Here is a 1,124,151-nt window from a genome sequence, read left to right on the forward strand (position 1 = left end):
TACTTCCAGCATGATTTTCTTTCTTTTCCCTTCTTGCCGGAGACCCGTTTGCTGATTAACCTGTCTGCCCTCGGCAACCAGCGAAATCCCACGGGAGTTCTAGAAATTCGCGTTGAGTGTTAGTGGCAGTGCAGCTGTGCTGAGGTTTTTTCACGTGTTTTTAACGTTTATTCATTTTTGAGAGAGACAGAGCATGAGCGGGGAGGGGCAGAGAGAGGGAGACACAGAATCCGAAGCGGGCTCCAGGCTCCGAGCCGTCGGCACAGAGCCCGACGCGGGGCTCGAACCCACGAACTGTGAGATCGTGATCTGAGCTGAAGTCAGACGTTTAACTGACTGAGTCACCCAGGCGCCTGGAGGTTTTAATTTTTACTCCTCAGTCCCCCATTTCTGTCTCGTTGGCCCCCTAGAGCCCCTCAGGCAGACAGGGAAACCGAGGCAAGCAAATCCGTGCAGAGCAGACCCTGTCAGGGCCCTGCCCCGACCCCTCGGCCCACCCCAGGGCACCCCCTGGTGCGGGAGCACGTGGAGGCCACCTGGGAAGGAGAATTAATGCCCAGGAGTAGGTAGATAACCACCCAGGATGGAGCCCGGCTGCCCCAGGCCGTGACCCTGCCTGCCGCCCGCCTCTCTCAGCCCCTCCCTCCGTGCCCACCTCCCCTCACCCTCACTCTGGCCCCCGAGACGACCTCTCGGGTAAACCTCTGAACCCACGCACTCAACTCAGGCTCTGCCCTTGGGGGACCCAGACTAACACACAGCTAACTGGCGGCAGAGCTGGAACTGGGCCGGAGCGGGGGGGGGGGGGGGGGGGGGGGAGCCCACGGCCATGCTGCCGGGAAGTTACCCTGCACGCCGGCCATCAAAGGCTGAGATCTGTAGGCGCGGGACCCGAGCGTGGCTCTGCCCCAGCCGGGGACCCTGGGGAAGCGAATAAAGGTCACTTCCCCCGGGTTGGAGGGGGTGGGTGGTCTTGCACTTTTTCTGGCCGCCTTTGCAAGCAGGCCGGGCCCTCCCAGCAAGCCCGCTCCACCTCCGCAGACCGGGAGGCCTCCCGAGCTGGGGGGGGGGGGGGGGGGGGGGGGCGGGTCCGGCCCGGCCTCCCTGCATCGGTGACGGCGAACGTCTCCTCGAACGCCGGCTCCACGGAGACGGGGCCGCCGTGCGCCCACCCTGCCGGCCCCAGGGTGGGCGCTCGGGCGGTTAGGACCCCGCTCCCCTCCACGGGCCCGCCCCTGACGGTCTGACAGCGGCGATCTGTCCTCCCCTCGCAGCTGCTGAACGCGCTGTCCGTGGACCCCGACGCCGAGTGCAAGCACGGCCTCTACCTCCGGGACGGCAGACGCAAGGTGGACTACATCCTAGTGTATCACCCCAAGAGGCCCTCGGGCAGCAGGACCCTGGCCAGGAGGGTGCAGCACGGCGACGCGGCCCCCGCAGCCCGCGGCACCAGGCAGGACCAGCCGCTGCCGGGCAAGGGGGACGTGGGGGCGGCGGGGGGGCCCGAGCCCCCGATGGACTACCACGAGGACGACAAGCGTTTCCGCAGGGAGGAGTACGAGGGCAACCTCCTGGAGGCCGGCCTGGAGCTGGAGCGGGACGAGGAGGTAACCGTCCCCGCTTCCTGTGGGCGCGCGGGGTGCGCAGGCCGGCCGGGGCCCCGGCGCCGTGTCCGGAAGGCGGTGCGGCGAGGGGCCCTTCTGGCTTTAGCCCGCTCTCCGACGAGGGCCGACGCAAAGGCCGCTCCTGTTAAGGTTGGGCAGAAATCGCTCGTTCGGGTTTGGGGGGGAGACCCCCCCCAGCCAGCAACCCGCACCCACCAGCCCCGGAGACACCTGCTCTCGGGGAGGGGCTGGCCTTCGGGGTCAGGGCGTTTCCTGCTCTGGTCACGTCCTTCCCTAAGGAAGACGTGCCCCTCCCCAGGGACTGAGGATGAAGCTCTCCTGGAGACACCTTGGCCCTTCTGGGGCCTCAGTTTCTCAATCTGTCAAGTGGGGAGGTCAGTCTGGCTTGATCTCTGGGGGCCCTGGTGCTCTGAAATCCCCGACCATAAAACCGTTCTTTGGAGCGCCCGTCCCTGGCGAAGCCTGAGCACCTTTCGAAGGAAAGCGTTCTGGGGAGAATGAAAGGCTGAGTCTCCCGGGGTTGCAGGGCCGCCCCGGTGGCGGGAGGCTGGGCAGCGGCCGGGAGCGGGGCCTCGGCAGCCCTTGGGACAGTCGGTGCTTCCCTCCACTTCTCAGCAAGCTTGCCGTGCCCTCCCCTGCCAGCTCCTTAACCTCTCTGTGCACAGGGTGGTGGGGGGTTCCTTCCGTGAGCACTGGGGGGACAGGCCCCTCGCCCACAGCGCTGTCACCGTGCAGACTGGCCGAGAATGAGCAAAAGTCTCTGCGACACATTGAGTAGTCAGCAGGCGGCCTGAGGGAGCCGTGAGCCAACGGCGCGTGGTTAAAAGTCGGTTTCGGTTTGCCGCGTATCACCGAGAACCACCGCGTCCTTAAACGATGGATGCTTTGGGTCTGGCGAGAGGGACGCCTTTGGGGCCCTCCGACCAGCGAGCCGGTCGGCGGAGTCAGCTGGCGTGAACGCCCTTTCCCGACACGCTCAGAGTGCTGGCCCCGAACGCGTCCGGAAACGCGTGTGGGGCCTCTCTCTCCCCTGACCTAGCGGTCGAGGGATCTCGTGCTGCACACGGAGCATTTCTCTGGGTGACTTTCTCCTTCGGAGGCTCGGCTCCCTGGCCGGGGTTGATTTCTGCGGCTGGAGTGGTTCCCGTCGGAGGGGCCTGTGAGCTTTGATGTTCGCGGTCCTAAGGAGACTGCAGAGGGCTCTCTCGAGGGCAGGCCGCGCATGTGCCCATCCCCTGGGATTTTCTGTCTCCTCACTTTGTCTGAGACCTGAACCCTGGGCCGCTCAGAAGAGGGGAGCCGTCGGTGCGCTGACTTCCGGCACGTTCCGCCCGGCCAGCCCCGTGCTGTTGTCCGAGCAACGTGGCCACTACGCAGACTGAGGTCTGACGTGGCGCTTCGTAGCTGGAGGAGACAACGGGCTCCGTCGGAGGCAGGAGAGGCTGCTGGGGGCTGCGCACAGAGCGGCGAGCTTGGGCTCCGAGCTACCTGTGCCTGGTCCGTCCGCTAAGGGATGCGCTCCCTGTTCCCGTCATTCTCTCCCGACGACGGCTTCAGAGTCTTGCGCCCGGAAGGCCCCCCTGAGGTGTGGCAATGCGCACTGACCCCGGCCAGATCCCAGAGCCTTGGCCTGCCCTTCGCAAGGCTTACGGGGTTGCGTGGGCCTCAGTTTCTCCGTCTGTAATGTGGAATGGCAGTCGTGTCTGTATCACTGGGTGATCGTGAGCAAAGGGAAGGGGCTTAACTCGAGTCTGGCACGAGGCCAATCCTGGCTGTCGTTAACGTTAAATCACGTGTTGTGGTTCATCTGGAAGGGGGGAGGAGCCTTTCCAAGTCCAGTCAACTGCAACACACACGCCTTTCTTGAAACCTCATAGGATGTGATCGTGACTTTGAAGTAGAAAGCAAACACAGAAGGGCGCCTGGGAGGCTCAGCCAGTTGAGCGTCCGACTTCGGCTCTGGTCGTGATCTCGCGGTCTGTGGGTTTGAGCCCCGCGTCGGGCTCTGTGCTGACAGCTCGGAGCCTGGAGCCTGCTTCGGATTCTGTGTCTCCCTCTCTCTCTGCTCCTCCCCCACTGACGAAAGCGCTCGCTCTCTCTCGCTCTCTCTCTCAAAAGTGAAAAAAAATTTTTTTTAAATAGTAATAAAAAAAAGGAAACGGAGAGATGGGAGGCACTATCCCACAAAAGATCCGGTTTTCCCAACAAGACCTAAGAATTTCGTTGAAAGTTTTGCCCTATGGCTAAAAGAGGTTTTTCAGCAGTGGATTTGGGTCGTTTTAAAAGCGAAAGCAGCACCGGGCGGCTCCAGGCTCCAGCGGCTGAAGCCAGGCCGTGTCGTCTCCCTCCCGGGGTCCCTCGAGTCCTAAACCGTGCTCTATGAGGGCCCCTCTCCCCCCCGGGCTTTCATCGGAGATGGCCAGGGCCCAAGGCGGTTGGCAGAACCATCCGCCCGCCGCAGCCTGGTGCCTCCCCCCACCCTGCTGGACACAGGCAGACCCAGAATCTGTTCAGAGACCGTCTGGGCGCACGCGGCCCTGAGGTGTGCCCGGGCCCCTGCCAGCGTGATTAGCAGATCGCGGCTGTCGCCTCGATTTCAAGGAGAGACGTCCTGGCTAATGAATCACTCCTGGGGGTGTGTGTGCTCCGATTACAAGGAGCGAAGGGTGGCAGTTTTGGAAATAGGATAGCCCCCAGGAGAACCCAGTTGTGCAAGCTGACCCGATTGGAAGCGGCACCGGGGCTTAGGTGCGCTTTCCTGGTGAGAAAAACCCACGCGTTCCACCAGATACTCAAACGCTCGCAAGGTGGGGAGTCACTCTTTAAGGAGGGGCTTTTGCCATGCCCCGGTGGCGCCCCCAGGTCCCGATCACCAAAACGCTTCAGAGGTTTCCAGACGTCCTCGGAGCCAGCATCACTCCTGGTGGAGAAACCCTGCATTCGATAGCCTGGATGAGGAGGCAGAGGAAAAGAGGGAGGGAGAGAAATGGGGCGGGGGCGGGGGCAGGGAGAGAGAACCTCAAGCAGGCTTCCCAGCACGGAGCCCTACGCGGGGCTTGATCCCACGACCCCTGGATCGTGACCTGAGCCGAAACCAAGAGTGGGACCCTCAACCGACTGAGCCGCCCAGGTGCCCCGGATGAGGGCCCCTCTTGCACTCTGCTGGCCCAGCCTTCTGCGGCCACAACCGGGCAGCCGCCCAGAGGTCACCAGGGCACGGACGTGACCTGCCTTTGCTCCACAAGAGGCCAGCGGGCATGCAAGGCCGCGCTGCTCCTGGGCAGAATGTGCGCCCCGACGGGGCCTTTCTCCCGAGTCAGGAGGTTTATTGCTTTGAAGACGTCCTGGGGTGACGTCCTAGGGACGCGGACCGGTTAGTGCCCTGGGGCAGCCCAAACAAATGACCAGATTGAGTCTCACGGTTTGGGGGACCAGATGTCCAAAATCCAGGTTTCGGCAGGGCTGTGCTCCCTCTGAAGGTTTCAAGCGCAGGGTCCTTCCTGCCTCTGTCAGCTTAGGGGGCCCCCCCGGCATCCCTGGGCTGTGGCCGTGCCCCTCCAGCCTCCGCCTCCGCGGGGCCGCCTTCCGTGTGTCTCCTTTGCTTGTAAGGGCCTGCCCTCCCGCGCTGTGACCACGTCTTAACTTGAGCGCATCTGCAGTCTTATACCCAAATAAGCTCCCGTTCTGAGATTCTGGGGTTAGGACGTGGACGTCTCTTTGGGGGGACGCCACCCACCCCCTGCAACAGCTGAGGCTGCGCTGGAGCGGGCATCTCAGGGGTGGCGCGGTGCCCGCGGTGGGCGGGAGAGGCGTGGCTCGTGGTCGGGGGCAGATCGGGGCAGGTGGTCTGGAGGGCGGGGTCCGGCCTCGGGCAGGTTGTCCGGCTGCAGGGCCCGGGGACGCACAGGAGCGCTGGGGGGGGGGGGGGGAGGTCCCAGGGGGGGTGTCCCATCGGGATGCTTGCTCCGACTCAGCAGGCCGGGGGCGGGCCTGAGCGGCGTCTCCAACCAGCTCCCAGGGTGCACGGTGGCTGAGGAGCCCGGAACGTACTTGGAGTTGTGAGGAGCTAGCAGGCCTTTTCCTCCATGAGCCAGCAGAAGCATCCCCCGAGATGGGCCCCCCCGTGTCCACGCGAGCCCCCCGCCGTGCACTGTTCGGTCCCCCAGAGGCAGCCCCGGACAGAGACCCCAGCAGTGGCTATGCTGGGCCGAGGGCGCACGGGGCACGGGACACACACTGTCCCTCACACCCCCCCCCCACCCCGGGTACGGGACAGTAAAGGTGGAGCTTGTGGCCGGGGGTCCCCCGTCTTTCCCCTCCGCACTGCCCTCCCCCAGGCACCGTAGGCTCCGAGGAACCCCATTTGAAAACCACGTCCCAGACGCCTGGAAGGGAGAGACCCCGGGGCGGACAGGCCTCGGTGCCGCGATCCGGAGGGTGGCCCCACACGTCCGTTTTGGACACGAGGTCCAGGAGGGCTCCCGTGTCAGAGGCCCCAGGACGGCATGACAGGAAGTGGCGGGAAGGGAGGGCGGTGTCCGCCCCCTCCCCACCCACCGCAGCGGGGCCAGCGTCCGGGCTTCCCACCAAACGGAGGACAACGTTTCCTTGCCACTGAAACCCGTCAGCGTTTTTCAAGTCTGGCCTCAAAGCCTGCCGGACGTTATTTATGTCCGCGGGTCACTGCCGAGAAGGCCACGCGCTCAAGTCCCGGCTGTGTGTGCTGGGGTGGCTGGGGCCCATCCTGCCCCGGGGTTGAACTTGACCCTGGTTTTGGTAGAGCTGTGGAGGCCACGGACGCAGGAACCCTGTCACGTCTGTTTGCTTTCATGCTGCTGACGGGGGCTTGCCTCTGCACCCAGGCCGGCCGGCCGGCGCTTCTCGGCATGCCTGCCCCGGAGCTGACGTGGCCCCCGAGGCAAGGGTTTCCCATCTTTGTTAGCGTGGATGTTGCTTTTCAAAAGCGAGTCGGGAGGAGTGGCTGCTGTTTCCAGACGAGCTTCGGGGGTGCACGGTGCCGCGGGGAGGTCGGCCTCCGAGCTCCCAGTGAGGTTCAGACCCGCTCGGCCGGGGCAGCGGGGGGGCTTCTCCTCTCTGGGCCTCAGTTTTCCCGCCTGTGAAATGGGAACGATGGCCCTTCCCTCCTCGCGGAGTGCTGGGCGAAGGCTGGAAAGCAAACAGCTCCTTGCCCGCAGCCCCCCGGGACCCCTCCCGCCCAACGGGAATCAAAAGGCATATCTGGGCAGGGCAGGGTCCTCTGGTGCGTGGGGACCCCTCGTGCACCACACTGACACGAGGTGACCATGGCTGGTGGTGGGCAGGGTTGCCGTGGTCCCGGGAGAGAGAGGTGGGGGGGACAGAGGATCCAAAGCAGGCTCTGAGCTGTCAGCACAGAGCCCGACGCGGGGCTCGAACCCACGCGCCGTGAGATCGTGACCCGAGCCGAAGTCGGAAGTCGGACGCTTCACCGACTCCTCTGACCCTCCCCTTGCAGGCAGGGAGGATCTTCAAACACGTTTGCTGAGCGTTAGGGCTCCTTACGACACGTTTTTGTTTCTGGAAGTTCTGCTTGGTTCTTTCCCAAATTGGCTGTGTCACTTTTTCCGTGGTTTCCTGTCCTCTGCGGGACCTTTCTGACTTGACGTTTATTTCTTTGAACAAGGTAAACATGGCTGGTTTGTGATCCATGTAATCCTTTCTGCGTCCCCTGACTTGGGGGGGGGGGGAGGGGGCCCTGTGCACGTTCTCCCCGGCCGCCTCTCATCCTGGGGCGCCTGGCCCTCTCGCCCGCCAGCCCCTGCCCTTTACATGCCCAGGGGTCCCCAAAGCCTGGGAGGAAGGGGCCCTCGTCCGGAGAGGCTTGGGGCTTGTCTGCATCACCCGTGTGAGGGCGTTACAGCTGGAACCACCTTGAACCAAGGTCACAGGCTGAGGTCCCCGGATGCACTGGATCCGAGGAGTTTGGGGGCCAGGACTTTTCAGGGCGATCTCCACCTCCTCCCTTCCCCCTTCTCCTGCTCTGCCCGGCACCACGACCGCCCTCCCTGCAATTGCCCGTGTGTGGAGGGGGAGGGCCCTTCCTGGGGGTCTCCAGGGGTGTCCAGCTCCCTAGGGGGGTGGGCCTGGGGCACCCTGGGAACGGCCCAGCCTTGGTCAGCGTTCTGAGGCCATCAGCACCCTGCTCTTACCCCTTGAGCTCCTTCGAGGCTGTGACGTTCATTTTATTTACTTTTTGCCTTTCACAGAACAAGGACCGCGAAAGACTATTTTTGGTGATTTATTTATCACTTATTTCCTCAGCACACCAGGCCTGGGGGCAGAGCCCGTGGCAGGGACTGGGGGGTACAGATGCCCCCCGCCCTGTCCTCGCTCCCGTTCTCGGCCTCCCCCCGGCTCACCTGAGCCTTGACTCTGGCGACAGCGGTGTGATGGTGTAGGAGGCGTGACTGCCCCAGTGCACGACGTGACCGCTCCTCCTGGACATGGTCAGCAGAGACTGTGACGCGGGGAATGCCCGTTAGCGGACCACACGCCTGGTGACGGAGGGTGACTCCGGGACGCCATGTGGGTGGGGAGCAGGTGTGAACCCATCAGGGTCGAGCTGCCCCGAGCCAGGGCACGGCGGTACCTGCCAGCGGGTCGGGGAGGGGGCCGCCCCAGGCTGCGCCCAGCGGGTGCTCGGCAGGGGTGGCCTCGCCCTCCTCCCCCCGGCCCACTCGGCGAGCGTCATCGAGCACCTGCTCCAGGGACCCAGGGCACCAGGCACCCTCTCCATCCCTAGGATCAGGGGATCCGTGGTCAGCCAAACGGACATCTCTGGCCCAGAACCAGTGTTCCAGGTCACATCCGTGCGGGACACTGGTGCCGACCAGAAGAGCAGACAGACACCCGTGCCGCGGAAAATGCGCCTGGCGGAACACGCGGCACCGGGCGGTCGCGGGCCACGAAAACCTGTTTGTGGCAGAGAACAGGACCCCCTCCCCGAGGGCGGGCCCGGCATTCCGAGGGCAGGGTCTGGAGGGGGCCTGTGCCAGGTGGGCGTCGCGAGGTCCTCGTCGGGAGCTGAGGCCCGGGTGGTGGCCGGGGGTCCAGCCTGAACCCCTCCTGGGCTTCCACTTCCGGACTGAGCTCAGGCGTCCCTGCTGGGGACGGCAGAGCCAGCGCCCGTGGAGCCGGGGCAGGGTCAGCACACAGGGCGGGAGCCGCCGCGGAGACCTTCCTGGTGCCACCAGCACCCTGGGGACCCTCAGTTCCCTCGGTCAGGACCCCGCGGCAGCCAGAAAGGTGCCTGCGGGGCGTGAAGCGGCCTGGGGGTCAGAGGGGGGCGAGGAGACCGTGCTGCCCGGAGCGCTCTGGGGAGCCAAGGGCAACCAGAAACCGCCCATGCCTGGTCCTTGCCGCCGAGAACCTTCCAGCAATCCCCGAGCCCTCAGCTGCCGGAGGAGGCCGCGACCAGATGGCGGCCGTGGGGATGTGGGGGGAGCCCTTGCGGCGCTCAACCTCCGCGAGTCCCCTGTGGGGATGTTACTTTGTTTGGTTTGTGACTTTCTGCTTCCTTCTGAAAGGAAAGTGCTGGAAACAGTTCTGGCGAGGTCTCAGTTTTTGCGAGTTTGGCTCAGAACAGAGACTTGAACGTACTTAGTTTGCGCCCGGAGAGCTCCTGGACAGGTGGGCATGTCCTCGGCTTGGGCGCCGGGGGCCCTGCCCCTGCCCCTGCCCAGGACAGCGCCAGGGGCCTGCGGGCGCTCCCACCCCTCGCTGCTCCGGGCATCCGGCTGGGGAAACGGGGACCCGGCCCTCTCGCGCTTTCTTCCCGCTGGGGGCGGACTGCGGTCAGGCCGGGCACCACGTCCGAGAACATCCCACATGTGTTTTTTCCGAACTGGTCCCACGGCCCCTTTCCCAAATCCCGCCAGATGTTTCCTGGGAGAGACCTCGTTGCTCACGTAAACAGAGGAGCGTGCTTTCCCAGGCAGGCCGGCCACAGGCACCAGCTCCTTCGTCGTCATCCACACAAATCTCCGTGGGACTCTGGAGAGTGGATTTCGGGTCTTTGTGGGTGGGTGAGCGGTGCCCAGAAATAGACCCGGGTCTGTGACACGGGAAGACAGCCTCCTGCTGCGTGTGGGCTGTTGACGGTCACTCATCCCCGCCCCGGGTGCCCCGCGGGGTCAGCCTGTGTCCGTGAGTCACCGGGACCCGGGGCCCTGCGGCCTCTCAGATCTCGGTGCCCGCCGGGGCTTCCCCGGGCTTGCTGGCCAAGGGCGCCCGTGCACGTTAGCTGCATGGCCTCGGCTGCCCCGTGGCCAAGGGGAGGCGTTCCTGAGCAGAAGTAACAGAGTGACCTCTCCTGCCCGCCAGGGGGCTGGGTGGGGACGCCAGGGGCACCAGGGGCTGCCCTGAGGATGCAGCAAGTCTTACGCTGCAGAGATTTGCAGATGGGGAAACGGGCTCAGAAAGATTGAATCACTTGCCAGAGACACACAGGGTTGGGGCAGGGTGCTGACTCGGGCCACCCAACCTCAGGACCTTATCCGGTGCCTGCCGGACCCGCCGGCCCTGGAGGAGGATGGGGGCTCCGCTCCCCAGAGCCCCCTGCACTGGGTACGGCACGCCGGGGCCCCTGAAGCCCTCACCCGTCGGGCCTCTGTCCCGAGCACCCTGGTCCTGGCTGGTCCCTCTGAGGCAACCTCAGGCCCCAGCTCCTGGGCCCAGGCTTCTTGGAAGCTCCTCGGACCACGTAGACAGGCTCCCTGCACAAAGCCCTGCGGGGCTCAGAGCTGCAGCTCTACGACCCGCGTGGCGGGCTGAACGGTGGCCCCCAAAGCTGCGTCCACCTGGCACCTGCAAACGTGACTTTGCTTGGAAGAAAGGTCTTTGTGGATGGAGTTCAGGGTCTCTGGGCAAGACGACCCGGGATTTAGGGCAGGCCCTCCATCCAATGACAGGTGTCCTTAGAAGAGAAAGGAGGGGTTTGAAACGTAGAGACACACGGGTGAGGCCACGTGGTGGCGGAGGCGGAGGCTGGAGGGACGCCTGGAGCCCCCAGCGGCTGGAAGAGCCAGGCAGGACCTTCCCGCTCGAGCCTCCAGGCGGACTGTGGCCGCGAGGGCAGCTCAGTTTAGACTTCCGGCCCCGGAACCGTGAGAGAACGAATCCGCGTCGTTTTAAGCCGCGCAGTACGTGTCGTGAGCCTGCACAGGGTCCCCAGCTCCAAGACGAGGACAGCAGTGAGGCCCGGCCCCACCCCCCAGGCTTGTGTTCGGGCTGAGTCCACGCACACCCGGTCGTTCCTCCTGTGTCTGGCTTTCGTCCCCTCACTGGACGAGCACGTGTGGGGCGCGCGCGCCGTGCCCGGGACCGGCCCTCGTGCTGGGGCGGCGCAGAGGAGGCCTGTGAGGTGGCACTGAGGCCAGGGTCCCGGACAGGACGGCTCCCTTGGCCCCCGAGGGGAGTGGGGGCTCTGGCAGAGGAGGGGCGGGCTGGGATTCCTCCAGAGGGCATTTGCCCCCCTCTCTTGGGATGGGGAGGAAGCCCCAGTTGGAGCTCGGCGTCGGGGAGGGCCCCCTTCCCCGGGCCGGGTGCAGGTGGGGTCCGCCTGTCACTCTCTGTGCCAACCTGGAAGCTTTGCCTCCCGCCGCCCAGCTGCCCGCGTTCTCCTGGGTTCCTGTGAATTTCGGCTTCGCGGGCTGGTGGGCGGGTGTATTTGGCCCACGGAGGATATTCCTCTTAGCATCCCTCCCCACGTGACTTTGGCCCCATTGTTCCTCCCCCCCGGACCTGCAACGAAGCCACGCGCTATGCCCACTCCCGGGCTGGGGACGCGACACGGAGCCTGGGCCCAAGTCTGGGTGCCGGGCTCACGCGGGCGACACCCTCCCTTCCACAGCCTGGGCCCCTTTTGCCAAGACTCCCGGTCGGTCCCCTTACTCCGGGGGGGGGGGGGGGGGGGCGGTGGCCCAGGTGAGATCTTGGACGCGGCCGCCGCGGAGGATCTCCACGGTGTGGGCGTCGCCGTGCTGCGCGGGGACCTCAGAGCCCGGCTTCCTTTAACGCCAGCTTGCAGCCTCTGACCCACCTCCCTTGGCAGCCAGCGGTCGATTCTCCGCTTCTGTGAAACCCGCCGTCGAAGATCCCGCGTGTCGGGGGTCCCACGGGGTGTTTTCTTTCTCCGCCTTGTCTCATGGGGCAGAAGGCACAGGTCCGTCCACGCTGTGGCAGATGGCGGCATTTCTGCCACGTCGTGGCCGGTGATCCTCCTCTGTGCGCACACACCGCGTCTTCTCCCCGCTCGTCCATCTTTGGACGCGGCGGTTCCCCTGTCTTGGCCGGCGTGAAGGGTGCTCGTGAGGGTGGGATGCACGTATCTTTCCAAGGTCCAGGCTTTTTCTCTCTGGGTATACAGCCGGGGCCGGGGGGCGGGGGGCGTTGAGGCACCGTGTGCTGCTTTCATTCTGGGGGGAGGCGGGGCCGTGACTCTACTCCCCAAGCCCCGTGTTCCCGCCGTGAAGGGCCGTGGTGTCCACGCTGATAAAGCCCCTGGCCGTGCAGCTCCCGGCCAGCCAGCCCCCATAGCCCTGGGCCGTTCCTCGCTGTCCCTCAGACCCGCTGGCCCAGGGGGAAGCGACTCCCCCTCCGAGCTCTCAGCGGTTTTGGGGGTGCCAGGCTCCAACAGGCCCCTCGAGCCCCTGTACCGGGCTGTCGCTCACGTGAGCATGGAGGCAGTGGGTGCAGACACAGGGGCCACAGAGGGACCGCAGGGGTCTGCTGGGCACAGGTGGAGGCGTGGCCTGGCCCCACGGAGGGAAGACATCCAGCCTGGGGGTGGGGACGCCTCCACTTTGGGGACACCGGGCGGCTCGTGTATCCCCCGGGTCAAATGGGCCCAAGCTCCCTTGTGAAAGGTCCTCTCTTGCGGCCCTGCCGCTTGGAGTCCCTGAAAATGCCCCAGGTGTCCCGGAGTCCGGGACCCCGGTCCAGGCCCTTCTGGCTGCCGGGCGCCCTGCAGGGGTGGGGGGCCAGGAGGAGTGAGCGAGCACCCCAGCAGCCGCGGTCGTGCCCCCGGGGGAAGACGGTCCCCGAGCCCGGGCTCTGCGCGCTGACCGAGCACTTCTCTCCTCCCTAGACTAAAATTCACGGGGTTGGATTTGTAAAAATCCACGCGCCCTGGAACGTGCTGTGCAGAGAAGCCGAGTTTTTGAAACTGAAGATGCCGACGAAGAAGGTTGGTGCTGACGTTCCTGCCCTGAGGTCTGAGTGTCGCAGGGGCACGTGGCGGGGGAAATGCCACCCGGGGGGAGGGGGGAGGGATGGGGGGGGGTTCCTGGGCTGTGGTGAGAAGCCGAGCAAGGGCCGTGGGCTCCCGTGTCCTGACTGTGGGGGGTGTGGGGCGGCCCCGGGGGGGGGGGCCTTTAGAGACCCCGGACCAAACCCCAGCAAGAGATTGGCGTGAGCAGAGGGGTCAGAGGAACCTGCTATAAACACAAACTCAGGCTTCTCAGTCTCGCTTTTCCTGCTTGCGGTGTTTCGGCTAATTCATCAGACTCCTTTTAATTACGTTTCCTAGCTTGCTGGGATTTTTCTTTGTCATCTCTAAAAACTTCCGGCCGGGAATCGGCCTGACAGCGTGTTCCTGAAGCTTAGCGAGGCGTCCCTGTTTACCTTCGCGTGCAGAGAGGGGGAGGCAGGAAGCGAAGCTGTCCTCGGGCGTAAATCAGCCCCCGGCTTCTCGGGTCCACTGAGACCGTCTGGATTACCTCTTTTGAAATGAAGGAAAGCCCACGGGCAGGTTTTCTGGAGGGTGTGTGCTTTCGGGGCTCTCCTCGGACTCCGCCGGGCCCGCTGGGTTTGTCTGGAAAGCAGGCGCAGAGGGAGCCTTCTGGCCCATCCCGGAGCTCTGTTCCCAGGACCTGCCATCTCGGTGGGGAGGGACAGTTCTGTGACCTTCTGAGAACAGACTGCGAGGGTCACAGCTCAGCAGATGACGCAGACTCCCCCCTTCCCCGTCTGCTCTGCAGCTGTATCACATTAACGAGACCCGTGGCCTCCTGAAAAAGATCAACTCCGTGCTCCAGAAAATCACGGACCCCATCCAGCCCAAGGTGGCAGGGCACAGACCCCAGACCACAAAGAGACTGTCCTACCCCTTCTCCCGGGAGAAGCAGCACCTGTAAGTGGAGAAACACCCCTCCCCCCGCCCGCTCGTCCCTTCCCAGAGGGCCCTGCCGGGTGGCCCCCGCAGCATGGTGGGTGACCTGAGAGGTGCAGGTTGTAGGACAGTCCCCTGGGGCCGAAGGAAGCTCCTCATCACCCAAGGATGTGGGAGTTTCGGCCCCAGAAGCACGTCCTCATAAGAGCCTATGGTTCTCGAGCACAGAAGAGGTTCAAGAGTGCTTTCCAAGGTCACCGTCCATGGAGGAGTTGTGAGGCGAAGAGTCTTGTGCTTCTGCCGGGGGACACTTGGGACAAATCGGGTGGGCTCGAGTGAGAGCATGCTTGCACCTTGGCCCGAAGCCCCAAAGCGGTGATCTGGGCACCTCCTCCCTCCCGCCCCGCTCCGTCCCTCTCCGTCCCTCTCGGGACGTGTTCCAGTGGGAGGGTCCGGTTGACCGTGCCTCCCGAAGGCTGCCGAGCTCCATCCGGGAGGCAGGAGCTGAAAAGCAGCCCCAGCTGGAGTCCTGACGCCCCAGGGACTCGCGGCCAGCAGGCTTGCCTGGCACCTGTTCTGGAACCTTCGCTCCTACTCGGCTCCCGAGGGGCAGTGGGGCATAGCCCCCTGGGTCGCTGGTGGCTGCGGCTTCCGTGGGGCCTCGCAGGACACAGCTGGAGTGTGAGCAGTGGTGGGAACAGAGAGGGCTCGGGCTCTGGGCCCAGTGGGACGTGGATTTCAAGCTCGGGGCGGGGGCGGGGGCGTCACCAAGATGCCACTGGTCTCCTGGGGCGTGGAGAACTGTTTCTCGGTTCAGAACTGGGGCTCCTGCTCGGGCAGATGTATTAGTCACAGGGCAAGGACCACGTGCTGCACTCCGCTGTATTTCTCGATCCTGCCAGGGATAGGAAGTTTTTAAAAAGTGGCCCCCAGCCCAGCTCCTTCCAGGAGGGGGGCTCCAGGACGGGGGCACCCCGGGTGTTAGAGGGAGACGCCCTCCTCCTAGGACCCCCCCACCCCCACCCCACGCCCCAGCCTCCCTCGGCTCTGCCCTGGCTGACACCCTTGGCCAAGCCCAGCTTGCTTGCAGGCTCCATGGGGACAAAGCCACCCTCCCCGGCTGTACCCTGAGTGCCTTGGGTAACACATCCCAGAGACATCGCTCTGCCCTCAGGAAACTTCAGGAAAGCTCTGTGGGGGCCAAGACCACAGGGCTAAAACCATTTGTCAAGAACAGGGAGACTGCCGTAGATACTAGACTTGTCTGACGGCGGGTTGGCATCATCGGTTGAAGCAGAGACTGGGGGTGTCGTCAGAAGGAAGCAGATCCTTAGGAGGGAGGCGTGGGTGTGCGGGCCTCCCGGAGAGGGGGCAGAGGGACGAAACGGACCGTTCCAGACGCCCAGGGCTGGCTCACCCCTGGCGTTCGAAGGGAGCTTGCCCAATTTCACGGTCACGGCTCCTGGGGACGGCGTGGCCTCCCAGGGCCTTGGAAACCGGGAGAGCCGCGACCCCAGCGAACTGTGTGTCTGTTTCTGCCCAATGTTTCAACAGATTTGACCTGTCTGACAAGGATTCCTTTTTCGACAGCAAAACCCGGAGCACGATAGTAAGTATTGCCGTGGGAACCACTGGCTCACCAGCAGGGGGGCCCCAGGGACACACGGGTGATGATTCCATTTCGGCAGAACGCCTCGGGTGGAGGGCCGCTCTAATTGCCTGCGACAGCAATAATTAGAATAATGAGACGGGGAGGCTTCAGGGGCCCAGGGGGAGCCCCCGCCCCTCCTCGGGAGGAGGAGAGCCTCTAGACCCCTCGGCGTCTCTCCCCCGCCTCCCTGCCCTTGCCCTTAGTGGAGATCGTGGGGCCCCAGGCCCGGAGGGTTCCAGGCAGGCAGTCCTAGCAGGAGCGATGGCAGGGGGGCAAAGCTGTGTGGGCCCGGGTAGATTGCGGGGGCTGTGCTAGAGGAATGCACTGCAGTTGGAGATCTGAGCAGGCCACCCTGCCCTCTTCAAGGTATCGGTTTAATGTTTATGCATCAGCCACCGGCTTGTCTGCCAGCCAGGCTGGGCCACGCGCGGCTCAGGACCCGACTTTCCTCTACACCAGAAACAAACCTTGCAGCCAGGCCACTGCCGCTGCCTCCCCTGCCCAGAAGGCCCAGCCTGGAGGGGAGACGTGCAGGGCTGGGGGGCGGGGGGAGCAGCCATTGGCCTTGAACAGATAACTGCCCCTTGCGGCCGCGTCCCCTGGCCAGCAGGTGGCCGGGCGCAGGACAGCGGTGCCGGTCGCGTTGGCGAGGGGGGCTCGGGAAGGCAGATCTGGGTGCCATCCGCCCTCGGTCCCCTCCGAGCCTCGTGACCTCAGGAGACACTGAGCCTGCGTCAGAACGAGGATGATTCTGGCTTCCTGCTCGAAGGGCGGTGGTTCACCTCCCCGCGGGGTGACCTGGGCACAGCGTGATTTTCACTCAGCGTGTTACTGATTGATCCTGGCAATGAAGTCTCATTACAATAAACGAGAAGGAACTCGTTTATGCAGGAATATCGGCCCTCTGGCGTAGCTGGGGGCCACCAAGTAGCCATCAGGGGTGCGTCTCCCTCCGACTTCGAGCACGGGAGAGGAGGAGGACCAGCCACGGTTCTTTGCCACCATGAAATGGGCGAGAGTTGGGACGACCAGCTAGGGAGACTGAGTCACGTGTCGGCTTCAGTTTGTGCGCGTGCCCCCGCCTTTTGCATGATCTGGGGTTGCCAGGATGCCCCAGAAGTACAGGGCAGGGTGCAAATTCGTGAATTCACACTGCTGAGGAAGGGGGAACATAGGTGAACGGAGAGCTCTAGACCCCATCTCATTAGGGGTCTCTGTAATAGAGCTCCGCCCCTGACCCCCCAGTCCATTTTACCTCCGGGCTGGGGGTGGCCTCTCCCAGAGACCTCGAAGGCCAGTTTGTAAACCACCAACCCCCAGAGAAAGTGGCAGTCCAGAACTTTGCCCTTGGTTAGTCCGGCCCCATGGTCTTTGAGACCTGACGGTCTCCAGCGTTGGGGGAAGGTCATTCTAGGCAAAGGTACGGCAGTCAACAGCCCCTCCCGCCTCCCCCCCACCCCCCGTGCTCCTGGCATCAGGGTCGCCCAGTGTGCACGTGGGTAGGAGTCAGGATCAGCAGGAAGGGCCGGACATGTCAATCTTGGGACTCGGGCTTTCAGCCTCTGGCACTAGGGAGCCACAGAAGGCTGCAGAGCAAGGTTTGGGTTGTGATCAGGTCTGTCCTTAGAAAGATGACAGCCAGTGGAGGCGGATGTGGTTATGAGGGCGGCCGTGACCCCAGATGGATGGGGAGGAGGTACTTAGGGGAGAATCGGCGAGGTCAGGACGGGGCCACCAGTTAGATTCGGGAGGTGACAGGGAGGGGCCACCTGACTGAGTGGTTCGTTCATGTATCCATGGGCGGTTGTGGGAGCACCTGGTGTGTGCCCAGCACCGGCGGGAGGAGAGAGGCGACAGGCACCTCTTTGGCAGGTGGTAGGGAGCACCCCGGGACAAGAGCAGAGTGAGGAGCCTCAGGTCTCCGGCCACAAGTGCTTCTGGCAGAAGGAACAGTGACAGCGAAGGGCCTGGGCCTCGGGAGAGGGTTTGCTGAGGCCAGGTTGCTGGGCCGGGGCTGGGACAGGTGGGGACGCAGGACAGGGGTGAACGGAGCAGGGCCTGGGGGCGGCCGGCAGCCGTGGGAGAGCCCTGTGCGCCCCCGCTCTCACTTCTGTGGCCTCGGGCCAGTCCTTTCAGCCCATTTTGCAGGTGGGGAAACTAAGGCACAGGGTGGTGAGGTAGCTTGCCCTTCACATCTACACGTGAAGCCAGGCCCAGACCCGGGCAGGCTCCCAAGCCTGGGCTCTCGAGGCCACCGGGTGAAGCCTTTCGTTAGTGAAGACGGCCCAGAGCTGGGCTGGTGCGGGACCTTCCAGGCGGCCTCCGCCAGGCACCCCACGCCCTGCTGCCTCGTGACGCACGGTGGCATGGAACCCCGAGACCCGCCCCCACCTCAGGCTTCTAGAAGATCCAGGGCTACACCCGGGAGGGGCGCTGTTGCTTGGGTCCCTGTGGCTCTGAATGCCAACTCCCTTCCCAGCCCAAAGGGAGGACGGCCCGTCCCCCAGGGCGCCGGGGACAACCCTCAACCCTGAACAGCACCACACAGCCGGTGCCCCCACGGAGGGAAGCGCGACACGGGACCCCTGGGTCACACGCATCCCTGAGAACGCCACGCTCTTGGTCCTGTTCTTGTGCACCTCACGAAGGCTGCCGTCTGTCCTCAGAGAGCCGTGGGGGGTCGTTGCCCGTAACGCTCGGCCACGTCCCTCTTGAGCCACCGCCTGGCAGGTTCTGCGTGCCGTTGCCGCCTGGATAACCGTCTGCCCCCCCTCTTGTCTCCGCAACAGGTCTACGAAATCCTGAAAAGAACGACATGTACCAAGGCCAAGTACAGCATGGGTGAGGACATTGCTGGGGCCTGAGCCCAGCGCTCCCCTCCCCGGGCTAATCTTGCCTCCATCGTCTCCGTGGGGGGCGGGCTGCCGGTTTGGGGGTTTTGAGCGTGTTTTGGTTTCAGCTGGTCTAACTGTTTCCGACGGGAGGGCCGCTCTGGGACCGCGGGGCCGCTTTACGGCCCGGTGCTCAGGATGCCTTCTCTCTGCCTGAGGCTTCCGCGGTGCCGTTCGGAGCCTCCCGCTGGCCTCTGGACGCGACAGGGGTGACCGAGGCCCTGTCCCCTGCTGTTGACCTTCACGGTCCAGCGGGAAGTAGGGTTCCGGCCGGGGGCGGAAGGCACGCCACCAGGGACCCGCATGGCCCCACACCAAGCCTCGCCAGAAGGCGCGTGCTTGACACACGCCCCAGGTTCCGAACCTGCCGCGGAACCAGCCCGGCTGGGCGCCTCGGGTGCCGGTTTATAGGACACCTCAAGCCACAGATGCAGACGTTTCCCGACCGAGGTGTGCAGAGTTGAACCCCCGGCCCTACCCAGCGCAGGCCCCTTGCTCGCAGCGGCAGGCTGAGGTCCCCAGAATGAGAGACTCGGGGCCAAGGAACGTCCCTGCCTAGCGCTCCCCCTTCTCCTTAAGCCCTCCTTCGCCCCGCTGAGAGCTGTGTGCACAACGCCCTCCAGGGGTACAGGGCGGTGCTGGCTGGCACAGAGCCTGTGGCAGGACGGGAACCCTCGCACGCGTGGCTTCCCGCAGAGGGGAGAGTACCGCCGGAAGCAAGCGGAGAGCAGGAGTGTGGGGGCTTGCTGGGGGACGGCCCAGGAGGCAGGGAGGGAAGGCTGGACCCTCCGGAGTCAGAGGGAGGGGAGGCTGGGCCCTCCGGAGTCAGAGGGAGGGGAGGCTGGGCCCTCCGGAGTCAGAGGGAGGGGAGGCTGGGCCCTCCAGGGTCAGAGGGAGGGGAGGCTGGGCCCTCCGGAGTCAGAGGGAGGGGAGGCTGGGCCCTCCGGAGTCAGAGGGAGGGGAGGCTGGGCCCTCCGGAGTCAGAGGGAGGGGAGGCTGGGCCCTCCGGAGTCAGAGGGAGGGGAGGCTGGGCCCTCCGGAGTCAGAGGGAGGGGAGGCTGGGCCCTCCAGGGTCAGAGGGAGGGGAGGCTGGGCCCTCCGGAGTCAGAGGGAGGGGAGGCTGGGCCCTCCGGAGTCAGAGGGAGGGGAGGCTGGGCCCTCCGGAGTCAGAGGGAGGGGAGGCTGGGCCCTCCGGAGTCAGAGGGAGGGGAGGCTGGGCCCTCCGGAGTCAGAGGGAGGGGAGGCTGGGCCCTCCGGAGTCAGAGGGAGGGGAGGCTGGGCCCTCCGGAGTCAGAGGGAGGGGAGGCTGGGCCCTCCGGAGTCAGAGGGAGGGGAGGCTGGGCCCTCCGGAGTCAGAGGGAGGGGAGGCTGGACCCTCGGGAGTCAGAGGGAGGGGAGGCTGGACCCTCGGGAGTCAGAGGGAGGGGAGGCTGGGCCCTCCGGAGTCAGAGGGAGGGGAGGCTGGGCCCTCCGGAGTCAGAGGGAGGGCAGGTTGGGCCCTCCGGAGTCAGAGGGAGGGGAGGCTGGGCCCTCCGGAGTCAGAGGGAGGGGAGGCTGGGCCCTCTGGAGTCAGAGGGAGGGGAGGCTGGGCCCTCCGGAGTCAGAGGGAGGGGAGGCTGGACCCTCGGGAGTCAGAGGGAGGGGAGGCTGGACCCTCGGGAGTCAGAGGGAGGGGAGGCTGGACCCTCGGGAGTCAGAGGGAGGGGAGGCTGGGCCCTCCGGGGTCAGAGGGAGGGGAGGCTGGGCCCTCCGGAGTCAGAGGGAGGGGAGGCTGGACCCTCTGGGCTGACATGTCCTGCTGGGATGCCCGATGGCCAGTCACAGGGACTCCTTCTGGGCCTGGAGTCTCTAAGCCCGTGTCCTAAGTCCGTGGGAGCGGAGGCCCCTTCGCGGGTCAAGGAGGAGCCCAGGAGACCTGTCTCCGGAGGCCCAGCCCACCTCAGGGGGAACAGGAGCTTCCAGGGTGGCCCGGGTCACCAAAAATGGGAGAAAGTGTGGCTGCCATCCCTGCATTGTGTCCCAGACCTCAGTCTGCCTGTCGGGTCCCTGTCGGGTCCCTTCCAGGACAAACCTGCATGGTTGCTATGAAGGTCTGTAAGCGGTCCCGGGTCTGGGGGCTTCTCAGCTGGAGTTGATCTCTGTTCTGGGTCTTCCCCGGGGTGGACGTCTCTGAGTGTTCCTGTCGGTTCTCTGGCAAACCCGGTGGCAAAGCAGATAGGTGAGGGGTCCCTGCTGCACCCCGTTTCACCTCGGTCCCTTGTCTGAAAGCCCTGCCGACCTCCGAGGTCACACATTCACCTTGCAGCGAGTACTGATGGGTTCTGTTGCCCTCGGGGGATTTACATTCTGGGGGACGAAATAGATAATAAATAATCAGAAAAGCCAGAACATCGTCTTGCTGCGGTCGGAAGGGATGCCAGGAGGATTTAGGACCAATGACCAGAAAGGCCTTTCTGATGAGGGGACATCTGAGCAGAGATCTGAAGAAAATGAGGGGTCCAGACAGAGGGAGCAGTCTGTGCAAAGGCCCTGTGGCAACGCCACGTTGAGAGTGTTCTAGGAACAGTAAAGAGCCAATGAACCTGAATCAGACCCACGTCCGCTTTTATTACAGATGAATTCTCACGCAGGTGGGCGTTAGCCGGAGGCTTCCGCCTCTCGCTGGCTTGGGTTTCCAAGCATCCCTCAGGTACCCCGAGCATTCCAGATCACTGACCGGAGAGGCGGTCTCTTTTTAAGTGGATTTCAGGAAGACACTTTCCCACCGTTTTCCCGTGCAGTGGTACAGGATGGGCCGGCCAGGCCACTGCAAACCCTGACCCACTGACCCCCTACAAAGCCCCTTCGGCCAGGCAGAGGGTTCTGTGACCAGGAAAGGGCTCCTGGAGACTCGCGTGGCGCGCTGGCCCCCGAGGATGTGCGCGAGATCAGAGTTCCGGCTCCCCGTGCGTGCGTGGCCGGCTCTGCCTTTCCGTCTCCAGGGGCGGGGTGCCGAATGCACACCTCCGGGCCCCGGGAGGTGCAGGTATGGCGACTCTCGTAACACGCCCAGCGCAGGGCCTGGGGCAGCCGTCGAGGCCCGGCCACCGCCCCACCGAGCGCTTTCTCCCCCAAATGCAGCTTTGGTCCTTTCATGTAACTAATAGCCCGATGTACAAACAGGGCAAGGAGAGGGAAGAAAGAAGGACTCTGCCCTTCTAAGTAAGAGGCGAAAATGTAGTAAATACGGTAAGTGCCTCCGCCCCCACGCGGGGCCCACAGGCCTCCCCTCCGGCTTCTCCCAATCAACCTAAAATCTAATTGCAAATTGTATGTGTGTTTCCTGACACCATCAATTTTCCCGTCCGTATTTTTCTCGTGATTCAGCTTTTCTAACCACTTACAATCCACCTTTCTTGTCTGTAGGCTGGCCCTCCAGCAGCTGTGGGTAGTTGGTGGATTGGCAGGTTCGGGGAACCTCCTTCCTCCCAGATGGAACTTTCTCTCGGGGTGTCCTCTCTGTCTTCCTAATTCTGCCGATAGAGCATGTTTTTTTTTTTTACCGTCTCCTGGTCGAACCCGGGGAGGAAACGCCAGAAAGGCGGCCTGGCTCTGGGCGGCCAGGTGCAGTGGGCTTTGAGAAAATTCTCGGCGACTGAGTCGGTCCTGGGACTGTTCTGTTTGCAAAGAGAGAAGCAGGAGACAGACCTGGTCCCTAATCCTCGCTCTGCCTTTGTCTTTAAGGTATCACCAGCCTGCTGGCCAATGGCGTTTACTCGGCCGCCTACCCCCTGCACGATGTAAGTAACCTTGACGGAGTTTGCCCCTGCGTCATTGGCCGCCCCGAATCCCCGCGGGCCACACCCCCGGGGAGCTCTAATTATCCTGCGGTCTTGGCTTCCTGCTTTGGCTCTCCTGTAAATGTCAGCGGCACGCAGCCCTTCCCTGCTCCCCTGGTGGGGGCCCTGCTGTTATACCCACCCCCCCCCCCCCAGCATCTCTTCTTGCAGAACGAGCCCACCGAGGCAGGGGCGTTTGTGGCCGACACCCTGTCCCAGTGGCCGGCTGGTCCTCGAGATGCTGCCCCTGCCTGGGTCTCCCCGGCCACCCCGCCCCCGCTCTGGCAGAACGACCCGGGCTCTGTGTGTGTCTGTTTCTGCAGAGCAAGTGGCCAGCTTCCTGAGCGGGATCTCCAAATCCCTCCGGTATCCCCCGACAAATATAGCCCATGGCCACGGCCGTGCACTGGCTTGGCTGGAGAGGGATGAGTCTCTTCTTGTTGTCTCTATGGAGACCGGGGCTAGGGTTCAGCAGGGTACTGGGAATGCACCGTGGGGCCCCAGCAGTGTGGGAACCCTGGACAGAGGGCCTCTGGAACTTTCCAGGCGTGCGTGGCTACGAGGACTGGGGGCCTCGAGGCGGGGCCCCCAGAGTCTCGTCCTGGCCGCTCTCTTCCGCAGCCCTGAGCGGAGGCGGCCCCTGTCCTCTCGCTGAGCCTCAGCGTCCCCATCTGCAAGTGGGAGTGGTTCCCAGCAGTGTCAGGGGGATCACAGAAGCGGAAGGGCTTCCAGTGAAACGCTGGATCCGAGAAACCCAATCTCCGCGACAGCAAAGGGCCGCCCCTCCCCCCCGCCCTGCCTGACCGCTGCCTCCAAGAGACACACAGCTGCCAGCCTCGCGTCACTCCCTGTGGGGAGGTGGGGTCACCTGAGCCGCTTTGTGCCTTCGGGGATGCTGTCCCTTCCGTCTGCAAGCTCTTCCTCAGCAGCCGCCCTCCCCGGGACAGACCATGCACCCAAAGCCTTCCTCTTCCCCCTCCTCCTGCCCCTGCCCCTGCCCCGTTGATGTCTCCCTGCTTCCCCCCATCCCCCTGGCTTCCAATGCTCCCCGTCCCCCAGAGACACCGCCGTCTGCCTGCTGGTCCTCGCCCACGGGTCTCAGGACAGGCGCAGCACTCGGCACCTAGGTGCTCACCGAGCGCCGTGTTGATTTGGGTCGCGTGGGTCGGTTGCCTTGGCCGGCGACCTGTTGCGTGTTTCAAGGGCAGGGCTCAGACCTCCCGGGTCCTGGCCGGTGGTCCTGGCTGAAGCGGCCTCGATCACCGTCCCCGTCAGTGGGTGCTCACCCCGCTGGCTCCCGGAATACGGCCCCGCCCCGCAGCCCTGCGCCAGTTCACAAACTGCTGGGCCCTTGATCTCACCCCTGCTGAGATGCCAGGGCCTGTTCTGGGCCATCCAGACCTGCTTGGAGTCAGCCCTCTAAGGCTGGAAAGGGAAAGGGGAGACGTCAACATTTCTGAGCGCCCGTTGTACGCAGAGAGCTGTGTTTAGTGGGAGCTCTGTCTCCTTTAATCTGGTGCAGACGTGGAGACTCGGGCTTAATGACGTGGTCCGGATCGCAGCAGCTTCTGCGGGGGGAGCTGGGCCCAACGTTGAACCTCACGCGGCAGTGGAGAGGCCCTCCGTGGGGGGCCCGCTCCTGCTTTACAGACGGGAAAACTGAGGCTGCAGTTGCCCAAGCAGCTTGCCCAGGGGCACACAGCCTCCAGCTCTACCCGCGGGGCTCTTTCCAGCCGGAGTAAGGACTCTGGGCGTCTTGAGGGACTACAGAATTTTACAGCCATGAATTTTCCCCACAGTTGGAGGGCACCCACCCCTGTAGGTACCACAGCTGATGTTGGAACGTTTGGGGACATAAATCACTCTGAACTGGTCCAAACGTACCCCGCATGCTCAAGCAGGGGGCGGGACCGTGAAGCCACACACCCAGGCTCAGGTGCCCGGCTCTTGGCCGCATGCTGGGTGGTCCTTGCTCCAACTCCGCCATCGTCCTGCGTCACGGCTTGCTGCCCTCAGTGCGTCGCCCGCGGCATCGCCACCCCCTTGCAGGGCCTCGTTTACCGTGCTCATTCGTTCATCCGGTCATTCATTCCACAAGAATACCCATCAGGCAAGGCGCTGGATGCCATGGCAACCAGAGAGCCACTGTGAGAATGGTGTGTGGAGTAGGGGTCTGCCCTGAGCGAGACCCTAAGGAGGGCTCCTGGAATTCGTGCATCAAATACAGGGACAGGACTAACATTTCAGGTGGCGGCTTGGCGGCCTCCCTCCTGGTTGGCACCTGTCACCCTCGAGGTCCCGAATAGATGAGATGCTGCTGGAGTGTGTGGCTGTCTGGGCCATGGAGAGAAACACCCAGAAAGCCTCCGGGGTTGGGCTGGGGTGGGGGAGGGTGCCCTGAAGACTCAGGGGGAAACATTAATGACACTGGTCTCAGGGCACCTCTGTTCAGAGAGCGTGAGACCAAGTGCTCCCTGCCTGGAGGGGCGGGAGGGTCACAGAAGGATCTGGTGAGTGCAGCAGGTACCCGGCAGACCTCCGGGAGGCCTCAGAGCTTCCTCCCGGCCATCTTCAAGTCCGCTTGGCCAGGCCAGCCCCGCGGGGGGCCACGCTCTCTCTGCTGCTTCCCCTGAGTCCCTGGTTCCAGCTGTTGATATGCTGGGCAGGCTTCTGACTTTCAGGTCCCCCCTCCCTTGCGTTGGATTTAAAGACTCGGAACCGGGTCCCAGCTTAGCAGTCTGTCCCGGAAAAGTCACCTTGCTTCCCTGAGCCTCAGCGTTACCACGTGTGAAATGGGAGTGTGGGGCTCACTGATCTGTCTTCAGTGACCGTGTAGCTTCCTGTCCTCCCAGCACCTGCAGGGCAAGGCACTGGGACTGTCCCGCCCACCCCCCACCCCACCCCCCAACGGCCACGCAAAGCCCCTTTCTTGCATGCTGCTGGTTCCTAGCAAGTGGCCCTGGGTCCTTTCCGGGACATGGCCTCTGTGACAGGGGGCGAGGGCAGGAGGGCTGCCCGGCGGAGGTGCTGGGCCAGGCCAGCCTCCCTCTCCTGCGATGCGCCGTCTGGCCTTCGCGTTTGGACGCGGATCTGCGCTACTCAAAAGCTGCATCTGGTGGCGAGAGTTCTCTTTCCTCCTTCTGAACAGGGAGACTACGAAGGTGAAAACGTGGAGTTCAACGACAGAAAAGTAAGTGGACGTGGAGCGGAGGCCGTGCTGCTCGGCCCTGGGGGCCCCGGGTGGGGCGGGGCTGCTCCGAGGCCCCCGCGGGAGCCCCCACGCCTGGGGGGAAGGCGCTGAACCCTGCCCGCTGCCTTGCTCCCCTCTCGCTGATGCTGACAAGTGTCCGGGGCGCGTTGCGGGGGTTGCATAAAGGCCAAGGGTGTGCTGTTCCACCTGGACCTTCCCCGCGGGCCCCCAAACCTGTATCTCACCCGGGTGTTCAGTCTGCCGCGCTCTCTGCGGACGCTGGGCCTGATCCCGCACGGCTCCTGGGTGAGGAAGTTTGGGCCCCGCTGTGGCCAGGCCCCCTCCGCACACCGGCGAGTCTGGTGGACGCGTTCAGCCGGTGTTTCTCAAGCTTATTCGGCCTGGAAGCCTTTCTCATGGAAAAGTTACTGTTCCTGGGGTTACACGTCGGGAGACACGGAGTATTCTTTTTATTCTTCAGTGTTCTCCCTGCTGCTCCCAGCCCAGGCTCCCTGCTTCCCCACACCCACCCCGCCCCACCCCACCCCCACCGTGGCCCTTTCTCTTCCATCCCCCATGCTCCGGAAGGTTCTTCCCAGACGTCCAGCGCCCAAACCCATGCCTGGCGTCCAGCCTCCTCCCCGTGTCCACCGCAGCCCCTCCCGGTTCCCAACCAAATGCAAACTTCATTCACCTCGGGGAACAGTCCTCGCCGGACCTGTGTTTGTCCCCCAAGAGCAGATCCTTCCGGAGGCAGTGGGTGGAGATACTTCCCTGAGAACCTCACAATGGTGGCCTTGTCCCAAGTCTCAGGCTGGGAACCTCAGTGCGAGGAATGTTCTCCATTGCTGCCTCCCTCCAGCCCCCCGTACATGTTTTTAAACCTTTGGTACTGGATACAACTTGCCCGCCCGGGAATCCAGCTGAAGATACTATCTGATTTAGCTCAAAAATTACATATTTGGTTATTTTTAGTGGGACATCTGGCATTTGTCTGTGACCCTGTGACTTGCAGAACTCCCCCATTCGATCCCGTTGGAGAAGCGCCGTCCCCTCCCCAGGCCTGCCTGGGCCAGCTCTGGCCTCAGAATCCACCCCCTTCATCTTTTTGTGCCCCTGGGTCACTTGTCTGATGCCCTTTCTCCACCTAGGGAAGCTTCCTCCTTGGGCCCCGGGGACCCCCTTCAGGCCCAATTCAGTCCTCCTGTGGCTTCTCCCCACTGCCTCCCTGTGCACCAGCCACGCTGGCCACCTCGCTAATCTGAGACTCCGCAGCCTGTGGCCACCTGGCACCAAAAGTGTCTCGTTCAGTTACCTACTCGGGAACTACTTGGCGTCACTGGGCACCAGGCCCAGCAAATACGATTCCAGGTTTGTTCAGATCTACCTGTTCCTTCTGCTTAGAATGCTGTCCACCCTCCACTCCCCTCGCCCCCACTGAATTTAGTGTCCCAGCAGTGAGTACCAGGCCCGGCCCATGGGGGTAGTCTGGGAGTATTGGATGGACGGATGATGGGTGGATGGGGGGGGGGTGAGTGGGTGGAGGGATGGAGGGATTGAGGGATGGGATGGATGATAGATGGATGGATGATGGGTAGTTGGATGGATGATGGATGGGATGGAGGGATGGGTGGATGATGGATGGATTGATGGATGATGGGTAGTTGGATGGATTATGGATGGGATGGAGGGATGGGTGGATGGATGGAGGGATGGATGGATGATGGATGGATGGATGATGGGTAGTTGGATAGATGATGGGTAGTTGGATGGATGGTGGATGGGATGGAGTGGCGGGTGGATGGATGGATGGATGGATGGATGGATGGATGGATAGATGGGTAGTTGGATGGATGATGGATGGGAGGGAGGGAGGGATGGATGGTTGCATGGGTAGTTGGATGGATGATGGATGGGATGGAGGGGTGGGTAGATGGATGATGGATGGATGGATGGATGGATGATGGATGGGTAGTTGGATGGATGATGGGAGGGAGGGAGGGAGGGAGGGAGGGATGATGGGTAGTTGGATGGATGATGGATGGGATGGAGGGGTGGGTAGATGGATGATGGATGGGATGGAGTGGCGGGTGGATGGATGATGGATGGATGGATGGATAGATGGGTAGTTGGATGGATGATGGATGGGAGGGAGGGATGGATGGATGATGGATGGATGGATGATGGGTAGTTGGATGGATGATGGATGGGATGGAGGGATGGGTGGATGGATGATGGGTAGTTGGATGGATGATGGATGGGATGGAGGGATGGATGGATGATGGATGGATGGATGATGGGTAGTTGGATGGATGATGGATGGGATGGAGGGATGGGTGGATGGATGGAGGGATGGATGGATGATGAATGATGGGTGGATGGATGATGGGTAGTTGGATGGATGATGGATGGGATGGAGGGATGGATGGATGATGGATGGGTGGATGATGGGTAGTTGGATGGATGATGGATGGGATGGGTGGATGGATGGATGACGGATGGATGGATGATGGGTAGTTGGATGGATGATGGATGGGATGGAGGGATGGGTGGATGGATGGAGGGATGGGTAGATGGATGATGGATGGGTGGATGATGGGTAGTTGGATGGATGATGGATGGATGGATGATGGATAGTTGGATGGATGATGGATGGGATGGAGGGATGGGTGGATGGATGGAGGGGTGGGTAGATGGATGATGGATGGGTGGATGATGGGTGGATGGATGGATGACAGATGGATGGATGATGGGTAGTTGGATGGATGATGGATGGGATGGAGGGATGGGTGGATGGATGGAGGGATGGGTAGATGGATGATGGATGGGTGGATGATGGGTAGTTGGATGGATGATGGATGGATGGATGATGGATAGTTGGATGGATGATGGATGGGATGGAGGGATGGGTGGATGGATGGAGGGGTGGGTAGATGGATGATGGATGGGTGGATGATGGGTGGATGGATGGATGACAGATGGATGGATGATGGGTAGTTGGATGGATGATGGATGGGATGGAGGGATGGGTGGATGGATGGAGGGATGGGTAGATGGATGATGGATGGGTGGATGATGGGTAGTTGGATGGATGATGGATGGATGGATGATGGGTAGTTGGATGGATGATGGATGGGATGGAGGGATGGGTGGATGGATGGAGGGGTGGGTAGATGGATGATGGATGGATGGATGATGGGTAGTTGGATGGATCATGGATGGATGGATGATGGGTAGTTTGATGGATTATGGATGGGATGGAGGGATGGGTGGATGGATGGAGGGATGGATGGATGATGGATGGATGGATGATGGGTAGTTGGATAGATGATGGGTAGTTGGATGGATGGTGGATGGGATGGAGTGGCGGGTGGATGGGTGGATGGATGGATGGATGGATGGATGGATGGATGGATAGATGGGTAGTTGGATAGATGATGGATGGGAGGGAGGGATGGATGGATGATGGATGGATGGATGATGGGTAGTTGGATGGATGATGGATGGGATGGAGGGATGGGTGGATGGATGATGGATGGGTAGTTGGATGGATGATGGATGGGATGGAGTGGCGGGTGGATGGATGATGGATGGATGGATGGATAGATGGGTAGTTGGATGGATGATGGATGGGATGGAGGGATGGATGGATGATGGATGGATGGATGATGGGTAGTTGGATGGATGATGGATGGGATGGAGGGATGGGTGGGTGGATGATGGGTAGTTGGATGGATGATGGATGGGATGGATGATGGGTAGTTGGATGGATGATGGGTGGTTGGATGGATGATGGATGGGATGCAGAGGTGGGTAGATGGATGATGGATGGATGGATGGATGGGTAGTTGGATGGATGATAGGAGGGAGGGAGGGATGGATGGGTGATGGGTAGTTGGATGGATGATGGATGGATGATGGATGATGGATGGGATGGAGGGATAGGTGGATGGATAGATGGATGATGGGTGGGATGGATGGAGAGATGGGTGGGTAGTTGGATGGATAGATGGATGATGAGTGGGGATGCTGGGTGGGTGGACAGGTGGAAGGGACGGAGGGTGGGGGGAATGTCCCAGATAAGTGTTTGGGTCCTAACTCAGAGCTTTGGAGAACTTCTCCTTCTTCCGTGTGGCTTCATTTTAAGCAAACTGGTTCTGAGTATGTTGCCTTTCCAGTGACAAAGTCTGTGGTTCCCCCATTATTGGTCCCATCAGTGTCAATAGCCCCAAGTGCCTGACCCAAGATACCTCACAGGATGGAAAGGGGGTTGCAGTCTAGCTAAGGCCATTTTTCTGTGCTGAGCTGGAGGAGCAGGGGCACAGTAGGGATGTTTGAGCAGGAGGCAGGCTAGACCCAAGGCTGAGCACGGCTATAACTGTCAGCTTGATCCTCAGGGCCCTTGGGAGCGAGCGTTCCTTCATCCGGGGACACGGGGCAGGGCAGTTGCTCCAGATGTCAACTGAGTTGTCGCCATCCCTGTGCTGGACTGAGAGCCACAGGACCCTGACCTATTATTCCCTCTTTCCTTCCCTCCCTTCTTCCTTCCTTCCCCAGTTACTTACTAGGACCCTGTTATCTGCCCCAGGCCCTGTTAGAGGCTCTGGGGATAACATGAACCAGACAAACCTGGCCTTCCTGGGCCTTCATGCTAGAGGGAGACAGCAAGGGACAAATTAAGGACAGCGTTAGTGCCCTAACGGGCCTGCCCAGCCACATGGGCCCAGGAGGGAGGTCTGAGCAGGAGAGATGCCAGCGGGTTGAGCCGGGCTCCTTCTGAGGCCCGGGCTCTGGGAGGCTCTTAGGTCACTGTGACTGGGCCCACCAGCCCCCAGCCGGTGGACCCCAGGGCCCTGACACCTCCCACCCTGCTCGCAAGGCTGAGGTGCACCCTTGGAGCTCTGCCAACCGTGACAGGGAAATCTCGAGTTCGATTTCTCTACGCTGACAGCGGCAGGGTGATTGATATTCTTTTCTTGGCAGGAAGAGAGTCACGTGGAGGTAAAGTGGTCACGTAGGAAGCCACCGTGTGCCACACATACCAGTGAAGGGTGGCCGGCCTGCTGCAGGCTGGTTTCACTGGGCAGGCCAGGGAGCATGGGGACCGGTGTGACGTGGCCGGCCATGCCTTTGAGAGGGCCTTCCATCCCCTGGCAAAATCCTCGTCCCTCTCTCCTCCCTCTGGCCCCATCTCTGGTGCGCCTCCCAGCCTGCGTGTGGCCCGCGGCGGCAGCTTGATCTCGGCTCGGGGAGGAAGCCACCCGGGTCACTGGTGGTCGCTTCGCTTCTCCGGAGGTGCCCCGCACCCTCGTCAAAGTTGGCGCTTTGCAGGGTGAAACTGGGGGGCCTTCGCGTTCTTTTCTGCATACCTGGGCCTGCTGAGACACGGAAGGCCCCAGCTCTAGGCCTAAGCCGGTGGGGATCCCCCCAGACCAGGGAGGAAGGAGAGCCTGCCACGCACTCAGAGGGGAGTGTCTGTCCCGGACAGGGCTCAGAGGGGAGGGGGCCCCACCTGGCGCTCGGGACTCAGACTCAGTGCCCAGGACGCCCACCAGGGGCCCAGCAGAGCCCGCATCTCGGCACAGGAGTGGGGCTTCTAGCTCTTGGGGGGGCCCCATGCACCCCAGTTCCGTAGGGGGCTGCAGAGGCCGCCCACCAGCCGGCCCGGCCCCTAGTCCTCCAGAACGTGGACCCGGCTGAACACAGAGATCAGAGCAGGCAAAACCCAGGATTCTGACAGCGAGGTTTGCTTGTACTTCCTTGAGGATGCATTTTGCTTCTCTGGTACTTGCCTCCCCGCTCTGAAGAGAGGACTTATGTTCTCCCCTGAGTCCTGTTCCTCAGAGCTGCAAAGGATCCCGAGGACATGGAGAGTTGGAGGGTCATTTCTAGGGACCGCTGACTCCCTGGTCCGTGGAAACAGGACCCCTCCCGGCGAACCGTTTGCACATGGTTGGTTTCCAGAGAATTACTTGAAGATGTCTCGTGCACGTAAAGGTCATGTCTGTCCGCTCCGGCCTGTGGGGCAGTGGGGGCAGGCGTATCCGTCAGGGCTGGCCACCGACAGCAGAACCCCAGACGTTCATGGCCTCCCGGTTCTGGAGGCTGGAGGTCCCAAGATCCTGGGGTCAGCCGGGCCGAGTTCAGGGGAGGGCCCTCTTCCTGGCTCGCGGCCGGCTGCTGTCTCACAATGTTCTCCACGCGGACGTGGTGAAAGAAAGCTCTTGTGTCTCTCTCTCTTTTTTTAAGTTTATTCATTTTGAGAGAGAGAAAGTGTGAGTGAGGGAGGGGCAGGGAGCGAGGGAGACAGAAAACCCCAAGCACTGTCGGCGCCGAGCCCCACTCGGGGCTCGAACACGAAACCGCGAGATCTTGACCTGAGCCGAAACCAAGAGTCGGACGCTTCACCGACGGAGCCACCCAGGCACCCCTCTCGTGTCTCTTTTTAGAAGGACACCGGTCCCTTCAGATCAGACCCCCACCCGCACAATGTCGTTTAACCAGAATCACTTCCGCAAAATCCCCATCTCCAAATACAGGCACAGTGGGATTAAGGCTTCGACATGACCAATTGGGGCGGGGAGGGTGGGGGGACACCCATGCGGTCCATAGGACGGCGTGTTTGTGGTGGGGACGTGGCGTAGTGTGCTTCCCAGGGACCAGCGCACGATGTGAGTCTGGGAAACCCGCCCCCAAAATGTTAAACTTAAGTGTTGAGAGATTGGAGAAGGTCACAAGGCAAGCCGTGTGGCACGGAAGGGAGCAGGGGGCCCCTGGGGCCGTGCTCACACCTGCCTCCCTCCTCCTTCCTGCCTGGTGCCAGCCGAGGCAGGCGGCCCCACGCAGAGGGTCCTGGCCGTGTGACTTCGGCTCCGCATTAAGGTTGGAAAAGCATCGATTAGCCACAGGAGTGGGGTTGCTTTTTTAAAACCTGCAGCCCTAACCTGGTGTCTTTCCTAGGACGCTCTCTACGTGTTCATACAAGCTCATTACCATCCCTGCCCAAAGCCCGGGGGGGCAACGGGGTGTGTGCTGATTTTCACGAAGCCATGTTAATCAGACAGCCCATCTCGGGAGACGAACGTCGAGCTCTCTTTGCATCCCGTGAGGTTTTTAAAAATCTTGCCACCGGTATTTCTCGGCTCCCAGAGCCTGGTGGTTTCTGTGCTTTATGAACAATGACATGGTGTCTGACTGGGACAACCAAGAACCCTGAAGGGAAAAGCCTCACAGCATTGGGCTGTTTTAGATCAATTCCGGATCAAATCATGTAGAGTCAGGGTTCCATAGGGATTCTAGAAGCTTCTCTCCCGTCCTCACCCGCACTTAAAGAAGTAGCCCGTTCTTGCTGAGGAGCACCCCCCCCCAAGCTGGGGGTCCCCGGGGGGCTCAGTCAGTTAAGCGTCCGACTTCGGCTCAGGTCATGATCTCACGGTTCGTGAGTTCGAGCCCCGTGTCGGGCTCTGTGCTGACAGCTCAGAGCCCGGAGCCTGCTTCGGATTCTGTGTCTCCCCCTCTCTCTTCCCCTCCCCTGGTCGCGCTCTGTGTCTCTCTGTCTCTCGATACCAAATAAATGTTAAAAAAAAAAAAAAAGAAGAAGAAGAAGAAATTAAAAAGGAGGCCCCTACCGGCCTCCCCTGCCAGCTCAGCTCCCACGGCGGTGGGTTCTTTGAGACCCTCGTGGGAGCCGAAGGGTTTCTGTGGGTCTCCCCTGCCAGAACGGGAGCCCCGGGGCTCAGGGCTGTGTCCGCCGTGCTCCCCTCCGAAAGCCCAGTGCCCAGCACCGTGCCCGGCATGTGGCCGGCTCTCGAGGGGTTTTGTTGAACGAATGGACAGTGCACCGTAAGCCAAGACTAGGAAGCAAAGCTGCTTTCCACTGGTCCTCACTGCCTGCTCTCCCCCAGCTCCTGTACCAAGAGTGGGCGAGTTACGGGGTCTTTTACAAGTACCAGCCCATCGACCTGGTCAGGTGAGAGGGGGTCGCCGGGTGCGAGCAGGCCCGGCTGCTCGGAAGGAGGCGGTGGGAGGCGAGTCCCTGGTGGGCAGCCCGTCGGCTGAGCATCCCTGTGCGTTTTCACCGCACTGACTGTTCCGCACCCGGGAGCCTGTCTGAACTTGAGCTTGGGCAGGGGGCCCGAGGTCCCCCACGGGCCCACAGATTCTTTTCCGTCCTGTTCACCCCCTCCTCCCCAACCCGCAGCCCGGGCCCCACCCCGCTGAGTGGTGAGGCTTCTTGAGTCTGTGGGTCGGGAGGAAGACGAGAGCCGTCCGCTCTCCCGGGGCGGGAAGGGGAGTGGACTAGGCGACGGATGTCCTGTGGGGACTTGGAGACGGGAGTCCAGCCCGTCAAAACTCATGTAAGCCCCTCCAGGCGCCAGAGACCCTTAATACGTCCTCTTGGCGTCTTGCGCTCACGCTGACCGGGACCTGGGACAGCCCCCGGGTAGCCCCCCGCCGCCCGCCCCCCCGCCAGCAGCACCCCACCTTCCCAGGGCCCCCACCCACCCTCCGAGTCCTGCTCGGGAGAAGCCGGGGCCCCGGTTGGAGCCGCTCCTTTGCGGGGCGGGCAGGGGTGTGGGGCGAGCGCAAGCCGGTCTCTGTTTGCCCCACGGCGCAGGAAGTACTTTGGGGAGAAGATCGGCCTGTACTTTGCCTGGCTGGGCGTGTACACCCAGATGCTCATCCCCGCGTCCGTGGTGGGGATCATCGTCTTCCTGTACGGATGTGCCACCGTCGATGAGAACATCCCCAGGTAGGCGGGCGCCACACCCCTCGTCCTGGCACTCGGCCCCCCAGGAAGCCGCGGCCGTGGGTTCGAGCGCTGAGCGCGGGTGTCCTTTCCGAGCACAGACGCCCTGGGAGGCACTCTCCCGTCCGGAGGAAGACGTCCCTGAGCATCCGACTCCTTCTCGTCCTTGGGAGGGTTGTTCCCCCGCTTTGAGCTTTCAGTCCCTATGTGATGAGAACATCCGCTGCCTCCCGGTGAGCTCCGGGAAGGAAGGGGACAAACCACCCTGCCTGGGCTCAGCCCCCGGGTCCCTCTCTTCTTGGTTCCAGCTTCCCTTGTCCCCGGGGCTCTGGGACGTGGCGCAGGGGCAGACCCAGGTCTTTGAGCTCAGAGCTGACGTTCCCGCTGCCGTCCCCCGACGGGCACGTCAGGCATGGGGAGCTCGTGGAAGAAGGCCGGGGTCCCCGAGGCGGCCTGGCCTGGTGCCGGGGTGTGGCTCTCCCCACATGGCAGCCAGAACATGAGTCAAGTGGAGGGAGCCTGGAGGCCGCTTCTCAGTGCACAAGGAGTCTCTCTGGTCCTTCCCGACTGTTTCCTCGGCTCGCTAACACGGAGCCGGAGGGAACTGGGTTGCATGCGCAGAACAAGCCCCTGCCTCCGTCAGCGACCCTGCCGGGGTCGCCCACTGGCCCCCCCTTCCGCGAGCTTGCAGTCCCTCGGGGAAGGTCCTAGAACATCACTTGCTTTGGCTGTATTTCTTACGACCCAGCCCGGTGTCTCCAAAGCAGGGCTGTGGCTTGGAAAATTCGTCTGTAGTTCCCGTCACTGAAGATCCAATGAGTCTCTACCTGGCCAAGAAAGTGGCTCATTACGACTCAGCAGTGCAGAAAGGCCATATCCGGCAAATTTTTGTATAAATGGTGCTTTGATACATGAGTAACACCTAAAGTATTCCACCCACCCGGAATCAAAACGGTAAAGGAATCTGGCTTATGTCCCCTCCAGGGTTATTTTGGGCACAGACAGGCCAGAGGAAGCTTGTGCCTTTGTTGGCTAATGTGACATGAGGTCACCGTGCTTGGGTCTGACTGTGGCCGTCAAAGTAGCCTAGGTGTGGTGGGGATTTAACCCCAGAGCCCCGAGGGACTTGGCCAGTGGCCGGGACCCCTGGAGACGTCTCCACCTCCTTTCCTCCCTCCCCTGGAGGGCAGCACCACCGGCTGCAGCCTCAGCCAGGAGGCTCTGCCCTGGCAGGCGTGTGCGCTCCCCCACAAGGATGCCGAGGTCCCCTCGGCCAGGCCCGCACCACCGCCCCCTGACACGGCGAGACAGGCGAACAGCATTTCCTGGGGATTCCAGAGGAACCTCGGAGATTCTCGGCCTCTGCCCGCTTGGTGCCGTGTGCGAAGCAGGAGGCGTGTGTCCCCTTTGGAGTCCTATCCGCCCTGCCCCTAGAGGAGCTGCCTGCCCGCCCCACCGCACCCATCCACTCCAAAGAACAGACCTTCCCGTTCCTTGTCTTTATTTTGGCTGCAGGTGATGAAGGGCGCGGCACAGGGTTTAAAACCAGCAGAAAAAGGCTTTTTGTCTGGCCTTGTTTATGCCAACGCGGAGGAGGGCCGGGCGGCAGGCCTGGCCCTCCGTGCCCCGCCCCCCCACCCCCAGGCCAGGTCGCCGTGGCCCCGGGCGGCCTCTATCAGCAGGAAGGCAAGGGTGGGACGTCCCACCCACTCTCACACCTGCCACCCAGCAAGGGCCTTCAGCAGAGAGGAGGTTCAGCCAGGGGCGCACACAGCCGTCTGGGCTTGGTTACCCCCGTGATACTAACGATGGGTGCCACCGTTCCAGGGCCTTCCTGTGCTTTCCCGTTGAATCCTCTCGACAGCCGACTGCGGGGGCAGCTTCATTCCCAGCACACCCCCCCCCCCCCGATACAGGTGGGGAAACTGAGGCCCAAGGAGTTCGAGTAACCTGCCCCAGGCCGCACAGATGACAAACGCTAGAGGCTAGGCCCAAAGGCAGAGCCGGCTGGCTCGGGGGGGCCACGCTGCCCAGCGCCTGCGTGTGCTGTCCCCCCCCCCGCCCCCCACGCACGTGCACTCGCTCCCCCACGTGCCCTGAGGCGCAGCCTCGCTCTGATTCGTCTTTGCATCTCCGGTGCCTCGGACGTGCCTGGCACACACATTGTATTCACGCTGTTTTCACAGCTGCTGAGGGTAACTGAGAAGTGAGCCAGAAGGCCCCCCGCGCCGGGCAGAGGAGGGTCGACGGGAGCCTTCCGGCGGGTGTTGATTAAACACCGACTGCTGTGGGCCGGGCACGATTCTGCACATGAGTCCGTGTGCGGCCAGAAACAGAACAGTAAAACCATCCTCCACTTCAGCCCCTGGGAATGCGCACTCCTGCCTGGTGTCTATTCCTGGCTCGGTGCCTCGTCCAGGCCGGCAGGGAGGAGAAAGTTAGGGCAGGCCAGAGCCGGGAGGGCCTTACTCCGGCCCCTCTCCTCATCTTCCAGAAGGAGAAACTGAGTCTGGGGCTGGATGGCCTGGCCAGGGGCACAGAGGGTGGCAATAGTCAAAGGAGGACCTGGGAGCAGGAGGCGAGAGCCGGGCACGGCACGGGCTCTACAGACAGAGACCGGGACCCCGTCCCCGCTCTGCTGGGTGGCCCAAAGCCAGGACCGTCCCTTCTCTGGACTCCTTCCTCCGTCAGTGGACGCGGGAGTCTCATCGTCCCCAAAGCCGGTCTGGGCCAGACGACGCTCTTGCAGCCTCCTGCTCACACGGCCGATGGCCTTCGAATATCGTATCTCAGCGTGAGCAGGCGTCCGGCCCACGCGGGCAGAGGCCCTGCGCGTCCTGGCCCGGGGACTGGCAGGCTGTTCCCTCTCTTCCAGCATGGAGATGTGTGACCAGAGACACAACATCACCATGTGCCCGCTGTGTGACAAGACCTGCAGCTACTGGAAGATGAGCTCGGCGTGCGCCACGGCCCGGGCCAGCCACCTCTTCGACAACCCCGCCACCGTGTTCTTCTCCATCTTCATGGCCCTCTGGGGTAAGCAGAGAGCCGCCGCCCGGCTCTGGGGGGCAGGGGCACTCTGGACGGGCCCCTCCATTTCCTTCCTTCTCCTCGAGATCATCGATCGTGGGAGGGAGAGTCGGGGGAGATTACGCCCCGTGTTGGGCTGTGTCCCAGAGGCAGACTGGTTCTCCCGACTCAGCCCCCAGCCCCTTGTGCAAAGCTGGGGAAGGTGCTCTGCTCTTAGAAGCAGCCCTCTCGCCCGGGACCGGGATCATTGGCCCAGGAAGGCAGGAGCCTCAGAACCCGGAGTGCCAGGGGATGCTGGGAAGGCTGACGGGGCCAGGCCCTGGGGTACATCGCTCGTTAGATCCTCAGAGCCTCCCTGCAGGGTCCGCGTGCCCACCCAACAGGGAAGGACGCCAAGGCCTAGAGACAGTTGGTGCGGCTCTCCCAAGATCACTGAGCTCCGGAGCGTCCAAGAGGTGTATCTGTCCTGTTTCCAGAGCCTGTGCCCTCTGGACTCCGGTGCCACCCGAGTCCAGGGCACTCAGCTCCTCCTCCGGGATGCTTCGTGGCAGTTGGGTGCATTTGGGCAGGTGGTTTTGGATTAGCAGACTGGCCCGTTCGCTTCTCTGTGGCCCTGTGTCACAGCTTTGCCTGTGGAGGATAGGGATTGGAGATTGGGATTCGGGCCCTGGGCGGCAGCGTGCTGACCTGTCCCCCGGGTGCCGGAGCCCCGGTCCTCGCCTCCAGGGGCTCCCATCTAGTAGGGGATGGAGCTGGGCACGGGAGCTACGGGTCCAGAGCCCTGGAGGAAGAAGTCAGGACAGACTTCCTGGAAGAGGTGTGAGCCCCTCAAGCTGGGTTCTAAAGACGTTGAGGACAGAGATGCTGAGCACCTGTGGTGCGGGGACTCGGCGTAGAGACAGGGAGGCCTGGGGACAGCCCGGCCGATGCCTCCCGGAGCCTCATGTTGCTGCTGAAGGGCCCCCTCCGGGGCTCCGCACACTCGGTATTGTCCCCGTGCACGGTGGGCAGGCGAGGGGCAGGGATGGGCTCAGAAGCTGCTTATTCTGCACGTGGGGACAGAGGCTGCCGCCGGCCAGCCAGGCGTGCGGTTTTTACCCGTCAGCGTGACCTAGATCCGCGAGGATCGGTCAGACGGAGAATCCGGTGCTGGCGGCTCATTGCTAAGCGGAGTGGGTCATCGCAGATGCACCGGAGCCCTCCATTCGGGAGGATTCTTCAGAATCTCGGAATCCTCGAAGGCGGGACCTGTGCTTCCCGACTCAGCAGCTGCCCCGGGGGTGCCTGGGGAGGTCTGTCGCGGCAGGAGAGAAGGGACGACGGGCGGAGCCAGCCTCCGCGGCAGAGCAGAGCCGGTGGCCGGGCTGCACGTTGCCGAAATCCTCACCGGGCCTGAACCCGCCCCGGCACGGCCCGGCAGCCTCCTCCCCTGCCCACGAGAGTCTGTTCAAACCCAAGGTGGGGTTTGAGAGAATCCTCGGCGAGGTCCGGGAGCGCCGGGCGTCCGGGGGCGGGGAGGGGAGGGGGGCGGGCTGAGAGGCGTCTCGGGGGAGGCCCGGGAGCAGAAGGCTGGGCATCGGGCCCGGTTCCTCTGGTACATTTCTGCATTTGCTGGAAACGGGGTCGGGGCGACTGGAGTGGCCACCAGCTGTGGGATGGGTCCCGGTGAGGATGTGAGCTGGACCGTCTCCCCTTAGATGCTGTGTAGACCCCCCCACCCACCCTCGAATCTAGAGAGCTGCTTGGTGGCCTTAGCAGGAGCCCCTGTCCAGGGGCCTCCCTCCCCAAGGCCTCGTGCCTCGTGCCCCGGGCCCGACGCTGCAGCCCCCACCTCTGCCCGCTTGGTCAGGGGGTGGTTCCCAACAAGCACCCTCCACGTGGGCCCCTGGCTCTACTCACCCATTCGGAGTGCCCAGGCCTGCGTGGCGGCCAGGCCGGCACCCCCCAGTGGTCCGTAGGGTGACCCGTGAGCAGTGCCGAGCTCCTGAGCTGCTCGGAGGTGGCTCAGTGCCCCTCTGACTGTCGGCCCATGCTGCCCAGCGGGCATTTAAACCCCCCTCGGGACTCGGACTCCAGCCCCACCTCTTCCCCACCTCGCCCCGGAAGCCACGTGGCACGGGTCAGAGGCCCTGGCTGCGGAGCCTCGGCCGATGCTGAGCGCGTAGCTGAGCCAGTGGGGGTCCTGCCGCTGGCCTCACACCCGCTGGGGGTGCTTACCACGCGGGGCAGTGTGAGAAGTAGAGAAGATGTGTTGTGACGGTGCCTGGCCGAGGGGGGCTGCCCGTGTTCGGGGAAGCCTGGGAGGCAAAATTGATGTGTCCGCTGCCCTTGGAAGGTTATAATCGAGGAGTCAAGTGGGAGCAGCATGTGCAAAGGCCCTGTGGCGGGGGTGCGGGGCTGGGTGAAGGGGTCTGCCGGGGGCAGGGAGCAAGCGGGAAGGGTGCAGGAGGATCCCAGAAGCCCAGCCGGGGCCTGTGTTCTCACGGGGACGGATCAGAAGCCAGTGCCGTCGGCCCGCTGTGCCAAAGGTGTGCCTGTGTCCCATTCTGGAGTCCGAGCAGCAGATACAGGGACGGCTTGGAAAAAAGTGAAGGCAGGGCCAACCCAGCTGCAGTGGGGACAGCGTGTGGTCACGCTCGTCACCACAGCGAGCTCCGCGGCAGGTGCTTGGGCCAATGGTGAGAAGCCGGGTTATCCTGAGGGAGGCACAGCACGGCCGAGCAGGGAGGGGGCCTGTAGGAAGGGTCAGCAGCCGTCAGGAGACTGTGTCGCCTCCCTCCCCAGCCCCGGGCTGCCGGTGCTGTCCCACCCAACCCACTTCCCTCTAGGGGCGCTCTGAGAGGAGCCCAGCCCCCAGACTCCAGGTGACTCTGCAGAGAAAGGACTCGGGCCTTTGTTTCCTCTCTCACCGTTCCCGACGGTTGAGGAGAAGCCGGCAGGCGTGGCTGGGCTGGTTTCTTGTGACGCACGAGCTCCTCTACTCGTGACAAGGCCTGGAAGGGCGTCGGCCTCCTGGGTTTTGCCTGTCCCGGGCGTGGCCTCTGGATGGGGAGCAAGCAGGCCCCCCGGGTTCCTGGAGCACGGGCATCGGAGGCCAGCCCGCGAACACGCCTGCTCCTGCGAGCCTCTCGGAACAGATCGTGGAACAGATCGTAATTTATAGGTGGCGGCATTTCTCCTCGGCAAAGCAGCACTTTGCATCCATTTTCTCCCTGCCCAGTGAGAGACCGTTCCCAGGCAGGGGGCGGGAGCAGAGGTCCCGGGCGCTCGGTGCAGAAATGAACCGTCTTGAGCCGTAACGCCCGTGTTTCCAGCCGAAAGGTGTCGGTACCAGGTGTTCAGAGACGAGGTCCTGCCCAAACCTCCCCGAGAGCTCCGTTGGCTTCCTGCCATCACAGGCATCGTCTTATGCGTACCAGCGCCTCCACGGCCGCCCGCGGGAGCACGTGCAAATGTGCAAACGTGCGTGGGGCGCTGCACTTCTCTCCCGGGCAGTCACCCCAGAGCGGACACAGGCCGCGCCCGAGTCCGGGAGGGGTGGGCCAGCCAGCGCCCGGCGGTCAGACTCGTCCTTCGCTCGCTGGGCACCTGCAGCCCGTGCACACTCGGGCGACAGAGCGTATCCGGGACTGTCCATCCACCCTGGCTCCCGGGAGCCCCCGCCCAGGCCCAGCCCGGCCCTGCTCCCCGAGCGGCAGCGGCCCTGGGCTCGTCTGTCCCGCATGCCCGAGCCGAGGGTCTCGGCCTGAAACAGCCTCCTCGTGGTTCTCACGCTGGGCTCCCTCCAGACCTCAGCGCTGGCCCGCTCCCCCACCACCCCCCTCCACCCCCTGCCTCTCTGGTCTGGTCCAGGAAGCCCCAGACGGAGCCTGGGACACCTGCTGGCTGGCGCACGGCCTCCCGGGCCTGCTGCGAGCTGGGAAGGTGCCCTGGCAGGTGCATCTGGCAGTGCCCCCCCACCCCCCAACCCCGGCCCGGTGGAGCAGAGCTTGCACAGGCTTGACGCTTGGGTCCCATCCCACACTCAGCCGGGTCGGCCCTGCACCGGGCTGGTCGCATACAGTCGAGAGGTTAACGGCACCACTTCCCGGGCCAGACCCGGGGTCGGGTCTCCCCGCTCAGTCACCCACCAGCTGTGTGACCTCAGGCAAGTTGCTTCTGCTCTCTGGGCCCCAGGCTCCCCATCCGTAAAATGGAGATCATGATGCAAGCCACCCTGGGGGTCGCTGGGAACGTTGGGTGCGTCATTCCTGGTGACACCGTCGGGCCCGTGCGTGGTGCTGGCTGTCGCGTTGTGTCAGCTGTTACGTTGGCTCAGCGAACACTTGGTTCTTGAAACTGTGGACACAGCCCGGACCCTGGCAGGCTGGAGCTCCAGGGTGATCCCTCACCCCGTGCTTGGGGGCCTCTGTCAAACACGTCACTTTACCCCGTTCGGGGGAGACCTGCTCTCCACCAGGCACCGTGCAAGCAGCTTAGCTGCTGTGCTCAGTAATGCCCCCAGTGGCCGTAGCAGGTAGGCGGCTTGACGACCCCATTTGACAGATGAGCACACTGAGGCCGCTGTCCCAGGCTTTCTGGCGAACCAGAAAGAAGAGGCAGGTGCAGAACCTGAGCCCTCGCCTCCTGATTCTCCAGCCCCCCTCCTTGGCCCCTGCCCCCTCCTCCCTCTGCCTGCACCGTGAACCCTCTCCCACCGACACGCGTGCTCCACACGGGCCTTCCTCATTCCCGATGGCATTGCCCCAGATTTGCTCTCACCTGGACAGCTTCCCCATCTGCCCCCAAATATGCCTCCCTCCCCTCAGAACCTGCCCTGAGGGCTGACTGTGTGCCAGACCCCGGGAGAGGGCCTGCTGTGGGTGACCTCAGTGCCGTCCCAACAGCCCTGGAGCAGGGCGGGGGAAGGGGTCGGTGGTCACTCTCTGATGGGGACGCTGCAGCACAGAGAGGGTGTGATTGGCCCCATCAGCCGGCCGGCCCTGCGGGGGATCTCGTCAAATTCTGACACCTGCGCAGGGAGGCCAGCCTGGTCCCCTCACGCTTCCTTGAGCACCTACTAGGTGCAGGGCAGTGCCACTCTGTAGCCCCAAAGGTGTCGGCCGGCCCTTGATAGATAGACCAACGTATGCGTCCACCCCGCCCCCCCCCCCCAAGATATACGGAAAGGGGCAAATCTGTGTTCCTGCTGGCTGCCCTCCCCCCGGCCCACACCTTCCCCAGCTTCATTTTCCGCCGCAGAGAAACGACAACGCGCCCGTCTGTCAAGTGCAAGTTCAGCATACACACTCCCATTTGGGGGAGAAAATAACAAAAAGGCCGCACCACTCCCGTGGAGCACTTACTTTAGGAAAAAAGGAGCTTATGGTGAATTGAGACAGAAGCCACAGGAAAGAGCCGGGGCGGGGGGGGGTGGGGGTGTGGGGGAGGGCTGGGGCACGGGAGGTTGCGGTCCAGCCCCCGCTGGTGCAGGGAGGCAGAAGGAGACGCCCCCCTCGGCCCTGGCCTCTGCACAGTCGCCGTCACGCGTAATTGGCGGAGACCGCGAGGTTCGTTTTCTTTAAATCCCTCGTTCAGCCGTTCGTTCGTTTCCCTCTAGGGGATCGTTTTTCCCACCGGTGCGTCTTTCTCGTGTCCTTTCTTCTGTCCCCCGGCTGCTGACGTTTCTGCTGGCACAATGGCAGAGCCACCAGACCTGCCACCGCCCGTAGCGGGAGCCGGCCGTGTCACCTCCCGCTGCTCTAACTTCACGCCCGCTCCGCGGTGGGGGTCCGCGTGCCCCTGCGCTGACACGCCGGGCCAGAGGCGTCAGCTCCCTGCCGCCTGGATTTGTGACATTTCAAAGCCTCCGATAAGGTGCGCCACAAAGCAGCTCAGAGCCCCGCTTAGCTACTTGCTGGGATCAATTTTCTGGAATTACGGCATAATGATGGGGTTTTAACTGCTTGTCAGTTCCGTGCAGAACAAAGCAGGTTGTTTGATTTGAGCCCCGGCTGCAAGAAGGCTCAGAAAGGTGGCCTGGCCTTAATGAAATGGCGGAGATGTGATTGACATCCCTCCGGGGGCTGGGCTGGGCCCGGTCAAGCCCCCCAAGCCACCAGGGAGGGGTAGTGTCGGGAGAGCTGTACGGCCAGTGGCCGCTCGCGAGTTAACCCTTGTTCGGGGCGAGCAAGTACGGTGCCTGGTGACTCAGTGAGGAAATGAAGGGCTGGGGGCCTTCGCGCCCGAGCCCCGTCCCCCGCTGAGCGGTCACGGGCGTTTTCAAGGTCCATCTGCCGGACCCGCGGCTCTCAGGGGGGTGCGACTCTGGTCCCCACGCGGAGGAGTTCTTGTGGGTGGCATTTCAAGGAGGACGCGCCCCTGGGCTGACGCGGAGCCCTGCCTGCCCCCAGGGCCCCAGGGACTGACACCCCAGGGATGGGCTGGGGAGCAGGTGGCAAAGGTTTGGGAGGACAGACGGACGGGTCGGCGCTTCAGACCCTCGCCTGCCTGCGTACGGGCAGCCTGCTGGGCTTGTTCAGAATGCAGATTCCGTGGTGCCCTGGAATCTGAGTTTTAACAAGCTCCCCTCTGCCTCCCCCCACTACCCCCCCCCCCCCCCCCGCCCTTGGCAACCACCGATCCACCTTCTGCCTCTACGGATTTACCAGTAAATACTCCGGGTGTTTCCTGTAAGTGAAACCATACCATATGTGGCCGTTTATCCCACCCAGACACGGCGGCGATCCTTCCACGAGAGCCGGGTCCTAGGAACGATCCTCAGGGGGGTCGTGAGGCCCCCAGAGTAGGCTCTGTGATCGAGCCCCCAGTGTAGACGGGGGGAGGGGGTGCTGCAGGGGGCAGGGGCCCAGGCTCACACCTGGATTTGATCCAGGGTGGCTCCCGCGTCCTGTGCTCACCTGCTGCCTCCGGGCTCCCCTACAAGCATGTGTTTGCCGACCATTGTGTCACAAAGACAAATGTTTGAAGAAAGAAGAATTATAGCTCGAGCGCCTGCTTCCGTCCTGGCCTGACTCCCTCTTAGGCGTCTGTCTTCGTGCCCTGCTGTCCTCCGGGCTCTGGATTTCGGGGACCTGGGCTCGTCTCTTGGGCCCGCTGGCCGCGGTGGTGAGGCCACGTGGCCACTCTTTTGCGCCCTGACCACGTTCAGCACACGGCTTTGCCCTCAGATTGGGGGGGGGGGGGCCGCCACCCCAACCCGGCCCATCTTGGCATCTGTTCTGGGTCCGGTTTTCTGCCCCTGATGAACCAGTCACCGGATGGCTCAGAGCCTCAGTTGGGGCGCCCGTAAAGAGGGGTGCGTTATCCCCGCGTGGAGGCCTTGAGGCTGGGGTGGGAAGAGACGGGGCGTGCAGACACTGGTGGGGCTCACATCACGTCTGTGCGACGTGACCCCCTTGTCACGCTGGCACGAACCTCGCGGGAAGCGAGGGAACCTCACGAGACCCACTGCTGTCCGCGTGGTCGGGGCGGGGGCAGGGCTCAGAGCACAGTTGGGAAGGACAGAAGGACGGGCACTCGCCTGTGAGCCCAGCCGCTCACAGTGTCCCCTTGAGCTGAGACCCCAGGACTGCCCCCGGGCGCAGCGTGAGCCCTCACGTCCCCTGCTGCCGGCCAGGCCTGAAGTCCGCAATGACTCTACCCCTTGGCTCCAAAGCTGGAGCGACAGCCTCAGTGCCAGGGTCCAGCAGCGGGGCCTGGTGGGGTCTGTGGCCAAGTGGAGAAGGTGCCCCCAACCTTTGACGAGCGACGGTCTCCCCACAGCTCCAGCCTCCTGGTGCCAATGCTTCCGAGGTTTAAAGAAGCAGGAAATTAATTATCTTATATAAAATGTTTTTATTCCTCAGACATAAGCGAAGCCACATGAGGCTGGTCTGTATACCAAACGCACTCCTGGCCATCGGGCTCCGGTCTTGGTCCTTGACCCAGATACCTCTGGGAGAGGGTCCTAGTATCTGTCCTAAGATGTCACAGCACCTGGGCGGCTCAGCCGGTTGATCTCAGCTCAGGTCACGATCTCACAGCTGACATCATGGATCCTGCTTGGAATTCTCTCTCCCCGTCTCTCTCTGCCCTTCCCACTCACTCGCTCACTCTCTCCAAATAAATAAGTAAACATTAAAAAAAAAAATGATCGGGGGCGCCTGGGTGGCTCCGTCGGTGAAGCATCCGACTTCAGCTCAGGTCATGATCTCACGGCTCGTGGGTTCGAGCCCCGCGTGGGGCTCTGTGCTGACAGCTTGGAGCCTGGAGCTGCTTCGGATTCTGTGTCTCTCCCTCTCTCTGCCCCTCCCCTGCTCTCACTCTGTCTCTCTTCTCAAAAATAAGTAAACATTTTTAAAAAATTAAAAAAAAAAAAAAGATTTCAGGCACAAATTCTAAGCACGAGTGCCTGGGATCAAATACCAGGTGACCTTGGGCAAAGTTGTTAAACTCTCTGTGCCTTTGTTTCCTCATCCATAAAATGTCCATAAAAGGACAGTACAAGTTTGGCCAGTCCTCAGACTTCTTTTCGCTGTGATTATTATTCCCTTTAAAGACGAGCGAGTGTCCGTACAGAGGGCCGGTCAGGTTTAAGTGTAGATGCTGGGGCCAAACAGGATCGGGTTCAAATCCCAGCCCTGCTGTTGTCCTGCAGTTGACCTTGGGCATGGCATTCAACCTCCCGCGTCTCTGTGGTCGTTGGTAAATCCGCGGATAGAAATCCTTCCTACCGCGTGGCGTGGGTTGCGAGGGTCGGGCTAACCCGCCGGTGACTTGCGAGCACAGGGCGCGGTAGAGGGGAGTCCTCCTGAGCCCGTGGTGGCGTTAGCACACGAGCAGGTGGGGCCCCAGAGGCGGAGGTGGGGAGGGCCAGCCCGGGAACAGGGAGGACACGGGAGGCCGGACGGGGCGGGTGAACAGGCCCACCCTAGGGGTGCGCCGTCAGCCCTTCTGCACGTTCCCACGCTCGCTTGGCCTGAGCACTGAGAGGAGGGGTTGCCACGGGCCGGCGGGCAGGACAGAGGAGTGAGGTGCCTTCCAGAACGGGCGTCGGGTGGAGAAACCCCCTCGTGTCTTCCTTCCTGGGAGATAGTGCGGCCTCAGCCTGGCCCGCCCGGCCCAGCTTTCTCCCAGCGGCCACGGCCACGGCCACGCTGCTCAGCATGTGGTTGCTGGACGCACCTCGGTAGCCCGCGGGGCCGTCTCTGCAGCTCCCTCGCTTTCCCGTGCCCCGTATCGCCAACGGGAAGGCCCTGGAGGTCAGAAGGCGGGCCGAGGGAGGGATGGGGTACTTCTGCCCGCGTCCCCTGCTTCCCCGGGGCATCTCCGGCAGAGGCTTTTGCCAGCTCTGTGGCTCTGACACCCACGGGAAGGCTCCCCCCCCCCCCCCCACACTGTGACGCTGGCTGCTCGGGGGTGGCCCAGCGGGGCTCTGACAACACAGCCTCTCGTCCCCCCTCCCTGACCTGCCCGGCCAGCGGCCTCCTGTTGCTGAGTTCCAGCCGCCGGCCGCTCACCTCCGGCCGCTCACCTCCGCCCTTGTCTCCTGGGCTCTCCCGCTGGCTGGGCGGCCGGCTCCCACGATGAAATCACCCCCATTTGAGAGACCTGAAGAGGTTCCTGGTTCCTGGCTGGGCCCGGCTGGTTCAGCAGCTCATACCGAAAGCACACCCACTGTGCACAGACATGTGCAAACTCAGAGGCCCTGTTCTGACGCCTCCTTAATGCAGAGGGGGGTACTTCTGGACAGAGGGGGGCGCTTCTAGATGGAGGGGTGTACTTCTGGACAGAGAGTGGCGCTTCTGGACAGAGGGGGCGCGCTTCTAGATGAATGAAAGCCCTCTGAACCTGAAGCTGATTCAGACTCAGACCCCCTCCTTGCCTGTTCCGAGGCCACATCCCTTCCTGGTGACGGAGCTCACTGCCGGGGGCTCGCCCAGAGGTTCACAGCGGCACATCTCACTTTATTTCCATCTTGACCCTGCCGCTTACCAGACAAGCCATTTAAGTTCCTCTGGGCCTCAGTTTCCTCCTCTGGAAACCCAGAGAAGGAACAGCACCTCCTTCCTCTGATGACTGTGGGAGGGTTTGGGGTTTTCTTGTTTCTTGGGTTTTTTTTTTAAGTTCCTTTATGTATTTTGAGAGAGGGGAGAGAGCGTGTCCAAGTCGGGGAGGCACAGAGAGAGAGAGAGTATCCCAAGCAGGCTCTGCACCATTAGTGAGGAGCCCAATGTGGGGCTCGAACTCATCAGCCACGAGATCATGACCTGAGCCAAAGTCAGACATTTGAGCCACCCAGGCACCCCCGGAGGTTTAAATAAGGTCACTACTTCCTGTGACAGGTCTCAAGACAGTGCCGGGCACCCGCGAGCTCAGAGCTCGGATTGACGTGATGACCGCCCTTATCATCCCTCCAGCCCTCAGCCTCCGCTGACTGTCATTCGGGGAGGAGGGTCGTTGATAATAGATGATTCCCCACTGTTGTGCACTAAGAGCCATTCATTCATTCACCGAGCGCCACTCCGCGGAAGGGCCCCCGTCCCGGGATAGGGATCATATGGAAGGTGGTGTGGACACCGTGAGCAAGAGAGGTCCCAAAAAGAGTTGGGTTTTCTCTGACACTGAGGGGCATGATCAGGGGCTTCCTGGAGGAGGCAGCGTTTGAACTGTGTCTAGTCTGTTGGGATTACAGCTAAGAGTGCAGCTCAGCAGTCAGACTGTCTATGCGGCCGTGAAGCTGGAGTGAGTGACCTTGGCCCACGCTGCGCCCTTTGTGACCTCAAGACACCCACCTGTGACCTGGGGTCCTCAGGATTGACAGAGCAGGATGTTAGGAGCACAGGCTCTGGGACCAGCCTGCCTGGCCCCTCCCTGGCTGGCTGAGTAACCTTGGCCGGGACTTGATTTCCTGTGCCTCGGCTTTTCCATCTGTAAAATGGGAGAGTGAGCGTCCCTGTCCTGTGGGGTCTGAGGGAAGGCAGAAGAGGTGAACTCGCGTGAAGGTCTCGGTCCAGAATGTCGTCACCCTCGCCGGCCAGATGGTGCAGAGGACGAGAGTGCCCTTGTGTCGTCGATGACTCTGCCTTCCCTCCCTGCCTGCAGCCGCCACCTTCATGGAACACTGGAAGCGGAAACAGATGCGGCTCAATTACCGCTGGGACCTCACCGGCTTCGAGGAAGAGGAGGTGAGCGGGTTTGTCCCTGCGATCCCCACGCCGCACCCCTGCCCCCGGCCGGTCGCCTCCTGGGGACTCACAGGGGAGCCTGAGATCGCGGGGTCTGCTCGAGTCTGTGATCTCGAAGCTCCCGTGGACGTGCCCAGGCTCCCCGCACTGACTCCGTCACGTCTGGGGCGGCCCGGAGGGCCTGGGAGGGCCGGCCATCCTCTTTGCCTGCAGTCAGGCCTGGCTGGGGAGACCCCTGCCCCAAAGCCCCTGGCCACTGCCCCGCCCCGGATCAGTAGCTCCGGCCAGAACTCCCTGGGGGCGGTGGGAGGGGCTAAAGAGGAAAGCGGCCCCCCCCACACAGCTGCAGCACAGGACGGAGCTTCATCGTGTGGCCCCACGACCACGACTTCCTTTTATAAAACACATTCTTGTTTTTTAGTTTTTATGGGTTTTGTTGATGTTTTTATTTTATTTTATTTTATTTTATTTTATTTTATTTTATTTTATTTTGAGAGAGACAGAGTGCAAGCAGGGGAGGGGCAGGGAGAGGGGAGACACAGAATCAGAAGCAGGCTCCAGGCTCTGAGCCATCAGCACAGAGCCCGATGCGGGGCTCGAACCCGTGAACCACGAGATCATGACCTGAGCGGAAGTCGGACGCTTAACCGACTGAGCCCCGCGGGCTACCCTATGTTATTTTATCTTTAAAGTAAACTCTGCCCGCAGCATGGGGCTCGAACTCACGACCCCAAGTTCAAGAGTCACATGCTCTTCTGACTGAGGCAACCAGGCGGCCCTACGTGCTTTTTTTTTTTGTTTAAAGAAGCCTCTCCTGCGCTTTCACTGTGACGGGGAAATCCCTTCCACTGATTTTCTTAACATCCCTCTTGTGCTTGTGTTTTTCCACACACCGCGCTCCCTCCTGGGACTGAAGGGCCCGCCGCTGGTCAGCCGGGGAGGCCGGTGCCGCCTCTGTGCTGACTGTGCCGTCGGTAGACAAGGGGGTGAGAGAACCACAGCGGCTTGGAGACACAAGATCGCCCTCTCGGGCCGGGCTGCTGGGTCCCGTCCCGATGTGGCACCGCCCTCGCCCTGTGACCTGGGGCGAGTCTCTGTGCCTCAGTGTCCTCGCCTCTCAAATACAGATTGAGGAATAGTCCTCACTCGGTGGGGTTTGAGGGGATCTTGAAGGCTCAGCAGATCTGGAGCAGGGCCCAGCCGCGGGAAGGGCCCCAGAACCGGGCCCCCAGCTAGCCACCGCCGGCGGGCAGTTCTTTAGGGGTGCTGCCCCACATGGAACCCAGCACGCTGCCCCCACGGCCCGGCCATCCACCTGGACGTCCGCCGGGCAAGCTGCCTTCCTTGTAACTTTCTATCAGAAATACTCGAGTAGCACAGAAGGCGGTCGTCTTCCTCTTTAAGAAGATTTAGAATGACGTGCCTGTGCTTGAAGGCGAGTGGGGTCCGGGGTGAGGGGCAGCCCCCTTTGTTCTACCCCTCGGGGACGTTGGACACGGGTCCCCAGCCCGAATGAGTTCCCCGGAGTGAGCCTCCCGCCCCCCGACAGCTGGCCGGGAGCTGGTCACTGGTGGGAAGGCAGTTCCTCTGTGGGGGTCTGAGCCCCGGGCCGGCAGCCAGCACGGTTGGCTGGCCCGCGTGCCCTTACCCCCTGTCTCTGACATCCGGCCCTTGGGGGCCCCCAAAACCCCCACGAGCTGCAGGAGCCACCCGGGCGGCCACGGCTACGGCCGGTCCCACCCCCGCGCCCGCCTCGCCCACTGTGCGTACCTGCCTCCTTCCTAGTTCTTGAGAAAACGATCTCGAGAGGACGCAGCCTGTCTTTAAAAAACAGCACAAAGTAACGCGATCTTTTTGTCTTTGTTTTTACGTCCTGGTGCCCCGAAGGAGGCCGTCAAGGTTTGGATTTTTTGTCACTCCACTGTCTGCCCGTGGCCTATCTTCCTGGGAGAGGGACCTTCTCACACACTGACGCGCCTGTGCTGCCCAGCTCCCGGCTTCCACCGTGGGCAGGGGTCTCTGCTTCCTCCCCCTCCTCCGGGCCTCTCTTAACCCTCGTTCTTCCTTCCAGCACCCCCTTCGCTGACCTGCTCTGGGCTCGCCTGAGGCCCGGCGCCTCTCGTCTGCCCGCACTCGCTGATGCTCACTGCCGTCTCTTCCGACCCCCACGGCTCCTGCCAGAACCATCTCGGGGGCCAGTTCGTGGCTGGGTGCTCGCAACGGGAACGTGGGGTTGGGGGGGGGGGGGCGCTGGGCGGGCCGCAGCCTCGCACACACGACCTGCCTCCCGGACGCGGACGCCAGGGGGCCGGGGTTCCCAGCGAGGGGGAGAGTCCTGGGTGGGCACAGGGCAGCAGCCAGCTACGAACTGCCCCCACGGGGCGCCCGAGGCCAAGGGCTGAGTTTGTCTTGTGGGCTCGTGCCGAGGCTCTCAAACTCACAGTTAATGAGGCCCCGCGTGGATTTGGTTTTCTTCCACAGGACCATCCCAGAGCCGAATACGAAGCCAGAGTTTTGGAGAAGTCACTTAGGAAAGAATCCAAAAGCAAAGAGGTACGGCGGCCACTGCCCAGGTGGCTTTCCTAGTAATAAAACACTGTGCGCCCGTCGGCGGTGGAGACCAGGGCCCGGACCCCAGACAGGGGCCAGAGAGTAAATACCTTAGGCTCTGCAGACCTCGGTCACGACCACTCAGTTCTGCGTGTAGGTGAACCGCAGCCATAGACGAGAGGTAGGCAAGGGGCCAGGTTTCGCCTACAGGCCGAAGTTTTCCGAACTCTGCTGTGGGTCCCCCTCCTTGATCTATCCTAGGGGCGTCTCGGACCTCAGCCAACACGTCCACACCAGGAGCCAGGGAGCTGTGGAGCTTTTTCACAGGATGCTTGACATTCAGTATGTCCAGCCCTTGTGTTCCGTGTTGAAGGAAGGGGTTGCCCAGCCAGCACCCTTGAGCACACGGCCAATTCCCTGTTTCCCCCCGAGACGTGGGGGCGAGAGAGAAGTGCTCCACGCTGGTCTCAAGATGACGACCTGTTGATAATCAGGCACTTTGCTTCTCCCCGAACCTCTCATTCAAATGGGCTGTCTCGTGTTTGCAGACTGATTTCTGGCCCACCTCTAGAGGCGCGTGGCTGTTTTCTTTGGAAGGTGTTTTACGTGCCCTGGAACAAGCCCGGAGGGCAGGGCGCTGGCCCCCATCAGCCTCCGCCTGCGGCTGGGGAAGTTTGTGTCTGTCCTTGAAGGGTGGGAGGCAGACGCTCCCTGAGCCCCGCGGTCCACACTCACACCCCCCAGCCTCTGGGGCTGCTGAGGCGAACCCCTGGGTTTATCTTCCTACTGAGGCACGCGGACGGGGTTTGCTCGCTCCGAGCGGCCAGAGGTGGCAGTTGGCACGGTCCCCTCTGGGGGATAAAGTGAGCGCACCAGAACCCTGGTCTCGGGCCACAGCTCCCGGAACGTGGCAGAAATCCGGCTTAGTCCCGCTGCACCCAGGAAGGGGGTGCGCGCTCTTGGGGGTTGAGTGGGACTCCAGTCTGCAAATAGCCACACGGGCGTGAGTTGTCACCCCAAGTGAGGTCATTGTTTCAGTTAAATCAGAACGAATGCACATCCGCGTGCACGCTGCGTCTGGAGCAGGTGCCCAGCAGCTTTGATCAGCCCCGTCAGGCTCTCTCAGCCTCATTTTCCTCTCCTAAAGGGAGAGGCCTGGACACACCGCTGTCCGGGAAGCCCCGCAGACCTCACTGTGGGCCGCCAAGACGCGTGTTCCGTGCAGCATCCCCCACCCCCAGCCTGTGTCGGATGTGCGGCCCCCGAGACAGTCCACCCCGTGGCTTCACGGTGGCACCTCTTAGCAATAGGCTCTGTGGCACCCGTGACATCCATTGAGGTCGCGGGACTCAACCAAGCCCCAACAGCGGATCTGGGCAGCCGTGCCAGGGGCGCCTCCCGGACGCTGTCACTCCGCCTCTTGGCTGTGATCGTGAGAACAGCAAAGGTACCTGGTTCCTTCACGCAGGGCTCTGATGGCGACCCCAGGGCCCGTATGCTCCTGGCGGGCACACCCCGGATTTTCTCCTCGGTTTCCTTGGGCCCCTAGCGGCTACTTTATGGTTGTAATTGTTCCCCAGCTCTGGCACCAGATTCAGTTACCAGAGAAAAAGAGACCCACCCCTTACTTGGCCTATGAACTTGCACTTCTGGGCGCGGCTTCCGTCGCCGCCGTAAACCGCTCAGAGTAACCTGTCTTTGCGTGCTGTGCGCCGTGGAGACGACAGTGGCCACGTCCCCAGCGGGCGCTTCAGAGCCTTGCCAGCCTTTCCCCGCTGAGGCCATCGCGAAAGCCCGGTCTCCCGTTGCCCGACCTTTGCTGCCATCTCTTACTGGTGGCAAACGCTCAGAACCCGAATCGGCCTGGGCCCCGCGGCCTCCGAGCCTCGTCGCGCTTCACCCCACGGTGCTCTCTTGTTCCCTCCACCCGCCCCCAGAAGCGCCGGCATATTCCAGAGGAGTCAACAAACAAATGGAAGCAGAGGGTTAAGACAGCCATGGCGGGGGTGAAATTGGTACTTTTCTGTTTTGGGGGCAACGCGAGTCTTGACTTGTTTGCCGACGACCAAAGTCCGTTGTGTGTTTCCTCCACGAAGTCTGTTGTGTTCTTTTCTTTAACACTCACGTTCACGCCTCTTTGCCTTCCTTCCACACCCGTCGAGCCGTGCCCATGTGTGTGGAGATGTCACTGCATGGCTCCAGTGGGTCTGCGTGGGGGGGGGAGGGGCGGGGGGCGGGGAGGGGGCTCCGGCCTTGCCTGGAGCTCGTGAGTCCTGCTTGTCACGGCTGCCTGCCAGCGGTTGTCGCATTTCCATTAACCCGCATGCCGCCCGGCCCCGGAACGCACGGCGTCCCGTGCGGCACCCTCGCCAGTGTCGTCTGACCTGATACGTGCGTGTCCCCGTCCCGAAACCCGCCCCCGTTCTCGGAGCCTCGTGGGTTGGTGACCAGCTGCTGCTACTCATGGGCCCGCCAGACGGGGCCGTCCCTGAGCCAGGGAGCCTTGGGGCCACGAGTCGCCGCGGTTCGCCATTGCTACGCGGCAACAAGCGTTTTTACCTTGGAATGCTAGTTGCCTGTTTCGGCTTGCCCTGCAGAGGGAAAAATAACTCTTATGGTCTGGGTGGCAGAGGGCAAGTCCTCTTAGATCTTCTCGCCTTCCACGGGAGACTTTGGCCGCAGACGCAGGCTTCTTCTCCCAGACGTGGGCCTAAGCGCCTCCTTTAGAAAGGTGTTTGGGTCTGTTACGCCCTGGACGCAGACGAACCACGTTTTTAAACGCTATTTTTTTCTGTCACATGACATCGTCTGATAGGTGGTAAGACCCCAGGCCCCTCCTTGGACGCTAGGCGTCTGCTTTCACACATCACCCGCAAGCTTTTTTTTTTTTTTTCCAAAGGTGTTCTGAGTATTTCTGTCTGTCCAAGTCGTTCACCCATGCCCCACCGCGCGCGCACAGACTTCTCTCCTCCGCGACGGTTCCCACCAAGTGACCCAACATTGTTTCCTGTTGTAGACAGACAAGGTGAAGCTGACCTGGAGAGATCGGTTCCCAGCCTACGTCACCAACTTGGTCTCCATTGTCTTCATGGTAAGTTCCGGAAGGCTGAGGCGGGAGAGGTCAGGGAGGCCCACGGGGAGAGGTGTGTGCTCGCCCAGACCAGAGCCGGCTATCAACATGACATTTGCTCCCGTCCCAGGGTGCAGGGTGGGGGGAGGCCCCGAATGATGGGAGGGGACCAGGATTCCACAGAGACCCCAGGGGACCCACGGGCCCCAGGGTACACGGTCCCCGGCACACGGCTTTCGCTCCCAGAGTGACACGTTTATGCCATTAGTCGTTCAAACCTAAAATTTTACCCATGTGGAGACAAAACTGGGTGGGGTTTCTTGGGGTTTTTTTTTTTTAAGAAAATCATGAAATAAATAATGCACAGACAGAACAAGAATCAGAACAGTGCTGTTGAAGCAGCTACGTCTTGGCCAGAGCCCTCCCGCCTCCCAGGCAGCCACCTCGCCAAGGGTCTGTCACTCCAGGCTCATCAACGCTGCTGATTTAAATCAGCCAACACCCTGGCTCTCTTTGGGGGTGTTCACCCCACATGAGTTGGGTCTCATCCCTGGAAGGCCTCAGCCCCCTGCTAGCTGCTCTTTGATCCTCCCCGAGAGGTCAGGGCCACCTGCGGGCACTGTACAAAGGACCGGCCCCTTGCCCAGCTTTACATTAGAGTTTCACACGGCCCCCAGCCCTGTGGGCTGATACCCAGGGGCCTGGGGTTGGCCTCTGTGGACCTGACCGGTGCTGAGTGCGTATCCAGCGGCCTGAGGGCCTTGCGGGACGTCTCTCACTGAGTCCTGGAAACCTGCCTGGCCTGATACCTCCCCCTCCTGCTGATGAGGACACAGGCCACGGGGCTCGTCCCTCCCTCCAGGCCACCAGGCAGGAGGTGGTAGGCCCAGGTGCCACTCAGGCATCCTGCCCCCGGAGCCCCCCTGCTCTGTGTGAACCCAACTGGAGGTGGGGGGCGTGCCTTTGTCCCTCATGGATGAATCAGCCACGGCTCTGTCCCCCGCCCAGGAGCTTCATTCACCGAGCACACGCTGGTTGAGTGTGCCCCCACGTTCCTGGTCCCTGGAAGGCCAGTGTGAACACGCCGGCTAGACCCCCGTGGCCCTTTTGACCCAGAGGGGGGATAGCCCGCGGGCAGTGAGACCGTTGTGGGGGCGCACAGCCCCTTGGTGGGGAGAGGGGGACACCCTCCCCACTGAGTCATCCTGCGGGCCAGCCGCCCTGTCCCCACCTCCACGTGCTGCCTGGGGCCGTCTCTGGGGCCAGGGTGGTGCCCTCCCCTGGGTGGGGCCCTTTGGCAGGAGAGAGGGAGTTTCCGAGGAAAGCCCTCATTCCCGGGGCTGGCCGGGGAACTCGGTCAGGGTGTGGCGTGGGCTGCAGAAGCTTCCTGAGCGGGGCGTGGTCACCACCGGGCACCCACAGATGTGTGCAGAGTGAAGTTTAAAATAGGAGCTTTCCTAGATTTCTGATGGCTGCAGCCTTGCTCGGGGGGGGAGGGGAGGGGAAGCCACAAGTTTTCCAGGCTGTGACCTGAGACACAGAGGACAACCCCACGCCTCTGCATCATGGTCCCGGTCCCGGGAGCCATGAGGGACCAGCCTAACCGGGCAGGGCCTGCCCTCCCCACCCTTAACGGGAAGAAGTGACACGGGTCACGCAGAAGGGAACAGAAAAAGCACAGAGTCTGGCCCACAGGTGGAGTTGGGCTTGGTCCACAGCTGGGCTCAGCCACCCTCATTCTCAGTGCGTCCTTGGGGCCGGGGGGGGGGGGGAGCTGCCTGTGTCCTCCTGCCAGTGCAGGACAGCTTGAGAGTAAAGATGGAATCATCCGTGGGGAGTTAGGGCCTCTGAGGAAAAGGAAGAGGAACCCAGAGCTCCACACGGACTAAAGTCACCGTCCCAGCCAGCGCACCCCCCCCCCCACCCCCGCCTCGGTTACCGAACGCCTCCTGCTCAGGGCCACACTGTGGGCAGAACCTGCCCCCCCAAGTCAGCCTGGCTCGCACACACCAGGCCAGCCCCGGGGGTTCCAACCACCCTGTGCCCTGTTGGGGTCCGTGGGTGGGGAAGGAGGCACGGTGCCCCACGGCAGGTGGCAGAGAGACCCCGTGAATGTCAGGCTGGGTGGACTCACCTGGTGAATCCCGGCTCGAGCTGGGTGACCTGGCCTGCTTACCTAGCCTCTCCGAACTCAGTGCCTTTTTTCAGAAAACAGAAACCAGTCCCTCGTTCATCTGTCCATGAAGATTTGCCAGCCTAGAGCCCTGGCATTGAGAGGGTGACAGGAGCCCATGTCTGTGTCGAGCCTGAATTGCTGTAGGCTTGGGGCTGGAGCTAGGCGTGTGGGGGTCTGACGGGATCTCCTCCCCCCGCAGATTGCCGTGACCTTCGCCATCGTCCTGGGAGTCATCATCTACAGGATCTCCACCGCAGCCGCCTTAGCCATGAACTCCTCCCCGTCCGTGCGGTCCAACATCCGGGTCACGGTCACGGCCACCGCGGTCATCATCAACCTGGTGGTCATCATCCTCCTGGACGAGGTCTATGGCTGCATAGCCAGGTGGCTCACCAAGATTGGTGAGTGCGGGCCCCAGGCGACCATGGCCGCCTTCCCGCTGGGGGGCCTTGGGCTGGCCCCTCACCCTCTCTGGGCTTCACTCACGTGAGAGGGGAATACGTGGTTACGTGCATCTCACCCCTTCTAGAAGTCCCAAAGACAGAGAAGAGCTTCGAGGAGAGGCTGATCTTCAAGGCTTTCCTGCTGAAGTTCGTGAATTCCTACACCCCCATCTTTTACGTGGCTTTCTTCAAAGGCAGGTAGGGACTTCACTTACTGAAACTCACGGTCTCTCCCAACACGGTCCTCCCGGTGCAGGAGAGACTCTCCTCCCCATCTCCCTGCAGGCCGGGGGCCAAGGCCCAGGGCAGAGCGGTCAGTGTGGTTCTCACTGCCACCGAACCCATGGAGAGGCCTGGCTTCTACAGGGGTGCCAGACAGCAGGGACCCCGGGTAGCAGGAGGGACCCCGGGCAGGAGGGACCCTGGGCAGGAGGGACCCCAGACAGCAGGGACCCGGGGCAGGAGGGACCCCAGATGGGAGGGACCCCAGACACCAGGGACCCCGGGCAGGAGGGACCCCAGGCAGGAGGGACCCCCAGACACCAGGGACCCCAGGCAGGAGGGACCCCGGGCAGGAGGGACCCTGGGCAGGAGGGACCCCAGACGGGAGGGACCCCAGACACCAGGGACCATGGGGAGCAAGGACCCCGGGCAGCAGCGATCCCAGACAGAAGGGACCCCAGATAGTAGGGACCCCAGGCAGCAGGGACCCCAGACAGGAGGGACCCCAGACAGTAGGGACCCTGGGCAGGAGGGACCCAGACACAGGGACCCGGGGCAGGAGGGACCCCAGGCAGGAGGGACCCCAGACAGCAGGGACCTGGGGCAGGAGGGATCCCAGATGGGAGGGACCCCAGAACCCAGGGACCCCGGGCAGGAGGGACCCCAGTCGGGAGGGACCCCAGACACCAGGGACCCCGGGCAGGAGGGACCCCGGGCAGGAGGGACCCCAGACAGGAGGGACCCTGGGCAGGAGGGACTCCAGACAGCAGGGACCCGGGGCAGGAGGGACCCCAGACAGGAGGGACCCCAGACAGGAGGGACCCCAGGCAGGAGGGACCCCAGACGGGAGGGACCCCAGACAGGAGGGACCCCAGGCAGGAGGGACCCCAGACGGGAGGGACCCCAGACACCAGGGACCGTGGGAAGCAGGGACCCCGGGCAGCAGCGATCCCAGACAGAAGAGACCCCAGATAGTAGGGACCCCAGGCAGCAGGGACCCCAGACAGGAGGGACCCCAGACAGTAGGAACCCTGGGCAGGAGGGACCCCAGACGGGAGGGACCCCAGATACCAGGGACCCCGGGCAGGAGGGACCCCAGACGGGAGGACCCCAGACACCAGGGACCCCGGGCAGGAGGGACCCCAGACGGGAGGGACCCCAGACACCAGGGACCCCGGGCAGGAGGGACCCCGGGCAGGAGGGACCCCAGACAGGAGGGACCCTGGGCAGGAGGGACTCCAGACAGCAGGGACCCAGGGCAGGAGGGACCCCAGACAGGAGGGACCCCAGACAGGAGGGACTCCGGGCAGGAAGGATCCCAGACGGGAGGGACCCCAGACACCAGGGACCGTGGGGAGCAGGGACCCAGACACAGGGACTCGGGGCAGGAGGCACCCCAGGCAGGAGGGACCCTGGGCAGGAGGGACCCCAGACAGCAGAGACCCGGACAGGAGGGACCCCAGATGGGAGGGACCCCAGACACCAGGGACCCCGGGCAGGAGGGACCCCAGACAGGAGGGACCCCAGACACCAGGGAACATGGGAAGCAGGGACCCTGGGCAGCAGGGACCCCAGACAGCAGGGACCCAGGGCAGGAGGGACCCCAGACGGGAGGAACCCCAGACAGCAGGGACCGTGGGAAGCAGGGACCCCGGGCAGCAGCGATCCCAGACAGGAGGGACCCCAGATAGTAGGGACCCCAGGCAGCAGGGACCCCAGACACCAGGGACCCCAGGCAGGAGCGGCCCCAGACAGGAGGGACCCCAGACAGGAGGGACCCCAGTCAGCAGGGACCCCAGGCAGCAGGGACCCCAGGCAGCAGGGACCTGGGGCAGGAGGGACCCCAGATAGTAGGGACCCCAGGCAGCAGGGACCCCAGACAGGAGGGACCCGAGGAACCAGGGACCCCGGGCAGCGGGGACCCTCAACAACAGGACCCCAGGCAGCAGAGCCCTGGGCAGTGAGCTCCAGGTGCCCTCACAGGGGGGCGGGCTGACTGGAGAGGATTAGGGTTGCAGGAGAAGGTAGGACAAGGCAGTCATGGCCAGCTTGCTGTTCCAGCTAGTGGTGTGGCGAACCCTGTGCCGGGACCCTCTGAGCCGCCCTGGGCTTGGAGGGGCTTGTGACTCACCCCCCAAGACTCCCCAGCACCCCTCCTGCCAGGAGCTAGCGGGTGTGATCCCAGAATTCCTCCAAAGTCTTCTTCCTCAGCATCGTGTGATTTAGTGGCCACCGTCCCATGCCAGAGCCCAGCCAAGGGGTCCAGGCTCCCCTGAGATCATGCATGACAGCGGGGCAGGACCTGAGAGGTCCCCGCCCTGAACGTCCTGCAGGAGGCCGAGAAGCTGCCTCAGGGACCTCCCCTCCCCCACCTGACTTGACCGTGGCAGGTGGAACGGTCTGCCCTCCAGCTGCCTCGCCTCAGTTCCCCACCCCCGCCCTGCTGCCCGGGGCCGGAGGGGCGGGGCCTTCCCTCTGGTTTCCCTCTGAAGTTCCGTCTCGTCTCGTCTCACCCCCGTGGGTTTGGGAGTAATACACAGCACGGCAGTCCTGGCTCAGCCTGGGGGTGTGCTCGGGGTGGGGGGGGGGCTCCAGCCCCCTCCTCGGGGTCTCCCCGCGCTGCCCCTCCTCTCCCACTGCCCGCCTTGTTGCAGGTTTGTCGGCCGCCCGGGTGACTACGTGTACATTTTCCGTTCTTTCCGGATGGAGGAGGTAACTGACCCCGTGTTCCGTTCTGCTTCCCTGGTTGTGTCCCCACGGCAGACTCGGCAGAAGCAGATGTTGTCAAGTAGCGTTTCCCTCCTTCTTGGGGGAGTCCTTTTCTGCTGTCCGGCCGCTGGGGTGGGGTTTTGATCTCACTTGGTGTGTCCACGTAGGATTACCCCCAAAGGAGAAACCAAAGAACGATGCCAGTTGTATTCCCCCCCCCCCCCTTTTCTAGCATCTAGAATGTTTTTGTCTCTGGTTAGAATGGATTCGTGGGGGAGAAACAGAGCTTCATTGTTTGACTTTAACATAGAAAGGCCCACCTCTCTCCCCTAAATCTGTGCTGGTGGCCTTTGGCTTTTGCTTGGCCGATCCAGCCACCGTGGGTCTGGTTAGCGCACCTGCCACTCAGTTGGCTCTCGCAGCCCCGTCAGACCAAGCCGGGGCCCCAGGGCCGCCCGTGGCTCAGGCCTCAGGAACAGTCAGCCAGTTTAATGCCCAGGATAATTCAGCTTATTGGAAAACAAGGGATAGGTCTTCTGATAAAGACCCTGTGAAGCACAGTAGAGAGCATGGGGGTGGGCTTCAGGTACAGGGTGATCTGGCTGCCCAGGGCACAGCCTAGAGGTTCAGCCCCCTGAGTGCCGGCCCCTGAACGTCCCAAGACGTGGGCCTCACCCGCAGTAACATGTTTGCAAAAGGACCGTGAAGCGATCTCCCCTTCTATGATTCGTTCTTTACGTAAATGATACCCTGCCAAATTCTTTAATAGTCGCAGGAATTGGAGAAATGCCTTTGTAAAATGAATAGAGCAAAGGACATCCATTTTTTAAATGAAATTGTGGCTCTCCAACATAAATTGTAAAAAATGTTGTCCTGGGCCTATAGAGGGGTCAGCTCTGCCCCAGAGGGCCGCCCAGTGTCCCGTGAGCTCTCTTCACTTGGACAAGTGAAGCTTCTGGTCCGTCACCTGCCTGCCCATCACCCAGCCTAAGGCGGTTGGTGCAGGCCCAGCAAGGACAGGGGACAGGGACGTCAGACCTCAGAGGGGTGGCCAGCTGCCTCACCACGTGGCTTCCCAACTACACAGGCCCCGGCCTGCCGCGGCCACACGGGGGGACCGTAGATGGACAGTGGTTCGTGGGACCAGGCCGCTGTAGCCAAAGACCACAGATCAGGTGGCCCCGAAACAACAGGAATGTATATTCTCTTACGGCTCTAGAGGCCGGAAGCCCAAAATCAAGGAGCCAACAGGGCTGTGCTCCCTTTGAAGGCTCAGGAGCGGGCTCTCCAGGCCTCTGTCCCGACATCCTCGGCTGGCCCGCCAATCTCTGTCTGTGTCTTCAGACAGTCTTCTGTGTATCTGTGTGTTTTCTCTTCTCACGAGGACACCAGTGACGGGATCAGGGCCCACCCTACTACAGTGTGACCTCGTCTTAACTCGGTCACGTCTACAAAGACTCTTTTTCCAACTAAGGTCATACTCTGTGGTTCTGGGGGTTAGGATGCGGACATATCTCTGTGAAAGACACATTCAACCCACAACATGAGGGTTGACCTCCCCTCGCTGGGGGCTGCGGCCGTCTCTCCAGGATGGGCAGGGGAAGGGGGGCCTGATGCCCCTGCTCTCTGTCCCCCAGTGGGGGAGGGGCTAATGCACCTGCTATCTGTCCCGCAGTTGGGGGGTGGGGGCCTGATGCACCTGCTCTCTGTCCCGCAGTGGGGGTGGAGGGCTGATGCACCTCCTCTCTGTCCCCCAGTGGGGGAGGGGCTAACGCACCTGCTCTCTGTCCCGCAGTGTGCCCCAGGGGGCTGCCTGATGGAGCTCTGTATCCAGCTCAGCATCATCATGCTGGGCAAGCAGCTCATTCAAAACAACCTGTTTGAGATCGGCATCCCGTGAGTAGCGTGTGGCCTTGGGTCCGAGTAGAGCGGGGGGCGGGGGATGGGGCCCTATGGGGCCCCGGGGGGGCTCTGGGGTGGTCTGAGTGGGCGACAGGTGGCGTGGGGTCTGGACCAGGATGGGGCACCAGGAACAGGGAGATGGGGAGGGCGGGCGGGGGGAGGCAGGGCAGAGCCACCCCGTGGGGGACGAGGAGGGGGTGGAGGCCGAGATGACCCCCTGCTCCCCAGCGGGCTGAGGATTCGGGGCGCTGACAGGCACCCTCAGACACGCGAGCCGGCTCCCTGTGATCAGCAGGTGGACCCCCTGGAGGCTCTGTGTCCTTACCTCGTGCCCTTTGAGAGTCGTGCCCCGCTCCCTCTCCACGGCCGCCTGCCCTCTGGAATCAGGGACACTGGACGCTTTTCAGTGACCCACGCCCCGCCCCCACCGCGCTGTCCCCTGACACCTGCCGGGCCCTTCCTGGGGCTTCAGGTGGCCGTGTGCCCTCCCTGCACCCGTTGCCCTCTGTCAAAAACCAAGCGAGGACACTCGACCCCTGCCTCTGGGGGAGGGCAGGGGAAATCCCGGACGGAGAGGCGCTCCCAGCGCGTTAGGGCTTAAAACACACACCGGCTCCGAGAATTAGAAACGCGACTCGCAGGGGACGGGCCCCGAGCCGTCTTCCCAGACACCTGGCCGCAGTGACGCCGTGTCCCCTCAGGAAGATGAAGAAGTTCATCCGCTACCTGAGGCTCCGGCGCCAGAGCCCCCCCGCCCACGACGAGTACGGGAGGAAGAGGCAGCGCTACGAGGCGGATTACACGCTGGAGCCTTTCGCCGGCCTCACCCCAGAGTACATGGAGATGAGTGAGTGGGGGCGGGGCGCCTGGGGGGGGGGGCTCCCGCAGCCCCGTGCACCGGAGAGGCCCCCGGGGGGCTCAGCGGCTTGAGCGTGCGACCCTTGATCTCGGGCCGGGTCGTGATCCCCCGGCTCGTGAGCCGAGCCCCGCGTGGGGCGCAGACAGAGCCTGCCTGGGATTTCCTCTCCGGCTCTGCCCTGCCCCTCCTCGTGCTCTCTCTCAAGATAAAGAAGTAAACTGGAAAATAAAAGGAGATGACGCAGGGGCGGAACCATGTCACCAAGCAGCCGTGTCTCTGGACGGGAGGATACTCAGAGGTGGCACAGCACCCTGAGCGGGGCCAGAGAGAGAAGTGGGGAAAGGGCGGGTGCAGCCTGCACGGCCACCTGGAGCCCCTCGGCCCCACCTCCCCCCTCCATTCCCGCCAGACCGGCCCCCTCGCCGTTACCCAAACACTCATGGCTGCCACGGGGCCTTTGCACTAGCCGTGCCCTGCCTCCCTAATATCTGCGTGACTTACTCTCTCCCTTCGGACCCCACCAGAGGGGTCTTCCTGACCACATGTTTAAAGGGGCAGCCCCTGCCCTGCCAGCTGTGACCCTGGGCCTCCTCCCCTGCTCTGACACCTGGCACCAGCCGGCCTCTCAAGTCCCCGTCGTGCCTTCGCCTCTATCCCCCGGCGGAGTGAGGGAAGTCCTGTGACAGCAGGACCCTTTTTTCTCTTCACGGCCGTACCCCCTACACCTAGAACGGATCCCGGCAGGCAGGGGTGACCCTCCTCCCGGACCCCAGGGCTGAGACCAGACAGCCAGGGAGGGAGCGGGCCCACGGCGGTCCTCCGAGGTGTATGGTGGGCATTCGTACATGTGCGTTTGGAGAATAGACAAGCAAAGGTGGTCAGGGAGACCCCGGCGGAGGGGCCCCAGAGCGGAGGGCCCCTGGCCACCACGGACAGCACGTTTTAAATGCCAGCTCCGGGACCAGGTCTGTGCAGGGTGCGGCCTGGGACCTAGCCTTGGTAACAGATACCCGCACAAGGCAGCGTGGCCCCCTCGCGTGCCCCTCGCCTGCTAGCTCAGTGTCCTACCCAGCTCCCCAGATGATTTGTCAAGAAGCACCTCGCCGTTGACTCAGAAGGAAAAGCGCGTTAAGACTTTGAAAACTGGAGACGGTGCCGTGTTCAGGTTCCATTCTCTTTTCTCCTGCAACGAAATCCGAGATGAACCAGAGATGGTCGGGGGGCTCCCTCGCCCTCGTGGACCTCCGCGGACCCCCATGGGCCTGCTCCCTCCCTGGCTGTCTAGTCTCAGCCCTGGGGTCCAGGAGGAGGGTCACCCCTGCCTGCCCGAGGCCAGCGGGAGACCAGGCAGCGAGAAAAGTGGCCCGTCACCGGCTGGGAGACAGGTGCCCCCCCAGATTTGGATTCCTGGGGCGGCCGGAGGTTACGTCCCGCTTTCCTGTTGGGTACGGTAAGACCCTGGGGCAGGCCCCTGCCCGCCCGGGGAGCGGCCCACCCTGTGGCCCACGCCGTACCCGCTGCCGGTCTCCTCCTGGAGGACAGACCCCCCCCCCGAACGCCCGTGGCACACAACGCCCGAGACCGGAAAGAAGGCGCAGCTGGGAGCCCAGCCCCAAGCCATCTCCGGCTTCCCTGCCCGCTTCGAGATCCACCAACAGGAGGCAGCACCGGGCGCGAGCGGGGACCCCACGGCCCCGGGCACCAGCAGCCCACACGGGGCCCACAGCCAAGCTCGTCTGAGGCCTCCATCACCTCTAGAGCCGCCTTCAGGCAAGGCCACGTCCATACAAGCGTCCCACGGAGGCCCCCGGGCCCAGGGAGAAGCCAGCGGCCCGGCTCCCAGACGGAGGCTCCCCTGGGGCCCCCACCTGCGGCGCTAACAATGGCCACACTCAGCCTGCCAGGCACACGGTGACATTCTGCCGGCTTCCTTGTTTACCGCCTGGCAGCCAGGGCCCTTGGACATACTGTACAGTTCCTGAACCGGCCTCCCCCGTTCGGTTCCGTGCAGCAACCTTTACCTGACCTCTCCCCGGAGGCCGGCTCTGCGCTGGCCGCGGCGCCCGAGGGCGAAGCCCCACCGCCGGCTTGCTGACCGTGAGGGTGATGGGCAAGAGGAGGGACACGAGGCGGACCGTCCTGGACAGTGGGCCCCGCCGGCTCCCCGAGGCCCCATGGGAGGGGACGACGGGGCTCTGGGAGACTAGGGATGGTGGCGGGACCCCTGGCTGCTCAGGACTGCCCCCGCCAGGCCCTTGTCAGCCCAGGCACGGCAAGGGCACCGAGGCTGGGCCTTCCTGCGCACAGGGCCTTTTCCCCGTGATCTGTTAGGATGAGATGTTCGATACGCGAGTGCATACCCGTTATTCTGGGGTCAACGCTGAGGGCCAGAGCAAAATGTGGAATCTTCCCTACAGCCCCCTCCTAGCCCGGGGTCACCCAGGGTTGCGGTGGGTGTGTCCCCAGGGCCCTCCTTATGTGGGTGCAGGGGCCACGTCAGAGGCAGGACGCGAGCCAGGCCCAGCCCACGCAGTTCAGCTTGCGGCCCGTGGGGCCGTGCATCCTGCCGTGGGGTTCTGGCCGTGGGGGCCGCCGCCACGGGGTCCCACTCTAGAGATCCGCCCTGGGGGCCGCCGCCGCGGAGTCCCACTCTAGAGATCCGCCCTGGGGGCCGCCGCCGCGGGGTCCCACTCTAGAGATCCGCCCTGGGGGCCGCCGCCGCGGGGTCCCACTGTGGGGGCCGAGGGGCGCGGCGACGAGCTAATTGTCCTGCTGTCCTTGCAGTAATCCAGTTTGGCTTCGTCACCTTGTTCGTCGCGTCCTTCCCCCTGGCCCCGCTGTTCGCGCTGCTGAATAACATCATCGAGATCCGCCTGGACGCCAAAAAGTTTGTCACCGAGCTCCGCAGGCCGGTGGCCGTCAGAGCCAAAGACATCGGTGAGTGACCCTCGGGAGCTGGCTCTCAGGGCACGCCGGGTTTGGGGAGGGCGTCCTGCTCCCCAGGAGCCTGACCCAGAGCCGGAGGAGTGGGGTCAGGCACGTGTCCCCCTGGGCTCCTTGCCGCGCCTGTGCTGGATGGAGACTCGGGGGCCGGGTGTGGGGGGCTCGAGACGTCGAGGCTCCTGCACGCCCCCGCCCCAGCCCCGGGCCTCCTGAGAGCGTCAGTGCCTCGGACGTGTGCGTGTCCCCTCAGCCTGCTGCACGAGGAGGCCCCCAAGGTGCACGTGCCCTCCCAGGCCCTCCGCACCCCCCCTCTCCTGTCCGTGTGGCCCCCGGAGCACAGACGGAGCTAGACAGACGGGCAGTCTGTAGCGTGTCGTGTATTCAGTCAGCATTCACAAACAGGGAAGGGGAGGCGGGAAGGGGCCCCTCCCACTGACGCACGAAGGGCACTGCATGGCCCACGGGGTGTTAACCCCAGGTCACTAAGGGTTCCTCATGGGGGCGCAGGAGAGAGGCGGAGGGTTTCGGGAGGCCGCGTTTGCGGGGATCGTGGGAACTGACCACAGTGTCACCCGTGAGGGTGATTCTCTCCACGTGAGTCGACTTAACTAAACCAGGACACCGTTTTCAAGGTGAAGGCAAGGAAGGTCCCGCTGTGTCTTGAAATGAGATGGAAAATCACAAAGATGTATTGAAGTCCCGTTTCACACAACTTTAGTTAGAACGGCCCGTCTGTGCTCAGTGACAGAAGACACAAAGATTGAGTGGCCTGTTAGGCAAGTTGTCACTTTCCTGAGACCAGGGCGGGATGCCATCAGGGCAGACGTAATCTTGCTGAGCCGTGGGGGCTCCTCCGGCACCTGGCCCCCGGATCATCCTTGTGGGAAACGCCTGCCACCCACGTGGACGACTCAGACAGTGCCACGCTTTGAGGATGAACCCCGGAGGGTTTACGCCGGGTTTGGGGGAGGGGCCTTGACCATTTCCTGGGGCCTTCAGTGTCGGGTCCTCCGAGGAACCTCTCGAGGAAGCTTGGGGAAATCCTCAGTCCCGTTTACTGGATGGGGAGACTGAGGCCAGGTAGTTAACAACGCTGAGTGGGAACCGGAGACGGGAAGCCCCCAGCACCCCCCACCCCCGCCCCCGGTCTCCCGTTCCTGTGCACGTCCGTGAGGAGAGGCTCTGCCTGGAAAAGCTTACGTTGCACACCAAAGTCCCCAGAAGGAAAGGGCCGCTTGCCAGGCGCTCCCTGGACAGCCCTTGGGAATTCTGGAGCCCTGTGGCGGTAAAGACAAGAGTGTGGCCTCCCCGACAAAGGCCTGATTCTCAGGCGCCCAAAGGCCCCGGGCGAGCCCACAGCGGGTGTGTGTTTGCTTTGGGCCCCTTGGCTTGTCAGTGCTTCCCCTGTGGCCGCGTCCTGAAACTCGCCAACCCATCGGGCTGAGAGGGAGCGCCTGGGCACCTCCCCTCCCTGCCGGCCGCCAGTGAGGCTGGGACGCCCGTCTTCATTCTTTTGCCCACGCCTCCCCTTTTCTCCCCGTTCTTACGGGTCAGCTGCTCACTTCCTGGTTCCTGTCTGCTTGGTTGGAGGCATAAGCTGCCGGGTTTTCCCGGGGTGTTTACGGGCTCCTTCACCATAACCTTTCCTCGAACAGGCCTCTGTGTTGCTCCTGTGATCCGTGTGCGCCCCGAGGGGACACGCGGCCCCAGGGGCCCCCACGGCCTGCGCCCAGGCGCCAGGGGCGGCTCCGAGGGGAGGCGCTGCGGGGACCCAGCTCCCTGCCAGGGGAGCCCGGCCCCAGCTTCCCAGCCCTGACCTGTGGACACCAGGCTCTTTGGAGCCTTCCTGGCGAACAGCCGCTGCCCGCGTTCAGCTCCTGGGCACCACGTGTGTCGGGCGAGACTGAACACCTGCCCATCTCGTTCTCGGAAATGGGGTTTAGCGTCCCCCGGTGCGGCGGGGACACCTTGAAGACTGAGACCGCGCCCCCCCCCCCCCCCCCCCCCCCGCCAAGATTCTCAAGGAGCCGGAAGGTTTTCATCTTGTATCTGGAGCTCATTGGAGCATCGTGTGCTCTCTACAGCGTGTGGCCAAGTAGCTCAGAGGGACGGTCAAGACGCAGACAGAGACTGACCCTGCGGGCGGGGCTGGCGTCCTGGGTTTGCTCGTCTTGAATAAGACCCCGTGATTTCGGCACGGGGCCCCCCAGCGGATCTCGGGTCTAGACACACAGAGACGTCCTGGGGCCCATGGGCCGGGCTCCTCAACACTCCCATTGCCCAGGCTTGCCTCCTGTGGCCCGTTGGCCTGTCACCTGTCTCCTTTCCACGCACTGCGCTCGGGTGGGTCCGCCTCCCCGGGGAGTGCCAGGCTTACCCATGGCCCAGCGCCTCATCTGCGAGGTCTCAAACCCAGTGCCCGCAGGGCCAGGCAGCCACGTGAAGGAGTGAACAGAGGCCCAGAGGATGCTCTCATGGCACAGAGCAGCGGGCACTCCCTTCGTCCGTGACCCGTCCTCCCCGCTCAGCGGGGACTGGACTTGGGAGGCTTCCGTGGTGGCTCCGGCCTGCAGAGAACAGAACCGCAGTGTGTGGCCCGGCCAGGAGGGGGCGCCCCCACAGCCATGGCGCCGTGCCAGCCCCCGCGGACCAGAGCGGGGCTCTCTCTCTCTCTCTCTCAGGGGCTGCGGGTCCAGGTTTTTAAAAACACATCATCCTGCTTTGCAAGCACCAATGTTTTTTAAGTCACACGTGAGCGAGCTCGACGAAACACCCTCGTGCCAGGATGTGAAGGGCTCTCCGCCCTCTTGCGGGCACTCGGCAAACGCGGACCCGGGAGCGCCGAGCCCCCAGGTGCCAGACAGCACGCTGGACGCCAGGAGAGACGCAGGGAGGAGCAGCTCGCGGCCCGCAGCCCGCCCCGGAGCCCGGATTCTGCAGAAGGGTCTCCCAGCCCCGAGCAGCAGGCAGGAAGCACCGGCAGCTGACCTTGCGGGGACGCGTCACCCCTGCCAGGGCCGCGGCCCGCTCACCCCCGTCCCCGCCGGCCACCGTGAGGGGAGACAGGCAGGGTGGGTGCCCGTCCGTGCTGTTCCGGCGGGAAGGCGCCTTGAGAGCCGCCCCGGTCGTGGAGAAGGTCCGGTCCTGGCTCCCTCGGGTGCTGGAGCTGCTCGCCGGAGGCAGGGAGGCCACCCTCGCTTCCCACGCGGCCTGGCGGAGTCGGGTCTGCGGCACGGAGCTCAGCGGCTGCGTCTGAGCCTGCGGCCTCCGCTTCTGGGCCCCGCAGGCCTGCACTGTTGCTGTCTTTGCACACACCACGGGCCCGGGTGGCCCCCCAGCACCCCCCGCGAGGGCAGAAATGCCCACGTGTAGCTCTCCCTGGCCATGCCTGCAGCGGTCTCTGCCCTGGGTGCAGGAACCCCACCCCACCGTCCTGTTGCATGACGACAGGAGCACCAGACCGCTGTCCCCATCTCAGATGGGTCCCCATCTCAGATGGGTCCGGGACAGGGAGGGACCACCGGGACTGGGCTCTGAGCCCACCAGCTGCCCGTGACACGTGCCTGGCCCGACGGGGCCCCGCTAGGCTGGAGGAGGAGGGGGGCAGTCAGGGGCCTAAGGGGCAAGGCCGCCCGGGGCCCTCAGACAGGGCACTTCCTCCCCGGGCCCTGCTCCCCTCACCTCTGCCGGGGAGGCCGGCAGAGGAACATGCGTTTGTCCGGTGCTGGGCGGGGCCCCCTCTGCTCAGCCGTGATTAGGTGCAGGACAACCCCGGGCTGGCGGAAACCGGGGCTCCCGGACGGGAAGCGTCTCGCACCTCGCTGCTGCCACGTGAAACTCAGGTCGTGAGGCCGGCGTCGCCAGCCAGGGGCCCCGGTACTGCTCTTTGGCCCTGACACTACGTCTGGTCTGTCCCTAGACACAGTCCTAGGACCACAGCCGAACCTCCTAGGGCCACACCCGAACCTCGGACCCTTAGGGGCAGGAACCGCACCCAAAGTGAGTCTTGTCTCTCTAGAAGGAAGGGCTTTATCCACGCCAGTTAGCAGTGTGAACAGGTTCACGGGAGAGGCAACAGCTGATTTGAAGCACCTCTTTCAGAAGCTACAACTTGCAGATTACAAACAGCTCTGTCGTCAGCCAGGGCCGCCCCCCCCCCGCCCGGAGCTCCAGAACATCTCCTCACCGCCATATGCATCACAGCGGGCCCACTGGCCGGCAAGCCCGAGTCACTGAGATCCGGGTGCAAGGGGGGGGTCTTGAAACCGCTGCTCTCCTCCCCCAGGAATCTGGTACAATATTCTCCGAGGTGTCGGGAAGCTGGCGGTCATCATCAACGTAAGTGACGCCGGGGACGTCTGCCGAGTGGAGGCCCCGGCCGAGCTGACACGCGGCGGGGCGCCCTTCGCAGGGAAGCTGGGTGGGGTCCCTGCCTCCGACTCCGGTGCGGCCCCAGCCTGGCGGAAGCATCTCCTGTCTAGACACGTCCCTTGCTCGTATTGAGGGGTTGGGACGAGCGGTGGACGGGAATGGGAAGTTCTTCTCGACCTTGTTCTATAACCGTGAGCCAAATTCTCCGTATGTCCACCCTGGCTCTTAGGTCCACTCTCTCCCCAGCGTCCTGAGAATACGAGAGAGAGAGAAAGAGAGAAGACAGAAATGACTCCGTAGCAATCATTCTGTTCCTCTTTTTAAAACTTAGCTTTTCCCCTTTATATAAAACGCATGCCTATTCTTCAGAGGTTCCGGAAACGCAGAAACATGCAGATAAGGGGGCGAAGCCTGCCATTCCCCCCCCCACCCCCCCCCACCCCCCCCCCCCCCCCACACACACACCTGGAGCTCGCAAAGCATTTTGCTTTCCCTACCAGACTCCTGCCCGGGCAGCCCTCCTCCCCAGAATCTCATCCACACCTTCCTGCCCCATGGTGCCACCCACCCTCCCACCCCCTCCCGCCTCTGAGCCTACAGGTTAGAAGAGCAGTGGCCCCTCTGTCATGCTAACCAGCCCTCAGTCTCCCCCGCAGCCGCCCATCTAGGTCCACGTGACCGTGCTGGGGCCAGGACCGCCCTGGGCTGAGCTGTCCGGTGGTCCCTAACACATGCTTCTGCGCCCAAGGCTGAGCCCCAGGCGTGCAAACCCCAGACAGCCTCACGGGTCCACCACCCTGGGACCCTCGGCCCTCCGCCTTCTGGTCGTGCCCGAGCCCCCAGAAGCTGCCTGTTTGCACACAGGCGACTGCTCTCAGGAGTAGGCACAGCCTGGGGCCTGCACCATGCTGGGTCGGGGTCGGGGTCAGGGTCAGGGCGAGGCCTGGGGATCGGGCCCCCACAGCACAGGAAGTAAAGCTCAGTCGCGGAGAAGGGACCCTCAGAGTCCTCCGACGCTGCTTCCCCTGCTGGTGGCCGCCGCCCCCCTGCCCAGTCGAGGCTTTGAAACCCCTCGTTAAAGGGCCACGGCGGGCAGAGCAGGCACCCTGGACAGCGACAGCCTCTCATCCTGACCTGGGTGGCTGAGCACAGGGCTCTGAGGCGGAGGGTGGTGCTGGAACAGGGGACAGTCTCCCTGGGGCACAGGGGTGCTGCGAGCAGCCGGAAACATCTCATGGGAACAACCAACAGCAGTAGTAATGGCAGCTAACATTTATCGAGCATCTAGAATCTTCCAGGCCCTTCCAGGCTCTTTGCACACATCCACCCACTCACACACACGACCTTCAGGGAGGGGGCTGTCATGGCCCACCTTACGTTTGAGACTACAGAGGCACAGAGAGGTCAGGCGACTTGCCCACCACCACACAGCCAGAAAGAGGCCGGGCTGGACCTCACCTGAGGCTGTCAGGCTCCGGGGCCCTGCCCTGCTGTTGGCACCACACGGGCTGCCCCCAGAGACGGCTCTGGAATACATGGCCATTTACAAAGACCTTCCTACTCCCACGTTCCCTCTCAAGCGAGCCAGGAAGGTGAAGCACGCGGAGCACAGAGAGGTTAGGTGACCCACCCAAGGCCACACAGCCGGTGAGAGGCAGCATTCGTCCCCGGGCCTTCTTGCTCGGGGTGTCCTATTCCCTGCCCCCAGGCCCTCCCCTTCGGCCACCGGGGGGGCCTCCGGGAGTGCCTGGGACTCTCATTTCTTTGCTCAACACGCTGCTCACATGGCCAGCTCGTGGGCAGAGGGTCACATGGCCAGGCCCGCTCGGGGCAAGCCCCCCCCCCCCCCCCAGCCGGGGGTCCGCGCTCACCCCGCTGTCCCCTGGCCCAGGCGTTCGTGATCTCCTTCACGTCCGACTTCATCCCTCGCCTGGTGTACCTGTACATGTACAGCCAGAACGGGACCATGCACGGCTTCGTCAACCACACCCTCTCCTCCTTCAATGTCAGTGACTTCCAGAACGGCACGGCCCCCAACGACCCCCTGGATCTGGGCTACGAGGTGCAGATCTGCAGGTACGGCTCTCAGCATCTCTCTCGGGGCGCTTCTGGGCAAACCCCAGTTCGAGTGAGGGCTCTTTCAGGGGCAAGCCCCAGAATGGTAGCACCAGGAGGGGCTTTATTGGTTCCTTTGGTCGTTGAGCAATTGCTTTCGTGTTTATTTAGTATTTTGAGAGAGAGAGAGAGAGAGAGAGAACGTGAGCAGGGGAGGGCCAGAGAGAGAGGATCCCAAGCAGGCCCCGCACTGTCAGTGCAGAACCGGATACGGAGCTCGGACTCATGAACTGTGAGATCATGACCGGAGGTGAAATCAAGAGTCAGACGTTGACCGACTGGGCCACCCAGGTGCCCCCTGTGAGCTCCTTTAACTAAGAAGGCCAGGACAGCTTCAGGCATGGCTGGATCCAGGGGTCACAGCTTGCCATCCGGCCCCCCCTCTGGCACCGCCTCCCAGCTTTGCCTTACTCCGTGGTGGTATTGTGTTCTGGCAGGCAGTGAAGACGCCCTCTCTGCTCAGCCAGGCCAGGGGCAGAACGTCTTTCTCAAGAGTCGGGGTTGAATCTCGCTGGCCTGCCCATCCCTAAGGGAAGCACTGTGGCCAGAGGGTAGACCGGATCCGGCGTGGGAGGCAGAGCTGAGACCTGGCCATGCCCTGGGCCTCTTCCCCGCCTGGGTTAGGGTCTGCGGACCCGGGAGCGTGTGGCACGGTCCCAGCTATCCAGGGACCTTGCTGCAGATCAGTGTAGAGGGGAGGCAGGTGAAGGGTGGATGGGGGGGGGGGGGGAGGCGGGGGTGGTAAGTGCAGGGGCAGGGCAATGCGGACAAAAGCAGGGAGGAGGGAACCGGTGTGAGCTCGTCTAACTCAGCTGAGATTCAGAGACGCGAGACCTCGGAGGCCAAAAGCCCAGCCACGGAGCCCGTGCGGTAGAGCTGGGCGGGTCCTTGCCCCACCTTACACATAGCCCGATAGACTCGTTCATACGTCTCCATCCCCTTGACCAACTGAAGGGGAGTTGGGGCGGGGGTGGGGGGCGACTGCCAGGCTCCAGGGTACCGACGGCAGCAAGAAAAAACAGGCCCAGGAACTGGAAAACCAGCAGCACCGGGGCCTTTGGAAAAGGGAAGCAGGCCTGCCTGGCTTCAGGGCTCCGGAGGTCCTGTGGACAGCAGGCGCTCGCGGCTGGCCCTGCGTGACGACAGCCAGGGCGGGGACGGCAGCAGAAAGGAGCGAGTGAGAGCGAGGCCGGCCAGGTAGAGAAGGCGCGTAACACAGCCAGTCCCGCGACATAGCCCGGTTCCCAGAAGCCCACCCACCGACTCGCTTCGGCGGGCTCGGAACCGGGCACGGAAATCCCAGGAAAGGCCCTGAATGGTCTGCTGCCAGCTTCGGGGTGGTGACCTGGGGAGGGGACGGCGTGGGGGGCTGGAAGTGCAGGGAAGGGGGCCTCCGGCCCCCTGGGTTTCTTCTCCACCAGCGCCTCGTCTGTGTTGTCTGAAGGCTCCACGCTAAGCACACAGGCTTGACCCACGTTGCTAAGGGTCCGTTTTAGAGCAAAAATCATAACGAACAGAGAAGGCACAGAGATGTGCTCACGTTATCAGAAATTCCCTCTGAAATGTCAGTGTTGCCATTTACGAGGTTAGCCTCGGGTTCCGGAGCCAGACGTTGGGTCCCAGACACCGGCTGAGGAAGCAGCTCCGTCCCATGCATCAGCCCAGGGTCCTGGCCACGTGGGGGAGGGGCCAGGGACACAGGGCCGGGACCCATTTGTAAGTGTCCTGTTTTTTCCCCCATGGACTCAGAAGACCGTGGGTCAGACCGCTCCGCTCCCTGGGATTCAGGCCCCAGCCAAGCCTTACCCCCCCTCCCCCCCCCCCCCCCCCCCCCCCGCCCCAACCCTTGGCCAAGATCCTGCACCGCGGGCCTGGGAGCTCCGGGCCTCTGCCAGCCGCACCCACGCACGCTGCCTCTCACAGGAATTGGTGGCAGGGGGTGCGCCAGCCTGGGGCGGCAGGTGTGGAGAGACGCAGAGCAGCACTGAGAACTGCACCAAGATAGGCACTGTCCCATCTGATCGTCACAGCCACCCCCAGAGAGAGCGTTAGTATCCTCCCCATGGGGGCTGGCAGGCAGAGCCGGGAAGGGGAGAGTAAGACCGTCTCTGATAGAGGTCGGTGCAGATGGCAGCAGGTGGCATCGGGACAGGTCTGTAAGTGGGCTTTGAGGGATGCGTAGGAGTTTGCCAGGGGGGCCCAAACATACTTTCCAGCACAGACAGGAAAGGGAGGAGCAGGTGTGTGTGGCCTCTGACGCTGGAAGAACAGGGGCTGCCTGTTCCCATCAGAGAGCAGGTCGAGCGAGTCCTGTGTCACCGTGCAGCTGGCACCCAAGTGCGCGTTCCCCCGCCCGGTCCTGTCTCTGGGTTTGGCAGCTCAGTGCCGAGTGGTTCCTCAGAGACTCCCATCCAGCTCGCTCCGGAAATAAAGCTCCGTGGGTGAGGGGCCCTGTCTGTAGTGGGTTCCCGAGTGGCCACCCCTGAAACGGGGGCTGGAATGTAGTAGCTGTTCAATAAATGCTTCTAGTGTGACTGAGAAGATGGCGACTGAGGCCCAGAGGGGCCAGGCCGTTGCTCGGGAACACACAGCAAGGCGGTCACTGGTTCTGGATGCAGGCCAGGGCTGTGCCCGCAGAGCCAGGTGCTTACTCTTCTGGTCCCCTCCACTGGACCTCAGCTTTTCGGTGCCCAGCAGGTGCGCCTACAGCCCGGCCCCCGGAAACCGCCCCCGCCACAGCTCTGATGGCTTTGGGGAAGCCTTTGCCATGCGTAGCACAGGGTCAGCGCCATTAAAGCCAACAGCACCCCCTGAACTTGGAGGGCCTGGGTGGAGGCGGGACCCTGGGTTGTCGTCCTCACCCCGCCTCCGCAGACTGGTCATCTCGGGACCTCTGAGAATGAGAGGGCGGGCCGGGCCCTCTGAAGCGGGGGGGGGGGGGGGGGGGGGGGGGGGCAGTGCGCGATGGCAGGGCGGTGACAGGCAGGCAGTGAGGACGGTGCTCTGTGGAACGAGGGTCAGTCGGGGAGAGGGTGTCCGCCCAGGCAAGGGGCAGCGGGCAGCGTCTACACCTGGTAACCCAGGGAGGGGGATGGGCCGGTGTCATGTGGAGATAAGGAGGGGACAGCCAAGAAGCTTCAGCTGGAAGAGAGGAAGGAGGTGCCCCTGCGGTGCTGGGTCCCGTGGGGCCGGCAGGCAGGGGGACAGTTGACTGGCGGGTCCTGTCCCCACCAGTCGCGTGTTTGACCTCATACTTGGGCTGCTTTCGGAGAATGTGTGTGTTGGTCTGTTTTCCAGCAGTCTCCTCAGTAGACAGGAGAGACTGGAGAGGTGGGTTTCAAACCTGGGGTTCGTGGAACCCAGCGGGCGTCTTGTGGACGGTGGGCATTGGGCTGAGGTTGGGGGGCTCCAGGCTTGGGAAACCAGGCGCCCCCACTTGCTCTGTGTGACCCACTAGAGTCTCAGGTGAGATTCCTGTTAGGAAGAAGGGCTTTGCTGCCTTTAAAAGTCTGGAACCTCATGGGGCGCCCGGGGGGCTCAGTCGGTTCAGCGTCCGGCTTCGGCTCAGGTCATGATCTCGAAGTTAGTGGGTTCGAGCCCCGTGTCGGGCTCTGTGCCGACAGCTCAGAGCCTGCAGCCTGCTTCGGATTCTGTGTCTCTCTCTCTCTCTCAAAAATAAACAAAGATTACAAAATAAAAAAGTTTGGAACCCCAGGACCGGATGGTCCCAGAGTCGCCTGCTGTGAGCTCACGGATGGGCCCGTGGGGCCACGTGGCGGTGTCTGCGTTTTGCACGGAAGCCCCTCGGGCCCTGCCCAGCCCTCGGGGGTCCAGGCCCCGCCCTCCAACACCGAGAGTGACTCACCCACCGTGTGAGCGGCTGGTCTGGAGCCTCTTCCGCCAGGGAGGGCCGCCCGCGGTGGTGGTGGCTGGAGAGCTGGCCGAGGCCTTCCTGAGGCCGCAGGGCGCCGGCCGGAATCCCGGTTCCTGCTCAAAGACCCACACTGATGCCTGGCCATCTCTGCAGGTACAAGGACTACCGGGAGCCCCCGTGGTCAGAGCACAAGTATGACATCTCCAAGGACTTCTGGGCCGTGCTGGCAGCCCGGCTGGCCTTTGTCATTGTCTTCCAGGTGCGGAAGGTCCCCGTTTCCAGAAGGTTTGAGGATTGGGCACTGGGGAAGCACCGTGAGCCCAGGACAGGGTCGGAGGGCAGGAGCTGGCCAGCAATGGGGACGTTGAGAGGCCTGGGGAACTTACCCTGAGGCCCCCGAGGAAGGGACCTGAGGTCACCATAGCTCCATATAAGTGGCTTTTATTGAAGGAGACAGTCTCCCCTCTCGGCCTCTCACTGTCTCTGTGTATCAGGAGACATCCCCAGAGGACAGGACCAGTACAGGCAGGAGGCCAGTGGGTTCCCCGCTGACTGCAGACCCCAGCCAGGAGCCGGGGGACCCAGCCCCACCTGGTCTCTAGGGAGGAGACAGCTTAACTCCGAGGCCGAAGTGACTCCCAGTGGATGGGACCCCAGACTGGGGACCACACTGGTACACACAGCACCTGAGGTCCCAGAGATGGGGGAGCATCCTTAGCCACGTGGGCCCAGCCACGGTTCCATTCACGTGTGTCCCACCAGCATCTGGAATCCCAAGAACTGGGTTCAAGCCTCCGCTCTGCCTTTTACACACAATGCGGCTGCGGGCGGGACTTCTGCCCCCCCCCCCCCCCTTCCTTGAGGCTGTGCTGCCTCACCTGTCAGCTCTCCAGAACACTCTGCAATAGGAATAACTAGTGTCTGGGGCTGAGTTTACCAGAAGCAGAGCCTGAGGCAAGGATTCTGTGCAAGTGGGTTACTGGAGGAAGCCTCCCAGGAGAGGGGAAGGGAGTGCAGCGGAGAGGGAGTCTCAGCGGGAGACACTCCCCTGATCTCGCGAGAGCTCCAGAGCACGAGCCCCAGCACACGTGGGCCCACCTTGAGGCAAGAGAGCGCCTTTTGTCCGCCCATGTTGGCTGGTCATTGGCCGCAGGCCGTTCAGGCCGGGAAGAGGCAGACAGGAGGGGGCGGTTCCCTGGAGAGGAGGCAGGTGTGAGCATCAGCAGCCAGCACTGGCCGCAGCTGGGGGCTGGGGGCACCCCCCAGGAAAGGCAAGAGGGTGAGGGAGGGCGCCAGCACCACCCACAAGGTGTCTAACTCAGCCGGATGTGCTGACAAACGATCACTGGACAAGAGTTTTAAAAACAGATTTCGGTTTTTCTGTAAAAGCCCATCACTTGCTTTCTGCACACCAGAAACTTCCCCAGGGAGGGAGCGGACTTTTCGGGTAGCCCTGGGAGGCCTTGCGAGGTGAAGAAGGGGCTGTGGAATCATCAGAGACTTAGGTTCCATCCGCTTCTGTGCTATTTCTATTTTACCTACTCTCCTTAAAGCCTGACGCTCGTTGTAGGCCGATCGTATTCTTTCTTGAGCTTCCCAGCCCCGCGAGTCAGAACCACTCAGAAACTTGCTGTGTCCTGAGCTCAGCTCCCTTATAGGCGTCAGCCACCATTCCCGGATGGCCCTCTGGCTGGTTTCCTGCCTCGTTTATACCTTGTGGGAAACCAAGGCCCGGGGAGCCCAAAGTATGTGTCTGAGGTGGGCTGGGAGCGGTGGAGGGGGGCGGGGTGCAGGCGGGGGCCCTCCTCCCCACCCCCCACACACCGACTGTCCTTGCAGAACCTGGTCATGTTCATGAGTGACTTTGTGGACTGGGTCATCCCAGACATCCCCAAGGACATCAGCCAGCAGATCCACAAGGAGAAGGTCCTCATGGTGGAGCTGTTCATGAGGGAGGAGCAGGGCAAGCAGCAGCTGCTGGGCACGTGGATGGAGAAGGACCGGAAGAAGGATGAGCCCTGCAACAGTCACGGCCCCAAAGCCGGCCCGGACAGCCCCGAGTACCCCGGGGGCGCCCCGTAGCTGCCCCTGGCCTCCAGGCCGCCGGGCCCCCTCCGCCGGGCCCCGGGGCTCCTGTGCTCGTGGAGAACCTGGAAGCCCACCTCCTGATAGGACAACCTCTTCCTGTCTTCTTTTTCTGGTTTGTTTTTTTTTTTCTCCTCGTCTTTGCACAGAACTGTTACGCAGGGAATTTTTTTTATCTTTAGTATTCAAGGATAATCAAAATGATCGCTGGGGATAGGGTGATAACACGCGGGAATGCAGGCGCTTTGCAGAAACACTTCTTGGGGACCGTGGGTTTCCTTTGCAGCGGAACGTGAGCAGAGGCCTCCAGAAAGCGTCTTTTCTAACCCCGCCTGATGCCTTTAGAGAGGCGAAAAGGTGTCCCAAAGCATCGGGGCAAACGCCGTGCGGTACTGGAGGGAGAATGGAAAAATGAGGTTGACACCAGTCCCAGAAGGCATCACCTGCCTCCGGGTCGGAAAAGTCCGACGGCTTTTCATCTTCTGTTTCCGGTTAGTTCAGAAACCGAGTCACTGTGGCCAGAAAGAGGTGCCTGTGAGTTTAGAATTTGCTCTTGGAGCACCGCAGGGCTCGGGCGGCCCCGAGGAAGCAGGTGACCCGCACCTCCGGGGTCCCCACCCCCACCGCCACCGCCAGCCACACACCTGCCCCACCACCACGAGCCGAGCCGGCCTCAGAACGGTTCGTCCTCTTGGTGGGACAGAAAGAAAAAGAAAAGAAAAGAAAAGAAAACCGGGTCGACGGGAAAATGAGCAGAGAGAGAGGGCCTCGGAGGCATTTCTGAAGACGGCTTCAGGTTTCAAGAAGTCTTAAGGCATCGGGAAAACATTTGCAGCTTTAGAATATTTATTGGGTTTTTAATCAATTCTACGGTGGATGTGAGGGTTTTTTTCTGTAGCTCAAGCGTGGAAGGAGCTTATTAGTTAACCAGATATCATTGAGAGGAATTTAAAATACTGTTCCTACCAAAGATTTTTATTAATAAAGCCTTCTATTTTGGTAACACTTCTCTATATTTTTACTTACAGGAATGTTACTGTTGGACAGTTACCACTTTAACGCTTGTAAAAGCAAGTCTCCTAGATGACATGAGCATTCTAAATTTGCAGCAATTACCCTAACCAATTACCTGAAGTTTCTCAAGCACCGAGAGAAACACAGGAAATGTTTCACCAAAGAAAGGGAAGAAAGCGTGAAAGTGTTTGTCTTGAACATGCGGTCGGGTGTGATATGATTCCCTTAGGTCGCCAACTGTGATCGAAGTCCGTAGGTGCCATAGGTTTTCGCTATTTGCCAAGCTCGTGCGGTCTGATGCTTCTGTTTTCTCTTGTACAGTGAGTAGCTTGAAATGGGGTTTTTGTATATAAACATTGTATTAAAAATTAGGTGATTACCAAAAATCCTTCTATGGAAACCACTTTTTTAAAAAAAAAAAAAAAAAGAGCGTGTACACAAATCCGCAGAGATGAAGGTTCACTCAACTAAATAAATTTGGATACACGACCACTTAACTTCAGTTGAGCGCGGTCCGTGCGGCCCCTCGCCCCAGGAAGCCGGGCGGCTGTCCTCAGAGCCCCCGGGTCGAGCTGCACATTTGGGAGGGATCATAGGCATCCATTTCCTCCCGTGTCAGACACGTGGATTGTCCTAGATGTTCCTGGGACTCCCTCGCCCTGTAAGAGCGTGTGTGCACGTGTGTGGTTTTGCATGTGCTCGTGTCTGCCTGTGCACACGTGTGCATATGTGTTGATGTCTGGGCGGTGTGCACACGTGTGTGCACTGTGTGTACCTGTGTTTGCCTGTGTGTGTGTGTGTGTGTGTGTGTGCGTGTGTGTGCACCTGCGTTTATGTTGGGATGGGAGTCGTGGTCACGCCTTCCCAGCAGCCTCTTCCGCGATCGCGATCCTCAAGTTCCCATCCCAGGTCCCGCCAACCCAACACAGCACTGAGGATTCCACGGACCTAAAGCATCCCCAACCCTTTCGGGGACCCACCTAGGATTGCCGGTGTTTGCACTGGGGCACGTGTGCACACTTTTTAAAACTGCCACCTAGAAACACAACCATTTCACGAAGGAAAGGTATTTTTTCACACCCAAGGCCAGCAAAGCCACACAGCCCTGCTGGCCAGGGACCTTCCTTCCGCCTCACGTGCGTCCGGCACCAGGGAGAGCTTTGAGCGCCCCCTAGTGCTCACGTTCCTGCATCCCCAAGAACATCAGCAAAGCACAAGCTCAATGCCCTGAGCATCCTTCTCAAGCTCTGGAACCGCTTCCTTAGTCTAGACATGAAGGCAATGTCCGGGGACAGCATCGCAAGGACCGTGAGGAGCCCGTGAGGGCTCCTGGTAGGATCTTGAGCCCCGTCTGTCGAATGAAGAAACCGCCTCAGAGTGGGCAAGTGACTGGCCCGAGGTCACAGGGCTCCGTAGCACCTAAGCCGAGACTGGCGCCCGGACCTTGTAGACATTCATTCGTGCACGGTTCAAGCAGACAGCAGTGGACAAAGCAGACCAGTCCTCCCCCCAGGCGATGACTTCTTACAGAAAGTGTGAGACGCTTAACCAGAAAATGGAACCCAGAACCAGATAGTTTCAGAGGAAGAAAGAGACACTGATGAAACAGAACAGAGCGTGACACGGTTGGTCCGGGAGGCCCCTGGAGGCCTGAGTAACAACGAGGCAGCAGGACAGTTCAGGTAGCAGAAGGGCAGTGCAAAGGCCCGGAGGCAGCAGGGTGCGGACCGCTGGCTTGAGGGGAGGGGCGGGGCGGGGCGGGGCGGGGGCGGCGGCAGGAGACAGGGGAGGGGAGGGAGCCACAAGCGACTCACACAGGGCTCCCAGGCGACCCAAGGACCTGGAGCCTGGCAGTAAAAGCTACCGCAGGGGCTGGGTGGTGTTAACCATCCCAGAGACGGGATCTGATGCACATTTTGAGGTCTTTGCATTTGTCAGGTGAAGTCTGCAGTGGGATGGGAAGCCAAAGAGAGGTGTTCCAGAGATCCAGGAGGGCGATGGTAGGGTTTGGATGGGGTCGGTAGAGGTGGGTGGAGAAAAACCGAGAGATGATGCCACAGAGACCCGACTTCTGGCCTTGGAAGAGATCAGCCCGTCAGCCGGCACGGTTATCTCAGCAACAATGGGGCCCAGAGAGGGTCAGGGCTCCGCTGCAGTCACACGGCAAGGTAGCGACACAGCCGTCTCTCGAACCCAGGCCCCGTGGCCCCCGACGCTGAATGTTGTCTGCTACTGGTCCTGGAGTGGCGTCGCGCCCGCCCACAGCAGGACAGTGATGGGCAACGGCCCGCAGAGGCCTGAGGTCTGGGGCGGGGAGGGCACTCGTGCTGGCACCTGCTTTGGGGGCTCTGCTCTCCCCCCCTGCAACAGGCGGAGGCCGCCGTGAGCTACATCCAGCCCGATACAATATCCGTTTGGCAGGTTCGGCGTTTGCTCATTTTTGTAGTTGATTTAATATGCAAAAAGCAAGTAAACCTACATAAAAACCCAGATTTGCATGTTCTCCTGAAAATTCTCAAGCCATCTGACAACACAGCCCCGTTTTGCAGCCTGTCACCTCCTCCCAGGTGACCGGAGCCCCTGGTGGCTGCTGTGCTTTAGATGGTGCATGCACCCTGCAGTCTCCCCAGCCCCCCTCCCGCCCCCCCAAGTGTGCCTGCCCACTGACGAAGCACACAGCCGCGACGGTGGTTCCGAGGGCCGCTGGGGCCAGGCCCAGTCCTGGGATCCCCGACCAGCCCTGAGATTCCCTGGAACAGAGCTTGGCCGGGGTGTGTGCCTGGGACAGGGGTGTCGCCAGCCCAAGACTGGATTCAGAGCCCCTGCTCCGGGGCACCCACTTCCCCACCACCCCCACACATTCATATGTGACAGGTCCCCAGGAGTCATTTGCGTGCCCCTTAAAATAACCCCCTACCACAGATGGCGTGTGTCCCCTACTCAGGCCACACTCATTTACTTGTCCATGTTTTGTAAGAGCCACGGCTAAGTAAAGAACCGCGAGCTCTTGTCAGAAAACAGGCCAGTAAGGGGAAGTGGTGCCGTGCCAGGCGCAGAGGAGGCACCAGAAAGTGTTGAATGAATGAATAAGTGAGTGAGGGATGGCCGGACAGATGGATGGATACGGGTGGATGTTTAGATGGATGAACATTTAGATGGATGATGGATGGATGGATGGAAAGAAGGATGCAAACAGAGAGGTGGATGGTTAGACGGAATGATGGCTATTTGACGCATGGGTAGATGGACGGAGAAAGCAACGGACTGACAACTGGGCCTTTCTGCCTTTGGGCTGCGTGGACCTTGGAGTCCAGCTGGCAAACGCATGGGTGGAGGAGGTAAGGGGGTGCCACAGGTATGTCCACAGCAAGCAGCCCGCTCACTGCTCCTCACACAGCTTTTGGCCGAAGAGTGTGTGGCACCCGAAGCACTGACCCGGACCAGCCCAGGGATTCAGCCTGGCTTGCTCAGACGGGCTGGCGTCTGCTGCCCCTGCCAGGAGCCGGCCAGGATGCGCCCCTGGGGAAAAGGCAACCTTGTAGACGCTGAGGTCTAATTTCCTCCGCTCTGCTAAGTAATCGATCTGCTGTGTCCCATTCTCAACCCCCTTGCTTTCGCCCCCTGCTTCTACGCCTTCCTGGCTCTCCCCCTGCATTTTTACTGAAGGAGGACGCACAGAAAACCGTTCAGCTTACATGTGCGATCAACTCCCACAGAAAACACACACGCCTGTAGCCAGGATGCTCCCTTCTGGTCCCCGGTCTTTACCCGGCGGTGAGCGGACCTGACCCGCGGTCCTGGCTTCCGGCCCCAGCGAGGCCTGCCTCGTTCCGCTTGTTGGTGGCTGCTGCCCTCTGCTGGCTGCCTGTGGGGGCTGCACTGGGGGCAGCGAAGCCTGTTAAATTACCACAAACTTCATGGCTTCAAACAACACAAATGTAATCAAGTTCTTGGTTTCTCTTTCTGTTGCTTCATCATGGATGTATAGAAACGCAACAGATTTCTGTACGCGGATCTCATATCTTGCGACTTTGCTGAATTCATGTATCAGTTCTAGCAGCTTTTTGGTGGAGTCTTTTCAGGTTTTCCATGCAGGGTGTCAGAAAGTGAAAGTCTGACTTCTTCTTTGCCAAATTGGACGCCTTTTATTTCATTTTGTCGTCTGCTGACGCGAGGACTTCCAACACCATGTTAAACAACAGTGATGAGAGTGGACATCCCTGTCGTGTTCTTGGGCTCAGGGAGAAAGAAATCGATCCCATTTACAATGGTACAAAGAACCACAAGATTCCTAGGAATAAACCTAACCAAAGATGTAAAAGATCTGTAAGCTGAAAACTATAGAAAACTTATGAAAGAAATTGAAGAAGACACAAAGAAATGGAAAAACATTCCACGCTCATTGATTGGAAAAAGAAATATTGTTAAAATGTCATTATTACCCAAAGCAATCTACACATTCAATGCAATCCCTATCAAAATAACAGCATTCTTCACAGAGCTAGAACAAATAATTCCAAACTTTCTATGGAACCAGAAAAGACCCTGAATGGCCAAGGCAATGTTAAAAAAGAAAGTCAAAGCTGGAGGCATCACAATCCCAGACTTTAACTCCTACTACAAAGCCGTACTCATCAAGACAGTATGGTCCTGGCACAAACACAGACACACAGATCAATGGAACAGAACAGAGAACCCAGAAATGGACCCACAACCGTGTGTCCGACTGATCTTTGACAAAGCAGGAAAGACTACCCAATGGAATAAAGACAGTCTCTTCAGCAAGTGGTGCTGGGAAAACTGGACGGCGACATACATAAAAATGAGCCTGGACCACTTTCTTACAGCAGACACAAAATAAACTCCAAATGGATGAAAGACCTCAATGTGAGACAGGAAGCCATCAGAACCCCAGAGGAGAAAACAGGCAACAACCTCTTTGACCTCAGCTGCCGCAATTTCTTGCTTGACACGTCTCCAAAGGGAAATAAAAGCAAAAACGAACTGTTGGGACCTCATCAAGATAAAAAGCTTCTGCACTGCAAAGGAAGCAATCAACAAAACTAAAAGGCAACCAACAGAATGGGAGAAGATATTTGCAAACGACATATCGGATAAAGGGTTAGTATCCAAAAGCTATAAAGAACTTACCGAACTCAACACCCAAAAACCAAACAATCCAGTGAAGAAATGGGCAAAAGACATGAATAGACACTTTTCCAAAGAAGACATCCAGATGGCCAACAGACACGTGAAAAGATGCTCAACGTCACTCCTCATCAGAGAAATACAAATCAAAACCGCACTGAGATACCACCTCACGCTGGTCATAGTGGCTAAACTGAACAAATCAGGAGACGCTGGATGCTGGCGAGGATGCGGAGAAACGGGAACCCTCTTGCACTGTTGGTGGGAATGCAAACTGGTGCAGCCGCTCTGGAAAGCAGTGTGGAGGTTCCTCAGAAAATTAAAAATAGATCTACCCTATGACCCGGCAATAGCACTGCTAGGAATTGACCCAAGGGATACAGGAGGGCTGATGCACGGGGGCACTTGTACCCCAATGTTTATAGCAGCGCTTTCAACAATAGCCCAATTATGGAAAGAGCCCAAATGTCCATCAACTGATGAACGGATGAAGAAATCGTGGTTTATATACACAATGGAGTGCTACGTGGCAACGAGAAAGAATGAAATCTGGCCTTTTGCAGCCACGTGGATGGAACTGGAGGGTGTTATGCTAAGTGGAATAAGTCAGGCAGAGAAAGACGATATATGTTTTCACTAATACATGGAACTTGAGAAACTGAATGGCGCACCATGCGGGAAGGGAAGGGGAAAAAACAGTTTCAAACAGAGAGGGAGGCAAACCATTAGAGACTTTTAAATACAGAGAACAAACTGAGGGTTGATGGGAGGGCCGGGGGGAGGGGAAAATGGGACATGGGCATAAACAATGAATCATGGGAATCTACCCCCAAAGCCAAGAGCACACTGTCCACACTGTATATTAGCTAACTCGACAATAAATTTAAACACACACACACGCGCAAATATGTTATCTTACAGTTCCATGGGTGAAATGTCTGACACGGGCCTCACGGGCTCTACGCTTTCCACCATCTTCAAGGACTAGGTCCCTGGGAAAATCCAGAATCATCTCCCCATCTCAGCAGGTGAATCTTCACCACACGTTCTGCCATATATTCTGTGTCTTCCCCATAAACTAACTTATTCACAATCCGGGAATTAGAATGTGGACATCTTATGGGCCATTCTATAGCCTAGCACATACCCCTTCCCATCAGGAAGGGATCTTTTTCTTTGGAAAAGACTAACTACCCCCAAGCAAAGCCCAGAGCCCCCCGATGTTTGAGAAAAGGCTTCCACACAACTGAGAGAGACCAAAACAAACAGAAAAAGTACCCAGGGGAAACCAAAATGATACAAGGAGAAAAGAAAGGAAATTCTTCTGCTCATCATCCTCACCGAGACGAGTTTGCCTCCATGAAACCAGCAAATGCTTTTTTCTTGTTCTAAAAAGACACAGCGCTAAGCGAAACAAAATATGTGAAACGGACTTGATCAAAATTTAAAATTTTTGGGGCGCCTGGGTGGCGCAGTCGGTTAAGCCTCCGACTTCAGCCAGGTCACGATCTCGCGGTCCGTGAGTTCAAGCCCCGCGTCGGGCTCTGGGCTGATGGCTCGGAGCCTGGAGCCTGTTTCCGATTCTGTGTCTCCCTCTCTCTCTGCCCCTCCCCCGTTCATGCTCTGTCTCTCGCTGTCCCACAAATAAATAAAAACGTTGAAAAAAAAATTTTAAATTTTTGTGCATCAGAGAACACAATCCACAGAGCATCCACCTACAGAATAGGAGAAAACATTTGCAAATTGTATTTTTTCATTTAAAAAATTGTTTTAATGTTTATTTTTGAGAGAGAGAGAGAGAGAGAGAGAGAGAGAGACACAGAATCCGAGGCAGGCTCCAGGCTCCGAGCTGTCAGCACAGAGCCCGACGCGGGGCTCGAACTCATGAACCGTGAGATCATGCCCTGAGCCGAAGTCAGATGTTTAACCGACTGAGCCACCCAGGTGCCCCTCATTTTTTTCATTTTTTAAGTTTATTTATTTATTTTGAGAGGAAGAGAGTGAGCACAAGTAGGGAAGGGGCAGAGAGAATGAGAGACAGAATCCCGAGCAGTCTCCGCACCGTCAGCCCAGAGCCCAAAGCGAGGCTCCAATTCACAAGCCACGAGTACATGACCTGAACGGCAATCAAGAGTCGGACGCCCGACTGACTGCATAACCGAGGCGCCCCGCAAACCGTATTTCTGATAAGGGATTCATATCCGGAATATATAAAGACTCTCCTCAACCTGAACAACAAAAACACAAGCAACCCAGTGAAAAACGGGCAAAACACTCGAACAGACGTTTTTCTCAAGAGAGGATACACGAATGGCCAACGGCACACGGACAGAGGCTCAGCATCAAGAGTCGTCAGGGAAATGCAAATTAAAACCCCAGGGAGATACCTTCTCACACCCGGCAGGATGGCGATTATCCAAAAAACAGAAAATAGTCAGTGAGCAAGAATGTGCAGAGGCCGAACCCTCAGGCACTGCTGGCACGAATGCAAAATGGTGCAGCCGCTGTGGAGAACAGCATGGTTGTTTCTCAGAAACTTAAAAATAGAATTACCATATGACCCAGCAGATGCACTTCTAGGTATATGCCCAAAAGAACTGGAGTCAGAGACTGAAAAAGATATTTGTACACCTATGTGCCCCTGTGGCCTCGTGGGGAGTCCCCTCTGATCAGCTGACGGGGGACAGGAGCCCGGGCCTGGTTAACACACGGCTCTGCGTCCTGCACAGATGCAGACCGCTGCCCCTCTGCAGCTCCTCGCTGGACACCCCTGAAGGGCCCGGGGAGGGGACATCCTCCCGGGGTGCAGAACCGTGGGCAGCACACCCGGCCGTGCCCTCTGCCCGGACGCAGAAGGGCCGGATGTGAGGTTACGCACCGATTCGTGGGCCGTGGCCAGTCTGGCTGGACCGTCAGGGACTTGGAAGGACCACGACTGGGAAACTGATAACAAAGGAATTTGGGGCGGAGGCATGTGGCTAGCCACATCTGTGGACATTTGTGCCCCGAGTGAATGCCCACCGAAGCGGGAGCTCGGCAGAGGGTTTCACAATCAGGTGGGTAGGATGGCCCACTCCGTGGATGCCAGCCAGCCCTGCCATCGCCCACTGAGCTGTGAACAAAGGGGCCGTGGTGGCAGAGAGGGAGGTGATGCGTGGCTCAGCATCATGGACTTCACCCGCCAAAGCCGACTGGCTCTGGTCACCAGTGTATGTCCAGTGTGCCAGCGGCCGAGACCCACACGGAGCCCTCACGCGGCACCATTCCCGGGGCGACCGGCCAGCCACCTGCCGGCAGGTGGATTGCACCTCACAGCTTCCGTCACGGAAAGGGCAGGGCTGTCCCTACTGGAAGAGACACTCTTTCGGGACACAGATTTGCCTTCTGTGTACGCTGTGTTCCACCCAAGTGACATCGTGGACTTCCAGGATGCCTCATCCGCCCTCGTGGTGTTCCGCCAGAAGAGCTTTGACCCAGCAACTCGCTCCACCGCAAACGAAGCGTGGCCTTGGGTCCACGCTCACATGGTGGGTCTCGCCACGGCTCCCGCCAACTGTAGCGGCTGCCGTGACAGAACAGTGGCTCCATTACAGCCCCGGTGAGGTGGCAATGCCCGCCAGGGCTGGGACGGGCTTCTCTCGAAGGCCGTGCGTGCTCTGAGTCAGTGTCCAGCATGCGGGGCTGTGTCTCCCAGAGCCAGGATTCACGGGCCCAGGAATCAAGGGGTGGAAACGGCAGGGGCCCCACTCACTACCAGGGACCCACTAGCAAAATGTTTGCGTCCCGTCCCCACGACCTTATGCTCACTGCCTAAGGTCTTAGCCGCAGAGGGAGGTCTTCCATCAGAAGACACAACAATGGTTCCACTGGACTGGCCGCTCAGACTGCCACCTGGCCACCCTGGGCCCCTCATGCCCCTGAATCAACAGGCAGGGAAGGGAGGTATGGTGTCGTCGGGAGTGACTGATCCTGACAGCCAGGGGACACGGGATCGCTGCTCCACAGGGGGAGCAAGGAAGGAAGAGTGTGTCTGGAGCACAGCAGAGCCTATAGGGCGTCTCTTAGTGGCACCACCCCTGGGATTGAGGTCAATGGAAAACTACGACGGCCCAACCCAGGGAGGACCAGCAATGGTCCGGACCCTCCAGGAAGGAAGCGCTGAGTGGCTCCACCAGGTTAAGAACCACAACCATCTGGGGTGCTTGCTGAGGGCGCAGGGAGTGCAGGCGGAGGGGGCAGTGGAAGAAGGGAGCTACAAACACCAGCGATGACCATAGGACCTACTGGTCTTCACAAAAGTGAGGACTGTAATGGTCATGAGTATTTCCTCCTGATTTTTCTATGAATGTGTGTGTGTGTGTGCGTGTGTGTGTGTGTGTGTGTGTGTGTGCACGCACTGGTGAAAGAAATCAAAGAAAACCCAAATAAATGGAGAGACATACCATGTTCATGGATTGGAAGATCCAATGTGGTAAAAGATGTTAATTCTCCCCAAACTGATCTATGGATTTAATGCAATTCCTATTCAAAAATCCCAGCAAGTTTTCTGGACAGAGACAAGCTTATTTTTGAATTGATATGGAAAGACACAGAACCTAGAATAAAGCCGAATAAAGTCAGAGGAGTTGGTCTACACAAAATTAAGGTTTCCCATATAGTAACAACAGAGCATGGTCTTGGTGGGGGATAGAATCGTAGATCAATGAAGCAGAACAGAGAAAATCGAAGGAAAACAAATGTGCTTGATGGAGTTTTGGCAAGAGCATTCCAACAGGGACAAGGATGGCTTTCCAACAGATGGTGCAGGAGCGATTAGACACCTACAGGCAAGGCAAAACAGAACAACCTAAACACTACACTTTGTACAAAAACTAACCCAAAATGGGTCACAGAATGACACAAAACTAGAACACTTTTAGGAAAAATATATATAGGAGAAATACTTGGGACCCAGGGGTAGGCCAAGGGATCCTAGACTTGATACCAAAAGCATAATCCATAAAAGGAAAATTAAATAAAAGTGAAATCTGCTGTATGAAAGATCGCATAAAGAGAGTAAACAGACAAGCCTCAGACAGCGAGGCAGTGGGTCAGGCATGGGTATAGTTGTGCCAAGGGAGATTCAAATTAACCATACCTTATGTAAGAGTCATTCATTAACATCTTGTGAGCACCTATCAAGCTCCAGCCAGTGTCCTTGGCACTTGGGGTCCCTGCCTCACATTCTGGCAGGAGAGATGGTGAGAAGCTGCAGAGTGGGAAACCAAGTATATGGTTAATCAGGAGACAAGGGACACGTAAGGAACAAAGAAACCCTAGCAGGGTTCGCAGGTAGGGGTGTCGCTTGACCCTCCTTGGTTCACATCCCGCCTCGAGGGGCTTCATGGGCTCCTCCACTTCTCCCACACAGCTGGACACCCCAGAGCTCAGCTCTTGACCCTCTATTGTGTCCACTCTCTTCACATAGGTGACCTCATCTTGCTCTAAATACTATACGAGTCAGGGCTCGCCAGAGAAACAGAACCAGTAGGATATATCGTGATCTATACAAGAGTGGATGTATTACAAAATTGGCTCAAGGAGCACCTGAGTGGCTCAGTCAATCCAACTCTTCATTTTGGCTCAGTTCATGATCTCAGGGTCATGGGATCACACCCCACATCAGGCTCTGCACTGACAGTTCAGAGCCTGCTTGGGATTCTCTCTCTCTCTCTCTCTCTCTCTCTCTCTCTCTCCCCTTCTCTCTCTGCCCCTCCCTGTTCTCGCTCTTTCTAAAAAAAAAAAAGGCTCAAGTGGTCATGGAGGCCAAGAAGTCCCATGATACGCAAGCTGGGGACATAGGAAAGCCAGGGGTATATTTCAGTCTGAGTGTGAATGCCTGAAAATTGGGCAGGGCGCAGGGGAGTGGCTAGTGCTCAATTCAGAGAATTCAGACAGAGTGAATCCTCCCTTCTTCCGCCTTTTTATTCTATTTGACCCCTTAATGGATTGGATGATTCCCACCCGCCCTGGGGAGGGCCATGTGCTTCACTCAGTGCGCTGGCTCACATGCTCCTCTCTTGGGGTGCCTCAGTGGCTCAGCCGGTTGAACATCTGACTCTTGGTTTTGGCTCAGGTCGTGATTCCAAGCTCCTGGGATCGAGCCCCACATGGGACTCCACCTGCTTGGAGCGTGGAGCCTGCTTGGGATTCTCTCTCTCTCTCTCTCTCTCTCTCGCTCTCGCTCTCGCTCTCTCTCTGCTCCTCTCCCTCACTTGCTCTCTTTAAAATAAAATTTAAATTAAAAAAAATGCTCATCTGTTACAAAAACACCTTCAGACACACCCAGAATCATGGTTGACCCCTATCCGGACAGCCCTTAGCCCAGCCAAGTTGACACATAAAATTAACTATCATAAACACCATCTGTCTGCTGAATACTCCCAAATCCACATCTAGGTCTGTTGAGCATCTGACTCTTGACTTCGGCTCAGGTCATGATCCAAGGGTCATGAGATTGAGCCCTGAGTCAGGCTCCACACTGAACACTGTGCCTGCCTAAGATTCTTTCTCTCCCTCTCCTTCTGCCTCTCCTCTGCCTTTTCTCTCTCTCTCAAAAAAACAAACAAGAAACTTATTTTTCTTGTTCTTCTGCCCATAAAAGCCTTCTGTTGTGTATACTCAGCTCCCCAAAGCTCCTTTCTACTTGCTACATTCCTGGCTCACAAACTGTTGAACGAAAGTCAATTCAATCCTCGAATTTACTCAGTTGAATATTGTTTCACAGTGGAAAGAATCGAAATGTCCATGAGCTGATGACGGGATATACAAATGTGGTCTATCCACACAATGGACTATTGACCCATTAAAAAAGAACGAAGCACTGCCACCTGCTACAACATGGATGGACCTTGAAAACACTTTGTTCAGTGAAAGAAAGCAGGCAGAAAAGGCCACCTAGTGTATGGTCCCATTTCTACGAAATGTCCAGAACAGCCAAATCCAAAAACGCAGAAAATAAAGGAGTGGCTATCAGGGGCTGAGGGGAGGAGGAGGGAAAGGAAGTGGTTGCTAATGGGTAGCAGGTTTCTACCGGGGCCGATGAAAATGTTCTAGAAGTAGCTAATGGTGAGGTTTGCACAACCGTAGGACTATACTAGAATGTACTCTTTAAACTGTGAGTTGTGTGGGTTGTGAATGGTCTCAATTAAATATACGTATATATTTTAAATGCTTATTTAGTTAGTTATTTGAGAGAGAGACAGAGACAGAGAGAGAGAGGGAGAGCCAGGGGAGGGGTAGAGAGAGATCTGAGAGAGACAGAGAAACAGAGAGAATCCCAAGCCGGTTCCTTGCGGGGGCGGGGCGGGGGGGGGGGGGGGGCTCTATCTCACCAAAGGTGAGCTCATGACCTGAGCCCAAATCAAGTGTTGGATTGTTAACGACTCAGCCACCCCGCCCCGCCCCACTCCTTTATTTTTTTTTTTTAAGGTAACTCGGATGGCCTCACTCCTCTGCTCACGCTGCTGCGGCTCCATCTCAGGGGCAGTAAAGCCTGGTCTGCACCTGGCCCTTGAGGCCGCCTCCTAGTCTGCCCCTCCCCTCTCCGGCACCCCCTGCATCCCCCCTCCCACCCCGCTCTGCTCCAGACCCACGGGTCTCCCAGCTGCTCCTAGAACCTGCACCTTCACCTGCCCCCGCCTGCACGCTTTCCCCCACACCTGCCTCTGGCCCCCGCACCTGCACCTGCACCTGCGCCCGCACCTGCGCGCCTGTTCTGACCGCCCCCTCTAATCATGTCCCCACCTCGGCACTCCCCATCCCCTTATCCTCTTTGTCCCGGCGCTCATTAACTTCTGGCATACTGCACGACTTTCTTATCCAGAATCTGTCAGCTTGAGAACTAAGGACTTAACTCCAGGCAGAGGGGCACTTCGACTCTTTGTTCCCAAATGTGTCCCCGGCACCCACTGCCTGGCGTATAGTGGGCTTTCCATAAGTACTAGAAACATTAAAAAGCATTCATGACCGAAGCTTTCAAAATCAAATATTAACGACATCCAACGTTAGCGCTTCAATAAACCTCTATTTCGAACGCGACCCACAGGGCGCTCCGAAGGACCCGTTCTGACTTGCACTTTCGCAAACGTTGACGGTAAATGCGTGTATTATCGGCATCTGCAGCGCAACCCCGCCCGGGAAACGCGGGCCTACCTTCCCCGCCTTCGCTCAGGTCCGGGAACCGTCCCCCGGACCGCCCGCCGGACCCCACGCGGCGGGAGAACGGCCGCAGCGCGCAGGCGCAGACGCCCTCCCGGCCCGGCGCCGCCCGTTCTCCAGGGGCGCCCCCTGGCGGCGGCCGGGCGCCTTCCGGGCGGAAACGGCTACGGTAGGGCCAGGGGCGCATGCGTGGGTCCCGGGGTTCTCGCGAGATTTCGGGGAAGTGGCCTCTGGCGTGGACTTCCGGTGGTGGGGCCCGCGGCGCTGGGCGCGTCAGGGGGAATCCGGGAGCCGTGGGGCCGCGGGGCCGCCGAGAGGGCCGCGGGGCGGAGCGGGGCGCTGCGCGGAGGGCCGGGCTGGGCCGGGCCCCGCCGTGGCCCGCCGCCATGGACCCGTTTCTGGTGCTGCTGCACTCGGTGTCGGCCGGCCTGTCGAGCAGCGAGCTGACCGAGCTCAAGTTCTTGTGCCAGAGCCGAGTGGGCAAGAGGAAGCTGGAGCGCGTGCAGTGCGGCCTCGACCTCTTCTCCGTGCTGCTCGAGCAGAACGAGCTGGACCGCGAGCGCACCGGGCTGCTGCGCGAGCTGCTCGCCTCCCTGCGGCGCCAGGACCTGCTGGGGCGCCTGGACAGCTTCGAGGCGGGCGCGGCGGCCGAGGTCTCGTCGGAGGAGCGAGGTGGGCGCGGGGGCCGGGGGGCCCGGAGGCGGGTAACCGGCCCTGGGCGGGGGGGGGGGGGGGGGGGGGGTAGCGGGCGAAACGCCCAGTTCGCAGATGGGAGAGCCAAAATCCCAAAAGCTAACGTACTGTGTCTGGGTTGCAAAAGGTGAACACATACACACCCCGATTCTTCCGAGTTAATTGGAAGTGACTCCGGTTAAGGAAAGGATGTTGCCCACCTCCTCTGGGTAGAGAGGAGTGGACAGAGAGGGGGGTCAGGAGCCAGGGGAACCTGCCCCGCTGCTTTTGGTTTCATTCTGCCTCTGGGAATGCCCCAGCTGACCCTCTACCGCCGTGTGAGCGCCGGAAGATGGCTGTTGGGCAGGGGTTTAGTGCCCCGGACACTTCGCGTACTTAATTTTCACAGTAGCCCCAGCAGTTAGGTACTGCCGTCTGGTCCTATTCCGGTCTTACGAGCCAGAGGACAGCGGCGGGGACGCGTTAAGTGACTTGCCTGAGATGCACTGCCAATACCTACCAAGGACTCAACTGAGGCGGCCTGGGGTACGCGCGTGGCATTAGAATCCCGTTTCCAGGGACATTCAGTTGAGGAGGAGATCGTTAACCTGATACATTTAAGAAGCAGTCCCCAAAATACAGGTGATCACATTTTAGGTTTACGCGTGTCCGTGTTTGTATGTACGTTGCAGGAGAGCGCGCCGGAGGTGAGCAGGTGTGGGCGGGTTGGCACGGGGTGACTCTTCGTCTTTCCAGGATGACAGTGTAGCCTAGCAGTTGGGAGTGGACCCTGGCACGAGGCCATCAGGGTTTCACTGTCTGGCTGTGCTGTAGTCTAGCTGTATGACCTCAGGAAAATCACGGGGCTTCCCTGTGCCTCAGTTTCCTCGTCTGCACCAGGAGCGCCCACCTCCCGGGGCTGGAAGAGGCGACACACGAGCTGCCAGCATCTTGAGGGCTCGTAGGTAAAGACACACATTCGCAGGGGCCTCCGAGCAGCGTTTTGTCCTTCCTCTGCTCACCCTCCATTCCCGAAACAGCCTCTGGCCTGTAGTGGCCCCGCTTGCTCGTCTCTGAAAAGCAGTGACTTTTCAGCAGATGAGGACAGGGTAGCCAGGGACCAAAGACTGGTGGTCAGTCTGGGCAGCTTCCAAAATAAGAACTGGGTTGTCTCCGTTCCCCCGCGGCTGACATACACACGACCACAACTTGGGGCCTTGAATAGCGGGAAGCAGATTCCCTCCCAGAGGGGAGCCAGGAGTCAGAAATCCAGGTGTCAGCAGGGCCAGGCTTCCTCGGAGGTTCCAAGGTCCTTCCCCCTTCTCCAGCTTCTGGGGGCCGCGGACATTCATTCTTTGGCTTATGGCCACGTCTCTCCAGTCTCTGCCTCCGTGGGCACGTGGCTCCCTCTTCTGTGTACTTACAAGGATTCCCGTCACTAGATTTGGGGCCTACCTGGATAATCCAGGATGATCTCCCAAGATCCTCAACTGAATCACATCTGCAAAGACCCTTTTCCAAATAGATTACCGTTCACAGTTCTGGGGATTTGACATGACCCGGGGGCCACATTCAACCCACGACAGGCCCTCCCTCCGCTTCCCCTGTCCCGAGCAGTTAGCTCCACGACGCCCCAGCCAGCACGTCTTTGGCAGGCCGCACCTCCTGAGTAGCGGTTTGGGAGTGGGGTTGGGACAGGGTTGGAGGCCACCCTTGGGCTCTCCGGGACATTCTTCCCCCAGCCCCTCCACTCCTGGATGCCTTCAGCCTGCACGAGAGGACCTGTTGTCTACCCAGCGCTCAGGTTAGCCCTGAGGAGCCCACTGAGAAGGTAGGGTTACCTGTCTTCTAAAGGGCTCCCCAACTCCTGGTAAATTGTTTTGTTCTTTCCACAGACCTGCGTGCAGCGTTCGACATCATATGTGACCACGTGGGGAAGGACTGGAGAAGGCTGGCCCGCCAGCTGCGAGTGTCTGACGCCATGATCGATGCCATCGAGGAGAAGTATCCCCGCAATCTGACAGAGCAGGTGAGGGAGTCGCTGAGAGTCTGGAAGAACATCCACAAGGAGGACCCGGCTGTGTCCCACCTGGTGAGGGCGCTCAGGGCCTGCCAGCTGAACCTGGTGGCCGACCTCATCGAGGACGATCAGCAGGCCCGGAGCCTCGAGAGCGAGACCAGTCGAGGTGGTGGCACCAGCACCGTGTCCCTGACGTCACGGGACTCAGATAGGCCGTCCTCGGGGGTCCCCTGGTGACCCAGCGGCTCTTCCCCGGGGGCCTGGGGGCATCGGCACAGCCCGAACTTTGGTTCCCCCGCCAAGCTTGACCACGTGCCTTCCGCGTGCCAGTGCCGTGAAGTCCTAGCCGTGAGCCGGGACGAGGGACCCAGCGCTCAAGGCCCAGAGTGGCGTCTCCATCAGAGCTGGCATTCACTGAGCATTTGCTCTGTGCCAGACGGGACTTGGGCGCGTACAGATGCTTTCATTCGTTCCTCGTGATCGCCCCAGAGAGGGGGAGTCTGTTGTCCCATTAAATGAGGCCCTGCGGGAGGAAGTTTGGGATCCACATCCAGCACACAGAGGGACATAAAAGTCAGCGTTATCGCTGTCGTCACCATACGGGTGGGGGGACAGTGCCGAGGCCAGCGGCCGGGCGGTCGGCAGCCGTGGGAAAGCAGGGAGTTGAGCCGGGGCCGTGAGGCTCCAGCGTCCACACGGGCCCACAGGGTCATTCTGTTGCTCCCAGAGCCGGCCAGAGGCTTTGAGGCCATCAGCGTAGACCCGTGTACCCAGACAGGTGGCGTGGGGAAAGCTGGTGGGCTCGTGGCCCTTGCGTGTGTCAAGCAAGGGACAGCAAGGCTTATGAGGACGGCCGGGAGTAACACTGTTAAGTGCTCAGGGGTGATTGGTACAGAGTCCGTGCTCTACAGATGTTAGTTCTTAGAAGTATTATGACTTCAAAATCACGACTATCAAAATCACTGTTCTGATAACGGATTTTAGTAAGGGGGCTGGATCCTGTAATTGTAAAGAGCGGTCTTCGTGCTTCGGAGGTAATCCTCTTAAAGCCTGTGTCTGTACGGTGAGAAGCTGCACAATACAGAGAATTTCCCTCCCTGATGATGATCTCATTTCTCATGTTCTCGAAAGTCCCGTCGGGTCAGTTTCAATACCTCTTGTGGCTTATCTGAGGCTGAACTGGGAACAGCATGGCCGCTCTTCATAACGGTTCCAGGAGCCGCCAGCAAGGGAGCTTTGGCCACCTCTCGCCAGCCCCTGGCCCGCCTGTCTCTGAGAGGCACCAGAGAGTCACGTGGCTGTCCCTCGTTCGGGCCTTCTGGCCACGGCCTTGAGAAAGCCACCCGTGATGTCCTTCCGTGCCACCTTGACCTTAGGCTGGACGAGGCGGCCCGCTCGGCAGACCGCGGACACCTGGCCGGGAGCACAGGCGTTAACCAGTTCACGGGTTCGGGCGCTGCCAGGGGGCTGAGCCAGTCTGGGGCCCGTTGCCCCCGCGGCCTGGCCCTGCGTCGCGTGCCGGGCGTGTGCCCCACGTGCCAGCGCGCCTGCCTCTCAGAGCCTGTGTCAGAGCAGGTTCTGCGGGTAACAGACGTCGTCACGGCCCATAACTGTCGGCGGCTTTGCTGACGAGTGGCTTTGGGCAGCAGGTTTTCCGGAAAATGTGCCCCTACCTGTAGGACAGACGGACTTCAGAGGTCCTCGGTCCCCTCAAAGCCGCTGAAATGTGCAAGTGCCCAGACACCCTGACATCCACCCTGTGCCCCCCTACGTGCCTCCCACCCCTGGAAGGAGCCCCCGACCCTCCACACCAGGTGCGCTGATAGGGGCCTTGACCTGTGATTCCCGCACGGGGAATTTTCCGCGGCTCTGCCGCCGCGTCCCGTCTCAGTCCCGCGCGTGGCGAGTCACCAGGGTGCCCCCGGCACCCCTGTGCATGTGGTGAGTGGGACGGAGCACGGGCTCTGGAGCAGCCTCGCGGGACCTCCTCTCCAGGCCCGGATCTGAGCTCCGAGACTCGGGGAAGACGGCGGGTGAGGAGAGTCTCCGTCCTGCTCTGCGGGGCCGTGCGCGCCACCCGCTCCCCGGGACCCGCCAGCTGGGTGCCGCCGGGGCAGAGCCCTGGGGCCCGGTGACAGGGGTGAACCTGCCCGACAAGCTGCCCCCGGGAGATGGTAGCTCAAGGCCGGACGGAAGCACGGGTCCCGCGTCGGTGGCCAGGACGCCCCCGCCGAAACCAGCGCGGGGCCGGGCATCGAGGGGCCACGGCAGGGCCAGCAGCCTGCCCGCGGGTCCCCTGCCTCGCGGGACGAAGGGAGAGTGTGTGGCTTGCGGCAGAAGCAGAGGGCTGGTGTGGGCGCCGCGGGCGGGGAGACCCACGGCAGACGTTTGAGAATGGTGGTTTTTGGGTGATATTTAGACTTCCCGTATCGTCCACATTTTCTGTACTTGTGTTTTCGTCATCCACCAGATACGGGTAACGGGTGTGCCCTGGGCCGTTAGGCGGGAGAGGCCCCAGAGAGCAGGGGAGCAGGGGGGCTTTCCAGTCTGACCCGGGTCGGGTCCCGGCCTCACCATCTTCAGAAGCGACCGCTAGATAAGTGTCAGGCGCTTGCCCAAGTGCGTGGCAGCTTCTTCCTCAGGCCCCATAAACGTGAGCGGTGACATCTCACCCAGAGCCCCACAGGTTTGTCGAGAGGCTCTTCCGGTCCTTGTGACCTCACCGCACTTGAGCCCCGCCTGTGGCCTCTGGTCCTGGGATGTCTTTCCACCCCCCCCCCCCCCCCCAACCCCAGGCGATTAGAAACACTGCTTCGGGGTAGAAGGTCCTCTGGGTCTATGGTAACCGCTGCTGGGACAGAGCTGATTGACATCTGATCAGAACCATGACCTTTGTGACGGCGAGCGGCCACCATGTTTAGACAGGAATTTCTCGCGGCAGCTTCACAAAAAAAGACGATCCGTGTGCCATTTATTTGTTGTGCGAATTTTGGGGGGTGACACGTATGCCTCCAGCGAAGGTGTGCGCAAGCCACGTGGCTGACGTGGAAAGTAAGGTCAGAGTCGCCTTTTGCGCCTTGGTTCTTTTTGTCCTGAGAAAGATGCGGGGAAAGGCCCAAATGCATGTGCTTTTGGGGAGATTTCAGGCCGGCGAAAGGGAGTTTGGTCACGTGTTTCCTGGAACGAGGTCAACCCCCTAGTCTCACGGCCCCGCAGATGTCCCCACATCACCCCACTCCCCACCTCCCCTTCCGCCCTCGCCGCAGCCGGCCCTGCTGGGTTATGGACGTGGGCGCCCAGGGAGCTCCTTCAGTCACCCCCCTCCAGGCCCTTCCGGACTCTGGCACGGGGGCAGGGGTCGAGGCAGACCCTTGCCCATCGCACTTCCGCCTTCCTCCGTCGCGTCTCCCTCCCCAGCAGCCCAGGATCACTCCCCCCGACCTGAGTGGCACCTGTGAGGTCCCAGGTGCCGCCCACAGTGTTTCTCTGAGGCCCCCAGATGCAGTGTCAGCTGCCTGGGGGCCACACCTTCTGCCATGCTAGCGAGCGTTCCCAGGCCCCAGGGGTGAGGTCATGGGCATCGTGAGTCAGACATTATTCTGCCCACCACACTCACTTGGCATCTGCCCCCACCTGTGCCCAGTTCTGTGCCCGGCACCGTGATCTACCCGGTTGCCCAGAGGAGCGGGCCGGGCCCCCTCCTGCCTGGGGCTCACTCCCACACCAACTCCAGCCTACCTCCCGAGCCTCTCCTTTCCACCCCCCTTCTGGCTCCCCCCACAGTGCCCTACCCCTTCCCGGGAAACACCCTCCATCAGCAGCCAGAAACAAGCAGAATCATACTCCAGACCCCTGACTATTCTTAGAAATGGCAATCTCCCCGCGTATTTTTAGTTTTGTGTTTGTATTTCCATGAGAACTACTCTGAGTCACCTCGCTGACTGCTTTCTAACCACATGACTCCGTGTGCGTCGCGTTCAGAAGCCGCCAGCGTGACCGGGAGCAGCACGTGTGCACGTGAAGGTGGCCGGTCACCCCACATCTGCCGAGGGACAGGCAGAACTTCCACAGGGAAAACGTGCAGTTGAGATCCACTTGCCTTGAAGGAGCCGCCCTCAGCTTCGTAAGTCACCGAGTTAAGACACTGTGACAAGAGTCACACATAGGTATCAACCATGTGAATCATCACCAAGGAACAGAGACCCATTCAGTGCAAGAATGGAGTCCTCCTTGAGCCAGAGCCACATGACCTGTGGAGGAGGCTTTCGTGGCATGGCTGGAGTGGAAAACCATCGTGGGCCTTTCGAGTCACCCGAGGCGTCAGGTGCGAGGCCTCTCGATGTCCCAGACCTGCCTGTAGACACTAGGTGACCATCTTGCTTCAGCAAACGTGTTTCACGGGGCAGAGCAGCTGGAGACGGGAGAGTTCTGGACGTGGAGGCTGGGGATGGTCATGCAAGATCGTGAATGTGCTCGGTGGCACTCAAAAATGGCCGAAAGTTGGGGCGCCTGGGTGGCTCAGTCGGTTAAGCGTCCGACTTCAGCTCGGGTCGCGATCTCACGGTCCGTGAGTTCGAGCCCCGCGTCGGGCTCTGGGCTGATGGCTCAGAGCCTGGAGCCTGCTTCCGATTCTGTGTCTCCCTCTCTCTCTGCCCCTCCCCCGTTCATGCTCTGTCTCTCTCTGTCTCAAAAATAAATAAAAAACGTTAAAAAAATTTAAAAAAAAATGGCCGAAAGTGTAAATTTTACGTACATTCTACCATTAAAAATCACATTAAATTAACGATGCATTTAATTACAATATTAGTCCAAATTGTGTGTGTGTTGTGGGCTTCTCTCTCCCTGATTTGTAATTCTATTGGCATTTTATAGTTCATGAGGACAGAAGCGTGAGCTTCTATCTGACCTTATGTGCGTACGTATTGAGGTAACACGATTATAAATAAAACCTTGCTCATCGCTGGGAGACCGGGTCCCTGCCCTTCCTCCCAAAGGGGTTTCTGGCTGGAGAAACCCAGCTCCAAGGGTCCCCAGGCCCCGAGGATCGAGCTCTTCTCTTCTGCAGCATCATGACACGGGAGGGTTGCCCGGCCCTGAACACCCACCCTCATCCGCTGCATCCTCCACCTGCACCTGCATCCCTAGTGGGCCTGAGGCCCTGCTCAGACACCCCATCGGATGGCAGCCTTGCCTGCCTGCGGCCCCCGCTCCCCTGAGTGCGCAGCAGGGGGGCAGTTGGGCTGTGACACTGGCTGGGGTGGATGCGGGCCGGCCGGCAGCCTTCCCTCTGGGGCCAGGCCACCCCTCTGTCCATCGCTGATGCCAGTGCCCCCAGCCAGCGTGTCCCAACCAGCGTGTCCCAGCCTAGTCCCATGGAGGTCCGTCCGGGGACCCGAGGAGGTGCCTCCCACGCCCTGAGTCACCGCAGGCCACCCCAAGGGTCCCTCCCGCCAGGCGGGGTCGCAGCCACGTGCATAAGAGCGCACACCTCCTGGCTGTGGGCTGTCCGCTCCATTCACGCGTCCATCCACCCATGCGTCCACCCAGTAGATCCCTAGCGAAGGGCTAACGGCTGGGACTCGGCTGTCCGCGTGCCCTTGCAGCTGGGTGAGTCCACAGTGGAGCCCCAACTCCACCCTCCCTTCTCGCCTGAGAAGCGCCCCCCAGCCCAGGGCTGCCGCAAGACTCAGAGACGCGGTGTCGTGTCCGGGAGTGACGGGCACATCGTAAAGGCCACTAAATGCTATTTTCGTTGTTCCTGAGTGGCGGCACGTTTTAAAATGACTTGTCTTTATAGCAGGTTGGCTGGGTCAAAACACTCGTGAGTCACAGGTTCGATCCTGGAGGTCTTGGAGGCTCCGACGCTGTCTGGGGAACCAGCCCCCGTGCCTCTCAGCTGGCCGCCGAGTCCTGTCAGTGGGTTCATATTAGGACAGCGGGAATGAGGAATCCTGTGTCGTCTGGCCTCACTGGTGCTGTCTGTGCCCCAGACCATAAACCAAAGACTACAGGAAACAGAAAATGCAAATAGATCGACAAGAGTAGGAGACTCAGTCATCTGTCACCTCTCAGGGAGGCACAGTCTCCCCAGAAGGCTGGCCTGCGGAGTCCACTGCCCGGGTTCGGGTCCCAGCTCTGCTGTCCTGTGATCACAGTGACAGCACAGCCAGGGACGAATCTCACAGTCGCTAAATCAACTCGCCCCGCCTCGGGGCTCCCTGTCTCATGAGCTACCACTCTTTCAAGAAATTCTTTAAGCCAGTTTGGATGTTCTGGTATTTGCAGTGAAGGGGATCACATGGGAATTTAGACTATGATAAAGATGATGTTTCAAATGAGAAAAAAATGAGCCACAGGGTAGGGTCTGTAGGGAGAGGTCATTGGGCCCTTACCTCCCTCCTGCAGTGAAGCCCAGGCCACGGGAGGTGTGGAGGGGGAAGCCGTGAAGCAAGACTGGGCCGGTGTCTTTGTCATCTGGAACAGGAAGTGGAGGACCATCAGATAAAAGACTTCAACAGCGCAGGAAAGAGTATCCAATGGAAAAAAGACAGTCTCTTCAGCAAGTGGTGCTGGGAAAACTGGACAGTGACATGCAGAAAAATGAAGATGGACCACTTTCTTATACCAGACACAAAATAAAATGGGTGAAAGACCTAAACATAAGACAGGAAGCCATCAAAATCCTCGAGGAGAAAGCAGGCAAAAACCTCTTTGACCTTGGCCACGGCAACTTCTTACTCAACATGTCTCTGGAGACAAGGGAAACAAAAGCAAAAATGAACTATTGGGACCTCATCAAGATAAAAACCTTCTGCGCAGCAAAGGAAACAATCAGCAAAACTGAAAGGCATCCGACAGAATGGGAGAAGATACTTGCAAGTGACGTATGAGATAAAGGGTCAGTATCCAAAATCTATAAAGATCGTATCAAACTCAACACCCAAAAAACAAATAATCCAGTGAAGAAATGGGCAAAAGACATGAACAGACGCTTTTCCAAAGAAGACCTCCAGATGGCCAACCAACACATGAAAAAATGCTCAACATCACTCATCATCAGGGAAATACAAATCAAAACCACAATGAGATACCACCTGACACCTGTCAGAATGGCTCACATTGACAACTCAGGCAACAACAGATGTTGGCGAGGATGCGGAGAAAAAGGGTCTCTTTTGCACTGCTGGTGGGAATGCAAGCTGGTACAGCCACTCTGGAAAACAGTGTGGAGGGTCCTCCAAAAACTAAAAATAGAACTACCCTACGACCCAGCAATCGCACTACGAGGCATTTATCCACGGGATACAGGTGTGCTGCTCCAAAGGGACACATGCACCCCCATGTTTATTTATAGCAGCACTATCGACAATAGCCAAAGGATGGAAAGAGCCCAAATGGCCATCAACGGATGAATGGATAAAGAGGATGTGGTGTATATATATATATATATAATGGAATATTACTCAGCAATCAAAAAGAATGAAATCTTGCCATTTGCAACTACGTGGTTGGAACTGGAGGGTCTTATGCTAAGTGAAATAAGTCAGTCAGAGAAAGACAAGTATCATGATTTCACTCATATGTGGAATTTAAGAAACAAGACAGATGAGGGACGCCTGGGTGGTTCAGTCGGTTGAGTGTCCTGCTCTTGATTTCAGCTCCAGTCATGATCTCGAGGTTCTTGAGTTCGAGCCCCTCATCGGGCTCTGTGCTGACAGCGCAGAGCCTGTGTGGGATTCTCCCTCTCTCCCTTTCTCTCTGCCCCTCCCACTCTCTCTCTCTCTCTCTCTCTCTTTCAAAATGAGTAAACTTAAAAACAGATGAACATGGGGAAGGGAAGAAAAATAAGATACAAACAGTGAGGCAAACCCTAAGAGATACTTAAATACGGAGAACAAACAGGGTTGATGGAGGGAGGTGGGGGTGGGGGAGGTGACAGGCATTAAGGAGGTGACAGGCATTAAGGAGGTTACTTGCTGTGATGACCACTGGGTTCTACTCTGAAACTAACACTACGTGTGTTAACTAACTTGAATATTTTTTTTAATTTTTTTTTAACGTTTATTTATTTTTGAGACAGAGAGAGACAGAGCATGAACAGGGGAGGGTCAGGGAGAGGGAGACACAGAATCTGAAACAGGCTCCAGGCTCTGAGCTGTCAGCACAGAGCCCGATGCGGGGCTCGAACTCAACGGACTGCGAGATCATGACCTGAGCTGAAGTCGGACACTTAACCGACTGAGCCACCCAGGTGCCCCTAACTAACTTGAATTTCAATGAAATAAAGACAAAACAAAACAAAGACTTCTCATGCCAACTGCTTAGAGAACTAGAAACGTCTACTTGTCAAAGAAAATACTCCAATTGCCAACCCCATCCCTCACCCATGATTTCTCTTCCCGTGGATTTAGTTGCCCTTGGTCCTGAATAGGTGATCGTCCTGCTGGTGATACAACAGTGGCCTAAGGCTCCATCCCAACGCCTACGCCTGTCCCCTCGCACCACATTACCACGTGGGCATTTCTCGTCTCGTGCCATCATGATAAAGAGGAGTGAGGATAGGACAAGGGATTTTGAGAGAGGGTCCGTGTTCACATCTAATTGTTCTGTTTGTATTGTTATTCGTCTCTGACATTAAACATCAGTGGTGCAGGGCGCCTGGGTGGCCCAGTCGGCTCAGCGTCCCACTTCAGCTCAGGTCATGAACTCGCGGTTCGTGAGTTCGAGCCCCGCGTCGGGCTCTATGCTGACAGCTCAGAGCCTGGAACCTGCTTTGGATTCTGTGTCTCCCTCTCTCTCTGCCCCTCCCCCGCTCGTGCTCTGTGTCTCTCTGTCTCTCAAAATTAAATAATAAAAAAACAAAACATCAGCGGTGCCTGTGTGCAGGAAACAGTATGGCGTGTGTGGGGTCTGGCGTTATTCACGGTTTCGGGCATCCGGCGGCGGGGGGACGGGGGGTCTCCGGAGGGGTCCCTCGTGGGTAAGGGGGCTGCTGTATCAACAGGTGTAGAAGGCGGATGGCCACTTGTGAAATGGTCACAGACAAAGGAACTGAGAAGTTTAGGGTCGATAGCCTGTTCAATGTCATTCGTTCGTTCCCTTCTCAGTAAGCATCGGCTGAGCACCTGCTCCATGATGGGCGAGGCCAGGATGGGATGCGCCGGCCGGCCGCTGTCCTGGGGCTTCTGGAGAGACAGACCTAAATCCAGGAATCGTGGGAACAGACTGTGTGATCCCACAAGGAGGGGAGGCCCACGGGGCCGGGGAGGTCGCCTCTCTCAGGTGCGAAGGGGCAGCTGGGAAGGGCGGGGGTACGGCAGTCTCTTGGAGCCTGTTGCAGGGACTGGAGGTCTCATGGTGGTTTGGGGGACAGTGCCAGCTCTAAGGTTCCCCGGAGCAGGTCCCCTGGTGTCCGGGGGCACTGGTCCTCGAGACCTGCGAGCCTCCCACCCCCCTGTAACACCTTGCTTTGTGGCAGAAACCGGTCTGAGCTTTGTCCCCTTTTGTTTCCCGTTCCAGTTTTGTGGCTAGAACCTGCCAGGAGTTGGACTTCTGTCCTGAGAGCCAGGGGAAGGCCCCGCAAAGGCCGTGTGATCAGATCTGCATGTTCCCAGCACCGTTCCGGCTGTAGGCTGGCCCGGAGGGAGCTCGAGGGGCCGCGCGGGAGCCAGGTTTGGAGGCAGCTAGACTGGGCCGGGCGGGGGGTGATGGAGGGGGTTTGGGGTAGTGTGTGGTGCCGGAGGGACGAGCGGGAACGGCTTCCGGGCTGGCTGGGCCTGGCATGCGTCCGGGGCACGAGACAGGGAGGTGCCCTGGAGGCTCGAGGGGGTGTTGAGTGGGCGAGGAGGGGCACCGCGGGGGCCGGGGTGAGGTCTTTGTGAGTGTGGGTGCCCACTGGCCAGGGAGGGGCCGGGGCCCAAGGTGCAGCATAGGAATGGAACCCTGCACCTGCACCCCCCCCCGCCCAGTTCCCCGAGAATCTTCTGGAAATGTGTTCCAGCTGCAGATACCAGGCCCCACCCCCTGAGAGTCTGGATGGCCATTTGATCACAACTGTGAAGCCTCGAGTCTGGTCGCCCTCGGCTCGGCCTCCCCCAAAGCCTGGCCGCCCCAGACACGCCAGGAATGGGGCCACAGAGGGTGGTCCCCGCTCCGCCAGCCTCTCCCGCCCCTGCAAGCCCAGAGCCGCAGGGGGCGGGAGGGGGCGTGTCCCGTGGAGGCAGGTGGTCACCTCCAGGGGCACTGGTGGCTGAGCCCGGGGGGGTTTTAAAGCCCACGGCCCCCAGGCCAGGGACACACAGTGCATTCGGTGTTCGTTCTGTTTCCGGTTAATCTGAGAGGCTCTGTCACCCAATTTGTAGTACAAACAGGATGGGATTCACTCTCCCTCCTCCCTGTCCCGGCTCGGGACACGGCTGGGCACTCACAGCCTCCTCACGAGGGGGGCTCCAAGCCCTTCTGACTCCCCAGCCAGTGCTGGTACCCGTGGGGGGGGGGGTAAGGGGGGGCCCCACTGAGGGACGGGTGGGCACTGACCCCCAACCCTGCATTTCCTGTGACAAGTCACAAGTGGAACTCAAACTGGAAGCCGAGCCTTCTGACTCCAAGGCCCACGCCAGTTCCGGGACACCTGTGTTTCCGAGAAGGGACCTTTGGAGTTGGGTTTCGTGGGATAAGTAGGAGTTCTCCAGACAGTGAGCGCTTCAGGCACAGGAAACAGTGCGTACAAAGGCCAGGAGGCATGAACTTGGCGGCCTTGTTTGGGAGGCAGCAAGCAGATAGCCTGGTGGGGCTGGGGCTGGTTCCTGGTGGGTTGCCTGCCTCCTGAAGGTCTATCTTCTGGACAAAAAGGAGCCAGTAACATATTGGAAGCAGGACATGATTGAATGTGAGGTTCACTTTACTGGAGACCCAGTGAACACAGTTGTTCGTCAGAAAATGCGAAAACCAAACACCGGCCAGCTTGCTGAGGGTCGTCCTTCAGCTTTGGGGCTGATCTCAAGGGAAAGGACGGAGTTAACAGGTGCTATACGGCTTCAGAAGGCCGCAGTGCCGCGGCTCAGGCTGTGTAGCGGCTTTGGATGTTTCCAAGGTGCTCTGAGGGCTCGCCTCCTGTCTGAGCTCCAAGGGAACTTGGACTGTGGTCGAGAGAGACTGTTTTCCCCTTTGGACAGGTAAGACGAACAGGTGCAGAGAGAGGCTGGTGATTAGCCCCGGGGGTGGGGGGGGTGGGGGGGGGGGGCGGGAAGCTCGCAGTAGGAAGTGGAAGGGTGAGGTCTTGGGTTACTCCGCCAGACCAAAAACCGGCCTGCCCTGCAGAACTTTCTAGTTCCCGGACCGGCACGGCAGGCCCCGGAAGTGGCCCAGTCCAGGGCGGGGGCGAAGCCTGTCCCGGCCCGCATCCTGTCCGGGGACTCCCAGGGAAGGTGTCCCCGCAGGCCGTCACCGGGAGTGTCTCTGCCCAGCGCGGGAGCCCCCCCAAAAGCTAAAATAAGGCTCGCGTGTGCTCCAAAAATACTCTGCTGAAAGGCCCGGCCAGCCAGCCCTGGAAATAAGCCCGTCTGCTGGCTTCCCGCCCAGAGAAGCCCGGGTGGAGGCAGAGAGCCACATTTCCGGTCCCCACACCCTTTTATTTTGGGAAAATCAAAGCCTCCCCACCGGCCGGGGCGGCTTCGGTCCAGGCAGCTCTTGCTGGAGGACGTTTGGGCCCAGAAGGAAGAGGGTGGCCCTTCCTCCCACCCACACATTCATTCACTGGCTCTGTGACCGGCTCTTCTGTTCAGTGACCCTGCAGGCGCCAGGCCCTGCTCTGGGCATCGGGCTCCGGGCTCCAGGCTCCGGGGGGGTCTGCTGTGCTCACAGGCCGTGAGATCGCGGGGCCCAGCATCCCCGCGCGGTACGACGGGGACAGACTGGAGGCAGGTTCACTGCGCTGGGACGATGCAAAGGGACGATGCCGACGAGGTCGGCACGGGGCACGCAGGAGCCCTGGCCCCACGTGCCGCCCTAACTGGGCCTTGGCCACTGGCTTCTGCAGGGTCACCTGCGGGCTTAGCCGAACAGACCGGTGGGTTCCCCTCCGCCGCCTCTGACCTGCTGACCTCTGACCTATGCCCCTTTAACATCACCAACGTCTGCTCCAAACCTCTCTGGTTCTTCTTCAACCCCGCTGCGGGTTCCCGCCCCCTCCCCGCCGGTGGCCTGGGCTCCTGATTCCGAAGTGAATGGAGACCGGCCGGTAGGACCCTTCCTCACCGGGCCGCCCCAGCCCTGCGGACACCTCTCTTCCACCGCACCCCGCACTCCTGGCTCAGATGCTTTCCATCTCTCTCCCGGAACAAGCACCTGGGACCCCTGTCTCCACCTCTTCTGCTCCAGGCCCCTCCACACCGGGCCTGAGGCTTCCTCCTGAGGGCCAGACCTGACCCTATTGTTTTCCACTTCCCAAATCACAGTGACCCCGGGGTCAGCTTGGCGGTTTTTGCCTCAGTGACATGCCGCCTGTTCCTTTATTTACTTAGCTTTTCCTTTATTTTTTAAAATTTTTTAAATGTCTATTTATCTTTTGAGAGAGACAGAGTATGAGTGGGGGCAGGGGCAGAGAGAGAGGGAGACACAGAATCCGAAGCAGGCTCCGGGCTGCGAGCCATCAGCCCAGAGCCCGACGCGGGGCTCGAACTCACGGACCGAGAGATCATGACCTGAGCCGAAGTCAGACGCTTCACCGACCGAGCCACCCAGGTGCCTCTACTTAGCTTTTTCTTTAAAGTGACTCTTTGAGGGGCGCCTGGGGGGGCTCAGTGGGTTGAGCGTCCGACTTCGGCTCAGGTCACGATCTCACGGTCCATGAGTTCGAGCCCCGCGTCGGGCTCTGGGCTGATGGCTCGGAGCCCGGAGCCTGCTTCCGATTCTGTGTCTCCCTCTCTCTCTGCCCCTCCCCCGTTCATGCTCTGTCTCTCTCTGTCTCAAAAATAATAAATGTTAAAAAAAAAAATTAAAAAAAAAAATAAAGTGACTCTTTGAGCCTGGGTGGCTCAGTCGGTTAAGCATCTGACTTCGGCTCAGGTCATGATCTCACAGTCTGTGAGTTTGAGCCCCTTTCAGGCTCTGTGCTGACGGCTCAGAGCCTGGAGCCTGCTTCGGATTCTATGTCTCCCTCTCTCTCTTTGACACTCCCCAGCTTGCTTGTGCTCTGTCTCCCTCTCTCTTTCTGGAAAATAAATAAACATTAAAAAAAATTGAAGTGACTCTCTTTCCTCAATTTGTTTTTTAATTTAATTTTTTTAACATTTATCTATTATTGAAAGACAGAGAGAGTCAGAGCACGAGCAGGGGAGGAACAGACAGAGAGGGAGACACAGAATCGGAAGCAGCCTCCAGGCTCTGAGCCGTCAGCACAGAGCCCGACGTGGGGCTCGAACCCACAAACCACGAGATCATGACCTGAGCCGAAGTCGGACGCTCAACCGACTGAGCCCCCCAGGCGCCCCTAATTTTACTTTTTTTTAGGTCATCTCTACACCTAATGTGGGCTCGAGCTCACAACCCTGACTGAGATTAAGAGTTGCGTGCTCTACCGACCGAGCCAGGCACCCCTTTCCCCAACTTAATTTTAAATTAAAAAGAGAGCTTGATGTCACTGTCGAGGAAGGAAAGCAGTGTGTGTCCTCATCACGCGTTCACACCGTCTTCACGTGAGATCCCTGATTTGTAGCTGAGCGTGTGGCTGCCCAGAGTCCAAGCCGTATGTCCCAGCTCACCTCGCAGTGAGGCGTGGACCTTCACCAAAGTTCTGCGTGTGGGCAGGAGTGGCCGGTGGAAGGTCCCTCCTCTTTTATTTTTTTTAATATTTATTTATTCCTTTTGAGAGAGAGAGAAAGAGAGCAAGCAGGGGAGGGGCAGAGAGAGAAGGAAAGCGAGAGTCCCAAGGAGGCACCACGCTGTCAACACAGAGACCACCTTGGGGCTCGAACTCACGAACTGTGAGATCACGACCTGAGCCGAAGTTGAGTCAGACGCTTAACCAACTGAGCCACCCAGGTGTCCCACAGGTTCCCTCCTGAGGGAGGAGGATGTGTGCTTCAGCATCTCCTTTTTCCTTCTGGAATGCAAGCACGATAGCTGGAACACTGGCAGCCGTGTTGGACCATGGGGGAAAAGCAAGAAGGCACAAGGAACCGGGGCTCCTGACGGCCGCGGAGCCTCTCCACCAGCCCTGGGAGTTTTATCTCAGGGCTGTATTCGCTTGAGAGAAATAAACTTCTCTCACCGAAGCCGGTGTGATTCAGGGATTAAAGAAGCTTGTCGCGAACCTACCACCAATGACGACGCAGTCTCACTTGGAGTATCAGACACAATACAAATGAGTGCAATGAAAATGGAACATTCCGAAATCGAAATCGTTGACAGCATCGGCTGCCCTTCGAGGCTCTGGCCTCGAGGGCGTCTTTGTTCAAAAAGGCGTTAGTCATCGTTAGCCCGAGACTGTCTCCGTTTATTCAGGGCTGACCAATAATTGAAACGGGACCGACTTTCCCACCATGTGACTCAGTGCTAGCTAGTGCCAGGTCCCTTACCTCACCGCTACCTAACATCAGCTGGCAGGACGCGGTGAAGGCTGGCCTCCCACGGCGCCCCATCGACGCCCCCCCCACCCCCCCCCCCACCCACCCCCCTGGAGCCTGGAACCGCCTGGCCATTCACTGTGGAAGCATTTCTCCAGCGCTGGCTGTTTGCAGTTCCTGCTACCGGCTCCAGAACCAGACCGTCAGGACTGCCTCCTGCTGCCGGGGACACCCGGGCGATGTTGCTTGCTTCTCCCTGCCTCAGTCCTGCTGCTCTGTGAAATGGGCAGGAAGGGTTAGCTCACTCGGCACATACCAAGGGCGCAGAAGAGAGTGCGTCCCCCAGGACGTGTCAGCTGTTATTTTTTCGCGTCTGGCGAGGGGGCTGAGGCAGTGAGCCAGACGGGCAGGGAGTCTGCTCTGCTGGGGGAGACCCGGTGACACTCCAGAGCCTCTGCCCGTCAGCATGGCTCACCTGTGCAGGGAACTCTATTCACCTTGGACTCCCGAGGTCCTGGCGGGAGCCCGACACTCAGCAGGAGCTCAGGAAACGGCACCGACACAGGGATGGGCCCCATGAGACACACATGTGCCAAGAGAGCCGGGCTGAGGGTCAGGCGGCCCAGACCCCCAGCAGCAGGTGCACGTCCGGATTCCGAGCCAGGTCCCCGACGTGAGCCCGGCCGTTCCTCCCGTGCCCGCGGGAAAGGGCCTCCAGTGGCTTTCTTCCCGGCCCAGGAAACGCCACCGACTCGCCTTGAAGGGCGAGGGCGGGTGGAGAAAATGTTTGCACTGTGGGGCCCGGGCCTGGAGGTCCACAGACTGGCTTTGGGTTCAGACTCTCCTGTCCGTGTGCCGTGCGGCCCTGGGCAAGTTTGCCTCATCTTCCTCCCCCGAGAAACGGGCTGACGACCCCGTGATCTGTTTGTGCAAACTCACCACCCCAGACTCGGTGGCTTGAAACACCGATCGTGCCCGTGTCCCGGGATCCCTCGGGACGGGACTCAGGAAGGGCTCCCAGGGAGGGCTTCTTCCCCCCGACACGGCGGCCCCACGCGAACGGCCGACAGGGGTGGCTCGGGCTCGAGACGAGTGCGGGTCACCAGCCTGCCCCGAGTCGAGGAGAGGGAAACGAGAATCCGCTCTGTGATGGGGCGGTGGGAAGGTTCCAGAAGAGCGTGTGGGAAAATACCGTCGTGCTGGCCTCCGAGGGCTTGTGGGTGGAAAACACCTGAAATGTGGCGAGGGCCTGATAAGTGATCTCTGACACAATCGTTGCCCTGTTATTATCAGCCTGTTCTTGAAACCTGCCCCTCTCCTCCCACCCCTCCCTGGTCAGGCTGCATCCTGCTCGCAGCCCACAGGAACCGGCTCTCAGGAGACAAAGACCTGTTGGTTCTCTTGGGGTGGCCGTCCACGGGGCGGAGGCCTTTGTGCAGCCGGGCAGGCAGCGGGGACACCACACGGGAGCCGGGCTTCCCCCCAGGCCGGTGAGCTGACCCGATGCTCGGTCTCTGCCTGCAGGGTGGCCGGCTGTCCGCCGGCACGCCCCTTTCAGAGCCTCGCACTCCCCTCCCCTCCCCCAGAGCAGCGCTGAATTAGGAATTCCCATGGAAGGGGACCTTCCACTGGGCAGCGTTCCTGGCATCCATCTGGCCGGCCCTCTTGGCCCCTCATCGTGGAGAACATGAAAGGCCAGGGAGACAGGGAACCCTAGCTTGGGGTCCCTGCCTTCCACGAGCCCCCTACTGGGATGAATGGCGTTCCACAAAAATTCATGTCCCCCCTGTGACCTCCAAATGGGACCGAATTTGGAAACCGGGGTCTTTGCAGTGTCACCAAGTTAAGATGAGGTCACACCGGATTAGGGTGGACCCTACACCCAGTGACCGGTGTCCTTATAAGAAGCTGACATTTGGGGTGCCTGGGGGGCTCAGTCGGTTGAGCGTCCGACCTCAGCTCAGGTCATGATCTCATAGTTGGTGCGTTCGAGCCCCGTGTCGGGTTCTGGGCTGACAGCTGGCAGCCTGGAGGCTGCTTTGGATTCTGTGTCTCCCTCTCTCTCTCTCTCTGCCCCTCCCCTGCTTGTGCTCTGTGTCTCTCTCACAAAAATAAATGAATATTAGAAGAAGAAGAAGAAGAAGAAGAAGAAGAAGAAGAAGAAGGAGAAGAAATTTGAACAGAAAGACCCACGGGGGAGAACATTGCAGGATGACAGAGGCAGGGGTTGGTTGGGTCGAGGCAGCTACAAGCACAGAATTTTCGACACCGGCCAGAAGCTGGGAGAGTAGCACGGAGCGGATCGTCGCCAAGAGCCTCCAGAAGGAGCCAGCCCTGCTGATACGCTGATTCGAGGACCTCTGGCCCCCACAATGGGAGACGACACGCTTCGGTCACTCTAAGCCACCCAGTCGGGGGGCATTTGCTTCGGCAACCGGAGGACCCTCATACAACACAGCCGTGGCTCCGGCGACCTCCCCGGTCCCTCCGTCCTCCGCACCCCCTGCTTGAGACCGCCCCCTCAGCTGCTCTCTCTGACTTACCAGCCGTGGCAGGAAGAAAGAAAAAAAAAAAACCTTTCACTCTTTAAAAAGCCCAACGAAGACCCGACGCCCACCAAGTGTGACCGTCTACAGACGTCACAACTGCATTTGCTGCGCGGCCAAGAAGCGTCGCCTCGTGGGGTACCTGTCTACACTTGCTAGGAGAGCGAGATCACCTCCGGGAAAGCCCCCGGGTCTTTGCACATCAGTCCCCGTCTTTAGTGACACACGCCCGGGAGGAAGTTCGTGGTTTTCTCACGGACAAAGAGGGGCCCTCTGCCGGACGGATTCCACGATGGGCTCACTGTCAAGGGCAGTGAGCGCTGGGTCCCCGGTTTACCCCAACCTTCTCAGGGAGCAAGAATCAGGGAATAGACTCTTTCCTTGGGTGGAGAGAAGAGGGAGAGGGGGGAGGACCCGGGCCGTTTGGATAGAGTGCACCTTGGTTCTACGACTTTTATTTATGTATTTATTTTTGAGAGACAGAGAGCGTGGGGGAGGGGCAGAGAGAGAGGGGAAAGCGAGAGTCCCAAGCAGACTCCACGCTGTGAGCACAGAGCCCGACGCGGGGCTCGATCCCGTGAACCGTGAGATCGCGACCCGAGACAAAGTCGGAGGCCTAACCCACCGAGCCACCCGGGCGTCCCTCGGCCAGACACTCCTTCACAGTCCCGTCCCCCAGCATGCACGGTCTCCCCACGTCCCCCTGCCTGCTCTAGCTTGTGGGTCGGGATCAGTGGTTCTGAATCTAACGCCCCCGGTTTCTATTCCGGTAAAAGGCACATGACCTAGAACGCAGCACCTGAACCATCTTCACTCGCGCTGCTCAGCAACATAGTGTCGCACAGTCACACGGTCGTGCGGCTGTCAGCACATCCGTCCCCAGAAGGTTGTCTTCCCAAAGCGAGACTCTGTCCCATGAGACCCCCAGCCCCTGGTGCCCACCATCCTCCTCTCTGTCTCTGTGACTCCGACCGCTCGCGGGACCCCCGTGCGTGGACCCTGCAGGATCCGTCCGCCGTGTCTGGCCTGTTTCTCAGCACAGGTCCTCCAGATGCACCCAGGCCACAGCAGGCGTCAGGATCCCAATGTCCCCTTTTATGACAGGCATCCTGCACCGCCCCTCTCCCCCTCCTAATATGCAATTCTAGAATGATCTAGCACGCTGCCCCTCCCCCCACTCAATGTCGAGTAGAACCTGTACCCACCTCGTCAGGCAACCCCCACCCTGCATTTCCGACCATCCCCCAGCTGAGGCTTCGAGTCCGTGTCTGGCTGATTTCTCAGCAGCTCCTGCCTTCGCCCCGCTCCGAAATACCGGCCTTTCCAGCGTCTCCCAGGCCTCCCGCTTTCCAGACACCAAAAAGATTGCATTTGCCCTTTTCCTGTGTCTGGCTCTGCCCCAGCTCCCAGCACTGCCCTTTAGAGCCGGGCAGGGCAGTGCCCACTCCTCAGCCTGGCGTTCGAGGCTCTGACGGCACCTTCAGCTCCGCCCCATTTCCTGACACAACCCTCCGCTCTGGCCAAGCCCCTCTCTGTCCCTGGATGGTGCCAGGACTTTGCTGCCTCTGAGCCTTTGTCTCCGACCCCCACCACGCCTATGCTCCCAACCCTGCTTCCCACCACCGCCCCCCGCCCCCCCCCGCGGGTCGACCGAGCGGTCTGGAGTTAGAGGAACCCAACCGCAAACCTTAATTACAGACCCTTACGTGGTTGATTTAGCGAGCTGTGGGGTGTTGGGCAAGTTCCCGAACCTCTCTGAGCTTTAATTCCTTCACGTGGAAAATGTCATTCTTTTCATACATGTTTATTGAGCTCCTACTAGGTCGACAACAGTCTGGGGATTCAGCAGTGGGGAAGTGTATTTTTTACTGCCTGTCCTTACCCACCTTTTGAATGCTATGTCAATGCAACTGCTACGTATTTACCATTTTCATTAAAAGAGTCATTTCCAATGAAAAGGGACCTAGGAGAGGGAAAGACATCTAACTCCAAAGGCTGGGAAGGCATCGCGCATAAAGTGCCAGCGAGGTGCCCGGAAGGAGGAAGTGCTCGTTAAATTGCGGCTGTCTCCTAAGTGTTGCCCCTCAAGTCCTCCAGGCTGCCTCCTGCAGCTTGACCTGACCCCCACCTCCTCTGAGGTCTGTGGCATCTTTGTGCTCTAGCATCCATCCGCCCATCCACTCATTCATGCGTCCATCCATCCATCCGTCCGCCTGTCCATCCACCCATCCATCCATCCATCCACCCATCCACCCATCCACCCATCCGCTCATTTACACATCCATCCGTCCATCCATCCATCCATCTGTCCATCCATCCATCCATCCATCCATCCACTCATTCACGCGTCCATCCATCCACTCATTCACACATCCATCCATCCATCCGTCCATCCGTCCATCCACCCATCCATCCATCCATCCATCCATCCATCCACTCATTCATGCGTCCATCCATCCATCCGTCTGTCTGTCCATCCATCCATCCGTCTGTCTGTCCATCCATCCATCCATCCATCCATCCATCCATCCACTCATTCATGCGTCCATCCATCCATCCGTCTGTCTGTCCATCCATCCATCCATCCATCCATCCATCCATCCATCCATCCGTCTGTCCATCCATCCATCCATCCACTCATTCACACATCCATCCATCCATCCATCTGTCCATCCATCCATCCATCCATCCGTCCATCCGTCCATTCGTCCATCCATCCATCCATCTGTCCATCCATCTGTCCATCCACTCATTCACACGTCCATCCGTCCATCCACCCAGCCCCAATATGTTCATCCACTCATTGGCTATTTATTGATACTCACAATGTGCCAAGTCCTCTGCCTGGTGGGAGATAATGACTCAGTCTCAGTTCTTTTCCTCAGGGAGATTCTGTCAGGGGGAAGAGAAATGCCCTCGGAAAGTATCTACAGCATCTGAGCTTTGATAGATCACGTACAGAGTAAATGTGCTCCATACAGCACGTGGTGCAAACACACGACTGGAAGAAAGGGGGCATCTAAGTTGACACCTGAAGGTGGAACAGGCAGGTGGAGATGGAGGGAAGGACATCCCTGTGAAGGGTAGGAGGAGAGAAGGTAGGTGGAGAGCAGCGTGGGCCTGGAGGGGTAACAAAGGACCTCGTAGGCCACTTGAGGAATTTGCACTTTGTCCCAAGAGCAGGCTCGGAGGGCTTCAAGCCAGGAAGGGCATGATAGGCTCTGGTTTGGGGGAGACCAGTGCAGCTGCAGTGTGGACGGCGGGCTGGAGTGGATGGCAGGTGGGGGTGAACAGGAAGGGAGCCAGCTGGAAAGCTGGAGCAGAGAAGGCACGGGCAGCGGCAGGTGGCAGGGGTCTGGAGAATGGGCTAAGCTCTCCCCTCCACTTAAAAAAGAAGTTTTTTTTAAATGTTTATTTATTTTGGAGAGAGAGAGAGAGAGCATGAGTGGGGGTGGAGGGGAGGGGCAGAGAGAGAGGGAGACACAGAACCTAAAGCAGGCTCCAGGCTCCGAGCTGTCAGCACAGAGCCGGACGCGGGGCTCAAAGTCACGGACCGTGAGACCATGACCTGAGCTGAAGTCGGTCGCCCAACCGACCGAGCCCCCCAGGCGCCCCTCCACTTTTTATGACATAGATTCACACCCTTCCACAAGATGAAAACAGCAGAGCAACGCTGTTTGTCTCCACCTGGATTCAGCAATCATTAACACGCTTCCCTGCCCTTTTGCCTTCTCTCAATAGGCAAACGGCAAGACAGGCAGATTTCCTTGTCCTGAACGTTTGAAAGCAGGTCGCTGCATGCTGCTGCCGTCCCCAGCCCCTCCAGCCGCCTCTCCTGGAGCGAGGGCACGTTCCTCCTTCACCACAGACCAGGGCCCTGCTGGAAACTCAACAGCATCTCCTGTCCAGTCTGTGTGCACACTTCCCCACTTAATTTCAGGGATAGCGTTTACAGTTGGGTTTTGTTTTGAAAGCCAAGGACGCATCAGGTTTCCAGGGTTGCATTGGGTCACGACTCTCTGGTGTCCAAGAAAGACGCGGGAGGTGGAATTCGAAGGGCTTGATGAGTCACTGGAGGTCAGGGGGGGGGGGGGAGCTGGGAGGGGTCCAGTGACGGCTGGGCTCTGGGTTGGGAGGCCGGTGGTGCAGCCCCCGAGGCGAGGGGTCCCAGAGTGGGAACAGATGTCGAGAGAGAGGAGTGGCCCGGCAGGCAGGTGGAAATGCAGGTGTGAGGTTCAGGAGACAGGTCGTGGTCGGGTGCAGACGGGGGCCTGCCTGAGGGTCCTGGGGAGGCCACAACGGATGACCACAAACCAGGTGCCGGAAAACGGCTTCCAGATGCCAGAAGTCCTGAATCAGAGTGTCTGCGGGGCCGCACTCCCTGCAAGGGCTCCAGAGAAGAACCCTTCCTTGCCTCTTCCCGCCCCTGGTGGCTTTTGACAAATCTAGGTGTCCCCTGCTTGTAGCTGCATCCCTCCAGTCTCGGCCTCTGGAGGGGCACGTGGCCTTCCTCCCTGTGTGTCTTCACTCGGTCCCCGTACAGGGACACCAGTCACTGCGTTTAGGGTGCACCCTACTCCAGGGTGACCTCATCTTAACTAATTATATCTGTAAACACTCATTTCTAAATAGGCTTATAGCCTGAGGTCCCAGGTGGGTATGAACCGGGGGGGTGGGGGGAGCGCTGCCCAACCTGTACAGGGGCCACCAGCATCTAGAAGGTACCATTGCCCGGGGTTGGGAGGGAGGGTACAAAAGGACAGGAGAGGGGGCTCAGGCACTGAGCAGACACGGAGCACGTGGGGGTGAGCGGGCGGGCGAGCTGGGCCTGGCCTCCCGGCGGGCACTGACCTAGCATCTGTCCCAGGTCCCCAGGGTTGGAGAGGGCGTCCCCGCCCACCACTCACTTACCACCTTCACTCTCCATCCCCGGGACAGGACCACGCGTGCGGAGCGTGGAGAGAGGAGCGATAACGAACCACAGTGCACCTGCCCCTCGGGGGACACTTGGCTGCAGGGACCTTGCCGAGATGTCGCCTGGGGGTGCCTCCCACTCCCATCGACTGCTTTTATTTCGGTTCCCCGGCCCCTGCCTTCGCTTGGCAAGACCTCTGTCCCCAAGGTCTCTCTTTGTCTTCTGCAACTCCCAGGCCCGGCCTGTGGGTAGGCAGCCCCCAGAGAGGGTCCGTGCTCCCGGCCCTGGGGGCCTAGGAGCCCCATGGACCCCTAATGTGCGTGGGGTGCTGAGTGCCCGCTTCGCTCGCCTGGACCGGCCCATCGAACCCTGTGGCGGACTGCTGGGGCCCTAAGAGTGCTGCGGGAGCGTGGCGGTGACGCCCGCGAGGCAGTTGAGGAAACCAAGGCACGGAGAGGCCGAGTCGCCCAGCCACGTCGGCACGGGAGGTGGGGGAGGGAGGACCCAGATCTGGACCCCGTGCTCACAGAGCCGCAGACGGCGTGGCTTTGGACCCCGCCCCTTGTCCTCAGCCGACAGGCCCGAATGGCATGGGCCCGTGTCGGGGGCAGGGGGGCCTGGAGGCCGTCTTGCCCGGGGCCTGTCGTCTGGGCTCTGGCCTCGCCTGGGGCCGCGTGGACAGGACGGGGCCTGGGTGCTGGGGTCCGAAGGGCAGGTGCACACCTAAAGCCAGGCGCCTCCGGGCGTCAGAGCGGCGGCGGGCGTCTGTCTGGATCTGGGACTTGGGCCCTGCCGGCCGGCCTCCTTCTCCTTTCCCCGCCTCCCGCCTCGGACGGGCTTTGTCCAGCGAAGGCCCTGGAGGAAGCTCACGGGCCCGTCCCGTTCACCTGGGCCGCGGCAGCGAGGTTTTCTGGTCTGGTCTGGTTTGCTCAGTCTTTAGTAGACGGCTTCTTGATCTTTCTTCCATCCCCAGCAAGTTGCCGCATGGCCAGCGGGAGGGCTGCCTCCCACACTCCCCCGGGGCCGAGCTGGCAGCTGGGGCAGGGCGGAGCCCGCTGCCGGGCCGTGGGAAAGGGGTTGGTAGGGAGGAGCCCCCTTCTAGCCCCCTTCCCCCTCTTCCGCAGCTCTTGGGGCTGGCTTGTCCCTCTGCCGGGACCTCCCGCCCCACTTCCTCAAGGCACCAACTCTTATCCTTTTTGTCCTGCCTTCGAAGTTGCTTCTTCCAGGAAGACCACCCTGCTTCCCACGGGCCTGCCGTGGCGACTTCCCCTGTGCTCCTGGAAAACGCCCTACCCTCATCTCCCTCCCCTGCCTTCTGTCTCTGCCAACGGAATTTCGGCTCCTTGAGGGCTGAGGCCACGTGTTCTTGCCCACCTGGGGTCCTCCGTACCTGGCCTCACAGAACATCATGGGCTTACGACAGCTGGGACGGGAATTGGCCTGTTCTCTCTCTCTCCTTCGGCTCTGGGGACCGAGCTCGTGGAGCTCATCGCCTCACTGCCCCAGGCTCCTGGCTTCCACCCCCTGCGCCGGGCTCACGTCCAGCCAGTGATGGCGCAAAGCGCTCCTGTGTCAGACGGAGCAGAGGCAGGGGCAGGCTGGACGAAGGGGGGCTGTGTGGCAGGGCGACCTCCTGGGAGAGGAGGCTTCATGGTGCGGGGACTCAGTGACTGGGAGCTGCCGGTCGTGTAAGGGGCCTGCTCAGAGTGTTCTGGGCAAGGACAAGCAGCAAGTGCAAAGGCCCTGGGGCAGGAGCCAGTGTGGCAGGTTTGAGGGCCACAAAGGCCAGTAGGAGTGGAGCTGGGTGGGCTGTGGGTTTTATTCCCAGTGTGTCGGAAGCCAGGGAAGGACGTGCTGTGACTCAGCCGGCACTGCTGTGGGGAGGCTCTCTGGGTGCCAGGGTGGCTTGTAGAGCTGAGACGGAGCAGCAGGCCTTGGGGGATTCCCCGGGTCCCACACCTCCCCTGCCCCAGCCACCTTTGCCACCCTGCAGGTGCTGGCCATTGTCTGGGAATATTCGCGCAGGAGGAAAGCCGTCCTGTGGGGGAGGGGCGGGCGTGGGGGCAGCCATAGTCACCTTCCGGTTCTCAGAGTTGACATGACCCGGTGAGAAGTAGGTCAGGGGCAGAGAGAACCTGTTTTTCAGCCACCCACAGGGACGTAGATGTGGCTCAGTGAGCATTTTCGCCTTTAAGCAAAAGCGGCAAGGCCGCCCCTGTCTGAGGTCAAGGTGTTTACACAAAGGGCTAAGTCCTGATGTGAAAAAACATTAAGCTATGCGACAGAAAGGGTCAGTCATTCTTGTTGTCTCTTACTAGAAAGGACCTGCCCTCCCCAGGGGGGTCTCGCCCCGTCCCTGGGGGACCGACAAGGCACACTCCACCCCTCCACTTGTGTGACAGGGTACCTTCACCTCCTCCCATGTGACCGGTGAGGAAACTGAGGCCCAGAGAGCTTGGGAGACGTACCCAAGCCACAGGCCAGAACGTGCCAGGAAATGAACTCGGCACCTGACTCCAAGTCCTGTGCCCTTGAAAACAGTCGGTTACTAAGGAGTCGTTCATTCACACGAGAACAGAGGGGGGCGGGCAGGTGACGCGGACACCACACCTCCCGCTTCGGACAGAAGTGAGACGCGCCAGGACCCGCCAGCCCTCCGGCTCCGACCCATGGCTGCTCGCCCCGCACGTAACCCCGCGCCCCGATTTCACTCCCACCTTCCCTCTTTCCATGTTCCTCCCGCTTCTTGCCAGCTGCTTTCTGGTTTCACGGTACACAGCATACGAACACAGAGCATTCATGTTTCCCGTGTGGGCACAGAAATACACGTGTATTACGTTGTATTCGTTTCTTCTCACCAACGGCCACAAACTGGACGGCTTAAAACAGCAGAAACACATTCTCTCACGTCTCTCTGAGGCCGGGGGCCCGAAATCCGGGTGTGGGCAGGGTCGGTGGTCTCCTGCGGGGCTGCCGGGGGAGACGGTGTCCGGGCCCCGCTCCCGGCTTTCCGTGCTGGCCACAACCCCTGTGCTGCCGGCCGTGGCCACAGCCCTGGCCTCTGCCTCCGTCCTCGCGTGGCCTTCTTCCCGGCATGTCTGCATTCTCGCCCCTTTTTATTTTATTTTATCTTATCTTATCTTATTTTATTTTATTTTATTTTTTTGAGACAGAGAGAGACAGAGCATGAACAGGGGAGGGGCAGAGAACAGGGGAGGGAGACACAGAATTGGAAGCAGTCTCCAGGCTCTGAGCCGTCAGCCCAGAGCCCGACGCGGGGCTCGAACTCACGGACCGTGAGATCGTGACCTGAGCTGAAGTCGGACGCTCAACCGACTGAGCCACCCAGGCGCCCCTCTCGCCCCTTTTTATAAAGGCACAGCCATACCGTGTGGGGCGCGCCCGAAATCCACGCTGGTCTCACCTTGACATCCCTAACGCGATTCCATCCGCAAAGCCCCGTATTCCAAAGAAGCGTGCATTCGCAGGGGTGGGGGCTTAGGGCACGGATGTATCTTTTAAGGGCCTCTGTTCACCCACTACAGAGAGGAATGCGCTCGAAATTTACTTAGTTGTTGGGGTGCTCGATCAAACAGTTTAGGGCATGTCCCTGGTGCCGCCTGTCCGCGGGGTGGGGGCCACGTCTTGGGCTTCTAGGTACCCCAGCTGCTCAGTGCGGTGGAGGCGGAGGGATGGGGTTCAGGCTGCTGGGAGCCTGCTGGGGGTTAGGATTTGGACGGGCACGAAGGGGGGTGGCCGGTTCCGCCCGCGTTGCCATCCACAGCACCCTCCGCCCTCAGACTAGCCTGGAGGGGCCCGTGCCGTTTACCGCTGCCGTCCATTCTCCTCGTATCCTGTCCTCTTGTCATGAAAGAAACAAGGTGGGTAGTGACTTGCTTAGGGCTTGTCTCCCCCGGGGATCCTGCCTGTTCTCTTCCTTCCCGCCTTGCAGGCCCTCAGAGGTCCCTGCGGACTGAATGCGTGAAGTCCAGCGTGGGTGACCTGGGCCCTTCTTAGCCCAGTCCTAAGGAGGCTGCATGGTGAGCCGGGTCACAGCAGGGCACCCCCACCAGCCCAGGAGGAAGGGATTACTCCAGATGGCCTCGCTGGGCCCTCTCCTACAGCCGCGGAGAGCAGCAGGCAAGCCACGGTCACTGTCACGGGTCCTGCCCCCTTGACTGAGCGGCGACTGGTCCACAACTGAGCTCCCGCTCTGCGCTCGAGATCAAGACAGAGGGACAGACGGAGGGACTGACTGCCGCGGGGGCCCTGCGCACAGCTGGGGTTGAGGACCCTGCCCTGGGCCCCTCCCCCCACCTGCTACAGCCTTCTCTGTGCTCACACTTGGGGAAGGGACTTCGGCCGGCCGCGTGAAGGACCCTCCACTCGGCAACCTTCCACGTTGGGGAAACTCCCGCAAATCCCCGTAAGGTACCCCAAGTCCTCCTCCTGCCTCATCAAAAAGCCCGAGCCAGCGAGCGCGAAGAATTTGTATGAAGCTGGATGGGGTGGGGGGTGGGGGGAGGCAGCCCCCAGCCTGTGCATTCCCAGGACCCAGGCTGCCCCTTCTCAGGGAATCCGGTCTCGGAAATCCATTGGCACAGCGCTCCCGGGACACGAGCTCGGGGCTGTTTCTGTTCCGGTTGGAGCGGTCTCTGCTGGGGTTGGCTGGTCGATCGGGAGGACGTGGCCCTCGCTTCTTCCAGGAGCTCGGAAGCTCCTTCCCTGGGCCCTGTTCCCACACGCTGCTCCCCATGCCTCGTTCGGGCCTTCCCGGCTTCATCAGGACCCACGGCCGCCGCCGCCTTGCCTGGCCCAGGGGAAGCACAGAGGTGAGTATCTCCATCCAAATCAACCACCGCCTCCCTCCCCTCCCCCACCGTCCAAGAACAAGGACTCTTTCCCTTCCTGTGTTCTGGGTCCTAGCCAGCAGGTTCTGGGAATGTTCTGCAACAATCTCCAACAATCATTTCGTCATCCTGGGGCCGGGAGATGATGCACAAGTGGAGGGCAGTGGGCAAGGGCGAGATCCAAGGCAGGGGGCAGGGGAGGAGGGCGGCTCGCGGTGGGGGGGGGGGGAGGGAAGGCACCCCCGTGGGACGGCTGGAGCAGGCGGTCGAGGCCCCATTCGTTGGAAGCAGATCTGCCTCACGCATGGGGAGGTCTTTCTTTTCACGTGGGATCTGACCCACCCGATTCCTTTGATCGAAAGTCACACGTCACATGAAAGCAGCAGCCTGGAATAAGGGTCCGACGTGCGAGAATCTATAAAGCACAAGAAAGTCACAGATTCCTCCCTAAACTCGCTGTGAACGCACAGTTAGAGGAAGACAACAGCCAGGAGTAAGTCACCTGCCAGCTAGGCTCAAAGGCGACTCTCCACGATGTTGTGTAAAGAAACGACACATTCTTCAGGCGTGAAAGTGAAAAATACAATTCACTGATGAGGACTGGAGAATCTGCCCCCAGCTTGAGCGTTTCTAGATTCATTTTCACAAGTCTCTTGAGGCAGTAAACTGTATCCTGCAACCCTCCAGTCCCAGCCTGGTCCGTCTGGTTTACGCCAGTCAAGCGTCGCGCCGTGAAAATGGAAAAATGGTTGGGCGGGAGGCGACACTGGTCGTGGGGGAAGGTTATCAGGGTATCTGCGATGTCCAAAGCCAAGGGCACCGCGGAGGCAGGCTGTCAGGGGCTGACTTGTTCCCCCCCTCCCCCAATTTCTGTGTTGGAGTCCTAACCTCCTGGACCTCAGAATGTGACTGTATTTGGAGTTTGGGTCTTTGAAGAGATGCTTTAAGGTCCTCTGGGTGGGTCCTGATCCAACATGACCGGGGTCCCACACCCTTGGTTCTAAATTCACTTGGCATCGGCAGTGAAGACTGACAACCACACTCTCCGAGACGAAGATCCAAAATGCGCTTAAGAGCTCTTAGCTTAACACGTGGATTCATCAGTTAATCGATCCCCAGTTCCCATCCGTCTGCCACTCTCCGGCTTCTCCCCGGAAGCTCATTTCCTTTCCCACTTAATGGGAGAAGCAGGAGGCGGGAGAGGAGCCGTAAGCCCAACGGCAGCCTCACCTCCTCTTGACTTAGGCGATGGCCCGATGTGAGCCTGTCTCCAGAGCGCTCGCTGGCCGAAGCGCATTCTGTTTTCAAAGCAGATGTGGGTGGTCGGCTCATTCACCCCCTTCGGCGCCCAGACGCTGAGTTCTGACGTCTTGATCCACTGATGTATCTCCAGCGTCTGGGCTGCTCTTTCATTTGTCATCGATACTAGTCAAACCTTTAGGAGTGGGTGCAAAGCACCGTTAGGTTGGGAAAGAGAACCGGTGGCTTTCTCTCATCGTGATAGAAAATACCTAACACGAAATTTACCGTCTCGGCCATTTTTAAGTGCGGAGCTCGGTGGCATTAAAGCACCTTCACACCGTCACGTGGCCCTCACCACCATCCGTCTCCAGAACGTTCCATCGCCCCAGACTGACTGTCTATCTCCGTGAGACCCTCACTCCCGTCCCTCCCCAGCCTCGGCGCCCGCCGTCCACTCCCTGTCTCTGTGAAGTCGACCGGTCCAGGGACCCCTCGTATGCGAAACTTCCCTTCGGTGACAGGCTTTTTTCACGCAGCCCGACGTCCTCCCGGCTCACCCGTGAGGTGGTGTTTTAACAACACAAGTATTTCAGGTGCGTGACAAGGCACGGTAGCCCGCCGTGACTCTTCGCACGCTGCCGGATGCCGGCGAGTGTCACGGAGTGGATTCGAGTAACGTGCCGTTTAGGTCTCCCAGCAAGCCGACCGGCACGACATACGCCCTGAAATAACCAGTTGAGCACTGCAGCTGCTTCTTCCGTAGCAAACCGCTCACAGGATCTGTTTGAAGCATACCGCGTGTGTGAACGCGTTCATATTTAACTCCCGTGCAAGGACAACTCATCAGCGGCGGAGGCCGGGCCAAGAGCGGGCACTTACGGTGTGAAGTCCCAGCGGCGAGCAACGGAGGCTGGTGCCGTTTGCGTGTGCCCCAAACGCCACTTCTCTCCAGCTCTGAGCTCTCAACCCTGCCCTTCAGTCCGCGTGGCAGCGTTTCCCATCCTTGCTTTGACCTGATGGGCCACTGGCCTCCGCGTGGCGATCAAGTTTAACTCCACAAGGAGAGCCATCATCTACCTTTCCCTTTTTCTGGATTCCTTGATCGGTCTTTCTGGCTCGTTGGGGTTGGGGAACACATGACCTTTCCGAGAGATTTTGGGAAGAAACTCCTGTCTGGAAACACGCTGGGCACTGTCTCAAGACGTCCTGTGGGCTCGAGACGGCTGTCACGGCGCCCGGCCACACGTCCTCCAGGGCAAGCTGCAAACGGGAAAGGGCGGTGGCTGGGCTCTCTCCCCGCACAGCTCTCTCGTTTACCACAGAGGAAAGTTCCAGAAGACCCCGCACGCCGTCCCCTACGCGGCACTGATGAGAACAGGCAGTGGACTGGGACCAATCCTGATTCCCCCCCAGGGGGTTGGGCCAGGCCCAGATGAGACGACTTCCGCTAGCAATGACCTCCTGTACGTCTTTCCCGGCTCACTTCACCCTCACAGCCACCCTCTGAGGCAGCACGATCACCCTCGCTTCAGGAACGAGGAAACCGAGGCCCAGAGAGTGCAAGCAACTTGCCTGAGAGTACACAGCCATGGCAAAAAGCCGCCGCACCAGGGTTTGAACCAGACCGCCCAGCTCCAGAGTCTACGTTTACAGCGACTGCGAGAAAGCACTGTTCACAGAGGGAAATGGTGACCCGGCAGGGAGCCCGCCCAGTGTGGGTCCGGGGCAGTCACGTCTCATTTCCTGTCGCGAGTCTCCAGAAGGCCCCGCGTGCTGGTTCGGGTGGCCGTCATCATCCCTGACTGTCAGATGAGGATACGAGGCTCAGTATGGGCTACGGGCCTCACCCAAGGTCAAGGTAGAGGTGAGGGCTGGGCTCCAGCCAAGCCCTTGGAGACTTTGAGCTACCTCTCTGGGCCCTTCTCCTGGGCATTTTTATGATCGGCTCCGTCTGATCAACACAGTGAAGCTGTCAAGAGAAACAAATTGCAAGAAGCTTATGACTTGCTTTCAAAATGTAATTATATAGAGGAAGGGGACAGAAGTCTTCATTCACATCGTGGGGGAAGCCTCGAGATGCTCTAGGAGCCGGTGGCTCCCTGTGCCTGGCATCGTGCTGAGACAGAGTGGCACATTTCAGACGAGGTGGCTGAGAGGCCCCCAGACCCTCAGCGGGCGTTGGGGTCAGTACCTCGGTGGTCCGGCGCTGGTCCAGGGGTCTTGTCCCCAGCTTTGGGGGCCCGGGGACACCTTTTGATGTAGCATCCAGAACGCTGGCTTTGGAGGCAGTCTCGGGTTCAAGACCAAGCTCTAGGCAAATTATAAACCGGAGAAGCAAGCTAACCTCTCGAGCCTCAGTGGCCTCATCGTAAAAGGATGTAGGATGTGCCCGTGAGGGTCGAGTGAGGCTCTGGGGGGACAGGGGTCTCCACAGAAGGTTCTGCAACTGTGATTTCCCCATCTGCGCTCACAGGGGTGAGCACACATCCACTAACCTCCTGAGTGGCTCATCCACGGATCAAAAACTTCAGGGCTGGTTGACCGTGAGAAATGGAATTGCCACGGCAGCCGGAACATTCTGGCCGACAGTCTCTCCTGCTTACCAACCTCTTGGCCTTCAGTTTCCTCATCTGCATAATGAGCAGGACACGGGGACAGCCACGTGGGGGAATTACTTTAACAACTGGATGAGGGGCGTCTGGGTGGCTCAGTAGTTGAGGGTCCGACTCTTGATTTCAGGTCTGGACAGCGCAGAGCCTGCTTGGGATTCTCTCTCTTTCTCTCTCTGCCCCTCCCTCACTTGCGCGTGTGCTCTCTCTCTCTCTCTCTCTCTCCCTCAAAATAAATAAATAAAAAGAACTAAATGAGCCAAACAAGTGAAACGGTTCTCTTTGTTTCTCTTCCTGTTCACTGATCACCACCTTAGCAGGAACACACGAGAAGCCCAAACTAGGTTGACTCTGATGACTGAAGTCACCAAGCCCAGGGCCCCTACCTCTCCCACAGTGCTGGATTACCTGGGCAGCACTGGAGACCCACCGACAGAATGCCTACTCTTCGGTGTTCCCTTCAAGCGACCACTCCTTGGTCCTAACAGTACAGCGACTGGATCGGGAACCGAAAGCCCCCAGTTCACTAATGGCTCCAGTTCCGAATCTGCTCTAAACTAACTGGGGGCCTGTGGGCAAACCCTTTTTGGCATCTCCGGGCTTTGGTTTCCTCCTCTTGAACAGGCGGTCGCATCTTCCGCCAACCACCCCCAGTTCGGAGCTTCCCAGAACCATATTGTCACCCCACCCTTCATTAGGCTGTTTTACATATTCTAGAAAAAATTTTAATGTTTATTTTTGAGAGACCGAGAGAGACAGGGCACTAGCGAGGGAGGGGCCGAGAGAGAGAGAGGGAGACACAGATCTGAAGCAGGCTCCAGGCTCTGAGCTGTCAGCCCAGAGCCCGACGTGGGACTCAAACCCACGAACTGTGAGATCATGACCTGAGCCGAAGTTGTATACTTAACTGACTGAGCCACCCAGGGCCCCGTTTTTCATACTCTAGAGAGACGGGGGACACTCTCAGACCTTAGAAGAACCCTTCTCTGGAGCTGTTTGCAGGTCTAGAAAGGAGAGGTGGCCTGGGTCATGCTCCAGGATGACAAAAACCACATCATCCAGAGAGCTGAGGCTGTGGTGGTTACGCCTGCAAAAACACGACCCTGGGCACAGTGTGAACTGTCTATCCCCTCCGCGCCCGTAGTACCGTACTTTCTTTATCGAGCCTTCAACAGAATTGGAATGAAAACATTTTCCCTGCTCCTTGTTTTCCTGCCTGAACCTTACAAGGAAGCCACCCAATCTCCCAAGTATTTCTGGGATAAACACTTTGTGGAAATAGTTTATAGTTGGGTGGTATAGATACATATAAAAGTCATTTTAACCTCCCCAAAGCCATTTGCCATGATTCATTCTTTTTTTTTTTTTTTTTTTTTTTTTTTTGAGAGAGAGCAAGGCAGAGGGGGGAGAGAGAGAGACAGAGAGAGAGAATCTTAAGTAGGCTCCATGCTTCATGAGGAACTGGATTTGGGCCTTGATCCCACGACCCTGGGATCATGACCTGAGGTGAATTCCGGAGTCGGATGCTTCACCGACTGAGCCACCCAGACGCCCTGAAAGTGCAAAGATTTCATCAGTCTCTTTTTGGGGGCCATTGAAGTTGTTTACAATTTTCCTCTGACTGGTTTTGCCATCTGGGGGAGATGAATGAACGCATGCATGTAAATGGTGAAATCTGGGATCTCACTTTCCTGGAGCTGTACCAATTGGGCTTCTCCCTTCTGGGCCTGGGAAACGACTCATCCTTCCAGATGCAGCTCGATGTTACCTCCTTTGTGAAGCCCTTTCTGTGATGCCAGCTGAAGAGTTGGTTCTTGCTGACTGTGGGGTCCCGCAGCGCTCAGTTACATACTTGTAACATGACATTTGTAACAGACATTGTGATGGTCTGTTTCTCTTCTCCCCTCCCCTCTGTGTTCCCCAAACCTGGACCGTGCCTGGCTCAGAGTGGTCTGCACCTGTTCATGAAGTGAACATTCCACTCCGCGGAACTAAATATTGGCATCCTGTTGATTTCTCGGGAGACAGATACTTTGAGTGTGGTGCAAATACTGGCTGGATGAATTAAGCTGGTGCACTTAAGGAGAGCTGGAAGTTTCCCTCTGCTCCAGACCCTGGGTCAGGGGGTGCAAACTCGTATTTATGTGTAGTCAATGTTTGTTCAATGAATGAATACATGAATGAAAGAAAGGTGTGGTTCTGGACCCAAGGAGATAAAGCCCATAGGAGGCAACGCCCATTCTTGGTGAGCTCACCACGGGAATCGAGGCATCTGCCTTAGAAGGGTTCACCGGCTCCCCATGCCAACTTCACTTAGACTTGGGTTAGTTCAGGGGCTCCCGGCTGCCTCCCCACGGGCAGTCAGTAGCCGGTGGCGCCCGGCGGCAATGCTCTGACATTTTGCCTTGGGAAGAGTTTGCGCTCCAGGCGTCAAACTGTGAAGGGGGAGCATCTGCTTTAAATTGTTAAAGATGTATCTATCTTCCTCTGCGTCTGCAAGATCTAGCACGGCACTTGGCTCGTAACAGGTGTTTTCAAAAGGTTAAGTGCAAAACGTGAATATGAAGAAGGACAAGGGTGAGAATGACCACCCTTTGATTGTCTTTGAGATAACAGCCGTGGGGCAGGTCTGTGTCATTTTTCCATCCTGCAGATGAGGCGCTGAGTCCCAGCGGGCTCTCCTGAGTTGCCCAGGCCCACACTGCAGGTTGAAGCACGTGCTGGGAGTTGAACCAGCCGGGCCTGGCTCCAGAGCCTGCACTCCCCGCGCAGCGCCCAGGAGACTCCGCATCCTGCGCGGCCCTCCTGGGCCTCCGCAGGTATAGCAGGTAAGCCTCGGAGAGGGGGCCCTACATAGAAACCGCGTGTCCTGGTGCGTCTGTCCCCAGGAGCCGCCGCCAGCAGGTGACTCGCGCCTGGGCGCGCCGTCCGATAAGGTGTGTGGACGTGGCGTCTGGGAAGGGTCTGGCGCAGAACCTGATGCACAGAGGACGCTCGGTAACGGCCTTCGGCGTCCCCGCGGCTGTAGGAGGATACGTGGCGCAGGGGCCCTCGGGGAGCCGGACCTCAGCCCCGAGCCGCGGCTCCCGCGGGGAGACCCCCCCCGCCCGCTACCTGGGCAGGGGCGGGGCTCCGGCGGCACCCAGCCAATCGGCTCCCGGGAGGCCCGCCCCGCCCACCCGAGAGGGCGGCGCTTGCGCACTCGGCCTCCGCGGCTCTCCTCGCAGGGGGCGGGGCCGCCCTGCGGCGCTCGGCGCTGACGCCACGCCGACGCGCCCGACGTCGGGCACGTTGACGCCGGCGACGCGCAGCCGGGCCCGCTCCTCCTGCGCTCCGCCAGTGTCCGGCCGCGGGCCGGCCTTAGTGACTGGGGGCTGCGGGCCCGGGGCCGGCGGGCGCGGGCGCGGGCTGCCTTCGTCGGGCCCCGAGCTCGCCCGGAGCGAGCAGCCGCCCGCGACCGCCGCGGAGCCTCGCCCGCTCCCGCCGGCGAGCAAGGTAAGGGAGCGGGACACCGAGGCGGGCTCGGGGCGGAGCGGGGCCGAGGTCGCCCCGGGCGCCGGCCCCCTCCCCGCGGCGGCTGCTCGGCGCTCGCTGTCAGCCCCCCCCCTTTCCCCGGCCGGGACCCCCGGCGGACGCGCCCCGAGGGACGGGCTCCTGCGGCCGCGCGCCGCTCCCTCCCCTGACCGCGGCGCCCCGGTGGCCCCGGTCACTCGGTCACCCCGGCGCCGGGCGCGGGGCCCGAGGACCTGTGGCCGGGAGAAGCAGCGACCCGGGCTGCGCTCCGGCTGGCGGCGGCTGTCCGCCGCCCCGGGGTCCGGCGGCTCTGCGGCGCCCGGCGCGGCCGCGAGTGGGGCGGAGGTCGTTGTCGCCGTCCGGCGCGCAGCCCTGGGCATCGCCTTGTCCGGGGCGCAGCCTCGGGAGCCGGCCCCCCCGGCCCTCGTGCCGGCGTGCGGTTGGAGACCCTTCGGAGCGGCTCGTAGTTTCCCCTTTCACTTTTCCTTCCTTCCTGGCCGCCCGCGGCCCGAGCTACCTGCTTCATTTGTGGAAGTTTTCTTTCTCCTCCTCTCTCTCTCTCTTTTTTGTTTCTGGCTGTTAACTTACGTAAGTTAGGTTGACCGGCCGTTGCTCGTTTGCAGCCGTTGAAAAACACCTTTCCCGGCCCTTAAGGAATCCAGTTCCTTTTAGCGCTGCACCAGATCCAGCCCGAGAATTCGGGGAGCCGTCAGCCCTCCTCGGGAGCTGACTGCACACATTCCTGTAAGATGCCGGATGGATTTTGTACTTGTCAGGTTTACTGGCTGTATGCTCCTTCTGTGCTCTTCCTGAAAAATGATTGGGTGGCATGCGTTTTGACTTTTTCTCTCCCCCCACCGGGAAATCGGGGAAAAAAAAAAGTTTACAGAAGCACACTTGTTTTCAACAACTAGAAAGTACAGCTTTGCAAACAAAATGCCACAGCGTTTGTCCTCTAGGGGAGGGGTAGGCTTGGGTCTTTACCCCTAAACTGGATTATTGTCCGTGCAGTCGTGTTCATCTCGCGTGTTCTGGCACTTGGGCTTGGTGTTTTCCCGGCTTTTCGTCTGTTCAGAGCGTAACAGCCAGCTCTGAGAGTAATGAGGCCGCCAACCTTTCAGTCGCTAGCTACCGGTAGCCGTAAAGTTGCAGGTTTGTGGGAGCCTTTAGTTTGCACTTGATGACTGTAGCCTGGGTCTTTTATTTCAAGATGATGTGCGAGGTGATGCCGACCATCAGTGAGGCAGAAGGCCCGCCCGGAGGAAGCGGGACCCACGGGTCGGGCTCCCCTTCGCAGCCGGATGCAGATTCCCACTTTGAGCAGTTGATGGTGTCCATGCTGGAGGAGAGGGACCGTCTCCTGGACACGCTGCGAGAGACTCAGGAAACGCTGGCGTTGACCCAGGGGAAGTTGCATGAGGTCGGTCATGAAAGAGATTCCTTGCAGAGACAGCTCAACACTGCCCTTCCACAGGTACGGATGCTTTTCACCTGCACCCGCTCAGACTTTCTCCTTCTAAACGTTGTGTCCCAGTATCGGCTTTCGTGGTGTTAATATTTTGGGTGAGTGTCGTGCGTAACCATCTGTGAAGTGGTGGTCCTGGTTTTCGTAAGTCACATTTGGACAGAGTTGACCCCCCGGCGGGGAACAGAGTCCGCGGTGCTCTGAAGTCAGGCGCTTTACTCTGTGCGCCTCGTAACGCTTGTCCCTTTCCTCGGGAAGCAGGAGGAACCGCGGAGATGGGGGACGCCGCCCTAGAGATTTTGGGAAAGGGCCGTGAGGCAACCAAGCTGCGTGGTGCCTTCTCTTCTGTCATCTTAGGCCATTTCCTGCTGCACGTGTACTTCTCCCGGGTTTTGTCACAGATGTCCAATTTTCTAATGAAATTTAATGGACAGACTGGATTGATTTCCCAGGAAGGATATTTTCACAGGCCGTCTTTATACGAACACCCGCGTTTTATAAACCGAAGTTGTTATGGGGGCTGTGAGACTGAGATTAATTCCTTTGGAACTTTCCGTGTGGCTGATGGGAATCGTAAAGCTTGAGAGAACACTGAAGCTGTTGGTCTGAGTAGGTTACCCCGGGCCTGGCGTTTCGTGGCTTTTTCTGGCGGAGCTGAGCGAGGATGTAATGGTAGGTGAGGGCCGAAAGCGTCGCCCCGGCAGGCGGAAGGTGAGTGGCACCGAGCGTGCGGGAGGCACGGGGGCTGCTTGGGTGTTCACGCGCCACGTTGGCGTCCCTCGGCTTACCCAGGATCCCGCGTACACGCGTGTGCGGGTCTGCAGTGCGCAGGTAGTAAATGAATAATTGCTAGCCCGAGTGCGTTTCTTGGCTGTGGTCCGCTCTCCTGAAAGGTCGATAAGCCCAACGTTTGCATTTCCTTTTTAGCAGCAATAATCTGACGTTATTCCCGTAGCGCTCCTTTTCTGTTGGGGCAGAGAACCGTCACGGCTTTCTCACAGGAGCCTCACAAATCATCTGGAGTGTCCAGGCCAGGCTTTATTTCCGCGAGCTCAAGAGCGCAGGCCAAGTGAAGCTCTACCAGGATTTCGTTGTGCTTGTACGTTTTTCGTTTTTCGTTTTTCGTAGTTTTGTTTGTTTCTTTGTTTTGTAATTGTATTTGTTTCAGTGGAACTTGAGGTGGTGCACCAAGTGCATATGAAACGCTTCTGTGTTTGAGCAGCTAGATTTTTGAAAGACTGAGCACGCACCACATCACGACAGAATGGAAGGGACAGCAGTTTTGTGCAGTAGAGGTTGTCACACCGGGGGGGTGGTGACACAGTCGCTCAGTGATTTGTTTTCAGCCTGGGAGTGCTTCGCTGAGTGGAGAATGCAACGGTGGCTTCCCACCTCCCCTTCTTCCCCCCTCCCCACCACCCTGCCTCCCCACCTGAGGACCTCCCCACCACCCTGCCTCCCCACCTCCCCTGAGGACCGGAGACCAGCATTTCAGAAACACGGGAACCATTGAGTAAACTTGTCCCTCTCCTGATCCCCGTCTCACGTTTGGCAGCTGATAGTGTGGGCGGGTAGGTATGTAAGTGAAGTGAGCGCGCTTGTGCTGTGGGCGCGTTGTGTGCGCGAGTAATAATACTCTAAAAAATTGTAACCGTAACATCAAAAAATTCACTGAAATGTCCATTCACGATTGTGAACTTTTCACTCGGCGAACACATTCTTGGAACCACCACCTGGATGAAGAAATGGAACCTTACCGCGCTTCCCAGAATTCCCCTCCCGCCCACTCCCGGCGAACGTCCCCCAGAGCTAACCACGGTCTTGACTTTCACCAGTGATTGCTCTGGCATGTTCTTGGCTTCGCGACGAGCTAACCCTTCAGCGCTGTGCGCGCGCGGTGCGCCTGCTTGCCTCGTGTGGCTGTGCCGGTCCTCCCCTGCCGCCGAGGGCCCAGTGTGCGAGCACAGCACGGTTTATTCTTTCTCCTGCGGGTGCTCCGGTTCGTGCAGAGGCCGCCCCGCGGATCCGCGTACATCTCTGCAGGGTGTGCTCGGCGGAGCGGGGCGTGAGTGGTGGCACGTGGGTCTGTTCCCCGCCAGCAACGGTGCGCGGGCGCTCGGGGCCGGCCGATGCCTGCTGGTGCCGGTTCTCGTGTGTGAGCTGCGTGCTGGGGCCCGGGTGCCGGGAGGTGTGGTGCGAACGTGCTGCTCCCTCGGGACCCGCCCCCCCCCCGTGTGCTTCTGGGCCACTTGCGTGTTTCTTTTGTGACATAATTGCCTTTTGCCCATTTTATGATTGGGTTGTCTGTTTTGTTTTTTATTCATTCGAAGGAATTCTTTCTATGTATTTTGAACATCCGTGAATGGCCGATGTTTTCACATTCTTGTGTGTGTCTGCCTTCCATTCTCTCAGTGTTGCCTTTTGGTAACTTTCTTTTGTTTTTTCCAAGTAGTATAACCATTTTTATGTTTCTTGCCTTGTATGGCTAGGGCCCCCAGTACAGTGTTGAATGGAAGTGGTGAGAAGAGGTGTCCTTGTCTCCTTCCAGATATTGGAGAAAAGGCTTTCGGTATTTTTTTTTTATTAGCAAGGTGATTTTTTTAATTAATTAATTTTTAAAAATTTACATCCAAATTAGCGTATAGTGCAACCATGATTTCAGGAGTAGGTTCCTTAGTGCCCCTGACCCATTTAGCCCATCCCCCCTCCCACAACCCCTCCCATAACCCTCAGTTTGTTCTCCATATTTATGAGTCTCTTCTGTTTTGTCCCCTCCCTGTTTTTATATTATTTTTGCTTCCCTTCCCTTATGTTCATCTGTTTTGTCTCTTAAAGTCCTCATGTGAGTGAAGTCATATATTTGTCTTTCTCTGCCTAATTTCCTTTAGCGTAATACGGTCTAATTCCATCCATGTAGTTGCAAACGGCAAGACTTCATTCTTCTTGATTGCCGAGTAAGACTCCATTGTCTTGTGTCACATTGTCATGTGACTCCATTGTCACATCTTCTTTATCCATTCATCCATCGATGGACATTTGGGCTCTTTCCATACTTTGGGCGTTGTCGATAGTGCTGCTATAAACATGGGGGTACACATGCCCCTTCGAAACAGCACACCCGTATCTCTTGGATAAATACCTAGTAGTGCCATTGCTGGGTTGTAGGGTAGTTCTATTTTTAATTTTTTGAGGAACCTCCATACTGTTTTCCAGCGTGGCTGCATCAGTTTGCATTCCCACCAGCAGTGCAGAAGACATCTTCGCTTTCCACATCCTCACCAACATCTGTTGTTGCTTGAGTTGTTAACGTGAGCCATTCTGACAGGTGTCAGGTGGTATCTCATTGTGGTTTTGCTTTGTCTTTCCCTGATGATGAGTGATGTTGAGCATTTTTTCATGTGTCAGTTGGCCATCTGGATGTCTTCTTTGGAAAAGTGTCTGTTCATGTCTTTTGCCCATTTCTTCACTGGATTATTTGTTTTTTTGGGTGTTGGGTTTGATAAGTTCTTTATAGATTTTGGATACTAAGCCTGTATCTGATATGTCACCTGCAAATATCTTCTCCCATTCTGTCGGATGCCTTTTAGTTTTGTTGATTGTTTCCTTTGCTGTGTAGAAGCTTTTTATTTTGATGAGGTCCCAATAGTTCATTTTTGCTTTGGTTTCCAGCAAGGTGATCTTTAGTATTTATTCAAGTTTACTTATTTATTTATTTAGAGAGTGCATGGGGTAAGGGCAGAGAGAGAAGGGGAGAGAGAGAGAATCCCAAGCTGACTCCACACTGTCAGCACGGAGTCTGATGTCGGGCTCGAACTCACAAACTGTGAGATCATGACCTGAGCTGAAATCAAGAGTTGGACACTTAACTGACTGAGGCACCCAGGTGCCCCAAAGCTTTCAGTATTTTACCGCTACATATGACACCTGCCGTGGCTTTATTGGTGGATACTTTTACCAAAATATGAAAATTCTCCTCCATTTTTAGTTTCCTAAGGTTTTTTTTTTTTAATCATCAATTAAATTATATTAAATTTTCTTAAATGTGATTTCTCCATCTTTTGGGACAAGTGTTTTTTTTTTTTTTTTTTTTTATAATGTTGTGGTTTACCTTAAAAATGTTTTTGTCCTTCTAGAATAATCCCAAGAATATGTTTTCTCTTTTCACTGGATTTTATTTGTTAATATTTTGCTTAGGATTCTTGCATCTGTATTCATGAGAGAGGCGGGTCTTCAGTTGTACTTTCTGGTACCGGCCTTGCTGGGCTTTGGGGTTAAGGTTGTGCTGCTCTCATAAAACAAGGGAGGAAGCACACCTTGTGCTTTCCCAGAAGAAGTTTTTTGTGTTTACTTTTTGGAAGAATTGATAGGCAAAACCTGCTGGTGCTGTTGTGAGAAGGTTTTTAATTTCAGATTCATATTTTTTATTGTAGAAATATGATGTTTCTGATTTTATATTTCTTCTTGTGTCTGTTTAGATAAGGCATTTTGTTTTCTAGGAATTTGCTCAGACCACCCAGACTTTCCAAGTAATAAGTGGAAAGTAGTTTATAATATCCTTCCTATCTGCAGCATCTGTTGTGATACTTCCTTTTAAAAATTCTTGATATTGGTAATTGGTGCTTTGTCTCTTTTTCAGAGAACCAACTTGGGTGCCCTTTTGATTTCTGCTATTTAATATTTGTTTTCTATTGAGTTAATTTCTGGTCTGTTTTTTCTTCTGTCTACTTTGTATTTGTTTGCTGTTCTTCTAGCTCTTGAACTAAATATTTAATTTGATTTTTAGCCTTTTTTCTCTTCCAGTATATGTATTTTACTTGTTTGCTTGTTTGTTTATTCATTTTAGAATGAGAATGTGAGCAGGGGAGAGAGAGGCAGAGGGAGAGAGAGAGAATCTCAAACAGGCTCCTCGCTCAGTGTGGAGCCTGGCTCGGGGCTCGATCCCGTGGCCCTGAGATCATAACCCGAGCCGAAATCAAGAGTTGGTCACCAACCGATTGAGCCACCCAGGTGTCCCTACAATATATGTATTTTATTTATTTATTTATTTATTTATTTATTTATTTATAATTTTTTTTTTTCAACGTTTATTTATTTTTGGGACAGAGAGAGACAGAGCATGAATGGGGGAGGGGCAGAGAGAGAGGGAGACACAGAATCAGAAACAGGCTCCAGGCTCCGAGCCAACGGCCCAGAGCCTGACGCGGGGCTCGAACTCACAGACCGCGAGATCGTGACCTGGCTGAAGTCCGACGCTTAATCGACTGCGCCACCCAGGCGCCCCTATATGTATTTTAAAGCTGTAAGTTTCCCTTTAAGCACACCTTTATTGATCTCCCAAGTTTTGATAAGCCAGATTTTTATTGTCTTTTATGTGAAACTATTTTCTAACTTTCATTGTGGCATCTTTTTCTTAATTCATAACAATTTTTAGGAGCATATCGCATCTTGATGTTTAGGGGGATTTTCTCGTTCTCTTTGTGCTGATTTCTAGCTTAATTCCATGAAGGTATCTGTCTCAGTGTTTTTGGGTGGCTGTAACAAAATACCATAGGCTGGCTGCCTAATAAGCGACAGAAGCTTCTTTCCTATAGTTCAGGAGACTGGGAAGTTCTCAAGATCAAGGCGTCTGCAGATTCAGTGTCAGGTGAGAGCCAGCTTCCTGGTTCATCGACAGCCTGCTTCTCCCTGTCCTCATGTGGTGGCAGGGGTGACGATGCTCTCTCAGCCGCCCGTGACTGGTCACCACCAGAAGTCTCCCTGTCTTCATACCATCACTTTGGGGGTGATGAATTTTGGGAGGATATAAACTGTTAATCTAATGCAATCCCTAAATACGCCCTGCAGTATTTCAGTCCTTTGAGATGAGTTGACTTTCCTAATGGCCTAGCATATATTCATTTTCATTAACTGTTCCTTGGGCACGTGAAAATAATATGTATTGTGGGGAATGCAGTATTCTATATTTATAGGTTAAAGTTTGTTAATGACGTAATTCAGATTCTAGTAACCACTTTAAATCAAGTAAGGAATAGGCGAGAATGAGTTTAATAATATTACTAACACGCATATCCAAAATACCATTTCGGTGTATAGTCAGCGTGAGAAAAAGCTAATGAAATATTTTGCATTCTCTTTTATCGTATTGTCTTTAAAATATGGTGTGCATTTTATACTTTCCACACATCGCAGTTTGGAGGAGCCTCATTTCAAGTACTTAAAATAAAGCACGTGACCGCATATTGGACAGCCCCGTCCTCCTCCCTTGGTTTTTCTGTTGTTGTCGGTTCTGTCAGATACTGAGAGATGTATCTTCAAGTCTCCCATCGTGATTATGGATGTGGCTATTTTTCCTTTTCTATTATTGTCAATTTTTATGTATTTTGAGATTGCGCTATAGGTACATTCAAATTTAGAACTCTTGTTTTCTTGGTAGACGGAACTTTCGTCACGAAATGTTCTTCTTTGTCTCTAGTAGTGTTTTTTGCTTTAGAGGTTCCTTTATTGCCTGGTCCTATTTGCCACATCAGTTTTCTCTTCGGTAGGGTTTTGGGTATCTTTTACTTTCATCTGTCTGTGATCTTACATTTTAAGGTGGACCTTTGTGGACGGTGTATGCTTAGTTTTATTTTAATGAATTTGACAGTCTTTACCTTTTGCTCGGAGTGTTTGTTTAAATGTAATGACTGATACGTTGGTTTACATGTACCGTATTACTAGTTTCTTCTTTGTCCCACCTGTTCTGTGTTCTTTTTCTCTCTGGCCTTCTTTTATTTATTTATTTTTAGATTTTTTTTTTTTAAGTTTTTTAAATTTATTTTTGACAGAGTGCGAGCATGAGCTGGGGAGGGGCAGAGAGAGAGGGAGACACAGAATCCGAAGCAGGCTCCAGGCTCTGAGCTGTCAGCACAGAGCCCAGCGCGGGGCTCGAACTCACGTACTGTGGGATCGTGACTGGGCCGGAGTCGGACGCTCAACCAACTGAGCCACCCAGGTGCCCCTCTCTGGCCTTCTTTTAGAAGTATGACGTATTTTTTAATTGTATACTTCCCTGTTAGGTTATTGGGATATATGTATATTGCTAGATGCAGGTGCATTTTAAACTTATGCCTGATTCAGTATTTGCACTCCTTCCCTGACCCTGCTCTTTCCTTTGACACTTGAACTGCACTGAGCTCCCCTTCACCTTCTTTGTCGGGTAATATTTTTAAATTTTAGATTGGTTTTGGCGTTGCGCAGTTAATGCTTGTTACGATTTGTTCTCATAGTTACCCTTTCTGTTGTGAACTTCTGCATTCCTTGTTTTTTCATGTTTCTGTCAGAGACTTCTTTTCCTCAAAGAACTGCATTAATACTTCTTTTGGTTCGTGTCTTTGGTTGGTGAGTTGTCCTTTTTTTTTTTGTTTTTTCCCCCAAAACAATCTTTACTTTGCCTTCACTTTTGAAGGACGTTTCTGTTAGGTAAAGTCTTCCAGGTCGGTGGTTATTTTTGTTCAACATTTTATAGATGCTAATCCATCATCTGGCTTCCTTTCCTTTTCTTGAAAAGTCAGCTGCTAGTGTTGTTGTCCCATGGAAGGTGGTATCTTTTTCCTCTCATGACTTTTAACATCTTTTTCCCTCAGGCATTCTTTGTGGAGTCCCTGTATTGGTTCTTTTATCAGTTTTGGAAAAGTTTTGACTCTTATCTCTGTAGGGATCTAGTACTCCCCATTCTGTGTTTCCTCTACTTTGAGGGTTCTCATTGGACCTTTTTACCATGTCCTGTGTGTCCCTCGGGCTCCTCTATTTTCTTGACTTTTTCCTCTGACTGTTGTCTAGGTATATTTTTTTACTGACCTATCTTCCAGTTCACTGAGTCTCTCTTCACCCATGTCTAGTCTGATGTTAAGCCCACAGATTGAGTTCTTAATTTTAGCTACAATAATTTTCAGTTTTAGAATCTGTTTTGAAAATCTGAAAATTTCCCATTTGTCAAATATGTTTTTGAACAGTTGACATTGGCATCCAGTAATTCCAGTCTATGGGTCTCCTCCTGGTCTGTTTCTGTTCTTTTTTTCTTTTGGTCCTTATGTTATACCTTGTTTTTTTTTTTTTTTTAAGTTTGCTTATTTATTTTGAGAGAGAGGGAGAGAGTGCAGGGGAGGGGCAGAAAAAGAGGAAGAGAGAGAGACTCCCAAGCAGACTCCATGCTGTGAGCACAGAGCTCGACCCAGGGCTCAAACTTACAAACCTGAGTGGAAACCAAGTTCTGGATGCTTAACTGACTAGCCTGAGCTACCCTGTGCCTCTCTCTCTCTCTTTCTTTCTTTCTTTACTTTTTACTTGTTTTATTAAAATTTTTTTTTTTTTTTTTTGTTACTGTTTATTTACTTTTGAGAGAGAGAGCATGAGCAGGAGAGGGGCAGAGAGAGAGGGAGAAGCAGAATCCGAAGCAGGCTCCGGGCTCTGAGCCGTCAGCATAGAGCCTGATGCAGGGCTCGAACCCACGAACCGTGAGATCATGACCTGAGCCGAAGTTGGGTGCCTAACCGACCGAGCCACCCAGGCATCCCTTTTCTTTTCTTTTTTTTTTTGATTGCATGTGGGACATTATGGAGAAGTGTAGAGGCTCTTCGTGGAGCTGTATTCCTTCGGCATTTCATCCGACACACCCCGCGTGGGGAGGCTTCTGGGCCCAGTCAGGCGCGAGTGACCTGAGAGTGGGGCTCAGGCTTTGTAAGGTGCAGTGTGAGCTGCCTTCCCGCTGCCCCCCACCCCCATGGAACCCTCCAGGATCTCCATCTGGAGGCCCTGAGTGTTTCCCAGGGCCCCTCCTTCGTGGTAGGTCCCGAAGCCCGGTTATTTTCTCCCCAGCACCGTGAGATCACTGAAGGCTGAGCTTCTCAGGCCGTGCTTGCTGAGTGCCGGGGTCATTTTCTGTGCCTCCCTGTGGTGTCCAGAGCTCGGTTAGCCGCGACTTTCTGCCTGGCTTTCCGTTATGTTTCCTTTCCAGCTCATTGGTATATTGTCTCAAATCCCTGATGAAAATCAGAATCATCCAATGCCTTGAGGGAGAGAGAGAGGACTCTGAATGTTAGAGTTGGCTCAGTGGGCTTCCCTTTTGTTTGCGGTCTCAGTCCCTCCGGTCGTGGCCGCCTCAGTATCTCTTCGATGCCTTCAGACACGCTTAAAATCGTATTCGTCTTTTCTAGTCTGTGATGGGTTGGCTTACAGACTACTCGTGTGTAAGTGAAGGCGGGAAGACCTAGAAGGCACAGTAAACGTGTTGGTCATCCCCAGTTGGTACGGGAGAAAACGAAACCCACTAGTCCTGGCCTAGTACCCGTCGTTCTTCTAATCTGAATCTCCAGTTTGCCCACGCTCAGCCCGTGTCCGTGGAGTGCTGATGGTGTCAGCGGGCCAGCCCCCGGTGCCGCCGTCCTCCCCTGCCGGGCGCCCGCCCAGGGCAGGCTTCGTGGTGACGATCTGGCCATACAGGGCAGGCTGAGGAGGTGGATGGCTTAAGTGACACTTATTCTGTGACTTGGTCACAGTGTCTGACCAGTGTTGTTTGTTTTTTAATTTTTTTTAACGTTTGTTTTTGAGAGAGAGAGACAGAGTGTAAGCAGGGGAGGGGCAGGGAGTGGGAGACCCAGAATCTGAAGCAGGCTGGGGGCGGGATGCCCCTCAACTGCAGTGCAGCCCCCACCACCAGGGTTTCTGTGTTGCTGCACCTGAATCATCTGCACAGGCACAACCGCCCACCCTTGTTGAGCCCCTTGGTGACTCTGCACCGTCACAGGCTCCGGGCTCCCGCTTCTGTGCTCCTTGGAGACCGCGGTGGAGGCACACCTGGAAGAGGGAAGGAGTTAGGAGGCAGCGCTGCCTGCTGGCACACTGTGGTCCACGAGAGGCCTTTTCGGGAGAGATTGCTCAGGGGCTGAGGCTGAGAGAACACTCTCCCAGCACTGCGACTGCAGGGGCGGAGGCCGGGGTCAAGGACAAACCTGGCTTTGTTTTAAGCCATGGAAGGGGATCCAGGTGGGGCGCCAGGCAGCTGGTGGTGGGACAGAGCCTTGCCCCGCCAGGAGCCGGGTTTTCGGTTGAGGGCCCCGGGGCATTGTGGCCTCAGGGGGAGGGACTGGCATGATTTGGTTGGATTTTTTAAAAGCTGGTGCTGGTACTGGGTGGATAGTGGGTTGGGGGAGGAGACAAGAATGGATGCAGTGTAGACGCCATTGGGTGGAGTGGCTCCTTCTAACGTGTGAGTTGAGCTGTAAGATTCGTGCTTTAGGCAACAGGTACAAGCCCCTCACATCACCCATCACATAAAGCACAGGACAGTGTGCGTCTTGATATCCTATACAGAACTACGTAATGTTTAAAAGCAGCGTGTGTAATATTTACGTGTGTGGGTACAAGGCGTACACTAAAGTATTCACCTGTTCTGGAGTGCGTGGCGGGCACGGTACCAGGTGCTGAACACTATGTGCTGCAGTTACCTCGCCCAGAGACGTATGCGGTTTTACGGAGAGCAATAGAAGGGCATGGGAGTGTGTGGTTCGCTGGAATAGGGGGAACGTGTGCACAGTGCGGCTGCAGGATGGCCGTTTCGTCCCATGGGTCGGTGTGGGTCAGACTCGGGGAGGCGGTTTTCCTTGGGAGGTTCGGCTGCCCTGTGTTCTCCTTCATGCACCCCACTCTGTCTCCCGGACGCCTTTCCGAGCACCTCGTAGTGAAGCTCCATCTGGGCGGACTGTGGGCTCTTTGAGTTCCGCAGGGGCCACCACCCTCCTCCCCACACCTGTGCCTCCTCCTGGGAACGGAGCAGCTTGCCCTCTGGTCCGGTGGTCAGAAGCCAGGGAGACGGCTTTGCCTCCTACCTGCTCTTCCCTCTCCCTGCCGGTCCGTGGGTCCTGTGGCGTGGAGCTTGCCTGTCTCAGAGGCCATCTGTGAGGTCCCTGGAGATCTGTACCCTGTCTTCACTCGGGTGGACTCGGGGAGGGGCCGGGTCCTGCGGTCTTCCCTGCGCCGGCCCCACTCGCCTCGCAGCAGCTTGGCTGTGGGGCGGGGGGCGCCTCCCGCTGGGCAGAGATGCCGGCGTCCTGCCCCATCCGTGTACAATACGCCACGCTCTCTGAGAAGACGGCCTTTCTTCCTGAACCTGTGTCCTGCCTGCTGGCCCTTAGTGCTGAGTGTTGCTGAGCAACTCGGTAACTAGCTCGTTTGGGGACTCATGTTTGCCCTGTGTACAAGGACCCTCCAAACCGCTCCTGTTCTGCTCCTGGGTGGCTTCGTCGGTTAAGCGGCCAGCTTCGGGTCGGGTCATGATCTCACGGTCCGTGGGTTCAGGCCCCGTGTCGGGCTCTGTGCTGACAGCTCAGAGCCTGGAGCCTGCTTCGGATTCTGTGTCTCCCTCTGTCTCTGCCCCTCCCCTCTCGCCCTCTGTCTCTGTCTCTCTAAAAAATGAATGAACATTAAAAAAAAACAAAACTCGTATTCTGACGGGGCGGTGTTCCTGCTGGGGAAAGCGTTCTTATCCAGAGGGAGGAGGAGTGACCTTGCCGTTAGCAGTTTGCTGTACTTACGTGTCTTGTTGGTTAGGCAGTCATAGGGGTAACATGCTGGTTATAAACCGTATTGCCGTGTAAATGCCGCGTAACCCCGTCCCACGGGACTTTAACGCCTCTCACTTTGGCCCTCCAGCCTTACCTCGTCTCCCCCGTTTTGGGCATCGCCTCCGGAGGCTCGTGGTTTCCGGTGGCCCCGTTCTTGTGGTCGGAGGTGGGATCATTGGACTGCCAGATGACGCCAGGCCCCTCCGAGTCTCTCTGTGCACCCCCTCTGGAGCCTGTGACAGCCCTAGTCCCTGGGGCACTCCCCGTGGGCCGCGTTGTCCCTGGCGTCCTGCGCACACCCATTCTCGCGTGGGAGCTACAGAGGGGATCGTCCGGCCTCTGTCCTCCTCCGTGGACCGACAGGCCCTCTTCCGTGAAGAGCACTCCTGTCATTCTTCTCTCCTTGGAATTGCTGTGGACACTCGGATTTGTGTTTCTTCACTGTGCCACGGTCCGTTATCATCCCTATTCCTTAGGTACTCTGCTGTCCCCCTCAGAGTGGCTCCCGTGTCCTTTGGCCAGGGCCCCGTTAGTCTTTGAACGTTACCCTGTTTTCTGGCACGGGAATTTGTCCCAGGCTCACTTTGTGTTTTTCCTGCCTCAGATCTGAAATCCTTCCTCTGAGGAGCCTGGGTTCCTTTTAGTGTGGAAGTGATACTTGGAAATCCAGATGCGCTAGGCATGCTCATTGTCACTGCGGTTGGCATCATTGAGGTCCTTTCTGGAGACAGAGCCAGACGAAAATATTTGTAAGGAGAGAAACTTGGATTTCATGTCGGTGTTTCTTCTGTTCACCATAAACCTTAGTTTCCCCCTTGATTTATTTCATGTTGGTCTCCTGTCTCTTAAACAACTTTGACTTCTCGTGATGTCTGTATCGTTTCCTTGATACGCACAAAATAGTTTCAGCTCATGATACCATGTTGGTTTAGGCATCCTGTGCAGTGACGTTTTAGAATGTCTTTGCAGTTCTTCTGGGTTTTAGAAAAAATGGGTCCCAAGACTGTGCACTTAGAATAATGAGTTTTAAAGCAATGTGATTGGTAACATAACCGTACACAATTTGATATTAGGTTTATTTGTTCTGTGTATTCTTTTTTTTTTTTTTTGAGTTTACTTATTTATTTTGAGAGCCAGAGAGAGTGCAGGCACAGGGAAGGGGCACAGAGAGGGGGAGAGAGCCCCTGACGTGGGGCTCAGACCCAGGTACCATGGGCTCATGACCTGAGCCAAAATCAAGAGTCAGACGCTTAACCCACTGAACCACCCAGGTGCCCCTGTTTCTGATTATTCTTAATTTTAGGGTTTGAGTCTTTCTTTTGGGCTTCATTGTTTACATGGTTTAGCAGTCAGAACTGTAGAAAAAGGCAGTCTCAGTCTTGCTCCTCCTGTCCCCGAGCCACCTACCTCTTACCTCTTACCGGTAGGGCGGCCCCGAGTCCTGGTTTGCACGAGCTGGTCCTGGGTTTTGCCTGTTGCCCTGGAGCCATCAGTCATTGTGCCCTCTTCTCTTTCAGGAATGACGCGCAGCTAAAGCTTTGTTGGCACTTGCTGAGGCGCATTTAGAGATGTGGACAAAATGTTTCCACTTTGTAGGTTTTTTCCCTGCAGCTAGAAGCAGGCTCTTGGCTGATTTCTGCAGCCTGGGATTGTGGCTCACTTGGCAGGGAAGGCCCGCCCGTGGAGTTTTTACCCTTGGCTTTCAGGGTGTCATTCTTATTCTGAGGAAGAAATGTCATTTTGTTCTGAAAATCAATTTGGGGAAAAAAAAAAAAAAAAGAAAATCAACTTGGGAGTTTGAAACATGTCTTGCATTTCCAAGTTTTTCTGCTCTGCAAATGGGCTAATTATCCCTCCTGCCTATCTGGTTTGAGACTTTTGCCAACAGTAATACCAAAAATTGGTTTTGCACAATGGCATGCTGACGTTGAATCCTGTGTGTGAAAGTTAAAGTTCTCCTTGAGGCTCATCAGTGTTTCTGAGCCATCGGTCTCTCTCGAAGTCTGAAGATGCTGTTCGGAAGCTAGGGCACGCACTTCCCCCACCTGAAAATGATTTATGGGGAAACGTGGGTGACAGGTAGGGCCGCGGTGTCCTGTGGGCCCCGAAATAGAAAGGGAGCAGTGGCACGCAAGATGGTTTTGACTAGCCTGAATGTTGATTTCAGAGTCTGCTGTGATGGAAGGGCTCATCGGTGACATCCCGCGGATGGGAAGGGCTGGAGAAAGTCTGCAGAGTTTCCCTTGCTCCCTGCGGCCCCGCCCCCTCACCTGCACCCAGGGAGTCTCCCTGCAAACTGTGTCCTTGGGCAGAATCTTCCGCAAGCAGGTGCGTCCCTGTCCCCAGGCGGACAGATGCCCGGAAGCAGGTGTGCGGGCATCCGCCACCCCATCGCTTCTGCTTCGGCCTGGGTCTGCGGGTGGGTCCCACCTGCTCCCCGCACGCACTGCTCGGTCAGCGTGGGCCCACGGTCTGTCCCCGCGCAGTGAGCAGGACTCGCGCTGTCTCTCCCTGGTCGCCTCCTCCCCGAGCCTCCAGCGGCCTCGTCAGTACCCTTGTCAGTACCCTGGGGGCAGCAGCCTCGTTATCTAGCAGACATTCCTGAGCGGCTGCCCTTTGCTGCACTGCTCAAGGGCTGGGCCGGCGGGTGTCTGGGGATTGAGTGAGTCCATAGCCGGGACCGATGGCCTCCGGGCCTCCGTGTGGGATCACGTCCTCACTGTGAGACTATATACTGTGCACCTTGCTGTTCGCTGCCCTGTCTTCCAGAGGAAGGCCCGGGGGCATAGAGACGTCTGGGGGCCTCCCGTACTTTCCCTCCTGCTGGTCCTCGGGGCTCGGAGGTCAGCGCTGGGGCCCATGTGGAGTCCGCGTCCCCCGCACCCCTCCCTTCTGTCCTCCCCACAGACGGGGCCCGGGTGGGGGTGCTTCTGGCACGTTTCCCCCTTGCGGCCTGTCCACGCCCTTTAGCTGTCCGGCAGGAACCGTGAGCGGGTGAAGGGCAGGGAGGCAGGTGTCTAAAGGGAAAGGACAGGTGTTTTCTCCGCTGTCCCTGCGTGCGTGGTTCGTAGGGAACTGCTTTCTTGTGCCGTGTGGTCTGCAGCCCGTGCTCAGAGGGAGGTTCCTGCTGGGCCCGAGTGGCAGAGCGTGGGGACGGTGACCACAGTGCCTCCCTGAAGACCCCTCGAGAGCCCGTGTAATTGAGAAGCGGTAGCGAACGTGGGCAGTATTCCCGCAGTCACCGGTGAGCCACACAAGGAAGCTCGGTACGGTGGAAAGTGCTTTTCTGTAGGATTTCCAGAGGTAACCGTGAGCGCCGTGGGAACGGGCAAGCACCGTGGACACGTGCCGTGCCCAGTGACGGCGTCCTCCCCCAGCACGTCCGCAGTGCGGGGTATTCCCACTTGGAGCTGGTGTGCTTTGGACCCGCGCTGAGAAACGTGGTTGGGGCCCTCTGTTGTGACGATGTCGTGGGGAGAGCGAGCGTGCCGAGCCCAGGGGCCTGGTCCCAGACCTACCTGGGGGATCCGTGCGGAGGAGTGAGTCACCCTGGGGACTGGGAAGGTGGGAGCCCGGTCCTGCCGTGAAGGGCTCCGGTGAAGCTGTGTGTCCTGCCCGGGTGCGTGTTCCCTCCTGTGCGCAGCGCGGACCCTGACAGCGACTGGGGGCCTGGGGCTCTTCCTGGAGGGAGGGAAGGGGGCACGGAGGCTGGGTGGCCAGACAGATGACAGATGTCGCCAGCCGACTCACGACACTGACGGTTGTGTCTGTAAAGCCATCTGAAGACGGCAGGTAGGCATTTCCTCGTGCACACCCCGGCTGGGGTCGTCCGGGAAGCCTGCCGCGTCCGTCCGCCCTGTGCCCCACTTGCCCCTGGAAAGAAAGGAAGAAAGCGCTTGTCAAGTAAAGATCGAAATTGGTTGTCTGATGTTCTTCCTTCCCTCATCTCTTCTGTAATGCCACGGCCCTGTGTTATTTCTTCTCCCTTGAGAAGGCTGAACTGTCCATTCTCAAGTTCAGGGTGTCTGATCATCTGTACTGCATTTCGAGGAGAAGGTACAAGGAAGATTCACAAACAGCAATGTTGTCTTTGTGATAGGTGTGTGGTCACCTGTAGTGGTGAGGAAGGCCCGTGGAGGTAGGCGGTGGTTAGAACAGAGGGAGGGAGTTGGAAAGAATGTGCACTCCAAGGTGGCTTTCTTGTGCAAACTCTGGAAATACTTGTTGCCAGCAAGGCTTGACGATGAGTGAAGAGATTGCTTAAAGCGCATTACCGTCCATCGGCTCTGTGTGCTTTGCCCGCGCCCTTGAGTGGCCGGTGCCGCCCTCTCTGCCCCCCACCGTGTCGTCACCGTGAAAGGGTGAGGCGCTGCCCGGAGGTGAGGTGTTTTCCAGAGAACCTGTGAGCGTTAGCGAACTAGCCTGTTTATTAAGCAGCTTCCAGGTGGATCCGTCAGGCGGAGCAGGCCTAGGAACCTCCGTGTGCTGCTCAGAGAGCCCCACGGCACTCAGTGGAGACGTTACTTGGAGTCTGGACTTGGGTTGCGCATCTCCTCTGCTCTGAAAACAAACGCTGCATTGCTTCCCTTGGGAGCTCATCTTTAGATTCTCTCCTTGCAAGTTTTCACGTTTTATTCATTTCTAAATGTTTATTTTTGAGAGAGGGAGAGAGAGAGGGCGCGCGCACGGGGGAGGAGCAGAGAGAGGGGGAGAGAGAGGATCCGAAGCCGGCTCCGAGCTGTCAGCAGGGAGGCCGATGCAGGGCTCAGACCCACGAACCGTGAGATCGTGACCTGAGCCGCAGTCGGAGTCAGACGCTTAACCCACTGAGCCACCCAGGCGCATCCCTACTTGCAACTTTATGGTCACGCTGCGGAAAGTGATGCTGACACACATAATGTAGTTTAACGTAACTTTAAAAAGTGCCAGCACTTACAGGGAGCTGGGGAATTGCCTGGTGCTCGTATCCACGTCTGTGTTTCCTTCACCTTCCGGAACGTCTGTGGAAGAATGGAGGGAAAGGAGCACTTGCTGGGCAGAGACGTGGGGATGACCGTTTCCATTTAATAAAGTACCGTGTTCGTGTGAGGACGTCTGTTGCCCTTTCTCTCCTCTGTAGTCTTCATTCTGGGCGTGCGCTCACGTTGTGGGGTCAGCCGCCCTTCTGGAAGATGATGGCTCCGTTTGTGTCTCCAGCCCCACCTTTGTGATGTTCTCCCATGCCCCGGACCCGCCTCGTGTCACGTCTTCTACGTGCAAGCCAGAGGTGTCCCGCTGCATGACGTGTTCCGAGTTGTGATCATCCTCCCTCCCCTCTCGGCCCCCTGTCCCTGGCCCGGTTTCTGTCTGTGTTCTCTTTTCCAGCGTTGTCCTGACTTCCTTCTGATTCCGGTACCCTAGCTTGGGCCCTGTGTGCCTGCCACAGGCCAGCGGGGTGAGGCCCCGCACGGACCTTTAACTTTTCCAGCCCATCCGGCACACGTTACGGCCACCAGCAGCGTGGCCCGGACCTCGCCCTGCCGGCTGTCCTGCGGGGCCTGTCCGTGGCCGCAGGGGCGGACTCCAAACTCATTCGGTTTGGGACTCCCAGCCCCCACGTTCTGGCCTAACTCAGCTTCCGCTCGTTTCCCTGTACCCCTCGTTCTGGCCACACCGGTGTGTTCACCATGCCCTCCTTCCCTTGGCCTCCACAGCTCCGGGACGTGCCTCCTCACCTTCCCTTGTGTCAGACCGCCGTCTCTCAGGGCCGAGGTCAGCCCCGCGAGGCCCGCTGACCACCCGGTACCCGCCGAGTCTCCGGGTCTGTCACATCTCTAGCAGAGGGTGAGGCCTGATGCCTGACGCTTCCTGTTCTCTTGTCTTTTCTCTGGCGTCTAAAAATGCCATCAGTTTTAGGGAAGACAGAGATGAAATAGTAGTTTTAAGCGTGTAGCAAGGTCGTCCGTCGTCGGGGGACAGAAGGAATCACAGAAAGGTCTCCTGGGGGTCCGTGGCCGTCTGTTTGTTTTCTGGTGGGTTACCGGCGGACCGCTCACCACTGAGTGCGCTTCCCTCCCTCCCCCTGTCTGCCCCCCCTCTCCCTTCCCCTCCACCTCTTCTCACTAACGCATGGACAGTGTTTCACTCCCGAGTCTGTTGTGTCATCCGTACAGTAGAGAATACGATCCATTTGCCCGTGCTGTACGCAGATTCGGGGCCGCAGCCCCCTGCACCCTGTGACGAGTGTGCACTCGCGCGCCCCCGGGACCCCGCACGCAGTCGGCCTGCACGGGGACGTGATCTGGGTACTTGGCGTGCTCTTGTCCCCCGAAGGTGACGTCCCTGTTGCTTTCTGAGTCCCAAGCTGCTTACTAACCCGTGACTTTCGGGCCCCGCTGACCTGTGTGGGCCTGTGTTCGGTGTGTGAAGTGAGGTAATTATGTGACCCCTGCGGAGGGGCTGAGAAACCCACGTGGTGAAGGACAGGGAACAGTTTCGAAAACCGTATGGAACGTGAAGCAAAGATAGAGTCATTGAGATCGATGTTTGAATCTTCTAATACGCAGCACGGCACCTCAGAAATCTTGTTTTGTTCCGTAAATCGTGTGTCCAGATGAAAGGGGCTGCTCATTCTTAGCCTGTGTGCCTGTCTGCCAAGCTTACCCGGAGACGATCCCGAATACGTGCCTCCAGCTACAGTGTGGTGCCTACACCCCTGCTTCTTGTTAAGTCGGAGAGCAAGACCGTCGGGGACGGAAGCTTTCGTGACACAGGTTCGCAAGGTGTGAACGCCCGGAACCGAGGTCGGACGGGGTCCCGGAGCGCTGGGGGGTGCTGTTGGCAGTGGGACGTCACGGACTTAGTTCCACGCGTGCCTGTTGTTGGGCGACCACGCTTTGCTGCTGCTCTGCTGGGGCCTGGAGAGTGAGCACATCGGGGGCGGGGGGGTTCTCCCCATGAGCAGACCGGGGAACCGCGTGTGCCCCAGCGCTCCCGCACAGATGGATCGGAGGGCCGGGAGCGCCCTTACGTGGAGGTCGAGTGGCCGAGCCCCGTGTGTGGCGTCCCATCGGGCATTCAGGAGGGCGGGGTGGGGGGGCAGCGTGCGGGCTCGGCTGGTGCCCCAAGGCTGGTCTGTGGAAGGGGTGCGGGGGCGTGAGCTCACCGGGAAGTGGTCACCGAGGGCCCGAGTCCGGCCGTGGAGTGACAGGTGGCGTCGGGGTTGCAGGCCGCAGAGACGCTTTGCTTCGTCCTTCGACAGCAGACCCTTTATTCTGCCCGTTTCCACCAGCGTGGCCATGTCGTTTTCCCGTAGGCGGTGTCATTCTTGTGGAAACTGCCCCGGAGAGAAGCAGAGCCCTTGTCAGGTTCAGTCGTCTTCTCACTCTCCGCCTGAGCCATGTGGCCCCAAGGGCCGCCACACTTGCTCTTGGACTTGTGGGCGGATGTCCCGGGGACATCGGGCAGTGCCGGCCATGTGGTCGTTTTAGGACCTGCAGCCTCGCAGAGCCACAGGAGGCTTCCGGGTACGGTTTCTCGTGCTGGCCCTACTTTATCCCAAGAGGCCCGTCTTCCGGGTGGCGTCCCCAGAGGCTGCAGCAGGAGGCCTACTCTGCCGCCCCCGGGCCTTCTGTGCTGGCCCTTGGGCCCCTGCTGTCTCTCACCTGCGTGCCTGTGAAAATGCTGGCCATGGCCTCTGGAATTCTCTCAGGAAGGCCCCCGCGGTCACATGCAGGGCTAGGTGGCCCTGTTGCATTCAGAGTCCTGCTCTTCGGAGGCACCTGCTAGAAGGTGGGTGGAAATTTCTGGTCCTGTCCACGTGATCGCACCTACTCCTACCTGGGAGAGCCCTGGAAGGTGGGGTCTAGCACGTCTCACGCATCTGGGACGTCCTCATGTAATGAGTTCAGAGTACTAGTCACACGTAAGAGGGCGTCGAGCGTGGCATTCTCTGCAGAACGGAAGCGCTTGTGTGAACTGACGGCACTGAAGTGTGTTCGAATTGTACGTAACTCATGGGGACCTCGTGCACACCCTGAGACTTCCTGGGAGAACTGCTAACCTGTAAACCGTCAGGGCGGTTCCTGAGTGGTGCCAGGGGCTGGCCTGACACCACGTGACTGGAGGCACGGCCCTTCCTTCAGGGCAGCACTGGGTCCCTTCTCAGGTTCAGAGTGCCTGAAACATGAGTACCCTCCCGTCACTTCTGTGCATTTATTTGGCCCGTGTTTGGATGGTGCCGTCGTAGCCGGGAGGGAGACCACCGGCATCCTCGGGCAGGACCCCCGGTGGTTCTGGAACGTGGCGGTGGGTGAGCACGGGAGCAGTCGTCTGCCCGGTGTCTGCAACCAGAGTGCTCGGCAGCCAGAGGGGGGCCCACGTGGTGGTTGGTGTCACAGTGGTTCACCAGAAGATGCGCTAGTGTCCTCGCAGCAGAGAAGCGGGAAACGTGGTTCAAGGATCTCTTGGAGATGTTCTAAATCCATGTGATGTAACCGGAGGTGGAAAATCAGCGTGTTAGGTGTAGTACCTGAGCAGGCTGCTAGAATGAGCAGTTTCCTCTCTCTGTTCATTGTAATCGGCATGTAGGGCTGAGTCTGAGTCTGAGTCTGGGCTGCCTGTATATATAACACGTTCCTAGCAGGTACACAGTAAAGTAGCCAAGACTTTGAGCAGTTGTCTAGATCGGAAAATGGGGGAATCGCTTCTTACTCGTGGTTGCCTTATAATTGGGCACACATACTGTATATGCAGTATTTACATTAATAATTTGGATATTGAGCCGAATAACCATAGGTTTGTGATTGCTTTCACTGTTGTGTAATAGGATAAGATTTTAATCTATCCCTTACTGTCATGGGGGAGTTGAAAAAGGCAGAGATTCTAAATGGAGAAATTGTGACATTTGAACAAAATAAATGGTTTTTTGTTTTTTTGTTTTTTGTTTTTTTGCAAATAATGCTTCACGCTTACAAAGTAGTAAGGGGGCCCTCACTCTGCCCAGGGCCGTAAGAGTGATCGTGCAGGCTTAGCCATCAGTGGAGGTGGTGATGCTTGTTTGTGACGTGTACATTTCTGTGTTTGGTCAGGACACTAAAGCCTCTCTTTATTGTAAATTACAAATGTATATGGAAATGACAGACCAGTGGAACTCCCGTTTATGTAGTTCACTGTGATCTGTGACGTTGCAAATACGGAGAGCTGAATCGCATAACCTTTGACCCGGCAGGTCTGTTACACTCCAGAGCAACCCGGTACTTTGTTTTATAATATATATATATATATATTTTTTTTTTTTTAAATTTTTTTAACGTTTATTTATTTTGGGGACAGAGAGAGACAGAGCATGAATGGGGGAGGGTCAGAGAGAGAGGGAGACACAGAATTGGAAGCAGGCTCCAGGCTCTGAGCCATCAGCCCAGAGCCCGACGTGGGGCTCGAACTCACGGTCTGTGAGATCGTGACCTGAGCTGAAGTCGGACGCTTAACCGACTGCGCCACCCAGGCGCCCCTATAATATTTTTAATGACAATCTTTGCTGTCATGAAATAGTACCAAAAACCCTATCTAAACACATAATTTCAGAAAATAAATACAATACCTAATTATAATATAAAATAAGTTTTAAAAATCAGATTACAGGGGTGCCTGGGTGGCTCAGTTGGTTGAGTGTCTGACTCTTGATTTCGGCTCAGGTCATGATCTCAGAGTTGTGGCATTGAGCCTTGGGATTCTCTGTCTCTCCCCCTCTCTCTGTCTCTCAAAGTAAATACATAAAGGTGGGTGTTTGCCTCTTCTGCTAATGGACGTTGGAGTTTCAGAGACAGCGATCAGAAGCCGTTCTGTGGCATAACAGACGCCCGTTAAGAAGCCGTGGCCGCCACCTCCAAACGTGAGGAGAAGGAAAAACAGATTAATCTCACTTGGGCGTCACAGAACTGAAAGAAGCGTGACGCGCCTTTGGTGTTGCGGATTATCAGGTGGGGAAAATGAGCAGGAAGCTGAGCTGCTGCGTAAGTGAAATGTCACAATCGTTCCCGTGATCGTGAGGTCAGGAGAGTGACGGAGTGTCGCAGGGGACACACTGCCTCTCAGACGCTCATCAGACTCTGGCTAGCCGAAAAGATTTTGGGGGCCCTGTATGACGGGCACGGGGAATGGAGGACGGACCCAAGAAGGAGCATGTTGTTAAGCTAAGTAAGGTTCGATGGTTCGGGAGAGGGCAGGGCTGCAAGGCAACAGGTGTTTTCACAGACTGCTGGCCCCCGAGGAGGGATTCAGCAGTGCCTATTAACAATTAACAATTGTCCTTTGACTCCGAGATTCTAAGACGAAACCGTTGGCACGTGTTCAGTGAGTTATTTGTTGTCATGTTGTTTGTAAAGGTGGAAGATGAGAAGCGTAAACATCCGTGTCCCTCGGGGGAGAATAAATGATCACTTCTGGATTCATTCATATATGCGATCAGAACAGCTGTGCAGAAGGAGGGCGGAGTTATGACCTGACATGGAAACCTCTTCAGTTACATCGTTAACTGAAGAAAAACAAGGGGAAAGGAGTGTATGTATTGGTTTATATGCGCGTAAAAAACCCTGGATTAACAGGAAAGCCGTAACTGTAGTTTCCTGCCTTGTGGGGGAGGGAGGGGGGCAGAGTGGAGGGAGACTCTCACACGTGGTCCTTTCCTACTGTGTCCAAAAATGGTGTCGGGGTGCCTGGGTGGCTCAGTTCGTTGAGTGACCTTGGCTCAGGTCACCATCTCACGGTTCGTGGGTTTGAGCCCTGCTAAAGCCCAGAGCCTGGATCCCGCTTCGGATTCTGTGTCCCCCACCTCTCTCTCTGCCCCTCCCCTGCTTATGCTTGCTCTCTCGCTCCTTCTCTTTCTCTCAAAAAATAGAACGTTAAAAACATTTTTTTTTAAAGGTTTGTGTAAGAGGGGCGGGCGCCTGGGTGGCTCAGTCGGTTAAGCAGCCGACTTCGGCTCAGGTCACGATCTCGCGGTCCGTGAGTTCGAGCCCCGCGTCGGGCTCTGTGCGGACCTCTCAGAGCCTGGAGCCTGTTTTGGATTCTGTGTCCCCCTCTCGCTGACCCTCCCACGTTCATGCTCTGTCTCTCTGTCTCAAAACTAAATAAACATTAAAAAAGAAAATGTTTAAAGGTTTGTATAAGAAAAAGTTCTGGCCTAAGCCCCCTTCCGGTGCTGCTGCTGTTACTGGTTTTTAAAAAAGTTTATCATGACTAAAACACCTCTGTGGAAATAATGGATCTTACACTGTTCCTAATTTTAGCTTTAAACTGTCGAGGTTAGGGGCGCCTGGGTGGCGCAGTCGGTTAAGCGTCCGACTTCAGCCAGGTCACGATCTCGCGGTCCGTGAGTTCGAGCCCCGCGTCGGGCTCTGGGCTGATGGCTCGGAGCCTGGAGCCTGTTTCCGATTCTGTGTCTCCCTCTCTCTCTGCCCCTCCCCTGTTCATGCTCTGTCTCTCTCTGTCCCAAAAATAAATAAACGTTGAAAAAAAAAAATTAAAAAAAAAAAACAAACTGTCGAGGTCAGACAGGCCATTTTTGGTTGCGTACTTTTTAAAAAAAAAAAATTTTTTTTTTTTTTTTACGTTTATTTATTTTTGAGACAAAGACTGAGCGTGAATGGGGGAGGGTCAGAGAGGGAGGGAGACACAGAATCCGAAACAGGCTCCAGGTTCTGAGCTGTCAGCACAGAGCCCGATGCGGGGCTCAAACTCATGGTCGCGTACTTTAAAGACAGTTTATGATTCAGTAATTTCTCGGCAGATGCATACATCTGTGAAATTAAATCCTTGAAATGAAAGCCCTCTTAAACCCCAGTGAGTGTGAACAGCGCCCAAAACAGCATACTCGGCCGCGAAGCTCGAAACCTGTAAACATAGACTGGGCGTTAGTGCGCTTCATGTTGTTTCCATCTTACTACTTTCTCGTGTTTTTAATTGATCCGAAACTCTTCTAAGCTGATGATGTCATATTAAAAAAAAAAAACCCTACGTAGAAGATTCCAGGACGCACTCATTCCTATTTGAGCGAAGGATTTCTGTGCTTTTCTATTTCATTAGTTGGATTTTCCCCTGCCCCCCCCCCAGCTCAGTTCTAAAATTTAATTGTAATGTTTTTACCTGTGAACGTTTCATTAATATTATACACTTCTGAAATACATGTTTGTGCTGACGTACGTGTGCATTCATACTCGCCGTTGTCTTGACTGAGTGTAAGAAATTATTTGTGTTCAAATACGGAAATGCTACTTGATGAAATTACGAAGTGGGGTCCACGAGCAAACAGCTAACAAAGAATTCTTGAGACTTTTGGGGGCAAAAAGGCGATTTTATTATAGCACGGGGACAGAGAGAGCCGCACTAGGATTGTGAGGAGTGACTGATGATGTACTTTTAATTAGTGGGGGTTAGGGAGAGCAGAAGTCTCTCTCTTTTTTAAGTGTTTATGTTGAGAGAAGAGAGGAGAGAGAGGGCGAATCCCAAGCAGGCTCTGCACTGTTAGCGCAGAGCCCGATCCAGGGCTCCAACTCGCGGGCTGTGAGATCATGATCTGGACCAAAATCAAGGCGTTGAATGCTCAACCTACTTTGCCATCAGGCACCCCAGGATAGCAGAAGTCTCTACGAAATTTGCAAGCAAGGCTTTCAGGACCCTGGGGGGCTAGCTGCTCTTAAGATAAGGTTACTTTTAGCCTTTAATAAAAGCACTCAGGCGGCCGTTGAGTTCCTTAAGGAAGACCACGCCCTGCACGGTTCAGCAGGTGTCGTCAGTGGCTGCCAGCTGTAAGAAAACATAATTTAGGGGGCGCCTGGGTGGCGCCGTCGGTTGAGCGTCCGACTTCAGCCAGGTCACGATCTCGCGGTCCGTGAGTTCACGATCTCGCGAGATCTCGAGTGATCTCGCGTGAGTTCGAGCCCCCCGTCGGCTCTGGGCTGACGGCTCAGAGCCTGGAGCCTGTTTCCGGTTCTGTGTCTCCCTCTCTCTCTGCCCCTCCCCCGTTCATGCTCTGTCTCTCTCTGTCCCAAAAATAAAAAAATGTTGAAAAAAAAAAAGGAAAAAAAAAAAAGAAAACATAATTTAGATTACAGTTTTCTTTGCCTTTGTTTCCCTCCTCGCGAGTAACCACCACGCCCAGTTCGGTTCGCTCTTTCGCAGAAAGGTAACAACAGCACGGGACGCAAGACTCGTGCCTGCTGCCTTTTGCCTAAAAGGCCGGGCCTTGCAAACGAGAGAAGAGGGACGGCTGAGCCAGCCGGACCTCGAAGCCCGAGGTCAGACGCTAGGGGAGGCTGCGCGCATTTACCTTGGAGAGAAGCGTGTCTCCTCTCGGTGTGCCGAGAGGAGAATACACAGATCCACATGAAAACTCGCATGGGAGAGTTCACGGCGGTGTTCTTCACGAGAGCTACAAAGCAGAAGCGCCCAGACGTCCGTGAGCGGGCGACTGGGCAGCAGAACGCGCTCTGCCCGCACGGAGGAGGAGTCTTCTCCGGCCCCGCCGCACATCCACCACCGGCGAACCTCGAAAACGTGATGCCGAGAGAACAAAGCTCGGCAGGTTGTCGGAAACGATTCGCTCTCACCGCGGGCGGGCCCGGGCTGTGTGTGCGAACGCCACCTGTCGGGGTCACCGTGGCCGGTAAACCGACCGCGTCCTGCGGCGAGATCTTTGGGTTCAGCCCTCAGTGAAGGTGGTTTGGGATTAGTGACGCTGATCGCTAAGCCCAGGGTAGAAAATTGGCACAGTCATTACTTTCTTAATAGATCTTATGCTTTCTAAAGCAGTTTTGGGGTCAGCGCAAAATTGAGGGGGAGAAACAGAGATTGCCCTCGCGCCTCCTGCTGCCCCCGCCACGCACGGCCTCCCCCACCATCCACGTCCCACCAGGGTGGCACGTCTGTGACAGTCTGCGAATCGACACTGACCGTCGTCATCACCCAGAGTCCGTGCTTGACATCGGGGTTCCTGTTGGTGGCGCACGTCCTGTGGGTGTAGACAAATGGACAGTGACCGTCCTACAGAGTAGTCGCTGCCCTAAGACTCGGTGCTCTGTTCGTCCTTCCTTCCCTTCTAACCCCTGGCAACCCCTGATCTCTTTACCGTGTCCGTGGTTCCGCCTTTTCCAGAATGTCATCGAGCTGGACCCTGCAGTGTGTGACCTTCTCAGATTGACTTCTTCCACTTAAATTCATTTTCGGTTCTTCCGTGCCTTTTTGTGGCTTGAGAGCTCACATCTTTTCGGCACCGGATAATACTCCATCGTCTGGGTGGCCCCCGCTTGGTCGTCCATCCACCTGCTGGAGGTGTCTTGGTTGCTTCCAGGTTTTGGCAATTCTGGATGGAGCTGCTGTAAACATTTGGCATGGTGCGTTTTCAACCTGGTCCGTCCGCAGATTTAAGGAAACACTAAGGTGGTGTTTATTTTGTTTTTCTCCTCCAAATGAAAATCACGTTCGGTTTTTGGACAGAACCAGTTCAAGATGACGTTGGTGGCATTGGAGCCTCAGTCTTTGGGAGAGACTAGTTCCGGAAGACCAGACTGGGCCTGGGCGCCTGATGCTGGTGACTGTGGACCCCAGGCAGGGGACCCGGTACAGGAGAGAGGCGGGGGCCCGGGATCTGTGGGTTCCGAGCGCTGCTCAGCCTCGCTGATCCTTGAGAGCAGTTGGGGACCCGTGAGGAGAAGGGGGGATGGGCTCCAAGAACTTGGGTGTATGGCGCGCAGGAGGCAGAGGTGGAGAACGTAGGCTGTTCCACGAGGAAGTTTGTGCGGAAGATAAAGGTGCGGGTGGACGGGAGCTGCGGAGCCCGGGCCGTCGCCCCTGAGCGGGGTGTGCCTCTTACCTCTGGTGCGTGGGGTGCCGTTAGGAACCGACTTAACGTGTGAAGGTGTCTGAGTCCCTTCATTTTAGCAATATGGCAGGTTGAATCGAACCCCAAACCCCGTCGGCACCCCTGCTTCTGCTGGCTTCCGGTGGGAGTGGGGGTTGCCCGGGGAGGGGGCTGCCGGACAGGTGGCGGATGCGTCGACGGTGTCCTCGTTCGGTTGGGTCACCTGTGGTCTGAGGCAGGACGCCGGTGCTGCTGCCCACGTTTGTAGATGCGTGACCGAGATGGAGAACTTGACTTGTTGCCCCACACGGAAGGATGGCGAATTACCCGAGGAAGCTTTCCAAAATACACGCCCCGGTGCCTGGTGGCGCCCTGATGGCGCCCTGATGGCGCACACTCGTCTGCGGGGCTCAGAGTTTACGTGTGCCAGAGGCGTGTGCAGCCTGAACCAATGCCCAGCTTCCTGGCTGATGGGCTGTGAGCACTGGAGGGGGCCGTACGGTGCGAAAAGAACCAAGATACATATTCCGGTCTCCCCCGCGCCCCGCTCCCCCCAAATGTTGGTTCCAGAGGGGAGGCCGAGAAGCCGCCTAGAAACCTCCGGGGCGGATGTGTGCTTTGCCCGGCTTGGAAACGGCCTCTGGCGGCAGGAGGAGCCGGTCAGGGGAACGCTGGCTGATCACGGGTGTGAGGGTCTGAGGCGGAGAGGACAGCCGTGCGTGCGTGAAGGAGCAGCGCCGTGTTGTTCAGGGAACTGTGGGTCGGTTGGGACCACGCGTTGTGCGCGAGGCACAAAGCGGTGAGCGAGGTGGCCGGAGAGAGCGGTGGGGGCGGGAGAGGGGTCTTGCAGAGCTGACTCCCGGAACCACCCCTCCAGACCAGGGAGACGTGGGAGCCGGGGCAGCGGGGGAGGCAGCAGAGACATTCCAGAAGGCACTGGTGTGAGGTAGAGTCAGCAGTCCCCAGCGGTCGGTTCGCGTGGAGGGAGGAGGCGGCAGCGATGTGGCGTCCAGCTGTCTGGCTCGGACGCTGGGTGGATACAGTCCCGTACCGGGGCGGAGATTCGGGTGGACCCTGGAGTGTGGAGGACGCCGATGAGCTCGGTTTGGAGAAGATGGCTTGAGTCTCCTAGAAAACCTGGAGTGGAGACGCATCGTGGGTAGGTGGACAGTCGCCCCGAGTGGGAGGGGGCAGCCTTGGACCGTGGTCAGGCAGGCATGGTGTGCAGGGTGGGCTGGGGACCGAGGATGCAGCCACGGGAGCACCAGCGGGTACGGGGTGAGCAGAAAGCATGGAGATGGGGCGAGGCAGGAGGGCGGAGGAGGGAGGAGGGAGGAGGCTCCCGATCGGGCAGGTGTGGGGAGTATGCAGGGCGGCCCTGGGTCGGCCATGCCGAGGGCATCACTGGGGTGCCCGCCAGAGCTCTTGCAGTCAGTGCAGTGGTGGGGGCCGAAGCCAAAGTGTGGGGGCTGGTGAGAGACCAAGAAAAGGAATCGGGGACTTTGGGGGAACTGTGTGTCCACGTGGGCCCTGCACATTCTGCTCGTGTCCCGTTTTGTTTAGAAAGAAGAAAAGAGACGGGAGATTGGTCTTTTTTTTTTTTTTTTTTTTTTAATCCAAAGCAAATACATACTTAAAATTGAAATTAAAGAAGAATATAGATTGAAAGTCTTGTTTTCCAGCCCCCTTTCCCACTCACAGTGGGTGACCTTCATTAGCAGTTTGGTGGCTGTCCATCTATATCTTATCTTATGTACATATGAAAAATACACGTGTATGTTTGCGTCTAACCAAATTGAGGTCACGTTGAAATACTGTTCTGCACCAGGCCTTTTTGGATTCAGGTTACACGATCTTGATTATTTCATTTCTAAGTACTAAGAACGAGCATACATTTTTTTCAGTATCTGTTGCTTAAACCGACAAGGAAAAATACGTTGTATGTATTGGGATTTTTTTAACTGCTCATGAATTTTATTCTGATGCTTGCAAATAGTGATCGGGGATTGAAAGTCGAGTGCTGTTGCATTTACATGGCTCTAAACGTCCAGTGCGTCCACGGGTCACGTGCTACGGAGGCGAAAGTTTGCTGTTTGCTTCCTCAGTGTCCCCTGGTCTGTCTTCTCTCCCGTCAGTAGGTTACCACATAGATGGTTATCCAGAAACTTCTCATACCCATAGATGGATAGCTGAGCCTACTTTTCATCAAGACAGTGGGGTTTTAGAGCCTAAGATTTGCTGATTAGTTTCAGTGTATAAACTTCCCGTTTTCTTTTTATTCCAGATTTGACATGCTTTTAAACCTCAAGTGGAGGCAAATAGCTTCTATGGACAGAAAATAATCCAAGCCAGTTCAGCATGTCAGGTTTTCAGGTGTTCCTTTCCGTTTGCTGAAAATTACAGCCTGTTTCTGTTGTGCTCTGTGTCTCTGCACTGAGAACACACGGGTTCTGTGCCTTCTGGGAGGCTTTGCTCTGTGTCAGCAGGTTAGCAGAACGGCGAAACGTCATTAAGAAAGAAAATGGGGCCAGTGATGGACACGGTCAAAACCACAAGCTGTGGTGATGTCACTCGGGCGACCAGGGGGAGGGCGCAGGACAAGGGAGGGCTCCGAGCTGGGGGTGGGCGCGAGGCGTCACCCGTGCTTTCCACCCAGAGTCGTCCTCCTGGAGCCCCGGGGACAACTGTGTTCGTCACTTTGGGAGTGGAGTGTCGCATCCGAGCCATGGGACTTCGTTTAAAAGTGGCCTGATTGTGGATTTTTATGAACAGTGTCTGGTTCGTACGATCTGAACCCGTTACCCAGATCTGGGCCTCTTGTCCTAAAATGATAAACACCAACGTGCACAAGCACCGTGTGAAACCAAGTTCTTGAACTGACGCTGATGGTTTAGTGTTGCTTTTCTTGTTCTCGGTTCTGGGAATGTCCAAAGAAACACACATCTGCTTTGCTCAGATTTCTATTTAAAATGGGAATATTCCAGTGACTATTACATCTACTCAGTTGCAAAAAATACTTCAAACTTCGGTTACGGTAAATAGAATGTCACTGCTAGTAGGATGCTTGGTGTGCGGTGTTTTTTAAACAAACATTCTTTCTGAAGAGGAGAAAGTGTGGCTGCTGACCCGTGGATTTCTTGGTGGTCACTGCGTAGCTCATTTACTGATCGTATTTGGGGCCGTTTGAGCTACACCAGCTTTTCTCTGCAATAATAATACAAACAGTGCACATATGAACGTGTTTTTTTGGAATCTTAAACTCTGGAATTTCCTGTCGAATGTTTATCTAAACTCCTAAGTTTAAATTTGCTTCCATTCTTTTCACTTGAATTCTTTTGTCCAAAGAGAAAGGTTTTTCTTTAAGGAGTAAAAGTGGTTGTCAAGTTTTCATAAATTTGTTTTCTGCTGTGGCCAAAGTGGTCTATCGTGGAATGATTTGGCTGTTGAATTTGTCGTAAGAAACTCATTTAACCAAAACGATGGGAAGTAGATATATTCTCTTAGTAGATGAACCCAGACAGTTTGGGACTTTATGAAAAACGTAATGGGACTCTGGACTTTGGTGATGAAGGAGTGTTACAGGAAGAGTGCACCAGTGGGGGTGTGGAGGCAAGGGGCTCATAGCTGAGTGCAGGTGGGGCTAGGCCGGGTGCCATCCGTTCCCAGGGGCCTGTCGCCAAGATCAGGGAGGCTGTGGGGTGTCCGTCTCCTCCTAGCTGGGGGCGCAGGAGTGATCGGGAGGCTGTGCGGTGACCGGTGCCTCCTAGCTGGAGCATGTCGGGAATTTGGAGCCCTGTTCTCACGCCCCCCGAGCTTCTGGAGTCTGCTTGTGGTGTTTTGACCGGGTATTTCGTTTAAAGCCAGTGAGCTTTGTTGGGAATAGATGGTGAGACGTTTAAAAATAAAACGCTGATATCCAGCCCTCCTGGACCTATGGTCCCGTGACCCTGCCAGGGTGTTGGTGTTCTGGTCCTTCGTCCCCCCCACGTCTCTGCTTTCTTCCTCACCTGCCTGCAGTCCTGTGGTCTGTCTGTTTTCACCACAGCCTGGCCTGCCGCTCGGCCCCGTCCCTGCCTTCGCTTCACCGTCCTTACCTGGCAGGGGGCTGCGCCGGTCAAGTGTGTTCCCGCATCCACCTTCGTGACCGGTGGCCGCGGGGGCCCGCTCCTCCAGGCAGCCCTCCTTCTCCCCAGTGCTCCTTGCCCGTGCTCACGCCTTACGCAAGTCTGTCTGCATGTCACTTGCAGTGAGTGACACTGGGAGACGGCAGAAGAGGACTTCCCTAAATCCCACCGCACAACTGCCAGGCCGTCCGCGTCCGCGCCCCCGCCCCCGTGTTCAGCTGCCGTTCCAGCGCGGGGGGCTGCGTGCTCCCAGGGCAGGCCGTCTGCTGCTGCCCCGCCCCCGTGATCTGCCCTCAGCTGCGCAGAGTGGCCGCTCTGTCAGCCCCCCTCCCCTGGCTTCTCCCCACCAGCAGGCGTCTGGGTCACCCCCCAAGGCCTTTCTTGGGCCTGTGACTTGCGTAGCCACCACCCTAGTTCTGTCCCCACCTCCCCACCCCCACCCTGGCTCATGGCTTTGTGGCCTCTCCTCCTGTCCCCGGTTCCCTCTGTGCAGGCAGGCCTGCGCCCCCCTGCTCCAGGACTGCTGTGCCGGAGGCCCCCCACTGACCTCCTCTAGGCAATCAGTCAGCTGACCCCTCTGCCAGGGTCACACATGCAGAGAGCCGTTGACTCCTGAGACGGCCCCTCCCTGGTTCCCTCCTGCCTGCCGACCACTCCCAGTCCATCCCTCGTTTTCCCACCGTCCGGTGTTAGGTGGGCACATGGCTGGGACCTCACCTCTCTTCTGATCCACGCTCAGTGCCTCGTGATTGGCCTGGAACGAGGCTGCTCTCCTACCCGCACCGACACCGAGCTCCCGCTGGGGGCCTCAGCTCTGCTCCGTGCTGCCCGCTGACTGTCGTGTAACGTCCCAAATGGAGCACGCCCACGCGGGCTGTTGGCTCTCCCTTCCAGAGCCCCGCCCCGCTCAGGAAATGGGGACTGTGTCCTTCACTTGCTGGAGTCGTCCTGGGCCTTTCTCTCTCGCCCGTCTGTCAGCAGGCACTGCCGGAAAGCCTGTTGGGAACCCGCCTGCCTCTCCCGTGCCCTGGGCCTGCGCGTTACCGCGGCGCCCGACCTGCCTCCTCACTTCTGGCCTCCCCCTCCTTCCAGGGGGCCCTTTAAGACCGATGAAGGGCACAGCCAGTGCAGGCACGTGGGATGCTGTGTTCCGTCTTAGAATTCTCTCTCGGGCTGCGGCAGCTCTCTAACCCTGGTCTTGATTCAGACACTCCTCTTCCCCGGGGGGGTTGCCGTGGCCTGGGAGCTGCTGTGTCACTCGTCTCTTCCCCCAGCCCCGCTTTTGCACTGCTCCCGGGGGCTTTTGTTGACTCAGCGAACCCTTTGTGTCTGAGCACTGCCTGGGACTTTGAACGGTTGGCCTGCTCCCTCGGGAGGGCCCTCAGAGTCTGTAGATGGACGACTCCGGAGCCTTCGGGATGAGATCCGGGCTCCGTACTGGGGTGCGCGTGGGCCTGCAGTCTGGCCTCTGCCCGCCCAGCCTCCCTTACCGCTTCCCACACGCTGCCCGAGCCCCTGACGCCCTCCCCACTCCCAGACGCCGCTTTGCTCTCATGACGAGGCTCTCCTGCCACACGGCTCACGGTTCACCTGCCGTGCCCTCTCCGTCGGCGGGCCTCCGGGTCAGCGCGCCTGCCTCCCACCACATGCGACGTCCGTGCTGCCCCCCCCCCCCCCCCCCCGTAGCCCGGGCCTGTCTCACTCGGGGCGCGGACCGCGCTGGGCCTCTTGTTGGTCTGTCTGTGTGCTCCGCGCCCTGCGGAGGGGCCGGGGCCGGGCCCGCCTGTCTGCCGTGCGGCCGTCGCTCGAACGAATCGTGACTTCCAGTCGGGATGGCAGCACAAACGTGCTTCGACAGACCTCACTCCCAACGGCAGTGGGAGAGTGAAATGTAAGTAGAGAAACAGACAGACCAAACAATACAGCCACACCCCCAGAAGAGAAAAATACCCCTCAGTACAGAAACAGAAGAGAAACCCAGCACAGTAAGCTGGAGTTGGCCAGATCCCCCCGCCCGCTGTGCTCCAAGCACCGAGCATGCAGGGCCAGTAGGAAGCTTGGCTCCTGTCGCCCGGGGTCACAGGGACCAAGGTGTCCGGTGGAATTAGAACTAAAATCAGACTCGCTTTTGGAGCTGGTTTTAGATGAGGCTTCCCCACGTTAAGGTCACTGTCCCCAGTACACTGGGGCTTTGTGGGAAGTGGTGGGCCTTGGGAGGATAGGAAGCAGGGCCTGGGCTGTGCCACAACGTCCGGTGACTCTCTCACAGGGTCTACACCGTCTGTAAGGAGCCAGGCAGCGGGAACTCTCTGTCACCGTGGAAGCCTAGTTCTGGCCTGAGGCCTTGGGAGGCCCGGAGAGGCAGTGGCTGGACACTAGGCAGGGAGGGAAGTGCCAGCGGTATAACCTACGCCGGCTGAGCCGGAAGCCAGATCCCACAGCCTCCAGAGTCGGCCCCTTACAGAATGATGCATTTGCTTCTTCCAGAACGCACGGGTAGTCTAGTAAAACTGTCAAAGTAAGTGTGTTTGAGATGTTTAAAAAGATAACATCCCTGAGGAAACAAGAAATTCTAAAGCAAACAGAAATGATACCAGAGAAGGAGGGCAGGACAGAAAACAGTCTGAAATCCAGTGAATGAAGACGGTGTTGGTTGGAACGATGAACGTGGACCGGACATAATTAGAGACAGAATTAGTGAATTGACCCAGATTCCTGCACAAGGGGACAAAATATGAAGATAAAAACCCGAGGCCCTGAACCAGGCAGGCCTGCAGCCAGCTGCGCCTTTCGCTTGGCTGCCGTGTGAGTGACCACGCATCTCGCTGACGCCGCGTTGAGTCTGGTTCTCCTTCACCTACAACAGGAACAGTGTTTTCTGATCCGAGGTCTTGAAGATTAGATGCAAATCTCTCAACATTAGGCATTGGATGACCTGGTGGTCAGCTAAAGTTATTTACCAGAGCAGATGGAAAGCGAGGGGTTTGGTCTGATTCCCTCGGGTTCCCGTGGACGGAATCTCTGCGAGACCTTGCTGGGAGATCCTGGCTTCCTGACCGCGGGGCCCGTTTCTCAGTGCTGCCTTCTGGGCCTCTGAAGACAGCTCAGCACCCAACAGACTTTGTCAGGTTTGAAGACACGTTTGGATTGTTCTCATTTCGTTTCGCTGTAATTTTTTTGTGTTTGCAGGTATGCCTTGAAATACTGAAGTAAAGTAAAGGGTTGTCTGTATTCTTTAGCAGGAGCAGCCTTGTGTCCAAAGAGCACTGTGTGTGTGTGTGTGTGTGTGTGTGTGTGTGTGTGTGTGTGTGTGTTTGTGTGTGTGCGCGTGTATGGGGTGAATTGACCTGAAATATCTAGGAAATGAATTGAACATCGTAAGCAGTTTGTTGAAGAGCCAGACGATTGCAGTGAGGTGGGTGCCCGTGGCACCTGTCGGGTGCTCTCCCGCTGGTTCCCTGACCACCCTCAGCTGTGAGTTGCGCTCACCGCCAGCCATCTGCTCTGTTGTTGTCAATAATGTTCTGGGCTAGAAATGCCTCTGCAAACTAAACCAGGCAGATTCTGCTTCCTTCCTGGGAATTGTACCTGAGTCAGTGTTTGATACTGTCCTGGCCCTGGGAGGGTTCCTCTGGTTGCCTTAATCTCCTCTCTCCTGCACAAGGGCCACCCTGCAGTCTGGGCTGAGTCTCTGCCCAGTTGCCTTTCAGTACGGCCTCCTCTGGCTTTAAACTTTGCCCGTGACGTCCCTTCCTTTGGAAGGAGGTTAGGAGTCCTCTCTTTTCCTGCCCTTCCTCTCCCTCGGCAACACCTCTGAACCAGGGCTGGGGACAGTGGCAAGCTTGTCCGGGGACACCCCTGCTCTAGGGGCTGAGCACTTACTTGGTGGAGGGTGGGCAGCAGCCTGGGGTCCATCACCGTCTCGGCAGAGAGCAAGGGCGAAGATGACCGCGGCCCGGCCGCCTCAGCCTGCCCCTTCCAGCCAGGGTTCCGGCCTCCTTTACCTGAGCGGGGTTGGGCAGAACCAGGGCGCCCCGGCCTTCCCGCCACTCGTGCCCAGGATGTGGCCTCTGTAGCAGACGGGTAGCTGGGGGGCACGGGATTCCCATGCTCTTGGCTGTGGCCTCTGCAGTGGAATGTCCACCTCCCTGAGCTGGGAGGAAGTGGGAGGTGGGGGGGGGGTCAGTTTGGGCTCAGATATTACAGACTCCCCTTCCTTAGTGAATCATGATAGACTTAAAAAAAAAATTGGTGTTTCTTTATTTGTTGTGTGCTTTGGATGGCTTTGGAGGCTGAATCGTTGTTGTTAGGCATAATTCTCCCTAGGTTTCCTGGGGGAGCGGGTCTGTAGGGCCTTCTCATGCTGGGAAGGTGAAAGCTGATCACCCATAGCTGTGGACTCTAGAAGACGACACTCTGGTTTACAAGGTAAATTAGGTGAAATGACCATTAGCTTATTATACACCCATGAAAACACTCACAGTTTCTGTAAATTACCTGCCTCCCCATCCCCTTCGGTGTGCTCCCCCTGAAATAACCACAGTCAAGACAAAATATTTCTGGGGCGCCTGGGTGACTGAGTCAGTTAGGCATCTGACTTTGGCTCAGGTCATGATCTCACGCTTCGTGGGTTCAAGCCCCGCGTCGGGCTCTGTGCTGACGGCTCGGAGCCTGGAGCCGGCTTCGGATTCTGTGTCTTCCCCTCTCTCTGCCCCTCCCCCACTCGCACTCTGTCTCTCAAAAATAAATAAAAACATTAAAAAATTAAAAAAGAAAACCTTTTTCTATTTTACTCTTTTCTGTTGTTGATTACAGCAGTGCTGCTTGCTTTGTTATTCCTCATGGATGAGTACAGCTGTTCCTTGAACAACTTGGGGTTCGGGGTGCCGTCCTGCCCACAGTCGAAAATCCATGTATGACTTTTGATTCCCCCCAAAACTTAACTACTAATACCCTCCTGTTGTCCAGAAACCTTACTAGTAACACAAATAGTCCATCGCTACTTATATTGTATGTTGTATGTATTATATGCTGTATTCTTATTATTTTTTTATTTTTTATTTTTTAAAGTTTATATCCAAATGAGTTAGCATATAGTGAAAATTTCAGGAGTAGATTCCTTAATGCCCCTCCCCCGTTTAGCCCATCTCCCCTCCCACAACCCCTCCAGTAATCGTTTGTTCTCCGTATTTGAGTCTCTTTTGTTTTGTCCCCTCCCTGTTTTTATATGATTTTTGCTTCCCTTCCCTTATGTTCATCTGTTTTTTCTCTTAAATTCCTCATATGAGTGAAGTCATATGATATTTATCTTTCTCTGACTAATTTCACTTAGCATAATACCCTCCGGTTCCATCCACATAGTTGCAAACGGCAAGATTTCATTCTTTTTGATTGCCGAGTAATACGCCACTGTATGTATATCCCACATCTTCTTGATCCATTCATCCGTCGATGGACATTTGGGCTCTTTCCATACTTTGGCTGTTGTCAATAGTGCTGCTGTAACCATGGGGGTGCATGTGTCCCTTCGAAACAGCCCGCCTGTATCCCGTGGATAAACGCCTCGTAGTGCGATTGCTGGGTCGTAGGGTAGTTCCATTTTTAGTTTTTGGAGGACCCTCCACACTGTTTTCCAGCGTGGCTGCACCAGCTTGCATTCCCACCAACAACGCAAAAGAGACCCTCTCTCTCCGCATCCTCGCCAACATCTGTCGTTGCCTGAGTTTCTCCTGTGATGAGCCATTCTGGCCCGTGTCAGGTGGTGTCTCGCTGTGGTTTTGATTTGTATTTTCCTGATGATGAGTGACGTGGAGCATTTTTTTATGTGTCGGTCGGCCATCTGGAGGTCTTCTTTGGAGAAGCGTCTATTCATGTCTTTTGCCCATTTCTTCTCTGGATTATTTGTTTTTTTGGGTGTTGAGTTTGCGAAGTTTTTTTATATAGATTTTGGATACTAACCCTTTATCTGGTCTGTCATTCGCAAATATCTTCTCCCATCCTGTCGGTTGCCTTTTAGTTTTGCCGATTGTTTCCTTCGCTGTGCAGAAGCTTTTTACTTTGATGTGGTCCCAGTAGTTCATTATACTGTATTCTTAAAGGAACCTAGAAAAAAAATTTTAAGTGACAGGGAAAGCAGATTCACAGCGCCGTGCTGTCTTGATACCTAAGCTTATTATCGGATTACAGGGTGAATCGTCTGTCAGAACCCACGTCGGTGCTGTGTCTTCCGTGACAGAAAGAGCTGTGGTTACCTGTGTTGCTAGCACTAGGCGTCAGAAATGAGAAGAATGCGAAAGGTTCACGTTTATTTGCAGGCGTAACAATTCATGCACTCACAACCAGACGTATCAGGGTGAATGCTTCATGACGGCCTGGGCCTGGTGTAATCAGTAGGTTGGTTGCTTCGTTGCTTCGTGTCGGCCCAGCCGATGCTTTTACAGCCGGATTCACAGTACAGCGTTGGACACATTGTTACCTTAACAAAACGGCGGGAGATAGTAGCCGGGAGGCATCTTCTGCAGGGACCGAGAGAGGCACGCTGCAAGGTAGTGTCGCTCTTTGAAAGCCAAGCTATGAGACAACACGTTACTCGTTTTAGGTCTAATCTCACTCCCCTTATGCCCGTGCCTGCGAGGACAGGCTGTCCAACCGCACACAAGTCTCGCACGCGACGTTCTTCCCGACGGACGCCTCGGTGGTGGCGACACGCACGCGTCTCGCGTGGCCTCGCCGTGCGCTCACTTGGTTTTCACACACAGACACGCGCCTGGCAGGCGAGGTGATTTCGCTGGGCGCCGCGGTGAGGATTTGCTGTCCGGGAAGCGGGGGCGGGTCGTCCCGGAGGTCCTCGTGTGCGGACCTGCTTGGGGTGGGGGGGACCCTCTGGGTGGGGCCGTCTTGGGTCTCGGGGCCCGGGGGGCGGGAGCGGGGGGAGGCGGGCACCCTCGATGCAGCTTTCCGGAAGTGCGTTTCTGTCTCCCTCCGTGCCTTCCCGTTTCCCTGTCAACGTCTCCGCACCCAGGCCTCGGCAAGGTCCGTGTGGTGAGAGGAGCCGAGCCTGTGCCGGGGCCTCCTCGCGGCAGGGCAGCGTGCTTCCCAGCGCGGCCGCCTTCCTCGCCCTCCGGCTGCTGCACCAGCTCTCCTCTCCGCGCCGCCGTCTTCTGCGACCTCCCCTGGGCTTTTCCCTGAGCTCTTGACCCTCTTCGGGATCCGCATCTTGAACCCCTTCATCCTCCAGCCCTTTCTGCCGTCTCCACAGTCCCACTCACGATTTCCCCGATGGGCTGTGTCGCACGTCCCGTGAAATCACGCGCGCCATTTGGACGGTCCTCTCCAGCAGGGATTTCTTCGTTGTTTGGGCTTGACGGTTTCACGGCGTTGTTTGTAACGTCCCGTGGCATCCTCCCGGCTTTCAAAATGCTCCCCCCGTGGCGGTTCTCTTCGGTAGCATTGACCGTCCTCCTCGTAAAGTGCCTGTGTCATGAGCCTCACAGGTCCTCGTGGCCCCTGGTCCGCAGGCGGACTTGGACCCGCCGCGCTCCAGAGCGAGTGGGCCGCCCAGACACGTTTGGTGGTGCCCCGTGGGGTTCTGGGTGGCCAGGACATTGTCCGGTGTCAGAAGAACTTGAGAGGACAGTCCCTTGCTTTCGGCGTACTTCCTGAGTTGAGGGACAGAGCCGGGATGGAACTGGTCCAGGGCAAGGGCTCTGGTTGTGCAGCCGGACCACTGGCCACTGGCACTTGTTGCCTTCAGGGCCCCGGGGTGAGCTGCCTACACAGGGCCAGCCGCCCTGATCACACCCCTGCCTGTGTCCGCTCAGACGGTAGCTGCTTCACCCCTTCCTACCCAGCATCTTGGTGCTCACTTGTCTTTCTCGTGAATAAATGTCGTTTGTGGCATTTCCCCCTCGACAGGGCACCTCCTTCTGCATGAAAAACCTGTGCAGGCAGCCGTGGTCTCCTCAAGCGATTTTCTTGGGTTTTTCACGTTTTGTGTTGGGAGGGGTTGACACGCGGAGGACGGTAGTTCCTGCTTCTCCGCAGTCTTCTCCGGGGCGTCTGGGAAGCGTGTGCTTCCTCTTCGTGGTGGAAGCTGCTTCTCCTGTCGTCTCGACCATTTTTAAAGCCAACCCCTTTCTCAAATCACCAAGCTGTCCTGTGCCTGGATTGAAATGTGCCAGTTTTCGATCCTTCCCTTCCTTCTGCCTTACGTCGTGATGGCAGGACTTCACTTGTCTTGCAGTTTGAGTCGAGTCCGCAGGTGTGCCCGTCTCACAGCAGTCCTACGTCCACAGAGATGCCACGTCTTCCACACGAGACGAAAAGATGTCTCACAAAACGCACCAGGGTTTTGCATGTGCTGGGGTGGCTGCAGCGAGAGCTTCGAGAATCTCCTTTTCTTTGTGTCCCTGTGGTTTTCACGCCGGCCGGCTGGCCGCTGCCGCTGTGGGCCTCAGTACAGGTCAGGCCATTCAGCCTTTTCTTGTCATGCCATGCCTCTTCTCTGCATCGCATCGCGGGAGCACGTCCAGCATCCCTGGGGACACTTCAGACGGGTCCCAGGGCGTAATTCAGGGTTCATGGTATTGCCCTTAACACGGTGAAAATTACAAGGAACCCTGAGAAATCGCTTTTCCTGTGGTGCGTGATTTACCGGAGAAGGGAGCTGATCAGCAGGTTCGTGCAACCCTTGAGGTGACCTCAATGGCAACAGGAGGTGGTGCACACTTCCCCCCGAGGACAGCGTCTGCTACAGCTCGTGTTAGGCGGTTAGGACTTAATCCTGCGTCTCCGCATTTGTTTGCCTTTCTCTTGACTGCAAATGGCACCATGTAGGTACGGTCTGTTTACGTGCACAAATTTTGATAAGCTTTGCCTTGTTAGAGTAGGTTTGTGTATGTTTTCGGGTAATAAACGGTACAATAGCCTAGTATCTGCCTAGATTTCATGCATTCGTGGCCTACCTTTTGCTTAATATTTTTGATATCTCTAGGCTGCTCAGCTCATCTGCCAGTCTTTCCAAATGTCACACATCTCCAGAAAAGTTTCCAATGTATTTATTGGGAAAGAAATCCCCACACGGAAATGGGCCTGCACAGCTCTACGTCAAGGATCAGATAGGCTTCTGGGGGTTCACCTTGTCAAGTCAGATTGCAAGGAACGTGGTCAGTTCTGTGGTCAAGTTCCTGTTGATTTGGAAAGGGTTAATTTATGAAGGAACTTCATAAGTATGACATAAGCATGTCACCTGTTTGTACATTGATTTTCTAGAATTGCCGAAATCAACCACTTTCTGAATTTGCATGTCAGGCTGTTAAGTGAATCTTTACCTCCTCGTTTGTCCTTCAGAGACAAAACCTCTGGGGCGCCTGGGTGGCTCAGGGGGTTAAGCGTCCGACTCTTGGTTTGGGCTCAGGTCACGATGTCATGGTTCACAGACTGAGACCTGCACCGGGCTCTGCGCTCGACCGACCGGAGAGTGTGCGTCCACCTCCTTTGAGCCCGCCTCTACGCCGTGTCCCGGGCGGGCGCTCGGTATTGCTGGGAGAGAAACCCCACGCGGGGTGGCGGGCCCTGGCATCACTCTCCTCGGCGACGCTTCATCCAGAAAGTTTCCTGCTCGTGTAAGGAAATCAGTCTTAAACTCTCCCTTTCGTCAAGAGGCCTACCAGCATTTTTGAGAGGTCCATTTCGTATGGTTGACTTTGATTGAGCCGGTTGGCAGGCTACGACAGCAGCTTTTGGGGACCGTCAGCCTTTCCCCGCTGCCACTCCACAAGCCTGCTTCCCGGACGAGGCCAGAGGCTGGGGATGGGCAGCAGCCTTCTCGGCCTGTCGTTCCCGAGTCAGCAGAGTTCCTGAGTCCTAGACCCGCCAGGCACCTGAAGATGTCTCTGTCGCCTGGAGGGTCGGTCCCTCCGAAAATCCCCGGGACTCCTGTGGGCGGTGGGGAGGGGACCGGTGTGTGAGATGCTACTTGAGGGTGGTGGGTGGGTGGGCTAGGGTGGGCCGCGGAGGCCTGGTGCGCTCTGGCTGAAGACCCCCGTCTCCCTCCCTGCCCCCAGGAGTTTGCGGCGCTTACTAAGGAGCTCAACGTCTGCAGGGAGCAGCTCCTGGAGAGAGAGGAGGAGATCGCGGAACTGAAGGCAGAGAGGAACAACACCAGGGTCAGTAGGCGCACCGCCAGTGTCTTTCCACACAGGACCCCATCCACTCCCCTTGTCCACACGTCCCCGTGGAGCTGGCCGGGAGCCATGAGTCCAGCGTTCTCACACCTTGTTTGATCCGGGAGGAGAATTAAGGCTATTTTAACACGTGCAAGGGCGGGGGCGGCTCCCTAACCGGGGACCAAATTGAAGGGATTCAGACTCGGTTTCGCATCTGGTCTCATTGGGGCCCAAAACTGAAAGTGCTGTTTAAACACGGTTTTCCCTTGGCCTCTCCCACCAGCTGCTGCTGGAGCACTTGGAGTGCCTCGTGTCCAGGCACGAGAGGTCTCTCCGGATGACGGTGGTGAAGCGGCAGGCGCAGTCCCCGGCCGGCGTGTCCAGCGAGGTGGAGGTGCTCAAGGCCCTGAAGTCCCTGTTCGAGCACCACAAAGCTCTGGATGAAAAGGTGCCTCCGGCCACGGCGGCTCTCGATTCGCGCACCTGCTGTGTGCCGTGAGGCACACGTCGCGTGTTTGTGGGACTGGAGTTTCCTTTTAAGCTTCTCGAATTCTTGTAAGAAGACAGGTCTGTGTGGTTAAAAAGTAGCGGTTGGCGGAAACGTTGTGCGTCTTGATTTGCTGTTACGAATCGCGTAATGTAATTTATTTCGGGGAAGATTTCGCTCCAGTGTGAAATTGAAAGCTGTTAACGAGCAAGTGTGTGAACGTTGGCATCCGCGAAAGACCTTACCAGCTACTCTGTCATGTGATTTGAGGTTAAGGGGACCTTCGGGTAACTGTACAGTAAGGAGAAATGAAACACCTACACGTACAAACTCAGTCCCTTTGTTTCCAGGTGAGAGAGCGGTTACGAGTAGCACTTGAAAGGTGTAGTTTGTTAGAAGAAGAATTAGGGGCCACACACAAAGAGGTAAGCTCCAGACGTCATGACGGGAGTTGATTTGAGGGGGTTTCCTTTTTATCCCTGGTCTTTAAAAAAACGTGTAAGACTCGCGGTGGGGACCGTCACCTGTCGCTTACTTTCTGACTGGCGAGCGAGGGCCGGCACACCTCACTGTCTGCGCCCAGCTGCGCGGTCTCTTACCTGCCATCGTGCAGCCGAGAATACGTTCCGATTTGGTCACTTGTTTTATTCTGGCTGCGGGACATCACTGCCCGTTTCCCCCGAACTGTGCTCACAATTTGCAGTTGTGTCTTTCCGAGAGGAGATTCTCTATCTGTATTTACTTCCTCACCCTCGTATTCAATTCTTTGGTTTTAGCTAATGATTCTTAAAGAACAGAATAATCAGAAAAAAACCCTAACAGATGGAGTGCATGACATAAACCACGAACAAGAAAATATGCCGAGCACGAATGGAAAGGCAAGTCCTCAGGCTTTCTCTCTGTCTCTTCCCCGGTTCCTCTGCCCGCAGACGTGGGGGCGCGTGCAGGACTGTCTGGAGAGCTGCTGCTAAGGCGCGTGGCGCCCGCGACAGCCGGCACAGATCGTGGGACTTGACCCATTTCCCGGAAGTGCCCTGTTTCTTAGCTCGCCAGACAAGGCTAGTTAAGGATTTTTCCCCCACCAGAGAGCTTCTGACGGTTCTTTAAGCCACGAGGAAGACCTCGCCAAGGTCATCGAGCTCCAGGAAATCGTGGACAAGCAGTCAAAGGAGCAGAGCCAGATGAAGGAGCGCCTGGCCGCCCTCTCCGCTCACGTGGCCGAGCTGGAGGAGGACCTGGACACGGCACGCAAGGACCTCATCAAGTCCGAAGAAGTGAACACAAAGCTGCAGCGAGATGTCCGTGAAGTGAGTGGCGGTAGAGACGGCCACGCCGCCGTCGAGCCGAACGTGGGGTGTTCCGTTCGGTCGTTGCCCGGTGGGTCCTTCCTCTCCCACGGCTTTCGAACTTCGGGAGTTTTGTGGCAGCGGCAGCAGAAGGGAACGGTGCTCCGGGCCCGGGGCGGGCTGCCTCCCCGTCTGCGTGGCGGACTCTCCCCTCCCCGTGCTCTCCCCAGGAGAGGCCGGCGGGCGGGCGGCGAAGCGCCCTCGGGTGCGGAGTGCGGGCCGTGCTCGCGGTCCGTTCCAGTAACACCCTCGGCACATCCACACCGCCACGGTGCTGCCGGGTCGCTTACGGGGCCGCGAGCGTACGCGGGCGGCTCTGCCGGGGGGCCGTCACCGGCCGCCTCTGCTGCTCTGACCTGCTCGCGGGGGTTACGTGCCGCTGGTCGTGGCGGTCGGAGCGAGCGAGGGTGCGGCCCGCCGGCCGTGGGGCAGGATCGTGGGGGAGTGCAGCCGCTTCTGCACGTGTGGTCGTTTATGGGAACCTGATCGTTGTCACAGAAACTAGTAAGGGCAGGATGGTCTCTCTGCCCCTCCTCCTGTCCCTGTGAGCTGCCCTTTGTGGACAGTCCCCCGCCCCCCGCCCCCCGCCCAGCACGGCCACCTCAGGAAGACCCTCTCAGACCCTCGAGCCTGGATGTACAGGTGCACTCTGTCTAGTAGCTTAGTGTGGGTGAGGTCGTGTGAGAATTTAAAGCAAAAATATTTGCAGAAATTACGTAACCTGTTCAGTGAAATTATTCTTTGGCAAGGGGTGGGGGGAGGAGGCTCTTCAGCAGAGTTTAAGATGCAGACACTTTAGAAATTCATTTCTTAAGACTCATCACTTTTCACGTTAAGACTGCTGACATAAATTCCTTAGTAAACAAAGAGGGCTGAAAGAGGAATCTTCAGGGTAGGGGACAGGAAAGGCAGGGCAGAAAGTTCTGGTTCCATTTTCAGTGTTAGATACCGTGTGGCTTCAGAAGGTTACTTCCAATTATATAAAAGTTTGCGTTTTGTCTCAGTTTGTTAACACTTCTGCTTTAACTTTGGTAACTGGATGAGATTTCATCCATCTTTTCCCCGGGAAAATGATGGTTGTATCTCCCAGCGTGTGTTTCCAGACGCCAGTCCCTGTTCTGTGGAAAGCTCACTTGTGTCAGGAGGCAACAGACGTCGAGACTTCCGGGAGATTTTATTATACGTTTCTCTTGAAACACATCGGAAAAAATAAGCCCCGGGGACTGAGCGGCCAGAATCCCAAGCAGGCTCCGCCCTGTGGGCGCAGAGCCTGACACGCGGCTCAACCTCACAAACCGCGAGATCGTGACCTGAGCCGAGATCACCGGCTGAGCCTCCCCGGTGCCCCGAGGGTGCTGGTTTTCTGTTTGGTTGGAAGATCAGGATTTAGCCCAGTTTTTGTGTCTGGAGTGTGTTAACGTGTCCTGCACTAGTCATTCCCTGTTTTCCCTCTGAAATACCTGCTGTAGGCCGTGGCCCAGAAGGAGGACATGGAGGAGAGGATCACCACCCTTGAGAAGCGCTACCTCGCGGCACAGCGTGAAGCCACCTCTGTGCACGACCTCAACGACAAACTTGAAAATGAGATTGCCAATAAAGACTCTATGCATCGACAGGTAGCTAATTTTGCTGAAATTCATCCAACTTTTATTAATCACAGGTGAAGTTAAATACCTTTCTCCTGTGGCATTCATGTTGGAAATCAAGTCTCAATGCAAAGTTTTTGGGATCTTGGAACATTGTGTTCAAAAGCGTGGGTTACTTCACCTTACACGTTTTAATTATTCGGGATTTTATGTAGCCGTGTTATGGAGCTACACCGCGTGATTCTTCCTTCTGTCTTGTTTTAACTGCATGTTAATCTGTTGCCTGTTAGCGCTGTTTCCAAAGGAGCAGGGAGTGGCCAGGAACACGCAGGCAGCTGACCACTTTTGTTAGTACCTGGGATCAGGGGGGAAGGGCAGGTGCAGAAACATAGTCTGGCGTGAGGACGTGAGTCTCCTGTGTTTTGAGAGGCCGCACGTCTCTTTCTTGGTCGTCACGGGTCATCCGGCATTAAACAGGAGACCCAAACCCAGCTTCTTGGAAACATAGCGAGTTTGGTGTGTTTAGAAGTGTGTCATTAGACAGAAAATAATAAGAGTCAGATACTAGGAAGCAACTAAAAATCGTATTGAGGAGCGCGGTTTAAGAGCACGTAAGATGTTCCAGCGGCACCGGCTGGCTCCGTCGGTTGAGCATCTGACTTCGGCTCGGGTCACGATCTTGCGGTTCGTGAGTTCGAGCCCCACGTCAGATTCTGTGCTGACAGCTCGGAGCCTGGAGCCTGCTTCGCATTCTGTGTCTTCCTCTCTCTGCCCCACCCCTGCTCGTGCTCGGTCTCTCAGTAAATAAACATTAAAAAAAAAAAAAAAAAGCATGTAAGGTGTTCCAAATAATGACTGTAAAAGGCAGATCACGAAATACTACGTACAGCATGTGATTTATTTTCTCAGGGTTTTAAAGCGGGATATGTGGTCTTTCCGCACTCACGGAACTATATGCACACAGATGAAGGGAGGAGGCTGTGTATAAACAAGTGTTAACCTCACAGGAACCTCGACTTCTACGTGATTTTTAAAATTACTTAAAAAAAAAATCCCTTGTCTAAATTTTCCCCATTGATTTTTTTTCAAGAGTGAGAGGGTTTTTCTAGAATAATCACACACTTGCAAAAATAACTCGACTGGCATGAGGCATATTCTCAGAGGCTCTGTGCTGGCCGACATGCCCATGGCAGTCTGCCCTAAGGAGCGAGCCCTCAGACGACAAGTCTGGTTATTTTTAAGAAGGCTTAGGACTGAACCCTTCTATCCTTAACTTGGGAAGAACGAGCAAGCTTCTACAGAAGATGGGTTTTCTTTAACGTGTGGGAACTTTGTCTTTTGAAAGACTTCTTTGAAGAAAGACACTGAAGAAAAGCAAATACTTTGGCGAGAGGTGTTTTGCGCAGTGAAATCAGGCCCCAGGGAGTGGGAGCCTCCTTGCAGAAAGGAAAGGTTTACTCTGAAGCGGCTCCCGAAACAGTTGGCTTCTGTGAGAACTGAGTTAGTAGATCTCTGCGTTTAGATTTTGTGTCACTTTATTACAAGTAGAAACGGATGGAAGACTTGCTACATTTTGATGCTTTGCTTTCATTTCCTAGACGGAGGATAAAAACCGCCAGTTGCAGGAGCGCCTGGAGTTGGCGGAGCAGAAGCTGCAGCAGACCCTGAGGAAGGCCGAGACGCTGCCCGAGGTGGAAGCCGAGCTGGCCCAGAGGGTGGCCGCCCTCTCCAAGGTGGGGCCCGCCCTTCCCTCTGGGTCCGATGGCGGGATGGCGATGTTCACGGTGGCCTGTTCGTGTCCCTTACCTGTCACTGTTCACGTCGGCGCGCCCAAGTCCACAGAACAGCTCAGATCTGTTTTCCGTGCTACTTTGAGATCGGAACGCTTTTCAGATGCCAGGCAGCTTCCCCATTTCTGTTGCCTCCGGTTTTGTCAGCTGTGTGCTGTTTCCAGTTGGCTCGATCTAAGACTCGCTGCTTCTCAGAGTTCAGTCAGCGACTCAAAGCTCAAGATAGCAGCCTTGGATAAGGGAAGGACAGGGGTGCCTGGCTGGCTCAGTCGGTGGAGCGTGGGACTCTTGACCTCAGGGTTGTGAGTTTGAGCCTCCTGTGGGGTGTGGAGCTTACTGAAAAAAATTAATAAATAAATGATTTTTTAAAAGGATACAATTTTTCTCAGAAATAGGAACATCCTCTTCTGTTTTAAAAATAGTCAAAATAAATTTGTAACAGTTTTTTTTATTAAAAAATTCTTTTGATGTCCATTTATTTTGAGAAAGAGAGGGAACGTGTGCACGTGCTCGAGCAGGGGACGGGCAGAGAGAGAGAGAGAGAGAGGGCCAGAGGGAGAGAAAATCCCAAGCAGGGTCCATGCTGTCGGCACAAAGCCCGACACGGGGCTCGAACTCACAAACCGTGAGATCATGACCTGAGCCGAAACCGAAGGTCAGACGCCCAACTGACTGAGCCACCCAGGCATCCCTGTAATAAGTAAATTTTGAAGTAATTCATTCACTGGTTCAACAAATACAGACGAGGCCTGAGCCAGACACAGTCCCTGCCCTCCCAGCTCTCACAGCCCTCACCACCCACGGGGGAAGCCAGCGGTTGAAGAGGCGGTTTCCAGACGTGACGTGGTCGGTGCTGGGATCGAGTGATCCACACGGGCCGAGAGAGCACATGACCCGGCAGACGGTCCGGCCTTCTGGGGCCTCGGCTGAGGGAGCCTAACGCAGGGAACCTGTCCATGCTTCTGTCTCACCGGCTCCTGTGCAGTCAGGCCCCCACTGGGAAGGCGTAGGCACGGGATGCTGACCCTCATGGCTGACGTCGGGTCGGGCAGGTGGTACCGGGCACCCACAGACCGACAGCTCCAACAGAGCCTCTCCTCTCCTTTGTGATCTGCGTGTAAAATCTCCGTTTCTTTTCTCCCCTGTCCTCTCTCCTGTCCCCGGTCGGCCTTGTAGTCCGACCCTTTATCTTCTGGACACTCTGCTGCTGAGGAAGCTAAACTGTCGGAACTCGCTTCCCAGCTTAGGAAGGTAGCACGTGTGCGTTGCTCTGTCCCGCTTGCTGCTTCCTGCTGTCCGTGCTCAGGGACCGCGGGCGTCTGCCGGGGGAGGAGGCACCGTCCACGGATCTGGGGCCCGGGGTGGGGACGAGCACGTTGCCGAGTCCCGGTCACCAGCTTGGAGGCCCACCGCTTCCCACTGGCACGCGTGAGGCCGGTAGGGCGTGTGAGCGGGCGGAAGGCCGCTCACGGCATGTCGTGCGTCGGCACAGCGTGTGGTGCGGGGCGGCCGGCTCTTCTGACCCCGCTGTCGCCCACAGGCCGAGGAGAGGCATGGCAACATCGAGGAAAGGCTGCGGCAGATGGAGGCCCAGCTGGAGGAAAAGAACCAAGAACTGCAGCGGGTACGTGTCCGAGCGGAGCGGCCGCGCACCTGGCGGTGGCTGAGGAGGAGGAGGCGCAGGCCGGGGGTGTGGGGGTGGGGAGCGGTGCCTTGTTTCCCACTTCTCCGCACGTGGACGCCAGGCCCCCTCTCGCTCCCGTCAGGGGTACGGTGGCCTCTGGTGCGAGTTGGACGCTGGTGAGCGCTCCTAGCATGTGGGAGATGTTCTCTGGACGCGGGGGCCCCGTAGGCAGTGCCGCCCGGGGTGGAGGCACCCGCACAGCCCACGGTGCCCGCCAGCTCGTCGGCAGCTACTCGCGGTGCACGCGGGACCTTGCAGGTGCCCCTCGGCCAAACCAGAGGTGCTGGCCTGGGGTGAGGCCCGTCCTAGAGGAGTAGTCCGCTTGCTTAGGATGTGACATTGAGGTCCTGAAATCAGGTCACGGGCCTGACCTTGGTCCCCACATCCTGAATGACTACTCGAGACGGAAAGGCGTAGGTCGGGGTGGATGTTCCCAAGAAGAGGAATAGCGTAATCGAGCCTTGACGAAAGGGAGGCCCGTGTCCCTTGACTCCCCTGAGACTTTTCCCTGGAGGAGCTGGTCGAAGGGCCACATGAAACACCCAGGAGACAGACCAGGCAGCGGCCACCCCGCCTTGGCACGTCCATCCAAGGCCGTCAGGTTTTGTTTTCACCAGAAACTCATGTGCTTGGCCCTAGGTCGCAGAGCATCACACATGAGTTTCCGGGCAGTGAAGGTCCTGACGCTAGCACGAGATCGCGTGTCGGCCGACCCCGGCCTCCCATCACACGCGCGCGCACAGGCAGACGCGAGCCTCTTGGGCCAAGAATTCGACCTTACTTACTTAGAGATGCACTTCATTACTTTCGGGACTGGATTGTAGTTTGAAAGGACGGGCGTTGAGATAAGGATTCTTCCGTAACCGAGGCAATTCCAAGGAAACTCCTAAGCTGTTTTGCTTGAAAAATACGTGGGTGCTGATGCCTTCTTGGGTGGCCAGGGTCTCCTCCAAGTGATGGCCGTTGCCGTGGGTGGGGTGTGACGGTCGTGCTTTCTGTTCACTGCTCCCAAGGGAAGAGGTGTCAGCACGTGTGTCTTACAGACGAGGGAACGCAAGCAGGGGCGGGGGTGGGGTGGGGCTGACCGTTGCCAGCCTGTGGCGTGTCCTGTGGGCTCCTCCTCCTACCTGGACCCCCTGGCTGCAGGGCACATGTCTACCCCGTGCCCTATGGCCCTCCACCCAGGAGGAGCCCCCAAGGGCCGCCGGCCTGTTCCCGCCGCTTCTCTTTTGTGTTCGTCAGGATATGGGGCAGAAACGAGCTTTTTAAACCTTGCAGTTGATGACAGTTACATAAAACACAGACCCGTGAGCTTTGCTGTTACACTTGAAAGTTACTGGAGGTAATTCGTTCCGATTTTTTTAATGCAAGTGTCCGTCACAAAACATTCAGGTGATGTGTGAATATAAAGAAAAACAGATGAAAGTCTCTCTCACCACCGAATTTTTTCCAAAGTGGATTTTTTTTTTTACCTTTCGCTTTTGTCTGTGGATTCATTTCTTTCTCCCTGAAGCCGGATCCGAGCTTCTGTTTATGCACCGGGAGATTCCTCCTCCCGTGTGTGGATAAGCTGATGCCCTTAAAAGTTTGCTCGTTCCTGCGTGTACATCTGCCTCCTGAGCCCATCTGAGAGCTCATAATCAGGACATTCCTGAGGCCCCCTGCGTATTTCGTTTCCCAGAAACGACGGGACCTTCTAACGGACGATCCCTCGCAGGGTCGTTCCTGCGGTTCTGTGCCCCGCTAGGTCGGTTCCGGCAGTGACGCACAAGCGCGCCCAAGAAGGCTGTGGGAAGGGGCAGCCGAGGACGAGGACGTCCTCGGCACGCCCTCGGCGCGTCTGCGCCGGTCATCGCACTTTGGCTTGAAGCTGGTGTCTCCTCTTCCAGGCAAGGCAGAGGGAGAAGATGAACGAGGAGCATAACAGGCGTCTGTCGGACACTGTCGACAAGCTCCTTTCCGAGTCTAACGAGCGGTTGCAGCTTCATCTGAAGGAGAGAATGGCTGCTCTGGAAGACAAGGTAGGACGGGACAGGCGGCGGCTGAGGGCTCCCGGCCTCACACAGGAGCCCCCTCGCGTTGTTCTTTAACGCGGAAAGACCACAGACCGTTTCCCACTCCCCGCTAAGTTCCCAGTGTCCCGTCCCTGCCCGACGTACGTGTGTGGGCAGGTGTGCGTTACTGTCTAGAAGAGAAGTCTGGTCTGGGAAGGGCCCCCGAGAGGGAGCACTTTAGGCTTTTGCTAATTGAGACTTAAGGAGTAAGGTAGCTTCGTGCTAATCAATAAATGGCACAGAGGTAGCCACAGACAGTACATAACTAAGTGGAGTGGCCGTGGGCCGGTAACCCTTTATTTACAGGACCTGGCGGTGGCTGGATGTGGTCGGCAGGCCCTCGTTGGCCAGCCCCGCGCTGGGACCTGTGTTAGGTCCAGCCCTCACCTGGTCCTTGCGTGGGGAGCTGATTTCCAACCTCGTGTATGGAGATGACGCTGTAGGAGTGCGCTGTTATGTAAGGCATTTAATCAGCTGAAAACAGGTTCTCCCGTTCCATTTCCTGCCTTCTCTCTTTGCATCTGGTTTGGAAAAAGTCTAAGCCTGGACTCTTACACAGTCATCATGGAAACACTTTAGCTGTAACAGGAGGGAAGGAGTGTCATAGGATCTGTGCCAGAGAAGCTCTGATGGAAACAGTTGGATTCGGACCTGATAAAACCGTTCTGGCTACACCCGTGTCCCTGAAGATGAGCCCAGAGTTTTCCCTGTGATTGGCACTTGGAGACACCAGTGAGCACTGCTAATTACGTGACACGCTTATTTTGCATAAAAACCGTTAGGAAGTGCATTATTACACCCGCGTAGGGTTCTTACCTCGCTGCCTCCTTGATCTCTGGGCCCAGCCTTAAGGTAGAGTAGTTCTGTCTTAGATTTGAATTACACGTACGAAACTTAGGTCATGTTTCCCAAGTGACCGGTGATTTACCCTGAAAGCTAGTACGGACCAGTTTAACTAATTAAAATGAACTTACGAACTTGTCGTACTTACATCCAGAAACTGATCCGTGAAGAAATTGTACACGGACAAAGCATCACCAAAGGCTGTTCCTGTGGTTTCAAAGACAGCATTTCACTCTGTGGGCATGCGACCCTGTTCGCTGGTGCAGCCACACGGTCCGTTCCTTTTCCATGCTGCGTTATCGTAAAGAGAAACATAGCTATGCTCTGTGCACTGTTTTCGAGAATCAACAGTAAAGGACTGTCTGTGTCTTTCTCAGAACTCTCTATTACGAGAAGTTGAAAATGTGAAAAAGCAGTTAGAAGAAACGCAACGTGAGAAGGTACTTCCATCTCTCAATCCTTCAGAGATCCGTCAAGACCGGAAAGGAGCAGGTGTCCGCTGGGGCTCCCACTTCCTCCACGGCGGGCCACCGCTGTGCTTTCGAGCGGCCCCACGCTCGCAAGTCTGAACGGCACGCGTGTGGCGGAGCTGGAGCCGAGCAGCCTCTGGGGTTCAGATTTCTGAGTCCCTCCGGGGGTTCACTCGAAAGCTCAAGTGTTCGCGTAAACCTTTCGTTGAGTGCAGCGTTGCCCAGCAGGAAGGTAACAGGTGACACGGGTGTCATCCCAAGGATTCTCGCGGCTGCATTTGAAATCGTCAAACAGACGGGTGATGTTAGTTTTCATGCAGCCCGATGCAGGCAACATGTTATTGTATCATGTAAATACTGTAGAAATGAAGGAGCTACTCCACACTGTTTTTCACATTCAGTCCTTGCAACCCACGGGGCGTCTCACAGTTCCATCCCCTGTGGTCGGGACCAGCCCCATTTTGGGCGCTCAGCCACGTGCGGCGGTGTCTGCTGCCTGGGATGGCACTGCCTAGGGGGTTGTTGTGTGACCGAAGCTCCTCGTCGGTTTTGCTCCCTGGTGCTGCGTGTGCAGAAGTGAGGCTGGGCTGCAGAGAGTCCACGAAGGAGCACGTGCCTGTTGCACAGAGGGCTATTCCCCCACCGCCCAGAAAGTCCTGCTCCTCTCTACACAATTAGGAAGAAGTGTCAGTGGCTCGGTGTTTCTCCTCTGTAACCTTGCTGTGCCTGAGACCTAAGTGTTCAGTAGGGTTTAGGACGTTCACTTGGTGATCCGGGTGTTTACTGTAGGACTCTTGGGGAGAATGGTCTTGGGGTTCGTAACTGCTGAATTTACCCATTGCGGTTATGATGGTTGACATTTGAGCACACTGGATGCAGATAGCTTTTTCATTTTTTTTAATTGAATTCTAATGAACCTACTGTGTTGTATCAGTTTCAAGTAGACAGCATAGGGTTTCAATAATTGTGCACCTTACTCTGTGCTCGTCATCATCACTGTGGTCACCGTGTGTCACCACACAGAGTCCTTAGGGTATCACGGACCGTATTCCCTGTGCTGTGCTTTTCATCCCCGTGACTGCCTGATTTTATATCTGGAAGCCTATGCCTCCTAATCCCTGTCGTCTCTTTCGCCCACCGCCCCCACTCTCCTCCCCTCTGGCAACCCCCAGTTTGTGCCCTGTGTTTAAGGGTATATTGACGCAAGTGATCGTAAACCTTGCCTGCAGCGGGTGTCATTGTCATTTGCTGCTTTGCAGGATCGGCTCCTACTGAACGTGGAAGCACTGAGGGCTGAATTAGAGCAGGCGAGACTGAGAGGCTCTTCCCTTCACCACGGGTATGACATTTCCCGGTTCACAGATCTGTTCCAGATGCTTCCCTTTGCCACGAATATGACCTGAACCAGCCCACAGTTACACACTAGAACCGTGGGTGTGCTGTGGTCTGATGCGAACCAGCTCCCAGGTACTGATAGCTGATGGTGGGGGGCACTGCCTTTGCCATGGCTCTGACACGAACCAGCTCACAGACACATGTGTTAACACCTGCTGTGTATCTTCGAGAATGAGCCCTTGGCCATATGGGCAGAGTGACCTGATGTGGCTCAGGGAGCCGGTAGCTTAGTAGCTGGTGAGAGGGAGAAGTAGAACATCACTCCAGAGGATAGGCTTGGACACCCAGGAGACCGGGAGGCATGACAGAGCTCGCAGCCGCAGGGGGAGGTGTGGAAGGTAGGGAATGATCAGTTTCTGTTGTGGGTGGGTTAATTTGCCCGCCCCCCCCCCCCCCCGCCGCGCAGTGTGGCACTGATGGTTGGGGATAGGAGGGGTCCAGCATGCCAGGTGAGGGCCCGCGTGCCTGGGAGCTGTGGTCCCTTCCACAAGGCCAGTGGGGTCGCCATGGGAGTGGCCGCACGGCCATGATTGTGAAGGTCAGTTTGACATTCGTGGTGTTAGCACAGTGCTTGTAGCTTCTTATGTTTTTGAAAAGACTGGAGAATGATGTGTAGTCACTTTAAGTCTGTTGGGACAACTGTGAGTCGCCTGTGAAGGAGTGAGTCAGCCGGCTTGTGAGCTGCGTCCCGCAGACAGTAATTGTCAGCAAGGTATTAAAAGGTTTCTTCGCTTCTTTGTAGGAAATAGTCACCGTGTGAGCGTCCGCTGGAGCGAGAGTCGCTCGAGTAGCTGACTGGGCCCCCTCAGGTGCAGGGAGCAGGCTCCTGCTCTGAAGGCAGGCCCGCTCGGGCCGCACAGGGGTTTGGGTGGCTGCAGATGGGGGCTCTCGGGAAGGTCGAGGGTGTGCTGTGGCTGTCCCTGTTGAGCCTGCTCGTAGGAAAGAGGAGAGGTCAGCGAAGGTCGGGTCGCGAGAGGCTCTCCCTGTCCGTGGAGCCGCTGGTGGCACAGCGAGTGTGTGTCCAGAGAGGGAAGGGCACGGGAAGATGAGGGCACAGGGCAGCCTCTCGGTTGGCTGATGGAGTTCCTCGCCGGCCGGAGGCCGGTGTCGCCGCTCAAGGGCTTGAAGGCGCGTATGTGTGAGGAGGCCAAGTGAGCAAACGGGAGCAAAGCAGACGCAGCACGGGCCACCGGCGTGCACGTTGGAGTTCTCCAGGGAAGGGGCCGTGCGGGCACCCGGAGGCCGGCACCGTGGGGCAATTTCGGTAACAGGGAGGTCCACGCCCGTCGCCCGCCTGAGGCGTGCTGGCCAGCGAGAGGGATAGAGAGGGGCCGTGCGCTCCCGTGGTGCGGAGGGAGCGGCCGCGGTCACGGGTGGCCCTGTGGTGTGCAGACGGCGGGCAGGAGGCCGGTCGGGAACGGGGTCTGCTTGAAGCCGTCTCACATGGCGCTCTCCCACCAGCGTGGGAGCTGTGTCACCGTGAGCACGGGCGGCCGCGGGGACGGGACTGAGGAGGTGGCAGGCAACCCGGCCAGCCGAGCCCTCCTGGCACGACCTCACAGCCGAGTCTTGTGTCGTGTCCTCCTCTAGCAGGACGGGATGGCCTGGGTTGTGGAGGAGAAGGAAGGTGACGGACCGACTTCCACACGCAGGCGGGGCAGATGGGACAGAGCTCTGGGATAGGACTGGATGCGGGGTGGCCGGGTCGGGGGCCCGGGGGCCCGAGACAGGGTGTCCGAGTCAGGGGACACTCGCGAGCCTCGGAGGAGCCACGAACCATCCCAGACCACACGCGGGGTGTCACGTGTAGCTCTCACCGGTTGGCAACGTGCCGTGGCCCCCAGCGGTGACGCTGGGCCACCTGAGCGCAGGTGAGCAGTTCCGCCGGGAATAGGGGGACGGGAGGAGGGAAGGGTGGCTGTGGCCCGCGGGCGGTTCGGACTTGGCTGTCTTACAAACAAGCAGTAGCCTGGGGCAGCGTTTCTCGAGGACGTTTCTTTAAAGGCCGCAGAGAGGAGGAGCGCGAAGCACGCAGAGGAGACGTCCTGTCACGCGGGCTCTGTCTGCAGGCCTCGCGGGGCGGCGCCCGGGGCCCCCTCTTTAGTTGATGTGAATCCGATGGACGTGTTCTGTCTCCCGAGACCATAAGGATTTCTGAAACGGAAGCCAGCCTCTCTTCTTTTCCAGAGAGCAAGGAGCCACTGGACTCCCGTGCAGGGTGCAGGTGTAGAGGGTGAGCCCGTGGCCGAGGCCGGGCACATGGGCTGGCGGGTGCTCCTTCACAGCTGCTGCCCAGAGCTTCGTGCCCAGAGCCTTTGCTGAGGGGAGCAGCTGACAGCCCAATTAAGTGGCTCCACCCTAGGGGCTCGGGGCTCCGTCGAACTTCTCTGGAGACTTCTGTGGCCAAGGGGGACGGTTGTCTGTCAGTCTCAGTGGGCACAGGCCAGAGACGCTTTTGCCTCGGAAACACCGGGCGCGTCGCCGCCTCCTGTCCACGGGAGCTGCGAGCTGCGGTTCCCGAGGATCCTGCCATGGGTGCCCCTGAGGTGCCGGTTAGTGGCAACAGGAGGGATGCCTGGGGTCACCCGGCCTCACGGCGAGGGCCTTGGCACGCGCGGGAGATGGCACCTGAAGGCCAGAGGGACGCACGGGAGCGCTTCCCGGTCAGTCGGGCAGCAGGTGTCACAGACGCGCAGGGCGACGGGTTGGCTGGGGGCAGGTGCCGAGGCCGAGCACGGGCCCTGCTCCACATCGGGGACGGCTGGGCCGCGGCGAGGCGTTGCCCCTGCTGGGCCCGGGAGACCCTGTCTCCGCAGGGCCTGGTTGGCGGGCTGGGACGGGAGCCAGGAGAAAAGATGGTGTCCTTGGAGACCTTCTTCTGTGACCTCAGTTTCCAAATTGGCGGGTTCTGGCCTGGCTGACAAAGTTCACTTCTTGTTGATAATGACCTTTTTCTCCCCCCACCCCCCCCATATATTTCAGGCGACCGCACTTGGGCAGCGTCCCAGATTTCAGGTTCCCTCTGGCGGACGGCCCCACGGATGCCTACAGCAGCGCGGTGTTGCGCCCCCGGAAAGGCCGTGTGGCCGCTCTGCGAGATGAGCCTTCCAAGGCAAGGACCTCTGTCCTCCGGGGGCTCTCGCGGGACCCGCCCGCCCGCCTGCTCCAGTGTCACCTGCCTTATCCTCTGGCTGTGAGGCTCTTCTGGAACTAAACTGCTGATAGGCCGCTGTCTCTTGTCCCCTTCCCCCATTCTTCTTTTGCTGGCTCACAATTTACTTTGTAGAGCTTTTTTCCTTTCTTTTCGAAGAAGAGTAGAAATGTGGGTTGAGATGGGACCTACTGTTAAGCACAGCACAATGCTAATTAGTAGTTTTGAAACGCTAATGAAGATTCAGTGAATAGGTGTATTCATCTTTAAGCAAAAAAGAATTCACATTTGGAGTTTAAATACTTTTGTACTTTTGTCTCTTCAGCAGCGTATATTTTTATATACTTGTGTATGTTTTCAGCACCGATAGTCATTGAACGAGTTTGGGCCAGCCATCATCCCAGACCTAGCTAGGGCTGCAGCATGACCGAAAAAAGCCAGATGAGGGGCACCCGGTGGCTCAGTCGGTCAAGCGTTCCACTCCTGATTTCCTCTCAGGTCACGATCTCTCGGTTTGTGAGATCGAGCCCCGCGGCCCCGCATGGGACTCTGCGCTGACCGCGCCTGGAGCCTGCTTGGGATTCTCTCTCTCTCTCTCTCTCTCTCCCTCTCCCTCTCCCTCTCCCTCTCCCTCTCCCTCTCCCTCTCCCTCTCCCTCTCCCTCTCCCTCTCCCTCTCTCTGCTCCTCCCCCACTTAAAATAAAACAAAGAAAACCATAAGTAGATAAAAAGTCAGAGGAGAGGCCTGCACCCCTATCTGTGCGCAGTGTAGTGAGGAGAGACCAGCAGCGAATGGGAAGTAAAAGGTGATATGTGTGTTAGTTACCTATTTCTGTCTGACAGATGATTGACAAATCCCTGCGACGGGGAGCGGCTTAGGAGGAACACTTCGCAGTGGCTGGTTTCTGTGAACTTAGGAGAGTCTTAGCTGGGTGATTGTGGCTCAGGGGCTCGTGAGGTTGCACCACCAGGAGGCTCGGCTGGGGCTGGCTGGTGCACTGTGCGCTCCCTTGCCTGGGTGTTGGAGGCAGGCCTCAGGTCGTCACCACACGACCTGCCCACAGGCTGCTTGGCTGTCCTCCCGGCACAGCAGCGGCTTCCCCAGAACTCACGGGGAGAGAGGGCAGGCAGAAGGTCCCAGAGCTTGTGCCGTACTAGTCTTGGGAGCTGCCCGCCTTCACTTCCACCACGTTCTGTTCGTTAGAGCTGCAGGGCCAGCCCACACTTGGGGTCCACCCCTCGACAGGGGTAGTGAAGAACTCGTAGACGTAGTTTGAAACCACCACCGTGTCAGATGGGAGTAAGCGGGGAGAGGCAATCGGGTGTCGCGAGTTATGAGATGAGGAGGGAATAAGAATTGTAAACTCAGACAGGGAGGTGTCGCCAGGAGGGTTACGTTTGAGCACTGGCCTGAAGGAGGCAAGTGAAGGAGCCGTGTGGATAGATCACAAGTTGGTGCCAGCAAGAGGTGCTGATGGAAGGGACCTAGGGCATGAGAGAACGTGACAGGCGGGGGGAGCTCCAAGAGGTCGTACCAAGGGGACACGTCCGGTGAGCAGTTGGACACCCCAGTCTGGGCCTCAGGAGACCTTGACTAGAGAGAAGGATTAGAGCCAGAACACGCTGGTGGCTTCTAGAGGCACAGGCCACATAAAGTCCCTAGGTGGGCACCTGTGGATAGCCCCAGAGTCCAAGGGCGGCTCTCTGGGCACTGCCCAGCGTGGCAGTGGAGAGAGGGAGACAGAACTGGCAGAGACCAAGCGGTCCCGACAAGTGGTGGGAGGAGCCCAGTGGGCCAGGTGCTCAGGGAACGGGAGACCGGTGGGCCTGGTCGTGCCGGGTGGGGCCAGGCAAGGTGGAGGCTGAGGGACCACGGTGGTCTGGTCCAGGAGCAGTTGTGCTAAAGCCCACTCGCCCGAGTTCCAGAGTCTGTGTAGACACAGTAGGGGCAGCTTTCTGGAGGACTTGAACTGTGGTTGGGAGCAGAGGCGCAGTGCTAGCTGGAGGGAGACACAGGGTAAAAGTTCTGTGGTTTGTGTTCCGTTATTTTGGAGGGAAAAGGGGGAAGGCGTTTTTAGGCTGACGTGGATGAAGTTAGAAAGGTGATCATCCAGAGAGAGAGGGCGGAACGATGTCCCTGAGCCAGCCGAGGGCCTCGTGCCCGTGGGCGGAGCCGTCTCGGGGGGGTGGGTGAGCAGGAGGGCAGGAAAGCCTCCAGGAGAGCCGCTGCTCGCACCCGCGCCCTGCTCCTCAGGCCACAGGGTTTGGGCTCGGCCGCAGAGGCGCCTCTGCCACTCGAGGGTAGCCCCGAGAAGAGCAGGTTCGCGGGCTGCTCCTGGGTCCTCTCTGCTCCTTCCATTCGGTCACACCAGCCTCAGGAAGGGAGGCGGGGGACGCTCCAGTGGCTGCACGTCCCCTACCTGGAACACCGGCGAGCTGGTGGGGCCGCAGAAGTGCACTCAGATTTAATGGCCTTGTAACTGCCCACGGGGGTGGCTGGCTGGCACCAATGTATTTTTTCATTCCCATTTTTGTTTCTGGTCTGCTCGTCCCACCCTGTGGACGATGTCACAGAAATGCCCCACGTCCACGGAGGCACGAGCGTCGCAAGGGGGTCTAAGTCATAGGCCGCCCTCCTCACCTGTGCCTTAAGTACTGCTTGCTTCGTAGGTCAGCAGCTTGTAAGCACAAGGCAGTTCCCCGCTTTCTTTGGGCTTCCAGTTGAAAACCTTTCAAGTTTCTGATGGATTTCTTGTAGGTTTCTAGAACTGCATTGTTATTTTCCGCCTTTGCCGAGATTGAGTTTTTTTACTCACAGGTACAGACTCTTAACGAACAGGATTGGGAACGTGCCCAACAAGCTAGCGTCCTAGCAAATGTGGCGCAGGCGTTCGAGAGCGACGTCGACGTGTCTGATGGCGAAGACGACGGGGACACGCTCTTCAGTTCGGCCGCTCTGCTCTCGCCCAGTGGGCAGGCCGATGCCCAGACGCTGGCCATGATGCTGCAGGAACAGCTGGACGCCATCAACAAAGAGATCAGGTACACGTGATCGTGCGCGGCACCGCAGAGACCACAGTGTCTCCGAGGGACTGTTACTGCGCTCAGGAAGGTCTGGAACAAACACTCTGAATGCTCTGAGCGTCCCATAACGATAAAGCTCCTTCTGGTCTATTTTAAGAATATTGTGCGATTCCCCTAGGTTATAAAATTCAGTTCACCAGGGCATCTGTCCACAGTCGTGGACAGGTTCGCGTAACCTCTGGGGAAGGGCGGGAGGTGTGCAGTCCCTTCCTGCGGGAGCCGACAGCACAGCCAGAGAGGGCCGCGTGGGTGCCCAGTGTGCGCCTGCGATGCTCCTCGGCGGCGTCCGACCGAGGTTCCAGGGTCGGCCAGGACGCGGAAAGCCCAGGGTGCGGGGAGGCCTCCCCGATCCACGGCGCAGAGGGAGGGTGTGTGGGGCGGGCCGCGTGCATGAACGTAACATGTCGAAATCGGTCCATTGTGGAGCAGTGAGCGCTCAGGGGGCGTGTGTTTGAATCATTTTACGCTCGTCACTATTTCAAGGGTGTTTTCTTTAGAAATCCTCTTAGCAGCTATGGTAGCGAATTTACAAAGCTCTGGTCCCGCGGAGGCAAGAGAACCCAGAGCCTGGCCCTCGTGGAGACGGAGGCGGCAGGGTGGGCAGGATGGTGGGCCCGGGGGCCCGGGAGCTGCTCTGTTTTGCAGTCCTGAGGTCCCGGGGGGGAGGGGGGGGGGGAGCGGGCACGTGCTAGTGACCCTGCTGCCGTGGATCCGGGTAGAGTCACTGTCCACGTTTCGTTCTTGGGAAGCTAGCACAGGCAGACGTGCTCCTTCCTGCCTGCAGAGAGCGGGCGGTGAGGACAGACGCCAGCGGGAGAAGTGGGGAGGAGCAGTGGGCTCTGTGGGAGCCGTGCCCCGTCAGGTCAGCGCGGGAGAGGAGAGAGGGCCCGCGCTTCGGCTTTGCTTTTGTGCGGCGTGTGGCCAGGGAGAAGCGATCCTCCTTCGTGATCTCTGGCAGTGAAGAGTGTTCGCCTTGAGTTCCAAATGAATGGAGTACGGAGGAGGCTGGTAGAACATTCCATCAAATAAACTGGTTTGAATTCAGCCTTAAAAAAAACCCCAAAACTCAATGTTTTCATCTAGTCTAGAGGCTTCAGCGTCGGGGAACTCCCAGCTGCTCCGTGGGTCGGTCCTCCGGTTAGGTCAGAGGTCCCGATTTCCAGTTGCAAAACGGGTACATCGACGTGTCTGAGAACTGGGAAGGTGGCAGTTGTGAACTCACAGCTCGTCGTACGGCGAGAGCTGCCGGTGAGCCTCTGGCCGAATCCGAGCGCACAGGAGTAAAATCAAGCACGGCTGGTGCAAGGAGCTTTACGGGACGCCCTGCGGGAGTCCCCTCGTGTTGTTCTGAAACGGGGTGTATCGAAAAGACACTAAGAGGGAGACCGACCGTTCTCGCTGAGGTGGGGTCGGAGCAGCCGTCCTCGGAGCTCACCGGCCCGCACGTTCGCAGCGCGGGAGCAAGCACGGAATTGTCCCGCAGGTGCGTTCACGGGTTTGCCAGGGCGGCGAGGGTGACCTGTCTGCTTTCGTTGCAGGCTCATTCAAGAAGAGAAGGAGAGCGCGGAACAGCGGGCGGAGGAGATTGAGAGCCGAGTGGGCAGCGGCAGCTTAGACAGCCCCGGCCGTTTTAGACCCGCGGGCTCCGGCGCCCCGCACCCCGCGTCCCCGCTCGCGGGCCCCTCCCCTCCACACAGCGGGCGCTCCACCCCACGGAGGGGCCCGCACAGCCCCGCCAGGGAGGTGGACAGACTGGGGGTCATGACTCTAGTGAGTATTTGCCTCTTCTTCCTGCGGCGCTCCCCCCACCCCAGCCCCCGACTTAGGTGCCAGAGTCTACGAAGATGGTTCTGTCTCGTGTTTTACCCAGAAGGAAAGCCGGTTCATCTGTCACGCTCAGAGGTGCGAGAATTTTTAAACCAGCCAGTGTTTAGTCAGTCAGCAGTAGCCGGTGACACACGGATTGTGCTGTGCGGGTGAGCGGGTTAGCCGTCGTCGTGAGCTCATCGTCAGAGCTTTTAGGTGTGGAACTTTGGATGTGGGCCCGTGCCGGGCACCGTGGCTCCGAGGGGCGTGTTCTTGTTTTCGGGGAGTCGGCGGTTTCACCACAGTGAGTACGGACGGGAGAGAAGGCGCAGAGTGGGGCGGTGCCGTCTTTCTCCGCATTAGAGATGCCTAACTGGAGGGGTCGGGACACGCACTCAAAAAGCAAAGTAAAGTAAAGCTCAGGTCGGTTCTCCTGACGCCGGCGCGTGTGTGAGCCCCGCACGGGGACGGCTTCTGGGAGCGCGTCTTCGCTCCTCGGTGTCTGGAGACGCGGTGACCGTGCGGTTTCTGGGCGAAGCGCGCAGCTCTGCAGGATGTCGCGGAACTTCGCCGCGTACGTAGCTTAGGTTTGGAGAGCACGTCCCCTCTTTCCGCCTACGGTCACGTTTACGACGCTGTGTTTCTGAGTGCGCTCGCGTCTCAGAATCTGTCCCCTTACCGTCGTTTTTCTTCCCAGCTGCGCTGTTGGCCAGCCTGTGATTAGATCAGCCGGGAGTCTCTTCCGTGGCCTGTGACGCGGGAGCTAGTCCGTTTTGTGTTGTTTTGACGTCACTCTGTGTATAATTCGCGCCATTAGCTGATCAGCTCGTGCCTTAAACTCTTGGACGGTCTCATCTGTGGTTTCACGCTTTCTTCCTCTCGGAGAATCTGTGAACGTCGCTGTAAAAATAATCGGCTCTTTTCCCTGCTGTGGAATTTGTGTGCCGGCCGAGAGTGTGTCTGCTTCCGTGCTGGGGTTTGATTTGCCGTCTCGTCCTTTCGCTTGCTTACCGCTGTTCACGCAGACCTCAGCCTCCCGCCCCCCAGCCGGTATCTTGTTCGCCCACCCCCGCCCCTCTCTGCCCCACGCCGTAAGCCCCTCCGCAGCGTGCTCCCGTGGCCGTGATCCTGTGTGTGCAGCGTCCGTGGTCAGTCGTGGCTCTCTCGTGTCGTTCCTGCTTTGTCTTCGTTTCTCGTGAGGTGGTGGGGTTTCGCCCCGATGGTGACCAGTGGCACTTAGCGTGTCACCGTGTAGTACGCGCGGGTGTGACACAGATAACTCGTCAGCGAAGGGTTTCTTCTAAAGAGATCAGACACAGCACGCTCTGTGGTGCCGACGCTCGCGGTCAGGACTCCAAACCTCACGGGCTAACCGGGCACAAGTGCCGCCTTCCACACGGAAACACGGGGCTCGTTCTTGTCACGTACCTGCACGTACGGCGCGTTGATTCTTGGGAAGTCTTCACTCAGATTCTAGGTCGGGACCTGACGCTAACAGCCAGCAGGTCCTTAACCAGAGTAGGTCGCTTCGGTGCTCTACCGGGTGTCGCGGTCACTTCTTCGACATCCACGAGGTTGATGGTGTAAAAGCGGAACGTGGCCTTCAACGAGGAGAACAGTTACAGAAAGCTTCGGCGTAGACAGCTGTTAGATCTCTGTTGCACAGGATGCCGTATTTTAATAAATTATGTACGTCGTGACGGAACCTTATCTCCCTGAGTAATAATTTATAGTTTCGCTAGTAAATGTTGAATAACCTATTATGTTTAAATGTGTGGTGGAAAGTTCTGTTTCCAGTTATGGTTGTTCCTAAACCTTCTCTCGATTATGTCCGTGCTGTTGTTGTTTTTAAAACACGTTTGCCTCTTGTCCTTGAATTTGTGACTTCCGAGCGTGCAGTAAATCTGATTTCTCTTCCTTTCTTTGCATGCCTCTGTCAGCCTAGCGATTTAAGGAAGCATCGTAGAAAGGTAAAGTGCTCGGTAGCGTAACCTACCTGTGTTTGTCTGTGGCGGGTGGGAGAGTGCCCGTCGCTTCGCAGAGCGGGCACCGCAACCGGGTCGCGACAAGCGGCCGGTGTGTCCCGGGAAGCGCTGGGCGCTCGAGCTCGGCGGCCGGTTTCCATGGTGCCTGCGAGGGATGTGAGAGCTTGCCTTTCTGTCTCGTTTGTCTCCTGCTCGCTGCGTACTCAGTTATGCGAGACATAGAAGTTTCTAGGAAGAGAAATGACTGAAGCCGGGCCCTAGATGTTCGATTTGGGGATAACCACCTTGGACAGTCGCGGCCAGCAGCGTTCGGCGAGCTCTTGGGGTCCGCCAGCTGCTGTGTGCAGTGGTTTAGGAGCCTGTTACCCAGCCCCCACCCACACCCCTGCGAGCCGCAGCGTGTGTGGTCACCCCCGTTTCCAGATGTGGAAATGGGCCGAGAGCCCGGGTCCTGTGCCCGAGGCCGCGTTGCAGCGCAAACGCTGGCCACGACACCACTCTGCCACGTACCCCACCTTTGCTCGGGCGCCCTTCTCTCCTTTACGGCGCCCCGGGCCGGGGCAGGGCACCTCCTGTGTCCAGAGGACCATGACTTGGGTGTCCCCTTCTCACGGGAAGTGCCGTGCCTCGGGACCGGAGCGCCCCCCTCATAACTGGGATGCTTTGCTCCCTGGACCGTACCCCCATCCCAGACCCGTCCGGCCACGCGCTGACAGGGCCGTGCCTCTGATACGGAGCTGGGCGGCAGCCGGGGGAGTCCCGCCCCCGCAGGGACGGTGTGGCCGTTCAGTTAAACTCCGGGTTCGAGTGCCAGCTCCGTCAAAGGTGGTTTCGTGACCCGGGCGTGTTAATCACCCCCTTTTTGCCCTGGTTTGCTCCCCTGGTAAGTGAGGACAGCGATAGAATCGTGGCCCTCGGGGTGTCCGCAAACTGCCCATCGGTGCACGGTCCACAGAGGTCGGGAGCTCTCACCGGCGACGGGGCGCAGAGCACGCCCTGCAGTGCGCTGGCTCGTGCCGCCCTTTCCTCGGTAGCAAGACCTTCTCGAGGAAGGAAGGAAGGGGCGTGTGGTGAACACCCAGGCAGGACGGCCTGCTCCCGCAGCTCACTGACGGCTCCTTGGAGGGCTCCTTGGAGGCTTTGGGGGATGAAGACTAGGTGCACGAGAAGTGGGTGTCAGGTCCGCGCGCACGGGGCCAGCACGGGCGTTGCGCTTCCCAGCCCCGCGGGAGCCTCCCTTTCGGTTGAGACCGAAATGGCCCATAGGCCCAAGTCTGGCGGGACCCAGCGCCGGGCGGGGGCTTGCGCTGTGACACAGGGGAGGGCCTGCGCCCGGAACCCTCCGTCTCTGCTCACCTCATAGCCGGGTCCCTAGTGTGGCTCCCTGTCCTGTTCCCTTTTGGTGTTTGTTTTCTCCATATCCTTGCCTCCACCTGGATTTGAAATCTATTTCTGTGACTTAAGTCTGACCCTGTTTAGTTTTATGTTGATAATTTGTCGCCGGTTAAGGTAGCCTTTTGTTGTCTGATGATGGTCATGGAAATCAGGAGAGGAGGCAGGTGTTCTGTAGCTGTCGGTTAAGCTGGTGTCTTCCCTGAGCTCAGCTCCTCTTGGTGCTGACCCCCGGCCCCCGTGGGTGTCCCGAGCCCCACGCAGCTTCGGAGGCCCTGGTACAAACCCAGTTGGCGGTGCCCGTCTCGCCAGTCCTACACGGGTGCCTCACCACCAGGACCTGTCAAGGGTCATAACGCTGGCGGGTCCGTGGCCCCGCCGTCCTTTCCAGGGCCCACAGCCACATAGCCGCAGACCCACAGCCTGTTACAGGAGGAAAAATGGAGTCTGAAGGGGGTCATCTTGTCGTGACGGCAGCCCAGGGTCACTTTGTCTCCACCGTGTTGAGCAGGCCTCCTCTAAGCCGCAGAGAAGTCCTTCGGTTTGTAACGTCAACCTAAATGTCACTGAGAAGCAGAAGTCAGACCCGAGTGGGGGTGGGGGGGGCGGGGGTTTGGGTGCCTTCTCACTTTCCGCCCGTGCTCGTGGGTCCAGGCTTTGTGTCATTACTGGAAGTGACACTGGGTTAGGGCCCAAGCTGGTTCCTTTTCCCCCAGACAGCGAGCGTTGCACAGTCGTGCACGGGAAGCCTCTGTGCTCACCAGGGTTTGCTCTGAATGGCGTCAGGAGACCAGCACCTTGCTCCTCAGCTGGCGGTGGTCGATGGGGACGTGGTTCGGGGCGTGGTTCGCGAAGGTCTCCGCCGCTGCCTTCCGGGGCCGGGCTCGCGGTGGCATGGGGTTCCGGGGGAGGGCGCACCCGCTGGGTGCAGATGGCCCGGGGTCTCGGCGGGCCCGCTGCCCAACGCGTGGCCCGGAGTTAGGCCGACGCTAAGAAGGTGTTTTGGACGCTGCAGAAAGCGCAGCTCGTAGCTACTCAGATGAGTTCCTGGCTGTGATTTCAGGGCTGTGTGCTCGTCTGTCGGGCCCGCGGTGAACTCCTGTCACCCTCCTCTCGACCCCGCAGTTGCCGGCTTCGCGCGAAGAGGTACGAGACGACAAGGCAACGATAAAATGTGAAACGTCCCCTCCTTCCTCCCCGAGGTCCCTGCGCTTGGACAGACTGCACCAGGGGGTGCTCCACGCGGCCAGCCACGAGGACATCAGGGACGCCAGAAAGTAAGGGGCGCAGGCGCCACAGGGGACACGCCAGCGCGTTGGTTTTCAGCTCCGAGAAACCCTTGATCTTCTTGGGGGAGAAAGGGTCGGGACGGCGATTCTAAAGAAACGCCAGCGAACTGAGTTTATGTGCACGATGTTCTTGGGGCACCTGCCGGGGCTCTGGGGGTGCGGCCGCCGGGGCGCAAGTCCGCTGGGACAGACCGGAGTCCGGCGGTGCAGGCGGCTGTAGGGCGGCCTCGTTTGCCCACATCCTAACCGCCGGCCGTCCTGAGGCTTCCCCTCTGCCCTCCCCTGGGCCGAGCTCTGTGCCCCGAGGGGCTCTGGGGAGCCATCTTCCCCCCACCGGGCAGCTCCAGCAGCCGCTGTTTCTCGCACCGTGTCCCCGGCTGGCTCTGGTTGTGCATGTGCTCCGTGCTCCCGGGTCACGGCCTGGAAGGGCTGCCGTGCGTTCTTGGCCCAGGGCGCTTGGAGTCCAGATCTTCTTGGGAGGGAGAGAGCGTCAGCTCCCCGGGGGCAGCCCTCCCCCGGGAGCTGGGGGCCTGTGCTTCTCACTCGCGTGGGGCGCTGTGTCGTGTGCCAAGCCCGCGTTGAAGATCCTCCCCCGTCCCCCAGCTCGACAGGCTCGCAGGACGGCCCCGTGAGCAACCCCAGCAGCAGCAACAGTAGCCAGGACTCGCTGCACAAAGCGCCCAAGAAGAAGGGCATCAAGTCTTCCATCGGCCGCCTGTTTGGCAAGAAAGAAAAGGGCCGTCCGGGCCACGCTGGCAAGGATCCCGCGGGACCAGGTTGGTGTCCCATGTGTGTGGCTCCCACGCGCAGGTGGTCCTGCTGGTGTCATTCGTCTAGAACCGTGATCGCTCTGCCTGCAGGTTCCTCCCCCTGTCGGGAGACCCTCACGTGGCCTGTTGAGCACCACCCCCCCCACGCCCCCCATTTCATCACTCTGCTTCCCCACAGCTGCTGTTTTGGAGGTGGAAAACTCCTCTCAGGACGCCCTGGGACTCAGCAAATTGGGCGGACAGGCTGAGAAAAACCGTAAACTTCAAAAAAAGTAAGCGTTCTGTTCTTTGTCTTCTCTGCGTACTGTCAGCCGTACCTGGTTTCGAAGCAGTGGCTGTTTGTTCGTTGAGCTCTGTAGCTGCAAAGAGGGACTCTCTCCCTCCAGGCTGAACCTGAGGTCCTTGTTAAACTGGGCCTCCTGGAGGCGTAGAGCACGTGTGAAATCGTGAAGGGGCTCCCGTGGATTCCCACTCCACCTTGAGAAGTTGTGCAGGGAGGCTGTGTTGTGGCTCACGTGAGGGTGAGACCTCGGAGCACTTGGCCCTGAGCCCCGGCTCCTGTACGGGTCAGTTTGGGGCTCTGGGCCTTGAGCCGGGGCAGAACTCAGTGGGCTCCGCGATAGGCCTGACAGTGGGCGGGCGAGGCGTCCGGTGGCTCTCGAGCGCTCCGAGGGCCTGCACGGTCTGGAGCCGGGGCCTCATGGCCACACTGGGCCCACAGGGCCCCGTGCCGCTAGAGGCCGGTTCCCCTTCAGCCCCTGGAGTTGTCTGTCGGTTTTCCTTTAAACCTGCCTCAGTTTAGTCTTCTTCTCAGAAGTCGTAATAACGATCGTGACTGGCACATCGTGGGCTGTGTTTCAGGTGAAACGCTGTGGTTTCTGTTACTGCTCACAATTCCGTAGGAACAGTCAGGCTTTTGGTTCCCTGGGAATGGAAATTTGTAGAAACCACTTAACAGCGGTCTGATTTGAATGTTGCTATGTTTGAACTGTATAAAAGTGTTTTGAGATAACTTGGATAGTTGCCATCTGGCCGTGTGCAGTTTGATACTGAAAGTAGGCCTTTTGCTCCTGGAACCGTGCTGGGAAAATTCTGTCCCTTCGATGTTGCCGATGTGTTTCATTTCACATCCTTACACTTTTTGTAACGGAAACAGTGAGACTCGTGGCAGTGCCCTCTGGGTCTCCCACCCCACTGCTCCCAGAAATGTGTATTTCACGTAGGATCGGAAGTAACGTAAATTGGCCAGAACGTTTCACTCTGTCTCCTATGTTTATTTTGTCATCCTCAGGAGGTATGTTTAAGTACTTGGTCATAGGAGGACGGCCTTTATTGAGTTATTTGCCCCAGCGTGTGATGAAATTTCACAGAGTGTGTGTAGGTAGCTTTCGCTGGGGCTGAGATGTTCAAATTGCCGGCTTTGGTTCTGTGTTACCATAGCTGCAGCCGAGTGTCTGAGAGCGGGTCGTTCTCTGGACTCCGTGATCATGATGGCAAATTCCAGACCATACAATTGACACTTGAACAGCAGGGGTTTGAATAGAAGGTCCACTTATATGCAACATTTTTTTTTTTTTTTATAAATTTTTTTTTTTTTTCAACATTTATTTATTTTTGGGACAGAGAGAGACAGAGCATGAACGGGGGAGGGGCAGAGAGAGAGGGAGACACAGAATCGGAAACAGGCTCCAGGCTCCGAGCCATCAGCCCAGAGCCCGACGCGGGGCTCGAACTCACGGACCGCGAGATCGTGACCTGGCTGAAGTCGGATGCTTAACCGACTGCGCCACCCAGGCGCCCCAACATTTTTTTTTTTTTTTTTTTTTTTATGAATCCAGTATAGTATTGTAAATGTATTTTCTCTTCTTTGTGATTTTCTTAATAACCTTTGCCTTGTTTTATGAAAGACTATGGCATATATACATAACTTACAAAATATGTGTTAACCGACTGTTTATCGGTAAGCCCTCTGGGTACAGTGGGCTATGAGGAGTTAAGTTTTCAGGGAGTCAGAAGTTATGCTCGGATTTTCGAGAGTGGTGCTTTGCCCGGATGGCAGAGCCGTGGTGGTGAGGTAGGGCCCCCGTAAGTCCCCACGCGAGGTGCCCTAGTGTGGACAGTGTCCGCCTCAGGAGAATGAGTCTCGGTGGTGTCGGTGGTCATGTCGTATTTGATGAGACGCTTCTTGTTACGAAAGACCACTTCGCCGCTCCATTTATGTCCTAACTGTGAGATGCGTGTTGTCAGTCATGGGTTACGCGGCCTCATGGGTGTGCCTGCTCCCCGGAGAATTCAGCAGATTTCTAAGTGTCTTTCTCCTGCGGCTCTAACCGTAAGGCTGGGAAGCACTCCACATGAGTCTACTGTTAGGGCGAGTGCTCGGAAAATCACGTGTGGTGTCGAGAATTGGGTCCTTGAGGGAGATCAGGTCCCCGCTCAGTAGGCCTGGCCCACGGCGGTCAGAGCGCGCATGCATTTTACCCTGTGGGGGAGGCAGAGTTCTGTAAACCAAGGGGGGCGCGGCCACAGCGGGGGATGCGGCGTCTGAGAGCGGAGGAAGGAAGGAAATAACCGCGAAAGTCAGACAAGTCTCCCATGCCTCCAGGATGTTGGCTTGTAACTCCCGTTCCTCCGTGCAGAGTTAGGTGCTGGGGGCCCACTGAAAATTCAGAGAAGCGAGGGGCGCCTGGAGGGCTCCGTCGGTTAACTGTCGGACTTCAGCTCAGGTCACGATCTCGCGGTCTGTGAGATCGAGCCCCGCGTCGGGCTCTGTGCTGACAGCTCAGAGCCTGGAGCCTGCTTCGGATTCTGTGTCTCCTCTCTCTCTGCCCTTTCTCAAAAATAAACACGAAAAAAAAAATTGCAGAGAAGTGCTAGACAGATCAGAGTCCCTGCCTCTTTAGTCCTCGTGTTTCAGGCTTCGGAACTGGTGGCGGAGAGCGTTGCTTTCTGGAGTATTGACCTGTGCAAGCAAACCTCATGTCCTTACGGTAAAGTGTGAGCCGCCCCACTTAATTTTGTAGCTTGTGGTCCACAAGGAGAAAAACGGATCATTCCGTCGATCGTTGGAGTGACCGTGTGGGTACACGGGCAGGTTCTTCCGGGGTACGTGGCCCTTGGTTTACGCGAGTCCCAGGTGACGGGAGCTGGCCGTCCGCAGTGGCAGGCTCCAGAAGCGCAGTTCGTCCATCAGGCGAAGGAGGGGTTGGGTGCACACAGGTGCTCTGGCTCCTCCGCTTATGGGGGCGGCACTGACCCCCCAGGAGAAGGAAGGGGTGCAGGCGCCCCCTCCCCCCCCCCCAGGTCCATCCGGTGTTTAGTCTCCTGGGCGGCGCTCTGGCCTGGTAGGGGACGGGGCCCAGTGCAGAGAGACCTGGGCCGGCTGCCCGGCTGGGGGCTCCACGTCGCTGCCGCCTCCTGGGTCTTGCAGCTGCGTGGCCCTGGCTCCGCTGCCTCTGCGTGGTCTCGGCGGGACCTCGGGCCTGAGCTCCAACCCACAAGCGCATCTGTACCAGAAAAGGGTTTTCGTAAACAAATGGCCACCGCCAGGAGGAAGGTGAGGGTGAAGTCAGAATCGTGGACACCAACCTCCAGGTAGCGGGGTTCATGGGCCGTCTGTAACCCTGTAGGGGTGGACGGCGAGCGTCTATGTGAGATGTTTTTTTGAGGTAGGCTCCACGCCCAGTGTGGGGCTCAGACTCCCGACCCTGAGCTCAAGAGTCCTGTGGTCTACCAACCGAGGCAGTCAGGTGCCCCTAAATACCTGTTGCGTGTGAAAAGACAAAGCGTGGCAGACAGAGTGCCACGAATCCGGTCGCCGTTCAGTTTGCTTTCGGAGTGCGGGGCATCTGCGAGCCCCCTGGGCCCTGCAGCAGAGCCGTGCGCACCCCTCCCGCGGGCTGGGCTGCTTGGGACCGAGCCCCTGACCATGCTTTCGGAGCTCAGGTCTCTCCCTGGCCCGTCTGCCAAGGAACGATCAGTATCGTGTGTATGAGTCACGTGGCACGGCTTACGTCAAGTGTTCACATTAAGATGTTGCTGCTGTCGTTGAGAATTTGTCCGTAGGACACGGAAAGCGGCGTTAAATTGAGCACACGGATGGCTCGCTCGGCCCGGCGAGGGGGGCCCTTCTCCCCGTGCTTGTTCCGTGTGGGTGCCCCGTGTCGGGGTGACCACAGCCCCAGTGGACTCCCATTTCTTTTTCCCATGTGAGTAAATAGCTTTGCTGCTCGTTTTAAAGAGGGAAGTTTTGCCTTTCTTTCTTCCTCCCTCCCTCCCTCCCTCCCTTCCTTCCTTCCTTCCTCTGGCTATTAAGATTTGTTGCATTCTAGGGCACCTGGCTGGCTCAGTCAGTGCAGCATGTGACTCAGTCTCAGGGTCTTGAGTTGAAGCCCCACCTTGGGCATAGAGCTTACTTAAAAAAGAAAAAAAAAATTGTTGCCCTCCCTGATGTAACCCTTCCTGCACAATTAGAACATTTACTACCCCCAGGAAACCTAAGGTTGACTTCAGGAACACTTACTTGAAACTTGATGCGAAACATTTTGAGCTCGAATTGTACGTAGACTTTACAGTCTTAAGAAAGGTCTGATACTGTTTAAATATGTTGAAGAGCCAATGTGTTTGTTCAGAAACATGAGATTCAGTGATGTGTTCTGCAGAATTTATCAAAGAAAAATAACACTACAAGTGGCCGAGGGATTTAAAAATGCCTCAGGAGGCCCGGGCACATAGGGTAAACCATCTTCTGTCCCACCCCACCTTCTCTGCGAGGCCTTTCCCGTTCAGAAAGAATTCGTGTCTCTCAGAAAGCCTCGTACGTACACAACATGAAAGGGCGAGGTGAAATTCTCAAAGCCTATAGCGTTGTCTCTTACGTAACTATGTTATTAGTGGACGATCATTTTTAAAGATGTTAAGATGGTGAAGTTATGGTTTGGGTGGCGGACAGAATATTTCGGATGCGGTGAGGATCCCAGGACGGCTTCCTGGTGTCGGCTTGTGACAGGATCACAGTCTCACAGGCTGCCCTGTGTGCACTGGCCCCAGCGGTGGGGACTCAGAGTTTCTGGGTCTGAAGCCTGTGGGTTAAACCATGGGATGACCCACTCTCTTAACTTAGCAGATACCTGTATTAGCCTGAATCGCCGTGTGGAATAGAAACCGCCAAGGTCCCGCCCGTTCCTTAGTTGCCGTATCAGACCGTTACCGGTACTAAAGTCTGTGCTGTTCTGTGTTGTTGTCTTGGCCGGACGTATTTGAGACCCTCACAGCAGCTCCTCACTCACACGCAGGTGCGGCCCCCTCCTGCCGTTTTCCTTGTTGTCCAGGTACTCCCTCCGCTGTCCTGCCTCGGACGTGAAGGTTGCCGGGGTTGGTTGATGTTGACACTGATTCTTTAATTCTGCCAGGAGACGCCTCTGTTACGCTTTTTTTGCTTTTTAATTTTTTTTTTTAATGTTTATTCGTTATTGAGAGACAGAGAGACACAGAGCGTGAGCAGGGGAGGGGCAGAGAGAGAGAGGGAGGCGCAGAACCAGAAGCGGGCTCCAGGCTCCGAGCTGTCAGCTCAGACCCCGACGCGGGGCTCGAACTCACGAACCGTGAGATCACGACCTGAGCCGAAGTCGGTCGCCCGACTGACAGAGCCACCCAGGCGCCCCACGTGCTTTTGAAAACGTGCACAGGGAATTACCTCTGTTCACTTGCTATATACCCACAGGCACTCGTGACTCTTCAGCGTTGAATTCTCTCGTTATTTGCAGGCACGAATTGCTCGAGGAAGCCCGGAGACAAGGTTTACCTTTCGCCCAGTGGGACGGGCCCACCGTTGTTGTTTGGCTGGAGGTATGTTTCTTTTGAATCCTGGGCGGAGCACGTCACATCTGTGAGCAGGATGAATGCATTCGTACACCGTGCAGAACCTTCTGGCCTTTACACTTCCTGTCTCTAGCTCTGGGTCGGGATGCCTGCCTGGTACGTAGCCGCTTGCCGAGCCAACGTGAAAAGCGGGGCCATCATGTCTGCGCTGTCCGACACGGAGATCCAGCGTGAGATCGGCATCAGCAACCCTCTGCACCGGCTGAAGCTGCGGCTGGCCATTCAGGAGATCATGTCCCTGACTAGTCCGTCAGCCCCTCCCACTTCGAGAACGGTACGCACCTCTGGAAGGAGCCCATCTGCCGCTCACGTTGCCTCACACGACTAGTGTTCCAGTTTAACGTTTTAGCATTCAAATACGTGATCGGGTGGTTAAAAGATACTTTATTGAATGCTCTCAGAACAGCTTGACTTTGCAGTATAGACATAGGAGTTTTTTAAAGTGTAGACAAGGAATTAATCCCCGATTTAAGTACAAACTTACCAAAAGCGAAGGGGAAAGAGCTCAGATCCCTGTTTGCATTATTATCAGTGTTTTACTGTCTGACTTATTCAGCCCGTTGTTGCTTTCCGTTCAGGGAGCCGCGGGTCCCGGCGGCTCAGGGCTTTAAGCAGCCTGTGCATCTGCCCCTGCACACTGAGCGCGGCCGTGCTCCACGCGGGCAGACCCTGGCCGTCCTTACCGACGCCCCTCCTGGTTGAACGTTAAAAAACGAATCTGAGGACGACGTTAATGGTTCTTGGGGGACAAAGTGGGCCGGCTCCTTGCTGTGGGCTCTGTACGTTGGCTCAGCTCCCACTCTGCTGTTCTCTGCTCCGAAGAGAAAACCTGGCGAGGACACAGCCTCCCACGTTCTTCTCCGAGTAGCAAGCAGGTCAGCGCCTGATTCGGGACTTGCAGGGACTTTGCACAGAAAGGATTGCCAGCGTCTTTGTTTCGATTCTTAGGGACAGAATTGTAATGCGCAGTCAGTCTGTGCACTGACCTGTGGCCCGGGAATGTTCTGTCACGGCATCCGACCAGGTCCCCGTTGCCTGGTTGTTTCCAGTTAGAGAGACCTTTGTAGAAACAAAGGTGTTAGGGTGGCTTTCGCAAAGTCTTAGAAACCGTCTCGGCGAAGGCCCCCGCTCACGAGCTGAGTCAGCGGACGGTGATGACAAGCACACCTGGAACAGGGAACCTCTCCCTGAGGGGCCCGGGGGCCGGCAGGGCGCTAACGGGCCTCGGGTCTGCCGCGCCACATCTGCGGTGCCGGTGTTTTGGCTCCTTGAAGTCAGTGGCCGTTCTGTGTGCCATGCCGAGCCCTGTGCTGGGCCTCTTAGGGTCCCCAGGTGAGGTCCCGTCCACGTGGCCCCATCGCTGTGGAGCGCCTGTGGGGAGCCGTCCACAGGCCAGACGTGGGGACGGTGCTCCTTTTCGTGCTTTGGGGGAGGATGTTTTAAACATATCGAAGTGAGAGTTCCTTGAGAATTAGGAATAGTTTTCAGAAGTACCAAATAGGTCGCTTTTATGTTTCCCGTGTGTCAGGTGGTAGGCGTGGCAGATGAAGCTCCAGAAACCGTGGGCTGTCCTGGGGTCACTGCCAGCACAGTGGTGGTGCGCGTGGTGGTTCTCCGTCAAGGGGCGGGGCTTGTTTTAACCTTCTGTCGTGTTCCGTGTGGGCATCTGAAACGAGAAGGCGGGAAGAATGGCCTGTGCGGCCGCCTGCTCCTTTTATGTGCCCGAGGCTCACGTGTCTGCTGCCTTTCCTCTTTGTCACTGCCTCCCTTGCCCTGGATGTGGTTGTCACTGGGGCCGCCCTAGACCACAGGAAATATCTGGTTAACGCATGAAGAGATGGAAACGCTCACGGCCACGCCACAAACGGTCAGTCGCAGCCCCGAGCCTGTCCTCCCTCCGTGCTCCCTCCTCCCGCCCCCGAGAACGGCGCGATTCTGGGCTTTTCTGTGGGAAACAAAAATGTCCTTTCACGTTAAATTGTTCGGAGCAGTACTTCCTTTAGGTATTAGTGAAATGCGTGAAGTAGAATTCTATTTTAGATTTTCCCCAGGAACTTAAAATGGATAGACTAGCTCTGTTTAGAATAGATTGAACTCCTGTCTCCTTCCGGAGAGACCTCGGTTTGGCGCGCGGCCTCCACATTGTGGCCCTAGTTGTCTCCTTGAATGGACGTGCCTGCCACGGGGAGTCGGCTCCTTGCATGAGAATCGGAATTGGTGGTTTTGCATGAGTTTTGCATGACGCTTTGACTTTCTCACTCTGTCACCCAGTCGCTCCACGCCTTCCCGACAGAGCTGATCTGCTCGCATGCCCAGGCCCAGCAGTACTAACAGTTGTGTTCTTTTGCATTCCTAACCTCGTGACCCCAGGAGGCTGAGGAGGGAAGCTGGGCTCAGGTTGGAGACTCTCTATAATATACTCTTCACTATATGTACAGCAGCAAAAGAGCTGGAGTGTGAAAGCTTGTAATTGACTTTTCTTGACGTTTTTAACATCTTACTTTATGCCGAATATCATTGGTGATTTAAAGTCTTAGAGCAAAGCATAGGATTAAAAGAGTACGTCTCATGGACAATTTTGAACCTTTCTCATGGGGCACCACGGTTAATTCTGCTTAAAACACACGTCGCTTTGTTTGGCCGGTGGCTGTCACACACCGTGCCTGGGCCCTGGCAGCTCCTGGGATCATAGAAGGCCGTCCCCGGTGGGCTGACACTTCTCCCAAGGCGTGCTGACGGGAGATGTTCCGATAAATACCTGGCACGAGAGGTGGCACAGGGGGCCCTCCCTCCCCGTCTGGGCATCAGCGTGTCGCTCCATGCCGTCCTGCCGCTGTGTCCGTTGAGAGGCTTTCTTACTCCCGGGGTTCTCAGAAATGAAGCCTCTGCTTGCAAATCGTACATTTGAATTTTCAGCTTCCTCGTTCTCCAGGCTCACAAAAAGCTCCGGCACGACTCTCTTGCAGCCTTGTTTGGGCAGCTTGATTAAAAAGCAGTGGTCTCCTACCCGGATTCCAGTAACGTTGCCGCCTGACGTACTGTTAGGTCTTAGGGCTAGAAAAGGTTTTAGGTTTCGAGGGCTGCAGGCTGCAGCCAGTCAGTTCTTACTGATGGTGTCGTGTTCAAGGATCCGCAGAGGATAATTGTATGTCAACAAAAACAATCAAACTCCTCTTACATCTGAATTTTTCTCATTTCCAGTTGATGCTTGAAACACCTTTTTTTCTCTATTTGTACTCCTAAAATGAAGCACGTATTATCACTTAAAAAAAATTTTTTTTTTATTTTTAAACTTTTTTTAATGTTTATTTTTGAGGCAGAGAGAATGCAAGGTGGGACAGAGAGACAGAGGGAGACAGAGAATCTGACGCGGGCTCTGCACTGCCAGCAGAGAGCCTGATGTGGGGCTTGATCTCACGAACCGTGAGATCATGTCCTGAGCCGAAGTCAGTCACTTAACCAACTGAGCCACCCAGGTGCCCCGTATCACTTTTTAAAAAGCAAAAGAGGGGGCGCCTGGGTGGCGCAGTCGGTTAAGCGTCCGACTTCAGCCAGGTCACGATCTCGCAGTCCATGAGTTCGAGCCCCGCGTTGGGCTCTGGGCTGATGGCTCAGAGCCTAGGGCCTGTTTCCGATTCTGTGTCTCCCTCTCTCTCTGCCCCTCCCCTGTTCATGCTCTGTCTCTCTCTGTCCCCAAAATAAATAAACGTTGAAAAAAAAAAAAAAATAAAAAGCAAAAGAGGAGAGTGACTCTAATGTTCCATGCGTTCCCTCTTCAACCGTTTGATCTAAGCCCTCTGTGCCAATACTCTAGATAAATATCATTAATCACTTAGCCTGCTGAGATGTTTCTTTATGGGGCCAATAATGGCCATCAGTGAATTGAAAAGGGTGCATTTCATAATTGCTTCAACATCAGCGTCTTCCACACTAAGAAGAAGAGCTCTGGCAGCAACTAAGTATGAAATTCCCTGTCTTGGGGTGGGATGTGTAAATGAAATAAGCCGAATGTTTGCTCTTTGCAGTGGAAACGTAAACAAGGATGAGCCGTGCCAGTGACGCCAGAATTAGCCCCCACTCAGTCTTCAGCATAAGCAAGGATGGTTTTCACTCCATCCGTCTTCTAGACGAGAGGAGAACGAAGAGGCGTCCTGGTCTCTGTGCGCCTGCCCCCTGCCGCCAAGGGCAGCGGTCATAGAGTGTGCCTTCCCCGGGCTCTGACATAGCGACCAGCTCTTAAGCCAAGGGGGAGCTGGAGATGCGCTTGGGCACTCAGGGGAAGCAGACTTCCAGGTGTGGTCAAGTCCCTGATGCCTTCATTTAGCAAGTACCGGCCGTGTACTGCCCGTGCAAAACTGAGCTGCTTGCTGGTAACACCTGCCCTCACCTGTCATGTTTTACAGAGGTCGCAAAGCTGAATTGGCTTTGTGACCATTCCGGTGCTGGAGAAAATAGAGCCTGTGCAGCGGCAGTCTCTTGCGGCCCGAGTGTTCTCTGACCATGAGAGATCCCTGTCGTATGCTTTCTTCAGAAGGCTGTGACAGCAGCCCGGGAGGTGTGGGTCTCCCCGGTTTTGAGCCTGGGTCCTCCGGGAGCATGTGTTATGGGCCACTTAACAAGTGGGACCAGAGTATGTGAACAACGTGAAGGAGGACTCTGCTCCCATGAGACTATTTAGAAATTTCTTTGCATTTTGTGTCCATGTAAGAATACATGAACAGAAGCAAGAAAGCAGTGATGGCTATTCACGCCCTAAGGGTCAGGTCTGTGATATTGAGAGTGAGGTTGGAAAGAGTGAAAAAACATGACATTGTGACAATTTGCCAAAAACATTCGATGCTTTTCTCACTCATGGTTATTTACAGAAAGTAGTGACACACAGTTTTCTTCTATTGAATTTGAGCATTCTTACTGAAATCTGACTCATTCCTTCTATAGTTTGTTTGGTGTGAATACTAGATAAGAGGCTGTATTTTCAAGACACAACATGGTGGTAGTTGAGAGTTAATATTTCCAAGGATTCCATAAGGTAACTACAGAATTCCTGTGACTGTAGCTTTGCCTTCTTGCACCGAAGAAATCCAGTGCCTTTGTTTGATATGTGTGCATATACTTATAATGTGTTTACTTCTGTTTCATGGCACAAATGTTGCACATTTTCTGTTAGATGTATCCCAAAGGATTTCATAGTTTTTCACAATATTATAAATGGTATTTTTAAAAATCTCCATCTCCAGCTCATTTTTTTAGTATTTAATAATACAGGTCCTGTTAGTTCTGATAGCTGTCCTGTATTCATCTTCTGTGTTGGTAATCAAGTCATATGCAAATCAGGACAGTGTTATGTCTTTTCCAACCCATGTGCTTTTGATTTCTTTTTCTTGCCTTACCACAGTGGCTGGGAGTTCTGGTGCAGTACTGAATGGAAGTGGTGGGAGCAGACATCCTTAACTTTGTTTCTGATTTTAGGGAAAATGCATTCAGTCTTACACCACTAGTGTGCATTCAGCTCCACATTTTTTTGTAGAAGCCCTTTATCAGGTCAAGGCAGCCATCTTTTCAGTTTCTAGATTGCTGAGATTTCCATAGATGAGTGATTTGGTCACACACGTTTCCCACATCTCTGTGGTTTTTTCTTTTCAGTACATTGGTACGGTGAACTTCCTTGACTTTTAAATATTGACCCAAGCTATGTTACTGGGATAAACTCCACTTGTCATGATATCATATTCTTTTCACTTATTACTGATTCGATTTGCTAATGTTTTGTTAAGGAAGTTTGCATCTCTGTCTATGAATGCTATTGATCTGTTTTTTTTTTTTTTATAATCTGTCTGGTTTTAGTGTCAAAATAATGCTGCTCGTATAGAATGAGCTAGGTATTTCTTCTTCACTTTTTTTGTAATAGTTTATGTAGAATTGGTACTGTTTTCATAAATGTTTGGTAGAGATCAATGGCAAGAGCATTTGAGGTAGAGATGTGCATGTGTGTGTGTCTGTGGGTTATAGCTACAAAGTCAGGTACAGGTTACCAGTTTCTTTCCGAGTGGCTTTCGTAGATTATGTCTTTCAAGAAACTTGCCTGTCTTATCCAGGTTGCTTACGGCTGTCTACAATTTTCCCTTATTACCCTTTCAGTGTCTGTAGGGTCTGTACTGATGTACAGTGATTTCAGTGTCTGTAGGGTCTGTACTGATGTACAATGATTTCAGTGTCTGCAGGGTCTGTACTGATGTATGGTGATTTCAGTGTCTGTAGGGTCTTTCATTCTTGATGTAGATAACTTATATCTTTCTTCTTAATCACTCTGGGTAGGGTCATTCCATTCTACTGATGTTTATGAAGACCTAGGTTTTACTTTCATTGTTTTATTTTCTAGTATTTTTCTGGTTTCTGTTTCATTGATTTCTGCTCTTTTATTTTCTTCCTTCTGTTTGCTGTGAATTTCCTTTGTTCTCCTTTTTCAGATTTTTTAAGGTAGCATCTTACATTATTGATTTGCGACCTTCATTTATAACTAAGTACTTAATACTATAAATTTCCCGCAGCTAGTGCAGCGTCCCACAGTTTATGAATATATCGTGTGTGTGCTTTCTTTATGTTTTTTTTTTTTTAAGATTTTATTTAAGTAACATCTACACCCAACATGGGTCTTGAACCTATGACCCTGAGATTGAGAGCAGCGCACTCCACTGACCAAGCCAGCCAGATGCCCCTTGTGTGTTCACTTTCATTCAATTCAAAAGCTTTTCCCATTTCCCTTGTGATTTCTTCTTTGGCACGTGGGTCAGTTAGAAGTGTGCTAATTCCAAATATTTGGGAGTTTTCTAGATCTCTTTTCATTATTGCTTTCTAATTTAATTCTGTGGAGGTCAGGGGACATATATTTGGTATGATTTCAATCTCTTTAAACACGTGGAGCTTTGTCTGTGTTGGGGAACATTCTGTGTGCACTGTTGCTGTTGGCTAGAGTGCTCTCACGGCAATTGGGTTGGGCTAGTTGATGGTGCCGCTCAGGGCTTCTCCGTCCTTGGGAGCCTATCATTCTGGCTCACCTGCTCAGTCAGCTACTCAACCACGGGGAAAGGGAGGTCTTCTAACCGTCTCTCCTCTCGGTCTTAATGGGTTCATGTCTTCTTTTAAATCTATGTTTGTATTCACTTTTTAAAACTGATTTTGAAATTAACAAATATTTTGTTAAGGAAATATGGAAAACAAAGTGTTAAACATAAAATTAAAGCCAGAGATAGTTCTAATGAGTTGAGCTGGATTGATCCTTCAAACTTGTTCATGAGTCGTGATCATTCTTTGTTGTTATATTATTACCTATGAAAACTGTTTCAGAATGCTAACATGTAATCAGTTACAGGTTTAATGTGGTTTGGTGATTACATTATATGCATTAGCACAAATGAGTTGTAGATTTTTAATGGTAGAATTTCCTTTGTGTACAATTTTAATAGAAAATTTAAGTCAGTAAGTAGGAGATCAAATTATTTTGAAATTATAAAAAGCCATATTATTGGGTTGGCCTTTGAAAATACGTAACAGATTAAAAATTCAGTGTAAAGATGATTTAAATGACCCTTGCGACGTCCTCTCTGTTTTTTGGTTTTTTTTTTCCTGAACTGATGTTCTTAATTATCGCGAGCAGACGCTGGCATACGGGGACATGAACCACGAGTGGATCGGCAACGAGTGGCTGCCCAGCCTGGGCCTCGCGCAGTACCGCAGCTACTTCATGGAGTGCCTGGTGGACGCGCGCATGCTGGACCACCTGACCAAGAAGGACCTCCGAGGGCAGCTGAAGATGGTCGACAGCTTCCACAGGTGTGCTGCTGCACGTTGGCCCTTCCTGGTTGGCTAAGAGATGTTTGCCCACTGCCACGGCTAATTGTGTTTTGTTTTGTTTTGTTTTTGGTTTTTGGTAACAGAAACAGTTTCCAGTGCGGAATTATGTGCCTGCGAAGGTTGAATTACGACCGTAAAGAGCTAGAGAGAAAAAGAGAAGAAAGCCAGAGTGAAGTAAAAGGCTAGTACATGGCATTCAATTCATGCAGCGTGTGTGAACAGCCTCGGTGATTTCCTACTTTTTAAAAAAATCAGGAAAGGCTTGAAGTGGAAAAAAGTAGTCTGGAATCATTACAGAGGAGGGAGAGATGATCCTTTTCTGCGGCCAGAGACCCTGTGCCCATTTTCTCGTGCTTAACGTCAGTCTGTAGGTTCAGGGTCTCCGGGTAAACATTCTTCCTATGACCTTAGACATTTCCTCTTACGAGGATACACATCCTCTTTTGTTCAGAAAAGCTGCTACACACCATTAGAGAGCAACAGAGCAGAGGTGAACAGGCCCCTGCTGTGTGCGTCTTGGTGTGAGTGTGAAAAGTACTGCCCTGGCTGTCTCTCCAAGGACTCGAGGGGCCCACAGTAGCATAGCGTGGTTCTTCTTCCTGTGGATGAGGGAGCGGTATGGGGTCAGCGGGGCACTTGGGCCTCGCAGACAGGGTGGGGGGCCTCTTCTGGGGCGCGGGGGCGGGGGAGCAGGCAGAGGCATTTCGAGGAGGGAGCAGGCCCAGGGGCGTATGAGAGGACATGGTGCTCAGCCAAGACAGCAACACCCAGGGCACCTCTAACTGAGCAAGTGTAGTAGTTTGTTTTGCGACAAGACGTTAACGATTAAGCTCAACGTAACCTCTCCCCAAATTTTCAGTATAAAGAAATCACTAAGAATGGTAATAGCAGATCGGACTTACCAACTCCAAGCACAAAGGTTAATTTATTTAATCCTTACCACCGTCCTGTGAGTGCTGTTTTCATCCCTCGTGTTTACTAAGAAAGAAAGGTAAAAGTGTGGTTACGGAGGGGGCACCTGGGTGGCTCAGTCGGTTGAGCATCTACCTCTTGGTTTCAGCTCAGGGTTCGTGGGTTCAAGCCCTGTGTCATGCTCTGTGCTGACAGTGTGGAGCCTGCTTGGGATTCTCTCCCTCCCTCCTTTCCTGTGCCCCTCCCCCTGTTGCTCCAGCTCTCACTGTCGCTGTCTGTCAAAGAAATAAACTTAGGGGGCACCTGCGTGGCTTAGTCAGTTAAGCGTCTGACTCTGGCTCAGGTCATAATCTCACTGTTCGTGTGTTTGAGCCCTGTGTCAGGCTCTATGCTGACAGCTCACATGCTGGAGCCTGCTTTGGATTCTGTGTCTCCCTCTCGCTCTGTCCCCCCCCCCCCACTCAAAAATAAATATTAAAAAACTATTTTGAAATAAATAAACTTTAAAAAAATGTGGCTGGAGGGGAGCCTGAGTGGCTCAGATGGGTTGGGCGTCCGACTTCAGCTCAGGTCACGATCTTGTGATTCATGAGTTTGAGCCCCGCGTTGGGCTCTGTGCTGACACCTTGGAGCCTGGAGACTGCTTGGGATTCTGTGTCTTGCACTCTTTCTCTCTCTGCCCCAACGCTTTCTCGCGCTCCCCCTCTCTCTCCCCCCCACTCTGTCTCTGTCTCTCTCTCAAAAGTAAATAAGCATAAAAAAAATGTCTGGGAAGATAGCCCATTTGAAGGATAGTCTAGCCATGATTGAGTTAGTGCGAGTCACAAGAAACACCATAAGACAATATCTGTGATACAGGTTCTGTACATATATAATATAACATATGTAACATATAAACGTAGTAACGATCTGTAAGTATTTTTCGTGTGTCCGTGTGTGTATATCTGTCCTTTTACCTAGAAGAGGACCTTGGAAATGAACTAGGTAAATGTGTTTCATGTATTGTGTACTTCCATTTTAAATCTTTTCACGGTTGACAGAAGCAGTCTTTCAAAGTAACTGGTGATCATCTGGTGATTTTTAGATCTCTCCTAATGCAAATGCAATATTTATTACTTTGCATAAACATGAGGTCTCCCCTCACAGTCTCTAATATGCTGGAGAGTATCTTCAAGTTTCTGGTTTCCCAATGAGTCAAGAAAACGGGCTTCACGATTGTAACTGAGAGGTTCGTGTTCAAGCCACAAGGTGCCCAGACACGGGGCCAACACGTCTGATGGGAGGAAGGTTTTCCAGCAGACCCGCAGTCTGTAGATGAAGCATAGTCGTGCCTCGTGTGTCCTTCTGGTTCCCAATGCCTGGGCCCTGGTCATTTTGTATTCTCTAGAAAGTCAGTGTGCATGAGAACTTCCTTGTTTGAGAGTTTCCTCGAGGAGTGGGTTCCGACGGGACAGTTTGCATGAGGCTGGCGAGGGGCCAGGATGACAGCGTGTGAGCGCAGCAGGGGCCGTCTGCCCACCTGGCGGTGCCCTCCGTGCCTGTTTGGGTCACGCCTTGGGTCGGGACCCGGAGGCTCAGGGCGCACAGCGGGGATCCCTGTCCTGCGTTACAGGGTGTGGATGTGATGGAGAGAGCTTTCTGCAGCCGCTCTGACCATCGGTGTTTACTGTCTGCAGATGTGCTGGTTTGGAGCAATGACCGAGTGATTCGCTGGGTCCTGTCGATTGGCCTTAAAGAGTTTGCGAACAATCTCGTAGAGAGTGGCGTTCACGGTGCGCTGATGGCCTTAGATGAGACCTTCGACTTCAACGCCCTGGCGCTTCTGCTTCAGATCCCGACCCAGAACACACAGGTGACGCCGGGCCGGCCGTGCCTGCCCGCCGCTTTCCTGCTGGAGACCCTGCGCCCTGTATTTGAGCGAGGCAGCGTGTGGCTACACCGCACAGCTAGGCCTCTCTCCTCGAGCCTGGGCTGTGCTGTGCGGCCCGGAGTCCATGGTGCTGCCTCCTCCTGCCTGAGCTCTGCCTGTCCCTTCCCGTCACAGGCTCGTGAGCCTGGTGTGCATTGAGCCCTTACATGGAGAGAGAAGCACTCTTACTTCCGTGTGTCACATGGAAGTTTCATGGATTCTGTTTCTGATTTCCCTGTGGAATTTTTTTTGACTCATGGGCTCACTGGAGAGTCAGGAAGTTTTTATTCTTCTTCAGAACACTATACACCTTTGGGAACGCCCTCAGTCTCCCCACTGGAAACACCACCCCCCCCCACCACGACACCCTGGTCTAATTTCCCAGGGAGCATGGACCCCTCTCCCCAAAGGCCCATTCCCGTAGGCCTCCTGGGGGGCTCAGTCGATTAAGCACCAGACTCTTGGTTTCAGCTCAGGCCTTGATCTCATAGTTTGTGGGTTTGAGCCCCATGTCAGGCTCTGTGCTGACCACGTGGAGTCTGCTTGGGATTCTCTCTCTCCATCTCTCTCTGCCCCTCCCCTGCTCAGCTCTGTCTCCCCCCCCGCCTCTCAAAAATAAATAAAGCCCATTAATGGACTTCACATTAAAATCCTTATTTAAAATACAGTATTAGGATTCAAGGCATTTATCCCTTGGGTTTTTTTTTTTTAATTTTTCCAGTCTTGGTTTAAAAATAATTGCGATATGCTAACATCCTTTAGATTGACATAACTTTTGGGCTGTTGGTTTATGATTTCAGGCTCGTGCCGTCTTGGAAAGGGAGTTTAACAACCTTTTGGTCATGGGGACGGACAGAAGATTCGACGAAGTAAGTTTTCCACCTAATAACTAAATTTCCATTAACTGTAAATTATTAATATTTGGGGGTACCTGGCTGGCTCAGTTGGAGGAGCATGGGACTCCTAATCTCAGGGTTGTGAGTTCAAGCCACATGTTGGGTATAGAGATTACTTAAAAGTATAATCTTTAAAACAAAAAATAAATGTCGGGGCGCCTAGGTGGGTGGCTCAGTCAGTTAAGCGTCTGACTTCAGCTCAGGTCACGATCTCACAGTTTGTGGGTTCGAGCCCCACATCGGGCTCCGTGCTGACAGCTTGGAGCCTGGAGCCTGCTTCAGATTCTGTGTCTCCTTCTCTCTCTGTTCCTCCCCTGCTCATGCTTTGTCTGTCTCTCTCTCAAAAACAAATAAAGATTAAAAAAAATTTTTTTTTAATAAAAAATAAATGTAGATTACTAAATTTGTAGGAGCCACGTATCAGATAACTCTTGCAAATGTGGAGATAATTTTACTTTACAACTTAAGCTTTGCTCTTAATTTATTAACAAACGAGCCATTAGGGCTACTGGTGGCTCAGTCGGTTAGGTGTCTGACTTCCGCTAAGGTCATGATCCCCCTGTTTGTGAGTTCAAGCCCTGCATTGGGCTCGCTGCTGTCACCGTGGAGCCTGCTTCGGGTCTCCTGTCCCTCTTTCTCTCTGCGCCTCGCTCACACACACTCGTTCTCTCTCTCTCAGAATATAAAAAACAGGGACACCTGTGTGGCTCAGGCGGTTAAGCATCTGACTCTTGGTTTTGGCTCAGGTTATGATCTCACAGTTGTGAGTTTCAGCCTCACGTCTGGCTCCGCGCTGACTGCTGAGTCTGCTTGGGATTCTGTCTCCCTCTCTCCCTGTGTCCCTCCCCCACTCATGCTGATTCTTTCTCAAAACTAAATAAATAAACTTTAAAAAAAATAAAAAAAACAAATGAGCTATTGAGAAACCAATATTTTCACAGAGATGGGTGGTTCGGTTGTTTTACTTTTTGCTATTTGACTTTTGATACTCTTCAGAAATATTTTTCGCATCATAACACGTTGGCTGCAGCCTGGGAATAGAGCCTGTAAGTTGTGTTTTTGGGGGCAGCAGGATATCTCACCACAATCCAGGGCCCTGTGCTCTGGGGGAAGGTTTCAGTCGTTTATTTGAAAAGACACAAAATGTTGCTTTCTCCTTATACAAAACCAGGACCGATTTACTCCCACACCACTACTTACGACTGTCTTCGTTGCCATAAGAACACTTGGTGTGACGAGAACAGGGCAAGCGAAAGGGCGCCGCGGGACTGTCCGCAGCCTGAAGACCGTTCTGAGAACAAAAACGTAGTATCTTTTACAGCAGGAAGGTGATTTCACGTAGACAGTGGAGCAGGCCCAGGCGGCCCAGGACTGTCCTGACTTGTGCCCATCAGGGTCCCGGCACAAGTGTGGCCCTGCCTCCCTTTACCCCCTGGGGCTCCCGTCTGGGCAGGCGGCCCGGTGGCTGTCAGGAATGGGGGTAAATACGTGGAAACAAAACTGCGGAGTGAGGTCATTTTCAAGGGCTGGTAACTTTACTATATATTTTTGTCTTTTATTTCCCAGGATGATGATAAAAGCTTTAGGAGGGCACCTTCTTGGAGAAAAAAATTCAGACCAAAGGACGTTCGTGGCTTGGCTGCTGGGTCTGCAGAGACTCTCCCCGCAAATTTCCGGGTCACTTCCTCTCTGTCCTCACCCTCTATGCAGCCAAAGAAGATACAGCTGGACGGTACGTGACGTCCCACGCTGCCCCAGCCCCTCGGCGGTGGCACAGGAGGCTCGTTGGCTGGAACGACCTGATGCGTAACAAGGCGTTCGGGTGCTGTGGCGTGCTCAGGCTTGAATGCTCTAAGATTAACCCCAATTCTGCTTCTCAAAGTCTCACGGCGATAGAGATTGTTTTAACGTTCCTATCTGGTTGAATATTAGCGTATTCTTCCAACTACTGAAGCTAGGCTTCGTGGGTGTCCCCCGAGCGTCGGACCAGCACCCACGCTTGCAAAAGCTACGTATGTGATGGGCGGCCCTAGGGCGCTCGTTTATAAGATGGCAGCGCGGTGGCTTTCAAGCCGCGCTCCCCCCTCCCCCTCCCCCCCAGGACTGCCCTCCACACTGGAGGAGTGTCTGGAGCACAGTTCCCACCTCCGTCCCTGTGCTGCTTCTCCGTGTCAGTACATGTCATAAGAGGACGGAGAGAAGGAAGAGGGCGAGCCTGGGCTGTCCTCACGGAGCGCGGCCCGTCCTGTGGAACCCACATCGGCTGTGTAGTCGCCACGTCGGGTCAGGCCGGCGATCAGCCCTTGACCATCCTTCTGCTTTGCGGCCACGGCTGATGAGTTGAGTGATTTGTAGGCCGATCTCCCGGCTCCGATTATGCCCCACTCAGTGACCGCATCGGGAGCCAGATGCCTGGGTTAGAGCCCGGCTCTGCCACGAGGGAGGTGCATGGCCTTGGGCCCTGGGCCTCAGCGTCCCCGTCTGTAGAGTGGTCGTCGCCCTGGTGTCTTCCTCGTTGGTTGGCTGTGATGGCTCAGTGAGTCCCTCACAGGAAGCTTTTGGACAGGGTCAGGCATGTCCCGCGGGCCACTGCAGCGGTAGGCCTGTCACAGACAATCACGCTCACCCTCGATGGTCTTGGAAAACTGTACGAAGGACGTGGTTGTAGGAATCGTACGGTGTGGTTGTTACAGTTTCCTGCTATTAGCCCTGCCCGTACTTGGGTTTGTGAGTTTTGCTCTCGCTCTCCTCTGTAAAAACCAGGGAAAGTAACTTATGTAAGGCCTTTACTGAGCTTTGAGTGAGGGCAGCATTTTCATTAAAAAACTCTTTCTCTTTGCCAGACTTCAGTAATATACTTAATGAGGGAAAAACCCAACTTTTTAAAAAATAGCATTTTCCTCGTGGAGCCCATAGATAATTTTTATAAGTTTTCGTTGTAACTTAGCCTCCGCTGGTTGGCTACCCTGACCGCCCTCTGATTTTCCTCACGGCCTTATTACCATCTCCATCTTCAAAAACCACGTCTTGCGGGTTAAGTGTCAACGGTGATGTTTGGATTAGAGTTCGGGTAAACATGACTCTAGAAAAAGGCGTGGGGAGCGTGTCGCGTGGCAGGGGGCTCCACACCCTCGTGTGGTGACTGAGCAAAGCCAGCACAGCGGGCGTCTTCGTGGCTTCCTAAAGCAGAATGAGTGCGGGGGGGCCGCGGCGGGTCTCCCGGGACCTCCGCGTCGGGGGCTCATCCAGGTGGCCCGCGGCCGCCGGCGGCACAGCTCGCTCCCCGATACCTCAGCCGAATATTGACAGGCTGTGTTCCCGCGGAACCTGCCGGAACACGGAACATGGACTCGGGAGCCACACACACCCGCTGCGGAGGTTGGAAAACTTAGCCGTGCAGGGCGTTTGTTGACAACAGAAGCCTCTGTTTTCACGCTGTTTCCGGCAGGAGCCGAGGCCGGGCTTCAGTGCTCTTGGCCGAGTCGCTGTCCCGCACCCCCTCCGGGGAGGGCAGAGCGGGCATCAGGACGGCACTGGACTCGGTTTACCTTCACCCTTCAGTGGGCCGCTGGCATTCACTGGGTCATTCACCGCATACTCTCCTTACAGAGGATCGTTAGGGCTGAGGGAAAAGTCCGGAAAAGTCGAGAACTCTAGAGGGTTTAGGGGGAAGAGAGTTACCGTGTCAGGAGTCGTCACGCGTGCAGATGGACGCGGCGAAGTTGTTCTCCTGGCATCTGCCGCCCCGTTGCTGTTTTAGAGCGAACTCCCAGGGAGTCCCCAGGCCGCTCGGGGTGGAGAGAACCCCACTCGGAGGTGCCCCGGGAGCCCTCGGTGGGTGCTGCTGTGGGTTAGAATGTGCGCGGCTGTACTAGTGCTCTCGTGTGACGTTTTGAGACTAACCGCATGCTGTGTTTGCACGCCGCCCCTCGTGCTGCTGGTCGGAGCAGGCAGCGTTTCGGGACCGCAGAGGCTGGATTCCGCCACAGTCAGGACTTACTCCTGCTGACCCCCCCTGTGGTGAGTAGAGGGCACCGTCCGTGCAGGCCGCAGTCGGGCACCCGTGTCCTGTCCACGCGATGTCCTTGGGCGCCAGGAGAGCCCACGCAGGTTCACTTAGGGACTTTGAGAAATACACACACGCACAACACGAGCCTCTCTGCACCTGCTAAGAGGATCCTGGGGTTTGTGTGTGCTTATTACACTTAACAAAGAGGTTGGTGTGGCCTCAGTTTTTCAGGGGAAAACTGTATTTCCACTCTTTCCTTAAACAACAGAAGTTTGGCTTCAACGTCTGCTAATGTCTTTTGGGGTAGGGAGGCAGGATTGCAGCCGGAGCAGAAGGGAGCTGCTCTGAGCTGAGATGACCACTGCCCCCACCCCCCCCTTCCCCGCCCCGGTGTTCGGGAGCACGTGGCACTCGCCTCTGCCTGGCCTGGTGGAGCTCCCAGGTCGGCAGGCGCTGGCGGGCTTGTTTTAAATACACCTTCCCGAATGAACCAGGCCCCAGCGGATTCAATACCGTCATCACGTGAGTGACGGCGATAGCCTCTCAGTTGAGAGATTGGTTTTTAAAAACGGAACAGCATTACCATCTGAGGGGCTGAGTTTGAACATGGAGATTTCGGGTGTGGGCCCAGGAGCCCAGCCCTCTTCTCCCCTGCTCTGAGCGGGGCGGCTTTGTTCTGCTCTTCTTCTGTTTTCCTGTCTCAGCCACAATATTTGATTGGTGGGGGCTCCTGGCTGGCCCAGGAGGTGGAGCCTACAACCCTTGATCTTGGGGTAGTGAGTTTGAGCCCCACATTGGGTGTGGAGATGACTTAAAATCTTTAAAAAAAAGAATATTTGATTGGATTCTGTATGTTTTTTTTTTTTTTTAATTGGTAACTTTTAGTCGTATGCCAGAATGAAGTCAATCAAAGAATTCTCGATATGCAAAATGTTCATGTTTTCTCTAAATTCTCGAAGCGCTTAAAACAGGAAGGGAGGGGCGCGTGTGCTGGGTCCCACCTGGGGCCCTGGAAGGTGCTGTTCGGGCTGCTGTCTTAAGAGTCGTTCTCTTGCTTTTATTTTCCAGTTTACCCACACTACTTCTACCGGTGATCATGCAGCACTCTGAGTCCGGAGGGGACTATGTTGTAAAGTTCAGCGGGATCTTTAATCTGTTAATACTTGTTATATGGACCCTGAGATATTTTATTACAGAGTTTTTAATTAGTGAAGAATTCATGAATACCATAGAGAAAATATTTTAGAATTTAATGTTTCTTATATTTATGTAAACTTATGACTTCTTTTATATAGTTACTTACTTTTTCATGTATATCCAGGCTATAAATATCCTTTCCAATCAATTCATGTTCTTCTGTCTGAGTTTAGTCTTTCAAACGAATGTACTTGTAATGCTTGTATGTATAAATCCTATGAACAAATATAGGGCTTTTGTAAATTATGCATTTATTGTAATTATCATTGTTTAATTTTTTATTAATAAACCCTGACAGAGAAAAGGATTTTACCGCGTTTGTAAAATCATCGTGACACAGCGTGCATTTTCCTTTACAAATGTCACGTACAATCATTTTGAAATAATCAGACTTAATTTTGAGCAATTGTTGTATTTTAATGACTGACCTTAACTACACTTTTTCTAGCAAGAAATGCTTTATTCTGCAGTGTGAACAGATTAAAAATATCTGGTGTTAAATATCAGCTAATAAAACTGGGAGCGGAAGGGTTATCGCAACACTACGAGCATCTCCTAGGACCGGTGAGCCCTTTCAGAGCCTTGTCCCTGGGGGCTTGGGCAGCTTTTGCCTGGAGTGACCGGCAGGACCCGGGAGCTGAGGACCCAGAAAGCCTGGGCAGGGGGGCCTGGGCACCCCGAGCTCCCTGGCCCCAGAACTCTCAGAGGACCAATCAGGAGGAAGCACTGGGCTCCCACCGCGGGGCAGGGTGCTGGGTGCCCACCCAGGAGGAGGGCGCAAGATCCTGGAAATAATGTAGTGCCACTCTAATAAAGGCCTTATTGTTCTTACGGAAATCAACTTTTTACATTTGTTTGTAAACATGTTTAAAGAGTGGACCTCATCGTCCATTTGTAGATTTTGATGCGACAGCCATTTCGGTTTATAGAAGTAGCAAATGTAACTTACTTTTTACGCGGCATATTAAAAAGCCAGCAAGAAATGTGCTCAGATCATGGTGTGTTATTTATTATGCAGCTGATACAGAGAAATGGCATGTCTTTTTACATTTGGTTTCTGCTTTTAATTTACTTGTACAATTGACCGTTTCCGTTCTGTTTTTTCTATTAATCTTTTGTGAACTTCCTGATTGTGTAACAAAGTATGTACAGTCTACTTTTGAACTATTTTTATCACAGTATTATTTATTGCTGTCTTTCAATACAGTAGTGAAGCGTTTCCCACTGCCAATAAAGAATACTGAGCATAAGCTGCCGTTACCTTGAGAAGTGGCTGCTGTGGTTTTCTCTCGTGCTCTGGGCCACGGAGGCACTTTTGCCGCGTGGAAGGCCTAGTGTGGAAACCAGCTGATAGAATAACACAGCTGGAAGGTGGACGTACAGGATGGGGGTGTCCTCCGGAGGAGGGCCGGGTGTCGTGCCCCAGAGGAAGCGGCCCCAGAAGATCCGTGCAGCTGGGGGCCCAGGCGATAGGCCAGCAGGACCAGGGGACTGGTCCACGGACAGGGCCGGCTGAGGCCGCCCCTCCTCCGGGCCGACAGGAGGCAGCGGTGTGCATGCGTGTGCGCGTGCGTGCATCCGTGGGCACACGCACGCCTTCCACCCTGTCTCCACTCCGCTTCCATCCTCCGTGTGGGCTTTCCTCTCCTGCTGCTGTCCTCCCAAGGTCACAAGACGGTGCCCAGGGCCTTCCCCATCATCTCAGCCCCTGGGAACCTGCCGGGCTGCTTCTCCCGTAGCTCAGACCCAGTCCTGAGTCCCGTGCCAGTCGGCGTGGCAGAGGGGAGGGTCTGCCCGCACTGGGGTTGGCAGCCCTCACGAGGCCACCCCGGGCGGCTCTGGCACAAGCTCCCCGATGGCTCAGGTGTCCGGACGGTTCCCTCCCTCTGTGCCTCGTAGAGCGTATGGCCATCCGGTCCGGGGATGGACGCCCTGGGCCGTGGGCCGTGGGGGGTGGGCACTGCTGAAGATGGCTCGGTTCTCACCTTCCTGTTCTGTGTCTCCTGCCAGGGCCGACCGGCTACTCCCGTGAAAGGCCGCGTGTTTTCTTCATGTGGGGTCATACTTTCTGTCTCCGGTCCCTCAGGGCATAGGTAGGTCACTCTGTGTCTTCCTGTTCAGAACCTGTGCTGGCTGATCTTTATTTTCTGCATTTCCTCCTAGTTGTTAGTGTGAAGTGTGAGATTTTTTTTTGTTTTTTTTTAATGTTTATTTATTTTTGAGACAGAGAGAGACATCATGAATGGGGGGAGGGTCAGAGAGAGAGGGAGACACAGAATCGGAAGCAGGCTCGGGGCTCTGAGCTGGCAGCACAGAGCCCGACGCGGGGCTCGGGCTCACGGACCGCGAGATCGTGACCTGAGCCGAAGTCGGACGCTTAACCGACTGAGCCACCCAGGCGCCCCTTAAGTGTGAGATTTGAAACCGCGGAGTGCTTCCTGGCTTTTTACATCCAACATTCCGTTTTTCCCCATCAAATCTGGGCAAGCCTTGGGCATCTGAAAGTTTCTGGAAACAGCCCAATTCACCAGGGTTCATTAAGTTGCGGGTGTTTTAGTAAAACTTAGTGTGGTGATTCCACTTTTGCCTGAGAACACGCGTTGGCCACACTTGGCTGTGCCCCGCCCTCCCCAACCCCCCAACCCCCCCCCCCCCCCCCCCCCACTAAACGTTCCCCGGGCCGAGCCGCAGTCCCGCCGGGTCCCGGGGAAGACTCTTGACTCCTCCCACGGCCACACGCTCCTCCTTGAGGCCCCTCTACCCTCATCACTGCTGCCCTTAAGGTCCTGTCTCGGGTCTCCCGTCCCGCGTTCTGAAGGTAATCGTGGCCTCCCGCGCTCCCCCTCGCCTTTTGCCAGCGGGGTCCTGCCGCCGCCGGAAGGGTGCTCCGCTGGAGGCGGAGGGGGTCTGGCCCCCCCCCCCCCACCTCTGCAGAGGGGCAGCAGGCGCATGCGCAAGGGCGGTTGGTGCCGCCTTCCTGACGCGGGGGCTTCGCTGGGTGGGTTTCTCCAGATCTCAGACGCTCCCCTCTCTCTCGCCTCCCCGTCGCTTGACTCCTCGGTGGGAACGAGTGGCCCGGGTTCTGCTGTTTCTCGTCCCTGTCGCCCTGCTGCACCTTTCGCAGTCCCGGCTCGAGGCCGGCGCTGTGTCCGCACCTGGGCCGGCGCCTGGGCAGGAACGGGCGGGGGGCGGGGAGGCTCCGTCCTTGCCCAGCTTGGGTGCTGCGCCCCCTCTCGGTGTGCCTCACCTGCCGCCTCTTGGAGGAACGTTCGTCCTTGGGGCGCCTGGGTGGCTCAGTCGGTTAAGTGTCCGACTTCGGCTCCGGTCACGATCTCACGGTTCGTGGGTTCCAGCCCCGCGTCGGGCTCTGTGCCCACAGCTGTGTGTTGGAACCTGCTTCGGATTCTGTGGCTCCCTCTCTCGATACCCCCCCTCCGCTCATGCTCTGTCTCTCTCTGTCTCAAAAATAAAAAAAACTTTAAAAAAAGTTTTTAAAGATTTTTTAAAGGTAATGTAAATGGATTTAAAATCTTTTAAGTAGGTGCGCCTGGGGGGCGCAGTCCTTTGAGCGTCCAACTCTTGATCTCAGCTCAGGTCGTGATCTCACGGTTTGTGTGTTTGAGCCCCGCCTGGGGCTCTGCGCTAACGGCTCGGAGCCTGCTTGGGATTCTCTCCCTCTCCCCTCCGCCACTCACGCATGTGCTCTCTGTCAAAATAAACTCTAAAAAAATTAAAAAAACTAAATAAAAAACTTTTTAATTTTGATGATCGTGGTGACTTAAGGGATTGTGACATTGCACAACTAGAGGGCTGAAGACGTCTTAGTCTCCAACACCTTATTTTCTTTTTAATTTTTATGTTAATTTAATTTTTTTTTAAGTTTATTTATTTAGAGAGAGAGTGGAGGAGAGGGGGAGAGAGAGAGCGGGAGTGAAAATCCCAAGCAGACTCTACACTGTCAGCACGGAACCGACATGGGGCTCGATCTCATGAACTGTGAGATCATGACATGAGTTGAAATCAAGAGTCAGATGCTAAACCGACTGAGCCACCCAGGTGACCCTAATTTCTATTCAGTTTTAAAGATTTTAAGTAATCTCTGCCCTCAACGTGGGGCTCAAACCCATGACCCTTAGATCAAGACTTGCACGGTCTACCAACTGAGCCACCTGGGTGCCCCTCTTTTATTTATTTATTTTATTTTTGTTAATGTTTATTTACTTTTGAGAGAGAATGTGTGTGTGTGTGAGTGGGGGAGGGGCAGAGAGAGAGGGAGACGCAGAATCCGAAGCAGGCTCCAGGCTCCGAGCTGTGGGCACAGAGCCCGACACGGGGCTCGAACTCACGAACCGTGAGATCATGACCTGGGCGGAAGTCAGAGCTCAAGTGACTGAGCCCTCCCGGTGCCTCCCTGTTTTTAATTTTTTGCTCACAGTGACAGCATGCACACTATTTCCAGGGAAACCAACCGTGGCTGCCCCGCTCTGGTTCTTCCTCCCCTCCCTACCCCGTGTGCTCCTGATCTTTCCATTTCCTCCCCTTGCTTCCCTACCAGCTCCTGTGTGCTCAGTGTGGGCCCCGGCCCATCCATCTCAGATTTATCTCGTGGCATCGAGGCAATAAAGCATTATTTATTGCTCAGCCGCATGGATTGCTAGGACTACAACAGAAAGGGCTCGCGGTGCCACCGTATGGCCCGGTATTTACACATGAACTAACCCAACCTCTGCGACTTCTATGCCCTGGGTTAGGTCGGGGTATGCGTCAAACATTAACTGACCGTGTGGGTTGATACTGGCGGAAGCTGGGTTGATGGATTCATGAGGGTTTACTGTCTACCCTCCTTTGGCATTTGTGCAGAAGTTTCTAGAATGGAAAACGTCAGTAGTTGTTTAGGGATCCCCTCCGTGCAATAGACAGTCTCAGCCTGGACGGACTGCTCCCTGGCCCTCACTTTGGAACGTAACGTAGCCCGGGTTCGAACTCTGAGCCGCACCCGGCAGCGGAGACACATCTCCCCGCCACAAGTCATCACGCACGTGCTACACGTCACGATTCCATCTTGACCCTGCTTTACACATTTTGATTCGTGTGACGTCAGGACACGCCCCGCAAGTGGTGACGTCTTAGACTTGCTGACACGCGGCATGTGATGACGTCACAGTCACGATGGGCGGCAGGTGCTTCCCTACAACTCCCGTTGAGCGGGTGCAGTCTAAGGCCTTCCCTTGAGCCTGGGCCAGCCTCAGTGACAGAGTTGACCAAATGGATATGTAGATGTGATGCTCGGGGACCGCTGAACTGAGGCCATCAGGAGCCCGACAGAAACCAGCCCCCAGAGGTGCCTGGGGGGCTCAGTCGGTTAAGCATCCAGCTCTTGGTTTTGGCTCGGGTCATGATCTCACGGTTTGTGAGTTCGAGCCCCGTGTCCGCCTCTGAGCTGACAGTGTGGAGCCTGCTTGGGATTCTCTCTCTCTCTCTCTCTCTCTCTCTCTCTCTCTCTCTCTCTCCTGCAAATTATTTAATTAAAAAAAAAACAAAAACGGGGCGCCTGGGTGGCGCAGTCGGTTAAGCTTCCGACTTCAGCCAGGTCACGATCTCGCGGTCCGTGAGTTCGAGCCCCGCGTCAGGCTCTGGGCTGATGGCTCAGAGCCTGGAGCCTGTTTCCGATTCTGTGTCTCCCTCTCTCTCTGCCCCTCCCCCATTCATGCTCTGTCTCTCTCTGTCCCAAAAATAAATAAAAAAAACGTTAAAAAAAAAAAATTTAAAAAAAAAAGAAAAAAAAAAAAAAAACAAAAAAAAACAGTCCCTAAGTAAGAAGTCCAAGTACCTGTTGTCTGTGCCCAGCATCTGCGGAAGCCACACTGGACCTCTGGTCCCCAAAGACAGGATGGGGAGAGGAAATGAGAATCTCTCCCCAAGAGTCCGAACCAAAGCCCCAGCCACATGGCCCCAGTCATTTCATCCCAGCCGTGGCCAACCATTTGAGCCACCGAAGCTGGGGCTCCCCTGGAAACAAAAATGAGCCATTGCCCCGTGCCCTGCCCCAACGTCCCCTCCACGGAACCGCAGCATCATCAAATGGCCGTTTACTGTTAACTTTGGGGTGGTTTCTCACACAGCAGCAGATAATCGCAACTCCTGTGGACGCACGAACGGTTACATTTTCTCTTCTGCTGCCTTCTATTTTGCATGCTGCCTTTCCCCCCCGGAATCTGATTTCATAATCCACTAAAGGATCACCATCTGCTCTGCTTTCTCATCTGCTGTGTGAAAATCCACCCCCAAACTCGGTGGTAGTAACCAGCAATGATCCCTCGTTTGTCCCGATTTGGTGGATTGCCAGTCGGGGTGGCTCTTCTGCCAGATCTTCCTGGATTCGCCGGATCCCCACGTGGTGGCGGTCACTGGCCCCTAGTGCCGACTGCAGGCTGGGGCGCCTGAGTTCCCGCTCCCGCGGCTCTCCCACACTCCGTGATGCGGCCTCAGGTTCCGGGAGTGCAAGAGAAGAAACGAAGGTGTCCCGAGGGCTGGACCCCTTAACGGTGTATGTAGAACTCACGCGGTGTCATTTCTGCCACGTTATATTGGTCAGAACAAGTCACAAGGCCAGCCACGATTTCAGAGGTTGCGGGAATGGACCCCATCTGCCTCTGGACAGGAGGCACAGCAATGTCACTGCTGTGAGGTGTGTGTGTGTGTGTGTGTGTGTGTGTGTGTGTGTCCCCAAATTCCTATGTTGAACCTTGTGCCCAACATGATAATACTCGGTGGCAGGCCCTCTGGGAGGTGTTTCGGTCCCGCGGGTGGAGACCTCTTGCCAGGGCTCTTGTAGAAGGGACCCCGGAGGGCTCCCTTGCCCCTTCTGCCACGCGAGGACACGGCGGGAAGGTGGCCATCTGCGAATGGCCGGCTCTCCTCGGACGCCAGTCTGCTGGCACCTCGATCTTGGACTTCGGGCCGCTAGAACCGTGAGAAATACGTTTCTGTGGCCCGTAAGCCACCTCTTTGGTGCTTTTTTGTGACGGCGACCCAGAGGGACCAGGACCGTCAGGCTGCAAAGAGGCGTGGACGTGGGAGCGCGGTTCACTCGGGGCTCCAGCGGCCCGTCTGCTTCAGCTGCCACAGCCCTGCACTGTCCGAGTGGGCCCTGTCATCACAGGTGTCCCTACATTAGGGAGGCCGAGAGAGACTTCACTACAAGGAGGAAGTACATGTGACAACAGAGGCTTAGGTGTGAGTGAGGCGAGGACTGCAAGCTACGTTCGGGAGGGAGAAGGGCCGCAAGCAGGTTGTTGCCTCGGGTCTCCCGAAGGACCGGCACCGGCAGCACCTTGGCTTTGGCCCCATGACCCTGCCGTCAGACCTCCGGACCCCAGAACTCTAGGAGAACCAAGTGGGGTGGTTGTTTTTTGGGGATTTTTTGAGCGGCTACATTTGTCCTAATTTGTCACAGCAGCCAGAGGAAAGTGACCCCCTCTGCCGCCACACCATCCCATAGCGTGGGGGGTCCACGGGGGTTTCCAGGGGCCGGGCCCAGAACCCGCCGCTCCGCACCCATGTCCGAGTGAAGCCGAGAGCCATCCTGTAGCGACACATGCCCGGTTGGTGCGGAAGAAGGGCATGGTGGGGGGGGGGGGGGGGGACTGTCACAGCTCCAGTCTCTGCCACACCCTCGGAGGCATCGGGCCTTCTTGGTGATGCAGATACCGGGTGCTTCCCCCTGCCCGGCTGCAGTGACCTTTCCAGTCTTCTTGTACAGACGGGGCGGGGCGGGGGGGTGGCTCAGGCCCAGCAGGCACGCAGCCTTGGCCCCCCCTCAGCACTTTGCACTTCTCTTCATTTCTGGTCCGCGGAGACGCTCAACTCAGTTTTGAGCCTGGCTGTACGTCTGTGCTTTGCAAACTTGTGTTGTGTCTGCAGTTGCCATGGAGCCAGCCAGTCCCTGCCTCCTGCAGGACAGGAGCCGCGCGTCAGAGGGGGCAGCGGCCGCCTCTTTTCACCCGGGAGTCTCCCAGAGGCTCGCTCGGTTCTCCACCCAGCAGCCAGAGCCCTCGCTGGGCGTCACAAACGCAAAATCTCCAGGAAGCCTGGGTTGTCCTCGTCGGAAAAGTGGAAGCAAGGACACCCGCCTTGCTGAGAGGACGTAGCAGCTTGGGCGGGGGGCGGGGGGGGGGAGTGGGAGTGACTGCTCATGAGCTGGGTTTTGCTGGGGATGAGAACGTCCAGGGCGCCTGGGTGGCTCAGTCGGTTGGGCTCAGGTCATGATCTCGCAGTGGGTGGGTTCGAGCTCCACATCGGGCTCTGTGCTGACAGCTCGGAGCCTGGAGCCTGCTTCCGATTCTGTGTCACCCCCTCTCTCTGCCCCTCCCCGGCTCGTGCTCTGTCTCTCAAAAATAAATGTTAAAAAAAAATTAACAACAACAAAAAGCCAATGTCCTAAAATTGTCTTGTGGTCACGGTCGTTATCAGCCTGTGACTATACTAAAAACTACGGGATTACAGCAACAATATATTGGGACTTCCTCAAGATAAAAAGCTTCTGCACAGCAAAAGGAAACAATCAACAAAACGAAAAGGCAGCCTACAGAAGATATTTGCAAATGACACATCTCAGAGAGAGTATCTAAAATACATGAAAAACTTGTAAAACTCAACACCCAAAAAACAAATAACCCAGTTACAAAATGTGCGGAAGACTTAGCCAGACACTCCTCCAAAGAAGACAAAACAGATGGCCAACGGACACACGAGAAGATGCTCAGCATCGCTCATTGTCAGGGAAAGACAAAGCAAAACCACAATGAGATGTCACCTCACACCTGTCACAGTGGCTAAACTCAACAACACAAGAAACAGCAGGTGCGGGTGGGAATGCAAACCAACGCAGCCATTCTGGAAAACAGTGTGGAGGTTCCTCAAAGAGTTAAAAAAAATAGAACTACCCGGGGCACCTGGGTGGCTCAGTTGGTTGAGAGTCCGGCTTCGGCTCAGGTCATGATCTTGTGGTTCGTGAGTTCAGGCCCCACGTCGGGCTCTGTGCTGATGGCTCAGAGTCTGGAGCCTGCTTTGGATTCTGTCTCCCTCTCTCTCTGCCTTTCCCTGCTCACGCTCTGTCTCTTTCTCTCTCTCTCAAAAATAAATTAAAAAAAGATAAAGCTACCCTACAGTCTAGCAATCACGTTAGTGGGTATTGACCCGAAAAGTACAAAGACGCTGATTCGAAGGGATGCATGCGTCCTTCTGTTTATTGTGGCGCTATATTCAACGGCCAAGATATGGAAGCAGCCCAGGTGTCCATCGACTGATGAATGAATAAAGATGCGGTATATATACAGCGGAATATTATTCAGTCATCAGAAGGAATGAAATCCTGCCATTTCCAACAACGTGGATGGAACTAGAGCGTGTTATGCTAAGCGAAATAAGGCAAAGAAAGACAAATACCATATGATTTCACTCATGTGGAATTTAAGAAACAAATGAGCAAAGGGGGCGGAGAGAGAGAGAAAGCCAAGAAACAGACGTTTAACTCTAGGGAACAAACTTGAGGGTTGACGGAGGGAGGTGGGTCAGAGATGGGCTAAACGGGTAGGGGGAGATTCAGGGGGGTACTTGTGATGAGCACTCGGTGTTCTCTGTAGGTGATGAATCGCTATATTGCACACCTGAAACTGATATTGCACTGAATGTTAATTAGAATCTGAATAAAAACTTAAAAAAAACCACTTGTACTTCAAAAAAAATTTTTTTTAATGTTTTTATTTTATTTTCAAGACAGAGAGAGACAGAGCATGAGCGGGGATGGGGCAGAGAGAGAGGGAGACACAGAATGTGAAGCAGGCTCCGGGCTCCGAGCCGTCAGCACAGAGCCCGACGCGGGGCTCGAACCCACAGACCACGAGATCCTGATCTGAGCCGAAGTCGGACGCTTAACCGACTGAGCCACCCAGGCGCCCCCCAAAAAAATTTTTTTTAATGTTTTTTTTTTGGGGGGACAGAGAGAGACAGAGCATGAACGGGGGAGGGGCAGAGAGAGAGGGAGACACAGAATCGGAAACAGGCTCCAGGCTCCGAGCCGTCAGCACAGAGCCCAACGCGGGGCTCGAACCCACAGACCGCGAGATCCTGATCTGAGCCGAAGTCGGCCACCTAACCGACTGAGCCACCCGGGCGCCCCAAGAGAATTTAACTTCCTAAACGCCTCTTGTATCTACTCCCTTTTCTCCATCTTACCTGCCACCACCCGTTTGCCTGAACTGGCTGTGCTAGGCTCCTTCCTGGCCCTCTTCCCATCCATTCCCCACACTGCAGCCAGAGGGATCTCATTACACTTCAAACTTTATGATGTCTCGTCTATGCCTAACTTTAAGGACTTCCCATTTATTTTAGAATCAAGATCAAGGTCCTTGTGGGCCCTGCCAGCCTCTGCGTGACCTGGGTCCGTCTTCCCCCACTGTCCCGCTTCATCACCATGCTTCTGCTACACTGAACTTTCTTCAGTTCCTCTGCCTCAGGGCCTTTGCACATGCTGTTTTCTCTACCTGGAAAATTCTACCCTCCTTCCTTCTACTTGGCCTTCAGATCTTGGTACAAATGTTAATTGCTCAGAGACTCCTTCTCTGATCTCCTGGGTGAGTCCAGGTCCCACCTTTTCTCCAAAACAATTTCACAACACCTTTGCCTTCTTTATTGCATTTATTCTGTTTCTTAGTTATGTATCTGCGTGATTATGCCTGACTTCCTTTCTAGGCTGAAGGACCCTGCGGCCAAGGTCCATGTTTAATCTGCCGAACTTCTCTGGATACATCTGTGGCCTTCTCTGGATGCACAGGAGGGTGGGTCGGTGGAAGATCAGGTGACCCACTAAGGATGGGCGGGTGGATGGGCGAAGAAATGGTGCGTGGATGGACAGATCATAGCTGTCTGATGGATGGGTGGATGGAAGGATGGATGGGTAGACGGATGAAGGGCGGACGGCTGGGTGAGTGGGTGAATGGAGGGTGGGTGGAGGGACGGATGGTCGGACGGACGGGGAGGGCGGGGGATGATGAGTGTGCTCCTTCGCTCGCCTGGCGCACGTTCCTTCCACCCGGGCCGGGAGACCTGGAATCCCCACCCGATCGCAGGCCGAGCGGGCGCCCCGCGGCACTTCCTCCTGGCCGAGTGCACTTCAGGCCCGTCGGGCGGCCCGCACCCGGGCGGAGCTCGCGTCGGCGCCGGCGGAGGGCGCGGCCCGGGCCACGTGGGCGCGGGAGGCCGCTCCCGGCCGTGGGGTCCGCGGGGGCGCGGGGCGGGGCCTTGCCGGGACCCGGATGCGGCCCCGCCTCCCCGCCGCGGAACCGGAAGCGGAGCGGGGCGCCGGGAGCGGCGGGCGCGGCGGGGCCGGGACTGAGCGGGCCCGGACGGACCCCAGGCGGCGGTGAGCGAGCGCGGCCTCCTCGGGGTGGGGAGGGCGGGGGGGGGGGGGGGCGGCCGGCTTCTCTGCCTCGTCCCTCGGGCGCCGCCAGCCCCGGAACGGGAAGGAAGCGGCGGTCGCTGCGGTCTCGCCGCTCTTCCGCTCGCGGTTTCGGGCGCGGGGGGAGCTCGGGCGAGGCGTCCCCGGGCCGGGCGGGCGGCTGAGGTGTGGGGTCGGGGCTGCGGAGCGGACGGGGGGCGGAGGGTGCGACGGGGGTGGGGGGAGCCTCGGCGCTGCAGGGGAGGGGGGAGGCCCGAGGGGGAGGGGCCGGGGGTCTGGGCGAGGTGGGGTGGGAGAGGGGCCCTGTGGGGGAGGAACGGGGTCGGGGTGGGGGGGGGGGGCGCCCGGGACGGGCGGGGAGGGGGCCGGGGTCGGCGGGGCGGGGTCCCAGAGGCGAGAATCCGGCGGGGAGCGGCCGGGGTCGCGGGGGCAGGGGAGGGGCGGATCCGAGGGGTCGGGGTCCTCCCGCAGCCCGCACCTTCCGCGAGGTTGTGCAATCAGGTCAGTGGGAGTGCGGCGACGTGCGCCCCTGCGGCAAGTTGCGAGGCTCTAAATTTGGGGCGGCCCCCCCTCTGGGTATGTTGGAAGTCACCGGAAAGGTGCTTTGGGGCTTTCTGCGTGTTCTGTTTCCATCGCTTGCACGTTACGGGCGCGCGATTCCCCCGCTGGAGGGGCGGGGGGGGGGGAGGGGACCGGGCTTCCTCGGGCTGGAATCCGTGGCCTTGTGGGGCCTCTCGGGGAGGAATGCCATTTTCCGCTGAGCGCAGTTCTGCAGGCCTCCCCTCCCCTCCCCGGCCCGCCCTGCGGGCGCCGCGCTCCTTCAGGGATTAACCCCCTGGGTTCTGGCCGCGGGGTTCCGCCCAGCAGGCCCGGCCAGCCCGGGGCCCCTCCTGTCCTGCCCCCTCTGACCGCCTGGTGAGTCACTGCCCCGCTGTCTCTCTGGCTCTCGGAAAAGCAGTCCCAGATCCCGAAGGAGCGGGAAGCGTCCTGAAGGTCACTTCCGGACCCAGGAATAAAGGGGGAGGGGGATGCCGACTCCGGTTTGACCCTAGGTCTCCCAGTCACTACAGCCTTTGCCTTCCGGTGGAAGCATTTGGATGGGCTCATCTTTAGAACACTTTTAATTAAGTGCGTGCGTTTGGTGATTCAGACTTTGGTGGGTGCCGTGCAGCACAGGTAAGGTGCTCAGAAAGGGCGTGGTTGAGTGTGCGAGTCTTCCGGGCCCTGCCCTGCGTTGCACTGTGCCAGCCACGGGTGGACTGGGTCACAGTCCCTGGCCTTCACCTTGTGGGCGTGCACGCGGGCGCTCTGAGCAGAGGAGGGCACACAGGCCCAGACCCCCCCGGGGCGTTCCTCCGGCGGGGCGTTCCTCTGGTGGGGCGCGGGCGTCCGAGACCCCTGTGTTGGCTGCTCAAATGCCTTCTCGCTCTCTGCTCCTCTGCCCCAGCGAAGGTAGCGGGCTTGCTGGAAAGTGAATTCTGTCCCATCATCTGAAACTTTGTCCTGTAGAGTTTTCCACTCTGTGTGGCAGTGCGAGCTGAGTTCATGCTGGTGTGGTGTCGGTGGGCACGTGTGACGTTTGCAAGGAAGGTCTGTTCGTGGTGAACAGTGAACAGTGTTTCTGGGTGACCGTTTCATTGAGATATAATTCACATACCGTGTGGTTCACTCATTTAAAGGGTTCGATTAAGGGGCGACCAGGTGGCCCAGTCGGTTGGGTGTCCGACTTCAGCTCAGGTCGTGATCTCCCGGGTGAGGAGTTCGAGCCCTGCGTCGGGCTCTGTGCTGACAACCCGAGCCTGGAGCCTGCTTCGGATTCTGTGTCTCCCTCTCTCTCTGCCCCTCCCCTGCTCGTGCTCTGTCTCTCTCTGTCTCAAACATGCAATAAACATTAAAAAAAGTTTTTTTAAGGGTCCCATTAAATAGTTTTCTAGTCTAGTCACAGAGTTGAGCAGCCATCGGTCGCCACGATGAGTTTTAGGGTAATTCTGGCACCTCACGAAGAACCCCTGTTACCCTCCCTCCAGGGCCAGCAACCACCCATCTGCTTTTCATCTCCATAGACTTGGTAGTTCTGGACATTGCACGTACACGGGACTGTGTAACACACGGTCTTTCGCCATCTGGCTGCTTTGCTTCGTGTGTTTTCACGTCATCGTGTTGCGGGGCATCCGGCCTTCACTCCCGTTTCTTGCCAGATCTATTCCCTCCTACTAGTGGCTCACGTGGGCCGGTTACGTAACACGGGCGTTGGCATCGTGTTTGCTTTGGGGCTGTCGTGAAGGATACCGTGCGCGTCCCGTGCAGGTTGGTGTGCGGACGGAAGTTGTCGTTTCTCTCGCATCCGTCTCTGGGGGTTGGAACCCCCGGGTCATTTATTTGGTAACTGTGTTTAAGCTTCTGAGGACCTGCCCCACGGTGCCTCGCTTTGCATTCCCACCCGTGGGGTGAGGCGGTTCCGATTTCTTCACACCCCCCTCGAAGTTGTTATTGGCTGTGTCTTTGGTTTCAGCCATCCTGGAATGAGAGGCTCGGTATCCGCTGTGTCTCGGGTTGCGCTTCCTTGACGGTTCACCATCCCGGGTATCTTTTGTGAGCTTAGTAGCTAGTAGCTTATGTGAGTAGCTCTCATATCTCTGGGGAGACGTCTATTCAGGTCCTTCCCCGTTTGGCAGTGTGGTTAAGCGTCCTTTGTATTAATGCAGTTGCAGGAATTCCTGACTTGTTTTGGACATGGGACTAGGGAAGTTTCCCCTGTTCTGTGAATTGTCCTCACGCTCTTGATGGCGGCTTCGGAAGCCCAGGGTTTCACATTTCGTCCATTTTATCTGTTCTTTCCACTTCTTCTTCGTGCTAAGAACTGTTGCCAAATTGGAGGTTATGAAAACCTATTCCTGTGTTTCCTTGTAAGACCTTAATAGTTTACGCTTAAATTTTAGATCTTTGACCGGTTTTTGTGTACGGTGTGAGGTAGGGGGCCAAAGGCATTATGTTTGGGTGCAAAAAAATATGCGGGCTTTTACATTTTTAGTTATCCTTGCGATGTTTTTTAAAAAAAATTGTTTTTAATTTAGAATTTGGAGCGGGTACTAATTTGTTGTAGATGTGAGGCTATCACTAGCTGCTTTTGTGTGGATGTTTCTAGATGTTTGCTGATGACGGTAACAACTTCGGTACCTGGCGTGTGCGGAGCAGCCTGCAGAAGTTAGGGTGTCCAGAGGGGACTGAGGAGAAGGCGGGCGTGAATCGTAGGGTCAGGACCTCAGTAGGAAATGGAGCATGAGGAAGGCTGGCAGAGCACCGCCATTGTGGCTCCTGGTCTGTGACGGAGCTGCTCACGGGTGTGAGCGGCGCGTGCTCGGGACTGGCTTGTTTCTAGGGAACGAGGGGACTTTCTTCCTCTGTTCCGTAATGTCCAACCGTGCGGTGTCTGTCGAGGCTGCCATATCGTTTTCGGGAGTCGGTGGGGAGTCGGTGGCTTGACTAATTGGAGTCTTGATCTCTGTGCAGTAACCGTAACCGTTCATTAGAAGTGCAGCCGGCTTCTCCCTTGCTCCCCGAGTCGCCCCGCTTCTCATCCAGACAGCAGTCCCCGTGCCGCGTGTCGCCTGGCCGCATCACGGTCCCTTTCAGAGAGGTTTCCTTAGCTTATTTATTTGTTAATGTTTATTTATTTTTGAGACAGAGAGAGACAGAGCTTGAGCAGGGGAGGGGCAGAGAGAGAGGGAGACGCAGAATCCGAAGCAGGCTCCAAGCTCCGGGCTGTCAGCACACAGCCCCACCCGGGGCTCGAACCCACGAACCTTGAGATCATGACCTGAGCCAAAGTCGGATGCTTAAACGGACTGAGCCACCCAGGTGGCCCTCTGTGTGTGTGTGTGTGTGTGTGTGTGTGTGTGTGTGTGTGTGTTTTAACTCACGGTAATAGATTTTATTACTTTTAACAATGTCTTTTTTAAAAAAAAATTTTTTTTAACATTTATTTATTTTTGAGACAGAGCATGAACGGGGGAGGGGCAGAGAGAGAGGGAGACACAGAATCGGAGGCAGGCTCCAGGCTCCGAGCCATCAGCCCAGAGCCCGACCCGGGGCTCGAACTCACGGACCGTGAGATCGTGACCTGAGCTGAAGTCGGGTGCTCGACCGACTGAGCCACCCAGGCGCCCCAGCAATGTCGTTGTTTAGAAGGCCGACAGAAGATGTATGCTGGCAGGCTGCAGCAATAACTTCTGTTTGCACGAAGGGAAAACTTTATGCAGCTATAAATCTTTGGAGACCTGTTGCCTTCTGTATTTTCTCAGTGTGTCCGGAGACCGGTTGAGCTTTTTGGCTAGTAGAGTGCGCTCCCTCCCTCCCTCCTCTCAGATTTCTTCCCAAAGCCGTGTGACGTGCGGGAGGAGGTCACGGATTCCTGAGAGGCTCTGCACGCGTGACCACTTGCCCAGAGAGCCTGGCGGCAGACGCCCTCCTGAGCTGCTGCTTCTTCATCGTGTTACAGACGGAATCGCTCCCGATGCCTGGGATTTCCTCATCGGATCACCGCGTTTCAGACAGGGACCTGTGAGCAGCCTTTCACCTTGGGGCGGGAAGAAAGGTCTGTGCCTTGTCGCCATCGTGTCCTCTCCCCCGGGGCCACCGGGGTGAGTCCGTGAGCCGGGAAGGGGAGGGGATTCCCTTTGGGTCTGTCGGGACAGTAATTTGCTGGGAGGATATTTTGTTGTTTACGTAAAAAGTAAAGTCAGGAGGGCGCCTGGCTGGCTCTGTTGGAACAGCACGTGACTCTTGACCTTGGGGTCACCGCGTCCTGAGTTCGAGCCCCATGTTGGGTGTAGAGATTACTTGCGAATAAACGAGTCAGTGACTTCTAAGACGTCACGCCCAGTTTCCAGTGTGGCCTGTGGTTTCGAAAGAGAGCTCGAACTGGGGAGCAGGAAGCGGGTGGACGGTGGGCGCGGCTCCCAGGCAGGATGTGAGGAGGCAGGCACAGGTGCTCTCTCTGCCCTCTGGTGAAGCTGGATTCCGGAAGGACCAGGGAAGGTGGGGCCCTGCCGTGTTTTCCTGATGAGTCTAGAACAACGGGCAGAGATCTCTTTCGCCTTCACCTTCTGGGGAGAGTTGGCCTCACCGGCCCTCCCCGGAGACCCTGTCCTTTCATGTGACTGTCCCCTCTGGTCCGAACCGCAGGCAGCTGAAGTCCTGCAGTTGGGCGGCCTCTTTCAAGCTCGGGGCCACGGGGCACACTTGACTGGAGACGAAGAGACTGGGGGCAAATCTCGCGACTTTCGGTCATCCATTCTTTCCTTTGTGATTGGGCGCCCCAGGACCATAGTCTGGTTTGCCCCTCCCGGGCTGAGAGTTGAGTCTGTTTGCTGTCTAAAATCGTGTCAACAGGGGCACCTGGGTGCCTCAGTCGGTTAAGCGTCCGACTTCGGCTCGGTTCATGATCTCGCGGTTCGTGGGTTCGAGCCCCGCGTCGGGCTCTGTGCTGATGGCTCGGAGCCTGGTGCCTGCTTCGGCTTCTGTGTCTCCCTCTCTCTGCCCCTCCCCCACTCGCACTGTGTCTCTGTCTCACAAAAACAAACGTTAAAAAATTTTTTTTTTTTTTTTACATGGTGTCAACAGCAGATTACATCTGGGAAGTTGTTGCCGGGCTTTGCGACACCTAGACAGAAGGGAGTGAGGTTTGAGGTGGCCTTGAGGGGACAGTGTGGATCCTGCCTTACCTGCTAGCAAACTGTTGCCTGTTCAGGAGACAGTGACAGGAGTCGCATCTGGCGACGTGAGAGCTGTGCCCCGATTTGCCTCTCGCTGCCACCCGGATTTGGACTTGAGACCCAGTAGAGCTGGAGGGGGCGGGTCCAGACGGGCTTTCGTTGTGGCTGAATTCAAGCCACAGGAGCACCCGTGTGGCACCCCACAGAGCGCCCACTGGGTGTCCCTGGTTCAGACACGTGGCTGGAACTCCTGGGTGATCAACTTAAAACAGTGTTCCAGTTGCTTCCTGGCTGAGGTGAAATTTTACCAGTACTTGTGTGGAAAACGAGCCCGTTCACACACATGGGTTTCTCTTGAAATCCTTAAAAGTTCGATTTTACCTTCGCAGTCAGGAAAAGTCTTGTCTCGTTCAGGTGTGAGGCCGCTGTCCCTGGTCTCTGTGCCAGATGGCCCCTTCCGGCGCTGACGTGCTGGAGGAGGAGGGGACAGCCCATGAGAGAGAGAGAGAGAGAGCGAGCGAGAGAGAGCGCGAGCGAGAACGGGGGAGGGGCGGAGAAAGAGGGAGACAGGATCCGAAGCGGATTCTGCGCCGACAGCACAGAGCCCGACGTGGGGCTAGAACTCATGAACGGCAAGATTGTGACCTGAGCCAAAGTTGGACGCTTAACAGACTGAGCCCAACCCCCCCAGGTGCCCCTGGAGGGATGTGGTTTTTTGTTGTTTTTTTTTTTAATTTTTAACATATATTTATTGAGAGAGACAGAGCGTGAGCAGGGGAGGGGCAGACAGAGAGGGAGACTCAGAATCCGAAGCCGGCTCCAGGCTCCGAACCGTCAGCACAGAGCCCGACGCGGGGCTCGAACCCATGAACCACGAGATCGTGACCCGAGCCGAAGTCGGACGCTTGACCGACAGAGCCACCCAGGCGCCCCTGGAGGGATGTATTCTTCATGGATGATGTCAATGCACGTGTGACTTTCTTATTTTGCAGCATACTTTCCCACTTGAGTTGAAGCCGGAGTGTTTCTGATGGGTCTCAGATGCCACTCGAGAGCGGTGTTAGAAGTCTCACACGATGTTTCTTTTGCGTCTGATGTCATTCCCGCGCGGGGTTGTGGGTGGGCATTTGGTGGCCCGGCCGCCCAGACCCCCGAGCTCCGAGCTGTCATGCTGTGGCCAGAGAGCTTGTCGGCCGGCCTCTGAGAGCCGTTCTCCCAGGCCTCCCTGACCCCGGGCCCTGCTCTTTCAGATGTGGAAAGCTTCGGCGGGCCACGCCGTGACCGTCCCCCAGGACGACGGGGGCGCCGATGACTGGGAGACCGACCCCGATTTTGTGGTAGGAGTCACCAGCCTACCTCTGTGTCACTTTTCCCAGAAGTGATCTTCTTCCTGTTTCCGTTCGGGTTGTCCGTGTGTCTTCCAGGCCCGCGTGGGCCTCACTCCTCACTGACTTCTCTTTCCAGAACGACGTGAGCGAGAAGGAGCAGAGATGGGGGGCCAAGACCGTGCAGGGGTCGGGGCACCAGGAGCACATCAAGTAAGAGGCTCTTAACGTTGGCGTGAAATTGGCCTTTTGAAGGGTGAAGATGCAGACCCGTGGGGGGGCGGGGGGGACACACAGCTTCTCTGTGAACGCACGCTGGCACAGCTCGGCCTGTCTCGCGAGCTGAGGTTCCCGCGAGACGCGATTCCACGCTTCTCTCCGTGTGTTTGCACGTATACGTGGTCGCTGAGAAGCTCCCGTCACAAACAGTTCTTGTATTGACGATTCTAGCATCTCTAAGGGACGCGGTCTGCAGGTGGGGGGTTCCTGCCCCACACGGCGGGTTCAAATACCTTACACCTTAAACCCCCCACCCCCACGACTCTAATTTTCCTGCTTTGTCACTGCCTGTGGGGTACCGGGGAGCTGGATTCTGAGCATCGTGTTCTCCCGAAAGGCCCCAAATAGAGCTGAGGGATTGTCCCGCGGGAGAGTGGGCCCTGCTCCTTCCGGCGGTGTTTCCTTGTCAGGAAGTGTAGGCAAAAGCCTTGAAACTGTGCTCAGACTTTCATTTAGGCCGCACCGCCTTCCGCTTGTACCCTCCTGTCCCTGCCGTGAAGGGCCGTCCCTGTGATCTGTCCAGGTCGCCTGCGGGGTTTGTCTTCCTTGGCCCCGTATCTTTCGGGAAAATGAAGCTGTTCTTGGCTGAGGCAGAGCCAGGAAATCATCCCCAAAAGAGGGTGAAGTCTGTAGCGTGGGTATTTTAGACCCAAGTGTTGGTTCCTCCCTGACTTGCTGAGCCCACACCTTCCACAGAAGCCACGTGAGGACGTTGAGGCCCTGGGAGCCGACTCCCGAGCTGGTGAAGTCACCGTGGCTCCCTCGTTGTTTCTGTTCCCGTGGCTTCGAAACGTGCTGGATGTCACGTGAGCCCCTGGGACGGTCGTGGGCGCCCCGTGGCCCTTCCAGGTGTTGGAACAGTATCTCCCCCCGCCCCGCCGAGGGCGCTGGGCCGTGGCCAGGCCTGGTCTGCTTTTTCAGTGCACTCTGGGATTGTCCAGATGTGTGGACACGGTGACCCCTGGACAGCCCTGTGGGGTGGCCTTTGTGCCACTTTATGGTCCCCTGATGGTGGCAGCTCTAGAAGCTTCTTGACCTGCCACATCTTGGCCACGTCTTGCGATCCGCTTCGCTGTCCCCGGTGTTAAAAGTAGAAAGTGGCTTTAGATGATAAATTCTGAAAGTCTCTCGTGTCACCTTGGAATAGGTAAAAGCAGTAACACCTCAAGTAGAGACGTGGTCTCCACGTTGCGTCTCACGGTCTTTGAGCAGCGTCCTCAGGGTCTCTGGGATACGGGACCGTTGGCTTGGTTTCCGCTTGTGCCGTGAGGTGATGCCGGCAAAAGGGCTTCTCCTGATCCCGCTACCTGGGGAAAGAGAACCTCTTCTCCATAAGAAATCAGAGAAAAACTCACGTTTTAGCGCGGCCACTCTTGGATTTGGGATGACTCACCGGCCCAGCGCAGATTAGTTCCTTTTTCCCTGTAAGCGTCACTCTGAGCTCTGCTGACCAGATGGGCCGGCTGGCGGAGGAAGGGAGCCCGGAGCCCGTCGAAGGCAGGGACTGGGGACGAGGAGGAAAGGGGCCGCGCGGTCCCGCCGCCCGCCCTCTCAGTGTGTGTCTGTGTCTTCCCTCCCCTCCCCTCCCCTCCCCTCCCCTCGCCTTCCAGCATACACAAGTTGAGAGAGAATGTTTTTCAAGAACACCAGAGCCTGAAGGAGAAGGAGCTTGAAACGGGACCAAAAGCCTCTCACGGTTATGGCGGGAAGTTCGGCGTGGAGCAGGACCGCATGGACAAGGTAGGCGACAGCATTGCGTGCCGGACCTCGGCGGGGACGGGGCTGGCGAGGTAGGGGCCCAGACCTCTTGGTTAAAAGCCTTGCGTCAGCGCGGTGAAGGTGAGATGCCCTCTGTGGACCGACCTTCCTCACGAGGGCTCCTGTGTCTTAGAAGCTCTTTTGGGATTTGCACGGTTGCCGGGGTGTGGGCGATGTGGCGGCTGGCCTGGGTCGGGGGGAGGGGCTCTGGGACGAGGACGGCAGCCCAGGGGCATCTTGAGTGTGGGTGTCGGCGTCCCTGCTGCCCGCGGCTCACCACAAGCCTCACCTGAGCCGGTCTGCGGACCAGAACCAGACCGGGGGGGGCTCTCGTTCACGGCGCGGGCGAGCCTTCAGCCAGCAGGTGCCTTGCTGTCCTCCTGGCATCGGTGATGTTCACGGAGGAGCATGGCCTGGCCCTCTGTGTAGAGTCACTGCCCGTGAGGCCGGGAGAGAGCACTCCCTGAGGGCAGCGGGCGAGCCTTCTCTGCCACCCGCCTACACGGCGTCATCGTGGTCGACTGAACGCATCAGCCTCGGCTGGCACTTTCCGTGGACGCTCTCCGGGGCTGGGACCTGTCCTCCTCCCCTCATGCCTGGCCTGGCACCGGGCAGGCTCAGCGGTGTCTCACGAGTGACAGTGACGGTGCCCAGATGGCTCAGGGAAACGCTTGGGTGTCTACAGCTGGTGGAGTGGGGGGGGGGGGGGGCTCCCCTTAGGGATGAATGTGGTAGGGGTGCTCCCATGGGCTCGCAGCCCCTCCCTCCGTGCCTCACTGCACCCGTAGGCAAGGTTAGCTTGCAGCTCCCGGGGGCACGATTGGACCAACCTGTTGTCAGAAATCAGCGCGACTCCATGGACGCCTGGGTGGCTCGTTGCTTAAGTCCTGGCTCCTGGTTTCAGCTCAGGTCACGATCTCGCGGTTTGTGCGTTCGAGCCCTGCATCGGGCTCTCTGCTGACAGCGCAGAGCCTGCTAGGGATTCTCTCTCTCCCCATCTCTCTGCCCCTCCCCCACCCACGCTACGTCCGTCTCTCTCAAAATAAGTAAAGAAGCTTAAAAACAAAATGAGACTCCAAAGACACATAACTCGAGTTATCCGTAACTTGTCCGCTCTGAGTTGGAAAGAGCCCAGAGATCTCTGGGTTAAGATTTGAGGAGAACGTGACGGAGACTCGGAGAACAAAACCCTGCTCCGGCAGGCACGTGTTTGCACGAGGAGTGTGGTCTGGCAGGCGTGGCAGCCGCTGGGCCCCGGTCCCCTGAGGGGGGCTTTGTCAGCACTTTTGAGTGGGAGCCTGGAGGCCCTGGGAGGTCAGTGTGCCTCCGGTCTCCAGGCAGGACGGACATCAGAGTGGAGCCGGGGAGGGGAGAGCGTGGCCCGGCTCTGAGGCCTCGAGTAAAGCTCGGCTGCTCTCTCCCCTGCGCTGTGCTGAGACGGCCCCCCGAGTTCCGCCTCCGCCCCGGCTCCTCCTGACCCAGGCGTCCTGTGCAGCCCCGGGGAGACCAGGCGGAGGGCTGTCCGCGCCGCGTCCCAGGCGGTGAGACCGTCGGCCGTAAGAAGGAAGGTTCAGATGCCGACACTCGGTCAGGCGTCCAGGCCGTCCACGCTGGGGACAGAGCCTGGTGCCGGGAGGCTGGGCGGGGTTGGGGGCCGCCCGGGAGCTTGGTCGTCAGTCTTTTCAGCTTCGCGGGCTGTGGGCATCTGGCATTTACCGAACTTGGTGGTCGGATCCCAGGAGCGGCCTCATATGTAAATGCACGGCAGGGGCGGGGGCTGTGTTCCAGAAGCTTTGTTTACCAACAGCTGTAGCGCCCGGTGTGGCGCCGAGGCCCCGGGTGGCTGACCCTGCGGAGGCCAGGGTGGCGGGACGCCCTGACTTTACCGTGTGGGGGACCCCGTGGGTGGACGGGGTGGGCGTCGCGATCGCGGTGGCTCTGTAGGGTGGCCAAGCGCGTGTCGCCCCCGAGAGCACGAGTCTGCGTCTCCGTCTGTCGGCGGGTATCTCTGGTCCTCTTTCCTACGCCACGCGGCAGGCGGGTGCCTCGCTTCAGCAGAGCGAGAGACTGTATCGCCATCTGGGGGTGCCGGGTGTCAGGCTGGGCTCTGCACGGGACCGGCCTCGTGGCCCCTTCCCCACGCCTGTCACATCAGAAGCCCCCACCCGGCAGGGTCTCGGGTGGCTTCGGGGATCCCCCCTCTGCCGGCTTGCGCACTTGGGTGTGTTTCGGGGAGGAGCCCTGGCGTGGACCGCACGTGGGGGCCTGTTCCCCGTGGGCCGTGCCACGGGGGTGTCTGACACGGACACCTTCTCTCTGTGACCTGTTTCAGTCAGCCGTCGGCCACGAGTATCAGTCGAAGCTCTCCAAGCACTGCTCCCAGGTCGACTCCGTCCGGGGCTTTGGAGGCAAGTTTGGTGTCCAGGTGGACAGAGTTGACCAGGTGAGTGAGGCGTCGGGGGCACCAGAGCGCGGGTGATGGGGCCCCTCCCTCGAGACCGGGGCGTCCTCTGGGCCGCTTGAGATAGCGCCTCGACGCAGGACTGTGGGGTGGGCGTCCGGGCTTCTAGAAGCCCCCCGATCCCGGGCTCTGAGATGATGGGTCAGGTTACGACGTGAGAGCAGGAACACACTGGTTCCTGTGCGAATCCCCCACGTTGGCACCTGCTGATCGGACAGACCAGGATAGCCTTCCACTGCCCAAGAACGTGCCCCTGGGGACCGTGTCTAGCCACCTTCCCTGCACGGATGTCCTGACGCGGCGGTGTTCAGAGGGCCACGCACGCGCCCAATCCAGGGCTGAGGCCCGGTCTCCAGGTGCCGCCTGGCACCTCTGGGCCTCAGCCTCTCCGTCTCTGAGCGAAGGCCGTCTGGACCCTGTTTTATATCACAGCAGTTGGATTTTGGAGTTCAACGTCTGTCTGCACTCAGGCGTTACTACCCGTTTGCCGCGGTTCTGCGTGAACTGCCTGTAAAACGGGGCGATGGGGCTTCCCGTCTCCCGGGGCCATGTGCGCAGATGCCCCCGCCGTGCCCGTTCTCGCTACTGATGTTAGTGTTGTCCTTGGAGGAGCCCACGTGAAAAGCAGGCGTACGTGTGGCGGTGGGGGTCGCCCGGGTTGCCATCGTGGGGCTGAAGTCCACGAGCCCCACGTGCCCTTCGGGGGCTGCGGGCGGCTACAGGTCCGCCCGCGCTGCCTGCTGGGCGTTGCTGAACATTTCGTGGCAGCGAATTTCCACGCCCGGAGCTTTGGGCGTTAGACCTGCCCCTGGCTTAGGGAATCGGAGGTAAAAAACTAACATGGTTCGTGGTTTCAAACTTTTCACGTGTGTTCGGGGTTCGGACGAACCGTTCTGGAGGCCTCTAAAAACGTGCTTCTCTCTTTGTGGCAATTGCAGTCTGCTGTGGGCTTTGAATACCAGGGGAAGACCGAGAAACACGCCTCGCAGAAAGGTAAGGCCTGCGGCCGAGGTGGGGGAGGGCGATGTCCCCGGAGGTGGCTCCCTGGGGAGGGCGGCGTCGCCTCCGGGGAGGACTGTGCTCTCCAGGTGTCTGGGTCCCGTGTCGCCGCCGCGGAAGCTGTCTTTCTGAGCGGCGTTCCCTGGACGGTCGGCTCTGGGGCCCGCTTCGTGAAACGCTAACGTCCCCCCAACAATGGAAACGCGAGCCTTTAAACCAACGATGGTTCACTTTTACTGTGCACGCGTGCTCTCTGACACAGCGTTGGCTGACCTTTATGGTGTGCCCGTCTTTTAGAACCTTTTTTACCAGCGAAAGTGTGTCACCTTCTCAGGGCACTTGATGTGTCTCGAGCAAACTGGTGACTTCCGCCTCTTGCTTGTCATCGGATGAGCCAGGGCGCAGACATTTCCTGTCCCTTTGGAAAGGGATCGCAGCCACGTAACTTCCAGACGGTTACCTTCCCGAGTGAGAACACGGCTCGCTTCTGCCCCGGGAAGCAGGTGCCTGTCACAGGCTTGGGGTCCTCGCTGCCCGGGACGCAAGCTTGTAGGCCGAGCCCCGGCTCACTGGTGTGTGACCGTGGGTGGCGTTTTCAAACGTGTGCCTCATCTCCCGGTGACTCCTAACTCCGGAATGTTGTTGTCGTGAGTCGCTGACAAGTGAACCGTCTGTCGTTGGGCTTTGTCCCCGACCCCTGTCTTGTCCCCTCAGATTACTCGAGTGGCTTTGGTGGCAAGTATGGTGTGCAGGCGGACCGCGTGGACAAGAGCGCCGTGGGCTTCGACTACCAGGGCAAGACGGAGAAGCACGAGTCGCAGAAAGGTCGGCCTGCGGCGGCACTTCCTCCCCGCTCGGGGCCCCCCATGTCCCGCCGTGTCCCCGGCCTCCCGCGTCCCCAGAACCAGCCCCGGGGAGACCGGCTCACATGACACGCCGCAGCCTTTTTACCTGAATGTGTGAGGGCCCTCCTGTCTCTTCCGTGGGCTCAGGGGGGTTGTCATCCTTCGGACGGCGGCTCAGCCCCGTCCTGTGAAGAGCCCGTAGTCTGCCGAGCCAGGTCGTTCTTCTTTGGACCATGGGATTCGGGCTCTTGGTGGTTTATTTTTTTTATTTTTATTTTTTATTTTTTTTTAAACATTTATTTATTTTTGAGACAGAGAGAGACAGAGCATGAACGGGGGAGGGTCAGAGACAGAGGGAGACACAGAATCGGAAACAGGCTCCAGGCTCTGAGCCGTCAGCCCAGAGCCCGACGCGGGGCTCGAACTCACGGACCTCGAGATGGTGACCTGAGCCGAAGTCGGACGCCCAACCGGCTGAGCCACCCAGGCGCCCCTCTTGGTGGTTTTTGAAGTTAAAAATCTTGTTCTCTTGTGTCATAGACGTATGTGATTACTCAGAAGAGTAAATTCCCAGAAAAGGAATTGCCGGGTCACAGGACCTTGACTTTAAAATTTGGTGGATGCTGGCAGAGGGTCCTTGCAGGCCAGGCTGGTCTTCCTGTCCCTGGTTAGATCCCCTGCCAGGCATCGGTGACAGACCGCTGCATCCGTGCGGGGTGCCCTACAGACGCGGTACCTTCCTGCAGAGGCCGCGGATTGTTGGCTCTTTTGCGTTTATTTCGCGTGCACGTTACATTTTTTTAAGATTTTATCTTTTTTCAGTAATTGCTACATGCACCGTGCTGCTTAGACTTAGAACCCTGAGGTCACAAGTCACGTGCTCCAGCAACTGAGCCAGCCAGTCACCCCTGCACGTTTGAATATTCTTGTGTATTTATCTATTTGTTTATTTAGAATAATTGGGGGAGGGGCAGAGAGAGATGCCCAAGGAGGCTCCGCACTGTCAGTGCAGAGCCTGACGCGGGGCTTGAACTTGTGAGCCAGGAGATTGTGACCTGAGCTGAAACCCAGAGTCGGATGCTTCACCAGATGAGCCACCCAGGTGCCCCTGCACATTTAAGTTTTTAAAAATAATTGCCAACCCTTACAAACAGAGAGCTCGCTATATTATTTAAAAACCCGGGTTTCTTTAAAAGACAAGGTTAAACCCTGCCACTGGGAACACCACCGGCTCGGCATTTACCCAGGGAAGCTGCCGGTGGGCCCGTGGGGTGCTTCCTGTCACAGGCCTGCCCGTCTGCCCTGAGGCCGCAGTCTTGGCCCTGGAGTGCGCAGCCCCTGCCTGCTACCCGGGCCCCTCTGCCCACTGTGACCCTGCCGATCAGGGCCTGCTCTTGGATCCCGCTCGGTGCTGTTCAGACTCTCTCCCCGATGTGGCAGTGAGGAGCAGAAACCGCCTGCGGGAAGTCGGGTGGCGGGAGCCCACGTGCCTGGGGCAGACGGGGCTCCTCGGCAGCCCCCGGGCCTCCTGAGGGTTCTGATCTTCGCATTCTGTTCCGCGCACGTGTCCCTGGGGGAGCCGTGCTAAAGTATCAGGCCGTGTATTTCCGTGACTTAGCTTTGCGGGGAAGTGAGGTTTCTGGAAGATGCCTCGTGCATGTCCTCCTCCTTTGGAGGTGCCACCGGTGCACCTCTGCTGGCTTTAGTTCGTGAAGCAGGGTGACCTTTCGACAGCTCGCCGCGGCGCCTCCGTGGCTCGTCTCGACCTCAGAAGCTTGGTAACGCGCCTGCTTCTGATCTCCTTTGGAGCGAAGGGAAGATTCGATAGCCGTTCATCTGCTCTGTTTGCTATTCTGGATGTTTCTGTTCCTACACGTACAAGTGACGCCTTCCGGGGTCCCCCCTGCTAGTGACCTTCCGCTGCGGCCGAGGGATCCTTGTTGGGTTTGTTTCGGTTTTGCTCGGGTGACAGAAGCGCTTTCTCAGAGGTCCCCGCGCTCCACTGCGTTGCTGCCGTGAAAACGGTGCTGCCCTCGTTTGCAGATTACTCCAAGGGCTTCGGGGGCAAGTTTGGCATCGACAAGGACAAGGTGGATAGAAGCGCCGTGGGCTTCGAGTACCAAGGCAAGACGGAGAAGCACGAATCCCAGAAAGGTGACTCCCGTGGTGTCTGCTCTCACCAGCCACTGTTCACGGGCTGAGTGCTGTTGACCAGAACGGAAACGGGAAGCGTGGCCAGCCACCCCTAGAGTAGATGCCCCTTTGTAATTCAGCAGTGAACTTTAAGCTTTTTTTTTTTTAGAACGTTTATTCACTTTTGAGAGACAGAGTGTGAGTGGGGGAGGGGCAGAGACGGGGGGAGACCCAGAATCCGAAGCAGGCTCCGGGCTCCGAGCCGTCAGCCCAGGGCCCGACACGGGGCTCGAACTCATGATCTGCGAGATCGTGACCTGAGCCCAAGTTGGGCGCCCAACTGACCAAGCCTCCCTGGCACCCCTAAACATCGAGCTTTAAAACACAAGTCCCAACACAGCTGTTAAGCAAGAAACTGTATCTTCACACCTGTTTGGCCCCAGCACCCCGTGACCCCAACAGTCGCCTGTAATGGTGGCCACGTGCCACACGTCTGTGTTGCAAACGGTGCGATCGTGGTGGCCCGTGGGTGCTGGTTCAGGCTGTGCGGAGCTTCTTGTTGGGGTCCCGTGTGTGTGCGTTCGCGATACGGACACAACAGATCAGGCTGCTTTCCAGACGTGCCGCGAGGAGGTCCTCCTCGTGAACGCGTCCCGAAGTTTTGCGAAAGGTCTGGGAGGGGAAGGAGGGATGTGGCGCGTGGTGGGTGTTTGGCCGCATGGGAAGCGTGCCCTCCGCTAACACTAGCTTGTGGCTTTTTCTTGTGCACGTAGACTATGTGAAAGGGTTTGGAGGAAAGTTTGGCGTGCAGACGGACAGACAAGACAAATGTGCTCTTGGCTGGGATCACCAGGAGAAATTGCAGCTGCACGAGTCCCAAAAAGGTACGCTGACTTTGCCTGCTCCTGCTTGAGATCATTCCAGAATTTCGTTTCTTTTTATCCACAGTTCCATCCACGTCCCGTATTTCTGCCGTATTTCTGTAGCGTGTTGTTTTATCTTCACTGTTTGGGGTTGTCCTGTGCCTCCCACATTTTTGAAAAGCTCTTCAGCTAGTGCAGCGATGAACCCCGCGCCCCCCCCCCCCCTCCCCCCCCCAGCTGCCGCTGAGGCCCTGCGCTCACCTGTGCATCTGAAGCACCTGGCAGGACCCGTAGCATTTTCAGGAATGCTGTTTTCTGCCCGCATATGAACTCCGTTGATAGAGTGTGCTGGGCTTCGGGAGGGGAGACGTTGCCTCTACTCGGAAGTGTGTCCCTGGGCCGTAGGGTGCGGGGTGGGGGTGGGGGGCACCTTCGTGGGTGACCCAGACCTGCACCCGCCCTTGCGGCCAGCACTCCGGGAAGCGGGGCCGTGCGGTCCTTTTGTACACCGTGTCTTTCTTCACATGCACAGAGACGTGCTCTCGTGTCTGCGGCACGGGTAGGGCCTGGAAGGGAATCTCAGAGCATGGAGTGCCTTTTGTGAATTACTTCAGACGCAGTTCCTGACCTGTTTTCACGTCTTGGCTGAAGCGTTAAGAGTTTCAGTTTGTCCCGTAACCTTGGAGCTGACTTTGGACTCTCTGTGAGCCCGGGAGCTGCTCCCGCCCCTGAGCCCGGCAGAGCCCCTGCCTTCTTTAAATGACACGTTTGATTCGTGCACTCACTCGTACGATTCTAACCGAATTGCTTCCTGTCTCGGTTTTCCCCACCGTTGCCGGTGGATTTGCAGATTACAAGGCTGGTTTCGGAGGCACATTTGGTGTTCAGTCCGAGAGGCGGGACTCCTGTGCCGGGGGGGGGTTGAGTACAAGGAGAGACTGGCCAAGCACGAGTCCCAGCAAGGCATAGTCGCTCACCGGCCCCCTCCCCCGCCGCCTTCTGGGGCAGCCGCTTCTAGCACGGACTTCAGGGGCCCAGCCTTCCGAGCTCCCCGCCATCCCTCATCGGGGGCACGGGGGGTTCGAAACCCACTTTTACGCTGGAGTGATTCTAACTTGCACCCCCTCCTTCCTTCCTCTACTCCCCCGTTCCCCTCCATCCTTCAGACTTCGGGTTTGGCAAAATGAGGCGGTAGCTCGCAGGTTAATGTCACTCTGACCCCATCGTGCGAGTAGTTTCTGGGATGGGCTGTCTCTGGTCTCCCAGCAGCCTTCTACAGGAGCTCGTGCTGTGGACCGTGACCACTGGGAGCCATTGAACGAGCTGCCTCACTGCCTCTGAGACGGGCGGGGGGGGGGGTGGGGGGGGTGGGCGTGTGTGGTTCGGCCAGGCCACTAGCCTTAGGCCAGAGGCCAGGTGGCAGCGAGGGGCGTGGGGCAGGCGTGTTCCGTGTGGTCTCTGTGTTTCCTCTGTGGTGGTGTCTTTGGCTGGGGCGGGGATGTGTGTTCTCCGTTTTTGGGTGACACCACCTGTGTCACGTGTGAGTTCTTCACACAGAGCCGACAGTACGTGCCCAGAGCTGAAAAGGGACAGGGACTTTTAGGCATCGGGAGCCTGAGTGGCAGCTGCCTCTTTTCCTCACTTGATTACAGTCAGGATCTGGACTCAGCCGTTCGGGGTGGGACCCCGGCTGGAGAGCAGTGCGGCCCTGGATCCCGAGGCAGAGTTCAGGCCTCTGGTGCCAGTGTTAGCAACGTGTGCCGGGGGCGGGCGAGGGAAGGCGCACCACGCGCTCGGGTTGGTCCGGCACACGGCCTGGACGTGGCCTTGGCTCCGCGTGGCATTGATGCCGCGTGGCGGTGTGACCCTCACGGAGGTCTGCGTTGCCGCGACACGAGTATTCGGCTGCCACAATTTCCCCGTGGAATTGTTCTTTCTCGTCAAAAGCAAGAGGAGCCCGCGTCTGAGCCTCCTTGTGGCGCTCAGAGCAGGACGCCGGAAGGAAGGGGCGGGGACGGTCAGCCGTTGCTGGGCGGAGGCCTGTGCTATTGAAGCGGTGCCCTCCCCGGCCCGGGCCGCGGCCCCCTCGCTGTCCCTGCCTGCCAGCCCGCACCCCGCACGCACCCTCTGTCCCTCGGGAGAGTGCGGAAAGCACACGCACACACGCCTCTTTTCTGCCCGCCCCTCGCCTGCCTGCGTACTGAGTACCGTTGTAGCAACAAAACTCGCCTGGCGAGGCAAGACCCATCGCCTGGCGGTTCTCGTCTCTTTTCGCTCCGGGTGCGTTTTCTTGGGCTCTTTCCGGATCTGCCTGCACGCGTCTCCTGGCGCTCGACCTGAGAGTAAGTGTCGCGTTGTGCCACATTTCAGACTATTCCAAAGGATTCGGCGGAAAATACGGGGTGCAGAAGGATCGGATGGATAAGGTGAGTGGCCCCGGCCCGGGGTGCGGCGTGCTGGGCCCACGGGGGCGGGAGCTTGCGGAGCCCTTGCCGCGCGCCGCCCCGTGGACCGTCGCTGGTGGGTGCTGGGCCCTGTTCTCAGAGGCACCCACACTCGGAACGCTGCTTCCCGGGTGCTGGGCCCCGCACAGCCGTGCTGTGGGGCAGGGAGCAGCCCGGGCCGGCCCCGAGCTCAGCCGCAGCACTATAAAATGCCAAGGCGTGCGGCTGCGCTGCCCTCGGAACCCGGACCTTCAGACGCTAGGGCAGCCTGAGGACGTGTGGCCGCGTGAATTCCCATCAGTAGCAAACCTAATCGGAAGTGGAGTCCCTCGGTCACGTGGCCACGGTAGAAGAGCTCACCGGCCACATGGGGGCGCTGGCTGCCGTGTGGGAGCACGCGCATCCAGAAAGCCCGCCTCACTGCAGGGGGCCCGTGGGACAGTGTCCAGAGCCAGCGCGTTGCTCTCACCGGGACTCTGTCCCCTCTGGTGGCTTCGGAGTCTCAGCAAGTCAGTCCTCACACCCGGGGTGGCTGTGGTCCTGCCACGTCAGCATGGACTGCCCGGGCTGTGGCTCCAGTGTCCTCAAAGACCGGTCCCGTGCCCGGCCCGTGGTCACAGGTGGCACGGCCGGTCTTCTGGAGTTCCGGCGGACTCACAGCCGACCACACAGACGTCATCACCCAGGGGACTCCACGCATGACCGTGTGTGGCCCTGGGAGCGAGGGGCGGGGCACGGGCTTGGGGAGGTGTGGTGACTGCCCGGGTCCCAGTAGATGCGTACAAGGGGTTGAGAGCCGGGTGGTGATGCGACGTGGTCCCTGAGTGAGGTGGGTCGCTGGGACTCGGGTCCACGGCGGGAGTGGTGGAGGGGTGCCCGGCAGGTGGGACCAGGGGAGGGGGGTGGAGGGAGGGGGTCGTGGTCAGTGAGGAGGCAGGGCGCGGTGATGGGGAGGCGACAGCCCCCGGGGTGGCGGCGGAGACGACCCTGAGCGGCGTGCCGGGGAATCGGCTGGACGGGGCAGGCCGTGGTGCAGCGGGACCCACAGGGAACAGTCGGGAGGGCGCTGATGCCCTCCTCCCTCAAGGACAGGGCAGGGGCGGGGGTGGCGTGGGGTGTTCTCGAAAGCGGCATGGCCCGCACCGGCAGTTTGGGAGGGGGTGTCCGTGATGGGGCAGGTCTGGTCACACGGCCAGCAGCCGCGCCTTGCAGACGAGGCAAGTGTGGCTCGGTGACCCCTCTGGGCTGCGGGCACAGGGACCGGGGGGCCGCTGGCCGGGGGGTGGGCAGAGCAGGTGGGCCAGGGGCGCGTGCCCCTCTCAGAGGTTTCCGGCGGCCAGGGGAGCTTGGGTTGCCCTGCTCCCCACCTCGGGGCCCCTTTCTCCTCGTTTGTGCGTCAGAAAACCGGCAGTGTCCTGAGCCTCAGGCCTGTTTCCCTGACAGGGAAACCGAGGATGGCTGGCGCGCTCCGTGAGCCCTTCTGCGCGTCTGGATCCGACAGTCACACTGTCGCTTTGCTGGGACAGAGTTTGTCCTCCAAAATCGATGAGGCGGTGCGGAGCGGGGGGGGTCTTGTGCCTTGGGAAACGTGGGCGATCAGGCCCAGCGAGGCTCGAACGTGGCCCAGCAGAGACATCAGGGCTCCTGCCGGCTCTCGAGCCCCTCTCGGTGGCCGAGGAGGGGGGTGGGCGAGGGGCTTGGGAGGAGCACACGCTTGGGTTATGATGGCCCGATGCTGGCCGACGTGTAGTTTTGGGGTAGCTTTTTGGCAGGTTTTTTTAGAGCAGTTTTAGCAGACGTGAGAGGACGCTCCAGACGTCTGGCGGACACACCTGCCCTCACTCGGGCCCACCCTCTCCCCTGACCAGTTATCCACGCCCCTGCCGGGGCGATGCGTTTGTCACAGCCCCGAACCTGTGCTGACGTGTGCCCGTCGCCCAGGCTCATGTGGCTGAGATCGGGTGCGCTCCTGACGTTGTCCCCCGTGTGGGTCCACGTGGGTGCATGATGACGCATCTCTGCCGGTGCAGGGTCCCGCGGGGTCATCTTCCCGCCCTGACGCCGTACCCCAGCGTGATGCCAGGCGGAGAGGTGGGCGTGGGGCCGGCGGGCTCCTGCGTTGCGGTAGGAGCCCGCACGGGCCGTGGAGGGCGAGGGGGGTGCTCCCCTGAGTGTCCTGCTTCTCTCTTGCTAGAATGCTTCCACCTTCGAGGATGTCACCCAGGGGGCCCCTGCTTATCAGAAGACCATCCCCGTCGAGGCAGGTGAGTTCTGGTGGACGGACCCGGCATCGCATGGGGCTCCCGCAGGGGGCACGGTGCCGGCTGGGAGCGGCTGGGGCAGCGGAGGGCGCCCTGGTTCTGCTCCCTCCAGGGACAGCGTTTCGCCCCCCTCGGGCGGAAGGCCAGCCTGTCCCCGCGGACGCCCGCAGGCTCCCGGCAGCCGTCTGGCGACGGGGTCTGTGTTGGGGGCGCCTCCCGAGGCAGGGCTGGGTTAACCGCCCGTCCACAAGGGCCCTTCTCACTGCCGGGACTGGGTTCTGGGAGGTTCTCCGGTGCCCGCGTCAGCCGCGGCTGTGCTGTGAGGAGTGTGCCGCCTGCCTGCGCAGAGGCTGACGGAGACCTTCCCGCCTCGTCTGTCCCCTGGCCCCGCACAGGGTGCACACGCCCCATCCCCGGAGGTGGCCGCTATGAGAAAAGGCCTGCTTAGGCCCTTCCCTCACGTGGGCCAGGCCCTAGAGAGTTTGTTGAGCTGGGGAAACCATATGGAAAGGGGCAAGTCGAAGATAGGAAGTCGAGTGTCCCCTTTGCTCCCTGGGTCAGTGTTCCTCAGATTCGGTGGCCTCGGGACACTTGCACACTTGTGGGGATCATTGAGGGCCCCCGAGAGCTTTCGTGTGTGGGGGCTGCGTCTCCTGATCTCTACTGTAGTGAGGTTAAACCAAGAATTTAAGGGGGCGCCTGGGTGGCTCGGTGGGTTGAGCGTCCGACTTCGGCTCAGGTCACGATCTCACAGTTCATCGGTTGGAGCCCAGTGTGGGGCTCTGTGCTGACAGCTCGGAGCCTGGAGCCTGCTTCGGATTCTGGGTCTCCCTCTCTCTCCACCCCTCCCCTTCTCCTGGTCTGTTTCTCTCTTTCGAAAATAAACATCAAGAGAAACAAAAATCCGAGAATCTCGGATGTTACGAGTGACGATAAAATATTACGCGTTCACGTAATGATATTCTCCGTGGAAAAAGTAAGTACGTTTTCCAAACCGCGTGGAAGCGCGGCATTGGCATTGGCTTAGCGCAAGGTCTTTATTCTCACGGCTGCTTCTGCCTTCAGTGTTTTGTGGCCAATCACGTTTAGGAAGGCGATTGGACCCCCCAGATGCACAGGCGGAGGCGAGAAGGGCGTGGCGGTAGCTCCTCGGGTCCCTGGACGCTCTTTCACGATTCCGGTCTCAGACGGGCGGGGGTTCCCGCTTGTCTCGGGGGTTAGGTGCCCGCACAGAGTGGCCTGGTTCTGTAGCACGCGGTGGGCGTTTGGAAGATACGAGGCCACTGAGTTCAGCTGACCCTTGAAGTGTGGTGTTTCTTTTCATTGTACAAAACCCCAGCTTACGTTCGTTAACGGAATTCTCCGTCTTGTCAGCATCTCCAGGGAAAATCGGGGAAATGTCACGCTCGCAGTAGCGGGTACGAGTTTTCCACAATCGGGACTTTTCTTGAAAGCGTGACTTCGCCGTTGCCCGATAACTGCACACGACGGACTCCGTTCCGTCATTTCAGAGACGTGTCCGCCACAGGCCAGCCCGCGTGTGCTCAGGCCTCGTCGGTTATTTCAGGCCAGAGAACGTTCCGTGGAGAATCAGATCAGCGTGCGCCTCAGCCGCACCAGTGGTTTTCCTCGAGACCACAGGGCTTGCGCCTGCGGCCCCTCCCGCCCGTCTCAGGAGGTGGACAGACGTGTTCTCAGGGCTCGAGATTTACAGCACATGAGTGCTTGCTGTTCTGTTGAGGGCACCCTTAGGGAGGAAGTGCTGCTGTTCGGAACGTGAAACGCTCCAGGTGCGAGGCCTGCGCCGTGCCGTGGTCCTGCACCGCGTGCAGCCGACGGAGTGGCCCGGAGGCGGGCCGCCGGGGGACGCCTCCACGCCCGGTTGGCTCCCGCGGCGCTCCGGTCCAGGGGAGCCGTCGCTGCTCTGACGCCGGCCGTGCCCCTCTCTCCTCCCCCCTGCAGCAAACAGCAGAACCAGCAACATTAGAGCGAACTTTGAAAACCTGGCGAAGGAGAAGGAGCAGGAGGACAGGCGGAAGGCGGAAGCGGAGAGGGCGCAGAGGATGGCCAAGGAGAGACGGGAGCAGGAGGAGGCCCGGAGGCAGCTGCACGTGAGTCCAGCAGGTCCCGGAAGGACCGGGTTTGAGCCCTGACTGCGGGCTGTGCTCTCGGGAGCCCCGCGGCTTCACCCCACACGTCAGGGAGCCCTTGGCTGCCTGGTGCCGGACGGTCCGCCGTGCTGCTGACCCGCAAGCCTGCCCGCCGCTGAGCCCTGTCCCGATGTGCCCCTGGCCGTGTCTGTCCCGACCCGTCGCCTCTGGACCTCTCCCCCCGTGGAGCGGCCGCCCTGCTTTCTGCTTCTTGTGTGACCCTTGCGGCTTTCTGTTCCTGGTCTGTTGCTGTCGCCTGTGTTCTGTGTCCTGCGTGTCGCCAGAGAAGGTGGGGGCGGGGGGCGGACGCGAGCAGGCGGGCGTGGACCGGACGTCCGTGGCACGTCACCTACTGGCCAGGCAGCCTGTGCGCCACGGCCCCACGGCCCCCCTGTGAACGGGCGCGGAGGAGCTCACCGCCGCTCTCTGGAGGGCTGCTACGCGGAGTCAGAGGGCACGGGAGCGGTGTTTAGTTCCGTGGGCCCTTCCTCCCCAGATCGGTGGTTTGGGCCCCGAGAACCCCCAGCGAGGAGAGACGGGTGGGGGAGAGCGTGAACGTGCACCAGGCACCCGAGGCATGAGCAAGCCCCGAAAGTTGTAGTGCGCGCAGGGTAACAGCGCGTTGGTGTAATTGCTGCTTTTTTTTGTTTATTTTTTTATGTTTATGTCTTTACTTTGAGAGAGAGACAGAACACAGGTGGGGGAGGGGGAGAGAGCATCCCAAGCGGGTTTGGCCGGAGGGTCGCGCCCCTGATGTCCCGCCTGTGCTGTGGGCGCAGAGCCCGATGCGGGGCTTGAACTCTCGAACCGCGAGATCCTGACCTGAGCCAAAAATCAAGCGTTGGACGCTTAACCGACTGAGCCACCAGGCGCCTGTGTTGCTTTTCTTTCCGCAAGTGAATAACGCCTTCCTCACGTTACGCCTCGAGGCTCTAACCGCTGAGGCCTGTCAGCGCCCGCCCGTAAGGTTCAGAGGAGCGGGCGGCTGGAGAAGGGCCGCGTCCGCCGTTCTGCCGCACTCGCCGCGCCTTTGCTTCGAGCCCCCCGCCGCCCCTTCTGCCGTGTTGTCCCCGCTTCTGGCCCCTGCCCTGTCGTCTGCTCCTCCCCGTGCGCGACTCCCAGCCCAGCGCCCCTCACCCCAGAGTCCTCTTGGCTGTGGGAGGCTCCCGTTGGCCGGCGGGCCGGTCTTCGCGAATCCACGCGTGCCGGGCCGTCGGGTCTCGGTAGCTCCCACGAGAAGGGCGTGCGGCCAGGCGCTTTGATGGGCGGAGCCTCGTACGTCGACTCGCACTCGGGCGGCCCGGACACAAGCCTCACCCGTGGGTGGTTCCAAGCAGCCTGTGCGCTTGACGGACGGTGCTGCCACTCCCTGGCGCGTGGCCCCGGGGCGCCGGCCGCCCTCTCTCGGTCTCCGTCTCAGCAGTTCGTTCACGACGGCCCCACCGCGCAGGCTGGCAGCCGGCGCTGCCTTCCTGGGGCCGCCACACCCCACGGTCACGGCCGCGGTGGAGGCAACACGCGTTTATCCTCTCTCGGCTGTGGAGGCTCCAGGGGGCCATCCGCCCCCTCGCCTTCGCCCGCTTCTAGAGGCGCCCGCCTTCCCTGGCTCGGGGCCCCTTCCAGCCTCCGCTCCCGGGACCGCGTGCCCTCGTCCGCCTCGCACGTGCCTGCCTCCCTCCGGGAAGGAAGGAGCCCTGTGGTTCCATCGGGCCCCGGGGAGCCCGCGGCCGTCTCTCGTCTCCTGTCGAACCTCTTACACCCTCGGTCCCTCTGGCCGTGTGAGGTCCCCCCCTCCCCGGGATCTGGGGGACGTGCCGTCCGCGCCTTCGAGGCGCCGCTATTCTGTTCTCCGCTGTCCACCTTCTGGCCCCTGGGATTCCCGTGCGCGTCCCCCGCGCAGAGCACGCTCACCCCGTTTTCAGGGCCCCAGAAGCGTCCGTCATTCCAGCGTGAGCTCAGAGCCGCGACATCCTTGTCCGAACCCCTAGATCGGTGTGTGCGGGGCGCGGGGCGGCCGTGCTGCTGCCGGGCTCTCTGCACGGCTGTGCCCACCCTCTTCTGCCCGTGGTGGCGGCAGGAGGGCTGCGCCCCTGACGTCCCGTCTGTGACAATGCCTGACCTTCACGCCCCCTTGTTCTGTCGGTCCCAGGTGCTTGTCTCCGTGCTTAGTCCTCCCCGCACTTGGCTGTAGTGTGCGCTCGGCTGTGGCCTTTCCCTGGGAAGTCCTGCTGTGGAGGCGGCCTGGTGACGACCCTTCCTTGTCTCTCGATTACAGGAGCAAGCCCAAGCCCAGAAGCAAACCCCCCCCTCGTCTCCCACCCCTCAGCCGGCTGAGGAGAGGCCGCCCTCAAGCCCCGTCTATGAGGTTGGTGTTTCCATTCAGTTGGCGAACGAGTCTCTGACTCTCCAGAGACGCCCTTCCCCTGTCGAAGCCACCCTGCACGGGGAGGGACCCCCACATATTCCGTTTGGTGCCTGACCCAGAGGGTGGCCTGGAGAGTAGCCTTCATGAGCGCTGGGGGGGGTGGGGGGCACAGTGCTCAGCCGGTCCGTCGCCTCCGGTAGATCCCCTGATGCCGTGGATGTGGGTTCTGGTCTTCATGTCACTTACTCTGTGTCCCGGCACCCACCTGCCACCCTCCCCGTGACCTGGCTTCGCCGGCCGCCCTCCCCGCTCTCCTTCCCTCAGTCCCTCTCGCATACTGTGTTCCCCAGAGACTGTCCTCGGCCCTTACTCCTCAGTCTCGTCGTCGGTGCCTCGTGACCGCCCACCTGTGCCCCAGAACCCGTGTCTCTGAATTACTGGGCTCTCTGCCTCTCGGGGGCACCCCTGGCCCCGGGCCCATGACCACTCCTGGCCGAGCCCTGCATGCCGTCCCCTGCATCCCCGCGGCCACTGCCCCGCATCCCGTGCCCACCTTCTCAGCAGGAGGTCGTCAGAGGCCACTGGGGCGTGAGGGACAGAACGCAGCTCAGCTCAGCTGAGTCTTGAGGGGGTGAGCCGTCTGGGTCGCTCGTGAACCCGGGAGAGCGTCAGACGGCGCGTCTGGGTCCTGGGGCGGGGGGAGGGGGCAGGGTCACGTGGCCACCGGGGCCCTGTCCAGGCTGCCTCTCCCTCTGCACGGCGGCCGTGCCCCCTGGACTCGTAGGCCCTGCAGCCCTACTTGCGGGCGTGGGGGGGCCCGTGATGGGGGGAAGTTACTCGGCAGGAAATGGCACGTGGCCCCTTCACGCTGCTTCGCCGCGACTGGAGTCCGAGTGTTCTTTGAACGTCAGCGGGCGCGAGGCCTCCTCGTTCGCGCGTGCACGTGGCCGATCCCGCTAGGACTGAGACAGAGCTGCGTGTCGGGACTCGTTGCCGGCCACAGCAGATGTCTCCTCGACGCTCCCCTCCCCCAGGACGCGGTTTCGCTCAAGGCTGAGCCGCAGCCCACGTACAGCGTGGAGGCCGCCGACTACCGAGAGGCTGGTGGCCAGCAGGGCCTGGGCTACGCCCCGGACGCCGTCTACGAGGCCGCGGAGGCCCCGGGCCACTATCAAGCAGGTATGGGCGCAGAGGCGCCTGCCACGCCCCCCTCTGCCTCTGCTCCTTTGCGAGAACGTCCGTCACCCTGTTGCCTGGCCCCTTCCACCTTCCCCCTGCTTGTGGGGTGTCCACCCCCCTGCCGGGAGGGCACCCGACCTCTCGGGTGTGGTTTCTGGAAGGCCCTGCTGCTCTGGGGCGGCCCGCGGGGCCGAGTGGGAAGCAGGGGCCTCTGCTGCTCTCTCTCCAAAGTGGCAGCTGGCGACAGCCGGGCTCCGGGAGGCCGGAGTGTCTTGAGGTTTTCGGGAACAGCTTCCGTACACCCCGAAGAGTTTACAGACGCTTCGGCGGGACGAACACCGAAATCGGTCTCTTATCTTTAAAGACGAGATTTCGTTCAGTACGTTTGGACAGATTTAACCTGAATCCATCAGACAGCACACCTCACGATGGAGTCTTACCTTTTCCCCAAGCGTGACTGGGGGCATTTGGGCAGCGCGGTCCCCCCGCGGCTTGCCAGTCACTTAACCACGACGTGACCCTTCCTGAAAGTACTAAATCTTTAAACCTTCAAAAACCATTCTCTGAAAGCCGTCACGGTACCCGTCCGGGTCACCGTGCGCGCCTGGTGGTGTCAGCGTTGGGAAGGGGTGGGTTTGTTCCTCAGAAGCCGGAGTCCTTCCTCCTGAATCTCGCCCGGCACCCCCCGCGGCCTCTCCCGCCCGGAAGGCCTCGCGGACAAGAAATTAACGGCGGACGGCTCCGTGGCGCTGCCCTTACCCCTCAGCTCTTGTCTTGGTTTATTTTTAGAGGAGAACACCTACGACGAATACGAAAACGACCTTGGGATCACGGCTGTCGCGCTCTACGACTACCAGGCTGGTGAGATGCCCACGTGCCCATTGGTACTCGTTTCCACAGCCACTCCGCTCTTGGGAGTTTGACTCCGAGAGCGTTGTTAACAGCCTTTAAAAGTTTGGGATGATCTCGCGGTCACAGAAATGCCCCCTCTCTCTGCATTTCCGCACCTCCCCGAGCCTCCCGTCACTCGTGGCCGCAGTGTTGTCCCTGCGCCTAGAGACCCCAGTGTGAATTCCCCAAGACCAAGGATGCTGCCCACACTAAAGGCACGGTCCCCCCTCCGAGTGAGACAGTCGGCACTGAGATGCCAGGATGCCTGTGGTCTAGCCACGTTTTCCCGGCCGTCCGGGCACCTCGTGTCCTGTCGGGGCCGCTTCCCTCCGCTCCGCATCACCTCACCGCCTCTCCTCCCGGGCCGACCCCCGGCCGGCCTGAGGCCATGCTCCTGTGAGGGGGCGGCCACGGACAGTTTCCTGCTCCCCTCCTGTGGTTTGCGGACGTGCCCACGCGCTTGGGTGCCTGGGTGTGGGTTTTGTGAAATTGGGCGTCTGTAATTTGCACGACCTGGTGGGTTTATCCTGGTGCTGTGCCGCGCGGGCTGCCGTCTGGGCTCCCCTGTGCGCCCTGTGAAAGTCCCCTGTGCGGTGGGAGAGTGGGCGGAGCCTGGCGTCCGGAGCCTGGGCCCGCGTGCGGTGCTGCCCGGCCCGGGTGCAGAGGTCCAGGTGTCTGCCCGGCGGGGCCCGTGGCGGGAGACCCTGCGGTTCACCGTCCTTTCTCTGCATCCTCCTCTTTCCTAGCGGGTGACGACGAGATCTCCTTCGACCCCGACGACATCGTCACCAACATAGAGATGATCGATGACGGCTGGTGGCGGGGGCTCTGTAAGGGCAGGTACGGGCTCTTCCCGGCCAACTACGTGGAGCTGCGGCAGTAGGCCCGCCGGCCCCGCGCCACGCGTCGCTCCCGCCGTCCGTGGGTTTCCGGGGCCTGGAGGGCCGTGGACGTGCCGCTTTTATATTTAATACTTCTGCTGATGCTTTTGGAAATGTTTATGCCACAGAATTTGCTAATATATTGTAATCACGTTCCTTAGGAGGACTTTGGTCATTGATTTTACGCATTCGAGGTATTTTCTTTCTTTTTCTTTTTCTTTTCCTTTTTTTTTTTTTTTTTTTTTTTGCCAAATCGTCACATGGAGCCATTTGGGGGACCGTTAGTTCTCCTGAGGGCGTGGTATTGTCCTTGCCCCTCGGCGGCGGCGTTCGGGGCCCCTGACGGATGTGGTCGTGTGGGTGTCGGGTGGGGCTGGCCGTCCCAGGAGGAGGGAGGCCTGACGGGAGGTCAGGACCTAGGGGGGGGTAGAGGGCGGTGGCTGTGTCTCCAGATGGGAGCCCCCTGTGCTGGGAGGCCCCCGGGACTCGTTCCCCAGGCCCAGTCCCCCTCCCGCCTCCCTCCCCCGACTGCCGCCACCCGCTAAGCGGCGTCCCCAGTGTGTTACCGGAGGGCCGCCCCTGGCCGCACGCGGCTCTGCGTCTGTTGCGTGAGAAAACGGCCACCGCTGCGGGCAGGCAGGTGCCTTCTCTGCCGGAAACTGCCAGAAGCGTTCTCCCTGTCGAGGCACCCCTGCGCTTTGTGCCAAAATGCCGTGTCAGGGCGCTAGGATGGGACTGGCGGACTCGGCTAGGAAGCGGAGCGGAGGGGGCCTTCTCCCGGCCAGGATGTCCCCCGCGGGTACTGCACGGGGGGCCGCTGCCCTCCTGGGGGCCTGGCGGCCGGGTCAGCGCCTGCCGCGGTCACAGTGGTGTCTTCCCAGGTGTGTGGGGGGCGGTCTCCGGAGCTCGAGACGTCGGCGTCCGTTTCCTGGAGTGCGTTTCTGCTTAGTCCTCGCTTTACCACGGTTAGGTTGGGTTTTATATGCAATTAATGTATCTAAGTGTCTGTAGCACACGTCCTAGGTGTGGTTTTTTTTTTTTTAATTAAATATTCAAAATAAACTTTTTTTGATCCACTTGCTTGCTGATTTTGTTTTGGGATTTAGTCACTTAGGTGGCTCCCTGACCCCTGACCCTGTAATTTCTCAGCTCTAGACCAACTAAGGATCCCCGTTTTAAGAGGCACTTTTTATGAGGGAACTGTATTTATGCTCTGACGTTGTCAGGTTTTTGGACGAGGATTCTAAGCAAAATAGAAAACGTTCCTTTAGAAATCCATTTTTTGAACTATGCTTCTGAAACCCCGAGATGGTTATCGTGCGGCCCAGGCTCCGTTTTCCTTTGGGGTGCAGCAAATCGAGGTCCAAGAGAGCAACACTCGTGAGCAGAGGGGCCGGTGGACGCGAGGCCTGGCTCCTGGGCCTGCCCTGGGCCGACCGCTGGACACGGTAACCTAGAAGCAGCCGGTGAACGCGGGGTGTGCGGAGGCTGGCGTGGACCTGCCCGGGTGGACGGCTTCGGTGAGCAGACGTGGGCCGCCCAGCTGAGAGGCGGTCCGCTCCTGGTCATGTGGGTTTGTGCCGTGGAGCCATCCCCCCTCGCCGTCTGGTGTGGAGGGGCCACGTGCTGTCTGCAGACCTGGCCCCCCAGAGGCCACGGCCAGAGGCAGGCCTCCCCTGGCGGGCGTCTCGTGTGGCAGGACAGGGCTTTGAGACTTCTGGAAAAGCTGCCCTCGCCGCCCCTGGAAGACCCAGGGGGTTGGGGGGGGGGGGGCAGCACAGATCACAGACCATCCAGATTCATGCGTTTTTCCTTTTTTCAGGAGCTGGTGTCTCCCACCGCCCCGGGGTAGTGGTAGGGACCTCGTGCGGGAGGATCACAGGGGGGTCTGTTCTTCTGTGTGTGTTTCACTCGGCATCACGTCCCCCGGGTCCGCAGCCACGTTGTGGCAGGCATCAGGGTGTCCCTCCTTGTCAGGGCCGAGTGACAGTCCAGGGTGGGGCCAGACCTCGTCCATCCGCTCGTCTGTTCGCGGACGTTGGGCTTGCCTCCGCCTGTTGGCTGCTGTGTTCCTGTTTCCTCACGCACCTGCTCCGTCCGGCTGCCCGGCCCACCCCAGTCCGCCGACGCCCCCTCGGGGATCCCCGGGGGCTGGGACCGGAGCTGCGTCTTACCCGACGTGCCCCCAGGTTCTGCCGCCACATCAGTCCTGGGAACGTTCTCAGCAGCCGCTCCCGGGACCCCCGTTCTCCTGTCCCCTCTTGGTCCTGATGCGTGATACTCTCTCCTCCGGACTTTTAAATGGCGGGGTGCCCCAGGGCTTTGTCCTCGGACACATTCCTGGCCTGCAGACACCCACGCTTGGGGACGATCCTGCAGACGGGCCTCCCCGTCCAGATGCCGAACCGCCTTCTTGCCGTCCCCGTGCGGCCGGACTCCAAAGCTGACCCCACGCCTGCCCCTCCTGCGGACCCTCGACTCCGCGAAGGCAGCTCCATCCTTCCCTTTCTGACGCCTGCAGCCTTGGGGTCACCCTGACTTCTTCCTTCTCCCCTCTGGCCCATCTGCTAGCCGGCCGGCCGCCGTGACGGGGAGGCATGGTCCGCCTTCCTGCTCCCGCCCCGTCCAGGTCCCTCCCAGCCGCGGTTCCAACCTCCCCTGCCCTCTGAGGACGTTTCCAACGTGAATTCACATCCCTCCTGGGACTCTGAACCCCAGAGCAGCTTCTGTTTCCCTGGGAGTCAGGCTGCGGTCCTCACCAAGGGTCCCGAGGCTGACCGCCCCTCCCTCTCTCCCTCCTGATGAGCCAGCACGTCGCTGCCTCAGGGCCTTTGCACTTTGGAGTGTTCCTTCTGCCAGTGCCCCCAGGCTCACTCCCTCCCCCCCCAGCCGGTGTTCCCTCAAAGTCTACTTAAATCTGTGGGTCTGCCCAAACCTAGCCCCCACCCCTTTCCCTTCTCTTTATCACAGCAGACAGTACTTACATCACACTGTGTGGTTTGTTTTTGTTTTTTCTTGAGATTATATTTTTAAGTAATCTCTACATCCAGTAGCAGGACTCAAACTCACAACCTCGAGATCAAGAGCCACGTGTTCTACCGACGGAACGAGCCAGGTGCCCCTGCATGATTTTTAAAACCAGGTTATTGAGATACAGTTCACAAATCTCACAAGTCCCCCATCTCAGGCACGTAGGTGGGTGGTTTTCAGTGCGTTCAGGTTTGTGAGCCGCATGTCAGAATCCCCCCCGTCTCCCAGAGAGAACCCCTGCGCCCATTGGCGGTCACTCCCCAACCCCTGCCCCAGGCACCCAACTCCCTTCTTTTCTGGGTTTGCCCTTCCTGGACATTCCGTGTCCGTGGAATCCGCACCGTCTTTTCTGAACGGGAGCTGTGCCCTGTCTCCCGCCTGGGCCGTGGGCTCCGTGTTACCGACTCACCGGACCTGTTCCGTTCACCGTGTCAGAGAAACGCCATACGTTGTTAATCCAGAGTGTTTTTTAAGTAGATCTTTCTGGCCCCCAATAAGTCGATTCAGAAGTTGCCTCTGAGTATCGTTGCCAGGGGAGAGGCCGGGTTCCTATAGGCGGGGGTGGAAGGAAGGCGAGGTAGAGGGTCCTGGGAGGCCTGTGTGCACACCGGCCCTTTTTACTACTTACTTTGCTGTACTGGTTGCAAATTGCAAATCCCATAGTATAAAAGCATTAGGAGTTGATGTCCAAAAGCACACAGACCGTGCCACACGGCCCGTCGTGAAAAACGAAACCTCTTCCCCCTCTGTCCTCTCCTTCGTGCCCTGGAGGTGATTCTGTCAGCGACTTGCGGGAAGGGGTCTCCGTATACAAGTGCACGTGTAAAACAAGTGAATTTTTTTAACACGCACAGAGGTTCACACGGTGTTTTGCCGAATGTAACTTGCTCTTACGTTTTATTTTTATTTGTTAAGTTTGTTTATTTTGAGAGAGATCGCCCACGCGGGGGAGGAGGGGCAGAGGGAGGGAGAGAGAGAATCCCAGGCAGGCTCCACGCTGCCAGCGCAGAGCCCGATGCGAGGCTCGAGCCCTAGAACCGGAGATCGCGACCTGGGCTGACGCCGAGAGTCGGAGCGAGCCTCCCAGGCGCCCCTGCAACTTGCTTCTTAAACAATACGTTTTGTCGGGCTTTATTACATCTTTTTGTGTCCCCTGTGCAGAATCTCACTTGGGAACGTGGCGATTAGGCGAGCCCCACAGATGGATGTTTATTTTGCTGTCACGGACGGTGCCTCTCGGTGTCCCGGCATTCCTGGGCGCAGGCGTCCGGAGGGTGAGCGATCGGAGGGGGTGGCTGAGTGCCGGAGAGACCACTGCTTGCCTTTCCCCCACTTCCTAGTCACCCATCTCAGTTGTCTTCAGAAGTGCAACCCGGTTAAAAGACCGTATTTCCCATCACTTACGCGACGAGGCTACGTGAGTGGTTTGGAAGTGAAACCTGGTTGTGGAGGATTTCTGGGGACGGTCCTTGCAGAGGGGACTGACGGTGGGAGTGTCTTTTGACCTCTCCCCTCTCTCCGTGTCTCCTTTCTGTTGTCTGGAATGTGGGTGTGATGGCTGGAGCTCTGCCAACTCTAGTGGACTACGAGGCACCTCAACGGTACTTTCTGAGGATAGTGGAACAGAAAGATAGAAAGAGCCTGGGTTCATGACGACACCAAGGAGCTGCCCCGTTGGTTTTGCACGCTTCGGAACCTTTTTTTGTTGGCTTGTGTGTTCTGCTGAGGCAGAGAGAGAAACTTTTATTCTGTCTAAACCATTGTCATTTCTGCTGTAAGCGCGAACAGCTTCCCAGCTGATTCGCCGGGTCCGCGAATATGAAATTTCCCTCTGAAAAGGTTTGCATTAGCCTCCACGTGAGAACACGTCTCTTCTTTGGCCGAACTCAAGTGTTGTAACAACGTGAGATCTCTGACAGTCTAGTAAGCGGAGATGCACATTCTTGTTTCTTGGGCTTCATTTTACCCTCAGTGGTCGGTCCCCTTCTTTCCTTCCTTCTCTGTCCTTTTCATCGTCTGTTTGCTCCGTACTCACGAGTGACTCACGACGGGCTCATGGTAAAAATTCAAAACAAGGACTTTCGGTCCTGGAAATACTGGGGACTAGACGTCATGACACCCGTCTTGCCACAAAATACCTGAAGCGTGAGATGAGTTGCAACAAACCTCTTTTACACGTAGAGCTGAGCCTGTAGGAAGGTCGAGGACCTCTTCAGGGGCCAGAGCAGAAGAAGCAGCAGGAGCAGAACAGAAGGCTCGTCCTCGAGGTCTGAGTAGCGTGAGGTCATCGGTCACAGCCGGCGGAACCGACAGCCGAGGGGTTTGCGCGCACACGGGGGTGGGAGGTAAGGCTCCCGGCCGAGCAGGGTGCACGCAGCCCTGGGCAGAGGAGCCCAGTGAAACCGGGGCCCTCAGCGGGGAGGCATCTGCCCATTGGCAACGCTGGAGACCGAAGTGACTTGTCTGTCTGGCCCTCAGATCTGGGCTGGGGAAAAGAGGTTGTGTGACGTTTGGTCAGTGCAGCTGAAACGGGCGTCTGGGTGGCGCGGTTGGTTGAGCGTCCGACTGTGGCTCGGGTCACGATCTTGTGGTTTGTGAGTTCGAGCCCCACGTCAGGCTTCGCCCTGACAGCTCGGAGCCTGCTTGGGATTCTCTGTCTCCCTCCCTCTCTGCTCTTCCCCCACTCACGCTCGGTCTCTCTCTCTCTCAACAATCAATAAGTATTAAAAAATCCTTTTCGAGAATTAGGGATGCGGGGATAAGGAGACAGTCTCTGCAGGTCCATAGCGAGCAGAGTAGTGGTTACGAGGGGCTGGAGGACGGGGGAAGGGGGGAGCGACTGCCATTGGCTCTCGGGTTTCCTTTTGGGGCGGTGACGTCCCCGCACTCGATGCAGGTGGAGGTCGCACGACATTGTGAATGCACTACGTGCCGTTGGCTTGCACGCTGAAATGGCGCATGGTCTGAGGGGAAGAGGTCCTCTGAGTCCTGTCGTTCGTCACCACGACGACAGGCGGGCAGTCCTGTTACCGTGTGACAAGTAGGGGTGCCGTGGGCAGCCCGGGGGGGGGGGGGGCAGCCGGGCAGAGCCACGGACAGACTGTGGGATGAGGTCAGGCCGGAGCTGAGTGTTAGAGGACAAGTACAGGAAAGCCAGGCCCAGCGGGGCAGCCCGCGTGCCAGAGGACAACACGGGAGCTGGAGACACAGGCAGGGCCGGTCATGAAGGGCTTTACGCGCCAGTTAAGAGGATTGGGCTTTGTTCGAAGTGCACCCAGGGGTTTTTGCAGACTTTTAAGCCCTGAAGATCCCATCTGTTTTCCGGAAGGATCATTGAGGCATCTTGATGCCCACGTGATACCCGACTTCTTGGCCCCAGAGTCCTGAAAGACGAAGGTCATAAATAAAACTAAAGTTTTGGGATTTAACCCTGTGTGTTTCAGGGGTTCTTACTACCTCTTGCCATGTGTCCTTGAAAAAAATAAATAAATGAAGGCCTCATGTTCCATTTACCGCAAACAAAGAAAACAGTAATATTTATGTTGGTACGCAAAACGAAACATTTTTCAGTTGGCAGGAATGTGTGGTTGGAGTTGATGTGCGTTCTGCACTCTGTTCCATTGATCCCTTTGTCTTTCCATCAATACCACAGTCTCGATTATAGCAGCTCTAAAGTAAGTCTTGAAATCGGGTAAACCGATTTCTCTCACTAGTCTTGCTTTCCAAATTGTTTTAGCTATTGTAGTTCTTTGGCTATCCTGTATAAATTTAGAACCGTCTTGTTGGCATCCACAAAACAATCTTGCTGGGATTTGGGTAGGAATTACGCTAACACTTACATAGCGTCTTCACTAGGTAGAGCCATCCCCTATAGAAACACGGTATTTCCCTCCATTTCTTTACATTTTCTTTCATCTATTTCACCAGCTTTTTGTAGTTTTCAGGATAGAAGTCTTGCGTGTGTTTGGCCAGATCTACATCTACGTTTCATTTGTTTTTTCGCAGCCATGAGCTACATTTCCGTTTTCAGTACACACGCATCCGTTGGTAGTCTATGGAAGGGCAGTGGATTTTTGTATGTTTATCTTGTATCTTGCAACCTTACTGAGCTCCCTCAGAAGCTCTACACACTTCTGTGGGTTTTTTCAGTTTTTTTGTAGATTCTTTGGGATCTTCTGTGTAGACAATCCCCTGCAAAATGAGACAGTTGTATTTTTTCCCTTCCCAGTCTGTGTGCCTCTTCTTGCCATATCGCCTCAGCTAGAACGTCCAGTGCTGTGCCGAGAGGAGTGACAGCACACGTCCTTGTTTCCAGCCTTAGGAGGAAAGCACTCAGTCCTTCACCATCAAGTGCAGTGTCACCTGTCAGTTTTTGGTAGATGCCCTTTACCCCTTTGTAACAGAATTGATTAAGTGGGTTTATGGTCCTACCTTCATCCGTGAAGTGCAATGGTGAGGTCACAGCCAGCCCCCGAGATGACTCCAGTACTCCTTGCCTCCTTGTACCGTGTCCTCGTGCAGTCCCTGCCTCCCAGAACGGGGCAACCTGCGTAACAATAGGACACCGTGAACGTGGCAGGTGCCACCTCCAGACGGGAGGTCGTAGGAGACACGGCAGGCCCTGCCTTGCTCTCCTAGATCACGGGCTCTCAGAGAAGCCGGCACCCTGTCGTGAGGAAGCTCCGACAGCCCTCGAGGCCAGGGTGGCAAGGGACCGAGGCCTCCTGCCATCAGCCCTGTGAGTGCGTCACCTTGGAAACCAACCGTCCGTGCCCAGAAAATCTCGGTCAGCACCTCAACCGAAGCCTCGCGACAGCTGCTGACCCACGACCGCCCTGCTAACCTGGGTCCCAAGTTCCTGGCCTAGGGAAACAGCAGGAGATTCAATCAGTGTCTGTTGCTACTTTAGGCCACTAAACTTGGGGGCAGTTTGTAAGGCGGCAACACGTAACCATGGAGATGTTTGAGTTTCTCATTTGAATCCAGCAAAGAACGGGCAAGGGCTCCCTCGCAGAAGATGTGGCCGTGCCGACGGGTGTCCCCGACACCGTTCGTGAGGGGGCAGCCGTCAGGCCCTTCGAGGACTCAAGAAAGTGGCTCAAACGCCCTTCACCCCCACGGTTTACTTGTAGGGATTTACCCTGGTTATGCTTCGTGTGCGTGGAGCAGAGATGACCGCTGTGCCCATCCGCGGGGCCTGCGGGACGGTGCCAAACACCAGTGCCGAGGAGCCGGGCGCCTGGGAGCCGTCGCCAAGATGCGCGTCAGCTGGCAGGCACGCTGTCCTGGGGGCAGCGGCCGGGTCCTTCCCAGGAGCCCGGAGATGCCGTGTCTTTCGGCTCCACGACTCCAGTCCTGAGTGAGCTCCCCTACACGCGCACTTGGGGGTATTCACGGCAGCCCTGCTCGCTTTTTTTTTTTTTTAATTCTGGAATAATTTTATAGAAAAGTTGTGAATTATGATACGAGGAATTCTTACATACTCCCTGCCGATTTCCCCTAAGATTAACCTCTTATCCAACCGCGGTCCCCTCATTCAAAGTGAGAAATTAACGTTGGTACACCACCATTCACTAAATGGCAGCCTTTTTTTGGATTTAAATTTTTCCACGAGTGTCCTTTTTCTGCTCCAAGATTCAACGTAGGGTCCCACCTTACGTTTAAAAAGCCATTTTTTTTCTTAACAAAAAAAACCCAAAAGATGTATTGAGACATAATTTGCTTACCGTGCAACTCACCTATATAGTGCACAGTTTAACGGCTTTTAGTGTAGTCGCAGAGTTACGGGAATATCACCTCTGTCTGATTCCAGAACATTCTCATCACCCAAAAAGCATCCCCATGCCTGGCAGCAGCCAACCCCCCCCCCCCAGCCCCCGCCACCCACTCATCATCTCCTGTCTGTCTCTGAATCTTCCTGCTCCAGACATCATGTAAATGGGATCATACAACACGTGGTAATTTGGGGCAGGCTTGTTTCATTCAGCATGATGTCGAAAAGCATCGTTTTTATAGCAAAAAAAAAAAATAGTAATGTGAAGATTAATCGACAGATGAAGGGATACATCAATTTTGATATATTCCTATAATGAAATAGATTCAACTGTGAACATGAATGATTTCGAGCTGCATCTGTTGTGTTTGATCAGCCTCAAAAGTGATAATTGAAATAAGCCAGCTGCGGGATTCACGATTGCCGATAATTATACTATCGATGATGATGCTAGCCACCGGTTAACTGGCTGGGGACTCAGCGTCAGGCACTGTTCTCTTGATGAGGATTGCTAACCGATCATGCATGACGTACAGACAGTTTCTGTCAAGTTTTATTTATTTTTATTATTTATTTTTTGGAGAGCATGTGAATGGGGGGGGGGGGGAGGGGCGGAGAGAGGGAGACACAGAATCGGAAGCAGGCTCCAGGCTCCCAGCTGTCAGCACAGAGCCCGACGCGGGGCTCGAACCCACGAATGTGAGATCATGACCTGAGCCGAAGTCGGACGCTCAGCCGACTGAGCCCCCCAGACGCCCGTATAAGGTTTTAAAATGTGCATGGTGCTACCACATATCATTTATGGGCACATGCGTAAGCGATGCGCATGTCGCGACATGCAGAGAGATGATAAACGCCGAGTTCAGGGCAGTGGCTACGTCTGGGGTGGAGGGAAGGAGGTGGCATCAGGAGGGACGAAAGGGACGAGCGTCCCGGTAACGTCCGACGTCTCAAGCTGGGCGGTGGACGTGAGTGTTCGCTGCTCCCCGTCGTCTGTTTCAGACCGATCGGTTTCATAATTTTGAAAGGAGCAAGACTAGTACAGAGCAGTGAGTAGAGTGAGCTATATTTGGGTTTTTAAAATGATTCATACGCATATGCTTGCAGATGTATGCACCACCAGGCCAGGGAAGGATCACAAGGAATCCTTAATAGGCGAGAGCTTTGGGGAGGCACCCTGGGGTTCGGGAAGCCGGCGGGGAAGGGAGACACGCTCTTGCCTGATACTTTCCTGAGTTTCATTCGACACTTGATTAACAAGAGGATCCCATCTGTCTCTGTTTATGCCCGCTGGCAGTGGTATGCCATTTCCCAGGCAAGACCTCGTGTGCCCCCACAGGTTCCTGGGGCCTCAGGGATCGTCAGTCCATATCTCAGATGAGACCGCTGAGGAGCCCAGAGGTTGCAGGGTTCACTGGTGGGTGACTGGTGGGTGGTGCAGAGGGGGGCCGGGCGGCTGGTTCCCAGGCGAAGTCCCACGCTGAGCAGTGAAACTCGCTGGGTGGGTTTCCTTGGCACAGGACGGAAGTGGCCTCAGGCTCCCGGTGCCCTCCCTCGGGGCATTCAGCTTGGCTCCGTGAGCTGTTCTCTGAGGCTTCCACACGCAGACCTCAGTGACCTGCGGGCCACAGCCCCTGGGGGAGTGGGGCACGCACTCAGCCCTACACAGCCACGTGGGACTTGCTGGAGTGGCAGCGACCCCTGACACTGCACAGAGGGTTGGGGCAGGTTTATTTTGCAGGGGTCGCTTTGGAGAAGGGACTTGCAAACTCCAGCAGGCACCAGGGTCACCTGGAAGGCTTGTTAGCCTGCGTGGCTGGGTCCTGCCCCAGAGCTTCTCGTTCTGCGGGTGGGGGAGGGACAGACGTTTGCGTTCCTCCCCATTTATTTATTTATTTAGAGAGCATGAACAAGGGAGGGGCGTGGGGGGGGGGAGAGAGAATCCCAAGCGGGCTCCACACTGGAGCCTGACCTGGGGCTCGAACCCACGAGCCGCAAGATCATGACCCGGCTAACACCGAGAGCCAGACGCTTAGCCGGCTGAGCCACCCAGGTGTCCCAAACATTTGCATTTCTAACCCGGTCCCAGGTGACTGACCCTGATGCCGCCGGTCCAGGGACCAGACTTGGGAGACCCACTGCCTTAGACCCTCCCCTGCTGTGCTTTGTAGACCGACGGAGGCACGGGGGACAACGTTCCGGGCACTGGCAGTTCCAGAAAGCAGATGTACAAGCTGCCCGTGCCACAAAGTCACCTGTGCTCCAGGCTGTCGCCACCCACCTCTCACCCACGCCTGCCGATTGCGGACAGGGGATGCGAGGGGCAGTTTCTCGAACTGCCCGTAAGACCCGCCCAGGAGAGCGTTAACCGCACAGATTCGGGGGCTTCCTCTTGTTAAAAAATCAAATAAAATAGAGACCAGACCTGAAGTTCCCGAGCGGATAGCTCCAGTTAACCCATGTAAGCAAGCTTAACCCTGCTCATCTCACGAACAAGAGAACTTAGGTTGTTCGTTGTCGATGCCTCCGAGAGCCATACGTGGCAAACCTAAGACGTCTTCTCCTCCCCAAATGGTGTAAGAGACTCCTGTTTAACCAATTCCCTGCCATCTGGAAACTCCCACCTGGTAACCATTCTTGCTTTATAAGCCATCCTATAATGACACGCCCCTGAGCTTCCTACCACTTTCAAATTTGAGATCTCCCTGGACGAGAACAGTTTGTTTCTCCCTCGATAAAGTATTCATAGGAGTAAAGCTCTCTGAATTTTGACACTTCCTACTGAAACCGGATGCCTGGGAGGAGGCCTGATCATCCGCCTGTTCACAGACGCTCCCCGCCTGCCAGCCGCGGGGAGGGGAGGGGAGCAGTCCACACCAGTCTCCCCAGCAGTGCCTGGCTGGGGGCTCGCTGGAAATGCAGAGTCTCTGTGCCCCAGCCTGTTCCCGGGTCCTGGGCTGTACGTGTAAGCGTGAGCTACAGACCGGGCCCCGAAGGGTTTCAGCCTGCAGAAACAGGACCTCGAAAGTCTCCAGGGAGGAGCCCTCACCCACCGCTGGTGGGAATGTAAATGGTGTGGCCTTTGCAGGAAACAGTCCAGCGATTCCTTCAACAGGTTCCACAGAGAGCAACCACATGGCCCGGCAACTCCACCCCCAGGATACACGCCCCAAAAAACCGAAAACGGACTGAAACAAATCCTCGCACACGCATGTTCCCAGCAGCACTATTCTCAACAGCCAGAAGGTGGAGACAACCCGCAACGTCCATCAACCGACAAAGGGAAAAAACGAGTGTGGTCTCCGTCTCCAACGGAACACCCTTGAGCCGTAAAAGGTGCGCTGTGCCACGGATGACCCTTGAAAAAATGCTCCGTGGGAGAAGTCGGACCCAGAAGACCACATGTGTGATTCCACTTTCATGAAATGTCCAGAGTAGGCAAATCCACAGAGACCAAGAGATCCCTGGGTGCCTGGGGCCGGGGACAGTGGGTAAAAGGGGGGGTGACTGCTCACGGGCACAGGGTTTCTCTTCGGCAGGATGGAACCGGCCAGTGCCGACAGCCTTGTGGAAGTGCGAATACGTTTAATGCCACTGGTTGTGCACTTTCAAATGCTCAGTGAGGAGAATCCACCTGGACGCTCTTGTGACCCCATACGTCACCTGTCCGTACATCCTCCATTTACCTTCTGCCTTCTTTTAAAATTATTTTTTTTATAACTTTTAAAAAGTTTTCTTTTTAATTTTTTTTTAATTTTTTAAATGTTTTTATTTATTTTTGAGACAGGGAGAGACAGAGCATGAATGGGGGAGGGTCACAGAGAGAGGGAGACACAGAATCGGAAACAGGCTCCAGGCTCTGAGCTGTCAGCCCAGAGCCCGACGCGGGGCTCGAACTCACGGACCGTGAGATCGTGACCTGAGCCGAAGTCGGACACTCAACCGACCGAGCCACCCAGGCGCCCCTAAAAAGTTTTTTGTAATGTTTACTTATTTTTGAGAGTCAGAGAATGAGTGGGGAAGGGGCAGAGGGAGGGAGATGCAGACTCGGAAGCAGGCTCCAGGCTCCCAGCTGTCAGCACAGAGCCCCACGTGGGGCTCGAACCCACGGACCGCGAGATCATGACCTGAGCCGAAGTCGGACACTTAACCGACTGAGCCACTCAGGCGCCCCTTTTTATAAAATTTGTGTTTATTTATCTTGAGAGAGAGAGTGCACACACGTGCACTAGTAGGGGAGGGGCAGAGAGGGGGAAAGACAGAATCCCAAGCAGGCTCTGCACTGGCAGTGGAGAGGCCGATTTGGGGCTGGAAGTCACAAACCACAAGATCAGCGCCTGAACTGAAATCAGGAGTCAGACACTTCACCGACTGAGCCACCCAGGCGCGCCCCCCCCTCCACCTTCTGTCTTTTAACACATCCACAACTTTGTTCCTCGCAGCACTGTGTGGAGCCGACTGCCCACTTTCCCAGTGTGCCTTGCTTCTAGGGATGGTTCTAGATACCACTGGCCTATGACATATTGGTAGACACTTCTGGGAATGCACTGGCTTCTCCATTAAAGGGGAGCGGACACAGCTGCCATGGTGTTCTCCTCTTCTTCCTCGCCTGGAACAGAATGCGACGTGTCGGGTGGCAGCAGCCTTTTGTTGCTGTGAGGCTGAGAAATTGGAGGGAGAGGCTGAATCTCAGGCCTATGTTGAGCTGTCAGATCAAAGCCAGGGACCACCCACCTAGGGTCCTCCCATTCACCCATGTTTCCAGCACACCCTTACTGAGAACATCTTGTTACCGATGCAGGGCATCCAACAAGACAGATAAAATTCCTGCCCACGCGGAGCTTACATTTTTGTACAAAGCCCTATGGAAAGAATAAAGCAGTTTTTGTTGAAGCCATCGTTAAGTGGAATTTCCATTATTTGCAGCCCCAATCTGCCTTTTATTTATACTGGTCTGCTTCCAGGGATGGGGGGGTGACGACAGATAGATGCTCGCAGCTTTGTGAGGTCGCTCTAGCCTCGCCCGCCAGAAGCCCTGAGGCTGGACCGCAAGCGTCTTATTTGTGCCCTCACCTGCCGGCGAGCTTTTCCCCAGTGGGCGGGGCGCTTCATCCACGGCCCGCCTCCTGGCCCCCGGGATTGGTCGAAAGCTGCCTCTCCTCCAGCTGGGCCAATCACGATCCCCCCTTTGCCAGTCGGGATTGGTCCTCGCCGGGCACGTGCAGAGCAATCCCGGTGCCGGCCTTGATTGGCTCACGCGGGGCACGTGACCGACAGGCCCAGGGTCCTCTGCGGCCGAGGCGGGCGGCCGTGGCGTCTCCCGTGGCCCGGCGGAGCTGTGACGGAGACCGCTGTCGGAGCTCGGGACCCGGGGGCCGCCTCTCCGGGAGCCAAGGGTGAGGCGGGCTCCCCCAGACCCCCCGTCCGGGCCCCTGCGCGCCAGCCGGAGCCCTCGCGGCCGCCGCTGACACCCCGCGTGCCGCATGGCAGGCCCGTGGCAGGCGGGGAGCAGGAGGGCTGAGCCCCACTTCCCCGTCGGGCCCCCTCGCTGGGGAGGGACCGCCACCCCCATCCCCACCAGGGCCGGGCTCCCGTTACCGCTTCCGCAGCTTCCCCGAGGCAGGACCTGCGAGGCAGGCAGCCCTAGAGACAACAGGTGCCCGGTGTCGTGGGGGAGCAGGGGCCACGGATGGTTGCGGCAGGAGCTGCACCTAAACGGGTGGGCCGAGGGCAGGAGGCCCCGGGAACTTTCCAGGACAGGGCGGCTCAGCGCAGGGGCGGGCAGGGCCTTGGAGCCCTAGGGAAGCCTGCCTCCCTTACCGGGACTGGGAGGACCAGACGGGAGCCGCGGGCACTGAGGCCGCAGCTGCGGGGGGTGGGGGGGGCTGAGGCGGTGGGGGGTGTCCGGGGAGGGTGGGGGGTGTCCGGAAGGAGAGGCTGCCTCTGTAGGCATTGCTCAGGCAGGGAAGCAGCAGTGCCTGCGATGGGGCAGGACAGGCTCCTGTGCTGTCGGACGTGTCTTCCAGAGGCGGTGGGGGGGTGGGTGTGGATGTGTCTGCCCGCCAGGTTGGGGGGGGGAGGACCAGTCAGCTAATTAAGGGGCCACTTTGAGGTAGTAATAACTGCCCTGAGAAGAGAAGACACGGCGATGTGAGTGGGTGACTAAGATGACTTTTACTCTGAATCTGATGGTTCAGGAGGCGGTGCAGACACAGGGGAAGAACATTCCAGACGCCAAGAGGAGCAGGCAGATTGGAGCCCCCACCTGTGGCAGCAAGGTGAGCAAGGAGGAGCTTGGGGAGGTGGGCGGGGGTCCGACGGCTCCGGATGACGTGGGCCCGGGCCTCAAGGGCAGGGCTGGGGTCCTCGTGGCTGTGTCCGTGTTACCACTAAGCTAGATCCAGCCCTCTCCTTTCGTGGTCCCCCCCCGCCCCCCCCAGCCGTAAAGAGCCGTCACCTTCTCCTCTTCGCTTCGCGACTGCTGCCGGAAAAAGCTGGCCACCGGTGCCCGGGGGGAGGTGGGGGCTGGGCTTCCCTGGCAACCCCTGCCAGGGCTAGAGGTTTCAGGCCACGCGGTTCCCCCAGAGCCTTGATGTCTTTATCGGGACCTTTGTAGTCACATTTATAAACTCTTGCTCCAAAACGGAACCTTTATTTTTAGCTTGCCCAGATGGCAGGCTCCGAGACCTGGTGCCTGTGGCTTTCAGTAAAGCTTCAAAGCTGTGTGGGCCTGTGAGACTCACTTTCGAACTCATTCTGCAGCCATGTGACCGGCTCCTTGTCTTCCATTCGCTTCGCCTCTTCTCCTCCGCCCCTGAGGGTGACTGTGAGGGGCAAGGAGGGGCTGCGCCCGTTGTGCCTGGCGGTAGGAGGCCGAGGGGTGTGGGAGCGAACACACGGGCATCGGGGCTGGGAGCGGTGCGCCGCACGGCCTCGCTGCTTGCAACAGAGGCGGGCTCTGGTGGACGAAGGCCACGCAGGAACGCGCTGGGAGGGTTCTGGGTGGCCCAGAGCCAAGGGAGGAAGCGTTTAGCGGGAGGGCCTGGGAAGGACGGGGCCCAGGGCAGCTGTGCTCCCTTGGTGAGGCCTCACCGTCTTCAGGATGATTTGTCATCGCTAAGAGAGACGACCGTCTTTTCCGTACTTACGTCGTGGATCCTTGCGAGCCTTAAAGCAGATGCCACGTGTAATGAAGCTCTCAGCTGCGGGCCTCTGTCAAGTCTTTGGCAAAGGCAGCCTTTGATCCCTAGGTCCTGGCTTCCCTGATCCCAGGCGAGGGCAGCGAGGTAAACAGGTTACTTCTGAATTGGATCTTCTCCCTCTGTCACACCCCTGAGGCGGTTCGGCTGGAAGGAGCCCCCACCTTGCCCAGCCTCCTGGACCCCTGGCCCTGCACAGTTGACTTTGGAGGGCAGAAAGTGACGGACCCTGACACCAGCAGCCGTTCTCGGGGCGCCTGATGGGGGTTCTCTTTCCTACAGAGGGACTTCACCATGGAGGTTTTATAGCAAATCCTGGGTGGGCCTTCACCGTGGACCTTGGCAAGACTTGGCTTCCTCATCTGTAAAATGGCGCTGTTTGTTCCGACCACAGGGCTGTTAGACCCTCAGCGAGGACAGCGGTCTGGATGGTGCCTGGCACACAGGCACCCGGTAGATGTACTGCTATTTCCAGCTGCCTCTTGCGACCGTGCAGGGAAATTAGCCGAGGTCTGTCTTTTGCTGTGGTCACCTCCCTGGCAGTTCAGAGGCTGTGCTCTCCTCCTGCCCTCTGGGCTCTGGGGTTTGCAGAACACATTTAAGTCGCGTACGCCCCTTGGCAAGAAAGACCGCGAGTGGGCGGTGGCAGGAAGGCTTGATGGCTAGGGGCACAGGACAGGTGTGCTGCCACCGGAGACGGCTGAGATCAGCTGTCTTTGCGTTCACACCTGCTCACCTGGCCGCCCTGAAGGCCAGCCCGCCGTTTGTCTGATCCCCCATCTCCTGTGGGGCCCGGGGCCCGGCTGCCCGTCGGTCTTGCCTGGTGGCCGTGGCTGGTGCTGTGGCGCACCCCTTTGGCTCTGGACACGTGCACGCTTCCGGCAGAGGCAGCGGCAGCGGCATGCGGAACGGGGACCCCTAAGAAACCCTGCCGTGTCTCCCACACCGCCCCTTTCAGATTGTCAGGTGATCGGCTACATTTGTGGCCTGCAGTGAAGAAGTTTGGATCTCTAGTTGACTTTGGCCTGGTACGCAGCGGCACCGGTGAGAGTCTCGCGAGATAAACAGGCACAGCCCGTGTAGGTCCTTGCTCCCTCCAGACGCGTGTTTGCAGAGAGCCCAGAGACGTGGCGAGGGACGCAGCGCGTGGTGTGTCCCTGCCTCCGGGCTGGCTGAGCCATCCCCCACTTGCACCGTGGCCCTGCGGGTGGAGCGGTGGGCCCCGACGTGCTCCCTGCAGCCCGGACAACTTGTGAGATGACAAGGGCTGCTCACATGGCCTTCAGCACGAGGAGTGTGGCGGCGTTGGGCCAGAATTTGTGTATTTCCTGGCATTTTTCTTTTACAAGAAAATCGGACTGTGTGCTGCTGCTTCTTTGGCTTGTAAACATTGGAAAGAGTGCTGGGATGGGTGGCCTCCGTCACTAAAAGCAAATACTTTGTTCATTTTTTTACAAACTCTGCAAACAGTCAACACCGCTGATTTCGACAAGCCACCGACAAGGGCCGCCAGGGGCCAGGCGGCAGCGGGGGCAGCAGGCGGGGGCCCAGGACTCCTGCCCGCGCGCCCCTCTCGCCCACGGGGCCTCTCAGACACGCTCTGTTTTAAGTGAACAAAATAGTGGAAGTAAGAGCAGAGAGCACTTTCAGTGGAAAATTAACTGATAACACAATCTTATTTCAATTTTCTTTTTATTTTTAAATTTAAACGACTGTGTGTGTGGCACAGTCTTAGGATGAAGGCTCCAGAACCATGTCTAGGTCTTCTCAACATTTCATTTCTCGAATCGTTTTTTACTTTACGTTGTGCATTGATACGGGCTTCTCAGTTCAGAAAACAAGGCACTATAACTATTTTATCAGCTACATTAATACAGTGAAGATAGATTTATCCTTTCATTAAATATACAGCATTTGAATACAATATGGTTTTTATGCAGATCAGGTTCAAAACACCCAAGGCACACACTTGATTTTTTTCCTGTTTTTTTTTGTTTTTTGTTTTTGTTTTCTGTATTTATTTGAAGGCTCATATTAAAGTCTCAGAATTGCTATAAACAGAGAATTCCAGAGTAGAAGCAATGGACAGTGCTTGTCATCTTAAACACAGAACGGTAAAGACTGTGGAATGGAGAAACATGGTACAGGAACAGTAAAGAAAGAAAATCACTGATACAGTGCGGCTCGGGCAACTGAAGTGGTCAGGTCTGCTGGAGTCGGAGGATCGCATCTGGAAACTCCCCGAGTCCCCCCCCCCCCCCCCCCCCGGGAGCACGGCTGCCCCGGGGCAGCGGGGGCTGTGCTCCCCCGGGTGCCGTGGGGCTTCCAACCACCCGGTGTCTACATGGAGAGCTACAGGTGTGGACAGACACTCCAGTGCCCTGCTTGTTAAAACGCCTCAAATAAAGTACGAGGGAAAGAAAAACGCTTCGAATTTCTAACCCCCCCCCCCCCCCCCCCCCCCCGCCCCCGCAAGACAAACTGATTACATTGACCTAGAGGAGGTCTGGAAGAAACCACTGGAGGTGATGGGGGTGGTTAAGGTCTGGGAGAAACCACCAGACAGCGAGGCAGGGGGCCTAGGGGAGAGGACACTACGAAAGATCTGAGGCTTAGAATTTTTTGTGAGCACGGAAACATAGTGGCCGCTGTGCAGGTGGAGAATGTGCCAAAACAGTAGAAAGTGCCCAAGAACCAGAGACCTCAGGTTTTCGCTGACGAGGCCAAAGAAGAGGTTCGGTGTTGAAAACCTACTTCCCTGCAGGCAAAGGGATAGCCCGTGTCTCCCCGGCTCAGCTCTTTGCCAAAGGACCCGAATCCTCTTGCCTCGAGGCTTGGGGCCCGCCGGCTTAGCACAACATGGCTGGCTTCGTGGGAACGACAGAGGCCGCCCGGTGCTGTGGCCCCAGAGCCTGGTGGGGGGAAGACCAGCAGGTGGGGGCATCGGGGTCTGTGCCTCAAGGAGAGCTGTGACTCCGGCTCCCCCTCGGCCCCACCCCCACTGCCGTCCCAAACCAGAGAGGACGGCCGGGCCTCGGCCGGGCTCTCGGAGCTCACAGACGTGCACGCCGACACGCACTTGGCTCTGAAGTCAGGCGTGTCTCCGTCTGCGTCACGAGAGCGCTTCAAGGAAGCAGAACCACGGCAGGGGAGCTGCCGGAAGGAAGGTTCTTACTCTTGGACGAAACCTAGTACCTGCTCAGTTGCACGGAGGTAGAGTGGCGGTGTTGTCCTACCTGCGTGAGATCGCAAGCTGGCAACTTGTCCACTCAGACAGCTACACTGTGTGTAATCAGAGCCACAACCTTAGTGCAATCGTATATTTATTTCTCTTACAGTCATTTTGGTTGCCATACAAGAGATCGAAGGATCGGGAGGAAGTGCAGATTACAGGAGCTCGTTTTTTGTTTCGTTTTTTTTTTTTTCTTTTTCAAAATAAAGTTTAAAAGGAATAAAAGCACAAAAGTAACAGCAACACAGAGAATGCGAACACAAGTTACACAAACCGTAGTGTGAAACATATTAGTTTCTAAAAAACAACAAAAAAAAACCTGGTTAATGGGAAAAAAATCCATGTTTGTGGCCCACACACGAAGTCATCGCCAGATCACCTGGGTAATGCTTGCTTGTTCGGTAACCCAGAAAAAAAAAAAAAATCACCATTTTACTAACTAAAGTACCACAGATAACCCACTTTGTGATATGTAGAGTTCAGCAAATCAACAGTCACATTGAGTCATTTTATATTCTATGAATTAACTTAAAATGTGCACAGACACCCTGGAGAAGGTATCTTGGCAGGTGTACATAATTTACATCTGGAGAAATTTTGGTTTTGTATACACAATGTTACAGAGACGAGGCATGTAAATGCAATTTATTTAAATTACAGTAGGTAAGAAAAGTTGATCTGAAAACCCGGGATAGTATTCACATGATCCTTATATGAGCAGTTTGACGTTTGTCCCACCATGGAAGAGGGCCTGGTCCTAACGTGTCCGAGGGGGGCAGGGGGAAGAGCACTGGGCAGCGAGTTAAGTGAGGAACTATTGCTTTCTGGAGCAAAACCATTGGCTGGGGCTCGAGATGGATTGGTCTTGGCAACACGTGTTATTCTCGGTCAGTGCAGGTTCTGCGGGCTCCTGTGACTTTTCTCTAATAAGACAAGGCAGAAACTGATGACTGCTCGGCTCTCGGTTTCCCCTTGCAGTCTGCCCGCTCCTGGTTAGTTGCCCGTGGCTTGAAGTCTAAGAAAGGGAGTGGCAGCCACCCTCACCGCCCGGCCGCCAGGGTCCAGTGGCTCTACAGCCACCGGTGGCCACCCAGCAGCGCCTTTCCCTCACTCGCACCTCGCCCCGGCGTGTCGCCTGGCACTGGCCACGGAGGTGATGCCAGCAGTAGGTAGAAGAAAGGAGGGCCACGGTGAGGCGGTGTACCGACTGGCTTTGGCAGTCTCACCAAATGGAAGACGAATAATGGCCAAACCACCACCTTTACACTTTGTGAACGAGCAGGCGGCCTCAGCAGGCCACCCACGGCGTCCTGGCGCACCCCACGACGGAGAGACGGCAAGGGCACGGGGGGGGGGGGGGGGGGGGGAGAAGCGCCTTCACGTTCAACTGACTTCAAGTAGGGGTGGGGCGTGCAGGTCCAGTCTGACTGCAGAGGGGTTTGGAGCGGAGGAAGGGCCGGAACTCAGTTTCCAATTCGGGGGGCACGTGGCTGGAAAAACTGTGCGTGTGTGTCTGTGTGTGTGTGGGGGTGGGGGTGGGGGTGCATGTTTGTTTTTGGAGAAACCGCTGCATTGTGAATTGTAACCACTTCTGAAGAAATAATTGTCCTTCGATGACGAAGTTCTAGCAAAGATAGAAAATATAACACAGCTCTGCTGGTTCAGATGCATCCAAATAAGGTTGATTTAAAAAGGTCATACTTTTATAATTCCACAGAAATAGTATTATTAAATCACAAAAGTTTTTTTTTCTTTAACTTTCTAGCACTGAAGTGGCACAAAGGCTGCCTAGTAGACCAGCCACTTTTTTTTTCTTAAAATATTGTGCTTATAAACTATCTGTACAACTATTGAAACTTGCAGTAAAGAAAGAGATTTTAAATTGCTAAATTTTACGTGTTCATTCTAGAGCTGTTCCAGACCTAATCAGACACTTGATTGTGAGCGTAAAGAAAAGAAAGGAAAAAAAAAAATACCATGTTTTTATAATTAGAGATGGGCTAGGCTAGTTCTGAAATCATAATAAAAGCCAAAACCTGCTGTTCGAGTTTCTTCCAAGTGTGGGAGAATGTGCTGGAAGCCTGGCTGGATGTCCGGTGATGCCTGTGCAGGTGGTAACCTCCCTTGGAAATTGGAGGTATTGTCACAGGGGAGGGGACTCCAGGGAAGAGAATGGGTGCGACTCGAGAAAACCTCGCGAGAGAGGGGCCTGCCTGGTGCAGCCCGGGAAACCTCCCTGTCTTTCCTTTCTTCATGTGTCTGCTCCCACCCTCAGCCTGCAGCCCACTGCGTGTTCTGGACCCTGGGTCCTGTGTGGACGGACGCCTCAGCCACCGGGTTCTTGAAAAGCCTGTCGTACCGGCCAGACTGGTGGGGTTCCCTGGCCTCAGAGAGCAGAGGGGCGGTCTCGGCAGAGATGCTTACCCTTGGCCGGGCTCAGAACAGAGGTCACCGTGCCCCACCCGGCACCCGGGGAAGATGCCGTCTCCCCCACAGCAGCACATGCCCGCCATTAGCCTTGTGTCTCCCCCTCGTGGTAAAGTGGACGCTCACCTGCTCTGGTCTTTGCAGAACGAGACACGCTTTCCATTTTAAAAACGTGCGAAAGGCAGAGAATCCCCTTCTCACCGCGCCGGGGACGCTCGGCGGACAACTCCCCGCTCTTCCCCTAGAAGAGACCCAGGCGGCCGCGCACCGGCTGGCTCCCGGGGCCGGGCCTCCCCTCCTGCTCGGAATCGTGACTTTGTGCTTTGACTAACTCCACGTGACATCTGTTTGACCACTTTGGAATTATGCTAATAGATTTGCAGAAAGAAAGAAAGAAAGCTAAGCAAAGCCGGGCACGATCCCATCAGACTCCCCACCACGGCCAGGAACTTCCTGGCCAGAGAACCACGGATGCACATCGCGGGAGGAGGCGGGGTAAAGAATCCAACGGAAAAAAACCAGATTCTCTACCTTTGGGGCCCAGCGAGGGGCACCGGAGAGACAGGCCTGGGGTGGCTTACCGTAAGCCAAGTGCAGGAAAGAAAGGAGCAAGTGAGCATGGAGTGTCCTCCCAGAGGCCGCGAACTGAGGCGGGCCGGGGGTGGGGGCGGGAGCTGCCCGGAAAGCAGAGGAGGGAGGTCTCAGGAGGTATCTGGAGCGCACCGGTGTCTGCCTGCGAGAGCCGGGCTCCCGCGCTAAACCGGCGGGGGCGTCCCTGGGACCTGGCAAAGGGAGGTCACCTGCACGCCGCGAGGCAGGCCGTGACTCTCTTTCCGTGGTGGCAGGACTCCCTCCCCTTGTCCCCCGCTGCACAGAAACAGCCCGTGAAGCCCCCGTGCAGAGTGGGGGAGCCGCCAGGCTTTCGCTCAGCCACACCCGGACACACTCGGCGTTTCTTTGGGTACCGGGAGACGAACCCGTGGAATGGGGTTGGCGCTCACAGACCGTGCTTGGCCGCCCGCATATTTCAGTAGAAGCCCATCTCTACTTATAACAAGGAGTCTGTGAAGGTAAAGGAGCAGCCACCCTTATCTGTCCAGCAGCTGTTTCAGAGCCCTTTCTATGTTCATTCTGTGCCCGACCCGAGTCACCCCAAGGTCGATTAGGTCTTCCTTCTGAAGGTTTGGTAGGTGACTGCCATCAATCTCGTTGTCCATGAAGGTCTCTTTATGCTCACCCAAGTTGAGACTTTCCAGCCAGTCCGCCACGTCTGGTTTAGTCCACAGGTGCACAGGCTTAGTCGTGAAAGGCTTATTTGAGATTGGCTGTTGCAGTATGGAGGGGGACGGCGATCTGCTTCGTCCCGCTGGGTTCAAGCCAAACAGGTCCCCGGCCGGGGGCTGGCTTGGAAGGCTAAAGACCTCTGAGAGCGTGGGGGAAGGGACGGCAGCGGCAGCGGGCAGGGGGGCGGGCAGAATCTCCTTGTTCATCTCCGTTGGCGAGACCACGGGGCTCGGGGCGCGCCTCGTTCCTGAGGTCCTGCTCTCAAAGTCTGTGGGCCGGCTCTGCAGGGTGATGGGCTGCGAGGTCCCCGGGCGAACCGTGAAGGTGACCGTTGTGCTCCGTGTACCTGAGACGGTGCTCATGACCTCTGGGCTTCTGAAACGGCAACAAGAGAGAAGGGCGTCACAAGGCGGGTCGCGGCGCGGGGCCTGCGGGACGCAGGTCGCCGAGGAGGCGGCGGGAGACATGCTGAGGGCAGGTGCACTGGCAAGTGAGCGGACGACGCGCCACGCCAGGACCGGGGCAGGGAGGAAGGGGGCAGGAGGCAGAGTTCCGAGAAGACACCACAGCACACGCACCGAGGCCGCCCACCCACCTGGCCCTGCGCGGGGGGGGGGGGGGGGGGGGGGGGGGGGGGAGGTGCGCCTGTGCCGCGGGAGCAGTGAGGGCCAGACGAGGATGGCCACTGAGGCGCTTTTAAGGGCTCCCTCGAAGACCTGAGGTCGGGGCCTGAACGAGGTCCTGCTCCCTGGGTGCGATGTGTCTGGGGACATCACAGGTAGATCGCCAGCGGGAGGCAAGGACGTCTTTTGCCTCCATTTGGGCAGGTAGAAGGTAGAGTGCCCTTCGGGGGAGACTCTCTCTCCCAGCTGCCTGTCAGGCCTTCAGCCTTTCGGCCTGAAGGGACAAGGGCGGGGAAGGGCCCCTGCAGGCTGGCCCTGCTGCAGTGAGTGGGCAGCCCCACACCTAGCTTGGGGGCACTTGGGGTCTGAGGAAACCGTCCACGGACCCTGAGAGCAAGCAAGGAGCGATTTGCCAAGACGCAACCTGTACTGGGCCCGAGCGCTGTGACTTTGCCCAGCGTCGGCAGGGCCGTTTTGTTGCGGGATGGGGTGGTTCGCTCGGGCGGCCTCAGCCCCGCGTGAAGCCAGCGTGAGAGGCTCGCTGGTGGTGTGTCTGATGCTTGGCAAAGAAGCAGCGATCTGAAAGGAACCCCACTGTCCCGAGTGGCAGCGGGAGTCCCCCCCCTCCCCCCCCAAGCCCTTCCTGTTGTGGCAGGTGCAGTCCAGGGGCCGGGCCGGGGGCAGCCTCATCTTTGAGGTTCCGCCTGCACTGGCCCTGAGGGGGTGACGAGGCTGCATCGTGCTACCAGAGGAGGCTCTGGTCTGTGTGCTCGCCTGTACAGAGGGGCCTTCTTAGGTGCAGCCCCTCACTGGCCCTGGCCAGGGCCCGCAGCAGGCCGTCCGGCCCCCGGGGCTCCGGTTCACCCTCTTCCCTGCTGCCCCCAAACTGAAGGCATATCCGTGCCGCTGCCCAGGGACAGCCACAGCCCCTGGAGAGGCGGTGAGAGCAGCTGTGGGTTTCTTGCCTTTTGGGCTCATTCACGGGAGCGTGGATGGACCACCCGCCCCCTTCCGGAAAGATCCCGGCCAAACACCAGTGGGTGCGCGTTGTGAGCCTTTGTCTCCGTGTGTGAGCTGGGGTCCCCTCCCTCCCAGCCGGCGAGAGCGGGGGCCTGCTCGGGAGCGCGGGGAGAGTGGCACAGGTGCTAACGTGGTGGGCGGTGAAAACAGACAAGGACAGGGATGGGGGGGCCTCTATGAAGGGAGGGGTGAGCTGGGCACGCGGCCCGCTCTGCCTGCTCTCTGCCTCAGCTTTCCTTTTGCTGCTGTTTGTTTTCTCTGCCACTGATAGAGTTGGGTATAACCACCAGTCGGCTGCCTCGAGGCCTCTAAGCCTCGTGGCACTTCCCCACTCGGTGGCAGCCGTTGTGGCTTTAAGCACGGAATGCTGGAGCAGCAGTTGTCGAGGGACCCCTCCCCCCCACCCCATCCACAGGCAGCTTCCTGGGGGTCAGGCGCCCCAGGTGGGGTCTGTTAACCCCGTCGAGAAGCCCCGGGGGCTGTGGGTGCTGGTTATACTGGAGGGTAAAGACCACCCATGTGCTACTGCCAGGCTGGGCTACTCAGCATCAAGGGGGAGGAGCCCTGCTGGCGTCCGGCCCCCCACGCGGGGAGAGGGAACCGGCACCTCCCGTATCTAGATCCGGGTTCCCGAGGGAGGGGTCGGCTGTGGACGCAGCAGAGATTTAAGGAGAAGCCTGCAGATTCTGGTGCCCGAGCGGGTTGGAGAGAGCCCACTCCGGTGCCAGCCTGGGCCGCGGCTAACGCCGTGGGGTGCTCTTTAGCGCGGCCTCTCTGCCTGCCCCCCGGTGGTAGGGCACAGCGGCAGGGCCCATCTGTTCGGGGGAAGACCCGTTCGTTCTGCTGCGATAACAGCAATTAAGCAAGATGGTGGAGATGAAATCACGAGTCAGCACAAGGCTGCTCCATCCAGAGGCGATCCGAGTTGGTAACTCGGGCCAAGGACCTTTGGGGGAGGACAGCCGTGCCGTGGAGAGTGGGCGAGCCTCCCACAAGAGCCCCCTTGCTCGGGCGCTGCCTCGCGGCAACAGTCCCGGGGTGCCTTCTCCCAAGGTGACGTGGCGTGGCGACGGCGCCCAGGACCCCGGCTCCGGGCGGCCCCAGCACAGCGGTACGGTGTGGGAGTTGGTCCCCAAGCCCGGGCCCCGTGGCCAGGGCGTGGGGGCGTCTCTGAGCAGAGGCCGCTGGTCGGCACCGCTCGCCCACTGCAAGTATCCCAACCGTCCTCACTTAGCTGGGAGTGTTCATTTTCGAAGGAAAGCTCGCAGGCGGCTGCGTCTAGCGTCAGAGGCGAAGAGGAGGCTCCGCCACACGCGGGTGGGCAGCAGGGAGGGACAGCAGCACACCCCAGAGGTCAAGGCAGTTTCGCGGGCGGCACTTACTTCTGCTCAGCACGACCCTCTTCTGTTAACACCCATCACGAGAGCACGTGAAAATGACAGAATGGAATGGCTTGAGACAACACTGCAAAATTAATTAAAATTAAAACAGAGCAGCTTCTTTCGACAGATGAAACGAAAGCAGTGGTATGGACACTGGACGAGAATCTACTGATGCTCGTCCTTTTTGGCCAAGGAGGCAGGCCGAGTGGGCGGTCCACACGGCAGCCCAGAGCGGAGGATGAACACGGGCCTTGCTTTCGTGGTTACAATGGGAAATTCACGACCCTGCCTTCTGTGGCTTGGGAGCACGTAAGTACAGAGAAGACCGTCGTCAGGGAAAGCCCGTCAAGAAAGAGACAACACGGGGGACGCCTGGGTGGCTCAGGCGGTCGAGCCTCTGACTCTCGGTTTGGGCTCAGGTCACGACCTCCTGGTTCATGAGTTCGAGCCCCAAGTTGGGCTCTGCGCCGGCAGCGTGAAGGCCGAATCAACGTGCCCTGTGCGGGAGGGCGCCCCTTGGGTTCCCGTGCTTTGCTGCAAATCTACACAGTAGGAGATGAGAGCCCGGCGGCTAACGATGGGGGGGACATCAGATCTGGCCACGTGTCTGGGGCCGGCCCCTGACCCCTGCGGGATAGCGCCCCGGAAAGAGTAACCGGGAGAGTCGGAGAGGCAGGGTGAAGGCCGGCCCTGGGCTGGCCCATCCTGCCCTCCTTCTCGGTAGCTCTGTTCCTCGCGGTTCCCCCACGCTGACAGTATTCACAGGATCCTCCTGGTGGCAGAGATCATTACGTTGCTAAGCGACTGCTGGGTTCCCGGGCGGAACACACAGGAATCTGTTGCCCTCGTTTGGAACACAGACACACACGCGCACGCACACACACACGCGCACACACACACTCTCCCTTGGATCAGCACTCTCTATGCCGCCTTTTAGATCAAATCCACATGGAAGCGGAATTAAAGCAAGAACTGAGAGCTAACCAGGGACGTACCCAGAGACGTGCTGTTATGCCATCAGTCAGTACTGGGTACCTGGGATGGGGGAAGGCAAAGTCAAGCGGCTTTTTCACTGTGTTTACAAATTCCGTCTCGCTCCGGAACAATCACCACTGAACGTGGGCCAGAGGCCGCTCAGTGACGACGGCTCGGCGTGTTTGCTGCCCGCGCTTAAGCTGTCTGCACAGCGTTTCGACAGGTGGGGCGTTACAGACACACGGGGGATGGGGAGGAGAACCAAGTCAGGACCAAGCCTGCCCGAGGTCCGAGCGCTGCCATCGGTGTCTCTCCCCGACTCCACGCCTGGGGCCTGTTGCTGCCTCTGATGCCCAGAACTCACAGCCACCCCGGGCCCTGAGCACCCCGATGGCCCCAGTCTGTCTGCATTCGCCGGGCTCTGGCCCACAGTCGGTGTGCAGTGTCGTTGCTGTGTGGATGGCGGGTGGAGACAGTTAAGCTTGTTTCCTGATCGGCGTGTTAAGTGACATGACCGAGGTTACAAGAGCCAGACTGGGCGCGTGAGCGGGTGCCTTGGGTCCTCCCGCCAGAACGTTCACGTCCAAGCAGGTCAAGAAGGAACCCAGGTTTCAGGGAGAAGCATTCACCCACTGATGCGTTCCCGCGGACCGATCCTAATGTCCAGACCGGAAAGAGAGACCCTAAGGACCAGACTTGCAACGGGAGGTCGCGTGAGCAAGGGGCAGCCCGCAGCCGGGCCGGGAGAACCCTCTTGGAACACGGTCTACGAGAAAACACACCGAAAGCAAATTTCGCGAGCCCCTGTAAGTAGCACTCGCCTAATTATCTGCACCGACATCCCCTTAACACTTCAATCGGGGGCCACGAGATGATAAAGCCAGCCTGACGGCACTGAGGTTATGAAAATGCCATTAAGCAGCTTCTGTTACTGAGCCAGGTTTGAAGTCTGTGCTCTGGGACCAGCTGGGCACAGATAATTTTTTAACAACCCAAATTGATTTATTTTAAAACCAGGAGGCTCTCAGGACCAATATTGCAGAGTTGCCGTAGAGCCGGAGGCAGGGGCCAGGCGAGGGCTGACACAGGGGGCGGCCATGTGGGGGCCTCAGAAGGGCAGCCAGGAGCTTGAGGGCCGCTTTCCCGAGGACTGGGCCCTGCTCACACCTCCAGGCAGCCTGGACCCCCACCCCCGGGGCCTCCAGGGGATGACTTTCCTCCCCCACAAGCCCATCTGTGTCTGGGCGGTGGGGAGGGCCAGGCCCACGTTACCGCTGGGCCCACCGAGAAGGGTAGGTGATCCGGAGGGGCCTGGGGACCCAGCTGATGCCAGGCCCTCCGGACGGGAGCCAGACGGGGATCCCTACCAGCTTGTGCTGCCCTTGTTCCTCCCGGCACACACAGGGTCACAGTGAGACTGACTTTCTGGGGCCATGGGATGCTGGGAAAAGAGCAGCGTGCGTATCTCGCTTTGGAAACGATGTCTGGGGCGCCACAGCGTGTAAGTCAGGCCAACGGAGCTGTTCTGCGTTCCTGAGGCCCTCGGCCTTTGGATCTACCCCCTCGTCTGCGGAGCGCAGGACCGCTGGCCTTTGCACGTGGACCCTGAAGCAGCTTGCTGAAGGGTACCTGTGCCACCACGAGAGCCGCCTGGCTGCCGGTAATCTTCATGACACGGAGATGAGGTCAGGCTAAGCCTGGAGCAAGCCCGGGATGGCCGCCGTTGCTCGGAACGCAGTTCCGCCACCCCCCACGGCCTGCCAGCCCTCTCCGGGGGGCCTCAGTTTCTTCGGTGTGGAGAGCGCTTTCTGGCCTCTGGGCTTTGTGCTCGCGCCCCCGTGCCTGGGACGCTCCGCTCCTGGTTTTCCACACAGCTGGCTCCTTTTCGTATTTCAGGTCCTTCAAAGGTCCCTTCCTCAAGGACGGTCACCTCCTTCCTGCCCATGCGCACTCCGACTTGACTCGTGAATATACTTTCATTCCTTTGTGGCACTTGCTGTGCTCTGGGTTTGTCTCATCACTTATTGTCTGTTTTCCCCCTCGCGAGCGCAGCTCCCCAGAGGAGAGACCTGGAACGTCGTCTGGTTCGGGGGTGGGTCCCCAGGCTCAGGAGAGTCGATCACTAACCGTGCATCTGCTGCCCAGTGTCCCAGGGCCCGGGCCCCTGTGGGCGTGGACCCCTCCTGCTCCGCTCGGCCCTCCGGCCTGGCACTGGTTCCTACCACACTGCAGCCTGGGGACTCCCGGCCAGTGAGGCTTCCGGGCCCAAGGATGGTGTCCCCTCGCTTCCCAGCTCTGCCCTGGGGGAGCCTGCCCTCGCCACGCCACCTCCGGCAAAACGTCAGGCACTCCCCAGCGGGGAGAACACCACTCGTGGGGACCCTCCAGCACAGTGGAGGGAGGGTGGCCGGGCCGGCACCCTGACTCTGAGCTTCCCGGGAGCGGCCGGGGCTCTGCTGCGTCCTCACCCACTCCCTGCCCTTTGATCTGGGTTGACACTCTCTTCAGAGTTGAGGCTGCTTCCTGGAAAAGTCAGCCTGCGCGGCCGAAGGCGCCCTTTCCCCTGAGCTGCCTGCCTGGCAGGGTGTTTCCAGGTGGTCCGAGGAGGCACCTCCCACGGTAGTACGCGGGAAGGCTGCCTGCTCACCTTCTTACCAGGTATTCGTAATCAGACACCCCCAGACCCGTGTCCTCTCCGATCTCAGGGAACGGACACGCGTGTCCCCCGTGAGCGAGGGCCTGTCGCTCTCGTCGCCCCTGTCCCACCCTGGGCTCTCGTGAGAAGTGAGGGTCTCACCGCACTTGTTAAGAAGGACCCGAGGGGGCAGGTGACCCCAAAGGGGTGAGCTCCAAAACTCGGCCCTCTCGGGAGACCACACCGTTTCTGTGGGGATGCGATTCGCGCACACGGCCGCCCCTCCGTCTGCCTAGAAAAACCTTTCCCTGTCCTCAGGAGGACGCCCTTCATCGAGGGCCCGGGCCTCACGCCGCCAGGGCCGTGCTGGCAGGAGCCTCGAGATGCATGTAGACGTGGCAGGGAGCGTCCTGGCGGGTGAGTTTGCAGGCTGTGTCTGCTCCCCAAACGGGCAAATACCCAGGTCTGACAACCAAGGCAAGACCCAGCAGGGGAGAGGCCTGCTCCGGGGACAGACCCACAAGCGGGGGGGGGCAGCCCGGCCTCCCCTCCCGTCCCCTGCGCAGCAGCTGTCACCAGCCTCACCCTTGCCAGCAGCCCACATCCACTTAGGGCTTTGCCTGGTGAGGCCGTGGGATCAGCAAAGCCTCGGTAGCCGGCAGAGTGCCCAGTTTAGTGCCCAAAGGCAATGACTTTCCTCTCCGTCCTTGGGCCTCGGGGCCATCGGCTGCCACCGACGTCAGTGCCAGCCTTGGCCGAGAGCAGAGGATAGGACGCCAGCTGCGGGTGCTCATCGCTGCCGGAGGCCGTCTGGTGACCAGCAGAGAGCTGCCTTGGGTGTGCGGCGGGGCTCGGGCGAGCCACCCTCGGCGAACTCAGCCCCGCAGGCGGGTTGGCCGGCCGCGCCTTCCTCCCAGGCTGTTCTCTGGCTCCTCCAAGGGCGCAGGAGTCGGACCCTGAGACGCCCCCTGGGTCGGAGGTCGGGCTCTCTGCCTTCCGGTGGAATACCCTGGCCAGGCGCTCCCCCTCTCGGCCTCCGGTTTGCTCCTGTGCTCACCGGGCAGAAGCTCAGGCCCCGCAGAGCACGGGGCCCGGCATCTGGTGAGGCCTCAGTAGGTGCCGGCTGATGTTCGCGTTGTGAGTGAATTGGGTTATAAATAGCAGAACGGACCGGGGGCGGCTGTCCTTGGCTCCTGAGCACCGCTTGGAGGCGGTCCTGCAGCAGCTCTCCAGAAATCCGGCGGGTTCGGCCGGGTGACGTGTGCCCCGAGGCCCCTCCCCGCTAGGGGAGCGCGGGCAGGGAAGCCCTGGGGAGGCGCAGCTCGACGCCCGCTGCCCCCGACCCCCGGGGGTGCTCACCCGGTTGGGGAAGGCACGGAGGAGGCCCCTGGACCGGGGAGGGGAGCCTCGGCAGCCTGAGCCCTGGACTCCTCCCTCGGGACCCTCCCATGCATGCTCAGACGTGGCTAAGGAGGTGAAGTGCCAGGCGGAGACCTCAGCCCGAGTCCCCGCTCGGCCTCCCGCCGCGCACGGGGACCTGCCACTCGGCGTCTCGGTCACTCTTCCTGGAGAATGGGTACAGTCCCTACCTGCCCCCCCTGCTCCCCAGTCAGTGTCCTCAAGATGCTTCGCTCACATGCCAGCACCTGGTACGGTGTGAAACACGAGGAGAAAGCATCCGAATACTTGTGCTCTCACGTCAGGTAGCGATGAAGAGCTGTACTGTTACCTAAGAGGAAGGGGCAAAACCGACCGCTTTTAAGTCCTTTAGGACTTTCGAGTTTATAACATTTGAAGTTGTGTGTAGATGCCCACCAGAAATGGGGTCTTCCGCGGACTCTGTCTTCAACTGGCGGTACTGTTTGAACCTCACAGTTGGTGGTGGATTCTCTATGCAAAGACGGCGTGTTACCGTGCTTCTTTCTACCACGGCCGGCCAGTCGGTGTTTCTCCCGGGTGTGACGCGAGCCACGTGAGAAATTGATTTCCGTCCATACGGAAAGACACCTGGGGAAACTGTGGCTCTTGGCCCGCACGTGCAGGCCCAACCACGGTGTGGTGTTGCTGGTTAACGGCCCAAGACGTGTGAGTCAAACGCCTGTCCAACGGGAGTACGGAGGAGACGGGTTAGTCAAAGCGTCAACACCTAGGCGCGGACGTCAGCGGAGGCCAGCAAACAACAGGCTCCCGGGACAGCGGGGGGAGCGCCCGGCACCCCCAGGGTCTGGGCAGGGGCTCCAGGCAGAGAGCCAGCGGCCCGCTCTAGGGCGTGGCGTGCCTGGGCAGAGCCTCACAAGTGGCCCCTCACATTCTACCCCCAGCCGCGACGGCAGCACCTCGAACTCTGCGTCAGACTGTGACTGGCTACCCCGTGGGCAACCGGCCGCCTCCTTCCGTGACGCCTGCCAGCCGGGTCGGGAAGGGCCGGCGGGGGGGCTGCCATTTCCCTCCGAGTTGACTAGTGAAGCCACAGCCTGGCACCTCCCCAGCCCTCCGGCCGGTCGGCGACGGGAGGAGGCGAGAAGGATCCGTGCACGCTTCACCACACACGCGCACGTGTGCGCGCCCCGACCCGCTCACCCTCCATGGGCGCGGTTACTCCCCTGCCACCAGCTTGGTGGAGCTCACCCGTTTTGGCTTCTGCGAGGCTCCAGAATGGCCTTACGGGGCAGGGGGAGGGGTGGGGGTCCCGGCAAGGATCTGGAGAACACGGAACCACAGGGAGCAGTGCTCCTCTTTGGAAGCCAGGGCAGGGATGGTCTGCCGTGGCTGGCTGGCTTCTATCACAGGTCTTTACGCGGGAGAGCCACGTCCTGCCAGCGTGGATGCGGTCCGCACTCGGCTGTGCCGGCGTCCAGGAGAGGAGGGGAAAGGGACGCAAGCGTTGTGTAACAGGTGTGGCCCGCGCGCGTCCGCTCCGGCTGCTCCCCAAGGGCGCTTCCTGGCCAGCACTGACTGGGCGAGATGGGAAGGCCGGCAGGGGGCAGTCTCTGTCTAAGCCGACTGTGGGACTTACCTGGGAGCGAGGCTGGCGGGCTTGGTGCCCGTGGGCGAATCCAGTGCTTCCCCCGGCTTGGCCGATTTCTCTCGGTTCATTTGCTGCAGGATTGAGTTCAATTCGCTGATCACGTTTGCCTTCGGGCCCGAGCGAATCGGGCTTCTGACCTCCGAGACGTCACCCCACAGCTTGGAGGTCCTCGGCGGCGTCACCTTCGCGGCCCCAGGCTGGGCGCTGCCCGGCGGGGGCGGGGGCGCCGGGGGAGGGATGACGAAGCTGTCCACGTCTTCTTCCACCAGCGCGTCCTGGTAAAGCGCGTTGCTTTTGGGAATGATGGGCTTGACTTTTGGCTTCGGAGGCACCGGGGGCTTGTCCACCGTAAACGCCTGCCCGTCCGCATAGACCGTGCAGGTGTCCACGTTGTCCCCGCCCTCGGACGACAGCGTGGACATGCTGGACACCGTGGACACGGTGCTGGTCGTCTCGAGGTGGTGGTCGCTGCTGCTCCGGCTGTCCACCTCCTCGATCCCAGAGTCCGTCACGGCGTCAAAGTTCTCGGGGGGTGGCAGGAACGAGGCGGGCAGGCAGTTGGAGAGGCCGGCCGGCTTCTTACCGTCCGCACAGTTGGCCGGCTGGCTGGGGTTCAACGGAGGGGGCTGGGAGGCGTCGTGTTTCTTCTGCTTGACCAAGTCCGTGAGGGCGGGGACGGAAGCGATGCGGTCATCGGGGATATCAAAACTATTGGCAAATTCCAGGGGGGGAGGCAAAGGCTCTGTAAAAATGAAATCCTCGTCCAAATCCACGGATGCCAGAGGGGGAGGAGGGATGCGGAATGGCAGGATCACCGCCTCTTCCACGGAGCCCGCCGCCACGATGGTCCTGCCGGGCGCGGCGGCGACGGCGGGCTCGGGGCTGGCGGAGATCTGTAAAGCACCTTCGGTTTCGGGAGCGCCTTCTGGCACCTCGGACAGCGGGCTGTCTGGCTTGGCCTCCGCGTCGGCCTTCTCTTCCTCTTCCTCCAGCAGGCGGTCGGTCTTGGTGGCGTCCACGGTGTGGACCATCAGCAGGCCGGCCGACCTCTGCTGGGACGTGTCCACGATGTTGATGAGCATGTTCTTCTTGTCCTCGCCCTTCCGGTCCTTGCCCAGCTCGGTCTCGTACTTGTTCTCCGTCTCCTGCCGCCTCAGGGGCCCCCGCGTGTTCTGCCTGGTGACGGGAGGGAAGCCCGCTTCCACGCTGGGCCGCATTTTGGTATCGATGTAGAGAGGTTTGTGGAGGTCGGCCTTCGGGGCCTCCCCCTTGGAGCCCTGCTGCGACTCCTTCATGGCTCGGTCCCTTGCGGAGAGCGCCAGGGCCAGCGGGGAGCTGGGGTCCAACAGCCGCCCCGTGAGCGGGTGGACGTAGTTCTCAGGACCGGCCGCGCTGCCGCCCTTGGGGGGCACCGCGGGGCCGCCGTCGGGGCCCTTGGCTTTGGATGTGGAATTGAGCGGCCTGCCGGCCTCCCCCTGAGCTGCGGCCTCGCCTCCGCCCGCGAAATGGTTCTCGGGCTCCCTGGGCGCGGCCCCCGGCGCGGGCAGCGGCAGCGGCTCGGTGCCACCCTCCTCGCCGAAGTCGGCCTCCTCGGGGAAGTTGGAGGAGCGCACGCGGGGGGCGGGCGGCCCCAGACCCACGTCCTCGTCCCCCAGGTCCGTGGACAGGAAGGCCGGGGAGTTCCTCCTGGCCTCCAGCCGCTTCTCCCGGTCGCGGACGGCCCCGGCGATGGCGGCGGCGAAGGGGCTGCTGACGGTCAGGCTGTCGTCAGGCCGCAGCTGGCCCGGCTGCTCGGAGGCCTGGGGCTCGATCTCGGTGCTGCTGCCCTGGCTGCTCTTCCCGCTGCTGCTGGTGGAGGGCTCCTTCACGATGATGGTGGGGATCGGAATGGAGCACGTCTTCTCGGGGCTGTCCTCCACGTTGGACTGCTTCACCAGCATGCCCTTCCGCCGGGCGGGCTTGGCGGGCACGTACACGGCCTTGCTCGCCACCCTGCCGACCTCCGAGTACGGGTTTTCGGGCATCTGGCCCCGCTTGCTGCGGAAGTTGGCCTGGGCGGCGGCGCTGCGGCTGTAGAGGTCCTCGGAGTCCAGGGAGTAGCGGTCCAGCTCTCTCCTGTAGTACAAGCCCTTGTCCCTCATCACCGTGGCCACCGTGTCCGAGCGGGCCGCGGGGGGCACCTTGGCGGCGGCGTTCTGATTGAACGCCGGCTTGATGGTCCCGTAGACTCTCGGGGTCGGGGACTTGGGGCAGTTGTAGGCGGTGGGGGAAGGGGGCGGCGGGGACGGGGGCACAGACTGCGGCGGGGGAGGGATGTCCTCCGAGGTGTCGGGCATGGACAGGCTTCTGGTGAACTTCAGCATCGGAGGGGCCAGAAACTGACGCTCTTCCTCCGTTATTCCTGCAAAAGGAGAAGGCAGACTCAGCTTTAGACCGTGACGGCAGCCCCCCACCAAGCCTCTAGGCCGGTGCGCTGCCCTACGTCTTGCACACTCACAGTGGAGCACTTGTTCACGGAGCACAGCACAGGCCACAACGCCAGGAGCTTACGGGGCCCGTCCGAGCCCCCCGCAAGGAAAAGAAAGGGAAAAGGAAAGAAAGGAAAAAGGGGAAAGGCACTGGGAGGCACTGAGTGCGTGCTGTTGAGATGTTCCGCTTGTGGTGCCCGGAGCAGAGGTGTGAGCGACGCGTGGGGCCGCGGCGGGGCGCCCGGGGCAGCCAGCCGCGTGTGTGCGCGCACGTGTGTGCGGGCGAGCGTCGGGACTGGGCTGGATCGGGACGCATCTGTCCTTTCGGGCCTGGCCTGGGGCGTGGGGTCTGGGGGCCGACACCGTCACGCTGCCCGTGGGAGATGAGGGGGAGGGTGCCACCGCATCCACTGAAGTGCCGTGGCTGGTGCTGCGGCCGAGGGGCGATGGAGCCGGCCTCAGCCCCGTGACAGGGACCCGATTTGTTGCCTGACTTCTCTGGGCCACCCAAGGGCTTGAGGGTATTGGTGCTCCCGGGCCATCAGGGACACACGGCCACGGGGGGAGGGAGCCCAGACTCCTCCTCAGCCCAAGCCGGGAGCAGCTTCCTGAGCAGACCCTGGGCCACTGGCCCCAGGAGCCCGTCCGGGTCCCGCCTAAGACCCTCTGGGCCGGGGGGGTTTCCCAGCATCACGATTAAGTGGGGTCGACATTCAGCTGACTTGGCACAAAGTCAGGTCACGTGATAGGCAGGACCCCACCTGACAAAGCAGCGGATGATGTCGGGTGTGCAAGTGCTGAGGGGCCCGGCATGGCGATGGCCCCAGTTCTGTGTGTGGGCCGGCTGGGCCAGGCTTTCCAGACCCTCTTTCCAACAGTCCGAGGTATCGGAACATCAACAGAATGCACTCGAGGAGACGGAAGCGAAACACAGACACAGACACCGACAGATGGGAGGCACTGGGGTCTCACTCGGTGGGGGGAGGGGGGGCATGCGGGTTGCTCAAGGAGGTAACAAAATGGGTTACTTCAAATCAAAAAACTTGTAGGACAAACTACGGTAACTTATTCTAATGAAAATCTCCATTCGATAGGGGTATTCCCAATTTAACGTACTCCTGTGGGAGGGCGTTTTGGCATCGAACAGACGGATTTCTAAAAGGCCTTCTCGACCAGTCGCTAACACCTGGGTCGCCCGACAACTTTCCCAAGGAGTCGTAATTTAAGAATACGCCTTAAGGAGTAAGTATAGGGGTTACATTCAGATTACAGATTCGGAAGCGTAAGGTTCACTAACCTGATAGAAAGATTCTGCTGTCTGACAGGAGGAAATGAATTGTTATTAAGCAGTAACAGAGCCAGCGCACAAAGTGGCGTCTACGCTACTCTGCGGTGGCCCTGAGCTCTTGGGGAGGGCGGGTTTGAGGAGCGGCAGACTGGGAGCCACCTCACGCTAGTGACCGAGGAGCCAGGCCTCCGATAACAGGAGGCGCTTCCAGAAATCACCCACAGCGTCCCCGAGGGCCGGCCTGGGGCCGCCGGGTCCAGCCGGGTCCGGCAGTGGCCCAGCTCCTCTGAGGCTTTACACGGTACAGACAGCGTCGGGTTATCGCAAAGGGGGGCTGTCCGGCAGGGTCACGTTCGCCATGCCCGGAAGTGCCCGTAGGTATCGCTGGGGCATTAACAAGAAGGCACGCGGCTTTCCACGACACGCAGCACATTGAGTTTGTTGGCGTTCTAGAACGTGGCCCAACCACCCTTAGAAGTGTGTCCGCTGAGCTCACCCGCTTGAAACGTGGCAGGGACCGGGCGGTTCGGGGGATGTGGGAATTGCGTTGAGCGGGCGACCACCTCCACCTGCCACTCTGGTCCCTGCAGGGCGGTGGAGGGGGCTTCCTAGGCTGCCCTGGGCCACCCTCTGCCTCCCTCCTGGCGCGTGCCCGTCACCCCGCTGGCATTAGCACGGCCCGCGAGGCTGGATGTCGTTTCCAGCAGGTAGAAAAGTTTGAGTCTGCATGGGGGTCTAAAGGGCCCCCCCCCACCAGGGGGCAGCTCTGCCCGGGGGACTCTGAGGGCTTCTCTGAGAGCCAGGGGGCAACCTCTGTGGGTGGAGGCCATGCTTCTTACCTATTGATTTCTGCCTTCGCATCGTACCTCGGGGGAGGCCCAGAAACGGGCCTTTCGGGCTCCCAGGAACAGTGGGCGTCATGACGGCGATCCCCTGTCGTTCGTACACGGACTGCAAACCAGAGACCCCGGAGTGAGACGAGCCCCGACCAGCCCCACCCAGGGCATCCGGGCCCGGAGGGTGACACGGAAGCACCTGTGCCCACCTGTCACACGGCTTCCTGTGCTGCCCCCCCAGGAGCAAGCCGTGTCCAGCCGAGGCCGGCAAGACATACCAGCCTCAGGGAGCCGGAAGAGGCTCTTGCTGGGCACTCCCCACCGCCCCCCCGCCCGGCTCCTGGCCTCTAAATGCCAGGGTGCCCCGTGGAGCCGTGGACTGGCCGACACGTCTGAGAAGGGGCCGCGGCAGACGCTCGGTAGGAAAGCGCGCACAGCGGGTGGGCAGTGCAGGAGTCTCCGTTTCCCTCCTCCACAGGATGGGTCAGGAACACCGGCTCACGGCACGGGACAGGGTGAGCCAGGTGGGGGGGGGGTGGGTGAGCAAGCGCAAGGGCTGCCCTGGAGCCCTGAGGCCAGCGGCGCCGGCAGGGACCTGCGGCGGGTGGGCTGGCCCCAGGGGAGCTTGGCTTCCCTCGTGCACTTGGGAAACGGATTCCCCGTGCAGCCGCCGCCCAACCCGCCGCTTCCTCGTCTGTAACGCTGGGCTTGCTGGCCGCCCCCCCCCCCCCCCGGGCGGCGGCACCGGAGGCGGCTGAGCCCGGTGGACACGTGAGCGTCAGCTCGTTGGCATCCTGTGCTCAGGGCCCCAGGCCGTCTTCCTAGAGCACCCTCTGCCCGGGGTCTGGGGCCCGAGGCCGGGCCGGACAGCGTCTGGGCCACATGGGGCTTAAGATGCGGTGAGAGGCCACAAACAAGGCGGGCAGCGAGGATGGGGAGACGGGGCTGGGGCTGGGGGCTGACCCCGCAGTGGGGCGGCCCAGAGCTTGTGGGATTACCGCCCCCTGCCCCCCCGCCAGCCCCGGGGTTCTGGCGGGGATGGGGGTCCCACACCAGCAGGTGGGTCTGTTCTAACGTGCATTGCGCCAGGCTGGCCTGTGCAACGGGCGACGTTTCCAGGTGTTACCGTAGGTGAGAGCTGCCACCGCAGGGACGGCCCGCCCGCCTCCCCCGGGCACGGCCACTCACGTTCATGTCGGAGACGGATGGGAAGCACCGGCTGGTGGGCCGCTGCTTGATGGTGGCTACCCTGGACTCCACGGCCACGTTATCAGCAGTGCGGGATGGCTTGGAGGCTGGGACAATCTCGTCGGGCTTATCTGCAACGTGAACATGACGGTGGGAACGGGCGTCAGCGGCCGGAGCCCCCGAAGCACCCCCGGGGGCTGGCTTCTGACAAGGTGCCCTCCGCACGTGAACAGCCACTCAACTGCTCCGGCCTCCAAACCATGCAGGCGGGCGCTCGTCACCGCGGTGTGGGTCACGCATGCGTCTCTGTGCCACATGCACTCGCAGCGACGCCAAGTCCGTTCCCGAGCCCTCACCCCGGGCAGGCGCACGCGGACAAGACTCTCAGTGACACAGCCTCGGCCCCCAAGGCCTGCAACGCCCTGAAAGCCAAGTCTTCCCCGGAGCCGCTCTGTTTTCGCTGCTGGACGTACTCTTGGCCGCGCCAACTAAACCAGGGTTTGGGATCGTTTCCTCTTTAAAAGCTCAGAGGCATACGTAGGTGCTTTGCCACAGGTTGCGGCTGCCGGGCTGTAAGGCCCTCGCGCCCGGGGCTAGAGGTGGCGGGCACAGTCAGGCGGCCGTCGGGATTCCCAGCCGCCAAGCCCGTGCTGCGTGGGGGACACCCAATTTCCCAACAGCACAACATTCTTCTTGGTGAAAAAGAGAATCAAGGGTTAGCGATGTGTAATTCTTACAGATTAAAAACTTTTTACGATTTAAATGTAACACACCATTACAACTTTTGGAAAACGTGAAAACTCCAGCGGGGCCTAGGATCGCCCACAAGCCCTCGCTTCATCTGTAGGATGTCTGAGACCCCGCGGGGCCTTGGGGCCCGCCCTCCCGGAAAGACTACGGCCCAGGTGGCGCAAAGCCAGTGCGAGGCGGTGCCTGATGGGAATATCCCATTTTGGGCCTCGTGAGGCCCGGCACCGTCCTTGCCCCCCATCCCCAGGACGCGCAGGCCTGGACGTGTGGTCATGTGGACGTTCCGTCCACGAGCCCGAGGCCTTCTCCTAGCAACCCCGATCCTTTCTGGGGTCTGGCGACTCCCCTCGAAGTGCCTGCTGTCACGAAGAGACTCCCAGGCCCCTGGAGTCTCGCCCAGACCCAGAGCTGTCAGGCCAGGGTGTGAGGCTTGGGGCGTCTGCTCGTTCCCACCGGGCAGGACAGCCACTTGGAACCACAGGGGCTTCCCAAGAGGAGCTAGTCCCCTGGAAAAGCCCCCCCCCTCCCTGAGCCACCCACACCAGGGTCCCCATAGAGGAACTGCAAAAGGGAGGAGGTGTGTGGGGTGGGGGAGGGACAGGGGGCCAGGCAGACAAGCAGCCACCAGGGCCACCCCAGCCTCCCAGACCACCCAGCAGGTGGGCCTCTGACATCTGTGACTAACTGCTCACAAGACTCCTGGGTCCAGACCTGTGTCCTGGACTGGGGGTGAGCAAACTAAGGCCCTTGGGCCAGATCCTGACTGCCAGCAGGCAGACACTCCCCCTGCGTGCAGCGATTACGTGTTTGGTTTTTTTAATGTTTATTTTTGAGAGAGACAGAGACAGATTGCGAGTGGGTTGGGTTAGGGTCAGAGAGAGAGGGAGACACAGAATCCGAAGCAGGCTCCAGGCTCCGAGCTGTCGGCACAGAGCCCGACGCGGGGCTCGAACTCACGGACCGTGAGATCGTGACCTGAGCCAAAGTCAGATGCCTAACTGACGCAGTCACCCAGGCGCCCCTGCGATTACATTTTTAAGAGGCTGTTAAAAGGAGGGGAAGGAGAATGTGCCACAGAGAGCCCGTGGCCTGCAAAGCCAAAACCCTCACTGTCTGGAAAATACCTGCCCCCTGGCCCGGACCCTGTCCCAGTTTACCTGCCCGGGAGCCCCGGGCGCAGAGGGTTCTGGCCGAGCCGCATTGAGAAGGCCCTTCCCCCTGACACACGCGCATTCACGTCTCTCCCTCGTGAAGAAAAGACCCACTCCCTCCCTGTGTCCTGCCCTGCGGTCCGGACTGGTCGGCCAAGGGCACGTCCTTCTCGTCATGGGTGCTAGGGAGCCATCAGCCCCTTAGGGAGTTGGTCAGAGACACTTATGTCTCTGGGCCACTCGCAGCCACGGTCACCGTGTCCCCAGCCCGCCTTCCTCCTCACGGCCCACGGAGCTGTCCTGTCCTCAGCCGTGCTTAGGGCCCCGGGAGGCGCCACTCACCCCCTCCTGGCCACCAGCTGCTGCTCCTTCCCTTCGCCGGGTCCCTGTCCCTGCCGCTGTGCTGTGCACACCCCACGGTCCCGGAAAGCTGCTTCCTCTGGGGAGCCGTCCCACCTCCGATCTGGGCCGGGATTCCTTCGGTGGCTGGGGTTTAACCTGTTTCTGTGCCAGACCCCCACCCCGCCCCTCCGGCCGGGCCTCGCTCCCTTGACCGTGGCGCGGGGTCCCCTCACGGACGTGCTCAGGTGGTGCTTGGCTGGCCTCCTTGGTCTTCGTGGCCTGTCCCTGGAAGCTGGGCCCCTGGTGCTGGCTGTCGGCTCGTTTCAGCCTGAGCTGCGGGGAGTCGGGTGTCCTCAGGGCTGGGGGCCCGTCCTCGGGCTCGGGCCGTCTCTCCAGGTCCGGCCTTGGTCGCAGGGCATGCCACTCAGTGGGGCTCTGCCGGGCCTCCGGGGCGTGGAGGGGGTGCCACCGAGCCACAGAAAGAGCGACTGGAGGCCAACACTCATCCCGTGGGAGGCACCGTACGGGGCGGGGGCCCCAGGGCAGGATGCTCGCCTGTGACGCAGAGCTAACCAGCAGCACCTTCGACAGTCTCCTGTTTCTAGCCGTTTCTTTGGTTTTAACCCCCTTCCTCCAAGCGGACGGGCGGTTCACCCTAATTTCCCAGCAGGCCGAGGGGCTGCTGCCCGGTATCCGAGTAGCGCCTGGACTCTCTTCACGAGCCGGAATAAGCAGGGAGCCCGCTGTGATCTTGGAGCCCCAGGGCACGTGGCAGGCACCCCAAAAGTACACCTTCAGTCATGGGCGGGCACAGGTGAGGCAAAGACCCCGTGTCGGGAGCAGTGGTCCCTGGTGGCAGTCCTAAGCACCTCCTCTCCTCTCTGGCCGTTGGGGAGGGGAACGGTCCCGGTCTGCGATGTTGAAGGTCACGCGGCTAAAAACCCGTGGCCAGGCGAGCCGGTGGGTGGGAGCTGGGCCTCGCGCCGGGGTCTGCCGGCCTCCGCATCCCCACCCCACCCTGGGCCAGGGGTCCCGAGCCCTGAAGGGCGGTGGGCATCGGGATGGTCTGCCCGCTCCAGCCGGCTGAGAAGTCAGGGCACTGTCCACACCAGTTGCCCCGTGCTGAGAGGGGCGGGTCTGGGGGTGCCCAGAAGTGCGTGCCTTGGAGTCGTGGCCACCTTGAGTGGATGTCCTCGTCCTTGTTGTTTATTAAAAAAAGTTTTTTAAATGTTCATTTATCTTGGAGACAGTATGAGTGAGGGAGGGGCAGAGAGGGGGAGACACAGAATCCGAAGCAGGCTCCAGGCTCGACGCAGGGCCCGAACTCATGAACCTCGAGATCGTGACCTGAGCTGAAGTTGGACGCTTACCCGGCGGGGCCCCCCAGGCGCCCCTCCTTGTCCTTGTCCTTGTTTTAAATCTTGGCCTTTCCATCTCCAGCCAAATGTTCTTTTATTTTATTTTATTTTATTTTATTTTTAAATTTTTTTTTTTCAGCGTTTATTTATTTTTGGGACAGAGAGAGACAGAGCATGAATGGGGGAGGGGCAGAGAGAGAGAGGGGGACACAGAATCGGAAACGGGATCCAGGCTCCGAGCAGTCAGCCCAGAGCCCGACGCGGGGCTCGAACTCACGGACCGCGAGATCGTGACCTGGCTGATGTCGGACGCTTAACCGACTGCGCCACCCAGGTGCCCCCCAAATGTTCTTTTGAATCAGAACACCAGAGTTCTTGGGTTGTGGGGGGTACGGCTGGGAACGATTGCTTTCAGTGACAGCCATTAAGTGTGGTTTGTGCGATTCAGATGGGAACACGGACAGCCCGTGGATTCCGCACGGGAGGCCTGGGGCTCCTCCTGCCTTGCACCCGCCTCTGAGGGTCTGTTTACCAGAACAGGAAGGCTTTTAGGAAAAGCTGTCAGGCTGGAGTCCCACTTCTCGTTGTAGAGTCTCCAGGTTTTTGTGCTTCATTTAAGAGAGCCTGGGTTTGGGTCTCTATTCGGGGATAAAGAGGATTAGCGAACGCAGCCCCCTGCAGCCCTAAAATGAAGTGCTCTGCAGCTGAGAACAATCCCGCAGACGCATCTTAAAAACCACCTAGCAGGGAGTTGAGGAGAAGCCTCTAGAAGCAGCCACGTGCTGTCATTTTCTAAGCAAACGTACGGACTGGGGTGATGCTCACCGTCCATAAACTGCCCACTTCCTGGCGAGGGGGCAGCGTGTTTTAGGAGGGGAGGTGGCATATTTGGCAAGAGCGGTTAGGTCCCCCGGGGAACCAGAGCAGGGACAGCCAGAGCGTCACAAGCCTTCACCCCCCCCCCCAACCCCCCCAGCCCAGGAGCTCACCCTTGGCCACTGGCAGGCTTCAGCCAGTGCGCCCTGAGCCCTCCCAAGGCAGAAACCCACGTTCCACGAGCCAGACCTCGGTGGGATCTCCTCTGCATGAGGGAAACGCAAACACCGACGGCACCAGAGGCCACGCGCCAGCCCCGGGGGAGGCAGTGGCTGTGGCCGGCTGGCCCACTTCTGGCTTAGTCTTCCCGGGAGGCCGTGAGGCGCGGGGAGGGGTCTTTGAGCTGTTCCCGGCCTGATGGCCCTGATGCGTCTCACACCTTCCAAGGGTCAGGCCTGTGGGTGCAGGCAGCACCGGGGTCGCCCGGGGGAGCCAGGGCTGGGGCCATCTCACTGGTGTGACAGTTTTCTAGAACCACCGCAAACAGTTCAGAACGAAAGAAGTTTGTTCTCCGTCAGTCTGGAAGCCAGAATTCCCAAGTCAAGGTGTCAGTAGGATGTTTCTCCTCCTGGAGGCTCCCGGGGAGGATCCTTCCTGCCTCTTCCAGGTTCCAGGGCTCCAAGCGTTCATTCCTGGGCTGTGGCCGTGTCCCTCCAAACTCTGCCTCTGTGCCCTCCTCTGCGTGTGTCTGAATCTCTTCCTCTCTTGTGAGGTCATGGTCATTGGCTCTGGGTCCACCCCGATACAGTGCAGCCTCAACAGGCTCACATCTGCAAAGGCCCTGTTTCCAAATAAGGTCCCTTTCTCAGGTTCTAGCTGGACGTGGGTTTTTGGGGGGACGCTATTCAACCAGTATGTTGTAAAAGCCTGTTTCCCCCCTGTTGCACATGGCCCTGGAGCATGGGGAATACTTCTGAGCTTAGACCGGTCCCCCGGAAGAGATGGCAGGTTCTGAGGTTAGACCGGTCCCCTGGAAGAGACTGGCAGGTTCTGAGCTTAGACCGGTCCCCTGGAAGAGACTGGCAGGTTCTGAGCTTAGACCGGTCCCCTGGAAGAGACTGGCAGGTTCTGAGCTTAGACCGGTCCCCCGGAAGAGATGGCAGGTTCTGAGCTTAGACCGGTCCCCCGGAAGAGATGGCAGGTTCTGAGCTTAGACCGGTCCCCCGGAAGAGACTGGCAGGTTCTGAGCTTAGACCGGTCCCCCGGAAGAGACTGGCAGGTTCTGAGCTTAGACCGGTCCCCCGGAGGAGATGGCAGGTTCTGAGCTTAGACCGGTCCCCCGGAAGAGACTGGCAGGTTCTGAGCTTAGACCGGTCCCCCGGAAGAGATGGCAGGTTCTGAGCTTAGACCGGTCCCCCGGAAGAGATGGCAGGTTCTGAGCTTAGACCGGTCCCCCGGAAGAGACTGGCAGGTTCTGAGCTTAGACCAGTCCCCTGGAAGAGACTGGCAGGTTCTGAGCTTAGACCGGTCCCCCGGAAGAGACTGGCAGGTTCTGAGCTTAGACCGGTCCCCCGGAAGAGATGGCAGGTTCTGAGCTTAGACCGGTCCCCCGGAAGAGACTGGCAGGTTCTGAGCTTAGACCGGTCCCCCGGAAGAGACTGGCAGGTTCTGAGCTTAGACCGGTCCCCCGGAAGAGATGGCAGGTTCTGAGCTTAGACCGGTCCCCCGGAAGAGACTGGCAGGTTCTGAGCTTAGACCGGTCCCCTGGAAGAGACTGGCAGGTTCTGAGCTTAGACCGGTCCCCCGGAAGAGATGGCAGGTTCTGAGCTTAGACCGGTCCCCCGGAAGAGACTGGCAGGTTCTGAGCTTAGACCGGTCCCCCGGAAGAGACTGGCAGGTTCTGAGCTTAGACCGGTCCCCCGGAAGAGACTGGCAGGTTCTGAGCTTAGACCGGTCCCCCGGAAGAGATGGCAGGTTCTGAGCTTAGACCGGTCCCCCGGAAGAGACTGGCAGGTTCTGAGCTTAGACCGGTCCCCCGGAAGAGATGGCAGGTTCTGAGCTTAGACCGGTCCCCCGGAAGAGACTGGCAGGTTCTGAGCTTAGACCGGTCCCCCGGAAGAGATGGCAGGTTCTGAGCTTAGACCGGTCCCCCGGAAGAGATGGCAGGTTCTGAGCTTAGACCGGTCCCCTGGAAGAGACTGGCAGGTTCTGAGCTTAGACCGGTCCCCCGGAAGAGATGGCAGGTTCTGAGCTTAGACCGGTCCCCTGGAAGAGACTGGCAGGGGCAGTGTGCAAGAAGCATTCTCTGCATGCCCACCAGCGTCCAATGCTCCAAGCTCTGTGAGGCCGGACTGTCCACTCCCTCGCTGTGCAGTGAGTGTGGGCCGCTGGAGCGCCACACTGCACCCCACAATCTCCCCAGCCCCGTGGACTGCTCACACAGGAGCTGGGTGGACCACGGCCACGGGGCAACTTTGGGGTCTTGCGTGCACACTGTCTCCCGCACCAGCTGGGGTCGGGAAATGTGGGGGAGGGGCATTTGGGCTCAAATTGCCTCCAGTTTTCTCTGCTGTTCAAAGCCAGGTGGGTCTCCACCCTCCAGGACTCCCTGTCTCCTGTGCCCGTGCTGGCCACAAGGATTGTGACTCCTGTCTTTTCACACGGTCCAGGATGGCTGCTGGAAGCGTCCCCTTGACAAGGGACCTTCTCGGCCAGCTCTGTTACGGCAGTGAAGTCCCGGGAGCCCACGCCGGGGTGCCTTATTCAGGATGGTGTGGCAGACAGAGGGGTCGTCCCTGGGGCAGCAGGGTGTTGGCCTTGGGTTGACGGGGACTTCAGGGAGACATGGAATCCCAGGAAAATTTCTGGGCAGTCCTGGGGGGTGGCGGGTGGAGGCCGGGGAGGAGGAGCAGGTGCTCTGACTTGATGCTCTAGGACCCATGGTCGTGCCCCCAGATACCGGCTGATGGATTCTGAGACCCACCTCCCGACTTCAGCGTTCAGAATACCGCGTTGTGCCTCCACGCCAGCGCCTAGGCTCCCGTGATGGGGTCCACGCCGTGCTCCCCCAGACCCCCAGAAGGAGTTTTGAGTTTATTGTGCTTCTTTCTATCATTGGGATCGTTGTCTCCAGCAGTCAGGTGAGAAACACCCCAAAATATGGATGCTGCTGAAGGAGGAGCCCGCATCGTTCTGGGGCTCTGTTGTTGGGGCTCTCGTGGCGCGTGTGTCTCTGCTGTTCACAGCACTGCAAACCGTCCCCCACCCCGTGCCAGTCGGCTCCCGGGTCCCCGCAAGCTTAAGGACGGCTATCCCGCAGGCAGAGAGCGTGAGAGCCAGGGGCTTTCTGTGAGCTCGAGGATGCTGCCCCTGCCCCCAAGGCCCAGGCAGCTAGCAGTCAGGGGACCAGCCCCTCGCCCCGCGTCGGGGCCCCGCCGGCCTGCACCCCGGCTGCCTGCTGCGTGTGGCCGTGGACCGGACGCAACTTCGAGGCTGCCGGCGGGTAGGGCGGGCCCAGCTGTGACAGCCTGAGGGTCCCACGCGCCTCATGGTCATGACGATGAGGACACAGCTCTGGGGGAGACGCACAACACGTCAGGGGTGAGAGAGGAACCACACTGGGAAAAGCAAAGCAGACAGGACAGACTGAGACAGGACGCGGTCTGGAGCTGGGCCCCTCCGTAGGCCCCGGCACAGGGAGGAGACAGCGCAAGAGTACGGCGGTGTAGACGCCACGCCGACAGCCACAGAGGGGGTCTCTTCCATGGGGTATGCGGGCAGGGGCTGGGAACAGACACTGGGCTGGCCCCTTACCCTTCTTCTTCCGGATGGAGGCTTGCAAACAGAAAGGGGAGGGTGAGTCCACGACGGCAGCGCTCCCCCGGGGCCTGGCTAGGGGGCCCGGAAACCTAACGCTGACCGGAAGCTCACGCGGGCCACACGCGGAAGGGTGGGGTGTCTAGACGGCTGGGTTTATGGCTCTCCCGGGAACCCGGTGATGGGGTGACCTTCCCTTCCAACATGACCGGCTGCTAAACCTGCTTCCTGGCCACGGGTGAGACACTGTCCCCGCAGCACTGTGCCAAAGCGGCACGGGGTGACAAGGGGAACACGGAGTCCCCGCACGGGGGAGAGACGCCAAGGCCCGGGGGAGGGGCCAGGGTAGCACGTGCTGCCCAGTTTTAAAGGATGTGCAGCAATTCTGTGGTCATCCCCACCGGGTGCCACGCCAGGTGCACGGGGACAGTCAGGGCTCTCCTGGAGAGCCTTGTTCGGACGGACAGGACGTGGCTGGGAGAAAAGGGGCTCGTGAGGAACTACGGGTTCCGGGAGGGTCCAGAAGGTCTCCCCGGGAGGCTGGGGTCAGGTGGGAGTGACGTCAAGTTAAACGCCGACGGGGGGGAGCTCAGACTCCCCCCACTGAGCCAGCTGTGCCTGATGGGCGGGTCCTGGGCTCAGGGCCGGTTTCCGCGCTGCACGGGGCGCCCAGACGCTGGCCCTTCATCACCCGGCCAGCCCCTCTCCACGCTCTCCGCAGAGCAAGCACATCGGCCCTCTCGCCACTTCTATGTGGAAGAGCCAGCCTCCTACCAAGCGTGTCCCTGGGCCCCATGGGTGACACCCCAGCACGACATTTAGCCAGCATCCGGGTGGCCCGCGCCGGCTCTAGAATCTTCCCTCTCAGTAGCCAGCACTGCCCTGGACCCGGGGCCCTTGCTGCTCTGAACACCCTTCCCTGTCTCTCTGATAGGGCCAGTGGCTCGAGCTCTCCCGTGCCTTTCAGACCTTTTAGAAGATTCTAGGAGCCCCCTACCCCTGGTGCGCACCCTTCCAGGCCTGCTGGCCCCACCACCATCTACACCAAACCCCAGGGATGGAGCTTTCTGGTCTGCGTCCAGCACGCGGGGGTGGTGAGGCGGATTTGGGGGGTGGGGTGCGCCCGAGACAGCAGGGGAGCTGTTTGGGGGACACCGTGGGGCGGCTTACCTTTATCCACTAGTGAGAGGCCCAAAAATTCAAAACAAAACAATGTTAGACGAGCCGAAAACAGCAAAAGGCAAGACTAGCAACCGCCCCCGAAGCCAGCAGGACTCCCACGGACATGCCAGCGTGGGAGCCACCCGCACGCAGGGCTCCTGATGCCGTTCCAGGGGTTCAGGGGCAGGGGACGGGACAAGCAAGCGGGCACAGGGCCATGCACGGGCTGAGGCAGCGCGGACAGGTCCCGGGGGTGGCGGCAGCGGGGGGCCGGGCGGGCCAGACGGGCGACTCTTACCGAGCTCCTCCAGCTCCGAGGTCATGGACTTGGAGCGCAGGGTGAGGGCCGTGGTCGGGGCGCGCTTGGGAGGCGGGGGGGCTTGAGGGGCAGGCGGGAGAGACACGGGTGTGAGAGCCTGGCCCTGATGTGCCCCTGCCCCCACCCGGCTTCCAGAACAACCTGGGGGCCGGCGGCCCCGAGCCCCCAAGGTGGGGAAGCAGCTGTGTCACCCGCTGAGCTTCCGCTCGGCCCGCTCGGGGTTGGGACCGGGACAGGCCCTGCGTGGGGGGCCCCTGCGCTCTGTACTGAGCCCCCCAGGCACACCTGGCACTTGGCACCCCTGCCCTCCCCGAGGGAGCAGAAACGCGCAGAGGGGAGCCTGTCCGGCCCTCTTTCCGCCGCGTGCCTGCGGGTGACTAACGGACCTGGTGGTTCCGGCAGCCTTGTAGCCCCTGGCCGGCCGCCCCCCACCCCCCACCCCGTCACAGCGAGGACCCGGGCCTCACACGTGTGCCTGTGCCCCCCGGACCCAGGGCTGCTGAGCACAGCCTTGCCTGAGGCCCGAGCTCCCGAGTCCTCTCTTCACCTCCCCGTCTGGCTTCTTTTCCTCCTCTCGGGGGGGCCGCCCCCCGGGCGGGAGATGTGGGGGGCGGTGCAGGGGGGTGGGGCGGGCACCTTTCTTCCTGGCGGTGTCGTCCGGGTCGAGATTCCTGGTCACCGTGACCACCTTGAGGACGAGGTGGTTTCCTCCCTGGCGGATCATGTTCACCACCTGCCGGTGGCCGACCTTCACAACGTTCTCCTTGTTCACCTGCGGGAGACAGGGGCTGTGGGTGAGGGGCCCGCGCGGGAGGAAGGGAACAGTGCCCCCTGCCCCCCGTCCCCCGCCTGATCAGCAGACGGACAGAGGGAAACCGTCGTGGCTTCTGGAACCACAAGTGCTCTGGGGGGGCCAGGGGGTGCTCTGTGGTGGCCGCAGGCCAGCTAACCGTGGCCTGGTGGTGGAGGGGGTGCCTGTCACTCTGCGCAGGGCCGTTTCCAGCTGCCAGGCGGCCGGGGCTGATTCTCATTGAACCCGGGAGGAATTTCTTGGCCACCAGTGATGCGCGAAAAGCCAGACAGATTTCCAGGGTCCCGGGCTGTGGCCCTACAGCTTTCCGTTGTCACACTTAAGAGGAAACACTAATTGCTTTTCACAGATTTGGGGAACACACATCCACTGAAACGGCTCATTTCCTCCAGGTGCTCCCTCCCTCCTCCACTCCTGCCCGGGACGCTGCAAAAGGCACAGAAACTTGGCGGACGAGGTGCTAAGGGCCACGGGTCCGCCGCCCTGCCCATCCAGTGACACCGGAGGATGCCTCCACCGCGGCCACTCGGGTGTTCGCCGAGCTCCTGGCCCCCGCCTCCCCCTTCACATCTGTCTGTCCCCACGGCATCGGCAGGCAGAGCCGGGGCTGGGCCTTGAACTCCGACACCGAGGGCACTCTGCACCTCCTGGAGTTTGGGGGGTTCTCGGGCGTAGGGGCTCCACATCTCTGGCCCAGCGTTGCCCCTCACGCTCACTGAACTGGACCCCTCTGGGAGGGGCGTGGGCACCTGCCATCCCCACAGCTCCCAGGGTGAGCGCCGGGCACCGAGGGGCAAGGGAGTGAACCCTAGATCGCCCTGTGTGCCGTCCTCCAAGAAAGAAAAGCCCCCTCTCCCCACTTCCAAGAAAGAAAAGCCCCCTCCCCCCACTGCAAAGAACAGGTGGGAAGCCCCCGAGGCCCCGCCCATCCCTGCCATCGCTGTCCCCATTTTGTGGTACTTTCTCCTGCTGGGGATTCCCTAAAAACCCATCAAGGGCAAGGGAGCCTCGAACAGAGAAGTTAACAGGCCTGATGACTCCTCACACCTGGGCACTGGGGTCCCCACACCGACGACAGGTGCGCTCCTCCTGGCCTCGGAGCGCCAGACAGGGGAACTCGTGTTCGGTGAGACACGCGGCAGCGGCCCCGCGGTCTCCGCGGCCCCGCGGTCTCCGCGGCCCCGAGAAAGACACGGACGCAAGCCCCGGGACCGCAGCTGACGCCCCTCCTCTCCCTCTCTCCCCGCCACACACCAGAGAAGTGACTTGTGTGCTTATTCCCTCGCTCACCACTTTGCTCAGGGCACCCACAAAAAGTCAGGTGGTGAGGGGTGACCCTGGTGGGCAGCCCGTCCCTGCTTCCGGAGCAGATGTTCTTGTGGGGGGCTGGCCACACGAGTCGGTGAACAGGTGTAACCCCAGGTGTGCGGAGTGTCACCCGAGAAAACAGGCCCAGGGAACAGGAGGCAGGGGCCTGGGCCGGGTGGGGGCTGGGGGCCCGGGCACAGGCTGGGGGAGCCCCGCTGCAGGACAATGGGTGCCGGCAGCACCCCGGGCCCCACCTCAAACGGCCCATATTAAATTCCCATCCTGCTCTGCAAAGTGAATACGTTTGGATAGAGTCCTTCTCCCAAAGCAAGAAACGTATCAAGGTCGGAGCAGCGGGCTGCGTGGCTCCGGGCTTTCGTGGATCAGCCACCGGTGTGCGGGTGAGCGCTCGGCCAGCGAGGGCACAGGGGTGCCACGTGGCTTGTGCTATGATGCCTGTAAGCGTCCTCCTCTGAGAAGAGCGGGCAAAGGCGCGAGGCAGCAGGTTCAGCTTGGAACCCGCAGAGCAGGACTAAAGGCAGGACGGGCCCCTTGGCTGCATTCTCCTTCCCAGCACGGGGGGCACGGAAGAGAGGAAGAGGACGAGCAAAGCCGCACTTCGGGGTTTCCCAGCTTTCAGGGGCGCCTGTGGCTCAGCGGGTTAAGTGTCCGGCTCGTGATTTCAGACCAGGTCATGACCTCATGGTTTGCGAACTCGAGCCTCGCGTCGGGCTCTGGGCTCTGTGCTGACAGCAGGGAGCCTGCTTGGGATTCTCTCTCTGCCTCCCTCTCTCTCTCAAGATAAATAAACATTTTAGAATTCCCCAGCCTTTAATGTATTTTTTTTTTAATGTTTATTTTCGAGAGAGAGAGAGAACGAGAGAGACAGTGCATGAGTAGGGGAGGAGCAGAGAGAGAGGAAGGCACAGAATCCAAAGCAGGCTGTCAGCACAGAGCCTGACACCGGGTTCGAACCCACGAACTGAAAGACCATGACCTGAGCTGAGGCTGGATGCTTAACTGACTGAGCCACCCAGGTGTCCCAGCCTTTAAACAAACTCAAAATTCAGTTTAACCCACAGAGGGACATTATAATCAGCTACCGGCCATACGACAGGTGCTCTGGGCTGCTTGTGTGGGGACAGGAGCCTCAGAGGCTGAGTGGGTGAAATGCTGCCTGATTCCTCAGATGTCCAGCTTGGCGTCTTGAACTTCCACGGGGTTCCCGTGTCCCTCAGAACACCTGGGCCTGCAATTCTGGCATGCTGCCGCCAGGGGGTGGTGTGGGCCTCGAGGGCCTGCCACGTTTACGGAAGGTTAACCCCAATGATGAGCCTCCTGGGATGACTGCCTTGCAGAAGAAAGACACGGGTTACGAGCCATGGATCCAGTTAACTGCAGGGCAGAGTAACATGCCCCTCCAGGCATCGTCCTTCCATGCAGACGTGGAGCCATCTAAGGAGGGAGCAAACCACGGCTACATCCTGGCAGAGGGCAAGAACCCAGGGCTAGCATCCACCAGGGTTCAGAGAGCTTCTGTGAAGAACAGGAAGTCAGGCTGCCTTTGCACTTTCGTACTCTCCTCAATCATTCTCTTCTTCCACATGAATTGTCACTCAGAACACAAAACTCACACTTACACGCGCTTTAAAGAGACGGCGTTCTGTAGGGCCGGTTACAAAACCCAGAGGACGTCACCCAGGCCCCACCTGTCACTCCCAAAGCCTTCAGCTCACTCTAATTTATCCCTGAGTCTCTGAACATGCTTATGTGGTTGCTACTTGATGTTTCCATTCTATTTTATTCATTTATTTTTAAAAAATGTTAAATGTCTATTTTTGAGAGAAAGAGAGCACGAGCGGGGAAGGTGCAGAGAGAGAGGGAGACACAGAATCTGAGGCAGGCTCCAGGCTCTGAGCTGTCAGCACAGAGCCCTACACGTAGCTCGAACTCACGAATCATAAGATCATGACCTGGGCCGAAGTTGGACGTTTAGCCAAGTGAGCCACCCAGGCGCCCCAGTGTTTACATTGTAGATGTGGTCTGCTGACACACTGATGTGGAAAATGATGGCTTATCCCAGGGTTTCTGAACAGTGGCACAGTTGCAAATGTGGACCAATTAATTCTTTGTTGTGGGTGTACATGATAGGATGTGGGGCAGTAGCCCCGGATGCCAGCAACATCCCCTTCCTCCTAAATGTGGCACCTGCAGATGTTTCTAGACATTGCCAAATGTCCACTGGGAGGTCAGAGTCGCCCTCAGTTGACAACCACGAATTCAGGTCTTTCCTTTCATCCCCCAGGACTTCAACCTCAGCTTACAGTTGTATCATAATTCCGACTAGATCAACACTCAGGGTTTACATCACGACTGTGTAATATCTATTCATAGCTAAATCATGTAGTATATTATGATGACTTTGTCTTCCCATACATTATGTCTTCCCCAGGGTAAAATCATTTTCTGTTGTTTGTTTATTGGTTTAATTTCCCATGTACTTAACAGTAATTCCAATCCAAACACTTCCTAATTATGTAAATCTCTTTTCAAAATCTTCAAATATGTTGGGGATTTTGTTAAGTTTATGCTGAAGAAATTGCTCCTGAAGACTTCAGCTCTTTTCTGCACAACGTGGGTTTGGTGTTTTCTACGCCCGTGTCCCATTACCTCTGTCCCCTGGATTCCTTCGGATTCATTCTTGTGTTGGGTCGCCCAAATCCCAGACCCCCTGGATGTATTTTTGGCTGTTGCTTGGTATAAAGCCTCATTTTTGGTAAAGGACATTCTCGAGTTGCTTTCCAATAAAAGGAGTTTGGGAGATTTTTTTTTTTTTTTTGATACATTGCTTACTTGAAAATGACTTTAACTGCACACTTAACTGGGAGTTTGGGTACAAAATTTGAGGTTGGAGGGTAAGGTAAAGTAAATATCCTAAGACCAACTCCTCTGCAGGGAATGTGTACAAAGTCTCGGCAAAACAACTCCCCCACCCCCAAACCCAAACAAACAAAAGCAGTTCCCTGAAAGCTCTGGAGCGTGAACTAAGGTAAGCGGATTTTGGATGGGAGTGGAAAGTCAGAAGTGCTGTGCCATGGACAGAGTGTGATGCGGGTCACTCAAAGCCCTGATGGAAAACTTCAGCCTTTCTGGCTTGAAAAGTCAGAGGACAGAACCTTGGGGGGTGGCCACAGCTGCCAAAGTGAGGGGGGCGTCCCAGAAAAGAGAGAGTCAGGGAATGGCAGCTCCATGTTCCGTGTGTAAACTGTTCCCAAACATCCGATAGAGGGTATGAAACTGTGCCTGCACTGGGTTGACTCAACGCAGCCTGCAGATAAGGCTAATATGCCTGACCTGACATTTGAGCTACTCCTACTGCCTCCCAGATATTTGTAGTTGGAGACTAGCCACGGTAATTACCAGCGAAAATGCAAACATCAATGCTCATCCAAGGAATCTAATGGAATCCAGACCATCACAGCATAGTATTTACAATATTCAGGATACAATGAACACTTACTTAACGAACCCAGACATGACTAAGATGGTGGAATTCTCAGGCAAGGACTTTGAAGCAGCTATCACAACAATACTCAACTAGGTAAAGGAAAATATACTCACAACGCATGAAAGGTACGAAATACCATCAAAGACATTTTTAAAAATGTAAAAAAAAAGAAAATGTTAAAACTAAAAAATACAATATCGTAAGTTAAAAAAGGCACTGGGTGGGCTCAATAGCGAAATGGATACGGCAGAGCAAAGAGTGAAGTTGAAGAAACATCTGAAGAATTTATCCAATATGAAGAAGATGGAGAAAGGATTTCCAAAAGTGAACAGAATCTTAAGGACTTGAGGGACAATGTCGAAAGGTCTACTAGTTTGAGTCCCAGAAGGGAGAAAATTGGAATCCCAGAAGAGAGAGAGAAAATGGATCAGAAAAAATAATTTAAAAAATGATGGCTGAGGGGCGCCTGGGTGGCTCGGTCGGTTAAGCGTCCGACTTCAGCTCAGGTCATGATCTCGCGGTCCGTGGGTTCGAGCCCCGCCTCGGGCTCTGTGCTGACCGCTCAGAGCCTGGAGCCTGTTTCAGATTCTGTGTCTCCCTCTCTCTCTGCCCCTCCCCTGTTCATGCTCTGTCTCTCTCTGTCTCAAAAATAAATAAACGTTAAAAAAAATTAAAAAAAAAATGATGGCTGAAAACTTCCTCAGTCAGGTGAAGGACATAAATTTACAGATTTAAGAAACTCTGTGAATCCCAAACGGGATAAATATAAAGAAAATCTCCCCTGGGCACATCATAGCCAATCTGCTGAAAGTCAAAGGTAAAAGGAGGAAATCTCAAAGTGGCCAGAGAATAATGATACATTACTTATGGAAGAACAATGATTTCAATGACTGTGGACTTCACATCAGAAACTCTGGAGGCAAGACTGTGGAACATTTTTACACTGTGAAGCCTAGAATTCTATACCCAGTGAAAATAGCTTCAAAGAACGAAGGCAAAATAAAACATTTATAGATAAATGAAAACCATGAGAATCTGTTGCCAGCGAATCTGCACTACAAAAAACAAAAACAAAAGCAAAACGTTAAAGGAAGTTCTTCAAGCTGGAGGGGATACAGATACTAGATCTTAGAGGCATGAGGATATCAGATATGGTAAGTACCTAGGTAAAATAGAAAATATTATTTTTCCTCTCATTTAAAAAATAGATATGACTGTTTGAGGCAGAAGAATATTGTTTTGTGGGGTTTACAATGTAAGTAAATGTGACACCTGTAGAGTACATGAAGGCAGGAGCGAGGTAGACACACCTACGTGGTTGTAGAGCCATTATATTTCCTGTGAATTGTACAGTATGGATTATAAGTGGGCTGAAAAGTTAAGGATATATACTGTAATCCTAGAGCCCAGCACTAAAAAGAATGTAAAGTACAGCAAAAAGCCAATACATTAAAATGGAGTTCTAAAAATAGTCAAATAATCCAAGAAAAGCAGAAAAGGGAGAACAGAGGAAAACAGAAAAGAGAAATAGAAACAACTAAACTGGTGGACCTACATTGAAAAGCACCAATAATTACATTAAATGTTAATGGGATAAAACTCCAGTTAAAAGGCAGATACTATAGGGGCTCCTGAGTGGCTCCCTTTGCTTAAGCACCTGACTCTTGATCTCAGCTCAGGTCATGATCTCTGGGTTTGTGAGTTTGAGCCTTGTGTTGAGCTCTGCACCGACAGTGCAAAGCCTGCTTGGGATTTTCTCTCTACCTCCCTGTCTCTGCTCCTCTCTCAAAATAAATAAACTTAAAAAAAAAAAGTGGGGCACCTGGTGGCTCAGTTGGTTAAGCACCCAACTCTTGCTCTTGGCTCAGGTTATGATCTCACAGTTTGTGAGTTTGAGCCCTGCGTCAGGCTCTGTGTTGATAGCGTGGAGCCTGCTTGGGATTCTCTTTCTCCTTTGCTCTCTGCCCCTTCCCTCTCTCTCTCTCTCTCTCTCTCTCAAAAATAAATGAATAAACTTAAAGAAAAAGGCAGACACTATAAAAATAGATTGTGGAGAAAGACCTAATCTGCAGGTCAGAGAGCAAACAAATGGAAGAAGGTTTCCCGTGGGTTGAGCACTATGTCAACATCAGACAAAAGAGACTTCAACCACTCTGAATAACAGTTTGGCAGTCCCTCAAAAAGTTACACACAGAGCTTTGAGATGGCCCAGAAACTCCAGTCCCAGGTGTATTCCCAAGAGAACTGAAGACATGCTCGCACAAATACCTGCACACAAAATTTCATGGTGGCATTACTCCTAGCAGCAGGGAGAAGCGGGTGGAGGGTGGAGAAAGACTGTTGATGGGTGTGAGATCTCTTTCTGTGACAAAATGTTCTAAAATTAGACTGTGCTCATGGTTGCAAATTTCTGTGAATATACTAAAATCCACCAGATTGGGTGCCTTAAATGGTTGAATTTTATGGACATGAATTATATCTCAATAAAGCTGTATTAAAAAAACAGACTTCAGGGGCGCCTGGCTGGCTCAGTTGGTAGCGTGTGTGACTCTTGATCTCAGGCTTATAAGTTCGAGCCCCACGTTGGGTATAGAGGTTACTTAAAAATAAAATCTTTAAAAAAATAAAAAATAGACTTCAGGAAAAGAATATTACCAGAAATAAAGAGGGATAGTTCAGAATGCTACAGGAGATTATTCATAAAGAGGACGTAACAGTCATAAACACTTATGCACCTGCTCACAGGGCCTCGATATACTGAAGCAAAATTTGGCAGGATAAAAGAGAGAAATGGGCAATTCTACAAATACAGCAGGACACTGAATACCCCTTTCTCAAATTGATAGGACAGTTGGGCAAGAAAATCAACAGAGACTTAGATGATCTGAACAATCATCTTGACCTGATATTTATGGATCAGTAGCTACAGAACACACATTCCCTTCGGGCATGTGTGGAACACTCACCAAACTGGATGAGGTACAGGGCCATACAGTTCAAGTTTGGAAATAATTTTCTTTCTTTCTTTTTTCTTTTTCAGTTTATTTATTTGAAAGAGAGAGAGTGGGGGAAGGGCAGAGAGACAGAATCCCAAGCACTGTCAGCACAGACCCTAATGGGGGGCTTGAAACCACGAACAGTGAGACCATGACCTGGGCCCGAAGTCGGACGCTTAACTGACTGAGCCACTGCCTGGTGCCCCTAGTTTGGAAACAATTTTCCTTCAGGAATTTGAAGGCTTTCATTCATTTACTTTGGTGACCAGGTTTGTTCTGGAGGGATCTGTGACCACTTGTGTTCGTGGAACCTGAGTCCCCTCCCTGTGGCCCCCGCCCACAGGGTGGAGAGCCCTGCAGGATGGCCTCTTTGCCCCAGGCTCACCAAGATGTGTTGACGCACCATGGTGTGGCTCTGTCCTCACCTCTCAAGTAGGGCCCTCTTCACCGGGACATTCTTGCTCTTTAGGTGTGGAACGCTTCCTTCAACCATTTCTTGGCCATTCTCTTCCTTTCTGTTTCTCTTCAAGGCAACCTTGTTTCTTCTGGACTGGTCCTCCAACTCAGTTGTCTTTCTTCTTCCATTTACCATGTCTTCTCTTTCTTAGAGACTCCTGTCTGTTTTATCTTGTAATCCAGCTGTCAGAATTTTCATATCTGCTAGAGTAGTTTTAAATTCGAGAGCTCTGATTTTGTCTTACGAATGTTACTTTTAAAAAGAGTATTTTTGTTCTAACATCGAGGATGCAGTATCTCCTTTTATCTCACCGAGCACATTAATAATAACTTTTCAAAATCCTAGTCGCCCTGTGTGATCTGTGTCCTCTATTTTCTCCATAGTATGTTTGTTTTGGGCTCTGTGTTTCTTACAAATTCTTTTTCTTTCATAGAAAGCAGAAAAATAATTTATTCCAGAAGGTGGCAGAAATAAGAAAGTCATCGTGAAAATACAGTTCAGTGTAATTCTGCTGGGACAGATACTCCCTGGGAACACCGTCCTCCTCCTGACTGTGCCCTTGGAGAATCACGGACTCGTGACAGTTTTTAAACACTTCACCGATTCCCATGTTGTGAGCAGGCTGGAGTCTTCTCTAAATGACCAGGTTCCGAGAAGACAGCAACGTCTTTCTCAGAAGAACAGTGCCTTCTGTCTCAGAAGGTGTGTAAACATTTTATGGAGTCAGTTAAGGAGGCACAAAATGCATCAAAATGTAAAAAAAAAAAAAAAAAATGACAGGAATGAATACCGCTTTGTAGAATAAGATATTCAAAAGCGGAGTGAATGTTTAAGGCACCTCATGGCCAACCGAGGCGAGTCAAGGAAGGTGGTCTGGGTTTGGAGGGGACTTTGCATCTAGAAGAATGTGGCCTCAATGACTCTGTGCTGGGGAGCGGGTCTTTCTCCTCAAGGCCAGTGACACTTGAGGTCCCAGGTGGCTTCATCTTTCAACTGTGGGTCCAAAGAGGGGTTGAGGTGGGCCAGAACTGCAATCAGCCGAAAGAGGGGAGCAAAGTGAACGGGTCACCAGCGGGGTGATGATGACTCCCCAGTCGGGCCCCTCAGGGTACCAAGAGGTTGGTGAGGCCCCAGAACATGCTCGTTGTGACTAGAGACCCCGTGAGAGTGTTCTACACCCCGGTTGCTGCTGGAGCTGCCGGTCCCCGCCCGGCTGCCTCACCTGCGAGACTCATTCTTTCATCAGGTGCACGGTGCTTCTTGGCAGGCAGCACATATCTACGAGTGGCCCCTAAAGAGCTGATTTCTGTCCCAGCCAGTTATTCTGTGAACACCGACAAGTGTATATGGAGGGAAAAGCACAGAAGAGCCCACACAATATTGAAAGAGAAGAACAGAGTTGGAGGACAGACAGCACCCGACTTGAAGACTTAACTATTGAACCACAGCAATCAAAGACTGGTGAATGAGTAGACAGACCCGCTGAACACGAGAGCACCTGGAAACTGCCCCCGCCACCAAGAATAGTCACCTGATCTGTGATGAGGGAGCAATGGACAAGAGACAGACTTTTCTGTGTCCCACTGGAACAACAAGACATCCAGCTGCAAGATGAATCTAGACCCAGACCTTACACCCTTTCACAAAAAATGAACCCTAATGGGTCATCGACCTGAATGTGAGACACAAAACTGTGAAACTCCTAGAAGATAATCCAGGAGAGTATCTGTGTGACCTGCATCTGGTGAGGACTCTTTTAAAAAGTGTATTTATTTATTTTGAGAGAGAGAGAACATGTGTGCACAAAATCAGGGGAGGGGCAGAGAGAGAGAGAGGGAGAGAGAGACTCCCAAGCAAGCAGTGCACTGTCAGTGCAGAGCCTGATGCAGGGCTCGAACTCACAAACCATGAGATTGTGTCCTGAGCTGAAATGAAAAGCCAGACGCTTAACCAACTGGGCCATCCAGCTGCCCCCTGGTGACAACTCCTTATCACATCAAAAGCACCAACCACGAAAGAAAAAAGTGGTAAGGAGGACTTCACTAAAAGACACTGTCTGTAAAAAGACACTGTCAAGAGAATAAGAAGCCATATACTGGGAGAAATTCTTTGCAAACCTTCACATTTACCCCAGATAAGCGGAAAGCCTGTGTCCATGCAAAAACCCACACGCAAATGTTTATAGCGGCTTTACCCACAATTGCCAAAACCTGGACACAACCAAGCTGTCCTTCAGCAGGTAGATGGATTAACAAGCTATGGGACATCCAGGCAAAGAAATATTATTCAATGTGGCTCTCAAGCCACAAAAAGGACATAAAGGGACCTTCAATGCATCTTACTAAGTGAAAGAAACCAATCTGGAAAGGCTACATACTGTGTGATACCAACTTCGGGAAATGCTGGAAAAGTCCAAACTATGGAGACAGTAAAGATCAGGGGCTGCCAGAGGACAGGGGGAAGGGAGGGATGAACAGAAGGGGCGTGGACAGGGGAGTTTGAGGGCAGTGAACTTGTCATTCTGTGTGGTGGACACATGTCGTTTGTCTAAACCCATAGGACGTACAAAGCACAGTGAACCCTAACGTCTACTGTGGACTTTACTTAATAATAACATATCCACACTGGTTCATTAATTGTAACAAATGCACACCACACTAGAACAAGATGTTAAAAGTAGGGGAAATGGGGCACCTGGATGGCTCAGTTGGTTAAGCGTCCGACTTGGTTTCAGCTCAGGCCACGATCTCAGTTTCATGAGTTTGAGCCCCGCATGGGGCTCTGTGCTGGCGATGTGGAGCCTGCTTGGGATTCTCTCTCTTTCCCTCCCCTGGCTCACACTATCTCTTTCTTAAAAATAAATAACTAATCTTAAAAAAAAGTAGAGGAAATGAGTGAGTGGGGAGGGGTGAGGGAGTGTTCGGAACTCTGTACTTTTCGTTCTATTCTTTTCTGTAAGTTAAAACTACCAACAAGTAAAGCCCACTCATTGAAAAAGAAGCTCATTACTACAGTTTTTATTATGGAAAAAGTCCCTCAAATGTGCAAAAGCAGAGAGGCAGTTGCACCGAACCCCATGCACCCCTGCCCTCCGCACATTCTTGTGAATTCCAGCTTTCTATCACTTCTCCGGAAGGCAGTTCAGCAGGCTTTTTATTGAAAGACCCAGCCCCGTAGTAAAAACATAGTCACAATACCATGATCACACCGGAAAGGCAACCCGGATTGCTCAGGTCATCACAACCATCCGCTGTCGTGGCTGAGGCTGGGTCTTGCCTGCGTCCAAGTGCACAGCCGGCTTACCGGAGTCATGACAGCTACATGTCGCACCTGGTGGGCCCGCCTCTCGTCTTGTTTGATCTGGAGGTTGGAAGCTGGACCATGTTCAGGTTTGATTGGGGCAGGTGGACGGGTCAGGTGGTGCCGTACCCCCCACCTGAGGGGCCCCTGAACTTTTGCTTGTGTTTTGAGGGACGTTAAGATTTGGCGGGGGGGGGGGGCGGTTCAGGAATGGTCAGCCGGATCCATCCCGTTAGCTTGTCATGTCACTGTTTTTTTAAGTTTACTTACTTCTTTTGAGAGAAAGAGAGAGGCAGAGAGGGTGCACACAAGTGGGGGAAGGGCAGAGAGAGAGGGAGAGAGAGGATCGCAAGCAGGCTTGAGACTTGAGACGCGAGGCTTGAACCCCAAACCGTGAGATCGTCACCTGAGCCGAAATCGGAGGCTTAACCACCTGAGCCACCCAGGTGCCCTGTCACGTCCCATTTTTACCAGCCCCTGATGGCCGCTGCCTGGATTCTGTACCTCCAGGGGCGGTGAAATGGTGACTTCCTACTTCTGTGGTTCCTTCTCCAGTTACCAGTTGGACTAATTTGTGAAGGGAAGCTTGCCCTTCTCAATCGTTACACTGCCCTGAGCTGCTGTGCAAGAGAAGTGCTTGCTTCTTTCTTTGGACTTTTACCAGCTTCCAGATTAATGAATTGGTTCCTTCAAAAGTGACCCATTCTTTAAGATGCATCATCATGAAATCAGGGGTGTTTGAAAACCATTAACATTTTTTTTTAATGTTTATTTATTTTTGAGAAAGAGTGAGACAAGCATGAGCAGGGGAGGGGCAGAGAGAGAGAGAGAGAGGGAGACACAGAATCCGAAGGAGGCTCCAGGCTCGGAGCCGTCAGCCCAGAGCCCGGCGCGGGGCTCGAACCCACGGACCGCGAGATCGTGACCTGAGCTGAATTTGGACGCTTAACAGACTGAGCCACCCAGGCGCCCCAAAACCATTTTTAAGAAGTTTTTATTTATTTATTTTGAGAGAGAGAGAGAGAGAGAGAGAGAGCACAAGCTCTCCAGGAGAGGGGCAGAGAGAGAGGGAGAGAGAGAATCCCACCTGATGCAGGGCTCGAACTCCCGAACTGCAAGATCATGACCTGAGCTGAAACCAAGAGTTGGACATTTAACCGACGGAGCCACCCAGGTGCCACAAAAACCATTTTTGATATATCTGAATCCTCTGCAATTAAACAAGCTTTTTGTCTGTTTTGATACAAGCTTTGTTTTTAAGCAAGCTTTTATTTGAGAACAACTTCAGATGTGCACAGGACTCGTGAGGAAGGTAGCACACAGAGCGTCCCTGGTCCCCACACCCAGCTTCCCCTCTTCTGTACGTCCTACATCAGTGTGGCACACCCGTCACGATTAGTGAACCGATATTGACATGTTGTTACTAACTGAAGCCCACGTCCTACTCAGATCTTAATTGTTATTCAGTGTCCCTTCTCTGTCCAGGACCCCATCCAGGCCACCACGTGACTGTCAGTAGTGTTTCCTTAGATTCCTCTTGGCTGTGACCGTTCTGATGACTTTGGCAGTTCTGAGTACCTTTCAGGTATTTTCTAGACTATCTCTCTTTTTAAAAAAAATTTTTTTAATGCTTATTGTTGAGAGTGAGAGAGAGAGACAAAAAGCACGAGTGGGGGAGGGGCAGAGAGAGGGAGACACAGAATCCGAAGCGGGCTCCAGGCTCCGAGCTGTCAGCACAGAGCCCGACGCGGGGCTCAAACCCACAGACCGTGAGATCGTGACCTGAGCCGAAGTCAGATGCTCAACCGACGGAGCCACCCGGGCGCCCCTTGTAGACCATCTCTTAATCATGATTTTCCCTCTCACGGTCAGATGGGGTTGTGGGTTTGGGAGGACGACCACAGGGTGAGAGCCCTTCTCATCCCCATCACGTCGGGACACGTGCCCGCCCCCTCCCCCCCCCCCCCCCGTGACTCGTCCCCGCGATGCTGACCTTGGTCACCTGGCTGAAGTGAGCGTCAGATCCCTGCCATACAGTTGTTCTTTATTGTTCCCATGCTGTCCCCAACTGAAGAAAGCCACTGTGCAGCCGCACCTCGGGCGGCTTACGGCCCATCTCACTGAGACCAGTGTGGCCTCATAAATTGTAGGGATTCTGGGTTCTTCTGCAGGGGAGATTTGTCTCTTCTCCTCTTTTGTTTATGTGTTCAACGGCGTGTTCACATCAGTAGGACTCCCAGATATCACCTGTGTTGTACTTTGGGTTATCACCCCAGACTCTGTTAGGTAGTTACGCACTCTGGTGCTCAAGGTTGGCCCTGCTTTGGCCCCGGGGCTGTGTCCTGTGTCCCTGGGCCCTGCCTCCACGCTCTGTATCTTACTTCCTCCCTGACCCCAGCCGCAGCTCGGGGCCACCCTTCCTGGTCCGCCCTACTGGTCCCTCACCCGCTCTGTGCAGCGTCTTCATGGGACCTGCACACCTTTCCTGCCCGCAGGCGAGACGCGGTGTTCCGGGCTCTTGGTGAATCTGTGCCGACAACTTCAACTGAACGTTAGAACAGCAGGTGTGTTAGGCCTTTGGCTTCCCATTTTTGTCTCTTTGTTAAAAATCGGGGCTCCTCGCGGCCAGCGTGCAGGTGATGGTTTCTTTGCTCGCCCTGTCTGTGAGCGTGTCATCCACGAATCCATCATCGATCACTCGAAGCAGTGGTGTAGCGAGGGTCCCAGCAGCGGTCTAGTTGCCGAGCACGAGCAGGGCTGAAGATGTGCTTCCTCCCCTTGGCAGCCACGTGCAAGGTGCCGCTCGAAGTGATTCCTCTGTTAATGCATTGCTTTCATCGGCAGGTTATGGCGTTGATATTGTCTTGCTCTTGATTTCTAAAAGGTTGGTTTGTGTCTTACAAGGAAGTGCAATTTTAACCCGATTTCCTATTCTAATCTATAAGACAAATCGTGTCAGGATTCTTTTCTTTCTCTTCCTCACCCAGCCCCCGAGGCAGCAGGAAATCGAAAACAATGGCGCGTGGGTCATCCTTCCGTTGAAAAGAAGAAACGAGCATATACCCGCGTGGACGCCTGTATGCGTGCGTATGCCTGTGCATACGTGTGCACGTGTCTGTGTGCACGTGTGCCCGTGCGGGTGTGTGGTCCCCGCCTTCCTTGCACAGACCGTAGCCTTCTGGTCACACTTCTCTCAGCCTTGCCTTTCTTACGGAACGACGCATCCTGGAGGCAGCGCAGGGCAGCACGCGGAGGGGTCCCCCCCTGCTGACGACACCTCCCGGCCTCCCGGCATGCGGCCGTGCGCTCTATCCCCGGGACACCCGCACGGGCCCGGCCACAGTGCCGTGGGGGCAGCCGGGGGCCGCGGTGGGCGGGCTGCCTCGCCCGGGACTTCCTTCCGCCCGGGACCCCACCCCACACCCCCTCGGGGAAGCCTGCCCGTGGTGCCAGCGGGCGGCGAGCAGAGGGCTCCCGCGTGTCCGCCAGCCGTGGGCGCACCAGCCGGCGTGGGCTCGGAGCGTGGCCTCTTTCTTGCTGCACCCACCGCCCCGTCTGTGAGGCCCGTGCGGGCGCCGTGCGCACGTTTCTGTGTTCACGCGGGGCGGCTGGCCTCTCCCGTCAGCAGGCATCACGGTGCTGGGACCTGTCGTGGATGCAGATTCCAGACCCCGAACAACAGCGCTCAGTAAACACTTGGGAATGCGGAAAAACGCTGAGCGGGGGCGGGGTCCGAGACCTGGGTTCGGGTCCCAGCTCCCTGTCTCCCAAGCGAGCGAGGGACCTGGACCGGGCCTTTGAGTCTCACGGGCCCCGTCCGACGCGCCGGGAGAATAAACCCCAAGCCGGCGTCCAGCGATCCCACGGCCGAGGAGGGGGATGGGTGTGTGACATCCGTGTCAGCCAAACCGGAGGCTCTGCTCTGGCAGGGAGGGGGCCGCTGCACCCCCAGCCCCCTCCCGCCCCAGCCCTTCTCCCAGTCAAGGTTGGGCCTGCGAGCCGGCCCCTCTGACTTTCTGGTTTGAACCGGCTCGGTCTCGCGCTTTGTCGCTGACCCGCCGACGGTCGGTCCCGTGGGGTCGGGCGTCCGGCCCTTCCTGCTCCAGCTGGGGCCAATCTGGCACGGACTGGGGGCTCTGGGGGCTCTCAGCCCATCACCTTGTCACTCTCCTGGCGGTCGCCGGCCATTTCCGTTCAAAGCAGCGCACAGACGCCCCATGGGCGCTGCCCGAGTGTCACCCAGCCGTGCTGGGAAGCCAAGACGACCATCCATGCCAGCATCCCCCATCCCCCATCTCCCAGAGCTGCCCTTGCCCCCCATTGTGCTGGCTCCACACGGCCCCACGTGAGGTCTGAGGGGCCGGAGGCCCAGGCGACCCACTTGGAACCACGGAGGGGGGCGGCCGTGCAGTGGGACGCACGAAGCAAGATCAAGAGAGAGCCCACGGGGAGCACCCCCGACGAGTCCCCACGGGGAGCACCTCCGACGAGTTCGCACCGGGAGCACCTGCGACGAGTCCCCACCGGGAGCACCTCCGACGAGTCCCCACGGGGAGCACCTTCAATGAGTCCCCACCGGGAGCACCTGCGACGAGTCCCCACCGGGAGCACCTGCGACGAGTCCCCACCGGGAGCACCTCCGACGAGTCCCCATGGGGAGCACCTCCAATGAGTCCCCACGGGGAGCACCTGAGACGAGTCCCCACGGGGAGCACCTCTGACGAGTTCGCACCGGGAGCACCTCCGACGAGTCCCCACCGGGAGCACCTCCGACGAGTCCCCACCGGGAGCACCTCCGACGAGTCCCCACGGGGAGCACCTCCGATGAGTCCCCACCGGGAGCACCTGAGACGAGTCCCCACGGGGAGCACCTCCGACGAGTCCCCACCGGGAGCACCTCCGACGAGTCCCCACCGGGAGCACCTCCGACGAGTCCCCACCGGGAGCACCTCCGACGAGTCCCCACCGGGAGCACCTCCGACGAGTCCCCACGAGGAGCACCTCCGACGAGTCCCCACCGGGAGCACCTCCGACGAGTCCCCACGGGGAGCACCTCCGACGAGTCCCCACCGGGAGCACCTCTGACGAGTCCCCACCGGGAGCACCTCCGACGAGTCCCCACCGGGAGCACCTCTGACGAGTCCCCACCGGGAGCACCTCCGACGAGTCCCCACGGGGAGCACCTGAGACGAGTCCCCACGGGGAGCACCTCCGACGAGTCCCCACCGGGAGCACCTCTGACGAGTCCCCACCGGGAGCACCTCCGACGAGTCCCCACCGGGAGCACCTCCGACGAGACCCCACCGGGAGCACCTCCAACGAGTCCCCACGGGGAGCACCTGAGACGAGTCCCCACGGGGAACACCTGCGACGAGTCCCCACGGGGAGCACCTCCGACGAGTCCCCACGGGGAGCACCTCCGACGAGTCCCCACGGGGAGCACCTCCGACGAGTCCCCACGGGGAGCACCTCCGACGAGTCCCAACGGGGAGCACCTCCGACGAGTCCCCACCGGGAGCACCTGCGACGAGTCCCCACGGGGAGCACCTCCGACGAGTCCCCACCGGGAGCACCTCCGACGAGTCCCCACCGGGAGCACCTCCGACGAGTCCCCACGAGGAGCACCTCCGACGAGTCCCCACCGGGAGCACCTCCGACGAGTCCCCACGGGGAGCACCTCCGACGAGTCCCCACCGGGAGCACCTCCGACGAGTCCCCACCGGGAGCACCTCCGACGAGTCCCCACGAGGAGCACCTCCGACGAGTCCCCACCGGGAGCACCTCCGACGAGTCCCCACGGGGAGCACCTCCGACGAGTCCCCACCGGGAGCACCTCTGACGAGTCCCCACCGGGAGCACCTCCGACGAGTCCCCACCGGGAGCACCTCCGACGAGTCCCCACCGGGAGCACCTCCGACGAGTCCCCACGGGGAGCACCTGAGACGAGTCCCCACGGGGAGCACCTCCGACGAGTCCCCACCGGGAGCACCTCTGACGAGTCCCCACCGGGAGCACCTCCGACGAGTCCCCACCGGGAGCACCTCCGACGAGACCCCACCGGGAGCACCTCCAACGAGTCCCCACGGGGAGCACCTGAGACGAGTCCCCACGGGGAACACCTGCGACGAGTCCCCACGGGGAGCACCTCCGACGAGTCCCCACGGGGAGCACCTCCGACGAGTCCCCACGGGGAGCACCTCCGACGAGTCCCCACGGGGAGCACCTCCGACGAGTCCCAACGGGGAGCACCTCCGACGAGTCCCCACCGGGAGCACCTGCGACGAGTCCCCACCGGGAGCACCTCCGACGAGTCCCCACCGGGAGCACCTCCGACGAGTCCCCACGGGGAGCACCTCCGACGAGTCCCCACCGGGAGCACTTCCGACGAGTCCCCACGGGGAGCACCTCCGACGAGTCCCCACCGGGAGCACCTCCGACGAGTCCCCACGGGGAGCACCTCCGACGAGTCCCCACGGGGAGCACCTCCGACGAGTCCCAACGGGGAGCACCTCCGACGAGTCCCCACCGGGAGCACCTGCGACGAGTCCCCACCGGGAGCACCTCCGACGAGTCCCCACGGGGAGCACCTCCGACGAGTCCCCACCGGGAGCACTTCCGACGAGTCCCCACGGGGAGCACCTCCGACGAGTCCCCACCGGGAGCACCTCCGACGAGTCCCCACCGGGAGCACTTCCGACGAGTCCCCACCGGGAGCACCTCCGACGAGTCCCCACGGGGAGCACCTCCGACGAGTCCCCACCGGGAGCACCTCCGACGAGTCCCCACCGGGAGCACCTCCGACGAGTCCCCACGAGGAGCACCTCCGACGAGTCCCCACCGGGAGCACCTCCGACGAGTCCCCACGGGGAGCACCTCCGACGAGTCCCCACCGGGAGCACCTCTGATGATTCCCCACCGGAAGCACCTCCGACGAGTCCCCACGGGGAGCACCTGAGACGAGTCCCCACCGGAGCACCTCCGACGAGTCCCCACCGGGAGCACCTCCGACGAGTCCCCACCGGGAGCACCTCTGACGAGTCCCCACGGGGAGCACCTCCGACGAGTCCCCACGGGGAGCACCTGAGACGAGTCCCCACGAGGAGCACCTCCGACGAGTCCCCACCGGGAGTACCTCCGACGAGTCCCCACCGGGAGCACCTCCGACGAGTCCCCACGGGGAGCACCTCCGACGAGTCCCCACCGGGAGCACCTCTGACGAGTCCCCACCGGGAGCACCTCTGACGAGTCCCCACCGGGAGCACCTCCGATGAGTCCCCACGGGGAGCACCTCTGATGAGTCCCCACCGGGAGCACCTCCAACGTATCCCCATGCTGAGGACCTGAACGCCCATGCCATTGGATCTATGGCCCACAGCACTGGCACGTGGCCTGGCCCCGGGGCCGTGAGTCTCGGCTCTGGGGAAACATGTGGCAGAGACCCTGGCCAGCCCGACTCCCCACAGGATGCCTGCCCGGGGCCCTGGGCTGACGACGCGATGGTGCCCACGTCTGACGCGCGGAAAGCCTGTGCGCCACACGCCCCTTTATGTAAAGGGAGGGTCAGGCCCTCCCAGCCCCCGGCCTGCCTCCCTCCCCAGAAGGCAGGCTTCCGGGGCCCGGCATCCGGGACACGTCGGAAGGTCCCTGCCCACGTGACGACCAGGGCTGCCCTCACCCCCCCGCCGGCCCCCCACCGCGCAGGCTCGCGGGCACGCACAAGAGCAGGGGCCGTGCTTGCCGGGCCCTCTGCGACGTGGACGCGACACACACCGTCTCCGAGTGCGTGTTTCCAGCACGTCTCAAGGCCTCCGTGGGGCCGCCCGCTCTGAGTGGGGACCGCCGACGGCCGCTCCCAGACGGCAGCAGCAGCTGGCCTCGTGGTCCGGGGGACCCAACGGGGCTGAAAGTGTCCGTGGCGGAGAGGGGCGCCGTTCAGAGCCGCTGGCCAGCCCCCCCGGGAGGGTCACGGCGTAGACCTACCTAGGGTTGTGGAGCAGACCTAGGCCGCTTCTGGAGAGCCACCTTGTGGACAGCCACCCTGCGGTGGCCCCCAGGGCTTGAGGCCAGGGCGGTGGACGACCCACCGACGTTCACCCAGCTGGTGGCCACCGCCGCCCGTCAGACAGCTGGGTCAGCCCCGCACGGCGGCCCCTCAGGCGGCGCTGGAACCGACCGCAGACACGGGTGGCCGCCCGGAGGCACCGGGACAGCCTGGCCCCTTCCGCGGGCCCCAAGCCGGCAGCCCTCATTTTGCCTCCACTTTCCGCCGGGAGCATAGGACGCGCCGACACAGGAGAAGACGGCGTTTGGGGAAGCAGAGGAGCCGGCGACCAGGGGCCAAAGCAAACAGGCTCCCAGGCCGAGGCGGGGCTTGCCTCCACTCCCCAGCACCCCGGGGTCCAGGTCGAGGCAGGGGGTATACCGCCTGGGACCCCATACTCCCAGCTCTCCCCCCCCCCCACCAGGGCTCCCTGTCCCCCCTGACGGAGCCCCTTCCTCATCTCGAGGCCTGGGTCCCTCTCAGGAAGGGGCCTCAGCTGCCCTGGTTCCCGTGCCCAATGGGTCTCTGTCTGTCCGAGCGGGCGGGCATGACGAAATCAGTGTCCACGCCCTGAGCCTCGGTACCTGGCGGCCCCGGGACGGGGCCCTGGGGGGAGGAGGAAGCAGGAGGAGGTTTTCCACCTCAGGAAGATGCCCCCAGGTGCTGGCTGCGGTCCCTGGGGAGGCAGACCCTCGGACAGCAGTGGGTGGGCTCCTGTCCCTGGGAGGACCTCCCCTGGGGGGGGGGGGCAGGGCACCAGGCCTGGGGTGACACAGTCCTCAAATTGCAGGAGCTGGGGTCAAGGGGGTGGAGCCTGCTTTCACTTGGATGGAGGGGGAGGAGTCGGTGGCTAATTTTTGTGGGGTGAGTGGATGGGGACAGATGGGGACCCTGAGGTAAGCCTGTAGGTAGGCTGTCCCAGGGTTTCTGGAGGGTAATTAGCAGTCGGGGGGCCGGGCCGGGGCTCAGCTGTGGGCTGGCTTGGGGACAGCGTGGGGTGGTCTCGGATGGGGCAGGCAGATGACCGATGGGAGTGTGACAGGCCCCACTCACCACAGCCCCCGGGAGGCTCCCTGGGCATCTGGCCCCCTCCCCAAGGAAGACCCCCCCCCCCATAACAGGAAGGCCCCTGCCCTCCTCCCTCCCTCCAGAACAGCCTTGGTGATGGGGACCTGTCCCTTCGTCATGCCGTCTGTGGGGGCCCGTCTGTACCCCGGCTCACCTTTCTGCACCTGCTGGTTCCGCCCTGCCCCCCAGAAGCGCCCCGACCCTTCCCAGGGATGTGCCGGCCACCGAGTCTCCTCGCTGCGGACAAGACGCCCCCAGCGCCTCTCTGCAGGATGCTGTTCTGGACCCTTCCTCCGACATGGCCTCGCCCTCTGCAGCCTCGGTCTGGGAGGGCCCCCCGCGAGGTCAAGGGCCACTGGGGCCCCACCCCTGACACAGGCACTGCCTTTCCGGGACCACATTCTCCAGGGAGTCCTGGGCTCAGGGTGCGGACACTGACGTGTCCAGGACCCCTGGACGTAAGCCCCGGCCCGAGGGCAGACTCCGGCTGCCCCCTCCCTCCGGGGCAGAGCCTGGACCGCTTTCTGGAACAGCCCCCGTGGGCCTGGGGAATGCGTGGGCTCAGGTGGGCCGGATTCAGGCTGGGGAATCCTAAAGTGGTTGACTTCCCGGTGTGTTTAAGATAGTCATTTTGCTCTTAACTCAGAAGGGCAACCACTGAAAAAAGGTTCCAGCAGCTTCGCCCGCAGCACTAATGTGTGTAATTAAAGTCGGCCTGGGCTCGCGAGGGGGCATCTCGGCGCTGCAGACCCTGCCCGGCACTGAAAGGAGCCGGGGCCCCTCGGCCAGGACTCCGCGGCCCCCTGCGGCCCCGCTGCCATTCAGGCCACCTCACCAGGGACGGGCAGCCCCGTTCTGGGCACTCGGTGACTCAGACACGGAGATCGTGGGGGAGGGGGGCCCGGGGACACATCGGTGAGCCCCGGCACGGTGTGGACGCGCGGGGCCCTCCCGCCGGAGGCCAGGCTGCCGAGGGAACCAGCCCCTGCTGCAGGGGGCACCCGGGGACAGTGGCTGTGCCAGGGCCAGGGGCTGTGGGGGCAACGCCAGGCGGCAGTCCTGGGGTCCCGTCCTGCTCCGCCCGAGCGCGGACCTCGTCAGAGCCCCACCTCTGAGCCTCAGGCTCGTCTACGAAGTGGGAAAGCCGTGGAGGGTCAGGTTTCAGCCTCGCACTGGACACGTTGCAAAGAAACGGACCAGAAACGCACATGGTGACCGTCACCTCTTAGCTGGACAGTAAGGTGCAGGTGGGGGGGGGGCACACAGAGACGGTGACGGGATACTGTTGTGCTGTCCCTGTGTGGAAAGCGGCCCCCCTAAGCAGAGGGTCCCAGAGGCAGCACAGCTGCCCCCAGAGCCCGTCTCGAAGCGGGTCCCCCCGCCCTGGGCGCTGGATGGAAGGGGGAGCTCGGCCGGGCGGCCAGGGGTGCGGAGGGGGGGCTCCCGTGTCCGCGGGCAGTGCAGCCTCCGGGGCCCCTTAGGGTGGGCGTCCCGGCTGGGACCCACCGCCCGGGCTGGCCACCGCGTCACGGACCCCGCCACCTGCTCTTGTCCGCTGCCCCCATAGCCAGGCCCGGACCCCACGGGGCAGCCGTGGTGCCAACCCAAACAGCTCGTGGCCCTGGCTGGCCTGATGGGAGCAGGGTGGCTGGGAGGGCAGCCTGCTGGGGTCACATCAGCGTGCAGACCACACGGATGACACCGGCTGCCTAGGGGAGACCGTGAGGAAGCGGGCGCGTTCTCCCGTGGCCCGTCCTCCCCACCGGAGCCACCGTGAGCGGGAGACACGGACCCCGTTTGACCGCCCCTCCCCTGCGGCTCCCTGCCGGGGTCCGGTCCCACGCCACCCACCTGCCCTCCGGGCACCCTCTGCCTCGGCCTTGCTGGCATCTCCCTGCTCCCACGAGCTGGTTTTGTGGTTTATGTGTACTTTTCACAAAATTGAGGTGCAATTCATACAATGAAATTACATTGTGCCTTTTCAAATGCACAGTCAGTGGCATTTAACACCTCTCAGTGCTGTGCTGCCACCACCTCCATCTGGTTCCAGAACATTCTTGCTGCCCCAAAGGAAGCCCGTACCTACCGGCTGCCACTCCGTGTCCCCCTCCCCCCAGCCCCCCCAGCCCTGGCACCCACCCGTCTACTTCCTGTCTCTGGATTTGCCTGTTCCGGGTGATGAAATCACGCAACACGTGATCTCTGTGTCTGGCTCCTTTCGCTCAGCATCATCTTTTCGAGGCTCGTCCACGTCGTGGCCAGGGTCAGTGCTTGGCTCCTCTTTGAGGGTGAGGACCGCTCCCCGGCGTGGGTTCCCATGGGCGTCCCAGGGCAGGGTGGCTCGGCCGCCCCGGACTCAGGCCGGGCTCCAGCTCTTTGGGGAGTTGAGATCAGAGCCGGCGTTGGCCAGGCACCGAGTCAGGAGGGGCAGAAGCTCACGGAGTCCACGCTGCACTGGGAGGCAGGTCCTGTCACCGTCCCCCTTGGGCAAGACTCAGCCCAGCGTCTGGCCCTGGGGCCTAGGTTCTTGCTCCAGACCTAGCCGGATGAGAGAAGGACCGTGTCCTGGGGCTGCTGGGGGGGGGGGGGGGGTTCTGAATTTGTGACAAGTACTCTAGCATGTCGTGTCCCCCCACCACCCGTGTAAGTTGGGGGACACGTAGCTGATGCCCCGACCGCTCCCCAGAGCTCAGGCCAAGTCCAGCGAGATGGGGGCTGGGGGCCCGAGCCGCTTGGAGCACATGGGGCCGGGCTGCCAGGGTCACACCTGCCCAAAGGGGTGCCCGGCCCGCGGGGCCGGGGAACAGGGCGACACGCAAATGCGCACCTGCCCGGAACAGCCCTCCCGCCCACACCGGACGGGGCAGGGCTGACGCTGCGGGGAAGATCGGCCTCCCGGCACAGAAGGCAGGTGCACAGGGCGACGCTCACCGCCGGAGGAAGTTCCTACAGACACACTTCCTCCCTCCCTCCCTCCCACCCATTATCAGTCCGTGGTTCATCCATCCTTCTGTCCGTCCTCCACTGGTTGACCTGTCCATCCACCCACCCGACCCGTTATCCATCCGTCCACCTGTCCATCCCAAGTCCCCGCCTGTCCACTGACCCCCAACTCTCATCCATCCATCTATCTGCCTGTCTGCCCATCTGTCTGTCTGTCTGTCCACCCAGCCTTTCGTCCACTGGTCTGACGTCTGTTAGGGTCAAGCATTGTGAGGGTCACGTAGTTCAGCACGAGGGCGGCCAACGTGGAGAGCCTGGGCCAGCAGTGCCCACAGGGAGCAGGGCCCAGCCCTTGGGAGTCTACAGAGAAGGCGGGGGGACTGCAGGCCCCCTGAGAGCCAGGGTGCGGATACTGGCTGGGGACCCAGGGACAGGGGCGTGGCCCTGCACAACCGAGATGGGCTGGGTGGGGCCTGCACCCCACTCTGTGTGCACGCACACACACGTTCCCCCCGCCCGGGCCACGGGCACGCGCCTGGCACCCCCAGGTCCAGGCTCTGAGACGTCACCACACCTGCCCTCCCAGGGTTGGTCCCCTGGGCTGGATCCCAGTCACGCCGGCCGGAGGACAGCAGCCCAGGAGCCCCCTGTGGTCCCCCCCCCACCCCCTGCCTCCCTGCAGAGATGTCCCCACGTGGCCGGAAGCCGGGGGGCTGGGCCAGCTGTAAATGACAGGGTGCGGCTGGGCCTGTCATGCTTCTTTTTTTGTTAAAGTTCAAGTCTGTTGGACTGTGCTGAGCATGAGGCTTGGTCTAAAATAAACCCGGAGGTGCGTCAGTGTGTGGGCTGGCTCTGCGGGCTGGAGGCCTGCTCCGCGGCGGGCGGGGGGTGGGGGCCGGGGGCCACCTGCTGCTGTGTGGCCCCGGAACCGTCACCTCCTGGGAGCCCGAGGGCAGAGAAGCGGGCCCCGGGCTCGGAGGCCGTGTCTGGAGGGCTTGGGGACCCGCTGCCTGGCGTCGGGTGGCCACCCTCGGTTTTCCCCGCGAGCGCTGGGAGTCAGGCATCCCTGATGTGGCTCCGACTTCTTGTGCCAGGGAACTGTCGGTGGGGGGGGAGCGGTGGCGGGGGGGAACTGTGGGGGCAGAACAAAGCAGAGGAGTGTTCTCCCCCCGGGAGACAAACGCAGTGTTTCCGGAGCACCTTCGAGTGTCGAGTGGTAGGTTCTGCACTGAAGCCCAGGTAGAAGAGGGGCTCCCCAGGGAGGCCGGGGGGGGGGGGGGCTGCAGCCCAGTGAGAAGAGGGGCTCCCCAGTGAGGCTGCGGATGGGGAGGGGGCTGCAGCAGGCTGCTCATTGTCTTCTCCGCTTCTTCCCCACCGGCTCCCAGGCCCGGGGCTTCCAGCTTCTGGTTTGAAGATATCTGTCCCCCAGGGGCCTAGAGTGGCAGGACGGCCAGGACCCTGGCTGGTAGCTGGCCTCCCGTTCTCCCGTCCCACTGCAATCCTGAGGCCGTTTAGCGCAGCAACACCCCCAGGTTCTAAAATGAATAATTTCCTGGCTTCTCTTGAAACCGCGGGGGGATGCATAGTATGGTCCTAGCCAATGGGACGCAGGTGCAGATCTGCTGGGAATTTCCAGGAAAGTTTGGCTTCTCTAATTTAGGTGCCAATCTGCCACTTCCTTTGGCCTTCTTGCCTGGAATGTGGATGCTAACAGCTGGAACGCCAGCAGCCGTCTTGTGACAGCGAGGTGATGGCCAAGAGAATTTAAGCTCTCGTGTCCTTGACCTGTGGAATCAATGCCTTCAACTCTCCACCTTCCGATTTAAAGACCGAATAACCTCCAAGTTGTTTCAAAGCTGCTGTTTACTTTGGTTGTCTTTACTCCCTAACTGATAAACTTGGGAAAGAGTCGTCCAACTCAGAGGCTCCAGGTTCCCATGCCCGTGGGTGCTGCTCTGTTGTATCGTTATGCCCACAGCTCTCATGAGAAGTCAGAAGGATCGATCAGTGACAGACCCCAGCTCTTTGGGAAGGCTGGGTCCTCCTCTCCTCTCCTCAGCTGAGAGAAAAAACCCTGCCCTCCGGGACAGGACCGACCGCTCTCCACACCTCTCTCCTGAGGGCCCTGTGCGGGCACAGTTCCCTTCTCCGCGGCCCCCAGCATGTGGCTGGCCCCGGGCACATCACGCCGAACACATCTGCTGAGTGGGTGCCGGCTGGCCCAGGGGGTCCCGCTTGCAGCTTGGTACAGGGGACGTGCACCTAAGAGATGCGTCCGGGAGGCCTGGGGACAGGGGAGGGGAGGAAGACACAGAGGGCGGGAGGAGGGTGGCCGGGCAGCGGGGCAGAGGCACTGGTGAGTCGTGTGCTGGGGAAAGCCAGAGACGGAGGGAGGGAGCAGTGAGGGCTGTGGGAGGCTGCTGGCCAGACCGGGACGGTTCCGGGGCAGAGAGACGGCAGAGTGGGTGAGGAGGGGCCCCAGGAGGGAGAGGGGAGCTAGGGTGATTGCAGTCGTCCAGGGTCCAGCGGAGGAAAGTGGTGCCGGCCCCTGAGCCCGGATCTCTCCTCCCCCAGCCGGCAGAGTGCGCCCCACCTGTTCCCTGAGCGCCCCTCCCTCCACGGGAGCCCCTGCGGGGGTCTGGTCTCCTGACGACACCCAGAATTTAGGCCCGATGGACCAAGGAGGGCTTGGTGTCCCGCCGAAAGCCGTGTCCGTGCCCGAACCCTAGACACCTGTGAATGTGACCGTATTTGGAAGGATGGTCTTTGCAGATGTAACTAAGATAAGGATCTCAAGACGCGATGACCCTGGATTTAGGGCGGGCCTGGGGTCCCAAGACAGGTGCCCTTGAGACAGCGGAGGGGAGAACGCACGGAGCGGGGAGGCCACGTGAAGGCGGAGGCAGAGACCAGAGGGACGCGGCCAGCAGCCAGGAACGCAGGCCTGGAGCCCCGGGTGAGGCGGGTAGGAGCCTCGGGGTGGGGGGTGGGGGGGCGCGGCCCTGCTCACACCCTGATTTCAGCCCCGTGATAACTGCGTTGGGACTGTGGCTTCCAGAACCACGGGAGAATAAATTCGTGTCGTTCCAAGCCCCCTGGCTCATGGTGCTTTGCGGCGGCCACCCCGGAACACGCACACACTTCTGCTGCTGATGCTGCGTGGCCGGCCTTGCCTCTGTCCCCAGGGGCGCCTTGGTGGCAGGGACCGGGTGGGTGCAGGGCTGGGCGGCCATCCTCGGCCTTGCGCCTAGGAGCCACTGCTCGGGGCACCCAGGTCGGTCACCTGCCCGGCTGGACCGTGACAGGTAGATGGGGGGCTCTGGGACCCCCTGACAGGGTGTCCAAAAATTGGACTGCGTGAAACCCAACCCCCACTCAGCCACCTGGTCCTGGTCCAGCATCAGGAGAGCAGGGTCCACGAATGTGGGAGAGTGGGGGGGGGGGTGCACCACCCACACACGGCCCACCGTGTGTGGGCCCCTGGGTACGTGCACCCTCCAGACGTCCTCTATTCCTTCCCTGGGCGGCTCGGTGGCTACCTGAGCCTTCGTCCCGAGGGGCTGGGCCCAGGACACCAAGGGGAGCAAAGCCGCCCACCCGGGCCTCTTCTGGATGGCATGTGGGGCTCCGTGCCAGGCTCAGGATGGGGCAAAGGGAGAGTGGCTTCTGGGGGAGCCGTCCTGGGCCCTGAGCCGATGCTAAGGAGGTGGCTCCCTGCTGTCCTCTAAGATGATCAGTGCCCTGGCCTTGGTCAGTGCTGAGTCGGGACAGAAAGAGGAAGCTGGGGGACTTTCCTTTTCGTTAAAAACATTTTAAGTTTATTTATTTTGGGAGAGAGAGACAGAGGGAGACAGGGGAGGGACAGAGAGAGAGGGAGCGAGAATCCCAAGCGGGCCCTGTGCTGTCAGCACAGAGCCCAACGTGGGGCTTGATCTCACGAACTGCGAGGCCACAACCAAAATCAAGAGTTGGACGCTTAACTGACTGAGCCACCCAGGCGCCCCCGGGGTGACATTTCTAGAGCAAGAAACAAACGGGGAAGCGGGAAGCCGGGTCACTTGTGTTCCGGGGACGACGGAAGGGCCCCTTGGGGTTGAGACCAGATGGCCCCGAGTCAGAGCAAGCCCCCTGGGCACAGCCAGCCTCCAGGGAAAAGCCCAACTCTGGAGCAGAAAGGCAGAGCTCACGACGGGGACGCGAGTGGCCACGTGTCCGAGCGTGGGGACCACCCTGGGCTCAGGGCCCCCCGCCCCCCGCAGAGAATCACTGGTCCATCGGTCCAGAAGAGCCCGTCGGCGAGGAAGTTCCCGAGCCAGCCAGATGGTGCCACAAAAGCCCTGAGCTGGCAGGACAGGCCCGTCTCGTCCTCGGGGCCCGCGCCCCCTTGCTCTACACCCAGTGCTGACGGCGTGGCCCACGGCGAGGACAGCGCCACCCGGGGCAGGCCTGAGGGCTCGGAGCACAGAAGGTGGGACCACAGCGCCCCCCGGAGCCCTGATCCTGTAGGCCGGTTTCCCGTGGGGGGTCCGGGCTTCCCGCGGCCACCGTCACGAAACACACAGAAACGAGCCGTCTCGGTCTGCAGGCCGGGCGTCCCAAATCAAGATGCCGGCAGAGCTGGCTCCTGCTGGGGGCCGGGGCGGAGTCTGTCCCGGGCCCTCCCCCCGCTTGCTGACCATCTGCGGGGCCCCTCCCCCCATCCCTGCACCCACGTTCACACGGTGTCTCCCTGCCTGCCCGCCTGCCTGGGTCCAAGCTCCCTTTCTTACAGGAACATCGGTCACCAGACCGAGGCCGCCCCCCCGGGAAGACCCCATCTTAACCACTCACATCTGTGGAGACCCTAACTCCAAATAAGGTCACATTCTGAGGCCCGGAGGGGTTAGGACTTCGATGTACGAATTCGGGGGGACGTAATTCAGCTCACAAGAGTGACGAGGCAGACAGGCTCGTCTTCCAGGCCTCCCTGCGAGGGCGGGCCGGTCTCGTCCGTCTTGGCGAGGACGAGACTGAGGCCAGCCAGGGGGTCCCCGGGGAGGAACGGAGTCGGGGCCCATCCTGCTGCTTCCGGACCGAGCACCGCACCCTCTTCTGCGAGGTCAGGGCGAGCAGGACGATGCCGATCCGAACGCCCCGTTACAGGGCCGCGGTGCGCCCACGTGAGAACCCGGGCGAGGTGCCCACCGCGGTGTCCGACGTGCGTCCGACGGCCGGGAGCCGTGGCCTCGTGATTGGTACCAAGAGGAAAGCCAACACGGCAGAGACCTCCAGACGTTCTCGGTCACCCCTCCGGGGGCACCTCGGGGCCGGCCCGGTGATCTTTTATTTTGAGTGGCGGCAAAAGGCGTGTAACACGGAATGGACCGCTTTAGCCACGTTCGGATGCGTCGCTCTGTGGCGTTACGTATGTCCACGTGGCGGTGAGACAGAAATCCAGGGTGGTCCACCTTCCCAGACTGAAGCCCCGTGAACGTCAGCGCACACGCCCTCCCCCCGCCGCGGCGCCCACTGTCCTGCTCTCTGTCCACGCGCGCGTGACTCCCGTCGGACCCTCGCGGAAGTGGGAGGGTGCGGCCCGCGTCCCTGCGTGTCTGGCCCGTGTCCCTCAGCGTCCCGCCTTCGGGTCCGTCCTGCTGCAGCAGGTGCGAGCATCCCCTTCCTTTTAAGGGCCGAGTACTATTCCACTGCGTGGACGGACCGCATTTTGTTCGGTGCCCGCCCGCCCGCCATCGGGGTTCCTCTTCATCCGAGAGCATCTCTCTCTCCACTCAGCCGGACCGCAGCCTCTGCGTCTCCTGCTCCATCGGCCAAGGGGGAAGGGCATGATCGACACCCTCTCATCCCAGACTGACCGTCCTCGGCTTCGTAAGAGACAAAACCCAAAAGCAGGTGGGTGGGAGGCTGAGGAGGTCGGCCTGGCGGCTCCACAGGGCGCCCTCCCGACCCGGCCAGCTCTGTGCTCCAGGGGGTGGGCGGTGGGCCCGGGTCAGCTGACGCCCGGTTCTGCAGGGCGCGGCGGGCTAGGCCCGAGAGGCACCCCGGGCTGGCGGGTGCTGACGGCCGGAGCGAGGCTCTGGGACCGGTTTGTAGTCCCAGGTGGTGGTTTTCGGCGGGTGATCGTGCCTTCACCCCCAGAGCCATTGAGCAAGGCCTGGAGGCATTTTGGTTGTCACAGCTGGACTGACCTCCCACGGTGCGCCCGGAGCCCCACAAGGGGGGACGGTCTGGCCCCAGCCGTCACTGTGCTGAGGGCGGCCTCGGCGGGAGGGACCGGCAGTGAGGACAGGCTGTCGCGCACCCTGCCGACGGTGCCCAGAAGGGATTTACCGCCCAGGATCCGTCCAGCTCCTCTGCGCGAGGGCCACTGAGTCCCTGGGTGCGTCACAGCGGCCTGCCTCGTCCGAGGGGAGAGGCGGGGGCGGGGAGATGACGAACCCGCTAGGCAGGGAGTTGAACGGTGGTCTGCTAAAGGGTATGTCCGTGTCCTAAGCCCTGTGACCTGCGGCTGTGACCTTATCTGGAAATGGGGTCTTCGTGGATGCGGTAATGTTCAGGATCTCACGATGAGCTCGTCCTGGATGACCTGGGGGGGCCCTATTCACCTGACAGGTAGGAGAAGACACACAGGGAGGAGCCGTGTGAGGACACACGAGCCTTCGGGGGTCAGAGGGAGCGAGGCCGGGTCCTCCTGCAGAGCCTCTGGAGGGGGCTGGGCCCCGCGGACGCCTTGATCTCACAGTCGGCCTGGCTCCAGAGCTGGGAGAGAAGAGGCTCCTGCTGTCTGAAGCCCCCGGCTGGGGGCCCCGCGTGGCAGCAAGCAGCTCCGGGAGGCTGGTGCAGTCGGCACTCAGCCCTGCCTCCGGGGCCTCGGTCCCGCAGGGCTCCTGACCCTCTCACGGCTCCGTCAGCGTGCGGACAGCGCTCTGGGTGCCAGGGGAGCCGAGACGCTGACGGGGCTTCCCCGGGAGCGCCCGAGGATGGCCGGCCAATCCACTCCGGTAACGGGTGCCAGGCTGGCGGACGGGACTGGGGGGCGGTGGGGGGCTGGCGGGCGACCAGAACCCACGACCGTCCCAGCGGGGTGCCGGCTGGCCGACTGTTAGTTCAGAGGGCACCCTGTTTGGGAAAGGCACCAGAGAGCCACGTGCCCGATCTGGTGTCGATGGAAGGCGACTGGCCAACGAGTGTCTGTTTGGCCAGACAGCTCCCTGAAAGGGCAAGAAACAAGCCCGTCGGGAGATCCGGTCTCGCCACCCACCCCTCTGCACCTCTTCCAGGCGTGGGGTGCCCAGGTTCAAAGCCCTGCTCCCCACGGCCAGCAGAGAGGCCGTGATACAGTCCCACGCCTCGGTGTCCTCGTCTGTAACACGGGGCCCCCCGCTCAGAGCTGCGTGACGGTAAAAGGGGCCCCAAAGGTGGGCTTCTCACTTGCGGGACTTCCTGGGCCAACCGGTAACGACTGCCGTTTGCTATGGTCTGAACGTTCGTGACCCCCTCCTCCAAATTCTGATGTTCCAGCCTGACCCCCAGTGGGATGGTATTCGGGGGTGGGGCCTTTGGGAGGTAGGGAGGGTCAGGTGAGGTCATGGGGGAGCGGTCCCCGCCTGACGGGACTGGCGCCCTTGCACAAAGAGACACCGGAGAGCTGGCTCTCTCTGTGCCACACGGGCGCACAGCCAGAGGCGGCCGTCTGTGAGCCAGGAGGGGCCCTCGGCAGAGCAAGGGCAGGGGGGAGCCACTGGGTCAGGGCGGTCCTGGGACCGGGAGCAGGGCCGCCACTCTGCAGTGACTTGGCTGTTGCTTTCAATGGGAGACAAAAGCAGGTAGGAAGCCCAGCCATCCGCCCCCGTGACCTGGAGTCCTGTCTCACCGCCACGGGCAAGGGCAATGTCGACCTGCCCTTAGCTTGTCGGGCAACAAAGGAGTGAATGTGTCAGGGGCCACCCCAAGACCCTGCCCGGATTCTGAGTCAAGAAGGGACCCCGCAAGGTGCAAGGTGAGGGGAGCTTGTGGTGCCCCCACGGGCGAGGCTCCGGCTTGGGCTCCACTGTCCACGTCCCCGTCCAGGAGCCCTTTGGGGACGGCGACCTTCAGAGCCTATGGACACCAAGGAGAGCGAAGTCAGGGGCACCGCAGGGGTGGTGGGGCCAGCCCGAGTGAACGCCCCTGGACCGTTCTCGGTGGGTGACCACCACGGCCCCTGAACGGCGGCCACATCTCTTTCCGCCTGCGACGTGGATGGATGCGGCTTCCGCAGCTGCTGAGTGCACTGTCTGAGCCACTGGTCTGGCTGGTCTAGGTCTGCCCGGCGTGGCCAGTCAGCTTGTGTAGGTGCGCGTCTCCTCCTCATGAGCTGGCGAGCCTGCTGCCCGACCCCCACTTGTGCGTCGGGTGGTCCAGCCTCCGATTGACCGCGGCCTCCGCTCGCTGCCCCTCTCCTCTGAGGGCATCTACCTTAAGCTCACCGCAGGAACCGGAGTCCAACCTCTGTGCCTCAGTTTCCCCACCTGAGCAAAGCCTAGCGACTGGGTTGACTTCTCAGGGCTGTCGGTGTGATTAGATGGGGTCGCGCTTGTACCCCGTTAGCACGGTGCCTGGCACGTGACAGGTGCTCAATAAACAGCGAGCATTTCTTGTTCTGTGTGTGTGTTTGTGTGTGCGTGTGTTTGACTGCAAATATGTCATTCCAACACCGATTCTCCGGTCTCCCACGCCAGCTGGGGGTCCCACAGTCCGTTCTGGTCGGCGCGGACCCATGAGGCGGGGGCTTGGTCCTGCGTGACGGCTCCTCTCCGTTTGTGCCATCTGAGTCCAGGCCACGCGTACTTTGACCCACCCTGCCCGGCTAGGAACCGGGGGTTCCCACGATCTCCTTTTCCAGTTGGCTAACTTGCTAGGACATCTCACAAAACTCAGGAAAGTGCTTTCCTTGTGCTCATCAGTCTATTATCAAGGGCACGGCTCCGGAGCTGCCCGACGGAAGAGACGCGAGGGGCGGAGTAGGGGGGCGCCGGAGCTCCTCGCGCCTCTGCGGGTCCTCCAACCCCAATCTCTCCCGGCCCTGCTGTCCGCATCACTGGACTCCCTTCCCCCTTGCCAGCTCCCGCTGGGGGGTGGGTATGGGGGCGGGGCTGACAGCTCTGACCCTCTCATCGTAAGATCCCTTCTTGCTCCGGCGGCCACCCATCCTGAAGCTGTCTTGGGTCCCCCATGAGCCATCTCACTGGCGAACGAGAGACAGTAAGTTCCAAGGGGTTTAGGGACTCAGGGCCAGGAGCTGATGCTTATTAACAGCCTATTTATTTGTATTTATCATGCCACGGCTCTCGGCTGCCCCGATGCCCTGCTCGCCGCGGCCTTTCCTCTAGCACGAGCTCCTCCCTGCACTCCGTCGGGGGGCCGTGCGGACCCTGCGGGCCCAGGACCTCGGCCGTGGGCTTGCTGCCTTGCTTGCGCGCGGTGTGCACGCTCCCACCCGCCCGGGCTTCTCCCCGTGCCCTCTAGCTGCCGACCTTCTGGGCAGAATCCTGCCCCTGCCCGTTCCATGCCCACCACTGGCACGTGGGCCTGGCTGGAGCGGGTGTCTGAGAACTACCCTTACTTCTCAGGCTTCAGGGAGGGCCGGAGCCACTTGGAAAAGAAAAAGAAACTCCCGGTTTGCAGAACTGACTTGAAAGACTGAGTGCTTGTTCTAGGCAGCTGGTTTCCGAGCGCAAATTCCTCCGCGGCAGGGATCCTGGGTCCCCGTGATGCTGGAAGCCCACGATCACGTGCAAAGAGTTCAGAAGCTGCGGTCAAGTCCCTGGAAACCCAGGTCCGAGCTCCGTGGCGACAGAGCGAAGACAAGTTCATTGTCAGCTCAGGCCAGAGCTGGAAATGCCGATGCCTCCTGCCAGGGTCCCCCCTGCAGCATGGCCAGCGGGAGCCTCCTCGGGGCCCGGTCCCGGGAGCCACGTGTGCGCCATCCCTGGTCAGATGTTCCTGGACCCCCGTCCTCTCGGGCGACCCTCCCTCCAGCGGATGGCGGGGGGGTGCCCTCACCACTCGGGGTTCCCGTCTGAAATCGCTGCTCCGGATTTTCACATAAAACGACAATCTTCCTGAACAAAGCCTTAGACGTAGATAGGGACACACAACCATTTCTAGCAATCGGTTGCCAAACCTCCCTTCCTCCTGGGACCACCCCTCATTCCAGGTCTGTGTGGGGAGGTTTCTGCTTCCAGGACCCCCGGCCTGTGTCCTGCCTCCTTCCTTCCGCCCACTTCCCTGGCCTTGCTCTCCTGGCTGCCGAACCCCCCTCTCGCGACAGCACGTGGTGGGGCCGGGGGGTGGGGTGGCTGGGCACCAGGAGGCTGTCCTTGGGTCCTGCTTTGGAAGCCCACTCTTTGCAATGCCCGTTTGCACATGTGTCCCTGTCCCCGAGGGAGGGCACCGAGTCTCAGGCAGGTCGTCGAGGGCTCGGGGTGTGGTCTGCAGGGGAGGCTTGTGTGTGCTGGGATCAGGGGTCACTGTGGGTTGAACGGTGCTCCCCCAAAAGGATGTGTCCACATTCTAACTCCTGGAACCTGTGAATGTGACCTTATTTGGAAACAGGGTCTCTGCAGACGTGATTCAGTTAAGCTGGGGTCATCAGGAAAAGCCCTAATCCAATGACTTGTCTCTTCTAAAACGGGGGAGATCTGGACCCACCTCCAGGGGAGGGGCCGTGTGAAGACAGAGGCGGAGCCAGGAGGGACACGGCCACCAGCCCAGGGGCGCCTGGAGCTCCAGAAGCTGAAGGCGGCAGGAAGGACCCTCCCCTCGCACCTTCAAGGGAGCACAGCCCTGCCCACGCCTTGATTTTGGACTTCCGGCCTCCAGGCTGTGGGAGAACAAATTTCTGTGTTAGCCACACAGTGGGTGGCGCTCTGAGGCGGCCGCCCCAGGAAGCAAACCCCAGGTGCATCCGTGCACCAAGAGACGGCCCGACGTGCTAACACCCACACCTGCCCGCAGGGGTCGGGGGCCACGGTCTGGCTTACGGAACTTCTCGGCCCAGACTTCACACCAGCGAGCCCTCAAGGGGCCCTGACACGGTTTCGGGCCTCGACGCGCAGGTGGGGCAGGCACGGCGGCTCTGGGGGGAGTGGCCGGGGAACGCCGGAGCCCCGCGCCTTACTGCTACTTTCTTCGGCTTCTCCCACCAAGCCCGCCATCGTGCGCACCCCCTTCATGGGTACAGCCTAACACTGGGGACCTGATGGCCCAGGACGGCACCCCAGCGGGGATGCGTCTGCAGACACAGGAGCCCCGATCCACCCCTCAGCCACCTCCTGATGGCGCCTGCAGATTGTATCCGTGAGACCGTACTGGCCGTCTGCCCACCGAGACCCCGGAACACAGGTCCACAAAATCGCAAATAGGAAGATACAAGAGTATCATCTGTCCCCAGCGGCATTCACACCGTCACTCGCCCGAGTGGAGGCTCACGCGACGGGCAGCCACGGGTGGAAATGCTGGCTGTGTTTAGAGGAAGGACCCAGCAAGGCGTAGAGAAACGGGCACCAGTGACCGGAAAGGCAGCGTTTGCCAAAGGCTAAGGATCCCCCCGTCCCTCCCGCCTGTGGTGGCCACGAGCCGCTGCGCGGAGCCACCTCCTCTGGCCCACCCTCCCTGCGTGAGAGGGTCTCGGGCCTTCCTTAGTCGAAATGGCACGGGGTGGGGGTTCTAGGAGGGGCTAGTGTGTTCCCAGAAGCACCACTAGGAGGGGCCGTGTGGCCTGGCTGCGGAGTCGGGGGGGCGGGGCTGGGCTGGCTGCTCCATTGCCCCCCGCCGAGAGGGACCCCAGCCCAGCAGCGGGGTCCCTGTGCGGCTGTCCAGGGCCCAGCGTGGCTGTGGGACGGCGCTGAGCATTTGAGGAGGCCTTGCTGGTGTCGCAGAGACCCGTGGCCCCAGAGAATCCCGGGGAAAGAGGCCCCACAAGGAAGACTGTGGCTCCGGGGAGCCTCGGGGCAAGCCTAGCAGGTGCAGAAAAGCACACCTCCTTCTGTCCTGGGCACCTGGGTAGACTCGGGCACTCGGACGCTGGCCTGAGCCCTGGAGGGGCTACCAATGGGAGTCCCGGCACCTGTGCCCCCATGACCCACCCCCATCGGTCAGGGACGTCGTAGGCAGGACCTGGAAGGGTGGGGGTGCCCGGGGAACATCTGCGGACAGCGAAGGAGAGAGGGATCAGCCACTCAGTGCCATAAACACATGCGTGTGGACACCAGTCCGTGCGCCACAGGACCCCGGGAAGGGTGATGCGGTCTGGGAGGGTCCCAGAGGGCCTGGGGTGGGTGGAGGAGAGGCCTCGAAAGCCAGCTCCCCTTCCTGCCCCCACCCTCCCAGACCTCGGTCTCCGAGGACATTCACTGTGTCTCCAAATGCCTCGCTTCCCGGGGGGGCTCAGCCCTCCCCTCCCGAGGCCGCCTGCTTCTGCCTTCGTTGATGTTCTCAAGTGCATGGACCCCACATCCCCACTCGGCTCCCTAAGCGGAGTCTGGTTCACACCCACTCATATGGTCATCCTCAGCCTCTCCCACCCCCACCGGCTGGCCAGGCCGACCCTGAAGAACGCAGGTCGGCGGCGGGAGGTTGGCATGGCCTCCTGTTTTAAATTTGTGGATGCCATTCCCGAAGACTCATAATCCACCCGGCTATTGTACCTGACTTTGGTCTGCAACATCTGGGTGATAGGATAGTAATCGTGTCTCCACAGCGTAACTCTCCCCACCTTTATCATTTGGGTACCAAGGACCCTGGTTTTGGCCCCGTTGCTTGGGTTCCATATATGTTATTATTTCTTTACACTGACTCGGGGTCTTCTGTACTCAATACCCTCCCCAAAGCCCAGCAGGAATAGAGCCTCGGTTTTATGACCATGCGATAAAGTGAACCCGTGCCATCAAAGTGGAGACGTGGACCCTTCTGTCCCTGCATCACCTGTGAGCCACAGGGGCACGTGGCCCCTACTGGGGACACGTCACCTTCTCTCTTCCACCCGACCCCTGGCGTGTCGGAACTCTGAATTCTCCCGCTAAAAGCATGAACACATAGGAACACTGGCCTGGGGCCCCCGAGTCGGTGCTGCCTGGAGGCTGGGGGCCGGCGGGGCGACCCTGAGGGACTGCCCCCCTCCACTCACCACACTCATGCTGTGCACCTTCCCAGCCTAAGACACGGAGGGGTACCAAGGGTGCGTGGGCTTCTTCCCTCCCAGGGTCTGCGTGCTTTCCTGGGGACAGCATGCAAACCCGAAGAGCACCGAGATACTCCCACGTGGCTTCTGAGCTCACAGGTAGCCACTGGAAGCCCAAGGAAAGGGAGACTGCAGGGGGTCCTTGAGGAGGCGGGCCTTGACTCTGGTTTTGAAGGATAACATGACCAGGATATGTGAGGGTGGGAGGGCAAAGACGGGGCAGTGACGGGGACACTGAGGGCCTTTCAAGGGCACGGGCTTTCTGGCCGGGAAAGACGCACAGACAAGGGGGCAGTGAGCTGGCCCTTCCAGGGAGGAGGGGATCCAGTAGAACCTGATGGGAGCTTCTCTGGCCCGGGCCAGGCCGCAGGAGGTCTGCCCTGGGTTGTGGCCCAGGGGAGCCCCGAGAAGGCATCACGGATCGGCCGGTCTCCCAGCTGAGAGCACGTGTGGGCCCCTCCTGGAGGGAGCGTGGGTTGAGGCTCAGGCTTTAACACCAAGCTTGGGAGATTTATAGCTCCATTTAGCTCATGCATGTCCCACATCACGACGAGTAATTTACTGAGTGCTTTAACTCAAAGCCAACAACTGAAAAATTAATCCCCAAAGCAAACGATTAACTCTCAAAGGGGATGGGATGCCTCATTTCTGCGGCGCCGGCCCCCAGGCTCTCATCCGGAAGGCTGCTTGCTACTTTCCACCCGGTCCCACGTGGGGAGAGGCTGAGCCTGGGCAGAGAGTGGGTCACCTTGGGCTCATCCTGGGTGTTAATTAAACCTGTGGCCCAAAGGTCCTCTCCCGGAGGAGTGCCCAGAGAACGGACGCCCCGTAATGTAATATGCGCAGGGCCAGCCCAGTCCAGCGGGAAAGCAGCGTTTCTCTAACACATGAGGGTGTTCGTGCAGACGGTGAGCGGGGGTCTATCTGACCTCTCCTTGGACTCAGTTCCAACAATCTCTGTGTGAGTTCGCTCTGGCAGCATAACACCGTCCCATAGTCGGGGCTCGCACCACAGGACGCTTTGTCTCCCGGTCCCGGAGGCCGGAGCCCGAGGTCCAGGCGTGGGTGGGGCCGGGTCCTCCCGAGGCCTCTCTCCTTGTGTGTGGCCGGCCGTCCTCTCCCAGTGGCCCCACGGGGCCGTCCCTCCGTGCGTGTCGGGGTCCCGATCCCCTCTTCCTGCAAGGACCCCGTGCATTCTGGATCGGACCCTCCCCTAGTGACCTCACTTTACCTTAATCACCTCCTCCGAGGCCCCATCTCCAGATGGCCTCAGATCACGTTCTGAGCTGGTAGGGGTCAAGACTCCGGCATATGCATTCTGGGGACCCAACTCAGCCCATGACAGTCTCCAACAATACGTTCCCTTCCCAGCTGCTGGCCCAGACTCCTCTCCTGACTCGTTGTTGGCGGAGGTCATGCCCACGGGACGGGTGGTGAGGGGCAGGGAGCCAGGGTCAGAACCCCGGATGCTCTCGTTCTTCTACAAATGACTTTGTGATCTTTGACAAGACCCCTATCTGGGGAAGCGAGAGGGCTGACCCGGGCTCTCAAAGGTCCCCTTTACCCCTACACTCTTGGGTTTCAAGTGATTAGGTGGGCTACGTGGGGTTCAAAGTCAGGATGTGTGATATATCCCTACGTTCCTTCAGCCGGCTTCCAGAACCAATGCCCCTAACGAATGAGAGCTCAGTCCCACGGGAAGTTCCTTCTCTTCCGGGCAAAGTCCCGAGAAATGGCAGCTGGCTTCCAGGGGGCGATTCAGGGTCCTGGGTGCTGCCCTTTTCAACATGGAGCTTACGGGTTTGGGCTCGTCTACATCCAGGCGCAGGGTGGATGGAGGGTGCGGAGGTGGCTCGTGGGGGTTTAGAACAGGCCACCCTCCCATTCCGTGGCCAGAGCTCAGGCACACGCGCGAGCCTGAGTGCAGGGCACGGGCACCGGGGCCACGGTGTCGAGCTGCGTGCCGTACAAGAGGCTGTGAGCCCGTGTGTGGTAGGGAAGTCGTAGCTTGAGTCAAGGGAAGGACAGCCCGAAACAGCGCGGGTGGCCATCGAGAGGTTGCCCACTGGCTGCAGGAAGTGCCCGGTGTGCGTGACAGCCACAAAATGACCGCTCTGGGGTGGAGGCAGATGACAGCGGTGGCCCGTGCTTGTGTGCCAGGAAGTCCCGGGTCCACAGGCACCTCCCCACAGGTGCACGGGGAGGAGAAAACGCCAAGTCTCCATCCCCCCGTGACGTCCTCCTGATTAGACACCCACCTCCCCGACCTGCCAGCCGCTTCTGGGCAGCTCACACTCTTCCCGGGACCTCGTCCCCGGCGGCGTCCGGAGGGAGTCCTCCCCACACAGGCTCCAAGGTCATGGTAACCACCGTGCGGATCCGCAGAAGGTTCTGGAGCCCCTTCCCTTCCGTACTCTCTGGGTGACGGGTTCCCTGAGACTCCCACTCTCGGCTGTAAGACCTTCGGCTGTTAGTGCCCGATCGGACTTTATTCTGAGACTTCCTATGTTGGAACACTTTTAGGTTTACAGACAGAAAAATTGAGCAGATACTACGGCAAATTCCCACACATCCCTTCCCTCCTATTATTCACACCTTGCGCTGACTGGTGTGTTACGTTTGCCACAGGTGATGAGCCAATCCTGATTATGTTCTCATGAACTGAAGCCCACAGGGCTCACGCTTCACGTACTTTCTGTAGGTTTTGCCACGTATCCGACATTACAGTGGCACACGATAGTTTCACTGCCCTAAAACCCCCCGTGCTCCACCTGTCCAGCCCTCTCCCCCCGCCACCCCCGCCCTGACAACCACGGATCTTTTTACCGTCTCCACGGTTTTGCCCTTTCCAGAATGTCATATAGTTGGGATCCTCGCTCGTTCAGATTGGCTTCCTTCACAAAGCAGTATGCATTTGTGGGTTCCTCTTACGTGGGTCTTTCTGTGGCTTGCGGGCTCATTTCCTTTTATAGCCGCATAATATTGAATTGAATGGATGGACCACAGTTTGTTCGAGGGTGCTTCCACGTTTTGGCAATGATGAATAAAGCCGTTATAGACACGCATGTGGAACCTGATCATGTTTTTACAAAGCCACGACCATAAACATCTTGGCACCTGCTGCTATGACTCATAAGGACCTAACAGCTTCCATATCTCAAGGGCTCATTACATTACCAGGCATCACACCAAAAGCTTTACTCATCACTCTCCGTTTGCCGAGTGCCTCCTGCAGGCAGGTCTGTCCCTGGGGCTGGGGACAGAGCCACCGACTGGTCTCAGGCTTGTGTGAATTACAGACAAAAAGCACGCAAACATACTATCCTACAGCAGTAAGTCTCCAGGTAAGGGTTAAACCCAGGCCCGTCCATCCTGAAGTCCCTGCTGCTAAGCCTGAAAGGAGAGGCTGAGAGCCTAGGGGCTCCACGTGGATACTTCTGGAAGGATGTTCCATGGCGGAGCAGAGACGAAGGAGCCCGGGGTCCAGTTAGCAGCCCTGGCTTCGAGGCCGGACGTGGTGCCAGGAGGCCCCTCAAGCTCTACACAGAGAGGCCGGGCCAGTAGTACTGAGGGTGAGGGCAGGCTCACGGTTTTCACGCTCACGCCCCCCGAGACCCCGCGCTTGGCCACCCCGCTCTCATAGCCCCTAAAGACAAGCAGAAGGCCCCACTCGGCCTGGCTCTCCTGGAGCAGAGGCCCCCCCCTGGTGCTGAGATCCCCAGCGACTCCGAGGGGGCCGAGCCAGACGAGGGGGCCGAGTCCCGGTCTGAGTCACTGCTACTATTTGAACGTTTTCCCCTTCAAAATGACAGTCTTGGCGAATATCTTAAATGCCAGTGGAGAATAAATGCCACCAGAAAGTCTGACTATCCTTCGTCTTTTAAGCAAAGAAACCGAAATGCCACCTGGAACAAGGCGAACGCGGGACGGGAACCCTGGGTCCACTCCCTCTGGAAGTCACTGTGGGGGCGCGGCTGTCCGCCAAGTGTAGACTCCTCACCGCACACCTGGGCTGGCGGCTCGGTGCCACGGGCTCCCCCCGTGAGCCGGCATCAGGCTCGCCCTGTACACGTGCCCAGCCCCGCACAGTGGGTGCCTGTCACCGCCACGGAGATGCTGGCTGGGCCGGCGTTCAGGGCTCAGCCTCGAGCTGGACGGCCTGGGTGCAAATCCCAGCCCTCCACCTTCAGCTGCGCAACCTTAACCAAATGACTCACCCTCCCTGTGCCTTGGTCGCCTCATCTGTAACAGGTGGACGTCTCAGTGCCCCCCTCGAGGGATGCGAGGTGGCTCCATGAGAACATTCCAGAAAGAATGTAGCCCACGGCTATGACCCCTGGAAACCTCTGAAGATCTGCTGAGAGAGAGGCTCTGTGCCAGGCACGGGGCAACTGAGCCAAATGGGACACGGCTCGTCTACCACTGTCCCGAGAAAGAGCTGAACAGGGAGACACAAGATCAACCAGGAGGCACCTGGTTTCGCGGACGTGAGAAGAAACAGTGACACAGACACACAACCCCTCCAGCAAACTTGGCCTCCTCGGTGCGTCTGTCCCTCTCGTGTTTTTCCCTTAAATTTAAAGGGCTCTATCTTTTAAATCAGTTTAAGTTTATTCATTTATTTTGAGAGCGAGAGAGACAGAGAGAGCAGGCAGGGGAGGGGCAGAGAGCCAGGGAGAGAGAGAACCCCGAGCAGGCTCTGCACCGCCAGCTCTGAGCCTGACGTGGGGCTCGAACTTACACACCACTGCAAGACCACGACCTGAGCCGAGATCGAGAGTTGGGATGCTTAACCGACCGAGCCACCCAGGCGCTCCTTTAAATCAGTCTTAAGTTCACAGAAAAGGTGAGCACAAAGTAAGAGCTCCCGCACACGGCACCTTTTTCTTACGCCGAGAGTAATGCGTTCGGCCGCTGCTCTGTTTGTGGCTCTTTTCGCTTAAAGCCATTTGCTTGGCAGTCGTCCCCTAGCAGGACACCAGAGCCGCCTCGTCTTTGCAACAGCTCCACTGCACAGCCCTGCGTGGACACTCTGTGTCTTATTGGACTAATGCCCTCCTGGGGCTGCGTGGGTGGTTTCCATGAGCTTCCACCTGGGCCAGCAGAACTGTAGGGGACAGTCCCGGAAGTGCAGAGGCGGGAGCAAAGGGTACTGGCATTTAGTGCCTTAGTAGGAAGTGATGAGTTTCCTCTGGAAAAGACGTGCCAGCTCAACGTCTCCCCAAAATGGAAGAGAGCGCCCCTTGCCCACCCCACTGCTGCCCAAACAACAGACAGGTGTGACAGAGAAAGAGCCTTGAGGCAGAATGGCCGTCCTTGGGCCACTCCCACGCCGGGGTTGCCCACCAAGTGGATGGACTGGAACGGACAGCATCCTCGTGGAGACCACTGCCCCCACTCCCTTGTAATTCTGCGTAACAGCAACAGACCGCCATGAGCAGAAAAATCTAAATACCTTTACAATATCTTGAAAAAGGATGAAAAAGTTAGGGATAAATTTGGCAAAAGACTGGGGACACCTGTACACGGGAAACCTCAAAACACTGTTGAGAGACGCGGACGAGCCAACGCAATGGAGAGATTCCCTGTGGCTTTGCAGCAGATGCTCCGTGATGGCTGGGTCCAGCGGTCCATGCTCCTCAGTGGACGGGCTCAGTGTGATCCCGGCAGGCTCTTTATAGAAAATGACAAGCTGACTGCTAAATTCATATGGAAACGCAAGCTCCCTTGGATAGCCAAAAGGTATTTTGTAAACATTTTATGTATTTATTTATTTTAGAGAGAGAGCATGTGTGAAAGGGGGAGGGGGCAGAGAGAGAGAGAGAGAGAGAGAGAGAGAGAGAGAGAGAATCTTTGATTTTTTTAAAGTTTATTTATTCAGAGAGAACACGAGTGGGGGAGGGGGAGAGGGAGAGAGAATCCCAAGCTGCCAAGCTGTCTCTGGGTTGTCAGTGTAGAGCCTGATGCGGGGCTCGGACTCACAAACCATGAGGTCGTGACCTGAGCTGAACCAAGAGTCAGCCGCTTAACTGGTTGAGCCACCCGAGGGCCCCGAGAGAAAGAATCTTAAGCAGGCTCGATGCTACATGTGGAGCCTGATGGGGGGGGCTCGATCCCACAACCGCGGGATCATGACCTGAGCTGAAATCAAGAGTTGGGTGTTCAACCAACTGAGCCATCCAGGAGCCCCCAAAAAGTTTTTGAAAAAGAAGAACAAAACTGGAGGACTGACCCGATCTATTTCAAGACTTATTATGAAGACACAGTAATCAAGACAGTCGATGATGGAACAGAAGAGAGAGCTCAGAACCAGACCTGCGTGCATATGTGAACTGGTTTCTGACAGAGCACAGAGGGAATCTGCTGGAGAAAGGATTGGTAGCGATGTCCTGGCTCTCGTTTCTGCTATGGGAGGTTGTGCCTGCCACACCCCCCTTTTGTTCCCGGAGAAGCTTGGCTAGAAGTTTATCAATTTTACTGCTGTTTTCAAAGAACCGGCTTTAGGTGTCATTATATCCTCTATTACTGTTCTATTTTCTATTTCATCGATTGCTGTGACCTTCACTATTTCCCTTTTTCTCCTTATGTTGGGTTTAATTTGCTCTTTTTCTTCTAGCTTCTGAGTGGAAGCTGAGGTCATTGATTTGAGCACTTTCTTTTCTAATGGAGGCATTCAGTCCTATAAATTTCCCTTAAGGACTACTTTTGTGGTGCCCTACACACGTTGGTGGGTTGTGTTTTCATTTTCATTCAACTCAAATACTACCTAATTTCCCATTTGATTCTTACTTTGACCCATGAATTAGTTAGAGCAGCATTATTTAGTTTATAAGCATTTGGGGGGTTTTCCTGAGATCTTTCTCTTATCGGTTCCTGATACAATTCTACTAGGGAACAAATTTGTATGACTTGAATACTTTTGAGTTTATTGACACCTGTTTTACGACCCAGAATATGGTTTATCTCGAGGACTGTTCCAAGTGCTTTCGAAAAGAAAGCACAGAGTTCTACAGATGTCAATTAGGCCAAATTGGTTGAGAGCGTTGTTCCAATTTCCTACATCCTTACTGATTTTCTGTGTACTTGCTCTATTGGCTATTGAAATAGCTGATTATAATTGAGGATCTATTTCTCTTTACAGGTCTACCAATTTTTGCTTCATGTATTTTGAAGCTCTGTTATGAGATGCGTACATGTTTATGGTTCTTATGTCCTTCTACAGAATGGACTCTTTTATCATTACGAAATTACATTCTTAAACTCTGCTAACATTTTTTTTTTTTGAGGTGGGGTGCTGTGGGAGTTGCCAACCTCAGGTCCAAAAAGCCTTCACAGTTAAGGCACTTACTTATAGGAAGCAAGGACCTTCCCAACCTCATTTTTTACATGTGCACTTGTCTATCCTTTCCGTAATCGAAGGGGGAACAGGCAGAATGGGACTTCCAGGCATCCTGCAAAGCAGGCAGGTCACCTTAGGGATGACCTTTACCCACTCAAAAATTCGTCTCACATCAGCAGTGAGGATTTAGGTGTCACCCCAAATCATTGTGTTCCTTACTCATAAGTTTAAGGTATTCTGTTAACATCCTTTATTATGAAACCTACTTTGATGCTAATATGCCCACTAAAGTTTTCTTTTGGCTTTCTTTTCTTTTCTTTTCTTTTGGTATAGCCTTACCACACTCTTGCTTTTTAACATACCTGTGTCTTAATAGTTAAGGTGTGCCCCTTGGAGGCGTCCTGCTTGTCTTCTAACCTGATAATTCTGCCTTTTAACTGGGGCGTGTTTGCACCATTTACGTTTAATGTGATTATTGATATGGTTAGGTTTAACTTTCAATCTTCTATTTTTTATTTGCCCTATATGTATTTTGTCTCCCTTTCTTTCCCTCTTTTCCTACCTTCTTTTGGGCTGAATATTTTCATGATTCCATTTTATCTCCTGTGTCACCTCATTAGCTATAATTTTTTGTTTGGTTACCTTTCCCTGTGTCATAAGCCCCAAACTACATTGTTATTATTTCTGTTTAAAGCCAATGACTTTTATTTCTTAAAAAATTTTTTTAAGCCAATGACTTTTAAAGGGATTTAAATAGTAAGCACATTTCTTTACATAGTCTTGCTGTTGCCATTTCTGGTGCCTTCCTTCCTCTGAGTATTTCCATCCAGTGTCATTCTCCTTGTACCTGAAGGAAGTCCTTCGTTCGATGTTTCTCAAAGTGCAGCCCGCCAGTGATGAAGCCTTTTAGCCTTTGCGTTTTTTAGAAGTCTTTGTTTTACCTTTGTTTTTGAAGTAGCTCTGTTTTCCTCCTCCGTTAGTACTTTCAAGACGCATCTCTGTGACTTCTCACTTGCACTGTTTCTAATGCTGGATCTGCTGTCATTCTTGTCTTTGTTCTTTGTAGGGGATGCATCTTTCCCCACTCTGCTGGCTTTTTAAAGATTTTTATCTTTGTCACTGGTTTTGAGCAATTGGAAAACTATGTGTGTTGGTGGACTTTTTTCCCCAGGGGGTCTTGAGTTTGCTCAATCCGTGAGTTCACAGTTCACTTGCAGTTGTGAAACATTTTTATCATTATTTAAATATTTTTTCTGTCTTTCTCCCCACATGAGCACCTCCACTCCAGGAACTTATACTGACATGAAGCTGACCCATAGTGCACTGATGCTCTATTGTTTTATTTCCTTAAAAATGATGGTTCCTTTTTCTCTCTGTGTCACCCTTGGGACAGTTTCTAGCATTACTTCTTTGCGTTCACTGTCCTTTCCTTCTGCAATGTCTGATCTGCCGTTAATCCCATGCTGTGTAGTTTTCATTTCAGACATTGTAGTTTTCATCTCTGGAAGTTTAAATTGAGTTTTAAAATTAAAAAAAAAATTTAACTGTGGGGAAATACAACATAAAATTTGCCATCTTAATCATTTTTAAGTGTACAGTGCAGAGAATTTTAATTTTTTCCCCTGTCACTATTATCCTATGGAATATAGTTATAATGATTCTTTAATATCCTTCTGTACTAATTCTAACAACTGTGTCAATCCCTGGTCAGCTTTGACTAATTGATTTTTCTCCTATGGGTTGTGTTTTCTGCTTCTTTGCACACCTGGGAATTTCTGAGTGGATGCCACACACTGCAAATTCCACTTTGCTGGGGTGCTGAATATTTTTGTGTTCTTATAAATATTCCTGAGTTTTGTTTTGGGTGCAGCTAAGTGACCTGGAAAGGGTCTGATGTTTCAGGTCTTGGTTTTAAGATCTGTCAGGTGAGAACAGAGACATGATTAGTTTAGGGCTGATTACTCTCCAGTGTGAAGGCAGGACCCTCCTGAGTACCTTCCCAATGCTGCATGAATTTTCCGTTTTTTTTTTTCTTCTTCCAGTTTGGTGGGTAGGAAGAGGCCCTGCCTCTTTATCTCGCGTGAGCTCCAGACACCGTTCTCGAACCCTTTGGGTGATGCTTTCTCTGGCTTTTCACCGATGAGTGTGCTGGTCGGAGCTTTCCTGACTCCCTCCGTGCAGCTACTTCCTCTCTGGCACTCTGTTCTGCAAACGGTGGCTGCCGTGGGCCCCTGGGCTCTCAGCCCCACCCCTACCTGAGTATCCTTCCAGCCTGCGCCAGGCTTCTCGCTCTTGGACACTCAGCGCGGGACGCCGGGGCAGTCGTAGGGCTTGTCTTGTGTGTTTGCATCTTTCACGGTCAAAACAAGGCCTCGTTTCACACATTTTGTGTGAGTTTTGGTCGTTTCCTGTGGAAGGCAAGTCCAGGCTCTGTTTTCCCATCACGGCCATGAACAGAAGGAGGCATTTTTTTTTTTTATATATAATTTTAAGTTTCTTTTTTTATGGGAAATCTCAAACATAAACAAAAGTAATGAGAAGTACCACAATAAGTCCTATGACCCCTCCTGAAATTTCCACCATCATCCATTTGGGGGCACTACTCTTACTGAGACAATCTCAAACTGCCCTGCTTTTAATCCACACTACCTTGCTTCTCACGGGTGCTGACCCCAAATGGGAGTGGAGACGCAACGGTGTCCCAGGACAGTGACTATTCACTCAGGTGCCCGGGGGGGGGGGGGGGTGGCCCCCACGGCCTGAATGCCAAGACTCTCAGACTCACGCTGAAGTGTGTAATCACGCCTGACAAAGACACAGGTGGCCACCGATCTTGGAAAAGGAAGAAATGACTGGCGTTCCTGAGAGACTGGGCCTCCTTTCCCACCCACCCCTCCCGCACCAGCGTTCACGGACAGCACGCACCTGGCGAGACACGAGCTCACACGGTGCTCCGAGATCACATGCGCACCACTGACAAGTAATTCATTTCCTCTTCATCATAACTACTTAGCAATCTCTTTCCTATTTCCTGTTCAGAGACCTTTGGATGCGTCAGTCTGAATAATTGAACAGAAAGCCTCGAGCTTCTGAAGCTTTTGAAGTCCCTCCTTAATTACCTGGACAGAAACATGCCTCTCTACTCTGCCCCACATCTGCCGAACACGATCAAAGAAACCCCACGTGGTGGTGCTTGGTTCCTTGGTTGGCCAGATGTACCATTTTCCTTCCTTGATGGTAGGATGCTTCTGGAACTTTCTCGGTAGCTGCTGAGTACCACTAACATCATCAAGGAGTGCTGCCCTCCCACCCCGCATCAAACACTCTTGGCTGTAACTGATGAAAATGGTCCACAGCATCATCTTTTATTGGGCTGCTGTCATGGGTCGGATGGTGTGTCCCCACCCTGCCCCCTGCCCCACTGAAACCAAGTTGAAGCCCTACCCTCAGCACCTCTGCACCTGACTGTATTTGGGGGAGGGCCCACCCTAACAGCCTCACGTGTCCTCACGAGAAGAGGAAACTGAGAGTCTAGAAAGACAGCAGGGGTGCCCCCATGCAGGGAGAAGGTCAAGGGAGAGACGCCTTGGAGGAAACCAGCCCTTCCAGCCTCCAGGACTCTGAGCAAACGACTCTGTTGCTGAAGCCACGTGGTCTGTGGTGCTCTGCTATGGCAGCCTGAGCCGACAGGACGGGTGCTAAGCCCCGTGTCCTCCGTGGGGATGGCAGGGAGGCTCCAGATCCTCCAAATGAACCAGAGTATTCACACCAAAACACTGTGACACGGAGACAGGCCACCAAAGAGTGGGCGGTGAGTCGAGACTAGCAGCGAGCTGGGTCCAGGTAGTCAGTTTCTGGGGAACTGAAGGCTGGGGGCCCATGCACGGAGGGCTGTGAGGCCAGGGGCAGGTGGCTCGAGGATGACACCCATCCTGGCTGGCTGGCATGGTTTCTGCTCAGGGATCCGAGGAGAACTCCCACCAGGAGGAATCTAGAAATCAGCTTCCTCCGCAGCTGCTGCTTTTTTCCACCTTACCGGGAGGCATGCATCTGGGGAGGCTCGAGGGGGGATCCTTCCGGAGGAGAAGCTGTCTCCAGCCCCAGGGCGGATCCTACTCCCTCTCTGAAAATCCCCTGGCCCTGAGCTTCGGGAGAGGAGTCAGGAAAAGGCAGTGCCATGAAAGACACACAGAGAACCGAACTGCCTTCCCTCTCCCTTGTGTCCCCGAAAGCTCCTTGCAGGGAACTCCTCAGCTTAATAACTCAGAGAAAAACACTAAAGGCGATCCTGAAGAAGGCGCTTAATGGGTTCTCGGGGGCGGCTGGAATCCAGAGCTCCGTGGAGCCGGGGAGCTTCTCATTACGGGGAGAACCTCGGGCTGGAGAGAAAGCGTGTGAATCGCCCCAAAGCCAGCGCACCGTGGAGTATGGCCACTGCTCCCTCTGGAGGGTGACCCGGCCGGCGCCTCCCCCTGGCCTGTCCCCTTCTGCAGGGAAGCAGCGGGGTAAGGGCAGCACGGAGCCCGCCAGGTGTGGCCTCTGAGACCCGTTCCTGCAGCCGCCCCACCGGAGAGCCCCGCCTCCCTCCTCCCCGTGGGGACGCGGCCCCCGCCACCCCACCCCAGCTGGTGACCTGTGACGGCGAGCCACCGCCGGCAACGGCTGCTCGGACGCACCGGGCCCCCAGGGGGCCCGCCCTCTGGCTCGGGGGGGGGGGGGGGGGGAACAGCGCTCGCCAGGTCCCCCCTCCCGTGCCCTGGGGCGGCTGGTGGGCTGACCTGCAGAGAGACCCCCAGCAGGGAAGGCAGGACCCCCGTGTCCCGTGCGGTGTGTCTCCCCCGGTCCGACGGCCGGCCTCTCCACCTACGCTGCCCGCCGAGGGCAGGGCTTCTCTGCTCACGTGGCCTCCACGGAGCTTCCGGTTTCCCCAGCCACGAGGACACGCCCTCTCCAGGCAGGGGTTGCGCCCACGTGGCCCAGCCCTGGCCAGTCGGAGCTTCCCGTTCCCCAGGCCACAGTGATTGGTTTAAGAAAGGTCATGTGACCCAAGCCAGGCCAATCAGGACCCCGCCTGGGTTCTCCGGCCGGGTCTCCGGCGCAGGTGGTCCCCGGTCATCGGAGCGGGAGGGTGTGCGAGGGTGCGGGTGGGTGTGAGGGCCGCAGGTGGGCGGGTACGACCTGCCGCGCCGGGAAAGGGGGCCCGTGAACGAGGCGGGGAAGTGGAGACCTGCGCCCCGGGACCCCTGCATCCAGCCTGCATCCGGGGACCCACCCCTAAGTGTGCCATCACCGGCGCGGCGCGTGACCTGCTACTTAAACTCGGCTGTCGGGTGGGCCCTGACGGCAGCCGCTGCCTCACTGTTTTCTGACCTATAAAAGTGGCAGCGTCCTGTGGCTCCCCTGAATGCTGAGGGGGACTTCTGTCGCCGGCCTTGAAAAGGCCTGCATGAAAACGGATTCCGTGGGTAGCTGTGCTGAGCCGCAGCGCCCCTGGCCCTTTGAAGCCCTTCCCTCTTTTAGATCTGGCCGGGGTTTGCGAGGGGCTCAGCGCTCCTGTCCTTGACGAGGACTTAACAAACATTATTTTATTCCTAATGGCAGAACTTTGGGCCCCAGCACCACCCCAGGTGGCCCTGACCCCGGGAAGGGTGCTGCCTGGCTTCCTTTAGGAGCTGTGGTCAAGGACACGCCAGGTCTGCTTCTGGGGACCGGGACCGCTGTTCCACCACCACGCTCCCCATGGAGGCTTTACCCTGAAAGGGGCCCCGAGCAGCCTGCACCTGCGTGTCTCTGAGCTCTGCTGGAAGCCTTCAGGCTGTGCGGCCTCCATCCGGGTCACTACAGCCGGCCCACCGCTCAAGAGGGAGCGCTGCAGGGCCTCCCTCAGCCGAAGGGCCGGACGGCACCGGGAGACACCCCAGAAAGCAGTGCTCCGTGCTCAGTCGCCTCCAGGACCTCAAATGTAGTTCCCCTTTTGGAGCTGTCAGGAGGTGGGGGTGGGGGGGGCGAAGAGAGGGGAGGACAAGAGACGCCTCCCCCACCCCGTGTGTTCCCCGCAACGTTCTAGTTCTGGCTTCTCCGGCGAAGATGTGCTGGCGGCCAATAAGCACATGGATAGATACTCAACATCCTGAGTCATAAGAGAGACGCAGATTAGAACCCCAAGGACACATCACTGCGCACCTGTGGGACCGATGACAGTGGAAAGCTGGACCACACCGCCGGGGGAATGCCAACCGGTGCAGCCGCTTTGGAAGACCCGTTTGCAGTTTGTTAAAAAGTTACACATTTAGGGGCGCCTGGGTGGCTCAGTTGGTTGAGCGTCCGGCTCCGGCTCAGGTCATGATCTCACAGTTTGTGGGTTTGAGCCCTGCATCGGGATCTGTCCTGACAGCACGGAGCCTGGAGCCCGCTTCGAGTTCTGTGTCTCTCCCTCTTTCTCTGCCCCTCCCCTGCCCATGCTCACACTGTCTCTGTCTCTGTCTCTGTCTCTGTCTCAAAAGTAAACTTAAAAAAGTTACACATTTCTTTATCTACCATGTGACCCAGCCATTCCCCTTCTGAGTATTTATCCAAGAGAAACAAACGCATACGTCCACACAGAGACTTGAGTGCAAACAATTTGCAGCGCGTTTCTGCAGCACCCGGAAGTGGGTTCCGTCCAATGCCCATCAGCGGGCGACTGGTTAAGCAAACTGTGGCCCAGCCAAGCCATGGAGCGTCACTCGTAAATACAGAGGAACGATCCGTATACGCAAATCTCAAAGCAATGACTCTGAGTCAAAGGAACCAAACCAAAAAAAAAAAAAAGAGCCCAGACGGTATGATCCCCCGTTTATGTAAAGCTCCTGAAAATGCAAACTACAGGAGTAGCAGGAAGCTGAGGAATGGTTGCTAAGGAAACCGGGGTGGGGAGAGCCGGAGGTGGGGGTCACGGGAACTCAGGAAACCTTTGGGGTGATGGATGCGTCATCTTGAACCTGGTGATGGTTTCACGAGGGGACACGTGCGTCAAAACGTATAGTATTGTACAACTTAACTGTGTGAAGTTTATTGTATGTCGATTATACCTCAGTCCAGTTGTTTGAAAAAAAAGACATCATTACGCCACATCACAGACGCCACCGGAAGGGACGCCCCACGTGGGGGCAAAGTGGCTCCGGGATGAAGACAGTCTGAGTGAGTGGGACTGGGACGCGAGAACGCCTCTCAACGGCCCTTCCAGTATGGACTGGATCCAGGTTCAAAGTTCTGGGAGACAGTGTCTGGATCCATGTCCCCTGCAGGCTCCCCCTGCTCCTTGGGGCAGGGCGGGAAACCGAGCACTGCCGCTCCCGCCCTGTGCCCCACACGGCAGTTCAAGAAAGACCATTCTGCGTTCTGTCTCAGCGTCTGCGAAGCGCTTCCAACCCCGGGGATTCGGGGGCAGTGGGGGCTCGCTGACGGCACTCCCCACCCCATTCCACGCCTAGGCTGACATCTCAGGGCATCCCCGTTAGAGCCCTGTCTCTGCATCCTGCCTGGGTCTGACCCCGCGACCCCAGGCTCTCTCTCGCCGCCAGCAAAACCACATTTCCGGGCCCAAAGCTCCACCCTATCTTGTGCCTCTAGTCCCAGCCAGGATTTCCAAATTTTGGCAAGTCTGGTCTCCTTGGGCCGGGGCCCAGCTGCAGTTGGGCCCCCACCGGCCCCCACCACCTTGGCACTGATGGCGAACTCAGGCCCTCTGGAGCCCGTGACCCCACAGCCCATAGTGCTTATGGGGGCACCCTACCCAATCCCACTAGACCCTGCCTCAGTTTACCCCAGCTGACCAGTCTCCCCCACACGTTTTGTCTGGGGCTTTTCTGTGGGGGCTTCTGTACTGGTCCCAGGCCATTCTGGCCTTGTAGGAATGCCTCGGCCCTCCACACGCATCCTGCTAGGGAGCTGATGTCCTAGGCCGTCAAATCCTAGCTCCCCACACTGGGAGGCACACAAGGGGTGTGGGGGTCTTTGGAGGCAGGAGAACAGGTTGACTTGATGCAACTTTGGCTCTTGGCCCCTGGCTCCTTCCATGTTCACATGTTTACACTCCGGCGGGACTTCTGCCCGTCGTTCCTCTGCTCACGGTTGTGGGGGGCCTGGCTTGAAGGGTCTCTGTGCCCTTCCCTGACTCATTAGCAGACCCGGTCCCCCCACCCCGGGCGGGGAGTGCGGGGCCTCTGATGCCGAGTTTTATCACGTGAGGACATGTTACGGTATACAAATAAACAGACGCACGCATGGGGGGCGGGTTCGAGGTCGAGGAAGGGCAGAGATTCTGGGGCTGCACAGCATTCCCTGCCATGTGCTCTGGGGTGCTCAGTGGGTGGTTGGGTGATGGGCAGAGAGGTCCGGGGACGCGGCTGGGGAGAGCAAAGGAACTCTGAGTTCCCACGGGCTCCTGGGAGCTGGGCCTGACATCTGTATCTGTGCACCGACGGCAAGTCCCCGAGGCTTTGCTGCACGCAGCCTGGCCTGTGTCAGCGCCTGGTGACTGTGGACCGAATCAGCAGAGCACCGGGCCGCTGAGAGCCAGCGAGGGACACTGCGCTCCCCCAGCTCGTGAATGCAGATGTGTGGCCGAGCGTCCCGGGGGGCGGGTTCTGGAAAACGCACCTGAGGAGCGGTGAGCCTGAGCCGTTCACGCCCACCAAGAGCCGGTCTGCCCCTCAGCACCCCTGGGGCCCTTTGCTGGTCTAAGTGCTGCACGGTGACTTCTGGCAAGTCCAGTGCCGAGCCCGGCCCACCTGGGAAGACGGTGGCCTGCGGGAGAAGCGGTGGCCTAGGAGCCAAGGACCCACACTCCCAGCCCTAGCTTTTCCCTCAGCAGCAGCTTGAATGAGGGGCCAAGACCTCCAATAGCCTCAGTTTCCCCAGTGATGCGACCGGGATGCCCAGGGCTGCTGCGAGGCTCTGTGGTGCTCCCTGACAACGCCTTTGTGAGCCACGGTCCCTGTAGGCCTTGCTCTCCTGCCAGTCACCCCGGGACACAGCCCGTGGGCCCCACATCCCCAGTGAATGCCGGCCCCTCGAGCGAACAACGATGGTCCCAAGATACCCTGCGGGAATGGTGGGAGCCCGAGGACGCTGGGCCTGCACCTCTCATGCAGAGGCCTCGGCCCCAAGCCCCGCCTCCCTCCTTCCTTCCCAGGGGCAAGTGTGAGCAGTGAGTGTCCCCCCTGCCCACCCCTGTCCCCATACTGCACCGCCAAGGACCCTCTTCCTTCAGTCTGGGAAACTGAGGCACTGATGTGACCCTGCGGGGCCCAGAAGCCTCCAGGATACTCAAAATCCCTGCCCTGCCAGTCAGGAGAGTGAGGCTGTTGGTACTGTCCTGGTCCCCAAAGCTCCGGGCTCGGGTGGAAAAGGTTCCAGCATATCAAGGAACACGGGAAGGAGGAATCTAAATGTGCTGAGTGAGGGCACCTTGGCGGCCTGTGTTGCTGGCAGCATAGTCCTGCCCGCTGGTCTTCAGGGGGAGACCACGGTGGCCAGCTGCCTACCTGCCTGCCCATGGCAGGCTGGGAGTCCCCGGGGCTGGCTCAGAGCCCAGGGAAGCACTTCTGGGGCTTGCGGGGAAGGGGCGGGGGTTGTCACACAGTCTCCCAGAGCCTCAGATTCACCATAAACGGGGGCCAAAGGCATACAGGCTGTTTTTCAGAATACAGCCAGGTAAAGGCGTGGGGCAGCTGTGCTCAGAGCACAGACACGGACGGATGCGGCAGCCGCTACCCCGACACCCAGGACATCCACAGGGCAGCAGACCCTGGCCCCTGGGTTCCTGCCCGTCGGATGGAACGGCACCCAGCATGCAGAAAACAGAGCCCGCAGCTCCTCTCCCTGTTGCGATCCCCCTGCAGCCCAGCTGGTCCCCTGCCCTGGCCGCTCGCGGCCTCCAAGGGGCCCTGACCAATGCCCACAGCGTGTGGCGGTAGCCTGTGAGGACAGTGATGAGGCTCCGGGGCCCAGCTCCCCTCGGCGACCTGCCTGTGTCCACGAGCCACTAGATCATCACCTCTCTGCTCCGGAACATTCCATCTCCCAGAGTGCTCTCTTCACAAACCACACCCCAAAGCTCTTTGGTGGCCACCCAAGATGCAGCTGGGGCCACCGCACGGCCTGTGTCACCAGGGTGCTGTCCCTGCCCCCGGCAAAGACCCAGACCAGGAGGAGAGATGCAGGGCACATCTTTCCTCAACCATCGGGGCTGAGCCTCGAGCTGTGCCTGGCCCGCGGGCAGGTGCAGGGCAGACAGTCACATGCCAGGTGCCCGTCAGCGGGGGTTGAAAGAAAGCACACGCTGTTAGTGTATTGGAGCCCCGAGCTCCAGCTGGGCTCACGATTCTTCCCGCGGGTCCAGTTGTAACCACACTGGAGCGTCCAGGCTGGGGGCAGGGATGGGGGAGGGCTGGAGGGGATGCCCTAGGACATAAATGGATGAGGTCATTAGGACAGTGAACGTACTCGGGGTGCTGTGGGGAAGGCCACGTGGAGGGGGGTTCAGGACCGGCCCCTCCAGGTGGAAGCAGAGCGAGCAGATGTAAAGAGGGAGAGAAGGTCCGGTCTGGGAATCTGATGACAAGAAGTCAGAGGGGGGCAGCTGCTGGGGTTTTACTGCAACAGGTGCACCTGCCAGGGCTGTGGAGGGGGGTGGGTGTCAAGGCCAGGACGTGACCTGAACGGTGCCCAGCACACAGTTATGAGCTGAGTTGTGTTCCTGGAAAGTCACATGTTGAAACCTGACCCCCAGCACCTCACTAGGGCTCTGTATTTGCAGATGGGGGCTTTGAAAAAACAGTTCAATTACAATGGGGCTACTGGGGTGGGCTCTGATCCCAGGGTGACCAGGGTCCTTCTAAGAAGAGGGGGTCAGGACACACACACGCACGGAGGGACGGCCCCGTGAGGACACAGGGAGAGGATGGCCGTCCGCACACAAGGAGAGAGCCCTCGGGAGGCCCCGGCCCCGCCCACGCCCGGACCTCGGGTCCCCGGCCTCCGGGACCGGGAGAGGATAAATGTGTAAGCCCCTCAGGCTGTGACACCTTGTCGTCCTGCAGCCTGACTTTGCAGACGGCAGCCCGAGCAAACACACACACGGTGAGTACGGCATCATGTCAGGTGTTCGATGGACATGGATGGACACCGGGGGGACTGGATGCGCACCGGTGCATGGCACCTGGCCAAGGTGGGATTCGGGCCTGGGCAGGCTGACGCCCCAGGACTCCCTGCTCACCCCACAGGCTCTGCCTCCCTCCGCCTGCTTGTTCTTCTCAGAATTACAAACAGGCTGCAGAAAGCAGGACTCCTGCCTCCCCAAGGAAGCAGGAATCCGTACTGCTTTTGAACTTGTATTCTCGCGCACGTGAAGCGGTTTTCAGGAAGGACACCCCCCTGCTCCCCTGAGGATGGTGAGGTCATTGGCACAGAACGTGAGGTGTCAGGTAGGACACCTCCATCCTCCTTGGCAGTGAACGGGGGACTCGCCCAGCCCAGACTACGTCGTCCCTGGGCCCCCCGGACTCTCCCAGACTCTGGAGACCAAACAGGGGCAGGGTGGACGGCCATGCGTCCACAGTGAAGGTGACAGAGGGAGATGTGGGGCGGCCATTACCGGAGGGCCCAGGAAGGGTCGGGGCTGGAGCCTTCATTTCGCACACCATCACTCATCAGCCACACACAAGGGGTGGCCTTGTGCTTGAAGGCAACTGAGGGGGTCACAAACTTTTACGCGACACGGGGCAATCACAGGAACCAGCGGGAGGATCCTGGTGCAGCTCAGAGGTAACTAAGCTTTCTTCTTAGATGGAAACGTCTGTTCTTTCCATGAGAACATCCCTCATTGGTGATGGTTTAGATCCTTGGGAAGCCGTGGTGATTCTCAGCCCTTTGCTTGCCTTGACACAGGATGGGTGACTCTCCTATCTGCCCCTGAGTACAGGTGAGTGTGAGCCTGAAGGCAGGCGAGGGTGAACGTGAACGCGGGCGAGCGTTTACCTGAATACCCTCACTTGTCAAGTTAGATTCTTTTCAAACCTGCGCGCCCACCTGATTCCTGGTGTGTGGGGACCTGGGGGTCTGGACGTCACCCCAGCCCACGCCTGCTCTGTGCTGGCTGTGCTGGACCCATCACAGCTGTCGAGAGCATCATGCCCAGCAAGAGAACTCATTGTGTGTGACTGAGCGTCTAAGTGACAAGCGCGGGTCCACTAGGAAAAGCAAAGGTAGGGCTTCTTGCCAAAATGGACGGGATGCTCCTGGGGCGTGGTCTCTGGGATGGGGCGGGCGCTGGGGCCCGGCCTCAGGGTGGCCCCCACCAGAATCTGTGGCTGCCAGCATGGGCCTTGAGGGGACAGAAGGGTGGGGCCCAGTGCCTTTGTGTGTCCAAGGCTGGGGCCAGGGTGTAAAGGCCTCTTAGCTAAAGGAGGCCCAGACAGACCCGGGCCCGTGTGCAGCGACAGGAAACCGCCCCCGAGCAGGGGCCTGGAGGGAGGAGGCCTGTTTGTATGGAGCACCTACGGTGTGCGGCCTCAGTACTGGGCCTGGGGCTGTAAACTCAAACGTGACTGGCCCTGCTCACGGCCTGGAGACTGGCCAGCCGTCGGTACGGACACACTTCTACTGGTGGGCTGCTGAGCTGTGTGTCAGCCTGGGCCAGGCCTTAAAATAGTGCTGTGTGGCCACGACCAGAGATGGTCCTGTGAGGTGGGCAATGTCTTGGGGAGCCCTCGTGTCCTATGGGCGAAGGCTCACACCTGGGCACCTGGCTCTCTCGGTGAAAACTTAAGCCCCAGACCGTGCCAGGCAGAGGGGACCCCAAGGTTGTCTGCAAAGGTCAGAGGACTTCAAAGTGCAACGTGGTTCCCCGTCGGCCCAGCCTGCCCCCTGCCCCAGGACCCTCTGACATCAACCTGCATCCTACACATTTTCTATGAGCCTCCCTGGGCCGGCGTTGTGCCCAAGCGGGGACATGTTGAAGAAGGACACGGACCACCATGCTGCCGCAGGAAACAGCCACATGCACTTGGTGGTAAATGCTGGGGGAGGGGGAGGGGCACAGAACACAGAGCGGAGAAGCCTGTCCTGGAAAGAGGGGTGGGGGGGGGGTGCCTCAGCACTGGGGAAGGAGGAGAGGGCACACCAGACAGAGGGACAGCATGGGCAAATGCCCGGTGTGGTGGGTGGGAGCTGGAGCCAAGGGGAGGGTGGACGCTGGGTTTCTGCGGGAGGCATTTGGGGACAGGAGAGCAATCCTTGGGGAAACCTACTGCGTGCCAGCTGTGCTGATGGTTCCCTCCACACATCACCTCTCCTGAGACCCAGCAACCCTGACGTTTCCCAGGGCCCTGAGGCTCAGAGAGGTGAAATGCCTCATGGAGATTTGACTCAGTTGCTGGGAGAGCTCAGGCCCCGGCAGCATCTCCAGGGTCGGTACTGGATCCCAGGACCACAGGTACCCCCAGACCCTGCCCTCTGCAGGTCAGTACAAGGAGGCCCCAAAGACGTCCACATCCTGATCCCTGGTGCCCGTGACTGTGTGACTTACAGGGCAGGTGTGACTGAGTAAAGGGTGCTGATAGCCAGCGATCCTAGATGATCCAGGTGGGCTCACTGTGACCACAGAGCCCTTTCTCTCAAAAGGAGAGACTCAGAGTCAGAGAGGGAGGCATGACGCTGGAAGTAGGGGCTGGGGCCACAAGCCAGGGCGTCTCTAGAAGGTGAGGGCCAGGAATGGAGCTTTCAGGAGGAACACAGCCCTGCTGATGCCTTGATTCTAGCCCCTTGAGCCCCGTTCTGGACCTGTAACTTCCAGAACTCCAAGGTAACACATGTGTGTTGTTTGAAGCCGCTACATATGTGCTCCTCTGTCATAGCAGCCACAGAAACTCATCTGCTGGCAGAGCTGAGTTGACAACAGCCCAGAGAAGAGCCAGCTGTGGAGGTCACGGCTGAGGTCTTCGCAGACCAGCTCCTCCCCTTCTGGCTGTTCATAAATAGCAGGTTAATAAACAGGGCCGACGGGGACGAGGCTTCCCTTTGTGCTTGGATACCCCTCAACACAAGGGGGTACAAGGCAGCCTGCACCCCGAAAAGGGCCAGAAGCCCACGAAGCCACCAGCAGGCCCTCTCCGAGTCCCCCCTGAGTTTCACAGACCTCGTGGCCTCCAGAACACTCACCCACATCCACTGTCCACCTGCAAAGTAAAATTAACCCACTCCTGTGCCGCGCAAGCCAATAGGGGCTCCTAATGGGAGAGGAGGGAGCCCCAGTTCTGCCAGGACCAAGGACAGTTCCTTGGCGGTGGTCAACCGGGCTCGAACAAAAGTCACTTACTCCCCCACCCTTCAGGCTGTCTGCACCAGTGGCCAGTGGAGAGCTAGAGAGAGCCTGGGACTCCGCCAGGCCTGGCTGGGATGGGCAGGAACACTGAGGCCCATAGGCCTGGCTCACGTGCTGTTTTTATGGGGATGGGAGGCTGCAGGCCTGGGCTGCCCATGGTGGCCAGGATGGGCCCAGGGGCAGTCTGCTGGTTTCCTGTGCCCCTCTGTGAACCCTGGGGGGGGGTGCTCCTTGCCACAGAGCCCACCATATCTAGGGGACCCTCAAAACTCCAGCTTTTCTCAGCCATTCAACATGCACCTGTTGCATTAGGCCATCTCAGGGATGTAAGTGGGGACAGAATTGGGGACGACAGAACATGCTCAACCAGAGGCAAAAGGTGCCACAGGGTCAGCAGGCCTGTGATGCTTCCTTCCCACAGAGGAGTCATCCACGAGGACCTGGTTGGGGGGTACACAGTGGGGAAATCAATTCTCTTTTTTTGGAGGGCATGGGAAGAAAAGCTTCTGTGGCCACTGAAATAAAGCCACAAACATGGTTGTTTATTCCAGTAAGTGAGGAAAAGCCTGTTGTCTTCCTCAAAGAGGTCACCTTTCTATCTGAAGAACTCTGCATTACATTAGGGTTGCTTGGGCTTTATTTTTAGTGTCATTTCTAATTCTAACCGATACCATAACCCCAATGTAGTTTTTCCACTAATTGAGGGAAAACTTGACCAGTGCCCAGGGCAGCACGCAGGGTATAAAGGCAGAAGGAACCAGCTTCAATTCCTGCCCTCCCATCTCTCAGCTGTGTGACCCTGGGAAGCCACTTGACCTCTCTGGGCGTCCATTTAATCTCTAGTACAGAGATGGTTTTTGTAGAGATGGTCCTAAAACCATCTCTCAGGCTAAGGTGGGAGAGGCTGGAATGTCTGCCCCAGATGCTCACAAAGGTCAGCCCTGCCTCTCCCTGGGAGCAGCCAGTCAGGGAGTGGGGAGAGCTCCCTGGCCAGGCCTGGCCTTTCCTGCCAGCCAGAGAGCTAACTGGGGAGGGCTCAGAGCACAGAGCAGATGGAGACGGGATGTGGGGTCAAGTGTGGCCCATGCCTGCTTTGTGAGACATCCAGAGAACCTGAACAGAACCAAGGAGATACCACGGGAGGGGTCTGTGTGATGGGAATTGGCCTGGGGGAGGGGACAGCAGGGAGGAGCACGTCCGTTGCCAAGGGGTGTTGTCAACATCCTGTCCCTCCAAGCCCCTTAACTCCATTAGCGCTGATGGAGCATGGTGGAGCCCGCCAAGTCCAGCCCCAGATCCAATTAGCTTAGAACATATGTCTGAACATGACGAGGCGAGTCGGCTGAAACTGTGTCTGCTCAGAATGCTCAGCACAGGGCACCCGCTCAGTAACTCATCTTCCTCGCCTTGGATGCCCACGTGCTCCGTATGGAAGCAGAGGATAACATACACACGATACGGCGACTCACTTTGGTCTGAGGTGCAGGGTGGTCGGAGGCTGGGCAGCGGTCTCCCCAAGTTCCCGGTTAATCAAGGGTGGCTTCTGGGTGACACCGGTCCCCGTGGGCACCCAGCCTGGTGTCAGGTGCAGTGTGGCACCTAAGGGGGCTTTGCTTACAGCCGCCACTGTGTGCGGATCTCAGCGCCAGCTGGGGAGCTTTGGAGAAACGTGGAACCCGGGGTCCTCTCCCCAGACCGGCTGACTGGGTGGGTCTGGGCAGGGTGAGTGGGGTCTGCGTGTGGAATAAGCAGGGGGTGCCTCCGGAACCATTTACGGAGCTCGCTCACAAGAGAGCCTTTCTCTTCCCATCCTCACGGCAGCCTTGTGAGGCTCAGGATACTGCCACATTGATGGGGGACACTGAACACCAAGAAATGGCCGGACAGCCAGTCACGGCCGGTGCTGGGTGTGAACTGAGCAGCTGGCTGACAGGGACAGAGTGGGAGATGCAGGGTGAGTCCGAATTGTGCCTGGTCCTGGGGGAGGGGTGTGTGGAAGCCGATGAGACCCGTGAAGGAGGCTCCAGGGAGGAGGGGACCCCCAGGTGGACTCCAGGTGGCCCGAGGGTTAGCAGAGATGTGGAGGTTGGAGGGCTGGAGGATGAGCCCCTGAGCCCTACTGCCACGACCCCGGGGATGAGCATCAAAGCCTGAGGCTTGAGTTGGGTGTGGGGTGTACTGCATGTTGCATGGGAGGCTGGACAGCCATTCCCTCCCCAGCTTGGGAAAGCACGGCATGCTTTGTACTGTGGCAGCCTGACTGACCCATGAGTGGGCACCCGGTCCAGGGGCAGCGCATCTATTGGCTGGCCAGCAGCTGATGCCAAGGGCATTGCCCAATAGGCTGGGAGGGTTGGTGGAACCAGACAGACTGGCTGCTTCTAGAATCAGAAAATTAGGAGCCAGTGATAATAGGACCAACTGGCAGAGAGGAGCTGAGATAGCATTAGGGAGGGACAGGGCCAGTAGCCAGTCTGTAGAGCTGCCTAGAGTCCTCGTAGCTCTGATTCCCAGGCCACACTGTCCTACAATAATCCCCAACCCCAACTGTCATTAAGAAAAATTGGCCAGAAATTGTCTTTGTTCTTTGTTCCTAATAAGTGAAGGCTTGCCTTTATCCATCTATCCCTTCATCCCTCCACCCACCCACACACCCATCTATCTGTCCAATCATTTACCCACCCATCCATCGATCCCTGTATCTTTCCATCCATGGATGCACCCACCCATTGGAGCATCCACCCATCTAGCCATCAATCCATCCATCCACGCACATGCCCATCCGCCCATCTATCCCTCCCTCCCTCCCTCCTTCCCTCCCTCCCTCCCTCCTTCCCTCCATCCACCTATCCACATGCTCATCTGTCCATCCATCCGTCTGTCCACTCATCCATCCACCTATCCATCCATCTACCCACATGCCCATCCATCCATCCATCCATCCATCCATCCATCCACCCATCCATCCACATGCCCACCCATCCGTCTGTCTGTCCATCTGTCCATCCATCTGTCTGTCCATCCGTCCATCTGTCCACCATCCATCTGTCTGTCCGTCCATCCACCTATCCATCCATCCACCCACATGCCCATCTGTCCATCCATTCACCATCCATCCGTCAGTCTGTCCATCCATCCATCCACCATCATCCATCCATCCATCCATCCACCCATCCATCCATCCACATGCCCATCTGTCCATCTGTCTATCCATCCGTCTGTCCATCCAACCATCCATCCAGCCATTCATTTATCCATCTAACAGCGATTTCAACTTTTGAGTGAGCATCTCCCCTGGGGAGACAGGAGGGAACAAGACAGATTTTACCCTGGCACCATGGACTCCCAGCCTGTGGAAACAATGACTGACGAAGTCACCCCAACGTGGTGAAGGATTGGGGGATTATACACGTGCCTGCCCTGGGGGTAATGCAGTGGGGGCTATTCTAATCGAGAGGGGGGGGTGGTCAGGGAGGACTCCTCTGAGCACATGACTATCAGGCCTGGCCAGTGTCCAAGCCAGCCAGGAAGGGCAGGACCCCAAAAGCAAGAAAGCTAAGAGGTGGTGGTGAGGCTCATCTTCAGTGTGAGCTTCTGGGCATATTTGAAAGCCAGGATACTACAAACTTTGCATCTTAAATCCCTGCAGGTGTGGGGTTCCAGGTGGATGTAAGGAGGTGCCTGGGGCTGGGGGACCCCACTGGGAGGCCACTGTGTTGATCTATTGTTGTTGCTTCTCTTCAGGCAGAGCTGGAACCAATGGCACACGTGGTCCTGGGCTCAGCTGGCTACTCAGAGCTGGGCGGTGTGGGCACACACGTCTCCACGGGGATCTTGGTGGCTAATTCTGAGGCAGCATCTGTGTGGCTGACCAAGCAGCATGTGGAGGGGACATGCCTCTCTCAGAAACCAAGAGGCAAGACTAGTCATAAAGCACCTAAAAAATTGAAAAATGACTTCCTTCCTCAGATTTATTTCTCTGGACCTCTTTTTCCAGGAGAAGGGCAAGACAAACACTGCCTGCGGCCAGCGCTGAGTATGGGAAGGTTCCGGCGGGTGGCCACTCCCTGGGCCAGGTGAGAGCCTTCCCTTCCAGAGTGGGGGGTGCTTACAAAGCACTGTCCCAGAACGCACTGCTTCTGAATACATAACTAACATGGAGAAGCAAGTCCCCCTTTCCCTCCTTCCCAGGGGCGACTGCAGACATCAGTTTGAGTGGTAGTATAACAGACTTTTCTTTACGTGTCTTTGGGAATATGGATGGATATGGAAACACGTAGGTGTTCTTTCTAATAAAATAGGGTCGCTCGTGAGTCTGTGACTCCTTCTGCAACTTGCTCTTGTCATGTAGGACCCATCTTGGTGTCTTGGCCTGGACACCCAGATTTCCGGCATCTTTTTTCAATGGCCAAACAGTATTCCGTGGAGAGCCATGCTAGGGTTTCTGAAGGCCATGTTCTCGGACACTGAGGGACGAGAGAGCCTGCCACACAAGTCACTAAGAAAGTGGAACAATAGGGATTGGTCCCTCCTCTATGCTGTCTCTCTACAGGTAGACTGGCCAGTGAGAACCCCAGTTAGGCAGGCTCTGGGGAGTCAGAGCCACGGGGCGGGGGAGGAGGCCCCGGGGAAAGGGCTGTCAACAGCGGCAACCCAGCAGGAACGTTGGGAGGCGTGAGAGCCATGGAGAGACGAGAGATGAAATTCATTCTGGCAATTGCGTGTAGCCACCGAATCATGGACAGCAGCACTTACTGATGAGGAAAGATGGTCTCCACGTGTTGTTTCAAAAAAAGCAGGTTACAAAAGAGCGTGTGGCAGTGAGTCCGATTTTCAGAGAGGAAAGGCGTTTGTGGAGAAGATCTCCATAAAACACGATTTTCTGAGGAGGCGCCCAGGGGCTGATGGGCTCCTCCTGGGGGCATGACGTTTGCCCTTTGAGAACGAATGACCTTGGTAAGTGGTATTCCTGCCTCCAACAGATGCTGGTTTTTAAAAAGGAAAAGACAACGGGATAGAGCGAGACAGAAGGTCTGGAGCTTGGGTGGGCTGGGAAAGGAAGGTCGAGGGGAAGAAACCAAGATGGGCAAAGGGATCCGAACCCACAGGGCAAACTGGTGTTTCGGCATCTCATGGCAGAACCGGAGGCTCATGTTATGACTCCCTGGACGCATCCTGTCTGTCTGGGCAGCAGAGACGATGAGACTAAATTTAAACAGGAGGAGTAGGAAGGCCCCTTTCCCTGTAAAATGCCAGATCTTCCCGAGTACTATCTGTTGAGCGACAGCGTGCCGCCTCAGTTTCCCTCGCGGTGATGCTGACGGTATTGTCCTGGGCTCCCCCTTCCCTGTGCCACCTGCCCACCCCCCCCTCCCCCAGGGGAGAGATGAGCCTGCGTTCCTGTCCTGGAAGGCGGGTGCTCTGGGCCTCTGGGAGAGGGGACACCGTCACCAGCTCCCGCCCCCAGCGAGGGGCAGGGTTTCCGCCAACTCGGGGCTCCCACGTGGGATTTGGGGTCTGAAGTGGCCGGCAGGCTGGGGGAGCCAACACAGAGGCAAAGACGCACCTGCTCCATGGCCCGAAGGCCACCTCCCATACAGCCATGGTTCGGAGAGTCTCAGAAGATTCTGTAGGTGCCTTGGTACCTACAACACCCTACCCTTCTTCTGGGCCCCCGTCTGCCTAAGGGGGGCCGGGACCTGGCAGAGCTAGGATTTGAACCCGGTTCTGTCAGACCGCGTATGAGTCAGCTTGGGGCCGCGTAACAAAATCACAGACTGGAGGCCGGAAGTCCAAGGTCCAGGTGTCAGCACGGTGGGGTGAGGGCCCTCCTCCTGGCTCTCAGGTGACCACCTTCTTGCTGAGTCCTCACAGGGCAGAGACAGAGCTCCGGGTCTCTTCTTTTAAGGGCGCTGATTCCATCACAGGGGCCCCACCCTCATGACCTCATCTAACCCTGATCACCTCCCCAAGGCCCATCTCCACCTGCCACCCCACTGGGAGCTGGGGCCTCAACACAGGAATCTCAGGGGACACAATTCAGTTCATAGAGACCTCAAAGCTCATCTTCTGTCCCATCACTTTCTCTCCCAAAGACCTTGTCCTGTGCTCATCGGCTTGTCTCTCTGTCAGCCCTGCTGGGAGTGAGCTGCAGCCCGCACCCCAGCTCCAGGCACCGGCCTGGCCATGGGCCATCAGTAGACACCTGTTAAAGATGTCAATGGGCACCTTCCCTGGCTGTACACACACCACCTGGCTGTGCAGGTGCCTTGGAAAAGCTGGGCCGTGGGGGCCTCGGCCTCTGCCCGCCTCCAGAGGGGGACAAGGCCTGAGCTGGACGAAGAACCAGGGGCCTTGTGCTCAGTGGGGGGCGGGGGGGGGTGTTGAGCAAGTCCGGTGGGCACAGCCCGAACCGTCCACTGCATGGTGTGCAGCCGTGTCGGGTGGGAATTGGTTCTCTCCAGCGGAAAGCTATCTGCTCTCTGGCCAAGGCTGCTGGACAAGCTCCTCATCCTGTTCTCCGGGCCCCACGGCTCCGTCCACACCCTCCCCAACACTTCCACCTGTTACCTAACGTCTGCTGAGTGCTCCCTCTGAACCTGACCCCTCCCCCGGGGGAAAGGCGAGCTTGGGTTCCTGTCCTTCAAGGTGGGTGCTCTGGGCTCTCACTCTTACCGACGACACGGAGGTCACACACGTGATCACCCAGTCCCACGGCCACACCCGTCTGAAACAGGGGACCTCCCGGGTCCCCCCTCCACCCCAGATGTCACTGCCTCGCGTGTGCTAACGACGCAGGCTTCCGGCCATCACCCCACCCTAACGGTACGCGTGCAGGGAACACTCAGTGCTGCAGGGAAGAGGGACCCATGGCAGATGCCGGGGCGTCCACGGATGGCAGACGTGTGTGGGGCTGGGGGCTCTCGCCCGCCTCGCCGACTGCTCGCACCCACGACTGTGTGGTGGGCATCTGCCTTGCCCCGTAGCTCCGGGGGAGGCCCGCGGCCACCTCTGCTGACTTTTGGGGGCTGGCCCCAAGCCTCTTCAAACACGAACACACACATCCCAGCAGGTGCGATTGTTCGGCGGTATGGTGCCTGCAGTGGTTTGGCTCGCGTGGCCCCTTCACCACGGATGGACAGCACCTTCCCAGGAGACAGCGTGCTCCTCTGGGACCTCTTACCCAAGGGGAAAACCTAACCCACGAACTGTTTTAAAGTGAACGCTCAGCTGAACAGTGAATGAAGTTGGGATGTAGTAATTAAATGTCGGCTAATTTCAACGGTCCCATTACCTTTTCTTATTTTGGATTCTTAAGATGTGTTTTCTAGATCTCTTTGGCGCTTAGGAAGCTAATGAGCTCTTAGCCCCAAAGGGTCTCAGAAGACAGGGGTGTCATTTTGATGACCCGAGCCTCAGTTTCCCCATGGGCATAGAGGTGGCTGTCCCCTCTGCCTGCCTCACGGGGCTTCCAGGGAGGAAGGTCTGCAAAGACAATGTGCTCCAGGATGGCCTGGCCGCAGCCTCATAGCCCCCTGATGACGTGGGCCGGGACTGGGGTCTGCGACCGAAGCTGGACGGTTTGTCATGATTATTGTTCATTCATTCATTCATTCATTCATTCATTCATTCGTTCATCCAAGTACACACCAGTCACCCACCTGATACAATGGTGAGCGGTGTGCACGGGGCCCGTAGTGTCAAATGTGCCATGGACCCATGTGGCGGGGTGACAGGAGGGGCTGCTGGGCAAGGAGAGGTCAGGACAGGGCAGACACCTACAGAGTTCCCAGGCAGGCAGAGGCCACACCCTGGCCACGTCCACAGGCCCCACGCACACGGCCACACCCGGCCCCTGTGGTCAGCGGGTCAAGACCAGGGAGGGCCCTGTGCTGCTGCCTCACTCGAATTCCCTCATCCTCACGGGCCTGGTCCTGCCTCCCTTTCCACCAAGACAGGAGGAAACTTCGTCAGCCCACAGGCGGTTGCATCAGCAGAAAATAGGTGCTTTGAAAAAAGTGAGCTTCATGCCCCTCAAATACCCACGGATGGACAAATGGATGAACAGAACACTCCCTCATCCGCACAGCGGAATATTGCTTGGATGCAAGAAGGAACGAGACACTGACCCCTGCTACAGCGGGGCGGGCCCTCCACCATCCCCTGCCCAGCGATGAAGCCAGACTGAACAGGCCACATCGCGTGAGCCCGTTCCCACGGAGCGTCCGGAACCGTGACTCCATGGAGACGGAAAGCAGGCTCGTGGTTGCCAGGCTGGGGGAGCAGGCAGCAGCAGTGGCTGCTGACGGGCACAGGGTTTCTTGAGGGGCGTCCGGAATGTTCTAGAACTAGACAGCGGTTTGCAGAGCACCGTGGACGCACTAAATGTCACCGCGTCGTACCTCTTGAAATGGTTACTTTCCGCCTCAGTAGAATTTCAAAAAGTGAATTGCACACATGATAAGCCAGGAGGGTTTCAGGCCCCGGGGAGGTGGGTTGAGTTTTTGGAGCCCGTTTCCTGTGGACGTCACACCTGGTGACACTCCTGTCATGCTTCCTGTTCCCGGGGCGGCTGGCGAGGGAAGGGGCCGGCAGCCCCTGCAGCCCCCGGGAGGAGCCGGCCGCTGCCACCAGGGCCCCTCCTTCTGCCCTCCCACGTCTCTCTCTAACTGCCAAGGCGCCCGGGCACCTGCTCTGCCGTCCCCCGCGGGCCATACCGCTGCCCCCGGGGCCCCGGGGTGGGGTGGGGGCTGCAGCCGGGCCACCCCGAAGCCGTGGCCCCAGCTCCCCCTCCCCGTGCCCCCTTGCAGCCAGCTGAGTCTGCCCGCGTTTGTTAAAAATACACAGCTCTATCTGCAGCAACATGTAATTTAATAAATTTATTTCTAATGTGACGGAGCCTCTTTTAAAGACGAGCTTTTATCTCTGAGATGGGGCTTCGGGGGCCGCTGCTCACCTGGCACGCAGCGCGAGCGCTCTCCGCCCGGGGCTGCTTGCTCTGCAGACCAGCAGCCCCGGAACGACCCCTCTGGGAAGGCAGAGGAGGTCAGCCCCAGCCCCGGACGCGGCCTCCACCCCATCATGGGAGAGATGGGACTCACAGGCCGGTCCCAGAACAAGGATCCCCACTGTGCTAGGTTAAGTGGGCACGTCCCCCAGAACCTCAGAATGTGACCTCACCTGGAAATGGGTCTCTGCGGAAGTGATAGCTAAGACTGGGTCACAGGGGAGGCGGCCGTGTGAAGGCCGCGGTGGAGGCTGGAGGGGCGAGGCCACAGCCCAGGGACGCCTGGGGTTCCCAGAAGCTGGAAGACGCCGGACAGGTCCTCCCCTGACACCTCCAGAGAAACCAGTGCTCCTGACATCTCGAGTTTGGACTTCTGGCCCCGGAAGAGTGGGAGGAGAAATGTGTGTTGCTTTAGGCTGTCTGGTCTGTGGTCCTTGCATTTGGTGGCCCCAGGGCTCTGACTTTGCTGGTGCGCTCCCATCCCCTCTAGCCCTGAGAAGCTCCTGGCGCGTAGTAGGTGCTGGTGCAAATGCGTAGAGGGCCTGGGGGCACATGGCTGCATCGGGACCCTTTGCTGCCACTCGTCACAGGACCTATCACTCGTCACATGACCCTCTGGTTGACCTGGTGTCTGGGAATCAAAGGGAAGGGGCGTGTCTGCATCCAGAAGAAGCCACAGGCTGTAGCAGCGGGGGAGGGGAATGCGCTGGGGTTGGCCGGCTGTGGGGGTTCTCAGGTTCTGGGGCAGGAGCAACTCATGTTCCAGAGACTAGTCCTGGTCTGGCACGTCCAGGCCCTGCTATGCCCAGAGAATTATGGGACTTAATGGAAACAAAAAATGCCAGGGGACAAATCTGAATGTGGGTCCGGGGGGGCGGGGTCCAGCAGGGATGACAGGGACAACTGAGGCTGGGGGGGGTGGTTCAGAGGGCTGGCAGGCTGCTGCTTCTCCACGGCTCCTTTCTGTCCTTCCCTCAGCCAGTGTCTGTGGAGTGCCTCCTGCCACGGTGTGGCTGTGAACAGGAGAAGCGTGGCCCCTGGCCCACACCCCGTTGTTTGCTTTCCCCATGGGGTCGTGGGTACTCTGATGGGGCATGTGTGGGGCACTGGGGTGTCCAGAGCTGGGGCCTCACCCGAGCTTGGGTAATCACGGAGGCTCCTCGGAGGAGGCAGTGGTGTCCATGCTGTGGCTTTGGGAAACACTCCAGAGGGACCTGGGGTGACCCAGTGTGTCAGGCCTACCATGCCCCGTGGGCAAAGGCCCGGATATGAAGGGCAGGGTGACTGCGAGAAGACGGGGACAGACGTGGGGCCTCCACAGGCACAGGCAGGGGCTCACCCTGGGGCCATGGACTGGGTGTGTGTCCTCCCTCCAAGGCGGGCAGGCATGCCCGTCCCCTCCGGGCTCTGGTGGACAGTGGCGGGGGTGGGGGGCTCCTTCCATGTCCGGGCACAGGCACTGAAGGGTTCTATCCCCCGCTCGTAGAGGGGCCGGCAGAGCTCACTTCCAGCTGCGTGCGGCTGAGGGAGCAGGAAGGGTGTGTCAGGCACATGCGGGCGTGAATGAGGGGCACACGTGTGGAACTCTGTGCAACCGTGTTCCATCCAGGTGTGTGGTGCGTGATGGTGGAGAAGGCATGGGAAGAGCCTGGAAACGCAGGCTGCGGGGCCCTGGATGTCTGGGGAGGGAGAAGAAATAAAAACCCCAACAGTCCGGTCACCACGAAAGAAACTGCGCTACCGATCATCTCATAAAGGCGAATACGAGGCCCAGATGGCTTTCTGAGCAGGGTCAACCCATCGTGGAAGGGACACGTAATTCTAACCAGAACAACGTCTTCCAAAGCAAAGAAAAAGAAGACATTCCCCAGTTGTTGTGAGATTGACAGAAGCTTGAGTCTCGAATCAAGAAAGTATTCGATGGGAAAATTACAGGCAAGTCTTATTCATGACCTTAGACGCAAACACCCTAATTGAAACATTAGCAAATGGAATTTTGCATTAGCGTTAGAAAGGTTACTACATCCTGACAGGTTGGGCTGTCCTAAGACCTAAGACTGGTCTACTAGAAAATCAGTTAATGTAATTAATTAGCAAAGGAGAAAAGCCACACAATTTTCTTAAGTGATGCACAAAAGCCCTTGATAAAATTCAATATTCATTTGCAATTAAACTGAAACCTCTTGGCACGCTAGGAAGGGAATGAAATGCTTTAACCTGATAAACTCTGTGCCCCTCCCCCCCCAATCTAGAGTCAACAGAAATTTAGAAAGCATTTCTTTTAAGATCAAGAATGAGACAAATATTCTTGCCTTCATTGCTTCTAGTTAACGTTTTATTAGCAGATCCCACCCACCAGAGAGAGGAAGGACTAAAAAAGATACAACCAGCAGATAAGAGATGGGAATTAAAGAACTGGCTGAATAAAAAAAAATCGATATGCTGAAGTCAGCCACATTTCTATATTCCTGCAACGGTCAGCAGATGTCATGTTGAAAAATATACCCCGAAACGACAAAAATTCAGCTACCTAGGAATAAATCTAAAAACGTTGCAGAAGCTCTTTATGGAGACAATTATAAAATCTGTTTGAAAGACATTAAAGACGACCCAAATAAGTGGAGAACTAGATCACGTTCTTGGGTGGGAAGACGATACTGTACAGAAGTCAGATTTCCCCAGATTGGTCTATTCTGGGTCAATGCAATTCTAACAAAAACCCCAACAGGGTTTGTGTGTGCGCACGCACTTGTGTGTGTGTGTGTGTGTGTGTGTGTGTGTGTAACTCAGTAAACGGACTGAAAAACGTAAATGGAAGACCAAAGAAGCACGGATAGCTAAAACAATCCTGAAGAAAAACAGGAGATGGGATGGTGTGTTTTGTTCAGATGACATTGAGACAGCGCTAGGATAGACGGCACCGATGACAGCCCAGAACCAGGCTGCATCCACGTGAATGGAAGCCTATGATCCACCAGCACGGTGGGTCTCGGGGAGAAGTGTCTTACCCCACAAACGACGCTGGGAGAATGGGTTCTCCACACGCGGGGAGAATGAGATCAGATCCCAACCTCACACCATACACGTAGACAAAAAGGAGTCCCTGGATGAAGGACTTACACGCGGAAGGTGAACCGATCAAATTCCTAGAAGGTGAGACTGGAAAATATCTTCATGAACTCTTGGTAGAAAATAATTTCTTAAATCAGACACAAAAAAGGCATACTTTTCCCCAGAGGAGGAGTCTGATGCACGTATCGACATCACATTAAGAACTTCTCCTTGTGAAAAGAGTAAAAAGGCAAGCTAAGGGGGTAGCGAACAGAACATACAACGAGCACAAATCCCTAAGGAAACAATAAACAACCTCACAGGAAACTGGGCAAAAGGCGAGAACAAGCATTATAAGGAAAAGGAGCTCCAAATATCCATAAACGTTGGAAAAAGACGCTCGAGTCCACGAGGCGCCAGGCAACGCAAACAACGGCACCAGGGAGCGACCGCACAACACCCCTGGACGGGCACAGACGATGAGGCCTGAGCCCTCACGGCGCTGCCATCCTGCAGGTGCAGAGACGCGAGCTGCCTCCCGTCAAAGCGGAACGGCAACAAAGTTGCCGCGGGGAAGCTCTGCCACCACCTGGGGAAGCTGGACGTGCGGCCCCCTGCCACCCAGCACCTGTTCTAGCATCTGCACGCGGTCGCCAGCAGACGCGTGCGGGAGTGCTCAGCGCTGCTCTGTTCGCAGCCACAACACCGGGGAGGCCGCCACGTGTCCGTCAGCGGGAGAACGGCCACCCGAGGACGGCAGATTCCGCGGTGCCGGGCCGCAAACCCCCAGATCACAAAAGCTCTGAAAGCAGAACCCATTTCTCGGTAATTCGACTGGTGGCAAGAGCCGGTCTGAGGAGCCCGGCGGGCATTCATCACCTGTGTCGGTCCCGGGTCGTGTGAATGTCCGCAGAGTTGATGCTCAAGAATCACTATGCTGGATTACACGGAGCGACACGCGGCTGGGACGGTACAAAGCACGTAGCGTTTTGCATTTTACAAGATGTACTTCCCAGCCTTGAATGAATATATGCATGATGTATCATCTTTGTTCTGAAACGCACTGGGCCCCACGGGCCCTGGGTAAGGGACTAAGGACCTGTCTTGTCCTACAATGGAATCGTCTACAGCTGGGAAAACAAACAAACACCAACTACACACATCTGTGCAGCTAAACCTCAAAAGAACAGGGGCGAGCCGCAGGAGTAAGCCATCACAGAGTCTAGCTGGCAAATTCCATTCATATGAAGTCGGGAAGGAGGAAAAAGGCAGCTTTGTTTGGTGATATGGGCACAGGTGGTAAAGTCACGAGGAAAAGCCGGAGAAGTGGGGGCAGGGAGGCAGCTCCCGGGCAAGGGCCCTGCTGTCCCCACGACCTGTTCCTTGGTTCTAACCAGAGCCTCCCCGACGCCTCCGGGACACGGGACATCAGGATGGAACCCATCACCGAGGGCAATGTCCACTCGATTAGTACACGCCTGGACAATAAGTGAACCCCAAGCCGGGCTAAGCACAGGCAGGGGGCTGCGGGTGTCACCTGTGCGCTCTGCCCAGCGCCACCCTTCACTACTCCTTGGCCGCTTCTCCCAGCCTCCCCTCCTCCACACAGGCGCAGCGTCCCCCTGGGCGCCCCTCGCACGCATCCCGACCCCCAGATCCAGTCGGGCGGCCGGTCCGGCCCATCCACAGCTGCGGCAGCCTCCTGACCCAACACCTTCCTTCCACCTCTCTCCCCGTGCAGCCACGTGGTCTCTCAGGACCGAGGGCCCAAAGCACAGGGGCCCAGGCCCCTCCTTCCTCCCTGCCTGCTCCTCTCCTGCTGCTCACGCCTTCTCAGACCTTTCCCAGGTTGCAGAGGAAGTGTCACCTCCTCCAGGGAGCCCCCTAGGCTCACCTACCCAAATCTCCCAGGGCCCCCCATTACTGTCTCTTATGCCCTGTCCGTTGCCTTCCTGGCTTTCTCACAACACATACGGTTTCCCTTCCTTATTTGTTTTCTGCCTTTTTTTTTAAATTTTAATGTTTTTATTTATTTTTGAGACAGAGAGAGACAGAGCATGAGCAGGGGAGGGGCAGACACAGAATCTGAGGCAGGCTTCAGGCTCTGAGCTGTCAGCACAGAGCCCGACGCGGGGCTCGAACTCACGGAGTGTGAGATCGTGACCCGAGCTGAAGTCGGACGCTTAACTGACTGAGCCACCCGGGTGCCCCTGTTTTCTGCCTCCTTAATCGATAAGCTGACACGTCCAGAAAAACTCCCATTTTTCTCACCGTTGTACACCCAGAGTCCAGAAGAGCCTTCACTTACTAGGAGCACAAATGACTCTTGAGGAGATGAGTCACTGATAATGATGATGACACCAAGGAACAGAGAGGCTGAGTAAGTTGCCTAAGGCCACACAGCTAGTAAGGTCTTAGAACAGTAAACCAGGGAAGGGGCTTCCTCCACACTGGGCAGCCCAGTCCTGCCCCGCCCCCACCCCACCCCCAAGCTTTGTGCTCTCACAAAAATAGGGCAGCTGGCGGTGGGTCCCTGAAATGTCCCCACACCCTCCCTCCTCGCGGCGTGCCCGGCAGGTGAGGACAGGTCCTCAGAGCCGTCTGCCCACAGGGAGTCTTTCTCCGTCCCAGGGGACACGCGGTGATGCTGAGCAGATGGTGGCCGGTGCTCCCCAGACAGGGGCAGAGAAGCAGATCAGGGCGGGAATATCACTGGTGCAAATATTTTAGCTGTGGGTGCCACGGCAATGCACAAATAAAATCGGGGGGCACGGGTGGGGGGCGTTAGCTGCTGCTGGCCAGCCGGGGGAGGAGGGGGAGAAGGCGGCCAGCGGAGAGAACGCTCCAGCAGCCGCTGCTCCGGCTGGACGGACCTCCCCCTATAGTCCCCCTTCTGCCCCGGCTCTCCCCTCTCCCTGCCACAGTGGACACCACCCAGCGACTGTCCCTCTCACGGTGGGGGGGGGGGGGGCTTTGGGGATGACGGAAATACAGCTGGACCACAGCGAAGCCAGCAAAAGCACTTGCCTTGACCTCGGGCCACCCAACTCCGGGAGGAGGGCCCTGTGCTCTGAGCGCCCTCAGCGGGGCCGGCCCGACCCCGGGGCAGCGGTCCCTTCCGGAGAAGGAAGAGGGCTGGAAGACAGGCAGGGTGGGGGTGGGGGGGGGATGGCGTTCCCAGGACCGGGAGCAGGTGGTCCCAGATCCTGGTGAAGACAGCTGGTGTGAACCCCCCAGCCCCTCCCACCTGCCCCCTCGGCCCCTGGGTCTTTCCACACCTCTGTCCTGTGTGCACACAGACACTGGGAGTCCCTGACAGGCACAGCTGCTTGGGGGGGGGGGGTCCTGGGGACCCTCTGTGCTCTGAATGGTTTGGACGGTGAGTCTGGTAGGGCCTTCGGCCCCGGGGCGGCCTGGGAGAGGTGTCGCCCTCACTCTGGGCCGCTGGACTCGGGCAATGGGAGTGACGGGAGTGACGGGCTTGCGGGCCTGGGCAGTGGTCACCGCCTGCAGGGATGATGGTGGGGCTGGAAAAACAGACGGAGTTTCCCCCACACCGCGTGCGACACACTAACGGTTACGCGTGCACATCTACGCAACGTGCTAACACCCACGTGCCTACACAACCCGGCCCCGACTTTTCGCCACAGCGGCCAGCTGGGTCATCATCCCCATTTCACAGATGATAAACCGAGGCAGAGAGGCTGAGGGACGTGTGGCGCAGGTCAGGGTGGGCCTCAAACCCAGGCGGTCTGGCTCTGGCCGCTCGCCTAACCCCGTCTGCACGGTGGCGGACCTAGGGAAGCACACACGCGTGTGTGTGTGTGTGCACACGCACACGCCTGTGGGGGGCACCAGGGCTACAGGGCGCGCTCGGCGGTTTGGGCTCCATTCACTCAGCTGGAGTCTGGACGGGCAGCGGGGTGCCGGGGGCGGGACCGGGTGAGAGGCCGCGGCGGGTCCCCAGGGAGGGCGGGCTCGTGAACCCACTTCACGAAGAAGAGCGTGCCGGCTCCGGAGGCCCCTTCCAACCGGCCACATCCTTGCACGTAAAATGCCATCCCAGACAAGCCAAGTCTCAAACGCTTCGGGAGAGTGTTCTTGCTCCGGGAGGCTGGGTCACACTACCGTGGGCCGTGGGGTGGGGACAGTCTGCGTGCCACGCTCGGACGCAGCCGGAAAACGCTCCTGCTTGGGGCGCCCCCCAGGGCCCTGCATTTTTAGGTCAGACACTCAACACCTGAGTTTTCCTAATGCCGCTGGCCTGTCACCTCCCAGAGATCAGCAAGCTCACTGGGACCAAAGAACCCTGCCGGGCGGAGCTCCCGCGGAGTTCTTAATGGCTGGCAGCCTCCAGTGACCTTATTTTTAGCAATTTCCACCCCAATTACTGCCCGGTGAAAGCACAGACGTATCGGGAACCCTTCCATGTGATACTTTCTTCCAAGGAGGACGGAGGCGAGGAATACGAAATGACTCCAAGGTCCCCTGGATTCACTGCACAGAATTGAATCATAGATGCAGATTTCCAGCCCCTTTCGTGATGCGTCTCCTCCCGGAGCCAGAGCCGAGGGAACCTGGCAGAACTGGATGGCAGTCAGCCCTGGGGACCGCAGGCGGTCTGGCTCTGGCCCGTGGTCACCGGGGGAGCCGCGACGTCCCCGTCTGGAACTGGATTCAGGAGAAACGCAGCAGCCCCAGCTATGTGACTTCACCTCCGCCCACTTTCTCTGCAGGAAGCACAAAGCCGTCAGGAGGAAATGCAATTATTTAAACAATCCCTCTCAAATAACCTATTGTTTTCTCCCTCCCTGGGAGAAAAAAAATGCTCTGAAATATCATCATTCAGGAGCTCTGGGAAGCACCTACCCGAGGGCTGGGGTCCCCAAACAGACAGCCATGAGGTGGGCTGCTTCTGAGAGCCCCAACTGTGAGGGAGGCTGGTCGGCCCGGGGAGCCCGGAAGCACATTCAGAGCCACCCCAACGCCATCAGACACCCAGCGGAAAATCAGCCCAGCCCATATTGGAAACCGTCTCTCTGCGTTCTCCTCACTCTGCCCTGGGACCGAGGGTCTCACAGAACAGCCCCGGAAGTCCAGCAACAGGCTGCCACAGTGCCTTTGCAGGTGCTGTTCTGACTCCTCTGAACATCCTGCTCCCATCTTTCCCATTCAAGAGACTCCCACCTATTCTCTGCAAATCCTCGCTCGTGTTTCAACGTCGATGTGCAGATCGCCTGGGATCTTGTTAGAGTCCAGCGGCTGACTCAGCAGGTGCCGGGTGGGGCTCAGTCTGCATTTCTATCAGGTTCCTGGGCCACGTCTGGAGCCAAGGTTCTAGAGCCCTGGTTACTCCATTCTTCCAGCGCTCTGTCTGCAAACATCCTCACGCATCATGGGCCACACTGCACCATACTGACCTCCGACACACGGGCCCCTCCTCCTGGACTGCCATACCTTTGGGGGCCAGGCCCGAGCCCTGGCCATCTCTATGCCCCCCCACCCCCCCGCCCCGCCGTCCGACAGGACCCAGCCCGGGGCTGGGAGGGGCCCGGGTACTGAGCCAGGAGGAGCAGACCTCATCTGTTCCCAGCACCCAGAGTGCCCCCCCAGCTCTGTCTCCATTACTGGGTCAGGCAACAGCAGGCAGACGCTGGGAGGGAGGAGGGAACGGGCAGCACCTCGCAGGGGCTTTGTTCCTGGAATGTTCTCATCCCTGGACTCGGCCCTGGGAAGGGGGAGGTTCAGCTTCTGGCTCACTACGTCCCGTGCCACGACACCCGTGCGGCTGTGCACAGGCGGGGGGGGGGGGGGGGCGTTCAGGTGGGGCCGGAGCCTGTGGGGACACACGCTCCTGGACCCCCCGCACCTCCAATCCACACGAGGATCTGAGGCGTCTCAGAGGAAGGCCACTTGCCGGGAAACATTCAGCCCTATCTCCCGCCCCCCCGGGGATGTGTGCCCTCTTGGAGCCAGAGAAGAGTAACCCCAGCCTCTGGGTATTGGTGACTGGCCCAGACCACAGACTGTGGGCTCTGGGGAGATTTTATTGAATGAACTCGTTTCTGGGCCAGACTCCGTGCTGTGCCTCCCTGGAAGGTCAGAGGTGACCAGATGGCAGATTCCCAGGACCTGGGGAGCTGTTTGCTGTGGGAGAGCCTCCCACCTGCTGCTCCCCTGGCACCCAGCCCCCCGCACACTCTGGCCGTGGGACCTGCTGTGGCCAGTGTTGGTACCCACCGGTCCGAGACTCCTCAGAAGAAGCCTTCGGCCACCAGGGCCCCGAGTGGATCGGCCGGGACGAGGGGCTCGTGTCCCTGCACACTCCTTCTGGTGTGTCCAAGGGGAATACGACAACCACTGACCCCAGCCCCTCGTGGAAAGAAAGGCCCGTTTCTAGTTCCGTCCCTGTGGGGCAGGGTGAACAGCTGCATGCTTTCTAGTTGACTCTGAACCAGAGAGGCTGAGTGACTGGTCCAGGGTCACACAGGAAAGGTAGTTCCAGGTCTCCTGAGCCCTTCCCACCATGTTTTCTGTAGAAATAAAGGTAAATTTCCTTACATGCTTGTCCTGGAAACCTTAACGCTAATGGGGGAAGGTCTTCCTTTTAGACAAGAGAGGGTTAATTTTTCAGCCCCTGGCTGCACAAAGAGTTCCTTAGCTGGACCTTAGAGGCCATCTCGGGACTGTAATGCTCGCAAAGCTGAGCTCCTGGGGAGGGGGGCCCCTGGGCCCGCGAGGCAGGCTGGGTTCCACCTCAGCTCCATGCTCTGAGCCCTGGGCGCTTGGACAAGCCACCCAACCTTTCTCGGAGCCCCGTTTCCTCGTCTGCACAACAGGGTAACGTAAGGGCTCCTCGTGATGGGCACCCGGCCCACGCCCGGCAGGGGGGAGCCCACGGGGGCCGCTCTGTCCCTCCGTCTAGACCAGTTCCACCCCGTCAGGATGGGGCATCGCTCCGCCCTGGTCACTGTCTGCGGGACGTGGCTCCCCACACAACCCACCTGGCCACGGGCCACGGCTCGCAGACACCCATTCACAGCGGAAGGTCGATCCTATTTTGTCTTGTCTGTTTATAGCAGATGATAAAACTTGATCTCAAATTACACACCTCTCAGCTAAAAGCGGTCTATTACCCAAAACCTCACTCTGACGGCTATAAATAACCCTCACAACGCAGTCCCCAGGAAGTCTCTGGAAAGACGCTGCCCGGTTTTGAATAACAAGATGACGGAAATGCACACCGATGCTAATTAATTTTGCTGCTCGGAAAGAGCGCTGTCCGTGGTAGCCGCGGTCAGCGTGTGGGCACAGGACGCCTGTCCGGGGAAGGGAGGCCCCATCCGCGTGGGGCCGTGGTGCACGGAGGCAGCACGAGCGAGAGCTTACATCTGCTCACGAAGCTGCTGGAGAGGGGCCTGGTGCTGGCTTCTCCACCCTCCTGCCCAGACAGGCCGGGAACCAAAGAGAAGGAAATGTGAGGAGACCCGGATGGCTGTGAAGGCAGGCATTTTCCAAAAGAGAGAAGAGGCACCGGGGACAGAGGCGTGGAGGAGTGAGAGCTCCCGGAAGGCCGCCTTCTCCCTTCACGTCGCGCCCCCATGGGAGCGGCCCGAGGGGTGGAAGGACCCAGCTGTGCAACGTGGAGACAGCCTGGCGTCCTCCAGGAAGGCGGAGGGACCCCATGGCCCAGGGATTGCACCCTGAGGGTACGGCCCCAAAGAACGGAGTCCCCAAATGCTTGGACCCCATAGATGCGCTCTTTGCAATGGCCCAGACAGGAAACAACCCCAATGCCCATCAGCAGAAGGGACAGCACCGTGGGGTCTGCCCGCCCAGTGGAACGTTGTCTGGTCGCAAAGCAAAGGAAGCATGGCCACGTGCTACATGGTGGCTAAACCTGGAGGGAAAGAAGCCAGACGCGAGAGGGAAGCGCCGTATGACCGCATTCACAGGAAACACCCAGAACGGGGCAGTGCACAGCCAGGCAGATCGGTGGCTGCCAGAGGCCGGGGCAGCGGGACAGTGTGACTGCTTGAGGGGTGCGGGGTTCCCTTGAGGGGGATGAAAATGTTCCGGGACTAAGGAGCCACACAGCACTGTGGACACACTTCATACGATTGGCTGTGCACTTTTAAATGGTTAGAATGATAACATTGTATGTTATATGTATCTTAGCACAATTCAAAAAGACAGTTGGGGCACCTGCGGCTCAGTCGGTTGAGTGTCTGACTCTTGGTTTTGGCTCAGGTCATGATCTCACGGTTTTATGAGTTCAAGCCTCAAGTCTGGCTCTGCACTGACAGCACGGAGCCTGCTTGGGATTCATTCTCTCTCTCTCTCTCTCTCCCTCCCTCCCTCCCTCTTTCTCTGCCCCCACCCCCACTCATACACACTCTCTCTCTCTCTCAAAATAAATAAATACATTTAAAACAAAAAAGACAGTTATGCAACCAACCCAGGCCTTAGAGGGGACTTGGTGGCCCTGTGGTTCCGGCAGCTGAGCCCCTGCTTGGATTTGGACGACGCACACGCGTGTGCCTCTTGCACAGATGGCCTGGCACCCTCCACTTCAAGGCCCCTCCCGCCACCCAACTCCAAGGAACGTGTTCATGCCCCACTTGACTGCTCAGTGCCCATCTGCAAGTGGCCGGGCGTCCATGTGTCGGTGCACAGGTCACACCTGGGGTCCGCGGCCACCCCCTGCCCGGCTTGGAGCGTCAGGCTTCTCGCGTACGCGTGACACCTTGGTTCATCAACCATTCCGAGGACGGTGCTCCCCCAAGCAGTCTGTACTTGGGAAGGAAGAGTTAACTTTCCCCTTTATGCCAACTAAAGACAAAAGTAACTGCCAGCCAGGGCTCTGAGGGGCACTCATGGACGGAGCAGGCCCGGGGATCTGGACTTAGCCGACTCGATTTTGGCTCAGAGCACCCAACACGACAGTGTGCCGGTGGGCACACGGCGACCCCCGTGGCTCCTTCAGCTTTCTGAGTATTTAAAGCAGCTCTCAGACCCCAGGGACAACCCGCGAGGACCAGTGGGGACCCACGGGACTCAAGCCAAGGATTACCAAAACCTCTCTCCACTTAAATCTCTGTGATTTTGGGGCACCTGGGGGGCTCAGGTTAAGCATCTGATTTTGGCCCAGGGAGTGATCTCATGCTTTGTGGGTTCGAGCCCCGCGTCGGGCTCTGTGCGGACAGCTCGGAGCCTGGAGCCTGTTTCAGATTCTGTGTCCCTCCTCTCTCTCTGCCCCTCCCTTGCTCACACTTTGTCTCTCTCTCTCAAAAATACATAAACATTAAAAAAAAATTAAAAACAAACAAAAAACCAAAAAACCTCCCTGATTTTGAAAAACGAGTAGTCCTTTAAGAAAGATGTTGTTCCAAATGGGATCTCTGGGCACCTTGAGACGGGCATTGGCCCTGGAGCCACTGTGGTTAAGAGGCAAACCCAGAGGGGTGCCTGGGGGGCTCAGTCCACTAAGCATCCGACTTCGGCTGAGGTCACGATCTCGTGGTTTGTGGGTTCGAGCCCCGCGTCGGGCTCTGTGCTGACAGCTCGGAGCCTGGAGCCTGCTTTGGATTCTGGGTCTCCCGCTCTCTCTGCCCCTCCCCCGTTTGTGTGCAGGCATGCTCTCTCTCTCTGAGTGAATGAACTTAAACTTTTTTTTTTTAAAAAAAGAGGCAAACCAGAGTTTCCAGGCCCCTGCAACCCCAGACCCACCGTCTCACAAATGCTGAGACTACAGAATGCGGCAGAGAGGTAACACCCTTTACAAAAGAGCTCTGGGGTTCTCGAGTGACAGCAGAAATGCCGCTTCCCAGGCAGATGCCCCAGCAGTGCAGCGAAGTCCCCACTGGCAGAGGCGCCCGACGGAAATTTACTGATGGCGGAAAGGGCAGGTTCACGGGTGTGGCCGGACTTTGGCGGTGTTGCCCCAGGGTCCGATGAGGCAGGCCCAGACAGGTCCTCGGCATCTGAGCCTCCCCAGTCCCTGGCCCACCACCCCACCCCCCGTATCCTGTCCTACGTGGACCCCCTCAGCCCTGGGCTGACTCACAGGGCAGAGTGACACAGGAGAGGGACAGAGGGCTTCGGGCCTGAGAGCCATTTCTGCATTTGCGTATCTTCTCATGCTTTCCTTCAGCTCCGCGTCAAACCACGGTTTTGCAAAGGCTAAAATCCCATGGAGAGAGGGGACCCAATGGCTAGGGGCAATCCGGGAGGGCATCCAGGGGAAGGTGTCATCTGAGGATCCTTCATTCTGTTAGCCCTTTAGGGAGAATTTCTAGGAAGCTGGGCACTTAGGATCCTTTCAGGATCCACAGGGAGGTGAGAAAGTTGTCTTCGTTTCTACTGAAAATGGAGGAAAAAAAAAGGCAACTTTTAGTTCTGGTCCCAGGCATTTAAGGAGCATGAAACCAGGCTGCTGCTACCGGGGGGCTGAAAGCTTGGCTCCAAATTGATCGTCGCATGCTAAGGACAGCAGCCCGCCGTGACCTCGGAGAGCCTGCTGTGGGAGGACAGTGTCCTGCTGAAACTCCGAGGAGGAGGCAGCTGGGCACCAGGGCAGCTGCTGGGTCACCTGTGGATGCGCGAGCCTTCACATTTCACAGCGAGCCCACTGCTAAGGGCCGTGGAGACGCCCCGCTCCGGGCTCCAGGCACGGGAACACGAAGCCCAGGCTGATGGCAAACGACTATGACAGCCGAGCGTCCGGGAGCACCTCGCGTCCAGGGGATTGTGGCCGCGTCTCCAGGTGGGGCTGTGGGTCAGGGCAGGGAGGGCTGGAAGGTGGGCCTTCTCATCCACCCAGGTCTGTAGCAAGGGGAGTAGGGTGGGGCCCAGGGCAGCGGGTCGACACAGAGGACGCCCCCTACATGCCTCACACCTGGGCCCCGCCTCCTGGGCCGCCAGAAGCCCGGGCAACAGGACGGGTATAAGGTAATCGTGCTAAGTGGGCTCAGGGCCCTGGCTCCTGGGACCCTGCTCACCTCCCCCTCACCACGGACAGCGCCATCTATCAGTTCGCAGGGAAGGGCCAGCCTGGCCTTCGTTCTGACCTCTGCAGTCCCCTGAATTCTCTTCTTCTTTTTTTAAAGTTTGTTTTGACAGAGACAGAGAGAGAGAAAGAGTCGCGTGAGTAGGGAGGGGTGGAGAGAGAGGCAGAGAAAGAGAATCCCAAGCAGGCTCTGAGCTGTCAGCGCAGAGCCCGACCCAGGGCTCCAACTCACAAACCTGAGCCGAAACCAAGAGCCGGACGCTTACCCGACTGAGCCCCCCAGCGCCCCTGAATTTTCTTCCTTAACTGCGTACACACACACACACACACACACACACACACACACACACACACACGCACCTGTGGGAAGACCCCTCTCCTTCATGCGATTATACGTGCATTTAGACAAATGTGTACTTTTGACGAGGCATCATTCCAGGAGTAGGCAGCACGTGAGCACGAGGTTTAATGCAAGTCTTCCCCAGGGGGGCTGCTGAAACCCTGGACTGCCCCTCCCTGACCCCCTCCCCCAGGAACTGGGGTTCTGCTTTTGTTCCTTTCATGTGGCCTTTCTTTCCAGGGTTGGCACCTGTTCATTTCCCGACACAATAAATGGGCTCGTCTGCCTTTTCTTTCGGGGAACTTCACGTAGATGGTTTCATGCTTCACGTATCCCTCCCCGGCTTACGTTTCCCGTTCTACTCTGCCTCCGAGGTCTCTCTGCGTTGATGCGCGTGGCTGCGTTCATTCATCTTTCCGCTGCTGGCTAGTGTTCCCTGTGGGAACGCATCACAATGTCCCGATCATCCCTCTTGTTAATAGATACCCGTGTGGCTTGCGATTTCTTGCTCCCGTGAACAGAGGTGCCCGGAACCTTCCTGCGTGTGTCCCCTGGTGCACATGTGGGACGGCCCGTCAGTGGGGCGTCTGCCAGAGTGACCGGCTCCCTCTTACCATCCATGCAAGTTCAACTTTAGTGAACGAGGCCAGCTGTTTTCCAAAGAGGGTGCAACGTGGGGTCTTTTCATGTATTTTTTTTTTTCTTTCTTAACACTAAGTATATAAACCCGAAAAGGCTTGAGAGGCCTGGCTATGGTGGGCCTATCAGGGGTGGAAGTGTGTCCCCCAGAAGGTATGTTGAAGAGTAACCCCAGGACCTATGAACATGACCTTGTTTGGAAACAGGGTCTTTGCAGATGTAATGAAGGTGGAAGTTAAGACGAGGTCATGCTGGTTAAGGATGGGCCCTTAATCCAGTCTGTGCTCATACAAGACGGAAGTCGGACACAGACACAGACGGGGAAAACATCACATGACAACAGGCAGAGACTGAAGGGGATGTGACTGTAAGCCAGAACCTGGAGGGGCAGAGAAGGATTCGCCCCCAGAGCCTCGGCGTGAGTGCGGCCTCGAGACGCCGTGATCTCAGATCCCCAGCGTCCAGAGCGAGGAGACCGTAGGTCTCTGCTGCTTCAGGGCCCCTGGTTTGGGGTCCTCTGTTACAAGACCCTGAGAAATGAGTACAGGACAGCAACCCAGGCCCTGCCTGGCCCCGCCCACCAGCACAGCCTTTGTCCTGGGGACCCAACAGGTCTTCGTTCTGTAGCCATGAGAGCAAGGAGCACCAAACCTTTCCTCAGGCCCCCAAGGATGTGCACGTCCCCGAGTGCGGGGTGAGTGCCAGAGCCCCTCCCAACGCAGAGCGGCAGGTGCCCTATGTCACTCACTTAACCGGAGCAGGGAGACTGTATTTCGCAGCCCTGTGTCGAGGCTCCGAGGGGCGAGACGGAATGGGCAGCGGTTCTGCCCCTGGGCGGGCACCGCGCTCCGGAGGCTGAAGGAAGGAAGGAGGGCGACCGGCTACCATCCACCGGGGAGCAGCGTCTGTTAACAGATGTGCCCCCGGCAACGCTTCACGGAAGAGGTGTTGGGCCGGCGGAGGCAGAAAGGCTCACCTTGGGTAGGTCTGCAAGGGGAACCTGAGCCCCAGCATCTCTGCCCACCCGCCCCTGCAGGCTCGCTGTGAGGACCAGTTCCTTTGCTGGCAGCCGTCTACCTGCCCTGAAGTCTCAGCCACCCGGATGGCACCGGCTGTGTCGCGAGGGAGGGAGGTGTCTGCCCTCTGACCCCTGGCATCCTCAGTCTGTCTCCTCCTTGTCTGGGGGTGAGAGGATGGTGAGCAAAGCACTTCCTGGTGCCCCCTTAAGTCCTACACCTCAGAGGGCTGTGGAAGAATAAAGGACAGGGTGGGAAAGTGCCAGGTCCCAGTCTGCTCCCCTCCCCTGCTCTCTCCCCTGATGGCCCCGGCCCTTCCCCTGATGATCCCAGCCCTATGGTCTCCCCTGGTGGCCCCAGCCCTTTCCCTGATGGTCTCAGACATGTGGTCTCCCCTGGTGGCCCCAGCCCTTCCCCTGATGGCTCCAGTCCTGCTCTCTCCACTGGTGGCCCCAGCCCTTCCCCTGATGATCCCAGCCCTATGGTCTCCCCTGGTGACCCCAGCCCTTTCCCTGATGGTCTCAGACACGTGGTCTCCCCTGGTGGACCCAGTCCTTCCCCTGATGGCTCCAGTCCTGCTCTCTCCCCTGGTGGCCCCAGCCCTTCCCCTGATGATCCCAGCCCTATGGTCTCCCCTGGTGACCCCAGCCCTTTCCCTGATGGTCTCAGACATGTGGTCTCCCCTGGTGGACCCAGCCCTTCCCCTGATGGCTCCAGTCCTGCTCTCTCCCCTGGTGGCCCCAACCCTTTATCTCCCCTGGTGGCCCCAGCCCTTCCCCTGATGATCCCAGCCCTATGGTCTCCCCTGGTGGCTCCAGCCCTTTCCCTGATGGTCTCAGACATGTGGTCTCCCCTGGTGGCTCCAGCCCTTTCCCTGATGGTCTCAGACATGTGGTCTCCCCTGGAGGCCCCAGCCCTTTTCCTGATGGCTCCAGTCCTGCTCTCTCCCCTGGTGGCCCCGGCCCTTCCCCTGATGATCCCAGCCCTATGGTCTCCCCTGGTGACCCCAGCCCTTTCCCTGATGGTCTCAGACATGTGGTCTCCCCTGGTGACCTGAGCCCTTTCCCTGATGGTCTCAGACATGTGGTCTCCCCTGGTGGCCCCAGCCCTTCCCCTGATGGCTCCAGTCCTGCTCTCTCCACTGGTGGCCCCGGCCCTTCCCCTGATGATCCCAGCCCTATGGTCTCCCCTGGTGGCTCCAGCCCTTTCCCTGATGGTCTCAGACATATGGTCTCCTCTGGTGGCCCCAGCCCTTCCCCTGATGGCTCCAGTCCTGCTCTCTCCCCTGGTGGCCCCAGCCCTTCCCCTGATGATCCCAGCCCTATGGTCTCCCCTGGTAGCTCCAGCCCTTTCCCTGATGGCTCCAGTCCTGCTCTCTCTCCTGGTGGCCCCAGCCCTTCCTCTGATGGTCTCAGACATGTGGTCTCCCCTGGTGGCCTCAGCCCTTCCCCTGATGATCCCAGCCCTGTGGTCTCCCCTGGTGGCTCCAGCCCTTTCCCTGATGGCTCCAGTCCTGCTCTCTCCCCTGGTGGCCCCAGCCCTTCCCCTGATGGCTACAGGCCTGCTCTCTCTCCTGGTGGCCCCAGCCCTTCCTCTGATGGTCTCAGACATGTGGTCTCCCCTGGTGGCCCAGGCCCCAAACCCTTCAGCTTCTCACTAGGTGGCGGCCACATGAAAATGCCATTTTTGTAGATCAAAACAGTTAAATATTGGCAGTTTGGTGAGGTCCAGACAGCATTTATCAAGCCCGGGAGGATGCACCCTGCCCACACTGGCAGGCAGGCCCTTGGTGACCCCACATTGGGTCAAGCACTGTCAGAAGCTGGGAGACTGGCTTGAGGAAGCCGAGAAAGGCCTTGGGAGGGGTGAGCCAAGCAGCAGATCAATGTTCTAGTATTAATGGGCCCAGGGCAAGCAGCTGGGAGGTGCCTGGGGGCAGAGGTACTTCTGAGATGGGGGGAGGGGGGTGAGGGAGGGGGAGCGGGACCAGGTCACCAGGGTGGCACAGGGGTGCTGTTTCCCACAGGTCCGGGACCAGACCCCCGCGTTCAGCCCTGAGTCCTGAACAAATCCTTCCAGGTGAAGACCTTCCCTGGATGGCTCCAGGGAGGGCCAGAGCTGACCGCCTAATGGGGCCCACAGGTGAGCGCCCACGTGCAGGGAAACTTGGGGCCACAGGTGCTGCCATGAGAGAGGGGCGGCAGGTGTCACCTGTAAAGGCCAGAGCTGAGATATTTTCGCGTCGAAGTCCCGCGCTGTGTGTCCACGCGTGTGGGTGTGTGAGCACAAGCCTTTAACAATGTAAAAGTCGCTCTCAGCTTGCAGGGTGCACCAACACGGGAGGCGGGTCAAATCTGGCCGTGGTTTGCCAAACACTGCCGTGAAAGAGAGCCGTTCCAAAGCCAGGCTCAAGGGCCCCCCAAGTAAGCGGCCTCAGCTCAGACTGCAACCTACTCTGGTGAGGATGCGGATTCTGCCCCGGGGTCTCGGGAGAGGTGAGACGTCGCAGCTAAGACTGCAGCAGACACAGCAGCCCCTCCCGGTCTCCAGGGCCCACACGGGAGCAAGTTCAAGGCCAGAGAGGGCAGAGCAGGAGATGGGCAGGAACAAAGAACAAAGGCTTCGTCGCCCAGGCGGGCGCTGTTGCTGAACATGGGGGCTAAGCTTCCAACAGTAAGTTTCACCGAACAATGTCTACACATCAGGCAAGTGGAAGTGTGTGACTCCCTAGGGGATGGGGGCGGTTCTCACTCGGTGTTAAGGGCATCGTGCACGGAGAAGCCCCTTCAGAGGGCAGATGTGAGCCCCTCCGAGGGAAGAACGTGCCGGGACCTCAGGACCGAGCGCCCGGTGTGAACCAGCCTCGCTCCACGGGGACGGGGGTGTGGGGTCCCAGCGGGCTGCAGAGCCAGGCACCTGGGCCGCAGGCTGGGACGCGGTGGTTAAGCCACGGAGCACAAGTCTGGCTGCTCAGGGAAGAGTTACGAGCTCTGGGCTTCCGATGGCAGCAATCCAGCCTCATTCACACCGATTCGGACAACAATACCAAGTGGCCGGCTCAGATGAGCCCGCGTCCACACAACTCACACCGCAAGGGATGGAAACAATCCAGCCAGGGAGACCGGGCCGCTGACCGGTGGAAGGGTCCAGAAATACCCTGAGGCCGGCTCTCAGGCCTCTCAGTGAAAATGGAAGGGACGTACCCGGTCCTGAGTGTTACGCCAGGGGTGGTGAGTTCGGTGGGGACGGGGGACCCCCAGCACAGCCGGCCCGGAGGACGGCCAGGAGATGGACGGGCACGCGTCACTGCTGCACCCCCACACCGTCCCGCCTTCCTGCCCGAGGCCTGGATTCCCTCTGGGTCCCCACGGTGCACCTGGCCCGACCCCGGGACTCTCCTAGGAAGCCTTGCAGCCCACACGGGAGGGGGCTCGATTGCTATTGTGGGTGCAACAGCTCATCACAGATGCGGTGGCTTAAAACAACACAGCATCATTCCCTCCCGGTTCTGTGGGTCCAACACGGGCCTCGCTGGGTGGAGATCAAGGTGCGGGCAGGGCTGGCCCCTCCAGGGGCGCTGGGGGAGGACCCTTCCTGCTCTCGCAGCTCCTGGGGCTCCAGCACCCCCGGGCTTGTGGCCGCATCACCCCGATGTCTGCCTGTTCCTCCTTTCCCTTCAAATCCGCCCCTGCTTTCGAGGTCACCTGTGGTTACACTGGACACACCCGGATATCCCGGATAGTGTCCCTGCCCTGAGGTCCTCAACTTCCTCCCATCTGCAAAGTCCCTGCCGCCACGCAGGCCACATCATCACGGGCGGAGGGACCCGAGTGTGGACGTCTTGGGGACTGTTATTCAGCTGACCACAGGGAGTCACCGGGCTTGAGGGCCACAGCCGTGTTGGGGGCGGCCACAGCCAGGGACTCCACAGGCTGGAACAGCCAGGCCTCGGGGCCTCTCCACGCACCCTCTGCCTTCATCTTTCAGACACTCTGCTCCTGTCCACTACAGCCTCAGATGCCCTCATAAGTTTCGGGCCATTTTGTGGCTCTTTAAAAATTCTTCCCTCTAACCTGCTAGGCCTTCAGAGCCAAACACTGGGTGCAACCCCCAACAAGGGCCTGTCCCAACACTGCGGCAGCCCGGACCAGCCCTGGGGGAGTGAGCCTCCTCTCTCGTGCAGGAAGGCCGCTCTCCCTAAAGATGCAGAAACTCCTTCATACTCAAGTGTGAGTGACTGACGGCAGGTGGCACGGCGGTGACTGACCTGCCTGCTGGGCTTGCCGGGGGCCTGGGGTTTCTGAACTGGGATGGGCAATCAAGTCCTACATCTGCTCTCCAGCCAGTGTGGTCACCGGGGCTGTCCACTCGCAAAGCCACCCTGGGCACTGCTTGACCTCAGGGCACCTTCAAGTCTCAGAAGTGACGGGAACACCATGGTTAAAATGGGAGACGGCCGGGGTCCGTGGGCGCCCACACGCCCTGCTGTGAGCACCTGACCTGGCGTGAGCACCTGCCCCGGCGTGAGCACCTGCCCGGCGTGCTCCAAACACATCTGGCTTCACTGCCCTGTGCTCTGGTCTCCAGGCTCAGGGGCAAACAGGCCACAGCTCTGGCACTTACAAGCCGTGGGGTCACAGGGGCACCCCCTCCACACACACCTTGCCGTGCCTCAGTTTCCCCTCATGTAAACCGGGGTGTTTGTGGGGTTTCAGGATGAGAAGGAAGTTAAGGTCTTCCCATGTGCTCCTCACAGGGGCCCTGATCCTACGGGGTCGGTGTCCACATAAGAAGAGACACCAGAGCCCTCATTCTCTCTCCACCCCGTGGGGACACGGTGAAACAGGAGGCACCGTCTGTAAGCCGGGAGGAGGACCCTCGCCAGGAACCATCAGCCAGCACCCTGACCTCGGACCTCCGGCCTCCAGTGCCGTGAGGACAAACGTCTGGCATCTGAGCCCCAGCGTGTGGCATTCTGATGGGCAGCTGTGCTAAGACATTGTGGGTGCAGGCGTGGTACCCACCGGGCCTCAGTTTCCCCACCTGTCAACGTGGATGACCACAGCACCTGCCCTGAAGGCTGCAAGGGGTGAAACTAAGTCTGATTTCCCCTCCAGGTGCTCGGAGGTGGGCGGGGAGCTTGTCCCCCAGTCTGTGACCTCCCGGGACGAACCCCTTTCTGGAGCTGTGTCCCAATCCTCCCCAATCAGGCGGGGAACCCAGGCAGAAGCTTGCCTAAGGTCGCAGCAGGAACACACAGACGAGTGGAATTTGAACCCGGGCCTTGTGGCCCCAGAGACCCTGCTGCAATCCGGCCATCTCGGAGCCTGACGTCCCCAGGACCCAGGCCGTGACCGTCACAGAGGGAGCACACTCTGCCAGGGCACACGGGTGAGGGGGATTTAAGAGGTACGATGGAGATGAATCTTCCCCAGCAGCACCCGCAGAATATCCGAGAAACACCTGATTTTACGGCTTAATGGCAGAACCGGACGCAGTGTGACTGACAGACATCGCCAGAGGAGGCACCTTCACCCCTGCTGAGCCCCTCCGCCTGGCGGGAGACTGCGGGTCCCCTGGAGAGGGGAGAAGGAACTTGAGAGGTGGGAGACCCGGTGTGAGGACGCCTGTGTGACAAGAACGGCTGGCCAATGGCTCCCAGGCACCTGCTGGGGCCATCTGGACCCGGTGCCACGTCTAATGGGCACCTCAACCTGGCAGAACACAAGGGGACTCCCCACCTCCCAATGCCAGCCTCAACTCACCCACCCGGGGCTCTGAGTCAGGCCCGAGGCCGCCCAGCCATGTGTGAGGAGATCCCGGAGTCCCCTTGCGTGAGCCTAAACCCAGAACGGACCCCCGTCTGACTCTTTCTCTCCACCCCACTGTCTGGCATGGAAACAGCCTCTTAGCGGGCGGAGGGTCCCGGCCCTGCCACACGGAGTCCCATGAGATCCGCCCAAAGTCAGGGGCTTCCGACAACAGAAACCGACTCTCTGCCAGTTTAGAAGGCCCAAGTCCGAGATCAACCCCCGTGGAGGCGTAAGGGGGCCCCTGTCCCCTGCCCGTCTGCCAGGGTGGTGGCTGCGGCACGGGTGAGGGCGGGCGGGCCGCAGCTCCCAGACGCACCCCTCCGCCTCCTCCCCTGCGTGCGCCATTCCTCTTAGACACACTTCCTTGCATTTAGGGCCCACCCTACTTGGGATGATCTCATCCTAAGATCCTTCACTAATTACGAAGACCCTCTTTCCAAACGAGGTTCCCGGTGGACATGAGCTTTTGGGGGATGCTAACTCACTGCACCCTCCAATCCATTCTCCCCTTAGGAGCCGGCTGCACACCCACCCCTGTGTTACTGCCGAGCACACAGCCTTCACCTCTACTCTAAAATGATCTCTTTTACTTATCACTGCTTGCCTCCAGCAGGCGCCCACAGGCTGTGCCAGGGCCGGCCCGGTGTGGGTGCTCAGGACGGCTCTCAGGAGACATGGCGGGAGGACTGCTGGGAAGGAAGGAGGGAAGGAGGGAAGGAGGGAAGGGAGGGAAGGACGGAAGGACAGAAGGACCGGGAGGTCTTCTCAGCTCCTTTGTTCCCTAGGTGGAAGGTGACCTCCCCAAATGGGACGTCTGATACAGTTGTCCCAGTCACCTGTGGCTACTAAAATTTAAGGTGTGCCAAATTAAGGGTGCCTGAGCGGTTCAGTGAAGCATCCGACTCTTGATTTCGGCTCAGGTCACAATCTCACTGTTCGTGAGTTCAAGCCCCACATGGGGCTCTGAGCTGATAGGAGCCTGCTTGAGATATTCTCTCTCTCCCTTCTCTCTGTCCCTGCCCTGCTCATGCTCTCTCTCTCTCTCTCAAAAATAAATAAACTTAAAAAATTTTTTAAAAATTACCCTAACTTAAATAAAATAAAAAATTCAGTCACACTGGCCATATTTTCAGTGGTCACTAGCTACATGTGGCCAGTGGTGCCATATCGGGCAGATGGGACATTCCAGAAAGTTCTGCTGGACAGTGTTGCTCCAGACCAACCAACCAGACAGAATTAGATGCTGTCAGTGTCACCAGGGGCCCTGAGACTCTCCCCCCTGGGCGTGTGGGAGCCACGCTGGATGTGGGGGAGACAGGACCGTGCTGTGGTCCCCAGCCTCGGTCCCAAGGGGGTTTGCAAGCAGGACCTGCCACCAAGAGAGGGCAAGACGTCCCTGGAAATGGGGGACACTGGGGACCTCTGCCCCCACTCGGGGAGGGGCGGTTTCAAGTGCAGTCACCTTTAGAGCAGGAGGCCCAGTGTGCCCTTGAGGGGAGGAGGCCCAGCCAGGTTTTCCCAGAGCCTCCTGGGACCACCCCTCCCCAGGATCAGCAGGGGTGAGGCTGGGGGCGTCTGCAGGGGGGCGGGCACGGCACTCCTTGCCCTGGAGCCTCCGCGAGGTGGGTGCACACCTGATTGCCCTCCCAGTGGGACAGGTCGGGGGCGGTGGAGCCCCATCCCCACCAGCCCTTCCCCAGGCTGAGGGCACACACCCCACACAGGGCGACAGTGGTCCCTCCTGCCTCTGCCTGGACTCACTCCCTGCTCTGCCTCCGCCGTCTAATCCTGTCCTTCGAATAAATGCTCCTACGGCCAGCAAGCCTGCTTGCAACGAAAACAGAGCACGCGGTCATCTTGCCCCTCAGGCGGCCCCAGGGGACCTTTAGCGCCATCTGGGGGCCTGTGGGGCTGTCAGGACTGGGAAGTGCCCCTGGCGTTGGTACAGGATGGCACCCCTTCCCGGCGGCTAGCCGCACGTCTCTTGTCTCTCCCACAGGGGACACTGGAGTGGGCGGGGCCCCACATTCCGCCCCGTCCAGCGGCCTATCCGGTCACCTCGCCCAGCTGCTCGAGGCCAACCCCCCACAATTCAGTCACTGGCAAATGCTGTGCTGTTCCTCTCAGCTGGCTTTCCCCCCTGTCTCCCTGCCCGCCGGCACCCCTGCACAGCCCTCCCGATGCAGTGGCCCTCCACCCACAGGCAGCATGACCTACCAAGACGTGGGGGCCCAGGCCACCCCTTCCACCTGTGCCACTGCCTCGCCCCGGCACAACGCTCTGACTTCCTGGGAGTTCTTTAGCTCCCAGAATGTGCCCAGGGCCTCTGTGCCTCGGGGCCTTTGCACTGGCTGTTCCTTCTGCCTGGAATCCCTTCCCTGGGCTGGGGGACTGCCCCTCTCAGGCTTCAGCGACTCCCTTCTGGAGAGACCCCTCCTGCCCCCAGACCCGGCACCCACACCCGGTGGGTCAGTTCTGGAAAATATCACCACCCGGTGTCATCTCTATTTGCCTGTGGCCTGGTGGCCTGCAGGTCCCCGCCTGTCTTCTGTGCCAACCCCGACAGACCCGTCCTTGGGGGAATTAGCCTACTTGCCATTAGAGCAGTATCTCACTGCTGACACGAGCTGCATGTTTGAGCCCTCCCCCCCACCCCGCGCTGGCACCCTGAGGTTTGATGACCCACGAGAAAGGCTCACAGAACTCCCCGAAAGCTTCTGTGCATGGTTACGGTTATTCCGGGGAAAGGATACGGATCACCATCACCAGGGGCACAGGCGGACGGGGCAGGGTCCAGGAGGCCCACACATGGAGCACCCGTGGTCTCTCTGAAGTCGGTACGTGTCACCCCCGGCATGAGTGAGTGACAATACGGGAGAGCACCCCCAACCAGGGAGGCCCTGAGCCTCAGGTTCGGGGTGCCCGCTGGGGCTCTGTCACCCCCTGCCATATGGCTGACCCATAGTCTCCAGCCCTGAGGTTTGCGTGAACATGCGCACTTCCCAGGCTCTCCTGGAGGCCAGAACAGGGGCGGGGGTGTGGGGGGGCCCAGAGACCCCCTCCCAGGAGCTGAAAGCAAAGACCAGCTTCTCCTCCCGGCGGGTTACTTCTTCCCTGCAAGGGCCTCCCTCCACTTTACAGCGGAGGCAACTGAGGCCTGGAGGTCCCTCCAGGGGACCTGCCTGGGGGAGGTGGGCTGTGGTGGGCTCAGCCCCTCCGCTCCTCCACCCGGGGCCCCCCACCTCGCAGAGGTCAATCACACCCCTGCTGAGAGGAACACCGCCCAGCCGCTCGCCAACAAATCCAGGAAGCAGAATAAAAGGTCTTTGTACAAAAATGGAGAAGTAGGGCACGCTCATGCAGAAGATGCACCCAATAGAGGGATGAACAGGGAAGAGGGACAGTCCCTCCCCACTCGCCCCCGCGGAGGCCATCGGGGCAGCGGGAGGCCCGGCTCTCAGTGGAGCCCTGCCTGCTCGCAGAGCCCAGGCCTTCAGGCCTCCAGGGCCTCCCTGGCAGCCCCACCCCAGCCCTCCCATCCGGGATGAGTTCGGTACCCTGCACCCACGGTTGCTAGGAGACGGTTGCCAAGAGGCACAACTCGGCTGGCGACGGAAAACACCCCCAGCAACACAGTTTGCCGGGCCCATTTAGAGAGGCGTGTTCTTGTCCACTCGCTGCCTCGGTCCCTTTGCAAACATCTCAAGCGCTCTCTTGCCCGTGGCTTCTGGAGAACACCAAGCACGCGCTCTGTGTTTAGGAACGGTAATGAAACAAACGTATCGGCCACCGGGTCTGCACCGGGTGTGGCACGGAGCCTGGGACTGAGGGGCAGGGGGAGCCCCAGGGTGGACGCCCTGCTTCTCGTCACAGGCGGGCCGAGCGCTCCTGGCTGATTCGGGACCTCGTCTCCTCCGGTCCGACCCCACAACCTCCAAGCAGCCGGCTTCCCGCCGCCAAGCCCGAGGCCCGGCAGATTCACAGACACGCACGAGAGGCTGGCGGCTCGTGCCTCCGACAGAGCCAGGCAGGGGCCTCTGCTGCCGTGGCGGAGGACTATCACACCCCGGGCCACGTCATCACAGGCCACAGGCCCAGCCCTGCCACGGGGCCCGAGAGGCTCGTTGCCAGCACGCCAGCCCACACACGCTGCGTTGTGGGGGACCCCAACCCAGGGATCCTGGGAGGCACAGCCATGTGGGTCACACGGCCGCCTGGACACAATGTCCTGATGCAACTGCTCACCAGCCCTCCCTCTGGGCAGGCATTCCAGCACTAACAGCTCCTGCTTTTGGCTTCCGCGGTATTAGGGGGGTTCAGCGGAACCCCACCTTTCCTGTCTGGACACAGGCAGGCTTCTTCTCACCCTCCTGAGGCTGGGTGTGGCCAGTGCAAGGGGAACAGAGGTGACGTGTGTCCTTCCAGGTGGAACTCACAAGCCTTACAACGCCCACCACGTTCCCCTCCAACCTGCCTTGGCCACGGGCCACAGCGGCCCGGCAGGGGCGGGGTCCCTCCACCGGGGTTTGTAAGCGGGGACAACATGACACAGAGCACGGCAAAGCCACTGAGACCTCGGGATTGCGTGTGCTGCAGCCTGTCCCGGGCTGTGCTGACTGCTACAGGCCAGGCGGGCCTCACACTTCAAGGATGCCACTTAAAATGCAACCCCCCCCCCCCCCACCCCGCAAGGGGATTTCCTAAAGCCGAAGCCCCCCTCAGGGAAGCCCGTGTTTTAGAGCCGGGAGGAGCTGGAAGAAAGGAGCTCAGGTGCGATCCTGGCGGGGTCAGTGGGCCTCCCTGGGGGGACGGGGCCCAGGCAGGGGCCGCACGAGGTCCTGGGGGGATGTGCAGGGTGAACGCAGTCTCCGGGGAGGGGAGCTGACGTCGAGGGTGTTCATTCCATGATGGAAGGAGGCACGTGGGGCACACGTCCCTTCCTTCCTTCCCACCCAGGCCCCTCCCTGCCATGCTTTTCTGGGCCTCGGCTTCTCTGTTTGCAAAGTAGGCCCGGCCGTCCCTGCTCTGCACACAGCCTGGTGAAGGCCGGCAGGAGGGTCCCTGCATTGCAGGGCGCCCTGTACGCAATACTAGGGGAGAGCCTCAATATATAAAGAGCACTATCACTGCCAAGGGGCCACACAGAAACCTCCTCTTGCAAATGTCCCGGACGCTTCATCTGTTGTCCCACCCCGAACTTGGTAACAGGATGCGGGGGTCGGGCGACCACCTGACAGGTGAGCCCCGTCCCAACTCTGGGCCTCAGTTTCCCCAGACGTACAACAGAGGGCCTGGCGGTCAGCCCCGTGGCAGACCCCGTCTGCTGACACCCATTCCGTTCTCCTCTCGTTCCTCGCTATGGGGACTCAGCCTCGCTGCAAATCAGACCCTGGAGAAGCTCACCAGAGGCTGTCCGCGAGGGGCGGGCCCAGGGCGCACCCCCTCTTGTTCCTGGCCCTTCCCCTTCCTGCTGCCTGGCACTTGCCTGACCTGTTGGGGCAGAATGGGCCTCTTGGACCCCGGGGTGACCCCACGCTGACAGCCACAAAGCCTGGTTCTTGGTGGCTTCATGGGGCCACAGTAGGGCCCGTGGATTTCCGGCCCCACAAAAATCACACCATCTCTCTTTAGACTAAAGCCTCCGAGTTTGTTCGCAGCCACTGGATGCGATTCCTAAGCGGCACAAACTCTGAACGGGGACAGCACATCTATGTCCGGGGTCGGTGACGACCCCCAGCACTTTATCTGCCATCACCTGACCCCATAATCTCAGCCCGCGGCCGGCCTTACCACACAGCCACGTCACAGCCAGGCTCAGCGATGGTGAGCAAATCACCCCAGTCTGGGGAGGCGGCTTCACGGCAGGACGAAAGGCATCAGCTCTAAGTGGAAGACGACCACAGATTGTGTGGTCCCACTTATACGAAATGGCCACAAGACTGCAGCGACCAAGAGCAGATTTGTGAGTGTCCGGGGCCGCGGGCCAGGGGGACGGGAGGGAGCTCCAATGGGTCTGGAGTTTCTGTTTGTACCGCTGGTTGCCCAGCACTGTGAGACGCGTTAAGAGTAGGGCCTCCCGGTCTCCCCACCTGGGGCAGGACACGGGGGCCCTGGCTCTGTCGTCCCAATCCTCGGGAGAAGTGAAGTGCTTGCCCCCAGCCTGGTGCTCTTGATGGTAAGGGGGACCACGGCTGCCCCTCCAGGGAACAGGTGACGGGAGGTGTGGGGAAGAAAGAGCAGGTCGGAGACCTCACAAGGGGTCCCTAGGACGGGGAATAGACACGATAAGGTTTTCCTTGTGTGGATTTAATAAAATCTTCTCAGGGGGGAAAAGAAAGCAGAAGTTTTGCTTTATAAGCGGGTGTTGTGGGTTGGATAGTGTCCCCCTAAAATTCACGTCCATCCAGAACCTCAGAACGTGACCTTATTTGGAAATGGGGTCTTCGCAGAGGCAATGAATGAAGACGATGTCATAGTGGAGCGGGGTGGGCCCTGCTCCAATGACTCGTGTCCCTGTAAGAAGAGAAAAGACACAGGGAGACGGGCCTGTGACCACGGAGACAGAGTGAGGGGCGGAGCCACAGCCCAGGGACGCCTGCGGCCCCAGAAGCTGGAGGAGGGGGTATGGCCCTCCCTGTATCTGGATTTGGGACTTCTGGCCTCCCGACGGAGCGAACGAGCCTCTGTCGTCCAAACACCCCCAACAGGCGTTTTGTGACAGCGGCCCCCACAGGTGAACACAGAGGGCAGCCCCCCCAAGAGGACAGCGTGGTGACTTATCCTCATGGAGCTGGGCACCCTGACGCCTCCCCAGGACTGGCTGTGTCTGGAGGGCTGGATGAGGTGGGGGTGGTGGCAGAGGGAGGCGGGGAGGCCTCTGCTCCAGAGCGAGCCCCGAGGGCCTAGCTTTGAGGAAACCAAGGGTAGACACCCCAGCCAACCGCCGAGAGGAGCTGATTTTTCTAGAATAAGTCAATGCCCAGTTGCCTACAACTGAGGACAGTCTAGGGCATTCTCAGATTCTTAGATGTTCTACAAGTGGCTCCTGATTCGGAGAAATCCGAGAGCAGCTTGCCGGGCTGTGCCATTGAATGCTCCCAGGGTCACGTGCACACACACCCTCTGCCCACAGACAAAACCGGATCCTGGTCCCTTTTTCTCAGTGCTGACTTCTCTATCACGAGGATGGCAACCCAAGGCCTCAGCTCCTGACTAACTCAGCACTCACTGGATGGGCCCTGAGAGCCGGGCACACAGGCCGAGCTCTGTGCAAGGGTGGTGACAGGGCGACACAGGACACGGTGGCCTGGGTGCCCCTTGCAGTGGCTGTGGGTCGGGGCAGGGTGATTCCCGAGTGGGCAGACGGGGCAGGCCCAGGGCAGTGTCCCCTGATCCCACTGGCCTGGCTGGGGCGGCCATCCCGGATGCCAGGCCTCCCAAGCCAGCATCTCAGGGGCTGGCACCTGCGATGTAACCGGATGCCCCCTCGGCCGTTCTGTCCCCCGATCGCCCGCGGCCCCTCACTGAAAACACGCCCAAAGCTTCCTCAGAACCACATGGGGAAATGAACTAATTCAATTTCCCCTATTTCTGAAAATACATTCGTGACTTCGGAGACTTAATGTTTTCAAAGCACAATGACCGTGCTTGCTCTTTTCCAAGAAGCGCTACGTTTAGATGCTAGGCGTTCCCATGACATCTGTCTTTCAAGCCGAGGGAGCGGACCGCACCAGGCCCGGGGGCGGCACCGGCCCCAGGTGCCCTGGGTCACCTGTACGCTCCCAACAGACACAGGTGTGGGAGGGCAGCGTGGACGGCACCTCTGAGCCACACCTGCGTTCTCGGGCCTTTCTTTTCTTGACAAAAATCTAAATTTTGACTATTTTATGGAATCCCTCTCCACAACAGAACATGCCCTCCGCCCCCATTCACAGCCCACGCGGCCTGGAGACCCCTGCCCCCCCGGAGCGTGGGGAGCTCATGCCAAGTGTCTGGGACGGTTCCGGGACGTGGCGAGTACCGAAGTACGGAAACTGGGGTGGTCATTCCACAGAAAGAAGAGGAAAGCGAAAGGCATCTCTTCGAAGCACCCCCGCCCCAGCCTCACTTACAGACCAAACTCACAGCTCTCTGCACTTGGCCCTAACTCTTTGCTTTTCTAGGCCATGGTGCCCTACATTCTCAGAAAGTAGACCCTAACTACAAAACAGATTCTTCTCTAGCCTGATCACAGCCCACATCCTGGAATCCTGGACGAGCCCCCGGACAGAGCCCCTCGAAAAACCTGCCACTTCCTGCTCGACCTGGCCAAGAGTCGACACCCTCCCCACACCCACCAACCCCCCTGGCCACCCTAACAGAAAGGGAGGGAGGGAGGGAGGGAGGGAGGAAGGAGGGAGGAAGAAAAGAAAGAGGGCTTCAGAAAAAAATTATTAATTTTAATTTCTTGAAATACGGTGTGTTGATTTGGAAGGCCGCCAGGAGGGGCAGAGGGGACCGAGGAGACAACAGAAGCAGAGGGCACTGTCCAGCCACATGGGTCCCGGGAGGCTGGGTCACAGACAGAGATTACTACGCACTGAGGGGCTGACTGATGAGGGGCGACAGGGGCAAAATGAAACAATCTGGACATCAAAGGGAATAATGTCCTGCAACTGTGATTTAGACACACTTTACGTACAAAATCCCGCGTCTGTCATGATGTTAAGAGGCAGAGACAGAGACAAATAGAGAGACAGAGACAGACAAAGACCCCCGGCCCCCGCCAGAAGAAGCAATACCAAGCCAATTTCCTGGATGTGAACGCAGATCACGGAACACCAGTTCCTTGCAGAGAAACTTGACAACGAAGAGGAAAGAGTTCAGCACGTATTTTGCCCCCTTGGACAGACAGCATTTTAGCCCAATCGTCGTATCTGATAAGGGAACACTCTTCATGATGGGAGGACCCTGCTAATAACCGAGGAAGGTGTGTCAGGATTAGGAAAGCACCGCGTGCCAGCTCTGGTGAGCTCATCAGTGCCCGCAGAGCCCGCCCCGGAGAGAGGCCCCCCGGGTGGAAGGCCAGAGGGGCTTCCTGGTGGAGGAGCCGGCCACCTGCTGCCCGATCTCTGGGGCCCTGAGGATGTGAGGCATGGAGCATGTGGTCCCCCCGCCCCCGTGCTGGTGGACCCAGCATAACGGGGCTGTCAGAAAATGGTGGCCCTGAGAGACACACAAGGAGGCAGAGATCCATCCAGGGTGTGGGCAGCCTACAGCCAACTGACCCAGTCCCCCAACACGCTGATGGCACGGACAGCAGAGGGATGGAAGAGACTGGAGGAGAACGCGGCCGGGCAGAGCTACCAAGTGCCACACGGGGTCCTGAGTCAGAGTCGCCGCCGTGACAGGACATTTCTGAGGGACCGTGCCGGATGCTTAGGAGGGACAGTGGCATGGGGTCTCATGAGCGAGAGGGAAGTGATATGAAAGAGAAAAAAGGAGCAGCAGGATGGTCACGATTGCTGGGCCACGCCACCGAAGGCACAGGTGACAAACGGGAAAAGAGACAAGTCAGATTTCATCAAGATGAAAACCTTGCGTGCATGAAAGGGCATGGTCAACAGAGTGAAAAGGCGACCCTGAGAATAGGAGAAAATACTTGGCAAGGGATGTAGTCGATGAGGGATTAATATCCACAATACATAAAGAAGTCCTACAACTCAACAACAAGAACAGTCATTTTGATTAAAAGATGGGCAAAGGACTTGAGTTGATGCTTCTCCGCGGCTGACGTGCAAATGTCCAACAAGCACCCGGAAAGCTGCCCAACACGGCTAGCCGTTGTGCAAATCCACACCGTGGATGAGATGCCACCGCACGCCCATTAGGATGGCTACTCTCGGAGCAACAAAATGACGGGCTGGCAAGGATGTGGAGAGACTGGAACCTTGCGCACCGTTGGCGGGGACGTAAATGGCGCAGCTGCGGCAGAAATCGTGATGGCAGCTCCTCAAAAAATTAAATACGAAATTACCGTTGGACCCAGCAGTCCCACTTCTGGGTATATATCCAAAAGAATTAATTGAAAGCAGGAACTCCAGCAGATATTTGCACACCCACGTTCACAGCAGCATGGCTCACAGCGGCCAAAGCGTGGAAAACTCAAGGGTCCACGGATAAACCAAATGCGGCACAGGCACATGACGAACTGTTGTTCAGCCTTATAAAGGAGGCAGACATACGAGGATAAATACCGCCAAGTTCCAGCAACATGAGGGACCCAAAGAGGTCGGATTCATGGAGACAGAGAGTGGACGGTGGGCGCCGGGGCTGGGGGCCCGTGTTTCATGGGGACAGGGTGTCCGTTGGGGAAGATGGAAAGTTCTGGAGGTGGCTGGTGGTGATGGCTGCACCAGCGTGGGAATACGCTTCATGTCACCGAGCTGTGCACTAAGCACACTTAAGATGGTAAATTGTTACGTGTATTTTCCCCCAATTTAGAAAATAATTAAAAAGGTGTCATTGCAGAAAAGGGGGGGCGCGGAGGGGATAAGTAAATGCAGGCTGTAATTTCCTGAAGGCCAGCTCTCCGTGCGGGTCTTCATAGATCCTTACACTCGGCCCAACCTTGCTCAAAACCCCAATGGCCCCCCGTTGCCCTGGGCCTTCCTGCAACTTAAAAGGCCCCGTGGGACCTGGGCCCCATCCTTTTCCCCACGGCATCCGCTCCCTCCCAGGGCGTTCTAGAACATATGGAGCCCTTTCCTGCCCTGGGCAGGGTCTTGCACTCACTGCCCACGCCGCTTGGCCCACCCTTCCCAGCGCCCTCCCCGCATGCGGGTTTCAGCCTAGACGTCTCCCCTCCGGGGTTCTTTCCTGATCCCCCAGAGATAAAGGCTCTGTCCCTGCTGTCACTCCCACAGCATCCGGGCACGGACGTGTGTGTGCAACTGCCCTGAGGTCGCCGTGACAATCGACCACAGACTTGACAGCTGAACACAGCAACTTATTCTCTCTCAGTTCTGGAGGCCAGAAGTCAGAAATCAGGGTGTCAGCGGGTCCACATCCTCAGAAGGCACGGCCTCCCTCCCTGTCTCGGATGAGGACACGAGTGATGGTATTTAACCTCCCCCTGGAGAAACCAGGGTCGTCCCCATGTTTTTTGCATTCATGTTTGCAAAGACCCTTTTTCCATATAAGGTGACATTTATAGGCCCCAGGGATTAGGGTCTGTGAATGGTTGTTACTGACCTCCTGCGGCGTGCATGTGTGTGTGCGTGCATGCATCGTGTGCAGGTGTGGGTGTACCTGTTTCCCTCTCCACCGTCCCTTCAACGTCCTGCCACGGTTCTTTGCTGACATGTTTACGGCGCACTGGCTCCAGGGGATGCCCCCGCTCCTGGCCGAGTCCCTGTAGGGCTCAGAATGGATTCTCAATACAGGTTTTCCAAATGAACACTCTGCACTCGACCTGGTGGCAAGAATCCTGCCCTTTCCCATCAACGAGAACCTCCACAGCTAGCCTGACCAGACCCGGGTGTGCCTGCAGGGGAGCGGACCTTTATTTGTTATTCACAGAGCAGAAAGACGGCAGGAAGGAGGTGGGGGGAGGGAGAGAGAGAGAGAGAGCGAGCATCTCAACCTCCCTCCAGACCCCTCCAGGCAGCAAGCACCTCACGGAGGACGTGCACTCACATGAGTGACACCTGACACTCATAGGGCTGGGACAGAGAGGAAGACCGGGCTCCCTGAGTGTGCCGGCACCCCCAGAATGCCGGGAGCCCTGTAAACTCAGACCCTCTCGCCCTCCAGGCAGTGCAGGGAAATCCCAAGGTGAGGCCACCTGGGCACCCAGAACAGCCTCGAGAGGGCCAGTGAGTCCGCTGTGTGCCAGGCTCAGCCCCGTGCGAGGTCTGGGAGCCACCAGCCTGCTTGGGCTGCACGGCCAGGTGCGCTGAGCCTGGGGCTCTCAGGGGTCCGTCCAGGCGGCCCGCGCGGGCAGGTCCGTGCGCGGCAGCGCTCCCGGGCCAGCGAGAAGAAGCTGGAAGGCGGTCCACGGCGCGCTGTGAGGCACGCGGCAATCTGGGGCTAATTTCCTCCTGCAAAGAGGTTGATCGCATGGTCTGATAAGTGCACTAATCACCTCGGCGTGTGTGCCCCCGAGTCCAAGGGCGGTGGGCCAGCGTGAACACCTGTTGCCGGGAAGGGAAGCTTCCGAAGCAGAGGCCGGAGCAGAAACCGCGTGATCTCTGAGGACCCGCCAAGCACTGGGCTCTGTGCTGGATGAGCCTCTCATGCGGTCACCGAGTCCTGCCCCTGCACACTCGCCCGACCCCACTTACAGGTGAGGACACTCTGGCGGGGTGTCCCCTGCGGACCATCCCTGGTGAACTCGGATCCAGGGGGAGGGACCCTGCCTCCTTCTACTGAAGCGAAGAAGAGGGGGTCCGGGCGGCTCAGAACAAAGGGCCCTGTGCTGTGCTGGCGGAAGCTCTGTGGATCTGGGCGGCGCATTTTGTAAATCTGCTTAGACTTTCCTGTGTAATAATAATAACAATAATAATACCCGAATAATTACTAACATTCGCAAGAGGAACATTTCCTAGAATAATTTGGGTTCCTGGCTATCGACTACCTGTTTGTGTCCCTGCCTAAGTGATGGGATTGGGAGGTGGGGCTCTGGGAGGTGATTGGGTCACGAGGGGAGCCCCACGAATGGGATTAGTGCCCTTGTCAGGACCCCTTTGGGCCATGCGAAGATTGCGTGACACGGGGACCTGAGCCCCGACCCGGGATCACAGTGTGATGCACCTGGGCCCCGCGGACAGGGGTGGGGCACAGGGGCACCCCCAGGTCACGCCCACGTGCAGTCCCCTTCTCTGAGAGCCACCCTCTCAGCCCACCCCACCCCTGCAACTCCCCCGGAGCTGCCCCTCCCACTGGAGGTCGGGGGAGAGGTCGGAGGGGCCCAGGCAGGAGGCATCCCGGTTCTTCCACAAGCACCGTCAAGTCTGGACCCTGCAATCCTGGGCGAGCCCCTGGATCTTCATCTATAAAATGGGGCACGGGCACAGGGGCAGCTGAGCAGGCAGGGAGCCTCTGCTCGGCTTGCGGCTCGGCTGGCCGGAGAGGGCAGGTCGCCTGCGTGATGGCCCAGCACCCGGGATTGTCATTGGTCTGCCTCTCTGGGGTGACGGCACGGAGCCTCTTTCTTGGGAGCTCCCGGGGCTGGGGAGAAAGTCACGGGGGGCCGGGCGCCACGATGGGAAAGTCGACAGGGCCTAGGGCCTGCCCCTCGTCACCAGCATTCCCCAGGGAGGCTCTTCCAGTTGGGCGGGTTCACGAGCTTTGCCATCAACCAGACAGAGCCGTCCGCACGCTTCGCGCACCGTGCTGGATCAGAACCCACTCCTAGGAACGACTGGCAATCGCTCTGGATTCCAGGTAGATTTTCATGGCTGAAAATGCCCCGGCCTTGGAAACTTTGATTTTTCCATTCGGTTCAAATTTAAATCCCTCACGGCAAGCGCCGGGGGCGGGGGGGAATGTACAGGACATGGGCGGTCAACGGACAAGGCACCGAGTGAGTGACAAAGGGGCACTCGGCATTAAGTCAGGGAGGAAGGTGACACCGTGCAGCGTCACCTGTGAACCGCTTTTGTGAACGGTTACGAGTCTGTGTGATTTACGGGGACAGCCCTCCCGCACCAGCTTCCTTCACCTTCCCAGGCACCTCCCCGCGACTCTGGGAAATCGCAGGTGACACAAACGGGCATGCATTTCCCGGAGATTTGTATCTGGCTCGGAGGCTCCCCGCCGAGGGTGGCTAAGAGTGACACAGGTCCTTGGAGAGACGGGGACAAGAATGCAGCCGCAGCACCCCCGGCCCGAGAGCCGTCACCTCGCCACGGATGCCGTTGTCATTAGGGACGGACGCAAGTTTTAAAGAAGTCACGTTCCAGAAGAGCCAGATGCCCCTGACTCACCCCACACCCATCTCCTCCCCCCCGGTCACCCCGTACCACGTCGGTGCGCAGACTTCCAGCACTTCCTGTGCACTTCTGTGTTCCCTAGGAAAATCCAGAGCATGGAGAATGAATACAGGATTTTGCATGTTTTCAAGACGGCACAGATATTGTCAACTACGGCGATCGTCCTGTGTCTGTCACTGAGGAACACTCACTGGGGACAGCTCTGTGCCCTCACGAGGAATTATTGGACGCCTGCCTGTGCCAGGTGCTCTGGCTGCAGGTGGGTGTCTGGTCCCATCTGGGGGGGAGCGGGACTGACTCCTGACACACTGTGAATTTGACCCCTGCGTGGATAAGAGCCCTGAGTAAACAGGAAGCGGGTCAAGGGGCTGTGGGGGGGGGGGGGGGGAGGAAAGGTGCACAGAGGGCGGGATGCATGCGGTCCCCTCCCCGACTCAGCCCTACCGGCCACAGGCCGTCAGGGTCCTTCCCATCTTTTTGCCATTTCAAGCATGGCTGCAGGGAATACGCACGTAGGTGTGAGGGCTGCGTCCCCCCACGGAACAGGTCACCGCACGGCCCAGTCTCTGCGGACCCAAGGGCCATGTGCAGGGCGCAGGGACATCACCCACTTTGTTTCGGAGCTAAGGAAACAGGCCGTGACCAGCCCAAGCTCTAACGGTAAAGCCTTCTTGTTCAAAAAGTTGTGTTTTGGTTTTTTTTTTTAAGTCAAGAACATTGCTTCCCTTAAAAAAATTTTTTTTAATTGGAGCAAAGTACACATAACACAAAATTTGCATTTTAACCATCTCTACGCGCACAGCTCAGCGGCATTAACTACATCCACACTGTTGGGTAGCCGTCTGCACCATCTGTCTCCAGAAATGTCCATCTTCCCAAAAGGAAACTCTGTCCCCGTGACATGGTGACCCCCCCCCCCTCCCTCGGCCCCAGCACCCACTGTCCACTCTCTGTCTCCATGAATCTGGAGACTCGGTGATCATGGAGTAGATCACATGGTGTCCTCTGTTTCCCAGTGCCCCCCGCCCCCGCCGCCCGGCCTGGTCACTTCGGGGACAGAGGTGAGAACTGAGGGGGGGGCCATCCCAGGGCAGCCCCTCCTCCAGGCGAGCTCCTGCTCTGAGCGAGGTGGCCATGTTCCCATTCCTGCAGGAAAACAGGATGATCTTTGAAGGCACTTCTTCCTCAGGGGTGACCCCACACAGGCCTCACGGAGCAAAGTGGGAGAGAGGGTGGTGTCAGCATCTGGGCCCAGACCTGCTGGCCGGACCTCACACGGTCACTGAGCCCGACGGTCACCGCATCCGTCACGTCACCCCCCGGTCCCCGGAACAATAACCCGTGCCTTGTGCCAAGAGCTGCATCTGGGCTGCCATAAACAAATGAGGAGGCGGCTCTCCGTGTAGGGTGGCCCCTGCCCAGCAGGGACGCTGGGCAAGTGGGAGGGCCATGCGGGGAGGACGCAGTGGAGGCAGGGGTGTGCAGGCGGGGCTGCGGGCAGGGACAGGGCTGGCCAAGGGATGCTGCTGGGCACACAGCCTGTTCTCAAAACAAAAACAAAAACAAAAACAAAAACAAAATGCGCACCCCCCCCCCAAACCAAATCAGGCCATTCTGCCCAGAAGGCTTATTAAAAAGCACTCCTAGAAAATTAACACAATTTCTTCCTGGAACAGACGAGGCCAGGCCAGACACTGGAATGGAAACTAATCACCACGGTCCCCACATCACCGCTGCGGGGGCTGGACTGCTGCCACCAGGCCCCGGGCTGAGTCACCTCCTGCCCAGGGACCGACATGTCCCAGGAAGATGCAACAGAGCCCGGGGGTGCTGGGGCCCGGGCGGCCCCCTTCCCTGACCCAGGAGAACATGCAGTGTTCAAGAGCTACCTGCCCAGAGCTGCACGCGGGTTCACGTCCTGCCTTGTCTCTCCCTCCCGAGGTTGGCATGCTCACCAAACCCCGATTCCCTGAAGCCACGTCCCTTTGGGAGGCTGGTGGGGGCGGGAGGAGGTCTTGGCCCACGGTGGGCGCTCAGCCATGAGCACAGAGTGCTGTTATTCCCAGTGCTGTGTGGCCCCTGCTACCATAGGCTGGGGACCAGCTGCCGAGAGAGTAGCCTTCCTGGTCCCCCCGGCTGCCTCCGGACACTGGGCCAGTCGGTGCAAGTGGCTGAGAGTCTCAGGCAGGAGAGATCGTTTCCCTGCTGCCTGCCGAGTCTTCCAGGGAGCTCCATGCATGCCCTCGCCCCGCACGGCGGGTCAAAGGGCCAGGAGCTCGTTTCCCTAGCATGCTCTTCTGGACATTGAAGGTTTGAGTTCCCCCCAGATTCTTATGTTGAAGCCCTAACTCGCAGTGGGTTCTATGAGGTCACGAGGGTGGGGGCCCCATGATGGGATTAGTGCCCTTGTAAGAGGGGCCCCAGAGAGATGGTCTCTTGCCCTCTCCACCATGTGGGGACAGCAAGAAGCCGGCCGTGTGCAAACCAGGAAGAGTTGCGACTTCCGAGATTGTGCTCCATGCAGGAGCTGTGGCCCGAAGGCTTCTGGGGCAGAGGAGGGGCGTGCTCAGCCTCTGAACACTGGGACACTGCTCAGCCAAGCCTGGGGGGCGGTGCGGAAGGGACCTGGAGGTCCTTACAAGGCACAGACACCTTACGTGGCCACACGCCCCTGCCTGTGCCTGGGACCAGGTCTGGATACTCCACAGAGCATGGAATTTGGGGCCCCTTTGCCTCAGTTTACCACAGGGTCTGTGTCACTGGAACGGGGGTATCAGAGAACCTGTGTTCTCCCGCACAGAACACAGAGTCCCGCCTCAGGGCCAGGGCTGAATGGGCCCGCGGACAGCATGCATGATGAGCTCAGAGAGGCAGAAATCCATCGCAGGCTGGTGAATCTGCCGGCCCCGTCGATTGCCTTCCTTGTCCCTATGCCAGGGACCCAACCTTCCTTTGGGAGCCAGCCCACCCCCGCTGGGGAGGGCATGTGACCCCGCCCGGCACCTTCCATCAGCCTCGTCCATCACTGGCTCTGCGACGGTCCTGTGACCTGAGGCAGGCCAATGGGGTGCTCCTGTTTGCTGGGGTTCCTCCATGATGCGATAAAGTCCTGGAGATCCTGACTCTGCCACCTTTGTGGGGAGAGCTCGCTCTGGCGAGAAGCCAACACAGAGGAACCCAGAGCTGAGACGGGGAGCAAGGTCCTGGGGGGACACTGCTGAGCGAGCAGCCTGTGTCCAGCTGGGCCTGAAGCCAAACATCCCTGGAATTTTCGTCACTCAAATCAGCGCATTCTCTCTACGTGCTGAGCCGGTTCGAAATGAGTTCTCTCAATTATACAGAAAATTCTAGAATCACACAATTGAGAAGCATTTTGGGGAGACGGGGTCGCTCTGGCTTTTCTTCCATCCTTAACCGGTTCCCCTTGAGGTGGAAAGACGCTGCTCTCCTACCTCCTCCAGGAAGCCCTTCAGGTATCTTCCTGTCAGTCACAGCCTCTCCCTCCACGGACTTTCCATCTGCTTAGTCCACGCCTCCTTTCGGGCCCTGAACCACTTTGCCGTCTCTGTTGGGCCTCCGTGCCGGGCGATGAGGCCCGCCCTGGGAAGACACGGAGGGCACTGCGGCCCTCTGGCTCCAGGCCCGCCGTGAGAGCCAGGCCCGTGGTCCTCCTGAGCCTCAGCGTCCTTGCTGGTGAACCAGAGCGTCCCGGACCCGCGCTCTGGGGGCACAGGGCTGAGAGGGGGGCATCCACACGAGGTGGCAGTGGCAGCAGACAGGGCGGCTCCCGTGGGGGACCATGACCTGTCAGCGGACACAAACTCCGCCCACCTGGCTGGGAGTCCTGGGGCTCGAGGGACTGCCTCCCCTTGGAGCTGCTGCTGGCACCCGCTGCCCCCACTGCCCCCCCAGGAGGCCGGGACCCACTTCATCTGAGGTGTCCTTCCCGGGTTCCCTCATTCCTCCCACCTCTGGCCCTCCTCCCAGCTACCCACCGATGGCCTCCGAGATGATCAGTCACCGAAACCCAGCTGTCTGCCCGTCTGCACATCCGTCCTCTAGTCCCTCCTGCTGTGCCACCAGCGGTCTCCTGGCTGCTCTGGCCCTGCCCCCCTCAGCCCTACCGCCTCCTGTCCCAGCCTCTGCAAACCCAGGGTCAACGGGCCTAAGCGTCTCCTTAACAAAAGCCACCCCCTTGGGAAGGTGCATTGTGAAGTGTGCCCTACCACTTCCAGGCCAGCCCCAGTGACGGTGACACCACAGCCCTGGGAGCTGTTCCCACCCCACCGCCTCCCAACCCTCATCTCTCAGGCCCTGCCCCTTGCTTAGCCGCATGCTGGATGCTGGGCAGGATGCTTTGCGTGGATGCTGCTTCACCAGTGCACACAAGCACTGGTTCTGTTCCTGTCCCCCTCCCCCCAGCCCACCGCGCTCCTTCTCTGGCCAGTCCCTTCACCCCGTCCCCTACTCCAGGCCTCACGGTGGAGAAGCTCACAGCATGGCCTCCGAAGCAATCACCTGCCTGGACCACAGCCCGGCTCGGCTGCTTGCTTGCTGTGCGTCTGCAGGCAAGTGAGTTCCCCTCTCTGTGCCCCAGGCTCCTCACACAGAAAAACAAAGAGCCCAATGAAACTGAGCACCGAGTGAGTCCGTGTGCGTGGGATGGGAGCATTTCCCGTTGTTACCGTCATCACCGTGGCTGATGTCATTTGCAGCCAGCACAGGCTGTCCAGCAGCGAAGGTGCTGGTGGGTTTGAGTTCTGGGTCCGTGGGCCGGAGCTGCCTCCCCTTCCCTCCGCTCTCCCGCTTCCCCTGCCAGGCTGAGCATAAAGATGGCCGTTTGCTAGGCGCTCACGGAACGCCTGTCGCTTCCCCCCGAGGCTGGGTCAGCAGTTTACATAAACACAGAATTACATGACCCAGCAAGTCCGCTCGGAGGTGCACACCCCGAGGAACCGGGAACAGGGACCCCAACAAAGGCTTGCACACGCACATTCATAGCTGCCTTATGCACGAGAGTCAAAGCCGGAAAGCACCCGAACATCTGAACGTCCACCAGTGGACGAATGGACAAGCACAGTGTGGGTCATCCACACAACGGAATGTTATTTGGCCACAGAAAGAAGGATGTGCTGACACACGCTACCTTGCGGGTGAACCGTGGAAACGTTCTCAGTGGAAGGAGCCAGCACAAAAGGCCACGTGTCGTAGGACTCCAGGCCAATGGAGCGTCCAGAACAAACCCATGCGTCCAGGCAAACCCATGGACACAGAAAGTCGATCAGTGGCGGCCCGAGGCGCAGGGAAGCGGCGGGATGGGAGGTGGCTGCTAATGGAGACGGGTGTCTTCATGGGGGTTGAAAACGTTCTGGGACTAGAGACAGGAGATGGTCGCACAAAATGGCTTAAACTTAAAAAATGGCTAAACTGGTCAGTTTTGTGGTGTGTGTATTTTATCACAATAACAAGGATATGCACAAAAAGAGTACACGCGTATACACACGTGGCAAAATGTGTCTCTGATAGACACGTACAAAGAAATGACAACCTGAGAAGGTAAGCAGTACGGCAGCCCCGTCTCCTGTCGGCGTCAGCTGACTTCTCCCTTTGGCTTGTCTGTATTCCCAGTTTTACCCGGGTGGACGTGACTTACGCCAACCCTAAAGAAACAGCACTAATGTAAAAACCCCTCAGCAAGAATACACGGGGGCAGAGTTTACTCCAAATCCCTAACGTTTTCTGAGAGCAGGGGCACACACCCCCCTATAAAGGCTGTGGGATTTGAGTAGGCAGCAGGAGAGAATTCTTGAGAGAATTCTGGAACTTCAGGGGAAGGACTGGCCAAGTGCGGTTCCCTCTGATGTAAGTCAGTCGCCCCCTGTGTCTCTGTCCGCCTTTCGAGGTCCTGGGCCTGACTGGGGGGATGCGAGGGAGGTGGTCTAGGAGAGACCAGCCACCCCTCCGATGCGGAAGTGCCCAGTATGAGCTCTCAGGGTGCCCCGCTGTCCTCATTGGTGTCAGCCAGCCTCTGGGCCAGGGCCGGGATCACAGCTCATCCATTCAACCAACAGACATACTCTAGGCTCCTGCTGCACCAGACTCTGTTTTCCTGGGTGCTGGGATGGCCCCAGGCGCCCCCTGGAAGAGGGCTCTGCCTGCAGAGGGGACCCGGGCTCTGGAGGGGAGATGTTCAGCCAGCACATCCTTGGGTCATGTAAACTCAACGCGTGGCAAAGCTGAGAAGAGACGCATCCCTCAGTAGCGGCTGCAGTTTGCGGAGGTCTGTACCTCTCGGATGAGGTGGGTCAGGGAAGGCCTGGCGGGAGGGTGTCCCCGGGGAGGGAAGGGATGGGCAGGGGACTGGGGGCAGGGAGGCTGGGAGCCGTAGAGTCCTGCGGTCCACGGTAAGGACAGGATCTTCCTGAAGAGTGAAGGTGGGGAAGTCTCCCTGGAGCAGAAAATGGCTCTAGGAGAGAGATACTCTTCTTAATCCCACTTTGCTGGCAAAGAAATTGAGGCACAGAGGGGCTGTGTAACTTGCCTGAGGCTGCACAGCGCATAGGTAGGGCAGCTGGATTTGGACCCAGATGGGCTGCCTCCTGGGACTGAGCGTTTAATCCCCACCCTCACCTGCTTCTCAAGGGCAGTGGCCTCCAGTCTGCCTCCACCTCCCTTCTCCAGCAACGCTCCAGCCTAGCGATCGGCAGGCCTCGGAAGTTCCTGCTAAAATCCCCGAGCGAGCATGCCTCCGGCGACAGAGTGAGGCCCAATGACTCAGCTCCCATTTAAGGCCCTCCCTGACTTGGAGGGCCCATCCTGTTCATCCTTCCTGGGCCTCCTGACATTTTCCACACAGGTCTATGTGCTTCTGCCCCTGAGCCTTCCTCTGGCTGTGCCCTCCCCCTGTGGTGCCTCCCACCATTTAACGGACCCTGACTGTGTACCTGTCATGAGCTGGGCTCTGGCTGGCCCCTGAGGTCAGGTCAGGAAGGGACAGGGACACGTGCTGCTAGTGGCTGTCTCAGGGACTGTTGGGGAGTCTTCCCTGAGGAGGGGCTATCAAGCAGAGATCCAAGGGTGAGCCAGTTACGCAGGTGGAGGAGGTGGAGATAGGAGAGAGGTAACAGAGAGCACGAGTGAGCAGTGTGGGCAAGTGCTGGGGGTGGGAGGAAGTGTGGCACGTTCAGGAGACCAGGGAGAGAGGGCCAGGGTTAAGGCCCATCTGTCTTTCCAGGCTGGATGTGTGTGCTGCCTCCCTAGCTCATCTGAATAACCATCCCCTTCCAGCTCTGAGTCCCAGCAGAGGTTTGCGGGCCTCCCTCCCCACTCCACTTTGCCCCTTGAGAGCAAAGATGGCCTCCACTCATCTCCTTGACCGAGGGCTGAGCACAGAGGAGGTGCACGAAAAAGTCTGTTACGTGAAACCAAAGGTCCAGGTAGAGGCGATTGGAAATTCCGCCTGGGGGAGGTTGGTCTCAGTGGTCTCAGAGCAGACCACTCATGACTTCACAGCATTGGATGGTAACCATGGCCTTCCATGTCCCCTTCCCCAGCCATTCTCTTCTTAACTCTTCTTATTGTTGGCCTGCACACAGCCTAGTTCCCAGGACTGACAAACTCCATCAATTAGAAGATCCAACAGGGCATTTAGCATGAGGCCTTCCTTCATTTCATTTGCCAACCTAACCGCTTGTATCATGAAATGCCCCACAAAAGGGCACGGCAGACAGACAAATCAATGCTAACGAGAGCCTGCTGAGCACATTGGGAGGTGAGTGCGTGGGAGGAAGGGAGGGAGGGAGGGCAGGTGGTGAGGACCCAGGAGGGCTCCTTTCAGGGGAGTCAAGAGGCACATCAGAGAACCCTGGGCCAGAAGTTTCCAACGTGGAGCTCTTGGCTCACCATGCCTCCTGTAGACCTCACCGCATATAGACTGGGGCTGGGTCTACAGCATCCTTCCTGGGTTGGGGAAGACAGTTATAGGATTATGTCTGAAAAACTTTAGACTTTCTCAGGGCATCAGTCAGATGCAAGCTTGGGAGTCAGCACTCTCTCTGGGGCCCTCAGCAGCCGTCGAATCTCTCAGTTCCATCACCTGCAAAGAAGGCATAAAATGCCTACTTCTCAGGAGTGTCCATCACTGAACACAGGTTTTGGGACTTCTGTTAAGCATCAATCATCTACTGGGTGCTGGATACACAGCAGGGACCAGGTCAGCAAGCTCTCCAGCCTGCAGGGAGCAGGCATTTTCATGAGAGAGATGGACGGTAAGTCAACCACCCAACACATATGATTCTGATGGTGGAGGAAACACACAGTGGAGTGTCAGAGTCAGGGGCAACCAGAGGGCGCCCAGTGAGTCCCCTCTGGGAAGGTGACATGTAAGCTGCGATCTCAGTGACGGAGTGAAGGCTGGCTTAGAGCATAGGCTGCCACAAATGCTCGAGCCATACTGGTCCCTTCACCTCTCCTCACAGGAGAGATTTTCCCAGCAAGCAGGCAAGCACACTTGCTGAATAATAAGCTGCAGTGCTCAGGAAGGCCAAGGATACAGGACCCAGGGATGGGAGGTGAAGGGAATGAGAAAGGAAGCACTGAGGCCTCCCACCAGGCTGCTTCTCCTGAGGGAGGCCCCATCCTCCCAGCTCTCAGGAGGGGTCCCTGAACCCTAGAGAGATCCCCACACCCTGGAGAAGTTCAGGACCCTGGAGCGGTTCAGCACCCTGGAGAGGTCCCATGCCTTGCAGAGGTCCCCACACCCTGGAGAGGTTCAGCACCACGGAGAGATCCCAATTTCAGGCATTCTCCTATGGCTCCCTGCCACTGACCGGACATTGTCGCCCCTACTTAAACTGACATTCCAGGCCCTCTCTGGACCAGCCCCAGTCACCCCCAGCTCCATAACATTTGGCCACTTCCCAAATCCACCTTGAACGCTCCTGACACTCTAAGCTGTCCCTGGAACCCCACCCTCTTGAGTTCTGCCTATGGAAACCCCATGTACTCAACTAAGCACGGTGCCGACACTATCTCTTTCACAAAGCCCTTTTTCAAATTTATCTTGGGGCTTTTTGCTCCCTTCCAGGCTGAGTTCCCCAAGGAACTGAGTCTGATTCATGTCTTTTCTCCCCACAGCACATGGCAGCCCAGCACCTGAATGAATGAAGTTGTAAAAGTGATGTGTACAATTCATACCAATTGTTGAGATATCACCCTGCCAGGAGCCATGCTACGTGCTTCAAACACATTTTTATTTACAGTTTAAGGAACTGAGGCCAAGGGATGAGAGATCTGTCCAAGTTCGCATTCAAACAGTCAAGTGACAGAGGCCGGATTCAAACCCAGATCACAATCCACAGCCTGTGCCCTTGACCACGGCTCCTTTCTGTCTCTATCCAACTCAGTGCACTGCCATCTGCTAGGCCTATGGAGCCTTGAGCACAGCAGCCGTGGTCCCCTGAAGTGATTCTGAATCTTTTTTTAGCCTGAAATTGAAATCACTGATGCTTCAAATTAGAACCCCAAGATGAATGAACCAAGACTTCAGATTTGCAATCGCTAAACTGCCCGCATCTACCTTCTCAGCAGGATTCCGGGCTGCTCCTCAGCCCGGACCACCTGTTCCCAGTCAATATGGAGGACAAAGTGAATCATTCTCTAGGCACAGAAAGGGGCTATGGCTATGTGCAGGAAAGGGGTCCAGGCTCCCACACTTTCAGGGGCTCTGCTCAGAGCAGGGGTCTCTTTAGAGCCCTGGAGAGCAAAGACCCCAGTGCTAGGATACACAGAGAGACCCCAATGCTGCCAGCCTTGAAAGGCCAAGACTGGGGCGCCTGGGTGGCGCAGTCGGCTAAGCATCCGACTTCAGCCAGGTCACGATCTCGCGGTCCGTGAGTTCGAGCCCCGCGTCGGGCTCTGGGCTGATGGCTCGGAGCCCGGAGCCTGTTTCCGATTCTGTGTCTCCCTCTCTCTCTGCCCCTCCCCCGTTCATGCTCTGTCTCTCTCTGTCCCAAAAATAAATAAAAACGTTGAAAAAAAATAAAAAAAAAAAAAAAGAAAGGCCAAGACTGTAATGACAGCAGTTTGCCACAGGCACTGGCATCGTGTGGAGGCCAGCAACAAAAACAGACATGCTCCTCTGTGCTGACTTTTATTTGCTACCAAAGGAATATTTTTCAGTCATCACTGAAAAGTGACTGGGAGCTGAGACCCCAGCAAGCCTGGGAAGGGAGGTGAAGAGGCAAGTCAAGATGGCCATGCTTACTCTCTGCACTGACCTAGGTGCCGGCAGCCCAGCAGCAGGGGAGCCAGAGCTAGAGGCTGGCCAAGGGGCCCAGACCTCTTCCAACACGAGCACAGCAAGAAGCCACAGAGCTTCAGAACAGAAACGCTCCACACTTGGAGAGACCACAGCCAGCCACTGGGCCCTGCTTGTCTTTGACATGAAACCAACAGAACTTCACAACCGAAGTATCAATATGACTCAAAGTCAAGAATTCACCAGTCACCCTACCTTCCTGCTCGTATCAGCTGGCATTCGGTCTTCACTTAGTTATTGACTTAGATAACCCTTTAAAATGATTTAAATAAGATGTTAAGAATTTGGGGGAGTGGGGTGGCTAGAGTTCCCAGCTTGGCCATGTGGGCACCAGCAGGACATGTGACAAAGCCTCTCACAATATCCCGAAAGGCAGGACAGAGAAATGCGAGCTGGGTGTTGGGGCTGAACAACTGTCTGGGAAGGATGCCGGCACCGGGGAAACCACGACAGGACTCTGGCCTCAGCCCTGGGATTTGTGGCTGGAGGGCAAAACGGAATCATGAAGAGAAATTCCAAGATTACCTAAAAGCCCGACTCGGGCCAGAAGAGAACGGAGCGAGGCAGAGAGGGCGCGCCCTGGGAGCAGAGGTTCAAGCCAAATCCGGGGGCATGGCTGCCAGCGATATTTGGGGCTTGCAGGTGGGGCGGGCCAGGTGCCGCATCAGCTGATATGCCGTCCACAGAGACGCATGGAGAAGCTACGGCCAGTGTGCTCTTGACTTATGTGCTTGGCACAGCGTGGGTGTGCTCTGTAACCACTCCATGCTTGCGACGGTAGTGGTGGTGATCGCCCGCCAGCATTAGAACTTATCATGACTTCCCATTATTGTTTGTTCCACTAATAGTCATTGGTTCCTTCTTCCCAGTCAAGCATCATGAAGGACAACGAAGGACAGGATGGTCACCAGCCAGTGCTGACGGCATGCACTGCTGGCCTCGGCCTTCTAACCAGACCGGCGCTCACAGCGGCCCATGCGCCCAGAGCTCGTGGCACACAGCCCGTCCTGATGACCGAACTCTCCCAACCACCCGTTTTGCTGATGGGGACACTGAGACCCAAGAAGCATGGGCTGATCAGTGACGGGTGCAGCAACCGAGGGGGCAGAACCTGAACTTCATTTCCTGTCCTTCGTGCGATTTAATGCCAAAGCTGGGGAAGGCTGGCAGATTACCCCCGGGCTTTTCCAACTGTTCACGGCCCCAGCTTGGTGACAGGTAATGGTATAGGCAAATGTGTGTTAGAGCTCGTGCTATGATTCTCAGCCGAAGAAACCTAAGATACTCAAATGGTCTCTGAGGAAAACCCCGGGGCATCCCCCTTAGCATCCTCACTTCGGTGCAAACTGAGATTATAAAACAGTTGTAGGCCATCACGAGTACAAGCATTTCATACGAGGAAAAGTAATTAGCAAACTCAAGCATCAGTTTTCAAGGATGAAGGATATTGCTGCCTGCTTTTAATTGCAAGGGAAAACCTATTTAGGGAATTAACACAAAAACGAGATTGGCCACTTCAGGGCTAAGAAAACAATCACAAAAACCATAGGAGCCTCCAGCTCGGCATCAGGTTGGTAAGCAATGGCCCCAGGAAAATAATTAATGCCCAGGAAAAGTGTTCTCGTCCCCGAAGCAAACAGCAACACCTTGGCCACGGAGGCTGAGACACCACTCAACTGTGTGCGACAGCGTCTTCTAAGGAATAACTTTCTATTTATGAAATTAGTACCTGTCAAAAAAATTAATACTGTCACTCTCGAAAATCTGAGAAACAGACAAAAGTCTGAAAAAAGAGAAAATAACCATACACGATCCCATCACCCAGGGGTTAACCTCTCCTCTCCTTTTTTTTCCCCCTATGCCTATTTTGGGGGAGATTTAGGTGGTATTATGCAGACAATTTTGGTTCCGCCCTTTTCACCGATATAAGGTGATCTGTTGTCATTAGTAGCAAGAACTCCTTACAAGCATGATTTTTAAATGCTTTCTTGTGCGCCCACAACAGATGCATGATGTCCCCTCAACCATTTCCCTACAGTCCCAGCCCCAGCCCCTCAGACTGTTTTTGCTACACTGTGCTCTCTGCTTTGTCTGTTTGTAGATCATTCCCTTAGAACGGATTCCTAGATACAAAATCCCTGATTCGGCTTTATAGCTCTTACCACATCCTGTCACATCGATTTCTGAAAAGTTTATGGCAATTTATTCTTCCACATAGCAACATGAGTGCTGTCACCCGCGACGGGTAGAGTAATAATAAAAAAAAAAAAAAGCATTTGCTAATTTGAAAATAAAAACTGGCACCTTGTCATCTCTTTTTCTTCTTACCCTTTGCCCATTTATACATCAAGCACATCAGCGCGTCTCTCAAGAATTTCCGAGCTCTGGCGTTACCGTGGTTGGAATCCACTTTCCAGCTCTGTGACTGTGGGCAAGTGGCCTAACCTCTCTGTGCCTCGGTTTCCTCATCTGTAACATGGGGATGGCAACAGAAGCCACGTTGTAGGCTCGCTGCGAGGATTAGATGGGATTGTGCAGTGCCCGGCAGATACACCCTTGGTTACTGTCAGTAAGGACACGGGCCTTGGCTGTGTTTGCTGCAAACGTTGTTTGCTCTTTTGACGTGTAGTGTTTGGTTGTATTGTAGAAATTCTTCTGAGAGAGAACGTTTTCATTTAAGAAAGTGAAGCAAGAAACAAAGCTTGGGTTTCCGAATGGGGGGGGGGGGGGGCTTGTGGACGGAAGATGGTCCTGGCCTCGTGTCAAGGGCCATGCAGGACCTGATGACAGATGGAGGGTTCAAAACGCCAACACAGGGGCGCCTGGGGGCTCAGTCGGTTGAGCATCCAACTTCCGCTCAGGTCATGATCTCACGGTTCGCAGGTTCGAGCCCTGTGTTGGGCTCTGTGCTGAGCAGAGCCTGCTTGCTGCTTGGGATTCTCTCTCTCCCTCTCTCTCTGTCCCTCCCCGACTCATGCTCTCATGCTCTCTCTCTCTCTCTCTCTCTCTCTCTCTCTCTCTCTCTCATTTTTTAAAAAGCCAACACGATCAGGCCAGCCGATCTGGAACCCCTGGCAGCATCACCTAAGTGACCTAAAGATGCCATGCCCAGGTCCTGCTTCAAGCCTCTGATTCTGTAGGTGTGGGCTGGCATCCAGGTCTCTCTATAAATAATGACAGGTGACTCTGTCACTGGCCAGGTTTCACTGTATGAGGCTGACAGGCCATCCAGTTTGGGGAGTCCCTTGCAGGACACCAAAGTGACATCCCAACATCCACGTCTCCTCAATTACTTGATGTGAAACTCTCTACGTCATCCTTGGGACTCCTCGTAAGTGACCTCTCCTGCCCCATCTCATGGGGGTGGGGAGATCCAATCAGGATAATCTCGAGGAAACAGCGGATGAAGTCTTCAACCATCTGTGCCCGAAGGCTGATTCTACCTCTGCAGTCTTTGCTTTTAGTTCTTTGATGAGCGTCTATTATCATTAAGCCCGGTTTGAGTTGGGTTCCTGCTGGAACACAGCACCTTTGTCACTCCTGGATGGTGGAGTCCCCGTGCTTATATTTGGCCTGACTGGAAAGAGGAACTTTCTCTGACTCCTGTGCTTACTGCTGTCCCTGGCCCGTCATCGCCACCCAGACCCACTCCTCCCGGGAAGGACTCGGCCCCGGCTGCCCTGCCCACTCCCACCACCACCTGAAGCCCTCTGGGAAAGCTCCAGGGGCACCAGCCACGCAGGGGACTCCAGCCCATTATGCTGATCTGAAAACGCAAACACACATGGCCTATGGAGCCACCACATTCAGACGCCCCCTCTGTGGGGCACCCACCTCTCCTTTTCCTCCTCTGAGATGAATTTTTACAGCAACCCGGCTGGCCCACTTAGACCCACCTATCTTAATGTAATTCCTGGGCTCATGACAGCCTTTCACGTGGCCTCTACTCCAAGTGTTTGCTTTTCGGCGGGGGGAGTTTGGGGGGCAAGGTCAGCAAAGAAACCGTCCTGGTGACCAAGGAGCAAACGCCTCCCAAATGCTAGGGCAGGAGGGACGTCAGCTCTGGAGGGCAAGCACCAAGGAAAGCACACACGACAGGAGCTGGTGGCACCGGCAGATGACCACGTGTAAGAAGGAAGAAGGACGGTGGTCCAGGAGACGCGAGTCCAGCAAGACTTGGAGGAGAGAACAGACCCACCGGAAGCTGCCCCTCGGTCCCACGTTCAAACCACAGCACACGTTTTTAAAGAGAATACAAACAGCTGGCATGCTCTGAGTTCCTTTCCAAGAGCAGGGAGAGAAGGAGGTTTGCCCAGAGGAGTGCGGGGCAACAGGGACAATTTGCTCATGCTTGTGACCCTTCCACACGGGACCCTGCACTTCCCCAAGGCTCAGAAACCCCCTCGACTCCAGGGATGGCTTCTGGCCAAAATTAAGATTCGCCCGAGACAACATGGGTTCTTTTAGAACAACCCCTCCAAGGTCGAAGCTTTTCAACGGACAAGGTGGAAAAACCGTCTGTTGGAAAATGCACGGACCTCTGAGGCTATAAGTGACTCTAATATTCCAGTGGTACAACCCAGCAGCTAGGAAACACCTCATGGAGACTCTGCCTTTTTTTAATCTAAGCAGCTAAAGGAGACTTTCTGAGCCCCAAGAGTAGCCTTGGAAATGCACTGGGTGGGTCAGTGTTCCAGCAGCCCAACCCCCGTCCCCCCATTAGCACGTGACCCCCAGTAAGCGGCCCAGGGTGGCTGTGGAGGGCTCAGCCCTCCTTCGGGTCTTTGTGACATAATAACACCAACACGGCATTCATGCCTCTCAGCGCCAGCCATTCCTAGAATCCCAGAGCTCAGAGGTTACCCGGAATCTAAAACCTGTTCCAAAATGGCAAATATATTTGCATATCAGAGGTTAACAGCAATGTCAGAGGAAGTGCTTTGCAAACAGAAGTGCAGAAACTCTTCCTGCTCCCAATTTCCACGGAGGCTTCAATCTGGCCGGGCGGTTGGCCCTCTCCGCCCGGGCCAGGCACACACTGCAGACGTGCCCGCCAACCAGGCGTAGCTTTGCGTCCTCGCGAAAGGGATGGGCCCAGCACATGCTCCGAGGCGGTCCCACGTTTTTCTTCCTGACTACTTTATCAAGGAGGCACTCCGATGAGCCAGACAACGGGGGACACGCTTCCATCTGCAGCCTTCATTTATTATTTAAACCCAAGAACCAGCATCGGCTATGTCAACCTATTGGAGCCTCTGTCTCTGGGTCTCTCTCTGTCACACACACACACCCGCACACACACACATACGCGCGCGCGCGCAGGAGACTTACATCACAACTACATCCTACAGAAGATGATTCAACCAGTCTCTGCATTTTTGTGAGGTTACAAATCAGGTTAACCCACGAAAGCCCAGCGGGCCCCACTCTGCATCCTTCTGGATACACACGCACCCAAGGTTTCTTCCAAGCCGGGCTCTGATTGGTCAACAATAATTTAAATACATCTTTCAGCAAATGAAACGAGACCAGCACAAGGCACCTTGAAGAGGGTAAGTCACCTTCTCCATTTTCCTTGGCTCTTGGGTCTGTTTCCACCACAGTGCCTCTCCTTCTGGATTTCCCATCACTCCACCAGCCTTGAGAAGCACTAAGGAGGCCACGAGTAAACTCGAGCTCAAAAGCACCCTGGGAAGCTTAGGCATGACCGGGAGAAGGGCTCCCAGTGGCCACGTCGCCATGGGCTTGGTCTCCTTTGCAGGAAGAGCAAGTGTCTGGCCGGCCCAGTGGGGGGGGGGGGCACCACATATCCCACCCCTCCCACCTGCGTGGACATTTCCAGTGCAGGTGACACTGGGCTCGGGGTCAGCCCGGAAGAATGCCTTCCCAAGAAACATCAACTCCCAAGGAGGACCGCTTGAGCGAACCGAACCCCTTAACGGTAATTTTTCCAAGATACGGCAGCCTCTTTTATCGTCAATATTTCCAAAGAGTAACACATTCCTCTGCACAACAAGACGGAAAGTAACACCTGAACCCGCAAAACGCGGGGAGCTCGGAAGCGCCGGCGGCCCGGACGCGTGACGCGCACCAAGACGCTAACTCCAGCAAGGGCTCGGAAACCAAGGGCGCTCGTGTCTAGTGGGATTCTTTGAACGGAGAGAGTTCCCTCCTTTCTTTAAAAATTAAATATAATTTATCGTCCAACTGGTTTCCATACAACACCCAGTGCTCATCCCAACAGGTGCCCTCCTCTCATACCTACTGGGAAAAGCCCGCTCTCAAAGCACCTGGATTTAAAATTTTCCTTTTCGTACTGTCAACGCCGGCTTCCCCTCTCGCTCACGCTTAGCCTTTGAAGGCCAGTCATCGGACGGGCAGCGTTACTGCGACGTCCGAGTCAGTGATCTCTCAGCCACCAGCGTTACAGGCCTCACGTGAGCAAGGGCCGCGGCACAGCACTTTCCTTCCTGCCCTTGTGACACAAGAATGGGCGACGGCCCCTCCTGGCGTTTCTCCGTTCAGCGAGAACAGAAGCACACGTAGATCCACGCGTGTCCCCAACGTCATGGCAGCCACGTGTCTCTCTTCCTTCTAACTTCCACTTGAAGACCGGTGGCCAACGCCCACAGACATTTCTACCTTCCAGAGAGCTACAGCCGAGGCCTGAAAGACGCTCCGAACACACACCGGCCCACAGGAAGTGGCATCCACGATGGGTGGAGACAAGCACACGACACGAGTCCGGAGCAGCCTCCACGAGTAGCCCTAGGTCTGGCCCAACGGCCGTGCTGCTTAGACCACGGGCCCCGGCCGCAAGAGAGGCAGCGCTCTCCCCGAGCGGAAAGATACAAACACCGGTGTCCCTACCTCAATCAGGAAGTCCCCCGTCCTCAGTCCGGCTTGCCACGCCACCCCTCCTTCATCCACAGATTCCAGGTACTGCAGGGCTGGGAACGCTGGCGTTGGTGTGAATTCCTCGATGGGCGTATCCGCTGGGAAGACAAGGGAGACCTCAATACCAGCCTGGGTGGTGTTTCCAGGTTGGCCCCGCGTGGGACCCCGAGAGGAAGGAGGTGCGCACGTCTCCCGCCGGAAGTGGGTGCTCTCCCCTGGGGAGGGCTCGACAGCCACGGCCATAGGTCGGCACCAATTCAAGCAGTGAAACCAACTGCCCCGTGGTGCCCCCGGATCTCTCGGCCTTTCTGCCGAAAACACTTGCCGTACATGTCTGTAGGTCCACGCCTGTCATTTTCTTTAAAAGCATCAGTGACTAAACATTTTCAGTTCTAAAAATGGCAAAGTTCCCCCCATAACCACACAGAGCTACAGAAACACCACACTGAACCACTTGCCAAATTTACATCCACAGAGACGCGCGGACCAAAGGAATTCAACTTGGAGCACGGACAGATCATAGCGCTGACCCAGTGGGTGGCTGCAGAGTGGGAATCTGCTGGGGAATTCGTTCCGCGGGGAGCCCGGCTCTCTGCGAGCGCTCTGCGGCCGGCACCCACGGGGAGGCTGGGCCCCCGCTCCTCGGCAGCGCGAGCCGCGGCCTCTGGGCCCCACACAGCTGCCGAACAAAGACTCCAGGGCGAGAGACGGGCTTCCCTGGGTGGTTACGAGTGGCCGGGGTGGGTGGGTGGCAAGAGGAAGATGACCCCGGCAGGGGGAGGGGACGGAACATCACTCAGCCGTGGGCACGCACACACGGGGACAGATGGGTCTCTTCTTCCTCTCTCTGGACAGATCGCTCCCAGGCAGCCCGAGCTTGGGGCAGGTGGGGGTGCTCCCGGGGAAGGAGGCCTTTCCCAGCACAGGTGCAGGACCCCAGCACGGCACGGAGGCTCCGAGATGAAACTTCCACATGGCTTCTCACCCCACACGCGCGGTGGGCAGCTGCCTCCCCTCACGGGGAGGTGATGCCATTTTGTTTTCTTTTTAAAGGGAAGCCCCCAGGTTCAGGGCTGGTGGTGGGCGCGCTGCCGTGGAATGTCGCCCCGGAACCCCCCACCACAGGCCACGTGATGCGGATGCTGCTGGCTCAGTCCGCGGCAGAGGGGACCATCTTGCCACGTTTCCTTTGCAAAGTCACCTTAGAGGCGGGCACACGGATGCCTGCTACACTTGGAACTGAAGCCCACTCCCAGAATGGGGCAGTTTCTAGACACCCCAAACTCAGCACCGGGTAATTGTGGACATCTGAGAACAGGAGCTCCACATCCAGCCACAGCCGGGCTGAACTACACCATAAAATGTAGCTTGAACCCCTGATTCCTTATTAAAAAGAGAAAGGGTGGGGGGAGGGAGAGCGAGCGAGCGAGAGCCTGTTCAGAGCAATATTGTGCACAGAAAATGGAAAATATTCCTAAAGCAAGCCCCGGTGTTTTCTGAGTGAGGCAGAATGTTAAAGAACACGGTTGTCTAGCAACCAAGTGCCCCCAGGAAAAAAGGCTTCTTTCCGAGCTGGGCAGCATTTTCATACGGGCGTGCACACACACACACACACACTCACACGACATGTGAATGTACCCGGGCTGGAGACAGCCACACTTACCTTTCGCCCCTCGCAGCACAAATCCAAAGCCCTCATTGTCTTTTTTCTGCAGGACCACTGTCTTCTCCTCGATAATGCAGTCACTGTAGAGAGAATTCCGGGGATAGCGACCATTATTGTAACCCGTCATCATCACCGTGGCTGATCCTGAGCCGGGGCCGCTCATCATCATAGCCAATTAATCACCCAGCTCGCCGGATCCAGGCAGCACGGAGGAGAGTAAGCAGCACAGAGCGCAGGAGGAGCGGGGGCAGCTGGGGGGCCGGCTAACGGGATAGGCGGGCTCGGCACAATGGGGCTCGGAGGGGGGGCGGGCAGAGGCAGCACCGAGCCCGGGCGAGCGGGAGGAAGGAGTCAGGCATGGTGGGGAGGCCGCCGAGCCACGGCAGCGCGGGCTGGCTCCCGGCGCCGAAAGGCAAAGAAAGTAAGTGGCCGGAAGGCACCGGGGGCAGCTGGGCTGGGGCGCGCAGGCCGGCGCATCTTCGGGGGGCGGGGGGGCGGGGTGCAGCTGGGATCAGCCGGCGGACAAATGAGGAAGCAGCTCTTCTTCTTCAAGGGGTGTTTGAAAATCAAATTCTATTTGCTCCCCGCACGAGCCGGCGTCCAGACGCAGCGGCCCCTCCCTCTCGGTCCGAATGAATGTGGTGTCCCCGCGATCACCAAGGAGCCCGCAAGGCTGCCGGGAGTCATCCCGCACAGAGAAAGCGCAGGCTGGCGGAGGGGGCGGCCCGGGCGCTGCCGATGGGTGGGGGCCGGAGGCAGGACGCTCGAGCGACACCAAGGCCACTTACGGCAAGGCCTCCGTCAGGGGGTGATGAGTCGTGGGGACGGGGCGAGGGGGGCTCGTGGGCTCCCCCCTCTGAGAGACAACCTAAAGCCACACCACCCGCCTCTTGGCACAGCCTTTTTTTTTTTTTTTAAAGGAAAGAAACCCAGAAGCTTCGACTTTGCTTCAGCTGCCCGAGGCTCCCATCGTTTACAGTAAGGGCGCCCTGCCACATGACTGTCCAGCCCTGGAGGCACCCGGGGGCGCAGGGCGGAAGCGGACTTCCTGGCAGGCCACGCAGCCCGGGCTGAACGGGGGCCCTCCCCGCCTCCCCGGGGCGGCATGGCCCCTGGGACCCTCTGCTGCCCCGGAAGACGGCAGCTGGAGGGCCAGGCCACTGCGGAGGGAAGGAGGAGGGGCGGGAGGCAATGTGGAGAGGCCTTCTCCAGGGTCCTAAGGGGCCGGCCACAGGAGGGCTCTGCGCCAGAGGTCCTGAAGCATTCGGCTGGCCCCTGTCTCGGAGGGGGGCGGCCGGGGGACGCAGACAGCAAGCACTGGGAACAGTGTGCTGACAGGCTTGAAGTCACAGACAACTGAAGGTCAGCTTTGTCCAGCAGTAGATTCACAGCCTGCAGGAAGCACGCGGCCCCAGCATGCAGCCATCTGGGAGCAGCACAGCCAACCCAGACCGGGTGGCCCCGGGGAGGAGAAGGGACAGGGGTGCTTGGACCAAGTGATGGGCTGCCAAGAGCTTCCCGTCATCCGGATGAGGAAGAGGCATTCCAGAGAGGTTGGGGACACAGCCGGAGCATGCACAGAGAGGTTGGGAGACACAGCCGGAGAATGCACAGAGAGGTTGGGAGACACAGCTGGAGAATGCACAGAGAGGTTGGGGGACACAGCTGGAGAATGCACAGAGAGGTTGGGGACACAGCCGGAGCACGCACAGAGAGGTTGGGGACACAGCCGGAGAATGCACAGAGAGGTTGGGGACACAGCCGGAGAATGCACAGAGAGGTTGGGGACACAGCCGGAGAATGCACAGAGAGGTTGGGGACACAGCCGGAGCATGCACAGAGAGGTTGGGGGACACAGCCGGAGCACGCACAGAGAGGTTGGGGACACAGCCGGAGAATGCACAGAGAGGTTGGGGACACAGCCGGAGAATGCACAGAGAGGCTGGGGGACACAGCCGGAGAATGCACAGAGAGGCTGGGGGACACAGCTGGAGAATGCACAGAGAGGTTGAGGACACAGCTGGAGAATGCACAGAGAGGTTGGGGACACAGCCGGAGCACGCACAGAGAGGTTGGGGACACAGCCGGAGAATGCACAGAGAGGTTGGGGACACAGCCGGAGAATGCACAGAGAGGTTGGGGACACAGCCGGAGAATGCACAGAGAGGTTGGGGACACAGCCGGAGCATGCACAGAGAGGTTGGGGGACACAGCCGGAGCACGCACAGAGAGGTTGGGGACACAGCCGGAGAATGCACAGAGAGGTTGGGGACACAGCCGGAGAATGCACAGAGAGGCTGGGGGACACAGCCGGAGAATGCACAGAGAGGTTGGGGACACAGCCGGAGAATACACAGAGAGGTTGGGGACACAGCCGGAGAATGCACAGAGAGGCTGGGGGACACAGCTGGAGAATGCACAGAGAGGTTGAGGACACAGCCGGAGAATGCACAGAGAGGTTGGGGACACAGCCGGAGAATGCACAGAGAGGTTGGGGACACAGCCGGAGAATGCACAGAGAGGCTGGGGGACACAGCTGGAGAATGCACAGAGAGGTTGAGGACACAGCCGGAGAATGCACAGAGAGGTTGGGGACACAGCCGGAGAATGCACAGAGAGGCTGGGGGACACAGCTGGAGAAGGCACAGAGAGGTTGGGGACACAGCCGGAGAATGCACAGGGAGGTTGGGGACACAGCTGAAGAATGCAAAGAGAGGTTGGGGGACACAGCCGGAGAATGCACAGAGTGGTTGAGGACACAGCCGGAGAATGCACAGAGAGGTTGGGGACACAGCCGGAGAATGCACTCATGTCCTGACCCACACCCGCACTCCTGCCCTTGCACGGGACAAGCACGCAGTGGAACTTGCCAGGGTGACCCTGAGTTCCAAGAAAGGGCTGGCACAGCAGGGACACATACTCTCACAGCTGAGACACCATGCAATCCAGGATGACCGGCCTGGGGTGGTCTAACAACTCGAGGAGGGGCTGTGTCCCTGTGTTCCTGCTCTGTCTCCTGTGCCAGGGACAGAGAGCCCCTGCTCTGGGAGCTTGGCCGTGACCATGAGCTCCCTGGCTCAGCCCACTGAAGCCCATCGCAAAGGGCAGAAGCAGGGCCAGGAGTCCAGGGCCCTGAGAGCCCATGGGCAGGGCCACACGGCCAGCCTGGCCCTTAGTAGGGGGCGGAGTTCTCTAAACCTCTAAACCTTCCCCTCACGTCATAAGGCGGCGAGAACAAGCCCTGGGCCTCCCAGGGTAACCGTGAGGTCAGAAAGGGCAGTCCCCACGGCGGTGCGGTGGAACAGGGGAGCCCCAGGGAGCCATCCCTTTAACTGCCATCAGAAACGGCAGCAGGCTGGCGGTCGGCCAGGACCCCGGGGAGCCTCAGGGGTCGAGGCAGGAGGAGCTGGGGGCAGGCGGAGACGTGCGGACCCTCTGCCAGGCCCAGCCACCTTCCTGTCTCCAGCCTCCCCCAAGCAGAACACAGCTGTGGACCCACCCACCTCTTCCCGCTCAACTCCTTTAAGGGGGTGGGGGGCGCTGGCCCGGTGGCTCCTTCGGGTGCCAGGCAGGTGCAAGTCCTGAATCCCTCTTCTCCAGGGAGAGGCTCACAAGGGCCCCCGGCTGGAGCCACCGCCTTCGCCCTACATGAGTAGCTGCAGGCAAGCGGCGCCCTGGAGCTCCAGAAATACAGTGTCTGCCCTGCAGGTCCCGAGCCCTGATCTCCCCTGGGACACAAGCGGCCCCCAACACCCACCTCTGCCCCGCTCCAAGGTGCATCTGTCTCGCACTCCAGGCGGTGGTCCCACTGTGGGCCACCTCTGCCCGCAGGAGCCGATGCTACCCAAACCTGCCTCTGGCTTTGTGCACCTCATGGACGACAGTACATGTCCTCCCACCTGACCCCCACGCTGGGGAGCTTCTCAGGGGCAGTGCGGCCTGGCCTCGGCTACCCCCACCGACCACATGGGGGTGTTCTGCCACGGTGGTTGAGGGGCAGTGCTGGCATCACAGGGAGCTCAGCTCAAATCCCAGCTGTGCTCTGACCCAAGGTCACTCTGACCTTCGCAGCCTCAGTGTCCTGCTCTGAGAAATGGGATTAAGCACAATACACTCCACGTGGGCCAAGGGGGAGTTAATGCAACATCCCAGCGCAGCCCAGGCACGCAGCACGTGTTAATAACGGCAACCGTCCCGAGTAGGGTCACTGTTTGCAGGGGCCAACCGCTTCTTCCCCTGCAGGGACCCCTCCCGGGCTAATGACAGAGCCCCTCTGAGCCCTCTCAATGATCCCTCACCACTGAAGAACTTTCTGCCTCACACATCCCCGTCTTGTCCCCAGACCTGTAGCTACGTACGTCCTGAGCAAGCTCCAAACTCCTTCGTCTCTGATACGGAGAAGGACTGCCCGTCACTTCTTTCCTGCTTCGCTTCAGGATCTAAATAGCCCCCGGCCCCTGCCCATCATGACCCTGTCTTACTTGTACTGAGTCCCAGATGGGCCTTTACCAGCTTAGCTACTCAGAGCCTCAGTTTCCCCGCCTGCAAAGTGGCAGCAATATACCCGACTTGTAGGCACTTGGAGCAGCGGGTGAGACAAGGCCCCAGGACAGGGAAACTGTCCTCTCTTGCCGAATCCCCCAGGAGACGTGGGTCCTGGGCGGCATCGCTCCAGATGCCCACAGCACCCGGCAAAGGGCCATGCACCCTGCTGCGTCTGTGGGAGACAGCAGATCGGGTGTGAGCACAAGGCGGGGGTCGAGCTCGGTGTCGGTGCTGGTGGTGAAGGGTCTCGGGGGAAGGAGCCTCCATCCAGGGCGATCCCTGGGTCCCGGGTTGTGCCCAGAGGGTAGGAGGTCAGCCGACTGCTTGCAGCCGGCCGGGCCCCGGCAGGCGAGACCCAGGCAGGCCATTAGAGGTATGGAGTCTTTGTAGCAAACCATGAAACGCCCCGGGAGCTGCAAATGAAGGAGTTGTTCCCTCGAAAGGAAGCTCACGTCTAGTTTCGTCCGGACGGCACAGCCATGCAGCACCCCCTCTGCCCCCCACGAATCGGACGGGGCAATCCCACCCCCAGGACATAGGGAGGAACCTTCCTGGAGATGAGACGCTCTCGGAGGGCTCTTTCTGCTGATTTATGGATCTGAAAACCGTCAGGGGACGACCGCCGTGGCCATATCCGGAAGCCGCGGCATGGAGACGCGGAGGCCCAGAAACCAGAGGCCGCCCAGCCTCCCCTGGCCACCCCTGCCGCACGCCAGCACCCCTGCTCTCCAGGTGCATCCCAAACGCACTGGGAGCCGGCTTCACGGGGACACCGCCTTGGCGCCCACGCGGGCTCCTCGCTGCAGACCTTGGTGCGCGCCCGGAGGCCGACACCACCTGGTCCCTGGTGACGGGGTCTGGCGAAACCAGCAGCCCAGCCCCAGCGGTCACACCACTCCCCTGCTTTGCACCTGCCCCTGCCTGGGACCGTAGTCACTGCCCAGCCTTCCTGCACATTTTCACTCCCTGAACCTAAAACTTGCATTTTACCCAAGTCCTCGCACGTGGGCCCCCGTCACGCCTCCCTGCTTTGTTGTCTGCCACACCCTCCCCAGCCCTGGTGAACACAGCCCTCCCTGAACCGGGCGGAAGCCATCCCACACCCTCCCAGTGAGGGGCTACGTCACACATTCTCTCCTCTGGCCCAAGCTTCTGATAGGGTCCTTCTCACCCGCTGACCCATCAACTGTGGGCTCCCTGGGAGCACACGTCCCTGCTTGGTTCCTCTCGGAATCTCCCTAAGCGCCACAACGTCTGTTCTTGGTGAGAGTCTACCTGTGTTGATTGACTAAACAAACCAACATAATCTAGCTGCGCTGTCTTCAAATGTGTTTTCTGAACAGTGTGGGAAGGCACTTCGATGAACCCAAAATGTACCGTTCTTTGCCAGTTTCCTGCAGCAGGGGCTGCGGAAGACACCTAGCCCCACCAAGTACAGTTGTGTAGGTAGTGCATAGTGCAACTATACAGGATACTATTTACGTGACGGCCATCCTAGAACCGTATATTTACTATGGCTATTTGGGCTCAGATGCCCATAAAGTGCCTTGAGGAAGGGGCAGGCAACTTTTTCTAGTTCATATAAAGATGGAATACAGGCCATTGGCCGCCTTGGAGAACGTAAGAGGTATCCATATCGAACCACGTCGGCATCGGGAGACAACGCCATGTTGAAACTCTCCGGGGAGCCCTACGGTAGAGACCACTAAAGGTTTCCATGTTCTCATTCACCCAACAGTCCCACCACACAGCACAGTAAAGGGTTCACCGAATATACTTGGAGTGAGACAAGGGGATCATGGGAAATCAGGGCCGGCCACACAGTGGGCCCCAGGGTCCCCACGCCCCTCCTGATCTCTGCCTCGCAAGACCGCAGGTGCACAGGCTTCAGGAGGCTTGTAACCGTGGCCCGAGGTCCACATTCTCCCAGCGGGCCCCACAGTGGGCTTACAGGGAAGAGCACACTTTACTTGCTCTGGGAGGTAGCAGGTGCCAGCGATGACCGTTGGCATTTGGGTTTGTCAGTCCTGCACGAGGTCCCTTGGCAGTGGTGCCCGATCCTGCAGGGGTGTAAACGTAGAGCCACAGGGCGCCAGGCCTGGGGTGGCCAACACGCGCGACCACGCGGGGCCCTGGGGCAGCTCTGTCTGCCCTGTCCCTCACGGGAAGGATCGGGGCGGGTGATTTCAAACACGAGGACGCTTGGGGTAGACCAGATGGCTTCACCCACAGCTCTCAGGGTCTGGGCTAGGACAGACCTCACGTCAGATAGCTACACTTCCTCCCTGCTCCTCTGGGGCCGGGTTTTGGGGTAGGGCTGGAGCTCAGAAGCAGCGGGGACCAGAGGCTCAGCTGCGTGCATTAGTTGGTCAATGCAGCCCGAACTCGCTGAACACCCGGTAAGTCCCAGGGGTGGGCTGGATACTTGCCCCTTTGCAGAGGACAGACAAGCCCCGTGTGGCCCTTGCGGAGTGTCAGGTGGCGCAGGTTGAGTGGCAGCCCCTCGGAAAATACGCTCAAGTCCTAACTCTGGGGACCCGGGCAGGCGCCCCTATTTGGAAACAGGGTCTTTGCAAGATGCGTCGGAAGATCTCAAGAAGAGATCAGTCTGGGTGAGGGAGGGCCCTAAAACCAACGGCTGGTCCTCATAAAGGAAATAGAGGGAGATTTGGGGCTTAGAGGCACCTGGGGCCAGAAGCCAGGTGAAGCCCGCCAGACAGGGGCAGAGACGGGAGGGGACGCGGCCACAGCCCAAGGGTGCCAAGGATGGATGGTGGACACTAGAAGCCGGGAGGGGCGGGGGCGGATCCTCCCCCCGAGCCCTTGGAGGGACACAGCCCTGCAGAGACCTTGGGCTCGGACTTCCGGCCTCCAGAGTTGGGGAGAGGACATTTCCGTTGCTTGAAGCCCCTAGCCCACGGTCATTTGGGACGGACACCTCGGGATACTCTTATCCCAGGTGAGCAGGAAGACAGGTATCCAAAGTCACAGTAGCATGCAGGATACAGTGTAATGACAACCAGAAGGTGGCCGGGGGGGCTTCCTGCGGGGGGGGGGGGGCGATGCCTGAGCGTGAGTGAATGGGTCAGGAGGCCAGAGGGGGGAGGGGGGGACAACATTCCAGAAGGCGGTGGAACCACAAGATAAAGGTTCTGAGGCACACCAAGGCAGGAGGGGCCGGTCACACAGGGCCGTGGGTGGCCAGGGGACACAGCTGGGTGGTGACAGGCAGTAAAACAGCCTCAGCTGGGCGCAGGACAGCCCCTGCTCTTCCCAAGAAGGGGACCACAGAAGACCACAGAGCACAGCGATTCCACCTTCTTGCACTAACCCTCTGTGGCCAGGCCTGAATCTCGCTGGAATGACCCACGGGTGACTTGCGCACGTGGTGGGAACTTTGTCCAGCAACCATGTTTCCGTGGAAACAAGTCACGCACCAACGTCTGCTGCCGCTGGTGACAACTGTCCCGAGCCACCAGTATGAAGCTGAAGTGGCGAGCGAGTCATAAAGACGCCTGGGCCCGTGGAGGACCCGGATGTTGGACGAGGCGCCCACACGGGGAGGAAGCCGTGCCCAGAGTCGGCGGGGGCGGGCGCACACAGACACGGGGAGGTGCCCTGAGTCAGCTGGGTTGACCCCCTTTGGGGTTGCGGAAGGTGGGGTGCAGTGATGCGGGGTGGGGGGCAGCAGGGACATTTCAGCAATCAGGCCCCTCAACCCAGCCCCCGGTGGCCTCAGAGCTTTGTGGGGTCCCACCGACACGCTTGTGACCTAGCACTGAATCCATGTGCCGTGTAATCTAGCAAGCAAACAGCCACATGCAAGTCGGTCCACGCTTCGTCGGGTGTCTCTGAAATCCAACGTGGGGTCAACCTCATTTCTGGTTAAACTTCATATCCACAAACACACCATTTCGTGCAAACACCACACGCAAGTCGGGTTTTCTCACTTTGAGAGAATTTTGGGGTTTGCGGCCAAGGAGCTGCAGAAGCCCCGGGGGAATTACTGCGTGGCACTGCTCGCAGGCACGTGGGTTCAAAGGCAGGATCCCCACGTCATTTCAGAGCTCCTCCCTGGCGAGGTCCACGGAGCACGGGCCGCGCGTACGGGTGGCGGGTCTGGGCTGGGGCCGCTGGGGCGGCGGTGCCTGGGGGGACCCGGGAGGACTCCTGTAAGGGAGGCTGGTGCATTTATCCAAGGAGTGGATGTGGGGCCCCGCCCTCTCCAGAGCAGCAGGGCGGGAGCCTGAACGCGTTTTGGTGACAGCCTGATGCAGGCGGGAACTGGGACACTATTAGAAAGAGGGACCTCCAGGGACCAGGAATGACAGTGGCTGTCCTAGAAATTCCCGGGCTCTGCCAGTCAGGAAAGATGAGGCGAGACAGAGAGCCTGTCAGCTCCTCTGAGCGGGGCGCCGGTGGCCTCAACAGGTGTCCCAGCTGGGCAGAGATGCCAGGCGTGGGCAGGCGGCCCAGAACTCTGTGGCGGTGCTGGCTGTAGGGAGGCACAGAGGGCCGCTCTGCGGGCGGGCAGGGGCAAGGCCGGGCCTCATCCTTGGGAAGGCCTGGCAACTGCGAGCAAGCGGGGGGCGGGGGGGGGGGGCGGTTCCCCGAGTCATCTGTCACTTGCCACTGAGCTGGCGCCTCTCAGCCCTTGTCCACACACACGGCCGCTCCCAGCATCCTGCACCCTGCTTCCTGCTTCCTGCTTCCCGGTCCGCTGGGACTGGGTGTTGCCCTCTGGCCCCCCCGCCCCACACAAGCAGGAGGCTGCCGTAATTCCCGGGGGGAAACGGAGCCCCGCGTTTGGGCCTTCTTGGTGTTCTGAGAGGCAGGCTGCACCAGGCTGGTCTTGCGTCACCTGCAGGAAGTTATGAATGTGGGCTTTCCATTCACAAATGACGCGGCTCCCGGCGCCGGAGCGCCCCTCTCGCCCCACGGGCAGGGAGGCAGCGTCATTTCACGTTGCGCCCGTGAGGACACGGGCTCTGTCCCCATGGAGCCCGCACGCCCACTCAGCAGAGACGCGCTCTCAGAGGAGGAACCGTTTCTCAGATCGGCAATTATGAACGCGCCCTGCCTGGTGTTCCTCCTCGGCGCTAACACGATAAGCAACGTAAGTTTTCCTAATAGAAGCAATAATGTGCAAAGAAGTTGCTTCAAATTAAATCGTCTCGTTACTTTGTAATAAATCACCCCAAAGCATTTCCTAAGCGCCACCGGGCGTGTTACCTGCCAAGAGCGGCTGGGGGAGAAGAGAAAGACACGGCCGAGATGCGTTCAACGCGCCGGGAGGCGGTCATCACTCCCCACGGGGAGGAAAGGAAGTACGGTCTGGAAGGGAAAGCGGCCGCCTCGGTCCCCGAAAGGCCCGGCTGGGGACCCCAGCGTCACCAAACCTCCGCCCCTACGAAACGCAGATGCGCGCCGCAGCCTCGGAGCATCACAAGGGCGCGGGCAGGTGCCCCCGGGCTTCCTTCCTTGCGACGGTACATCCTGAACACGCGTCTATGTCCCGTAGGACACGCCCGCGGGTCACAAAACCAGGAGGACGTGTCTGTGCGGTCTCACATGCAGACGAGTCGCAACAGCGGAGCCGTAAGCACACAGGAGGAGGGCAGGAGGCCCACGAGGGAGGGACGCCCCCAACACCCCACTCTGCTTTCCAAGCGGGGGCCCCGGGGGTGCCCGCATGCGCGCTGCAGCCCTGCCTTCCCTGGTGGAGCAGGGAGCTCAGCCTTGCGGAGGGGCCCCCACAGCGCCCTGGGAAAGGGCGATCTCGGCTCCAGGAACGGAGGACAAAAGAGCTGATGCTCATGCCAAGGGGATGTGGGGCACTGAGGTGCCAGCCCCAGCGCACGGCGTCCTCCTGACACGCTCTGTTTTCTCCCCAACCTGCCTGCAAGTGCCATCAGCGGGAGCGCCGAGACAGAGCTGGCATCTGCACACCTGTCCACGACCTCCCCCTTTTCTGAGACCCCATCGCTTTTCAGCTGAGGACCACAAAAGCTTGCTGCTGAGTCTCTCCCGAATTCACTCTTTTATGATAAAAATGTTAAATCAGATCACGTCCGCCACTCAAAATGCTGCAACGGCTTCCCATCAGAGTGGGGGATGAAAACCCAAATTCCCCACCATGGCTAAGACCTTTCCTGATCCGACCCATGCCCCATTTCCTAATTCTCCCTGTTCCAGCCATGCTGGGTCTTCTCTTCCTCCAGCAGGCCGACCTCATCTGCCACAGTGTGCTTGTACTGCCTGGGCTCTCCCTGGGATGCTGCTCTGGGCTCTCCCTGGGATGCTGCTCTGGGTCTGCATGAGCCAGACTGCAGCCATTGTTCAGGTCCCTGAGCTCACCTCTGCAGGGCGGCCCTTCCCACTGCGTGGAGATGCCCTCCGCATCCTGATTTTCAGCCTTTCCCTCGGCTGTATTTTCCTCTTATCACTCACTGTATTTGAAATTATAATTTGTCTGCTCATTTATTTACTGTCTGACTCTCCCACTAGCATGTGAATGCCGCCAGAGCAGGGCCTGGTCCTGCCTGGACCTCTTAGCTGGAGCAGGGCCACTTCCTAGTCTGGGCTTCAGCAAGAGCTGGCCGTGGGACCTTGGACAGCACCCTCAGCCACCCTGGGCTTGGGTCTTTGTGTCTGTGAAGTGGAAAATCAGAATATTCCAATAAGTACTTAATTGATGCTTACTGATTCAGAATGAAGCCTAAACCGGGACTCCCACATACAGTCGTGATGCAGATGGGGTGACCCAGCGCTCTGGTCTGCCAGGGACACGGGGCGCTTCTGGTTTTTAAAACCAGGCTGCACCTGGGCCAACCAGGAGGTGCTGGTTCCCCTCTCCCATCACTACCCTCAGGAGGGCACAGAGGAGGTCCAGCGGGTAAACCTTTGCCTTTGACCCTGAACCGCATATTCTTTAAAAAGACCAAAGAATCAGCGGAACGGTACAACGGCCTGACATTTTGCTAGGAATGCAGGAAGGGGCTGTTGGTGACTTTTCTTCCTGCAGCGATTAAAGCGAGAGTCCAGGCCTGCCCCATCTGTCGGTCTCGAAACTCGCCCAGAAGGATCGCAGTGCGTGGGCTTTGGGGCAGACCAGTTCCCAAGTCCCTCTGGGGAGCAGTGGACGTGGTCCACAGCTATGAACACCGGAATCCGTGTCCTTTCGTGGGAACCGGACCAAACGCGAGCATCACCCGGTGACCCTGGTTTTGGAGAGGGAGCTGAATGTGGGTTGGGTGAGGGGCTTGGGGGCTCACCCAGAGACCCCACAGGGCCCACCTGGCCAACCGGATGGCACTGACCTCTAAGGTGAGAGGTCATGAGAAACCCAGGCCAGGCCCCAGCTGGAGGGTAGGGTCCGGCCATCGCTACTGTCCTAGACCACTAGCCTCTTCCCACGGAGTATCTTGTTTCTGTTCCGAGTACTAATGCTTCTATGAGGTTGCCTTCGCCACAGGGGCAGCTCTAAAAGTTGCTCCAAGTGTGAAGTAGGTACGTTTTCATGCAGAACACCTGGACAAGTCCTTTGAAAGGGGCTCTGCAAACATCCTACATCAGGCGTTATCAAACTCTTCCTGTAAAGGGCCGGAGAGTAAGTATTTCAAGCTTCGCAGACGGTGTGGTCCCGGGGGGCAGCTCCCCACTCTGCTACTTGTGGCTCAAAGGCAGCCATGACGCTATGTAAATGAGTGGGCGGGGCTTGTTCCAATAAAACTTTACTTACACAAAGAGGCAGAGGGCCAGCTTTGGTCCTTAGGCCATAGGTTCTAAAGCCATGTTCTCAACGTTCTGGAGACGCTTGAATCGACAGAACCATACCTGTATGTGAGCGCCTCGGGATACCTCACGTGTAACCGCGGTAACACAAACGTTAAGAAGAGTGTTAACCCTCCTACACAAGCGATACTTACACTACGGTACACAGGTGCCTGGTTTGACACATCATGTGAGCTTCAGAAAAGACCCAAGGAAAAAAAAAAACCCCTTTTTAGAAACGAGGTCATCTATGAGATGCCCTAGAAAGACTCGGAAAGATCGTACGGAGAATCCTTCCCGAAACACAAAGAAACTCACCTCTCCTTATGAGCGGAGGCAGAGCTAAGGGGGCCCCGCGTCCAAAAACTGGTGCGGGAACATCTGCGCGGATGTCCTACCACTGAGGCAGCATGCTTACTTGGGTGTGTGCCACGTTTCTCCAGGTCCCATTTCAGCTCACGGGCCGTCTGCCCAAGGAGAGGGTCTCCTCGGCACAGAGAGGGGTGCTGCTCGTGTGCTCATACCTGTGATTCCACCCGGAGCACGATCCGCCTGCTGGCTACGTGCCAAACTCCTATCCACTCATCGAAGCCCCTTCAGCAGCCACCACTTCTGGGAGAGCCCCGTCCCTGTCACGCGCCCAGCCCGCGGCACTGCCCCAGTCACTTCCCGCCACAGGAGCTGGGAAAGTCCGAGCCGTGCCTTCTCAGCCTCCCCTGCAGTCATGGATGGGTCACAGGACCCAGTTCCGGTCCGTGAGACCCGAGGGCGAGAGTCCAGGGCCCTCTGGGAAAGATCTTACTTGCAGGAAAGATTTAGAGGGGGGTTTCCTAGTGCCTTTCCTTCCCCTAAATCCTTGCTTGGGATGTGCTCTGAGGACACGATACTTGGAGCTGCGGCCACCATCGTGCAACCCTCAAGGAAAGGCCAAGGGGTTTGGAGAGGTGACCCTGGAGGCACCCTCCTTCGGGCTTGCGGCTGACGTCTCAGCCACTGTGAGTGGGTTTCTGTTATCTGCAACCAGAAGCTTCCTCACAGACATCTGGAGGCTGGAGCAGGGAGGGTGGAGAGCTTGACCGTAAGTGACAAGATTAGAGCAAATGCCCAGAACCCGGACGCTAAGACTTTCCGATAAATCGAGCAGCCTTCAAGCCCTGATCTGGGCCGGGAAAGATCCATCCAGACCCCTTCTTCTCCGAGGACTGCTCATGAGCAGCGAGGACTCAGGAGCCCTGGTGACACAGACCCGAGGCCCCACACGACCTTTCCCGAGGAGGCTTTGATTATAGCCCCTCGTCTCAAACTGATGCAGTTCGGAAAGCGGGAGCTCGATACAGGGGGTTTCCTTGACCTTAGCCGAGACCGCTGTGCCGTTAACTTTGGCGAGGACTCCCGAGCACCCCAGCCACCCCTAAGTGCGGTGGGCCGGAGATGCCAAAGCTTCAGCTGAGGTAACGGGTGGCGGCTGTTGGATGGATGGCGGCCTCACCCTGGTGTGCACCAGCCCCCTGGACCGACAGAAGGGAAAGCCGAGGGCCCAGGCCTGCCCCCGGCCAAGCTGACGGCAGGCCCAGGACTCTGCACCTTCCCCTGCACCCCGCAGCCTCCGTGGCCAAGCTCGTCAACAGATGGGGCTTCCGTTCGGGAAAAGCAACGGAAACGAAAGGTGTCTGCGGTAGAGCCCGTCTAGCTGAGCTGGGGAGCTGCCCCCGAGCCTTCCCTCTCCTCCGGGACTCCCAGGACGCTTGGCCTTGCTCTGATGCAGCCCCACGTGCCCTCCGGCCTCCGGGGCTGGCACACGCAGGGTCAGGCTCCTCTGAGCTGCGGAGACGCCCACACGCTCTCGAGCTGCTCCTGGAGGCAAGAGCCCCGAACTGTCCCCGATACGCCGCTGTCGCTCACACTCGCTTCTGCCCGCGAGCCTCTGCCTGAGGAAGACAGCGTCTTGGAGCGGAGACACGTGTCTCCGGCTGTGCGTCCCTGTTCTGTGCGGGATGTCCCGCCCCGTCTGCTCCCTGCCACGGGGCCGCTTTCCATGGCATCTGGCGAGAGCTGGTTTCCAGTCCACCCCGAACAGACCCCTGCCCAACCGCTGGCTCCAGACACCTGTCTACAAGGCCGGGCTGTGTCCGTATCTGTCTTCTTTCCCTCCCCTCCTGCCTCACTGCTGCTTTCTACTTCCTCCCCGCCTGCCCCAAACTCCAAAACACTGACTCTCCTCAAATCAGAGCACCTTAGGACGTCTGACTTTACCAAAACAGGTCCCTGCGGAAATATACTCCCTAGACCCTCCCTCCCTCCTTCCCTCCCACCGCCCCCCCCCCCCATTACTAACAAGAACGGCATGGACTGGACCACGCGAACGTGGGTCACACAAACAGCACCAACGGCCACAACGGTCCCGTGTTCACAACATGCCAGGCACCGTGTACAGCCCCCACAGCCGTCCTGTCTCTCACGTAACAAACTTAGGAGGGAGGCACTGTTTTCTCCCCCCCTTTACAGAGGAAGCTATGGCTCAGAGAGGTTCAGGGACTAGCTGAAGGTCACACAGCCGACGTGGGGCAGAGCTGGGCATCCCGTCGAGGTAGCCTGACTGCGGAGCCCTGCTCTTGCCCACGTGGGGCCAGGTCCTCTCTGAGCACAGGGTGGGCCTGCCCTTGGCCCACGGAGGGAGGACCCGGGGCTCCTCCCCGGGCCCGCAGCACCCTCCTTTGAAACGTGCACTGTCCGGGGCAGCCCCACGCACAGCGGGCTTGGAGATCTGAGCCCCACCTCCTGTGTTTCCACAAACTCATACAACGGACCCTTGTGCCTGGAGACAGGTGGGACCAGAGCCTTACTCCTGGAGCAGAGAGGGAGTCAGGATGGGATGTTGCCCCTCACTCCCACCCCCACCCCTGCCCCCGATATGCCTCCCTGCCTGTTCCAGCCACCGCCCCCTGCCGTTAGCCTGTTCTTTCCATCCCACAGCATCAATGACCGGCTGAAATCGCATGCTCATTTGCCTACATGTCCTGGAGCCGCCCCCCCGCCACTGGACCAGAAGCCTCAGGACGGCCGGCGCCATCTGTCCCGCTGACCGTGCATCCTCGGCACCTTGTGCAGAGCGGAACAGGTGCCCCTCCCTCAGGCCCTGGACTCCCATCCACCAGCACACACGAGATCCGTTTCCACATCCACGGGGCCCAGCGTGTGTGTCCTGTCTCGGGGGCGGGTGCACGGCCCCCCCTGCAGCGCTGCGATTCAGGCCTTAGCTGGAGGCCCTCAGGCGAAGGGGCAGGCGGCTCGGTCCCGGGTGCGAATCTGGGCTCTCGGGTGCCCGAGGGAAGGTGCACATGTAGGGGGTGCGGTGGCCGGACAGCGTCCCCCCAAAATGCACGTTCACCCCAAACGCGGCATGTGACTTACTGGGAGTAGGGTGTCTCAGATGCAGTTAAGGTGAGGACTGAGGACAGACCGTCCTGGATGTGGGGGACCCTAAATCCAGTGACCGCTGTCCTTGTAAGAGACAGAAGAGGAGAGACAGGCGGGAGGAGAAGACAGAGGCAGAGGCTGGAGGGGAAGCGGCCACAGCCCCGGGACATCGGGGCCCCAGAAGCTGCACAAAGCGGGAAAGATCCTCTTCCAGAGCCTCCAGAAGGAGTGCGGCCCAGTGACGCCTTGACTTAGGACTTGCGGCCTCCGGAACCGTGTGGTCTAAGCTGCCCAGTGTGTGCCCATCTGCAGGGCAGCCCGGACACTCGGCAGGGCTTACATGGCGGAACCACAGCTCTGTACCCGCACAGGCAGCACGGACAGGATCCCGGGCGCTGGAGGCAAACGCCAGGCCCCTGAGCTCCGTCTGTACAAATCCCTGAAGGTGCCGGGCCGGACGCACGTCCCTAAGGGCCCTGTCCACAGAGGACCACGGACCACGGCCGTGAGAGTTCCTCCGGGTCTTCAGAGGCTCCCGGGATGGGCAGCAACGTGGCGTGGCCTGGCCGGCTCCCCCAGCAGGCCGGTGGGAGGGGCAGGCGAACGGAACTCCTGCGGCCTCAGCTTCTCCATCTGTGCACTGGGCTGGCACTCTTGTCTCGGGGGCGATACATACACTCAAGGCTGACACTGATGTACACCGCCCGTCCAGTGTGTGGCATGCTCACAAACGGTCTGTGCAACCCCCCACGAGCCCGCTGGCTCCCACAGCACATGGAGGTCAGCGGCCTCTTGTGGGGCAGCTCCGGGGAGCACCTGTGGCCTTTGCCCTTTGCAGCTTCTGGAGGCGGCCCCGGGACCCCTCCTCTATCACTCTGATCTCTGGTCCTTCATCAGGACTCCTCTCCCTCTGCTTCCCACCCTCCTTCATCCTAACGAGGACCCCTGAGATCACATTGGGCCCACCGGATACGCCGGGATCGTTTTCCAATCTTAGAGTCAGCCGATTCCCTGCAGGGTCCCCTGGGCGAGCTTAAATCCCCTTGGGCATCTGACATGTTCACATCCCAGGATTAGATGTAGGCGTCTCTTGGGGGGGGGGGTATGTGGCCACCACACCCCCCAAGCCCACCCCCCGTCCCCCGAGACACAGCAAGACAGACCAGGCTTCTAACGCAGGTTGGGGGTGTTTTCATCAAACCTCGCTGATGACGGGGTGACTCATCACATCCCAGGCACTGCCCCGGTGGCGACGCTCAGGGCGGAGGAGCCCGTTGGCATGGGTACCGCAGAACGAGCAGACAGGCACCGCGGCGGAAACGTTCACGCCTTCTCCCGGCCTTGCAGGAGCGAAGCCTGGTCAGTGAGGAGCCCACACTCAACTTCCTGCCGACACGCTGGGGGCGCAGGTGCCCTGAGGGGCAAGGGACCTGGGTGGTGCCATCGGCTGCTCGGGGGCCTTCTGGTCTTTCCCTCCACTGGAGCTGGCACCGGCCCCTCCTCGCGGGGGCCTCCCCTCGCAGCAAACTTGACCCCGGAAAGCACCAATAAACGGCTTTGGCACGGGGGCGTTTCTCTGAGTTTCAGGTTCGCGGTCGAGGAGGGTTCAGGAAAAACTCTGCGTAAGGCCAACCCAGAGCACACACACAGTGCTGACAAATCCGGACAAGGGCCGGCGAGAGCCCCATCCTGCAAAGGTTAGAGTCTAGCAGGTTCCAGGCGCAGAAACTAGGCAAACAGGAAACTCCGACCCCCGGGCAATCATCTCCGCGAGGGCCTCGAGGGGCTCAACCGCACACCCGCCCCGATCTCACTGGGGCGGGACCTGCCCGTGGCGCCGTCTGGGCACCGCTGGGCTACGATTCTCGGGCTCCCACCGCGGTCCCCCCGCGCCTCTCTGCGGGGAGAGTTCTTCACTTGGAGCAGTGAAGGGGCTTCCCGGATCTTTCCGTTTCCCGCCTATGTGGTCCTCTTTGATGTAAGAAGCGGTCCCTAACACAGGGACCCAGGGTGGGGGCAGGACGAGGGGGACGCATGCCCATCTGAGAAAACCCACCCTTTCTCGGTCTGTGCGTCCGGGCTCCTGGCTTTAGGACAGAAACCCCCTCTGGAGGTTTGCACGCACAGGGCTCTGCAGGGTGCAGGGTGCAGGTGCTGACGGCCAGACGTCACCCGGATTTATAAACGCAGGTTCTGGGCTCGCTTAGGCTGGAATGTACGGGGAGCACATGCGGGACGTGGCAGGCATTGCCCCCCGTGAGGGGCAGATGCTCTACCGTGTGGCACAAACGGGAAGTGAGAGCTCAACAGCCCTGGGTCAGTGTAAACTCTCCAGGGGCAGATGGGCGAGAGGATTTGGCCGAGCAACGGTGGCTGCAGGGCCCCATGTGATGGGAAGACACCCTCGAGGGCGCCAAGAGGTGTCCCGGGATGGCAGGAGGAGGCCGCAGAGACCCCCGCACGGGGGGACACAGGTGCCAAGAGGGAGGTGTGTGGACGGTACTTGCCCTCAGAAAATGTGTGTGAGTGAGGTGTGCAGGATCTCTGTTCTAAGAGACTGACGTGTATGTCGGCTGGATAATGTCCCCCAAAGACACCTCGGAACCCATGAATGTCAGTGGCAAAAAGGCGGGGGGGGGAGGTCTTTGCAGATGTGATTAAGTTACAGGTCCCGAGACGGGGAGATTATCTCGGATGATCCAGGTGGGCCCTAAATGCCGTCCCGGCTGTCCTTACAAGAGAGAGGGAGACCGTGTAAACAGAAGAGGGGTGGCCGTGTGACCATGGAGGCAGAGAAGACAAGAGGGACGGAGCCACAGCCCGGGGACGCCTGGGGCCCCAGAAGCCGGCAGAAGCGGGAAGGACCGTCCCCTAGGGTCCCTGTGGTGTTTCGGAAAGACGAGGCCACAGACCCCAAACCTCCCTCAGTACACAACTCAGACCCCTGACCTCAATCCTGGCCATGGCCCGAGGCGGTGCCGTTAGGGGGCTCCCCCCCCTTCCCACGCGAGGGACCCAGGTGCTTGGCAGAAGGGTGACTCATGTGCAGAAAGAGGCCACGCTTCTAAAACGCGGGGCGGGAAAAGCTCCCGACCCCCAGAGGGATCCTGGCTGTGGAAGCCCTCCGCCAACCTTCAGAGCTCACTTCCCCTGCCTGCAGGGCCCCGTTCCAGAACAGAGCTCTGCCCAGCCCGGCTCCTCCCCGTCGCTCGTCCCCCAGCCCCTGCTCGCCCCTCCTCCACGGGCCGACTGCACACCAGGCACCGGGGATGTGATGGCACCATCTGCCATGCCCGGCTCCCGGCCACCGTGCCAGCCTCCACCTTGACCTTGACTAGCGGAGTCTGCAATCGGCACGTGCCCCGAGGAGCACAGAGCCCCGCATGCTAGCTGGCAGCCACCCAGGAGGGCGTCCCGGAGTCTGGAGCTACTGTGACCAGCTCCCAAGGCGGTGCTCCCAAGCCACACCCCACTGAAGCCCGGACAGGCTGTGTCCCCTGGGGGCTGGGACGGGTGCCCGGCATTCCCTCCTGTCCGGGCAGGAGTGGCAGCCGTGCCCTCCCTGCTGTGCTGCTGCACGTAGCCCTGGCCCCCTCTGCCCAGCTGCCTGCCTCCTCCTTACACCACAGACCTTTGGGGAAGGTGGGTTCTTTGCTTTTTCAAAAAAATCGACATGCAATTGACATAACATAAAATTAACCATTTTCTTTTTTAAAAAAAAATTTTTTTTTTCAACGTTTATTTATTTTTGGGACAGAGAGAGACAGAGCATGAACGGGGGAGGGGCAGAGAGAGAGGGAGACACAGAATCGGAAACAGGCTCCAGGCTCTGAGCCATCAGCCCAGAGCCCGACGCGGGGCTCGAACTCACGGACCGCGAGATCGTGACCTGGCTGAAGTCGGACGCTTAACCGACTGCGCCACCCAGGTGCCCCTAAAATTAACCATTTTCAAGCAAACACTTCAGTGGCATTTAGTGCGCTCCGCCTCTGCTCAGTTCCAGAACATTCTAACCACCCCACGAGGAGAGCCCACACCTGTGGGGTAAGCACTTCCCAGTGGAATTATTCCCGAAGAGGCACAGGAAGGTCGGGCCCTCGCTGAACATAATATATAAAAAATGGTCGTAATATGCCTCTAAATTAGGAAAGTCCCTTGAATCCCAGGAAGACCGGGACCGACAGGGCCCGGCCCGGGTTCAGACCCCACCCCTCCCCTCTGCGTACAGTTTCTCATCTGTGAAGCGGGGGGCGCGAGCGCTCCCCGGCTCGAAGGACTGGGATGAAGACAGGTGCCGGGAACAGTGTGTGGAAGGACTTACTGAGCACGCACGGTCCCAGGCCTCAGTTTCCCCCTCTGTGGATGGAGATGACAGTCACCTCCCAGGAAGTGTGAGGTGCAGAAGCCAGAACGCCTGGACAGTGCTTTGCACGTAGTAGGTGCTCAATGTGTTGGCCCCCGTGTTGGGGGAGGGGCTCAGGCAGAGGCCACCCAGGAGCCACAGGACTGGTCAGGGGACAGAGGACTTGGACGCAGCCCGCATCGGCCCCTGTGATGTAGAAACCGAGGCTGAGAGCCGGGTAGAAGAAAGCCGCCCCTGCGGGCCTACTATGCGCAGGGCCCCGACCAGTGCTTCGTGGGCAAGCGATCACAGATGTGCTGTCACTGCGCCCCCTGTGCAGACGAGGAGCCTGAGGTCAAGGCAAGGAGGCTGCTCGCCCACCTCTCGAGCGGGAGAGCCCAGGCCCGGGAAGCGCTCTGGGCAGCCGTGGAGGACGGTGCGGGACAGGGGCCGGGGCAGGGGTGAGTGCGGTGATGGAACGTGCCAGCAAACAGACCCAGCATGGACAAGGGCACCAGGGTGTGACCACAGCGACAGCACAACCGGAAGGCGGGGGTGAGTGGGGGCTCGTACCCACACATAAAGGCCCGAACTGCACTGTGTCCGGTGTAGGTTGGGAGCATGAGAAATCCATATTTCAGAAATGCCACTCGGGTGGGTGGACCCGGAGGGGACAAAGCTGCTGGCGGCCAGGAGATGAGTCAGAGGGCTGAGCCCAGTCCAGGGAGGAACGCAGGAAGCCCCCGAACATGGCCCTGGCAGCAGGGGTGGGGGAGACGGAACCAGGAGGACGCGTGAGCGGGGCTGATGGCCCTTGGGGCTGACCGGCCACCGGGACGGGCCCGTGGCTGGCATCTAATGCCGGCTGTGTCTGCTTTGGAAATGCCTACGATCCACACGAGGCCAGAGTGCTGGCCTTTCCTCCTCCTTCCCTCCCTCCCTCCAAGCACTCACCTACCTGCCCACTCATTCAAGCAAACATCCATCCACCCATCTACCCATCAGTTCATCTATCCACCCATCTGTCCATCCATCCACCTGTCCGACATCTATCCACCCATCTATCCATCCGTCCATCCATCCATCCATCCATCCATCCATCCAGTCCTCCCACTCAGGACTCCCTCAACCCTGCATCTCTGAAGGTTGAGCACCTGCCAGGCCCCATGAAAGATGCCGGGGAAGATGCCAGGCTGGAGTCAGCTCCATTCTATCTTGCACAAGACAGACACAGGGAGGCAAGCAGTGCAAGGTGTAAAGACACAGCCACCTCCCAGCCTCCCCCTTGGGCCAGGTAACCTGGAGTTGAACCAGGATCTGCTCGCTTGTCCCTCTGGCTTCTCCCAAGTCAGGCACCAAAGGCATTCCTGCTTCCTAGAGGAGGGGGCTCGGAAGACCAGGTCTTTGGCCAGAGGTGGGGAATCAGCACGAGCACCTCCTGAGAACCTACTGACTGCCAGACACAGCCTTGGGAACACTTCTGAACTGGCCTCGCCCTCTTCTCCTGGAACGGGACCCCCTTGGCATGGCACCCCACTGGCAGCTTGGGCCTGAACCCTGAATTTCAGGGCCTGCGGTTCTGTAGAAAGCACGTTCACTCACAAGTGACCCGAGGTTGGTGGTTATGGCGGTTTCAAGCAGAATATTTAGAATTCTGTGACCAGCCTGGGGGGCGGGGGGTGATATAGCCATTTTACAGGTGGGGAAACTGAGGCCCGTGCAGGGAGCTAGTGTCAGAACTGGGACTGGGACCCTGGCATCTGAACCCACAGGCTTGAGCCTCATCAGGCTCAAAGCTGGTCCCTAGGACTTCAGACTAGTACACTTAAGACCTAGTACGTGAGGACTGGCCCCACTCGGAGTCTGAGCCAGGGCTGTGGGGCTGGAGAAGGCAAGAAGGAGACACACATCTTGGCCTGGGGGGCTGGGGGGCTGGGGGGCTGGGGCTGGCTCGGGTCTTCTCTGTCCAGCTCTGCAGTGGCTCATGTTAGCAGCCTGAAATCAGCCTGGGGGGAGTATTCACACGTGGACACTGGCAAAGGCTACCGACCAGGGAACAACAGATGCCAGACACAGCGCGGGGGGCACAGGGGCAGAGGTTGCTTTTGGCAGCTGGCATCATGGAGGACTTCACGGAGCCCTGAAAACCCTGTCCTCTGGTGCCGAGTGGCTTGGGCATTTGGGGAGACGGCAGGCCGGTGTTCAGCTCCGGGGGCAGAACCAGGAAGGCCCGAGGGCTACTCAGGGGCTCGGCCAGTCCCAACCTGGAGGTGTGCCCGGAATGCCAGCCTCCTTCCGCCTCCTCTGCTGTTTCACCACCGTCCCCACCCATCCGCCTGCGCTCCCCCCACCCACACACCCACTCGCCACCTGGGAATGTACTAAATGTGGCCCGAGGGTGCTCTGAGCCAGGAGCCTCCCTTGTGCGGAGGGACTTTGCTCCCAGCCTCCCAACAGGGGCCACTCAGTCCAGAGAAAAGGTGCCACGGCTTCCTGCCCAGTCCCGCCAAAAAGGGTGAAATGAGAGGGAGTGTTCTCTGAGAATTTCGGCTTCGGCCCCAGGGCCAGGTGGTCCTGGGATGCCTCCCCTGGCTAGGCTCAGCAGCTCCAGTAAAGAGCCCCAACGCGGGAGGTCAAGGGCTCCCTATGCAGGGGCTTCTGAGCCTGGGTCCCCAGGAGACTCCTCCCACTTGTGGACCCCCCTGTGGTTTTAGAGGGTCTGAGCCTATCTCCAGCCAAAAGAACATGCCCTGTCCCCTAGTCTGGGGACTCTAGCAAGGTCGGAAGTCCCCAAGTCGGTCGCTTTACATCATGACAGCGCTGGGGACAGTGGTGTGGTGAAGCCAGAGAACACTTAATGTCTAATCAGTGAGTTCTGGAGCGGGAGAGGCCCTCGCTTGCCTCCCCCCCCCCCCCCCCCCCCGTGTCCTGAGAGGCTCAGAACCAGAGTGGACCCAGGACATATACAGAGTGCCAGGAGTCTGCATAACCGCCTATTAAATCTGAATCTCAAAGATCCACGATGGAGGCTGAATCACAGCTCTTGATTTTCAGATGCCACCAGGAGCAGGGTAGGGTGTCTGCACCCTACCTCCGCCCCCACCCCACCCCTACAACCACCAGTCAGCATCCTCCGCTGTCTCCACTCAGCCTGGCCCCGGCATTCCTAGGACCCCTCTCACCACTGCCTCATCGCCCGGGCATCTGGGCATGCTCACCACGAAACAAAAACACCCCGACCCCTCAAGTTTCAATTTGAACCCTACTATTGTCCCACAGGTTTGAACAAGAACCTGCATCTGTCTCTTTTTGGGCTCCTGGGGTAAGTGGGGCAAAGAACATGACTCTGGATTTCTCTCTTTTTGGTGTTTGACCTGAAGGAACAGGCAATCAGCGTGGACTCTGCCTCGAGAGCACCTCTGTGCAGAGAACTGCCCATTCACAGCTGCCTGCTTGTTCCCAAAGATATCCGGAAACGACTTCCCTCATCTTTAGAAGCTTACCCATCATTGAAAAGAAAGGCTCTTGGAACATAACAATGTGATTGTCAAAATAATAACTTACAGAGACAGGGTGAAAGTTGAGAGAATCTCCCAGAATACAGAGTGAAAAGGCAAAGGGACAGAAAACATAAGAAAGAATGGGCTGATAGGAAATCCAGAAAGAGGGAACTGGGACAGGAAGTGAGGGCATTTCCAAGGGAATAACGAAAGCATATTCTTAAAGCCGAAGCTGCTTCAGTCTGAAGGAACCCCCAGGATAGTGGGCACAATGAATAAAGAAGAGACTTAGACCCATCAGCATGACATTTCAGAATATCAAGGAAAAGTAGAAACAATGAAGTTTTTCCAAGGCTTTGGAGAGAAAGACAAAGGATCACCTACACTGGAGTGAGGATCAGATAGCACCATCACCTCTCGCCAGCAATGAGCGGAAGCAAGATGTCAATAAAGCAATGCTTTAATTGTTTAGAAGAAAACTATTTTGAACCTAGAATTCTATAGCACTGGGCACATCGGAGACTTTTCAGACACGGGAGTTGACATTCCAGGTACCTTTTACTGAGGTTGTTGCTTGAGTATGTGTCCTGGTAAAACAAAGCTAAAGAAACACCTCACTTACCCAGTAGCTCCATGAAGGGAAATCTCAGAATGAGAATCGTGCACTGGGACCTGGGAAATGGTGTCCAAATGGGAGCAGAGAGCTCCGATAAGGATGAGATGGGTTCTAGTGATACAGAAGAAACAGGATGACATTTTAGTGGCATATTGAAGAACTAATTCCTCTTCCACAAGAAAAAAAAAGGCAACCAGAAACTCCAGGAAAAAAATAAGAACTTCATGTGAAAACCATGACCCTAATATTAAGCTAAACTGTGACAATAGTTTGAACAACTAATGGGGTGAAAGAAAAAAGAATCCAGTGGGTTCTGGTATTAGAAAGCCCTTTCTTCGAATGTGTCTATAAAAAGGAACTGCAGTCCTAGCCTTTGACTTGGAAATGATGTAAACATTTATAGTATCATGATAATGTGATGCTTTCCACTGGCTTTAAACTTTCGAATCCAACTTATAGATAGAACCTAAAAGACTTTTACAGCAAAGAATTAATGATACTTTATGTTGTTAAATTAAGAAATGCAGGGGTAGTCACAGAGTTAGGGAGGTAACCATCGGAAGAACAAGGCAAAACAAGTCAAAGAGATCACCTCACACCTGAATGAGTATGAATGGCTACTGTCAAAATATACACAAGAAACGATCTAACTAATCTAACAGTAGATAATGTAGCTGGAGATAATTCTAACTAACTAACTCGTTAGAATGACTATTGTCAAGAAGACAAGAAATAACTTTTCTTGGCAAGGACATGAAGAAGTTGGAACCCTTGCACGCTGTTGGTGGGAAAGTAAACAGGTACAGCCACTCTGGAAAACAGTATGGAGGATCCTCAGGAAATTAAAAATAGAAGTACCATATGATCCTGCAAGGCCACTTCTGGGTATTTATCCAAAGATAAACGGGAACACGAAGTCAAAAAGATATCCGCACCCCATGTTCAATGCAGCATTAGACACAACAGCCAACATATGGAAACTACCTAGGTTCCCGTTGGTAGACGAGTGGATAAAGAGGAAGTGGTGTACACGGAATATTATTCAGCCATAAAACGAAATGAGATCCTGCCATTTACAACACGAAGAAACTCTGAGGGCATTATGTTAGGTGAAAGAAGCCAGACAGAGAAAGACAAATACTGCGTGATTTCATCTATATGTAGAATGAAGCAAAACAAATGAACAAGTGAAGCACAACTCATAGATACAGAAGTTGGTGGTTTCCAGGAGCAGGGGATGAGTGATGCCATAGGTCAAGGTGGTCAAAAGGTACAAACTCTCAGCTGTAAGACAAATAAGTCCCTTGGGGCACCTGGGTGGCTCAGGCAATTGGGGATCTGACTCTTGGTTTCGGCTCAGGTCATGATCTCACAGTTCGTGGGATCGAGCACTGTGCCGGGCTCCGTGCGAACAGCACGGAGCCTGCTTGGTATTTTCTCTCCTCCCTCTCTCTCTGCCCCTCCTCTGCTTGCACCCACTCTCTCTCTGTCCCACCACAAATAGATAAATATTTTTAAAAAAGAAAAGACAACTAAGTCCCAGGGATGTAACGGATAGCGCCGTGACCATGATTAGTAACATGGTATTATATATTTGAAAGTCGCTAGGAGAGTAGATCTGAAAAGTTCTCATTGTGAGAAAACCAAGTGTAACGAAGTAAGGTGACAGATTCAACCAGGCTTCCCATCCACGGCGATCATTCTGCAACGCGTACAAATATCTAATCATGACGTTCTACACCTGTAAGTAGTATAATGTGATATGTCGATTGCACGTCAATGAAAACACAAGACCAAAAGAAAAGTAAGGTATAATCACGGGGGTAGGGAGGCGGTCTGTGGACAACGGCTGAGGGCCGACCCCCTCGGCAAGCCGTGGAAGAATGGGGAGGAGGGCGGGAGTCCTCGGACGCTCGTGATGGATGAGGGAAGGGGAGGGGCCCCGGGTCTCCCATGTGGGCACTGGGCGTGCTGTTCACCACGACTAGATGGCGGAGGAGAACGTGTTCTAGGAGAAACTACTGGGACGCGTTCTCTGGGGCCGTGACTCCTCCAGCTGGAGACCTGGCTCCAGCTGCCATATTCGTGCACACGGCCCGCTGGGAGAGCCAGCGGGGGGAGCTGGCGCGCACAGCTGTGGTGACTTCTTATGTTGCCTGGGCCCAGGGACTCACCCCTCTCTTTCCTGCTCTCAAAAATATTGAAAAGCAATACATACCTGTGAAAAGTACAAGTACAGATATGTAGGGACAAAACAGCAAAACCCCCTCTCTCTGTCCCAAAGGAGCTGCCCTGAGAGCTTCATCACTAATCACGAGGCCCGGCCACCAGTCCACCGAGGGGGAAAAAAACCAAAGTATGTTCCCTTACGAATCCGCGAACGTCCTCGGGGATTGATCCCTTTTTTTCAAGTCGAAGGAATAATAGAAAACATACCAATACAAAATAATGTTGGAGGACATCCACGTTTCTTGCCATTCAGTTCTCACTACCTACACGAGGCACTCTCCTAGAACACAGAGTTAGGGTTTCAAGGGAAACCAGCTACCCACCCACACTGTCCACAAGTCAGCGTCCCTCTGGATTCGTACAGCACGTGCCTCTAAGCTGCAAACACTAATCTACGTTGCCCTCATTCACCTCGTCCTGAACACCGCCGGGGCTGTGGCCTGCGTCGGAAGACTGATCTCCGCTTCGCAAATAGGGTTGGGGGGTCAGGGACTGAGGCACACAGAGGGACAGTGAATTGCCCAAGGTTATATATACGGGGTCTTTATTGGAAAGTCAGATGTAAAAACCTAGGGCCCTGTACTTTCAAGGGCTTTGAAAGGCTTCAGGTCATGCGCATGTGCACTTTCATACTCAGTGTCCGCCTCTGGGACGATCCTCAGGAAACCGACAGGAGAGGTTCTCTCTGGAGAGAACTGGGAGCCAGGGGGTAAGGACTTAAGTCTAACACGATACCCGCCCATGTTGAATCATTTATCCGCATGTATGTACTTCCAATTACCAATTTAAAGACATACAAAGTTGGACGATGATGCCTGACAGCCATGAGAGCAAGAAACCACCACTAGGGGCCGTCCGGCTGGCCAACAGGTACCATTTGCTGCCCTTGCGATTCAACTGGTCTCACCAAGAAAGAGGAACAGTGACGACGCAGCACCTTAGATGCGTTCCCCGCATGGCGCTTCTGAACACAGTGCTTCCAGGCGGGTCCGAAGCTGCAGGTGCAGATTTGGATGAGTAGCGAGGGGTCCCGGGAGGTGCCTGATGACAACAGGGAACGGGTCCAACCCCACTCACCTCCGGGGCTCCTCCCTGTAGAGCCCCAAAGGAGGAGAGCCCTCCGCACTCCCCGTTTGCCCCCCATGTAGTGCCTGGGTGGGTCCTGTCCCTTCTAACGACACCTTACACTCGGAAGCCACCCACCTGTCTATCCCTACCTCTCCACTGGCCTGTCACCACCACTTCCCAGCCAGGAAGATGACAACGGTCGCGCAGGTGGCCCCCACCCTTCCTTCTGTTTGCCTCCAGGAAAGTGAACCAGGTCATGTTGCTCTTCTGCTTAAAGCCCTCTGGGATCCCCACTGCACAAACGGGAGGAAGTCCACTCTCCTCCCACAGAGCACAAGGTCCTTCTCTGGGATCATCCTCTCTACTCCCTTCCAGGCCACTGCTTTCCTGCACATCACCTCAGTGCCTTCGCACATGCCGGGCTTTCTGATTCTGCTGAACGGTCAGGTGTCAGATCAAAAGTCACTTCGTTAGACTTTCCTCGGCTCCCTCTATAAAGCAGGTCTGCCCCAACCTGCCCAAGAGACTGTATGGTGACACTGCTGATTTGCTCCAGAGCACTGACTGCTAAGTGTGATTCTCTAGCTTATTTGTTCCTAAACTTTGTTATTTTCACTACTTAGATTTTAATCTGCGTGAGGTCAGAGACTGTGTTTGCCTTGTTTACCTCCACATCCTTAGCTCCCCGGATAGTCAGATTTTGATGAATATTGGTTGAATAGATGGACAGATGAACAAGAGAAGTGGATGGGTGGAGAGGTAAATATGGATGGCCGGATGGGCAGATGATGGAGGAATTGGTAGCTGGCTGGCTGGCTGAGTAGACAGGTAGTTGGATGGATGAGTGGATGGGTGAGCGGTTGGGTGAATGGAGGCGTGAATCGATGGATGGGTGGATGGTCGGGTGGACGGATGGAGAGACGAATGGATGCGGCGCTCGCTAGATGGGTGGGTGCACGGATGAATGGATGAGTCAGGAGATGGCTGAATGGCTGCCTGATCGATAGGCAGACAGGTAATTAGATGGCTGGCTGGATGAGTGGATGGATGGATGGGGTGTATTCAGCCTGGTATGAAAGCCTGAGGTCTCTCCTCCTTCTCCCAGGTAGACTCCTCCTCGATGCCCCATGCTAATGAGGCTGGAGTTCTGATTTAAAACTAGCGGGAACTTGAGACTCCTATACTCTGTGTTTTTAAGAACAATATTGAAATATCCGTGAGGTCCGCTGTAGACATGGCTACAGGTTCTCTGCTTTCTGATCTCGATCACGTGCCCACGCTTCTAGATCCTTCTGCCATGTACCGATGGGGAGGTGGAGGGGAATCCCGAGGAAAGGAGCGGCTGGAGTAGCTGGACCCAGTGAACAACGAACGGGTGTGTTTTTATCAGTCCGCTCCTCGGCAACGAGTCCCTGAGCAAAGCTGTTGACATAACGGGGTGGGAGGGGGTGGGAGGGGGTGGGAAGGGGAGAAAGGGCTGACTGATTCAGAAACCGTCTCCACTGACTGCCGCATCTTATTGCCTTCTCTTTAATTACATTTGCATCTGCAACAGCGCGGCCTCAGCCCTGAGCGGCCTGCCCAGACGGCTGCCCTGCGCCTACGGTGTAGGTAATTGGCCCGGGGGCTGGCGCGGCACCCAGATCTCCGTGGCTCGCCAGGCCGTGTCTGGCACGGATTCCGAAGCGGGTCAATGAGCCGGTGGCTGGTGAGTCCCTTAGACGCTTCCTGCCTCTTCAGCCACAGGAGCCCGGGCTCAGCCTCACCCCCAAACCCGCCCAAGAGCCACGCACGTCGGCCGCCTGGGTTTCGATGGCAGGCGGGAGCCACCAGCTCCTTGGCCTTGCCGAGCGCGTGGTCCGGAAGAGGTCAGTTCTGGGATGCGGTGGCTCCCCCAGGCTAAGCCCTACGTCCTGGGCAGAAAAGCTCAGACCTGATAACCCAGGTAACGTCATTCCATCCGCCCAACACACTTCACCAGCTGACGGTTTAGAATCTGTCGATTTCTCTCAATCTGCAGCTAGTTCCTTGGCCAGCCTTGGGTGGTAACATCTTTACCATGGGATAGAGGGGACTGAGGGCAAGGGTCCTGTATTCCAGGGGACCGCGCCTCGCACACAGGCCCCGGCACCCATGTGGCCGAGGGCCAGGTCCTTAATGTGACCTTCCTTTCTCCACCTTAGGGTTCTGAGAAGCGGATAATGACGCTGTTTCCAAGGTCACTGGAGGAGGGCCATCGGGCAGCAGTGGTGTCCAAGCCAAGGTGCGGGCACGTGGCAGGAGGTTCATAAATGGCGCCACGATTACTCGCATCTTTTTCTGGCCAATGTGAGCCCACGGCGCATCTGAGTCCCTCACCCTGGGAAAGTCGGCACTGACTCCTGAACTACGGTCGCGGCCAGAGCTCTTACCATTCAGAAGTCATCAGTTGACCCTGAGGGGCGTGGCTGGATGTCCCTCTTCTCTGTGGTCCCAGGCCCTGGCCCCGAGCCGGTGGTTGGTAACATGCAAAACAAAAGCCTTCCTCTGGGTGTCGAGACGGGGGGAGGCAGAGCTGACAAGGATCTCACATGTCACCTGGTCCTACCACCTGGGACATTCTCGCAAGAGAATGCCTACCCGGCTTGGCTTCCTCCGGTGGCGGGGAGCTCATCACCTCCTGACAGCTCTGTTCTCTCTGTGAACAGCTACAACGGTTCCGCACGCCTTCTGCCGGCCAAGCTGCCGTGTGTGTGTGTGTGTGTGTGTGTGTGTGTGTGTCCCCCAGTGTGTTCCGGGCCTGCTGTCAGCCATGTGACATGTGACCCAGCCAGCCTGCCTGGCCCCGTGGTCTTCTCTTTCCCTGGCTCGGTCAGCTCAGGTCCCTGGACAGCCCCTCTGTGGGCGAGCCGCGGCTGTCAAAGGCTCCTTTCTCCCAGAAGCCCCACTCCCAGGCCGGATGGCCCTCCACGTAACCATGGCGACAGTCCGGCCACTCTCTGAGCCTCAGGCACCCTCTTTCTTAGAAAGGAAGCAAAGCAGGACAGCCACACCGGCCGTGACCACGTGTCCAGGGTCCACTTTCTCCAGCAGCCGCCTGCGGCCGCAGAAGCAACTCATTTGAGCCCCACAGAGACTGGCCGAGAGAAGCTGGGGTCAGCCGTGCCTCCCCAGAAGCCACCAGCCTCTGAGCTTTCTCTCTCTCGGCGGTACTGGGCCACAGACCGCAGCTTGAACTTTCAAGGCCAAAAAGTGGGCAATGTCAGCAAAACCCGCTTGGGAGGGGCGGCTCGGCTCCTCTGCCCGGCGTGGGATTCCCGTCCTAAACCGTCTTGTGTACAACAGAAAGGTGGTCGGGACAGGTCGGCACTAAAGCCAGGTCCAACGAGCAATTCCACTGCCAGACGTACACCCCAAAGGACCAGAAACAGGTGTTCAGATACTTGAACAAGCATGTCCACAACAGCACCATTCACAACAGCCAAAAGGTGGAAGCAACACGGGTGTGCATCCACGGAGGAATGACAAACGAAACGTGGCTTATGCCTGCAGAGGGACCTTCTTCAGCCTTGCGGAGGAGGGACACTGACACCTGCTACAGCACGGACGGACCTGGAGGACACCACGCTGAGTGAAACGTGCCAGCCGCAAAAGAAGACAAATACCGTATAATGCCCCTTCTGGGCGGCCCCTAGAGTCACCAGATTCAGACAGAGAGTGGATGGCGGGCACCAGGGGCTGGGGGAGGGCCTGGGGGCTTTCGGGGTTTCACGGGGACAGTGTTTCGGTTTGGGAAGATGGAAAGTTCCGGAGACGGAGGGTGGGCATGACTGCACAACGGAACGAACGTACGTTGTGCTCAAAGGCCCTGCCTGCTTGGTGCCACGCCTTTCGGGGTGCGGGGTGAGCCTTCCTTGTACAAAAGCTTCAACTCAGAGGCAGGAGGCAGAGGGAAAACGCAGACGACTTAGAAGCCCAGAGCTACGGCACCCTAAATATTCCCGGGATGGGGTGCAACCCGGGCACTGCCCCGTGGCTCTGTGGCCAGCCACTGTCGTCACTGACATCCATGCTACTCCCCCCCACACCATGCCTGGTCGTCCTCCTCCTGGACAGACAGCCCTCTCCCTTGAGCCACCCCACGGTGCGCTCCAGCCCGACCCCAAACCTCAGGCAGCACGGAGACCGCATCTTGGGCAGGTTCTCCGGAAGACGGTGGCTTCTGTAATCCCAGTCCGTGGCGGGTTGGGGGCGGGGGTCCCAATGGACACACTGAGGGGAAAAGCCAAGGGCGCCCGAGTGCTCCATGCACGATGGTCCAGCGTTTTTTGCGGCCCACGTGAGCATCTGTGAGCAGAGGGGGCCTGGCGGAGAAAGAGCCACGTCTTACCTGGAACCATCGAAGCTGTCATATGAACCGACTGTGTAGTGCCTGAAGAGTTTCTTGCTGCGGTCTGCTCGAGTTTCTGCACAGAGAGGGAAGAGAAACACTGTTTAGAAAAGTCACGGCCCCTGAATGCGGAAACCAAGCGAGGCTGGCCGGGCCTCTCACTTATCTGACCTACGAAGCGCGAGACCCGCTCTCCTGGGGAAAAATCTTGGAGGAAGAGAAGGCCTCGCTCTGGGGCCTAACTTTGCAAACTGTGAGGAACACATATGAACCCCGAGGCCAACTTTTGAAGAGCCAGGAGCCTCATTCCAGAAAGAAGGCACAGCCCCGGGTCCTGGGCTCGGGAAGGGGGCGGGAGGCAGTGCTCTGCAAAGAAGACAGTCATGTAGTTCAAGCCAGAATAGCAGTGGCTCACAGAACCCGCCAGAACGGTACGTATCCCCAGGTGATGCTGCTGGGCCTTCCGGCTAATGTGAACATGACCTGCCTTTGAGGAAAAAGAAGGCTTGTTGTTACTTTTCTGGCTGTAGACGTTCTTTCCTAAAACACAAACAAACAAACAAACAAAACCCCAGACACGATTCACGTTCCTAATTTCAGTCCTCTGCCTGCTTCTCTTACTCAGCAGATTTGGACGTAAACTTCACCGGACACAGTTTGAAGAATGTAAATAGATTTTAACAGCTAGCGGGGGGCCAGAGGGAGGAAACCCACAAAAACACAAATACAAGAAATTCGGGGGATCAATGATTTATTGTTCAGGTATTTTCCCCACGGATAAAATCTCCGGGACAATCTCCTTCCTAAACCCTAGGAAAAAGAAAAATACAGAGAAATTATGCGGTTGGCTTCAGGAAATGGCTCAAAATCTCATTATAACTTCTACAACCCTCTCTGTGGTCAGTCCATGGTCCAAGGCGAACGAGCTTTTATTCAAACCCCCACACACGTTCAGTTCAAAAGTGAATGCACGTAAGGGTACCGAGGAAGGTCGGCATGGTTTTGCTCGAGCCCCTTTTATGCCTGGAGGCAGCTAGTTCAGCAAAAATGCATGCTCGCTTTCTGCACAGCACGGAGATGTCTCTGAGGGAGAGGGAGGAGCAAATGGCCAGCCCAGGACTACATTTCCCAGCTCCCCTTGCACCCATGCCACATGACCACTTCCCACCAATGGAATGTGAGCAATGCCATGGAACATTCCATCGTGAAGATGGCGGGGGGGTTCTCTTCTAAGCTTCTCTTTTATGGACCCTGTGTGCTTCCCCACCCTCTCTTGCTACCTCGCCCAGCTCAGAGCTAGGACGCTCCCCGGGGCACTACAGGATGGTGGAATCCTCTAGCGTTCCTGCAAGATGCCCAGGTCTCTGTACATTGAACTGTTGAAGTGAGCAACAATTAGACTTCTGTCGCCCCACGCTACCCTCGAGGGACTTGTTTGTTACAGCAGCTAACGCTGCCTTAGCTGATAGGCAGCCCGGGTCCTCTGGGACTTGGTTCCCACCTGCCTCTTCACCCCTTTCCCGTCACCACCCCCGAGGCTCCAAGAACACCAAAGGTACGATTCTCTGACAAGCAACAACACCAACATCACCACTGTTGTCGTGGACACTAATTGAGTGCTTACTGAACACCGGGTCCGGCTCCGAGCGCCATTCCCAAATTCACCTCCGGGACCTCCCGAGCCCCCGTGCGAGGTACGTGCTGCTCTGCAGCCTCGACCACGTCCAGTCACCTTTCAAATACTGCTAGGACCTTGGGGTCCTCCCTCCCTCTGTCTCTGTTCCACGTGCCCCTGCTCCATCAACACTAATGTTTATGGGGTCCTTCCCCTGTGCCCCCGTCTGGTCATCTGCGCTCAGCCCCTCACTAGTCGCAGCAGCCAGATGAGGGAGGTGGGACCGAGCCCATTTTATGGATGGAGACGGTAAGGCTGCCGAGGCAAAGTCACACACCCACTAAATGGCAGGGTCAGGATGAGTCCCCAGGGGCTCCAGACCACCAAGCCACACTAAGTGACCCCTGGAAGGGGTCCGAGTCCCCATGCCCTCTACGGTGCTCCAGGGTGGTGATGGCCTTTTTCTCTGTGTTACACCACATGCCCCGCCCCCATGCCTAATTCCTGGTAGCTACCCAGGGCCAGTACCTGTCCACCTGACCTACACGACCTATTGTGCGACCAGCAAAGAAAACACACCACACAGCCTCAGAGTGGCTTCAGTACATGGGGCCCTCGCCACGCCGGGCACGGGTCCAGCCAAGCTACACGTACCTCTTCCGTGTTTCGCACCTGGACGAACTGTGCCCAGATGTTTTGGACCCACCTCCCCTCCTCCCCGGCGTCTGTAGCTTACACATGTGCAATGTGAGTCATTTATCAAGCCCACGGGGGGAGACGGGTCCTGCGCCCCACATGCAGGGACTAGGAGACTCACAGGGGTGGGGCCTTAGCTCTGCGATCCGGGGCTCAGGATCCTGGGGCCGGGTTGAAGACGCAGCCTGAGGACGAGGACCTTCCGTGAGCTGGGCTAAGGGCACCAGCAGTCGGATGACGGTGTGCAGGGAGCACGCAGGCCAGACGACGCATCCGGCCGACTCAGCCCTGTGACATCTGTGTGGGGGCCCCATCTGCGCCAGGCCCCAGAGGGCTACGTAGGAATTGAACCTCATCGTGTTTAGCAGAGTAGCTTACAAAGCCACCGAGCGACCGTGGGGACTGTCTGTGAGCTGTTATTACTCGTAATTGCCTCTGTTGCTTAAGCCCCACATAGGCAGCTCTGCGCTGGTTGCCTAGGGAGGTGTTGGGCACTGAGATGTGATCGGTGGGGGCCCCTGGCTAAAGTCAGAGGTTTAGGGTTCCAGCAGCAGAGGGGGCGTCAGTGAATGTGTGTGTGTGTGTGTGTGTGCACGTGCGTGTGTGTTTACCGGAAGAAACATTTCAGAAAGGGAACCATTTCTAGGCTAGGTCAGTGAGCCAGTGGTTCCCAGATTTGGGGATCTCATGGATCAAGAAAATCTTACACAAGAGGGAAGAACGTAGTCTGACGTAAGATTTACCACGTTTTTATTTTGGCTCAGGAAGGACGTTCAAAACAATGGGCTCCTTTCCTCTACCTCAATTATTTTATTAGAGAAAGGAGACCTTCAGAAAGGATACGATTTCTTTCTTTCCTTCTTTTGAGAAAGAGAAGAGCGTGAGCGGGGGAGGGGCAGACAGAATCCCAAGCAGGCTCCGCGCCGTCAGCCCAGAGGGCTGGATCCCATGAGCCATGAGACCATGACATGAGCTGAAATCAAGAGTTGGACGCTTAGCCGACTGAGCTACCCAGGCACCACCCTCCCCCCGCCCCCGTTTTTTTTTATTTGAAAGGATACTATCTCTGAATGCTTTGTGAAAAACTCCCACTGCACAGTCTTTTCTGTGCTCTGGCTCCTGGACACAATTACACTTCTGCTCTGGGATACGGCCCCAAAGATCAGGGGAGGGGCACCGAGGGACACAACATTGCGACCATCACTAACCTCACTTAGACGCCGAATCCTGTGGACCTGCCCTTGCCTGGCCTCAGCGTCTGACCCGGGGAAGAGAGAAGGTGGGCTGGATCGCTCTCAGGCCCCTTCCCCACTGTTAAGGTGTGCCCTTCGTGTCACCACCAGGGTCGGCCTTTGCTGGTAACCCGGGATCTGCCGTCACTGTGCGGGGAGGCGGGGGCTGCTGGCCGCCCGGGCCGGCCCCTTCCCAAGATGCACGTGGGTCGCAAACAAGACGCAGAAGGGGAGGAGCAGGAGGAGGTCGGAGGCCCGGCCAGCAGCCCTGTGGGTTGAACGCAGACCCAGAGCCCTTCAGAGAGGCTTCTGGGCCTCAGCTAGATCGTCGGTTGTCCGTCACTCTGATGTGGACACGGTCACACGTGTTCGAAGGCTGCGGGTCGGCCGGCCTGCTCACTCACACACCCAGCAGAGCTCACCCCAGGCTTCCAGGTGCGGCCGGAAGGCCACGGGTCCTCCAGGGAGGCCCATAAGAACCCTCCGGGCCCCTATGTCTGCCTCTGCCCTACACCCTGCACGATCACCCTCTGTCTTCCACTTGCATTAAACTGACTGGCCAGGAGCACCTGGGTGGCTCAGGCCATTAAGCGTCAGACTCCTGATTTCAGCTCAGGTCATGATCTCACGGGACGTGAGATCGAGTCCCGCATCGGGCTCTGGGCCGAGAGCACAGAGGCTGCTTGGGATGCTCTCGCTCGCTCTCCCCCTCCCTCCCCTCCCCCACTCATACTCTGTCTCTGTCTCTTTCTCTCAAAAGAAATAAATAAACTCTAAAATGACCAGCCAGCCACCCCCTTCACAGTCCACGTGCAGAAGCCACTCCCCTTCTCCTGGGCTGTGCCTCCCTTGTTCTTTGGGGTGAGCCCCTTCCCGGCCCGGCCACGTGGTCGGGTGCGGCTGCCCAGTCCCTCCCCACCCCCACTGCTCGGCCCTGGATGCCAGGGTCGTGCACGGGAGCCTGGCAGTCTGTTCCTTTAAACACAGCAGGTGCCTGGCTCAGAGGAGGGGCACGTGACCCTGGCTGGGACAATGCAGCCTTCCTCCTGCTGCTGCGATTTCCACTTTTGAGGCCACCGTGGGGAACACGCTGCCTGAGAACGAGTCACACCCAGGACAGTAGAGCAGCTGGGGATAGGGGGACCGACCGACTGCCCTGGTGACACGGTCAGAAGCCCTGTGCACAACCCACAGCTGCGCCTGGCTGTTCAGTGACACACACCGAATACGTTTCCTTTGTGGCTGAAGACAGTGCGGCTAACCCTTGTTCACAGCTGCAAAGTTTGGAAGGAGGGATGGGGCCATGAACTTCATTGTTTGCAAGGCCGCCCCCGACAGCCAGGAGACCCGCCACCCGAGGTGTGGTGCCCACAGCGAGTTCGTGTGCTTACAAGTCCCCTCCCTGGGGAAACAATTGCTCCCGTCACCATGCGGGGGTCCCGGGAGAGCCACCTCTCGAGAGGCATGCCGCCCCAGTCACCACGAGCACGGCTGTGTCCCAGGCCGGTCCAGGCATCACGCTGGACTGTCCTGGACCCCATCGTTAGTACTGAGGGACCCGTGGCCCACACATGACCCACTGGCGTTTTCTGAGATGTTCCAAGGGCTGCATGTTGAGGAAGGTGACCTCGGCTTGGCCAGATGATGCTTGAAATTAGTTTTGCCCAGTGAGTTTCGAGAAGCGACTTATGCCACTTCCTGGACGGATGGAGCATTTAGTCCCCAATGCAAGACTGCCCCTTGCCCCCAGTATTGAGTTTATCCCTGGGGCATGATGCCCAGTACACTTGAGACGGTGATCCCCATCAGCCTGGGTCCCCGAGTGAGCCCCCTGGGATACGAGACAGACAACTTTGTGGTTTTAGGTCATTAAGTTTAGGGGCACGTTTGTTACTGCAGCTTACGTAGCCTGAGCTGACTGATGCAGACCGTGCGTGGCCTCCTCTCACGAGAGGCAGCACATTCCATGTTTCGCTCAGGCCTGGCGGAGCTGGCTTTCATCACAGCAACCGGGAGTCCCGGTGAGTGCAGAAAAAAAGACTAGACACAATCAACGCGAGAGCAGAGCTCGGCCCCTTGTCTGGGAGGATGCTCATACCTTCTAGAAAAGGAAAACTGCCCAACAGACTATAGGACCGTATCCTAGTTACGTGGACAGAGCGAAGGACAGCAGCACATGGCTTCTTTATGTGTCTCAGAGGAAGACGCCTCTCTGCTGATGATAAAGAAAGGAGATAATCTGGGGCATCTGGGGGGCTCAGTTGGCTGAGCGTCCGACTTCGGCTCAGGTCATGATCTCACAGCTCGTGCGTTCGAGCCCCGTGTTGGGCTCTGTGCTGACAGCTCAGAGCCTGGAGCCTGTTTCCGATTCTGTGTCTCCCTCTCTCTGTGCCCCCCTCTCTCTCTCTCTCTCTCTCTCTCTCTCTCTCTCTCTCTCAAAAATAAATCAAACATTAAAAAAAATAAAGAAAGAAAGGACATAAACTAACCAACCCAGAGGGAACCTGTCTGTTTCCCTAACCCCGTAGAAGCTTCTTGAAGCCAAGAACCAAGTAGTCTGCACGCAGGCCCCCTCCTTGGCCTGCACCGGGCCCAGGGCTGTATGCAGCAAGGTCTGTACGTTTCCTGCAGCTCAGAGGCCAGCAATCCCTCCGCCCTCATCTGAGCGACCATTAGCTCTTGCCTGGACTGTTGCAGTAGCCACTGGTCTCCCTGCTTCCACACTTGTCCCTACCCTCCTCGGTCTAACTCTCCGTAGAGCAGAGTGAGCTTTAAAAAATGTAAGCATTAGGTGATGTCAGTGCTGCTTACTGTTTTCCAACAACTTCCCATGGAATTAGAATCCCACCAAGCGTCTTTGGATGACGCTGGCCTGACACCGTGGCCTTGACTCCTACTGTTCTCCCTCCTCAATCACCCCACTCCTGTCACCTTAGGCTCCCCTTCCTTCCTTGGAAATGTCGAGCTCGTCCGTACCTCAGGACCTCTACACTTGTTGGACTCCCTGGGACACGCTCTCCCCAACTCAAATTCCAGTGCCCGGCCAGAGCGCCAGCTCCTGGAACGCAGCCTGGCACACAGAAAGTGCTCGGTCACTGTGCACAAAACCACACGCCCTTGGGCCCTTTGCTCCTGTTCAACGTGGGCAGTTTCATCCCGCGGGGTGGGACCGTGACAGGTCGAGGCTGGAGGACAGAGGGCTGGACGTGGCTCCTCCCGGGGACGGCTGGGGTGCAAGCAGCCAGCCCTGCAAACTGAGAGGCCTGAGCTCCAGTCCCGACCTTGATGGGGACAACGTGCACCCTCCTCACGCTGCCTCTCCAGGCCTCAGCTTCTCGACCACCAAGCTGACCGCTGGACGAAATGACCCCAGAGTCTCTGGCTTCGCAACACGACACCTCCTCTCTGCCACCGACGCAGCTGGGGGCTAACCCCTTCCCAGGTGACGGCCGTGCACCCCGGCACCCCACGCGGGCAGTGTTTAGGCGGACGCACCCTGGAGGCTTCTTTGTGAGTGTGGCCTAGAAAAATCTACACGGGAAGAAAAAAAGGCTAGAAATCCCATCCCATATACCTCTCGCGACTCGTGAAAAGGAGTGACAGATTGCATGACAAGCTTCAGATTGTCGGCATTTAAAATAGCCCTTTACGCATTGCTGCTGGGTAGACTATGCCATGTAGCTCGGCGAGTGAGCTAGGAGGGGGCATGTGGGGAGATGAGAATGGCCTCTGGTCCCCCAGGGTGGCTGATTCTGGAAAAGGAACTGAGGGAAGCAATCTTCTCAAAACGATTTTCAAAGACTCCGAAAGGCCAACAGGTAGTTCCAAGGACGGTGAGGGGGGAGGAGGGCTCTCGGGTCAGGAGATGCCCTCACGGGAGAGGGCAAGGAGCCTGGGTGCGGCCCCTTCTCCTGAGCCAGGGTCCCCAGGGGCGGCGCCCTTGCTCACGGGTGCCCGCATGGAACAGACACGCAAGGAAGGTCACTGCGCCTGCATCTAACACGGCAAGCGTGAGCCCAGTCCCTTGCTGGCTGCGCGGCCCAGGTTGGAAATTGCTTCTCCGGGCCTCGGTTCTCTCATCTGTGAAAGGGGCCAGGAGCAGGGTGTGACAATGCTGCGGGGGCACGTGCACTTGTGAACGGACCCCGCGCAGCCTGTCCGGGACTCTGCTTACAGACCCTCTCCTGGGAACATGGAATTGACGTGGATGGTCTCAGCTTCCTGTCTGAGGCGAGCGTATCCTTCCCGACTGGGGCACCAAGGCCGTCACCACGGGAAACAGACGGGCGCTACGGCCAGAGCCCGGGGCAGTGGCGGAGCGCGTGTGGCTCTGCAGAGAGCCGGCTGAGCTGTCCTGGCTCCTGGCAAAGCCCGTGCCGACTCTAGAACCTGCTCCCAGAACCAGGGGAGGGCGGCTGGGCCACACACTCTGCCCTCGGGGCCCAGGAAGGGCCCCGCATCCTTATGATGGACCATGCTTCTCCACGTAACCCAGATCACGCAGGTTTTAGGATTCTTGCAACCAAAAGCACGGTGTCTTTCAGCTCTTCTGTCTGTCACTCTGCCTAGAAACTGTCGTCACCCACGTGGAAAGTGACGCTTCCACCACGATGCTTTCCGGGGCAGTCCTGGACGCTGCAGACCCTTGGGCATCCTCGCCTCTAATTCCCAAGTGCTGGTATTTGCTGTGACAATCAACCCCCTACGTGGGTCCAAATACCGCAGGGGCAGCGTTCCCCGCAGTGGCAACCTCGTCCTAGCCACACGCCGACATCCCTCCATCAGAGAGCGGTTAAAATGACCAGGCGAAGGACGCTGGACACACAAGGGCTCCCGTCTCCCCTGGGACTGGCCGTGGGCTGGAGACGACCTGCAAGGATCAGAAACACTTCCGGGTCGTGCCGCCTCGGCTCACGCATCACGATGGCGGGGTCACGTCAGGTAACATCCCGAGCTTCCTGTCCCCTTCCCCAGGCGCGGTGCCTCAGACTGACTTTGTCGATGGCCACAAGCTCAGAGGCCGTGAAAGGGTCGTAAGTCCACGCATGTGTCTTGGAAAGGAGGCAAAAGCAAGGTCGCCTGCACCCTTCTCTCTAGGGACAGAAGGAATATTGACTTACAGCTCCCTTGCTGACCGCTGGGGTAGGTTTTAAAAGGAGAAAGACTTCAATTCGGTGAACTCTGGACAGGTCAGTCCAGAGGTGATCGTGAAGAATTGAATTCTGCCGGGAAACCCTCACCCCTGGCCTTACTCCCCTGGAAACGTCAGGTTCTCTGGCAAAGGGACATGATCAGGGGCTAATCTAAGGACGGGAGAGAACCGGACGTGTCTGAGGATGGAGGGCCACATAAGCAGGACCGTGGGGGACCCGCTGGAACTGAGAGTGACCCCCGGAGGGAGGTCGGCAAGGAGACGGGTCCCCCGTCCTGCAGCTCCTGGGGACAGAATCCTGCTGCTGACCCCACGTGCGGGGGAGGCATCCCCCCAGAGCTCCAGCTCCAGCCCGAAAGGGGCCCCCGAGACCGAGCACGGAAGCCGGCGAGCCCGCCTGCGCCGCTGACCCCCGGCACCGTGAACCCCTCGCCAGGTGGTGTTGGGAGCCGCTGAGCCTGTGGCCACCTACTGTACAGCCCAGAATGGACAGAGCTGGGGTTGTGTTCCCTCAGACTTCTGTTTCCCATTTCCCTCAAGATTTAGCTTCCGTCCCACCAAAAGGAGAGACAGACAGACAGACAGACGAAAAGGAGGGCATTTCGGTGAGGTCGTGAGGCTCCCCGTGTCCCTCCCTCCCCTGGAATCCAGGTCTTCTCTTGGCTCCCGGGTCCCATTCTTGGATCCTCACCCAAAGGGGCAAAAACCACCACGGGGGGACACCGGAGCGGTGGGGGAGCCCCCAACCCAACCGTCGTCGCCGTTCCGGTTGGAGCGCCTCCGCTGTGCCCGCCCTGAGTCAGGTGCGGCCCCATGGCCTCCTGCCTCTGCGCTGGGCTCGGGCCGCCTGGCGGAGGTTCAAGGTGGCTGGGCCGTCCCACGGCAAGCCCCCGGCGCTGTGCATCCACACCCCTCCCTCCCACAGGCTCCTGTGATCTCCAGCGGGTTTTAAATCAGACACCACTCGGGCTACACCCCGGGCTGGCGAGCCAAATGCAGAATCGGAACCACAAGGAGGAAAGAGATTACCGATGGGGATGAAGACAGAAATAACTTTTCTTTTTTAAAACCAAAGATGCCGGCGGGCTCCTTGCACAGCAGAGAGAAGCGGGCAGACAGGAGTGCGGGGAGAAGCCGGAAGCGGGCACGAAGGCGGCCGGGCCGGACACCGGTTTGTGGGGCTGGGTCGGCAGGGCCGGCCATCGGGGTTATGGCTCACCCCGGCCAGACTCTAGCCGGCGAAAGCGGGGACAAGCCGGGGTGTAGGGGGCGGGCTGGGGCAGAGGGCGGGGGCTGCACAGTGTGTCCCCAGGCCCGGCTCCACCCCCAGCCCTCGGGCTCTGCCGACAGGGCAATCCCACGCCAGGTGTGGAGGCCGGGTGGCACCGCCAGAAAGTCACGGCAGTGGGGGCGGGGGGCACTTATCACACCCAGAGCAGCGGCTAGCATGGTTGACCGTTTATTCACTAAATCGGCTGCAGAACGTCCTTGGGGCGCCTCGTGGGCCCCAGGTGTTGGCCTGGCAGGGGAGGGAGGAGAAAGTAAGGTCACTTGCTTTCTTAAAACGGACCATGCCACGGACCAGGCCACGCCAGCCTGACGTGGGAGGGTGTGTGCCACGAACCTGGTGGCCTATCTCGACAGGCAGGTTTTCTCGTAGAGCCTATCAGATGGAGATCCCACTCGGATATGACTGGGCGAGGACAAAGCGTGGGCAGGCCTGTGTTCCCCGCTGGGGGCTCCAGGGGGGAGTCTGTTCCTTTGCCTCTCCCAGCTCCCGGAGACGCTCGAGCTCCTGGGCTCGGGGTCTCTTCCTCCATCTGCAAAGCCAGCAGCACTGGGCCCAGTCCTCAGATGCCATTAGGCTCATTTGAATTCTGTGCCTCCCTCTTCCCCTTAACGACTGCTGGGATTAGTGAGCCCTCCTGGATAATCCCAGATAATCTCCCTCTCTTCAAGTCAGCAACTGGCAACCGTCACTCTGTCGGCCACCTTACTTCCCCTTCGTCACGTATGAGAATGCAATGCCCCGTTTGCAGGCACAAGACAAGGTGCGTTCAAGGTCCGGCTCTGCCCGAGGGACGGTGGGAGCGGGGTGAGCCTCAGCCCCTCCGACGCCCCACCCTCTCCTCTGCAGTTTGGGGAGACGGTCCTCCTCTCAGATGTGAAGCGCTTTGCTCTGTGCTTGGCAGCTCTTCCCCCGGGGGCCTGCAGGGCCACGAGCCCTGGGGCCACGCTCTCCCCCCCGCCCCCCATCCAGCATGTGGTTTCCAGTGGTTGAAGCCACTTACGTGGTGGGTTATGGCCCACAAGCAACTGAGTCGCTGGATTCTATTTATTCCCAGCTCTCCGAGCCCTGCTCCGTCCATCCCCCGCGTGTGCACACGTGTGGCATCTGCTCGGTTCTCCCCTCCTGCCCGGGTCTGGGAACACCAGCCTAGCGCCCACACAGCTGGGTAAGCCCCCAGTGGCAAGGGGCCACGTTAGGTTTTCCAGAATAACCATGCGCTTTGAATTCCCCTAAAGTTGGCCCGGGTGCGCAAGGGCACAGGGAGTGCCCCCGCCACCACCAACCCTCCAGGGCACACGTCCGCGGGTCCCGAACGCTCAGGCACCGTGCAAAAGCCAAATCTACAAACTCCGAAAGCCGGAGGCAAAGGAAGAGGTGCGGGATGGGGGCTGGTTTTCCCTCCCCGATCGACAGCTGTGTCCCGGGGGACCGTGGGTCACACCGTAAGCTCACACGAAGCACCTTAGGAATCAAGCGGTGGCCGTGTTGCCGAGCGAAAGCTGCTTCTGCGATCGTGACTTCGCGAAGCAGTTTTCGGGCCTCACAAAGCCCCTTACGACCGTGGGGTCTGTGCACCCACCTGCCCGCCGAGGCCCTCTGACACTGGCCTCGTCCGCTCAGGTAACAGTCGGAACGCAGGACCCCCCAAGGCAGGGCAAGGAGGGAGGCGGCCCCGGGTGCGGGACGCATCGCCACGGCCATCACTGTCTCCCCCTGTCGACAGCCATCACCTGCCATCCCCGTCGTAGGTGACATTTACATGGCCCTTCCCGTGTTCCATACGCCGTCCCAGGTGCAAAATGCTTAAACTCCTTTTGGTGCCCTGGCTGGCCAGGGTGACAAGGAGTGTCGTCCCCCCTGCACGGGTAACGAAGTAACAGCGAGACCGAGGAGATGGTGGTCCTCCCTGGCCCACCCTGCACGCCCGGCCGGCCATGGAGCGCTCGCTCTGCCTTGCGCCCAGCGCCTCCCTCCCTCCGATGGACACACAGAGCAGGCTCCCTCAACAGCACCTCCGCGGAGCCTGGGAGGCCCGAACACCACATCCCCGGCCTCCTCCCCGGGCGGGCCCTCCCTTCGCAAACCAGACCTCCCGAGGGCACGTCCCCTTTTCCCATCCGGACTGAGGAGTGTCACAGCCACTCTGCCACCTTGGGATGGCGGAGACGCAGGGCAAGATGGAGCGGGCCTGTGCATTTAGGTGACGGGCTCTGCGCTTAGTCTCTGGGAGCCCACCCGGCATCGTCCCAGGGGCAAAGCCGCGTCTCCTGTTTTGGTCACCAACAGCCCCAAGAGGCAGGACACACAGGAGGCAACAGGCGCGGAAGGGTGTCCCCAGGCGCACAGCTTGCGAGCGACAGAACTGGTCTTCGGCGCCCCCTTAGCGCCTCTGCCACGACCACAGAGCAGAGCCACAAAGCAAGTTCGTTCCGCCCAGGAGAAAGTCGGGTGCGACCGGACGCTTTCCAAAGTCGCCCGGCTCGAGAGCCAGCGGTGGAGCTGGCCCAAACCCTGGCTCCAGGATTCAAGGTCGGGGCGCCGCATCTGACCACACCCTCCCCGGAGCGGTTTTGAAAGGACAGATCTCAGAGATGAAGAGTTCCCTGCAGACAACGCCTTTTACGACGCCACAGTCGAGAATCCTTCGGGATGCAGGAAGCCCCTGGGATCACAGGCTTTCAGGCTAAGGAAGCCCTTCTCCATTTGAGAAGGCGCAGAGGCCCGCCCAAGGTCACACCGCAGGGACCCACCTCTAGACCCTCTGCTCCTGGTCCTGCTCCCCTGGGATCGTGGGCTCGGTGGACGCTTCCCACCCGGGGTGCCCAGCACTCGTGGTCGGGGGTCTGCAGTCCTGTCCTCCCCTTCTTGCAGCCTCCAGGCTAAGCGAGGCTGGGACACCACAGGACAGGAAGCTGAGCCCAACTCCTGGCACTTTCGACCCATCCCCTCCCTCCCAGATCGGCTGTCAGTGAGCTGGTTTCTACTCTGTAGTAAGGAGCATGTCTCCTGCTTTTTTTTTTTTTTTTTTTTTTTTTTTATCAGCCCAGGCTGCTAAGTGGAAGCATTTATACCAACCATGCACAGAACCAGAAAGGCTGTTTCAGTGGAAATTACAGTAAATGAAGGACCGGGTGCCCGCGTGGCACATTGTCGCTGAGCTCGGTCAGAACATCCACGCCAAGGACGCCCCGTTTCCCTCCCTCTCCATTCAGACGCACCGCCGCTGGCCAGGGGTGGCTGTCCCCGGGGCCGCAGCGACCCCGGCGGAGAGGAGGGTGTTCGATCACATGCAGGGATCTCGAAAAGCCTTTCCTGGCACTGAAGCCACAGGCCGGCCCAGAGGGAGCACAAGCCTGGTGTCTCTGTCGTGCCAGGATGTCGGATGGACGCTCAGCACGATCCTTTGCTTCCCGGGCCCCCACCCGGCACCTGCCCCTCGGTCACCCAGGACCCGACCCCCACAGAACCGGCCTCTCTCCCCGGCCAGAGCCACCACTTGTGGAGCTGTGACCCAGAGCAGGTTGGGACACCCCTCCCCCGCAGGCAGGGCCGCCCCGCCCCCCCTGCACCGCCACCCCAGCCAAGGGCACCACAAGCTAGAACAGACTGGGGGCGGGAGGCTTCTTTTTAGTTCTTCAAAATCTTTTTTAGGGACGCTGGCAGCTGAGGCTGAGGAACTAGGACACAGAGAAGACAGACCTGTGGAGCTCAAGGAAACCGCCCTGGTTGTGCGGGAAGGCAGGCGGGGCCTTCACAGCGTGGCGCCAGGCCACCGAGTGGGCAGACCACGGTCCAAGGCCACGGGAATGAGTGGGCTCGCCCTGGAAGGGTCAGGGTGAGTTGGGGGAGGGTGACCCCGATGGTGCGAGCGGATCGCAAGGGGACCTACCCCGGCAATGACCTCCCACGTGGTGGCCAGCCCCTCGGGGACTCATTGCCTGCGACCCACCCACCTGCTGAGAGGCCAGGCACCGCCCCCTCCCCCCAAAGAGGTTACAGGTCCCTGACTGACACCAGGGTCGGGAGGGTGTCCCTGGAGTGGGGACGGGTCACAGCTCGGTTTCTCTCGGCACGCACGGAAGCACCGTCCGGGAGGGGGCTCCATCAAGGAGAGGCGTTCGTATCTGACCAGGTGGACCCTCACAAGCTGGGGGTCTCCTCTCCACTCTAGTTCTGTGAGCGACAGGGAGCCGTCGGTAACAGCCTTCTGCAGAAGCTGAAGAAAGCAACGTGACCTGAGACTACATACGGTGTCCTCTTGTCCCCGGGGCCATGATGCCGAAGGAGCACACAGTGCGTTTGGTTAAAAAAAAAACAACAAAAAAACGAAACACGACACCCAACCTAAAGCCCCAACTAGCCATGCTTCCTTGGAGGAGGGCAGGCTGGGCTGGCTAGGAGGGCACGCTGCCTTGACCAGGTTGGGGACCCTCCAGTGCAGTCTGCCAGGCCACAGAAAGCACGGGGACCCTGGCCCATTTATGCGTTTGCATCAAAGCCATTCACAACGTGGGTGCCTTCCCTTGGAGTTAACAAGGCTGCTCAGGAGGCAGAGAAGACCGAGTTGCTCCGAAAGACCCACTGGCCACTGCACGGGGCTCCTGAGAAGGCAGAAAAGCCACGGGGGCTCAGCAAGAGACGCCTGAGCCCCCCGGAATGGCAGGACGGCTGCTCTGGTCCTCCCGTCTACACTGGAAGCAGGAGAGGGCCGTTACAGAAACAATAGGCTTCTGCGGTAAAGCACAGCAAGCAGAGACAGTAATTCTAAAACACGCCAAGTGTAGAGCCATCGCCTACACAGCAAGCCGCCCCGTCTGAGCGAGCGCCCGCAGGACCGCCAGTCCCGCGATTCTGGCAGAGAACAAAGAGTCCGCGCACCAGCCCGAAGCGGGTTGGGGAGGCGGCACCATACCTCCGAAATGAACTTTCTTCTTGAACCGCGAATTCTCTGCCATCATCTCCAGCCTGGGTGTGACCATCTCACTCAGGCTGGTCCCGCTGCGGCTCTAGGTCCATGGGGGGAACCGAGTCCCCGAGGCCGCCGGCCTCATCTACTATTGTCTGTTAATCCGAGAGGAAAAAAAAAAAAAAAAAGTTGCGGCCCTCCGGGGTCACAGTTGCAGAAGGAAAAAGGAGACCGAAATCAGAGGGAGAAGAAAGATGGTTCCGGAGCGCGTAATCCACAGGGAGGCTCGCGAAATTGACTTTCCAAGACCACACGTTGGAGCGGCGGAAAATTCAGTTCTTTGACACAAGTTGTAAGCTCCAGATTGGCGCTCACATCTTTTCCACTTCCCACTGTACCAGGGATGGTTCTTTTTCCTAGTGCCGGTTTCCATGGCAATGCATCAGTCACTAGTCTAAATACGTACGGGTGAAGGACGCCTGGAAAACCAGTGCAATTATGCATGCCATTAGCAGGGAGAGGAAAATGGTTCAACCCGGCTATTAGCACGGGGCCGGGGTAACACTTAGCAGCTTTCACATCCTTATCCCGGGTCACTGCTTTCTCATTTATAACACCCAGCGTGCTCTCCGTCCCGGCACTTCCAGGGGGCCCGTGCGCCGTGGAGGGACAGCGGGCAGCCGAGCCCATCTTGGCCACGCGACCCTGCCGAGCCAGTGGCAGAGGGAAGGAACCGCGTGGCTGTGAAATCGGTCCCGGGCTAAGGTGCCTCCTGTTGGACCCTGCGTCCCTCGGGTGGGGTGGGGGTGGGGGGCCTGGGGACTCGGGGAGGCATGGAGGGATTTGGGGACAAATCCGGGGACGTGCTGTAAACTGGGTTTGGAGGCTGGTGGTCGGCAGCCGTAGCTGGAGAGCCTGGGCTCTGGTCTAGGGCTGGGGGCTGGAGGCTGAGCCTTTTCCCGCCAGGTTGCCTCGCGTGAGAAGGGAGGTATCAGCCGGGACAACAGAGGTTCTCACTCCTTTTGGCCATTTGTCATCGCTCTCTTTTCCTAAATGGCCACCAGGGGCTCCCTGGGCAGCCTCAGACGAGACCCCTCGCCTTTCTGAGCTGGAGCCTTCCTGTGGGTTAGGAAATGGGTCGGAAGGGGGGTAATTCTCTACGAATGTCCTCTGTACCCCCGGAGACTGCCAGGAGCCAGGCCCCGGCCTTGCCACTCACTGGCCCCGTGACCCGGAACGCATTCCAGTTCTATTTGTCCGACGGAGAGGACAACGGATTATCTGTGAAACAGGATGCTGTTTCCACCGCTCAGGTGAGAGGCTCAAACAGCCTGTTACCTGTGCACTCGCCGCAGTGTGGCTCAGCCAACGCCACCCAGAGATCCCCAGGGTTTGTGGGGTAACTTATGCTTTGCGTCCTGTTCACCCAACCACACCGGGATAAAGGCCCCGTGAAGAATCAAGGATGAGGAAATGGGGCCCGGAGAAGTGACTGAGCCAAGGCCACACGGCCTGCAGCTGGAACCCGGGTCTCTCCCCCCAGCTCTGTGCCCTCGCTGCATCCCACACCTCCTGCCTGGGCACTCCCGGGGACGAGGGGCCTTGGGGTGCCGGACGCACGGCTCTCGGCCGACGGTGGGGATGGGGACCCAGGCGGGCCGCGCTTGTGTGAGACGTGGGCTTCGCTCCCGGGAAATCACGTGTGGGTCTTTCCTTGGGTGCCCCGGGCCAACCCTGAACCATTCCCCTGTCCTGTCGGCTTGGAGCTCAGAGAGAGGCTCCAACCCCTCGGACCCAAGTGGGTTCTTGGTTCTCTGGAGCCCTTCCTTCCTTTCACCCTCGGTCCGACTGACCTCTGGGCAAATCGTGGTGGGGTGGGGGTGGGGGTCACAAAAATAGCCTGTGCCTGGCACGCAAGAGCCCCAGGGCTGCCGCTCACCGGGAGGGATTTCAGTGGGAGGCAGAAGCGGAGAGACAGAGACGGAGGGTAAAAATAGCGCGGGTTTTCCACAACAGCACCGGCCCCCTCTCTCCAGCGCTCGGTACAGTGCACACGAGCCCCGTGCAGCCCCACGTCCTACGTCCTCTGCACTTGGCATCTCGAAGGCTGGTGTCCTTGGAGGCACCCTGTCTCTCCAGGACGCCAAGAGCACACGGCTGCACCGAGAGGGCACCTCCCTCCACGGCTCTGAGCGCGGCCGGGCCGGCCCGCGGAGGCGACAGCGGGAGGCCACGGGGCCTCGGGTGGAGGGCTTGCCCTTCCCGATCTGTGACCACGGGCACGCTTCTCACCCCCTCCAGATGCGGCTTTGCCATCAGGAAAACCGGGCTAGACGGCGGCTCCGCGTGGGCAGGGGCCCGTCTGACCGGACGCCTCACGGGGACCCGCACCCGCGGATGCCCTCACGCGGCCGCGAGCGCACCCACACGCTGCGTAAACTGTAAAGCACTGTGCAAACGCCCGCCAACTCCCGCCAACTGGTCCCGCCCGGGGGCGGATACGAAGTCACACGTGTGCACGGGGTGTCGCGCCCACGCACGGGCCTTCTCCTTCCCGTCGCGACAAGGGATCAGCTCCGCGTCGTGCGGTCACGGTGCCTGGGTTCGCGAGGCCCGCTGGTTGAGGAATGTACCGGAAGTTTGTGCTGTGGTGTGGAGTGAGTTGTGTCCCCTCCCTGCCGCGATCCCTACACTGATCCCTAACCCCCCTGTGGGATGGTATTTGGAGGGGGGACTTTGGGAGGCGGTGAGGTTTGGGGCCCCGTGGCGGGATCAGGGTCCCTGTAGGAGGCAGAGCTTGCTCTCTCCCGTTGGCGAGGACGACACAGAGCGGGAAGACAACGCGCACCCTGGGCGTCCGGCCTCCAGGACCGCGAGGAACGAACACCGTCTAAGCCCCTGGTCTACCGTGCTCTGTTTCCCGACCCACCACGAAAGGGGAAGCAGGAGGCGCCATCTCAGAGGGTGGTGGGGACTCCCCAGGGGGCACGGGCGGGGCACCCTGGGCCTCCTCTGCTGGGAACGGCCCGTCTGCCGTGGACGGGCCCGCCGTCGGGCCCACGTCACTTTCCAGGAGGGAGGGGACGGAGACGTGAGGGCCACGCGCTGTGTGTAGCAAGTGGGACGCCAGGCAGGACTGGCGGTTGTGTGTGAACTCCCGCGTACACACGGAGGACAGGCTAGGATGCAGACTTGTCCTCTCCGGAGGAAACCATCTCAAAACATCTACAACGGGAAGGTTTTCCCTTCCAGAGCCCCCGGGAGTCCCGTCCTCACCCCGACGCCCCAGGCCCAGGCTTCTGCCGGCGGGGGCAGGGCTGCGCCTGGACCTCGCGCTGAACTTTGCGTGCGGTAGCTTCTGCCAGCGCCCTTCCTGCCCCAGCGCCCCAGGACCCCGGCTTCCTCCCCGCCAGGCGCACGGACACAGTCCCCATGACAAACCTCCCCAGAGGCCAGCACCCGTCTCCAGCTCACCACGGCCACCAGGCGTGAGTGTGCCAGTATGCACGCGTGTGGGGCTTCCCTCGATGCCCGTGAGCCCCTCACGGCCGCTCTCCCCCTCCCGCCTCGGGCGCGTCCTCCCTGGTACCCAGCACGGGTGTCCCGCAGGGGCACAGCTCTCAGTGACTGCTGCGTGGACGTCAGAGATGAGCCAGAGTCACATGCAGAAGCCACAGACGGAACCGTCTCCAGGAGGCTGCGAGCAAGGCAGCCGGTGCGGGACGGCGGGCATTGGCGGGGTCAGGGCCGACCGCCGTGCACGTCCCGCTTTGCAGGGAGGCTTTGCTCTGAGAGCACAGGTGCAGGGCATCGCGTGCGAGCAGCCAGGCCTCCAGCAGGGTCTCCCCATGTGCCCTAGGGGTCCAGGCGGCTGAGCGTGGCTGTCCCGTGCTGGGAGGTCACTGTCCGCACGCCGAGTCCCCCGCGCCACACGCTTCCCGAGGTCCCCACCCAGTCCAGAGAGTGAAAGCCCTTTTTAAAACAGAGCACAATCCTGTGCCCTGGTCACGTGAGGCACGAAGCGTGTTTGGCAGGGACCGAACACACGCTAGATGGTCCGAAACACCAACACCCTCGACATCAAGGGACAACGTCCCTCGTTCGCTTGGAGCTTTTGCACAACCGCTGACCGGCTCCCAAAACCTCTCCCCTGGCGGTGGGGCCCCTCGCGCTCTGGGAGCCCAGCCCTGCACGGAGCATCCTCCTAACCCACTTCCTGGTCCGGCAGGGCCCAAACGCGGACGCGCGGACGTGACCTTCCTGCGCCGTCGCGGGCGCTTTCTCCCCACAAGGACGGCTCCGTCGTGCTCTACCTGCTGACACGCTCTGCCCCCTTCTCGCCCTCCCGTGCTGTCCGGGGGCAAGTGTGGACGCTGCACTTCCTGACCCTCTGCCAGGGGAGCAGGCCAGTTCTGGTGCGGGGACACGCCTGTCTGAAGGGCAGAAGACAGGAAGCCCCGCTGTCGTGCGTGTCTCTGGTGGAGATCCTGCATCTGGCAGTGCCCGCAGGAAGCTCCCACACACCCAAGGGCTGCCTCTTTGTTTTAAGTTTACTTATTTTGAGAGAGAAAGAGAGGGAGCAGGGCAGGGGGAGAAAGAGAGAGAGAGAGAGAGGAGAGAGAGAGAGAGAGAGAGAGAGAGAGAGAGAGAATCGCAAGCAGGCTCCTCACTGTCAGCACAGAGCCCGATGCAGGGCTGGAGCTCGCGAGCCATGAGATCGTGACCTGAGCCGGAATCAAGGGCCAGACCCTCAACCCGCTGAGCCACCCCAGGCGCCCCACCTCTTTGTGCCTTATGTGCCTGTAACACAAAGCAGTGGTGGCTTCCTGCAGTGACCAGTCCTCCAGAGACACCACCCACCCCTTCTGTTCTTCCCACCTGTCTTCTGAAACTGGTCTCCCGTCTTCCGTCCCCTCCCACAGAGTGCCATCAGACCCCATTCTGAGTTTAAAAATGCGCTGATGGCCCTTACAGAGGACAGACCGTGGAGCCCAGGAGGTGGGCTCCCCGGTCCGATTCCCTCCACGCAAGGGCGACTTGCTCCCCCCAGCAATACCCGGCAAAGGGGACGGGATGTATGCAGCGACCCGGCTACGTCAAACGTGAGATTGTGTGGAGCCCTTCTGGCCGGAGGCTCTGTCTCTCTGGCAGGCGACCAGCTTGGGAAATCCCACCTGGGAATAATCGCAGGCAGCCTCCACTGGCCCAAAGAGGCCTGTGGCCTCCGGCCAGCAAGACAGCGGAGCCCTCGGTCCCGCAAACACGGAGAACCGCGTTCCGCTGACGGCCCTGTGTGGCTTCAAAGTGACCCTTCCGCGGTCACTGGGGAACGCAGCCCGCTGCCACACGGAGCGAAGCCTTGCAGGGGACGCAGCGAAACTGTGCCCCACTCCTGACCCAGTGGAGCAGCTCTCAAGAGCGCACCCACAGCACCGTTTGGGGTGACGCCGTCCTGCAGCAGGAGGGGGCTCTGAGGTCCCAGATGGTGCAGGCCCAGGAACCAGAGCAAGTGTCCTCACCTGGTGGAACCCGCTACCCACATGTCTATGGGCCAGACGCACTTTTCCGGGCTCTTGTGGGTGCAGAGACAAAGACGGTGTGGAGGACAGTGTGCGAGACGCCGATCTAGGGGACAGAAAGGGCAGGGCTCTGCCCTGTGACTCACTGAGCCAGCATTCCCCTGGGCTCCGTTGTGAGCACGCTGGGGGGCCGATCTGCGAAGGCACCACCGTGCCTTTTCGTGGCCTCGCCGCTGGCTTCACTGATGGGCAGAAGGGAAGAGACCCAAGGCCCACATCAAGCCACGGACCCCTTGTGAGCTGTGTCCCGGAGCCCCCAAGTTCACGCTCACACTGGATCCGAGAAGAACCAATGGTATAGCAGGCTCCGTGGTGCTTGCGCGTGAGTGTGTGTGTGCGCACTGGAAAACGCACACGTGCACGTGCTAGGAAAATGTGTGCACGTGTGCACATTTGCATGCATGCATGTGCACGTATGTGTGCGTGTGCACAAACGTGTGCATGGACTGCTGCTGAGGGCACCGCAGTAGGCGAGCACCCTTCTCGGAACCCGTGGGGCAGGGTGTGTGCTGATCTGTCTTCTCCTTTGACGTCATATCGTGGGCTTTAGAAATAGCGGGGAACGTGCCATGCAGACGGTGCAAGGGGCCCAGGGTTTCTCTGAGAAATCCTGGTGACCACATGCCTGCACCAAGCACATCTGCAGGGAGCCATGTTGGTGCGCCTGCGGTCAGGTTGGGTCCGGGCAGCTGTGCGCAGGGTTCCACGCTACCTCTGAGCTCAGCGCCACTCGCCCGATGCCTGGAGACGGAGACTTCTCTCAGGATCAGCGGAGCTGAGGGGCGCTGGGTGGCTCAGTCGGTTAAGCATGTGACTCCTGATTTCAACTCAGGTCACGATCTCTCCCGGTTCGTGAGTTCGAGCCCCAAGTCGGGCTCTTTGCTGTCGGTGCGGAGCCTGCGTGGGACTCTCTCTCTCTCTGCCCCTCCCCGACTCATGTGTGTGTGCACATGTGTTTTCTCTCTCTCTTCCTCTCAGAAATAAATAAACATCAAAAAAAAAAAAAAAGATCTACGGAGCCGATTAGGTAGTGAACATCCCTCGGAAGGAGGTGGCTAACGCGTTTATGCCCGCTTACCCACTTAGAGGGAGCAGGCCTTTGAGGATGAGTTAAGAGAGACAAAGAAAAGTCTCCAAGACCGTAAAAACCAAACCAAACCAAAGCCACATCGGAGACCAACAGAAAGGAAACAAACACCAGCTGAGCGCCTGCCATGTCTCATGAGCGCTCACAGATTTAAAGAAGAAAAAAAAAGATTATTATGTTTTTGGAAAACGGTGCTGCAGAGCTTGATTCGTTGGGGGAAAATCATCAGCCTAAATAACAGAGGCAAAAATAGGTACCACAGAGGGTACTGAAGGGGGTGATTTCTTTTTTTTTTATATTGTGAGGCATCTTAGTGAGTAAATGTTTTCCTACAATATTCATAAATGCCACTAACACCCCAAACCAGCAACGTTTAACTCATTTGCAGCTGGTTCTGTGTCATATTTAAAGTGAATCATTTTGCGGCGTTCGGGGGCTATGACAAGCCGGGTGTGGTAGAAAGAACTTCCTTGGATGTCGCGGTGGGACGCAGAGAACGAGGCTCGGCGGCGCTCAGGGGCCCGGGCGGCCACCTCCCAGCCACGACCCGCGCCGGGGCTGACGGGTCCGAGCCAGGGCCTGGTACCCGAGAAGGGTCCTTATGGACGGATCGCTCAGACCTGCGGGTATCACGCGAACAACCAGAGGCGGCCTCTGTGCCACAGCGCTTACGGAGAGGAGACGCGCGGACATCGGCACAGAAACACCAGCATCGGTAACTCTGGGCGCAGCGTTTACGGAGGGTCCTCTCTCCGCCAGCACGCGGCAGGGACCCGCACTCCTGGTCTTCACGGGCGCCCCGGTGCCTTCCGCAGACAGCTGGAAAGGGATGCACGGTGGACGAAAGCGGCCGTTGGGAAGGGACGCACGCGGAAAGAGCCCAGTGCCTCCCCGGGGAAGGCTTGTTCCTGCCGCGGGTCCCGCCCGACAGCGAGGCCGCCTCCGAGGGCCGCGTGCACAAGCGCGTGTGCTCGCTGTCACTCGGCAGTGGCCCAGCGGCCGCGGCCCAAGTCAGAGGCACCAGTCTCAGCTCCATGCGGTTTCTTCCACGCTCAGCCGGCTCCTCAGACCTGTGCTTCCTCCGCCCCAGACGGGGGGGCTTCCAACCCCCCTCTGCCACTTACGGTCATGGTGTCTCCGCTTCAGTGAAGTCTTGAGTCGTACCCGGACCCCAACCCAGAGAGCAGGTGGAAGCCGAAGCCCTACCCTGTCGCCTCCGGGCAGCACGTGGGAGGGGCGTGGGCTCCTGGGGGCTGGCTGTGCGAGCTGGGGGTGCAGGGCCCTCGGCCGTCTCGGATCTGCTGGAGGGGCCGGAGGCCTGCGGTTGAAGTGCCCTGAGCCCAGCAGACCTTCATGGAGCCCCGGTGCCAGGCTCCGGTGGGGGGCTGGAGGCACAGGGTCTGTGCCTGGAAGCAGCTGCCCCCTGGGCAGGTGGTTGGCTGGGGTGGACTGTTTGCCACAGTAAATTCGGTGCTGCCCTCTCGGGGTCCGTGCCCCCTTGCGATGGGGACTAAACGCCACCCACGGGGACAAAGTCCGCTTGTCCCGTCCGCGGATCGAAGTGGTGTAGGGCCAGTGACAGGTGTCAGGGGGAGTGTGGATTGCGAGAGGCCTCGCGCTTGAACGGTGCACAGCTGCGGGGTCCTCAGGCCCCAGCTGGCCTGCCGCTCGCCAGCCGGCAGGTTGTTCACCAGCTGCCACTGGAGACGGCCCTTGGCGTCTGGCCGCGAACAGCAGCGCCTCCCAGTGGAGCCCAGCCCAACCTGCTCCTTTACGGCATCGAGAGACAGATGGTTGAGGTCCCAGCTGTCCGGCCGGTTTCTCACGCAGCGAACCATCCGTGACTCTGAGCAAGCCGCTTGACCCCTCAGCAGCGGTTCCACGGTCTGTGAAACGGAGACGGCGGGTCCTGCCCTTCCCAGGCTGTTGTAAGAGTCAGGAAGGGACTCTGCACCGCGAGCTTCTAAGTGCAAGGTGACAGGGTGGAAATACCAGCCTCAGAAGGACGGGGTCTGGAAAGCTGAGCCTCTTCGTCCAGATGGGGTTCGCCGCAAGGACGCGGGGTCTCCCCGACGTCCAGGCACTTCTGGAGGTTTCCTGCAGTTGAGGTGGGGGTTGCGGGCTCCGTGACGTGAGAGGCACCGTGGTCCAGCCTCGAGCATCCAGGGTGCTGGCGCCCTAGAGAAGGTGCTGGAACGCTGGCTCTGCAGCCAGACGCACGACCACGTCGTGGCCCATGCCCTTGGGCGAGACTTTCGTCCTGAGAAGCGGCTTCCTTGTTTGTACAATGGCTATGCTGCACCCCCAGCTCTGTACCCCCTGTGGGGCACATGACATAGAAAGGAGACAACAGAGGTCGAACTTCGGGAGCGCCCCGAGTTGCGGCTCCCGATAAAATACCCCTTCCTCCCAGGAGGGTCAGCTGCTGGCTCGGCACGGAGACTTCCTTCCCAGCGTGACGTCCTACGGGGCGGGGACAGCTCTGCATTTCTCCATGCCCCAACATCTACTTCACATGGGAGCCTACATAACAACAGGGCTTGGCCGAGGCATTTAGAGTGTTTACTGTTCTGGGCTGTAAATGCTTTAAATAAGGAGAATAAACGAGTCACACAAGTGTTCTGGGTCAGGGCAAGAACCCGCAGGTGTACGTGGGGCCCGCCCCTCCCTCCCCGCTCCCTATTTGCTATCGCCATCGAGACGGGGTCTCCGATAAAATCAGCTGGCACGGAGGGGGCTGAGCCTGGTTACTAACAGGGGAGATGCCCCCTGTCGGGCACACTCCACCTGCCGCGGAGACGGGGGCGTCCCACCCCTCCGTGAACGCAGCGGGGGCTCTCCGGATCCAGAGGCGGGACACAGCCTTCTTCCCTGGTGAGGGGGAAGGGGCGGGGTCCGTGCTCGGCCAGGGGGGGACCCGAGGCACTGTAGTTCAGGAACAATCAGACTCGGCTCTTCTGGTGGCCGACGGCCCTGCCGATGGCCACGTGGCTCGTGACACCCTGGCAGCCGGCCCCGCGCCTCTGCCAGGCACACCTGGGACACGTTGTTAGACGCAAGGTCGAGTGCCAGGGTTCCGAGGAACCCGGAAACGAAAACCACAGCTCCAGGGTGTCTGGGCGGAACGGGGCCGGGCTCGTTAGCTGGACGGGCAGAGAGCATTCATTTCCACCCAATCAACACATCTGCCTGGAAACAAACAAGGTCCAAACAAGCACAGGTAGGTCACGGATGATGTGTGGGGGTCTCCTTCATCCAAGCTCCTCCAAATTCTGGGGGGTTTTATTTTTTTTTACTGCTTATTTATTTTTGAGAAAGAGAGAGAGTGTGTGAGCAGGGGAGGGGCAGAGAGAAAGGGAGACAGAATCTGAAGCTCCGAGCGGTCAGCACAGAGCCCGACACAGGGCTCAAACCCACGAACCGTGAGATCGCGACCGGAGCCGAAGTCAGACGCTCAACCGACTGAGCCCCCCAGGCGCCCCCAATTCAGTTTTCCTTAAAGAGAAACAAAGTCGAGCTCCCAACAACTTCTAATCACACACTCCCCCATGCGTGCCCTCTGCCCGTGTAAGTGTCCCACCCTCTGCTCGGAGACGGAAGCTGGGCACAAACCAGTTCCCAGTGTGCGACGTCCAGGGTAAGCAGACCCACGGGCCAGAAAGCAGCGGTTCGAGGCGCCGGGCAGGGGCAGGGGGCGTGGCTGCCGGTGGGGACGACGAACCTGCCGGGCTGTGAATGGGCCACATGCCACTGATCGTGCCCTTGCAAAGGATGACTGTCACGGTATTCAAGTTAGGTCTCGATAAAGTGATCTAAAAAAGCAAAGAGGGGCGTGGGTGTGCCCGTGCCAGATGGCCCAGGTGCCAATCCCGCTCCGCCACGTATGGCTTCGAGACTCCGGGCGAGCCACGGGCCTCCCTCATGCCCTGCTCTCCTGGCCCGCCACGCTGCCCGTGCCACGCACGTGCGTGGGCCGCAGACGAGCAGGCAACTTCCTGTCGGCCGCTTATGGTTAGCTGTTTGCAGCAAGGGGCCCTTGGACCCGCGGTGGTAGAGACGCCCCCTCCGTGGACGCCCCTGAACACCCTGCACACATTTGTTCCACAAACCCCCGCACCACACGCTTCCAGCTCACGGTCACCCCTTCCCTACGGCTCCCCATGTCCCCCCCCCCCCCCCCCCCCGCATCCCGACTCGCGCACAACCCCCGTTTCGTGAGCTCTCCTTCCAAGAAGAGCCTCACTGCTGTGCCCGGGACCTCTTCTCTTACTTCCGGTTGTTATACGTGCAGGGCAACTTCACGTGACACAAAACGAGGCATTTCAGAGTCCGGTCCTGTGGCATTTAGGGCAGCCACAACCACTAACTCCCTCGACTTCCAGAATATTCTCGGCACCCCAAAAAGAGGCCCCGGGCCCATCAGCAGCCACTCTCTGCTACGGACTGAGTTATGTTTCCCCCCCCATATTCACTCCAGAGCCCCAACCCCCACTGGGACGGCGGCTGGAGATGGGCCTTCACGCAGGTGATTAAGGTTAAATGGGTCACAGAGGGGGTCAGATAGGACTTCCGTCCCTACAAGAAGAGGAAGGGACACGGAGCTCTCTCCACGTGCCCACAGAGGAAAGGCCACACGGAGACACAGTGAGAAGGGGGTCCTCACCGGGAACTGAATTTGCTGGCACCTCGATCTTGGACTTCCAGCCTCCACAAGTGTGAGAAATTAACGTCCGTTGTTAAGGCCCCCAATCCGTGGTATTTTATTATGTGGCCTGCGCTGACCCAGACGTGCCCACTCCCCCTTCTCCCCAGCCCTGGAAGCGAATCAGCTGCCTTCTGGCTCCGTGGGTCTGCCTACTCAGGATGTTTCACACCAGTGGAGACGCGGGACCCGTGGCCTTTTGTGACTGGCTTCTCCCACCACGTGTCATTACTTTGAGGACCATCCACGTTGTAGCAGGTGCCAGTGATCTGTTTTCCTTTATGGCTGAGTGATACTCTGTCGTCTCTATGGGCCACACTTGGGTGTGTCTCCCCTGTTGGTGGACATCCCGGGCGTTTCTGCCTGTGGCTATCGTGAATGAATAGTGTTGCCATGAACGTGGGTGCCCACACACCTGTCTGCGCACCTGCCTCTAATTCTTCTGGGATCTCTTCTTTCTCAAACCCTCCAAATGAGACTTCACGCCAGCTCCCATCAAGGTGCCCGGTGCCGTGCTCGCCGCAGAGGGGAGCGGCCGACGTGCGGCTTTTGCTGACACTGCCCCCCCCTTCCTCCTGGCCACGCTCGTCACGGCTCTGTTGGGGTGCCCTCTGGCCTCCCTCCAGAGCCATCCCTGGAAAGCCTGGCCCATCACGTCACGTCTCCGTCGAAACCCTCCAAGGGCCCACGTGTCAGAACAAACCCCCGAGTCTCACTGTGGCCCACAGGCCCCTCTGGTCACCCCCGTGATCCTCTCCCCAGCATGCTCCAGTCGTGATGCCCTCCTCACCAGAGGCCCTCACCCTGTGTCCGTCCTCCCCTCCCCTCCCCTCCCCAGCACTCTGGCCCCCGACCCCCTGCTCCACGCCCCACGCCCAGCGGCTGCCTTCTCCCTGCAGCTCACGGCCGTAACCCTGGCTGCACCAGCACATCTCTGCCGGGTGAATGAGTCTGGGTGTCTTCCGTGTGTCAGATGCTGCTGATGGAGACGTGACTAAGCCCAGATGAGGGCACGGGCTGGTGGAGAGACAGACACGGAACAGATCATCACAACAGAGTGGGCTCGGCTGTGACAGAGACGTGTCACGTGCCACGGGAGCAACCGAGGGGGTCGGGAGCCAGGAGGGCTGTGTCGGAGGTGCAGAGGCAGGGCCGTCCCCCCCCGGGTCTTGCGGGACGAGTAGGAGTCCGGCAGAGGGACGAGGAAGGGAAGGGGGTCCCAGGCAGGAGACACAGCACACAGACCCAGAGGTATGGGAAACACTGGCGGTTTTTCACACGGGCAAGGAGTTGACGGGCTGGTGTTATTGACGATGACAATTCCTGTCAACAATTCGTGCTGCCCACGGACCGTCTCGTCAGATACTCAGTCCGACCCTGTGTGGTGGGGACAGGGATCTTCATTTTAAGGATGGGGAAACTGAGGCCTTGGGAGGCCCCACCCCGTTCCAGAAGCCTCACAACTACTGGGAGCAGAGGGCAGGATGGGGTCGGGGCTTGTGTGGCCCCCACGGGCTCCTGGGAGCGGGGAGACGCGTGGGCCCCGAACAGGCACGGGTTTGCCCTCTGGCCCTTCAAGGTACAGTCTGTGGAGCCCTGGCCTAGGGGAGGGCGACGAGGCGGGGCAGGGGAGCCAGGGGCCGGCGTGCCCCCTGGGAGCGGGGCTCAGGAAAAGGGGCTGGTGTGGGGCCGGGGAAGACAGCCGTGCCGAGAGGGTCAGGCGGGGCCAAGGTTGGCTCGGCTCCCATGCAGGAAGTGAAGGAGAGGAGAGACACAGGAGGGGAGGGCGACTCCCCCAGCAGCTGCTACCCTGGGCACCTCTGCTGGGTCCAGCTTGCGCCCGGCCACGGGGCCACCAAGAAACGGAGCACAGCTGTGTGTCACCATTGACACGCTTCCTGCAGAAGGCAGGAGCGTAGTGAGAGGAGACAGAGGAGGAGCAGCCAGCGCCGGGAGTCGGTCAGCGGGGAGAGGGAGGGAGGAGGGCACAGGGCGGGGAGGCGGGGCGGGGGGGTGGGATGCTGGGCAGCAGGCATGGAGGCCTGGGCCCGACGAGGCACCGTGAATGCAGGATCTTCTAAGAGAGCAGGTATGTGAGCTAGTCTGCTCGGGAACCTTCTGCCTGACGCGTCTGAGCAGGTATTGGAGAATCAGAGTAATTAAAACCTGAGAGATGTTGAAGGCCCGTGTGAAGCCCGCCCTTAAAAGACGTGCCTGGAAGCCCATCTCGTGATGCGTGACGGGGAGCGAGGAAGGACGGCCAGGCTCTCCTTGCCCCGTGCGGCCACACCTGTGCTTGGCTGGCGACACCCGCTCGAGCTGAAGTCCAAGTGCCCCGGGGACAGGCAGCCCTTCAGCTGTGTCCTTGCTGAGGGTCCAGTGGGCCAGGGCCGGGCAGGGCCAGGGAGCAGGGGCACAGCCAGCGCACCTGTCAGCCAGAGGCTGTGGCACCACGGCCTGTGTCCCAGAGGCCAAGGGGCCAGCTGCCAGCCCCGCCTCCTAGAGGCCAGGGGGCAGCCTGGGGACTGTCGTGTCAGACAGCTGAGTGGCGGGCTGGCCCCGGGCCTTCCCGGTGATCGCTGGGGAGAGGAGGGCCCCTAGGGAAGGACTTCCTGCCACCACTCTCCTGGGGAGGCGGCCCCGTCATGAACAGAGCGCATGCCCGCCGGGTGGCTGGGAACGGCAGGGTATTTTAAGCACTGCATGGGGGAATTCTGCGTTACCCGGGAGACGGGGCGGATGCAGGCTTCGGCGGCCACGGTGCATCTGTGCTCAGCGAGAGGCCTGTACAGAGTCTGGGCTGCAGGAGCCAACGGGCCCCATCCATCACAGAGGACGGCGTGGGAAGGTAGAAGTGGCCGTGGCCGCCCCAGGGAGGGAAGCGAGGCCCAAGCCTGGTGCGGGTCTGAGGCTCGCGGGTAAGGACCCAGCCGACCCCAGCGTCAGAGGAACGGCCGTGACCCCCGGCCAAGATGGGGGAGCTCTGAAACCCCACACCTGCACTCACATACGGGCCCTGCACCACCAGCTGGTGACCGTGGGCAGGTGCGAAAGCTCATTCACTCGTCCGGGAAATAGCTCCTGAGGGCTCCTCCCCGAGCTAGTGAATGTGACTTTATTTGGAAAAGAGGTCTTTGCAGATGTGATGAAACTGAGGATCCTGGGCTACCCAGTTAGACCCTAAATCTAACGGCAAGTGTCCTTGTCAGACAGAAGACGAGAGACACACAGACAGGGAGAAGCTACGAGGCCACAGAGGAGAGGTCGGAGGGACAGGGCCACGAGCCCAGGGTCACCTGGGATCCCCAGAAGCTCAGGAGGCCGAAAGGACCCTCCTTCCCTCCCCTGCCGTAACCTTGATCCAGACTCTGGCCTCCAGACGGGAGACGGCAGGTTTCCATTGTGTCAAGGTGCCCAGTGTGTGGTCCTTTGTCGCGGCCGCCCCAGGACGCTGACAGTGAGCAACGTCAAGAACAACCTTGGTCCCAGGCAGGCTCTGAGCACCTTACAGGAGGGCCCGCTGGAGGCCATAAAGCCCTCTGGGCTCAGGGGGCACCCCTGCCACCCAGCCCGTTCTACAGATAAAGACCCAAGGCCGCGGGGGTCCAGTGACCAGGACCTTTCCCCAGGAAGAAGGGGACCTACGGTCTGACTGCACGTTGCACCCGCGGACGAGGTGCATGCTTGGCACTGGGACCCCGTAGGGGAGGGGTGGGGTGGGGTGTCATCAGAGGATGTGGCCCATGCGCGGAAGGTGCCACCTGGGCAGGTGCAGGCACGCGGCTGGCATCCCAGTGTGAGTCCACAGGGGAGGAGTGTGGGCTGCTACACTGCCTTACCTTCCTGAAGGGACCAGAAACCTCCTCTGGTTTTACTCCATCCTTACACAGACCTCAGTGACGGCGGCCACGGAACCTGCCACTCAGACGCTGGCTCAGACCCCGCCCCACCCTCCTCGGAGCACCCTTGCTATTCCACTCTTGTCCGTGCTGTTCCCACGTGTGCTTTGGCGCTCAGCTCCAAGGCCGCGTCCTCCTTGGCAGTGGAGCTGGGCAGAGACCCGTGACGCCCACGGTCCTCCTGAGTTCGTGCTCTCACCCAGCTCCTCCCCACCCATCTCGACACGGCCCCTGCCCCAACATTTTGCCACTGACTGCTAAGGGCTAAACGTCTGCGTCCCCCCCAGATTCCTATGCTGAATACCCCTCACGGGGTACTGGGAGGCGCTAAGGGCGAGATGAGGTCATGGGGGGGGCATGATGGGATTAGTGCCCTTGTAAGAAGCTAACCCTAACCCTAACCCTAACCCTAACCCCCTCCCTCTGCCTCGTGGAGACACGGCGAGACCCAGCCTCCCAGACAGCAGCCTCGCAAAGGAGTTGGGACTGTGCCCCCATTTCCCGGATAGGAAAACCAACTCACGCAGGTGATTTTGGTGTGCGTGTGTGACCTGACTCTCAGTGCTGACGTCTTCAGGACTGCCACGCGGTGTGTCCAGGGTAGGCCGAGTCAAAAGACCGCCTGCCCCCGAAAATGAGCCGGGAGGACTAGGGTCCCTAAACTCATGCCCTTGCTGGGGTCTTGGGGACACAGCAAACTTGCAGGGAAATCTTCCTCCCAGACCACACCTGTGGGGCCTGGCCGTTCACAGAGCGGCGCCCGTGTCCTGGGGATGGGGTGGCACAGAGGGACACACGCCTGTGTGTCAGAGGACGCCCCATCCTACCCAGGCTCCTCCTCCCCGACACCGCGGCCGTCTGTAAAGGCCTCTCTGTGCCGACTGGCCAGGGAGGCAGCCAGGCCCCAGCTGGCGGGCGGGCGCGGGACGGTCGCCAGGGTGGGGCCGCGGCCACTCCACCCACAGACTCTTACATCTCAAACGTTCAGAGGCCGGATGCTTCCAGAATCCGAGCTCTGTGGGGCCGGTTTTCCTGCGCACAGATGGCGAGGAGGCCTGTCATTTGCTCCTTGTCAGTAACAAAAGTTGGCACGTGAACGAAGAAACAAGAAAATCCATTTGTTAATGCAGCTCCCCGGCGGAAGTGCGCACGGGAGCTGAGTGCCAGCTCTGCTCCGGCCGAGGCGGGGAAGCCCGCACGCAAGGGGGCCCGGCCTCTCGGTGCCACGGGCCCGTTGCGGGGCTCAGCACGATACTGGCACCCGCTCGCTTCCTCGTTACAAAGTCCTGCAAGGATGGCACGGGCCCCGAGGCCCGGAGAGGGGGGCGGACCTTCCCGAGGTCGCAGGAGGAGCGAGCTGCCGCTTCTCTAGAACCTTCCGCTGGGCCGAGGCTCAGAGCCGTCGGCCTGGCTCCCTTCTGCGGGCTCTGGCAGAAAGCTCATGTCCTGGGCTCTCCTCACGTCCTGGGTCTCAGTCCTCCCCGCCACAGAGAAGAGCCGTATCTTCTCGCAAAGCCAAGCCAAGGGTTCTTAAGCGTGCATGACAAGAGACGAGGTTCCTTGGAATAACGAATAAAGGGATTTGGTCGAGAGCCGTGAATGTCCCGTTGGAACTCAATTCTAGGAGGAGAGGCTGGGGCCAGACCCCGGCACCCTGTGTCCTGATTCCCCCGTGTTCGGGGTAAACCCTCACCCGGGGTTGTGGACCAGTAGGGTCTGAGAGCCCATGAAGGGAACCTTCTGGAAGAGACTCCTGTTTGGGTCTGCAGGGAGATAAAGGGCAGAAGGGCTCGGGGCACAGCGGCCTGCTGGGAGGGTGTCTGGCCAGGCCACGGAAGCCTCGGGGGTGACAGCGGCTTCACGCATCGTGTGGTTTCGCACAAAAGGTCTAAAAGTGTGTCCAGACCCCCAAGCGGCCACGGCTTGCCTTCCAGGAGAGGCCTGGCCGAAACGCCACGGGGTTCAAAAATGCTGGGAGACCAGGCAAGATCCTTAAACCGCAGAACAACCAAAGCTTTGGAGGGACACAGAAAAATCCTGAGCCTGCCCTAAATATAAACACACAATCTGTTTAGTCTCTACAACGGAGGGTTGTTCTGATGTGCAGGTTAAAGGGAGGGATGGATACGCAGAGTGGCCGAGGGGCCCAGAAAGGGGTGGCCTGCGTGCGGATGGGGCTTGAGGGGAGAAGGCTTTCTCAAGGAGCCCCCCACGGAGAAGGCCATGGAAGACTCAACCCAGAAGCCCCTGGAGTCTGCAAACCCTTTGTTCCGGTCAGTTTAGGCCCCCAAACATCCTACTACTTGAAGAAATCAGGAGCAGACGGAGGGACGGCCAGAGGGTACGCTGCCCCCATCTTCCTACAGGGGGCTGCTCATGAGAGCCCAGCCCTGACCACACAGGTCATCTCAAGACCGTGTGCAGGGGTGCCGGGGTGACGGTGCTGGTGAGCCAAATGGCCACCTTGCCAGAAAATACAGTGCTCCTTGGAGGACGTGGTCATTTATGGTAAACTCAGGGAAATAGCCACTACATGCCCTCCAGTGATGTCCAGGGTCATACAGCTGATGGGAGGCTCCAAGGTCTGTGCACTGCCCATCAGCCTGCCCAGGCCACCGAGAGGGCCCTGCTGCCATCCCAAAGGAGAAATAGGACGGACTCTACATTCCAAGGCATGGAAGGGGTCTGTGGTTTGACTGAAGGGCTTTGGAGCAAGCACTGAGACCAAAGAGTGTTCAAACAGCCCTCAGGATTCAGATGAGCAAGGCTGCTGAGTTCCTCCAGCCAAGGCATTCCTTTTCCGCCATCTTGGTTCTGACGCCTGGTGGGGGCCACGTCCCGCTTGGCTTATCAGCCAATGACCTAGTGGGGCGGGTGTGTCCGTGTCCATCAAGGGACCTGACTGACCAATGACCAAGCCTCAGAGCACGTGCATTTGGGATGCACACAAGCTGTAGACCCTCACCTGATGTCCTTCTCCCTCCCTCCTCTCTCCTCTTCCCAGAAGAACGCATAGGGGCAATGGGGAATTTCTCTCTTCACTTCACCTTGGGAGAAACTGCCCTGAGGGCAGGGGCACAGACACAAGCCTTTAACCCCAGGCTGCCCTTCTCACGCAGTCTCTTGGCCTCTGTGCCCACGTGAAGAAACTCTGTTCTCTTCTGCTTTGGTCCCACAGTCTAAGCTTGCAAGGGTGACATCAGCCGGGGTTGAGCGGGTCCCACAGAGGCTGCAAAGGGCTGAACTGTGTTCCTCAAATTCCTATGCCAAAGCCCCAACCCCCAGCACCCTAGAATGTGACCATATCTGGAGACAGGGCCTTTACGGAGGTGACTGAGGCAAAACGTGGTCACCGGGGTGGGCCCTGATCCCGTGTGACCGGGGTCCTTGTAGGAAGAGGCGATCGGGTCACAGACACGCACGGAGGGACGACCCCGCGAGGACACAGGGAGAGGATGGCCGGCCACACACAAGGAGAGAGGCCTCGGGAGGCCCCGGCCCCGCCCACGCCTGGACCTCGGGCTCCAGGCTCCAAGACGTGGGACAGTGAGTGTCTGTCATTTAAAGCATCCATCTGCGGTGTTTTGTTAGAGCAGCCCAAGCCCACTCACATCCCCTCACTCCTGGCAAGGCCGCCCAGGCCTCAGAGTCCATTTATTTTTAATTTTTTAGCTGCTGTGATAATTGTTTATTTGCACATATCGCGTAGCAAGCACTTTACACACGTTTCTTTATGGCTTCTGATAATCTTTCAAAGGAGCACAATTAAAGACGTGCGTTTTACGGACGAAGCACCGAGAACTCCGAGAGCACAGAAGGCGGAGGCAGGACAGGAGCCCAGGTGAGCCGGATCACCGTGGCCCTGACCCCTCGGCTTTACCAGCGATTCCCTGGCGCCTAAGGAAAGTCCTCTCTTGATCCTGGGCACTGTTGGTGGGAATGTAAACAGGTGCAGTCACTATGGAAAACAGTATGGAGGTTCCTCAAGAAGTTAAAAATAGAAATACCATATGATCCAGCAATCCCACTCCTGGGAATATATCCAAAGGAAACGAAATCATTATGTCGTCGAAAATACCCACACTCCCATGTTCACTGCAGTATTATTCACAACAGCCGAGGGATGAGCGTGTCAAGGAGACACGGCATATACACAAAATGGAATATCACTCAGCCTTTACGACAACATCGACGGACCTGGGGCGCTGTGTAAAATCAGCCAGACAGAGAGAAACAAAGACCAAGTGGTTTCATTTATATATGGAATTAAAAAAAAAAAAGGCAGAACTCCTAGAAACCACAGAAACGCGGTTGCGAGGGGCTGGGGAGGGTCGGGGAATCAGGCTGGTCCGAGGACACAATCCTTCAGTCGTAAGATGAATAAGGCCCTAGAGGTCTAACTGTAACAAGGTGCGTCGAGTTTAAAGCGTTGTACTGCGATCTGCTAAGAAAGTAACACTTAAATGTTCTCACCAAAAAACCCCCAAGCGAACCCAAAAGGACGTGGGTAACGTGATGGATGTGCTAACGGACTCAGCGGGGGGAACCCTTCCGACCCTGTGTACGAACATCCAATCATCACAGCGTATACGTTACGCCCCATACAGTTTCATGATTTTTTTTTTTAAGTAGGCTCCACATCTTACACGGGGCTTGAACTCACGACCCTGAGATTCAGAGCGGCGTGTTCTACCGACTGAGCAAGGCAGGCGCCCCTCATGGTTTTAGTTTTACTTAAAAAAAAGTCCCCTTCCACTCAACCCTAGACACGCTGTGCCTGGAAGGTCCCCTGCACTTTGAGTGGCCGCATTTTATGATGGACCAGCTACCACGTGGGCAAGCAAGGATGATCTCTTCCAACGTCAGGACAGGAGGTCTGGAAATCCTTTCGGAGGAAGTGCTGCCGGAAGAATTAGGGACGCGTAGGTCAGAAAACAAAAAGTGGGTAAGGAAATATACCAAAATGTCAACTCTCTGTTTCTTAAAGGTGAAGTAACAGGTGATTTTTATTTTTTAAAGATGTTTTCTACGAGGAACGTAATATTTCTGTAATAAGAAAAGAACACCTTCATCTGCGTTAAAAGAAAAAACTTGGTGGTCTATCCCCAGCACCTGGAACAGTGCCTGGCACATAGGTGCTCAGTGAATAGAAAGAAAGACTGGGTTTCCCTGAACCTCCACCCTGCATTCACATGAAGGAAAACTCTAAAAACCCACGGCACTGGGTTCTGTTGATGACCCACCAGGGGTGGAAACATAGCGTAGGTACTCAGTAAATGCTGGGGCATCATCCCGATCTCTACTCAGTGTCCTGTGGCCTGAGATTCACCCAGGCTAGGACCACCTGGCCTTTCTCTCCAGTCCCTGAAGCCTTGGTGTTCTTTTCCAGGTTTTGTACGATCTGCAGTTGTAAACGGATCCCTTTTCCCCCCCGACCTCACCCCCTGCCCAGTTCAATAGGCTCGGGCAACAGCATCAGCCAGCCCAAGTTATTTTTAAATCACATGATTACCCAGGGTCTTTTGTCACTTAAACAGTTTAATTGGAGCTGCGGCATGGGTAGAGCATAGCGGCTAGAGCCAATGTCAGCTGGCATATCCCGGCAGCACCAGACAGAGGGAGCTTGTCCCTGAAGCCAGCCCCTCCCCCAGGGATGCTCCAGGCATCCAAAGCCAGTCTGGGCCCATTAGGCAGATGGCAGAGAGCTGAGTCCCTCCACTGAGAGGACGTTCCCAGAGGACCTGCAGGTAAGGGCAAATGAGGATTGCGTGGGTTGGCCATGGAGACAAGTCACAGGTGAAGACTATCTTGATGGGCCATAAAGTAGAAGGGAGGGAGTTTATCTGTCCATCCATCCATCTACCCATCCACCATCTAATCATCCATCCATCCATCCAATCGCCTATCTGCTCAACCACCCACCCATCCATCCTGTACATTCATCCACTGTTCACTCACTGTGCACCGACCAGGTACTTTGTTCCACCTTCAGACCCGCTCAACTTTCCAGAGGTGTTGCCTACTCATCCACCCACCTCATCATCCATCTAAATATCCATCTATCCATCCATCCATCTATCCATCCATCCTCCTCTGGGCTAAGGAAATTCACCTCATAGGGTCAAATGTTGCCTGCTGCTACTCCATCCATCTACCTAAGCAGCTGCAAGTTCTGACCACTTCCAACCACTGGAGGCAACTGCTCCATCCCTAAGCCATACCCTCCGTGGCTTTAGTTCTCTCTGCAACAGAGCCCCTACCCCCTTCTCCTGGAGGTCTAGACGCTCATCCCTCAAAACCCAGGGCGAGAGTCAGCCCTGCTGAGAGGTCATGGCTCTCTAGGCTCTGTTCTCTCCTGAGGTCCACAGTCTGGCCTTGAGCCCACAGGGCTGGAGGACAGGGCCAACGGGTCCCTGTCCCTCAGGTCACTGCACAAAGTAGAAGCTTCGGACGCTTTTCTAAGGATTGAATATGGTCTCTCTGCCCAAATCTGGGCCTATTTTTGGCATATTTCTTTCACTGGGAACCTAAGACCAAACATGAGGGGGGCCTGGGGCCCCAATTTCAGAAACCGCACTCCAAGGCAGGGCACCCATGTGCGTTGTCACCCATGTTGCAGAACCCCCAGCCTGACAGAGAGGCAGGCCTGGCACGGGGAAGGAACGTTAGCACTAATCTGCTTTGGCCCAAAAGCACACATGCTTGGAGCAGTCTGGCCACAGCCACCCGGCCGGGCAGCACGGCTCACTGGCCACCCGCGATGAGCAGTGAAGGCGAGCTGGCCCGGACACAGCTCGGCTCTGCCTCCCCACACAGGTGTGACCGGAACTGATAAGAGAAAAGTTTGCCTGGGGCTGGGAGCGGAGAACTCACACCTCTGAGGACCTGTATGCGTTTTACGAGCCCTGTTCGTAGCCTGGAGTCCCGGCCTCCTGGCATCTGTGACTCTCCAGAAGCTTCAGGCACATTTGGCCTGAACGTTCGCACGTGGCTACGGAGCAGACCAGACCTGAGAGGGAATCGGAGCCTGGGAGGACGGGGAGGGAGCCCCGAGAAGCAGTGTGCACCTGCCTGGCTCAGTGTGCAGATGCAGAGAGTGGGGTGGGGGTAGGGGGATCCCGGAGCGGCACGCTCAAACGAGGGGAGGAAGCTGTGGGGGGCAGAAGCCCAGCATCGTGTCAGAACGTGCAAGTCTGCATCCCCCGAATGCGTATGCGGAAACCCCAATCCCCAGTGTGATGGTGTCAGGAGGTGATCAGGCCACGAGATCCCACTGACGGGATCGGTGCCTTCAAGAGGGAAGACAAGGAAGGTAATTCTCTCCCTCTCTCTCTCTCTCTGTCCCGCGCGGACACAGCAAGAAGGCGGCCGTCTGCGAACCAGGCCTGCAAACCTCCACCCTCCGGGACCGTGACAATAAATGTCTCGTGTTTCGTGACAGCGTCCACGGCTGACTGACACAGAAGCAGATGCGATTAGCAGCCGGCACTGTATCTGGCAAACGTCGAACTCTGGGGCTTGCGCAGGACTGCGGCAAGATCGTGGGGCAGGACTCCCCGCAGGAGCAGGCAGGGCGGCACTCCCCCTTCTCCACCTTCTTCCGGAAGCTCAGACCCCGGCCAGCTCTGCCCGGCTCCCCGTCCCCTGGCCGCCACGTCTAGAGGGTTCTGGCTCACAAACGTCTCTTCATCACGTCTCCTGCCCGCCTTTCCGACAGGGCCCTCGAGGCCCCGCAAAAGCCCCGTTCCACCTGGCCTGAGTCGTCGTCCTAAAACGCCCATCGGACCACACGCCACCCCCTTCTTCCGGGGGAGTCTTTACGCAGAAGCCCCTGGCCCACAGCATGTGCTGTGGCCACGCTGAGCACCCCCAGATGTGCTCCCACGGAAAGAGATGGGAGGGACCAGGAGGGAAGACCTGGGCCGGCTTGTTCATGCAGCTGCCAAGTGTCCACCCTCCCAGGCCGCTTGGGGCCCAGGCCCAGTGCAGGCGTCTGCCACAGCCCGGGAAGGCCCTGCCCCCCGGGGGCCCCACACCGAGGCCACGTGCCCAGGAAACCCGCCAGGCCTGGGCCCTCACCAAAGCAGAAGCCACCTCCTGTGTCTGTTCTGCGAGCCTGGGGGTGGCAGCACACTCCCCACACCAGTCACAGGAGGAGGTGGAGAAGGAGACATGAAGTTTCCCCCCATCGTCCTGCTCCTTTCCACGTCCCTAGCGTCTGAAGGGCCACAGCGGAGGGGGTGCAGCTCCTGGCCCCTTCCAGCAGCCAGCACCCACCTGGCCACGCCCCTGCACGCGGCCCGTGGTGGTGGTGGCGCAGTGGTGACGGCTGGGGCGTGGGCCAGCCCCGTCTTCTCAGGGCCCGATGCCCTGTGCCACTGGAATACCTTCCGGGTCACATCCCTTCCTGCCGGGTCAGAGCCCCCCGGGCCACACACCCACAGGCAATGCCAAGCACCACCCATGCCCCCCGTCCAGGCCAGGCCCCCTTGCCCCCACCCTGGGCAGCGGTAGCTGCTTTCTGCAGCCCGGAATCTCGGGGTGCTTCGGGGTCCTCGGTGAGAGACAGAGCACACGGAGGGGTGACAGCCAGACCAGGTACGACAACAGGACCGCGACCCATGATCTGCAGGAACTGGTCCCGGAACCGAACACAAAGCTCGGTACAAGGAGTCCCACACAGCCGGGACTTGGCCGATCACGGACTTCTGCCTTGTTTCCAACCCAGGACCGACCGGAGAAGGCCCAGCACGCTCCCTTGAGCGGGCACACGGGCCCGCCAGGCACATCACTGCTTGCTCTCATCTGGGCGGTCTTTGTCTGTCTCCACACTGGCCCTGGGCACCCGACCTCCCACATGACCTCCCCCCTCCCGAAGCAGCCGGTTTCTGTTCTCCCATATAGACTGGCTGATGGCTGCCCATGACCCTGTCAGATGAGTCGCCCCTCCTGGAGGAGGAGGAAGGGTGGGCAGAGGGTGGCCCGCATGATGGGCTGGGGGCACCGGGCGGGTCAGGACAGGGGGCCCCCTACATGGGGCCAGGCCCTCACTCTTCTGGGCCCGTTAGTGTAGTGGGCTGAATGGTGGCCCCCCAGACAGACAGAAGCAGGCAGACCTCGCAGGTCAAAGGTCCACCTCACTGCACATCATCTCCCCCGCCTGCCCATTTTGCAGTCAGAACAATCCGAGGCTAAAGGACTCGCCCAAGATGGGGCGTCAGGCAGGGCGCCCAGCCCGGTGCCCAGCCCACTGCACCACACGGCCCGGGATGCCCTTTCCGCCCCGTCCAGGCTGCTCCCGGGATGCCCACAGCAGACCCAGCCGTGCTCGGAGATGCAACGGCCCAGCCCAACAGCGGTGGCCTCACCCCAGATAAAAGGCCCCGTGAGACAACAGTTCTGGTTGCTGGTGATGCGCGGCCCCGTGGAGGGAGCCCTTGGACCACGAGGTCCCGAGCGTGAGCAAATCAAGGGCAAACATCCATCCTCCAGAAAACGCGGTTGCTCGGTCCTGCCCTGCAGCTCCGGGTGGATGCCTCGACAACCTCAGCTGTGGCCTGGAAGGAGGCCAGAGGACACAGCCCCGAATCAGAGGGGACCAGTGCTTGGAGCGGGGCTCGTGGGCAGCTGCTCCAATGGCCAGACCTGACAGACCGCCTTTAAGATGAGTATTTTGTGACACTGTCCCATCGTCTCCTGAATTGAAGCTGACAGAGAACACACCCTCCCTGGATACGCGACCTACGCAACATGACGTCTTTCAACTGTGAGATGCCGGTGGATTAGAAAGCAGCAGTCCACGATGAAATCGCCTGCACTTCAACACGAAATGCCTACACCTATACGTAGAGCCCCCGTGACCGTGTCGGCCACACATGCAAAGTAAGCAGGTGACTCCCGTCCCGCCGGCATCCAAGTGCAGGAAAGCTCTTGGAAAAGTTCCAATTCCCAGCCCTGCATGGGAAGGTTCTGCGCTCAGCTCAGCGGTACCAAGAGCCACAGAACTGCGGTGGCACACGTGACAGGGTGACACCCATAGCCCTCTGCACAGGAAGGACGATATCCAGCACCCCCACGGCCGTCACCTCGGCATTATTCCGAAGACTAAACAGGAGGAGCCAGGTGGGCACAGAGGGTGAGTTTTCATCTCGTGCGGCTTTGCCCGGAGGGCACGGGACAGCACAGCAGGCAGAACCCGGTGGAAACCGCCCCTCTTCTGGTTGGAGGAATGTGGGAACAGAGCTTAGGCAGGTGTGGCTGGTACCGAAACGTGCAAGGAGAGTTTGGAGGGAAGACCGCCACAGGGAGGAAGTCCCCAATTCTGGGTACATCTGCAGGTGTTTCGGGCTGACCTTGAACCTTGTGACAAAACTGAAGTCAGAAGCAACAGATCGTTGACCTTGGTACGGACCCACAGAAGCTGAAATGCAGCTGACAGTTCAAATCCAACTGGAAGAACCATCAGCTGAAACAACACATGAGGATTCCTCAGAGGAATATAACAGAACCCAGAGCCTATGCAACAGTGCGCTCACAATGCCAAGCAAGCAACCCAAGACTTCCAGGAAAACAGGTCCTGTTCTCAAGAGAAAAAGACGACTAACAGACACCAAGCTTGAGGTGACGTAGACGCTAGAATTAGGAGACAATGGCTTCAATGCTGTTATTACGGCTCTTTTGCCGAGGCAAGGGAGCTGGGGCTGATACGTGCATATGAAAGAACTAAGCATACATTTCAGAACTAAAAAACGTATCTGAAAAAAATTCAATGTAGAGTCTTAATAATACAATGGAGATCACAGAGGAGAGTCAGTGAACTTGAAGACAGATCAATGAAGGTATCCAACCTTAAAGAAAAGAGGAGAAAAAGATTTAAAAAAAAAAGAGCATTAGAGATGCAAACGATATACAAGAATTGGGTAATCAGAGTCCCAGAGAATGAGGCAAAAAAAAAAAAAAATACTTCAGGAAACAATGTCCTCGTTACACATAAAATTTCTTTTGCTACGTGAGGTGATGGATGTTAACTAGAGATATTGTGGTGATCATTTCACAATATACACAAATATCAAATTATATCATACACCTGAAACTAAGCTAATGCTACAGGTCAATTATAACTTAATAAAACGCAATGAAAAAAAAATGGATGCAGACTTCCCAAACTTGATGAAAGAAATAAAGACCGGCAAGGGGTTTTGGTTCCCGGAAAGTTCCAGTAATGTGCGCGCTCCGCCGAGTCTCGCCCAGTGAATGCAGTTATGAAGCTCGGACAGACGCAGGAGCGATTATCTGAGGACTAAAGGACACAGCAGCAGGCAGAACTGGGGAAGGAGAGCGGACTTCAAACACCATTGAACAAACGGTCAGCTTCCCGTTTATTGTTTCCTTTGGGTACAACCTGGCTGGACTCAAAGGCAGCCAGAAGACCTGGGAATGCGTAAAGAGTGTGCGCAAGCCAGAAGACAAAGCACGCATAAAAACAGCTCACGGAGAGCTTTTGCTTTTTAACCCGAGGAGTAGAACAAGGAAATGCCCGTGTTCAGCGTGCATGGGGGGAGGGGCGTCTGCCTGCATGTTCTCTCTGGCATTTCCTCCCCCCTGCAGCCCCAGGACACGCCGGGGTGGCGCAGAAGCCACGGACGATGGGCGAGCATGCAAGGACTCAGGAGCTGTGGTTCCAAGGACACGGACGAACCCCTGCAGTTCTGCCACTTGGCTGCGGGTGGAATCATGTGGGCCACAAGTCACGCAAGGCAGGGAAGTTGAGGCCCCAGGTGTTTGTCTGGAGGGCTGCAACAGGGCCCCGGGGCCGAAAGGCGGCAGGGACACGGATGAGGACGGGGCGGGGAGCGTTCCTATGAAATGGCACCGGGTGTGTGTGATCAGGCCTTACACCGCGTGCCAAGGATACTGAGCGTGGAACCGCCACCAACCTCCAGGACTCGCGTGGTGGGGGTACCTAGGCGGGGGCAGGTCTGAACAGCAAGCAAAGGTTTGGAAAACAAAACATCCCCATGGAGGGAGCCCTTGGACCACGAGGTCCCTGCGCTGACTGTGGAACCACAATCCGTGAAAGGCTGGTTGGAACCTGGGACCTCATCCCGACCATTTGCAGAGGTTACTCAGCACACAAAGAACTGTCAATGTGCTAACTCTCAAGGGAAACGAGATAAATAAAAATGACCACTGGATGGACCCAAAAGTAGAAGACGACCGAGGGAGGACTCAGTGATCTTGAACTTGAAGACACACCGACAGAAAATTTTCAGTCTGACAGAGAATCACACAAACTTTGCAGAGTCAGGAAGCTCCCTGCCTCTCTACTAGAAGAGCTCAAGAAATCCATGCCAAGACATGCCATCCCCAGACTGCTGAGAGGGAAAAAGAAAGAAAATATCCTCCCGACAGCTAGAGGAACGGGACTCGTTTCATAGAAAGAACAACCATCTGAGCGACTGCAGACTGCTCACGGAAAGCAAGTGGAAGGAAGTGGAACCCTATTTGAAGAGTGCTGTTAACCCGGAATGCCAGAGCCAGTGAAAGACTCTTCAAAGACACAAAACTTAAAGCCAGACAGTCTCAGGTGAAGAAAAACCAAGCGAATCTGCCACCAGCAAACCAGCCGCTGAAGGACATGTGTTGCAACGGGATGGGGGTGACACCGGAGAGAAACCTTGAAAATCAGACACAGAAAAGGAGGAACGAGAACGGCTAAGTATGTAACAGAATCTTTTTCATCTCCTACGTTCTTTAAGGTATTTATGGCCGCCGAAAGTAACAAGTATTGCGTTGTATGAGGGGGTTTTCCATTCACGCAGACTTACTACATAGGACAACAGGAGAGGAGAAAAAGTGGACCAAAAAACGGCTGGGTTTTCGCTTGCCGCGGGTGCGAGGAAACTGGGGAAAGCTAAGTATGTGTGTTGCAATCCCACAGCAACCACAACGCACAGAAAGCTATACCCACGGAGCCCAACTCCGATAAGTAAATTAGAAGGGAAAAGTTAATATATTCAAATTAAAAAAAAAATCAGGAGAGAAAAAATAGAATAAGAGAGAACAAATACAAAACAAGAAGTAAAAGGGTAGCATTAATACACAGTATTAAACGCAGTAATCATCGCATTAAATAGTATAAACGCAGTAATCATCGCATTAAATAGTCTATTTCAATACCAATAAAAGACATGGTCAGGGGGCGCCTGGGTGGCTCAGTGAAACGTTTGACTTCAGCTCAGGTCACGGTCTCGCGGTTCGTGGGTTCGAGCCCCGCGTCGGGCTCTGTGCTGACAGCTTGGAGCTTGGAGCCTCCTTCGGATTCTGTGTCTCCCCCCCTCTCCCTCTGCCCCTCCCTTGCTTGCACTCTGTCTGTTTCTCTCAAAAATAAATAAGCATTAAAAAGAAATGGCCAGAATGGATGTAGAAACAACACCCAATGGTAGGCGGGCTACAAGGCATCAGCGTGGTGACACAGGTAGGTGAAAAGCACCAGCCAGCACTAGTGACCGGGGATAAACAGGAACATTAAATAATGTCAAGAAGACCGGTTCACCGAGAAGACATGATGTCCGGGTGAGTACGCACCCAACACCAGAACTCCAAAACACGTCCAGGACCACCTGACGGAACGGAAAGGGGAAAACGGACAAGCACGATCCTACTGGAAACGCCAACACCCCCCTCTCAGCCATCAAGTAGAGGGCAAGTCAGCAAAGCTATAAATACCAAAACCACACCACCAGAAGGATCTAAGTGACATTTATGGAACACTGTGCCCAACATTCACAGAGTACACACTGCTCTCAGTGCACGTGGGATGTTCACCAAGGCAGACCGTAGCCGGAGCCGTGAAACTAGGCAGAGAGCAAACTAAATTCAAAGCACACAGAAAGAAGGACATGCTAAATACAAGAAGAGAAATCAATGAACTAGAAAAACAGAAGAATAAAGAACCATCAATGAAACAAAAGCCCGTTCTTCAAAAAGGTCAATAGAATTAATAACATTTTAGCAGGACTGATTCTTGATTCTTTTTCCAAAGAGACAAGACCCAAATTACCAACCTGAGGAACAAAAGTGGTGACATTGCTACAGGACAGACAGGAAAGAGATAATGGAGACTCAATGGATGATTCTCCTCAGATAAAGTTGACAGTTTAAAATGGATTGATTCAGGGCGCCTGGGGGGCTCAGTCAGTTAAGCGTCTGACTTCAGCTCAGGTTGTGATCTCACAGTTTGTGGGTTCGAGCCCCACATCGGGCTCTGTGCCGACAGCTCGGAGCCTGGAGCCTGCTTCGGATTCTGTGTCTCCCCCTCTCTCTCTGCCCCTCCCCCGCTCACGCTGTGTGTCTCACTCTCAAAAATAAACAAACAGCAAAAAAAATTTTTTAAAAATAAAATGGACTGATTCCCTAAACATTACAAACTACCCAAACTCACCCAACAACAAACAGGTAAACCTAACTCATATCAATTGAAGACACTGAGTTAGTAGTTTATCTGAAAAAACCATCTTCGGACTCAAATGAGTCCACTGGGGAACATCACCAACCATTTTAGGAAGAAACAATACCATTTGTACACGATGTTTCCAAACATTTTCTAAATTAATCCGTGAGGGGCCGCATCACCCTGAAGCCCAGAGCAGACCAAGATGGCATCAGAAAACCAGACCAGCATCGCTCACGACGGCCCCGGCAGAACATCAGGACCTGGGAATGCAAGGCCGGCTCGATCCCCGAAAAATCAGCTTACGTAAACGATCGGATACACGAACCGAAGAAGAAAAACATGATCCAGATGCAGAAGAAGCATCTGACAAATCGCAGCGTGTCCCCAGGCAGAGGCATGCCCCCCTGCCGGCCTCCTGTTGTGCGGCAGGGCAGGGGCAGGGGCAGCACAGCCAAGGCTGGCCTCCCGCAGTGTCGGGAAGGTGGAGGCAGGAGGAGGTGGAGATAAGGCCTCTGCTGTTGCTTGATCGGCGTGGACCAGTGAGGGTTTGCGGAAGACAAAGATTGGAAAAACCAAGGCGCTCGGGCAAGGCTGAACCCTCGGAGACCCAGCACGTCCCCTGGGAACACAGCACATTCCCGGATGGGTGGCAGGCGAGGGCCGTCTGAAGCGCTTGGATTGAAGGGCGCCTCGGGCACAGAGAGACACCGATGGAGGCGGGCCGGCCCCACGAGGACTCTAATCACAGCGGTACAGCAATCACTCCTCCGACACAATAGAAACGACTGGAAGTAATATGAGCAGCACACCTGGCGCACTTGGAAACGTCCTGCACGATCCCCCTGCGGGGAAACCGTTTACAACGATTTGAGCCTGGAGCCCAATCCCTTTCATGTATAACCAATAAACACGCTCGATAATTAACAGCAGTGAAACGTCCACCAGCACTAACTCACCCGCCTGCCCCGTACCGGGCACTATGCCCCCATCGTGCAGATCGGCTGGCCCTACCAGCCGACTGGGGCAGGGTCTATCACAGCCACCCTCAAGGAAACTGAGGCCCAGAGGGGTCACGTGACCGGCCCATCCCTGGGCTCGCCCACTCAGGATGCCCGTCCGAGATGAAAACCCGAGGCCGCTGTGCTCCGTGTGCACCTGGCCTCACCATGCCCGTGGCTGGGCTGGCCCGAGGTCACCGGGCGTCTAGGATAAAGGGCACACCCACGTGCAGCCTTCTTAACGCCAGCTCCACTCTCCTACCAGCACCTGTCGGCCCCTGGACACGCTGTGGGCCCCGCGGCAGGGCCTTCCTGGCGTCCCCAACACTCGCCTGGCCCTGCCGAGGCCGCCAGGTGACTTCAGGTCTCTGAGTCAGCTGACAGCTCCAGGCAGGCTCTGCTCGGAATACCAGCCGTGAGACCGTGTTCCCCGCTGGGTTTGCAACACTAGGGACCTGCTTCTCTGGAGGACCTTCTCCCCCCAAGAGCCTGGCTGGAGAAGGACTCATCCAGCCCAGGCCCCTCTCTCGGGCTTCTGCGCCCAGCGGCTGCCATCTAGTGGCCGAGGCAGGGAACGCAGAGCGGGAAGGGAGGTGCTGGGACCTCCTGATGGGGTCGGGGGACAGGTAGTGTTACAGCAGCACAATTTCCGCACTGCCCTCCGATTCTAGGAAACCGGATGTTCGTTTCCATTACAAAACGGCTTTCGGGTACCCAGTGTTGACCAGCTGCCCTGTCCTGGGCTCCGTCCTGGGGCCAACGATGTGTGTGATCTTGGGGAAGTGGCCTAACCTCTCTGAGTTCCGGATTCCCCATCGGTTACACCCTTGTTTCCCCCAGAAGGCGGTCCGGGGAGGGGGCTGACAATCTCCCAGACCCCAGGCTGCACGTCGTCCCTCCCTCCGAAGGCCTGGAAAACCCCCTTTCTGAGCACCCGAAGCTGAGCGTGAGGTTTCTCTGTCTGAAACGCTTGAATGGGTGCCTTGGATTCTGGGCCTCAAAAGCCCATCGGGTAAATCCGGGCTAATGGGGCCCCCAGAGCGCTCATGGGCCATTCTGCAAACACAACCCGAGGCCCGCAGGGCCGGGCACCGTGCGGGGCCTGGGGAGAGAGAAGGAGCCGGACGTCACGAGCAGGCGAGGCCCTCCCTGGAGGCCCTGTGCACAGCACACACGAGGTCCGGGGGCCCTGTGATCCTGTCCCAGAAGTGGGCCGTTTGAATCCACCGTCCCTGCGCGCACACCCTCCTCCAGCACGTGGGCAGGGCCCCACGGCAGCCTCTCCACTTGGGGGTCCTCTGTGGGGTCTGGGCAGAGTCCTCGGGGGCAGCTGGGCCAGGTCACAGGGTCACACCGGACCCCGCTTTCTGCTGCTAGGAGACGAGGGGCTGCAGGCTCAGAGGGCAGGGCCGGGCTGACACTCGCTCACGTGGATCAGCGTGGCATGCACACGGTAGGCACAGAGCGGACCCTGGACCCAGAGGGCCCGGGTTCAGATCCAGGCCCCCGCCTCCAGCCAGCACATCCTGGGCGGACGCTCAGACCTGCCTCTGTGTCCCCGTCTGTAGAATGGGGCCCTAGCAACAGCCAGCAGGTGGGGCGTCGGGTGAGGACCAGGGGTCTCCCTGTGGAGCTGGAAGCCTCCTAGTAAACGCGACTATTCTCATTTTTACCCTCCACCCACCCCTTCCCTACACAGTGAATGAGCCCCCACTCTGCGTAGGAGGTGGGACACGTCAGGGTTAACAGCCCAGAGCCCTGACTCCCCAGGTTTGAACCTGGCTTTGCCACTTTCGGGCTGTGCGATCTTGGGCAAAGTTCCTTGCCCTCCCTAGCCTCAGTTTCCTTACCTGTAGCAAGGGAGAAACAGCCCTCTCCAACCCACGCTGCAAGGAGTAAAGCCAGTGGGCCCCAGCTGCTGCCCCCCGAGGCCTGTAGGCAGGGCGGCCCCGGCTGAGTCTGCAGGAAAACGTCCCTGCATGGAGAGGTGGGGACACCGGGGCCACTCTGTGCCATCGTGCAAACACCGTGGCTGACGCAGAACGTAAACCTGCTCGTTTCTGGAGTTGGGGCCGTGGTGGGCGGGAGCCGGGGTGGGTGGGTGCCGGGCGGAGCCGCCTATGCAACAGCACCCACCTCGGGCACGGAGGTTCCAATGGGCTCCCCGCACACGAATATCTCCCGCAGGTGGCCACGCGTTTTCTGGTGGGGGAGGGCGAGCTGCGTGTCCGCTCCCAGGAACTGGGGAGGCCCGTGCGTGGATTCCTCCAGACTCAGCCCGAGCCTCCCCTCCAGCCACAACCCCGTGAGACCCGTGAGACCCCTTCAATGTGAGGAAAAGTCTACGCCAAGCCCCACGCGTCCTTCCGGAGAATCACCGGACGCGTGGCTGGTGTCGGGGACCCGAGATACCACCCCACGGGGCCGGCACGCGCGCCCTGTGCCTGCCGTCACAAATGGCCAAGACACGGAAGGGTTTACAACGACAGGAGCTGATTCCCTCGGTCTGGAGGCTGGAATTCTGCAGTCAGGCTGTGGGCAGCACGTAAGGGTTTCGTCTGGGCGGGTGGCAGTGGGGCCGGGGAGGCGCTGGCTGGGAGTCAGCCAGGAGAGGAAGGCTGACAGCTGGCCCGTCTCCAGGGGCCATCCTGGGCCCCCAGGTGGCCTCCCGTTCCAGAGAAGACGCTCCAACCCTCCTGAGTGCTCACAGGTCACCGGGACCCTGTCAGCAGGCAGGCGCTCCTTCAGCAGGTCGTGCAGGGCCTGGGACTCTGCATTTCTGTCAGACGAGGGGCTCAGGAGGCTGTGCTGACGCTCGTGGTCCGTGGACCCTGGGGCAGCAAGAGCTTCATGCATGGCCCTTGGCTTCGTTAAGCCTGGTGCAAGCTTCTCTGGCCACACCCAAATCCCCGGACGGCTGGTGGAAACACGGAGGTCCTGATTCTGGAGCCTGAGCATCGGTGGCACCTTCCCCAGTGGCATCGTCACAGATCTGCCAGTTCAGGGCGCGGGTGCAGAGAGCCGTGGCCACCTGTGAGAACCACCCCCCCCCCCCCCCCCCGCCAGCCCCAGGAGCTTCTAACGGCTCAAAGACCCCAGCCCGGGGCAGCGCAATCTGAATTCAGATGTACCGGCCCCTGACCCCCGGCCCCGTCCATGGGTCTGCGGGAAGCAGAGGGCATGAGCCTTTGAGGCGCATGCCATTCCGAATGGCCTGGGACGCCGTGCATGCCGGGGGCAGCTGCCCCCGGGGCCTCCGGGCAAGCCGCACTCACCGGGGGAGGCAGGAGGTCAGGGCAACCGGGGTCACCCTGGCACTTCCCACGGGTCACCTGAGTTTCAGGTGCCCCTATTTTGCCCGGAAGGAGGAAGGAAGGACAGACAGGTGGTGGCCTTGTTTGAGAAGCTCAGAAAGAAAGACGGGTATCCTTCCAAAGACATGCCCATGGCCAGGCCACGTGACTGCCACCTGCACACTACCATGTGGCTCAGCCGGGCCACGTTGCCCTAGGTAACAGACGGCCCTGCTCAGGTCAGGCCTGAGGCCCCAGGCACACCCCGTCCCATCTGCAAGGAAGCTGTGCGATACCGCAGTGAAACGCCGCCCCCCCCCCCCCCCCAGCCACCAATGCCCCCACGGCTCTGCCAGGAAGCAGGACCTGAGGGGGCAGGTTCAGTCACATGGGATCCCTGCACTCAGCCCTGCCTCTGCCATTCACTGGCTGTGTGACCTGGAGCACGTCACCTGGCCTCTCTGAGCCTCAGTTTCTTCATGCAGGAAACAGACAAAGCCAGGGACCTTCGAGGATGGGTCTGAGTCACGACAAGTGCCACCAAGATACTAAATACCTTAACAGACACTGTTTCTTGAGCACGTGGGTGCAGGCCCATCAGAGCTTTAAAGTGATTGGGTCATTTGACCACCCTTGGAACGAGCTTGTGTGATGGGACTGTGGGGGTCCACACGGCACAGAAGGAGAAACTGAGGCACAGGAGGTCAGGAGGGAGGGGTCGAGCTGGCACGGAGCCCAGCAGTCTGGATGGACTGCCCCGAGGACTGGGGTGAGGGGACGTGGGCAGACCCCGTGGAAGTCACATGTGCTCATGACCCCACCCACCTCCTGGTGCCCAAGGGTCGCTCAGGGCCAGGTTGGGCTGACCTTGGCCAGAGAAAGGGCGCCTGCCCCACCCAAGGCTCCCCTGCTGTGTCCCGCTGGTCAGCCACATGGGTCGGGGGCGGGGGGGGGTGGTCTATGCTTTCAGGTCGGCACATTCTATGTCCACAGCAGGCGGAGGGTGCCCCATGACCCGGATGGTGCCACACGCCTGGTTTTGATGGTTCCGCCTGCTGGGTCACAGGTGTGCAAAATGGATGTAAGCTTTGTGAATAAAGACCACACAGACAGAGGGCACCTGGACAGGACAGTGTGTTTCTCACCAGAATCACAGCCCCTGCAAGGTGGGAGAGGCCCAGGCAAGTCTGGGGGACCTGAATCAGGCCAAGGGACTGGAAAAAACACAGGACCAGCACATGCTTCCTCAGGACAGAGGCTCAGCTGGCCTGGGCTCCTGCCACTCTCCCCAAATGGCTGTGGCTTAGTGTCACCCACACGCACTACTAAATGCCTTTTAAAAGGGTCAGCTGTATAAAAGTCCAATGTTGGCATGAAATGGTGTTACCATATTAAACTGCATGTAGTTAATCAGGGCTGTGTGACCCATAAGCAAATTTTTCTATCCCTCAGCTAGCCATCTGGTTATTAAGTCATACACAGATCTACCCACCCATCCATCCATTCATGTACTCATCTATACATTCATCCATCCACTCTCCTGCCCACCCAGCTACACGTTCACCCATACACCCACCCACCCATCCATCCATCCACCCACCCGTCCATCCATCTATCCATCCATCCATCCATCCATTCATCCACCCATCCATCCACTCTCCTGCCCACCCATCTATACACTCACCCATCCACGCATCCACCCATCCATCTATCCGTCCACCCACCCGTCCATCTGTCCGTCCATCCACCCATCCATCCATCCACCTGCCCACCCATCCATCTATCCACCCGCCCACCCATCCATCCATCCATCCATCCACCCACCTGCCCATCCATCTGTCCATCCATCCATCCATCCATCCACTCTCCTGCCCACCCATCTATGCACTCACCCATCCACCCATCCATCCACCCACCCGTCCATCTGTCTGTCCATCCACCCATCCATCCATCCATCCATCCACCCACCCACCTGTCCATCCGTCTGTCCATCCATCCATCCATCCACTCTCCTGCCCACCCATCTATGCACTCGCCCATCCACCCACCCACCTACCCATCCATCCACCCGTCCGTCCATCCATCCATCCATCCACTCATCCATCCATCCACCCGCCCATCCATCCATCCATCCACCCATCCATCCGTCTGTCCATCCACTCATCCATCCATCCACCCGCCCATCCATCCATCTGTCCATCCATTCATCCATCTATTCATCCATCCACTCTCCTCCCACCCATCTATGCAGTCGCCCATCCACCCACCCACCCACCCGTCCATCTGTCCATCTATCCACCCATCCACCCACCTGCCCATCCATCTGTCCATCCATCCATCCATCCATCCATCCATCCATCCATCCCTCCATCCACTCTCCTGCCCACCCAACTATGCACTCGCCCATCCACCCACCCACCCACCCGTCCATCTGTCCATCTATCCACCCATCCACCCATCTGCCCGTCCATCTGTCCATCCATCCATCCATCCATCCATCCATCCATCCATCCATCCACTCTCCTGCCCACCCATCTATGCACTCACCCATCCACCCATCCATCCACCCACCCGTCCATCTGTTCGTCCATCCACCCATCCATCTATCCATCCATCCACCCACCCACCCACGTGTCCCATCTGTCTGTCCATCCATTAATCCATCCATCCATCCATCCATCCACCTGTCCATCCGTCCATCCACCCACTCGTCCACCCATCTGTCCATCCATCCATCCATCCGTCCATCCATCCTCTCTCCTGCCTACCCATCTATGCACTCGCCCATCCACCCACCCACCCATCAATCCATCCACTCATCCATCCACCCACCCGCCCATCCATCCATCTGTCCATCCATCCATCCACCCATCCATCCATCTGTCCATCCACTCACCCATCCACCCACTTGTCCACCCATCCGTCCATCCGTCCGTCCGTCCATCCGTCCATCCATCCATCCATCCTCTCTCCTGCCCACCCATCTATGCACTCGCCCATCCACCCACCCACCCATCCATCCATCCACTCATCCACCCAGCCAGCCATCCGTCCATCTATCCATCCATCTTTCTTCCGTCCATCACTCTGGCCATCCATCCTTTCTTTTATCTAACTGGCCGCCAGACATCTGTTAGCACCATTATACACCAGGTTTCGTGCTGGACTGGTACTGAGGACTCAGAAAGGGCATTCCAGCTCTCCTCCTTCCTAACAGGTCCTTAAGTGCTGGGAGAAAGAGACTTACAACCTAAAAGACCAGCCAGGGAACCAGGCTTCCAGGGAATGAGACCAGGGCAGCTCTGTTTGGGCCGGGGAGAGGGGAGGAGAGTCGGAGCAGGAGACCTGGGGCGTAGGAGCAGAGGTGGAAGTGGGCAGCCTGCCTAACGTCCACTCCTGCTTCCGGGGAAACACCCTGGGCCACTCTGGTGTATGTACTGTGACCAACTCCCTCTGAGGATGGGTGTGTGATCTAGGTCTGATCAAAGGGTCCATCCTACTATCCTTGGTCACTACAACTGGGTCAAGAAAGGGCATGTAATCTCCAAAGGCAAGGGAAACGAAAGCAAAAATGAACTATTGGGGCCTCATCAAAATAAAAACTTCTGCACAGCAAAGGAAACAATCGGCAAAACTAAAAGGCAACCGACAGAATGGAAGAAGATATTTGCAAACGACACATCAGATAAAGGGTTAGTATCCAAAATCTATAAAGAACTTCGCAAACTCAACACCCAAAAAATAATCCAGAGAAGAAATGGGCAAAAGACATGAATAGACACTTCTCCAAAGAAGACCTCCAGATGGCCGACCGACACATAAAAAAATGCTCCGCCTCACTCATCATCAGGAAAATACACATCAAAACCACACTGAGATACCACCTGACACCGGTCAGAATGGCTCCCATGAGCAACTCGGGCAACGACAGATGTTGGCGAGGACGCGGAGAGAGAGGGTCTCTTTTGCACTGCTGGTGGGAGTGCAAGCTGGTGCAGCCACGCTGGAAAATAGTACGGAGGTTCCTCCAAACACTAAAAATAGAACTACCCTACGACCCAGCAATCGCACCACGAGGCATTTATCCAAGGGATCCAGGCGGGCTGTTTCGAAGGGGCACATGCACCCCCATGGTTACAGCAGCACTATCGACAACAGCCAAAGTATGGAAAGAGCCCAATGTCCAACGACTGATGAATGGATAAAAAAGACGTGGCTTATATATACAATATAATACTACTTGGCAATGAGAAAGGACGAAATCTTACCATTTGCAGTGACGTGGATGGAACTGAAGGGTATTATGCTGAGTGAAATAAGTCATACAGACAAAGACAGATACCATATGTTTTCACTCATGTGTGGAATTTGAGAAACTTAACAGAAGACCATAGGGGAGGGGAAGGGGAAAAAATAGTTTCAAACAGAGACGGGGGGAGGCAAACCACAAGAGACTCTTAAATACAGAGAACAAACTGAGGGCTGGTGGGGGGTGGGGGAGAGGGGAAAACAGGTGAGGAGGACACTTGAGGAAGGCCCTTGTTGGGACGAGCCCTGGGTGCTGTATGGAAGCGATGAATCACGGGAATCTACTCCTGAAACCAAGAGCACACTGTACACACTGCACGTTAGCTACCTTGACAATAAATTATATATATATATATATATATATATGTACGTGTATGTGTGTGTGTGTGTGTGTACACACACACACACATATATATATAAAGAACGGGCATGTGCTATAAATCAGTCCAGTGAAACTCAGTCCTGAACCTTCTCTTATGATCTGGGAAAGAGACACTCTCCTCTTTCTATGACTGCGAAACCTGGTGCTTAACCTGGTGCCGTTAGCTTTCTTCACATGGCATGGGGAAAACTTGCCTGAGAATGGAGTTCACACGGAGGAAACCAGAGAAAAGACATGGAGAGAGAACCCCCTAATGCTTCTGGAGCACCTGGATCCAGCCATGCCTGAAGCTGTAACTCTTGAACCTTAAAGCCATTAAATCCCCACTTTGGCTTCGGCCAGGTTGACCTTGATTTGTAGCATTTGTAACCAAGACGGCTGCCTGATACAGAGGTAATGTTCCGTGCTTCGGGACACAGGCTCTGACCCAGAGAGGGGTCCAGGAAATCAGAAGGAGGTGACACTTCTGATGAGACTCTGGAACCCTCAACCTGGGGACCTCAGGGTGGCTGGTATAACCACGCACAGGTACGAACTCTTCTCGGGCAAGTTCCTTCCCCAGTACAGGCCTCAGTTTCCCCGCACATGAAATAGACGTTGTGCCGTTGCTTTTAAAGCATCCCAGTCCTCCACTCAAAGGACCCCGTATACCTCACATCCTGAGCTGTTCTGGATGGGGTGGGGGCTGGGAGGAGGCTGCCCAGACGGGGTGGGCTCTACGGAAACGGGAAGAAGGCTGTTACTTAGACGGTGCTGTGGTGGAGTGGCCAGCTGCCTACCCCAACTTCTGTTCTCCACTCTCCTCAACAGAGGGTGGTCTGAAATAAAGGCTACAGGCTTCCCTGAGATCCCATTATAGCTGATAGTTGGAAGCACAGCGGAGACTTTACAATCCCTAAAATGAGGGAGTGCGGTTTGTTTTCTTTCCCCCTTTTGCTACTGGAAAGTGGACACGGTGGGTGGAATCTCAGCAGCTATCTTGAGCCATGAGGCGCCTGTCAAGGATGCTGAAACAGCAAGAAAGGAAAAGCCCAGATCCCCTATGAGCCTGGGGCCCCTCTCTCAGCTCTGGGCCGCCTTCCTCTGCCTCCAACACGACACAGAAACAAATCTCTATCTCATTTAAACCATGCTTCTTTTGTCTTTCTCCTGGCACGTGTGGCTGAACGGACCTCAGCAGGTGTCGGCATTTTGGAGAAACAAACGAGCGGCACGTCTCAGATGCTCCAGCTGGGGTGCGGGGAGATGGCAAAGGGCAGGACGGGGTCTCTTCTCCCAAGACAGCAATGCCTGGCGTTTTATGCCAACGGGAGGCATCTTACTAGAATCTTCCAACCAGCTTTTCCTTGCACGTCTCAGGCCCCAGCTTAGCTCACTACCACGGTTACCATCCCCAAGCAGCCACTCTGTCTCTCTCAGGTGGGGTCTCGCCCCGAGGTTAACCAAGCAGTGGAAATGCACGTGGCCTCAAATGCCCTCCGAGGGGCGGGCAGCACGGCCCCGCCTGGCATGGCTCCCGCGGGTAGGGGCCGTCCTGGCTTGTGAACAGGTACCTGTCGACTTTCTTTTTGTTCCATAACAACTCCATTTTGTCACGCTAATTTTAGTGGCAATGTTTTTGTTCCAATCAGCGATCGTTTGGGAAAAGGAGGCTGCTGGAAGAGTTCTTGGCATACGAAATGACAAGCAGTTTTTAAACGGCATAAGACTGATGATTTTTAACCACATTGAATTCTAAATCTGTTTCGGGCTGGTTACCGCTCGTTACAAAATAACAAGCTGTCTCGGAGCGATGTCCGCACCGCCCAGCTCCAATGTAGCAAGCGTTTGTGGCCGGGGGAGGGGGGGGGCTGCGCGGCGGGCCGGGTCAGGGGGAAGCGGCAGGCAGGGTCTCTGCCCTGGGGAGCACGCGGGGGACAGGGACCTGGACGCTGGGGAGCACCAGGGCCGATGCCCACCCAGGAGCTGGGCTTTGTGCGTCGAATGCCAGCTGCAGAGAAGATTCGGAGAGAGCTGCGGTGCAGTCCCTACCCCTGCCCCTGCTTTCAGGAGGCGACCGGCCGCACGGACCGCACTCGGCCGCACCAGGATGCTAGAACGGGGCAGGGTCTGGCAGTTGCTCACGAACCGGAGCACAGAATTCCACGCGACCCAGCAATCCCCCTCCTGAGTGTCCCAAAGAAGTGAAAGTCAGGCCAACTGGTCCTCGAACGTGAACACGAACAGCAGCACCAACCACGGCAGCCGGTGGGGTGGAAACCACCCGAACGTCCACGGGTGGATATGCGCCACGTGGCCCCCGCACACACCGGCCCCGAGCAGGCATGAAATGGACGGAGACGGAGTGAATCCTGCTCGCTGAAGAAGCCACGTGGCCTGTGATCCCACTTGGACGAAGCGTCCAGAACAGGGGAATCTACGGAGGCAGAAAGCGGAGCCCCCGTGGGGGCCGCGTGCTGGCGGGGTGAGGCTGATGGGGACAGGGTTCCTTCCCGGGGCGATGAACACGTTCTCAAGGGAGACAGTGGTGATGGTCGCACAGCACTGTGAGTACTCCAAATGCCACAGAATTGTTCGCTTTAAAGCGATTAATTTTATGGCCGATGAATTTCACCTCAATTACGAAAAAAAAAAATGAATTTCACCTCAATTACGAAAAAAAAAAAAAGATGAATTTCACCTCAATTACGAAAAAAAAAAAAAAAAAAAGAGATTCCAGAACATTCTGCCAGGGGCTCCGATTGCCCACCGTTGCCTTTGCTCCATGCCTCCACTTCTGGGGTCACCGCCGCAGGTCATTTGGGCCTCTCCTGCCCAACTGCCAAGGGACGGGAAACACGCAGACCTGATGTGGACCCAGGGTGAGCTACCCTGTTAGCGGGGGTCCTGGGAAATTCGTAAAACGCAGACAGTCACGCACGCTGTGGCCTGTTGTGTGTGTGAGGGCAGGGGCCGCCCCCGCTGGCGCCTTCACTCAGTGGGCTGGCCCTGCTCCCAAGTCTGTTCCCGTGGAGGGGCCGGGGGACAGCAGGTGCGAGGCCCCCGGTATCTCCAGAGCCTGGGCCCCTGATCCAATCAATAAGCGAAGGAAAGGAACACCATGGTTGGGGCGGTTTCCTGCTCAGGCCTCCAGGGTCAAGGGAAACAGGGCTGGGGGGAGAGCGTCAGGCAGGAGGAGCTCAGAGGGGGAGGGGGGGTGCGTGTTCCAGAGCCTCCCCCGGGCGTTTACTCCGCCCGCGAGGCCCTTCCCTCCTGCCTCCTTGGGCTTCTCTGACTTGCCCTCCTGATTCGCGGCCCTGCACACGGAGCTCCCGGACGGCAAAGAGCCCACAGCCAGACATACCACCCGTGTTGCCACAACAGAGACACCTCCAGGGGGCGCCAGGGAGAGGCGGGCAGAGCTCCTGGCAGGTGGGAGCCCCTCGCAGATGCTTGGTGGTGGGGCGGAGTTTGCCACGAGGAAGGGTGTGCACAGAGGAGTGGAGTCCTGGACACGGGGCCCCCGGTGCTGGCCGTGGAGACCTGGGGTGGGGGGGGGACCCACGCCCCTGCACGGTCCACAACATAAACCCGGCTGCCAGTACGGGGCTGGCCCCGGCCTGGGGCTTCGGGTGCCTTGCCCTGTGTGCGCACCGAGAGGCCCCGGCCACGCTGTGTGGCTGGACCGTGATCGACCTTGCAGCGAGGTGTGCTGCGGTCGCCTGCTCCGTGAGGAAATGCCAGCTGCTTTTGGGGGTGTCCTCTGAGTTCGCACCAGGGCCCGGGGCAGCGGATGTGAGGACCGTCCGCAGGTGGGGGGACCAAGTGTGGAGAGCGTCAGTGACATCCCCTGGGCACTCGGCAAAGCCCGGCTCCCCGCCAGTGCAGAGCCACGAACATGGAAGCGGCTCCGCCCCTGTGAAGGGCCCCTGCGAGCAGGCCTTGGGGACAGGGGTGTCACCAGGGTCTAAATGCCACAGACCCGCCCACTCAGCTGAGAGAGGTCCCAGAATCCCAGACTTGTCAGGTCAGCCCCCAGCTGGGGGAGGGCTCAGGCCCCCACCGCCCTCCCTGGGTCCGCAGGCAGGTCTCCAAGGGGACCTCCCTTCCTCTGCCAACGTGGCAGCCGAGAGCACCGTGCCGAGCGCCCACGCGAGGTGCCAAGGCTCTGCCAGGAGATCCACTCTGAAGACAAAGCCGCCCTTGCCACGCTCCCCCAAAGCCGCTTCGAAATGGGCAGCCGGAAGCTTCTCCAGCAGCCGGCCGTCAGCCTCTGGGATCAGCCATCTCTCTTTCCCGACCCGTGATGCCGTGATGCGCTCCTCCGGGGAACCTGGGCCGGGCACCCGGTTTTCTGCCAGTGGGAGGGTGCCAGGGTGAAGGAAGGGGTGAGGAACGGCCTGCCGTGACGCCCCAGCTCTTGCCTCCTTTCCTGGAGAGCACCAGGCGGAGGGGCCGCCTCACCCTGCTCCTCGTGGCAAGTAGGGCGGCCCTGGTTCAGCCGGCTGCCCGGCGAGGGCAGCCGCCCTCCTTCGCGCAGAACCGTCCCCATTTGGACGACGCACGACGCGGTCACCCTGGCAATCGGACTCATTCGAGGACTGCCCGCCAGAAAAGCTGGGAGCTTCGGGAGCCAGAAGTAGGTCAGATCAGCACCGGGGCTTCGGATCTGTGCCAGGGCTCAAGGACAGCACGGTCCCGCAGCAACGGCGGAGCACAGACTTCCCCGAGCACTGTGTGTCCACTGCACCCGGCCGGGGCCCCCTGAGCCTGCTGAAGACTGCATGTGGTGCATGCGTATACAGGCTCGTGGGTGCTACGTGTCCAATGTGCGTGTGCTCAGCTCGTGTTCACACGCGTGTGTGCGTGCGCTGCCCTCCCTTGATCCCCAGTGAGGTCTGCGACCCCCCAAACTGCCCTGACTCTGGGAAAGGGCAACGCGTAGTGTCGTGAAGGCACAGGAGGCTGGGCTGGGTCTCCCGCCCTGATGCAGGCCCCTCAGGGAGACCAGCGGAGAGGGTGTGGCCTCTGGATGGCCCTCAGCCGCCTTACCGCAGCTGCAGGGCGGGCCCTGGGCCTTGGCCCCTTCCGGCCCAGCCCGGGCTCAGGGGAAGGTAGGTGGGCCTTCTCTGATGGGCCCGAGTGCAGGAGGGGAGGTGAAAACCCCTCTCAGCCAGGTATCCGGGTCGCACAAAGCTCTGGTCAAGGGAGAAAGTTCTAGTGCCCACTCCAGGATGTGAACTCGGAGTGTGGCCATCCCCCCTCCTCGGCTCCTCGGGTGTCCTTCCGGGGGACGGAGCCGCCAGCCTGGCTCTGTCTCCAGTAACAGAAATCGTTCACACACGCTGCGGGCTCAGGGGGGCCACATCGCTAGGAACCTGCGCTCCTTAGGCATCTGCTGAACTCCCAGAGCCCGTCAAGGTCACGGTCAGGCAGGGTCGAGGTTAGCTGTCCCGCTACCTTACTTCTGAAGTCCCTGCTGTCCCTAAAAGACCCAGTGAGACAGACATCCCTGTGCATGAGATGGTCAGGACCCTGGGCCCCAGTGTGACGGCCTCCAGCGTCCTGATCTGTGAAATGGGCCCTCAGGGGTGGGGTGCTCGCCCTCTGCCCTGGGGAAGACTCTGGGAAAATGACCCCGCATCGGAGAAGTTGTAGCCGTTCGCAAACCAGAAGCTCTGCAGTGGTGATGAGGGACCCCGATTCCGGTTTCCTTAGAAGCAACGGGAACGTGGGCCTTCTCTCCTTGGACAAAGACTCGGTGCTGTTCTGGCTGCTGGGAGCTCAGCCCCTTCTCCCCACACAGCGGGTCAAGGCTAACAGGCTTGTTTTCTCCATCCACTGGTCCAGGAAAGGAAAGGAGGGAGGGGCGTCCGTTCAGAGACACGGAGGCCAGGAGCACTCTGTGGCCGGCTCCCCCTCTGGGCGCCCGATGGAGGAGGCGCCTGGCCCGGGAAATGCGGGCTCCACGGAGAAGCCCAGGGGCAGCCGATCTGCGCACACGCGGAGTGCCATTTCTGGATTCCGGTCAAGGGCACGTTTGCATCTCGGCTAAATAAACAAGGGCGGCCAGGGGGACCTTCGCAGCGGTTAGCAGCTGTTTCAGGATGGACGTGCTCCTGGGGGGTCTGGCTGTGCTCAGCAAGGATTTCTCCAGCAGATCTCTGATCTAAACAACCCAGAGGAAGTTGGGGGGGGGGTTGGGGCGGTTCCGCCACAGCGGGGCACGGGAGCTGGTGCTGAGGCCCCACCGGCGAGGGGCAGCAGGTGGCCGGGGGTGTGGTCAGCCTGGCCCACTGCGGTCAGGAAGCCACTGCAGTTCAGAGCCCCGTCCCCGGGGGGGTTGGAGGTTGTTTAAACAATGAACACTGCCCCCCCCCCCAAGCTGCAGAAGGGACTCCCGAATCCACCAGGCTGTGCCAGCGGGGCCTGGGCAGCCCTGGGAGTCTTTAAAACAAAGTGCCTTTGATTCAAGATGGCAACACTCTGGAGGGGAGGGTCTCCAAGCACAAAACCCGCGGCTTCCAGGGCAAGACGGAGGCCCACGGGTGCATTTCCAAGGCCACAGGGTCCCCCGTGCAAATCGAGGGGCACAGAATTCAGGGACACAGAGCCAGAGGAAAGCAAGGGGCCCCTGTTCACAAATGACTAAGAATCCAAGGTGGCAGCTTCAGGGCATCAAGAAGTGTGGGGCCCCACGCAGCGGCGGGGTCACCGGCCCATGATGGTGCTGATCCTTGCTGGCTTGAGAAAAAGCATGCTCCGCGTCCCCGAGGCCCGGCCCCAGGCTGTGGCAGCCCCTATCTTTAGGAGGCCACAGGCAGCTGAGCCCTGAGGGAGCCTCCAGAACTCTCAGAAAAAGTCAGGAAGGAGGCAGTCGGCCGTTGCCGCCGGACACCAGCGCATTTCTAGGGCTGGTGGTGTCGTGGGGTGCCAAGTATCCGGGCGAGTGGATTCAGGACATGGACAGAGACCTTCTAAACCGTGAGGCCGTTCACCGCCCTTCTGCTTTTGCAATAACAAAACGCGGGGGCAACTGCAATGTCACAAATCATAAGAGAGCTGGACAGGCGGCCAGTGTCACGTCCGTGACAAAGGTGAGGGGCACGGCCTCCTCAACGACTTCCCGACGACAACCTGGAGAGCCACGGGGAACGGTGCTTTGGGAGAATACTTTGGACCCATGACACGACGTCCTTCGTCACTTGGGAAAGAAAGCAAGCAGGATCTGTGCTGTAAAAGGACGCCCTCGGGGCGCCCGGGGGGCGCCGTCGGTCGAGCGGCCGACTCCAGCCGGGTCACGATCTCGCGGTCCGGGAGTTCACGATCTCGCGAGATCTCGAGTGATCTCGCGTGAGTTCGAGCCCCGCGTCGGCTCTGGGCCGTCGGCTCGGAGCCCGGAGCCTGCTTCCGATTCTGTGTCTCCCTCTCTCTCTGCCCCTCCCCCGTTCGTGCTCTGTCTCTCTCTCTCTGTCCCCAAAATAAATAAACGTTGAAAAAATAAAAGGACGCCCTCAATTCTGTCTAACAGACATTTAGACTCAAAGAAAGCCCGACACCTCAGTGGTGATTATCAACACGGGCTAGGGTTACGAGTGATTTGTATTTTCTCCTTTATACCGCCTGGTACTTTCCAAACCCGCTACAGGACCACACACAACGTGTTCACGGCACGTTAACTTAAAAGGCAGAAGCCCCTCCAGAGAAGACACGTACGCGGCCAGTGAGCACACGGGAAGATGCTGGCGTCACGAGGTATTAGGGAAACGTAGATGAAAACCCACAGCGAGGTACCACCCCACGCCCAGTAGGACGGCTATCATCCAGAAACGAAAGGTAAGAGTCGGCGAGGGTGTGGGGCGTTCAAGAGCCCTTTTACGGTGCTAGCGGGAAGGGAACAAGCAAAACAGCCTGGGAGGGCCTCGAAAGGTTAAAGACGGTGTGGCCACATGACCCAGCGTTCGACTCCCAGGTACGTGTCCAGAAGAATTGAAAACCGGTGTTCGGACAGATACTTGCACGCACATGTTCACAGCACTACTGTTTCCAAACGCCCAGAAGTGGGAACCCTAATGTCCGCCCAGTGATGAATGCACACGCAAAACGTGGTCTCTCTTTACGAGGGAATACTATTCAGCCTTGACATGACATGACATGTCATCCGCTACGTGCTATCGCATGGATGCAGTCTGAACGCCCAAATGAGCCAGTCGCCAAAGAGCACATGCTGTAAGATTCCGTTCACACGACGTGTCCGGGATAGGCAAACCCGTGCAGACAGAAACGAGAGCGTGCCCGCCCCGGCTGGGGACGCGGGGTGGGGATGGCTGCCAGTGGGGACAGGGTTTCGTTTTGGGATGGCCAAGATATTCTGGAATCAGACAGTGGTGATGTTTGCACAACCTTGTCAGTATACGAAAACCCACAGAAACGTCCACCGTAACAGGGTAAATTTTATGGCATGGGAATTCTATCTCAGTTTCAGAAAATAGAAAGATGGGGACCACGTCTGAAGACCTTCAGGTGACAGAGTGGTGTAAACCTAGACAGGAGAGGCACGCCTGGGTGGCTCAGTCGGTGAAGCATCCGACTTCGGCTCAGGTCATGATCTCACAGCTCGTGGGTTCAAGCCCCGCGTCGGGCTCTGTGCTGACAGCTCGGAGCCTGGAGCCTGTTTCAGATTCTGTGTCTCCCCCTCTCTCTGCCCCACCCCTGTTCACGCTCTGTCTCTGTCTCAAAAATAAACATTTAAAAAAATTAAAAAAAACAAAAACAAAACGAGACAGGAGAGAGTTCACCATCAAGAACCGATCTGACGATCCGATCGGATCAACCATGCTGAAGCTTCGGGAGACTGCGTTTTTCAAGCCCTGGTGCAGATTCCCGATCCGCGTCTGGGTGGTGCCCAGGCGGCCACTTCCCGCCCGTCTCCTAGGAGCCCAGGCTCCTCCTCACCCTGGTTCTCCCAGACCCCGACTGGCTGGGGATGGGGCGCATACAGAGCGTCCTCCCAGATGCTCTCCTTGGCTACGTGATTTGTTGGAGCAGGAGCCTGGCCCTTCCATCTCTGCTTTACATATGCATATCTTAAATTTAATCTGCCAGTGTGAGATTTCATCGTTCCCAGCATGCAGCCCCCATAAGCCAATGTTTATTCATTATCCCCGGATCTGTTTCCTATCGTCTATTTCAGAGAAGCCAAAAACAACATCTTAACTCCATACAGAGCGCCATATGATGGCTTTCGTTTTCCAAAGTGAGCCACGGTGCACTCTGGGCGGGATGGCCCTTGGCTCCCGCTGAGCCCCAGCTAGAGGGGGGCTCCTGGCACTGGTTAGCCATCCTCAAACTGGGTGCTCAGGTATCGAGGGAGAGGCCTCAGGTCTGTCCTCCCTCACCTGCCAGCCCGTACTGGGAGCAGCTCACTTATCCTACCTTTCACAGGGCATGACATCATCTGTCTTCCCAGGCCCCCAACGGCCCATGTCACTCGTGGCATGGGTGAGGAGGACGGGTCAACCACCCTTCCCAAGTAGGATGCCCAAGCCCCAGTGCCATTCTCCCTGCTTGCTGAACTCACAGGACAGAGCAGGCAGGCAGAGTCAGAGGCCACTGCACATCGTGTTGGCTTAAGGGAACTTCTCCCTTAACAATCTCCAGTGGCTGAAGACCCAAAGAAATCCTGGCTTGAGATGCCAACAATGCTGGTGTTTTCTTGGGTCTCATAATAGCCCACTGCCTTCCTGCTGTTCAGACCCTATGGTTTTGAAGAAATCTCAAGGTTGGAGAGGTTTAAAGGTAGGGGAGACTATACAATTGGATTAGGGTGAGCTGCGTATGAGAGATAGAATGGGTATCTGCAACCACCTCCGTGCGGTCCATCCATTTACCCATCTATCATCCATCCATCCACCCATGCATCCAACCATCTAACCACCACCCACGGGCCCATCTACCCATCCATCTATTATCTGTCTTTCCCCTCCCCCATCCATCCATTTACCCATCCATCTACTATCCACCCATCTACCCATCCACCCATCCACCCATGCATCCATCCATGTACCCATCTACCCATCCATCTATTATCTGTCTTTCCACCTACCCCCCCACCCATCCATCCCTTTACCCATCTACTGTCCACCCATCTACCCATCCATCCATCCATCCATCCATCTCTCCACCCACCCATCCACCCATCTACCCATCCATCCACCATCTACTCATCTACTCATCCACCCACTCATCCATCCATCTACCCATCCATCCACCATCTACTCATCTACTCATCCACCCACTCATCCATCCATCCATCTACCTATCCATTCATCATCCATCTTTCCACCCACCCATCGATCAACCATCCACCCACCCACCCACCCATCCATGTACCTCTCCATCCACTATCTACTCATCTACTCATCCATCCATCATCCATCAATCATTCATTCATCCACCCACTCATCCATCCATCATCCTTCCATCCACCCATGCATCCAACCATCTAACCACCACCCACGGGCCCATCTACCCATCCATCTATTATCTGTCTTTCCCCTCCCCCATCCATCCATTTACCCATCCATCTACTATCCACCCATCTACCCATCCACCCATCCACCCATGCATCCATCCATGTACCCATCTACCCATCCATCTATTATCTGTCTTTCCACCTACCCCCCCACCCATCCATCCCTTTACCCATCTACTGTCCACCCATCTACCCATCCATCCATCCATCCATCCATCTCTCCACCCACCCATCCATCCATCTACCCATCCATCCGCCATCTACTCATCTACTCATCCACCCACTCATCCATCCATCCATCCTTCCATCCACCCATGCATCCAGGAAGTACCTTCTCAATATCTCTTACATTCCAGGCACCATGCTAGGTGTAGGGGACACTAAGGTGAACTGCTGTACCCTCTGAGTTCTTTGCCCTCAACGAGGGCTGATCCACTGGCCTGACAAACACGCATTTACACACCAAAACTTGCAGGCCTTCTTCCACCCTGGCTCACCAATTGAATTTGCACCAATTAAAGCTACTCCAACTCAGGGTTCAGATCCCAGCTCATCAAGCACCTGTCTGGAAAGCCACTGAAACATACATATTCCCAGGTCCCTCTCACACACCCTGGCTTCACCGGACAGCTGGGTTTAGGGCCCCGCTCTGTGGTTATCTGCAGACATGTCACGCAGGATGATATCAACCTGAGAGCCAATGTTTGGTGAGCCTGCCTGTGAGCCAGACTGTGCCAGGTGCTTCCATGATGGGCTCACCACCCCCTCCCAGCAATGTTGTGGTAAACACATCACTGCCACCGCTATCTCGGAGAGCAGGGTCAGAGAGGCCAAGTAACTTGCCCAAGGCCACACAGCAGCGAGGTGACAGTGAGGCTCTGGCTCCAGGCTCACGGCTGCCAATCAGAGCCACGGACTCTGACGTTTGTGTGTTCTGTGGCCCTGGCTCTGAGCCCCATCTTCAGAACAAGGACCCTAAGAGGTTCCTGAATGCTGGGGCATCAGCGTGCAGCCTGGTCAGATAAGAGTCTCAGGACCGAGAGGACAACCACTGCCCTAGACACGGACAACACGACGGCCCCACTGGGGATGGGACTGTGTGGTGGGAAGGGACTGTGTGCGGCAGAAAGCACCACAGGGAACAGAGCTCAGTTCCCGGCTCTCTCTCTCCAGCATGTTATGGACTGAATTATATACCCTCCGGCCAACTCCTATGTTGAAGCCCTAACTCCAGTGTGACCATATTTGGAGATGGGGCCTTCAGCAATATAGTTAGGGTTAAGTGAGGCCGTAAGAGTGGGGCCCTAATCCCACAGGACTGGTGTCCCTCTAAGAAGATAAAGGGATATAGGGACGTTCACAGCGGAAGGCCATGTGAGGACACAGCTTGCCATCTGCAAGCCAGGAAGAGGGTCCTCACCAGGAACCCAGTGTCCTGATACCTGGATCTAGGACTGCCAGGATCCAGAGCTGGGAGAAAGAAATGCCCGCCGTGGAAGCTGCCCCGGCTGTCACATTCTGTCACAGCAGACCTGGCAGGGTAACAGACACCTCTTTCCTGCCCACCAACATCCACGCACGTGATGCACCGTAGAAATAAGCACGTCCCTCTGACCCGCGAGAGTCTGAGCCACGCCGGCTCCCCTCTGGCCAGAGCCCCGGCCCGTGGCGGCCGCTGGACAGGGTGACTTTGTGAAAGGAGCTGCAGACGCAGCCGCGCGTCCTGTGGCGGCAGGAGGGAAGGTGGCGGAGGAGGGCAGGGCTGGAACCAGCATCAGCCGGTTGCCATGGCGACCCGGCACAGGCCACCGCGGCTGCCGGGGAGGGAGCGGGAGGGCCTGGGACCCAGAGCAATGCCAGAGACCGAATCCTCCCGACAGAACAGGAAGCTACAGACAGACCTGGCAGAACTCTATTTCAGGGGCGAGACCGAACGTGGAAACGGGTATTTAAAACACAGGGCAGCTGCTCGGAGACAATAGGGTGCACGCGCCAGAGAGGCGAGGCTCCGAGTGTGTTTTAATAAGATGGTGTAAAAGTAAGAAGTCGGGGGAAGCCTGCGTGATTCTGCCACGGTTGTTTAATGAAAACATAGCCACTGGCGACCAGGACGATGAGTCCTCACATTTGCTTTATGTTCCGTTAGGGAGCAGCTCGTGACTCCTTTGGAAGCCGGCTCTGTCGTCGCTTATTAACATTTCAGATTACAATTGTGTTAATCGAGTCATTCGCCTGTGTTTTAAAGATAACAAAATACATCCTGTTTTGGAAGAAACGGCCATGCCTATCGTGGTATCTCACAGCGGCTTCGTATGCACTGTGACAAGTGGAACTTTGGTTGTATGACGGGACTCCACTCACCTGTGTCTCGATGGCTCTCAGCAGAGCCGCCCAGAGAAGTGGGGTGACAGCTCCGACCCCTTCTCTGTCTCCCGGGGAAGTGCTCCCAGCTGGGTGAAAGCAGGTCACGGCAGTGGTCTCCTCTCCTGTTCCAAGAGCCCAGGTGCCCGGGCCTCCCCGCTGAAGGGACGTCTGCGGACATCCTCAGAGGCTCGGCTGCCTCCCTCCTGCTGCTGGTCACGGCACCCCAGCTGCCCTTAGCAGGCCGTCCACCCACACTCTTGTCCCGGGCCCGGCCAGCCACGGGCCCTAAGCAAACTCATCTCCCAGCTCTGGCAACTGGTTCTGGGGTGCCACTACATGATTCAGGTCAACCCCATCAGGGCCGATCGCTGACGCTTGCCAAGTACGCAGGAGAAGACGTGTTCTGTCCGTGCTGGACTTGGGCTCTCGGGAGCACATAAGCCCTGAGCTGTCAGGGACCACCCTGGGAAGTGGGCTGGCCAAAGAACAACGCTGTCATAGAAGAATCAGTGCCTGAAAATGGAGAGAAAGCTCCCTGGGGACATCATTTGAGCACCCGGATCCAGCTGTGCCTGAAGACAGACAGAACTCGGGGGCTTTTAAATTACATACAATAACAATTCCCTTTTGGGGGGAAGAGAGCATTAGGGGGAGCTCTGGGATTTTGTCATCTTCAGTTAAAGGAGTGACAGTGAACAGAGCACCCCCTGATCTGGGATACGGCAGGAAGAGGCCCTGGGTTAGAAGTTCAAAATCAGGTTAGAAGTTCAAAATCAGCCCCAGCTTTTCCATGAGCCACGCGTTTGCTTCTTAGCAACCAGCAACCTAGACTTCCTTCTCTGGCACAGAGACGGCTGAACCCCAAATGAGGGTTTTCTCAGACTGGGCCTAGAGAGCCCAAGTCTTCCCAGGGGCGCAGCAAGTCTTAGAGGAACCCTCCACTCTGTGCTTTCATTAGGTGATGCCCCCAAAACGACCCTATGCTTTAAGAGCAAAACCGTTCTGCCCCCAGTGATGCGCATTTTCATAGACAATTTCAGTTTTTATAATAGAGTGTTTGTTTTTAATGTGGGGGTTTTTCCTCTTCCAAGTGACCCCCAGGTTGTTGACTGAGCAGTGACTTCTGTCCTTCTGGCTCCTGCCTTCTCCGGGGGGTGGGGGTGGGGCTGTGCTGCTTCTCTATCCGTGGGCTCAAGAACCCAAGGCTCCCTTGGCTTGGGTGGCCTAGATTCTAATCCTGTGTCTGCAACTCACAGGCTGTGCAACCCTGTACATATTGTACAATGTCTCTGGGCCTCTGTTTCCTTACGTGCAAGGTAGGGGCGATGACAGCTCATGGAACTGTTTTGGAGATTAGAAATGTCCGGTCCTGGGGCTGGCACAGCACCAGCGTCACACCGTCCCATGATGGACCTCCTGCCTGGACCAAGTCCACAGACCCACGACACCCACTCCGAGCACACAGCTGCAACCCCCCACCCTGTCATCCTGAAGGCCTTCGGACGACCTGGGCTTTTTCACTAGGTTAAGCTAGCTAACTGAGTTCAGGGGACTGCCTGGGAAAGGGGTCACTGCTAAGCTACCCCAAAGCAGCAGGGCAGGGTTTTCCCAATGTGGTCGTCCCTATACATTTATTTCTACAAGGAGCTCCTCGAGTCACCATTGGAAACGGGCAGCCAGCATCCCCTGCCATAGACAGAAGGTGCGTTCACATTGGCTACGGTGTCAAGGAGGTGATGGGGTCACAGTCGAGCTGGTGTGCGCTGTCTGCAGGAGGCCCTGTCCTGTGCCCACGCCTGCCTTCTCCATGTTAAGGAGGAAATCGGTGACCCCAAGAGCCAGGTGGAAGGCGGGGGGGTCCCCGGCCTCCCAGTGTAAAGCCCAGCCACAGTCTGGGAATAGATGTTAGCAGCTATGTATCACTGACAAAGGGCTCTCTCGTAGAATATGTAAAGAGTGACCACAAATCACTAAGAAGCCGCTCTAAAGGAAACTGGGCAAAAGACCTGAATTGACACTTGACACAAAAGAAATGCCAGTAAGTGGCCAACAGACGTACAAAACAGGTTCTCACCCTGGGAAGTCATAAGGGAAACCCACTGAAATCCCGCGTTGCCACTGCACGGACACCAGACCAGTAGTGGGAACGGCCGGCGAGGGCTGGCAGGATGTGGCCGCACCACTGCCAGGGACTATAGGTTCGTGCTCCCCGTGCCTCTATCACAGCCCTACGCCCGACGGGATGGTATTTGGAAGTGGGGCATTTGAGAGGTAATTTGGGTCAGGGGAGGCCAGGAAGGTGGGGGCCCCGTGATGGGATTGATGCCCTTGCGAGAAGAGGCACCAGAGACTGGACCATGTGAGGACACAGCGAGAAGGCGGCCGTGCGCCAGCCAGGAGGCCAGACACGCCGGCACCCCGACCTTGGACCTCCGGCCTCTGGAATTGGAGAAATAAATGTCTGCTGTTTAAGCTGCCCTGTCTGTGCTATTTGTTACAGAGCAGGTACAGGCTGATACACCCACTTAGGACATGGCTGAAGCATCTAGAAAAGTGGAGGACACACCCAAGCCTGACCACCATCCCTGCTGGGTGTGAGGAAAAGAAGGGCAGACCTGTTTACGCTAGGAGCCAAGTCCACAGCAACGCTGTCTGTGACAGCCCTGGGCTGGTGACCACCCACGGAAGCACAGGTGTTCAACCTCACAGCGAGATGGGCGCCGGAGCCACTCACACAACCGGGACATCCCGGACAGACGTCAGGGGAGAGACTGGACATAACACAACACACGCATGGTGATTCCACTTATCAACCGTTCAAAAATGGTCACAATGAAGCCACGCCGTTTAGGGATGCAAAGCAAGAAAGCAGGGAGGCGCCTGGGAGGCTCAGTCGGTTAAGCATCCGACTTCGGCTCAGGTCATGATCTCACAGTTCTGAGCTCCAGCCCCACGTCGGGCTCTGTGCTGACAGCATGGAGCCTGCCTGGGATTCTCTGTCTCCCTCTCTCTTTGCCCCTCCCCAGCTTGCACTCTCCCTCTCTCAAAAATAAACATTCATTTTTTATTTTAAAGTAAGCAAGTAAAGCTATCACAAAATAAGGAGGTGAATGGCGGGCAGGACAGGGCGGGGTTAGCAGTGGGGAGAGAGGGTCCCGTTGAGAAGGGGCACGTGGGGACTTCCGGGATGCTGGTTGCATGGGGCAGGGGTGGTGTTTTGGAGCTGTCCACTAAGTGACACCGAATGGTTTGTGAAGTCCCCTCTATTTGTTGTATTTCATGCAAAACATTAGAAATACAAAGACCGTGCGAGCACCAGCTGAAAACAGACATACAAAGGCAACGTGGTTATTGTCAAGGGAGCCCAGTATCGGTGATGTGTCTGCACCAAAAGGAGAGCCTACAGAAAGAAGTGAAACTTCAGGAAACAGGAGGGGCAACCCAGGAGCTTTCCAGAAAGGAGGGTGAGGCTGGGCAGGCTGCGGTAAGTGAGACAATCCTACCTGTGGCCAGAGCAGCAGAATTCACCGAGCTGGACCCTCAGATGTGATGATCATCATTCCTTTTGTCACCTCCTTACCATCACCACCATCAACTGCATCACCATTATGCCAACCCCAATGCCACCATCAACTGCATCACCATTATCCTCAGCCTCACCACCACCATCACCGGTACTGCCAACCCCAGTGCCACCACCAAGAGCATCACCACCACGACCATCAACACGACACCACCATCAACAACATCACCACCAGCATTGACCCAACTGGCACCACCACCATAACTACCACAACCACTCCTGGCCACCAAATCTCAACATCTCAGAGGGTGGTTGATCCCCCGGAGACGCTCCAGTCTGGAGGATGGATGGAACAGACCGTCGGCTTGGATGTATCTACATTTGGGTCCTGGCTCGGCCACTTATCAAGCGTGCTTTTCTGAGCGAGTCACTTACAACTCTGACCCTCACCTGTAAAATAGGGGGAGGGACACCACCGTGTCCCCACCTCCTGAGCATACTGTGAAGGTCACGGACATCACCTGCAAAAGCGGAGCTGAGAGGTGAAGGGCTCTCAGGGGTCCGGACGTGTTCTCCGGAAGGGCCGGAGCAAACCCTGCCCAGCCCTGCAGCGAGCAGTTGTGACCGGTCCCAGCACAATCTTGGGAGACGCTGGGTGAGCTGAACGCAGCCGCCCAGAGAATACAGAGCGATCCTAGGTGCAGACGAGCATCGGGCCACGAGGATGCACCAGGCAGACAGGTCCCTAGTCCAGCGCCATCATGGAGGAGGTTCCCCTCCCTCCTCCTCATCTCCCTTCTTATCAGCGTGCACAGACACAAGAAATCTCAAAGGAGGGAAGCCACGAGCCACTCGTGAATGCTCACAAACGTTCGGCAAACCACGAGGTCACGTTCACGTTCTGGCTCAGCCCCGACCAGAGCGTTTGCTGAAGGTGATGAGGCCACATGGCAGTGCCCGCCAGGGGAAGGAGGGGGTGATTCCGGGGCCCATTCACACGTGGTTTCAAGCCCCGATGCAGCAGGAGGGTGAAGGGAGCACAGCCGTAAGCCGTGCTCACAGCCGATTCTGGGAGGAGGAAGCTGCTATTCAAAGTGGCGCCCCAGCCCACCCGTAGGGTCTGAGCCCAGACCCGGGAGTACCGTGTCATCGGCCCTCAGAGCATGTGCCCGAGGTCCTCGGGAGACGTCTCCCAGAGTCAGTGTCGATGCTGAGCCGACGGGGGCTTCTGTGTGAGGAGCCACCACCCTGGTAAGCTGCAGAGCGGCTGGGAAGGAGGGTCCCCAGCAGGAGCGGGAACGAGACGGGTCCGGTGCAAAGAGAGAGCCGGGAAACGTGGGCGGTCAGGTTCAGTTCCCAGCCTGGACACGAGGGGCCCGTGGTGTTTCCTTGTTGACAAAAGGGATCATCACAATACCTCCCCAAAGGGTGATTACGAGGTGCTCCCCGAGAGGCAGACGAGACGTGTCGCACATCCGATTCTTCAGCAGTGCTCCAACTTTCTGGTCCAGACCTTGTTCTTATGGATAGCTTCTAGAATCTTCTAATGGGGCCAACTCCTAAACACAGATTTATCCCACCCTCGAGAACTGCAACCGGGGAGGGCACAGCTAGCTCTGGCCGGACACTCACCGTCCTTCATCCGGTCGCAAGCCTGTACCCAGGAGATCTACCATTGGATTCCGGAAGTCCATTCCACCGGGAACCCCACAAGGCCTCCTCCCTGGGGGTCGGTGCATCTACCGAGGGTCCGACGGGCTCTGGCAGCACTTTGGCATGTGACACCCCCGAACCGTGCCGGGGCGGCTCATCCGGGTACACTCCCGGTAGGGAGGCAGGAGTTAAGAACAGGGCGTCCTGCAGCTGAGGTCTGAACTGCCCAGCTCTGTGGCCTTCGGGCGACCGGAATGTGGCTGCCTCTGGAGGCTGCGGTCAGGGATGGGCAGTGGCCATTCACGCCGCCTTCTCACCTGTTCTCATCAGACCGTCCGGTCCTTTATCTCAGCAACTAAGACGCCATTTGCCTGGCAGTGACTTGGCCTTGCCCGGTCCTCAAGCGGGGAGCCCCGTTTATGCATGAGCCGGGTCACTGGAAGTCGCGTGTGCATGCCTTTGCCTTCCATAAACTGACTCATCAATGGCTCCAAGTGATGATTTTGGATGGATTTTGTCCATTTGTCACTGGAGGTGTGTCACTGGGGGGCATCCCTCATCGTGGTTCAATGGGCACAATTCTGCAGAGAAAGGACCACGCCATCGTCCCGGATTTATGGGACAGGGACGCAACGCCTTGGAAAGCAGAGGGGCCGCCAGGCAGGCGCCGTCCCTCCCTCCATCCACAGGGCGGGCCGGTCATGGGGACGGTCAGTTTCAGGTGTCAGCCCGACCAGACTGCAGCACCCAGATAGCCGCAGGCACTCAGCCGGGGGCTGCTGGGAAGGCGTTCTGTAGGCACAGTTCCCGGCACCTGCAACCAGCTCTCTGAGTAAAGGAGACTGTCCTCGCCGGTGTGGGTGAGGCCCCTCCCATCGGCAAACAGCAGAACAGGCTCCATGAAGACACTTTGCCTCAAGACTGCCGCCTGAGCTCCTGCCCGCGGCTCTAGCCTGCCAGCTGCCCCGCGGATCCCACACTTGCCAGCCCCCACAAAAGCCTGAGCCAATTCCTTAAAGGGCCTCTCTTAACATGTACGTGTATCTGTGTCCGCCCATATCCACGAACCTCTGTCTATCCCACGGAGGGGTCGGTTGCCAGCGGTGGCTCCCGGCAGGGGACCGCACGGCCGAGCCCTGTGGCCTCCAGGTCACACGGCTGGGCCTTGACACTGGGGACAGAGAGGCAGTGGCATACGTTCCTTTTGAGCCAGAGGCCCCTACGGCCCTTGAGAGTGATGAGGCCACAGCCGGGCAGAAAAGACACATCAAGCCGCCGAAGTTATGGGCTCGTTACGGCAGCGGACATCACCCCACCTAATGCATCTGCCGACGAGTCCCCATCCTTAAGAAGCCTGCACCCCAGAAGCACGGGGGAGGGACATGCACGTAACTCCAGGATCTCCCTGCCGCTCTGCCAGGCAGGGTACCACAGGGCAGGGCGCTAGGAGTTCCAAAGAACAGGTCACGGCCCAGCCTGGTGACCCCCTCCCTGTGCGCTCCCGGGTGCTGAGATGATGGTGTTTTTATGTACGTCGGGGAGGATGATTCCTTACTCCTCGGGCTGGATGAGACACCACGAAGGAAAGCTTATTGGAAACTTTGACGTGGCAGAAACACACAGTCCTAAGAAAGAAGAACCAAGCTTCAGAAGAGCAAGCACTTCCCACATTGAAGATACATACAGCTACCGACCTCTCCACGGCACTGAGCCAAAGGTGTCTCAGCGAACCAGCCAACGTCCTGGGGCCACCACGTCACTCTGCTGGTGGCTGCCAGCAGCCCCTAACGTTTGTCGCTGGGTGACGGGAAATCAGTCCGTCGAGCTCAGGCATAAGGTGCCCTGAGCGGCTTTCGCACGTTGTGGGTTCCTTGAATCGTTCACCTATTTCATTCAATGCGTGTGAGCGGGATTTGCGGGCTAAATACTCACTTTACAACAAAGAGATGCAGGGCTCCCCAAAGGGAGAGAACTCCCCAAACCAGACTGACTTTGTACAGAACGAGCCTGTGGGGTGGAAACTCGTGCAAAGTACTCTGTACCGTGTCTGGATTCCGTGTATATTCCAGGTCAGCTCGCTGTCAATATGTAACAACGGCAGGGCTGGGGGGTGGGGAGGGGCTACAAAAAGGGCTAATTATGAAAGAAAACAATCACTAAGTGGGACTTCATTTAAAATTTTAAAAACTTCTGGGGCGCCTGGGTGGCGCAGTCGGTTAAGCATCCGACTTCAGCCAGGTCACGATCTCGCGGTCCGTGAGTTCTAGCCCCGCGTCGGGCTCTGGGCTGATGGCTCGGAGCCTGGAGCCTGTTTCCGATTCTGTGTCTCCCTCTCTCTCTGCCCCTCCCCCGTTCATGCTCTGTCTCTCTCTGTCCCAAAAATAAATAAACATTGAAAAAAAAAATTAAAAAAAAAATTTTAAAAACTTCCTATTCCTTAAAGACGCAGCTAGAAAACGAAAATTCAAGTCCTAGGCTCTGAAAAGTACCGGCAACACGTACGTGACGGAGGGCTGACAGCAGAGAACACAAAGAAAACCAGGAGCAGGAGGCAGAGCAGTGAAAACTGGACAAAGACAGGGCGCCCGGGGGCTCAGCCGGCGGAGCCTCCGACCTCGGCTCAGGTCACGATCTTGCGTTTGTGAGTTCTAGCCCCACGTCGGGCTCTGTGGTGAGTGTGGAGCCCGCCCGGGGTTCTCTCCCTCCCTCTCTCTCTCTCTGCCCCTTCCCCGCTTGCACACTTGCTTTCTCTCTCTCTCTCTCCCTCTCTCTCTCTCTCTCAAAATAAATAAATAAACATTTAAAAAAGTTATATAAAAACAGACAAAGACACACTCTGATACTTTGGAAGATGCTGACTGCTGTGGCCAAGCACACGGGAGACGCTTATGCACAAGAACGCTGTGTGGCACCTGCCGTGTGACACAGGCAGTGTGGTGCCCTCCGCACCCACGGAACAGCCGCAGTGCCGAGACAGGTCGGCGCACGTGTTGGCAAAGAAGTGGGGCCGCGGAGCCCTCACTTGGCGGAGCACCGAGAGGCAGGGCAGCAGGGAGGGCCGTCTGCACGTTTCCTATAAAGTGACACGCGCTCCTGTCTTGTGACCTGGTAGGTGCACAGCCGGAGATTTCCCCGGGGGAGGGGAACACGTGTCCAGAGAAAGGCGCGTGCAGAAACCCCCCTATGAGCCCAAACCGAGAAGCAACCCAAATGCCCGTTGCTGGGAGCACGGACAAAGAAAGTATGGCACAGAGTACGCCTCGGTGACGAGAACGGACGGACCGTGGTCCCTGCAGTGGCGTGGCTGAACGTGAGAGCGCTCGGCTGCCAGGAGCCTAGCCCAGAAGTGCCTGCCACGGGGTGCCCGTCTCTGTGAGGTTCAACCGGTTATACTGGCCTCTGCTGGCAGAGCCCTGACGGGGGAGGGGCTGGGGCGGCCGGAAAGCCCCCAGAAGAGAATGTGCTGGGTCGTGAAAATGTACCCCAAGTGTGGTCACAGACACAGGGATATACATTTGTCAAAACGCACAGAACTACGCTTACACCAGCTGCGTTTCGCTGCACGTAAATCATACCTCCAGAAAAGAAATCTGTGAAAAAGGACCCACTGTGCTAAGTCACAAGCTCAGAAAACCCAGGGCACACGGGGCCCAGCGGGAGTCACATCAGAACCTCCCGGCCCCCAAATCCAGCTCAAATCCTGCTCTCCGTGCCACCATCCTCCATCCCAGGTGACAGGATGTCTTTTCCCTCCGACCCATAGCCTACTCACAGCACAGCTACTGGGCTCATAATTCCCCATCCTCGGTGGGCACAGGGGGGCCCCCAGAGACACTCCAGCCTTAATCCCCGGCACCTGTGAGTAGTGACCTTGCTTGGAAAAGGGAGAAGGAAGTTGCGAATCAGCTTACCCTCGCCTGAACGACCCAGGGGGGGCCTATCTGACCGCACACATCCTAAGGTGGGGAAGAGGCGGGAGAGGGTCGGAGAAATGCGGGGTAAGGGGCCTGGCCCACACTCTGAGGCTGGCCGGAGGGGGCCACAAGCCAAGCATGCGGTGGCCTCCAGAACCTGGAGAAAACAGGGAGGTGCGTTCTCCCCTAGAGCCTCTGGAAAAGGCCGGCGGCCCTGCTGATGCTGGGACTGTGGCCCCGTGAGACCCACCCCAGACTCCTCACCTCCAGACCCACAAGATAATGAAGTTTCGGTGTCTGTGGTAATCTGTCACAGTGCAATTTGCTCCAGCTCCTAAGATCCTTACAGACAACGTGACCCATGTTTAGTCTCGGGCTCAGCCCCACAAGCGGTCCGGGCCAGGGGGGCTCAGGAAACGTGCACAGGGTGCCTGCATGGGGTGCCACCGGTCCGGGGTTTGGTGCGGTCGTGCGGGAGTCAGGGACCCACTTCCAAAGTTCTCCAGGCCCCGCGCGCAACCCCCAGGATTGGCTGGGGCCCCAGGGTGTTGAACGCCGGGCTGAGCGTCGGCCTGGGCGGAGAACACGGCTTTATCAAAAGGACACCAACCTGCAGAGCCTTGCGGGAGCAAGGAGCATCCCTCTAGGAACGTCCACCACACCCGACAGCTTCCCCGCGGTAAACACACACCCACAGCCCCGGGGAAGCCGTTCCAGAGGGACCACCAGCCTGGACACGCTGCACGGCCCCCACCCGCCCTGTGGGCATCTTATCCAGGTGAAGTGGGGCAGTGCTGGCAGGCGGGCAGAGAAGGAGCAGGAGAGGGGAGGACGGCTGGATTCCCCTCCCGTCAGGAGGGAAGTTAGACCGGGAGGATGGGGGGCATTCGGCCTCCTGGAAGGGGAGTCACGCTCGTAGGCTGTGGCCTTGACCTTCACAGACCAGAGGGGCTGGGTGGGCCATTTGCAGGACAGGATGCGGGTGGGCCGGGGGCCGTAGGCACTGCCTGGAGGTCCGGCTGGTATCAGGGGCTCGGTGGACGCATCACCACCCCCAGGAAAGCCAGCTCCCCCCCCGCCGGCTGGCGGCTGCCCCTCCCAGCCGCCTTCCCCACTGGAGCACCTGGCAGCCTCACCTTCCAAGCTTAAGGTCAGGCTGCCTCCTACCTCAACACCCCTACAATACGGCGAACATCGCGATCCCCCCCCCCTACTGGTGTGGGAACCCGAGCAGAGACCGAACAGTGGGAAGCTTAGAGCAAACAGACGGCCCTCTGAGACCAAAGTTCTTGGAGAGCTGGGTGTCCCCGAGCGGCTGCAAAGCCAGCCACATGTCGGGGGACCCGGCTGGGGATCGGGGATCATATGACACCGCTGCACTTTCCAGAGCACATGTCCTCAGAACGCCTCGTTTCCCGGCCGCGCTGGCCCGGGGGCAGGGGCTCCCTGGGGAGCGCGTGGGCTGGGAAGCTGCTCGGGACGGGGGCCACCGGCCCGCACGATGGACGCAGCCAAGCCACTGGCCGCAGAGCAAACGTGGCTGCTTCGGACCCCCGTGTGTGTGACGTGCCCGGGACTCGGCCAAGGGCCGGCAGAGCACACGCGGCCCCGGCTCCTCGCGGACGACGGCTAATGCTTCGCTCTCCCCAGCAGCCAGCAGATCTGTGCCCCACACCATTTTACACCAGCGATCACCTCTCAACATTTTACTCAAGTCAATGTTTTGGCAATTGATTTCAACACGGTTTGCAGCAAAGGCTATATCTGGAGTTCTGAGAGACAGGGAAATGATTTTCCGTCGCGAGCCCCAACCTCTCCCGAGTGGTTTTCATCGAAACATCAAATTGTGTGGTTCTACGGGGGGGGGGGGGGGGGGGGGGCACGGAGGGCCTTTCAGGAAAGGCGAGCTGCCCATTCATGACGTCCGCACGAGAGACAGATATAACCAGGCTGCAGGGCTCACTCAACCCACGAAAGCCCTTTTCCGAAGCTGAAACCAACGATCCAAGTTTTCTGGAACGTGTACTGAACAGCCCCTTAACTAAATGCTTCCGCACTGTCTTGCAACCTATTTCTGGTTTGGACAAAGCCCAGAGGAATTGAATCAACCTCTTTCGATGACACAGAGGAATCCTTGCTGTGAAACTCGGCCTTTCTCTGTAGCCAGGCACCAGCCGGTTCTCAGCGCACGCCCCGCGCGCCCGATGGGTCGCCCGGGGCCCGAGGGGCGGTGAAGGGTGGTGCCCGCCTTACCTGCCTGGCTGTCCTTGGGCCGGCACTGCACCTCCTCTACGCACTCGGCAGGGAACCATCCGATGTGGCCGCGGGCGCTGCCTTCCCAGAAGCCTCCCTCGCCGATGCTCAGCACTAGAGACAAGAAGGGGAAGCCGTTAGCGGGTGGGCTCGGGGGCCCGGGACAGAGCCGTGCCGGCGCCCTTGGCCAGGTCTACACAGCCGTCCATGAGGGGACCTCGAGGGGACCGTCGAGGAAGACGGTGCTGAGGGTGTGGACACCAGACTGCCCAGGTCTCCTCTCCCCTTAGGCCTGGGGGACCTAATGCAATCTGAGACCACGAGTCCCATGGCTACTTTGTCCCCTCTCTTGGTGTCCCAGTTGAGACGGGAGAAGGGAACTGTAAGTCCCTGCCATCAACGATGTCAGGTGGGAAAAGTGGGGGGACAGGTCACCTCCACAGACAGAAGGAATGATGAGGTCACGTCTGCCCCTTCCGAGCTGGGGGAGGGGGGTCCAAAGGTCTGGGTCTGCCTGATCTTTTTTTTTTTTAATCTTTTATTTATTTTTGGGACAGAGAGAGACAGAGCATGAACGGGGAAGGGGCAGAGAGAGAGAGGGAGACACAGAATCGGAAACAGGCTCCAGGCTCCGAGGCATCAGCACAGAGCCCGATGCAGGCTCGAACTCACAAACTGTGAGATCACGACCTGAGCCCAAGTCGGAAGCTTATCCGACCGAGCCACCCAGGTGCCCCTGCCTGATCTTTTAAACCAGTTTTGGGAAGTCCCTGTGCAGCAGAGCTGGCAGAGCAGCGGGGGGCTGTCCCCTGACCCCGTGTTCCGTGCGGCTTTGAGGCGAGGAGCACTGGAGGTGGAGGGCGCCAGCCGGAGCCCCGTGCCTCCAGCAGGCCAGCCGGTCAGGGAAGGGCCTGTTGATCACGCGGGTGCAGGCAGGGAGCGGGGCTCGCCGATCCCCTTAGAGAGAAGGGGTGGTGGGCCTGCCCGTGGGGGCCACTCTGCCAGTGAAATGCGGACACGAGCAGCTTCAAGCGTTTTGTCGCATGCTGACGCCGGCCCCTCACGCCCCAGGCAGCCAGCTGGCCGGGACCCACACCCCAGAGGGGCCCCACGGATGGAGCACTGCCTGGCGGCAGCGGGAGGCCCGGCGCCTGCCCCTGGGCTGGGCAGCCCGAAGCCACACACCTAGGTCACACCTTGTCTGCGTGGCACGCACAGAAGTTTCTCACCCCCGGGCCTGGGCTTCCCGATCCGTCAGAGCGGGACAACGCCCCCAGAGCTCCGCGTGCGACGCAGAGGCTCGTGACCCCGTGCTCCCTGCCCATCCGTCTCCAGACTCCCCACCACAGAGTCAGGAAAGACACGCCACAGTTTCACGGATACCATGTCATGCTTCTAAGTGTGTTCCTTTTATCCCGAGACCCACGGGAAGGGGCAGAGGCTGACGGAGAAACGGCAGGGTGCGTGGATAGGGGGAGGCGGGGGGGGGCGAGCACTGGCGGGTGGTCCTCTTGGCAGGGGGCAGGTGGAGGGTGCAGGCGGGACGCTGGGTCCCATCTGGAGCGTCTGCTGGGTTTCAGGCCTTGCGCACGGCCGGCCCTCTGCCCTTAAGGAGCTGCAAGCGAGTCCCGCAACCGTGTCGGCCGGACCATCGGCCACACGTCTGGGCTTGCGCCCCGGGGACTGTGTCCGCCCACCATCTCAGGGTGCACCTGTCCCCAGGTAGGAGAGGGTGTTCCTTGTAAGCAAGCAGGGAGCTGGGCTGGGCTCACCCATAAACTGCTGATTCAAGTCACTGAAAAGTAGACACTTTGCACCCCGAGAACAGAGTATCCACTCGCCCTCTATAAGCCCACGCGCTCCCGAGGCCACAGCTGAAGCATGGTGGTTGGAGAAGGTTCTGGTCTAGCTGTCCGCTTCCTGGCTGCTATTCCGGGCGGGCCTCTCCCCTCCAGAGACACACGGCCCTGCCTTGTACGTTGGAAAACAATACTGTCGGTTCTAGATGAGCCGGGCCGTTACCGGGCTTGGGAGGGACTGTCACTGAGTGAGTCCCCACCCCCCTCTGCCATACACCTGCCTGGGTCATCGAGGAAGGATCTACCTGAGTGTCCGGGAGCGAGCCCCTGGGCTGGGACAGCCTGAGTGACAGGGCCCCCCATTCTGCATCAAGCCCCCTGATTAGAACGTCGCTGTAGGCCATCTGAATTTCAAGCCATCCTGGACTTTCCTTCACATAGTATCCCAAGGGGCATCACAGCAGGCACACCCCTGTTCCCGGGCACCCACACTTAGGGAGAGGTATGCAAAAGATGCTTTCCCAGGGGCACGGGCTCCGTGGTCCACTGGGAATAGTAAGATCCACCCTCCACGGCTGGCGGTCAGGGAGCCGGGGGCATATCCACAGGACCCCAGGGCCTTCCCGCCTACTGCCGGGACCCCACCAGCCGCCAGCCGGGCAGCCAGGATGGAGGGGCTGCTCACAAGACCAGGCCACACAGTGTAGCCGGAGGGAAGGGGGCCCAGGCCCAGCATAACGGGCTCCAGGGCAACTGTCAGTGGCCTGCATGGCCCGCCCAGCTGCCTTCAGAACAGAAGTCCTTTGCATTCGCCCTTTGAGGCGCGAGTCTGGGAACTGATCTCTGTTCTCCACGGGAGATGAGCCCGGCTCCCCACACACCACTGCCCACAGGGCTCCTGCCCCTCGCGGCGGCTTGGGTCCACCCCTCTGCCCCGAGCCGCCTTCCCGCTGCCCCTGGGCTGTGAGGCTCCTCCTCTTCCCTGGCCTCCCCTCATCCGGCTGCAGACTTGGGGTCTCCTCGGATTCCATCTCTCACTGCCGCCCCCACGGCCCCCACTCCCCTGACCCGAGCCCTGTGCCCTGTCTGCTCTTCTGTTTCCCATCCGCATACAAGGAGACACAGTAAATCCGCCTCCCGTCTCTCCAAGACCGGGTCGAGAGCACGAACACGGGTACAGGCGAGCAGAGCTGGAGGTCGGAGCGGACACAGCGGGAGGGGTGGGACCGGCGTGGCTCCGAGTCCAGACCAAGTAGACCTGGGTCCTGGGCCCCTGGTGACCAGCTGGGGGAAGACTGGGAGGTCTTTACCGGAGTTACAGCTGCTACGAGGTTCACGTGCAGAAACGCACGTGACGTGCCCAGTGCTGTGCGGAGTAAACAGTAGGCGCTCAGGGATGGGGGTCTCCACCTCCACCTACTCTGTTATCGTCTCCGACGCGTGGAGACAGACGCAAAGCTCCCAGATACGAAGCGACCTGCCGGTGGTCACCTGCCGGCCCGGGCTGAAGCCCGCGTGGGTCTGGGGTGCAGAGCGCCATGGAAACACATGGAATCAAAGGAAGGCTGGGGCTTGGGCCGAGGGCTTAGCCGACCTCAGAGTTGGGCCGGCCAGGGAGTCCCGGATGGTGTGTTGGGGGCCACGGGGTAGGTAGGGTGGGGTGCACACACAGTAAGAGCAGGCCATAAGGGGCGGTGCTCTGTCTTCACACCGGCCGCCAGCCCCCCCGGATTCGCGCATCACCCAACGGTATTCAGGCGAGGGCTCCTGGACGGGGCAAGTCCCGGGGGCCTGGCCTGCCCAGCTTTCTCAGAAGAGGGCCTGTTCCCAGAGGTGCCCCCACCAGGCCGGGGGAAGGGGGAGGGGCGCGTCCCTGGGGCACCTCCAGGACACCCCCCCGCAGCCGCGGCGCAGGGGATCCGCGAGGGAGCGGCACGGCTGAGGCGGCAGTGTGGACCCCCAGGCACTCAGCAAAATCACTTCTGTCGCCTTCTGTCTGGGGCCCCGTGTGATCGCCATGGCGGAACCACCAGCCAGCCCGTCTGCAGAAGCCGCGTCCTTGTCACGGGGACAACGGGAATCCGCTCGCTCCTAGGGGACAAAGTCGACCCCGCGACGCGTTCTGGGGCTAAGATTCAAAGTTGCGGCTTGTGTGAACCTCTACGTTTGTGACTGGAATGTTTATAATTTGAGAGCTGACAAGAATCCCGCCCCAGACAGGGACGGTGCAGGGACTTCCGCCTACAGGTGGGATGGACAAGGCCCCGCCGGCCACCAGGGAAGGCGGCCGCAAACCCCGGGTTCGGAAGGGAAGGTGCCCGAATGGGCGGGGAGGCACACGGGCCCGGCCTGCGGGAGGGAAGCTGGACCAGAGAGCCCCGCTCCGCGGCCCAGAGCCTGCGAGTCCCAAGGGAAGGAGCCCGAGAGGGGCCCGCAGACAAGACCGCCCCATCCCTGAGCTGTGTGCAGGGCGTCGAGCAGCTCAGCGGGGCGCCAAATCTGAGCCGGCCTGTCACCCAGGCCACCCAGCCAAACAGAAGAAAACTCAGTGAAGTCAGAATCCCCACAACTAAGCCGCCTGATGTCCACAACGCAACAGAAGGTCACCAGACACACCAAGACCTGCTAGGACAAAGCCCGTCCTCACAAGGAGAGGAAACCAAGCAAGGCCAGCCTGAGATGGCCCGGACGGGGGACTCACAGACTGGGACTTCCGTGTGCCGACTGGACCACTCCAGTGTCCTAGAACAGTACACGCTCTCGGGGAGCGAGAAACCCCAACAGGGCAAGGGGAGGTCTTGCGTGAAACTCTGGAGTTTAAACGTGCAATTTCCGACATTAGAAAAAATTCACGAGATGGCCTTAACAGCGAAGGGAACGTTTCAGAGAAAAGAGTTGTGGGAAAAGATCAACAGACGTGATCTAAGGTGAGGAAAAGTGCCGGAAAGAAAATGAACAGAGCTCCGGGGACTTGTACGGGCTACCAGATGGCCAAGTTTGCGTGCAGCTGGACGACCAGGCAGGGCCGTGAGAGAAGGGGGCTCCACCTGTCACCAGACACTTGCAAAAGCCAGCTGAGGTCAGCCGGATTAGCACAGGGCACAGAAGAGGGCGCTGGGTTGTGACCTGGGGGGGCAGGCAGGACTTGGCCCCGGCCAGCCGACCTCTAAGGGGCACACTGTCTGTCACCTGCCACGCATCTTCTGAAGGCCTGTCCTCAGATGACAGGGCTAGACTACAGCTCCTGCCAACCTCCTGCTCATGCCCTCATCACACCCGTCTTCCTGAAAGACTTTCCATACCTCCTCTCCCTGTTCGGAAACCATCGCTGGCTCCCTAGGACCCCGGCCACACAGTCTAACCCCTTGGCCCGGCATTCATGGAGCCCTTCAATTCTCTTCGACCACATTTCCCAGGATTCTGCTTGGGGGATACTTCCTTCCAGCCTGGCGGGCTTCCTTCCCAGGAACGCCATCGGCCCCAGGCTGTGGCTCCTGCTGGACCATCTACCTAGACACCCCAAATCCCAACAAGACATGTCCAAATATGACCTGTGACGGGTCCTCCTCCCACACCGCTTTTTTAAAAAAATTTTGTTTAATGTTTATTTTTGAAAGAGAAACAGATTGGGGCGCCTGGGTGGCGCAGTCGGTTAAGTGTCCGACTTCAGCCAGGTCACGATCTCGCGGTCCGTGAGTTCGAGCCCCGCGTCGGGCTCTGGGCTGATGGCTCAGAGCCTGGAGCCTGTTTCCGATTCTGTGTCTCCCTCTCTCTCTGCCCCTCCCCCGTTCATGCTCTGTTTCTCTCTGTCTCAAAAATAAATAAACGTTAAAAAAAAAAAAAAAGAAAGAGAAACAGATCATGAGTAGGAAAGGGGCAGAGAGAGAAGGAGACACAGAATCCGAAGCAGGCTCCAGGCTCCAAGCCGTCAGCACAGAGCCTGACACGGGACCCGAACTCACGGACCGTGAGATCACGACCTGAGCCGAAGTCAGATGCTCAACCGACTGAGCCCCCCCAGGTGCCCCCCTCCACGCCGCTTCTTCCTGGGGCCCTCAGGGGTTTTCTAGGTAGAAAGGACCTCTGCCCTCCTCCCTGCACTTTCTGCAATGGAATCTCATTCTAGACGTGTGTGTGCTGTTCCCTAGCAGGCATCAGAGATGCCACAGCTATGTCCCCCCAGAATGACTGGCGAGCGTCACTCTGTTCCCCGTTCTGCCTTCCCAGGGCTCTGTATGTGCCCCCAGGCGCCTACACCCCAACGTGGGGTCCACTGAGGCCAATGGGGCCCCGGCCTGACCCAGCCCCAGCAGCAGGGTGGACACTGACCTTTGACCCTGTCGCCACGGTGAAGGGGGATCTCGCCGTCGACCTGGGGGTGGTATGGCTTGACGACGACAAAGAGCCTCCCCGGCACGGCACTGTAGAGCTTCCGCTTGGGCTCTGGGTACTCGAAGGCAGACAGCGTGTCCTTGTTGGCTCCAGGCGGGAAAGCCGGCCTGAGAGGGAGGGGACAGAGGGAGAGGGTCACGGCCTGAGACAGCACACGTCACACTCCAGGCCCGCAGCCCATCCGTTCGTCACAAACACCGTGCCGCTCAAGCGGTCACATAGGAGCCCCCGGTTCTAGATGAGGCGAAGACGTGAAAAGGCCCGGGGGCAGCGTTGGTGGTTAAGGGAACAGTAATTCCAGCAATTCCGCTTCTGGGAATAAACCCCAAAGAACTGAAAGCAGGGCCCCAAACACACGTTTGCACGCCCTGTCCAGAGCGCCACTGCTCACGACGCTGAGAGATGGAAACGACCAAGTCCCCAGCAAGTACAAACAGATAAACAGTGCGGCCCGTCCACACAGCAGACCAACACCCAGCCTCAGAAAGGAAGGGCGTTCCCATGTCTGCTACACCATGGATGACCTTGCGGACATCACGCTCAGTGAAAGAAGCCAGTCAGGAAAGGCAGGCGACCCTGACGTGATTCCATGGAAAGCAGGTGCCTGGAGTATCAAGTCCCTAAGTAGGATGGTGGGCTGGGGGTCAGTGTCTCATGGGGACAGCGTAGACGGCGGGTGCTGTGGCCAGCAGAGGGGCTGGGGGTCCGTGTTCACGGGGACGGAGCCTCCACCTGGGAAGACGGACAGTTCTGGAGACGGAGCGTGGGGACGGCCGTATAACAGCGTGAACGCACTCAGAGCCGCGGAACTGTGCGAACACACGTGAGATCGCAAACCGTATGTGATGTGCACTTTCACAAAATTTTTTAGAAAAATAAAAATAAAGGACCGCAGCGAGGCAGAAATCGGGGCAGACCCTGGTTCTCTGGCCGTGCGGGCACCAGCCACTCCCGGTGCGGAAACAGCAGCACCTTCCGTGAGAGCGCTCAGGATGACACTCGTGGCCGCTCCCGGAAGCCCTGCTCACGAGATGTCTCACAAGAGGGGGGCCCCTCCTTTCGTGCTGTACGTTATTCCACAAAGAGCGTACGTTTCCAGGTCGACGTCCAGGCCGGATGGTGAGAAACACCCCGGCCGCCCCAACAGGGGGGCTATGCGTGCGCGGGAGGCGCGTTCACAGAGAAACACGCTGAGGGGCTTCTGTCACGACGTCCCCGCACCCCCGTGACGGGTGGCCAAAGCCGGCCACTTCTGGGCAGCGGAAAGAGAGCACGCCCACCCTCGTTCTTATGGGTGACAACGCGAGGCGTCCTTGAGCCGTCTTCCCGGGACGGGGTCTTTAGGAAGAGCATACACACAAGGTCGAAGCTGGGCAGGGATTTCTAACCGGGGAGCCACACCTGAGTCTCAGGAGGGGCCGACGCGTGTCGCAAATTCACGTCCCCAGCGGTGGGGCCCCACTCAACTATGGATACCGTGGCCCCTGAGCCCGCGGACGGGGCCTCGAGCTTTCTACGAGGAGGACGTTCGCACGGGCAGGGGTGGGGGGCTGCCGTGAAACAGGCTTGCAGGGACAACTTCAGAAGCTGACGGGACCGCTCACGCTGGGGGGTTAATGTGAGCCCTCCATGTTTCTTTGCGCGGTCCTTACCCATCCCTGCACCCCTGATAAATGGCACACACTTGGCTTCGTGCTCGTAGAAGTTCACCGAGCAGGGCAGCACTACGTCCTGGGCCCGCGACTCATTCACCGTCGTGACTGAGCGTGGGCTGGGGGGGCCGTGTGTCCCCAGGGAGGCGATTTCTCCCACGGAGCCTTCGTTGACCAAGTTCAAGCCACAGATGGAGGTCACCGAATCCTGGGGGTGCAGGTGCCCCTGTGAACTTGGGTACCACCAGGTGCCCCTGCCCAGTGGGCTCACAGCACCTCCTCAGTTACCCTCTCACTGCCTGGCCAGCCACAGATCAATGTGTCTGCACAAGAAAATCCACCTTGGGGTTCCTCTCAAAGACCCAGAGGTTCCTTCTGACGGATGTCATTTACCCCCAGGCATGCCAGGAGCCCTGAGAGGAGTGACTTTTGCAAAAGACATGTTGTGGGCACCCCCCTCCCCCCCCCCCCCCCACATTTTGGTCCAAGGTAACAGCTTGGCAAGGCAGAGGACTCACAGAGAGGAGGGACACCCTGGGTCACCTGGCAGTCATATGAAAGAATTCGGGAAAGCCAGAATAGCTGGGCCGTGTTCCCACCTGAGAGGACCCCGCCAGCCTTCTGTGGCATCTGCATGAGCTCAGGGCACGATTCATTCGTTCAGTCCGCCTCATCTCAGCCAGACTCAGGGCGGCTTGGCCCAAGAGACCAAGGGCTCAGAGGAGAGTAGGGGCACGAGGGGGCCTCCTCTCTGGCTTCTGGGCACAGAAGGTGAGTCCTGGAAAACAAGGGACCCAATTCCGCTTCAATAGGGAATGTGGCCCCTGGGGCCACTCACCTGCATCAGATGGGTTCAGAAGAGGCTTGGGGTAGGTAGAGAGGGGCGGGCTTGGGGAGAGGACCACACACCAGGGCCCCCAGACCTCTGTAAACTGTGGCTGAAGTGTCCTCGACGCACCTGCCCTGTGTGCACCGAGGGATGGCAGGGGTGGGACCCAGGGCTGGGGCGGCAGGAGGGTAACGGAGAAGAGGCCGCTCCAGACCCCGTCGCCGCACGTTGAGGGCAGCCACGGTCCGCTCTCGGCCCCGGCCGCCCTGAGGAGGGCGCCCCAGGCAGGGCTCCCTGTCGACGCGCTCCAGCCGTCCCGGATTCTTCCGAGGACGCGGGCCCCCACCCTCGGCCCCCTCCCTCCCCAGATCGGTTCCCGCCTGGGCGGCATTTGAAGGCCTGCTGGGACCCAGCGACAGACGCCACATCTCCTGCGGGGTCCGGGGGAACCCAGGTGGGGCATCTGTTCCCCGTGAGCCCCACGTCCGGTCAAGCGTGCCTGGTGTGTTCACATCCCTCTGGGCTACGCGTTCCCAGGCCCCCCCGGGGTCCACTTACTACGTTACTACGCGGTGCCTGGCCTCCCTGAACGGCAGCTCCCAGCGTCCGCGTCTTTGGCACAAGCCAGGGTGGGTGCGAGAGGGGACTCCGGCGGGGTCTCTGACGGGCCCCCCTCCCCGACCCAGAGAGGCCTCCGGGCTCCCCTCCCCCAGCACCGTGTCCTCTGGGCGGGTCTGGGCTGTCTTGCCGCGCAGCAGGAGGGCGGCTGTCCCTAGGACCCCCTCCGGAAAGGGGGAGGTGCCACTGGGTCCCTGCCAGGAACACTTCCTCGTCGGCACAGTGGGTTCGGCATCCACGCCGGACTCCTGACCCGGTGTTCCCTGTGTGACCAGCTCCTTCCCAGCTGCCCCCCTCACCTCCTGCTCTTCCCGACTCTCTCCGGATTTCAGCCGCACCCGGGTCCCTTGTGCTCCTGGACCGCTTCGTCCAAACCGGGCTCCGGCCCGTGGCTCGTGGCCACGGCTGCCCGTGGACCGGACGGTGCCCCTCCAGGTCAGATCGTTCACTTATCCACGTGCTACTTTAGTCCCCGGTTCCAAGGGCAGGGGCCACCTCTGGCTTGTTCCCTGCCGTGAGCCCCATGCCCAGCACGCAGTAGGCCCTCAGCTGAGGGTCTGGCTGCGAAAGGGGACCGGTAGCCACCACTTGCACACTTCCTGCCTCAGACCTCAGCCTGCGGGGTCACCCAGGGGCACGCCCCCCGCACCTGCCGCCCGGACCGTGGCGCGCTGCGTTTGTGCCCGGCTGGAGGCGCCCGCGCCTCGAACCCCCGCGCCGCGCTATGGCCGCGAGCTGGCATCGTGGAAAAGGCGCCCCGCTGCACTCGCGCCCGGACCGGGCGTCCGCACAGGCCTCCTCAGCGCCCCTTGCAACTAAAACGCCTGCTTGCCACGCGGTCAGACTGTGGACGGGAAGTTCGGCTGGGATCGTCACACGTTCTGATGGGAGTTCGGGCGCAGGCCGGGCCGGGAGCGCTGTCGCAGTCGGAAGGCACGACCGTCCCGCCTCGTCTCCGAGCCGGTCTCGCGCCGTACGATGTCGGAAAACGTCCGCGTCTCCACCTTGACGCACTTTGAGGCACCAGAGTCCTTCCGGATCCCGTCCCGTGGTGTTAAAGCATCAGCCTTCACGGCCCACTCTGAGAGGACAGTTGGGGAGCGAGACCGTTCGTAGGCCGGGAGCCGGAGCTGCTGTTAACCGTGACATCGTGGCCGCAGGGCCGAAACGTCACGACGGTGAGTGGCGGGCCTACTACCCGGGCCTGAGGAAAGTGCCCCGCGGTATTCACCGCCTGAGCCTCGCAGCGCCGTGGACTCAGCACGTCAGCGCCCTCCCCTGCGCCCGGCAGAAGCCTGGGGGCCAGCACGTCCACTGTGCAGCCAGCGGGTCGAGGGACAAGGATAGGTCGTCGTCCTGGGTCTTGGCGAGAGAGCCTTAGCTGAGCCCCACTCTGGGCTCCTGGAGAAGAGGGAGTTTTGAACGAAGGGACTTTAAAGTGTGATTCGCGTACCCTTTTTCCTCGTTGGCTTTCGCCTCCCCGCCCCCACTTGAATACAAGCTCCTCGAAGACCGTTTGGTCCATGATGTTATCCCAAGGGCCCAACGGGGCTTGGCGCAGCCTAGGGGCTCACTCGCTCTCTGTTGGGTAAACCAAGGAAAGGATGGACGGACAGGTGGGTGGGTGGATGGACGGATGGATGGAGAGATGTGGGGGGGGGGACTGGGGGCGATGGATGGATGGACGGACAGAAGGGATGGGGAGGGGAAGAAGGAAGTGCTGTTGATACTTAAACTGGGGAGGTTTGGCTTGACCACAGCTTCTGTCCCCCAACGCGATGATGCGAGAAAGGAGAGGAACGAGGTAAGGAAAGAGAGAGCAGTTAAGAGCCTGGCAAAGCACCTCCCCCACGCATGTGCGCACGCGCATACGCACCCCACATACTGCACGTGCTTGGTCACCGTCACAGACCAGAGTTACACGGTCGTGATCTTGTCTCAGGGCTGATAACATTCTCTTTCTAGAGCTATAATACATGATTGCGTGGTCATTTTCTATTTTTAGCTTGACTCTGTGTTGGGGGTGATGGTATCTATCCATGTGCCCCTCCATCCACCCAGCTGTTCACTAACCCATCCACCCTCCTCTCTACCTACCTAGACACGACCTACCCATCCATCCATTCACCCATCCATCCATTCAACCGTTTACCCTCTTAGCCATCCATCTACCCATCCATGTATCTACCCATTCATTCATTCACCCATCTATCCATCCGTGACCCACCCACCACATTCATCCATCCATCCATCCATCCATCCATCCATCTACCCATCTATCCACTTATCCATCTATTCATCTGTCCACCCACCTATCCATCCATCCATTCACCCATCCATCTGTTCAACCGTCTACCTCTTATCCATCCATCCACCCATCCTCTCATCCATCCATCCATCCATTCACTCATCCATCTATCCATCCGTGACCCACCCACCACATTCATACATCCATCCATTCAACCATGTACCCTCTTATCCATCCATCCATCCATCCATCCATCCATCCATCCACCCATCTATCCACTTATCCATCTATTCATCTGTCCACCCACCTATCCATCTTAGCACTTATCTGAACTTCATATTTACCCATTCACCCAAATTTCAAAAGGGACCCTGCCAGATGCCCAGCTGACCTCTTACTACAGATGTTAGACAAGTGATTTAACCTCTTGAAGCCTGTTTCCCTCTCTGATAAGAGGGGAGGATCCACAGTGACTGGAGAAGGAGTCAACAGGAACCAGTCTCTGTAGGTGCTAAGCGAACATTAGCACCATTACCACTCCCTGCTTCCACTGGTAAGTGGGTAACAAGTTACCTGTGTCAGCTGCCTGCTTCCAGCTGGCACCAGAGTGTGCGTCACTGGGCAGAGAAGTCAGAGTGAACACAGGTCCGATCTGGGGAGTTAGTTGTTTCCCGAGCCTGTTTGCAGACGGTCCGTTCCCTAGCCCATCAATCCATGCCTGGAAAGGCTTTGTCTAAGAACAGGAATTAGTCCCCGAAGACCAGAGTGTTGTGTGGTGTAGGCATTGCCTAGTGCAGTGATGTTGGATCTCCCACAAGAGCTAAAGCATCTTCTCATTCCCCGTTCATTTGAACCTCACTAAGTCCCATGCTGTAGATGGAAAATGGAGTCTCCATAAACAGTGACCTAGACGCTGATACACAGCTGACCTCACATCCCAGCTCCTTGATCCCAGCCCAGGGCTCCCTGCTCTGTGCAGTGATGAGCCCTGGTGACCATGACCTCCCCTGCAGGGAAAGGTGTCTTATGCTCACAACGTCCTCTGTTTATGCACTGTGTCCTCCAGGCTCCAGCTTCCCACGGCAGAAGCCAGAGCAGAGCTCCTCCGTGGCCTGGGGATGGGAGAGCCATCCCCTCCCGGGAAAGGAGGCATGGGGGGACCGGCTGGGCCCCCTGCATCCCGCCTGCACAGTGAGGATGGTCTGAAGTTCCACACCCCACACTGTCAACACTTCCCTTGTGCTCCGTCCAAGAACAGCCAGATGCAATTCCAAGCACTTGTTTGGGTCGAAGGGCCAAATCACTGAATTCTCCGTATCAGAAAATTGGGGGGCTGGCTGTGGAGTGACACGGACGAGTGAACTGAGCCATCTCCCAGCTGTGCAGGGTGAACAGGGACCTGGCAGACCTGGGGACCTGCTAAAATCGGGGTTTCCCCAGGTTCCTGGCTCACCCAGGGCGAGTGGGCAGGAGGAGAGTGCTGCAGCTTGGCAAAGAGGGTAAGGCGTGTCCAACCCAAAAGGTCCCAAGTTCTTACCGTCCGCTGATCGTTGTGTCTTCGGTATAGAATCTCAGACCCTGCGTCACCCCCTGTGCCATCAGCACCGTCACCTCTCTGCCCCCGGGCCAGGAAGATGCACAGGAATCCTCCGCGCTCACTGCCCTGGGCACGGTGGCCCCGGCGTGGGCTCTGTGCTCTGCCCTGCCTCTACTGTTGCAGTAACGGCACCCCACAACCCACAGCCTCCACGTGGGGTCCTGAGAAGGGATCTGGGGATGGATGGTCATCGGGATGTGCCATCCCACTGGCCACAGTGACACTAGCTGGGCACCCCCGTGAGCCGGGACTTGGTGGACTCTAGAGACGTGAGAACCACCGGACACGGGCTCCGTCCAGCTGCTCCAACACCCTCCATGGTAACCCACGCTCCGCTGTAGTCGGGCTCCTGCCCGTTTGCAAGCCCAAGGCCACCCCTGGCTCCAAGCAGAAGAGGGCGGCAGGGAGAGGAAGTCTCAGGAGGCCCCGAGGGACGGGGAGCCGCTCTGAACGTGCCCCCTCCTGACACCTTCTGCTGTCTGCTCCAGTCACACTGGACCCCTCACCCCTCCCTGGGCCCAGGGGGCCCACCTCTTTCCCCACTTGGGGATCTCCCCTCCTCCATGGAGCCCCCCCATCCCCCACAGAGGTCTGAGCCCTGACTTGCATGAGCTCTGACTCCTGGCGGGGGGCAGCTCTGTCAGGGGCTTATGTGCCTCCTGCCCTCACTTCTGGGGTGGGGACACGGCATTCACTTCCACACGGTGAACGCCCAGAACAGAGGAGATTGGGAATTCACACATCTGTGTGACCAATGGAGGCAGCAAAGGCTGAACATCCCCAAACATAGAAGGAGAGAGAGTGGCAGGTGAGGGGTGGCCCGTGAGGTGCCTGGACACTGATTCCTCAGCAGCCAAGATGTACCTGCTCCCCTATGGTGGGTCCCCTTGGCCCGGCCCCACCTGCCTGCCCGGTGACAGACACAAACCCGGACAGACGCGCCCTTAGCACACTAGGTCAGGCAGCAATGGGGCAGCAGGAGGGCCACCCGGCGGCCACCTCGCCCAGACGGTACCGCAGCCCTGCCCTCACCCCAGCTGGCTGGAGCTCACCCCCACCCCCTTTCTGGGTCAGGGCAGGCACAGGAAGGGAGCAGCCGCTGCACTGAGTTCTCACTGAGGAAGCCAGGTCCCGGTTCCTCTGGGGGAGCAGAGCTGTGGTCCCCATGCCCCCAGGAAGCAGGGAGAGGGATCGCAGACGTGGAGAGAGACCCAAGCTAGACCCTTCACACCCATAAGCCTGACAAGATGGGCACTTTGTCTCCTGGAAACGGCGTGTAGGGCTAGATGGATTCCCGCCACCCCAGAACCTTCCAGAGCCCATTTCCACCTTCCAAGGAAGGGGACGGGGCCTCTCACTTCTCAAGTCTGCGGCTCCATCCAAAGGCTCTATTCTGTGAGCAGACCTGCTCTGGGATTCGAGGCCCTTGTCTCTGGCTGGCGTTCCTTCCCGGGCGCTCAGGGGCAGGCAGGCGCCACTCAGGGGGCACTTACTGGCAATGCTGATGTCACCTTCCCCCAGAGGGCCACGGGCACCTGCCGCCCCAACACCTGGACCCCCTTGGATGGCCAGGCCCCCCACACTGGGGGGCTGCCGGGCACCTGCCATCTCATCCATCTGAAACCCCAAAAGCGCCTACATGGCCTCAGCTTCCCGCGGGCAGGTTCTGGAACACGATAGTAACTTGGGTACAAGACTTTGCGGAGGCCCCGCCGGGTTCTGCCCGACGGCTCAGGCTCAGAGAGATGCCACCAGCCGGCCCCGGGCTGCACTGGATCTCTCTGCCTGGACCCAGAAGCAGAAGTCTTCCCCACTGTGCTGAGCTAAACCCACCAAGAGATGCTCCCTTGATGAGAGGGTGGCCAGAATGCTTCCCTGTGCTGCTGAGACCAGGGCAGCCTGCGAGGTCACTGGAGGGAGGGGTCCTGGCGGGCCCCCGGGTCCTCCTCTCCACATTCAGCTGCTGGGCGACGGGCCAGGGGTCCTCAGGGACGCGGACGAGCCATGCCCGTGGGTGCCACCAGAGGGCGCCGTGGTAGGCAGGGGTGTGCAGAGCCCCGCACCTGAGGCCCACGCAAGGGTCTGCAGGTACAGGGGTTCTGACCTCTGTGGACCTTCTTGCCTCTCTGCTCTGCACTCAGGTCAGCTGGCTATGGGAGGCCAGCTCCGCGGGGGAGGCTGACCCTGCCCACAGCACAGAGCCCTGCAGGGGAGGGCTCCGGTCAGCCGTGCCAGCAGGAGCCAGGCAGTGGCTCGGGCAGCTGGGGACGCCTTGGTTCTCCCACCCAGCCACCGAGTCTGCACCTGCGGGTCTGGCCACACTGATGCGCCCGCCGCCTTTCCGGCTGGGGTTTCTGGGGCCTTAGCTCGGCATTCCAGCAAAAGGGCTCTGCCTGATCACGTTGCTAAGTGTCCGGGATTCCCTGCCGGTGGCGAGAGGGAAGGGAGGGGACAAGGGGGGCCCTGAGGACAAACCCTCGTGTCAGGAGTCTGGGTCTCCCTCCACCGGGCCGACGTGATTTCCTCTGTTTCTCCTGCCTCGTGGCTGGAGCTGTCACCCGGACAGTGGCCCCGGACACCCTCCAGTGCCGGCCCACGGTGGCCACGGGGGTCCTTCTAAAGGTCTCGGTGACAGCCAAGAGCGGCAAATGCTTCTGGGGAGCCCACCGTGAGCCACACGTGACCTCAGAACGTGAGCCTGACGGGAGTCAAATTCAAGTTAACCCTCATCACAAACCACCAGCCCCTCGCTACACAGGAGACCGCACAGAACGGTCACGCGTCTAGTCCCACGGAGGGCAGGAGCAGAGCTCAACATGACCCAGCGGTTCGGCACGGGGTCTCCACAGGTGGGGGGGCCTCCGGAGCAGCTACTGTGGGGACAGCGTGTGTAGACGGAGCAGGCTTTTCCCTCCACCACGTGGGGCCTCCTAACCCCACCCTGGGTTCTGCCAGAACCAGGAAGGGCTCTGGGGGCCTCCTTGCAAGGCCCCCTGCCAACCAGGGTCCGTCTGCCCCGGGGAAGGGTTGGGCTCTGAGCTACGAAGACAAAGACAGACTGGAGGGGTTCAGCCACCTCCCTGGGCCCTCCACAAGGCCCGGGGGCCATGCTGTGGAACCGGCATCCAGCCTCCCCCATCCCCGGGGCTGGTTGTGCAGCCAACTCCACGCCTGGACGTGGTCTGAAAGGCCAGAGCGTGGTCTCCTCGCCAGGAAGCAGACAGCCTGCCGTGCGGCCCAAAGGCCCACCTTTCCCAGGGGCAGCTGGGGTGCCCGGCAGGTCCCCATTAGGACAGAGGAGGGTTGGGGGAAGCCCCCCAGCAGCTCACGGCTCCTGTCACAGAGTGGCTCCTGTCCAGCAAGGGAGCTGCATCCTGAACAGAGACACCTGTCAGGGTTGGGGGAGGAAGGCTGGACGAGGCAGAGACGGCAGGCCTAAGGATCGGGGCACCGCTTCCCAGGGCAATGCACCGGCTGGGCCAGGACAGAGAGCGGGCCGACGGTTGGGGGCGATCCCATGGTCCCAGGCAAACCTGGACGGCTGACCGTCCTGCCCGGAGCTCTGGGTGACACAGGCAGTCGGCCTGGCCAAGCGCCCAGTCCTGGGTTGGACGCAGATTGGAGCTTCACCTAAGGGCCTGTGTAGACGGAGCACTTAGCAAGCATGAGCTCATTCATCCCATCTTAGCGACAGCCCCGGGGCGCCGGGCTTCCCCTGACCCTCATTGTGTGGATGAGGCAAAAGTGTTACGTAGCTGGCCCAGGGCGGAGTCCAGAACGTGGGCCCGGAAGTCCTGGGCGCTCAGGACAGGCCGCTGTAAGGACCTCACACGTGCGCACAGAACACCAGGGACAGCCAGGCAGGGCCCCGGCAAGGCACAGCAGTGCCTTTACTCCCTCCCCTTCACAAGCAGTATTTTGTTTGCGGCGTTGGGGGTCCCCGGCCACAGTGCCGTCGGCATCGTATTAGATTTCGTCGTGGAGGAAGGGGACACGCTCTTCTTAAAATGATAGCCGTGATTCTAGCGAACAGTGTGATTTGCCGCCTCGGGGGAAACCTTTAATTTAGCTTTAAACTGTTCTTAGCACCTGGGACTTCTCCCTCGGGGCGACTCAGAGTTGAGAATCTAGACCAGAGCCAGAAACTGGATCTCACTGTTTGGAGAACGAGACTGCCAGGCAGTGCCGGGGTGGAGGTGCTGATGTGGGCTTGGGATCGTGCCTGCGTCCAGACAGAGCCTCAGGCCCGAGACCCTGGCCCAGCGGCCGGGGGACATGGTTCCCGCGGGCGCATCCTCCCCCATCCGGAGACCTGCCCGCTGCTGCTCGGAGCACAACCGTCAGCCCCCAGTCGGGACCGTGTGAAGCACGGACCCTCCCTCCCATCCCAGGCTCCCCACCTGCACCCCACTCTGAACACACGGAACCTGTGGGACAGAGCCCCCCGGGGGGTGGCCCCCGTGTCCCCAGCATCACAGACGTCAGCTGGGGACGTGGTGTCAGCAAGCCTCATGTGGCAGGCTTGGCAAACCAAGTGCCCTCAGAGCCCTGGGGTGGGGGGGATGGGACAAGGTGGGACAGGGAATCCGGTGACACGCTGGGCCAAGTGGGCACCACACCTCACCTGTGCTCGCCAGGAAAACAGGTCGGCGGGCCTTCCTGGGCCACCACGGGTGAGGACAGAGATCAAGGGGACAGACGCTTGGGAACGCCACGTGCAGGCGTGGACACCAGGAACCAGCAGGCAGGGGGCCGGCCAGCGGGAGCGTGAGGACCCGGGCCCAGGCCCGAGGGGGAGTAGACTGGCCTTGCTGGGAGCGGGGGGCCGTGGCTGCTCTGATTGTTTGACCAGCCCTGAGCCGTGAGCCCACCCTCCCCCCCGCCCCAGAAGTCCCATCCTCATGAGAGCAATTCTCCATGACCAGGTGGCCAATGTGCTGGGGGGAGGGCCCAGACCCCGAGTGGGACCCCGGGTTCTGGATCGGGCAGGTGCGTTTGCCTTAAATGCGGCATTAGGAGGAAGGGGCAAGGAGCAGGCTGGTGGCCTTAGCGCCCTCTCTGTTCGCCTTTCACTCTGGGAAGCCAGAGTCCAAAGCACAGGGAAAGGAAACGAGGCCCCGGACGCCAGCCCCAGCCCCAGGTCACTCCAGGCAGCTCAGCCCCGCCTCCCGCACCTGCCCTGAGAGGTCATCACGGGCACGTGCTCGTGCGGGTGACCCGGCATCCAGGCTGGAGTAACAGAGGTGCTCTGGCCAGCCTCTGGGCGTGCCCTGAGCCCTAGAAACCAGGAGCCATGGAGCAGGGAGGGCCCCCTCTCCTGGTCCCCGCGGGAGCCCCCTGGCTCATCGCCAGCCCCCTCCACCCTGGCCACTCCTTACCCGACGTGCCAGGGCCGCTGGAGCCTCTTGCCATCTTCGAGGGCACCGCCCAGCCTGTTGAGCGACGGTGACCGGCTGTAGGGCCCGGGGGTGTAGCCCCCCAGCGTCCTGGCGGCCCCCTCGGGCTTGCCGGGCGTCTGCTGCAGCAGCTGGGGCGAGAGACTGCGGTGGGAGGTGGCGGAACAGACGGCCCAGTCGGGCGCGCTGGTGTTGAGGTTGTTGTCACTGTTGGAGCGTAGCAGGACCCGGGGGGCGGCCAGCGTGTTGGGGGGGCGCCGCCTCCGGTTGGAGTATGCCGGGGCCTCTCGGAAGGGCACTGGGTGGGAGAGAACAAGGCGGGGGGTGAGCGCACCCGTGGCACCTTCCGTGCAGGGCGCGGACACGCCCCTGCGCGCGCCCTGAGCCCCCGCCGTGCGCAGAACCCGCCCCGACACAGAAGCAGCGATAGGCGGACACTGAGAACCTCTCCATCTCACGGAGGCTCAAGCCAACGCTTGACATGGAAGGGACTCGGGGTCCGACTTCCATCGGGGCCAGCGCCCCGCTCCGTCCGCAGCCGAGACGCGTGTGAGGGCCTCACAACGCAGCCGGGGCACTGAGACGGCCACAGGTACGTCCTCACCGCGACCCGAGCCTGGCCCCTGGTGTGGGCTGAACTGGGTCCCCCTGCAAGTCCGGTGTTGGAGTCCTGACGGCATGTGGCGCCCCAGACGGCATGTGGCGATGGGGTCTCCACGGAGGTGGGTACGGTAACACGGGGCCACGGGGTGGGCCCTGAACCCGTGTGACCGGGGCCCGTGTAACAAGAGGCGATCGGGGCACAGACACGCACAGAGGGACGACCCCGTGAGGACACGGGGGGAGGACGGCCGTCCACACGCAAGGAGAGAGGCCTCGGGGAGACCCGGCCCTGCCCACGCCTGGACCTCGGGCTCCGGCCACCAGGCCAGGGGGACAATAAATCTTCTTGGGTAAGCCCCCCGTCTCCGGGACTGTGTCACAGCCACCCCAGGACACGCACACGGCCCTCCAAGCACTGTCCAAGGCGTCTGCTTCGGTTCCAAACATGCTTCTTTGTCCACCCTTCAAACCAGGCCCCGCAGGGTGAAGCAGGAAGAGGTGAGCCCACCTCACCCGTCTTCCTACGACGTTCTAGACTGCAGGCGAGGCCCTTACTCTGCCGAGTTCAGCGTCCCAGAGACTCAGAACGAGGACACTGCCCACGGGGACCGTGGGTGCAGGCGTGCACGCTGCAACCACTCGGGCTTGCTCCGCGGGCTGGAGCCAGAAATAGAAAGTGTCCTTTCTAAGAAGACGCATGTTAAGAGAAGCAGCCCTCCAGGCTGTGGAGAAGTCCGATGCCGATGACCCCAGGAGCCGGGGACGCGGGCTTCCTTCGAGGTCCTGACACGTGGGCAGCTTCCCGCTCGCCATGGGGTTGGTGTACTTTGGGACGAAGCGGGCGAGCGAGCTCCCAAGTCTGTGCTGCCTGAGGCCAGGGCCGTCACTGCACACAGACTGGGGCTGCGCGTGCCCTCCCAGGGGAGCTGGGCTGGAGACGGGAGTCTCAGCGTCTCAGAGGACAAGAGTATTGCGGGGCACAATTCGCCATCCGCGCTGCCCAAGGTCAGAGGCTGCGGTGAAGTACTTCATGAAAACTAAGGACAGGTGCACCCTTCACGGAGCCTGGGCCTGACGTCAACCCCTGCTCCCGGCGACGACCACACTGGGCAGCTGGGCTCACAGGGGACAGAGGTGGCGCTGGCCGGGCTCCACTGAGACAGCTGTGACCCAGTCACCCCTTCACCGCCTCGCCAGGATGCAGGACGGTCCGGGAAGGCAGGGACGGAGCCAACTCGGGAAAGACGCGTAAAAACGGCAGGAGGCTCAGGATGGGCACTGGGAATCCACGTCCAGAACAGCGGCTGAGCCTTTGGAAGGGACACGTCGGGAGGTCACATTCTTGCAACACGCGGCAGCGTGCACTCATTCCGACCCGACCCCTGTCCGAGCAGGACGCGGCCGGGACCCCACTCTGGATTCCTCAAAGGAAACACACACGTGCCGGCCTGGCTGGGAGAGAGGCGGGCGACGGGAAAGGCCGGCGGCGTCCTCCTCCGGGGACCCCCGTCTCTTAAGGGGCTCAGCCCACCGGGGAATCAGCAGGGCCTGACCCCACCTGCCAGAACATCCCCCACTTGGTGGTTTGCTGGTCGTGAGGGACAGCCTCATCGGTCACTCCCCCTGGGCAGACAGAGGCCAGGATGACTCCTGTGAGGCCTGAGCACTCATCCTTCAGGGTCTGAAAAATGCACCTGCCGGTGGGTGCCTTGGGGTGACCTGAGACCTGCCTGGCGAAGGGGTGGGGGACCGAAGACCGCGCAAAGGGCTGATGACTGCACCACTTGCCCCAGAGGATGGTTACCTTTCGTGCACAGAGCCTGCCAGCTGAAGGACTGTGTCACAGCGAGAAAGCCAACCCCTCAAGCAGCTACAACAAGCAGAAAGGGTGACCCGGCCCTCGGCCTCCTGGACCAACTTCCCCTCCCCCCACCTCCCGCCCCCGAGGAGAGGCCAGGGCTCACGCTACCCGTGGGGAGGGGACCCCCCCGAGACGAGGAAACGCGTGCATTCTGTGACGTGAACTCCTGCCAGAGCCTCCAGCTTCCCCGGCGACGGAGTTGGGTCCATTTGTCTGACTGATGTGACTGTAAGATATTAATGCCCTTAATAGGAACTGGGGGAGGGGGGCGGTCCTGCCAAAGGCTGAGACAGACTCACGCGGGCAGAAAAATCTATGAAAAAACAGAAGACACATGGAATGAACCCCAACAAACGTCTCCGTGCCGTGCGTGGATGACAAAACCCAAAGTACCACAAGACGAATCTGGGTTAATAATGTGAGATAATGAGCCTGGACAAATGCCGTGTTTCAGACCAATTCCCAAGACAGGGGCTGAAGCCGGCTTTGCGAGCGGGGGCGTGGGTAGTGGTCGGAATTCCGAAGGACCGGTGCCCCGGTGGGGGGGGGGGGTAAGTTAGGGGGTGGAGGGGCCGGGGTGTTTTGAAACACAGCCTGCCCTGGGGATCAGGTGGATATACTCAAACAGAATCGCATAGGTAATGTCAGGGCGAGCATTCAAATGACAATCGTCTCACCTAATCACCAAGACTCGCATTAAATTAGTTTCCCGTGTAAGATAATTGGAAATTTTTTCCATGTTTGTTCTACGGCTCGGGCTGGTAAGTACCTTCCTAATTCCTCCAAAGTAATGTCTTCATAAACCTGATTTCACAAGACAGGAGTTCTCTGTCTGAGAAACTCACTGGAGCCATCCGTGGAAATGTTGATTTTTTTTTTTTTTTTTTTTGCGAAAAGGGTTAAAAATAACTCTTTTCCTGTCTGAAAATGATTAATATTCCACCCAACTGTTTCCTTCTTTCAGGCGATCTGCAAACTCTCGGTGGGCGGATATTTTCTTAGCCGTCTTACATGCATTTATTTATACATTTTCTTTCCACAATAGAAATTACACAAGGTGTGACAAAAAGCATATGCACTCTCGGAGTCTGCCACACTGCGTTTCCATCCACTCGGGGAAGCTGCGACCCAGAGATGGCCACGGAGAGCCCAGGAAGTGGTTCCCAACGCGTCCGCCCTGTCGGCGCGGCCAGCATCGGGTCCCGACCCTCCTCGTGCCCGAGCAAGCGCCCGGCAGCCGCCAGGGAGCGGACGGACTAGTCAAAACTTCCTTTGTTTTCCATAGGACTTAGTTTCCCACGCGGCACGTTCCGGAACGCGACGGTACCAGGGGCCGGGGACTTAGGAACCCAGGCAGACAAAACGGCACCTTCCGGGGGGGCTCGCGTTCCAGACCCACCGCCACAAAGCCCGGTCACGCGCCAGAAGCGATCGCTCCCTTACGTGATGAGAAGGGACCGGCAGCGATGCCGGGAGGGACCGGAGTGCCCCCCGCTGCTGCCCCGCAGAGGCAGTGAGAAACCGCTAGCGCCCAGGCACCACGCTCCCGACAGCTCGCCCTTACCTTCCTTCTTGGTGAAGGCATTTAACAAAGACTTCATTTTCCCTCTGACTCCGGCAGCAGTCGGCTCATTATATAACCTTCTCAGACGGGAGGAAGGCAAGGGAGGCTGCCCGGCCCCTCGGCGGTGCGGCGGCGTGGACCCGGGGAGCGGCGGCGGGCGTCTGGGCGCTGCGCGCTTCCGAGCACGGCGGGGCATGCGAGCCCCGGCGCGCTGGCGACAGAGCCCACCCCATATTCTGTCTGTCAGCTGGGAACCAACCGTGCGTAGCCTGGGGCTGCTCTCAAACCCTGCGGCCGCTGCTGGCGCCCATCATGTGAGCAGCTCTACTCTGCCTTTGTGATCAGTGCCTCTGGGAGGAGGGCCGAACGAGGCGGGCATCCTCCACCGGCGGGGCGGCCGGGAAACACCGGAGGCAGCCGCGAGCCCCCGAGCCCCCGACTCCCCGAGCAGACTCAGGCTGCGGCTCGGGCCACGGCTGCTCCGACGCGCCGGGCGCTAAAAATAACGCGCCGTGCTCCTCCGGGTTTATTTTTAAAGAGAAAGCCAAGTTGCCCGGATCGCTGCTTGTTTGTCCGCCAGCAGACGCGGTGAGCGAGGCAAGAAGACTGAACGCCCCGGTGCCAGATGAGCCCCGCGCCAGACCCACGTTTAACCGGGCAGCCCTCGCCGGCCTTCTGGAATCTCTGAACGTGACCCAGATTTCTGTCGGAAGGAATCAGACACAAGCACCTATCGCTTCTCCCGGCTCACCCCACCGTGGCGATTACCCTGGAGGAAACAGGATTTCCTCCCCCCCCCCCCCGCTTTTCGTTCTTTTTAAGGAGAGAGAACACAAACTAACTACCCCCCCCCACCCCCCACCCCCCACCCCCCGCCCCGCCCCTGCTCGCCCTGATTCCAGGCAGCTGATCAAATGACTGTGTCTTCAAAGTCCCTTTACACGTGTGCTGAGCATTTCCACCCCGGGAGGAGTCCGGGAGGCTCCGGGAGAGGAAGCCCTATGTGAGGACCGCACGGAGGAGGGGCGGCGTGTGCGTGTGCTCCGCCGAGGCAGGGGCGCTGGGGTTGTTTCTGGGCGAGGAGAGAGGGCTTCCTGAAACACGAAATGCAGCATCCGGGGAGCCGGTTCTGTCGCCCGATGCACCTGCTGCTCGGCTGTAATTAAGCGTGCGTTCCCTCGGTTGCTAAGAGAGCTGCTTCCGAAATTAAAAAGGCAGGGAGCGCGAGAGGAGACGGGATGAGGAAAAAGCAACGGGGACATGTAAGTCGAATCCCACGTGCTCGACATACTTCGGGCCGACAAAAATGGCAGCTCCAGAAGCCGCGGGCGTCTGTCTGTCTGTCTGTCTGCCGCGGAAGACGGCCCGGGGGGTCGGACGCCTCGCCCAGCGGCCTCTCCGTGCGGTGGGGAAGGGCTGCCAGGGACGCGCCCCGTGACGGCCCTGTAGTAGCTGCTCACTTAGGCACTGTCTCCCACCTCATGCCCGCAGCGCCCCAAGTCACACAGCTCACCGGCCGCGCCCCAGCTCGGCCCCGGGCGACCCCCTCACCCCACCGCGCTGGGTCTCGAATCCACACGACGGAGCACAAGCCATTTCTGAGGCGAGCCGCTGGCACGTTTTATCATCAGAGACCCCACGGGCTTTGTCTCGTGATCCACATCCTTGACAGGGTGGGGGGTGGGTAGGGGCACAGGCAGAGCCCGGTGCTTGGACACGTGGGGCGAGGCTGAGCGGCTGCCAGAACCATCTCTCCCCACCCCCCCCCCACCCCGCCTTGCAGAGTGTCACCGAGGACACAGCAGCTCCCACTTGGGGAGACCGTGCGGCGCCCCCCGGGTGGGTGTGGTAGGGTCTGCAAGGTGGCCGAGTCCGGTTCCCGGGGCCGGGCCGGCCACAGGCGGGGTGCCACCTGGCTGGGACCCACGGAGACAGCACAGCCCAGGGAGCTCCTTCCTCTGCAGAGGCCGGGCCCTGCCACGTGAGCCCGGAGAGCTCGCCAAAGCGCAGGGAACCCTCTGGGAGAGTGGGAGGCTCGGTGCTGCTCAACCCGCCTCCATGTGTCTCTGGTCGATACCCTCCCAGAAGCACGGAGCCGCATCCCGAGCCAAGTTCCCCCGCCAACCCCCGCTGCCGGCCGCGGAGTGGAGGGGCGTGCGCTCCAGGGTGGCACCTCGCCGAAGACGGGTGCTGCCTCCGAAACTTCGTCTGTGTTCCTGCCATTGACCTTGGGGGAAGGGCGTGGGGAAGAGGCGGCTTCCCGGACGCCACTGCAAAAGCCCCACGCGTTGTCTAACTCGAGAAAGCAGAGGGGACGGGACGGAGCCCTCTTCCCTGGCTGGGGAGCAGAACGGGGTCCTGACACGGGGCCCGGCCGGGAAACGGGGCCTCCCCGGTCCTCCTCACGGGGCACCTGCCCATAAGCGGGAAACGGTGGGGCCCTGGGGCTGGGCCCTGGGCAGGGAGCCTGGCAGAGACGAGCCTCGGAGACCCACGAGCAGGACGCAGAGGCTGCGGCCTGGTGCAGAGGGGCGGCTGGGCTCTCCACACCATCCCTACCCGTCCCTACCCATCCCATCCCCGCCAGCGTTGGTGAACCGTGGGCTCTGTGCAGGCCACGGACGGACGCAGCAGCGAACAAACAGGAAAGATCGCTAGTCTCCCTCTCGGCTGCCCAGGGGGCCGGTGCGGGGACGGGACCAGACTCTGGGTATGACAGGATTGGGGGCACTGTGGGACACACCCCTCAGCTACGGGATGCCTTTAGACAACCTCACACGCGTTTAATATGCTGCTGGGAATCTGACTGAAACTTGGACGGAAACTGGGAACCGGGGGTCTGTCACACTCACGTGCAGGCCCACTGCGTCCCCAGCCCTCAGCGGGGCTCTGCCCCCCAGAAACCCCACCTCCTGACCCCCCCCCCCAACCTGGACCCACCTCCTCACCACTGGCAGGCACGCCCTCCTTGAATACTTCCAGTGACAGGGAGCTCACTACCTGAGTGTAGTGGTTTTTGCTCCAAGACACAGGCTGCGTCATCCTCACCATGAGGCGAAGGCCGGCCCCAGGCCCACGTGTGCGGATCTCCCTTTGCTTCGCCAGAAAACAGGCTTGCGTCTGCCACATGCTAATCGGAAGGGACAAAGCATAGATTCTGCCCCGACAAACGCAAAGCCATCTGTAGTGGCATTTTTCATTCTGCGCTCTGGAACAGGCTTTTCTGTGCAAACGTTTACTGGAGATCGACGGGCCGCGGCCATCTGGTACCACAGCGCGTACCTATCTGCACCCTCCACGCACACGTGCACCTGAAGCCTGCCTGCCCGGCTGGCCGGGACGGGACGAGATCTGCAGGGATCACGTCCAGCGGAGCATTTCGGCCCCCGCCCCGCGGAGCAGTCCTGCCGCCAGCCACGTGCTCGTCCACGGCAACCTGCTCTCCGGGAGGGACAGACGTCACGCCCTCCCCGCTCAAGCCACGAGGCCTGGACGCCCAGCGGTGACGCCAGCTTCTCTGGAAAGCTGGGGCAGCAGAGGCGGAGCGGGGCAGGCACGCTGAGGGTCGGCTCGGGGCCCAGCAATCCGCTAACACGGTCCTCCCCTCCTAGACGAGCAGACCGAGGACAACTGGGCTGAAGGTCCAACATAAAAACTGAGACAAAGACGCAGGCCGGGGTTTGAACCCCCACTTCTCCCCGAGGCTCCCGGAGAGCCCGTGGTGTGGCTCAGACATCTGGAACCTTCTTGTGGAGTCCCCGGCAGGCTCCCCGACACCGGCGGCGAGGCTCCCTGGATGAGAGGAGCGAGGCCCACGGGGGTCCGACTTCGCTGCCCCCACAGCCGTAGGTCTGCGGATGGCACAGCCCGGGGGTCCTCCAGGGAGGACCGAGAGTGACCACCGCGGGCTGCGCCGGCCGCGTTGCTGTTCACCGAGTGCAGGAGACGTGACAACACATGCTGCTGGAGCCCAGCTGGGCTGGGGTGACACGGCGGGTGGCAGGATGCTCGCCCTGCTCGTCCGCCCACCCCAGAGGGCGAGCAAGAATCCTCTGAGTCGGGGACACTCGACGTCCGGGGACAGATGAGAAGGTCAGACGGGGGGGGGGGGGCCTTGAACCGGACAGCTCCCAGGAGGGCAGAGCATCCCCCCAAAGTGAACCCCAACTGTCACCCCCCGGCCGGGCCCTTCAGCCACCAGCCTGTCCCCCTCCACCCCACCCCGACCACCAGCCCAACCCCGCCACTAGCCCCTTGGTGAGAAACCCAAGACCATAAATACACAAACACACAATAAAAATACCCCAGGCCGTTCCCTCCAGCCTCCAGCCCCGCGCGGCCGACCAATCCGCCTCGAGCTCGGATCCACCCGCCCAAACCCTCCGTTCGAAGCCCTGTATTTGCCACGTCTTTTGACAACGGCCTGACAACAGGCTGAAAATAATTTCATTTCTCGTGTAAAAAAAGGCTCTTCGCACATCAGAACATTTCAAGGCGCTCTGAAGTTCTGGCAGGGAGGACGCGCCAGGTGTGATGAACGCGCCTTGCGAGGCGTCTGCTGTGCGGGTGCCACGGGGTCCTGGCAACGGGGCCCGCCCGGTGCCCACGACGCCCAGCGCACCCGTCCCCCAGCCGGGGTCCGGTGCCAGGTGCAGGGGAGGAGCCAGACGCGGGACCCCAGCCGCCCGATTGAGGGCCCGGCTCTGCGTCTTCCGCCCTCGGCGGCCGTGGGCTGCCCGGGCGCCCCGGGCTCAGTTTCCCCATCTGTAGGTGGGGACAGCCCACCTCGTTCCCGGTGTTGGCCGTGAGCCGCTGAGCTCCCGTTTGACCTTCCAGGGGCGAGGTCCAGCCCGAGGACCACCCCTCACCCTCCCTGAAATGGGTTGTGAATGGTGCCACCTCCCAGGAGGGTCGCGAGGACCCAGCCACTCACCATCCGTTACGGTGCGTGCACCACAGGGTCGGCAGGGGTCACTGAGTAAAGGCATTTAACTCAAAATCTGCCAGCAGATGGCATAGCCACCTCCCCGCCCCAACCCCGCCCCTTGTCTGTGATGAGCCCCCATCCGGCCACGGAGAGACCCCTCCTCAGGGCTCCCGCAGAAGTGCGCCCTCAGGCAATTTCCTGGCTCCAGGGCACTTCAAGGCCCCCAAACGCAGGTTGGATGCCCGGCTCCCCCCTCGCCCTGCACACCGGAGGTGACCCCCATAGCTCTGGATGTGAATGAACGGATGGATGGATGAATGAACCAAGGAAAGCGAGGTACGAGTCCCGGCTTTTGCTCGGCGTGTCCCGAGGCGCCTCACCAGGTACACTGGGCTGGTCTCCCTGGGCCTGAAGCCACCTCGCTTCTCTGTCCCTTCTTGCCACCCACCACCCCCCCCCCAGAGGCCCCCGGGCACCAGGGGGAGGTCTGCCCTGCAGGGCTCTGGGGCCGCGTTCGTCCACACCCCACGGACAGGTGCACTGGACGTCGCTCAGGCCGGTGCCCTCGAGGCCCTTCTGTGTCTGCACAGCCCCCACCCCGAGTCTTGCCTGCCTGGCGGGCTGTGGGGAGCCGTGGGCCACTCCCTCCACTTTCCCTGCTGCCGGGACTCAAGGCAAGCAGACGCGGGGCACAGCGCTCTGATTCCGGAGGAAGGAGCCAGTGGGTGTGGACGAGCATCCCGCCAGGGACGTGCCAGCTCCCTGGGCAACCAGGGGCGGCTGGATGCCAGGCCTGGCTCTCCAGCCTCCTTGGGGAGCTGTGACCCTCCTTTCCTGCATCAACGGGTCAGACTGGACCCTTGCTGGCCACAGAGATCCCGGCCGACAGAGCCGATGAGGCTGGGGCTCGGCCATGATTTCTCCAAGACCCTGAGATTCCAGATGGAGGCTGTTTCCCTTTTCTGTCCAAGTGGCCTGGCCTCGCCTCCTATTTGTGGGGAGAAGGGAGAAGGGAGCGCAGGCTGGCGTGGAGCTGGGCTGGGGAAACAGAGGGAAGACTGAGTCTATTTCTTCTTAATACAACCCCCTGGAGGTGACTCTGTCCTCTCCTCACAGAGGGGGCCCCTGGGGAGCTGAGAGGAAGACACAAAACCCCAGAGGGTCTCAGCGGCCCACCAGCCACACCCTCTATTTTGTCTCACAGAAGCAAAAACCAAGTGCCAAGAGCAAGGCTGTGCGGCCAAGCCGGGGCCGGGGAGGCAGCGGGCCCGGGCAGGTGTGGGCGGGAGCCGGACCGTCCCGCCTACCCCACCCCCCACCTCACCCCGAACAGCGGCCCTTGCTTCCTCCACGCACAGCTTCAGCTAACTGCGGCTTAAATATTAGTAGGCAACCTTTCTCCAGCTCACAATAATTGTTAAATGAATCACGCTTTTATAAATAACGCGAGATATAAAAAGGCATCTCGGCAATAATGCGGGGTTATCTTTGAACAAAGATGTAGGTGCCTACAGCGTTTGTAGCGTTCGCGGCAGCCAGGGCCACTGAGGGAAGCTTTGCTCCTGGAGGATCCGTCGAGGCCCAAGGATACTCGGGGCAGAGGGCACCCGACTTGGGATCCTCCGATGCCCGCGGGGTCTGGATCTCTTCCGGGGACGGGTCAGGCTCCGTGCCGGTGGTGGCTGGGGTCAGGAACTCTGCGGGTTCCGTGACACCGTGACTCGGGATTTAGGTCCAAGACCAAGGTCGCGGGGGGGCGGGGGGCAGAGCTCAGGAGGGTTGAACTGGGGCTGGCCACGGAGAGGGAGGGTCCCCGAGGCGCACTGCGGAAGGATCACGGCTCCGAACGGCACCTCCTACCCTTCCCTGCACGTAGCTCAGCCTCTGTCAGAGTCCCGCGGACCCCACGTGCCAGCTCTGACCGGGAGGCGTGGGGGCAAGGGCAGCGCCGGGGCTTCACGGAAGCATGAGCCACTTCCCGGGTGGCCCGTCTGACAGCTGGGTGACTGAGGACGCCTGGCCTCTCATGGGGGAAACTGAGGCTCAGAGCCGTGAGGCAAGTCGCCTGTGCTCGCCCCGCCCTGTCTGTTCAACAGAGTCACCCCCGGCCCCCACGGCCAGTCACAGGACACCTGTTCCCGGACACAGCGCAGCATCCCCTGTGCCCAGGATCCCCAGGTGAGCTCTCGGGACCCAGCCCGCACCTGTGGCACCACACGACCCCCTTTGTCCTCCGCAGGGCTTCCCGGGAGGGACCCCGGCACACACGTCTGAGTCCTCGGGGGCCGCGTGTGGTGGCTGCTGCGTGACCAGGTGGATGAGTGTGGGAGGGAGCAGGGGGCAGGCACCGGCCCACCACAGATGCCGCCCTGCCCCCATCACTCACACCCAGCCCTGATCCCCAAGAATGACTCCTAGAGCCCCCCGGGAGTGGCAGGACGCCCAAAGACTCTGGTGCAAATCTCCAAGTCTGCAGGGAAAATGCCAATCACAAACGGCACCAGTTACAAACACCAACGTCACCGGTGTCACTGGGCTGGGCCACCCCCTTTCTGCTGACCCAGAATGGCCCTTTTTTCATCGTGTGTTACCAAGTGATGGCACCTGAGGGGAGTCCTGCCTGGGTCAGCCTCTGACTCGGGGTGGGACTCAGTTTCCCCATCTGTAAAGTGGGGAGACCGGCCCCCACCTCGCTGGGCTCGTGAGATGTCTGCGAGGGCCCCACAGGGGTGGGCTGCCTGCCAACTTCCCTCCCCTACGGGGGGGGGGGGGAACCACGAGGGTGGAGAACGGGCTCCCCGAGACTCGGGAAGGAGCTCTGCTCGGATTCCCACTGTGGAGTCAGGTGCCCCGAGTTCCCGAGGCCACAGACAACTCCTGGCTGCAGCAGACCGTGCTCCACGGGTGGCCTGCTGCCCACGTGGGGCCCACGGGAAGCCCGGCTCTTCGTCCTTGAGGGGGAGGGTCGGGAAACGCACCTGCCTCCTAGAGTACCACCAGGAGCAGCAAGCCTTGGGTTTGGGGGGCCAGGACGGTGCCCCGCACCTGCCCCCCACCGCCTGCGACCTCAGGCGCATCGCCGTGCCTCCCCGAGGGCGAGCACCCACCCCGAAGAGAGTTAGAGCCGACGGGGCCCAGTGTCCACGGCCGTTCACGGGCGCAGAGGAAGGGACCTCCCGCTGGATAACCCAGTGGGCGCGAGCCGCGGGGGAACCCAGGGGGGACTGGACGCTCCCATGCTGCTTGCTGGGCGGCTTCCCCGTGAGTCACCAGGGTGGTGCTGTCTGCAGGGCCCCTGCCCGCATCACACCCGACTGCTCTGTACATTAGGGACCGGACTGCAGGCGCCCGGCCCACACAGAGAGCCGATGCAGCCCCAGAACGCCCACGTGTCTCAGGACGTGCTGGAGAGCCAGCCGCGCACAGCGGCCCCCCACACGGAGCGATCTGATTGAAGCCAGCTCCCGAGACGGTCAGAGAGCGGCCAGAGTGACCACGCGCTATGGACTGAGTGTCTGTGTTCCCGCCAAATCCCCTATGGTGAAGCCCCTAGCCCCCAGGGAGAGGGCGCTGGGAGACAGGCCTTCGGGCCGTGAGGGTAGAGCTGACGTGAGGCCTCCAAGTCCCCACGGGGCCACGGGGAGATGAGTTCTCTCTGCCGTGTGGGGACGCCGTGAGAAGGGGGCCGTCTGAGAACCGGGAAGAGTCCTTACGAGGCACCGAATCAGCCAGCACCGTGATCTGGGACTCCCGGGCTCTAGAACCGGGAGAATAAATGCCTGTTGTTTAAGCTGGCTGTGGCCCCCTGTCACAGCAGCCAGGACCGACAAGGGTACCACGCAGGCAGACCACGTCGCTGTGCCCGTGCAGGCCCCCAGGGGACCGGGGGACATCACTGCGGCTTTCCCCGCCCACCCCTTCCGATGCCCGGAACACAACTCTGGCCCTTGCCTCGCCGCGCCCTCCGCCGGACAGGGTTACCTGCCCTTCCCACCCTGGCTCCATCCAGCTGTGCCCCTCACTCTCAAGGTCACCTTGCCAGAGGCTGAGGCTGTCTCATTCGCCCTTCATCACCAGAACCGAGGTCGCAGCCTCACAAGTATGTTTCCTGTCTGCCTTCAACAGGGAAGGCACCGTTCTACTTCCTGTCCAGGACTTGGTGGTTGAGTGGTTCACTCTGCCTCACTGCGTGGAACGTCTGCTTCTAGAACGCTTCCCACCCCGAATACCCCCTCTGCACAACTGGGCCTTTCTGGAAGTCACGGGGCAGGAGAGGGGGCTGCACACACCTTTCTATCTTCAGGCCACGACACAAGACCCGACACAAGGTGGGGGCTTATAAATACACATTCTGGTTATTTTTGATCCCTGACCAGCCACTTCGACACCTGGGTCGTCTGTGGGTCTGCTCCTGTTAATTTCTCTGATCGCACATCACATTTTCCTGCGTCTTTGCGTGTCTAGAAATTTTTGATTCTGTGTCAGCCATTATCTTTAACATGTTATAGAGATTCTGGATTCTGTTCCTTTTCTCTGAAGGGTGTCGGGTCTTTCTAGCAGGGAACACGATACTGGCAGAACGCTCCATCCTGGGAAGACGTGGCTTTGAGTTTTGGGGGGAAGCATCTCTGTTGGTTTGGTCCTGGGATGAGATTCTGACATCATGGGCCCGTCCAGGTCTCAGGCAGAAAACCCAAAGGATTTGCCAAGTTCTTCAAATGAGGCAGGACTCAGCGCTCTGTCTCCCTCGTGCGGGAACTACTGAAGTCTCCCCTCAGGTCTCTGAGATTTAAGCTGCTGTGTTCCACTAGGACCCTTGGACCCTCATCCTGCACGTGCTAGTTCAGAAATCAGTCCAGGACTCGATGAGAGTTTATGTGCAGATTTGGGGCTCTTGCCTTTCTGGAGTCCTCCCCTCTATTTCCAGCCACTCAGGCAGGTCTGACCTTGACCTCTAACCACTGCATCCTCAAGTCACTTTCTGTCAGGGGGATCCTTCATTAATATGCCTCTCGTCTGACAGACTCCCCTTTTGGGGAGGGCCCCACGTTCTGTCTGCTTTTGGTTTCTTGCCAAAGCCCACGAATGGTTGTTGCCATTTCTGTTCTGTCCAGAGTTTGTCGCTGTTATCAGGAGAGGGGTACATCTGACGTGAGCTGCTCTGCCACGGTCGGAAGGCAGAAGTCACGGGCTCATAAACGTAAGTCAAACAAAGAGGTGCTCCCCCCGTGGGCACACCTGCACACGCATGCAGTGAGTGTTCGATCTGCACGTCTGGAGGCAGGGGGTGTGCCCGGCGGGGAGACGGTGAGTGTGTCAGAGCAGAGAGAGGCCCAGGGTGAGGAGGCCAGGGGCCCTTGACCACCGACCACATCAGCAGAGGGGCCCGGGGCAAACAACAGTTCCCGAAACTATGCCTGTCCCTGCAGCCCGGCTGGGAGGGATCGTAGGCACCGAGACAAGTTTATTTCAACACAAGAACCTGACTTTTGTGACTTCTGAGCACATCCGGGCGGCTGGAGGTGCGGGCAGGTGCACAGGCGGGTCCCCACCTTGGAGATCAAGGTGTTACCTGATCAGAACTTGTACAGGTGCCAGGAGGCCCTGGAAAGTGAGCGCTTGAAACAATGCTGAGCGAGCGGCGGGTCGGTCCCCACCTGGTGCGTCGCCTCGTTAGCGGATCCTGCTGCCGATTTGTATTTTAGGAACTAATTAAGCCTTGGTGACCGATCTAACCTTCAAATGAATTCCTTCCAGGGCTGAGCTGGCAGCCCAGTTCCTACCAGGCAGCAGCATCAGGAAAACCCCAAATCCAGGAAAAGCCAACCCCGAAGGGCAGGGGAGCAGGGAGGAGGGGACTGCAGACCTTGGGCGGGCCGGCCAGCAGGTGAACAGACACGGAACCCAAGCGGGGGAGGGCACAGACTCCCAGCTGCCTCCCAACCTGAGTGGTGGTGTGAGTGACCCGGGACAAACGGAGGGGCTCCCGGGACAGAGGCTGTGGCTGTTGGTCTGACCCTAACCCCAGTGTGATGGCTCCTGGCTGCCGGGCCTGTGACACGTTTCCTTCTCTCTACAGCCCGGTGAGGTGGGTGCATTCACACCCATCTCACAGACACAGAGGCTGAGACTCACAGGGGTCTCGGAGCCCGCTCCCCAACGCCTGTCACTCCGGGCCCGTGCTGGCCTCGCCTGCCCCTCAGCAGCACAGCCGGCCAGGGGTGCCCCGACCCGTGGGCAGAGGGTGGGCGGCTCACCTGGGAGCCCAGCACACGGCACAGCCGGGGGGCAGGGGAGGCGTCGAATGAACAGGCTGACGGCACTGTGTGCGTCTCCCGATCCCGCTTCTGCTTGGCTGGGAGTCCCTGCCTTCCTGGACCTCATTTTCCCCATATGTCAAAGAGGGAACTGGGTGGAAAGCCCATAATGTTTCCCCCGGTGGAAAATCCGGGGGCCTCATCCACTGTGGGGGGCACCTCGTCTGAAAGGGCCAGAGGGTCCCCAGGGCTGGCTGGCAGGATTTCAGGGGCACTGACGTCACCCGGTACACAAAGTGGAGACCGAGGAGGTCCGCCCGTCCCTCCACGTTTCCTGCGGGTACCAAGGGCACACGGGGACGGCCCTGCCTGTGGCCGGCTGGCCCACCAGAGCTCCTGGAGCCTCAGCCATTAGGCCCAGGGGCCCGAGCCAAGGCTGGGGTCCACACGGGGAGGCTGGAGCCTGCAGACGCGGGGCTTCCTGGGAGGACGGGACCACAGGGTCTCACCGGGGTCTCGCTCGGCCACCCAGGCACTGGGCGCTTCTGAGACTCAGGCCAGCCCACCGCGGGCTGTGTCCCTGGGGCCTGACGGCCACCCTGGCCTGCTCTGCTCTAGCTCGGGGTGCAGAAAATGGCATCTGGGAATAAAAGTACAAGAACCATAAAAGCACGTGGCACAGGAAGCGATGTCCGCTCCGAGGGCCCCGCCTCTCTCCTCCCCCACAGCACGCTGGGTGCCACGCACGGGGCCCCCGGGGCACAGGGCAGGTCAGGAAGTCGCCCAAGGTCGCTCGCCAGCCCAGGCAGGACAGGCTCTGCCCTTGGCCCATCACTGACCCGGCAGCTGACCACACGCCCGGAGCCCGGCAGAAGGGCCTGGAATCCCAGCCCTGCCCTGGGTACCGGCACCCCTCTCCTCCCCACTCCCACAGAGTTGGCGTCTACACTATCTCCCTCCTCCTCCGGGGCATCCAGCCCCGGCACGATGCGGCTTCTCACACACTAGCCGGGTCGGGCAGTGTCTCAGCCGCTGTCACATCCCGGGCAGCCATCCCCGACCCTGCTCTGTCCCCAACCATTCTCCCCTCGTGAGTGGCCCTCCTGTGTCCCCTGCACTCCTCCTGACATAGCACTGTCCCTGTGGCACGTAAGCACGGTCTGCGTGTCTCCCCCGCTATGCTGGGGCCCCTACAGGATGGGATGGGACCCATTCGCCTCTCTGCCCTCTGCTCTGCAGCCCGCCAGCGCACAAACCACAGACGGGGGCAGCCGGGCCATCGACTAAGGCTTTCAGAGATGCCGAACCGGAGACCTCAAGGGCCTCGCGCCCTGCCGGTCCTGCTCAGTCTGTGCCGAGGTTTAGCTGTGCAACAGCAGACGGGCTGCATGACCTCTCTGAGCCTGTAAGTGAGGCTCTGGTGACGCCCTTTGCACACGGCTCTTTCGGGGGCCCCTTGGGCTCGAGGCAGGCAGGCGGGGAGGGTGTGCAGCCCAGCCAGGGCCTGCTCTGGGGCGAGTGTGAGCCCCAGGCTCCACGTGCCTCGTGGACAGCTCTGCACACTTTGCTGGGCAGAGTCCAGGATTCAAAGGCACACGGGCCACTGCTTTAAAGAACCTGGCTCGCCTGGGCACTGAGGGCTCACGTCACGCTCAGGGGAGAAGTCAGCCGCGCCTGAAAGCTGAAGGAGAAACCGCTGGGAGGCTCGTGGGGAGAGCAGGCGGGGCTCCCACTGCCCAGCGGCCCGCGAGGTGGCCTGGGTCCCTCCCTGCGACCCCCACACGAGCCTCCTCCTTCAGGCCCTGGCCTGGGAGCCAGCCCCGTGGCTGGAACGGGGGCACCGGACCAGAGGGCGGGACGAAGTCCCGAGGCTAACTGGCAGCCGGTCCAGGAGTCCGTGTTGGCAAGAAAGCGGGCACCACGGTCCACAGGGGATGCTTTCCAAGTGCACGGCAGGAGAGCGCCTGTCCCGCCGTGGGATGCCAGACGCGTCCCCGCGGGCGCAAGAGAGCACAGGTGGAGGGCCGGGTTCCTCTGAAGTCCGTGACTCACTCCTAACCCCGCGGGACCAGATCTGGGCACGGAGCCTGCATCTGGGGTGGCAAGAGGAGAGGAGGGCCCCAGTGTCAGAGGGGGACGGTCACCACCCACTGAGTCACACGGTCACTCTGTCTCCCTCTGACCGAGCATCTATACAAAGTTCAGGAGAAGGCACAGAGGGGGGCGGGCACAGTCCGGAACCTTCCCACCAGCCAGCGCGACCCTTTGCGGCACAGGCTCACAGAGGCCGGCCAGGCTGGCGACCTTTCCCTGATGTCACGGTATGAACCAGAGGGCCAGGACTCACATCTGCACAGGTGGGCGTGTTTGGCGAGGGCGACCTGGGCTTCCGACGCGGTGCGCAGGTAGGGCTCGCCCTGTGCTCTCCCGGGAGCGAGGAGGCTGGAATGAGCCTTTAGGAGGCCTGAGGCTGCGGGGGCCTCCTAAAGGACGAGGGCCTCCCCGTCCCTGAGGACGGGGCCGTGGGGGCTCCGGGGAAGCGGGGCGTCTCAGGTGGGGGTTCTGATTAGGAGTCCGGGGAGGCGAGCACGGAAGGGTGAGGGGGGCCGTGGTGAGAAGGGGGGTGTCATGGACCGAACAGTGTCCCCTAAACTCATACGTGGAAATCCTAACCCTCGATGTGACTGTACCTGGAGACGGGGTCTTCAAAGAGGTGACTGAAATAACACGGGGTCACCAGGGTGGGTCCCGATCCCCTGTGACCGGGGTCCTTGTGAGAAGAGGGGATCGGGACACAGACACGCACAGAGGACACGGGGAGAGGACAGCCGTCCACACACAGGGAGAGAGGCCTCCGGGACCAGGGACGGTGACTGTCTGTGGTATTTGTTACAGCGGCCGGAGCAGAGGAACACCGCCGTGGTCTGTGACCCCCGAGCAGAGCTCCGGACACCCAGTGTGTGGCCCCCTCGGATGGATGACCATCCCACGTTCATCCCCCTCCCCCCCGAGGCTCGAGAACCCTTCCCCAAAGCCCCCCCGAGCCCGGCCGGGGAGGAGCCGCGGCTCGGGGCCTGGAGTCGGCCTGGGGAGCAGCCCGGGGCCACGGGCGCCCGCTGCCGGCCCTCACGCATGTCTCTGCACACGAAGAAAGAATCTTCCAGCACCATCGTCCCGATGGCCGGAGCTGCCTCTACGGCACCCGTTCAACTCACCAACACTCGTGTAAAAAATACGCAGCGAACGTCCTACTTCCTAACTGGGTCAGCAGAGCACTGCCTTGAACAACACTGGGGCCGTTCAGCCACCAGCACGCCGCTCGGTGCATCTCAGACGCCGTCACGCAGTCTCGCATCCGGGGGACGGAAGGGTCTCTCCCCACACGCGCGCGCAGCCTGGCCCCGTGGCCGACCTTCGAGGGCCACGCGCGCTCCCCCGACCTGGCCCAGTCACCCACCTCGCAGGATCCGGAGACGCCCCCCCCCCCGGTGGGAACCGGTGACACGGGACCAGGCCTCGCACTGTGCCCTTTCAGGGCGTCCCTGCTGCTGTCACGGCTTTCTGAGCTCCCGCCCCCGGTCAGCGCATCGGCCGCCCCAGACTTTGCACACGTGGGCCTTTCTTCCCGGGAACCATCCCTCACATTCTATTCCCAGGAGCGGACCTGCCGGGTCGGAGTTCTGAACGTTCCCAGGGCTCTGGACACACGTTCTGCAAAGCGCTTTTCCCCAAAGAGCAATACCCATTCACGCGATCAGGCAGCTGCGACCACATTTTGTCGGAAAAGGAAGAAAACTTCTTTTCTGGAGGGAGAAGAAAGAGACTACTTCCCACCAGGGAACAGCACGCTCGCGAGAGCGCCCGCACCGCGAGTGGCTTATCCGAGGGGATGTGATTCCACCAGAGGCTCGTCCCGACCAGAAGGGCGTCTCCTCGCGGAGGCGGAGAACGCGCTGTGGCAACATCGGCCCCCTCCTGACCCCCCGAGGCCGCGGGGGACCCCCACGCCGGGACGCAGGCCAACACCGGGGCTCTGGGGGGGAGGGGCCTGGACGCGTTGCGATCCCCGTTGAGAGACACACACTCAGAGAAGCCCCGTGACGTGAATCAAACGATGGCCACGGTCATCGAACACGCACCTCCCGTGACTGCAGAGACGGCGCACGTCCGGCAGCTGAAGACGGACGCCGCGTGACGTGGCCTCGGCTGTGTCCCTGGCTCCCCACAGTCGGACCACGGGCCACGTGCAGTGAAGCAGGAAAGGCGGAGCGCCGCGGATGGTCCCCGTCTGCCCGGGGAAGACGTGTGGCTAAGGGCAGCCCCGGTGCCTCGGGACATTTCATCGGGAACAACGCGGACGACGGCAGGACCTTGGCAAACGCGCACTGGCTGGGGACGAGGCCCCGGCCCTGCTCCCGCGAGCCCGGCGAGAAGGGGGGGCCTGTCCGGCCGCAGCACCAGCCCAACGAGGGGTAACGTTCCCCTCCCTCGAGACCAGAGGGGTTCAGTAACCCACCCCAGGCCACACAGCCCGGATGCAGGCCGAGCCCCCAGAGTCTGTGCCCTAATTTACGCCCGCACTCTCCCGTCCCTGCAGGACCCGGCCCCAGTCGGTGTCACGAGCACTAAACAGGGTGATCCACACGTGGAGCCTTTGTCGCAGCCCTTGGCACAGGGGACACACCCAGCACGCCTGGTGCCATCTGGGGATTTATCTGTGTTTGCACAGAAACACCCTGCCATCGGCCCGGCCCCCCTTCTCTGCTCTGAGGAGGGGTGTGACCCAGCAAGATACGCTCCGCTTTACGGATAAGGGGTGCAGGCCTGCGCAGGAGGAAGGGCCCCCCGCCAGTGCAGGGTCCTGGAAAGCTGGTGGGGAGACGGAGGCACAGGCCTTTGCTTTAGGCCCCAGCCGTGCGATCCTGCCGAGTCGGGGCACCCTGCGGGAGGCCGTCCCTCCGGCCGACCCGGGTGGCAACGCCCGTACCTCTGTCAGCACCGTTCTGACGACAGGGTCCCCCAAATGCAGCCCTGCCAGACGGGCAAGAGAGTGATCCCAAGAAGCACAGGGTCCGTCCCGGAAGCTGCTGACCCGGAAGCTAAAGATGGGGTCGGGGGGGTGGGGGCCGCGCTTGGCTTCTAGGCCATCCACCGACGAGGGGATTGCCCCCGCCCCACCGAAGTGCCCCGGAGAGGGGACCGGCCCCAAAGCCCGTCTGGGCGTCTCCGAGCACTTAGCAGCCCCCAGCGGGTGCCGGTCTCACTCCCAAGCCCCAAATCTGCAGCCCTCGGTTCACAGATGGTGCCTCGATGCCACACAAACACACTGGCGGCCTTCAGTCGGTGAACCGACTCGGCTCTGCTAGGGGACCCCCTCCCCCAAGCCCCGAGAGCCAGCCCAGGGCCCACCAGAAGGAACGGGCAACGGGGCAAGGGTGGGGCAGCACTCGGGCGCTGTGCCCAGGGCCAGCCGGGGGCCCCAAGGCGGTCAGGCCGGGCAGCCTAGGGGGCCCGGCCGGCGCGGGGTACAGGTTCCTCACGGAGCTGGAAGTGGCCCGCAGGGCCCGGTGGGGGCGGCTGCGCGTCCATTTTCAGCTGCCGAAAAGAGTTGAGGCCCTCGCTCTTCCCTTTCCAGCCCACGAACCAGAAGGAGGGCGACTCTCCCAGGACAGCCGTTTCTCCCCAAGGCTCTTAGCTACAGCAGGTATTATTACTATTTCCTAAAAAAGAAGCCAGAACCCTGGATTTCTGCATGAAATCTCCTGATTTTAAATGCCGACTGGTTGCTATTTTATCAAACTGTGTCTTCCAGGATGGGTAAGAGCATCTGCCTGTGAGCCGCCTGGAATTCGGGGGCTGGGGGTGTGAAAGGCGGTGGCTCCCTCTCTGAGCACCCCTGCAGGGGAAAGTGGGTACCGGCAGCCCAGCCCCAGCCCCCACCGGGCCCAGCAGTCCCATGGTGGCCCTAGCGATGCTTCAGTGTAGTGTTCCCAGAGTGAGTTTCACCTGACCCTGGAAGCAGATTATAGGGTCCAGTTTGGGAAATGCCAGATCATACAAAGTTGGGGGCGGGGGGCTCCATTACTGCAGGACTTATCAGGGCCTTTAATGTTCTAAAACGTATCCTGAGGGTCGAGAAGGCAATAAAACAAGCAGCATTTCCAGTGGGATTAGACCTGTGTTTGGCAGAGCAGCCACGGAACCCACTAGAACCCAGCGCCTGTGTGTGTGCCATCCGGGGGCATGGCACCAAAAGGCGGAGAGAAGCGGGGCAGGGCTGCCCGCCGTCGTGACACAGGCCACCTGCAGTGACACCTCGGGTTCCATCTCAAGTTCCCCCAGGTGGGATCGCGACACAGCCACTGTGGAGACCACCAGGAAGACAAACAGCATGTGACTCTGGGCACGGGGGACCTGGCCCCACACGGACAACTCGGGGCTTCTGACCCACAGACCCTGCTCGGGGGGTTAATGCCAGGTCCCAGGAGGCCCGAGCCGTGTGTGCGGGACCGCGAGCTCGCTGTCCCCACTGGGGCTGCAGGTGGAGGCAGCGAGGGGCCTGGGCTTGGGCACACGGCTGCTAGAGCACGACCCCAGGTAAGCAACCACACCCCTGGGCTCGGTCCTCCTCTGTCAAGAGGGGACGCGCTCACCGCGGGAGGACGAAGGGCTGATACCCACGTTCGGATGTTCTCAGTACCCGTGTCTGCTACGCGGAGGGGCGACAGCACACGGCACACAAACAGAAAGGCCACGCCACATCCGTGGACAGTTGCCGCTGACCGAGTCTTGTGGCCGATGAGGGGGTCCGTGTCCTCCCCGCCATTATCTTTTTTTTTTTTAAGATATTATTTTTAATCGCGGTAAAACGCACATAACATAGAATTTGCTGTTGTAGCTCAACGCGCAGCTCGGGGACACGAGGCACGTTCACGCTGTTGTGCAGCTGTCACCACCGTCCGTTTCTGGAACTTTCCGTCTTCCCAAATGGAATCTCTGTCCCCGTGAAGCACCAGCCCCCATCCTCTCCCCCAGCCTGGCGCCCACCATCCACTCCCTGACTCCATGAATCTGACGACTCCGGGGACCTCATGTGAGTAGAATCACACAGTGTCTGTCATGCCGTATGTCGTAAGTGTCTGCTTATGTCACTCAGCGTCATGTCGTCAGGGTCTGTCCGTGTTATAGCAGGTGTGAGCATGTCCTCCCTTAGCTCCTTGGGTCTTCACGACTGCGTCAGGAGATCGAGACTCAGATGGCCAGATGGGCTCAGAGAAGTCAAGCGACGCACCCAAGGTCACACAGCCACCTGGGGCTTGACCCTGGAGATGTCTGCCTCTGAAGCCCGCATCCGAGGCACTCTCCAGCCCTGGTGGCCACAGAGGAGAAGACAGGGGCAGGGCTTTTCAATGTCCTTTCTGGATTAGCGGTCCCTGGATTAGTTTCTAGAGTGGCCATGACATCACCACACATCGGGCCTCCTTGAGCAGCAGAAATGTATTCTCTCACCGCCTGGAGGCCAGAAAAGCAAACGCGGGGATCAGCAGGGCCGTGCTCCCTCTGGGGGCTCTGGGGAAGGATCCTTCCTGCCTCTTCCAGTTGTGGGCGCCTCAATGTCCCTGGGGGGCCACAGCCTCTGCTGCTGTTTCCCCCTGGGTATCTGTGGGTCTCTGTGCCTGCAGCTCCCTCCCTTCTCTGTAGAGACACAAGCTTTTGGATTTAGGGCCCATCGTAATCCAGCATGACCTAATTTTAGCTGAACTAATTAAATCTGCAAAGTCCTTATTTCCAAATAAGGTCATGTTTACAGGTTCGGAGTGGACGTGAATTTGTGTGTGGGGGTGGGGGGGGGGAGGTGAGAACGGCACTACTCAACCCAAGGGAAGGAGACATCTCAATATGAACAGTGGTGACCTCAGAGGGACGGGGGTTGGGGCAATTTTCACCTGCACACACATTAACCGATTGCTTGTGTGTAATTTCTATGAAGGTCGCATATTACTTCTCTGTTAAGAAAAATCAAGTAAACGAGTAATACATTTTTGATGAAAAGCAAAATTATATAAAGTCCCAAAGGCACTTACTACCACCCCCAAGAACCCTGACATAAATCCCGGTGAGTCCACCCGAGAGAAGGTGCCCAGCTCGTGCCTCAAGAAGCCTTGGTGCCTTTTTACCGGGGAGACCACTGCTGCCCAGCTGGGCTCCCCGCAGACGTGAAGTTAGCTCAAGGCAGGGGACTGGGCGGCATGCAGGGGCCCCAGTCCAGTCTTGCCCCCCAGCGGGCACACCCCTGGCTGGAGGGAGGGAGGCACAGGCCCCACGGTCACGGCACAGGTACAGGCGAGCAAAGACCCTTCGGGGAAAGGAGCTTCGGAAGTGAGCCGAAGGATGGATGGTTCAGCCACATGCCGGTAACCACAGAGAGGTCAGGCTGGGAGCCTCCACGTTCCCGAGTGGAGGGCCCAGAGGAATGGCCTTGGCTGGGAGCAGGCAGGCGGGCAGCAAAGCCGTGGGACGCTGAGAGCCCCAGCCCCAGCCGGTCCGTCCTGAGAAGGGATGAGACCCCTACTTCCTGTACACAGTGTCCCGCCTCACTGCTTTGGGAGGGGACAGCGGCACACGCCCCTCAGTTTTGGTGTTTGCAGAACCGGCCCTAGATGTCGTAACGGTCTGGGCCTGAGCCCGCTGTCCCAGAAATCTGGACGCTCTTGGTGACCCGTTACACAGAAAGAATGGCCATTTGGCCGGACGCTGTGGCCCCAGCTGTCTGCACAGCAGGCCTCTTTGCCACCAACCCCGTCATGAGTGGTAATGACAAGCGGCTTGCCCTGCTCAGTCCTTCTCCCTGATCCAAGCGGCTTGCACATCAAGAGCTCGGGGGGAGCCAGGCGGGTATTGGGAGCCCGTGGGACTGTGCCATGGCGGCTGAGGGGGGCACCAGTTTTCTGCATGCTGCCAGCGTGGGAGCGGGGAAAGCAGAGGGGTTCTCAGCAAGCCCCCCATGGCCATGGCCCACCCCGGTCACAGAGGATCGCAGGGCCCTCCCCGCCGGCCTCCATGCCCCCCGCTCGGCTCTCGTCCCCTCCACAATCCCAGCACCTCTGGACACCTCGCCCTTCAGCCGGCCCCTCCTCCCCTCATCCAACTGCAGCCAGAGAGAGTCCCCAGAAATGCAGCTCCCAGGAGGGCATCTGCTGGAGCTCTTCTGTGTCTCCCTCTCTCTGGAGGGACCTGAAGGCCCCCCGCAGGCCTAGCCCCGCCCACCTGCCTGTGTTCCCCGCCCCCGCGTTCAAAGGTCCTACCTGGTCCCCAGACCCGCCAGGACCATCAGAGGCCACCACCTGCAGCCAGTCCCCAACGCCTCCAGCTGTAAACCGTCCCAGACCCGCACGAGTGATGACGCCGATGAAGACAGTAACGTGTGCCCTGCTCTGGGGCGGGTCAGGCGCATTTCCAATGACCAGACACGTACTGACCCTCGTGAGCACCTGTGAGATTGGGGGTGTACCTTACCACCCCGCGAGGCTGTCCTAGGTAGCAGAATTCTCCCATCACCTGCGTCCCCGCAGCACCCCCTCTATGGACACGGGCTCAGTGGGCCTTCTGCCTGGTACCCCTGAGAGGCCCAGGTGGGGGTCTGGGGCCAGAGGGCTGCATCTGGGGCATCCCTGTGGCTCTGGTGGCTGGCAAAGTGCCTGGCCCTCAGAACACACAGCTGCGGGACTGACCGATAAAACCCTGAGTGTCCACATCCTGAGGGCTCCTCTTTCTGTCTTCCTGTAGGCCCCGCACACGTGCCACAGTGCTATACTGGCAGGATGAACAGAACATTCTGATCACCAGGAATATTCCAGTAGTTGAAAAAGTCTGGGAAATCATCTACTTGACGTCTCATTTGCGGATCAAATCAAAGGCTGGCCAGAAGATGTGACAGGGCTCCACTTATGCAGAAAGCAGGGACTGCAGGGTGGAGATCTCTGGTCCCTGACCAGCCAGAGAACCCAGGGTCTATTATGTCACTCCCCTGGGTGTGGGAACATTGGTAACAAAAACCGGAATGAAGGAACTTCTGGGTTCAACCCTCAGCCCTCAACCTCATAAGGGACAGTGGGGGAAGAATAGCTAGCAGGAAATCTGCCTTCTGTGTGCGTGGCACATTGTCATCATTGAGCACAGGGCCTAGTGTGTGGTAAGCTTGCAACAAGTGTGGAATGGATGCATGGATAGATGGATAGGTGGATGAAAAGAAGGAGGAAGGAAGGAGAGGAGGAAGGATGGGGGATGGATGGATGGAAGAATGGATGAGAGGATGGTGGCTGGATTATGGATGGGTGGGTGGTGGATGGATGGATTAGTTAATGGACAGGTGGATGGATGGTGAATTGATGGATGAATGGATGGATAAATGGATGGATGGGTGGGTGGATAGATAGATGATGTATGAATGGATGGATGGGTGGATGAATGGGTAGATGGATGGATACATGGACAGATGATTGATGGATGGATGGGTGAGTGGGCAGATGGATGGATGGGTGAGTGGGTAGATGGATGGGTGGGTGGATGGATTGGTGAATGGACGGATGGATGGTGAATATATGGGTGGATGGTAAATTGATGGATGAATGGATGGATGGGTGGGTGGATAGATAGATGATGTGTGAATGCATGGATGGGTGGATGAATGGGTCAATGGATGGATATATGGACAGATGATTGATGGATATATGGATGGATGGTTAGATAAATGGGTGGATAGATAAATGATGGATGAATGGGGGAGTGGATGGATGGATGGATGGATGATGGATGGGTGAGTGGGTGGGTAGATGGCTGGATAATGGATGGGTGAATGGATGTATGGATGGATGATGTATGAATGGATGGATGGGTGGATGAATGGGTCAATGGATGGAAATATGGACAGATGATTGATGGATGTATGGACTGATGGTTAGATGGATGGGTGGATAGATAAATGATGGATGAGTGGGGGAGTGGATGGATGGATGGATGGATGGACAGATGGATGATGGATCGGTGAGTGGGTGGGTAGATGGCTGGATGTGCATGGGTGAATGGATGTATGGATGGATGATGTATGGATGGATGGATGGGTGGATGAATGGGTAGATGGAGGGATACATGGACAGATGATTGATGGATGGATGGGTGAGTGCGTAGATGGATGGGTGGGTGGATGGATTGGTGAATGGACAGATGGATGGTGAATATATGGGTGGATGGTGAATTGATGGATGAATGGATGGATAAATGGATGGATGGGTAGATAGATAGATGATGTATGAATGGATGGATGGGTGGATGAATGGATATACGGAGAGATAGCTAATGGATGTGTGGATGGATGGTTAGATGGATGGGTGGATAAATGATGGATGAGTGGGTGAGTAGATGGATGGAGGATGGATGGATGGATGATAGATGGGTGAGTGGGTGGGTAAATGGCTGGATGATGGATGGGTGAATGGATGTATGGATGGATGATGTATGTGTGAATGGATGGATGGGTGGATGAATGGGTAGATGGATGGATGTATGGACTGATTGATGGATGTGTGGATGGATGGTTAGATGGATGGATGGGTGGGTGGATGGGTGGGTGGGTGGATGAATGGATGGGTCAGTGGATGGATGGATGGATGGGTGGATGGATGGATGGGTAGGTGGGTGGGTGGATGGGTGAATGGATGGGTGGGTAGATGGGTGGATGGATGGGTGGGTAGATGGGTGGATGGATGGGTGGGTAGATGGGTGGATGGATGGGTGGGTAGATGGGTGGATGGATGAAGGATGGATGATTGACGGACAGATGGATGGGTAGATGAATGGGTGGGTTGGCAAATGGGTGGGTGTGTACATGAGAGTATAGATGGATGAATGGATAGACTGATGGGTAAGTGGGTAGATGAGTACTTTGAAAATTACAATATTATCTATGTCAGGCTCTATGCTAATTTCTTTAAGAGAGGCTGCCAATAGGTGGCCTGAGGCCAAATCAAACAGCATTTTTTAATTAGTCACTAACATATACAAGTTTAAATATTTCATATACAAAGCCTGTACCTCTGGCCACACTTGCACAACTAGAGAATAAGATAGCACCCTGCCCACATTCCTGTATGGCACCTGCCCGCCCGAGCCAAGCCCAGCTCCTGCCCAAAAAGTGTGAGCTCTCCAGGTCCTCATGGCTCCCCCACAGTTTGTAGGGTTGGGAAGGGAAAGATTCTTTCTTGTCCGTGTGTCTTTCAAAAGAGTAAAAATGAAGGCCAGGTGTGTTTTTAAAGACACTACTGCCCTCTGCTTGGCTGGCTTCACCCATTTCCCTGCCCTTGCACAGGGTGTCTGACCTTTCCTGATGCGTCATTGGTTGACTGCTTTAAACCAATCCTGCAAGACATCTGATGCCCATGTTGTTGTACTGCACAGCCCCGAAGGGCTTACAAAACCCCACCCAGTAAGCCAGTGGTGGCGCTGGGACTCAAACACGCATGTCTGGCTGTCGGGCTGTGCCCAGAGCCCTTCGCCCAGCCTTGCTGTGCCCTCCCTCTCCAGCATCACTGGGGCTTCTGGATGCCCCCTCCTTCACCAGTGGTTGACTGACGAGTCCTGTGGCCCACCCCGTCATCCCCAGCACACCAGTCCGCACCAGAACCCCGTGCTTGTGGCTCAGGCTGCCACGAAGCAGGACTGGGAGATGGGTCCCGGAGCTTTGGGACCCTCCAGGAGGAATTCGGAGAGCCCACGGCACACGGTGGCCTTAACACATGGCAAGACAGCCAACGCGAATCATCGTGCTTTCCCAAAAAGTTACCAGGACATCATTTCACGGCATATGCTCAGAGGTCCTACTAATTCTACTAAAGGTGGAATGGAGACAGCAACGGCGGGTATCGGCGACTCGGCGCTTCCGCGGGCCAGGGGCCGTGTAACACGCATCATCTCCTAGAGCTGCGACGCAGGGAGCCCTGTCCCACCTAACCCACATGCTGCGGGGCCACTGCGGCCCCCAGCAGCCCCAAGCTGGCATCTCTGCTCTGCAGTTGGAGTTCTCACGGCCCGTGGCAAGTCTCAAGACACCGTGCAGAGAGGGAAGCGTTCCAATCAGCATAGCCACGACCTGTGCTTCTCAGCTTGCGTCCCGGCCCAAATGTGCTGGGAGCTAAAATTAGGGTGAGGCTTGTACCCAGCCGGTGCTCTGTCAAGAGTGGGGTTCTGCTCAGAAACCACCCCAGAGCATCTGCTTCCCACCCTCTGCTCATAATGCATTTTAAACGGAGCCATCCAAATTCACCGCCACGTTCGCACGAAATAGTGGCCGCGATGGCCACTAATTTGCACGTGCTGTGCGCTTGGGCTGCGTCTTCACTGAATCCTCGACACAACCATGTCTGGTAGGCGGGGTAGCTGATGCTGTGCCTAAAATCACACGCACGACCATCGCTTTCTTCAATCTGCACCAGCCACCCAGCTGGCCTGGCCAGAATCCCAGGCATCACCCCGCACGCCCCCTCCCAGGCAGCAAAGTGGACTCCCAGCCTGGCTGTGGCTCTCTGTCTCCATGTCCGCTGCCGGGTCTCCCCGGACACTTCCATCTGCTTCTACACTCCCTTCTCCTTCCACAACCGTCCACACGGCAGTGAGTGGGCTCTTCTTAAAAATATAAATCATGGTGACTCTTTTGCTAAAACTCCTCAGAGGTTTTTTTTTCACCGTGTTTAGAACAAAATCCAGACTGCTGATTTTGGACGACGAGGCCCCAAGGACCCAGCTTCCGGTCTCCAGCCTAACATTCCACCGCTTCCCTGGGACTAGACACTTGCCAGCCTGCTCATGCCATCATACTGGTGATCCCGTGGGAGCCCAGGATATCCCAAGCAAGCTTTTCCACACCACAGGGTGTCGGCAAAAGCTGTTTTCAGGAACGTGTCACCTGTGCACCTCTGCACAGCTGGCCCTTCTGCCACGCAAATTTCAGCCCAAATGCCATGCTCAGTAGAGCCGTCCTGGATAATCCTTTTACTGGGGGGATGGTCCCTCTCCCCCTGCTATTTCAGCTGTCCTATCCCCCACTGTAGCAGCAATGCTTAACATAGGGTCAGAAAAATCTTAGTACATACTGGCATGGATGGATGGATGGATGGATGGATGGATGACTGGATGGCTGGGTAGATGGATGGGTGGATAAGAGGATAGATGGGTGGACAGATGGATGTATGAATGTGGTGGGTGGATCATGGATGGATAGATGGGTGAGTGAATGGACGGGTGGATACATGGATGGATGGATGGATGGATGGATGGATGGATGAGAGGATGGGTGGATGGATGGATAAGAGGTAGATGGTTCAACAGATGGATGGGTGAATGGATGGATGGATAGGTGGGTGGACAGATGAATAGATGGATAAGTAGATAGATGGGTGGGTGGATGGATGGATGGATGGATGGATGGATGGATGGATAGATGGATGGATGGACGGATGGATGAGAGGATGGGTGGATGGGTGGATAAGAGGGTAAACGGTTGAACAGATGGATGGGTGAATGGATGGATGGGTAGGTTGTGTCTAGGTAGGTAGAGAGGAGGGTGGATGGGTTAGTGAACAGCTGGGTGGATGGAGGGGCACATGGATAGATACCATCACCCCCAACACAGAGTCAAGCTAAAAGTAGAAAATGACCACGCAATCATGTATTATAGCTCTAGAAAGAGAACGTTATCAGCCCTGAGACAAGATCACGACCGTGTAACTCTGGTCTGTGATGGTGACCAAGCACGTGCAGTATGTGGGGTGCGTATGCGCGTGCGCACATGCGTGGGGGAGGTGCTTTGCCAGGCTCTTAACTGCTCTCTCTTTCCTTACCTCGTTCCTCTCCTTTCTCGCATCATCGCGTTGGGGGACAGAAGCTGTGGTCAAGCCAAACCTCCCCAGTTTAAGTATCAACAGCACTTCCTTCCTCCCCTCCCCATCCCTTCTGTCCGTCCATCCATCCATCGCCCCCAGTCCCCCCCCACACACATCTCTCCATCCATCCGTCCATCCACCCACCCACCTGTCCGTCCATCCTTTCCTTGGTTTACCCAACAGAGAGCGAGTGAGCCCCTAGGCTGCGCCGAGTCCCGTTGGGCCCTTGGGATAACATCATGGACCAAACGGTCTTCGAGGAGCTTGTATTCAAGTGGGGGCGGGGAGGCGAAAGCCAACGAGGAAAAAGGGTACATGAATCACACTTTAAAGTCCCTTCGTTCAAAACTCCCTCTTCTCCAGGAGCCCAGAGTGGGGCTCAGCTAAGGCTCTCTCGCCAAGACCCAGGACGACGACCTATCCTTGTCCCTCGACCCGCTGGCTGCACAGTGGACGTGCTGGCCCCCAGGCTTCTGCCGGGCGCAGGGGAGGGCGCTGACGTGCTGAGTCCACGGCGCTGCGAGGCTCAGGCGGTGAATACCGCGGGGCACTTTCCTCAGGCCCGGGTAGTAGGCCCGCCACTCACCGTCGTGACGTTTCGGCCCTGCGGCCACGATGTCACGGTTAACAGCAGCTCCGGCTCCCGGCCTACGAACGGTCTCGCTCCCCAACTGTCCTCTCAGAGTGGGCCGTGAAGGCTGATGCTTTAACACCATGGGACGGGATCCGGAAGGACTCTGGTGCCTCAAAGTGCGTCAAGGTGGAGACGCGGACGTTTTCCGACATCGTACGGCGCCAGACCGGCTCGGAGACGAGGCGGGACGGTCGTGCCTTCCGACTGCGACAGCGCTCCCGGCCCGGCCTGCGCCCGAACTCCCATCAGAATGTGTGACGATCCCAGCCGAACTTCCCGTCCACAGTCTGACCGCGTGGCAAGCAGGCGTTTTAGTTGCAAGGGGCGCTGAGGAGGCCTGTGCGGACGCCCGGTCCGGGCGCGAGTGCAGCGGGGCGCCTTTTCCACGATGCCAGCTCGCGGCCATAGCGCGGCGCGGGGGTTCGAGGCGCGGGCGCCTCCAGCCGGGCACAAACGCAGCGCGCCACGGTCCGGGCGGCAGGTGCGGGGGGCGTGCCCCGGGGTGACCCCGCGGGCCGAGGCCCGAGGCAGGAAGTGTGCAAGTGGTGGCTACTGGCCCCCTCTCACGGCCAGACCCTCAGCTGAGGGCCTACTGCGTGCCGGGCATGGGGCTCACGGCAGGGAACGAGCCAGAGGTGGCCCCTGCCCTTGGAACCGGGGACTAAAGTAGCACGTGGATAAGTGAACGATCTGACCTGGAGGGGCACCGTCCGGTCCACGGGCAGCCGTGGCCACGAGCCACGGGCCGGAGCCCGGTTTGGACGAAGCGGTCCAGGAGCACAAGGGACCCGGGTGCGGCTGAAATCCGGAGAGAGTCGGGAAGAGCAGGAGGTGAGGGGGGCAGCTGGGAAGGAGCTGGTCACACAGGGAACGCCGGGTCAGGAGTCCGGCGTGGATGCCGAACCCACTGTGACGACGATGAAGTGTTCCAGGCGGGGATGGGTGGACACTGGGGGTGACGGAATCTGACCGACGGTTCTTCTGGAAGACCTCTCCTTCCAGCTGCTGGGGTAGAAGCTGGATTGTATATGGAAGGAGCAGAAGCAAGCAGTAGCCTGCTGGGAGGCTGCTGCACTAGTCCGTGTACAGGATGACAGAATGTGATTCTGAGTGGAGACAGTGGAAATGGAGAGAAGTGGGAGAGGTGTATCAGTTGGAACTTGGGGACTGGAGACAGGACAGGACTGGCTGATGGTTGGATGTGGGGTAACAGAACAGGAAGAGCTTCAGATGATGCTCCGTCTTCCTGCTTGGGACACTGGGTAGGTCATGGAGAGAGAGAGAGAAACCCTGTGCTTGGGAAGGTGGGGCTTTGATGTTAGACACACAGCATAAGAGGAGGCCTGTGGGACCCACGGGAGTAGCCGTGGCCGCTGGTGGCAGATGCTGGGGTCTGAAGAACTGGGGGTAAGAATCTCGAAGGGAGCACACACACAGCCTCCCAGTCCAAGAACAACAGGGCCATTCCCAGATGAGGAACAGGAACACAGAATTGACTCCGCTAAGACCCCACTCTCAGGACTCCAGTGCATCAGGGGATGAGCCCCCAGCACGTGATGGTGGCAGGTGGTCAGAGGCCCCCAGGCCTGGTGAGCAGGGCAGAGGCCGCTCCCCAGAACTCACAGATGTGGGGGGCATGTCTGTTGGATGGGGGCGGGGCTTGAGTGGGGCTGTTTCAGCCTGAGGAAATCCCAGAAGAACCCTGTATGCCGTCACACCCCAGGGACAAATCGGACACGAACACACGAGGTCGATGTGAAAAGCCAACTTTTCAGCCTAAAAGCAAAAAGAACTCTTGGGGACAGACAGGAGGTTATAGAGGTCTTGGGTCAGGAGGAGGTGGCCCGTGGTCAGCTGCCCACTGGGTCACACTCCACAGGTGACGCCCTTCCCGGGACGGTGGCCACACCGCTGGTTAAGTCCTGGTCACTGTCTCAGATGACCCAGGGCCCGAGTCCGATGCTGGCGCTCGCCCAGGCGCCCCCACACACAGCGTGGCCTCAGCCTGACCAACCAAGCCCAGGAGGCCCTGGACCAGCCCTGAGCGCCCCCGGCCTGGCCTCTCAGATGCCAGCGAACCCCCTGCACATGCCATGAAAATACGAGTTCTTGGGGGTTTTCCTTTCCTCTGGGGCTCATCCATTGGTTCTGGTGTCACGGCTTGATTTTCAGGATCCAATGCCTCTACAGTGAGTCAAGCTGGTGGAGACATGCTGTGACCCATCCTGGAGGGAGTTCCCTTCAGACGCCTGCATGTTCCTGCCCTGACGCCCTGGGCAGGGGCCCCAGGCAAGAGGCACCACACCCCTCATTTCAGCCTCTCGGTACCAACTGTCGGGGAATACTATGGATCGAACTGGGTCTTCTGGAAAATGCAAATGTTGGAGTCCTAACCCCCCCCCCCCAGCAGCTCTGGATAGGATGCTATTTGGAAATAGGGTCTTATATAGAGGTGGTCATGAGTCGGGCCTGAATCCAGGGTGACTTGTGTCCTTGCAACAAAAGGAAATTTGGACGGAGACAGATACAAACACCACGTGAATGTAAGGACGGCCATGGCCAGTCAAGGAACAGGTCCTTCCCCGCCAGCCCCCAGAGGACCCAGGCCTGCCGACACCTGGGTCGTGGGCTTCCGGCCTCCAGGACGAACGGACCAGCAGTCTGCGGTACTTGGTTGCGGGAGCCCTAACGACGACCACAAGGAAACTCAGGGGAGAGGCGCTGCTACCCCAGCAAGGGCGAGGTCACGCCCTGGCGTCACCCCCGTCCGCGAGCTTCCAGCACAGAGAAGGCGAAGGGAACGGGTGCTTCCGAGGGGACCGCCCTGCTGGGAAAGGAAGAGCCAGCTCTCTGTGGCTCTGGCAACCCCGTGAGATCCCTGCTATTTGCACATCGAAACTGGGGGCGCCAGAGGGGGGAGGGTGTGAGAAGGAAAATGGGGCGAAAAACACAAAAGTAGGGGTAAACAAACCCAGCTTCGGACGGTCCTGAGGCTGTGCGTGCTTGCGGTCACTTCGTGCCCAGCGACGCCCACCGCGAAATGCTGGTGGCTCCGGCCCCGGGCCCTCCCTGTCGGAGGAGGCCCAGCGAGAAGTGTCCTGGGCAACATCGCCTAGTGATCTGGGGGATTCTCACGGTAAACCAGCTGCTCAGGGAGGGTCTTTGTCCCAGCAATGAGCGGAATGTATCCCCCCCAAGTTCTTACCTTGAAATCCCAACCCTAATATGGTGGTATTTGGAGGTGGGGCCTTCGAAGGTGATTAGCTTGTGAGGACACAAGAGGCAGGCGGGGTGCACGTCGGGAAGACGGCTGGGCCGCCGGCACCTTGATCTTGGAGCCCCAGCCTCCAGAGCTGTGAGAGGAAGTTTCTGTGTTTAATGAGCCACGTGTCATGGCAGCTGCACTATGGCAATACTCCTTCGAGGCTCCTGGGGTCCCCGGGATGCTGGGGAGGGCTGGGGGAGTCAGCACAGCCCCACCACGGACACCCCGAGAGAGTGACTTCTAATGCTGGCTCACAGGCACTTGGAGAAGTGATTATACAGGAGAGACCATGCAGAACTGGGCATCTAAACTTAGCCTGACAAAGAATCTAGAGTGTGTGAACACAGAATGTGCCTGTTCTGGAGGGACGTGGAAGGAACTCAACAGACCCACGGGACTAATTTATCTGCAAGTAAGTGAACTCAGGCAGCGAGTGATGAACTTGGGCAGCAAGTAAGTGGACTTCAGCAGCGGGTAAGTGAACTCAGACAGCGGGTAAGTGAAGTCCGGGTACAGGTAAGCGAACTCGGGCAGTGGGTAAGTGAAGTCAGGCTGCGGGTAAGCGAACTTGGGAAGCGGGTAAGTGAAGTCAGGCTGTGGGTAAGTGAAGTCAGGCTGCGGGTAAGTGAAGTCAGGCTGTGGGTAAGTGAACTCGGGCAGCGGGTTAGTGAACTTGGGCAGCGGGTAAGTGAAGTCAGGCTGTGGGTAAGTGAACTCAGGTAGCAGGTTAGTGAACTTGGGCAGCGGGTAAGTGAAGTCAGGCTGCGGGTAAGTGAACTCGGGCAGCGGGTTAGTGAACTCGGGCAGCGGGTAAGTGAAGCTGGGTGACCGAGTTAGTGCCTGGTCACCCAGCAAACATGAGGTCTTGAGTAGGAGCCACACCTTCACCCAAAGTCTGACGGCTCAACGCTCTCCCTGTCCACGTGCTCTCTATAAAAATGTACAAACTGCCTCAGTTCGCTCATCTGCAAACTTGTGCCTTTTTATTTTAAATTTCGATGAAAAGGACTCTATTGAAATAATCTCAACAAACTTCACAGAAAATTAACGAGGGATTACCTTCACGTAAATACAATCAGTAAACGTGAAGAAATTCACTACAATTAATCTGTTGTTTCATTACGCCGAAAGGAGTAAACAGCCAAAGAACGAAAACCTCACTTAGAAAGAAAAAGAAATCCCGCGCACGCAGCTGTTCGAGCAGAAAGCGTGGCCGGGAAGGTGCTGGACCAGAGCCCTGTGGCCTCCTCTCCCCCCGCTTTTTAGCTGTGCTCAGCCCGGGTCACCACACGCTGTGTTTGTGAGATGTGAGGGTGCTCCTCTTAAAAACCCCAGGTGCCCAGGGCTGGGCCTCACCGGACACCTGCCCCGCGGGGGGCTTGCTCCTCCCCCACAGTTCTGCCCCGCCTCGGCCGCAGGTGGGGACACTGAGTGAACCCAGTAACAAAAAGCAGAAGCACACATCTTCCGGTTCACCCTCAAGCCCCTCCCACCCAGCCTCTCCACGCAGCCGGACAAGAGGCGTGTTCCTTCCAGCACCGGACCAGACGACAGTCTCTCCAAATGAGCCAGAGTTAGCCCGTCATTCATTCTTTTGTGCCTTCATTCACAGAACCCGAACTCCTGCCCTGCCCCGAGGACCCGCGGTCCCTGCCTCAGCACAGCTTCCCCAGAAGCTGCTTCACCCCCAGCTCTGTCGCTGCAGTTAAGGGGGTGCGGGTGGGGGGGGCCCCCCCACTGCCCTTTGGCCCCTGCAGCCAGCCATCTGCACGTTCGAAATGAATCCTCTGCCCCGTCCGAAAGGCCTGCGGTGGCCCCCGTCTTCTCGATGAGTCTCCAACGCACGCATCACCAGGGGACGGTCTGGGCACACGAAGCCTCGGGTCCACACCCTCCTGGCAAAACGCTGGCACCAGCCCCAGACGGCACAGCCCGCTTGCTTCCTGCCAACTGGAAGACAGTTGCAGGAGACATCCCGGGGAACATATCATTGCTTCCTTTTGGCACCAAGTGGGGAGAAGTGGCTTTGGAGGAGCAGAGACACGGGGGAGAGGAGGCCGGAGCCTCAATCCCCTGTCTCGAGAACTGGGTAATTAGCATTCCGAGGCCGAGGCTGCGACAAAAGTGCCAGCGCTGTGGCCAAACCCAGAAGGGAAACCGAACCAGGGGGCAGATGAGACCGCGAATCGTTCAGGTTGTAACATTTGGCTACAAAGAGTTTCAAAGGGCTCCTATCTGTTGATTTCCCAGGAAGCCAAAATGACAATTTGCTGCGTTCCTCAGGAGCGCGCGCATGCCCCAGGTCAGCTGGCGCGCGTTCGGGTCTGGGGAGGGCGGCGGACGAGCGGAGGGCCTGACATCAAAAATGGTATTTCGGCAAGAATGACTTTTTCTTATCAGTTCACGCAAGGAGCCAGGAACAAACAAGCCAACAAACAAACAAAAGGTTCTGGGCATTCCTAACGTCTGTTTTTGCTGGAGATTTTCTGTGTCTACCTGGGGGAGTATCCGCCCTGCCGTCTGGCACGGCTCAGCTCACAGCGCCTGCAGGAGGGGCAGAGGCCCGCGGAGGGGAGAACGGGGCCCCCCAGGGATCGCACCCGGGTGGGCAAGTCCAGAGGCCCTCAGAGGGGAGAACAGGGCCCCCCAGTGATTGCACCTGGGTGGGCAAGTCCAGAGGCCCTCCGAGGGGAGAACGCCCCTCCCCACCCCCACCCCCCCCCCCCCAGTGATCGCACCCGGGTGGGCAAGTCCAGGCCAGCACAGGGCCTCCATTCCATACACCTCCACCTGATGCCTTCACTTCCCGGGACATGACCCTTCGCATTTCTTCCTCGGGGACCACCAGCCCCAAATGGGCAGCCTGGCGCTCACGAGGGGAGGGCTGTGCTCCGTCTTGCTGGGGAAGCGGACAGCTGCAGGGCCTGGGGACTTCAGCTCCAGCTCCAGGCCTGCTGGTCCTCAGGGACCCAGTGGCACCTCCCCCTTTCCGGAGGGGGTCCTAGGGACAGCCGCCCTCCTGCTGCACGGCAAGACAGCGCAGACCCGCCCAGAGGACACGGTGCTGGGGGAGGGGAGCCCGGAGGCCTCTCTGGGTCGGGGAGGGGGGCCCGTCAGAGACCCCGCCGGAGTCCCCTCTCGCACCCACCCTGGCTTGTGCCAAAGACGCGGACGCTGGGAGCTGCCGTTCAGGGAGGCCAGGCACCGCGTAGTAATGTAGTAAGTGGACCCTGGGGGGGCCTGGGAGCGCGTAGCCCAGAGGGATGTGAACACACCAGGCACGCTTGACCGGACGTGGGGCTCACGGGGAACAGATGCCCCACCTGGGTTCCCCCGGACCCCGCAGGAGATGTGGCGTCTGTCGCTGGGTCCCAGCAGGCCTTCAAATGCCGCCCAGGCGGGAACCGATCTGGGGAGGGAGGGGGCCGAGGGTGGGGGCCCGCGTCCTCGGAAGAATCCGGGACAGCTGGAGCGCGTCGACAGGGAGCCCTGCCTGGGGCGCCCTCCTCAGGGCGGCCGGGGCCGAGAGCGGACCGTGGCTGCCCTCAACGTGCGGCGACGGGGTCTGGAGCGGCCTCTTCTCCGTTACCCTCCTGCCGCCCCAGCCCTGGGTCCCACCCCTGCCATCCCTCGGTGCACACAGGGCAGGTGCGTCGAGGACACTTCAGCCACAGTTTACAGAGGTCTGGGGGCCCTGGTGTGTGGTCCTCTCCCAAGACCTTGCCCGTGAGCAGGGCGGCTCACCTAGACAAGAAGCCCACCTGCTCAGGCTGGCGGGGGACGGGGCGGGGGGGGGGGGGGGACGCGCACACGTGACCTGCACTTGTATCATCCGCTCTCGGACAAACCTGGGTCCTCGCCCTGCACCCTCTAGGGAAAGTCAGCCAAGTTACATAAACTGCCAAGGCTCAGTTTCTCCATCTGTAAGGTGGAGATAAGAGTATAGTGATGAGGAGTCGCCCCCCAGCAGCAACTGCTTCAAGCCAGGCACGACTCAGGGAATCCTCACTACCTCCACGACGAGGTGACTGACGGCCGCGTACCCCTGAGATACAGAGAAGGCAACTGCAGCACAGAGAGGTTTCGTAACTTGTGTGAAGTCCCACAGCCATTAAATGGCAGAGTCAGGATGCAAACCGAGAAAACGGCTCCGGGTGCATGCAGGCAGCCCGTGTGTGCAGCCGTGCCGTGCCCACACCTGGCTGTGCAGGTGCCGTGGACACACCCAGAGGACAGGGAACACCTGCTGGCAACCACCTGGGCCAGGCCTCGGTCACCACACTAGGATCGGGACCCCGGGGCAGAAAGCCTTGGCAATGTCCTGCCTCCTTCTCGCCCTTCACAGGCCCCTTCCACAAAGCGGCCCGAGTCTTATCCAGGGCACCAGCGTCCAGGGACGGCGGGCGGGGACTCCAAAGGCAGAGGCCAAGTCCAGGTGGGCACCACGTGTTACTAGCTGAACTGCGTCCCCCTGAAATTGATCTGTGGAAGCCCCGATCCCCAGAACCTACAAATGCGGCTGTATTTGGAGACGGAACCTTTACAGAGGTGACTGAGATAACACGAGGTCACGAGGGTGGGCCCTGATCCCGTGTGACCGGGGTCCGTGTAACAAGAGGGGATCGGGGCACAGACACGCACGGAGGGACGACCCCGTGAGGACACAGGGGGAGGCCGGCCGGCCACACACAAGGAGAGGGGTCTCGGGAGACCCCGGCCCTGCCCATGCCTGGACCTCGGGCTGAGGCCTCCAGGATGGGGGGCAGGACACATCTGTTGTGTGAGCCCCCCGTCCGTGGGATGGCAGTGTGAGCTCACTGACATCGCAGTACCCCACAGCCTAGACCAGCCCTCTGGAGTCCACAGGGACCTATGTCCGCAGGCCGGGGCACAGGGCATGAGCTATCCTGCAATTACTAACCCCGTTAGGGCTCACAGCCCCAGGTCTCTCCTTGGAGACGAGCACAGGCTTCCAGGTCCACTTGCACTGGGAAAGGCTGCAGGGTTTCAGGGCAGAGCTCTGGGCTCACCGTGCGGCCCGGCCCGGCCTGCCTCTGCCCCCTCGCTGCCCGGCCAGGCTCCAGGCACGGAGCTCCTCATGGTGGGAGGTGGGTCTGAGGTATGAGGCTCTGAGCAGGGGTGAGGGGACGGCTCTCCGAGCAGGGGCGTGGAGGAGGGGGCGGGACAGAGAGCAGAGGGAGGACGAGGACGCACGAGATGTCCCGCGCAGCCTGTCCGAGGGCACTCTCCTCACACTGAGACATGCCTGTCTCTCATGCAGGCTGTGAGCCCTGGCAACCTCCCCTCTGCGGAGCCCCCAGCATTTGTTGAACAAGCCAGGAGGGAAATGACAGGATAGAGGGATCTAGGAGTAAACACAATGGGAAGAGAAGAAACCCGAAAGACGGCAAATTGGACACACTCGGACACCCCCGGGTCCTGCAGGGTCTAGTAGGTAACGGGGGGGGGGGGGGGGGGCGTGGGGGCAGGAGAGGCCTGGGGGTGCACAAAGGGGCAAAGGTCTCGCCTGACCTAGACTGCGATTCTCCGATGGCACCTGTGATTCTATGTAAGATTCCCACGAATATTTAAAGCAAAGGTGCACCCCATCCTGTATGGTAACACCATCTCGAAAGGATCCTTCGAAACACTTAAAAGGCAGACCCAGGGTTAGTTTTAGATTAAGAACCCTTTGTTCGCTCAACAGACACAGTTCCACGGCACCGTCTCTGAAAGCCGTGGGCTGGAGGTGTTTTGTTATTTTCGAGTTGCCTAGCTTTGTGAGGGAAACACGGCGTAGGCCACATATTACGTCACACGGCCGGTGGGTCCAGGCAGGGTCCCGAAATCAATCCCATGAGGATTCCTGGGGGGGACAGACGCATCATCACACTAAGGAGGATAAATGAGAACCATGAATAGATTCAGATCGGTTCAGGTCAAGCCCGGCTGCCAACAAGTTACAAAACAGCTTTCACGTTTGAGGGGCGCCCGGGTGGCTCAGCCGGTTGGGCGTCCGACTTCAGCTCAGGTCACGATCTCACGGTCCGTGGGTTTGAGCCCCGCGTCCGGCTCTGTGCTGACAGCTCGGAGCCTGGGGCTGCTTCCGATTCTGTGTCTCCCTCCCTCTCTGCCCCTCCCCCACTCACGCTCTGTCTCTGTCTCTCAAAAAAACTAAATAAACATTAAAAAAATTAAAAAAAAGAAATCTCTCACGTTTGAGGTTCTTTTTAGAGTAAAGGGTATGGATCCTGCAGCCAGTTGGCTGCTGCGCTCAGCATGTGTGGGGAAGGCAGGGGAGCACAGGAGCGGTGATGGTCTGCAGCGGGGACAGGGTGCCCAGCAGGAAGAGGAAAGACAAACGGGAGAGGCTGTAAGGTAGGGAGCCCACGTGGGGCGTTCCCAAAAGGGCTTGCGGGTCACAGGCGAGCTACACAGAGAGGAGAGACACCTGTCCACACAGCTGTGCTCCACGGACTACTGCCACCGTGCACGCGGCCATGAGCCACGTGGAATGGCGTCCTATCCCCGGGCTACATTCACACCAACTTTTTGGTGTGTCTCCTCCAAGCCCCGGGATCTACAGATGACCCCTTCCGTCCCCCGTTTGGCCAATTAAAACTTGATTGGTAGCAATTGTCATCTCTTACTGCCCTGAGAGTGATGGGCTCCTCTCCATGGTGCTGAAATCCAGTGGTCACGCTTGAGCCTGGCAAAGAGCTTGGGATCTCTTGGTTTACCAGAAAGAAGGGAGCCCACGACACCCTGAAGAACCCTGTTCTCTGGGGCAGGACGGGCACATTTCTACGGTTTATCCCCTCTATATACGCCTTAATTCTGTACACCCCATTCAGCCCGAAACATTAGAAAGGCTGAAGGTGGTCACAGGTGCCTACAGAGAGGGGAGATGGAGACCACCCCCGAGTCCACGCAGTGCCCCCGCCTTTCTAAGTGGGGAGCCCCCAAGTAAGGGGAAACGTGCCGTTTGGACCGATGCACTTTACAGGATAATGCCTGCGGCTCCCCAAACAAAGCACCATTGCCATGACAACAGTGGCATCCCACAACTCAGCCACTATTCTGAGACACGAAGCCACGAGCTTTACTTTTAAATGAATTTGATAAAATCTGCCTTGAAAACGTTCACATTCTCTGACAAAAACTGGTGAGCCACCAGGAGGAACGTGTTCCAACAGCTGACACAAAGCTCCCAGGGACAATATCTGCTCAGAGACAAGGGGACACAAGGGCTGGAGGCACTTTTCATGAGCAAAATACAAAAACGGAAACACAGGCTTTGGGCCACACGCGGACAGGGTCCCCGGCCCTTCAGCCAAAGTCTCCGGGCTGGTGGAAGGCGATGTCAGCGTCCGGGACGATTCCACGAGAGCGGTCGGGGAGAACTGCCCGGGCCACTTCTCTTCTCGAGAGTCACTGCAAAGAAGCCAACGGAGGGCAGTGCCTACAAAAGCCACCTAAACCGCCCTCCTCTCTTTCCATAAAGGAGAAAAACCAGGGCAGAGACGGTTTCCATTCCCCCCCCGCCCCCCCAGCCTTTGTCGGCTCATGGAAAACTTTGCTGTGGTTCATCAGTATCTGGCAGGAATGGGATACTCAGTGGTGATGCTAATGAGAAGACAGAATCGGGTTTGTTCCCGGCAGCAGTGGCTTGAGCCAGCACGCCGGCAGACCATCCTCGACGACGCGGGGTGGTCAGCGACCAGAGGGCTGGCGTGGTCTGAGGAGGGGGGACGGGCAGGCGTGGCTTCAACACGAAGCTTTTGCCGGAAGGAGGCGTATATACATGTCTATGCCTCACCCACCGTTCGCAGGATGCCCGTTCTGCCCCAGGCTCTGTTAGGCAGCTTATACCCATGACCTCCCTTCCGGACACGGGCCTCCCCAGGTCTGAGCGGTGACATTCTGAGACAACCCAGCTAAGCCAGCGTCCAGAGGGAGGACATCCCGTCCTCCCTCACTCCCTCTTAGCCTGGTGCATCTAGACAGGACAGAGGCCCTCACCACCCGGGCCTTGGAGAATCCCAGAAGGAGCCATACCCCTTCACACCCAGGAAGGTAGGTCCTCCGTCTAGAAGCCAGGTGAGCGGCACAGAAGCCGGTGAGATGTGAACAGCTGGAACGGCCCGGTACCGGTGAGAAATGAGCAAATATTGCTTGCCTGCCCCTGGCCACACAATACTGTCTTCTCTCTTCCTCAGCAATGTTTTAATCTCTACAGTGGGCGCCCAAACGAACACTGATAATTCATAACAAAAAGATCGAAACATGGCGGCCTTAAACTCTTTCCCCTTGTGGAGCCCATCCCCATCAGGTTTGCCCTCCATTAGCTGGGTGGCTGTGGAAGAGGGCACAGGACATGACGGACTCGAGGCAGCACCTGGGTCTGAACCCCGACCTCACACCCGCGAGCAGAACGTGACCCTGGATGAGCTGCCGAGATTTCTGAACCAAGTTTCTACAGTAACCATCTCCTATGCTCGCCACCATTTGTCACCTGCCCTTCTGTCCCCTCCCACTGGCTGCAGGATGGCCACGTGGCCCAGAACTGAATGAGGACACGGCCGTTTAAGGGGCGGGTCTGGGTCCCTTCTTCGCCTTTCCAGCTGGCCCTCGGAGCCCCGACAGGCTTCCCAAGGCTCTGGGGCTCCTTACTGTCATATTCCCAGAGACGCCCCCTTCCTGGTGGCCTCACGGGTCAGGGCCGCCCATGCGGCCAATGGCCTCAGGGACAAGAGTGTACCTGGGTGTCCAGGTTTTGTGCCTGGGCCCCGCTGGGGATTTGAAAGTCATCGCCCTGCGAGCCAAGAAGAGACGGTTTTCTCTTCCGCCTCATTTCTGTCACCTGCTTCATTAGCTCTTTGAGGTGTCCCTTCTGTGGTGGCTAAAACCAGCAGCACTTGTGCGCACACGTGTACGAATCCTTCTCTCCCTGACTAAAACCCTCTGAAAGTCTTTCCACTTATGCTTATTGGAAACCAGAATAGAAACCCTTTTCTGCATTCAACTGAATTCCACCCCGCAAAGTCCTCAGCTCCGGTTATGAGGCTCAGATCCTCAAGCCCCACAAGGAGCTCCAGGAGGGAACTGAGGGCTTATTTCTGCTTGAAGCTGGGCTCAGCCCTAAAGAAATTCCTCATCGCTGCCACGCAGCAGAGGCTCACGTCTGTGGTGGCTGTTGCGACCCGGAGAGACGCGAGGCTGGCCCGAGGTCACACGGGAGACTGGAACTCGGGTCCCTGTGGCACGTGAGCAAACGCTCTCTTTGAGGTTCTACCTCCAAGCTGCCTTTGAATGTTGATGAAAATGAAGATTTCCGTGACTATTTCCGGACACTGCTGGCTACTGTGGCTCCACGTGTCAAAGACCGGAAATTCCGGGGTGAGTGCCTTTCCCGAAAGGCCAGGCTCCCTGCGAGCTGATGGGTCCTCAGCGGCACGCTGCGGGAGGGACCCTCCCTCCTGCCATCAGGACACTGGCCTAGGCAGGCCTGTCTGGGGTCCCACGGGGGCTCCAGGCTTGCTGGGTCAGAGACACCACCACAGAAGGTCATAGGTGAATGGATCCCAGCACTCGCCCTCCTGGCACCTGCGGGTGTCCACATGCACCCACCGAGTTTACCCCGCCATGTTTTCTGCCCCGCCGTGCATTGGGTAGGTATTGGCTCTACCACCCTCCAGCAAAACGTAAGGGCCAAGAGCGGAGTTCTCTGGGTGCTGGGGAGAGGGAGGACCCAGAGCCTGGTCTCCAGAGCTCCCGGTCCATACCAGGGGATACGCAGTGCACCCCAATTTCTGTGAAATGAGCCATGACTCTGATCGCAAAAAAGGAACATCCAGCAAATACATGTCAGGGCCAGCGGAATGCCACAGCCATCTTGGGGGGAGGGGAAGGGGAAGGGAATCCACCAGAAGAACTGCAAGGGTCTTTAAGGGAAGGTGGGGAGACAAGCAAAGGTGCTCTGGACAGGGGGCAGCTTAAACACAGGACCAGTAAGGAGGTGGGACAGCAGCTGTCTGACCTGCATGGAAAGGGCTGGAAAAAGGCAAGGCTGGACAGGTCAGCGGGGCCCCCTCGAGAACCAGTAGTTTCCGAGGGCCCCACACCTGCCACCCTGGAGTGGACAGGGTCTGTGTGGCCTGGGGGTACGTGCCTGGTCGAGCAGGGGCCGTTGTGGTGTGGGTTGGGTTCTTTGCCCCCACGGGGTGGGAAGAGGGGCCTCGTAACAACCCTGCCCTCGTACCCCAGACGTCCCACCCACCCGGCGTGGGGACCCGACAACAAGCACCCGCTGAGCAGCACGCTTCCCAGCACCACCTGCACTCAGGCCAGGTGCAGGGTCCACGGGGGCCGCCCGGGGGTCTGGAGGGTCCGGGACACCCTGCTGGACTCTCTCGCACTGAGTCCAGGGTTCTCTGGGGCCACCAACTGGAACCCCTACAAGACAATTACTTCTGAAAACACCTTCAAATTCTAGAGCTTCATTGTGAAGACTGAGTGGGGGCTCATCTTAGAGCAGTAACTGATCCCCTAGGAGCTGCCTGTCCTCCCTTTGGGAGGCCCTACCAGGCTTTCTCTCCAGAGCAGGGGGGGGGGGCGGTAAAGGGCGAGCAGCATTCCAGAACACTCCAGAGCAGGGCGGTAAAGGGTGGGCAGCATTCTGGAACTGTCTGGAACAGGGGGGTAAAGGGCAAGCAGTGTTCCAGAACTCTCTGGAACAGGGGGGTAAAGGGCAAGCAGCGTTCCGGAACTCTCTAGAACAGGGGGGTTAAGGGTGAGTGGGGGAGGTGGGTAAAGGGCGAACAGCGTTCCGGAACTCTCTGGAATGGGGGGGGGGGGGTAAAGTGCGATCAGGGGGAGGGGGGTAAAGGGTGAGCAGCGTTCCGGAACTCTCTGGAACAGGGGGGTAAAGGGCAAGTGGAAGGGGGGGTAAAGGTTGAGCAGTGTTCAGGAACTCTCCAGAGCAGGGGGGTAAAGGGCAAGCACCGTTCCGGAACTCTCTAGAACGGGGGGGGGGGGGTAAAGTGTGATCAGGGGGAGGGGGGTAAAGGGGAGCACTGTTCCAGAACTCTGTGGAACAGGGGGGTAAAGGGCAAGCAGCATTCTGGAACTCTCTGGAGCAGGGGGGTAAAGGTTGAGCAGTGTTCAGGAACTCTCCAGAGCAGGGGGTAAAGGGTGAGCAGCGTTCCGGAACTCTCTGGAACAGGGGGGTAAAGAGCAAGGGGAAGGGGGGGGTAAAGGTTGAGCAGTGTTCAGGAACTCTCCAGAGCAGGGGGGTAAAGGGCGAGCAGCGTTCCGGAACTCTCTAGAACAGGGGGGTTAAGGGTGAGTGGGGGAGGTGGGTAAAGGGTGAGCAGCGTTCCGGAACTCTCTGGAATGGGGGGGGGGGGTAAAGTGCGATCAGGGGGAGCAGTGTTCCAGAACTCTGTGGAACAGGGGGGTAAAGGGCAAGCAGCATTCTGGAACTCTCTGGAGCAGGGGGGTAAAGGTTGAGCAGTGTTCAGGAACTCTCCAGAGCAGGGGGGTAAAGGGCGAGCAGCGTTCTGGAACTCTCCAGAGCTCCTTCAGCTACACTGGGCCCTTTGTAAAAATGCACATCAACCGTCACTGCTAAGCAGAAGTCTGAAACTTCAAACCAAACCCTTCACCTGCAAAGGGACATACTGAGGACTGGACTTCAGGGACAGGTCAGCAGCATGGAGGAGGGAGAAGGGAGGGGGAGGGGGAAGGGGGGAGGAGGGAGAAGTGAGGGGAAGGGGGAGGAGGGGGGAGCAGGGAGGAGGGGGAAGTGGGGGGGAGGAGGAGGGAGAGGAGGAGGGGAGGGAGAGGAGGAGGGGAGGGGGGAAGGGGGAAGAGGGGGGAGCGGGGAGGAGGGGGAAGTGGGGGGGAGGAGGAGGGAGAGGAGGAGGGGAGGGAGAGGAGGAGGGGAGGGGGGAAGGGGGAAGGGGGGGAGCGGGGAGGAGGGGGAAGTGGGGGGGAGGAGGAGGGGGAGAGGAGGAGGGGAGAGGGAAGGGGAAAAGGAGGCGGAAAAAATGGCACGTGGGCAGGACCCAGAACCTGCTCAGGAAGTCAGCCACGGGCACTGGGGCAGAGCAGAGGACAGGTGTCCCCAGGATTCGGTGAAAGGTGGCAGTGGCTCATCCATGGGAGGGTCTCTGGACTGAGCGCCCCCATGGCCCGGCGTTGGGGAGCACGGGAGGGGAGCTGCCGGCCCGACCCCCACGAGGCAGAACTGCACAGGGCGGACAGAACCCCGCTCCAGCAGGGACAAGAACAGTGGTGAGGACAGGCCTGTGTGAGGCCTCAGGAGGGACCGGGAAGTACAGGTGGCCAGGAGACACACAAGGACAGAAAGGGTGGCTCTGGAGCCAGGGGCCTCGGTCCAAACCCCAGCTCCCTGTTACCCTGCCCTCTGACCTGACGTGTGACACGTCTCCGGACACCTTCGTCTCCTCATCTGTAACCTGGGGACAGTCACGGGGCCACCTTCCCGCAGGGCTGTCACCGTGATCCAATAAAAGGCACCGAGTGCAATCTGGGCACGAGTGGGCCCGGAAACCGCACGATCTCTTTTTGTTTTGCTATTTGGATCAAGACAGCCTGCCGCCTCCTCCTCCTCCGGGAAGCCGTCCAGACTCCACAGTCCACTGGGATTGGCGCCCCCAAATGTGGACTTCAGCCCCACCTGCTCCCTCGCACAGGCGGAGACCTTCCCCCTCGGCAGGGGACTGATGACCGCGAGTCCGGCTCTTCAGCCAGATCACGCTGTCCTGTCCCCGCCGACCCTGGGAGCCTGGCCCAGGGCCTCCATCAGGAGCTCGGACTCGGCAGAGGAAGAATGTCACGGGGTGGCGAAAAACCAGAGCGCAGACCGAGAGGCCGTGGGGGCTGGGAAAGGCAGGGGGGAGACCAAGCAGGCCCGCAGGAGGCGGGAGGCAGAGGCAGAGCCAGGGAGCCCGGGGCATCCCTCACCTCCCTCTGAGACCGGACTGGGCGAGGTGCGAAGGAGGACGGGGGCCCAGGAGGGAGGAGCGGGGCAGGCGCAGGCCAGCGGGCACTGGGACCCCAGCCCGGAGCAGAAGGGGCACACCTGCCAGGCAGCGCATCCTGAGAAGGGGGCCCCGCCCACCTGGGGCACACCCAGACCGTGGCGGTCCTCCTCCAGAGCAGAGGGTCCTGCTGGGAGCACCAGCAGGCGGGGTCAGGGGACAGCAATCAGGAGCAGCCCTGGGGCCCGGAGCCCCGGTTTAGTGCCTAGTGGGTACTGGGGAGCGAGGGACGGGGAGCCCAGCAGCGGGCGCTCGGGGTCAGGAGAGGGGCCTTCCACCCACGTCCCAGGCCCACCCCAGGTCCTACAGGAGGGTGGTCCTCACGGGGACCCGCCGGGGGCTCCGTCTGGCCCGCCAGACCTTCACGCGGATGCAAAGCCGTGTGCCCGAGCGCATTAGCTGCCGCGGGGACTCGCGCACACACACGCTTTCGTGCACGGTGCACACAGTCACTGCGTTTGGTGGGAACACGACCACCGCCCGCACGAAAGAAAGCGCACGTTGCGTCTCGTCCAGCACGTCGTCACCCAGGGGCTTCCCCGCCTCGGGAAGCCCGGCCAGCGACGGCCAAGGCGGATCTGACGGCACGAGCACAGGCGGGCCCCGCAGGCGGGACACGCTCACGGAAGCACTGACCGCCAAGCCACCGCCGATTCCGCTCTGCCTCCCGGTCCCCTACGGGCCGGCGGGGGCGTTAGGTGGACCTCCACCAACGACGTGTGCGTGGCACATCCACGTTACCTGTGGATTTCACGTGACGATGATGAAGGTGATGCCACGTGATACTGGTGACAAGAGGGACCCCATGTGGTGGGGAGTCAGGGGCCGAGGGTGTGCTGACACCGATGGGGGTTTCCAGAGCACGTGTGGTTGAGCGTCTGGGGGAGACGGTGGGTGTCTGGGACCCTTCTGCTGGGGGCGGGTGGGGGCTACGGCTCCTCCCTGGGGGCCCGAACGCCCCAGAACGGCAGGCGAAGAGCCAGGAGAGGCTCCGGTTCGGGGAACAGTTCAACCTGGAGGGTTGGAAGGAGACACGTGGGAGGTGAGAGGATTTGCTGGGCACGTCTAGCGGACACGTCCCGCAGCGGCCACGTGCAGCCACCAAGCCAAGGCCCCTGTGGGCAGTGGCCACGGCAAGACCGATCGCCAGCCGCCCGGCCTCCCTCTGGCACCGTTCCAAAAACCCCGGGCATGCCTGACGGGCCAAGAAGCTGCTGGGACGTGGGTGCTGGGGAGCCTCAGGACAGACCACGGGCGGGGAAGGCAAGACACGTGGACACACACAGGCCACGGGAAGCCAAGGCTTTGTGCCACGGCTGCACCTTTCCAGGACAAAGACAGGTGTCGCTGGGAGTTCGGACAACACAGCACTTGGGACGAACCAAAGACCTCAGGGAAGGCTCCCACATCCACACTCGCCAGCCCACGTGCCAGAAGTCAGCCACACGAGAAACCCCATCCCGACACGGCACGCGTGCAACCTGGAAGTGTCCCAGACTGGGTGCCGCCTTAGCTCGCGTCCCGGCACGTCCGCTCGCTGCTGGGGATAAAACTTCTCAACTGACAGGCGGAGAGAAGCGGGGCTGGGGGAGGGGGCGGGGGGGGCACCCCGGCAGCGGGCTCGCGACCGGCAGACGGGAAAAGAGGGAGCAGGGAGGGAGTCCGGCTCGCGCACCCCGCAGAGGCCACGGACCCAGGAACACAGGCCACGTGACAGGTGCCGGCCACGTGCTGCTCACATCCGCTTGGGCGGCAGAGTCTTGCCAGGGCTTTATCATGTCTCCCTTCCTCCGCAGCTGGCTCTGGGAACCCAGACAACAGCTGTGTGATTGCCACCCAACTCCAGGTACAACAACAGCCTGGCTTTCCTTGAGGAGGCTCCTTCCTACAGCTCGTAGAGAGGAGACCCGGCCGTGCTGACCCCCATCGATCCGACCCGATGAAATGAAATAGGTTAGAGCTTGGGGTTTTCCCCAGGACCTGCTGGCAAGCACCAAGGGCCCCCCCTATGTCTCAAAGTAAAGTGGCACATTTTACAGCCAAAATGCCAGGAAAACAGAATGCTTCTTTCAGATAAGATCTGGTTTATTTCACAGCAGGTGGGACCTATGGAACAGGTATTTTTAAAAAAAAAGAAAAAGAAAATCACCGCTCGGTTATCAGCATGGGTTTTACATTCTCACACCTACACGCGCGCGCGCGCGCACACACACACACACACACACACACACACACACACACACACACACAATATTGCATTCAGAAATCTGTTTGGAAACACCACCCCCTATCCATCATCTATACATATCGGAAGCGTAATTACACAGGCACTCGGTCTCGAAACCTAGCAACACAGTAACCACGTAGCTCTTAATCGGCTACCCAGACACCCAAACTCACACATCAGCTCAATGTGCTTCATCCTGAAAAACAAAACCTCCTTGCTTCTCTGTCTGGAACTGCAGACGGACAAGATGGATGAAAACAAACCTTGTTCAGCTGAAGAGGAACAGCCCATGCCATTCAGTCCATTTGACAGTTCATCTCCCCACAAAGCCGGGCAAAGAACAAAAATAGCAAAGACTGGAAAAAACAGGGTATTCCGGTCCAAAGCTCATCAGCTTGCAACACGCTTAATATTTGCATGACTGTTTCGGACACGAGCTCTCGGCTCCCCGGCAGCCTCGCCACAGGGACCTCCGTCCTACAGAAGCCGCCGTAAACGCCCCACGGCACAGCCCGTGAGACCCGGGGGGCTCGTGGGCTCCGCGACAGCTCAACACTGGATGTCAGCAAATGGGGATTAACTTTAGTGTTTGCAGCGGCTTTGACACCCTCACTTTCTCGGAGGCGGCAAATGAAATAACCAAACGGAGGTCACGTCTAATTGTTTAAAGGGGAAGGGAGTTAAAAAAAACAAAGCAAAACAAAACAGAAGGAACCACAGCATCAGGCGCTGGCAACATGCATGCTGGCCGGATGGAGAGCAGAACATTTCACGACAAGATGTAATCTCCGTTTTAAAGGGACAGAGATGCATCCACACGGCCTTCTGGATCCATTTCCGGATTCTACAGACCTCGGAGCGCCCGTTAATCACCTCACCGCTTTTCAGCATGCTTCCTGTCTTCCCCGAGAGCCACGGTGGAGCATCCCTAGCGCCCTGATTTCTTGGTCGTGAGCTTCCCTGTCCGGAAAGCAAAGGGCCCGCCGCTCCCAGGCAGAGGCTAGCTGATGATCTGAAGGGTCTTTCGGAGAAAGGCGTCGCCGACTACCCAAGTCAGGAGAACGTTTCGCCTTTTAATTTACTCCCTCTGAGTATCGACGCTGACCCCACGTCCCCACCCGCAGCTTGGGATTGGGGGATCTGTCCACCAAACTCCTATTGGGAAATGCAACCCAACAGGATGCAGATGAAGCCTTACCCTCACTCCCTCGGTCCAGAGTCCCGACACGTGAGCCTGGTTCTCCAAAACGGTGCCCCAGCCCCACTAAATGATCAGCTAAAGTCTGCTAGTGAGCATCATGGGCCGTCCTGACAGAGGCAAGGGCCCGCAGCCTCAAGTTCAGGACACGCGTCCCCATCTTCCACGTTTCTCCTATGCCGTGGGGTAGCTTCTAAGTCAAGATTGAATGCAGATCGTACAGTAGAAACACGGCCCCATCCTGTCCTCCCCGGCACCCCCGCCAGGACTCGTGAGGCTGACAGGAGGAGAGCCAGGGCACGTGGGACAAGCTGAAGCCCCCCAGCAATCACGCTGGACACCCGGCACCCGAGGGTCCAGGGGCAGACAGTGGAGTGGCCTTGACCTCGACAGATAGTGACAGCACCCTCACAGGTCACGAGGATGGGGGTCGGGAGCCAGGCCACAGAGGGTGGAATCGGAGAGCCACGGAGGCTCACAAACAGCACACTAGAGACCCTCACTGCAGCATGGCCCCAGTGAATCTGGGGTGAACTGCGTGGTGAAAGGGTAGAGAACTGTGTCCCCGATGCTGCCCACTGCCCCATGCCTGCTCTCCCCGTCCCCCCATAAGCTCTGCACCCCCAGACTCGGAGGGAGGGCAAAACATCACAATACTCTAGCAAACACATCCCCGCCAGGGACGCGTACCTTCGCAGAGGTAACAGCCTCAGAAGGACAGTCGTGTGACAACGTGAGTGCCCTCGATGGTGGCTGACGTAGCCCCCAAAAGACGTGTGAGTCCTAATCCCTGGATCAACTTAAGAATCTCAAGACGAGAGCATCCTGGGTTTTGGGTGGCTTTGAATACAAAGACTTGCGCCCTTATCAGAGAAGGGAGGGGACCGGGGACACAGGTGCAGTGAGTGGGCCATGTGCAGCAGCGACAAAGACAGGGGCCACGCCTATCACCCGAGGGATGCCAAGGGACGCCGGGTCCCATCAGAACCAGAGGGAGGCAAGGACGGACCGACCACACCAGCACCTCGACTCGACACGTCCGGTCTCCAGAACGGAGGCAGAATAAATCTCCGTTGATTCCCGCTGCCTGGCTACTGGCAACTCTTTATGGCAACCCCGGGACACTGGTACGTGGTCCGTCCTCACGGTCGAAGCAAGCCCACTCAAGCGGGGGTGGGGCAGGCCGGTGGGGGGTCCCGGGAGGCACAGGTGGGTCTGGCCTTTGGAAGCCCAGCACTGGAATGCTGGGGGGACACAGACTGGTGACTACAGATACCACACCAGGCCCCTGAGTCGGGCTCCCTGGGGGCGGCTCTGGCCATCTCCATCCGCAGAGTTCCCCAGGCACACCCCACACTTGGCACGCACTGCTGGGTGCTGGGGAACCCTGGAGGTTTGGGTCGGCAACTCATGATCAGTCAGGAACAGGAATGGTGGTGGGGGTGGGGCGGAGGGGGCAGTGGTTCCCGAACTGTTTGGGGAACAACAGCCAGCAGCTCAGAAGACTCACTGAGGGGGAGGGGGGACGAGGAAGCAGCCAGGGTGGCACGGGTCCCGGACACGGGGGAAATGGGTGGATGCACCAATCAAAGAGGAAACGTGCACAAAAGAGTCTAGTTTTCTGAACAGTCGCTTGCTGTTCTCCGGTGATGGGGTGACGGGTTAGTAGCCTGTCCCGCTCGGGAAGGGACTTTCACCTGTGCTCCGGAACCCGGGGCAGGGTGGCAAAGGGGGAATCAGGCTCTGTGGCTCACACTTCCTCCCCAGCCAGGCCTCAGGCGGACGAAGGTCTCTGGGGAAGAAGGTCCCCAAACGGTCACAGGGCCTGAGCGGGAGAAGGTGCTCGATGAAGAGTCGTCGTGGAAAGAAGTGATAGGCACCTGGGTACCAGCTGGTTCGGGCACCCCTGGGGGCTCCCTAAGGGGGTTCCAGCAAAATACACGGTTTTCAATCCAGAGGGAAAAGGGTGCCCCCTCCAGCAGCGAGAAGCAGACGGCTTTCTTGAGGACGCACAACTTCTCCAAAGAGGCACCAGCTCGGCTGGGGCTCTGGATTTCAGAGCCCGGACTCCCGTGGGGCCACCTTGTGGAGGTGACCCTGCACCCCGCGTGTCCTCCTCCATCCCGCTCCATGTCCCTGTCCCAGTCCCAGACAGCCGCTACCAGGGGGCACCCTTCACCTGCAAGGTCTCCCCGTGACCCCGTGCTGCAGGAGCATTGCTGGGACCTCCAACACTTCCTGTGGGAGACAAGTGAGGTGTCAGAGGGCAACGCGGAGTCAAGGAGGAGTCAGGACGCGGGGAGGAACCACCAGTTCCTTAGGTGGGAGCTTACTCGGGGCCGTGGGTGAGGACAGGGGCCTCCGGGAACTCCGTCTAAAGCACGGCGCCCCTGAATGGAGGCCGAGCGGCTTGCACGCCGTGGGTGAGGCTGCCCTGAGCTTCAAGCCTTCCCAGGTTCGGACTTCCTGCCCGGTGCAGGCGCTGCCCCGCCCAGACTCCCACCGCACAGGGCACCTGCTCCCCGCCGGGAACAAGCGAGGCACAGGGCAGAGGCTCAGTGCGCATAGGGCTGCATCGGTGTTTTACAACAGGCTGACAGCGTCGGTGAATCAGCACGTTGAGGGATGTCTATGCCCACAAAGGACCAACAGGCCCGTTTGCTGGACCACAGTCGGACCCCTCGTCAGAAACTCCGGGGAAAGGAGAGGTCTCCTTTCCTTCTTTGGAGGTGCCAAAGGGACCCCACAGGGAGCAGACCACCCCTTCCCTGCAGGGCACACGGTGGAAAAGCCCACAATGCAGGGGACAGGAGGCGCGGACCCCTGCCTCGCGTGACCGAAAAGCTGGCCCTGTGTCTTCACGGAGCCTGGGTGGTCTTACACAGGTTCGGAGTAAATGCCGCAGACCTGATAGATACGGTCTGATAGATACGGATGCCGTACAAGCCTGCGGAGAGTGTCCCCAGGTCTCAGGAGGGCTGCCCTTCATAGTCTAAATAAGTCATTGGTCAGAACGGGCGAGCGGTGATTCAAACGTATTCACCCAACACACAGGAATCCTTCCATCGTAGGAAAAGCCCTCGGTTGGTTCCAAGAGTGTGCATCCCGTATAGGGGATCTCGAAATCTCAAAACGGAGCAGACAGTCAGGAAGCTCCCCACTCTCTGTCTTAAAATCAACTCGGTACCTCAAGGGACGCGTCACTTTGTGAGTAGGACCGTTTAGGGGCTGGTCCTCGTACTGGCGGTGGGGCGGGCCGGGAGCGTGGAGATACGGGGCTCTCGGCCCCCCTCCAGGAGCCAGCGTGGGGAAGCCACTTCCCGACTCCCTCCTGCCCATCAAGGTCGGTGCTCAGAGCAGAAAGGAGGGCCCGTTAGGGTCAGAGACAGCTCAACTCAAGAGGCGCGTCCCCACCACGGTCGTGGGGTGAGGCCCGCACACGCTCCCTGCCCCGCCTCGGCTCTGCGTCCTGCTTCAAAGAGCCCCGATTCCCGGAACAGCATCTGATACATCGACCTGGAGACAACCCCATCCCACCACGCGGCCCTCCGTCCCGGGGATGACGTCGGGAGGGAGCTGCTGGCACCCGCGGGCTCACTTCATTCTGAGTCGCACGGCAGACGTGAACTCATCCATCTTTACGACGCGCTCCCGGGGGCGCCGGCCTCAGAGCAACGCAGCGGCTTGCCCTGGCTCACGGGAGGGACTGGCGTCGGCATCGGGCTCGGCCTTCGGGAGGCCCCGATGCCCGGCGCACAGCCCGGGGTGACTCCAGCAAAGCTCCTGGCTCCGCATCCTTGTTCGGTTCTCAGACCCAAGGTGGGTACCAGCCACACATCACACACGGTAAAGACTCGACAGCCAGACACGTGCTTTTGCTCAAACACGGGGGGAGGGGCACAGGCGGTGAGACACAGACGCCATCCAGCCACCTTCCCAGGCACCTCGGAGCCCACCGCCCACCCCGTCCACGGATCGGTACCATCTGTGAAAGCTCACCACCGCTGGTCCAATGGGACTGCTCCCCGCTGCAAGTCCTGTGCAAGCCCGGGGCTGGAGGAAACAGGCCGGCGGGCTCTTCCAAGATGCAAGAGCGGGCCCAGCCGCCGGCAGGGCGATGGGCCAGAGGAGGGGCCCCAGAGACAGTCCTTCTGGTCGGCACAAGGGGTACTAGAGAGGGGAACAGTCGTGAGCACCCCCGCGGGGGCAGAGGAACGGACGCAGAGACGGGGACCCGGGGCGACACCGGTCTCCCCTCTGCCTCGCTCACCGCCGCCTCTGAGTTCACGCGGGGAGGCGTGCGATTCAGGACAACAAGCCTAGGTCAGCCGCAAATGAACTCGAGGCCCCAGGGGGACAGCGGTGCCCTCCGCCCACCGCGTGCGTACTGAGGATGCGCGAGCGAGGAGACGGCGCGGCGGCCAGGGCCGCGCTCCCCGTCACGGTTTGCTAACTGCGGACGCGGAGCCGCCATCGCGGGGGTGGGAGACGGCGGGGGCTGTCTCCTCGCCGGACGGAGCCCCGCCCCCCGAGCCTACTCACCGATGTCCGTCTCCTTGTGGTTCTTGATGTACTCCGCCAGCTCAAAGTTGCCCGCTATGATCGCCACCTGCCAAGAGCAGACATCACGTTAGCGCAGAGCCCTGGCCGTTCGCACCCGTCCGCGCCGCCGACGGCCGCACCGCACGGCGGGCCCCACCAGGGCCCCCCAGAAAGATGACATGTACACCCTTATTTTCGGTTTTATTCAGATGTAACCGACACTCAAGACCGTGTGAGGTTAAGGTGCGCGAGGAAACACCTTGACGGCCGGCGACGGTGGGAAGGTCGCAACTCGGTTAACCTCTGTCACCGCATGTGGCTACAGAGACCCTTCTCCCCGGGATGAGAACTTCTAGGATCTGCTCTCTTGGCAACTTGCCAGCACACCTATGGCAGGGTGAGCGCCAGTCCCCGGGCAGAACGCCACATCTCGGCCACCAGCCCACCTTTTACCTGGAAGTCAGTGCCTCCTGCCACCCCCCCCCCGCCCACCCCCTGCCCCCTGCCCCCTGCCTCGGCAACCACACGTCTGACCTCTCTTCTGGTGGGTTTGGACTTTTAGATTCCACGTATTGGTGAGATTGTAAGGTTTATGTCTCTGTGTGACTTAATTCCCTTAGCTTGGTGCCCTCCAGGCCCATGCATGTTATCACAAGCGGGGAGAACAGTCCTGACTCTTTTTAGAGAAAGTTTTTTAATCAGTTTATTTATTTGAGAGGGAGGGAGAGAGAGAGGGAGAGAGAAAGGGAGAGAGAATCCCAAGCAGGCTCCGTGCTGCCATCACAGAGCAGAGCTCCAACTCCCAAACCGTGAGATCCTGACCTGAGCCGAGATCAAGACTCAGACGCACCACTGACTGAGCCCCCAGCAACCCAGTCATGACTCTCAAAACGGCAGCCACAGGCTCCATCGGCCCCCACACATCACGCGCACCCCCCGCAAAGCCCCGGGCCACTCGACAAGGTGAGGCTCTTACTCCACGAGAACCTACAGGAGAGCAAGCGTCTGCCCAGAAGGTCCCCAGCAGGGACCATCTGCACAGGAGCAGGGTGGGGCGCTCAGTGAGCCTGCGTCTGGAGGGCCCCTGGACCGTGTCCTGTACTCTGCCCGGCATGCCCGCGCGTCCCGTCCTTCTGATTAGACACGAGCCGCTCCCCACAAGCAGGGAGAAGGGAATCCTCAAAAAAGTACCCAAAGCTCTTCACCAGATTTCAGTCTGGTGGAAAAAATCCCACCCTTGCATGCGTGCAGAAGACCAGAACCAACACCTACGGGAAACGCTCCCAACGCGGGCCCCACGGATCTGTGGGCTGACACGAAAACGCCGGGGTGGGGCTGGAGGGGGAGGGAGACCAGGCGTCAGAAGCACGTGGGCAGGGCTCCCGGCACCACAGGCGACGGTCTACACCCACGGGAGCCAGGCCTGCAGGTGCCAGCCTGGAGACGCATGCACATCTACAGCCCTGCGGTGATGACGCGGGTGGGACTCAGCCAATCATCCGGAGGCCTTATTAGCAAACCCTGATTTCTTGGAGAAGCGACTCCCGCCCGAGCCTCCCGCCCGCCCTACGGATCCCAGACTCGCCAGCCCCCACAGTCACGCGAACCAGCTGGTCACAAGAAACTGCCTCAGTGTAGATCTCTCCAACCCGTCGGGCCTGCTGCCCTGGAGCGTCCTGATGGAGGCAGCTTTGCAGAGGCCGGGGGGGCCAGACACCCAGGGATCCCGGGCCCCCGCCCTCAGGAGTGGCGCTGCTTTCCACGGGTGCCCTCCAAGGATGCCGCCCAAGAGGAGCGGCCGGCCGCCGAGGCCGGGCCCTCCCCGGCTTGCCAGTGGAAGACCAGCCACGGGAGCCGCTGCTGATGTCAGCGAAAGCCAGAAGGCAAAGAGCGGTTCAGGGGCGGCCCCTGGGTCTGCCAAGATGGGTGGCTACTATCAAAATCCAGAAGATAGTAAGTGCTGGCGAGGATGTGGAGAGCCCGGCCTGTTTGCACCCACGCGCGCCCTGCTGCTGTTAAGGTAAGAAGGCTCAGCCACCGTGGGAAGCAGCTTGGAGGGCCTCGGGAAGTGAAAGAGGATGACTGCGTGATGTAGCAATTCTACCTCCGGGGTCAGACCCGAAGGGACCGAAAGCGGGTATGACGGTTAATTGTATGTGTCATCTTGACTGAGCCACGGGGGTGCCCAGACAGTCGGCCAAAAACCACCGTGGGTGTGTCTGCGAGGGCGTTTCCGGACGACACGAACGTCCGACTCAGCAGGCTCAGTAAAGCCGCCAGCCCTCCCCGGCTCTGGTGGGCCTCGTCCCACCAGTTGAAGGTCTGAGCAGAACAAAGAGTCTGACTGAGCAGGAAGTCCGCCTGCCAGACGGCTGAGCTGGCGGGTAGGTCTCTTCCGACCTTCAGACCCGGACGGAAGTACCAGCTGAGCCTCAGGCCCGCCAGCTTTCAGACTGAGACCTACACATCACTGCCTGGGCCTCCAGCTTGTCACAGCATCAGCCCTGGACTTCTCAGCCACCATACAGGGGTGTGTGTGTGTGTGCGCGCGCGCACGCGTGCACACGTGCATCCCACTGGCTCTGTTTCCCTGGTGAGTGCAGGTCTGGGTCCTGGGGTGGGGCCACTGTAACAAATGCCCGCCAGTGCGGAAGCAGCTTTGGGAGTGGGGGCGGCGGAAGCTGGAAGAGGTCTGGGGTGCACGGATGGCCAAGGCCATTCTGACGGATTCTCACACCGAATCACGAGGAAATGCATTATAAAGTCACCAACGGCTCGGCCGACTGGTGCTTGCGTCCTAGGGTTGTGCGGAAGGCAGCACGCACGAGCGAGAGTTGGGAACTTGGCAGAGGAGACGTCTATGCAGAGTGAAGGAGAAGCGGGCTGCTCGTAGTGACATACCAGGGGAGACGAACCGGAGGCGGAGGGCTTAAGCAGGAAGGAGCCAGAACGCGAAGACTGGGGAACATCCTCAACCCATGCCTGTTGCAAACAGTGAGAAAGCGTGCTCTGAAGAGAAGACCGTGCGCGTGGCGTAGCCGGACTACCACTGGACAAAGAGCGCACGGGATTATGGGAGCAGAGACACCACGGGTTTGAACTGAGAGGGCGGAGCCGGGCTATAACCGGGGAAGGCTGGGGGCTTCTTGGTTTGGATGAGAGGGGACAGTAGCTCCTGGGCAGCAAACATGTAACATTCTTCCAGAAGGAGATTCGGAGACTACCAGGCCACTGCCTGGGTTCCACCAGGAGCCTTGTGGGGTGGGACCACCCTGCAGAGCAGGGGTGAGGCTGCTGCCCTGGCGAGCCCGCAGGCCAGGACACCGAAGCAAACAGGGCTGTTCTCGAGCCGAAAGACCTCGCGGAGCTGGCTGCTGGGCTCCAGACCGCTGGGGACCCGACACCCCTTCCTTCTGTTTTAGCCTCTCTTTTGGAACGGGGACGTCTGGCCCGTGAGGGTCTCGCTGTCGCGCCTTGGAAGCACCCAGCTCGTCGGTTTCACGGGTTCCCAGCGGGAGACGTACTTGGCCTGAGGATGATCCACACCTGGGGTCTCACGCACACCTGAGCTGGATGATGCTTAAGTGGGACTTGGGACTTTAGAGATGGTGCCGGAGTGAGATGAGACTTTGGGGGGCTGTTAGGTGAAATCAGCGTGCTTTCCATGCCAGAAAGACATGGGTTTGGGGGCTCAGGGGGTGGAGTGTTGCATACTTAATGTCTGTGCCCTCCCCACCCACCCCCACCCTGTGTTGAAAACTAACCCCCAAGGGGAATGGAATTTGGAGGTGGGGTCTTTGGGAGGTAGTTAGGGTGACACGAGGTCATGAGGGTGTAGCCCTTGTCGGGGGATTTGCAACCTTGTAAGAGGGGGATACCAGAGACGCTCTCTCTCCCCCCGACCACATGAGGACACGGCAAGAAGGCCAGCAAGAGAGGCCCCACCAGAACCCAACTGTGCCGCACCCGACCTTGGAGCTCCAGCCCCCAGAACTGTCTGTTGTTCAAGCCCCCCGGTCTGTGGTCTTCCGTTATGGCAGCAAGGACAGATTCAGAAAGCAGGGGTCCAAAGAGGTACCTACACACCCACGTTCACAGCAGCTCCACTCACAACAGCCAATGACAGAGGCACCCCCGGGCCGGTCAACAGATGAGTGGATGCTCACGTGTGATCCACTCACGCGAGGCCCTTGGGGTCTCCAGATTCCCGGAGACGGAGAGTGGACGGTGGGCGCCGGGGCTGGGGGAGGGGCCGGGGGTCCGTGCTTCCTGGAGACAGAGCTTCAGTTTTGCAAGACGGAGAGTTCTGGAGACGGATGGTGGTGATGGTTTCAGAACAAGGTACTCAACGCCACTGAACAGACTAAGACAGTAAGACTTCTGGTTTGTACATTTTACAATTAAACAAAAAAAGGCAACAGTGTACCTGTGTGGACCAGCAGGACGGAAGGTCAAGTATGGATGAACAGACCAGGAGCTGTTGGAGAGATGCCTGAGCTTTGGAACAGCCAACTCCCCACGAGGCATGGGGGGTGCTGGGATGAAGGGGGGGGAGGTCTCAGACAGTGCACACAGGAGCAGGGAGCACGCTCCGAGTTACCAGGGAGCACCCTCGGAGTTAGCCGGGAGCATGCTTCGAATCTACCTGTGAATTAGGTAGGTCCTCTGGCCCACCCAGGCCCTGCACCCACCTCATCGATGAGGCGAGAGGGTTTCCTGTGGACAGACACACTGGGCCGTGGTGGGGCACACCCACAGACCCACACTCTGCCCGTCAGTAAGCAGGGAAAGGTTTAGGGCGCCTCATCAGGGGTGCCCCCAAACCGTCCGTGTCTTTTGCCAAAGGGCTGTACTAGATACACACGGGGACAGCATGTTTAGGGGACACCGGGGCAGGTGGGGGGCTGTGTGCGTCACAGCAGGATATGAGGTGCCACCCACAACCCACGCCGACACCTGCCTGTTGTCCTTCCCAAAGTCAAGAAGGGGAGCTGACCCAACTGCACACCTACTAGGCGCCAGGCTTTGTGCTGGAGGCTGGGGGCCCCAGGTGAACCCCCACCCCTACGGTCAGGGCCGTCCCTCACCAGACAGCTGGAATCCCACACTGTCGCCTAGACTGCTGTGCCCCTACCCCTGTATGGCTTCGAGACCAACATGAGGAACGTAAGGAACAGAGTGAGGGGCTCAGCATGGTGGAGGGGGCATCGTGCAGTACCAGGAGCAAAGAGACTAGGGGACTGAGGTCAGGGGGAGATCTGACAGAGGAAAACTGACCCCACACACAGGGGAGGAGGGTGCAAAGAAAGCTGGTTGGCCCTCTCTGCTGATGTATTTCTACCCATCCTATATCAGGCCACCCTTCCACAGGACTTCCTGGAAGACCCCAGCACTGTGTGCACAATACGCTCTGTGGGTTCATGCCAGCCACCCACCCATCCACTCAACCAACTACCCAGTCATCCATCCACTCAACCATCTACCCAGTCATCCATCCACTCAACCATCTACCCAGTCATCCATCCACTCAACCAACTACCCAGTCATCCATCCACTCAACCAACTACCCAGTCATCCATCCACTCAACCAACTACCCAGTCATCCATCCACTCAACCATCTACCCAGTCATCCATCCACTCAACCAACTACCCAGTCATCCATCCACTCAACCAACTGCCCAGTCATCCATCCACTCAACCAACTGCCCAGTCATCCATCCACTCAACCATCTACCCAGTCATCCATCCACTCAACCAACTACCCAGTCATCCATCCACTCAACCAACTACCCAGTCATCCATCCACTCAACCAACTACCCAGTCATCCATCCACTCAACCATCTACCCAGTCATCCATCCACTCAACCAACTACCCAGTCATCCATCCACTCAACCAACTACCCAGTCATCCATCCACTCAACCAACTGCCCAGTCATCCATCCACTCAACCAACTGCCCAGTCATCCATCCACTCAACCAACTGCCCAGTCATCCACCCACTCAACCAACTGCCCAGTCATCCACCCACTCAACCAACTGCCCAGTCATCCACCCACTCAACCAACTGCCCAGTCATCCACCCACTCAACCAACTGCCCAGTCATCCACCCACTCAACCAACTGCCCAGTCATCCACCCACTCAACCAACTGCCCAGTCATCCACCCACTCAACCAACTGCCCAGTCATCCACCCACTCAACCAACTGCCCAGTCATCCACCCACTCAACCAACTGCCCAGTCATCCACCCACTCAACCAACTGCCTCATCCACCCACTCAACCAACTGCCCAGTCATCCACCCACTCAACCAACTGCCCAGTCATCCACCCACTCAACCAACTGCCCAGTCATCCACCCACTCAACCAACTGCCCAGTCATCCACCCACTCAACCAACTGCCCAGTCATCCACCCACTCAACCAACTGCCCAGTCATCCACCCACTCAACCAACTGCCCAGTCATCCACCCACTCAACCAACTGCCCAGTCATCCACCCACTCAACCAACTGCCCAGTCATCCACCCACTCAACCAACTGCCCAGTCAACCACCCACTCAACCAACTGCCCAGTCATCCACCCACTCAACCAACTGCCCAGTCATCCACCCACTCAACCAACTGCCCAGTCAACCACCCACTCAACCAACTGCCCAGTCAACCACCCACTCAACCAACTGCCCAGTCATCCACCCACTCAACCAACTGCCCAGTCATCCACCCACTCAACCAACTGCCCAGTCATCCACCCAGTCAACCAACTGCCCAGTCATCCACCCACTCAACCAACTGCCCAGTCAACCACCCACTCAACCAACTGCCCAGTCATCCACCCACTCAACCAACTGCCCAGTCATCCACCCACTCAACCAACTGCCCAGTCATCCACCCACTCAACCAACTGCCCAGTCATCCACCCACTCAACCAACTGCCCAGTCATCCACCCACTCAACCAACTGCCCAGTCATCCACCCACTCAACCAACTGCCCAGTCATCCACCCACTCAACCAACTGCCCAGTCATCCACCCACTCAACCAACTACCCAGTCATCCATCCACCATCCACCCACCCATGCACCCTGCTACCATTAACTGAGCACTACCATGTGCCACGTCCCATACCCCCAGCACTCAAAGCTCTCCCCGGTCTCTGTGTGTAAGCTTGCATTCTAGATAAGGAAACAACTCTACCTGAGCCCAAGTATCAAGTGGGCCTGCATCCTCTCCCACCCATCATCTGGTCTAATGCTGAGCTCCGAGTGGGGGCCAACAAACTCCTGCCTTCCTGCTTAGGGCGGGTGGAGGGGCATGAACACTTTCATAGTGATAAAGGTGCCCCCTTGTGATGTTGCCCTCGGTCTCCCTGGCTCCCGGCGGTGGGCAGTGAGTACCCTAGAGATGCCGCTGCCTTGCTGGGGTGCCCACAGTGCATCCGCTTGGCCGGCCCCTGGAGTTAGGACCAGGCGGGACGAGAAGCTGCCAGTGTCCATGTTACTGACCACGTTACTGATCCTGAGGCACAGGCAGAATGTGGAGAACCCACTCCCCTGCCCCGAAGGCAGCCTCCTCCTGTTGCCATTGCCAAATGAGCCTCCTAACACGGAAAGCTATTTATAGGCGGCTCTGTGACCCTGGTGTGTCCTTGCTATAACTGGAAAACGGCTCCGTGCAAAGACGGCGGGGGAGACCGCGGGCTTGGCACGTCCCCATCTTCAGTTTCCCTTCCAGATGACTCCACGTCGCCAACCTGAGACCTATCGCAAATCAGGCAGCGACCGACCCGCAGAGGCCTGGGAGCCTGGGAGGGACGGCTCAGTTATGAGCATCCTGCAGGCACGCAGGGAGCCCTGGACTCCGCCAGACAGACTCCACAGGGGTCTTTGCTCAGTCTCTGGGGCTGAGCCCAGAGACGCAGTCGGCAACCCTGCAGATTCCAAATGCAGTAGCACCCGAGGTTGTGCCAAATCCCACGTGGGGCCAGGAGCCTTGGCAAACCGACGTGTTACCTGGAGGCCGTCGGCTTACTCAGGGACCCCACGCTGCTTGGGGGGAGGTGCCCCCAACCACCGTGGGGCTGCTTGAGGAGAGCGGGCCAGGCACCGAGCCAAGAGGCAGCTAGGCCAGGTGACCCGACGGGCCACCCCAGGTTAAACGGGGATCCTGAGGAATCCTGGGAAGAACCGCCCAGGCCAGGCCTCTCCTTTGCTAAAACCCCGAGGCTGGGAATGAAGTGCTCCCCACCATCTCTCAGAACACCACGCAGACCACCTGGCCCCCGTGTCCCTCCCCAGGAAGGGGATGCCCTGGGCTGCGGTCAGCCTTCACGTGGACAGCATGGTACAGCAGTCGGGGTCACGGACTCCTGGTGTCAGTCCTTCCAGCACAGAGAACGCAGACCAATTACATCTGTCTGTAGCTGGGGATAATGATACGTGTGTGACCTGTGCTCATCAAATAGTTAATGCTGGTAAACGGCTTAAAACAGAGCCTGAAGTCCCACGGAGAAAACCCAGGCCCAGGTGGCTTCTCATGAATTTTCCCAAGTACAGGAGGAATGCTAACACCCATCTTACCCAACCAATCCCGGGGAATGAAGAGAGAACGGCCCCAGCTCTGTGTATGAGGCCAGCTAACCTCACCACCGGGCCCCTCCAAAGGTGCTGGTCGTGTCTCCCACCGAAGCAGAAAACCCAAACGCGCCTGAGCAAAAGGGGCTCAGGGATTTACTTACGAAGGAGAAGACATCATCACGAGGTGGGCTTATTACAGGAATAAAAACATCAGCGTCCTTCATCGCACCAAGAAAAGAGGGAAAAACATCTCTAGGATTCTTGCTGATTGCAGATCGGTTACCAAATTTGATAAGTGTTTGATCAAAAAGCACTTGACAACACTTAATACCGATCTGTGATACAACGTAACAGACTCAATAAAAAGGGACTGATCTGCCGCTGCATCCATGAAACATCTGGCTGCATCAGAAGCCACCCCAAAGCTAAGAGGGGACAGATTCTGAGGACCGAGAAGCGGGGCTGGCATCTGGGTGTGGGGCCGGTCCGGCTGGCAGGTCGGAGAGAGCCTCGCCCACGAGTCACGGCATGAACCGTGGCTCGTCTGTTTCCTTCCGCCGGGCCTCCCGCCCTCCCGTGACCAGACTGGCTTCCTTCCACGGTGGGCTCAGGACAGTGTTCAGCAGGAGCAAAATCGAAAGCTGGAAAGCCTAAGGGCGGGCTCGGGAAGTCCCGCGATGCCGCTTCGGAAATGCCGTACTCATCACCAGGTGAGACCAGATGCTAGGAGGGAGGACACAGGTGCTGTGCCCTGTCTGGGCTGTGCCTCAGCCTGTGCTGTTCCGGCCACGACTGCCCGACGACGGCCACACGGAAACACTCGCGGGTGCATTCGGGTTGACGCTGTCTTTTTGGACCTGAGCTTAGCGGAGGTCCCAGAGCCACTTGGGATTTGACCCTCAGCTCCAGAGCCGACGCTAAGTGCTCCATGTGGTGTTCAGACTGTTTCACAACAGGGCACTGAGGTCCATAAGACGGCCACGCCCACGGGGGAGGCTGAGATTCGGGCCTGAACTGCTCCCCGGTCACAAGGGAGACACGGAACCCCACGGAGGGCCCCGAGAGCTCATATTTAAGGAGAAAAGCCACCTCCAGTGACTAGAAGTTTATGACCCTCCAACAGGCAAAGTCAGACTATGACCCAGCTGGCCTACCTTCATTTTAGTTGCTGAGCCCCAGCCGTGCTGGATGAAAACACCTCCCCGCTCCGTGGAGGGGCCCCGAGCCCCAACCCTCTTACGTATTAGCACCTTCTGCACGGTATTATCCAGTCTTCGGTTGCATAAAGTATTTATGGTAGTCAAGGCGGAAAAAAAAAAAGCCATAAAAAGCATCTGAGGCATAAAAGTTTAGCATGCACACAAAGGAACGGGAAGTAATTATTTCACATGGACCAAATGCATCATCCCCCTCCCAGATGGATTTGCCAATAAAATGCAAATTTCTCCTCTGAAATAGCACCGGCTTGGAAGGACACTATTTGCTCCCGGAAATCTTGACAAAGAGCCAACGGTTTTGCTGTGTTTGCAGAGAAACAGCCTTCAAGAGAGCAGCTTGTGTTGGGACCATCAGGTTGGAGAGGCACGAACATGCGGGGGCAAGATGTTTCCGCGCGGCCTCCGGGTCCCTGACGCACTGGGCGCAGACTGACGCTCGGGGACGGCGGACGCTCCTAGACGGGCTTCCCCACGCCGTAGTAACAGGGACTCTAAGGCTCGAGCTGACAGTGGTAACAGGACCTTGCTCAGCACCTGCGCTCCCCGGGCATCTCAGTAGCCGCGATGCCTGTTCCTGTACCACGGAAGAGGAGGCGGGCTCCTAAGCACTCAATGACGTGGGACTTCCACCTTACGTACAGGTAGACCTCGTCTGTTTGGCCCCAAAGCCTGGAGGCTCGCAGCCAGGTGCTACCCATGCAGCCTCAGGTGGCTCTGACCCCAGGAAACCTCTAGCTCCTCGGTGTAGGCACAGCCCCCTCCCTTGAAAAGGGGTGCGTGAGGGACATCAGTGATGACATTTGATTTGGAAGCAGAAATTCAGCACCGTTTTCGGCAGGACAGCAATCAATGAGAGAAATGACAGCTGAGACCACACACGCTGTGTATGAGCCAGCTTAGGCCACCACAACAGACAATAGGCGGGGCAGCTGAAACTATATACATGTGCTGTCCCCCGGTCCCCAGGGCCCGAGGCCCGACGTCCAGGCGTGGGCAGAGCCAGGGCCTCCTGAGGCCGCTCCCCTCGCGTGGGGACGGCCGTCCTCTCCCTGCGTCCTCATGGGGCCGTCGCTCCGGGCGCGTCTGTGTCCTGATTCCCCCTTCCTACACGGAGCCCGGTCACGCGGGAGCAGGGCCCGCCCCGGTGACCCCTCATCACCTTAATTACTTTTTCAAAGACCCCCATCTCCAGACACTGTCATGCTGGGAGGTGCTCGGGGTGAGGCCTTCCACCTAGGAATCTGGGGGACACAGCTCAGCCCAGCAGACCTCGCCTGGCGCGGGAACCGGAGAATCGTTTCGGCTTCCTCGCAGACACGTGCCTTCTTCCGCGAACATCAGACACACACGAAGGCCCGAGAACCGCTCCCCTCAGCACGTTTACAGAGCCCGTGCCCTGGGGGCCAGGGAGCCGCGTGAACATGACCGTCGGGGATGGAAACGCCAAGAGCAGAAATTGCTTCCTGGGTCTGATCTTTACGCGGAGACTTTATTTTCCCCACCCCAAGAGTTTGTTACGAATGTTCTCAAAGGCACCCCCAAACCCGAAAGAACAGGGCAATGACCAGCAATCCGCTGCCCGCCTCGGTCACACGGCGCCTTGCGAGCCGCGAGCCGTGGCGTAAGGCGCACTGCTCTCGCTGAGCCGCTGTGGTGCCCCACCCCCGTCCGAGTGTCTCAGCGTCCAGAGAACAGAAGGACCGGCCCCCACATGGACTGACACGACCGGACCAGGAGTCATGCCCAAAATGCCCCATCCCCACCCCTCCTGGTGTTTCAACCGTTCTTGTTTGGGTGTGAGGCCACGCGGCACCGCGTCGTTCGAGAACCGGAGCATCTCCGTCGCCCCAACAGGCTCCCACACCCCTGCTGGACGACGCGCCCCTCCCTCCCCCAGCCGCTGGACGACGCGCCCCTCCCTCCCCCAGCCAACCTAGAGGAGGTCCCCGTCTCTCTCACCATTAACCAAGCACGTCTGTTTGCGTCACAAGTTACAAGCGCCGCGGGGTCTGGCCCCCCTTGCTCGGGGCTCCGCCTTGGGAGTCTGTCTGCACCGTGGCAGGCTCCGCAACGTCTCTGTCTTTTCTGCCCAGGGATGCCCCACGACACGGATGCACCTGTCCGCCAAGACGCTTGGCTACGACGAATGAGGCTGCTCCGAACGAGCTCCTGCAGGCGCTTGGGTGGCCGTGTCCGGTTTGTTTCCTCCTGGCCTCCCCTGAGGTGTGCAGTGGCTGGATGACAGGGTAGGGCATGTCTTGCTGGACAAGACACTGCCTTCCTTCCAGACAGGGGCCGCTGTAGGCACCTACAGCAGTGAGCCGGACTTCCCGCCACCCTGTGTTCGCACCCACACTTGGTCTGTCTTTTTAATTCAGGTGTGTGTGTGTGTGTGTGTGTGTGTGTGTGTGTGTGTGTGAAACGGGCGGTTTTAAGTTACATTTGCCCCCAAACACATGCACCTTTTTTTTTAACCTCACCGTTGCTACCTTTAAAATAAAATCAACTCATGGGGCCCCCGGGTGGCTCCGTCGGTTAAGCGTCCGGCTTCGGCTCAGGTCGTGATCTCACAGTTTGTGGGTTCAAGCTCCGCGTCAGGCTCTGAGGAACCTGCTTCGGCTTCTGTGTCTCCCTCTCTCTCTGCCCCTCCCCTACTTGTCCTTTCTCTCTCTCTCTCTCTCTCTCTCTCTCTCTCAAAAATAAATAAACATTAAAAAAAACTAAAAAAAAAAAAAAGATTCCAAGACCTGGACGAAGAACCAAAAATATCAACCTCCCTGAAGCCACTGCTACTGAACCCACAGTGGCCAGGGCACGAGAAGACAGCAACCACGGCCATGTACCCAGAAGCGCCATTTCTTACCCCAAAATAACCAGGGTGAGAACGACAGGGTAGCGATCAGGACGAAGGGGGTCACAGCACCTACAGGTTTACCTTCCACACTCACACAATTCTTCCCTCTATTCAGTGATGGGAAGAGACTTCAGTAAATTGAATTCCATACATGAAAACCGTCTTTGTGTGGCGTCGAAACCGTGAGCCAGTTTGGTGTTTATATGGAATTTTATTTGATGACCTTCCCTAAGAAACTGCATCCACAATTTCATTACAATGGCTGCCACCTGTCACACGGGAAACAATTTCTGAGTTACGGACTAGAGTTGTCTCGTCAAAAAGCAAGATCCCGGGGCACCCGGGGGGCTCTGTCAGTTAAGCATCGGACGCTTGGTTTCGGCTCGGGTCACGATCTCAGTTCCCGGGTTCGAGCCCTGCGTCGGGCTCTGCACTGACAGTGTGGAGTTTACTTGGGATTCTCTGTCTCCATTTCTCTCTGCCCCTCCCTCTCTTTCTCTCTCTCTGAAAAATAAATAAATGGGGGCACGTGGGTGGCTCAGTCAGTCAAGCGTCCGACTTCGGCTCAGGTCACGATCTCGCAGTCCGTGGGTTCGAGCCCTGCGTCGGGCTCTGTGCCGACGGCTCGGAGCCTGGAGCCTGCTTCCGATTCTGTGTCTCCTTCTCTCTCTGCCCCTTCCCTGTTCACATTTTCTGTCTCTCTTTCTCAAAAACCAATAGTAAAAACATTTACTAGATAAATGAACTTAGAAAAAAGCAGATATCCTGTGAGAGCCAGTCCCCCTGTGGCTCTGCTCCCTGCTGCCCACTCTCACCACCTCCCGAGCTCGGGTCCGAGCCATAGACGCCAGAGCCCGGGTGCCGATGTCATTCACCGTCCCCAATTCCCCGGAGAAGAAAAGGAAATTCAAGACCCTCTCTCCTTATCACTCTGCCCGCCTGTGCTCATACCTCTTAGCGTGCTTATAAAGAAATCCAGGCTGGATCAGGTCCTTTGGAAGAATAAAGACACCCGGGGCGCCTGGGTGGCACAGTCGGTTAAGCGTCCGACTTCAGCCAGGTCACGATCTCGCGGTCCGTGAGTTCACGATCTCGCGAGATCTCGAGTGATCTCGCGTGAGTTCGAGCCCCCCGTCGGCTCTGGGCTGATGGCTCAGAGCCTGGATCCTGTTTCCGATTCTGTGTCTCCCTCTCTCTCTGCCCCTCCCCCGTTCATGCTCTGTCTCTCTCTGTCCCAAAAATAAAAAAATAAAAACTTTAAAAAAAAAAAAAAAAAAAAAAAAAAGAATAAAGACACCCAACATGTAATTAACCCCAGTGCCGCAGAACAAACTTATTATACAAAGAGACTTTTTTCTCCCTTCTTTTTCCGTCATCCATCCTAACTCACGGATCCTATTGTGGGCACACTGACCACTCAGGGAGCGTGCTGAGTGCCCAGTGGGTTCTCACCGCTAAAATGTATGGGAGATACGTGAATTAAATTCAACACGTTGAAATAACATAAAATTGCATTTTAATACCTTCAGGAATAAAAAAAAAAATGCCAAAGACATTTGCTTTATTAGGAAAAACCCGGAGAGAGTGACTTCAGCTCTCTGTAACCAGCTAGTAAACGCTGGCACAGAGAGGGGGCTGTTCCCCTACACGAGTTTTTAAGATCAAATAAATTCAAATAATTCGAAACAAGCAAAACCACAAGCCAAGGGCTCAGAGCTCCCCCTTTGGGGTCCGGGGCCTGAAAGGGAGGATTGGTACTCAGATACCAGCTCTAAAACCCACCTCAGACCAGGAAACGCCCTGGAAGGATCCTCTCCCGGGAAAGGGCCGTTTTTCGCACCCGGGACGGTGGGGTAACTGTCCCCGGCCCAGCTCTGCGGGGTCCGCGTTCCAGTGGATGACTCCCATTCTGGAAACACGGCTCCGCTTAAATGCACAGTCACCTAATTGCTCAGGTAACGCTTACCACGCTTCACCAGGGAAAACGGCTGCCATCAGGATGTTTTCGTTAGAGCAGCTACGTGGATGTTTATTGCTTTTAAATCAATCCACTTTCTGATTTAGTGTATTTACCTTGCTGCAGCCAGCAGAGGAAACCCTGCCAGGGGAGGACTTACGCCAGGCGGAGGGGGGCGTCAGGCCTCGGAGGGAGCGGCAGAGCCCCACCCGAACACCCTTACCCCGCAGCCCCCCCTTTACAGGACCTTGAGAAGGCACAGGGGCCTGTCTGTGACGGCGGCCCTGGGGGCTGGCTGGGAGCCGCAGGACCCAGGCTCACACCCTCTTCCCCCAGACTGTCTCCCTGGTCACCTGGAGAATGAGGGCCTGGCGTTCCCCAAGCCCAGGGACTGGAGGAAATCACCCCGTGTGCACCTGCCGGTCCTGGAGCCTCCAGAGAACCAGAGGGAGAATGAGAACTCCAAGCTCGCACAGAAAGGGCCCTTCAAAAAACCAACTTATCTTACAAGCACGTATGAGACGTTGAGAACCCAAAAAGCAGGAGAATTCTGTTGTGGAAAGCCTTTAAGCGCAACCCCGAGAAACCTCCCGGGGGAGAGCGCTGTTCACTTCGGAAATGCCCTCGCCTCACTGCAGCGTGCGTTTCTGCCTCTGTCCCCTCGTCCCAGTGACGCCCCGCGAGGGCGAAGCTGACCGTTCTCCGCCACCGACTTGTGATCATGACTACCTTTTCCGGATGATTGCTGGGTATCACCCGACATGTTTGTCCTTGGTCTTGATGTTACAGATCAAAACACTGAGGTCTTCTTTCCAGCACAGGATGCGGTCCCTTCGAGACACTCACTGCCACGGGGGGTCTCGTCTCAGCTGTGAGTGACAGCTGTCCCGGGACCCGCCAGCACGTTAGCACCCTACGCACCCCCCCGCCCCCGCAAAATCCCTTAGCAACTACGTCCCGGTGTCTAACATTTTAATTCTTTCAGCTATGATTCATGATGCCGTCTGTGGACAGATAATGAGAGACAATGATCCCCAAATAGTCATCGCTCAGCAAGCAGCAGCCCTGCCCCATCCCAGTTACGGGAAGGCCCCGGGGGCCACACCGGGGACGCCTTCCCTGCTCACGGCCCTTGCCCCGGGGCCCCAGCTACCATGAGGCTTAGGGGCGAGGTGCCTGCGGTGGAGGGAGCAGGCCTGTGCCCCGCACGCCGAGCCTGCCGCCGGACCCCCCTTGCCCCGGCTGCTGGCCCCTGGCGGGCACACGGGCAGGCCTGGAGGGCAGACCCTGCGGTCCCGATCACCCTGCACCTCGCTCAGACGGCGGGGAGATGCCGAACGGTGTGCAGCTGCGGGAAGGCCGGGGGACTTTGTGCCAGTTAAGTGACGGAGGCCGATGATCACCTCCTCGCCCTCTTCCCGGTGACTCACGCCCCACTAGAATTCCGGAGACGACGTCTGCAGGTGGCCGCGTGGCCTCAGGAAAGCTGGCACGGGAGGGACAAGCCAGCGCCGTGCGTGAGAGCGGCTGAGGCGGGATTTAGTCTCTGGTCTCCGCCAGCTTTGCGTTCAGGAAGCGCCAGGGGATTTCCTTCCTCTGGCCACCACCCTGACCACGTGACAGGTCAGCAGGGCCCCTCCGTTCTGGCCGTCCTTTCTCGGTCGTGCCCACGCCCCGCCCTCACCCAGGGCGGCGCCCCTGAGTGTTAGCTCCCAAGAATGTTCCAGAGCCTGGCTTGTCTGGCTCAGGTCCGCCCCCTGCCCCAGGTGCGGCGGCGGCCGAGGGGGGTCACCTGTTCCGCAGGGCCCACGGAGGGGCCCCACCCCAGCTCACAGGGGCTTCAGGCAGACACGGCCAGGGGACGTGGCCGACCCAGGGTGACTTCCTGTCTGACCCTCTGCCGCAGAAAAGAGCTGGGCCTCCCTGGCTCCCCAGAGGAAGGTACCAGGCAGGGAGGCCCGGGAAACACACAGAAGCACACCCAGGTGTCTGTCGGTGTAGGTGTGTGAGGGGAGTTTATTTACAAAAATTCATGTTTTACCTGATTGTATTTCGCCCAATTGCCCAGAAGGCTTTAGAGGATGACTCTGATTTTGCAGCTAAAAGATCCGTCTTCCCATCTGCCCCGCGTTGGGCTCCTCCCTGGGGGCCGGGCCCCCCACCCTCCTCCCCAGGCGGGCAGGGGCGACCTCTGCAGCGGGGCGAGCACCTCCCGTGTGTGTCGTCGCCGACTCAGGGGCCACGTGCTGGGTGTTCTCAGGGATCTGAGGCCGGCCGGCGGGGGCCGTGACGTCACAGACGTGGGCTCAGAAACTGAGGCCTCTGGTCTGATCAGTGGGGTCCCGGTGGTCTGCGGGACGCCAGGCCTGACTTCCCTGGTTTGCTTCGCTTCGTTCTTATCGGGAAACAGCAAATGGGAAAGCGAGGCAAGGAGAGGTGACGGAGAAAAGCCGCCACGCAGAGGAGCGGCGGGCTGCGTCCAGGGGGAGGGAGCGGGCCGCCTCTCTGTGCTGCGCACGGTCCAAGGTCCCAGCTTGCTTCTAATGCCACCGTGGGCTGAGGTCGCACCTGGGCGTCAAAAAGCTGCCACGTGAGCATCTCAAACCAGCCCCCACTTTAAATCGTTGCACTGCCAGAACCAGGAAAGAAAGGCAGCTGCCAAAACACAGGCACCCACTCACCTGTCGTGACGAGAGCCGAAGTCCACAAGAAGGAACGAATCTCTGCACCCTTGGCTGCTGTTCCGGGGGAGGGGGAGGGGCAGAAAGGGTGCCAGCACCTGCCCGCGGGGGCTCCGGCACCAGCTCGGAGGACAAACGTCAGACGCTGTTCCTAATAAGCAGTCACAGCTCGCCTGCCCCGCGGACAGGGGTCAATGGTGCCATTCCCACAGACACAACCCCGGCCTTGCGTCACAAGGCCACCGCCCACTCCTGGCTTCTGCGTCCAAGCCACGTCCAACCCAGGTGGCTCCGACAGCCCAAGAGTCATTGGAGTAAAAGTGTCAAAAGGCTATGTGGATATTTTTCAAATCAGTCATCAAAAGCAACCAGGCAATGCCTAGGTATCTGACGGCTTCCAAAGCTAGAGAGAGCAGAGCTGAGCCGCCGTCCTGGGCCAAGGCCCTGCCCCTGGTGCCAGAGTGGACTGTGCTTGCTGTGTGACTTTGGCTCCCTGACTTGACATCTCTGAGCCTCAGCCCCTCATCTGCAGCAGGAACGACAGACCCTTCCTCCCAGGCAACTTGTCCATTACGGCGAGATTCTGTGCGCAGGGTAATTAGCGCAAACTGCCAACCCTCTAGCACTCAGTAAATGGTAGTTTCTAGTACAATCGCTACTCTTTGTGAGAAGCACTCTCAATAGACAATGGGAGAGTATGTTTGAAAAACACGTTGTACGTCAGGGGAAGAAAGGAGAGAATAAGAGGGAGACGGAGAAACGGTGACTTCTCCGTACTTCCCTCGTTTTATAGAGTTGACTCTAGAACGATGCAGATATTTTGTGTATCTATAAACATTTAAAACATCTAAAAGGCGGCTGTTAAAAATCAGAAGTAAAGTTAAACAAACTGAACGTAAATGCATACAGAGCTGGCGGTGTAAGCACACAGAGAAAAATTGTGCCAAATGACCTCCAAACACGGATGTCGTTGCACGTCCCTAACAGGATGTGCTCTGATGACAAACGTAACTTCACCACCCGAGCATCGCGTTGCTGGCGGGGCTGTTTCGTGTGTGTGCTCCACGGAAGGAGCCTCCACCGAGCGCGGACAGGCGTGCTGAAACGGCCACAGGCAGGCGATCACTCCCCCGAGAAGAGAGCGGAGTTAGGAAAGACGACACAACGGACATTTCCGTAAAGCATCTCAGAGCTACCACGGCGACGAAGACCCGAGGTGCTGAGGCTCTGTGCAGGGCCACGGTGACGGAGGCTGCTTTGCCCTGGGATCGGGTGCGCATTCCCCACTCAGGGACAGGGCTGGGAATCCGAGGGCCGATCCCTACCGGGTGCGGAGAAATCAGTGCGGTGTTTAGCAACAAGCAGAGCTAGTCAGCAGTCAAAACCGCAGACCTTCAGGCAGAGTCCGGGTGGGAAGGAAGAGTGGAAAACTGAATGAGGCATTTAGCTGCTTTCCCTTTCAAGACAAACCTTCTTAGGGGCCTCTGAACCTGGGAGGGACAGAAGGCTAAAGAGCGGGGCGTGAGCACCGGGGTGGAGGGCCCACCAGGGAGAGGGGCGTCGTGAGCACAGCAGGGGCTCAGCTGACAGCATCCGAGGGCCCCACGACGGGAGAGAGGGCAACACGGGCTGCAATGAATCCCCGCAAAGCTGAAACCCAGCCTTGCCTCAGCCCCGCGTGTGACCAGACTAGAGAGAAGAGCCCCCAGTCTATCTCGCTAGCACAAAAAAAGGGGCAATCCTCTCCGAAACCAAAGAACATTATCTGTCTGGAGTCTATTTTTTGACAACATATGCAATGCTCGGCATTCGATAAACATCACTCATCATTCCCAGGGACAGTGCCAGGTGGGGGAAAACAAAGAGAAAACTCAGTCAACAGAAACAGACCCACAGATGATGCAGACAGTCGCACGAGCCACTGAGAACTTTACGGTAGTTAATATTTTCCAGAAAATAAAGGACAAGCGAGGGAAAAGGGCTGAAAAGATGGCTAATTTCATCAGAGAACGGGAAAGCCTGACGCAGTCAGTGAAAGACCTTAACGTGGGGTCTGCAACCACAAGACCCCTAAGAAAAAACAGAGACCGTAATCTCTTGGATGGCAGTCTTAGCGACACATTTATGGATCTGCCTCGTGGGGTGAGGGAAACAGAAACAAAAATTAACTGTTGGGACTGCACCAAAATAAAAAGCTTTTCAGAGCAAAAGAAATCATTAACAAAACAAAAAGACAGCCTACTGAATGGGAAACGATATTTGCAAGTAAATATTCGATAAGGGGTTAATGCTGAAAATATATAAAGAACTTAAATCGACACCCCAAATCCACAATAATCCAATTAAAAGTGGGCACAGGACCTGAATATACATTTTTCCAAAGAAGACCTACCCACAGCCAACAGACGCACGAAGAGATGCTCAACATCACTCATCATCAGGGAAATGCAAATCAAGGCCACAATGAGATACCACCTCACACCTGTCGGAAGGGCTAGACTCAGAAAGACAAGAAACAAGGGGTGTTGGCGAGGGTGCGGAGAAAGGGGAACCCTTGTACACTGTTGGCGGGAACGCAAACTGGTGCAGCCACTCTGGAAAACACTGTGCAGGTTCCTCAAAAACCTTAGAATTACCTACGATCCAGTAAATTACACTACTGGGTATGTACCCAAAGAAAATGGACACGTGAATCCAAAAAGATATATGTATCCCTATGTTTATTGCAGCATTATTTAAAATAACCAAGATACTAGGGGTGCCTGGGTGGCTCAGTCGGTTGAGCGTCCGACTTCGGCTCAGGTCATGATCTCACGGTCCGTGGGTTCGAGCCCCGTGTCAGGCTCTGTGCTGACAGCTCGGAGCCTGGAGCCTGCTTGGGATTCTGTGTCTCCCTCCCTCTCTGCCCCTCTCCCACTCACACTCTGTCTCTCTCTCTCAAAAATGAATGAACATTAAAAAATTTTTTTAAATAAAATAAAATAAAATAACCAAGATACGGAAACAACTCAAGCATCTGTTGGTGGATAATAGATCAAGAAAATGCGGTGTGTTTGTATGTATTTGAATATATACTCCGTGCATATATACCGTTCGGCCATATTGCAGGAATATTACTCAGCCATGAAAAAGGATGAGATCTTGCCATTTGCAGTAACACAGGTGGATCCAGAGGGTATTAGCTAAGTGAAATGAGACTAAGAAAGACAAATACCATATGATTTCACTTGCACGTGGAATCTAAAAATAAGAAAACAAAAAAACCAAACGAGCAGTTTAAACCCCCCAAACAGGCTCTTAATACAGAGAACAGTCTGATAGCCGCCAAAGGGCAGGGATATGGGCAAAACAGACACGGAGCATTAAAAGACACAAAGCTCCAGCTCTAAGATAAATAAGGCACAGGGGATGAAAAGTGCAGTGGGGACACTGTAATGACGTAAGGCGACACACGGTGACTACACCTGCCACGGTGAGCCCGAGTGAGACACAGAGCTGTCGAGTCCCTCTGTCCTATGTCTGAAGCGAATGTAACATTGTATGCCAATGGTACTTCAAATATTAAAAACAAACAAACAAAAAAGAATCGACCATGACCTCCAGACCTGAAAACACAACATGTGCGATTCAGGACCTAGAGGGTGCGTTTAGGATCCAACAGCACAGAGGAGAGGAGTAAGACAGCTGGAAACTAGGTCGGGAGGAAGCTCACGAGCGAAGCACAGAGCGGGGAGAGAGGGGACCACGGCAAGGAGGAACGGAACACGCGGAAGCTCGGACGTGTGTGACCGGACAGCTGCCAGGCAAGACGAGGAAGGGGCAGGCGTGCTATCCCGTGTCACGACCCAGCCGATGCAATCCATGAATCCAGAGACTCAAAGAGGTGTGTGGATTTGGGGCAACAGGAGAAACAGCATCCGAGCAGATGCTGAAAACAGACGGAGAGTAAGGCAAACAACCATTACCTACACATATGTGAAAAGAAACAGGAGGGGTCAGACCAGAAGGAAGGGCCGATCTGGAACCTGCCCCCGACGAAGATAGACTAACCGTAAGGCTGAGTAAATCATCTGCAGAAAGATCAAAGCAGATAATGTATCACCAGCATGAAATCTTAAATAAGGGATTCTGGCAAAAGAAAAATGATCCTGTGAAGGGGGGTGCGGGGGGGGTGGGGAAACATGGAAATTCAGGAAGAAACACAAAGCAAATGGAAAATAGATAAAGAAGTGATGGAGAGCACGAAAACGTACAGGTATATAAATTTCTAAATGTGTCATCAAAGCCAAGAGACGAAAAAGAGAAAGCTGTGTTGGTGACATAAAAATAAATTACAATAAAATCTTATGCTTTCAAAATCACAAGCTATCAAAAGAATCAATTTTATTTGTAAAAGTCTGTAACCTACGGCTGCTAAGCGTTGCAATACCTACCCATATTATGACAAACCGACATCAAAGAGCCCCAAGCCCGAACCCCGAGACAGCCAAAACCCAGTGGGCAATCTTCAAGGAGCCAACACACTCTAGGAAGCGGGAAGAACCATCAAGAAGGAAAAAGTATGCTTTCGGTGGCAGGAGGGGCTGAGACGTGATGGTGCCCACAGCTCCTGGACGACGGTCGCGTGTTTGACAGGGAGCTCGTGACAGGTGTTGGAATATTTCTCCCATACGGGTGACGGCCCGGACTCCTGGCTTTCACCTGCACCCTTGAGCTCCAGATCATTCCACTTGAACCCTGACTAGCTTAGCGAGGCAGCCCCTCTTTCCTTCCAGCCTCTGGCACCCAGTGACCAGTCAGCAAGTGCCCCAAGACGCAGCAGTGAGCCCGACGCCATGTCACCACAAGGAGCACCAGGTCTGGGAGTGGCTGTGAAATGCCTGTCTTCAGACGCACTAGGGTCAGCCTCCCTCCCAATCGTGCGGCTGAGACCCCTGACTTCGCGTCTGAAGCACTTTCTACGCATCCAGAGGCTTCGGTGGGGCAACCAGCCCAGAGAGTGACGCCTCTTCCTCTCTCGAGATAGCGGTGAGCACGCCGGACATCAGCCCCTCTTTCGTGGTCTTTCTCTCCTTCCGAGTTGGAGCCTTCATGGAGGACTGCCTTAAGGGGAGGCCACCGTCATAAAATGGCACCCATAACGAGCAACTCTGGAGCCTGGCTTCTGCCTCCCCTCAAAACGCAATGCTTTGAGGACACGGACAGTGCCTTTCTGTCCTCTGGCCATTGTCCACCGCCAGCCCTACAAGGTCACCTGGACCCTCCCTCCCCACCCCCGTCCCGGCTCAGATTCTCGGCAGATGGAATTGAACACCCCTGCCCACCGCACACCATTACTCGAAGCCTCCCTCCACCAGCCGCTCAGGAAACGTAGAGAGCCAGCTACAACATGACAGTTTGCAACACAGAGGGAAGGTGTGTGGGGTTTCACAGTGGGCCACTATTTATATCTGCATGAATCAGCAGCCTGACGCTGTTTCTGTAAAAGAAAGCCATGGGCAAGTATATGCCGCGTTTCATCAGTGACTTTACAGAATAAGTATTTCAAAGGTATCCTGCTACATTGACCCTGATCCAAGAAACACATGCATTTTATTAAAGACCGCCCACCAAGGTGAAGAAAACCCTTTTAAAGCTGGTAGGTGAGGCAGCGGGTGGCCGTGGGTACCGCCTGGAGATCTCCAGAGTGCTTAGTAAGGAAACGGCACGTCGGGAAAACGTGTCCTTGAACCTCTTTCTGTATCCGAGCCCCGCCCCGGGCACGAGCAGAAACCGTGAAATGTGCCTTTGCAAGGGGCCAGGCACTTAACACCTGGCAGAAGCGACACGCGAGGCCAGGCCTTTCTCCACCCATCCGAGCCCGGCAGGTCTAGCCTGAGATGTCGTGAAGGCCAACCCGGTGGGAAGCCCACACGGCACCAGCCTCTTGCCATCCTGGCGCATAGACAGTCTGTCCTCCTCATTCGCGGTAGCTCTTGTCTGTGAAGTCACTGTGAACGCCGATGTAGCGAATACCGAGCAGGTGCCCCTAAGGGAGACGCAGGGGTTAGGTTCCCACAGCCTCTGCTCACGTTTTCACCAAGCCATCGGCGCTCAGCTGCCTCGATGAGTGTTTCTGGGGGGGGGGGGGGACACCTTGTCTAATACATACAGTTGACGCGCCAACACTGGCCTCACGGAAGCAGGGCCACAGCTCACGCGCGGACGACGCTCAGCCGACACGCACTTCCTCCCTAGGACACGTTCCTGTGCTCACATCGCCGGCCAGCTCGGCAGCACTGTGCCTGGGGGCTGCTGGAAGCCGTAAAACACCAACAAAGAACACGGAAACGCACAACGAAAAATTGCTCCTTGTTTTTCTTTTGGGCTGACACGTTGTAGTGAGCGGGCGAATTCACACGCACGGAGCCTTGCCAACCATGAGACGGGGTACGGGGGTCTTCAGAATTCCCTGGTCTGGCCGGAGGAACAAGGCGAGGCCACCCCCACGTCCCACCACTGATCGCCAGCCCCGCTTCTGGTTCCTGGTTGGGTCCTCCCCACCTGCTTGCAACCGGAAGGGGAGCCAGTGGTTGGAGCCTTCGGCCGCCAGGTGTGGGGGAAGGAGGAGCCCAGGCAGGCACCCATCGTACGCTTGTTAAGGCAACTCAGTATGTGAGCCTCTCCGTTTAAGGAAACGAGGACCCACAGAATGAAACAGACTCCGAAGAAAGAAACAAACGTGGAGACACAAGGGTCTTGGTACCCGTTTTATAAGCAGTAACACTTTCCCACAGTGAGTAGGAATCCCTGAGCACAGACTCTGAAGGCCGTTTAAATATTCACGGAGATACCGCAGTCCGTCTTCAGAAACGACCTCACAGTTACGTGCCCCGTTCACGCCTTCCCTCCTGCTCTGTGTCCTGGGTCATTTCGCCGCCCAGCTCGAGAGCGGTCAGAGCACAGGGGGTGGGCTTGTCCTGTGGGGCCGACGGATTTGGGCCGGAGTTGGAGGGATGGGGCCACCGGGGGGGAAGCGTGCGAGTCAACGCAAGGAAGGGAGCCCAAGACAGCAGACCGCCTTGGAAAGTGAAGAGCTCCCCATCTCTGGAGGAGTGCAAGCAGGGGAAGCCAAGATGGTGAGGACATGATAAAATGCCGCAAAACACGGGCAAGGTGCCGGTGGCCAATGAGAGCTTTCAACACCGTGAGCCACCTGCCCAGATACTCAGATGAATGGGAGACACTGTTATAGGACCTGTCCCCGCCTAGGAGGATGGCCCAGGTTCCACAATTCCTTGGTCACTTGAGAGAGACTCCAGGAATCACAGCACTCTCCCGTCCACCCTGGGTCCCAAAGGTGCCTTGAAGGAAAGGCTTGTCTATCTCAAAGGAGAGCAGTTGAGGCCAGAGGTCCGAGACAGCTGGTCGACCAGCCAGGAACCCTAATTCAGCGGAGAACCTGGGAGCCCGGAGCCTGCTTCAGATTCTGTGTCTCCTCCTCTCTCTGCCCCTCCCCGATTGGCACTCTGTCTCTCTCTCTCTCTCAAAAATAAGTAAGCATTAAAAAAATTTAAAAAAAGGATGGAGACAAACCAGAGTCCTAACACCGACTTTAGAGCCTCCAACTACCTGTAAAGCAACAGACAAAAGGAGCTCAGACCACCACACGCTGTCTTTGCCAGAGATTTCTCTGTTTTGTTAGCAATCCCGTGGCTTCTGATGACCACATTCGAAGGTAGAAGCCACAGTGGAAATCGTTGTCAGTGAGAGAGACAGAGAGCAGTGGCCAGGTGAGTGAGGACAGGGCAGGGACTTGTGGCTTCTCCACACAGTCCCCTAAAGAAGAGGGACCAGAGGATGTGAGCGAGTATAGACAGCAAGGACCCCAAGCGGTGGGTAAATTACACCGGCAGCACGGGCGATCCCTACCGCGACTCAGTCAATGCTGAACTTCCCGGGAAGAGCGTCGTTCCTCACGGGAACCAGCTCCTCGCATCCCTCTCCTTCCCTGGGATTTCTCGACTGGCCTGACCTTTCTGGAAAAGCGGCTGGAGCTGCAGCCGGTAAATCGGGAGCCTGGAATCCGTAGCATGAGACAGGCACTCTGTGCTGCCCAAACTCCGGTTCTCTGCCTGGAGCTCGAACGTGACAGCCGCCAGCCCCGGACAAACGGAGATGATGAGCAGAGAGACCCTGGGCTTTAGGGAAAAGTCATGGGCTCCAAGCGGCTTCTGTCTGCAAGGAAAGCTGAAAGTCCCCCAGGAGCAGATACCCAGACGCATCCAGACAGAAGGTGCCCCTGGGGCGTCTCCTAAAACTAGCAATGGAGAATACAGACATCTTACGGAAGTCCCAAAGTCAACTGGCAATCAGAAAAGAGGGCCAAACACTCAGGACCAAACAGAAACCCCAAAGCCTTTCATGGAGATCTGCCGACCGGCTCTACGGAGGACCCACCCACCGGGGGTGGATGCGACTTGGGCTCAGCGCCTGCACGAGGCCGCCTCCCACCCAGATGAGCTTTGCATGGGGGACAGGAGGCCACATCACCAGCAGCCCCCTGCTGTCTCCAGACCCTGCGACCTCCTCAGGGCCCAGGGAGCAGGGCCAGCCCGCACACCGTGGGCAACCCAGGCACCAGCACGCCCTTGAAAAGAGCTCCCTTTCGGCCGCACGGACTTGGTCCTGTGATCGCCGTGACGATGACCCTGGCCTACGACCCAGGTTCTATTCCTGTGCCGTGAGTGGGGATGTTACTGACCTCGCATCCACAGGGACCAAAAGCACACTGAGCGCTCAGCGTGCCTGGTGCCTGGGAGGTGCTCAGGGGATGTGGTGGCTCCCGCCATCAGCCCCGAACATGCCCCCACGGAGAGGCAGGCAAGCAGGACTGGAAGGCAGGACTTGGGGAAACAAAGTCTGGGCCGAGATGCGGTGGCGTCCCTGTTCAACTCGGGGATCGACTGTATTTGAGGAACACAAACCCACATCACGTCCTCACTCCTTGCCTCCATTCAGGCCCCCTTCTTCCCCCCCGGGGTCTTTATGGTCCTGCTGAAAGGCCACGGCTCTGCCTCAGCTGCCGGAGGGGCACAGCCTGAGTGGTCCAGAATCAGCCCTTCTGATGAGACCTGGTAGGACAAGAGCTCGGGGGCCCTGGGACAGGGTCTCAGCATCACTGAGGCGGCAGGGGGAGGTCCCAGGCACACCTCTAACCCCTGTAAGCCTAGAGGGGATGCTCAGCGGCTGAACAACACTGAGTGAGCGGGTAGAGGCAGCCGGCCTCATGAATGTCATCCACTTAGTTACTGCTCTGGGGTTTTGTGGGAACGGCGTCCCCTCCCCAAGGAATGGCATGTTCCTAAAACCAACAGTCATGTTCAGTCAAGGGGTGACAGGAACATAAGGCTTAGGGTTGGGGTTAAGGGAGGCAGGTGGAGACCCCTGGAGACAATGATGATGTAGGGTGAGGATACCTGTGGGCACCCCCTTCAGGGAGGGGCTATGAGCTTCCCCGAGGGACAGGACCAGCCAAGCCGTCGGGGAGGGGCTCCAGGCACAGGGAAGGGTGCCTGTGAGCCCCTATCCAGAACCTTCTCCTCTGGCCACTAGCCTTTCCCTCTTGGGGTGGGTAGAGTGACGGCCCCCAACAGATTCCATGACTGGCTCCCAGAGCCAGCAAATAAGTGACCTTCTATAGCAAAACAGGTGTTTGCCGAGCGACGAGGTTAGGGATCCAGAGACGGAGACGTTGTTCAGGACTGTCCGGGTGGGACCTGAATGTAATCACAGGTGTCCTTGTAAGAAAGAGGCAGAGGAGATTTGAATACAGAGGAGGGGCCCTGTGACTGCGGAGGTGGAGGCTGGAGGGGCACAGCCACAGCCCGGGGTCCCTGGAGCCCCAGAAGCTGGAGGAGGCAGGAAGGACCCTCCCCCAGAGCCTCCGGAGGCAGCACAGCCCTGAAACACCTTGATTCAGACTTCCGGCCCCCAGGCTGCGAGGGTACATTTGTGCTGTTTTAAGCCACGGTCCTTCTCCCCCTCTGAGGACCCCCGGTAGAAATGACTCAATTATGGAAGAGCTGGCCGGTTTCCAAACACAGAAAGCTCAATCACCTTAAGTCTTTCTCAAAAGGGGTGAAACCACCCCACCCCCGGGGGGAAACAGTTCTCGGGGAACGAAAATATCTCACTGTTTGTATGCATACAGTCCAGCTATGCACCTAATACCCGAAAAGACGTTAGTGTCTCCGTGGTGTTAAAGCTTCATGGAGAGGCGATCAGGAAAGGAACAGTGAGAAAGGACAATCTGAGCAAAGTGGCCGCCAGCGGGGGTCACGGGGCCACTGTACTCGTGGGCCCACCGAGGTCTGCGGGGAACCTGCAGGGGCCACGTGTGGGAATACCACGATGACAGCAGGGGCCCCGACTCTGCCCACCCCACCCCCGCCCCTGCCCAGAGCCTGCTCACCCTGGCAGGGAAAGCGGCAAATGGGGCAGGATGGTGGGAGCCCAGGGGGCACGGGGCCCAGACGGGCTGCGAGGTTGGAGTCCACGGTCCCAGATTTCAGGTGGGCCTTCCCAGCTGATCTTCACATGGATTCGTGATACTTCAGCCTCAGGCCCAGAAAGCCGCTGGCCCCTTGCGTGGCCCCCAGGCCCCCGCCCTCGTCGTCCCTGCTGCTGGGGCTCTTCCTGGGGAACTAGGTGGACGCCTCACCAGATGCACACACGGGCACGTGGCTGCGCCCAGGGCCACGTGTGAAGAGTGACGGCAGGGGACAGAGTCAAAGACAAGACACGGAGCAGCGCACAGAACACTCAGCACCCTTGGCCCAGAGCACACGTCCTGCCGTTCAGGCTGGCTACGGGCAGAATGTTCACAACCCCCTCGAATTCCCGTGTTGAAGCCCACCCCGACCCCCGTGTGTGGTATTTGCAGGTGGCGCCTTTGGGAGGTGGTTGGCGTCAGACGAGGCCATGGGGAGGGGGCCCGTGACGGGATTCACGCCCTGGCGAGCGAGCGCGGGCGGAGCCCTCTGTCTCTCCAAGCACACGTGCAGGCAAGGCCAGGAGAGGACACGGGGGGGGGGGTGCACGGCGTCTGCGAGCCGGGAGGAGGGCCCTCGCCGGCCACCAAACAGACTGGCGCCTGGATCTCGGACCTCCAGCCTCCGGAACTGTGGCGACAAACGTCTGGTGTTCAGCTGCCCGGGCTGTGCTATTCGGTGCTGGTGGCCACATGGACTGACACCGGGCCGTTTCCACTTGGCTTCTACGCGGTAAAGAATCCGAGGACTCACATGAGGGGGCGGGTATTTCTTCAGGAGACACACAGCTGATTCGTAAATGTCTCACGTCGGTCACTGGCACCCGGCTTCCCACCTGCCGCACACCTGTGCCGAGCTGTCCCCCGTTAACATCGCCACTTAGCGCCCGCCACGGAAAGGTGCAAGGACCGCGTGACCCACGGCCTCCGGCAGCCACGGTGCATTTCAGCTCCAGTCGCGAGGGTTCCAGGTCTGGTGCTGGAGGAGAACGTGCATCCTCTCCACTCAGAGAACTTTACGGTTTAGCGGGGGGAGGTAGCTGATGCAGGAAGCATCCGCTCTAACACGGCGTGTAAACAGCATGCTACCGAGTAACGTGGGAACCGAAACCAAGGGTCCGCGGCCCAAGGCTCCCCAGGAATACATCCTGCAGAGGAAGAACTTTGGTTCTGAAGGGTGACTAGGAGTTCCCAGGCAAAGGTGAGGTCATGGTGGGGGGAGGGGCAATACTGGAGAGTTTCTTTTTTTTTTCTTAGTGTTTTGTAATGTTTCTTTTCTTATTTCTTTACTTATTTTTAATTTCTTGTTAATCTTTATTTATTTTTGAGAGAGTGAGAGAGAGACCGAGCGAGAGCAGGGGAGGAACAGAGAGAGAGGGAGACGCAGAATCCGAAGCAGGCTCCAGGCTCTGGGCTGTCGGCGCAGAGCCCGACGCGGGGCTCGAACCCACGAACCGTGAGACCATGACCTAAGTGGAAATCAAGAGTCGGACACTTAACCCACCGAGTCCCCCGGGGCGCCCCTACCCATCCCCGCCTTCTGATGGACCAACAAATAAGGCCGAGCACGAGTCCTCCTAGGGGCAAACACATTGGGTGACCCCCGTTTCCTTTGTTTTCCAGGCAACACTCCTCCTGGTGCAGCCCATCCCGTTGTGCCCGGCGGGCTGCTCCCAGGGCCTCGCCCCAGGTCCGGGTCTCCCCGTTCTCGCTGACCCCCCGTTGGGTGGGGCGCACCCTCAGCAGCACCCTGAGACAGCGTGCACAGGAGGAATACGGGTCTCCTGGAACACTGGCTGGGAGGGCTCTTCCCTCGGAGCCCCAGAGGAAGAACTGAGGTCACGGTCAGAGAGCTCCCCACGCTGCTGCTAGGCTAGTCAAACCCCGATCCTTTATACAGAAACTGGCTTCGCTCTCTTGAAACGTAAGGGTCACGTTCGGGGGCGCCTGGGTGGCTCCGTCGGTTGAACGTCTGACTTCAGCTCAGGTCGTGATCTCACGGTCCGTGAGTTTGAGCCCCGCGTCAGGCTCTGTGCCGACAGCTCGGAGCCTGAAGTCTGCTTCGGGTTCTGTGTCTCCCTCTCTCTGACCCTCCCCCGATCATGTTCTGTCTCTGTCTCAAAAAAATAAACGTTAAAAAAATTTTTTTTAAAAAGAATCATGTTTTTATTTTTATTCCCAAAGTTCTGGGCTCTAGTGACCCCTGTCCCGGCTCTGGGCCTTTGCTCATATGTCACCCTGGAAATTCAGGGGCCGTTTCAATCGAGAATCTCGTGTCCCGGTCAGTAGCATTGTCTTGAAAGATCTCTTTGCTAATTTCTTCTCTTTTTTCTGCTTCTTCTAGAAACTCCATTATTCAGATGTCAGGCCCAAGTGGCGACTCCCTGAATTTTCTGACACCCCACTTCTGCCCGTCTCCTGACCCTCTTCAGGGTCGCTGCTGTCATTAGTAATTCTCGAGAGCCCCCTCAACGCCTCATGTCACACACATGCTCTACCCCCCTGGTTGCATTGACGATACTATTTTCGAAGTTCCCTTCTGGTCTCTGAGTTTCTCAGGTTCTGTCCGGCGTCTGCCTTTCATGCCACGGTTTCCCCGAGCCAGCCCCATTTTCCATCGGAAACACGTGCACGCAGAGTGGAGGCTCTGGATGTCAGCTGCTCTGGGCAACAGGAGGACCCACAGGGCGCTTTCACTGGGCGTGGGGGATGAAACCCAGTTCGCTCGGCAGAAAGGCTCCATTCCCAGAGGTGACAGCAAATGCAAAGGCCCTGGGGTCAGAACGTGTCTGGAGTGTTTGAGAAAAAGCAGGTGTCCGGAATAGAACGAGCAAGCCAGGAGGGCGAGTTAGGAGGTGGTCACGTGACCCCCCCCAACCTTAGTGCAACTTCCCAGTGTCCCCCCCCCCCAACCACCACATGTAGCACAGAAGACGGCACAACAGGACAGATCCTGGGACTCGGCTCATGACATCAGCACGGAGTGGAAGGTCATGGGAGAAACGAAATCGCCTTGACCTTGCACTAAAATCCATGTGGATTTCAAGGACACAAGGCGCAAGCAAATAGTTTGGGTTTTGAGTCGCGAAACAAAACGATTCAGGAAAGTGCCTCGCGGGAATAAGGAACAGAGGTGCCCGTTGCGCGCATTTCATCGGTTTCCCAGAAAATATGCAAAACTAGAACCGGATGTCCCCAAAACGTCAGACTGCCTCTGCCGCTGGTCTGCCCACCAGCCCAGAAGCAGCTGCTTCGATAAGAGCACGACTAGGACAGAGCACGCGGTCTTCTGCAAGGCGCTCACCACGCCACCTCGAATCGCGCGTGAGAAGGTGTCCGTCCCTCTCCGTCTACGCCGCTGAATGAGTGAGCTCGACGTGCATTCCATACAAAGTACATGAGACACTCGTCGTCTGGGGGATGACAGCCGGGGCTTCAGACAAGACGCAAGGTCACTTTCAGGAGCCGAGTGATCCCCCAGGGGACACGCAAGGCCACACGCTGGGCGCCGTAGAATCACAGAGCGAAGGGCTTGAAGACACAGGAAGCACCGCCAGGCAGAACTTACGGGACTCTGCCTGCGAGGCAGCCACAGCCCGGTGCTTTGAAACGCAGTCCCTGTTTCCTGCTTCGGCCGTCTTCCTCCTGCTTTTACGTCCTGCGTGGCGGTCGAGGATGAACACAAGGTCCGGTGGCCAAGGGCAACCTGCACTGACCCTTACCAGCCACGGGACCCAGTGTTCCTGGGGAGGAGCCACAGGAGAAACGACTGCCGATGACGTGAGTTAGGGTCAGTGCCAGGCGGGCAGAGAGCTGCACCCACGGAAAGGCAGCCCACGCCACGGCACTCCACCTTGACGGATTCCACCTCTTCCCGCCCCCTTGCCCTCCGACTTCCTGCCTGTATTAATGCTAGACGCCAGTCTTTCAGAAGACCTCTCCTCACCATTTCCTCGTCTCCTTATTCCTCACGCCCTGTGTCCGGACATCTGACCAGCAGCCTAGAGACAACACAACTGCGACCCACATGGGGAGAAAGGCCACCTCTCCAAATATGCCGGGTGCTGGAAGGCCTGCCTGCAACCCCAAGGAAGTCCCGTTGGGGGAGTCCCTTCCGGGAGGCAGGAAGGACTCATCAATACCCCCGTGTGCCAGCCAGAGTTCCCTGGAGGACACGCCCATAGGACATGTGTGTGGACACACAATTAAGAGTTGCTGCGGGGCCAGACAAGTCCGAAATCTGTAGGACAGGCCGGCAACCTGGGAACTCAGGCAGATGTTCTACGTTAGGGTCGGGGTTTTTTTCACATTTTTTTAAAGTTTACTTATTTTTGAGAGAGAGAGACAGAGCATGAGCTGGGGAGGGACAGAGAGAGAGGGAGACTCAGAATCCGCAGTGGGCTCTGGGCCCCGAGCCGTCAGCCCAGAGCCCGACGCGGGGCTCGAACCCACAAGCTCTCCATTACAGTCCTGGGGCAGAATTTCGTCTTCTCTGGGAAACCTCTTTCCTTTTTTCTTTTAAGGCTTCCCGCTGATTAGATGAGGCCCACCTACGTTATGGAGGGTTCATCGCCTTCACTCAACTGGCGGGAGACGTGGCTTAACCACGCCTGCAGCGCACCTTCGCAGCAATGCCCACGCTACTGTGGTTGGGTAGCTGGGTGTGAGCGCCTAGCCAAGCTGGGCAGCGGACTGGCCACCAGGAGCTGCCCGACCTGCGTTCCATCTTCACGTAGACCTTCTACGTCTTCAGACTTCCTTCCGTTCCGTTTGTCTTCAAAATCGGGATACGTTGTTTTTTGCTCCCTCGGGCTGAACGGTCCAAGGCACAAAGGCCCCCTAACGTTGCTCACTCCGAGCCAGGATACAAGGTGAGCTACAGAATGTGCGCCGAGCGCTGGACTGGGGGTCCGGAGGCCTGGAGACCGCAAACCCAGCCACTCGCTTACTTCGCATCCCAGTGCGTCCATCTCTCTATCGTCCCATTTCATCTACGAATCGGGCATAACAACGACTACCTCATTGGGACTTTGAACATCAAATGACAACATTCGGAAGAGCGTTTGTAAGCTTTGGAATTCTGTGCAACTGGCAAGATTCGCCATCGTCACCATCATTGCCACCGTCACACCACTGTCCCCATCGTCATCGCCATCATCACCGCTATCACACCGTCCGCCGTCATCACTGTCTCTGCCGCTGCCACTGTCACCACCATCGCGGCCACCATTCCCATCGTCATCTCCATCACCGCCATCATCGCCGTCACCATCTGCATCCCCCTCATCACGACCCCTAGCATCCCTTCACTACCAGCATCGTCACCATCACCATCACCATCATCGTCATCCCCATCGTCCCCATCACGATCACCATCATCATCATCCCCATTGTCACCAACATCATTATCCCCACCATCACCATTCTCATCACCATCAAAATCATCACCATCATCACCATCATCCCCAACATCACCACCACCATCACCACCATCATCGACGTCACCACATCATCACTTTCCAGGTTCATTTTCGTCCCCTCGAATTTCAAACGGTGAAATCTTAACTCCCAAACGTTAGCGTTTGCGGAGAGGGCTTTTAATGTTAAATGTGGTCATAAGGGTGGGACCCCAATTTGATGGAACTATTGCTTCCACAAGGAAAGGGTTAGACAGCAGAAAGCCCCTCCTGTCTCTACACATGCACAGAGGAAAGACCAGCGAGTAGGTGGCCATCTTTCAGCCAGGAGGAGAGCCTCGCCCGAAACTACATTTTCTGGCACCGTGACCCTAGACTTCCAGCCTCCAACACCGTGTGAAATAAGTATCTGTCGTCTAAGCCTGTGGCGTTCGGCTACGGCTGCCGGAGCTGACCGAGGCCACCGCCACCATCAGCGTCACTGTCTAATCTACACCCAGGGGCCACTGTAAGCGTCTCTCCTCCTCCTCCTTCCTTTCCTTCAAGAAACATCTCTCTTGGGATTCTCAAACCCAAGCAGGCACCAGGATCTGAGAGGGCTTCTCAGAACCCAGGACACCAAGCCCTGCCCTTGAGCTTCTGGCTCCGTGGGACCAGGGTGGGGGAGGGCTGCGCATCTGCATTTTCCCTCAAGTCCTGGAGTGTCACCGATGCTGCTGGTTGAGCATTTGGAGAAACCATGAAGCAAATGTTTGGCCAGATGAACTCATGGAACGGGCCACGATCTCTCAGAACAGCAGCCGAGGAGCACGAGTGTTTTGCAGGGAGCACATCTGGTCCTCTCAAAGGGCGCAGCAAACCATCGCTTCAGCCACACTCTGGACAGTAAGGGGTTCCTCTTCCACAACCGGGAGGCGGGCACCGTGAGCGAGAATGAGAGCCTCGCACTTCGTAGGCGGGGCTCGCAGGCTGAATCGCATCTCTGCATCGTCACGGTGTGAGAAGGCAGGGGACACGAGGGAGGGACCCAGCTCCCAGAAGCCGCGGAGCCCGTCTGGGCATGCAGACCAAGTAGCCCGGACTCTGAAACCGCCGGTCACGTGAACAACGCTCGCAGCATACAGGGTCCTATTACTCAGCTGCATTTTGCATAATTGTCTTCCAGACCCATTTGGGCACTTGACTGATTATCAAAGGAGAGACAGATGGCCTGGCCTTGGAGCTGGTGCCGCCCTGCTCCCGGGAGCGTGTACCAAGCATCCTGCCAGGACTCCCGTAAGGGGTGTCCCGTCCCAGGGGATCGCTGCGATGACGCTTCAGCGGGGGGGGGGGACCCACGGGGGAGGCCACCTATGTGCCTTTGGTCCTGGACGCCACGCACGGCTACTTTCCGGGAGCACCCCGTGTCAGTTACCAGGCACTGCCCCAGAGTCGGAAACGGGTCTTGTGTATCCCCAAAGGGCTTACTTACCATGAAACAAGGACATCGGCTTTCCTTTTCTAAGCAGCTGAAGCAATAGTTTGACTCAAGAAAAGCAGAGGGACCAAAGAAATGTCATTTAATGACAAAAAAAGAAATATTTAAACCAGGACCACCAGCAAGCCACAGCAAAGCCCTCGGGGGCAGACGCAGGCAAGTGGAAGGTGCCGCCGCGGCCCCTAAGCACCCCCAGCAAGAGGACGTCTCCCGGGACGGTAAGGGCGGCCTTCTCAGACCCGTTAACAAACCGGGAAGTCACGTCCACGACCCATTTTGCTGTAAATGCCTGAAAGCCACAAGATCCGAGACCACAACCCAGGCCCCCCGCCGTGGGTCAACGATGTAACTTTTACGGGTGGTTTTTAAACAGCCAGCCCAGGGTTCGGAGCAGACTGGTTCATTCTCAGGACGTCAAACCCGTCCTTAGGAGCAAGGCCTGAGAAGGGCGTGCGCCAGTTCTGAGTCGGAGACCTCCTGGCTCGGTAAGAGGTAAAAATTACCTCCAAATAAAAATGACGGTCACTTGGGTTTTCCTGTAAGTGGAGACATCCGACCACATTCAGGGTCAAACAGCATTTCTGTAACTTAGCCCCACCCCCCCCCCCACAAATCTGTTTTCCCCCTAAACCATCTGGTCAGCTGCATCGAAATCATCCATCCAACAGGATTTTACTCAGCTGGAAAGGGGAAAAAGGCACCCCGAGAGCGACCACGCGGACGGCCCTCAGACACAACCCGCGGAGAGAAAGAAGCCGGACACAGAGGCCACACGGTGTGTGGATCGTTTTCTAGGGAATGTCCAGAATGGGCAAATCCACGGGCAGAAAGTGGATTCGTGGTTGCCGGCGGCTGTGGGTGGGGGAGAGTGGGGGGTGGTAATGAGTGGGGTGGGGGGGGAGGGTTACTTTGGGGGTGATGAATCCACACAGCACTGAGGGTTGCACAACATCTGGAATGTTCTCAGGGCCCCTGACACGCGCCCTTTAAAATGGTCAAAACGGCCGACTTTGTGTGATACATACCAGCACAATTTAACCAGGAGGAGGTGGTGGCTTTGCCCTCCGCCCCAGAGCCCTGTGGCCACCGCCGGGCCGGCGTCGCCTCCCTCCACTCCGGGACAGCAGGCCCCGTGGGGGTGCCAGACGACGGCAGGCCGCCTCCCCACGGCAGAGCCACAAAGCGCCCCCCTTGCAATCGGCCCGCAGAGGCTGTTCGCACGCCCACAGGGGTGAACGGCTGCGGGCTCCCGCCGCTCTGCCCACCGGGAAGGAGGGCTGCGGACGGGCAAACCGAAAGGCGCCAGCGGCTCCAGCGTGAAGGGGGCGCAGGCTCCGAACCAGGCAACGTCCCCGCGAGACGGGCCACTGGACACACGGGCCCGTGCGGAAACCGCGTGGCCTCCCGCGACGGCGCACGCAGGAGTGGTGCGGCTCTGGGCGCTCCGCTTACCTGAAACGGGGTCTGGCTGTTGTAGTTCTTGAGTTCCTTGTTCCCGCCTCGGAACAGCAGCACTCTGGCACAGCTGTCCTGCAGGGGGGAGAAGAGAAGCCCGTTTGGAGGCCGGTGGCACAGACGTCCTCCAAAGGGACACGCTCCGAGGCCGCGCGCACAAGAAATCCGGGACGCGCACGCAGGTCTGCAGGGGGCGCCTCTGGTCACGGGGGCGGTGAGGAAGAGGGTGAGCGCAGGGGGGCGGTGAGGACGGGGGTGAGCACGGGGGGGGGGGGCGGTGAGGACGGGGGTGAGCGCGGGGGGGTGAGGACGGGGATGAGCGCGGGGGGCGACTCCAGTCACCAGGGCGGTGAGGACGAAGGAGAATGGCCCCGCACCCTCTCGGGTGATGCTTAACTTCTCCAAACACTTTGGGATGACAGCTTGGCAGAACCTATGAAAATTCATAACGTGTGCACCCCACGGCCAAACCCCTCCCCTCCTGAGGGCCGTGTGCTACGGAATGCCTGGCACGTGTGTGTACAATAGAGGGAAAACACGTAAGTAACGCACAAAAAGAGAAGACCTGGACACGGCATAAATGTTCTGCAATAAGGGAAGTGGGAATACGTTCCAGAACATTCTTCGCCTGGAAAGTTGTAGGAAAAAACAAGGTAGACCCACAAAGCCTGACAAGAAATAGACCCAAGAACTTCCAAGCAAAAACAAGTCTCAGAACAACAATACAGCTTAATTAATTTCCTTTATGCTTTAAAAGCCCCTGTGTTGTAGCCAAAGTGGAGAGCAAGTCTGGAGGGAGCTTTCGGGGTGCAAGGGACAAAGCATCAGGGAGTCAACAGGGGGGGAGTCTTTTTTTTATTATTTCCCATACTTGTATTTTTTGATGTTTCTTTAAAGGCAGTCAATATTCATTTTGTGTGTGTGTGTTTTTTACAATGAAAATAAGTCTATTCCTGTCCGTTTATGGAGCACCTACTATTTGCACACCCGTGTGCATGCACCCTGCAGGAGGGAGCCTGCCGACGGCCCGGGGAGCACTAGTCACGGCCTCCCGAGGGCACCCCGGCTTCCCCGTTTTTCCCCGCAGAATCCAGAGACGACGGGTGTGACCGCCCAGGGCACCCCCGCCCCAGACCTGAAGGGGACCTGTGTCCTGGGGAAAGACAGGTGCACGCTGTGGGGTCACAGGACCCTGAGAACAGCAGAGCGAAGACAGAGTGGGCACCCATCGACAGAACGGGGCCAGAGGCTGCCAGGGCTGGAGGGACCGAGGGAGATGTGGGCTCTCCCGGGGCGCTGCGTGGGGCGATGGAAGGACCCAGTACTCACTGTGGTCATGACTGCCAGCTGTGGGTGAGAATCCACGGAACCCTATACTTTAGAGGGGAAATTGTATGGTGTGTGAACTATTCCTCAATAAGGGCATCCTGGATCAGCACAGCAGGAAGCGAGAGCAAGAGACAGAGACAGCCAGAGACAGAAGAGACAGACACAGAGAAACAGAGACAGAGAGAGGCAGACACAGGGACAGAGACACAGACATAGAGAAAAAGAGACAAACACAGAGATAGAGACAGAGAGAGACAGAGAAAGAAACAAAGACAGACACAGAGACACAGAGAGAGAGAGAGACAGAGAAACAGAGAAAGACACAGAGACACAGAGACAGAGACACAGGGATGCAGAGATAGACACAGAGGTAGACAGAGAAAGGGAAACAGAGACAGAGAGAGACAGACACACACACAGAGTCAGAGGGACAGGGCACCACCCGGACGGAAGTTTCCATTCAGGACAGTGACGCCAAGCCAGAGCAGAGCAGGGTCTGGCGAAGCAGATGTGAGCTCTCAGGAGCCAGCTGGGGCCCCCCCGGCCCTGTGACCCGGGCAAGGGGCCCCGGGGACCTCCGCTGTGCTGATGTTAAGGGGAGGCCACACAGAGGAGGCGGGGGACCCTAGCTCTGTGTGCTGCAGGCAGGGGAGGCGTCCCAGCACCGCGAGCCGCTTCTAAGACGTGGGTGAGGGCGGATCTGAGTCCTGCAGAAAGGATTTCCAGGCCCCTGTGCTCCCACCTGCGCCCAGGTCCCAGGGTCCCAGGGGCAGCTCGGGGCTGAGCGCGGTGGCCGTCTGCATCGCTGTGGACGCTCTGTCGCACTGATTTCCTCCCCCGCATGTGTTCGTGTAGAACTTTGAGTCACTCGAAAAGTTTAAGAAAACCGGAAAAGACGTGTCTGTGCTCGGGAAACAAAATCTTTCAGATGCGGGATGCCATTACATCCAGGGTTAAAAAAAATGAACGAGCCGGCATGTCAGGTGGTGACAAGCCCTGGACAGCCAGCCCGAGGCCACAGCCCAGGACAGAGGCAGGTGCCATTTGATTCCAGGATCTCAAACTACACTTGCGGGGGGGGGGGGGGGGGGGGGGGAGGGCAGCTGGAATCCCGCACAGCTGGTGCTGTGAAGAGGTTGTGTTAGGACACAGGCCCCCCAGGCTCTCTGGTCCTGCCCCAGCCCTACCCACCCTGCCTGGCTCCTGGAGCCCGCCCCAGCATCCACCCTCCCGCCATGAATTAGCCTAGCTGGGTCCTGTTACTGACAACCCAAAGGAAGTCAATTAAATTACTTACACAACAGCATCATCATGCCAGAGTGAGCAAGATGTCTGTGGTGACAGAGGAGAGGGTATTTGAGGAAACTGAGGCAGAGAAGGGAACTGGGGCAGGAGAACGTTGGTGGGGGCACGTAAGAGACAAGAGAGCATGAATCCCCTGGGGTGGCAAGCAGGGGACCGCAGCTGGGACTCAGGGGACATGAGTGTGGCCGGGAGCAGGGTGGGGGGATCTCCCCTGAGCTACACGGGCCCCCCCGTGTGCCCTGGCCCCGCTCAAGGGCGTGAATGAGCAGCCCGGAAGGACCACCAGCCGACGGTTTCCCAGAGGCAACAGCCAGGACTGGACAGCCCCGCAGGACCCCCGATTCTGCAGGTCCTTGTAAACGCTCCCTACTTGCTGAGTAAGCACGTTCACTGAAAAGTCCCATCAGAAGCGCTGAGAATCAATCCTCGCCATTCACACCCGCCCAGGTGGGATCCAGCCAGGGTCCCTTCCTACAAAGGGAGTGTGTGCAAGTCAGCATTAACCCACCCGGAGACACGGTCTGTCACTCTAGTATCTGCCCGACTTCCACGTGAGGCCACGTCCCACAGCCGTCTCACAATTAAAGGGTAAACGGTTCGTCCGGCTTACTAACAATTATACCGTGTGTGTGCGCGTGCGTGTGTGCACGGACGTGGGCGTGCGAGTGTGTGTGCACATGTGTGCTCTGCCGTGCAGCATCCCTGCTATGGACTAACAGGAGGCCCATTTCACAGACAAGGCAGCAGAGGCCCGGAACGTTTAAGTGAAAAACCGCGGCTTCAGAAAGGGAGAAGACGAGTGAGCCGTGGCCCAGAGGAGGGCTGAGGGGGACCTGGCTGCTCCCTCCAATGGCTGCCGGCTGCCACGTTCCTCCCCGAGGCGCCTCCTCTGGGATACACCGAGGTGTGTTTCCATCCTCTTAAGTAAGTCAGCCGAGTATAGACGAAGCAGTCTGCATTTTTTTTTTTTTGACAGCCAAAGCATCAGGAAGAATATCGTCCTCACTGCCAATTATCTTCTGGGCAAGACCTTTCAGAGACACTTAACCAAACTACCTCCCACCTCCCTGAGGATCTCTGAGGTTTGCTCAGCCCCCAGCCAAGGCAGGCCATTCCTCTGGGTCACCACCTGCTGCAGGAGCCCGGATGTCACCATTTTCACTTTATACACAAAGAAACAGGCCCAGAAAGCACATCCGTTCATGCCTCAACCAGTGGATGCTGACTGTCAGCCGGGCCAAGTACTGCTCTGGCCCCCGGGGACACAGAGCACCATGCAAATGATAAAAGAGGGTCATGTGACAGAGAGAGGGAGGGCAGGTGGTCAGGGAAGGACCCCGAGGAGGGGGTCCCTAAGCTGAGCCCTAAACCAAAGAAGGGCTGGATGACAATTGAGGGAAGTGTTCCCAGCAGAGGGAGCAGCAAATGCAAAGGCCCTGGTCTGGGCTACAGGCAGCTGGGGCAGGGGGCAGGTAATGGGTGCACAGGAGCAGGTGACAGGGGCACAGGGGCAGGTGACAGATGCACAGAGGCAGGTGACAGCTGATGGGAGCATAGAGGCAGGTGACAGGTGCACAAAGGCAGGTGACAGGGGCACAGGGGCAGGTGAGGGGGGCACAGGGGCAGGTGACAGGTACACAGGGGCAGGTGACAGATGCACAGAGGCAGGTGACAGGTGATGGGTGCACAGAGGCAGGTGACAGGGGCACAGGGGCAGGTGATGGGTGCACAGGGGCAGGAGATGGGTGCACAGGGGCAGGTGACAGGTGCACAGAGGCAGATGATGGGTGCACAGAGGTAGGTTACGGGTACACAGGGGCAGGTGATGGGTGCACAGGGGCAGGTGACAGGTGATGGGTGCACAGGGGCAGGTGACAGGGGCACAGGGGAAGGTGAGGGGTGCACAGGGGCAGGTGACAGGTGACGAGTGCACAGGGGCAGGTGACAGGGGCACAGGGGCAGGTGACAGATGATGGGTGCACAGAGGTAGGTTACAGGTACACAGGGGCAGGTGATGAGTGCACAGAGGCAGGTGACAGGTGATAGGTGCACAACAGCAGGTGACAGGTGCACAGGGGCAGGAGATGGGTGCACAGGGGTGGGTGACAGAGACAGATGACGGGTGCACAGGGGCAGGTGACAGGTGATGGGTGCACAGGGGCAGGTTACAGGTGCACAGGGGCAGGTGATGAGTGCACAGAGGCAGGTGACAGGTGATAGGTGCACAACAGCAGGTGACAGGTGCACAGGGGCAGGTGACAGGTGCACAAAGGCAGGTGACAGGGGCAGGTGAGGGGGGCACAGGGGCAGGTGACAGGTACACAGGGGCAGGTGACAGATGCACAGAGGCAGGTGACAGGTGATGGGTGCACAGAGGCAGGTGACAGGGGCACAGGGGCAGGTGATGGGTGCACAGGGGCAGGTGACAGATGCACAGGGGCAGGTGAGGGGCGCACAGGGGCAGGTTACAGGTGCATAGAGGCAGATGATGGGTGCACAGAGGCAGGTGACAGGGGCACAGGGGAAGGTGAGGGGTGCACAGGGGCAGGTGACAGGTGATGAGTGCACAGGGGCAGGTGACAGGGGCACAGGGGCAGGTGACAGGTGCACAGGGAGAGGTGACGGGTGCACAGGGGCAGGAGATGGGTGCACAGGGGTGGGTGACAGAGACAGATGACGGGTGCACAGGGGCAGGAGACAGGTGATGGTGCCTAAGTGACAAGTGACAGGTGCATAGGGGCAGGGGTCTTCGGGTTTGTGTGAGGGGACCTCCCATCACAGGGACACCAGCAGACGTGCGCGGTGCAAAGCCACTCTGGTTTCCACGGAAAGTGCATCAGAGAGAAGCAAGCCTGAGGGGACGACCAGCCGGGGGCGGCCATCAGGGGAAAGACATCAGCCGCCAAGGGCGGGAGGGGCAGCCGGGAGCTGAGGCTGCCTGGGGCCAGAAGTGGCCGTGGGGAGCAGGAGGGCAGCGGGACTTCAGGAGGCCGTGGAGAGAAGGGGGCTATTTACACGGTGGGAGGAGCCACCTACGTGTTTTCTATGAGGCACCACTGCCAGAGCTCAGGGCAGAGGTGTTCTCTAGAAAGTACCAAAGGCCACAGATAGGTCTTCCTGGGGTCACCATGGAGACAACGTGGGCCACAGCACCGTGCGGCACATGGGGGTGGCCAGCTGCCGGAGCAGGAGGGACGGAAACCTGGTGGAGGGGCAGGTGAGGAAGCTCCAGGGAGCCCCCGGGGAAGGTCAGCGGGGTCCGCACACAAGCAAACGGGCAGACGGGAGAGGAGACAGGACAGGGCGGCAAGATGCCGGTTACGGGTTTGCCCAAAACCGCCCAGTCAAGGCCACGGCCTCAAGGCCACAGCCAGGGATTGAATTCCGGATTTGCAAGTCCCACCCGTGTTTTCATCTCTAGGGCACGGAGGCGATCTTCCCGTCAATGTCACAGATGTGATTGGCCAAATACCCCAAACTGTAAGTCGGGGACTCGTCCCCAGTTTGAAACGAGCCTGTGTGGGTGGACGGAAATCTAAGAGGTAACGTGCACGTAGCGAGGGCCACAGGAATCTGTCCCCACAGCCTGGTTGCGACAAAATACAGGGCGACTTGGGGGCCCAGCGTTGCCCCTTACATAGCCGAGCTGCCTGGGCCAAGTTCCATCTCCTGACACTTGTAAGGCAATGTCAACCACAGGTTCACTGGGGGGATCTAAGGGGACAGTCCCTGGGTGCCTGGGTGGCTCAGTCAGGTGGGCGTCCGACTTCGGCTCAGGTCATGATCTCAGTTCGTGAGTTCGAGCCCTGCGTCGGGCTGCTTTGGATTCTGTGTCTCCCTCTCTCTCTGCCCTTCCCCAGCTCGCATTCTGTCCGTCTCTCTCTCCCCCAAAAGTAAGTAAAAACATACAAATAAATAAGTAGATAGACAAATAGATAGATAGATAGATAGATAGATAGATAGATAGATAGATAGATAAATGGAAAGTCCCTGTGGACGCCCTCCTTCAGCAAGACACAGCCCCCCCAGAGCCCCTGAGGACGGCCACCCTGTGATGACCCCGTGGAGGCAGCCACCATGCTGACGGGCACTCCACTGACACCAGAAGGGGCACAGAGATGCAGCCTGTCTCTTCCCACCTCGGCTGCCGCCGGAGTAAGAGGCAGGATTATTTCTCCTCCTCCACACAAATTGGTCTGGCCCAGTAACCTCTGAGATTTAAGACCCCCTCCCTTCCTTCATTATCGGAGCCCAAAAAACAAACACCAGGCTGCCTGCCTCCCTCTGGGGCTCCAGGAAAGCCAGCACGAGGCCGAGGGACCTGGCAGGCTAGACACAATTTGCCGCTTACAATCAAAGCCCCAATTAGCTGATTTCATGAGAGAAGAGAATATTCTGATCGCAGTGTATTCTATTAGAAGTGTGCAGACGAGGCCTGCCTAAAATTGATAAAACACACACATCAAATTCATAAACCTGGATGCGTTCAGAGTTCGCGGGCAGAGGCTTGGCAAAAGGCAAATTAGCAGCAGCGGTGGGACTATCGGCCTCTGGCCATGAGAGCCAGCATTTTCGGCACCGTCATCACCGTGAACACCTTCACCTTTACCACCATCACCACCATCATCCCCATCGTCCCCATCACAGTCACCATTTACCCGGCATCCACTGTGTGGCTGATATACCGCCTGTCTGTTTTCCGCGTTATGTCTCTTAGCAACCCTGGGAGTTAGGGAGGATTGTGCCTACATTACAAAAGGGGGAATTCAGAGCCCAAGAGAGACAGGAGTGTGCCCCAGACGACGCAGCAAGGTCACGGCTTAGGCCACATGGAGCCCAGGCTGCCATGTCTCCCTGCACCGAAAGTTCACTTCACTGCGGCTGTTCCTGAAGTCCTTTCCCTGCAGCCTATTCTGACTTCATGACACTGTGTCCCCACCCCTGGAGCAGTCTATGATTTCCCAGAGTGCTCTGGACGTGCTCCTTGGACACCCCCTCCTGCTTAAAGTTGCAAAGTGGTTCCTCTGGCCTGCACTGAGCCCGGCCTGATGCCGCAGGTGAAGCACGCATGGGTAGGAAGGAGGAGCTCAGCACAGGGGTGACAGAGGAGGGGACGGGGCTCCGGTCCGGCCCAATGGAGGTACGTGCGGGACAAAGACCAGGAGACTCCGCTGCTCCCAGAAGCTCATCACAGGTGCCTGGAGGACGTGGCTACGGGGCTGTATCTCTCTGAGTCCCGCTGAGATGCCGTCTGGACCACTCCTCTTGCTGCTTCGGTCAGACCCTCCCAATGGTTAGGGGAGGGCCCGAAGGAGGAGATTAAAGGCCACGCCAGCACCCCAGGGAAGGAACGAGGGATTCACGAGGCTCGATCCCAGAGCACCCGCTGACTTCCAACTGGACATGGTGTCCAGGGGCTGGGGGCCACCGAGCCCCGAGCCTGTGACCCTCCACAACAGCCCCTGGAAGGTAATGCAAGCGGGAACGACGCGATGCATAACAGGTGGCTGAACCTCAGCATCTCGACCCGTGCTGCAGAGGACGGATGTGAAGGCAGGAGCGGCCAAGGGCTGATCTCAGGACCCTGGAGAGGGCACGGCTCTCACCCACCCACGGGGCCCCCTGGCACACGGGGAGGAAGTCGCTCAGCTCTGGAGCAGGGGGTCCGTCTACACGCATGTCTGGGGAGGGGGTAGATGCGATCTTCCCGGCCCAGGCTTGGCAAATAACGGCCCACGGCCCAACTCAGCCTGTCCTGCCGGTCTTAGAAATCGAGTTGGATCGGCCAGAGCCACACTCATCCATCCATACATCGTCCGTTGCCAAGTTCGTACCGCAGTGGTGGAGGGGAGTAGCCGTGACAAAGCCCGTGTGGCCCACAGAGCTGAAAATATTTACTAAGTGGCCCTTTACAGAAAATGTTTGCTCCTACGAGAAAATACCTAGGAGGAAAATCCTCCTAAGGCCCCTGGGGTAAGGGTCTTCTGGAAGCCGTGAGCTGAGAGGTAGGGACGGATATGGGACCGGTAGAGTGGCGCCCTCTGTAAGTCAGAGTAGAAATGAGATGTTTTAACCTTTCCTAAGAAAATGCCACCGGCACCTTCAGAGACCATCTTGTCCACAATTATTTCAAGTGACAGAAAACATTTTTTCCTGTTTTGTTTTGTTTTTTTAATTCATGATAAAATATGCTTGAAATCTACCAGGGAAAATTAAGGAACGTTCTTCCCCTCTAAGGCAGTAATTAAGAAGCACATGTTGGCACAGCTGTTTTGCCAGCCACGGCCAAGCCTCCCAATGTGCGTCTCCCTGGTGCAGCCCAGCGAGGTAGCTCCCTGCTCCTAAAGCCGTCCCGACATCCGAATGCCGTGTGGCATCTACCGACCCAGCTGCACGCAAATCCCGCCGATACGGTTCCATTGAGGAGGAGGCTGCAGCTGAAACCCCACCCCACCCTCCTCTGGCTGAGCCGCTCTGCTGTGCCAGACAAGGAAGACACCCTAAAAGATGGCAGTTTATGCCTCTGAGAAGGTGGGCCCAAGGGGGTCCAACGGGCAAGGCATAACAACGGCCCGGTCCTGGGCGGTCCACCCTGGTTATCTTGCAAAAGGGCGCAGAACAAAACAACACGACTAATGTTGCCAGGGACCCATCAAGAGAAGGCTTGACCAAGGGCGGGATATCTGAGCTGGGTCTGGAAGGACGCATAGGAGTTTTCCAGGGCAGAGAATCTAGGGACGTTTAAGAGCTAGAAGCAAGGTGGGACTTCAGAGTGGCTGGAGGGGCTCAGTCTAGGGACGGCCAGCGAAAGGACACAGGTGCAGACAAAGGCTGAAGATTCCACTCAGGAAGATGGCATGATACTGGGAAGACGGTGCTGACGGCAGAGAAGACAAGCAAAGGGCACACTGCCTGGGGGCCCCCCGAAGATCTCCCCTCTGTTCCTCCAGCTGGTGGAGCCCCCCAACGTTCTGCTCAGCTCTCAGCATAGTGTCCAGACCGCACTACCCTCCAGAGTCAAGGTTCCTTGAAGTCAGAGAAAGAAGAAAAGGAAGGAGGAGCTGAGAACACTTTCGATACTGGTGTCCAGAAGTTATTTATTTGGACTTGGAGCCTCGAGGACACTGACCCTCCTCCCAGCCCCGTGCAGGTCACAGAAGCCGTGGCTTCAACCCGCCGCCTCCCAGAAGCCCCGGCCGCTCCCACGGCCCCTGTGAGCATCTCCGCCCTCTTCAGCGCCACTACGGTGCCTCCCGGCGGGACCAGCGGGGTGTCACACGGTCCTATTTAGGAGTCACACTCCTGAAAGGCAGGGGTCGCATCCCACCCCTCAGTGCACACCAGGCAAGCTCATCTCCAGCTTCCCATGGTCTCCTATCTAACACACAAGAGCGCGTGCTTTTGTTCACATTGAGGCTCCGCTTGGAGATTCAGCCCCTAAAGAACTGACAGCAGCGCCTTGAAGAGACGCCCGCACGCCCACGTGCACAGCAGCGTTGTTCACAACGGCAAGGGGTGTGGGCACCAAGTGCCCATCAAGGGACGAACGGGCAAACAAACCGTGGTCCCTGCACACAATGAAATACTATGGCGCCAAGAAAAAGGACGCTCTGACACCTGCCACCGGTGGACCTTGAGAACGCTCCGCTCGGTGAAATGAACCGACGCAAACGGACAAATGGGGCGGGATTCCACTGGTACGGGGTCCCCAGCAGAGCCGGATGCACAGAGACCCAAGGTGGACGGTGGGCGCGGGGGGCTGGGGAGTCGGTGCGTAAAGGGACAGAGTTTCAGTTGGGAAAATGGAAAACCCCGGAGACGGATGGTGGGGCTGGGTGCACAGCAACGCGAACGTAGTTAGCGTCACTGAGCCACACGGTTAAAAATGGTCAAAATCGCAGACGTTTCTGTCGTATACGTTTTACCAGGTTAGAAAGAGAAAGCCACCGGGAGCTTGTTCGTAACGCAGCGGTGGGGAGGTTCGCCTCCGTGGCACCGTGGTCCTGAGGGAGTCCTGCGGGTCCCGGAACCATCTCGGGGGCTCTATCCGCCGCACCCTTCCCGTTCCTCGGGTCCCATCTGTCCCCCGCCCCCCACACGTCCCAGCAGAGAAGCCACCCTGGGGTCCCCGGGCCTGTTCTGGAAAGCGGACAGTGTGGTCGTATAGCCTAGGAAAGGGCTCTGGCCCGGCGTCCGCTCCCTTCGCTTCCCGGCGCCCTGTCTTCCTCTCTTCCACAACGGGGTAACCGTCCTCAAAGAAGCAGGTGAAGGTCGCACCTTGCTGTGGCTGGAGGCGTCTCCCCACATTCCTACGTGAAGCCCTGACCCCCGATTGCGAGGGATTTTGGAAATGGCTCTCGAGGAGGCGCTCAGGGTTCCACGCCCGGGTCCTGACGGGACAGCGCCCTTGTCGGAGGAGACACCAGAGGGCACTGATCTCCCCCCACCGCGTGAGGACACAGACAGAAGACGGCCGTCTGCAGCTGGGAGGGGCTCTCACTAGGAACCGAATCTGCCCGCGCCCTGATCCGGGACCTCCAGCCTCTAGGCCTGTGAGAACAGATGCGCGTTGTCTGGGGCCCGCCTGCGGGGCCCTGTGGTGGCACCTGTGCCGAGTCGGACACTGCCCCGGCTTGCACGCCCACTCACCTGGTTGTAGAGGGCACAGATGTGCAGGGCCGTGTTCCCGGAGGCGTTCTGGGCCGCCATGTCCGCCCCGTAGAAGAGCAGGTGTTCCAGGTGCTGCACGTGGCCATACCTGCAGGCCTGAAACGAGAGCCCCACCGTCGGTCAGAAAACCGCCGCGATTCCCCAAGCTCCCCGGCAGCCGCGGCGTGGCCGACCGCAGTCCAGGCCCCAACACACAGGCACCCACAGCGCCCTGAGCCTCCGGGGGGCCACCAGACCCCTGACAGGGTAGGGGGTGGGGGACCTCATGCCGGGACGAGGACATATGCCGGGCTCCGGGGCTCCGGGACCGCAGGTCTGTAAAGGGCCCCGATGCCCCTTTCATTCAGGCCTGGGGGCCCGAAGCCCAGGGACACACGGGGCACCTCTCCCCTGGCCTTGGGGGCCGGCCCCCCAAAATGCAAACCAGGAGGCTCCGGCCCCGGCCTTGCTTACCCAAACCCCATCCCCCCCGGTGGGTGTGAAAACAGCCAGAAGGGGTGCGTCCAGCCCCTGCTGTGTCCAGGGAAGGGAGCCCCACTGCCACTGTAAAATGTAACCTACCCACTGAGGGGCTTTCTGGAGGCGCGGGCCAGGCAGCCCCATGGGGAGACTTCTCCCTCCCTGAGCCCTTCAAGGAGGTAACACGTGCTATTCACAAACCACCAGGGCTCTGGGGTCAAACAGATCTGTGCCCAAGTCACGGACCTTCCATTTTCCAGAACTTTCCCCCATGAGCCTATGTTTTCACATGCAGATGTAAACCCCACTCCGCACAGGGCTTTCACGAGAATCACGTAGGAAAAGGGACCCGAGAGGGCCTGTTCGATGCCTGGCGCCAGGCCGGCCCCCGCCCGCTGCTCACAGGGAGCCGGGAACCCCACGCTGCGACCAGGGCACTGCCATCCAGCTCCCACAGGGGGTTCAGGGTACGCCAGGCGGTGTCGGGCCAGGCAGTCAGGTCCAACCGGCCCCCCACCCCACCCGCCTGCACTTTCCCGGCACCCCGGGAAAGGCCAGCGTGTGGCCGTCAACAGGCAGCATCAAAGGCACGAAAGCCAGTGTCCTCGTGAGACGTGACAACCCGGAAGGGAGACGGGAAGGCCAGGGAGCGGGTCCCGACCCGCACTTCCTACGCCGCGGGTGGCCACTGAGGCACACGGCGGGAAGGACACAGGCCGGCCAGGATGGGGTGGGCAGCTCTCACTGTCGTGCATTCCGGATAACTGGGCGGACCGGGGGGGCTGCCCCCGTGCATGGTCTGCAGGAAAGGGGCGGTGCCTCACCGAGGAGTGGGAGATGATGGGAAAGACGTCGGAACTATGACCCGGAGGAGCTTAAACAGAAAACCCGAGAAACGCCCATCGCACTGCTGTGCTTTCCGTGGAGCAAAGTCACTAATTCACGAAGCAGCGTGATCTGCATGTGGGTGTCTGACCTGCTCTCCCTCTCGTCCTGCGCTTCCTGGGGGGCCCCTGCCACGCTCTCAGAGGTCGGGGGGGGGGGCCTGCCCTGCCCCACCACTGCCACGGGCACAGCCCACCGGCCTGGACAACCGGCCCCAGGCTGGGGCCGCGCGGGGGCCCCGTGAGGAACAAGGCCGGAAGACCAGTCAGAAGCTTCCTTTCTTCCGGGACAGCTGGCGGAAAACCCACCGAAGCCTACAGCTGCTGGGGTCCCCCTGAAGGAGAAGGGGCACCGGGGAGAGAAAGGGAGGGACGGAGGCCAGACGCGAGACAAGGACAGACACGCACACAACCCGTGACAGAGCCCCCCTCAACCGCAACGATGCCCGAACTTCCCAGGACACAAAGCCGGGGAAGAGCTTTTATTTCTTCTACTAGGTTGAGTTGAGATCTCTGTTCCTTAGGTCAAAGGGGCCTTGGCTCATCAGCTGTCCCCAGAGGATGGGAGCAGAAACCGCTCCCCCCCCACCACTGTCAGCAGCCTCGATGGTGATCGTTGATGCAGGTGAGAAACACCAGCAGATGAACAGGGGAAGGGGAAAGAACTTGTGGGAGCCTCACAGACCCCACAAAACTCTAATCACAGAAGGAAAGAGAGGAGCTTGGCAGACTCCCCCCACCCGGTCAGGCGGTCAGAGTTAACGTCGCCGGGGATGGGCAGTGTCACCCCGTGCCACCCGACACGTGAATGCCAGGCACACGATGCCGGCCCTACGGTAAGTATTCCTGCCACAACGCACACCCCGGACCTCTGCACCCGAGCTGAGGGGCAACCTCCAAAACGCCTGCCCTGTGATATCACAGGGGTCCCACGGACCCTCCCAGATGGCAGGCAATCCGTCGGGGCCCCCCGAGGGGAGCCTTTCAGTACAAGGGATGGTCGGGGGGCGGGGCGGATGGGGGCAAGACTCGAACGTGGTCCCTGAGTGAAGGTGCACGGGGTTCTCTGTAGCATTCTTATATCTCTTCCGGAAGTTTGAAACGAAAATAGTCCTGTACGATTTAGAAAGAGAAACCAGTATGTGTTTGACACAAAGACGTTAAAGCTCAGGAAAGTAAGAAATCTGTGCTCCCCCGAGATAAGCTACACTATGTCCCCCCCGCTGCCCCCCGCCGCTTTCTTTTGGAAAGGGTGTTGTGGCTTCTGGCCTTCGAGAGGCAGCTTAAAAGGGAGGCCAGAGGCCAGAAAGCTGACATCTAAGAAAGCACTTTTACACTCCTGTATCTTAACCGTTTCTTAGCAGGCACTTTCTGGGAAACGCATGCGTGTGGGGCTCCACCCCACATCGACTGCCTGCAAAACTCCTGGGCATGCGTATCTGGAGAAGTGTCCCCACGAGATGTGGGGTTCATCCCAGCCACGCCAACACCCGCCCCATCACTGGCCAACCCCATAATCTGGAGTTAAACTAGGGAAAAGGCCACTCCTTCCTTCAAGCGCTTTACTGCCACCTGCTGGCCACCTGCTGTGAGGCAGCCACAGCCCTAAAGGCGCAGCCAGCTGAGAGGCGTCCCCGGGGTCCTGCAATGCGGCGGGAACAATGCAGAGTTCACTGCATTGCAGACGCGCAGCAAATGCCTCTGCTGGTTCTGTGCCACCAATAAAATTCCTCCAACCACACCACGCTCAGGCATTTCTCCTACAGCCCGTGCTCACAACGTGAGCCGGGGACATCACCGCCAAATGCTCAGAAAACAACATTCGCACCCCTTCAGCCCTCACTTGGTCGGGAACTGAGGTGCCCGTCGGTGCACAGACACTCTCTCGCCCAAACACAAGCAAACGTGGCTTGCAGACTCGAGCCACTGGCTGCCCCTGGCCCTCCGTTCTGTGGCTTTCAAAGGCCAGTTGTGGCCTTGCTGCCTGCCCCAAGGGGAGTGGAGAAAATGTGCTGAACTATGTCCTCCCAAATTCCTGTGTTGGAGTCCTGACCCCCCCCCCCCAGCACCCCAGACCATGACCTTGTCTAAAGACAGGGGCTTTGCAGAGGTGACTGAGGTAACAACACTCAGTCACCAGGGTGGGTCCTGATCCCGGGTGACCAGGGTCCTCGCAAGAAGAGGGGATCAGGACACAGACACAGGCAGAGGGACGACCCCGTGAGGACACAGGAAGAGGACGGCCGTCCACACACAAGGAGAGAGGCCTCGGGAGGCCCCGGCCTGGCCCTGCCCACGCCTGGACCTCGGGGAGGCTACACGCGTCTGCTGTGTGAGCTTCCTCGTCCGTGACTTTGTTACGACTGCCCTAACCAACCAATGTGATCAGTTCAGATCAACTACTCTGAAAGTTCCAGCCTGAGATGAGGACGCAGGAAACGTGTCATGCCAAGGACTCCAAAAGGAAAGCGGAGCTTCGGCATCCTGGCACCTGCCCACTTTCCCTACAGGGTCTGTTCCTTCCAGAACACGGTGTCTGGACATTAGACGTTTCTGGAGACTTCACCTACGTCACCCCAGGAGAACGCAGGCTCTCGCTAGGGGGAGAAGGTGGTGCCCCTGCCATCTCGGTCTGGGGTCTTCACCCATCCCCTCCCCTCCTGGCGCCTCCTCTCCTCTCAGCCCCAAGGATCAAGGCTGGCTGGAAAGACGGTCATTCAGTCCCCCCAGAGGCCCACGGCAAAAGATGCCTTGATCACTTCTCCAGCGGGATCCTGGCTCATCTGGGCAGGGTAGGGGCACGGGATATGGATCTGACGCCCCAGGTCAGTACGTAGCAGACCCCCAAAGCACGGTGCGGCACCTTCCTGCAGCTCCGACTGCTGGGGCCCTGGGGACTTGGCGGCTCGCGGTGCGTGGTTGGAGCCGGAGGGCTGGACTGGAGCAACAGTGCGGATGCCTTCTGCATCCAGGGAGAGGCTCCACCAACGTTCTGGGGTCCCCATGCCGACGGCCCCAGGCTGGGCTGTGCTAAGCCCAAGCAGGCGCCATGGAAATGCCACCTCTAGGCGCACTTGTGACGCCCCCACCCCGTGAGGCCAGGGACGCCACCTTCCCTGGCCTGAGACAGTATCCGCCCATCACCGCGGCCAGGCTTGGATGCTCCGCTGTGCGTGAAGCCCTCCCACCTGCTCTGGTCAGACCTGACCACTCCCTGTGGGAGTTCCCGGTCCACGCCTGTGCTCCCGTCAGCCCCAGGCTCCCCCGACATGGTGGGTTCCCAGAGCACTAGGGAAACCCCAGCTCAAAGGAAGACCAGAGTCCATGCCAGCCGAAGGCTAACTCCTTCAGCCAACCCATGTTCAGGGGCACGTGTGGTGCACAGGTGCAGAGCCGAGGCACCCCCGGTCCAGCCCTCGTGTGGCTGGGAGCTGGGGATGCAGCACCCACACAAACAGACCAGGCACTACACCGTGCCATGAGTGCCCTTGGAACCTCCCCAGGGCCAGTCCCCTTACCATGGGGGCTCAGGGAAAACTCCAAGGACCTGGGGGGGGGGGGGTGGGGGCGGGGGGAGCCGGGTGAGGGAGGGGAGCCGCGGCCATAAATTGTTACATTTCTTCCAGGTTACAACTCCTAATTTAAAACTTAGAATAATAAACAGCGGCCAATACACATTAAGATGAGTGACAAAATGTCCTTTAAAGAACTGTTGAGGGAATCAAATGACATCCATAGGAAGGCCTGTGAACAAAGCGGTGAAGTGCTCTCTGAGGGTCGCATATTATTTCTTACTGACAACAGCCAGGTAATGATGATGCTGGCCTGGGCGGGGAGGGGGGGCGGGGAATGACCACGAATGGGCGTGGTCTGGCCAAAAGACTGCGATGGGGGCGTGGCCGGGTGAGGATGAGTGACGGGGGCGTGGCCAGGCAAGGAAGATGGTGATGGGGGCGTGGCTGGGCTAGGAAGGCAGGGACGGGGGCGTGGCCAGGCGAGGAAGACAGGGACGGGGGCGTGGCCAGGCGAGGAAGACAGGGACGGGGGCGTGGCCAGGCGAGGAAGACAGGGATGGGGACGTGGCCGGGCAAAGATGATGGTGGCCAAGAGGACAGTGCACTTACCCCTGTAAGTAACTGTAGTAAGCGCTTCACGTGAATTTTTTCCTTTAACTGGAGAGCTCTCTCTACGAACGATCACTAAGCCAATTCTAGAGATTAGCAAACCCGCTCAGAGAGGGCAAGACGCTTGCTCAGGCGACCCAGGCAGTGTTGACCCAGACTAAGTGGACTGACAGCACGGGAAGGGAATCCCCCAGACCCGAGGGAGGGGGGGGCGCGAGGCCCCACATCGCAGCCACCAGCGTGGGAACGGTCAGCTCCTGCACCCGCAGCTGTCCCCTCCCTGGGGGCAGCCACCCCCTCCAGAGCACCCAGCCTCAATAACATGTCCTAGAGTCCCGACACACCAGACCCACAGTCCTCAGGTCCCTCCAGGGTGCGGGGGAGACACACAGGAGGTCGGAACCCGATGTTCTGGGGTTGTGGGAATGCACCTGGGTGTTTTATGCTTTCTTCCCTCTGCGGCTTCGAACTTTTTGACCGTCTCCGTGTTGAGCGGTTAGAGTAATCCCGAAGAACAAAGAACGTGCAGACCAGCGGCGGACAAAAACGCACACTTCCAGAGCAGGCCTGCAGGGGGCGGGCGTCCCTAGGCTCCGCGTCCGCAGGTGCGGGCTCCGCCAAGCTGTTCAGCACCTGGCCTTGGCCGGGGAAGCAGACAGAACCGCCACAGGACCCCGCGAGCTGGCCTTGCTGTGGGCGCGCGGGATCCCCGGAAGGGCGCGGAGCCCGGCGGCTGGGACACGGCTGTCCCCACTCCAGGGTGCGAGGCACGGGGACAGACTTCTAAGGCAGAACCCGAGACCCCGGAACTCCGAGGTGCTTCTCCCGACCGCGGATGCGCCGTCGCGTTAGGGGCGGCTTCTGTGAAAGCCTGGACGCGGCGGTGTGAGCGCGGCTAGGAGAGAACCCGGCTCAGGCAGCTGCTGGCCCCGCGACCTCGGGCAGGTCATTCACCCTCTCCGGGCCCGTGAACTCCTCTGAGTAATGGAGGCCAGCGGGTGTCTCCTAGGGCTGCTCCAGGGTGTGAGCAATGGGGCAAAGAAGGCAGATCAGGACGGCGTCAGAGCCGACCAGTGGTGAGAATCTCGGAGGACCACACGGTGGGCCGTTCTCTGCTTAGCGCCTTGCACCCACCCCTCACTGCCTGTCACGGCGGGGACACACGAGGCAGCAGGGCTCAGGAGGCAGGGACTTGTCTTGGGTCACTTCCCCTGGATAACCCGGGACCTCCAGTAAGGACCTGGCCTTCCCGCACGTTGTGAAAAAGAAACCCACCACCGGAGAGCGGCGCACGATCTTGCCGGCCATGGCAGGAAGCAGGACACAGCAGCCCTGGGAGCCCAGGCCTCCAAGCTCAAACTCGGCGCCAGGGGCTGGGGCCCTGGGACCAAGAGGTTCGGTGGCTTCGGTGCCTGCTCGCTCTGACTCCACGCTCGAGTCTCAGGGATGGGACCCGGCACACGTTTCTGGGGACCAGAAATCCTGGCTGGAGCCGGCATTGCAGGCAGCGACAGCAGGACCCCAGGCACACACTCACCCTTCATCTCAGCGTGAGACAGACAGGCCAGGGGCCAGACTGCCACAAGCACCAGAGGACAGTGACCCTAGCCGGAAGGCCTCCAGCGGGTTGAGGGCAGGGGGGCCGAGAACCCGGCTCGGAGAACTCCGCCAAGTTGGGGCCCTGCAGCCGGGGTCAGGCCGTAGCAACTCCCCACTCCCATCTTATGTATTTCTGGTGCCCTGACACCTGCCTTGCTGGCTTTGGAAGGTCTGCCCCTCGCAGGGCAAGTCCATTCTGACAGTAAAGGAGTCGCCCCGAGGGTGACTCTCAAATGCAAAGGAGCCCCGCAGGGCCATCACCCCCACCTGTCTTGCTGGGCTCCCACCCTCAGGGCCATGACCCACCTGTCCTGATCAGCCCGGGGCAGGTCCCAGACAGCCAGGGACAGCCCCCGTGTCCCAGAGCCCCGGAAGTTACCCAAACTAGCCAAGCCTCAGGCGGCTCGTCCTGTTCCTTCTGCTTCCTCCCTCAGAACCATGGTGAAAGCTCTTGGCCCCGCTTCACTCCCCACCACCCCCACCCCCGCTGCTTCCCCACCCAGCCTGGTGCCTCCTGTGCGGCCCCCCGCACCTGCCCCTCCTCTCGGGATCTGTGAATAACACACCATCTTTCCAACGGCAGCCGACTCCTGGTGGGTTGGCTTCGCTGTGCCTAAAGGGTGGTAGGACCTATGGGGGTTGGGACAGGCCAAGAAGTGACTCTGGAAGCACCCAGACGTGCCGCCTCGGGGACCAGAGTGAGAAGAGGGCAGGATGAGCACAGGGACTCACGTTAGATCCTTCTCACGGCCCCAGGGGGCGGCAGGCCCTGCTCACACCGCGGGAGGGAACCGGATGCCTCCCCAGGCCGCGGGGACGCTGAAGAGCCAGGGGGGACCCAGCACGCAGGAGGCCCGGTGGGGTGGGCCTGCCTGCGCCCCCCGGCCCGCCTGCCACGCCTCAGCACTCCTTGGCCCTCTGACCACAGCGGGTCGGGGGCATGACCCCACCCGGACTGGGCAAGTGGGGCCACGGTGGCTGAGGGAAACCGACAGGCAGCCTGGGAGGTGATAAGAGTCACGGCACGTCCAGAGAACGGCTCAGAGCTGGCCCTTTCCCCCTGCCGTCCGGGGCTGATACTCCCCGTCTGCTGTCCCAGACCCACGGACCACCCTCCTCTGCTCAGAGAGTCCCCTCCACCACCCCGGCTGTCCCTGCTTCTGAGAACACAATTCCCTCTCCTTGCCCTTGATCCATGAAAGACTCTTTATCTGAGCCACAAGGAGGAATTCTTTTTTTTTTTTTCTTTTTTATTCAGTAGGCTTCATGCCCAGCATGGAGCCCAACGCGGGGCTTAAACTCACAACCCTGAGATCAAGACCTGAGCTGAGACCAAGAGTTGGACGCTTCACCGACTGAGCCACCCGGGTGTCCCACGGCGGGTTCTGTTTCTTTACGAGACTGCAGCTGACACAAGCCCGGACCCCACGGTCGCCGGGGGGATCAGGGAAACGTGTGCCCTGGGCATGGAAAGGGGCACGGCACCGGGCGGCCTGTGCTCGGAAAGCACCTGGTGCCATGCTCCATCGGGGCACCCAAGACGCTAGGCACACGGAGAGCCCACAGCTCCAGACGACTCCTGCCTTACAGAAACGCAAGAGCCTGGCCTAACCTTCCAGCTTCTCTAGAGAGGTCAGAAATTGCGTTTCTAGGTAAATAGAAATTTACTGCTGGAGACCAATTCAAGTATCTTAGAAACTCCGCGAGGGTCAAACGAACTACTGGGAGGGTGCGGATGGACTGCTACTGCCCCGTCCCACCGAGGGGGGTCGTCAGGGGTCACACAGGTGGACGGCAATCGTGTACCTGGTGGATCTCGTGCCAGCCGTTCTCGTCCCGGCAGCACACGGCCGCGTGTTCGTGGAGCAGGAGCTCGCAGCAGTAGGGATCGCCCCCCACGATCGCGGTGTGGTAAAGGGGTGTGAGGCCATAGCTGTCTTTGTAATCCGGGGACGCTCCAAGCTCCAAAAGGGTCTAGAAGTAAACACCAAACATGTGGTCATTGGTCTCGTGACCGCTGTGGCAGGGAGTGAATCAAGAAAGAAACACGAGGGTCACACTCTGCCCCCGGCCAAGGTTGACCAGGCCCTTGGTTCCGGCCCTTCCCAGGCTTCCCGGAATTCAGTGGGTGCCAGCTTGAGACAGCAAGGTTTCTGGCCCTGAACTAGCACGTGGTGCCGGCATGCAGGACGAGCACCCGGGAGCTCAGGGGACTCTGTGAAGACACGCACCTGTGACAGACACGCATCTACAGACACACACCTGCAGCATTCAGAGACCTCCTGTGCCCTGCTGACCCCCCCGGACCAGCAGAGAGCAAAGAGAGGGCGGCCTTTGCGAAAAAGAGAGAAGGTGCGCCTACAACCCAAAGTGCGGCGTAGGACGATCTCAGTGTGCACCCCGAGGGGGCAAACCCAGGAAGCGCCGTCATGAACACTGGGTTGCAGACGAAGCCAGCGGACGAGGCACAGCCGATGAGGACTTGGCCTCCCCGCCGGGGCTCCTGGAGGCCCCCCCCCGCCCAGGGCCAGGGCAGGTAGAGCAGGGGCAGCGGGGAGGATGGGGGCTGGGCCCACACCCCGGATGGGCTTCACGGCCCACGAGGCCGGCTCACGGCCCGCAGTCCGGGTCTGCGGCCGCCCAGGGTGGGTGACGTCCAGTGCTGCCCCTCCCGGCTGAAAACACAAGCCTCGGACTGAACCAGAGGGACAGGGGACCTTCTGTAGACAGCAAGTTCTAAAACCCCCAGGAAGAGAGAGTGGGGGGCCCAGACTACGCTTTCTAACCTCAGGGGGAACACAGTTCAGGGTCAGTTCCGGTGGCCGCGGTGGGGTGGGCACAGGGCATGCTGGTGCAGGCAGGAAACCAGACAGGAAGGAGGCGTCCCCCATGCGAGACGGCCCCGGAAGGTACCTTCAGGGCCACTTGGTTCCTGGCTCGGGCGGCTTTGTGGAGGGCCGTCATCCCGTCTCTGGCGCGGAAGTCCAGGTGAGCCCCGCCGTTTCTGAGAGCCTTGATCACCTCCGCGGGGTCGTCCAGCTGAGCGGCTAAGGTCAGCGGGGTCTCTACGGGACCCGAACACACGCAGTTCAGAACCACTTGGGAGACAGCCAGGGCCCGTGGCTCCCTAAGCCAAGTTCAGAGTCTACAAGGGAGCTGGAGGACGTGCCCCAGAGGTACTGCGGCTCCCACCCGCCCATGAGCCCCGATATCCACACAGTCAGTCAGCATGGCTCCGGCGACCCCGGGGACAGCGGAGGTGGTGTTTGGGGTCATGTGCAAGTCAACACGGGGGGGCGGGCCAGAGCTTCCCCACGATCCCCTTGCGGGCTAGGGGTCCGAGAAGCCACCCGTTGCCCTTGCCCTGGGTACCCAGAATCCCACAGCACCATCCGGATGCTTCCTTTTGGGAGGAGTGGCCCACTAGGGCTGTAGTTGAGGGTCTGCAGGCAGATGCCCGCCTTTCACCTCAATTTCATGATGTTTACAGGCATCTTGGTGGACGCCAGGACCCGGCTGTAAGTGAGGGGTGGAACCTGTGCCCCGTGGAGGTCTGGGCGGGCAGAGACCCTAACAGCCGTCGCAATGGCAGGGGATCAGCTCGATAAACGGCCGGCATGAGGGCTGGGGCGGAAGCCCCGGGGAAGGAAAGACGAAGCCCGCCCCCCTGGGGACAAAGGTCAGGAAGGGTCCCCCACCGCCCACCCGGTGCAGCTGACTCTGGGCCAGTCTGTAGCTGGCTGTGATGGGGACGCCGACATCTGGTCTAAGCCCATCTTCTCCACCCCTCTCTGTGAGTGCCCGCCACCGCCACGGCCGAGAAAGGCACACCGTTATGATGCGGTTCATCTGAGAGGCGTTTACCTTACAGAAGAGTGCCAAGGGCAATGTGACGGCACACAGGTCCCCAAGACCCAGACACGGCGCACACGGCACGGGATGATGAGGAGTCATTCTGACTTGAAGCACATTTTGAGAATAAAGGGACCGGGGCATCTGACCTGGGCTGAATTCCCTTCTGACCGCACCTTGGCCGCAATCCCCGCTGTCCCCAGCGCAGCTCCCCTGCCCCATCTATTGCTGATCCCCGGGCTAATGTGCCCCCAAATGAGCACTGTGCCGAGCGCCATTTAAATTCGCCGTGGGAGGGGCGCCTGGGTGGCGCAGTCGGTTAAGCGTCCGACTTCAGCCAGGTCACGATCTCGCGGTCCGGGAGTTCGAGCCCCGCGTCGGGCTCTGGGCTGATGGCTCGGAGCCTGGAGCCTGTTTCCGATTCTGTGTCTCCCTCTCTCTCTCTGCCCCTCCCCCGTTCATGCTCTGTCTCTCTCTGTCCCAAAAATAAATAAACGTTAAAAAAAAAATTTAAATAAATTCGCCGCGGGAGTCACCCTGCGCCTGGATTTTCCACGGTGACATGCGTGGGCTTAGCCACTCCCGGTGGCCAGCATGCGTACGTGGACACGGCCGTGTGCGAGTGCGACACACAGCCCACACGCCCTCTCCCAAGGGACGCCGCACACCTCCCGCTTTGGTCACGTGTGTCCCCGTGCGTCCCAAGCACGGACGAGTCTCACGAGTGCCACCACACGCAGGTCTGCGGTCCTACGAGAAAGACCCTCTCAGGCAGGGATGTTGTGTGAATTAGGAGTTTTCTGGGGCAGCGAATGGGGCAGTGACGATGGGGATGTTTCCTGCACAGGGAACATCCCCACGGCGAGGGGCGCTGGGGGTCGAGACTGGCGAGGGTCTCCCACCTGGGGGCAGACACGCGGAAATGGGGAGACGTGCATTCAAAGCAAGCTTGGGGAGAGACCCCCGCCCAGCAGAGAGGAGAGAGGGAGCCCGTGGGCCTTCCCCTCAGCCCCAGCCGTGGCCTGGCCGCAAGTGTTAGAAGGCCCCAGGGAGGTCTTGGTTCCTTGGGTGGCAGGTGAAGGGCGTGAAAAGCCTCAAAGTCAATTTTTTAAAACGTTTAGTTTTTTCGAGCGAGGGGGCAGAGAGGGAGGGAGAGAGAGGATCCCAAGCAGGCTCCACGGCCAGCGCAGAGCCCGATGCAAGGCTCGACCCCACAAACCGTGAGATCGTGACCAGAGCTGAAATCAAGAGTCGGACGTTTAACCGAGTGAGCCACCCACGCGCCCCTCAGAGTCAAATTGCTTACAGCAACTTGAGGAAGCCGGCCCCTGGCGTTTAAGGTCCGTTTAGGACTGATGCACGTCTGGGGCAAGGTCGACCCTCAACACGATTAGGATTCTTCTTTCTTATCTGGCTCTCCACACAAGGCCGATGCGCAAGTTAGGTGCTCCAAAGCAGATGTTAAGTTGACATCGCGCTGTTTCGCGGCAAGGGCTCCAGAAACCCTCCTCGAATGACGCACCAGACTCGCCACATTCAGACCTGCCCGGGACCCACCCGGGGAGGTCAGGAGAGACCCCCGGCTTAGAGACCATTGAGGAAGGGGACGTCCGACGAGACCCCACCTGGAGTAGACAGGACCCCCCCGCCCCAAGAAGACGCTCGCCCCTCACCTGCAAACCTGTGACCCTTGGGGGCTTGCACTGTCTGTGCCATTGATCACCACGTGGCCGCTCCTCTAACGAGCTTGGGACCGGTGGTCCCTTGCACCGTAATTCTCTGAAAACACTCCCCGGTTTTTGCATTTCGCCATTTCTTCGCTTTCGATAAATATTTTGGAACCTCAAAATGGCCCTGTAGATACCGCTCTAATCTTTTCCGATGGTCTTGAACACACAACACCATCTCACCTGGAAGCGGCCCGGCAGCATTTTGGCTCCAAAACAAACAGCCATGCTTCGACACGCTATCAAGCCACAGAAGAATGTGGCTGAATCTTGAACACATCCTGCTAAATGAGAAAAGGCAGTCCGAAAAAGCCAGCCTGCTGGATTCCAATTATAGGACATTCTGGAAAAGACGAAGCTATAGCAGAGGTAAACAGATCGCTGGTTCCAGGGGCTGCGGAGAGGGACAGGGGCGAATAGATTAAAAAAACACAGAGGACCGTTTTCGGTGACAAGACTGTTTCATATGACGCTCTAATCGTGAACGCCAGGATCAAACATCTGTCACAATCATAAACTTCACAGCACAGGGAGGGAAACCCAAGGCTTGCAGATTTTTTCAGTGAAGTTTAAAAACTCATCTCGGAGACCTGGGGATCTCAGTTCGGAATGCAGGACATGACGAAAAGAGTCGAACCGCAGGCCAAAAGGAAGAATCGGCCTCCCGGGAGGGAGCGGGGGAACCGAGTGCCGGCCTGCGGACCCAGGATGGAGCGGTCTGCAAGATGAAAGGCCAGGTGAACCCGGGTAAGCGCTGTGCCCTGTCAGCACCTAAAGCTGCTTCCATCGTGGGGTGCAGATCAACAACTCTGAAACCACTCTACACGGGCCCTGGGATTGAACCATTAGATCAACAGATGGCAGGGAGCGGCGGCCGGGTTTCTCACTGTTAGTGGGGAGGTTACGGCTTAGCCACGGAAAGGAGGGCGGGGATCCGTGTGGCTGGGGATCAGAGCTGGAGGCTCACGGTGAGCTCCATACGGACACAGATAGTTACATACAGAACTGATTGCAGGTATGCACGTAGGCATGAGTTAGTACACACACACACACACACACAGAGTTTGTTGTTCTGTCGTCTGAGGGCCCAGAAGCAACGACACCCCGGCAGCACCGAGCACACCCAGCACCCAGATCTTGGTTCCTAAGACCATTCTCCAGGAAGAGAAACCAGGCTCCCGGAGGACTGGCGGGGTCTAGGTCTGGGCAGGAGGCACACAGGATGAGCCCGGGGTGCCTTGTAGTGCCGGGAAGTGAGCAAGGGGCCAAAAACTAACGACCCACACGGACGGGGTCTGTCAAAAGGACACGGGAGTCAGTGGCCAGAGCTGGAGCCCCATGCTGAAACCTAGCACGGGGTCATAACCCAGATTACAAATTAAATACCCATCAGTCCATCCCAATAGAACTAACAGAGTAGATGTTAGTAAGAGTCAATAAATGAAGGCGGGTGGGGGGGGGGGGGGCGGGAAGAGAAGCCTCCCGGGCAGAGTTCCCCATCACGTGTGCAGAAACTCTGTCCCCAAGAAGGTAGAGCCTCACTCCCCACTCATCAGGCGTGGGCTGTGCTTAGTGGCTTCCTTCTGAAAAGGATGGTCCATAAAGGGGATGAAGAGTGACCGCATAGAAGGGAACCTGACACTGACCTCAGCCAGGTGAGCAAGGTCAGCGTGTCGGGGACGAGACAGGCGGGGAGCACGTGCCCGGACGCGACGGGGACCGGAAGGGCGCTTCGCCCTGTGGTCCTCCGCCCAAACCCACAACCCTGTCTCATCATGACATAAACGTCAGACAAACCCCAATGGGGGGGGGCGTTCTCCAAAATACCCGGCCAGTCCCCAAAAGAGCCGAGCGCTGCACAAACAAGGAAAGCTCCAGAAACCATCACAACCGAGAGGGGCCTACGGAGACAAGATAATGAAGTTCCATGAGGGCTCCGGGGGCAGAAAAGGGACATTAAGGAACTACTAATGAGATATGAGGATAGCATGCGCCGCGGTTAAGAACGGCACATCAGGATTGGTTCATTAATTATAAAATGTGCCCCGCTCAGGTACGACAGCCATCGTCGGGGAAATGGGCCGTGGGGAGCAGGTAGAACATTCTGTGCTGTCTTCCTAATAATCCTGTAGCTCTGACACTGCTCTAGCATAAGTCACGTGCTCACGCCTGTGCTGCAGGCGATGGTCTGATAGGACAATGCCGCCACTGACCTGTCCCCGGCTGGCATCCTGAGGAACGTGCACCTCATGTCACGGGGTGCTGTGAGGCGTTCCCAGCCTGACCTCCTCTCCCCCAGCCAGCCCTGGGGTGTGTCCCGGGGCCAAGCCCCCCCTGTGGGCCCTCGTCCTGCCCCCACCCAATTCCTTCCTTGCTTAATGTCCTTCCTCTTCACCGCAAGCACCTTGATGTGTCTCCTGTAGCCCTCGCTGAAACGCGGTGGGTGGAAGTAAGCCAATCCCTAACATCACTGGCTGTTCTGCCTGAGCTCCCATTTAAAGACAGGCCCTCTTTGGACCAGGAAGTGCGCCTGACCAGCCAGATGACCCGGACCTCCTCCGTGGTGGCACAGACCTCGTCCGCAGTCCCCGACCCTCTGCAGACCGACCTCTACGAGGTTCCAGAGCGCGTCTGCTCAAACTGCCCCTCTCCCGTTGCCCGTTGCTGTTCTTTCTGGAGGGCCTCATCCCGGGATTCACTCAGCGGCTGCAGGGAGCCAGCCGCTTACAGACCCTGGTCGCCACCCACGTCCAACGCGTTTCTTCTGATCTCAAGGCCGGCACTCGGAGGAGGCCAGGCTCAGTGCACAGGGATCCAGAATGCCCGCGTAGCCTTCTAACTGGGCCGTGTGGGAGCTGGGTAGGGACTCCCAGGAGCCAGGCTGCGGTGACACGTGGTAGACCCGAGCACACGTCGGCACGGATGACAATCCACGCCAGCCCGACAAGCTGACGAGCTACGATCACTGGCCCTGAAACTAACTCCAAATTGGATCTCACCACAGGTGCCTGGCGAGACCCACTCGATCAAGGAGAAGTCTTTTACTTCTCAATAGGTTTCAAGAGTCGAAAGACGTTTCTGGCTTTATCAACACCCCGCCCTCGTGGTACCCGGGCTTCCCTCAAGTTGGGGAGCGCGGTGCAAAATAAAAGCACTAAACTCATTTTCGCTCAAAGTGCTCGTTTTGTTTCCTTCTTGGGGCTCAAAATACCACATGCGTTGTCCCAGCGGTTCCAGCCAAAGCAGGAGATGAGCCCCCAGACCCTGGTGGCCAAGGCTTCAGTTCTTTAGACCACCTTGGCCGTCACTTGTTAAAATTTCCACTAGAACGGGCACCGATGGTTGGCTGTGATCACAGGCCGCCTTGTTTTAATTGACAGGCGGTTCCATGGAGATTTAATTATCTCCTGTGCATCCTTCAATCCGAAGGGCCACTTCCTCAACCTCGGGGCCCCGCGGGTGGCCCAGAAACGCCAGAGAACCGCACAGCCCGAGCACAGGGACGCGGCCCGCGTCTGAATGTCGTGTTTCCTGCCCTTAGGAAGCCCGCTGCTTTCTACTGCCTGCGCAGGGCGGGGCGGGGCGAAGAAGTCTGCTTCTCAGCGGATCCTGCTGCTCGCCAAGTGGCTTTGCGAAAGTCACCAAACTCAGCGTGGACACCCGCTCCAGTTGTCAGAGCCGGTGAGGGTGATGGTGTGGCGTCAGCACGTGGGACGGTGCTGCAGCCCGTGGTCCCGTCCGGGGACGGGAGGGGGCTCGCTCAGCGACCACAGACCCTCTGGTCCTGGACCCTCTGCACCAGCCGGAGGCCCGGCTACGTCCCACCAGGCACGCGTGTGAGAAGACAGACCCACCTCCTTTCCCCCCCGGGGGTGACAGCAGGGACCCTGCGGTCTCAGAGCAATTAAACCTGGGCTCCGCCTCCTTGGCTCCCAGAGGACACTGGGGCGCAAAGAGGCCAGCTTCGTGGGACATAAGAGGACTGAGGCGCAAGAGGCTTTCCACACCCTTGACACATCACGGGACGCTTAGCAGGCTGTGACGTAAGCACAGCGGTATTAAGCGCCCTGTCACCCTAGAGTGACTGCACCAGTTTGTCTGGGACCAGGGGGAACCCCAAACATGGGACTTTCTGTGTGGAAACCAGGGCCATTTCAGGAGAACAGGGACAAGTTGGTCACACGAGCTGTTGTCTGGAGGCAGCCCACTACGGCCAACTCTGAGTCGTCCCCGTGGGTCCAAAACAAGGAGAACACCACATCTCGAGTTTCCGCAGTGCTAACACGGCACGGCCTTTCTGGAGACCTCATGGCAGATGACGCATCGCCCTTGGACACGTGATGCACTCTGCCGGGTGACACTCCAGCGCTCCTGCCCCGTTGGGTACCGTCATCCCACCGAGACCGGAGAGGCCCCTTCGACTGCACCCCACACAGCCAGGCGTCCCCAGACTCTCCCCGTCCCTCGACGGGAATAGCTGCTTCTCGCCTGGCGTGCGGACGCGCGTGAGGAATCCGAAGGCACTGGGGACAGAGTGGCGGGGCTGGGGCGCAGTGAGGGGCCGGAGGCACTGCCTGCTCAGGGTCTCGGGGCCGCACGCGGCCTCTGCTTCAGCGCTTTGTATCTTAACTACACGCCCTTTCTGCAGGCCGTACGTGCTTTTGTTTGGCCTTTAAAAATAAAACTTGCTGTGTTCACTCTTTGTTAGTTATACCTACATACGGTAAAAAAAAAAAAAACCTGCACGCGGATGTTTATAGCAGCTTTTTTCACAATTGCCAAAGCCCGGAGGCAGCCAAGACGCCCCTCAGCAGGTGGCGGACACACAAGCTGTGGTCCCTCCAGACAACGGGATCGCATTCAGCGCCAAAGGGAAGTGAGCTCCCACGCCGTAATGTTACGGAGGAAACACAGACGCATCTAACCAAGTGAAAGAACCCAGTGTGAAAAGGCCACATACTATAGGGTTCTGAGTCTACAACACCCTGGAAAAAGCAAAACCACGGAGGCAGTAAAGACATTGGGGTCTGCCGGGCGTCGGCGGGGACGGAGGGGGAATGAATGGAGCACCGAGGGCCTCTTGGGCAGGGAAACGAGTCTGTGTATCACTGTAGGGACAGACACGTCACGGCATCTGTCAAAACCCACAGGATGTGCAAGACCAACAGCGACCCCCGGGGGTAGCCCGCGGACTCTAATTAGTAATTAGTAATAGCCGGCTCGTGGGGTGTGACCATCAGCCATGCCAACGTGAGAAGCTGGTGGTTATCGGACCACAGAACTCCCACTTTATCCACTAACTTTTCTGTAAACCATTAACAAATAACGTCGGCTGATTTTAAAAGCAAAAAAAAGAGGGTGAAGAGAAACCAGGGAAGATTCCGCTTAACAGAAGAATATTAACTACCACCAGGAGAAATCCTGACCCAGGGGGCGCCTGGGTGGCTCAGTCGGTTAAGCGTCCGACTTCGGCTCGGGTCATGATCTCGTGGTTCATGGGTTCGAGCCCCACATCGGGCTCTGTGCTGACAGCTCGGAGCCTGGATCCTGTTTCGGATTCTGTGTCTCCCTCTCTCCCTGCCCCTCCCCGGCTCACGCTCTGCCTCTGTCTCTCTCAAAAATAAATAAACATTAAAAAAAAATTAAGAAAAAAAAGAAAAGAAATCCTGACCCAGACAATTCACGTCTGGCTGCCACCCTGGGAGAACAATTGAAAACAAGTCTCTAGTTTCTCTGTCCAGACGAGAAAACAAATCCAAACCCACACTGCTCGATGGCAAGAAGCAGCGGCCGGAGCGGAGACGGGGCACCCTAGAGGAAGACATGGGCCCCTACGGGCCGCGGCGTCCAGCTCCAGGCAGGGCGCGGGAAAGGGCACAGGCGTCTGTCTAGAGACAACCCGGGCTCTGAGCCGTGTGGCTCTGGAAGCCGGGTGAGGGTCTGCCTTGGAAGACGCGTCACTGCCGACTGCTGCTTCCGGGCGAGGGGGTCGTGCGGGAAGAAGGGCAGCCCAGAGCAGACCCTCGACCTCCCCCTACCGCCGGCCCCGCCCCGTGGAATCATCTGGAAACTGCCACGGAAGAGGCCAGGCTGGCGGACGCCCAGGCCAAAGGCTGCCCCAAGGAAGGACCCACAGACAACACAGACACACGCCCTCTCCATGTGTGCCCTGTGTGTCCCCTCAAGTGTGCCTTCCGTGACCCCTCATGCGTGCTCTGTGTCCCCTCCACGTGTGCTCTGTGTCCCATGTGCATCCTTCTGTCCCCTCTATGCATGCACTCTGTGTCCCCTCATATGTGCCTTCTGCCCCCTCCATGTGTGTCCTTGTGTCCCCTCCACGTGTGCCCTCGGTGCCCCCCTGCCACGTGTCCCATCTCCTGGCGTCTCGGGCACTGAAGCTGTGGTCAGAAGTTAAATTTAGGAGACACACAAGTCAACGGTGATCACAGCACAGCAGCTTGAGCTGGGGGGGGGGGGGGACACGTTCGGCTGGACAGGCACGAGGTGGGGGTCCTGTCCCAGCTCGAGGGGGTCAGAGGAGCCCCTAGAGATGACGAGAAGGCTCCATTCTTGAGCTGACATACGCATCTGCTGTGGGCCCAGTAACGGCCCAGAGCGGTGGGACACATTTAAGTGACGGTGGCCCGGACAGAGGGGCCGGCCGGTCCCCAGAGGAGGGGAAGCGGGGGCCCTACCGGATGAGTCCAGGAGGAGCGCTCTCCCGCCCAAGGTGACTAACCTGCAGGGACAAACACTCCAGCTGCCACGGAGCCTACCTGAGTCCTCCCGGCCATCCCAGCTTGGCGTGCCTCCCGGCAGGGGACACCCTCCCCCGGGTGACTGCGCTCCGCCCCAGGGGACCTCAGGCAATGCCTGAAGACAGTCTGGTCGTCACACCTGGGGGTGCCACTGGTGCCTGGGGTGGCGGCCAGCGGTGCTGTGAACGCCCCACAACACAGACGCCTCCCCCCACAAACAAGCGCCCGGCCCCACCGTGGAGCAGGGTCCCACCATAAAAAGGAAGGAAGCCCCACCCTCCTGACAACATGGATGGACCCGGAGGGCCCGGCGCAACCTCAGCCAGGCAGACAGATGCCGTGTGAGCCAACGCGCCGAACCTAAAAACGCCGACTCCCTAAAGAGAGCAGATGGCGGGTGTGGGTGGTCAAAGACACCAACCTCCAGTCACAAGACGGGTGAGACCTGGGGATGTCGGTGCGGCCCGGGGACGAGAGCTAACGTCACCGTAGGGCACATGTGCGAGTCGCTGAAGGGATGTTAACCAGGCTTACGGGCTCAGTTCCCAAGGTGCACGTACACGTATCGGGTGGTTACGCTGCAGCCCGAAGCCAACATGACGTTACAGGTCAACTACGTCTCGGTAAGACCGGGGAGGGGGATGAGGTTAAAGAAGAGGCAGTGTTTAAAAAAGACGACGTCACGGGGGCCGAGGTCGGGGACCCCTGTGATTCTGACCCGAGAACGACCAGCGGCCCACCGCGGAAGGAGGTTAGGAAGACGTGCGCGTGTCAGCGCGTGTCCCACGGGGGGTGCACGACAGCTCGTACGCCTTGCCATCCGTTCCCTCCTTCATCCGTTCACTCGTTCGGCAGCTGTGGACGAGTGCCGATCGCGTGCCGGGTGCCGGGCCGGGTGCCCGGCTCAGCCCCCCTCGCCCGCGACTCACGCAGGAGTGACAAAGCCCTTTCAAGAACCAAGGGACGTGTCAGTGTTGCACACGCGTGTGCAGGGTGCCGACAGAAGCACCTCCTCAGACTCAACCTGCGCTGCAGCGAGGCGTACTGACGTCCCCCCCACCCGGGACCTGCCTCCAGTGTCCGGGTCATGGAAATTCGGATCCAAGCCGCGTTCCAGCATCTTGGTGATCTTTTCCACCGAGCGGTGCTGAATGTGGTCCGTGAACTTTTTCAGATTGGTCTAAAGAGAAAAACGAAAAGACAGAAATGTCTTAACGGGTCGCCGGGAAGGTTCCTGACAGGGTGTGCCCTGGCTTCCGCCCTGGAGAGGGAGCCGCCCCCACCCCTGCCCCTGCCCCCGCCCCTGCCCCCGCCGAGCGCTGTGGACCCACCAGGCAGTGGCTGGGCGTCTGGAAGCCCAGCACGCGGCAGGTGCAACCAGGCCGCCCTGGATGAGGGTTTCAGAAATCTCTCGCCTTTCAGCCTTTCACTGTCGCCAAGAGCCACAGGACTTTCCTTTGCTTTTGAAAGGACAAACCAGCTGGACCCCTTTGAAAAACTAGTTTCCCGGGTCCACCCAGGCCGTCAGACTCCACCTCCGGGACGTGAGGCCCAGGGACTGCTGTTCGTGTTCTCTAGTCTCGAAAGCAGCAGCTGCGACGGAGAGCGGACAGGGCAGCCTCCTGCTGGGCTAATCCACTTTTGGGTGGACCCCGTGACTACGTGGATGGAAACAGGGACACCTGGGCACAGAGCGATTCAAGGTGAGGAGAGACATTCACTTTTCGGGAGGTCAAAATGATCCGTGGGTCAGCCCTGGCGGGGAGTGATGTCTCCCCAGCTTTGCCCGGCCCCGTCTGCAACAGGGACCAGACGGCCCCCGGGCTACCTGACGACGACCACGGTATCCCGTCTGCCTCCACCTGAAGACGCCAACCCTTGCCGCGGGCCCGATTCTGCAGCCCCCTGCACCGGGCTCCCCACACACACCGCAGGGGCAGCAGTGAGGCTCCGGGACCTCTGGCCCGCCAACACAGGCTGGTTCTCCGCCCGAATGTTTTCTGTACATTCCACGGCCAGAATTAACAGATGCCCAGCGACACAAGAGACACTGGGTGTCACTTAACGCTTTCACTGCTATTTACTAACCAACGTTCTTATTAATCCGAAAGCACGTTCTTATCTACACTTCAGAAAGTAATCATAACAGCCAGAAGCTTCCTCCAGACCTTGGGGTCTAAATACGGCCACCCTGGGAAATTCCAAGGCTGGGCAAGGAATGTGCACGCGGGCCAGGAACATTAGTTGGGCCACAAAGTTGTCAGCACTCAGAGGACGGTGGGGACATGCCGGAGGGCAGAGAGCCGGCCACATCTGGGCAACTTGAGCACAGAAAGAAATAACGGCGTACCGTAACCGCTGAGCACGGTAAAATCCACGCGTCTACCGCGGCACAAATCGGGGACAGAACAAAAGCCAGGGGAAGCCGCTGGCTGAGAACACCCTCCGCGAGCTCTCCTGGACGGCACCGGGACAGGCGAGGGGCAGGGTCCAGGCGGCTTCCTGATGCTGGCCCTCCCTGGGCTCACGTCCTCGGGCATCCTCAGAAATCACACATCCTTTCCAGCACTAAGGCAGATGCAGCCACGCGCTCCAGCCCCAGCAGCCCCTGGACACGCACGGCATCCCCGGCCAAGGGCAGGAGCCCCGCCAGCAAGCCAGCCCTCACGGACCGCAGCCCACGGCTCTCTGTGTCAACCCTGCCGGCCACGTGCAGGCCTCACCTCTGGGTGGTTTGTGCGAACAGCTCTTTCGCTGACTCTGTACTCAGTGCTGTCCTCCCTGTCGCCAGCGGTGGCTCAGAGAGAATGGCTACCCCTCCTCCCAGAAACACCCAGGGAGACGTGCCTACAGCAGCGTCCCCTCCGATGCCAGTCGATGCACAAGTTTGCCACCAGCATGCTTTCGTCACACAGGAGGAGAGGAGAGCCACGTCCAGGGGCTCTGGCGGGCGGACGCCCTTCCGGGCACCAGGAAGGCGCGTTCATTTGTGTGGTTTGGTCAGGCCCACGGGGGCCACGCCAGCGGAGGACATGCAGGTGCATGCACCTTGCCCCCGAGGGCACAAGTCAGGACCCACCCTGCGGCGGGGTCCCGCCTCCGAGGAAACCTCGTGGCCCCCTGATCCGTGGAGACGGCGATGCCACGTAAGAGACACGAGGCCAGGTGTGGAAACGGCAGCCGTCCCCGCCTACCTTTGTGTGCAGCTTGGCCAACTGTTTCTCGTCCAGGTTGGATTGCTTATACACCCGCTTCTTGTATCGAAACTGGCACAGAGACGGAGACAGGAAGAAAGAAAACACGTGAGTACGTCACATGGTGTTCAAAGGCCGCCTCGTGGAAGGCAGGGGCCCCACCGCTAACTCTCCCAGGGAAACTAAGCACAGTCATCCCACAGACCCCTGACATCGCAAGAATGACACCTGCAGGGATCCGCAGCCACGGGGCTGAGAAGCCACAGAAAGGAGAGCCACCCAAAGGGACGAAGGAGGCGTATCCTCCCACAGAGAAGCCACGCAGGCGCTCCTCTGCATTAGTGGCGATCGGGGTCCTCATGGCCATGCGTGTGGCCCCGTGGACAAATCAGGATGTTTCTTTGACGTCCTTCCCCACCAACGTGCGTGAGAAGCCCGGCCCGGCAAAGCCAGCGTCCCCCGTGCCTCAGGTCTGGCCCGGGCTCTCCCTGCAAACGTGCACACCCCCCCGCCGTCCCCAAACTGGAAACCACACGTTTTCCTCCGACGTCGGAAGTGCCCAAGACCAACGTGCGGGTGCCAGTCGGCCTTGAACCCCAGCACCTCTGCCTCAGGCCGCGCCCGGAGGCCCCTCGGAGATAAAACGTGCCGGAGGCGCTACTGACGGTTGGGGAGGGCACCAGCGGTCTGCGAGAAGACTCCCGGTCAGGACACCTGTTCGGTTCCAGCCCCACCGACGTCCCGCCAGCCCGGGGCGGACGCTTTCCCATCTCAGACTCCGGTTCCCGATCTGTCGGTGGGGACGCCCGAGGACGGTGCGTGGGCGTCCTGGCCCGGACTGGCTCTGGCCAGATGTGCCCCACACCTCCCTGGGTTCCGCCACAGCCCGGGGGTTCGCACGAGCGCGGGTGGGGGTGGGGCAGGAAGGACGGTGTGGGGCAGCGGGGGCGGGGGGCCCATCCTGGCACCGACTGCACATACAGGGTCCGAACTGACAAATTCCTGTCGCACGGACTGAAACCGGGCTTTCTGTCAAGTGCCAAAACGAGCCCGTGGTGAAGCCCGGAAGTTTGGTGGAAAGTTCCGGGACCACGGGCGCTGGCCGCGGGCCGCAGGCGTCCGTCTCCCCTGGCCGCACCGCCAGCAGGGGCCCCAGACCTGGTTTGGGACTTCTTCCCCGGGTTCTAGACTCGAGCAGGACCGCGTGCTCGTGTGCCCCGCACCCTGGGCTGCGTGAGCCCCTCGAACACCCGGTCCGTACCCGTCAGAACTCCGAGGTTTCGGGAGCCACGAGGGTGACGTCGGGAGAGGTGGGGGCTCACAGACTGACGCCTCTAAGGGAATCCGAGTCACCGGGACTCCTTCGGGGTGTAAAAAGACGCTGGGGCCGCGAACGTCCCCTGGCGGGACGGGAAGTGCTCAGAGGAGGAGGACGGCTTCCCGAGGCGCCCTCGTGTCTAGCCTGTGGCGACGGGGACGCAGCTCCCAACACAAACCCTTTCCCTGATCTCTTCTCAGCGCTTCACACGCAGCCAACCACGTTCTACCAAAATTCTCAGGGGCAAAGAGCTCACGGCCACGGCCGCCCCGACCGGTGGGAGGCCAGGCCCGTCTCCCTCCGCCCAGCGGATCACCTGGCGGGATGGAGGCCCGAGGAGACGAGTAAACGGAAGTATAGTCCCTCCCCCGTTTGTAGGAGATTGCCAGCTGCCCGCGGACACCCTCCCTTGAGCCTCACGGCCCCCCAGGAAAGCGGGAGTAACGTCCCCTCGATTTCAAAGCCGGGAACCCGAGGCCCAGAGAGGCTGGGTGGCAGGCCCAGGCCACACAGCTACCAGGAACGAACCGAGCCCCGTGTGGGGTGACGCACACGTGGGAACAGAGGCCCCCCCCAGACAAACCACCCCCTCAGCCCCTTGACACAAGTCCCTGGACAGGACGTGGGAGGGAGGGCGAGTGTGTCCCTTCTGGAGTCCACGGCACTGCCCTGCCCAGCTTACAGGGTGTCCCCACACCCTCTCCTTTGGTTCTCGGTGGGTGGGGGACCGGCCGGAGTCACCCTCTGATCAAGAGTGGGTTCTGGACGTCCTGGTCTTCTCGCCAGGTTTTACTCCCAATGTGGAAATGATCAGTCCGCAAAATGAATCGCCCGTTTCCTGTTCCCGGTCTGTCACCTGCCACTCAAGCGTGAGCTCCGGCACACCCGACCTTGACAGTCCTGTGCACGGCGAGCACGCCTAGGAAGTGTCTGGTGCTTAACAGGCCCCGACGCGGGATTTTTTTTTTTTTACAGAGAAGCAAACTGAGGTCGGAACAGCGAACCACAGGATGCCAAGTGGCACCCCATCTTTTCCTCCACTGAACCCTTCCCTCTGGTCTGACACATGTTCCATCCAAATGGGGGTCCCGATACCCTCAGCCTCAAAGTCTCTATCAAGCCCAGGCACGTGCAGATTCGGTCCGGCCTCGGTCCATGACCTCTCTGACTCCAGAGTGATCTCGTCGCTGAGAATATGGCAAAGCCCACTCAGCTTGCTCACGGGCCGGTGACGATTCCCCGCGTGCAGCCCCCCGCTGTTTGAGGAGGCCGAAATGAGCCTCATCACTCGATAACAGCAACGGGAGAAATGACCACCTGCCAGCGACTTGCAGAACTGCCTTAATACGTCACGTGGAAATACCGCGTGTAAAGCCGGGGGTCCGAGCGGCAGGGGCTGGTGGCACACTGCGTGTGGCCCAGGTTGCGCACTGACCCTTCACGAGGCAGCCCGGACCGACAGCAGCTCCGAGCCCACTGGTCATTCCTGGGCAAGAAGCAGGAAGGAAATCCTGCCTCTGATCACAGCCGGATGGCCACTGGCCAGCCCACATCCAGGGACGGAAGTCTGACTCGGGGAGGCGGAAGCGGGCCCCACTCCGCACCCCAGGACCCGCAGGCCCCCGCGACATGACCCTGAGTCGCACCCGAGGTTGGCTCACCCCAAGATTTCTCAAAACAAATGGAGAAGAACTGGCGCGGCCGTCTGAGCTTCGCCAAATCAGGTGCAACCCCAACCTCGCAACGAACTTCGAACTTGGGGGTCGCTGCCCTGTTGAAGTCAGACCTGGAGTCCCGCGAAGGTCCTCCCCCCCACCCCGCATCCAGGCCGCGAGGCAGACGCCGGTACCTCCAGGGAGGGGATGCCCTTGCCCGCGGGCTGCGGGTACTCGCGCAGAAGCCGCTCCTCGTCCAGGAACTTCCCGTCGCGCCCGTTGCTGGCAGGCTGGAACAGCCCGTAGTTGAGGACGTCCTTCAGGCTCTGGTTCAAGGAACACAGAATCCGCTGCTTCGCGACCCACACGGTCGCGTCCGGGTCAAACCGAAGGCACTTCTGCAGAGAAGGACAAAGACACCTGATCAGTGGCACATCCCACCCGGCACGTGGCCAGAGATGTCAGAGGTGTTTCCACAGAAGTTCTTTGAGCAGCGGACCCCCGCCCCCACGCTTCAGGACGAGAGATCAGACCCTCCTGTCGCCCGGATGGAGACACGGTGTCAACACCGGAGGAGAAAAGCAAGGACTGAGCCACTGGCTTCTGCGGCCTTGACTCAGACCCTTGGCACCGGCCGTGGTTTTCTGGTCAACGACGACGACCGCCTCGGGCGGCTCCCCCCCTGCGTGGGGCTTCTCAAACTCCCAGCGTTTGTAGACACCGTGTCGACCCCCCGGCCACCCAGCAGAGCGTCTGAGGCAGCACGTCCGGGCCGGGCCCCAAACCTGCACTGGTCACGAGCGTGAAGGTGACAGGGAACACGCGTTGAGACCCGCGGCTCAAGCAGAGCACAGCACAATTTCCCTCGTACGTCGGCCGCACGTCATCTCCGACACGGAGGGAGGCCTCGGCTCGTAACCTCTCTGGTGGGAAAGTCCACGGCAAGCGGCCGTGCCACTCCACCGGACTGTGGACAGACCAGCCCCGCCACTCCCAAACCAGAAAGGAAGGCCGTGATGAAACACAGTTGGACTTAAAAAAATCCCATCGGGTGCCAGGAGTGGCAATTTTTTAAATCTTCAAGAGTGTAGACGGGGCCTGCAAAATCAGTCACACCTTGCAAAAGTATAACCGTGCCACTAAGTACCCAAAGGTTATGCTCCCGGGCCCCCTTCTGGGAGATTCACCAACGAACCAGGAAAAGCAAACGCAGCATCACATCTGCTTCTAACCACGTCTCGTTTTTTTAAAGACTTTGTTTTTCCACTTTTTTAATGTTTTTTTTTTTTTATTTTTGAGAGAGAGCACACGCAGTGGAGGGGCAGAGGGAGAGAGACAGAGAGAGAGACAGAGAGAGAGAGAGAGAGAGAGAGAGAGAGAGAGAGAATCCCAAGCAGGCTCCGCACTGTCTGTGCAGAGCCCAAGGTGGGGCCCGATCCCACAAACCACGAGATTATGACCTGAGCTGATATTAAGAGTTGGATGCTTCACCAACTGAGCCACCCAGGCACCCCGTGACTTCTCATTTTTGTTGAATTAAAATGATGTTCTATTGAACAGCCATCAGCCGGGGCTCGAGATGGCCTTGTCACTGTAAAAAAAACCTTCAAAAAGGACAGGAGGCTGGGACGGGTTCTCTACTGGGGGTTGGGCGTGCCCAAGGACACGGAGGCCCTCCCCGCATCGTCCCGTGCCTCGGCCTCCGGGAAGCACCTCCCCGCCAGGTAAGAAGAACCTGCCCCATTCAACAATGAGGAACCTTCAGCAGGCAGCCCAGGGTCCCGCTGCCAGGAAACCTGACCCTTACACGTGATTCACCCATCCGTCCCTCCCCACTGTCAATGGCTGAATTCAAGGGTGACCTCGGAGCTCCCTTGGGGCTACCAGGCTGGCTGAGGGTGGGCTGTTCACTTCGGTGACGCTTCATGACTGCAGCCGCAGCCCCGGCCGGCCTTGGCTGGGTGACGGGAGTATCTGGAGACACAACAAACTAGATCTGCCCGACGTGACCGAGCGGGGCCGCAGATAACAAACACGCCAAGTCCTGTTTCGGGAGTCGCCATTGGCCTCTGGTTCCAACCACACAGACACCCAAGTTCCCTTGGATGCCAGCACCCCAGGCTGACCTGGGGCCCCTGCACTGTGGCCAGCAGGTGAGCACCCAGTGGAATACAGGCTGGCACCTGCTCCCAGGGGACCCGTGGGCCTTTGCAGGTGATCACAGAGCGCCCACTGCCACTCTGGGCGGAGCCGGGGCCGTGGAGCCTATGCCCTGGGCGGGCCAGTTCTGCACAACAAAGAACTGTCCTGCTCTAAGAAACACCAAGAAGACCCAATTCAGAAACTTCCAGAAGGAGCAGGAGCTTGGCGGTCAGGAAGGCCTGGGCTTACAGCCCAGCCACACTACCTTTGTGATCCTGGGCGAACCCACTGGCCCAGAAGTCCCTGTTCCCAGGGTGAAAATCGGAACCCACCTAACTGGATGGGCTTGTAAGGGTCAGACAGAACGTAAATAATACAGGCCGTTAGGGGTTGAACGTGTCCCGCAAAGCATGCTGACGTCCTGACCCCCTTTATCTGTGCGTGCGATTTATTTGGAAATAGGGTCTTGGCAGATATAATCGAGTTAAGATGAGGTCGTAACAGAGTAGGGCGGGCCGCAATCCACTGTGTCCCTCTGAACAGGGAAATTTAGGCACAAACGTGCATGTACCACGCAAAGACAGAGGCAGAGACGGAAGTGGTGCATTCCAAGCCAAGGAGCGCCAGGCATCGCCACCAGCAGCCGGGGCAGGGGCCTGGCCCAGACTCTCCCTCCGAGCCTCGGGAGGACCCAGCCCTCCCTGCCCCCAGATCCCAGCCTCCAGCCCCCAGGACCCGGAGACAATACACGTCTGTGGTTTAAACCCCGCAGGGCAGGGGTAGGGGCACAGACAGGGACTCGAGCACTCAAGGCTGTAGATTAACCTTGGGGGACCTAGAAGGTACAGGCCAGGGAGGAGTCAAGGAGCATCTCCGGGGATCCCGGAATGGGAGGTGGTCCCACCACTGAGATTTGGGAGGGTGTGGGCAGCAGTCAGTTCGGGCTGGGCTGGGCTGTTGGATCGCGTTGTCAGCAACAGAGAGTTGACCCTCGAGTTACCCGTTTGTGTGCTGGCGTCTAACTCGCCGTGTGTGTAATGGACGGTGTGCTTGGGCTCGTGGCCAGTGTGCGCCTTTGTATTCAAGCCCTGTCAGAGCAACCGTCCCGCCACTGCTGGGTTGAGGAGGTGGTTCCAAGCCTTACTTCAGAAGGGGATTCCTACTGGGCGAACATCTGCGTCGGAACGGCTTTGCGGCCCTTCGAGGGCTTTCTTTTGTGCGTGCGGCCCAAGGCCCGGCCGTTAGGTGGAAGAGGAACACGCTTCCTCGCAGCCGTGTTTTACCGTCTCCCCCAGCACCCGTGTCCCAGCACTTTGTCGCTCTATTTTGCAAAGCTATTGGGACCTCAGAGGCTAGACGTTCTCCCTTTGAAAGAAAGGATTTAGAATCTCCTACTTGTTGTCCTTTGCCCTAGAACTTGAGAATCTGAGACTCAGCTTCGTTTTCTGGGAAATGGGAATAATAATGATGGTTTTTATATTAACAGTAATCATCGTATTTGTTACATGTAAGCGTGCCGTACGGATTGTTTTCATTACGTAGGAGTATGTGATTACACGTAATTATCTCTACAACAATAATAATGATAATTCTGCTCACTCGTGGTTGTGGTAAAGGGAAATGCGGTTACACCGTTCCTACGTATTAGGATTCAATAAATGTTGACCACTACGGTGTCATTGTCATCTCCAGGCTCTGCGCTCCTTAAGGCGCAAGACCCGCATCTCAGTCATCTTGTGTCCTGCCACCCATGCCCTTCCCAGGGCTGGTACAAGACCCTTTATGCAGAAGACGGAAGCGGAAGACGGAAGCGGAAGACGGAAGCGGAAGACGGAAGCGGAAGACGGAAGCGGAAGACGGAAGCGGAAGACGGAAGCGGAAGACGGAAGCTAGAGGAATAAAGGCGTTCCCCTAAGCCACCCTTGAGTGGCAGTAGCTGGGCCCTAGGATTCCTGACACCCAGGCTATCTTGGCAATGCCCCCTGTGCTATATGGCAAATCGCTCACCCTGAGAATACCTGTGACGGATTATGAAGCATACCCATCTCCCAGGGCTATAGGGAGACGGGAATAAGGTACCAATCCTTCTCAACACTTCATCAGGCATCACGTGGTAAGAGCGGGGTGAGGAAAGCTCACTTCAGGTAGAAACCGTCTTCATGCTCCGTCTGCCAGACTCATCACTCCCCCCAGATTTGTCCCCTGCCGATGCTGTGCTGAGCCCTTGACCTGAATTTCCCATCCCCAACCCTCCCGTGGCTTTTAGTTCCCGGGCCCGGTCCACGGTGTGCGTGCCCTCGCAGACAGCTTACTTACTCCTCCCTCGGGGCATCCACGGGGGCTCATTTGAGCACTTATGTTCAGCTTCTCCATCCTGTCTGAGAGTGGAGTCTCTCACCGCCTCCAATATGGCCTAGGGCTGGTTTTCTCATTGAGGTTTTCGTGCCTCCCAGCTGTCATTCATTGACTGGACTACCCACGCCAGGACTGCCCTCGCAGCAGGGCTGTGCCTGATGGGCTGCTGGGGAAGGATGGGAGTTGAGGAGGGGTGAGGGAGGAAAGGCAGCGGGATGTGTCTGGTGTCTTCCGAGCTGGCCGCACGGTGGGCTTTCCTGGAGCCGGGTGTGAGCACGTAGGTAGCACCCACCACGCATGGAAGGAGAGGGGTTACCTGGTACACCAGGCCGTGTATGTGCCCCGTGCACCTGCACCTCCAGCTGACCGTCCCTTCCCTGCCTCGCCTGCCAGCTGAAATCATACTCACTCTCCCAACAGGGCCCAGGACTCACCCTCTGTAGCGTCCCTCCAGGTTGAGGTAACCACCGAATGTCCCGAACAGAACCCAGGGAGCTGATCTGACCGCCCACGGACCACAGCCCAAGCTACTCGGCTGACCGCTGCTCCCTCCTGTCCAGCCTGTGGTCACCGCCTCTCCGTCCTGCATGTACTTTGCCTCATGACATTTCAGTAACCGTCACTCTTTGATCTCCTAGTGCGACACCCCAAATGCCGAGATGTCCAGAGCCACCTGGAAACCTCCCAGAGTGTCTGGGCTGGGCTGTGTGGCTTAAGACACCCGAAAACTGCACGAGGATGTAATGACATCCCCAAGGCCCAATTCACAGCGGCTTCTCCCTCAGGCCTGATGAGCAGAGCATTCGTGGTAGCTTGGGAAGGGAGGTGGGGCTGACAGGGCAGAGAACCGCGAAATCTAACAGGGAGAGCGGGACTCAGTGACCGACATCAGCCTCAGTTCAGGGGTCTGTCCCAGAAGCTCCTAGGGTTTCCTGGGGCCAGCATCAGGTCTTCTGAGCCCCAAGAGGCCTTGACTCAGTGGAGAGAGGCACATTCGAACACAGGGAAACCATCCACATCTTCTTCTGAGATGTCCCCCCTCAATCCTGTGCACGGGCCCCCCCCCACCCCGCTGATTAGTGTCCCTCCCTACTCCAGACTATGAGCTGCTCCACGGGAACAAGGCTGTGTGTCTATTTCTTGGCACATCCACACCTGAAGCTCCGTATACACTGATGGAAGTGAGCCACACTGAACACAAGCCTCCAGAAATGGAATGCTCCTGGGTGACATAGCCCGACACAGAGCAGGGTCTGGTCTTGACCACAGTGAGGATGGATGCTGGGAGCTGCTGTGACCATGGGCTCGCTCTGCACCCAGGACACCGGGAACACATTATCTCATTAAGATATGGCAAAGATCCAGAGAGGGCAGACTTGCACCCGTGTTTGCAGAATTGTAAGCAGTACAGCTGTGGTCAGCTGGGTGGTTAACGGTATGAAACTCCACCCTTCCACTGGTAAAGCTCACGGCCAAACTCAAGTCTGAAATGAAGACAGTGAGAGCCGCCTACTCTCCTGCTTGGTCAGCATGAGTCGTAGCTGTTCTTCAAGATGTGAGGCTCACAACCGAGAATACCAGGACACAAGGGGAAGAACACTGACTTGGACACAGATAGAGGCAGACACCCAGTCTGTCTGCCACGTATGCTGGGTGTATAGGTTCCTAGGGCTGTCGTGACAAAACACCACAGATGGGGGCTTAAATCACACACATTCACTGTCCCCCAGTCCTGGAGGCTGGTGTCCAAGGCCCAGGCGTGGGCAAGGCCAGGTCCTCCCGAGGCCTCTCTCCTTGCATGTGGACGGCTCCTACCCCCGTGTCCTCATGGGGTCGTCCCGCTGTGCGTGTCTGTGTCCTGATCTCCTTTTTAAAACACTGTTCCTACTGGATTAGGTCCCACTCCTATGACCTCATGTTACGTGAATCAACTCTTTAAAGACCCCACCTCCAAATAGACTCACATTCAAAGATGCCAGGAGTTAGAACTTCTGCAGAGGGATGGGGCGGGGGGGACAACTCAGCACATAACACTGTGACCATGGCCAAGTCTCTGCCTCACACTAAGGACCACAGGCCTGGGTGGGCCACGTCTGAGGTGTCGACAAACTCACACAATCCATGAAGGATCAAAACCCTTGTGCTCTGGGGTCATGTGCCCACCAATGCCCAAGTGGACATCTCTTGTTTTGACTTGCAATAACACGGCAAGAGAATTTCATGGAAAAGAGTAAACCGTTCTCCACATCTGCTCTGGGTCCCGTACAAGGGGGATGATGGCAATCGTTGTTGTGTGAGGTCTTACAAAGGTCGGGAAGGGGGTAGACAAAGCTTGAAAGAATGGTAAATATCACACTGCATAAAATAAACACCGTGAGAGGGCCCGGTCTGGAGGTCAAGTAAAGAACCGTTGACACCACAAGGTCGGATGGCACAGATACTCTTGGTCCACTACATCCAGCACGTCTGTTCGTTCGTGTTCCCCAGATGACACTTCAATCCACCACACTCTTGACTTCCACCCGGAAGAGTTAAAAAAACAGAGGATGCCAAAGCATTCGGGGGTCGTGATGCCAAGGGGACACTCCCTGGATCACCCTGTGGGGACCCAGAGCTGGACACACAGACCCGAGGGAGGATAAATATCCCAGCTCTTGGAGCACCTGCAGGCAGCATCCAGCAAGAACTCAGGATATGCTGAAAGAAATGCAGGCTTCTGAGCACATCACACATTGCAAAGAAGTGCATTTCACAATTTAAGACTTCCTCCGGGCCACACTTTATGTCATTAGCAGTCCCTTTAGGATGCAGTTTAAAAGAGCCATGACAGGGGAGCCTGGGTGGCTCAGTCAGTCAAGCATCTAACTTTCAGCTCAGGTCATGATCTTGTAGTTCGTGGGTTCGAGCCCCGCGTGGGGCTCTGTGCTGACAGCTCGGAGCCCGGAGCCTGCTTCGGATTCTGTGTCTCCTTCTCCCTCCGCCCCTCCGCACCCTCTCAAAAGTAAACATTAAAGAAAAGTTAAAAATAAATAAATAAGAGAGCCATAACACACAGAACTTGCCAGGGGCCATTTCAAGGGACACTCAGGCATGTTTGCGCCTTTAATAACAGCTGTTCACGTGCAATCCGCAGATTTGCCCACCTCCGAAATACAGCCAACGCCAAGGCAACCCAAACCGGGACTGGGCGGTTTCCAAAGGAAACACTGCTCCCTGCTGTGCACAAAGACCTCTCGGGCTGGAACCTGTGGGGACAAACAGGCAAGCGCCCTCACGGCTAAGGCATGAAGATTAAAATAAGGGATTCCGAGGGAAAAGGAAATGCTGGGTGACCTTGACTGAGGACAGCCTCGTGCGTGGGTGCTGAAGGAAGACCAGGAGTCATGAGGGTGCTTCTGGATGTCTGAACGCTAATAAAGGATTAAGCGGCCGTGGATTCGTTTTTCCAATCGGAATAAGTCCTTTCAAACAGTAAAAGCCTAACTACCACCTGGTGCTCGGTTGAAGCGGCGGGCGAACCACGTGCTGGGGCTGATTTTTAAGGGGCTAACTGGTGGTCCTCCGCCATTGTCAAGGTGACGGTAAACGGAGAGGCGCCGCTCAGAATCTGGGGGTGGCCCACGTCTCCAGGGAGGGGAGGTAATTCTTCTCTCCTGATGGCCATCATCAGGCGGCCCCCAGAAGCGGAGTCGGGGACAGGACGTTTGGGGTTGGGGCCACATGCTTGCAGCTGCTGACACGTCTTCTCGTGGGCTCCGGAGGTCGGGACTAGTGCTCCTGAGTCTAGAGGGGAACAGGGAAAACTCAGAACGGCTCCCAGAGCCACACAGCTGTAAGAGGTGCAGCTGTAACTCACGGGCCCAGAGGCAGAGCCGGACCCACCGGGTCCCAGCAGCACACGGAGCCATGGGCCAGGAGGGCTGCCCTGGCAGGGGTGTGACGTGGACGGGAGACGGGCAGGGGCCAGGGAGGTGGCGGTGGATGCCACACGGACACTGTGGGGAACGAGCCCCCGTCCATCCAGGGAGGAGGTGTGGGAAGAGAAAGGTCAAAAATGGGCGGGCAGGACTCAGACCCAGCAGGACGAGTCACAGAGATCTGACCACAGAAGGTGCTGGAAAAGTGCCTCGCTCTTGGATCTGACGCAGAAAATTAAATATTGACGGTTCGGCCCTGGCATGGCCACCTTCTGGGTAATTCTTATCAGCCTGGGACACCGGGGGAGGAGGAGACGTCCTAATCTTCACCAGCGTGGCCTTTGGAACCACAGTGTTCCCAACACAATGTGGGATTTGCCAAGGGTTTTTTTTTTGCAGAATGTGTAATCATTCCAGACCAAAGCCACTTCCCCAAACAGTACCTTCTCAGAGAGAAAAGCTTAAGCAGAAGGGCACAGCAACTCAGACATTTGTCACACGGGCTACGGAGACCCCGGCAAGCCAGGCTGACCTCTCGCGTATAAAACATTACCCTACTGCCTAATGATGGAAATGGAAGTAAAGCCCCTCTCAGCCTTCAGCAAGCTGCCCTGCCATGATCAAGGCCTCCTCTTGGAGCCCTGGCCGTGCTTTAAACCACTTACAACCCACCAGTTCCCTGATGAAAACTGTAAACTGTAAACCACTCCATTTAAGGACAGGGAGGTCGGTGATCATCACCGCCATCACAGAGAAAATGGAGGCAGGGGGAAGTCGGCGGCCGGGCAAGGGCGGGGGGCTCTCTTTGGCCTTAGCAACCAATGAATGAAACCACAAAGAAAACCAGAGTCCACGCCTTCCACGTCCCCCAAAAGTGATCCAAATGGGGACTACAAAGGACACAGGAGGGTCTCTCAAAGAAGAGATCAAAGATCCAGACCATCTGTTTCTGTAATGAAAAAGGGAGGGAGAGACAGACTGAGAGATGGAGAGATGGGTGGGTGGGTGGATGGGTGGGTGGGTAAAGGGAGGGAAGGATGGATGGGTAGTTGGATGGGGGGGTGGATGGATGGGGGAGGAAGGGATAGAGGGAGGGTGAGATGGAAGGATAAATGGATTACTGATGGATGGATAATCTAAAAGACAAATCTCAAAAACATACCTGCCAGGTGGAAAAAATAAGTTACAAATGACACGCCCAGTATGATGCCAGGTACATATGTTCGTTTTTACACGACGCAACACTATACAGCGATCACTGATACATACAGGCAGCAAGCAAGAGGGATTCACACTGAATTTAAGACAGCGCTTCTGCTGAGGAGAGGGGGCTGGGCGTGAGGACTAAGGGTGACTTTGACCTTATAGGGCCAAGCGTTTTAATCCTGGGATAAAAAAGTGACAAAATGCTCACCACTGTCAATGATTCATAATAGATAGATACAATGGTATTTATGACATCATTCTTTGTATTGTCCTGTATTTTCAGTTTTCTGCATATTAAAAAAACAAACAGCATCAAAGACCTAAGGCGTCTCTCTGCCTCTTGGGGGTCTCCTTGGTGGAGATGGGAGTCAGCCCTGGGCCACACTGCATAGTGTCAAAATTCTTGAAGGAAGAACATTATCACCATCGTCTCCATCGGCCCCCTGAATCCTCCTGACTTTTCTTTCAGGGCAGAAAATGTGCTCAAGCCAGGGTCAGGTACAACTGATTTTCTAATGAAGTCTACCATCCCAAACAAATTTCCTTTCGGTCAGCAAACGGGCGGGCAGGAAAGAATACGTTCCAAGACAGGAAGATCCGGAATCAAAATGGCGGCCTGAAAGACCAACACATTTTTGGACGCAAGAGTTTTTCACCTCCGTGTTGCCTGGGCTACTCGATGACACGTGAGGCCATTTAATGGTGGCTTTCAAGGCACCAATGTGGTAAGCGCTGGTCTCAGGGGCAGACTTGAGGGATGCTGGGCTTGCCTCCCACAGGAGAAGCAGACAGCTAAGGAAACCACGGGTCTGTCTCCCAGTCCACACAGTGGGGGATTTCACTGAGAGGGAACGTGCAGAAGAGGCAAATCCAGAGGATGGAAAGCAGATGAGTGGTTGCCAGGGGCTGCGCGGCACGGGGAGGGGGGCGGACTGCTGAGGGGCAGAGGGTTTCCTTCCGGGGTGATGAGAATGTTCCAAGAGTAACTGCGGCCAACAGGTACACTCATCTGGGAATTTACTCAAATCCGTTGAACCGTGTGCTTCTCATGGGCAAACTGTATAGAAGGTGAACTCCAGCTCAATTTTTGCAAGATATTGTTTCTCCCCTGTACTGAGAGACTGTCGAGACACAGGCATCGCATTTTAAAACTTGTTGACATACGTCACAATTAAGGACCGTTCGGAAGGCCAGACCACACTCTTGTGCAAGAGTGACACCTCCTCCGATCCCACCGACTTCTTCATCAGGAACCTGTCCGCGGGCCTCCGCCTTCATCAACGCCCCCCTGGCTTCTTGCAGGAGCCTCCTACCCGCTTCTGCTTCCTTCCTTCCTCGTGGACCCCACGACCCAGAGAAGCCAAGATCCCCCTTCTCAAATATTAACGAGGTCATGCGCTCTGCACCAAGCCTTCCACAGCAGCTCTGCTCAGATGTCCCCTCCTCACTGGTCGGAGACGAGGGTTCAGATGACGTCATTGACTCTCTCAGTGACAGTGTTCATTCAGCCGCACCAGTCGCTGGGGCACAAGGACGCACAAGACAGACCGGGAGCCCCGGCGGAGAGAGACGCTGGCCAAGGAGTCACGCGAGCGTGTACCTGCGGAGCGTGTACCTGCGTGTGCTGGGGGCGCAGGGGAAGCAAGGGCCACAGGGCCACCTCGTGGAGGATCGGTGGGGGCAGGGGAGGCGCACCGGGTAAGCATTTGATCCTCATCGTTGAGACCCTAAGGGCTCCTGGGGGAGACCGGCAGGACGCGGTGGAACTGTGTGTACGCTACGAGCGTCTCCTGCTGGGTGGGCTCTTCTGGGCCAGGGGGAAAGGCGGGGATACAGACGGCAGGGTGACGGAGGCGGACAGGATAGCCGGGGTCCAAGGGACCCAGAGGGCTCAGGACAGGACCCGGCATTGGGCTGGTAAGGCGTCCGGCGGGGATGGACCCCCGCATGCCGGCTCGGACGACAGAATCAGAAGTTCACGGCCAAAACGTGGACAGCAAGGTGTGGCCCGTCCATTGACAGAATGCTCCCTGCCAGTAGAAAGGAGACAAGGTGGAGGAGCCTCAAATCTCTTCCACTGCGTGAAAGAAACCAGACACGGAATCCGCATCCTGCATGACCCCACGAACACCGAGTGCCCACAACAGGGCGACCACAGAGACACGAGGCAGGGTAGTGGACGCAGGGGCTGGACGTGGGCGAGGACGAGCTGCGGGCAGGCGGTAAATGGGAAGATCCCCGACGCAGAGGGCGGTGACGGCTGCACGACTCAGCAAATTCCCTGAACGTCCCTGCGTGGGTATCCTTAAGAGAGGTGCCTCTTACGGCTTATAAATCGTACCTTAATAAAGTTGTTTTTTCAAGGCTAACCACTAGCTGAGAGGGGGAACAGCGGTGGGACCAGGCGTGGGGGGTTGGAGAGAGAGGAAGGGAGGGTCCCGGCACCCCCTTCAGGCAGCGTGACCTTTCAGCTGAGCAGCTGTCAAGGGGGTGCACTCCGGCCCCCGGGACAGAGGTCAGAGCTGGAGGTGCGGCCGTGGCTGTGGCCATCCGTCGCTCAGACGTGGTAACTGAGGCCCTGAGTGTGGGAAGGGCATGGAGTGAGCCCTGGGACTCCCGAGCTTCGTGTGAGAGTTAAGTAGAAGATGGGAATGTCTAGGGGAGGGGAGGGATTCCCAGCAAAGGAATCTGGTTTGGATGGGAGACAAGTCTTGACAGAGCTGATCCACTCAGGGCCAGAGTGCTGCGGAGAGCCAGGCAGGGGGATCCCCAACCCAAGCCCCCTCCGGAAAGACGGTCCTAGGACACACTTCCGTGAAGGGGACCTGGGGGGCGGCTGGCTTCCAGAAGTCCGGACCCCATGCGAGAAGACACCAGCGCTCACCTCCCGAGGGGCCAAGTGCAAGGAGTTAGCACGTGCCCAACGACGCGCTCAAAAGGAGCTCTGCAAGGTAGGAAGCCATCCCTGCCCGGATCTTCTAGAACCTTCCATCACGATGGACGGTCTCTGTAGAAAGAGAGGCCAGTAGGGAGCACTAGGGGCTCAGAAATTGCCAAGACGGGTGAAGAAGCCCTAACATTCAAAATCACAGGAACCTCAGATACGAAAAGCAAATGCAGTGGTGTCTCTGCGAGAAAAGGTAAGGAAGGGATTAAAACCTGGGGAAGGTGGGACCTCGCTGCTCCGGGAGTTCTGTTTTGACCCTCAGTGTTACGCAGAAGGGCCAAGGTCGCTTGGAAACCAAACAGTCCATTTGGAAGCAAGTGATAGACGGTGGAGAGTCCCGGTCAGCCGATGTGTGCGGTGGGGAGGCAGGAGCCACGAAGACGCGACGGGCTGCTGCTTTGGTGGACGAGGTTCGAGTGACTGACCGTGGGGGAGACAGAGAGACAGGATGGATGGATGGGTGGCGCCGAAGTGTCTTCCAGGGGGTCAGGACCACGGCCGAGATGGTTTTTCCTACGCGAAACACCAAAGCTGGGCACACTTACATAATAAATGGAAGCATCTACAAAGCGGAAAAGGAGAGATGCGTTTTCCCGCAGCTTCTGCCAGGAGGCGGCCAGTCCCTGCGCCTCCATGGACCCGTTCAGACGGGCGGTGGTGACGGACACGTGGGCTGGCAGCCTCCACGGAGTGACTCGGGGTCGAACCCCGAGGTGGCGCTGGGCACACCCGAGGAAAGTGCCACACGGCCCGGCCCCGAGCTCCTCCTCGTGACGGGCCACTCGGTGCGTGGCAGAAACCGGACCGCCGTGCGCTCGGGGCCAGCTCTGCTCCCGCCTCCAAACCCACCTTCCCCGAAACTATAAATCACAGAAGGACTGCAGTTCGTGCTGTTTGGGGCCGGGTTTGCTGACGGGTGTAGCCTTGGGGCCCACAGTGAGCCCCCCGTGCGTGTGCAGCGGCCTGGAGCAAAGGGACCCTGGTCACCGCGCCCCAGGCCCACCCGGACTGTGCGCCTCGCTCCAGGGGGCCTGGGGAGGGCTCCTGAAGGCAGGTGAGCCCTGCCGGGGGCTCCCGCTCAGAGGCGGGGAACGTCATCCCACTGGGGGGGGAGACCTAGGACCACAGTCACTCTGGCAGAAGAGACAGGTCCAGACGTCCCTGGGGCGGAAGAGGGACAGCCTCACAGCTCCTGGAGACACCACCTCCCCTCGGGTGGGCAGGCACAGGGGTGACAAACCGGCCATGGCAACTCACACGGCTCCGCCGGGCAGGATTCCAGGGTCCGGCTCACGTCCCCTGTGCAGGACCCGGCCTGGCACGGTCTACACACGGGAACAATGGCTGCTTTGTTGCTGGAGCTCACACCCGTGGGAGTTGTGCGCTCAGCCTCCAGGGGCTTTGTTTGCCGAGAACAAAGTGAAGACAGGTGATCTTTAGAAGGTTCCGGAAACAATCATACTCTTGGGAGTAGAGACGGAACCCTGGCGGACCTTTGTAACTGCGGGCCTGGAGAGTAGATGTCTCTCCATCAGTAATTCTTGACGGGTTCCCGAAGCCGCTGGCAGAGCAGTCAGAATCCCGGGGTGGGGGGGAGGAGTGGTGGGGGGCAGAAGTCCCCCACGCCACCCGCCAGGAAGAGGTCATGGCAGGCAGAGGCGGGACTCGGGCTTCCAGGCAGGCTCCCACTGCCCTGTGTCCGCCTGACCCGGCGTCGTGTTGACCTCTTCAATCTCCCACACCCTTGCTCACTATCCGTGGAGCGTCTCAACAGCCGTGGACTCTCTCTCCGTTGCCACCAGTGACGGCCTCCCAGGTGTAGACACTGCCAACTTTGACCAAGGAGACCGATCAAGGTAACAGAAGTTTAAAGGGCATTTGCTGTCGCCTGGTCCCGGCTGCACGGCCAGCCTGCACAGCCCCAGCTCGAGACCTTTGGTGCTGTGCCCCAAAACACGGGCGGACGGTGGGGGATGTGACCCCGAGTGTCTCAGACGCACCCGACCCCATGCCATGCTTTCTGCAAGGCTGCCCGCTGGCCACAGCAAACACCAGCTTCTGGCAGGTTTGGAGGCTGCAGGCCGTTGTGTCCCAGGCCACCTGCTACTCACCTGTCAACTGGGACCAGGAGGGCGTCACGGGGCCTTGGGGCATGGGTGACATCCCGTCACTTCGTCCCATGCTGGTTACACACTGTGCTCACTTTGTGTGTTTAGTAAGTACGTCAACAACACAGCCCATGTCAGGTTGTTACACAAACTAACTGAAATAACACACATCATGTGAACCGTTGGGGCTTCATCAAGATAAAAAAAGCTTCTGCACAGCGAAGGAAACACTCAACGAAACTAAAAGGCAACCGACGGAACGGGAGAAGATATTGGCCAACGACATATCTTTTTCTTAAGGTCTATTTTTGAGAGACAGAGAGAGACAGAGCACAAGCAGGGGAGGGGCAGAGCGAGAGGGAGACACGGAATCCGAAGCAGGCGCCAGGCTCCGAGCTGTCCGCACAGAGCCCGACGTGGAGCTCGAACCCACAAACTGTGAGATCATGACCTGAGCCAAAGTCAGATGCTTAACCGACTGAGCCACCCAGGCGCCCCTGCAAACGACATCTCAGATAAAGGGTCAGTATCCAAAATCAATAAAGAATGCATCAAACTCAACACCCCAAAAACAATCCAGTGAAGAAATGGTTAGAAGACATGAGTAGGCACTTCTCCATAGAAGACCTCCAGATGGCCAACTGACACACGAAAACATGCTCCACGTCACTCATCATCTGGGAAATGCAAATCAAAACCACAGTGAGACAACACCTGCCACCGGTCAGAATGGCTCCCATGAGCAACTCGGGCAACGACAGGTGTTGGCGAGGACGCGGAGAGAGAGGGTCTCTTTTGCACTGCTGGTGGGAAGGCAAGCTGGTGCAGCCACGCTGGAAAACAGTGTGGAGGGTCCTCAAAAAATTAGAAATAGAACTACCGTACGACCCAGCAATCGCACTACAAGGGATACAGGTGTGCTGTTTCGAAGGGGCACATGCACCCCGGTGTTTACAGCAGCACTACCGACAACAGCCAAAGGATGGAAAGAGCCCCAGTGTCCGCAGACCGATGAATGAATAAAGATGTGGTTTATACACACAGTAGAATATTACTTGGCTATAAAAAAGAAGGAAATGCCGCCATTTGCCACCACGTGGACGGAACGAGAGTTTCTTACACTAAGCGAAATAACCGACCCAAGAAAGACAAGTACCGTAGGACTTCACTCATACGCGGAATTGAAGAAACAAAACAGAGGAACAGGAGGGCAGGGAGCGAGAGAAGAAAAGGAAACAAACCTCAAGAGACTCTTCATGACAGAGAACAAACTGAGGGTTGGTGGAGGGAGGTGGGGGGGGGGGGGCTAGACGGGGGAGGGGCGTTAAGGACGGCACGTGCGCTGAGCACTGGGTGTTGCACATAAGGGGCGAGTCACTGAATTCTGCTCCTGAGACCAACATCGGGCTGTAGGTCAACTAACTAAAATTTCAATAATAACGAAAAAAGGACGGGACAAAATTGTGCACACAAATTTAATAAGCAGCATCGTGACAGGAAAACAAAAAGACCTTAATACACTGGCCCACGGTGCCGTTACGGGACCCGGGGTTTCCCCCCGAGGGAATGCGTCTGCAGGACATTGGGCATCAGGATGGGAGGGAGCTGAGGACGGTTCACCCACACGCAACCAGAACACCAGAAAGACAGCAAGTTTCTGCCAAAGTGGACACGCCAGGCAGAGGCAGCCCGGAGACAGCAAAGACATGCCACAGAGGAGACAAGGAAAGTAGGCGGGAAGGCACGCGGGAATCAGACACGCATTCATCCAGAGTGAGCACGCCCCAATTAAAAGAAGGAAGACCTACAAAGGGCAAAGAAGAAGCCAGAAAACCTAGTAAAAACACCAACAGCTGAAAAGAATAGCTTTCAAGATGGGCCCACGCAGGGCTGCGAAATCAAACGGAAATCCGAAATCACACGACCACATTCAATCAGGGATCGCAGAACAGAGTGGGTCCAAGTGGAAACACCATAAAGGAGGACCCGAGAGAATCGCAGAGGACAAGGAGGCACCAGCGATGAAGGCCGTCAGAGAAAAGGCAGACGGAGAAACCCAGGTGACGGCGATGCTGTCCAAGAAACACAGAGCCCAACCGGCAACGCGGAAACCCAGACGGCGTGTAAGAAAACCTCACAGAAACGAGGGGCAAACAGAATCTGCAGGTGGGAAGCTTTTCCGGGAGAAACAGAACGGCCGGCACCAAACGCTTCCCGTATGGGAACCGAGGCCACTTCGTTAGGGAGCCGGTTAAAGAAGGAAAAACTCAGGTCACCGACGGGACGCAGCCGAGCGACGTCCCCGAAGCTGTGGGGTGAGGTGGGAAGGAGTCCTGCCTCCGACGGCGCACGGAGAAATCGACACGAAAACCACAGGGACACACGCACAGTCGATTCTCCTTATTCGCGGATTCCACATTTGGGGGTCTGCCCGCTCGCTAACGTTCGTCTGTGTCCCCAAGTCAGCATCCGTGGCTCTTCCGTGACCACTTACGGAGCGGCCAAGCGTTTGTGGCGTCCGATCTGCACGCTCCGGGCAAGGTAGAGCGAGACGGCGACAGGCTTTTTGGTTCATTCAGCTCATCCTGCGCCCTGCACGCCAGGGTCCTTCTGGGCTCTGCTCAGGGCCCGTTTTTGTGCTCCTGCTGGTGATTTTGTGGTTTCCCACGGTCGGAGGCACAGTGCAGAGATGGTGCCACGCGGTCTAAGCACAGGACGGCCACGTGCACCGTGTGCTTCTCCCCTGTGGCACGAGCTCCGTCCAGGCGTGAGCGGTGGCACTGTCGGTGTTCAGGGTTCATGAGTCAAGGGCGTGTATTAAATAAAACGTCTTCACACACGAATACACATGAGCAAGGCTACGTTCGGACCTGTGGACGCAAACGTGGGGACCGCGGGCCTGCAGGAAGCCAGCGCCCCCTACAGCAGCACCTCAGGGCTCGCTGCTTCGAGGGGACGTTAGAGCCCAGGACTGCCGCAGACCGACAGCACGGCCACCGAGGAAGCAGGGCCACAGGAACGTTTCCTGAAAGGCACCACTGGACAGTTACGTCCCTCCAGTTAAGAGGAGAATAAAATAAACAGAACCACAAACAGAAACAGCTGGCTGGTGCTCCCCCTGGAAGCCAGACCAGACCAGGAGGCTCCTGAGCTCTGAAGCGGGACGGCGGGATGGACGGTGACAGTGAGCAGACAGGTCTGCACCCACGAGACTCGGGAGGTGGGGGAGCAGAGGGGGGTGCGTGTGCGTGCGTGTGTGCATGTGCCCGTATGTGTGCCTGCGTGTGCATGTGTGTGTATGAGAGCACGTGTGGGTGCGTGTGTGTGCACGTGTACATGAGCGTGCATGTGTGTGCCTGTGTGTGTGCCTTACACGTGTGGCTGTGTGCACGTGTGTGCGTGTGCATGCATGTGTGCCTGTACATGTGTGCCTTGTGTGTGCATGAGTGTGCACGGCTGCATGAGTGGGCGTGTGTGTGGGTGTGTGCACATGTGCATCCGTGTGAATATGTACGTGTGCGTGTGTGTGCATGTGTGTGCACATGTACATGAGTGTGCATGTGTGTGCCTGTACGTGTGTGTGTGCATGTGCATGAGCGTATGTGTGACTGTAGATGTGTACTTGTGTGTGCGTGAGTGTGCACATGTGTGCATGGCTGCATGAGTGGGCGTGTGTGTGTGTGTGCACATGTGCATCCATGTGAACATGTACCTGTGCATGTGCACGTACATGCATGTGCCTGTACGTGTGTGTGCGTGTGCATGAGTGTATGTGTGCCTGTACATGTGTATTTGTGTGTGCGTGAGTGTGCACATGTGTGCACGGCTGCATGAGTGGGCATGTGTGGGTGTGTGCACATGTGCATACGTGTGAACATATACCTGTGCGTGTGTGTGCATGTGTGTGCACGTGTACATGAGTGTGCATGTGTGTGCCTGTACGTGTGTGTGTGCATGTGCGTGTGCATGAGCGTATGTGTGCCTGTACATGTGTACTTGTGTGTGCGTGAGTTTGCACATGTGTGCACGGCTGCATGAGGGGGCGTGTGTGCGTGTGGGTGTGTGCACATGTGCATACGTGTGAACATGTGCCTGTGTGTGTGTGTACGTGAGTGTGCATGTGTGTGCCTGTACATGTGTGTGCATGTGCATGAGTGCGTGTGTGCCTGTACATGTATACTTGTGTGTGCATGAGTGTGCATGTGTGCACATGTGTGTCAGTGAGCGTGCGCATGTGTGTGCGTGTGCACACCTGTACAACCAGCTCCCCGTTTGTCACAACACCGACCTCTTCCTTCCTAGGCTCAGAGCCAAAGTCCGTTTCCCAGCCTCCCTTGCAGTCAGATGCAGCCTCCGAGGAACCGGGACGGTCGGGGAAGTGACGTGTCCCAGTTCTCTACGCCCTCACCCTCTGGGCAGGTCAGGGGACCCGGGGAGGGCTCCAGAGCCCCGGGGCAGCCCAGCCACTGAGCGGAAGGGGTCTGGGTCCCTGGACGACTGTGTGGAACAGAATCTCTGTGTCCTCGTCCCTGTCGGTCCAGCGGGCTGGTTTGAGAGAAAGAAGTCCAGCGTCTCTGTGTTAAGCACCTGATGTCTGGAAGTCTGTTTACCGCTCCAATTAGCTTAATTTACCCCAACGAGATGAGAGCGTGCCAAGTTCCTTATGGTCGGAGAAAAGGAGGGGAAAACCGTAATCAGGGACAACAACGAAACCTCCAGCCTTCCAGCGTTTCATAATTGTTTACGTTTACGGATTGATTTGGAAAGAGTCTCCTCCAGCCCAGGAATCGCTCAAGTTCAGCGTTTCCTTCACTGTCTTTTTCTCCTCTGATGTTAACATAAAACCACGCGATGTTGGTTTGCCAGCGGCCCGTGTTCCCCGACCCGCTTCCGTCCGTACGCACAGACCCCGTCACCTGTCACCTTCCGGAGAGTCGCGTGCAGGATGTGACCCAAGGCTCGCTGCAGCCGCTCTGGGGCTGGTGTGCGTGCTTTCCCAACACCTGACGTCTTCATAAGGAGTAACTTTTGTAAGAGATGGTAAACGACGCGGAAGACGGAACGCCTCAACGCCGTCCTGCCCTCCTGAAAGCCACACCTGTGTTGCCAGGCGGCCCGCGGGATCCGCTCTGGAGCATCTTCCGGAAGGTGCAGCATCCGGCTGACCCCGCTCGTGGGCGACAGGTCCGCAGGACGCACCTCAGCACCCCCAGGCCTCGCTCTGGAGAGGACAGTGTCCTGCTGGAGCCGCTCCCCCCAGACAAGGGGAGACCCCGCGCTCCGAGGTACCGAGCCAACGTAGCAGACCCCACGGTGCCGGGCGGCGGGGGCCTGACGTGCGCAAAGCGGGGGGACACCGGCCACTTCCTCTGATCCTGAGAGGACCCCCTCCCCACCGCGGCCTCAGCCCAGGGACTCTGCTCTTTAGCACAAAGCGTGGACGCAGAGCTCCGGGCCCGCCCCCCCGAGCCCCCCGCAGGCCGTCCACACCACCTGCTGCTCCCACTGCCTTCAACCTGAAGCGCGCAGGGTCCACACCCGCACACGACTGACAGAGACGAGGAAAACAGAGAGCATGAGATGACCCACATCTCACCCGGGTGCCCCCTGAGTCCCACCCCAAAGGGGAGCCCAGGGGAGAAAGGGCTGTGCTCAGAGACCATGTCACCTGACGCACGGATACAAGAGAACTGTCGCCACTGGGTGTACCTGCTCGGCCTGGCCGTGGGTCTGCCAGCCTCTGACCGCCTCGCTTGGTGTCACCGTGTGCCCCAGACTCCGCCCGGCCCAGCCTGACGGGTCCCCCGCACCCCACACCCCACACCCCAACCCGGGGGTGCTCGCGGTCTCGGGTGACATATTCCACCTCCCCCACGGCACCAGCGCCTCACACAGCGGCTCCGACAACCCCAGCCCCGCCCGTGTCCCCACGAGCCGACCCTCCAGGCAGCGGCCACACAGGCAGGCCCACCAGCAAGGGCCCACGGGAACCAAACGAGTGCAAGGCAGGGCACACGCCGGGGCCGGGGCCAACGAGAAGCCCCGAGGGCTACCGGGGCCGCCCCAGGTATGGGGCCCAGACCCTGAGGGACAATTGGGAGTCGGCAGTGGGCGGCACAGGGAGGGGCAGGCCGGACAGAGCTTGCACAGCCTGGCAAGCGAGAAGGAGCACGGGACCCCGGGGGCCGTGCCGCACTGAGCACAGAGCAGCGGAGGAAGAGGCAGGGCCCCCTCGGGTGCCGGAGGCCCCGCCTGCCCACGCGTCCACCGTGTGCATTTCCTCGGCAAGGCTGGCCCCCGTGCCCTCGAGGCCTGGGCTCCCCCGCCCCCGGCACACAGCAGGTGCTCAGCAAGGGCACCGAGGTGCCAGCGTGCCGGCGAAGGCAGCTGATGGGGAGGAGGGAGGGCGGAGCAGGCGCACGCCGTGTGGGACGCCACCAGGACAGGCCGTGCAGAGGCCACCCGCAGGCACGCTTGGCATTGACCGAAACGAGCAACGGGGCCTACCGTCTGCTGCAGGTCCTGGATGAGGATACGGATCACCACCGCGTGGCCCTGGCTCTCCTCCATCCTGGGGGCGCTGGGCTTCTCCGCTGTGGCCCGGATGGTGTCATAGATGGTTTCTTCTTTGGAGCTGTCCGACTCCGACCCCACGGAGTAGTCGGAGAAGCTCTGGGCCATCTCGTCCTCGCTGGACGTCGGGCTACGTGGCATGGCTGCGCTGCGTCTGTGAGGAGCGGGGAGAAGGAGAACAAGGAGGCAACGTGAAAACAGGCAAACCCCAGCGCTCGCGGAGGCCGGCGTCCCGGGTTCACGCCCCTGCACGGGCGGCCGGGCCACCGTTGAGTGATGCACAGACCTCCGAAGGCGGGGAGAACTCGGCACCCCCAGTGCTCTCCGGAACCCCGGGCCAGGAGGCGGCCAGGAGCCGCGTGGGGGCCCACGGGCTCTGCCCAGAGCTGGGAAACCCGGCACACGGAGGGAGCCCTAACTAGCGGTGGCCATGACCAAAGCTCACGGGGACTAACCGAGGAGCCCCGGGGGCAGCTGGAAGCCTCCCAAGGTAAGGAAGAAAAACTCTCTTTTGTCTTTCTATCAGGACAGGGCAGCAGGAGAGGAAGAAACGCAGGCTCGGGTCACAAAGGTACCAAGTTCATGTCGTAATAACCCCTCTGCTTCAAACACAGAGCAACGATAGGTAACATGCAAAAACAGAACAGAAAGGCAAGGCCAGGCTCAGAGGGGAGTTCGTCCCGCGCCCAGGACCCTGGCAGAGCTGAAGTCGTGAGCAGGCTGATGCGGGGAGACCCGGGGGTCCCCAAAAGTCTGTGGCAGCTGGAAGTACAGCCTTTGTGCCACCAAGCAGAGGCTCCCCAGCAAAGACCGGGTCGGGGCACCGGCAAAGACCACGGCCGCTGAAGGGCAGAGAAGGATGTAGACGTAATTCTGGGAGCAGGCTGCCAAATGACGCCCCCATCCCTGTGGGCAGGGCTCCGGAGAGGTGAGGACAAAAGCCGGGGGGAACCGGGGGGTGCCGTGCCAAAGCAGCCAACACCACTTGTACGTGAACTCTGTGAAGGAGGTCAAGTCCCTGTGCACACGGAACGTGGGCAGGTTGTTCCCTGCAAAATCGGGGCTGTCCTGGGAGCACCCAGGGACGTAGGCCACCCTGACCGTTCAGGGATGGCCTGGTTAAGTCCTGGTGTCTTCCCGCGGAGGGCACAGCTGTGAGCATGAAGGGCCCCCCCCCCCACACATGAGGACCCCACACCAAATACCCAGCCATTTGCAGGAGGGAGGGGGACAGAGCAGCACGCCTGCCATCTGGCCCAGGCTCCAGGCCCGGCAGGTGCTGGGGTGCGTGGCCCCCGCTCTCGTGTTTCGTGACCCCGGGAGGCTCAGGAAAGCCCCAGGTGGGGCACAGATCACCCAGCGTCAGCTCTGTGTTCATCGTGGGAAAACCGGCTCGCACTGTTTACTTCCAGAGTTCGTTTAACGACAGCAAACACCCTGTGGAAGGTTCCACTGCTCTGCCCGTGGGGTCAGTCCTGGGGCGCAGGCGGCCACCAGGGGCGCCGCCCCCAAGACTTTCCCAGGGTCACCAGACACCCAGGTACACAGGAAGCCCAACAAAGCAAAGGAGCCCCTCCAGAAATGCACCCCCTCGCCAGGGGAATGGAGAGGCCCTGACCAGGGTCAAGGGCTCCTTACTGCCCAGCGGGTCTGCACCGTCCTTGGGGAAGGGGCCACCATCGCATGGCCAACAGACCCTATTTTGTTTGGCCTGCGCGGGGCTTTAAATGTTTGCAAACCTAAGGATTTCATACGAGAAGCCAGATTTCTGGTTTGTGGTGACCATCAGGAGGCTCAGGCGATGCTGGGGACGGCTGCGCCCCTGGGGGCTCTCCAGCTCTGCCCCGGGCTCTCCTGGTTGGTGGCAGTTACCTTCCTGCCCTCGCACCACGAGTGCGAGAGAGAGTCCGACCAGAGTCATCTCTCCCTAGACCACCCACGGAGGGTCACCAGGCCAGTGACACGATCGCCCAAATCACCCAGGAGGATCCTTAGTTTTCGGTTAAAATCCCCAAAGTTAATGCCAGTGTGATTCCGAATTAAAACGTCAGAGCCGATGGGTCTTTTCTGTGGTCACTGCCAGACGTCTCTGTGATTCGAGCTTCCCGTTCCCCCATCCAGAGGACTGCAAAATCTGGTCAGAGGCAAGAGGGCTGTGGCCGGGGACAGGACCTGGGTGTCCCTGGCTCCAGCCTAGCAGGGTCCCCAGCAGCCCGGCCAAACTGCAATCACCATCTCCCCAGGCAAGAAAGAAGCGCCTAACGTAACTGCACAGAATACCCTACGCACGGCCTTTGTGATACAGAATAGTCACAACGAGGGTGCAGAAATCATACGATAACGTACAGTTATTTCCACATCGCGTGCCAGTAATCATAACGTTATAATAAGTAACATAAACGTTCGCTTGTAAAGACGTCGTATAGTTGCACACACATCACCACTTGCAACTATGTCCCAGGTTCCGGCGACGTGTTTCCTCTAGAAAAGCCGCTCTTCGTCCCGGCTGCAGAGAAGTCACCCGGAGGAGTTTCAGAACAAGAGAAGCACCAGAATTTCTGGGTGCATCGGTTGGGACGCGGTCTCGGCAGCTCCCCAGGGGACCGTGGCCGCACCTAAAAGAGCTCTGTGGGGCCACAGGGGCGCAGACGCAAACCTGCCTTTTCCCGGGGGTGAGGGACAGCGGGGAGGCGCGGCGTTCGCAGGCTCAGCCGTCAGAGCGGACACAGCCGACGGGTCCGTACGTCACTCGGGGCTCCCGGGGGGGGGGGGGCCGCTTCCTGCCCTGACGGGGGTCCGATAAAGAACCACGTCATCCCCTCCTCACCGCGTGCCTGTGCTGCTTCCGGACCCTGCAGGGACCAAGAGACACAGAGAGGACACAGCGAAGGTGGCCTCCCACTCACAGGACAGCAGGGCATCCCTGTCTGATGGGCAGGGACGCCGTCAGGTTTATGGGAAGCCAGGCCCAGGTGGAAGTGAAGGGGGATGTCCCAGGCCCACCGGGCCCACCAGCTCTCCCCACAAAGGATGGGTGCTGGCCCCTGGGGGCTCGCAGTTGGGCCTCGAGGGTCAGCATCCGCAAGACGGGCAGGCGGACAGCCCCCAGCAGAAGCGGGCACAGTGCACGCCCGTCTGAGACGGTTCAAGGGCCGAGTTACTTCCGCGGGGGGCTCACGCAGGATCCCAGCCCCGCTTCCTGAGGTGGCGGCCAGGGCACTGCTCCCCATCTACGCCCACCCTGGCTCCCTTCCTCGAAAGCCCTCCGCAGCCTCGATGTGAGCTGCTCCCCAGGGTCACCTTGCTCGGGCGACACTTCAGCATCCGTGTGCACGGGGGGTCTGTTTATTCGCCGCCACCCCCCGCAGCAGTGGGACACCGTGGGCCCTCAGCAGACAGGGAGAGGTGGGCACAGGGGCCGAAGCACAGGCGCCGAGGTGGCCGGATGGCACGGTGAGCTCGGCCGCGGCTGGCGGGCAGGCAGTTTCACGGGGGACAGATTCGGGCACACACTCGGCCAGGACACTCGTGGGGAATTCAGCGTCCCTAGCGGTCACTTTACCAGCCCCGCAACACGTCTGCAGCTGGACCCACCGGGCCGGTGACCGTCAGGGACACGCAGGTCTGAGCCGTCGGGAAATGCGCACAACCCCCGCGGGGGTTTACTCTCCAGAAAATTAAAGAAGGCGGGACGGGACTCGACGGTGCTCACACCAACTGGAGTCAAACTCGACTCCAGAAACAGAACCGACAGCCAGAAGAGGAAGAGGCTCCTGTGACCCACGGACCTCCGCACGCGGCCCCCGCACGAGGGCGCGTCACACTGGCCCAGGGTGACACCCGCGAACAGACGCGCCTGCCACCAAAGTGCGGGAGCAGGAGGCCCCACTGGGCGGGTCTGAAGAGGAAAAGGCCTGCACCCTGGACCTTCGGAGGACGGCCCCGGAGCTCGGGGCGCAGACCTGAGCACAAGGTCCTGACCTGAAACGGGGCTTGAGCCACGAGACGGGCAGGCCCATGGGAAAGGCAAAGCCCTGGGAAAACATTTAATTATTAACTCCCGGGAGGACGGCCAGGTGGCAGAGAAGGCGCCCGGCCACATTTCATCTCGGATCAACAATAAATACGTCTTACTGGACGTATTTCCCGAACATCGCGTGGGACGCGCTGCCACGGAAAACTATGTTCGTCTTTATTCTTTGTTCGTCTGCAATTCAAACAGAACTGGGCGTCCTGCATTTTATCCGGCAACACCGTGGGGGTCAGAGGGGCCACGGGGGTTCTTCACCCCACAGTGTGGTGGGCAGGGCAGGCTCCGAAAGCCGCAATGCCACGGAACCCAGCCTCGCTTGGGAAGTCAGTGCCGGACTGGGGGAGGAAAGGTTGCCCCCGCCACCCCTGGGCAAGCGTTTCGGCACACCGACCTCTGGGGCGGCTATAAAAACACAGGTCAGTAACGTGCACTGACCCCCAGAACGTGTTTCTCTCACCCACCCCCCTGGGGAGCCTAACAAGGAAAAACGGGGGTGCCTGGGGTGGCTCAGCCAATTAAAGCATCCGACTTTGGCTCAGGTCACGATCTCACAGTTTGTGGGTTCAAGCCCTGTGTCGGGCTCTGTGCTGACAGTCAGAGCCTGGAGCCTGCTGCAGATTCTGAGTCTCCCCCTTCTCTGCCCCTCCCCTGCTCACGCTCTGTCCTCTCTCTCTCTCAAAAATAAAGATTAAAAGGCGGGGCGCCTGGGTGGCTCAGTCGGTTAAGCGTCCGACTTCGGCTCAGGTCACGATCTCGCGGTCTGTGAGTTTGAGCCCCGCATCGGGCTCTGTGCTGACCGGTCAGAGCCTGGAGCCTGTTTCAGATTCTGTGTCTCCCTCTCTCTGACCCTCCCTCCCCCGTTCATGGTCTGTCTCTCTCTGTCTCAAAAATAAATAAACGTGGGGTGCCTGGGTGGCGCAGTCGGTTAAGCGTCCGACTTCAGCCAGGTCACGATCTCGCGGTCCGTGAGTTCGAGCCCCACGTCGGGCTCTGGGCTGATGGCTCAGAGCCTGGAGCCTGTTTCCGAGTCTGTGTCTCCCTCTCTCTCTGACCCTCCCCCGTTCATGCTCTCTCTCTGTCCCAAAAATAAAATAAAACGTTGAAAAAAAAAAATTAAAAAAAAAAAAATAAAAAAATAAAAAAATAAATAAATAAACGTTAAAAAAAATTTTTAAAAAAAGATTAAAAATAAGAAGAAAACACAAAGCACCCTATATACGTGACAAGCTGGCAGCAGGATTTTGTGATTCCACCTTTACCTCGCTCAAATGCATAAAGTTCACTCATCCTCAAGGCAGGGAGACCCCCAGGGGGCTGCACGGGGACCGTGCACAGACGTGGACACACAGGGTCACCGTCATGGCTGCAGGAATTGGCACCAAATGCTGGGGACACCCAGGCTGCCACGCGCATGGTTTGGAACCGCCCGCCAGTTGGCGTGAGCTCTGGGCTGCAGGGAGTGGGGAGCCGGGGGCAGGGGGGCAGAGGGGCGGGGAAGAGCAGCCGGAAAGGCCAGGGGAAAGAATCAGCCACCTACCCAGGTTATCTTGGCATTTGTGGAACCAGCCTCCCGAGTAACGTCTCTGTTCCCATCCCCACCGTGTCTGTGGATAAACGACGTCTGTCCTCTCCGTCCCGACACCTGTTGGTGCCACGTCATCCACCCGAGCTCCCTCCCTGGTTCCCCGAGTCCTTTCATCAATCCAGCCTAGGTCAGGCCAGCAGACGGCTGTGGCCGTAATGACACACGTAACCACGTGCGCGACCACAGCTCACGCTGTGGACGGGATAGAACTCGGCTGAGCTACCTGATTCTCTCACGTAAATCCAGAAAAGTGGAATCGTATGTGAACGTATGGCAAAATCTTCAAATGTTTTTATGAAATAAGTAAACTTTTTTTTTAAAGGCCTAAGTAATGAACACCGAACGGATTATGCTTTGATGCAATATTTGGGGCACCCGTGGGGCTCAGTCGGTTCACCGTCGGGCTCTTGGTTTCAGCTCCGGTCATGATCTCGCCATTCGTCAGCTGGAGCGCCATGACGGGCTCTGCGTGGACAGCACGAAGCCTGCGTGAGATTCTCTCTCTCTCTCCTCTCTCCCTGCCCCTGCCCCTCCCCCCCACACACAAAATAAATAAATAAATATTTACAAAATAAATAATTGGGGCCTCTGGGTGGCTCCGTCAGTTAAGCGTCCGACTTCGGCTCAGGTCATGATCTCATGGTTCGTGGGTTCGAGCCCCGCGTTGGGCTTCATGCTGACAGCTCGGAGCCTGGAGCCTGCTTCGGACTCTGTGTTTCCCTCTCTCTCTGCCCCTCCCCTACTCACACTGTGTGTGTGTGTGTGTGTGTGTGTGTGTGCATGTGTCTCTCAAAAATAAATAATAACCTTAAAAAATTAACAATTAAAAAAATAATAAATAACTTACTATGTTCTCCTACCTTTCTGTATGGTTACAATGTTTTTAATTAACAGTGGCTGTAAAAATCCAATGACTATAACCCAGGATCTGCCTCCTAGTGGTTTTTTGGACACAAGTCCCTGATCAATCAAGTCTACTCCAGATTCTGAAAGGAGACGCATGGGTGAGGCCGAGGGGCGCCCAGTGTGGTCCGGGCACAGCTGATGCTTCTGGAAGGGCCGAGGCGCACCGACCCCAAGCGCCACACCCTCGCAAGAGTGTGGTAGGCAGGAGGGTATCATTACGGCTCCTACTCAGATAAGGGCAGCCAGGAAGGGACCTGCCCCGGCCCCAGCCCCTCGTGATGCCAGCAGGGAGGGCGCCTCAGCTGGACGGCCCAGACGGGACGGGTGGGTTCCAGATGTGCCCTTGGAGCCGCTCCCAGGAAACCCCCAAGACAACCTGCCCTGGGCACCAAGGAGCTTCGAGCCTGAACTGCCCACGAGAAGGGGAGGGAGGTGTGCGGCCCCGGAAGGGGAAAGCGGGTCGATTCCCCCCGGTCTGGGCACCAAAGCACGCCCCTCGTCCACACAGCAGCTGATGAACACCAGCAGGCGGGATGCAGAATGTTGGCATTTATGGATATATTTGTATATGTTTTTAAAGCGTGGACCTTAATGTTTACAGCAGTCGTAGGCTTATAGGAGGCTGGGCCGCCAGGACAGACTTCCCACAGGCTCCCTCTGGCCCCGCTCCGTTTTAACAAATGCATTATTGTTCACGTCCTTCCTCAGGCAAGCTTCCCGCTTTCTCCCTTGGACCCTGACCCACCAGGGAAAAGTTCAGCTGGTTCCTCGTCTCCGGCTCTCACGAACTAGCTGCCCTCGGGCTCCGAGATGAAACGCAAAATCACACTATGGTTGCACGGCCCGGGCGGGCAGGGCATTCCGGACTCAGGAGTGGGTCCCAGCCCCACTGTCCTAGCTGGCCTGCCCCTGCCGGGCTCTGGCCCCTGTGCTGGGAATGCCCGGAGAAGGCGGCACGGCCTGAGTCCTCCTGCCCGATGCACGCTGACCTACCACCGAGGGAGCATCGGCCAAGGTCCCCCCCCGCCCCCCACCCCCGCCCGCGGGGTTGGGAGGGAGGCCGGCTTCCCCAAGTGGCTCCAGCTGGGGCAGCGCTGTCTGTGGGGCCTTGCACAGGGCGGACACACCTTCCAGACGATGGGTTCCCAGCGGCCAAGTCTAATTACCGGGTCTGGGAACCGGGCGCCTCAAGCAAAATTACAGAGCTCTGAGATTTCCAGGGGGAAACAAATGTCACCGAGATCTGAAAGCTGGGATGTGTCTGTTATGAAAATGCTTTTACAATTCCCAACCCTGAGACGGGCCCTTGCCGGCTTGGGGGCTACGTGAGAGGCTCGGGACACCTGCTGTGCGGTGGGCGGGGCTGCAGCCACCCCCAGGCCTGCCGTCACCCCTGATGACAGTATTTAAGCCGAGGACGGCTTTCCTTTAATTCCTGTTATTGCCACGGCTGTGGGACTCTGCCCGTCCTCTGCACCCATGACTTTGGCCTTCCTAAGAGAGCGTCTGGAGGAAACACCTCCCCGCTCCGGGGAGTTCAGAACGGAGGTGCCAACCTCTTGGCGGGAGACGCCCTTCCAGCACCCTCTCCCCAGCACGGCCCACTGCCCCCCGCCCCCCGGTGCGGACAGTGACCCATGCAGCAGGCCCGAGAGTCCGTTCTGAGCAGCCTGTCAAACCCCACGGTGGGACCTGTGGGCCCAGAGATGTCTGTCCTCAGGCCCTTTAAGCTCAGTCTGTCCAGGGGCCCGGTCAGGGCACGGGTGACACCTCAGACCCTGTCATCTGGATCTTCTCGGGAGCAGAGACCTCTTCTCTGTGAGCAGCCACCCCCCCCCCCCGGGATGCCCTCCCCTGGCCGAGCCCACACCCGGCCCCACCCGGCTCAGGGCCCAGCACAGGCCAGGAGCCTGGAGCCTCCCCAGTGACTGCCTGCCTCAGCGAGTCACCTTCCTGTCACCGCCACTGACCCGCGTCCCCCTCCCCCTCCAGTGCCGCGGGGACGGATGGACGGACCGACGGACGGTGTGAGCAGGCGAAGTGAGACCGGCCAGCGAGGGTCCCAGCGCTTCTGGTACAAGGACATGTAACTTCCCAGTCCCCGGTTCCAGAAGGAACCACAGGCTACCTCACTTTCTCACACTTTCCTTTATTGACCTTCAAGGACACCACGTGTTTTGCAAGCGGAGGGTCCGCGACGACCCTGTGCCCAGCGAGCCTCCCGGCGCCTTTCCCCAGTACATTTGCTCATTTTCTGGGTCTGTACCACGTTTTGGTAATTCTTGCAACATGTCAAAATTTTCATTGTTATTCTGTCTGTTACAGTGATCTGTGATCAGCGATAAAGATTCAGGGAGAGCTCAGATGACGGCTAGCATTTTTTAGCAACAAAGGAAATTGTTTTAAGTTTATTTATTTTGAGAGAGGTGGGCAGAGAGAGAAGGAGAGAAGAGGATCCCAAGCAGGCTCTGCACAGTCAGCACAGAGCCCAACGCGGGGCTGGAACGCACAAACCACGAGATCATGACCTGAGCTGGAATCGGTGCTTAACTGGCTGAGCCCCCCACCCCCACAACAAAGTAGTCTTTAAAGTATGCACATTACTGGGGCGCCCGGGGGGGGGGGGAGGGGGGCTCATTCGGTTGAGCGTCCGACTTCGGCTCAGGTCATGATCTCACGGTTCGTGGGTTCGAGCCCCGCATCGGGCTCTGTGCGGACAGCTCGGAGCCTGGAGCCCGTTTTGGATTCTGGGTCTCCCTCTCTCTCTGCCCCTCCCCGCTCATGCTGTCTGTCTCTCTCAAAAATAAACATTAAGAAACAACTTTTTTAAATAAAAAAAATAAAGCATGCACATTATTTTTTTAGACATACTGCTTTGCACACTTAACAGAGGGCAGCGTAGTGCAAACCTAACATTTATACGTGCCGGGAAACTGAGCCCCTCACCTGCCCAGCTCGGCTGCGGTCTTCACTCCCTGGCGGTGGTCTGGAACCCAGCCTGGCGCATCTCCAAGGTGGGCCTGAGTTCACAACGGTGCCACGTGGTGTCTGAGGAACAGTTGGGAACATTCAACCACCCATGTGCCTCCAGAACCTGGATCCACAGAACCCTAAATACGACCCACGCAGAAGACGCTGAATCTTCCCATTGGCTACTTGTTCTGGGTTCATAAAAATAGCCCAGGAAGTTAATTTCTCAGGAGGCCGAATTTAAGTGTTGCTGTTTTCAATGATCGCCGCTTGAAATTACAAGGCTCAGGAATTATAATTTGTATTTTGCCTTTTCGTGGGTCATTTGAAATATTTCAGTAGCTGTCCTTTTTGGAATCTTACCCAAAAATGCTTAAATTTATTTTCCCTTCTGTTCTTTTGAAAACCCATCCCCATTCTGTGCGCATTAATATATTAAGTTTTTAATTATTTAGATTATGCTCTCAGCGGAACATAAATTGTGCGTAGCAATTTCGCTAAACGGAAGGCAGGACAAATACATTTTACAGAATAGGTAAAAATTAACAACGTTGACTATTTTCCAGACGTTGCTGGATTCGGTCACATTTAGTATAATGCCAACTTCCACTCCCATGAAATGACAAATCTCCAAACACTTTTTTTTTTTTAATATTTTTAACGTTTATTCACTTTTTGAGAGACAGAGACAGAGTGTGAATAGGGCAGGAGCAGAGAGAGAAGGAAACACAGAATCCAAAGCAGGTTCCAGGCTCTGAGCTGTCAGCACAGAGCCCAACATGGGGCTTGAACTCACAAACTGTGAGATCATGACCTGAGCTGAAGTCGGATGCTTCACCGACTGAGCCACCCAGGTGGCCCTAAATCTCCAAACACTTTTAAAATTTTGTCTCTATGAAAGTTTCTCTGTGAAAACATGTTTTATCTAACAGCTTGCTAGCTGCATGTATCATTTTATTATTTTTAATGTTTATTTATATTTGAGAAAGAAGAGAGACAGAGCATGTACAGGGAAGGGGCAGAGAGAGAGGGAGACACAGAATCGGAAGGAGGCACCAGGCTCCGAGCTGTCAGCCCAGAGCCCGACGCGGGGCTCGAACTCATGAACCACGAGATCGTGACCTGAGCCAAAATCAGATGCTCAACCGACTGAGCCCCCCAGACGCCCCTGGCTGGATCATTTTAAACAGGAAGCACGTGTACTCCTGCCCCGCCCGAACATCCAGACAGGCCTGCCGAGAGGGGGGCACGACTGCTCCCCTACACTGAGCGCTCACGGCGGGGCTCAGAGGCCCCCTCCAGACCGCGATCTGACCTTCACCGTGCCGACAGTCTGCGGGAGAGCAGACGCCCCGTGAACGCCCAGGGTGTTCTGCCAGACCCAGGGTGGGGACAAGGCCCAGGGTCTTTGCCTGAAGCCGTAACAAAACGCCACCGACGGGGGGGGGGGGGGGGGGGGGCTTACACAACAGACATTCATCTTCAAGTCCGAGATCAGGGGACCAGCACGGTCCTCACGGCTTGCGAACGGCACCCTCGCTGTGTCCTCACGTGGAGGGAGGGAGCTCTGTGGCGACTCTTCTTACAAGGACACTAATCTTGCAGGATCAAGGCCCCACCCCAGTGACGATGTCATTTTGCCTACATCACCTGCTTCACTAAAGGCCCCATCTCCAATTACAGCCACATGGGGGCCCGGAATTTAGGAGGGGGGAGCATGAATATTCCGTCTACCCCGTCTATCCCAGCCGGGGAAGGCCCACCTCCACTCCCAAGGCCCCTGCCCCTCTGGGGGGCCCGGTCCGGGGCTGCAGCAGGGGGGGGGGGGACATGAGGGGACGTCCCCAGAGGGGTCCTGAGGCTCCGATGAGATAAGGAGCATCACGGGCTCAGCGCCCCCTGTGCTGTGCTGTCACCGAGAGGGGCAGATGCTTGTCGGGACTCCCAGCACAGCCGGCACACGGGACACTCCCCACCTCACATCCACGGGCACCATCGTCCGTGCCCCCCGCCGGCCGCTCCCTGACCCCACGTGGCAGGAAGGGTGCCCAGGAAAGGCCTCCACACCCAGCACGCAGAGCAGTGGCCACGGGTGCGAAGGTGTGCTCGCTCACGCAACCTTGTTGAAAAGCAGCAGGCTCCAAGCATCCTGCCCCGTGTGTCCATCGGCTTTCTCCGTACAGGGTCCTGGGAGGGCCGGACGGCGTCACACAGGACATGTGTGTTCCTGGATGCGTGCCCCACAAGCAGAGAGCCTCCCAGAAAAGCAGGGCACACGCACCCTGCAGGCGCGGGGCCGGGACGGCGGCAGGTGGCCGGGCCTCATTCTGAGCCCCGGCACCCGTGCAAAGGGAGAGCACGGTGCGTGCAGCACATTCAGGATCCTTCCCAGACGCACCTCAGGGCCGCGTCTCCGGGTGATGGAGGCTGGGAAGGGAGCGTCCTGTCCAGCACCCGACCCCCCTCGCTGTCACTTCTGAGCAGGGAGAGGCATAATCACTTGACGTGCTGGGCTCAACAGAGTCCCCCCAAAATTCACACTCATCTGCAACCTCAGAACGGGACCTTATCTGGAAACAGGGTCTGTGCAGATGTAATGAGTGAGCGAGGTCACGGCGGGGAGGGTGGCCCCCGACGCGTGATGCGTCCTTTCGAGAAAGCCACGCGGTATCGGGGCGGGGACGCTGGAGGCGGTGTCCAGCAGCCAAGGAATGCCACGGGCTGCCAGCTGTCACCATGAGCTGGAAGAGACAGGAAGGACCCTCCCCTGGAGGCTTCCGAGGGAGGACAGCCCCGCAGATGCCCCCGTTGCGGACGTCCAGCCTTCAGAACAACGAGAGAACGCATTTTTGCCGCTTTGAGCCACCAGCCCTTGGCAGCATGCTCTGACGGCCACGGGACACAAACGCACCAAGAATTTACACTCAAGGGTAGTGTCTCCAATGCTGTTCTTAACTTAGTTCTCTGTGGGCTGTATGTGCACCTACAGTCTGGTCCCGGTGCCTGTTCAGAATAAGGAAGCAATCATCGGACGCAGAATCACCAGTGACACTTACAAAAGCCCTTAGCGGCAACTGGCTCACTCGAGGCAGAGACCAGACGAGGGAAGGAGGGATACGGGCTCTGGGGGGGAATCGCACAGAATGGCCGTGCTGCTGGAGCCCCTGGGGCGGTGGACACTGAGCGCCCCCACCCCGCACCCTCTGTTCCCTCTAGTATCCCTCCTCTCCTCCTTCCTCTTCCCTGAACACCCTTCCCTGACCACCCTTTCTTTTTTTTTGAGTATTTTCTTCATGTTTCTTTTTGAAAGAGAGAAAGCAGGGAGGCACAGAGAGAGGGGGAGACACAGAATCGGAAGCAGACTCCAAGCTCTGAGCTGTCAGCACAGAGCCTGACGTGGGGCTCGAACTCACGGACCATGAGATCATGACCTGAGCCGAAGTCGGAAGCTTAACCGACTGAGCCACCCAGGTGCCCCTCTTTTTTTTGTTTGTTTTAAATTTAAGCTTATTCATCTATTTTGAGAGATACAGAGACAGAGTGAGCGGGGGAGGGACGGAGGGACAGAGAGAGACAGAGAATCCCAAGCAGGCTCCACACTGTCAGCACAGAGCCCGACATGGGGTTTGAACCCATGAAACCGTGGGATCATGACCTGAGCCGGTACCAAGAGTCGGAAGCTCCACCGACCGAGCCCCCAGGCGCCCCGACCCCTGTTCTTAAGCTAAGAATACGCATGCTCCTTCAGCCACACCTACCACCTTGGTTTTCACAAATTTCACTAACTCTGTGTAGTGTTTGTTCTTTGTGTCACTACAGGAGAGCTGGTGCAGAACCCGTTGTACGCACGGCTGCTTCCTGAGCCCCTCGTCTGCCTGAGTCCACACTCGAAGAATAGTAAACAAGCAGACGCAGGTTGGGGGACCGTGAGGCACCGGTGAGGGGGTCCCATGTGAGCAGACCGGGGCAAGACAGTTCTCTCCAGAAAACACAAAACTGATGGTGCTTGGACCACAGAGGTCGTGAATGGGAAGCCACGGCTGCCAACGGTGGTCACGGGGACAGTGAGGCAGAGAGAGGGGACCTGGAGAGAGCACAGAGGGAGGCGAACAGAGACAGGTAAGAGCAGGGGAGGGACAGACTGGAAGCGGGTGGAGAGAGGTGGAGACAACGGACAGAGACACAAGAGAGAAAGAGAGAGAGAGAGACAGAGAGAGAGAGGGGGACCCCCACGTCCAGGTGAGACACAGTAACAGTGCTGGATGTAGTCTCCTGCCTGGAATCACCAGAATAGGCTAAAATATACGAAAAACTTGGTTTCAAAGGCAGGACAGGAATACATGAGAGACGGGACACAACAGAGGTGAGCCCTATGATGGGTCCCAGCCTACTGCCTTCGCGGCTTTTCCAGGCCATCCTGAGAGAAAGCGCCGCCCAACGAAGCGGGGGGGGGTTCCTGGTGCGGCAACGGCGTCAGGAGGGCAGGGAGGGAAGGCTGGGCACGGAGGCCACAGGAGACGTGCAGTGGGTCCCTCTGAGTGTTCTGGGGCAGGGGATCAACGCACGCATGTGGCAAAGCCACCCGGGGCTGGGGAAGGAGGCACCCGCAGGGTCAGAGGTAACAACACACATAGACCACACAGGTCCCGGAAGAGTGCCGTTCCCACCGGCCAACCTGGAAAACCCCGTGACTCGGGGGCGCCGAACACACGGAGGGTTTTGCCTCCAGACTGGGAACCATTGAGGCCAGGACTAAACGCCTCCGCGATCCCACTGAACACACGCTGAAGGCAAGACTGGAAACGACCACGCTTTTTAAGGTCAGAACAAGGCTCAAGAATATTCGGACACATGCAGAGATACACAGACTCAGGATAAAAAACCCACAGTTCACAAAGCTGAGCAAGAAAAAAGATTGATAAGTTAATCAAACAACGAAAGGTTACCAGGCTTACAAAGCAGCAGGGAAGTAAGACCTGTAAGGAAGAATATGTCGACCAACCAAAGTAACCCAAAACGGATACGGATGTTAGGGTCAGCAGGCAAGACACTGAAAAGTCTAGGACCTACATTCTTTATGCTCACGAGAGACAAAAACTAAGTAAATCAAACTTCCAAAGATGAAAAATGTAGTATCCGAAATGAAACAGACACCAGATGGGATTAGTGGCAAATTAGATACCAGACAAAAAAGACTGGTGACACTGAAGAGATTGCGAAATGAAATACAGGGAAAATAACAAGTTACGCTAAAAGAACAGATGATCGGTAAGCTATGGAACAACTTCAAGCAGCCTAACGTATGTATCGCTGAAGTCCCTGACCAAACGGGGAGGGGGTAGAGAAAAACCGTTTGAAGATGTGGCCAAACACTCTGGCCACAAACAGCACACATTTGATGAAAGCTATACGCACCCACAAACTCAAGAATCTCAATGAAATCCACGCACAAGAATCATAACGAAAACTGAACCGCCCCATAATAAATCAAAACTAAAGATAAGGAGAACAAGCTTAACAGCAGACAAAGAGTCAAAAACATAAAGGCCTTTTACATCTGAAAAGAAGTCACGCTTCAGAACGAGAGCGGATTTCTGGCGGGAAACCATACAAGTGAGTGGACGTTGGAAGACCATCTCGGCCGCGCTCGAAGGAAAAAAGGCAAAACTAGAATTTCACGACCAGTGGAAACATCTGTCAAAGATGAAGAATGTTCGTCTTGGTCCACACATGTGGAACACCATCAGATTTTCCACACATGTGCAAGCTGCAACATTTCGTGAGCAGCGAGCGTTCCCTATAGGCAATGTTAAAAAGGAGAGGCTCTGGGCTCTGGGCTCCGAAGGAAATGATAACCATGGGGGGAAAGACAGGCTTTTTCTCATTTAAACCCCTCTAAAAGGCAACGGACTCTTCAAACAAAAAAAAATAACGTGGGGTGGAGGGGGGGTGGCTCATTAAGATACGCAGAAGAAAAATACATAACAGAACTGAGACAGGAACTGGAAATGAGTTATCGTAAGGGTCTCACCCATCAGCGGGCGTGATGGGACTCGAAGACGGGTTAGAATAAGAGAAAAGTCTTTACCGGAAGGCCTTAAGCAACCACCGAACTAACAAAACAAGGAGTCGTAGTTTTCAAGTCAACAAAGGAGGGAAAATGAATCACAAAATTCTATTTCTCTAAGCAAAGGCAGAAAACGGTGAGCAGAGACCAGAGGAGACGAGTAGAAAGCCCATAGCAAGGTGACAGATTTGAACCAAACCATGAACACATTAAATATGACCCCACTCTGAGATTTCTATAAGAAATACGCATTAAAAATGAAGACAAAAAGAGCCGAGGGGCACCTGGCTGGCTCAGGTGGTAGAGCAAATGACTCTTGATCTCAGGGTCGTGAGTTTGAGCCCCACATTGGGAAATTACTAAAGAATAAATAAGCTTTAAAAAAAGAAGGCGGTTAAAAAATACCTGAAAATTAAAAGGATAGGGCAAGGCATACGCGTTAATATGAATCAAAAAAGCCAGAGTAGCTATACTATTTTTAGCAAAAAATCGAAGGGAAGAAAATGTCTCAATTCATTCTATGAGGCCAATGTCCCCCAGTTACTAACAAAAGAAAAAGAAAGGGAGATCAATATCTTTCATGAACGTAGATGCAAAAACTCTAAAATTTTTTTAATGTTTTTATTTATTTTTGAGATTTGAGACAGAGAGAGACAGAGCGTGAGCGGGAGAGGGGCAGAGAGAGGGGGAGACACAGAATCCGAAGCAGGCTCCAGGCTCTGAGCCGTCAGCACAGAGCCCGACGCGGGGCTCGAACTCCTGGACCGCGAGATCGCGACCTGGCTGAAGTCGGACGCTTAACCGACTGAGCCACCCAGGCGCCCCAAGATGCAAAAATTCTAAACAAAATTTTAGCAAATCAAATCTGACAGTATATATTTCACAACCAGGGGTGATTTCTATCAGGAACGCAAGGTGGCTTAAACATTTGAAAATCGACGTAGCTCACCGGATTGAAAAACCATCTCAACAGCTGCAAAAAATAAAAAAGCTTTTGGCAAAATGCAACACTGATCCGTGACAGAAACACTCAGCGAAGCAGGACTAGAGAGAAATTTTCTCAGCCTGAGAAAGGGCATCTCTGAAAAGCACACACGGTGAAAGCCTGAAAATGTTCCCCCCAAGAGCAGGGACAAGACAGGGATGTTTATTCCCACGGTTTCTGTTCAGAAAGAAAACAAAAACAAAACACACGCTGATTGGAAAGGAAGAAATAACTCTGTCTCTGTTTGCAGAAGACGTGATCGTGCGTGTGGGAAACTCACTGCGATCCCCAAACCAGCCCAGATAACTAGAAGCGACGTCCAGCAAGATTGGAGGGTGCAAGGCGGTGTAAAACGATCCGCCGTGTTCGTGAACCGCTGCGGCGAACCTCTGGAAATGGGAATTTAAAAGCAATACCGTGCAAAATATCAACAGAAAAATACGATAGGCTTAGGGGATGTTCGACGAAAGATGTGGATACCTGCACTCGGAACACAGCAAGACAGCACGGAGGGAAACAAAGGTGTCGGTAAAGACAGACGACCTTCCAACGAGGGCCCCCAGAGTTCAAGTTCACACAAGCCTCTGTTGGCCAATCAGGGAGCCAGTGGCACAGGACTTCCCCAGAGCCCACAACCCACATCCAAGCTGACAGCGGCCGGCTACCTGGGAACCAAGAGGTTCTTCCTGGGGACAAATACTATGATTTCCATTTTGCGCTTGCAGAAAAAAAAAAAAAAAAGTTACCTGGAAGCAAACAGCTCTGGGTAACCCTTTTCCAGATGTACCCGTGACCAGGTGTCCCCACCCCCTGCCCCGGCCTGGCCGCACCAACACCTTGTTATTTACGAGAAAGAGCCCCGGGAAACAGAACGCGTGATTTTCTGTATTTAAAGGGACTCTCCCTGCTGGTGAGCTTTATCAACAGGTACAGGATGGAAATGAAGAGAACAGAGGAAGCAGTTTCCATGCAAAAATGTGGAGGAGGTGACGAGCATTGCTAATGTATGGTCTGGGCAGTTAAAATAGCTTTTCCTACCAGGGTAGGAACGGAAGAAAACACCAAGCTCCTTACCTAAACCCGCCGAACAGCGTTTCCCACAGAAAGTCCACAGCTCAAGTCCAGGTTGCAAAAACCAACAACAACAAAACAAACAAACAAACAAAAACGATGCTTACTCCTAATTAAAACAGATACAGGGTTCTAGAGAACACCTACAGACAGCACGTTTGAGAATGCTTATCGACCCACACAAATAAACCACACCACGTCAGCCCACACGCCAACGTGGATGAAATTTCAGGCCAGTGGCACCTGGGTGGCTCAGTCGGTTAAACGTCCGACTTCGACTCGGGTCATGATCTCACGGTCCGTGGGTTCGAGCCCCGCGTCGGGCTCTGTGCTGACAGCTCCCAGCCCAGAGCCTGCTTCGGATTCTGTGTCTCCCTCTCTCTCTGCCCCTCCCCTACTCGCTCACTCACTCTCTCTCTCTCTCTCTCTCTCTCTGTCAAAGTAAATAAACTTAAAAAAAAATAAGAGGGAAAGGTGGTGTTGTGGAGTGACACCCGGACGTGGGGACACAGGACCACTCAGATAACAAGACCGAACACGGGGTATTTCAGCCCCTGTCCCAGCCGCTTCCCTCACTTGGATCCCAGCACCCGAGACGTGTCCGGGGAACTTGATGAACCCAAGAGAAGAGAGGCACAGACACCGGGAGTCCGGGTTCCCCAGCCACATGACCGAGACCCCCTTCGATCCCCGTACGGGGTGCCCAGCAGCCCGCAAGGCCTGACCATGCCCACCTCCATCGAGTCCCCAGCGGCCTGTTGTAAATACAAAAACAGCCAAAGATCCCGACACGGAGCAAATTCAAAGTGTGATCAAGGAAGGCCAGGGCGATGAAGCCGAGGGAATCTTCCAGAAATCACAACCAAAAGGCCAACAGATGGAAAAACAGGAGAAAGAGGTAACAATGTAAGGACAGGATCAGTCCAAGAACTTTTCGGGCATAACTGGACGCGTTCCAGAAGGAAGAACACAAAACGGAGGCAGGATTCATCCGGAAGCATTTCCAGGGGAAACTGAGGGACGGTACCTTACCATGAAGCAGCACGTTTGCCTGAGTGAGCAAAGGATCAAAGTGCTATCGGAAAACGTGGCGCTGGCTGTTTTCAGAGTGTGGTCCACCCGCTAACAAGCCGCGTGTGGCCCTGAAAAATGTCAACAATGAAGGCAGGATCTCTCGAGAATGACCTCGGCGGGGAGACCCCAGGGGCGGCCCCGCAGATCGGCCGGGGCACCGGCATCAGACAGAAGTGGCCGGGGGGACACGGGCACAGCAGAGCACTGGGGGCAGTTGCACGAAATCAAGCAAAGGAGACACACAAGGCGTCGCCTAGAGGTGACGTGCTGGGGGGCCCCGTGTCCAGGGCCATGTCCGACGCCTTCGAATTCATGGAATTGCCACAAAAAAAGAAGCCACAAAAAAAAGAAGGCTGTAAGGATGTGTTCCGTCAGTCCTCAGGTCTGGATCCCATCAACGCCTCCCGGGGGACTTCAAAGGGTTCAGGGGCGCCTGGGCGGCTCAGTCGGTTAAGCGTCCGACTTCGGCTCAGGTCATGATCTCGTGGTTTGTGAGTTTGAGCCCCGTGTTGGGCTCTATGCTGACTGCTCAGAGCCTGGAGCCTGTTTCAGATTCTGTCTCCCTCTCTCTGACCCTCCCCCATTCATGCTCTGTCTCTCTCTGTCTCAAAAATAAATAAATGTTAATAAAAAAAAAAATTTAAAGGGTTCAGAACCCAGGCATCCGGTGGCTCACTCGGTTAACCGTCCGACTTTGGCTCAGGTCATGATCTCACAGTTGGTGAGTTCGAGCCCCGCGTCAGGCTCTGTGCTCACAAGGAGGAGCCTACTTGGGATTCTCTCTCTCTCCCCCTCTCCCTCTCTCTCTCTGTCCCTCCCTCTCTAAATAAATAAATAAACATTTAGAAAAAAGGTTCAGATCCCGGGGGCCACCAGATTCCGATCTGCTGAATCAGAATCCCTGGGGGCATTAGGGTAAAGACAACGTGGAATTTTAGAAACTGACCCCAAGGATTCCAGGATGCAGCCACATCAGCCCCGGGGATGAGTCCCCACCTGCCCCGTGGATCGGGGACCCCTGCAGCAAGCCCGACAGAGGCCCCTAGCTGCCACTCCCTCCCCCCCTTACAGGGCCGGTAAAAACGTTTTTGCCTTCGTGAAGGAAAAAAAAAAAACATCCACTTTCCTGCAATTTCCAGGTACCGATGCCAGTTCTGCAGCCTTCTGGAAGGCTGAGGCCCTTTTTTCCCACGAGACAACCTTCCTTCGGAAATGGAAGCCTGTTCCTGCCCCGTCTGGTCCCGTCGCGGGCTCCCCACGTCTGCTGGGGGACCTGCGTGTCTGCACATCTGCTGAGGAGACACGCGGGCTCTCGTTGCTTCTGACCGTCCATACAGTGAACAGCCTCAGAGATGTCCTAGATTCCTGGGCTGCGGGACACAGGACCGCAAAGCAGGTGGCTGAGAACAGCAGGCATCTGTTGTCCCACAGCTCTGGAGGCCAGAGGTCCAAACTCAGGGTGTGAGCAGGTGCCTTCCGGGGCATCTAACAGAACACCTGTTCCAGGCCTTCCTTCCTCCCAGCTTCCTGCAGGCAGCCTCCGGTGGTGGCTGGCTTATAGACGGCCATCTCCTCCCTGTGCCCTCGCATCCTCCTCCCGCCGTGTCTGGCCCAAACGCTCTCTTTTCATAAGGACGCTGGTCGTACTGGGTCAGGGCCGCCCTCAGGACCTCATCTTAACATAACCGTCTGCAAAGATCCTATTTCTAAGTCAGGTCGCGTTCACAGTACTGGGGGGTAAGGGCTCCGACACGTCCTGGGGACTCCCTCGAACCCGGGATGGAAGAGACAGGGGCCGGGGCGGGCATGCTTACCGTCCAGACTAGCAGCCTCACTTCCCCTGAGGTCAGGGTCCCCCGCCCCGTGACGCAGACCATCGCGTGCAATACCTCGCGGCCCCGTCTGCATCGCCCCGTGGGAATCGGGGCTCAGGGAACCAGGACAAAGTGCTGATGTCCGCTTCCCGCCGCTGCTGCTGGGAGTGATGAGCTGGTCTTCATCTCTGACCCGGGGGTTTTGTTCCTGACGCCACTCGTTTGCCCCGGTCACAAATTACGGCATCGCCCTCAATATGTCAAACCCCCACATCCCAGCCACCCCTGAGACAGCTTCACCTCCTCAATCGCGCTCGGAGCCTGCCCGCTGCCTCTTACCTTCCTCGCTGATGGCGTGCCGTGTGCACAATCCTGTCCCCACCCCCCACCCCCGTCGCCTCCCCATCACACACCTGGCGGCAGCCTCAACCGCCTTCAGCCGCCACCCCCTGATCACAGCGTACGTCTGCAGGGCACCATCACCCAAGTCAGGTCAGGCTCCTTTGCTCGACGTCGTCGGTAGACGACGGCTTCCCATCAAAGCAGCGGATGTCAACCATCACTAACGCTAACCAAAGGCCATATGCTTTATGTGCATTATCTCACTTAATCTAGGCACGAATCCAGCGGGGTCAGGATTGCCCCAGCGTACAGACCTCACGTGGCAGTAAAGGCACAGCAAGGTTTCATTGCTTCCCAAGATCACACAGCCATCGGCCGGTGGCGGCAGGATTCAAAACCACCGGCTGACTTCAGAGACCACGAGGTTAAATCGCAACCCGCCGGTCCCTCCCCCTGACAGTTTGTATTCAGCAGAGGTTAGAGGAGGTACCCTGCACTGGGTTCGAGGTGGCCACGAGTCTGCAAGCTTTTCCCATCAAAAAGGAGCCTTACTGGGGCGCCCGGGTGGGGGCTCAGTCAGTTAAGCGACCGCCTTGGTTCAGGTCATGATCTCACAGCTCATGAGTTCAAGCCCCGCGTCGGGCTCTGTGCTGACAGCTCAGAGCCTGCTTCAGATTCTGTGTCTCCCTCTCTGCTCGCACTTCCCTCGCGCGCACTCTCTCTCTTTTAAAAGGTAAACATTAAAAAATAATCGTAATAAACGAGCCTTACTTCCCATCTCCTTGAATCTGGGCCCGTCCAGTGGCAGAACGTGGCAGAAACAGAGCCACGAAACTCGTGCAGCCTTCGGAGCGCTGGCTTCTGTCCCCCCTGCTCGGAAGGCAGCTCCCGCATGAGGTGTCCGTCGGGATCTGAGGAGGCCCCAGGGAGCCACATGGACGGAGGACCACGAGGAGGACCGCCAGCCTGGATTTGCGGGGCCACGTGGTGCCGGCCGACCCCCGCCTGCAAGCCCAACCCGCGGAATCACAAGCGAGCGGAAGGGCCGTTGTTTCCAGTCCCTGACTGGCGGTGTCCTTTCTTCGGCGGCGGCGGGTGACATTCTAAGTCTGCTTCTTGGCGAGACCGGTGCTCACCACAAGAGACGAGGGGCAGGTCTGGCTCTGCTGACCGCCGAGCAGAGCTGGGCAGCGAGCTGGGCCTCTGACCAGCGTACCCTCGGAGAACAAGGCACGCTCCACCACACATCCTGCCACCTCCGGGAGGCCGCCACGGGGGCCACCAGCACCCGGGCTGAGCGACTCCTCGGTGCATGTCAAGAACAGGAGGCAGGCGGCCCCCCGTGAGTCCTGCCCCGGCAGGAAGCCCAGGGACACCCACACAGCTCTCCGCCCCGCAGAACGCACGGTCCCTCTGCGGGAGCACACGAGGACCTGCATGCATGGGTCCTTCCAGAAACAGAATCCTCTCCCCGTGAGGAGGGGGACTTCTGTGCAAGGTAACCAGCAAACACAGCTGATGTTTATAGCTGACGTCTGGAAAGGCACACGTTTGTGAAAAACGGAGACAGAAATAACTGAGACCACATGAATCGCCCTGGCAACCAGGTAGAGCAGAGACAAGGAAATTAATGGTACCCCAAAGTCAAGGCCGAAGAGGTGCAGAGCATGAATGCACCCCGCGGGTACCCCGGGGCCCCATCCATCCATCCATCCGCCCACCCCCAGGTCTCAGTGGCCAAGGGCTCACCGTGTTCCCACTCCCCGCGTGGCGCTGGGGTCGCTGAGGAGGAGAAAGGCAGAGTTCAGGTCCCTGCAGTCTCCCAGGAGCCCGACCTTTCCGCTCTTGGGGCGGGAGGCCACCCAGGACACAGTGACCACAGATGGAAAGAGGGACAGACACAAGACTCTCCCGGCCGCAGGATGGACGCGTCCAACATTCTGGCCCCAGACCGTCGGCCGCTCATTCTCTCCAATACCTTTGTTCTAGATCCCTGTCCCCGAGGCTCCCTCTTGAACACTCCGTGGCTTCCCCCAGTCTCCCAGCAGGTGCCCTGATGCCTCCACGGGCTCCCCGGGCACCGTCCACTTCCCTCGGCTCCGTGATGGTCTCCCGTCCCCAACCGAGTGGTGTTAGGCCAGCACCCGGTGCGTCACAGCAAGCAATCGGTGCGTACGTAACTGGTGAACCCCACGTACCTCAGAGAATTCTACCCGTCTTCACACACAAGCCCACTGATGCCCAGAGAGGGTGAATTACGTCTCCGACGGCACACAGCTTGGGGGAGGGGGTCTCAGGGGCACACCTGCCTCCGAAGCCTTGCCTGCCGGACCTGTGGCTTCTCTGGGGAGACACGCGAGGCCAGAAGCCTCCAAGTGGAAGTCAGCACATAGATCTCAAAGCCCAGGGCCTGGGGCGGGGCTGGCTGCCTGGTTATGGCCGCAGGAGAGCTGAGCAGCCTGACCAGCCACAGACCCAGACCGAGCCTCCGGCGGGATGGCACAGAGCGGCGCCTGGCAGGGGGGCGGCTTTCTCTCCCCGGCAGCACGGACCGCATTTTCAAAGATGCTGCGAGAGGGCAGCGCGTAACCAGCCAGCCTTGGGTGCATCCAGGTGCGGCCCACCTCGAGGGCCACCTGCCCACCGTGAAAAACACACGACCAGCAAGCCTGGTTACCGCCGCCCGGGCCTCCCGGAAGCTCCGTGCCCAGCAGGGCCGGGGCCGCTTCCCTAGTGCACGCTCCCGTCCAGGCCGGAGAGAAATGCTCTATAAACTCTGGGAAAGGCGTGGCTGGCCACAGCTTCGGAAGGCTGTGTTCTCCCTGCACTTAGCGCACAGGCAGGCCCTGGAGATGTGGGGTCAGTGCTCAGTGCTCCGGAGGTCCTAGGGGCCAGGACCCCCCTAGGGGGAACGTCTGTGAAGAGGAGGTCTGTGCCCCTTCTCAGAGGAAGGGACAACGGGTGGCTCCTGAAATGCTGGGGCCAGTGTGTCGTCGGTGGTTACAAGACAAAGAGCTGATAATGAAGGCAGCGGGAGGGTGGTGCTCTCTACAGGGACTCGAGTTGAGGGGTGTATCAGTCAGCTCCATCGCGTAACAAATACCACAGACGGGGCTCACACAGCAGACACGTACTGTCCTCCAGTCCCGGAGGCTGGAGCCCGAGGTCCAGGCGTGGGCAGGGCCGGGGCCTCCCGAGGCCTCTCCCCTTGGGTGTGGACGGCCGTCCTCTCCCTGTGTCTTCAGGGGGTCGTCCCTCTGTGCGTGTCTGTGTCCTGACCCTCTCTTCTTTTTTTAAATTTTTTTAACGTCTATTTATTTTTTGAGAGACAGAGCAGGAGTGGGGGAGGAGCAGAGAGAGAGGGAGACACAGAATCTGAAACGGGCTCCGGGCTCCGAGCCGTCAGCACAGAGCTTGACGCGGGGCTCGAACCCACGGACCGCGAGATCGTGACCTGAGCCGAAGTCGGACGCCCAACCGGCTGAGCCCCCCGGGCGCCCCAATGATCCCCTCTTCCTACAAGGACCCCGGTCACACGGGATCAGGGCCCACCCCAGTGACGTCACGTTACCTCAGTCACCTCCGTAAAGCGCCCCCTCTGCAGATACGGGCACGTTCTGGGGTGCTGGGGGTCAGCGCTCCACCATACGCATTCGGGGGGGGGGGACACAGCTCAGCCCCCCACAATGCTCTCCTCCGGTGCTCACGGGGCTCCTTGTAAATGGCGGCCGCCTCAATGAGCCCATCGACCAACGCACCACGCAGAACCACTGCTCATGCCACAGCTCACATATGTGACGCTGCACCCCGTGGCCGGCGGGGACCCAGTCCCCCTGCACGGAACAAAATGGCACCGTGGCCCCCCGAGCTGTCCCCACGGTTCACAGAAGGGCCAGAACCCAAACCTCCACGAGGACATCTTCACCGACAGGAACTGCGAGGCACGGGGTTAACGGACTAGCGCGTACCGACCACCCTCAACAGAAGTATCGGGAAAATCACTTCATCGACCCAATTTTACACTTTCTGCTTTCAGTCATTGCCAGAATACTCACTCACAAATGCAAATGGCAAGGGAATCTGTACTCATTAAGGCTTTCCTTTTCCTAGAGGTTTTATCAAGCCATCGGGAGGCTATCAGCTCGTGCAAGTGACAGGAAATCAAGCCTGCTTCATTAAGTCGTACGCGGGGCGCCCAGGGAAACAGTGGAGCGCCTTTCGTAAAGCCGGACAGCTTCACCGGGGGAGCGTTCCTCACCCAACGTCAACACCCAATTCAAACAAAAGCCACTCCTCTTTGCTACCTTAATAAAGTCTGGTTAGCTGGCAGGTACTGGGAAAAAAAAAGGGGGGAGGGGATAAAATCCTTCCTCCCGCCATCGTCTCGCAGGCTCCCGGAGAGACAGACCCTCCGCCAGATCGCACTCACCTCCCGCGTGGCGCTGGGGCCCACGGTGACGGCGGCTCCCGCGGGAGCAACTCAGGAGGGCTTCCCGGTGGGCACGCCCCTTCCGTGGCCGCCTCACCACAGCCTTGCAGCGATGCTAAGCCAAAAGGGACATCTGGTTGATTGATTGATTGATTGACTGACTGATTGATTGACTGATTGAAAGCCAAGCCCATTTCCCGGGTCATCTGCCCTAGCACCAAGCAGCACGTCTAACCCCTCCTGACTCGGCACGGAGGTGGCCTGGGGACTGCCAGCCGTGTCTCCACGTCTCCCAGGGCCCCGGCGTGGGGGCCCCGGGCGGGGGGTCCAGCTGGGGGACTGTCGGCACCACCTCCTGATCTGAGCTCCCTGCCCGGAGGCTCCCGCGTCCTGGCCTCGACCCCACGGCGCCTCATTCCTTTGCCAGAGACGCTGTGACAAAGCACCACGGACAGGTGACAACAGATACTTATTGTGTCTCAGGCCTGGAGGCTGGAGGTCCGAACCGGATGCGTTGAGGGTGCTGGTGCCCGGTTAGATCTGCAAGGAAAGGCCCCGTCGGCTCTTCCGGCCTCTCTCCTCGGCCTGGAGACCGTCCTCGTCTTCACACGGTGGCCTCCCCGAGCGCACGTCGGTCTCCAAACGTCCCCTTTTGCGAGGACGCCAGTCACACGGGATCAGGGCCCACCCTGGGGACCTCTGTTTGCCGTAATCGCCTCGATAAAGGTCCCGTCTCCGGATACGGTCACATCCTGAGCCTCTACGGACGCCAGCACATGAAATCTGGGGGACAGGACTCGGCCCAGGAGGGCGCCATTGGCTGGAGCACCGGGCCAAGAGCAGGGAAAGCGGGGCACAGAAGAACCCCAAGCCTCGCCAGCACCGAGCACGCCTCCCCGACCCGAGGACTGGGCGAGCAGGACGGGTCGGACAGCTCCAGGGCGAGGCTTCGTTCCAGGTGGTCATCGAGACCACGTCTGACCAGGTGTGTCCACAGGTGGCTGAGCCCCTCGTGCCACTAAGCGGCAAGCGCCTGTCGAGTCAACGTGGCGTCAGCGCCAGGGGCAAGGGCTGGCGTGCGTCCCCGCGGGGCGCACAGGTGGCCAGCACGCCCCGTCCGCTGTGACCCCCCCCACCTTCTGCCCTCAGCTGCCCACAAACCACCTTAACTGAGGACGCCTCACACCTGGAGGTTACTTACCCGCTACTCCTAAGTCGCCTCACGTGTCTAAACTCGAGTTTTGTTCGAGGAAGAAAAGCAGAAGCGTCCAGACCGAGATGGGAGGGATGCAGGTGATTTCGAGGCAAGGCCCAGAGGGTTCCGGGACCAGGAGGCCTCAAGGAGTCACCGTCACCGGCGTGAAGGATCTTACACAACGGCCCAGGAGTGACTTCAGGCCGGCTGGGGAGGGGAATTCAAAGTCTCAGGAGGGCCGAGGCAGTGTAAAATCTGCACCACACAATCGAGGAACGTGAAACCTCCCTACGAACTTCGACTGCGGGCTCAAAGCGGGAAGGGCATTCGAGGCTCCCGCGACGTGAGCAGGACCCCCGTGAGCCAGGATGACAGAGACTGCCACGTGCAGGCGGGAAAACGCCAACGCCGCCCGCCGGGCCGGTCTCTTCCCTTCGCGGGTCGGGGTTCCGTGACCCCAAGAAGGCTTCAGACCCAAAGAAAGAAGCCAGAGGCATCTAACGTGTTTGGTACAGGAAGTCGAGCAACGAGGTTTTGTTTTCACACACTGCACCTGTTGGTGAAGAGGGCCTCGCAGATCAACGGTGTTTTCCCAGCCAAATACACAATCGAACCACAACGGTGTAAGATTTTACACTGAATGTGTAAGAACATTTTAAGGAAATCGAAAACACTTCTAGAATGTTTCAGAGACCTTAAGATTCCCCCTATCTTCAGTATCATCAGATTGCTAAGAATCACTTACGTATTTGAAACAGGAGTTTTTGTTAGAATTGAAGGGAATTCGAGTCTGTGAGATCCCACAAAGGCTCACTCTTCTCTTTTTTTTAATTATTTATTTATGTATTTTTGAAAGAGAGAATGAGAGAGAGAGAGAGAGAGAGAGAGCGCACGAGCAGGGGAGGGGCAGAGAGAGAGAGAGGGAGACACAGAATCCGAAGCAGGCTCCGGGCTCCGACCTGTCAGCACAGAGCCCGACGCGGGGCTCGAACTCACAAACCGCGAGATCATGACCTGAGCCAAAGTCGGACGCCCAACCAACTGAGCCACCTACGTGCCCCCAAAGGCTCACTCTTAAGGGACTACAAAATCAACTAGCTTCACAAATAGAATAACAGTTGGAAATTACACTCTCCAGCTTTCAGGAAGTTACGTGTTTGGACGTGTACCTCTAATAACTTAAAGATCAGTCCTAAAATTGTATGTAACCAGAAATTCTCTTTGCCGGGTGGAAAGCCTCCGCTCGGGGACCAAGAAGACACGCTCAGTGGCTGGTGTGGCCCGCCCCCCGCTCTTTCTGCTGAAAAGAAAGATCTGTCAGAAGCCGCCCATTTCTCCGAAGGACCCGTGCTTGTGTGGCGCAGGTTCTGGCCGGGAACGAATCCAGGCACGCCTCACCCCCTCCCTAGGTGCCTGGACACACGTTTGACCAAAGCCAACAAAACTCCCCACCCGGAGGGCTCCCATTCTCCTGGGAATTACAGCAGACTCGAAGGAGGAACACGTTTTAGTCCCGTGAGTCAGTGTTACCCAACACCGTGTGCTTGAACCCCCAAGCCTCTCGTTCTCCTGAGCAAACGGCCGGACCTTCCCAGGATGGGGAGCGCGGGGGCGGGGACACGTTCCAAGTTCAAGACTTCCAAGCACACAACCCAGCGTCCGGCCAGGCTGCACGAGCCGGGTGTGGGAGGCGCTGTGTCCACGGACTGTCGGGCCCTCTGTCCGTCCATCCGGCAAAACTTCCCTCGATCGCACAGTAAATCCCGGGGCCGACGGGGTCCCCATCCTGTAAAGTCACCCCCGTAGACGTCCCACAAATAACCTGATTAACTGGAAGGGAATTTCTGAGCCACATCTCCCGCCAGGGCTCAGCCCAAGGAAAAGGCATTTAAAGCAAAGCGCCGGCCACGGAAGGTGGGAGTCGGGCCCCTGCTCACGTGGAGTCCGGTCAGGAGAAGCCCAAGTTGGAACACAGGGAAGTGACTTCGGATGACGTCCAGAGTTACAGCTGACAGAGCAACAGCTCCAGCCCCACGAGACTCCCTCCCACTCGCAGCGTCAGAGAGCCAGGACCAGCTCCCAGGTCCCACGACGTCCTTGTGAGAAACCCAAAATGCAGAAGGCAGGGTCAGCGGAGGCTGGGTTTTCCGAGGCAGAGGTGGCTCTGTGGGTGTGGCTGTGGATTCCGATGCCCCCGTGCCCCGTGGCGGCTCGTCCTGCTGGGCCCATGGTGGTCGGTGACACTCCACCCGGCATTGATGATGACGCACGGATATCGGCCACCTGCCACCCCACCACGATGGACACAGGGCCCAAGCGTCACCCAGCCCTGAGGCCCAGAGCCCACGATGGGAGTGGGACACTCAGGGGCGGGTGCGAGGAAGCATCCAAAGACACCGGTGACCAGGGACGTGGAGTGACATGTGTCGCTTACCCCCGGGGCCGTGACCCAGTCTTGGCACTGCCCCCTGCTGTGTGACTTTGAGAATGTCCCTCGGCCTCTCTGAACCTCTGCCCCTCATCTGCCCCGTGGAGCTTTGACCCTCCCTGCGCAGCATCATGACAGTTAAATCAGACGACGTCTGTGTCGTTTCTGGCTGAAACACAAACGCATCAGAAGTCAGACTCCGGTAAACATAAAGGGCTGATGAAAACGACCTGCGGATCAGAGATCACAAGACGTGGCCGTGAATCGGTGTTCACCGGTGAAAAGCCCGCGGCCCGGACCCCAAACGCGAAGGGACCACGAGCACGGCAGCAGGCCCACGGTTGTCCACCCTCCCAACCCTGGGTGACAGCGGGTCCCCCCATCTCCTCCCTCGGTCGTGCACCAAGACAGGCACTTCCTGGAAGGAAAAGGTGGCCTGGCTCTCAAGGCTTTTTCTAGAAAATTCAGTCTCCCGGTAGCAGCCTGCAGGGGGCAGCCGCAGGCTCAGGGGAGGGGGCAGATGTGACCGTCGGCCAACGTGCCCATGAAGCCAGTGGGGCCACCGGGGCCCTGGAAGGAAAGACGGATGTCACCTATGGCTGGGAGACGCAGCCGCACCCTGCCCAGGATGAGCAGACACACCGTGGCCGTGGGCAGCCCGTGCTGGGGTCGCCAGGGACGGAGTCACAGACGTAAGACATGTGGGAAGGCCGCAGAGCGCCAGCCGGAGAAGCCCTCGGTGGAGACACTGGCGTTTCGCTCCAAAGCAGATGGTTCTTCCTGAGGGCAGGCACGGCTTTGGTTCTCGTGGTTTGTCTGTTTTCCTGAGCAGTTTCAGGGTCACAGCAAAGCTGAGGGGAAGGCCCCGGGATTGCCTGTGTCCCCCTGCCCCACCCCTGTGTCCCCAGCAGGAGCACCCCCCCCAGAACAGCATCACCCCGAGTCCACCGCGGACATCGGAGTCCCTCCCGGAGCCGCCCACTCTGTGGTGTAGACAGGTGCACCAGGCTGTTTCCACGACAGGAGTCATTTCCCTGCGCTAAGCTCCTCCGTGCTCCCCCTGCTCGCTCCTCCCCACGCTCCGACCCCTGGCCGCCACTGACCCGGCCTTTTCCAGAAGGTCACAGACAGCGTGTGGCCCTTCCAGACTGGCTTCTTTCGCTTAGTACGATTCACCCACGTTTCCTCCGTGCCTTTGTGGCTTCCCAGCTCACCCCCTTTCAGCGCCAAACACGACGCCGTTGTCTGGAGGGACGACCGCCCGCGTGCCCGCCCCCTGCCGAGGGGCGTCTTCGCTGCCTCCAGATTCTAGCCACTGTGCCGAAAGCTGGCGTAAACGTCCGCGGGCAGGTTTTCGTGTGGACACAGGGGTTCAACTCCTGTGTGTCAACACCGATCCCACGGTGAGACTACCTTGCGTTTCACGAGAAACTGCCAACCATCCCGCGTCCCCGCCCGCGGCGCGTGGGAGCTCCCGCCAGCGTGTCGCAGTAGAGATCCGGACTCCGGCCCTTCTCGCAGGTGCGTGGGGGCATTCGGGGGCCTTTTGCGTGCGTGGGGGTGGGGGGCGGCTTAATATGCAGTTCGGGGGCTTCTAGCTGTGCGGCCACCAGCACCCCCTGGTCTCGGGCCAGTTCTGTCACCGCGAAGGGAAACCCTGCGCTGGTTAGGAGTCACCGCCCGACTCACCCTCCTCCAAGAGCCCGGGCCTCCCGGACTGACCCCGCAGGCCTGCCTGGCCCGTGCGCTTCAGGTCACGTGTGCATTTCGTCTCACGCGCCGTGTGACCTCCTGTGTCTGGTTCCCTTCACTCAGCGCATGTGACACTCCCCCACGTTGTAGTGGGTATCCAAGCTTCCTTCCTTCTGACGCGTGGATGGTCTTCCCCTGGATGGATGGACCCCACCTGTCGAGCCATTCGCCTCTTGATGTGCTGTTAGTTGGGCTATTTCCATTTGGGGGCTATTGTGAATAACGCGGCCGTGAGCGTTCACACACTGTGTGTGCGATTCTCCTGCACGTACGGATGTAACATGCTCTCGTTCTCTTGGGAACGGGCCCAGGAATGGACCTGCCGGGGGGACACGGGGGCCCGGTGCTTAACCCTGAGGAGCTAGCTGCCTGACTGCTTTTCCCGGAGGGCGGCCACGCTTTAGCCACCAGCGTCGGCGTGGCCGGGACGGCGACTCCCCCTCGCCGGCCACTGCGTGTGCCCACGCCGTGCTCAGCTGCCTCCACCTGCAGCCAGACCACAGGAGGACCTCAGGGCTCAACTACTCAATTGTTTTTAGATCTTTGTTCCAGTGACTATGACACAGAGGAGAACGTTTTGACCACCCCTCACTTAACAAACATTTACCGAGCATCTAAGACGCGGCAGGGCGGGCCCCATACGGGCACTGAGGACGTGTCAGTGGACGAATGAAAGATCCCTGCCCGAGCCACCCCACAGGAAGGAGCAACGGTGACAGCTTTGGAAAATTAACGGTCCTTGAAAGTTCCTTCCAAGATTAAAAGCTGGTTCCCACATCCCTCCACGGACAGCCTGTAGACTCACGTGCATTACTCTTCCCCGCACCGGCCCCAGGATGCCCACAAAACCGCGGCATTCTCAGGCACCACACGGAAAAAAGCATCACAAGCACAAAGTCGCGGTCCCAGGAAGGGGTGCGTCCCCGCCGAGTTTCAAGCCCACACACCCCGTGATCACAGCTGTCCTGTAAGTCCAGCGACCCTCCCCGGTTTTAAGTTTCTTTATCTACCTTGAGAGAGAAAAAGGGAGCACCGGCGGGCGAGGGGCAGAGAGAAGGAGACAGAATCCCAAGCAGGCTTTGGGCCATCAGCACGGAGCCCGACGTGGGGCTGGAACTCACGGGCTGTGAGATCGTGACCTGAGCCGAGATCAAGGGTCGGAGGTTTAACCGGCTGAGCCACCCGGGCGCCCAGCGACCCTCCCTTTTTACAGACAAGAGGCGGCCCGAGACATCCGGGTGGTGAGCGGCTCGTGGCTGCCATGTGGGTACCAAGCACAGACGACCCACACGCCGTAGACAGACTCCAGGTTTGGGAAAGCCCTCCACGCCCCGGTCCGAAGGAAAGCGTCATCACCAGAGGGGCAGAAATGAATCTGGGGATGGGCTGCAGCTAGAGTCTCCCTGCGGTCACCCTGCACTGAGGAACCTTCTGGAAGCTGCCGAGTGCCTTCTCCAATGCCACATTTCCGGGAGCTTCCCTGAAGGGAGCAGGACGCTGAGCACAATGAGAATTATCTGTGCAGGCGCTGGCTTATCCGCTTGCTGACCTCGCTGCTACGTGAGCACGAGGCGGGTGCCCACGTGGCCCTGGGCCCACAGCAGGTGCTTAACCACGGAGTGCCGCGTGAGTGGACGGCGGCCCAGCGGCGAGGGTCCCAGGGGCACGAACTCACTGCCCTGAGGCGTCCCACGCGCGGCCTGGCGGGGGCATCGTCCCTCTGCTACCAGCCTGGGTCGCGGCCTCTGTGCCGGGGACCCCGGCCCTCACCTTGTGAGGACGCTGGTTCCCAGCCTGGCCCCCCGGGGCTCCAGGCAGGTGAGGGAACAACAGCTCAGAGTGTGGACGGGACCCCAAAGCGCACGGTCGGCCCCCTCGGGGGCTCAAACCCAGGTCGCAGCGCCCCACGTGGGGGTGGGCAGGGCTCACGGGTCCCATTTCAGAGATCGGTAGACAGAGGCCAGAGAGGGGAGGGCATTCCAGGCCACAGCCAGGCAGAGGCAGAGCTAAAAGCCAGGTCCCCATCTCAGGAGCCCCTCCAGGAGCCTGCAGCCAGGTGGCCCGCACAGGTGTCCAAGGAGGCCACGTCAGCCAGTGCCACCATCCGGAGGGGACCCGGCAGAAGGCCACCTGGGGAAAGTGCCCGAGTCACAGGTGGGCCAGAGCACATCCAGGTCGACCCCCGGGGCTCTACTCCTCGGCATCCAGGGCTCCTGGCCCCACCTGGACCGCCACACTGCCAAGTGCATTTAACGCCCACCTTCTCAGGCTAGGACAGAAAGAGCAAAAGGGCAAACAAGGAACACGGTGCTGACCCGGGTGTGGAAGCCACGGCCCACAAGGCCAGGGAGTCAGACGTCCCCGGGACGGCCCGTACCGTTGGTGACCTTGGCCCTGTTTTCTGTTTTCCCAATTTTCTGTAGGATGGCAAAATATGTGAGTTTTTATACAGAAAACACATGAAAACACCCAGGCCCAGGTGACCCTCGACAGCTGCACGGGGTGGGGATGGCCTTTGGAATCAGTTGGGCCTGGCGTGGGGCCCCTGGGGCCTTAGGCCATATGGCAATGCTGCCCCCCACCTACAGGGCTCGGGGACGAGCTTGCTCGCTGAGGATGGGCTCAGTGGGTTATTCGCCACTTTGCTATTTAATCAGCCAACACAGTGGCCACATCAGACATTTTGTACTGAATGGTCTCCGTGGCCCCAGCCCAAACGCTCTCTGTCCCCCGTCCAAGTCACCCCGGCTGTTGCCAACTGCCTCCTGGCGCTCGAAGGCTGTCAACAGAGAAATCACAGACCAGGGAGGCTTGGGCCACTCTCTGTTCCAAGGACCTCTGTCTAGTGGGACAGCAGGGGTGGTGTCTATGCAGAGAACAGGCCAACAAGGAGACTGGGCACAGCGAGAACCTGGCCGACGAGGAGCCCAGCCCTGTGTTTAAGTAACAGCAGAAAGGGGGGCCGGCCCCGCCCCCACGCAGACCCTGCCGGGCGCTCATGTGTCTGGACCCTTCCTCCACAGGCGGTCAGTCCTCCCGCTCTGGGTAGAATCCTCGTACCCTGCAACCTTTGCTCCCTGGGATTCTCAGGGCTTGTCACCCCGAGGGCTCCGATGGGGGATCCCTCCCATCTCACTGAGTGATTCTTCTGTCCGGGTCTCGACGGGGGCCTGCGCATGGTGAGGGCCTCCTGGACCCACAGCCCCAGGATCAGGCAGGCCCTGAGGGGAACCCCTGGGAAGCTGAGCTGGTTGCAGACCCTCAAGGAGGAGAAGGTATGCACGTTCCAAGATGAGAAACTAAATCCGGGAAAGACCAGCTCTCTGGGCTCACCCTTAGTGACTCGAAATTCAGCACCCTCCCCAGGCTCCGTGCTGGGGGCACGTCCCTGCTTCAGGACAAACCTTGAGAAGGCATTTGGGGGAAGACCGGGAAGACAGGACTCTCATTGCCCATCGGTACCACGTGGGCGCCCAGTGGATCCTTCCTCCCACGCCGGTGACTCCACAGAACGAGGGAAACAGGGCAGTGGGTGGGCGTGGGCAGAGTCAGGCAGGCCAAGCCAACTGTCCCCACAACGAGACCACAAGCCCCCGTGAGTCTTCGGAGCCCAGCATTTGCTAACCACCCGGTCTCCAAGAAGGAAAGACAGGCTCCGAGAGAAGTAACAGCCACGTAAACCAGGGGCTGACACGTGGTGGAACCGGGACGTGGTCCCGCGTGGCTCAGACACGGCACCCACGCTCTTCGAGGCTGCTGTGGGGGGAGGGTGAACTCAGCAGGCCCGAGCCGCCCAAACCCAGCCCCTTCCAAAGGCCCCAGGCGTGGCCCCTCCGAGTCCTGGGAATGATCTACCTAATCTAGTGTTCCTGCCACGTGAGGCCTTGGGCCACATCACACGGTTTACGCTAACAGTGTGACTTGGGAATGGGGACCCCCGGCCCACCGGTGTCGGCCAAAGCCTCTGGAGGGGCTGGACGCCGAGGTCGGCCGTGCCTAGGTGACCGACCCCCGGAAAGATCCAGGACTCGAGGCTCGAGGAGCCTCCCTCACCGGCGACGGTTCACACGTGCGGTCACACGTGGCTGCCGGCAGAATTCGACACCGTCCACAAGACCCCACGGGGAGGACGGCTGGAGGCTGGCGCCTGGTCTCTCCTGGACGGCCCCGTACCCCTGCTGACTCTAACCTGGGTCCTTCCACAACTGTGTTCCACTGAGCTCCTTCTAGAGGATCTGTGATCCCGGGGGGTGGTCTCGGGGACCCCTGAACATACCTGTCCTGTCTGTGGCTGTAGTCCACGAGCGGGCTGCGTGGCAGGGTGGGGAAACTGAGGCCTGCGTCCATTAACGTTTTTGTAACCGTCAAAGACGCAAATCCAACTGCACAGAGGCGTTCTGTCTGCTGACACGGTGGCCGGAGCACCAGGGCCAGGTGCCCGGCGATGCGTCCCGGGAACGGCGGCCCCTGCGGGGGGACCCCACAGACGGGTAACAGGATCCCGTGCGTCTCCCGTCTGGGCGGCCCAGACAGCTGTAAGGCGAGGCTGTGTGGGAAGGGACCCGAGTCCCCACAGGCAAATTCTCGGGTGACGGGCTCTCCCCCAGCAGACGCAGCACGAGTGGTCTCTCCTCCCCGTGGTGGATGCCGCCACCGCGGGACGGCAGAAACAGGGGGACTTCGCAGACACCCCGGGTGTCTGTCCCGAGCCGGCGGCCCCCGCACTGTTAGGAGAGAGCAGGACTCCCACGGGTCCCCAGCGAGGCCTCGCCTGGGCCACTGTCTGCTTTGGAGATGGTTCCCATATAAGCCACGTAAGACACACGAGGAGGCCAGCGGTCACCACAAACAGCCCCTTGTCTTTCCACGCTGACCACAGAGCCGTGCCGCCCAGGGTCCCAGGGAGGGGGCCGGGGGCAGACGCCCTAGAGACACCACCTCCCCACTGGCCCGTCCCTTGCGGAGGATGCCGGGCAGAGGAATGGACGCCTGGACCCGGGGCTGGGACACGTGGCCCAGCCCCTCTGAGGACAGAGCTGAGCATAGACAGGAGACAGCCAGACTTAGGTGGTGGAGGCCAGCGTCTGCATCTGGGTCCACCTCCCCTTTCCCGCGAAGGGAGCCCCCGTGAGGGGCAAGAGGAAGAAGCCAGGAGAGGGCAGACCCTGTGTCCCCATGGTGCCGCCGTGCGCCCGGGGCTCTTGGGAGCCCCGTTTTAGGAACCGGGAGCCCGTGGCCGTGTGGCCGGAAGGACCCCGGGCCCTGGCCTCTCGCTGGTGTGGCCCAGCCTGCCAGGTTCTCGCCTCATCTTCCAGACCGGCCTGGACCACGGGTGTCATTCTCAGCAGCTTTGGGCTGTCCAGAACCCACAGTCACAGCCTCTCTCTGTCAGACGATGCTGACCCGGCCCCCACACGGGACACGGCAGCCCTGCCCAGCCTCAGCCTGGCCACAGCCCACACTCCTGACAGGGTCCCCGTCTTCCAGCCTCTTTACTCCCTCCCGGAACCCAGCCCACGGTCCGGCGGGAGGCGGGAGGGACAGCACGCCCACAGGGTCCCCAAGGCACCACTGGCCCACTGGATGACCAGTGAGGGCCTGGCCTCACCCCTAAGACAGAATCCTCCCTCGGGGTCCTCCCCCACCTGTTTGCTGGAATTCAATATGAGGAGACCCAAGTCGGCTGCCCACAAGTTCCTGAAATGGGGGTGGGACACGTTTGGATTCTCTCTAAATTCCACCAGGAGGAATGCTGCAGAAAAGGGGCAGGCCTGCCGAGGCTCCGTCCCCTGACCTACCGGGTCACCCCTACGCACACTTGGAAGTCTGGACTAGGGAGGGCTATTCACGAGCTGGCTGGTGGCCGGGGAGTGTGGAGGGTGTGCAGGGGGCCCACGGGGCCGAACCCAGGGTCATCTTATGTGGTCGCAGAGATCCGAGCGAGGGGAGACCAGAGAGCTGCCCCTGGGCTGCGGCGGGGGGAGGGGCTCCCGTCACCACGAGGGTCCCACCAGCCCCATCCCTGGGGACCCACGTCTGACTTCGGTCCCCGAGCCCCAGGCCGGCCCGTGTGGGGCTCTCGGCATCCCCATAAGTGACCGCTCCGTGAACACAAGAGGGAGAACGAACAAATGAACTCCCCGAACCAGCTCAGGACACCTGACCCACTAGGCCTTCGCTCTGACGGAGGCGGGGGGCGTGGAGGGACCCGTCAGTGCAACGTCCTCTGTGTCCTCCTCAACACGCTGGTGGTGCATTCTCAGGTTCTCCTCCCCAGCTCCGATCCTGTCTTTTTTTTTTTAACGTTTATTTATCTATTTTGAGAGAGTGCGTGCAAGCGTGAGCAGGGGAGGGGCAGAGAGAGGGAGAGAGAGTCCCAAGCAGGCTCCGTGCTGTCAGCGCAGGGCCCGACGCGGGGCTCGAACCTACGAACCGCGAGATCGCGCACTGAGCCGGAATCAAGAGTCGGACGCTTAACCAGCTGAGCCACGCAGGGGCCCCTTGGATCCCGCCTTTGAAAGGCCTCGCTGCAGACAGGTGCGCTCACGAGAAAACGCCTGATGGGCCTGAACTACATCTCCACATCCGGCATTTCCTGTGCCTTTCATTAGACGGGACAGCGATTCTATTCCAGGAGCATCAAACACTCCTGTTCGCTGAACCGTCCCCTCGGAAAACACCCAGGGATGATTCGCACGGAGGGTGCGTGTATGCACACGTGGGTGGAAGGAATAAACAGAAAAGAGACACAGAAGCGTAAGTGTTCAGAGCAAGTGGGAACCCGCAGCCGACCCTCTCATCCCTGCCCACGCTTCTGACAGACGTCAAGCTGCATGACTCACATGTCCACAGCCACGGAGCCACGGCGATACCACGCAGCTCCTCTCCCTGTGCTTCCCAAAGACCGGCTTGCTACCTAGGCAATCGGGTGACAGCTTGCAATATGATAAACACATCACCAGTCAGAAGGAAGGAAGGAAGGAAGGAAGGAGGGGAGGGAGGAAAAACGAGACAATCTGGATTCCACCAAACAGAAAGTTACAGAGCAAGGACCTTCCCAGAGGCCAGGACCAGTGCCCCACCCACCCCGTGAGCCAGATTCCTCCCCATCCAGGTCTAGCTCGGCCTCAGCCCCCAAATCTGAACAGCTCTGACCAATCCCCGAGGTGGCATTTCCCAGGAAGCCAGCCCAGAGCCGGCCTTTCGGGAGGGGGCCCACAGGGACTGCTCATCTCCGGGCTCGGGAGCTGAACAATGAGTAAGGGATTCCTCTGCATCCCTTCTGCTGGCTTCTGGGTTGCCCTTCCCTGAGTTTCAACCCACTCCAGTAACAAATCACAGACAGCCGGAGATTAGAGCCTGAGGGATGTGCTGGGTTTCAGCCCGTCTGAAGCCTGCTCCCCAGAAAAATTTCTAAAGACCTCAAAACGTCTAAAGTCCAACCGTGAAGAAGGCCGCCCTGGAGTCGCAGCTGTTCCAATATCGCTGTATTTTAACCCAGGAGGGGCACGGAAGGTGAACGTGGTAGTGCTCGGTGAGGTCCAGGCGTGGGCAAGGCGTGGCTGGGGAGGCACCTGGATGACCTGGGGCTTGAAGCAGGAGTCACTGCGTGGTGGGAGGTGCTAAGGTGGGAGTAGCCATCCAGGGAGGAGGGAGCCCCAGCAGAGGTGAGAGCAGAGGGGCATCGGGATGGACTAGGAGAGGCTCAAGTCCAAGGACAGAAACGGAATCCCCGTCCCATAAGCCCTATCCTGTCTGGTGCGGCTTCCAAATTCCAGGCCACATGCAGCTGGGCTTGCACACAAGTGCCTCACCCCTACCCCCTGTGGAGCCCTGGGCAGGTGCTTCAGACATCACAGCTGGGTATAATACAGCCCTGAAGGAGCTCACACGGGAGACAAGTCAGCACAGCACAGGGGCCAAAGGGCATCTCAGGGATGAGAAAGGCTGACTCTGTTTCTCCCTGCATGTGATCTTCAGGGGGATCCCACCCCCACCCCCTGTGGAGTCCTGGGCAGGTGCTTCAGACATCACAGCTGGGTATAAAACGGCCCTGAAGGAGCTCAGACAGGAGACAAGTCAGCACAGCACAGGGGCCAAAGGGCATCTCAGGGATGAGAAAGGCTGACTCTGTTTCTCCCTGCATGTGATCTTCAGGGGGATCCCACCCCCACCCCCTGTGGAGTCCTGGGCAGGTGCTTCAGACATCACAGCTGGGTATAAAACGGCCCTGAAGGAGCTCAGACAGGAAACAAGTCAGCACAGCACAGAGGCCAAAGGGCATCTCAGGGATGAGAAAGGCTGACTCTGTTTCTCCCTGCATTTCTCCCTGCATGTGGCCTTCAGGGGGATATTTAATCTCAAGCATCAGTTTCTTATCTGTCAGATGGGCTTAAGGCCACCCACCCAGAAAGCCACTCAGCATTAACCCCGGACATAAGTGCCCAATAAACAGCAACAAACACAACACAATAACGTGAAACAGCCAGAGCCCAAGGGTGCACACGCATATGCACGCACCCCTTGTGATTTAGACAAGGATCTACCAAATGTCGGCGTATCACAGGCCAGGGAGATTAAGAAAAAGAAATTCCATGGCGCAGCTGGGATGTCAAACGTTTTATTTCCCCAGAAGAAGATATCTTAGGAAGCGAAATGTACCATCAGCACCATCCCTAACAGAAAGGACACTCGCCCCCACTGTCTCGGAAAAAGTCAACACGAAACACAGCCTGTCCTTCCAATCGAATCCCCCGAGCTTCGTGTAAAACTCCCTGTCAGGTGCCGAGTCTCTGCATGTCACCCGGGGCTGGGGCGGGCTGGGCAGGAACTGGAGGACGAGGGCACCAGACCGGACCAGACTGGACACCAGAGGCCAAGCCCACGCCCGCCCGGGGCACAGGGACGGCTCCACACGGAGTGGGCAAAGTGCGTTGAGCACGGGGTGGGAGGCTCCCAAGGGCTGTTCTAACCCAGAAGCCACCCTGCAGGACACGGGAGCCACCTGGCCAGGCCACTCAGGACGCACATCTCACTCCCCACCCCAGGGAAACCTGAACGGGCACAGGTGCCCCAAGCTGTGCGCACGGCGACTCAGACACTGATCTGCCTTGGAATGACCTGCAGAGGGTGCTCCGGCTTGGGGACCCGGCCAAGCGACCCAGCCCATGGGTCGGGCTTCCCATGTCGCCCGGCGCCTCACGCATGCTTGGCCTTCACTGGGTCACGGCGCCCCTCCCGTGGGGGGCGTGTTCACGGGACCACAGCATGCGGCGGGCATGCACGCGCCAACGCGCACACGCAGACTCGGTTCCTAGACCTGGGACACGTTCCTGGCATTCGTGAACTCCCCCAAAGCCATCAAGCCCCGAAGCGGTGCCCCCTGTAGCTGAGTGAGCTCCAATTCTAGTCCAGCATCAGCTCTCTGGCTGCGGCCCCTGGGCTCTCAGACAGCAAACGTTGTGGACGCGAGGTCCTCACTCGGTGTCCCCCAGCGGAGCCCCTGGGCTTTGGCTCCTCGGGGAGACACGCTGAGGGGCACCCCCCACCCCGGGATTAGATCCCGTGGCGTGGACTCCTTAGCGGGAGCAGGAGAATGGCGACAACCCACCAGACACTGGACACGGGAGCCGGGTGCCTCAGACCCACATCAGTCCCAGGAGTCTCAGTCCCAGGAGACTCATCGGACGCCCAAATAAGTCTGTGGCCCCCAGGGGTGGAAAATGCGCCGTTTTCGCGAGCTTCCAGGGGCCCTTTCGGGGGTGAACCTCAGTCCTAGGGGGCTCCCAGGGCCTGTTCTGTAAACCCACCCTTGGTAATTGGTGGTTGACGCCCAATGGCACCCTCCCCGCCCAGAACACCCCCCGTTTGGCTGTGAGGCTCTTCTCAGTTGAAAGAGACACGTACACTTTGTGTTCACACGAATACACCTTTACTTACATCCAGCCTCGCCTGACCTCTTTCTCACTGACCGGCTGTGTCCGCGAGCCCAGTAAATCCAGCCACACACGGAGAAGACCGGGTCGTAAGTCACTCCACCTGCTTCCTGCCACCCACTTGGCACGGGCTTCCGGGGGAACCACATTCCACACCTAGACCGGGCCCTCCCTGCTCCAGAGAACTCGCTCGGCAGCCCCACGGCTGGAGGTAAAATATCTCAGAGAACAGAGACGGAACGTGTGGCTGGCCGCCCTCTCTTCCCCTCAGGCCCGGGGTCCTCGGACATAGGACCCTGGGAGCGGGCGGCCAGCCTGCCCCCCCCCCCGCCCAATTCCTTGGGGACACTGCAGCCTAGAAGCCTCCCTACCCCCGCTCAGGGGAACGGCACTAAAACTTCAGGCCGAGAGGGCTCGCTGGGACCCCCTGGCACTCCTGTCTCAGAGACGTGCCCACCGAGACGAGTCACAGAAGTGGAATCACACAGCGTGCGCTCAGTCGATTGTCTTTTCTTCCTCCGTGTACTTTTGAGGACAGCTTTGTCCTTGCTCAAAGTCACCTCTGCCCAGGGCTCCTTAAGGTCCTCACCTGAGTCGCTTTCAAAATCTGTGACAGCAACACACACCTGACCCGGCCTGGCCTAGGGTCCACCTCAAAGCTGTTCAGCTTTCTCTAAAGCCAGACAGTATTTGAAAACCACATTGTTTTTTGTTTTTGCAAAACCCCAACTGAAAACACCACGTCACACGGAAAACGGTCCTTAGACTGGAATGCCGAGGAAAATCCTGCTGTGGGTGAGACACCAGACAGCTCAACTTTGTTCCCTTTTTGCCTGGGCTGCCAGGAAGCTCAGGATGAGTACCGTATGTAACTGTAAAGATGCTCGCTTACCCCAGAGGTTGGTCTTAAGGATCCCGAGGGGTTAAAGCGGAGTTTTACCGATGCGGCCTGCAGCAGAATCATTTTGGGAGGAGGCCACAAAGACAGATTCCTACTGAATTAGATTTCTTGTGCATCCGGTGCTAGCATCTGCGAGATGCCCAAGAATTCTTGGTCCTCAGGTGAGGCCCTGCCGTCAGAGCGAAACGACCCGGCTCATTCGCTAGGACGGAGGAGAACCTTCTGGAGGAACCGATCTGGCGGCCCATTCGCTAGGATGACCACCTGGGGCACCAGAAACCCTCTCTGCTCTCTGATCCCTCACTGGGGGGGGGGGGGGGGGGGGGTGGTGCTTACACCCGCAAGTGCAAGCGGGAAGGATCGCTTGAGGCAATAACAAAGAACACCTGAGGAGATCCGAATCCCACTCGCAGGTAGGCTAACGCCTCCGAGTCGACCGTGAGAACTCGCGTGAGAAAGCAAATTAACTGTCACTCTAAAGTGGAACCCTTCTGCCGCTACTTAGGGGACATCCTGGCTACTAACCAAATCGCCACTCGAGGGTACTTTCCCGCTTTTTTCTGAGAGGCGGCAGGAGGGGATGGCGGCAAAGAGTCTGAAACACCCACAGTCCGTGCAGGTTCATCGCGTGACACACGGCCCCACGCAGGCGCCGGGGCGTGGGGGGTGTGAGGGGCCGTACGTGATGAACGGAGGCCCTTAGGACAGCAGGAGGCCGCTGAGGGGCAGGGTCCCTTGCCGGACGGGCAGCTGAGAAGGAGGAAAAGGGGCCCAGGTAAACCTCGGCCTGACGGAGGATCCCGCCTCCGCTCTGCCACCAGCCGGGGCCCCAGCACTGCCCACAGAAGAGCCACGTCGCGGCGACGGAAGGCCCTCCGCATCCACAACACAAGGACCTCCATCCTTCCTCCAGCCGAGGGGCCCCGGGAAGCTCTTCCTGGGCTAGTCTCCCAGGGAGCAGCCACCCCCGTATCCTACAGGCGGCCAACTGTTACCGTAGATTCACTCCTAGCCCTCATGTGGGGCCCAGACCGGCTCCTCCTTTCTCCCTTCCCCTTGTTTGGCAATGCCCACCATCGCAGGGGTGGCCGCTCTGAGATCGAGTGTTCCCCACCAACGGGGAGCCGATGCACGTTCCCGATGGAGAGACTCGAGGCCCAACCCTGACCAAGGATCTCCAGAGAAACTTCCGCAGCACAGCCGCCGGGATGGGGACAGGCCAGAGCTCCAATCAACCGGCCAGTGTCCTCCCGTCATGAAGAAACCCAGAAGTCAGAGGGCCTTGGTGCGAGCTGGAGCTCAGGGACGTTGGGTCATGAGTGGACCGGCGGGCCTGAGGCAGACGCCCCCAAAGGCAACAACAAAGGAGCAGGAACTGGGTGCAGGCCGGGGTTCAAAGCCCGACAAGGGAACAGTATCGGGCAGCAGCTGGAGACAGGAGGATCCCGGCCCTGCCCACTCAGCCAGGACAGCTGGGGCTGGCACGGTCCCCCACGGAGCCCCCCACCACCCCCTGCCAGGAGAACGCCCATCTTCGCCTGCGGAGGGGCGGGACGCAGCTCGGAGCAGCGGAGGGACGCCGTGGGAGGGCCTGGACAGGGGAAGAGGAAGGTCCAACTGGGTTTCAGGCAGGGCTGGGAGGAAGGGAGCTTGAGGCATCCCCCAAAGCCGATGGCGACCAGGACCAGGGCGGGACAGTGGCTCCTATGCTCTGCCCTCGCCTGCTCTGTTCATATCCCCGGGACACGCGTTCTCACCAGGGTCTCGGGGGGCCAAACAGATCCTCGGGTTTTTAAGTATAAGGTGCAGATACAGAAGAGACACACGAACAGATACGCAGCATTTCACAGCACGAACAATTCATCGGGGTGGACAATTAGGAAAAAAAATATCGAAAACATCTTCTTGGACAGATAACTAAAAAAGGTAAGTTTGAGGGGCTCCTGGGTGGCTGAGTCGGTGAAGCGACCCATCTTGACTTCGGCTCAGGTCATGACCTAGAGGTTTGTGGGATTGAGCCCCACATCGGGCTCCTCACCGACCACGTGGAGCCTGCTTAGCATTGTCTCCCCCTCTCCCTGCCTCTCCCCTGCTCGTGCTCTCTGTCTCTCTCTCAAATAAATAAGTAAATATTAAAAATAACAACAACAACAAAAGATAAGTTTGAGAAACACTGTTCAAAGGGATTTGGACCTCCACACTTTCCTTGAAGGTCGCCAGTGACAGGGCCAGGGGAGAGGACACAGTGTGTGCTCAGCCTGAGCTGAATTAAGCCGCCCGATGCCCCTGTGGCTGAGAGCGAGGTATGCTGGGTGCCACATCCTCCCCTGAGCATGACAACAACCTCAAAAGGTGAAGTCGGTCAAGGTGAGATCCACACTCAGGCAGCACTCAGCGAGTGCCCACCCTTTAACCACATGCTGCCCGTGAAACAATGCCGACGGAGCACACAGTAGGTGCTCAGTAAGACGGGCACTGGGCTCTAGACAATGGGCTCAGCGCGTGTCTTGACTCTGCAGAACCGAGGTCACGGGCTTCCCTCCACTGTTCCCTGCCCCCAAGCACAAACGGGTGTCCCCGTGACCATGCAAAAATGGTACAGGGACACTCAGAGCACCTCTCTTGTCCTCCATCAACCCTTAGCCACACTGGCTGGGTCCAGTACGGGCACGGCAGCTCGGACATCGCAGAGCAGACAGGAAAAGGCAGAGCTGGGGCCCCAAGCGATGGTCCTGGTAAGTCCCCTCGAGGTCACATCAGCAGGGGACCAGGGAGCAGCTTTGTTTCTCCAGGGTTGAGGACAACTCCAGCCACCCTCTCCCCCCACCCAGCCTAACACAAAACCAAGAGCCTGACGATAAGAAGCTGACCATCCTCTGGCCACAGTGCAAAAGGGGTGAGGCAGACCACATCAGGACGGTGGCGACCAGCTTGCAGGTGAAAAAGACAAGGAGAAAATGCACTCACTCACCAGAGGCGCTGGCAGACTGGGCCCTGCAGAAAAGCTTCTTAGGACAGGAACCGTCTGTGCTCCGGTGAGCCGCGGCACGGAGACTGGAGGGACTTTCAGAGCTGGGAGAGACAAGAAGACCAGGACACGGTCAGGCAGATGCTGTCGAGGGGCAGAATCTCCCCCTGCAGAATCTCCAAGCGGATCCTGGCGTCTCTGAGCTAAAAACCAGGGGCTGCACCTCTGCCTCAGCCAAGATGGTACAGGTGCGCCTTTCCCCATCTCTCCCACACGGTGCAATTAAAAACCAGGATGTTGTACAGAAGACACACACAAGACTCCTGAAGGGGGAGAGAAGGAGGAAGATTGGCAAGGGACTAGGGGCCCCGAGGAATGGCACGGTGGGCAGTTCTCTAGGCTGGGTTTTTGCCTCGTCCAGCCCAGGCGTGGAGCTAAAGAAGTCGGAGACCCAGACGTTCGGTAGAAGCAGACAAAAAGCCACCACGGGTGATTGTTCTCTGTAGCCAAGGGACCAGGAACGTGGCAGCCTAATGAGACAAGGTGTTTACACAATGACCACTGTCCTGCAGCCAGACACCAGAGAAAAAATGGCACCCACCCGGACCCGCCGCAGCAAAGGTCGAGTAGGGAGCTGAGAGTTCCAGCCTGCGTCGCTGCAATAGGCACCCCAACCCCCCACTGGGTGGTGTCAGAGAAGCCTAAGTAAGAGCTGGGACTTTTTTCCCCACCAGGTGGTAATGAATCCTCCTCTCGCTCCATGGCATTAGTGTGGGCAACGTGGGGAGACTGGGTTTCCACACCCACTCGGCAGTAACAAGGCACCCCCCCCTCCCTCACCCCACTGAGCTGGTGTCAGGAAAGAGCTAATGGAAAGTCAGGACTTTCCCCATCACCACCAGAAATGAGGTCACCCTGCCACGGCATTGGTGGGGACCACATAGGGAGCAGGAGCGCCCAACCCCACCAGCAATAACAAAGAACTTCCCCACTGGAGTGTCAACAGAGGCCAAACTGTTGATGAGACTGCTCTGTCCACCTGGCAGCAATGGGACAGCACCCTCTCCTCCCTTGAGAGGGCAGTGTCAAAGAACACCAGCTGAAACTGAGGTTTACAAGGATCCAGAGTCTCACCAGATAATATGAGAACATACTCATCTCCACCGAAAATGACCCATCATCCCAAGAACCAGGAAGATCTCAAATGGGAAAAGGACAACCCATGGCAGCTGATACTGGGGTGACAAAGATGTTAGAATTATCTGACAAAGAGTTTAAAGCAGTCCCGATAAGAATAAACAATTAGGAACGTGTTGGAAACAGATGAAAAAACTGGAAGTTTCATTAAAAAAAAAAAAAAAAAAAACATAAAATCTGAACAAAGAAACAAAGAAGAGCCAAGTCAAAATGTTGGAACTGAAAAGTGCGGTCATTGAAATAAGCAGCTCACTGGACGGACTCAACAGCAGAATGGAGGGGACAGAAATAACTGGAAGACAGACCAACAGAAATTACCTAAGCTGCACGGCAGAGAGAAAACACACTAAAAATGAAACAGAGCCTCAGGGACCAGTGTGCCTCTAATCTCATCAGAGACCCAGAAAGAGAGAAGAACGGGGAGGTCCAAAAAAGTACTCAACAATATAACAGAAGAAAACATCCCAGATTTGGCAAGAGACATAAACCTACAGATTCAAGAAGCTTAACAGGTCCCAAATAGAATAAACCCAAGGAAATTCACACCAAGATGAATCATAATTAAAGTTCTGAAAACTAATAACAAAGAAAAATCTTGAAAGCAGGCAGAGAAAACTGATACTTTATTTATAGTAGTGTATAGTAGTGTATTTCTCATCAGAGACTATGGATGACACACAAAATTTTTGGAGTAACGAATGAAAAGGACTATGAATCTAGAATTCTATATCCAGCAAAAATATCCTAGAAGAAAAAAGAGAAAATCAATACATTCTTGGTTGAAAGGAAAGCAAGAGAATTTTCAATCAATAGACGTATCCTAAAAGAATGGCTGAAGAAACCTCTTTAAACAGAAAGGAAACAATAAAAGAAGGAATCTTGGAACACTGGGAAGGAAAAAAGAACACAGTAAGGGAAAATAGGGGTAAATAAAATTGGCTTATCTTCTCCCCTCAAATTTCCTCAATTATGTTTAACAATTGAAGCAAAAATTATAATGCAATCTGATTTGGTTCTAAATGCACGTAGAGAAAATATTCAAGACATTTATATTATTATAAGTGGGGGAGGGTGAAGACACATAAAAGGAAGTAAGGTTCATATATTTCACTCAAACTGATATCACAGTAGATGGTGGTAAAATTATACATATAAAATATAATGCCTAATCACTTAGAAAGCTAAGCAAAGCCCAAAAACAATTATAGATAAATCCAATTGAAATGCTAAAAATATTCAAATAACCCACAAGAAGGCAGAAAAATGATAACAGATATGAAAAACAGAACAAACATAAAACAAAAAACAAAATGGCAGATGTAAGCCTTAACATAGCAATAATTGCATTAAAAGTAAACGTCAAAATATACCAGTTAAATGGCAGAGACTGGCCAAATGGACTAGATTTTATTTTATTTTTTTTTATTTGAACTTAAAAGATTTTAAAAGACCCAATTATATAAGGTCTACAAAAATTCTCTTTAAATAGCGACATAATTGGAATGAAAATAAAAGACATACGAACATTAACCACAGGAAGGTACACGTAGCTATATTAATATTAGATAAAGTAGACTTGGAACAAAAAACTACCAGAGAGGAACATTATAATTGACAAAAGGTCAATCCACCAAAAAGTATAGCAATCTTAAATGTATATGCACCAAACAACAGAGGAGAAAAATATATAAAGCAAAAACGTATAGAACTGAAAAGAAAAAGAGACAATTTCAGTTAGAGACTTTGATACTCCCATCTCAGCAACTGATAGAATTTAACTAGACAGAAAAGTCAGCAAGGAAGTGGAAGAGCTCAACAGATTCTGAGTGATATTCATGGAACATGCCATTCAATAACAACAGAATATACACTCTTTCAAGTGCTCCTGGAATATATACCAAGATAGAGCATATCTAGGGCCACAAAACAAATGCAACAAATTTAAAAGTGAACTCATACATAGTGTGTTCTCTGACCACAACAGATGCAAATTAGAAATCCATAACTAAAAGGTGACAGAAGTCTCCAATACTTTTAAATTAAAACAGCACACTTCTAAACAACCTATGCGTCAACGGAAGTTTCAAAGGAAACGTTTTTAATACATGGAATTGAATGAAACAAAAAATAAAATAAAATAAAATAAAATAAAATAAAATAAAATAAAATAAAATAAAATAAAATAAAATAAAATAATAAAACATTCCAAATTCTGTGAAACACAGCTAAAGCAATAATAAGACAAATTTAAAGCACTAAATGCATACATTAGGAAAGAAATAATAATCTCAAATTCTAAGTTCCCATCTCAAAAAGTGAATAAAAGGAGAGGAAAATAAATCCAAAGCAAGCAAAAGAAGGAAACAATAATCATAAAAGTGGGGGAAAAATAAAACTGAAAAGAGGAAAACAGTAGAGGAAATCAATAAAACAATGAGCTAGTTCTTTGTAAAAGTCAATAAAATTGACAAAACTAGCAAGACTGACAAATTAAAAAACAGAAACACTCATTACCAGTACCAGAAATAAAATGGAAGATATCATTATGGTCCCTGCAGCAGTCTTTATTATCAAAAAGATAATAAAGGAGTATATACATAGCTCTACACACATAAATTTGACAATCCAAAATAAACCAATTCTTCAAGAAATACAACCTATCTCAACTCATCCAAAATGAAGCAAGTAATCTGACTAGCCCTTGTAACTATTAAGAAAATCAAATTCATAATTTTAAAGCTCCCAGTTTCGGAAAAAACGATATATCTCCAAATGGTTTCACTGGAGAATTCTGTGAGTGTTTAAAGAAGAATTAATACCAATTCTACACATTCTCTTGCAGAAAATAGAATAGGAAGGAATAATTCCCAATATATTTTATGGAACAAGTATTATTACCTTGATACCAAAACCATATAAAGAGAGCACAAAAAAGAAAACCATAGGTTAATATCCCTCATGAATATCAATGTTAAAATCTCAAACAAAATTTTATCAAAGAGAATTCAGCAGTATATGAAAAGAATTATATCCCATGACCAACTGGGATTTACTGCAAGAATGTAAGGCTGGTTCAATTTTTTTTTTAATCAGTCTGTATAATACACTATGTATCAACAGGCTAAAGAAGAAAAATCATAGAATCATGTGAATAAATGCAGAAAAAAACATTTGACAAAATCCAATATTCATCTATGACAAAAACTCTCCCCCAAAATAGGAGGAGGGGAACTTCCTAACTTGATAAAGCACAATCTGCGAAAGTCCACCAACTGACATTATTCCAAACAGAAAAGACTAAATGCTTTCCCTCTGTGCTCAGCAACCAAGCAAGGAAGTCTGCTGTCTTTACTCTTATCAAACCTAGTGATAGACATTCTATAAAGTACAATAAGACAAGAAAGAAAACGAAAAGCAAACAGATGGAGAAGAAAGAATTAAAACTGTCCCCATCTACAGATGACAGGACTGGAGAAAATCCCAAGGAATCTACAAACAAAAACCTCCTAGAAATAATGAATGAGTTGAATAAAGTCATAAGATAGAAGAAAGTCAACATATAAAAGTCAATTGTATTCCCATATGCTAGCTGTAGACACCAAAATTTAAAATACAACACTGTCTATCACTGCTCAAAACTAATGAAATACTGAGGTGTAAATCTAACAAAACAGGTACAAGCCTTGTGTGCTAAAATCTACACAACACTGGGGAAAGAAATCAGAGGAGATCTGCAGAAGTGGAGAACATACCACGTTCATGGATTGGAAAACTCAACATAGTCAAGATGTCACTCTTCCCAAATCAACATACGGGTTGAATGCAATTCCAACCAAATTCTCAGCATGTTTTTGTAGAAACAGACAGTATTATCCTAAAATACACGGAAAGGCAAAGGAACTAGAATAACCAAAACAAACTTGAAAAAGAATAAAGTGAGAGAAGTCCGTCTACCCAATTTCAAGACTTACTCTGCAGGGACGGTGATCAGACGGTGTGGTTCTGGTGGAGGGATGGGCACACAGATCAACAGGACTCAACAGAGAGCCCAGAAACAGGCCCACAAACATGGCCAGCTGGTTCAGGACAAAGGTAAATAGCAATGAATAAGCAAAATAATCACCATAACCTTAGTTATACAAAAATGAACTCAAAATGGATCATGGACATAAATGCAAAACATGAAACTATCAAGCTTTCAGAAAAACACTTTCTCATAGGAGAAAAATCTTCAGGATCTAGGACGAGGCAACAAGTTCTCAGACGGGACGTCAGAAGCACAAGCCACACACAGAAAAATGGATGAACCGGACAAGCTTCTATCTGTGAGAGACCCATTATGCAGATGAAAATACAAATCACAGACTGGGAGGAAACACTCACAACCTGCGTAGCTAACAAAGGACTAGAGTCTTTACTAGAAGGAACTCCCAAAATGTAATGGTAAAAAGCTAAACAGTTCATTTAAAACATGAACAGAAAACATAAAGAGACACTTCGTGAGGAAGGAGAGCTAGACGTTGGATGACCACAGGGAAAGTCGCTTCAACGCTGTCACCACCGACGGGATGCGCGTCACAGCAGTGAGTACCTGTCAGAATGGCTAAAATAAAAACCAGTAACGCCAAACGCAGGTGACGCTTAAGAAACAGGGTCGCTTGCACGCTGCTGGTAGGGATGTCACACAGTGTGGCCTTTCAGGAAAAATGTAGCAGTTTCTTAAAAATCTAACTGTGCAACAACCCTGTGACCCAGAGTTTGCACTCGGGGCATTCATCCTACGGAAATGAAACACAAAACCCACACCCTAACATTCACGGCAGTTTTAGTCACAACAGCCAAACGCTGCCAACAACCCAGGCGTCCCTCAAAGGGCGAGCGGTCAACCATGCTGGTGCGAACATCCCACGGATGCTACTCAGCAAGAGGAGACACGTGGACACACACAACCGCCTCTACGGTTGTGCTGAGAGAGGAAAGCCCATCCCGAGAGGTGTGAGCTGTGTGAGTGCACTTTGCACACCTGTCAAAACAACAAAATGGCAGAGATGGAGAACAGAGCAGAGGTTGCGCGGGTGAGGAAGCTGGGGCGGCGAGGGCTCTGTGGCTACAAAGGGCTGCACAGGGGATGCTCGAGCTAACGGACATACTTCTATCTGGCCGCCCCGCTGCCCATGTCCTGGTTGTAAGAAGGCAGTGCAGTTTTGCAGGATTTTGCTATTGGGGTGAGCTGAGTGAAGACTATAGGGGGTTGGAGGGGACCGACGATCTCTGCGTTATGTCTTCCAATTCCAATTAGTTAAAACTAAGAAGGTTTATTAGGGGCGCCTAGGGGGCTCAGCCGGTTGAGCGTCCGACTTCGGCTCAGGTCACGATCTCGCAGTTGGTGAGTTCGAGCCCCGCGTCGGGCTCTGTGCTGACAGCTCAGAGCCTGGAGCCTGTCTCACATTCTTTCTGTCTGTCTGTCTCTCTCTCTCTCTCTCTCTCTCTGCCCCTCCCCCACTTGCATTCTGTCTGTCTCTCTCTCAAAAATAAACATTAAAATAAATAAAAACAAAAAGGTTTCTTTTTTTTTTAATGTTTACTTATTTTTGAGAGAGAGGGACAGACAGTGCAAGTGGGGAAGGGGCAGAGAGAGGGGGAGACACAGAATCTGAAGCAGGCTCCGGGATGTGAGTTGTCAGCACAGAGCCCGATGTGGGGCGCAAACCCACAAACTGTGAGATCGTGACCTGAGCTGAAGTCGGACGCTTAACCAACTGAGCCACCCAGGCGCCCCCAAGGCTTCTTATTTTTTAAAGTCCACGTGGAAAACAAAACAAATAAAAAAGCAAGTTAAAGAGCATTACCCTGTGGCCCAGGGCACATCATTCCACTCCCGGGCTATACCTAACACTGACAAAAACCGTATGTCCACACGAAAACTTGCACACCCGTGTTCACAGCGGTGTCGTTTGTAATGGGCGAAAAGTGGAAACAGCACAATGCCCAGCAACGGATGAACGGGTGAACCAGGTGTGGTCCATGCACGCGTTCACGGCTGAACACGGTTCAGCCAGGATAAGGCAGGAAGCACCAGCGCCCGCCGCAGCATGGACGGCCCCTGAACACATGATGCTCAGCGAAAGCAGCCGGTCACAAATGACCCCGTGTCACAAGGTTCCAGTTACAGGAAGCGCTCAGAACGGGCAAATCCATGGAGACAGAAAGCAGCTTAGCGGTTTCGAGGGCTGGGGAGGGGAGGGGGGACGCCGGCTCGCTTTCAGGGGGATGAAAATGTCACAGAATAGATTTTGGTGATGGCCGTACAACCCTGTGACGATACCAAAAAACAAACCAAAACAAAACAAAAGCACGCCACTGCATTGCACACTTTCGAGGGGAATTGTACGGTCTACGAAATACCTCCCAATAACCCGTTGGAGACAAGAAACCGCTGACTGGGTTGCAGGAAATTTTAAAAGCCTTCATTTCAGAGCGATCCTCGCTGTGCCCCGCAGACTAAGTAAATTATTGAACTATTTAAAAATGTTAGCCTTCTGCTGTCTGCGTCTATTTTTAGAAGTGCTCATCATTTCTAGGGAGATTGAAATCGTAATTGCAAGGCGTCCTGAAGGAGCCCTGCAGCCCCCTCCAAGGGAGATGGCTTGTGCGAAAAGCAGGATGGGGCAGGAAGGTCGCCGTGGGCCGGGTGTCACCCACACACACGGCTGCCACCCGCCCCCCCCACGTCCACAAAATGCTCCTGATTCTCCTGAGCCTCCAGCTCAGACAACAGGGCAGGTCACCCGGCTTAGTAACGGTTACCCTGTAAAATTATTCAGGTGCAAAGTTAAAATATTAATTACACCTGCACGGGGACCAGTCGGAGCGCGAAACCCAACCTGGCAGGCGGGTGGTGTGCGTGTGATCCTCGCGATCCACGGGCGACAATAACGGAGTGGCGGGGAGGGATAACAGACGGCTACCACCAACCCGCACGGGGGTCCCCGAACCACAAACCCGCACGGGGGTCTCTGAACCACAAACCCACATGGGGTCACCCCCACAACACGCACGGGGGTCCCCGAACCACCAACCCAGAATGGGGGTCTCTGAACCACAAACCCGCACGGGGGTCTCTGAACCACAAACCCGCACAGGGTCCCCGAACCACAAACCCGCACGGGGGTCCCCGAACCACAACATGCACAGGGCTCCCTGAACCACAAACCCGCACAGGGATCCCCGAACCACAAACCCGCACGGGGGTCCCCGAACCACAACATGCACAGGGCTCCCTGAACCACAAACCCGCACAAGGATCCCCGAACCACAAACCCGCACGGGGGTCCCTGAACCGCAACATGCACAGGGCTCCCTGAACCACAAACCCGCACAGGGGTCCCCGAACCACAAACCCGCACGGGGGTCCCCGAACCACAACATGCACAGGGCTCCCTGAAACACAAACCCACAGGGGGTCACCCCCACAACATGCACAGGGGGGTCCCCGAACCACCAACCCAGAATGGGGGTCCCCGAACCACAACATGCACAGGGCTCCCTGAACCACAAACCCACAGGGGGTCACCCCCACAACACGCACAGGGGGTCCCCGAACCACAACCCGCACGGGGTCCCTGAACCACAAACCCACACGGGGGTCCCCGAACCACAACATGCACAGGGCTCCCTGAACCACAAACCCACATGGGGTCACCCCCACAACACGCATGGGGGTCCCTGAACCACCAATCCAGAATTGGGGTCTCTGAACCACAAACCCACAGGGAGTCACCCCCACAACACGCATGGGGGGTCTCCGAACCACAAACCCGCACGGGGGTCCCCGAACCACAAACCCACAGGGGGTCACCCCCACAACACGCACAGGTAGGTCCCCGAACCACAACATGCACAGGGCTCCCTGAACCACAAACCCACAGGCGGTTACCCCCACAACCCACACAGGGGTCCCCGAACCACCAACCCAGAATGGGGGTCTCTGAATCACAAACCCACAGGGGGTCACCCCCACAACATGCACGGGGGTCCCTGAACCACCAACCCGGCATGGGGGTCTCTGAACCACAAACCCACAGGGAGGGGGTTACCCCCACAACACGCACGGGGGTCCCCGAACCACAAACCCGCACGGGGGTCCCCAAACCACAACCCGCACGGGGGTCTCTGAACCACAAACCCGCACAGGGGTCCCCAAACCACAACATGCACAGGGCTCCCTGAACCACAAACCCACATGGGGTCACCCCCACAACATGCACGGGGGTCCCTGAACCACCAACCCGGCATGGGGGTCTCTGAACCACAAACCCGCACAGGGGTCCCCGAACCACAACATGCACAGGGCTCCCTGAACCACAAACCCGCACAGGGGTCCCCGAACCACAAAATGCACAGGGCTCCCTGAAACACAAACCCACAGGGGGTCACCCCCACAACACGCATGGGGGTCCCCAAACCACAAACCCACAGGGGGTCACCCCCACAACATGCACAGGGGGGTCCCCGAACCACCAACCCAGAATGGGGGTCCCCGAACCACAACATGCACAGGGCTCCCTGAACCACAAACCCACAGGGGGTCACCCCCACAACACGCACAGGGGGTCCCCGAACCACAACCCGCACGGGGTCCCTGAACCACCAACCCGCACGGGGGTCCCTGAACCACAAACCCACACGGGGGTCCCCGAACCACAACATGCACAGGGCTCCCTGAACCACAAACCCACATGGGGTCACCCCCACAACATGCACGGGGGTCCCTGAACCACCAACCCGGCATGGGGGTCTCTGAACCACAAACCCGCACAGGGGTCCCCGAACCACAACATGCACAGGGCTCCCTGAACCACAAACCCGCACAGGGGTCCCCGAACCACAAAATGCACAGGGCTCCCTGAAACACAAACCCACAGGGGGTCACCCCCACAACACGCATGGGGGTCCCCAAACCACAAACCCACAGGGGGTCACCCCCACAACATGCACAGGGGGGTCCCCGAACCACCAACCCAGAATGGGGGTCCCCGAACCACAACATGCACAGGGCTCCCTGAACCACAAACCCACAGGGGGTCACCCCCACAACACGCACAGGGGGTCCCCGAACCACAACCCGCACGGGGTCCCTGAACCACCAACCCGCACGGGGGTCCCTGAACCACAAACCCACACGGGGGTCCCCGAACCACAACATGCACAGGGCTCCCTGAAACACAAACCCACATGGGGTCACCCCCACAACACGCATGGGGGTCCCTGAACCACCAATCCAGAATTGGGGTCTCTGAACCACAAACCCACAGGGGGTCACCCCCACAACACGCACAGGGAGGTCCCTGAACCACCAACCCGGCATGGGGGTCCCCAAACCACAACATGCACAGGGCTCCCTGAACCACAAACCCACAGGCGGTTACCCCCACAACCCGCATGGGGGTCCCCGAACCATAAGCCACACAGGGGTCCCCAACCACAAACCCACAGGGGATCACCCCCACAACACGCACAGGGGGTCCCCAAACCACCAACCCGCACGGGGTCCCTGAACCACCAACCCGGCACGGGGGTTCCTTCTCAGGTACTCAGCCCCTCCTCGCTGTAACTTCCACCAGGCAAAGTCCTCTCCCAAGGACCCTGGACTTGGTCATTCCGCTCACTTTGGACAAATCAGCAAGCACAAAGGACCACAGAAATTCGATGCAGGAGGCCATCACATCAGGGGACGCATGTGTCCAGACGCCGAAGAGAAGGCAACGCTCCACACCTGGGCATCACCCTGGACGGACCGAGCACCGGGCCGGGCACACTCGAGTCAGATCCGCTCTGCCGCACGAGCCCTGGGCTGACCGGTCCTCACAGCTGGTCCCTTCTCTCGACCACAAAATGAGTCATTTGCACCGTGGCTGTCTTGAGTTCTAAAGGAGAGAAGGCAGCCGAGTATCGAAGCTGCTTTTAAAGCAACTGCAAACTCAGGGTGGACTTAGGGCCCGGACCGACAGACCAACAGGAGAGGAAAGAGAGCCCTAAACCAGTCCCCAAACAAGCTTGGGGGCTCCGCCCTTGACAAGAGGGAGGGACAAACCAATCAGGGGCTGGGGCGGGCCATTTTCTGGAGAAAGAGACAGATGGGGTCAATAGAAGAAAAGCAAATGAGGGCCACCTGGGTGGCTCAGTCACCTCCGATTTCGGCTCAGGGCATGATCTCGCGGTCCGTGGGTTCGAGCCCCGCGTTGGGCTCTGTGCTGACAGCTCGGAGCCTGGAGCCTGCTTCGGATTCTGTCTCCCTCTCCCTCTGCCCCTCAACCACTCATGCTCTGTCTCTGTCTCTCTCCAAAATGAATAAACATTAAAAAAAAAAGAAAATGGAATCCAGGAAATTCAGGCTCAGAAAGCCGAGTGGCCCGTGAACCAGGAGATATTCAGTGGAGCGAAGGAAATGCAAATGAACCGGGTGCCTGTTCCCGCCCATCGGGTGGGCATCAGCGAGACGGCACCAGGGTCAAGTCTCCTCGAGGACTGGACGGCTCTCACACTGTGACGATGGCACTGCAGCTGGGCACAGCCCCTGTGGAGAGCAATCAGTTGGGAGGAGAGGATCCGAGAAGGCGGGACCCGTGTACCCCAGGCCACAGAGGCCAACACCTGTCCCCTAAGGACAGACCCTAAGAAAGAGCCATCCTGGCCAAGGATGTTCTCTGCAGCACAGCCTGAAAGACAAACGGCAAACAGCCTGGAGTCCCCAGGAGAAGACCAGAGACCTGGGGTCCGCCGTCCCACGAAATACGACACAGCCGCTAAAATGTGCAAACTAGAGCAACGTGATGAGGTGGGATTTTTTTTTTTTTCAAGTAGCTATGAATCCCGATGCCACCAAGACAAAGCTTCCAGGGAGCAGACAGTGCCTTAGCCCGCCTCCCCCCGTCCCCCACCCCACACGGGTGCCTGGGTCCCCCTGGACGAGCTAACATGTCCCAATGTTGGCGAGATAAGTAAACACCACATTGCTCAACCAGCCGGTGTTTCGGGTCATGAGGCAACCAGAGAGCAGCCGATTAGTTAATGAGCTACTTTCTGCGGGAGACGTTCTTTCCCCTTCTCTGTGTGACACAGCCCTCGGTCCTGCCCTGAAGTGGACTGAACCCACAAAACGGAGACACCAGGCTCCCAGGAAGAAGCACCTTTCCATCTCGGGGACACCGCGAGCGTACTGCACAATTTCCCCAACATACGGGGTCACCCCTGCTCTGTCCCCAGACCTGAGAAGAAAAGTGGGCCCCTTTCCACTGGGTGGGCAAAGCCGGCAGGAGAGTCTCAGCTTTGGAACCCCGAGACCAGGTGGGCTTTGGGTTGGTCACTGCTTTAAAACGTGCTTTTTGAACACAGGGACTTGAACAGGAACCTGCACACCCACGGTCACAGCAGCGTCATTCACGACGGCCAAAAGGTGGGAGCACCCAAGTGTCCATCCACAGAGAAATGGGAAAACAGGGCATGGTCCATCCACACAACGGAGTAATATTCAGCCCTGACAAGGGTGACACCTGCCACAACGTGGTTGGACCCGGGGGACGTGATGCTCAGTGAAACAGGCCAGACACAGACCAAGGACAGACAGGACAGACAAGGACAGACACTGTGTGACCCACCCACACGAGGTCCCTGGAGTCTCCAGATTCCCGGAGCCAGAAGGGTGGACGGTGGGCGCCGGGGCTGGGGGAGGAGGTGGGCGTCCATGTTTTACGGGAACAGGTTCCATTTGGAAAGATGGAAAGTTCTGGAGACACATGGTGGGGAGGGCTGCACAACAGCATGAATGTGCTTAGAGCCACCGAGCTGCAACTTAAAACAATGGTTACGATGGTAAAATTTATGTTATGTATATGTTACCACCGCTCACAAAGCATTAAATGCACAATAGTGTTTTCACGTCAATCTCTGTTAAATTCTCACAGGACATACCATGTCCTGATTCCCCCCATCTCCCTCCAGTCTTTGCCCAAGTGCCACCTTCTCAGGGAGGCCCGCCCTGACTGCCCTACTGAAGACTGCAACCATCCCTCTCACAGCCCCCTAAGCAAGCTCTCCTTTATTCTGAGACGGCCTCGAGGCTCCTATATTATCTCCCTCACTCAGTGTTTGTTTCCCCTGGCTCGAATGCTGGCCGTCCAGGGCAGGAATAGGTGTCTCTGGTTTACTGTTTTACCCCAAGAGTCTAGCTAGAACCATCAGACACGTTTAGGAGACGCTCCATCCCAGGACAGCAGAACCCACGTTCTTCTCAAGTGCGCACGGAACACTGTTCGGGATGGGTCACGTGCTAAGCCGTAAAAGAGCCTCCATAAACGCAACAAGGATTCAGTCATGCAAAGGATGTTCTCTGACCACAACCGAATGAAACTGTTAAGTCGATAAGAGAAAAAAAAAATAGAAATTTATGAATATGTGGAAATTGAACACCACCTGTCTAAATGACCAACGGGTCAGAAAATAAATCAGAGGGAAACTGGAAAATACTAAGAAGAAAGAAAAAGAAGCCAGAAAAATTTTGAAATGAGTGAAAAAGACCAAATATATCAAAACTTGAGAGATGCAGCAAAAACAGTCCTCAGAAGGAGATTTTCAGTTGTAAATGTCTATAATAAAAAGAACAAAGATCTCAACTCAATAACCTATCCTCCCCCCTGTGGAAAAAGCACATAAACTAAAGCCAAGTGATCTGAGGGAGGAAAGAATAAAAAAGCGCAAAATGAATGTAAAAGGGAAGAGAAAAATCAATGAAACCAACAACATGGCTCTTTGAAAAGATGGGTAAAATTGGCAAACTGTTAGCTAGACTGATCAAGAAAAAAAGCGGGGGTGGGGGGCAAACACTCAAATTAGCAGACTCAGAAATGAAAGAGAGCACATTTCTGCCAACCTCACAGAAATAAAAAGGACAATAAGGCAACACTATATACAACTGCACACAAAAATGGACAGATTTCGGTGAGACACAAAGTAACCAACATGACGCAGGAAGAAACAGAAGACTTGAAACATACCTATAACAAGTAGAGACTGTATTAAAACCACACACACACACACACACACACACACACACACGCACACACAAAAAGCACCAGGCCCAGATGGCTTCACTGGTGAATTCCACCAAACATTGAAGGAAGAATTAAATATAGTTCATCACAAACATTTCCAAAAAGGTAGAAGAGAACACTTTACAACTCATTTTATGAGGCCAATATTACCATGGCACCATCACAAGAAAACGACGAACCAATATCTCTTCTGCATATACATGCAAAGTGCTGAAAATCCTAGCAAACTGAATCCAGCTGCAGATGAAAAGGATTATAAACTATGAGTAAATGGGATTGGTCCCGAGAATTGCCAAGTTGGCATACCATCCAAAAATCAATTCATGCAATGCACCATATTAACAGAAGAAAAGACAAAAAGGAGCTAATCATCTCAACAGATGCAGAAGAGGCACTTGGCAAAATCCAGCACTGCTCTGTGACAAAAACACTCAACAAACTAAGAATGCCAGTGACCTTCCTCAACCTGATAAAGGGCACCTACAAGACACCCACGGCCAACACCGCACGTAATGGCGAAAGACTAGGTGCTTCCTCCTCACATCAGAAGCAAGACACCAACGTCCTTTCTGGCTACGTCTACTCAACCTTCTGCTGGAGCGTCCAGGCAGGGCAATTAGACAAGACAATGAAATAAAGGCACCCAGGTTGGAGAAGAAGAAATAAAATTGTTGTTACCCACAGATGACATAAACTCGTGTGTAGAAAATCCTACAGAATCCACTAAAAAAGGAACAGGACAGGGACGTCCACTCTTGCCACTGTTATTCAACGTAGTGTTGGAAATCATAGCCTCAGCAATCAGACAACACAAAGGAATAAACAGCATCCGAATTGGCCAGGAGGAAGTCAAACTTGCAGATAACACAATACTCTGTATGGAACACCCAAAAGATTCCACCAAAAACCTGCTAGAACTGATCCATGAAATCAGCGAAGTTGCAGGATATAAAATCAATGCACAGAAATCGGGTGCATTCCAATACACCAATAATGAGTCAACAGAAAGAGAAGTCAAGAAATCGATCCCATTTACAATTGCACCCAAAACCATAAAATACCAAGGAATAAACCTAAGGAGGTGAAAAATACACACCTGAAAACTATAGAAAGCTTATGAAAGAAATTGAAGAAGATACAAAAAAATGGAAAAATATTCCATGCTCCTGGATTAAAGAATATTGTGAAAATGTCAATACTACCCAGAACAATCCTTATCAAAATAACACCAGCATTCTTGAGAGCTAGAACAAACAATCCTAAAATTTGTATGGAACCACAAAGACCTCTTATAGACAAAGTAATGTTGAAAAAGAAAACCAAAGCAGGAGGCATCACAAGCCCGGACTTCAAGCTATACTACAAAGCAGTAATCATCAAGACAGTATGGTTCTGGCACAAGAACAGACACTCAGATCAATGGAACACGATAGAGAACCCAGAAATGGGCCCACAAATGTATGGCCAACTAATCTTTGACAAAGCAGGAAAGGATATCCAATGGAATAAAGACACTCTCTTCAGCAAGTGGTGCTGGGAAAACTGAACAGCGACATGCAGAAGAATGAACCCGGACCACTTTCTTACACCAGACACAAAAATAAACTCAAAATAGATCAAAGTCCTAAGTGTAAGACAGGAAGCCATCAAAATCCTCGAGAAGAAAGCAGGCGAAAACCTCTTTGACCTTGGACACAGCAACTTCTTCCTCAACACATCTCCGGAGGCAAGGGAAACCAAAGCAAAAATGAACTATTGGGACCTCAGCAAAGGAAACAATCAGCAAAACTAAAAGGCAACCAACTGAATGGGAGAAGATATTTGCAAACAACATATCAGATAAAGGGTTAGTATCCAAAATCTATAAAAAACTTCGCAAACTCAACACCCAAAAAACCAAATAATCCAGTGAAGAAATGGGCAAAAGACATGAATAGACACTTCTCCAAAGAAGACCTCCAGATGGCCGACCGACACATGAAAAGATGCTCCACATCACTCATCACCAGGGAAACACAAATCAAAACAGTGAGACACCACCTCACACCGGTCAGAACGGCTCACATGAGCAACTCAGGCAACGACAGATGTTGGCAAGGATGCGGAGAAGGAGGAACTCTTTTGCATTATTGGTGGATATGCAAGCTGGTGCAGCCACTCTGGAAAACAGTATGGAGGGTCCTCAAAAAATTAAAAATAGAACTACCCTACAACCCAGCAATTGCACTACTAGGTACTTATCCAAGAGTTACAGGTGTGCTGTTTCGAAGGGACACATGCACCCCCATGTTTATAGCAGCCCTATCGACAATAGCCAAAGTACGGAAAGAGCCCAAATGTCAACTGACAGATGAATGGATAAAGAAGATGTGGGATATATATACAATGGAGTACTACTCGGCAATCAAAAAGAATGAAATCTTGCCATTTGCAACTACGTGCATGGAACTGGAGGGTATTATGCTAAGCGAAATTAGTCAGTCGGACGTTAGTCAGTCGGATATTAGTCAGAAAGACAAATATCATATGACTTCACTCATACGAGGACTTTAAGACACAGAACACATGAACACAAGGGAAGGGAAGCAACAATAATATAAAAACAGGGAGGGGGACAAAACATAAGAGACTCTTAAACATGGAGAACAAATGGAGGATTGCTGGAGGGGTTTGGGTGGGGGGAGGGGCCATTAAGGAAGACACTTGTTGGGAGGAACACTTGGGTGTTATACGTAGGGGATGAGTCACTAGAGCCTTCTCTTGAAATCATAGTTGCACTATAGGCTAATTAACTTGGATGTAAATTTAAAAATAAATGTGCATAATAAATACACATGTTTAATACAATCAAAAAAAAGAATCCACTAAAAAATGATTAGAACAAACATGATCGTCAAGACTACAGAATATATGATCGATATACAAAAAAATGAATAGTATCTCTACAAACTAACAATGAACTATTTGAAAATAAAGTTAAGAAAACAATTTCACTTATGATGATACTAAAAAGGATTAAAGTCTTAGGCACAAATTTAACACAAGAAATGGAAAATTTGTACTCTGGAAACTAGAAAACATTTCTGAAAGAAACAAAAGACCTCACTGATTACAAAAACATCTAATGCTCATGGGTCAGAAGACTTCATATCGTTAAAATGGCAATACTTTCCGAAATGAGCTACAGACTCAACACGATCCCTGTCGAATCCCAGCTGGCTTCTTGGCAGAAGTTGATACGCTGATCCTAAACTCATATAAAAATTCAAGGGACCCAGAATAGCCAAACCAACGTTGAAAAGGAAAAAAAAAAAAACACCAGGTTGGAGGACTCACCCTTCCTGATTTTTTTTTTTTTTTTCAACGTTTATTTATTTTTGGGACAGAGAGAGACAGAGCATGAACGGGGGAGGGGCAGAGAGAGAGGGAGACACAGAATCGGAAACAGGCTCCAGGCTCTGAGCCATCAGCCCAGAGCCCGACGCGGGGCTCGAACTCACGGACCGCGAGATCGTGACCTGGCTGAAGTCGGACGCTTAACCGACTGCGCCACCCAGGCGCCCCAACCCTTCCTGATTTTAAAACTTACTACTGGGGGGTGGGAGGGTGGGGAGGGTGGGGGGTGGGTATTGAGGAGGGCACCTTTTGGGATGAGCAGTGGGTGTTGTATGGAAACCAATCTGACAGTAAATTTCATATCTTGAAAAAAAAAAAAAACTTACTACAAAGCAACAGTAAGCAACACGGTGTCATACTGGAGTAAGAATGGATATATAGACCAAAGGAAGAGACTTGAAAGTCCAGAAATGCTGCCATGATTTTTGTGGCCAAATGATTTTCAACCAGAGTGCCCAGGCAATTCAATCGGAAAGTATCATCTTTTCAACAAATGGTCCTGGGACAGCTGGACATCCACATGCAAAAGAATGAAGTTGGACCCCTTCCTCACACCATATACCGAAATTAACTCAAAATGGATCATATGCCTAAATGCAAGAGTTAACAGGATGAAATTCTTAGGAGAAAACACCCACATACATCTTCAGGGCCTCAGGTTAGGCAAATCCTTCCTAGACGCGGCACTAAAAGTTCACAAGTAACAAAAATAAAAACAGATGGTCTCCATCAAGATGCAAGATGTTCATACCTTATCTTTTTTTTTTAAGTTTATCTATTTGGAGAGAGACAGCAAGAGCGAGAACGGGGTAGCGGCCGAGAGAGAGGGGGAGAGAGAGAGAATCCCAAGCAGGTTCCCCACTGTCAGCACAGAGCCCCACACGGGGCTCAACCTCGTGAACCGCAAGATCATGACCTGAGCCGATATCAAGAGGGAGACACCGACCGACGGAGCCCCCAGGCGCCCCCAAATTTTATACTTTAAAGAACGCTATCAACCAGAGAATGGGACAAATTATCATCAAGATGGCACTCGTACAACTTGATAATAAAAGGACTAAAAAAAAAATTAAAAAGTGAGCAAAGGTTTGGCATAGGCATGTCGCCAAGCAAGGTATACAAATGGCCAAGGAGCACGCAAGGCACTCCCATCATTCGTCAGGAGACAGACGCAACTTAAAAAAACAGCCGGATGCCACCCCACGCCCTCTGTAGCAACCACAACCAAGAAGACAGGTAATAGCAGGGACTGGTGAGGAGGTGTGGGCAAGGGGCACCCTCACCCACTGGTTGGAACGCAGAGCGGCCCACCCACTCTGGGACACAGTCTGGCAGGTCCCCGGAGGGGCAAGCATCAGGTTACGACGTGACCCGGTGTTCCCACTTCTGGGTAAACACCCGAGAGCAACGCACCCACACGCTCCTGTGCCGATTGGAAACGGCCAAAGTGCAGAAACCACCCGTCTGCCCGTCAGCTGCCCTCCGGGTAACACCACCATCCCAGCTGTGAGGGAAGAAGCAGGGAACACCCGCTCAAGACACGTTCGGCCCCCGGCACAGATTCCGCTGAAAAAGGCCTGCCTGTTATTTAGAGTCGAGAGGAGCTGCTGAAATTTGCAAAAGAGGGTATGAGGCCCGACACCCCGGCCCGGCCCAGGCCTGTTCAGCCACAAAGCACCGTAGGGTTTAAGCAGGAACAAACCAAGACCCAGAGCCAGAACTCAAGCCATGCTGAACCCCAACACACACAGGACCCAGGACCCAGTCCCCAGTTCCGCCTCCTCGAATGTCATAAATACGGGCAGGGGGCGCAGACAGACTCTCAGAGCCCTACTGCCCAGAGGGGCCAGGGGCGAAGGAGGGACAAAAGTCAGGCGCTCAGTTACTCAGTGACAAAGGCCCACTTCAGGGACTCATGGGTTCAGCAAGCATCTATCCCGGCTTGGGAGGAGTGGGGGCGGGATGGGGGCGGGGAGGGGGCAGGGGCCCTGTCTGCAGTGTGTTTCATCTCACTTTAAAAAGCTGCCTTTGCCGTCCCCACCTCACCTGTCCCAACACCAGGCAGAGCTGAGTAGGGAAGCCAAGTGTGAGACCCTCCCCCAGGCCCGGGAGAAAGCGCCCTTATCCACCATCACCCAGGGGCAACCCCCGGCCCCCCGTGCCTGGGCCTCCGCTGAAAACCTGGGCGTGAGTTCAGGCCCCACATCGGGCTCTGTGCTGCCGGCTCGGAGCCTGGAGCCTGCTTCGGATTCTGTGTCTCCCTCTCTCTCTAGCCTTCCCCCACTCATTCTCTCTCTCTCTCTCTCTCTCTCAAAACTAAGTAATAAACATTAAAAAATTTTTTAAGATAAAGGGCCTCACCCCATCAGACCCCAGCGGTGGATGGAGCCAGCTGCCTGCCTCCCCTGAGCCTGTGTCCCACTTCCCTAACTCTGCGTCCTCGGGGGCCTGTTCCTCGGGGGAGGGGACCCCCCGATGACCCTCTGCAGCCCCCAATGAAACGTCACAGATGCATCCTAAATGACAAGAAAAGGGACAGATGTTGCTGGAAACATCCACCCGACTACAGGGCAAAGCCAGTGTTCAAACCCACATCCCGTCCAGGTTGCGGGTGCCAGGCTTCTTCCAGAGGTCCCCGGTGTGCAGTCCAGGGGACCCCAGGGGTTCCCTGAGTCCGTTTCAGGCCTCTGTGAAGTCAAACCGCGCTCACAGAAACACTAGGGCATAAGCTGTTTTCCCCTCACACTCCTCCCTGGTGTCCAGAGGGGTTTTCCAGAAACCGCACACATGCAGCGTGACAACAGGTTCAGTGCAGAGCAGACACAAGGACCCAGCTGTCCTGTGCTAAACCAGACACTGAAGGGACTCTGCAAACACGAGACCCATGGCCCGGTTCTCCCTGAAGTTTGTCCTGTTTTGGAAATAGCTGGTTTTCATAAAAACGTGATTGACATTCACATACATGGGTTTCTTATTGTCTTTTTGAGGCGGTCTTATGTAGGTATTTCTACTTCTCTTTTTAAGTTTCTAATGGGATGGGGCGCCTGGGTGGCTCGGTCGGTTAAGCATCCGACTTCGGCTCAGGTCATGATCTCGCGGTTCGCAAGTTCGAGCCCCGCGTCGGGCTCGTGCTGACAGCTCAGAGCCTGGAACCTGCTTCGGATTCTGTGTCTCCCTCTCTCTCTGCTCCTCCCCTGCTCATGCTCTGTCTCTCTCTGTCTCAAAAATAAATAAACGTTAAAAAAAAAAAAAAGTTTCTAATGGGATACATAGCAGGAGCTACAAGGCACAGAAGCAAAAAGCTTCCTGGGGTCCTTAAAAACTCTTTAAGAGGGTGATGAGGGAGCGTGGGGCGGGCTGAGGGACCAAATACGGGCTGGCAACCCCCCCTCCCCCCACCGTGGAATATGTGTTTTATTAAATGGTAATAAATGGTGTTTCCCTAGCAACAGCCAGCCCCTCAAGGTCCTGGAAACCTTGCTTCCAAAATTCCTTAGGGACTTACCCTATCCCTGACCTCCTGCCAACCTGAGGGGCTGTAATGAGTCACCCATCCGGACCCCAGTGCAGCTCTCCCTGCCCACGGGTCCTGTCCCCGCACTTTAATAAAATCACTTTTTTGCACCAAAGATGTCTTCAAGATTTCTTTCTTGGCCGTAGGCTACGGACCCCAGGAGCCCCCCACCACCCCAAAACTTCATCGCTTGGACCAAAAACGTGAGAACCCCTGTGCCCTCGCCCACGTGTGGGCCCCCCGTGGGGGAGGGCAGGGACAGGTGGCTGCCTGACGCAGGGTCCTGGCCCGGCCACGTGACCTTCCACGGTTAGGTAGACTCCATCTGCCTTGGGTGAGGTGGGGGTGTTACAAGTGTCCGTGGTCAGGGCCGTGGTGACGATGACATCAGCACCTGGAAAAGCACTTAAAGACCCAAGTGCCCCCTCCACTCGCTACCGCAAGATGGTCCACTGACAAAGAGACAGAGGGTGTCCCCACAATATACCCCCTTAACCCGGTCCCAGTGGGCGTCCATTCCCTGAAGCCCCGAGCAGCTGGCAGATCGGGGACAGGAGAAGATCCGTCCCTCGGGATGCTGACCCTGAGGCCGGGCCTGGGTGCAGCCAGTGGGCCGGCCCAAGTCTAAAGCCCTCGGAGTGAGGCCGAGAAAGGACAGGCCCGGGCCTGACCGGTCCAGGAAAGTCTGAAGCCATCACGGGCGGATGATGCAATGGTGGTGCCTTCCAGCCAATCGGTCTTTTCAAAAACATCCGGGGGGCTCACTCCACACCGGAGCCCCTACAGGACGCTGAGACCCAAGTCCCTTCCTGGGCACCGGTCTGCCTGGGGCCCTGCGCAAAGTCAGGGCAAATGCCTACAGCTGGGCAGGCCCCTGGCACAAGATGGTGGGAGCACAGAACACCATCAAAATCAAGAAGGAGAAAGACGGGGGGGGGGGGGGCAGGAGGGCAGGAAAAACCCTGGGTGGTGGCAGCCGTGCCCAAGTGCCACAGCAGACACGCCTCTGTGCCCCCCCCCCCAGGGCGTTCCTGCTCCCCAGGGTCCCAGGAAGGCCTTCAGCTCTACTGAGAATGTGTGACCCTCTCCCTGGGCCCAGGCCCTCTGGGACCCGGCGTGCACATCCCTTCTTCAGGCTCAGGCACCACCACGGGTCCCCGAGCGCCCCTGGAGAGCCCCTGGTCAGCCCCTCGTCCCGGCTCCCTGCCTCTCCCCACCCACCCGGGGATCTGGGCACTGTTGCGGGATTTCTCAGCCCAGGGAAGGGGGAGGTCTCATGGGCCGGAAGACCCATGGGTCCCCCAAGTAGGGACACTCTGGGGCAGGACACCCAGTCTGCAGGACGTGGCTCATGTGGAGCATTCAGGTGGCATCATCTGCCACTACTGTCACCTAGGGGTCTACACCGTCCCCAGGGTGGGACTCATTTTCAGGAACCCTGAGAGTGGGGCAGCATCTGGCCCACTTCTCTCCCTCCCGCTGGGGGCTCTAAACAGTGTGGACCCTCGGCAAGGGGCCAGTCTAAAGGGAACCAGTCTCCTGACCTGCTCCGTGTAGAAAGGCCTTGGGGGGTCCCCTTCCCCAGCAGCCTCTCCCACCTTCTACAGAGGAAAAGGCCTTCAGGCCCTCTGAACCTCGCCGGGGAGGGAGTGGGGGTGGGGAAGGGCTCCCAGTACCAAACAGAGGAAGGCAATTCAAGCAAGCCTTGAATTCAAACACCAAAATCACCGCCGCCCACTGGCTAACAGGTACATGCCCAGTAGAACCTTCCTTTCCACCATTTCTGAAATCCACACCGTTTTATGGTGTTCGAACCTACCGCCTCCTCCAGCCAGACCTCATTTCCGCGTGAGCGCCTTGATGTCACAAGAAAAGCTTCTCTAAGTCCATGTGTGTATTTTCTCGCACAGAAATACGCACGAGCGATTAACGAAAGACCGACAAGCTCGGACGTCTATTCCGTTGGGGTAACACTCTGGGGGCGAGGGGCAGTAGCGCTTTGAGAAGGCAAAGGAACGATGAACAGTCCCCGAAGCCGCTGTGCCCATTTGCCAGGGTCAGGAGCTGCCACGTCGCGGGTGGTTTGGACAGAAGACACCGCTCGAGTTGGCCAACACTTTTTCAATGCCGGTATTTACCTCCCAGGCGAGGTTCTCCATTCTCAGCAAATTCTAGAACCTACCGAGAACAACTTTAGATGCTGACTTAAAAAAATGCACGAGGCGCGTGGTTGAACGGCTCCGGTCAGAACCGGAGTGGGTATAAAGGGGCCCCGGGGCGTGATTCTTTCAGCTTTGCTGCATATTCGAATTTTTCACACGAAAATGGTGCAGGAAACATGGGGGGGGGGGGGGGGACACATAGTTTTTAAAAACAATGTTTTTAGGGAGCTGAGAGGCCAAAAAAAAAAATTCTTTAAAGAAACTTGCCCCCCCCCAAAAAAAAAGAGGTTAGAGTGGGAGAGAGCCAAAGCATGAGAGACTCTTAAAAACTGAGAACAAACTGAGGGTTGATGGGGGGTGGGAGGGAGGGGAGGGGAGGGGATGGGTATTGAAGAGGGCACCTTTTGGGATGAGCACTGGGTGTTGCATGGAAACCAATTTGACAATAAATTTCACATATTGAAAAGAAATAAAAGACACTTGCCCAGCCAGGCTCAGCCACTGCAGGTGTGTGCCATGATTATCCACCTAATGGATGCCACCCGGTGAGTCTCCTCAGTCACCAGCCCAGGACTGGCCCACCATCCTGCCGGCCGGAACCCTGAGCGTTGCCCGAAATGTGCTCTGAGGACCCCTGAGGGTGCAGACCCTCCGGGAGCGCCGGGCTCCTGCACCTCTGGCCTCAGCCAGAATGTCCGGGGGGACCCCCAGGAGCACCCCCCACCCCCAAGGTCCAGCATTTGAGATCTGCAGCTTTGACATTAGGAGCTCATGGCCTCATTCAACGCACACCCCTCACCGAGCCACCGTGAGAGTCCTTGGCAAACCCCACAAGGACAATGTTCCAGCACGGTCCGGGTCGGTCACTGGGCACAGGCCCCGCCCCCTCCCCGCACTGCCATCTGGCAACCCTGCTCTCCACTGCAGCTGGCCACAAACTCCTTGCAGCCCCACAGGCTTTTAGGGGTTTAATCTCCCAGAAAGGGACACGTGCCTCAGCTGGCCCATCCCTGGGCACACCCAGGGCCCGGACTGAGCGCCCTGGCAGGCTCTCGGATCCGCCCCAGCACTGGGCTCACCTTCCCCGGCCCCCTTAAGACTGGAAACCCCTTGACGGGTGGGAAGGCCCGTGCCACGTGCATTCCCAACCCCCAAAGACCGGCCTCGATATTTCCACTTGGGGCCAAAGACGTGAGCCTTCACTGGCCACTTGAAAACATTTCTGGAGTCTGCTTCCAAGGAAAATAAAAGGGCCCCTCACACCAAGAAGTCTGATCAGAAGATTGTAGCTCTTTTTCAGGCCGCAGCTACAGGAAGAGTAATTGTCCAACCGGATGAATCTTCCCGCTGGGTAATCCGTCCCCTGGCCTGGCCGAGGGTGGCGCGGCGGCGGTGGTGGGGAGGGGCGGGGGGGGGGGGGGGCCTGAGGGCTAGGCTCTCTCTCCCGGGCAGTTTGCTAATCGAGGCTGCCCCACGCCCTGGCTGTGTGGCCCGGGGCTAGCGACTTCGCTCCTCTGAGCTCCAGGCTCCGATCCATACAGTGAGAATAATCAACCCCATCTCTCTCTCTCTCTCTCTCTCTCTCTCTCTCTCTCTCAAGTTTCCCGAGACCTGAATGAGATAATCTGTAGCAAGAGTGCAAAGCAGTGTCTGCCAGAAGGAAAGCACCGAGCACGTGGGAATACTGGCTGTCGCTGTATACTGGCTGGCACCGTCTGCATGTCCCCACTCTGGGAGCAAGAACGTGGCCATTTCTGCCGAGTTCCCGCTGCAGCACAGGCAGAGAGATGACCAGACCTCCTCCAGGCTGGGCTGGGGACCCTCTCTGTGCCCTACAGCACCCAAAGGTCACTTCTATCACAGCCCCTGTCCCGCTGTGCATTAACCCTTCCCCCGCTAGCCTGGAAGCCCCCGGGGGCGGGGGAGGGGGACAGCCGCAGTGGCCAGCTCCCCGCCTGGTGCTCAGCAGCCGTTTGAGCTCACTCAGTGCAACGTGCAGAGAAAATCTGATACGCGCTAGGTCACCTCGGACCATCAGAGAGCGGCAGGCCCCTCACTGGGTGGGAGGGCCAGGTGCAGGGGCCAGGCCACAAGGGGCAGGCGGCCGGGGGCCTCCAGGCTGCAAGCCCTACTACGCCCAATCAGTCCCCGGTCTCTCAACCAGCACCCAGGCGAAGGGCTGGGGACTCCAAAGATTTTTTTTAAACTGGCTCCTGTTGGGGGCGCTTTCCTGCCCACCTCTTTGCGAACTCCCCTCCGTCAAAGCAGAGAATTAGTAAGTTTGCAGAGATCACTTTGAGGACGGAAGGTCACACACGCTCCCCCCCTGGGGCTGAGGACAATTGGAGGCTCCCGGGAAGGCCGCCGCTGTTCATTTCCTGGAGCGTTTCCAGCCACGCCCCTCCCTCCCGCTGCCTTCCCAGGGCGGGGTTCTCAGCTCCGCCTGCCTCCGGCTTTACGCAGCAGGAGGGGGGATTTCCTGAGAACGAGAGTTCAGGGGTCAGAGGGTAGACCGCAAACCCCAGCCTCACCCCCAGGATTCCTTTGGAGCCGGAGGCCGATCTCGGCCTCCTTAGCAGCTCAAGTCCCAAACTGGGCCCCCATTTGGGGAACCCCCATCACTCACCAGAGACAACAAGGACACCAGAACACTCTCAATTAGGGCTCTGACATATTTGAGAATAAAGCCAGTAAGATAACGAATTACTTCTCCATAAAAATCAGGTTTTACTAGTGTTTTCCAGTCTATCGGGTGGCTCCCGGCGTGTTTTTCTTAGTTTCTCGGCTTTTTCTTCCACCTGTGTCCCCATCACTGATGTGAGTAAAATATGACACTATCTCAGAGCTGCTTTATCTTCCCCAGGTGGCCTTCTTCACATCTGACCTTTGACCCTGGATGCCCAGGGCTCCCTCTAGCTAGCCTGCCCCCCCCCCCCCAGAGGCCTGGACCAAGTCACCGGCACAAGGTGACCCCTGGACCTCAGCTGGGGGCCCTGAAGGAAAGCCCCTAGGACACTCTCCTGAATATGAATCGGGCTTTTTCTCCAGCAAATTACACTCGCAGACAGAGGCCCGGAGGACACCCCTCTTTCCCAACGGACAGCTGATTTGTTCAAAGCAGCCAAGCGCTGCCCACTGGGACCTGCCTTTAGAGGCAAAATCACCTTATTCATCAAGCATTCCTGTTGATATCGAACAGTTACAGCGCCTTCCGTAGGGGCCCAATGTGCCTTTCCATCCAATTTCTCCTTCTTGGAAAACCAGAAATTTCCCAGTGTGGGAACGGCACCTGCTTCCTTTAACGGACTGCTTCCCAGCAGCCTTACATCCAGCTGCTCTCAACACAGCCTAATTCCTGTGCAGACAAGGGTCTCCGTCGGCCTCCTTAAGGCTATTGGCACTTCCAGGGCAAAACTCCACTGGCTCCCCCTTCTTGGCCACTAGGGCAGTCACCTTCACTTTCCGTCCTTAGTCACCCCAGACCCCCGCAGTGGGCACTAATCTCCAGGCGAGTGCAGCCTTGTTATCAGGCACGAGTGGCGAGAAAGTTCGGGTCTCCAAACGCAGCGGCTTCCCGGGGAGGGGGGGGGGCTGTTCTGGATGGTCGGAGCCCCCCAGCACCACCAGCTCCCCGCTAATTATCATTTCATGCAGGACCCCTGGATCAAGGCTGAATCCGGGCCGAGCATACACTCCTGCCCGGGTCAGTAAAGTCGAGGGCCAAGTCCCAGGTGGAGATCAAAGCGCCATCCCCCAGCGGAGGGATTCCGAAATTACCTCTCTGCTTCTCCAAACTTAATTTAATTAGAGGACTGACCTCATTAATTCGAACTTGAGTTTCAAACAAAAAAGAGGTCACCAATTTACTGCCTCCAATTTCCACGTGGAAACCACTTCATTTCTGGAAGGCCTCTGAGGACTCCCAGGACCGTGCCCACAGCTGCCGGCCCCCCAGGCCCCCTCGCGAACCGCGACCTAAGCGGCCCAAGTGCCTTCCAACCGCCCAGGGTCGCTTTAAAAGCTCCTCCACGAACTCCATGGCCAAGAGCACCGGCCTCACCCCATTTGGACGCCCCCAGCCCCATGGAAACACTAAACCTGGCCTGCGTGCACGCCCCTCGCATCCCGCGCAGAGCGGTGGAACCCAGGCGGCGAGGTCCACCGCGGGGCCGCACCCTCCGAAACCGAGGTCCACCCCGGCCCCCGCGCCCTCCTTTCCCAGGCGGCGAGGTCCACCGAGGGGCCGCACCCTCCGAACGCGGGCGGCAAGGGCCACCCCGACCCCCGAACCCTCCGAACCCGGGCGAAGTCCCCCACGGGGGTCGCACCTGCTCGCGCAATCCAGCGGCCCCGGCCCAGGTGGCGCGTGAGCGGTCGGTGTCTCCTGGCGCGCGCCCCGCGCCCCGGCAGCCCTGCGGAGGCGCCTGGGCCGCGGGCTGCGCGGGCGGAGCTGCCCGGCCGCCGGGAGGAGGGATGCCCGGGCGAAAGTTGCCAGGGAAACTTGAGCAACTCGAGCGCGCCAGTGCCAGCCTCCTGCATAATTCACGGGCGGCGGCGGCGGGCCGCTGGGGCCCCTCACCTACACCAGCCCGGTGCCCCCCCACCGTATCCCGGCCGGGGCGCGCGGCGGGCAGAGGCTGGACACAAAGCATGGGCACTGCGCGACCCCGGGACCGGGGTGGGGGGCCCGACGCGCGACTCCTGGGGCCTGCGCGGGGTGCGCCGGCCCCGGCCTCGCGGAGCCCGCTGCTCCAGCCGCGCGTATCTGGATGGGGGCTCTGTGCGCTGGCTCGCGGCTGGGTGACCGCAGGAGGGTCTCTGGGGACCCTGCCGCCGCGGCTTGGGTCCCCGCCCCCCGCGCGCCCCCTGGCGGCCCCGAGCCCGCTCCTCGGCCGAGCCTACGGACTCCAGTCCCCGGGCCGGCGGGTGGCGACCGAGGGCAACCAGACCCCGGGCAGGCGGTGGAGGTAGGTCTGTGCTGCCCCGGCGGGAGGGGGTGCGTGCGCCGGGGGCACAAAGGAGTCGCTCCTACTCTCGGCGCCCACTCCTCTTCCACGGCTTTTGAAACCTGCCCCTACTCCAAAGGAAGCCGGGGGTGGCGGCGGGGGGAAGGTGTCTTCACCGAGAAGCGACCCCACCAGGACGCGAGGAGCCCCCCCTTCCCAACCCCCCACCCCCACCCCGTGCCCAGCTCCGAAGGGTTCAGTGCTGCGCTTAACCGGCAGCTGGTGCTCCCGTAATCCAGACGCACCCGAGATGCAGCCGGGGAGCAGGGTCGGGCGCCCGGGGGCCACCTCCTGTCCTTCCCGGCCGCCCCCGCCCCGTGCCGCCGCCGCCGCCGCCTTACCTGGTCCCGGGAGTCGGGCCGGCGAGAGCCCCCGGGGAGGGCGGGCGTCCGCGCGCACCTGGCTCCGCCGCGGGGACCCGAGCGGCGCCGCGCCCAGCCCGGCCGGAGTCTCCGGAGCCGCCGCCGCCGCCGCCGCCGCGCAGGTGTCGGGGGTGGGGTGGGGTGGGGTGGGGGGCGCCGGGCCCCGCCCCGCGCTGCCGCCCGGGCGGGGGGCTCCTGGCGGGGGCGCTCGGCGGTCCCTCCCCTCGGCCCCGCGCGGGCGGCAGGCGCCGGCGAGGGTGGGGGAGGGGTCCTCTCGCCGCCCGAGGGCGCGCGCGGCCCCGGACCCGCGAGCGCGGCCCGCCCGCGACCTCTCCCGCACCTGCCGCGGCCGCTCCGGCCCCGGCGGCGGCGGCGGCGGCGGCTCGGGCGCGGCGCGCGGGGTCTGTTGTGGCAACCCCGGGAGACGGCGGGCGCCCAGGGCCGCCTCCGCCCGCCGCCCCGCCCCGCCCCGGGTGGCGCGGCTCGCCGCCCCCCTTCCGCGAGAAAGCCCTCGGACCGCGAAGTCCTCGGCGCGATTATCCCGAACGCAGCCGGCTCCCGCCCCTGAGTGTTTTGTTAATAGGATTCGGAAACACAGAGGCCGAAGGCACGGCTCGGCGTCTTCAGGGCAAATGAAAACTTTGTGCCCGGGCGAGACGCCGCCGGCTGCCTCACGGGCCACCTTCCACCTGGGCGCCTGCCTTCCGGGGGCCAGCCGCCCTCCCGGCCGAGGAGCGACTCGGGGCGAGGGCGGGGGCGGGGGGGGGGGGGGGGGATACACACACGCCGCTCAGATGAAGCCCGGGGGTCAAGCACCACCCCCCCACCCCGGGGACCCCCGGGGATCCTGTCATTAACCGGGACTCGGGGACTGCCAGGTTTGACGAAACCCAAAGGGGGTTGTCACCAGCCCGGGCCCCGGCTCCTGGCTGTGACACTCCCGACCTGATGCCTGAGCTATTGGCTAATAACTTCTGGAGCCCCCCCCCCCCCCCCAAAATCCACTGGTAATTACACGAGCTATGGAGGCTTCTGTGTCCTGAGTTCTCCAGTGTTCTGGAAGGGAGAGCCATTCCTGCCTGAGATGTGCAGTGTGAGTGGGGGAGGTGCTGGGGGGGGGGGGGGCGGCAAGCACCAGCTTCCAGGCTGTGACAGAGACCTGGCTTTCAGGAGCCAGCCTTCCATTCTGCGAAACCCCACCGCTGTCTCCCCAGGAGGAACAGTAAAGACTCCATAAGTACATTTACATCTTTATGTATCTATGTTATGATCCGTATACTTTTTAAAGCCAGTCTTCTAGAACACGCCTCAGAGAGTTGCATGGGCCAGTGACTTCAACACACCAAAGGCAAAGTTAAATATTTGCTCTAGATACTTTTTTTTTCCCCTGCTTGCATAATTGTCCCACATTTCAAAGAAGTCTTTAAAAGCACTTAGGGTAGAAAAAAAAAAAAAAGTTGTATTTGGGGCCTAAATATTTCAGGACACACGTGAAGTAAATACTGTAGCTCTTCCGGGGCTCCTGGCAGATGTCTTTCTCTCCGCTGCCTCCTTAAGCATGAGCCTTAAAATGTTTGTTGAGTGAATAAAGGAGGCCATCCATCAAATAACAGTAATCCTTAAACAGGAAGAATGAGGCCCTGACAGGATCCGACAGGCATCATTTCTTTGACTTGTAAGCAGGGGTACAGGGGGGGCTTAGAGGGAGTGGAGGCGGGGGTTACCTTCCCATAACTTACATCAGACCCCTTGACCCCAAACAAAGCGTGTCATCTGAACAAAGTAGTGGGTCTGCCCGCAATTCCAACTCAAAGTCCCCAACATGTCACCTCCTCCACCCAGATTCCCAACCCCCCCAGATGCTCCTCCCCAGATTTCTAGGACCACCCTGGGGCCAGCAGAGAAACAGCTGGCCATCGCTCAGCTGTGAACACATCTCCGTTGTCCCCACAGAGGGGTCCCAGCGCCAAAACCATTCTGCCACCTTCAAGAGACACCTCCCCAGGGATCCAGGCCTCTGCCAGCCTGTCCACCCAAGGGGACACCCCTAGCCACCCCTCCAGTGGGATCCGTTTGTTGCCTGGCAACATCCTTCAAGTCTCGAAGAGCCTCTCATGAGAGACTCGGGACCCGCGGCCACCGCCTTTTCGAACCCCTTCCCGCTCACCGGGAGGGATTTTCAAGGCGCACCTTCAGCCCTGACAGCCCGTCCCCGCCGTGTGCTGGGCCTTTGCACCGCACTGAGCCTTTCAGCCGTCTTGTGTATGGGGGGCGGGGGGCCAGGACAGCACGAGTCACAGGGCGCCTTGCTTTAGTTTCAGTGTGGGAAGAGGGGAATCATCCTTTTACTTCTCGACCTGGGAGCTCCCCGTTTTTGTTTCTGTAAGCTGCCTTTCCCTGGGTCCCCCCCCCCCACCCCGACATGTCTGATATTGCTGGAATGGGCTTGCGGAAAGATACGCCGTTTTCCATCTGACAGCTCTTTTTTCCTGTAAAACCTGAAGCCCTCAGCCATCAGCCACGGTATTTATGGCTTGTCCACTGAGCACAGAGCACCCGGGACCTCCCAGAAAGAGGAGCTATTTTACAGAGCGCTAGAAACTGGGACACCGTACCGCTACAACATGCAGAACATAACCAACTTCTCTGTCCTGGGGAAAACATTATAAGTATTGTGGGGCTTAGATGAACCCCAATGGTCGGAGGCCTGTCTGCCTCCAGGGCCGCTCCTGGGTTTGGGACCTAGGGACCGGCACCCCCCAGCGCAGGGTTCTCAGGCTGTCCAGGCATCGCCACCCTCCAGCTTCCAGGTGGGAAAGCTGAGGCAGAAGGAGGCATGGGACTTGCCCAAGGACATGGGGTCAGAGCCAGGTGAAGGCAGGTGAAGGCGGGTTCTCCAGCCGACAAGCTTGCCTCACTCCCCCATCCCTGCCAGATCCCCACGCTTCTGCAATGGTTTTCAACACGTTTCCCGCTCCAGCGAGAGATCTACTTCCCTCAGGCGACCCCGCGCATCAAATATTGGACAGCTCAGTCATTTCTCCATAATTTTGCGACAGCTTCTAGCTCAGTCACAAACCTGATCCTGTAAATACTCCCAGATCTTACAGACCCCTCCACTCCTCTGCTCTCCATTAGTTCCCACGGATTTGTTTCCCACCAATTGGTCTCAAAGGCTTCCTGAGACTTACTTCTCTGATCATAAGAGACGGGGATGCTAACACGGGGAAGGCGAGTTTGCTCGTGCTGGAATCTGAGGCCGCAGAGGGGCTGGTCAGGAGCTTTTCCTGGGCAGGAGGAGAGGGGCTAGGGCTGTGCCCTCAAGGCCGGCCAGACTTCTCCTGGGTCCCCTGCTGGTGCCACGGCAGCAGGAGGGGTGCAGGCGCAGATCCAGGGGCAGCTCTGAGTCCCCGTGGGTACAGCCTGGGAGGCTGGGAGGGGCGGGCTCGGGGCCACCAGCCGGCCGGCAGTCCCGCTCAGGGAACCTGTGTGGCTTCTGAGATGTGCCTCTGGGGCCTCCCTCGCTCACAGCGGAGACCTTAACAAAACACTCTTATTTGGGAGCTTCCTCCTCCGGGGCCCCTCTCCCTCCTCCCTCGCTCCTGCATCCTGGGTCACCTCTCCAAGACAGCAGGCTGCACCCAAGTCCTTGTTTCGGGGAAAGCTTCACAGGGGAACCCAAAATAAAGTGCAATCTGATGTGTCGTCGATGAAGAAGGAGTCCCGGCCGAATCAGGCCACGGAGATGAACAGACCTGAGGCCAGCCGGAAGTCATGCTCAGGAGGGACAGGGCACCCCGACGTGGGCCACACCCGCAACCTGACGCGATTATCGATTATCGGGAAACCAGACCCATCAGAAGAGCCCGTTATAACCGGACTCTTGGGGTTTGCTTGGCAAGCAAACAAATAAGCAAACCTTCACGATCTCCAGGAGACGATACCGCAGAGCTTTGAAAAACCACATGCATCCCAAGAACGCTCGAATGCTTCCATGTTAGTGAATCTGTCAGGAGATACGCCTGGCCGAAAACACTTCCTAGTTAAAAAAAAAAAAAAAAAAGTAGTTTGGAAACATTTTAAGATTGTTCAGTATCCAACCAAAGCCAGCATCGTGTCCCATGTGAAATGCTAAATAAATCCCTCTCATTCAATCCAGACACACGACATGGGAGCCTGCTAACATTACCAGTACTGAGTGTTTCCCTGGAAATACCAGCCAACGCAATCGAACAAGAAAACTCAGTAAGAAAGGCTAAGCATTTTTATTTTATTTATTTATTTTATTTACTTGGAGAGGGAGAGAGAGGCAGGGAGGGGCAGAGACAGAGGGAGAGAAAGAGAGAATCCCAAGCAGACTCCGTGCTGTCGGCATAGAGCCCGACTTGGGGCTCAAACTCACGAACCGTGAGATCACGACCTGAGCCTCAGCTAAGAGCCAGACGCTTCACCGACTGAGCCACCCAGGCACCCCAAGGTTAAGTGTTTTTACGAAGAAGGCAAACTTATCATTTGGGGAGGCGCTATGATTTTCTGACTGGCTAAACTTAGGTACTCCCCTATCCTATCTCTTTCCCGGTTTCCATTCCTGTAACATGGAAAGAGGAACCGCCAGAGTGGCTGTAAAAGGTTAAGTTCGTGAACCTACAATCTACTCGGGAGCACGGCTCGCTGTCTCCAGCGTCACTGCGTCTGCTGTTCTTAAACGGAGACCGTCAACACCGTAAAGCTACGATTCTCCCGCTCGACAGCATTAAACTCAGTGCAGCCCCGTGGTGGCCTGCGGTCTAGCTGAAGAAATAACCATGCAAAAAAAAAAAAAAAAAAAGCAAAGCTGTGTGTGTCCAGAACATGGAAAAGGCAATCCAATTAAAAAGAATTAAAAAGGCGATCCAATAAAAGAATGGGCAGATCTCACCCAAGAGGCCATCAGAACGGACTGGAAGCGTATGAAAACATGCCCAATGTTGTCAGTCGGCAGAGAGGGAGTAAACCCACGATGAGACTGCTTCCCACCGGCTAAGCCGAAAAAGGCAGGCGGTATCCGACACGGGAGAGGACGCGGGTTCTCGCACGCCGGGCGCCGCTGGTGGGAGACGTGTGGGGACAGCCGCCCGGGGAATGGTCCCGCGGTATCTGCCAGGACCCAACCCCCCTCCTCGGGGGGGCACGCGCGCCCAGCAGCAATGACAGTGTCCCTGCCCCAAAGGGGAGCGCCAGCACGCTCACTGCACTCGACGGAGATGGGCGTGAGTAAATGGCGCCGTGTTTGTGCAAGGAAAGCCCATCTGTGGCAAACGGGATGTACCATTGCCGCGTGTGCGAAAGCACGAGCCGATCTCATGATTAGCGCATTAAGTGAAAGAGGCACAGACTGTATAATTCCGCTTGTATAAGGTTGGAAAACGGGCAGAAACGGTCTGTGGTGTGGGAGGCGGGCACCTGCAGGGAGACCAGGAGGACTTCTGGATGCCCGGAGTGCTCTGTCCCTGGGGCTGGTTGCTGCTTGTCTGGTAGGTGCGCTCTGGGAAAAGTTCTGGAGCCCTGCAGGTGTGATTTACGCCTTTTCCCTCGCTCTGCTGGTCTGTGATCAAAGTCGACTGCCGAAGAGCAAGAAACACCTCCAAAAGGAGAGGAAGCAGAGGAGGCCCCAAATTAAATATCCCGAAAAGCTCCGGTCATTACCAGCAGCACGCCGATGGTGCCATCGGCCGATGCAGAAATGAAACCGACCTAGCAACGGCGTCCTGTCCGGTCTTGACTCGGATATTTTTCTCCTTCACTCATATTTCCGCTGCCCCCGCACCCCGTTGACTGCCTGCTCCCGCCGAAGCTAAGGTACGGTCTGTGTGCTTGCAGAGGGCCTGGGGTCCCCCTCCGCCTTGACCTGTTGCTCCCGTACAGAGCCTGGCACGCCACAGACGATCGTCCTCAGAGTCTCCAGGCAGAGGCGGCTGGGAGGCCTTTCTGAACGTTTCGGGTGTTCTAACGGGAGAGTTGAGATCAGACCACGCAGGAGTCAGGGCCTCTCACCGGACAACAGCCCAAGGAACAAAACCGACCAAAATGAAGGGTGAACGGCCAGAGAAGATATTTAACGCTTTGCATTAAAAAGTTAATGGATTGGGGCGCCTGGTGGCTCATCGGTTAAGCGTCTGACTCTTGATTTTGGCTCGGGCCATGAACTCAGGGTGGTGGGATTGAGCCCCTCACAGGGCTCTGCACCGACCTTGGAGACTGCTTGAGATTCTCCCTCTCTCTCTCTCTCTCTCTCTCTCTGTCTCTCTCTCTCTCTCTCTGTCTCTCCCCCACCAAGGGCTTGCTCACTCTCTCTCTTTCAAACAAATAAATAAGTAAATGCATATCCTAAATATATAAAGGATACTTACAAAACAAATATCTATTTAGAAAGTAACAGAAATCATCATGGGGCGCCTGGGTGGCTCAGTAGGTTGGGCATCTGAGTTCAGCTCAGGTCATGATCTCGCGGTTTCTGGGTTCGAGCCCTGCGTCGGGCTCTGTGCTGACAGCTCAGGGCCTGGAGCCCACTTCGGATTCTGTGTCTCCCTCTCTCTCTCTGCCCCCACTCACGCCCTGTCTCTCTCTCTCAAAAATAAATAAATATATATATTTTAAAAAGTAATAGAAATCATCAAAAAGCCTAATTAAAGGATGGATACATGACAGAAATGTAAATGTTACTTGAAAATGTTAAAAGTCATTGAATCTTTTCAACAAATGCTGTAGTAATTGGATGTTCACACGGGAAGCAAGGAACCCTCACACTTTATAAAAAAAAACAAAAAACAAAACACATCACCATGGACCATCAGTCAGTGTAACCGGTCAAAACTACACAACTCTTAGAGGAAAAGGTGAGAGAAAACCGTTTTGGTTTGGGGTCAGGCACAGAGGTCTTAGTGACGACAGCAAAAGCGCGAGCCATGGAAGGAAAGAAAATGGGTAAACTGGATGTCACCAAAGTTCAAAGCTTTCGCTCTTTGAAAGACACACTGTAAAGAGAATGAAAAGTCACGTCGAGGACCGGGAGAACATCCTTGCAAGTCGCGGATCTGACAAAGGACTTGCATCCAGAAGATTCCGATCACCAGTTCTCAGAACTCAGCGGTGATGGAACCGGCAGTCCGGCGCAAACGCAGATTCGGGCAGCCCCTCCCCCAAAGAAGCGTTCCAGCGCTCTCGGAACGGTGCTCCTCGTCGCTAATCATCAGAGAAGGGACAGGACTCGGGGGAACACAGTGCCGGCCAAGGAGGGGATGGACGGAGGGCAGGATTCACGCACCTGCTGGGGATGGACCCTCAGCCGTCCACGCGAGCACACGGATGCCTCGGAAAGCAGCTGTGCGTAACGTACGCTTTTACGTAGAGACGCGTCTGACCCAGGCGCTTCTCCAAAGAAATCACGCGCTTGTTCTCACACCACAACCTGCACGACTATCTGTGGCTCCAGGACCCGGCTCCCGAGACCCTCGCATCCCCCAGCCCATCCCATGCTCGGCCGGTGCACGACTCCTGTCCTCCGTCTGTCCCCTCCAGCTCTGCACCTGCTCTCTTGTTCACGGTCCACGGGGCTGGTCCCACCTGCAGTAACTCTTCGGCTCCCAGCCTCCCCTGACCCGGGTCATACCCCTCCTGAAGCCCTCAGGACTCCCCGCCTTCTCACCCCACCCTCAGCTCTGTCCTCACCCTTCAGGGAAACTTCCAGTCCTGCTTCTGCCTCTGTCTCTGTTCCTGTCTCGCTTGGCAGGTCGGGCCTCCAATCCTCACGGAGCCCCCCGCCCCGCTCTCCTTCCATGGGGCTGGAAATCCTGAGGGTCTGTCTTGACCAGCTTGGGGTCCCATTCCCAAGGTGCCCCCCCCCCACCAATCTGCAGAGTGCCCAGTGGATGTTGGAGCCCGGGGTGGGCGTTGGGTCACAAACAGGCCTGAACATGGAGGGCAGGCAGAGACCTGGGGGCGGGGGGGGGGGGGGGGGGGGGTGGAGGCCAGGTACAAGCAAGTCCCCTTCCGACGACTCCGCAGAGAGGCCTTACCAGCGCTCAGCCGCTGTACCGCCCCTTGTGCCTCATCCGCGCGTTGGTCTCTTAAGGCTGAGTCCTTGGAGCGGCTCCCACGTGGGCACTTTCCAAGGACTGAGGGTGCAGGAGCCTCCGATCGCCCAGGGCCAGCTCGAGGGGCACGTCCTCTCGGTGACCTCCTCCAAACCAGGTCTCTGAATTGATTTAATGGAAGAAACGCAGCCACCAGGGACCACGGTATGCAGGGGGGCGAATCCCACCCACGTTCTGGCAGGAGCAGCTCAGGATGAAACACAGAGAGGAGACCGGCCTCTGCCGCCTTCCCGTCCAGAGAACATGTTCCTTAAATATGCAGGAGGGTCACGCCGTGTGGCGCCTGAGAGAGAGAAAGAGAGAGAGAGAGAGAGAGAGAAATGCTTGCGGACCACACGTATCCGGGGCCGCCGTGCACTAGCTGAAAACCCCACGGTGATTTAATGTGTGAGAACCGGGAGAGCCGATTTTCTCCAGGAGAATCGCCTTGTAGGCATCCACGGCTCCGAAGGCGATATTTTCAAAGAGACACGTTTTTCCGTGTTAAATGAGGAAGTGACTGATACAGCGACGCATTGGGCCCGTGACCACTGTCCGGGAAGCAGCCGGGGCCACCTGGTGGGTTGCCCACTTCAAACAGAGCCTTGTGGTTCTGTCCTTCGCTAGGCCAGAGTTAAGGGGATTAATTCCAGCCGGAATAGGTAAAAAAAAAAGTCAAAAGGAAACGTCACACGGTAAATTATTTGACTTCCTCCGACGGGAGTCTGAACGGCTTCTCTGCCTGGGGCACAGGGCTCCAAGTGCACTGGTTCCCCAGGAGAGGCCACCCCGTAGGACACACGTGAGGCAGAACAGTGGGATGGTCTCCTTAAAGGAGATTCAGCTCCTCGCTCTAGGCGGGGCCTGCACAGAACCACAGGGTGTGGGTCACGGTCCGCCATGGTTTTTTTTTTGTTTTTTGTTTTTTTTTAATTTTTTTTTTCAACGTTTATTTATTTTTGGGACAGAGAGAGACAGAGCATGAACGGGTGAGGGGCAGAGAGAGAGGGAGACACAGAATCGGAAACAGGCTCCAGGCTCCGAGCCATCAGCCCAGAGCCCGACGTGGGGCTCGAACTCACGGACCGCGAGATCGTGACCTGGCTGAAGTTGGACGCTTAACCGACTGCGTACGGTCCGCCATGTTTTAACAAAGCTCCGTGCCTATGCAGTGGGGCTGGGTGTGGGGTCCTGAGACAGGAGGTCGCTTCAGGGGCCACGCTGGCTGGAGTCAGGGGGAGCCCCAGAATCCCCACCGAGGGGTCTGGGCCCTGCTGCTGGCCTGTCCCCTACGCAGGGGCACTGTGAACCCCCACCCCATCCGGGGCAGGCCCGCTATAACGGGTAAGTGGGGTCACTGCAGAGCCCATGCCTGGCAGGCTGACACTCACCGGCCCGCAGAGCCTGGGCAGTGTCACCCCCGTCCTCTGTGCCTGACCCCTGCCATATTACAGCGGTCCATCGGCCACCTGCTGTTATCTAGGTGACCTGGGTCCCCCCCACCGAGAAGCAGCCTGTGCACTCCAAGGCAGCCACGCGCTGGGAACCTCGTTTGTTCTCAGAGACCTCGTTTCTTCATTTGTGAAATTCCTCCTACAAATGGACCTCAGGGTGGGAGCGGCCATCCTCCATCTCAACGGGGGCAGAAGCTCGGAGCCTGAAGGGCCGCGAGAGGGCACAGCCCCCCGTCACCAAGCGCCCCCTCCATTATCCCACTGCATTGTCCCAACAGCTACCCGGTGCCCCCACGGGGAGAGTGGAGGTGTCAGGGGAGCGTAGGGTGGGAGCGGGGATGCTATCCCGTCGGACCTCTTGTATGCGTGAATATCACGTAATTACGGGGACGACTTCGTTATCACGTATGAGCGTTATGTTCTTGTTACATTGCTAGGAACGTGGTGACATTATTATTTATTATGATTATTAAAATAATAGAGTGAAAGGACACCAAACCTTTGTCCGGGCAGACAGCCCAGATGCAGAATACAAGCGTCGTCTCACGGGGAAAACCACCTGTGCCCTGTCTGTGCGCACGGCCACCCCCACCCCGACCATGTTACTCCAGGCCCATCTCTGGGGTGGACGGGGGCCTGAGTTTGGGAGGAGGGAGGGGAGAGGAAGGGGGGCTGGGCAAGCTTCTCTGATTCCAGAATTGCTCCTACTGGTGTTACGGGCCCTGTCAGTCGACGCTAACTGGGTCCCTGTAAGTTTTTGGACCTCAAAACCACCGCGCCCACACCCCCTCCACAAAGCAAACACGAAACGGCCGGTGGAGGGATGCGTTTCAAGCCTGGAACGCGGAGAACGGGGAGCCGTCCTGAAGGAGGCGGGCGAGCCTGGCGGGTGGGTCCGGTGTAGAGCTGGCACCCGCCGTGTGATCTGGCGCCCGAGCCCCGGTTCCATTTGCACCAGCCGTGCGGGGCTGGTGGGCTGGCTCAGGCACGCTGAGCCCCAGATTCCTTGTTTGTCAAATGGGGACGATAATAGTGTGTGTTTCACTGGGTTTTATGAGGGTAAAAATGAAACGATGCATAGAAAGCGGCTTAGCGCGGAGCCTGCCGCATAATAGATGCGAAGTGAGAGCTGGCGATCGTCGGGAGAAAGGCTGCGGAACCGGATATTTAATCTAGAAATAGAAGCCTTGGGTTGGCACCCAGGGCTGCCACCAAGTCCCCAAGAAACGGGGTGTGGAAGCGAGCATGACGTGGCCCAGCTCCCGGGGGCCACGTGCCGTCCATGGAACTCGGAGGCGGCAGTTTGGGTTCGATCCACGGACCTTTCGGCGACACGAGGCCACATTGCATTCAGAGCACACTTTCGAATTCAGGGATTTGGGGGTTGGCGCATGTGGAAGCGGGAAGGACTGATTTTCAAGCAAGTTTCAGAATTCTGAGAACCCTTTTTTTTTTTACAATAGTAAAACAAATTGATTTTTCACTTACATTTTCAATTAAAGTTAATTGGATTTTTTACATGACAGTGAAAGCCCTGCCGCCCCACCTTCTTGCTGATGTCTCTGCCAAGTGGATCCGTTTCTGCCCTGACCAGATGTCTGTATGTACTCAGGAAACCGCTGTTCCACATTCCGGAAACAGTGGTCTTTCTGGACATGTGCACCTGCCACGCTACCCTGTTCCTTCCCGTCCACAGCGAGCGGTATCTGCTCTCCACACGGTGACCCTGTGAGCCGGGATTTCCCCCTGAATGACAGGGCCACTCCTGTGCCCACTGTTGTGGCAAACATTCATTTCAATATTTGCTGGACAAAGGACAGGATGTCTCTGTGGTGCCTTTGGGGAGGCGTGTGGCCCATGCCCTGGGAGCCTACTTGGGCTTGTGTGAGAACGCTGGAGTGTGTCCCAGGGCCGCTCACTCGGCCATAAGACACACTCGTGTAGAGCTGGGCTGGCTGCTGTGGGGTCCCTGTGTGGCTGGACATGAGAGAGAGGACCTAAGGTCGGGGCACCTGGGTGACTCATTTGAGCGCCCAGCTTTGGCTCAGGTCATGATCTCACAGCTCGTGAGTTCGAGCCCCGTGTCAGGCTCTGTGCTGACAGGTCGGAGCCCGGAGCCTGCTTCAGATTCTGTGTCTCCCTCTCTTTCTGCCCCTGCCCTGCTCGTGCTCTCTCTCTCTCTCTCTCTCAATCTCTCTCTCTCTCTCAAAAATAAACATTAGGGGAAAAAAAGAGGAGCTAAGGTCTTCTAACCCTACGAGGACAAAAAAGGTTTCAGCTGGACCCTGGCTCCACCTAGAGATCCTCCTACACCCCCCTCATTAGCCATGATTAACACTCTTGCTGAACGCGTGTTTGTGTTACAGGCCCTGGCGTTAAAGGTTAATTGACACAGTAATAACTTAATTATGAAATGTGCATTACAAGGAATTATATAACCGGCCCTTCACTTCATGACTCCTCTCAGCCTCTCTCCGCGTGTCCCCTGAGTGCCTTTCAACGCTGATGCTGCTGACGGTTCCCATTAAGAGCACCACAGGCCAAGAGGGGCCCATCTCTCGCCACCGTAAAAGGCGCCGAGGAAAAATTCGAATGGAGCCTTAATAACGATGGGATGGGAACACAGAGACGACGGTGGGGAATGCAGTTAATTAGAGAGCTGAGGGAGCCTCAGAGGCTCGTGCAGGTATGAGTTTTGGCCGCCGCACGTGTGGTTAAAAATAGCAAATTAAAAACCGAACACACGGTTAAGAACGTAAGGGCAGCTTGTGTAGCTTGAGGGTCCCCACGAGGAGCCCTGGGCGGGACGGGGTGAGGGCTCCATGATCGGGGCCGGGTCATGTGCGTGCCCAAGAGAGGGCGTGTGTGTCCGGCGAGGTCAGAGCTGAAACGCTGTCCTACTCGGAACTCTGGCTAGTTCCACGGAGCCACGAGGCTCCATTCCGGCACTTTGGTGGAATCTTACCGTGACCTGTGTCTCTCAGGACCGTGACCGAGTCCTGAGAGCAGTGACAACCAAAGCTGCTGTAAAACAGCCTGCCCAGCAAACCGCCAAGAAGGTGCTGATGATAGTTGCACGGCGGCCGCGGGCTCACGGGGCCCCACAGGCTCCTCCTACGACAGCCCCCGACCTGGGGCGTCGCCCCACAAATTCCAGTACAGAGCTGGGAGCATGAGTCCAAAACATGTCAGCTGCACAAAGGGACCCGCCTACAGGGCCAGGAGGCCTGTGAGCCAGCTGTGAGCCCAGTCTGGGGACAGCAACGTTGTCGGGGGGCCCCCACTGCATTTCTTACAACAGTGACCCCATCCCACACCAGTGATGGAGGACATGTGGGCCACCAACAGGGCGCACGGCTGGTCATAGATCAGAGCGTGAAGAATATTGCAGACTAGGCTTGAATTTTCTTCTTTAATGTCAGAGATGAGGAAGTGTGTGTGTGTGTGTGTGTGTGTGTGTGTGTGTGTGTGTGTCTGTGTGTTAAAAACCTGGCTGGAGAGTAAACCTTCAAAAGGGGAGAGAGCCGTGGTGCTGGGGGCAGGTGGGAGGGACCTGTATCGGCCAGGACCAGCCAAGTTGCTCTGTGACCACGAACATCCCCTGATTCCAGATGGCTCATCGCTGTGACGGTCTGTTTCTTGCTCACCATTGAGGGTCTGGGGGACTCTCCAGAACAGCTGTCCTCCACACGCCTCCAAAAGTGTCACAGCACAGGAAGAGAGAGCCTAGAGGAGACCCCGCATCAGCTCTGCAATGCCTTCACGTTCTGTTTCCACTCGGGCTTTGTTGGCCAAGGACTGTCATGTGGCCGTGTCAGACCTCAAGGGAACAGGGTGGAAGACAGTGGGGAGACCCAGAAATGGGACGTTTTCTATAGATACAGAGAGTCACCTTTCCTAGAGACTGAGGTGCCCACCATGAATGGATCACCAGGAACTTCTTCTCCCCGAGAGCACACAGTCTACTCCCCTCCCAAATCAATAAGAGAGTGTTAAAATCACACGTGTGCACACACACACATACACACGCACTCTGAACCTTCTATAGTGTGGAAGAGCCCGGTCTTAGGGTCAAACAGACCTGAATCTGAGTCCTGCCTGGTCCCCACCAGCAACTTGTAAACCTCGGTTCTGTCATCTCTCCCACGGGGATAATGACGACCACCTCCTCCGGCTGTGGTGACGAGTCGGCAAGACAACGTAAGTGAAATACTCGTCGTGTGTGCTCCAACAATGAGTTGTTATTAGCTCTTACTGTTGCTGGTATTAATGACACATAAGTGACATTCCGCTCAGGAATGTATTTCAGGTCCAGAGAACGGCACGGAGCAAGATTTCGGGAACCCTTGTGCCAACCACAAGGTGCCGGCTCAGCTGGTGGGTCTGACGCCCCTGTCTGTGGCTGCTCAGCAGACCCCCAAGTCCTTTGCTGTTTCTTTCCACCCAGTGCACAGATTGGATCGTTTCGCGAATAGCTACCTGTCTCCGGTGTCCCACCCCAGCCCGCCACCCCTCCAGGGCCCGAGCGCACTCCCCCACCCCGCTGCTCTGGTTTGCTTTGTTTGGTGGAGTCTGGAGGGGACCGACCATTCTTTGTTGACGCAGGTGCTGGCCCCTCACACCTCCTGATGCCCCAGATTTGGCTGCTCTGCCAGCCTCAGCCCCGGTGGGGCCCGCAGAGCCACGGCCAACCCCCCACTTGTGAGTAAGAAACACATGTGTGGGGGAGGGGTGAGAGCCAGGATGATCTTGGGGTTGTTTGTTACCGGGGCAAAAGCTGACTGATACACTGAGAACGTGAGGCACCTGGGTGGCTCAGTCTGTTAAGTTCCAGCTGTTGATACTGGCTCAGCTCTAACTTCGTGGGATCGAGCCCCACGACATCCGCTTTGGATTCTCGCTCTCTCCCTCTCTCTGCCCCTCCCCCACTTGTTCTCTCTCTCTCTCTCTCTCTCTCTCTCTCTCTCTCTCTGTCTCCCCCCCGCCAAAACAGATAAATAAACTTTAAAAAGAAATACACTTAGGGGCTCCTGGGTGGCTCAGTTAGTTAAGCATCCAACTCTGGCTCAGGTCATGATCTCATGGTTTGTGGGTTCAAGCCCCAAGTTGGGCTCTGTGCTGACAGCTCAGAGCCTGCAGCCTGCTTCGGATTCTGTGTCTCCCTTTCTCTGTGACCCTCCCTCCTTCTCTCTCTCTCTCTCTCTCTCTCAAAAAATGAATACAAACTTTAAAAAAATTTTTTTGAAGAAATACACTTAGAATGTGCCCAGGCCTCGGGCCTATGGCCGGATCACAGACTTACGCTCGACTTTAGCATTGAATGAGACAGATTAGTTAATGCAGAGCGGTGTCTCCACTGTTGTAGATTGAAAAATGGCTAGTTCGGAAATACTTTTGTTATCGTATACGTATTCTAAACCTCGCAAGCCAGCAAACATCCATAAATACCTAAACACGCGTGAACACACATACTAAAAACGTAATGATATTTGCCTCTTGATTTGGGGAATTAGGGGTGATTCTTCACAAATATTGTTTTGCATTCTTTTAAAATTATGACATTATTACATAGAGGGTTAAATATGATACATGGGATAGCCCATGAAAAAAAAAAACCCTTTTTCCTACTGTAACCCCCAGTCCCACTTATCAGAGACAATAGTTTCTTGCTGTCATTCTAGAAATATCCCCCGTATTTTCAAATGTTTCCAATGCAACAACTGGCCAGAAAACTGTGGTTTAAGATCAGGCTCTCAGTACACAGGCGTAATGTTCTAAAATAATATGACAGCCAGGACTAAGTCCTAATGTACTACACGGAACTAATCTGTTTCTCATTAAAATTATGGATTAAATTGTAATCCCCACATTTCTAGAAATAAGAAACACAAAGTCTTTGTACCCTTGTTTACCTTATCGTAAGGTTTGTATTTAACCTTGAAAAAAAAGAAATCTCATTTAGTGCAAGAATTCAGACTTATTTATTCTGTCATTACGTCGATTGTTAAATCTTTATTAAAGGATTTTAAAGAAGGGAAAACATTTCCTACAGGTCTGGTCGGTTCTCTGGCACTTCTGGGCCTGCCCCTGCAGATTAAAAATTCTTCCGTTCTAGTAAGATTTGCAGTTAAGAGCCGAAGCCACGTGAGTGGAAAGAAAGTAAATGGCCATATTAGGTTTTCTGGAAGTCTATTATGGGTTCATTTCGAAGACACAGATACGTTATTCATGGAGGCAACCGAGGGAGAAAAAGTTAAATAGAATTTGTCACCATCAGTATATGAACCAGGCATATGACCACTGACACGTGAGGGGCATACGTCCTTTTTCTGGTCGTGCCTCTCCCGGTTTGAAAAGAGTTAAGTCATTGAAATCGGCTCATTTGTCTGTGGAATGTGACCTGTCCTGGGTCAGGGGAGGCCCCGGGCTCCTGGGAAGGCGGTTACACCCACTGAGATGTGAAAGTTAAGATCCCGGAGGAAAGGTATGGGTGGCCCAGCTGGGGCGGCCGGGTCCTGGTGAGGGTCTAAAGTCGTTGGTTCCTGACATCGTGCCTTCAGTGCCCTCTTTCTGGCACTTTCTAGATGACCCGTCATGTCCTGCCGGCCTCCCCTTCCCTGGGAATCCCACCCACCCGGCTCTGCCTTGTCCTGGATCTGGGAAACCAACGAGCGGGAAACAGAGAACAGAACTGAGTCAGAGCTGTGGCCACTCCAAATAACGACGCGTGGCGAAAGCCAGCTCAGAAACAAACCGAGGGAGCCCATACTGCAGGGCTCCATTTATTTAAGAGTCTGGAAAATACCAGCAAGATCTACGGCGATAGGAAACAGGCGGTCGCCCGGGGTCGGGGTTATGTGAGGGCACTTTGAGGGTGAGGGGCGGGCTCGTGACGGCTGCGTGGACGTGCACCCCTGCTTCTCACGTGGGGACGATTTTGTGGCTCATGTGACACTATCCGGAGACATTTTCACTGTCACAGCTGGGGGGCTGCTAGCAGGTTGAGGCCAGGGATGGTGCTAAAGACCCTGCAAAGGGGCGCCTGGGTGGCGCAGTCGGTTAAGCGTCCGACTTCAGCCAGGTCACGATCTCGCGGTCCGGGAGTTCACGATCTCGCGAGATCTCGAGTGATCTCGCGTGAGTTCGAGCCCCCCCGTCGGCTCTGGGCTGATGGCTCGGAGCCTGGAGCCTGTTTCTGATTCTGTGTCTCCCTCTCTCTCTGCCCCTCGCCCGTTCATGCTCTGTCTCTCTCTGTCCCAAAAATAAATAAACGTTGAAAAAATAAAATAAAATAAAGATCCTGCAAGGCACAGGACAGCCCCTGTAACAAAGAATTCTCCAGCCCAACTTGCCGGTGGTGCTGAGGTCGAAACCCTGGGGTGTGGATACGTTGAAACGTAACAAATCGTACGCTTTCCAAGTGGGCAGTTCAGGGGCGCCTGGGGGGCTCAGTCGGTTAAGCCTCTGACTTCGGCTCAGGTCACGATCTCACCGCTCGTGGGTTGGAGCCCCGCGTCGGGCTCTGTGCCGACAGCTCGGAGTCTGGAGCCTGCTTCGGATTCTGTCTCCCTCTGTCTCTGCCCCTCCCCTGCTCGTGCTCTCTCTCTCTCTCTCTCTCTCTCTCTCTCTCTCTCAATAAATAGGCAATAAAAATTGTTTAAATAAATGGGCAGTTCATGGTATCTCAATTCCGCGTCAATAAAGCTGTAAAATGAAAATGCAGGCTGGCCGCTTGCTGGCTGGCTGGGTGACAGTGGATTCGTCTCGTCACCACTCTGAGCCGGTTTCCCCTCTGCAGCAAGGGGGGGGGGACAACATTTACCCCCCAGGGCCGCCGGGCATGAATTGAGACCCTCAAACGCAAGCTGTCCCCCGTCTCAGGCACGTGGAACCGACTTGAGCCTCCAGGGGAGGAACGTGACAGGTCATCCATGGAGATGACATTTCAGCTGGGCTCCAGGCCTTAGAAAATCAGTGGACCAAGTGAAAACAGCCTCTGAGTTTTTAGGAGACAGTCCCAGGCCCGTGGGGCTGGGGTGGTGGAGAGGTGGGGCTGTTACGTCACCTGTAGGTAACAAGGACTTGGGAACGACCTTGAGGCCTGGCTCTCGGTCTGGCCCCCGCAGGAAGTATGACCCTGCTATGATTTATGTAAAAGTGCGTATGCTGCGTTGGTTTTTTTTTTTCTTTTTTTGGCCAAAGGTTATTGTTCACTGGGCTTCAGCCACAAAACCACTCAAGAAAATTGAAGAGACTCGAAGGTCTCAGGAAGCCCGCCTCTCCCAGGCCACCCCCGAGTCCGGGACCCCGGAGGCCCGTGTCTGCAATTCCGCTGGAGACCGAGGCGTCGCAGCATCATCCCTGCCGGGCCCCCCTCGCTCCGAATCAACTGCACCTTGAACAGGAAGGCGAACGGGAGAGCAGCTTAGGAGACAGGAGTGGAGAGCCCTCAATCAGCTCTTTGTCGGCCTGGGAGGTGATGCTAGAACACAACGCCTTTGTGTGGGAGCCGATCCGGTTCCCGGACCCGTCGGGATCCAGCGGTGGGGGAAACGGGGTTACTTTCCCGGCTGTGCCGCCCGGTGGCATCCTGGGGCACCCCAAGCGTGCGAAGAGCTGCGTGTGCCCCGGACACAGATGGCAGGTGAAGCCGTCCCCTCCAGGCAGACCTCCTTGATGTTCCAGGCTGGGTGGCATCCCTGGGCACCACCCACCCCCCGTTGTCCCACCCATGGCTCTGACAACAGGGCCAGCCTAGTCTGGCGGGGTCCCTCTCCCCAACCGGATGGAGGGAGAGGCCGTATCTGGGTCACTCTGAATCCTCAGTACTGGGTTCAGCGCCTGGCCCACTGACGTCCTCAAGTGCTGTGTGCTGAGTAAATGCGCTCAGGAAGGGTCGAGCGCATCTGGCTTTCTTAAGGGGATTTTACAGCCTCAAGTATCAGCTGGTGGACGGCCAGCCGCCCGGAGAGGGGATGCCAGCTTCTCAGCGCTCCACTCGGCCACCAGTGTCTCCGGGCCCTTCTAGGACAAGAGGTGCCATTGAAGCTGACGGGTGCCAGCTGCCTGGCTCAGAACAGGCCGGGCTGGTCGGGTTGGTTGCGTGGGGCAAGAATCAGGAAGAAGGGGCTGTTTTTCATAATCCAGCTTGTTTATCCAACAAACAATAAAACAGGGCACGATTGTTCGGAGATGCCGGACGGAGTCCATGAGAGAGACCCCACCGGACCAAGAGGTCTGTTCAAGAATGTGCGGAGCCTGGGAAACACAGAGGGGGGCCAGCTTCGAGGGCACGGGGATGGGCCCCAGGGCCGCGGTGTGCCCGAGCGGCTGGCACTGGCTCGGAAGAGTAGACCGCGCATTTTGTCCCAACTCTGTGGCCGACGACGTCACGGTGTGTGAGGATCAATTTTACGTGCCAACCGCACCGGGCCACGGCGGACGTGAGGGCGTTTCTGGATGAGATTAGCATTTGAGTGGGTAGACTGAGTCAAGCAGATGGTCCTCCCACGAACCTGAGTGGGTGGGCCTCGTCCAATCAGTTGAGGCGAGGGCCTGACGAGAAACAAAAGGCTGAGGAGGGGGAAATTCTTGCTCTCTGCCTGTGTTTGGGCGGGGACTTCGGGCCCCTGACTTTGAACTCAGATTTGGACTGGAACTTACACACACACACACACACAGACACACACACAAGCCCTGTTGGTCCTGCCTCTCTGCCAGCTGCTGACTAACACCCCGTAGTACCTGAACTTGTCCACGCTGGGAGGATTTACACCACGGGAGACAGCAAGTGCCACAGATAAGCCCCCAGCACCACATCTCCCGCCACTGCTGATCGTCAAACATTTACCAGCAGTATGCCGTGACCCCCACCGTGGCCCAGGGAACGTCCCTGCCTCCTAGAGACTTCCCCAGGCCAAGCAAGGGCCACAAGCCCCTGTCTAGGCTCCCATCTGCGGTCCCCGACTCCTGAAATAGACCCTGGCGGTACCTGGGGCCACGCAGCACAGACAGGAGATGTCCTTTCCTCCGGGGCCAAGGTGCCCCTTGCCTGTGTGCATACGCTCTGCTCTGTCCGTGCTGGTCCCTTACGCGGTCCCCGTAGCATCTCACGGCCCCTAACTGCGTGACCACCTCTTACTCCTCCCTGTGTCCCCAGTGCCAGGGACAGAGCTGGATAACGGCAGGTGCTCAGGGCACGATGAGTGATGGAGCCCTTCCGCCTAGGACGGTCTGAGCCAAAGAACGTCCTCCACAGAGATAAACTGGAAACCCACACTGTGCCCTTGCCTCCCGAGGAAGGGCTGCTAAACCGTCCACGTTGGAAAAGACCCTGTTAGCTCCAGGTTCCCGGGGCCACAGAACTCACCCCAGTTGGTCTAAGAAAAAAAGCTGAGTTATTTCTTGATTCGCGGATCTGGAAAAGTCAAAGGTGCATCAGGACAGCGGGCCCCCAGGTTCGGTTGTGTCTGTGTGCGTCTCGTTTTGCCGCGCTCGGGTGAGCTCCCTCCCGTCATTCCGTCCTGGGGGTTGCCACCCAAAATGGGTTTGTGTCAGATACGATTACGTCAACGTCAGATGACATAATCCCTGCTGGGGGGTGGTCACCCCCCCCCTTCTGCTGCTGTAGACGGCTAAGGTGTTGGGGTCACGAGCTCCTGTCCCAGGCGGCTCTGGCGGCCGTAACTAAGCACCCACACCCTCGTTTCTCGAAGTTCTGGAGGCTGAGAGGCCCAAGATGCCGGCTGACCTGGTGAGAATTTGTTCCTGCTGCGGGGACGGCCACGTCCTCGCTGTGGCCTGACGTGGTGGAGACAGGCAGAGATCTCTCTCTTCCTCTTCTGCTAAGGCCACCATCCCATTGGCCGAGGGCCCACCTTTTGGACCTCATGTAACTCAAGTTACCCCCCGACGGGCCATCTCTCCAAACACAGTCCCATGGGAGATTCCGGGCTCAACATATCAGTTTGAGGGGCACGGTCAGTCCACGGAAGGCACACAGCATAACTTCCTGTGTGCTGACCGTGCCCCCAGTAGAATGAGCATCTCTCTCCCGAGACTTCCAACGAGATCCCTGAACCCAAGGCCCCTTGGCACACGTGACCGTGATCAGACGCCTGTGCATCTCTGAGCCGATTGCTGTTTGGACGCCTAGACACCCGCCAGGCCAAGCAGGGACCCCCTGCCGACCTGTGCTGCCAGGGAGAGGTCAGCCCGTGGGAACCGTAAGCATGGAGGGTCCGGCCAGTCTGCTTCCGTAGGAGGACATGACGTGCCCTTTCCAGGAAGAAGACTGGGTGGGGGCAGCCTAAACCAGCACACCTCTGTCACACGTTTATGTTTTCCAAGCCCCGAGTAGGAACTCCAGGGTTCCTGAGAATGGACGAGACCTGGGCCCTGCGGGACCCCCCAGGGGAGCTCTAAAAAGAAGACGTGGAGACAGAGCGGACGAGGCAGCGAGCCTGAGCTCTGGTGGAGACAGTGGCACACGGCCCAGGGAAGGACGCACCCAGCCTGGGTCGTCTGCGTCCCTCCCCACCATCCGACGGCGGGGTGGCCCCCCATCGTCCCCTTATCCTGGGGGCTCTGGAGGCAGGGGCTGTGCGAACCACCCTCCCCTATACTCAGCGTAACTCGGAGAGCCCTACTGTCTGCTCCCACCCCGTGTACCGTGTCAGGCCCACGTGTGGGGTACACGAGCTTTTTTCACTCGTCGGTGTTACTTATTATCACGCACTCCTGTTGTACGGCCCTCACCCCATCCGTCCGCAGGACTTGCCCATCCCCCAGACGGAAGCTCGGTCCCCGTGACACAGCGACCCCCACTCCCCTCCCCCAGCCCCTGGCACCCGCCGTCCACGCTCGGTCTCTGTGACTCTGACTCCTCCAGGGACCTCGTGTACGTGACATCGGACAGTATTCGTCCTTCTGTGTCTGGCTGTTTCTCACTCAGCATCATGTCCCCGAGGTCCGCCCCTGCTGGAGCGGGTGTCAGGATTTCATTTCGTTTTAAGGCTGAATAATATCCCAGGGTGTGGACGGACCACACTGTATCCGCCCATCCACCGACAGATACTTGGGTTGCTTTTACGTTTTAGCTGTGGTGACTAGGGCTGCTGACTGTGGGTGTGCAAACATCTCCGTGCAAATGCCTCTTCACTGTAGCCCCTGTGGAAAACAGCAGGGAGGTTCCTCAACACACTACAGGTAGAACCGCCCTATAATCCAGCAATCACACGACTGGGCGTTTGCCCAAAGGATACAAAGACACTAATTCAAAGGGATACACGCACCCCAGAGTTCATAGCATGACTTACAGCAGCCAAATTATGGAAACAGCCCATTCGTCCGCGGACGAATGGATAAAGATGTGGCACGCGCACACACACACACACATACACACACACACACACACACACACACACACACACACACTGGAATATTATTCAGCTATCAAAAATAACGAAATCATGGGGCACCTGGGTGGCTGAGTCGGCTGAGTGTTCGGTCGGCTCAGGTCATGATCTTGCGGCTCGGGCTCTGTGCGGACAGCTCAGAGCCCGGAGCCGGCTTCACGTTCTGTGTCTCCCTCTCTCTCTGCCCCTCCCCTGCTCAGGCTCTCTCTCTCTGTGTCTCTCTCTCTCAAAAATAAACATTAAAAAATGTTTAAAAGAATGAAATCTTGCCATTTGGGACAACACGGATGCAGCTAGGGCGTATAACGCTAAGTGAGAGGAGTCCATCGGAGAAAGACAAATATTATGTGATTTCACGCATATGCAAGATTTAAGAAACAAAACAAGCAAGCAAAGGGGAAAAAAAGAAAGAGAAAGAGACAAGCCAAGAAACCGACTCTTTTTCCAACGGCTTTTCATTTTTTTTAATTTTGTTTAAATCCAAGTTAATGAACGTGGAGCCTAATCATGGTTTCAGGAAGGAAACAGACTCTCAACTGCAGAAGCCACATTGATGGTTACCAGAGAGGCAGGGGTGGGGAGGGTGGGTCTTCAACAATTTTTAAACCAAAAAGTAAAATCCACCAAAGAGGGGGAAAAAAGACAAACCACAAATATCTCTTCGAGCCCCTCCCTGCTTTCAACTCTTTGAGTATATATTCACCCAGAGGTGGGCTTGCCGGATCCCATGGTAATTCTGTGTTTTATTTTTATTTTAAGGTGTCACCACAGGAGTCTCCTTGGTGGCTGCTCCGTTCTACAGTCCCACCAACTGTGCACGATCTCTCCACATCCTGGCCGACACGTGGCATTTTCTGCCTTTCTCATCGCGACCTTCCTAACGGGTGCGAGGCCACACTCATGCTGAACGGGCTGCCGCAGGCGCACCTGACTCTGGAGTGAGTTCCCGCCTGGTTCCCTCCGCTCTTTGACGGTGTTTTGCTAACCCAGCCGCTGACTGCCGCGCACCTGACTCCCACAGGCGGAGCTGGGTGGCTCCTGGGCATAGGTCCCTACTGGGGAGGATGCAGGGACCGTGTCTCTCCAGCGAGCCTTTAGGAGCCCGATCGCTGGGTCAGTCCGGCCGACTGCTGGACCGCAGACCTGCACGGTCCTGCCCCGTCTTTTCCAGAAAGGCACGCTCGGATCTGCTCCCCCCACCCCACCCTGCACAGTGGGCTGGAGAGCTCCTGCCTCTCCACGTCTTGCCCGCGCCTGCCATCAGCCAAACCCTTGAACTTCTACAGCTCTGTGGGGCGTCAGGGGAACCCCCGTGTTTTGATTTGCGTTTCTCTGGCTCCCGGTGGATTCGAGCAGGTCAGCACTGATGTGTGCACGTGCCGTCTCCCCTTCGGTGAGTTGCCCGACGGGGTTGCCTTTTCCCCTTTACGGATTTGCCTTAGAGCATCATCTCTGCCACTTGTCACGGAAACAGGGGAGCACGGGTTACTTTTGACTGAAAGCAGACGTGCCGTGACAGGCACATCCTGTGCGCATGGGAGGATCGGGCCCCGGACGGCCACGGTGTTCCCAGGCACGGTGTGGCGAGCTTGGCCTGTGGCCTCCGAGATGCAGGCTTGGAGGCAGGTGGGCTGGGGAGGCGACACGGCGCCCGCGTTTACTGTTCCGGTGGAGCCGTGGGCCTGACCTTTGACATGCTCTTTGCACAGTCCGTTGGGGGTCCGTTCAGCTGTTGCGGCAACTGATGGTGAGTAAGAGGGTGCCTGCGGTCACCGGCGGGCAGTTGGCCCCCGCCGGAACAGCCAGGTGCGCCTGGCACTCGGGGCCCGGCTCCCAACGCCGGGGGACGCGATGCGGGATCTTTAAAGGCTGGATCTGAAAGCGACCGGATCACGGGACTCCAAAACCGTCTGTTTTCAGTGTTCGAGGCTGCAGTCTCAGTGCTGGGACGGGACCCCCCACCCCCACCCCCCTCCCCAGAACAGCAGCAGGTGCCTGAAGGGCTGGTCGGGGGGCTGCGGTTTGGAGCAGTTGTTCCATGAGACCTGTCCCACCGGTCCGTCCCCTGTGCTCTGCCTACAGGGGACGCCGGCCACGCCCACCAGGGACGGATGGGGTCCCCGGATCAGGACTCACAGCGGACCCACCCATCCCTGAGACTGCGTTAAGCTGGGATTCCAGGACTCCCCGCTTGTCTGTTACGGGAGAAAGAGCCGATGGCAAGTCTGGTGGTGACACCCCGTCCTGGAGAGGGGAGGCTGCTGGCTCCTCCCCTCGGTCGCTGGTCGCACAAGAAATCACATCCACCACCCACCTCTCTCCGGAGCGAGCCTGCCAGACAGACAAGTTCAGCATAAGCGCGTCCCAAACACGTCGTGCCATATACTTTCACTAACAGATTAGTCATTGCTTGTCTGAAAGTCAAATTTGACGGTACATCCTGTATTTAAAAAAAAAAAAAAAAGTATAGGGGCACCTGGATGTTTCTGTCTGTTAAGCGACCAACTCTTGATTTCGGCTCAGGTCATGACCTCACAGTTCGTGAGTTCGAGCCCTGCCTCAGGCTCTGTGCTGACAGTGCGGAGCCTGCCTGCGATTCTCTCTCTCCTTCCCTCTCTGCCCCTCCCCCACTCAGGCTCTCTGTCTTTCTGTCTCTCTCTCTCAAAATAAATAAACTTTAAGTTAAAAAAAAACTATGTCATCTTTTTTTAATCTCTTTTTCTTATGTTTTATTTATTTTTGAGAGAGAGAGACACACACACAGAGCTTGAGTGGGGGAGGGGCAGAGAGAGAGGGAGACACAGAATCCGAAGCAGACTTCAGGCTCCGAGCTGTCAGCACAGAGCCCGATGCGGGGCTCGAACTCACGGACCGCGAGGTCATGACCTGTGCCGAAGTCGGACGCTTAACCGACTGGGCCACCCAGGCGCCCCATAAGTCGTCTTTTTTTAAGTGGTTTTGGCTCACAGCAAAACTGAGCAGAGAGTAGAGAGAATGCCCATATCCCAATACCCTCCGCCCCCCTACACGCACAGCCTCCTCCACCGTCCACGTCCCCACCAGCATGCCACATCTGTCACAGGCCGTGAATCGCCACTGACCCAGAGTCCATGGTGGACATTGGGGTTCCCTCTTGGTGGTGCACCTTCAGTGGTCGGGACAGACGCATCATGACATGTGTCCACCTGGATGCGCGTGGCCTGACCCCCGGCGGCCAGTGTCCCAAGAAGAGAAGAAAGGAGAAGACACACAGGAGCAGGTGACATGAAGAGGGGCCCGGGGCTGGAGGGAGGTGTCTACAAGCCCAGGAACAGCAAGGATGACGCCGCCACCAGCACCCAGGAGCGAGGCCTGGAGCAGAGCCCCCCTCGGAGCGTCTGGAGGGCACCGGCCACACCGACCCGTTGGTCTCTGACTTTTGGCCCCCGGAACTGGGAGAGAGTCCGGTTCTGTTCTTTGAAGCCACACAGCTCGCTGTTGTTTGTCACGGCAGCCCCAGGACACTGGCACGGCCTGTGACGAGGGACGGGAAGCGTGCGTCCTCCAGGACCAGCCCGAAACCTCTCCCCGGCGGTACTCCCTGGAATGAAAGGTGCGTGCTGTTTATCACAACAGGAAAGCTAAAGAACGAGGAGGGAGAGGCGGCCACACGGCACCCATAAAAATATGAAAAATGTTGTATTTCACGATTTTGCCTGTTCTGCCATCCAGACTCCGTGATCGATGAAGCCTTTTTCTTTTTTCTGCCCAGAAAGAACACGCTGTATAAGCTCGGGTCTCTAGGGACCAGAGAAGGGCAGAATGACATCGTCTCCCGCTCTCCCCCGACAGCGAGGCCAGCGGCCCCAGCTTCCCCAGCAACGGCCCCCGGCAGCATCCCAGACCCGAACTGGTGTCTGCTGACCCCGGGAGGGCTGGGCACCGCGGCTGCCAGGAAAGTGGAAGACACAGGGGCTCACGCTGCCAGCTCAGGGAAGGTTCCGGAGAAAATGCTGGCGGCAGGGGTGAGCAAAGGCATAGAATTCATCTGCGCCCGGGGTCTCTCCTGGAGATAAGCCTTTTTCAAGACTGCATTTTTGTCAGGAGCATTAAGAATGTTTCAGCCTCTGTCGGTGTGGGAGGGGGACCAGGCAGGGGAGGGAGTGGTGTTGGGGACGCTGAGAGCGACTGAGGGGTCCCCCCCACCGTGCCCTGGACTCTGCCAACATGCTTTGCTCTCCCAGCTAGCTGCAGGACAGCCTTACCCGCAGTGAGCCCAGCCTGGAAAGTTCCAGGGCCGTGGCCACCGCAGAGGGCGGTGCTGGCCTGAGGGGCCGTGCCAGGGTGAGCTCCCCCACCTGAACCCACCCTCTGCCCCCAGGTGTCCTGGAGCCCACTTCCTCCATCACTCTCCCTGCAGGTGGGTTGTGACCTTGACAAGTCTGGTCAGGAGACAGAAACCGCAGGAAAGAGAGCTGACCCGAGGGGGTGTCCCTGTAGCCGCTCCCTGGGTCCCACTACCCACAGCCAGTTTGTGGAGGTGAAGAGAATGCCCCCAGGGCATCGCGGCCCCCCCCTGCATCCCACAAAGAGAAGCCTCGGGAGCCGTGGCTTGGACTCTGACCTCCCAGCTGGAGACACGGGGGGCTGCAGGGTGGGCGCCCCTGGGGGCCCCAGTGTCTGACTCTGCCTGTGGTGGCCAGTCTGCAGACTAGCAGCTGAGCTTTGGGAAGGAGCGGAGCATGGAGGTGGCGGGAGCCCCCCCTTTAGGACTGACACAGCCCTGCCCCTGGGCTACGCAGCCTCCTCACGGCCTCCTGTGCCTACACGAATTCCTGCTTTGCTGCAAAGACACCCCCTCTTGTTTCTGCCCAGCAAGCGTCTCGCAGCTAATATCCTCCCTACAGACGAAGGCTTTCTCACGTTCTCCCCAAAACAAGGAGCCGTGGGAGCCCCCCACTCAATGCGTCATCTCTGACGGTGGTGACGGAGCACCTGCGGCCTCAGACGCCGTCACGGCCCGCGTCCTTCCCGACGGCTGCTGTAGGAAGCTGCACCCTTGGGGGCTTCAGACGAGACGGATCTGTATGTGCGGCTTGGGAGCTCAGAGGCCCGCGGGGAGCACGCAGGGGCTGAGACCAGCAGGGTGCATTCCCTCTGCAGGCTTTCAGGGGAGATGTTTCTCCTTGCTCTTCCGGCTTCTAGAGGCCGCCCCACTTCTTGGCTCCTGGGCCTTTCCTCGGTCCCTAAAGCCGGAAATTGTGCGTCTCCCTCTCCGCTCTCCTTTCCTGAGTCCCCAGGGTCTTGGCCAAAGTCTGACGCAGCAAGATGACCAGTAAATGCAAGGCGATGGGTCGTCAATGCAGGTGCGCTCAGGTCCTTCTTTGTCTCTGCTGGCAGATGGGAAGCCCCGGAGAAGGGGCATGACCTGCAGGGCTTCCCGATCTGATCCCAGCTCGATCAAATCCACGTGCCCGGAAACCGGCCTGTCAAAGATTAATACACGTCTTCCACCGGGATCCAACTTCTTCAATAAAGCAGTCAGGACGTTAACACGTTACGTCAAGCGACCATCGAGAATGCGTGACCCAGTATGGATCAAAGAGAAGAACAGGAAGGAGGGCGTATGCAAGTGCAAAACCTGTTGCAGGAGGGGCACGGGTGCCCCCCGGTGCATCCTAGGCCCTAACCCCAGCGCCTGTGAGTGTAACCTTATTTGGAAATTAAGTTCAAGATGGAAAGTTGACCAGTGTCCGTATGGGAATGGGGCGGACCCAGACACACGGGTGGAGGGCAGTGGGAAGCCAGGGAGAGCCTAGAGCGAGGGGTCCGTAAGCCAAGGGTCCTCCCCCACAGCTTCCAGAAGGAACACGGCCCCGCGGACACCTTAGTTTGGGCTTCCGGTCAGAACTTTGATAGAATCAGCTTCCGATATTTTTAGGCCATGCAGTCTAGCCACAGAAAACGAATACATGTGCCTAGTGGGCCCTAGACCAGCTGTAATGGCACAATGAGGGACCCGCCTGGGAGCCATCGGGCAGCAGGGGGAATCGTGGGGAGGTGGGCTCAGGAGGGCTCAGGAGGTGCCTCCAGGAAACACCCGCCTTTCCAGATTGTTCTTCTTGCTGGGGGCTGGCTTGGGCCAGTCCCCAGAGGCCAGATGGACCCAGGCCCAGAAGGGGACAGCCCAGGGCTGCGGGGGCCCCAGTTTGGGCTCAGAAACCGAGCCTACAAGCAGGGCACAGTCGAACCCCTGGTCAAACCGAAACCTGCCTCCAAGAACAAGGATTTTCAGGCAGATTCAGCAGGCAGGAGGGCCTGGGTCCTCACAGCCCCCACGACCGGACGCGGAAGAGACAGCGGAGGAAACAGCTACCGTCCCACGAGGTGGACCCGACAGTGAGTGAGCCCACAGCTCCACACAGAGAGCAGAACCGAGAATCATCCAGAACATTTTCTTCTGACGGAGGAACAAGGAGAAAACAATGGCCATGACCTCAGTGTCGGGGAGAAGGGAAGAATCACCACGGGAACAGTGGGGAGAGCTCCTGCGAGCCCGCCCTCCAGAACCGGATGGAGGTGGGGCCTGCGTGGGGCGCTCTCGTCCTCATGAGACAAGGTAATCACCACCCACCCCCATGCCACCCCGGTGCCGACGCTCCCGCCGGTCCCCTGGCAGCCAGGAGTAATCACAGCAGCATCTGGGCAGCAGCAGAAACTGACGCCCGAGCAGAGGCCCCACCGGGCTTCCTGGAGGCAGATGTGCTGGGAAGGGGTCTGCAGGATCTCGACTCCTGCCTGCGAACCCTGTTCTGTGTCCCCGTCACCTGTTGCTGGGTAGGAAACCACCCCAGAAGGCCGTCGCTTAAAACGGTACCATTTATTTTTCTCTTCCACGCGTGACTGGGGGTGACTGGCTTCGCCCGGGGTCCCTCGCATGTTCGCAGCCAGCCAGTGGCCATGCAGCGGCCCCTCCCAGGGCTGGAAACCCAGCCCGCCCGCCTCCGGGTGCCCTGGGCTCTCCTGCAGCACGGTGGCCGGCTTCCAGGGGGAGGCAGGGGCGGGCAGGGGGAGCCGGCAGAGGCCCGGTGAGCCTTCTGATCTAGCCTCGGAGCTGGAGTCCCGCAGACCACATCGGCCACATTCTTTCCTCAATAAGCCAGTCACTAAGACGACCATTATTCAGGGGATGGAAATGAGGCTGCGGCTCCGGAAAGCATAAGAATGTTGAAGAATGTGCAGACATGATTTGAGGCCACCCCCCCCCCCCGCCTTTTTGCTCTGATTCAGCGGGAGTAAGAGAGGTGGACAGGCTCCCGGCTCTAAAGCCCTTACTGTTACAGACAGTACCCTGAAAATAGCCTCGTGGGACGGGAGAGCCCACAGGGCAGTGGGATGGCCTGGGACCTGGTCCCCGAGCCTCAGTCTCCCCATCTGTGGGGTGGGCTGAGCTGGCCAGCAGTAGTCCTCCACGCAAACCCGGTTGTCTCTGCTGGGGGCCTATGCTTGTGCCCACCCACGCCACAGTGAGAATCTTCCTCAACTTGATCGCGGCCCCACATTCTAGAGGGTTGAACATGCGTACCCGAGAGTTTCATTCGCGATTAGATTTTTATTTAACTAAACCAAGCTCTTGATCACCTGCTCCGAAAGTGGCCAGAAGCCGTCTCTGCCTGGTCGCCACCAGCTTCCCCGGGTGCAAACCTGCAGGGCTCTGTGCTGGGCGCTAAGGGGCGGAGTCAGGCCCGGCCACTCCTCCCTCTGGTCACCTCGCCCCGCAGGGACGTCCCCAAGCAGCCCACCACAGCATGGAGAGGGGGGGTGCTCTCTCTGCCCCGCTGCCCCAGCAGGCAGGAGCTGCCCCCTAAAGCACCTTGAGGTGACTGGGGGGTGCTGGGAGCCAGCGCAGGGCAGCGTGGGGAGCGGGCCTTCCCTGCGCCTCCTGCACCTGCAGGTAGCTATGACGGCCGGGAATTGAGGGGACCCCACACTCCTATCTTTTGCTCTGGCCAATGCGCAGTTTGCTGCAAATCAGCTCCTTCCCCGCCTTGCACTGGCCGGTGAGCCGGCAAAGGAGTAATCTTGGCTCATCACTGACTGATCTCTGAAGCAGCCTGTTCGAGGGCTTGAGAGTTCCATGCTGATCCAGTATGGCGGCCTGTGACTCCACAAGCCTCTGTTACAAACCCAGCCTTGACAGGCCTTCAGAGCCCCTCCCAGGGGAAGTCGTAATCCAGTCTCTGTGCCTATGCCCCCAAGTCAGGTCAACAATTGCACCCTGCAGACGACAGACACGCTCCCTTGGAGGGAGAATAAGGCCGACTGGTGGAATCATCTAGAAGGAAGAGGTCGGCTGGGTAAAGCCCTGCAATCCTGCCCTGCTCGGTGCCACAGGTCCACCCTGGTGGGCAACAGTGAGGCCGTGGGGATGGTGGCTGTGGGGCCCCCTGCGGCTCCGATCTGGAAGATGGTTCCTGACCTTTGACCCTCGAGGGGAGGGCTGGACTGCTGGTCAGGAGCCCTGGGTTTTAGCCCTTGGTGTGTCCTTGAGTGAGCGTCTTAACCTCTGCCATCCATTCCAAATTCCAGAAGCCATCGGGGACGCTTCCTGTTCTGCAGGCATCATTCACTGCCCTGCGGGAACGGGGGATTTGCAAGAGCCTCCCCGGGGGAGGGACGGTCACACATGATGGGACGTACAATTAGTTAAGTTGTGCAGACTCTCCATGGCAGCCCAAAGGTCCTAGGAGAGCGTTCACAGCAGACGTTCACCGGCCGCCCACCAGCACCCACTCCCCACTTGCTAACCTGGACCCCGTTGGCCCCGGGGCGGCCCTGGGGACCGGCACTGTGATCGCGCAGCGGAGGGCACGTCACCAGACCGGAGGCCGCCAGCACAGAGCGTCTCCTCTGCTGTAGCAGTTGGCGTGGAGATGATCCAATCGGGACGGAGACGGGGACTTTGCTCGGCGGCTGGGAGCCGGCCCGTTTATACACCGGAAGGCCAGGTGCAGAATCTCGCCCGGTAAGAAATGAAAATGTAGGGTCCCCCGTTCAAAAGCAGGAATAAAGTGCCATTAAGGTGCTAAAATATCCAGTTTTCCGTTATTTCCCGTCTCTCTCTTGACCTGTCTCCTGATGGTGCTTTTTAAGTCACAATTTAATACTGTTGTAAGCAAAAAAAAAAAAAAAAAAGAAAATTACATTTAAATTTGTGGCATGGATTTTAACATTCACCTTTTCATTGCATGATGCCAGGGTTTTTTTTTTTAATTTTTTTAAATGTTTATTTATTTTTGAGAGACAGACAGAGTGCGAGCAGGGGAGGGGCAGAGAAAGAGGGAGACCCTGAATCGGAAGCAGGCTCCAGGCTCTGAGCCGTCAGCCCAGAGCCCGACGCGGGGCTGGAACTCACGGACCGTGAGATCACGACCTGAGCTGAAGTCAGATGCACAGCCGACTGAGCCACCCGGGCACCCCACATGATGCCAGTTTTAAATGCAAATACAAGAGCATTTCGCTTAAGCACAGAATCACAGAATTCCCAGTTTGTATTTTGTAGTTCACGCTCGCGTCTGTGTTTTGTTCTTACAAAAGGAACTAACACGACTGTTTTTATTTCGCTCCTTGCTTTGTGCACATTCTGTCAACGCTCTCTGCTCACAGCTGATTGATGAGCGAAGGGGATTGAAGACTGATCTCTCCTTTGCCTTCGACGTCCCCAGCATCCACGGCTAACTAACGCAGGAAGCCCTGTGAGCAGGGGAGACGGGATAGGGGGCTGAGGACTGAGCTGTGGCCCCTAAATTCATGTGTCAAAGCCCTAAGCCCCAGTGCGACTGTACTTGGAGATCCAGACTTAAAGGGGCAACTAAGGTAACATGGTAAGGTCACCAGGGAGGGCCCTGATCCCGTGTGACCGGGGTCCTTGCAAGAAGAGGGGATCGGGACACAGACACGCACGGAGGGACGGCCCCGTGAGGAGACAGGGGGAGGCCGGCCGGCCACACACAAGGAGAGAGGCCTCGGGGGGACCCGGCCCCACCCACGCCTGGACCTCGGGCTCCGGCCTCCAGGGCGGGGGACAGTGAGTCTCTGCTGGGTGAGGCCCCTAGGCTTGGGGGGTTGTTATGGCAGCCACAGGAGAATCACACAGATTCCCGGGTCGCTCGGTATTAGAATGCCACGTCTGCCACTTCTCCAAAGAAGACCCCCAGATGGCCGACCGAGACGTGAAAACATGCTCCACGTCACTCATCATCTGGGAAATGCAAATCAAAACCACAGTGAGACAACACCTGCCACCGGTCAGAATGGCTCCCATGAGCAACTCAGGCAACGACAGATGTTGGCGAGGACGCAGAGAGAGAGGGTCTCTTTTGCACTGCTGGTGGGAATGCAAGCTGGTGCAGCCACGCTGGAAAACAGTGTGGAAGTTCCTCAAAAAAACTAAAAATAGAACTACCCTACGACCCAGCAATCGCACTACGAGGCATTTATCCACGGGATACAGGTGTGCTGTTTTGAAGGGACACACGCACCCCCATGGTTACAGCAGCACTATCGACAACAGCCAAAGGATGGAAAGAGCCCAAATGGCCACTGATGGATGAATGGATCAAGAAGATGTGGGATATAGATACAACGGAGTCTTACTTGGCCATCAAAAAGAATGAAATCTTGCCATTTGCAACTACGTGGACGGAAATAGACGGTATTACGCTAAACGAAATTAGGCAGAGAAAGACAAATATATAACTTCACTCATATGAGGACTTTAAGAGACAAAACAGATGACCATAAGGGAAGGGAAGCAAAAATAATATAAAAGCAGGGAGGGGGACAAAAACAGAAGAGACTCTTAAATACAGAGAACAAACAGAGGGTTGCTGGAGGGGCTGTGGGAGGGGGGAGGGGCTAAGTGGGGGAGGGGCACTAAGGAATCTACTCTGGAAACCACTGTTGCCCTATATGCTAACTTGGATGTAAATTTTAAAAAATAAAATAAAATAAAAGATATAAAATACTAAAAAAGTAAATAAATAAAATAATAGGGGCGCCTGGGTGGCTCGGTCGGTTAAGCGTCCGACTTCGGCTCAGGTCACGATCTCGCGGTCCGTGAGTTCGAGCCCCGCGTCGGGCTCGGTGCTGACCGCTCAGAGCCTGGAGCCTGCCTCAGATTCTGTGTCTCCCTCTCTCTCTGCCCCTCCCCTGCTCGTGTTCTGTCTCTCTCTGTCTCGAAAATAAATAAATGTTGAAAAAAAAAATTAAAATAAATAAATAAATAAATGAAATAATAAAAGCTAGTCTAGCTTCACACCCAGGTGTCGCTCGGGGCCTCACAAGGGCTGGACAAGAAGGGGCGACGCGGGTGGTGGGCGTCACCTGGCCCACGTCTCTGCAGGGACACGTGCCCTCTGCCGTCTCCACAGGCATCAGCTGCAAACACGGCTCAAGACAAATCATGAAGAATTTCAAGGTGCTGACGGCGGCCGCTGCCGGGTCCGGATAGAAGACGTGAGGCACAGAAACCTGGACCCCAGGACCGGCTGAACAGTGGGGGGAGCGGGGCGGGGGGTCCAGGGAAGCAACGTCCTCCAGGGCTCTGCTCTGTGCTTCCAGCCACGAGAGCCACTTGCTTGAAGCGCTCTGAGTCGAGGCGCCTGTTCCTGCGGCATGAAATGCCGCCAGGACTGGCCCCCGGGCCTCAGTCTCCCCATCTGTGCAGTGGGGACACCGGGTCCCCACCCGACCTGACCGCGCGAGGCCAAAGCCAAAATGTGGCGAGGAGAGCAGGGCTCTCTGTGCCCAAACACAAGCTAAGGATTCACCAGACCATCACGGTGGCCGTTGCCTTAAAGAGCAGGGAAGGGCGCCCCTGAAACAACCTTTCTGTCATCTTGTCAACCTTGTGACCGTGCGCCCGGCCCCACCGTGAATTCCAGCGCCCGCTGACTTGGAACATTGACCGCCCTTCGTGTGTTAGCAGGGGGACCCCAGGCGGCCCCCAGCTACTGCCCCGGGTCATTCCGGGGTGCCGTTCAGACCACCAGCAAGGTGAATGCAGGGACTTGGGACCTGGGACCCCAGATCAACATTCTCAGGAGCGTTTCTGGATTTCACGCCGCCCTGGGCGGTTTCCTTGAAAGCACTTGGAACCAAAGGACAAAGACAATTTGCCTCCTTTTCTGGGGCTGACAACTTAGCACACCCTGGGGCCAGAAGTCTGAAATCCAGGGGTGGGCAGGGCGCTCCGTCTGGAGGCTCTGTGGGAAACTGGGAGTGGGGTATATGGGCACTTTATTATCTGCTCGATTGTTCTGGAAAGCTAAAATTTCTAACAAATAAAGTCTATTCATTGAAAAAAAAGAAAAGAAAAGGGATCCTTCCTGCCTCTTCCGGCCTCTGGGGACTCCAGGCGTCCCTGGGCTTGTGGCCACGTCGCTCGGGCTCTGCCTCCGTGGTCACCCGGCCGCTCCTTTGTGTCTGAGTTTTCCTCTTCTGTCCCTCGTGAAGACACTAGGTGTTGGATTTAGGGCCCAGTCAGGTGATGCCGGATGGCGTCACAACGAGATCCTTAATTGGAGGACATCTGCAAAGACGCTTTCCCCAAATAAGGCTGCGGTCACAGGTTCCAGGAGTCAGGACCCGGACATGGGTTTTGGGGGCGCACTGACCCCCCCAGTGATAAACAGAAGCCCCGGGAGGAGGACTCCCCTCCCCTCCCCAAACCCGCTCTGGCCCGGCCGCTGGTCTCCGCCTCTCGGGCAATGTCAGAAACACCTGCTCCGAGGCTCTCCGACTCTGTAAACAGAGCTCCCCAAGGACCACTGATCTCGGAAAGGCTTCCCCGACCCACTGGACGCCCCCCCATGCGTGACAGTCAGCAGTGTCCTCAGATACCGTCACACGTGCCCTGTGGGGGCAGGGGGTCCCACCCACTGGCCGTGTCAGGAATAGTGGAAACAGGCTGACGTCCTGGAGTCTGAGGGAGGGGCCTGCACTCACCAGCCGTGGGACCCTGTGCGTGTTCTGGAATGTTCCGAGCCTTGGGGTTCCATAAGAGGGCTACGCACACGCAGGGGGTTTGTTGTGAGAGCCACAGGCACCGCGTGTGAGAGGCTGTCACTCGAGAAATGGCACCGTACGTTCTGATCTTGCATATTTTCCGAAGTCGGGCCTGCCGTGAGGGCTTTGCGCGCCCCACGCCGTGCACAGTGACGGGCACGCGGGGGGCTCACTGGGACGTGTCACCACGTCCTGTTAGGAGCCTCTTGTTAAGAGGCAACCCAGACTCGCTGGCCTGGCCTCCTGGAGGTGTAGCCGCTCACACCAGCCGCTGGGATTGACGCTGCCCTTTCTCCCGAAAGAGACCGAACGCAAAGCTGAGGACGCCCCTCCCCCAGGGAGCTGGGGCCTCCTTACGATCCTCGGGCTGCTGGGGGGAGGGGGCCCTCCCCTAACTTGGCCTCCATTTGCATCTTGAGAAGATGCTTCTGGAATGCTGCGGCTGGCTGGGCGCCACCGTCCCTGGCACAAACAACCAAAGCAGTCCTGGGAACTGGCCTCTCCCCAGCCGGCACCCCAGACGGGCAGAAGCCCTCTGAGCAGGCCATTCAGGACGACGTTGGACCAGGGCCACACTCGTCTTAAATGTCCCCACGCCAGCCACCCGGGACGTGTGGGGTAGCGTGGGGCCCACGTCTCCAGTTATTCCCTCTGGGGTGGGGTCAAGAAAGGAGAAAAACGTCGTAGAGGATTTAACGATTCCTTAAAAAAATCCACGGCATTTGCGCGTCATGGGTGTTTTCTTCCCGCCTTTTCTTTTTTTTTTTTTTTAAATGTTTATTTATTTTTGAGACAGAGAGAGACAGAGCATGAATAGGGAAGGAGCAGAGCGAGAGGGAGACACAGAATCCGAAACAGGCTCCGGGCTCCGAGCTGTCAGCACAGAGCCCGCCGCGGGGCTCGAACCCACGAACCACGAGATCACAACCTGAGCCGAAGTTGGACCTACTGAGCCACCCAGGCACCCCATCCATGTCTTTTTTTAATCCATTCACCTGTTGATGGACATTTAGTTTGTTTCCACACCTTGGCTGTCGTGAATCGTGTTGCTTTGAACATGGCATGGGAATGTCTCTTTGAGATCCTGATTTTAATTTTTTTGGATAAACGCCCAGAAGTGGGATTGCTGGATCGACGGCAATTTCGTTTTTAATCTCTTGAGGAACCTCCATATGGTTTTCCGCCACGGCTGCACCCCTCCACCTCCCCACCCAGAGGAGACGAGGTTCCCAATTTCTCCACGTCCCCCCAACACTTACCCTTTCACAACGGCCATCCCCCCAGGTGTGAGGTGGTATCTCCTTGTGTTTCTGATTTGCATTTCCCTGATAATTAGCGATGTCAAACGTGCCTGTGGGCCATCCGCGTGTTTTCTTTGGAGAGATGTCTGTTCCAGTCCTTTGCTCATTGTTTAATCGGGTCATCTGGGCTTTTTGGTTATTGAGAGGTAGAAGCGATTTATATATTTGGGATATTAACTTCTTCCCAGGCATACGGTTTGCAAATATTTTCTCCCGTGTTGTAGGCTGCCTTTCACTCTGTTGATGATTTCCTCGGTTGTGCAGAAGGTGCTTTCTTCCATCTTCGGAGTTTTGTCTTTCAGTCACCAATATGCCCTTAAGATTCCTCTGTGTCCCTTCGTGGCTTGACAGATTATTCCTTTTTATTGCAGCAAGGTATTCCTGTGTTCTGATGTGTTCCAGCTTGCTTACCCACCACCTACTGCGAAATGTCTTGGTTGCTTCCAGGTTTTTCACGATTAGGAATAGAGCTGCTATAAATATCCATGCGTGGGTTTTTTGTGTGTAGACCTAAGTGTCCTGATCATTTGGGCAAATGCAAGGAGCACAACTGCAGGATTGCCTGGGACGACCATGTTTAGCTGTGTGAGTAACTGTCAAGCTCCCCCGAATTGTCTGCACCATTTGGATTTCCTCCGGCAAAGAATGAAACTTCCTCCCCTCCCACATCCTCACCAGTATTTGGACGTTGTCAGTGCTCTGGATGTAGCCATTCTAGAGAGTGAGAAGCGGTATGTCTCTGTTTTCATTTGCATCTCCCTACTGAAGAGTGACACTGAGCACCTTTTCCTGTGCTTTGATATGGACTGAATGTGTGTGTGTTTCATAGCATTTCATAAGTTGAAGCCCTACCCCCACTGCATTGGAATCAAATAAGGTCAAGAAGGTGGAGCCCTCATGACAGGATTAGCACCCTTACAAGAAAGAGGTAGAGAGATAGATCTCACTCTCTCTGCACAGAGGAAAGGTTACGTGAGGACACAGCCAGAAGGCGGCCATCTACAAGTCTGAAAGACGGGTCATGCTGACCCAACCATGCTGACACCCTGACCGTGGACTTCCAGTCTCCAGAACGGTGAGAAATAATCACCTGTTGTTGAAGCCCCCCCACCTCCAGTATTTTGTTTTGGCAGCCTGGGCTGACAGATGAGTTCATCTCATCTTTTTTGATGAGATGCCTTATCAGATCTTTTGCCCATTTTTAAATAAGGTTATCTTTTTTTTTCTTATTGTTATCTTTTTAAAATTCTTTGTATATTTTGGATACAAGTCCTTTATCAGACATGTGTTTTGCAAATGGTTCCCTCTCATCCATGGCTTGTCTTTTCATTCTTCAGCAGAGCAAGCCTTTTTTAATTTTAAGAAAATTCAGTTTATCTATTTTTTTTCTCCCATGGATTATGCTTTTGGTGCTGCATCTAAAAACTCATATCCAAATCTAAGATCGTGTAGATCTTACCTATGCCATGTCATTGACCTATGTATTTATTCTTTCACCGAAGCCATCCTGTCTTACTTTCTATCCCTTTTTCTTAGTCCTAGATGTGAACAGTATGAGTCCTTTCGTGTTGCTCTTGATCAGGCTTGTGTTAGCGATTCCAACCTCTTTGTCTTTCCACATAAATTTTTGAATTGGTTTGTTGACATTTACAGGACAGTTTGCCAGGATTTTGATTGGGACTGCATTAAATCTACAGATCAAGTCAAAAAGAGTCACTATCTTAATGTATTAAGTCTTTCAATCCATTAACACAAAATATCTCTCCATTTATCTATCTCTCCACCATTGTTTTCTACAAAGAGAATCTGAACAGAGTCTGTTAGATTTTTATCCGAGTATTTAATTTTGGGGGCGCTGTTTTAAGTGATATTATTTTTTAATGTTTCTCTCTTTGAGAGAAAAGAGACAGAGAGCGAGCACGAGTGGGGGAGGGGCAGAGAGAAGGAGAGAGGGAATTCTAAGCAGGCTCCGAGCTGTCACTGTGGAGCCCAAAACGGGACCCAATCTCACAAACTGTGACATCACAATCTGAGCCGAAATTAGGAGTCAGACATTTAACTGACCGAGCCACTCAGGCATTCCCAAATGATATCATGTTTTATATGTCAAATTCCAATGGCTTATTGTTGTTATAAAAGACATCAGTTGACTTTTGCATATTGATCTTGTATCCTGCGATTCTGCTTCTCAGTTCTAGGAATTATTTTTGTAGATTCTTTGGGGTTTTCTACATAGACAATCATATCGTCTGAAAATGAAGTTTTATTTTTTCTTTCCAATCTGTATACCTTTTTATTTCTTCTTGTCTTATTCATTAGGTAGAACTCCCAGTATGAGATCGATTAGGGGTGGTAAGAGAGAACATCGTTGCTTTATTCCCAGTTTTATGGGGAAAGCATTCAGGCTCACATTGTTAAAAGTGATACCAGTGTGATTAGTGTAGGTTTTCTGCCATATGTTTCCTTTATGAGGTTAAGGAAGTTCTTCGCTATTCTTGCTGTTTTTGTCTGTCTGTTTGTTTGTTTGTTTGTTTGTTTTGAAGACTTTTTATCATGATCGAGAGCTGAATTTTGTTGAATGTTTTTTCAGCATCTATTAATGTGAGCATATTTTTTTTTATTTAGTCTGTTAATATGAAAGATTGCACTGACTGATTTATGGGTGTTGAAATGGCCTTCCATTTCTAAAATTAATCTCACTTATCTGTGACATATTATCCTACCATTTGATGGATTCAGTCTGCGAATGCTTTTTTAAGGATTTCTATGTCTAGATTTATGAGAGATACTGGTTTCTGGTTGTCTTTTCTTGCAATGACTTTATCTGGTTTGGGCATCAGGGTAATGCTGTCCTCATAGAATGAGTTGAGGAGTGTTCCTTCTGCTTTTTTTTCCTGGAAAAATTTGTGGAGAATTGGCATTATTATCTCCCCTAGTTATTTTGTGGGCTTTTTAAAAAAATTATCTGGGCTTTGTGCTTTCTCTTTTGGAAGGTGTTAAAATATTGATTCTATTTCCGTAATAGATATAGGTCTGTTCAGGTGACTTAGTTCCCCTTGTGCGAGTTTTGGTAGCTTGCGTCTTTCAAGGAAACAGATTTCAGCCATCAGATTTAGAAGAATAAAGTTATTTACAGTATTCCTTGATTATTTTTTTCGTATCTGTGAGATCAAGAGTGATGATTCCCTTTTCATTTCTGATGCTCGTAATTCGGTCTTCTCTTTCCTCTTGGTTAGCCTGGCTGGGGCGTTATCAGTTTTACTGATATCTTCCAAGAACCAGATTTCTGTTTCATTGAGTTTTCTCTGTTACTTTCCTATTTTCAATTTCATTGATTTCTGCTCTAATGTTTATTAGGGTTTGTTAATAAGTCTTCTTTCGGCTCATTTTGTTCTTTGTCCTCTAGTTTCTTCAGGTGGACCCCGAGATTATTGTTTTTTTTTTATCTTTCTTCCTTTCAGTAGATACCTTTAATTTCCCTCTAAGCATGGCTTTTGTGTCTCCAACAAATTTTGACAAGTTGCTTTCTCGTCTTCATTTAGTTCACAATATTTTAAATTTCTACTGATGCTTTTTCTGACCCCCAGATTATTTAGAAGTGTGTTGTTTAATTACCAAATATCTGAGAGTTTTCCAGCTACCCTTCTGTTCTTGGTAGCTAGATTAATCCCACTGTGGTCTGACAGCACGCTTGATATGACTTCTATTATTTTCAATACGTTAACGTGTGTTTTATAGCCCAGAATATCACCTGCTTTGGCGAATGCTCCATATAAACGTGTATTCTGCTGTTGCTGAATGGAGTAGTCCATATATTTCAACGTGATCGAGTTGATTGATAGTACGGTTCAGACCATCACTCTCCTTCCTGATTTCCTCCCTGCGTAATCAATCAGTTACCGACAGGCGGACATTAAAGTCTCCAACTATAATAGCATATTTGTCTATTTTCTCTTTTAGTGCTATCACATTCTGCCTTACTTTTAAAGCTCTTTGGTTAGGTGTATACACAAGTAGGATTGGTATGTTTCTTGAGAAATCGATCCCCTTATCATGCTGTAGCGCCCCTCTTTATCCCCGATCAATATCCATGTTCTGAAGTCTGCTTTGTCAGAAATTAACCTACCTACTTCAGCTTTCTCCTGATTGGTGTCCTTGCAGCATTTCCCTCTCCATCGCTTCGCTTTTTTCCTATCTGGATCTTTGTATTTAAAAGGTATTTCTTGTGGGCTACATATAGCTGTGTCTTATTTTTTCTTTTTCTGTACAATCTACTCTGGACAATCTCTTTAATTATTTTTTTTTATTTTTTCAACGTGTATTTATTTTTGAGAGAGAGAGAGAGAGAGAGAGCACGAGCAGGGGAGGGTCAGAGAGAAAGGGAGACACAGAATCTGAGGCAGGCTCCAGGCTCCGAGCTGTCAGCACAGAGCCCAACGCGGGGCTCGAACTCACAAACCATGAGGTCATGACCTGAGCCAGAGTCGGACCCTCAACTGCCTGAGCCACCCAGGTGCTCCTATAATATTAATTTTAAACTAATCTAAGTTCATGTTCAAATGCACTCTAGTACTTTGTGTCTAGTCTAGATACCTCATATTATTACTTTAAGCAGTTATCTTTTAGAACAATTAAAAACAAGAAAAAATATTTTCTCGCATTTTCACATATTCCTTCTCCTCTGCTCTTCCTTTCTCTGTGTAGATCCACGTTTCTGACCTACATCATTTTCTTTTTGCCTGAAAACAATTTTTTGCAGGACAGGTCTGCTGGTGATAAATTCCCCAGAGTTTACCCCCCAAGGAAACCTTTACTTCTCCTTCACGTTTTTCCCCCCCCGGTAAACAATTTTTCTTCTTCTTCTCTTTTAATTTTTATTGTGTGGAGCAGTTATAAGTTTGCGGCAAAATTGAAAGTACAGGGATTTCCCCACGCGCGTGAGTGTCAACACCATGAGGGTGCATTTGCTACCAGCGATGCAGCTGCATAGACTCAGAATCGACTCAAAATCCAGTTTACCATATGGGGCGCCTGGGTGGCTCCGTCGGTTAAGTGTCCGACTTGGGCTCAGGTCATGGTCACGACGGGCTCTGTGCTGACCGCTCGGAGCCCGGAGCCTGCTTCGGATCGGTGTCTCCCTCTCTCTGTTCCTCCCCTGCTTGTGCTCTATCTCGCTCTGTCTCTCAAAAAATAAACGTTAAAAAAATTTTTTTAATCCAGTTTACTGTAGGGTTCCCTCTCGGTGTTGTACATTCTATGTGGGTGGACAAAAGTATGACAACACATATCTGTCATACAGGGTATGGTCACTGCCCTGAAACTCCTCTGCTTGGCGGTTCATCTCCCCTCCCTGCCCCATCCCTGCCAACCACTGATCTTGTGACTGTCTCCACAGTGTTGCCTTTTCCAGAACGTCTTAGAGTTGCAATCCTACAGGATGTGGCCTTTGCTCATTGACTTCTTTTACTTAGTAGGATTCATTCATGTTTCCTCCAAGTCTTTTCATGGCTTGATGGGTCATGTCTTTTTAGTGCTGAATAATATTCCGTTGTCTGGACGGAGCACAGTTTATCCATCCACCTGCTGGAGGAGCTCTTGGCTGCTTCCAGGTTTGGGCAGTGATGGATAAATCTTCTATACACATCCAGGTGCTGGCTTTGGTATCGATGGAAGTTTTTAACTCCTTTGGGTAAACACCAAGGAACACAACTGCCGGTTCACAATATGGCAAAATTACGTTTGGCTTGGCAAGAAACCGCCAAACTGTCTTCCAGAGCGGCATTCCCGCCCACGGTGAATGAGGGTTCCCTCTGCTCCCCGTCCCCGCCAGCATTTGTTGTCGTCACCGTTGTAGAGTTTTGGCCATTCGAATAGGCGTCCAATGGCACCTTGTTGCTGGGACCTGCATTTCCCCGGCCACGTAGGACGGGACACGTCTTTTCATGGGTTTATTCACCATCTGAGTCTCTTCTTTGGTGAGGTGACTGTTAAGGTCTTTGGCCCATTTTTGATTCTAGTTCTTTGTTTGCTGTTGTAAGAGTTCTTTGTATATGTTGGATAACAGTCCTTTATGGATGTGTCTTTGGCAAGCCTTTTCTCCCAGTCTATGGCTTGTCTTCTCATTTAAAAAAAAATTTTTTTTAATGTTTATTCATCATTGAGAGATACAGACAGAGCATGAGCAGGGGAGGGGCGGAGAGAGAGGGAGACACAGAATCCCAAGCAGGCCCCAGGCTCTGAGCTGTCAGCACAGAGCCCGATGTGGGGCTTGAACCCGTGAACCATGAGATCATGACCTGAGCTGAAATCAAGAGTCAGACGCTTAACCGACTGAGCCCCGCAGGCGCCCTCGAATAATTTTTTTTAAGAAGAGATAAGGTCTGTGTCTAGATTCGTGTTCTCGCATGCGGACGGACGTCCGTGCTCCAGCACCGTGTGTTGGAAAGACTGGTGTTGCTTCATGGTACTTCCTTTGCTTGTTCCCTTGATCCATTTGTCTACTTTCGCAAGGCGACGCTGTCCTGATCCCAGCAGCTCTGCCGTGAGTCTGGAGGCTGAGTGGTGCTCGTTGACCACTCGTCCCCCTCAATGTTGGGTCGACGCTTCTGGGTCTTGGGCCTTCGTATAAACTCTAGAACCATTTTGTCAATATCCACAAGATAACTTGCTGGGATTTCGATTGGGGTTGCGCGGAATCTATAGATCAGTTTGGGAAGAACTGACATCTCGACAATATTGGGTCTTCCTTCCCATGAACGTGGGACATGTCTCCATTTATTCAGTCTTCGGCTTTGTTTGTCAGAGTTTTGGTGGTTTTCCTCGTATAGATCTTGTACATATTTGGTTGGACTTATACCTAAGGATCTCTCTCTTTTTGTTGGATGCTAGTGTAATGGGATTAGGGTTTTTTTAATTTCAAATTCAACTCGCTCATTGCTGCTGTCTAGGAGAGCAATTGACTTTTCGTGGCTTGTATCTTATAATTGTGCTATAATCACTTTTTAGTTCCAGGAGGGGTTTTTTTTGTTGTTGTTGTTAATTCTCTTGAATTTTCTCTCCTTTACTTTTAGAGGATACTTTCGCTGGATAATCTTTTGCTGGAATCCCTTTTGAAAATTTCAACACGTGAAATACTTCACTACACTCTCTTCTTGCTTGCACGGTTGTTAATGAGAAGTTCGCTGTCATTTTTATCCTTGTCTCTCTACAGATACGATGTTTTATTCCTCCGGCTTCTTTCAAGAATTGTGCTGTGCCTTTGGATTTCTGCAGTTTGAATATGATAGGGTTGGGGGGGTGTGCGTGCGTGTGTGTGCGTGCGTGCGTGCGATTCATCCTGTTTGCTGTTCTCTGAGCTCTTTGCGTGTGTGTGTGGTGTCTCTCGCTAATTTTGGAAAGTCCTTTGCTGTCATGAGTTCAAATAGTTCTCCGTTCTGTTGTCTCCTCTCTCTCCAATCTTGTAGCCCGACGACTCTTAGCTGCCCTGTTCTTTTTCATTTATTTTTTCTCTTTGTTTTCATTTTGGGAGGTCTGTGTTGCCCGATCTCCACGTTCAGATTCTTCCCTAGACTTCCCTGCGTCTCCTGACGAGCCCACGAGCCCTCTACGTTTCCGTCCCCGTGGTTTTCACCTGCCAGAACTTCCTTTTGATCGGTTCTCGGAGGTCCCATCTCTCTGTTGACGTTACTCATCTGCTTTTACAGGCTGTCGACTTTTTCCGTCAGAGCCGTTAGCATTTTAATCACGGATAAATTCCCCGTCAGGTGAGTCGAACGTCTGCGTCCCATTGGAGCCCTTCTCTGATCATTGCTTGGTCTTTTCAGACTGTGCCTTTGCTGGCTTCCTACCCAATGCAACAACTCTGTGCTTTTCTTTCAGACCAGCCCCCCCCCCCCCCCGCTGCCCCCACCGGTGGGTGGGAGGGGGATCTTGTCCCTGCAGAGCTCAAGGTCAAGGCAGCACAAGGAGAACGGGCTTTGAAATCAAAATCTTCCTCCCTCCACTTGATTTGGGGAAAGTCACGTAACCTCCCTGCCTCAGTTTCCCTGTCTTCAAAGCAGAGGTTAAACCACCTCCTGGCTATGGGTGCCTCTGGGCCAGGCTGTGTGCAGAGCAGGCATCTTGAGCCCCAGGGATAGTGTCGGACCACGGTGGTGGCCCCACAGGGAGGCGTGGGGGTCCAGTGGGACCCCCGGGGCGGGGGGGTGACCTGGCTGCCTTTTGCCCCTTTGTGTTGACAGTTTCTGGAAGGACATTCCCCCTTCTCATCTGCAGCAAATTACAGCTGCTCGGAGAGAAACGACAAATGTAATGTGAACACTCATCACAGCAACAGGGCTGGGGGCAACCAGTGACCTTGAGGTTACCAAGCTTGTCGTCAGCGGTCACGTGAGCCAGGCCACAGACTGGACGGGTCGGACGCGTGTGACCGCTGTCGAATTAGGCTCCAGAGCGCTGGATTTGGGACAACGGATCTGTTTCCAGGGGCCCTTAGCCGCTGTGCTGGGCGTGCTGGGGCTCACCTGCTGGAGATTCCCCGGCTGGGAAGGCCAACCGCGGGCCCCTCCCCGAGCTCTGGCCCCCACACCCCCCTGCCCACCCGGAGGCCCCATCCCTGAGGCCGGGGTCCCCACCCGAGGTGAGGGTGCCTGTTCCCACAGCGCCTTGGGACACAGAGCCCTCTGAAGCCACCGCCCCCTGGGATCAGACCCCGGCCCCAGGGACCCGAGGACGGGGCGTGAACTTGGATTCTTCTTCCGTCACACATGCCCCCGGCAGGTTGGGGAGGAGAAATAGGACCGTTTTGTGACCCGTCACTCCGTCCAGTTGCTGCAGATCCGACTCTGAGCCCAGAAGTGTACAGGAAGTTGCACGTCTTCTTTGACCGAGAGGTGGCCCCAGCTCGAGCCCGACCTCCTGTCCGGGGTGCAGGTGGATGATGCGATCTTGGCCACTGGTGGGGGGGCACCTCCTTTCCCCCGCGCCGTGGCCCCTGCTGCTGTTCCTGGGGTGCCAGCGAGGGGCTCCGGGAGACCCAGGATGGAGGATCCAGCCACCCCAGCCCCGGCTTCCTCCCCGCCCTGGGGGAGCTGCGCCCCTGCCCTCTCACCCCACCCCCGCCGGGCACACCTGGCCTTCTGTCATTGTCTCAAAAGCAGCTGCCCGCTGACACTCAGCGGTTCCTGAGTCCTGCCCTGGGCTTGAGAACGCAAAGGGTCTGGGCCAGTCAGGGCCGAGGGGAGGACCGACGGACACGAATGAACAGAGACAGACAGACGCGGCGTTCCTCTGTGCAGGAACACCAGGCAAGTGCTCGCTGTTGCTCTGGTTGTCCCACGTCTATCCATCCTTCCGTGGCTAAGGGCACACGATGTCCTGGGAGAGCACCCCACCCTCAGCCCGCCCGGCCCAGCCCGGACTCCGGCTTAGGTGTCACAAAAGTCATCACCTGTCCCAGATGTGTGGCCGGAGTGCGGGCCACGGGAGGTGAATGCCGGGGTCTGAGAGCGAGGCGGGGCAGGGCCGTTCCCTCCGGAGGCTCTGGTTGGGGGGGGGGTCCCCCCTGCCTCTTCTAGCTGCTGGGGCTGCAGGCGTCCCTGGGCTGTGACTGCTTCCTCCGCCTCTGCCTCTGTGGTCACGCGGCCCCTCCGCGTCTGCGTCTCCAGCCTCCCCCTCCTTCCTCTCGTAAGGGCAGTCATCGCATTTAGCCCCCTGTCCCCATCCCCGACGGTCCAGGGTGGGCTCTACGGCACAGAGATATTCTAGGTGTAATCGCACCTGCAAAGACCCCTTTCCTGATAAGCCCTCGATCACAGGACAGAGAGTGGGACACGGACACATCCCCGGCCGCCATCGGTGGCCCCCTAACGCCCCCCTCCCCTGCCCCCTAAATGCTTTCTGGCCCCGGCCCCCCTGCCTGGTTCCTGTCTGCTCTTCTCTGCTGACGCTGTAAGGACGCCCAGTGCTGACCCCTCACTCTCCTCCCCACCCTGCCCCCCCGACCCCCCATCCCATGTGGTGTTTCCAGACGTTTCCACATCGGGGTACCTGATGCGGCCATCCTCAGGGCTCTCCCTCATTTTCCCCAAGTGCAGCTCTGGGCTCAGCCGGTGGCCTCGCCCCCTCCCCCACCGAGGGCCACCTTCTCCATTTGTCGTCCTCCTCAGTCCCCACCAAGTCCCACACGGACCCGTCGAGGGACCCTCCCCTCCGTTTCAGCAGCCGTATGCTGTGCCCTCTGCAGACAGCTGCCCTGATCTGCTGAACACCCAGGATACGTTCACCACATTCCCTTCTTAAAATCTTCACGAAGCTTCTGGCCTCTCCAAGAACACGGTCCAAATTCCTTGCTGTGCCTGTCAGGCCCCACAGGCCCCCCTCCCTGCTGTTTGAGAGTCTCGCCTCCCCCCCCCCCCAACAGTCCCCCCCGGCGCTGACGCTCCTGCCTCCTGGACGCGCCTCACACAGGCCGGCCTCAGGGCCTTTGCACAGACGTTCTGCCTGAAGAGCCACGCTCCCCACCTCTGCAGGCTCCCGGCTATTCGGGCCCCCGTCAAAGGCGCCTCAGCAGAGCCGCCTGGCTCTTCCCCATCACTGCACCTGCTCACCTGCCCCCAGGTGGCACAGGTCCCCCAGGTCCCACACAGTGGCCCTCGTGGGTGACGGTGACAGGTTTCTTGGGTTTTTGCAGACTGTCCCCTCGCCAGCTGGCAGTTCCACGCGGGCTACCCAGCGGGTGCCCGGTGGGCTCTCCGGTGGCAAATGAGCGAGCGAGTGAGCGGACACACGAGTGAACGACGCGGCCGGGCAAAGCGGTGATGGTATAGGGGACGGGTCAGGACGCGGAAGGTGCAAGGCCCCAGGATTCAAGGGAGCCGCCGTGGGACAGCGCCTCGGAAAGCCCAGGGTTCAAACGTTCTCGGGCCCCTGCTGAGGGCCGGGCGCTGCCCTGGGGGGCGGGCACGCCTCCGTGAGGACGGTGGGCACTGGCCTGCTGGGAGCAGACAGCCAGCGTGTGAGGGCACAGGGGACGGGGACACCCCCCACCTCCAGGTTCTACCCGGTGAGGGGGCCATCGCAGCGGCTCTGCAACTTTGCTGCGCGTTGAACTTGGCCGCGCAGAGAAAATCTCCCGCCATTCTGCCCACCGCTAAGCTGGCCCCCACCAGGCCCCCGCCGCCAGTCGACCCCTGGGGTTCCACGTCCACTGGGGTAACCGCTTCTCGCCCCAGAGAGCGCCTGGGGCAAGGGGTGGGGAGGGAGGCCACCTCTCAGAAGTGGCAGGGTGACCCCCTGAGCCCACAGCTGGCCTGGGGTGCTCTGGAGGCCCCCGCGTGCCCGCCCCCCTCTGCCCTGCGCTGGGCTCTGGGAACATCAGCCTGCCTCCCCCAGCCGCCGCCGCGAGCCGTCAACCGCCCCAAGCGCCATCCCCCTGCCCCGTCCACTTCCTGCCTCAGGGGACGGGCGAACGGCCGGGTTGGTAAACGCACGCAGAGGGGCTGCTGGGGGCCGAATAACGCTCCTAATAAAGCTCTGTTGAAGTCCTAACCCCCCAGGACCTGTCGACGTGACCTTTGGAAATAGGGTCTTTGCCAATGTGACCAAGTGCGGGTGAGGTCATCGGGGTGGGTCCTGATCCCCTGTGACCCGTGTCCTCTGAAGAACAGCTGTGTGCAGACACAGACGCTGTGGACGGCCACGGTCACGAGAAGCAGGGACAGAGGCCTCGGGGGGGGAGGGGGGGGTCTCCCGCAGAGCTCGAGGGAGGAACCCACCCGACACTTCCGGAACCTGAGACAGTAAATTCCTGTTTTAAGCCCCTGAGGTCGTCCTTCGCTATGACCACCCGGAAACCCGTGCGGGCGGCCCGTGGGCACCCTGTCCTGTGCCTTCACCTGCCGCCCCTCCCGGGAGGGACTCTCCTCCCTCCCCCGTCATCCCTTCCCCCAACCCCTAGGCCAGGGGGCCCGGCCAACCCCCTGCTCTTACAGTCTGGCACTCACGGAGTTTGCCGACCAGCCCCGCGTCTCCCGCACCCACAGAGCCCGCCTGGACCTGCTTCCGTGGTGATACGGGCACCGGCCCCCCTTCACCCAGGGAGCCCACGGCACGGCGGCCGCTGACGCCCCGGAATCCCTTCTGGAAGCCAGAGGCTGGACATCCCTCAGACACCCCGCCCCTCCACAGAGCGTCTCTGCCGTCTGGCCGGGGGAAGCCACAGGCCTCGCCATCTGACTCGGCAGCCACCAGCCACCGGTGGCGACTCAGCGCTCGAACCGTGGTTTGTGCCGTACGTACAGGTGACATTACGACGATGCCTTGGCTGAAATAAAATACATTAGTTGAACATCTTTTACGTGTTTCTTTTTTTTAAGGCGGCTACCAGGAGCTTTTATAACATGCACGTATTACATCTGGTCGGTGCCGGTGGAGGAAAGAGAACGTACGCAGAGAATCTAAAGAAGGAAAATCTAAAGAAGGTAACACATTTCTCAGTATTACCTGGCTGGGTGGGGGGCATGTCCCTGGGGACTCCGGAGGGAGCGGGTGGGACTTGGGGCCTCCGGCATCGGGGGGATCCCGCTGGTGCCTCATCCGCCTTGTCTGTGGGGCTCGGCCACTGTGGTCCTGCCCCCAGGAAGCCGAGCCCGGACAAAAACGCAGGCAGCCTGCTTTGCAAATGCGGTTCGCGTCCCGGGAAGGGCCAGGAAGGAGCCGGTCTCCCGCAGCACCGTCAGATGCCTGAAGGCCGGTTGGCGAGGAGGACCGGGGGCAGACGGGCTCACCTCCTGGTGGCTTGCTCGTTGGGGTATTAAGGCCACGTGTGTCCTGCTCCTGGGGTGCCCGCAGACACAGCCGCTCCTTTGTCCGGCCTTCCCATCTGTGCGTGACAGATGTGCGGGGCCTGAGAGGCCGTGGGAGGGGAGGGTCTCAGAGCTGCATCGGGCACCGCCCCCCAGAGACCTGCTCCCCAGCCCTTCCTGCTTACAGCCCTGACGTCAGGGATGCCCCTTAAGTGGTGAGCGTCCCAGCAGGAGAGGGACGGAGGCTTGGAAAACCGGGCTGCAGGCGCGGTGACCCCTTGAGTCCCGCGCAAGTTGAGGAGTCGGTGGGAGGGACATGGACACGGAGGCGTGGACACACAGGTGCCCGGGCTGCAGCACGGGGGGGCGGGGGGGAGAGGTCCACTTCAGGGATGGGTCCCTGAGGGCAGGTGCGTGGACCTTCTGCCGTCCAAACGCTGTGTTTGGACGTGTGTCCTGCGGAGAAACATACATGTCAGCTGAGGCGCATCTGCAAAATGGGTTTGCTCTGCTCTCCTGGCTTCTGACTGCCAAGCTCAGCATGTCGGGGCCGCCGGGGTGGGGGTGGGGGTGGGGGGCCCTCATCGTTGGCCAGCCCAGTCTGCCCAACTCCCGGATGGAAGCAGGAGCGGGCAGAAGCCCACAGCAGCCTCTGAGACCACCTCCCTTCCACCTGGTCCAGGAGACAGGTCACAGGATGGCAAAGGTGCCCCCCGCGTCCCCACCCTCAGGCTGGGTTTCTGCTCCCCCCTCCCCCACCTAACAGAACAGGCTTTGCGTATGCTGACTCTGTTTTTAGCTGAACCGTCCAGGCCGTGCTCCGAGCAGCACGTGCCCAAGAGCATCACCGAGAGTATTTCCACTGCCTTCCTTGGCTGCCACCTGCTGTGACTTCCAGTCTGGTCCAGCCCCTCCTGGCTCATCTCCCCTGGCTGCTCGCTGGCCTGCAGATCTGCACGGTGATCTCTGTCTCCAGGCTGTGAGCCTGGGACCCTGCTGGGACCTGGTTGTCCATCCTGACCGCTGTGGACGGGGGAACCGCCTAGCACCCAAGCCTCACCCCTGTTCTCCGGGATCCAGCCCGGGACCCTCTCCGGCCCCACTCGCCGGGCCACTCCGGCGAGGACAGTGGCTCGAGGGGGGAGGGGCTAAATTGGTAAATCATGAGATGCTAACGAGAAATCTAACCTCCAAAACAGCCACCAGTGGCCGAAGGAACATTCCGTTTGTAAACAAAAGGGACAAATTGCAATAGGCAAGGGCAGGGGTGCTGTTTCGCAGGAAGTCAGATCACGTCAGTTCCAGGGATTTAAGAGGACTGGGTGTATACAGGGGGGTACCTGAGCGGGGGGGGAGCTGTCCTCCCCACGTGACCCCGGGAGCACCTGGTGGCATTCTCACCCGGGAGGGGAGGGGGCAGGCGAGTCGGGCCATCGGCTCTTGCCGCCCACCCCTGCCTCCAGCTCCGGCCTCTGCCACGCGGGGGTCAGAGCCACGGGCTGCACCCCCAGGGCCGCCTGGGCTCTCGCCCCCCAAGCAAAGGCGCTGGGATCCCTGAGCCGAGATCTGATGTTATGCTAACGCACACTTTCTTTTTCCTGGGAAGACAGTTCCTTCCACCAAACTCTCCGTCACCCCACAGGGGCTCCAGCTACTGAAACGAAGGCAGAGACAAGCTCCCCCCCCCACCCCCCTTCGTGAGCATCGCTGTTTGCCCGGCGGGAGCCGTGAGATTCCCCCAACCGCGTCTCCGTCTCTTGCTTTTAACTTGATGTACAGAGAGCTGTGCCTAATTCACGTACACAAGCTGATGCGTTGGGAGGTGAGTGTGCGCCCGCGAGGCCGTGGCCACCGTCTACTCCACGACCCCACCCGGCACCCCCGACACTCCCTCCCTCCCTCCCTCCCGCTCATTTGCTATCATCGCCGTGATGATTATCACCTCGTGATAAGAACACTTGACGCGAGAGCTCCACTCTCCACCGCTTGGGAAGGACAGAAGCCCATGTTGCGGACTGTGGGCCCTGCACCGGACAGCACGCCCAGGACTCAGCGACCCCGCAGAACCGACACTTTCTGCCTTTTGACTCATTCTTCCTGGCTCCTCTCTACTATCATCCCTTGGGGGCAGGGAGGGCAGGTGGGCATTCGCTGCTCGAGCCCCAGAAGTTGGGGGCGGGGGCGGTCATAAGAGAGAGAGTCTCGGTGAAAGAACGGCCCCCTCGGCCCCTGCGCCCCTCGGCAGGCTGCCCCTCCCTGACCCGGGTGCCGGCCCGGGGCCGGACCATCCGTTCCCTCCCGCATCGACCCCGGGAGCGGAGAGCTGCCTCTGGGCCCCCCGTGCCCTGGGGTTCGCTGCTCTGCGGGGCCCTCATCGGTCACTGGGGCCGAGCAGCAAATGGGACCATCGACGGCTTCTCTAGACTCTTAGCCGCATTAAGGACGTTAAAAGCACCGCGGCTCGATGTCGCGGCAGTGACTCGGGAAAGGATGGGCCAGCGCTTCCCTTCCCTCTCATCTCGTTCAAGCTCAGTTTGGCGTCCAGACACACCCGAGGCAAACGCCGCATCTCGCCGTGGAGATTTAGAAGGGGAGGGTACGAGATTATGCGATTTCACGATCGGAAGCATCTGCATAAATCTGCGTGTCATATGCATTATCACAGTGGATCCTAAGTGGCATAGTCCGTTTTTGTCTTACCGTGTTTTTTACTCATTTCCTACAGATGACACGACTCCCATTACCTGGTGGCTCCCATTCCAATGGGATCGCCCCGAGGACGAGCTGGCGAAGCTCCCTGGGGAAGGAGACTGACCCTGGAAGCCAAGAGTCAAGGTGGGCAGGGGTCCCCGTGCTGACACAGTACCTTTTACCAGAGTCCACGCCACAAGCCCTCCTTCCCCGGAGTGAACAGCTGGAGGAGCGGTCTTGGCCCCACGAGGGACACTGCTTTGGTCATCCCCTTGGTGCCTGGTCCCTGAATCTGTTAAACGGACACAGTTTCAACACGTGCTTCCATTCGCCCTCAGGAGAGGCTGTCAGGAAAAGTTCGCGGCCAGGGACGCGGCTGATCAGGTGGCTGTCCTTGGAAAGGCTGACTTCTAGATCATTCAGCTAGTGCCAGCTGCGCAGCCACCTGTCGACGCCAAGGAAGCCAGTGGCCAGACCGCAGGGGCGCCCCAGCCACGGCTGCGCCCACCCGCAGAGACGCGGCCGCCCCCGGCTCTCACTGGTGTACAATTGGAGAACGCTGATTTGCACACGGCGTCCGATTTGCATTCAGAACCCCAGCTGCAGGGGCACCTGGGAAACGGAGTTTTCAGCCTTCTGGCCTCTGCAAACACAGGAATCCTCCCCAGCAGGCAGCCGGGACAGCAAGTTCACCAGGCCACCCACACCTGGGGAGCCGGGCACCGCCAGGACCGCGAAGGGGTCGTGGCAATTCTGCTCCCTCCGCGCTTCGAGCTTTGAACGGGCCGGGTCTGCCGTCCGGTACGGGAGCAACGCCGTGCGGGGTGATGGGCAAGCGGGGCTCCGCAGCCAGACCTGGGCTCACGTGTGGACCCCACCTTTGCTGTTACCCCAGACCCTCCGCTCTCACCGGGCAGGGCCGGGCGCGTCTCTCCAGAGGGTTGTTTGCAGGAGGCCTGGAGGAAGGGATGCCAAAGTCACCTCCCCGGTGTCGGCAGGCAGCGAGGGTCCAGCACAGGTGAGCGAGGGTGGACGGACGGACAGAAACAAGGGCCTGGGGGTCAGTGCGGCACTGGACAAAGGGCTGGTCTGGAATCGGAAGTCTGGGGTTGGGGCCCTTTCGGAGTTGTCCTGAAAGAAGTTTCTTCCCCGCTCCTCCCCGCTGCGAGACAGCCACTGGATCCCACGGCTAAAAGCCCTCCCAGCAGGACGGCCTTCGCATCAGACGGAGGGGGCGGAGAGCCTGGCTGGACCCCGGGACCTCTCATCCGTATCCGCCGGGCTGCCCACGCTGAGCAGGGCCTAGATGCTAGGGATCTCCTGCCAGCCGGGCCCTGGGAGTCCCCTCCCGCTGGCCCATTAGCCAGCCCTCCCTACCGTTCTGTCTCCCCCCCTCACCTCACCGTCGCTGCCCTGGAGGACTAGCCCACCGGGTCCCGGGCAGGGTCAGTGTGAGCTCCCACCTGGGGCTTTGTCCTCGGCCGGGGGTCGGGAGCCCTTTGTGGTTCCCCAGAAGCTTGTCGGACGGTCCTCGCGTGGAAGCGGCTGTGAGAGCCACCAGCAGCAAGGCCCGGCCGGTGCATGAATCCCCGTCCCTTCCCGTCACCCGCAGCCCCAGGAACCCGGTCACCGCAGCGGGGAACTCGCTGCCTCCCTCATCCTGTGGCCACCTGGACAGAGCGTGAAGCAGGGACAGGGCCACCCCCTCGGTCACACGGACTGTGGACGCACGGTGGGCGAGCGGCACAGGCCTGTCAGCCGCCTCCACGAGTTACAGGCCACTTCAGTACCAGAAGGTTCTTCACTCAGAGAGGGGCCGGCGGTCCCCAGCGGGGGCGGAGGCTGAGCCAGATCGGACGACAGGTGCCGGCCGCGGGACCGGACAGTAAACAGATGCTCTCCGCTTGGGAGGGGACCAACAGCGCAGGGGGGTCACCAGCCTCCCCAAGGTCAGGCGTGCGCCGCGGGCCTCAGGGAGCCGGCACCCAGTGGGCGCTCGCCTGCCAGGGCTGAGGCTACGCCGAAGGGAACCTCCAGCCCGAAGCTCGGCCCCTCCTGGGGCTCACTCTCCTTGCCTGGGGGCCGCGTTCCATAGAACCCGGTTTTCACGCTCCCCTGAGACGATAGCTCTCCAGTGTTCGGGACTCTGAGCCTGGAGCCCAGCTGGGCTCTCAAGGCCACTGTCCTGGGCAGAGCTCAGGCGGAGCGGGGCTTCCAGGGAAGCGGGGGGACGGAGCGGGGACGAGGCCGGGTGAAGGATGCATCTGACATTACGGCTGCCCTCCGGGGGTGGGTGCAGTGAGCGGGGTGACGGTTCAGCTGCCGAGCTGCCAGCCCAGCCCTCTGGGAGGCAGGGGGCTCGGCTGGTTTTAACAGACTAGACGCCGCAAACCCTCGCCGTTCCAGAGCCTACACAGAACCCGGACATTGGAGGACAGGCCTGGAACCTTCTGCTCTGTGGCCCAGGACCACCCCCGGCAGCTGGAAGAAGGCTCCGGGGAAAACCTTGCTATTACCCGGCTGCGTTTACCAAGCGCGTGCGACAGAGATGTGTCGCTGGCTGCGGAAACCTGCAGACAGGTCCCCAGATGGTGCTGAGCCACGAGTGAAAATGTGATAATGTGAGCAGAGGCCCAGAGGTCTTTCTCGATAATGTCCTTTCGTGTTTCTGGGGAAAGTAACAGGAAATGCCGGACATACAAATGGGAAAAAGCGTTCGGAGCCACGCGCACCTCCAGGAACACAGCAACAGAACGGCAGCGCGCAGGTGACGAACCCCTTCTCCGGGGCTTCCCTGAGGAGCTTCCCTCGGTGGCGCGAACATCTCTCATCCAGACTGGACGGTTCGGGGAACGACGGCGGTGCCATCAACAGTGAGGCTGGGGCAACAGGTGTAAGGCGGGACTGGCCTGGCAGACGGGGACGCGTGGCTGCCGGGCTGCTCCGAACGGTCACCGATTTGCGAGGACGAGCGGACATCAGGCGAGAAGGTGGGGTCTTGCGACGTCCTTGTGGGGCCGACGCGTCTTTGCGGCCGACTTACAGGCAGCCTCGCTGGAGCCGCGTGTCTGCAGGCTAAGCTCTGTCTGTGCGGCACCCGGAGGCCAGAGGGGGGAGCGCCCCGTGGCCCCCCACCCAGCCCACCCAGCAGCCAGGGTCGCAGAGGGGCGGCAGGTGAAATGCAACGGGGGGAAGGGGGCTTCGGACTCGGGGCTGCCTGGGTTCACTTCGGTTTTCCACCCCACGGTGCAGCGCTGAGCACAGAAGACGGTTGCTGGCGATGCAAACTGGAAGCCCCCGGCCCCTCGGGGGCCCACCTTCCTGGGCGCCGGGCCTGGGAAGGCGGCCGGATCCAGCCAATCCGGTGTACGTGTCCCGAGCCACTCGGCCAATCAGACGCGCCTGTCCCGACCTTCCCGGCCAACCTGATGCACCGCCCCGAAACTTCCCAGCCAATCAGATGCATCTGCCGTGTATTATTTGGCCAATCAGTGTGCCCCGACCCGGGCCCGCCAGCAGGTGTCCCGCCTGGGACGTCTGGCACCGGGGCGGGGGTTCCGGTGCACGGCCTCCTCCCCTGCCCGGTTCTGCAACCCTGGCTGCACAGCTTTGGGGCAACGCGCCCCTGCCTTCTGACAATGTCGCGTGCAAGCCTTTACTTTTCTAATAAACGTCTACTCTGCTCACACCCGTCGGCGTCCGTTTTCCTTCCCGCTTACGCCTAAAGAGCCCTGGGTGTCTTGCCGTGTGAGCTTGAGGAATTCCGGCCACTCTCGGAGCCCTACCCGAATCCCCACCCTGCAGGGTTCGGTGAAGACGTGCCCTTGACGCGGAGCGGGTCTGAGCGGGGGCTCTGCTGACAGAGCCAAGCGCCAGCCCGCCAGACTCCTTATGAACCGGTCTCCTCTTTTCTGTGAAGAGCTTCGCGTTTTCAGAAACGAAAGGCCAACCTTCAGAAACAGTCTGTCGAAGGCGGTTAAGCTCCCCCATGAAAAACTGGCTGCCCAGATGGGGCTGCCTGGTAAAGGACAGGACGGCCGGTTCCGTTGGCGTCTCTGTTTTAATAGCCCAAGTGTGCCCCATGCAATATTCAGGACACCACGCTTACACTAAGCGATTATTGGCCGTTTTTCTGAGATTCCAAAGTGCCTTGTTGGCCGCCCAGCACCTTGGCCTCCTCTGGGAATTCGTGTTCTGAATCCTCATCGGGAGATGTTTCCTTCGCTTCGTGCGGAGATCTGCGGGCAGCTAAATGGCTTTTAGGCAATGCGTCCCTGAAGGCCGGTGGCGTTTGCCCCAGGGCTTATTAAGACCAGCCGATTCTTCAGCGATGAGGCACACGCACACGCGGTCGTGTTCCAGAATCGATGCCCTCTCAAATCACGAAATTACAAGCGTTGTCACGTACCCCGCCGTCGGGAGTCCAGGACGAAGACTCAGCACCCTTCCGGGTCATTATGGTTTGTTTTCATGTTCCAAAGAGCCCGTTTCTGGTGCCTGTGATCCTCCCGGCCCCGTGACCCGGCCCCGCTGTGCCCAGACCCACGATGCACTTACGCGCCGTGCTCTGTCCAAGGGGGCTGCTGCCTCCAGCACTTTCCGAAGAGGAAACACGTTTGCGTGATAAGCGTCAGCATTCTCCTTTCCCCTCAGACAGACTGGAAGCTTCTTCTGTGTTCTCAGGCATCACCAGAGAAGGGGGAGGGAGACGGGTTCCCGAACTGTGCGGCCTGCACGCCTGGCCCTGGGAGGCACCGCGCACGGAGGGTACAGCCCAGGGGCCTCCAGGCGGGTAACCTGGAGCCCCACGGAGTCAGAAAGCACCCCCAGCCTGCGCTTCCCCCCGACTCACAGGATTCCCGGCTGTGACCCCAGATGTTTCTGGAGCTTAAAGGAGTCCCCATCCTCTTTCTCGGGCTCTCTGGGGGAGCACTGTGCATGCTTGGCTGTGGCCTAAAAAGTCAGTGCAGCGTTTAAAGGGAATGCCTGGGACACAGAGGTCATCCCAGAGCGCATTTTGGGTTCATCACTGTCACGGCTCACTGGGCTCTGTGACCGTGTCCTAAAATACGTAGATGGTCATTCCAAACACAAGTCCCCACCGTAGCTGACTTTGGAGTGGCGGGCTTTCCAGGGGCACCTGGGTGGCTCCCTGGATCGAGTGTTCCGCTCTGGGTTTCGGCTCGGGTCAGGATCTCACGGTTCTTGAGTTCGAGCCCCGCATCCGGCTCTGCACTCTCCCTCTCTCTCTGCCCCTCCCCCACTCACACTCTGTCTCTGTCTCTCGAAAATGAATAAATGTTAAAAAAATTAAAAAAAAAAAGAAATACAATATAGTGGGGCACCTGGGTGGCTCAGGCCGGGGGTGGACCCCGGACCTCGGCTTGCTCCCCGGGGGCTTCTGCTCGGGATCCGGGGGGACCCTGAGTTTGAACTGCCAGGCGGGGTTATGTGGCGTTGGGCAGGCGCCCCCACCAGCCCGTTCTGCTGTAGATCCCGCGGGAAGCGTCGCCACCTCACAGAACACGGCCCAGCCCCTGCGGCTGCTGCATCGAGAGAGGCTTCCTCTCCCTTCCCCCCCATTCCTCCCCCTGCGCCCTCCCCAACCCTGATCTGGAGGCTCGCTCTGTCCGAATTTGCTAGACTTGGGCAGAGGTTTTTTCTGCAGTGAGCCACAGTCAGCTCCAGGCCGGGATGAAGGGTCCAGCGCCCCATCCATCCTGCTCACTGTGTCCCTCCCCCCAGCCCGAGAGCCCCTTCCCCTGAGTGCCTCCCAGGGGATGCCGAGCACCTCAGAGGACTCACAGCGTCCCGAGCCTCTGCTCCCAGGGAGAAGGTCTGCGCTGTCTTCCCCACCAGGAAGCTGGGGCTGAAAAGTCCGGTTAACAGAGAGTAGCCGGCAGCCGCCGATGCTCAGCGGGATGGCCACCCTCCTCCGCAGCCCTCCCGTCGGGGCGCCCCCAAAGGGCGAGGGATGCCGTGACTTAAAGAAGGGAACCAGGAGGCCCTGAGCTGTTTGCTTTGAGAAACTAACTCAGGAAACCACCAAGAGTTGTCACAGCGGAGTGGACAGATGCCATGGCCTGGGGAGAAGGGGCCGGGGCTACGGGGGACACTTCCCCGTGGCTCCTCCTTGGCCTGCAGGGAGGGACGCGGGCTGCTCCCAGCCCCCCCCCCCATGCGTGCCGAGAGCTGGGGATGGGACCCCCGGCTCTCTGCAACTCCAGGTGTGGTCTGTGGACCAGCAGCTCCGCGTCACCGGGGAGCTGGCCCGAAAGGACAAGTGACAGCCTCCCCCAGCCCCCAGGAGCAGCGCACAGTGCCTGGACAATGTCTGGACAGTGTGGCGTCTGAAAATGAGCAGCAGAGGCAATGATGTCATTCCACTCCTCCAACGGCGAGGGTTCAGACGGACTAGAACACAGGCAGGATACGGGGACGCGGAGGGAGGGAAGGCTACAGTGAGGGTGTTGATGAATCGAACGTGGCCCCTGCCACGCGAGGGCTCGTGGGTTAATCGGCTTATACCCGTGACTTCCACGAGTCTCCGACCACGGTGCCTCCCTCTCCTGCCTGCAATCTTGTCTCTGCTTCCTCCCCCTCACCAGACCGCCGCTCACGGTGTGGCCGGTCGTCAGCGGTCACCTGGGAGCTTATCAGGAAAGAAAATTCACGGACCCAGCAGCAGACCCATGAGGCAGAATCTCCGGGTGTGGGGTCCAGGAACCTGGGTTTTAACACGCTTTCAGGGCGATTCTTAGGCACACTGGTTTCCCAAGCACCGGCGTGCACGAGGGAGGGACCTTTCTCCGCACGCGGCAGCAGCCCGGGGACGGTGTGGCGATCCACGACACCTTCTGGCGCCCTGCCCGGCCGTCTGAGGTGCACGTGTTGGCGTGGGGCTGCCCCCCGGGTGTCGTCAGGATGGCCACGTCGCTTGCGGCGCTGATGTGCGCTTCTGGCAGCGACGGGGGGTCCCGGCTGCTCTGCCCCTCGCGGCCCCGGAGCTCCATCCTGCACACCCACCTACGTGCAGCTCATGGTTCCTGTCACGTGGCTCCGCCCGGCGGGGGTGGCAGCTGGGAAACCGATCGTGGGGTGGGGGAGGAAGAGGAAGTAGGGACCGCTCCAAGATTTATGCCTTGAGCCACTAACTGAGCCGGGAGCCCAGGAAAGCGCAACGGGTCTGAGGGACCCCACGCTGTCCCGTTTGAGACACGTGCCAGGTGGCCCCGTGGCCGTGTCGAGGGGCCAAGACTTACCAGTCCGGGGCCCCTGGCAGAGGGTGGGGCTGGGGACAGAGGTTAGCCGTGAAGCCGGTGGCCGGACTGGCTGGAGGGAGGCTGGTGGACGGAAAGGCGCGGGGACCGGAGGGCACGTCGGGGGCCAAGCTGACGTGTAGCTGTCAGCAGCAGAAGACAAAAGAAAGGCCAGGAAAGCAGGAGCGAGCACAAGCGCTGAAGAATAACGCTTCAAAATGGCAAAACCGTGGCTCTCGCGGGTGTAACGTGAGGACAGAAGGTTGTGTTTAACTCATTAATGACTGAGGGGACCAAGCAGATGTTACGAGCAGTTCCAAAGAGATCAGGCCCGGTGGGGAGTCTGGAGACGCTGTTCCGTGCACGGGACAAGAGCCGCTCCGCTCCGGCCACCGCCGTGAATTTGGTGTCCGTGGGCAACGTCATTTGCGTGGTTCTGTGTCCCACGGGATGGTCTGGCACGCTTGTCCGCGGCCTATTAAGCAGCTCAGTGAGGGCAGCGGGGACCCAGGAAGGCACGCTGGACAGCACGGTCGGGGACAATGTGGTGTCGTCGTCAGTTGCCCCTTTTGAAGCCGTCCCCGATTTCTCCCGACGCGGGACCGTGGTGGCTCAGAGGCCGCACGGAAGAGCGTTTCCAGAAGGGGGAGATGGAGGCGTCCCGTGGGGTCGAGGAGAGGCGGCAACCGGCGGGTGGTGTGTCGGTGACGCCCACAGGGGGTCGGGCCCGCGGGTGGGAAGGCAGGGCCGCTGTGGGTGCTGGAGCGCTGAGCTGGGTCAGCAGGGGACAGACACCCTCAGGGCGCCGGGTCCGCGTCCTCTGTCTGCGGCGGGAGCCGAGGAGACTCAGAAGGGACGACTCTCAGGGCTCGGGGCTGCTGTGGGTTCTTGTCACCGCCCGAGGGCACCTCCGGGGACTTGCTCCTCCTCTCAGAAAACTCTGAGCCCAGCAGCCATAGGCCACGTGCCCCGAGGGACAGAGAGAGAGAGAGACTGGCATGAAAGCGAAGCCTGGTCGTCCGAGAGAACGGACCCCACACGGTGCAAAGGATTCAACTTCCGTCCTTGTTCCCAGCCCGTCCCCAAGCCCGGGGCGTTGGCGCCCAGTCCCAGACGCTGACGGCTGTGCGGTCCCCGGGCCCGGGTGTCCCCTCTCCCACCCACTGCCCCGGCTTCCAGGCCCAGACTCGCCTCTTTCAGCTGCTCTGGGGTACACGGCTCATCCGAGAGGACAAGGTGCTAGAACACGCCGACACGCCTCCCCCCGGTGAAACGCGCTGATTTGCAAACGTGTGACTGTGTCTGCCTCACCTCAGAGACTCAGCTGCCACACGGACGGCTGGCCTGGCGGGAAGGGGAGAGGCCAGGAGACAACGCCAGAGGACAGGAATCAGAACAAGGATCTGCGGATCTGCATTTTCTCCCCACTCCTCGAGGGAAACTGAGGCCTGGGGGGTTGGAGCCTGGATCCGTGTCTGGCTGGCTGCACGACCCCGCCCCCGGCCCATCGTGGCCTCCCACGGGGCGCCAGGGCCTGGCTGGTGTCGCCCGGAGCCTGGAGCAGGGTTAGACCGTCGGGGGAAAGTGACGCAATAGGGAAGTCGGAAACAGGTGCGGCTCTGCTTGGAGAGAAGGAGCGACCTGGGCGGGGGCTGTGTCCCCGTGGCTGTCCTGCAGCGACCCGCCAGCTCGCTGCGGGTGTCTGAGCATGAGAACGTGCAGGTGCGTTCCCCGGGCGAGGCCAGGTCCCCGGGCCGGCGGGGGCTCGCGGCCCCCAGTTTCTGCCACAGTGAGACCCAAGCCCCAGCCGACATTGTCATGGACCCGCAACCACGAGTTGGCAGTGTCCCCGTGGCGGGCAGCCTTGTCCAGGCGAGCCGCCGGCCGGGGATGACAGGGCCCGGGAGGGGCTGGGGGACCTCGGAGGCAGGGGAGGGGCCGGCGACCAGGTCTCTGTCTCCTGCACGGGGCCCACAGTCTCCCTGTGCCCGGTTCGCGGATGGCAGCCTGCCTCTGCAGCTCTGGGCGGCCGGTGAAGAGGGCCCACGCTTCAGCGACTCTGGGGGGCCAGATGCGGGGTCCGAGGGGGGCTCAGTGCCCCCGGGGGCGAGCGCAGGACCGCCTGGCGCCCCTTCTCCTGCGGGGGGACGTGTGGCCAGCCCCGTAGCAGCAGGGCAGCAGCGGCGTCCGTGGGCAAAGGGGCTGGACCCTGGCTTCCCGGCTGAGAAGGCAACACGTGGGCAGAAACGTGAGCCCAGACCCCTGTCACCTCCTGGCTCCACACCCTGTCCCAGGGGCCTCAGGGTCTTCAAGGCCGTGCAGGCTTTAAAGGGAAGTCGAGGGTTCAACGCGGCACGTTCCCCTGATGACGGGACGGTCTGGGCTTCTCCAGAGATGCCCCTGCATCTCCTCCCCTTGTCACCCTCATCACCCATGTCACACTCCCCTCAGGGGAGGCAAGGGCCAGATCTTTCTATGCTTTTGTGAAGCACGCGTGTGTGCGTGTTGTGTGTGTGTGTGTGAAATGCTCTGCACGTGTGTGCGTGTCCTGTGTGCACATACGTGTGTCGTGTGCACACACGCCTGGATATGCACGTCGAATGGTGCTGAGGGGCGGGTGAAGACACTGACCCCCACCCCTGCCCCCTCCTCAGAGACACCTGCTTTCAGTGCTTAAGTCGTCAGCGTTCGTGTCATCAATCCCTCTTTTTCTTTAATTTTGTAATGTTTATTTTTGAGAGAGAGAGAAAGAGAGAGACAGAGCGTGAGCAGGGAAAGGCAGAGAGAGAGGGAGACACAGAATCGGAAGCAGGATCCAGGCTCCGAGCCGTCAGCACAGAGCCCGACGCGGGGCTCGAACTCACGGGCTGTGAGATTATGACCTGAGCCGAAGTCGGGCGCTCAACGCACTCAGCCACCCAGGCGCCCCTCAAAATATTTTTCTTTTTTTATTTTTTAACTTTTTTATAAATTTATTTTTGAGAGACAGAGCATGAGTAGAGGAGGGGCAGAGAGAGAGGGAGACACAGAATCCAAAGCAGGCTGTAGGCTGTGAGCTGTTGGCACAGAGCCCGACACAGGGCTCGAACTTACGGACCGTGAGATCATGACCTGAGCCGACGTCAGACGCTTAACGGACTGAGCCACCTGGGGGCCCCCGGGTCATCTATACTTCTGAAACAAACACTGCTCTGTGCAGCCCTTGACCTGCCAGTTTTAGGCGATATCTACGGAACGGTTATGCGTCTCCCTGCCTTTCAGCCAGCAGTTTCTCTCCAAGCGGTGGCCCCCCAGATTCTGCACGAATCATTATTCAGGATTTGACTTATTTATTTATTTATTAGGGGGCAGAGGGAGAGAGAGAGAGAGAGAATCCCAAGCAGGCTCCGCACTGTGAGCACTAAGCCTGACTTGGGGCCCGACATCACGAACTGTCGAACCGTGAGATCGTGACCCGAGCCGAAATCAAGAGTCAGACGCTCAACCCACTGAGCCACCCGGGGGCCCCCATATCGTTTGCTCTTTCCGTCAAGCATGATCGGTTCGTGTTTTATTTTTCCATCCCGGCCCCTGGCATCCAAGCCCCCTCGCTGGGGCCGCAGGGGCTGCCTCTTCCTCTTGTCTGTCCCCGGGCTGGCTGCCTTCTCGCTTTTCTGCCGCCAGCCGCCTGCTGCGGTTGTGCCGTCCTCCCTCCCAGAACGCGTGCCGTCGGGAGCCCAGGCAGCGTCCGCCGCGGGCCTTCGCCCAAAGCCCGGGTTTCATCAGTACTTGGAGACTCGTGATGGGCGGCGAAGGATCCCCAGAAACATCCGCTCCCGCACAGCGCTCTTAGAAGTGCAGAGGCTGCTTATTCTCGTGGGTTTGGGCGGCCACCGGTGTGCACGCGGTCTCGCCCCAACCCAGGCTCCCGGCAAGGTCTGGGGTGAGGGGGAGCAGTCACCCTAAACACCCTGAGTTCTAGAACTCGTCGACCTTCGGCCGCTTTGCCTATGTAAGGCTTGTCTGAAGCAAGACCGAGCCTCTCCCCGGGTTTGGGGCCCTACCGGCCAAGCACGCGCGGAGGCCTCCACGATCTCACTCGTCTCTGCCAGAATTTGCCCAGACCGCCCGCTCTCCTGCTGGCAGATTTCACGCCACGTGAAGTCAGGGCGCGAGACCCCCTCGGGCTGGCCAGTCCCGACATCCCGTGGAGGGGCCAGAGGGGCCATCCTTGATGACTTTGCCAGATTATCCTGCCCCAGCCCTGCCGTCGTTAAAGACCATTTAGCCAATTTTTTTTTTCCTCAACGAGTTTGAAGCACTTGAAAAAAGAGTCCATTGTGAAAATGTCACGGGATTGGGAGTTATTGTCTTAGCTTATTACCGGCTCTCTAGACGAGAGTTTCAGGCTGTGGAATTAGGGCCTTGCTATTTTTGATGTCCTCATTTCTCAAAATAGGTGGTGTGTGAGCAGATTTGCTGGCCCAGATCGCCCACCGGGCCCTTGGGTCTGAGAGCCCCTGCCGCGACTCTCAACCCCCTGCTCGGCCCGAGTCTGCGCCAGGGGCTCGGGGCGCCCCCAGCTTTCGCCTGCACCCCGTGGGGCCAGACGCAAGGAGGTGGCCACTCCTCCCAGGATCTTAGAAGAAAGAAACCGCTTGGCTTTTTTGACTAGTCCGTAGAACGTCACAGAAAACACAGGGTTTTCTGATGAATGTACAGGCACGCTTAGAAGGATTTCAAGGGCTAGCCATGGATTTGTAATAAGAACTCTGTGCTTCCTTCACATGAGGCTCCCGGCCGCCTCCTAAGATGATGGGGCTGCCCTGGGAATCAGAGAGTGGCCTGTCGACAGAGGCAATCAAGTGACACCAGCATGGTCACATGCAAGGGAATGACAAAAGGGTCCCAGATCGAGCTGGCACTCGGATCGAGCGGGCCCTAAATTCCTGTCCAGTCCTGAGGGCCCTAAAGGCTGAAGGGGTCAAGGGCAAAGGGCAAAGTTTACTCAGGCTCAGCTACCCTCATCCGTGGCCCAGCTCCCCGATCCCCATGGGGGCCACAAAGAGCAGGCGCTCTGTATACTCTCCCATTCGGTCCCCACTCCTCGAGTGACCGGGGCCCGAGGAGGGGGACTCGGTTCAATGACATCAGGGTGCCCTGAGCATCTGCCCAGAACTAGGCTGTGTGCAAGGGGCATACGGTCTAAAATGGGAGTAGGACAAACAGGTGGCCCCGAGGGTCGCCCTGTGCCCTGGGCAGGGGTCAAGCCACCCCTGCCTCCCGGCAGTTCTCTGTGGCCCCTGAGGTACCAGGCGGAGGGAGGGGCCGGGGGTTTTATAAGATCAGCCAAATGCCGAGGGAGTGTTTGCTCGGCCTGCTCTGCTCCCCGCCTTCTTAGGAAGCCCTTGCTTCCTTGATAGAACACACGCGCCTCTGCTTACTTTCTGTATCTGCTGAGATGCTGTCGTCTGAGTCCCCCACCCGGAAGCCCCACGGGAGTGAGGACTGTGGCGGTTTAGCTTCCCCGTGGCCTGGGGGAAGCTCCACACGCGTTGAGTGGAGGGCTGAGTGGGCGAGTGCCCTTTGAAACAGAGGACTTGAAGAGAAGGTCAAGTTTGACCTCAGATGTTTCTCTAGAGTACCAGCCTCTCCAGGAGAGCACCAGTTCTGTGAATCTCGCTCTGTGTTCTGGGGGAGCATGCGGCTGGCCTCTTTGTCAAGGAGACTCCGGAGATGAGATGGGGGTCAGGGGTGGAGGTGGGGATGGGGGTGGGATGGGGCGTGGGGGTGGGAGGCAGAGGCATGGAGGTCCCCGCTTGGCCTGGCTGCAGCTGCATCATCAGTGACATTGAGGACAGTCCCTTCCTTAGTCCAATTTCCCTGTCATTTCCTCTTCAACCCAGGGGTTACTTAGAAATGTGTTGCTTAACATACAAGCACGGGGTCTCTAGTGTCTTCCAGCTACTGAGTTCTATGTTAATTCCAAGGTGCCACAGAGGGCAGTTGGGATGTGCTGGGACAGCTGGATATCTATCGGGAAGCAATGAAACTCAACCTTTACCTCCCGTTATACACCAAAATCAATTCAAGGGACGCCTGGATGACTCAGTTGGTTGAGTGTCCCGCTCTTGATTTCGGCTCAGGTCGTGATCTCATGGTTCATGAGATTGAGCCCCACATGGGCTCTGCACTGACAGCATGGACACTGCTTGGGATTCTCTCTCTGTCTCTCTCTGTCCTTCCCCGACTTGTGCATTCACTCTGTCTCTCTCCCAAAATAAATACACATTTAAACAAAAGAAAACAAAAGAAAAACTCAATTCAACGACACATCTGAATGTATAAACAAAAACTGTAAACCTTCTAGAACAGACACCGAGAGGATATCATTGTGACTTTGAAAACACTTCTCAGACAGGACATAGAAAGGAAATAGCAACAAGAAAGCTAAATTACTAGCCTTTATCAAAATTAAAAACTCTCTGCATCAAATCAAAAGACACCACTAAGAAAACAAAAGGAAAGGAAAACAAATCACTGACTTGGAAAAGATATTCACAAAATATTTATTAAGACCATGGACTTGCATCCAGCATATATAAAGAATTCCTACAACTCAATAATAAAAAGGCAAGCAACCCAAGTAAAAATGGGCAAAACATATGAACAGACACTTCAGGTGGCTATCTGGCACTCCATGGGTGTTTGCCTTTCTTTTGCCTACTGAGCATCTTCTGGCTTCTGGTGTTGGCACCTGGTTTTCTTGGGCAACCACCCTTCCTCTGTCCATGTGGTTGGGTGGAGCTCACTCTCCCTTCTGGTCCCTGAAGGAGGCCATCAGAGCTTCACATTCCTCTACTTCAAAGTCTGCTCAGAGATGGGCACATGATCCAATCAGAGCCAGGGAGAGGCCATTCCAGGCTTTTCTTCAGAACCTTGGGAGAGACAGTCTTTTGTCCTGTAGTCCCAGAGCGGCCGGTGACCAGCTTGCTACGCCACGGGGAGAGCCAGCCTACAAGTGCATCTGACATAGAAAAGAGCAGAGCCAGGATGGGGAGATTCCAAAGCTGCTGCCTGAATCCCTGGATCAGGCCTAGCCTGAAGTCCAGTGTGGTAGATTGCAAGAATGGCCGCACATTCTTTCCCTTCCGTGTAAGCATGCTCCTTTGCATTGTGACCTTAGAGTCCTCCTCCAGGCAAGAGATTGAGTCTACTTCTCCACCTGCTTGAATCTGGGCTTGGCCTTGTGACTTACTCCGGCCAAGGCAGTGGTAGCAAATATGACACAAGCAGAGGCTAGGAAAGAGGTTGTGTGTAGAGCTGCTCTCTCCTGCTGCTCCTGGGCCAGCCTGCTAGAGGGCAAGACACATACACGGCCCTGTTGCCCCATCACCCCTCAACCACCAGCACCGACTGACAGCCAGAGCCAACCGGCCATCTCCTGAGTCAGGTCCTCAGTTTAATTGCCCCGGCTAATGGCCAGACTGCCCAGCTGACTCAACCTCATCAGCCATAGTATGATGTTGGCTGTATTATCATAGTTTGGGATGGTATGTTACACAGCAGAGGCTAACTGATACACAAGATCGATGTCTAGACTTTTCAGTTATACAAGACAGAGGAATTCCTTTATTTGCTTTGGCCTTGTTTTGTTGGGTTTTTATCCCTTTCATGGAGCAAACTCCAGGTCTGAGCTGTCCCTGCTCCTCCCCACCATCCTGCCAAGAGTCTCATGCAAGCATTTATCTAAAGCTGTTTTTGAATCTACAAATATATGTGAGTCTCTCTATATCTTGGAATCAACAACCGTATTGAGATTAACCCAAATCTTATGCAAGGTGTGGGTGCCTGTGGACCGAGTAAACAAAAAAGAATATTCTACCTTTGTGTCTAATGCCAGCTCTAATCACACCTGATCTTTTCACTTGCCATCCACCACCATCCTGTGGTTTTAGGCCGACTTCTGCTTCCTGACACCTTCTAGAAGTTTCTCCCCATTGGCTGGTGGTGTGTGCAGACTCAGAGGTGACACGTGCGTGTTCTCGCCCAGGTCCTCTAAGATGACCCACTTCCTCCTCAATTCTGGGACAAGCTGGTGTCACCCATTAATCATGGCGACCTCACTCAGAGCTCACCTCCCTCTGCCTCGGAGCAGAGGGAGTGCCGGGTCACACAGGAGCCGAGAGCCTGGGAGTCTTTTGGGCTTGTGATCGGTGGCTTTGCCTAGTGGGTGCTTCACCCTCGGTGGGGCGGCAGCTGGGCCTCAGACACTTCCAGACTGTTGTTCTGTTTCCCTCTCAAAGGCGGACCCCAAGGCTGGAATAAGGGGATGGGGACTCTTTCCTGGTGCCTGCTGGTCTTGGGGGCCCAAAATGAGGGCCCAGACTCTCCCGGCCCAGCAGAGAGAGTCTTCTGGAGCTGGACAGTGGAAGGGAACTAGACAATGGCCGAAGCAAGCATGCTGGGTTCAAGGCTGAGGCTGGTCTCATCAGGAGACGCCCAGCAGTACCTGCCCTGGGGTAGTACAGCCTGGGTCACGACGCTGAGGCTGCACTCGGTGGGAACAAATTGGAAAGCCACTAGGGTCGGTGCCAGAGCGACCACCTGTGCCCTGGACTGCCATGGTGTGCTGCACTGGGGGTCTCCATCCGCCCCCCGTCTCCAAGTGGCCCTTCGCTGGTAGCTGCCCACTTTGAGCGGACGTCCACAGCAGCAGCCCAGAGGCCACCCAGCGGGGCAGTGGTGGCCCCAGGCCCTTCAGGAAGCGGAGACGATGGCCAGCGTCTCCAAGTGATGGCTGACACGGGGCACCCACTACCATGAGGGAAGACCCTACCGCAGGCACTGGGAAGGCCAGGAACGCAAGGAGAAGGATGCTCCCGTGTGGATTAGAGTGAGTTCCCGGGGAGGGCTGCCCAGTCCCTGTCACCGTTGGCAAGGCCAGGCTCTCCACCAACGGTCCCCTGTCCCTAACGGACTCTCCTCTGCCTCCCAGCCCACCAGCCCACCGGTCTGTCTGGTTCCTGAGCTGGACCCATGAGGAACCTGGGCTGGGAGGCAGGGCAGAGCCAGGACCATAACCCAGGGTGCCTGAGACACGGGAGAAGCTCCATAGTCACACCCGGGCTACAGTGGGTCCCCCCCACCCCCTCAACCTGCACCTTGGCTGTCCAGGGAGAGGCAGCATTCCCAGTGGTGGGATGGGACAGCAGGGCCCTGCAGGCTTGGCTACAAGGGGAGGGGTCTTTCCTGTGGCTGGAAATTCTGGGGCTGACCTCAGGATGCTTTGGGGATGTAGGACCATTGGGACAGGGAGATAGATGCGTGCAGTGACCGGGAGCAGGGTCTGGAGACCAGAGGCTCCGGGGTCAAATTCCAGCCCTGATGTTGGCCCCTGTACCCACAGAGTCTCCTCCTGGGGGCTTGCCTTTCAGGATGCACTATAGGGTGGTATTAGTAGCTCCCCGTGGGGACATGTGGGGGTACAATGAATTGCATGGCAAGTACCCAGCTGAGCACCTCCCGGTATGGGGCAATCAACAAATGGGAGATAATACAACCGTCACCAATCTCATCATTGTCACCACCATCACCGCCACCATCGTTTTCACCATGCTCCCTGTTGGTACAACCGGTCTTGGAACCATCACTGAGCACAGTGACAATAGCCAGCGTCTCTGGTTGCGCGAGACACTGTGCAACTGACAGAGCTTCTGGTTCCCTTTGTTGCCGACGTCACACTAAGGGAGCACGGGGGGTGACACCCAGCGTTTGGAGGATGGAGGCTCAGCGAGGTCGGGCTCCTGGCCCCGGGTCGCCCAGCTGGTCAGCAGTAAAGTCAGGACCCAAGGCGTCAGTGCCATTTAGAGGTGACCTATCTTGGCCCTGCTCAGCCTGGACTCCAGGCAGAGCGTCGGCTGCAGCAGTGGGGATTGTCTCCTTCACTCTGCTTATCGTGAGCCCCCAGTCTGGGCATGATGAAGTGTGTCATCAGTGGGCACAATTACCCTGATTCGTGCACACCACAGGCTTCATCACCACATTCATAAAGGGGATTCACTGGGGGAAACATGGCAAAATCATCCCGAGTCTGCAGAAAGGCAGTGAGGAGGGTCCCTGGGGTCAGAGGTGGGAGGGGGAGCCTGCGCCGAGGGGTGTGGTCTCCTTCACAGCATCTGTCTGCCCATCTGCATCCAATTCTGGTCTATCTATCCTTCATCTACCTACTTACCTACCCACCACCTGCCCATCCACCCTCCCAACCATCCCCCCACTCATCCATCCATCCATCCATCCTTCCAGTTAGCCAGCCAGCCAGCTGCCCAGCCACCCCTCTATCCATCCACCCTCCTAACCATCCACCCACACAGCCACCCCTCTATCCATCCACCTTCCCAACCATCCACCCACTCATCCATCCATCCATCCATCCATCCTTCCAGTTAGCCATCAGCCAGCTACCCAGCCACCCCTCTATCCGTCCACCCTCCTAACCATCCATCCACACAGTCACCTCTCTATCCCTCCACCCACTCATCCATCCCTCCATCCATCCACCCTCCCAACCATCCACCCACCTAGCCACCTCTCTATCCATCCACCTTCCCAACCATCCCCCCACTCATCCATCCATCCATCCCTCCATCCATCCATCCATCCATCCTTCCAGTTAGCCATCCAGCCAGCTACCCAGCCACCTCTCTATCCATCCACCCTCCCAACCATCCCCCTACTCATCCATCCATCCATCCATCCTTCCAGTTAGCCAGCCAGCCAGTGCCCAGCCACCCCTCTATCCATCCACCCTCCTAACCATCCACCCACACAGCCACCCATCTATCCATCCAGCCACCCACCCATCCATGCACCCAATCTATCCCTCCATCCCAGGTGCCTCTACACGGGGTTGGAAAAGAGGTCGCCAAACCAAAGTGAGGCCATCTGTGCAGGGGTTAAGAGACCCACGACCTGACCCCTCAACCCGAGGCAAGTGGTGACCTCAATGAAGAAGAAATAGATGCCCTGAGCATCTCACTTTGCAGGGACACGTGACCAGAGGGCTTTGGAGGTGTGGTTCTCACAGGGTTCCTTCTGGGGAAAGAAGTTAAACCCGGATTCTGGAAAGGAGAAGCTGGGATTTCTGGGGCAGGTTTGAACCCTCATCCCCCTCGGGCTGTGTGAGCCTACAGAGACCATTGGCTGCCTCAGATTTCCTTGGCTGTTCACCTGCATACCTGCCTGGAGGCCATCTGAGCTCTTGGCCACGAGAGCGCCCACTGGGGCTCATGGGCCCCACCCTCCGGCCCAAGTGCTGGTTCGAGCACTGTGGGGTACGTGGAGCACCGGGTCTGAGGCCGTCCTCTGCCGGGGCTCTGCCTGATGCTGGCCGGCGGCTCAGCGGGAGGTGACAGAGGGGAGGGGCCTGTGTGTACCCCTTCTAATAATTAAACTATCTTTTAAGACAAAGAGGCCTGAGGCCTGAGGGTCCTCTCGGAGACCCCACGACCGTTTGGGAAGTTCCACGGGGTGCCGGCTTCATCAGGTTGATGTGTGGCTGTTCACCGAGAGGCAGAAGCGATTGGACACCCCGCCTCGATCGCCGGTTGCTCCCCGACACCCCCCAGCCAGGTTCCCCTGACCTCGAGTCTCTGCTCAGAAGCGCAAAGCGCCTCCAGCTGGGAACTGCAGGTGGCTGCTGGGCCAGGAGAAGGGCTGGGACATCTGCCCCCACGTCCTTGGTAGCTGGGTGACCTTGGGGGCCTGAGCTCTGCATCTTCGTGGGGTTAAAGGGGTCTCCGTGCATTTCCTGGCCAAGAGCAGGCCCTCGGGAGCTGTGGTGTCCTGCTCTGGCTGGGGTCTGAGTGGACAGGCCCATCCGCCGAGCCCCGGTGTGGGCTGGGGGCTCCGAGGATCCCCTGGACCTGCTGGCCGAGCCCAAGGGGCCCGCAGCTGGGAGAAAGCCAGGGTGCCATCAAACCCCTGGGCCCTCCTACAACTACAGTGAGAGGGACCGCTGGCCGAGTGTCGCCGTGGTACACATTTCACACGCGTCCTTCCTTTTCAACAGCACTGCAAAGTCCGTCCCGTTGTCCCTGGTTCACCGACGAGGACGTGGGTCCGGGAGCTAAGTCCAAGGCCATGCCGCGCTGCCCGCGAGTGGCAGAGCAGAACCCTGGCTCAGAGCTGACGTCCCTCTCTCTCCACGCACACGCTGCCTGCCTTCTCCTGGGTTTCTGCTTCTCTTGTTTCCTGGGACCCTACTGGCTCAAGCCCTCTGGTCCCGGGAGGCCCAAACCCCTTCGTCCCCAACCTGTCGATGGGTGAACGGCCCGGGGGCTGGGAGGCCAGCGCTTGAGCCAGCAGCGGCCCCAGCCAGCGGCGCAGGAAGACACGACTGACGTGTAGGACGGCCGGAGTCAACACTCTGCTCCCCGCCTGTGACGACAGACGGCTCCCCACTCAGGCCCAGCTCCCTGTGGGAAGGGCGAGTCACGTCGGGCTGGCGGTGTCTGCCCCACAGGCCACGGGTGCGGTCCGGCCTTGGCACTGGGACGGCCGCGATGGATCACACGCTGCCTCCCGGGCAGGGCTGGGCCCTCCCGCCCACGGCGTCCTGGCCCCCGGCTCACCGACCCCGCCGCCGAGGCCAGCGCCGCTCCGGCGGGGGGGAGGGGGGGTGCGGGCAACGGGGTCTGCCCCTCAGCCGGGGTCCGGCAGGGGCTGGGCACAGCAGGGGGCCCTGGACGTGGGGGACGGGCCTGGCGGTCTTGGGATTTCCTCTCAGGAAAGGATTCAGGCCCGGCGCTCCGCGAACCCATCATCACTGCTCTGTGCGTTTCAGAGAAAGACTCGAAGCTACCGGAAGATTCCGGGCCGCAGTGTTTGCTGCAGTCTAAAGTGTTGACCGGGCCCACCACGGAGGACGCACCCCTGCTGGCACACGCCCGGGCCCCACACGGCTCACGGGGCCCCGGTCTCCGGCTCTGGACGCCGCGTCCCGCCGTGGCCTCGTCCACGACCTCGTCCACGCTGCCTGCAAGTTGCTCTGAGATGCAAATCTCACCATTTCGCTTGCCGCCTCGTCAGGGTCCTCGCGGGGTTTTACCCAGAAATGGTTCAAGGGCGGAGACGTTAACGAAAGCGTGGGCTATGGAAATCGAGGCAGGGCCAAGGGCACAAGCTGGGAGGCGCCCGCCGGGGGCCACGGTCGCCACACTGGGGGGCGGCACGTGGCATCTGGGACCTCAGCGCCTCGGAAGGAGCTCCATCCGGCGCCTGCCTCCCTCACCTCACTGACCGGTCCCCCCGAGACTCCAGCTGCACGAGGGGGAAGCTCGGTGCCGGGCCCCCGACGGGCTCAGAAGGCCTGCCGAACGCGGGACACCACACAGCACAACATGCGTGGCAACTGACACTCACGGAGGGACAGGCCCCCCCGTCCCACACCTTCTCTGGCGGTTCCCACCCTGCACTGTGCTGGGGCCACCGCCCTCGGTGACAGCCGGGAAATCAAGTCCCGGCAGGGCTGCGACTCCCTGGGGCGCTCTGCCGTCCGGACACTCGTGGGGAACGTGCTTGTGCAGCCCACCCCCCTCTCTAAATGCCCGGAGACCGCGACACACGCCCCCCACGGGCACACAGGCACCCCCTCCAGGGGCCACGCTGTCCCCCGCGCACACACGCTGGCGGAAAAGAGCACTGCCGACCTTCACCGCTTTGCAAAGTCAGGCTGGAGCGCCACCTGCCAACCTTGCGTCAGGGCGACACCTACCGGCGGCCGCTTCTCACTCGCGCACAGCCCTGGACCCGAGGGTGCAAACTCGCAGACCCAGGTCCTGCCGGGGGCGGGGGCTGACTTGCCCGCTGGGCCATCTGAGTCTGCGTATTCCCACGTGCCCCGAGGACGCGGCCCGCGTGGCACTGAGCTGGGGGGAGTCTCCCGGCACCGAGTATCTACCGAGAGGCCACGGAGCTGGCGGTGGGCGACCGTGCCCGGTAGCCTGGCCCCGTTTCCTCTTCGCGGCGACTCCAGCGGGCAGGCCTCATGGCCTGGCTTTGCTCTTCGGACCCCGGTCTGGGAGAAGCAGAGTCTGTCCCACGTCTCGGTCCCGCGGGGAGGGGGTGGCAGCCCAGAATGGGAACAGTGGACGCCCGGGCCCGTGCTGTGTAGACGCGGCCTAACGGCCTCCCCCGGACAGGGGCTCAGAGAGCGTCGTGCGCTGTGAGTTCCTGAGGGCAGGCCCTGCGGCCCCACGCGGGACGCACAGACTCACTCAAGGACGGTGGTGAAGGGGGCCGGGCAGCCGGGCAGGAGCCCAAGCGGGCACTTTCAGGAGGTTCACTGAACACCGCCTCTCATGAGGTCCCTGCGGTGGGCGGGGCTCCCCCCCAACCAGGCAGTTTGGATGCACAGATGACACATGGACAGGCCGGCGTCCCCAGATGTGACAGCTCCCCGGGGGAGGTGCCTGGGCCCCCCTGAGGTGACAGGATTGACAACCCGGCTCCCTAGAAGTCTCCGCTCGAGCGGGAGGGGCCGACCTCCCACGTGGACCCCAGTCGGAGGCTCGCTGCTGCGGAACCAGATGCCCTGGGTGCCCAGGGTGCGGCTGCCCAGAACACACAGGGATGATGTCACAGCCTCCCGAGGCCGGAGCCAGGTGCGGGCTCTGCCCCCTCTAGCCTGTGGCCTGGGTGCCACGCAGAGGACAACACGTGATTCGCAGCCATCGCCCCGGAACCGTCGCCTGAGCCCCAGGGCCCCGCCAGCCACGCCCATCTCAGATGCGGAAGCTGGGTCTCAGAGGACAGGCACCGGACAGAGCTGGGACTTGAACCCAGGCCTTCGGATGCTCCGTCATGTGCTGGCTTGATTATAGCCTAGGCCGCAGCTGTCCCCGAACAGGGACAGTCCACAGCTGGGCCGTGACCACTCGGGGCCCGCCACACGCCGGACCAAGGCTGGGGCTTCCGGGCCCTGGCCCGCCGAGGCAGGGTAGGCCTGAGTCGAGGGGCCGTGCGGGCAGGCGCACGGCTGCAAAGAGCGGCCCCCGAATCTCAAAGCCCAGAGCTGCCTCTCCCACGCCAGGCTGCCTTCTGCACTGACTCCGGGCTCTGCACTGACTCAGGGCCCCGGGACCCTCCTCGTCTTGTAGAAAGCTGTGGAAGGTGCCGGGGAAGGCAACGTGCCGGCCTGCGGTCAATCCTCTTGATAAAACGTGCCTCGCTCGCGAATCCTCCTCTGGGCAAATTGCTGTGCCCTCCTTCGGTGCCCGGTCAGCCCCTTGACAAAGGAACCGGCTTCCGCTCGGCCCGCAGGCCCTCCCACCCTGCCTGCCCTCACCCCCCAGTGGCCATCACCCCCCACCTTCCGTCGTCCCGCCTGCCCTCGGCCCCCTCCTGCCTTCAAACTCCACCTGCCCTCGGCCCCCCGTCCTTGCCCCCCTCCAGCCCTCGCACCCCCCGAGCTGGGCAGCAGCTGGAGCTCAGGTAGCAGCGGAACGACCTTTGTCTCTTCGAGGGGAGCTGCAGCTTCGTCAGGGCAGTCGTGGGCTCTGAGCAGGTGACCGCCCGCCCGCCGTCCCCACCTGCTGTCCCCGCAGTGGCGCAGGCAGGGAGCAGGCCGCCCGCTCACTCAGGCCAGTCAGGCTCTGCGATGGGGAGGGAAGCGAGAGGACATACAGTGACCCGACGCTCCAGGCCGCCGGAGTCCCCCTAAACTCTCAAAAAGTCCCTGCGGTTCCCGACGGCCTCGTCCAGTCTCCCTCCGGCACCTGCACTGACGCTGCCTGATTGGGGTTTGGAAACGTTCCGTCATCACAAGCAGACGTCAGCTGTGCTCACAGGCGTCCTGGCTGCACTCCAATGGGGGCAGGGGGGAGCCGGCTAGGGGCAGAGGAGGGGACAAGGTTAGGGGATGGTGGGGGGGACCCGGCTGGGGGATGGGGGGGACCCGGCTGGGGGCAGAGGGGAGCCAGGTTAGGGGATGGTGGGGGGGACCCGGCTGGGGGATGGGGGGGACTCGGCTGGGGGCAGAGGGGAGCCAGGTTAGGGGATGGTGGGGGGGACCCGGCTGGGGGATGGGGGGGACCCGGCTGGGGGCAGAGGGGAGCCAGGTTAGGGGATGGTGGGGGGGACCCGGCTGGGGGATGGGGGGGACTCGGCTGGGGGCAGAGGGGAGCCAGGTTAGGGGAGGGTGGGGGGGACCCGGCTGGGGGATGGGGGGTACCCAGCAGCGGCCAGGGGACCAGAATTCACGGGATGAGGGGCACATTTCCCTGGACTCCTCTCCGGAGGGAGATTTAACGGCGATTTAATTGGCGAGGGATTTCAGTGTCTCACCTCAACACAAAGAGCTGTATTACGGAGAGGGAATACTAACTGCACATTTTAAAGACAAAACGTTTTAAAGCCGCTTCTGCGTTGTAGCCGCCGTTGGCTGTTCGCGCTCTGCTCCCGGACCTCTGGGGGGACGGGCCTGTCATTCAAGCACACAACACCGAACGGTTCACTGCAGTCACCTGCCGTCCATTATTAGGTCCCACTCGAGTGACACTCTGTGCCCTGTGACCGTCACCCGCCCATCCCCCTCCCCCAGCACCTGGCAGCCACCATGTCTACTCTCTGCTTCCACAAGTTGGACTTTCTCGATTCCACATACAAGTGAGAGGGTGGGGCGTCGGTCCTTCTGCGTCCGGCTCAGTTATCTTAGCGCAGCGCCCTCCAGGCCCATCCGTGGCGTCACCCAGCTTGTTGGAGGCGTGGCCCCTGCCGTGACTAAGGCTCGAGGTCACTCCTCCGCCCGTTTTCTCTCGGAGAGAGTCAGCCTGGAGCAAGAAGGTGCAGGCTCGTGTGCGCACCGAGCCTCCCACCCCCTGGTTACCGGGGACCTGACGTTGTCAGCCCGGGTGGCCAGCCGGCAAATGACAGGTGACAGCTCTGACAGGTGCCCGGACTTCCCCAAGGTCATGTCCACGCTGAAAGGCGGGGCTAGAACTCAAACGAAGAGTCAGTGCCTACCACGCCCATGCCTCATCCCCTGTGCCCCCGTCCTTGACCGTGATGGACAGTCCGTCAGACCAGGCAGCCTCAGTTTGCTCGGAGCATGGCTTTTTGTGTCAAAGGACTCAATCTGCACAGCACTGGGACCATCAGCCACCGTTACCCTCTTTTAGACCGGGAAGAAAGTTCCAGAAGACTGACGCCACACAGGCGGTCGGGGCCCTGCTCCGAACGCAAATGCCATTTCGGGTGTGACGCCTCAGCTGAAAGCGGAGAATATTCTGCCCGTTGCCACTGCAATTCTGCCTGGCAGCCATCTGGGCACAGGGGAGGCGTAACGGCCCCACCACTCGGTGGTTTAAAAGAACAATGGTTCATCAGCTCGTGACCAGGTGCCCCAACCACAGGCTGGGCCCCACGGGCTTCACTCCCTGTCCGAGGGCGGCTGCTGCCCAGTGGGTCCACACCCACCCACGTTTGGACTGGCCGACAGGCGGCTGGAGTTAACGGGGTTACGGGCCCGGTGCCTCCACCAACCCGGGTGTGCCCACCGTCTACGCGCCGGTGGCTGCGGCCTTTCTAGAGACGAGCCGGTGCACAGGCGCTTTGGAGCCCCGGCTCGGGTCACGCTTGCCGTTGTCCCGGGCTCATCACAGGACTGACCCGTGTTCAAGGGACGGAGACGTGGGCTCTGCCCCCTGGGGGAGGGGCAGAATTTGTGGCCATTTTTGCTGCCCGCCACGGTGGGTGTTCACAGGCATTTTCTGGAGTGCTTTCTCGTCCCCTGCTCCCTCCACCGGTGGCTGCACGCGTCTCTGTGGCCGTAATGGCCCCATACAGCCACGGTTCGTTTTTGGGGACTCTCCTCCGTAGGCAGAGGTGGAGTCCCCGGGCAGAACCTGCGGCAGGCGCGTCTGCTTCCCCAGCTCCTAGCACAGGACCCGGTGAGGCTTACGCTGTGCGTGTGTCTTAAACAAATCACTGAATTTGTGGAACTGAATTGAAGGTGAAATGGCTGCGGGCAAGTGTGTTAATTAGACCCCGGATCTGAAAGTCCAGATGGGCAGGGCACAAATTAGCAGAGCTTTCTAGAAGCATTCTCCTCAAACCTCCCCGGACGCCCGCCTTGACCCAGCAGAACTTCCCGCGGATCACAAATGGGTGAGGCCTCCGGGCTTTCTTGGGTCATGGCCCCAGCGAGAAGCTGATGAAAGTGAGAGGCCTTCTCCCAGAAGATGCGCCCCTCCCTGCGTGGCACCTGTCGGGGCTCGGTTGCGGAAAACAGGGTCCGCGCCAGCCGGTTAGAACAGAAAGGGTTCACCGTGGGTTACCCCAGGGCGAGTGGAAGCGTTAGCCAGGCTGAAGAAACGGGTTCTGAGCTGCAGATTCGGGAGCGACTTTGAAAGCAAAACTGAGCCAGCAAAGCCCCTTGCTCTTTGCTGACCCGAAGTCACCTGCTCAACCGGGAAGCTGCGAGCTTTGTCCTCCGGCTCCAGAGGCCGGCCACCACGGCCACCAGAAGAGAGTCTAGCGACAGCTCCCAGAAGTCACCAGAGGTGGTTGTCCCCCTGCCTTCTGCGCACTTTCAATTAGACGAATCCCAACTGGACCACCTGCTGCAAGGCCTTCTGGGAAACGCAGACCAGGAAGACACCAGAGGGAGCTGGGATGGGGGCCCCAACCTCTGTTCTCCATCCGCTCCCCACTCTCGCCCTTTTCCCAAGCAGCGCCTGCTCCCCAACGGCCTAGCGCGGCAGAGCAACCCCAAGTCAACAGCTGTGGGATGCGACGGCTGTGGCGAGTAAAAGCCAGTGTGAAATCCTTGCTTAGGACGAAGCAGGCAGCATGGCAAGGATGAGATGAAGCAGGTCTGAATTTCTGAATTCGGTGGCGCCCTGTGGACGGTGGGGGTCAGGGTTATATAATCTGTTTTGTTTGGAGAAACGAGCTCCAGTCATCCGTCTTTCTGAACAGTGCCCCCTCCTAGACGCCCAGCTTCCTGCTCCTGGCCAATTGGAACAGCTGCCAGCTTTTGTCTAAATTTCCCCGGGAAGAGGGGGAGGGGAGGAAGAGAGGACCGCGGCCCATTTTCAGACAACGCGCCAGGGACCGCCGTCAGGGCGCAGACACGGGGCTTTGGCAAATGGGCACCTGCTAAGGCTTGAGCTGGCCAGGGACAGGGATCCTCCACGGCCTCAAAGGATCATGGAACAGGCTACTGAGGGGCCCCGATCTGGGCCGGCTTGGGGGAAGGGAAGTTCTAGAACTTTCTACCCTCTCTCTGAGCACCTTAAATACACTTTGGGTCAATACATTAGGTCCATCTGTTAACTAAACATGACAATACACTTGTTCTTTCGTGCCACAATGATGCATTTACAAAGACACTTTTTAGAAATCTCTAAATCTTTACAAAATAGATCCTGCTTTGTGGCGGAGACACGTAGGAAGCATAACCTGCAAAGACCAACTCAGATATCAATGGGAAACGCCTATGCCGGGGACGCCCAAAGTGGGGTCCCCAGGCCGGCAGCATCGGCATCGCCTTGGGAACCTTAGAAGGGGATCTCTCGCTGCTCAGAAATGCTGGGCGTTGGGGGAGGGGCAGCACTTGGTGTTTCAACAAGCCTTCCGGATGATTCTCGTGCACGTCAGGTTCCAGAGCCGCTGGTTCGTGCCAACGCCTAGTGCGGCAAAGCTCTGACAAAATGCCTTGCACGTGGTGTTTCGTAGAGATGGGGACAGAGACGGGGACAGAGAGACATAAGGATAGAGATAGACATACGTACAGGCATAAGGGTACAGATGGAGATGGGGAGTGTGTGTGTGTGTGTGTGGCAGGGAGGGAGGACTGGAGCCCAGGACTGATGCGCAGAGAGAACCTCAGAGAGCTGACGTGAGCTGCCCGAGCTGGGCCAGGGCTCCAAGTTCCCCCTTCTCCACCATTCCATCCTCCTTCAGAAAGGACACTGAAAGGAGGAGAAGCCAATGATTTCTCAGCTGCGTTCCGCACACGTTTTCATTAAAATTCAGGCCTCCATCCCGCTGGAGCATCCCACAAAGGCTGTCGTGCGCTGAGATTGGGATCTCGCCCAACACGCTGGCCCACGGCACTCTGGGATCCACACCGTGCTGGGGACAGACCGGTACCCACTGCCGTCCCGCTCTTTACTCCTGACCTCGGACCGGCCGGCCGGCTCACCCCCACGGCAGGCAGGGAGCAAACGGGCAGGCTTCGATACCACTAGTCAAGTCAGCTTGACTACTACACGGCATGGTTTTTATTTTTAAATCAGCCATTTTCCTCCTCAGTTATCCCCTTTCCCTAAGCGCTGCACTTGCAGAGTCAACATCGTCCGTAAACAGGCAGCCTCGGAGGTGGGGCAGCCTGGATGCACCCCGACTTCGGCCGGCGTGTGTGGCCATCTTGACCGTCGCCTGGGTCTGACCTCTTTTGGAGACATGGAAACTGAGGGTTTTTCTCTTCACCAAAATTCAGGAAATCAACTGGTTTTGGTTCAAAACGCCAAGTCACTTTCGACACGTTAATCCAGGATCTTACTCAGGATCTCTTCAGCTTCCTGTGGTGTCGCGCTTTGCGTAAAAACGAGCAGGGGAGGGGCGCCTGGGTGGCGCAGTCGGTTGAGCGTCCGACTTCAGCCAGGTCATGATCTCGCGGTCCGTGAGTTCGAGCCCCGCGTCAGGCTCTGGGCTGATGGCTCGGAGCCTGGAGCCTGTTTCCGATTCTGTGTCTCCCTCTCTCTCTGCCCCTCCCCCGTTCATGCTCTGTCTCTCTCTGTCCCAAAAATAAACAAACGTTGAAAAAAAAAAAAAAACGAGCAGGGGAGCCGTGACTTTAACAGATGACATAGGAATCGATGACAGTGTTGTCTTTGTTTCCAAGTAGCATAAGACGTGTAATTGCCAGGTTCCAAAGCTGTTCTCCCTTTCTCCCCACGTCTGAGAAACTTGAGTATGACATGGTCCCCAAGCACCCTGCCGCTCCATGAAGCCGCCCCCAGAAACTCCTCTGCACCTCAGAACATTCTCTGCACCTCAGAACATTCTCTGCACCTCTCTTTAAAACCATAGCATCTGGCTCCCAACAACTCTTGGTAAAGATTTGGTGATAATGACAGTTTCTTGAGCATGAATTACCCACAAGGTGAGTTTCTGAGCCTGTTATTTTCCCCATTTTGTGGACGAAGACACTGTGCCACATAGGAAGTTAAGTAACTTGTTCAAGATCACAGAGCCTATTTGAACCAGCTTCAGATACACGCGGTTTGACTAAAAACCTGTATACGTACACAGCATGACCTCAGTATTTAACAGATGAGTGAAGAATGGAGGAATAAATAGGTAGATGACTGATGGACGGATCGTTGGTTGGAGGGATAGTTGGATGGAGAGATGGATGGTTGAGGAGATGGATGGATGGATGGAGATGATGGAGTGATGGGTAGATGGCAATGGATGGATGGATGATGGATGGATGGATGGATGTGGGAATGGATGGCTGGCTGGATGGATGGATAGATGGATGGATGGATGGATGGAGAGATGGATAGATGGTGATGGATGGATGGATGGATGATGGATGGTTGGATGGATGGAGAGATGGATGGTTGAGGAGATGGATGGATGGATGGAGATAGATGGAGTGATGGGTAGATGGCAATGGATGGATGGATGATGGATGGATGGATGGATGTGGGAATGGATGGCTGGATGGATGGATGGATAGATGGATGGCTGGATGGATGGATGGAGAGATGGATAGATGGTGATGGATGGATGGATGGATGGATGGATGATGGATGGTTGGATGGATGGAGAGATGGATAGATGGTGATGGATGGATGGATGGATGATGGATGGTTGGATGGTTGGATGGATGGATGAATGAAAATAAAAACTAGGAAGTAGCACCCTCAGATCATCTCTAGCCCAGCCTCTATATTCCTGAACAGCCCACACTCAAGTAAACAGACACAGGTTGGGCTGGGACCAGTGACTGCACCCAGAGCTGCTGTGGCATCCTGCATCAGTTGGGGAGGGGTGCACTGCACTTGAAATTGTAGTTTGGCTAGGAAACCCTGGGAGTAGCAGAATGGCCCCAGGTGAGCCTTCCTGCAATCTCCCTCACTGCTCCTGCCCAGGTCAGAGCATCATGATACCTGAAGTCACTCCTGGGGAATGACTGCCCCTGGGGTCTGAGCTGCCCATACTGTGTTACACACAGTAACCCAGCCAAGGATGAGGACCAATTCTCCAGGAATAGGAAAGTCATCTGGAGGCTGAGTTTATTGTTATTTACCCTAATCCCTCAACTGGCTTTTAACAAAGCAATGTTCAGCATCCAATTAAATTGTAATGGACTATTAAGATCACTAATTGTTGTGTATTTAATAGGAGAAACTCACTCTTGAGTGGTTATGATTCATCGCATGTTGGATGCTGATAGTTACACTGCTCTGGAGAACACAGGCAAGCTGGATTTCTGGGTATGTGTGTTTGGAACCTATTATTGAGGACTCTGGACTCACGGGGATGCAAATGTGGATCATTTTCCCAGTAGTTGCTTCTGACTATGCTGTTAGACCCTGTCTCACCCCTGCTCTTTCTCGTTGAACAGCAGGGAGTCTGGGGGAGAGCTCACCCGATTCTATTGCTGTTGAGATACTTCTGGTTACTGTGGAGAGGATACTGGGGCCAGTCAACTGCCTGGGATTGAGCCTTAGGCGTATGGCCCCAGGTGCCTCCGTGTGTGTGTCCCCTAAATAGGGATAACTGTAACTCCTCTTTCTTCCATGATTGCAGTGCAGACTGAGGGGGTAACATGTAGAGGGTTCTCGGGACAGGGCTGACAAGTTATGCTTTTATTAGGGATGAGGCAGCTTCATTATTTTTTTCTGCAGCTTGGTCCTGTTTGTTTTAGGATTGTTAATGTCCTGTTTGATTCAGGCCTTTCTCCCTTAGTACCCCTCTCCCACTACGTTAGCCCTGACTTTTGCTCAGGCAAAGTAAGAAATGGATAAATGGATGTTTGGATGGGTGGGTGAATGGAGAGAAGGGGAGATGTTTGGATCGATGGATGGATGGATAAATGGATGGATGGTGGATGGATGGATAGGTGGGTGGATGAGTGAGTGAGTGGATGTGTGGATGGATGGGTGGGTGGGTTGTGAGTGGGCAGATGGATGGATGGGTGGACAGGTGGATGGATGGATAAATGGATGGATGGACAGATGGATGGATGGATGGATGGATGGATGGTTGAGTGGGCAGATGGGTGGATGGATGGACGGGTGGATGGATGGATAAATGGATGGATGGACAGATGGATGGATGGATGGATGGATGGATGGATGGTTGAGTGGGCAGATGGGTGGATGGGTGGACGGGTGGATGGATGGATAAATGGATGGATGGACAGATGGATGGATGGATGGATGGATGGATGGATGGTTGAATGGGCAGATGGATGGATGGGCGGATGGGTGGACGGTGCATGGATGGGTGGGTGGGTGAGTGGATGTCACATTTGATTCAAAGACCTTCTTCTATGTCCCCTTCCCACTGCCCAGCCCTGACTTCTGCCAGGGGAGCAGCTGAGTGAGGAGGGCAGAAGGGTTTTTTTATATCACGCCCCATCCTCTTGGCTGCACTGGGTGCTCCAATGTGCATAGGGTGGAGGCAGGGAGAAGAGATGGCTCCTTACCTGACTGTCCAGGGTGAGGACACCATTCCACCCTTGGTCAGTGTCGCTGCTGTGGTCTGTGGTCTGGCTGTGGGCACTTGCTGTGTGACTTCCATGAGCTCCCACCCCTCCCCTTCAGGGGTCCCTGCCAGCAGCTCCTCTGGGGAGGAGGCCCCTAGTTCCATCACCTCTCATTCCTGGCTGCGAGGGCTCCTTGACCCTCACCTTACTTTGTGGTACCCAGGAAGCCAGAGTTTCCACCTCATCCATGCTCTGAGCCCGCTTGGGGCCCCAGGCCCAGGAACGCCCCTCCACCCGTACCACTCAGGGCACCAAGGGCCATGCTCACCTGACGTCCCTGGACACACAGCGGGCAGGGGCTGAGTGACACCCAACTGGAGAACGTGCCCCTCTGCCCTTTCAGACATGTCCAGAGCATGGGTGACTTCCTGGCCCCAGGGAAGGGGAGTTCCCCAGACCACGGAGGCCATGGGGGTTGGGGGGGAGGGTGGCGCATGCAGGTGGTCTCAGACTTCCCCGAGCCCCACCGCCCAGGTGGTGGCCCAGCGGCCTGGGGTTTTCCAAGCCCAGAGAGCTGCTTCTTAGCCACCCCCGTTCATGTGGAAGATCCTAACACCACTCTGCACCATGACCAGGAGCCATTGTCTGGACAAACCTTCTGGAACAAAACTCCACTGCCCCGCTGGGCCTCCTGGAAGGTTTCGGTAGCCCCATCTTGAATCACGCCAGGAGGTGCTCCCCGGAGCCTCCGAGAGGAAAGGGAATGGGCCGCCTGTGCCGGGGCAGGGCTGGGAGCCTCCAAATGGGGCCCTCTGGGGTGCCACGGGCGACTTTACACCGTCCACACCTCCCCCTACATCCCGCATCCACGTTCTGTTCCGAGAAAGCAAGCTCCGAGCAGCCTCTAGGGACAGGCTTGGAGGCCATCAGCCGAGAACAGCTGGGGAAGCTTGGCCAAGGGGAGAGATGACCAGAATCAGAGGCTTCCTTGGAGAGCCCGCGTCCCCAGCCCCAGGACGTCGGCTCTTTCTGCCACCTGCAGGCCTAGCCGCCTGGCCACCCAGGAAAAGGACGGCCCTCGGCCAGTGGGACACCTGACAGATCGCCCTTTCTGAGGCACAAGCGTTAATGGGGGAGACCACACGGAAGGTCGGGAGACCCCATGTCCTGCTGATCTCTGGACGTGGGTGGCTCTCGTCCTCTCTGAGCCCCAGCGACCCCGCCCCGCCTGGATTCTGGTGGCGCTCTATTCCTGGTTTAAACCCCCCTCGGCTCTTTCTTCCCCAGGAGGACTTTTCGCCAGTCAGGTGAGACGCGCCTTGTAGTGGACACTTGGGCAGTGATTTGTTTCTCTCCCGCCACATGGAACACGGGGTGGGAACCCACGAACCTCTCTGAGCCTCACGCCAGCACCCCCTGCACCCCAAAACCTCCCTTAGACACTCGCTGAGTTCAGGGGAGGCAGAGGCAACGCCTCTTATCTCTTCGTGCCGAGCACCGACATATGGCACCCGGTACACGTCGGTGCTCCCAAACTTTAGCCAGAGGATCTGGACGGCGGGTGTGGGAGAGGGACGCGGGGACGACAGAACGTTCCTTCTGTGCAAGTCGGCTGTTCTGGCGGCTGGGGTGTGGGGCAGAGACGGCCCTCTCGGCCAGGCTGGCTTCCGCTCTGGGGAACCCGCACGGGCTCACGGTGCTGATGGCAAAGACGTGGAGATGTGCGGCTCTATCAGGACCCTTCCGGAACAAAACCCCGCAGGTCCCGCTCGCTGGGTCACACCGGCCCGCTTTCGCAGCTGGCAGAACACAGACTGGAGGAGGGGACCTGAGTGGTTCAAGGCCTCACAACTAGAGTGTGCCTGAGTTAGGACTCAGACGTGGGTCCTCTTGACTTTGACCCACCCCACCGCACGAACCCTTGTGGAGGGGGCTCTTGGAAAGAACAAGAACGAGGGAGTGGATGAACGCATGCAATCTTCACGCTCTAAAGCTGGGTGTTTGGAAAAGCACATCTGAGACTAAGTCCAAGCGCAAAATTAGGGTTCACGTACACAAACAAGGAAAAGGTTAAATATCCCCAACAAGTCCCGTGATTGTGTCCCAGACCTTGTCTGCTCTAAAGAATCATCTTTAATTATCAACTAGATTAAACAACAGTGAGATTTACCGGCCTCTCAACTAATGAGTCCTCAGGTGGAGTTCAGGCCTAGCTGGTTCAAGCAGCGCTGTGGTGAATCTCAGTCTCTCTCTTTCTCTTCCTCCTTCCCCACCCCAGGTTCTTCTGTGACGGCTTCGGTCTCAAGCAGTGTCCCCTTCACCTCGATCGTTGCCAGCAGCTCACACTGTCATCGACCTCCTGTCCAGACCAGCTGTACCCCAAGCCTAATGCCTGTGACGTGCCGGGACCAAGCCACTGGGCCATGCCGGGAAGGGGAGAAGCCGGGGCCGGGGCGGGCCGCCGGCTGTCAGGAAAGGCTGTTGTCTGCACACCTCGCGGAGGAGCCTGTTGGCAGAGTAGACACCCCGTGCGTTGTCCTCTCGGGCCGGGCCGCGCTGTCCCGTCCGCACGTCCGGATCCTCTTTGGCATGCCGGTAGAAGCTGGCGGTTTTCTTCCTGTGAGTCTCCCACGTCTTATGCGCCTGGCTTTCCTCCCCGGGTGTCGCGTTATCTTTCCCGAATGTTATTTCCTAGTTGGCTATGGCAGATCGTACCTTGTATCGCGTAGGGTTAGCTGGTTCCCGGGTGATAAAGAAAAGCTCAAGGAAACTGCATAGAATAAAAAAGGGCAGGCGATTTTTTTCATCTGACTGAGCTGGAAGCCTGAGGTCTGGCTGGCTTCTGGGCTCACGTGATAAAACCAAGCTTCAGTGCCTCTGTTTCCCCCCAGGGTGTGTCCCCGCGTGTATCGGTCCAGGAGGCACCAGCTGCTTTAGCGGCCAGCCCGCCGTGTCCACGGCTCACCCCAACACCAGTGTGCTGGCTGAGTGTCTAAGGGTCTCAGTGCTTCTCCTCCGGGCAGGGATTCTGGGACCCGGCCTCCAGCCATCTTCACCCCACGGCACCCAAGGTCAGCCGAAGGTCGATCCGGTGTAGCCCGCGGGAGGGAGCTTATGCGTCTACCCTGGAAGCAGTGAGCGTCAAAAAGCGAACGGACAAACAAAATGGGGTCCCTCCGTGCAAGGGGGCGTCATTCAGCAGTAACAGGGAAAGAATTGCTGATATTCGCACCACGTCGATGGACCTTGAAGACACACTCGGTGAGAGGAGCCAGTCCCCGAAGGCCATGGGCCGCGTGATTCTACTTACATAAAAATGTGAGACGAAGATCCACAGAGACGGGAGGTAGGGGAGGGCGGGGAGAGTGAGGGCTCGTGGCGACGGGGTTCTTTCCGGGTTCATCACAGCGGTGCTGGTGACAGGTTCCGTGAACACGTCAAACACCACCGGGTTACACACTGTAAGTGGGACGCTTTCACGGCACGTGAGCTGTTAGTGAAGATTCTTTTTTAAGGGTGGGCCAAATATGCACATTGTCAGACAGACATCAGAGTTTGTCGCCAGCAGGCCCTCGCTGAAGGGTCTCGTACGGGAACAGAACCTCGTCCAGTGAGAAGACGAACTAGAATACGGGAGGAGGGATCGCAATTAAAGGGCCCCCCAGAGCCCTGCCGACGGGACGCGCCCCCAGCAGTGAGCGAGGGGGGCCCGGCCCCCCACAAGCCGCCCCACTTGGCAGGTGTCGAGCAATAGCTTTCTCACGTTCCCCTTGTTCCCCGAAGCCGGTGGAATCTACAGTCCACCCGATTCTGAAGAAATCTCCCTGTGAGTTTGCACACCGATCCATGATGTTCTCAACTACTTGCGTTTCTCCCTTCTGTTCATCTCTGTCATTCATTCACTCATCCATTTGTTCAACAAGTACCTGCTGACCATCTTGGGGGACAGTGTGCCAAGACTCAGCAGGGAACAAAGTCCCTGCCCTGGCAGAGCGGGCAGTCCGCCTGGGGACAGACAATTCGCAGACAGACAGACACTAGGTGGGGGTGATAGGAGCTCCCAGGGGTGAGTAGGGCAGAGTGGTGGGGGGTAGGGCAGTACGGTCAGGGAAGGCCCCGTACCAAAGAAAGTTTCAGCACAGACTTGAGCGCCGTGAGGAAGCCAGTCGGCAAGCAGCTGTCTGGGGCCCCCGTGTCCTGGGCAGCAGGACTGGCATGTGCAAAGGCCCTGGGTTGGGAGTGAGTCAGAGCAGCGTGCAGAGCAGGGGAGTGAGGGGCACAGTGCAGGGAGCATGACATCACAGAGGCGGCAGCCGGCAGGTCACATAGGCAAAGACCCAGTTGAGACTGTATGTCTCCTTCTGGGATGAGGGGCCACGGGGGGGACTGTTTTGTTTATTGTGATAAAATATACACGGCACGGATTTTACCGTCTTAACCGTGTCTAAGTGCCCGGCTCACCTGCATGAGGTGTGTTCCTGTTATTTCGCAACCGTCACCAACATCTGTCTCTAGAGCTGCCCATCGTCCCCGACTGAACTTCTGTTCCCACGACACACGGACCCCCCTGCCCCTCCCCCGCCCCAGCGCCCATCCAGTCTCTGTCTCTACAGGTCTGACGACTCCACGGACCTCATAGGAGTGGGATCTCGCAGCATCTGCGCCCTTGTGACTGGCCCGGTTCCCTCAGCGTCATGTCCCCAGGGCTGTAAGCAGGTGCCAGAATCTCCTCCCTGGGGCTCACTACTATTGCCTTGTGTGGATGGACCCCATCAGCAGGCGATGGACACGGGCGGTGTGGAGGCCGTGTGCACATGTTTCCCTGCTTGTGGTGCCTCCGGGCGAGCACCAGAGGCAGGACAGCTGCTCGCGTGGTGATTCTGTGCACGAAGCGTCCGACTTGCCCACGCTGTCGCCAACGCTTGTTTCCTGGGGTTTTTGTTTTCTAATAACCATCTTGGTGGCTGGGAGGTGTGTCGGTGAGGCTGCAGTGAGTGTCTCCTAAGCCATGAGTGCCATGATGGCACCTGTGTCCCAAAGACCGCGCGGGCCGCTGGGTGGGAGGGGGCAGCTTGTCGCCAAGCCCAGAGGAGGCGGTGGAGGCATGGCCTCTGGGAGAACAGTGGCATGGACTCTGGATGTTGTTAGCGGGTAGAATCGACAGAATTTGCCAATCTTTTATGTGGGCCGTGGACGTGAAGCATCAACAATGACTTCAGGGGTGCAGGGGGTGCCCGGGGGACTCAGTCGGTGGCGTGTCCGACTCTTGGTCTTGGCTCAGGTCATGATCTCATGGTTCATGAGTCCGAGCCCCGCGTGGGGTGCCGCACTGAGAGTTCGGAGCCTGCTTGGAATCCTCTGTCTCCCTCACTCTCTGCCCCTCCCCCACTCGCGCTCTCTGTCTCTCTCTTTCCAAATAAATAAGTAAACTAAAAAAATAAAATAAAATAAAGAATTACTGTAGAGGTTCTGGCTGAGCAGCTGGGAGAATGGCATGGTCACTCACGGGGACACAAATGAACGCTGCGATCAGGGGTGTGTTAATCCCGAATGGGAGATGTTCTTGGCGTTTTCTAGATCGAGAAGCTCTTGGCGTATTCTAGATCGAGATGTTCTTGGCGTATTCTAGATCAAGAAGCTCTTGGCGTTTTCTAGATCGAGAAGCTCTTGGCGTATTCTAGATCGAGAAGCTCTTGGCGTATTCTAGATCGAGATGTCCTTGGCGTATTCTAGATCGAGAAGCCCTTGGCGTATTCTAGATCGAGAAGCCCTTGGCGTATTCTAGATCGAGAAGCTCTTGGCATATTCTAGATCGAGAAGCTCTTGGCGTATTCTAGATTGAGAAGCCCTTGGCGTATTCTAGATCGAGAAGCTCTTGGCATATTCTAGATTGAGATGTTCTTGGCGTATTCTAGATCGAGAAGCTCTTGGCGTTTTCTAGATCGAGACACTCTTGACGTATTCTAGATCGAGATGTCCTCAGGGTATTCTAGATCCCATCCCCTTCACTTGCTGAGCCTTGAAGCTACATGCACCGAAAGAGGTAAAAAGATTTACATCTCAAATACGGCTGCTCCTCACCCTTCGTAAGTGAAATATGTGATTCTTGTAATGATTTTGCTTGGGTTTTATTTGACATCGGCTTATTTTGTCCCCATGCCCTGGTGTGTCCCTTTCCAGCTTTCCTTTGTAAACTCATGCCACAAATGTGCTGTTCATTGTTATCTCCCATTGGTTGCCCCCAAGTTAAAGTGATTTTTTTTTAGTTTTTTAACTTTTATTTATATTTGAGAGACAGAGAGAGAGACACAGCATGAGTGGGGGAGGGGCAGAGAGAGAGGGAGACACAGAATCCGAAGCGGGCTCCAGGCTCCGAGCCATCAGCACAGAGCCCGACGCAGGGCTCGAACCCACGGACCGCGAGATTGTGACCTGGGCCGAAGTCAGACCCTTAACCCATGAGCCCCCCCCCGCAGGGCGCCCCCTCAAGTGACGTTTTAAAGTTTGATGCATATGGTACACAAGTCAGAATATGAAAAAGGGCAGCGGCCCGTCTGCCTCGCACTGCTTTAGATTCAGTCGTCCGCTCACAAGTAAGAAAAGTGTTCCGTAAGGGCTTACTACCTGACAAGTACCCTGATTTATACCTTCAAGCACCACTGCCCGGAGCGGGGAGGAGGTCCTGCGTGGCTGTGCGCGTCTGCGGAGGGGGGTAGCAAATTTTCTGGGTCTTTGCCGCCAGAGTATCTCCTTCCAACATCTCAAGCCCGGTTGGACGAGGTGGGAAATGTCCTTCAGCTTTTTCTCTTCCGGCACCTGCTTTGCAGGTAGGAGTGTGGATGCACTCGGACCTCTTCCTTTCCCAGTACACGTGCCAGATTTAGCAAATAAAACCACGTGCAATGTTTGGGACGTGCTTCTTCTAGATGCTGGTGGTTGTACTTCTGAAAGTCATACGTAGCCTGGCATCCTGGACTTTTCCTGGTAGCCGTACTTTAGAGTTTACCTGCTTGCTTTTTCCCCCCATTTTTTAAAATTTAATGGGGCGCCTGGGTGGCACAGTCGGTTAAGCGTCCGACTTCAGCCAGGTCACAATCTCGCGGTCTGTGAGTTCGAGCCCCACGTCAGGCTCTGGGCTGATGGCTCAGAGCCTGGAGCCTGTTTCCGATCCTGTGTCTCCCTCTCTCTCTGCCCCTCCCCCATTCATGCTCTGTGTCTCTCTGTCCCAAAAATAAATTAACGTTGAAAAAAAAAATTTTTAATTTAAATCCAAGTTAGTTACCATATCGTGTAATAGTGGTTTCAGGAATAGAATTTAGTGGTTCATCACTTACGTGATGACACCCAGTGCTCATCCCAAGTGCCTTCCTCAGTGCCCGTCACTCACTTAGCCCATCCCCCCACCCAAAGCCCCACCAGCATCCCTCAGTGTGTTCTCTGTATTTAAGAGTCTCTTATTGGGGCGCCTGGGTGGCACAGTCGGTTAAGCGTCTGACTTCAGCCAGGTCACGATCTCGCGGTCCGTGAGTTCGAGCCCCGCGTCAGGCTCTGGGCTGATGGCTCGGAGCCTGGAGCCTGTTTCCGATTCTGTGTCTCCCTCTCTCTCTGCCCCTCCCCCGTTCATGCTCTGTCTCTCTCTGTCCCAAAAATAAATTAAAAAACGTTGAAAAAAAAAAAAAGAAAAAAGAGTCTCTCATGGTTTGCCTCCCTCTCTGCCTTTGTCTTATTTTTGCTTCCCTTCCCTTATGTTCGACTGTTTTGTTTCTCAAATTCCACATGAGTGAAATCATAAGAGATCTGTCTTCCTCTGACTAATTTCACTTAGCATCATACCCCCTAGTTCCATCCATGTTGTCACAAATGGCAAGATTTCATTCTTTTTCATCACTGAGTAGTATTCCTGTGTGTGTGTGTGTGTGTGTGTGTGTGTACACAACATCTTCTTTATCCATTCATCCTTCGATGGACATTTGGGCTCTTTCTGTACTTTGGCTATTGTCGATAGTGCTGCTATAAACATTGGGGTGCATGTGTCCCTTCGAAACAGCACACCTGTAACTCTTGGGTAAGTACCTAGTAGTGCAATTGCCAGGTCAGAGGGTAGTTCTATTTTTAGTTTTTTGAGGAACCTCCATACTGTTTTCCAGCGTGGCTGCAACAGTTTGCATTCCCACCAAGAATGCAAAAGATATCCTCTCTCTCCGCATCCTCGCCAACATCTGTTGTTGCCTGAAGTATTAATGTGAGCCATTCTGACAGGTGTCAGGTGGCATCTCAGTGTGGTTTTGATTTGTATTTCCCTGATGATGAGTGATGTGGAGCATCTTTTCATGTGTCTGCTGGGCATCTGGTTGTCTTCTTTGGAAAAGTGTCTGTTCATGTCTTTTGCCCATTTCTTCACCGGATTCTTTGTTTGCTGCTGTTTTCTCTCACTGCCTCTAGAATTTATTCATCGCCTTCCATGCTCGGAAGTGTCATCAGACAGCATCTGTGTGTGGGACTCTCCCAGGGCTCTGTCCACATGGAAAACGTGTCTTCAGTGGGGGAAATGCTTCTGCACTGTCTGTGGTTCCTTCTCCCCTGCAATGCTCACCCTCTGCACCCCTACAAGGTTTATCCACAGATTTGAACTCCTAGTCATTGTGTAATGACCTTCACCAAGTTAATTAGCCTCTGTTAGCTTCAGTTCCTGAATCATGAAATCAGCCTTAATAAACCAATCTCACAGCCGGGCATGAGGATTAAAGCCACCAGAAGGACACCAGGTCCCTTGCCACCCCAACGGTGCCCTCCTGAACCAGAGCACGTGCTTCATCCTTCCCATTTGGGGTGTCATGTCTGCAGAAGGATGGCACTTCCCGGCCCCTGTGGTGCTTGGGGGCCGTGTGACTTGTTCCGGATAATTAACTGTGGGCAGATGTGCCCTGTGTCCCTGTCCGGCTGGAGTGTTTCATTGTCAGTGAAAGGCCCACCGGGCACTCTTGTCCTCACCCCCAGTAAATGACAACGTTCCAGACAGGGTCTGCTCTGTGGGTCAGATTCTGCCGTGGGGACAATCTAGGAAAGAGCCCCGCTGGCCTTCAACGGACATGCAGCGTGAGTGGGAGACAGACTTTTGTTTATGGCACTGAGCCGGGGGGATGTCCCTTGCTGCCACACATTCAGCCATGCTGACCAATCCACGGGGGTCGGCAGAAATCCCCTCCCCTTTGTCACCTTGCATCAACAAAGCGACTGCCCGTGAGCGTTTCCCAAGATGTTGCCAGTCTTGCCCAGACTGTCTGTCCTTTATTGAGCAGGTTGATGGAAGTCCGGGAGGACTGGCCACCCTCACGTTCGAGCTGGTTCTCAGCACTGATCAGCCCGGCCAAGGTGGAGTTGGCATCGGTGGGCCAGAAGATGGCATCCACAAAGCCACAAATCAGAAGCTTCTCCTGCTGATGACAGAGGAACCGATGTCCTTATACTCCTGGCTGGTGACCCACATGTCCTTGAAGGTGGAAAGCGAGCACAGGATGGAACCCCCCACCCAGGCGCCGTACGTGGAGTTGGGGCAGGTGGATACCTGGATAGGGTGGAGGAGGCAGAGAGAGGGGAGAGCAGGAGAGGGAGGGGAAGGGGGCGAGGCAGGGGCGGAGGGGTCAGAGGAGGGAGAGAAAGAAACCAGAATCAAAACACTACTCCAAATTTGAGACATAAACCCCCTGAACACACCTCACGGATGGTCATTTCTTCCCTCCGTGCAAATGCAATGCATTCCAACCTTTACAGGTGCTTGTCGGTGCACGTGCCGACTGCCCGTAGCTTCAAACCACGGGACAAAAGGAGCAAGAGCGGGAAGGAGTCACCCTTGGCTCTGAGACTCACTCGGAGATCTACGGCACATCTCCGAGTTGGTTAAAGTCCATGTGGGAGGCATGGGTGTTTTGCAGAAAAATTAGAAAATACGGAGAAGCAAACAAGAGTCACAAACAACCTCGAGAAACCCCTTGAACGTTGGGGTGCACAGCCCTGGAGACTTGCACCGTGCCTCGCTCTGACTCCCGCATCGACACCTGCCCCCGCGTGCGTCCCCCGCACCTTGGATTTGGAGAGGGGGCAGCCTCCGAGCCAGGTCAGGGCACTTCTGGGCCGGGAGGAGCCAGACATCCGTGCTCCCATCGCCAGGGGGGGACCACTGCTCTGCAAGGTTCGAGTCACCTGCGCAAGGTCAGACGGTTGTCATCCTGACGCGTTCACTGCCTTTCCTTGACGCCCATGGACCCATCAGGAGAGGACAGCCTTGTTTTTGTAAAATGGAAAGGCAAATGCACTGCTACAGGGATCCGCGGGGAAAGGGGATCTGGGGCGAGGACTTGGAAAGTCCGGGTGGCAGTGGGGTTACCGTCCCTCACCGGCTCTGTCACACCACAGAACCCTGCCTGGGGCGAAAACATCGGCTGCTGTTGGTTAAGAGAAAAAACACTGCCGAAATGGTGAGTCAAGAGCGGGGAACAGAGCACCTTCAGGGCCAGGCATCAGGCAGAGAGGAGACAGTCAGTCCCAGGCACCCACATCCTCCGCCCGTCTTTGCTGCCACCCGCAGGCTGTCACTGGGAAGAGTCACCTGTGACCTCTGCGTCTTCTCTGAACACACACGCAAAAGCAAACAAAAGCGTGCCCAAAACTGGGACGGTTCACGCATTCAGAAGAACGCAAAACGGCCAAAAGGTTGACACAAGCAAAAGGTTTAAGAAAGTTTAGAAAAGAAAAAAAAGAGGGGGCGCCTGGGCGGCTCAGTCGGCTAAGCATCCGACGTCGGCTCAGGTCGTGATCTCACAGTCCGTGAGTTCGAGCCCCGCGTCGGTCTCTGAGCTAACGGCTCGGAGCCCGGAGCCTGCTTCGGATTCTGTGTCTCCCTCTCTCTCTGCCCCTCCCCTGCTCACTCCCTGTCTCTGTCTCAAAAAGAAAATGAAACATTTTTTAAAAAATGATATAAAAAAGAAAATTAAGAGGAATAACTCCCGACAGCAGGGAGACCCGCAGAAGTACTCACCTTCAGCAGGAATTAAAGAAACGCGAATTAGAGCCACCGTGTGCTTTCCATCCGGCCAGTTGGAAGAGCTTTAAAACCAGGGCCTCGTGCAGAAGGGGTGAAGGGGGGTGGGAGGCGTGGGCTTCCGGTGGGGGAAGGCACAGGTGAACTCGGCCACCGTGGCACTGTCATCGGGCTGCCTGGTGGCGGGTGCCCCCCACACCCGCAGTGAGCACAACGTACCCGCTGGGTCTCACCCCTGAAGCTAATGTGACATCGTGTGTCAGCCACCCTTCGGTTCCCAAAAAGGCAAAAGCAAAGAAAAGCATAGAAAAGCAACTGACGTCCCCGTGCCCGAACGAGCGGACGGGCGCGAGCCGCTGTCCCCCTGTGCCAACCGGCCTGGAGGCCGGCAGCTCCCGGGCACAATCTGGCCATCTGTTCAAGTAGCCTGACGCCGAGCACACGTTTCTGGCTCAGGAAATCCACGTGTAGACGTGGATTCTAAGGCAGAAAAAAAAAATTGTAAACAAATAAGGGTAAATGGTGACCAGAGCTTTATCCCAAGAATCTCGTTAGGGCAGGATTTGGGTTGTCGGGAGGAAGGATCGTTTTGAAGGTTGGCCCATGGGAACCAGCGGCTCTCGGAAGCGGTTGTCCCTCCTTCAGAGGAAGGACCGGGGGGGGGGGGGGGGCGCCGTGGAGGTTAAGTGCGCTGCACCCCATCCCTTCCAGGGAGAGTCCAGACGGGAGGGCATCAGGCGGCGGCAGTGAAGGGAGACAGGTGCACCTTCGAGTTTCATATGGAGGAGTTTTGGGGGGCTGGAGGGCTTCCCTGGGGACTCAGAAGAGGGGTGGGCGGAAAAGCTTGGTCCACACGTCAGCTCGGCCGCCAGCAGGGCGGGACAAAGCCGACGGCCAGACAGATTCCCGCTGCGGGATTGGTTGGGACACAGTGCACGGAGACAGGAGGTCCCACGCCCCTGACTTCCATTCGGGACTAAGCTGTGCCTTCCCTTCTGATTCAGTGACCTCACTGCAGGCCACGGCGCTGACGCTGAGTGGCCCCGAGAGCCGGCGCGTGAAGGGCGCGGGGCCTCACACGAGGGCCCGAGGGGCCAAGGTCTGGGACGGCGGGTAAGATGAAATAATGGGGCCGCAGGCATCCGCAGGGAGGAGGCAGGCCCGTGCCAACTCCTCGAGGCCACAGACGGCACTGAGCACGCGATCATAGAGGCCGCCTGCAGACTCAGGAACCCTGTGTGGGCGTGCCTCTCAGGCACAGAAGCCGGCTACAGCTACTATTTCATGGTGAGGAAGCAATGGAAGGGATGGGCAGGTCACAGCGTCCCGCCCTCCTGCGCATTCTATGACATGCATACAAATAGGGCTCCGACATGGGAGACCTTGTGCTTCTCCGGGTTTGCCTTTCCTGGGAATTCGCGAATCTTCTCTGTTGTCCCAGTGACTGCCGGCCGGTGGCAGGGGCAGGGAGGGAGGATGGACCCATGCTGCCCAAAGCATGGATGGCCGCCCTGCGCTCACTCTCAATGTCACCGTGGCCCACCAAAGTCTGGCCACCAAGTCCGGCCACCATAGTCCAGCCACCAAAGTCCGGCCACCAAGTCCGGCCACCATAGTCTGGCCACCAAGTCCGGCCACCATAGTCCAGCCACCAAAGTCTGGCCACCAAGTCCAGCCACCATAGTCCAGCCACCAAAGTCTGGCCACCAAGTCTGGCCACCATAGTCCAGCCACCAAAGTCTGGCCACCAAGTCCGGCCACCATAGTCCGGCCACCAAAGTCTGGCCACCAAGTCCGGCCACCATAGTCCGGCCACCAAAGTCTGGCCACCAAGTCCGGCCACCAAGTCAGGCCACCATGTCTGGCCACCATAGTACGGCCACCAAAGTCTGGCCACCATAGTCCGGCCACCAAAGTCTGGCCACCAAGTCCGGCCACCAAGTCCAGCCACCAAAGTCTGGCCACCAAGTCCAGCCACCAAAGTCTGGCCACCAAGTCCGGCCACCAAGTCAGGCCACCAAGTCTGGCCACCATAGTACGGCCACCATAGTCCGGGCACCAAAGTCTCGCCACCAAGTCCGGCCACCAAAGTCTGGCCACCACGTCCGGCCACCAAAGTCTGGCCACCAAGTCCGGCCACCATAGTCCGGGCACCAAAGTCTGGCCACTAAGTCCGGCCACCAAGTCCAGCCACCAAGTCCAGCCACCAAAGTCTGGCCACCAAGTCCAGCCACCAAAGTCTGGCCACCAAGTCCGGCCACCAAGTCAGGCCACCAAGTCTGGCCACCATAGTACGGCCACCATAGTCCGGGCACCAAAGTCTGGCCACCAAGTCCGGCCACCAAAGTCTGGCCACCACGTCTGGCCACCAAAGTCTGGCCACCAAGTCCGGCCACCATAGTCCGGGCACCAAAGTCTGGCCACCAAGTCCGGCCACCAAAGTCTGGCCACCAAGTCCGGCCACCATAGTCCGGCCACCAAAGTCTGGCCACCAAACTCTGGCCACCAAAGTCTGGCCACCAAGTCCGGTCACCATAGTCCGGGCACCAAAGTCTGACCACCAAGTCTGGCCACCACCAAGTCCAGCCACCAAAGTCCGGCCACCATAGTCCGGCCACCAAAGTCTGGCCACCAAGTCCGGCCACCATAGTCCTGCCACCACCAAGTCCGGCTGGGGAAGGAGGGAGGGAAGGAAGCAGGTAGGCCAGGGGGCAGGTGGGGCTCTGGGCAGGTAGCAGAAGACACTGAGAACTGAGCCAGAAAGTTCTCTCAGAGCCCCCCACCTGCCAGCAGGCCTGAAAAGCCGGGCTGAGGCGTGAGGTGGCTGCTGGGGAGCTCAGGGACAGAGGGACTCAGTCTGTCCACACTTCCTGCCTCTGGACCTTGGCACACGGTGTGCCGAGTGCCCGTACCTTGACTTGGTGGGGGATGCAAAGGGTAGCAGTGAGCGGGGGCCTCGGGACACGAGGGGGCTGGCGTCTCCGGCAGGGGCTCCCGAGAGCTGCAACGTGGGAGCCCGTTGTGGGGGCCCCCGCGCGGCAGGTCGGGGGGCCCGCGGCCTGCCTGAGGCCCAGCTGACATGGGACACCGTGTAGAAGCAGAGGCCGCGAGGCCAGAAGCAAGCAAAGAGCAGGCTGCACGAGGACAGCTCAGTGGAGGCGGCCCAGGGTGGCCGAGGGGGAAGGAGGCCTTTATTTAACCCACATGGCGTGGGTGGGTCTGTCCCTCCAGCCTCGGCCAGCCAGGCTGGGCTTGTGCCCGAGCTGGCTCGGTCGAGTTAGAGACACAGTCAGCAAGGTACACTCTGCACTGTGCTAAGGGGGCCAGAAGTTCCCAACCCCTTACCTGGACCTTACTTGTAGGCTTTCTGCCATGACCGCGAGCCACTTCCACAGGGAGAAAAACAGAAAAGCAGTTGTGAAAACCGGGGCCAAAGAGAAGTCAGTCTGACCAGGACATTCTGGGGAAGGGACAACCTGGGGACTGACCGGGAAAGGGCCGGTGGCCGCCGGGGGCAGGGGCGGGGTGACCAGGCGGGCACGGGAGCCCCAGGGCAGGGAGCGACTGCGTCAGACCGTCGGGGTGGACACCCGCCACCACACGTCCCCCCAAACCGGCAGAGCGTGGGAGCCCGGGAGGAGCCTTCCGTGAGCCGGGGACTCGGGTCGGTAGTGAGGCACCGATGCCGGCTCTTTTGGGCGACAGACGCATCACGCTCGAGCTAGATGTGTGTGCAACGGGCCGAGGCGGGGAGTGCGTAGAACTGTCCCCTTTCTGCTCCGTTCTCCGTAAAGCTAACACTCCTCTAAAAGGCAGAGGCCATTAACTTAAAGCTGAATATATACGTCGCGCTTTTACAGGGTGCCAAGACGACGGGGGAAGCCGGCGCAAGGCCGGGGCCGGGCGGGGTGACGGGCTTCCTCGAGCAGGGGACGGGCTTCGGGCCTGCCTCTCCCCCGGCCGCCTGAGCCCGTTCTCCTCCCGTCTACACCCCTCCCTGGGCTCGTGGAGCCCGCCAGAGCCCCCGTCCCAGCTCCAAACTCTGTAACATCCTTGGTCTGCTCTCCGACTGGCACCAGAGCGCCACTTACCTCCCCGAGCCACGCACCCCACCGCAGGGATGGCCGTTCAGGCTGCCTCCTCCCTGGCGACCCTCGCCCCTCACCCCTACATCCCCGGCCCACCTGACACCTGCACCTGACAGTCTGCGCCCCGCCCCCAAAGTCCGCCGTCCAGCCTGGCTCTGCTCAAACCTCCCCGTCCTCTGGGTACAAGCCTCACACAGCCCTTCTCCTGTCTCAGCCCCGGCCAGCCCCTCCCAGCCCTTCCTTCTGGAAGCACGCCTCTGGGCCACCCCAGGGGCTGTTCCCTCTGCGCTTCCTCAGATATCCCCGTGGCTCCCCTGCTCCTTCCAGAGGAGACCCACCCTGACTACTCACCCCTGCTTCCTCCGTGGCTTCCCCTGTGACTTATAGCCCCTCCTAACACATTTATTCCCTACTGTGTGGACTCGTGTTGTTTATGGCTCCCCCCACGCCCCTGGAACGTAAGCGCCGAGGATCTTCCACGCTTCTGTTTACTGATGCTTCCCCGAGCACCTGACAACGTGCCTGGCACACCAGAAACCCTGTTATTCCAGAAATATCCGCGGGATGAACGCAGGAAGCCCCCAAAGGGTGCATCAGGGGGACCGTACCTTCACGTTAATTGTAGGGGAGACCAGGGTGGATATTTCTCTCTGCATCCGGAACCGCAGGCCGGAACAGGAGCCGGTACCTCCAGACAAGACAATGTGGCCGAAGAGAATCTTCCAGAGGGTGGGGCTGCAGGAGCTGATGCTCTGGAAGGCCTTCATATGGATGCCCAGGTCGTTTCTCCCTGTCGGGACGGGCGGAAAGAGACAGAAGTTTGGGGGCCAGAGACTTGGCCGGCTGCACCCTTGGGATCTCTCCTCCCAGCTGCAAGCACGGGGGGGGCGGGGCGGGGGGCACAGGCTCCCCCCGGATCTCAGCTCCGAGGGCAGTGGGCAAACATCAGCACCACCGACCACAGGGCCCTTATGTGTGGGGCTCAACGGCTGACGGCTGAATACACAAATATTACTTCTCCTCTCTCGTCTGAGATGATTTATATTCAGATGTTACTGACAATTATTAACCTTTAATGCCACAGGCCTATCACTTTCTGAACAGATTTCTGCAGAGGCCACGTCCTTGCTCGGGTGGCCTTTGAAAAATTATACTGATGATTCCTTTTTTAAAAAAAGAAATTATGTTTTATTGAGGCGTAACTGGCATACATTATATTCGTTTCAGGCGTACGACTTAATGATTCATTATTTGTACATATTGCACAACGATCGCCACAATACGTCCAGCTGACATCTTCTTGACTCATCATTAGTCCATAGACATAAACACAAGTACGCAGAGAAGAGCCCTCAAGGACAAGGGCGCGTATTCCGGTGTGTTCAGCACTGAGAGCTTCTGGGAGGGGTGGCCGGGGGTGCCTGACGGTTACTCCCTCTCCTCACCTGGGATAGGACCTACCGCACAGCCTTGGGATGAAGAATGAAAAGGCTGATTCGCCAGAATCATCGAGAACGTGCCTGGCCCGATGAACGTGAACGCGGGCCGCCGATGCTCGGCTTTCATCACGGGGTTGGCCGCGTTCACGCTCACTGAGGTCCCCCCAGATGCGGAGGAGAAGGGTCACGTTGTGGGCGAGAAAATTCATCCGACGATGGTTTCCTTTATCCAACTTAATATTTCGGGGGGCATGGGCCATGTTTGAAGCCTTTATCCCCCGCAAACTCCAATGAGGAGAGCAGAGGTAAACGCAGCTCGCCCGCGCCACCTGTAAAAGCCACATCCTGACGAGGTACTAATCCTAGCTACTAATCCTGGGGAAGTGGTTTTGTCGCTCTTGTTCCCCTCTGTCCCTCATAAATGCAAACAATTATTTTCGCCAATGGATTCCAGGAGACGGCTGGTTTTCCGTGACGACCTGGAAACCTTCCCCATCAAGGAATTTTACGGTCCATCCCATCGTTCCTGTTCTGCCATGCCTGCCAGGGAGCTTAGCCGACTCAGTACTCCTCTAGGACCGCGAGGTCACTGGGGCTGCTCCCATAGTCTGGCTGTTGTCCACAGTCCCGCAAAGGACAGGCGGTATACACGCATGGCAATATTCCTCACCCACAAAGAAGTATGAGATCTTGCCATCGCAGCAACGTGGGTGGAGCTGGGGGGTTGTAACACGAAGCACAAACGATCGCTCACTAACTCGTGCACCTGGAACTAATACCACACTGTGTTACCTGTACTAGAACTTTAAAAAAAAAAAATCTCTACATCAGCCAAAACGTTTCCGGTTCCCTCAGAATCTGTGGTTTTCGCCCTTCTGTTTTGTCTCCACTTGCATTTTTCAAATTATTGTGTAGGCAGGCGGAGTAGGAGTCACACAGCGGAAGGGCAGAGCGGGGTCCAGCCGGGGACTCGGGCACACCTGACAAGTGTTTAGTGCCCTGCACTGGGTTTCCTCACCTGTAACGTGAGCCACGGCACATGGGGCAGGATTGAAGGCTGCAGGCCCGTGTACAAAGGTCGGCAGAGTCACGGGCATACAGTAGGTGCTCAATAAGTGATAGTTGCTCCCACAGGAATTAGAAATGGGCACCTACTCACTACTGAAGACAGCGCCCCCGTTGTGACTGCCGGGCTCCATCCCCCGTACAGCAGCCCTACTGTGTGCATCTGGGCTCACCCCTGGCCCCTTCCCACCACTCACCCATGAGGTCCGCCTGGAAAAGCACTTCGGGGCAGAAGAACTTCTCCTGCCCGAGGGTGACCTCCTGGCCATCGGGCAGCTGAACTTTCTGGGCGTAGGAAGGTGAGTCCGTTTTTACTTTTTCCTTGTCAAAGTCCAAAGCCACGTAGCAGTATTGTTCTTTTATGCTCCGGACGTGCTCCCGGTCGCCTATGGGAGGAAAGGCCAAGGGCCAGACAGAGAAGGGCGTGGCCTGAGATGGTTCACAGAGGCAGCCCGTCCCCAGGGAGCACCTTCCTGAAGCTTCAGCTCCTCGCGGTGGGGACGACGCAGCACAATCATAGCACCTGTTCCCGTTTTCATCTCAGATCCCAGCGCTTCGTGATGTATAACGTATGCCAGGGGCCTGGGCTTGTGGGAGAGAACGTCAGAGCAGGGGTGTCCCGAACCGAGGTGCAAACATTTGGAAACCGCCTGCGTGTTACGTGTTGATATCCTGCTATGGATGGCGTGTGTTTCTAGGGGCTGGAAGATCAAACCCGATCTCATCACCTGTTAAAGCAGGGGCTGCTGTTGGTGCCCCGATCCCCACCTGCTGTGAATGTTGGTCGCGAACAGCTCAGGGCTGCCCCCTCCTGCTGACAGCTGCCCCAGCCAGCCAGGCCCCCTCACCCGGAAACATCTGGAAGGTCGCACCCCTCCCACCTTCTGGGTGGCTGACACAGAGTAACTATTCCGTAAAGCTTAGCCCATCGTCGTCATCATGTCACCATGACCATCACCATCATCACCATCCTCATCATCATCCTCATCACCATCATCCCCATTGTCATTATGAGTCACTAGGTGTCCCTAAACATAGGTAAAGCTATTTGTAAGACTTGAATCACGGTCAAGTAGCCTTAGCTTTATAAACTGAGGGCTGAAGGTTGAACAGCCAAGAAGGATATTACACCCCAGGGATTGGCTCACCTGGACAAGAATGGCAATTTCCTACCTGTGCTCACCAACGAGTGCCCACCGTCTGTCAATAGTTGCAGGAGATACGAGGTTAGGTCTTGGCCTGCCATGTCCATCTGGATGGTTGACTGATGCAAAGGACAGCCATCGGCGATGGGCACAAAGTACGTCATTCCTTCTCCAGACTCAATGGCTGTTCCTAGACAAGAGAACATGTTGGCGTCATAACACAGGGTGCGTGATATCCCTTACCAATGTCAAGTCTCCAGGAAGAGATAAGAAGATAATAAGAAGATAAGGCAAAGGGTCTGAGGAATAAACTTCTTTCTGTGGGGGGATGTGCTAGGATAAAGCCTATCTGGATCAGACCAAGGGCCAAGGTTTTGGACAGAACACCTGCAAATTTTCTTACTCAACCAGACACACAGATGTTAGCAACAGTTGTCAAAGGGTAAGAGGGGGAGAATATTCTGCCCTTAATAGCTCTCTCCCTAAAAAACTCGGGGCACAACTCGATTGTCAGACGAGGCTGGGTGTGGTGAAGGAGGTTTACTTTTTAGTTAGCAAGGCAAAGTACAGGTCTCTGTGCTAGTCCAAAAGATGTGATGTGGTCACAGGGACACAGGTTTCACTTTGTGTGAAAGCACGACATGGGGCCATTAAGAGCGGACCAGGGGTCTGGGCGGTGGGCTCTTTTCACCTGTTGGATCTGGTAACCAAGGTCTTCACATTTATTTTTTTTATGTTTATTTATTTTTGAGGGAGAGAGAGAAAGAGAGAGAGAATGTGAGCAGGGGAGCGGCAGAGAGAGAGAGGGAGACACAGCATCCGAAGCAGGCTCCAGGCTCCAGGCTCCCAGCTGTCAGCACAGAGCCCAACGTGGGGCTCAAACCCATGAACGTGAGATCATGACCTGAGCTGAAGTCAGAGGCTTAACCACCTGAGCCGCCCAGGCGTCCTGAGGTCCTCACATTGGAAATGAAGCCAAAATGGGTCAAGAAGACCTCCGTGTCCAGGTAAGCTATGGAACAAGGAGGGGGTCCCCCAACACACCCTTGAAACACCTAAAACAGAGAATAAAATACAGGAAACAACAGTTCTCAATATATCGGACATCAAGCAACAAAGGACAGTCTCAGTGGTCCCTGAGAGACAGGACGTCACAAGAAAAGAACACAGCAGACCATGATCCCTCATGAACACAGACCCAAAACTCCTAAACAAAGTTTTAGCAAATATAGACAAAGGCTAATTCATCATGACCAAATTGGTTTTATCTCAGGAATGCAAGGCTGTTTTAACATTCAGAAATCAATTAGTGCAATTCACCATGTTAAAGAACTAAGAGAGAAAAATCCACATGACCATATCAGTAGGGGCAGAAAAATGCATTTGGCAAAATCCACTATCCATTCGTGATTTAAAAAGAAAAAAACTCTCGTCAAACTAGGAATACACGATAACTTCCTCGAAAGGATGTCTATGAAAAAGCTACAGCTAACAACACACTTAGTAATGTAATACTGAATGATTTCCCTCTGGGGTCAGGAACAAGCCACGGATGTCTGCTCCCACCATTTCCATTTCTACTCAGTATTGTACCAGAGGTTCTAGCCAGAGCAATGAGGCAAGGGGAAAAAAAAAACAACAACAACAAAATAATAAAAAGCACCCAGTTTGGAAATAAAGGAGTTAAACCATAGACAACAGGGTTGCCTAAGTAGAAAATCCTACCAGCACTGATAAAAGAGTTTAATGAAGTTGCCGAGATAGAAATCATTATACAAAAGACACTTGTTTTTTGTATACTTGCATTGAACAATCAGAAAGTTAAATAAAGATACCATTTATGATACAATCAAAGCATATAAAATACTTGGGAATGAATTGGATGAAAGATTTGCCTGATGTTTACACCGTGAACCACAAATCGCTGCCCAGAGAAATTAGAGAACCCTTAGGAGATACTCTATGTTTATTAGAAGACATCGTTGTCAACATATCAGTTGTCCCCAGAGAGACCTATAAATCCAATGCAGTTCTAAAAAAAAGCGTCTTTGGGTTTTGATCAATGTCTATTTATTTTTGAGAGAGAGAGTGAGAGAGAGCAGGAGAGGGGCAGAGAGAGGGGGGGGACAGAGGATCCCAAGCAGGCTCCGCGCTGACAGCAGAGAACCCGATGCGGGGCTCCAGCTCACGAACCATGAGACCATGACCTGAGCTGGGGATGGATGTGTCACCACCTAAGCCACTCAGGTGCCCCAAGATGCTGTTCTGACAGAAATTGACAAACGGACCCTGAAATGCATATGGAAATGCAAAGAACCTGGAATGTTCTCCGGAAAAAAAAAAATCATAAAACAAGAGACCAAAAGCTGCCACACTAACTTCTTATTCCAAGACTTAGACATCAACACAATGTGGCATCAGCCCACAGGTGGACGAGTAGATCGACGGGACAGAATACGGAGTATAGAAATAGACCCACACGTACACGGACAACTGGTTTGCCAGAAGAAATGCACAGACGCAATTCAATGAAGAACACAGGGTCTTTTCAACAAGTGGCGCGGGGCCGACTGGCCATCTATACGCACACCAAACGGTGCCGCGAGATACTACCGCACTCCTGCTTCAAGGGCCACGATGACAAAAACCGGCCACGCCAATCTGCGGGGGAACCGCATGCTCACGCGGCTGCTGAAATCCCAGTGGAGCACGCAACCACGCTGGCCGCTAGTTTGGCGGATTTTTTTTTTCAGCTAAAATACACTTACCATTTGACCCCACGTTTCACTTCTAGCTGTTTTTACCCAAGTGGAATGAAAGCGTGTGTCCACGCAAAGACTTGTAGGCAAATGTTCACGGCAGCTTTATTTATAATAGCTCCCAGCTGGAAACAACCCAAATGTCCATCCGGAGGTAAAGAGAGAAGCAAACTACAGGGAGTTCACACAACGGAATACTGCTTGATGAGAAAAAAAGAAATGAGGGGCGCCTGGGTGGCGCAGTCGGTTAAGCGTCCGACTTCAGCCAGGTCATGATCTTGCGGTCCGGGAGTTCGAGCCCCGCATCAGGCTCTGGGCTGATGGCTCAGAGCCTGGAGCCTGCTTCGGATTCTGTGTTTCCCTCTCTCTCTGCCCCTCCCCCGTTCATGCTCTGTCTCTCTCTGTCCCAAAAATAAATAAATGTTGAAAAAAAAAAGAAATGAAATACTCTCCAAATAGTTATGCTGCGTTAAAAAAAAAAAAAAAAAAAACCTTTGAAGAAAGGGTATATACCCAACAACATTTAAAAACAAATTTTTTAATGTTTATTTATTTTTGAGAGAGAGATACAGAGACAGAGCGTGAGCAGGGGAGGGGCAGAGAGAGGGAGACACAGAATCGGAAGCAGGCTCCAGGCTCCAAGCCATCAGCACAGAGCCCGACGCGGGGCTCGAACTCACGGACCGTGAGATCGTGGCCTGAGCTGAAGTCGGACGCTTAATCGACTGAGCCACCCAGGCGCCCCCTATACCCAACCATCTATACAAATTTCTAGAAAATGCAATCTCATCTGAGGACAGACTAGAGCAGGGCGTGGGCAGTGGAGGGGAAGGGTTTAGCAGCAACGAATACGTTCGTCATCTCGACCGCACGGATGGCCGCACGAGCGTATCCACGCGTCAGAACCTATGCCATTGCACAGCGTGGACACGCTGACTTTGCCGGGCACAAATCCCACCTCAGTAAAGCTGCAGAGGAAGGACATGCGCTGAGCGGAAGCAAACTGCTTGTCTGGAGGGACACAAGGGGAGTTAGGAGCAGGGCCACTCACCGGAGGTCTGGCCAGAGGCGTATAGAGAAAGGACTCCCAGGTTGGCTAAGTACAGGGCGGGCACGTTGAAGGTCTCAAACAGGATCTGCGGAGAACAAGAACACTACGGTGCTAATGGCCAGGCCAGAGGCTGGAGGAGCGGGTGGGTCTCCCCTTAGCTCCCGGGCTCACAAAGCCCACCGGTAGGAGGCACTTGGCTGCCCCAGAGATCCAGGCAACGGGGTCAGGGAGCGTGCCACTCTTGACCCCAGCTCTGCCCTGATGAGCCCTGTGACACCGTTTCCCAGCCTGTGATGTGGGCTCACGTCCTTCCCGGAGACCTTATGGCGGGGGGAGACCTTATAGACCGTCACAAGACTGATGTGAGGGCATCGCAACATCTTGCAGACCACCGTGTTATCCCCACGGGGATGGTGCTGACTTCCCAGCGCCACCATTGTTCTCTCCACGTCTTCGCCCTTTCTGCTCTTGGGGGGTAGGCAGACCTTACGCAAATCCCAACACTTTGACCTGGGATGGTCTGTTGTTTTGTAATAATGGCGACAGCAAAACTCACCGTTGCCTTGGTCAAGAACGCTGTCCTGGGTACTGCCTGCACATAGGCATGAACAGGGGAGACACAGTCCTGATCCTGCTGCCCGCGGCGTCCCCCCGGAGGTATGTGACACCGTCCTCCCCTGTCCACATGGGAGACCAGTGGACAAACACGTTAGGGAGCAGGTGTCAGGGGTGCGACATGAACCCGGGCTGCCAGACGCGACGAGGTACTGCCTCTGTGACGCTGGCTGAGTGAGCGAGTGATTTTCCTTCAAGACGGTGCCACAGGAATTTAAAGGTCCTTTTTTTAAGTTTATTTAGTCCGAGAGAGAGAGAGAAAGCATGAGTGGGGGAGGGGCAGAGAGCGAGGGAGAGAGAGAATCCCAAGCAGCCTCCGCACTGGCAGCTCGGAGCCCTCCTCGAGGCTCAGACTCACGAGCTGCGAGATGGTGACCCGACCTGAAGTCAGATGCGTCCCCGACTGAGCCCCCCCCAGGAGCCTCAATTTAAAGATTCTTTTGAGGGTGGGACCAACGCGGGGTCACTCGGACGGTTGAGAGGCAGACTTGGTTGCAGCTCCAAACCGGCCAGGCGGGGCCACGGGAGGGTGGCACCTGGGGGACAGGATGACAGCCAGCTGGAGCTGTCGGGGAGCACCTTGTGGGCGGCCGGCAGGGTGGTTAGCTGGCTTTGGAGGGAGCCCTGTGGGCTGGCTCCCTTGAATAATTTCACGGGCTCCTGGGCCTAGGGGCTGTCCCTAGCTGTGGGGACAAGCAGGGCAGGCGAGCAGTGGCCCTGAGCGGGACAGGACAATAAGGGAAATGGTCGGGATGCAGGCTGCTTGAGGAGTGATCTGGCCGCCCTCTAGCCAAAGACCCCAAAACCCAGTAAAGCCAGCATTTGAGACAACGATGTTCCACAGAGCCGGGTCCACCACTGAGCGTGTGACTCCCCAGGGGGGGTCACTAAGCATGCGTCTGGGGGCAGCCGCCCGGGGGGCTTAGGGGACTGACCCAAGAGAAGCGAAAACGTGTGTCCCTGCAAAGACTGGTTCACGCCTATTCGCACCGGCTTTACTCCCAATGGCCCCCAAGTGGAGGCCACCGGGATGTGCATTTGTAACGTGGCATGTGGAAGGCCAGGCCCGGACACAGGCACCACCTCGGAGGACACAGGGCAGGGGGGCAGTGTCTGGGAGTCTGTGCTACTCTCTGGTGCCCCCGGAACTTGCATCCTGGTGGAGGAGTGGCGGGTGTGGACGGGCAGCTTTTGTGATCCAACTAGAGACCCTGCCCCTAAAAGCACAAAGACAAAACCCAACCTCAGCTCCCCTGGCCTGAGGTGAGGCCGGAGGTCACAGAGCTTGGGAGGGTCTTTGGGTTCCTGCGATCAAAATCCCATCTTGCAGATGAGAATTCCGAGGCCGAGGAACAGGAAGCAGCATCTGCTGAATGCTCAACAGCCACTAAGCCCCGTGACACGCATCTCACGGCCTCGATTCATTTCGTTTCCGCGATACCCCCAGGGTGACACCATCACCATCCTTCTGATGGGGAAATCAGGACACCTTGAGGATGCATATTCCTCCCCAGGTCACACGTGCTGGGAGAGCCTGGGCCAGAATCCGGGTCTTGAGGCCAAGCTGGGCTTTTCCCTACACGCTGCGCTGCTCCCCGCATTGGCCTCTCTGCTGGGCCATGGCCCCAGGCATCCTGCTCACACACAGACTGATTCCGGGAGAAGTCAGCCCAGCCCTTCTCAGTCTGTCCCAGCCTCCGGGAGGAGCCTCGGAGGCTGGCATCGGGACAGAGGGACTCTGCAGGGAAGAGCCCACAGATGGGGAAAAGTCTATTTTTCCGCACGGCGGTGGTGTTCCCTGTGCCGGGGGGCGGGCCACCATTGCTGGCTGCCCCCCCCCCGTCTTCCTGCAGAAGCTTCCATCCTTCTTGACCACTCTCTGCCCTGGACTGTAGCCACGGGCCCCCTTCTGTGGGCGACCCCCTGGGTTCCGCCCGTGGGGACCCTGGAGAGAGGTCTGAGGGAGGCGGAGAGGGGAGGAGTACAGCTATCTCCCTGCTCCTTCGTTGTTGGTCCCTCCGAGGCCACGGCTCCTGGCAGAGGCCCTCTCAGGGCTACTAACCCCCCGGGCTCTGTTGGGCTTAGCAGGCAACAGCTTCCTGATACCAGCCCAGAGCTCTCGTTCACGTCCCTCTTCTAGAATTTAGGCTTGCCTTTGTATATAATCTCTTCAGTAAAGTCTCATCAAAATGACCCCTTTGGTTTCCTGCTGGGACCCTGATATAATTAGGGGGTGAATTCAGAGAGACCCAGGGCAAGAAGACAGGCAGTGGGCCCCGGACAGGTGGACAAGTGCCGGAGACAGGCTGTGTGGCCGGCACAGCGCTTTGTGTGAGGGTTAATTTTACGTGTCCGGGTTGCCTGGGCCACGGGGAGGCCAGACATTTGGCCAATCATTATTCTGAGGTTGTCGAGGAGGATGTTTTTGGATAACATTAACATTAATATTGACATTGGATAATAAACATTAACATAAATCGATGGATTGAGTAATGCCAATTACCCTCCCCGCGGTAGGTGGGCCTCGTCCAATCAGTTGAAGATCTGAATAGAGCAAAAGGCTCCAGCCTGCTGACTCGCCCTGCAGATCCTGGCATTTGTCAGTCTCCATAATCGTGTGAACCAATGCCTCAAAACAGATCTCTTTCTACATATACACGTGTGTGTGTGTGTGTGTGTGTGTGTGTGTGTGTCCCACTCTTTCTCCGGAGAGCCCTGAGACAGTGTGGAAGCGGCACATCGCCCTCGGGTGAGGGACAGTTCTGCTTCCCTCTTCTCTCTCCAGCTCGCTGGGGCTCTGATGGGCACACGCTGCTCTCAGCCTGGATCCCTGCTGTTTCAAAGCCGTGGGCTCTGTGCCCATGTCCACGTGGAGCCCAGCCGTGGCCCACTTCTGCGATCCACCTGTCCATGTGCAGAGGAAGATTCGTCGGCCCCCTCGGGGCTTTGTGTTAAATGAGGCGGCAGCTCACGCCCGTGCAGTGATCGATGGCGCTGTTTCTGGGCCACGGCACAGGCCTCCTCTATGGGCAGGTGGTGCTGGGGGCCGCTGGCCTGCCCTTCGGGTCACTGCTCACTGCAGGGGACACCATCAGGCTCTAGGGGCTGTGGGCCAGGTGGCAGAACCTTGCCGTTTCCTTAATTAGCTCCTGGACGTCCTCATTAGGCAAAGCCTCATGACGCATCTGGAACCTGGACAGCCAGCGGCGGCCCCGCGGCCCCTCCCCACCTGGACCTCACTCCAGCCCTAAGAGGGCTCTGCTGGGGGGCACTCTCCTTCCTTCCCCGGCCCGTCCTTGACAGCCTCCAAGAAGCAGCTCAACCCAGTTCAGCCTGGTCGATCCGATCCACACACACCACCAACTCCTTGCCGGGGGGCAGGCCCAGGGGGAAGGTGGGAGCTCTCAAGGCAGGTTGGAGCTCCAAGCAGGACAAACCGCACCGAGAGACCAAGGCCGCGGGCCTCCCAGCCACCTGCCCTGTCTACTTCCACCCCTAGACCCTCCGATTTCCTCCTCTGTGCAAAGGGACTGTAACTGCCCAGCCCATAGACTGGCTGCGAGATCCAAATGCTCACCCACTTGGTGACCCCTTGGTGAGCTCTCCCATGGCACCTGTCATGCCTGCCGCCAGGGTCAAAGGGGACAGACCTCTCCTGTGTCTTCATCTCGCTGAGCAAAGGGATGACGCCCTGAGGGGGTCCCCGAGGTTCAGGGCTCAAGGGGAGGCCAGAGCTGCCCTCCCCGTGGCCTGTTCCCTGACCCCACTCGCCCACCATGTGGCCCCTCACCTGTGACATCTTCTCTTTGTTGGACATCGTGTTTAAAGGCGGCTCCGTCACCATGAGAGGATGCTGCTCCGGGGCGACGCGGAGCACCTGGTAGAAGGAGTGATGCCATATCTGTGGAGAGAGCAGGAGACGCGGCGAGGCACGTCCGTGAGCCACGCCGATCTTCTGGAAGGGGGACGGAACCTGCCTACCCTGCAAAGTGGCTTCCGCGATAGCTTATGTGATTCTCAGCAGGAAGGACAGAGCGGCTGCAGACAAGACAAGACACAGAAGCTCCATGTGTGTGCCGGGCCTGGAGTCGGGACGGGGAGCAGACAACGAAGTGTGAGGCCTAGTCCTCGTCTGACTGGGCAGCAGACATGGGCCCCGAGACACAGCGGTGGGGGGAGCGTGGCACCAGGCGTGGGCCTAGAAAAGGAACTTGACGCTTATGTGCTGTTTCCTCGTCTATAAAATTGAAAACTTTCCCTTCCTTGGAGAGGGTCATGAGGACGTCGTAGAGGGTCTGGCACAACGTTTGTAGAAAACCGAGCGTATTTGTTTCCTGTGGCCGCCGTAACAAAGACCACAGCCCAAGTGACTTAAACAACACCTCCTGGTCCTGGAGGCCGGAGCCCGAAGTCCAGGCGTGGGCAGGGCCGGGGCCTCCCAAGGCCTCTTTCCTTGTGTGTGGACGGCCATCCTCTCCCTGTGTCCTCACGGGGTTGTCCCTCTGTGAGTGTCTGTGTCTTGATGCCCTCTTCTTACAAGGACCCCGGTCACATGGGATCAGGGCCCACCCCAGTGACCCCTTTGAAGAAGCGGGGGAGAGGGAGACACAGAATCCGAAGCAGGCTCCAGGCTCCAAGCTGCTGGCACAGAGCCCGACGCGGGGCTCGAACCCACGAACCGCGAGATCATGGCCTGAGCTGAAGTTGGGTGCTTCACCAACTGAGCCACCCAGGCGCCCCTTGGTCACCTCTTTAAATACCCCATCTCCAGATACGGTCATGTTCTGAGGTGCTCAGGGGCAGGACTCCAACTTAAGAAACTGGGGGACACGACTCAAGCCACAGCACCTACCGAGTGCTTGGTGCACAGTAGGTGCTCAACAAGCAATGAATAATGCTCCTGCCTGCCTCTGGGGAGGAGGCTCCATGGGGAACTGAAAACAGAAGTGAGGGGAAGTTCAATGGAGGAAGGGTTTCAGGAAGGGGGGATGCGGAAACACACGGCAACATGGCGCCCATGAAACACAAAGGCCAGATGGGTGGGCTCGCAGCTGGATGTCCAGCCACTATGGACTGGAGCAGGGAAGTGACACGATCAGATGTAGAACAGTCATTCGACAGGCTGTGTGGGGGTGAACGTGGCGGGGGTGCGAGGTAGGAGGAGGGGTACCATGGGGGAGGATCGTTGCAATGATCCTGGTATTTGGACAAGCGTTGAACCAAGAATTGGAACCAGCTGAAGAGACACCAGAAGTCGGCTCCCCTGGGTCAGCCAGGCAGCTGAGCCTGCACCAGAGAGGGGAGGGGAGGGTGGAGACTACGGCCCAGGCAGCCCGGGGCCCAGGGGCTGGTGGGCCACACACTCCAAAGACCTGTCTACACCGCTTCAGTTTCTGTATTCCCTGTGACATGCTAACGGAGGGCTACAGCCAGAATCAGAGCCAACACTTCAGCCATGTAGACAGGAAGTGTCTGTGAGCGACACTCCCACAACCCCTTCAAGACGACCCCAATGAACACACACCTCCTGACATCCACACCCTGTGCAGACCTTTCCCCCACTGAACCAGGACTGGCTCGTGCAACCCACAGAATATACCAACAGTGAAGGCGTGTGTGGCCCATAGGGCTACGTCATAAAGCCATCGCAGCCTTCACATTGGCCGCCTTGATTGTTTCTTCCAGGGGAAGTCAACCACCATGCTGTGAGGGCATTCCAAGGCCCTTGCAGAAAGTCCCCAAGAAGGACCACCTTGCCAGCCCCATGGAGCACCACGGAGCACCACCATGGACATGTCTGCTCCAGCCCCGGTCGAACCTTCAGATGATGCACCCCCAGCTGACTCCTGACTGCTGCTCCATGAGAGAGCCCAAGCCAGAACCACCCAGCTGAGCCGCTCCCAAACGCTTGACCCACAAAAACCGTGAGAGGAAGTAGATGGCCATCGGTGTTTTAAGCTTCTAAGTTTTGGGGTGATTTGTTATGCAGCGTAGATAATTAATAGATCTTCCTAGGCAGCGTGCAAACTTCAGCCATATATGGAGACCCTGATCAGAACCTTCGGTTGCTAAGACAGAGTGGTTCAAATAGCCGTATTGAATACGTCTGTATTGCACTGACCTACAGAATTTTTTTTCTTATGGTAAAACGTACATACTAATTCAACCTTTTTAAAAAGCGCACGGCTCGGTGGCAGTAAGTATATTCACACTGCTGTGCAACCTTGAACACCATCCGTCTCCAGAAATTTTTTACCATCCTCAACCAGAACTCTGTCCCCGTTAAACACTAACTCCCCATTCCCCTTCCCCCAGCCCCCTGGTGCCCGCCGTCCACCTTTCTGTTTCCACGAATCTGACGACTAAGAGTCCTCGTATGGGTGGAATCACACAGTTTTTGTCTTTTTCTGCCTGGCTCATTTCACTCAGCCTCATGTCCTTAAGGTCCGGCCGGGTTGAAGCAGGTGTCGGAACTTCCTTCCTTTTCAAGGCGGAGTGACAGTCCGTCACGTGTGCAGCACATTCTGTTTATCCATCCATCTGCCGATGGACACCTTGGCCGTAGTGAATGTGGGTGTGCAGATGTCTCTTCCTGCCCTTGTCTTCGATTCTTTCATGTTTTGGAACCTCCGTACCGCGATCCGAGTGGCTGCACCATTTTACGTTACCACCAGCCCTGCGTGAGGTCCCAAGGCCAACGCTTGTCATCTCCCGTTTTTCTGCTTGTTGCTTTAAACAGGCGTGGAGTGGATTAAGGACTTTTTATCCATCTCCTCGAATCCATACAACAGCACTACACGCAAGAAAAAATGACACCCCTTTCTTACAGGTAAGGAAACAGAGGACCAGGGAGGCTGGTTACTCGTCCAAAATGACACAGATGATAAGGTGTAGAGACAGGATTCAGGCTCGGGTCTCAGACCCCACGACCCGTGTGGTTTGTAGCATGGTGTAGCGTCCACAGGGACCAAGAGAGAGGCCCAGAGAGGCCCGGATGCCAGGGCACCTCCCCCCCGCCAGTGCCAGGGAACAGATATGCCCCCCAAACGTCAGTAGGGGCCCCGTGGACAGGTCCCACCCCAGCAGGAGCTGCAGCCTACCTTCTCCATGTTGGCCCAGTTCGTGACGGTTGCCCGGGAGATGGGATACTGTAGGCTAAGTTCCCCTCGCTTATGCTGAGCCTCGTCTCCGAGGAACCAGTCCTCCTCGCCCATCCCCACCAGCGGATTCTGAAAGACACAGGCCAGGACAGGTCAGCTCTCGAGGGTGACTCACCTCCACTCGGCTTCCACGTGCTGATGCACAAGGAGCAATGGCGAGGAGCCGTGACGTGCAGCTGGGGGACCGCTCCAGGTCACGGCGCTGGTGGTGGCGGCCTTCTCAAGCTTGCGTGCCATTTCAAGATGCCACTAAGACGTTTTAGCAAAATGATCTGCAAGGTCAAAGTGCCCCCAGGGGCACCTGGGCGGCTCAGTCGGTGAAGCGTCTGACTTCGGCTCAGGTCGTGATCTCACGGTTCGTGGGTTTGAGCCCCGTGTCGGGCTCTGTGCTGACGGCTCGGAGCCTGGAGCCTGCTTCGGATTCTGTGTCTCCCTCTCTCTCTCTCTCTCTCTCTCTCTGCCCCTCCCTTACTCATGATCTCCCTCTCTCTGTCTCTGAAAAACGAATAAACCTTAAAAAAAAATTTTTTTTTTTAATTTAAAGATATTGAGGTGGGATCATCCTGGATTATTGGGGGACAGAGGGCTAAATCCAGTGACAAGTGTCCGTATAAGAGACAGAGCGGAGGCTGGAGGGGCATAGTCACGAGCCCAGGGGCGCCCGGGGCCCCGGCAGCTGGAGAAGGAAGGATGGTCCCTCAGCACCGGTGGAGGGAGCTCAGCCCTGCTCACACCTGATTTAGGACCTCCGGCCTCCAGAGCTGGGACACAATAGGTCCGTGGTCACCGGTCATGGCCGCCCCAAGCAGGACACTCACGTTCCTCACCGCCAGCACCCTGAGCATCATCCCCAAGCCCGTTCCACACCGCGAGGGGCCAGGCATTCGGGCACCGCCTCACTGAAGCTTCCCCCGGATGTGGCACGTGTGTGTTCGTTCACCCCGCCCTGTGCACGGGGTGTCGGAGCCCCAAAGGCAACTTGCCCCCAGTGACGCAAGTGCGGAGGCAGAGCCGGTGTTCGGATGTGGGTCTCCTGACCCCGCAGCCCCCCACGCTTCACCGCTAAGCCCTGCGATCTCAAAGAAACGGGCCGGCCAGCCAGCGAGGGCGCAGGCACCTGCCGTGACCCACTTAGGGAAGGGCAGGGACTCTCTGGCTTTCTGCCCCCCAGCATGCCCTGGTAGGAAGGCCGGTCTTAAAACTCCAGCGGCCTGCTAGAAACATCGCCATTGATTTGCTCCAAGTGATGCAGAGCCCAGGCGTAATCACCCCGGGACCCGGACACGTGGGGCTCCCCCCGTGACCAAGGTGACCCCTCTCACGGATGGGTAGGCTTCCCAGGGAGGAGCGTGGTGACTCAGCACCGGGGCCTTGAAGGCAGGTGGGGGGGGGGGGGTCCTGCCTCTACTGCTCGCTCACACAGGGACATGAGCACGTTTCCTCTCAGAGATGCCGGCCCCTCTTCAGGGAGAAGGGCCCCACGGCAACTCCCCGGTAGGGCCACCAGGCTCATGTCAACTCAGCGAGTTACAGTCGTTATGTGAACTAAGTGTCTCACAGCTGCTTCGAGTGGGAGAAGTTCCAGGACGTGGCAGGGCCCTCGGTGGCGGGAGGGGGGCGGGGGTGGAGGGGGGAGTGGCCACCTTGCAAACGATACGCAGGTCTGGCGGGTGGAGCTGGAGCACGTCCTTTGTCCTATCCGCTGCCCCCGGGAAAGGTTCAGGAGGAGGTGCCTCCAGCCAGCACGTGACTTTTGTTTGGTCTGTGTGGGGTTTGCAGAAAAGTGAGTTCTCCTTGAGATCTCGATGCAAAAACCTGAATTTCTTACACACAGAATCGATCACCAGATGGACCAGCAAATCCGGTCCTGAGAACAGGCCCGGGGGAGCCAAACACGGCGCCTCAGACGCCTCAGACGCGTCGCCCGCGCCCCCGGCAGCCCTGGGCACAGCGACGGTCAGCAACTCACGTTGTGTCGAAGTTTCCCGAGGAGGGTGGGGAACACGGCCAGGGGGTTTTCCATGCCCGCAAAGCCCACCTTGCTGAAGCCTGAGCCGTAGTCGCAGACGAGGGGCACGTCCATCGTGTTGAGCGCGGCCTGGACGGGCTGCGGGAGACACGACAGGGTGATTCGAGCGTTTGCAAGGCACCCGACGGCGGGGCCGGTGCCGCCTGGATGTGGGGCACGACGGCGGGGGGAGGGGTGGACGTGGGCTCTGCGCTCACGGCTGTGCAGTCGCCCCTCCCCCAGCCCGGAGTGGGCCCCCCCCCCCCCCCCGGGTCAAGTCACTGTTTGGGTGCTGAGGGCAGTTTCCGGAACTAGTGGGCTTTCAAAATTCTTTGTTTAATTTTTTTTAATGTTTATTTATTTTTGAGAGACAGAGAAAGAGAGTGCACGCATGAGCAGGGGAGGGGCAGAGAGAGAGAGAGAGAGAAAGCAAGCGAGCATGAACAGGGGAGGGTCAGAGAAAGAGGGAGACGCAGAATCCAAAGCAGGTTCCAGGCTCCGAGCCGTCAGCACAGAGCCCGACGCGGGGCTCGAACCGACAGACCGCGAGATCACGGCCTGAGCCGAAGTCCGACCCGCGTGAAGCATCCGGGTCCATATGCCACCAGACATGTGCAGAAGCAGCAGCCCAGGCCCCTCTCGAAGCTCTGCTCCTGCCCTGGCCACCTCACCCGCCAAGGCTGCTTCGCCGCCAATCGCAGGGGCTCGGGCCTCATCTCCTCATCCTCCCCCGCCCCCTTGTCACCCCCAGGCCTGCAGAGACCGATGCCGTGCCCTGCGCTGTGTCATCTGTCTCAGCAGGACGTGGCCGCGGCCCTGCTCACCCCGGCAGATTGGCCTTCCCTCCCCACGGGCCTCTGGTGGCACCAACACGGGCGCGGTACCAGCAGCTAGCCCCGCGCACACTGTCCCCCAGGCGCTGGTCAGTCGTAAGCCACTGCGGCCCCGGCGGCCAGCGGCACAGCACGGGGTGCCTGACATCTCCAAACCCCACGGCAGCAGCGGCATTCGAGTGTGGCACTGTCAGGGAGGAAAGGGCACTGGTGAGGGATGTGTCGGCAAAGAGCATCCCTGCCCCCCCAAAAGACAGTATGTGGCTCTCCGGCCCCCTGGCACCCGTGAATGTGACCTTTTTCGCCAAAAGGGTGACCGAGTTCAAATGAGGTCATGCGCTGGGGCAGGCCCTCACCCGCCGACTGGGGTCTTTGTAAGAGGAGGAAAGTTGGACACAGACGGAGGTCACGCGAAGACAGAGCAGAGATCGGAGCGACGTGCCCACCAGCCAGGGAAACGCCAAGAATCGCTGGCAACCGCCAGAAGCCGGGAGAGAAGCCGGGAGCAGATTCCACCTCCGCCCCCAGAAGCAACCAGCCCTGATCTCGGACCCCCGGCCTCCAGGACCGGGAGACGGTGAATTCTCGTTGTTTTGAGCCCCCTCCCCCCGTCGGTGGGGACTGATTACCGCACCCACAGCAGGGGCAAAGGCCGCGGCCCCGACCGCTGCGAAAAAGGGCCGTATCCCCACCTTCCTGGACCCTTCTCATCCTCACGCCTCGGTACATGTGACCTCCCGGCCAGGAGAGCGCTTTTCAGAGTGGTCGCCATTAATCCCCTCGATCTGTTTTATTTCTCTTCCTATCACTTATTATTACACACATTGGAATGAACACGGTCCTTTTTCGTACAATTGAACATTTTCTTTTCACTTTGACTGAAGATTTTAGCTCTGCCTACACAGGGCTCGGCAGGGAGACTCAAACACAGGCATTGGGGAGGGGTGTGTCCTTCCTTCCCTCCTTCCCTCCCTCCCTTCTTCCTTCCTTCCTTCCTTTTCCTTCCTTCCTTCCTTCCTCTTCCCTCCTTCCTTCCCCTCTTTCCCTCCCTCCCTCCCTCCCTTTCTTTTTTCTTTAAACCTATTTTGTTTTACCCTTCTTGATCAACTTTTCCCCAACCGTGAGTGGCTAAGCCGGGCCGTCGTTGAGTGCAAACTGCTCAGGTAACTGTACTTGTGCTATGTGGGATCAGAGAGGCCCCGGGTGGAGGCAACCCGGGGGGGGGGGCGGGGGGCAGGAGCAGGCGGCGGGTTGGCATCTGGTTCTGCGATGGACTCTGTGATCTCAGCGAGTCACTGCCTGGAGTTTCGATATTTGCGGATTACAAGAGAGATGTCGCGGTGAGCGAGGCGAATCCGGGTCTCGCTGGCACGTCTGCGGCTGAGATCGCGGGGGGCCGGGGGCGCCGGCGCTAATCCATCGAGCGATGGAGTCCTCGGAGGCACTTGTGGAGCTCGTCTCGCCAGGAAAAGCATGCGACACCCGCAGGTACGCGGCCCCGGTGAGCCGTTTTCTGTCTGGCGCACACCTCGCAGGTGTTGGGTTGAGCAGGTGCCGCGGCCGGTCCACACGACTTGTTCAGTCGACATTAACCGTTACTATCATTATGTCATCAGCTGTCATCGGGATATCAAAATGGCACCTACAAGCTATTGCACGTTAAGTTTCTAAACAACAGCCCCACCAGCCAGGTTCCCTGTGGGGTGCTTAATGCCGCCACCCAGGGAGTGTGTGGGGTCGCCCGGGGAGGGGGGGTCCCCCAATCGCCCAAGGAGATTTAACACATCCTGACCTGGGGCTGCCAGGAGAGCCCAGCGATTAAGGCAAATGAGCCCTGACGTTTCTTTCAATAAAAGTAAAAAGTGGGCAGATAAAGGGGGCATAGAGATCAGTCAGTACGGACCTGATTTTTTCTGTCGAGGGAGAGAGAGCGCGGGCACACAAGCAGGGGAGGGGTGGAGGGAGAGGGAGAGGGAGAATCTCAAGCAGGCTGCACGCCCAGCACCGAGCCCAGTGTCACGACCTAAGCCAACATCAAGAGTCAGACGCTCAACCGACGGGCCACCCAGGCGCTCCATCATGGATCTGATTCCTAGGGGTGATTCTCCAAACGGTTTCACCGCTTGTGACATCCAACTCCCTGCGCTCGGCACTACGCGGCGAACCTGATGTGGCGGGAATCGAAATGCACGGTACACCCGTCCGGTGCCCCGTGCCTGACCACCGCCTCCCTCCACCATGGATGTGAGAGGACAGGTTCTTCCCACCTGTGACCGTGGTGTGCCTGATGGGCCCTTCGCCCGCTTGGCTGTTGTGACTACAGACGAGCACGTGAATGTGAAGCCTCGTGTTTCATGAACTGTGAAAAGAGTGACCACGATTATAGCGTGAAGGACTTCTCCTTATGGTATTTTGAATAATCTGAATTTCCCAGACAGGAGAGGTTGGGGTGGGAGGGAGTGCGTGCGCACGTGTGTGTGTGTGTGTGTGTGTGCGCGCGCACGTGTAGTGGCTGTGGGAGTGGTACAGAACGGAAGGTAAGTCAGCGGGCCCAAGTCTTTGCAGGGACCCGTGTGAGCCCCGGGCCGGGCGGTTACGCAGATGTGCGCACAGGTGCACAGACACATCCGTGAATGGACAGACCACGCCTGTGACCATTTCTAGCCTCACGTTCCTTACACGCCTCAGAGTCCAGACAACCAACTCAGGGCAGAATCCAACCCACGGGGCACCTCGGTGGCTCAGTCGGTGAAGCGTCCCACTCCGGCTCAGGTTATGACCCAACGGTTCGTGAGTCTGAGCCCCACATCAGGCTCTGCGCTGACAGCTCAGAGCCTGCTTGGGATTCTCGGTCTCCCTCTCTCTCTCTGCTCCTCCCCGGCTCTCTCGCTGTCTCTCAAAAATAAATAAACATAAAAAAAAAACACCTTTAATTCATCGTGATAAGGCTATAAATAGGAGCCCGCATTGCGAGTTGGCTTTGGAAGACTTGGACAGATTCCAGACAGGGGAACAGACAGGCACAGGCCCGGAGTCTGGGGTGAGTGGGGCGGGCCTCGGGGAAGTACGTGAAAGGCACGTTCCAGATGGTCTTGGGCGTCTTCGAATCTTTCCTCCCTCACTGCTATCACATCTGTGGGGTTCGCTGACACATTAATACCCGCCCCCACGCGGAGAGGACTTTCTCATGCAAGACGCGGGTCTAAGTGAGCTCATATAAGCCCCCAGCAGCCCTGTGGGGCTGGGGCTCACCAGCCTCAATTTTTCACTGAGGAGTCAGGCACAGGGGAGTAAAGTCAGACCTCTGGCTACCGAGCAAACAGCCATCACCTCTTTGCAACTTCTCTTGTTACAAAGGTGAGCCTATTTTCCCGCTCTGAAATCGGGACTGGGTTTGTGCCTCCTCCTGAGGCCAACATCATGTGATGGAGGCGACCCTGTATGAGCTCTGCGACCCCCTCTTGCTGTGCTAAGACCACCATGTGCCAGAGACTGAGACAGCCAGCCAATGGCCAACCACCTGCCACACATGTGCAAAAGTTCATCTTCAATCATCCAGCACCAGTGACCTACTGGGTGGCCCCTGACACACCACAGACCCCAGACCAGAACCCTCACCCAGCCAAAGCACAGACCAATGAGAAACAGTGAAACAGTTGCTGTTGTAATGCCACGAAGTCTGGTGCGGTTGTTACGCAGCAACAGCTGACTGATACGCTCTGCTACAACTGTCTCTGTATTTTTAATAAATGGCCCTTCCCACGACCTTGATGATCTGTTGTCAACTGGCTCAAAGTTATCTGCTCACCACAGGCACACAGAGAATGCAGAGAAGCTAAGGTTATCAAAAGTCACACAGTAATGGTCTAAACCAGGCATTAGCCACCTCCAGCCCATGAGCCGCATCTGGCCCACTGACTGGTTTGCAAATAAAGGTTCGTCGGAACACGGCCACACCCACTCACTCACCTACTGCGTATGGCGGCTTTGGGGGCACCAGGGCACAACTGAACAGCTGAGACCAGACGGCCACAAAGCTTAGAATATTTACCCTGCGACCACTTACAGAAAAAGGTTGACAACCCCAGGCAAGACCATCTTTGATTACAGAAACCAAGTGATTGTGGGTGCCCCAGCTTGAAAAGCATTTTCGCTCATGGGACACCTGGCTGGCTCAGTTGGCTGAGCATCTGACTCTTGGTTTCGGCTCAGGTCATGACCTCAGGGTTCGACAGTTGACGAGGTCGAGCCCCGAGTCAGGCTTAATGTTGACAGTGCGGAGCCTGCTTGGGATTCTCTCTCTCTCTCTGCCACTCCCCCCTCAAAAATAAATACACAAACTTTTTTAAAAGAGCATTTTGTCCTATTCTCACCGCCGCCCCCCCCCCCAGCCTCTTGGGAAGCAGCAGTTGCCTGGAGGCTTTGTTTCCTTGACTTCAGCTGCCCTCGGCGAGTCGTGGGGCTGGCTCAGCGTCACCCGACAAAACGCCGCGGACCCTGGGGAGCCCTGACTCATCCGAGGTGTCACAGGAGCTACCTGGTGGCTGTGGAGAATGAAGCCGAATCTTCCCCGGACCCTTCCGGAATAAACGGAGCATTTACACAAGGCACACAGGATGTTTGGGGTGCTTTCACAGTACGCAATCAGTCAGAATACAACCGGGCCCTCCTCCATATTTGAGTAACAAACTCCGGGTGAAATCGCCCACGTGTCTCGGTTTGTCCAGCTTTTCCCGGTTTTCGCGTTGAAAGAACCGTGTCCCCGGAAACTCGGTCCTGGGCAAACCGGAACAGCGGGCCCCCCTGTTTCCCGAGAAAGCCGCGAGGGCGCAGGCGGTACAGGGGGCAGTCCCGGCAGTGAGCACGGACCGATGCTGTGCGGGTCCTGGGGGCAAAGAGCCAAAGGGTGGGCTCCGGGGCTCGGGGGCCCGAGGTTAGTGGGCCGACAGGTACCCAGACAGTCCCCAGCCGGTGTCGGGGAGCGAGCGGGGTTCCGGCCACACCGGGGCCCTGGCACCTCTGAGCCGGCCAGTGCGTGGCCATCGGCCGGATCAAGGACGCCCCCGGGGGTCTTCTGCTTTAGGCCCCTGCGGCTCCCGCTGCCCCGCCCCGTCGGGGTCATCACGGCTGCCCCATGTCACGTCTCCCATCCGAACCTCGAAGCCCGGCTCCCACGCGAGGTGCGGTTCATCCGTCATCCACTCCCCTACAGAAAACCACGCCGCAAACCCTGCGATCACGAAGAGAGATGGCCCGGGTCCACGCTTCCTCCTTAGGTAACGTTCGTTCGCGGATGTTTCGGAGACAGCTACCTGTTTTAGTGAGTAACTAATAACCCGCCGCCCAGTGTGAGGCAGCAGGCCCCGCCCAAACCCCCGCGCACCTGTCCCCACCGAGCCTGCTCCCAGGGGCGCCCATCGCCCTGAAGTGTGTTGACAATTCTCCTACTTCCTTCTACTGGTCACCACACCTGGATCAGTCCCTAAAGACGACACTGTGCTTCCCTGCTTTTGGCTTTTACGTGGGTGGAATAGTCTCCCTGGATGTTTCTTCTGTGGTTCTGTCTTTGCTCATTCCTGCATGGATGCACATGGCCGTGGTTCACGTTCCGCACTGCGTACTATTCCCTATTCCTCTGTACGTGCATTTGAGCCAGGGGTGTGTTTGAACAGCAACAGTCCCTTCATCTGGAGGAGTCGTGAGGCGTGCAGGCTGGGGCCGGAGCTGAATTCAGGGGAGACCCGGGTGAGGCTCAGCCCCGCATGTGCCCTCTCCCAGGATGCACCTTCTCCCCCAAACAGAAGTTGGTCAGTTATTTAAATAATGTGGCCCCAAGAGTCATCACCTTGCTCCCCTAGGATGTCATGCTTCTTGGTCTAGAAATGAGGGCATCCCACTGCCATTTAAAATGAAGCAGTTAGGGGCACCCGGGGGGCTCAGTCGGTTGAGCATCCGACTTCGGCTCAGGTCATGATCTCACGGTTCGTGGGTTCGAGCCCCGCGTCGGGTTCTGCGCTGACAGCTCGGAGCCTGGAGGCCGCTTCAGATTCTGTGTCTCCCTCTCTCGCTGCTCCTCCCCCCCCCAAAATAAATAAACCTTAAAAAATTATTAGTAGAATAAAACGAAGCGTTTATTTGGTGAATGCTGCACGTCAGCACCACAAGCCTCCAAGAACCACGGTGTCAGAAGGCTTCTGGCTCAGTCTCTCCCACCCAGGATCTCAGGTCCTGCACCCCGGTGTGCGCACAGCACAACCTGGGATGGGGCCCACCCTTGAGACTCTAGAATTTACTCTGCGGCTCCTCATGCCAAGCTGCTTCCTTTCCCGGGTGCCCGGGGTGTCCCCTGCTGGCCGTTCCCCAGACCACAATTCTCACGGAGCTGGTTCCCAAATCCGAGAGCCAGAAAGGTAATGGGGTCACGTGCTTTTCCTTCTGAAGCAAAGTCGGTTTAGCCCCTAATTCAATTTAGCCCCTAATACAATACATAGTAACTTGACCGCATTTCTTAAAATAGGTTTTAAGCACCGTGGTAAAATACATTTGTACTAAACTAAACTATCCGGTTCTGGGTCCCGCGGGAACACAGATGTGGTCTCTGTCCTGTTGAAGTGATGAGTCCGTGGAGTGCAGGGCTCCGCACGCTTTGGCCCACGGGCCAAATCTGGCCCGCCCTCTGTTTGAGTAAATAAAGTTTTATTAGGATACAGCCATGCCCGGTGGTTTACATACTGTCTGTGGCTGCTTTCTCACTGCCACGGCAGAGTCGAGTAGTTGACAGGGACCCCATGACCCACGCTGCCATTGACTGAAAAAGTTTGCCTGCTCCTGGACGAGCGGGGTCGACAGAGAAGCCTCTGCCAACAGGCCGTCCTTGGTCACCTGGGTGGCACGGTTGGCTGAGCGTCCACCTCCTGATTCTGGCTCCGGTCACGATCCCAGGGCCATGGAGTTGAGCCCCGCATCAGGCTCCGCACGGAGTGAAGCCTGCTTAGGAGTCTCTCCCTCTCTCCCTCTGCACCCCTCCTCTGCTCTCTCTCTGTCTCAAATGAAAAATTTTTTTTAAAAAAGCTTCCTGTGTGGATTTCACTGCCCATTGATCCACGCGCTCAAAAAGTTGTTGCAGACCTACTATGTGCAGGCCGTTATTTCCAGCCCAAAAAGACTCCCGGTATTTTCAAGTTCAGAAAAAGACCCACAGAGACTTCCGGTCCCAGATGATTTTAGAATTGCACGCGGCCGCAGCAGTGATTCGGTTCAATCCCACCCGGAAAGAAGTCTTTTTTAAAAGCTGGAGGAAGAAGGCAAAAGGAAGCATCCAGAGAAAACACAAAACTGCTAGTTCGTAAATGGGAGAAACAAACCCCCAAAGTGCACGCAGCCTAGGGTTCTTCAGAGCCCTGGGGCTTTGGAGAAGCTTCCTCCTTCTCACCTTCATGTTCCCTGGGAAGAGACGAGGTGTCTGCAGGGCCTGGTGCCTACTCAGCAGTTTCTGGTGGTGCCCAGTGACATTTTCTCTGTTCAAAAACGAGGAAGAGTCTGGGGAGCCTGGGTGGCTCGGCGCATCAGTCGGTTGAGCGTCCGACTTTGGCTCAGGTCATGATCTCTCCATTCCGGAGTTCGAGCCCCACATCGGGCTCTGTGCTGACGGCTCGGAGCCTGGAGCCTGCTTCGGATTCTGTGTCTCCCGCTGTCTCTGCCCCTCCCCTGCTCATGCTCTGTCTCTCTCTCAAAAATAAATAAATGTTAGGGGCGCCTGGGTGGCTCAGTCGGTTAAGCGTCCGACTTCGGCGCAGGTCATGATCTCTCCATTCCGGAGTTCGAGTCCCACATCAGGCTCTGTGCTGACAGCTCAGAGCCTGGAGACTGCTTCGGATTCTGAGTCTCCCTCTCTCTCTGCCCTTCCCCTATTCATTCTCTGTTTCTCTCTCTCTCTTAAAAATAAAGATTAAAAAAAATTTTTTTTTTTAAGAAGAGTCCCGCAGACCTTAACTGAGCAGTGAAAGCATCTCGGTGAACGCAGAGCTGCTGGAACAAAACGCGGTGAGAAGCCACCTGCCCCGCCGGCACCCACCAGCCTCCTGGCCCTGTTCACCCGGGAAGGGGCGTTCCGTCGACGGCAACCCTCCTACAACACGCCCGTTTTCCAGACACGCAAGCAGCCCTCGGGGAAGCTACCAACCTGCCTGCCTCCTTAGCCAGGGACGCCGGTGTGAGGGGTCTTCTCCTGGCAGCCTGGGCCATCACGACGCAGCACAATGGCACTGTGCTGTGATGCAGGGGTGGCCTTGGGGCCCTGCACCGGCCCGGACAGAGGTCCCGGCCGGAGATGGCCCCGCATGCTGTCTTTAGCTGTCACGTTCGCCGTCGTACTTTTCCTGGGCCCTGTCCTGGTTCAGTTGCTGTGGAGCCTGGGGCCTCCGCGGAGCTGTCCTGCGGCAGGGACCCCAGCCCCCAGCCTGACCTGCGGAGGCCGCCGTCTAGGATGGAGAACGGTGGGAGCTGGTCGGAGGGCACGACTGCCGGACAGAGCTGCGCTCGGCCCCCAGCAGGGAAAGGTGTCGCTCTGGAGGAGGGCCCGGCGTCCTGGCCCGGACGAGGCAAGGTGGGAAGAGGCTGCGGGCCCCCTCTGTGGGCACCTTGCTGGAAAGGACGGTGCGCGCCCGGAGCGGAGGGGAGCGGGCATGGCCCAGCGTGGGGCTGGCACACACATCCCGTCGTGGCAGGTAGGGCTGAACAAACAGGCGGTTGGCTTTCTGGAACCCGTGCTGACTCAGGGGCAAGGTGACGCTGCTTCTGCCGGTCGGCAGGCGGCCGCAGGCGCCACGGGGGGCGGTCAGCTTAACAGCCTTGCTTCTGTGTGTCGAGGGTCCCGCTGCATGTCTGCAAACACCCCGGATCGGCCACCCGGATGCCAGCCCCCATCACCGGCGCCCAGAACCCGACTGGAGGAGTCCCCTTTCCCTCCAGGTCGCCGCTCTGAGCGCTGCGGGCTTGGAAACAGAATTCCACGTACAGAAAGAGATAAAAGGTTACGAACAAGCTCCTGAGAGCAGAGAGGACTCACAGCTCGGCGGTTAAGCTCAAGGGTCCTGACGCGGGAGGCACGCTCTCAGCTCTCGAGGGGCCTGGAGAAAACGACGCAGACTTTGGAGCTGGGTTTCCTCCCACAGGAGAGGCAGGAACGGCGAACCCCTGGGGTCCGGGTGAGGACTGCGTGAGTTACCGCGTGGAAAGGACTTGGAGGGCGTTTGCCCCGCGGCTAGGGGCGGGAAGGGTGCGCGGGCCCTGGGCCGCCCTTCTGTCCGTCTGCACAGGGCACTCTGTCCCTGCTGCCAGCTCCCTGTGCCCCCAGGGGGTCTCCACAGAAAGCACCCACAGCAGCTGCCGGCCCCCTGCCCGGCTGTTCTCCAGGGGCTCTTCCCCCAATGGTAAGACATGCAAAGTGCCAGGATGGTCTCGCCCAGATTCCTCGTGTGTGTGTGTGTGTGTGTGTGTGTGTGTGTGTGTGTGTGATTCCACGTGACTGTGTTGTAGCAAGACCTCATGTGCCCACCCCCGCGGTGCAGTTCCAGAACATTCCGTCACAAGCATGCTGCCCTTCAGAACCACCCCACCCCACCCCTGACTCCTGGTCACCACGACCTGGGGCTACGGTTCCATCATTTTATGACAAGAACCGCATAGCACGTAACTCTGGGATCTGTTTCCTCCCTCTGTGGAATTCTCTAGAGATCCCTCCAGGTTGTGTGCATCGACAGTCACTCCTTTTCATCGCTGAGCTGTATTCCGCACGGCCAAGTCGGTTCGGCCGCCAGGACAAGATACCACGGGCTGAGGGCTTGAGCAACACGACTTATCCTCACCCCCTGAAGGCTGAAGTCCAAGGTGAAGGCACTGGCTGGCTCGGGGCCTGTTCCCCGGTGTGCAGAAGGGTGCCTGCTCTCTGTGTCCTCACAAAGCAAAGACAGACCTCGTGTCTCTTCCTCTTCCTATAAGGACACTAATTCCGTCACGGGGCCCTATCCCCACGACCTCATCTGACCCAAATTACCTCCCAAAGGCCCCATCTCCAAATACCATCCCATTGATGATGGGCTAGGGTTTCAACATATGGATGGGGGGGGGGGGGGGTGGGGAGGGACACAGACACTCAGACCACAGCGCTTCAGTATGGACGCACCAGCTAGTTTGACCGTTGGCCGTGGAAAGACTTCTCAGTGATTTCTGATTTATTTCAGAGTCATTTCTCTGGGATAAATACCCAAAAGTACAATTGCTGGGCATATTGCCTATATTTAAAAATTAATAATGGAAGGAATGTGCAATTGCAGAAAACAAACAGGGTGCCCCCACGCGTCCTGCCTTTAGGAGGGGCTGGCGGGGGCAGGGCACTGAGGCACCGCCCCTCCCACTCCCCCACCCCCCCACCTCCCCCCACCCCCCCCCACCCCCCCCACCCCCCCGCTCCCATCCAGCCAACCCTCCCCAGGAGCCTCTTTCCTAAGAATTGTCATGAAGATCTTTCCCCTTGATTTATGTCTCAGGATTTGCAGTGTTTCTCCTCACTGTGCAGTCACCTCTCCGGGCCTCCGTGGTCAGATTGCGAGAGGCAGGCGGGGGTACCTCCAAGGCTCGGCCACCTCTCACTGTGCCTCCCACACTCTTACTGCGCCGGCCACTGGTTGGTCCCTACGCCGTTTCTTTATCTCTAGCTCACCAAGCGACATGCCTTCAGGACTACCTAGCTCCTGCAGAAGCCGGGCAGGAGCTATAAGCACTGGTGAGCCCCTGAACCCCAACTCGAAGGCGCTCGGAGGGCAGGGTGACAAGGCCCATGCCTCGTCGTGGAACTCTGCCACCAGCCAGGTCCCCCACTTTGGCAGGTGTCTCCTCCCCACGGGCCTGCAAGAGTCCTGCCACTCGCATCCTGCGTAGCCCCGCCCTCCCTCCCTGACTTTTGTAACAAGAGGTTCACCCTCCCCAAGCTTGTGCTCCGGGCTGTGGTGGGGGAGGGGCAGACAAAGTAAGCCGGTGATTGATACTCTGTGCCTGGAGTGCAGGTTCCGTGAAGAAAAATAAGGCAGGGGCCCGGGATGAGCGAGTCAGGAAGGCCTCACTGCGAAGGGGACATTCGGGAAAGTCTCGAGGCCCTTACGGGAGCCACACGACATCTGGGGAGGGGGCTCCAGGCGGAGGGAACAGCCCATGCACAGGTCTGTAAGTTGCAGACCACTGGGGACCCTGGAGGACATTGCTGAGTCAATGCAGGCCCTTCAAACGACCTTGGCTTTTATGCTGCGTGGCGGTGACGTGCTCTGACTCGTGTTTAACAGGACCAGTCCGGCTCTGGGGCTAAGAACAGACCAGGCGCCAGGCAAGAAGAGGCAGGCAGGCCAGCCCTGAGGTTGCCATGGCACCACTCCAGCTGAGGGTGGGCGGAGGCTGGGGCTGGGGTCCTGTGGGGTGGCCGGAGGTGGTCAGACCCTGGAGGCAGTTTGCAGGGGTGGCCTGTAGGACTGGCCTCTGACTGGATGGGGGGGAGAGAAGGGAGTCAGGGACGATTGCATGGTTGGGTCCAGGAAACTACCAGGGCAGACTTACCACCCGTGAGGGCACATTCTGGGGGAGACATCAGGAGCTGCCGATGCGTGGAGCTTGAGACGCCTTCTAGACACCCAAGTGAGGTGTGGAGGGTGTTATCTGGACATGTGCACGGGGCTCAGGCAACAGGCATCAGAGAGGGACCTTTAGAGGTCCCAGTGTTTGGGAGGTATGTAAAGTCTTGAGACAGGTGAGGTTACCTGGCTACCTGCCTGTCACCAAGAGCCCTCCTGAAGGATCCCTGTTCATCCAGGTGGCCATACTGACGACCCTCTGCAAACTCCCCCCACCCCACCCACATTCTGAGGTGACAGAAGCTGTCTGACGTCTGCAGGGTCCTTCCTCTCTGGTGACTCTCGAGAGGAGGGACACCAAGTTTCTGGAAGCCACGCCCGTCCACACCCATCCCACCCCTGTCCCCCAGTCACTGTGGTCTTCCCAAGCAACACCCAGGGCATGCTTTGCAAACACTCCCTCATAGATTTGAAGATCGGCGTTCGGTAAGGGGCAGGGGGGTTCTGTGCGGTAAAAGCAATCTGCCCTTCCCTAGAAAAGCAATACGCACAGCAGACTCACGCCTTAATACTGCACGGGGTATTCTACTCCACAACCAGAGACTCTGACTGCATCGTGGCCTGACCTTTTTTCTCCTCTCCTGACCTAACTGGCAAACAACACTCACTTTCAACAGAACCCCTCCTGCAGACAAGAAAGGTACGAGCTCATGCCTGGGCCCCTGTCCCTCCCAGAGTGGCTCTGTCCCGTGCACAGCAGCACAGAAACCCAGCCCCGATGGCTGCCGGAAGCACATCTCCAGGGCAGACCCCACCTCCTCCCTTGCCCGGATTCCCTCTTCTCTCTGGCCCGCTCAGGATGGAAGGTCTACAAACAGCTCAGATCTGCCCCAGTCACAGGGAGCATTCCTAATCTGTAATGCAACCCTACAGAGGAGTTACCGAAAAATAACATTTAATAAAAACACAGGAAAACAGATGATCAAATCAACCCACCACCCCACCACGCAGCTCTCAGGAGTCTTAGCATGTGGGTGCATACATGTCTTTCCTGCAAGCATCTCATGTAAAACTTGATTATAATCACGCTTGTAATTTCCAGACTGAACGGGAAGGCAGTGGAGGAGGGAGACCCTTAGCTCACCTCCCCCCCACCCCCCTGCCACCTCCACAGACACACCAAGGTTGCAGCTATCCATAGAGCAACTCTCTCCTTGCAGAACAGCTCAGCCACAGCTAAACATGTGCAGAAAAAGCCACATCAGGAAGGGTAGTGGGGCAGAGACGCAGGCTGGTTGGGAACAAAACCCCCAGGGCAGGGACCCATCTGTGGGTGGGGAGGGTGGATACCTCAGCTTCCAGGTTCTTCCTGGGGAGCCAGGGGTTCAAGACCCACCTCCAGTACCCCTCCAGGGATCTGCACTGGAAAGATGAGCCCCCATAATGTCTGGCTTTCAAAATCAGCCGGACTTGACTCTGGGAGAGCCGGAGGGCTACAGAAATGTAAGACCCTAGCTTCACAGGGCCAGCGTGCAACGTTGCTCAGTCCAAGACCCAGCACAGAGGCGGGGGCCATTCACGAAGGACATTTATTGACCGATTTTAGGACATGTTCTGGAGGGGCGGGGATCTGCAGGAACTTTCTCCAGGAACGGAAGCTCTGGTGGGCTACCATTTTCCTTGTCCTCTTTCAGCACCACTGGCTGGTGGGTGCCAATTCTGACACTCCATCTATCTCGCTAGCGCCGCTCACCCTGCCCCTGCATCCCCTGCACACAGGTCCCTCCAACCTGCTCACCCCAGCAGGCACCTCTCCAAAGTTAAGACCGGTGTCCCCCCACAGCAACTGCTGCCCTGCCACTGCCTGGACCAGCGCGCCTCCAAAGCCACTCCCGCCCCGGGAGGAGGGGGCAGCCCCGCCCACCAACCCATCTGCAAAATCGCGGCCGGTCCCGCCCACCAGCTTGACCGCAGGTCGTGACCGGCCCCGCCCACCCTCGCGGGCGCACTTGCAAAGTCGCGGCCGGCCCCGCCCACCAGCCCACCAGCAAAGTCGAGGCCGGCCCCGCCCACCAGCATGCCGGCAGTCGCGGCCGGCCCCGCCCACCAGCCCACCAGCCCACCGGCCCACCAGCCCACCAGCAAAGTCGAAGCCGGCCCCGCCCACCGGCACACTAGCAAAGTCGAGGCCGGGCCCGCCCACCAGCATGCCTGCCGTGGCGGCCGGCCCCGCCCACCAGCCCACCAGCAAAGTCGAGGCCGGGCCCGCCCACCGGCGCGCCTGCAGCAAATGGAGCCCAGTCACCACCCAAGGATACCCCTGGAACACCTGCTTCTGGTGACCAGGGGGAACTGCGCTTCTGAGACCCACAGGACGCCCCCCGCAGCAGGCCACCACCTTCCAGCCCAGGAGATGTGGCTGAACTACAGAGACACGCACAGCGAGGCGGACACAACGAGGCGACGTGGGGATTACATTCCACACTGAAACACAAGATAACTCACTCAATTAACCTCTCGAGCTGACTTAAAGGGGCAAGGGGCGTACGTATAAGCCTCCGTGCACACATGCTGAAACTGCCTTCCAGAAAGGCTGCATTGTCAGTGCGCAGTGCTGGCCTCCTCCCAACCTGAGCAGAGTCCGGCTGGGGGGGGGGGGGGGGGGAGTTGATGAAACTTGCCAGTGGGACCAAGAAGACCAAGTGTCGCACGGTGTTAACTTTTATTCCTCGAATCACTGGAAACACCGACCGGCTTCTCTGATCTTCGTGGCTCGTTTGCAGTTTGCATTTCCTGCCACTCATGAGCTCACTTTTGTCTCGTGCCCGGCTGCAGGATGGGAGGCAGAGAGGCTGGAGGGACCGGGCCGCGGGCCTGGGGACGCTGGAAGACGCGCAGGGACCCTCCCGGAGAGACTCCAGAGGAGCGGGGCCCCGCCACCTATGCCTTGATTTTAGTCTCGTTAAGACTCCGTTCTGAACTCTGACCTCCAGACCCGTGAGAAAATAAATGTGTGTCGTTTTCAGCCACCAAGCTGGAGGCCACTGCAGGATTGGAAAGGCTACTGCAAGATTGGAAACAAACATGGCTGCGTTTGAGCGTGGCCTCTGCCTCTCGTTGGTTGTGTCACTGGAGATTGGCCGCTTCAAACCCTGAGCTGCTCTTAGCACCGTCAGCCCCAGGGGACAGAGGCCCGTGCTCACAGGGACCAGAAGGCAGGCAGCTGTTAACATTTCATGGCACACCGCGGGGACCAATACGGCGGGTTCCAGGAGAAGGGCCGCTGTCTTCCAAGGCCCAGTGGGGAGGAGGATGTGCCACATTTAAGCTCCTCGTGGGCAGTGGCCCCTCTGGATGTGGCCGCACAGGTTCCGGCGGCCGCCCTGTCCTGGGGGCTGCTGACGCCCGGCGAGGCCCAAGGGAGGCAGACTGACCCTTTTCCAGAGCGGCGCCCCCTCCCACCTCGCCACCGGCCACGAGCCTTCACCGTCCCTTCTGTGCTGGCCCCCCTGGGGCCCGGGCCAGCCCACCTGGCCGTGGGGGTCCAGCAGCCCCTCTCCCAGGGAGGAGGCAGAAGGCAGGCCGTGTTCCCAGAGGCTTCGCCCCTCCTGAGAATTTCCTGTGTCTTGTAACACAGTGGCCCCCGTGGTCCAGTCTCACGGCTCACAGAGGAGGTGTTCCCAGGCTCACCCTGCCCTTGCCTGGAGAAGCTGGGCCTCTTTTGCATGACGCAGCGGCAAGAAGGGTCACGGCCCAGGCTCGCAATTGCTGAGCACACAGAACACGGATCAGCACAGCCCAGCTCGGGAGAGCTACCACGAACGAGACTGGGCTAGCGGGCAGGGGCAGATCCAAGACTTGGACCCACAACTCTTCTGCAAACAGCCTGAGAAGCCCTCTCGAAGCAAGGCATGAAAATAGTAATTGCCTACTTCTCAAATGGGAAGCCAAGGCACAGAGAGGGTAAGTCGCCTGATCTAGGTCACACAGCCGCTCCACGCCGGACCCAGGGTCAGAGCTCACAACCAGCACACTCTAGCCTCTTTGAAATGAATCCACTCCATGTGAGAGGAAGAGGAGGGTCCACTGAGGCCCTACTCAGAGCCATACAGGACACTGGTTCCCCAGGCTGGCCAGTATTCAAGCCACACATGTGGCTTGTGATAAACAGGACGCCTGGGCCTCCCTGCAGCCCAGAGGCTGGAATGAACAGGCGGCAGGGGTGGGGGGTGGTGAGCAGCAAGGTGGAAAACCACCCTCCAAGCCGGCCTGGGTGGGGCCCGAGCTCTCATCTCTCACGGGTTTCGTTCGGGCTGTTGGGGAAGCCACCAGCCTGTTCTGCCTGTTCCTAATGGAAGCAGGGGAGGCCCCACCCGGCCCCGCCCGCCGCCCTGCTCACACCTCCTTCCCGGCTGGTTTCTCCAGGCAGGAGGCAAGCCTGGTGCCTGCTTCCCGGCACCTCTGTTCACTCCCGTGGGCAGGCAGCCACGCTGGGATTTCTTCCTTTGGCAGGCGGTGGAGGGGAGGCTGGCGCCAGTCCCCTAAATACCCACAGTGAGTGCCCACAGCCCTGAAGCAGTCCCCAAGCAGCTCATCACCCCTCTACGTACCGGAAACGGAGCCCTCACGTCCGGTCAGGCCCAATCGGGAGACAGAAACCACGCAGAAGTTTGGACAGGGCAAGTTTAATATAAAGAATTACCAAGTCAACGAAGGCAGTAATGTTTAAAGAGTTTTCAAGAAAACCCTAGGGTCAATGGCAAGTGCCCAGAGTAAAAAAAATCACCTGGAAGACATGCCCCTCTTCAAGGCTGGGATTCAGATCTCGCTGGAGAAGGCCCCCTGGATGGTACACAGGTTCTCTGGGTCGCCTGAGCCGATGTGTGCAGTCGCCAGGCATGCAGGCAGAGCCCTTGCAGAGGGCCGGCAGGCCGAGGCTGGCGGCCGGATGCTCAGAGGGCCGGACACGGGGAGCCACGGCCGGTGCCGGGACCTCGGCATGCTCTGGGCGTGCGCCTTGGCTGTCCCCCCACTGCACCCCCCAAACCGTGAGAGACCAGGGAATGAAACGGAATCACCGAGACTCGAAACAGGAGCCCCTGCTTGGTGCAGCGCGCCTCCGATTCAGAGAGACTAAGCGGTAGGGAGCCGAAGATGTCCGGGCAGCACAGGAGCTCGGGCTGACGACACGGAGGACAGACGTCGTCATCGCGGGCTGCCCGAGGTGAGCGGGGGGCCCCCACCTGCCCGCGGAACACGCGTGGGAAACGCTGGTCACTTCCGCCGGTGGGCGCAGGCCCTAGAAACCCCCAGGGCTCGCGGAGGGACAAGGGGAGGGGATGCCCCAAGCGACGGGCTCTTTCCATTTCGCAGACGAGGAGTCACAAGCTCCTGGCGGGGAGGCGGGAGGCAGCCCCAGCAGGCCGGGCTCGGGGGCCCCTCCCACGGGGCGGGGCTTCAGAAGATTCCGGGCAGCAGGCGGTGAGGCACGGCGGCGGTGTAACGCGCCCAGTCGCCGCCGTACTTGCTGGCACAGCGGTGCTCGTCCCGGAGGCAGCGGTGGGTCAGCAGGATGGTCATGTAGATGATGTAGAAGTAGGGCAGCAGGTGGCCCCCGCCGCAGGCCAGGCAGTAGGCCAGGCTGCCCATCAGGTCGCCCGTGTAGTTGAGGTGGCGGGCCACGCCCCAGAAGCCCGACACCAGGAGCTTGCTGTGGTGCCTGCGTCCGTCGGCCGACGTGTAGGAGCACTCGATGACCCTGGGCTTCCTGCCCCAGATCAGGCAGCGGCCGTCCGTGCGGCGGAACAGGTCCTTTTGATGGTTGGCCATCCGGAAGATGTAGTAGCCTAGCAGCCCCAGCAGCAGGACGCCCGCGGCGTGGGGGGTGGACAGCTGCACCGGGTGATAGACCAGGTACAGGCCCTGCGGGGCGAGAGGGAGCAGCACGGCCTGGGTTCGCATCCCCGCACTAGCCGCCCCGCCATCCCACACGCCGGCTTCCTCTTCCGTGAGTAAAAGCACCGGCCGCGGTGCATGGCAAACGGATCCGCGTACCTACCTGCCTTCCCACCTGTCCGCGTACCTACACGCACACGCACACCGTATGTAGCCTAAGCGTAACATACGATAGAAGTATCATCTGAATGTAATTTTATGATGGTCCACCGGATGCCACCTTGGCGAGGCCACGGTGCCCAGATAGCTGCTGGGAAGGTATTTTTTGAGATAAAATAAAACTTAAACTGGTAGACTTTTGAGTAAAGCAGCTTGTTCTCTACCCTGTAGGTGGGCCTCATCCAATCAGTTGAAGGCTTAAAGGAAAAAAAAAAAAAAAAAAAAGGCCAACCTCCCGCCAGAACAAGACTAGATTCCGCCAGCAGACGGACGGCCTTCAGACTCCAGCCGACTCTAACATCCTTGGACCGCCAACCTGCTGGCCGCCCTGAAGATTTCGGACTTGCTGGGCCCCATGATCACATGAGTTAGTTACCGCTTCTCTCCTGTGTGTGAATATGTATATATATGTGCGAATATATACACACATACGTATACAGGCATACATTCAGTTGTATGTATACACATAGGTGTGCATAAACACCCCCATTGGTTCTGGGTGTGGAGAGAACTCTAACGCAGCTGTGATGTGATATGACACATGATGTGATTGATATATGATGCGATATATGTGATATGATGTGATGTGATACATATATGATGTGATATATGAAATGATACACATACAACATACAAAGAGAGGCCGAAACAAGGCCTGGTTCACAGTGAGAGACACAGATGTGTGATCACACACACTCATGATCTATGCACGTTTGTACATGTACACGTTTGATCTGTTATCGTTCTGTTCACAGAATCGGGGAGCCCGGGAGCGTGCGAGCGGCCAGGTGGAGACACGGGTCCTGGGCAGACGGTGACGGGCACTCAAGGGAGCACCTGGAGTTACAGACGGCACGGGGACGGGACACCCGGAGGCCCAGCCCAGCTCTGCTGCCACTCCCCTGCTTCCCCGGGGGCCCCTGGTTCCGGATGCTGCACAGAGAGGATCAGCCAGTTCACGTCGCCGGGCCTCGCACGACCGGCTGTAAGCACGTAACCCCTCGCCCGTGCGGGCCCGGCGCAGGTCACCGAGCCTTCCCACGTTGGTTCCTGCCACTCTCACGCAACCTGCCCAGGCAGCCACCCTGCTCGCTGCCGGCTAAGCGAGAGCCCTGACCGCACCCTCTCTCTGACCCCGGACGTCCTCACTCACAACATGAGCAGGTGGCACCCGGCCAGGGTGTCCAAGCTGCCGCAGCCAGCGCAGCAGAGCCGGGGCTCTCGCGGGAGCTGGGAGGGCGTGGGAGCCTGATGCGAGGCCCGCCCCCCGCACCCCCCGGCTGCCCCGGGGCAGCCCTGCGTGGTGTGCAGGGCGGGCGGATGGGGGTCAGCGACCGAGCAGCCCGGCCACACCGCCAAGCGCCGCTCCGGTGCCCCCGCGCGGCCTCGCCCGGCCCCGACACGGCGCCTCCCTCCTTTTCCAGGGATGTCTGGGGCCATTCAAGGCCACCTCCCCCGCCGGTCTGAACCCCGGTCCCTGCGGCTCCCCAGGCCAGCGCTTCCACACCTCGATTCTGCGATGCAGGCCAGGCCTCTCCTGAGGACTCCAGACTGCTGTTCCCTGGCACAGGGTCTCCCCCTCAGAGCCCGGGCCCGACGTCCTCCTGAATTCTCCGTGCAGTGAGACGGCACGTGCCAGCCCACCCATCTGGAACGTCCTCACCCGCCAGCCTCGCCGTCCCGCTCTCAGCCAGGCCGTGCTTATCTCCGGATGCGTTTGCCAGCTGCCAGTGGCAGGCCGGGGGCTCCTCCTGGGCCCTCCCTCAGGAGCCGATGACCCCACTTGTCTCCAGCACCCCTTCCCTGCACCGGGCTGCCTGCTGCCTGGCCTCTCCCACCAGCCGTGCGCCCGAAGCGGGCAGGGCCCACACACGGCTCCTTTGCTCCCACGTCCCCATCACATGCCTGGTGCCACACAGACCCTCGTGAAGTATTTAAGGAACAAAAAAAGGGAAGAAATCCTCTTTTCCTTTAAGCATTAAGATTCGAATAAGTGTGAATATGAATACCACCCCCCATCACCCAGTTCAGCCAAATTATTCCTTTTTACCGAAAGTCTACACCCTGTCATCTTTCTTAAGTGTCATGGGCTGACCTGTGTCCCCCCCCAAATCCCTATGTTGGAGCCCTGACCCCCAGGACCCCAGAATGTGAACCTACCTGGAGAGTGGTTCTATTAAGAGTAAGCAAGGTGGCACGGGGTCACCAGGGTGGGCCCTGAACCCGTGTGACCGGGGTCCTTGCCAGAAGAGGGGATCAGGGGCCCCTGGGTGGCCCAGTCAGTTAAGCATCCGGCTTCAGCTCAGGTCATGAGCTCACGGTTCATGGGTTCGAGCCCCACGGCGGGCTCTGTGCTGACAGCCTGGAGCCTGCTTTGGATCCTGTGTCTCCCTCTTTCTGCCCCTCCCCCACTCAACGCTCTGTCCCTCTCCCAAAAATAAATATTAAAAAGAAAAAGAAGAGGCAATAAGGACACAGACACGCGCAGAGGGATGACCCCGCGAGGGCACAGGGAGAGGACGGCTGTCCACGCACTAGGAGAGAGGCCTCGGGGGAACCCAGCCCTGCCCACGCCTGGACCTCGGGCTCCGGCCTCCGGGACGGGGACAGTGGCTGTCTGTTGTCCACGCCTGTCTATGGTATCTGTCCCGGGGCCCAAGCTCACTAATGCACCAAGCCTCCTTCTTCCTGGAAACGGGGCAGCCTCCCGCCTCCAGCCTCGACCGTCCCCCACTTGTGCAACAGGGGATCTCAGCACGTGCTTGGCTGTGTCTGCCGGGGGCCGCCCTGGGCGTGCCTGGGGACCGGACAGCTGCAAGCCCCGCCAGGCCGGCCACCCCGCTCCTCACCTGCAGCGTGTAGAGGTACGGCAGCCAGACGCAGTCCCCCCAGCCCAAGTACCACCCAAAGTGGTCGTGGCAGATGTCAATGGTTTTCAGGTACCAGGCTTCGTTCCAGAAGAAGTCCAGCACGTAGATGGCCTACAAAACAGGACCCGTCACGTGCCGGCCACGGCCACCAAGGGGCCCCAGGGAAAACCACGCCCGCGTAGATGAGGAGATGGCACGCGGGGTGTCGCCGAGCTCCTCGGTGACGTGCTCCACGGGGCTGGGACGTGGGGGACCCGGGAGGCCAGCGAGGGAGCCCTTAGCCTGAGACAGCCTGCCGTCTAAGCGGATGAGGGCCCACAGACAGTGACCGAGAGGGACACCCAGCAGTGCCCCGGCCGGTGATGCCCAGGCTGCGGCGCTCGGAGAGCAGGTCGCGCACCGTGGAGGCGCTGGGGACAGCCCACGGGGAAGGTGCCCCACACGCCAGGGCCCACGCCGGCATGGAAGTCCTTCGCCCGGCCGCCCCTGCAGCCGGCACGGCCAGGTGGCCAGCGGCCTCATACACAGTTGGGGAAAAGGTGAGAATGAACCCCTCACACCCCGCCTGAGACCCACGGGGACCACGTGGGGAAGACGCTTCAGAGGCCACAAACCGTGAACGTGGCCAGGACCACGACACCCTTTAGCTGTTAACAGGCGTCTCCCGGAAAGAGGCCCCGAGCCCAGTGAGGCCGCAGGGCCGGCGCGGCGCCCGGCAGACAATGAGGGACCTTTCGCTGCGTGCTCGCTAGCCCACTCCCCAGAGATGCACGGGCAGGGGCCCGACTCCCTTCTAAGAGCAGTGGAGTGAGGTTCTTCAAGACACATCTGGCTTTCAGGATTTCCCGGGGCCCAGCAAGCCTTGGAGCTCTCTCCCCTTTGGCCACAGACAGGCTACCTGCAGGACGTTGACCAGGACCATGGAGTTGGTCACTTGGCCGTAGAGCTCCCGCTGCTTGGCTGCAAAGGACAGGTTGATGAGGGTCCAGGCAACGATCCCAGGGCGTCCGTTGAAAAACAGCTTGAAGTCGAACCACTTCCCGATTCGGGGGTTAAACTCAATGCCCATCATGTAGTCGTAGAAGAAATTGCCCGTGAATTTGCTTGAAAATAGAAACAGCAGATACGTTTCGCTAAGGAGCCCGTCTCGCGACAAGGGGCCCGTGTGTGCACGTGGACAAGGGCGTCGAGCCTGGCCCTTGCGTCAGCTCAGGGATGCGGGCAGCCGGAGGACGCACACCGGTCCCTCTCGCTTCCCAAGGCCTCCCTGCTCTCCCTTGGCACTCGGCTACGGCCCGGCAGAGCCACCCCGAGACCTGGCACCGGAGGTGCTCGCTGCGTCCCACGAAAGCGCACACTTTCTGCTTAAGTCTTCCCTCAACCAGCTGGGCTTCTCCCCACCCTCCCCCAGGCCCCCTTGAGGCCTGGCGTGGCTGAGCTGCATAACTGGCTTGACTTCACGAAGATTTCGTTGCATAGCCAAGCATGCAGTTTGCGGTGACTCCCAGTGCCCGGGTCCCCACGGGCAAGTGAAATTATTAATCCCACCCAGGTAGAGAGTGAGCCAGGGTGGCGAGTCCAGAGCAAGGTGCCTGGCTTGGGGGCCCACCACTAACCCTTGCTGGACATTCATTGCCCTGGTTCCTCCCCCACAGCCCTCCCCAGGGGTGACCGGAGAATCAGCCAAGATGACTGATATGGAGACCCTCCTCGCGAATAACTTGCAGACACATAGGGGTTTCTGTGTTAATGGCAAAAACATTTTCATGTCCACGTGCCTCAGTTATGTTAAGTAAGAAAAGCAAAATATACAAAGTCTACAACAGCAAAGTCATACAAAGTCATAAAGCAGCAAAGACGATTAGCATGAGCCATAGAAGATCAGCCTCATTACCTAATTACCACACAGACCACAAAGCACCGTCATCCAGAGACATTTCCCAAGAGCAAGAGTTAAAGGAAACACATTTTCTTTTTATTTGGGCCCCTAAATGTATTTGGGACTAAAATGTAGGCACCCAAGCATAAGAATCTTGTTTGTGACTGCTTACACCCATCTACAGGACGAACCCAACCAACATCTGTTGTTGGAGGGAGGGATGGATGGAGGGATTGAAGGAGCCAGGGATGAAGGACAGGGGTGAACAGGTGGATGAACAAGTGGGATGAATGGAATAGATGGATTGAATGGTTAGATGGGTAGGTAGGTAGATAGATGGATTGACGGATGGATGCATTAGATGGATGGGTGGGTAGGTGGGTTAGATGGATGGGTGAGTGGATGGGATGGATGGATGGATGGATGGATGGATGGATGGATGGATGACGGTGGATGGATGGGTGAGTGGATAGAGGATAGATGGGTGGATGGATGGGTGGGTAGGTGGGTGGATGGGTAGATGGATGATGGTGGATGGATGAGTGGGTGGATGGGTTAGATGGATGGGTGAGTGGATCGGATGGATGGATGGATGGATGGATGGATGGATGGATGACGGTGGATGAATGGGTGAGTGGATAGAGGATGGATGGGTGGATGGATGGGTGGGTAGGTGGGTTAGATGGATGGGTGGATGGATGATGGTGGATGGATGAGTGGGTGGATGGGTTAGATGGATGGGTGAGTGGATGACGGTGGATGGATGGGTGAGTGGATAGATGGAAGGATGGGTAGATGGATGGATAGGTGGGTGGGTGGATGGATGATGGTGGATGATGGTGGATGGATGGGTGGGTGGATAGAGGATGGATGGGTGGATGGATGGGTGGGTAGGTGGGTGGGTGGTTGGATGGATGGATGATGGTGGATGGGTGGGTGGATGGATTAGATGGATGGGTGGATGGATGATGGTGGATGGATGGGTAGATGGATGGGTGGGTGGGTGGATGGATGGATGGATGGATGGATGGATGATGGTGGATGGATGGATGGGTGGATGGGTTGGATGAGTAGGTGGGTAGGTGGGTGAATGGGTGGGTGGATGGATGGATGATGGTGGATGATGGTAGATGGATGGGTGGGTGGATGGGTTAGATGGATGAGTGGTTGGTTGGATGGATGGATAGATGGATGGATGGGTGGGTAGGTGGATGGGTTGGATGAGTGGCTGGGTAGGTGGGTGAATGGGTGGATGGATGGATGATGGTAGGTGGATGGGTGGGTGGATGGATGGATAAAGAGCTAGGTGAAGAGAAGGCTGGCTGTGGGGAGCACAACCCAAGACTTCCGTGAGAAGGCACGAACCAGTAGGGCTCTCCCTGGGAAGTGCTACACTGAAGCCACCGAGATAACCACACTCCTCACTAAGATTGTTCCAGGCCACACTCATGTTCCCAAATGGAAGCAACGGGCTGACTTCCCTGCTCCCGTGACAGCCCTACAGGTGACGACTCGGCCAAAGATGGACTTGGCCACCTTCAACTGCATGCTTCCTAAGGCGGAGGAAGGCCCCCAGACACATAGAAAGGATGTTCCCCAGAATCAAGCGGGTTCCATCAGGCTCCCCCTTCAAGGATTCTCGATCCTCAGGGCTTCACGACTCCTATCCCAAGGTCACAGAGAAAGGTTAGGGGTGGAAGCATCCACATCCTACGTTAGGCTTGACCAGCCGCCGAAGAACGTACCAGTCTTTGGCATTGGTGGGGAAGAAGTAGCCCTTGATCATTGCGAAGGTGGAAACCGCGTAGCCGAGGATGTTGGCGCACCACAGCAGCGGTATCCAGTTGTCGAAGACGATGGTGGGGGAGAACAGCGACAGGAAGTGCGAGTTTGCAAACCAGAGAAGGTGCGTGATGAGCCACGCCTGCAGGCCGTTGATTTCATACTTGTTAATAACCCCTGCAGAGCAACGATTTAAAAATCAAAGCGTTTCCGCTTGAAAACGGGCGGCCAGCCCAGGCCCTACTTGCTTTCTGGGCCTCGGCTGCTGCTCGGGGGCCCGTCTGGGACACCCAGGCCAAGGCCCGGAAGCCGGTCAGCTTCCCCTACAGCTCGGGGCCCCGGGCCAAAATGCCAGCAGCACACATCACGCTGTTAGTCCGGGGATTAACTGCTCCTGCTTTCGGGGTCCTTGGACGAGGGAACGGGCAGACTCACCCTTTGGTTCTGATTCTCCCTAGTGAGCTCCGGTGGGTGGGTGAACGGTGGATGGACGGATGCAGTTCGCTAGGGAGTGAGGATGCCCCTAACATACTTGTCAGCAAGCACCACAGCCTCCCCGCGGCCCTGGGGGCTGTCTGCAGGCAGGGACAGGGGTGGCGTCCCCCCGCTGCAGGGCTCTGGGTGACCTGAACAGGAGCCACCCCTCCTGGACGGCGCTGGTGGCTGCGGTGTTCTCGGTGGGGAGATGCTCCAGGATCCCAGCTGTGACAACCGGCCGTGGGGCCGGGGACCACTCAGCCCTCTGTTCACCGAAGGGCCTGATGTTCCAACTCACCGCCAAGTCAGTCCCAGGCTGCCCTGAGACGATCGGGGCCGGGGGCCGCGGCAGTGGCCGAGCAAAATTCACACTCATTTTGTCACTTTGTCACACTTTCAAGTGTGAGCACACCTGGGGACGGGAGCCGCCTGGGAGAGGGCAGGCCCCATGAAACAAAGAGGCAGGGAGAGGAGAAGGGAGGCCCGTGGGTTCAGGTTACCTGCGGGGGTCACGGCGCCCTCTTGAACGCCTCCCACGTAGCCGGGCAGGAACTTATGGCAGAAGTCAGGCAGCGCCGAGTACAAAAGCACCTGCGGTGGGGATTTTAAGCTGCTTGACCCATGGCCTGGGGGGTCTGCTGGACCCTTGCTTTCGTTAACCGACGCGACCCGTGGCAGAAATCCAGGTTACGGTCGGGTACTCCTTCCGGAAGCGTGTGGCTCTGGAGCCCTGGCAGCAGGCAGGCGGGCCGGGGGCTCTGAAGGGGGAGGAGCCCCGAGCAGGAAGTTCATTACTGGCCCAAAGCAGCCAGTAATGAACTTCCTGCTCGGGAGCCCTTCCCACTCACGTTTCTGGAGTCATTAAAAAATTTGCAAGAATTCCCGGCCGTACAAGTCGCCCTCGTGACACATTTTCAGTGTCATTTAGCGCATTTACACAGTGAGCAAGCACCACCACCCGGAACACATTCACCACCCCCATTAGCAGTCGCTCCCCAACCCCTCCCGCTGCCCCCCCCCCCAACAACCATTAACCCACTTTCTGTCTCTACGGACTTTCGCACCCTGGTGTTTCACATAAATGGAATCACGTCGCCCTGGGGCCTTCCGTAACTGGCTCCTTTCACTCAGCGAATGTTCTCAAGGTCCATCCACGCTGTGACAGGTGAGTGCTTCCTTCAGATGGCTGCGTAACGTTTGTTTTAGCCGCTAGGCCTCTGATATCTCTACTTTTAGGCTTCTGTGATTCCTGCTGCCCCTTCTCATCTTTTCACCCAACGGGACCAAGAGACCAGAAATGAGAGGGGCTCTAATGCCCACAAGCTGGCACCCTGAGGAGAAACCGTGACGAACGGCTGGAGCTTTCCTCTAGGGCAGGAAACCCGGGGTGTGGAGGGAGCCTTCTCCCGCCACCTTTTCCCTGGATTCAGATGATACACAGCTCTCCCTGTTCACCAGGTCCTCTGTGCAAACAGCTCCTTCCTGGTGAACTTCTGGTCTCAAAGGCCAGTGGGGTCACAACGGAGTCGAGGACGTCCGTGGCCAGGACCGTGTGGCCACCTGCTGGGAACACAGGCCTTGGCTTTGCCGAGTGGGGTCTCTCGTCACCGAGAGCGTACCTCTGGGGGCCAGAATGCTCCTTCTCATGGGCTACTGATAAGATACGCTTCCCGTCGTGCATGGGGCTTCCCCGGGCCAGCCCTGCCTCACACCCTCCCACAGGGTCTCGCTCCCTACTTCTCGGCATGTCCCTGCAGGGCTGCACACGCCCCTGAACTACGGGGAGGCTCCCAATGAAGGTGCGTCAGACACCAGATGCCCTGCCGGGTCCCGGGAAGGAGAACGCCAACCCAAGCCCAGATCCCATTTCCCGGACCAACGGCCAGGACTCTCCCGGCCGGAGGGACGCCGCCCGCCCGCCGTGCCCCAACCACCCTCCAGGGAAGCTGACCTGGAACGTGACCCACAAGGCATAGAGCTGGGCCGCTTCCTTCGTCACGGCCGGCGTCTTGGCCCAGATGTCTGCGAGATGAGCGCGCCCGGTGGCAAGGTCCACCACGGGGGCAGTGAGGGAGCAGCCGTACTGGTCGCATGCCATGATGAAGTAGTATACGATGAAAGGGGCCAAAAGCAGCAGAAAGAGGACGCTGGCCAGCGAAAACCAGTCCACCTCCCTGCAACGGCAGATGGCAGGCGGTCACGCGGGCCCCCCCCCCCCCGCCAGCCGCGTGGCCTCCTCGACAACGCACCGCACGTGCGGACGGGTCCCGTTGTTTCCAACAGCCCTTCGCTCTCGGTGCAAAGGGCTCCCCATTGCCTGCAGGAACCACTCAATGTGCGTGCTCCACCGCCAGCTCCGGGGAGGCTGACAGATCTGAGGACATCCACAGGAAGCCCGGAGCCCGGAATACGAACGCTGGGAGGCCTTTCGCGACCCACAAGGCCAGAGGCTCTCCGGTTCCGGGCCGCGGGGGCCACTCACCCACTCCCGAGTCCCCACGCCCTCCGATCCAAGGAGGATACAGACAACAGGATACTGCGCCACCAGAGCCAGCCCATTTTAGCCAGCTTTTCATTCCTTCTCCAATCCCTTACTTTACAAAATGGGTGACGGCTTATCTCTCGTTAGTCTTAATGATAAAACTCGCGTTTTTGATCGGTCCGTAAGATCCCAAGGGTGGGCCACCTCTCACTAAGATCTCGCTCCATTTTCTAGTTGGGAAGACTGTCAAGGCCTTACCAGGCACGGCCCCACTGCCCCTGAGTGGCAGCCCCACCGTTGGCAAAGCTGTCCCGACTCTTGGTTTGGGGAGCGTCGGGCTGGGACTTTGCAGCCATTGGGCCCTGAGGAAAGAAGACACGTCCTACTCAGATCGTCCCACAGAGAACAGCCACCATTATCTCCCACATCTGCCCCTGCTCGGAACTTCTGCAGGACTGGCTCTTCTACTAGCCTACTCGCTACCTTGTTCTAGACGGCAGGTTCCAGGCAGGGAAGAGATTGTAGACTGCACTTCAGTCTCTCTCTCCTGGAATCTGCAATAACCTCCCACCTGGCCCTCCTACTTCTCTCGCTCATCTTGATTAATTCTCCAGGTTGCGGCAGAACGCCCTCTTACCGGAAGAACCGGGTCAGCCATGGCTCCGAGGCCTCTTGCGATACGCTCCTGCCTGCTTTCCCCCCCACCCCTCTCTCCTCATACTTTCCACGGGGTCTTTAACGCCCCTTGGATATGGTTCATCTCGTTCATGACACCTGCTGCTTCTGCTTAGAACTTAATTTACAGGTCTCCTCATTCGGGACTTTTGTAAAATGGCCCCTCCTTAGTGTGACTTTTTATATTTCCTGGAGTTAATGGGCGCCCCACTTTTTCCATTTGTGAAGATTTCTTTTTTTTTTTTTTTAATTTTTTTTCCACGTTTTTATTTATTTTTGGGACAGAGAGAGACAGAGCATGAACGGGGGAGGGGGAGACACAGAATCGGAAACAGGCTCCAGGCTCTGAGCCATCAGCCCAGAGCCCGACGCGGGGCTCGAACTCACGGACCGCGAGATCGTGACCTGGCTGAAGTCGGACGCTCAACCGGCTGCGCCACCCAGGCGCCCCGTCCATTTGTGAAGATTTGTATGCATCTATCGCTAACGTTTTTTTGTGAATGCTCTACCACAGCTAATGTACATACCAGCAACTTTTCTACATATTCAGACACAATAAAATTTATCATTTCCATGCCCCCTCTCCCCCATAGCCATTCATCTTGAACCAATATACAGGCCAATCAGTGCTTCTACACTGCCTGTAGTCCCCTGCTGAGGCACTCCACCTGCTACTTTATTTTCTCATGTTCTCATTATGTAGAATTCTTTAATTTATTTGAGTGCGTGTCTATTGACTGCCTCCCTCCATTAGAATGTAAGCTCCCCAAGGGCAGGAACCACGTGTCCTATCCATTGCTCTACTACCCAGTCCTAGGACAGTGCATTCAATAAATAATCACTCTAAAAAAAAAAGGTGAAAGAACTGAACTTGTCCAAGGGGGAAGCAGTGACATCTACACTTCCAGAATAAGTTCTAACAGTGAAGTTTCAAAACATTGGAGGTAAGAAAACATGATTTTAAAGGCTTTTAGAGAAAAGCTCTAAAAGAGGGGTGCCTCTGTGGCTCATTCGGTTGAGCATCTGACTTCCGATTTTGGCTCAGGTCATGAAATCATGGTCATGGGATTGGGCCCCATGTCGGGCTCTGCACTAAGCATGGAGCCTGTTTGGGGTTCTCTCTCTCCCTCTTTCTCTCTGCCCCTCCCCCTGCCAAATAAATAAACATTAAAAAAAAATCCAGGATTAAGAATCGTGTCAGCAACCAGTTGGATTCTAGAAGATAATGATGGAAAACTTTAAAAACTTTGAGGGAAACTTTTTTGCAACCTAGAATTCCATTTGCAGGTTAATTATTATTCGGAGAAGACACAGGATCCAAGAAAACTACAAAAAGAAAGCCGAGAGAAAGGATGAAGGGATGAGAACTGTGCAGTGCACCAGACAGTAACCAGTCCACCTTGGTACAAAATGAATGGCTACAGCAGGAGGGAGAATGGAAATGATGAATTTTATTGTGTTAGAGTGTGTAGAAAAATTATGGATATATATGAAGCTCTGTTATAGCATTCAGAAAAAAAATGACAGATGCATAAAAACCTGAGTTTTTAAGTGGAAAAAGTGAGGCAATCACGAACTCCAGGAAAAATCAGAAGTCATACAAAGGGGAAAAACAACAACAAACACCATAATTGTAGTACGTTAGTTGGCTTAACAGTAAATACTAGCAACTTTGTCATAACAACGTAATATCTGGCTACAGGCTGGTAGATGTTTGGATGCAGAAGGACATGTGAAGTTGGGAGTGACAAAAGCAAATCATTTAAAAATAAGCAGGTAAAAACAGCAACACAGAAGTAACTACAAGAATGAAAAGTATTTGCTTCTGGGAACAAAGACTATGGGATGAAGTAGGGAGCTGTTTATTCTATGCATCAGCCTTTTAACACTAATTTCTTTTGGAAAAATGTCTTTTGGAAAAAGTACTTTAATACAAAGGTACATTTGTTAAAAAAAATTTCAGCGATAAAAAGCATTTTCATTTGCAGTGTGGGAACTGTACCTGTTATCACTTAATTTTCACAGGTTAGTTTATGGAATGTCTGTCCATGATGTACAAGGCAGGGTGAAGAACTCTTTATGGACCTTCCAACTCTACAGCCCCAAAACCGAATACAGAGCCTGGTGCATGGCAGTCACCTTGATTAAACATGGTAGAAAACTACAAAACGGCCAGAAACCTATAGGCTCGGAACTAAGTGTGGTAGGGGCGTCTGGCTGGCTCAGTCAGTGGGGCATGAGACTCTTGATCTCAGGTTGTGAGTTTAAGCACCACATTGGGTGTGGATCCTACTTTAAAAAAAAAAAAAAAAGAACTAAGTGTGGAAAGGCCAAACAGAAAACACTGCTAAAAGGAAAAAGTGTATCTTCTACAGGTTAAAATAAGGCCAAATAAGTATTTTTTGAGATTATAGAATTCATTCACCCAGGAGTCCCCTCAGGCATAAGCAATGAATCCTATAATAAACGTGTAAGTCATACTCTTGGCAAAAGGTATGTGGAAACAGGGGAGAGGGAGGTATTTGGGGTATATTTTATTTTATTCCTAAGACTCACAGACAGGAGTTGATGAACCAGCTGTCTACTTTTTCAAAGCTAAAAAGTCACTGTCTATGCCCATGAACAACAGTGCTGAGACATGCTTACCTCCAACCTCTTGTGTAGGGATTTCACAACAAAATTGAAGTCTTCCTTCTTGAATGGGCCGCTCTAAAATCTCTAGACTCTTATGATTCACAAGGCCTGCTTGACCCTTCTCAACCCACTGAACAAAGTCCTGCAGGGACATAAAGATGATAAATACATCAGGTTGCTGACATTTCAGGACCGAAGGTAGATCAGGACCCACACAGTATTTATTCAAGGCCTGTTGGAACCAAGTGAGAAGTACAAGGTCAGTGTGCCAAGGTTCAAAAGTGGAAGACAGCCCACACGGGAGGGGAGGAGGAAGGGAGTATTACCACCCAGCTTCTTTGCCTGGTACACACAGTACCTGGCAAATGGTAGGTACTTGATGACAATGGGTGGCACTGAATGGAGATCTCCATGGAAAGCGTCACCTCAGACATGAGCCTTAACAGGCAGCTGCAGACCTGACGGACAGCAATGAACCAAAAGGCATTTCCTTTGAAGACTTATACCAAGTGGCCACGTATGCCTCTGCAACATTACTAGAAGCTTGCTCATGCGTGCATCAGCCCGAATCAAGCCCCCTAGAGTTAGCACATTCCATTGGTACATTCTAGGAGCCAGTGAGAGCCTAAGAACACAGAGCAGCAGCAAGAGTGACCTGGGCTCGGAGCCTGGCCCTCTGTACACTCACGGGACCCAGTGACCTTCCTGAGTGTCTGGGGTCATGAAGGCCTATGCGCATGAGGTTCTGTTATTAAAGCTGGATGAGGGATGGTTAGTGTCCCACACTAAAGATGAGCCAGGGAAATGGGTGGGGCTTTCTGGCACCCTGGTCAGCTCTCTCAACTGTTTTTTTTTTTTTTTTTAATTTTTTTAACATTTATTTATTTTTGAGAGAGGGAGAGACAGAGCATGAACAGGGGAGGGTCAGAGAGAGAGGGAGACACAGAATCTGAAACAGGCTCCAGGCTCCGAGCTGCCAGCACAGAGCCCGACGCGGGGCTCGAACTCACGGACCGCGAGATCATGACCTGAGCCTAAGTCGGAGGCTTAACCGAATGAGCCACCCAGGCGCCCCTCAACTGGTTTTTTAGTTCCACGGGCCAAAGCTAAAGGGACATCGGTCCTGAGGGTCTGAGGATGACGCAGTATTAAGTGCCTGACCTCAAGCTTCTGACTGCCAAGGCATTTGTGGCAAAGACATCCATCCCAAATAAACATATTGCTGCTGCTTGACCCAGCTACCAGCAAAACAATCAGAGAAGGAACCAGGCCACTCCCACCCTTTCAGAAAGCCCTAGAAGACCAAGATGGCTGACCGCTGCAGGATTCACTTCTTCCCAAGCCCTTATTCCCACTCTTATGTTTTAACTGGCCAATAAAGAGTGAACCCATGAAACCTCAGGCCTCCACCCTTGAGCCTAAAGAAGGCAGAGCCCCAGATCTATACACACACTTTCTCTCTCTCTCTCTCCCCACCCATGAGCTCACTGTGGCTCTGGGCATTCTGTGTACCCTCCAGGACCTGTGAGTGATAAACCTTGTTCCTCGGAGCTCCCCAGTGCTTGTTGCTAAGGTGGGTCCTGCAATTATAAGGACCCAAAGGGTGATCCATCCATGCTGGTGGGGAGGGGGGACTCGCCACAGTAACATGAGCCCAGGAGGGTGCCTCGGGCATTCCCGCCCACAGCATCACTATCTATGGGCTGAGACCCACACAACAGATGACTTAGCAGCTTTTTGGCATCTTGAAGATGTAGTAATTTGGGGATGCACTAGACACCAGGACCATGGCAGAGATCCTGGGGGCTGGTGCAGTAAATGCCCGGGGGGGGGGTCCCTCGGTCACCATCAAGGCTGTGAGTTCTCAGCAGGACCGGATCCTGCTGCTCGCTTAGAATTCGACTTGTGGCAACACTTGCCAGCCACAAAGCAGCTGTCACCCACTTACTCAAGGATATGAGGTCATGGCACCGAGTGCTCAGAGCCCTCCTGGACCCCATAAATTCCTATGAGTAGATGCTGGGTGGACAGGCAGGTCTACCCGGCCTCTGGAAAGAACTGTCTTCGCACCAGGAGAGCAGCTAATCACCCTCTCACAGATTCTGATCTTTATCATCCGTTTTCATCTTAGGTTCAGTTTGGGCAGGTCTGTATTTCTCAGTCTCTATTACTCTCAGACTAACAAGTCTCCAAACCCGACCGGGTGCTGTTCAGAGAAGGTTCCAAGAAACGCTCTTGGCTGCCTGCTAGAATAGTACCTGGCACTGCACCCAGGAAGATTAGCTGTTATCAGCAGTTATTCTGAACTTTACAACGGGCCTCTCACGGCCCCTGTTTCTCATCGCCCATAACCCAGCCATTCATGTATTTTTGGGAAAAAAAAAACAAACAAACCAGACTCGGACTTCAAGCCGTATCACAAAGCTGTCATCATCAAGACAGTATGGTCCTGGCACAAGAACAGACACTCAGGTCAATGGAACAGAACAGAGAACCCAGAAATGGACCCACAAACGTATGGCCAACTAATCTTTGACAAAGCAGGAAAGAATATCCGATGGAATAAAGACAGTCTCTTCAGCAAGGGGTGCTGGGAAAACTGGACAGCGACACGCAGAAGAATGAACCCGGACCACTTTCTTACACCAGACACAAAAATAAACTCAAGATGGATGAAAGTCCTAAGTGTAAGACAGGAAGCCATCAAAGTCCTCGAGGAGAAAGCAGGCAAAAACCTCTTTGACCTCGGCCGCAGCAACTTCTTACTCCACACGTCTCTGGAAGCAAGGGAAACAGAAACAAAAATGAACTATTGGGACCTCATCAAAATCAAAAGCTTCTGCACAGCGAAGGAAACAATCAGCAAAACTAAAAGGCAACCGACAAAATGGAAGAAGATATTTGCAAACGACACATCAGATAAAGGGTTAGTATCCAAAATCTATAAAAAACTTCACAAACTCAACACCCAAAAAACCAAATAATCCAGAGAAGAAATGGGCAAAAGACATGAATAGACGCTTCTCCAAAGAAGACCTCCAGATGGCCGACCGACACATAAAAAAATGCTCCACGTCACTCATCATCAGGAAAATACAAATCAAAACCACAGCGAGACACCACCTGACACGGGCCAGAATGGCTCATCACAGGAGAAACTCAGGCAACGACAGATGTTGGCGAGGATGCGGAGAGAGAGGGTCTCTTTTGCGTTGTTGGTGGGAATGCAAGCTGGTGCAGCCACGCTGGAAAACAGTGTGGAGGGTCCTCCAAAAACTAAAAATGGAACTACCCTACGACCCAGCAATCGCACTACGAGGCATTTATCCACGGGATACAGGTGTGCTGTTTCGAAGGGACACATGCACCCCCATGTTTATAGCAGCCCTATCGACAACAGCCAAAGGATGGAAAGAGCCCAAATGGCCATCGATGGATGAATGGATAAAGAAGATGTGGGATATACATATAGTGGAGTCTTACTCGGCCATCAAAAAGAATGAAATCTTGCCATTTGCAACTACGTGGACGGAACTAGACGGTATTACGCTAAACGAAATTAGGCAGAGAAAGACAAATATATGACTTCACTCATATGAGGACTTTAAGAGACAAAACAGATGACCATAAGGGAAGGGAAGCAAAAATAATATAAAAACAGGGAAGGGAGCAAAAACACAAGAGACTCTTAAATACAGAGAACAAACAGAGGGTTGCTGGAGGGGCTGTGGGAGGGGGGAGGGGCTAAATGGGGGAGCGGCACTAAGGAATCTACTCTGGAAATCACTGTTGCCCTATATGCTAACTAACTTGGATGTCAATTTTAAAAATAAATTAAATAATAAATACATAAATAAGTAAACTGGATATGCATCCAAAAAAAAAAAAAAAAAGACTCCTCAACATTTTATCAAGAAAGTCGCCGAATTGCGCTCTTCTGAGCGGGTCATTTTCCGCTACCAAGAGGATACAAAAGGTCCTCTTCCCTCCACTGGGCAGCCCCTCGTTGCCCGCGTCTTAAATCTGGGCACCCGATGTGGCGCCCGGTTCTTTACTCACGTTGCTGCAGGAAGAGCTCAGGGGGGCACAGAGCGGGCACCCCGCCCTCGACCACCCCCGCCGGTTCACCTGCACGCACAGCATCTCGACCCGCGCACGCCCCGCCGACCCGCGGGCCCCCCACCTGCTGCACGGCCCCCGCTCACCTGAGCGCCCGGCTCCGAACCCGCCCGTGTCCCGGAGTCCCGGCCTGGCAGGGCCCACCCGAAGCCCCGCCCCCAGGCAGACGCGTTCCTATGGACGACCAATCGGCCCCGGCGCGGCCGGCGGCCCCGAGACCCGCGATTGGCCGCGCGCCTCGCCCCACCCCCTGAGCTGACTCCGGGCCACCGCAGGCGCCACTCGGCGCCGGCGGGCCGCGAGATTGACGGCCGAGGGCCCGCCCCGCGGCTGGCGGGCGGGCGGCGCCAGCGGGACCCCGCACCTGCTCGGGCCGCGTCAGCGAGGGAGGGTGTCAGATAACGAAGGTGGTGTGGCGAGGATGCGCGCGGGGCGGGAGAGGTTGAGCGTGTACCAGTTTGATTTGGGGGGTGTCGGAGGGGGCTCTGCTGGGAGCCCGGCGGGTCTGGTTTCCCCAGAAGTGAGGGAGACGCAGTTTAGGGTCGGGATCACCCTGCGAGGTGGGAGGGGAAGAAGCAGCAAGGGTGGAAGGAGGGAGGAGTTGAGCTGTGACGCAAGGTGGCCTTGGGCGACGTGTTTGCACACGGGACAGCTCCGGTGATAACCGCACACCACAGCCGTCCTCCTGGACAGGAATGCCCAAGCCACATGCTCCTGCGTCTGGAAAAGGGCACAGGGCCACCCTTGCAAGGGCATGGCCTTGGGAAGGGCCGCTGTGCAACTCGAGCAGCCCCTGGAGGGGTGGGCCACAGAAGGTGTCTGCAGGCCAACATTTGGGACGAAGGCCTCCGTTTGCATCCGGATCTGATTGGCACACCTCTGTGTCCCTCATAGTGACAGGGTTTTTTCCCCTGCAGTTTTTTATTTTGAAAAAATGTCAAACATACAAACCAGGTGAACATACACTAGAGTGAACACCCATATACCTAGATTCAGCAGCTGACAACAGTTTGCCACAATTTATTTCTTTCTATCACCTCCCTCCCACTTTTTATCCTCAACTGTTAATTCGCTGCAGGTGACATCCTCCTCCTAAATACTTCAGCATCCATGTCTCACGTTACCAAAATAAAATGCATTACCCTCAGGAAATTTCGCATCAACCCAATGCTATTATCTAATGTCCATATTCAGCTTCCCCCAATTGTCCCCATAATGTCCTTTACAGCTATCAGTAAAAGTCAGTATCCAATTGGGAATCACCATGCATTTAGTTGTCAAGGCTCCTTAGCATTCCTTAATCTAGAGCACACTCCCAGCCTTTTTTCCTTTTCTTTTCCCTTTCTTTCTTTCTTTCTTTCTTTCTTTCTTTCTTTCTTTCTTTCTTTCTTTCTTCCTTCCTTCCTTCCTTCCTCTCTCTCTCTCTCTCTCTCTCTCTCTCTCTCTCTCTCTCTTTCTTTCTTTCTTTTCCGTGTGTCTTTTTGGCCCTTTCATGACAACGACTTTGAAGAGTCAAAGAGGCAAGCTTTTCTCAGCTTGTCTCTCAACTTGGATTTGGCTGTTTTCCTCACCCTTGCATTTAGGCAATGCATTTGGGGCAGGACAATGTACTAAAGAGATGATGCGATGTCTTCACGCACCATGTCAGGAGGCCGCGGGATGCCCCTGCATCCCATTACTGGTGATCAGGTGGCTGCGGCCAGAAGTCTCCATTTTTCGTTCGGTAATTAATAAATAATCCGTGGAAATAAGTGAAACTTTGAGACTGTAACTATGTTGCTCCCAGATAACCTTTTAGCCAGTCATCTTGCATTTAATGAGGACTCTTGCCTGAGTCATTTACTTCTTGTAAAGGGGTGATTTTCTAATTTCATCATCTTTCCTTCCACATTTATTGACATTTTTTTGGAAAAGATTTCCCTCTCTTAATTTCTTGGTCAGTATGGACTAATGGGTTTTTTTACTCACTGAGTTCTCTACTGTCTGTACTGTCATTAATCTTTTTTCAAAAGAGGACATTATCTTTGGATATTGTCCCATATTTAGCCAGTGGGAGCCCCTTCAGAGTGACTCCTTTTGAATTTTTAAAACAAATTTTAATGTTTATTTGCTTTTTGAGAGAGAGAGAGAGAGAGAGAGAGAGCACGAGCAGAGGAGGGGCAGAGAGAGAGACACTGAATCCAAAGCAGTCTCCAGGATCTGAGCTGTCAGCACAGAGCCTGTCTCCGGGCTCTAACTCATGAACTCCGAGATAATGACCTGAGCCAGTTGGACACCTAACTGACTGAGCCATCCAGGCACCCCTCTTTTTTAAAAATAACATGTCCCCATCATTCTTTGAGCACTTCCTTATTTCCTGCAACAACCAGATGTTGGAAGTGTATTTCTTTCCCACCCTAGGCCTGGAATCAGCTGTTGGGGGCAAGAGATCTCGGAGCAGAAGCCTGAAAAAAACTGAGGGGTTTCCGAGAATGAAAGCTACCAAGAAGGAAGGGTTAGAGTGAGGATTAAATAAATAAGCATGTGCAGTTCTCAAGTTCCCAAATTGTCTAGCATAAACAAGTGTTACTTTATAAAATGCTTATTTTGAGAGACAGAGGGAGGGCGCTCAGGTAACCAAGGGCAGAGGGAGAGGGAGAAGCAGAAACCACGCCCAGCGGGGAGCCCGAGGCTGGACTCCATCCCACACACCGTGAGATCAAGACCTCGGCCAAAATTAGGAGTCCCACGCTCAACCTGTTGAGCCACCCAGGCGCCCGTGCAGGGGGGGGGGGGGGGGGGGGGGGGGGGAGGGAATGTATTTTAAATGTGAAAACGTGTGTATGACAAAGAAGCAACGGAGGTCGAGGGAAAAAGACGGATTGTTCCATCAGTGATGGTGAGAGTTACTTATTCACACGGAAAAGGAAAAAAAACAACTGGATTCGTCCCCTAAAGGCATTCAAGAAGGAAATGCGTTAAGTGAAAGCCGGCTGGTGGTAAATGGTGCGGCAAGCGCTTCAGGGGAGAAATGTGGCAACGGCGTGTTGCTGAGCCCAGAAGCCGCCCGTAGACCCAGGGAAAGGCCAGGCGGCCGCGAAGGAGACACCGCGCGCGCCTTGGCACAGCGCCGCGAACGGTGCGGAAGCCTCCAGCACGCAACGGATCGCTCGTGCTCCGGGCCCACCATGCAGCGCCACACCGCAGAAAAACCATGAAAACAGCGTATCTAACACTAGGAGAGGGAAAAGCCGAGTCGCCGAGGCACCCGGGCTGCACTCCGTGGGGAGGTGCGGAATGAAACGGGGAACCGCGCTCCGGGACCCAGCGACCACCCCCTGCGCTGGGTCGCGGGCCTGCAACCCGGGGCGCGGAGGGGGCGGGCCTCCTTTCTGCGCAGGCGCGGCCGCGGGCGAGCGGGGCGTGGGCGGGGCCTGCCGCCGGGGCTCCGCCTTCCAGAGCCTGCTAGTCCCGGCCGGACCCGCGCGGCGCCCGGAAGTGCCCGGGACTCGGCCGCCGGGATGGGTCGGAAAGTGACCGTGGCCACCTGCGCGCTCAACCAATGGGCCCTGGACTTCGAGGGCAATTTGCAGAGGATTTTAAAGAGTGAGTCTGGGGGCGGCGGGGTGGGGGCCGGTCGTGGAACTGGGGGGAGCGAGGGAGGACAGTAGAGGGGGGCGGAGGGGGACCGGGGTAGGGGGACGGGGGTTGACGGGAAAACCGGGAGGGGGGGAGGGGGGGGAGGGGGGACGGGGTTGGGGGTTCGGTGAACTGGGGGGACGGGGTTGGGGGGGCGGGGTGACGGGGTTGGGGGCCGGCGGGATGGGGCGGGGGCAAGGTCCAGGCTTGCCGGCTGGCTCGATTCTGTTACACGCACATCCTTGCTCTGTGGAAGCTCGTAGGGGTGGGCGTGGGGACAGGTAAGATGATGCAGAAGGACCACCCCGCAAGTGCCCAGGGCTGCTCGTGAGTTGGGGGTGGTCTGTCATGCCTGGTGGGAACACGTGTTGTACACGGGCACTGGGAAAAGTGTCACCGGGAAGGCAGAGGTGGGGATGAGAGAGATGAGGCTTGCCTGTCCTCAGATGATCCTGGGGTCCCGTGCGGCTTAGCCTGCACCCAACTGGTTCCAAACTCAGGTTTTGCAGTTGGCTGCTGGAGAGACAAGTGACAGGGGGAAAGCAAAGTATGCTTTATTCAGGAACCCGGCAACCTGGTGGACTTATGTGTCAAAGGCCATCTTCCCCATGGGGGTGGGGAGCCGGAGTGTTTTGAAGGGGAAGGTACGGGAGAAGCAGGTGCCTGGGGTGGGGGGGCAGTCGCATGTGGACATGACCCTGGGCACAGTTGCTGGCATCTGCGGCCGCCATTTCCGAACGAAGTCAGGCCTTAACTTCTGGGAGAGTCTGGTCCTTTTTTTCCTCAAGGCCAGTGGTCTGCAGGTCTCAGGACAGTGGGTCAGTTCTGCTACAGACCGAGGACTTAGGTCGCAAGCAAGGAGTGCATGAACTTGAAGCCAGTCAACCCTTAAGACCAGCGGGAGGGCTGTTTCGGTCTCTGGTGCCTACAGATCTTCCTGATGGGCAGACTTTGGGAGAAGCCGGCCCCAAGAGGCAAGCAGAGTAAGGGGTGAGCCTGCAAGCTTAGAGACTAGGGTGTGGTTGTTGCGGGGCCAACATCTCGTTAGCCTCGGCACCAGCCTCTCTTTGATGGTGGAAGGTCCGGCGGCCCACACCTGCACGTGAAGGGGCCGTCCTTCAGGTTACCCCAGCCGTCTTGTTCTGAGCCGATTCCCGAGAGAGGGCTCACTAAGAACAGCCGCGACGGAATGGCACCAATGACAGCATCTTTTCAGCCACGTGCCTCCAGACCGTCATCGTTTTTTTTTTCTTTTTTCCCAACATCTACCTGTTTTCATCTCCTCGGGGCTCAGAGCATATCGGGTTGGAGCAAGGCGGTTGGTGGCCAGAGCGGGGTCTCCTTTCTCTTGGCCTCTTGTCCGCAGGTGCAGTTGGGCGCTGCTGTCTCCAAGCAGAGGTTGCTGGTGCCGCCATAGGCTGTGCTCCTTGGAGGCCTGCCTCCTCCCTGCACCCGGTCTTCCGCATCCCCTTGTTAATAAACTACCAGGGACTGACTACTTCCTCCTCCCCCTCCCCCAAGGGGCTAAGGATCAGCATTTTGCTTCCAAAGGGTGTAAGCAGGGTGTGCAGGGGGGGGGTCTCGTCCTTGTCCTTGGTCCTTGGCTGCCTGGGGTCAGAGAGATCACCGAGTGCTTTTTGGTTGTTGTCTGGCTTGCAGCTGTGTTTTGTCTGCCCTTGAACACGTTGCAGGTACTGAAATCTTTCTGTCTCTGCCTCCATGTGTAGGTATCGAAATTGCCAAACGCAAAGGAGCAACATACAGGCTTGGACCAGAACTGGAAATATGGTGAGACTGGCACACAGAGACTCCCAGGGCAGGGAAGGCAGAGGTGTCCACATTAGCTACCCGCAGCAGAAAGGGAAGGAAGGGGGTGGGTGTGGACAGGTGTGGACGTGCAGGGCTGTTTAGGGGCGCCAGAAACCCGTGAGCGGACCTGCTTCGCGTCACCGAGCGAGGGCGCCCAGGCAAGCCTGGAGCCCCGTGTCGGGTGATGAGAGGAGCTGAGATTCAGCCGCCCGGGCTGGGCCGCTCTGTCTGCCGCCACCCTTCCCAAGTCCTCACTCTCATAGCCGGCCACAAACAGGTCTCACTCACTGTCTCCGCATCTTTCCACAAGCGAGTGTCGGCGACCCCTTCTGCCCTGCCTTTTTCCAGTGATCGGGAAGCCGGTTCCTCCTTGTCCCTTCCTCAAAAGGAAGCAACTGGTTGCCACACTGCAAGCCGCGGTTCGTTTGTGACACACGTCAGCCGCCCTCCGTGCTCCTCTGTGTTCCCGTTTTGTGTGTCCAGGTCCTCGCCGTTTGTGGAATCAGAAGTCCCTCCTGGGGGCTGTGTAGACAGAAAGTGTCTCCTCACAGGCATCTTTGTGTTAGTCCTTGAGGCCACGCCTGTCATTTTTCTAGCTAGCTTGATTTCTGTCCTCGGACTCGTGACTTCAGCTCGGGTGGTGTTTCCCATAATACCCAAGAGCGTTTTCACCTGCACTGGACCTGGTCTTTAAGATGCTTCTCAGCCGGCGGCCAGAGCCCTGGGGTCCCGCGTTGTCCGGGTGACTTCTGCTCCTGAGCTCCTGTCTCGGTCTGTTCTTCCCACTGGAGGGTTGTCCTCAACGGCCCTGTCCCCCGGGTGCAGTCGCTGCCCAGACACCTCCAGGTTACGTCCTCCTTTGCCCTGTTCTCTCCCCACCCCACCCTCCGGTCTCCAAATCTGGACCTGTCATTTGAAAAGGGGGAGGAGTTTAGCTACAGGACCCCAGGGTGGCATACTTGTATCAAGCAGGGATAAGGGCCCAGCTGAGCTGGGCTCCCAGTGGCTTCTAGCCTGCCGAGCAGTTATTTGCAACAGTCTGCAGAGAGGAAGCTGGGGCAGGAGTCGAGCCAAGTCCGTTCACCGGGCACGCCGTCTTCTTGTCTCTGGTGCCAGGCAGCTCCCACCCCAGAGGGACACTTGGAAGGAGAATGAGGGGCCAGTGCCACTGCGGCAGGCTGACTCGTGGGTCTGGGGCGTCCTTCACCCCAGAGGCTGGCTGTGTCCTCTGGGCCCGTTCTACAGGCTTCACGGATGGAAGGCTGCCCACCCAGAATGGGCCGGGGGCACCTGCCGACACCCCCCGCTATGAGATGCCCCTCCAGTTGCCGGCCGGCCAAAGGGGCGAGGGGTCAACCGATGGCTGGACATCAGGCACGTGACTTCTGGCATCGCGTTGCTGTTTGGTAGCATATGTGGCCCGGGAGCTGCCAGGCCATGAATCCCGTGGAGCAGGACTCTGCCCTTGGAAAGGAAAGGCTAGCCCAGGGCTTGAGCCCTCACGGGACGTCTCGTCGACCTCGTTCTCATCTCACCACCGTGGCTTTTCCTCTCGGAAGCAGAGGCGGGGAGGCATGCTTTCCAGGCGTTCAATACGCAAGTGCCAGTTGGGGGGTCTGCGTCCGTGTGCGCAGTTTGCCCAGCACTTGGCACGTCGCTTCCAGGCTGCTGCGTGGTAGGCGGGAAAGCCTTTGAACGCCTAGAAGCAGTTTACAGACACTCCGCGCGTTGTTACTGCCCCCCCCACCCCCCCGGCTCCCGGAAACTGCCCTGACGCCTGTCTTCACCCTCGACGACGTCCCAGAGCACCGCACGCGTCTCCTGGGGTGCTGTAACGCAGCTCCCCACGCCGGGGGAGGGGGGTTTCAAACAGCCGAAATTTGTTCTCTCGCGGTTCGGGAGAAGTCCAGACTCGGGGTGCTGGCGGGGCCCCACTTCCTCCAGAAGCTCCAGGGCAGGATCTGTCCTGTCTCCTCCCGCTTCTGCTCCCAGCACCTTGTCCTGTGGCCGCGTCCCTCCGGCTCTGGCTCCACACACAACCCCCTTCTCTGTGTCCTCCTGTTGGATACACGACCTGCCCAGGCCATCTGGGCTCATCTCGAGATCCTTAACTACTTCTGTAAAGACCCTTTTCCCATATACGGTCACACTCACGGGTTCTGGGGGCCAGGATCATGGACACACCTTTCTGGGGAGGGGACACCATTCGGCCTGCTTCCAGCACAAGTGTCTGTAGCAAGAACCAGGAGTCGCTCTGTGAATGGTGTTTGGAACGATATTAACGATCTTAGCTGCTTGGAAACACGTTCCTGTGGACCCAGCCTTTTTCTTTTGCTTGTAGATCAGTGTGATTTGGGCTGCATTAAAAGTTTAAAAAAAAAATCCACGGGCAGACACTTGACGGGAGAGAATTTCTCATAGTAACCGAAAGTGAAGAGAATCTCTCATAGTAACCTGGGGTTTCTTCATTTCCCGTGAAATGCATCCTCGTCTGTAGCAGCGGTCCCAGCTCTGCGTGCACCGTGGAATCAGCCAGGAGGCTTTAAAAAGATCCCACTGCCTGGTCGCGCCCCTGCACGTCTGACCCGGTTGGCCCGTGGGCCCCGGCCCCCCTCCCCGCCCTCACCTGGTATGTCTCCAGGTCTCACCTGGCTGTTCCCTTCCTCTGCAGCGGCTACGGGTGCTGGGATCATTTTTACGAGTCGGACACCCTCTTGCATTCGCTCCAAGTCCTGGCTGCCCTTTTGGAGTCTCCAGTCACTCAGGATATCATCTGTGACGTGGGAATGTAAGTGCTGGTTCCAGGGGCACAGACGTACATGGGGGCGGGTGCGTGGGGCGCAGGTTCCGAGGGGCACAGGCATCTATGGGGCACATACATGGGACGCGGGTTCCAGGGGTGCAGGCGAACGAGGGGCGGGCTCCAGGGGTGCAGGCGTGGGGGGTGCAGGTGCACCATACACGAACCCACCGCTTCATTTTCCACGTCGCTGTGACACGACCTAGGGCCTAGCATAAGCAGCACACAGATGGGATTTTTAACCCGCTGTGTCCACGTTTATCACGATCGGTGGCGGTACGTGGACTGTATTTGTTCTCTGTTCTGTTGTTGCCGTGACAGATGGTGGCAGCGAAACACAGAAACAACGCAAAAACTTTGTCTTGTGTTTCTGGGCGTCAGAAGTCTTAAATATGGGTTAGCCCGGAGGCTCTCGCAGAGAGAGAGAGGCCAGCAACCCTCGGGGCCTCCTCCGCCTTCGAAGCCAGGGGAGGCTCGCCTCGACCTCCGCTTCTGTGCGCATGTTTGCACTCTGACCCCTCCCCCCTCGGGTAAGGACTTGGGACTGTCCTGGGCGGCCCCCGGGCCGCCTCCCCCTCTCAGCGTCCGCACTTAGTCATCACTTCTGCAAAGCTCCCCTCGCCACGGAAGGTGAGGAATTGGGCCCGGGGCCGTCCCTGGACTCCTGATCCAGCTGCCACCGGGGCTGGTCCCTGCGGTTGTGCTAAGTGGCCTGGCCATCTTGTCGTCCTCTTGTTTTCCCTTGTCTGAGGTTGGTTTTCTGTGCTCTGCTTTCTTCTGTTGGCTTGGCGTTTATAATCCTGTTTTCGCTCTTAAAACGTTAACCACCAACTAATGGAGATATGTTCCTTCAAAATCTAGCATTTATCTGGGCTTATAAGCTCCTGAACAAAACGTTCATATCCTTGATCTGTGCAGCCGCGCCCCCGCCCGGGACCAGCAGAGCACTGGCTTCTGGAGCTTTGCCCCTGACCTCCAGAAGGGAGCACCCCAGGTGGCCGGGGGGAGGAGGGGGTCCAGTCAGAGCAGCGGGCGAATCTGTTCACCCCCTAGGAGACCCACCTTCTAGAAGGGGTGTAGGTGGCAGGTCAGGAGTGGTCTGAAGGAGAACTGGGAAGGCACAGAGCTGGTGCGTGAGGCCGGGAGGGGGCAGAGGTGAAAAGGTGACGGGTGTGTGCAGAGAGCTAGGGAGGAGGCCCCTGACAGGTCTGAGAACGTTCCAGGAGGAGGAACAGCCGTGAGCGGGGTTGACTGTGTTTCCTTTAGAAGAGCCCCGGGGGCGCTCTGGGGGATTCGGCCGGTTAGGTGGCCAACGTCAGCTCAGGTCATGATCTCCGGGTTCGAGGGTTCAAGCCCCACGTCGGGCTCTATGCTGACAGCTTGGAGCCTGGAGCCCGCTTCGGATTCTGTCTCCCTCTCTCTCTGCCCCTCCCTCATGTGCTGGCACACACTCTCCCTCCCTCCCTCCCTCCCTCCCTCCCTCCCTCAAAAATAAACATTAGAAGAGCCTCTTTTGTCTCAGAGCCTAAACCGTGGCAGAGCCCTTGGCTCATTTTTAACTTTGAGAAAAGCCACAGAGGGGCCTTGTGACCCTCTTCAAGGGCCCGAGGAGGCTTCGTATTAAAACAGACGTGTGGGGCGCCTGGGTGGCGCAGTCGGTTAAGCGTCTGACTTCAGCCAGGTCACGATCTCGCGGTCCGGGAGTTCGAGCCCCGCGTCAGGCTCTGGGCTGATGGCTCGGAGCCTGGAGCCTGTTTCCGATTCTGTGTCTCCCTCTCTCTCTGCCCCTCCCCCGTTCATGCTCTGTCTCTCTCTGTCCCAAAAATAAATAAAAACATTGAAAAAAAAATTTTTTTAAATAAATAAATAAAAATAAAACAGACATGTGGTTTTGCCGTTCACGGACGCGTGTGTGTGCCTTCTCTCCGCAGGCCCGTGATGCACCGGAACGTCCGCTACAACTGCAGGGTGATATTTCTCAACAGGTAGGTGGCCGCGGGGAGAGGGGAACCCGCACGCCCCGCCCCAGACATGGCCCCTGGAGCCCTGTGCTAGGAGGCGTCTTCTGGAAACGCCCGGTCGTTGGTGGGGGCCGATGCCCCGGGCAGGTGACGTCACTGCTTCCCCTGGCCTCCGCCCAGCACTGCCACCTTCAGCGGAGAGAAACCTCAGGGTGGGGTTTGGGGACACGTGGCCCTGTTGGCCAGAAGTCATCGGAGGGAGGGCGGTCTGTCACGTTCCCCTAAAGGCCCCTGGACGTCGGCTGCTCGCACGGCGTGCACCTGCCGGGCCTCGGCTGCTCTGTGGTCGTCCGTCCACCGTCCGGGGCGCGTGGACCCACGGGTGCCCCTCGTGACCGGGTGTTCATCTCAGGGGCCGCCTCGGTTTCCCGCCTGTAGGAGGATCCTGCTCATCAGGCCCAAAATGGCCTTGGCAAACGAGGGCAACTATCGGGAGCTACGCTGGTTTACCCCCTGGTCCAGGACTCGGTGAGTCACGGTGCCCGGCACCAAGGGGCATGGTCTGTGACCGCCCTGTGGACGCTTGTCTCAGGTCTTCCCTGTGTGTGGCCTTGGCCCAGGTCACGGGGGGAGAGACGTGAGAGTCTGGGACAAGTTCCTGCCATTTAGGTACCGCTGTTGTTGTTTTTTTTTAATGTTTATTCATTTTTAAGAGCGAGAGGGAGGCAGAACACGAGCGGGGGAGGGGCAGAGAGAGAGGGAGACACAGAATCCGAAGCAGGTTCCTCAGAGCCTGACGCGGGGCTCGAACCCACAAACCGTGACATCACGGCCTGAGCCGAAGTCGGACGCTTAACTTTCTGAGCCACCCAGGCGACTCTGTTTATTTATTTTTGAGAGAGAGAGTGAGCTGGGGAGGGACAGAGAGAGAGGGAGACACAGAATCCGAAGCAGGCTCCAGGCTCTGAGCTGTCGGCACAGAGCCCGACGTGGGGCTGGAACCCACAAACCGTGAGATCATGGCCTGAGCCGAAGTCAGACGCTTGACCGACTGAGCCCCGCCCCCCAGGCGCCCCTAAGTACCGCTATTTGATGCTGCTGCTATACAGATGACCTGTCACAGACCACTGAAATCTCGCGGGGCACCTTGTATCTCCAGTTACCCCGTGTGCCAGGCTTTCTCGGCCCCAACTGGTCGCTCTGGGACTGCCGTCCGTGTGGCAAGCTGTGCAGCGGCTGACCTCCCGGTAGATACGTCCCTTTGTGACAACTTCAGGTGTCTGTAGACGTTGCCAGATGTCTCCCGGGGGCAAGACCGTCCCCGGTTGAGCAGCCCTGCCCTGTCCTCCTGTTACGGTTGCTGCTTTTCATTTATCGTTGCTGCTGTTGCTGAAACAGAACTTCAGCGTTAGATTTTCGGACGGTCAGTATTTTTATGTGGGAAAACGGGATTTTTGTACTTGCCACCCGGTTCCGGCACGGGCACGTGGGGCTTCTCTCGCCCGGGCCGGTGGGCGTCCGGCCTCACTCGTCTCTGACGAGTGGCTCGTTCGCTGGGACACGGCTTCCAGTAGATTCTCGAGGTTCCACGCCCCCACCTTGGGTTCAATTCCTAGATCACGGCTCTAACACACGAGGATATGATCTGGACAGCCGGGTGGGAGAGCACGGAGGTGCGCTGGATCTCCACGCGGTCACCAACCCCAGAGCTCCCCGAACCCGGAACCGCATCCTGCGGGGTTTTACGGAGGCTTCCTTACACAGGCCTGATTGGTTACGTCGTTGGCCTTTGGCCCCTGAACTCCACCCCCAGCCTGGCGCTCTCCCCAGGTCTGGGGACGGGGACGGAAAGTCCAGCTCCCCGACCCGCTCCCCAGGGAGCCAGCGCCCCTCCCTGGGACCCTTCTCCACGCCACTCATGACATAACGACGTAACGAGGACACGGGTGGCTCCTGTCGCAGGAAATTCTAAGGGTTTCGGGAGCTCAGCTCCAGAAAGACCAAATGTGCCTTCTCATCATAAATCACAAAGTCGCACTTTCTAAGTAACGATCCACGGAAGGTGGACTTTTGGCACTTTGCCTGCCTGCAGGTGTTTTCATTTGTCTCTTCATGTGATGAGCAGCTTTGCAGAGTGGAAAACAAATTATAGGTTACAAATAATGCCCCTTCCTAGTTTTGGACGTATTGTGTGAAGGATTGCCTGGAGGCTTGTGCCCTCGGTGAGGGGTCACCGTGCGGATTCTTCTTCGCTCTTGGGGGTATTTTCTGTGTGGGCACTCGCAGAAGCTTCTCTTCGTCTTTGGTGTTTTAAAATTGTATCCTGTGAGCCCTGGTGCGGGTGTCCGGGCTCCCGTGTTCGGCTCTCCAGGGCCCCCGTGTTTTGGGTGAACGTCGTGTCCTTTCTGGGCGATTTCTGCTCTGTTTTCTGTTTCTGAAATGCCTCTTGATCGGAGATCAGACTCTCCCGGACCAGCTTCTCTAATTGTCGTGACCTTTCTTTCCCACGGCCTGGAAGATTCCATCTCTCTACTTTCTATTCTCTAAGAGCTCTTTTTCATTTTCTCATACTTCCTTACATCAAGCATCATTTCTCTTTGTTTTTTAATGTTTATTTTATTGCTGAGAGAGAACGAGAGAGGCAGAGTGCACGCGGGGGAGGGGCAGAGAGAGAGGGGGACACAGAACTTGAAGCAGGCTCCAGGCTTGAACACAGAGCCTGACGTGGGGCTCGAACTCACAAACCGGGAGATCACGACCTGAGCCGAAACCAAGAGTCGGACACTCAACTGCCTGAGCCCCCAGGCGCCCTGAGCCATGAGTGTCTTGGACGTGAGTGTCAGGTTTTTGATTTCAGGAACATTTTCTAATTTCCCACCTTCAAAGGATTTCATTCTCTCGCTCTTGACCAGGAGCCTCCGCTGTGTGCGGGTCACGTGTCCCTGGATATCGTACGTGTCTTTCCTCTTCTCTGCCCGTTTGTTTGTACCTCCTCCGGGGTTCATCCCCCTGAGTCCGCCCTGCGCAGGAGTCTGCCGGAGGCTCCGGTCTGGTGCTGCTCGGGGCTGCCCAGATCAGCACATCTTTCCGATTCCTTTCCCAGTTCACAAGCTCGCTTTTCATCTTTTTCCAGCATCCGATCATCTCTCGTTTGAGACTTTTTATGGGGTCGTGCTGTCTCTGAATTTACTGGGAGCGTGCCAGCTCTTGCCCGGGGTGGGGGGGGGGGGGGGCGGGCACGTGGGTCTCACGGTGACTCCTTCAGCCTCGCGCATTTCCTTGAGCCTGTGGAAGGGGCGGCGAGCCGGAGCGACCAGCTCGCATTTTGGCAACATTAAGGCCACCTGGGAGCTGTGCCAAAATGCAGACGACAAAACGATAAAACGGCCGGGTTACTGTGTCCCCGCCCTCGTAATGGACCCACGACAGGTTCAAAGTGCAGTTCCAGGCCTCTTAAGAAAACAAAACAAACAAAAACCTGATGCTCGACTGCAGAGACTTTAAGAACCTACGCGTTTTCATTGTGTTCTTAGACGGACCCCAGATCTAGGCACAGGGGTCGCAGGGGCTCTTGTTGCCCCCGGGGGGCGGAGAAGACTTGTATTCAGCACGGCCAAGGATGGTTTCTTGGCGGGAGTGCGCTGCTGGGATCTTTCCGGACGGCATTGGCTGAGAGGCAGGGGCGTCCAGCCGGAGAAAGGGGCAGGCTGTGCGAACAGTCGGGTGCGGGGCCCCGGGCCGGCCTGAGCCGAGCCTCGAGTGACCAGCTACGGCAGCAGCACAGGACTCTCGCGCGGCGTCTTTTGGCTCTCGGTGAACCTGCGAAACGCACCGGCCGGGTACAAGGTGAGGGTGGGCCTCAGGGCAGAGAGTAAGAGGGTGGAGGTGAGCACGCCTGTGCCCTGGCGGTCCTGCTCCGGGCTGGTGCTCGGTGCATCTTGCGGGGGGTGCAGGCGGAGGAAGGGACAGGCCTCGGCCGGCTCCTCCCTCTGCAGTTCACCTTGACGCAGCGACACCCGTGGCGGCAAACCGTGAATGGTGGATCGCAGACTCACTGTGGGGCGGCCAGGCGGCTGGGAGGTCCTGTCCCCGGCCTTAGCGCGGGACAGAAGGCATCGCCCTCCAGCTTCCCAGCTTTGTGGTTTACTTAGGCAGCGACCACTGAGGTCACCGCGGGAGGCTCCCGTGAATTCTGAGAAGGGAGCAAGAGCCGCAGCTCACAGAACGTCCTCGGGCGGCATCCCGTAACAGCCCCTTTGCGGTCGGACTCGGGAGGCGTGGCACCTGGGGATGCCTTGTCCGGGGGCGGCGTGGGAGGTGTTAGGCTCGGTCCATCTTACTCCGCTGGGAGCGTAACTTTATCGTTTAGGCTTGTAATTGCGTGTTGGGTGAGCGCGGCGTGATCTTGACTCAGAGACTCCGATCAGGGATTCCACCCGGACCGCCCCCTCTTTGGAGATCATGCCCGTGACGCGTGTCTCGGGAGTGCCGGGCACCAAGGCCCCGGGAAGCCAGCCGGCGGGAGCTCACTGGGTGCCACGGTGTCCCCGAGTAAAATGCACAGCATCTTCGCCAACACGCCCGTCCTCGCCTTTTTAAAATTTTTTTTTTTTTCCAACGTTTATTTATTTTTGGGACAGAGAGAGACAGAGCATGAACGGGGGAGGGGCAGAGAGAGAGGGAGACACAGAATCGGAAACAGGCTCCAGGCTCCGAGTCATCAGCCCAGAGCCCGACGCGGGGCTCGAACTCACGGACCGCGAGATCGTGACCTGGCTGAAGTCGGACGCCCAACCGACTGCGCCACCCAGGCGCCCCATGTCCTCGCCTTTTTATCTCGAACGGACGCCCGGGGCACCTGTGCATGCCCTACAGTCCTTTGCTGCCACATCGGTTGGAAGCTCCCGGGCCGATTTTTGTCCCTGTTCGGATGCCATCCCTCCCCCCGGGCCTTAGATGCTCTTCCTCAGATCTGTGCTGTTCCCTCCCAGGCAAACAGAGGAGTATTTTCTCCCCCGGATGCTGCAGAGCCTGACAAAGCAGGTGAGTCTCTGGGGACAGAACCTGTTGCTCTTGGAGGCCGTGGTGTGCCGTGGGGGCAGGCCCCTGTGGGCCGAGGCCACAGCGGCACCTGGCTGGCGTGCGGGGACAGGTTCCTGCACGAGGAGGGAGGGTGACGCCCCCGAAGCCCGGCCTGTCGGTTGCTGCCCCGTTCCCGCCCGGCCCACTGTGCTGGGGCCCCGGGGGAGCTGGGGGAGGGGTCCCCGCCCCACCTTGCCCGGGCTGGTGCTTGGGCCTCCGGGTCACCCGGGAAGCTGTGGGGGGTGGGGGGGGGTGTGAGGGTTCTAGTTACAAAATCCAAGCAAGACGTTACCTGGCTGCCTGCTCGTTCTGTGAAGGCCCAGCTTCAGAAATCCCTTGTCTTTTGGAGCTGGCTTGGGCCAGGCCTTTAGAGCTTTGATCTCCAGCCTTAGCCGGGGGGCCTCGTCCAGCCTCTTCCTACTGGCAGCTGCTGGGGTGACAGCTGAAACCCTGTTCTGGCCACTTCCCACGGGTGGTTGGAAGCCAGGGGCACAGAGCAGGTGTCGGGGGGAGGCCTGACTGGTCTGGTTTCTGTCCGAGGTCCCATTCTGGTGTGAAGTGTGTTAATTTGCTCAGGCTGCATAACACAGCACCAGAGACGGAGGGCAGGGGGTGCGGGTTGTTGTTAAACAGCAGATACTTGACTCCCGGTCCTGGAGGCCAGAGCCTGAGGTCCAGGCGTGGGCGGGGCCGGGCCTCCCAAGGCCTCTCTCCTTGTGTCAGGACGGCCGTCCTCTCCCTGTGTCCTCATGGGGTCGTCCCTCCGTGCGTGTCGGGGTCCCGATCCCCTCTTCTTTCAAGGACCCCGTGGTCACCTTGATCACCTCTGGAAAGTCCCGGCTCCAGATACAGTCACATTCAGAGGTGCTGGGGGTCAGGACCCCAGCACAGAAATTTGAGTGGGTCGCAGTTCCTCCCAGGCCGCCAGGTTCTCCGCGCCCCTAATTACTGCCCTTCTGGCAGCTCATGAGGGTCCGGACTCCCTCAGTGGAGGGCCCGGCAGGGGTTCAGCTGGACCTTAGGGATGGACCCGAGCTGGACCGGGGGTCCCTCTCCCCTCCTTCCTCCCGGGTTCCAGCTCCATTTGCCTCTTGACCGTCTCTGCCTCTTCCCTGGAGGACGGCGGCTGCCTGGCCGCTGGGCGGCTGCCCCCATTCGGGAGCCAGATTCCATCACCGCCATTGGGTTTGATTCCTGAGCCAGGCTCCTCGAGGGGCCGGCTTGGGCTCAGCACCCCCTGTGTGGACACTCCGGGACGGGCACAGCCAAGGTTGGGCAGGGGCGCTCAGCCGGGTCCGGTCACCTCCCACGTGTCCCGGAAACTCATTTGACCGTGAACTGTAGCAGCGGGCTAGTTTGAAAATCCTCCTGACCCAGAACGCGGAACGCGCCCATGAGTGCATTTCCCCGTGTCCGTGTGTGTGTCTGGCGGGGAGCCCGTGTCTGAAGCATGTCGGCACAGCCCTGACCGGGAGCTGCACCCCGTTTCATCCTTGCGGGGTCCCAGTATGTCCTGGAGGCCTTGCCGCTGGAGATGACTGAGCCCTTGTGGGGTGTGGTCTGAAGTTGCAGGGCTTTGGCTTGGCGGTTGACCGAGGGCGGTGGCCCGAATCGGCCCCCGTGACCGTCCGCGGATTTAAGTTCCGGGGCGTGTTCGGGAACAAGGGAAGGACAGCCCGGGACCTGCCACACGTGGACACGTTGGGCCCCGTGGCCCTGAGCCCTGGCCGCCTCACGGCAAGATGGCGTGTGGGTCCCGGCCATCCCCATGGGCTATTTGCCAGGTGCCCGGCGGCCAGCATGGGGTCCCGCGTGAGGGCTTTCTTCGCAGCCACGGGAGCAGGGCCAGGTTTACGCCGTGGTTCTTGCCTTCGGCAGCCGAGGGTGTCGGACTCACGCACACGCATCGGGGAACCCGACCCAGCGTGCTCGGCCGTGTTCCCTGTCTCAGGATCGGTTCTCGCCGCGTCTGTAGCTTTGGGATCAAGAGAGGGAGCCAAGTTGGACCAAGACAGCAAGTCAGGGCTGTCCGCGTGCCTGAGAGCGTCCACACCCGCTTGACCGGTCCGCACACGGAGGCCCCGGCGCCTCGTCTGCCGGCCCGGGGGAGGCTCTGCCCCGGCCCTGGGATGCCACCATTCGTGGCTTGTTAACGTGGCTCTTGGCGGCAGACACGCCTGCTTCTGGCCCTGCCACTCGGGAGCGGGGTCACTTTTCTCAGGCTTCTCGCATGACCCTCGGGTCATTCCTGGCATGGGTGGGACGATCCGGTCACACTGTCGGGAGCACGGATGATGCCGGAAAGGGCTTCGGGCCTTGGCAGGCGTGGAGTGACCCTGGACAAACGAGACCCTTTATTCCTTTCTTTTTTTTTTTTTTTTTAATTTTTAGAGCACGTGCACGACAAGGGGAGAGGGGCAGAGGGAGAGAGAGAGAGAGAAAAGCAGGCTCCATGCTCTGAGCCATCAGCCCAGAGCCTGACGCAGGGCTCGAACTCACCGACCGCGAGATCATGACCTGGCTGAAGTCGGACGTTTAACCGACTGCGCCACCCAGGCGCCCCTTTTTTTTTAATTTTTTTTAACGTTTATTTATTTTTGAGATAGAGAGAGCATGAATGGGGGAGGGTCAGAGAGAGGGAGACACAGAATCCGAAACGGGCTCCAGGCTCTGAGCTGTCAGCACAGAGCCCGACGCGGGGCTCGAACTCACGGACCGCGAGATCATGACCTGAGCCGAAGTCGGCCGCCCAACCGACGGAGCCACCCGGTCGCCCCAAGACCCTTTATCCTTAATAATGATGATGGCGACGGGGATTGGTGCCAATGGAAACTTCCGGAGTGGAGTGACGGCTTGCCGGGGCCACAGAGGGCCCTGTGGCAGCTCAGAGCACGGCTCCTGCCTAGTGAACGCTGTGACCAGAGGCCCCGGGGGTCAGCAGGGGAGATGCCGGGCCGCCGGGGTGGGGAGTGCTCCCCAGCTGGGCAGGGACTCACTGGGGCTGGAAGAAAAGGGCAGTGAGGTCGGGCCGCAGCCCAGACGGGACGGCCAAGGGGTCTCGTGCCCTCCTGTGCTCTGACCGCAGGAAACCGTGCCCTTCGGAGATGCGGTGCTGGCCACCCGCGACACCTGCATCGGGAGCGAGATCTGTGAGGAGCTCTGGACGCCCCACAGGTCAGCCCCGGCCCCGGACTGGCGGGTGGCCGCGGGTGGAGACAGCAGGGCTGGGCGGGCGGGGCACGCGGCCCATCCCGCCGTCAACCGCCGTCTGCCCGCAGCCCGCACGTGGACATGGGCCTGGACGGCGTGGAGATCTTCACCAACGCCTCGGGCAGCCACCACGTGCTGCGCAAAGCCCACGCCAGGGTGGATCTGGTGACCATGGCTACCACCAAGGTAGGCGCTGGGCCGCCATGCCGGAGCACGCTTGCCGCGGGCCCGTGCCGCGTCTGTCCCGCACACCCCCGAGTCCCCGGTGCCCACGCAGGGCCGGGCCCGCACGACGGGCATCGGTGCCCGCAGTTTCGGCCGGCGCTCTGCAAACGGGCGCTGACTCGCCCTCTGGGGCCTCACGCGCCCGACCTCCCCTGACCCTGTGAGGCAAGCAGGGCACCTCCTGCCCCGGCATCAGGCCCCTGGGGCCCGAGGCACCATCGAGGGACAAGTGACGCGCTGGCCGCATGCTCAGCGGTTCCGAGCTGGAACGCAGGGAGCTGTCCTGAGGTGCTGCCCTTGCTGGGCAGCGTGAGCCCGCGAGGGGCGGGTTTGGGTCTCTGTTCCACGCTGTGGGGTTTGTCCTCCGTGACCCCCCTCCTCCCGTGTCAGAGACGACAGTCGGTGCGTGAGGGGTGCTGGGGGGCAGCGGGGGGAGGGGCATTGGGCGTGATGCCTGGAGGCTGGGAAGGCTGGCGGGTCACTGTCCTGGGCCCTACTGTGCCCCCCCCCCCCGCCGTGTGCAGGCACTTTCTCTGTGGGGAAGGGCGGGAGGGGGGTGGGGGGGGCAGGGGGTTCCCTGCAGGGCGCTGTTTAAGGCCTTGGGAGGGCCGAGGAAGGGACGGTGATGTCGGTGCCCCCTGCATTCTCCAGAACGGCGGGATCTACTTGCTGGCCAATCAGAAGGGCTGTGACGGGGACCGACTATACTACGATGGCTGTGCCCTGATAGCGATGAACGGCCACATCTTGGCGCAGGGCTCCCAGTTCTCCCTGGACGACGTGGTGAGAGCGAGCTCGCAAACCCCAGGGGCATCTGCTCCTTTCCGTGACCGAGCCCTCGTGCTGGGCTGTCGTCTCCGGCCCCCCCCCACCCCGCGGCCAGCACCCGCCCCGCTCGGACAGATGAGGCCACCACAGCACGAGGGTCACACTTGCACGGCCTGGGGGGAGGACCCGGCCCCACCGTCACCCTCAGGGGGCAGGCGAGCAGGCAGGTGCTGTGGGGGGCAGGCTGTGTCGTGACAGGAGAGCTGGTGAGCCCCGGTCCCCCAGGGAGTGAGCAGGCACCGCCCAGACCCCGCAGGAGGGTGTCCCTCGTCAGGGGCCTCGTCCGTAGAAGCAGGGTGGAGGGGAGCTCGGTGAGGCCACTTGACACAACCCGCTGGCTCTTCCCCACGTGTCCGGGCCACCTGTGTTAGCTGTGGGCCTCACAGCGCCCTGGCCCCAAGTCCTGGGAGCCCCGAGGCTCCCCCGGGGCAGGCCTCCCTCCGTGGGCCGTCTGGTCTCCCTGGACACGCGAGTGGGCTGGGGTCAGGCATGTCTGTGCAGGGAGGCATGGGGCGAGCTCAGAGGAGGCGTCGCCGCAGCCCTGGGGCGCAGGGGGGCGGGAGACAACCAGGAAGGCAGTCTGAGACACCTGTCCCGTCCTGCCCTGACCGGGCCGACCTCTGAGAAGCTGAGGGAGACGCGCCCTCTGCAGTGAGGGCGCGTGTCCGTGCTGTCTGTGCACCGACAGGTCTTTCAAGTTCAGAACGAAAAAATGGCTGTTCTCTCCGGAGACGGACACGAACGCCAGCCGTGCAGACGCCACAAGTGACCCTCGGCTGTGCGGGTGCGAGGGGTCCTCGCGCGGCACCACCCGTTTTCGGGGGATCAGGTGGAAATGCTAGTTCGGGGGCAGGTGGGAGCAGAAGACAGGTCCGCAGGGACACGGCCGCGCAAGCTCACGCCAGGTCGCGAACCCTCCCGTTCGCTTCCTCTGCACTCGGCTCGCTGAGGGGACGCTGGTCCCCTCGCCGCCCCGCTGGGGTTAGGAGGGAAGCAGGTGTGAAACCAAAGTCACGTTTCAAAGCGGAGCAAGTGAACTCCGTGATGCTCTCCTGCTGGGGGGAGGGGGGCGGGAGTTTGGCAGAAGGGACGCTCCCTCCCTCCCAGCTGTCCCCCAGGCCGTGCTCGCCAGGTGACAGCACCCCCACAGGCCTTCAGGTGTTCGGCATCAGCCACAGTAGAGGCGGGTCAAGTTCGTGAAAAAGGCGCCACTCTTCTGCGTCCCACGGGAACGCCCCGCTGTCTTCAGGCCGGGTCGGTGTGGCCGGGATGGCGGGCGGACGTCAGGGCCACGCGTGCCCTGCGCAGGGTTGACTGGCAGTGGAGGGGGCCACCTGTACCGGGAGGAGCAGGTTCTGGGCCCTGGCCAGGCCTTGGGGCTGGGACCCCAGGGGTCTGCACTTTGGGTGGCTTTGGCGGCCTCTCGCTTCGGGAAATGATGGGAGGACAAACGCGAGCCCCGTTTTGCTGGTCTTTGTGGCACGTCCAGAGTGGCTCGGGCCCGGTGCTGACAGCAAGAGTTGCCCACGGGGCCGGTGCAGGAGCAGGTTGGCCACGGCTGTCCTGTGTCCCCCTGTGCTGTGCCGGTTAGCTCCCACTGTCCCACACTTGTACATGAAGAGACAACGTCACAGTGACATAATTTGATCAGGAGTTATTTTTGTAGAAAAAGGAATAATATGACAAATTAAAATGAAATTAAAATTCTCTTTTTTGCGATTTTTTTGAAATCTTATTCTTTTCCTATTTTGTGGTGTTTTTTGACTCTTCGTACTCCTGTCTCACCTGGGTTTGAAGGCAGAGAAGTGTCACCTGCTGTCACACAGCAGCACATCTAGGCAGGGGCACTGGCGTGGACTGCTGAGGCTCTGACCTACCCATCTGCCATTGTCCGGCTTGTCCTTCCCCTGTGTGGGCTTGGAGCTTGGGTTGCCTCTCATGGTCACAGGATGGCTGCAGCAGCTCCAGCCATCCCGTCTCCACACAACCACGTCCAAAGCAGCCAAGGGGCCCTTGTCTCCCATGCGTCTGTCTAAGAACAGAGAAGCTGGCTCAGAGGTCCCGGCCGATACTGATCAGCAGAATCCTGTGCCGTGATTAGGGGACCGCTGCTAGGTGTCCGACCTCACTGGAGGTTCTGGGGGCAGCAGCGAGAGGGCGGGGCTGCAGGTCAGCAACAACACCGGCTGTCCCCTCTCCCCGGGCCCCTAGGGGCCCACAGCTCCCCAGTCCCTGCCACAGAAGGTGGGACTCCTCATGTGCAGTTTGGCGCGTCTGCGAAAACCGCCCGGTTACCCAGCAGTCACGCTTTCCCTTCGAAACCCCCTCCTCCAGGAAGTTCTCACCGCGACGCTGGATTTGGAGGACGTCCGGAGCTACAGGGCGGAGATTTCATCTCGAAACCTGGCGGTGAGTCCTCGTGGACACACGCGGGACGTTTGACAAAGGCCCCGGAGCCCTTTGTGGTTTTTTGTGACAGCAGCTTCTTGGGATGTTCCCCGGCACCCCGTGATTCGGGGGATGTAGCACGCTCACGGGGCCGCACAGCCATCGCCTCGTCGGTGTTCTGACAGCGGGGGACCTCCTCACCCCAAGGAGACTTTCCCGTGCCCGCCCACCTCCACTCCGCATCCCGCCCCCAGCCCGGGCCCCCCACCCGCCCACTGTGGGCGTTTCACGGAGATGAAACCATGAACCTGAGGGCCTTCGTGCGGCCTCTGTCCCTGAGCAGGCCGTCTGCGGGGCCCATCCGCGTTGTGGCGGGTGTCCGGGCTTCATGCCTCTTCCTGGGCGGGACGACACTGTGACCGCCCGTCCGCCGAGGACACTCAGATCCTCCCCACGCCGGGTCTGTGAGGAGTTCGCTCTGTCGACGCGCGTGCGAGTTTTTGCGCGGGCGTTCTTCCCGCTTCCCCTGGGTGTGCGCCTAGACTCTGCTTTAATCCCCGGAGGGGCCACCTCAGCGCACGAGGCTTCCGAGCCTGCCACTGCCCGTCTCTGGCTCCAGCCGTCCCGCGGGGCTGGGGCTACCACTGTGGGCTTGACGTGCCTTCCCGCTGGCTGACAGTCTGTCCCTCGGCCGGCCCTAGCGGCCTGTGAGGGGGCGTCACTGTCGTGAATCTCCGTCGGCAGGCCAGCAAGGTGAGCCCCTACCCCCGAGTGAAGGTGGACTTCGCCCTCTCGTCCCGCGAGGACCTGCTGGAGCCTCTGTCCGAGCCCCTCGAGTGGAAGTACCACAGTCCCGCCGAGGAGATCAGGTGGCCGCCTGAGAGCACGCGGAGGGGTCGTGCTGTCCCCGCGGCCCTTACCCTCACCCGCTGCAGGGGCCCGAGCCAGTGCGGACGGCTGGGCCTCACCGCCTGCCCGGGGCGGCTGCTTGGTTAGGAGGAGGCCGCGCTGCTTCGGGGTCGAGGGCGCCGAAGCCGCAGCCGGACGGCCTGGCTTCCCCTCCCCCTCCCGGCCCTGTCGCTCCCTCGTGCGGGGGGCTTTGGGCACACCAGCCCTGCCCTTTGCTTTTGCGTCTCGGTTTTCCTGTTTTAAAACGAGCCAAAGGCATCCCCCCTCTCCCAGGGCTGTCTGGGGACAAGAGGGCATTAATTCTCACGAGGCGCTGGGCCCAGCCGCTGCTGGCCGTTCTCACTGGCCCCGCTCCCGCCTCGCCAGCTGCCCCCGGGTAGATTGCCGACGGGTCCGCAGCCCCCGGCCCTAACGCTTCCCATTCGTCTCCAGCCTTGGACCCGCCTGCTGGCTCTGGGATTTCTTAAGACGCAGCCAGCAGGTAAGATTTCCAGTGTTTTGTTCGGTTCTGTGGTGGGCTGGTGGGTTTCTCCCCCGACGCGAGCCCTGCTTCGCTCTGCCTCGGTCAGGAGCTTAATCCACGATAGCCAGACGCCAGAGCACCCCCCGGGGTTTGGCTCCGCCTTTGGGGTCCCGTCTGATGACGTCCAGAGGGAACGGGATACACGTCCCACTGGTTCTGTGTCGTGACGTCTGTAACTTATCGGGGTTTAGTCCTAGATGCTCATCGCAGCGTGAGGTCTGTTTCCCCTCTAGAATAATCCATCCGGAACACGCGGCCCACAGCGAGAGCGCTGACGCCCGCACGTTCTTGTGGGTGCCCGTCAGGGTTTGCAGGTGGAGCTGGGCTGAGGTTTGGGCGCGTCCCTTCTCCGAGGCCCTGCCCACACCCGCCTCTGGTTGACCCGTTCCAGGCCGGCTTCTTCCTGCCCCTGAGTGGTGGCGTGGACAGCGCAGCCACCGCCTGCCTCGTCTACTCCATGTGCCGCCAGGTCTGCGAGGCCGTGAATAACGGAAGTAGGTGGCGTCTGTTGGTCTGAGCGAGGCTCCGGGGCTCAGAGGACGGGGTGAGGCGAACCCCGGGTCCCGGCCGTCAAGGGTGAGGGAGGCTCCGCCGATGTGCTCAGATGTCGCAACAGGACCTGGGGACAGCAGGCCAGTGAAGCCCCTCCCCGGGCCTCTGGGCCAGGGCGGCCGTGGCCGTGTGCCCGAAGCGTGGCCTGGAGGGAGGAACACGGACGGCCTCGGGGTCGGGCAAACCCCGCTCGAAAGCCTCCCCCACGCTCTCTGTGTCAGACATCCCCGTGGTGTGCGCTCCAGAGGAGCGAGGGGGTTGCTGCGTAGGAGGGGGCGGCCCCCGGGGCAGAGGAGAGGGTCTGGGCCCTGAGCACCGCCTGCTGTCTGCGGGTTCTCAGATCAGGAAGTGCTGGGCGACGTCCGGACCATCGTGGACCAGCTCGACTACACGCCCCGGGACCCCCGAGAGCTCTGCGGGCGCGTGCTGACGACCTGCTACATGGCCAGCGAGAACTCCTCCCGGGAGACGCGTGACAGAGCCGCGGAGCTGGCCCAGCAGATCGGCAGGTAGAGGGGCCGCTGGCACGAGCCCGGTTTTAGGGAAACCGTGTCTGTTCCCCCCGCCCCCCGTAGCCACGTCAGATTCCCACGCCTCCGTCCCCGCCCCCTCCTGGCATCCCAGACACCGGCCACCGGGGCTGATGCGCCGCCCGGTGTGGGAGCCCGGGACCCCACTCGCGGCTCTGGGGAGTGGGCTGGCGCTGTGAGGGCCCGCCCCCCTCTTCCCTGGGCCGGAGCAGGGTCGGAGAGGGCGTCTCTCCGGTCAGGGAGACTCGGTCCTTTCAGAGTCCTCTGTTCTCAGCCCAAACCGGCCCCCACCCAGCAGTGCTCCTGGGCGCGTCCCCGGAGGAACTGAGAGCGGGGACTCAGGCGTCTTGCCCCCGTGTCCACGGCAGCGTCGAGCGCGGCAGCCAGAACGTAGGAGTGGCCCGGTGTCCCTTGGCACACGAGGCAGTGAGCAGATGCGGTCCGTGCCCACGGCGGGATGTCGTTCGGCCTCAGAAAGGAAGGGGCTTCTGACACCCGCTACCTCGGAAGGACCCCCGAGAGCGTGGTGCCCAGGGAAACGGCCCAGCCACAGCACCACGTACCGTGGGTTTCTCCGTGGCTCGTCCGGACACAGGGCTCCCTGGGGGGGGAGGGGGAGTCCTGAGCTCGACAGGGGTGGTGGCCGCGCCGCACGCGGACGCGCCGGGTGCCCCCGGCCCTGCGCACACCTGCCCTTTCCCCTCACAGCCACCACATCGGTCTCGACGTCGACCCCGCGGTCAAGGCCGTCGTGGGCATCTTCAGCCTGGCGACGGGGAAGAGGCCCCTGTTCGCGGTTCACGGAGGAAGCCGCCGGGAAAACCTGGCGCTACAGAACGTGCAGGTGCGCCCCCAGCCGGGCCGGCGTCACGGGGCCTCGCGGGGGAGGCCGGGGGGGTGCGCGCATCCGCGAGAGGGACCGGCTGTGGGTGTCTGCGACGGTGGCACGGGTGCGTGCGCGTGTGTGCGCGTGTGTGCGTCTCAGTGCACGTGCTGGTGCACCTGTGAGAGCACGATGGTGTGTGTTAGCGGGGGGGGGGGAGGCGTGTGGGCACAGGCGTGGGTGTGTGAAAATACGTGAGGGGACGTGAGTGCGTGCGTGCGGGTATGAGAGTGTGTTAGTGAACGTGGGGGTGTGTGCGTGCACACACGTGAGCGTAAGAGGGCACGGGAGCGTGTGTTAGCGTGAGGGTGGGGTGTGTGCATGCGCGTGTGCGTGAGTGTGCCTGTAAGGTTCCTGCATCTTCAGGGATCGGGCTGCCGCAGGGGAGCCGGGCCCTGGCTGGTGGGTGGAGGGAGAGAGGGACCCTGGGCTCCAGCCACTGGGCTCTGTCACATCTCTGTCCCTTTTCTCGTGGCCACGGTGCCCTTCCCTCCTCCAGCAAAGCCAGCTGTGAAGGGGGTGGAACGCGTGGCCTAGAGTTCTTTGCAGCCCCATCCTGCCACCGAAGCTCCCTCCGCACCCCGGCTCCGGGTCCTTCCGTCTTTGATCCGGGGGCCGCTCGGTGCACACAATTATCGCAGGACCCTGTTTCCTCTGGACGCTAGAAAGCTCTCGTGTTACTTGGACTCTTTCTTTGGAGCTGCACGGGGAGCAGGGTGCCAGTGTGTGTTGCCCCCATGCCCGGCACGAGGTGACATTTCCCGCTGTGTCACCCAGGCTCGGATACGGATGGTCGTGGCCTATCTGTTTGCTCAGCTGAGCCTCTGGGCCCGGGGCGCTCGCGGTGGACTGCTGGTGCTCGGATCGGCCAACGTGGATGAGAGGTGCGTGTGCCCGACTCCCGAGCACCCAGGTCTCCGAGGGTGAGTGCTCCCCAAGGCGGTACGTCCAGGCTCCCTCCAGTTCTCACAGCATCTATGAGACACACGGTGGCGGGGGAGGAGGGGTCACATTACCCCGTGGCTCAGGGTGTGTCTGGCACCCCCAGGACGTCATCACTCCCGAACTTCATGATGACTCAGGTATGGAGACGGGTCGACACTGTCTCCCTCTGGCTCCCCGCCACCGTTCCCGCTCGGGCCAGCTCCGCCTGGCCTGGGCTCTTCCGTGGTGCCGAGTCTGGAATCTGTCACCCCTCCCACCGCACCCCGCTCGCTTTTACCCGCCCCCCCTCCCCCCCGGGCAGTCCCACCACGTCTTCCACCCTTGCTCTGCGTCCAGTGTTCACTCCCAGCCAGAGAGCCCGTCTCTGACGTGGGCTGGAAATACTTTCCGTGGTCTTTGCTGGTCAGGAGAACTCGGAGCCTCCTGTTCTCCAGGTACATTTCAGCTGACCTTCAGGGTGAGCGGCGGAGGCTGGGAGTGCTCCTTCTCCAGCTTCCGTCCCCACCTCTCTCGGGTGTTCGCACTTGCTCCTTGTTAGCGGAAGGGGTTCGAGAACCTTGTCTGTCATTTATTCATCTGATCATCCATGCATCAGTCTTTCCATCCATTTGTCCACCTATCCACCAACCCGTCTGTCTGTCCACCCATCCATCCACTCACCCGCCCATCCATCTACCCACCCATCTATCCACTCACTCATCCATCCATCCATCCATGTGTCCATCCATCTATCCATATGTACACCCATTCACCCATCCGTCTATCCACCTGTCCATCTGTCCACCCACCCACCCATCCATCCATCCACCCATCCACTCACCGCCCATCCATCTACCTACCCATCCATCCACTCACCGCCCATCCATCTACCCACCCATCCATTCACTCATCCGTCCATCCATCTATCCATACGTGCATCCATTTACCCATCCGTCTATCCGCCTATCCACCCATCCATCTATCCATCTATCTGTCCACCCACCCACCCATCCATCCATCCATCCATATGTCCATCCATCCATCCACTCACCTGCTGTCCATCTACCCACCCATCCATCCACTCACTCATCCGTCCATCCATCCACCTATCCATATGTACATCCATTCACCCATCCGTCTGTGCCTATCCACCCATCCATCTGTCCACCCACCCATCCACCCATCCATCCATCCATCCATCCATCCATCCATCCACTCACCCACCCATCCACTCACCCACCCATCCGCCTATCCACCCATCCATCTATCCATCTATCTGTCCACCCACCCATCCATCCATCCATGTGTCCCTCCATCCATCCACTCACCCGCCATCCATCTACCCACCCATCCATCCACTTACTCATCCATCCATCCATCCACCTATCCATATGTACATCCATTCACCCATCCGTCTGTCCGCCTATCCACCCATCCATCTGTCCCCTCACCCACCCGCCCATCCATCCATCCATCCATCCATCCATCTATCCATCCACTCACCCACCCATCCGTCTACCCACCCATCCATCCACTCATCCGTCCATCCATCCATGTGTCCATCCATCTATCCATACGTACGTCCATTCACCCATCCATCTATCCACCTATCCATCCATACATACATACATGCATATATCCATTCACCCATCCATCGTTCCATCCATCCATCCATCTTTCTATCTGTGGCATGAGTGTCTTAATCTTTCTATATCTTGCTTGTCTGCAAGCGTGTTTTCTGTTAAACATTATATTGGGCTTTTGGCTCCTGCTTCTTAATTATGACAATTTAGAGTTAGCACCCTATGGCTGGTGAAAATTCTCGCCATTCCTGTGAACATTTTGTCGATTTTCGTCGCTTTTCTGCTGCCTTCAGTGCTTTTGTAAGGAAATGGTGTCTCAGGACGGATGTGACAGCTAGTGCGTATTCGGAGCCTGAGTAGTTGACAACATGGGTGTGTTCTGTTTTGTTTGCTTTTGAACAAGAGTGTGATCTATTATGTAGCTGTATCGTTGTACCGTTTTCCCTGTCACAACTCTTGTCCGTTGCATTTCGTGTTTTAGCAGAAAATAACGATTTTTTCCAGGGTGGGAGTGGGTTTCTGGGTGTTACATGTTCCTGGATGTCAGTTTAGAAAGTAAACACTTCTGTCTGACACCTGGTTCTCGTGTTCGTCTCTTCCCATCACGTTTCGCTGCCAGACTGTTTCCGGGAGGTATTTGGAAGTCTTGTCTACAGCTGCAGGCACTTTTCTCGTATTTTACTTCCAACGGTGTTTCTTCCATTGTGTGTGTTTCTTGTACTTGTGGGGCCGACTGTCCCATGCAGCATCCCCGTCTACAATCTCCCCGTTGCCTGCATCCCGGGGTAGAGCGTCAGGTCTGTCCCCTCTGTCATGCTGGTTCTTTTTCAAAGTGGTTGCTGATTCTGTGTCTTAACTGCTTCTAAGCTAACTTCGGGTCTGTCGCATTCCGGTGTGCTTGTTCCTCGAGGGATGTTGAACGTCCGCCACGTGTTGGGCATTCTTGGTGCTGTGAACACAACAGAAAAGTAACTGTGGTTTTACTCTAGTGGAAGGAGACGGGTGATAACAACACTTAATCGTGTACGTAGGGTGGGGAAAGTCTACAGAGAAAAACCAGGGCAGGCAGAGGGAGAGTTTGGGAGTTGAGGTTGTTACTGGGGTGGCCAGGGAAGGCCTGTCTGAGAAGTTGGCTTCCAAAGGCCTCAGGAGCCAGGAGAGGAGATGCAGCCCGGATAACGGTGTGTGCAAACGTCCTGTGGTGAGAGCCCCCCGGGACAGAGGGTGGCCGTTGTCTCCCTGAAAAGCCCTGTCTTGTCTGAAGGAGGTGCCGGGATCCCAGCTGGGGCAGGTTGGAGGAGAGTGGGCAGTGGATGAGGGACCAGGAGTCAGTTCTTTCCAGAAGTGTGCACCACAGGAGAGGGGAGGGGCAGGGTGGTACTGGCAAGACCAGTGGGGCGAGAAGGAAGGTGTTTCCTCAAGAGCTGACGAGAGAGGTGTGGCGGGGAGGAACAGTGTTGCTGACGCAGGAGTGGGGACGCGGCTGGGGAGCTGTCCCGGTGTCCCGAGGAGGTGAGAGCAGGTGGCGAAGCGAGAGGTCGGCTTTATCGGGAGCCCAGCTAGTGTGTCCAGCAGAGTGCACAGCACAGACGCGGGCCTGGGTGGCGTGGGGTCGGGGCCGTGACCGTCCTTGGTGAAGCAGGAAGCGGAGTCACCGGGCCGAGCGACGATGCACAGCAGGCGTTGGGTACTTGAGACGAGTGGGACGGGTCGGGGAACAGGGCAGGCGGCCCGGCACCGGGGACGCCCTGGAGGCGGGTTCGTGCCGCTGCGCACGCACGTGTGTGGGGCAGGGAGCCAAGCGAGCCCTGCAGGGAGAGGGGGGCAGGGGAGCCGAGAAGCGGCAAGGGGAGGCGGAGGCTGCGGGAGCGAGCTGCTGTCCCTGTCCCACGATCTGCTGGCAGACGGGACTCCGCGTCGGGCGGACCCGGGGCTGCGGTCGACTGCAGCCGGAGGATGGAGGAAACCAGGCCCAGGCTTCCAGAATCCTCTCCCAGTGGACCCCCCCCCCCAACCGGCCCCCAGCAACACACGTGACGGCACGTGGGCAGCACCCACCACCAGCGAAGCTTCTCAGAGACCCCGCGCCCAGCGTTGGCCCTGGGGGCCGGTCACATGGCCACTGTCTGCCTGGCGCGGACCAAGCCTCGGCTCCCAGAAGGAGAGCAGTGCTCAGCATAAAGCGGTGTTTGAACAAGGAATTTAGAAACCGCGGCCACGGTTTCCAGTAGGGAATGGCGGGAGCACCCCAGATCCCTGGTGCCGGCCGAGCACCCACCCCACAAGCAGGCCTTTCCGAGATGGCTGTGCTCACACGCGTCTGCGCAGAGCCTGACGGACAGGAGGCTCTGAGGTCTGGGGGCGCCGTCACCGACAGCAGGAGGCTGGGGCCCGGTCGGGGCCGTGAATGGCCAGGGGCAGGTCAGAGGACAGTGATGAACGCAGAAGAGGGCTGGAGGAGCGGCCAGAGGTGGTAAGGACAGCCTTGCAGAGAGGGTGGCCGGTCCTGGAGGGGCCGGTGAGTCCAGAAGGCTCCACAAGGGAGCGTGCCACCGGCCCCTCCCCCGCATCTGTAGGTCCCTGCTTCCCTGGGTGGGGGTCTCGCCACCACCTGCCACGGCCAGTGTAGGCGGGAAGCCGTGTGACTGCAAACCTGCTGCTGCGGGAGGTGAGGCGGCTGGTCCCCGTTCCCCCGTGGCCGGTCTCTGCGTGGGGTCTAGTCGGGGAGTGCGCTGGGGGCACGCAGGTTGTAGGGACTTTTCCTTTCCCTAAACGAGGTGGGACGACCCTGCAGGGTTTTTCAACCGGTGCAGCGGGTCCGCGGTCCGCTTCCTCCCACCCATGCAGCTCACGCCTGGAAGGGCGGCCTGGCGGGGTGGGGCTGGGGGACGGCGAGCGGGCTTGGCCCCTGGTTGTCTTGCCATCAGGGGGAGGACCGATGGGCTTTGCTGGTGGACCAGGTCAAGTGCGGTGCCCAGGCCGACCCAGCAGCCGAAGGGATGGGCGTGTGTGTGGTCAGATGTCCAGGTGCAGAACCGGGTGGGGAGGTCGAGGCCCAGTGTCGGGAATGCGGCTTTGTGGACAGCCGTGTGGAGGTGTGTGCTGGGCAGTTACACGGGATTCTGGAGAAACCCAGGGGTGAAGCGCACCCCTGCCCCGGGGAGTGTGCAGATGGTGAAATGCCATCAAGGCTACGAGACCAGCTGGGCCACCATGGGACTGAATGTTGACAGAGGAGGAGTGGGCCCGGGGTCCCCCAGGTTCCGATGCGAGGGGGCTGCCGATCAGGGGGTCCCACCCAAGCGGAGGAGCCAGCTGGCAGGAGAGGACGGGGCACCCAGAGCCAGGCAGAGAGGCCGTTCGGGGGCCGATGGGGTTGTTGACCAGGCGTGGGGGGCCCGGGGGCCGGCTGCAGGGCCGGGGCGGCTTCTGGAGGGGCCCGGGCCGGAACCTGGCGGTGAAGGCTCGAGAGGGAGCGGCCGGCAGTGGACGTGGCCCCGAGGGTTTCGGTTTGCGGGGCACGGGGACGTGGGCCAAGAGAGGGCGGGAAGGTGGGGGACTTTGGGCTTTGCTTACGCTCATGGGAGCAGAAGGGGTCGGCTGCTGGAGTTGACGAAAGTGCTGGGGGCCTCGCTGTCCCGGCCCTGGAGGCATCAGCCCTGGGCTGCCCTGGGGTCCTCGGTTAACCTTGGTGATCTGCTGAAGACGTGCCTCCAGAGCCTGTCACACGGGGGCTGGGGCTTCGGCATGTGGATCTGGGGGCACACGGGCATTCGGTCCGCGGCAGTGACTTCCCCAGAAAAGTTGTCACTTGAGCTCAACCGGTGCGCGTGCTCAGGCTGGAGCTCAGGTGGAAGCCTGTCTTGTGTTTAATGCGTAAACGTGGCCCTCCCGCCCCCAGGGTGCCCTCCTCCCTTCTGGACTTTGATGCCAAGAGAGAGACGAGGCCGGAGCCTTGCTGGGTGGGTCTGCTGGCCACCCCGGGCACCGCACCTCCGGACCCTCCCCGACTCCGAGCTGCTGACAGCTCCCGAGGCAGCGGGGGAGGCACACAGTAAGAGGGACCCCTGGGGTGCAGGGAAGGGAGCCCCGCCCAGGGCAGCACCAGGGACTTAACGGTCCCTCTCTGGTGCCCTGGGGCCCTCACGCCCGAGGCCTCGCTCCTTGGTAGGAGTCAGGAGAAGCTGAACAGCAGGAGAAGGTCACTTGTGTGGGGGGAAGCTGGAGGGGCCAAGTGCTCCCAGGACTAGGGAGGACAGACAGGGGGAGGACGGGCAGGACCAGGGGGGAGATTGGACAGGACCGGGGGAGGACAACAGGACCAGGGGGAGGACAGCAGGACCAGGGGGAGGCTGGCAGGACCAGGGGGAGGCTGGCAGGACCAGGGGGAGGACGGCAGGACCAGGGGGAAGACGGCAGGACCAGGGGGAGGACGACAGGACCAGGGGGAAGACGGCAGGACCAGGGGGAGGACGGCAGGACCAGGGGGAGGACGGACAGGACCAGGGGGAGGATGGCAGGACCAGGGGGAGCACGGCAGGACCAGGGGGAGGATGGCAGGGCTGGGGGGAGGATGGACAGGGGAGGACGGCAGCACCAGGGAGAGGATGGACAGGAGGAGGACGGCAGGACCAGGGAGAGGATGGACAGGAGGAGGACGGCAGGACCAGGGGGAGGACGGGCAGGGGGAGGCTGGCAGGACCAGGGGGAGGACGGGCAGGGGGAGGCTGGCAGGACCAGGGGGAGGACGACAGGACCAGGGGGAGGACGGCAGGACCAGGGGGAGGACAGATGGGGAAGACGACAAGACCAGGGGGAGCACGGCAGGACCAAGGGGAGGATGGACAGGACCAGGGGAAAGATGGACAGGACCAGCGGGAGGACAGACAGGACCAGGGGGAGGACGGCAGGACCGGGGGGGACAGACAGGACCAAGGGGAAGACGGCAGGACCAGGGGGAGGACGACAGGACCAGGGGGAAGACGGCAGGACCAGGGGGAGGATGGCAGGACCAGGGGGAGCACGGCAGGACCAGGGGGAGGATGGCAGGGCTGGGGGGAGGATGGACAGGGGAGGACGGCAGCACCAGGGAGAGGATGGACAGGAGGAGGACGGCAGGACCAGGGAGAGGATGGACAGGAGGAGGACGGCAGGACCAGGGGGAAGACGGGCAGGGGGAGGCTGGCAGGACCAGGGGGAGGACGGGCAGGGGGAGGACGGCAGGACCAGGGGGAGGACAGATGGGGAAGACGACAAGACCAGGGGGAGCACGGCAGGACCAAGGGGAGGATGGACAGGACCAGGGGAAAGATGGACAGGACCAGCGGGAGGACAGACAGGACCAGGGGGAGGACGGCAGGACCGGGGGGGACAGACAGGACCAAGGGGAAGACGGCAGGACCAGGGGGAGGACGGGTAGGGGGAGGACGGCAGGACCAGGGGAGTACAGGCAGGGGGAGGATGGCAGGACCAGGGGGAGGACGGCAGGACCGGGGCGGGGGGGGATGGCAGGACCAGGGGGAGGACAGACAGGACCAGGGGGAGGACGGGTAGGGGGAGGACGGCAGGACCAGGGGGAGGACGGCAGGACCAGGGGGAGGACGACAGGACCAGGGGGAGGACGGACGGGGTGGGGGAAGGGTGTCCTTGTGCTGGTGTTGAGCGTGTGCTTGGGAGCATTGCCGTGTGTGCCTGGCGACACCGGCAGGGGCGGGACCCTCAGAGGCCACCACCAGGAGGTTCAGACGCGAGGGGCAGGGCGAGGAATGGCCTTGTGGGGGGGGAGGGTGGTGGGCCTGGGGAGCCAGCGGAAACCTGCCACCGTCCAGAGGGCAGGCGAGAGAACACGGTGGAGGGAGGGTGTCCCGCGGCCGCCGTGACAGCGGACTCTCGACGAAAGCGTGCAGCACAGGCCTCAGGTTGTGGGGAGGGCTGGTTCCCCCTGGAGGCTGGCGGGAGAATCCCTTCCCTGCTGTCTCCAGCTCCTGGAGGCGCCCAGCTGCTTGGCTCGCGCCCCCCTCCCCCCCCCCCCCACAAAGCCAGCGGGCAGCCTCCCTGTGTCTTTCCCCCTCTGCTCGCGGCCCCCTGGCTCTGGCCCCTGCCTCCCTCCTACACCACTCAGCACGTTCGTGACTTCGTTCAGGGCCCACCTGGTAATCCAGGTCAAAACCTCCCCGCAAGGGGCGCCGGGGGGGCCCCTTCGGTTAAGCATCCGACCCTGGATCTCAGCTCAGATCAGGGTCTCCCGCTCTGTGGGATCGAGCCCCGTGTCAGGCCCTGTGATGGCACAGAGCAGGGCCTGGTTGGGATCCCCTCTGTCCCTGTCTGTCTCTCTCTCTCTGCTCCTCCCCCCTCACATGCACTCGCTCGCTCGCTCGCTCTCTCCACCATCTCGCCTCGGGGGCCTCAACTCAATTGTGCGAAGTCCTTTTTGCCTACAGGTCACGCGTTCTCGGGTTCTGGGTATAGGACGGGCTGACTGGGGGCCGTCTTCCGCCCGCCGCAGGGGTATCTGGGAGGGGTGCTGACAGCTGTGGAGGGGGCCCTCCCTCCTAAGGACCTCACCCCTCGGTCCCACGTCCCGCCGGCCCCGGCCCCGCTCTCCAGACGCGCCGCTCCCGGCTGGATGCTGGCCATTCCCGAATCGGTCTCCTGGCCCCGACGCCTTCCCGGGCGGCTCGAGTGCCTCCCCCGGTCGCCTGCCGCCTCTGCCCTTTGTGGACCGTCCGCTGCAGCAGGCCACCCTCCTCCAAGACCCTCCAGCCCGCCGAGCTCTGGCTCCGGGCGTGTTCGCCCAGGACCGGACCCCAGGCGGGCCGCACGGCGCCTCGGCTCAACCGCGTGGACGCCGTGTGCTCTGTCCCCGCAGCCTCCTCGGCTACCTGACCAAGTACGACTGCTCCAGCGCGGACATCAACCCCATAGGCGGCATCAGCAAGACGGACCTCAGGGTCTTCGTCCACTTCTGCCTCGAGCACTTCCAGCTCCCCGCCCTGGAGGGGTGAGTGCCACCCTCCAGACGGGCCCTCCGCACCCGGCACAGCCCCCTCCCACGCCTCCCTGCCGCCTGACCACAACAGCCCTGCCCTCAGCGGGCACCTGGGGTCCCGCGGCCAGGCCGGCGCCTTCGGGCGGGGGCTCCCCCAGACCCCCTGGCCGTGGGGCGGCACCTGGGGACCGTTCTGGGGATCCCGGCGGCTAGATGCTCCCCGGCACCCCGTGGCGCCCAGGCCGGCCCCACAAGAAAGCATGACCCGTCCCCACGTGCAGGGTGCTCAGCGGAGCAGCCCCGTGTGGGGGCTCCCGCCGTCCGCTCCCGCCCCAGGGCGTGGAGCCCCCCCGGCATCCACACCCGTCTCCCTGGGCAAGCCCAGCACCACCAGCCCCGGCCCGGCTGTGCTTATGTGACTGGCGGGGGGTGGGTGGGTGGGGGGCATTGCCGGGGACTGGCCGGGGCACCGGGGGACAGCCGGTGCGAGGTTTTCCCGCGGGGCTCGCGAGCGCCCAGGCAGCTGTCAGGACTGACGTCTGTGTGTCTTGGCCGCAGCATCCTGGCAGCACCGGCCACTGCAGAGCTGGAGCCCTTGGCCGACGGACGGGTGTCCCAGACGGACGAGGTAGTGGCAGTGGTGGCTCGGTCACCGCGCTCCCTCCCCGTGTCCCTGCTTCCTCGTGTCCGCCGGGCACCTCTGCTGCTTCCTTTGTGCCTCGGGGACCCCTCTCCCATCTCCAGGCTCCTGGCCGGGGAGCCCCGCGCCCGGTGCCGGTCCCGCCACCGGCCTTTGATGTGCGTTCGACTCAGGCTCCTTGAGGCCCTGGAGGAGGGGTGAGAGGGGCAGGTCCCTTGCGGGTGGCGGGGGCGCCACCTCGAAAGAAGCGCTCCCGACCCCTCTGTCCGTGCCGGCCCGCGAGCCGTCGGGGCTGGTCGGGGCCGTGCTCTTCCTCCTGTCGCTGCCGGCTCCTTCGTCACGAAGATCGACTTTGCCTCTTCTTCCAAGAGTTTGTGGTTTCAGCTCTCGTATTCAAGTCTGCGACCCGGCGGACTTCCCCGCGTGTGGTGCGGAGGGGACCCGGCTGCAGCCTCGCGCGTGCGGACGGACGGGCGTCTCTCCCACCGACTGTCCGGTGCCCGTGGCATGGAGAGGTGCTTCCGGGCTCCGTTCTGCCGTGAGCGCCCGTCCCTGTCCCGGTGCCACCCGGCTTTGCAGTGAGCTGTGACACAGGGAAGTGTGTTCCTCTTTTTCAGCGCAATTCTGGCTCTCCTGGGCCCTTCGAGTTTCTGTGTGAACTTGGAGTCATTTTCTGCCACGCCTGCAGCTTGGCTTCTGTGGCAGTTGTGTTGAATGAGTCCGTAGCTGCGTTTCGTGGCCGTTGGCTCCGTGGCCACATTAGGCCCTCTGAGGCTCGAACGGGGTTGTCCTGTTTGCCCCGGGCGTCCGTGTCCGTCAGCGACATTTTGTTGTTCTCAGAGTGTAAGCGTACGTGGGCCTGGGGGCCCAGTCGGTTGGGCGTCCGACTTCAGCTCAGGTCACGATCTCGCGGTTCGTGGGTTCGAGCCCCGTGTCGGGCTCTGTGCTGACAGCTCGGAGCCCGGAGCCTGTTTCCGATTCTGTGTCTCCCCCTCTCTCTGCCCCTCCCCCGCTCGCACTCTGTCTCTCTCAAAAACAAACATTAAAAAATTTATTTCCCTCATTCTGTCGTAAGTGGGATTGTTTTCCTAATTCGATCATTGCCAGTGTACAGGAATGATTTTCCGCACTGCCTTTCTGTCTCAGTCTCACTGGTCTCCCCTTCAGTCCGGACGTCCCCTCTGTCCGCGTGCTCGAGGCTTGGCGTGTGCCTCCTCCCGCGTGTTGTCAGAAGGCGGAAGGTTAGGTCGCTGATTTGAGATCCTTCTCTTTCCTTCTTTCTTTCTTTCTTCCTTTCTTTCTTTCTTTCTTTCTTTCTTTTCTTCCTTTCTTTCTTTTTTAAAAAATGTTTATTTTGAGAGAGAGAGAGCAGGGGAGGAGCAGAGAGAGGGGGAGACAGAGAATCCCAGGCAGGCTCCGAGCTGTCAACACAGAGTCCGACCGATGTGGGGCTCGATCCCACAAACCGTGAGATCATGACCTGAGCCGCGATCAAGAGTGGGACACTTAACCGACTGAGCCCCAGGCGCCCCGAGATCTTTTTCTTTCCGAATGCAGGTGTTTACGACTATAAACTCCTCCCTCACCGCTGCCCTTCTGTGTTGTATAAGTCCAGCCACATCATTTTCTTTCATCTCCAAGTATTTCCTAGTTTTCCTCACGATTTCTTCTCTCACCCTCTGGTTACTCGAGAGTGTGTGGTTTAATTCCCGCCTATTTGCGAGTTTCCAAAGTTTCTTTCTGTTACTGAATGTGCAATTCTCTTCCTTTCCGGTGGGACAGCATACCGTGGGCGATTCAGTGGTTTAAAATTCACCGGGGCCGGTTTTCTGGCCTGGCACTTGGTCTGTCCTGGAGAACGTTCCATGTGCCTCGGGGAGAACGTGGAACGTGTGCTCTGTGGTCGTTGGGCGGAATGTTCCAGAGGTGTCTTTTAGGTCTAGTTGGTTTCCAGCGTTCAAGTTTTCATCTCCTTAGTGGTTTCTTTGTCTAGTTTTGTACGTTATGGAAAGCGAGGGATTAAAGTCTCCAACGATTACGGTTGAACTTAAGGAATTAAAATGTCATTGCCGGCAAAGATTCATCTCCCGCCAAAGAGAGCGGTGAAAGAAGTCCACGGCACAGACCCGCTAAGCACTGGGACTTGGTGGTGAACCGGCGGGACGTGGCCATTTATGTGAGTCCCTGGGACAGACAAGCGGGAAGTAACCATGATGGCCCCGGTGGTCCCAGTGCTGCCGTCGACCCCGGTGACCCGATGGTGGCAGTGTCCCTCGGAAGGGGTCAGGACAGGCTTCCCCAAGGAGGTGACGTTGGAGCTGAGGCCCGAGGGAAGGCCAGGGTGGGCAGTGGAGAGCAGGAGGGAGGGCCTGGTCCTGGGTCCTGCAGGCCCCGGTCGGAGGGGAGGCTGTCCCGCTGTGCCACGAAATGCCAGCGTCACGGGACCTGAGAGGGGCTTGGAGCGAGTGCTGAGAAGTGCTGGCTTGTGTGAGCCTCCGTGTGGGGCTGGCTCTCGTGGGGCCAGGGGGCTGTCGGGCCTGACGTGGGTCCTGGCATCACCCCCCAGGGCCACCGTAACCGAATGCCGCGGGCGGGCGGCTTACACAGAGGCACCACGTCGGTGTCGGCAGAGCCGTGCTCCCCCCAGAGGCTCTGGGGGACGGTCCTGCCTCTTGGTCCCGCTTCCGGGGCTTCCCGGGCCATGTCGCGCCGCCCCAGCCTCTGCGTTCGTCGTCACACAGCTTTTCCGCGAGCGTTGTTCCAACCCCACGTCCAGGGCCATCTCGCCTCGGCCTCCTTCGCTTAGTCGCGTCTACACAGACCTATTTCCCCAAATACGCACCCAGTGTGCCGCCCCCGGGGCCTAGAACGCGCACAGGTCTCCAGCCGGGGCCGCTCTCCTGTCCCTCCCAGCCCTCAAAACCCGGGCCGGACCTTTTCTTCCGAAGGCCCGCCGTGTCGCTGGCGGTGAGGGGGAGCGAGCCCCCGCGTCCGCCCCTGGCCTTTGGGGCCACGTCCCAACCCCGGGCGTCCGGTGCCGCGGGCCCAGCGGTGCTCTCCCCTTCCTCCGCAGGAAGACATGGGCATGACGTACGCGGACCTGTCCGTCTACGGCAGACTCCGGAAGGTCGCCAAGACCGGGCCCTATGGCATGTTCTGCAAGCTCGTCAGCCTGTGGAAAGACGTGTGTTCCCCGCGGCAGGTACGCCGTGGGCACGTCCCACGGAGGGAAGCCGGCAGGACGGTCCCCGCGCGGGGACCGTTTGGCGGGAGTGAGTCAGCGCAGCGTGACCTCTAGGGGTAGCCCTCTGACAACCCCCAGTTGTCTCTTACCCTGAGCAGGGCCCGACGCCCCTGCCCGCTGTCCCGCCCGCGGTCAGGCCCGTCGGGGCTCATGGGGTGGTTCCCACGGAACCGCCTGGAAGCCTCGTGCAGTGTATCTTCCCGGGCCCCTGCCGGGGTCTCCTGACCCCGCGTCCGGGGGCGCTAGAGTCGCGAGCCGACACGTTACAGCTCAGCCACCCGCGCTGTGGGGCCACCCGCACTCGTCCGCTGCCCCCGGGGGGGGGGGGGGGGTCCCATGGGGCCGTCAGCTTGCACCTTGCGGCGTGACGCGGCCGAGGGCCCCGGGCCTTCGCAGCCTTGCGAGCCCGAGGGTCCGCGTGTTCCTTGCCTACCAGGTGGCTGACAAGGTGAGGTGGTTTTTCTGCAAGTACTCCATGAACAGGCACAAGATGACCACGCTCACACCCGCGTACCACGCGGAAAGCTACAGCCCCGACGACAACAGGTTCGACCTGCGGCCGTTTCTCTACAACACCAGCTGGCCCTGGCAGTTCCGGTGCATAGAGGCCCAGGTGCGTCGGGCGACCAAGGGGCTTCTCCGCGAGCCGCGGCTGCGGGGGGAACGCCGGCTCCCTGCCGCTTTACGGTCGCGGCCACACTTTTAGCGGCCCTGGCTTTGCGAAGCGCAAGTACGTTTCGGGTCGGCAGGTGCTGTGCCTGGTGCCGCGTCCCTCGCGTGGGTAGCCGTGGGCACCTGGGGCCAGTCGCCGCCCCTCGCGGCCGACTCGAGGGTCCAGATGGTTTCACGCCTTCTGAAACCACTGTGCCTTTCCTTTCTGTTTCTGGTTAATTGATAGAGTGAGGAAAGATTAGTAAAAGCAACCGTGGGCCCTTCCCGCCTTCTCCTCTCCAAGGCCAAGCACGGGAGCAGGGCCAAGGGCACTTCGGGCACAGGTAGTAACGGCCCGAGGGAGGGACAGGCGGCCAGCAGGGAGCCCTCGGGTGCACAGAACACGATGTTGTGATGATACGGCGTTGAGCCAGAGAGCACGGCGGGCTGGAAGGACACGCTGTGTACCGGGTGGCCGAGGCAGGCGCCCCTGCAGATGACGTATCTGCAGGATGGACCCCGGTCACACTGCACGTCCGGGCCGCGGGCGAGGGGTCACCCCAGGGACAGCGGGCCTTGGCTGCAGACATTTCTGGTTGTCGTGCCCAGGGTGGGTTCTGTGCCACTGGCATCTAGCGGGCAGAGTGCAGGGGCACTGCTGGCATCCTGCCCGGGACAGCCCAGCCTCCAGACGAGGAGTTGGGGGAGGCGGGGCTTGGCTCCCCCGGGGGCGCTCAGTGGTGGGGTCCCCCAGATCAGGAATGGGGTTTGGAGGCCATGCAGCCAAGTAACGGGCAAACGTAGACCCCTCCGAGGACGCGTGTGGGCAGATGCAGTTCTCCATGGCGTCCTCGTCCGGCGGGGACCCCCGCGATGCGCTGAGGCGCGTCCTGCCAGACTTGCCCAGTGCACGTGCTCTGCGCCCTTCCCACGTCTTTGCACATCGTGGGGACTGCCTCGCAGCTGCTCGTCCAGTCCCGCGACGGCCCCCCTAGCTGGGTGTGAACCGGCGTGTTCCATAGCGTGGTTGTGAGCATCCAGCCGTGGACGTGCGCGTGGCTTCTCCATCTAGGTGCTGCGGCTCGAGAGCAGAGGCTGTCAGGACCTGGATGGCGTGGACTGACACCCCCCCCCGCCCCGACGCTTCCACCTCGCCGCTGACGGTGCGCCCAGAACGGTGTGCCAGCGTCTCCCTCCACGCCTCGAGGGGGCGGGATCTTGCTCTGGTTCCTTAAAAAAGACTCAAATAAAGAGAGTGTGATTTCTGGGACCTGAGTCCGTTACCTTGTGGGGTGAGGGTCCTGTCCTGGGCCCCCCTCAGTTCCACAGCCTCCCTGGTGCAGAGCGAAGCCCGGCTGGGAGGGGCTCCACACCACCCGGGAGGGGGCAGAGGCAGCTTGGGGTCTGTGCTGGTCTGCCCCTGCCCAAAGCCTCACCCGGGAAAAGAAACTGGTTAGCAAGAAAAGGAATTTTTTGGTTAATGTGCAGAGCAGCGCAGGGCTTGGGACGGCTTCAGGTCTGGCTGGATCCAGGGTGTGCACGTGTCCTTAGAACTTGGTTCTCTCCTCCCCGCTGCCCCGCTCGGCTCCTCTCTGCCTCCGCGGGCTTCCTTCATGCTGCACATCAGGGTGCTTTGGCCCCAGCCTCACAAGCTCCCATGTTTGAATCCAGCAGGAAATTTGCTCAGTTGGGTCAGGTGCCCATCCCTGAACCAGTTAGTTAAAGCACCAGGGTCCCCTCCCCCCCGCCCCCCCCCCCCCCCCCCCGCCGCCACCAGAGACCAGGAGGTGTTACAGAAGTAGAAAGAATGAATGGAGAGTCCCAAACAGCACACGCCCCTCCCGTACCTACCCCTCCTGGGCTCCGATGGCTCTGTCCTCACCTCCTTCTAAGGGGACCTTTCCTGGGCTGCTGCCACGGGCTCTGGGCCCACGAAGCCTGTGGGTGGGCCTTCCCCTCACCTTCCCACAGTGACAGCGAGGCCGCTAAATATTAATCAGGCTGCACTGAAGGTGGGGGCCCCAGCAGAGGGGGTGACACATTTCTCCCCTTTCCCAAGGCCGCCACCGTGAGACGGTGTCCATGCCTGGAGTCCAGGACCCCTGCAGACCGAGGAGCAAAACAGCCACTCCTCCCCACCCCCCAGAGGCCCTTTATCTCGTGACGTAAGCCAACGTACAGACGACCTTTCACACAGCGAGGCAAAGCCGTTTACTGCTCGTGATCTGATCGGTATTCCCCAGAAGCCTTGGCCTTGGAGACCCAAACCCCGCTCTGAATGTCTGAGTCCCCTTAAATCCGTATGTTGAAATCCTAGCCCCCAAGGCGATGGCGTTAGCAGGCGGGGCCTCTGACAGGTGATCGGCTCATGAGCGGAGAGCCCCTCGCGTCAACCAGCACCCTGGCCCCAGAACCGGGAGAGATTGGCGCCTGGTGATAATGAGACACCATTAAGGTGACTCTCCTAAAGCCGAGAGGCAGTTTTGTCTCCGGGGAGAGCTCGGTCCTCCCCCCACCAGGGAGGATCCAGAAACAAACACCTGCCGGTAACGCTGTTCTTGGCACCGACGTGGCCTCCGTGCACCGGTGGGTGTCGCCCTCGCCCCGGGCTAGTTTCCGGCACAGCTGGTGAGCGGGCGCTTTTGGCCCGTGGGGGTGGGGACAGATGGGACCCAGGAGATGTGAGCGTGGGGTCAGCAGCTGAGGCAGGGACCCTCACGTCACAGCATCACCCTCTGAGAGGACGGCTGCCAAGGGTGACACCCTTAGTTTGGGCCTTGTCACCCCACAGGTGTCGCAGGCGGGACTGGCACCTTGCTGATTCCCTGGGGAGGGGACGGCACACCGTGGAACATCCTCGGGCCCAGTCACAGTGTCCTTGCATTTACGGGGTGGCGTGCCCCAGTTACAGGGTCATGTCCCCCCCAATGTGGGGTCGTGTCCCCCCAGTTATAGGGTAGTGACCCCCCCCCCCCAGTTATAGGCTGGTCACCAGAGCTCAGCTAATGAGAAGCTGGTGGTCCCTCTCGGCAGCCAAAAGCCTGTGTCTGAGGGATGCTGGCTTTCTTCAGCCCCATCACAGACCAGACCCAGCCTGCTTCCTAGGGAAGATGAGACCTCACCTCAGACAGGGCCCACCCAGGATCTCAGGAGACTCGTCACGTCCCGGGGACGCTCCTAAGAACCACGAGCCCCTAGAGCCTTTCTTGCCACCAGAAGGTCCTGAAGCCTTGGCCAAACGTGCCCCTCGACAACAAAAGCGATGCAAGGGACCTCATGAAGACACAAGTCTCCCGGCACCAAGGGTTTATTGAAGCAGCCAAGCCCAGGACCGGCCTTGTGTGGCCCATCCAGGCAGAACTCGGTCCACTAAGATTTGTTTTAGTGGGATTCTAAAGACCAAAGTAGAGTTTGGGAAGACATTGCATCCAGCAGGGTGAATCCCTCAGAAGTCTGGGAAGAAAAAGTGTCATGAGACCCTAGAACATGCCAGAAAAATGGACGAAGGACAAGGGCACGCCATTTGCAAAGGACCGACCCGCGCCCAGAAGAATTTTAGCCGCGTTACTTGCGCAAAGCTGAAAACTTCCAGTATTGTCGCGGTCAGGCAAATCCTGGAAGCAGCGACTGTCTGCCGTGGCCAGGCGTGACTCCATCGGTCCCCTCGACACACTTCGGAAGGTCAAGTTGGCAGCGGGCTGCAACGGGCCCGAAGATGCGCCTTTTCACGCGGGGAGTCTGCTCTGGCCGTCTGTCCTCGGTTTTCCTATAAAGGGGAGGCTGTCGCAGGACTCGGCCTGCCGGGGCTTGACCCGGGGGCTCTCCTTCCTGCTGCCGGGGAGGCGTGACTCCCACCAGGGCATCGCCACCCATCAGGGGCCGCCCTCTCCGTTGGGCGGGGCCGGCGCCTCTCCCGGGCTCTGTCTCTTCCCCTGGGGTCCTCCAGAGACCCCCGCGAGGGGCGCCTTCGGCGGCCACCCCCGAAGGCCGCCGATGAAGAAGTAAACGGCAGGGTTCGCAGTGCTGTTGACGCAAGACAGGAGGACGCTGACGTCATTGAGAGCCTGGCTTTCCACTTTCCATATCAGGAACCTGATGACGCTGAGGGGCACGCCGCACAGAAAGAAGACCAGGGCGGTCAGCAGGACAACCAGGTAGAGCCTTCTGGGCAGGTGAAGGCGGGCGCTGTCGCGGACTTGGCGGAGTAGCAGCAGGCTGGACGTGCCCATGGTGACAAAGAGGACGACGACCCACGCGTCCGTGATAGCCACAAGCGCAGGGCAGAAGCGAGTGGCCGGGCTGGACAGCTGGCCGCAGGCGTGGCCTCTCAGAATGTTCATCAGAAAGGTCAGAAGCCAGAGGAGGGCGCTCACGCCGGCCGACAGGTGCCTGGGGCAGTGGCACCGGTACCAAATAGGGAAGAGGACGGAGAGACATCGCTGCAGGCTGATGGCGGTCATGACACCCAGGCCAGTGAAATAGGACGAGAACCTGAGGACCATAAGGATGCCGGGAAGGTGAAAACAGCGGTGGAGGAAGGGCTTCAGGATTTGGCGTGCACAGAACACGATCTGCAAGCACAGATGCATGAGATCCGCCGCGGCGAGACTGAGGTTGTAGACACAGAAGGGGTTTTTCCTGACGGACGCGCGGATGAGCCAGATTACGGCCCCGTTTCCCACCAACCCGCAGAGGGCCACGACCACCGTGACGGACCGGAGGAGCACCTGGCCGGTCATCCGCGCCCCCGGAGACATCCCTGTGGTGTCATTGCTGGAACGGTTGACGGCCTCGCAGTAGTGGTCCATGCTGGGGAGGCCGGAGCTCAGGAGGGTCCTGCCGTGCTCCCCTGACCGGCGGGCTCTGGGCACTCCTGGGCGGGCAAAGACGGAAATGCAGAGTCTCGGGCACGTGAGGAAGTGCCCTGCTCCCCCACCCAGGCCTTCCGTCCCCTTGTCTCTGCTTCCCCTTCCCTCTGCCCCCCCCTCAACACACACAGCCCCAGCCACAAATGTCCAGCTGTCCTCGGCTCTCCCTAGACCCGGACGGGACAAGCTCTCGGCTTCACCCCCATGGGCTCGGCCCCTTGAGCATCAGTGTGCGCCCCTCTTTGACTTCTGCCTCCAGGAAACCGATTTGCTGGATGTCCCCTCCGGGTCAGGCTCCAAGCAGGATGCAGGGGCAGGGGCGGGGGCAGAGGGAGTTGGGGGAACCTGGAATCTGCCCTCAAGGAACCTCGGGTAACGACCATTCACGGGACAGTGTGATAAGGGCTCGAGCACTCACTGGGGAGCAAGAAGGGGCGACCACTTGAGGGCACTGTAGCGGTTTTCAAGAAGGGCGGGGGGGGGGGGGGTGTGAGGCGGAGAAACCGCTGGAGGAAGGGCCAGAGGCCCGGGCAGGGACTGAGTGCTCGGCATGGCCGGTTCGGGCCCAACAGTTGGGGATTTGAGGGAGAGGACGTGGGCGGGGCCGCTTGGGTCCAGGCGGCCAGCTGGGTGAGTGCCCGGGTGGCCCACACGCACCGTCGTCGCCAGTGGGAGCCGTGCCCGAGCCCCTAGGGGGTCTCACGCACCGCCCCTGCCTCAGGGTCCCAGAAAGGCAGACAGCCACCCGAAAATGCTCTGCGGGCCCCAAAGGTGGTGCATTTCGATGTCCCCGGAGCTGTGGGGGACAGAAAACGGCTCCCCCCAGAGACGCCCGCGTCCCGATCCCCAGAGCCTGGGACTAGGTTAGGTTGGCAACAGAGAAGGAAGGTGGCTGACCCACTGGCCTTCAAGTAGGGCGGCGGTCCTGGGCCATCCAGGCGGGCCCCCAGGGCAGCCACGGGGTCCTTCTAGGACGGAGGCAGAAGAGGAGTGTCAGAGAGGGTGGCACCGTGGAAGCCGGGGTCAGGAGGCCGTGTTGCGGGCTCTGGAGATTGTGGCAGGGACCGTGAGACCGGGGACGCCAGTGGCCTCCGGAAGCCGAAGACGTCAGGGAGCAGATGGCCCCCTGGAGCTTCCCGAAGGAATGTGGGCCTCGCGGGGGCAAAGCCCGTGAGACCCGCCGAGGACCTGGGGCCTCCGGAACCGTCGCGTGGCACGTGTGTGCTGTTCGAGGCGGCTGCACGCGGCGGGAACTCGCCGCGGGGCAGTCGGGACGCCCGCGGTGACCTATCGGCCGCTGGGGGGGCGCGCAGGCTCCTGCCTCCCATCGCCGGGTTCCTCAGCTGCCCCTCCCTCGATTTCCCAGCCTTGCTTGGGTCCTTGCTCAGGCTTCTTCGGCCCCTCTCCTCTCTCCTTCCCAGCCGCTCTCCTCGAAAAGTGCCTTTTCTCTTTGAGATGCCTTTTCCCCCCCAGCTGACTCATCAGACTGCCCACCGATGACACCAAGTATAAGAGACCCCCCAAACCCCCGCTCTTCACGGCACGTTTCTTAGGTCTACAAGTTACGAAGCCACACGGAACCCGGCCCCTCAGATCCGACGTGTGGGGAGCGCCCGAGGCACCCAGTGGGGGGGGGGCCGCACTTTGGCTTCCTGCTCAACCCCCCACGTCCGGCCGGTGGGTGCCTTTGTGCAACACGCTAGATCCCTCTGCGCCTCGGGTTTTCACCTGACGCAGGGGTTGGCAAACCTTTTCCGTAAAGAGCCAGATGGAGCAAATATTACAGGCTTTGCAGGCCACGCGGTCTCTGAAGAGCTACGCGGCTCTGCCCTTGTAGCAGAAAGCAGCCCCGGGCAAACACATCGTGTGTGTGCTCTGAGAATGCCTCACTTCTGTGCACTGAAAGTTGAATTGCACGTGATTTTCACGGCCACGAGATACTGTTTTTTGAAAAAAATGTTCCCGGCCATTTCGGGGTGCCTGGGTGGCTCAGTCGGTTGGGCGTCCAGCTCTCGATCACGGATCAGGTCATGCGTGACCTCAGAGCCCGTGGGACCGAGCCCTGCGTCAGGCTTCGCGCTGAGCACGGACCCTGCTTGAGATTCTCTCTCCCCGTCCGCCCCTCCCCCACTTGTGCTCTCTCCCCCCTCCTCAAAATAAATAAACATTAAAAAGAAAAAAAGAAAAAAGGAAACGAAAATTTCCCAACCGTTTAAAGACGTAAGACCCATTGTTGCCTCACAGACTGTACAGAAACAGATAAGCGGCAGGATTTGACCCACAGGCAATAGGTTTCCAACTTCCCGTCAGTGGTGATAAAGATCGTGATGTCATCTCCTCACAGGGTTTTTGTGAGGCGGAAACCGCCGAATCCTTACAAGACACTTAGAGCAGTGGCTGGCACATAGTAGGTCCTCTGTGAGCGAGAGCTCTTACTGTGACCGCTCTCAGTATCCTCGACTCCCGCCTGTCCCTCTCTGTCCGACATCCAGGGCACCCAGCGTTTCTCAGCTCTGTCCCCATGACGCCTCCAGTCCACCTCCGCGTGGTCACGCATGCGGTGGTCACACTGCGTGTGGTAAGACTGCTCTTCCCGGGCCCGTTGTGCTTGGGTAAAGCCTGGGTGGCTCGGTCGGTTGAGCATCCTCCTCCTGATTTCGGCTCAGGTCATGATCCCAGGGTCATGGGACCGAGCCCTGTGTCAGGCTCTGCACTGAGTGTGGAGCCTGCTTGGGATTCCCTCTCTCTCTCTCTGTCTCTCTCTCTCTCTCTGTCTCTCTCAAATTAAAAAAATAAAAAGAATCCTCAGTGGAAGGTCCCTTCTGAATGGATGACCTAGTTCCCGTCTTGAGACCTTCCAGAGCTCCCCCACCGTCCCCCATGGCGACCAGCAATACAGTGGCTGTTCCATCCGCCCGGGGCTCTAAGTAACCGTGTCTTGTAACAGGCGTGGCATGTGAGTAGAAAACAGAGAAGGAAAATGAAACAAAAAAACGTTTTAAGACCCTGAGGTTTGGGGATTGTTTGTTACCAGGACATAAGCTGGCACGCGCCGACGGATACGATTTCCTTCCTCCCACTCCCAGCTCCCTGTCCTGCGTTCACACTCTTGGCCGTCTCTAGCGGCACCCCGCCCCCGCGGATGTCTCCCCCCATCAGCACCCTAGTCCTGCCCTTCCCCTCGTCACACCCTCAGAGGAGGCCTCAGGATAACAACTGCCCCCCGCCCCGCTCACAGCCTGCAGGCCTAGCTGCCTCTTTCTGTTCTGACCCTCCCGTCACACTCTCCGCGCTCCGGCCACCCTGGCTTACCTACAGTGCACGTCTGTCCCATGTTCCCTGCCGTCTCCATGACTTTGCATGATGCGCGACCTATACCTCCCTGCAGCCCTGCGGGATCTATGGCCACATCATCCAGGCTCAGCCTGGGAGCCGTCTCCTCCAGGGAGCTTTCCTTAATGCCTCCCTGCTGGCCCTATCTTAGGCTCGTGTTCCCAGAACACTTTCTTTCATCATTGGACCGAGTCTGTAAAGACTCCTCAGTTCAGGTGTTTTAAGACTGAAGAGCAGGCTTTGAGGGAAGGAAGTGAGGAGAAGCTCATGAATTCGTTCTTAGGTGCGTTGTTTGGGCTGTTGGTAGCCTGTCCAGGCGGCCGTTGGACACGTAGGTTGGAATTTTGGAAGAGCCGTGGTCCAGAGGTGTGAGTTTGGCCAGCATCGTGGTGTAGTGTTGGCCGAAGTCTCTGAGGAGGGTGACCTCCCAGAGTGGAAGGGACCGACCGGGCTGGGGAAGAACACCACTGGGTGTGGAGGCCGAAAAAGGACCAATGGAAGCCCAGTGGAGAGGAAGAAACGGGAGAGGGTGACATCTCAGGATCTGAGGGCAGAGCCCGGACCCAGAGGGGATCACCGGTGCAGCCACAACGTGAACTTGTGACACAAATTAATGGCGGGGTGCCTGGGGGCTCAGTCGGTTAAATGTCGGCTTCGGCTCAGGTCATGATCTCACGGATCGTGGGCTCGAGCCCCGCGTCGGGCTCTGTGCTGACGGCTCGGAGCCTGGAGCCTGCTTTGGATTCTGTGTCTCCCTCTCTCTGCCCCTCCCCTGCTCGCTCTCTCGCCCTCTCTCTCTCTCAAAAACAAACATTAAAAAATTTTTAAATTAAATCATAAAAAATAAATTAACGGCATGAAGAATTTAGCATGGTTTAGGTTGTCTTTGATTCTAGATGTATAATGTGCTGGAAACAACATTCTAATCAAGCAGAGGACAGATCTCTACACGTCGATGTCATCAAAGAAAACTTTTACTTTGCTCACCAAAATGTCCCGGGGTGCTGTCTCCGAGGGGACCCGCTCCCGAAGGCTGGTCGGCGGGCCTGGTGGCTGGAGGACGGTCAGGCCTCCGCCTTCACCGTGACATGCTCGTCCTGGGTCCTAGGCCTCCCGTCTAAGGAGCCGTGTGACCGTCGGCCTCCGTAGCTGTCCAGCTTCAGTCCCCACGTGCCGTGGAGTAGTCCTGCCACAGCGATGGCACACGTCACTCCATCAAGTGACCGGGTGAGAATGCTGGGGCAGGGGCGGGTGGACAGGGTGGGACACGTATCGGTGAAAACTGGGGGTAAGCCCACCGGAGAACCGGCCAGAGGGTGCAGGGCCGGGGCACCGGGGCTCCCCGCTGAGGTGTCGGACGCAAGCCCGGACGCAGGGAGACATGCTGGGTTCAAGGACCGAGCGATGGCTGAGCAGGGAGGAAACTGCGGGCAGAGGCAGGGGACACGGTAGGAAGCACGGGGGCTCCTTGGCTCCACTGCGGCCCGGGCTCAACCTTCGGGGGGACACACAGCGACAAGGGGGACGCGCCAGAGGGCTCTTACCTTGACGCGGGCGCAGGAGCCGGCGGGAGGGGGCGGGCCGGGCTCGGTGTTATCAAGGTGCTGCAGGCCCTGTGTCTTCCTGTGGGGGGGCCACGGCCAATCAGGTGCAGGCACCATCTCGGGAGGTATCTCGGTATCTGTTCTGTGTCCTGGCGTTTCCTCCCGTGCGGCCTCGCCCCTGCCCTCACTGTCACCTTCCCTGCGTTCTCGGAGCCGCTGTCCCCCTCCGATGCCTTCTCTTGGACAAGCCTCCGCGACACGTTTCCAGGGCGCCCATCATCTCGGGTGACCTTGGAGACTTCATGATAGCGCGCGTGTGTCAGAGGCGAAGCCGTCCCTGGGGGCCCCTCGCAGTGAGCTTGGTGAGACGGCCGTGCAGGGCCACCTCGCTGCGTGTGGGGTCTAACCCCCGGTTCGCCCCCGGGCATCCCCGGGCAGGCCCCAGCCTCCCATCCGCGCTGGCCCCCCGCCCGGACGCCCCGCACGCGAGCACCGCATGCTGCATCGGCGGGGTGGGCCCGCGGGGCGCAGAGGGGCCTCCTCCCCGCCGTCCAAAGTCTCCAGCCGCGTCAGGGCCGCTGAGACCACACATTCTTCCTGGGAACCATGTCTGTTTGTGCTGCGGGCGGGCGGTCCTCGGAGAGTGGCGAGGACAGAGGACAGTCCCCCCGGCGCTCGGGGGCGAAGGAGAGGCGGGCGCCCCTGAGCCCCTGGGACAGATGCGCCCTGACATCACTCCGCCGTGCTCTCCAGACGCCCGCGGGGAGGGCTTTCCCGCTGCTCCGCTCTCCTTTCCCAGGACGAAAATCTGGCCTCACACGGGTGTATGCGGCAGAAATGGGAAAGGGGGATTTGAAAGCCCTTGTAGACGCCCTTCTGCAAAATTGGAGCCACTGTTTCTCAAAATTACGCCACATGCTGTAAATTGTGGCTGCTTAAAGGTTATTTACGACGTGGAAGCCGATGCCGTATCCGTGAACTCCTCATACTGTTAGGTGAAAATGCATTGATGTAAATGGCTCTTTGATTGGATCTTTCCTTCGTGTGTGGTTTTGTGACCTCATCCGTGAATGATTTGGCAAGTTCTGGCTCACGGAGTTCTGCAGGCCTTTCAAATACTGACCCGTCTCACGATAAACTCTGTCAGCGTCTGTCTCTACGTCACGTTTGTTAACGTCACCGCGAATCTCCTCAGAAAACCTTCTCTTTGAACTTGCTGCACGCGACGTAGGCGGCAGGCTTATATGGTTTTCAGAATCGTAACCGTTTCCTCGAAAGCCCACACGGGACCACTGGTGATAAAAACCACTAGATGTTTTCCTTGAAATGACGAGGTCACTTTGCTCCCCTGAGAAAATTCCCTCCAGCTCTCCGGCCCTGAAGAGTCCAGAAAAGACGGTGATCCATCGAATAAACAGGGCCAGGGTTGTTGGGTCGTCGGCCCCAGCAACTGCACCGTGCTTGTGCCTGGGAAAACCACCACACGTGGACACACGGTGGGACGTGTACGTGTCTGCAAATGTGCCCGCTCCCATCAGGGATCCAGGACGTTCCTGAGCGAAGCCGGCTCCTTCAACAATCGCTGCACGGCCGTGACAGTGACACGGACCACGTCACCAGAGCGTGTCCCCTGGCCGTTTTACCCACCACCGCGTCTGCGTCCGTCGGGGCAAAGCTCAGCAGAGCTGCTCCGGGAGAAACCCCGCGGCTTGAGGCGAGTATCCGACATTTTAAATATTTTAGCACCTTTTTTTTCTTTTTTCTTTTGCTGTCAAGCATTCATAGAAACAGGACCTTCTCCCATAATTAGTTGCGGCTGATACGACACTAATACGAGACATTCGGCCGTATCTGTAGAATTGTCCAGATGGATGTGAAGTTCGGGTACGAACTCTGTCTTTACGTTGAGGCCAAATCTTTAATTTAGTGAGCTACCGTGTCACTGGAAAACGGGGAGCGCCAGCGTTCCCCTTCCTGACCCGTCACACCACGGGCATTCTGCAGGGTCAGGGGGAGCAGGCAGGGGAGGTGAAGGCCAGCGGCCAGTGGGTGAGAACAGACACCTGCAGTGTTTCCTCGAAAGAAGTGGGGACAGTGCAGGCAGGGGAGGCAGGTTCTCAGAGCGGCACCGGAGGGCGGGACCCAGAGCCCAGAGCCGACCACGAGCCCAGGGAGGGAAGGGGGCAGTGAAACATCCCACAGAGAACCCCCCTCCTTCCCCACCTCGCCTCCCAGCCCCACGTGGCCGTGCCTGCAGCCCCTCGTCCGGGGGCAGGCTCACCTCACTCTGTGCCTGAGCGGACTGTTCCAGAAGGGATCCAGAAGCAGGACCCTCGGAGAGACCGGCGTGCAGGGTTCAGCGGCCACGCTGTTGAGAAACAAGAACCCGGCCACATCGCCCGCAAGGAACCTGAAGCGTGGTCCCGGGGGGTGGGCCCAGGCACAGAACCCTAACCTTTCCGGGCCGTCCCGCTGTGCGCGTCTGGGTCCCGGTCCCCTCTCCTCGCAAGGACCCCGGTCACACAGGATCAGGGCCCACCCCGGGGACCCCGCGTTGCTTTGAAGAGTCGCCTCCGTGAAGACCCGCCTCCAGATACAGTCCCGTCTCGGGTGCTGGGGGGTCGGGACTCTGGCGGGCGAATCCCGAGCCAGAGGCCACACGGGGCTTGCTGAGCGCAAACGCGGGGCTGCCTTCCAGACGCCCGGAAGCTGCGGTCGACGGTTGTGGCACCGTCGACCGTAAGCACGTCATTGTCAGAGGCGCAAAACCGAAGGCGCGGGAGCAGATGCGTGGCCTCAGAGACGGTCCAGAGAAGGGCTCGGAGGTCACGCGTGCAGGACCGGACCCGGCGTGGTTTCTGCCGTCCCCAAAGCTAAGGGAAGTGTCTCGAAGGTCCTCTCACACTTGCAGTAAAAGCGCAGTCCGTGAGGCGGCGTTTGGAGAGCTGCGGGTTGCAACTCAAACAGTCACAATAAATAAACAAAATAACAGTAATTTGAAAACGGAAGCGCGACACACACGTACAGACGGAAGAGACCGGGCTTCCCATCGTCAAATAAATCAAGACCGCTGTTGCCAGGCCCAGATGGCTGACGGGCCACAAGAGTTGTCTCGACTCCTGGCTTAATCTGTTCAAACCGCACTTCCGGTTTCTGTCCTCGAGGTCCGGATCCGAGCGGCCACAGAACCTGGAGCCTGAGCCGGGGTTCTGGAAGCCGCAGGGGAAATAAACGGGAGCCCCACGTGGCAGGAAGTCACTGTTGTACCTGCAGTGGTTACCCTGTAATGTCCAGAGTCCCACAGACCCTTCTAGAGCCAAGGAAAAGGGTGTGAAACTGATCAACCCGGTTTTTTTTGTTTGTTTTTTAAAAAATGTTTACTTTTGAGAGAGAGTGTGTGTGTGAGCAGGGGAGGGGCAGAGAGAGAAGGAGGCGCAGAATCCGAAGCGGGATCCAGGCTCCGAGCCATCAGCACAGAGCCCGACACGGGGCTCGAACCCACGAACTGTGAGATCATGACCTGAGCCAGAGTCGGATGCATAACCGACTGAGCCGCCCAGGAGCCCCTAACCACACCCACTATTAAGAAATGCACACAGGCTCTCTTTCTGTCTGCTCCAAGAGGCAGAGGTGAGGCAGCGTATGGGACGATTGATCTACAGTTGTCATCCTGAACGATCCTTCCTCGAGGATTCGGGGTTGACTGCGAAGTTTCCGGAACATATTTTTCAGTTGCAAAGCATGACACGTAATGTGTGTTGCTTGTGGAAAAACAAACGTGTGTACCTGAAGTGGGAAGGAAGGGGGCTGAAGCTGGCCGCTCTCGGGGGAAGTGTGTCCGTCCTTGGAAGCCTCGGACCCGGGTCTGGCATTACCTCCTTGCTGGTTACGCGGGTCCGCGAAACGTGGCGGCTTCCGCAGATCTGAACCCAGACGTGGAGAGAGTGCCTGTGCCCTTCGTGCGTACAACGTGTCCTCTGTGCCTGCTAGGTCCCCAGCGCGCCCCCAGCCCCCTCCCCCCATGCAGTCCGTCGCTGGGACCACCGCAGGTCAGAGGGAGGGAGGTGAGAACTTCCAACGTTTAAGGAACTTTCTCTGCTTCTTCAGTCTTTGCGTGCCTGGGATCCCCGTCGGCACTAGAATTTAGATGTCCCGCAATCTCCTCTGTGTCACGGGTGCTGTCCCCAACCAGCACTCTCCCTGCTTCTGGTGGGGTGGGGGCGGGGCACGTGCCCTCGCGCACTCCTGGGGGCACAGGTACCCGCCGGGCGCTCCTGGCTTCAGAGGGCTCCTGCTCGAGCACCGGCTTTCCACGCCTCTTCTGTCTCTTGGGAGCCTCTTCTGGGAGCTGTCCCTTTTCCCACGTTCACGGGGCCCCCGACAGCCTGTGTTCCGGTTCCTGGGGTGAGGCTGGGAACGCATCCCGTGTCCTGGGCAAATGCTCTCACCCTCTCCTATCCAGACAGAAGTGCCAGGAACCTTCAACACCCAGGCCCACAGTCTGTCCAGACTTCTGCCTGAATGTGGGTCGGAAGGGCCCTGGCTTTATGTTGTGACAAACTTGGTTGTGGTCCTGGTGGCCAGGAGAGCAGATGTGGGCAGATCCTGGGGACTCGGGGGGGCCCGGGCTATCTTGTAGGGTAGAGACCCCTGCGTAGCCTCCCGGTGCTCTGATCTGAGCGTGCGGGGAACCTGGGAATTCAAGATTTGGGGGCACATCACCCCAATGTCCCCATCCAAGTCAGAGTCCCATTCTGTCCCAGTGTGGTCCCTGATCCTGGCACGGCTGGCCTGCCCTGATGGGGAGTTTCATCTCTGGAGCTCAGATGCCAAAGGTCCTGGGTCTGAGACCCCCACTTCTGTGTCCCGGGCTGCAGAGGGGAGGGCCTTCCACTCACCAACTAGCTTTGGCTACTCGGCTTTCAATGCTTCCGTTAAATGGATTGTGGATTTAGTTGCGGGTTTATCCCTCAGCCTTTCGCAAATATGACTGGGTAGAAACAGCCCCCCGGCCACACTGTGTACAGATTCTGCCCCCGCCCCCCCCATTTCTCAGACACCTGACACGCTGCACCAACAATCCATCCTGTCCAGGGTCCCACCCACTGCCGGGAGGTCTCCCGATTACGCTGCAGTCTGGCCGGCAGGCAGCGGGTGACCCTGCTCCAAACCCTGTCCCAGCATTGGCTCCCTGCCACAGCCCTGGTACCAGCCGTGGCCGCCTGGGGTCCCTGGGGAAGCAGGCTCTGTGACATAGGGCAGCGTGTAGGAAGTTCCTCAGGGGGTGCTCCTGGGGAAGGAGGGGGAGGGGAGGGAAGGGGAGGGCACAGCAGGAGAGCTGGAATATTCTGCAGTCTCCACGGAGGCCACAGCTACAGGCAGCTCAGAAGCTGGGTAGCCCCCTCAGCGGTGCCTTGATTGGAGCAGGAAGGCCAGACTTTGCCCCCAGGGTCACATGCAGGCCGCCTGGAGACGGGCATGACCTTGGGGCGGCGCCCTCTCCAGCTGGGTCTGTGTGTAAGGGGCTGACGGCTGGTCAGGGAGACAGTGCTTCATCCCGGGAGGGGTCTGGGTGGTGCATAACATCCACCTCAGGGTCTGCCTTAAAGAACCGAATCTTAAAATCTGACCACCAACAGGGGCGCCTGGGGGGCTCAGTCAGTTGAGCATCCGACTTCGGCTCAGGTCACGATCTCACAGCTCGTGAGTTCGAGCCCCGCGTCGGGCTCTGTGCTGACGGCTCGGAGCCCGGAGCCTGCTTCCGATTCTGTGTCTCCCCTTCTCTCTGCCCCTCTCCCGCTCATGCTCTGTCTCTCTCTCTGTCTTCAAAATAAAACATTAAAAATTAAAAAAAAAAATCTGACTACCAGCACTTTAAAGCAGGCGTGGGACACCTCAGCCACATTCTGTCCCCCCTCCCCAGCCCCTTCCTACATTTCTCCATCGCACTCAGATAGTTACACTCACTGCCTCAAAGTCCGTTACTTTTCTCTTGTTTTCCATTGTTTTCTAAGGCTGTCCTTGTTCCAATAAATTGATTCCACGATCCCCCAACGGGTTGTAACCTGTAGTTTGGAAAGCACCCTCGTATGCTATTAAAATTGCATCGTCCCTGTGTGTCCCCTACCAGGCTCTCTAGGGCGGGGCTCGACTTTGAAACCCCGGCACCCCGTTCACTGCGTGGCACCCAGCAGAAGTTCATCAGTATTTTAAAATCTAAGTTCCGGGGCGCCTGGGTGGCGCAGTCGGTTAAGCGTCCGGCTTCAGCCAGGTCACGATCTCGCGGTCCGTGAGTTCACGATCTCGCGAGATCTCGAGTGATCTCGCGTGAGTTCGAGCCCCCCGTCGGCTCTGGGCTGATGGCTCGGAGCCTGGAGCCTGCTTCCGGTTCTGTGTCTCCCTCTCTCTCTGCCCCTCCCCCGTTCATGCTCTGTCTCTCTCTGTCCCAAAAATAAATAAACGTTGAAAAAAAAAATTAAAAAAATAAATAAATAAAATCTAAGTTCCTAAATCTAATCTAATCTAAATTCCTAAGACCTAATCTGAGAGTTCTTCCCCGGGACAAAGAGACGTAACATTGTGATAGAGCATGAGGGCCCACGGGGTGGGGGCCGTGTGGTCAGTCCCCTAAATCCTGCAGACAGCCTGACCAGGAAGGCGGGGCTCTGGAGCCCAGGGGCCCGTCCACGGCGCCGTGACCACCGCTCAGCCTGGCTTCCTGGCGTCCACCCCGCCCCTCGGGCGGGCTGGCGGCATACGTGTGCTTTCTCCGAGCCCATCTGAGCAACAGGAGACCCACCCCCGATAAACACAGTCACTCGCGGGACGAGAGGCTAGTCAAGAATACGTTTTGTAGGTGGTCTCGGGCCAAAGTTTTCAGTGAGGTCAGCTCTGCCTCTCAAGGAACGTTGGACTGTACGGGTCACCAGAACTCACACTCTCTGTCTCTGTTTATTTTTTAAAAATTGAAGAGGAGGGGCCTCTGGGTGGCTCAGTCGGTTGAACGTCTGACTTCAGCTCAGGTCATGATCTCACGGTTCGTGGGTTCGAGCCCCGCATCAGGCTCTGTGCTGACGGCTCGGAGCCTGGAGCCTGCTTCGGATTCTGTCTCCCTCTCTCTCTGTCCCTCCCCTGCTCGAGCTCTGTCTCTCTATCTCTCTCTCTCTCTCTCTCTCAAAAAAAAAAAAAAAAATTAAATAAATAAATAAGCAAATAAATATTGAAGTGTAACTGACATACGATGTCCTGTTAATGTCAGGTGTGCATGAGAGTGACTCAGTATTTTTGTTTTATTTTTTTTTTTAATTTTTTTTTCAACGTTTTTATTTTATTTTTCGGACAGAGAGAGACAGAGCATGAACGGGGGAGGGGCAGAGAGAGAGGGGGACACAGAATCGGAAACGGGATCCAGGCTCCGAGCCATCAGCCCAGAGCCCGACGCGGGGCTCGAACTCCCGGACCGCGAGACCGTGACCCGGCTGAAGTCGGACGCTCAACCGACTGCGCCACCCAGGCGCCCCGAGAGTGACTCAGTATTTTTATACGTGACGGAATGAGCCCCTCGATAAGGCTGGTTGCCATCTGTCCCTTTAAGTTCCTGGAATATTAATGACTTCCTTCCCTGTGGGGCACCGTGCATCCCTGCGACTTCTTTTTTTTTTTTTTTTTTTAACGTTTATTCATCTTTGAGAGACAGAGAGAGACAGAGCCTGAGCGGGGAAGGGGTAGACAGAGTGAGACACAGAATCCGAAGCAGGCTCCGGGCTCCGAGCCGTCAGCACAGAGCCCGACGCGGGGCTCAAACTCACGGACCGCGAGATCATGACTTGAGCCGAAGTCGGACGCTCAACCGACTGAGCCCCCCGGGTGCCCCTCGACTTATTTCTTTTGTAACTGGGAGTTTGCACCTGTCGGTCCCTCCGCCGTTTTGCCCACCGCCAGCCCCTCCCGCCCCCGGTAACCACCAGGGTGTTCCCTGTCTGAGTCCGTTCAAGTCTCCTGACGTTTGTGGGGGCAGATTCCACGTGTAAGTGACATCGTACGGAGTTTGTCTTGCTCTGTCTGGGCTCTGCTAAGATCTCATTCTCTCCAGGGCTGAGTACTACCCCGTTGTGTGTATGCAGCATCTTTAACTGCTCGTCCGTCGGTGGACCCCTGGGTCACTCCTGTGCCTTGGCTGTCGTGAAGAGTGCTGCAGAGACACAGAGACATGACATCCCTTTGGGTGGGGATTTCCATTTCCTCTGGATAAATACCCCACAGAGAAGCTGCTGAGTCTTATGGTCCTTCTGGGTTTTCATTCTCATTCTCTCTTTCTCTGTCTCCCCGTATGGGTTTCTCTCTCGTTTCCTCTCTGTCTCTGTCTCACCCCCGTCCCCCAGGACGTCCCCCATTCATCAAACCCAGGATCAGGGTCAGCGAGTGCTCTTGGGGGCACGCTGGTGACAATCACGTCACCGTGGGCCAGGAAACGCACATCCTGGAGAAGGTGGAGTGTGTGAACACGCACTCGCCTCTGAGTTCTGAGTTCTCGCTCACATGTCTTTCTCAACATCATTTCCTCCCGACGTTACACATGGAACCCTCAGCCGGGAGGACGCATCGCGGCCGTCTGAGGCCACACTTAGGGACATGTCCCCATCTTGCTGTTACACACGCTGTTCCTTAATGAAATCTCGAAGACGTCGAGCCAGGTGAATCCCACACGTGTTTGAACTGTGGCATTTGGTCTCAGGGTATTTTGCTCTCGTTTGTAAGGGAGACGTAGGTGTGTTAAGGTCTTTGTAACAGGGGGAGGTGGGAGGAGGAGAAAACCTCAAAAACGGGGTGCACCTGCCCATGGCCGTGGAGGTTGGCTGGGGTGGGGGACAGCATCTCACCAGAGGAGGAGCCTCAATCTTTTTTAAACCCTTTTTTAATGTTTATATTTGAGAGAGGAAGACGGAGCACAAGCAGGGGAGGGGCAGGGTGAGAGAGGGAGACACAGAACCCGAAGGGGGCTCCAGGCTCCGAGCTGTCAGCACAGAGCCCAACGCAAGGCTGGAACCCATGAACCTCGAGATCACGACCCGAGCCAAAGTCGGGCACTGAACCGACGGAGCCCCCCGGGCGCCCCAGGAGGAGCCTGAATCTTGATCTCAGCTCGGGTGTCCGAGAAGCCCCCCCGCCCCCGGAGCCTCAGTTTCCCCACCTGCTGAGCATGTGAGGGGCACCACTGCCCCTTACGTCCGACCCCTCCCTCAGCCCCTGCCCTCTTGCTGTCCTGTCCCCGGCAGCTGCCTCGCTGTCTTCTGAAACCACGTCCATGGGTCCCTCTCAGGGCCACCTGCCATGATGGTCCCTCCACAGGGGAAGCCGGCCGTGCTCTGGGCCCTCAACCACACGCGGTCTCTGCAGGCACGACCCCTCCTGAGGACGGCACAGGAGGGGCTTTACTATCTAGAGCGGTGACGGTTCTGCTCCCTGGCCCTCTGTCCAGACCTCCAGGCCCGAGGGGGTCATGGACAGCTGGACAACCACACTCCAAGTGAGGCGCCCGGTGGAGGAAGGAGCCCGGGGGTTGTCACTCCTCGAGCAGCCTTGCCTGACGTGCACACGATGTTCTGGCCCCACGGTGGGACACGTAGGGTTATCAGAGCTGGTTCTCGGGGCCTGGCCGGCTCATGAGGGACGTCCGAGACTCAGGGTCCGTGGATTCGTGTCTCAGAGCGGGACGGGTGGATGTGCAGACGTGCTAAGGGACGCGGTGGGGAGAGAGCGGCCTGTGTGGGGACCACCCCCCGGAGCCGCGCTGCCTCCCGCCTCAGGCCCTCCTGCCCGCTGTCCCCTGGCTGGCCCGCCGTGCTGTGAGAGCTCCGACCCGCGTGACATCCCCTTCTGGAGCGTGGCCGCTGCTGCCGTGCCCCTCCCTCCCTGCACGACGGCCGTGATGACTCAGCACAGACTCATGTTTCCACACGCGACTCCCTGCCTGACGCGTGTCCCTTCTCCCTCGCGTCGTGTCTGGGCCTCCTGGCAGCCCTTGGCTGCGTGGGTGTCTTCTTCCCGGTCAGGTCCAGGGGTCTCTGCCTGAGGCACACGGCTGTCGGTGTCTGGGCCCTGTCCCTTTGCTTGAGCATCGCGACTTCACTCTGTCCGACTCGCTTAAAGGCTTAAAGGCATGCGTCGTATTCCTAAAGGCTCTCGGCGTCTCCTGTGGTGTCTCTTTCTCGGTCCGGCCCATTACAATCTGTGCCGTCCTGGCGGCGGGAGCCCGCCAGGGTCTCCCCGTGACCCAGGCCTCGGCCACCACGTTCCTCCCCACGGGCGGCCTCTATGTCTCCGGCCCCTCCTGGCCTCACCCTCCATGGTGAACGGCGGGGCCAGCCCCGTCCTCCGCTCATCCTGGGGAGCACCGGGGAGGAGCGGGGAAGGAACCTCTCCGGTGGGCGTTAGCAGACGAGGCCGAGGTGCCCCGGGACAGAGGGGCAGCTGGCACAGACCCTGTGGAGACGCCGGCTCAGCTCGGCACGGGGACCCCCCTCCCGCGGAGCCCGGGGTGGGCTCGGACAAATGACGTCCCCGCTCCGAGCTGGGTGCTCCGCAAGGCGCACACACAAACCCGGCCCTTTCTGCCCCCGCGGCTGCTGCAGCACGTAGACAGTGTCACCGCCGAGTGCGGCTTCCGTGGGCCTGCAGAACAAGCCCGTGCTGCTGCTGGTGGCGGCCGGTTGTGGGGGGGCCGCTTCCCTCCCGCCCGCCACGCCCATCGGACCGGGCCGCAGCGCCAGTGTCCTGGGGCCGCGAGGCTTCCCGGCACCTGCAGACCCCAAGCATCACAGGCAAAGGCACCGCGGCTCCGTCCGTCTCTCAAGGGCCAGGCTCGGTCCTTCCACAGACTTCCTTTCTGTCGCCCCTGACGCGAGGCTTGGCTCATCCGTGCCCCCCCCCCGCCCCCGGTTCTCTGTCCAGATGGCGCCCCTGCACGCGGGGCTTTGGAGCCAGACTGACCTCGTTCCAACTCTGGCTCTGCCCTTCGAGGCCGTGTGGACCCGGGGGTAATCACGCCGCAGCTCCGCTGCCTATACTCCGAGGGGAGGGTGCGGCGGGCAGCTGATACGCAAGATTGCTGTGAAGATGAATCAACCTTGTGAGCTCACGGGATTTTATTTACAAGATGGGTCATTACATACACTTTATTTCAGCCTTAACGCGTTTAACTGTGTCCATTCAAGTGCACCTGTAAAGGCTGGAGCTGACGTTCCAGGGTGTTGTTTTCTCTGTACTGGTTCCTTGTTTTAAACCCTGGCTCTCGGGGCTCCTGGGGGGCTCCGTCGGTGAAGCGGCCGACTTCGGCTCAGGTCACGATCTCGCGGTCCGTGAGTTCGAGCCCCGCGTCAGGCTCTGGGCTGACAGTTCAGAGCCTGGAGCCTGTTTCAGATTCTGTGTCTCCCTCTCTCTCTGACCCTCCCCCGTTCATGCTCTGTTTCTCTCTGTCTCAAAAATAAATAAACGTTTAAAAAAAGATTTAAGAAAAAAAAATAATAAACCCTGGCTCTCTGCATCTTTTTTTTTCCACGGCGAGCAAATCACAGGACCGACAAAACGTTTTTGTTAACGTTGGGTTTGCGTTTGTCTGATGGGTTCTGTCCTCCTTGATGATAAGATAGCACGTGATCTCTCCTCTCGGGTGTAATTTATCCATACATTTGTAACACTGTTTGATTCCTACGTGTGCTTACGCAACTATTTGCACTTGTCCGAAGCAAGGAAGATGGGCGAAAACCTTGTGTTAAAACAGGGGGCTGTCTCTTTATTCCCGAATCCCACAGTCTGTCACTGCGTATTCTGCGATGCTGAGATTTCAGGAGTGTGTGGAGGAAACCGTGGGGGACGCGACAGGGCGAGAAATGCCCCCGAGGCTGTCCCCGGAAGGTCCTCACTTTCCCATTTCCATTAACTCCTTACACTCGAGGGGATTAGTTCTTTGTTGCCGGAAGTGTGAATAACATGTGTTACCGCCTTCATTCTTCACTGGACTTTGCCTTTTGTTATTAGTTCTTATAATTTTTTCATGTTTATTTATTTTTTTTGAGAGAAAGAGAGAGACAGAGCGTGAGCAGGGCAGGGGCAGAGAGAGAGGGAGACCCAGAATCCGAAGCAGGCTCCAGGCTCCGAGCTGTCGGCACAGAGCCCGACGCGGGGCTCGAACTCACGAAATGTGAGATCATGACGTGCGCCGAAGTCGGTCACCTCACCGATTGAGCCACACAGGTGTCCCCGTCATTACTATGATTACTGTTGCCCATACAGGGCATTTTGATATATTTGAATTTATCAGCCTTTTACTTACGGCTTGTGTGTTTTGAGTTGTATTTATGCAAGTCTGACATGCGTAAGACAATGTAGAACCTAACCTATATTTTTTCATCATGATATTTGCATGGCTTCATTGTTAAGCACTTAGGTATTTGATCCATTTGGATTTTTCGCTAGGGGATGGTGTGAGGTGTGGACCGGACCTAAACTTTTCTTCTCAGATTTGTCAAGTACTTGATCTTGTTCAGGGTACCATCCGCTTGTTAGCAGCTCCGTGGTGTAAGACCTAGTCTCGCAGCCCCCCCGAAGCGTGCCATAGGGCGTTGCTGACTCGAATCGACGCACTGTGCCTCAGGTCTCCAGGACTCGCTCACATCCTAACGAGTTTGTGCTCCCTGGCCCCCCACCCCACCCCCATTCTGCTCTCTGTGTCTGCGAGCTCAGCTTTTTTTTTAGATTCCAAACAGAAGCGTCATCGTGTGGGTCTGTCTGGCTGATTTCACTCAGCACGATGCCCTCAAGGTCCATCCGGGTTGTCAACAATGGCAAGACTTCCCGCGTCCTCACGGCTGAAGAAGCTCCCGTTCCGCGTATGCCCCTCATCTTCCTTACGCCTTTGCCCCGCTGAGGGCCACTGAGGCTGTTTCCACGTGTTGGCCGTTGTGAACAGGGCTGCAGCGAACACGCAGTGCGTTTAGGCTCTTACTGCCCTCCGCAGCCGAAACGGCGCTCTCCGGTGGTACGTGTCACAGCGTGTTTTCTGCCGACCGTCTGGTCTACCCGGTCCCGAGACGGAAAGGGCGGTGGCGTCTACTCCGGCGGGATGGGGAGACCGTGGCACTTGCACGCCGTGGCTGCTGTGATGAACTGCCCCAAGGTGGAGGCCACGAAGTGGACCTTGAAGGCAACAGGTGCGCGTAGCTAGGAAAATGGAATACTCACAGCAAAACCAACGGACCTCTGAACGTGGCGATGTGATTCTTCCCGGGGAATGTATAAGAGACAAACGGAAGTGGCGAAGAAAAAAGTCACCCTGACCTTCGTTAAGACGGTAACGAAGGCGGAGAGATGGGGCTAACCTCCAGACAGAGCGGGAGCCGTCCCCTGGGGGAGTCCCCTCTGTCTGTCTGTCTCTCTCTCAAAACTAAGCATTAAAAAAATTTTTTTAAGTGTTTCCGAACGTTCAAGAGGAAAGTCATTCCTATTTTCTGTGTCTCCTCCGGAGAAGAGGGAGAGATGTCTCTGGGTGGCGGGCAGGGCGTCTCTTCCGGGAGACCAAGCATCCTCTTGAAGGGCTCCCGGGCTGGGAGGAACTCGGCAACTCGGGAAGGGAGGCGACTTCCACTGTGACAGCTGACTGCACTCACTTCCTCGGTAAATACGTCACACCCCCACTTCCTGGAGACAAAGCCTGGAGTAGAGTAAGTGTGAACCAGAGCCGGTCCCTTGAAGGTGGGTTACGAGCCCAGAATTCCCTCCCCGCCGCTGGTTAACAGTGTGCCGGGAGCCCAACCAGGGCGGAGGCTTTAAAACAAATAAAGCTATAAAAAATCCGGATGGGACAAACTGTTGACGATACGGTCAAGTGTACCCCGAAGAAGGAACGGATAAATCTTAAAATTATCAAGAGTTCAGCAAGTCTGACAGCCACATGAAAGTCTTTTATTGCTATATCTTCCCCCGAAAGAAAGCAAATTTTTAAGAGCTCTAAATTTACAACCGCCTCAGAAACATTAAGTGCTTAGAAGGATTTCCGCCAGAAGTGTCCTATGATTGGGAAGACTGAATCCTATCGTCAAAGTACCAGTTCTCCCCAAACCGATTCTGTGTACTTCTGCACAAAACATCATGTCCCTCCTTGAAAAGCTTTTTAAAAATGTATATGGAAATGCCGATGGTCAGACATAATTAAGGCCCTCTCAAAGAGCTCTGGGTAAAGCTCCAGAAACCCGGACAGCGTGGTTTATTCACAAGCATAGAAAACCTGGTCAATGCAGAGGACGGCCAGTGCTGAGCGGGACTCCCTCACAGAACAAGTGCGCAGAAGGGACACGCTCCGTGTACCTGGCACCAGGACTCTGGGCTTCCACAGAGAAAACCCCAACACGGCACTCCTCTCCCCCATACACAGAACTCAGTTCCAAGAGGAACTGAGAGCTACACAGCTTTTGGAGGCAATACATGACGACATAGCTCTAACGCTGGGGAGGGAGTGGTGCCCTCCACAAGATATAACAACCCTAAGAAGACAAGAAAGGCATGCATGGATTTGAATGTTGTCAAGGGCAGGCTTCATTTCACCCAAAGACGCAACAAATGAACGGAAACACTAAGCTGGGTAGTTCCAGAATATACTTTTTTCGAGTCTTTTAATTTTTATTTGAGTTTTATTTCTTTAACGTTTAGTTGAGTTTTGAGGCAGAGACAGAGGTGAGCAGGGAGGGGCAGAGAGAGACGGAGACACAGAATCGGAAGCGGGCTCCAGGCGCGGCGCCGTCGGCACAGAGCCCGACGCGGGGCTCGAACCCGCGAACCGTGAGATCGCGACCCGAGCCGAAGTCAGACGCTTAACCGACTGAGCCACCCAGGCGCCCCTAGTTGTTTTTTTTTAAGTAAGCTCTATACGCAACGTGGGGCTCGAACTCAACGACCCCAAGATCAAGAGTGACACGCTCTTCCTACTGCGCGAGCCAGGCACCCCAAGAATATATTTATAGTGCAAATAAGCAACAAAGGTTTTTTTGCCCCGAATCTATAAAGACTTCCCTTAAAACCGTCAGCAAAGCGTATTGGTTCCTGACAAACCGCGCTGCAGAAAGATGGGACTAGGTGGGTCTGTATTAATTGTGGCTGTGAGCACTCACTATCGAAACAGACAATAAGGAAGGAAGACCCATCATCTTCGGAAACCAATCCAGATAGAGTATAAACGTCCGTGTCTGCGCCACGGAACGGTAGAAAACAATGACGTAAGAGGTCGTCTTCGCCTGTTCCCTGTCGGAAAACATCCTCCTTAAATACGATGCAAAAACCAAGAAGCTTCGAGAGAGGAAACACCGCGGCGGGGTGGAAAGCCAGGCCACGGGCCGTGAGAGCCACTGGGGGTAGACACAGATGAGAGGGGACGGCCCCTGAGCATCAAGCAGGACAGCAGCGCCCCGAGGGCACAGGCAGACGGGGGAGGGGGGGTTCCCGCGGTTACATCCTCGGGGAGGCTGCCTAGGGAGCCCGGGGGCCACGGGAAAGTGCGCACGCGTCCCTGGGCACTGGGGGCACTTGTCAAGGTTGCTGGGATAAGAGAAGGCTCGTAGGGATGTGTTGTCTCACTCCTTTTCCTCCAGGTGTGGGATTTGCTGCCCCGAGGTTTTTACATTGCGGGGAAAGTGTATGCTATGAGCTCACAGCAGGTTTGTGGAGGTGAAAATGCATATTGTGAGCCTCAGGGCAGCTGCTTAGAGGGCGAAGCGTATAGATATAGCTCCCAGGACAGTGAGAGACCCACAAGTATGTCCAACTGACTTCCTGCAGTGTTTTCAGCCAATCGCCCCGGAACCAGTAGACCTCCGTAGGCAAAAAATTAATAAAAACTAGCCTCCACCTCATACCTTAGATTAAAAAAATAGCTCCAAATGGATCAAAGACTTTAAAGGAAAAACTGTACATCTTTCAGGAGAGAAGCAGAGGAGAAATCCGGGGGACCGAGGGCTCTGTGAGCGATTTTGGACTCAACACCAAAGCACAATCCATCCAAGGGCAAGCCGGTCAACTAGATCCCACACTTGCCCGCAAGACACGTGTCTAACAAAGGCCTTGTGCCTGGAATTCAGAACTCTCAAAACTCAACAGTTTAAAAAAAAAAGCCCTTGGGGCGCCTGGGTGGCTCAGTCGGTCGAGCGTCCGACTTCGGCTCAGGTCACGATCTCGCGGTCCGTGAGTTCGAGCCCCGCGTCGGGCTCTGTGCTGACGGCTCAGACTAGCAAACCTGAGGAAAGGGCAGAGAAGAACTCACCTTGGAAAAAGAAGGGCGTCAATGCACTGAAGGAAGCAGGTGGACTGATACACACCGCCCTCCCCCCGCCAAGTCCCCGAATGAGGCCAGGGCGGGGTAGACAAAAAGGAGAGGTTTCCACAGCGGATGACGACAAGTTACAAACTCCCGAGACCTAAGACACTCCAGAAAATCCCCCCGTGTTTGGGAACGAAACAGCACACATCTCAACAGTACGTGTGTCCCGGAAGAAATCAACAGAGAACTTAGAAAGTATTTTGAACAGAATAGACATGAAGACAGAGAACAGTATTTGTGGGATGTCTCCGCATGAAAACAGAAATGCATAGCACCTGTTGCCTTGCAGGTAAGGAAGAAAGGTCTCAGACCCAAGAGCACAGCAGCCCCCTGAGATTTCAACCTTTCTCCAACGGTGGCGAAGAGAAGCGAGTAGGCGTGTCCGCGCAGGATGCCCCGGGGACGCCCGCTCGTCGCTTGTTGTCAGACGCGCGTACCCTGTGCATCTGCCCCGATCCGAGCTCCTTCTGCACGCACCGGGTGAGAGGCTTCGGGAGGGCTGGCCCTGCCCACGCCTGGACCTCGGGCTCCGGCCTCCGGCGCTGGGGGAGAATGAGTCACCGTCGCGCGAGCCCCGGTGCGGGTGGTGTCACTGCATTGGGAGCCGACGAACACACCGTCGGTGCTCACACTGGGCTCCGTAGGAAGAGAGCCAGCCGCGGGGACGGGCACGCGTGACGTGTGTGCACGGCTTAGAGGCCCTATGTGCTACCGGCCCTTCTGCAGATGCTCGGGATGCACCGTCTGACGGAGAGCAGACTTCTCTGACCCCAGGACCCCTCCTTCATCACCCACCCACCGTGTCCGGACGTTCCGTGGGCTTCTGCCCAAAGCGAGCAACGCAGAGACGGCAGACGCATTTTTTGAAAGGATGGTTCCGGGGTAAACTTCATTCGTAGATGGTTTCCAAAGAGCCTCAGGCGACTCTCCCTCGGGTTAGATGGAGGGGCGTTAAAGTCACCGTATTCACACATGTCCTGCGCCCGAGTCCCCGCCACGGCACCAAGCCGAGCATCTGGAAGAAGGGCCTCGTGTGCAGAGCCTGCCGCCTCTTCTGTTTGGAGCCGGACCCCGTACAGCCGAGCGAACGCTGAATGTGCCCTTGGAACGGCCTCTGTGGACTCCAAGAGACTTGCTTGAAATTAACGAGACAGCCGTTGATCGACCCATGGAAACGAATGGAAGAGAGCACGATGCCTTTTACTCGCGGCCTGTAAGGGCTCAAGTGGCCGCAGCACAGAACTGAGACCGTCTGGCCCAGCAAAGCGCCGGGGACTCGGCCCGGCCTCAGGGAATCCGGCGTGAGGGTCTCAGACCCGCGGGGACGTCCACATCGTGCTCACGGCAGTTAGGACAGGAGCGCGTGGGAGCCGCTGGAAGGCCGCGCGGTTCCCTCCCGACCCGCGTTGTCTGGGGGCGCCCGGCCGGACCCCCGTCTGGAGGTGGACGCGGGATGGACGTCGGCTTCTCCCGGAGCCCCTCCTCTGCTCCGAGGCTGCCACCGGGAACGGAGTGCCCCAGAGCCGGGCAGGCTGGGGGGCGGGGGGTCACGAGATGCAGACATAGGAAGTCTCAGATAAAGGCCGGGCTCCGGATTGGCAAGTGGCCTCCACGCGAGAAGACCCAAGGGGCCCAGAGGACTTGGTCACTCCCTGGCAGGACGCCATCCCAAGCGGAGGTGCCTCCGGCACTCCCTGACCCCAGGCGGGACTTTGGCCTCCGGGGGTCCTGGCCTCTGCGGCACCAGCTCCTCGAGAAGACGGCCCAGGTAACCGGAAAGAGGGAGCCGCCTCCTTTCATCTCGCGCCTTCTCAACCCAGGGGTGCATTTTCCTGCAACGTCCAACCTCAGGATTTGTGCCGGGGGGGGGGGGGGGGGGGGGGACTGACGAGGACAGGACGGGAGGGGTCGCTTAGAAGCGGTGTGAGTGTAGCAGGACACCCAGGGCTGACCTTGGACCTCCTTGGTTCTTCTGACTCAACAGCTTAACTCCTACGCCCACGTTTATTTCTTTTTTTGTTCAATGTTTATTTTTATTTTTGAGAGAGAGAGAGAGAGAGACAGCGTGGGGGAGGGGCAGAGAGAGAGGGAGACCCAGAATCCAAAGCAGGCGCCAGGCTCTGAGCTGTCCACACAGAGCCCCACGCAGGGCTTGAACTCATGAAACTCGAGATCGTGACCTGAGCCGAAGTCGGACGCTCAACCGACTGAGCCCCCCAGGCGCCCCTGTTGGTGGTCAGATTTTAAGACTCGGTTCATTAAGGCAGACCCTGAGGTGGACGTTGGCAGTCAGGGCAGGTAGTGGGGGGCGGAGGGGGGGTCAGACAGTCGGCAGCAGGAGGGGTGGGGGGTGTGGGGGTCAGGCAGTTGCATCACAAGCAGGGCCACTGACCCGAGGGGACTTTGTAATCCCTGCGAGATCGGGTGGGGGGATTTTCAAACACGGAGCCGATCTGGGGCAGGGCCCTCCAGTCCTCCTGAGACCCCAGCGGGGGCACCGTGTGTGACTGCAGCCCTCAGGACCGCCCGTGGGGTAATTGTAGGCATACCACAGGCTTTTATCTGCTCTCGGGAGTCATTCCAGAAGCTTCAGGGATCCAGAAACAAGGTCTCTGCGGCTTGGAAAGAACCGGGAAGCTCTCAGTATTCTGAGACCGCAGGTGACTTCGTAACCGTATCAGCTTGCTGAGGCTCTGCTAACACAGTTCCACACACGGGGCTCACACTGCAGAGACTCACTGTCCCCATCCTGGAGCCCGAGGTCCAGGCGTGGGCAGGGCCGGCCTCCCGAGGCCCCTCTCCTTGCGTGTGGACGGCCGTCCTCCCGCTGTGTCCTCACGGGGCCGTCCCTCTGTGCGTGTCTGTGTCCCGATCCCCTCTCCTTCTAAGGACCCCGGTCACACGGGACCAGGGCCCACCCCGGTGACCCCGTGTTACCCCGATCACCTCTGTGAAGTCCCCATCTCTGGATATGGTCACATTCTGAAATACTGGGTGCTGGGACTTCAACATGAGTTTGGGGGACGCAGGTCGGCCCGTAGCAGCAACCTATAGGCAGATGGGGACCCTGAAGCAGGAAGCAGGCAGCTCCTCCCCCGGGTTATCGACTGCCACACCCTCAGCCTGGATCAGACCACCTGGTCTAGCCCAGACGTCGGCTTCCGGAGGAAACACTGACCCCCTCCTCGGTTTCCAGCAGGGTGGCCGGGGTCTGGGTTTTCCCGGGACCGCAGGGGCTCCCAGGATATGGGATGTTCAGAACTCCACTCAGGGAAGGACCAGACAGGCCGAGACAAATGGCCCACCCTCCCCGAGAGAGCCAACAGAGACCCCCAGTGGGCAGTCCTGAGCCGGGTGGGTCTTCCCCGTCCGTGCACACTCTGGTGCACACGTGGCCCAGGGCTCAGGTGTGTGTCTTCCTCGGGACTCCAGGAGGCCCCTTCAGGGGCCCCAGAGCTCCCCGAGAGTGACCGACGGGCGGAGGGCCCTCGGCAGGTGCCAGACCCGCGAAGGTAGCAAACCTTCGTTTCCTCGGGGTGTGCCCGGCTCTCCCTGGACCAGCTCCGCCTGGGACGTGGATTCCGCACAGGGAGGCCAAGACCGCCGTCCGCGCACGGCAAATGAGGCGGGGAGCCAGGGGGCCCTGTACCCGGAGACAGTCCTCTCCGTCCAGGTGCCGGTGGCCGCGTGCAGGGTGGTGGGCAGCAGCGTGGCCTGCCGGCTTCTCCGCCCGCACGTCCAGAGCGGCCCCCACTTCCCGCGCCTGGCTGTCGCCGACGGCCCGGGCCTGGGCAGCGCGGCTCTCGCCCGGCCGGAAGACACCCTGGCGCTACGTGCCAACGCGGCCGTGGTGCTGGACGCGCTCACCGGCTTCTCCAACGCGGCGGGCCTCTGTCTCCTGGCGGCCGCGAGCGCTGAGAGCTCCCCGGGCACCTGCTCTCCTTCCTGGTGTCGCCGCCACCGTCCGAAGCGCACCGCGGCGGCCGCGAGCTCCCTGAGCCTGGCCCCTGGCGTCCTGGGGCTGCTGTCCATGTGGCCCTTGCGGCTCACCCGGCCGTCTACGTCCTCGCTCTGCACCTCGACAGGAGACGGCGCCCGGGGTCCCTGAAGACCCTCCTCCGGCCCCGCCGAGTGAGACAGAGGCATAAGGGGAGGGGACCCCTGCCAGCCGCAGGGTCGGCCCCGTCACAAAGCCGTGTTCTTCTGGCCAACCACACCCACATGTGCTCTCGCGGCCACCGCGTCACAGCCGCCTCCTCTCCCCGTGACCACCCCACTTCCCCAGTGCCCATGGGAAACCCCCTGGGAGCGGGACGGGAGGCGGAGCGGCGACCTGGGTCCTCCGCCCTCCCTGTGTCCAAAGTTCTGGCCCCCTCCGACCCCGCCCATCCCTCCCATCCCCCAGATGAGGGCTGACTGCCCCCAAATCTGCCTCCCCCTCAGCCTCAGTTTCCCCATCCTCGCCTCCCTGGAAAGCCGGGATCACACGACCGCATCAGAAGAAAGCCGTGTCTGGCTCGGGGAACTGAAATCCAGGCCCAAGCAGGGTGTTGACCAGCTGTTCCCGCTTTCTCCAGGTTCCTTGGTTCCAAGTCCCCTGCACCCACCGCCCCAGAGCATCCCCACACTTGTCCCCTTCCCTCCACCGTGACCACTAGGCGCATGTCACCAGCCGCTCTCCCCCGTGGCCGGAATCTCAGCTGAGCCCCGTGACCAGACTTGGGCTCTGTCTCCACCACCGACCCCCAACCGATCCCCTGTGCCCAGCACAGCCAGGCGCCCCGGCCTCCGCCTGCTGCAATAGTTCAGTTGCCCAGGATGGCGACGGTGCCCTGAGCGCGGCCCCAGGTGTGCCTCCAACGTCATCCCCTTGGCCCAAAAAACACCCTCCCTGCTCAAGCCCTGCACCCCCCGCCCCCGCCCGCCCCTCATCACCGGTACAAACCGCAGTCTCTCCTTTCCCTTCTTAGAGACGCCTCTTCGGAGCCCCCGACCCCTTTTGTGCCCTTCCCTGTCACCTGTTTCCTTACGGAATGTTATGTTTTGTTTATCATGTACCACGTATTAGGGTCTGTCGGTTTCAGACCTTCCCCGCCTGGACCTGAAGCGACAGCAGGCAGGGACCATGCCCCCCCCGTCCCCCCTGTTGGCCGGTGTTCCCAGCAAACAGCAAACTGCCTGCACCTGTTACGTCTCAGCACGCACGTCAGCCGGCGGAACTGGTAAGTCACGGCCCACCACGCAGGGCACATACTCCCTGAGGCACATCGACCTTGTAGCCAGGATTCCATAATCACGTCCTGGGGGGTTCCTCCCCCCCCACCGCCCTACCGTGCTTTCGGTATTGGTTTATAGCCTTTTTTAAACCTGGTTAGGAAATACCACCCATACGTGAGTGACTGTTAGGTGAAACCCATACCGTTGTCTTCGTTGCCTAAATCTCAACCAGGTTTGTAAAACGTGCCGAATGTATCGGTGAGCGGTGTGCCCTCTTTCTTTCATATACACAAGTGATGCGCGTGCTAACGCTGTTCTTGAGATGTTTGGATGCAAACGATCCTCAGAGCAGCGCCTGGGTGGCTCCGTCGGTTAAGTGTCTGGCTTCAGCTCAGAGCACGACCTCGCGGTTCGTGAGTTCGAGCCCCGCGCCGACAGCCCGGAGCCTGGAGCCTGCTTCGCATTCTGTGTCTCGCCCTCTCTCTGCCCCTGCCCTGCTCATGCTCTGTCTCTCTCTCTCTCTCTCTGAAAAATAAATAAACATTAAGATAAGTAAAGAAAAGAAAACCATCCTCGTGATGTTGTTATTCAGCTCGTACTCTCTTCTTTCCGGAACAAAGGCCCAAAACAGAGCAGGTCAGGTCAAAGCGTCCTACTGACTTACTTTCTATCACCCTAGCATGTGTCACAGATTCAGACTTACACGTCGATGGTGCCATTTGATGACCGAGTGGCAGAAACCCCGATCCAGGCTGTCGCCGTGGCTAACCCAGTCCCTCGGACCGCACAGATCTATTGTCTCGTGGTTCTGGGGGTGGCAAGTCCAAGATCGGGATGCCGGCACGCTTCCTGGTGCGGCCCTCCTGGAATACAGGCGGCCCCTGTCTGCTGCGTCCCCTCAGCCAGCGAGGCGCCCCCACAAGGGCACTAATCCCATCACGGGGCCCCACCCCCTTGACCTCCTCCTAACCCAACCAGCTCCCAAAAGCCCCATCTCCAAAGGCCACTGCACTGGGAGACGGTAAGCTGCCATAGCCAAACGCCGCGGATAGGGGGCGTATTTCCTATGGGGCGTCCAGCCTCCAGAAGCCTCCAGAAGCCCACGGTGTGGGCACGGCTGGTGTGCGGTGAAGCCGTGTCCCTGGCGGGCAGGTGCTGTGTCCCCACACGATCGTCCTTCTGCATGCGTGTCCCCGTGTCTGTTCCTCTTCCTCTGAGGACCCCAGTCACGCTGGATCAGGCCCCCCCGCCCCCAGGACTTCATTTTGCCCTAGTCACCTCCTTACAGACCCCACCCCCAAATACAGTCCCACGGGGGAGTCGGGGCTTCAGCACATCAGGCGGGGGACGTGCAGGCTGGCTGGCCTGCTCACCGTCTCTCAGCCCTGCTCTTTGCCACTGCTCAGGCGTGCACCTGCCTCCTCCTTTCCGGTCACTTCTTCTTCCACACAAAGTGGACCGGATGCTCGCCGCTCTGTCCACCGTGAGAATTTCCCCTCCTCGCTGTCTTTTGTGGGCACGCCTTGGTAGGGCTATGCTGAGCTGTTCGTGCGACGCTTGGACCATCATACCAACGTACCCGTGGACAAGACCCAGGTCTTCCTCCTCCACCGTGTGGCCCAGGGACCGCCTTCGAGTCCTTAAGAGTGAGCTAAAGTAGAGGCTTTGGTGACATGGAGGTCTGAGCCACCTGTTCCTAAAACCTCCTGGACCCACGGGACCTGCTCATGCCCCACCCCAAAGCACCGCATCGGTTGAGGACAGGTGGCTGCCTGCCCGGCTGACATCAGGACTCATGGAGTCTATCGGTCTCTAGCTCAGGGTGGGCGGCCCAGGCACATGGCCACCCGCCAGCCCGCAGTCAGGCCTGCTGCCTCTGCTGCAGCCCAGGGGCACCCCGGGAGCTGCTTTCCAGATTTTGATATACTCTCTGCCCCAGAAGGCCCGTCCCTGCCCCAGAACGCCAGGGCTCTGCCCGCAACTTCCTGCCCAGACCGGCCTGGTAGGACGGGAGGAGAAATCACCGGGACCCAGCACCGCATCCCCGGCTTCCCAGTTGCCGCGCTCCAGAGCAGCGAGGCTCGAGTGACTCCCCACCAGCCCCCGAGGGCTCCCGCTGGTCCACTCGCACGGCTTCGGCCTTTTGTTTCCAAGCGGGGCCGCCCTGGGGTTGTGATCTTCAGTGCTCGTGAGGCTGAGCGCTTTTTCCCACGCACGACCGTGGGTTTCCCTTCCTGCGGACGCCGTGAATACCTTGGCCCGTTTTCCCACCGAGCGTCGTCTTCTTTACGGGGGTATCAGCCTTTGTTCACTGTACTCGTGGTAAGTCTCTCCTCTCAGTCTGCAGCCTGACTTGCTTTTTATTGGTGGCTTTTAACACACAGCAGTGTGGATATCTAGTAGGGTGGATTTTGTCAGTCCTTTCCTATATTTTGCCTTTTTTTTTTTCTTTTGCAATTTGCGTGAGGCCACCCGGGACACTTCCTCTATCTCCTTCTAAAAACGTTCAAGGTTTTTTTAGCCTTATATATTTATTTTGAGGGAGAGAGGGAGCAGGGGAGGGGCAGAGAGAGAGGGAGAGAGAATCCCAAGCAGGCTCCCTACTGTCCGTGCAGAGCCCCGTGTGGGGCTTGAACTCCCGAACCGTGAGATCCTGACCTGGGCCGAAATTCAGAGTCGGGGGCTTAACCAACGGAGCCAGCCAGGCGCCTCTAAAAACATTAAAGTTTTGCCCTTCACCTTCAGGTCTCCACGGAGCGCGTGTGCAGTAAGGTGTCGCTCAAGGCCACTTCTCCCAAACGGACAACCAAGAGCTCTGCCATCGTTCGCCGGAGCGCCGCCCCTCGGCCCACTGGCCGGCCGGCCTACCTACCGCATCTCGTTTCTTTAGGTGACGGTCTGCCCCTCAGCCTCCCTGAGGTCTTCTCTGTTCCTGCTGCCACCACGAGTCTCGTAGGATCGACGGGTCCTAGATCTGCAGGTCACGATGAGGTACCCACTGGACTCCTGTCTCTTGTGGCAGCCAGATGTGGACGGGGACGTGAATAACGCTGTCACTCATGCCTGGAAGACACCCCAGAACCCCCCCCCCCATAACTCCCACTGCCCCACGGAGGCAACAGACTGCGGTCCACTCACGGACGAGAGGGGACGACACTTAAGGCCAGTCTCCAGTCCCCGTATAACAAATGCTCCTTCCAATGGCCCCAAGCGACCGACCCATCTCGTTATGGACGGATTCCCTTGTTTAGGAGAACGGAGCACAGGAAGGACGGGTGGCCTCTGATTCACCGAGCGCCGGGCCTGCTGCAGCCGGAAAGACTCGGGCGCTCCCACGCCGAAGCCACCACGACACGAGGGAGCCCAGCGAGCGGAGACGCCCCCAGCTCGAGGCTGCGTCACCTGGAGGCCTCTCCGCTCACTGGCTGGCGCCGTGGCTGGGCTCGGCTCGGCGGGGACAGTCGGCCAGCACGCCTCCACGTGGCTCTGCCTTCCTCGCCGCGTGGAAGCCTCAGGAGAGTCGGACTTCGCGCCCGGGGGCTCAGCAGGTGTCCCAGCGAACACGGAGGAGGCGTCCTGGCCCCTCTGGACCGCGCTCAGAAGTCACAGGGCGTCGGGCTCTGTCGGCCAAGGCCGCCTAGCTTGGGGGACGGAGGTGTATACCCCACCTCGGGCTAGCAGAGCCACCGCCAACGCTTGGCGACACGTTTAAAGCCACCGCGCCTCCGCGTACGCCCTTTGTCCGGTGGGCGAGGAGTAGAATGAGACCAAAACGGGGCACCCCGCACCTCGAGTCTGTCCCTTAATCCGCCAAGAGAATGGAGCAAAGGAGCCAGACTTTCCGGGAAAGACTTTCCCCTTGCGGTCGGTCGGATCCGATCCGGCCAAGAGCCTCCGTCTTGTGACGCAGCGACCACAAAAGGGGAAGTCGCCAGCCTCCTGTTCCTCTGCAGGTGGAGTCACATCCAGGGGCCACGAGGCCACGCTAGGACGGACAGACGTGAAGGCGTGGGCAGAAAACAGTCACAAGCGAGTGGGGGTTACAGCAGCTGACAGGCAAGAGAGAGTCTCCGAGATTGTTCTCTGGAGAAGGGCAGAGTCCAGGCCTTTCCGGGCCAGCGAACGGACCGGGCGACACCGTGCTCCCCGGGCCTGCGGAGGGCCGCTTACACACACGAAGCGTCGAGGAGAAACGGTGACTCTGGTCGGGTGGCAGAACTGATACCGTGGCCGGCCCGTGCCAGGCGGGAGGGATGCTCGAAGTTGGGGCTATCTTCTGCCAGCGCGGGGCCAGAGAAAGGGCCTCCAGTCCTCGATGAAGGGGTCAAGGACGCGGCCCAAACCCGCTCCTCCTGTCTTGAGGCCCTGCATCACGACCGGCCTGCCCACTGGGGACACCCGAGCTGGGACCAAGTTCCCGCCAGCCACACGAAACGTGATTTGACGTTCTAGGCCGGCTGCGGTCCATCCCGACTCACCGTAGCCTCTCCCCAAGGCAGCGGCCCGGGCCACGCTTTCGGAAGCTTCGGGGGCTCCCGATGTTGCTGGCAAGGCAGTGAGGGTGTCAGTGTCTGGGTTTTGGCCCCACCTCTGAGGAGCGAGTTACCTGGGAGCCCGGGCCTCTCGGGGCCCAGACCCAGTGCCCTGTGCTACGGACGCTTGCTCTTCCGCATTTATCTCTGAGGGGCAATAAAACAAAATTTGCTTCTTAAAGCAGGATGGGTTTTTCCCGGCTTTACGGCCAGCCAGTGGCCAAATCCTATAAATTAGGGGGCACCGGGCTGACTGCTCCCCAACCACTCGTGTTGACAATTTCCAAACCCGCAGAAGAATTACAAGACGAGTGTAAAAAAGCACCTGAACATCTTTTTCTAGATTCACTTACTGTTAACGTTTTGCCCTCGCTCTCTGTCTCTCTCTCTCTCTCAATGCTTTGAGAGTAAGGTGCCCACGTCTCGACACCTGACAAATCTATTATTTTATTCTTTTAATGTTTTTTTATTTATTTTTGAGACAGAGAGAGACAGAGCACTAGTGGGGGTGGGGGGGACAAAGAGAGAGAGAGGGAGACGCAGAATCCAAAGCAGGCTCCAGGCTCTGAGCTGTCAGCACAGAGCCCGACCTGGGGCTCGAACCCACAAACTGTGAGATCATGACCTAAGCTGAAGTCAGATGCTCAACCGACTGAGCCCCCCAGGTGCCCCGACACCTGACAGAGATCTAAACACTGCAGCACGTGCCCCCCAAGTCTGTCCCCCAGCCACGGCCACGGGACTGCCACACTCAGGGAACCTGACCCAGATGCGGGGTTCTGACCCAGGCGGCATTTCTCCGATTGTCCCCAAATGTCCCCTTCGCAGCTGTTGTCTTTTGTTGTCACGGCCCCTCAGCACCCCTCCATCTGTAACGCCTCGGCCACCGTCTCTTTGTCATTACGCGGGCCCCCCTGGAAGAGCCAGGCCTGGTGTTGGGGGGTGTTTCCTGAAAATCGCTCCGTGTGCTTTCGGTGACTCCCAGCTCCAAGAGGAGAGTCACCTAGTTCTCAAGATCAGATTTTGCACAATACCCGGGCTGCCCTGTGTTTTCCCACTCTCTTTCCATGTGTCTCTCTCCTCTTGCCAATGTTGAAAACATCCAAATTGCCCAAAAACGTTGCAACAGGCCCAGACCGACAGTTCCTCAAAGCTAAAACTCATTCCTGTGAGAACGGACTGGCATAACTAACCCAAATAGCCCAAGTCCCCTAAGAAGATCACAGAAGGCCGGGGTCAACCATTCCAACCCCAACTGGCAGGAAAACATACTATTTTCTGTTGGTTTCAATTAGCGCATCTCCAGAGACGACTCCCCGAATGGCAGCTTGCGAGCTTGACGTGCTGGCCACAGTGACCATCTGTAGACCCTGACGAGGAGCCTTACATGTGCGTGGTCGGTCAGGCCAGCTGAACACCACTGGCACGGGGGATTGAGAACCGGACAGCCGACTGCTGTCCTGTGGCCCTTTCCCCAGCCTCTCGAAATTCACCCCGTGTTTGTGCCGTTCGGTCCTCCGCCCAAACCCGAGGGGCTCCACGTGCCTGTGTGAGCGTGTGCACCTGTGCGTGTGTGTGTGCGCTTGTGAGCGTGCACCTGTGTGTGTACCTTGTGTGTGCACCTATACATATGTGGGCGCTTGTGCGTGTGCTCCCGTGCGTGCATGTGCACCTGTCTGCGTGCCCCTGTGCGTGTGCCTGCAGCTCCCCACCTCTGGCACCTGGACGGTGTGAGTCCTCTGTCAAGTGGAGAGCTGCAAGGCGGGCAGAGTTGAAACTTGACATTAGCAGAAAGCAAGGCAGTTTGAGAAAGAGAAAATACCCCAAGAATGGCCAGAGGAGTCTACACCAGCAGTCACACACAATTCCCGGATGGTACGCTGAGGAGAGCACTGGCTCAGTGGACAAAGAGTTTCATTCCTGATCCCGCCCCTGACCTTTGACAGGCTAATTGACTTTCTGGGGCCTCCCTTTACCCATCTGCAACGTGGGGTCACAGAAATCCCTAGCTCATGGAGTGATTAAGACCATGCATTCATCATTACAAACCACTCAGGACAGTGTCCCTCACTGTCCTGGGGGATGAATCTCCAGCGACCCTGGCACAGTAAAGACACGGTGATGGGGCATAAGGGAGCCATTGTCCCCACCTGGTACTTAGCGGCCCTGGGGGACCATTTGTGCCGGGAAGCCTGGGGTCTAATCCCCCCACTGAACTCTGGGCTGGCCTTCCGACCAACGTAACCCAATGGAGTGGCATTCGGGACATCCGGGATGAAGTCACGAGAAGCGTTGCGGCTTCCCCTGGGTCTCTCGAACCATCGCCAGGTACCGGAGCCGTCACTCGGCTGGGAGGGGCCCTGCCGCAGGCGCTGCAGGTAGGAGCTCCCGCCAACGTCCTGGCCAGGCTCCCAGACCGTCCGCACCAGCACGAGAGCAAACCATCCTGGACACGCAGCCCCGGGAGCCTTCAGGCTCCAACCCAGCGGACCGTCTGTCTGCCATCGCGAGATTGGGAGCCGTCCAGCTGGCCCGGCCAACTCGCAGACCAGAAGAGAGGGTGGGGTCTAAGGTTTGGGATGCTTTGTGACATAGGGACACATGGTGACACATTTCCCAGCTGGTTCTAGAGAGACATTGTGGAGGGCACACGGCAGACCCTGGCAGGTGTGCCCCGAGAGCTGGCCTCTAGCGGCCAACAGAGGGAGCCGCTTCACCCTGTGGGCGCGACCGAGGGCGGGAGGTGTCCCCGAGAGCGGCCCGTGGATGCCATGCTTCCCAGGCGGGTGAACTCCCCCCATTGATTCCACAGTTTCGGAACCGTTGTTAACAGGGCAAACTGTACTCCTGCCCATGAGCGATGTGTCTACTGGTGGCCCCACCAAAAGATGTTCGTTCCCCTTCCAGAACCTGTGAATGTGCCTGCCGATCCCAGAAAATCGCAGCGAAATGGCTTGAACCATGATCACCAGGCAATACGGCGAGAAATTAAGAACGAAATAAAAACAGGGGAGGGTCCTCCTCAGGAACATTTTTGAACTCTATTAAACAACTCTTGAACGAAAAGGAAAACAAAGGCCCAAATTCCAAGTGTCCAAAACATGATCACGAAAGCACTTTGTGTGAGAATCTATGAAATGCACTTAAAGCCGTGTAAACAGGAAAATCTGTACTTTTTCATATTCGTATCAGTAAAACTATGAACGAAAGAATTAAAATTCTCAATGGAAAGAGAAAAAAGAACGACAAAGGACGACAAAGGCAATAACAAAACAATCACGAAGCAACGAAGGAAAGTACCAGAAAACGAAAAGCAGAAAAGCGGTGTGCAGGGCCCCCTGGCGCCCCTGTGGGACACCCCACCCCCCCAGGGTCAGGTCAGTCCCACCCAGCTCTCCGCACCAAACACGCACCAAACACAGCGGGACAGGCTCAGGCGCCTCTCTGGAAGGGGCGGGACCTCGCCCTCCTCCCTGCACCCCTCCCCAGCCTGCGGGCTGAATTCCCAGTCCTTCTGGCCCAGCTAACTCTGACACCTCCCCCTGCCCTGGGGCACTGACCTCTGGGTCCAGGGCCCACGTTGACTTTGGCCTCCAGAAGGCTCTGGGTAAGGGATGGGCTGCCCCTCCAGCTGGAGCTGCTGGCCAAGCAGGGGGCTGGGCTTCCAGGCTCCCCCAGGCGAGGGCAGCCTTGTCACCTCCCTGCCCCGTGGCCCCATCTCCTCCAACCTCAGGCAAAGCCAGACCACAGCCAGTGTCCTGACGCAGGCCGGGAGGGGGGACAGCTCAGGGCCCGAGGAGGCCGGGCCCCAGGAGCCTCTGGAGCTGTTCTGGCCGGGGCGGTGCTCCCACGAACAGGCACATCCCTGGGCTGGCAGCCAGTGGTTCCCAGGAAGGGTGTGGGGGCCTGTGGGGAGGGCTGCTGGCGCCCAGGACGGACGCCAGCCCGGGCTTGTTCTCGGGGCTCCGTGGGCCGCGGGGGCCTCTGTGCAGTCGTCCTGCCCCCCACCCACTCCGTGGGCTCAAGACGGCAGGCTGGGCCCGGTTCTTGTAGTGAAGGGATATTTCTAGAGAAAAAGCCTAATTTTTTCCGACTTTTCCTACAGCCATTAGAGCTACAGTAAAAGTAGAAAAGCCACCCCGTCCGGTCCTCGTGTTGGGCGCAGATCAAACGCGTGACACACAGGACAGCACGTAAACCACCGAGGACAGCTGCGGCTTCGGGAGACAGAGAGCCCACACCAGGGTCCACACTGCAGCCAGCACGGCCGAGTGCTGGCCCAGGGGTCTGGTTTCCGGGCCTGTGGGGTTCCCAGCCCAGTGGGCTGCCCCCTCCCGCCCCGGGAGCCTGAGCCGGACCCGGGTCCACTATTCCTCCTCTGCATCTCCCTGCGTTTGACGCGTTTCTGAAGCTCTGGCTTCCGGGGCCTTGCTGACCTGCAGGGACTGTCCCCTTCCCGCCGCCCCCACCGCTCCGGCCTAGCCAATGCTGAGAGATACTGACCCACTGCTGGCACTTTTCAAGGGCAAACCAGCCCATGCAGAGCCCACACCCCACCCCCCACCGCCAGACTGGGCTCTCACACTCCAGGGCCACCGTCTCCTGCCCTGTGTCAGACCGAAGGGACAGCCCCTCTGCCCCGGAGCCTGAGTCATTCCAGCTGCCCGTCTTTAGCCGGCCTGCGCTGCCTTGACTCGTCCAGCTAACGCCAAGGTAAAGACCTTGCCCCCACATCCCCCTCCCTCTGCCTCCTGACCAGCCAGGTGCTTCTGGCTGTGCTCCCAGCGGCCCGCCCCTCCTGACAGTCATCCCCTGTTGTGTGGGCCTCACCATTCTGGAGAATCAGGCCCACGTTAGCACGCACCCTCACTACCGAGCCCTTCCGCAGACCCGCCGGTGGGTGCGGTGCTGGGATGCCCCCATCACCCCGCTCCGTCCCCATCTTGCCATCTGCCCCTGGGGGGCCTGGGCAACCTCCTGTCCCCATCATGTGACTAAGGCCTCGCCCGCACCTACAGGCTTGGAAACGGAGGGACAGCGAGGCTCGCCGGCCTGCCTGCGGCCTCGGAGCTGGGCTGGGCTGGCGCCGTGTGAACCTGTCCCCTGCAGACGTCACAGATGATGTCATGCCCCCCACTCACCCAGCAGAGCCTCTGGAGTGGCGCACTCAGGGGTTGGACAACCGAAAGAGACACTCAGGAAAGATGCGTCTAAACAAACAGCACTCGCTGTTTCTGGTTTCGGCCAGACTCCGTGGGTCTGAGCACCAGAAGGCTTCCAGAACCGAGCACCCTGTGCGCACAGACACCGACAGCCCGGCCTCCCCACCGCCCCGCCGCCCCGGGAGGTCCACACCCCTCCGCCGAGCTATCCGCGATTCCCGGGCCTCAGGGTGGCCATCGGCGGGGTAGGCGGACCGTGGGAGTACGTGAGATGCCCCGTGGGCAGCACGTGTCGCACAGCAGCATCCTGTCTCTGTCCCGGGGCAGCCACAACAGAGGACCACAGACGGCCACTCACAAAAGACTCTGGTCTCACGGTCCGGAGGCCACAGGTCTGACTGAATCAGGGTGTCGAGGGGCCGCGCTCCCTCTGAGGCTCCAGGGAGGGTCCTTCCTGCCTCCTCCAGCTTCTGGGGCTCCAGGCATCCCTGGGCTTGCGGCCGTGACCCTCCAGCCTCTGCCTCCGGGGTCACGTGGCCCCTCCTTTCCCTGTGCCTCTCTTCCAAGGGCAGAAATGCTGGGGGCTGGGGGCTGGGGGCTGGGGGCTGGGAAGCCGGTGGCCCAGCTGGGGCTCTCAGGCTGTAGGACACTGGCTCCCCCGCAGGTCACCTGTGTCACGGAGATGAGCTTGAAGTCCTTCGAGAAACACTAGGACGCACGGCATCTTCGCGACATAATTTCTGACACAGAGCCAGGAGCTCTGGGAGTCTCCAGCAATTATAGACCACGGGCCGTGGAGAAGGAAATTCCTGGTCAGGAACGTTCCAGGCTGTGGGGCTCTGCAGGACGAAACTTGGAAAAGCACTTTAGCCCCAGAGAATCTGCTGATGACTAGGGCCCCAGGGACTGTGGTTGGCAGGTAGATGAGAAGGGGGGAGCGGTCCTTGGGAGAGGGGGACCGACCGACCTCTGCGGACCACCCACGGCAACACCTGCCCATCATGGGATCCAGCCCCAAGCCAGGCCCTGAGAGGTGTGTGAACAGTCAGTCCAAGAGGGGGGCAACTGAGGCACGAGGGTGTTAGCTCCTTCTTTCAAGGCCACACAGGAAGGGTGGGCCCACGCCCACGGCTCCTGCCTCACACGTGTCTCTGCAACAAACCAAAGGACTCCCGGAGCAGGCACAGCGTCAGTGGAACCACCCAGAAGGTGTGGCCCAGCCCAGGCTGGGCATGGGGTCCCTGTCTGCTGCTCCCTCCCCTCCCTGCACCAGGCGGTGTGGGGGAGGGGGGACAGTCGCTCGCAGGATGGGCTGAGGAGGAAGGCGAGGGCCAGCCCACAGTGGGGACATCTCTGTCTGAGCTCGTGCCTGTGACTGGGGAGGACACTCCTCCCGCTTCTAAGGAACTGGCCCGGACGCCCTCGGTCCGGCCAGCAGCCGGGCCCCAGAGGACCCGAGAGGATTCAGGGCCCAGGTGAGGAGACACTTCCCGAGGACGTCGGGGGGGCAGGCGCTGGGGCACGGGGATGGGGAAGCAGACCCTCTCTTATTTAAGAGCTGGCGCTCTGGGTCCCCGTTTGGGTGCCCAGGCAGGTGTCCCCGCTCTGAGAGCCAGGACCGAGGCCCCTCCTCCCCAGCTCCTTCCAGGCAGCGCCCCTGCCCTCCGGGCACGGCCTGGCCTCCCCGAGCGGCAATCTGGTCAGCCCCCTCGGTGTCCCTTGGGGACACGGCAGCCCAGAAAGGAGAGGATCGACACAGTCACCCCACAACACCAAAGGCCAACCCAGTCCGCTGGGACTGAGGACGAGCCGCCGGGTGTCTGGACGTGGGACAAGGCTCAAGGGGACAAAGTCGAGATCCCCCAGGGGACAAGGACAACCACAGAGAAGGGTGCTGGCAAGGATGCTTGGGTGCTGGGCGGTGGGGGGGCACAGAGCCGGCGGAGGAAGGGGTGCCGAGAGGGGAGCGGGGGTCCAGCCCGGCAACGGTGTCCGCGGGGCATTAGGTGGGCTCTGTGTCCCTCTGTACCTCTGTGTGTGTGTCTCTCTCTGTCTCCGTCTCTCCATCTGTCCCTGTCTCTCTCCTCCCCCACCCCTCTCCCCCTTAACCTGGAGCCAGCGTCTTGGTGGCCCCTCAGCCGCATCTCTGGGCTGAGAACAAGGACCACTGTGGGTCTGGGGGAGGGGCGCAGGAAAAGGAGCAGCTTCTAGCGATCCTGGGCTGCCTCAGTTGACTTCCCTGTGCCACGTTCTCCCTCTCCTCCAGACCGTCCCCAGCAGGACGGGGGCCTGGGCTGGGACAGGACTCTCGGCCTCTGCTGCCCTGAAAGCAGCTGGCGGCAAACGTTGGCTTCTCCCCAGGGCCCGTCACCAAGGCCCCCACCCCGGCTTTGAGGGTTCAGAGAAGCACTCGGCCCGCCTACCCTGCAGCAGGAGCCCCAGGGCTCGATCTCTGCCCTCCCTCGCAGCCCAGCTGTCCCCACAACAGCGTCTTCCTCCCCCTCCCCCTCAGCCGGTGCAGGCAGGACAGCGTCCCCGGGGCCATCGATGGACAACACCCCTCAGACTTAGCAGGCGTGTGGTCCCGCAGTGGGATGCCCGGCGCAGGGTGCCTGACGGAGGGAGGACGGCCCGCCATGTGTGGGCCACACGGGTGTCCCCGTGCCTGCAGAGACCTGCCCCGCCCATTGCTGACCTCTGCCACCACGAAGAGCCCCGCACGTCTTTCGCGCATTCAGCCGAGCCATCTAGCCGGGAGGAGGGCAGCCCCCCGCCCCCACCAGCCACCATCACCTCCGTGCCCGGCACATCTCACTACCTAGTCTCCTGCTGAGGCCAGAAGGGCTGGGCATCCCCCGGGGGCCAGGCGGGTGGCCCCCGGGCTGGGGCTGTCCTCCCGGGATGACCCCTGCCTCCTGGGGCGGTGCCCCTGGCCTCCCTCGGGGCGATGCCAGCACCAGTGTCTGTGCCTCCTTCCAGGGCCGGATGTTCGGGCTCTGGAGAACCTCCAACAGCGTGCTTCTCGACTTCACCTGGCCGTCGGCCTCGGAGGGCTGGTGGGGAGCGGGCTTGTCCTCTGACACCTCGGCTTCCGCGTCGGGAAGGGCCCCCTCTCAGTCTACGTCCTCCGCCCGGCCGCCGCGGACAGCCTGTTCCTCTGCTGCCAGCTGGACTTCTCCGCCGTCCAGGCCGCCCTGGGCTCCCGGGACAACCTGCCCTTCGCGGGCTTCTCCGTGGGGCTGGGGCTGCTGGTGGCCTCGGCACCGAGCGCAGCTGCCTGTCCCGCGTCTTCCCCACCTGCTGCCCCGGCTGCCGGCCCAGACACACCTCGGGCCTCGTCTGCGGCCTCGTCTGGGCCCTGAGCCCGCCGGCCATGCTGCGGCCCGCCAACGCCTGCGGCCCGCTGCGGCCCGCACCAGACCCTGACCTGCGCGCGGTACCACGCGGCCAGCGTCGCGCGGCTGCTGTCCCCGGCCTGCGCGGCCTGCGCGGGGGAGCCCGGCGCCCTTCCTCTGGGTGAACTGCCGCTCCCAGCGCCCGCGGCCCAAGCTGTGGGGCATTGCTCCCGGCTCCGGGCTCCTGCTCCTCTTTTGCGGCCTCCCGCTGGTCTTCTGGAGCCTGTGGCCCCTCCTCAACCTCCTGCGGCCCCTGTTCGGCCCGCTGGCCACCCTCCCGCGATGCCAAGCCCTTCATCTGCTTCACAGCAGGCCAGCAGCCGGGCAAACGCCAGCCGCTGTGGGTGGTTCTGCAGAGGTCCCTGAGGGAGGAGACCGCACGGGGGCCAGGGGCCAGTCTCTGCCTCAATATAAGGCCTCAATATAGGGGTGGCCCCAGCCCCGGCCAGACCCTTCCCGGGTGACCACCCCCCCACACCCCAGCTCCCCGGTCAGGGACCCAAGGGCTGAGGACAGAGTGAGGGCCATGGTCCTGACCCCTGTTGCCCAGCGGGGCCTGTAGAGCCCCGGGGGTGGGGCAGGAGGGAGGGACAAGGACCCGCAGCGCCCCCCTCCAGCTCGGGCCCCCACCGCACACCCGCAGCAGCGCTGAGGACTGGCGCCCCCCACCCTGCACGGCCCGGGAGGGGGGCTGGAGGGACAGGAGCCCAGGCGCTGGCTGTGCCGGGCTGTCCGCCACTACGACGGTGCTGCCGCTTCTTCCTCCGCGGGAAGGTCGTGGAACCCGGCCTCACCCCAGCCCCCCACCCGCCGACGACCGCCCCGTCCCGCCCCGTCCGGTCCCGTCCCGTCCCGTCCCGTCCTCCGGGCAGTTCCCCATCGGCCGCCAGATGGCGCTGCGCCCTCAACAAGCGCGCCCCGGGCGCCTGCCTGGCTGCCTGGAGGGTGTTCTGGCCCCCAGCCCCCATCCTCACCGGGATTCTGGCTCATCCCCCACCCGTTGCCCCAGCCCTGCCCGCCCCCTGCAGACCCTTCCCTGCCCGGTTTGCCCTGGGCCTTTCCTCCTGAAAAAATGGGAGGGACAGGGACAGGCCGGGAGAGAAAGGGAAGGACAAGGAAGAGAGACAAAGGAGAGACCTCGAGAGGGGAGAGAGGGGAAGGAAGGGGGGAGGAGGAGGGAGGGCAGGGAAGGGGGAAGGACAAGGGAGAGACAGGGAGGGGCGAGGAGGGAGGGAAATGAAGCCAGCCTTTGTAGCTTTCAAAGTGCAAATCGCTTTAAGTGTTTTCTGAACAATTTAAAAAAAAAAAGAAAAGAAAAAAAGATAGTCTGTGGTCATTGTCAAAACGTTCAAGCCCTGCAGAAAATACTGCAAAGATAAATCACCAAGTGTTTGGACCCAGGGGAGGCACGTTGGGTGCGAACGCTTTAGCTGTGTTTCTGGAGACCCACAGAAACTTCAACCGTGACCAAAAGGAGGTCGTTCCACACACGCTAATTCTGCGCCTGTGGCAACGAAGCATTTTACAACTGCTTACAACTGCGGGAGATTTGTCTTAGAAAGGTGTGCAATTTTTTCACCAGAAGATTTCTGTGTTGCTCGGTTTTGGGGTGGTGATGCGGGGGTCTGGAGCCGACGGCCAAGAAAGAATTCTTGAAGATGTCTTTGGTGCAGAAAGGCGATTTTATTAACGCGCGGGGACAGGGCCCGCGGGCAGGACTGCCCTGGGGTGTGAGGCTCCTTAGACACAACAAAGTTGGGGAGGTAAAGTCAAAAGAGAGGCCTCCAGAGGGACTCGGAGGCTCCTAAAATGCACGAGGCCTGGCTGTTGTCCAGCGAAGGCCCTTTTCCCTCTAGGAAGGCATTAACAGTAGGACCGTGGAGGGTTCCAGAAACGTCAGACTCTGGATTTGCCTCAGGTGTGTCAGTGGGCTGCAGGTCATAAGGAAACTTCCTTCCTGCCTTTGTTCCCACATCACTACGGAGGGGAGGGCGATGCTGGGGCTCCAGGAACCTGAGTCTGTGGGTTACTGGGGATCCGACTATTGGCGAGATTGCCTTTTTCTTGTAATGTACTGAGATATTTGTAAACTGATGGAGACTATGCCTTGCATGACTGTGATCTCTATCAGCCAGCCACTTCTTTCCTTTCCTTTGTCCTTGGGCCGCCGCCGGGAGTGCCCGAGGAATGTCACCTGGTGGGGGGAGGGAGTGCTAGCTTGCATTTTCCCCTCGGCCCGCCTTATGCTCCCTCATCACTCCCTATGGGAACCTGGGCGAACATCGAGGAGTGGAAAGACGAGAGGCGCCTGGGTGGCCCAGTCGGTCAAGCGTCAAACTTCAGCTCAGGTCGTGATCTCGCCTGTCCCGAGTTCGAGCCCGGCGTCGGGCTCTGTGCTGACAGCTGCTTCAGATTCTGTGTGTCCGTCTCTGTCTCTCCCCTGCTCGCACTCTGTCTCTCTCTCTCTCTCAAAAATAAACATTTAAAAATTAAAAAAGAAAAAAACGGAAGTGGAGAGATGAGAAAGTCACCGGTCGCCACCCGCACCCCGGAGACACTGGCTCTTGCGGGTTTTCTGTGCCTCCCCAGGAAGCCAGGGCTCCGGCCCCCCCTTGATTCCAGCAGAGGGCGCCAAGTGCGGACAGTCAAGAAAGAATTCTGGCGACGTTTTCCGTGCAAAAAGGTGGTTTTATTAAAGGGCGGGGAAGGGACCCTCGGGCAGAAAGAGCCGCACTGGGGTGGTGAGGAGTGATTGATTCCATACTTTTAGGTCGGGAGGGGCAGAGATCAAGGCAGTTTCCAAAAGGATTTTCACGTGTGAAAAAAGGCAAGCCCCTGGAGGTCTGGCTATTCTCAAGCTTTTGGCCCCTAGGAAAGCATAACCTCGAGGCAGCGGTGACTTCCTAGGGGAAGGTCCCTGCCTCTCAAGTACCCGGCATCGTCGTCGGAGGGCTGCAAGTTGTAGAGGATGTAAATTAATTTTATCTACATTTCTTTCGCCTTTGTTCTCCTCAAGTCTAAGGGCTGGTGCTGCAGCTCGGTGGGGGAGGGGGCGAAGCATCCAGAGCCCCGCTCCGTAGGGGAGGCTGCTCTGGGGTGGGATGCGGAGGGCTGGGGAGGGACTGTCCGTTCTGGTGACCTTTCCTGCCAGTCCCCAGAGAGGGGCGTGGCCTCCTTGAAGGCCTGAAAAGGAGATGCGGGAGGCAGGCCTTTTCAGAGGTGGGGTGCCCCCAGGATCAGCCCCTGGAAATAGCTGCAGGGGGGCCCCCTGTGGGGCCCGTCATCTGTGTGCCTGTGGTGGGGACAGGAGGAGGCAGCAGTGTCTAGGGCACGTGATAAACAGCCCCGTCTAGAGAGATGGGGATCTCGGGGTCCTCTGGCTGGGGACCCTTCTGCAGTGGGGGCGCCAGGCTGAGCCCAGACAAGCCGGCGAGTGGCTCTCACCTCTCTAGCTGGGTGACCTCCAGTAAGTCGCCCGGAGCCCCAGTCTGCGTAGGGGGCGGAGGAGCAAGGAGGACAAGGTGGCTCGGGGGTGGGGGGGGTGGGGGGGGTGGGGGGGGGGGGAGGCGACCCCAGGTGCTGTCGGCCCGTCCTGACCTGCAAGGCCAACCACATTGCCTCCCATATGCAGCAGAGCTCCAGATGTCCCCAGCCAGCCCTGACCTTGGCACCCCACTGTAAGGGTTAAATTGTAGTGTAGGGCTAACCAGTAGCCTTGATAACAGCTTTGTTTTAACACTGTAGATTAAGAGATAACAGCCTTGTGCTATCAGTCAAGGGAACACAAGTTTAAGGAAAATCAACTGGGTTAGTGTTTGATTGGATTGGGGCAAGGGCGTGTCTGAGCTGTTTCCACCCCCATCTGGGAACTGTTTCTCTGTTCTGTTCCCAGGTGATGATAAGGACGATGTGGTTGGCTATAAAAACTCTGTATCCCGGCTGTTCGAGACCGCACTCTGGTCAAGAGTGTCCGTCCCGATCGGTAGGCCTTGCCTCTCATTGCAATAAATTTTGTCGTGACTGTCACTGGCGCCCTACTGTCTTAATGTTAATGCTTTGCTAGAGGGAAAAGCAACCTTAGCCGGACAATAGCTAGGCCTCCAGGATCTTGTGAGCCTTCTTTAGCATATGAAAATCTCACTGGAATCTTCCCAGTTTCTCCTCCGGGTCCTGGGGCAGCTCTCCCTGCCCACGAGTCCTGTCCCTCCTGTCCCGTGCTTTAATAAAATCACCTTTTTGCACCAAAGACGTCTTCAAGAATTTTGTTCTTGGCTGTCGGCTCCGAACCTCACCATCACCCCAAAACCCCATCACCCAAAACTTCATCACTAAGCACTGGACAGAAACCCAAGATATGGATGCACTTTGGTGTGGCCCGTGTCCCCCAAGAGGTTCGGGGTCTGAAGAAAGGACAGACATAAATACAGTACAAAGACAGCAGGTGAAGGTGTGCAGAGAAATGTGCAGAGGGTTTAGGGAGGCACCCCTTGACCCCAACTTACGGCCATTGCCCTGGTATCATAAGCGTGTTCCTTTCTACTCCCAAGTGTCCCCGTGTGGATGACCAATCACCTGGTTGCCCTAGTGTTAGGGAAGCATGAAGGAGGGTCACATATCCTCACTCGGAAAGCCAGGGAGGCTTCCAGGAGAAGGAGGTATCACACAGGCAGCGAGGGGGGAGGAGGAAGGGGCTGCCCTTGGTGGGGGGAAGTTGGAGGTCTGAAACATGGCACCTGCGAAGAAAAAGAGAAAGAAGGAGACCCCCATGGGAGGCTTCTAGCAGCTGGGCCCCCAGGAAATGGAGCAGGTGTATACCAGACAAGGGACAGAGGACCCCCCGGGAAAGTGGGCACGAGGTACACATGTGGCCCTCCTCCCAAGTCTGCCTTTTCTACGGTTCATCTGGAAGTAAGTGTGGCTGGTCTGAAACAGTGGTCAAATCTCAGTTGTTTGGTTTCGCTTTCCCAGATAGCCAATCGTTCTAGCAAGAGCTGTTGGCAAGGTTTCCCTTTTCTCGTTGAATCACGTTGGCGCCTTGACTGTAACTCAACCAATGGCATATGGCGGACCCCGTGTTTCGCTGCTCTGCTTGGCTAGTCTTGTGCCAACGCCGCCCTGTCCCAATTACTGCGGCATCACAGGAAGTCATGACATCAGTGGTACAAGCCCTACCACGTTGTGTTTCTTCCTTGAGACTCGCATTTCTGTATAAATTCTGGAATCAGCCTGACAATGTCTTCAAAAGTCTACCGGGAAATTTATTGAGATTGCACTAAATCTATTCAATTATTCTCTAAAATTCATGGAGTTTTCCACTTCTCATGCATGGTCCCCCCCCCCCCCCCACACACACACACGCCATTTATTTCGGGATTTGGTTTCTGCCAGCTGTCCTTCGTAGTGGGTCGCCTGTACATGTTTGGTAAAATCTATGCCTAGGCACCTGGGGTTTTGTAACGCTATCTGCAGTAAGCCTTGGGTTTCATTTTCCAACTGTTTGTCGACAGTTTATTGGTTTCTTATATCGATCTTGATTTTTTACACGATCGAACGGCTATCCTACCAAATTACTAAATGTACTAATTCATTCTAGTTGTCTCTTTGAAGACACCTTAGGGTTTCCTAAGAACAGGGTCACACCATTTGCAAATCGAGATAGTCTTTCTACTTCTCTGGTTTGGCTAAGCCGTCCCACACAACGGTGAACAGAAATGGTAGATGTGGGCCCCCTCGCCTACCCCGGACTCACGGGGAAGGTGTTCAATATTTTACCGTGAAACACGACGTCGTCTGTAGGACTTTTGTTTATGGCCTTTGTCATACTGATATAATTCCCATCCATTCCTAGTTTTCTGAGGGTTTTCCAAACCCACGATTTGGGTTTTTATAAATCGTGCAGGGCTATTGAATTTTATCACATGCTTTCTTCATCTCTTAAGACAATTGTATGGTTTCTCTCCTTCCGTGTACTGATGTGGTGAATTACACTGACTCAGTTTCCAGTGCTGACCTTGCACTCCTTGGATAAACCCCACTTGGCCATAGCGTCTTGTCCTTCTTACGCATGAACGGACATGATCTGCCAATACTTTGATAGGGGTATTTGCATCTATGTTCATGAGAGGTGCTCTCTCGCTCGGTTTCTCGATAGTGTCCTTGTCAGTTTGGGGCATCAGAGAGAGTTGTTCGTGCTCCCATCTCTGTAAGAATGTGGGTGAGGCCAGTACCTGTTCCTCTGGGGAGACATCCGGGTCTAGAGTTTTTGTGGATTTTTTTTTTTAACGTTTATTCATCTTTGAGAGACAGAGAAAGAGACAGAGCATGAGCAGGGAAGGGACAGAGAGAGGGAGACACAGAATCCGAAGCAGGCTCCAGGCTCCGAGGCATCAGCACAGAGCCCGACGCAGGGCTCGAACTCACAAGCCGTGAGATCATGACCTGAACCAAAGTCGGGCGCGCTCAATCGACTGAGCCACCCAGGTGCCCCTTGTGAATGGAGTTTAAAACACAATTTCCCAGGGTGGCTGGGTGGCTCAGTCGGTTAAGCATCCGACTTCGGCTCAGGTCATGATCCCATGGTTTGAGAGTTCAAGCCCCACGTCGGGCTCTGGGCTGACGGCTCGGAGCCTGGAACCTGCTTGGATTCTGTGCCTCCCCCTCTCTCTGCCCCTTCCATGCTTGTTCTTTGTCTCTCTACAATAAATAAGCACTAAAAAAACAAAATTAAAACACAATTTCTGTTTCTTTAACAAATAGAGGGGCATTCGGGTTCCTTTTCTCTTTTTCCATCAGTTTTGGAAAGTCTTATCCTGCAAGCAATGCTTCCATTTCACCAAACAGCAATTTAGCCTAGCGTTGGATATGACTGTGTGTCATACGTCTGTGTTGTCTCTTCTGTGCCTCCTGCCGGTACTTTCTGTCTCCTCTTGACCCTTCTTGGTTAGGGTTTTATCAATATCGTTCATCTTTTCATTTGCTGACTTTCCCTGTTGTTCATCTGCAGTCTCTTAGGTGGACTCCTGCTTATCCTCATTTCGTCTTTCCTTTTACTCTGTGGGGTTTAATTTGCTCTGCTTCTTCTAGCTTCTCGAGTTAAGTAGCTTAGATTTTTGTTTTGTTTTGTTTTGTTTTTAATCTTTCCTGCTTCTGGGAATGGGCATTTAAAAAGCCACGGTTTCCCTTCAATATCTCCTCATTTTCTTTGTGATTTTTTTTAATGTTTATTTATTTTTGAGAGCGAGAGAGAGAGAGAGAGAGAGAGAGAGAGAGAGATACAGAGTGTGAGTGGGGAGGGGCAGAGGGAGAGGGAGACACAGAATCCGAAACAGGCTCCAGGCTCTGAGCTGTCAGCACAGAGCCCGACGCGAGGCTCGAACTCACGGACCGCGAGATCGTGACCTGAGCCGAAGTCGGACGCTCAACCGACTGAGCCACTCAGGCGTCCCATGGCCAGTAGAATTTTAAATAAATTAAGGAGAAAATGTGCATTTATTTATTTATTTTTAGCCATGCAACATCGTCTTTTGTTACGTATGGGCTTTTAAAATTATTCCCTCAGTCTCTCCATTTATAAGTATAATGTTTAGCATATTGGAAATTGGAAATATTGGTCATTGCCTTGATAAGGGAAAAGTATCCCCAAAGCATGCTTAACCAAAAGGGCAATTCTGCCAACCTCCAAGAACATGGAGAGGAACATGATAGACTGTCCCCCATCGGAACCCTCATCCACCGCCACTCGGTAACCCTTCTTCGGGCCCAGATCAGCAGCACGCTTCTGGCCAACGATCATTCAGTGTCTGAGAAGACCAGAAAACGCGTTGGTGCTCGAGGGGAAATGTCGTGGAAAGGAAAGCACTGGTCACCCTCAAAAAATGGTTTGGGCTGGGATTTCCTTGCGAAGATCTTTCCAAAGATCTTTCTCCCCGGGGAGAAGCCAGAAAGTGTGCATTTATGGTCACCGCATACTCATCATCCCCAGTGCTCTCCGTTTTTACGTTCATCCGCATTATTCCTCTCCAGCCTGAAAAGCTTCCTTTTGTATTTCATGTCCAATGACTACGATTTCTCTCAGCCTTTGTCTATCTGAAAATGTCTTTTCCTTCCCTTTGTCTTCAAGGATATTTTTATGGAATATTAAACTTAGATTAACAGGATTTCTCTCTGTTGTCTCTCTCTCTCTCTCTCTCTCAGCATATAAAAGCATGTTCCATTTGGAAAGGGCATTTGGCTCCCATGATCTGAAGGGATAAGTCACACTTAATTATTATCATTGGCTCCAATATCGTACATCGTTTTTTCCTGGGCGCTTTTGGAATTTTTACCTCTGCATTTTGGCAACTTGGCCACAAAGTACTTAGATGGGGTTGTTTTTGTATTTATTCTACTTGGGATTCACGGAGCATCCCCGATAATGCGCACCCCCCCCAACAATGGCTACCCCCTTTGTAATGTAAATACTCCACAGGAAAGCGTGGATTACCAGATCAGACTTTTTTTTTTAATTTTTTTTTAATGTTTATTTATTTTTGAGACAGAGAGAGACACAGCATGAGCAGGGAAGGGGCAGAGAGAGAGGGAGACACAGAATGTGAAGCAGGCTCCAGGCTCTGTGCTGTCAGCACAGAGCCCGACGCGGGGCTCGAACTCACGAACTGCGAGATCATGACCTGGGCTGAAGTCAGACGCTTAACCGACTGAGCCACCCAGGCGCCCCCAGATCAGACTTTTTAAAAGCATACAACCACATGCTGCCCATAAGAGACACACTTTAGATTCAAAGATGCAAATAATTTGTGTGTAAAGTGATTTATGACTCAAACGCTAACCCAAAGAGACCTCAAGTGGCTATACTAACACCAGACAAAACTGAGTTGAAGTAAAAAATTGTTGCTGGAGACAAACAGCGACCTTTCTCTGCTGATGAAAGGATCGGCCCATCAAAAAGATACAACGATTCCAAACACTGGTGTCTGTGGTGTGCAAGCAAGCCCCCTGAGAGGCATCCAGGCCCCAATCCGTGGAACCCGTGGGTGTCACCTTACATGGTAAAAGGGACTTAGCGGTGCGACTAAGTTCAGGATCTTGAGATGAGGGGTGGGGTTACCCTGGATTGTCCGGGGGTCCCGATGGGGACCAGGGTCCTTAAAAAAGGGAGGCAGCAGGGAGAAGGCGGTGGAAACGGAGTCAGAGAGAAGACGCATCCACAGCCGTGCCGATGGAGGACGGGCTGCGAGCCAGGGAACGGGGGCTCCAGGAGCTGGAAAAAGCAGGGGACCCAAACCCCCTGGGCTTCCAGAAGGAGCACGGCCCATCAGCTTAGACTTCTGGCCTCCGGAACTGTGGGGTAGGAAGTCTGTGCTGCTTTAAGCCACAAGGTTTTGGTGACGCGTTACAGCAACCACAGCAAACTGATGCAGACTGTCCCCTGCAACTGCTGCCTGCTTCACCTGCTCCCCTATGTCCTCAGACAGTTGTGTTTAATTTTTTATTTTTCCAGAGGTTGTGGCCATCGAATATCAGGAGGATGGGTCTGCGATCGGCTCTGGCGCCATTGCCAGAAACAGAACTCCCTTTCCTTTTCTTTCTTTCTTTCTTTCTTTCTTTCTTTCTTTCTTTCTTTCTTTCTTTTTCTTTCTTTTTTTCTTCTTTCTCTCTTCTTTCTATTTCTTTCTTTCTCTCGTCTTTCTTCTTTCTTTCTTTTTCTTTCTTCTTTCTCTATTTTTCTTTCTTTTTCTTTCTTTCTCTTTCTCTTTCTTTTTCTTTTTCTCTTTCTTCTTTCTCTCTTTTTCTTTCTTTTTTTCTTTCTTTCTCTTTCTTTCTTTTCCCTTCTTTCCTTTTTTTCTTTCTTTCTTTAATTGAGGAGCTGGTGACTTAAAAAAAATTTTTTTTTAATGCTCATTTATTGTTGAGAGACAGAAAGAGACAGACCGCAAGCAAGGGGAGGGGCAGAGAGAGAGGGAGACCCAGAATATGAAGCAGGCTCCAGGCTCTGAGCCGTCAGCACTTGAAATGTGAGATCCTGACCCGAGCTGAAGTCAGACACTTAACCCACGGAGCCACCCAGGCGCCGCATCACCTTACCCTTTCTAAATGAAAAGAATAATAACAACTCCGAATTTCAAAACGCGTGTGTCCCTAGGGTTGCACAGAGTCGCTACATGGGGTTCGGCATGAGGCAGGACTCAGGTCTCTCCATCGGCTCAGATGCCACAGGAAAAATGCCACAGACTCGGGGCTTAAACAACAGAAACGTATTCTCACAGTTCTGGAGGCTGGAAGTCCAGGACTGAGGCGTCAGCAAGGTGGGCTTTGGGTGAGGCTTCTCTTCCCGGCCTGCAGACGGCCGCCTTCTCACCGTGCGCCTGCAGGGGAGCCCGACATCTCCCGCCGCTCTTCCTACAACGGCACCGATCCCTCCACAGGAGCTACACACACACACACACACACACACACACACACACACGACCTAGAGGCCCACCTCCGAACACTGCCACGCTGGGCGTTCGGGCTTCACCATAGGAATTCAGTCTGTAGCAGCTGGTTGTAGGCAGGAGGGAAAGGGGAGGGACCCAGGCCTATGACTTACGGGTAAATCGGCAGGACGTAGCCCCAGAACAGGAAGGCTGGAGACCTGGCTTCCTCCTTCCACTGGCACCTGTAGGTGAGCGTACCCCCCTTCCCAGAGAAGGGGCCCCAAAGGGTTGGCCTCGCTCCTCCCAGCACGTGCCTTTGTGCCCTTCTGGGGCTGAGTCTGCCGCGCTGGGCTCTGTGCAGCCCTCGGGACGCAGGCCTGACCCGGGGCAGACGCTGAGGGTTTGCAGAGCTATCGCAGGTGTTGGAGCTAAAAGAAAACTGTTCTCAGGCCCAGGGAGGCCCGCCGCCCGGACCCGTCCTCCCTCTGCGCCCTCATGCGGTGCCCTGGCATCCCGCCTACCGGCCGACTTCTGCCAGCCAGAGCCTCCTGGGGACCTGTGTGTCAGCATCTGACCGCCTCCTGCTATCCTAGGCACCCGGCGGGGGCTTTGAAAGAGACCGGGCTTCTCCAAACACCCTGTCTGGAGCTGCCGACAGGGACACTGCACACCCTGGAGACCACCCAGCATCTCTGCTGGGCAACCGGGACCCTGCTTGGCCCAAGAGCTCACCAGACACAACACAGGGCAGGCCCCATGGGCCAGAGGCCAGCAGCTGGTGACCTTCAACCCTACAGATGGGTACCTTTCCTGGCATTCACAGGATTAAAGATTCTTGTTTAAATGTTTATTTATTTTGAGAGAGAGAGAGTACGCGCACGGGCAGGAGTTGGGGAAGGGCAGGCAGAGAGAGAGAGAGAGAGAGAGAGAGAGAATCCCAAGCAGGCTCCACACCCACACGGAATTGGAACTAAACAACCGTGAGATCATGACCTGAGTCGAAATCAAGAGCCAGAGGCTTAAGCGACCGAGCCACCCAGATGCTCCAAGGATTAAATATTTTTAAATCAGTCGTCAGCACTTACCAATTGGGGAATTTCACATCAAAATCAGGTTTCTGGCCCCCCCTGAACGTCTGAGGCTGCCAAACATCACTCACGTTGCCACCTGGCCACAGAGGGAGGCTGGGAGGGGCTGGTTTTCTGCAGGTGCACCTGACGCTCCCCCGAGGACCCCTTCTTTGCTGTCACCCTGAGCCCAGACCACTCCTCACCGATCGCAGAGGAAAGTGAATGGGTCTCTTTGCTCCCCTTTGTTTTTGGGTGAAAAGTGGGAAAAACAGACCCAGAAACCCCCAAGGAACACACAAGAGAGGGCTCATTTCCTTGTGGGTGTGATGCACACTGCTTTGTGTTTGATGGGCAACGGAGAGTGTATGGGACTGAATTCCCCTCCAAGGATAAGAACTCACCCCACCCAGACTGGACCCCTTCTTTGTACAGACGGAGAAACTGAGGCCCAGAGAAAGTGGGCCTTGCCTCAGGTCACATGGCTGGGCAGTAACAGAGCCAGGCCCCCTCCCACGGATGTGTGGGCACATCTGTGACGTTGGGAGCCACATGCCTGGGGGGGGGGACACTGAGGGGAGCTCGGAGGAGGACGCTCCCCGCCTCAGCCCTGTGGGGCCTGTCGGACACGACCCTGCCTTGCAGACAAGTGGGCGGGCCCTCCAGCAAGGGAGCGACAGGTGGCCCGTGGCCTGGCTGATGGCCTGTCGGAGAGGGGAGGCCACTGCAGAGACACCAATTAAGGACATTTGGCAGCTTCCTGTGGGGAGCCAGGCCCTGTCTCGCCAGAGAGACCCGGGAGCTCCAAGCAGACAGATGGAGAGGGACCCCTGCAGCCAGCACGACGGGCCTGGCCAGGCTTCCTCCTCATTAGCGTCTCATCGGGACACTGCTCAGCATCTGTGCCCAGGGAGAAGGCCAACCCCCGCACAGGGCAGCCTTTCCAGAACGGCACTGAGGATGGGCTTTCTCCCTATGCTAGAATATCGTCCCCGCTGCCCCTCATGGGGTCTGAAGATCCACACTTAACATCACACTTTGGGGGTAAGGTGGGGTAAACTGAGGGCGGAATGGAGATTGGCTCCCGGGGCTGGACTGGCCAGAAGGCTGAGGTGGGAAGAGAGTCTCCAGGTGAAATACGGCTCCAGCCGCCATGCTGACGGGGACTGGGGGACCCACTAGGCCTCCAGGAGACCCTGGGACCAGGAATGCCACCTCACACCAGGGGCCTGGCAGGGCACCCTTTCTGTTTCTCCATTACGTCATCATCACCATCACCATCTTCTCCACCATCACTCCTCCTCCCCCTCAAGGCATCCCCAGATCCCTGTCAAGGGTGAAGGGAGGAAGAAGGAAGAGAACCACGCACACCTCCATGCTCCGCATCTCAGCCCATGGCCGCCCTACACCCACCTCTGGGCGCCTCGGCTCCCTCCCAGCCCCGCGCGCGCACACACACACACACACACACACAGTCTTCTTCGTTGAGCAGGTCTCTGAGTTCCCGCGACCTGACCTCAGCCACCTCTCAATCCTAACCTGAAAGTAGCCTACTCAGCAGGTACACTCACCTGTTCGCAAGCTCAGGCAAGCGTGGGGGGTCAGGAGCCTTGTTTCCAATGTGATATTCCCTGTTTTAGGTAAAGGCCTGTTAGGTGCTCGGGAAACACTAATAGAAGGGGGGAGAAAGGGAGGGGAGAGGAGGGAAGGGAAAGAAGGAGGAAGGAAGGAAGGAAATGGAGGGGGCGGGGGAAGAGGGAAGGAAAGATATCTGAAGAATCGAGCAGACGTTCCCTCTCGGCCGAGACTCACAAATTTCCTGGAAAAGGAAAGCTTCCCAAGCCACACGCAGCTTGATTAAGGGCCTCTGCCAAACCCTACGGTTCCGTGAGGTAAGTTTTGTTCCCTTCCCCAGAAAGGACAGAATGTCTGCCCTTGCAATAAAAGGCAACCAAAATGGAAATGTGTCACTTTGCCCTCCCCGTTCGTCAGACTGGCAGGCTCCCTGCAAACCGATGGCATCCTCAGGGTGCACTGGAGCAAGGTCACTTGAACTCCACTCCACGGACTCCCGACTCCTGGGGCCACATCGCCACGAGGCATGGGTCCCAGAGAAGGCCTCGGACGCCCACAGGAGTCTGATGGCTGCAGGTCACGCAATTGTCCTCCTCGGCTGTGCTCCGGCCCGAGGAGCGGAGGTCCCACCCCTTGCCCCTCGCACCTGCTTGGGGTGCCCCCTTCCTCCTTGGCGGGAGTGGGACATCGGATGGCCCCATACCCCACACTGTCATGGTGACATCCGGAAGGTTCTAGCTGGCTCCCTCTGGCCTCTGGCACACAGGGCTTCTGTCCTGGGGTCTACAAGGAAGTCTCGGGGGCAAATGCTGGGAGCCCCTCGCTCCGGCTGATGTGTGCAGAATATCCCGGAATGCCCACAAGATGGACGAGACGAAAATGAACGTGACAGATACACCCAGGGACGAGCATCTCTGAAGCCAGGGCAGCGCTGCTTGGTGTCTATGTGGGAGTCAAGACGTTGTGGGGCTGGGTAGGGGGATTGTCAGCCTGTACTTCTCAGGGTTGGGTGTGGGGTGCCCACCCCTGCTCCCGGGATTCCAGGCCATCGTGTTGTCAGTGTTGTTCCAGGGATCTTGGATATTATACTGGTGGCTCCTGGCATCGGCTCCCACCAGAGAGGCTTTGGGGGCAGGTCCCGGCCCAGACCAGGGAGGGCTTGGAGGCTGAGGGAGGGGTGGCTTGCAGAGCCGGAGTCTGGGTCTCAAGAGGCCACCCGGCACCCCTGAGCCACAGCCAGTCATCGGGCGTCGCCCCCTGGAAGGGCCTGGGGACTTATAGCCACGGACCTGTGTGGGGACAGGCTGGAGTTCTCCACCCCTGGAGGCAGCTCCAAAACTTCTTTGCTTGTGTGGGGGAGCGAGCTCATTCCTGGGGTTCAAACCCACCTCCCCAGTCCCATCCCTGCCCTGCTGCCCGTCTCCTGGGGGATCTTGGCCCCTCACTGCTCTCAAGATGGGAAGTCACCTGCCTCGCCTGCCGCGTGTCAGTCTCATCTTCTGCCAGCCCCTCTGCGTGCACACACACACACACACACACACACATGCACACACACACACACACATGCACACGCTCTCCCGGCCCCCCTCACCCCGAGGGTCTCCGTGAGCCTCGTTAAGCCACAGCTGTCCCTCCCCTCTGCGGCACATCAGACGTGAGGCTGGGGTTCGCCATCATCTGAGACATCCTGTCAGTGACCGGGATAATTGAGCCTCGGGAGGGACCCCGCGTCCACATCTGCAGAATGGGAGCTCGCCACCTGCCGGTAAGCCTTCTCGTGGGGATCAAATGAGAGAAAGAATGGTTTGCAGTGTGTTTATTGAGCACTTACTACATACCATCAACTCGGCTACATCTCTCTGCACAGATCATCTCCCCACAGCCCCATGAGGTCAGGTAAACTGAGGCACCGGGAGGCTGAGGGACCTGCCCAGGGGTCCGAGGGTGCTGTTTACCAGGCCACACGGGGCAGAGGTGGACGGGACAAGCTCCAGCCGCGCAGAAGGTGGACTGAGCCCACCACCCGCCCCCAAGCCCGCAAGGGGTCACCTGCATGTTGGGGACCTGCCGCTCTCCCAATCCAACCTCCCAGAAAAGGCTTGTCAACCCTCCCTCCCTCCGGCAATGCTGCAGACTGTTGTCCTGGGCAGGGCTGGCAGGTGAGGGGTGAGCAGGGCTGGGCTGGGCAGGGGAGGGTGGACAGAGCAGGGATGGGCAGGACCAGCCTGGGCTGGGCTGGGCTGGGTGTGGTGCTGGGAAGGAGCTGGATGCCCCAGGGGGGTGGGGAATTACCCTAGGATACAGGAGGGCTCTCCGGTGCCCCTGACTTGCTGTGTGACCCCAGCAGTCGCCCACCCTCTCTGTGCGCCAGGAGGAAGAGAGGCCACGGGAGGTCACGAGGGTGCCCTGACAGGAGGGTCTTCTAGGCGGTTCCCACTGTAATCCCTAAACCAACCTGCCCGAGAGAAGGCGAGGCTGCTGGGGGTGTTAGGTAACAGCCCGGCGTCACCTCGTGTACCTCGGAAGGACGCAGCCACGCTGGAACCAGATCCTCCTGGCGCCCGGGAGGCAGCTTCAGCAGCCGGTCCTGCCGGTGGGGCTGGGGCAGGAGGCGACAGCTGCGGGTTCCGGAGAACGCAAGGGGTGGGGGCCGTGAGTACAGCGAGGATGCTGACCTCCACAGCCCCCGGGAGCTGAGGTCCCCTGCGGTCACCCCCTGACCCTGCCGGCCACCGCACCCTGCCCCCTGCCGCACGGCCCCCCCCCGGGACCGCCCCCCCCCCCCCCCCCCCCCCCCCCCCGTCCCCGGCCACCAGTCAGACACTCCCTGCGCACCTTGGCCAGCTCAGGAGCGGCAGGGTCCCCTCCAAGAAGTCCCGGCTGGGGGGCCCGGGGTCCCTGGCATTGGCTGAGCCATCTGGCTGGCACAGCCGGGCGGCAGGCGGTGGAGCAGAGGAGACCAGCCCGGAGCGGGGAGCGAGCCTGCGCCCCTATGCCTTGCTGCACGGTGAGTGCCGCCCGGGGAGGGGGCTCCCCTGGGCCCGCAGGGAAGGGCCACGCGGCAGGTGGGGGTGGTGGGCGCTGTGAACTTGGGGAATCTGGAGGCGCGTGGGGAGGGGGCCGGGGAGCGGCAGGGGGCGGGAGCGCCCGGTTTTCTGCTGACTTCTTCCAAGTTCCCTGGGGGCTGGTGCGCCGGCCAGCCTGGTGCTGGCTTTGCCCGGCGCCCCCAGCCGTGCCGGGCCACCGGCGTCCCGCGGCCGAGCCGAGTGGGCAGCGGGGCCAGGGCGGCCGCACCGTGCTGCATTGCACCCACGTCCCGGGCGCTCGCTCGGGCCGGCGCCACCTCCAGGGGACCTGGGCCGGCCGGCCTCCCTTCCCTGGCGGGGACGCCTGGCAGGACGGGAGCTTGGGGACTTGTGGGCAGACAAGCGCCCCCTTCGTGGTCACTCGGGAAGCGCGCCCATCCCTTCGCAGCGACTTTTGGAGGCTTTGCCCTCAACAATTTCTTTTTTAAAAACCAGACTTGGGAAGGGGGGCATTGGCAGAATGGAGGACCAGGCGGAGAGGTGCTCAGGGCGGTGAGGGGGAGATCCTGGGCCTGGGGGGAGACTGTGGGGTCCGCGGGGTCCGCTTCCCCGGCCCCTGAGGCTGGCGGGGGGGACCCTGTGCAGAGCCGGTTCTCCGGGACACCGTGCGGGGCCCGGACGCCCCTCGTGCTGGAGGAAGCCTGGCCTCAGGCCTGAGATCTCAGGGGGAGCTGACCCCCAGCCTGAGGTCCAGGGACCCCGGCATCACGGGGGGGACAGTGCCGGCCGATGCTCCCGTGTGGGACAGCTGTAGGTCACACTGAGGTGCTGGGGGAAGGAGCAAACCCAGCCCCCTCCCGGCTCTACGTTCGGGTGAGTTCCTCACTTCTCCAAGTTTCGTGGCGGCTGCATAGATGTGCCCGTGCCAGGGCAGGCCGATGCCCGCCGGGTGCCCGGGGAAGGTCAGCGCCCGCGCCTCCGAGGCCTCCACCGAGGCGCTCCCTCCTCCTGCCTTTATATAACGAGAGGCGGCTGCAGCCAAGGCACGCGGTTCAGAACACGGGGCAGGGGCAGGGGGCGCTGTTAGCACCCTCGGGGCAGTAGCGGCCCCTCGGGACCCTGGGTGGGCCGTGGGGGGAGAGGCTTCGGGGCTGGAGGTTTCTCTGGGGGAAAGCGAGTCCGCAGAGCTGGCGGGCCAAACGGGCGCTGCATGGAGGCGCTGTGGGGCCCGGTCCTCGTCGTCGACTTCCTCCCAGCTGCGTGTCCCGGGCCACACCCGCATCCGCTCTGTGCCTTGCCTTCCCTGTCTGTGAAATGGGATGGTGGTATGAATACTCGTGCGGGCCTGGCCAGTCGTGTGAGAATTAGGCGAGCCCGTGTGTGGGTGGGGGCGGGGGAGGGTGGCTGGCACGTCGTGACCTCACGCTTTGTGTGCGTCAGCTGTGGTCACGGGCCCTTTAAACAATCGTGAGCTTTGCTTTATTTAACTTTTTTTAGAGAGAGAGAAAACGAGCAGGGGAGAGGGGCAGAGGGAGAGAGAATGTGCTCAGCGCGGAACCCGGCACGGGGCTCGATCCCATGACCCTGGAATCGCGCCCCGCGCCGAAATCAAGAGGCGGACGCTCAGCTGACTGAGCCCCCCGGGCGCCCCGACAACCGTTAGCTTTGCCGTGTGTCTTCTACTCGCCTTGGAGGGCAGACACGTCTCAGGTAGTTAGGGGGCTCCAGAAAGGCTTGTAGGGACGAGACCCTGTGCCCACAGGCCGGGTGCTTAAAGTCCCTGTGCTCGGTGAGATGCTCCGGGTACGCGAGGCTACACAGAAGGCTCTCTGGGGGTGCCTGGCGTCGCTCTGGGCTCTGACCCCAGGGCACCTGCCCCCACGGCCAGGCTGAGCCCCCATCCCAGCAGGTAAGACCCCTCCACCCGAGGCCAGCAGGGCAGCCACCCAGACCTCCCCGGGGAGCTTCCTGGCCTCCACGGCAAGGGAATGTCAGGTCTGCTCGGCGCCCCGTCCCCTGAAGGGGCCCCAGGCTGGGCGGTGACCCTCTTAGGAAACTGTGTGCCTCTCCCAGGGCCGGACCCTACCCGCTGCCCCTCAGAGCACGCTGCTCTTGGTTCCTCGACATTCCCAGGCCTCCGGCTGGCTCCCCGCCTTGGCCGCCTGCGTGGAGGAGGTGAGGAGAGGAATACCAAGCAGGCGACTCAGGTCCCAAGCTCCTCGCCTGCAGCCAGGGAAGGAGGAGAGCAGAGAGCAGAGGGAGCCAGGCGTTGGGCCCGGGCCCCTCCCCGCCACCCCTGGGGGTCAGAGCCTGGCCTCTCCCCACAAGGAGGGGCTGCGGGGCCACTGGAGGTGTTCCTACGACCTTTGGGTGGAGCCTCTGGCTGGTGAGATTTAAGGTCTCTTCTGCAGGGAACCTGTGGCCAAGGGCAGGGCCGAGGCGGGGGGGCGGGGGGGGGGGCTGGGAGCTGGCGGGAGTCAGAGGAAGAGGTGAAGGTACTAGACATTTTGGGGGTGCATTTGGGCCTGTGTGAGCAATAAGGGGGGGGCAAGCCTCCTGGCTGGGCTCTTGCCTCCCTTCCCAAGGAGCCACCAGGGACTGAGACCATCTGGGTCCCACATGGGCCTCCTGTCCCACCCCCAGCCCCCACCGAGGGCTCGGCAGGGGTCCCTCCCCCTCTCTCTCCCCTGGGCGAGGCCAGGGCAGGCAATGATGCCCAGACCCTGCCAGCCAGAAGAGCCCGCTCTCTGCCCAGCCCCAGGGTGACCCGGGATGTGTCCCAGGGCCCTTCTGGGCCTTGATTTCCAGCTGGCAAATTTCACATCTCAGCTGGCAGACTGAGTCAGAAGAAGCCAGCGTCTTCCAGATGGCAGGCCTCAGCTGTCCCATCCATCCCTGTCACACACACGTCCGTCCTCCAGACCCCTGCCTCCCCGAGCCCTGGGTCCCTGGCTCTCCCCCTCCCATCCCTTGGGCCGCCCCGGCTCCCGTGTCTCTGGGCTCCTTCCCCAGCTCACGGAGGCCCTGAGGACTGGCTCAGCAGGAGGCCAGCTCCCACCCTGGGAAAGGAACCCACCGTCTCACCAGGGAACCCCTGAGAGATCGGCCCTTCCGTCAATCGGCCTTGCTTGCTTGCTCCAAGCATAACAGCCGGGGCCCGCCGGACCCCATGTGGGATGCACGCCCCTTCTCTGACCAGCGGCTCGTCTGTCTGTCCGGCCATGGATGTTTTCAGCAAACATTTATGGGCACTGTCCTGTGTAATCTCCTTCGGGGCCAGGAAGGGCAGGGAAGAGCTGCACACGGCCCCCATCCGGCCCCCACGGCACCGCGGGCCCCGGAAAAGAGCTGAGCAGATGGGGAATGGACCAGTGGGGCACGCGGAGCACAGGGCTCTGTGATGATCGCTGTGACCATGCCTGCCTCCTGCTTCCTGAAGGCACTGCCCTGGGGGCCTCCTTGAACCCCCACAACTCCCTGGGCCCCATGACCCCATTTTACAGCTGGGGAAACGGAGGCACGCGGCAGTCGTAGTGGTCAGCTAGTGCCGTGGAACAAATTGTCACAAACAAGCGGCTTGAGATGACCCCCAGCTACGGGGCGCCTGGGGGCTCCGTCGGGTCGGCATCCGACTCTTGATTTCAGCTCAGCTCACCCTCCCATGGTTCCTGAGTTCGAGCCCTGAGTCGGGCTCTGTGCTGACAGCTCGGAGCCTGCTTGGGATTCTCTGTCTCCCTTTCCCTCTGCTCCTCCCCCCCCCCCCGTGTCAATAAATAAACATTTAAAAACAGAACTGACCCCCAGCTACTGTTTCCTGTGCTCAGAGCCCCACAGACAGAAATCATGTTGCCAGCTGTGCTCCTCCTGATTCGGGTTATTGGCCGAATTCGATTCCCTGCAGCTGTAGGACTGAGGTCCCGTCCGTTCCCTCGCGGACTGCCAGCCGGCCGCCCCGAGTTCCCTGCCACGGGGTTCCTCTACCTGCAAGCCGGCCATGGAGACCCTCTCTTGTGCAGAGGCCTCTCTCACTCAGGAGCCCCCCCTCCCCTGGGTCTGACCCCCGGGCCCAGCCCTCAGGCCCGCCCCCGGTTTCCCTTTCCATGAACCCAAAGTCAACCAAGCAGGGGGCTCGCATCACTGTCGCCAAATCATACGACAACATCCCAGGAGCCACGTCTCCTACACTCACAGGCTCCAGGCCCAAGAAGGGTCTTCGGGTCCCCCTCAAATTCCGCCCTCCCTGACGTTCGGTAACTTTCGAGGTCAAACGGTTCGCGCGGGGCAGAGTGGCCGTCACCAACCCAGGAGGCCCAGTCCCAGGGAATCAGCCCCCCAGGGAGGGAGTCCCCAGCCCAGGCCACCAGGCACCAGGAGACACATGCGTGCGGGCACCCGGGGGCCACGGCAGAGCACGGAGCGTGGCCTGGAGAGCCGTGGAGGAGGCCTCGGAGGTGTGCAGGGAGCAAACAGCCCAGCGGCAGAAGCGGGGCCTCCTCCAGACCCAGCATGCGGCTGCCCGGACGAGGGGCCGAGGGAAGCCCCTGGAAGGTGTTGGATGGAACTGAGCAGGGGGAAGACGCCTCCCTCCCTCGGAGGCCCTGCGAGGATCTGCGGTGGTTGGGGGCACGGCGAGGCCCTGGAGAGGAGGCACAGCGTCCTGCCGACGTGGAAGTTTGGGAGCGAGCAGGGAGGGGCTGCTGAGAGTGGGCCCAGCTTGACCTTGGGCGGGTTGGTCAAGTTCCGCCCGCCTGCTCACCGTCCATCTGCCCAAATGGCGCCCAGGAGGTGGGACCTTCCTGCTTCACTCCCCAGGAGGGTCGAAAGGTGCACCCAGGGCTCCGTCCAGGGCACCTTGGTAACAACAGCGGGGCTGAGCCAACTCGAACCCGCCACCTGCCGGCCCAACTGCAGAGCAGACCCGGCTCCCAGGGCCCCTGCAAAGAGACGGAAGCCAGGCCCCAGGGGCCCCGCACCCTGGGAGACGGTGGAGCCACAGCCACATTTGCTCAGAGCCTCCTGCCCGGGGCCCGCGGGCCGCCCCCACCGCTATCCGGACACCCTGCAGCCTTCGGGAGCCACGGGCCTCAGCTCGACGTCCTTGTCAGCTGCACGAAGGAGAAGTCAGGACCAGCAGGCCCTCCTGGCTCAGACAGGGCCTGTCAGCTGCTGAAATCCCAGCTCACCCCTCCCCGTCCCTGGCCTGGCGAGGCTGTCTCCTCTCCCTCTTCTTGTGCAAGCTCCTTCTCATTTCTGTTGGCCCTGCCCGAGTTCTCTGCAACATCCGGAGGGTGCAGGGCACACGGGTGGGCGAGGCAGGGGTTGCTGCGGCCGGTGCATCAGCAAGGAGGCCTTGCAAGGTGCCAGGCGCCGGGCTAAGGGCTTCCCACAGATGCCATCGCCGAACGCGCGGCCGGACCGCCTTGGTGTCCGCGCCGGGAAACCTTCGAGGGGGTCTGGAGATCCTTATGGGCGGCATCTCGCTGCACGGGCTCAGAGTCAAGCCAGAAAGTCAACAAAGTCCCGAGAGCTGGGGGGGGGGGCAGGGGGGCCAAACAGGTGTGAGCAGGAGGGACAGGTGCTCCCCGAAGCAGGTGGCGAGGGCCTGGGCCCACGGCCTGCTGGGATCCTGAGCTGGTGAGCCCCCCACCCAGCCCCTCTCCTCTGCTGCACCTGAGATGTTTTCTCCTTTCTCCAGGCTGGAGTGGTTTGGCCACTCACAGGCCAAGGGATCAAAACCTGGCCTCAGGGCCCTTCTGACACCGGCTGGTCACCTGTCACCCTCTCATGAGCCCGCCTAAGACCCTTGTCAGGGCCCTGGGGTGCCTCAGTCTTCTACCTGCACCCCTAGATGCGTATCAGTGTCCTGGGGCGGCTGTAACCAAGCCCCCAGACGGGGGGCTGAACAGCAGGCATTTAGCGCCTCCCAGACCTGGAGGCTGCAGGTCTGAGATCACGGCCTAGGTAAGGCTGCTTCCTCCCAGGGGCCGAGGGGAAGTCTGGTCCAGGCGCCTCTCCCGCTTCTGGCGGTCGGTCCTAGGCGATCTCTGGCGTTTCTTGGCTGGTAGACGCATCACGGCATCCCTGCCTGGTGTCCCCGGGCCGGCCGCTTCCTGCAGGTGAGTGTAGCCGGTAGGGGGGTGAGCGCCCTCCCTAAGCAAGCCCTCCGCCAGCCCCAGCCCCGCACGCCCACCGGGAGGCTTCCAGCCTGTTCTCGCCCCGACCTGACCCGGGGCATGCGTGAGATTTTCCCTGCTCCCCACTTCTCCCTGAGCAACTTCCTTCTTTCCAGTGACCAGCAGAGGTCACCGTGGGGTAAGGGTTTGCAGAACTGGCCGCTGGAGATTCTGTGGGATCGCGCAATCCTGTCCATCCTTTTGGTGGGGAGCTGCAGGGGGGAGGCGGGTGCAGGAGGAGCAGGTGGGCGGGGCCGAGGCCAGGCTGGAGCCAGAGGCTGCCTAGTTCACAAGGTGAGAGCCCCTTGACAGGCAGGGGGGACAGCTCTGTGCGTTGGTGAGTTGATGGCGATCGCTGTGAAGGACAGGGCCAATGGCAGCACCAGTCCTCACCCATCTTGAGCGCTGAGACACCACGGAGCATTAATGGAGCGCCTACTGTATGCCGGGCACAGGGCCCTGCTGTTCACGGGCATTCCTTCATGGAACCCTCCTGAAAACCCGGCCAAGAAGGGGTGTTAAATTTTCCATTTTACAGGAGGGGGGAGTCTGAGGCTTGTTGAACAACCTGCTGGGCCGTCGGCCAGAATAAAGTTTCAGAGACACCTGACCCAACATCCTCACCTTTCCCCACCCCCGCCCCATGGCTATTCTTTTTTTATTTTATTTTATTGTTAAAATTGACATCCAAGTTAGTTAGCATATAGGGCAACCATGATTTCAGGAGTAGATTCCTTAGTGCCCCTCCCCCATTTAGCCCCTCCCCCCCCACAACCCCTCCAGTAACCCTCTGTTTGTTCTCCATATTTAAGAGACTCTTACGTTTTGTCCCCCTCCCTGTTTTTATATTATTTTTGCTTCCCTTCCCTTATGTTCATCTGTTCTGTATCTTTTTTAAATTTTTTTTTTCAACATTTATTTATTTTTGGGACAGAGAGAGACAGAGCATGATCGGGGGAGGGGCAGAGAGAGAGGGAGACACAGAACCGGAAACAGGCTCCAGGCTCTGAGCCATCAGCCCAGAGCCTGACCGGGGCTCGAACTCACGGACCGCGAGATCGTGACCTGGCTGAAGTCGGACGCTTAACCGACTGCGCCACCCAGGCACCCCCATCTGTTCTGTATCTTAAAGTCCTCATACGAGCGAAGTCATATGATATTTGTCTTTCTCTGACTAATTTTGCTTAGCATAATACCCTCCAGTTCCGTCCACGTAGTTGCAAATGGCAAGATTTCATTCTTTTTGATGGCCGACTAATACTCCATTGTATCTATAGCCCACATCTTCTTGATCCATTCATCCGTCGATGGACATTTGGGCTCTTTCCATCCTTTGGCTGTTGTCGATAGTGCTGCTGTAACCATGGGGTGCGTGTGTCCCTTCGAAACAGCCCGCCTGTATCCCGTGGATAAATGCCTCGTAGTGCGATTGCTGGGTCGTAGGATAGTTCTATTTTTAGTTTTTGGAGGACCCTCCACACTGTTTTCCAGAGTGGCTGTACCAGCTTGCATTCCCACCAGCAGTGCAAAAGAGACCCTCTCTCTCCGCATCCTCGCCAACATCTGTTGTTGCCCGAGTTGCTCATGGGAGCCATTCTGACTGGTGTCAGGTGGTGTCTCAGTGTGGTTTTGATGTGTATTTTCCTGATGATGAGTGATGTGGAGCATTTTTTCATGTGTCGGTCGGCCATCTGGATGTCTTCTTTGGAGAAGTGTCTATTCATGTCTTTTGCCCATTTCTTCTCTGGATTATTTTTTGGGTGTTAAGTTTGATAAATTCTTTATAGATTTTGGATACTAACCCTTTATCTGATATGTTGTTTGCAAATATCTTCTTCCATTCTGTCGGTTGCCTTTCAGTTTTGCTGATTGTTTCCTTTGCTGTGCAGAAGCTTTTGATTTTGATGAGGTCCCAATAGTTCATTTTTGTTTCTGTTTCCGTTGCTTCCAGAGACGTGTGGAGTAAGAAGTTGCTGCGGCCGAGGTCAAAGAGGTTTTTTGCTGCTTTCTCCTCGAGGATTCTCATGGCTTCCTGTCTTATGTTTAGGTCTTCCATCCATTTTGAGTTTATTTTTGTGTCTGGTGTAAGAAAGTGGTCCGGGTTCGTTCTTCTGCGTGTCGCTGTCCAGTTTTCCCAGCACCCCTTGCTGAATAGACCGCCTTTATTCCATTGGATATTCCTTCCTGCTTTGTCAAAGATTAGTTGGCCATACGTTTGTGGGTCCATTTCTGGGTTCTCTATCCTGTTCCATGGATCTGAGTGTCTGTTTTTCTGCCAGGACCATACTGTCTTGATGATGACAGCTTTGTGATATAGCGTGAAGTCCGTATTCTTTTTTAAAAAAATTTTTTTAACATTTATTTATTTTTGAGAGACAGAGAGAGAGACAGAGTGTGAGCAGGGGAGGGGCAGAGAGAGAGAGGGAGACATAGACTCCGAAACAGACTCCAGGCTCCAGGCTCCAGGCTCTGAGCTGTCAGCACAGAGCCCAACGCGGGGCTTGAATCCACGAACCGTGAGATCATGACCTGAGCCTAAGTCGGATGCTCAACTGACTGAGCCCCCCAGGAACCCCTCTCCACAAACCCCTTTCGGATCAAGATGAATAAGGTTGTGCTTCCCAGTAAGAATGCCGAGCTTCTTAGTGAAAGATCCCAGATAAGCTACTGGCAAACATTCACACCCTTAGTGTGAATTATCAGGGAGAGAGCTGTTCCGACCAGGTCAGAATAGCACTCAGAGCCCTGGGTGTCCAGGAGCCATTAAGCATAGACAGAGAACCTCATACTGGGTTTCAGGAGGGGGGGGGGTCCCTAAGTGAGGGAGTGCACCTGCAGGAGAGCCCCAGAAAACAGCAGTACCCCGCTGGCCCTGCGGAGAGAGGAGCCGTCACCCTCACCCCTGCCCACCTGGGGACCAGGGGGCACGTGGCAGGGCTGCAGAGACGGGCCCCTGGTTCTGCCGGAGCACAGCCTTCCCTCTGCCCATCTCAGCAGGGGCCCCTGGCCAGCCTGGAGGCAGGGCAGGGGACAGAGGGGCTGCGGAGGCGAGGAGGGTGCCGCGGGGAAGCCAGAGTCCACAGATGCATGGAGCTCACTTGGGCCCGCCGAGAAGACTCCATCCCCGGGGCCCGTACTCGGGGCTGGGGCAGAGGTGCCCACTGGGAGGGTCCCCTTTCTGCCGCTCCTCTCTCTCACCAGGAAAAGGGTGGCCTGCCCTGGGTTGGGGGGGGCAGGGATCATCGTTCCTAGAGTGCCCCCATCTTTGTTTGTCAGGAAGGCTCTGACCCAGGGTCCCTAAAGACCTACCCTGGCCGGAGGCCAGAAAGTGCAGGAAACAGCACTCGGGCCAGGGGGAAGGGGTGGGGCTGGCTGCAGGCCTGGAGAGCTTCCCGGCCACGCACCGCCCCCCCCCTCCGCCCCCATCCCTGAGACGTGGGACCCCGTGCCAGCTGCACCCGGACTGTGTCCCTAGGGCTGGGGGCTCCTGCTCACTCTGCACACACAGGCCCGCTCTCAGAGGCGCCAGCCTCTTCCCCTCCTCTCCGGGTGCAGGGGGGACCCCTGGTGACTTTCTGGGGTCACAGACCCCTGGCGGGTCCGCCCTGCTCCTCCCTTGTGTACCCCCGCCCCGAGCCCAGAGCTGGAATCCCAGCAGCCCACAGGGGTGGGGGGAGTACGCCACTCGCAGTGCTTTGCTCCAAGTGACCTATTTCTAAAATAGAGAGGCGTTTGTGCGCGTGTTGGGGGCGGGGGTCATGTACCCACACCCACCGGACCTCCTGCTTCCGCACAAGGACAGCAGCCCCATCCAACCGAGCTGTCCCTCCCTCCCCGCTCCTTGCATTCCACGATCCTTTCTTAAGTGGCGGGGGGAGACCTTCGCACCCCAGGACCTGCGCGACTAGCGTTCGGTGCCCCGGGCCCTGGCTCAGCAAGTGAGCCAATCTGAGCTGAGCTGTCTGTGGCCTGTGGCTTTGGAGGTTGGGGGCCCCCCCAAGGGACCCAATTCATCTGCCTGGCTGTGCATTTGCGTCACCTGGGGTGTTTGTAAAACTCCGCCCCCTCCCACCGATTACCCAGGAGCCCCTGGGAATGGGGGTTGGGGGGGAGGCCCTCTCCTACTCTGCACCTCAGGGTCCTGGGCGGGCTCCTAGGTGTCGGGGGGGGGGGCTTTATGGAAGGAGGTGGGGACTCCAGAGCCCCGACTTGGAAACCAGGTTGGAAATAAGAGGGGCCGAGCGACCCCAGCGCGGCTGTCTGGGGAGCCACCCGCAGAGAGCAGATTCATGTCTTCGCGATTGGCGTGGACAAAACCTCCGTGTCCAGAACCCGAAGAGCAAAATTCCCCAGGACCAAGGACCTCAGAATCCCCCCCCTTCTCACAGGCTGGACCGTGAGCCCCGCCAAGCCCCCGGTCCCCTCAAGAGCCCGACAACCCACACAGATGGGGCTCCAAGGGGACTCGGGGGAGGTGAGTGAGCCAGGGGATGTCCGGGAGGGCTTCCAGGAGGAAGCGAGGCCAGAGCCCAGAGCTGAGGGAGGGGTGGGCTCACGAGTAAAGCGGCCCAGCCTGGGAGCGGCGCGTCCCTGCGGAGGGAGGATGCCAGGCACACGCCAGGCTGAAGGACGTGCCTTTCCGTCGTTCTATTGTTTCCCTCTTCACATTCTTGGCCCACGTGCAGTCAAGTCCTGGCGTCAGCTCCCGCATGCACACCCCTTGGCTTCGTTCGAGAAGCTGCGGGTTCCCAGACGGCCCGCGGGGACGGCTCCCCGCCTCGCTCAGAGCCATCCCTCTGCACAGCCCTTCCGGCGAAGCCAGGCCGGGGAGCGGGCACCGGATTTGCCGCCCACGGCCCACGTTTTGAGCCCCTGATGGAGCAGACGAGCCGATCTTCTGGGCCACCTGCCTCTCCTCTTATGGAACCGTAGCTGCTCCCCAAACCGCATTCCGCGGCCACCGTTCTCCGGACCTCGTGCTCCCATTTATGTCGACGTCAGCCGGACCTCGTGAACACCCGGGATCGGAAGGCTTCGAAACCCGTGGTTCCCTTTCAAGCCACGTTTATTTTCGTTAGTGAAAACCTTCAAAGAAGAAACTCGCCCTCACCCACACCCGCATCGTGGAATCCGGAGCTGGCAGGATGAGGCAGGCACAGCCCGGCTTCCCCAGGCAGCGGTGTCACCCGCGTGGGAGGCTGCCGCCGCTGGCTCGCCCACACACGCATCAAGAGTCAACGGTGCGATCCCCTCCCACCGAGACAGGCTGCAGCCTCCGAATCCTGGAGGGAATGCACTGGAACCTGGTTCTGCCCCTGGCGCCGTGCAAAACGGGGCAGTACTTTTGAGCATCCCAGCTGGAGCTCAGGTGGGCTTATGCCGGTTACAGTGCATTGGGATCCTCACCTCCTATGATATACACAACATACCTCTGTTAACGTGACCTAAATGTGTGTGTGTGTGTGTGTGTGTGTGTGTGTGTGTGTAGCTTCCGTATTGCATGCAGTAACAACTTAATGAGGATCTCCTTCAGACAATATTTGGCTTTATTAAGAGCCCTGGGTAGGTCCTGTAGCGTTAAGGTCAAATGCCCTCCAAGACGCACCCAGAATAGCGTTTTGCCGCCTGTCTGGGCTTCCCTTAGACACAAAATAGGCCATCACGATGGGCTTTTGTGAACATTTGTTTCTTCCACGTCTCCCCTGGCTGCAGTGCACCAACCACACTCTCCGTGGACGCCTGCCTGGGCTCAGGGGGAACTGCTCGGGGGGCCGCGGGAAGGGCGCTGCTCCTCTGACAGTCACCATCTGTCCTGAGGGGCGTGAGGCGGTATCTCCTTGTGGCCTTGATTTGCATGTCCCTGGGGACTGGCGATGTCCTGCGTCTTCCCATGTGCTTATTGGCCATTCATGCGTCTCTTCAAGCCCTTTGCCTGTTTTCAAATCGAATCCCTTGTTGTTGAGTTGTAGATCTTTATGTATGCTGGATACTAATCCCTCCTCCGGTGTGTGTAGAGATTTTCTCCTTCTGTGGGTCCCTTCTCACTCGGCGGGTGGTGTTCTGTGATGCACAAAAGTTTTCAGTCTTAAGTCCAGTTTGTCTACTTTTTCTTCTGTTGCCTGTGCCCTTGGCGACACATCCAAGAAATCGTGCCCAACCCAGGGTCATGAGGCTTTTCCCGCCGTGTTTTCCTCTGGGCGTTCTTTCTATAGCTCTTACGTTTAGGGCTTTGATGCATCTTGAGTGAATTTCTGTACATGGTGTGAGGTAGGGTCCAACTTCGCTCTCCTGCACGTGCGTGTCGGGTACCCCCAAGACCATTCCTGAAAGTCCCCCCATTGGACGGTCTTGGCAGAATCTGGCAGAATCTTGCAGATAGTTCGACCATGTGTGAGGGTTGACCTCTGGGCTCTCATCCGTTCCATCAGGCTGTGCGTCTGTCTTTATGCCACTGCCGCGTTGTTTTGATAACGTAGCTTTGTCAGAAGTTTTGAAATCAGGAAGCGTAGATCCTTCCGCTTTGTTCTTATTCAGTATCGTTTTGGCTGTTCGGGGGTCCCCACGATGTCATATGGATTTTTGGATGGATTTTTCTATTTCTGCAAAAAAGTCATTGGGATTTTGCTAGAGATTGCATTGGGTCTGTGGATTGCTTTCAGGAGTATTGAAATCTTTTTTTAATGTTTATTTACTTTTGAGGAGGGGGAGGGGCAGAGAGAGAGAGGGAGGGAGAAAGAGAGAATCCTGAGCAGGCTCCATGCTGTCAGCGTGGAACCTGATGCAGGGCTCGATCTCACGACCCTGGGATCATGATCTGAGCAGAAATCAAGAGTCAGGGGCGCCTTGGTGGCCCAGTCGGTTAAGCGGCCGGCTTCGGCTCAGGTCACGATCTCACGGTCAGTGAGTTCAAGCCCCGCGTCAGGCTCTGTGCTGCCAGCTCGGAGCCCGGAGCCTGCTTCTGATTCTGTGTCTCCCTCTCTCTGACCCTCCCCCGTTCATGCTCTGTCTCTGTCTCAAAAATAAATAAATGTTAAAAAAAAAAATTAAAAAAAAAAAAAGGAGTCAGACGCTCAACCAGCTGAGCCACCCAGGTGCCCCAACTCGTACTGACATCTTAATGGGCAGTTTCTTTTTGCCCTGGGCCCTTTTCACCTGCTAACCAGGTTTGGGATCTGAAGGGAGAGAGGTCACTGCAAAAAAGCAGATACACAGCTTGTCAGAGTCTAGTCCCGTGTGGCCTGTCACAGCAGCCGCTGGTCACACTGGCCCAGGCAAACCGATGCCATATTCATTAAGATTCAGTTCCCCGGTCACACGGCCGTATTCCAAGTGCTTGGCAAACCACACGTGGCTGGTGGCCACCAAAGTGGGCCACAGAGCTTACCAGACATTCCCATCATTTCCCAAAGTCTGGTGGAATCGTGTCGGTCTAGATTTTTTGTTTTTAAGTTTCCTCCCTTTATTCCAGGACATGAACAATAAAAAAGACATGAAATCATATTATCACCGAGTCTGAGAATAAACATCGATTGTGACTATGTTCTCTCTTTTAAAGCAGAACTAGGGGGAGGTTTTTGTTTTTTGTTTTTGAAGAGTCCTATCAGTTAAATTGTATCTAAATACACTTTGTTAACTAGGGGAAAGTTTTTGTTTTTGTTTTTGTTTTTGAAGAGCCCTGTCAGTTAAATTGTATCTAAATACACTTCCTTAACTAGGGGAAGGTTTTTGTTTTTGTTTTTGAAGTGCCCTATCAGTTAAATTGTATCTAAATACACTTCGTTACTTTGACACATCGAGACTTGGAAGGGTTGGGAGGGCCAGGCCACCCGGAATCTATCTTTTGTCGAGCATCCCGTGGCTGGGCTACGCTGCTCGCTTGACATTGATCGTGTGTTCTGTCTGGAGCTGGAATCGGAAACTGGGAAAACAGATCGATTTAGGGACCGGAGAGCGGCCACAGGAGAGACATTTGCACTAATTGCAGAGACGTGGGCCGGTGTGCTCTCCCTTTAATACGTCTGATGAGCGAACCCACCAGTCCCTTGGGTCACATGGGGTCGGGCAGGTGAGTGTCCCATTTCAGGTGTCCTGAGTTAGGGAATTATTGGGCTGAAGCGAGACACGTGATAAAAATACACAGTGGGAAGAAATGGCGTCTGCCAAAGAGAAATTAACGATCAGTTGTCAATATTCTAAGGCTGAGACTTACGACGGTTACCAACATATATTCCTCTTCCGAGTGTAATCGGCACGCAATACTCCTTTTTTGTCGTAGGGACGCAACATTGCGATGCGGCCTTTTTATACATTAGGATGCGATCCCCCTGGTAATCCAGGCACCGCCTGTCACCTGACCGGGGCCACCACCTTGTTGACCCTATACCTCGAGCTGCGCCTTACTTCCTGGTGACTTATTTATTTATCTTACAACTGGAAATTTGTGCTTGTTGTTGTTATTGCCTGTTTTGTTTTAACCATATGCACTTCTTTTTGCTTTAAGGTTTATTTTTATTTATTTTGAGAGGTCTAGAGAGCAAGTGGGGGAGGGGCAGAGAGAGAAGGAGAGACAGAATCCCAAGCAGGCTCCACGCTTTCGGCGCAGAGCCCGACGCGGGGCCGGACCTCACGAGCCGTGCGACGGCGATCTGAGCTGAAATCGAGAGTCGGACGCTCGCCCGACGGAGCCCCCCAGGTGCCCCTAGAAGTCCGTTCTTTGCAGATGCCCTTCTCTGACTTGGCCTGCCCCCCTCCCCTCTGCTCTGGCAAGCACCAGTTTCTTTCCTGTGGTCGGTTCCTGTTTGGCTTTGTGTGTTTGTTTTGTGTTGTTAGGGTCTACGTAGAAGTGAACCGTACGGTGTTTTTCTCTGACTTATTTCACTTACTGTAATACCCTCTGGGCCCGTCCGTGTTGCTGCGGATGGTAGGATTTCCTTTTTTATGGCTGAATAATATTCCTGTGTGTGTGTGCGCGCGCGCGTGCGTGTGTGTGAATAGCATCTTCTTTATCCGTTCATCCATCGGACAATTAGGTCGTTTCCATATCTTGGCTATTGTAAATAATGCTGCAATAAACAGGGTTGCAGACAGCTTTTCAAATTAGCATTTTCTTTCTCTTTCTCTCTCCCTTTCTTTCTTTCTTTCTCTCTTTCTTCCTTTTTCTTTCTTTCTTCTTTCTTTCTCTCTCCCTTTCTTTCTCTCTCCCTTTCTTTCTTTCTCTCTCTCTCCCTTTCTTTCTCTCTTTCTTTTTCTTTTCAGATAAATACCCAAAAGTGAAATTACTGGTCACACGTTAGTTCTATCTTGTTAAGTTTCTGAGGAACCTCCATGCTGTTGTCACAGTGGCCGTGCTAATTTGTATCCCCCCCCCCCCCAACGGCACACAAGGGTTCCTTTTCCTCCACATCCTCGTCGCCAGCACCTGTTGTTGTCCGTGTTTTTGCTTGTGGCCACTCTGACAGGTGCGAGGCATTTCCTTGGTGAGGGGTGTCGGGCGTCCTTTCCCGTGCCGGCAGCCATCTGTGTGTCTTTGGAGAAACGTCCGTTCCTGTCCTCTGCCCATTTTTAAATCAGGTTACTTTTTCTTCTTGATAGTAAGCGGTAGGTGTTCTTTATATAGTTTGGATACTAACCCCTGTCGGACGTCCGATTTGCAAACATCTTCTTGCAAGCAGGGGGTTGCCTTACCGTTTGATTGGTGGTTTCCCTCGCGGAGCAGAAACTTCCGTTGGCTGTGATCCCGCCTGTTAGTTTTAGTGTCTGCTGCTCTTGCCTGGGGAGACTGGCCTGAAAACGTCGCCAAGACCGTCATCAGAGGAGCTGGTGCCTGCACTCTCTCCGGGCCTCACACTTAGGTCTGTCACCCGCTTGGCCCGGCCTGTGCGTGACCTAAGGTAGGGGTCCAGCTCCATTCCTTGTGTGTGGCTGTCGTCCTGGGCCTGGCTAAGTGGCTAGAGGCCCACGGTCGAAATATAAACGTCCCCAATCTGCACGGGCTGAGGCTCTTCCCACAAAATAGGGCCTCAAATAAGAATCCAGGCAATTATGGTCAGTTGTTGGGAGAGAGAGTTACAACTCTGCCAGATGGAGGGTGTGGACTTCAAGGAAATGGTTTTCGTTAGGAAGCAGGAAGGAAGGAGAGGGAGTGGGGGCCGCTGGTCGTGCCCACGAGAGGCCTCCTCTGGAGTCTACCTGTCCCCCAAGGGGATACAGGAGCCGCGGGCCCAGCCAGACCCTGCCCGCCCCCCGGTTGCCCCCCCCCCCCCCGCTGCACACGCCCACGCTGGGAATGGTGCCAGGCCCCCAGCGGGGAGCTGCGTCTGGGAGGACTGCCCCACGCTCGCGGCCAAACGCCCCTGGAGAGGACCAGGCAGAGGACCCTCAGGCCTGCAGTGATGGACGCGTCTCCTCTCCTAGCCCGGACGAGGCTGGGGTCATTCCCCGGCCGGGCACGCTCCCGGTTCTAGGGACACTTCCAGAGGCTCTGAGGCACGGACGTTCATGTGTGTGCAGCCTGCCCTCCGCGGCCCGTGGTATCTGCGGCTGCCTTGTCCTGCACCGGCCCCACGGGGCTGTCACACCAGCCTCGGCGGATGACCAACCTCCATCGTCCCCTGCCCCCTGGCCACGTTCTGGGAGCCACACCTTTGAGGGCTTGGGTCCCCCGGCCCGGGCCTGGCAATAGGACCCCGGGCCCGGCAGCATCTCTGGGAAGGTCTGGAGCTGGTCCTGCACGCGGGGCCCTCTCCGGAGCCCTTGCAGGGCCTGGTGTGTGCGGGCAAGCCGAGCCCGTCCTACTCACTCCTTTTTGATGTTTCGCATCGTTGCCTACCACTTACGTATATACACTTTTCCATCGTTCCCCCGACACGCTTTTGTGAAGTGTGATCACACTCTGTGAAGTTCGCCCTTTTCAGGGGGTAGCGGTTTGAGCTTTGCACACGTCTGCCGCAGTGTAAAGACAGTTCCGACAGCCCCCAGAACCTCCGGGTGTCTCCTCGCGGTTGGTGCACCCCCACCCCCAGCCCCCGGCAAGACCGATGCGTCTCCGGTCCCTACGCCTCACCTTTTCCAGAACGCCACGCGCATCATGCCGCACGTAGGCCTTTCCATCCACTTGCAGGGCGTTGGGACTCATCCGTGTTGTCGGGCCCGTCTGCACTCTGTTCCTTTGACTAGCTCTCCGCTGAATGGACGTGCCACAGTTTGCTTATCCCCTCCTGTGAAGAACACTGGGTTGCTTCAGTCTTGGGCCATTATGAATCGAGCCTCGTGTGGGTGTAGGTTTTTACTGAAATACCCAGATGTGGGATGGGCAGGCCCCATGGTCAGTGTGTGCTTTTCCTAGGAGAAATCACCAAACCGTCATCCCAGGCGGCGGCACCATTTTGCACACACACACGCGCGCGCACACACACGCATGCACGCACGCACTTCGCCGCCCCTGCGAGCAACGTGTGAGGGCTCTGCTGCTGCACAGCCGGGCCAGCACTGGGGTTCCTCGCCTGCGTGGTGGGGGTTCCAGCCACTCTAATGGGCACGTAGCGGCATCTCATGGTGGCTTCCGTCTGTAACACCCTCGTGAGCAAAGCCTTCCCGTAGCCTTATTCGCCACAGGGACGCCTTCTTTGGTAAGACGGTTGCTCGGATCTTTTCCCCCTTTTTACTGGGTTGCTTTTATTTTCTTAGTGAGTTCTGACAATTCCTTATATATTCCGAATATTGGTCCTTTATCACATACGTGCTCTGCAAACATGTTCTCTTAGCCTGTGGCTTGTCCTCTTAATGTCGTTAAAGTTTTCTTTTTTTTTTTTAATTTTTTTTTCAACGTTTATTTATTTTTGGGACAGAGAGAGACAGAGCATGAACGGGGGAGGGGCAGAGAGAGAGGGAGACACAGAATCGGAAACAGGCTCCAGGCTCTGAGCCATCAGCCCAGAGCCTGACGCGGGGCTCGAACTCCCGGACCGCGAGATCGTGACCTGGCTGAAGTCGGACGCTTAACCGACTGTGCCACCCAGGCGCCCCTAAAGTTTTCTTTTAATGTTTATTTAATTTTGAGAGAGAAACAGAGACAGAGCGCAAGCAGGGAGGGGCAGAGACACCCAGGGAGACACAGACTCTGAAGCAGGCTCCAGGCTCCGAGCTGTCAGCCCAGAGCCCCCACGTGGGGCTTGAACTCACGAACCGCAAGATCATGACCTGAGCCGAAGTCGGACGCTCAACCGACTGAGCCGCCCAGGCGCCCTTGTCTTCTTACTCTCTTAACAGCGTCGTCGAAAGAGGAGAAGTTTTGAACTTTGATGAGGTGCTGAAGTCCGATGTATCATCTTACGCTGGTACAGATTGTGCTTTTGGTATTGTAGCTGAGGAACCACGGCCCAACAAAGTCAGAAGGAGTTTCTCCTGTGTTTTTCCTTGGAGTTTTGTGCTTTTATGTCTCCGGGTCTGAGATAGATGCTGAGCTGACTTTTGGTTAAGGTGAAAGGTGTGGACCACGGCTTGTGTGTGTTTATTTTTGCACGTGGCCGTCCACTTGTTTCAATACTGTTGCCGAAAGGATTCTCCTTTCTCGGGGCGCCTGGGTGGCGCAGTCGGTTAAGCGTCCAACTTCAGCTCAGGTCACGATCTCACGGTCCGTGAGTTCGAGCCCCGTGTCAGGCTCTGGGCTGATGGCTCAGAGCCTGGAGCCTGCTTCTGATTCTGTGTCTCCCTCTCTCTCTGCCCCTCCCCCATTCATGCTCTGTCTCTCTCTGTCTCAAAAATAAATAAACGTTAAAAAAAAATTTTTTTTTTTTTAATTAAAAAAAAAAGATTCTCCTTTCTCTGCCGAATTGCCTTTGTATCTTCGTCAGAAGTCAATTGACGTATATGTGTGGGTCTGTTTCTGCCCCATTGACCTCTGCGTCTGTTCTTCTCCCAATACTGCAATCTTGATTTCTTTGCCTTTAGCGTAAGTCTTAAAGTCAAGCGGTGTGAGTTTTCCAATTTTATTACATTTTTTCAGAACAGCTTTGGATATTCCAGTTACTTTGATTTTCCGTGTAAATTTTAGATTCAGCTTTCACTTTCTATACCAAAAGATCCTACCAGAATTTGGACTGAGATTGCATTGAATCTATCGATCAGTTTGGGGGCAAATTAACATTCAACAGTATTAAGTGTTCCAGTTCATGAGCATGGTATGTCTCTCCATTTATTTCTTATTCAGTGTTTTTTTTTTCCATCAGTGTTTTGCGTTTTTAGCAAACAGACTTTTTGCATATTTTGTTAGATTACATTTATTTTTTTTTAATTTATTTATCTTTGACAGAGACAGAGTGTGAGCATGAGCTGGGGAGGGGCAGAGACAGAGGGGGACACAGAATCCAAAGCAGGCTCCAGGCTCCGAGCCGTCAGCACAGAGCCCGACGCGGGGCTCGAACTCACGAACCGCGAGATCACGACCTGGGCCAAAGTCGGACGTTCAACCGACTGAGCCACCAGGGAGCCCCTGTTAGATTACATTTAAATGTGTCAGGTACTTTGGTACAGCAAGGGTAGTGGTGACTTTGATGATAATGGTGGGGGGGGGGATGATGGTGGTGATGGCAGTGATGGTGACGATGACGGAGGTGACAATGAACGGGACCACAAAGAACATTTGCTTCTATAGATTAGTTCATCAATGTTTACTCCAATTAAAAAATATATTTAATGATTCATTTAAAAATAACAGTGACAAGCCCATTATATTAACATAAATAATGCGCTATTTATCTTCTTAAATAGCGCATTATTCACGAAGACTGTATTTCCCAAAATAAAAGTATTTAGTGGAGAGAGTGGAATTGCATGTTTTTGAGAGTCTTTCTAATGTCTGGCTCAACGGAAGCCAGCTGGATTCTCACACCTGATTCCGCGTTCAATCTGTTGCGACCTCGCATGGCTGTAGCCTCTGGAAAATTCCCCGTAAGCTGCAAGAGGACACAGGCGAGAGAGGCGAGTAGCATCCTGGAAGCGAAGTGAGTGTTGTCATGCTTTGGACGGCTGGACCGGTCTCAGCGGCCCCAGGAGGGCTCCAAGTTCACACTTTGAGAACTGCCGCCCTAGATCCTCCGAAGCCAGTGTAGACGTTGTCAGCGGCGGGGCGGTCCCGGTGTTCCTGCGGGGACACCAGAAGCGGCCCGAGCGACCCGTGCTCCGAGGCCGCCCTGCCACGTGACCCGCGTGACCTTCCCTCCCCGCGTTCTCCGTCACCCGTGCGTGCTGTTGCCGGGCTTCTCGTCTGCCTCCTGGTGCACCAGTGCTGCCTGCCGACCGAAGCCAGCCCCGCGCAAGAGAGTGGCGGGTGAGGCCGTGTCCTGGCCAGGGGAGCCGCGTTGGAGACGGCCACCAGGCCCGGCGCTGGGAGTCTGCAGAGCTGCCCTCCTGGGGACAGAGTCCGCATCCCGAGACGAAGCACCTCCGTCAGGCACCCAGCGGCCGCTGTGGCCGCAGATCTTGCCTGGGAACCTTTTCTTTTAGCGCTCACTGTCCGTGTGTCCCGAGGCAGCGGCCCCGGGCCCTCCCCGACAGAGAAGAGACGATTTGCCAGACTCCTCATGGTTCTCCCAAGGGCAGGCTCTAGAAAGCCGGCTCTCAGCCCCTAAGTGGGCTTGCCAAATCCCTTTTGGCCGGCTCTTGATGACAAGACCGGGAGCGCGGGCCCCAGGGAAGGCTCAGCCTTCAGTGCTCCAGGAAAAGCTCTCACTGCCCACTCCCTCCTGTCTGGAACCAGGTAGGGAGGGCAGGGGATAGGCATCCAGCCTGGATCTGCTCTGGTCAATGCCTTCCAGGACCCTGGGGCTGTGTCCTCAAATGGAGACTCAGAACAAAAGCATTTATTTAGAGAGGAAGAGAGAGAGAGAATCTCAGGCAGGCTCCAGGCTCAGTGTGGAGCCTGATGCGGGGCTCCATCCCACGATCCTGGGATCGTGACCTGAGCCGAAATCAAGAGTCGGAGGCTCACCCGACTGAGCCACCCAGAGGCCCATCGGAACAAAAGCATTTAAAAGGGAATGAAGGTCCCGAGCCAAGGACTGGCTCGCCAATACAAGCACTGCGGGTATTCGACGGGCAAACGCAAGACGCCTAAGGTTACCTGCTGTCGTGGGGTGACGTGTGTCCCCCAGGAAGACAGGTCCACGCCCAAACCCCCAGGGCCTGAGACTGTGACCTGATTTGGACATAAGGTCTTTGCGGGTGTAATGAAGTCAAGGGTTTCCTGCTGAAATCATTCTGGATGATCTCGGTGGACCCTCAATCCAACGACTGTGTCCTTATGGGAGAAAGGAGAGGGAGATTCGGGACAGCGACACAGGAGGGCGGAAGGTCGGGGGCCGACGGAGGGACGCGTCCATAGGCCAAGGAGCGCCAAGGATGGCCAGCGCCTTCTCCAGCTGAATCCGGCTTCCGGATGCTGCTCTCGCCCGGAGGAGAGGTCAGCAGCAGGCAGAAATGTTCCGGCCCAGCTCCAGGAGGGCCCTGCAGGAGCCCGAGGCCGGGGGCGAGCCAGCTGGCCCCGCTCCTCCAGGCGCTGCCGACCCTCGGGGTGCTTCGGGGCGACCCCGCGAGACTCCCCACGTGCGTCACCCCACCTCTCAGCCGTGCCCACCGTGGTCCTGCCCCCTTCTGGGTGCTCAGTGCTCTGGAGGGTGCCGCAGGCGCTGACCCCATGCAGGAGGGCCAGACGCAGAGTCTGGACATTTATAGGGGGTGTTGCCATATAAATAGCACCTTCTTGTTCCTCCAGGTGTCGCCGAGAGTCGGGAAACTCCACGTCTCTTTACCGGCAGGCGTGGGTCTCCATCAGGGGCTTAGGCGTGTCTTTCGGGAGGATGGGTACGCGTGTAACCCAGCGACGGGCAGAGGCAGGGGAGCAGGGGGGCACGTGTGAGCGCGCAGCAGGCCTGTTCAGGACCCCCCAGCACAGCGGCAGCCCCCCACCCCCCGGCATTCTGCAGGCCGATTCCACGGCTGGACTTCACCGGTTCCCCGGAGAGAACGAGACAACGGAAAAGGGCCCCTGCTCTGCGCCCCCCACCTGGCTTGGTGGCTCAGCTCCTGGAGGAAGAGGGCCACATCAGGGGACAAGGAACCTCTCTGCTCCACCCCAGGCCCCACCTCCCCTCTCCACTCTGGGAACTGAGCCGCTGAGCCGCAGACACGGGTCCCGCCCCGTCCCGCCCTGTCCCGTCCTGCCCAGTCCAGAGAAGATGAGGGAGAGCCTGCCTCCTGCACTGGGGAAGAGCTCCAGCAGCCGGCAGGGCCGGCCTGACATGTAGCCCCGCCTCAGTCCTTCCGGGCTGCCTGGCCCCCAGCTGATGGCCTCACCTCACTGCTATGGTGACCCCCACCTACAGGGAGCCGGGGTGCAGTGGGTCACACGTGGAAAGTGGGGACACAGTGCCAGGCCCATGGTGAGGCATTGATAAGCACCACAAGTGTTTTTCTGATCAGCTGTTGTGTTGTGGAAGCGTGTGGGCTTTGAACTTCTCCTGTTCGGAATGTGGGGAGGGGGTCAGGCTCACCCGCCCTGGTCAACCCCCCAGGTTGCCCCGCTGCTGCCCAGGGAAACGGGATCTGGGCCCAGCTAGGAGTAGGGGATCCCAGCTAACTCCAGCGGCACCCTTACTACCTGGGCCTCAGTCTTCTCCCCTGAGAAATGGGAAGAAATCATTACTGCAGCCTGAGCTAGCTTGGAAAGATTAGGGACGGAGGTGGCTTGTCATGCTTCTGGTCCAGCTCTCTCCTCCCCTGTGGACCACGGCCCACCAGTGCCTGGCCCTGCAGAGGCCAGAGCCCCCGGCAGCCCACCCCTGCAGGCACCCGCTCTGAAACAGGCCCGGGTATGTTCCATCCTGTCCTGGCTACCCCAGCCCTTGCCAGGGGGACAGCCAGGTACAAGAGAAAGGGCGGGGGCTTGTGCGGGGTGCTCTCTGGGCCTGCTTCTCCTTTAACTGGGCAACAGGGTGGAGGGGCTCGGAGCACACGGCTGGGAGTGAATCCTCGCCCACTGTGAGAGCTTTCTTCCCGGCTCTGTGCCTCAGTTTCCCCATCTGTAAAACAGAGCCGGTCACAATAACGCCTGCCTCCTAAGGCGTTTGGGTGGTTTAACCGACTCAGCGTGTCCAGAGCCCCTCAGCACGGAAAATGTGGGATAGGGTGTGGGTACATGAACAGGAGGTCTGGGGGAGCTGGGCGATCCCCAAGGACCGAGCCACCGCTGGGAACTAAGGACTGACCCCCAACAGTCAAAAGTTTATTCTACAGCAGGGTTTCTGGAAACAGATGGGTCCCGGCATGGGATGCAGTCCTGTGTGGCGATGGGTTTTTAGCTGTATCCCCGGCCTCTACCCACTAGATGTCGGGGGCACCCCCTCCAGGGCCGACACCCTGGGATGTCGCCAGACATCGCCAGCGTCGCCTCAAGAGGAGAGGCCACGTTGCCCCCGCCTGAGGTTGCAGCCGCTCCCTCAAGAGTCAAGGCCACATTTGCAAAGGAGCCTTTAAAAATCTTGCTTCTCACAAGCAGGTCTGGCGGAATTATCGCGAGTTGGAAGTTAGTAAGAAGCCCGTGGCCGTTGTTCAGGGACAGTGGGAGCCGTTCCTTCCCCCTGGGTCCGCCTTAGAAGTCTGCTCCCCCTCTGGGGACTCTGGGCCTCGCGGAGCTGGGGAGGAGGGAGGGCCACTCTCATCCCCACTTCTAGGTGAGGACAGCAGGGCACAGGGGTGCCCGGACTTGCTCGGGCCCCAGCAGCTCTAGGCGGCTGTCCTCTGTGCTCCGCTCATCGCCCAGCCTCCTCACAGTTGTGTTTCCTGCACTGAGCACGGTGCCCCGACCCTGCCTCTATCTGACGGGCAGGTGCGCTGAGGCCCAGAGGAACAGGTCACCTGCCGGGAGCTGGGCGGCATCCCCTTTCATCGGGCCGACTCCCCAGAACCAGGCGAGAAGCTGGACGGGGCACCTGGCACCTAGGGGCCGGGGCCGGTAGCGTGTCCCCCTCCTCCCTTCCCATGTGGCCGTCTGGCCATCCATCCCAGTGAGTGCATCAGGTCAGGCTCCACCCTCTGACCCACCCGCCTCTGTCACCTTGGAGGGGGGCTTCCCCCCTCCCCATCCCTATTCTTGGCCGGGTGTCCCTTTGACCTCCACCCTCAGCAGTGTCATTTTGTGAAATCAAGCTGGCTTCCAATAGCCAGCATCATCAGTGACTGGAAACTTTCCCTACTTTGGCCCCTGGGACCTCCGCCCCCGGGGGCCAACAGCTTTGTTTTCTTCCTCAGTCCCCTGTAGATTGGCCCGGCAGCAAGCAATTTGCCAGGCTCCTGGCCACCACACCCCGGCTTTGCGCAGAGGCTTCCAAGAGTCGTCCTGGCCGGGGTGGTCTCTGTCCTCCCTGCATTGCGCACTGAGCAGACCCTCTCCTGGAGACGGGGGTCCACTATGGCCCTGAGCATCTTGTCTGAGCAGTTCTGCGTGGGAAGGCCTTGCAAGGTGACTCTGGGGGTAGGAGCAGGCAGGCTAGCCCTGGGGGTGAGGGTGGGGGTGGAGGGAGCCCAGAGCAGGCCCAGGCATCACACACCCCAGCCCGTGGCCCCTCTGAGCGCCATCAGTCGCTAGTGCTTCTGCGCCCCAGGGGAACCACTGCCTGGTCTAACAGTGGGCAGAGTGCTCAGGCTGGAAGGGATTTGGTCCAGGCCACCCACCTGCCGGCTGGCTGCAGAGCGAAGGTAGGCATTCTTGCAGGGGACCCCCCCCCCAGTGCCTTCTACAGTCCCTGGGGCTGAAAGGGGCCCCTGTGGGCAGGCAAGTATCCCAGGCTTGTCTCCTGGTGGCCTGGCTGCATCCCCCTGACCTTCAGGCTTAGGGGCCGCCCTTGAGGCACTCTTGGCCCAACATAAAATGAAAAGGTGGAAACACATGTGTGGGCCAGCAGCTTTAGATTGGGAAGGAGGCTGGGGGAGGAGGCTGGCAGGGGGGCGGCGGGGGGGGGGGTGGTGTGGGGGGAGGCTGGGGGAGCAGCCTGGGGTAGGAGGCTGGGGCTCCGCTGAGGGTCAGCCTCTTCTCTTGGAAGGGAACAGGTAGAGGGTTTCTGCTTGGAAAAGGTCTGTGCCCTTACGTGTCCTACCTGGTCTGGGGATGCCTGGAAGGGGCCCGGTTCGGCTAGTCGGGGTCTCTGGGGGATAGTTACTATGGGAAGGCCCTGGGCGGTTTAAGACCAAGGTTCTAGAGCGCCTCAGTCTGGGGGACCAGGGCTGGGGAGACCCTGGGGCCAGCAAGGAGCTCAGAGCACTTTAGAGCCTCACTCCTCAGCTCCCAGCTGGGGTGGTTCAGCAGGTCTCTTCTATGTAAGGGGCTTTGGGGTCTAATAGGGTCTCTGGGAGCAGGGGGGGTGTCGGGGGACACACAGAAGGAAATCTGCAGGAGTCGGGGCTTCCTAGCAGGAGTCCTGAGGTGCATTAGAAACACCGGGTGTGCGTGGGGGGGCGGGTCAGAGCAGACATGTAGCACAAGGACAAAGGGCTCCGGTTTCTGGGGTTCCCCCTAGGTTCCAGGAGTGTCGGTGACTGGGACAAAAATGATGACCATTTCTTGGGCTCAGGATGAGAGAGGGGGTACCCCGACTCCCCTAGGGTGGTCTGGAGGCCCGCATGCACTCTCCCGTCTCTGGCAGAGCCCTCCCAGGCTGCCCCCCACTCACCACCATCAACCCTGCCACGGTGGCCTGGCCGGTGGACGCACCCCGGACCTGCCCGGCCAGGGAGAGGGGGGCCGAGAAAGGCTGGGGTCCCTGCGCCCCGCTCCAGCGCGGCCCTCCCGCCCCTCCCCCTTACCCGCTCCTCCTCCCCCCTGCTGCCCCCTCCCTCCTCCTCCCCGCTCCTCCCCGCTCCTCCCTTGCTCCTTCCTCCCGCTCCCTCCCTCCTCCCCGCCCCCTCCCCTCCCGGCTCCCTCCTCCCTCCTCCCTCCGCCGCCGCTCCCTCCCCGGGCTCCGCGGTTGGATCAGTCCTCTGGCATTTCCTGCAGCCGGGCCGCGCCGCCAGCTGAGCCCCGCGCGCCCGGCCCCGCCGGCTCCGAGTCGCGGCACGGTAGGGGCGCGGCGGGCGGGGAGGGCGCGGGAGGCGTCCGGGAGGGCCCGGGGAGGGGCCCGGGGCGCCCCGCGGGCCGGCCGCCGGGGTCCGGGGAGCCTAGCGCCGGGAGGCCCGCGGGGCCCGGGCACCGGGACGCAGCCCCGCGGGGAGCCCCGGCCCGGCGCGCGGAGGGGGAGCGCGGGGCGGCGGGGGGCAGGTCCCGGGCGCGCGCAGGCCGGGCCGCGGGTGGGGCCCGGGCGTGGGGAGCGGCGCGCGCGGCCCGAGTCCCGCCCGGCGGGGCCCCAGGGAGCGGGGACGCGGGAGTGCGGGGAGGGGGGGCGGCCTGCGCGCCCCCCACGCAGCCGGCCCTGGTGGGGGGGAGGGGTCTGGGCGCGGGGGTGGGTGGGGGGGTGCCGCGGCGGGCCGGGTCTGGATCCGGCCGGCCTCGCAGGGGCGGGATGGTTCCGAGGGCGGCCGTGGGGGGCGGCCGTGGGTGGGACCCCCAGCGCGAGGGAGGGAGGACCCCTGCCTCACCCACCAGCCCCAGCCACCGTCTCTAGGCCACCGGCCCCCGGGAGACAGAGCGTCAGGAAGTGTTGGGGCGGGGGGAGGGACACGAGTCTAGGAGGGTCCTGTGCACCTGAGGATTCTTGGGAGGGTGGGACGCGGTGTCGGGGGGGGGGGGGGGGGGGTGGCTGCCAGCAGCCCCTGGAGGGCCGCTCTCCAACTGGGCTCCTCCCGGCCCCGCCAGGGCCCCCTCCCCCTCTGGGCTGGGCTGTCTGCTGTCAGAAGCCAGCTGGAGTTGTCTGGGGGTGTGGACAGGGCCCTCCAGGGGCGAGGTGGCTTCTCTGCCCCCACACATCCTTGAGCTGAGCCAGGCCTGGCCTTGCTGGAGCAGCTGGTTGGATTTCTGCTCTTTTGCCGTCCCAGGATTTGACTAACTTGCTGCTCTGTCTACGCTAGAAATAATTTCTATGTCTGCCTGAGCCCCTTCCAAATGCCTTTTACAGGCGCACGCCTGTGATTGTCTCCAGGGTACAGCCCCCAGGCCAGGGGCAGGCCCAGGGCGTCACAGCTAGGGGCGCGGACACAGCCTTTGGGTTGGACGTGTGTGTCCTTGGACCTGTGCATGCCGTAGGGAACCAGGTCCCAGTCAGCAAAAACCCTGCGCTCGGCAGTCGCAGGCTGAGGGGTCTCTTGGCTGCATTTTTGCCCCAATTCCTTGGCTCCTTGAACTTGACAGGCTCTGCGAGCAGCAGGCAGTTCGGGGGCGCCTGCCGGCGGCTCCCCTCCAGGCTCCAAGCTCCAGATCTGCAGATTCTATTGTGTGCTGGCTCAGCACGCGTGTGTGGGGCAGGGCCCGGGTGCCAGGGAGGCCGACGCCGAGGGTGTCTGTCTGTCTGGGGTGTCCTGCCGGGCTGTGTTTAGAGAAGGTGACGGAACAGATGGACCGGGCGAGGACCCTCTGACCTTCTGTGCAGATGTGGAAGCCTGGGCGGTCCATCCCGGAGGCCAAGTGGCACCTCCTTCCTGGGCCGGGCCTGGCGGGGGCGGGGAGGGGGTGGGGGTGGGGTTCGGAGTGGGGCCACGAATCTGGAACCTGTCGTCTTCGAAGGTCTGCTGCTGGCTCTTTACAGAAGGCTGAACCTCCCCCCTGAGGGTGGGTTTTATTTACTATGCTGAGAGCGTCCAGGATCAATGTCTCTCCTGAAATCTCTCCTCCCGGAAGCTTCCCGAGCTGGGAGAGTAACCCGACAGGCTGCGCTCGGGGAGGGGAGAACCCCCTCCCCCTCCCCGTGACAAGCTGGCGGTTTGAAGACTGTTATGTGTCTTCCTCGGCAGCTGTGTTTTGGGGACTTGTGCTTTCTGCTGATTCGGTGGCTGAGCCGGTTGTGAGTGTGCCAGCACACGTACACGCGACCCAAGGTGACAGCAGCGTGCCCCGCCCCTCTCCCGGCTGTCGTTCAGGCGACAGGTGTGCGGCCGGCCCTGCGAAGCGGTGCGGAACCGGCTCACAGGCGAATGGGGGAGGCCCGAACCCCGGGATGGGGCCGCAGGGGGCCGAGCGCAGGGGCGCACCGTGCCTGGCAGAGGACCCTGACGTCCTGACGCGAAGGAACCGGGTATGGCCCTGGGTGCCGGCTCTGCCCCATAACCGACGGCGCCTCCAGGCCAGGGAAACAGAACTTAACAGCCGAAGGATGAGCTGTCTGAGGGTCCCAACCCAGCCCGGACAGGCTGCTCACCTGGGGAGCCGTCCGGGCGGACCATGGAACTTCTGCAGGGGGCAGTAGTGACGGGTGAATACGAGGAACTTGGACGTGGGAGCGTCTGGTTCTCTTAGCACGGGCGGTCCTTCCACACCAGGGCCCCGGCGTGCAGCGTGTGCAGGCGGGCGTGAATTTGGCTGATGCTGGCCTGGCGTCTGTGAGCGGGCACCAGCTGTGTGCTCAGGACCTGCCCGACTGAAAACGCGGACTGGGGCTGGGGACACGGGCACGACGATGGGTCCAGCCTAGAGTTCTTTGTCCGGCGAGGTGGCTGAGGAATCGTCTTCCCGGCACCAGGAGAGTCGGGGGCCCAAGATGTGGGGCAGCCTGAAAGAGCTTCAGGGAGGGAGCTGCAGAGCCTGAAGTCGCAGAGAGGGGTGCACGATGACCCCAGGAAGGGCCCCAGAGCCGTCCGGCCGGGCCCCCCGGGAGGCCCAGGGCCACCGGAGAACTGCCAGCATTATCTAGGCCATCGAGCCAGGGAGAGACGGTCCCCACCGCTCGGGACCTGAGCTGGCCGGCTGGCTCTAGGGGATCCAGGATACGCGGCGGGCCTTTGTCGCACGTCTCAAAGCCAGGGCTTGGTGTAGCCTACCTGACGTCCACTCTTCTGTCCAGGCCCGGCCCTGGCTGTCCTCCAGCAGCCGCTGGACCACACCAGCCACCCAGCGGGCTCCAATCCTGCCCTTCTGGTCCTTCTCCGGCCAGCAGCCAGCATGAGCTTTAAAAATATAGACCACATCACATAGCTTCCCCATTAGAGTGCCCCGTGATTCACACTGATCTCCCAATAATTCCAGACTCCTTCCTGAGCCGCACAAGGTCCCGTCCACCTCTGTCAGGTCTCCCTCGCCGGCGTCCAGCCCCAGGCCCAGCCTCCGTCACTCCGGGGCCTTTGAATTCCCCGTGCCCTCTGCCCAGGATGCTGATTCAGACCTCAACTCGGGTGTCGCTTCTCCTGGAGACCCTCCGTCCCCGATGACAGTGCCCGTGGCTGGGGGGCCATGCTTTGTTCCTTAGCAGCCCTGATCCGTGTCTCAACGATCTCCATTCCGCGTTGGTTTCATTGAATGACTGGCTGTGGAGAGAGCAGGTGGGCCAGAGCCGGGCCCACGGCGGGCACTATTAGCACGGGTGGTCGTTGTTCGTTTGTTGGCTGAATGTGTGCTCGGGGCCTGGCACGTAGTGGGTGCTCTGGTCACGGGAAGCCCTAGGATCGTCGTTGCCTGGGGGAGCCGGTGTCTGGATGCGATGCCCTCCCCCCACACTGTCCCGAATCTCCCAGATCTCCTGTCCCTGTCCCCTGGCTTCACCGGATGTGCTCATATTCAAAAGGCCCAGCTTCCCGCCTTCCCCAGGGTGACTGTCATTCCTGAATTGTAAATAGAGAGCGCACGGGGCTTACCTGGGAGGAACGCCTAATGTTTTATTTGGCAAGCGAGGTGGCCTGGCCTGCCTCAGCCCCTCTGACCCTGGCTGGGACGAAGGGCTCAAGGGGAAGATGAGGCCCCCACGGCTGATCGGTGCCCGCCCAGTCACAGGGATGTGCACAAGGCTTAAGGAGACCTTGAGGAGGGGATCTGGGAATACCCCATCCCACAGGCTAAGGCCAGGGGAGTCGGGAAACCAGGCGCAGGCCACGCTCTGCTGTGGAGACAGGCAAGTCCCCAGGAGGCGGAGGGAGGAGGGGGAGCAGGGCCTCCTGGTCCTCTGCCGGCCAGCAGGCAGGGTGGCGCTTTTGTCCCTCACCCACAGCCACATTGGGAAGAGCCTCTTCCACGAAGGGCAGACCGTCCAGGCCGAGGGGAGGGGGCCCCTGTGGTGGCATCCTGCCGCCTGCTGGGGTAAATAGGCACCAGGAGGGTCGCGTAAAGGGCCTGCTGCTGCTGGGGAGGAACGGTGGGCCGGTGTCCTGCCCGCCTATTGGGGCGAATATGACAGAGTGCCCTTCAGAGGGCCTGCGGTGACACATCAGCTTCCCTGGGCCACCACGGCCCCAGGGGACCACGAGCGGCCCAACAGGAAGGCCATTCTAGGACAGACTCCACCCCGCTCGTCAGGAAGGCCCCCGAGCCCAGAGCCCGCACACGCAGACCTGAAGTCCCCCTGCTCTGGGACGTGAACTGTTGCCAGGGGCCCGCGCTGCTTACGGGGTGTCGGTGGGGTGTGGCTTTCTGTGCCTTGGCTGCTTTGTCACGCCTGGGACTGGGTTTCGGGTTCTTCTCATTTGCCACCAGTGCTCGGCCACCCTGGAGGCGGGGAGGCCTTCGGGATGCCCTTACCGGCACGGCTCTCCCCTGGGCGTAGGCTGTGGGCTCCTCGCCCCAAGCTTGGGAGGCAGGGGGTGCCCTGTTTCCACCTCTCCGCAGTGTGCCCCGGAACAGAGCCCTCTCGTGGTCTCTGGGGTAGCACTGGGGTAGCAGCACAGCCCTGTCCTTCCTGGGATCCCTGTCCCTTCTCCCCCGCCCCTCCCCGGGCTGCAGGGGCCCGGCTGAGCAGGGAGGTGACTCAACAACAGGAGATCCTGACCCGGGCCCCCGGCGCCTGGCACAGACCTGGGGCTTCGGGTCGGGGAGAGGCCTGGCCGGGACCGAGGGGTGGGTGGTGTTAGGGCTCAGGGCGGATTTGGAGGCCTGGCCAAGGAAGATCTGGCTCAGGGATTCCTGATGGCAATCCGTTTACCTCCTAAAACTGCCTTTCCCCGCTTGTAAGACGGGCCACAGCAGTCCCGAGAGAAGTCGGGAGAGGGGCTGCTGTGCCCCTTGGGTAAGCGTCCGCCTCCAGTTGGTGGCTCTGGCCCAGCTCCTTGTGGGTCAGGAACCAGACGTCCGTGTTGACCCGAGGCCAGCTGCACAGAAGGGCCTCGGGGGTGCTGGGACCTGGCATTAAAGCCCAAAGCTGGGCCATAGGTGTCGTGCAGTGGAGGGGGTAGGACCTGTCGCCTGGACCTCTCTGCCTTAGCATATGCTGTTCCCTGCCTGGAAAACTCTTGAATACAGCAGACGGGACGTTCGGGGAGGCTCAGCCCTGGCCGGACACCTTCTCTGTGGAGCCTGAAGTCTCCGGGGCGACCATCTGTCCTTTCCCTTCCCATGTGCCTGGTCGTCTCTGCTACCGGCCCCAGTCCCTCCCGTCTGAGCCCCCGACTCCCTCTCACACTTGCTGGGAGAACGTCGTTTGTCCTTTCCCGGCTGCTCCGCGAGCCGCTGCTTTTGTTTGTTTGCTTTGGGTGTTTTGTTTTTCCACGCAGAGGCAGGCAGATAGCTGGAGCTCGTGAGGCCGGATGCCCCGGTCTGTAAACACCTCCTGTAGAAAGTGCTCCTGACTTCCTGTGGGGAGTCTGTGCGGTGACCCGTCCGACCGCACGGATGCCCAGCGCCCGGTGATTAGAACGGAGGCTCGGCGGTCGGCAAACTGGGCGGGAGTCCCTGCCCGATTCTGACGGTTCACCAGGCCGGGCGCCCACCCTGGGCGAGCCCCTTAAGCTCCAGGCCTCGGTTTTCCCATCTGTGAAATGGGCCATCACGGCAGCGAGAGCGGGGTCGAAAGTGCAGAGCCGGCCCGGGCTTGGGTTAGGCGCGGCCGGGAACAGGGAGGGACTGTCTCCTTATCACCAATTAAAACCTCGATGAGTGGTTAATGATTGTGAAATGTTTAAACACCGGAACCACACAAAAGAATACAACCAGTCCCGGCTCTGTTCTCGAGGCCTCAACATCTGGCTCTGTTTGCTTCAAGTTTAAGGGCTGGGAGCTCCAGTAGAGCACAGGACCCAGACCGCCCGCCCTGAGCCACGCGGGGCCCTGCTTCCCAGAGGGTTTGTGAGCGGACGTTCCCAGGCGTTTTTGTGTTTTGACTATATATGGATGGACCCACACACAAATGCAGGCGCCTCCAGCCGACGCTTCCCTCGTGCTCTCTCTGGTTCCATCGTGACTTTGGAGTAGCAGAGAACCGCAGAAACGCACGTACGCAGGCTCCTGAGCCGCCCCGTCACAAGTGACCGGTCCTCGTTCGTGTTCTCTGCTTTCTGTAAAGAACACATTGCGTATTTCCCTTCTCTTGCCGAGGGACGTTCAGGTCGTTTCTGTCGTCTCCCAGGAGCGTGTTGTGTGTTCGGGGGTCTCCTGGGGCACGAGGCAGGAGCCGCCCTGGGGTATTGGCCCGGCTGGATGTGGCCAGGTGGCGGCCAGGGACACCCCAGCACGTGTCGGGGGGAGTCAGCCTGTCCCCTCGAGCAGCTGGGGCAAAGAACACACGGCAGGGGCAGAGCTGAAGTGACAACATTTGGTTAGCGGGGGCTCCTCCCGGGACCCAGGCCCAGGCTGGGGGGAGGGGGCCGTGTCCACTGGGAGGGCAAGGGTCCTGGGCTCCAGAGACGCACTTTCTTAGCAAGTTCACCGACTCTGCTGGCCTTGGGGCCCCACCTGCCACGTCCTGTCCCTGTGGGAAGACCACAGGCTCTCCCATCCCACTGGAGGAGCATGCCTCCCCCCTACCTGCCCTTGGCCCAGGGCTGCAGGCCGAATGGCCCCACCGCAGGGGCACATGCTACATACATGTTTGCCAGGGTCCCCAAGGGGTCCCTCAGTGACCAGCATGTTCTGTTAACCGGAGATCTATAACGTCGTGGCTCCAGTGGATAACACACTATTGTGTCATTGAAATATGCTGAGAGAGGGGCACCCGGGGCGGGGCTCAGTGGGGTAAGCATCTGACTCGTGATCACAACTCAGGTCATGATCCCCCAGTTCATGAGTTCGAGCCCCGCGTCGGGCTGTGCGGTGAGCGTGCAAAGCCTGCTTGGGACTCTCTCTCGCTCCCTCTCTCTCTGCCCCTCCCCCTCTGGTATGCTCATTCTCTCTCAAAATAAATAAACCTAAAAAAAATCAAGAAGTAATATGCTAAGAGAGTAGAACTTAGATGTTTTCACCTCCACGGAAAAGATAAATATCAAGGTGATAGATGTACTCACTCGAGGCGGGGGGGGGGGGGGGGGTCCTTTCACGATGTGTAGGGACATGGGAGCAGCGTGACGTGCACTTTAAATATCTTACAAATTTCTTTTACACCTCGATAGGCGGGGAACAAAAGTAGCCAGAACCAGAGATGGCCAGGGTCCAGCTGAGGGTTCTGCCCCCAGCTGGTTAGAGCAGAGAGGCCCCAGGTTGAAACACTCTGGCCGGGAGCCAGAGGTGGGCGCCTCGGGGCACGTGACGGCCACACCCCACACCCCGGTATTGCCGTCCCTCCACGGTAGCCCCTATGGAACCAAACACAGCCCTTCCTTCAGGGTGGGTGCGGACGACGCCCCGGTGGGCCGGGGGTGCTGATGCCCACTGAGCGGAGTCCTCAGAGCCCGCAGGCGTCTGCCCTCCGGCCCTACACTCTAGAACACGCGGCGGGGGCGGAGGGGGGCGTCTTCCCCGGTCCCCTGCCCCTCCCCGTTTCACAGCAGGTGGGTGGCTGCTGTGTGGCATCCTTGGCCAGGCGGTGTGGGGCGTGTGGGGACCTGTACCCACCCTGCAGAGGAGGAAGGGGAGGAGGGGAAGAGCTCAGCGGCCTCGGCCCATGCGGTTAGAGCACCGGGAGCACCCCGTGGGAAGAGCAGGCAATCCTGGGAGCACCTGGGTGGGGCGGACCACGTGAGCTTCGTAAGGGCCCTGCCCAGAACCCCCAGGTCAGCACCAAGGGGGAGGGACTTCTTCCGGGTAAAGTGGACATGGGTGCGTCCCTCTTGGTGCGGCCGGGTGTCCCCGTCCCCCTTGGTGCGGCCGGGTGTCCCCGTCCCCCTTGGTGCGGCCGGGTGTCCCCGTCCCCCTTGGTGCGGCCGGGTGTCCCCGTCCCCCTTGGTGCATCCGGGTGTCCCCGTCCCCCTTGGTGCGGCCGGGTGTCCCCGTCCCTCTTGGTGCGGCCGGGTGTCCCCGTCCCTCTTGGTGCGGCCGGGTGTCCCCGTCCCTCTTGGTGCGGCCGGGTGTCCCCGTCCCTCTTGGTGCATCCGTGTGTCCCCGTCCCTCTTGGTGCATCCGGGTGTCCCCGTCCCTCTTGGTGCATCCGGGTGTCCCCGTCCCTCTTGGTGCATCCGGGTGTCCCCGTCCCTCTTGGTGCATCCGGGTGTCCCCGTCCCCCTTGGTGCATCTGGGTGTCCCTGTCCCTCTTGGTGCGGCCGGGCGGGTCCTTGCCCCTTCGAGACCACCGCCGCCCCCCCCCCCCCCCCGTGGGGTGCCACCAGCTTCTACTCCCGCCTTCTGCCAGAGGGGCCTCCGGGACTGGCGGTCGGTTTTTAAACTGCGGTTTAAGGAACAGCAGGAGGAAGGCACACAGGCCAATGACTGTCTTACCAACCTGGTCGTTATTTTGAACCATGTCTGCTTTTCAGTTTATTTTTAAATCTCGAAAGCGCAAGGGACATGCTGTTTGTCTGTGGTGCGCCTGTTCTCCCCGACGTGGCCATTCATCACTTCCCGGGGCTGAGCCTGGAGGGTGACGCCCCGGCCGCCCCAGTCTGCCTGCTGGAGCAGGAGGAACCCCGAACAGTGCGTGGCCCTCGGGGACCCGCTCCTTCGGGCCACACGGGGCTTTCCCTGGCGAGGGCAGCTCACCCCGCTAAGCACCAGACCTTGAAACACTTTCAGTGGAAATCTTTCCACAGTGAGTTATACCCACAGGATGCCTTGCAGCCTTGGGGATAGGCAAGAAATAATCGAACCCTTTCCCAGCGACATTTCTTGTGGGATCGTTACGATTAATTTTAATAGTGATTCACATTTTTCTGAAGGCTTTGAAATGAGCTGTTTTCTTTAATCCTTTAAACAACCCTACGCAGCATCCCCACGCAACCCTACTGTCATCCCTGTTTTGAGACTCTGCGAGGTGCGCGATGCGGCCGGGAGGGGCACCACCTCCCCGCGTGGCCTCCCACCTGCCAACGTGGCCGTGACGGCTTGTCCACTCTACTGAGTGGCCCGAGGCTCCTTTTCTTATGCTTCTTGTTGGAGGGTTCTTGCTTATTTTATCTTCTTCTTCAAAAGGCTTGTTTCTGCTTCTAGTCCGCTCTCACCGAGGGAACCAGGTCAGTAAGATTGTTACAAGCGTGTACAGACCCAGCGTGAGCACGTGCCGAGGGAGACCCCGGGCTCGGTCAGTGAGCCGCTCAGCGTGAGCACGTGCCGAGGGAGACCCCGGGCTCGGTCAGTGAGCCGCTCGAGACCCTGAACGGAGGTGTCCTGTGATGTGATGCTTGATTTGGCCGCTCAGAGGCTTTGCTCTTTGTGGGTTCTTCGTTCTGGCCCGGGGTCCAGTGGGGACCCTCACGGAGACTGGCAGAACCCAACGGGTATGTAGCGCTCCCTCGAACCCAGACCTTCAGGGGGTTGGTCTGCTCTGTTCAAGCTCAGGAAAGGCCCCCGGGCTCCTGGGGCTGGGGCTCCCGGGCTCCAGTGCCCCGCTGTCCAGAGGCTCGGACGCTGGGGGCTTCAGATAAATTGTGAGCCAGGGAGGGGACTGCGGAACAGGCGTAAGAGGCAAATGTTTCCAAGTGGACGGGCCTGGGGCTTGGGTCCTACAGGTGCACCCTGGGCGGTGGTGGGTCTGGTTGGACTGGGAGGGCAGGCGGGGCCCTGAGCGGCGGGACAGCTTGGGTTTCTGGCCTGGGTGACCGCAAAGGGGCGTGTCTAAAAAAGCGAACGTCTGTGTGGCTTTCAGTATTTACATTTTATTTTACGGCAAAGGAGGCCACTCTGGCTGGGACCCCGGGAACGGGAACCCACAGCATCCGAGGCCTGGGCCTGCTTGGCCAAAGGAAGCACAGGGTCCCTAACCGGGGCGGGACTCTGTACTCAGCAGCTTCTGGCATTTTCGGGACACAGCTTCTGGAGTTTTCTGTGGCTTGACTTTGTTTTACTTTAAAACATGGCTCTTTAAATCCACACACTTATTTTTACATGCATTTGTATCTAAAAAGAACATTTGAGTTGCTGAGTCCTCACTGCTTGTAATAAATAGCAGGCGAATACAAAACACTGGCCTTGGCCTGGGTCGTGGCTACCCCCACACCCTGCCTCCAGGGCTGCTGTCTACGCCCCAGCCACCTGCCCTTAGACAGAGGTCAGCACTGGAAAGACCAGACCCTCCTCCCTTGCCACAGTCGGGAGGCTGGAAAGATCGTTTAAAGAGAGGAGCGTCGTCCCCAAGACCAGCGAGGATCAGAGCGCCCGCCATCACCCAGCATTGTCTGCTCTCGGTCCACGTTTCTGGGACTGTGTGTGGGTGACGTGGCTCTGGAGGCAGAGGGGCCTTCGGTGGCTGATTCCAGGGGCTTCCAGGAGCCGCTGAGTGGGACTGGTGAGTGGGAACGAGAGGCTGCTGCTGGGACACTGGGAGGTGACCTCAGTCGTGGGGCCGCGGTGTTGCCGCGTTGCCTGGCGACCCCTCCCCAGGGGACAGGCTGGCATCTGCGAAGTCTGGGCCAGTTTTCTGCCTGGTCTAGGCTGGGACTGCGTCCTCGGCTGCTGGGGTTGGGAGGGGCCTGTGGGCTGCCCGAGGGGGCGGGGCAGGGGCTGCTTTGGACACGCCCCAGATGGGGAGCCGGAAGGCCCATGTACTTGAGCGGAGCTGCGGTCCGCCCCGCCCCGTTCTCCCTCCCGCTGCCCCGTGGGGCCGTCTCTCTCCTCTCCCTCCTCCCGAGGGGCCTCAGCCTTGTCCTCCGGGCAGAGGAATGAAGGCCCCACCCGCCTTGGATTCAGGCCCTTCTCGCTCACAGCGTTCACCTTGAACCAAGTGCCGCGTCCCGCGGGGGCAGGTGTAACAAGGGACCACACACTGGGCAGGGGGGCTGAAACCAAAGAAATATTCTCTCCTAGTTCTGCAGCCAGAAGTCCAAAATCCAGGTGGGGGCAGGGCCCTCTCCTTCTGGAGGCTCTCAGGGAGGATCCTTCTGCCTCGTCCAGCCTCTCCCCTGTCTTCACGTGGCCCCTCCTGCGCCTCTCTGTCCTGTTCTCCTATAGGGACAGAGTCATTGGATCAGGGCCCACCCTCCTCCAGTGTGGCCTCACCTTCATTTGGTCACATCTGCAAAGACCCCCTTTCCACAGATGGCCCTACTCACAGGTCCCGGGGTTAGGATGTGGACGTATCTTTTGGGGGGGGGGGACACCGTTCGACCCCCTGCACCAGGAGAGGGTGGCCACCGTGGGCAGCAACCAGGAGCTCGCTGCAGAGACGAGACAGCTGGGCTCAGCTGACCGGGGTGGTGGCGAGGAGAGGGACGGCATTCTGGAAACACAGAGGTGATGTCACAGGTACAGACACGTCATGTCCCCAGCGATGCTCAGTGTGGGCCGGGGGCTGCCTTATTTATACATAAGATCCTTGAGGCTTCTGGAGAGGCGAGGGGCCACACAGGTGCCCAGGGCTTAGCTGGGAGTGACGCTGGGTCCCTGCTTCCCCTGCCCAAACGTGTGTCCCGTGAGCTTTCACGGCGCCCGCTGGGCACAGGCTGCCGGCCCTGGCATCCAGGCTGCAGGAGACCGTGGCCCTTGGCTTCCTGGCCCCTCACCTGCCCGGAGATACGAGCCCCTCCCGGCCCACGGTTGAGGCTCTCTGCTGACCCCAGGACCAGAGGAGAGAACCTGGGGGCAGGGCAGCTGTGACCGCAGATGTGTTTACCTGGGGGTCAAAGCACACCTTCAGAAAGAGCCGTCTCAAAAAAGAAAAGGGAAAAAACAGTGCTGTCTCCCGGGGGCCCCGAGAACTACTCCTGGGTGCCCCTCTGCGGTGGGGGCTGTTCCCTGCGCGTGCACGTGCACCCGCGTGCACACGCTCGTAGTCCTGAGGCCCTTCCTGCCCAGATCCCGCGCGCTGACACCTGGCGGCATTGCCCTCTCGGAGGCCGGGTGGCGAAGGGGGAGGCGGCAGCTGACGAGGTTCAGACACCTGGGTCACTCCTGGTTTGCTGAGGGTGTGCGTGCCTGCGCGTCTGTGTCTGTGTGTATGGGCACGCGCCAGTGTGCGCCCGTGTGTGCACGTGCCCGTGTGTGCACGCGCCCGAGCGCCGCTGTGTGTCTAGGGAAGGGTGGTGAGCACTCAGGGTGGAGGACGGAGCAGAGCGGCCCCGCGCTCCTGTGTGCCAGCACCAGGCACTCAGCGCACTGGTCGTGCCCAAGGACCGGCTGGCTGCCCCGCGAGCCGCTGGCACTTGGCCGGGACAGCGGCTGCCCATTGACACGTCAGGTCAGGGAGAGGTGGTGATGATCAAGGAGGAGGCTGGGGGGAGCCCTCGCCTTGGGAGCCCCGCCGTGTGCTGGGGCTGGGCACCTGCCCCGAGCGCGGGTTGGGGGGGGGAACCGGGTCAGGGGCCGGGGCCTCCGGGGGAGGCTCCTGCCAAGCCGAAGGCCCGGAGGGTCCCGCAGGCGGCTCTGCAGCAGGGGGACAGGGGCCCTGGCTGGGCCGGGTTCCCAGCCACTGGGGGTCCCCGCTCACGGGGGGCTGCGGGCCCCCAAAGGCCAGGCCGCTGGGCACCGTCGGCAGTGGCCGCTGCCCCCCGTTCCCCCACGTTGTCCTGCGGGCTCTGGATCTTAGTCGCTGCCCCTGTTTCGGGTCTGGAGCCTCCCCCCAGCTGGCTGTCACCTGTTCGCACCCTCAGAGGTGCGTGGCTTCTTTTTAAGTCTTTGAAAGTCCGAGCCTCCCGGGAGGCCGGGACTCTGATGTGCCACTTTCTTCTCTTGCTTTAAGGCTCTTACAGAATTCTCCCTTTTCGTCTTGAAGAGGAAGCTTTAAGCCTCCCCTTTTTCACTGTAGAGCATGGAAAACGTCAAATACGCGCAGAGGACGCGGAACCGGGGCCCCTCGGCACCCCGCGGCTGCCGACACCAACCCCAAAGGCGGCCGCCTCTCATCTACCTGAATGCGGTTTAAAATAGCCCTCCGAGCTCATCTGCTGTGTAGCCACCGGCAGGGAGGCAGAGCGCGTGTCCGGGTGGGGTGGGGGGGGGGGAACGGGCCCCCAAGGTTCCCCTCCAGGTCTGCGCAGGGTTCCCAGGACAGGGCCCGCCCACGGTCCACACCTGAGTGCTGTGGGCGGGGTTCTGGAGGTCACACCCCGGAGACCCCCGTGACCTTGAGGCCACCCTCCTGGAAGACGCCCAGGGGACAGAGTCCTGGGGCCATTTTTTCTCTCCCAGAGAGGCAGGCTTCTGGGGTGAGAGAGGGTCCCCAGCCTCTGCCTCCACCGATGCCTCCCGCCCCCACCGGGATCCCCCCAGTCTGTTCTTGGCCGCTCAGGCCTGCCCTGAAGGTCAGTTGTTCAGTCAGCCTCGCGTGGACACCAAGCACCTAATGTATACACGCCCCCCGTGGGTTGCGCCCCCCCCCCCCCCCGGGTCGTTAACGGCTGCTACTTGCTGAGTGCCCACTGGGTGCCCGACAGGCGGGACCCGGGCCTCCCTCCCCCGCCGCCCCCCACGCCCCTTGCCAGGCCCTCCCCTCCCACGCCCCCCGCGTCCCCCCAAGGAGACAGCGTCTCCAGTTCTCCTCACTTATTTTCAGCCTGGGGATGGCTGGGCCGGGGGCGTGTTCCTACAGCGAAGCCGCACACGCTCGTCGTGGGGCCCAGGCAGATGGAGGAGGCCCCTCGCCACGCGCACACGTGCACGCACGCAGGTCTCCGTGGTCCCTGTCACCGAGCCCTCAGGCTGCGGTGAGGCCTGCTGGCCACGCTTGGCGCCTTCCGAGCCCCTTGTCACGCAGACGTGCGTCCCGTGGCCCTTCCGCTGCCACGCTCGATGTCCACAGCAGGATGCTTCTTCCCTTGCTGGTGCCCACCTGTGCCTGGTGCCGTAAATAACCCGCAGAGCCATCCTTCGCGCCCGTATCGATCGGATGGGATTTTATTCCCTAGAGTAAGTCTCCAGGGGGTGGCTCGCCGGCCTGACGGATTCCAGGGCTTGAGGGTTTGACTCTCGTTTACAACTGCCCTCCTCCTCTCCCTCCTTCTGGTCCGTCCGTCCGTCCGTCTTCTGCCGTTCGCAAGGCCTGCTTCGGAGCTGGGCCCGCGCAGGGCTGCGTGCCAACGGGATCCGCTGGGCTGGCCTGCGGGGTACCCTGGGGGATCCCCAAATCGGAGCACTTCCCACTGACCAGCAGACCGGGGCCTGTCACCGTGGTCCGGCCTTGGTCTGTGACCAGCCCCACCCCCCTACCCGGGCAGCCGGAGGCCAAGGCAGCCCCACACCAGGCCCTTTGGGGACACACAGTGTAAGACGCATCCCACGTGAGGGCTGTGGCCGAGCACCCCTCCTCCAGCCTCTGCCAGGCTCAGCTGGGCCCTCAGGACCCCCGCCCAGCCCCAGCCGTAGCCCCCCAGCGGAGTGCCCCAGGCTCAGCGGCCAGGACGACACCCGCCCCTAGTGCCCTTGGGACTGGGCGAGGCGTGCAGCTTGTCGTGCCCCGGCCCCCTCCCCTGGGATCGCGGGTCTTTCACGTGCCTGGATTTGCCGCGGGGAGAACTGAAGCCCCGGGGTAGGGCGAGTGGTCAGATCCCCGGGAGCCTTGCTGGGGCCCAGACGCGCCCAGGCCACGCGCACCGTCCCCACTCCGAGGAGGCGCTATCTGTGTGTTTACCGCTGGGGACGGGGTGTGAGGGCAGCTGCGGTGCCAGACCCTTCTGTCCTCGGCTGAACCACGTCTCAACCCCCAGCCCCTCCACGCTGTGCGTGACGGGAAGGAGAGCGAAGGGCACACGCGTAAAGAGGGGTGCCGCTCCCCCCACCCCGGCGAAGGGGGCTCGACGCCGCCTGATCGTCTCGCGGTCTGTGTGCCTCTGTGCCAGGCGCTGTTCTGGAACAGGCTGTGGAGACTCAGCGCTTTCCCAAGCCCTGCAGGTGCCCCCAGGCTCGTCCCTCCTCCTCCCCCATCCCTGCCCGTCCTGGGCGCCCTGGGCATGCGGCCTGCTTGCGGCAGCTCAGTGATTCTGCTGAAGACGTCGCACCAAAAGTGCCACGGAAACCTAGGGGGGCTTCCCCAGGTGCCCTGTCCCCAGGGTCCAGCATCCGTGCCCGTGGGGCCCTCCCAGCCTCCTCTCTGGCTGGAATCTCTCCTAGCATTTTCTACAACCGGCCCCCCAGGTCCTTAGGGGAATCCGCTCACGAGACCCCCTTTCCACCCTCCCACGGCGAGCGAACCGGCTCCCCTCCCCTCCCCCACGAGCTCCAGGTGGCTGTCCAGAGAGAAGTGACAGTCAGCTCTCTGGGCTCCTGGTGTGGCCCAGGGTGGGGCGGTGGGCGGGCTCCCCGAGCCCCCCGTTTGCAGGTGCAGCTGCACCCCGTGTGTGTGTTCAGAGCGCGTTTCCTAACTGGACGGCTCTCAGCCCGCTTGAATCCTCTGGGAGCGCCGTGGGTGGGGGGCAAAACAAAGGTGCGTGATGGACGAGCACCCGTTCCAGAAGGTCCCGGGCCCCCTGCCGTCCCTACACTTCCTGTTCTGGGTGCTGAGATGTGCACGTTGCAGCAGGTGGCTCTTGCTGGTTCGGGTCTAAGCGCTGGCGGCTGTGATCCCTCCTCCAGGAGCTTCCAAGTGCAGACGCCTGTTCCTGGCCGACCCCGGGATGCACGGGCCCCGATGGTCGTTCCCAGCCTTGGGGTCCCGAGCAGGTCCCGGGCGGGAGTCAGATCGGGTCCTCCGTGGCCAGCTCAGCACACAGGGGAGCATTGTTGGCTCTCTGGAAGTTTCAGTGGGGGTGACGGCGAGCTGGCTGCGGTGGGGGGGGGGGCTGGCTCTCTGGAAGTTTCAGTGGGGGTGACGGCGAGCTGGGTGCGGGGCGGGGGGGCTGCGCAGGGAGGCGTGGGCAGCAAGGAGGCACCGTTGGCCCAGACACAGGTGCATCGCCAAAGGCACGGATGCATGCAGCTCCCTGGCTTCGGCGAGCTGGTGCGGGAACAGGCCAGCAGGGCAAAATAGCCAATACCTTCCAGTGCTTGCCCGGGCTCGAGGCAGAGGGACGGGGCGGGCGGGTCTGAGGCGTCATCCAGCGCATGGAGCCCTGAGGAGGTTGGTCAAGGGGGTGGGAGGGCAAGAAGTGGCTGTGCTGAGGGTCCTCGGGGCAGTGGGAGGAACCGGCAGGCCCTGGGCCTAACCCGGCTGAGCAGGAGGGGCCTGAACAGGTGGATGCAGAGCAGATGAGGGCCCGGTGGGTCCCCGCAAACCAAGGGGGGCACCGCGTACCTGCCCACGCTGGGTATGTCATGGCGAGCCCCCTACATGCCATCCCGGAGGTCTCCGTTGGGCTGGGTGACCTTCAAACCCTGCAGCGAGTTGAATGTTGAATGATGACCCCCCCAAAAGATCTGTCCTAGTCCTAGCCCCCGAGTCCGTGAATGTGACCTTGCTTGCACATGACCTTGCTTGGAATTAAGGATTTACAGATGGAGGGTCTTGGTATGAGATCGTCCTGGATTGTCCGGTGGACCCTAAATCCAGTGGCCTTTAAGAGAAAGGAAAGGGATATTAAGACAGACACACAGGGGAGGGCCATGTGACTGCAGAGGCTGGAGGGACGCTTCTTCCCTTTACCCGCCGGGTCAGAGAGCCTGGAGGGGGTGGCCCTGTGGTCTCAGGACGTGACTGGGGCGTCTGACCCCACGTGGGCTGGGGAGCCACCGGGAAGCTCCCCCGAGCACCACCTCCCGGGGGCCGGAACAGGCTGTCCCCGACACAGAGCTGAGGCTTTTGTGTGCCAATGCAGGTGCCCAGGGCGGGGCCCCAACTGGCAGGCTGGGTTCCCTGGGGCGTCCCGGGAGGCAGGCGCCGAGGAAGGGACAGCGGGCCGTCAGGACCTGACGTGGCAGGACGGGTGTCCATCCTGACCCAAAAGGACATGTCATGACCCAGGACCAGCTCTTTGTCACTCTCGGTATCATTTTTAGCTGTCCCCTGTTGCTCACGAGGCGCCTGCTTAGCGCTTCGTGTCTCGGGACCTGTCATCTTACAGTGTGACCCGTGTGTCGGGAACAGACCCAAATGTAGGTCTCGGGACATTGGGAATAAGCCTTCTCATCTCCCCCACAGCGGTTTCTCAGTCCTGATAGCTCTGGGGGACCCACGCTCGGCGACCTGGGTCATCAGGGGTTCCTTCTCCATGTCTCAGCGACTCCACTGGATGGCTCACAGGTGGCAGGACTCGGGGCTGGATGGTCGCTGCTTCAGTGTCCGTAAAGTGGCTCAGGCGTGCCAACAAGGCTGCTAGAGAGAGGGTCATGGGTCAGTGCCACGCGTGGGGATGATGGTCAGTGGAGATGTGGTAAGTTGTGAAAATTCAACTTTTTAATGTTTGTTTATTTTTGAGAGAGAGACAGACAGAGCGTGAGCAGGGGAGGGGCAGAGAGAGAGGGAGACACAGAATGTGAAGGAGGCTCCAGGCTCCGAGCAGTCAGCACAGAGCCCGACACGGGGCTTGAACCCATGAACCGTGAGATTGTGACCTGAGTGAAGTTGGACGCTCCACCAATGGAGCCACCCACATGCCCCGGTGGAAATTCAACTTTTTAAAACAGAAACCGTGCCCCACCCCACACAAGTGCCTCTGCCCGAGTTCCTGACACAGCCCTCCAGGGCCTGTGGACGGGGTTACAATACTTTACTCTTTTCGCGGATGGAGAACAGTCCCTGGCGTGGATGGGCCGAGGCTCACCCGTCCACCCGCCGGCAGGTGCCCGGGCCGTCGTGACTGAACGTGGGTGCCCACATCGCTGTGTGGAATACGTCTTCGTTTCCCTTTTGGCCTCTTCGGGGACCCGAGGCATGGCCCCCCGTGTTTCACGGGTCAGGCCAGTGTCTCCTGACACTTTCTCCCCAGGAGGCTGGGTGCCCCCACCTGGGGTTGGCTCCGGGCTGGTGGCAGGTCCTGGGGGCCTTTTGGGCACCGCATCCTTGAGCCGTCACGTCACCTTCCTGGACCGTCCCCACCGTGGCGGGAGGGGCAGAGGGTGCTTGGCTCTGTGCCACCGTGGTCCCACCTGACTGGCAGGGCCACTTTCTCCTCCAGACACATGACTTCTGCCAGAACCAGTTTCCCCGTAAGCCAGCAGGGCGGGGCTGGTGGAGGCGGGGACCGGGGGTGCCCAGCTCCGGGTCACCAGGAGCTCGCCACGGTTGGTTAGCAGAGCGGCCCAGACGGCAGGGCTGCGGCTCGTACCCCAGCGGCGGCCTGCCCAGCCGGTCCGCGGGGGAATAAGGCTTCACGCTGGAGGCTGAAGGGAGGGGGGGCCCGGACCCCTGGGAGACCCCGTCGGCTGCTCGCCGGATGGATGAAAACCTGCAGGGCCAGGCTGCGCGAGGGGGAGGATGGCACAGCGCACAGTGGGAGTCGGCAGAGGTGGGCCCGCTGAGCGCAGGCCTGGGAGTGGCGGGGGGGAGGACGGCCTGTCCACCCAGCGGGGTCCTGGGCTCTCACCCAGGGCCGGGAAGCCTGGGGACATCGCAAAGACGCAGCCCGGCAAACGTTCCCTCTCTGGAGTTCCGGTCCCGGCTCCCGGAACAGTCCCCGCAGAAGTGGGCGATGTGGGGGGCCCAGCACCACCTGCTCCGGGCGAGCTGGGAGCGGGGAGGCCCTCCACGAACCGGCCGCGTGGCCCTGGCCGAGTCAGCTGGTTCTCGGGCCTCAGTTACTGCATCCGTGAAATGGAGAGAAGGCATGCGAAGGGAGCGTTTGAATGCTTGGGTTTTTTTTTTTTTTTTTTTTTTTTGCTTTGCTTTCCAGACTTGGATCCTCCCAGCCCCTGGACAGAGTGGGAGGCAGACGTGGGGGGGATCGTGCCTGCCGCCCACCTGCTGACTCACTCAGCATCCGGTGCCAGTGAGGACAGAGCGCAGGGGTGGCGGGCACACGTTGGTGGAGCTTCTGCTGTGTGAGAACCGGCACCCGCCGCTGAGCAGGGAGTTTCCAGTTTATACAAGGATTCGCCGTCCACGTCGGGGAAGCCAGGCCTCCCTTGGGCCCCTCCACGCCGCAAAACCCCGTGAAACCTGCTCCCACCTCAGTGCTCTGCGGGCAGGAGCTTGAGCCCTTCTGGAAGCTCCAGTCTGCGGGGGACCTGGGAGCCTGGGGGCTGAGCCCGTGTAGGATGGGGAGGGGGGAGTGTGGGGGTGCACGTCCCGTCCCAGGGCAGGTTCTCCTGGAGGAAGCCGGCTACCGCCCATTTCCAGGTGGGCGGGAGGGAGGCAGGGGGTTTCTGCACCCCTGCACTCGGGCCGGGAGACACGTTTGGCCTTTGGCAGGAGCAGCCGCGGCTCTGGGTGGTGGTCCCACCTGTCTCGGGTCCTTGGCGGCTCCTGCGAGTGGGGGAGCTGCAGCCGGGCATGGCTCAGATCCCTGAGCAGCGCTCCCAGGTGGCTCCGTTGACCCCGCGTGCACGGAGGGGCAGAGGGGACCGCGCGGGCCCGGGGTTCCGCTGCCGTCCGGGGCAGGGAGGTGCTCCCGCCCAGATCTGGAGCCCTGTCCCCTGCAGGGGAGAGTCTGGAGGGGTCCGTTAGGAAGGAAGCTTCACCCTGACCCGGGACCCGCGTGGCCTGGGAGTGGTTTTGTGGAGTCCGGGTCCGGTGGGGCATGAAGGAGGGGGCAATAGAATTGTCCACCGAATAGGCGGCCGCCGGACACGTGTCTTCCGTGTTACCTATTTGAGACGGTCAGTTGTGGCAGAGGCTCGATCATTTTGCCCCCGACTTCCGCTCACGCTGCCATCTCAGCCCTCGTGTGGCCGGACCACGGGCACTAAATGAATGGTGCACGTGGGAAGGAGATGCCCGCAGCCGGCGAGTGGGGAGCGGGGAAGGGGCCTGTGGGAATCCCGCGTTGTTCAAGGTAGATTCCGCCTGGACCGTGCCCGAGGCTGGTTCTGGGACAGGATGGAGCATAATTACTGCGTGGCGTCCAGCAGCCCGATTCCCCGGGCCGCCGTGCGAACCCACCGAGGGTCCCCGCGTGCACGTCCCACCTTTGCGTTTCGTGGGCACTGTTCGCGGTCTCTCCCGCGCCTTCCGGAGCCCCCCGCTCCCCCAGCCTCATTCCACCCGGGGAGGGAGACTGTGCTGGTTTCTGCTGGCCCTGGCGCTCGCCGTCTCGGTCCCCGTGGCGTCCCCGTGGCGTCCCTGTGGCGTCCCCGCGCTCCTGAGCCACCAGGCTTATTTCTTTAGGGCTTAGCGTCACAAACAGTGGTAGTTCGCGTTTCCTGGCAAACAGCACACGCAGCCCTTCTAAACCTTTCCTGAGCCTCGTCTGTTAGCCTGCACAGCGGCCCTCCACGTCCGTACCGTCATCGGCCTGTCACAGACCGGGAAACCACGGCACAGAGCAGTGGAATGGCCCGTGTGCCCCGACAGGGGCTGCCTTCCGTCCTGTCCCACTCGTGTTCTCTTTGTGGGCTCCTGTCGACGACTGTGGCAGGAAGTGAGAACAGCACCATGTCCGAGTGTATGGGTTAGGGTTCTCGTGTGTGTGTGTGTGTGTGTGTGCAGGCTGGTGTGCAAGCCCAGAGGATGGGGAGCCAGGAGCCCCCCCGTCGCTGACTTGACTCTGTGCAGCAGGTGTGTGTAGTATGTTGCCCATCCCCAGGGGTCCAGGCCGCCCCCCTTTCTGATGGCGGGTGGGGGGGCCCCAAGGCCAGCTGGGCTGGTGGACGTGGTGCAGCCATGATGCTCCGGTCGTGCCCCAGAACAGCCTCGGGCACTGCCCAGGTGGGATTTACATTGTGTGAAAACTGGACGTGACGTTCGCACAGACCCCACATGCCCAGGAGCACGGGACCAGGGGCTGGGCACAGGGGGTCCTTCAAGATCCGGGGCGCGTGTCCCCTGAGCGTGCCAGGGCGCCTCCCACCCAGCGCCGAGCAGCCTGGGGCCAGGCAGGCTGGCGTCTAAGACGACCCACGACAGAACCGGTGAAGGGGCCGCGTGCGTAAGAACACCCTTCTTTGGAGAGGGGAACGGTCCGTCCGGGGTGCAGAACTAGCTGGGCCTCCTTGTCGGCCTCCCCTTCCTGAGACGCCCAGCAAACCGGGCGGCCCGACCGGGCAGGGGGCCCCGGAACCACCCTCCTCCCTCCTGAGGGCTCAGCCTGCCGGTGGAGTCCAAGGTGGTGACCGCTGTTGAGGGACCCCCGGTTCCCCTCCGCAGAGGGAGATCCACCTGGGGGCATCCCTGCCTGCACACTCTCCCCCTCCCAGGGTCCCCAGCAGGGTGCGGCCCCAGCCCTCGGCTTCCCCCCCTCCGCAGGGTCCCCCTTCCCCTCGGGAAGGGCCGACACCTGCCGACCCCAGAGTCTCCTGAGCAGGAGTAGCTGCAGAGGGTCCCATGGGGGGATGTGGGGGCGGGCAGTGGGGGACACTGAGGCTGGAGGGGTCTGGAGGAGAGGGGAGGCTGGCCCGAGCCCCTGGGGTCCGCAGTGACCCGCCTCCCTGCACTGTACCCCCGCCCCAGCCTGCTGCAGCCCCTGGGGCCCCAGCCTCGGGGGGAGTGAGGCACACGTGAGCTGTGGCTCACTGCAGCCCGTGACCCACTTTCTCCAGCTTTCTTGCGGGAGTTGTCTGCCCACACGCGAGGCTCCAGCCCCATAATAAGGGAAGACGAGCAGCCGGCTCCAGGCAGAAGCGCCCCAGCTTTGGCCGTGTGCCCCCACTGCGGCGGCCACCTAACTGCGGGGCCGTCAGTCCCCCTACCAGGGCAGACAGCGGCCCGTGGGGCCTCCTCCCCGGGGGGGAGAGCCGGGCGGTGGGGGCGCCCAGAGAGAGGGCTTCAGCACCCCGGGCAGGTCCCCCCCACCCCCCACCCCCCGCCCAGGTACGTCCAGGACTTGCAGACGGAGGCCAGGCCCCCCACATGGGCTTCCTCTTCCAGAGGGGGCGTGAGGTCGCTCCTGGGCCCCAACCCACCTCCCTGCTCCAGGTGTGGGAGGGTGGGGCGGGGTCCCTGACCGCCGCGGGCCCAGGTCTCCTAGCTGGGCTCCTGATGCCCCCTCTTGCGGTGGCCCTCCCCACTGCACCCCCGCCCCAGAGGGGATTACAGTCTGCCTCTGAAAATCAGCCCCCTTCAGTCGGGACAGCCGCAGGATCTGGGGGGGACATGGTGGGGTCAGGCCTTCAGGGCACCACAGGGAGCCCAGCCCGGGGACTGGGGCTCCCAGAACCGGGTGGGAATGGTGTGCACCGGGCAGTGCGTGTGGGCGGTGCCCAGGCCAGCTGACCCCGGCCCTCAGCTTGCAGTTGGCCCGGTGTCGGTCAGGAGGCCAGGTGGGCGGATGCCAGAACCCGGCCCTAACCCACAGCCGCATGACCCAGCTGAGTCAGCCTGAGAAACGCCCAGGCCGGCAGGCCACTTCCTGCCCCCGCCCCGCGTTCCTCCACACTCCACAGCCACGGCTGGGAAATGTCTCTCTGGGGGAGGCCCCGCTTCTGCTGACCACCCCCCCACCGGAGCCTGGCCCCCTCCCCTCCATTCTGGCCCTGGCTTCAGCCCTCCACAGCACAGAAGGGACTCGGGGCTTGAAGCTGTGCCACTAGAGAGGGCCTGGCTTATGCCACGGGGCCTTACACTGGTCATTTTCCCTCTGGGGGCCTTGGTTTCTGCATCTTTTCAACAGGACATTGAGACCTTCTCTCCCTCCCTGCCTCTTGGGCGCCATTGCATTGCATCTGATGGGGGACCACGTGTGAAAGGGCCCAGGGGCACCTTGAGGGTCATCAGCACAGCAGGTAGACTGGGAACACCCCAGTCCCAAAGCCCCTTGGGGCCCGAACACCAGTCCAGGTGGGCACCGGGAGACCTCGAAGGACCAGCCCCCACACACCAAAGTGCATGCTGGGATGTCCTGAAGAGGCTGCCACTCCCCTGGGGCCTTCTCACCCTGCCCAGGTTGAGCCAAGTGGTCGGTCCAGCCAGGGGACGGCAGCCCGGCACGCTTCTGGAAACTCGTGCTGGTGTCTGCCCTCTGGAGGGACCAGAGCAGCTGCTGGGCTGGAGCGTAGGGTGGCCTCCCTGGCGTGGCTCTGGAGACCTGGGTGGTTTTTCCCCTCAGCAGGGTCCTCACGGCCACTAGCCTTGGGACCTTAGCAGGTTTCTGGAACGTAAGGGGGTGTTGTTGACAGGGTGGCTGCTGTCTTCCAACTGATGGCTGCTGTCTTCTAACTGATGGCTGCTGTCCTTCCCTGTGCATTGGCTGTGAGGTCAGAGAGCCAAACGGCGAGGGGGCTTATGTCGCTTCATCCCTGAGCCTGTCTGTGACTTTGGAGCGTTTTTCCCGCAGCCTTTTACGGTCCCCTGCATTCAGGCAAAGGTATGAGCCCAGCCACGCTGGCGGCGGTGGTGGTGGGAGCCAGGCGACGAGGCCCTGCTTCTCTGCTCCCATCGGTGACAAAGAGCCGCTGTTGACCTGAGCCCTGTCCCCCCTGCCTGGGAGCCTCTGCTCTTGCCCCCAGCACGGCTGGGCCGGACCCGTCACTCTGGCCCCTGGTCTGAGAGCTCACCAGGCCCCTGTGGGCCCCTCCCTGGGCCCCCGCGGGTCTGGGGCTTTGCCCTCCCCTGCTCAGAAGAAACCTCCATTTACAAATAGTGCATGCCAGGGACTTGGAGCGAAACGGGCGAGCTGGGGCACACAGCCGTCGGCAGTGGGGCTGGACCCCTCTCCCCAGCTCTGTGTGTGGTCCCCAGGCATCTGTGGGGGGACCGGGGGAATGTGGTCAGAACCGTACCCCCACTTGTGCGCCTGCGGGTGGAGTGGGAGGTGCGTCCATTCTGCTGGATCCTGCTGGATTCCTTCTCTGTCTCAGGCCTTCCCACGGAGAGCTGAGGCTTGGCGGGTTTTGGCCCAGATAACCGGGCTGTGCGTCCCGCCTGCGGAGCCCTGATAAGGCACCAGTGACCTTTCTTTATAAGGATCCCATTGTTCTAGCTCGAAGGTGGGCGTCTGGGTGCTGGTGGAGGGGACAGGGCTTGGGGGCAGGAAACTGCCCAGAAGGCAGGTTCCAGTGGGGGCTGGGAGTGTGCCGGGGTGGGGGCGGGGTGGGCTCCGTGCCCACTCCCCAGGCCTTGCTGTTGGCCTTGGCCCAGCATCAGAGAGCATGTCACCTGGCAGGTGCCCAAACGAGGATGTCAACTCAGGGACGCCGGGCTGGCCCAGCCAGGGGCACAGCCTGACCTGTACCTGCGTGTTCGGGGCCAGCCCCGCGTGGGACCCGTCGCCCACTGATGTGGGGGGGCTCTCAGGCCCCAGATGGGAGACCAGAGGGAGTGCCCCTGCGCCCTTGAGCAGCTGGACCCCGGGCCTGGAGAGCAACCTGGCAGGCAGTGAGGGACAGAGGGGACGGCTGCCCACCGTGAGTGCGGCCCCAGGTTGGGGCTGGCTCAGCTGGGGGGGTCTGTGTCGTCACGTTCCCCCGTTCCTCAGCACCCCCTTCCTTCCCCGGGCTGCATGGGGGCTGCACTCCCAGGGCCTGCAAGCCTTCCGTTTCATCCTCAGGAGGCCTCCCTGTGCCAGACCCACCCCCTCCACCGCCCCTGCCGGCACCCGGAGGGCGGGGCCGCGGTCCTCTGGTGCTCGCATCACCCCTGGCGTGGCGGGCAGGTGGGGACAGGACCCTCTCCAGGGCCACGATGGAGATCTGCCCCAAACCCACCCTGGCCACCTCTCTGAGGACCCTGCCCTGCCCTGCAGAGAAGGAGGAACGAGGCCCAGGGACGTTGGCCGCACAGCCTTCATTCGCCCCAGGGGCCTCTGGGGCAGGCCGCGAGTCCCTGCTCCTGGCATGCACTGGATAGACAGTGAACAGGACGGTCAGACACCACTCCTCTCTTAGGACCTGTGTCCTGTGGGAAAAGCTAGTGGAGAAGAAAGGAACCCCAGGGAGAAGGCTCTGGAGCTCGGAGCGCTATGTGGAGAATTTGCTGTGTGAGGGGCGAGGGGGCCGGCCCTCTGGAAGGCAACGTTGCAGCTGAGTGTGGGAAGGACCCCGCCAGGCGGGGGTGTGGGTGACGGCATTCCAGGGGGGACGGTCCAGAGCAGAGGCCCTCGGGGAACGGGCTCTGCATTCTCCAGGGACAGAAAGGGGCCCGTGTGGCTGGGAGAGTAAGTGGGAGGAAGGGTGGGGCTGTGGAGGGGCTGGAAGACAGGGGCCAGGGGACTGAGGCTGGCCTGTGTTCTCTGGGCCGGGAGCCACTGGGGAGATGTGACCCGGATTAACTTTTGCAGTGGACGCAACAGCACCCCCTCCCCAACGCCTCACCCCTGCCTTGCCCACAGCAGAGATCAAGCACCCAGAGTCAACAGCAGCCAAGGGTGGGACAACAAAGGGAGGTACGAATTCAGAGACCCCTCCCCGTCTGGGCAGGTCAGAGGCGGCTTATAGGGGCCCCAGCACTCTTCTGGGGTGTCAGGACACAGAGGGGACATTCACTGGTGCACACCTGCATTGCATTCGGATTGGAGGGTGTCCATAGAACAGTTCAATTGTTTGAAGGTCACCTCTGATGTGTTGGGCCAATAGGAAGGAAGTGGGGAGAAAAGGAGGACTACTCAGCTGACTGGCTGGAAAGATCCATGGAGGAGGGAGGGAGGGAGCGATGAGAGGTTGGGTGGATAGATGGATAGATAGGCAAATGGGCAGCTGGCTGGCTGGCTGGATACATGATTGGATGGATGAATGGCTGGCTGGCTGGCTGGCTGGCTGGATGGATGGATGGATGGGTAGGTGAGTGGATGGATGGATGGATAGACAGACAGATGTGTAGATGGATGGATGGACAGATGGATGGATAAATGATTGGAGGGATGGATGGATGGGTGGGTGGATAGACAGATGGGTGGGTGGATGGATGGACGGATGGACAGGTGGGTGGGTAGGTGGATGGATGGATGGGTGGGTGGGTGGTTAAATGATTGGATGGATGAATGGGTAGGTGGGTGGATGGAAGGATGGACGGATGGACAAGTGGGTGGGTGGGTGGATAAATGGATCGATGAATGGGTGGGTGGGTGGATGGATGGACGGACAGATGGATGGGTGGGTGAGTGGATGGATGGATGGATGGATGGATGGATGGATAAATGATTGGAGGGATGGATAGGTGGGTGGATGGACAGATGGGTGGGTGGATGGATGGATGGACGGATGGACAGGTGGGTGGGTGGGGGGATGGATGGATGGATGGATGGATGGGTGGATGGGTGGGTGGATGGATGGACGGATGGATGGATGGATGGATGGGTGGATGGGTGGGGGGATGGATGGATGGATGGATGGATGGATGGATGGACGGATGGATGGATGGGTGGGGGGATGGATGGATGGATGGATGGATGGATGGATAAATGATTGGATAAATGATTGGAGGGATGGATGGATGGATGGATGGATGGGGGGATGGGTGGGGGGATGGATGGATGGATGGATAAATGATTGGAGGGATAGATGGATGGACGGGTGGATGGACAGGTGGATGGATGGAAGGGGGAGGGAAGGAGGATGGTGTACATGGGTGGATGGTGCAGCTCACAGACTAGAGTCCCACTGGCCATTAGAAGTGCTGGGGGAAGGCACCTATAGGGTCTGAGAAGGCAGCCAGGATCCTCACGCCATCTCTACTCTGCTTTGGGTGGAGCCGGGGCAGATGGGCCAGCTGGGAGCTGAGACTGAGCTGTAAGCCAGGCTCAGGCAGTGTGGACAAGAGTCCCTCCACCTGCACCAAGTCTGTAAGACTTAACCACTAAGACCGGTGAGACCCCAGGTGAGGGAGGCCTACCTGGGCCATCACCCCTCATCATCCCCCCTGGGGGCCCCTGCAGGTCAAGTTCATGTCTGACTCGTCTTGGCCACCAACCTGGGTGCTTGGAAAATCAGCCGGATGAGTCAGTCAGTCAGCTGGGCCTCGTCTCCGGTGCTGGCTTCCTGGCAGGCTAGAAGTGTCCACTGACACTGATCGGCAGGGCTGGGCCCCCCAGATGCCCGTCCTTCTGGCCCAGCAGCGGGTTTGCTAGAAGCCCAGCTGAGGTAGTGGGAGCGTCGGCCAGGAGCTGGGTTCTGAATCGGTCCCAATTGGCTCAAACACAGGCCTCTCCAGTTACTAGCTGTGTGACCTTGGGCCCAAATCCCAAACAGCAAAGGTAACCAGCTTAGCCAGGTGACAAGATAGTGGTTAGGAAGGGAAGGGCTGGGAGCCCCTCACTCTGACCCTCGGGGGGCGGGGGGACACAGAGAAGGCTCTGGGGCTGCCACGGGAGGAGGTCCCGGGCCACCACCCGATGCCCTGGGCCCCGCCCACTCCGGAGCCCCGCCCAGTCATAGCAGGAAAGGCTCTGTGTCTGAGCCCCCGCCCTGAAAGCCCAGGGCCTTGGGAGGAAATGGGGCCTTTGTCTTGGGTTTGGCAGGAAGCCACGGGCCCACCCAGGGAGGTGGTGCAGCCCCAGACCTGGAGGAGAGATGGGTCAGTGAGCCTTCACGGAGCATGTCCTCAGGGAGGGGACGGAGCATGGGATTAGGAGTCAGGGTCCCTGCTGTGCCACCACCCACCGGGCCATGACCACAGGGCAAGGCCTCCAGCTCTCCGAGCCTTGATTTCCTCATCTATAAAATGGGCTGACGGTCGGGGACTTATGTCGACCGCTTGCCCCAGGCCTGCCCAGGGCAGGAGGATCTGGGAGGAGGCCCAGGCCTGCTCGTGAGTGATGGGCTGGGCTGTGCCTGGGGCAGGGAGGAAGCTCCTTCGGGAGAGCCAGGGCAGGGTGTGAACTGGGGTGCCTCTGGCTCTCAGCACACCTGCGTTCTCTCTCGGTGGACGTTGTTGGGGCGCCTGCAACAGAGACCCCCAGGAGGCGCCGAGGCAGAGGGAGGAGAGCCAGGGGCAGGGGGTGCAGGAGGCAGGATGTGCAGGCGGGGCCAGCTGCCCCCGGCGCTGTGGGTTGTGGACCGCACAGCCCTTCTCTCTCGGCCGCCTCCCCTGTGTGCGTCAGCGGCCATCTCCCCTCGAATGGCTCCGTCACCGGGGAGGGCGGGTCTGGTGGCCTGGCCTGGGTCCATGGCACATCTCAGGTCCACTTGGCTGCAGCCAGGGTCCTGCAGAGCCAAGGGAGTGCTGGCCTGGGGGTGCGGTGTCCCCAGAGCAAGGTGGGGGGCTCGTCTGGGTGGGCGGGGCTACCCGCGGGGGCGTGGTCTTTCCCACAGGGGCGTGGTCTTCCCCTGGCGACCACTCCCTGCTTGCCGGTGGGTCCCGCCCCCCCCTCCCCGCCTCCGCCAGGCCCTCCTCGTCTACTCCTGAGACGCCCCAAGTGAGGGCCTGAGTATAAGACGGGGTGACGCCCGCCACTCCGGACTCCGGGAAGTGTCTCCGTGCCCCTAAGACGGGGCGGGTGGGAGGATGCCCGCCGGCCCCTGGGCTCCCCGCTCTCAGCGTGAGGTGTGACCGCCTCTCTCCCATCCTTCCTTCCAGAAGCCTCCCAGCGCCCAGGCCATGAAGGAGGAGGCCTTCCTCAGGCGCCGTTTCTCTCTGTGTCCACCTTCCTCCACCCCCCAGAAAACCGACCCCCGGAAGCTCACCCGGAATCTGGTCTTCAGTGGAGAGAATGAGCTCTACCCTCTCGGCCCAGGTCAGTGCCCGCGGCTTCCCGGGTTTTGTCCTGGTCAGCGAGGGCGATTAAGCCCCATCCACCGTGGCGTCATGGGAGGTCAGCAGGGGGCTCCCTCGCCCGCATTATGGGGCAGTTCGTCCGTGGAGAGGCCGTGTGGTGTGGCGGCCCCAAACCTGCCCTCCTGAGACAGGCCCCCTGAACCCCCGCCCCAGTTCTGGCTGGGTGACCCTGGGCCAGCCTCAGGGCCTCTCTGGGGCTCAGTTTCCTCCTCTGTGAAATGGGGATGTGAGCTCCCAGTTACAAAGGAGTCCCGGGCTCTGGGAGGGAACAGTCCAGACTGGGTGCCCTCAGGCCGCCGGTGGGTGAAGCACTGAGCACGCAGGGGACCGGGTCACCCGTACCTGCTGGGGCTTGCCCGGTCCCAGGTCCCCGCCACCCCAGCTCCTCGTGCCTCCCGGGCCCGCCCAGCAGAGCCCAAGCTGAGCGCCGTCTGTGTGTCTGTGACTGCTGCCCCAGAGGGCCCGCCTCCCCCCCCATCCTGGGAGACATCGCCTCCTCGGCCTGCCCGCCCCTCGGCCGCTGCCAGCTTCGGGAGGGAGGAGAGGGACGCCCCAGCTGTTCCCGGCCGCAGTGTCCGTCCTGCCCCCACCTGCCACCGGGAGAGCCTCAGGCCAATAGGCTGTCAGGACGTGAGGGGCTTCTGGGGACATCCCACCCAGTCTCACGAGCAGATAGGAACATGCTGTGTCAGGTCTCACGGGCCAGGGCACAGGACACCTAGGGAAATAAAGCTGACATCTCTTCTCTGCTGCCATGCCCTCTCGGGAGCAGGGGGTGGAGGGGGTGGGAAGGACACATCCCAGTTGGTGGCCGGTCTCAGAGGTCTTTGGTCCCCAGAGTGGCCGCCCCATGCAGTGTGGAACCCGGCAGGTGAAGACCTTTTCTCAGGAGGGGAGGTCAGGTCCTGGGGGCAGGGGTGAGGAGGTGGGTGTGGACGGAGGAGAGGAGCCAGTTCCAAGAGGAGCTCCCTTGAGCTGGGAGGATCCCCCAGCAGGCGTCACCCACGCTGGGAGGCGACAGAGGCCAGGGGAGCCCCCCAGGACAGCCCTTGAATCGAGGGGGCCTGGAGGAGAGGGCACCTTGGAGGTGGGGAAAGCCCCGTGCTCACCGCCCAGCCCGGGCCTCGGGTCAGGGCGCAGGGGGCTTTGCAGAAGCAGAGGCAGCGAGGCAGCATCCCTGCCGGGGCGGGAAGGCCAGGCACCTTGAGTGGCCTCTGTCCTAGGGCCTTCGCTGCCCTGGTGAAGCCGGGCCCCCCAGGACAGAATCATTTCCCCAGGTGGCCATACTGGCTCTTCTGCAGGGCATGGCTCTCGGTCCCCGGCCCCCCGGCCCCCCAGGGGCTCCGGGAGGTGGGTCTGTGGAGCCCCTGCCAGGGCTGGGTCTGGGGACACCTGTGTCCCCGCCCCACCGGGATGGTTCTCCCCCAGCGGTTACCACCTCTGCTCCTCAGCACAGGGACCCGGCTGTGAGCCCGAGACCAGCCCTTCTTCCTCCTGCCCATAAACCGCAGCCTCGGAAGCCCCGTTCAGGACAGAAGGAGCTAGGCAAGGGCGGCTGTTTCCCCGGGACTGAATCCGGACGTCTCCCCTTTCTCTCCCTTGCCCTCAACCAAGCTGGACAGGAAAACGGGCACCTGCCAGGTCGAGGTGCAGGGACAGTGCCCGGCCACCTCCCTCCCAGAGTCCAGCTCCCAGAAGGTTAGGGAGAGAGGGCAGGCCAGGCGCGGTCCAGGCACCCTGAACCCACCATGGGCCTCCAAACCTGGACACCGCGTTCCTCCCCTGAAAGCGCGGGCCTGGCCTTACGGTCCTCGAAGGACGTTCCGCGCCCAGGGTGCCCGGGCTCCTCCCTGTGCCCAGGTCCTCACTCCAGCTGCTCTCTTGCAGGGAAGGACTTGGAGCCCAATGGCCAGCCGCTGCCGAGGGATGAAGGGCCCCCGACCCCGGGCTCTGCCACCAAGGGGCCACCGGTAAGAGCCTGGCCGTGGGAGGAAGGGGACAGCCTGCCGTCCCCAGCCCACCCGGGCCCGGAGGAGTGGCTCTGAACCCCGGCCTGCGCGTCTGGGAAGGAAGGCTGGGGCGGAGTCACAAACAGTGCCGTGGGCTGTGTCATCGAAGCCGCCTTTGTGGCAAAACACGGGCCGGGGAGGCCCGGGGCCGGACCAAGGCTTGGGCTGCTCGGTGGCATTCGGGGACAGGAGATTCTAAGAGGAGTCCGCGGAGTCTTTCTGTTGTAGGCAAACCGCCGAGCCTCCCCTCCCTCTGCCTTTGCCTCGGCGCTCCCTCCACCGGGTACACCCTCCACAGGGCGAGTTCTGGAAGCCCACGCGCCCACACGCCCCGCGGGCCTCCCAGGCCAGCCTCTCCTGGCCCAGGCACGGCTGTGCCCTTCCAGGCAGAACCTCTGGTCCAGGGCAGGCGCCGAGGCCCCGGGCAGTGCGTGGAGGGTGTTAGGCGTACCCTTCTGTCCCCCAGAGGGTCTCAGGCCAGGGTCCCCAGACGTTGACGGGGGTTGGTGGCTCTGGCTTCTTGCCATGGGGCTGGGGAGCAGTGCAGACAGACAGGCGGTTGGCCCCCTGCCCGACCACCTGCGACCCTGTGTGATCTCGAGTGACTGCCTTGCTCCCCTGGGGCCTCGTGGCCTCATCCAGCAAAGGAGGGCTTGCTGTGGCTCTCGTGGTCTGTCCTTGTGTCTGCCTCGGGCGAAGAAGAAACCAAACCTTTGGTGGGTGCCCCCCACCTGCTGGAGACCGCGTGTCCCTTCCCTGGCCCCCAGGGCCGCCAGCTGGGGAGGAGGAGGCAGAGCGTAGTTATTTGCTTACTTATTTGTATTTAATTTAATTTTTTCATTTTTAATTACAGTATAACACGCATAACCCAGATTTACCGCCCTACCCGTTTCTGAGCGCGCAGCTCCGGGTGGCATTAAGCACGTTCAACTCTGTTGTGCCGCCGTCCCCCATCCACGACCGGAACCTTCCGTCTTCCGAAACGAAACTCCATCCCATTAAAACACTACCCCCCCCCTCCCCCAGCCCTGACGCCCACTGTCTGCTTTCTGTCTTTATGGATGTGAGTTCGTGAGGTCCCCGTACCAGTGAAATCCCGCAGGATCTGACCTTCTGTGACCGGCCTGTTTCAATCAGCATCACGTCCCCGAGGTCCATCCACGCCGTAGCGGGTGTCAGAACGCCCTTCCTTTTTAAGGCTCAATGCTGTTCCCTGGCAGGGGGGGACCACTTGGGCTACTTATTTTCTCAAGACACAAGTTTATGGCGTAACAACTCTGGAAACACAGCTGTGTCTTTCTACGAGCCAATAAAACACAGACACTGGCAGCAACCCTTGACTTGTTCAAATTTCAGATCCGGTCCGTTCCGTAACCGTGTCTGAGCGTCTCCCGAGGGGCACGCGCTGCTGGGGTGCTGCGTCGGGCTCACGGAGAGAACGACGTCCTGCTCTCTGGTGCGTCCGACCTGGCGGGGGGGGGGGGACAGCGCCAGACGAGACAAGGCCACCCGTAACATGTCGGCCCCTGGCGGGGGGACCCCAGATGCCGTAGGGCAACCTGGGGCTGCTGTGAGGACGCGGCTTGGGAAAAGGTACAAGCTAATACAGATCTTGTCATCTTCCTCGTGGGGCCAAGTCAAACATCCCCAAACCCGCTGTGTTAGGTGCACAACTCAGTGGTGTTTAGTGGGTGCTCGGTGCTGGGTCGTTCCGAAACCTCTCCGTCCCCCAGACGGAAACCCTTCAGAGGCTTACTTGTTCTGTTGCTGGGCCAGACGGTCGTTCTGGGGTCATGGGGAATTCTAAAGCATTCTGTGGTCAGCTTTTCGGGGAATGCCAAACTGGCTCCCACAGCCCTGCACCGTTTCACGACCCCACCAGCGACGAGGGAGGGCTCCCCTTGTTCACGTTCTCAGCACGTTTGTACTTTCCGGGTTCTCCTCCATCGTTTTGTGGTGCTCCCGGCGGCTCTGACTTGCGTGTTGCTAATGACTGATGATCCGTCCGGGGCTTCTTGACCGACCAGATGTCTCCTTGGAGAAATGTCTGTTCGGGTTCTCTGCCCGCCTTCGAGTTGTGTTGTCTTTGTTGTTGGGTCGTAAGCGCTCTTTATATATGCCAGACCTTAGACTCTGGTCAGATACGTGACTGCAAGTACTTCTGTTCTGCTCCATCCGGCCCCCCCCCCCCGCCGCACCCCCCCACCCCTCCCCCGGTCCCCAGGCCCCAGAGCCTGTGTCTCTTCCTCTGCTGCTTAAAACAAACCCCACTCCTTTGAGTCACATCTGGAGGAGAGCTGGGTGGCAGGATCGTTCATTCATTCACTCATTCATTCATTCATCCAGGATGCTCACCAAACCCCCAGCTGCCGGGGCGGGGCGTGTGCTGGGATGGAACTTCCCTGGCAGGAGTTCTAGACAACAGACAGGACTGCCTGCGTGGCGGTCATTGTAAAAGGTGTGGGGCCGGCCGGGGGCAGGTATGTCAGGGTCTGAAGGCAGCAGGGCGGTCAGAGCTGTCTTCCTTCTCGGGAGTGGCTCAGTGGGGCCTGAGGACCCAGCGACAGGGAACAGCATTCCAGGCTGGGGGAACAGCATGTGCTAAGGGGGCTGGGGCACGGTGCGTGAGAGGCCCGGCTCCCCAGGAGGACAACCGGGAGCGTCTCTGTAGCTCAGTCCCGGCCCCCAAGAGACTTGTCACCCGCCAAGTCTGGCATGCACGCCGTCACCCGAGCTTCAGCTCCGAGACTGGGCTCTAGAGGCCGCAGGCACCCCTGTCCTTCCTGTGACTCAGCCCCAGCTCGGCCCTCACGAGCTGTGTGACCCTGGGCAGGCTCGGAGCCTCTCTGTGCCACAGTCTCATCTGCGGGATGTGGACGATGATGATGACCCACGGCTCTCGCAGCTCTGTCACTTGTGGTGGCCTGCCCCTCCTTTCCACCCCCAGGGCCTGAAGCTTCTGAAGCTTCTCAGGGGAGAAGCGGCCACGAACCATAGGATTTTCACGTCTCACAAAATATTATTCTCTGGACGTTTTTTTGGCCACTTAAAAAGTTGAAACCGTTCTGAGCTCACAGGCTGAACAGAAAGGGGGCGGGGGGCGGGATTCGGGCCACAGTTTGCTCCGCCCTCCGCCTCTTAGCCTTTAGTCCTGGCCTTTTCTCCACCCGCAGGGCCTCAGTTTCTCTATCTGTTAAAGGACCGCAGCCCCTTCCAGCCCCAGATCCTGGATTACTGCTCTCAGCCCGTGCAGCGTGTCCAGCGGGCCTGGCAGGCTGTGCCTCATCCTCGGCTCTGGTCTGGGCTCAGGACAGGGCTTGGGCATTGCCCACCACTCAGCAGCTCCCAGGGCACCAGGAGTGAGAGTCCCCTCTGCACGTGTGCCCCCCCCCAGAGGCTGGACACACGGCAGTGGCTAGGGTGGATGCTTCCCGGCACCCCTGAGCTCCTGTCCACCTGCTGTCCTCAGCCTCCCTGACTTGTCCGTCTCTGTACCCTCGGCCCCCACCACTGCTGATAAACTGAACAGAGGGTGTTGGACGGGTGTGAGGACAGTACCTTTCTCTGATCTCTCTGGTTCTCTTGGCCTCCAGCCCACCTGGCCACCCCCAGCCCTCTGCATCCCCAGAATGCACCTGGCTGCCCCCCCCCAACCTTCTGTAGCCCCAGAGCTCACCTGGGCGCCCCTCAGCCCTCTGCAGCCCCAGAATGCACCTGGCCACCCCCCAGCCCTCTGCAGCCCCAGAATGCACTTGGCCACCCCCAGCCCTCTGCAGCCCCAGAATGCACCTGGCTGCCCCCCCCAACCCTCTGTAGCCCCAGAGCTCACCTGGGCGCCCCCCAGCCCTCTGCAGCCCCAGAATGCACCTGGCCACCCCCAGCCCTCTGCAGCCCCAGAATGCACCTGGCCACCCCCCAGCCCTCTGCAGCCCCAGAATGCACCTGGCCACCCCCAGCCCTCTGCAGCCCCAGAATGCACCTGGCCACCCCCCAGCCCTCTGCAGCCCCAGAATGCACCTGGCCACCCCCCAGCCCTCTGCAGCCCCAGAATGCACCTGGCCACCCCCCAGCCCTCTGCAGCCCCAGAATGCACCTGGCCACCCCCCAGCCCTCTGCAGCCCCAGAATGCACCTGGCCACCCCCAGCCCTCTGCAGCCCCAGAATGCACCTGGCCACCCCCCAGCCCTCTGCAGCCCCAGAATGCACCTGGCCACCCCCCAGCCCTCTGCAGCCCCAGAATGCACACTGATGCCCCTTCTCTCCCCAACTTGAATCTCTTTTGCAGGTAGAATACAGGCTATACAATGGGTCCGACAAGGAATGTGTGTCCCCAACAGCCAAGGTCACCAAGAAGGAAGCTCTCAAGGTGGGCACGGGCCCAGGAAGTGGGGACACAAGTGTGTCATTTGTCAGATGGGTGGGCCAGTGAGGTCACCACGGCCCGGCCTGCCAGCGGGAGGGGGGCAGGCTGTGCTCTGGCCACCCCCCCACCCCCACTTCTCCCCCTGCCCCAGACTGGACGGTGGGAGCCCCGGTGGGCTGGTGGGCTGGCAGGAGGAGCGGGGGCGGGGGCCAGCTCAGGGCCTTCTCCCTTGACCCGCCCACTGGGTTCCCTGGGCCCAGGCACAGAAGGAGAACTACCGGCAGGAGAAGAAACGCGCCACGAAGCAGCTGTTCAGCGCCCTGACGGACCCCAGCGTGGTCATCATGGCCGACAGCCTGAAGGTAGGCCAGACGGGCGGGCACGTTGTCCCAGTCTCGGGCCTTCCCAGGGGACATTGCAGAGTCACCCAGGAGGCAGTTGGGCATGTTTGTTACTGTGAGTCTGGATCAGTGTCCCGTGGGGGCCCCAGCAAAGGACCACAGGCTGGGGGCTTAAAGACAGGAATGCGTTCTCCCCCAGTTCCGGGGGCTGGCCCCTGAAATCCGGTGTGGACAGGGCCACCCCGCCCCCTAGTGGGGCATCCTTCCTGCTCCCCAGCTTCTGGGGGGCTCCAGGCAGCTCTGGGCTGTGGCTTGCTGATTCCAGCCTCTGCCTCTGTCTTCACGTGGCCCCTCCTGTGTCCGTGTGTCTGTGTCCAAACGTCATTGAATCAGAGCTCACCCGGCTCCAATGTGGCCTCATGTTCACCCGCTGAAATCTGCAGAGACCCTGTGTCCAGTTGAGGTGGGGGGGGGGGGCTCCTGGCCTGTGGATGGGGGTCCCAGGATGCCACGAAGCCCCGTGCTGGGGTGCGGGGGAGGGGAGGCCGTATCACAGCCTCACGGATTGGGCTTAGAGTCTGTGTTTCGATGGGGGTGATGGTGGTCCCTCAGCTCCTGGGACTTCTTTCTGCCCACCCTAAGGTGGCGGGAAAGCTGCTGAACCCCGGGGTTGCCACCAAGGACCCCCGAGACAGGTGTACCAGCACCTGGTCACCTGCCTAGGACTTGGGCCGGCATGGGCTCCTTTTGGCCCCCCACAAAATAAAAAATTAGGCGCTACAGTGAAATTCTTCTCTGGAGCGAGACAAGAACTGACCAACTCCAAAATTTACAAAGCTGACCATCACAATAGTCCATCGGCTGCTGGGTCCTCCGGGGCGGGGGGAGGGGCTCCCATCTGGCCTTGAACCTCACCCGGAAACCTGCTCCTGGCTGCAGCGCTTCATTTCTCTGGATTCACTGTAATTTCTGAGCTCCTCGCCCACCGCCCAGCTCCGCCCCCAAGCTGTCCGGGTGCCCCCGGGGCGCCGCCCCCCCCCCCCCCCACAGCCGTGCCCCTCCCCGCAGATCCGCGGGACGCTGAAGAGCTGGACCAAGCTGTGGTGCGTGCTGAAGCCTGGCGTTCTGCTCATCTACAAGACGCCCAAGGTGGGCCAGTGGGTGGGCACCGTCCTGTTGCACTGCTGCGAGCTCATCGAGCGGCCCTCCAAGAAAGACGGCTTCTGCTTCAAGCTATTCCACCCGCTGGACCAGTCCGTCTGGGCCGTGAAGGTACCTCCGGGGGGCCCCAGGGCTCAGGGGGGTCGGGCCCCGGGAGGAGCGAGGCCCCGCGGGCGGGCCGAGTAAGAGACGGGCGCCGAGGGGCGGCCAGGAGCCTAATCTCAACTGCTCTGTGGGCCCATCGCCACCCGGCCGTGGGTTAGGTCTCTCGGTGGCCGGGGACCAGATGCGGCCCGGGCGGAGCACACGGCGATGCGCAGAGGCTGAGGAATCGGGCCGTGTGAGCCGCTCCTAGCCCAGCCCTCCCTGCTGCACCTTCCTAACCGGGAGGCTGCCCGTCAGGTTGCCAGATAAAATCCAGACTGTCCAGGTACGGCAGGATTTCAGACGAACGCCCAAATGGTTTTTTGAGCGTAGGTATGTCCCAGAGATTGCAGGGGGTGTACTTCTGCTGTGAAAAGCTACTCATTGTGTCGCTGAACGGGCACCCTGAACGTGCACGTGCCGATCACGGCCACCCGAAGACAGAACTCCAGAGCCGCAGGAGAGCCCAGGACCGAGCCGCGGGCCCCTTCTCCTCTTGCTGCCTGCTGCGTCCGCGTGGCCGGGGGTCTGGCCCCACCTGGGGGACCTGAGGCCGCGTGTGTCTCAGTGCACGTCTGCGTGACCCCTCGTGACCCGCGTCTCTGCCCGTGCCTGCGTGTCCCCTCGGCTGACGCCGGCTCTCTGTCTCTCCAGGGCCCCAAAGGTGAGAGTGTGGGCTCCATCACACAGCCCCTCCCCAGCAGCTACCTGATCTTCAGGGCCGCCTCAGAGTCCGACGGTGAGTCCCCCGCTGCCCTGTGGGTCTCCCTGGTGGGGCCCCGCCTGGAGTGGGCGCCCCGGGGGCATCGCAGACCAGGTACACGCGGCCCCTGCCCAGACCCTCCCGCTGCCGCCCAAGCAGGACGCAGGCAGATGTCACAGGACAAGCCCGTGTTACCTCTCGGAGGTAACCTCTCGGAGCCTCAGTTTCCCCAGGCCAAAACGTGAATACTGCCCGGCCACCCAGTTGTAACGACCACCCAGTGACCTTATTTAAAGCAACCAGATCGCAGCTGCTGAGCGCCACGCACATGCCAGGCCCCGTCGAATCAGCAGGTTCTACTGTTTTCACCTCCGTTGACATACGAGGAAACTGAGGCACGGGCACACTGTCCCCAAGGAACCCCTGAGGTCTGGAGAGCCATCCAGTTTCCTGGGCTCCCAAGTGCGGCGCGCGTTGTTGGAGCGCCCTCCAGTGGCGGCTCTTGGGAAATGCAGCTGCCCCTCTTTCAAGCCCTCGGGGCCCAGAGCGGTAGGGGGGCGGGGCTGGTGGACGTTGTCCCGTCCACACCCCAGGAGGGACCCCCTCCCCCCCCCCCCCCCCCCCCGTGTTCGTGGAGCCCGTGGTCTCAGGGGAAGGAGAGCAGCCCACTGTCAGACAAGGCAGATTGGACTAAAGCGTGAGCTGGGTCCCAGATGGGCGGGGGCGCCGTGAGCAGGGAGGGACCGTGTCCACAGCCCCTGTGCGTATGAGGGTGGGCTTTCTGGAGGACGAGGAGGGGGCCCGGGAATGGGCCTCAAAGGATGCATAGCATTCGGGGTGTCTGGTCCTTTGTGGCAACGACGAGGCGAGCCCCGAGCTCAGCAGGCCTCGGTGTCCCCACTCTTTCCTGCGGGGGCTGCTCCCGTGACCCCCACCTCTGCCCCCAGGGCTGGGCGCTCGGGCTCCCATCAAGCCTGCAGTGAAACCCCGTAGGACCCCGGGTGCCCCTGTGAGAACCAGGGGCCGCCGTCCCTGCAAACCCTCGCCTCCCAGTCCCGGGCCCAGGATGCCCCCCAAAGGATTCTGTGGGTTTCAAAGTTAGGGAACAAGAGTCACGCTCTCCGAGAGGCCACACTTTGAAGGCCCAGACTAGGGAGGTATCGTCACTGTCCTTAATCCCACGCCTCGAAGCCCTGAATCTTTTCTCGGAATAACGCTTGATCACGTGATGTGCGGGCATAGACGCCCTTGTGAGTGGGAAGGCCGCTGTTAGTAATCCCACCAGGACACTGGGGGTCACCTTGGCGGACAGGCGTCCCCACAGCTGTGAGCGCCGCCTGGGACACGCGAGCGCTGTTGGTCTCACCCGCTGGCAGCCTCCGCCAGGAAGGCAGCAGGGATGGAGGGCGGGTGGATTGGGCCGGCTCTGCCTCAGGGCCACCCTCCCTCTGGGACGCCCTTGGCTGCCTGCCACGTTCAGCAGCCCCCTCCCCAGCCTGCCGCCCACGGTCCTGGCCTGTGCCGTGGGCCAGCGGGAGCCCCGGGGCCCCTGAGGCGCACCCCTGCCCCCCAGGCCTGGGGCAGGCGGCTGTCGTCAGGCAGGGCCCCGTGTGCGGAAGCTGCAGGTGCCTGGGTCTTGCTCAGGTGTGACCTTGAGGGAGGGAAGGGCGTCTCCCCCAGTCGGGCGGGGGCTGGCCGCCAGGCCCCGTCCTTGTTCACGTCTGCCACCCGCACTCGCCCACGTGCACCTGCGTGGCGGGGGCACCTGGGAAGGCTCTGCAGGGGGGTGGGGGACGCACAGGGGAGGGGCCCTTCCCGGGCTCGCAGTGGGCTCAACCCCCCTGCCCCCCGCAGGCCGCTGCTGGCTAGACGCCCTAGAGCTGGCTCTGCGCTGTTCCAGCCTCCTGCGACTCAGCTCGTGCAAGCAGGGCCGTGACGGGGAGCCCGGGTCCTCGCCGGATGCGTCACCCCCCTCGCTCTGCGGGCTGCCCCCCTCGGCCACCATCCACGACCAAGACCTGTGCCCGTGAGCAGGGGTGCGGTGGGCAGGGGTCAAGCCCCGGTCTCCGGCCTGCTGGGGACCCCAGGACCCTGGCTGTCACCGGGACTCACACGCGGGTCTCCTTGTATGTGGGGAGGGGGGCAGGCACCATGGAGGCCTGGCCACCAGACCCCGAGGTCAGGAGGCAGCCTCCTTCACCCCGACTGGGCCCGGGGGCCTCAGTTTCTTCACGTGCACACTGGGTTAGACCCGAGGATGCGGGTGCAGTGCCGGCAGCGAGCCGCGCCCTGGGTGGGGGCGCCCGGGCCGCACCCCTGACCTGGGACCCCCGGCACGCCCCTCCCTTCCAGGCTGAATGGCTCCTCCCTGGAGAACGACGCTTTCTCAGACAAGTCGGAGAGGGAGAACGCAGAGGAGTCGGACAACGAGGCCCAGGACCACAGCGGAAAGACGAACGAGAGCGGGAGTGTCCAGTCGGAGACCCTGGAGGGCCTGGCGCCCGGGGGGACCACGTACGTGGAGCAGGTCCACGAGGAGTTTGGGGAGGTGAGAGCCCTCCCCACCTGGGCGGCCGGTGTCGCCCCGTCCCCTGCCTCCCCGGAAAAGACAGAGGCCTCGGTGCCCGGCTGGCCCCTGGACGGGAGATTGTAGTGCCCGGGGTGGGAGTGCTGGGGGACCAGACCAGACCAGGGTGGTGTCCACGACCCAGAGAGAGCCAGGGGGCCGTGAGGACTCTGCTGAGGGTTTGGGAAGACCCTGGGGGGGTTAGGTGGGGGCCCGCCGAGGTCCAGCGAGGCCTTTAGAAAGCCAAGGAGTGGGGGGAGAAACCCCGAGCCACTAGGGAGGAGCCTCTGTCAGGAGGCCGACAAGGGCGTCTTGGTCCCGGGCAGCCCTGGAGGAGGGCCAAGGGGCGGGGCTCAAGACACATCGGAGGAGGACGGGCAGGTCCCAGCCCGATGGCGACTCACCTTTGAGGCCGGCAGCTGGGGGTAGGGTCAGGGCCATGACACTGGGGGAGATGCACGTGAGGGCCCTGGGGCCGAGAGCGGGCAGCCCGAGGGACCCTTCAGAGGCCCAGCACAGACGAGGCTGGGCTCCACAGAGGGACCCGGGAGACCTGGCAGGGGCCCCAGGACAGGTGTGCTAGCACAGAGAGGCAAAGCAGCTTGTGTAAGGCGGCCCAGCAGGGTGGAGACAGATACCGATCCTGCCTCCCTCGGGGTGGCTGCCTTTGGGCCACAGACACACACAGCCCTGAGTTCACGGCCCGCCTGTGCTGTGTGAGCTCAGCTGTGTGAGCTCGGGTAAGTCGCCTGTCCCCTCTGTAACGTGGGGACGACCGCAGTGCCGGTGCCCAGGGGCCACTGTGAGGAGTAAGTCTGGGGAGAAGGGGTGCAGGGGCTGCCTGGGTCCAAATCCAGCTCAGGGCCTCATCGGGGCTCAGGGGTAGGCAGTTGAGGGGACCCCCCCCCCCCCACCAGCTGAGTCCAGATCCGCCCCAGGCCAGAGGCATCAAAGGCTGAAGACGGTGGGGTCCCCGGGGAGGGATGATGGGCTAGACTTCCGCCCGGGCTTTGTGGGACTCCCCCGTGTCCCGGCTGTACTGCCCCGTCCTGTGAGCGCCCCACGGAGCTGGCCACGCCTCCGTGACCCTCTGAGACTCTGCCTGCCTCAGGGTTTGCTGGTTGGCGTGGACGGCGAGGTGCAGTCACCCGACCCCGCTGCCCAGACCCAGAAGGACAAAGCCCTGAGCCCCCACGCTCTGTCTCCTTGAGTGTGTTACTGGGAAGGACAGGCGGGGGCCAGGGCGGTCCCCACCCGGCAGTGTGACCCTGGACCCTTATTTTTAAAGGAAGCGCAGGCCCAGAGCACCCCCCGCACCCATGTCTCCAGGCCACTGGGAAGATTGAATGGGCTGGGGTGGGGTCTCCCCGTACCCACCGCGCCTCCTGGCACCACTGGGTTTCAGCAGCCAGGGTGGGCGGGCTCTACCCCGCGCACAAGTCGGGGGTCGCCCAGACCGAGGGGAGGGCCCAGGTCGGCCAGGCTGGCAAGGAGTGGAGGCAGACAGCAGCCAGCCTGGGCCAGCACGTGCCCCTCTGGGTTGGGGTCGCCGGAGAGAGCAGGGGGCAGACCGGGTGAGACAGGCCGGCTGGGCTGCCAGGGGCCAGACCGAGGACGCGCACGTCCCCCGGCCAGAGCCGGCCGCCCCTGTCCTGCCCCCGTCCCCGCTCCCCCCGGGAGGCACGGACTGGGGGCCTGACCGCAGCCTCCTCCCCCCTCCACCGTTGGCAGCTGGGCCAGGCCTCCCAGGTGGAGACTGTGTCCGAGGAGAACAAAAGTCTGATGTGGCTTCTGCTGAGGCAGCTGCGGCCGGGCATGGACCTGTCCCGCGTGGTGCTGCCCACCTTCGTGTTAGAGCCTCGCTCCTTCCTGGACAAGCTCTCAGACTATTACTTTCACGCCGACCTGCTGTCCAGGTGAGCGAGCAGGGGGCGCCCCTCCCACCCGTGCGCACCCGGAGACCCCAGCCTCCCTCAGCCCCCGGCCCCTTCATGGATGTTTCTGGAGGGGCCCCGGGGTCTGGGGCTGAGCTCAGCCTCGTAGCGGGCCCCGTGTCCAAGACCGGCCCCAGGAGGAGCAGGTCGAGAGGGAGGAGGGCGGGCAGGCTGCCCGTCAGGTCAGGGCCGGAGCCATCAAAGGTGAGCGTGGGGCCAGCCCCGAGCACCTTCTGTGTGTCCCGAGCTCTGGGCGTTGGTGCCCTCAAGCCGAACCCTGCAGGCTGTGGAGGCTGGAAAGAGGGAGGCTCGGGAGCTGGGTGAGGGCGGGCGTACCCGGGAGGGCTTCCTGGAAGCAGAGGCGCCCTGCCAGCCCTCCAGCCAGCAGCACCCTGTCTGCCCCAGCATTGTGCTCACCCCGGCACTTTCTGGTTAGGTGGAGAACCGGATTCCCTGGGATTCCCTGTTGGAGGGCGGGCAGCTCCCCTGCTTCGGGGCTGGGCAGGACGGGAGGGGCCCGGTGGCCCGTGTCCAGCCAAGTGGATGGAAGGTGGACAGGGCAAGAGGGTGGCCTGGGGGATCCCGGCCTGGACTGAGGGGCCTCTCCGTCCTGGCACAGGGCCGCCCTGGAGGAGGACGCCTACAGCCGCATCAAGCTTGTACTGCGGTGGTACCTGTCAGGCTTCTACAAGAAACCCAAGGTCAGGGCCCCGGCGGGGAGGGCGGGCCCAGTGGAGGTGTGGGGCTGCGGGCCCCCTGCTCTCACTGCAACCCCAGCAGCCCTGTGCTCATCAGAGCCCGATTTGGGTTCTCAGAAAGGTTTCCATGACTCCCAAGATGATCACGAAAAGCAGGTCCCAGGGGTTCCTTGAGGTGCAGGGGCGACAGCCCCTTTCCCAGCACCGCTGTGTGTGGCCGCTGCGTCTCTCAGACCTGGAGGGTCCCGCTTGGGCCCTTCGGGGGATTCCGTGGGACACGGGCGTGACCGTGTGGTTCTGGTTCTGCTCCTCCACTGCGCCCAAGGGGAAACTGGGGCTCGGGGGAGGGGAGGGACGGCCCCAGAGTCACACAGCAGATCCAAGGTCTCTTAACTGCCTCGGGGCCCTCGGCAGGGCGGGGTGCGCGCCCACGTGGCGGCCCTGGGTGGGGCGCTGCTGGGGCAGAGAAGGAGCGTCCGTCTGGGAGGCTGGCCAGGGCAGGACGGGGCGCCGCAGGGGCGGCTCCGGGCGGGATCCGGGCAGCTCGGCAGAGAGGAGCGGACAGGAGGCTGCGGACGGGGCTCAGACAGGCGGGGCAGGCGTCCTCCGAGGGCATTTTATCGCTCGTGGAGCGATTGCCTCCGAGGGCAATAAATTGCCCTCCGGTCTCCGGGGGGAAGTGCATGCATGCACACACACACGCACATGCACACACATACAGGCACACGCACACACGTATAGGCACGCGTGTGCACACATGCATGCACATGTGTACACACTCACATGCATACAGGCACACACTGACATACACACACGTGCACACACACGCACAAGTACAGGCACACACATGTGCGTGCGCGCACACATTCCTATGCACACACAGACACGTGCGTGCACACACGCACACGTGCACATGCTCACATGCACACGTACATGTACACACACATACAGGCACCCACATGCACACATGTGCACACACACGCACATGCACACAAATACAGGCACACACGCACACACGTATAGGCACGCACGTGCACACATTCACACATACAGGCACACACTGACACGCACACACGTGCACACACACAAAGTACAGGCACACATGCACACACGTGCGTGCGTGCACACATTCCTATGTACACACAGACACGTGCGTGCACATGTTCACATGCACACGTACACGTACACACATACAGGCACACACTGACACGCACGCACGTGCACACACACATAGTCACATGCACAAGTACAAGCACACATGCACACACGCACACACGTATAGGCACGCGTGTGCACACAGGCACATACACGTGCACACACACACATACAGGCACACACTGACGTGCACACACACACGCACAAGTACAGGCACACACGCACACATGTGCGCGCGTGCACACATTTCTATACGCACACACATGGACACACACATGGCCACATGTAAGGCACGCACATGTGCGTGTGCACACACATACATGTACACACACGTACAGTCACCCACACGCACACGTGTGCACGCACACACACATACTCACAGGCACACACGTAAGGCACACATGTGCACACACACATGGACAGACATAAGGCACACATGCACACACTCGCAGGCACACACGTACACATGTGCATGCACGCACACATTCCTATACGCACACACATGTACACACACATGGCCACATGTAAGGCACGCACATGTGCGTGTGCACACACATACATGTACACACACGTACAGTCACCCACACGCACACGTGTGCACGCACACACACATACTCACAGGCACACACGTAAGGCACACATGTGCACACACACATGGACAGACATAAGGCACACATGCACACACTCGCAGGCACACACGTACACATGTGCATGCACGCACACATTCCTATACGCACACACATGTACACACACATGGCCACATGTAAGGCACGCACATGTGCGTGTGCACACACATACATGTACACACACGTAGTCACCCACACGCGCACACACACATACTCACAGGCACACACGTAAGGCACACATGTGCACACACACATGGACAGACATAAGGCACACATGCACACATGCACACACTCACAGGCACACACGTACAGGCACTCTCACACATGTGCACACACACACTCACATACATACAGGCACACACACGTGTGTGCGCACAGAGGTCTGCTGGATGGTGTGAAGGGGTGGCCAGCTGCTGCCGATCCGATGAGGGGGTCCGAGACCCGGAAGGAGGGCTGTCCTGAGCGGGAACTTGTTCCCTGCTGCAGCGGGGACGAACCTGGGCCGTTTGCGGGAGCAGAAAGGTGGTGAGCGGGGTTGGGGAGTGGGGCGCAGGGCTGGGGGCTTGGGGTCCTACTGAAAGGGTCAGCAGAAGCCACTGGGGGCTTCGAACAGGCTGTGTGCCGATTTCACCCAAAGTCCAGGGAAAGCGTGACCTGCTCAGGGTCTCCGGTCCCCCTCGGAGCCGGGGACCGGACAGGACACCTCATAGGCTGCCCCCCCAGAACGTAAACCATGGGCAAAGCGTGTTCTCCCCAAAGCGGAAGTGGGGCGCTGCCCCCAGGTGCTGGTGGCCAAGCAGGCCGTCCCTTGTAGGGATGGGGGTGGGCAGTGGGCAGCCCCCCAGGTTGTCCCTGCGTCCACACCCCGTCCCGCTTGGGCCCAGTTCCTCACGTGCGCCTCCCGGTCATTGCCCGCAGGGGATCAAGAAGCCGTACAACCCCGTCCTGGGGGAGACCTTCCGCTGCCGCTGGTTCCACCCCCACACCAGCAGCCACACCTTCTATATCGCAGAGCAGGTAAGGCCCGGCCGCTCCCAGGCGGCACGCCGGCCCGTGGTGGGCACTCCGACCCCAGCGCACATTCTTGGCGGCCCCCCGGCCGCCGTCGGGATCCTCCCGGGAGCTGCAGTCGGGGACAGGCCCCGGGACAGCACAAGGTGCTTCCTCGGGAGGGGACGGCCCACCCTGACCCCCCGGGCGCTCTGCACCGACGTGGGGTCTCCTCCGCTTCCCTGGGCAGCGGGACTGAGGGCCGGGAATGGCCAGGAGGGATGCGGTGGGGCAGCGGACGGGGGCTTCTCGTCAGGAAGCCGGGCTCTGCCCTCCCCGGGAGGACTGTCCTCTGTCCTCTGCCCGCAGGTGTCCCACCACCCGCCCGTGTCCGCCTTCCACGTCAGTAACAGGAAGGACGGCTTCTGCATCAGCGGCAACATCACAGCCAAGTCCCGGTTTTACGGTGAGGGGGCTCCCCTGGGCTGTCCCAGCCGGGGGATGACGGGGCCCCCTGGATGCGGAGGTTCCCAAGACCGCACGGGGTGGCCGGCTTTGTCTCCCTCCCCACGTCTCCGGGTCAGGGACCACGTGGGTGGTGAAGAGCTCGGGACCCGGAGAGAGGCAGGGTCCGTGCAGAGCCCGGCCGCCCCTCAGCCGCAGGGAGGGCACGTCCTGCGGGGACGCTGTGAGGGTCACGGGCAAGGACCTGTGCCAACAGGTGCCGTCTAGAGCTGGGCTGTCTGGTGCGGCACCCCTAGGCACGTGTGGCTCTTTAAATTGATCAAAATGAAGTTTTAAGAGCAGCTCCTCAGTTGCCCTGCACTTGCTCTGTGGCCCCACGTGGCTGGTGGCTTCTGTCTCCCCAAAATCCGAACAGAGTAGGGACGCCTGGGTGGCTCGGTCAGTGAAGCATGTGACTCTTGACTTGGGCTCGGGTCATGATGTCACGGTTCGTGGGGCGCCTGGGTGGCGCAGTCGGTTAAGCGTCCGACTTCAGCCAGGTCACGATCTCGCGGTCCGTGAGTTCAAGCCCCGCGTCAGGCTCTGGGCTGATGGCTCGGAGCCTGGAGCCTGTTTCTGATTCTGTGTCTCCCTCTCTCTCTGCCCCTCCCCCGTTCATGCTCTGTCTCTCTCTGTCCCCAAAAAATAAACGTTGAAAAAAAAAAAAATTTTTAATGATGTCACGGTTCGTGAGCTCGAGCCCCACGTTGGGCTCTGTGCTGGCTCTCCCTCTCTCTCCCTCTCTCTCTCTCTCTCTCTCTCTCTCTGTCTCTTTCTCTCAAAATAAATAAATAAACATTAAAAAAAAAAAAACCCGAACAGGGGGTTGGGCTAGTTTGCAAACGTTTGCAGCCTACACCCTGAAAATCCCCCCTTCGGTAACTGAAATCAACGTTAACGTGTGGCATCCGGGGTGGGCCTTTTCCAGAATCTGAGTCACAGAGAAGTTCAGTGACCCACAGGGTTAGTGAGAGGCCCGGCTGCCCCACAGTCACACAGCTGGAGGGACAGGGGCCTCTTTCCACCTGCTGGAAGGGAGCTCAGAGCCTGTGACTTAGGGGGTGGGCCCCCGGGGTCCTGAGGGTCCGTCTCCACTCACCGGTTCCCCCGGCCACATCTCCGCAGGGAACTCCCTGTCGGCTCTGCTGGACGGCAAGGCCACGCTCACGTTCCTGAACCGTGCGGAGGATTACACCCTCACCATGCCCTACGCCCACTGCAAAGGTGAGGGCTCCCTTTGCCCAGGGGAGCAGCGCCCAGGCCGGCTCCCTCGGTGCAGACGCCCTGGTCCTTACTGGTCGGTTGAGGGTGCGCTCAACTCTTCAGTGACTTCCTACCTGGGTGTGGGACTCCTCTTGGAAGACGTCTTCGGGCCCTAACACCCCGCTTCCTTCCTGGTTGGCCCCACGGGAGCGTGATGCTTCCTGCCATAGACCACGAGGCAGGCATTTCTGCAGGAAGCCAAGCTTCCTGCCAGTAGGAAACGGTGTTTCGGTATCACAGCTGCAAGCCAGACCTGCCTCTTAGGAGTGCTTCGTCATTGTCTCTAGGACTTTCCAGTAACTAAACAGTAGCTAATCTTGTTTTTTTTTTTAAGATGAAAATACATCACGAGTTTACGTGTTTCCAATCCAGATCCCAGACGTCAGACTTTTATTTAGCCCTGGGGACCGGGCACCTGCAACGTCTTCCTCCCTCTTGCCACAAAGCCCCTTTCTAAGTGACACCACCGCGGTCACCTTTCCTCTCCCACACCATGCACACCGGTCAGAATGACACTGACCACCCAGCCCGATAGCGTGACGGCCAGAAGTGCTCTGTGTTTTCACTGTGGTGATTGTTCTTATCTTGGCCTGTCTCCCTGGGGTCTGTAAAGTCCTGGGGACTGATTCCCCTGCAGGATCACACCACCAGGAAAATTCCCACTTGGTTTTAGTTTCATTTTCCTTTGGCAAATGTCATATTTTAAGTGCTTGTGGAAATGCAGTGTTTATCTGGTTCCAAAGTCTAAACCACAGGTGTAGTCAGAGGAGGCTGCTGTCTCGGGACCTTGTCCCCACCAGCAGAGAGGGGACCACCCCCCCCCCCCCGCCCGGCTCTGCAGCACCCCGCCCCACTTGGTGCAGGGCCGTCCTGGGCAGCACTCAGGTGTGCCCATGGGATTTGGGGGTTTCCCAGCCCTTTTCTGTTCCAAGTGGCTCGTCTCTTTTTTTTTTTTCTTCCACGTTATCCCACACGCCCAGGTGTTTTACAACCGACACAACACAGCTCTTGTCTTTAGTTAGAGTAAGTCTTCTGTATGGCCAGAAACGGAAGATTCATCCATTCCTAGGTTAATTAAGAAATATGTGTGTTACTTTAAGTAAATATGCCGGGCCAATCCCAGACACAGCCATGAGCGGCGAGGATGTAGGAGCTCACGTCGGGGCCCAAACTGCAGAGCAAATGATAGACGGCGATGTGCGTCTCGTGGGGGCCCTGGGAGCCTGGAAAGGGGGGGTCCTGGAGGAAGGCACCCAGCAAAGGGCAGGACATTCCCTGGACAGAGCAACTCTTGGGAGCACAAGCCCTGGGGGCAGAGACTCCGTTCCCTGGGGGCAGAGGGTCACCGAGGAGCCAGGTGTGGTCGGGCTAACGCTCCCCCTGACCGACTCCTCTCCATCCCGGAGACTCTGCCCCCAGGGGCCCCTGTCCTCTCCCCCACCCTGCCCCTTCTCCCCGTCCTGGGGTCCGGCACCGGCCTCCTCGGGGTCAGCGTGGCTGGGTCGGGACGACGAGGCAGGACCGAGCAGGGACTGCGTTTCAGGAATCCTGTATGGCACCATGACCATGGAGCTGGGAGGCAGAGTGACCATCGAGTGTGAGAAGAACAACTTGCGGGCTGAGCTGGAATTCAAGCTTAAGGTAGCACTGGCCGCCACACCCCCAGCCTCCTCAGGGCAGGGAGGAGCCCTCTGGTGTCCCGGGGTTTCTGGAGCAGATGCCCACGGGAGCAGGGAGCTGCCCTTGGCATCTCTGTGGCACAGCCAGGGCCAGGAGAGAGGAGGGGGTTCCCGCAGGCCGCACGGTGGGGCCGGCACAGGCCCAGACCCCTTCCCCTCCACGGGGCGCACGCCCTGGGGGCACCCTCGAGCTGAAGCTGAGGCTTGGGGTGAGCGTGGCCGCCCCCAGCTTTGGGTCCCATCCTAGCCTCCCACGTCCCGGGGGCGGGGAGCCTGCACCCTCATGAGGAACGGGCCTCCTCCTCCCCCAGCCCGCAGAGGGGCACAAGGGTCCAGGGGAGGCCACCGACCCCTCAGCAGCACTGTCGCGGGGTGTCCCCGCAGCCTTTCTTCGGGGGCAGCACCAGCATCAACCAGATCTCGGGGAAGATCACGTCCGGAGAGGAGGTTCTGGCCCATCTCACCGGACACTGGGTAAGAGGCTGGCGCAGGCAGGCCCCCGGAGCACGGGCACAGCCATGGGGCCAGCACCTCTGACCTTGCCCGGGCCGTCTGGGGCAGGACAGAGAAGTGTTTATCAAGGAGGAGGGCCGAGGAAGCACCGAGCTCTTCTGGAACCCGAGTGGGGAGGTCCGGGGGCAGAGGCTGAAGCGGCACACGGTGCTATTCGAGGAGCAGACCGAGCTGGAGTCGGAGAGGTGAGGCCTGCCGGCGGCCGCAGGACCCGGGACCCCAGCCCGCGGTGGCTGGGCAGGCTGCTGTCCTCCCGGTCGGCAGGGCTACGGTGCTTTGAGCTTGTCCCAGGATGTCACTGGCAGGGAGGGTGGACCAGAGCCGACTTCTCGTGACAGATGACGTGTCCCGCTGGGGCAGCTGCCGGGGGGAGGGACGGAGGGCTTGGGGACCCGTCACTGCCCGCAGGTCACCAGCAGCTCCACTGGGAGGACCCTGCGGGCGAGAGGTGTGAGCTCAGTGTGGGAAAGAACCATCTCATCGTGCGTAGTAAACAGCACCCTAGGGGAGAGAGTGAGTTGCCTGTCGCCGGAGGCAACCAAGTGGAAGTTGCTCTAAGCCTCCCCTCCGGTGCCAAGCGGGCGGGACAGCCCAGGGCCCCCGGCTCAGAGCGAGTGCCCTGCTCGCAGGCTCTGGCAGCACGTCACCAGGGCCATCGGCGAGGGCGACCAGCACAAGGCCACACGGGAGAAGTTCTCGCTGGAGGAGGCACAGCGGCAGCGGGCTCGCGAGCGCCAGCAGAACCTCACGCCCTGGAAACCGCAGCTGTTCCGCCTGGACCCCGCCACCCAGGAGTGGCGCTACCTGCACGAGGAGTGAGTGCCGGGGGGCCCCGGGGCCACTGCTCCACACGGGGCCCCGGCTGCCCTGGAGGGTCAGGGATGGGGGCGGGAGGGTCCTCCCGGGGCTCCGCGGCCGCCCTCCCGCGGGCCCTGCACACAGGCCTAGGCAGTAGTCCCCCTCTGGGGGCTGAGCTGGGGGGCTGAGGCTGGGCCGGGACGGGTCCCCTAGCCCCAGGGGCCACTGCCTCTGCCAACGGAGACCCTCCGGACCCTCCAGCCGCAGCCCCTGGGATCCCCTGAAGGACATCGGCCAGTTTGAGCAAGACGGGGTCTTGCACACCGTGCAGCGGGGGACCACGGCCCACCGGACCGCCTTCCTGGGCAGCCCGGGGCCCAGGCACCAGGTCAGCTCCCCCAGGGTCCCCGCCCGGGGTCGACCTCAGCGGCGGGAGGGGACCATCAGGCGGTGGGTGTGGCGGCCGCCCCCCACCCTCATTCTTACCTGCCCGCCCCTCCCCCTCCGGTATCCCCCCCCCCCCACCTACACTCGCCCCCTCCCAGCAGGGCCTCCTCTGGGCCCCCCATCCCCTGCCCTGCCCCGCCCAGCACGGCACCCGAGACGCCTGGGTTTGCAGGAGGCTGGGTTCACGGGGCAGCCAGATGTGCAGGGCGCGGTGCCGGGGGCTGCTGGCTCCTGGCCCGCTGCTCCCCGGAGGTGCCCTCTGTGAGGCTGACAGCCGATGAGGAAACTGAGGCTCAGGGCAGCCTGGGGGCCCGGTCAGGTGGGAGAAGGGGTGGCCTGCCGAGGGAGAGCAGGGAGAGAAGGCGGGGGGCTCCAGGAGGCGAGCAAGAGGTCTCCTGAGAGAAACCCCAGGGCGCAGCCCGTGAGGGAAGCCTGCGGTGTCCTCCACGGGTGCCACCCACCCCACGCGTCACAGAGTCTGTGAGAACAGAACGGCATCTGCTGGGCCAGCGTGCTCGCCGCTGGAGGCCGGCAGCCACACGGGCAGGACAGGCAGGGTGGCCCCAGTCTCCCCAGCAAGCAGGGGCCACGTCTCTCGCCGTCCACATGGCACCCCTGCCGTCGCCCCTCAGACCTGACTCGGACGGGCAGCCCCAGCCGCCTCCACCTGGATGCCCCCCGGGCCCCCCCCCCACCCTCTCCGCAGCCCCTCCGGCCGGCCACGCCTCGGCCGCCCCTGTACTCTGGGGAAGCATTGGGGGTCAGCCAATCCTGGAGGTCCCTCTGGACGCGTCTCCCCGGTGCCGGGGGATCCCTAGCTGTCAGCTCACGCAGTGAGACGGGACCAGCGGCCACGGCCGCTCCTTCTAGAGCCGTCCCGGCATAACCGTGCCGCCGTGTCCGCGGGCCGGCACATCCCCGGCAGGGCCCCTGGGGCTCAGCCGGAGCACGAGGCCGGCGGGGGGTGTGGTGGGCACAGGCGGGCCCCCAGCGGCAGTGGCTCTGCCTCTTTCTAGGGGCCCGGCCCACACCGGCGGCTCCGCAAGGCCAGCGACCAGCCGTCCGGCCATAGCCAGGTCACGGAGAGCAGCTCCACGCCCGAGTCCTGCCCAGAGCTCTCCGACGAAGAGGAGGAGGACGGTGACTTCATCCCCGGTGAGCCCTCCTGAGCTGGGTGGGAGGGGTCAGAGAAGCGGCTGCCCCAGCAGGTACAGGGTCCGCCTCGACCCTCCTCCCAGGGGCCCTCACACGCCTCCCTGAGCCCGGGGGCGGACGAGGGGCGTGGAGGGCAGCGGTCCCCAACCCTGTACTCTGGGCGGGGGGAGGGGGGAGGGTGGAGCCTCCCGTGGCTGGCAGGGGCAGCGTGGGGGGCGGGGCGGGGCAGTGTCTGTCCGCATGTGACCCTCCGGTTCTGCCCCTGTGTCTCTCCGACTTTGTCCCTGCCTCTGTGGAGGATGGGCTGTGCCTCAGCCGTTTCTGTGTCCCAGGGCTTGTCGGAGGCCAGCTGAGCTTGGCCAGGGGTGGGGGGCGGGGGGGGGACCCTGGTGGGGAGACCCTCGCTGCCCGTGCTTCTAATCCTCGAGGGGTTAGCCTCACCCGAGAGGTGCGGCATGGCCCTGGGACCCCCTTGCTGGCTCCCAGGACACGCAGCTCACCTTAGATTCCCCCTCCATCCCCTGTGCCCTGGGTCCCGTGACGTGTGGCCGGCCACCCCAGGCAGCGAGAGCCCGTGCCCTCGGTGTGGGAAGGAGGCTCGGCGGCTGCAGGCGCTGCACGAGGCCGTGCTGTCCATCCGGGAGGCCCAGCAGGAGCTGCACAGGTAGGCTTGCTCCCAGGGTCCCCGCCTGGAGAGCGCCAGGGGCTCTGGAATGTCGCTATGTCGCTCCGGTGCCAGAACCCTGAAGATTGGCCGGGGGTCTGGTGTCATGAGGACAGGACGAAGGCGCCCTGGGCGGTGTGGGGGCTGCAGGGGGTCCCTCTGAACAGGATGAGCTGGCGATGCTCGGGGGGCCCCTAGCTCTGTGCTAAAAACATGAATTGCAGGATGCCTGACATAGGGTGTAGGCTTGGAGGAGCCTGGGCGTTGAGTCAGTGTGAGTCAGAAGGCACTGCCCTTGGTTGGGGGGTGGGGGGGGGGAGGGGAGCATGGCGCCGGCCTGGAAGCAGAAAGGAAGCCGTGGGAGCAGCCGCCTGGCCCCACACAGGAGGCTGGCTATGAGGCATGTAGCCAGAGAATAGCTAGAAGTTTCCAGGCACACGATGATATTCCGAGGCCAGGGTGGGGGTCACTGTCCTGGGGCGGCCGTGACGCCGTGCATAGACGGGGCTCGCACCACAGGATGCACTGTCCCCCCTGCCGTCCTGGAGGCCGGATCCCGAGGTCCAGGTGTGGGCGGGGCCGGGTCCCCCCGAGGCCCCTCTCCTGTGTGTGGCCTGCCGGCCTCCCCCTGTGTCCTCACGGGGTGGTCCCTCCGTGTGTGTCTGGGTCCCGATCCCCTCTTCTTGCAAGGACCCCGGTCACACGGGATCAGGGCCCACCCCGGTGACCCCGTGTTACCTTAATTACCTTTTGAAAAAATCCGTCTCCAAAAAGAGTCACCTCTGAGGTGCTGGGCGTCAGGCTCCAACGTATGGCTTTGGGGGAGGGGGAGACGGCTCAGGCCGACGGCGGGATGGGAAAGGGGGTACAAGAGCCCCCCCTGCCCCAGCCGTGACCCCCTCCCTCCCTGGAATGTGTGTCCGCCGCCTCCGCCCTGCCCTGGGACCCCTGTGTTGACCAGCCGTCCGCTGAGGGGAGGGGAGGCCCCCCTGTCTGGGCCCTGGCTCAGCCTCCACCCCGTTTGCAGGCACCTCTCGGCCATGCTGAGCTCCACGGCGAGGGCCAGGCAGGTGCCGGCCCCAGGCCTCCTACAGAGCCCGCGCTCCTGGTTCCTGCTCTGCGTGTTCATGGCGTGTCAGCTGCTCATTAACTACGTCCTCAAATAGGAGCCCCTTGGGGACAACGTGGGCATCGCCCGCAGAACTGGGCCGGCCCCAGCCCTCCCTCCCAGGCACCTAGCACTTTAAGCCAGCCCGGGGGAGGCAGACAGACCCACAAGCACGGCCACTGTAGTCGGACGGGCCCGTGGGGGCAGGAGGACCGCAGGAAGGACCTGGGGGGCCATCCGGGCTCCCCCAGGGGAGGTGCTGACCTTTCCCGTGGGGCCCTCCACCCAGGGCCGGCCTTAACGCTACCGCCAAATGCAGCTTTCGTGTCCCCCCCCCCCCCCGGCCCGCTCACCTGGCCTGCTCGTTCTCCGGCGCCCACTCGCCCCGCGAGAGTGACGGAGGCGGGGGACAGGGCGCCCGCCCAGGCTCTGCACGGTCACTCCCCAGGAGGGGTGAACGGGAAGTTTGTGTGGAGCCACCTGGAACCACCAGGGGTCCCGGAGCCTCCCTCGTCCTGCTGCACAGTCCCTTCCTTCCTGAGCCCCGACCCGCGCTGCCCGAGGCGCACAGAGGGGCCTCCAGGGGACTCCCGGGCAGGCCGGAGCCACTCTGGAGACAGCGTTTGGATTTCATTCTGTTTGCTGTTTGGACGGGACCCCACCACACCCGCCAGTGGAACCCCCCCCCCCCCCGGCCACCTCCCACAGCCTGGGCGAGCCAAGGGGGGGACACCTGACCACAGGTGTGCACAGGCGTGCACGTGTGGGCTGTGGTGCACAGGCGGCTCCGCTGGCCCCGCGTCCCCCGGGTCGGGGAAGCCCAAGTTCGCCACTCTGCTCAGACTGCTGCACGGTCTCCCTGTTTTACACTTTTTTAATAAACGCGGTATTTTAGGCAGGCTGCAGGCAGCGTCTGGCATCCCGCCTCCGTTCCTCTGTCAGGTGCCGCCGCGGGCGTGTGCGTGTGCGCGTGTGTGGGAGCACCTGTGCGTAGAGGTACACACGGAGCCTTAAACTACGCTGTGGCCGTGCCGGTGGCACCGATGGTCTCGTTTTCCGGGTTTGGTCTGCAGGCTCTTGTCCCCGCACCTCCCGCCCAGGTTTGGGGGCGAGTCTACGCCCCTTATCTTGAAGTAAACAGACCCACATTCCGTGCTGTCTTCTTGGGGAACTTCTGGAAAGATGGGGGAGCCTTCCCAAGAGGAGACTTGGTGCCCACAGGGGCTGCCTGGGGCTGGAGGTGCCCAGGGAGGGCCCGAGGCCATGAGGATGGAGAGGAGGGGCCAGGAGAGGACGGGGTGCGGTTTGCAGGGAACCGTGGGAAGCAGGCCCACCCTGCGGAGCAAGGACGGGGGTCCCGTCCGCCGTCCGACAAGCCAGCTGAGGACATAGGTGGCCCTGCCCCCTCTAGGGAGCCACCGAGACCGTGGGTGACCCTGAAGCCCGTTTTGCCTGATCTCTTCCCCCCCCCCCCCACCAATAACCACCCTCTCCCCCTCCCTGCTGTCCCCAGCCCAGCCCTTGCTTTGACTCCTCCGTGGCCACCACCCCGGGTACTCCCAGCCATGAGGGCCGGAGTGAGTGGGCCCTGCCTTTGCTGGGACAGCCCAGGAGGCCCCTGAAGGAGAGTCTGGGTACAGCCAGCCACGGACCCCACGTGCCCCGGCCAAGGGGCACCTGGCCCACCCCTAGGAGTACATGGAGGGGAAGCGAGATGAAGGGAAAAAGGCAGGTAAGTGAGGGAGGCACCTCGCCCCTCCAAGCCTCTCCCCCTCGGTCCCCAGGACTGGGCGGGGCTCGGGCGGGGCTGAGGATGCCTGCCTGTCGCTGCCTGGCTCTGGGGTCGGATTGCCCAGGTGGAGGCCACCCCCGTTGGAGAGTGGGTGCCCTCAAGGTGGTCGCAGATGCCATGCCACGTTGCTCTGGAGACAGCGGGCCCGACCCACCCAAGCACAGCCTGCCCCCCCGCCCCTCCCCCGCCCCCCCAGCCTCAGAACCGCCTCTAGAATGATTTCTGCGTCCTTGGTGGGCCAAGAATTATTCTAGATCAACAGGGAAAGAAGACAGCGGACTCATCCCACAGAGACAGCTGGCCCGACATCCAAATGGGTGGTGACGAGGGCACATTGCAGCACCTTGAAATAGTAGAGACGTGGACGTGATGTCTGGGTCCACGGGGCTGGCTCTCGGGCACAGAGACGCTGGCGGTGATCTTCTAGAAAGATGTGGGTCCGGAGCGGCAGCTCCCATCCCTCCCCACACCCCAGACCCCCCTTCCTGGCCTCCTTGAAAACATACCTGGCTTGGCTCTCGGCCATCTGTGCCCGACTCGACCGGGAGGGAGCGATGATCCTCGCTTCCAGCCCTGCCCCCAAGGAACCCCAGGGCAGGAGGAGACGCGGCTCCCCCTGTGACACAGTGACAGCCACCTTACTGACCGCTCTCATCTCCTTGGATGAACTGCCAGCAGTTTCTAGGAGCAAGGTCTCCTGACAGAAGCGACCAGGTCCCCGCAGGACTGGGAGACCATCCCCCTCGCACCCCACCCCCAGAAGGAGCAGGCAGCTGCCAGTTCCCTCCTGGAGTGCGGGGCTCTTGTCCCGGACGGTTGTAGGAGGGTTAGGGGACCGAGGAGGGGGGTGGGGAGTGCAAGGGCCACGTTCTGTTCACCCCCCCCGGAGAAAGGGTCCGATTCCCACAAAAGAACCACCACCGCCCTGGTTCCCGGGCATCCACCCCAACAGCCCCCTCCCCAACTCCACGCCGTGTGCTGAGCGGAGAGGGCGGGACCGATGCGGGACACAGGGGGACTGTGGTGGCCACCTGAGCTGAGGTCACGGCCCTGACACTCGGCTGGGGGCAGTGTGTCTGCCCAGGAGGGACTCCCTGTCCCCTGTCCCTGTCACTGGAGGGGAGCCTCAGACCACTCATAGTCCCATCAAGGCATCTCACTAGCAGAGTGATGTCCCTTGCTGTGCCCCCTGCTGACAGCCTCCTCTCCCCGTCAGTAAAGAGGGGCAGTAACGTTGACCCCACCGCACCGGACCATCAGGTTTTTGTTTTTATCGCTGGTTAGTTCGAATACAGGGCAATGTTGGTTTGGGGGGTGGAAGTCGGTGACTCATCGCTTGCATGCAACACCGGGTGCTCATCCAGACAAGTGTCCCCGTTAGTGCCCATCCCCCACCCACCTCCCTCGACACCCTCACTCTGTTCTCTTTGAGAGTCTCCCCCCTCCCCCGCTTCCCACATGTTCATCCGTTTCGTTTCTTAAATTCCACGCGTGAGTGAAATCGCATGGCACTTGTCTTTGTCTGCGGACCGTCAGGTTTTGAACACGGGCTTGGAGAGTCAGTGTGCCCCCCCAAAGCTGCCCGCTCGTGTACCACCCGGGGGCCCGGCATCTAGACAATGACTTCAATATTGTTCACGAGTCGGAATCACTTTCAAATTTTAAACCCGTCTGTTTTGAAAAGGAAACGTGTGTCACCGCTGGGCGTGAAAACTCAGTACGGGTGACCCCAGAGAGAGCTGCGAGCCAAGACGCGCTGGCTTCGCCCCTTCCAGACCCGCCGAGCACACACACAGCCGTCTGGACCCTTTCAAAGTTCTGTGTCTGACGTTTTACAACCAGACCTCAGGACCGTTCGGCCCCAGGTCTCTGTTGTCACGTGGCTGTCAGAGGCTACGTGACCTCCGGCTCCTGGAAATGACCTTCAAGGCCGTCGAAAAGAGCACACAGTGCCAAGAGTGGGTACCCAGGACTTGGGGGTCACGCCGCAGTGCAGCCAGTTCCCATGGGCCGGGCTTGGGGGCCCGAGGGGCGAGTGCCTGCTGGTGTGTGGGCTCAGCTGGGCGGTGATGTCCCCCAAACTCATTTTTTCCGGCTGTGCAGCAGAATAAATAGGTAAACTAAACTCCTCTGACATTGCAACACAGAGGCTGGCGGAGGGCTGATAAGGTGGGAAAGGCCCCGGGGAAAAACGTCTCGAAGGAAGAACCGTCCCGCCCTTAGCAAACATAGCAAGGGAAACCCACACTGGCCGAGACGAGTGGTTATCCGATCAGGAACAGAACGTGTGTCCGATCTCAGGTGACTTCAGAGGGAACCTAGGTCGTGCTCACGTGGGGGCGACGCTGGGCCCCAAAGCTTCACGCAGCCATCACCTGCTCCGGTGTCCAGCGTTGGGGGGAGGGGGGAATTTGGGCGGTGAGACCTGGCAGGGGGCACCCAGAGCTGGGCTGTTGTCCGAGTTCTTCCACGGACCCTGGACACGATGCTCCTCCGTGGGCCTCGGCACCTGACAGGCCGAAGGGGCGGGGTCCCGTGGGGGTCCCTGTCGTCCCCCACGGCGCAGCTGTTCAGGTGCAAATGCAGGGTCGGCGGCTGGAACCCACGGAGGCGGGCAACACAGCTCGACATTCGTGGTTTCCCAGAAACCGTGACAACCCAGAGAGTATTTAGTTCCAAAACTCCGGGACGTAGGTATTTCTATTTACACATTGCCCAGGCAAGCCCCCGGGGACTGGATGAGTGGCCGGCACAGCCCGGGTCCCCGGCTGCACCCTGGGGCGGGATCTGAGCGCGGTGCCTGACCTCTTGCACAGGCGAGCACGTCCGTGACACAGGCGAGTGTGAAGCGTGACACAGGGACACGTGCGGTGCTTCCCAACGGCCGGGATTCCTGCTTCCGTGTTCTACTAGCTCTGAGGGGGAGTCTTCGGCCACAGGCCCCTCCCTTGCTCGGAAATCTGCAGCCCCCTGGCCAGGCGGGAACGTGCCCTAAAGAAGCCAACGAACCGAACCCTGAATCCTTAGCCACACGGATGTCTGCTGCTTTGCTCTGAAAATTTAGAGAAGAGACAAGGGCCCCCCGATCCGGCATTTGGGTAGAGAAGGGACAGTGGACTCACGAAATAGTGCTCCCTTGCCTAGTGCTGTGCGTACACGTCGGAACGGCCTTTAATAGAAGCCTGTGGGGGCACCCGTGCTTCAGAATTTTATCTGCGCAGACCTGAGCCAGCAGCCGGCTGCGGGCATGCGCCTGGGGGGTCCCCCCCAATGTACTGAGACACCCAGCATTATCATCTACGGCGTTCGGCAGCTCTCGGGGCCATCGGCGCATGCGCTGTGTCTGGCTGAGTCCCGTACGTGACCGTGTGGGAGCCCCTGTGTGCGCACAAGGACAGGGCGTGCCCCTCGGACCGATTCGGTCTTCCCTGAACTGCAGACCAGGAAATGGTGGCACAGGACCCTTCCACCAGCGCCAGACAGGCCGCGGCCAGAGCCACCCGGGGCCCTCGGGATTCCGCAGCCGGCGTGCCACGTAAGTGACACTCTGCACAGGTGCCTTGGGCGGAGGTCAGAGGTGGCTCTGGGTCTGGGCCTGAGTGGGGATGTTTCTCAGTCGCCGAGAACCAGCAGGACGCGTGACCGGGGACGGGGTGGGGACAGCCCAGCGCCAGCCCAGGGATCACGCAGACTCCGGCCAGGTGACTCCTCCCCCCAGGCCCACGGAGCTGCGCCCCACCCCCGCCCCCTGGGGCTTTCTTCTTTGGCCCAATTCTATTTCCAACAGTTCTTTTTCTTCTCAGGTTTCTGACCCGTTTCCCTGTTTTAACGCCCACTTGGCCTCCTCCTGCCTGTTTCTGAGCCACCGCCACCCTCTCTGTCCGTCATCCATCACTCGTGTTCTCTTGGCCCCCAACTGGACGCGACGCTCTCAAAGTCTGTTCCCAGCTGTTGGGGCAAGACCTCCCTTCCCCGCCTTCCTGGGTCCTGGTCCCCCCCCCCCCCCCCCCCGCCCGCTTCTCAGTCTACTCCTTTGTTCTGTCCTCGCGGCTACTGGCCGGCTGTGTAGGGCGTTCTAGGTGGGAAGGTGCCCCCACTCGGACTCTGGGCCATCACACCTCTGTCCTCGGACATCGAGTGGCTGACGACATGCCTGCCGGGCACCTCGTGGCGGGGGGCGCTGTGGTGCGGGCCCTCCAGGGCCTGGGGTGGGGGCAGGACTTACATGCGACTTCTCCAAGGCCAGGTTCAGTCACAAGACAGCCAAGTGACAGGCTGGACAGGGCTCTCGGTGCCGTAAAACTCATCTCACCTGGAGATTCCTCCAGAGTTTCCTGCTTTGGAATTGGTTTCTTTTTCTTTCTTTTTTTTTTTTTTTTTTTTTTTTTATTGCTTTCTGGAATAAACCTCCTGTGTTCCCAGAAGCAGGTCGGGCACCTGGCGACGGCAGTGACTCCCTTAGAAAGATCCACGGCTGCGGACGGTCGGCGTGGTGCGGGCGGCCCAGGTAGTGACACAATCCTCCGTCCAGCAAGCCTGCCTGTGACGTCCAGATTGTGAACGTGTGCGACAACCAACGACTGTCCGGAACTCGCAGCCATTAGGAAGGAGCCCCCGAAGTCCCGAGCCGTTGTCAGAAGCAGGACACACGCTTGTCCCGAGTCTGTGTGCCCACAGCACAAACAAGGCCGTGAACACGCACCGAATGGGTACACGTTCCTCTGAAAATATGGCGTCATGATGTCTGAGATGTTGGTTCGGGGTGACGGCCCTGTGGTTCTCCCTGTCCCCGGTACTCCCCAAATGTGGGCTGAGGGCACGCCCCGGCTATGCACCAGGACTCTCTGGGCACCCTCTGTTGGTGATGATGGGGACCGGGTGCCAGGCCAGGGCGGACATGGGGGAGGGACAGTGAGGACATCTCTCCCCCTTCTAGGTGTCCCAAAGGGAACATGGTCCCCAGAGACGCAACATGACAGCAGACATGATGCAGCTTGGCTGGTGCCGGTAAGAGAGGGTTTCTTTTTCAGTTATCTTATTTTGTGTTTTTTTAAGTTTATTTATTTGTTTTAAGAGAGAGAGAGAGTTTGCAAGAGCGAGTTGGGGGGGAGCAGAGGGAAAGAGAGAATCCCAAGCAGGCTCCTCCCTGAGCCCGATGCAGGGCTCGATCCCCTGAACCGTGAGGTCATCACCTGAGTCGAAATTAAGACCCAGACCCTCAACCTACCGAGCCACCCAGGTGCCTCTTACCTCTTTTTAAAATACGTATACTTTTTACTAAGATGAAATTCACATAATATAAAATTAACCATTTTAAAGCGAACAATTTAGGGGCGCCTGGGTGGCTCAATCGGGTAAGCGTCCGACTGTGGCTCAGGTCATGATCTCAAGGTTCGTGGGTTTGAGCCCCGCATCGGGCTCTGGGCTGACGGCTCGGAGCCTGGAGCCTGCTTCGGGTTCTGTGTCTCCCTCTCACTGCCCCTCCCCCTCTCGTACTCTGTCTCTCTCAAAGATAAATGAACATTAAAAAAAATTAATTTAAAAAACTGTAAATAATGAATATCAAAACCTTAAAGTTTCAAAAAATATATTGGAAAACATATCTATAAACTTGGGTAAGGAAAGATTTCTTAAATGAGACATATAATTTCAACTACATTAAAATTCAAAACTCCTTTCTTTTTTTTTTTAGAGGTTCTTGAAGCCTGGCTCCTGGGGTTTCACCCTGAGGACAGGAAGAATCCCTAAAATTCAAAACTTCTAAATAGCCAAAAGATAATAAAAGGGTCTATATACCGTTAACATGAGTTACGGACCAGGGGCACCATTGTGCATGTGTGTGACTAACAGAAGTTATACGGGTTTTTTTGGTGTTTTAGATACAGAAACCTTTGCATAAATACACACACACACATCCACACACACACACATTTTCCCATGTGAGCTGCTTTTGAATTGTCTGCTTTTCATTAGGGTTTCCTACTGTTTTCTTCATTTTTTTCAGATTTCGATAATCTCTTGTCATTTTAGACGTTGTACAAATTCTCTTCCGTGATGCTTGGTCTGTGTAACTTCGACAGCCAACTGGCCAGAAGGCTCTGGAGAGCCAGTATTGCCTGCTTCCACTCAGGACAGTAGAGTGACAGAGTTAGCCCCGTCTAGAATTAAAGTGGTGCCTGGGTGGCTCAGTCAGCTGAGCGTCGGTGGCTCAGTCTTGATTTCAGCTCAGGTCATGATCTCTTGGTTCGTGGGATCGAGCCCTGCATCCGGCTCTGTGCTGACAGCACAGAGCCTGCTTGGGATTCTGTCTCTCTCTCTCTCTCAAAATAATAAATAAACATTTAAAAAACTTTTTAAAAATAGAGCTTCATTTTTATTTTAGCACACGAATGTTGCCTCTATTCTATGATACGTTCGTTTCTGTAAGAAGAGAGGTTACCTGTTGTCTTTTTTTTTTTTTTGATGTTTTATTTATTTTTGAGAGCAAGAGAGACAGAGCATGAGCAGGGGAGGGGCAGAGAGAGAGAGAGGGAGACACAGAATCGGAAGCAGGCTCCAGGCTCCGAGCTGTCAGCACAGAGCCCGATGTGGGGCTCGAACTCACAGACTGTGAGATCGTGACCTGAGCTGAAGTCGGACGTCCAACTGACTGAGCCTCCCAGGCGCCCCTTTGATAAAGTAGGTGAGAAGGGCGGCTGGCCCAGGAGCCTGGTGGGCACGCCTCAGCAGGCATTACAGTGCCCTCATGCGGAGCAGGGCCTCTGACCCCTGACCCCTACTCAGTCCCTGGGGCCAGGTGCTATCATGCCTGCTTCACCGATGGCCAAACCAGGCTGCGGAAGTTTAAGTCACTTAACCAAGTTTGTCAGATCAGATGAGGCCGTACCCTGGGAACACGCTCGGCTCACTGGTGGGTTCCGGGATTCCTCTGCCCCAGGTGGTGACGCAGGCATCCAGGTGGGCAGCGAGGCAGAGTCTGGGACCCCCACTGCTCTTGTGTACTCGGACCAGGAGTGACAGTCGTCCCTCCCGCTGGCTCCTTTCGGCCTGAGCTCATCCTGATCCCCGCCCCCCCCCCCCCCCCCCAGTACCTATGATTGTGACTTTATTTGGGAACAGAATGGTCTTTGCAGAGGACCGAGTTAAGGTGAGATCGCTAGGGTGGTCCCTAATGCAACATGACCGATGTCCTCCTCAAAAAGGGGGAAACTTGGGCACAGAGACAGACACACTTACAGGGACGCCCATGTGAAGACACAGGGAGGAGACGGCCGTCTGCACACCAAGGGCCGCCTAAGGCCACCAGCAGCAGGGGGACAGGCCTCGCACAGATTGTCCTCCCCAGCCCCAGGAGGGGCCAGCCCTGCCGGCATCCAGCCTCCAGGACTAGAAGCATCAGTGTCTGTTGTGTGGTGGACCCAACCTGAGGAGCTTTGTTCTGGGACCCTCAGCAAACTGACACGTTCACCAAATACGCTAGATGCGTTTTGGGGGTGTCGATCGCCGTGGCCACCACAGAAGACTGTATGGCTGTTCCTCAAAAAGTTAAAAAAGAGGAACCAGTTATTCCCTTTGGTCCAGTAATTCATTCCTGGACACATGTCCAAAGGAAACAAAATCATGCTAAGAGATCTGTGCATCCCCGTGTTCTCGGCAGGATCGTTCCTAATAGGCAGGACGTGGGAACAGCCTAAGAGTCCGTCCACAAATGGGTCAAGAAATCGTGGCGTGCTTCCAACGGACATTATTCCGCTGTAAAAGGAAGAATGGCCAGCCATTGACGACCGTGTGGCCAGATTCTGAGGGCATCGTAGTAAGTGAATAAGTCACACAGAGGAAGACCCATGTCCCAGAAACCACTCTACCCAGGACAAGCCGGGACGGCTGGTGTATTCATTTCCTGGGGCTTCCAGAATAAATGACCAGAAATAGGCTGAATGAAACTGCAGAGATTTGTTCTCTCCATTCTGGAGTTTCTGGAGGGAAATCCCTCCGGCCTCCGCCAGCTTCTGGGGGCTCCGGGCATCCCTGGACGTGTGGCTTCACCCCTTCTAGCCTCCGCCTCTGTCTCCACCTGTTCTACGTGCGTTCAGTTTCTCTGTGTCACTCTTGCAAAGACGCCTGTCAGTGGATTTGGGGACCACTCTAAATCCAAGACGATCTCATCTGAAGATCCTTAATTATATCTGCACAGACCTCTTTCCAACTAAGGTCACGTTCACAGGTTGTGGGTACAAGGGCACGAATCTAGCTTCCTGGGGGTCAGCAGACAAGGTGTCTGAGTTGCTACACATCCGGTCTCTGGGTTCTGTGTTGTTCTGACTTAATTTGTGAAAAAAATAAAGCATGTTCAAAAAAAGGGGGGTGGGCAGGACAGCCACCTCCCTCGATGCCAGAACTTTTGGGGAAACCGCAGGCCCGCGGGCGTGTGAATTCTGTGTCCCACAACCCGGTCGCTAGGTCACCAGCTGGGGGCAGCTGAGGGGCGTGCAGCCTCCTCTGTCTGAATCCCACCCTCCCGGCTCCTCGGGCACCTGCCGTCCAGCATCCCGGCTGCCTGGTCTTTGGCGGCCATCTGGCCAGCTGCTCCCCCCGCGCCTTGGCGAGGCTCCCCCACACGTCGCCTTGGCCTTCACCGCTGCCCCCACCAACACTGGCAAAAAAAAGGCCACTTGTTCTCAAGTCATTTTGAGACAGGACGTTTTGAAGGCTGGTTTCTCCAGAGACCTTCCAATAAAAGCGAAATTGGGAGAAAACACCGAGGACCTGCTCGACCTGCCCGCCCTGAATTAGCCGGTGCGCCCCAGCAGGACTTTTCGTGGGTGCAGGGGAGTCGGCACCATGACCAGGGAGGAGCGTGACAGAGGCGGTGACGGCTTTAGAAAACGTTAACACGGAAGCTCCCGCTACGCGTTCAAACAATCCGCCGCCCTCCTCGACGCTGCGCAAGATCCGCAGCGCGCCCACGGGCTCCAAGCTGTTTCGCGTGCGCGCTGAGGCCATCATCAGCTGCGCGGGAAAGGTCGAGAGACCTTCAGGGCGGTCCGCAGCGCTGCCCGGCTGATGATCCGGAGTTTCTGAGTCTGAGACGCTGGGCCTGGCCGGAAGCCGCAGCTCCTTGGCTCTGAAGAATGAGGACGTCTGCCCGCGGTGCCGCCGAATGAGAATGCGGCTCCCCAGGCCCAGCGGGACCGCCCGCACTGACCGCACGTCCCCCCTTCGGGGTGCGCTGGGGCTCTCTCTGCTCACTGCCTTCGATCCTTGTGGCTGTGTTCGAATATGACCGCTTTTCCCTACACGTTTCGTGTGGTTGAATGCTTTCCGCCAACCTCAATAAGACCTAAAAACATTAGGAATGGTAATAAGTGAAGGCGTGCATCCCTCCCCGACGCAGGCCGGTGAGTTTGGAGACGGGCCCACCCCCAGGCCGGCCTCTGACCGGATGCCAGCCCCGACCAACGCCCTGCTTTCTGTCTGTGGGAGCCTGGGCAGAAGAGCCAGCAAGGTCACGGGCAGATGAACTGCTGACCCGCAGACACCACGGACGGTAAATGTGTGCGCTTTAAGAGGTGAGGTTTGCAGGCGTGCGTTACACGGCACGACATCGCTAGTCTAGAGAGTGGCTGGCCTCAAGGCGTCTTGGGGGGACCCGGCCCAGGGGAGCGGTCCAGCCACAGGAAGACCCAGGCCGAGGGCCCCGAGAGGGGTTTCTGCAGACCCCACGTCCACACTCGTAGCCAGTGCCAGCTGAGAGGGAGCGGCTCCCAGGATGGGGGACCCTCCTCCCCCTGCACCCTCCCTCCCTCCCTGCCTGACCCTGGAAGAACCGGAAGGCAGGAGAGAGCCAAGCAATGCCCCCCACTCCCACTGCAGGATCCCAGATGGGCTCTGGGAGAATCACTGCATAGGGTGTGGATTGAAATTCTGAGCCTGGACTGGATGGAACTTTTAAGTATTTTTTTAATTTAATGTTTTTATTTATTTTGAGAAAGAGAGACAGAGACAGAGCACGAGCAGGGGAGGGGCAGAGAGAGAGGGAGACACAGAATCCGAAGCAGGCTCCAGGCTCCGGGCTGTCAGCACAGAGCCCAACGCGGGGCTCGAACCCACGAACTGTGAGATCATGAGTTGAAGTCGGAGGCTCAACCGACTGAGCCACCCAGGCGCCCCTAAAGACTTTTTTTTTACGTTTATTTACTTTGAGAGAGAGAGAGCGAGCTGGGGAGGGGCAGAGAGAGGGAGAGAGAGAAAGAATCCTAAGCAGGCTCCACACCGCCAGCTTGGAGCCCGATGCGGGGCTCAAACTCACAAACCGTGACATCACGACATGAGCTGAAACCTAGAGTCGGACGCTTAACCGACTGAGCCATCACCCCTAAGACTTTCATCGTGAGAGGTGGTTTTTTTTTTTCAAGAGATAAGGGAAAAATTTTTTAAGCCTGACGCTTTAGTTCAAACCTTAATTTAACCTGTGCAGAAAACACCATCGTCAACTCACACTCATTCTGTGGTCTGCAAAGCGGAAACTGTGGTTATCTAGTTACACGTACCCTGAACGGGGGTTCAGAGCCACCATGAGATAGGAAGCCTGAAGGACTCCATAAAAATCTGCGTTTTGCTCCTTGTCCTGTTTCTATTCTTGCCAAGACCTGACCCCCACTTTACGCATGCTTCCTAGTGCAAATCGTGTGTGTCCCTCCCCGCCCCCATAAGGGACACGGAATTCACAGTTTCTTTAGAATCCATCAGAACGAGAGACAACATCAGAGAAGCTGTGGGCGAGACGTGAAGGCATCATATGCACATCCAGACCACCAGCGTCAGGCATCGTGATGCCCAGACCCCAGGCTCCAAGGAACTGGTTTATGAAGGATGCCTGGACCCTCGTGTCCATTCTGACCGGCTCCTGGGAGGACTGGCACACCGGACCCTAACTCTCAGTAAAACCCCAGGCCCCAAGCCAAGAAGAGACTCCCTCCCTTCCTTCCTGAACCTCCTGGACCCCGTCTACCTGCACTCCCCCTATACCTTCAATAAATTCAATAAATA

The 1,124,151-nt window shown here is 58.6% G+C and overlaps 11 protein-coding genes, 3 long non-coding RNA genes and 1 other non-coding gene across 56 annotated transcripts in view; 9 read left to right on the forward strand and 6 right to left on the reverse strand.

Moving 5' to 3' along the window:
- Positions 1 to 78,592, forward strand: part of ANO1 (anoctamin 1) — a 159,432-nt gene extending 80,840 nt beyond the window's left edge. For 5 of the 8 annotated variants that reach the window (XM_047879411.1, XM_047879410.1, XM_047879409.1 and 2 more), the window contains 25 exons: positions 1,275 to 1,607; positions 12,751 to 12,849; positions 13,643 to 13,794; positions 15,328 to 15,382; positions 18,214 to 18,265; positions 21,478 to 21,543; positions 22,039 to 22,094; positions 25,282 to 25,323; positions 33,228 to 33,292; positions 33,941 to 34,075; positions 36,948 to 37,108; positions 48,188 to 48,270; positions 50,158 to 50,169; positions 50,752 to 50,823; positions 53,837 to 53,911; positions 56,266 to 56,467; positions 56,596 to 56,707; positions 59,386 to 59,443; positions 61,236 to 61,336; positions 62,044 to 62,189; positions 64,986 to 65,138; positions 69,430 to 69,482; positions 71,407 to 71,591; positions 75,658 to 75,763; positions 77,344 to 78,592. In XM_047879411.1, coding sequence (XP_047735367.1) covers positions 1,275 to 1,607; positions 12,751 to 12,849; positions 13,643 to 13,794; positions 15,328 to 15,382; positions 18,214 to 18,265; positions 21,478 to 21,543; positions 22,039 to 22,094; positions 25,282 to 25,323; positions 33,228 to 33,292; positions 33,941 to 34,075; positions 36,948 to 37,108; positions 48,188 to 48,270; positions 50,158 to 50,169; positions 50,752 to 50,823; positions 53,837 to 53,911; positions 56,266 to 56,467; positions 56,596 to 56,707; positions 59,386 to 59,443; positions 61,236 to 61,336; positions 62,044 to 62,189; positions 64,986 to 65,138; positions 69,430 to 69,482; positions 71,407 to 71,591; positions 75,658 to 75,763; positions 77,344 to 77,586 — 2,817 coding nt within the window. In that variant the 3' untranslated portion in view covers positions 77,587 to 78,592. The remainder of the gene's footprint in view (positions 1 to 1,274; positions 1,608 to 12,750; positions 12,850 to 13,642; positions 13,795 to 15,327; positions 15,383 to 18,213; positions 18,266 to 21,477; positions 21,544 to 22,038; positions 22,095 to 25,281; positions 25,324 to 33,227; positions 33,293 to 33,940; positions 34,076 to 36,947; positions 37,109 to 48,187; positions 48,271 to 50,157; positions 50,170 to 50,751; positions 50,824 to 53,836; positions 53,912 to 56,265; positions 56,468 to 56,595; positions 56,708 to 59,385; positions 59,444 to 61,235; positions 61,337 to 62,043; positions 62,190 to 64,985; positions 65,139 to 69,429; positions 69,483 to 71,406; positions 71,592 to 75,657; positions 75,764 to 77,343) is intronic. The other 3 variants (XM_047879413.1, XM_047879412.1, XM_047879408.1) reach the window with 2 other exon arrangements.
- A 9,626-nt stretch (positions 78,593 to 88,218) lies between these two features.
- On the reverse strand, positions 88,219 to 92,047 carry LOC125177260 (uncharacterized). The gene is made up of 3 exons (XR_007156548.1): positions 91,945 to 92,047; positions 88,889 to 88,999; positions 88,219 to 88,571 (listed from the first exon to the last, which is right to left on the reverse strand). It is a non-coding gene; the product is annotated as an uncharacterized LOC125177260 (long non-coding RNA).
- A 153-nt stretch (positions 92,048 to 92,200) lies between these two features.
- Positions 92,201 to 95,743, forward strand: FADD (Fas associated via death domain). The gene is made up of 2 exons (XM_047823928.1): positions 92,201 to 92,622; positions 94,518 to 95,743. Exons 1-2 carry the CDS (start codon positions 92,337 to 92,339, stop codon positions 94,877 to 94,879), a joined length of 648 nt encoding a protein of 215 aa, XP_047679884.1. The 5' UTR covers positions 92,201 to 92,336; the 3' UTR covers positions 94,880 to 95,743.
- Positions 95,744 to 128,673: 32,930 nt separating this feature from the next.
- PPFIA1 (PTPRF interacting protein alpha 1) lies at positions 128,674 to 219,846 on the forward strand. 2 transcript variants are annotated; one of them, XM_047877133.1, is made up of 29 exons: positions 128,674 to 128,863; positions 130,092 to 130,355; positions 170,968 to 171,069; positions 171,353 to 171,517; positions 171,907 to 171,981; positions 172,333 to 172,434; positions 172,642 to 172,863; positions 174,372 to 174,518; positions 176,087 to 176,221; positions 177,455 to 177,529; positions 177,819 to 177,902; positions 179,852 to 179,983; positions 181,237 to 181,299; positions 182,589 to 182,668; positions 185,707 to 185,836; positions 188,694 to 188,917; positions 190,498 to 190,729; positions 195,268 to 195,419; positions 196,035 to 196,207; positions 196,380 to 196,473; positions 201,967 to 202,048; positions 202,155 to 202,355; positions 209,736 to 209,911; positions 210,016 to 210,113; positions 212,521 to 212,696; positions 213,554 to 213,622; positions 215,216 to 215,381; positions 217,600 to 217,669; positions 218,727 to 219,846. In XM_047877133.1, exons 2-28 carry the CDS (start codon positions 130,092 to 130,094, stop codon positions 217,656 to 217,658), a joined length of 3,678 nt encoding a protein of 1,225 aa, XP_047733089.1. In that variant the 5' UTR covers positions 128,674 to 128,863; the 3' UTR covers positions 217,659 to 217,669; positions 218,727 to 219,846. The 2 variants fall into 2 exon arrangements, with proteins under 2 accessions (XP_047733089.1, XP_047733088.1); XM_047877132.1 differs by lacking the exon at positions 177,455 to 177,529.
- A 10,318-nt stretch (positions 219,847 to 230,164) lies between these two features.
- On the forward strand, positions 230,165 to 259,937 carry CTTN (cortactin). Of its 5 annotated transcripts, none has more exons than XM_047878229.1 (17): positions 230,165 to 230,277; positions 234,812 to 234,953; positions 237,278 to 237,364; positions 237,492 to 237,565; positions 239,242 to 239,371; positions 241,722 to 241,832; positions 242,789 to 242,843; positions 243,564 to 243,674; positions 245,738 to 245,848; positions 246,601 to 246,711; positions 249,061 to 249,116; positions 251,329 to 251,398; positions 253,358 to 253,506; positions 255,821 to 255,910; positions 256,945 to 257,089; positions 257,879 to 257,950; positions 258,727 to 259,937. In XM_047878229.1, exons 1-17 carry the CDS (start codon positions 230,171 to 230,173, stop codon positions 258,861 to 258,863), a joined length of 1,758 nt encoding a protein of 585 aa, XP_047734185.1. In that variant the 5' UTR covers positions 230,165 to 230,170; the 3' UTR covers positions 258,864 to 259,937. The 5 variants fall into 5 exon arrangements, with proteins under 5 accessions (XP_047734185.1, XP_047734186.1, XP_047734187.1 ...); XM_047878231.1 differs by having other exon boundaries at positions 230,193 to 230,277; positions 234,679 to 234,907; XM_047878232.1 differs by having other exon boundaries at positions 230,231 to 230,277; positions 234,812 to 234,907.
- Positions 259,938 to 264,649: 4,712 nt separating this feature from the next.
- SHANK2 (SH3 and multiple ankyrin repeat domains 2) lies at positions 264,650 to 780,922 on the reverse strand. Of its 11 annotated transcripts, none has more exons than XR_007156245.1 (26): positions 779,776 to 779,901; positions 752,073 to 752,173; positions 707,549 to 707,768; positions 686,561 to 686,764; positions 683,394 to 683,465; positions 681,271 to 681,379; positions 670,776 to 670,927; positions 669,669 to 669,836; positions 660,776 to 660,892; positions 649,490 to 649,567; positions 613,329 to 613,395; positions 612,786 to 612,956; positions 558,233 to 558,548; positions 545,848 to 546,017; positions 539,720 to 539,833; positions 461,905 to 461,980; positions 430,043 to 430,125; positions 428,353 to 428,477; positions 307,599 to 307,734; positions 306,942 to 307,022; positions 297,250 to 297,380; positions 296,065 to 296,176; positions 295,235 to 295,255; positions 291,458 to 293,870; positions 282,849 to 284,913; positions 264,650 to 264,662 (listed from the first exon to the last, which is right to left on the reverse strand). XR_007156245.1 is itself a non-coding variant. In XM_047877838.1 (26 exons), exons 3-25 carry the CDS (start codon positions 707,753 to 707,755, stop codon positions 284,838 to 284,840), a joined length of 5,199 nt encoding a protein of 1,732 aa, XP_047733794.1. In that variant the 5' UTR covers positions 707,756 to 707,768; positions 752,073 to 752,173; positions 779,776 to 779,901; the 3' UTR covers positions 282,043 to 282,181; positions 284,832 to 284,837. The 11 variants fall into 11 exon arrangements, 10 of the variants coding, with proteins under 10 accessions (XP_047733786.1, XP_047733785.1, XP_047733787.1 ...); XM_047877838.1 differs by lacking the exon at positions 264,650 to 264,662 and adding an exon at positions 282,043 to 282,181 and having other exon boundaries at positions 284,832 to 284,913; XM_047877830.1 differs by lacking the exons at positions 264,650 to 264,662; positions 282,849 to 284,913; positions 779,776 to 779,901 and adding exons at positions 278,170 to 282,181; positions 780,795 to 780,922.
- On the reverse strand, positions 352,039 to 352,188 carry LOC125147335 (U12 minor spliceosomal RNA). The gene has a single exon (XR_007145151.1). It is a non-coding gene; the product is annotated as a U12 minor spliceosomal RNA (small nuclear RNA).
- A 91,974-nt stretch (positions 780,923 to 872,896) lies between the features above and the next one.
- Positions 872,897 to 905,008, reverse strand: LOC125146736 (actin). 4 transcript variants are annotated; one of them, XM_047823501.1, is made up of 9 exons: positions 904,988 to 905,008; positions 895,934 to 896,071; positions 893,905 to 894,033; positions 890,595 to 890,705; positions 886,190 to 886,274; positions 882,408 to 882,569; positions 881,432 to 881,620; positions 879,339 to 879,520; positions 872,897 to 873,169 (listed from the first exon to the last, which is right to left on the reverse strand). In XM_047823501.1, the coding sequence occupies exons 2-9, from the start codon at positions 896,045 to 896,047 to the stop codon at positions 873,026 to 873,028; spliced, it is 1,116 nt and encodes a 371-aa protein (XP_047679457.1). In that variant the 5' UTR covers positions 896,048 to 896,071; positions 904,988 to 905,008; the 3' UTR covers positions 872,897 to 873,025. The 4 variants fall into 4 exon arrangements, with proteins under 4 accessions (XP_047679457.1, XP_047679459.1, XP_047679460.1 ...); XM_047823503.1 differs by lacking the exon at positions 890,595 to 890,705; XM_047823504.1 differs by lacking the exon at positions 881,432 to 881,620.
- Positions 905,009 to 913,092: 8,084 nt separating this feature from the next.
- On the reverse strand, positions 913,093 to 931,606 carry DHCR7 (7-dehydrocholesterol reductase). Of its 4 annotated transcripts, XM_047877227.1 has the most exons (10): positions 931,542 to 931,575; positions 930,081 to 930,113; positions 927,349 to 927,478; positions 924,286 to 924,389; positions 923,497 to 923,719; positions 922,046 to 922,136; positions 921,032 to 921,245; positions 918,306 to 918,510; positions 917,387 to 917,518; positions 913,093 to 914,345 (listed from the first exon to the last, which is right to left on the reverse strand). In XM_047877227.1, the coding sequence occupies exons 4-10, from the start codon at positions 924,381 to 924,383 to the stop codon at positions 913,881 to 913,883; spliced, it is 1,428 nt and encodes a 475-aa protein (XP_047733183.1). In that variant the 5' UTR covers positions 924,384 to 924,389; positions 927,349 to 927,478; positions 930,081 to 930,113; positions 931,542 to 931,575; the 3' UTR covers positions 913,093 to 913,880. The 4 variants fall into 4 exon arrangements, with proteins under 4 accessions (XP_047733183.1, XP_047733182.1, XP_047733181.1 ...); XM_047877226.1 differs by lacking the exon at positions 930,081 to 930,113 and having other exon boundaries at positions 931,542 to 931,606; XM_047877225.1 differs by lacking the exons at positions 930,081 to 930,113; positions 931,542 to 931,575 and adding an exon at positions 931,396 to 931,417.
- A 3,270-nt stretch (positions 931,607 to 934,876) lies between these two features.
- On the forward strand, positions 934,877 to 972,073 carry NADSYN1 (NAD synthetase 1). Of its 10 annotated transcripts, none has more exons than XM_047877216.1 (23): positions 934,880 to 935,040; positions 936,440 to 936,627; positions 936,801 to 936,861; positions 939,554 to 939,670; positions 941,614 to 941,667; positions 942,082 to 942,171; positions 946,635 to 946,686; positions 949,811 to 949,899; positions 950,004 to 950,121; positions 950,812 to 950,943; positions 953,323 to 953,397; positions 954,121 to 954,245; positions 954,718 to 954,766; positions 955,200 to 955,302; positions 955,701 to 955,869; positions 956,599 to 956,734; positions 957,551 to 957,696; positions 963,182 to 963,334; positions 966,149 to 966,280; positions 966,827 to 966,896; positions 969,982 to 970,110; positions 970,589 to 970,765; positions 971,876 to 972,073. In XM_047877216.1, the coding sequence occupies exons 1-23, from the start codon at positions 934,997 to 934,999 to the stop codon at positions 971,924 to 971,926; spliced, it is 2,460 nt and encodes an 819-aa protein (XP_047733172.1). In that variant the 5' UTR covers positions 934,880 to 934,996; the 3' UTR covers positions 971,927 to 972,073. The 10 variants fall into 10 exon arrangements, 9 of the variants coding, with proteins under 9 accessions (XP_047733174.1, XP_047733177.1, XP_047733172.1 ...); XM_047877217.1 differs by having other exon boundaries at positions 957,551 to 957,657; XM_047877218.1 differs by lacking the exon at positions 936,440 to 936,627 and having other exon boundaries at positions 934,877 to 935,040.
- Positions 972,074 to 974,675: 2,602 nt separating this feature from the next.
- LOC125146615 (mas-related G-protein coupled receptor member X2-like) lies at positions 974,676 to 1,010,316 on the reverse strand. Its single transcript, XM_047823312.1, has 2 exons — positions 1,010,221 to 1,010,316; positions 974,676 to 975,676 (listed from the first exon to the last, which is right to left on the reverse strand). The coding sequence occupies exon 2, from the start codon at positions 975,609 to 975,611 to the stop codon at positions 974,676 to 974,678; it is 936 nt and encodes a 311-aa protein (XP_047679268.1). The 5' UTR covers positions 975,612 to 975,676; positions 1,010,221 to 1,010,316.
- A 458-nt stretch (positions 1,010,317 to 1,010,774) lies between these two features.
- Positions 1,010,775 to 1,013,299, forward strand: LOC125176195 (uncharacterized). The gene is made up of 3 exons (XR_007156164.1): positions 1,010,775 to 1,011,373; positions 1,011,679 to 1,012,214; positions 1,012,487 to 1,013,299. It is a non-coding gene; the product is annotated as an uncharacterized LOC125176195 (long non-coding RNA).
- Positions 1,013,300 to 1,014,746: 1,447 nt separating this feature from the next.
- MRGPRG (MAS related GPR family member G) lies at positions 1,014,747 to 1,016,036 on the forward strand. Its single transcript, XM_053447941.1, is given in 6 exon segments — positions 1,014,747 to 1,014,844; positions 1,014,847 to 1,015,071; positions 1,015,074 to 1,015,236; positions 1,015,238 to 1,015,313; positions 1,015,315 to 1,015,502; positions 1,015,504 to 1,016,036. Coding segments are annotated over 6 exon segments (867 nt in total). The 5' UTR covers positions 1,014,747 to 1,014,807; the 3' UTR covers positions 1,015,682 to 1,016,036.
- Positions 1,016,037 to 1,031,129: 15,093 nt separating this feature from the next.
- OSBPL5 (oxysterol binding protein like 5) lies at positions 1,031,130 to 1,112,213 on the forward strand. Of its 5 annotated transcripts, none has more exons than XM_047878199.1 (22): positions 1,031,130 to 1,031,281; positions 1,086,292 to 1,086,448; positions 1,088,377 to 1,088,459; positions 1,092,784 to 1,092,864; positions 1,093,122 to 1,093,223; positions 1,094,271 to 1,094,474; positions 1,095,162 to 1,095,246; positions 1,097,065 to 1,097,236; positions 1,097,563 to 1,097,758; positions 1,099,508 to 1,099,692; positions 1,100,330 to 1,100,411; positions 1,103,108 to 1,103,206; positions 1,103,549 to 1,103,645; positions 1,104,809 to 1,104,907; positions 1,106,490 to 1,106,587; positions 1,107,010 to 1,107,099; positions 1,107,187 to 1,107,323; positions 1,107,768 to 1,107,953; positions 1,108,198 to 1,108,324; positions 1,109,400 to 1,109,538; positions 1,110,100 to 1,110,202; positions 1,111,230 to 1,112,213. In XM_047878199.1, exons 1-22 carry the CDS (start codon positions 1,031,267 to 1,031,269, stop codon positions 1,111,366 to 1,111,368), a joined length of 2,676 nt encoding a protein of 891 aa, XP_047734155.1. In that variant the 5' UTR covers positions 1,031,130 to 1,031,266; the 3' UTR covers positions 1,111,369 to 1,112,213. The 5 variants fall into 5 exon arrangements, with proteins under 5 accessions (XP_047734155.1, XP_047734156.1, XP_047734154.1 ...); XM_047878200.1 differs by lacking the exon at positions 1,031,130 to 1,031,281 and adding an exon at positions 1,057,456 to 1,057,579; XM_047878198.1 differs by lacking the exon at positions 1,031,130 to 1,031,281 and adding an exon at positions 1,075,099 to 1,075,123.
- A 3,338-nt stretch (positions 1,112,214 to 1,115,551) lies between these two features.
- LOC125176556 (uncharacterized) lies at positions 1,115,552 to 1,119,596 on the forward strand. The gene is made up of 3 exons (XR_007156317.1): positions 1,115,552 to 1,117,811; positions 1,118,039 to 1,118,109; positions 1,118,795 to 1,119,596. It is a non-coding gene; the product is annotated as an uncharacterized LOC125176556 (long non-coding RNA).
- Positions 1,119,597 to 1,124,151: the final 4,555 nt, after the last annotated feature.

Source organism: Prionailurus viverrinus, chromosome D1, assembly GCF_022837055.1.
Source record: "Prionailurus viverrinus isolate Anna chromosome D1, UM_Priviv_1.0, whole genome shotgun sequence".
Lineage (NCBI taxonomy): Eukaryota > Metazoa > Chordata > Mammalia > Carnivora > Felidae > Prionailurus > Prionailurus viverrinus.

Coding starts and splice junctions, on each gene's coding strand:
- DHCR7 (XM_047877226.1), bottom strand. CDS start 924,383: ATGGCTGCAAAGTCCCAGCCCGACGCTCCCCAAACCAAGAGTCGGGAC. Junction 923,720..924,285: donor GGGCAGTGGGGCCGTGCCTG/GTAAGGCCTTGA, acceptor CTGCCGTTGCAG/GGAGGTGGACTGGTTTTCGC. Junction 914,346..917,386: donor CGTACCTCTACACGCTGCAG/GTGAGGAGCGGG, acceptor CTCGCCCCGCAG/GGCCTGTACCTGGTCTATCA.
- FADD (XM_047823928.1), top strand. CDS start 92,337: ATGGACCCGTTTCTGGTGCTGCTGCACTCGGTGTCGGCCGGCCTGTCG. Junction 92,623..94,517: donor GGTCTCGTCGGAGGAGCGAG/GTGGGCGCGGGG, acceptor TTCTTTCCACAG/ACCTGCGTGCAGCGTTCGAC.
- CTTN (XM_047878229.1), top strand. CDS start 230,171: ATGCGGCCCCGCCTCCCCGCCGCGGAACCGGAAGCGGAGCGGGGCGCC. Junction 234,954..237,277: donor TCTCCCCCGGGGCCACCGGG/GTGAGTCCGTGA, acceptor CTGCTCTTTCAG/ATGTGGAAAGCTTCGGCGGG. Junction 242,844..243,563: donor GAAACACGCCTCGCAGAAAG/GTAAGGCCTGCG, acceptor TTGTCCCCTCAG/ATTACTCGAGTGGCTTTGGT.
- NADSYN1 (XM_047877216.1), top strand. CDS start 934,997: ATGGGCCCTGGACTTCGAGGGCAATTTGCAGAGGATTTTAAAGA. Junction 936,862..939,553: donor GGACCAGAACTGGAAATATG/GTGAGACTGGCA, acceptor CTTCCTCTGCAG/CGGCTACGGGTGCTGGGATC. Junction 966,281..966,826: donor CAGCTCCCCGCCCTGGAGGG/GTGAGTGCCACC, acceptor TCTTGGCCGCAG/CATCCTGGCAGCACCGGCCA.
- LOC125146736 (XM_047823501.1), bottom strand. CDS start 896,047: ATGGACGTGCCCCTCGTCTGCGACTACGGCTCAGGCTTCAGCAAGGTG. Junction 890,706..893,904: donor ACTGGGCCAACATGGAGAAG/GTAGGCTGCAGC, acceptor CTCTCTCCACAG/ATATGGCATCACTCCTTCTA. Junction 879,521..881,431: donor TTTCCAGGCGGACCTCATGG/GTGAGTGGTGGG, acceptor CCGTCCCGACAG/GGAGAAACGACCTGGGCATC.
- OSBPL5 (XM_047878197.1), top strand. CDS start 1,076,126: ATGGATGAAAACCTGCAGGGCCAGGCTGCGCGAGGGGGAGGATGGCAC. Junction 1,106,588..1,107,009: donor AGCTGGAATTCAAGCTTAAG/GTAGCACTGGCC, acceptor GTGTCCCCGCAG/CCTTTCTTCGGGGGCAGCAC. Junction 1,109,539..1,110,099: donor GGACGGTGACTTCATCCCCG/GTGAGCCCTCCT, acceptor CGGCCACCCCAG/GCAGCGAGAGCCCGTGCCCT.
- PPFIA1 (XM_047877133.1), top strand. CDS start 130,092: ATGATGTGCGAGGTGATGCCGACCATCAGTGAGGCAGAAGGCCCGCCC. Junction 171,070..171,352: donor CAGAGAGGAACAACACCAGG/GTCAGTAGGCGC, acceptor CTCTCCCACCAG/CTGCTGCTGGAGCACTTGGA. Junction 177,530..177,818: donor TCGCTTCCCAGCTTAGGAAG/GTAGCACGTGTG, acceptor TGTCGCCCACAG/GCCGAGGAGAGGCATGGCAA.
- SHANK2 (XM_047877830.1), bottom strand. CDS start 707,755: ATGCCACGTAGCCCGACGTCCAGCGAGGACGAGATGGCCCAGAGCTTC. Junction 558,549..612,785: donor GTCCCATTGGACCAGCGGTG/GTGAGCTTTCAC, acceptor TCTCCCACCCAG/TGCCCTTCCGAGAGGCCCCG. Junction 546,018..558,232: donor CAGCGGCCCTGGCACGTCGG/GTAAGGAGTGGC, acceptor CCTCCCTCTCAG/GCCGGCTTTCCCGCCTGGAG.
- LOC125146615 (XM_047823312.1), bottom strand. CDS start 975,611: ATGGACCACTACTGCGAGGCCGTCAACCGTTCCAGCAATGACACCACA.